This window comes from Wyeomyia smithii, chromosome 3 (assembly GCF_029784165.1).
Source record: "Wyeomyia smithii strain HCP4-BCI-WySm-NY-G18 chromosome 3, ASM2978416v1, whole genome shotgun sequence".
Classification (NCBI taxonomy): Eukaryota; Metazoa; Arthropoda; class Insecta; order Diptera; family Culicidae; genus Wyeomyia; species Wyeomyia smithii.
Genome location: NC_073696.1, coordinates 222,830,053 through 223,983,485, shown reverse-complemented (window position 1 = coordinate 223,983,485; position 1,153,433 = coordinate 222,830,053). Strand labels below are relative to the sequence as shown.

Genomic DNA, 1,153,433 nt, shown 5'->3' with positions numbered 1-1,153,433 from the left:
ACATGGACCAAAAATGCCTCATTTGTGGAGACTCTTCTCACAAAAAGGACACATGTCCTGTGAAAGAGAGTAAAAATTTTCGCTGTGCGAATTGTAACGGCAACCATATGTCGAATTTTTATCAATGCCCAGCCCGTTTAGCAATTGTTAAGGCAAGGCAAGTTAAACAAAATTCAAAGAAAACTTCAAAACAAAATTCTCCAAGCGTACCAGTGACGCATAGTTTACCTTCTCCTTTGCATACCCGTTTAACTTATGCACAGGTTACAGGTAGTTCGAACATTATACCGCCTAGTGTTGGTAGTTCGAAAATGACCGTTAATATGGGTAAGCAAAACACGCTAGAAAATAATTGTACACCTATTACTCCAGCTAATATTGCTGCCGAAAATATTTTTTCCAATGTCAACTGCCTGGGGCCTATTACGGCAGGTAAACTTTCTTTTTTGCAACAGGCAATGTTCGATCTTATGAACGCCATGTTGCAGGCAAAATCAATGTTTGAAGCCATTCAAATAGGCACAAATTTTACTATTAAAATTGTTTCTAATTTAAAATTTAGCAATGATTTTAAATAAAACAATTAAAATATTAAATTGGAATGCTCGCTCATTGAAGGCCAATGAGAATGAGCTTTTTAATTTTTTAACAGTAAATAATGTGCATATTGCAATTATTACTGAAACATTTTTGAAACCTGACATCAAATTAAAATATGATCCCAATTACGTGGTTCATAGATATGATAGGATTCAGGGTTCCGGCGGTGGAGTTGCAATTGTTATTCATCGCCGAATCAAACATCGTGCTCTTCCCCATCTTGAGACGAAAGTTATTGAAACTTTGGGAATTGAAGTTCAAACTGAACTTGGGATTTTATTTATTGCCGCAGCATATTTACCATTTCAATGCACACGCGAGCACAAAAATTATTTTAAAGGTGATTTACAAAAACTCACCAGAAATCGTTCGAAATTTTTTATAATCGGCGATTTCAACGCTAAACATCGTTCATGAAATAATTATCAAAGTAATTCCAATGGAAAAATTTTATTCAATGATTGTTCTTCAGGATACTATTCTATTTTGACTCCGAATAGTCCTACATGCTTTTCTTCTGTAAGAAACCCTTCAACAATTGATTTGGTGCTTACAGATCAAAGTCATGTATGTAGTGATTTGATCACACATGCTGACTTTGATTCTGACCATCTTCCAATAACTTTTTCCATATCACATGAATCAGTTTTAAACCCTATGAGCTCTGTTTTTAATTATAACAAGGCTAATTGGGAAAGATACAAAACTCATATTGAGAGAAATTTCAATAATGAGCTTGATTTGCAAAACGAAGTGAATATTGATTCCGCTCTGGAAGCATTAAAATGTGCAATTGTTGATGCCAGGAATTATTCTGTTCCAAAGGCTCAAGTGAAATTTGATTCACCAATAATTGACGAAAATCTTCAACTTATAATTCGTTTGAAAAATGTCCGCAGACGTCAATATCAACGTTTTCGTGACCCTGTTTTTAAAATTATTTATAAAGATTTACAGAAAGAGAATAAACATAGATTTACTCTTCTGAGAAATCAAAATTTTGAGACTAAAGTTGAAAAATTGAAACCATATTCAAAACCTTTTTGGAAGCTGTCGAAGATTCTTAAGAAACCTTCAAAGCCTATTCCAGTTTTAAAAGATGGTGAACGTTTTCTTGTATCCAATGAACAAAAGGCTCAAAGACTTGCTCAGCAGTTTGAGAGTGTTCATAACTCAAATTTGAATTTTGTGAGTCCAATTGAAAATGAAGTCACACGTCAATTTGATTCAATTTCTTTTCAGAATTTTTTACCTGCAGAAATAATTGAAACTAACTTGAATGAGAATAAATCAATTATTAAAAATTTCAAAAATATAAAAGCACCTGGTGACGCTGGAATCTTTAATATACTAATCAAACATCTCCCTGAGAGCACAATGGAATTTTTAGTGAAAATTTTCAATTGCTGCTTCAAAATTGCATATTTTCCCAAATTATGGAAAAATGCAAAAATTACTCCAATTTTAAAACCGGATAAGAACCCAGCTGAAGTTTCAAGTTATCGTCCAATCAGTTTGCTTTTTTCAATAAGTAAACTGTTTAAGAGAATTATTCTTAACAGAATGATGTCACACATCAACGAAAATTCAATTTTTGCAAATGAACAGTTTGGATTTCGCCATGGGCATTCCACAACTCATCAATTGCTCAGAGTTACTAATCTGATACGAGCTAACAAATCTGAAGGTTATCCCACTGGAGCTGCTCTTTTAGACATAGAAAAAGCATTCGACAGTGTTTGGCATAAAGGTTTGATTGCGAAATTGCAAACTTTCAATTTCCCAATTTTCCTAATCAAAATTTTACAAAAATTATCTTACTGATCGAACTCTGCAGGTTGTCTATCAGAATTCAAAATCTGATAGATTTCCTGTCAGAGCAGGTGTACCTCAAGGTTCAGTCTTGGGTCCAGTCCTGTACAACATATTCACTTCAGATCTTCCTGATTTGCCTCCAGGATGCACAAAGTCATTGGTCTGCGATGACACAAGCATTTCGTAAAAGGAAAAAGTCTTCGTGTCATATGCAGTCGATTGCAGAAAAGTTTAGATATTTTTTCTTCCTACTTGCAAAAGTGGAAAATCTCTCCCAATGCTTCTAAAACTCAAATGATAATTTTTCCGCATAAGCCTAGGGCTTCTTTCCTCAAGCTAAACAATAATCACGTTGTCAAGATGAATGGGGTTATTTTAAGTTGGTCCGACAAGGTCAAATACTTGGGACTAATTTATGATAAAAAACTTATTTTCAAAGAGCACATTGAGAGTATACAAGCCAAGTGCATTAAATTCACGAGATGTTTATATCCTCTCATTAACAGGAATTCTAAACTTTGTTTGAAGAACAAACTTTTGATTTACAAACAAATTTTTAGACCAGCAATGCTTTATGCTGTACCGATCTGGTCAAGTTGCTGGTCAACAAGGAAGAAAACGCTCCAAAGGATTCAGAATAAAATTCTGAAAATGATTTTGAAGCGTCCTCCTTGGTTTGGTACACTCGAATTACATAGACTTACTGGTGTTAAACCATTAGAAGCTATGTCAAATAAAATTATTAACAATTTTCGACAAAAATCGTTGCAATCCTCAATTGCTACGATAAGCTCTCTTTATAGCCAATAAGTTAGCAATTAAGTTAGTTGTAAGTTTGCTTCCCCTTTTCTGACAAGTAGGTTTAAATCCCTACGAATGATAAGTCCTAATTGCGAAAACAAACAAATCCTAACAATTAAAATTACAAATTTCTAACAGTGTTGAGAAGTCACCATTTGTGATTGGACACACATACTCATTATTTACTAATATTTATCATAAATACTTAAGCTACTAACAAATCCCCCCTTAAAATAAAAAATAAAAAAAAATAACGGCCAATTAGAGCAATCGAAATTTGCGTTTCAACAAAAACTGACCATTTTTAATAGTATAGTTGCTTGCCATAATAAGGCCTCACAATTTGTAAGGATTGATTATGCGATAACTCAATTTTCATGCAGATAATAAAAGCTGTTCGGGTGATGCATATTACTGAAGGAAAAGATAATTATAATTCAGTAAGTTCTGAGGTATGGAGATGAACTTCATCCAAGGACCCGAAGTGTAGTAAAAGTGCTCGATTCTGACACATCGCAAGGGACTGCAAGACGGAAGGAAAGGTGAAACGTTTCGTACAGTGCTTTCTACGATTGGTAAGAAGGACAAGACGTATTCATACATGACAAACAATAAAGTACTCCGAACGAATCTCGAACAAGCGCATGGTTAGGTTGTCGCGGCCAATGATGACAGGATGAACAGCCTTGCCTGGCCAATCTTAAACCAAACCAATCTCAAACCAAACCTCGCAGGGACCTTCAGGACGGCGTTGTGATGAGCTAGTTCCTGGATTGACGGCGAATCTTCTGTCAATTAGTGGAGTTGTACAGAAAGGATATTCTGTGATGTTCAACAACAATGGCTGCAAAGTTTTTAATAACAACAGAGATCTCAACAATCAATTCAAGTTGGACCAGGCGGCGGATAGCAAACAGGCTTTGTCGTGCAATGCTGTTGAAAGCCTTGATCTCTGGCATTCACGAACGGTATCAGAATTTTGAAGAAACTTGTTGGTGGCTTAGTGACTGGAATTTCACTGAACGCTGAATCCAATGCTGCGGATTGCCGTGTTTGCCCGATGGGTAACCAATCGAAGCTGCTGTTTCCGAAAGGTGGATTACGTGTGTCGGAGGAGAAGATTTAAGATTACACACCTTTGAACGGATTGGCGGAGCGCGCCAATCGAACAATTGTAGAAAAATCAAGGTTTCTAATTTTCGAGGAAAAGATTTTGAGCAGAGTCTGTGTCCACAGCCGTTTACTTGATAAACCGATCGCCAACCTGTGGTCAAGACCTGATCCTCGCAGAAGCATGAAGTAGAAAAAAGCCCGATATTTTACATGTTTGAGTTTTCGGAACTAAAGCTATAGTCCAGACTCCAAAGCATAAACGACGTATGTAAGACCCCTAAATCCCACGAGTGTGTACTGACGAGATTCGATGAAAAAACCAAGGGCTAAACGATCCAAAGAAGAAAACGACAATCAAGGATCGTGAAGTCTGTTTCCTGAACGAACGGCATGAGGTGCGGCGTATTAAGCCATCGTACGTTAAACTGGATATCGAAAATCCGGTTGCTTGAGCCGGTACTTCGGACTGCAACACCCTGCGATTCAGAGTCAGAAAACGATTGTGATGAAGAATATGATTCAAGAGGTCAAAGATGTCGAGACGCAGCGAACGGGAGCACGTTCTTCCAGGCAAGTACAACTTCTATGGTTTCTCCGATGATGGAGGCACCAATAATGGTTTTGTGGCGATGGCCTCGGGTATAAATAGTGAATCCGTGATCTCGTCTCACAGGGAGCGCTAGCCTGGGACGATGGTGTTGCGTGGAAGCGTGCTATGCAGGAAGAATTGAACGCTCTAGTGAACAACAACACATGGACTCCCACTTCACTACCGACAGGAAGGAAAGCAATCGAAAGCTGTTTGTTTTTATCTCCGCTTGAATAACCGTTTTATATTGTAAATATAAACGTTTTCAACGAAAATTTTGCCACTACGTGTTCTTCCTACCACCGCATATTAAAAGAAATTGAAGTTAGTGTATTTCGTGAGGTGATATATTCAATTTTGCTGCAATTTTTTATTTTGCCTTCCCGTCCTATCACCGACAGTGTGCTGCAGTTCTGCTTGCTAACACAATAGACAATATCAGCTATGGATGTGAAGCTGTGTGGATCTTGCCAGCTGCTGGTAAACGATCTGGAACCTGAACCTGACTTTTGTGAGACATATTTCCACATCAGCCAAAAGTGCTGCGGATTTAACACTCGCACACACAAGGAATTATTTGCTACTGGGCAAGTGTTGTTTTTGTGCTTGTTATGCAGAGATGAAATGCAAAGTAGAAGCATTCGTTCGTATTTGGCTGATAAAGGTGATCAAAACAGTGATATACCGACTGATAAAAGTGACATTTCAACACAAATCCATGAGCTGCATAAGTTTGTTGAGCGCTTAAGGTGGAAGTGCGTCGGAGCCATAAATGGCCGGCTTCAAGCCACCACGTGGTCAACTTCGAATTTTCAAATGCTTACTACTCGCTAATAGTTAATGCATCACTTGTGAAAACATATCATCATGTTTGTTATGGTGATAAATCTATATATATATAAGTGTTTTCATAGATAACGCATTAACTATTCCCAAGTCTAGTTACGCTGAAAATTCGTAGTCGACCACGTGGTGACCACGTGGTGGCTTCTACACACTACCACCTTAAGCCATAAAGTGGACTGTTTAACATTGAATCGTGTTCAGCCGGGACAGAGTATGACTCCGCAGCCACCTAGTACCGCGAATTGGCCTAGCTTAAGTGTAAAGCGACGACGGGGAAATAATGGAATGCCAGTACGTCCGGTTGTGACTGATCGTGGAACAAATTCAGTAGACTTGAGTGGCCTCTCAGTTCCATTTATCGTACCTGAAGCACCACCACCCAAGTTCTGGTCGTACCTTGCGGGATTCCAACCACTAATCACCGATGAGGATGTTTGCCAAATTGTTACCCTCTGCTTAAAGAATGAAGACCCCGTGGATGTTGTCAGGTTGATTCCGAAAGGCAAGGTCATTGAAACCTTGACATTTGTCTCGTATAAAGTCGGCCTTTCTCCTTCCTTGAAACAACAAGCTCTGATCGAGCCAAGTCGGATCGTAATGCCAGAACCGAAGGGTTTTCTTCGCCAAAAACTAGTGGCAGTCAGAGGCTAAGTGCATTTGCATTTACTAAAGCGCGTCCGCGTTCACTGACGGGGAGGTGCAATTAAGGCCACCTTCTAATAGGAAAATTTAGCCTTCTAGGCTTCACTTTGGGATCCTTTCGGCCTTTCCCACTTTACGCCGATTAAAGTAGTGGATAAGGCCAATCTTCTGAACAAGGACTTAACTTCGAGTTGGTTTACACGATTACTTTGGGACTATGGATTGATATCGAACTGAACGCTTTGACCTTTTAATTTCGACTAATTTATTGCTCTCGATCAGATACGATCGATGACCGTTTGAGTTTCATCCACGTATGCATGTGTGGATGGCCCTATCAACTAGAGAGTAATTTCTCTCGTGTTATCATTTTATCTCACATTGGAAGTAGGTTCATTAGATTGTAAGTGTAGTTGTTTAGAATCTAGTATATAACGCAGTAGCTTTAAGGTAGGTTAACAAATTTAGGTGTAAGATACAAAATATGTTTAGAATATAGTATAGGTTTAGCTTTAGAGTACACTACATGTTTATGCCAATTGGCAATCTAGCGGAAGTATTCAACATTCCGGCCACCTTTGAGATATTCTAAATATCCAACATTTCTCCGTCTCACTTCTTTGGCTCCATTAGTCGTATCATTAGTGTAAATGGAATGCATCTTGATGACATCTTGCATAGCTGCTCCTGGATGCAGCTTGGGTTCGAGGATGACCCTAGGATGAACAGATCTCCCATCGTTCGCCGAGAAAAATAAGACCAGGTAGATCATACGGGGTTGAGATACAGTATTGGAAATATAATTACCTGATCACAGGCAAAATGCGCCTCGAGCTAGTATTGCACTGCTCTACTGGTTTCTGATGGCAGCTTCTGATTGTTGACGATTGTCGGGGATGGGCAGCAAAGCAAGTTTCGCGACAGGTCGAACAACGTTGTCCGATTTCGCAGTCTTCAGTGTGACAACTCTGACTATTCCGTCTTTTCCTGGGTGGGTCTTGATAATCCGTCCAAGCGGCCACTGGACAGGTGGTACGTCGTCCTCTTTAATGATGACAACTCGCCCTATCTGAATATCGGTAGGTGTTCGGTATGCTTTAGTAGCCCGTGCCTGTAGCTGTTGTAAATATTCCGGGTACCAACGTGCCCATATACTCTGGAAACGCTTTTGTGTCAACTCCCAGTGTGTGAGTTCGTTATCTGGAACTCCCTTCAGATCGGTCTCGACTATGGCTTGAAGATTGGTGCCAATCAGAAAATGGCCTGGTGTCAGGGCTTCTAGGTCTTGTGGCTGTGATGGTATAGGTGTCAAAGGCCGTGAATTTAACATCATCTGGACTTGAGCGAGTAACGTTATCAGGTCTTCGCGAGTGAGAGAGTGGTTTCCGATTTCCTTGAGGAGATGAAATTTGGCCGACTTTACGGCGGCTTCCCACAATCCGCCGAAGTGGGGTGCGCGTGGCGGAATGAATTTCCATCGAATTTCATCATTTGCACACCATGCGAAAATCTCGTTACGTGCGGCATGGTTGTTTTTAAACATCTCGAATAGGCGATGAAGTGCGTGGGAAGCTCCTTTAAATGTAGTTGCATTGTCGGAATGAATTTCCGCCGGCCGTCCTCTTTCCGAAATCATACGACGCAGCGCAGATAAAAATGCAGCAGTGGTAAGGTCACTTACTAGTTCAATATGGACGGCGCGTGTCGAGAAACAAACAAAAATCGCTACATATACCTTCATCGGTCCTCGTTTTCGTATTTCAGCTTTTACGAAAAACGGACCGCAATAATCTATGCCGCAAACGGCAAACGGGCGAGTCGGAGTGACTCGGGATGTTGGCAAATCGGCGACAGTTTGTTGAATCATTTGGGGTTTCTTCCGGAAGCAAACGTGGCACTGGTGAAAGATTCGACGAACCAAGTTCCTTCCACCTATCAGCCAAAATTTCTGTCGCAGGCTGGAAAGCATCAATTGGGGTCCAGCATGCAGTAATGTTTTGTGGTAATGGATTGCAATTAAATCGGCTAACGGATGTTTAGCGCTCAAAACAATAGGATGCTTGGTAGATTCTGGTAATGCAGCGTTGCGTAAACGTCCGCCAACGCGAATGGTTCCGAACTGGTCAATTTGGGGACTCAACCATTAGAGAAGACTGGATTTGGAAACATTATCACCAGCAGCAAGATCGCTGCGTTCTTCGGAAAAACATTCCCGCTGGGCTATACGACAGAGGGTCCGTTCGGCTGACTGAAGTTCATCTGTGTTTGGATTTCGTACAAACACCTTTGTATTTTTTACTATGATCAATCGTACATATTTTTCTGGGCTGTCACGATGAAAGATTACACGGTCACGCACCAGCTGAAAATATCGCAGGCAATAGGCGGTCATTCGACGAAGTTTTGAATAACTTGAAAAGCGGGAAAATAGTCCTTCGTTGAACCTTGTTTGCGCCGTGGTCATAACGACAATGGGAATTTTTCTACTTTCTTGGGATGTTTCAGGTGATTCTGCACTGGAAAGCGCTCCAGCAGGCCAGGATTCCGGGGGGAGAGTGAGCCATTCAGGCCCATGCCACCAGCGTGATTTCTCAAGGATTTCAACGGGACTTAAGCCTCTTGAGATGTCGTCTGCAGGATTATCGATACCTGCTATGTGCCTCCAGTTATCAACTGGAGTCGCGAGCTGGATGTGTGTTTTCCAACGTCCTGGGGATGAGCGAACCCACTGAAGCGTCGTTGTAGAATCAGACCAAAAGTAAGCTGTGTAGGGGGACTTGAGAGCAGCTGCTACCTTCTTGTAAAACTGCGTTGAAAGATGACTCGCGCAGAGTTCCAACCGCGCAATAGTGTGACGGGTGGCAAGCGGTGCGACCTTTGATTTGGAGGTCAAGAGCTGAACGGTAACCATGTGGGATGTGTTAGCGCGGACAAAGCAACAGGCGCCGTATGCCTTCTCTGATGCATCGGCGAAAAAATGCAGTTCGATGCTAGTTGCATCCGAAATGGACACGAATCGTGGAACTCGCACCTGGCGCAGTAAATCAATTGTGTTGTGAAACTCTTTCCACTCAAGTTGCATGTTTCGTGGAAGAGGTTGGTCCCAATCGGAAGATTTCAGCGCCCAAATGCGCTGCATAAATAGTTTTGCCTTTGTAACAGTTGGACCTACTAGTCCCAACGGATCAAAAATGCATGCTATGTACGACATGATCGTACGTTTCGTTAAAACGGCTGCTGGTAGGGGAAGTTGCACCTTGAAACTAAACACGTCAGACCGCGGTTCCCACACTAAGCCAAGTGTGCTCACGGACTGTTCATCTTGGAGGTCGTGCCAAGGCTGGATTGCTTGATCTTCTGGGGGAACATCTTCGAGTACCTCGATGGAATTGGACGCCCACTGCTTTATTGGGAATCCTGCGGATCTGAGCATTGTGGACACTTCTCGTCGAAGTTGCAGTGCTGCTTGTACATCTGGAGCTCCAGATAAAAAATCATCTACATAGAAATCACTGGATACCGGCTCGGCAGCTAGCGGGAAAAGATGACCTGCATCCTTAGCAAGTCTTTGTGGCGTTTTGGTAGCAAGGTAGGGGGCAGACGCTGTGCCGTAAGTCACTGTTTCGAGTTGGTAGGTGGCGATGGGTTCGCCCACATGAGTTCTCCAAAGAATCCGTTGAAGTGATTGATCGTCCTCATGAACTTGTATCTGGCGATACATTTTTTCAATATCGCCTACCAAGGCGATTGCATGTGTCCTAAATCGCATTATGAGTGACAGCAAGTCTTGTTGCACGACTGGCCCGACTAACAACAAGTCATTCAGAGAGTAACCCGATGCCGTCTTGCAGGACGCATCAAACACAACTCTTGTCTTAGTTGTCGTGCTGGAGGATTTGAACACGGGGTGATGAGGCAGGAAACAGTGCTGTATGTTATTATCTACAGGTTCTTCAAGGCGTTTCATGTGCCCTAGACGTTCGTACTCAGCCATGAACTGATGGTATGCGGATTTAACGTCTAAACTTCGTTCCAGACGACGCTCTAAGCTGAAAAATCGCCGTTCGGCAATGTCTCGGGAGTCTCCCAAAACAATTTCTGGATCGTCGGTTTTGGGTAATCGAACTATGTATCGCCCGGCAGTGTCCCGGGTCGTGGTTTCGTTATACTGCTCTTCACAGGTCCGCTCTACAGCGGAATGGGTGCATTGGGTTGGTATGGCCTCGATCTCCCAAAACCTTTGCAGGGTAGCATCGAGCGAACCGTCGTTGGTGGATGCAAGACAGGCCGTTGGACCGGCGCAATCAATGCATGTTGGACCGGAGAATGTCCAACCGAACAAGGTTTCAATCATATGTGGTTGGCCTGGACCTAGGTGAAGTTTCTTGCCCGTGTGCAGTTCCCAGTATGCCTCACCGCCAATTACTACATCAATCTCACTGGGAACACAATACTGCGGATCTGCTAGGGGAACATCTGGGATCTTGAATGTGAAAGTCTGCACCGGAACTGTGGGTAAATCTGCACTGGGGTTATCAATTATCAAAAACTGCAGCTTAGTGTTGAAAAAACCAATTTTAGACTTGATGGTAGTGGTAACAGAGCGTCTCATCTTCTGCACGGACTGACCAATACCGGCAACCGTGACATCCACCTTGAGTTGGCGATTGGAGAGGAATTTAGCAAGTTTTTTGGACATAAAGTTCGACATTGAAGCTGAATCTAAGAGCGCTCTTGCTTGAAACACCTTTCCGCTATCATCGACGACGTTCAGCGCTACTGTCTCCAGTAAAACCGTACTTGTGTTGGATTGAACCGTCATACTAACTTGTTGGGATCTCGATGCCGTCGAAGCTTCTTGGTGGTCAAAACGTGCAAGAGGGATTGAGCTGGGCTGCGGTTCTTGGGGAGCGGTTAATGCTGGAGTAGCAGAGAAAATCTTATCGGAATGGGGTACATCATGTAGCAACGTATGGTGTCTATCTCGACAGGTACGACAGGTGAATTTGGAACCACAATTCTTGGCGTGATGTCCAGTTCGGAAACAGTTCCAACAAAGCTTACGATGCGAAATTAATTCTCGACGAGAACTGACCGACATCTTAGCAAATGCCGGACATTGGTATAAATAATGTTTATCGGAACAGGCATAACAGGATGGAGCACTTCGTTTGCTCTCGGAAGCAGCGGCATTTGCTGCGATTTTAGATGTAAAAAACTTCTTCGGAGCGAGAGAATTGCCGGCCACCTTTGGCAAAGCCGGCTGCGCACGTTGGAAAATATCGGACGACACTGATTTTAATATTCGTACCCGTTGATATATAAACTCGATTAGTTCAGTGAACTTTACATCTTCTTCGTCCATTTGACTGGCTCTTTCTTCCCACGCTCGGATTGTTGCTGAGTCAAGTTTATAGGACAGCATGTTTATTAACGGGGTGTCCCAGAACTCGATTGGTTCTCCCAGTTTAGCGAGGGCCTTTACGTGACGTTGGAACTCATCCGCAAGCTCATGCATTTCGTATGCTGACTCCTTCCTCAACCCTGGCAAATCATGGAGAGCACGGTACAATTGCTTTTTCAAAAACCTTTTGTTGTCATAACGCTTGAGCAGATTATCCCATACGGCTGCATAGTTATCAGCTACTACATCTACGCTTTCGAAAATCTTATGGGCTTCCCCTTCAAGTGATTGTAGCAAATATTGGAGTTTAGCTACAGTGGGTATTTCAACATTTGAGTGTACCATCGACGTGTATGTGTCACGAAAGGAAAGCCATTTTGAAAAGTCACCATTAAACTTGGGGAGGTCTATCTTCGGTAGTCTCAGGTGAAAATTCGACGCAGTAGGGGGGTTCGCAGGCAAAGAAGCGTTCAACATGGTTTGGTTTGCATTTTCTGCACGCTTCGACAATAAAAAACCTTTAGCCACACAATATTTGTCCTCGAAAGTCGATCTTTCAGACATATGGGTCTCTAACATTTCCGAATCATCTAGCTTCTCGATTTCTTCTTGCACTGTTGAAAATTCTTTGTACACTCTGTCCAGTGATTCAATTCGAACTGGAATTTGGCATTGGTCGCGGTTATCGTCGAAATTGGTAATGAATTTTTCGACTGATTCGCGGTGAGCGTTGAGCGCCGTTCTTATTACCACCAGCTCAGATAATCGTTTTTCAATTTTTGGCATTTTGCACTAATCTACACGAAGCGAACGCGGAATACGACAACGAAAATCTCCTTCCCGGCGCGGACGGAAACGGTTTGCTCCTTCCCGACGCGGACGTAAACGGTTTGCTCCTTCCCGACGCGGACGTAAACGGTTTGCTCCTTCCCGACGCGGACGTAAAACGGTTTCTCCTTCCCGACGCGGACGAATATCCTTCCCGCCGTCACGAGCTCGTGGATTTGTGCAATACTATACGGATAACGGAATTTACCACCAAGATACTAGATAGTCAAAGTTTATGCCAAATTCACACAATATTTCTTCGCATCAGCGTATAATTGCTGCTGGTGTTGGCTATCCAAGCCACGCTAATCAAAAAAGGCGGTAACGCTCAACAATAAATTTAGCGATGGCCGTTCACCACAATGGCCAACTCTCCACAACTAATCTAGCGCGGTTAACCGCAATCGCAATGGCGTCTTTCTAACGCCCTTCACTTACGTGGCCGACGCACTCGACCAGAATTTCGCTTGGCGCACTATGCCTTTTGATCGGGGACTCCTTCGATCCGGCTCGAAGGACCAATGATCGAGCCAAGTCGGATCGTAATGCCAGAACCGAAGGGTTTTCTTCGCCAAAAACTAGTGGCAGTCAGAGGCTAAGTGCATTTGCATTTACTAAAGCGCGTCCGCGTTCACTGACGGGGAGGTGCAATTAAGGCCACCTTCTAATAGGAAAATTTAGCCTTCTAGGCTTCACTTCGGGATCCTTTCGGCCTTTCCCACTTTACGCCGATTAAAGTAGTGGATAAGGCCAATCTTCTGAACAAGGACTTAACTTCGAGTTGGTTTACACGATTACTTTGGGACTATGGATTGATATCGAACTGAACGCTTTGACCTTTTAATTTCGACTAATTTATTGCTCTCGATCAGATACGATCGATGACCGTTTGAGTTTCATCCACGTATGCATGTGTGGATGGCCCTATCAACTAGAGAGTAATTTCTCTCGTGTTATCATTTTATCTCACATTGGAAGTAGGTTCTTTAGATTGTAAGTGTAGTTGTTTAGAATCTAGTATATAACGCAGTAGCTTTAAGGTAGGTTAACAAATTTAGGTGTAAGATACAAAATATGTTTAGAATATAGTATAGGTTTAGCTTTAGAGTACACTACATGTTTATGCCAATTGGCAATCTAGCGGAAGTATTCAACAAGCTCTAATGCCATCATCACGGCCTTTTAACTATTTCGAGACATATTTGCTTTGACAAGAATCAATCATATTTGGAATTCTGTTTCTTGACTGTAAAAAGTAGAAAATTAGAAATTAACAATTTTGCAATTAAACCTTTATGCTAAACACTGTCGAATGCTTTTTCAATGTAAAGAAGAGCAGCTCAACTCGAATAACCTTCAGATTCAATAGCTCGCATCATCATGAATTGATTGGTCGACAACTTGAAACCTCAGCTGGTTTCTTATCCGGCTTTAAAATTTGAGTATTTTTGGCATTTTTCAATAATTTGGCAAAATGATCATTTTATTACAGTTTCTGAGAATTCCTCAAGAACTTTAAACTGCTTTTATACTTTTGAAAATTTTAATGATTAGTTTAATCTCATTTAAGTTAGTTTCAATTGATTCTGCTGGTTAAAATTCCGGAGTTTAAATATGATAAAATTTACGTGCGACTTCGTCTTTAATTGGATTAACTATATTTCGAGTTATGAACACACTCAAACTATTAAGCAAGTCTTCGAGTCTTTTGTTAATTGATTGCAAAAAAGTGATCACCATTTTTGATTACTGAAATATGACAATGGCGATAGTGAAGCTTGACCAGGCGATGCTAGAAGGTGCGTCAATAGTTCGAAGCAATTGCAAGAAACCGAAGAAAAAAATCTCGTCTAACCACTGGTTTACATAAAAAAAAGCGTAATAATTACCATAAAATGCGCGCACTACTTGTTAATAAATCCAATTCAGAACTAACTCCGTAAAAAAACCCCAAGCCTCTCAAATTTTCCCTGATGACTTTTTAAACTCCCTGATATTCCTTAATTTCCCTTATCGAAGAATTAAATCCCTGATATTCCCTGATTCTCCCGGTTTTTCCCGGTAGCCGCCACCCTGCAAACCACAACAACGAATTACATGTGAAGTAAGTCGCAAGATGATGAAACTCTCTGCGGCTTGAGGTGGAGTGAATCGCTTGCCAGAGTGAATCTAACGAATACAGAAGGCGGGAACGCGATCAAACGATTATAACAAACGGCTCACAGAAATATATCTGAACTTAATGGAAATAGCAGAGCCTGGAATACTTTTGATATACCAGAATAATCAATTTTATTATCACACTCTTGAATGTTTGAAAACTCTCAAAAAAGTAAAATAATATGAAATAAAGTACGTTATTTCATACATCAAAGATACCGAACTGATTTGAGCTATATCCACCGATATTTCTTCAGATAAAAAAATCGAATATTCCATAGTTTTTACCGATTTACGATTGTGAGCTTAGAATTTTAAGATAGTGTGAAACAAATCACTTTAAATCGGAAATTATCGTGTATAATTACGTACAGGGGGTAGACAAAATGATTGAGACAGGCAAAACTTTGTCAATTTTTGACGGGACCAATAGACACCGGGAATAATCCGGATTTTAGGAGGGTGTGTCGAAATGTGGATTCTTGCTACGCTTATAACTTTTTCTGACATCTTGTTTCTTCTAGGTTTATATGTTTCCAATAAACTAGAATTCATTCCGAGTTAATTGGTACCCAAAGGTTAGAAATCTGTCAGAGAACCATCGAAATATGAATTAATTAAGTATGGGTGTTGTTTTGGCAGTATTTTTCTCTTGTTGCGTACCTTGGGCACCCTAGCAAAACTCAATTAAACTTTGTGGGTGTGTAGGCCTTAGTAAACGAAGCAACTTTGCAACCATTTTTTTGAAATTTATCAGGACTTTCATTTGAAAAGGTTTTAAGTATTTAAACCTCTTTCTTATAAATCAATATGACTAAATAATGACAAAAGATATAGAACGATTATCAATTGATAACTTCTAGAAAATTATCTGAACTTTTATTAAAAAATATTAAATTAAAATTGAATTGCAGATCCTACACTGAAAAAATATTAAAATAAAAATAATAAACAAAAAGTGATAAAAATATCGATCATTTGAGAATTTTTCAAAATGAAGGTTTTTAAATAGACAATTGAGTTGCTTAAAACTCTTTAGAACAAACCACAGTGCAAACTCTTGAAGGAAAAAAGTTTTTCTAACAAAAACTTTTTCGTTTACTATGTACACAACAGCGGAAAAACTGCAAAAAACATACTTTATTAACTCATATCTCGATGGTTTCTCGACTGATTTTCAACCTTTGGGTACCAATGAACTCGGAATGAATTCTAGTTTATTGTAAACATATAAACCTAAAAGAAACAAGATGTCAGAAAAAGTTCTAAGCGTTGCAAGAATCCACATTTCGACACACACTTCTAAAATCCGAATATCTCCGGTGTCCGTTGGTCCCGTCCAATTCCCTAGTGTTTTTTGGAAACTAGAATAGTTTAACAGTAAAACTGAAACCGATTTCGTCAAAATTGATTCATTTTTCATGAAGTTCTCACTATTTGAAGATTGACAAAATTTTGCCTGTCTCAATCATTTTGTCTACCCCCTGTATATCAATAAATTGCATACCATTATTCCTATGTACGTATATCGCCTCCGAAATAGCACGCATATGCTGTTCATGTGCATCAAATGCGAGCTTGTGTGATATATATGAGTGCGGATATTGGAAGCGAAACATTATTATACGTATGAAAATGTTGACTGGGTATGTATCAAGCAAAGTCTCATCAGCCCATGTAGTATTATCGTTGTACAAAATCCAATATTATCGAACAGAATGGCGCTGGAAAATAGTAGATTTCTAAAAATTAATATCTAATTATACTTCAATAGAACATCATCGGAAAAATTGTTTTATGACACATGTAAATAATTAAATGAACTCGCAGATTTTGAACACGGTTAGCTTCAAAGCTTAAACAAACAAACTCCTAAATAAAATGGAGTACCCAGTAATGGTTTGAAAATTAATGAGGACATTATAAAAACTGCTTCCTTCCTGTACCCGGCTGAAGCTTGTCACAATTTAGCAGCATGTAAACCGACACTAAACGTCTAATGTGTCCTTTTACTGCATCAGAATAATGACTCACTTCCTCCGTGAAGTGAACTAATTAGAAGCAATAAAAATGCTAACTTAACAAGGCAAACTTTGGTCTCTTTAGAGCTGAGCATTACTTTGTATATTTACTGCCGACGACGCACAGTGCGTTGAATGTATGGGAACGCGGGACAAAAATCAAAAAAGCCATTCTATTATTTTTTTTTTACAATTGGTGTGACACGAAAAATGTTTAGTACTGATGAGAGCTACTATTTGCATTATTGGCGAATGTCAAATACGTAATCGCAAAAATGTCTTAAACGCCACTTTTTTTCTAAAGAGGCATAAAATGATAATTTTCCCAGAATATTATCCATTACGAGATAAAAGGCTTGAAAAGCATATTCAAATAATTTATAGGCGACGAAAAAGTGACCTAAACGCCATCACAATTAGTTTTTATTATTATTTTTATTTAATACCCTTTTGATTATGTTTATATACGGTTTTCTGTTGCAAAACATTTAGACATCATTAATCCAGGAATCTTTTGTGTGTGTTACACATAAATTACATGTTATACATAAAAATAAGGGACATATGTACGATAAACTACTCACTCTTGCTTCCAGAGGTATCATTCGAAAACGCGAATGCCGGTTGAAAGAGCAAACTTGAGCAATGGGAATCACTTCCAAAGTTTGAAGGATATTCCAAATAAGGGGGAACAGTGAAATTCAGAGAAGTACTTTGGGGTACTTATTTTGACGATCGATTTTAAATCGAAAGAGTCTTTTTTCTTCAAGCATAAAGGAGCATGACCGAGAAGCCTTTAACTTCCAAATGCGCTACGTTGTGTCTCAATAGTAACATGTAAAATGTAGTAGTTACATGCCTCTACCGTTGCCATATTGGTTTTAACTTGAAAAAATATAGAGTATATTAAAAAAAAATAATTTGAAAACTTTGAGAATTTTTCAAAAATAACGTATCTCTTGAATAGTTGAAACCTCTTCACAGTAGGTGCGTTTCATAATCGTATGGGTGAACTTACGAGGTTAATAATATCATTACAGTACGTCTCAAACATGTATAAAACCTATCAGCATGTAGAATTGGTTCAATAAGAAATCTACTTTTTTGATTTTTGTCTATGGAACGTTACACTGTGCGACGGTGACTTTCACGTGGATCACGCTATCGTTTCATGCGACCATCAGTCAAAGTCCACAAGTCATTCATTGCTTCATGTACATTTATTGAAGCCACTCTAGTCTTGTGTGCAAATATCCTGTTCGTCTAGTACTGGTCTTAACCATGGAGATATTTTTTTAAGCCACACTTACACAACTATTTTTGGAAGAACTAAATGCTTGTTGAATAACTTTACTTCTCTGGTAACGTGAGACGTATGAAGCGCACTTTATAACCGTTCAAGCGTGGCAAACCTTCGGCAATTCCTTCGTGTTATGATGCGCCTCAAAGGACATCCATACATATGCGCAGAGGGCAAAACTGCCCGTGCATCAACCGTTGATCGGTCACAGTCGCGACAACTGTTTGTTTCCCTCCCACCTTTGGCTCCAAAACATAAACAACAGAAAAAGTGATTCCCACACGCGGTGGGGGAAATTGAAAAGTGCCACCCACACAACTGTGACTGAGTTGCATTGATTGGCCCTTCCGAGGGGTGCGAAATTTGATGGTTGGAACGATTTTTATACCTATTTTTTGTATTGAGTTCGAAATTAGCTTTGATTAATTGCTTTCGGGTGTTAAACAAGGAGAGTATGTATTTTTATCGCTGGACCCCCACATGGAAAAGGCACATCCAATAACGTGCTTCCGCACCTATCATAATAATGGCAAATGTGTTTGCAAATAGTTTACCATTCATATGAGCAACGGTAACTTGCAGTGAGTTCAAGAAAACCGCACATATCCTCCTAGCAGGAGGCAATACCATCGGTGGCATGATTGGACCCACCAGATTGTAATACCTTTTCCAACAGCCGCTAAACGGCGCTGAGTGCACGCGAGCAGCCATAAACATTGCCAAGCAATTTTCCCTTAACAACATTCACCAAATTGCTAGGGCTTTTTGTTGATTTCTAACCTCAATAGAAGCGCCCATATTGAATTCGCGCACTGCCGTCATACAGACACACACACACAAGTTTGCAGGTCCTGGCGGCTTGCTGCACAACACAACGGAATAATTTAGTTCGTGGGACGACTACAGAAACGACGCACGCAAGTTGGGTCGTTCGGAACAACGTTTTGGCAATTCCTTCGCTGTTGCAACCGCAGGGAGAAAAGTTTTGTTCGTTGCGAGAAAACTGCCTGCAAGTAGGCATTTCGGTGTGTGACGAAACTTCATCATGATTTACTGTTCGGATAGTTGTGAGTCGCTGTGCATCTCGTTCGAGTTTGTGATAACTGATAAGCAATAGTCAAAAAGTGTCCGAGAAGTGATAAGTTGTGAAGTTGAATTGGAACGGGGGATAATATTTTTTGCAGCAATGGTCTCATAATGTGACTCGAAGGGTAGAAGTAGGAGGTTGCGCGACGGTAACTAAATAATCAAGATACAACTACCAGTGCAGTTTCACTCGAGCGGTAAGACAAAACATTCCGCGGGCAAGGAAAACGGCGAGCCAGTGCAATAAATACAAATGAGTACATCAAAACTTCGTGGAAAATCGGCAGTTCATATCAATGATAGTGTAATCAGTACCAATACCAGCAGCTCGCACAACTCTTTGCTCAAAATTGAATCTGTTGTGCCAAAGCTTACCGCTCGCATCAGTAATACTAATAACTTGAGTCACTCGAATAGGCTGAAAACGTTTCATCGATCACATAGCACGCTAGGGACTGCCTATTTGAAGAAAGCAGGCGAGAAACGGCTATTCGTTCCACGCGAAGCCGTGAATGATCAAGTCGGCGAATCACCCAAGAACCAACAGCATCCCAACCATAGTGAACCACAACCCGATGGTTCGGTTTTAATTCAAAATGGAATTACCACGATAAGACGATCGGAAAGAGATCGCGAAAAACATCCGGACAGAGTAAACCTTGATCGAAAAGGTCTCGGATCGATTCCAATCATCGACGATGAGCCTAACCTGCGGTTGCTCTCACTGCAACATAATCTCATCAATACCTTCCATATACCTGCCGAAACGGATTCAAACAACAATGAAACTAAACAGACAGCTTCAGTTAACCAAAACCAAACAAAATCAACTGCACCGATGGTGCCGACGAATTCCCCGAGTAACGCCCCTAAGGAAGGCTCTTCTGCAAATCCCACTACTGTCACTGCTACTGCAAACAGCTCTCCGTTTGCAGCCAGCCATAATCTAAAGCAATTCCTTCGTCAAAAATCAACGTCTCGAAATCAGCTGTACATGAACAGCAACAACATCAACTATCTCTCTAGTAAAGTTACCTTAGGCGCCAAGCCAGTCAATGGCCTCACATCCGCCAGCAGCGGTCAATCTCCTACAAGTGCCACAAGCCCAACAAGCACGTTCCTGCAAAAGCCATCCTCAATTCTACTGAGTGCTCAACACCGAAATCTACTGAAAAGGTCCAACAGTTTCATCAGTAATGCAACATTGTTTCCTGTTCCACCCGCGCACCAGCAGCAACTGCAGCAGCAAACCGCAAGCAATGCCACAAAGCTGAAAAATAAACTACAACTACTAACGCCTTCCTTTAGCATCGATAACCTAAATAGTGTAAACGAGGTGAATGCAACCCACCACGATGCCACCAGCAATGGCAACAGTAATAACAACAGCGGAAAAACCACCCCCACCAACCCACCGGTGGCGCTTAACGGTGTCAATCACTTCATCAACCCCCAAAGCCACATCTCCCCGATTCTATCGGCCGCGGAGCCGCGCTACAATTTGCAAAATCTAGTCTTTCTAGATCTGTACGACAACCAAATTGAGAAAATTTCCTGCCTGGATGGGTTGAAATGCTTAACGGTGCTTTTGCTGGGCAAAAATCGCATCACCGAAATCGGCGGTCTCGCTTCGCTGCGGCAGACTCTGCGTGTGCTGGATCTCCACGGCAACAAAATAAGCAATATCGCATCGAAAATTAACCAATTACAAGAGCTGAAATCTCTGAACCTAGCCGGAAATCAACTACGGCAGATCTACGCTCAAGACTTCAATGGGTTGGTCAATCTGAAGGAGCTTAATCTGAAACGAAACCGCATCAAAAAGATCAACGGCTTCGATGATCTACGTAACCTGGAGCGGCTCTGGCTCTGCCACAACGACCTCCAGTGCGTCGAGGATATGTCAGCGATCGCGAAGGCTATCAACCTCAAGGAGGTAACCATAGAGAACAACCCAGTGTCGCTAGCGGGAGACTGCGTTTCTTTCCTGGTCAGCTATCTACCCGGACTGGTGTCACTCAGTCAGATGCAGATAACCGAACAAGTTCGACGGGCAGCATCCGCATGGCGAAAAAATAAGGAACTGTCGGACCTGAACTACACCAATCTTTCCACCGACGTTTGCCAGAGCATTCGACGGGAGGAGATAATTTCTAACGCGAGAACCAACTGGGAACTGCTCAGATCTCAGCAGACGATTGCTTGCCGAAACGTGCAACGAAATACGAACAACGGACAAACCACGGCCAACAAAAACATTGACGTGGAGCCAGCTGCTAGTGTGATTGAAGGTAACAGTAAAACTAATACTAAGCCCAAGAAACCTACTACCAATACAAACGGAACAAATGGCACGAGCGGTCAGCGGCCATCTCGAGCCGCTAAGAAAACACAAAATCGCAAAATCGTGCGATCATCATCACAAGACAATTCTGGATCGCAGATTTCCGAGCAAGGAGGCGAAGAATACTTTCGACTGCCTCCAATTCTTGCACCATTTCTCGAACAAAATCCTGTGACCGGAGCCCAAAGCAACAAAATAGAATCCTCCGAATCCAGTACCTGCTTGCACCCAGATTCCAGTATTTCTAGTGCCTTCAGTTCAGACAATGAGGAACTAAACTTGAAAGATACCGACAAGGGTCCAGCAATTGAAGCCGGCTCAATCGAACCCTTAACAACACCGACAAAAGTACCCGACTCGTCTCCCTCGAACACCATCAATGAAGAGTCAAAAACCATCAACATAACAGCACCAGCCGAACTCCCAGTTGCACCAACAAATCCCCCCGACGAACCAGGCAACGACAAAATGTCCAACCTTTCCACCGTATCCTCGAAGACAACATCCGATTCCAATGGCACAACAACCTCGGACGATCGGCCGGCTCCACCGTCATCAACAAAACAGCGAAGCACCGTGGTACCGGTCAAACGCTACGGCATTGGTACCCTGGTTCGTACGAACACCGCCCGCAGTTCGATCATCAATAACGCCAACAGCCTAGCGAACACATCAAACCTTGCAACCACATCGAGCCTAGCCAACCCGAGTATCCCCACTCCAAGTTCCTCCACAAGCGGTCCCAGTGTTTCCGGGAGTGCGGTAGCAAACGCTACCTTCACACCAACAACCAAATCGAAGGTAACCGAACGAGAACGTGAACAGGGCGGCGACTATCTTATCGAAATATGCGGTCGATATCTAAACGTGTACGGAATGGGGGCCCTGCGGTTCATAGACAAACAGTGGAACACGGCGAAAGCCGGCGACGTACACACCGTCAAGTTCAGCTACATCAACTTCAACAACATCACAGCGATTCTTTGTAGAATAAAAATTCGTTTCGTGAACGCCGAAAACTTCATCTTCCGTGAGACGAACATATCCTGTCTGGGACAGATCAACGCACTTGCCGAGAGTCAAGGAATTGCATCGTTGACCATCGACCCAGAGGGTAACCCAATAGCCAGCAAACCGTGGCGCAATTATGCCATCTATCGACTTTCGCACTGGGGTCTAAAACAAATCAATGGTACCGAGATTGCCGAAGAGGAGGTACGAGCAGCGGAAGACATGTACTCGGGTCTTTCCGATCTAGTGCTGTGGTCCTTACCCGAAGGATTACTGCAGCCACTGCTTCAGCGTCTGCGATTGGAGGAAACTGCTCATGCCACAAAAATGACCGCCAAGGAGTGGTTGATGCAAGCCGATACCTCCCTGAAAAACATCGTCGGCAAGGAGGCGCTACAGTGGAAAAAACACAGCACCAACCCGGATGATACAATTATGCGTGCCAAGGGTAAAGCGTACTTCGCACGGATGCTCGACAACACCTGCAACGCAGTCGATAAACTCCAGCAGTTGGAAAATATGTGGCCAACGCTGCTGGTAGAAATGATCCGTAACACCTTGATAGATTACTCGCAAATCGACGTCTACGTGCGAACTATGCTACAGGAACTGCTAAAATGATGCGATGCCGCTGGAACATGGTAAATCATGCTCACCTATTCTAAATCATTCACAATACCTTTCTCCGTTATCCTTTCAGCCATTCCAGCGCTTCATCCGCTACAACAACGACCAGCAAAAGAGTCCTAGTCCTAAGACGAATCAAGCAACAACGCTTCGACAGAAAGTAACAATTTTCCCGCACATCTGTGTTCAACCCTAAGTATATCAATTTTTCTAGAAGCTTCCACACTAGGAGTTCAGCATTGAAAACTCAATTATACAGTCCGTAGTCAATTTTGTTTACATCCGTTGTCCAACAACGACAACCGTAGCAAAGCCTAGCGAATCAATTTGAACCTAAGCTGTACTTTTTCTAATAAAATTGTAGAGGCAATTTTCAACACGGTTAGTTCAGTTTACTATACATTTGTTAATAACATACGGAAAAGAAGCAGACAAATACAGAATGATAACCTATTCCGGAAGGGAAACGCGCAATAAATCAAATAAAGTAAAGATTGACATTCAATTACATGTGTGTTCAAAAGTTTACTAACAGAAATTTCACATTCACATTTGTTCAACAACTCTCGCTAAAATTGTTGCAGCTTTGCAAAAGATGCAAATAAGCACCTTTTTCACCATATGACATTTCTCAATATCTTGATAACATTTTCATCAAACATGTCGATTGTTTTGTGGGAAGATTTGTTTCATTATATTCACATATGGGTCCCAACATATGGACTCCAACAACACCGCCAGGCGACAAAAAATCCTTGCGAAAAATCATTCGAATGAAGCAATCAAAGAAAAAGAGATGACTCTTTCTTATACAGGCTCTACTAACGAAACACGATGAGGACATTTCCCCGGGTCGATTATTGACTCAAGTTAAGACCAAAGTACATCAGCTCACTTGGGGCATTCCTTGATATAGCAGGAGCATTTGACAATTCTATGAAGAAACATGGTTTCAACAATTGCATTATTCATTGAATTAACGAGATGTTATCATAGAGAGCAATATCAGCACTGCCGGTACCCGGATAACTGTCCCATAATGAAAAACAACATGTTGAGAAAACGGCGATTTAATATTACCCGTGATTTTTTTTTTCCAGAACCAATGACCAGAAGAGTTTCATGGCACCACAAGTTTCTCGTTGAGAACAAACAATCACAAAAAGGTTGTATGCAAAGCCACGACCGCAAGGTTGAAGTAGAATACTTTTACAAGAAAGATAACCCGGCTGCTTGCGTGTCAGTCATTTTTTATAGTAAATAAACGCTGACCGTTCATTGGCAGTATTGTAATTTCTTTTTGTCTGATATTTTGAATGAAGTTCATTGGATATTTTTAAATTTTGTGCAAATGAGAAGTTGAAGTGCTGCCGCATTGTAATATGCACATTTAAGACGACATCATTAAACGGGAACGGAACAAAGGCTACGGTTATGCAGAACGCGAATGCCGGCGCGATGCGATTCGTCTTAGCGTGGTGAAATGTACAGCTCTTTTTAAGGCGAAGTAGAGCTATACATTTCAACACATTTCGTCTTGCCGAATCGCATCGCGCCGTTATTTGCGTTCTGCATGATCGTAGCCAAACACTAAGCGACGCAAACACGTAATAATAATCAGAGTATGCATGTAGATGAAGATAATTAACTTTGGATTATAGCGCAAAACGAGAAAATATTAACTCTTCAAATAATCGTTTGTGTTCTTTAAATTTCAGTTGTTCAATTTAATATCCGATGAAATGTTTGTTTATTATCTGATGAAGCTCTTATATAGGCCAAATGATGCATTCCCAATTTACTAGGTCCATAACTCTGCCGACCGTGCTTGGGAAAGCGCGGTATAACGACCAATCAGAGGTCAGAACAATTGTTCAATTCAAAATCGATTTTACGCAATCGCATCTCTGTAATATTACTGATAATAATATTCTTCTGAACAAAATGATAAAACTTTCCCATTAGGCCTCTGCCATAATAGACGCGAAAAGCGACGCGAACCGATTCGCTCGGCTGTAGGTTAATGTACAGCCATCAGTAGAGCTGTACATTAACCTACGGCCGAGCGAATCGGTTCGCGCCGCTTTTCGCGCCTACTATGGCATAGGCATTAGAGAAAGTTGCTGGCTGATGTATTCATTTCATGCAAGCCTGCTGCTGATGCTTCCCGCTACCACACTGAAACAGTATTTTAGTGAAACTGCTACGCTTATCCGCAGCCATGCCACAGTTGTGGCCGCTATCCGCTATCGATGGTACCCACTGCTCGCTCCCGCTGCTGCTAAGGGAGGACTGCTGTCGTCGCTGTTCAGAACTATTATGAGCGGCTTCGACTAAAACAGGCTCTTATATAGGGATGAAAATAGGAATGAATTATTTTTCGTACGTGGTGGAATGATATAACTTGAAAAATATGTGTTACTTCATTCCGGCTCAGAGCGATCATTTGATAAGCTCCACCTCTTTTTTCAGTTTCTGAAGTTTTTCCTCAGTTTCGTAGCACGGATGCACAAAAATGATTTCTTGTCGAGCCGGACCGATAGCACTCTCATTGAAGCAACAAAATAACATGTTTTGTGTCGTGTTGTGCAGCTTGGTTGAAGAAAATGTTCCCGTCCCCGTGTCGCATGTAAGCAGATTATTGCGTTCAGTAGACAGTAGATAGTGTATCCAGCGAATAAACACCGATGGTGCTCTCACACACGCAACGGTTTTAACCCGTATCTCATTGCGGTTTGTAACATCAAGCGATTTCGTTTGCTCGCTGTTGCGTGTTGCATCATGTTGCAACTTGGCAGCTGGGAGACGACGCAATTCTGTTTATGCTGATTGATTGAATCGACTTCATATTAGCTCTGCATAGTCGAACTAACTGCTTTTGTGAATGCGTACTAACAGGGCAGTTAATTATTCAATGTCGGTTATGCTGATCGCAGCCTTTGCGCTGCCCCTACAGTGGGGGGTTTACTAAATAAAGTGAAAATTAGACAACTACAACAGAATTTGATTGCATCCCGCACAGAATGTCTGCTTGTGTTGATGCCAGAAAATTATTAACCTTCAATTTTTCTTTATTTTCCTTGAAAAAAGCATGTTGCGGTTCAAAATCGGTTGCTAATTACAACCTTTGAGCTGCCCTAACATTGGGGGAATTAAGATACACGGACAACATGCACTGTGGAAGCTATTTCACATTCAGTAAATTAGACGGGTGCGACAAATTTGAATTGCTAGGATGCAACACAGAATGCTTGCTTGCGTTGACAAAAATTATTAACTTTCAATGAATGTGAAGCTATTTCACATTCAGTAAATTAGACGGGTGCGACAAATTTGAATTGCTAGGATGCAACACAGAATGCTTGCTTGCGTTGACAAAAATTATTAACTTTCAATGACTTGTTTATTTGCCTTAAAAAAGGCATTTTGATTTCCGAAATTGGATTTCCTGATGGCAATCATCATGCTGCCCCAACACGGGGGGAATAATGGCTGTCTGGCGACACACGCTGAGAAAAACCGCGCTGCTCCTGAGACGTGGTGACCAACCACAGGGCTAGCGCTGCTGCTAAGGAAGGACGACTGCTGTTGTCGTTGTCTAGAACTATTATGAGCGGCTCCGGCTGAAACCAGCTCTTATATAGGCCAAATAGCATGTTTTCAATTGCAAGGTATATGATCCTGTCGACCGTGCTTGGGAAGCAAGCATATAACGACCAATCAGAGGTCGAATTTTTCGTTTTGACAAGGCTTGACTATTTTCAATAGTACAATAGTGTGAATAGTAAAATTACAATTATCTTATTTTGGGAAGAATCTTAGAAGATTTTCCAATCTATTGCTGCAAGAACGAAGGGAATCCATCGAATACTAACCGATTTATTAGCATTTGAAATTGGACATTTTTTTCACTTTTTTCGGTTTTAGATTTACATTTCACATCCCTATGTAGCCGAACTTCCTGAGAGAAGTATTCTACTTCAAAAACCATGGATGGAATTGGTTCTACGTTATATAACTTAAAAAAGACAAAATGGGACAAACTATGCGGGTACATTTCAAAAGTACTCGCATATTTTGTCCCATCACATATAAATTCATTCAGCAACCGGTAGTATCATTGGCAACGTAGATTGTACTACAAAAAAAACAACATTAGTCTAGTTAATTGAATGACATACTTCTATATGCCTAAAATAACCCGATATATACTAATCTGGAGCAAAATTATATGTTTGCAGTTTGTACCACTATGAAGTGGGACTGTAATGCGGATACTTTCAATATGGGACAAAAACAACATGGTATTTTTTCCATGTTTTTCCATACCAATTTTAATTTTTTTCCAAAAAATATGATAACAGTTAAGTCGATTCCCGATGATAACTCAAAAGTGACCAAAATCAGTATGGGACAGTTATGCGGGTACCGGCAGAACAAGCCTTGAAAGTTCTTAAGGATGCCCGTAAGAAGGCGTAATATCTTCTCCATTGTGAAAAATTGATAGACAAAGATTTTAAAATAGTGGGTTTAGCTGATGATATAGTCATAATTGTTTGTGTAAAGTATGATGCTATCATCACTAAATCCTTCAAAAACTACTATCGTTTCACCTACACGAGGAAAAAAAATTATGCCAAATAATTAAAGATTAAAAGGTGAGCACTTGGAATTCTCAAGCAACGTCAAATACATAGGAATATCCCTTAACAAAAACAACTGAATACTCTTAAAAAGCAGGCGATAAGGGAAGCTACAAATACTCAATGTACATGAAACGTTTGCGTTAAAAGAAATGGGCAAAAGTTTCCGATTTTCATGGGTTTACCTTCACACGCACTGACGAAACTACCCATACAATATCAATCATAGTAACCCATGAGTTAGCAGAGAAAATTTGACAGCTCTATCAGTTAAACTCTAATCATGATGGCGAAAACAGTGAAGCTACTCCGTTCAGAAGTGTGCCCGTACAAAGAACGGTACCCACCGTATCTAAATCGGATACGCCCGTTCCGGCTTTTGCAACATTTCGGCAGTATTGGATAACAATCGACGCATCGAAAGAAATCCCGTTTCCGGACGGCCGACGACCCTGAGCTACAAGAAACTCCAAAGCATTCTAAACAGGAAGACCGAGGGAAAAGTGTCTATATCGCTGTGTGCGCTTGACCGGGAGGTCGGTGCAACCGGCCAAACAGTGAAAAAGGACCTGGTGAACATGGACATACATGTCAGAAAACGGCAGCTCCGTCTACTGGTCTCGAAGCTGCAGGCAATGACGCAGCGGCAGCGGCTGAATAAAATGATCAAGCCGATTTTCCCGGCGAATCGCGACGTGGCGGTGGTGATGAACGACGAGACCTATCTCACCCTGGATGGCAGCCACTGGCAGGGCACTTCGTATTTTACGAAGGAAGGTCATTCACATACCAAGTTCCCCAAGAAGGGGTTACCTTGGCTTTCAATAAGCGAGAAGGGGATGTCAAAGCCGCTTTTCTTCCGCTCCGGATTGGCCGTGAAATTTTAGTACGAAGTGCATGCCGGTAGTTGCGTCGTTCATCAAGAAATACCATAAGGCCGAAGACGCGGTGTTCTGGTCGGATCTGGCGTCGGCTCGAGCGATCGTTGGAGGAGAATAGGTTATGTTTCCATTTAATTCTACTGCAAAAACTAGTAGAATTTAATGGAAACATAACCTATTCTCGGTACACAAGTCGGTAAACCTGGCCAACGTCCAAATTTCTGGACAAACCTGAAGCGTAAGATCTACTCCAACAATTATGTCGCGAAAACTGAGGAGAACTTGATAAATAAAAGGGAGGAATAACTCAAAAACATGCCTACACGCATGTTTCAGTCCGCCATGGAAAAAGTTCCGGTTAATTGTCGAAAGGGCGCTCGCAAAGGCGTTGAATTTTTTTGTAAGCCAATATAATGACCTTCATCAAACTTAATTAACTGTTAATATTTCTCTCTTTCTCTCTCTCTGCCACTCTCTCTCTGCCACTCTCTCTCTCTCATTCTCTCTCTCTCTCTGCCACTCTCTCTCTCTCTGCCACTCTCTCTCTCTGCCACTCTCTCTCTCTCTGCCTCTCTCTCTCTGCCTCTCTCTCTCTCTCTCTGCATCTCTCTCTCTGCCTCTCTCTCTCTGCCTCTCTCTCTCTCTGCCCCTCTCTCTCTGCCTCTCTCTCTCTCTGCCTCTCTCTCTGACTCTTTCTCTCTATGACTCTCTCTCTGCCTCTCTCTCTGCCTCTCTCCCTCTGCCTCTCTCTCTCTCTCTGCCTCTCTCTCTGCCTCTCTCTCTCTCTGCCTCTCTCTCTGCCTCTCTCTCTCTGCCTCTCTCTCCCTCTCTCTCTCTTCTTTGTGAAAAAGGTGTGGCAGTTTGGTCAGTTCGACGCTTAAGATAACAGCAGATTAATGATACAGGTCGGACTCGATTATATACAGTCTCCGAAAAATTTTCACTGTATATAATCGAATCCTGTATATAATCGAATCAGAAAAAAAAATTTTTTGTTTATTTTGCATAAATAATTTGTCGTTTTTGAATAAATAAGTAGGATTTTTGTGACTAACCCCCTTAAAGTCGCAAAAAACCTTTCTTACAGAAATATATGCATATATAATCGAATCAGAAAAAAAAATTTTTTGTTTATTTTGCATACATCTTTTGTTGTTTTTAAATAAATAAGTAGAATTTTTTTGACTAACCCCCTTAAAGTCGCAAAAAACCTTTCTTACAAAAATATATGCATATATAATCGAATAAGGAAAAAATATTTTTTGTTTATTTTGCATACATCTTTTATTGTTTTTAAATTAATAAGTAGAATTTTCTTGACTAACCCCCTTAAAGTCGCAAAAAACCTTTCTTACAAAAATATATGTATATATGTATAATCGAATCAGAAAATTTTTTTTTGTTTATTTTGCATACATATTTTGTTGTTTTTAAATAAATAAGTAGAGTTTTTTTGACTAACCCCCTTAAAGTCGCAAAAAACTTTTCTTACAAAAATTGATGTATGTATAGATTTCGTAGTTACTCTTTATGTTATTGCAGTCAGCCATGGCAAGAACACTACATCGTGCTGCACGGGTGCCACTTTTGCATAGAAACACTACACGGCGTGTACGGTCGTTCTTACACATTACGCAGTGCAAGTTGCAATACACGCCGTGTAGTGTTTTAAATATTTTCTCCGTAGTGCGTGTTTTAAACATAGCTGATTGCAGCAAACCTTAAGAAAAATTTTGATCAGTGTGTATTGTGTTTGTTTACTCTTTTAGTTTTGATATTGTTGTGCTGCGTTTTCAAGCAATTCAGAACAAAAAATGGCAAGTGCTTACGTAAAAGCCAGGAAACGAAGAAACGTTTTAACTTTTGCTCAAAAAGCAAAAGTTCTTTACGATCTCGAACAAGGTCTGTCGGTTCGTGACGTACAACAAAAATACAACATCGCTGAAGCAACTGTGTATCATTTAAAAAAAGACTGTGTATCATTTGAAAAAAGACAAAGAACGAACTTTTATGAATCAATAAGGAAGCGCTTATTTATAACGTAACGCAAGAATAATTATTGTTGATCTCCTTTCCCCCTTTGCCATGCTTTTTGTTTAAATTTACCGTATGGGTTGCAACACTTTGCCAACGCTTTCCCGGTTCCTGAGCGTTACATAATTTGTAAACGTTCCCTCGCGATATTTCTATTTTAGATCAGCTTTACTTTACTTGAAACATTATGGCTCAAAAACCAACGTTTTGGGTCAAAAATGTTGCGTTACGTCATATTGGACTGAAGGGAACGTCCATTAATTACGTACCGTAAATAAAAACTATTTTCGACCCCCTCTTTCCTCTAGGTAACGCTCTTTGTATAGATCTTCAAAATTTTAAGTATTGATTGCGACGTTTCGTCAGATCTCTACCTCCCCAAGCGTTACGTATTTTTGGTCGATCCCTATACGACATTGCTGCTTTAGGTAAGTTATACTTAAAATTGAAAAAAAATATTTTTTTTTTTATGATTCGATTATATACAATTTTGTATATAATCGAATCATATATAATCGAGTCAATATATAATCGAGTCTGTATATAATCGAGTCCGACCTGTATTGCCATTTTTTGCACTTAATGCTATTGTCTCCCAGATGGACTCAAGGTACGATGCTGACCTAACAAGCCAGTCGTCGTAGGTTCGAGTCTCAGCTCGGGAGAGACTGTTAGTGTCAGTAGGATCGTAGCGCTAGCCCCGCAATTGTCCTGTACACTAAACAGTTGGCTGCGAAGTCTGTGTATAACAAACAGAAGGTCAAGTTCCGAATCGGAATGTAGCACCAAGGCTTTGCTTCGCTTTGCTATTGCCTTTTTTTTGCACTTCAAAGTACGAAAGAAAAGTGTGAAATTGACTGTCAGAGTGAGGGTTTATATTGAGGGGTTATATTTATTTTCAGGTCCAATTCTACCAAAACTTAAAGTTTGATATGCCGCAAGCCAGGTTTCAGAACCATTGTGCATATGGTCAGGTTCACCGGGGTACCCAATTTTTGCTTTATTAACCTCGGCAATAGTGGAAAACTTGGCTGTAGAGCGTGCTCATAGCGATTATCAGAAAATTCTGATGATTCGCTTAATTTGAAATGATGCGCCGATAATTCTTGGTTCTTCCGGAAAGTTTCATGTTTCCGATGAATTCTGCAAGAGTCAGGTATCTTGTTCTAGTCATCTTTGGTAGTTTTGCAATGCTATCGCTGAGTCATTTCAACTTAATTTGTTTAAACATGCTTTTACTCAATGATAGTGTTTTGGCAAAAAGTCATCATTGACTTTTGAATGGAGAAATGGAGCTAGGAACGGAGGCATTCGAAGGGGAAACCAATGAAGCCAGTTACACCAAATTAGAAGGTACATGAGTAGGTTTTGAGTTAGATTTTTTTTTCAATGATCCACTTTTTGCCAAAACACCATCATTAAGTAAAAGCATGTTTAAACGAATTAAGTTGAAATGACCCAGCGTAAGTTGTATGAGGTTTACATCATTTCTGGTAGTTTGTACCCTCTGGTTGGGTAGATTTTGTTTTTCGTAAAATTAACTGAAATCTACCCGAAGCATAGTTTAAGATTGAACTAAACGTTGGGTATTTTTGACGTATTATTACTCTTAGTGCTATATTTTTTTTTATTCTCGCTTATTTTCCGTCGGTCTAGTTCCGCCACTGTTGTTGTGCCAATCACCGACGCCCGGGGAGGCGACTCCACCCAGGACCCTAACTCACGACCCGTTTATTAACGGACCGGCGCCAACGGCTTTACTTCCTCATGCGATGGAAGGCGTGATCCCAGAGATTTTTCGCCTGAGAAAATCTCCCGGTGTCGGCTAGGATTGAATCTAGACCAGTTGGGTTGGTTGTGAGCGGATCACGCCACCTCACAACCATCGACACCTATGTCGGCGGTGGGATTCGAACCCAAGCGTCGAGCGTGGTTGGCAGAGACGTTACCAACCACGCTAGGCCCCCGCTACTCTTAGTGCTATATAACTTCTATTGAATTAATCTACAACTACTCAAAATTGACTTCCTGCACAAAACAACGACGTTGAGTGAAATCGACATGAAAATGGGTACTTTTCGTTTTCCGTATAATGAGCCGTTGGTCATCATGTGGTTTCCGTAAATCTGGATCTCCAGAACCATTTTCAAGATCGGGAACTTACTCCGGAATGACCATTTCTGAAACAACTCATCAAATGGACTCAATATGAAAAAATGAATGAAAATTAACTCCTGCAATGATTTCATGAATTTTGATATGAATGTTCTTAGGTTCCATTGGCAATTGTATTTATTTGTCTTGTGGTCCCCATGGCTCTGTGGTTAGCGATGTTGATCGGCTCGCTCTCCCATACGGTTGTGATCAGGTCGAAGATCTTTTCGAGCTGGAAATTTTCTCTACTCAGCACTGGGACACGATGTATCGTTGTACTTATTCTACAACATGCAAAATGTGCCAAAAACAATATCGATAACGAATTCTCTCAACTAATTTAGTTAATTGAGACCGCTATTAGCCCCCCAGGCTAGCATGCGATATTGTTGAACTAATTGGTCTTCCATGGTCCCGGAGATTTACGAGAACTAGATATGGTCAAAGGTTTCTGTCAGTCCCGGACGCTTAAAATAGGCAAATTTTCCAATTTTTTGACGGCCAAGATCCAAAATCGGTCAAAAATTAAAAAAGGTAAAAGCATTTCAATTGGATGATGGTTAAAAATTCAAAGCCACTTCGCACATCTTCAATGGCAATGTCTGAGCTTCGGTGTAAGGTTTTTTTTTCCTGTATGGACTTCCTCACTGCGACCAGAATTGTAGATCTATTGTGTAAGGTTTGTTTGTTTTCCTTCTTTGTTATAGCTGTGGCTTGTAAGATGATTTTTATTGTAGAAATCCTTAAATCTTCTAGAGCAGCTCATATCAAAATCAAAGTTAACTAGAACGATTTTCAACATTTGCACATAATCTTAAAAATAGTTAAAATTCAAAAGCTTTTAAAAAATTTTACAGCGGGCAACTGTAATGGATCTTGAGCAAAAAATCAAAATTTCAACCAAAAAATTGCCTAAAGTCACCTGAGACAACTTCCAGGTTTTTCTTTTGACAAACTTTGTTTGCATTTTACCAGAACCCTGGCTACAATATAAGAATGAAAATACTACTTCAATTCTTTATCAATTTACTTTAGATTATGTTATGAAAAAAAAAATGAGAACTTTTTCCATATCTAAATGATACTAAGAAAGAACAATGCTCTAAAAACATACACAGTGGAAGACAAACCCAAAATGATTTTTATGATCGATTTTTTCGATAGCAAACAAACAAGTTCACATACCTTCATCGCTGTCTCCGCACTTCAAGCACTGCATTCAGTACCAATAATTCTTCAAATTACCAGGCGATTTTACGGTACTCGTACATTATTGGTCTTCAATCGCGCATTTCAGCGTAAACAAACGTATCGTTTATACCTCTTGAATAATTTTAATGATTTTTAATGACTATTGGTTTACCACTACTTTCTGATTATTCTTCGCTTTTTTAGACTTTTTTCCCTTTTTACTCTTAGGCTCATCAGATGAGCTTTCTTTGCTCTGACTGGACGACTGTTCTACTAAGACATTCAAAATAGCATCACAACTAGGATACAGTACGAGTTCAGTGCTGCGAACTTTCCGTTTCCCAATATATTTTAGTACAGCCTCTTGCTGGAAGCCAAGATCTAATGACTGCTGGTGAGTAAGCTGGTTCAACGCTTTCGCAGGTAATTTGATATGGCAGCACTCAAATGCGTTGACCTGTAGAAAAAATCAAGAATAATTACCAGAGAGATTTATGCTGAAGTTTATACTAATTCACCTTAAAGGTCAAATCCAACTCAAAATTCTCATCAACAACCGGCCAATTTTGCTCGAACAGTCCCTTTTCCCACTGAATTTCTTCGGAGCTGCCGTTCAACCGGCAGGGCAACGCCACAAACTGTTCCCACAGTTCAGATGCGAAGTGTGGTGCCATTGGAGCTAGCATAATTATAAGCGCTGCAATTGCGCGTTCGTATTGCCCGCTAAACGCCACCACTTCCGGCCCCGCCCGACGAATTGCGTTCGTCAGGCCCTGCATCTTGGAAATGCCCACACTCAGCTGATGTGAATGGCGGTAGTTGAATGTGGTCCCCGCAGTGAAATAATTGCGTGCGTCCCATAGCTTAAGACCCTGCTGGCGTAGTTCTTCACTATCTGGAGCTGTTCGACCAGCGGCTATATTCGTTCGAATTAATCGAAAATCGTGCAACGTCATCCAGATGCGTTTCTGCCAGTTTAAAATACCCGGGAATGCTACAAATTATCGAGTGTTGAATTCAAGTCTATATCGGTTGATAAATAGTACATACTTGCTTCTGACCAATTCCTGTGCGAAGTTGGAGCGACATCCCCCAGCATGATTAACCTTAAAGTATCGCAGCCATGCTCCTTCAGCACATCCAAAGGATCAACACCGTTCAGTTTTGATTTGGACATCTTCTCCCACATTGCCACCACCGGATCACCAGTAGACTTCTCAATTGCCTTGTTCTTTTTCTCATCGATAATTTCGACCTCCGACGCAGGAAGATATCGGCCACTGCCTTTCAAGCGAAAAGATCGTCCCATAACCATTCCCTGTATCAGTAATCGCTTGAACGGTTCTGGCGATGACACCAAACCCTTGCTATGCAAATAGTGGTTCATAAACCTTGCATAGTACATATGCAGAACGGCATGCTCTTTGCCACCCACGTACAGATCTACCGGCATCAGCTGCTGCGCCAGATTCGAGTCGAACGGGGCTTTTTTATTTTTTGAATCTATAAACCTTAAAAAGTACCAACAACTGTCCACAAATGTATCCATCGTGTCCGTCTCACGCCGCGCATCTTTAGAGCCGCATTTAGGACAGCTAGTTTGAATCCAATCTTCATTCTGAGACAACGGTGTACCTACCGAGTCCAGAGGTAGTTGAACCGGCAACATACTATCTGGAACGGGCACATTTCCACAGTTAGAACAGTGCACGATGGGAATAGGAGTTCCCCAGAATCGCTGACGAGAAATTAACCAATCTCGTAACTTAGAGCTTGACGGATAACCACCGATTCCAAGACGAGCAGCTTTCTGCAAAACATTCTCTTCGCTAGGAACGCATTGAGAGTCAATTTGATACGAATCAGCCAACTGTCGATCACGCTCAAGCGACGCTACTCCTAAATAATAATCGTTCCCTTCGGGAAACTCGATGTCATCCGCGACTACAACAGGAAGACGGCGGCCTGAAATCGGATTCTCAATCTCTAAATTTAGTCTCCCTGATGGAATCTTAGCAGTGTTGAGCAAATTTGTCGATTTGACTGCTACAAACAGTGCCTCCTTCATCTGCTCTGGATCCTTAACCCATACAGGAATGAAATTAGGTTCTCCGGTAACCTTAAGATCAAACACGTACCCATCACACTCACCAATCCAGTGTTTTTGCAGCTTTATGATGTCTTTCCAATCTTGCAATATTGGATTGGACAACCCGTCATACAGCGATTTGGCAAATTTCGTTGTTTTTATAAACCACTGGCTGAGAACTTTTTTCTCAACCTTAGCTCCAGACCGCCACGAACATCCATTAGCGTCAACCTGTTCGTCAGCCAGCACTGTTTCATCAACCGGATCCCAATTGACGAGAGCTTTCTTACGATACACCAATCCATCATCGTAAAGCATCAGAAACAATTTCTGCGTCCATCGATAGTACTCCGGATCACAGGTCGCAAACTCCCGTTCCCAGTCGAAGCTAAACTGCAACATGTCAAATTGTTTTCTCATTTGTGCTATATTCTGCTTGGTCCAGACGTCGGCAGGGATGTGCCGCTGCATGGCAGCATTTTCAGCCGGCAACCCAAACGCGTCCCAGCCCATCGGATGAAGAACGTTGGCCCCGTTTAACCGGTAGAACCGAGCCATTGCGTCGCTAATCGTGTACACTCGTACATGACCCATATGTAGATTTCCGGAAGGATATGGAAACATAGACAGAACGTAGCGCTTCGGCCGACTAGTACAGCTCGGATTAAAGCGATATTCTTTCAATCGGTTGCGCCATTTTTGCTCTATTTCCAGTTTCATCGCGGATGTGAGGTCTCTGTTTGTCTAGAAATGGAATGAAGAAATTAACATAATCCACCATGGGTTTATAAATCCAGAATTCTTACTTGCAAGTCCGTGATCGAGTAAAACCTTAGAATGCATCGTCCCAACTTAAGCCACAGATTATGCGGGGTGCTTTTTAGAGCACCGATTTGTAATAAACTCATAACTAACACGTTTCTGGCGATCGATGCAGATAGTGAAACAAAAAATCTAATGCTACTAACACAAAAATGCTGCTTTCATTACACAACACTGCCCGAGCAAAACATTAATCTGTCAGAAAACACCGTAGTCAAAACAAAACGGTCGAAAAACAAATCCCACCCAACGCACCAAACGCGTGCACCGGCAAACCGGTACCCCACCAGGCAGAAACGAGCAAAACAAACAACATGGTTGCTCATATCTACATTCAAAGCTTTTTTGAGCATTGTATAGGTATGTAACATTGGTGTTTCAGTTTCCGCTAGATCGATATCGTCGATACGGTTTAACTGAGAGCTGAATAATTTTCAAGTTATTCTGTTCAACTCAGTTATTCACAATTAAAATGACAAAAAACTAACCTGTAGTAAAAAACAATGACAAATGATACATTAATCAAAGCTGACAAGATTCAAGTTTGAAACTTATTGCTTTTTAAACAGGCAAGTTTTGTTTGCATTAGCATAAATAACAATAGTTCTGTCAAAAAATCGATAACTACTTTTGAAGACACTATTGATATATTGCGAATATATCGCGAATATTCAATATTACGAAGTATTTATGGTTGCATTTTGGGCACCCCTCTATCTATAACATCACTCTGAAAAAATGCACGCAAAATTTACGTGAAAAAATGGCTGATTCTCATCAATCTTTTTTCACGTAACTTTTGACGGTTTCTCGAAAACCGATAATGTTTCATTGTGTTAGTGTCAACTTCCGTGTCAATCATGTTGGTCATGTAATTAGAACCTGATTTTCACGAACTCTTTTACGTGATATTACACACCAAAATTTGAAAAGAATTTTCACCGAAAAATAATACTGAAAAAAATCAGTAATAATATTCTTGCTTATTATCAGCATTCAGAATTCTGTTTGCCGGGAATCAGCGAATTGCTAGTGATTGCTGAATTTCTGGCAACTCCATCCGTCAAACTGTTAGAACAATCACCATTTTGTGCGTGAAAAGGTTACGGTACTATATAAATATAAAAACGAGCTTAAAAGCATATGTATTATGGATGTGGAATTTAAAAAAGCATTGCATGCGCTTAAATAGAATAATTTTTTGATAAGGAGAAAATGTTTAATAAGGTAATTTTCTGGCTTTTCTAGGAATTGGGAATTATGAGCAATATACTGTAATGTTGTTTCTGCTACCAATTAGTGGAAGGTTATGTCGATGCGCTACGAAGACATTTGAAAGTTCATACTGATAATTCAGATATAAAGTCAGTAAACTTTAAAATAAATATTTGCAATGTAAAACATTTGTTTTAATAAAATAACAAAAATCGAAAGAACATTCTGGTATGTTTTCTAACTTTTGCTGAGATACATCAGCAAATTCATGTCAAATGCTGAACAGGCAGCAATTCTATTCAAACAACTGATTTTCAGCAAAATGGTGTCAAAAATTTGACGTTTCGAATTGCTGATCGTTTCAGCGAGAAAGTTTGCTGATTTCATAGCTGATTTTTCAGCATGTAGAATATCAGCAAAATTGCAAAATGAAAATTTAGTGTGTATGGTTAAACCACAGACAAACAGACGTGCCACTCAATGACGATTTTATCGATAACGATTATTTTGAAATTTTGCTTAGCGACAGTAATGCCGTTAGTGTCGCTAAAAGCAAGCGTGCACATTCATTATCAAAGAAAAAAACCGTACGGCTTCCGGGCTGTTTCGGGCAGTCATGCAGAGGTGCCTGGATGACTGCCTCTTCCCGGACAGGTGGAAGCGGCAGAGTTTGGGCTTACTGCCGAAAGCCGGGAAACCACCAGGGTTTCCATCGGCGAACAGGCCTATCTGCCTGCTGAACACTGCGGGCAAGGTGCTTGAGAGGATTATCCTCAACAGACTGGTGAGGTACACGGACGTCGTAAACGGCCTGGCAAGTAACCAGTTCGGTTTCCGGAAGGGCAGGTCCACGCTGGATGCTATCCTCTCCGTCACCAAGACGGCGGAGGTAGCACTCCAGCGCAAGAAAAAGGGAATACGCTATTGCGTAATCGTCACGCTTGACGTGAAGAATGCATTCAATAGCACCAGTTGAAACTCCATAGCGCTTGCGCTCAGGAGCATCCATGTACCAGTGTCGCTGTACAAGATTCTAGAAAACTATTTCCAAAACCGAGTACTTGTTTACAACACGGAGGAGGGTCAGAAGTGCGTCCCAATGACCGCAGTAGCTCCGCAAGGTTCTATCCTGGGACCGGTGTTGTGGAATGTCATGTATGACGGGGTGGTGAAACTCAAGTTCCCTGTAGGAGTTGAGATCGTTGGCTTTGCAGACGACATAACGCTAGAGGTCTAGGGCGAGTCGATCGAGGAGGTCGAGTTGATGGCCGCACACTGTATATGCAATGTCGAAGACTGGATGCACTCCAGGAAACTGGAGTTGGCGCACCATAAGACGGGGGTCACGGTTCTGGATAACCGCAAATCAGAGCAACAGGCAGTGGGCAGAGTCGGACACTGCACCATCACCTCAAAGCGATCTTTGAAGCTTTTACGGGTTATGGTTGACGATAAGCTCACATATAAGAGTCACGTCAACTATGCTTGCAATAGGGCTTCAACGGCTATTGCAGCACTATCTCGAATGACGTCGAAAAGCTCAGCTGTGAATGACAGCAAGCGTAAATTTCTCAGGTCATGGTGGCTTCAGGCAGTACCTACAGGTTCGGGCATGTGGGGTTCCCCATGTGCCCGGAGTGCGTGGATGCGGAAGAGACTACTGAGCATGTCTTCTTCGTATATCCTCGTTTTGCGCGTGCGCGGAGCGACATGATGGTAATTAGTGGGCCAGACACTACTCCGGACAACCTAGTTCAGCGGATGTGTGAAGACTCGAACATCTGGAGGGCGGTTTGTGCAGCCGCCTCTCGAATAGTCCTAGAGTTGCAAAGCAGGCGACAGGTTGACCACCAACACGCCAGTATCAGCTAACTGCCAGTCTCCAGGTTAGTTAGCTAATAAGCTAAGAGACTTGATAGAGCCAGAAGGTTGCACAAAGCATAAAATCCGCTTCCCGAAACAATACTTAGCGGTCGTTCCGGGGAGTATTATGGGCTGGAGACAGAAGAGGTTTTAGTGGGTCCGGTCACTGATTCAAACCAACTCCACACTCTCTGAGGTTGGTCATCTCAGGCGTTTAGTTGCCAATTTCCACTCCACCTGAAATAAAAAAAGACAAAAACCGTCAGTAATGCCGCTCGTGTTGATTTAAGGTAGCGTGCACACCCAACAACTAGCTCACATGGTGGCGCATGAGTGTAACGTTTCGAATAAGCTCGAAAATTTTTCAGGATTTTTCTTCGAAGAGGCACGTATGTTTGTCTGTGGTGAAACCATAAATAGTACGCTGATTTTCGCCTACTCTTCACGTGATATTTAGGTAGAATCAAAGACGAGATAACAACCCGAAAAAAAATTTACGATGTGTTTTGCGGTGAGAACAGTAAACGCACAATGTTTTTTTTTTATTGTAACTATAAAAAATATGGTATTTTTACTGTAAGCTTGCACCTGTTTTTTTTTGTTATTACCATGTTTTAACAACGTTTTTTGTTGTTGAATCTACCGCCGGGAATAATTTTACCATGAAAAACATTGTCAGTGATTTCTAAATGTATGGGAAAAGTGCCTGAAAAAATGCTGTTAAGATACATAACAACCCCCCTTATTCATGGTAAAAATTGACGTATGTACATTGAAAAACATAGTTAAATTATGGTATAACTATGTACAATCACAGCAATTTTCAAGGTTTTTTTGATGTTATTTTTTTTCGGAAGATGCACAAGTGTCAGATCTTCTCATATACCTGCGCAATTCAAGTAATGTGGCGCCCCCGAAAGACTCCCGGAAACATTAATGGTAAATGTGTGTGTGTGTGTAATGTGCATAAACTATCAAATACGAGCCTGACAATAACAACTACAGAAATGTCTTGTCAAACGTGCCAAACCGATAACACGAATACAGACACAGTTGATGTTCCTTGGAAGCGTTGAGAACGTTCCGACCTTGTTTACAGCAAAAAGCTTACCTATTTTAGTTTTCTGCTATTTTGCTACTATGTACTTCATTAAAAAAATACATTTCGACATAATTGAAAACAAAAATGGTAGTGATGGACCCCCCTCTAAATTTTGGCATGTGTCAAGTGTTGCAGTTATCGAACGGCATTCGATAACTGCAGTGTAAATATGTTGCAGTTAGCGAACGACGACTGTACCATAATTTAACTACGTTTTTCATTGTAAATACATCAATTTTACATTGAATATCATTGTCCAGAACAATGAAAAACATTGTTTTTGTCATTTTTACCATGAAAAAAGGGTGTTGTTATGTATCTCAACAGCATTTTTTCAGGCATTTTTCCCATACATTTAAAAATCATTGACAATGTTTTTCATGGTAAAAATATTGTCGGTGGTAGATGCAACAACGAAAAATGTTGTTAAAACATGGTAATGACAAAAATCCTTTGCAAGCTTACAGTTAAAATACCATGTTTTTATGGTTACAATACAAAACATTTTCCGTTTACTGTTCTCACCGCAAAATACATCGTAAAATTATTTCGGGCAAGAATAGACATTTAACGTCTATTGCGACATCTTCTTTTTCTGTGTCCACAACCATTTTGTGTTTCAACACCAACACTACTTATTCGGATTATTCGCGTTGAAAGAGGTTTTGAAGGCTATTCGCACCTACGTGAACACTCATATGCAATTGTCAAAATGTGCGTGATGACAGAAGCAGAAATATTTCCTTCCTTCTTTTTCGCATGCAAAAACCAAACAAATATCAGCAACACCGTCAACGCGTATTGTAAATGCGGAAAATAGATTTGGTGGGCTTCAGTCGAATTTTGAAAAGCTTGAATAAATACTTAAAAAGTGTTTATAATGGTTTATAATGATTTTATCGAAGTCCGTTTAGAAATTAATTTGGGCACTAGAGGGTTAAAGCATCCGATTGAGAATTTGTTGCCTAAAATTTGAAAGTAAAATCATTATCAATTTAAATAATTGAGAATAAATCGATATTTATAATCACCTCCAAAAAACCAAAATTCACTCTATTTAATTTATTTCGGCAACTCTGACAAAATAGCTCATTTTCACGGTTGCCATTATGCCAGTTAAATAACAGTTTTGTCTATTTCATTAAACTTAATCACAACCCCGAATTTTACAAACGTTTTTTTTTTCCATTATCACGCAAAAACATCCTCACATCACAACAGTTTGAACAAGTTTCCATGAATATTGATTTAAAACCTAAAGGTTCATGCCCAAAATAATAAAGAAAGAATGTGACGAAAATACAGCCGTACATCAATATTCTTTAACGATTTATTCGGGTTATTCGCGTTGAAAGAGATTTTGAAGGCTGTTCGCACCTACGTGAACACTCATATGTAATTGTCATAATGTGCGTGATGACAAAAGCAAAAATATTTCCTTCCTTCTTTTTCGCATGCAAAAACCAAAAACCAAACAAATATCAGCAACACCCTCAACGCGAATGGAATGTTTTAAAAAATAACTGGCATCTCTCCCAGTCCAGTACTTGTCAAAAATTTTCTGCCGTGTGCCGACGTTGCAGTTTTCTAGTGTGTGAAAAATTGTGAAAATTTAGAAAATATCGACGGTAAAACTTATTGAAAACCTGTTATTCTCTCAACCGAACCCCCGCGCATGATGGGAGATTCGCTTGAAACCACGGTTCTGGGCAGCTTGGGCAGCGATCCGCCCCAATCGGTGGATGCTGAATCAGTCGCCATTATGGACTATGATGGCTTCACCAATTACATTCGTAAGGCGGTGACTATTCTGCTGCCGGAGGAGGACGTTGTCCCGGTGCCACTGAATGCAGCCCTCGATGATCCGGTGAATCAGGAGTGCATCCGGAAATTTTTGTCCGATCCGCAAACGCAGGCTTTGCACATCCAACGTTCCTGCTTTAAGGGTGAGCTTTCTCTTTCATTTTTTTTTTCTCGCAATATGGCGTTCGGGAATGCACAGTTATCTATTGGTATGTATGATGAAGATGACTCATCAGGTGCATTTGGTTTACTGCTACTGCAAGATGCATTAAAAATCAATAATTGCACGGCTTTGTTAGTTTTGAGAAAGTTATTATTTTTTCATTCGGAATTTGTCATTGTTTTATGATATTTCATGACTCTTGGATATAATTATCTCATTCCTGTAATTTTAGATGACGAAAACGAACCACCAACCGAGGGTGAAGAGGAAAAGGATGCTGTATCGTATTACATCAGCAACGACGTACACTTCACCAATCAGCGGATGGCGTCGTTGGTGTGCATCAAGCGAAGTGCCGTAATAGAAGCGGATAAGTCCATTCTATCGCAGATTCGGTTGATCAATTTATCCGAAGGGTCACCCTACGAAACACTGCATTCTTTTATCAGCAAAACTCTGGCTCCGTACTTTAAAAGTTACGTTAAGGAGTCGGGTCGTGCGGATCGCGATGGCGATAAAATGGCTCCTTCGGTGGAGAAAAAGCTAGCTGAGCTAGAAATGGGTTTGCTGCATCTGCAGCAAAACATTGACATTCCGGAAGTGACGCTGAATATCAACGGAACCGTTGTGCAAGTTGTCAAGAAATGCGCTGACGAAGGACGGAAAGCTAAGATCACCGACTTTGGAGATAAGGTGGAAGATTCAACTTTTCTCAACACGCTGCAGAATGGAGTTAACCGTTGGATCAAAGAGATCCAGAAGGTTACTAAGTTAGATCGTGATCCTTCATCGGGAACCGCATTGCAGGAGATTTCGTTTTGGTTGAATCTGGAGCGTGCACTGCACCGAATTCAAGAAAAACGTGAGTCTCCAGAGGTGGCCCTAACGCTAAACATCTTGAAACATGGCAAACGTTTTCATGCAACCGTTTCATTTGATACCGATACCGGTTTGAAACAAACACTGGCAATGGTGGCTGATTACAACCCATTGATGAAGGATTTTCCCATAAACGATTTATTATCTGCAACTGAGCTGGACAAGATCCGTCAAGCTGTTCAATCGATTTTTAACCATTTGCGTAAAATACGCAGCACCAAGTATCCAATTCAACGTTGTCTTCGCTTAATTGAGGCGATTTCCAGAGATCTTAGCCAGCAGCTGCTGAAAGTACTGGGAACTCGTCGTTTAATGCACATTCCATTTGACGAATTCGAGCGTGTAATGAATCAATGCTTCGAAGTGTTCAGCTGCTGGGATGATGAATACGACAAGTTGCAGGGCATCTTGCGGGACATCGTCAAAAAGAAGCGCGACGAACACATCAAGATGGTTTGGCGCATTGCTCCTGCTCATAAAAAGTTACAGCAACGCATGGAGCACATGCGTAAATTCCGTCGTCAACACGAACAACTTCGGACAGTGATTGTGCGCGTTCTGCGACCAGCTAGACAACCTTCCGGTATTTCCGGTGCAGGAGATGCAGCCAACGTGGACGCCAAGCAACCCTACAGTCTTGATAGTGCCGATGCTAACGCAATCGAAGAAGTTAATCTGGCCTATGAAAACGTAAAGGAGATCGAGTGCTTGGATATATCCAAGGAAGGTTCGGAAGCGTGGGATGCTGCTATCAAGCGGTACGAGGAAAGAATTGACCGTGTCGAAACGCGTATTACAGCGCATCTTCGCGATCAACTTGGAACGGCTAAAAATGCCAACGAGATGTTCCGTATCTTCTCGCGCTTCAATGCACTTTTCGTGCGTCCTCACATTCGTGGTGCAATCCGTGAATATCAAACACAGCTAATTCAACGTGTGAAGGATGATATCGAAGCTTTGCATGAGAAGTTTAAGGTTTGTAGGGTTAGCAAAATTGGATTTGTATTTGAATGATTATGTTCTCGTTTTAGGTCCAATATCCGCAAAGCAAAAGCTGTCGGTTGTCGGTGGTGCGTGATCTGCCCCCGGTAGCTGGTTCCATCATCTGGGCCCGTCAAATCGATAACCAACTGACCATGTACTTGAAGCGAGTCGAGGACGTTCTCGGCAAAGGTTGGGAGTCGCACATTGAGGGGCAAAAATTGAAAGCCGATGGGGACAGCTTCCGGGCCAAATTATCCACAGCGGAAGTGTTTCAAGAATGGGCCCGCAAGGTACAGGAACGTAATACTGGTATTACCGGTCGAATCTTTCTCATTGAATCGACCCGTTCCCGTACCGGTCGAGGAAACACGCTTCGTTTGAGGGTTAATTTCTTGCCGGAGATCATCACCCTTTACAAGGAGGTACGCAATCTGAAAAGTTTGGGATTCCGCGTGCCGCTAGCGATCGTCAACAAAGCGCACCAGGCGAACCAACTTTATCCATTTGCGATTTCGCTGATTGAAAGCGTTCGTACCTACGAACGTACGCTGGAGAAGGTAAGTTCAACCTTGCTGCTTCGCATTAGACAATCATAACACAATCACACAGCCAGAAAGTGGTCATCAACACCAAAATGTGAGATTTTTTTCCATCATCATCATCACTCGTCGAGTCGTACCGTTAGTTAGTTTTGAAAATTTGATTGAGTTTTATTCTGGATTATCCTCACATCGTAAGAGATTTTGAACAGCTTCCTTTTTCTACACCATATCTACACATTATTATTGCTACAACCAGAACCGTATTGTACAACGATATTATTTTTCCATGCAGCTAACAAATAGGAGTTTAGCGCACAATTCAGTATTCAAGGTAGAAATAGTTCAACAATAGTATTGTGTTATTCAGCGGATTGGTCAATATGCTTATTTTGAAACTCCATATATATTTTTGTTATTGTTTTTTTCTGTTCATCTGCTGTTTCAAAAATAATGAAAAAATGCTTTTAATTAATTTTAATTAGCTACAATATTTGCCCTACTTTTGGTTGAAACATGCTTCTGGTATTAGGTTCGTTTCGTTTGTTCGCTGCTGTAAAATGATTTGCTTCTTGTAATAGCTAATTCAGTAAAAACTAGTTTTGACGAGAGTCAAAAATTTGCGTTACATCAACCGTTAAATTTTAAAACAACGGGTAATGCAAATTTTGATTCAAAACTGAACCAAAACGCATTCGTGTAGATATCAAATAGAAGTACTATCTCTAGAAATTTACTTATTCGTTTCAAAACATATGATAGTAATACTCGTTCATCTTTAATCTTGACTCAAATACACATAAGATATTACAACTGAAAAAAAAAGTACTCTGTCGTCACCTTCAGCTCTTGCAAATAATTCTACTTCATTTTTTGCCCTACTAGGGCCATATAGACATCAAAAATGAAAAGTTTTCACAAAAAATATTCTATTTTAATAATTTTGATTTGTTTCGAATATCGCTCTAGCAACCTTTTGTAATATTTTTTCCTTGCGCGAGACAGTCGATAAATATTCCCTGCACATCCCAAAATACGGACGCCATAACCTTTTCCACAAACTGTTGCGTTTTTTCCATGCTTTGAAGTGGGATTCCAGCTCTACCCACTAGTTATTTATCGCAATTAAATCAATTTAGAGCTGAAGGTTGATTCTTGAACCGCTTCGATGCCAAATATATCCCATGCTTAAGTGCACCTGTGCATACGGTCATTAGTCCATATAGTGCACGAGCTGTTAAATGTTTTTTGCTTATTCTGATGAAACCAAAATTGAAAAATCTCAAAATACTGTCAATGTACTAATCTATGTATCTTTTTTCTTTTCGTTACTCAAACCAACTGAACAACGCAGATCGAAGACCGCGCCAGTATCATTCCGCTGGTTGCCGGCTTACGCAAGGAGGTACTAGCCCTGGTGTCCGAAGGAATCGCTCTGGTTTGGGAAAGCTACAAACTTGACCCGTACGTGCAGCGACTGTCGGAGAACGTGACCTCGTTCCAGGAAAAGGTTGAAGATTTGCTGGTCGTAGAAGAGCAGCTGGATGTGGACGTTCGTTCGCTCGAAACTTGCCCGTACAGTGCGGCCACCTTTGCGGACATTCTATCCAAGATCCAGCATGCGGTCGATGATCTTTCCTTGAAGCAGTACTCGAACTTGCACGTTTGGGTCGCTCGCCTTGACGAAGAGGTTGAGAAAAAACTGGCCGCTCGATTGCAAGCCGGCATTCAAGCTTGGACCGATGCGCTGACTGGTAACAAGAAAGAACTAGATCTGTCAATGGATACAGATGCCCCGGCACAGCCAACCATCAAACCAGGTGGTGATCCACAAATCCAGAAAGCGATTCACGAGATTCGTATCACCAATCAGCAAATGTATCTCTATCCTTCCATTGAGGAAGCGCGATTCCAAATCATGCAACAATTGTTTGCTTGGGAAGCTATCGTGACATCTCAAACGCGCCTGCAAAGCTCTCGCTACCAAGTAGGTCTCGACAAGCCCGTTTCTCAAACGTACAGGAATCTGTTGACAAAGCTACCTGGCGGCTCTGATCCGTTGGAAGGCGCTTACGGAGCAATTGAGAATCAAATTTCCGAAGTGCGCAATTACGTTGACGAATGGCTCCGCTATCAAAGCTTGTGGGATCTGCAAGCGGATACCCTGTACGGACGGCTTGGTGAAGACATCAATCTCTGGATCAAGTGTTTGAACGATATCAAAAAATCGCGAACCACATTCGATACCTCCGATACACGTCGTGCCTATGGACCGATCGTAATCGACTACGCAAAGGTTCAAGCTAAAGTCACCCTGAAGTACGATTCGTGGCACAAGGAAGCTTTGAGTAAATTCGGACAGCTACTGGGTAACGAGATGACCACCTTCCACACCAAGGTTTCTAAAAGCCGAAGCGATTTGGAGCAACAAAGCATTGAAGCTGCTAGCACCTCGGATGCGGTTTGTTTCATAACCTACGTGCAATCGCTGAAGAAAGAAATGCTCGTTTGGGACAAGCAAGTCGAAGTGTACCGTGAAGCCCAACGCATCCTAGAACGTCAAAGATTCCAGTTCCCGAACAATTGGTTGCACGTGGACAACATCGAAGGAGAATGGTCTGCCTTCAACGAAATCATGAAGCGGAAGGATTCGGCCATTCAAACTCAAGTGGCTAGCTTGCAGAGCAAGATTGTTGCGGAAGATAAGGCGGTGGAAACCAGAACACTGGACTTTCTCAATGATTGGGAGAAAAATAAACCAACCGGTGGACGTACGCGCCCAGACGATGCCTTACAGCAACTACACATCTTCGAAACCAAATTCTCACGTTTGAAGGAGGAACGTGACAATGTGGCAAAGGCCAAGGAAGCACTTGAATTGCAAGAATCGGCTATCCCGAACAACAGCACCGAGCGGATGTCGGTTGTTTTGGAGGAGTTGCAAGATTTGCGTGGTGTGTGGAGTGAGCTATCTAAGATTTGGGCTCAAATTGATGAAACTCGTGAGAAGCCGTGGCTTTCGGTGCAACCGAGAAAACTCCGTCAATCACTGGAAGCAATGATGAATCAACTGAAGGAGCTTCCGGCGCGATTGAGAATGTACGAAAGCTATGAGTACGTTAAAAAACTGCTTCAGAGCTACATCAAGGTGAATATGATGATCGTCGAGCTGAAGTCCGACGCTTTGAAGGAACGTCACTGGAAACAACTGACTAAGCAGCTACGTGTCAACTGGGTCTTGTCTGACCTAACTTTGGGACAAGTTTGGGACGTGAATCTGCTGAAGAACGAATCGATCGTTAAGGATATTATTTTGGTTGCGCAGGGTGAAATGGCGCTGGAGGAGTTCTTGAAACAGGTTCGTGAAAGCTGGCAAAACTATGAACTGGATCTGATCAACTACCAGAATAAGTGTAGAATCATCCGTGGTTGGGATGATCTGTTCAATAAGGTTAAGGAGCACATTAACTCTGTGGCTGCAATGAAATTGTCTCCTTACTACAAGGTATTTGAAGAGGAAGCTCTAACCTGGGAGGAGAAGCTTAATCGTATCAACTCGCTGTTCGATGTCTGGATCGATGTTCAACGCCGTTGGGTTTATCTGGAAGGTATCTTCTCGGGTAGCGCCGATATCAAGACATTGTTGCCAGTGGAAACTTCACGCTTCCAGAGTATTAGCTCCGAATTCCTGGGACTGATGAAGAAGGTAGCCAAATCACCAAAGGTGATTGATGTATTGAACATCCCAGCGGTGCAGCGTTCACTCGAACGATTAGCCGATTTACTTGGCAAAATCCAGAAAGCTCTGGGAGAATATTTGGAACGTGAGAGAACTTCATTCCCTAGATTCTACTTTGTTGGTGATGAAGATTTGCTTGAGATTATCGGTAACAGCAAGAATGTGGCTCGCTTACAGAAGCATTTCAAGAAAATGTTCGCCGGTGTTGCTTCCATTTTGCTGAACGAAGATAACACCATCATTTTGGGTATCGCTTCGCGTGAAGGAGAAGAGGTCAAGTTTACCAAACCAGTTTCGACTGTAGATCACCCGAAAATTAACGAATGGCTCACGCTGGTCGAAAAGGAGATGAGATTTACCTTGGCGTCTTATTTGGCACAAGCTGTTCAAGATATTAAACAGTTTAAGGATGAAATCGATACTCAAAAGTACATGGAATGGTGCGATAAGTATCAAGCGCAGATCGTTGTTTTAGCGGCTCAAATTCTCTGGTCCGAAGATGTTGAAGCAGCACTGCAGCAGGCGTCGGATAGTCCAAACAATAAATCTCCTTTGAATCGTGTACTAACAACAGTTGAAGCTACATTGAATGTCTTGGCGGATTCTGTTCTGCAAGAACAACCAGCATTGCGTCGCAAAAAGCTCGAACATTTGATCAATGAATTCGTCCACAAGCGTACCGTAACCCGTCGTCTAATCGCGCATGGAGTTAACAATCCAAAATCATTCCACTGGCTATGTGAAATGCGTTTCTACTTCGATCCACGTCAAACTGAAGTTTTACAGCAACTCACCATCCACATGGCAAACGCACGTTTCTACTATGGCTTCGAGTACTTGGGTGTCCAGGATCGTCTAGTACAAACACCGCTGACCGATCGCTGCTATCTAACGATGACACAGGCACTCGAATCTCGACTTGGAGGATCACCTTTCGGTCCAGCCGGTACGGGCAAGACTGAATCGGTGAAGGCTCTCGGTAATCAGCTGGGTCGCTTCGTGCTTGTGTTCAACTGCGATGAAACGTTCGATTTCCAAGCGATGGGACGCATTTTCGTCGGTCTTTGCCAGGTTGGTGCTTGGGGTTGCTTCGATGAGTTCAATCGTCTGGAAGAGAGAATGCTGTCGGCCGTATCGCAACAGATTCAAACCATCCAAGAGGCACTCAAATCTCAACAGGACAGTCTAAAGGACGCTCAAAGTATTACCGTGGAATTGGTCGGAAAGCAGGTTCGCGTATCTACCGACATGGCTATCTTCATTACCATGAATCCAGGCTACGCCGGTCGCTCCAATCTACCGGATAACTTGAAGAAATTGTTCCGCTCTCTCGCGATGACAACTCCCGATCGGCAACTTATTGCCGAAGTTATGCTGTTCAGCCAGGGCTTCCGCACTGCGGAGAAACTAGCCTGTAAAATTGTTCCATTCTTTAAACTTTGTGACGAACAACTATCCAACCAATCTCACTACGACTTTGGGCTGCGTGCCCTGAAATCCGTGCTGATATCGGCTGGTAATGTAAAACGTGATCGCATTATGAGAATCAAGGAACAGAAGAAACAAAGTGGAGAGGAAAACATCGATGAAGCATCGATCGCGGAAAATCTGCCAGAACAGGAAATTCTTATTCAGTCCGTCTGCGAAACCATGGTTCCCAAACTGGTAGCGGAGGATATTCCTTTGCTGTTCTCGCTGCTGAGTGATGTGTTCCCGAATGTTGGTTACACCAGGGCCGAAATGAAGGGCTTGAAGGACGAGATACGGAAGGTTTGCGCGGAGGAGTACCTGGTTTGCGGCGAGGGTGACGAACAAGGTGGCGCGTGGATGGAAAAGGTAAGCGAATCACTCATCGATGACGAAACATTGATTGACAAACCTATCGCTAAAATAACAAGTAATTGGAATGAATTTCTTTCTCTAATCTTTCCTCACTAACTTCAAATCAAAATTGCTACTAAACCAAAAAGGGATTCGGCGAAACTTGGGTAGACAAAGTGAGTTTGCGTGTCTGCTTCTAAAATATGTGTGCGTTACTTGAGTGTTTAAATTGTAATATTCCGTTGGGTTGCTTCATTCAATTGAGTACCGGTACTAATCGGTTGTAATGTTTTCTGTCCTAGGTTCTACAACTGTATCAAATTTCCAACCTCAATCACGGTCTGATGATGGTAGGTCCATCCGGTTCCGGTAAATCGACCGCTTGGCGAGTGCTCCTTAAGGCTCTGGAACGCTACGAGGGTATCGAAGGTGTTGCCCATGTCATCGATCCGAAAGCTATCTCGAAGGAAGCGTTGTACGGTGTGCTAGATCCGAACACACGCGAATGGACCGACGGATTGTTCACGCACATTCTCCGCAAAATCATCGATAACGTACGTGGTGAGATCAACAAACGCCAGTGGATTATCTTCGATGGTGATGTAGATCCGGAATGGGTTGAAAATCTAAACTCGGTGCTGGATGACAATAAACTGTTGACGCTGCCGAATGGCGAGCGATTGTCGCTGCCTCCAAATGTGCGAATTATGTTTGAAGTTCAGGACTTGAAGTATGCCACACTAGCTACTGTATCTCGTTGCGGTATGGTTTGGTTCTCGGAGGATGTTTTATCGACGGAAATGATCTTCGAAAATTACATGGCTCGTTTGAAGAATATTCCGTTGGAAGACGGAGATGAAGAAAGTTTCACTCAAGCAAAGGCGAACGACAAGGATGACGAATTGACTCCAGCGCTGCAGACCCAAAGAGAGATCGCTGCTCTATTGCAGCCTTACTTTTCCTCGGATGGATTGGTCGTTCGTTGTCTAGAATACGCAATGGCACAAGAGCACATCATGGATTTCACGCGTCTACGAGCGCTCAGTTCCCTGTTCTCGATGTTGAATCAAGGAGCACGAAATGTCCTGAATTTCAACCAACAGCATCCAGATTTTCCAGTTCCACCGGAGCAGCTCGAACAGTATATTCCAAAGCTGCTGATCTACTCGCTACTCTGGTCGTTTGCTGGTGATGCCAAATTAAAGGTTCGTTCCGATCTCGGGGATTTCCTGCGCAGTGTAACAACTGTTGCGCTCCCAGCGCAGTCTGGCAATCCGATAATCGACTTCGAAGTAAACATCCAAGGAGATTGGGTTCCGTGGTCCAACAAAGTACCAGTTATTGAAGTTGAAACCCACAAAGTTGCCGCTCCAGATGTTGTGGTTCCCACCCTGGACACCGTTCGTCATGAATCGCTTCTTTACACTTGGCTGGCAGAGCATAAACCACTTGTCCTGTGTGGTCCACCGGGTTCCGGTAAAACTATGACACTATTTTCAGCTCTTCGGGCGCTGCCTGACATGGAAGTGGTTGGGTTGAACTTTTCCTCCGCCACTACTCCGGAGCTTCTGCTGAAGACATTCGATCACTACTGCGAGTACCGGAAAACACCGAACGGAGTTGTGCTGGCTCCTGTCCAGCTAGGCAAGTGGCTCGTATTATTCTGCGATGAAATCAATCTTCCAGATATGGATTGCTATGGTACACAACGTGTCATTTCGTTCCTTCGACAGCTGGTTGAACACCGTGGTTTCTACCGTGCCGGAGATCAGTCTTGGGTAACTTTAGAACGTATCCAATTCGTAGGAGCTTGTAATCCACCAACCGATCCGGGTCGTAAGCCCCTTTCGCATCGCTTCCTGCGTCACGTTCCAATCATCTATGTAGACTATCCTGGAGAGACATCACTCAAGCAGATTTATGGCACCTTCAGTCGTGCTATGCTACGTCTTATGCCGAATCTCCGCGGTTATGCTGAGCCATTAACTAACGCGATGGTGGAATTCTACCTTGCCTCACAGGATCGATTCACACAGGATATGCAACCGCACTACGTCTACTCGCCGCGTGAAATGACCCGCTGGGTTCGTGGTATCTGCGAAGCGATTCGTCCTCTGGACAATCTGCCTGTGGAAGGACTCGTGCGTTTGTGGGCTCATGAAGCACTGCGTTTGTTCCAGGACCGTCTTGTGGAAGAGTCGGAACGCCGTTGGACTAACGAAAATATTGATCTCGTGGCAATGAAACACTTCCCTAGCGTTGATCGAGAAAAGGCTCTGGAACGACCAATTCTGTACAGTAACTGGCTATCGAAGGATTACACACCTGTTAATCGAGTGGAATTGCGAGATTACGTCAAGGCTCGGTTGAAGGTGTTTTACGAAGAAGAGTTGGACGTCCCGCTGGTACTGTTTGATGAAGTTCTGGAACATGTGCTAAGAATCGATCGTATTTTCCGTCAACCGCAAGGACATTTACTGTTGATTGGTGTTTCAGGAGCTGGAAAAACAACACTGTCCCGTTTTGTTGCTTGGATGAACGGATTGTCCATCTTCCAGATTAAGGTACATAACAAGTACACCAGCGAAGATTTTGATGAGGATTTGCGGTGCGTTTTGAGACGTGCTGGCTGCAAGGATGAGAAGATCGCTTTTATTCTCGATGAATCCAACGTGTTGGATTCCGGTTTCTTGGAACGCATGAATACTCTACTCGCTAACGGTGAAGTTCCTGGATTGTTTGAAGGTGACGAATATACCACTCTGATGACACAGTGCAAAGAAGGTGCTCAACGTGAGGGACTCATGCTTGATTCAAGCGATGAACTCTACAAATGGTTTACTCAACAAGTAATGCGCAATCTACATGTGGTATTCACAATGAATCCCTCGACCGATGGTCTAAAAGATCGCGCAGCAACATCACCCGCATTGTTCAATCGGTGCGTCCTCAACTGGTTCGGTGATTGGTCCGATTCGGCTCTGTTCCAGGTTGGTAAGGAATTCACTGTACGAGTTGATCTGGATAAACCGACCTGGACCGCATCGGACTTCTTCCCGGCGGCTTGTCCTTTGATAAGCAATACACCATCGCACCGCGAAGCTGTCATCAATGCGTGTGTTTATGTTCATCAGACTTTACACAAGGCGAATGCACGGCTAGCAAAACGTGGAGGACGAACGATGGCCATAACACCCCGCCACTATCTAGACTTCATTCATCACTTCGTGAAACTGTACTCGGAGAAGCGTAGCGATTTGGAGGAACAGCAGCTGCACCTGAACGTTGGTTTGAATAAGATTGCCGAAACTGTAGAACAGGTAGGTTTATACCAGGGATACCAAATGTGCAGATTTGTCTGCAAAACGCAGATTTTTGGAGTCCGTGTGCAGATTTTTATTGATTTGCAGATATTTGCAGTTTTTCCACGGTTTCTGCAGATTTTTGTCAGAGTCTCCTTATATTTGCGCAGATTTTCACAAACTTTTGCCTGCGCGAGCGAAATTTTTTCGGATCACGGGTAGATTGTTTTTAAGATTTCGAGCACATTTGTCCGGTTTTTCGAGCAGTTGCAGATATTTTTCAAAAACATCTGGCATCTCTGGTTTATACATAGAGATATTTTGAAAATAGACTCTGGTAAACCAAAATTTTAATTTTAGGTTGAAGAAATGCAAAAGTCTCTAGCCGTCAAGTCTCAAGAGTTGCAAGCAAAGAACGATGCAGCCAATGCTAAACTAAAGCAGATGTTCAAGGATCAGCAGGAAGCGGAAAAGAAGAAAGTTCAATCACAGGAAATCCAACAGCAGCTGGCGGAGCAGACGATCAAAATTGAAGAGAAACGCAAGGACGTCATGGCGGACTTGGCCCAGGTCGAACCGGCAGTCATCGACGCTCAAGCTGGTAAGTATCGTTGTTTTTCCTCGCGTGGAACTGCCTTTTTTTCAGCATTTCAACTATCATTTTGTGAGTAGCTGTTAGCAACATAAAAAAGAAACAATTGGCCGAAGTAAGAACAATGGCCAATCCACCCGGTCCGGTTAAGCTGGCGCTGGAATCGGTCTGCCTACTGCTTGGAGAAGATGACCGCGGTGGTGACTGGAAAGCAATCCGCCAAATATTGGTGAAAGATAGCTTTATTACGTCGATCGTAAAATTCGACACGTCTCAAATTACGTAATTATCGTTCACAGATTCGCTAACCCAAAATATATACCCATATATTACTGCTCAAATAATCAAATAAGTGTTCGATAAATGTTGGCTCAATAACGCTGATCCAGTCTAACTTAAACATGCAGTGTTGCTTAATGGAATATTTACCAATGATCAGAATATCAAGCGAAACAAATAACTTCGGCACGAATGTGGAATGCGGATCGAACAAATAATACGATAATTCATTCATATACCTACATATATTCATATTGTGCATTACAAATTATACTTCATCCTTTTTTCACAACCAAGAAACCAACTAAACGAAAGTATTTATTTTCTTCTTTCTCTTTTCAACTGTTATTCGTACGCGGCTAACACTCACACATACATACAAAACAATATCTCAACCAAAATGTTCGCTAACCAAACTGTAATTTTCACGCATCAACTACCCCGCACCTATAATGTATTTATATTCAACTCACCAAAACTAAAAACCTGCAGCCGTTAAATCGATCAAGAAACAGCATCTGGTGGAGGTTCGCTCCATGGCTAACCCACCGGCCGTCGTCAAGCTGGCACTGGAGTCCATCTGTTTGCTACTGGGAGAGAACGCCTCCGACTGGAAGTCGATCCGTGCCGTGATTATGCGGGAGAACTTTATCAATTCGATTGTGTCTAATTTCAGTACAGAAGACATAACGTAAGCATGATGTTTCTTCTTCCTACTACGGGTTTCCTTTTTTTGCGCTAGTTTTGCTACTATTGTTATGTTTGGGTTTTGTTTTTTCTAGAAGTAGAAATAGTGGTAGTTGTAATGTTTTGTTAGTTGATTGATTTCTACAGTGACTTCCTTTTTCCTTGGGGGACATTTAGTTGTAAATTTTATCATTTTGTTTACTTTTTACCTTTACTTTTTACTTTTGCATGCGTTTTGTTTTACTTTGGCATACGACAAGTCAAATTCAATTTAAAAAAAAATCTGTGAATAATAGTGTGTCATTTGTAAAGCTGAGAGACGTATTTTGGACCAGTAAATCATTACGAACAACGAATTATTTAACGCCCAGTCGCATCAGAATTTAGAAATACGTCTTCCTCTAATATATTGAATTAGTTTTATTTTTCACCTTTTTTTAATGAAATAAAAAAGAATGAGATTTTTCCAGTCGTCAGGTCGTCAGTCGTCATTACATCGATGTTTTTGCATCGTCGCGAGTGAAATCGGTCCACTAGTTTCATCTCAGGGGTTCACTGGTGACCTCCTCAAAGCGGAAGTTTTCGTAATCAGCTTAACTAGCTGATTAGTGGGGTGATATTTCGGCAAAGAGACGCATAGACATGCTACTGATAGCTACTTGCACAGAAATTTCGTCATGATTCGCTCATAAAACGAAAGGTGGATTAAGTGTAAATTGATGGTGCTATTCCCGAGGCTAGAGGTAAAACATACGTACTCAAGGTCAGATATAAATGGATAGTGGACTGCTTGCTCTCCATGAACCAATTAGATGGAACCAAAATCCAAATTACCAAACATGCAAATCTGATTGCTCGCTGCGTGATTAGCTGCCAAGAAATCTCGCTGCACCACGAGACGAACGGATACCTCCGATGCAAAACTCGCCCTTACTACCCAACCCCAATGTTGTGTTTCAAGTGCTACACTTTCGGACCCACCCGCTTTCTATCCCAGATGCCCAACAAACCTCCACTCGATCTCTAGTCGCAGTTGCCCGGTATATCAATAAGTAGACGCCATTCAGCGAATTCGGATGGACAAGGGAATCTCGTACCCTAGCAAGAAGGATTTTTGAAACGGTCACCGACAGCAAATCCTTTGCCGGCTTTACAAAAGCCAGTCAAGACAAGGCGATTGAAACTAGAGTTGAGGCTGAAACAAGGCCAAACCCAATGGCTAATGATTTCGACGTACAAGCTTTAGTTGAATTCAGGCTGGCTATCACCGAATTCCACGAAGAACTGCAACGTAAAGAGCGAAAATCCTGGAAAAGCCCTAGCAGGACAAGACAATAGGATGATGTTAACCAAAAAATATGGAAAAATCTATGACCTAGTTTCCCTAGTACAGCAACTCAAAAAAGATGTGGCTTCTAAAGACTATGAGAATGCTACTCTTCGTGCCAACCAAATACAAAACTCCCTTCTAACATCAGACGAACTACTGTCAGCTAACACAACAAAACCAACACAAGATCTGATACTCAATATAACCAATACTTCCCAATCAAAATTCAAGCATTCAAAGAACATCGATGCTAAGTAAAAAACCAAAAAGATGCAATGGAACTGATTCACTAATCATCTTTTCGGATTCCGAAGAAACTCCGAGCTTGAATGGCAACTTCCTCTCGGGTACTACTGGAAATCTAGACCTTGCGATATCACGCCCCGTAATGCCACCATTGTTAACTCCCGACCTTAAACCTCCCCCGGAGTCGCGTGTTAACCTCACAAATGCCAATGGGATGTTGGACGACCGTTTTCTTGACAGAAATCTATGCCATCCTAGAATGCACTGCAATCTGTTTGAACAGAAACTACAGGCATTCAAAAATCTGCATTTTTTTTTCAGATAGTCAAGCGGCTTTGAAAGCGCTAAAATAATTCCCATGCCAATTCATGCCAGTCTAAACTAGTGTGGGGATGCATTGAACTACTGAAGCAGCTGGTCAAAAGAAACCACTTTAAACTGTACTCGGTTTCAGGACACTGTGAAATCGAAGGAAACGAAAAAGATGCTAGACAAAGCTCAAGTGTCCAGTTAATGAGACCAGAGCTGTTCTGTGGAGTGTTAAAATGTGTAATAGAGATGGAACTAAAAGGTGGGAAGGAACTATGATACAGAAAAACTGCCATAAAATCTATGAGACAATCCAAGCTGTTCATAACACCCAACAAACAAAAGACAAAAAGAATACTATGCCCTAACAAATCACTTAGTATATTAACTGAACTGGCCATGGGACACTGTCCAGCGAAACATCATTTGAAACGGCAACAGCGGTGTCAGACAGACATAAGCCGCTTCTGTGACAATGAAACTGAAACCTCTGAACACTTGCTATGCGAATGTGTAGCTCTATACAATAATAGAAGACAATTTTTTAACAAGATGATATTAAGCCCCTCAGAAATATGGTTAGAAAATCCTAATAGGGTAGTTGAATTCATATTAAGAATTATATCAGATTGGGGTAATTCGCACAATTAGACCATGGGAATTATTCATCATGGTAATGTGTCATCCTGAACCGTTGCGAGAAAGAAACAGGGGTATATCACAATAGGCGAAAATAATGGCCGCAGTGGTTCAAAGCATGGTGGTCCTCGTTGCTCTGTGGTTAGCGATGTCGGTCGGCTAGCTCTCCCACACGGTTGGGATATCGGGTTCGATTCCCGATCGAGTCGAGGATCTTTTCGAGCTGGAAATTTTCTCGACTCAGCACTGGGGCACGGTGTATCGTTGTACTTATCCTACACATACAAAATGTGCCAAAACAATATCGATAACGAGTTCTCTCAACTAATCTAGCTGGTCGATACCCCTATTAGCCCCAAGGCTAAGCGTACGATATTGTTTTTTTTAGTGGTTCAAATCCCAACAAAAAAAACTCACTGCCTCATCACTTAATCCCCATGGCCAGAACTTTTCAACCCAACTTGGCTTCAGACCCCTCCAACACCTCCAATCTAACCAGCCGAACCTCTGAACCTTTTTAATACAGTGGAATATCAACGGCTATTACGAAATGCTGGGCGGTTCAGAACTGTTGGTAAGGGACTACTCCCTCTTTATAATTGCCTTACAGGAGGTGCACCTAGCCGATTCATCGCATGTGAACTGTAAAATCTACTATTCCGTGGCAATTAGTATATCTAAAGATTTCCAATTCTCACAGATGCAATTCGACTTTAACATCTCAATTGCTGGATAAAGCATAAAGTTGGATTATTCTTTTCCGATAACAGTTGTGAGCATTTACTTTACCTAACGGTAGAGTTGCCGATCTTCACCCCAAGCTACACACTAGAGAAAATGGTGCTTATTATGGTAGTCACTTCACGGTGAAATATATTTCACCCTCACACGCTCTCTTTACTTTTTGAGACCTATTGCCGATTCTACCTCGAGTGAGGTGACAAAAATTACCTCCGTGAAGTGAAATTGAGAATATGACAAGTGAAATGAGAATGTTGTTGTTTTGGAAGTCCCATAGTCGTTTTTTATATAACCCAGATCTTATCGTTTTCTGCATTTCTAAGACATTTGGCTTTTTTTCCTCGATATCGAATATTTCATGAACCAGTGATCTTTTTTTCATCGGTCAGAAACTTTGACCGCTTGAGGCACGGATCGTATTTTGATTCGTTTCGTTACTAAAAAATAAACCCAATATGTATCTTTAGCTCACGTATCAATCATTTTTCCATACTTATCCCATCTTCGTGGAATCATTTCACTGTTCAAAATGGTCGTGAAATTCCACGCGAAACGTCGCTTAACCCAGATTTCACGGCAGATGTCACTCTGCGACGTTTTTCTCTCTTAGGTGAGTCCCGTAATAGGGTTTTATTTACTTCACTCTGATTTCACCGTGAAGTGACTTCTGTAATAAGTACCAATTTCAGGCTCGCTTTTAGTTCTAAAAGATTCTAATGAACACCACCCAAAACCAATCACCGCGGGTCTACTTGCGCCAAAATGCTGGAAAATTTGAACCTCGTTGATCTTATCGGCGGTTCAGGGCCATTTTTTCGTGGACAAATCGTCGTCAGCTCCGACATTGTTAACCTAGAAACCGGAAATCAATTTCACTCTTCATTTTGTCCCAATCATCGTTTCTATAGGAAACAATATCCTAGAAACATATTGTCTCCCTAGCAGCGAAAGAAAAAAAACACCTCTAGCGATTAATGAATACACATAAAACGAGCCTAAGATGCGTTGAAATCGTCGTCAGTATGCAAAAAACAAAGTATCGGTGCTGGTGCACTCTCTTTGCTTTCCTCTTTACGATATATTTCTATTCATTAGTGTACACCACTACACGTGGTTCTCAATGTGCACAACTCGGTATATGAAGTTATTCGTCTCTGTTACACAGAGGGATCAGAACTTGTTATATCCTTATTCATTTGACTCATGAATATGATTTTTTGTCAGAAAAAGAAAGAAAATGACAGTGTATGCCCTCCTACTCTCGCTTAAACTCAACCGCTGCCGAAGTAGTCCCTTCCCCCACACATTCCCTCTCACCGCACCACACCTCTGCTGCTGTTCAGGCGACAGGATTTTCTACTGTTGCTATCCTTTCTTCCCCTAACTACCGGCCTATGGAGAGACAAACGCAACGATCGAATCGCTTCTCAGAGCTGATGTAGTCTAGTCACGTGTTTGTTTTCTCCCAGAAACCTATGCACCCTATCATCATTTCATTATGGGTTGAGATGATTCGAGTTTAGTCCCAGCCTGTAACACTTCATGATGTGTACATGTGATGAATAAACGACGATTGCATCATATTCGTTTCGTTTCCATCACTGCTCCCTAGATGGTTATACGGCCAGATCAACTGAGAGATGTACGCACAAACCCTAGTTCAGCTTACAAAGGGAAGTCCATTGGCAAACATAAAGGAATTGAAACAGCGCATCCTCATAGTGACCATTGTGGCTATCCCTAAATCAAGTCCAAATCCCGGTCGGAAATCGCCTTTTTGGTAGTCTTCCGATACAAAAGTAGCAGTGAAAACCAGAAGGATTTTCTACATGGTCGGACTTTCCATGTAGCCATCGGTAACCATCTCTTATCAACACGGACGGAGGGAACTGGTGTTCCGCAAGGGTTTTTTAATAGCCATGAACGGTATTTTCAAATCCCTCGTGAAGGATGTGTAAATCTCCGTATAGTTGCTACTAAATGGGCATCTAAGGCCGGCTTTGTTCTATCAGCGGAAAAGAGTGGGTGGTCCCATCTATGCAGATCTCGCCATCGCCCACTACCAAAGGCCGTTACTTAAAACGGAATTCCAATTCCTTTTAAAAAGATCATTCGAATCCTCGACCTACGGTTGGACCGTTGCCTTGAATTTGTCGAGTGTAAGACACGTTTGAACATACTCAGAACACTTTCCAAACCACACAAGATCAGCAAGAGACATTCTTCTCTGAGTCTTCAAAGCCACTGTAAACCGCAGATTATTCAATGGCATGGCTGGCGACTCGGTTAATGCAACACGGATCATTGCAGGACTTCTTTTATCTACACCAGCTGAATCCGCATTCGCATGATGTCCTTCCAATACCAACTCGCGGAAACAATAAACTGTAGAACCATTAGTTATTTAGAGAAAACTATAGAAACTCAGGTCTTTCTCCTCAACTAGAGAATTAGAGTTCTCGGCTCCCTCACCTTTCTGGAGCTCCCTCCGGTGGCATGCATCCACTTGATTGGAGCTAAGAGATGGAATGCGCCAACCCTGGAAATCGATCACTATATTTGAAACAAATTTTGAGCAGAAGATAATTCTCGTACCATGCGGGCTCACGTTGCAGAACTGTTGAAAAAGAAATATCGATTCCAAGACTGTAAATAGGGTAGGTTTCGGAATTGCCGATCAGACTTGCAGCGTTTTTTTTTCCCGTCCATCAGATCAATGCTTCTTAAAATGTATAAATATATTCTTCCGCACAAATGACATGTTGGTGACCTTTAAGAGAAGATTCATTTTCGTATGCTCTGTAAATGGTCAGGAATGCTGAAAATGCGTCGAAAAGGCGGGGCTTAGAGCCTTATACAAACTTTTGGCAATTGTCACAAAGTGGTTTGTTGGAAATATTCCACATTTACATATTTTCAACTTGGTGATATTTATAGAAGAAACCAGAAACGTTTCTTTTTTTTTTTTTTTAATTATTACCGCGAGTGGTGTTTTCATTCATGAATATTTTCCGTGACAAAGTTTCAAAATAAAATAATTTATTTGTGACCAAATCCCGAACATTGAAATTTCAGATTTTTTTTATGTCGCCGATGAAATGATTAACTGTGTACATATAAATAAAAATATAAAACAAGTTGCGGAATTGCGATAAATGCCAAGAGCTATCGTGGGAAAAGTATATGGCCTACCCCTTAAAATTTTCATGTGCCCTCATAAAAATAAGGTTTTAGATTGCATTAGTAAAATTAAGAATATTCTCTAAAAACGAAAAATTGAATTTGTTGCTCTTTTTGCGAAAATGTCTGTTCATATGTAAGTCTTGCTAAAACCTAGTTACAAAATATATGAACGTTTTCCAGGAAAACGTCTAAATCATATCATGGTTTGATTTTATAATACACGCTTCTACCGATTTTAGCAATCATCGTCTCCATTTTAGTGAGCCAATGAACTTTAGGTGTTCGTCACCAATTATTCTTGGTGGCTTCTGTAAAAAAGAGATGCATTCTTCTCGATAACGATCATAGATCCTATCTTGATTCGTCAAAAAAATTACTTGATATGAGTGCTCTTGTGAGAAAATATTAATTCAACGTTAGTTTAAGGGACTATGTGACCTTATTAAAATGAAGTAATCCTTCTTTTATTACTTGATTGGAAAGGGATAATTAATCAAATTCCGCCACATTCAAATTTAATATACTTTTCCTTTAAAAATTCACGGTGATTCAATAGTAACATTTGTCGGACAAAGCCCGATGTTTACTTTTTCTGATATTTGCTTAAACCAAAAAAGACGATTGCCAAAATCACTGTGACTCATATTTGCTCAAAAATGTCACATATTCTTTTAAACAAAACTTCTGACACATATTTTTTTATATGAGAGTCACAGTGACTAATTAAGGAAACTATTGCTATGAAAAGTCACCATGAATTTACCAGAAAAATTTACCCGTACTTCTTAATGACTTGGTGACTAATCTAAGACAAAATGCCACTCGTACTTCAAATTATCACCGTGACTACTTACTGAGAAAAAATACTTTCGTTTCTAAAAAAAATAATTTCATCATCAATCAATTTCATTGCCACAGAGACAAAAAAATGAAATATTTGTTTTTTAATCATTGCTTCAGTGTCTCTTGTGAAAAAATTCGCACAAATTTTTCTATAAAAAGTAACAGTTAATCGATTACAAAAACTGTTTCTATATTATTTTAAGACATTCACGTGAAAATTGTAAGAAAAAAGAACTATTTAATTTGTGACTCTCGTGTGGATTGGGAATGTATTGTTTTTAACTGAAATTCTAATGGGACTTTATATATTTTTCCGAACATGTTTATTTAAAAATTCTGCACAAAACTTTTCTTTATAATTGTTTTTAATTTAGTTTTCTGTTATTTCTGTTATTTATTGGAACTATTTTTTTTATACATTATGAATATGAATTTCATTAAAATATAATTCTTTTCATTCAATCTGTTATTTGAATTTTACCAAAAATACTTTTTATCAATTTAACCAAAGTTTCGTACGCACGTGGATGCAAATTACAAATAAGTTCTATAATTTTTCTCTTCAGTAAAACCAAAATGAATAAATTTATTGTTATCCGACTTAGGAAACGGAGTTGTAACTCTATTAGTTAGATTTGAAATTGGCCTAGACTAAACTATGAGTGTATGATATTGTGATGACAGTCACAAAGTTTGCTTGATTTTTCATTACTTTTAAGACGCTGCTTGAAATACATTCTGTGGAATTGTGCATGTGCTTGTAAAATAGTCTCCTGGTTGCAGCAGCTGTTGTAAATAATAATAATCATTAATCTTGCTGTAGTTAACCATCTAATCCTGCTTCAATTAAAACGAAATCTCTTCACCCTATTTCCTCGAAGTTAACATTTTACTCTTCCATTGTGTCTCTGAAACAGTGACGATGTTCGTGAAAAGATGAAATCCAGATATCTCAGTAATCCGGACTATAACTTCGAGAAGGTGAATCGTGCCTCAATGGCATGTGGTCCCATGGTCAAATGGGCTATCGCACAGGTAATGTCCATACGAATGACTTCAATCATGACAACACCAACCAATAATGATCAAACTTTTCCAGGTCGAGTACGCTGACATGTTAAAGCGCGTTGAACCGCTCCGCGATGAGCTGGGATCACTGGAACACCGTGCCGAAACCAACATCAAGCACGGCCAAGAAGTGAAGGAACTTATCGCACAACTCGAACAAAGCATCGCTTCCTACAAGGAAGAATACGCTCAACTCATCTCACAGGCTCAAGCCATCAAAACCGATCTTGAAAATGTACAAGCCAAAGTGGACCGGTCGATTGCGTTGCTGAAGAGTTTGGTCATCGAACGGGAACGCTGGGAGGCGACCAGCGAAACTTTCCGCTCGCAGATGTCGACCATCATCGGAGACGTGCTGCTGTCAGCAGCCTTTATCGCTTACGGTGGGTACTTCGATCAGCACTACCGTAGCAATCTGTTCTCCACCTGGTGTCAGCATCTGCAAGCAGCGAACATACAATTCCGGGCAGATATTGCTCGTACCGAATATCTATCCAACCCAGATGAAAGACTGCGCTGGCAGGCTAATGCACTACCAACAGACGATCTTTGCACTGAAAACGCAATTATGCTGAAACGCTTCAATCGATACCCGTTGATTATCGATCCTTCCGGACAGGCTACCGAGTTCATCATGAACGAGTTTAAAGATAAGAAAATCACTAAAACCAGCTTCCTCGATGATTCATTTCGTAAGAATTTGGAGTCTGCTTTGCGTTTCGGTAATCCCCTACTGGTACAGGACGTCGAGAACTACGATCCAATTTTGAACCCCGTTTTGAATCGAGAGTTGCGTCGCACTGGCGGTCGTGTACTCATAACCCTCGGTGATCAGGACATCGATTTGTCACCGTCTTTCGTGATCTTCCTATCGACACGTGACCCTACTGTAGAGTTTCCACCGGATATTTGCTCGCGTGTCACATTCGTAAACTTCACCGTGACTAGAAGCTCGCTGCAGTCGCAGTGCTTGAACCAAGTTTTGAAGGCAGAACGACCAGACATTGATGAAAAACGTTCGGATCTATTGAAGCTTCAGGGTGAGTTCCATTTGCGTCTTCGCCAGCTTGAAAAGAGTTTGCTTCAAGCGCTGAACGATGCTAAGGGTAAGATCCTGGATGATGACTCAGTTATTACAACATTGGAAACACTGAAGAAGGAAGCAGCCGATATTGGCCAGAAAGTCGAGGAAACCGACAAGGTTATTGCCGAAATTGAAACCGTTTCTCAGCAATACCTCTCGCTATCGCAAGCTTGCAGCAACATTTACTTCACGATGGACAGCCTAAATCAAGTGCACTTCCTGTACCAATATTCTCTGAAAATGTTCTTAAACATCTTTAGCAACGTGTTACATAATAACCCACGATTGGAAGGCAAGACTGATCACACTGGACGTTTATCTATCATTACATCAGATTTGTACCGTGTATGCTACGAGCGAGTCGCCCGAGGTATGCTGCATGCCGATCGCCTCACGTTCGCCATTCTGCTTTGCAGAATCCATCTGAAAGGTACCAGTGAGCCCAATCTGGACCAGGAGTTCAGCTTTTTCCTACGTAACAAAGAAGGATTGGTTTCGTCTGCGCACCACATCGATGGAGTTAATGCTGAACAGTTGGAATCTGTTACACGTTTGTCCAACCGATTGCCAATGTTCCGCAAACTGCTAGATAAAATCAAATTGATGCCAGAGCTTTCAGCTTGGCTGCAACAAGGATCTCCTGAGCAAAATGTTCCAGTTCTCTGGGATGAATCTAAAGCTCTAACCTCTGTTTCAGCTGCTATGCATCAACTGCTACTGATTCAAGCCTTCCGTCCGGATCGCGTCATAGCAGCAGCACACATCTTTGTAGACACCGTTCTGGGTGAAGATTTTATGCCCCAAGCCGAGAAAGAAATCGATTTCGGTGCTTGTGTCGAAAAAGAACTTACCAGTAACACACCAGCTCTGCTTTGCTCTGTCACGGGTTACGACGCATCTTCGCGAGTGGATGATTTGGCTGCTGAACTGAACAAGCAAATCACAAGCATCGCTATCGGATCCGCGGAAGGTTTCAACCAAGCCGAACGCGTTATCAACATGGCATGTAAATCAGGACGATGGGTGCTACTGAAGAACGTCCATTTGGCTCCACAGTGGTTGGTTCAGTTGGAGAAGAAGCTGCACTCGCTACAGCCGCATTCCGGATTCCGACTGTTCCTCACAATGGAAATCAATCCGAAAGTTCCAGTCAATCTTCTACGAGCAGGACGTATTTTCGTGTACGAACCCCCACCAGGCATTCGGGCCAATCTGTTGCGTACCTTCTCCACCGTTCCGGCAGCGCGCATGATGAAGCAACCAAGCGAACGGGCACGTCTTTACTTCCTGTTGTCGTGGTTCCACGCCATCGTTCAGGAACGTTTGCGCTACGTACCGCTAGGCTGGGCCAAGAAGTACGAATTCAACGAATCCGATTTGCGTGTAGCTTGCGATACTTTGGACACCTGGATTGACGCAACCGCAATGGGCCGCACTAATCTACCCCCGGAGAAAGTACCGTGGGACGCACTAGTAACGCTGCTTTCGCAAAGTATCTACGGTGGTAAAATCGACAACGACTTCGATCAGCGTTTGCTTTCTTCCTTCCTATCGAAACTGTTTACGGCGCACAGCTTTGAAGCAGAATTTGCACTAGTAGCCAACGTGGATGGAGTAGCCGGTGGACCGAACGGTCAGCGGCATATCACTATGCCAGACGGAACACGTAGAGATCATTTCCTCAAGTGGATTGAATCGCTGGCTGATCGCCAGACCCCGTCCTGGCTGGGTCTACCAAACAACGCGGAGAAAGTATTGCTAACCACTCGTGGAACAGATTTGATCAGCAAACTACTGAAAATGCAACAGTTGGAGGATGATGATGAGCTGGCCTACAGCAACGATGAGAGCTTGGCAACGCAAACCCGTCAAACTAGACAGGAGGATGGTCGTCCCTCGTGGATGAAAACGTTGCATAACAGTGCTCTAACTTGGTTAGAGCTACTGCCGAAGCAGTTGGCCACCCTCAAACGCACTGTAGAAAATATTAAAGATCCACTGTATCGTTACTTTGAACGCGAAGTTTCCTCGGGAGCGAAATTATTGCAAACCGTTGTCAGTGATCTGCAGGATGTGGTTCTCATTTGTCAAGGCGAGAAGAAGCAAACCAATTATCATCGGACAATGCTTAGCGAACTGGTGCGGGGTATTTTGCCGGCAGGCTGGCGGCGTTACACCGTACCGGCTGGCTGTACCGTTATCCAGTGGGTTACCGATTTCAGCCACCGAGTGCAACAGTTGCAAAAAGTTTCTACTCTGGTTTCTCAAGCTGGTGCTAAGGAGCTACAGGTAAGTTACCGAAATGATTTTTACGGTTCAGTACTAAATTGTACCTTCTTTTACAGAGTTTCCCCGTATGGTTGGGTGGTTTGTTTAACCCAGAGGCTTACATTACAGCCACACGACAGTGTGTTGCTCAGGCCAACAGCTGGTCCCTGGAGGAATTAACCTTGAACGTTACGATTACCGAAAACGGCTCCGATGGTTTTGACAATCTTAAGGACAGTAGCTTCGGTATATCGGGCTTGAAATTGCAAGGCGCTCAGTGTAAGAACAACCAGTTGCTGCTAACTTCGGCTATCATGACAGAGCTGCCATTGACCCTGCTCAAGTGGACCCGTATCGATGCGGAAGGAGCTCGTGCGATCAAGCTGACGCTTCCAGTGTATTTGAATTCGACCCGAACGGAATTGTTGTTCACGGTGGATATGACCGTTGCACCCGGTCAGGATCCGCATAGTTTCTACGAACGGGGAGTAGCCGTTTTGTCTTCTACTGCATTGAACTAGAATGCGTATTGGATGCGCGTATATTAATATTGCTTACAATAATATTTATTCGGTGGCAGATTGTTACAAGTTAATGGGAATCACAACCTAGTTTCTACAAGATATATTAATAAACTCATTAATCATACTCTACGTTAACCGTTCGCGTGTACTGCTAAAGAATATCCTTTTTAAGGAATACGCTTTAGGACCCTTTAGGAACATCAAAGTCGGGAGCGAGCGGCTGTATAGTGCAATATACCAGATTACCCTAAGGTTATGTTCTGAGGGAACAACTACCAACGGACTGGTTGGAAGGGCTCATGCTCTATCTTAAGAAGAGACGTAGACTAACTATTCCAGCGACTTAGATCGGAGGAAGCATTTGTTGAAGAATACGGATGCGGTTTTTAAGCGGGACGATCTGCAACGTCCGATGTTTACCTTAAGACAGATCTTCGATAAGTTTCGAGAACACAACTTGCAGACACATCATCTGTTCATAGACTTCAAGGCGGCGTGCGATACAGTGAAACGCAAAGAGCTGTAGCAAATACAGTAACTATTCGCTAACTGGGCTTGCTTTAACTGGGCGCTCGCTAACTGGAAGAATTCCCAGTTAAAAAGACAACAAACGTCAAATATCAAAACCGAACGGGGGCCATGTGGATTGAGAACGAAAATTAAAAACTTAGTTTTTCTAATCGTGCATATTTAAAACACAAAAACAATAATATTGCTGATAAATGTACTCGCTATTTAAAAGCAAAGCTTAAAATCTTTATTTGAGAGATAAATTTGTAAGTGTGGCTTCCCTATTTGATGATCAACTCATGAACAAAAATCCTTCATGAAATTGTCGCAAGGCAGCGTTATCCATCGAAATCCCCCTCGGCGTTGAGATGATATCTCAGTTATCGAGCTGATTTCAATAACTGGAAAGCGGTCGTCGCCCAGTTAGCGAACAGTTACTGTAATGCTTGAACATGGTTTTCCAACAAAACTAATAAAACTGTTACTTGCGACGCTTGGCGGTATAACATCAAGCGTCAGGAGAGGGTGAATTTCCGGCCGCGTTCGTAACGTTAGATGGGCTGAAGCAAGGTGACGGGCTCTTTAACTTGCTGTTCAACAAAGCTTTAATAGGTGCAATGAGAAAGGCAGGTGTGCAGACGAGCGGCACCATCATTATGACATGCTTCTGGGCTTCGTGGACGACATTAATATAATTGGTGTTAACCGTAGAGCTGTTGAGGAGGTCTTTACGGCTCTCAGAAGGAAAGCTGCGAGAATTGGACTCACCATAAACATGACTGGCAGAGAGCGTGGTAGTTCTGCGCAGTGCGCACTGTTATGAAAATGACTGCAAGACAATGACAGCAAATTTTTAACTGATCCGGCACTCATTGTATTGCACAGCTCTCTCTGTTTCCCATGCGTTCGGTAAACAGTCCGACAGCAACAGACGACAGCACACATGCAACTCCATACGGGTTGTTAGTTTTCATCTCCTTATGTCTGTTGGTTATTCCAAGCTGTCGTAAATGACAGTCTATAATCTTCCGACATCCTTCAGCACGAATCTGAGCGGGATGTCAGGTGATTATGATACACGACAGTAAGGCCGATGAAAGAATGAAAGAGAGATGGTGCGAAGCACGTTTTTTCTTACGTGGGAAATAATATCAACAATGGAAACGGTTTGCTTTGTATTCAATATGCCACCGGTCTGTGAAAAAGGAGAAACGAAAAAATGCGAGTCGATGACAGCCACAGCCGATCAGCAGACTGTCACACTGAGCAAACTAGGCTGTCATGTCCGAAAGAACAAAATACATGCGCAAGAATGAACTGTAGTACGCAACACAAGACAGTTTCTTTGCCTTGTTAAGCTGTAGCTGTATGTGAGCTCTCATGAACAGCTCATGCATGAGGCTGTTAGAGTGAAAAGAGAGAAAAGTCGTCAGTATAATGTCGCTCTCCAGTCATTCTCCTAAGCTTGGTTCTGCGAGTGTTGGTGCTGTGGTGGAGATGGATGGAGATACTTTCGAAGCGGTCGACGATTTTTTTATCCTGGTACTATCGTGACACGTCACAACGAGGTGAGCCGCGGAGTGAAGAGAGACGGATTGCGGCAGCGAATAGGGCTTATTACGGATTGCCTAGCCAGCTTAGGTCCCGTAATCTACAGATCCGTACGAAATTTACGTTCTATAGAAACGGACATGAGTCGTGGACGTGTAAGGAGGCCGATCGACGAGCGCATGGGGTCGTCGAACGTAGAATCCTGCTATCAATACTCGGAGGCAAACTAGAGAATGGAGTGTGGCGCACTGTACGAAGTATACAAACACGCTAATATTGCTAAGCTGATAAAACACTGCAGGTTACAGAGGGCTGGCCAGGTAGCACGGATGGCGAATGAGCGACCGGCAAAAATAATATTTAGCAGAGAACCGGATAAAGGCCGACGACTTCCCGGCAGACCTCGCACACGCTGGATGTGTGCTGTCGACGAGATTGGAGAGGAGCAGCCCAAGACCGAGTTTTGTGGAGGCGTATCCCGATTCGGCTCAGGATCTCAACGATCTGTCGCCATAAAAGTAAGTGAACTTTAGGATCCTATTACGTACTAGTTGAGTAATTTCAATCACTGACGACTCGAATATGTCATATTAGAGAAGTCGACTAAAATATGACTGAGTCACGAACTTTTAAACAGGCGAGTCAGGCATGCTATTAAACGGAAACCTACTCGACTCGACTATGGTCAGGCGAGTGAAGTGACTCTCGACAAGTTTTATGTGCAGTTGTGGCCGTTTTCGAAATGGTGAAGATTTGAGAGAAGAAAGTAAGTATGGCAAAATATGCATTTCTCAATGTTTTTTACATTTTTTAATATTCGTCAGCTCCAAAAAAATGGAGATCAGTTTTAAGGTGAAACAGGATTGTGGTCTTTTCCTATACATTTTTTTTTACTTTTGTAGTTTGAGCGTAAAAAATCGGCTTCCACTAAATAAACAGCACTCATATTGCTACTTCAGGCATGCAACAGTTGTGAAAACAACTAATAAAAGTTTCATGTACGTAGTCTTCATAAATCAAGAGAAAATCAGATTGCAAAGTTCGAGTTGATCGCGACCACGTCCCGTTTCACCTTAAAAATTCCGGCTAATGACCCGAGCCTTTGGCATCCCTATACCGAGTAACAGTGAATGACAATGAACTCATGTCCTGGGCTCAAATTAATTTGTGCCCGCTGTCAGCAGTAAGATAAAGATGTATGAAAAGAAGCGGTGATGTGCTATCTCGTTTACACATATGTTGAGATGTTAGCCCTTGAAACATGGCGTGATGCCAAAGGGGTGTAATGACCGGACGGCGATAGTTCGAATTTTCACATATGTTAGCGCTGTGATCGAAAAAATGACTGACTGTTTTCTGAGGTTTTTGATTGTTTTGCGTGTGTGTGCATACGCTGTCAAAAACAGCTGGTACATAATTGAATTTCATGGAGTTTATCTCGTTTATTCTCAAGTTTTCTAGAATTATGACACATTTAAACAACTAAACTGTTATAAGTATATAAAGGAAGGGCGGATTTTATCTGATTTAATAAACAAAAGTTGAAGGTAAATGAAATGTGTGTTATTATCGATTCAAGGTTCAAATGTAGCTTCTATATTACAGATGGATAATGTTGATCTCGAAGTTTGCGCGTCAATACCGGATCACGATTCGGAGGACCCGGCCATGACGCAATCAGTTGAAAAAGATGAAGTCAAATCGAACGCAATTGTTCGGTTCCTGAACGTGCAAAGTACAGCACCGTTTGCGCGACTAAAATGCAATACCGATTTGAATCTGCCTCCTTCGAATTGGTTGAATAATTCGGCCAACTCCTACGGACTGGGGCAGTTCCTATCACACCAGAGGGGTTTCAGCAGCTTTCGGATGGCCAATATGTTTCCCGATTGCGTTGGTGGCGTGGACGTCGTTTCGGATGCGGAAAACATAAAAAGGCTGTTGAAGTTGCCCTACTCGAGGAAGAGCGTCATTTCGATGATAGTCCATCGGATCGAAAATACGCTGCTAATTGATGAATTTGATGTGGCTCGTTACTTACTTCGCCAGGAGGAAAGCGAATGGCACTGGCTGCGTTCGTTTTTATATGAAAACATATTGAACAGTCTGAGTGACAGTGAAAAAAAGTTGTTAATTCATACAAAGTCGCGAGAAGCACTGGCACATAAGTACTTGACCTCGAAATTTCTATACTACAGCTTGCGAGCCGAGGAAGAGGTGGAGAATGACGAGCGGGAACTGTTGGTGGATGACGATGCTGGGTGTCGGAAATTCAAGCCCCTGCCGCTGGCTGGGCCGATCCTGCCAGAACCGGACGAAGAGGAAAACTTTCCGGATCCACGAGAAACCAATCACGTTTTCAATAGGAACGTTGTTTGGACCTTCGAGGATATTCGAATGTTGATTGGTACCGATATGCCGATTTTCGGCGGCGCAAATCGTCCCTGTATCAGCTTGCGATTGAGAGACGAAACAAAGCCAATAAATGTGCTGACCGGTATCGACTACTGGTTGGACAACTTGATGTGTAATGTACCGGAGGTCGTGATGTGTTACCATCTGGATGGGATCGTTCAGAGGTGGGTAAAGGAGGGTTCAGATGTTTCGATTTTTTCAATAACTACATTGTTTTTTCACAGGTACGAACTGATTAAAACGGAAGATTTACCGCATTTGGAAGATTCAAAGTTCTCTCCGAAGGTGATTCGAAACGTAGCCCAAAATATTCTGGCATTTTTGAAAGCTAACGCTACCAAGGCTGGCCATACGTATTGGTTGTTCAAAGCGAAAAACGACGATGTCGTGAAGTTGTATGATTTGACTACTCTGTGCCAGAAACATGCAGCCTGTCAGCCACAAAACGAGGAGGAAACCGATGAAGAGGATCAAAAAAATCAAAACCCATTCACTATTCCCGTTGCCATGCTGTTGTACACCGTTGCTAGAAATATGAAAAATTCTCCCGAAGGGATTTCTGCAACCAAGGCTGGTGCCATTAAGATGTTACTGGATAACTGTATCAAGCTGCTACCTAAGGAAAAGTACCCTCAGATAGTGACCTCCTCCCATTACATACTCTCCGACCTGCATATCCCAGCCGAAACGGATCCGGGATCCCCAAAGTTTAACACCACACTGGACGTGGATGACGACGAAGAAGAGGATGAAGAAACAGATGCTAGTCCTCCGTCCCAAACAGATGAATATGTACAGGATAAGCACCACATACGAAACAGACTCGAAGCAGCCATCAAAAGCATTGAGGAAACCCTCCAGGAGTATAATGGTGGCAATGGAGGAAGTCGATGGCGACACAATTCGAGACCACCGCCGCTAGTCGGCGATATCGAAGAACGCTGCGAAATTGCTCTGCGGCACATTGCCGACGGTTTAAGCTGTTTGCAGTACTTTGACAGCAGTGAAGAGCAAAAAAGCAGAGAAAAAGAAAAGGCAGAAGAAAAACGAAAAATCTATCACGAAGAAACTCACCCGAATATGGCAAAATCTGACGATCCGATTCCGCTACCGTACAGCCCGCTGAAACCAGAACCAAAAATCGCCGAGCCCGATATTCCGATACCCATGGGTTGGAAAGCAGAGGCAAATGGAAGCGAGATGGAACCATGTGAAACCGGCAAAAAAGCCTCCAAGAAGCGAAATAAACGAAAACTCGAGAAAAAGAAAACAATCCCGGATGATACACCGACTGAAATCGACACGCGATCGCTCCTACTGAAGGGTGAAATAGGAGTCATCAAATCTTGGAATGTCCATTTGAAAATTTTACTTTTCGAAAAGGCATGCCTTACCTATGCAACCCTTGCCGAGTGGTTTTACTCGTCGGAGAAATATGGAACTTCTCTGCGCTTTCTGTACTCAGCAGTACGGTGTCAACAGGTTGTTACCAAGTACATATCCTGTGTGTCCTCACAGCGTGGGTTGCTTCTTGGTCGGATAGGCGATTGTTTCTTTCAACTTGCCAAGAAATGGGACACTATTAAAGGTCATCTACAAGAATTCGAAGAGGAGAACCGAGTTGATCAACTGATCATGGACGAATTAGTGAAGGATATCGGCGATGGTGTCGAGCAATCTCTGCCTGCCCCAGTGGATAACATTGAGCAACTGATGGTTACCAGTTGTGGTTGCTACGAGGCTGCTCTTGCTAGCGCCTCTAAAGATGCGAAAGAGGAGCTGAATCGACGGTTGGGAAGTGTTCGAAATGAGCTGGGCGTTAAATATATGCACTGGGCTCAGGAAGAGTATCAACGCTTTTGGGAGCTTCCCGAAGAAGAGAGAGCACCATTCGAAAAAGCACCTGGTGAGAATACCAGCGTTGAGCCACTCTATCAGGTGCTGGCGAAAAAATCGTACGATTCCTTGCAGAAAGGCGTTGCCTTGTTTGAGGCCGTTAACGATCATACTAATCTAGCGTTTCTGCTCTGCAACATGGGCAGATTTATGCGGTTTCGTGCGCATATACATCTTGTTGGTGAAAGGTTGGTAAATAAATTAATGGTTATAGCGTGATAATACATTCTATTGTTCATTCCAGTCCAAACAACGTGATCCTGCAGAAAAAATTCTACAATGAGGCATTTGCGCATTACCGACGAGCGCTTGCAGTATTAGGATCGAAAAAAGAGAACCCCGATCTCTGGTCCCTGGTGACGTGGGAACTGTCAACGGCCACATTTAATTTAGCAAAACAGCTGCAAGATTACAGCGAAGCAGACCGTGATGGAGGGCACGATCAAGAGGAAGTTGAACAGGAGGTGGTTGATATGCTTCAGAGAGCTTTGAAGATATGTGATCAAGAGCAAAATGGATCTCGACAAGTTCTGTACGCTTTTCGAGCGGCTCTGATTCATCATAGGTAAGTTTAACACTGTCCAATCGTATCACAAACTTCATTTTGACTCTTATTCCATTACAGAATCGCATCCTATTACCACTTTTCGTTCCGCTCCGCTACCGAAGAACATCGCCGAAAAACAACGCTGCAGTTGTGCAAGCTGCACTACGACAAGGCGGCCAAAATGTTCGAAAGTCTCAGCGAACCCCAGGAGTTTCTGCAGATTCAGATGGAACGCATAGCTCTGCAAGAGTACCAGTGCGAGCTAGCTCAAACGATTCCAGCCAAGCTTAGGTTTCTTCAACAGGCGGTCGACCTTTGCAAACAAAGCCAGCCGATGATCGAGTGTCTCTGCACCTCTAAGTCTGTGGTTAGCACAGCTAATAACAACATAAATTTTGAAGAAACCCAGAAGCTTCTCGAACTGTTCGAAAAACGTCTCCAAGTTATACTGAAAACTTTAGCAAAGCTGTGCCTGCTGGCGTTGGGTCCGTCAAAAAAGGGAGAGTCAAACCGGCAAGCCACCCACTACAAGGCCATGTTTGGATTGACCTTACAGAAACGACCCGTACGGACTGCCGACGATTCGACAAATGGCTCAAACTCGGCCACCAACAATGTGATTAAGGACCTTGCCTTACACCTAGTGAATCTGCTACAGAAAATTTGTGATCTAGATAAGACTAGCAGTTAAATACGATTCCGTCGAACTGTTTTAAATGTCGAACTTGGCTTCAAAGCTTAAAGGTCAGTATCTCTGTACCCTAGTTTGCTGCAAAATAACAAATAAATCTGTTTACCCTTCAACGGCATCATGTGCTGTTTATTTCGCTTCGTCCGAAAATTTCTCATAAATCAAGTGACGCATTTATTGCAAAACGAAAACAATGCTTCTTGAATCATAAAAAAATAAACCATGGTATGATGACCCACATATTCGTATATTCGTTCGTAACTTTTCCTGCACCTCTTCCCCGAGGCCATGTTTCGTTTAGAAGATAGGCTAAAATTAAATTAGACGTAGCACGTATTCAAAAGATTAGCTCCACACGAGCATTTTCATGAATGAGAAAAAAAATCCTAAGCTTCGTTTGTTACATTGAAGCATTAACTTTTTATGATTGTCAGTCAAATCTGCGGCGCAAACACTTAAACAGTCGCTCGTCCTTCGTCATATATACCGTTAACCTCGCTGAGATTTTTTTCTGTCTAAAAATTCAGGAAACGAATTTTCCCTTCACAAACAGCACACCATTGAACGAATTTTAGTTTTGGCATCATCCTCGGAGACAAGTGCTGTCTTGGCACGGTCTAAAGTCGGCCTCTTCTAACTACGTACCGAGAATAGTTCAGACACACGTGAAAGGCGCCGCTCAAGTTCAAGGTCACAACGTGATGCGAAAGTGTTTTCGTTTTCTTTGAACGTTGTAGTTATATGAGATATTTTCCGAGTAATAAAAGTTTGAAGATCTTATTTTAAGGTAAAATCTGATTTCTCTTCGCCGGGGATGGGTTAAGGTGAAGCTCCATGCTCGAGTTTTGCAAGACAATTTTCTCGAAAATCATTACGTGTATGAAACTTCGATCGATTTTCTACACCACGCAAATCGAGCACCATTTATTAGGTGGATGCTGAGATTCATACTCTCAAAATCGTGAAGTGCAAAGACATTGTAAAATTGTATGAGAAAAAAAAACACCGTCCAAGTTCACCTTTAAGTTTCCTGGGGTTGTATAACGTTTCCCCGAAACCCGGTTTCTCGAATGTTATTTCCCCGAATGATATATCCCCGAATGTACCGTTTTCCTGAATACACTAAAGTCGCTTTTTACGCGGGGGATACGTGCCGCGTAAAAAAAAACCGCGTAAATTCCGGAATCCGCGTAAAAAAGACCGCGTAAATTCCGGAATCCGCGTAAAAAACCGCGTAAATTCCGGAATCCGCGTAAAAAAAACGCGTAAATTCCGGAATCCGCGTAGAAAAAACCTGCGTTAATTTTGCATTCTGAGTGAAGATAAACCGAAATCCGAGCAAAAAAAAAAAAATACCGCATAAATTCCGGAATCCGCGTAAAAAAAAACCGCGTAAATTCCGGAATCCGCGTAAAAAAAACCGCGTAAATTCCGGAATCCGCGTAAAAAAAGTCGCGTAAAAAAACCGCGTAAAAAGCGACCTTAGTGTATAACATTTTCCCGAAAATCCACTTCCCCGAGTGTACATTTCCCCGAAATCATGCATGCATGCTGGAACCGTGCTCAAACATCTCACGTAGGAAAGATAGAAAGGTTTTGTCTAATTTTTTAAATACAATATTTGTTTAAAAATGGTGACTTGTTGTACATATTGTTCTTTGAGCAATACACTAAAGTCGCTTTCTACGCGGGGGATACGTGCCGCATACGTGCCGATTCATGGTAACATGAATCCTTTCCTTCGAGAAGCCAACATGTTCAACAGTCATACTAGCCATGAAAGTCTTAAATTGCTGTGTCGATATTCCCTTCTCGAAAATCGAAGACTGGGGCACGCAAACTCTCAACAGCTTGTACTGAACCCGAGCACGTCTCCAAGGTTTATAGTCTCGAGTCGATAGATCAATGTAGGTAAGGGAAGTCGGCAATTTAGATCCATAACTTCGAGATAAGGATTAGTTCTGAAGACTGGGATGACTCAGGCTACGGGACTTCCGGGTCGGTGGTCTGCGCGTGCTCCCGGTCTGCGTAGGTGTCGCGTCGTGCGCCTGCCGGCGCTTCTGCCTTAACGCACTCTGGGGCGTCCGGCCGTGCGGTGGTATGAGCCGCCCGTTTGTCCGCTCGTCGGGCACGCTTGGCTCGCTCGCCACGACCGGGTCATTTCGAATTTCAGCCTTTCGTGTTTCAACCTTTTGAGTAAACCAGTTTTCCCATACACGTTTCCATACAAATTCGAAGTTCAATGCGCCAGGCGGAATCAAAACCAATCGACTTCCGGCAGGTTTAAAATTTTTCGGGCCCCTAAATGCAACCAACAAACAACTTGGTTCTGGAAAATTTAACACTTTGCCCCACCTTACTATGCATAGCGCAGGTGGAGCAGTAATAGTTATAACTTATTTCTATTTATCAACGCACGTTTTGAACCGGAGTTTTAGTACTTCGTGTGAACAAAAGAATCGTGCATTAGCAGAAAACTACTGCAGTTTTTGCGAAAAAAGTTCATTCGAAAAAATATTTTTCGGGGAAGTGGTACATTCGGGGAAATAATCTACGGGGATTTGGTACATTCAGGAAAAAAATTGTCGGGGAAATGATCTGCGGTGAATCGGTACATTTGGAGAAATATCTTTCGGGGAAACTGGTTTCGGGGCAATGGTTTACGGAAAATTGTTATACAATCGTTCCCTGGATTTTCTCACACCATGATAGACTATTTTACGAACTATTTGTTGGTATAATCACCGTTACTTCATATGTATCGTATTAATTGATATTTTTCGGTGAACAATTACAAAACATTTCTTACCTTGCGTGACGTTTCGGCCTACTGTTGCGTTTCAGCCATCTTCTGACGCCTGCAATTTTATTTAAAAAACAAACATTTTTTTAAAAATACATAAAAAAAAACACATAAAAACGTTTTGTTATAATTGTCGCTTTTTTCTTTTACAACTCACAATTCGATCGCCGCAGGTTTTCGTAAAACGCGCATAAAAATGACATCAAACGCAAAGACAACCGAACGGGCCTGACACAACCAGAGATGCCAGATATACAGACAAATCTGTATTATACAGACTTTCTGTGTTGCGATACAGACACGCATAAGCCTACAGATTTTATACAGACATTTAGTATAATACAGATATTACACAGATATCTGATATTCTACATAATGGTTTTACCAGTATACACAAAAAAAAACGAACACAAAAACCAAAAGTCACTGTAGCCGTTGCTGGAAAAAGTGAACTAGGAACTGAACACTTCTCTGAACATATTAATCTTGCGTTTTTGAGAGTGAAATCATGACAACGGGAATCGAGTCAGGCTATCGGGGTTTTTATCGGCCCCGTGGGCACTAATCTGCCTGTTTCGCCCCCAGTAACAAACAGCTGATTGTCTCGATCGATTGCCATGCAGGTTATATTGGTGAAAAGACCGTTTGTTCTATTCGGAGCAATATCCAACGTTGAAGAATTGCTTAAAATGTCCCAAACCTTGAAGGTACTATTTTTATAACCGCGAGACTTCTGCCATCATGTATCAGTTTAGCTACATTACGACGAACGACGATTTTTATCACGGGAAAGACTCTTACTTCTATGTGTTACTTAGATTTAAAAGATAAATTAGTTATCGATTAATCGACCAACTATGATAGACTCGAAAAAGAACAATCAAAACAAGCAATAAAACAAAACAATCTCGACAAATAATTAGGTATCAATGTATCGGTACCATTTTTTCGCAGCGGTATACAGACTTATACAGACATTTTTATGGATTATACAGACTTGCCAAAAAAAAGTCTGGCATCGCTGGACACAACACACGCTAGGTGACGGACATGTGTTTGATTTCGAAGAAGTGACGATCCTAGAACGTATTGTTGACCAGGAAAGCAGAATCACAGTAGAGACATTCCACATCAAGTTGGTTGGCGAACGCAACGCGGTGAACCTCCAGCGTGAGTGCGGAACGTTCAACACCAACTACAATGCGCTTGTGGTAAAGCTACGGCAAGGTACAAACAGCGGACGGTGGAGAGGAAACAAATGCGACGATCAACACAGCATCACAGCACACCCGCCAGACAGTGATACCTGATCGTGCGGCGCTGAAAGAGGTGACGAAAAGCTGCGGCGATCGAATTGTGAGTTGTGAAAGAAAAAAGCGACAATTATAACAAAACGTTTTTATGTGTTTTTTTTATGTATTTTTAAAAAAATGTTTGTTTTTTAAATAAAATTGCAGGCGTCAGAAGATGGCTGAAACGCAACAGTAGGCCGAAACGTCACGCAAAGTAAGAAATGTTTTGTAATTGTTCACCTAAAAATATCAATTAATACGATACACATTTTACGAACTGACAGGTGTCACGAATCCTGACGATGTTGATGATGCTTTTACGGAAAAACTAGATACCTAACCATAATCCTAACCATTATGGAGAAACTAGATCCCTAACCATAATCCAATGTTGTGGGCCAACCGACGTACCGAGCTACAGGACAAGGAGAACATTTATCGTCAACTAACTGCCATCGTGGATAGGGTTCCAAAAGGCGACTTCGGGTCCGACAACACGAACTACGAGCGCGTCATGGGACACCGTGATTTCGGAGAAATGAGCGAGAATGGCTAGCTATTCGCAAAGCTTTGTGGTTACAACGACTTGGTCATCTTCGCTCTTTCCTCATCGACCAATACACGAAGTCACGTGGTTATCCCTTGATGGACGTACCGAGATCGACCACATCTGCAATAGACGAAAATGGAGACGGAGCTTTCATGATGTCCAAAATAAACGTAACACCGACATCGCATCTGATCATCATTCAAACGGCGATATAACACAAGCCGACCGGAAGATCCATCTGTGAAGAGATCGCTCGTTGGCAAACTGAAGATCAGAGCAGGGGACATTCCAGACATTGACAACGCCTTTTTCGAGACAAGAATAATCTAAGTCTCGACTACTATGTGATAAGGTCGTATGTCTAAACGTAAACAAAACGAGTGAGAGTCATATCTCTTATACTTTACTAGCACAAATCATCTCTCACTCGTTTTGTATACGTTTAGACATACGACCTTATCACAAAGTAGTCGAGAAGTCAGGTGCGCACCCTGAGGAAAGAGTGGATCGCAGATGGATGATGATGGAACCTGATGGACAATAGAGGAGCAGAGAGAAGCAAAAGCCGCAATAGAAGAGGCAGAAACCCGAGGAGCCAAGAACGAAGCGCGTTAGCGTTATTTAGTTCTGGAGAGGAATGTTAAACGCTTTTGTAGACGGGACAAGCGAGCGTGGGCGGACTCCCTGACTGATGAAAGAGAGAGAGAGAGCCGCAACAACTGGCGGTATACCCCTCTTCTAAGATATCTCACGTCGCCTGAGAGGAGCTAGGATGAATCCAAGAATGCCTGTGAAAGACGCGACAGGACAGCTATTTACCGACCAGTTGAAACGCTGGTTTAAGCACTCTGAAAAACTTTTTTCAAGTTTTGACAGCCAACCAGCCATCAACATCTCGACAGGATTCGTCAGGGGTGCGACGTACCACTTACGTCACTTCCGAGCCGCTTTCACTGCAGGGGATCGAAGCAGCAATCCGATGTATGAAAACCAATAAGGCTCGCGGGGTCGATCGCATATCAGCAGGGATGCTTAAAGCTGATCGCATGCTATCCACAAGAATACTACAGCAACTATTCTGCAGTATCTGGTATACCGCGTCATTTCCGGTTGACTGGAAGGCGTCTTAGTGAAGGTCCCCAAAAAGGGTGGTTAGACTGTATGGGACTATTAGGTATCATGCTACTGTGAATTGTTCTTAAAGTCCTATACAAATTTATCCTAAATCGGAAACAAAGGATCAACGCGACTCTACTACTGCAGCAGGCAGGATTTCGTACCGAATGATCCTGGGTGGACCATATTGTCATGCTCCGCATTATACTAGAGTAGGACCAGGGTTATGAAAATGACTGCGAGATATTAACAGCAAATTTTCAACTAATCCGGCTCACATTGTATTGCACAACTCTCTCTACTCCCCACACGTTCGGTAAACAGTCCGATAGCAACTGACGACAGCACACATGCTACTCCAAACGGGCTGTTTTTTTTTCATCTCCTTATGATTGTTGGTTCTTCCAAGCTATCACAAATGACAGCCTATAATCTTCCGACATCCTTCAGTACGAATCCAAGCGATTATGATTCACGACAGTAAGGCCGATGAAAGAATGAAAGTGAGATGGTGCGAAGCAGTGCCTTAGAATATCAATGTTTATTCATGAGTAGATGAATTGAATTAAGCTCAGTGTCAGCACATTTATTCTCTGATGCAACTCAGGAACCTATGTTCATTGCGACGATGCATGAATATCGTTTCTAATATTCAATGACAGAACAGCGGAATGAAGATCAAAGGACTCGTAATGATATTCAAAGAAGCTTCGGTGATTATCAATCCAAGTAGTGCAAATCTGTTTAGACGCTGTACACTGCCCAGTACAGTATAAATGGTCGAATAAGGTTAATTTTAATTTTCACTAATTTGATATGATTTTCATTCTAGACGATCAAAATATCAACACGAGTGTTAAAGTTTATCTTGTCGGTGTTCATCGGTTGTTTGGTATCATGAATATCAACGGTCGCATGGGTAGTACGATTATCAATATAAAGACGGCTGAAAATCGCTGCTTTTGAATATCATGACAGTGAATATTCTCAGCACAGGTGCGAAGCACGTTTTCTCTTACGTGGGGAATAATATCAACAATTGAAACGGTTTGCTTTGTATTAAATATGCCCTCGGACTGTGAAAAAGATGAAACGAAAAAATGCGAGTCGATGACAGCTGCAGCCGATCAGCAGGCTGTCAACAGCAACAGGACATCCTCAAAATGAATAAACTAGGCTGTCATGTCCGAACGAACAAAATACAAGCGCAAAAATGAGCTGTCGTGCGCTATACAAGAGTTTCGGTGCCTTGTGTAAGCTGTAGCTACAGGGGGTAGACAAAATGACTGAGACAGACAAAATTCTGTCAATTTTTGAATAGTCAGAACTTCACGAAAAATGAATCAATTTTGATGAAACCGGTTTCATTTTACTGGAAAACTATTTTAGTTTCCAAAATTTACCAGGGAGTTTGACGGGACCAACGGACACCGGAAATATTTCGAATTTTATGAGTGTGTGTCGAAATGTGCATTCTTGCAACGCTTATAACTTTTTCTAGCATCTTGTTTCTTATAGGGTAATATGTTTAGAATGAACTAGAATTCATTCCGAGTTCATTGGTACCCAAAGGTTGAAAATCCGTCGAGAAACCACCAAAATTGGAATTAATTATGTTTTTTTCAGTTTTTTTGCTGTTGGGTACATATAACAGTACATATAACCGATAATAACCAATATTTTAAAAATCAATTTTTGTTTTCACAATATTTTTTCAGTAAAGAAATTTAATTTTCTAACATTTTCAGATAAAAGTTCAGATAATTATTTAGAATTTATCCATTGAAAATCATTCTCCATCTCTCGTCATTATTCGAGGGGCGAGGCAGTTTTCATCTGAGTTTCTCTTATGCTTGGGAGTAACTCTAATTTACTCACCATTACTCCGAAATTTCCAGATGATTCACATCTTCGATTACCTTGAGAACAAGAAAAATATATGAGCGGTGAGACCGGGTAACATTCATATTTATATTCGCGGTGGGGAAAAGGTTTAAGGATGGATTTTGGAGACACGAGATAAATGGATGGAGACACGAGAGTTACTCAGATTTGCTTTTTGTTTTTCACGTTTTCTCAGAAAAACTCAAAGTTTCTCACTTTCATGTGAGTTGCTCTTTTACTTGGGAGTTACTCTAATTTACTCAATATTACTCCGAAATTCTCAGATGATTCACATCTTCGATTACCTTGAAAGTAAGAAATATATATGAACGGTGGGACCGAGCAGCGGTGGGAAAAATATTTAAGGATGGATATTCAGAGACACGAGAGTAACTCAGATTTGCTCTTTATTTTTAAGATTTCCTCAGAAAAACTCGGAAAACCTCAAATTTACTCACTGTCTTACCCCTCGTCATTATTTAAATATGCTGATTCATAAGAAAGAGGTTTAAATACTTCAAACCTTTTCAAATGTTAGTCCAGATGAATTTTCAAAAAAATGTTTACAAATTCGCTTCGTTCACTAAGGCCTACACAGTACACACCCACAAAGTTTTATTAAATTCTGCTAGGGTGCCCAAGGAAAATGGTACGCAACAAGTGAAAAAACTGTCAAAAACAACATCCATACTTAATTAATTCATATCTCGATGGTTCTTCGACAGATTTTTAACCTTTGGGTACCAATGAACTCGGAATGAATTCTAGTTTATTCGAAACATATAAACCTAAAAGAAACAAGATGTCAGAGAAAGTTCTAAGCGTTGCTAGAATCCACATTTTGACACACACTCTCAAAATCCGGATTATTCCCGGTGTCCGTTGGTCCCGTCAAATCCCTTAGTGATTTTTGGAAACTAGAATAGTTTTCCAGTAAAATGAAACCGGTCTCATCAAAATTGATTTATTTTTCGTGAAGTTCTGGCTATTTAAAAATTGGCAGAATTTTGCCTGTCTCAATCATTTTGTCTACCCCCTGTTTATGTGAGCTCTCATGAATAGCTTATTCATGAGGCTGTTAGAGGGAAAAGAGAGAAAAGTCGTCAGTATAGTGTCGCTCTCCAGTCTTCTTTCTAAGCTTGAGCAGGACAATGAATTCCATGAGTTCCTATATTAAGTATTCATTGATTGCGAAAAAGATTTCGATCGACTTAACTACGAAAATCTATGGAGCGTCTTAAGGTGCAAGAGTCCCAGATAAAATCACCTAGCTCATTCAAGCGCAGTACGAGGGTTTCACATGCAAAGTTTCTACATAACGGAAACTGGTCACCGGCGTGAGGCAGGGATGTATATTATCACCGCTACTGTTCCTCCGTTTTCGTTATCGACGAGATCACGGTAGGTGCAATTGACCGCGTTCCGAATCGTGGGCTACCCTGGAAGCCTAACACCGTTGAGCACCTCAACGACTTCGATTTGGCTGATGACGTTGTGTTACTAGCACAATAAGAAAGTCGAAAGCTTCTTATATCTAGATAACCAAACAGCGTTAGGCGGCGCTACGAAGAGCGACGTAGGTGCAAGGATCAAGCAGGCTGGGGCTGCTTTTGCGAGTCTACGAAACGTATGGAGATTGAACCAGATTAGTTTGCGCACCAAAACCGGAATTTTCAACTTAAACGTGGAACCTGTGTTGCTATACGCCAGCGAGACGTGGTGTGTGTCAGCAAATTCGTGCCTGATGGGTCTCAAATGCCGAATTTCATCGCCAGTGCTATCAGAAGCCGATAACAACAGAAATTCAGAAACGATGCTAGGGGTGGGTCGGCCTGCAAGCAAGTGCTGGGCTGAAATCCAGTAGGATACCGTAGCAGAGGTAGAACCAAGAGCTCGTGGCGACGAAGCCGCAACATGGAAATCTAGAAGTCGATAGGAATCTGACCTGAGATCAGGTCAAGGCTGAAGCGAGCAGCCTTCCAGGTTAGAAATTTTTTAACGTTACGGTGTTTTCAACATCCAGCGTGATAGCCTCTAGTGTGCTGTCCTTGACTTCTAACACCTGAGAACGAAATCAGTCAATAAAGGTCACGGTAGTTTGTGCGTCCTCGTTAAAACCAACCATATGACATTCATTTGCTTTGGGATCCCACTTACGGCGCTTTTGTTTCGAGATACACCATCAACCATGTACGCTGAACGATTGTCCGGTTGGTCCCATTCACCGATGCCATATATGCAGCGTTCCGTTCGACAGCCACACCAGAACTTTGCCAGTTCCAGATTGCTAACGCTGCTTGAAAAGTTCATCTTCAAAACGTCCCTTTACCACTGCGTCATCGCTAGAGTTTATCACCTTGCGGCCGGCGTAGTTGATCGTGTAACCCCTACTCGCGAAATTGTTGACTGAGAGGAAATTCACGGATAGCTTCGGGATGTATTGGACATCATTCATCGGAATCTCAGATTTTTCGTCGCAGACAGGTTGAACGACAACAGTTCCCGTTAACTCAATGTCAATCGAAGCCTCTTTCGCGACCACTACCATGCCACTAGGCTGCCGCTCATAGCAAGTCCGTTCCATTTGCGTTTTGGTGCTGACGAGAAAACAGCAATTGAAAATCGTAACGCTTTGGGTGAAATTTGGCACTCAAATGCTTTTTCAATCAAGACCATCAACAGAATTTAGTACTGCAATGACAATCTAACACTTTTACATCATAAAACTTGTATAAACACCGAAATTTGACTAAAATTTGTTGAAAATCATAAGCTGGGACTCACATGCGATTACTTTTAGGGTACGTAGGCAGAATGATAGCAAGTCAGTCCCATAGCCAGCTACGACCGGTGATGAAAAACCAACTACTGCAAATCGATGGCGGTGCTATAGCTTACGTTTGGAATGAATCTATCGCTGGTCAATTCATAAATGACCTTCTCTCGTGCCTTATCAAACAAGTTTTTTGTGAGAAGCATAACATAATGTACCAACTGCGCCGCTAAGAATAAAATTAGATTTTGTTTTTACATTTGATACTACTGATAAATTCGAAATCAGTGTAAGTAACTTATTCTAAATTTTCCTGAGAGCGTCCACACGTTCGTGACGGCGGACAGCTTCGACGTAGCAGTGGAAGCAAATATGGAAGAACAAATACAGCTTAGGAAAATGTTTGCTCCGTTAAGAAACAGTTAAGTAGCGTACCGAAGTATTTGATATGACTAACAAATTCTTCAAAACGAAATTCACGACAATAATGTTACAATTCTGGCCCACGTCTTTACATAAAATACGGATAAAATACGAAAAGTAGTATTTACTCAAGAATGCTTTAACTAACAATACAGTGACACACCTGAAGCGTTCATTGTCAACAACCAACAGCTGAAAGAAGCTACTGATGGAAACTTTGTCTTGAAGAAAACATTGTACTATCAGCTAGAGTCACACGATGTAGAAAGTGTAAAATTTAATCAAACCTCCTATCGAATATCACTTGGTACATCCAATTCTAAACCTGAAGACCATAAGTTGTGGTATATACGAGGGTAAATATCACATTTTTCATAATCATTATTGGCTGTGGGGTTAAATTGCGAAGATTTTTGCAATGGGACCGACTTGCGATCACTTTTGCTATGGGACAAACCGACTTGCTATTTTTTTCATAGTTCCTCAGAACGAAGTATTCAAAAATATTAGTTCTATCGAAAGTAGACATAAAAAGGAATTGATTCCATAAATAAACTCAAAATTGACAGAAATGCAATTGGGACGGACTTGCCATGAGCGGCAGTAGGGCGCTTCACACTCTGCAGCAACACCATTATCTGGGTCATGTGGCATCACTGAGCGCTTTGAACGTCGACCAACGGTACAAAGGCATCTCTCTTCTTCATATTTCTGCAATGCCTACCCAGCAATGTGCCCATAGTTGTGACACTTTCTGCACTTCGGTCTCTTTGAAGGGCTGGATTGATTGTGACTGATTGTGGTTACCATGGTTCTGGTTTCCAAGAAAACAATGCGTACCATGGTTAAGTATTCCGGCATTGATTGTTTTATTGTTGATGTTAGAAACCGTTATGGCAACTTGTCTTCTCACTATGTACATAAATAGGCTCCCTAGTTTTAACCGGCATCTATCTCGTCCACTTTTAAAACACGCTAATTTACTGAAAAATTTGTATTAAATGAACTGCAATCTTGACTAGAGGACACTGTATATTTAGTTATACACTGTTCTCTAATCTTGGCAAACGTTTGGCGTCATTAACGAGAATCGTTTTACATATTGTTAAGCCATTATATTTGCGAGTTTTACGTAAGTTTCGTTATTTACGCGGTTGCCAACGCTGATTTCGAAATTTACATGTTTTTAATGCGACTCACATTCTCTGTATCAAAATTTAATAATTCGTAGTAGAAGTTCTGTTTTAATAAATTACTTGGAAGCTTGCACGTACATAAAAATATTATGGTTGTCCGACTTTTCCTAGAAAACCATTCCCCAGAAAATAAAGTGTCGAAGGATTTTCCCCAGAATGAACCATTCTCCAGAATGCCAAATCCCAGAATATACTAGTTACCAGAACTCTAAACCCCTGATAGTACTAGTTACCAGAAAACCGTTTCCCAGAATGCACCAATGCCCAGAAAACTATTCTCCAGCATCACCGTAACCGGAAAAAAAAACATTAGTAGGGTAAGATGGGTCACGGGGCAAGATGGGTCAGTGCCGTTTTTGAGCGTGAAATAAGTTTTTTTTTGTGATGACACTAATTTTGCATGGTGCTTAACGTATTTTTGACTACGTATCACGTGTTCATTGTTCATATTTGCATATTGCTTGTTTTTAATAAATAAAATATTTTTTCGCTAAGTTTCTTAGGCGATTTACACTTTTGAAAAAAACGTGTTCTTTCGTCGTACGCTATATAATTTGAAGTAAACCTTTATTGCAAAAGCAGTTTTGCTCATGATGTACTAAATAATATGCTTTTGAGCATAAATAAATGTAAAATAAACATGAATATTGCAATCGTGGCCTAAATTAATGATTGGGGCAGTATAGGTCACCCAAGACAAGGCAGTATAGTTTTGTCAACATTTCAGTTTTAAGGCTAGATTCGACGCAAATGGTGTTGTCACTTTGAAAAAACATTCATTGCTTCAATAAGTCGACAGTAGCGAAGTTCTTCAAAATGCTACAAAAAGTAATCGCCGAGGAAAATTTCATCCCTTCGGCGGTATAATATGGACGAGATGACCCAATACTTTTGTTATCTATGAAGAGAAGGCATTTTTCTTGCTATCCATAAAAAGTTCGTTGAGATTTAATCATAATTTTGTTCTGTTTGAGAGGGTGACCCATCTTACCCCACCAAATGACCCATCTTGCCCCGCCTTTTTTACAGTGCAATAAAAAACAACCTTTTCTAAGAATTCTGTAAAAGCGAACCAACACTTGATTTTTGTTATTTTTTAGCGTAATTTTATAAAATATGCATAACATCAATATAATCATCTGAAAAGTAGACCAAAAGTAACTTCAGTTACGAGATATTGAAAATTTGGCTTATTTGACCCATCTTGCCCCACCTTACCCTATTCAGTTATTATATTGTTAAAATTCTAAATTATTTGACATTTTTGATTAACACTTGCGTACTAGAGCCGAAAATATGAAAATTCTTTTACCTGCCATTCCGCAAGATCTAAACCGAATTTGATCGAACCTTTTTCAAAGGATCACAAATTTATCATAGTTTTTGGGACAGTAGGGGACATTTGTTCCGGATTTATCAAGGGGAAAGGTGGGGTAAGTACCCTTCCAGAGACACAGGCTAAATTAAAAACGGTAGCGAAACCTTGCTTCAACATATCAAGCTTTAGGTTCTTGCAAAACAACAATATTAACGATTGGTATTTCGCCACTTTGTTTTAATTCGATAGACCCGCGACCCGGCAGCCCCGTAGCCCGAGTCATCACAGTCTTCAGAGCCAATCCTTATCCCGAAGTTACGGATCTAATTTCCCGACTTACCTTACCCACATTGATCTATCGACTAGAGACCCTACACCTTGGAGACCTGCTGCGGATTCGGTACAAGCTGTTGAGACTTTGCGTACCCCAGTCTTCGATTTTCAAGGTCTACTACCATGCTCTACTAGCCTGTCCAACCATATCTCTCTATGAAAGACTTCCATGGCTAGTATGACTGTTAAACAGAAAAGAAAACTCTTCCGATGTCTCTTGTTGGCTTCTCGAAGGAAAGGATTCATGTTGCCATGATTACAAAGGCGCTACCGTTTCCGGTGTGCACGCCAATGCAAACGTATACTCAACAGGTTCCGGAATTGTAACCGGGTTCCCTTTCGCTCCTTTAATATATACTAGTGGATGTTGCATCGACCCAGGAAAACGAACGAACCTCTACAGAGGTAATTTCTGCGGGGGGGCTGCCCCCCATGTGAACTAGATTAACCGAATTAAGATGAGAAGGGGTATTTTAGATTTTTGGTCAAGGAGCCTCAGAAATCAATTCGCTACTGTGTTTTTGTGGTCGACTTGTGATGTTCATTCAGCCAAAAACGATTACTGAAAGTTCTCTGATTTTATGACTATGGCCTGGTGTCAAGCGCTTACTTATTTACTCCATGAAAGAACAAATGTATTAGTTGACAATAAGTTGATTCAAATGACAGAATCGTTATACATTTCAGATATACAAAAACTCAATTTTAACAGATTTTCCATGTTGAAAAATAATGCATATTTCTTCGTTTTAGGATAACAGTTTTCTGGAAAACGGTATTTTCTGGTAGATAGTTTTCTGGGCATTGGTTCATTCCGGATAATAACTTTCTGGGGATTAGTACTTTATGGGTAGCAGTTTTCTGGTGATTGGTACATTCTGGGATTTTGTTTTCTGGGGAAAAAGTTTCGGCGTTTTATTTTCTGGGGAATAGTTTTCGAGGAATTGTTATACAATCTAATATTATTGAACAAAATTAGTAACATCTGGCGGACTTCAGTGAACAAGCAGCCTGTCAGAAGGAAAGGATGCCTGCAATAGTATTACGAGCAAAATATGTTGAGGTGCCTGAGCATCTCATCCAGATAGTAAGATTGCAAGAGTTGAAACTATTTATTGATTTCTACCAATAGTTAAACACGCGGTCGTGTCTTAAACACCACCTAAGTAATGTATTTATGATCGAAATATTTAAAGACCTCCTCAGAAAATGATAACACACTTCAAATACATAAAAAGCCTCTTACTCTGCATGCCATAACCGTTGAAATCTCATGTCCTAAAGCTCTTTCCATTTTCTTGACTCCACGCTACTATTTTCAACTACCTATATTCAGCAAAAAATATTTTATAGAGGAACAAGTGTAACCAGTCGTCCGATCACCGATCGAAGTCAGTCTGTCACAGCTTACAACAACGACGATATTGTCCTTTTAATTACATATTTTTGCCTATTTATAGCCATATATACAGCTGTCGCACTTGTTTTGGTTTCAAGGCATGCCATCAAGAAGCGCTGGTGACACACGTTTCTTTCTGTACAGTTTGGCGGGTTTTTCATTTTATTACTCGTTCCTGTAGTTAGTAGATGCGGCTAGATTATTTATCTATTAGCTTTTTCTACCTTCTTTCCCTGTACTATGCTTGAATGATTACTGGCCATGGGGACAGAGAGAGCGTTACGGCAGATGATACCATGTGGCGAAATAGACGGGAATATACCGAGTCGATTCTGTTGGCATCGAGTCAGTCGAGTTGCAGATTTTGACCCCGGTAGGTGTCTACAAGAAAACAACAGAACTATTGATATTCGTCGGTGATATCGTGCGTGACGCAGTGACAATGGGTAAAGGCAAAGGTGGCGGCGGAGGCGGAGGTGCTGGAGGAACCCAGGGTGGCAATGTAATTATCCTAAGGAGGAATCGAAATCCTTGCCGGTTTTGATTCCACCATTTGATCACCCGTTCGGAACGGTTCACTTTATTTGGGCTTGGTTTCAGCAAAAAGGTGGCGGAGGCAAACCAAAGGGTGGAAATGACGGTAAAAGTGCTGCTGGAGGTAAGGGACCAGACAAAGGAGGAAAAAAGGGTGGCAATAAAAAATAAGGACGGCAGTATCACCAGCTTCAACCCGTTCCCCGGACAGCATCCATATACGGTAGCTTTTCGGAAGAGATAAATTTGAACTGTGACCAATAATTGTGAGATTAAGCTAGATCGTGTTACACTTCTGTGAATGTTTTTATTACATATACACGACCACGTTTAAATTATATTGTGTAATAGTATTTAAGATGTACATACTGTAATTATTGTATCCGACGATAATAAAACGACGCAAAAGCTATATTTAAATTTTAGCGACTGACGGATAGAAAGTGCATCATTCACTTACCATTATATCACGGCTGTTCGATCTATTTGAACCAATCTTTATCAAGGCCAAAGAATGCTGCAGCGCCCTTGGCATAGTTTTGCGCCGTCACCGACGATGAGGGAAGCACTTCTTTTGGTTTACTTGCCGAGTTTATCTCTTTGAGAGATTGTTTCGTAACCTGAGCAAACGAAATAAAAAATGTTCGTTCTCAATTTAAAATATATTGATTTTGTTACGTATTCATCTGCGCAAAAATGAAACAAATACAAAATTGCCACAAGAGAAAATTGTTCATGGGATGGCATAGCCTTGCACAGGGGTTCCGATTTGACATTGGTTCTTACATGCAATTTAATAAGAACGTAACGCTCCTGTCCCCCATGCACAAGACTATGAAAGATTTGTTCGTTTAAAATATTTTTGTTGAAATAGTAAATTGTAAGGTCGCTTGAACACAAACAAGAGTTCGTTAGTTTGGTTACAAAAATTAAAAAAAGAAGTTTCTCACAGAAATTTCATTGAAGAAATTCTTAAATGCCATTAGAGCTGCCAACTACATTACAACAATAAATATTATATTTAATTTGAAGCTCAAAGCTAGTTAGAATAAATTCGTAAACTGTTAGTAAAAATCACACCGTACTTGCTTGGGAAAAAGATTTTTCAAGACAAACTTTTCATTATCTAACCCTGTAAATAGTCCAAACGCAGTGATATTTGAGAAACTACAATGTTTTACAAACAAGTAACTAAAACCTACCTTTTCAATTTTAGTAGCACCAATTTCACTCTCCACGGCAGCTTCCCCCGCTACGGACGCACTTTCCTTGGTGACGATGGGTAACAATGGAAACCAAGTTTCGCTGGCGCTATTAGAGCTGACCGCTAGAATATTTGGATTCTTGTCCTGTCCTAGCTTAACCGAAACAGTCTCACTCGAACTCACGCCTGTCGTGCTGAATTGATCGCGACAGCTGAGAACACCGTAAATATGTTGCATCTGCTGAACAGCATGTTTCACGTTAGCATTCAGATGCGGATGGAATACATCGAAATCGAACGGATCAATGAAATTTCTAAATATATCGAGCAACAGGTTGCACTTTTCGGTGAACTGTCTCAGCTCGTGGCCTCCGGTGAATAAAGTTTGGACAAATTTTAAATCGAAATAGTACTGTAGTGCTATGTTCTGGGTTTTATTCACAAACTCATCCTTCGACAGGCTTGCATAATGACTTTCGAGATAATGAAGTATTCGTTCCACGATGTGGGCAATGATCGCCTTTGGAATCGTGTGTGGAATGAAGAAACTAAGCTGCGTAGCAATTACGTGCAAGAAATGCTGCAGTGAAAAAGTGGGAAACGCAGGGATTCGAATAGTCGACTGTACTGGTTGATTGTGTTCGTCATTTTCCTCGATTGACACGGTATTCCAGAGCTGTAGAAGGAAAGCTAAAATTAATAAACCATAAACATTAACTTATGATTTTGAAAAGCTTACCGGAAAATCAACCAACAACGTTTGATAACCTACATGACTATCAAGCTTTGGCCATCTACCTTCAAAATCTTCCGACCATAGTTTCCAAAACCTCAAACATTCATTATCCAGTAAACCGGCCATTTTGCCCCACCTATCCGTTCGTAATTCAGACACTGCTTCACTGTCATATTGATCGTCATTGTCCTGCCAGTTAGCACTACCGAAGCTGTTCGTCATTTGTGCTGGCGTAAGGCATTGCTTGAGCGAGGGACAAAGTTCTTTAATAGCCATCATCAGCCGAGCGATTAGAATGTGATTCTCGGAGGTTTGTTTATAATCAGCTGATTTTATAGATGTGATCAGCTTCGACATACTTTCAGAACTGCATTCACTATAGAAAACAATGAGTCTTTCCACTTCTTTCGCATCGGCATTCGCCAGGAAGGAACATACATCTTTACTCAACACCTGAATACGCTGATCGAGTAGAGAAGCTAGTCTCACCAGAGGCGGAGGAAAAGCCCGAGTTTTCATCAACAGGTGATGGCGTGCTATATTTTTATTATCTAGCGCCTCTTTCAGGTTGGGTGGATTGTCATCCGTTGATTCAGTCCAGACAAATGATTTTACGTCTTTAAGCGATTTGTCGATAGATGCAATTCTGAGCAAATTTAGAATATCAACGCAATTTTGTTCCACCGTTTCTAGCCAGCAAGTTTCGATTATTGTTTTGACCCGGTTATCGATCAGCGGTTGATAGAACATCTTGTAGAAATCCAAATCCTCATCCAACGATAACTGCCGGCACGTTTCTTCCCAGAGGTCCGGTTTTTTGGAAGCATCCAAACAAAGTTTTCGCACATCATGCAGCATCTTGATCGATGGAACGAGGTTCATGAACGGAACAAGCTGATGGGTAGCAATTTTTTCTACACTCTCGAGCCAATGCTGTGAACTATTTCGGACTACCTCCGAGTTTAGGGATTCAAGCTGTAATCTGGGTCGAAATTTGCTGATTATGTCTGGTAATGTTTGAATTATTTTTTGATCCTCCGTTTTGATTAGTGTGATTGTAGGTTCAGAATTTTCCGACGTTACAGTCATGAGCTCCAGAACCAGCAGTCCAGGTTCTTTATGTGTCCCAATAAAACATTTGTGAATCAGTTCGACAGTGTTCATCAACAATTTTAAGCTGGCTAAAATTTTGTCCTTGACTTTTTCGTGTTTCGAATTATCCGAAAGCACGGTAGAAAATGCTTTAAGACGCATTTGTACGAAAACTGAAAGAATTTGACCTTGTTGGCAGTTTTCGAGCAACAATAAACTGGCCAGGCATTTAGTGGCAACCTCCGGAGCCAGGTCCTCTCGCTCTAAGCAGATACTGCAGTTCTGTTTGATAGTAAAAAAGAACTGACTCAAAACTGCCCACTGCTTTTTGGCGACCGGAAATTTAGCCATTAGCTCGCTGTTCGAATCCAGCTGCAGTCCTGTCGAGATGTGCCTGGCAAAGATGAACAATTGTGTTGCTACGAAGTATTCCTCACTATCGATTGCACTCCAGATCATTTCCGGCAGACTGGTGAGTAGTTTGATTTGCACTACGATTCCGTGGAATTTATTACTGTTCTTTCTCTGCGCCCCAGTTGAGCGGAAGCCGATAAGCTGATGGTCGTGCAACTGCCGGCAGCTTACTGATACTTTATCTATATTTTCGTTGATGGAACTGGCTGTCGTTTTCATATCACCAATTGTGTCTGCTGCTTTGAGAAGATCTCGATAGCGTTCCCTACAAGCAGATGAAATCTGCGAATCTTAGATAATTTGCATATATAAAAGCTGTAGGTCACTCACCCGACCATGGTGCGGAGTTCCTCACGCTTCAGCTCCACTTCTGCCTGAAGCCGCTTGTGAACTTGATCAATTTCCGAAATGTTGTACTGCTCGAATAGCTTGTCAACATTTATGTTGAGTAGATTATTTATGTTTGCCATTTTTCAACTAAAATTTTACGGGAATCACCAGAAACGACGCATTTGTGAAAATGCCAACACACCGGGACAAGCGAAGCAAAATAAAACGAAAAGGATTTGCGATGTTTACCACAATCACAGAATCACGCATGGGAAAACAAAAGCTCCGTTCGATACGTAGCTGGCGCTGATATAAAATGATTGTTTCATGAAGCATCGAGTAGACTGATTAGTATACAAAAATTAATAAATTTTATGTGAAATGCGTAATATATTTTACCCAATTTAGTTAATAACTTGGGATTATATTGTTACAGGAGCTGATAAGCACATTTTGTGTTGGGATTGCAGATATGAAAATGTATAACATCACAACACCAGTTTCTCTTTGCGATGATTATTGAGAATCACGCTGCATCCCTGATTTTTCTAATACTGCAACAGCTGACGTTCCGTCACTACAAAACATTTGATAGCAACGATAGCAATCATCATCAAAGTCAAAAAAATCTAATCCATGTCGGCAACATCGAAAATTGTTTTACTGAGTGCAACGGCAGGTACATTAGGCATTATAGGCTATGTACACTACCGACAAAACTACGACAGGTAAATATTTAAACAATAATTGATAGGAAATGTTCTGATGTTTTGAAATTACTACTTTGAGCAAAAGATTTCGTGTTTTTTTGCAGAGCAAAATTACATGAGGGAGTTTTAAGGGACATCCAGCGACAGCAGCTGAGGAAGATTGAAAACACTTACAACCTTCAGCAGCAAATAGAACGAACGAAGCAATTAAGACAACAATTGGAACAAGACGAACAATCCACAGCACTGTTAAAAAGCCAATGAGAAATGTGTACCTAATCTAGTCGAGTTATTAAAAATATTTTTTTACTAAGTTCTATTTATTTTTTATTGATTTCAGTAGCTTGAATCAAAAGCTATGCTATGCATATTATAGGTTAACAACATTAGAATGCAACAAACTAATTGGAGTTTAAAAAACTTCATTAAAATGGATGAGAAAGCGTAATTAATCACTCATCTGTACGAGGGGGAATAACACGACCCATTTCAGCCAAGCGTTGGCGTTCGGCTTCCTTGAACGCCTTCTTCTCCGATGGTGCCATCCCGGTGCATTTTCTAATAACATTCGAGCGCCGCGCGTAAGCCACCGGATTGTATGGTCTTACCTTACAACCCTTAAAGTTAACAAACCGGATGGTTTCGTCAAAACCGACAGCTTCAGAAAAAGAAAATCACTTACCGTTTCCCACGATTCTTCGTCTACGTCGTCCTTAGGATTGTACACGTATTCCGTCGTTGGTTCCGCACTTGCCGTTACCTCTGGAGCGAATGTTGCAGCTGATGTTGAAATACAGTACTTGTAACGGTCGAATGTTTCCCGATCCGGGCAAACGCTGGAATGATACTATAGGGCAAGTCAGTTTGTTACTTTACTGACCGAAACAAGCAAGCATCACCTTAAGCTCTTGTTCCGGCATGTCATGTGTCTCGTTGAAGGGACACTTGACGTACTTCAAATTTTTATGATTTTTTCGACACTTGAACAGATGGGTCTGCATTCGAAAGCTCATAATTTGATGGGCACGGTCGTACGGACATTCCACAATGTCTTCGTAGCCAAGCAAACTTATGTCGCTATGCTGTGCACTGGGGAGGGGTAAAGTATCGTTGCACTCACAACAAAAAAGTTAGTTAATATTGATCAATTTACCTTAACAGTTGTCGATTCATTTTTTAGTAGCACTGCAAATATTTCGCTCCAGAGCACGAAAAAGCAAGCGGAGTTGAAAAGATGGCTGATCCAGAAAAATCGCGCCAAAGAATAAGAATTCCGTTAGCTGCAGAGCTGCCAGATTATATTTTGACGGAAGTCTTTCTGTGCACACTGAAAGAAAACTATATCAAGAATTGTGTTTAAAAATGACGGAACTGTTCAGTTCGGGAGAAAATTTATAATAAATTGGTTGAAAAGGCTACATTTAGTATCAAAACTTTCCGAAAACTAACGATTTCCAGAACCAGACACAGGCATAAATAAAACACTATGAAGAATTTCGACCAATAGTTTGATTAATTAAAAGTTGTAAATAAATTCATGGTAATCAACACCGTTTATTTTATCAATTTCTTTTAGATAAAAAACGATAATAAATTTACACAGTAAGAATAGCTAAAATACATATATGTAAAAAGGTATTACGAAGGTTTCAGAAACATAATATTAGGATTCTAGGCAATGTTCATTTTCTCCCAAATGGTAGCACTAAATTTTACCGCTAACAAAGATATTCAAAGTGTGTGAATTGAAAACTACACTTTCTCTTCAAAAAAAATAACCATAAACTTGTTAGTTGTCTTAACTTACAATTCAGGCAAAATTCAACGGTTGCTAAACTTCAGGTGTGCCTCAGGGATATTCTATTTTATTGAAATGACGAAAATAACAAGGATACATCTAATAGAACTGTTGCAAGATTCTTTATTGTGTTGGGTCAAATAAAATATTTATACAATACTCTATATAAACATATGAATTTCAACGAATATTTTCAAGCGAGAGCGTTTATCCAAGAATTGATCCACATATATCATTAACGTTTAGGTTTTGTTTATCATGAACGATACGTTTTCTTATAATTGCTCCATTTGAGATAAAAGGGTTATATTGGGTTCCCATTTAGTGCAATGGATCACTGTCACGGAAGGTTTGTGCTCTTAGATACTAACATGAGTTTCCTGTAGATCATCGCGGGTACCCTTTGCCGTGCCATTAAACCTTGATCTTGTCAGCCAGCGAACAGGACAGTCCAGTGCCGTCTGGTTCCACATTCAACGCCTTAATAACGCCATCCTCCAGTACCATTGAGTAGCGCTTGGAACGAAGTCCGCCGAGCGGTGGTAGATCAGCACCAAGATCGAGCTGCTTAGTAAATACGGCTGAAGGATCGGCCAGCATGCGAACCTTACCGGCCGTGTTGTGTTGCTTTCCCCAGGCCGACATAACGAACGGATCGTTGACCGAAACGCAAACGACTTCCGCTACGCCAGTTGATTTCAGCTCTGCAGCCCTATCTACGTAGCCTGGCAAATGCGTCTTTGAGCAGCCGGGTGTAAATGCACCGGGGACGGCAAACAAAATGACCTTTTTGCCTGCGCACAAATCAGAGATGTTAACCTTGTTAGCCGGGGAGTCCTCATATAAATCGATTGAAGGGATTTTGTCGCCTTCCTGAAAAAAAAGATTGTTGGTTAGATGTTACCGATAATAGCAATCGAAGCCCAAACCCTTTTATTTCATTTGCCCGCTTAAAGTAAGACGTGGCCATACAAAAGTGTTACAAAGGATTACCAGAATTTCTATTATTGACGGAATTTTAAAATAGATACTATAGTGAAGGGTTAATATCGATTCGTGTGAATCTTGCAGGAAGGCGTAATAGCACCTGCTGGAGCTTGTTGAATATTTAAAAGAGCTTCAATCGTCTAGTGTTCGAAAGGGAGCTCAAAAGGAAGGTACAACAGGCAAATTAAAATTTGAACGAATACAATTTTCTCAGTTATTGCTTGTTGAATGCAATGGTATGCACATTGGTACTTAAGAAAAGTAAATTGTTGTGCTGTTTGATAAAATAAACTTGTTTAAGTGCTGGTCGTGTTGAGTTGACCGTGTTTACACAATGAATTGCAGCAAGTATCGTCTAAGAACCTTTTCGTTTGTGGACGTTAGGTATTGACCAGATGCATACAAGGTAAATCACGTAATAAAAATAGTGAATAATACACAATAAATCATATTCCAAGCTGTCACTAAAGAGTGACGCCGCTTTTTCTCAACATTTTAAATTTAAACTTGAACTATCCACATACACCAAACCCTCTACGCAGAACCCTCGCTAAAAATCAAATTAGCATTACGAGTTTTCTTTCCGTCTGCATTATGTAATGGCCCGGAAAAGCATTGATAAGATTAGCTAGAGTTTGTACAAAACGCAAAAAAACATACCTTGATCTGCACCATTTTTGTCGTATGAAAGGAAAGCCGCTGAGTTACCGCTGTTGAACGTCCGAGTTGTGTTACTAGACTGAGTTTGCTGGTCAAACACTTCACTAGAACCGGATGCATTGAAAAATATCGAAGAAATGGAGAAATTATAAAAAACACCGACACTATTAAATCGAACAACGGGGAACAGTCGCAAATCAGCTCAGCCAAGAACAAACCTTTACTGCATAATGTAGCATTGGCCGATATCGGATCGATATTTACGGTATCGATACCTTGGGGCCTAAATATCGTTATTTTTTATCGATGCAAGCGACTTCGATATCAAGCTGGATCGATACTTTCACCCCGATATTTTTTCGATACTGAAGAGAAACTATAAAATCGGGAAATATTGTTGATTGCTGCAAATTGTCTAACGTAAAAGCCTTGTAGGGGTGCGCGGATATGATCCATCTCGTTAAAGTCTTCTACAAACAGTGCAGAAATTTGGTTTGTGCTCTTTTTGTAAAAGACACCAACAGGATTGAATATACCCGCTCATTTCTAAGGCGGTTTTTCATGCCTCTTGCGAGAAAAATGCTGCCGCATTTGGTAATACTGTCTGTGCAGAGCAAAATCGTAAGCGTCGAGTTTTTGCAAAAAGGCAGGCAATAAAGAATAAGAACCCAGGATTATCGTGCTGCACTATATTTCAAAAAAGGACGCAGACGCGCGTATGCTATTTCATTGATTTGTGTGTGTGTGTGACATATAATTCTGTCACTACTGTCCCATTCTGGTACCATTAGTCTATTGACCGCAGGGATACAAAATATGCAGATTTGTCTTCAAAACGCAGATTTTTAGAGTCGGTGTGCAGATTTTTATCGATTCGCAGATAATTATATTTTTTCCAGAGTCTCTGCAGATTTTTGTCAGAGTTTCTTAATATTTACGCAGACTTTCTCAACATCTGTGAAAATTTTTGCAGACTTTTGCCTGCGCGAACGTATTTTTCAAATCACAGACAAATTTTTTTCAGACTTTAAGCAAATTTTGTCTGTTTTTCGAATAGTTGCTTACATTTTTCAAAAACAGCTGGCATCTCTGATTTTCCGTAATAATGATCAAGAAAATATGGTAATTTTTCATAGACCTGTTTCAAGTAGCAGGCAGAGTATCGATACAGCTGGTATCGATGCTCCTCCCTCGATATCGACCAGGCATCGATACCACCAGAGAAAAATTATCGATACTTCTACAATTTTTGGCCAATGCTAGCATAATGTATGCTGCAAAAGCGAGTGAGCCTGACAAACACAAACACCAATGGCTGTACTATGGAAGGTGTGCATGAAGGAATGTCATTCTGGTGAGAACGCTGACGACTGTTGATGACACGCATACATACTTGCTCTCGAGTGTTCTGAGAGTTTTAAAAAAACACAAGAAGGTTGTATGCAAAGCCACAACCGCAAGGTTGAAGTAGAATACTTTTACAAGAAAGATAACCTGGCTGCTTGCTTGTCAGTCATTTTTTCTAGTAAATAATCGTTGACCGTTCATTGGCAGTATTGTAATTTCTTTTTGTCTGATATTTTGAATGAAGTTCATTGGATATTTTTAAATTTTGTGCAAATGAGAAGTTGAAGTGCTGCCGAATTGTAATATGCACATTTAATACGACATCATTAAACGGGAACGGAACAAAGGCTACGGTTATGCAGAACGCGAATGCCGGCGCGATGCGATTCGCCTTACCGTGGTGAAATGTACACCTCTTTTTTATGGCGAAGTAGAGGTATACATTTCAACAGATTTCGTCTTGCCGAATCGCATCGCGCCGTTATTTGCGTTCTGCATGACCGTAGCCAAACACTAAGCGACGCAAACACGTAATAATAGTCAGAGTATGCATGTAGATGAAGATAATTAACTTTGGATTATAGCGCAAAACGAGAAAATATTAACTCTTCGAATAATCATTTGTGTTCTTCAAATTTCAGTTGTTCAATTTAATATCCGATGAAATGTTTGTTTATTATCTGATGAAGCTCTTATATAGGCCAAATGATGCATTCCCAATTTACTAGGTCCATGACTCTGCCGACCGTGCTTGGGAAAGCGCGGTATAACGACCAATCAGAGGTCGAATTTTGTGTTTTGACAAGGCTTAAGAGTTTTCAATAGTACAATAGTTCGAATGATTAAATTGCAATTTCATGCATTTGGTAGGAATCTTAGAAGATTTTCTAATCGATTGCTGCAAAAACGAAGGAAATCCATCGAAAACTAACCGATTTATTAGCATTTGAAATTTTACTCACTTTTTTCAGTTTTAGATTTTCATTTTACATCTCTATGTAGCCGAACTTCCTGAGAGAAATATTCTAATTCAAAATTAAATCTTAATTAATTCATTTGTTGTACTTATAAGGACAATTATTCAATTTATCATAGGATGTAGTGTTTATCTTACATCTCTGTGTTACATTGATAGTGAGGACTAAGGCGCACGGTCAACACAATGAGAAAGGTGTTTTCACATTGAAAACTAGACACGGCTTTACTGGAGGAAGTGTTGGCAAATGCTAATGCTAATGCTACCGCTAATACCACCGCTATCATACGAAAGCGCGTCGTTTCATGTGGGGAATATCAACAACGAGAAATGACGCGCGTCTAAGCATAACCCGAACTGTTTCGCCGTGCTGCTCCCATTTACCTTTACATCGGCCTCAGGGAAGTACCGGCTGCATCTGCATCTACCGTCACTATACTGCTGTCACTATACTGCTATTGGCACCAAAAGCTATTAACTCTTCAAATAAGTGTGTTATTTGTTCTCAAAAGAACAATTGTTCAACTCAAAATCGGATTTACGCAATCGCATCTCTGTAATATTACCGACAATAATATTCTTCTGAACAAACTGATACAACTTTCCCATAAGGCCTCTGCCATAATAGACGCGAAAAGCGACGCGAACCGATTCGCTCAGCTGTAGGTTAATGTACAGCCATTAGTAGAGCTGTACATCAACCTACGGCCGAGCGAATCGGTTCGCGCCGCTTTTCGCGTCTACTATGGCAGAGGCCTTAGAGAAAGTTGCTGGCTGATGTATTCACTTCATGCAAGCCTGCTGCTGATGCTTCCCGCTACCACACTGAAACAGCGTTTTAGTGAAGGGAGTGTCGTTGCATCAGCTGACCCTGCTACTATCGATGCTGATATACCCGCTGCAACAGCTACGCCATGCATAGCCATGCCACAGTTGTGGCCGCTATACGCTGGCCCAACTGCTGAGCAACTGCAACGCTATCCGTAGCCATGCCACAGTTGTGGCCGCCATTGGTATCAACCGTACCTGCATCTGCTGGCCCTGCTGCTATCGATGGTGAGATCCGCTGAAACTGCTACGCTTATTCGCAGCCATGCCACAGTTGTGGCCGCTATCCGCTATCGATGGTACCCACTGCTCGCTCCCGCTGCTGCTAAGGGAGGACTGCTGTCGTCGCTGTTCAGAACTACTATGAGCGGCTTCGACTAAAACAGGCTCTTAAATAGGGATGAAAATAGGAATGAATTATTTTACGTACGTGGTGGAATGATATAACTTGAAGAATATGTGTGACTTCATTCTGGTTCAGAGCGATCATTTGAAAAGCTCCACCTCTTTTTTCAGTTTCTAAAGTTTTTCCTCAGTTTCGTAGCACGGATGCACAAAAATGATTTCTTGTGAACATTCTGTCGAGCCGGACCGATAGCACTCTCATTGAAGCAACAAAATAATATGTTTTGTGTCGTGTTGTGCAGCTTGGTTGAAGAAAATGTTCCCGTCCCCATGTCGCATGTAAGCAGATTATTGCGTTCAGTAGACAGTAGATAGTGTATCCAGCGAATAAACACGGATGGCGCTCTCACACACGCAACGGTTTTAACCCGTATCTTATTGCGGTTTGTAACATCAAGCGATTTCGTTTGCTCGCTGTTGCGTGTTGCATCATGTTGCAACTTGGCAGCTGGGGGACGACGAAATTCTGTTTATGCTGATTGATTGAATCGACTTCCTATTAGCTCTGCATAGTCGAACTAACTGCTTTTGTGAATGCGTTCTAACAGGGCAGTTTGTTATTCAATGTCGGTTATGCTGATCGCAGCCTTTGCGCTGCCCCTACAGTGGGGTGTTTACTAAATAAAGTGAAAGTTAGACAACTACAACAGAATTTGATTGCATCCCGCACAGAATGTCAGCTTGTGTTGATGCCAGAAAATTATTAACCTTCAATTATTTTTTTCTTTGCCTTCAAAAAAGCATTTTGCTGTTCAAAATCGGTTGCTAATTACAACCTTTGAGCTGCCCTAACATTGGGGGAATTAAGATACATGGACAACATGCACTGTGGAAGCTATTTCACATTCAGTAAATTAGACGGGTGCGACAAATTTAAATTGCTAGGATGCAACACAGAATACTTGCTTGCGTTGACAAAAATTATTAACTTTCAATGACTTGTTTATTTGCCTTCAAAAAGGCATTTTGATTTCCAAAATTGGATTTCATGCAATCTTCATGCTGCCCCAACGCGGGGGGAATAATGGCTGTCTGGCGACACACGCTGAGTAAAACAGCGCTGCTCCTCAGACGTGGTGACCAACCACAGGGCTAGTGCTGCTGCTAAGAAAGGACGACTGCTGTTGTCGCTGTACACACGCTGAGAAAAACCGCGCTGCTCCTGAGACGTGGTGACCAACCACAGAGCTAAAGCTGCTGCTAAGGAAGGACGACTGCTGTTGTCGCTGTCTAGAACTATTATGAGCGGCTCCGGCTGAAACAGGCTCTTATATAGGCCAAATAGCACGTTTTCAATTGCAAGGTATATGATCCTGTCGACCGTGCTTGGGAAGCAAGCATATAACGACCAATCAGAGGTCGAATTTTTCTTTTTGACAAGGCTTGACTATTTTTAATAGTACATTAGTGTGAATAATAAAATTACAATTATCTTATTCTGGGACGAATCTTAGAAGATTTTCCAATCTATTGCTGCAAGAACGAAGGAAATCCATCGAATACTAACCGATTTATTAGCATTTGAAATTGGACATATTTTTCACTTTTTTCGGTTTTAGATTTTCATTTCACATCCCTATGTAGCCGAACTTCCTGAGAGAAGTATTCTACTTCAAAATACGGAATTTTCGTATTATCGTTTTTTTAAACGAAATTTTATATCGGCCTAACCAAAAGTCCATCGCTTTTGGTTCCTGTAGGAGCCTGTGACCACTGCTACCATTAGTTAGATATATTGTGGTATATCGCTTTTGGTTATTATAATAACATTGATATATAAATAATAAATCAAAATAAGACTTAAAAACGAAACCAAAAAAAATCGAATTAAAAAATCCTAGAATAATCAATCTGATTAAAACGGGTTTCGGTATAGTTTCAGTTTCGGGTTTCTCAATGAATTTTTACACGATTTTCAAATTATTGTGATTTTGGTACTCAAGCAGTATGTGCTGGGTGCGTGACCCCTGTTATCACAAAATGTAACAAATTTTCTAAGTCATGGGCCATGGCTAAACCGTTTTGAGTTCAAAAAGTTAAGTCTGAAACGTGTTTCGTATGTTTTATAAATCTATCAATGGCGCTGCATTCGAAAAGGTTTTGTTTTGTTGAATGGATGATCTTCGCATTATACAGTTTTTTGATCGAATATTTCGTTTAATCATTATAGTCACAACTGTAGAAATGAAACTTAGTGCAGTACTTTTTATAAGGACTAGTCTAATAATGATTATCACTAGGCTGCGTCTCAAACCATGAAATAATAGTAAAACAATGCGCTGGGTAAGTTTCTATCCAGTGCAACTATTTTTATTGTGTAACAGGATGTGGAAGGAACAAAGGTACAAAAAACTAGATAAATCTATAAATAAACTATCCCTCATATTGTTCTACATAAAATTGTATCCCCACCGTAGGGGTATGCGAAACAGGCAGTAGCTGAATGTTACATTTCGCCGTTCGAGCTCCAGTGGATTGCTGTACAAAGGGATGCTTCTGCAGTTTGGGATTGTTCTCGATGCGTATGAAAGCCGCTTCGGTGGTATGAAGCAACACTCGGAAGGTTGCATTCGATGGTAACTTTTTCAGTGCTTTTAGCTGACTGTTCAGGTTGAGCAAAGACTTTCGAATTTGTTCCTCCAACTCTATCAGGTGTTCGTCCGTTTCCAAAGTAAAATCTCGATCTTCCAGTTCAAATACGTAGCTCTCAAGGCAATCGCAGGTTTCATCCTTGGACACTTGGAGCTCAACTTTGCTGAGCTTTTTCTGCCGTTTTAGTTCTCTCGCGACCAGGAATGTCTTTTCCATGTACTCGTTTAATGGTTTAAAGATAGATACTCGTACCGGAATGTTATAGGCCTTACGCTCACGGAATATAGCTGGAGGGTAAAGTTCGCGCCCGAATAGAATCATGTTCATGTATATTTCCATAAGCTCGATTATGATGTCAGTTTCTAAACAGTCATTTACTGAATTATTATTCACATGAAAAATGGATTGTACTAACCATAATGCGATTCGTTATTCGCAGACATTGTTTAATGAATATATTGATTTATGTTAGTAACCTTGTATAATTTTTTTTAGATATAATCTGATCGGTGCTTCAATTCGCGTTGACGGTGTTGCTGATATTTGTTTGGTTTTTGCATGCGAGGTGCGAACAGCCTTCAAAATCTTTTTCAACGCGAATAACCCGAATTGATATTTGATTATTCGAACTGCAAATTTATAAACAAACGCGCGCTGCCGACCTGACAGGTCATATCAAAGAAAAAAAAAACAAACGCGCGCCAAGCACAAAATAAAATGTATAACAGTTATATCTCGAATACACGTTCTATAACTTTTCTTGAAACTTGCTTACCTTTACTCAGTTCTGTATCGAGCAAATGGTCATACAATGGAAATTAATCGCTCGCTACACTTGCAGTGTTGGCAGAAAACATGATTTGCAACATAAATTTCGACATAATCAAATTGAACAGCTGCAGTCTAGGGGCTAGACACCTTTATTTTCATGCAAAATATTTCGATAATATTACTCGATATCGGAAAATATATTTTGATATTTATCGTTTATCTGTCAATTGACAACCCTACAACGATAATATAACGTCAATGAGCTATGGTATGAATAGAGGGGTGCCTAAAAATGCAACGATAAATACTTCGTAATATTGAATATTGGAAATATTTCGATATATATTATTAGTGTCTTGCCCCAAGGCTCTAGTATTTTTTGGGGACACCCTAGCTCTTTAGTTTCTTCCGCCAAGTTGTTAGGCATCAAAAAACCTACCCTGATACCTATGGTGTGAGCCATTTTGAGCTCTTTAGAATGGAAAATGCAAGAAAGTTGGTTTTTCCATACGAATCTCCACATAAATTTGAAATGTAATGCGCCAAACGGAGGCAAAACCAATCGACTTCCGATAAATTTAGGATTGTTTGGGGCCCCAAATAGAACAAAAAAACTTGGTTCTGGCTTTCTGCTATTAAGTTTCTTTTTTTCCATATAACGATTCGATTTGTTGCCAAGGACTATACAGTACTGTTTTTCACCATGTATAAGCGAATATAGTTTTATGAAATTCTTCACAAGGTATACAGTTTTAAAAGATTACACCGGTGATGCTTTATTAAATGTCACTGAACCAGTAAACAGGTTAATGCTGGATTACACATATCTCGCTAAACATGTGAAAAGGGCCCATGTGCCATATGTAAACAAGCCACAATTTCACGTTTTTCAATGAATACAAGCTTACTCTACTCGTACAAATAAGATTTTTTGATAAAGAGTGAATTCTTTTATCAATAAATCTTATTGGTAAGAGCAGATTTCGCTTGTATTGATCGAAAAACGAGAAAATTTGGCTTGTTTACATGTGGCACATGGGCCCTTTTCACATGTTTGGCGAGATATGTGGTTGAAACTTCGAAAAAACTCATATTCTATATCACGCTTAGTTACAACACTTTTCATCCATTCCTAACATTATCACTTTGTTTATTTACATCTAAGACAAGACGCGACAGCTAGTCACCGTTACATGCAACCAATTGCGAACCGGCTCGGCTTTTGATTGGTCTTAGATTTACATTGCTCGATTGGTACCCTTGTTTGACGTTAAATTGGTTCCTTTAGTTGCAACTTTGCGCGACTCTATATTATAAACATAGACTCTGCTAAAAAGCACTCTAATCTCGAAATTCAACATCATTCAAATGCACTTGTAAGGTCCGAGAAAGTGAAGAAAATATTAAAATAAAATTATAATATAATCATTGTGAAAAATACATGTTACGTATGTTTAGTTATTACACTTGTTCCATTCAGCATTGATAAGTTTTTTTCCTAAGTGCTCTTAGTTTGGCACTTCATGCAGATCATTTCAGACATAATCAATCGCCTAATTTAAAAAGTACATTTTGTACAAGTACAACAACTTGTCTGTAATTTAGAAGTTTATACTGCAGACAGACGTCCAAGCTGAGTGCCAAACTTGTGTAATGTTTTCAGTGCTAGCTTTTTTTTTCTCATCCTAACACGAAACAAAAAGGCAACTTGGTGATTGTGTTGGATTGTTATTTTCCATTTTGTGCCATTTAGTGCAGTGTTTGGATTTAAAGTAAAGTTCAAGTGAAGTGATTTGGAGGATTCAACGGATTTGAATTATTTAAACGAAGTTTCGGGTAACCCTCATAATCAATAACCATAAAACGTGCCTAACAACTAGTTCGGGATAAAGTCCCGACTACTTGGGTTATCGTTAAACCATATTATGGTTATTGTAGATGCTTACTCTTAAAACATGACTGTAGATTCTAGACATGCCGAAGTAATGTATGTGTAATTCTTGTTGTTGTTTTTTATTACAATAATATGTGTTCCGAGAAATTCGATAGTTACCAAATTGTTGAGAAAAGTGCTTCGTGTGTTAATGTGCTCAAAGTTTCAATTCGGTTTCTACACGCGAGTTTTTCCAGAATAGCTATAGTTATCTCGAAACTGTATTTTTTTAAAGAGCTCTACTGTTTTATTACAATTTTAACAATAACAATTCCATTCCCACAGTTATGACTTGTTCATTTGCTTTTCTTCAGATTGATTCAGATTTTGCCAATATAGTTGATGACATGTGTGTGTATATGAGCGGGGGCCTAGTGTGGTTGGTAACGTCTCCGTCAACCACGCTCGACGCCTGGGTTCGAATCCCACCGCCGACATAGGTGTCGATGGTTGTGAGGTGGCGTGATCCACTCACAACCAACCCAACTGGTCTAGATTCAATCCTAGCCGACACCGGGAGATTTTCTGAGGCGAAAAATCTCTGGGATCACGCCTTCCATCGCATGAGGAAGTAAAGCCGTTGGCGCCGGTCCGTTAATAAACGGGTCGTGAGTTAGGGTCCTGGGTGTGGAGTCGCCTCCCTGGGCGTCGGTGATTGGCCACAACAGTGGCGGAACTAGACCGACGGAAAATAAACGAGAATAAAAAAAAAAAAATGTGTGTGTATTTTTTTAACTGGCAGATTATTGTACATGCAGAGAAAAATCGGAAGCGACGAGTCGCTCGCCTGACAGGGATTTTCCAGCGAATTCAACACAACAACAATTGATTCAACATAAAATGTCCCGATATGTGCCACTGAGATATTTTCTAATAGTTTTGAATGTATTCTAGTCGCAAAACTATGTCAATTTAATCAAAGAACATTAAAACTGCATTTTACTGTGCGAGAAATAATCATACAAAATGACATCGCTGTAAATCTTTGCTTCGCTGGACTCACCAGCGAATTGCAGAGTAGTGCTGCAGTGACAATATCGTCATTACGTAATTTGCATGTTATGACCAAGCCAGTGAGACGCACTGCCAATAAATTACCGAACATTCTTCAAGCCTCTAAAGCGACGTGTGCTCTGTTTTGAGGAGGAATTCTTAGATGTGAGGACAGCACTGCGGCGAGTGTCAAACAAAGTACAGCAACTTTTGTCATCACAAATTCGAAAGACGTTCTTGTGAGTATTTCTATTTGAAATATTAAACCATTACAGTTAGTAAAAACCGCGGTAATTCGGAAGTTCACGTAAAGAAAACCACGTTTAATAAAAACCCGAGCGAAAAAAACACGTTCGAAAATCCACGTAGTTAAATTCGCGTAAAAAACGCGTTAATTCGAAAATTCGCGTAATGGATACCGCGTTTTTTTTAAATCCAAGTGAAAAAATCCCGCGTAAAATAAAATCAATAAATCACGTTAGCAAAAAAAACACGTTAGTTTGAAAATTCGCTTAAAAATCGCGTTTGTTCCATAATCCACGTAATTCATAAATTCTTGTAAAAACCGCGATAATTCGAAAATCCGCGTAAAATAATCTCGCAAAAACCATGTAAAAACCTGACTAATATGATTTCAAGAATTTTTCTGCATGCGAAAAACTTTGACAGTACTTCATCATTTTTAATGATAATCTGTACCTGTAAAATTTGTGTTGCATGGAAGGTTAACTTTTATTAACCTTGGAAAAGTTACAGAAGTTGTAAGTTATTCATCCAGTTGATGATGTCAATACATATTTTCATTGAATTGAAAACCCAGGTAGGCCCTTCGCAGCTAGCTTTACAGAAATGTTTAGTTTTGTTTAGTTTTTCAAGTAATGCACCTCAAGTGATTTCAAGTGCACCGAGAAAAAAATAGTACCCATCTGTACCTTTTGACAAAAATCTGTAATCTGTACCATACAATTCTGTACCAGAAAAAAGAAAACAATTTGTACCTTTCCAGATAAATCTGTACCTGTGGCAACCCTGATTATGACAGTTTCGAACGAGCCTCTGGCATCCCTATACCGAGTAACAAATTAATTTGTGCCCGCTGTCAGCAGTAAGATAAAGATGTATGAAAAGAAGCGGTGATATGCTATTTCGTTTACACATATGTTGAGATGTTAGCCCTTGGAACATGGCGAGATGCTAAAGGGGTGGTTTCAAAGTATAAAAAACCTTGTTTTCTTAACTAGCAATACTAAGAGGGAGAGATATGCGAAGAGAATGTTGTGAGCCAAACGAACATGTCAAAGCCCGAGCCAAACGAACAAGAAAGGTAACACATTGAGAGGTATTGCAATCAGGTACAGTAAAGAATATTTTTGTTGTCACTCGTTTTTCGTATTCTATTACTAAACAATTAATTGGGAATGCTCCAAAGTTGATTTACCACAGTGATTTCTTACTGGTGGTTCACAAACCTTTTGTATGGTCAACAAAATAATGATCAATTATGGTGAAAGTATATAAATTAAACCTAAATACAAAATTTAACACCTTAACGGTTTTTGTGATGCACTTTACTATTCCCCAGGACTTTCACCGTCAAAATCAGTTATATAAGTTAAATGAAAAAGTTAGTCAACATTGCGCTCTGAGAAGAGATCTGGCACCTCTGACGTGTGAAACCTAGTTGCCATATTGGCGGTTTTTTTTCATCGCTTATCTCTCTCTCTCTGAGTACACTAAAGTCGCTTTTTACGCGGGGGTTACGTGCCGCGTAAAAAAAACCGCGTAAATTCCGGAATCCGTGTAGAAAAAACCACGTAAATTCCGGCGTCCGCGTAAAAAAAACCGCGTAAATTCCGAAATCCGCGTAAAAAAACCATCGTTAATTTTGCATTCCGAGTGAAGGGAAACCGAAATCCAGGCAAAAAAAAAATACCGCGTAAATTCCGAAATCCGCGTGAAAAAAACGCGTAAATTCCGGAATCCGCGTAAAAAATAACCGCGTAAATTCTGGAATCCGCGTAAAAGAACCGCGTAAAAGCGACCTTAGTGTATCTCTATTTATAGTCTTGGTATTGTTGCAATAATTATAGAATCCAAAATTATAAAAATGGTAAAAATTACCATGTTTTTTTCTGTGTGGGTGCAGGCGCCCAGCAAAAGTTCCATATACTTTTCACTTTAGTCGGGAAGACTCTTCACTCGTTCAACATAGAAAGGGATAGCATGTTGCCATCCCCCTGGTTTCAACTTAGGGGCTAAATACCTTTTTTTTATGTAAAATATTTCGATATTACACGATAGTGGTTGATCACATATAAAGGTTGATATATTTTGATATTTATCGTTTATCTTTCAATTGACATATTTCCAACGATAATATAACGTCAATAAGCTATGATATAGTAGAGAAGTGTCCTAATATGCGATAAATACTTTGTAGTAATACTTAATACTATAAATACTTTGTAATGTTGAATATTGGAAATATTTCGCAACATATCAATAGTGTCTTGCCCCTAGGTTTCTACAATGTTTTTAATAAAACCCAAATGTTTGCGCCCTGTTAGAAAATTGCTCTTGAGTTTGAAAAATTTGATCACTGGCGAAAATACTCAGTTTGCTAAGACAAAACATATGCAAAGACAAAAACATAAGTTCCATTCAAATAAAAAATGTTCGATAAAATTTTTTACCATAGTTTGACCACATACTTAGACATACGTAACACTGGCGTTTTTTTTTTTTTGGTACTCTTTGCCCCACATCACCCGGTACCAACACCAGTATGAACTGCTCGACGAAAATAAACGGAATGAATTTTCTTCATAGCGGCTCTACTCGAGCCCTCAACAAAATCCATTACGAAACTGTCAAAAAGTTGTTTACAAAATTAATGCTGCATTTTCCGAGTGGGAACGAGACAAATGCAGGGCTGTGCAGGTACACAATCTCCATAAACTACTCAAACAGAGGTTTTTTTTTACAGAGGTTGGTACTTTCGAGTAGTTCATTTTGTACCAACTTTTTTGGAAGATTTCTTCCTGAGTGTTACGTATGTCTTATGTATGTGGTTTAACCAACAACATAAAGTACATACATCTTATGTATGTGGTTCAACCATGTTTTTTATTGTAAGTACGTCATATACAATATCATTATCCAAAACAACAAAAATATTGTTTTTGCGATTTTAACAATAAAAAGGGGAATTTTTATGGTAAAATAATTGTCGGTGATGAATTCAGCACACAAAAAACGTTGTTAAAACATGGTAACCAAAGGAAACTCACAGTAAAAATACCATGCTTTTTATGGTTACAATAAAAACATTATTTCCATTCTCTGTCCATGGTACAATATATTGTATACATGACTCTTTTTTTCGGGGAGTAAACATTACGACAGAAACGAAATTCGCGTTATAATTTTTGTTATATTCTAAAACGGTGGAGCCATTCTTGAACACCGGTCAGCATGACCTTAATGTTCAAATTCTTTTACCCACACGACAAGGTTCGAATGTGTGGGTTTTCATCCGTGCACGACTGTCGCGATGTTGCTGTTCATTCATTCTCGCAGCTAGCAAAAACATCAGACATCCACATTCGTCTGTCTGCGGTCAAACGTCGCGTTCGCGTTTGGAGCTTACGATTTCTTCTGGGCTGCTTTTACTCATTGCGAAAAAGAAGGTTAAGTTTTGCAGAAGAAATTTCATTGAACATAATTACTACTGGAATTTAGAGGAAAAATAGAGCGCTACTTGGAATTTAGGCTTAGTTGAATACTCGTTAGAAGTAATGCGACTAAAGTTCGTGGAGCTGTTTCTCGTTAACTAGCGACGATGTGAATGGGTGAAAAATGGCAACAAGGAAAAATTGTGGCCCCGCAGTAAACGAATTCGCTTGTGAAAATATTCTTGAATTGAATCATTAAAACTGACGTGTAGTTTAGTGGCAAAGTGAAAAATCGATCAAGTGAATCATAAAACTAGTTTATCTGACCGGTTCCGGAAGAAGTTTGTTGTGCAAATCGGGTCTCCTCCCCCGGGGAAAATCTTCGCGTTGGATACCAAGTTTCGCGGCCATCTTTCTCTAGACGCTGCGTACCTACGATATACCTATACGTGTGCAAAGAAATTTTTATAGACGTGTGAGTGCTTCGCTACATTGTGTGCGCGTAGTTACTGGTAGGATTTTCCGAGGAAAATCGGATGTAGGGCAGGCTGCTGCTTCAAGAGAGCAAACGTAAAATAAAAAATTTAAGCAGCAAACGTAAAATAAAAAATTTAAATAAACCCCGAAGGTTACTAGCGGGCTGTGTTGAAGTGTTGTACAGTAAAATCGGTGGAACGCGGTGAGAAGTTGAAATTTCGGCTAGCTTCTTCGTCAAAACATGGCATCCCAGACAACGGCGGCTGTAGCGGCCGCCAGCATGGAAACCGACGAGTTGGTTGATCCGATGAACGATTTTCTACCGCTGCTGCCGGAGAACATCAAGCAAGAGTTGTTCGAGAACTCCGACAAGGGCACCGCTAACCCGTGCGATAGCGCCGAGAACAAGGTAGGATAAATTAAAAAGGAATTTAGCTACCCTCGAGGGTAGAGCCGTTCGTTAGTAACGGACAATGTTGATGTTTAAATCATACCTACTGTGGATGTAACATGTGTTGCAAATACCGTTAATTGGACGGAATGTCATTATAGAATGTGGCTGAAATAATACTAACTCGATTTTAAACCTATCCATTGTTGTATTCAAACATGCGATCCACTGTGATTTAAAATTGAAATAGAGGTATTTAACATTTTTTTTCAATATATATTGCCATTTGAAATAATCGGGGAAAAGCTACAACCAGCAGTAAAATGTAACGGCAAAAAACGGAAGAATAATTTATTACATGAGCCCATCCCGTACGAAGAATAATTGAATAATAAAATTTAAATCGAGGATGGAGCCGTAATTAAACTTTCATGCATGACAGAACCGTGGAACATTTTTGAAGAATTTTTTAATTAAAATTATTAAGTAACTCCAACCCATCCAGATAAAGCTAGCAAAGAATTTTAAATTTAAATATTAGTCGATTTTGAATAATTTATAACGTCAAGGGAATAACGCACATCCTATATTGAGTGCGGATTTTATAACATCAGGTCGCAAAAAGCACGCAAGATTATCTATTTTTGATTATCCACGCTAAGGGACTTTAAATAAGATTCTTATCATTATCATAAACTCGAATTTATTAGGTTGGGATGTCGTACTGCAGGTTTGTCCCTTTGAAGTTTTTAATGGAATTACTATAGGAACAGTGGACTTTTTTTACTTGCTTTCTTCACCCGTGTACATTTTTAGAATTGTATGCAAGTAGAAGAAAGATGATGGATAACAGAGATTACTATCTCGATTTGTTTACTTTGGCTGATAACACCATCGAGAAATTTAAGCCGAAATGATTCCTCAAAATATGAATGGCCTATTGTCTGCTTATTTCTTTTATCTACAGACCAAATGCACCCAAAAGAAGGTCTCATTTACTTGCCTTTCTTGCATGAGGCTTAAGGCACGCTGTGCTTGTCTACACAGACGCCACCATCATCTGTCCAGTCTGCGTCGTGTCGTAATGTGACAGCTCAAATGCTGCAACGACAGAAACACACATCTGGCTGAAAAGCTTTTTCTTTATGCTCTGCTGTCTATCATTCACGTGTCCGCATAATGACATGTGTTTGTGTACATATCGTTCGTAACCACGGCACATATACCGAAATCGCTACAGGAATGTTGTCTGTCAAGTGAAGGCAAAACTTTTTTTATTTGAAGATTTCCTGGATAGCGCTCGGAAACGAACATTGTATTTTTTATCACAGCTAAAAAAGTGATGGATGTAAACCATTAGTTTTATTCGTTAGCTTACTTTTCTTCTCCACTAAAAGTTTGGCCATCAGAATTAGTGCGGTTGATAGTTTTTTCAGCATTACTGTTAATCTTTTATGCTCGGTGTTTTGAGAAATAGAGGTGGTCTCTTTACATCCTGATCCTATGACCAGGGTCCCTCTTATGAATACTGCTCTGGATTGTAATTGCGATACTGGCAAGAGATCGATATAGAAGTACATTAAGCTTCACGAAGGAAGAATAAAACCACATCCACAAACCCTCAAGGACGGATAAATGATAGGCATTAGAGATGGTCGGGTTTGATGTTTTCCAAACCCGTACCTGACCTGAACTCAATTTTTTTTTTCGGTCAAAACCCAAACCCGAAACTTTTTTTTTCGTTCAAACCCGAACCCGAAAATTTTATTTCCATGAAACCCGAACCCGACCCGAACCCGAAATTGTGAAACCCGAACCCGAGATTTCATAGATTTTATAGTCGGGTTTCGGTTTTTTATACCCAAACCCGACCTAAACCCGGCATTTTCAAACCCGAACCGACCCGAATCCGAAAGTTCTTATTTCCACCAAACCCGAACCCGACCCGTACCCGACACTTTCAGAATTTCAGAAATTTTCAAACCCGAACCCGTCGGGTTTCGGGTTCGAAAACCCGAAACCCGACCATCTCTAATAGGCATGTGACCTACCCTCAATAGTGAGATATCCAATAACATGAAACGCGGAATGCAACAAACACCATCCCAGTGCCGTTGAATGCAGTTTAACTTCATCATCAAATTTACCATTGGTTTTTTGTTCTTTTGGAAGTTCCAAAAAAACCGATGCCATGATCTCGCTAGAAGAACTGTGAAACTGGTTTCGATTTTATACTCGGTGTTAAGACAAATTGAATGACCACTTTTCATCCTATGACCTTTAGAACACGGGTTAGAAACCTTACTGCAATCCAGTGCTATGCGTCAACAGATGCTGCCGACCTGCAGGAGAAAGAGAGGACATTAAAATCTACTTGGGCGACTTCAACGCGAAGATTGGCTTAAACAACTTACAACGCGGACCTTGAACGCGTCGGGGAACGCCATGACCTAGGAAAGAGGAGCAAAAACGGAGAGTTATTCACAGAGTTTTGTGGTAATAACAATATGGTCATTGTTGGATCACATAAGGTAACGTAGCCTTCCCGCGATGGCCGAACAGAAAACCAAATTGACCACATCTGTATCAACCGAAAATGGAGAGGGAACCTTCTTGACATTGCATCCGATCATCACCTTGTTATGCTGAGATACGTCTGCGCGTCGCACGTGTTCAACGACGAGAGGAGAAAGTTGGGTGTCGTTACAACGTCCGCCCACTGGAGAATACCGAGAAGAAGAGGGCTTTCGAACCCTCTGGAACCCTTGGAACCGTCGAAGAGCAATAGACGGGCATTAGAAACGCCTTCATCGCGACAAGTGATGAAATCTTCAGCAAAGTGCGCAACGCACTGAGCGGAGGGAGTGGATTTCGGATGTAATTTGGAGGACGATCGACGAGCGGAGAGAGGCGAAAACCGGCATTGAGCGAGTGCGAACCAGAGCAGCTAAGACAAATGCTCTTCAACGATACACTAAACTGGAAAGGGCTGTTAAACGTGCAAGACAGAGCTGGAATAAGCCATCGTTAGATGAAATTGAAGCGACAATCAGCTCGAGCTCCGAATCGAAATGTGGTACCAAGACTTCGCTTTGCTTTTTTTTGGCTCAAAGCAAGGACGAAAGTTATCACTCGTGTTCATTTTTTGCAAGCCGATAGCTCATTTGATAAAAACAATTCTAAACAACTTTGTATGACGAATTTGAAGTCCTCAAATAGTACTAAGACGTTGTCTAAGAAAGTATTGCTCGTACAACACCGGAGCTGTGAGAGAACATTCTGGCAAATTATCGCAATAATTAATATCGCGATAATTTTCTCAAATCCACTTTCACAGCTCAGATGTTTGAGTACGAGCAATATTCTCTTCGACAAAGTTGAAATACCACTTGAGGACTTCAAGTTCGTCATACAAAGTTGTTGTGCTTATCAAATGAGTTATCGGCTTGCGAAAAAAATGAGCGTGAGTGATAATTTACATCCTTGGCTCAAAGCTGACTCACCTTTTTTTCAGCGCAACATATGTGGGGCCGCAATTTTTCTGGTGCATTGGATGCAAGGTGTATTGGTCAGAGGCCCCAAAAAAAGTAGACTTAACTGAATGCTGTAACTGGCGTGGCATCACGTTGCTCTGTATTACTCTCAAAGTACTCTGTAAGGTAATCCTTAATCGGATCCAGGAAAAGATCGACGCTATTTTCTGGCGATAGCAAACTGGATTCCGTGCTGGCCGATCTTGTGTAGACCATATCACAATGCTTCACATTAAATTGGAGCATATCAACGAATTCCAACACTCTCTTCTAGTGATGTTCGTTGACTTTAAAAAAGCGTTCGACCGACTCAACCACGAAAACATCTGGGGCGCACTTAGGCGTAGAGGAGTTCTAGAGAAGCTAGTCCATTTCATCGAGGCTCAGTTCGAGGCGTTTTCGCGTAAGGTGTTACACAATGACGTCTTGTCCGACTCTATAATGGTTACTGCTAGTGTCCATTTTATCACCGCTGCGGTTTCTCATTGTTATGGACGAGATCAGTATACTCTGTATACAAAAACCCAAATTTTCAACTCAGCGGAGTTGCGGAGATAACGTAAAAACTGCAGGTATTTGTTAGTCGCTGACAACTGGATATCCCACAAGAAGCTCCATCGTCGATGTCATCAACGGCCGATAGCAACAGAAATTCGAAAGTGTGAAATCCCAGAGGCTCATGGCGACGTAGCTTAGCCAAGAATATTCGGGCTGTCGACGAGAAGCTATCCTGGCGACAGGTGAAAGCCATCTTTCATCTCCGGCGGACACGGACCACTAATTGCTTTGCCTCTTTACCTCCTAGAAAATAAAAAACAAAAATGATTTTACCAGACTAAAGGTATCGAATTGAGTTGCCATTAAATATGTGTAAGGGTATATAGACCTAAGTGCAAAAACGAAGGCTCGACGCAGGACAACGGTGGGTGTAAAAATTTGATTGTACCTTACCCATTATTATATAACACGTACGCGTACATTATACCATAAAAATACACGATACACTCACACTTTAAGCCAAGAGTAATCATATCCTTTAAAAAAAAACCACCTTTTATAGTGTTAATAATAATTTTTTTGAATATTGCATTTTAGCCACTGTATTGACCACTATATGGTTGAGGTTTAAACATTTTAGACGATTTTCTTCGTTATATTTTCAACTCAAAATTTTTTGAGTAACATATTCATCACACGATTTAATATCGGCAGCAGTCAAACAGCTTCCAGGTATTTTCCCAGTGCCTCAAGTGGTCCCCAGGCTGTATTCCAATAATACTATCTGAATTGGATTACCACTGGAGTCCAATTCAGGTCGAAGGGAAGCCAAACTCTTCACCTTGAAGGTCGACCAGAGAATGAGCTTCTCCCCATGCTGAATGTTTTTATAGCGTATATAGAATGGTAAACTTGAGTGATTGGAGGTAGAATCAATCACGTGGTAGCATCTCTATCCTTTCCGAGGGAGCTGCGTAGCCGCAAGGTTACAGAGTCCGCTTTGTCAAGCGGATGGTCGTGGGTTCGAATTTTATTAGAATCGGGCCATTCGATGTCAACAAGGACTTTAAGCATGGGTTCATTCTCAGGTTTCCCACCAGTTACTTTTTCTTTACACTGAAACCTACAATACCTTTGCGTGACTTCCTCTTAACAAAAAATGAGTCCCTCTTATCAATAAGACTGCCCAGAATAACGCATGACGAAACTTCTCCAGGGAATTGTAATAGGTGATATTTGGTAGGAGGAACGAGGCTCGGTATATGAGAACAGTAAGCGTGTAAAAGGAAGGGTAAGACCATTACACATAATTAGCGTTGCCATTGTGCCAGATAAATCTGGATTTTGCCAGATTTCTGTTTGCACGCAAGACAAACAGATAAACCTCAGAATCTGCCAGATATTTGTAAATGAGCCAGATATTAGCAAGATTTCATCCGCGTCGTCTCGTAAAAAGGTCATTACTGCGAGATTGGCCGTGTCTGGCCTTTACCTACCTACACCCGGCGAGAGCAAAAAAAAAGGTCATCACTTTCAATTCAGCCAGGAATTTTATCCAAAAATGAGTGACAGATTTTTGCCAGACTTTTTATTTTCGTTTTGCCAGATTTTTTTCAAAACTTAGTGGCAACGCTGCACACAATATAATAACAATAATAAGCATGCCACTTCTCAATAGCGGTATTGCTAATAATTGAGGTGCGCAATGCAATTCCGTGCAATTTTGGTCGCAGTGAGGCAGTCCATACAGGAAAAAAAATCCTTTCCGTTGCCCTTTCTTTGTATGTTCCCGCGACGAGTAACTTTGATCTTTTGTGGCATCGTTCAAACGTTTCATGCTGTCCGCACCTTTTTATTTCTTTTTGAAGTGTCATTGAGAAGTTATCTGCTACGTGTTATAGTGCTTGTATTCACTCAGACTTACTGTTCTCTTATCTTTATTATCGACCCTCAAGAATGTTACCAAAGCGTATAACATGCTACGGGTGGATGAAGTTTCCGAAGGTATAGCTAAGAATTTTCAATCTGGAGAGAAGTGTGGGTGTGGAGGAACCTGAGAATAAATCCATGCTGAAGTTCTTTGATATTGAATGACCTGATCCTACTTAGATTCGAACCCATAACCACTCGCTTGTCAAAGCGGACCTCGCGGCTACGAAGCTTTTCGATTCCGCGGCACTTACGTCGGGGGACGGATGCGATGCAATAATCATCATTTATAAAAATGGTTCACTCCATTTTTTAAATCAAAAGTTGTTGACGCTATCTTTATAAGGAGTTTAGCGCCTGGAAAAATCTAGAAACTCTGGAATTATTAAGAAAAAAGTTGGAGAAGCCATACATTTTCAGAACAATCAGGGAAGTTTCGCTACCCAAAAAAATCTTAAAAATCTAATTTTGCTATTCTGCTAAAATTACAAAAAGCAATTTTCGCAAAAAAGCAGTGAGAAAGTAACTTAAAAATTGTTCAATATTATGTTGTGGATTATCTTCACCATCTCTGGCGTGGTCGTCCGAAATCCAATCGAAACAGAATTTTCATAGTCCAACATTTTCTTCCGGTCGGACTGAAATGGGTTCTATTATAAAAAAGAACTATATTGTCAAGAGGGCGAGTTACATTGAACTTTGTATCTACTTTATCACTTAATTATCACCATTTTTAACTCTCCGAACATTATACTTTTCTCTAGCCAATTGTATTATAAAAGAAACTTATTATATTGAGGGGAGTGTTCTGTAGAATGCAGCGTGAAGAAAGGGTATGTGGTGGAGAGTCTGACTTTACCAAGACCAATCTTCGGATCGCATAAAAAACATACTAGGAGGTTTCGGTTTTTGACCGGAACGGACCAAACCGGACATAACTTTGCATTCTTATGTCGATCATTATAATTGTTGAGAAACAAAAGTTGCTTAATTAGACGTAGACTGGATTTAGATAAAGGGTTGACTACAAAGCTTGTATCAAGCAAACAAAAGAACGAATTCCGAATAGCACTTGGGCTCGTTTTTGAGGGCGAATAAAAGGGAATCTTAGTCGATAGCTTATTTGAGAATAGGTACCAGAGTCTCGTTTGTCTCATATAAACATGAGCCTAGCTAATGTTTTTTGTACCCTAACTAAATCACATGCCAACAGCTCGTACATATCTGATGTGCGTGTCATGTTGCTATTGATAATCAGCATTAGAGGTTCAGGGCGGACAAATTATGGTTCTCAAATGTGTTATACGGTAATGGTAGGATTTGGATCGATAAACCCAGTCCAGAGTTTAAATAGAGTATTTCACGAAAAATAATCATTGAATGTGTATAATTGTATGCATCACATAATGAAATTCAATAAAATTCCGTATTATGAAGTGCGCGAAATATATGCTCTAACAAAAACCAAAACACTCTCCGTCGTGTTGGGCTCGGGGAAAGTGGTATCTGTGCCTGTGGTGAAGGTTATCACGACATAGAGCATGTGGTTTGGTCATGCCCTGTACACCGTGACGCCAGGTCTAAATTAATAGCTTCCCTGCAGGCCGAGGGTAGACAGCCGGCTGTTCCTGTTCGTGATGTCTTGGCGAGCCGTGACCTATCCTACATGTCCCTTATATACGTTTTCCTGAAATCCATCCACGCCCCAGTCTAGTCCCGTTCCCCTCCGTCTACACCCAACAAAACGACAAGAACACGTTTGAACCTTAAGCACAAAACCAGCAACCAGACCCCGCACAATAGAACCAGGACCCAAGGACTACGAGCCTCTGTCCCAACTCACGACATCGTGGCTCAGCAGAACGAATCCATACATGCCATTCGACGATTATCAGACGACCATTGAACAACAAAACACTGATTGGAAATCCCATGCTAGTTTTAAGTTAGACTTAATTTCAGCTCGTAGTCGGCAGCGAGGATAAAAAATTTGCTTTAGTTTTTAAGTCATCAGATATAATTGGCGCCGTTAAACATTAAATTGTATTTGTGCCGTGTCAAATAAATGTTATGTGGAGAAAAAAAAAAAAAAACCAAAACAAAACATGATTGTGTAAATCATGTTAGCCAGGTTTCGGGCCGATTCCTTCGGCTCCGGTTGGTTGAAATCGTTTAAATGTATAATCAAAATAAGCTAACCGCTGCGGCGGCGCTGGGTGCATTTGTTGTCCAGTATACGGTTGGTTGGTACGTGAATCATCTCTTTTCTCCGTCTGTACCTGTGCCCGAAATGATGATGAAGCTCTGCGACCAGCTGCGTGCTACCTGCTGGCATCCTTTGTTGTTGTTTGTTGTTTGTGTGGTCGTTTTTTCCTGAACTTCGTATTCGTCACCGAAAACCTTATCAACCGGTAGGCGCGTGGCTGTGCATGTGCCACCCAGCCAATAGCAAGCCAGGTGGAACAATGGACAATGCCGATAGCACAGAGCATTGAGGCAGGTAAAAACAATATTTAGCTAGGGGTAATTCATTCTGATGTTATAAAATGAAAACACTGACAATGGTGGGCATTCGATAACGCTATACACTAATGCCATCGTTTGTGAAGTTGGCGTAAGAAATGTGAATGTTTATTTTGTACGTAGTGTGTGAAAACAAGTCTGGAATGAGTTAATATAATTAGAAAAATATTCATTCAGTACATATTTCAAAATATTTATTCAGGTGTTTCTGTTGGGCTTGTAAACGTGATGCACCCTTACCGTTGTCGGTATTGATGCAAATTAGCAAAAGCAGCTGCAGAAGTCTTTTCTCACACACATGTAGACAAATCCAACCGTTGCCGAGTTAAATCAATAACTCCCCCGATTCCGGTGGATTCACTTCAATTGTGCACGTCTAATTCACGGTCAGCCACCGCAGACTGCAATATAATATTCAGGGAAAAAAATGAACACCCCCGTCTTCGTCTATCCTGGGCAGGGCATCGAACATGCCTCCGCGGCGCACCGGTTCAACCGACATCGGCAGACACAGTGGTGGTAGCACGTGAAAATTGTAGCCCCATCCTACTGCCACTCACTGCCCCGCCACCCATCGGCAGCAGCCGGCAAGGGAAGTCAAAGCCGACGCGGCTTCCCCGTGACAGCAGTACAGATGTCGAGCAAAACACGAGCCTGAGGAGGAGTGAAAGAGAACCCGATGCGGCGTCGAATCGCGATACACGACTCTTGCTTTCCACTATGTTTGTAGACGCAGCTGAACACAACAATAACTGTTCACAGTCTTGATACATACTGTCAGGGTTGGCGCGGTTAATTTCTTAACTTTATCCGCAAGTCTCATTCGTCAGAACCGGATTAAAAAATGAAGACGAGTTATTAAATACTCACGTTTATTAAAATGAAAGTGCCAAAGCTTTTCCTAAATTACAATTCCTTACGTGACAGTCAACAGTATCGAGGCGGGTATGACTGTGTTAGAAACCGGCTTCGCGGGTAAAGAGGTTTCTATTCGTCGTTCCAGCCTGAGGAGCATGTTTTTGTTTTTGTTTGTCTTATGGTGTGTCCCTCGTATCGTACGTCGTCTCCCGCCCTGTGCCGGTATCCTCATTGGAATTTGATTGGGTGGCGAGTGGTGTGAGTGGCTCAGCAGAAAGAGAGTGTAAGGCGAAACCTTGCTACTATATCCCGCGGGGAATTGACCTTCCGGTACGTCGACCGAGACAGATTTCGCAATCGATTAGTCGTTTGCAGGTGTAATGATTTCTTTTTTTCACTGTTACAGGAAAAGTTTAATCCATCTTCTACGTACATAAGGTTTAATGTTGCTTTTTATGCTTCTTCAGAATGACTTATTCGTGTCCGGTGCTCCATTATGCTAGTGAACGACGTACCGAGAAGCTTCGAGAACGGATAATTCAACACAATGTGACACATTGTTTTCTTACAATGTAGAGGACTCTTTGTGCAATGGACAATTCGGAACATCGGGACGTACGTCTACTGTAATGAAAGACGTACATTGTTTCAAAAGAATAAAATCATTAAGACGCAACTTGTTTGGTTGCCTCAGTGTCATGCCATTTCTAGTGCCTTTGAAGATGTTCGCTATCAGACCGGGGTTGTCCGATACCAGCATTGAAGCCATGTAGCTGTTCGTAGAATGAGTCATCTCAACGAAGAGGATAGTTTTAAATATGTTTTTGTTGAATCCTAATAAACTACTTCAAACCTTATTGATAACTTAAAATCATCAAAAGTTTTATTTATAGAAAGAATGATCTAAGCATAATAAATTTTTCGCGTTTTTTTCTAATTTAAATTCTTTTTAAACAAGTCGTTTCCAACTCACCGAATTTGTATTTTCTTTGTGTTGCAGTTTGGTAGAATTATGATTCTGAAAAAAGATATATATTGCTGAGAAGTTTCTAAAAAATGCAAAGTTTTAGCCCATCATTTTCACATGATATATAGAAAATAAACTAATACAACCTATTTAGTTTCTTTATACTATGAAAAACCTTGTGGTTAATATTCTGAGGTTCATCAGGTCAAGTCGAAAGTTTTTATGAAATCTTTTGAATCACTACCCGCGAAAATCAAGTTTTTTTTTAAATAAGACTTAGGTGCATTCAAACAGGTTTTCCTCAAAATGTGTGCGAGTTAAAATGAATCCCTCACTATCTTTGGATTCAGGATACCTTAGTCTGGAAATATAGTGCACCGAGATCCAAGAGATAGTTCGAAACCTTCCGCGTGAGAGATAGTTCAAATTTGAAGTCAAGTTTCAACAAACATTCATGCTTCACTGAATTCAAACTCGTTTTTCTTGAAACTGTGCATTCTAGGATACATCTCTCACCATCTATAGATTCACGATACAATAATTACAAAAATGGAGGGCTGAAAACTAGATTGAAGATTACACTGGGGTCGCTTTTTACGCGGGTTGTTTTTATGCGTTTTTTTAAACGGGATATTTTTACAATAACGCGGATTATTTTCACTCGATTCGGAAGATTATTTGTACGCGGTATCAAATAAGTTTAGTATAAATATATCGAATCTAATCTTTTGAATGCGGTACAACCAACCGCGTAAAAAGCGACCCCAGTGTATTCAATCTAAATTTACTACATTTTATCCTCTTGATTCTTTGGTGCATTGAACAATTGTTACCTATGAAAATTCCTAGTGTTTGTTCAATCTGTTGGGAAAAGTAAAAATAAAACACAGACATATTTGCATCTTGCGGAAACGGGAATGGGTCCAGAGGAAACTTAGAGCAACTATTCCCCTTGAATAATATTTCGAATTTTATTGAATCGATCGTAAAAGTGCTGAAAATGATCATTCCGAAAAAATGGTCGTTTTGCTAAACCGTTTTAGGAAATTATCGATAACTATCGATAGCCATTTGAGTTGCCATCCCAGGATGTCATGAGCTGGGACAGGGGCTTGTAATCCTCGGGTTCTGGAAGTATTGTGCGGGGTCTAGTTGTCGGTTCTGTGCTTAAGGTTCAAACGTGTTGTTGTCGTTTTGTTGGGTATAGGCTAAGGGGAACGGGACTAGACATATAGATGGATTTCAGGAAAACGTATATGAGGGACATCTAGGGTAGGTCACGGCTCGCCAAGACATCACGAACAGGAACAGCCGGCTGCCTACCTCCGGCCTGAAGGGAAGCTATTAATTAAAACCTGGCGTTACAGTGTAACGGGCATGACCAAACAACGTGCTCTATGTCGTGATAAGTTTCATCACAGTCAAGATACCACTTTCCCCGAGCCCAATACGACGGAGATGCGCGCCAAATCTATAGTGATTGGACATAAGCAGGGATATTACGCAAATGAAATGTCTACCTACATCCAACCCCTTGAACCACGGATTCGTCGATACTTTGGGGATAATATAATGTAACCACCTTTCCAGTCTAATAGCTTGATCATCAGGAAAAAAGATTTTAGCATTTTTTCACTCTTTAAATTAATAATGTTATAACTTCAAATTTTTACATGAAAAGTAAGGGTCAAATTCAACTGTTTTTTCGAATAATTAACACTTGTTGGCCTATTTTTTCATAGTGCTTTATTAATTTCTCCCAAATCGATTAAAGACAGTTCCCCTATACGTCAAAATGTTTTTGATATCGATTGTTCTAAATAAAGTGTGTGTTGAAAAATTACTCTTTAGTCTAAAAAAATTTAAATAGATCCTCGAATTGATAAAAAATATGTCGAAAGGTCAAGGTAATATTGAGTTCAAGATTGATGGAAAACATTTCCAAAATTTTAGATCTTTTTTAATTTAATTTTTATGATAGGTTGATGAAACACTTCTTAAAAGCCTGGCAACACTTTCAAACGCAAATGAAGCTTCGTAGCCACAATTTTAAAGAGTCATCTCTGGCAAGCGGGTGGTCGGTGGCTCAAATCTTGGTAGAATCAGATCATTCAAGATCAAAGAGCTGAAACGTGGGTTTGTTCTATGGCTCCTCCACAAGACTCCTCTCCAGATTGAAAAACTCTAGTCTGATTCTCCGAATGTTTCTTGGACCTGTTAAATCAATCAAAAGATAATAGATTTTTTTGTAAGTTTCGTCGCACTAGAGGTAGTAGTGCATTATGCATGCACTTTGAATACTTAAAGTAATGTGAGCTGCGGAATGAATACTAAAAATCACAAAGGTTGTGTGCATAGCCACGGCTGCTAGGTTAACGTAGAACTACATACGGCTGGTTGTTACATTACTCGTATTGAATATAGTTAAATTTTTTGTTACAAAAGAGACATCACTAAAGAGGAATGCAACAAACAATGTACAGCGCAAACAAGTTTCAGCAGTCAAAGTGAATGCAGATTTAAATAACATTTGACTCTTAATTCTAGCGCAAAACGAGAAAATATTAAATCTTCAATAATTTGTTTGTTCTCCTAAAAACAATTGTTGTTCAATTTTAAGTCGGATATAATTTTTTTTTTTAAGGGGGGATTTGTTAGTAGCTTAAGTATTTATGATAAATATTAGTAAATAATGAGTATGTGTGTCCAATCACAAATGGTGACTTCTCAACACTGTTAGAAATTTGTAATTTTAATTGTTAGGATTTGTTTGCTTTCGCAATTAGGACTTATCGTTCGTAAGGATTTAAACCTACTTGTCAGAAAAGGGGAAGTAAACTTACAACTAACTTAATTGCTAACTTATTGGCTATAAAGAGAGCTTTTCGTAGCAATTGAGGATTGCAACGATTTTTGTCGAAAATTGTTAATAATTTTATTTGACATAGCTTCTAATGGTTCAACACCAGTAAGTCTATGTAATTCGAGTGTACCAAACCAAGGAGGACGCTTCAAAATCATTTTCAGAATTTTATTCTGAATTTTTTGGAGCGTTTTCTTCCTTGTTGAACAGCAACTTGACCAGATCGGTACAGCATAAAGCATTGCTGGTCTAAAAATTTGTTTGTAAATCAAAAGTTTGTTCTTTAAACAAAGTTTAGAATTCCTGTTAATGAGAGGATATAAACATCTCGTATATTTGATGCACTTGGTTTGTATACTGTCAATGTGCTCTTTGAAAATAAGTTTTTTATCATAAATTAGTCCCAAGTACTTAACCTTGTCGGACCAACTTAAAATAACCCCATTCATCTTGACAACGTGATTATTGTTTGGCTTGAGGAAAGAAGCCCTAGGCTTATGCGGAAAAATTATCATTTGAGTTTTAGAAGCATTGGGAGAGATTTTCCACTTTTGCAAGTAGGAAGAAAAAATATCTAAACTTTTCTGCAATCGACTGCATATGACACGAAGACTTTTTCCTTTTACGGAAATGCTTGTGTCATCGCAGAACAATGACTTTGTGCATCCTGGAGGCAAATCAGGAAGATCTGAAGTGAATATGTTGTACAGGACTGGACCCAAGACTGAACCTTGAGGTACACCTGCTCTGACAGGAAATCTATCAGATTTTGAATTCTGATAGACAACCTGCAGAGCTCGATCAGTAAGATAATTTTTTAAAATTTTGATTAGGAAAATTGGAAAATTAAAAGTTTGCAATTTCGCAATCAAACCTTTATGCCAAACACTGTCGAATGCTTTTTCTATGTCTAAAAGAGCAGCTCCAGTGGAATAACCTTCAGATTTGTTGGCTCGTATCATATTAGTAACTCTGAGCAATTGATGAGTTGTGGAATGCCCATGGCGAAATCCAAACTGTTCATTTGCAAAAATTGAATTTTCGTTGATGTGTGACATCATTCTGTTAAGAATAATTCTCTCAAACAGTTTACTTATTGAAGAAAGCAAACTGATTGGTCGATAACTTGAAACTTCAGCTGGGTTCTTATCCGGTTTTAAAATGGGAGTAATTTTTGCATTTTTCCATAATTTGGGAAAATATGCAATTTTGAAGCAGCAATTGAAAATTTTCACTAAAAATTCCATTGTGCTCTCAGGGAGATGTTTGATTAGTATATTAAAGATTCCATCGTCATCAGGTGCTTTCATATTTTTGAAATTTTTAATAATTGATTTAATCTCATTCAAGTTAGTTTCAATTATTTCTGCAGGTAGAAAATTCTGGGAAGAAATTAAATCAAATTGACGTGTGACTTCATTTTCAATTGGACTCACAAAATTCAAATTTGAGTTATGAACACTCTCAAACTGCTGAGCAAGTCTTTGAGCCTTTTGTTCATTGGATACAAGAAAACGTTCACCATCTTTTAAAACTGGAATAGGCTTTGAAGGTTTCTTAAGAATCTTCGACAGCTTCCAAAATGGTTTTGAATATGGTTTCAATTTTTCAACTTTAGTCTCAAAATTTTGATTTCTCAGAAGAGTAAATCTATGTTTAATCTCTTTCTGTAAATCTTTATAAATAGTTTTAAAAACAGGGTCACGAGAACGTTGATATTGACGTCTGCGGACATTTTTCAAACGAATTAGAAGTTGAAGATTTTCGTCAATTATTGGTGAATCAAATTTCACTTGAGCTTTTGGAACAGAATAATTCCTGGCATCAACAATTGTACATTTTAATGCTTCCAAAGCGGAATCAATATTCACTTGGTTTTGCAAATCAAGCTCATTATTGAAATTTCTCTCAATATGAGTTTTGTATCTTTCCCAATTAGCCTTGTTATAATTAAAAACAGAGCTCATAGGGTTTAAAACTGATTCATGCGATAAAGAAAAAGTTATTGGAAGATGGTCAGAATCAAAGTCAGCATGTGTGATCAAATCACTACATACATGACTTTGATCTGTTAGCGCCAAATCAATTGTTGAAGGGTTTCTTACAGAAGAAAAGCATGTAGGACTATTCGGAGATAAAATAGAATAGTATCCTGAAGAACAATCATTGAATAAAATTTTGCCATTGGAAGTACTTTGAGAATTATTCCATGAACGATGTTTAGCGTTAAAATCGCCGATTATGAAAAATTTCGAACGATTTCTGGTGAGTTTTTGTAAATCACCTTTAAAATAATTTTTGAGGGGAGCTGGCATCGCTGGCGACGTGTGTAGACGCTTTATTTATTGCGTCCTTGGTAATCGCGTTTTATAGTGATATATAGCACGATAAATTGTGAATTTCGTGTGGTAATTGTAGGTGAAAGTATTTCGAGTGTTAGAACAGTGTATTAAAAGTGATTTGGAAGTGAAACGATCTGGAAATTCAAAGTTTTATTGCCGTTTTTTACCAATTTGTCGCCTAGCAAATGGCTGCTTTCAAAGCGTAGTGCTGTGTTGGTGACTTTCCTTTGATACGGTAGTGTGCAAGCATATTCTCCGCCGACGGCACGATCTGCTGAGAGGCAGAAACTGAGAGAGCGGCAGTTGTAACCATAGAAACAAGTTGCCTATACTTGTTTGTGTGCGAGCGGAGGCATGTTTGGTTTGCTGAAAGCTGATTCAATGACTAAGATAAGTGCATACATTTACAGACATGTTTGTTTATTTATAAATGACTCGAAGGTAGTAGTTTTCACCGACAAGAATCAAATTGTTTTTTTCTATATTTCGTGTTGTAGCGTGTGCAGTATAGTATGAGTTTTTTAGCGATGAATTTGTGCGTCATTTAATGGCGAATTCATCTTTCATGTGTGCTACCACAGCGTAGCATTTTCGTACTGTTCTGTCATTCATTCATGCACCGTTTGAAAAGGTGTACCACACGATTGCTGTTTATCTATTTTGCGATATTTCCCAATGTTAAAAATGTCTTGAATTTCTGAACTGAAATATATCTGATGACCATGTTTTAATGTCCATTGTCATTCCTTTTCTATTTATGACTTCACTAGCTTTTGAATAATTATTTTTACGCCATAGCAAAGTTTTGTTAAACATGCTAAATTTTTATAGACGCAGATCCGATACGGTAAAATGAATAGTAATTGTTCTGGCATTTTGTAAAGGGCTTAGAAATACTGTAATGTTGTGTCAAGCTCGTTTCTGCGGCTGTGCTACACCGTCCTGGACTACACTTTACAGCTCGAAAACGAACACGCAAGCGACGCTACACTCAGCTGTCATATTTTTAGTACGCCATTTGAGAGCATTTGTTTTGTTATTAGTGTTTTCAGACTGCACCCTGTCTCTTTCGGGTGTAGTCCAGGATAAAGTGTGTAGTCGGATACAGAAAAAGTATAGTCCGGAAAGTGAAAAAAAGTACAGGACAAAACTGTAGTCCGGGTGTGAATGCGCCGCGGAGACGAGTTCGACATTACATATGCTTTTACGCATGTCGTTTGACAAAAAGGTCCCCATCGCTCAGCTTAATTATGAGCCAACATAACGCGTAACATTGTGGTTGTGGTTTGTGAAATTCGGAATATGGTGCATTGTTGCTAGTCGAAGTCGAAATCTTATAATTCAATTTTTTCGATTTTTCTAGTTTTTGAGCAGAGGTTTTTGTATACTATGTCCCAATAATGACTAGTTCGGCATTTTGTCAACAAACTTAAGATATATATTTTGGTCAATCTGCGTATCTGCATTTTCAAATTATTGGAGCTTTGGATGCATGAAACTTTGCCAATTTTTCTATTTGATAGGCAACACTCGCATCGACAGCTAATAGAGAATCGGCGTGAAATATCGTGCTCCCGAGCGTCTTCGTCGGTAGTCGTGGATTGAGCGGACGTGCACAATGCTTTGGTAAAACGCGTCTCCGGCCCGGGAGAGTTTTGCTCATATAAATGTTTTCGAAATGTAGTAACCCAACTTTATGATATGTTAGTTCGAATCGTCCACTTAGTGTGGTATACCCTTTTGCGTTTCACTAGGATGTACCACACTTACCTGTGCGTGACCCTAACAACACTCTTTAGTTTATTACTGCTTTAAATCGGTCTCAAATCAAAAAATCGCTTTTTAAGAACAGACGAACAGTATACAAGAAACGCCGTTAGTCGACCTGCTAAGCTCAAAGACAGATGTCCGGGTGACCGAATATCTAGAGACTTCGCGTCGATACCTTTCATGAGGTCGTATTTTCTACAGATTGGTTATAAACCTGTTATAATTTTTATATAAATAGGGTCACTCCACGAAGAAGTGATAGGAGTCGCGAGGCGTTAACGTGGACTCACCTCTCGTAGCTTTCGTAACATTGTGTAGTCAGCTGAGATCAATCAATGGGAGACACGTTACGGTAGTTGCATAATGACTACATAAACAGATGTTCAAATATTTGAGTCGGTCTTGATTGAGTCATAGGTCCGGTATTCTCGCGTGCACTTTATTTTTGCGGTGTTACTTCATCTAACATATTGATCGCGTTATGATTTCCGTAGAAGGTATAATGAACTCGTACGCGCGATATTTGTTATTATGAACCCGGTACTCGAACTCAGCGCATCGTTTACCAAAACGAAACCTCCTGCAAACCTTACCCTTTTCTCCAACATCCCAGTGATTTCTCGTGGAAGTGCAGAGGTATTCTCGGCTTCCAATAAAGCGAGTATTACGTCAACATATTCCTATACACACTCCTTCTTTGACCTGCATTCGGATGCGGCCGGCGCTGGTATTGCCTTACATAAAGAATAAGATCTCCAGTTTTTACACATTGAGGATGCATGTTGGTCCCGAGCATCATATGTTGGTTCTCTGTGTAATCACAGCTGATCTGGCAATAACGGAGTAGCAACCGCGGGCGGTCAATCATGCTCATGCTCATGCTCATCACCTTTAAAATAATTTTTGAGCTCGCGTGTGCATTGAAATGGTAAATATGCTGCAGCAATAAATAAAATCCCAAGTTCAGTTTGAACTTCAATTCCCAAAGTTTCAATAACTTTCGTCTCAAGATGGGGAAGAGCACGATGTTTGATTCGGCGATGAATAACAATTGCAACTCCACCGCCGGAACCCTGAATCCTATCATATCTATGAACCACGTAATTGGGATCATATTTTAATTTTATGTTAGGTTTCAAAAATGTTTCAGTAATAATTGCAATATGCACATTATTTACTGGTAAAAAATAAAAAAGCTCATTCTCATTGGCCTTCAATGAGCGAGCATTCCAATTTAATATTTTAATTGTTTTATTTAAAATCATTGCTAAATTTTAAATTAGAAACAATTTTAATAGTAAAATTTGTGCCTATTTGAATGGCTTCAAACATTGATTTTGCCTGCAACATGGCGTTCATAAGATCGAACATTGCCTGTTGCAAAAAAGAAAGTTTACCTCACGTAATAGGCCCCAGGCAGTTGACATTAGAAAAAATATTTTCGGCAGCAATATTAGCTGGAGTAACAGGTGTACAATTATTTTCTAGCGTGTTTTGCTTACCCATATTAACGGTCATTTTCGAACTACCAACACTAGGCGGTATAATGTTCGAACTACCTGTAACCTGTGCATAAGTTAAACGGGTATGCAAAGGAGTAGGTAAACTATGCGTCACTGGTACGCTTGGAGAATTTTGTTTTGAAGTTGGTTTTAATTGAGAAATTGAATTTTGTTTTCCTTGCCTTAACAATTGCTAAACGGACTGGGCATTGATAAAAATTCGACATATGGTTGCCGTTACAATTCGCACAGCGAAAATGTTTACTCTCTTTCACAGGACATGTGTCCTTTTTGTGAGAAGAGTCTCCACAATTAAGACATTTTTGGTCCATGTTACAGAATTTGGAACCATGGCCATAACGTTGGCAAGTACGGCATTGGGTGATATGCTTTTCACCTCCGCCATACTTCCTATAAATTTCCCACTTTACACGCACATTATACAAAGCATGTGCTTTTTCAAAAAATTTTAAGTTGTTAACCTCATTGCGGTTAAAATGAATTAAATAATTAACAAGGGAAATTCCAGTTCTCTGACTGTTTTCGCCTCGTGATTTTTGTTTCATTAGAATTACTTGGGTAGGGGCTATGCCGAGTAATTCTGTTAAAGTAAGTTTGATCTCATCAACGGTTTGATCGTTGGTGAGACCTTTCAAGACAACCTTGAACGGCTTGGCGTTCTTGGTGTCATATGTAAAAAATTTGTACATCTTGTCAGTTAAATACTGAACAAGACGATCACGACCCTTAACTGAGTCGGCTAATAAGCGGCATTCATCTCTACGGCCAATTTGATAGGTTACTTTAACGTCAGAAACAAACGTTGAAAGTTCCTTTTTGAATATATTAAATTCAGAGGAAATAGTTACCACAATAGATGGAACTTTCTCCTTTTTTAAAGATTTTATATTTTGTATAGTTTCATTATTAATAACTTCCATTTCTCCAGCTTCTTGCTCAGGCAAAATATCAAAAGGATTGTCACTACAGACACTCGAAGTGTCAGAAAGAGATGCCTCTCTTTTCCTCCCCGCAGCGATGCGAGGTTTTTTTTCCGTCCAGCCATTTAAGGTGATACGAAAAAAGTTAAAACAAATGTTAAATTCAAAAGTAGGTAGCCTTGAGAAAGACTGATGGGAAATAACTTTCAGGTAGTCTTTAAAAGACACACTGACAAAACACAAACTTTGAAGCTATAGGCAGTCAAAGACCAGTCCACAAGCAACCGAAAAAACGTCTGATCTGTAGGACAGTTCAAGTCGCACTGAAGTCGGGTATAATGCTGATCGCCTCTGTGTGCTACTCCGACATCCCCCCTGTTATTTTTCTGATAACGCAGTTGAAAGCTGTTTTTACACTTTTACACAGTTGAAAGCTGTTTTTACACTTTAGAGAGCTTTTTACTAAACTGCAACAACTAGCCCTTCCACTATCGAAGCTGATACCTGCAGCAACTGCTAAGTAAAGACTGTTGTAATCGCTGTCCAGGCAGGCTCTTATAATGGGAGTAGTACATTTCCGATTTACTAGGTCTATAATTCTGTCGACCGTGCTTGGGAAAGTACCATTAAGCGACTATTCAGAGGTCGAAATTTGCGTTTTAACAAGGCTTGACAGTTTTCAATAGTACAATGGTTCGAATATACAAATTACAATTTTCTGCAATTGGGAGGATGTATAGAAGATTTCCAAAGAAATCCATTGACAACTAACCGATTTATTAGCATTCGAAATTGCAAATATTTTTCACTTTTTTCGTTTTCAGATTTTCATTTCACATTCCTATGTAGCCGAGCTTCCTGAGAGACGTAGTTCTACGTCAGAAAAATTAGCTTCAACCAAATGTGAGGTTTACTTCGGCAGATCATGTTGATGGTGTTTTTGTTGCTAGAACAAAAGGAAACTTTCTTTTGAAAAACATGTTGTATCCTGTATTTATAACAGTTCATGACATTTGAGGCCATTTTTTTATATTGTATTGCAAAAACTAATATTGATATTTTTATCTTCCTACATAAAGAGATCACGTTATAAATGATGCAAATTCTGCTATCCCTTTTCATCTCACACAGCCAACTACAACATGTATCAAAACCTCGACAATCGTATATACAAACACGCATCTAATAAACCTACAGAAATGACATCACTAGTATTAATTTGCTTTGAAGAACGCGGTACTGATGGCGCCAAGATACCACTTATACTTTGAACTACACCGTCCTTTGTAAACTTATTAAACGGGTATAGTTTCATAAGCCTTCCTTTTTTCTTTTTTTTTCTACGAAAACACCAAATGGGGTACAGATTGCAAATAACTTGACGGAAATGGAACTGTAAAAGTAAATTTTGACAGTTGAATTTAGAAACTCTGTTAATTTTTGCTTAACTTTTCTCAATGAAAATAATAAGATTGAGAAGGGTAAAATATATTAACAGTTAAAAGATGAAATTTGACCACATATTAAAGGAGGATGATAATTTCAAATATAACAACTGACATAGACTGCCGAGAGTTGGTAAAATATCCTATGAAAATTCATCGGAAACGAATAAAAAATACAGCAAAAAATGTTAATTAAAAAGTTTTCTTCCAATAACAAGCCTTGATAATTAAATCCATTCAAAACCATTTTTTTTTGTTTTTCGTTACTTACCCAACCCACTGGGCGCTATTGACACAATTCACTTCTCAGGATTTGCGGCATTACTTTTCACAGATTTACTTACTTCAAGCGTAATTCCTGAATACTGGCAGCCAGCCAGCTTGGACCGGAACTGAACGTTGGATTTATGGTGGCGTATGAAAGGCAAAACACGTTCCTACTGCAGAATTTGAACCATCTCCGCACACACGGAGTAACGTGAAGGCCTTGAGTGAGCCCACTACTGCAGATTCCTTGCCAAAATGCAAGTTTTCTTTGGCCAAAGTTGTCAACAAAAATAAGACACCGAGTAGAAGAAAAAAGTTACGGTAGTTGATTAAAGTTTACTTGGATGGGTGGCGCTTCGCTCCCAGTAAAATGAAGATGCATTTTGGGCTGCCAAATTTTGCCTTGCAACGATCGAGATGTTTACTGGCTGGGAGTGTAGGATTTTGTGCTGTTTCTCCTTCGTCCACTTCCGGCTGGGGAGGAAACACTTTCGTTTGATTTTTGATATAAAAGCAATTTATGTAATCCACTGGGGCAATCAAGCGTAGGTTTGTCAGAGCATTCTTTTACGATGCTTCCGCTTTTTTTTTCTAGAAGTTTTTGGCAGTTGATTCTAACTGCAGTAAACAATTGCTGTATGTGTAGTGCTTGACAGCCAATGGATAATTATTTTCTTTTGCCCTCTACCATTACTGGCTAAAAATACTTTGATATCTACTAAAAATGTGACTATTTAATTTCTCTAAATTTTATTTGATTGGGTAAACTCTAATATTCTAGTGTGTGGTATGGTTTGAATATCAATCTTTGGTAGAGTAGCCAGAGGTAAGGTGCTAAATAAAAAAAAACAAAAATTGTTTTACAAGAAAAATTTAATTAATACTTTATTATTTTCTTCTCTTTCCAGGTATGGACAATTCGGTAGTTTACTCAGAAAAAGGTATTTGGTATGTATGAATCACGATAAAATATTGTTTTCTAATAGTTTGCTATTGAAATGCCCTCAAGTACATCAAGTACAGCACGCTGCTGTTACATCTGACCATTGCATTGTAACTAACAAGATGTTGATAGCAAGAAAAAGTAAAATTAGTCGAACTTTAGAAACTTAGATTACATCCCATCTTTTGAAAAATCAAGTCGATAGTTGGCTCTAATGAAATATGACTTTACCATGCAAAGATGTTTGATTTCCTACTTTCCTAGTATCCAAGTGTAGATAGAAAAACATCAATATTGCGGAATTGTATACGACTGAGATCTCCTCGGATGTTCCATTAAATTTTAAACGGCAAAACTGTTTTAACCACATAATGAATTGCAATTATCGATACGTCTTTTGGTAGACAAAATTTGAAACAATTTTGTGGTCCGTGGAAATTTTAGACCAATTTGATATCTTGAACGTAGATTTTGTCAAAAAATTGTAACTATCTCTTTCTTAAATGATTTCAAATCAAGGCTCAATGAAGATATTGAATCCAGTATTCCACCTTATGAACACTGTTTTCATTCACATCGAAGATCACGTCAGCCTTTTGTGTCTATATATATTAAAATGCACTAATGTATTGTTTCATTCAAAAGAACGAATTTCTCGTTATTCTATAGAGCAGATCTTACAGCAAATGATTTCGACATTTTCGGAATGGATAAGATGGATGCTTTGGGTAGCACGAGAATACGAAAAAAAAAGCCCATTACCAGCGTGAGTTGCGTTTTCAGTATTGCTCTAGCAAGGGGTCATCAATCATAAAAATTTATGTTTGAGCGTGTATTTTGGCTGTTATTTCACTGAATGTATTTTCCAATAGCAATATATTTCCGTGTACAACAACATTAGTCCCGCACTGAGAAGGGTTGCCTTGCTTGAAATTGATTCGTGAACCACGCAAGACTCCACAATACAATTTAATGGCAGACGTCCTCTAAGAGAAAGTTTCCTCACGTACAACTCGGATAGGTTTCACTTGGCTGCTAATTAGATCGAGAGGTTTCACTAACTGACGCCTCTTTCTGCACCTCTTCTGCAGAACAAGCTGTTATTTGACGATTATGGAATGAGAAACCGCATTCATGACCAAATCCAAAGGCAATTAGCAAAACGGACCCGAACAAAAAATAATCCGTACAGTAATTAGGATAAATTGCATTCTATAGGGCACATTTTTGTGGCAATTAGGAAAATTTTTGATTCAATAGAAAAATCAACCCAATCAGTAGCATAATCTTCAACGACATTAAAATTAGCTTAATCTTTCGATAGAACCTTGCTTTGTTATATGAGACTTGCCTAGTCTGTGCTGCTGATCGAGATGTCGAGCAACGAAACACAAACAAAAACCCTCTGAGATCCTATTTTCAATGATAACCACTGCCCATATGTGAACCCACAGTGCCATTGCAGAGAAAAAAGAGAATTTCTGCATGAATAAATTACAATAAGATTATCGGATCAGATCAGACCCAGGCTAGCAATCAGCAGCAGTGCGCAGTTCGTTGGAACAAATCGGCAACAGCGCAGTGGCGCACATGTCGAAGCCCCCAGAACACTGTGCTGTTGTACTTGTTCGAGACAGTACCCCCCTCACTTTCCCCGTTACCCATTCCCAGCACATATCCCTGCGCTAGCGGCTGCGATCACCAAATTTGAAAAAGCAATCTCGAATCCGATTTTTTTATATTCGAGGCTGAAATGATGTCGCGGTAGTGGAGGTCCAGCACAGAATAACAATTTTAGTTTTTATTTGCCTCGCAACATTAGTAGAAACAAATGGGATAATTTTAATAAAAAAATAAATTATTCTCAACCCAGCGTCCGGTCAGAGTGGCTGGTTTTTGCTCACACCCAATGGTGGCATACTTACAAGTTTATGGAACTTTCGAGAGAAATGGCGGAGGAAGCCACGTTGCCAATTCAATGTGACCATCGACTTGCCTGGGCTGCAATTTCGGGGGAAGCCAAACGGAGAATGTTTCAATTAATATTAATGAGAAGTGGATTCTCTGCTAGAAATTACCTATCATTAACAGGGGGTAGAATCCTGGAAAGATAATGCAGGGTGGCAGGTTGGCAGTAAAAAAAAACATTACATTAATGACATTGCTTTTTACGGCGCAATTTGCCTGTATGCTGAGTGCGTTGCTAATTGGTTTTAAGTCTAATGGGATGTGTGCTGGTTGAGTCGAGATAAATCTGCCCTTCGCACTCGATTTTTTTCAACGTTGCAGACAGAATGATGATAATCGGTTTTTACAGCAAAAAAAAAAAAAATAATAAAACAACTAACTTAGAATCCAGGGAAAATCGAAATGAATTATACTTTTCTGTGTTTGAAACTCGTTTAGTTGTAAATTGCGTTCAGTGTCTCCGATTCGAAGTTGTTGTTAACTACGTTCACATTCACAGAGATAATTCTCTGACAGCAAGAAGATTGGATGAATAATTCAGAAGCTCACGTTCACGGAGATAATTTTTGAATTATTCATTCAATCTTTCTGCTGTCAAAGAGCGAAGTGTGTAATATTGATTGACATTTCTATGATGTTACGGAAAGTTCCATACTAGAAACAAACAGTCAAATGAGAAGAGAGTGAACAAATTAGTTCTTCGTTTTTTACGGCTTAAAGTACAAAATGAATATATTTTGATTTGGTAATCTTTTTGGAAGAAAATTCTCTACTGCGCAACAATGAATCGTGCGATGCAGTTTGAAGAAACCGCAGGTTAATTCATAAAAAAAATGAGAGGCCGCAGGTGCACCAGCGATAATTGCTGTTGGGCTCGCAAACCTGTCAGTTGTATATGATAAAAAGAATTAACGATAAAAAAATGAATAAAAAAGCGTTAACACCTGAGGCATTAACGAGTTTGTAGTAAAAAATCTATTTAAGGTCTATTTCTTTACCTTTTCGCAATAAAAAAGCAATGAAGTATGTTCAACATTTATTAATCGTGGAGTCAGTTTATGGGCTTTTATAACCACCCATGATATGCCATTTGATTTGATGGAATAGATATGTGCTCAAGTAAAGTGGGTAATTGTACGCTTGTAGTGCTAAACATGTTTTACTTAAATTTTATTACAGTCATTTTATCATCACGGGTACAGATTTCAAACAGTACTAACCCAAACAAAGAAACCACGCAGGTATGGATGGTGTATTAAAATATGTGTGGTGGGAAAAAATATTTTCTTCTTTTCTTTTTTCACTTTCGAATTTGAAAGGAATCTTTTATTCTGTCCTTGAATTGTTCTTTTTACGAAGGCTCTATTGAACGCCGATCTGGTTAATTTGGTATTGAAAGTGTGATTATTGGTAACTTTGGCACGAGCCGAACCTCCGTATAACCTGAGTGTTTGGGTTCTGAATTGCTAATAGAGGCTGTAGAAACTGACACCGGATGTGCCGTGTGATGGAAACCTTTTATAGGTACACTATCGGTAATGCATTGTACTGGCAAAGGGAAGCAAACGGTGAACAATAAATTATTTTCAGCTTGCGCTTGTTTTCCTTTGCCGCCTGAGAAATTGTGCTTTGGAATTTGTGTTGGATGTTTTTCCTTTTAATATTTAAAAATATTTTAAATATTTCTAAATCATACCAAACATCTGGTATTCATTTTTGAGCTATCAAGCTCAAGTATTTATTTAGTATCCAAAGTATACAGTTTTTTTTTCAGTTTTGCTAAAACACACCGAAAATCCTCATTTCTGTTTTGCTTTCCATCGAAGCAGTATTTTCCTTAAGTACATAGAGCTTCGATACGGAACACTTGACGTACGATGCTTTGTGAAGAAACACTTGGCAGAAAACAGATAAGTGCAACTCTTCTTGCTCTCTATTGATGAGACGCTAAAGTCATACGTTCTGTTGATGGCGTTGTATATTTTCTCTAGCAAGTATACGCTGTTGGGCCAAGTAGACACGGTTTCAGACAAAACCACTTGTGCTCAGTCCGTGGGGCCAAACAGTGCCAACAGCACTCAGAGCAGTAAGGTCTCAAGGATCAAGGAGAAGTAAATTTTTCATCTTCAAGTATTTTCCTCTCTTCGTAACTCCTAACATTGGCCATATTCATGCTTTATTTTTACTATTCGCAAAAGATATCAAGAAAAAGAAATCAAACGTTTTGATGGTAGAATGTGCTGAAATCGGGTCCAATTTCCGCTGCTCTAACACTTATTTCCGCTACGACTTCTCATCACCGCTCGTGTAATAACATTCATAATCATTATCTGCATCATCATCATCATCATCAACAACAACATCATCATTATCATCCATTCTATATTGTTTCGTTATACCTGCTTAAAAACGAACAGAAAACACGAAAAACAAAATTGCTTTTCAGTGAACTTTTCCATATCACAGGCCTGACGCAGGGCAAAAGAACTCAACCCGAAGACGGAAGTTAATTTAACAGTAGTGTGCCTTTTTACTTTCGTCTATTTTTCAACTCATATATTCGCTGATTATGAAGGGACCCCATGCGGAGCCGTTTGATCCGTGCCCCGACGGAAGCGTCCGATGATATGATGGTCGGTTCGGTTGGATCCACCGAGAAAGCACCCGGAAGTCTTATCAAGAAATGTGCTTTGAAAAGTTATCGCTGTAGTTGTTTGTTCTTCCCTTCGCCTTTAAGCGCTTGTCTTATCTGAAAAGTGGAATGACTCATGCGAAAATGTCACAGTCGAGCGATTTGCTGCTGATGCCACCGCTGGCAAGCATAAGGGCAGAAAATGACATTTTCTAAATGCTGCACCGAAAGTGGTGTTGCAATTGAAGTAAGTATGTATGATTTGATGATTTTTTTGTCATGGGTTCCAATAGTGAAAAGAACAGACGTTTGCATGCACATAATGACATTTCCGCTGTTTTGTACAATTCTTGAAATGGTTATCTGAATTATGCCCATACTCACTCATATTTGTTTATCAGTACGGATTATGCCTTTGTGATTTATTTATCTTATCAAAGGTTTCGAGTTAGATCCTCAAGAAAGTACGGTATCAATTTACACTTTTCTAATATTAGTTATGATATCCTTTTCGGGTAATACCGAAATTCACACCAACCTCCAGTTTCATTATCACCTAGCTTAGTAACCCTCTACGTTACGACTCTTTGGTCTGATTTTGGGAACTCTATCAACTGTTAATTAGGTGCCAATTCACACACCACCTGAGATTTTATGTTACAACATTGTTCAATTTACACATTTCTTTACTTTAATTTTTGCGGCCTTTAAAATTTTACAATCGAAACAGTTAGATGTTGAAACACGAATTACGCGTATACCCAAAATTGCAAACAATGATGTGGAAATTATCAAATGCTAATCGAGATGTGTGTTGCTCGTAAAATAAAAAATGTAAATGTAAGAGGACATTGCAATTTAGAATTGATAGTTTGAAACGATGATACAAAAAAGAAAATAAATTTGAACCACTTGCTAAGATTGCAATTAAGTTTTTTTAGAAAACATTTGCCTTGGTGGTAAACGGTGCACCGGCATGACGTAGATTTTTATCGGCAGTGGCGGCATGTGTCAACGTGCTACTAATTACCACTTCTGAACCATTGCACAGTGAGTGCTTTTGTACTCTTGGACTCAAACTTTTTTAGTTCAACTGGTCATAAGTTAAACAAGTGGAAATTGTAAACAAATATCTATGAGCCAACAACAAAAAAAAAAAAAAAAAAAAACAGAAAATGTTGATTCCCGAGAATAAATGTTTAGTTGAGAATATCTTCTTCTAAAACGATGCAATTTATTTCCTCATAATATGGAACGATTTCAACTCAATTATTATCTCACTTGATCATTAAGAATATGTTGTTCCCATTCAATTCTACAAAAATCTACAAAAAAAATATTCATTATCTTAGTTGTTTTACAATTTTTCTATTGTTTATTATTCTAAATAAACATTAAATTTTGAGTTACAAAAATGAGTTGATTTTCTTTTGAAGAAACTTGAAGTAAAAAAAAACTTTGTTGTAAAAAGTCTCGGGTGAAGGAATGAAAAATATTTTTTAATGAAAGGTTAAAGGTAAATTAAAGCATGCTTCTAATTCGTTCGTTCAGTAACACAACGGTTCGTTTGTTTTTGATGCGTTAAAAGTTCGTTTTTCCGCGGTGAATAATTACTGCTTTTGGTTTAAAAGTTTTTGAACGTATAGTTCAGCTCAGCAGCTATCCGATTTTAGTGGAATATAAACATTTTCTAACAGCAAGTTTGGAAATTGTTCAAGAAAAGGGGTTGTTTCGATCTTTTCGAAAAACCTTTACCTTCGAGACATCAAATTAGTATAGGTTCATGAAAGCAAACATAAATTGACCTATTGGGACAGGGGAATCTCTGTTAATTTTTTTTTGGATATTGATACAGAGAATATTACAGGGGATGGTTGGTGTCTATTCATGCTGTCTGTGCTAGGAATGCTCGCATGTGAATGGTTCATTGTTCGCGTAAATTTGTCCTCGACACTTTTTATCGATTTTTACCGTTTTGCAGTAAAAAAATAATGATAAATAGCGCATTACAAAATTGTTTAACATTTTATCTATCCACCAACATATCGGTTATTGTTATTCACCATGTGGTTATGCTGTTATTATCGTTTGAAATCTGACGCAACATTTGCCAGTTTCATTACCAATTTTACAGAATGCATACCTGTATAGAGAACAAAGAAGTAGTTCCACGTCAAAAATTAAAAAACAAACAATGAAACATAATATTATTCCAAAACTTCTGATGAAATGTCTTGCAGGGAGAAATGTGAGAAAAATTTAATTTTAAACATTTTTTATTTTTTTAAACCCCCTCCCCGCAAAAAGGGGAGGATCATGTAAACACATATTTTTATTGTATCTTTGAGTATCGCTTACACTCTTGATATTACATTAAACAGATTTCAAATAAGCTAATCTAACGTCGAGATAAACCTATTTTAGTATTGTAGGGGAATTGGGGCAAAATTGACATGTTCCGGATATTTTACGTGGATCAGACACCTACCAATCGATTCCTTAGACTTTTTTTTACTCAATATAAGATATAATTTGACTACCACACTTAGATATTATCGCATTACCATTAATGTTCAAACATACTCGATATTATATTGCTTTGTGAACCATACTGAAACCATGCCAAAACCGTTTTCGTAGAATCACCGTTTTGAGCTCAGTTTTTGTACGATTCAAAATCTATTTTTTCAAAGATGAGTAAGAAGATGCTTATATGTGGACAAACTCTTAGAATTTTGGTATTTGGTTTTAAAACAAAATAGCATCGAAAAAACATCAAAAATTTGCGATTTCTCAAAAATGCAAAATGGCGCCAATGTTGCCCCTTAAGTTGAAATATGGTCAAACTCGGGGAAATTTTTGATGCAAAACCAATACACAAAAATATTATAAGAAACCAAGGCAGAAAAAAGTTAATTTTTGTTGCACTGTGTAGTATTTAGTTTCAAATTTTCGAAAACCCTTTATGCAAAAATCAATAAATATCATTGAAGATCTTTCAAAGACTACTGAATGTGAATATTTTCTTCTAGTTCATACAGTTTGCTAATTTCAGTTCCGTTCTTCGGGCTCAAGAAAAATCCCCGTACTCTCTGATAAGCAATGTCTTTCTAGTTAACAAATATTCATATAATTTCGGGATAGTCCGGACTATTCATTTAATTACTTCTTCGATTAGATTATGCTGATTTGCTAGAGAAATTGTGTGCTAAGGGGAGAAAGCTTGCGTATAATGAAAAATGTCGTGTAGCGAAATTAAATTGACTGTTGTCTTCCTAGATCTATCGCAAGTTAAAATGACTGCTGTCATAAAATATAGTTTCATGAAAATTTTTAGCTTGCACAGTTCAATTTTGCTCGGTTGCGTTTGGTCCCGACAGTAAATCATATGTAATCAGAAAGTTTAGACGCCTTTTTGAAATAAACATGTTCTCGTTTTCGGGAATCGCTATCAGCAGCTACCATCGCTCCTGGGAAAACCAACAACAGCAAGCACCAATTCAGCGCATTGGAGGGAAGCCTTTCACTTTGTTCAATTTATTCTTTTTTTTTTCATACTGCTTAGTGGAGTACTGCGTGTGTCCCTTTTTAAGTCACGTCTTATTTTTCTTATCTCTTTTTCTCTCGCTGCTGCTGGTTATATAGTATCCTGTTATGCAGTTTTTATCGTGCTCCTGCCGAGATTGTAACCAAGCCTTTTATGAAATTACATTATGGCTTGAATAATGATTATTCACTTTCAACAGCCTTGGTACTTGGCATGCTAACAAATGTGATTTTGGCATATTTTACGCTTTGAAGTTTGTTTCATTCCATTGATATTCATCTCAGTAAAAGTGAACTAGAGAAAAGTAACGAGTTACTGTACTTACATGGATTAGCACCATAACAGGTGCAAGTACCCTTTCATCTATTTTCGTACAGTGCATTTATCACTATCAGCTTTTTGGTCCATTTATCCGCTTAAGTGATCATTTTTCAGCACTTTTTTTTTACTTCCATGCAAGTTTGTACTGATATTTTGTTTCACGGACTAGAGAAAAACTCATTTCACAGAATGATTTATCCCAACCTTCACGGATTGTGAAACGTGCAGCAAGATTGATGGATACTAAGGAAAAGTTTATTTTTTGTTCTTCTTTTTTTCCTTTCTCAGTACTCCTAACGAAGCCCCCAGAGAACGCTCCATCACAATACTTCTCAAATGTATTCGTATAGTTGTATGGAAGTAGTTGCCAGAGGAGCAACTCTTCCATTTTTTAAGTAAAGCAAGGTGGGAAAAGAGGGAACAAGGTGTATGACTTCCTCCCGAAATGGACATTGATTGATCGAGAGCTGATTGACAACGGTGATGACGTTGATTGATGAACGTTGCGTCGCCATATCGCGATTCTCAAAGTGCAAGTTCGATTCGTTAAGTGTCGTTAAGAATGGTGTACAAATTTTTTTTCAAAAGAAGCTCGAAATGAGATTCAGATTGGTCGATATGAAAGTTCCGCTTTGAAAATTCAATTCCATTCAAAGCTTTAAAACAGGAATTAACTCGTCTTAAATAAGTCAGAGGGATTATTTTTTCTTTGTATGTAGCTTTACCGATTAGTTTTATCGATTTGATCCTGCAGGGTTTAGGTCTTTTCAAGCCGAAAAACGCAGCTGGCAGATTTTCGGACATGTGCAAGTGTATCACGGATCACGAATTCGGATCTCACTTGCTGCTGCACCAAAGATATTCCATCTTCCAGATTTGGCACGGACCCATCGTGTGTCGCGACGTAATCGGATTCCGTTTTCTTGTCTGTCTCTGCCCGGCTGCCGTGTCCCAAGTTTAAAAGCAAGAGGAAACTCGATATAATTTAATTTCATGACTTATTCGATTCGAAGGCTTGCTACACGGGGAAAGAACCGGTGTGGTTCGAACATCTCCTATTTCGTTGGGCTTTGACGCTGGTTTCGAATTTCCAGCCAAGTAAAACTTGGCAACCGAGGCTCCGAACGCGTTTTTGAATCCCATGGTTTTGTGTGTTTTTTATATATATCCATTCTGGCTTTGATATATGAAAAGAAGTACAATGCCTTCGTGATATTGCAGATATTACTAGTTGGAGCGATGCGGGGACGGAAAGATAATGAAGCATGATTCGAGCAAATTGTTCCTGTTCACTGGGTGTGTGCTAAATGGACCGTAAAGTCTATGTTCACGAATGATGCACGGGGGACCAGCGTGTGCTGGTGCTTCGTAAGTGCAAATATCTTCTAGGGCTTGCCCCAGGGCTTCTTAGAGCATCAAATTGTAAAAACATCAGCCTAGTATGAAATCGGGGAGTTGATGTGATTTTTATTTACATCGGTGAATTGATATCTGATTATGACAAATTTAAATTTAAATAAAAAACAGAAGTGGAATCTTATATATGGGCTTCATCCTTCGTTGATGTTGTCATTCTGTGAAGCGTCTGAATTTATTGTTAAAAATTGCTCGTAACTGCGATTACGAACAAAATGCAAACCTACAATCATTTTGTATACCCGTGAAGTAAGACTTCGACGATATTATTTTTTAAAATATAAAAAAACGAAAATTCTTCTACTCTTTGTAAACTGAAATGGTAAAATATTTAAATTCGATTGAACATGGAATTAACTCTCGAGAAAATTATAATTTAATGGTTTATATCCTTAATTTCAGTTTTTAAACTGAACAAGAAAAGAGTTTGTCAGAAAAATCTGCTTACTAACTTTACTTATATGGCGACAAGTCGTCGAGATCCTTTGCCGAACCCAGAATACATCTCCATAAAACTGAGGGTCTTAGACTGCTTTTCAGTCGCCTCTTACATCTTTGTTGACAGTACATATTCAATGCCGTGTTTCATCGGCGTGTTTGTATACTTTCTACATGCGCCTGCTCGTGATTCATACGCCTGCACCACTCCATATTTTCTAGTTTGCGACCGAGTAATGATCGCCGGACTCTACGCCTTCTTCCATGTCCACGAATTATGTCCGTAGAGCGCTGCCGGGAGGATCAGCATCCTGCAAAGACCAAATTTCGTGCGGATCTGTAGGCTGCGGGACCTAATCTGGATACGCAATTCATAATAAGGTCTGTTCGCTGTCGCATTCCGTTTCTTTACCTCGTTATTACACCTTACGAGTGTAGCAAGATAAGGCGACATTCATAAATTACGTAACGCAAAAACCCGCTCAAAGGTCTCTTTCATACTTCTACGATTAACATCGATGATATTGATGTCGTCCGCGAAGCCAGGCATGTGAGACTTCGTGATGCTGATACCCGCTCATCTGCTCTTCGTGTAGTACCTTCCAAGGCCATGTTGAACAGCAAGTTCTAGAGTCACAAACTGGAAACTTGTCGAGAATCTGTCTCGAAGTGTACATCTGGTTTGTTGTAGATCGTCCCGCTAGAAAATCACACTGGTATTCACCAACACAGGCTTCTACATGTCTATGGAACATGACGCGTGAGATAACTTTATATGCGGCATTGAGGAGGGCTATGAAAAGGCTACAGTCGAGTCTATGTCCCTTCCTATAGATTAGGCATATGAGTCCATCCAACCAAACCGTAGATAGTTTCTCCTCAGACTATACCATCAGGATAATCTAATGAATTGCATAGTGTATACGCTGAATACAGCTGCTCGCTTCCGACTTTGAAAAGTTCGACCGGAAAGCCTATAATCTACGTTTGAAGAAACAGAAAAGTTTATACAAACTAAAATTATTTCACGTAAAACCAATAAGATTAAATTTTTCAAAATAAATGTTCGTTATCCGTTATCGTTAAATTTTTATTATTAGTTTAAAAATGACTAAAACTGAAGTTTTTCAAATCATTTCTTTTTTTTTCGTTTTTCAGGTACACGACTTGAGGCAAGAATCATAGCTTTGAAGATGCATTTATGTAAGTTCGGCATTAGTAAAACGAAAGAAACATAATATCTTACCCTTTATTGGGACAATTTAAATATTTTTATTGAACGTGATAAACAAAATTGTAAATGGTAGTAAAAATTTTTTTGCTTTATAAACTTACATCGTATTTACCGAATTAAAACATTAACGAAAGCATGACTAAAAACTATATGGAGTCATACTTCGATAACTACATATTTATGAATACTTATACTTCAATCCCTAAAAATATGGCTGCAATATAGATGGTAAAATATGTAAGTACACCTAAAACACATATTTTGTTTATTTTATTAATACGATTAGGATTATTGAAGAACAATAAAACCGTTTAACCTCAACATATTCATTTTTGAGAATTACGCTTGAAGATATCGATATGCAAAAACGTTACAAAATGATCGTCGCGGCTTTTTTTGTAAGATTTGGACCACTGCGACCATTGTGTTGATCTTTTGTGGCATGCCTCTTCTTTAGTCTAGGTACTTGTGGCAGACATATCACTATTGATAGAAGTGATCGTCATATCGCACCCTTTCTCCCAATTTGGCACTGAATTTCGTATGAAATGTATTACCTCATTAGAATTTGCGAACCAGACCTCGAAAGGCTCCATAGTTCTTTTTCCAAAGGCTCTTATTCTGCGCTGTATTAATGCACTGCATTGGCAGAGCAAATGTTCTGCGGTTTCACAATCGAACCCACAGAGGCGACAAATCTCGTCATCTGACTGACCAATTTGTTTTAGGTGATGCTTACTCGGACAATGTCCGGTGAACAGACCTGTTATTGTGCTTAATTCCTTTTAAACTAAAAAACTTTAAACTAAGCAGTTGCTGGCTTTTTTTTCACGTTTGGTGTTATAAAGCGTTTCGACTGGCGTAGCCCTTCAGAGCATATCCAGTTCTCTTGTATTGTCCGATGTTCCCAGGTTTTCAATTCTGCTTTAAGGCGCTTGATGACACCCCACAGAACGGTTCTGGGCCAATAAAATCGGTACATGACCCCTGTCTAGCTAACGTATCGGCTTTTTCATTGCCTTCCACTCCGCAGTGACCAGGAACCCAGAATATCTTGACTTGGTTCCTTTCTGCCAGTCGTTTTAGCGGAAGGATGCACTCCCATACTAGCTTAGAGGTACATGTGAAGGCTTTCAATGCGTTCAGCGCTGCTTGGCTCTCGGAGAAAATGCATATATTGGCATGCTTATACTTCCCAGCCAAACAGATTTGTGCACATTCGAAAATTGCAAATATTTCAGCCTGAAACACTGTAGGCCAACGACCCATTGGTATCGTCGCGGTTAGAAAAAGTTGTATCAAATGATGGCTCAAATGATATACCTAAACTTATATTTTTTCTGTTACTGATCGAAGTAGATCGGAATCAAATGCAAGTGCTGCTCATAACAGTAGTTTATAACGGTAACAGGTTGATTTTAGTTTGCTAATGCCAGAGTTGCCAATAAAATTTTCGATTTAACTGGAAAAAGGCTGAAGAAAAAACTGGAAAAAACTGGATTCCAAATAAATTAAAAAAAAAGCAAAAAAAGTTTGTGAGAGCGCTTTTCTATTATGGGGAATTAATCCAGTTTCAATTTTGAATACAGCAACTAAAAAGATCACTCTTCACAAAAAATCACTCATTTTAATCAGAGCTGTTTTGTTTCGGGCTAAAATTTTGTTAAAATTATGGGCTAAAAAATTTCCTCTAACAACAGCAAAATTTAAAATTACGCAATCAATCTATTTCAAAATTAAGAAAATAGTGCTTTTCCATTTACTTTTATCTTTAACAAAAGTATTAACGCAACATTCCCTTCCGTTACATCAGTGAAGTTTAAATTTCAATTGATTCTGACTTCGCTATCTTTTGGTATCTAATTCTTCTAACAATTTTTTAACTGCTACGCAACAGGAAATAAATAGAAGATTTTTTTTGGTCTGGGAAAATCTTTTTGTTTGGTTTTATCTTAACTATGTCATACAGTCTTTTATTTGACCGTGTTTCGTGCGAGAAGATGGAATACTGAAAATGCTGTTAAGAATTGTCATAACAATTTATCAAGCTACGAAATTTACGTTTTAAAAATATTTCCAAAAAACCAATCGGAGTGAATAAAAAACTGGATAAAACTGGCGAATATCAGAAAAAAACTGGAAGATTTTGGAAATAAACTGTTTGACAGGATCGCTTGAAAAAAACTGGAGGAATCCAGTTTAAACTGAAACATTGACAACCTTGGCTAATAGTATTCCATGTTATATTAATGTTCAATCGAGATCATGCGGAATAGTCTTTGCTGATATGTGATAGTAAAGTAATAAAAAAATATATGAGTAACGTATGTATGTAATGTAACGTATGTATTAGGGTGGGGAATCGTTATATGGAAAAAACGAAACTTGATATCAGAAAGCCAGAACCAAGTTTTTTTTTGTACTATTCGGGGCCCCAAACAATCCTAAATTTATTGGAAGACGATTGGTTTTGTCTTCGCTTGGCGCATTGCATTCCAAATTTATATGGAGATTTGTATGGAAAAACAAACTTTTTTGCATTTTCCATTCTAAAGAGCTCAAAATGGCCCAAACCATAGGTTTCATGACTTCAGATGGTAAGTTTTTTGATGCCTAACAACTTGGCCGAAGACACTAAAGAGCTAGGGTGTCTCAAACAATACTAGAGCTGTTCAAAGTTGATTATGTCGAAATTTATGTTGCAAATCATTTTTTCTGCCAACACTGCCAGTATACGGGCGTCAGTAAGATTTCCATCTGAAGTAACCTCTGAAACACGTTGTAGACTCTACCTACGCCTAGAATATTGACCTAAATTTGTTTGCTTGATCCAGTTGAGTGTATAAACTTGTTACGACAGGTTACTTCTGATGGGAATCCTACTGACACCGGTGCATTGGTAAAGTTGGCAGAAAACAAGATTTGTTGCATTTAAATCGACATACTCAACTTTGAACAGCTATAGCTCTTTTTAGGGACATCCTAGCTCTTCAGTGTCTTCTGCAAAGTTGTTCGGCATCTAAAATACTATACTTTAACATAATGTATTAGAGCATTATTGAGCTTTCTAGAAAGGTAAATGCTAAAAAGTGGGTTTTCTCATATAAATTTTCATACAAATTTGAAGTGCAATGCGCCAAGCGGAGACAAAACCAATCGACTCCCGGTAAGTTTAGGGTTGTGTGGGGCCCCAAAAGGAACCAAAAAAACTTGGTTCTGGAAAATCGATTATTTTTCCCCACCCTAGTATGTATGTAATGTATGACACAAAAATGTATGCCGCCCGACACGCGTAAAACAAGTTGCCGTGAAGCGACAAATGCCTTTCCCTTTCAATAATGATCCTAGAATTACCTGAACTCTAATGCCATGCATAAAGCAATTAATGACACTATTGAATTAGGATAAATAAAGGAACATTGATGAATCGTTGCAACTACCTGTTCATCCAATCCTATAATCTGACTGTGTCATTATTTTACGGTTTATTGATGCTAAGCGGATTTGAAGGCATTTTCGCTTCTATAGTTTTTGAATTCAAAGCGGATAGCCAGTTCGAGATCCTTTTGGAATAGTGAGGGTAATTAGTTGGCAATTGACAAATTTTATGCATAGTTAATTACTGCCTATGTTGATGAAGAAATAAAAATTACTGCCTATTATCGAAAGCAAATTCCAAACCATGATTCGAGTTAACTGTTTGAGAGAATTATTCTCAAAAGGATGCGAAAGTTACAGCAGATGAGTAGTTTGAATTTCGCCATGGGCTCAGATGCTCAGATTTACTAACATGACACAAGCTAACAAATCCGAGGAGTATTCCACTAGAGCTGCTCTTTCAGACATAGAACAAATTTAAACAGTGTTCAACATAAAGTTTTAATTGCAAAATTGCAAACTTGAAAGTTGAAAAACATCTCACTGATCGAACTCGGCAGATTTTCTACCAGAACTCAAAATTTGATAGATTTCCTGTCAAAGCAGGTGTACCTCAAGGTTCAGTCTTGGGTCAAGTTCTCGTTTACTTCAGATCTTTCTGATTAACCTTCAGGATGCACAAAGTTATTGCTCTGTGATGGCACAAGCATTGCCGTTAAAAAATCATAAAAAATTGAGACCTCTTCCTTGGTTTAGTACACTTGAATTACATAAACTCGTTGGTGTCGAAACATAAGAATATCAAATAAATTGCAATCCTTGCTCCCATAAGCTCTCTTTTTTTAAGTAAGTCAGCAATTGAGTTGTAAGATCGATACCCTTTTCTTGACAAGTAGGTTTTATTCCTTATGAATGATAAGTCCTAATTGCGATAAAAATTTAAAAAATTACAAATTTCTTAAAGTGTTGGCAAGTTCTCAGTTGTGATTGACTGCACAAGATAATTAATTATAATATACTTTCAAACTGCAAACAAACCCCTCTTTAAAAAAATCAAAAGCACCTCTTAACCACTTACAAAGTTAAGATTATTAATAGAAAAATCAATTTGTATCAATAATTTTCATGCCTCTTTAATTAACGAGCTGGCTGCCTTCCATGTCCGTACTGTATTGAAATGTTCTGGGCCGTTAAAACCTATCACAAAAATGAGTGATATTCTTCCTCTCGGAGAAGGGTTCGCGTCATCTTCATTAACTATCGTAGGAAAGCAAGCACAAATGCGTTGGCAAAAACCACTCAAATAATGCGCTCCAAGGTTCAAGCCCTCACTTGACTCAGCGAAAAGAACTTGGCAACCGTGGGTTGAGGTTAATCTCAGGCGGACTCAGCTTTACTAAAAGAGGAAAGTGGGGTACGATCATTAACGTGTTCGGTTTGACAGGCCGTGATTAAACGAATTGCTACTTGATCTTCCCTTAACGCACCCGGCGATGTGCGATCACTACGGCAACAGCGCGTACGCCGCTTGCTTTCGCGTCGTCCCGTCTCTCATTTTTGACTTTCGAATGTGCGACAAGCAACGCCTCTGCAGCAACTAGAAAATGTGAAAACACACAAAAACACGGTGATTGTAAATTATTATCGGTGATTCCGTTTTTGGCTTCCCACCGCAGAATATTCGAGGGTGGCTCGAAATGATCGACCGCACGGTCAGCCACTGTGGAAATTGATACATGTTCTGTTCTTCATATTGAATGTTATTGAATTTTCAGCTTTACCTCCGAAAGAATCATTCTAAGTGTTGCCTTTGCTGACCTGAAAAATCTCAAGACGACAACTTTGATATCCGCTTTCCTATAAACCACACAAACGTAATAAGTTTGGTAATTGTTTGTATGTCAGAACAAAAAAAAATATCGATACAAGTAAATGTATTCGAAGGACTTAAATTATTTTCAAAAAAAAACATACCTAAGTTTAATGCTTTGGGATAATTTGTGCATAGTTTCCATCACCAAACCAAAACCAGAGTGCATCAGATCGGTACCACCCTATCAAACGGCTAGCCTTTCCCTCCTGCTGTGCGCATTCCGCGAGCAAATCTGACGGACATAATATAAATACATACTATCAATGTAGCAAGATATACAATCCAGCCGTGCGATTTCGATGGGATATTCGAGTCAACGGCGATAACAACAACTCCCAATAATCAACAATAATGGCAACACCACACCACCACCCCCCGGGCTTGCACAGCGTGTTCGATACTGTTGTTGATGGGGTGGTGTATACATTATTATAATGGTTTGAAAGCTTTCCGGCTATTCTTGCAAATTTTGATAGTTTGTTATACGCATCGGAACATGAATGAGAAAATATGGCAACGTTGTCGCATTAGCTGCTCGAACCGAACGCGGGGGTATCGCCTTTGTACTGGCTCACTGCCAACGACCATTTATAACAATTTGAATTTGTTAACCTCAATGTTGCAAGTCGTTCGAGTGATGGTTTTGAACCGACGGATGTTATGGTAGTTGAAATCAACGGGGCATAAAACAGAGAAACGAATACGATCGGAATCTTGGATAGGAGAAAATGGTTGGCAAAATTGGCAACAGGGCATGTCGTCATGGCCTGCTGCTGCCGCCGACAGGCTGCCACACAGTGGGTTGCTTTCTGAAGGTAATGAACCAGAAGTAGAGATTGGTGAGATGGACGGGCGGACGAATCGGCCGTTCGACAGACCGGACGGATGTGGAGTTAAAACGAACATTTGTGTTATTTCCTTCTTTGCTTTTCCATGTTTGATGCTTTTTCGCACGTAATTTATTTTTAGGAGCGCTTTATTCTTGGAAATTTCGACTTGCCAAACAGATGTAGACTGTTACTTGGCAAATGTTTCATGTTTACTATTCGTAAAATGTCGTATTTTACTGCTGATTGCTTAAAATGTTATAGTCGCAAAACTGTGATCCATAGCAATTTAAAATGTAATAATAGATGACTTACTTGTAAAAGATCCTTCGAATAGTGTGCTGCATCCGATTGGAACGGGGCCATCGTTAATCTTAATGTGTAGCGATTTAGAAGCTTCACTATACCACTATACAGTGTTGTAGCATGACATTAACATTCGGATTCCACCGGGCTCAAGGTATTAAATTTTCATGACCCCTGGCGAGACAAGTTTAGTGGTGAGTGAGGGTCGGGCTTTCCTCGACAGCAGCAGCAGCGAGATCCCGCAGCTCTTGAGTTTTATTACCGATTCTCTTTCGTCCAACGCTTCACAATACCCTAGCAGGAAGCCATAAATGGCACATAGAAGCATGTACGTGACTGTTCGAGAAAATTCCATTTCAACCTTAATGGTACATTGTTGCCGTATTCACCTTACCCACACGCTGTCGGCGATCAGACCGCAGAACTTTGGCAACAGTGTAAACATGAAAAAGAAACATAGAAAATAATAAAAACCTTTCGAAATAACGCTTACCACATGGGGCCCGGCTGTGCTTCAAAAGGGGATTATTTGGAATAAATTTGACGCATGACTTGTTTTTAATCACTTCTCGGAGTGAAAGTTTTTTTTTGAAAACCATTTACGGTCGAACTTACTTTGTTAAATGTTTAAATTTTTATAGTATCGTTTTTCACAGCAAAGAATAGAGCAGAAAACAAAGGGCCGTATTATGTGCCTTTTCCCGTTCTTTGATGTATTGTTAATTCGAAATCGTTTGGCTGTTTCCTGGAACCACGAATGTTCTGTTGTACCGTGAAGTGTTGTCGTGAAACATGGCAACAGCGCGCCTCACCAATGGCGCGTTTTAAGTGCTATACGCTCCCAGCCCGTTTCCAATCTCCGGCGGGGGATGGAACTTTTTATTATTATTTCGCCTCGTTATTTATTTATATTCCATCCATCTCGTGAATGCTATTTCTTTGGTCTTTATGAAAAAAAAAAATCCGAATGGAGGCGGAGTACACTTGAAGAGGCTTCTTTTCTTTTATTTTTGTGTTTTTCATTGCGATTCCCGCTCTTTGTGTGCGATATTTTGCTAAATAACGGCATGATGGCTGTCATTTTTCATGATAAAAATTGTTTTTTGTTATCTACATTTTTCTTTATGCACTTTGCCATCCTACTTTTATTTCGAAATGGATTAAAATGTTAGGTGACGGGTCTAGACTGGGGTAAAGACCGGTCCGCGTAGAGAAGGTGAGATCGGCACTGCGAACATTTATATTGAGATTGGTAAAGTAGGAAAAACAAGTTTTACGTGTTTATTAAATGTTTACTTTAAATTCGATGTCAATTAACGTGATATCTTAAACTAAGATTTACAATCTAGCGTTCAATTAGAGGATTCACTTCTTAGTAGCATCGAAATGGGATAATAAAACTAGAAATGAACGCTGTATACTTTGTTGGAAATGGTTTATAAAAAGCTGTTGACGCTCCGTGGAAAGACTCACATTTTAATGAAACCGAGTAATGTGAACGAGTGATTTTAGGTAGATGTGCCTGGAAGGAGTTGTTATTTAAGTGCATAGTGGATGAAAAGCGTACGCTTATAATTGTTTGTTTTGATAGCCAAAACAAAACCTAATATTTCAGTTGGTGTTGTTCAAATGTTGTCGATACTGCAACGAATCGACTCTAGATGTGTGTTTAAGAGCACATTAGCAAAAGTAAAAAGGAAAATGATTACTTATCTTAAAATGATTAATCCTGCTGTATGAAGCTACTTATTGTCTGGAAAAGTCTGCTAGATTACTATGGCCTTTTTTGGTAGTTCTCATTCTTTACTTCGAGAAAGATGTCTGTGGTGTGTAAAAGTAACAGACTTCGAATATTATTTCATTTTAAATAATGAATATTTTTTGTCAAATTCAAAACCAATTTATTACAGTAATATTTTTTTTTGGTGTATAAGCATGGAATGTGTTGCAAATAATATCGAAATTATTTTTTTCTGTGGGCCAGAAGTTTGAAATGTCATGTCGTTAATGGTTTATAAATTTTTGTAGAAATGCTTTTGACTTAGATTATTGTTGTTTCACTTTAAAGTGGATTGATTCGAAGGCGAATGAATTGAGTTAATAGGGAAAAACGAGGTGACTTCAAAAGAAAACACTAATTTTAGTCAAATAAAAGAAAACAAATAAAAATTTTGACAAAAATAAAAAATATAAAAAATAAAACAGGACAGTATTGATTAGGTGTTTGTCAACTTATTCAGGCCAATTTATTATTATTTACATGAATTTACAAAAAATACGTTTTAGTACAATTCAAAATATAAAATAAACATTTGTGCACCAATGTTGCTCTCAAGTCAACATTTATTGTTTGTTGCAAAACCTTTGAAGTACAGTTACGGGTTAATTTTCAGGCTCCCCACCAAACAGCCTTTTTTCACACTGAATTCAACAGCACCCACGATGACTGGTCAGAGAAACGTATAACAGTTCTTTTCGGGAAATAGAAATTGTTCCTCTTGACAAAATAAATCCCTCTTGTAATAAAACTGATCAGAGGATTATTAGCCTTCTCCAGGGAGCTGTTATTGGTAAAACTAACAGGAGGAACGAGGTTCGGTATATTTTTCGTCCTCTTGACAGAATACGTCCCTCTTATAATGAAACTGGTTAGAGGATTAGTCTGTACAAATAAAAAGGAAACCTCGATACAACGTAATTTTGTACCTCGCAAAAGCCTAAGTTTTTCCTACAAAACCCTATGCGAAGTAGGGTGACTCCAAACAAATATTGGCTAAGCAAAAAATGTCTTCATATCACGAAAAATGCATGGTTACATTATTCACTTATTAGGAGAATGAAAAAAATAATTTCAATTGGGAAATATGTTTTGTTTTGCAAACTTAGATGTGTTTTCGTTAGCTGACTATTCTACATTATTGCTTGTTTTCTTCGCATTCAATTTCAATCTCAATAAAGTCATAATATCTTCAGATCTTCAGAGAGTTTTCAAGATGCAGTTTTCTATGTCAAAACATACACAGTACACTGTTCTGTTCTTCCAAAACGTGAATACTGACTAGTTTTTGATACTGCGTTAAATATCGGAATATATGATTAATTATGAGCAATTCAACCAAAAATGTCCTAGTTTTATAATATTCAGGGAATTCATTTTTCGATCAGGGGAGATCAGGGTATATCAGGGAAAACTAAAAAAATATAGAGGCAAGAAATTTTTAACCGAAAAGCAACTCTTTTCTTGAGGACTCTTTGGGGCCGCCAAAGTAGTGGCGTACTAGTTGTAGCATCAATCGATTATGATATATGGAGCTAGTAGGGTTATAACATGTGCATCCACTTGGTCATAGTAGACAGGTTACTACGTTGATCGCGCGGTGTACGTTGAATATTTTGAAACTCAGTTTGGAAAATAGGTTCAATTGATGGGTTAACACTGATGCTCACCTAATTTTTTTCTTGCATCTTGTAGCATTTTTTCTCAGCTTTCCAATGCTGGTCTCAGATCGAAAATCGGTAGTTGCGAACACGGTCAAATTTGCATTTTTCTGATATAATCCAAGATGGCGGCCAAATTCAAGATGGCGGCCTGAATTCTGATGACTTCAAATGAAAGCCCTATCATTCCTCTTTACAAAAAAGTGCTACTTGTTTTACTTTACAAAACGAATTTTAGAGGTATAGCTCAAATAATACATCAAGAATTGCTAAAATTCCAACTTTTTTGAAAACTGTTTCGCCCCTTGGTGACCAAGGGGTCAACAAATTCGATCAAACAAAAATGGCATTATCATTTTTTCTCTATTTCTAATAACTATGTGCATTTATATCAAATGTGAAGGACCTTGTGCACCTAGTGGCCTAGTTTCAGCGAGAATTGCTCAGATGATGTTTACCTTTAAATATAGCCGGCACCGGTAACGACAATGAACACAGCAGAAGCTACGTGCAGCTATGCGGTTTCACTTGCTCTCGTATTCGTAACAAGAATTAAATTGAATTGTTTTGAGGCTATCTTTTGTATCAATTTGCACAAAGATATCTTAATTTAGGCAGTGGTTACGAAGAGGCTACAGACGAGGGCGAATAGTGCATTCCCCATCTATAGTATAACAGTTCAAATATCAATTTTCGGCATTTTACGATAGCATAGATAATTTTACAACTGATTGCTGCAAAAAGTAAGACTTGAGCGAAAAGTTTTGTGATTCAGGCTCACTAGCTCAAAAATTCTTCATGTAAACTTTGAGGCTTAGTTGAAGTCAAAAAAGGTTAATTGTGTTTGTCAATGCAATTTATTGACAACTGAATAATTTTTATCAACATGACAATTTTTTTTTTAATTCTGAATGATTTACAGTGATAAATATATTCAACATGAAATGATTTATTTGCAATTATATATGAAAATTTTAATCGCTATACTACTAGCAACGCACGCTATATAGCAAGTCACGCACACGATATATAGTAAGCCACACACGGTAAAGCATAGCACAGACACGCTAGACATGCACACGCTATATAGCAAACCACGCACGCTATATAGCAGGCCACACACGCTCTGAACATGCACACACGCGCTACAGACATGCATATAAAACATGCATACCCGCTATACAGCTAGTCACACACGCTATATAGCAAGTTACGCGCGCTAACTACACATACTATATAGCAAGCTACACACGCTATAAACATGCACAGACACGCTATAGACATGCACACGTTATATAGCTAGCCACGCACGCTATAGACATGCAGAGACACGATAGACATGCACACGCTATATAGCAAACCGCGCACGCTATATAGCAAGTCACACACGCTATAGACATGCACACACGCGCTACAGACATGCATACACGCCTTAAACATACACACACGCTATACAGCTAGCCATGTACGCTATAGAGCAAGCCACACACGCTATATAGCAAATCACGCGCGTTAGCCACACACTATAGCAAGCTACACACGCTATAAACATGCTCAGACACGCTATAGACATGCACACGCTATATAGCAATTCACACACGCTTTAAACATACACAAACGCTATACAGCTAGCCACGCACGCTATATAGCAAGCCACACGCGCTAGCCACACACGCTATATAGCAAGCCACGCACGTTAGCCACACACCTTAAATAGCTAGCAACACACACTATAGGTATTCACACACGTTATGTGCACACCACCACACCCTATATATACATACGCTGGATAATAGTGGCTTCTCAAACCACCTGGCGGTGCGAGTCTCTTTCAGTATCGGGTTGTATTCACTCAACGATATCTGAATTGGATTACTGCTGGTGGGGTCCAACTCAGATCGAAGGGAAGCCGAACTGAAAGTAGTAGGAACTGCAGCTAACCACTATCACTGCCGCTGCTGATCCACGCTGCCTTCGCCTACTGCCATCGGTGTTGATGTCCGCTGCTGCTGCCTGCTGCTAGTAAACTGATTTGCTTGAGGAGAAACAGTCCCTTATATAGCCCAAAGAGTGAATTCCCGGCAAACTAGGCTAACTAGGTCCATTCTGTCGTTCTTTTTAGGGAAAGGCAGCAAGCGACCAGTCAAAAGTCGACATTTGTGTTTCGACAGTGTTCAACAATTTTCAATAGTACAAAAGTTCGAACAACAGATTACAATTTTCTGCATTTGGACGGGTGCTTAAATGATTTTCCAATCAATTGCTGCAAAGATGACAGGAATCGGTTGGAAACTGACTTAGTTTAAAACGTTTGAAATTGGACAATTTTCGTGACGCTTTCGATGTTTTCGGTTTTAAAATTGGATCCCTGTATTGAAGTTGGGTCCCTGTATATGTCGCCGTAAGACGTATTCTACGTAAAAAAAAACAAAAGATATAACTAAATAATTCATGAAAAAAAACTTCTGAATCTGATTGCCCTACAAAAACTCGCACTGTAAGCTAACCAATAATAACTAGCTAAACTTGGAGAAGTAAAAAATAAAAAATTAAACTTTGGCAAAAATAATTTTTTTTCTCATTTTTTCACATTGTACATATTTTTGGGAGATCAACATTATTAACAGTTGTCGAAAACATTTTACCGATCAAACAAACCATTTGGATGCTAGAAATATTTTTTTTTGTAAAAAAAATAGAGAATGTTTTTTTTTGAGATTTTTTTTTAATTTTTTCTTCAAGTTCTTCAAGTATTTTTGGTTAGCTTACAGTGTGTGGTTTTTGTAGAAAAAATCAAATCCAAGTGAGTTTTCTAAGGTATTTAATTTGTAATTATATTTTTGTGCTTTGTTTTTCTATAAACATATTTTTTCTCATGGTGTATGTTTTTTCTAGAAGGACAAAACTACTGTCCACAACATTGCTGAAGGCGTTATACCAATCAAACCAATCGTTCTGGTTTTAATTTTTTTTCTGAAAAAATTTTACTCTTTCGAGCTGAATTTCTATTTTTAACAACGGCTTTTTCCCGTTAACACGCAAGTTCATTAAGTAGACAGTATGTGAAGTAGAGAGAACGAAAATTAAGCGAACTGGAAATATGATACAGAATTGGAAAAATATACCGCATCCCGACGGAACTTTAACCCGCAATCTCCCTGTCTTCGGCACGGTGTTTTGACCAACTAAACTACGGGGAACGGTGGTACTGTTCCACAATCTATATCGTATCACATTCCGCTGCCGACTTATTCTATTGCTCATCCCTAACTACACACGCTGCTACCCCCCTAACTAAGCACGATGCAGACTGACTTTGGTCTCGATCACACAGGTCTATAAGAGTCATCAGCATCAGCTGACCCTTCTGTGTGTGATGAGACATTCCTTTCAGTCTATAAATAACGCTTGCACAGCAGTGCAATTAATGCCGGAAAAAGGTATTTATATTTTTAATTTTTTTGAGTATTACGATAATATTATGTGTTGTCCAATAAAAAGATTTTGTTCTCCTCTATTTTACAGACAACTTTACTATTTTAGACGTCATTAAGATTCAAACTATCCTTAGAGCTCCAGCAAATTTAGCAACATTGCATATTAAAAAAAACCAAAAACTCTGTAATGTTGTAAAAATTTGGATTCTGATACCTCAATAGCCTATATAGGAAAAAATGTATTTTCGTTTTCAATTTTGGGTCGATGGCCAGCGAGTCCACACTGTGCTATGTCTCAGTTCGTGGTATCCTGGCACAGGCCAGTAAATAAATCAACCCCCAATCAAAGCCAGTAAATAATCAAAGCCAAATCAAAGCCAGTAAATAAATCAACCAGTAAATAAATAAAATGAATATTGAACGTTACTTATTGTTACAGTAGGGGGAAAGGGGTCTGAAATCTAGATTTTTAGCATTACGTCATGTGTGTACGATGCGTTATGCGCTTTGAAATTATTTAAAAGCTTCCTGAATAATTTCAATTTAAATAATTTAATTTAAATACTCATTTTTATGCTTCAGCATAACGTAATTTCGATACAACGTAACAAATGAAAAAAGCGTTACATTACATCGAGGTATGACTGTGTTGCCATTTAATGTTCCATCAGTCAACAAAATAGTGAAGAGAGTGTAAAAATAAGGTTACAGTTCCTTAAACCAAGTTTCGTTCGTAATTTATTTGGAGCAAAGGTACAATTATGTCTTTAAAAAAAGCTTCCGCAATTTTCAACACTCAAGTTTCTCAAGAGACACAGCATATCACAAGATAAACTTTGCTGCTATGTCCTTGGGACATATGTTCTACGAGTTTTTTTTAGATATCTCACCATCGCTTTGCAAGTCCACCACCTCAAAAAGATGGAAAAGGAAAAACTTTTACCAGTAGATAGTTTATCTTAAGCTTCCAAACTTTCGCTCTGGATATTTTTTGTGTTGCTTGTATTAATACATAATATCAACATAGCATGATAATCAGGGGCCTGAATGAATAATCAAATGCTCAAATTTATTCTGTTTTTAAATGAGTAGAGCTGAATGGATATTGTATTGTGACGTTCCAGTTCATTCCTTTTTTCTCTCGTTTTATAGGGCCGATGGGTTTGTATTAACAATCCCGAGGGAAGAAAAACGATATGTTTTATATGTCTCTTATAGTCTACTCTCTGGTGAGCGATGCTTAAAGATATTTTACAGTTTTCGTTACAGTTATGAGAAAATCAAGAGTGCAGTTTATTACAAGCTTCACATGTTTAAAACGGTAGCGCATTTATAGAATATAATTTTGTAGAGAGTTTTTCGAATTGATAAATTTCAGAATTTACAGTTCAGTAACGACTACCACTTAGTCAGTGTTTTTTTTTTTGCAAAATCATCGATCGATAATATTAATATTTATAAGGGCTTATCGCAGCAATAAATAAGCCAAAGTTCAAGTAGTGCGGGGTTATCGCGCACAGTAAACCACAGCGTGTGCGATATTGAAGGAAAATTATCTATCTTGGGTAAAAAATGATAAATATGGCAACGTCGCAAGCACTGTGATGGGAACCCGATGTGCGATATTTCTGTGGTACATAAACATTCCCGGAGCAGCTGCCAACCGGTGCCGTCTCTGTACGCCGGTACAGCGAGTCTAAAGTGCAGCACTAGAGGTTTTTTGAAGAGCTTCTCGATCGCTCGGTAGGTCTGCACGCTATTGCCGTATTCACTGTTTTTGTACCACAGGGTTTTGTTTGGCATGCCATCGTGGTGATGAATATGCAAGATTTGCGCGGTACAATCGAATGTAATACATAAAAAAGTATTTTTTTATGCTTATGTTTCGTGTGAGTTAGTGCTTCATCTTGATTTTAAAACCATGGTGAAATGGAGGAGAAGTAATTTCGAAAGTATCAGCTTTTTTACTGAGTGTCTTGCTCAATGAATGAAGTAGAGCTTGTAAAGCCTTGAAGGCATATTTTTTGTTTGCTGTCGTTCAGAAACTCTTAAATAGTTATTCAGTCAAGCTTGAGTCAAAGATGATTCAGATGCATAACACACTTTGAACAATGTTAGTTTAATAAGTCTACACAACAATAACGTCCATAGCTAAAACCCTCGAGCCTTGTGTTACACGACTAGAATTTGCGCGTTTAAACGGCAGGAAATAGTCAGAATACGCATGAAACATGAGCACAAAGCAGGTGAATTATGCTCTTTTAGTAATCATTTTCATCAATTACCAGTAATCAAACAAATTACCGCTGAGTGAGTTTACTGAGTGAATGGGCAGCGTGTGAGGTTCTTTTAGCAGCTGCTGTCGAGATTGCGTTTGTATGATAAATGGGAAAAATGTACTGTGTTTTACTTTCCATGGAATCAACTGTTTCACAAGGTTGCACAGGAAATGCAACGTGGAATTAATTCGGTATAAGGTGAAGTACCGCTCAAATCTTCGCCTAATAAGTTGAAGCCGAGTTTGCGAGTAACGCTTGTTACAGTAAAACCTTCTACTCGCCATTTAAAATATTTAAATTATGGTCTGCATTATTAAGCATTCTCACAACTAGTGATGTTTCCTGTACCAGTGGAATAACTAGAGCAACAGTGTTGCAAGATGCAATTCGATTTTGTTATAGTTTCTTGGGCCTTTTTGCTCGCCAAACCTCTCAACACGTCTAAAAAGAATAACTGGAATCTAGTCGTAATACAGAATCGGCTTTTGATATAAACGAAAACCGATCGTAGTCCATATATTTATTGTGCCCAAAAAATCCGAATCCCCTTGTGACATTTTTCGTCATGCTAGAGGACGTGGTTGCTGTTGGTTTTTTTTTCATTAAAAACCAACGATAAAAGAGGACTGATAAGTGAAGGCTGCCCAACAAGTTTTGGAACAAAGCACCACTGCCATTGAAAATTTACATCTCATCATTCTTCCCAAGGTTATTGTTTTCGTCCCTTTCGAATTCCAATCAACGATGATCGATTGAATATAATCAATTAAATTCTATCAACGCAGAAGCAAAATAAATTTGAGATACTCGACAGTACACTGCACAAAATCAATCTAGTAAAAACGCTAATCAAGACGGATGATGATTGATGTTGATGGATAACTTCTGATATGGGAAAGCTGCTTTTGCGAGCCGTTTGTCGTTTTGATTAGTTTGGGGATGGTTAACATGAATTGAATTATAATCCGTACTGCTTGTGACTGAACCGTCATGATAAATTGCTATGCAAATGTGACGAGAAAAATTTTACGAGCTAATGTTCCTATTCCTAGCTAATTTAATTCACAATTTTTCGTTCGCCCAGGGAAAGCTCGTTTGCGCGACGTTGCCACACCGCGTGCATACGGTTTCGATTTTCTCCGATGTCATTAGCGTAGCCGATTGTTATCTTATCTTGGGGTGAGGCTGGCTTTTGATTTGAGTAAAGCTACCGGTAAAAAAAAGTAAATAACGAACAGCAAATAGAAAAGGAGCTTAGCTTATCGCGAAGTTCTCTATCTTCAGCCGAAAGGCATTAGCTGTCATAAACAGCAGGATTTTCTTGCCTTGCCAACGCGTGAGATTAGTGGAGATAAAACCGGGTTAGATCCTGAGCGTGACCTTTTTTCCCAGGTTGGAAGCAATAAACAGCGAAGCAGCGCCACTTCTCACTGGTTTCCAACCCTCTGCACTAAGACGATCATATTCAATTTTTACGGCCCGTCATAAAGCCGAAAAGGTTTTGATGCCATTTATAGCACTGAAACATGCTATTGGGAAATGTTAATTATTTTTCTTGGTGTAGGTTGCCATCGAAATATGTGGTTGATGATAATAATTCGCGCTATAGTGTGTCGATAGACAGTTGCCATTGTGGGGCAACGAATATCCAGCCAAACCGGATTGTGTATCGCTTTGTTTCAGAAATTAGATCCGTGAAATAGTAGATTACAAACCGGTAAATAATGCATTCTTCCCTTTTGTTTTTAATTAGGGCGTGTTCACTTGCGTTACCAATTATTCTTTCAATAGAAGTGATAGAATTGTTGTTTGATTCAAATATTTGCAACTATGAAACAAAAATCAAAACTTTATATGTGAACCATAACGAACAGAGTTTTTATTTAACATTGGTGAAATAATTGCATAAATTGCTACGGAGTAGCACATCAGCAAATGTATTCGGTCGAGTATTGGGTTTTTTCTCTAACGACTTGCTTTGCTACTATTGCTTAATTTGGCGATTTTGGCTTCAATGCAGAATAATTTTCTTTTTTGCTTTTTCTGGCCTTTGGAAGCCTTATTGAACGTTTACTTTGCTTCAATTTGTTATGGTTATTTGCTTTCCCTGCTTTGCAGAAGCAGATGCAGCATTCGAAAACTCTTTCTGGGCAATATTCATCATGAAATGATGTTGAAACATTATGCAATCAGGCAATTCAGGCTTCAGACTTGAAATTTTTGAGGAAATTGAGTTTATCTGGAAAAACCTGGAAAGTCGGAGAATTTTTGCCAAAGAACCACCAAATCGTATGGAGAAAGTTATGAAATGGTGTGAATAGGAAACATAGTTCTTACTACAAAAAATCCAGAGTAGGAAGAGGTGTCAAATAATCATAGAATCATTTCTCGTATTCTAAAATCCTTGCATTTCAAATTTGGTTCCATTTGCTTGATTAGTTCCTAATGCAGAAATTGCTGTTTCATTTATATGGGAGCCCCCCCTTTCAGAGCAGGGAGGGGTTTCAAACCATCATAAAAGCATGTCTTGCCCTCTTAAATCGCTCCATGTCAAATTTTGTTCCTTTTGCTTGCTTAGCACTCACTTGTAGAGGAGGCAGGGGTGTCACCATAGAAATATTTCTTGCTTCAAAAACCTACCTATGTCAAATTTGCTTCCATTTGCTTGAGTAATGTGAAAATTTATGTTTCATTTGTATGAGAGCCCTCTTTTTCAGAGGAGGGAGAGCTACATACAAATTTTCAACGGCGACAACTGGTTTATTAAATCAGCATCTTACCTCGGGACCAGCTGGAACGCAAATAACATTAATGCAATATCGTCCCTCCAATACTAGAACTAGATAACTCGGAAATTGCCGTTTTGAGAAAAACGAGGTTGAAAATTTTACCTGTTTTGATGATGATGATGATTCAACTACTAAAATTCTTCAAATGTTATATTTTGGAATTTTATCAATGTCTTGAATCATTGTAATTTCTGACCAGATATTTATTCAATGTCGGTGGATGGTTCAGGGGAGAGAAGTAAGAAAAAACTAAAAAAACCCAAGTTATCTAATTATGGTATGCAAAAAAAATTTTTTTTTATTTTTTGCTAGGAATTTTGAGATATCATTTTTCGGAATTCGGTTATTCATAATTAAAGAATTTTTTTTCGTTCAATTTATCTGATTTATCTATTGCTCTCGTGTTGATATAAAAAATCATTTCACGTGTTAATCATAAAAATTATATTGTATTTACGGTCTTTGTTTTAAAAATATATGGATATGCTATAGAGCTCGACGCGATAAATATGATGGCGTACTTAACTCAAAATCGACAAATTTCGAGTTATCCAGTTTTAGCATTACTAATAGTTCTAACTATATCCTTCCAGCTGGTCTTGCGGTACGATGCTCCCCTAACAAGCCAGTCGTCGTAGGTTCGAGTCTCGGCTCGGGAGAGACTGTTAGTGTCAGTAGGATCGTAGCGCTAGCCTCGCAATTGTCCTGTACAATAAACAGATGGCTGCGAAGTCTGCATAAAATAAACAGAAATTCAAGTTCCGATACAGGATGTAGCACCAAGGCATTGCTTTGCTAATGATTCTAACTAGTAAAATAAGCACCGGGCAAAAATAACTTTCTGAAAAAACCCTTTTATTGTATACACTAATGACACTTTTGTCGCACGGAATATGTAGCGCGTTACTTCCGAAATCCGCGTGTAATAAAACGCGTAAAAAAATTTTATTTGTCAACAGTTTTAATCATATCTGCTCAGGGATAAGGACAATGGTTGCTATTGTTAGTATATGGATAGATGGTTGTGTATCACGACCTTTCTCAAATAAGTCCGGTGTCCCACAAGGAGGTAATCTCGGACCGCTGTTATTTATTTTGTTCTTTAATGCTGCTTTAATACTAGATGACAGTTGCCTCAAACTGGTGTATGTTGCGACTTGAAACTGTATGCTGTTGTACAAACGCAGGAGCATTATTGGCGTTTACAAACCTGTCTGAGTTTGTTTGTTGACTGGTGGCATCGAAATAAATTGATTATTAGTGTGGAAAAACGAGAAAAAAATGAGATCGTATATTACAACCGGTTTTGTTCAATTACCATATCGACGGTAATTTACTTACAAGAGTTAGTGAAGTGACAGATTTGGGAATTTTATTGGACTCAAAAAAGACCTTTGATTCACACCGCTTTGAAACGATATCGAAAGCAACACGACAATTAGGTTTTGTATCCAAGGTTGCAAAGAACTTTTCTGGCCCTCATTGTTGGAAATCATTGTACTGCGCACTCGTACGCCCAATTTTGGAATTACTATATGACATCCCTACCAGTGTTAACGTGAAGACTTAGGATTGAACGAGTTCTGGAAAGATTCAATCGCCTGGCACTAAGGAATTTACCCTGGAGAATCCCCTACAGTCTACCATCGTATTCTGATAGGTGCCGGCTATTGTGATTAGATACCCCTGAACGTAAAAGTGAAATACAGCAATCGCTGTTCATCGCTAAACTTTTAAATGGTGAAGTTGACACCCCTGGACTATTCTAAATGGTGAATTTTTTGTATTCCGAGCAGACCTCTTCGAAACATGACGTTATGCAACCAATCTATCACCGTACCACGGTTAGAAACAATAAACCTTTTACAGCGTGTATTCGTAGCTTTACTGATGTTGAAGACCACTTTGATCCGATGTTTTGTAAATAGACTTATAACTGTAATTGGAATGTGATTGAACTGTGAACTAGCTCACATATTCATTAAGAATTTTATTGTCAGATGATATATTTAAATATGAATACAAATACAAATATTTTGGATTAAAATTTCTCATCTATGCTCTATTTATTATTATCAATGCTCTATTATTTATTGGTAAATAGTATAATATATTCCATTATACTCAGGAGTCTTTTCACCTCTTTGACACTCAATGTATACCTTTCAAAGAACCACGTCTGCCGAAGGTCGTTGGTTTTTTTTGAGAAATTGTTAATTAACAAATATTCGCGGTGTTCGACAAGTAAGATACTTATCGTTCATCTTTGTAATGAGTAACCTTCACGTGCAACATCGTTCGGCTTCATCGTGAACCCCCAAATATAAAGTTCGGCAGACGTGAATCTCCAAATATTTCACAACTGGTTTGTGTACCCAAACAAAAATACCCAATACCCAAACAAAAACACAAACCAGTTGTGAAATATTTGGAGGTTCACGTCTATTATGTAGTGAAGTATGGTTACTTTCTGTGTTCTCTAACCAAGTGGCTAACCAACGACATACCGAGAGAAGATAACAAAGGGAGCATTTAATTCGAAAGCACATGTACCGTAAATTTTTATTCACCTATTTTCTCGTATCCCCTCACTTTAAGGGACTATCAAATTTAGTCGTTAAACTTCTGTTGTAAAGGCACCAAATGGCAACTGAATGGAAAACTGGATAATCATATATTGTATTTTGTGGAGATTTTTGATAGCAGACTTGATTTGAATTTCACGTTTACTTTATTGCAAATATTTATCAAACTACTGATTCACTTTTCTTTTACCGTTAACACGGTACCACTTAAAATTCTTCCGATTTTCTCAACAAAGACAAAAACAAAGAGATTTATATTACAAAAGAACCCCAAAATTTACCCTCATTTGCTATATATACTATGGAGGCATCACAGCTGAACATGTAGAACAATTTCATGTATACTATTTTTGACAGTCAAGATAATGCTTCTTCTTCTTATTACCATTCACAGTTTGTTTTTGTATTTTGTCTTCGTTATCCCTTTGTTTATTCATCGAGGTTCAAAGGGTAATTTCAAGTGAGGAACCCATACAAAATAATTACAATAAGAATGGACAAATTTTGATTTCTATAGCTAGTAACAATGTAAATAAAGTTTTTATAAAAAATCCTATCACTTTCCAATCATGAAAATGTAAACAAATGTGATAATATTCCACACATTCGGTTTGATAGACAATATTAGTTAATTTTTTTATTACTTTAAAAAAAGTAAAAGGAATCCATTTCAAGCAACATATGCAGCCTTTTGTGCATTGAGACAAAATATTCAAATGTGAAAGGTGAAATACGAACGTAAGTGAAATACGAAGTCTGTTGAGTGGAATATTACTAATCAGTCTTTTTTTTCAATTTTCTTCTAAACTTACTTCAATTACCTTTCTACATTTTTAGATGGGGTAAACTGTGTAAAAATAATTTTGAATGGTAGCAAGTTTCCCAGATTGTCAACAAATCGTTATTTGTTTGCAGATATTTTGTAGCTTTCTATATTTGTAAAATTTCAACTGAAACCAACACATAATATGTGGTTCAGGCTTGGTCAGGTCAGCTTACACATGTGCCACACCGGCTAGGGGTAAATGACAGCAAATTTATGTTCCTATCATTTGCTATTCTAATCACTTCGCACTATGAACTTCCCCCGCAACTTTTACAGAACTGTTTTTTACGTTTTAAATGAGCTACCCTCACTCAATACGCCTGCTCAAGCACTTTTCATGTTCGCTAGTATACTCCCGTCATTTTTCGAGTGTCACAACCAGCCTACAATATGGAGTGAGTGGGACGCACTTGATTTGGTACGCTGAAACGAATGTTTTTTTTTGTTTTTTTTTTTTTTTCAAATTTTGAGATGAAATAAATTTTACACTGCTTGTTGACAAACGCGTGTCTCCTTCGGACTTCGACCCAAACTTAGTGGCGACTGTTGTAAGCACACATTGATTGAGGTCGGTTTTTCCATTTTCTACTTTTGGACCGGTGACCACGAAAATGGTGACATTTTCTTCCCCACGCCAAACTAGTTGATACCGTCATCCACACGCGTTTCAAAGTAAACCTTTCTGCGAAAGGAAATCGCGACTGTTTATGGTCACCGTTGGCAGTAACGGGTTGAGACTCTTGTCGAGTAACTTGTCACTTTCGCTTAGGCGTCAAACGTCAGCTTGATTATGCCGTAAAGTTAAGTGGGATAAAACATTGAGAAGCTTAGTGTCAATGACAGCAGTCGCTGTGGTTGATAGTTGTTAGCATGATTTCTTTGCAGTCATTTATGTTAATTTCAATGAAATCGCTCCTACTTCATGCTTGTTAAGAAATTTTTCACCTCAAAGTTTGCAAATAACAAAATGTTAATAAAGCGAATGGAACCCAGAACACGAAATTCCTCCTCTATTGGAATGCTCCAAGCAGAATACTGCAAACCATTGAAAATGGAAATGTTTTCCCAGTTCTATAAGCAACGGTACGATAAAGTTCATTTCGAATTCAATCCGGCGCAATACAAACTTTATAATATGCTGCACAACATAACATGAAAAGGCATTTTAAGTCACAATCATGATGAATTTTAAATTATTTTCGTGGCGCGCTGCCAATAATCAGATTTGAATTGGTAATCATATTCTACCGTTTCGTAAGTTTATTCAAAAACTTTTTGTCGTTTCGAGAAAGCTCATTTCATTATAATTACAAATGCCAACTAGCAAAAAAAAAACTTATCTATTTCTTTTTTATTTCCAGGGTGACGCCCCAGAAACCGCCTCCAATGACACACCGGTGCCGACCAAGTGCGTCTGGTGTCAGCAGATCTTAGCGACGACGGATCACCCGAAACTGCTGGAATGTTTGCACGTAGCGTGCGATCCCTGCGTGAAGCAGAAATTCTCCGACCTGCCCCACAACCAGCCGGTGTTATTCTGTCCGGTGTGCAAAATGGAATCTCGAATAGAATTTATCATCGACAATGTGTTCCTGTGCGAAAACACGGCGGACGACAATCCGGGCAGTGTGGAGTCCACCAAGGATATGATCAAGTGCAGCAGCTGCAGTGACGATGCAATCGCCACGTCCTGGTGCGTTGAGTGTGCCGAGTTTATCTGTGATAGCTGTGTGCAGGCCCATCAGCGGCTGAAAATTACCAAGGATCACACGATCAAACCGAAAGAGGCCGCCTGCAGCGAGACGCCCGGCAGCAGTGGGCTGTCCGGGAAAAACATCATGTGTCACATACATTCACAGGTAGGTGGGATGTGAGGCAAGCCGAAAGGGGTGGTGATAGCAAGAAGTACGTGACGGATGAACGGGGAGTAGGTACCTCGAAATATTGGTTCATTTGCTCCGTGCTGTACGTGATTATTTAACAGTTGGCTGGTACGTGTTAACGTGAAACAGAGATGAATTTCGCTCTGCCGTTATAATCTGCGGATCTGCGGAGAACGTGTTTCAGACGATGCCGGTAATCTAGATTGCATCTTCAGATTCACGTCCTGTAGTGGAGCAGGTTAGATGTAAGCAGGATTATGCAGTGTATTTACAGCAATGGTTTGGTTTTATCGTTTTCCCGGGCCTAAACAGTATTAAAATTTATCCACAACCATATGATATTTTATTAAGTATCATCTAAAAACTCAATTTACAAAGATTTCGTTTTTTTGTTATTATTATGATGATAATGATCAATTTTTCATAATTTTTTTAAAAGTTTTGGGTTTGCTTAATTTGGTAATTTTGAAAGATTTCTGCGGCGACTCGACTGAGCGGCTGACAGCACTCTTTCAGAATTCAATGAAACTTCGTGGGTGTGTGGGTGTTAATACCCTAAGCAACCTTGCATTTTTTTTCGAAAATTTATTTGTACTAACATTTGTAGAGAGCTCATTCTAGTTTCATACATTGATTCATCCGAATATTGATAAGAGCTAGAGAAAAATTGTAGGGAGGCGACTTTTGGGGAATTGGCTAAACTTTCATTTAAAAATATCCCACACTGAAAAAAAATAATTTTAAAAACAAAAAGTCATTTTAAAAAAATCGGTTATCCTAAATTTTGTTTCGAAATAAGATTTTAGATAGACAATTTAGTCGCCCAAAATTCTTCTGAACAAATCGAAGTGGGCACTCTTAACAAAAAAAAATTGTAAAGAAAACTTTTTGCGTCCCCCTGGAAGTAAGGTAAGAAAAGTATCAAGAGATGACTTCTAGAGAATCGTCTGAACATTTATTTAAAATTATTGTAAAACTGAATTTGAGAACCTACACTGAATAAAAAATATTTTAAAAACAAAAAATGATTTAAAAAAAATCGTTTATCCCAGATTTTTTTTTCCAAAAATATTTTTTTCTAAAAAGTTAATTCAGTTGCTTAAAACTCTCCTGAACAAATTAGAAGGGGCACTCTTGAGGAAAAAACCTTTTTCTAACAAGAGCTTTTTCATGTTTTATACGGTTTCACGTTTTTTGCTTCTTTTGCTTCGGTAATGGCAAGAGTTAGAGAAAAGTTGGCAATGAATGCTTTTCGGGAAATTGTCTTTTTTTTTCATTTATTCATCATTCAATTTTTTGAATTAAACAGTATGATAAAATACAATTTAGAGTATTTTGGACATGCATGTTCTTAGGCAGTTTATTTTTTTGAGGTTAATGAGTGTTATAAACATATTGGAGAGTTGGAAATATGTTTACTTTTGCAAAGAGTAAATTGAAGTATATGTTTTAACATCAAATTAATTTTGATCAAACAATAACATTGCGAAAAAAAATAGTTTTTAGAAAAACGAGTTTACATTTTTAGAATAATCTTCAAACAGTTACAGTTTAGAACAGGCTTGTAAACGGACAACACTTCCATTTGCAGGGTTTTTACAGAAACCTTATTTTGAATCCGCAAAATCCGCGCCACGGTTTTGGAGATCCGCGCCGTGAAAACTAAATCCACGCCGAAGAAAAAATAATAAAATCTTTTGATTCAACATGATAAAATTAATACCATCTTTAAAATGTCATGCTGATATGTATAACTTGTTTGTATTTAGCTTAAAACGTATGACAGTTGACTTACTGCGCCCATGTTTGGGAATGATGCTGACCAAAATTGTTGTTTGGAAATTCTTATATACAAATGTAAAATGCCCGTAGCACTGATTTTTTCTCTCGCGATTTTTTCTCGTTGAAAAGAGTATAATTATGACGAGTAAAATTCCTGTGAGACATAAGTTAGACATAAAAAGTGAGAATGACGAAATTTGAGAAATGTGGGTTGAGAGGTTCGATAAATACTTAAGACATTAAAATGAAAGATAACCATTTAAACCCGTATATTGTCGGGAACAGTCAATAAGTAATTAATAATCTTCGTGAGTTGCAAACCATACTAAAAGTTGCCAAAAATCTTGTTAAAATAATTCAAAAGGACGAGATAGGTTTAAGCTAGAAAATAAAAAAACCGGTCATTAATACGATTAAGTCTATGTAACCCACGTATAGCGCCAAACTCGAAAAATTAGAAGCAATCGAAAAAGTAGAAGAATCTCTCAACTCGATTTCAGGTCTAACGTCCAATTTTTATCTGTAGAAACATGGAATAGACTCAATTAAGAGTTTTTTAATGACCACTCAAAATCAATTTCGATTTCCCGTTTTTTTCCCGGTTTTCCCGATAAAAGGCTTCAAATTTTCTCGGTGCTTTATTTTTCAAAATAATGTAAATAAGATCATTATACCTGTTTATTTATATCCTTGCGAGAATAGTGTTATTAAAACTATGAAAAATATTTCTCCTTCAAAATTTTTTCTTCCTTTAACTGTATATCGACTTTAGCAAGTACCTTCATGGAGACTTCCTGCACAATTTTCGCCCTTTTTATCTAAAAATCGTTGACAATCTTCCTTCTGCCTTTTCTCTCTGTCAACCTGCTCTTGAATGCCAATGGAATGTATGGGAAAACATTAAATATCGATCGTTTTACATTAGAGCTTAGAAGTTTTGTCTTATCATGCAAAATTTGTTCTCAAGCGAACTTCTGGAAAAAGAGCCTCAAAGTGACCAATGAAGAAATTCACATGGAACTGTTCAAATTATTTTTTTATGGTTAATGTCTTGGAAATTCATAAAACGTTGAGATCTGTCATCTCGAAGCATTTTTTTTAAAATTCGATCCTGGGATCAATGAAATGTTTGAGAAATTCTCTTATGGCTCGTAAAATAAATCCAACCGACACTCTGAATAAGCAATTTGAAAGGAATATCATTCAAAACAATCGGTGTAAAACGCGGCTTTTCCTGGAAATCCGCATGACAAACCACGGAAATTCCGAAAGGATTGGCACCCTATTACACACCCACCATGTTTCATTGAACTTCGAAAGGGTGCTGCCAGCCCCTCAGTCGATATCCTGATTTTTAGGTAATGGAAAGCAAGGTTGCAAGGCTTTCCGCAAAATCCGCGCCATGGAGTAGTAGTCAATTGACACTCGCGTAAGGGGTTGTCCACATACCACGTGGACAGCTTGAGGGGAGGGGGGGGGTTGTGTGATGTCCACGGTCCTCACAAAATTTTTATAATTTATATGGGCATTTGTCCACGGGGGGGAAGAGAGGGGGTCAAAATCGTGAAAAATCTGTCCACGTGGTATGTGGACAGCCCCTAACGAAAAGATGCACACTGTCACTCGTTTGGCGATGCTTTTTGGCCTATTTCTGTCTTCTTCGTTCTATCTATATCAGTGGCGTCGGGTCCACCTGTGCAACATGTGCACTGCACAGGTACTACGTTTTCTATTATCCAAACATATGCAACTATTGAAATATATATAATAAATAATAAAATATAAAAAAATAAGCATGCTAGCAAGACTCTTCAATTCAAAGCTTGAAACACTTTGGTTTGATTTTCTTCTCTAATTCGAGGAAAAAGAACCTAAACAAATGACAGTGCACATGCAACGAAATGAGCCACGCGACGCCTCTGACTTTTATTGAGAAGTACAAGATAATCGATATAAGAAATTTCCAAAATCTCCTCCCACAACGTATGTATTTCTCGGACGATTATCGCATTAAAAACTTGTTCTACCGTGACCATTTACAAGCCTGGATAAGAGGTGGTGAAGCTCGCTATGACAAGCGGGTGGCCCCGGTTCATACCTTAGATGAATCAGGACGTTTGATGTCAAAAAAAAAATAAGGATTGGTTTATTCTCAAGCTGTTTCATAAGACTCCTTTCCAGACTACTCTGGTCTAAGCCTTTGATAACACCTCCGATTTAATCCTCTCAATAACTTGCGAAATAGTTCAAGATTAAGTCGATAAAAAAAAAAGATAAGTCTGGTGGAAGACGAGTTATGAATTAACCCACAAGCACTGATACGCAGTAGAATGTTTCACAATAAGTGACATTACACATATGAAAAAATTGCGGAGTCAGCGAAACGTTCAGACAATGTTCCATATAACAACAAAAAAGTCTCCCTCCCAATGATATATATCTAATAATTGCTGCTGCTAAATAACAGCTGCTCGATGCACACCGCAAAACTTGTCAGTTTTAGCCCATCACCGCATGGATTTAATTCGTAAACAATTATATGTCATCTCTTTCCTACTTAGGTTGCAATTCGCAATGTCGTTTGTTTATTCTTGGAGAATTCGCACTGACCCAGTGGAATCAAGAAATTCGATATAAGAACATTCAAATTGTTGTTACAGAGATATGAGTGTGAAAGAATATTGAAGAGAGAGAATAAAAGAGAATAAAGTAACAGATGAAGTGTTTTCTTGCTATCTTTGGCGATACCACTTACCGTGCAACGCACGTGCTATATAAATAAATCGTTGCGTAGTTCAGTCAAAAGTCAATTCGAGAACAATGTTCTAACTGTTGTTTTTCGCATGACATACACACTGCCTATAATCGCATATCGATCGCATCTGGAAAATCATCGAGTTGAGAAAACAGCGCTTGAAGATATTTTTCTTGTTATGGGTATTTCACCTATTTGGGGAGGGTTATTCCTATTATTTGTTTTTACATAATATAATGAAATAGACCTTTAGCATAACTTCTTCATAAGAAAACAGCTTTTTTCGTGAGAATTGCTATGAGAAATGAGGTAGAGACTGATATGAGATTATTTAGGCAATCGAGTAGCAAAATAATCGTATACCAGTCTCACTCTCAACCGCTCTTCGTTGGAGTTGTCATATTTTTCTCAAGTATTTTGATTTTTCAAAAACGATTTCTCCTGAGTTCTGATAATTTCAACTTAAATGATCATTTGAAGTGAGCAGGTCATCCATAGAAAATCAACACCTTACAGAAAAAAGCAATGCTGAAGGCTATTATTTCTCTGATGGACGAAGACAAGAAATCTTTCTGGAACTAACATTCAGAAAAAGTTGCAGTATCAGTGTCTACTTTAAATTATTTGTGGTGTGGAATCTATTTGAAACAACCTTGCCGTCTTTCATTATCTGATGATTTTTAACAGTAAAAAGCTTAAAAAACAACACCAAATATTTGTTATATGGATTGAAGAAAAAAATAGGGCCATACTCAGGGAAAACATTTGGTGGGACTGATATGCGATTATTTTTAAGATGGGACAATTTGAGCTCACATTTGTTGCATAGGGCGGTGTCTGAGATCTAGGTTTTCAGCGTTAAGTAATTAAAAACTATAATATATAATAGAAATCTGATATTAAAAAAAATTAAGATGGAAGGCTTTGGGGGCTAATTATCATGTTGATTTTATTGATTTAAAAAAAATATTATTATCCAAGCATAGAGTTTTTTCCAATCTTTTTTCTCCTTTAAACGATCAGAAATCTTTAGATACAATAAGATGTTAATTAAATCCTTCCTTACGACGATTTATTTGACATCTTATTGTATCTAAAAGTTTTTTGATAAGTTTAAAAAAACCATTAGGAAAAGTTATGCTTGGTTAAAAATATTTTCAATTTTTTTAGATTAATACACTTATCATAAAAATAAGTTTTTTCAAGAGCATTTATGAGCATTATTTTGGCCATTTTAGAACTGTTTATTGGTTTAAAATACTATTTCCGTTTATTGGTCTGTTAGCTATTTTCTCAAGCTAGCAGAGCAGAGCATTTTACAAAGAAATGACGGAGCATTAAATTCGGCGTTATGGCATTGATTAAGCATGGAATGATACTTTATCAAGGTGACTTTCAGCCACAGGCTAATGCTATTCACTATTTGTTCTGCTGATTTTGCACTTCCAGCTTTAGGGACATGAATTATTTCTTATATTCCACTACCTTTTAGGTACAGCTCACTCCACAAATATCACAAAATATAATGATTGTTTTGTAATAATCATCACTGCAAATACAACATCAACATCCTTAGAACGTGCATTAGGGAAAATCCCATATTGGATTGAATTGGACTATTGACTAGGATGTTTCCAGAAACTGGAAGTCGTAATTTCGGATATCATATTCCCGGCTTCTGAGCATCATGTTTATATCGGAAATACTCATATTGGATGATATGGGGCATTTTAGGCTGCTTTCTCGAAACCGGCAATCCTAATTCCGATCTCTGGGCACCATCATGGTTCTGGAAATATATAATATATTTTAGGTGTATTCCAAAAACTGGAAGTCGCCATCTTGGATTTCAAAATGGTGTATGATGGAGTTGAATTCAAGGGTTAGGATGCAAGGATTTTGCAAATATCCATCACATTGGATGATACTAGATCATTTCAGGCTATTTTACAAGACTTAGAAGTCGTCATCTTTGATTTGACACCTGGAATTCATTCCCGGCTTCTGAGCATCATCCTGATTCCGGGAATACTTATACTGGATGATAATTGACCACTTTAGGCTGTTACCGGAAGTTGCCATATTGATTTTCAAAATGGTGTCTGGAGTGGAGTACCAATCACCCTTGGGCGTCATCACGATTCCGGAAATATCCATATTGGATTGTATTTAGTCATTTCAGGCTGTATTCGAGAACCCCGAAATCGCCATTCTAAACTTCACAATGCCGTCTGGGAACGGATTCTGTCCTGTGAGCATCATCCCGGTTCTCGAAATACCTATATTAAATGGCTTTGGACGTTCTACCTAAGGCACATCAGAAAAGTAGGCAACAAAATCAATAAATCTGTGCTACGGAATTTCATATCTATACTTGAAATTTTACTAGCCTCATGTTTTTTCGGCTACTTGCGGTATTTTTAATTCTAAAAGTAATAGTGGTATTGATGTTCTAAAATCCGTTGGTAACTAACGATGAAACTTCGTTTATTTAGAGCAAGCATTGATTCCAGTGGATAATGTAAAACGTCAAGTTTACAGCACACAACACTGTTACCACTTGGTCACTTTTCAACTCCATTCCGATTCAAAATGAGTGAAAGTTAAATAGGCTTAGGTGTGATTATTTCTCCGTAATGCAACCACATTAATTTCTCCCTGAATAATACAAATAATAAATCCCATCACTGCCAGTTTCTCTCACTCGAACGGTTTACTCTAGACAATTTAAATTATAAATTACGTTGAACAAAAAACTGCATCACCATTGTAGCATAAGAAGGATGCAAATGAGGCGGAGGAAATCAGTCAAACACAAGTGAAGTTGTAAAAATTTCCACGTGCTATGCATTTTACCTTTTGTCTCTCCTTGGCTTAAGCAAGTTTATAACTTTTCTGCCCGCAGCAAATTGATCAATGCAGCGTGCTGGAAAGAAGCAAAAACCGTTAGCGGTTTTGGCGGTTTCCTTTCTGGATTGATGCCTTTTTGCATTGCGAATAATATTTGATGTGGTTTGCAGGGTTTTGTTCGGTAGAAATTGACCGCAAATTCCTCGCTGAATGTAAAATGTGACATCCAACCGGGTAATGAGCTATAAATCCGGAGGTTTTTTTTTCCATTTTCATCTTCCTCCAAAAAAAAAAAAACAAGTTTAATGACTTTCTGGTTTCAGTTTGATGATTCGATTATTCTTTTATGATTCTTGAAGTGATATGGGTCATACTGAATTAACCACGTTTTTCCTTCATTTACAGGAAAAGCTCTCCCTCTACTGCGAAACATGCGACCGATTAACATGTCGAGACTGCCAGCTTGTGGACCATCGGGATCACAAGTACAAGTTCGCCAACGAGATCGCCAGCGAAACGCGAAACTCCCTGCAAGCTCTACTCAGCGAAATTAGCTACAAGAAGGTGCTGCTGTCCAGTGCGATGAAGGTCATCGACGACCGGCAGGCGCTGATCACCGAGAAGAAGAAGGAGCTTTCCAAAGAAATCGCAGATCTGGTGGTCAAGCTTACCAATGCGGTGAATATGCGTGGCAAGCAGCTGGTTTATCGGTTAAATCAGGTAAGTTTATCTTTGTTATCCTACCTCTTCGATAATCTTTAGTAATATTTGCGGCATTTTAGGTGTGTGACACTAAACTCCAAGTACTGAATGAGAAGAAAGACGCACTACAGCAACTCTCCGGGCACACGGATCACTGCATTGAGTTTGTGCAAGGAGCTCTAGATAAGGGTAGCGACAGTGCTGTGCTATACAGTAAAAAGACGTTGGCGAGGCATTTGCAGAAAGTGAAATGCCAGCGTGCTGATATTCCCAATCCGGAAATTCCCGTGCGAGTTCAGTTGTTCCTATCTAACGTACCAGAGCTGCAAAACGGTTGGTACTGGAGTGGTTATCATTATCGATTGCCTAATTAAAGCTGATTATTTGTTTCAGTTATTGCACGAATTGGTACGATTCTTGTGGACGGTAAGGTATACCCACCACCTCCTGGACCAGCTGGTAATGGAGTACCGCAAGGTCCATGTGCAGTTCAAAATCGTAACAAACAGCCGAGCCCCAATATAACACCACCGCTCAGGCCCGGTATGCCGGGTCCTGGCATGACAACGCTCTCTTCCAATAATGCCAATGGTCCTGGTGGCTTCCCGAATGTGCCTCCCATGTATAATGGCAACGGTGGTGTCCCTGTAGCAGGTCCGTTTCCGCCAAATCATCCTATGAACCGAACGTTCCAGCAGGAAAACGGCCCTGGTGGAAGCTTTGGGCGGTTTCCAATGGGTCCTCCGCACGGAATGCCACCACAGCAACATGTCAGCTCCTCAACTCATCCTCAAAATATGGGTAAGCAACCCTGACTCTGACTTTACCCGAGAGTAGTCATCTCAGACCTCAGCGATAATTTGGACATTTGGTAGTGGTTCTGTTTTCGGTCCTCACGCTCATCTGTTCTGTTGCTATGGTTGTGGTCTACCCATTTCATTCGTTTAACATATTTTATTTGTGTTTTTCTTTCTCCCACCTATCCTCTTCCATTGCTATATCATGTCACATTCACATTTAGATTTACGTAATCTATTGAGTCATCAAAAGCCGAACGGACCTAGCCGCGGTTCGCCCAACGCTCCCAGTTCAGCAGGCAATGCTAATGTTGCTAATCAATTTAACACAGCTAATTTCATGGGTAATGTTCCGCCCGGCTCTGGAGGTCCCACTCAGCATCGGATGGGTCCCCAGATGGGAGGCGCTCCTCCGGGTTATCTCGCTGGTCCAGCTGGTGGTCATCAGAATTACAACCAAGGACAACCCGGCCCCAACAGCAGTGGTATGGGCATGGGAAGCAACAATCCGCGATTCCAAAATTTCCAAAGATTCGCTATGCCTCCGGCTGCTATGCGGCATATGATGGGAAATGTAAGTATTCAAATCGTAACGGGAGGGTGTTTATCTCTGCCTTAAGTTAACCGATATCTACCCGTCCTTTCTAATCGAAGAATACCTCTACTCTTCTAACACCAAAGCAGCAAGCGGCGATGCGATATCCGGGTCAGCAAACTCCTCCTGGGTACAATCCAAATTCACCTCAGCCCGGCCAGATGCAACCGCAGCATCCTAGCGCAAGTCCTGGAAGTGGTGCGAGCAGCGGAGCTGGTGGCGGCGGTGCCAAGTGGCATATTCCCCAGAACATGCAAGGCCAGCAAAACAATGGTAACCAAATTGATTTTTTCGTCAATCTCTATGCATGTTATAATCAATAACATTTCTACTTTCCAGGATTTGGTGGCCCATCTGGTCTGCATCTGTTCGGTAACAGCTTGAATGAATCGTTTAAAATTCCGCTCAAATCTCCGGATACGATGCGAAATTCGATGATGATGAACGGTGGTGGCGGTGGCAGTGCGGGTGCTGTTCCTGGTGGACCCAACCAACTTTCCATGCACCATCAGCAGCAACAGCAGCAGCAGCAACAACAACAACAGCAGCAACAACATCAACAGCAGCAGCAGCAGCAGAACCATCACTTACAACAGTTGCAAAATGCCTTGCCGAACGTGAGCTCTACCAATCCGAAAACGCCATCACCAAGCACGAATGAGGTTTGTTGTTATTCTGTCGTTTCGCATCATGTTCGCATTTAAATTTTCTATTTTTCCTTAATAGCCCGGTAAGGATTTCGCCGAATCGATTGACCGTACGTGTGAAGATTCGGTGAACGATCTGATGGCTACCATTGCCAAATTGGACTCGAATGGCGTTCAGGTGTTACCAGAAGGGCACCGGGGAAAAACGACCTCTCCGCAAGTGCACAGTTCGACCGATCTCAACAGTAGTAGTTCGGTAGCCGGAGCGGGAGCCGGCGTGCTAGTGGACGACAAAAGTTTGCCCAAGGAGCTGGACCCAAACGAGGACTGGTGCGCCGTTTGCATGGACGGTGGAGAACTGATGTGCTGTGATAAATGTCCGAAGGTCTTTCATCAAACGTGTCACATACCGGTGATCGATTCCCTACCGGACGAAAGTGAAACTTGGCAGTGTTTGCTGTGTTATAATTTTGCCGATGTACCCCCGGGTAAGATAGTGTGCTTGGTGATCGAGTGGGCCGTTATTTTGATACATTCTCGTATTTTTAGAACCAACAGGCGAAAAGCGAAACGTTGGAATTACACCGCTTGAGTTGAAAATTCTACAGAGGATTGTGCTGGAGTTGTTCTGCCAGTACGAAACCAGTATGCCGTTCCGACATCTGGAACCCGAGACGAACAAAGCGTACTATGATATTGTTTGCAAGTGAGTGTACTCTTCATGCCAGCAGCTTGCCGCATCGCTCGCTTGCTATCAACCGAGGTAGAATTGAATGGCATAACAATGGTTCTCTTATTCTTTTGTAGTCCAATATCGTTGTCAATGATCCGTGACAAGCTGGATATGACTAATAGTGATCATTATACCGATATTCCATCGTTTATTTGCGACGTGAAGCGGTTATTCAACAACGTGTACCTCTTCTACCAGGTATGTATTATCTCTGCTTGGGCTAGGCGGGAGGCAGTTTACGAAAACCGGAATTTATAATGTGCAATATACCGAGTCTAATTGGGCGTTTGTCGTTTGTCGTTCAAAGCGGGTAGAATTTATTCAAAATTGCGGCTGTTTGTAGATAACTAGCATGAAAGACCCCCGGAATATGTATTTAGTGCTAAGGAATGGTTGACGAAATGTTCGTTTCCCTAATTAACGAAGAATGTATAAAGGTACTGTCCGTTCTATTTCGACACATACTCAATCTTGGTTTGAACGTTTTCAAAAATACGCAGTTTTTACTGCAAATCTACAATCAATATAATTAAAAACCGGATTGCTTTCTTCATTTTTATATAAACTCATTTGGAACAACTGTTATAGAAAATCATTCATTGTTTGCATAAAAAAATCTGTATGTTTTTGATTGCAGTTTGTGTTTTATAATCCCTTTTGCCCGCTTCTCCTAAAAACGCTCTACAAAAAGCGATGTTTGCATCTCATTAGTTATGGTGAATCGTTGATATTATAAGTTCATGAGTTGAGGCTCAAGCCTTTACACGCGACGCTCTTCGTGAAGAATTTTCGCTGTGAAGCAATAATCAAAGTTAGTAAACAGTCATATTTCTGTGTCACATTAAAGCCCCGGAGTGTTCTTTTAAGAACAGTTGTTAGGCGATAAAAACCATTATGCGATGCGGCGATAACTTGCCTAACAAAAGGTACAATAAATTAACAGGAGCCTTGCTCTACAATACAAACCTCGAAAAGCAAAAGAAGAAAGCTATAAACTTAAAGAAATTTTTATAACAGTTCAAGACCTGGTTGGCACCCGTAAACTCATCTTAATTAGCACTCTTTTGTTGCAAAAAAATCAGGGGGACTAGACGTCGCATGTTATGTATAACCTGTTTGGACCGATTTCTCCTAAAAGACTCGATTGCATTGCTGGCACCCGTCATATAAATTCCAGAAGCACCAAATTATCTTTTATCCTTACACCGCCAGTTCAGCCCGGAACAACAGCTTTAAGCTTTAAAATCAGCATTTCCCCTTGTTACAGGAGGACAGCATTACCTTCAAGAGCGCCCAGAAGCTGGAAAAGTTCTTCGAGCAGCAGCTGTCCAAGTGGCTACCAAAGTATCTGGAGAGTGAAAGTCTGGAAGATTATCTGCAGAACCCGGCGAAGCGTATCAAGAGCATTCAAGAGGATTAACAATCAATTCTGGGCGGCAACAAGTCGCAGTCAGATCCCGAGCAGCAGCAGCAGTTTTTTCATCAGCAACAAGAATTGTCCGTGTCCCAGCAAAAAGAGCAACAGCAGCAGACACAGTCCGCCGGTTACAGTGAGCCAACAGCCAAGGCAGAAAGCGGTACCGCAGAAACTGGTACTGCAGGGGGAGGAGATGGAACCACGGGAAGCAGTGACGGACGGGAGCAGCAGCAGCAAGACGGGAGGCCTCGTTCAAGGCAGAGAGAAGCGTGTACGCAAGATACGAATGGAAGTAGACTGGACACTATTGCTATTACCGCCATCACCGAAGGTCCGAAAGAAACGGAAACCGACGGTTAAGCGCAGGAAGCAACCGCTAGCGGCTGCAGCTCGACATCGTTTACCTGCGAAAACAAAGCGACAGAAGCGAAGCGATGACACTGACAAAACTTAGTTGTATTATAAAATAGCTGAGATGTAGTAAGCAAGAATGTGACCTGCGCGTGAATTGCAACTTGTTTTCCAAAAACAAACATGTAAATACTAGGTATAAGGTCTTTAGGGGTTAGTAACGAAAGGCTGAAACTCAAAAGGCTGAAACCCGAAAGGCTGAAACTCGAAAGGCTGAAAAGTATGTTTCATAACGAAAGGCTGAATGCACAAAAGGCTGAAACCACAAAAGGCTAAATGAACGAAAGGCTGAAACATGAAAGGCTGAAACTTTTGTAACTTGAATCATAATCGTTGAAAAATTCGGACACATGGATAACAAACCTTTATAAGGTGACAGAGTTCAATGTTTGAGTATTAATTGGTTTGTGCAATGGAAAATCAATTTTCGGCAACATTTGAATCTATACACACTTGACTCTTGTACACGTTTCCTAGATGATTCAGGGCGAGACGGCCAAAGGCCGCGAGTGTGCGCCGGCGACCCGCCGTCGGAAGCGCCGGCCACTGCGGGGGGGCAGCCCCCCCGCAGAAATCACCTCTGTATAGGTGCGTTCGTTTTCCTAGGTCTACTGACTCGTAGGGGTGATCCCCTAGTTTAGTCCGAACGAGCGATAGCGAGTAAGGACAGCATACATCTCGGACAATCGAGTCGGCCGTAGGCCGCGAGTGTTTTTTTAGAAATGAACTTTGTGAATTTCAGCCTTATGCTTTTTCAGCTTTTCGTGATTCAGCCTTTCGTGTTTTCAGCCTTATGTAGCTTTCAGCCTTTCGTGATTTCAGCCTTTCGGATTTCAGCCTTCCGTGTTTCAGCCTTTTGAGTTTCAGCCTTTCGTAGTAGACCCGGTCTTTAGACACTGATTTCACAAGCTTGTGTGAAGCAAAAAGAGATTTTAAGGGCGCGTTTGAATAAGGATGAAATCTCAATCGATCAAATCAAAGCAAGATCAAATCTGGGCTGTTTTGCTGTTATCCAAGATTGGCATGCAACGAACCAAAATCAAATCACCGAAGATTGTTAGAAACGTCATCGAACAAAAGAAATGATCTATATTCGAAACGAGCAGTTTTTTGATTGTTGCTCCAGTCTTGCTTTATTGATTAATTCTAATTCTCAATCCAGATTATTTATTGTCTTGCTTATTTTAGCAGTTAAGGAACATCATTTTAGTGTACAGATATATGCGCCCCTCAACACTTTGATTAACAGTGTACTACGTATGATATCATATTTTACGGTAGTTTGCAGAAAGATAGAATACTAAACTATGTATAGCAGAAAGGGGGAGAGAAAGAAACCGATACGCAGTTATTACTAGTATGACTAATTAGTGGCTAGGTTGAAAACATCAGAAGCAAAACAGACACAAACCTTGTAACAACTCACGTATTGACGTGTCAAACTATAAGTGGAATATTTGAAATTGGTAGTAAGTAAACCCGATTTCCAGACTGTAGTGTCAAATTTTGAATGTGTAAAATACAGTCTAGTTTTCTGTTAATATTTTTATTACTCATCATGTAAAAAATCAACTTTGCTCCTAGTATGTGCGTTGGTTTATAAGTACCTATCAGCGCTATTCTCTATTTGAATTTAAATCCTCTCTAGTGACGGTACTGAAGTAAACAAAACAATAGAGAGTGACCTGGATAGTAAGCATGTTTAGAAACCCTTCCAATAACGATAACCATTGTCAGTCTCAAACATTCTATCACTTTGATTTGTTTTTTGCCTCACAAATCGACTAAGAGCTTCAAAACAGAACCCATCCAACTACGTTTTTGTTCTTCCGTATACGATAGCTGCTAGTCCATAAAAAGTTTGATGATAACGTAAAACTATGGTGTCAGAAGCTCTCCATGACAGCGCCTAGCTAGAAATGCTCTATATAGGTAAATGTTTTCAACACTGTGGAGCAAAAAAAAATGAGCAAAAGTAATAAAAATACGTCGATCAATATAGAAGTAACTCAAATTGTAAGAAAGCTGTTGATATCTTTTCTTTCCTCGCGTCATATCCGAATATCTTAACGTGCGCCCTTGCCCGTTTTTCTGGCGCCAAACGCCGGAAGAAATAGCATGTGACTAGTCGCGAAGTGTCGCGTGTATGTCGATTCTTCCCCGTCTTTGCTTTGTTTTGATTGCTATTGTCCTCCGCTTTCGACTCCCCCCTCAGTCTAGAGAGAAAGAGTGATAGTCATTTTATAGTCGTTGCCCTAGTTTCGGGCCTTTCGCGTCCCTTTTCGCTGTTTGGGTGCGCAATTTGTTTCCGAAGGTGGGGTTGCTGTGCAAATCACAACCGAAGGGGAAACTATTCGGCCGTCATCACTTATCTGATTTGGTTGAGACGCAACGAAAATTTTGGCGGCAATCGCGTTGAAAGTGCAAGTACGTATTTATGAAAGTTAGTTTGACGGTTGGGATAGTTTCTGGATGAGACGGTGAAGTTTAATTATTTTGATATGCATGGAGATAAAAAATGTTGCTTCATCGTTCGTTGTTGCGGGTCTTCAAAATCTGGTCGTTATTATTCAAATAATGATCATGCTGAACAAATTTGTGACCATCTGCATTATGTAAATAGTTTATTTGAGTATAAGCTATCGTTAATTTAAATCAAGCTATTGTCACTTAAACCAGGCCATTAGTTTTATAAGGTGTTGAGTGATTAAAAAGATGAAAAATGGCCATTCATTTACCAGAAACCAAGGGTTAACCCCTTGGTTTAAAAGAAAGTTTTAAAAAGAGTTCAAACTTTATATATTTTTTTGTGTTTTCTAATCAAGTTAAATTTTTAAAATTTGTTTGTTTGAAGGAGCTGAACAGTACTTTGTCATAAAGAAGAATGATAGGCTTACGTTTGAAGTGATCAAAGTTTTGGCCAATGCCTACTATTCTGAATCTGGTCACTATTTTCGATGTTGTTATAAACGTGATTTTTAATGTTTTCGCAATCGTTTATATAAAATTGAGACCACCATTAGAAAACTGAGAAACTGAATGTTTCTAGAGATTTCAAAGTTAATTTGAATATGTTTTTTTTTTCTGGAGGTTTCAAATCTAATCATAACAAGTTGCTACAATATAGGTTGACCAGATGTACAGTTTTGAAAGTTTTCAGACCATTTTTAACATTCAATTTTTTAAAAAAAATCATGACCGTTTTTCAAAAAATCACACTACTGCACTAAATACTTACATCAGTTATCTTTGTTAGCTCCTTCCGAACGAATTTCCTTGATCATCAAGGCTTGATGTGTCCTCCATTTTTGTCAATCACATCCTCAAGATAACACCGAAAGCAGAAAATACTTTTCGAACGCGTTCCGGTGGTATCGACAACCACGTGCGCGTTTTGACGGGCTTTAATGTCTTCAAACTAGGATGAGATGTTTTGCAGGCTTGTACTACAGCCTACGTCAAAATCAAATAATCCAACCGATTTCCGTTCGGACCTCTACGGAGCCACAAATCATTCAACCAAAATATTATATTTCCAATCAGCTACCGTTGGGTCCGCTTTAACCCGTGACATGGCGCTCCATCATGTTGTAGAACAACGTGATGACCCTAAGAGAAGATGGTTTTCATCCAGGGAAGTACTTGGTTCTTTAAAATAATGATATACACTATGGTTCGAACCGTTGGACAACACCAAGCCAGATATCATGGAACCCGCCGGAAATATGATTTAGAACTTAAATATTACATTCCCCTGAATATCCGCGAGTTTCTTCAGTGAAATGAACCGGTCTTGTGCGGCCGTATGACACATCATCGATGTTGAACTACTTTTCGTCGGAGAAAAGGATAATCATATTTTCTTCAATATCTTTGAAAGAGTCACTCGTTACCATTACCCGCTCCATAATGAAGTTGTGTTTTGTTCTAGCTCTGGAAGATGCGTTGTGTCTTCTATGATTGATTATATACGGGAATGTTGACTTCCTCGGCAAGTTTCCTAATGTAACGTATCGGGTTGAGAAAAATCTTCACGCGGACCAATTTGATTACGTTCAGCGTGCGTGCAAATCGCTATCTGAATTTCGCTGCTTTGATTTGCTGCTCTGTAGAGATTTTATGATACAAAAAACTGTGACCAACTGATACCCTACATTTCTCTGCCACATCGATTCCAACACTGCTAGTTTAAATTCATGGTGGGAGGTTGATACTGTCTTCTGTGGAACCTTTTTCACTCATGTACACTGCCCATAATCGGATATTTGTAACATTTGCAAAATTGGTTGTTCGAGCAAATCGCACTTTTAAATTTTGACCTTAAATGCTTAGTTCCCAATATATTCTTGCAAATAGACACTTTACCTAAACTTTGTATCATAAAGAAAGCACTACTTTACACTATGTATATATTTAATATTACTTTTGAAGTCAAATTGGTTGAAATTTTTGCAATGATACATTTATGCCGTCACTTTCAGGCTACTTTTGGAATATATCACAGGGGAAATGAAATTTTTCATGTATTCAACAAACATGAACTGAACATCAGAAACGGATCACCGGTGGTTGGCTACCGAACCAGAATAAATTCCGAATTCTAAAGGATGCAGATGTGGATTTGGATGGAAGCTTTTTTGACAAAAAAGTTAAAAAGCTAAGTAGTGTGACAATTATTCGGTTATTTACGCTATGTGACAAAACAACTTGGTATTTTTTACGACTTTTTTCACTCAAACATAAGCATATTTTTTCAGATGTAAAAATTACATACTATTCTAAGCATTTCCCAATAAAAAGCACGAAATCCATAAAATGTCGAATGTTACAGTTATGCGATTACAGGCAGTACAGTCCCTCTACAATTATGTGTCAGTCAACGTGTTGTCTGAATGTTCAAAAATATAAAAATATAAAATATAATATATAAAATCAGAAAAGTTATCAACTACGAATGTTTTACTGGTGCTTATAACGGGAGTCACTTCACGGTGAAATATATTTCACTCTCACGCTCACTTCACTTTTTTAGACCTATTCCCGATTCCACCTCAAGTGAGGTGACAAAAATCACCTCCGTGGAGTGAGATTGACAGTGAAGTGAAACTGAGAATAGGACAAGTGAAATGAGATTGTTTCCCAGCTTGAAAATCTCTAAGTCCCAGAAAGTCTTTTTTTCCGTTTTTTTTAGATAACACCAGATCTTGACGTGTTCTGAATTTCGGCATCAAAAAAAAAAAAAATGTTTTTTTCGGTATCGAAAATTTCCTGAACTAGATTGCTTTTTTTCATCCGGCAAAAAAATGAAAATTCGACCGCTTTCAGGCACGGATCAAATTCTGTTTCGTTTAGTTACTGAAGAATAAATCAAAAATTTAGGGAAAAGTAGGTAAAGACGGACACCCTAAGGTTTAATCTAAATAATTACTTAGGTATTGCTATTTAGATCGCAGTAGTCATACAAATTGAAACTTAAGGTCATTTGTTTTCATAATCATTTTTGGTATTAGTGAACTTCCTCTAAGTTTTATGTGTTTTGGGTCTTCAAAAATAAATCTACAAATTGCTGTTTTTTGACATGGTTGGGAAAGACGGACACTTGGGGTGGGTAATATGGACACTACGAATGTAAAGGTGGACACTCACAAAAAAGATGTAGTACGTTAAGTATTCTTTTGATTTATGTGTTAAGTGATGGCCATACGTTACTCTACGTTATTAGAGTTCATCTATACATCACGTGAACAGTTTGAGAGGATGGGTTTCGATGAAGGCGAAAATTCTCCGCCTATATGGCCTGTTCTAACTGCTAAGTTATTAATATCTGCTGGTTTCTCTCGCGGGTGTACTTTGTGAACATCTGTAGTACACAACAGATGCTACATGTGAAAATTCTTGGAAAATTCGTGTGTCCATCTTTCCCTACCTTAGTGTGTCCGTCTTGCCCGACCTGGTTGTAAATTTTTCATACGATCTTAGCTCTTCATCGGAACATCGAAAATCTTCTGGATTTTCACTAGAAAACCGAGGAAAGACTAATTAATCACTTTACTATTGTGAACAAATGAAAACAGGTAAGTTTCACGAGTTTTTCACTATTTTCCGTGGAATTAAAATTACATCAAATTGCGCGTTCACGAAAATATTCTTTGTTTTACTTACAAATTTGACAGTTTGCTTGCTGAAAACCGATAATGCAACTCAAAAGCATTAACACACTATAAAGAAGGTATTCGCATCACTCAACTATCATAATACATTCTAGTTTGTGAAATATTGAAAGTGTCCATCTTACCCGCAGTGTCCGTCTTTACCTACTTTCCCCTACCATTAGATCACAAACCAATCAACTTTAAGATTTATGGCATCTTCGTGGAATCATTCCACCGTTCAAAATGGTCGTGAAATAATTCCACGCAAAACGTCGCTTTTTCCGTTCTCACTTCACTGATATGACACTCATAATAACCCAGATGTCACTTTGCGACGTTTTTCTCACTGACGTGAGTCCCGTAATAGGATTTTGTTCACTTCACTCTGATTTCACCGTGAAGTGACTCCCGTAATAAGCACCACTATCTATCTGTGTGTTCTGATGTGTACTTTCGATCAACAATTAGTTTCACTGCAGTTGATGCGTGTAGATCGGATGGGAAGAAAAATATCACTTACATAGCAAAAGACACAATTATGGGTCACTTTTGCCATTCAAAATCATTTAGTCTATAAAATCGTCAAAAAAGATAACGCAAGTTATTTTGTTGTTGTAAAAGCTTGAGTAATAAGTGGGTCACTTCACTTATTGCACCGAGCACAATTATAGTTTTTAGTGACATTTTCAACTTTAAATCATTTTAACCGTATAAATAAGGTTACAAGTGAGTCTCAAAAAATACCACTGCTAATGAAAATTGTTCAGTTTCATGAGGATAGCCGCGTTTGCGTAAAAGTGACCCAAAATTGTAGCTGACCCATAACTGTGGAGGCACTGTACTTAGTCTTCGAAGCATTTCTGGCTTGTCCAATTCGTCCGGCTTCGGTCTTCAGTCTGGTGTACGTTTCCGTCATCTTCTCAAGGGTTCGTGCTACAACGTCGGCAAAGCTGAACAGAGCTCCTGGATATCGTGCCACTCGTGTCAATATCCGCCCTTCGTGTTACAGCTTCCAAAGCGAACCGTAACCCTTTTCGAGACTCGAAGGAACTCCTTTATAGTGTTCCCGAAACTGAAACTACGCACATCACCCGATCCATCGTCGATTTGACCAACCGTGGCAGTTTATCCGGGAAACCGTGACCGTGCATAGTCTTCTACCGTGTTTCAACAGCTCGCTGGGAAGTTGGCCGATCTTCTCTTCAATCTCCTGGAGGTCAGGGGCTGGAATTACGTCGTCATTAGCGCGTACGCCGAGATCTACTGCTAATTCATCGTCATCCTCTGTTACATCACCGTTAAGGTGCTCGTCGTAGTACTGCTTCCACCTTTCAATCACCTCATACTTATTCGTGAGAAAGTTGCCTTCGTGAGAAAGTTGTCCCTACACATAACAGCTTCTGGTACATAGCCTTTGCGGGAACTGTTCAGCTTCTCGTTAAACTTTCATGTGTCATTCGCACGGTACACGCAAAAGTTGAAGTCTTGTACAATCGTTGTGTCTTCCCGATTCGCACAAATGTTGTATACTGTTCCTCCATCGTCTCGCAATCTCAATCTTCCTGCTGGTGCTTCTTCTTCCGAAAGATCGAGCTCTGCCAGTTCCGTGCGTGTCGGTAGCACTCCACAGTCGCCCTCGGACGGTGTTTTGACGTTGGACTAACGTCTATATCGAAGTTAGGCACCTGAATTTGAAAATCTAGTAATTCAACCGGGGAAAACCAGGGAAAAGTGGTCAGGTTTTGAGCGCTTATATATCAGTCATTTCTTTTCAGAATTTCGAGGTTTTGGCTTCAACCGATCAGAAATTCTTTTACGGTTGAATTTATGTAACAAAAATAACCTATTTTTCGAGTTACACTATTGAAAAATTGATAAATCACATCGATTGTCTAAATCATACCGAGCAACCAATCACCACCTCTCTTCACAAGCACAGACGACACTAACGGATACAACCGATCTGACTTTGTAAACAGTCTCGCAGCTTTCAACCAATAACGAGCTCACTTTCGGTAGCTGCAACAGGTGTTTCAACACCGTTCTAAAATGCTTCTTTTATCATTACCACTGAACAGATTCTAAACACCAATGGCTTGATTGATAGGGGAAATATTGCGCAAGATTGTCATATAATAATTTAAATATGTTTTCGATACTAAACTAGTTAAAAGTTGTGTTAAAAGTCGTGCACATTCAACCAATCACAAGCTCGCTTCTTGTTTGCTCGCGGATGGATTTTTGCTTTGGGCTATATAATAGCCTGTGTTGTCTCATAGCAAGTGGAAGGCCTCATCAGTTAACAAGTGGAAGGCCACCAGGCCGGTCTTGTATAATCAGCAGCGGTGGCTGATTCCAGCGGCCAAACTGAGCTGCAGCAGAACCAGAGCGGTGGTATCAGGCAGCAGCGGCGGAGGTAGTGGGCAGCTGCATTTCTTCATTCAGTTCGGTTCTCCTTCGATCTGAGTTGGACCCCACCAGCGGTAATCCAATTCAGATATCGTTGGGTGAAAACTGCACGAAACTGCCAGAACTGCCAGAAACTGCACGAGCCAGCATCGCCACTAGGAAAGCTACCGCCATTTAGTGTGTGTGCAGTGTGCACATATAGCGTATGTGCATCTGTATTGCTATGATATTTGCGATGATAGGGATGGCGCTGTTGCGTGTGTATGGTTAGCTATAGCGTGTGTAAGACACTAGCATGTGTAGCATATTATGGCTATTGCGTGTATATCTTCAGCGTGTGTACGGATAGTTATAGCTTGTGTGTGGATAGCTGCTGCGTGTGTAATGATTAGTTATAGCGTATGTATGGATAGTAATAGCACATGGTTGGATAGCTTATGCGTGTGTATAGATAGTTGTATCGGATGTATGGAAAGGAATAGCGTATGTATGGATAGCTTCGGCATGTGTGTATAAAAAACTATAGCTACAGCGTGTGTATGAATAGTTTTAACGCGTGTTTAGATAGTTATAGCATGTGTGTGAATAACTATAGCGGGTGTTTATCGAAGATTATTATTGTCATTGAAAATATTAAAATGTATTAACGAACACAGTTGTGAATTTGATTTTACAGCAGCGTTTTAACTTCTTCAGCCAGTCTTAATTCATCGAGGAAAAATTACTACCTATGAATGATCAACACTTATTTACTAGAAATTTGATTTAGATCAAAACGGGTTCTTTTGAGTATCATAAATTATTGGTAAAAAGAGTTGCAAGTTTTCTCAATGAGCATTCATTAAATTTTCGTTTTTGTTTCTCGGTGCGCGGTTTTGATTTTGTTTCTCGCACACAGAGAAAGAAACAAAATTGTCGCTATCGTGAAAAATAACAAAACCATTAGAAATGCTCTAAATCACAACTGAAGAAGTTAAGATATTATCCTGTCACTCGCCCAAACCTTGATAACAACTACCGAAAAACGTGTGATTGAGCTCTTGCTATATTGAGTTATTGAACCAAACGTTTTTGTTTTTCAAATACATGAAGTTATATGCTGGGCTGGAACTAACCTAGCATGAGTTTTATCGATTAAATGTCAAACAATTTTCAAATTTAAAATTTTCGTTTGAATCGTTCTGGGCTCCAATTTCAGATAGTTTCGTAAAGTTTGCTTTTTGCTTAGATAGGAAAATTTTACCAATTCGCTCAATTAAATGATTGTCTTGGTAGTGCAGCAAACAAAGGGTTGATTCGAATATGTATGAAATGACAGCGATTGAATAAAAGATATCCATTCTTTTAGTATATATTATTATTTATAACGTTTTAACGTCTCAGCATTCAGAAATGCACTGTTAGATAAAATTGCAGCAAATACTAGAGTTGCAATTCTCTCTATTATTTGTTTTAATGGAATATAAGAATACCGTAGTCCAACGTCATGCGGTCGTGTCTTGAATACCACCCTCCTACTTTTTTATTTGTTTGTGTATAAATTACATCTGACTGACAGTATTAATGAACTAGCATAGAACTAATATATTTCTAATACTAGAAACTTATCCTTGCTAATTTATTCTTCAAATTAAAAGAAGGTTCTTGCTTTACTTTACTTTGTTGGCTAACGGACCGTTCACCGGTCTAGGGCCGAACGAATAAGAGATGGCCAGCTTCTTCTGTCTTGGGCAGCCGTTCTCCAGTCTCCTAGTACAGCAGCAAATCGTGCATCTACTTCCACCGCGCACATCCACCGCGTGCAAGGCCTACCACGGAGTCGACGGCCTCTTCTTTGTTCTCTACTGAAGATAGTTTTGGCGGCTCTCTCGTCAGGCATTCTGGCCAGGCATGTCTAAACCCACCACACCACCCGCGTGTGTGTTTCAAGCGATGCACATAGGAGTATTTGACCAAAAGTCCGACATACAAAATACACGATTTCCATTAATTTTAATTGATTTCAGTTAAAACATACCCTCATGCTATCCCAGAACCCATTGGTGTCTTATCACATAAACCAGACTGTTATATTTCAAAGTTATTCCACAGTAAATTGGTCAGTTTGAAAAATACGTGCTACTGCTCGGGTGGCGTATAAATTTGAAAAATTATGTCAAATAGTTTTTCTCTCTCACAGGACATAATCTACAAGATAAGTGAAATGTTTTGCAATATTTAAAACGTTGAATGCGTAAAACAATCATGGATTGTTTACGAAATGAATTATTATGAAAACCAACCGCGAAAAATCCATGATATTGTGAAATTAATTTTATGATTTAGTAACCTTCAGGGCAAGTCCCGTCAAAGCATTATTCATTGACAGAAAGGTCAAAGCCTTCTGAAAATATACGAAAAGAAAAATCTTCCTCCTCGTTCCTCTTTTTTATTTTATTGACATTTTATTGAATGCAGATTTATATGGAAATTTCTAAATCTTTGTTTTATGTCATGCGTAAAAAGACACTAGCAAAATGGAGCAAGCGAATTTGAAGTGATATTTTATATATTGGGTGACGTTTTAAATGGATGTCACCTTTTTTGTGTTGATTATACGAAAATAACACGTTTTTGATGTAAATCTATCCAATTACTACCAAAATAGAGCGACTTGGACTTTTGGCCAGCTTTTTGGCTCAAATACTCCTATGTGCGATGCCACGGAGGGTATTTAGATTGCCCTTCAGTGCGTATACGAAACGAAAAACCCGCAGTGTTCTGAATAAAACAGCCCTTCGAATGATTCGGCAAGCACAAACCCGAGTGTTCTCAACTTCGTGAACCCTCGGGAACCCGCATGCCTACACGTGTTTTCTCAAACGCTTCATTTTTTCAAAAGTACATATGAAAAAAATATTGCAGGTGGTTGTATGAGATGATGGCTAACATCCAACTATCCATTATTATTCCATTGTCAATCTCTTCGTGGCGACTAATGCTTGTGTGTTCCCCGAAACTGCAAGCCCTCGGTTGCCTCATGTGCCGAAGTTAAAAATCCTCGGTTGGCGTGTTTACGAGTGGCTCTCCAGTGTTTTGTCTTGAGCTCGCGACGAAGAGTAATACGAAATGCCCTGCGTGGTGTGTTTGTTAGCAGATGGGCCACATGTGCTTTGGAGTGCTGTGGTTTCCCCATGCCTGATTCTGGCTACATGTCCAGCCCACTGAAGCCTGCCCCGCTGTATAACCTTCACTATATCCGCATGTTTGTATACCTGGTACAACTCGTGGTTCATGCGTCTGCACCATTCTCCAAAGAAAAGGTTCACCAAATTCAAAATATTTCTCCACTTGATTGAATATTTTAATGCATGAGGCAATACACTGGGACACGGTTAAATGGGAAAAAGTGATGGTTATTTTTTCGCTCCCATGCACTTTTCGTGTTTCTCATGGGTCCTATAACAACCGTGAAACTTTTCAGATCGATCCGTGAAACTATATTTTTGCGCCCGATTTTTAAAGTTTCCATATGATTTTATATGGGAAAATCTACTTTTTCAAAACTTATTCTCTAGAGATGCCCAGTTGGCTCCTAAAAATATATCGATATATGATATTTTTGGGAAATTTCTGGGAACAACTCTTCTGAAGATTATTAGGCGCTACGATGCTTGTAGAAAAAGTTATTCACCCCAAACTGATTGAATGTCTGACGAACGGCTCACCATTGAATTTCTCCAGCAACACTGGTACAGTATGCTGCTATTGCACATTTGCTTTAGGATGAGAAATAATTTTGCGTGTAAGTAGTCTTTAAAGTGTAATTTTTGCTAATAGTATCTTCGGAGAAGCCTTCAAGATAAATTTTACACGATATCATTTCTTATCACATGGTTGAATTTGCAACAGCAGCATTGCTAGTAAAATTCTATAGCCGTACGCCAGACATTCAATCAGTTTGGGGTAAATAATTTTTTCCACAAGCATCGTAGCGCCTTACGGTCTTCAGAAGAGTTTATCCTAGGAAAATTTCATACAAATTTAGAGAATATTTCTAAAGGTCTTATCTACTTTGATCGATTTTTCGACCGATCACTTTCATCCAATCACCACAACTTATTAAACACCACGTTCATGCCACGTTATTTGCACGAGTTGATAAAGGAGGGATCACTCTAGCCTTCTGAACGTAAACCACGCTTGGGAAAGTAATTGAAGCCGTACGCCAGACATTCAATCAGTTTGGGGTAAATAATTTTTTCCACAAGCATCGTAGCGCCTTACGGTCTTCAGAAGAGTTTATCCTAGGAAAATTTCATACAAATTTAGAGAATATTTCTAAAGGTCTTATCTACTTTGATCGATTTTTCGACCGATCACTTTCATCCAATCACCACAACTTATTAAACACCACGTTCATGCCACGTTATTTGCACGAGTTGATAAAGGAGGGATCACTCTAGCCTTCTGAACGTAAACCACGCTTGGGAAAGTAATTGAAGCTGAACCATTACCAAAATAAAAAGATGCTTCGGAAAAACTATGAAAGCAGATAGGACCTTTTGAAATGTTTATCTAGAAATATCATGTATCGATATATTTTTAGGAGCCACTGGACATCTCTAGAGAATACATTTTGAAAAAGGGACGATCCATTAATGATGTCACGCAAAATTTGGAAAAAATTAACTCCCCCCCTCCCCCTTGTCACAAGCTGTCACAACTTCCTTGACCCCCCCCATTAATTACGTCACGTTTTTATACTCCCCCTCCCCCTTATTTGGTAATAATTGATTAAAAATCGAGAAATCTGTTAGGAATGAATTTTTTTCTTAATAAGAACGATTTTACTGAAAGAAAAACTGAAACTAAAAGGAAAGGAAGATTATAGAAGATAACTAAAAGAGGCGTTTAGTTCTTAGTCCAAGGATGTTGTTGATGGAGTCGCATATCGACGACATAGAAAGCCGAGATAGTAACTGCAGCAACATTACTGATTTTCAAAAGACCATCAATATTCAGTTCCTCTTCTTCGATCATTTCGCAATCTAAATCTTCTACACATGTTACAATAGCCAAGCATTCTTCTTTACGTTTTGTCACAATTTTTGTATTGATTGGATTGAGAGACACCTAAAATTAATGAAATTGTGCTGTCATTCATAAACGAACATGCACGGTAAAACAGTATTAACGAATATTAAATTGTCATTTATTTTATCTTAAGCAAATCTTAAGCAAAAAAGAGATCGTAGAACTATAAATGAATGATGCAAATATCATAAATAGTTTTGAGTTTAACTCTGTGGTTAGGTATGTGACTTTTTTATTTTTTATTATTTTTTGTTTTGAGTTGAAATGTGATGTCACACTCAGGCTAACCCCCCCCCTCCCCCATATGTCACAATAATCGAAACCCCCTCCCCCCCCTAAACACGTGACATCATTAATGGATGGTCCCAAAGTGGATTTTCCCATATAAAATCGTATGGAAAATTATAGTTCCACCGATCGATCTGAAAAGTTACACAGTTGTTATAGGAACACGAAAAGTGCATGGGAGCTAGAATTTATTTTTTGTTTTACCCTAATGAGGCAATGGGTTCATCACGACCAAAGTTGGTACGATGCAATGGAATATAGGAACGTACGGGTATGGTTTGAGTCTCAGGTTTTAAAGGCCCTTATTTTGTCAACATTGATGACAAAGAAGTCCGAAAACAATGTTCAAACAAAGAAATGTTTGGTACATTTTTTTAGGAGTTTTTCACAAGTTATGGCAGTTTACGGATGACAAAGGCTTCCTGTGCCAATTAACAATGCGGAATACAATTTTAAAAAGTATTTGCTTGGTTTTGGGGATCTACGTCACAACCCAAAAGAATGAGGTTTTTGCTTATTGTTCGCTACTAATACAGACAAGTGTCTTCTTCTTCCTCACCTATGTGTACCTCATTGGGTGCGTCGATGATTTGTCAGTAGTGATGAAAATCACAACACTATGTGGTGCAGGGAAATTCAACAAAGACAGGAGTTTTGGAGAATCTAAATCACCGTTTAGCAGCTTTGCCGTGTTGTGTCGTTCCAAGGCATTTAGATTGAGCAAGCAGCGTACAGGGGCAGATTGGCAGGTTATCGCTAATGTAGGTCCCGAAGAGCTATAGGTATGAATCTCCGCTGCACGCGTTTTATGCGTAGATTCCAATAGAGCTGGTGTGGCATCCAAACAAGGTTTGTGCTTTCGAGGATAGGGGGAACAAGAGCATAATACATTTTTTGAGGCTTGGAGTTGTGTCCTATTTTTGATAAGAATCCTAGCTTTCGAAATAACTTTTGCGCGGTGACGATCAAAAGTCAGCTTAGGAGCGACACCAAGATCGTTCCGTATTCAACTCTATTCAGTGCTTGACCATCTATTTGGTGGTTGAATATTATATTACGTCGCATTTTGCAATTCTGATTATCGACCAATTTAATTTACGAACGAATTTAACATATCCTGTAGATGTCGACAATCCTCGAATCGTCAAAAATATTTTAAGATTGTTAACATAGAACAGCCTACAACCAACTCCAAGTGCAGCAGTAGCGTCATTGTAAAATATAATAAATAACAGTGGTCCCAAATGACTGCCTTGAGGTACACCCGAATCATTGGTGAAAGGAGGAGATAACTATCTGTGTCCCAATTTTACTCGCATAACTGTATCCCACAAAACTGAGCATATCCATTTCGTGAACTGTCGCGAAGCACCCATTCGCGTAGGATCTTGCCCAGTCAACAGCCACGTCATCTGCAAAGCTTCCCCGGAAAACAGTTTTCGGCAAGGATTTTCCATAGCTCTTGTCGGTTTATTGTGTCGTATGCGGCTTTAAAATCGGCGAAAAGATGACGTGTAGGGACTCTAAATCCACGGCACTTTTAGAGGATGTGTCATAGTGTAAAGATTTGGTCAGTCGTAGACCGATTTTTCATGCAGATAACCTCTTCTTTCCACTCCTCCGGTAGCTGTTCTGTCTCCCAGATCTCGACGATCAGCCAATGTAGCGAACTGTCAAGTTTGTCAGGGCATATTTCTATAAGTTCCGCTCCGATGCCATCTTTTCCAGCAGATTTGTTGTTCTTGAGCTGCCGGATTGCATCATACTTCGCTGATTGTTGGGGGTGACACATCTTTGTCGTTCGTTGCACCGACCACGTTTCGTCCGCTCCTGTTGTGGTCTCTTGATCGCACGTCATTCAGGTGTTCATCGTAGTAGGGTAGGGAACATATTCTAAGCAGCTTTAGGAAGTGTTGGATGAAATTCAAACAAAAGTATATTAATTTGTTCTCTATCTTTTTTCTGACAGAACTTATTTTCAGATTGTGAAACTAAGTTAGCAAACTTTAACAATAATCAATTAAAGTTACCAATCGAGGGACACTATTTCAATCATCCCGAACCTATTTTAAGCAGTTTCCATCTGTTTTGCAGGCGTTTTTCTTCAGCATCCGAAGTGGCTCCTGAATGGCTGCAATATAGGTCGATTTGTTTCGATTATTGTTTATGCACAGATTTCTTTGTGATTAACGGTATTTCTTATATTCGTAAGACAGTTAGACAATCAAAGTTTTCGTTTCCATCATTGAAATTGTCGATATTGATCAAAATTCAGGAGTTTGACGCCTGTTTTCTTCGACTGATTAAAATAGGCGCCACTGCTTAAGCCGTTCCTTACCCTACTTCCACTTTTCGACCACCTCACGATCATCCGTCAAAATACTTCCATCCTCATTTCTTCACATTTCGGCTCTTGGGACAAATTCTGCGCGGGATGCGTTGAGTTTTTGGTAGAATTTTCGTGTTTCTTTCAAAACACCATGCCAATGGAAGGTTCCACAAAAGTCCTTGAACAAACACTTGACTCCATTTCTAGCCTCAGCCAATCGACAATTTCTTTGGGACTTGAAGTTCCTTAAGGTACGAAAATAAGTGGAGAGCAAAAAATGGCAAACAGTTGATTGTTGGAATCAATAGATAATAAGAAATAAATCAGTTTTTCTTTTTAAGTCACAGCAGGAGTAAAAAGTTTTTAGTTGTCATCCATTACAATCCTAATCCTATTGGTAACACCACGAATATGGTCATGAAATTCTAGTGTTCAATATTTTACTTGAGACATTTCGTGATCGTCAGATCAACAACTTCGCAATGTTTATTAAAAATATTTATACTCATTCTACTATTAACTGATCTACTCACAGCATACTCTGTTCTGTTAAAATTCAATGCAAATGATACGGAGAGTATCAGTTTAGAACAGGATTTGTATGTAAGTGCTTATTTGACGAAAATGTTGAAATAAGTTCATTATTCCCATAAAATTGAAGTTTTGTGTGATGATGAAATTGAAAACATCCATTTTAGGCTATATAAACCTTCGAATGCTCCATGGCAGCTAGTCTTGTTTTTGTTTTAAGGGCGTAACATTGCCTCCCAACTGCCGTGTTATAATGATTGTTTTGTCCATGCACGTGGCGCCTCAGCAAATATTGACAGGGTAACAACAGCAATGTACGATGATAGCAGCTGGAGGATAGCGGTGTTAAAACAAGGTGTACGAGCTGCCCAGCACGCGACACCTAATTTCGAACTCACCAAGGTGTTACTATAGAGTTTAACCTTTTTTTCTCTCCCACAGAACACAATTTATTTTTAGGTCACCATCGGCACAGCTTGAGTTTGGTAAATTAAAAAAAAAATACTGGGCAGGAGAAGAAAGGGGAAATGAAACGTTTTAACTTTTACTGCTTAGCTAACTCGTTGGGTGACAGGTCCCGCGCCTGATTGGGTAAAAATTGCTTCATCCGGATGGAGGGTACGACCAAAATGTGTGTGTGTGTGTAATTAGACGGATTCTTCATCAACGTGCCGCGTGGTGGAGCACGATAGGCGCGGCGCAACACCCGTCAGAGGCTGTCATCATTCAATTAACGAATTTGTTCTCATATAAGGCAAGTTTTCGATTCACGCGCTGTGTTGGTCGGAAGACGTTGAAAACAGAGATGCCAATTTTCTATTGTGATTTTTCTAGTTAAACAATGCAAAGCTAACATTTTACACTTTTTTATATTTTCCAGTTTTACCCAAGTACCTACCCTATTTTATAAATTGTGAACTGACTAATTTTTTCATTTCTTCACGGGTGTTTACAGTTGTGAAACCACAGAGATCTGCCATTATTGTTTATGGGAAGCTGGATAGGATCTTTATACCAAACAGACACCCAGCTATTCAAAAGTTTTCCTGGCAACACTGCTTAGTAGGGTCACAGAAGACGAAAGCTAATTCCGAGACCGGTGTGTAGGCGTACTCCTCAGGGTAGTCAATTCTCTAAACAAATTATTCCTAACTTTTGAATGGACGGAACCTAACTCTCGAAAAAACACAACCACCCGTTTTCAATTGAATATTCTTGCCATCAAACCAAAACTGCACCGTTTTTAATTTGCGGAACGAGGTGGATTCTAGCCGTTGGCAACATAGTTCACAGTTTTAATCACGAACTTCCTGACTGGAGGCTGATGCAATTATGTATTGCCAAATGACTGCAGTTGGTTTTCGATGTGTACATTTATTTAGTTCACTCGATGAAATAAATTATTTGTTCCTGTTTCAACGAAACACGCCACTCGGTACTTCTCTTGCACGGCATTAACTGAACTCCAGTGTGCCGACGTGTTTCTGTTCGGTCACGAATAGATAGAACGTTACCAGCAGGATTATGGTGGCGATGAGAACTCCCACCACGATCAGAAAAAACACCAGCAAAAACAGGACTATCAGCAGTAACCAACCTGTCGGCGTGTGCTTAATGAACTGCTCCAAATCGTAGAACAAACCGCTTTGAGCATTGGATTGGTTGTTTTCGGGATCCAATTGGGCGTGCTTGTCCTTTATTTCATCAAATTTTTGCTTCAGCCGTTCCATACTGTATAGCAAGTAAAACGTTAAAAAAATATTATAGTATTCATCACCGCTAGACACTCACCTGAATTATGTCGACCCGATGCAAATTGCAATCTAAATATGTGAGCCAGCTCGTGGACTTCAATCATTCTTTGTGCGTCACTAATCTATTTACTCTGAGAGTATTAACGAATAAAAACAAACATTCGGGCGAGCTGAAAACTGGACCGATGTGACTTGTTTTGGGAACATTCAAACCGCCTGATAAGATTAGTATAAGTTGCTGAATAGAGAAAGTGATAACACCGAAAAAATGGTGTTTCAATACTCTTTAGTTTGTTTTACACGGAACTTACGTACCTTTAAAAAAATGTGTTAATTGTCGCAACAACATCTTGCTGAGCAATTAGTAAAAACTTGCGTTATTGCAAATATATTTTTGTTTATTTTAATTCTCGTACCGTGTAAAAAGTGTATATGTTCAAATAACAATAGCATTTATGGAACTGTAGCTTTATAGGTTATCCGGTATACCTGTATTTTCTGATATTTCCTAGCACTTTTTATAAACATTTTTTATATTCGTTTCGATTATTTTAGTTCTTTCATTTTCTTATTGGTTTTTAGATGAACTTCCAATTATGTACAATGATCATAGTGATACTGTTTGAAATTAATTTACACAATGCTGTATTTTTTGACGTAAGATTACTTTTTCCACTATTCGTTCTATGGAAAAAAAAACTGAAATAAGCATGTAACATATTTGGGGTAAAGATTTCAAATGTCGAATGCAATAACCAATGGGTCTTTCGATAACTAAAATGTACAAGATTTTCATGATATAGTTTTTATTACTATTTGAGCAATTCCATGACAAATGTCCTGGTTTCAATATATTTTTCAATTGAGCAAGATCGCGCCAAATCGCCTATGGTCGACCATTTTTGATTTGAATGAAACTTTGCACACGTATTTGGCTTAGCAAACTGAGCATTTTTCACAGACGGAGAGACTTTTTACACCCATGAGTTACATTCTAAAAGGGCGTATGCCTTTTGGCATAGGTTTCATTCGAAGCATTGTAGCCCAGAAACCGTTTGTTGTATAGAAAAACTGTCTAAGAATGAGTTGTAGGGAATTGAAAATGAATTATAAAAAAATATACACTGTACAAAAAAATATTTTTGACCAAAAAAAATTAAAAATAAACATTAAATTTCAATTTAAAAAATTTAGAGTTGATTTTTTTTTTATTTTTTTTTTTTAAAAAAGTCCAGGATGGAGAAATAAAAAATATTTTTTTTATGGTAGATTAATTTTTTTATAAAAATTCTAATTTAAACATTTTTCAAAATATTTGTATTCTGATGATTTTAAAAGATGCAGAGAGTCATTTTTAATCAAAAAGCTCTTGGTAGTAAACATTCTAAAGGCATCGGTTTTCGAGTTGTTTTGAATTTAAGCTCAAAAAATTATTAATATTTCGGAAAATACACGTTTTTCTTATTTGTCCATGGTTCTCCAGCAAAAACCATACGTTCATTGGAATGCTTGATCAAAAATATACAATTCATTCTCTGACAACAAAACGATTGGATAAATAACTCAAGCGCTAAACCTTAGCCTACCTACACGTTCCCCCTTGCCGAATGTTTTATAAAGAAATATGTTTGTCGTGCAACACTACCTACTTGTTTACTAATAATAACTGTTTGTAAAGAACGCAACCAATAACTACTGGGTTACCTATAATATCTGTTTTCGTTTATAAATACGATTGCACTACTCCAGATGTGTTAGTAACAGTTTGCATTTTGTGAAGATGAATTAAGTGAAAATGGAATACACCAAGCCCAAATGCTGTAAACCCTTTCCTGATCATCGGTGCTCATCAAGCTTACGCAAATTAAACGAAAACGTTATCGCAAAATTAAAAATATTGAACAGTCAAGCTCATTTTAATACGTCTTTATCAATTTGTGATTCGTGTAGTTATTGGAATGATAGTCAAGCCACCATTCATCCCTTCGTTGTTTACTATTCAGAATCTGGAACACTTACTGAATCAGAATCTCATGATACTGTTGCGGTTCAGGTGTTCATCGCCAAATTAATGAGTTTTTTGAAAACAACAATATAGTTGAAAAAAGCGATATTAATGTCTGATGGAGCTGCCTCACAATATAAAAATAGAAAAAACTTTGCAACAAAATAAAACGTCGATGCAGAGTGGCATTTTTTTGCGACTTCTCATGGTAAAGGCCCATGCGATGCAATTGGTGGCATATTAAAACGAATGGCAGGAAATGCAAGTTTAGCTAAAGAACATGAACATCCCATTACAAGCGCAAAAGAATTGTATGATTGGTCTAATCAGAAAAGCAATAAAAATTCATCAAAAATGTCATTTAGTTGGGTCTCATATGAAGAATATGAACAAGGAGTAACAGAATGGAGCAATATTTTCAAAAAATCTATAATAATAGCTGCCACACAAAAGTATTACTCTTTTGTTCCGATTTCAGAAAATAAGATACAAACGAAGATGTTTCCAAAAGATGACCAATCATTTACTTATGATGTATATAAAATATAAAGTGAAACTAGTTCTGTAAAGTATCTATGTCATGAAAAATATGTTCTCAAGATAATAAAACTCGAAAATAAATATTTGATTCTTATATATATTTATATCACTTAGAACATTTAACTCTTTTCTTGAGAACCGTTCGCCCAATCGTTTTGTTGTCAAAGAATGAACTGTATATTTTTGATCAAGCATTCCAATGAACGTATGGTTTTTGCTGGAGAACCATGAACAAATTGAGAAAAACTTGTATTTTCCTAAATAATTATAATTTTTCGAGCTCAAATTAAAAATAACTCGAAAACCAATGCCTTTAGAATGTTTACTACCAAGAGCTTTTTGATTTAAAATGACTCTCTGCATCTTTGAAAATCATCAGAATACAAATATTTTGAAAAATGTTTGAATTAGATTTTTTATAAAAAAATTAAACTACCATAAAAAATATTTTTCATTTCTCCATCCTGGACTTTTTTTTTTAAAGTTGCGTATTAACGTCAAGCTTCTTTAAAAAAAATAAAAAAAAAATTCAACTCTTTTTTTTTAAATTGAAATTTAATGTTTATTTTTAATTTTTTTTTGGTCAAAAAATTTTTTTTTTGTACAGTGTATATTTTTTTATGGTGCATTTTCAATTCCCTACATTTCATTCTCAGACAGTTTTTTTATACAACCAACGGTTTCTGGGCTACAATGCTTCGAATGAAACCTATGCCAAAAGGCATACGCCCTTTTAGAATGTCACTCATGGGTGTAAAAAATCTCTCCACCTGTGAAAAATGCTCAGTTTGCTAAGCCAAATACGTGTGCAAAGTTTCATTCAAATAAAAAATGGTCGATTAAATTTTCGCGTATTTCCAGGCGATTTGAAATGATTCTGCTCAATTGTCCTTTTGAATTTGGATGAAACTTTGCACAAATGTTTATATGGACTAAAGATGTCATTTTATGCTATAGATTATTTTTCGAACTGACGGGAATCTCGGATCCTGCTGATGCTGATAATGCTTTTATGTGCGTTATGTAGGCGGTTCCGAGCTTTCCGTTGAAATTTCATTTATTAATTAAGTTCAGAAACTTCTTGTAAAATGGTCTATTGATATATTTTCTGAATCACAACTAAATTGTGAGTTATTTCAAATTTCAAAAAGCTCATTTTTAAGCTACAAAAGATTAGCAAAGTATGATTCATATCAGCACAAAAGACATCCAGTTTCAGGATTATCTCCAGCGCTGAGTGTCTAATAATGATAAAAAATACTTTAAGTGTTTAAATGGTTTGTTTAATTGATATAGTGTCTTCGGAAAAGTTGTAGATAGTAATTTTGTCCTTCTTTTTTTCGAAAAAAAAAATGAGGAAAAAAGCAAAGTTCCTTTTTTATGGTGAAAATCGGGGTTAAATGGACGAATAACGAATTTCTCTAACGCATACAGCAGAAAGGTAGACGAAACGGTTTCGAGTACATGGATCAATTGGCAAAAAGTTTTAAATAACAATATAGTGGGCCTGGACAAAACATGTACACTGAAAGATAAAATACTTCGAAAATGAAAAACACACTGCACAAAGTATTTTTTCAAAGATTCGCAGATTTTCAAATGCTCATATTCTATTTTGTATTTTCTTTCACCACATTAAATTGTAACTGACGGTAGTAAACAATGAAAGCTTAATTGTTTCAAAAATTTAAGTTTTTAAAAGTGTTCGTTTTTTAAATATTTGCTCTGTAAGACTCTCTTGGGTTTTTGACAAGGGACTACGTCAATTTAATTGTCTAAAACTATTCTTAACAAAATGGGTACCCTCAAAAAAATAGGTTTTCTTACAAAAACTTTTCCATGGATTCTTGTACTTACGTGAAATCTATCATTATATCAATCACAGGCGAAGTGAAGCGGTGAAGTCTCAGAAGTAAACTATTCCGATTATGATTCAATGCTGTTCCGATCATGATACAAACAGGCCTTACCATTTCACCAATAATTCCAACTTTAAAGCAAATATTTTGCACAACTAGTGGTTCTACATAAAATTTAATTGTTACAGACACTTTTTTATGGAAAAATATACTGCAATCCTTGAATATTTGATTTCATTATCACTGCTTGCAAACGAAGCATGACAGCAATTCGTCCCCTTAATACTAGATCTAGATAACTCGAAAATTGACGTTTCGATGATGATTCAAATGCAATTATTAAAGGTTCAGATTTTATGAAACGCATCCATATCGTTTCAGGCCCGTTATAGCAACGTAAAAATCAACAACCAACCTAGTTATTTAGTTTTACTACAAAATACGCTTGTTTTTCGTTGAGATATCTAGTTTTTTAATTGATGAATAACACTTTTTCTTGTAATCGTGTTTCAACGAGTTTTGGATATGTTATAGAGCTCAACGCGATAAATATGATGGCATACTTAACTCAAAATTGACAAATTTCAATTTATCTAGTTCTAGCATTAAAGGGACGAATTGTGAGGGAAATTTTTGTTAAAAAATGGATCGTTTTTTGCAAATTTTGAAGTAGAATACTTCTCTCAGGAAGTTCGGCTACATAGGGATGTGAAATGAAAATCTAAAACCGAAAAGTGTGAAATATATGTCCAATTTCAAATGCTAATAAATCGGTTAGTATTCGATGGATTTCTTTCGTTCTTGCGGCAATAGATTGGAAAATCTTCTAAGATTCTTCCCGAATGAAGATAATTGTAATTTTATTATTCAAACTATTGTACTATTGAAAATAGTCAAGCCGTGTCAAAACAAAAAATTCGACCTCTGGTTGGTCTTTATATGATTGCTTCCCAAGCACGGTCGACAGAATCATATACCTTGCAATTTAAAATATGCTATTTGTCCTATATAAGAGCCTGTTTCAGCCGAAGCCGCTCATAATAGTTCTAGACAGCGACAACAGCAGTCCTCTCACAACTGTTGCATTACTATGGATAGCGTAGCAGTTGCAGCGGGAATCAGCATCGATAGCAGCTGATGCAGTGAGGCACTTTAGTGAAATGCAGTCTCTGTGTGATAGCTGGCACTAGTAAATGCATTCAATGAAAAGTTGACTCATTTTGGCAACACATGAGCCGTCTAGTTTTGAGTGTTAAATCAGCTTTTCACTGTTTATTTTATCACAATTAATACTTTATTCGTACTGTCAGTCATAACGCCGAGATATGATCGATATCTTATCCGTCATTGAATTGAACAACAAATTGTACTTTTCAGGATGAAATAAAAACTTGATGATTGTAGAGTTAATATTTTCTCTTGAGTTAATTTACATTTCTAAATTTATAAAAAATTATAAAATTATAAATTTAAAAATTGTCAAGCCCCAATCATGACAAGTAACTTACTATATTATAGAAAATGGTCAACCCTTGTTGTAGCGCAAAAATCGATTGATTTGATTAGTTAACGTTTATTTACTAGAAAAAATTACTGACACGCAAGAAGCCGGGTTATCTTTCTTGTAAAAGTATTCTACTTTAACCTTGCGGTCGTGGCTTTGCACACAACCCTCCTGTGATTTTTTAATAGTACTAAAACCTACTACCTGTCTCCCAGATGGTCTCGAGCTAGGACAGGATGTGACAAGAGAAACCAAAAATCACCCAAAGTTCTGTCAAAGTGAAAGCCCTCTCTGGTTGGTCGATTTTATTTAGCGCACTGTTAAGTTTTATTATTAGTCGGTATGGTTGGCCGTGCTGCAGAAACTTTCGATATTTTTGGTTATCACTGTTTCTGCATACCAAGTGGATGAACTGTGTTTCGTTCAACAACTTTTCGAAACATTTTCATAAACTGGATCTGTGAAAACTAACATTCGAAATTTTTATCATGGTTTTTAAACTATTCATGATGAACGATTGCAGATTTATTTTAAGAAAAGCAAGAGGAATTTGTTGAAATTATGACTTGTTCAAATAAATCCAAAATCCTTCAAATCAATTCAAGAATCATTAAGTAACCATTATCAAGCAACTAATTGTAATTGTAACCCAGAACTTGAAAAATCCTAGGTATTGAAATTAAATATTTTTGGCGACACTGGCAAGCGTCGTGCCGAAAAATTAAAATGTTTTATGAGGGCTATTTTGAACGAAAAGAAGAATAACTAGAAGCCACTTGTCACATCCTGTCCTAGGTCTCGAGGTATGATACTGGTCTAACAGCCATTCGTCGTAGGTTTGAGTCTTGGCTCGGGAGAGACTATTAGTGTCAGTAGGATCGTAGCGCTAGCCCCGCAATTCTCCTGTGCACTAAACAGTTGGCTGCGATGTCTGTGTACAACAAACAGAAGGTCGTGTTCCGAAACGGAATGTAGCACCCAAGGCTTTATAATACCTAAACAATGTAAATAAAACTTTCTGAACATCAGTAGGAGAAGTTGCTTAATGTTTCTGCCGAATATTTGATATGCTCTGTTTTTTAAATATTGGAGAAATTGCGCATATAAAAATTGTTCCTATCATGATACATTACCTTATTTATAGCACTTATCGTAAGCACACTTGGATGCACCCAAGATCGACAATGTTCTGATCGGTGGCCGGCTCAGATGTTATAGACGTAAGGTTGTTTAGAGGACCACATGTTTACTCGGATCATTTTGTCGTGGTATCTAAGATCCGCGCCCGGTTGTCCAACGGTTGAACATCCAGCACTCGCAAAAAGTTGATGAGCAAATCGATGAGCACATTGGAGGGAACCTGAAGCGAGAAGTGTTGGGTATAGCTGCGACCACCACGTCCAATGAGTGTTTTGACGCTAAGTGCCAGCGAACGACGGATGAGAAGAACCGCATCAGATGTTACATGTTGGCGTAGGGAGATATCGCGCAGCTAAAGACGCTGAAAAGAGACTCCATCGCCGAAAGAAACGTTAGCATTTGGAGCGTGTTCTTACGGAGATGAAGGGCTACTTCTCCAGGCACGATGCGATGAGTTTCTATAAAAAGATTAACGGAATCTAGGGAACCTGACCGATGGATCAGAGGAGGCCATGTGTTGGAAACAATACTTTAGTGTGCTGTTGAACGTCAAGGAAGACAGAGTCGTCTAAAGAAGCAGAAGGGTTGATATTGGAAACGATGGATAAGCTGTGGATACACCAACCATGGACGTAGTGAAGAAAGCAGTTAAAAAATTGCAAGACAGCTGGGAAGGACGCCGAGCTTTTCAAAGTCGGGAACGAAAAGCCGTAAAGACCACTGCCTGGACTGTAGTAACTATCGGGGCATAACTTTTCTCAATACCGTGTTCAAAATTCTCTCCCGCATCCTATTCCATCGACTGAGACCGTTGCAGGAAATCTTTGTTAGCGAATACCAATGTGGTTTTCGAGGGAGATGCTCACCACGGACCAAATGTTTGCCTTGCGACAAATCCTTGATAAATTTCAAGAATTCAACTTGCAGACTTACCATCTGTTCATAGACTTCAGGGCAGCGTACGACACAGTTAAGAGCTCCAACAAAACTAATTCGACTGATTCGTAACACTCATGATGGTTCCACATCAAGCGTCAGGGTGGTCGGTGAGATATCGGACTCCTTCGTGACGTTAGATGGTTCGGAGCAGGGTGACGGGCTGTCAAATATACCTATTGTTCAACATCGCATTGAAAGGTGCTATACGGAGAATTGGCGTGCAGAGAAGCGGCACCAACATGACGAAGTCTCACTTGCCCCTAGGTTTTGCGGACAATATCGACATTATTGGTATCAAACTACACCAAAACGAAGTACATGGTGGAGACATTCAACTTTAATGCCATAACCGTACTCTACGCTTAACTCTACCTATTAGGTTATGTACAACATATGGCTGCAGCTTTTTCTACACGGAAACCCTGGGCAAACCCTGGGAAACCCTTTTCTCCTCTTTCTTTCCTCCTCAAATTTAGCCTCCTTGGGATGCTTTCGTAGTGCCTGCTTCATAATAGCTCAGTATTTTTCGGTAGGCTTTAGTTCCGGTGCGTTGAGGGGCTTCATGTCCTTTGGTACGAAAGTGATCCCGTTGGCAGGATATAATTTGAATGGTGGAACGTAGCTAGAACCGGCCAGAAGATCGTGTTACTTCAACAGAAGAAGCAGACGCTTCTATAGACACTCCTTGAGGCAGATCTATCCGTTTACAGTCCCGGTAGTCACGAACGGCGCACTCCTTTTGCCACATGAGCAGATCGCTTGCCATAGCGACTTTTTGGTCACATCCCTGATCGAAGCATTGGGATTCCGCGTAAACGCTTTCACAACACGCTTGTGACCCTGATCACTAATGGAACATCCATCTGATCTGAATCACACGCGTCACTGTTGACTGCACGAGTCCGAGTTTTTTTTCCGATGTTCCGATGAGAGCATTGATTTTCCAGGTGCTTGCGTAAAAACAATTCGCGACATCGCTTTTCGGATAACAGCATTTTTTCCAATTTTCTAAAAACAGAGAGCGATAAAAATATAGTGTAAACAATACACTCCAAATTACTTCTACACAAATTTTCCAGTTTATTTTTAATTCTCCCAACTTTAAGCAAAATCGGTGATGGTCGATGTTAAGTTTGTGTATTTTCTCGGTCATTCAGAATGAAATGACCCGTATTTATTCACCAAAAGCACCTTTCTGGTGCCGTTACAAGTTAACATTACATCGTACTCGCCTGTCTCCTGCTGCACATAGGAACGACGTTTTTTCTATGCCCCAAAACTTCTAAAAAAATAAAACAAATGAAAGAAGGTAGGAAAACTGCAAGAACTTTTCGAACGCAAATATTCTTTACGGTAATGTTTTTGAATTTTTTATAAGAACTGAATTTTTACATAATTGTTCTGTAATTTTTATTACGGTCACGTTCAGTAAACTAGAAATTTTCCTGATCATTCTGTAAGTTCCCTGAATAATTACTGATGTTAATTTTTTCGCAATGAAATTCACTTGACGAATTCAGCAAAAGCATTGCTGATCTCTTCAATAAACTAAAATATTTTTTGCATCTTTTTATAGTTCAGTAAATATTTAACGATGTATCAGCACTTATCTAGATGTTGCTAGAAAAGCTTCAATTGGTTATTGAACTTTTTATGTTTTTTACTATTCTATTTGGTAAATTTCTACATCTGCCAAAACAAATTCGAACATCAAAAGTCTGCCATTTAAGATTCTCAGAAAAGTTTCGTGGTTGTGTTGTTTTTAGAGTGTTTTACTAGTCATTTCGACAAAAAAAAAACAAAAATTAAAAATCGAAATCGTGAAACATTAGATTAATTTACTCAAAGCCTTGATTAAAAAGTCTACATTCGCGTACTAGTTTAAGTCAAATGTGCTGGAAACATCAGTATAATGACCTAAACAATCCGAAATACCTGTATGAAATTAATCAACAGTTGCAAGAGAAACTTCAGGAATAGTTACATTTATGTTTATCTATATTAAAATTGGGAAAAAGCTCAAGTGCATTTTGCAGAACGCTTGTAAATTTATGACGAATCGTCAGCTCTGTGAATACTGACTTATGCAGTAATTTTTTACAAACGCCTTGTATTTTTTGCTGAGCTATCTTCTTTATTTGACGTTTCAGCGACAATGAAAAAATACTGAATGCTCGTCAAGCAAATGATTTACCGAACAGATTACTGGCTAGATTAGAGGCTAGATGGCTGAGATGTTGAAAAGATTTCTGAGTTCGGTAAAAAAAATGTGTATGTTATAAAAGAAGATAGGTGCAATAATGTTCTAGAAATTAAAAAGTGGCGACTAATCATTACATGTATATTTAATAAAATTTTTGCTTCACCAATTTTCTGAGCTTGAGCTTGAACAATCGCACATTTCGTAGTTTCTCCTCCATGATGTTAGTGAAATTGCACAAAGAATCACCGGAAGATGGCTATTCTGGAGTTAATTCACTATCTTCACCCCTAAAAACTCACATTGGATAATGTTGGTCCCTTTTGGGTTGTTTTCCAGAAACCGGAAGCTACTATCTAGAAATTTAAAATGGTATCCTAAGTTGATTTCTGACCTCTGGGTACACCGCTTCCGCAATACTCATAATGGATGATATTTGGTCACTTAAGGCTGCTTTGCTGAACTGAATGGCAATTTTTGGCTATTGTAGGATGTATTCTGGCAACCAGAGATAGTTATCTGATTTTTTTGTGGGGTTCATTTGAAACATATTTATTTAAATGATATTTGCATGTGTTTGTGTCAATGTTTGTTCGTTTGTGTGTGAATGTTAAGTTTTGAATGTGCGGTATAGTTGTGCTGTTGTTGGCTATTGTGAAGAGTGAAAATTATATCCAGCAGAAATTATTAAGGTGTATTTTTTTTTAAATTAAAATGTTCGGGTAAACCAATTTTAACAAATAATAATAACCGCCAGGTGGATTAATTCATTTTTTTTTTCAAACAAATCTTTTTTTTTCAAATATAAGAATTTACAGTTATGAAAAGCAAAACGAGTATAAAATTGACTATAACGAGACTGGAAAAATAAACTTTTATGTCATTTTGAAGACAATAATGCGGAAATAGTATACTCGTTATGATTTATCTTAAGTTATTTTGTTAAGTATAAATAAATCAAGATTTTTTAAAGTATATTTATTTTCATTCAAAATTTTTTTTGCTTGAGGAATGGTAAATTTTGAACCTTTCAAAAAATTAAAAAAGTTTGTGCAAATTTTTCTTGAACAACATGCTAGGTTCCAAATTTAAATGCTCTTTTCCTCAGAGCATATTTTAGTTCTACAACTTTGTTTTTTTTTTGTTATTTTGAAACGATTTATTATCTTTAATTTAATGTTTTTCGAAAGTCGATTCAAACACAGCTTTTTTTTGCATTTTGAGTTGGAAATGCTGGTAAATGTTCTTATTCAAATTGTAAGCATGATTTTCAGTGACATTATCATTATTCAATTATTATGACAGCTCTGAATTTTTTATTTTGAGATATCGTGAATATTATATAACAGTTGCTGCCTGACGTTAGAGGTAGTCTTCTTAACAATAGACACAACAATCTATGATGATTTAGTGGAATTGAAGTATTGCATTTTTAACTTTTTATTCTGCAGTTTTACCAACTTAGTCTATTGCATTTTTGAAGATAAAAAGCTGTAGTGAACACCGTTAACTAACTATTCAGCGCCGCTTATCGCCAACCCGCTAACTGAAGAAATATGCGCCGCTAATCACTAAACATACATGAGCGGAGTTTTTGCTGATCGCTAACCTATTATTGCGATCTTGAAAACCTCGAAGATGCATATATTTTCCACGAATTCACATAATCCACTTGATTACATCTGCTTAATCGTAAAGCGTTACCAACCGGTGTTCATACTGACGTGTTCGAAAAAGCAAAAATATAAACAAAAAGAATCTGCATATAGTAAACCACGGTGAGATTGAGCCATCTAACCTGTGACAACTTGTAAGTCATCTCTCATACGTCAGAACACCAATTCTTCTGATCAAGTACGATACTCAACCAACAAAGATGGCAGACAAGCGATGGGTTTGTATTACAAATATTAAAAAGATACGACAGATATTGAGAATATAAGGTATATTGAAAATATTATTATAATACTAAGGATATTCAGGAAAATAGGAATATTCCGAATATTAGGAATAATAAGAGTAATCAGAATATTCGTAATATTATGAATATTAGAGAGATTTAGAATATTGAAAATTGATAAAGATTTGAAGCGTTTTATATATATTGCGAAAAATACAAAGATCAGTTCGACTAGATGAGTTGAACAATGTTTCATAGAGTGCAGTAATAACTGCTTTTTCTGGAACAAGCTATGTGCAAAGATTATTATGCTAAGTACTTTTACCTGATATTTCCTAATTTTTAATCATATATTTAGTACTCACAAAACTCAAACCTGTTTGTGTAGTTCCAAGTTTAGATTGTCAACTGCACTCTGCCCCCGAAAAACGTGCACAATTATTTGGTTCCTTTCGGTTCGGTATCCTTTTCCACGTTTTCAGTTCCCCATCCCATAAGTCTCACATTTGTCACTCAGTCAATGAAGCGAGCGATAAACATTTGCAGGTCGCCAAAAGCAGTCCTATCGTAAAACGGCTCGCGATCGCGTTTGCAAAATGTGCATTCAACCAACTGCCAGTTTGTATACCGAAGAGGGAAACCTTGCAATAGTTCTTCACATGCGCATTATCACCGTTAACCCTTGGCGTTCTGTGTTCTGTGTCCGTAAATTTTTGAGGTGAGTTTTAGATGCGAAAATACACTTCCACAGGTTAGTACTAAGATTGTTTTAGTCAGTTGATTCATATTGTGTGGTTGGTCGAAAAAAAAACGACCGCAAAAGGGTTAAACCGGATCGCAGTCAAGTGGCGGGAAAACTTTCAGCATACTGGGAACTGATGGGTTCACTGTATGTTTGGTGTGCATGCGATGGGTCCGCATGTAGTACTACGACGTACTGACTGACGAGGGGGACCCGTATAGGCAACTCCAGAGGACCGTGGATTGAAATCGTCCCGTCAGTCGTCTGTCGCAGTTTGAACGTTTCGGTCGCACAAAATTAAAGACGCGCGGGTTTCGGTTCTAAAAAAGCCGTTTACTGTAGACGGGAACAGTAACACATTTTGCGCCGTAGAGCGTGGTGGGCAATGAACGAAACTTAATTCGATTAGGCTTGAATTACCATTACGGTTTGTTTGACAAAATTTTTGGGGGGCTCACAAGGTTAAAGGTGATCACCGAGTGGAAAGACTCAATTTGTTTGTCCAGTGGATTCCAGCAAAAACAAGGAGCGGATTGTCGGAGTGCAACGAGATGAAGTGGTTGTTGTTGTTGGTTCTGCACATGGTCACCGGGAGCCGGTTGACGGTTCATGATTCATCATCCAGTGAGAACCGGGCATCGTCAGCTGCTCAATTCTGTACCGATTTGAACCCGCAAACTGGGTTGGACATCGAACAAGTACGTCTGCTGCGATTGTATGGTTCTAGCATTGCGAACCCTTTATTGGAACCTGTCGGTGAAATTTATTCACGCAGAAATATTTAATTGAAGCGTTCCGTTCCGACAAACAGTTTGGATCAAAAATGTTGTTGTTTTTTCTGCGGCCGCAGCGTTAATCAAGCTCAAAAGAGATAGTAGGAAGACTGTTAGCATATGAGCGATTATGAGAATGATGCAAAAAGCGAATTGTTGGAATTTTGATGAGATGAAGATCGAAAATAATATTGATGTTGTATGTTGATGTTGGTTTCTCTCTGCATTGCAGAAAGATAAAAATTCTCTACTGCATTCAATAATTACTTATTCCGATTAACAATGCTGTTGACTGTAGCACAGAAATAGCATTGGAGTATTACTTACTCTGATTGATTTCGATTGAATTCAGCGGATGCATTTGCATCTCTCTTTGCACGTACAGAGTAAACTTCTCGGTGCACTTCAATGAACACTCAGTCTTCAGGGGATCTGTTGGAACAATGGGTTGCATCATCGTCTCATCGCTGTTTTCTAAAATCTAATTGAAGACTTGCATAATCCATTGATGGTATTCATGTCGGCAGATGAAAGTGCTTGATAATTACGTACGTACGAATTGTTTCAATTGATGGTTCAGCAATCAATTGATTGGCGCACTGATCGAATGTTTTATAAGGGTTTTATTCTGTAAATAGAGTGTAGAGTTATGTTTTAGACAAGAATTGACGATTGCACGAATTATTTTATTATTTTTTTTTTCTTTTGAATATGTTATGTTATCCTTTTTACCTTTGTTATACTAAACAAAGGCTATAAAATCGGTCGAAAAACGAAAAATAGATCCATGATCCGGAGGGCCGAATCGTATATACCATTCGACTCAGCTCGACGAACTGAGCAATGTCTGTTCGTGTGTATGTGTGTGTGTGTGTGTATGTATGTGTGTGTGTATGTATGTTGTCTGTATGTATGTGCCGCAAAATACTAACTAATATCCGATTTTGATGATCTTATACGCAAACGAAAGCTACTGTGCTCCCCCAGAATGCTACCGAGTGGATTTTTGGTTAGTGGCTTAGATTTTAAAATGTTGATCAAAGAGTATTTTTTATATAAGAAATTTAACTTTCAAGGCAAAATTGATGGCACGGAGAGCCATGTGTTGTATAACAATTTACTCAGATCGACGAATTGAACAATTTATGTATGTTTGTGTATGTGTGCCTGTACGTATGTATGTGTAAATATGTTGTTTATATGTGTAGTATATCAAAATCAACCCAAAAAAGAAAAATAACAAAAAAAAAACTCTCTTTACAGAACGCTTATTCCAATTTTAATGTTCGCATGCTCAAATTAAAGCCCCAGAGATCTTTGAAAATCATACTGAGTGCGATCTTTTATTGGTTGCTTGAACTGTAGAGTTTTGACCAAAGTATATTTTAGACATGGGATATTTTACTTTCTGGATAATTTTTCTCTCTCACTGCTCTTTCCTCTTCTCTATCCCTCTTTTTTCATATCGCTATTTATTTCTCAAAGGAAATCAACAATCATGGACAACTTTTCATAATTTTTACACTCTTCGTAGTGCGTCTTAACTGTTGTAAATAAATTACCCTTAAGCTTTTTCATGAAAATTTGAACCAGATTTTAGAAGAAACTGCAATGCTTACTTAGCTCCTTTTCTTCCGAAGCTCCCGTCCTCACTTCTTATAAAATATATACTAAATTGTACGTTGAACCTAAATTTGCGAAGAGTAAGAAACATTTACAGCTTTCGGGAGCCAAGCATTGTAGCAAAATCTGATCCCACAGTTTGCACATGTAACATTATGAAAGATGCAGATATTTTGAAAAGCTTTACCAAAGATGTATAGACCTACGTATTACGTACGAATCTGTTAGTGCCACCCGATGAGAAAAACACAAATAAATCGCTGTTTTGTTTGCATTGCTACGTTTTGAACAGCTGGAAAAATTTTCAGTTGAATACTTATTTTATGTATTAAATTTGTGACCAGGAATCTAAAGTAGCTGGTGAACGTAATCGGCAAAATTAGGAAAAAGTGTTAAAGCTACTCTACATGGCTATACACGTTTTCTAGTGTGCGCAGGTGAAAAGTCACTTATCTCTATGAATGATACAATGTGCTCATGTAAGATATAAATATTGCTTTCTAATTTAAGACTAAGTGCAAACAGAGTATCCATGTTATCGCACTTCCCGTTATCGCAGCAAGATTTAAAAAGTCTTTATTTCGGATTTTTTCATACAGCCTAGGCCTTCAAAAACAATAATGTTCTCGCCTACACTCTGAAAATCTAAAATTCTCAATGATCGTGGAGAACCTTCATTTTCAGATAACGCATTGGAGATAGAATTGAATTGACAACTTTCATCAATAGCTATATTTTTTTCCTGTATAATTCTAAACTATATTTCGAGAGCAGGTTTGTAGAAGTTTGCTTCAATTCGTAAAAAAACTTGATGCTGATTCATAAATCTAGGTCCTGCGATTTCTGAAAATAAAGCGAATAAGTAGAACCGCATTAAATTAACATACATGTTTGCTATTCTAGTGTGAAATCAGCATCATTGTTATCTATTACTGTTTCCCCACGTTCGATTATCTCTTCGATTAAAAAAAAAAATACTTCTAGCCAGCATTTAGAAATTGGTTTGTGATCGAAAAAATAAGACTCATGTACTCCAGTGATAACATTCATATTATTTGCAAAAACCACGTCAAGCTTTAATTCAATGATCGTCTTTGGTTAACTCTCTGAAAACTATCTTTCAAATTCATCTCATTTATTATTGAAATTGGACTTATGATGGTATACGATTTGTAAGTGACTGGCCAAACATGTATAAAGTAATGGTTAGTATAACAAAGGTTTCTGCACCACTAGGTGGATTAATTTAGGTTTTATATAGCGCGCATCACATATGAGCAATTCTCGCTGAAACCGTCCCACTGGTGACATGAGGTCTTTCAAAAAGGATACTTTTATATCTAAATGATTGAAAGTAGCGAAAAAATGAGAAAACCACTTTGGTTAGTTCATATTGTTGGACCCCTCGGGCACAAATCGGTTAAATGTTTTTTACAAAAATTGATTTTTGAGCAATTCTCGATCTTTTAATTGATTTATTTCTCTTGAATTTGTCATTGAACCCCCTGCAACCAACATGTCGTTTTGAAGAAGAATGATAGAGCTTTCATTTTAAGTAGGAAAAAATTGGCCGCCATCTTGGATCTCGCCACCATCTTGGATTTCATCAGAAAAACGTGTTTTTGAGCAAGTTCGCAACCATCGATTTTAAATTTAACATCACCATTGGAAAGCTGAGAAAAAATGCTTTAAGATACATTCAATACATTAGGTGAGCATTGAGGTTATCTTGTCATTATGGTCAATTTTCAAAATCGAGCTTCAAACAGTTCAACGCATGACGCACGTTCAATATCAAATCGACGCAACATGCTGAGCCTGTGGTGTGCGTATGATGTGGACAGTCCGTATTCCTAGTTCACAGATTGTAAGTGCACCCACGCGCCGTAATTTTTGAATGGCCTTTAATCAATTGGCTGAATTTCGTTAGGTAGCAAACGTACCCTTTTCGAAGAATTAGCTAGGGATCAAAAAAGTGATGATTCTACTCTTACTTTATTTACGCTGGCATACGCAAATCTTCTTCAGATTACTCGGGATACACATGATTCATACTATACCTTGGTATACCATACCTAAGTTTGTTGATAGTAGTTTAATGCATGAAAACAACAGTATATAACAGTAGCAAAAACAACATCTAACATTAATTTGTTTGATTACTAAACACGCGAAAACTGTCCTTTGTACAGGAAACCGAACTTTGTTCTAGCAGAAAAATCGTAGAGAAGCTTGATCATAAATTACGTTACACTCAAGGAGAAGCGAGGGGATGAAGAAATAAACAATGTGAATGCAGTGAAAAGGGATCAAAGATACGATTTTTTTGCTTTACGTAATTTGTGAACAGACCCAAAGTCACACAGGCATTGAGCCATCCACATTTCACGTGAAAAACTTTGGGGAGGGGGGTCTGTGTGATGTCGACGGTCCATACAAAATTTTGAGAATTTATATGAGAAGTTGTGGGGGAGGGGAAGGGAGGGGAGGGGGGGTTGTAACAAAATCTTCAAAAATCTGTTCACGTGGAACATGGATGGCCCCTAACATACATTACACACAGCACACACCACAGGCTCAGCATGATTTAATATTGGCCGCGCGTCATGCGTTGTACTGTTTGAAGGTCGATTTTGAAAAGTGACCAGAATGACAAGGTAAACTCAATGCTCACCTAATGTTTTGAATGTATCTTAAAGCATTTTTTCTCAGCTTTTCAATGGTGTCGTCAAATTTAGAACCGGTGGTTGTGAACTTGCTCAAAAACACGTTTTTCTGATAAAATCCAAGATGGCGGCGAGATCCAAGATCGCGACCAATTTTTTTCTACTTCAAATGAAAGCTCTATCATTCTTCTTTAAAACGATGTGTTGGTTGCAGGGGGTTCAATGGCGAATTAAAGAGAAATAAATCAATTAAAAGATCAAGAATTGCTCAAAAATCAATTTTTGTAAAAACCATTTAACCGATTTGTGCCCGAGGGGTCCATCAATATGAACTAACCAAAGTGGTTTTCTCATTTTTTCACTACTTCCAATCGTTTAGACACGAATATATCCTTTTTGAAAGACCTAATGTCATCAGTGGGACGGTTTCAGCGAGAATTGCTCATATGTAGTAGCAAATATAAGAGAAATGTGATTTCTGTTTTTATACCTATTACAACTTATCGATTCCGATTTCGATTATACTTTGTACAGTAACTTGGGCTAGTTACGTTTATCGTTTGATTATCCAAAAAATACACATTACTTTCTTTAATAAAATTGTGTAAAAATAATTATAAGAAACATTCAGTTCAATTGTTATTTTGTTTCATGACATTTACGTTATGTTCAAAAATATAGTTTTTAGTGTGCATTACTTTATTTTTTGATGGGTATCAAGTACAACGTTGTAGGAGACACACATAGTGATCTAGTGAGTCTTTTTTGTGATATAATGAATTTAAAATGATTAGTGCTGTGTGTCCGATCGTGATGGTTATCGCGATAATTTGCAAGAATGCGCTATCGTGGCTCCGGTGTCTGAGTACAATTAATACTCTTTTTGACAAAGTTGTAGTGCTACTTGAGAATTTCAAGTTTGTCATACAAAGTTGTTCAAGAATGTGCTCATCAAATGAGCTATTGACTTGCGAAAAAAATGAGCGCGAGTGATAATTTACATCCTTGTTAAATGGTGTTTTGATACTTATATCATGAAATCACATATGTAAATATCTACGAATGAGCAACTGTTCAGAGTTGAAGTTGAGGTCTCTAAAAGAGGGTAATATCTTTATAATTTTGTTCCTGCCTTTTAAACTAAAAGTCTGATTGTGATAAAACTTGATAGAGTATTTCAATGCTGAATAACAAAACGATTGAATGCTAATGAAACTTTTCTAACATGTAACTACGTCCTCCGACAGTAAATTTTGAAAAGGATTTTTTTAAGTGCGTCACGCATATATGGGGAGAAAGGGCTAAGGCAATGGCGACGATTGATGTTGTAGGGAGGAGAGGGATAATGGTTTATAATAGAACTGTTACTAATTAGACAAAATAAAAACTCCAAAGATAATTCTTCCAAAACGGGTTGCTGCAAGAAATCAGCAGTCCATATTCCCCAAATGGATGAAAATTACATGGAGACGAACAAAGTTTCACTTGACATATCTGAAGCTATTGAAACATATCCGATTATAGCATTTGGAGACTATTTTTAAAACGCGTGAAATTCATCACTGATAAGCTGCATGTTTTTTTATTTTGACTTAAAATTATGTTTTACTTTAGTAGGGTGGAAAGTGTACCGAAAATGTGCCCTTTTAAAAGTAATGTTATCACCACTAAACGGATTTTAAACGCCAATGTCTTGATCGAAAGGTGAAGGTTGTCTCAGAGTATCTTTTCAATAGGGAATAAACAATTGGGTTTCAAATCGATCATTTTTGGTTTAGTTTGGTAGAATTCAACCAATCACTAGTTTATAACCAGTTTATAGATGGTATATTATTGAATCGTACGTGCCATGTTTATTTTTATTCATATCAAACAAATAAGGAACACTATTGTCAATGCGACAGATAAAGTTTTCCCCAAACTTTTGGTATAATTTATTTAAGCATATCTAATCAGTGAAAAAGGTAACTAGAAATCAGTTGGAAAATCTCGCTCTCGGTTCGCGATGTTGAATATACACGCAAAAGTTCAAGCTTAATTCATCCAATGTGTCCTTTCAATTCGCACAGAATTTGCTCTGACTTCGCACAACCAATGCGTGATACGCATAACGCAAAGGTTGTACAAGGAATACATTGACAGAGATCAAAATCAGAATATGTATCATATACACAAAAATCGTAATGTCTCGGTAATAGTCGGCTTCGGGCGAACGATCAGTTTCGAGACGCTCAAAAACCCGTTCTTTACTTTCGCGAGCCGGTGCGTATCAACGCCTCGTGCATCCCTAAAAATCGTCAGCAACCGAAACAGCCAATAGCGAGCCTTGTTGCCGTGGAAGTTATTGACGCTGGTGCCAGTAACGCAGATTCGAATGCATGTAAATAAAACTAGAGTCATAATTTAATGTAAAATGTTTTGGACTTATCTTATGTTTTTCTTTATTGTTAATGATTGAATGATGTTTTCAAATGACCTGATTCATGAAAGTGAATCGATTAGACAATAATTTCTTCAATTTAGTCAGTACCCAACTTATCAGTATTGATTGCTGGTTGCACTGTCTTAACGACGCCAACCTTCTGAACATCGGTTGATGCTTTATAAGTGTAGTGGTTTGGAGCTGCGCAATACATTCAAAATACGCTAGAGCATCAAATGCGTTATGTCCAACGCACATGCGTTGTACTGGTTTCAATTTTATTCAGTAAATGCGCTAATTTCGCTCATAAATGATCTGGTTACGCACACTCCAACTTTTGCGTGCAGATTCATGTTGTAAGAGGCTTCGCCTTTTTAGATGATATGCCATTTTCCCAGTTTCGCAAGACGTCAAGAGCTTTTTTTCACATGTAATACGAATATACGAAAAAGGAATCACATTTCGTATTGGCAAACAACAAAACTAGACCGATAAAGCATCGAGCCACGCAACAAAAAAAAAAACACGTGGTACGGCTTGGAAGTAAGCCAATCAAATTTCTCTCGCTTCGGAAGCAAGCAGATAGCAGGAGGGGCCTTACTCCCAGCTACTCAATAGTTTATTATGCTGTTGCGTGTTGCGTGTTGCAGCTGTGTGGCTGGGGAACAACGAAATTCTGTTCGTACTGACGTTGACAGGTGGTAGATAAGAGCATGGAGTTCCAAATGCTGCTGTGATGTCGAATTAATCGTCTTTCTTGATAAGTTATATCTCCCAGATGGTCTCGATGTACGATGCTGGCCTAACAAGCCAATCGTCGTAGGTTTGATTCTCGGCTCGGGAGAGACTGTTAGTGTCAGTAGGATCGTAGCTCTAGCCCTGTAATTGTCCTGTACACTAAACAGTCGTCTGTGTATAAATAAACAGAAGGTCAAGTTCCGAATCGGGATGTAGCAGCAAGGCTTTGATTTGCTTTGATACGTTCTAACATTTTTAATGGAATTTAATGAATTTTCTGAGAGGAATCCAGCATTTTCAGTAGAAAACGCCAGATTAGAATCCATACCAACAGCGTAGTTTGCGTAGATGTTACCAACTACGTTAGGCTCCGGCTTTTCTGACAAGACACGAAAGGATTTTATTCCGTATGTTCTACGGATATACAATACATGAAACTTGTTTCGTAATAACTAAATTCTGTTCCCCAGGCGCTCTTCGATCGGCTTCCTTCCACGTTCACGATTCATGTGCCACTGGGAGGATAGAGTCCTGTAGAGTGCAAATTTCGTACGGATCTGTAGGCTACGGGACCTAAGTTGGCTGCACATTTCGTAATAAGCCCTATTTGCAGCCGCAATCCGTCTCTTCACCTCGCGGCTCACCTCGTTGCCACCAATGTTATCAATGTCGTCCGCAAACATCAGCAATATGTGGGACTTCGTAGTGATGATGCCGCTCCTCTGCACACCTGCCCTTCGTATTGCACCTTCTAAACTTATGTTGAACAGCAAAGTCTATAAACAGATGATGTGTATGCAAGTTGTGTTCTTGAACCTTGTCGAAGAACTATCTAAAGGTGAACATCTGGCTCGTAGCAGATCGTCTCACTCGAAAACCACAATGGTATTCTCCAACCAGTCCGTAGTTAGTTGTTCCTCAGACCCTACCCTTAGGGTAGGCTGATGAATTGCACTACACAGCCACTCTCTCTCGACTTTGAAAAGTTCGGCCGGTAAGCCGTCCTTCCCAGCGGCTTTGTGGTTCTACAGCTTTTTGCAAGCATATTTCACCTCGTCCAATGTTAGTGACTCCACAGCTTTCCGTCCTCTCCAATTTCTATCCTATTCCACTTGACCCTCCTCACCATTCCACGCCACATACAAAATATTGCTTAGAACGCAGGTTCCTCTCCCTGTAATTACACATGGCAGGTACTGACACGTTACGTTTTCTGATTCCATTAATCGTTCTATAGAAGCTCCTCATGTCGTGCCTGATGAAGCAATTCTCCGCCTCCGCGAGTATGCGATCGTAGTGTTCACATTTCCTCCGGCGGTGAAGCCTCTTTGCTGTTGCCTCCCGGTACATCTGACGCGTCACATGATTAGCTGCTAACGTGTTGGCCTAGCGTAGCACAGAGGGGAATCGCTGGCCATCAGCTTGAAAACTTTTTTTTTCATAATATTTTGCCTTTCTTGCTATAACATTCAAGTGCTTAAATCCAAATTTTTTTTGAATTTTCAAAGCTTGCAATGATAGCTTGGATTTTTTTTGCGTCAAAGGGAAAGTTGTTCGAAATACTGTGCAAAACAAATTTCTTTCATGAGATATTGTAAAATTTGATCATAGTATGCCTGACACTGAAAAAATAACAAAAACAGTATTTTTTGTAGAAAAGCAGCTTACAAGTTTTGTTGCCGCAGTTTGCCGGTTATGACTGCACCCAAAATTTAGTTAATTACGGAATATCTTCGCTTCAAGGTTGGATACGTTGTTTTGAGTGCATGATTTATATTTCATATCGGCTGGGATTCAAGCACTGGCGAATATCTGGGTTTGAAACACAGTATGAAGCCACCAAGAAAAAAATAAGGTTAGACCAAATCGATGTTTCAGGTCAGCAATACGAATCAAACTGCAATACTATCTACAGGAAGGATGACCGAAGAAGCTCAAGAGAAGAGTAACTAAATGATTAAATATGTCCGAGAACATTTCACTCGCAAAAATAGTCAAAAAAATACTAATCATGATAAATTCAATCATCTTATTATTTCCACAGATCTAATAGTTAACAATTATTTGAAAAGGTGAAAAGTAATTGTAAAAAACTTCCAGATGAAGTAATATTTCTATTGAAGAAAACAACTGTTGAACCAGGGATTAGATCAGGGTTTAGATTTGTAATTAGTTTGTATTACCTATGTTGTTTCAATTTTAATGGAAAACAACATTTATATTTTAGCAAACTACGTAATCTTTTTCAGTGAGGTGGACTTCCAGTGGCGTTGCTGATGGTGAAAGATCATATAATCTTATTAAATAAAAAAGTAAGGGGAAAAGTGCTAAAAAATCATTAAAAATTGGATTTATATGGAATTAAAAAATTGACGCCAGTTTCGTGTTCAGCACCCCAAAATTATGTAAATACCATATTTTGGTCGCATTTATCGACATTTTTTTTGCTAGGCCAGCCTTTGTATGAAGTCGCCTCACTGTGCGTAGGCCCGGTTGTCCACTTCCGTCTCCTCTCGATACTCAGCATCGAGCCACCCACTATGCGTGGTTCCCGTTGTTATGCCTATTACATCTCCCGCTGTTACGTTGGCCGCATCATGGATGTGCTTCTACTGCTGGGGAACCAGTTGGTTTAGCAACTACTTTCGCTGATAACCTCTGGATGTCTAGCTGTATCTTCCTCGCCGATCTTGATTTAAATACGTTGGACTGCCGGGCGCGAATCTTGCCTATCACGAGATAGTGATCCGAGTCGATATTTGGCCCTCGGAAGGACCGAACGCCTATGACGTCTGAAATACGGAGGTCGTCGATCAGTCTGTGGTCGATCTGGGAGCAGGCCTCTCAATTGGGGTGTCTCCAGGTGTGCTTCCGAATGTTCAGACGTGTAAAATGGGTAGGTACTAAGATGGCCGCGGCGAGGTTCACTAACCTCAAGCCGTTGTCGTTGCTGGTGGAGCGAAGGTTATCCCTACCAATAACGGGACGTAAGAACTCCTCTCGTCCGATTTGTGCGTTCATACGTTTTCTCAGGGATCTCAAAGAATCTCTCCTTTACGTCGTCGGTTTTATTGGTTTTAGCAACCATTGTTGTCCATAAGAACAGCTGTTTCATTCTTATCAGTCGCGCACGAATATAACTAAGAAGATTGATGATTGCTGATAATGAAGATGAATTTATGTCGTTCTACATCAACCATGAGGTCGTGTTTAGGATACCACATTCTACTTCTTGTTTGTACAACAGGCGCTGTGTTCTGTTTCGAGAATTAAAGTGACATGTTTAATGGATGTCGCCTTAAGAAACAGAAAAAGTTTTTGAAAAATAATGGCAGAAACAGATTGTCAGAGAATGCTTTCAAATAAATTTTCATGTAGTAATTGTTTAGTAAGTCTAGCCAAAATATTCAATCATACACTCGTAGAATCCTTAAATTCAACAGCTGTAATGGTTTACAAATGATTAGAGAATGACATTTTCATCCCTTGTGCTAATATACAGTTTAATAAATTCAAAAAAATATTTAACTAATTTTTGACCACTCACAACAAGAAGAGTTAAAATTGATCCAATGCTGACCAAATGAGAAAAAATTATAATAGACTTAGTTCAAAGTTTCCGGCGTTGCTCATCAGTGATTTTTATTGAAACCGACTGTTGATATCTCAAAACATAAAACAGTTTTTAAAGATTAATTAGATTATTAGGTAGTCAGATTCTGTAGTTGTTTTTGTGCTGTACCAAATCTAGGGTTTTTAGGAAGGAGTTGGTTACCGGTATCTTTGAAACGGATTTCCAGATTTCTTCTGGTTAACCCCTGCTTTGTTCAGTGCATCGATTGAGTTTTTAGGAGAGCCCAATATTGTTTTAAGTTGGGTATTCAAACTAGTGTAGACAATAGTCATGCCAATTTTTTTGAATTTTGAACAAAATTGACGTGTTAAAGCACCGTCATATTCCACAGCTATTCTTTTCAAGTCTTCTGTAATTGGGGTGAGTGTAGTAGAAGATTTCCTAAATTGAGCTCGCTTCTTTAAATTAAAAATGGCTTGAATGGTACTCTAAATGTAACCATTCAATCTGGCAACTTTGAAAATATTTTCCAATTCCTTCAAGAGCGTTGGCTGAGAGGTTCCGTGTTGGTGCCGACCGGCCCTTGGTATGATCGCTCCATATCGATTTTTTTTATAAAGGGGGGTAGTAGCTTAAGTCAGGCCCGGATTTGAGGAGGAGCAAAGGGGGCAAATGCCCTGGGCCTCCCGATTAAAGGGGCCCCCTAGTTCTGGGGCGACCTTTTTTTCCTCGTCACATTCCAGAACGTTACCTCTCAATGTTTTAAGAAAAGAGGGCCTCACAAACAAATTTGCCCCGGGCCCCCCACCTTCTAAATCCGGCCCTGGCTTGAGAATTTATGATAAATATTAGTAAATAATGAGTTTTTGTGGCCAATCGCAAATGGTGATTTCTCAACACTGTTAGAAATCTGTAATTTTATTTATTGGGATTTGTTTGCTTTCGCAATTAGGACTTAACATTCGTAGGGATTTAAACCTACTTGGCAATTAAGAAAATAAACTTACAACTAACTTAATTCCTAACTTATTGACTATAAAGAGAGCTTATCGTAGCAATCGAGGATTGCAACGATTTGTGTTGAAAATTGGTAATAATTTCATCTTCTTATATATAAAATAAAGTTACATATGTGCGACCGCCCATAACTTTTCAACGAAGCGTCTGATTTGAGCTGGCTTTGTTTTGTTGTGTTCGGCTGTGTCCAAGGCAAATTGTTACGGCGAGAAAATTAGGAAAATGCAAAGGAAAATGGTAAAATTCACGAAAATAGAATTTCCATACAACGGAGAAATGAGATCACAGAAGGCGCAATGAAGAACAATAATATGACAGCAATTTTAAACAGGAGACTCTCGACAGTTATTTTACAATCATCCTTTTAAAGCTACCACCGAAATAGAAGTACGCTCGACTAATGGCTACTGTCACGGTGATCGGTGAAACAATCTTAACATATAAAAATGCAGCTCTGTCTGTCTGTTTGATCCATATAGGCTTAGAAACTACTGAACCGTTCGGCAGGAAATATTGTATATAGGGGTTTTAGGGGCCGAGAGAGGTGACTAAGATAGTTCGAGACCCCTCCCTCTTCTGGAAGGAAGGGGTTCCACACAAATTAGATACAAATTTCTGCACATCCCGAGAACTAACCAAGTAAATGGAACCAAATTTGGCAGGTGAATATTTTTAGGGATAACGAATATGTCCATAATGGTTTGACACCCCTCCGTCTTCTGGAAGGGTGGGGTTTCCTACAAATTTCTATGTTGGTTTGATACTCCTCCGTACTCTGGAAGGGGAGGCAGGTCTCCCATACAAGCTTAACAGATATTTTAACCAGGTTTCCCGGAAAACAGCCTACAATGATCGGGTCGATGCAAAGGAGCCAAAGCTCGACTCCAGACGCCATTTTTAAATTTAAGATGGAAACTTCCGGTTTCTAAAATGGGTATTTCCGGAATCGTAATGGTGCACTGAAGCCACAAGTCGACCTCAAACAACATTTTGAATTCTAAGATGGCGACTTCCGGTGTCTGGAAAACATACGAAAATGACCAAATACCACCCAATATGGGTGTTTCTTTAACCAGAATGACGCAAAAGGTCAGAAATTTTCTTTAAATGCCATTTTGAAATCCAAGATGACTCCACTATGAGTATCTCCGGAATCAGAAGCTAGAAATTTACCATAAACACCATTATGAATTGTAAGATGGCGACTTTTGGTTTCTGGAAAACAGCCGAAAATGACCAAATATGGGTGTTTCTTTAACCAGAATGACGCTCAGGGCCAGAAACTGTCTCCAAATGCCATTCTGACATCCAATATAGCGACTTCCGGCTTCGGAAAAAACGCCGAAAAAGACCGAATATTACTTATAATGGATGTTTCCGTAATCGAGAGGATGCATAGAAGCCAAGTATTGTCCCTTGACACTCTTTAGAATTCAAAGATAACCACTTTCAGTTTCTGGAAAACAACAAAATTACTGAACACCTACCAATATTGGTATTTCCGGAATCAGATTGATGCCAGAAAAAACAGCTGAAAATGATCGAATACCACTCAATATGGATATTTTCAGATTAGAGGTGATGTACAGAAGCCAGAAGTCGAGGATGTTGTCATTTCGAAAAAACCAATCATTTTTTGCCTTTTGACTTTGATCATATTCTATGGCCGATTCGTCGAGCATTTGCAGACTATAAACAAATCGCAAGGAATCAATGAATTTGAAAAGTTTTAAATTATTAAATTAAACCAAAAATGGGCGAGACGAAGTTTGCCGGGTCAGCTAGTTTGATATAACTTCTAATGTTTCAACACCAATTAGTCTATGTAAATCGAGTGTACCAAACCAAGAAGGACGTTTCAAAATCATTTTTAGAATTGCTCCAAATCGATTTTCTAAGTAGTGTGAAATGGGCTTATAGCTGAATCCGTGTGACCTATGGGAGTTTTCATTTGGCACCAATGTTGCAGGGGTCGGGTCAGTCATATCTGATAAATTTGAATGAAAATGACACACACATGCACAGCAAAGGGTCTCCTACGAAAGGCAGAAAATCAAAAGGCAGAATCACGAAAGGCAGAATCACGAAAAGCAGAATTACGAAAGGCAGAATATTTCATAAGGCAGAATAACGAATGGCAGAATCAAAAAAAAAAGGTGGTCCCCGTGGCTCTGTGGTTAGCGATGTCGGTCGGTTAGCTCTCCCACACGGCTGTGATATCGGGTTCGATTCCCGATCGAGTCGAGGATCTTTTCGAGCTGGAAATTTTCTCGACTCAGCACTGGGGCACGGTGTATCGTCTTACTTATCCTACACATGCAAAATGTGCTAAAAACAATATCGATAACGAATTCTCTCAACTAATCTAGTTGATCGAGACCGCTATTAGCCCCAAGGCTAAGCGTGCGATATTGTTTAAAATCAAAAAAAGCACGAATGGCAGAATCAAAAAATGGTTTATTTTTTTAACAACACACACTCGCGGCCTTTGGCCGACTCTATTGTCCAAGTGTATGCTGTCCTTACTCGCTACCGCTCGTTCGGACTTAACTAAGGGAAAGAAAACCTGTTTGAATAATCCTGGAAAACCAGTAGATCAGTTGTTTGTATGCGAGAGGCCGCCGCTTCCGACGGCGGGTCGGCGGCCGGCTCGGACCGTGGAAACCACGGCGGCTTTGTACCGCCTCGGTTCCTTGCCCTCGATTATGCGTCTTCGCCGCATGAATTGTTTTATGTTAATTATAATCAACAAGCCGTTGAGACTAGTGTAAGTTATATTTTTCTCCGCGATGCCGTGAGACTCTTTAGGATCTGAGCCAAACCAGTTTGCGCGTTTCGGATCTAATAATTAGGCTTGATTTGCATCTCACATCAAAAGTGATCATTGATAGTGAACAGTTATTATGTCTGGTTACCAAATAATATTATTATAATTATTTATTATAATAATATTATAATTAAATAATAAAGGTAGAGTAGCAGCTTTAATACCGTGACCAGGATTCGCACCAATTTCATTACGCACTTGGCTATCGTGAGTCAGGTTTTGCTACCAGTGATTCTGCCTTTCGTGCTCTTCGAAATTCTGCCTTTTGAAATATTCTGCCTTGTGTGTACGGTCATAGAGTTCTGCCTTTCATGATTCTGCCTTTCGTGCTTCTGCCTTTCGTGATTCTGCCTTCTGTGGCGAACCCCACAGCAAATGATGTCAAAGACTAGTTAGTAATCATTCAAATATGTTATTTCCTACGGTTGTTGATCAACAACCTTAGCTAATACTACCGATCATTCGGGTCAATCGGAATTCGTTCTGGCCAGAAATTGAGTCATAACCGATCCAATTTGCCAGTGTGATCTCTCGCTCGACGATGGGTCATCTCTGTGCAAACATCATAACTAGGTATGGTGTTGTACGGTTGTTCTCCATTTCGTTCCAAGCGAGCAGCAAATGAATGCTCTAATTGTATCCAGAATAGAACAAAATGCGCTCCAGATCGGATAGCAATATTACTTGCGCTGGGAAACGAAACGAGTGCTGGCTTGCTTTCGCACACCCTTCTTTCCGGTGTAGAGTACACTGAATTCTGTATTTACGCGACTTTTTTCACGTTATTTTATTTTACACGATTTTTTTACGCGATTTTCTTGAAACTACGCGATATGTGACATGGTAAATATTGTTCATAAGCCAAGATGTAACACACACACACAAACACCACATAGCGAAAGATTTTGTAACGACGTGTCCTATTTTTACGCGATTTGCTTCTAATTACGAGATTTTTTTTTCACGCGATTTGTTCAAAATTACGCGATTTTTTTTACGCGATTCTTTTTTTCGCGCACGCATGAATCGCGTAAAAAGAGAATCCAGTGTATGTATGAATCAGACCCTCAATTGTGCTGCGTTGATAGCCGGACCTTGAAAGTAGGGGACAAGAAACTGCACTAAACATATAAATACTTGCAAACATTTGCATCACAACTTTGGGTCTGTTTTGTGATGTAAGACTATGTCTCTTTTATAGTCTGGGTAATCAAAAACGTAACCGCCACGTTTATAACATTAGATTGTGAACATTATATCTCTTCAACCTCATGATGGATTGCAATCATCTATACGTCATTGGATAGGTTAAATATAAAAAAGTGTCATGCTCAAACAGTTTGTTCAAAGAAAAGGATTTTTACTATAAAAATGGGTTAAAGCGTTAAAGCTTTAATATAATTAAAATGGAAGTCAAAACCACGATTATATTAATTTAAAAACACATAAACTAAAGTTTGACTAGCCATAGTGTTAGATCAACAAACCGGTCGTATCTCGAACACCACGATCTAACTTTGTCTTTTCTTTGTAGATAATGGGCCTTTGGTACGGTAGTGAAGTGATAACCCATCTTGGCAGTGAGGATGGGGAATCGATCTACGATACGTGTGTTGTGATTCATCTTTCTGACATCACCAACTCGGTTGGTATAGCGAATTTTATTTCCAAGAATCATTTAAATGTTCTTCTTCTTCTTCTAGACTCCGACCAGCGAACGTCCATATAGAGAACAAGGGCCGGATGTACGGTACGGTACATCGTTCGGTTACCCGGGCGATCGAGGTCAGTATGGAAGTACGGAGGATTACGGAAACCGTCGTTATCAAAACCGCGAGGGATACCAGCAGCATCACTACCGGCAGCACCAGTCGAGCACTCGCTATATGCGTCTCATTTGGGATGAAAAAGATCACACGTTGGAATATACGTTGCGATATAACAATAGCCGACCAGGATTTTGGATCTCGTCCTCTCCTCAGGCAGGTTCGATGGTTCAACTTTCGTACATGCAGTTCACCGGCACGGTTCAGGTCCTGAAAGCCATCAACAATCAGCTGGTGTTGACGTTCTGTCAAAGTTTACCCGGAGGACAATTATTTTCAGTGGTGCTCTCTCGACAGCATATGGGATTGTCTCCTGAAGTGAGTAACAATTCGTGGATTTCGCAATGGTTTCACAGAACTAATCGCATTATCCAATTTCCGCAGGAAAATTACAGCATACGGAACCTACTAAAACGACGTAATCTGTCCACGTTGTCTGTGAGGAAGGTTTGCTACAACGGAGCCACCAGCCAAACTTCATTCGGACTTTGGATCGTTCTGCTAGTGTCTTCCCTTTTACTCGCTGTTTCTAAATAAAACCAAAACGGATAGATTTCTCATGTTTCTAATTCCATCCAGCTCTAAATTGCATGTTATTAATTTAAGTTCAGGACTGCTGCTACCGTAGTAATTTATACTGCTTTGATTCAGAGTGCTGTAATAATAACATCTCCATCAATGTATAAACAAAAAAGTGCAAAATGTCGAACTAAAAAAGTTGGTGACTTGGTAAAGGTTAAGGCAAATTAACCTTCGCATAGCGTTAAAGTTATTGTACGATTCATGTGTCATAAGAAATTGAAATAGTCATTAGTTAGTTGTAGGATCGTTTGAACGTTTGTATCTTTATTGCTACGGGAACGTCTTTAATAAAAACGGTTCCAACCGAATTTTGCTCCGTCAACGTCAACCGCTTGGTCTATGAATCTAATTGAAATAGTTAGCAGTGACCTGCCCAGCCGGGGATGCTGAAATCCCGTGCTCGAGAACATGTAAACTTGCTTGTAACAGCAGATAAAATGATAAACAAATTTCAGCCCGAGCTCTGCAACCCCGATGGGTTAATTAACAAATTAATTGGTGGTATAATATTCATTCAACAGCATACTCTCCCCATCGGGTGGTCTATTAGCTGTTTTTTAGTTGGTTAAACTCGTCTACACATATATACAGAATCTATCTCGGTCGCATCGTGCGGCACGCATGGAGAACCAAACTTAACGCGTATTATGACACTCAATCATCGTTAGCACCCGCTGCCAATTAGGTTTTATGCTTTGCGGTTGTGACGTCACATACTTCGTGTGTATGTGTGACGAAAAACGATGCCATCATCTAGCGGAGAGATAATGAGATCATTTAATTGATAATTATTGTTTCGCTGCATTGTGTTGCAGCCGGCTAGGGGGTTAAAGAACGCACTACAAATTGGGAAACCCGTATTGACCTGGAACCATCGCTCACAAGCATGGAAAAAACAGTCCACGAATTGATTTATCAATCAACAGAAGCGTGAAACTGCAGACGAAACCAAAGATGGAGCGTGAAACCAAGTCCCTTTGTAGAGTTCAATTTCATGAGGGGGTTAAAAGGCAAGTTATAATTAGGTTCCGATGCCGTTTGCGTGTTTAGCTGAGCTTTGGTTTTCTTTCATTTGATTGAGGCTCAAACAGAAACTATTCAAACTCACTCCCACCAGAACGAAGTTTTTACTCAGAGTATGAAAAGTTGATCTATTTTCTAACCACTTTGAATAATTGTGAGGTTCAATATTTCCATGAATAATTACTTGAATTAAATCTATAATGTTTTTGGAAAATATTAATTATGAAACAATAATTAATATTAATGAATGTATTGATTGTTTTAAACTAAAATCAAATGAACAGTATTTATGTATGTTACTATGCGTTACGCTTATTGTATTTGGCATTCATAAGTTTGTTTCTTAACTTTCAGCTAACCTATTTTTTGTAGATCATCTTGCCCAGAAATTCAGATCAAGTTTGTCCAGAAATTCTCGCAGCTGCTGGGGGACGTTGGGCGGACTCGCCGACTTCGGTACCACATCGATATTCAGCTGCTCCATTTCCTCCATTAACGCTTCGAGTAGTGGGCCGACGCCAAATCTGGCCATAACACCGTGTTTTCGCCCTTATGGTAGGTATTTCGTGATAAACGACGCAACTTCGGCACTTCTTACTATAAATTTCCCCGTTCACGGCCAGCCCGGAGCGAAAGAAGAGCGGCTTTGACATCCGCTTCTCGCTGATTGTCAGCCACAGCAGTACCTTCTTGGGGAACTTGGTCTGTGAAATAAACTTCACCTCGGTGCTCATTTTCTTCGTGGGGTGGGGGAATACGAAATGCCCTGCTAATCGTTGCCATCCAGGGTGAGATAGGTCTCGTCGTCCATCACCACTGCCACGTCGCGATTCGCCGGAAAAATGCTTTGACCATCTTATTCAACCGCTGTCGCTGCGTCATTGCTTGCAGCTCCGAGACCAGTGGACGGGACTGTCGCTTCCTGACATGTATGTTCATGTTCTCCAGATACTTTTCCACTGTTTTACCGCATGCACCAACCTCCCGGCCAAGTGCACGCAGCGATTTAGCCACTTTTCCCACGGTCTTCCTCTTCAGCATCCTTTGAAGCTTCTTGTCGCTCAGGGTCGTTGGCCGTCCGGAACCGGGCTTTCTTTCGATGATCTGATCGTTGTCCAATAGTATCAAGATGTTGTAGATGCCGGAACGGGCATACCCAGCGTCCACAAAGAGGCGGCGGGGTACCGTCCTTTGAACGCGCACACTTCTGAACGGAGTAGCTTCACTTTTTTCGCCATCACGGTTAGAGTTTAACTGATAGAGCTGTCAACTTTTTTTTGCTAACTCATGGGTTACTATGATTGATGATGCATGGGTAGTTTCGTCAGTGCGATTAAAGGTAAACCCATGAAAAATCGGCAATTTTCGTCCATTTTTTTCATTCGATCCAAGCTAGCTTTGATAAGTCGTGTCAGTTTATCCGGAATTATTATTCTTCATAGCAGGTCTCGATCGACTGTATCAAATGCTGCCTCGAACTCCACGAAGGCGTGACGTGTGGACACGTTGCATTCCCGTAATTTCCGAGGGATCATTCGGAAAATGAATATTCGATCCATATTACTGCCCTTCGAATTCTTTTCCTAGAGGAGAAAGACGGCGGAGCAAAATCTAGGAGACGATTTTGTAGAAGTTGATCAACATTGTGCCACGGTAGTTGCTGCATTGTACCCGATCGCCCTTTTTATAGATGGGGCATACAACTCCTTTCATCCATTTCTCCGGTAGTCTCTCTTGCTGCTAAATCCTAAAAATTACAGAGTGGAATGCCGTTGCTAGTGTCTCTTTGCCGTGTTTATAGAGCTCTGCCAGTAGTCTCTCCTGCAGTTCGATTCTTCTTTAGTAACCTAATTTCCCGTCTGATCTTCAGGATATCAGAAACTTGGATACTGTTATCGTTTTTAGTCGCTCAAGGTTAACTTTCCTTCAGCCTCCTTCCGTGGCTCCGCTATTGAGATGCTCATCGAAAAATGCTTCTACCTGTCGACCACCTCGCGCTCGCTTATGATCAGGTTTTCTTCCTCGTCCGAATTGGTTTATCTTCTCGTTAAACTTGCGCGTGTCATTAGCCCGAAACAGTTGATTCAGCTCTTCACGATTTTAGACCTCCTGCTTGGCTAGTTCGTACCTCGTGTACTTGCAGACATAAAATAGACCCCGTTTTAGTCCGCAGTTTTGGGCTTCAAATAGTGAGTCGACAACCTGAAAGGAGTGTCAAACAAAGCTCGGGCCCTCACAAGTTCCTATCTCACACCTCCAACAGTCATATGATCACACTAGACTGCCAGTTGGAACATGGATACAACTGGTTGGTGTTGCCTGGGCAATGTTGTCACCCGACAATAGCTAAGAGTGAAGGTGCGACGCGACAATTGGCGCGTAAACCATGCTCCGGCAGTAAAGGAAATGCTTCGCCAACTCGAGCGTCTGTTTACCATCATGGTGCCGCTCAAAACAGCGTCTGATCTCCATGTTAGGAGCGGCTGATTAATGGCCTGGTGTTAGTGTGAGGCTCTAAACAGAGCTGACACGATGGTCCCCCGGCGAGGCAGGAGGTTGGGGAAGCCCAACGTGTTGCTCCGGGAAACAACATGTTACAAACAACGTTAAAGATAATACGAATCGGAACAATCGGTATGAACCTAGGCAACGAAATAAGGACTACGATGGGAAACTTGGGATTGGAACTGCAAATCGCTCTGCTTTTCAGGATGCGACAGGATACTCTTCGATGAGCTATATCCACGCAACTTCGAAGTTGTAGCGCTGCAGAAAGTTTGTCGGACAGCATAGGAGGTATGGAAAAGCAGGCACCGGGCAGCTACTTTCTACGGAACTTGCTCGGAACCGGCTTCATAGTACCGGGCAAGATGCGCCCACGCGTGATGGGGTGACAGCCGATCAACGCAAGGATGTGTAAGTTGAGAATGAAAAGCCAGTTCTTCAGTAGCTGTGTGTATGCGCTCAAAACTTTACAAACATATAACACCCGCTGAAATCGAACGCCGCGACCAAATATCGAGCAACTGTGGGATGCCGGAGTGGCACAGGAATATGCACAGCAGCTGGAGGCAGCGTTACCCACGGTGAAGCTACTCTTGAAGATGGGGAGCATCCGATCCACCGTAGCTCTACTAGGTACAAGGGCTCCGAATCATAGAATTGACTGGTTTGACGACGAATGCAAGCAGTTAGTCGAGGAAAAGACCATAGCACGGGCGAAAATGCTGCAAAACTGTAGGAGAGCGAACGTGGAACGATACCGACAGGCACAGAACAGCCAGAACTCATTCCTCCAAAGGAAGAAGCGCCAGCAAGAAGACGGAGATCGCGTAGCGATTAAAAAAAGCTGTACCAAACTAACGACACTCGAAAGTTCTACGAAAAGCTGAGCAGCTTCCGTAAACGCTACGCCGCAAGCCGGTATGTGTGGGAGCTTGGACGGTAACCTCCTTGCGGACGAGTGTGAGGTGATCGAAAGGTGTGAAGTAGCTCTTCGATAAGCATCTGAACGGCGTTGTAGTAGAGCGCGAGGACGTATGGCAACTGATCTTTGTGCACGAGCAGAAGACAACAGGATTACAGCCCCCGATCTCCTGGAGGTGGAGGAGGAGATTGACTGGCTTAAAAACATTAAAGCTGCTGGAGTAGATCAACTTCCTTGTAAGTGGTTGAAATACGGTGCAGAAACACTGGCTAGAGTCGTGCACTGGGTCATTGTCAAGATTTTGGAGGCAGAACGAGTTCCGGAGGAGTGGACGGAAGGTATTGTGTGTCCCAATCCCCAAAAAGGGAGACCAGCTGGAGTGGTGTAATTACCGGGCAATCACTCTGCTGAACGCCGCCCAAATACTCTACCGTCGACTATCACCAGTTGCGAAGCAGTTCGTGGGGCGCCACCAGGCGGGATTCATGGGTGCCCATGCCACCACGGATCAGCTATTTGCGGTTCGCCAGGTTATGCAGAAATGCCGCGAATACAACGGGCCCACACACCACTTATTCCATTTCGGTATACGATACAATCGGTCGAGACCAGCTATGGCAAACTATGCACGACTACGGATTTCCGGACAAACTAACGCGGTTGATCAAAGCGACGATGGATCGAGTCATGTGTGTAGTTCGAGTATCGGGGGCACTCTCGAACCCCTTCGAAACTCGAAGAGTTTTAAGGCAAGGTGATGGTCTCTCGTGCTTATTGTTATTATTGCCCGGGAAGGTGTCATTATAAGAGCGGGGATTAATACGGGTAGCACGATATTCTAAAGTCGGTTCAACTGTTTGGCTTCGCCGACGATATCGACATTGTGGCCCGAACCTTTGTGAAGATGGCGGATACGTACATCGTACTAAAGGCCGATGCCAAACGGATTAGACTGGTCATCAATGCATCGAAGACGATGTATATGAAAGGAAGGGGTTCACGAGAAGTCAGTGCTAACTTCCCACCTCGAGTTCAAGTTGGCGATGATGAAATCGAAGTGATCGACGAGTTCGTGTACCTAAGCTCACTGGTGTCTGCAGTTACCATTGAGCCCAGGTACACAAACTCGTCGATCACCTCCATTTTATCACCACCAACTTAAACTCGAGGTGGGAAGTTAGCACTGTCTTCTCGTGAACCCCTTCCTTTTATGCATCTATTTTATCTTCGATGCATTGATGACCAGTCCAATCCGCTTGGCTTCGGCCTTTAGTCCCATGTACGTATTCGCCATCTTTACAAAGGTCCGTGCGACAATTTTACAAACAACGAGAAATTTATCGGCGCGTTATGGCAGGAAATTGTGCTCACTTTGGTCTCCGGAGGACGCTCCGACCGAGTAGAATTAGTCGCTGCACCGAGTTAACCATCAACAAGACGCTGATCAGACCGGTAGTCCTCTACGTACCTGAAACATGGACTACGCTTGCGGTCTTCGAGCGGAAGGTGTTGCGTACCATCTTCGGCCATAAACGTACCATAAACGACGAACTACAGGAGCTATTTGGGGAGCCATCTATCGTTCATACCGCTATAATTGCCAGGTTGCGGTGGGCTGGGCATGTCGTAAGGATGTCGGACGACAGCCCGGTAGAAATGATTTTTGAAACTAATCCGTCAGGGACGAGGCGGAAAGGTGCACAGCGGGCAAGGTTGATCGATCAGGAGGACAGGGATCAGGGGCCACACCACGGCTCAGGACTGTTTGGTAAGGTAAGAATAGATGGAAACTGGCAAAGTAAATTACAACACGAACTCGATTAAAAGTGAGGATGTAAATGATGTTAAGGCATTTGCCGTTAACACATTTATACACATTTCAGGTTTAAACCAGAAACAATCGTAATGTTTTACGCACCATGAACTTTAGAAAATTAATAAATCATCAGAAAACATTTTGACGTAGGACTATGGCTTTGTTTTCTATACTAGATTACATTTTGTAAAATTGAAAATGTAACTGGCGTCAGATTTCAAACGATTAGCAAGCGAACGACTTAATGCATCTTAGTCATTTATCTGCCGGTGGATAGATAAAATGCGTGACAAATGTTTGATATAATGGTGAACACTGTTGCTTTGCTGCTTAATAGTGAAAAAAGGTGAAAAGTTTAAGGCCAAGCTTTCCCATACATTTTCCTCACTATTGCCTTGCTTTTCGAGCACGTATAACAATAACATGGACGGAATAAATTCCACTGCCTGCATATTCTGACTCAACGAAGTGTTTTGTTTCGTTTCTCTTTCTCGAGACTGCATGACCACGCCTTCAATGCAAAAATCTAATCTCAACTCGATACAAAAGATTGCGTGTAGAAATATCAGCTTCATTCTAGTTTGTCACACAATAGCGAGAGGGTTATAGCTGTTAGAGGTACGTGACATTAGGAAACGAGAGCAGCATACGAGTCAACTTTCAGGCACTGCGGAACACCTTACCTTTATTTTGCATACGGCAGCAAAAGACACCATCGTATGCTGCGGGATATTTTGCTGGCACAGCTACCGGAGCCAGAGCACAGCGGAGAGCAAATTTTATTATGCGCGGCCAAGTAAAATATTCAATGCTACCGGTGGTGCGATCATCAGCGTTATGTAGCACGCATTTATAGCTGTAGATTATGGAATCGGTTCTTTTCAGAACTATAAATGCTTTAAGATAAGAGTTATGAGAATTTTCACAACTACTACTGGTATGAAATATTCACGTATTTCTCAATAATCATTTTTACAATGACGACAAGGACACCAAAGATAAACGGTAGTGTTGCCTATGAACAGTTTATCGTAGCAAAATATAACCCTCATTTCAAGAATTTTCACTGCTAAATTGAGTGATTTTCCGGTTCAATTGTTCCTTTGTGCCCACTCGAGCACCGTTATCGGTCAAATATCAATAACGCAAATTAGTTAATCTAAGAACCAGAGTAATTTTCGCATCGGGAAAGAACAAACTTGGTTTGGCGCTTATGAAACTCACTCAGTAGTATCGAAGGTGTTTTGTTTCGTTTCTCTTTCTCAAAACTGCGTGGCCACGTCTTCAATGCAAAAATCTACGCTCAACTCGATACATAAGACTGCGTGTAGAAAATTCAACTTCATTCTTTTACCTAACACGATAGCAAGTGGAGCCCTCATACCGGTGTGAGATACACGGTGAGATACACTGGTAAATATAGGTTTTGCTCTACAGCTCAAACTGGAAAAGGAAGATTATAGTTTTTTACCATTCCTGTGAATTTTGGTGCCCCTAGCAAAGATAACTTTTAAGAGACATGAATGGGTTTATCTACTTACACCAGGGGCTCCAAAATTCACAGGAATGGTTGAACAGCTATATTCTGTTTAGGGCAACTATTTTGAGCTTTTGGGTGATGTTTTTTGCGGCTTTTGTCGACCAAGGTAATGAGAAAATATTTTGTTCTGTGCAGTGGCTTCGTATGAGAAACAAGGTGTGAATTTGTTTTCAACCAAATGATCAATCCATGCGTTTTCATGATATAAAGAAAGCAGGACATTTTGTCGCATTTATGGTTAATAGGTGAGTTTAAACCTAACTTTTACCAACTGTATCGAGTTGTCGATGTTGTCATAGTTGAATCTTTATCATAAACTAGATTTTTTAAAGAACAATCTTCATATTAAGTTTGATAGTCTTACATGCATTTCAAACGTGGCTATCAACTACGGGCCAACTATTGACTTATAGAAAGCGAATCTCAAAACTTTCAAGCGCTTTTGTTTTCAGTGACAACAATAATTACTTTAGACTGGAGATACTGGATAAGGATGCCCAAAAAAACTATAATATATATTATATGCAGTTCTTATAGTAACATCACAAGCTCATAGCAATCACTGAGGTGAAACTACGCTCAGTTGATTGAGAAGTCTCTCCCATTTTTTTCTGGTAGAAATATTATAGCAAAAGAGAACCAGAAAATAAGAAAGAAGATGATGGTTCGTAAAGGTACTGTTGCGTCATCATACACAGCTGCCCCAACAGTTGTTGTCATTTGTTAAAATTATAAGTGCAAATATATTTTTTAATGTTAGGTAAAAAAATGTTATATAGAGGAAATCACTCAAAGCTGTTAAACGCTAGCGCTACCACAATAACGTCCCAAAATTGTCTGCCGGCACGTTGACCTTGCCCGGTAGATCAGCTGTTGAAAACTGCATTTCTCAGTTTTTGATATCGAATTTATAGTAAAGAGCGCGTGGTGAAAAGAAAGGGATGATGGTTCGCTAGTATGCTGTTGCATCAGTTTTATTTTTGATCGGCTTATGTTTATTTCTCACTCTTCAGTGTGAAGTGTGAATGTTTTGAATTTTCTGCTCCGAATGCTCTCCGCTCATCACAGAGTGGCATGTATAAAACGAAAGTTGTTTGATTATTTATTGTGTGTGAAAGTTATGAAGCTATGATAAAAATTTCAGGGAACATATAGAGAACAAATTATTAAGCTGCTTAGAATATGTTCCCTACCCTATTAACGGGCTGATCAATAGCAAGCAAAATGTACGTTAAAATGCAAACGCCCTTGAAATACAATTATTTTCAGATCCTAGTATGTACCAACACTGACTTGACTATCCAAAGCAACCAGGTCCAGAGATAAACGAACGAAGCCAGTAGAGCGGCATCCTAAGCATTGCCGGATCACGTTGTCGACACGAGCTGTTTAGTTACATGTAATCAGCTGGAGATGCTTAATTGATATAAAGGCGTTTCCGCTTTTAGTGCTGCATTGCGATAATTGTACTGACAGATCGATGATAAACAAGTATTGGGAATATATAATTGGTGTCATATAATTTTTTTCACAGCACAGGTATTGAACAGCCAAACACTTTTTTTGAATTTTTATTGATTCTTCAAAAACAAACCATCACCTTTCGCTAAAAAGATTCAGGTGAGAAAATAGAACAATCACCGAGTAAATATAAAATTACATCGAGTCAGTCGTGACATAAAATTCTATAAGGTTTAGGATTTTACTGAGAGATTATTTGACGTTCCAAGTAATCTATACATATAAAAATGCAGCTCTATCTGTCTGTCTGTCTGTCTGTTCCATATAGGCTTGGAAACTACTGAACCGATTGGCGTGAAATTTTGTATATAAGGGTTTTAGGAGCCGGGAAGGTGACTAAGATAGTTCGAGACCCCTCCCTCTTCTGGAAGGGAGGGGTCCCATACAAATGAAATACAAATTCATGTACATCTCGCAAACTAACCAAGCAAATGGAACCAAATTTGGCAGGTGGGTGTTTTTAGAGGTAACAAATATAACCATAATAGTTTGACACCCCTCCCACTACGGAAAGGGAGGGGTTCCATACAAATGAAACACTAATTTCTGCACATCTCAAGAACTAACCAAGTAAATGGAACCAAATTTGTAAGGTGGATGTATTTAGGCGTATCAAATATATCCATAACAGTATCACACCCCTCCCTCTTTTAAAAGGGAGGGGTCCCATACAAAAGAAACACAAATTTCCCACAGCTCGAGAACCAATCCACCGAATAGAACCAAATTTGGCATGTAAATGTTTTTAGAGGTAATAAGTATGTCTATAATGGTTCGTCACCCCTCCCTCTTATGTGAGGGAGGGGTTCCAAACAAATGAAACACAAATTTCTGCACATATCGAGAACTAACCAAATAAATGAAACCAAATTCGGTAGGTGAATATTTTTAGGGGTAACAAAGATGTCTGTAATGAAGGGGTTCCACACAACCGGTTCCAAAACAACAGTGGCAAATGACCAAATAACACTCAATATGGGTATTCCCGGGATTGTTATGATGCACTGAAGCCACAAATCGTCAACATTGTTGTTCATTCAGGCAACATTGTGAGTTGTAAGATGACGACTTCCGGTGAATGGGAAACTGCCGAGAATGACCAAATACCACCCAATATGGGTGTTTCTTCAACTTCAACGACGCTCAGAGGTCAGAAATTGTTTCCAAATACCATTTTCTCCGGTTTCTGGAAAACAGCCAAAAATGGCCGATTTTCCAATGCTTCGATACCAGAATGATACACAGGAGTTAGAATCGACCACAGACACCATTTTGAATTCTAAGATGGTGACATCCGGTTTCTGGAAAACAGCCGAAAATGACTAAAAAACACCTATTATGGGTGTTTCTTGAACCAGAAATACGCTCAGGGGCCAGAAATTGTCTCCAAATGCCATTTTAAAATCCAGGATGGTGACTTCTGGTTTCTGGAAAATAACCTGAACTGACCAAATACCACCCAATATGAGTGTTTCTTCAACCAGAATGATGCATCGAGCTAAAAATTGTCCTCAGTCACCATTTTGAATTGTAAGATGGCAACTTCTGGGAAATAGCCGAGTACTACTACATATGAATATTTCCGTAATCGAAATAATGTATAGAAGCCAAGCATTGACCCTGGACACCATCTTGAATTCGAAGATGACCACTTTCAGTTTCTGGAAAACAACGAAAATAACTGAATACCACCCAAAATAAGTATTTCCGGAATAGAAGTGATGTACTGAAGGCAAGGCTCCAAATAGAATGAAAAAAAAAACTTGGTTCTGGCTTTCTGCTATCAAGTTTCTTTTTTTGCATATGACGATTCCCCACCCTAATAAACTCATCGCAAGAAAAGAAATCAATGAATTTGAAATGTTTGAAATTATTCAATTAAACACAAGAATGGGCGGGACGAAGTTTACCGGGTCAGCTAGTGTAATATAAAAGTACTATTTAGTCTATATCTATATATCAAACGCCAAAAAGAATTCGTTAAATTATTAGTATCGCATTACATTTGTTATCTGCAAGGTGGTTAATATAGCATTCCCGAGTGGCTAGAAAACTTTTATAAAAAACCTAAATTAATCCACCTAGCGGTCAGACCCAGCCTTTCTCATTCAATTTTTTATTTGTAAAAATAGATTTACATGACCGCTTCAATCCAATAAATGTATATTCACTCTTTAGGTTCTAAAATATTGATGTTGTAATCTTTACATATGAAAATGCAGTCAAGTCTGTCTGTCTGTCTGATCCATATAGGCCCGAAAACTACCGAACCAATCGGCGTTAAAATTTGTATGTAGGGGTTTTTGGTGCCGATGAAGGTTCCTATGATAGTTTGAGACCCCTCCCTCTTCTGGAAGGGAGTGGTCCCATACAAATGAAACATAAATTTCTGCACAACTCAAGAACAAACCAAGCAAATGAAACCGAATTTGGTATGTGGATGTTTTAAGGGGTAACTAATATGTCCATAATAGTTGGATGAAACACAAATTTGTGCACATCTCGAGAACTAATCAACCAAATGGAGCAAAATTTGGCAGGTAAATGTTTTTAGTGGTTACAAATATGTACATAATGGTTTGACACTCGACTCCCTCTTCTATAAGGGAGGGATCCCATGAAAATGAAACACAAATTTCGCACAGCTCAAGAACCAATCAAGAAAATACAACCAAATTTGGTATGTGAATGTTTTTAGAGGTAACAAATATGTCCATAATGGTTTACGCCCCTCCCTCTTCTGGAAGTACATGTTTCTTCACTAATTTCTGCACATCTCGCGAACTAATCAACTAAATGGAACCATATTGGCAGGTTAATTGTTTTTAGTGGTAACAGATATGTTCCATAATAGACCTCAGACAACATTTTGGATTGTAAGATGGCAACTTCCGGTTTCTGGAAACAGCCAAAAATGGCCGATTTCCACCCAATATAATAATATCCGGATCTAGAATAATATACAGGAGCTAAAATCTACCACAGATAGCATTTTAAATTTTAAGATGGTGACTTCCGGTTTCTGAAAACAGCTGAAAATGACCAAATACCACCCAATATTATTTTTTCTTTAACCAGTATGCCGTTCAAAATCCAGAAATTGTCTCCAAATGCCATTATGAAATCCAAAATGGCGACTTCCGGTGTCGGAAAAACAGCGGCAAATGACCAAATACCACCCAATATGGGTATTTCCGGAACCGTAATGATGCACTGGAGCCACAAATCGACTTCAGACAACATTTTGAATTGTAAGATGGCAACTTCCGGTTGCTGGAAAACAGCCTGAAATGGACGAAGCTCATTAAATATTAGTATTTCTGGAACCAAAAAGATGCACAGAAGCTAAAAATTGATCACAGACACAATCTTGAATTTTAAGATGGTGACTTCCGGTGTCTGACAAACAGCCGGAAATGACCAAATACCATTCAATATGAATGTTTTCGTAACCAGAATTACGCCCAGATGACAGAAATCAGGCAATTTTTAGGTCCAAAATGACGACTTTCGGCTTCTGAAAAACAGTCCAAAGTGACAAAATATCACCCAATATGAGTTTTTCTTCAACCAGTATCCTAAATACAATTTTGAAATCCAAGATGGCGACTAAAGTTGAGGATATTGTCATTTCGATAAAACCAATCATTTCAAACGGTTTGTTATTTGACTTTGATCATATCCTATGACCGATTCGTCGTGCATTTGCAGACTTTAAACACATTGCAAGGAATCAATGAATTTGGAACGTTCAAATAGTACGATACCACCTTTAAATTATGTTGAGGCCACATATATCGATCAAAGCAGGTATAGTTTTAAATAGTCTTTGAATTTCTCTTCTTTCCATAACTTTTGAGCCACATATCAAATTGTTATGAAGTTTGTTATTTGTAAGTTTGAGAGATGACTCGTTCGTATGACACTAGTTATGTTCAAATATAATAATAAGTCCCTCTTATCAATACAACTGGCCAGAAGGACGCACGACGAAACTTCTCCAGGGAATATAATTGGTGATATTTGGCAAGAGGAACGAGTATCGGTATAGTAGAACAGTAAGCGTGTAAGGAAGAGTATCACATTACACACAAGCACTGATGAACAATAATAATAAGCATGCCACTTCTCAACACCGATGGAAAAAAATCGCTTCTAGCGACTAATGAATACGTATAAACCAAGCCTATGATGCGTTGACATCGTCGTCAGTGTGCGAGTTATTCTTATTCTTCGCACATTTGCAAACAGACCTCCATGGTAGGTGAATAACGAAGATCACAAAAGAGCACCATATAAAAAAAATCGTTACTGGTGCACTCTCTCCGCCTTCCTTCTTACGATCAGCGTTGCCAGGTCATTTTTTTAAAAATCTGGAAAAGGCAAAATAAAAATCTGGAAAAAATCTGGCAGTCATTTCGTGGAGTGAATGGATAATTTTTCGGATTAAAGTCTTGGGGTTCGCAAAATTTGAGGTGACAAAATTGCAAAATTTCGCGCTAAAATTGAAGTGATGACCTTTTTGCGGAACAGAGAAAATAAAATCTGGATAAAATCTGGATCTTCCATGAAAAATCTGGATAATTGGACATCAAAGCTGTTTACCTGGATACATGTTCAAAAATCTGGATAATCCAGCTAAATCTGGATACCTGGCAACGCTGCTTACGATGTACTTTTCATCGTGGGAGCACGCAATATATGTTATTCTATATGTGCACAGCTGAGAATATAAAGTTAGTCGCGTTATGAACAAGTAATGAATAAGAGAAATTGGATCGTAAATATTTACTCAATGATGGGGATTTTTTTTCAAGAAAGAGAGTTCGTGTTTTCCTACTCTCACTCAACTCAACGGGGTTTTTTTTTGGTGGTAGCTGGTAGGTGCAAGCGCAAGTGCAAATTGCTAGTTGGTTAGAAGCTTTTGTCGGTATAATGGACAAAGGGCTAAGAAAAAATAATGTATCCGAAAAAGTTCGGCAAATGTTTGTGACGGAGAATGGCAATTTCCGGTGCACGGCGGTGGAAAATTGTAGCTATCGGCCAAAAGTCATTAACGTTACGAACTGCCATCGTAACTTTTTCTCTCTCAGTTTGCCATGATCAGACAACAAATATTTAGCTAACCTTTTATAGTGTTTTCATAACAAAAAATGAGATTTCGGAAATATTAACTTAAACAACTTTTTAACAATTTTAAATTTTGTGTATTGATAATGTAAAGCAATGCCTTGGTGCTACATTCCGTCTTGAAATTTGAACTTCTGTTTATTATACACAGACTTCGCAGCCAACTGTTGAGTGTACAGGACAATTGCAGGGCTAGAGCTACGATCCTTCTGACACTATTAGTTTTCCCCGAGCTGGAGAGAGAGAGACTTTTTTATTTCAAATAAAGTTGTTCCTTGATCATTGACAAAATTGATTTTTTTGACGTAGAATACGTCTTACGGCAACATATATAGGGGTTCAACTTCAATACAGGGATCCAATTTCGAAAACCGAAAACATGGAGAGCGTCACGAAAATTGTCCAATTTCAAACGTTCTAAACTCAGTCAGTTTTCAACCGATTTCCGTCATTTTTGCAGCAATCGATTGGAAAATTATTTAACCCTCTAACGCTCACAAGGTTTATGTTTAAAATTTATAGCTTCACGAGAAAATTCAAGCTGAACACTTTGTAGACTAACTAAAATTACTGTCAACTGTAGTATTTTGAAGAAAATGCCCAGTGATGCTCTGAGGCAGCATATAAAAGTTTATAGAACAATGGTAAGCACAACAAACTACTTTATGTCAAGATATGGTGATTATAATTCTTGGTGCCCTAGAGTCACCATGAGCGGGAAAGGGTTAAGCAACCGTCCAAATGCAGAAAATTGTAATCTGACTGTTCGAACTATTTTACTATTGAAAATTGTTGAACCTTGTCGAAGCGTAAATGTCGACCTTTGATTGGTTGCTTGCTGCCTTTCCCTAAAATGGACGACAGAATGGAGTACCTAGTTAGCCAGGAATGCACTCGTTGGGCTATATAAGAGACTGCTTCTCCTCAAGCAATCTTAGTTTACTAGCAGCAGGCAGCAGCGGCGGACAGTAGCAGCGATGGCAGTGGGCAAAGGCGACGTGGAGCAGCAGCGGGCAACAGCGGCGGCGGTAGTGGTTAGCTGCAGAACCTAACTTTTTCAGTTCGGCTCCCTTTTGATCTGAGTTGGACCCCACCAGTGGTAATTCAATTCAGATATCGTTGGGTGAATACAGCCAGAAATTAAATGAGACTCGCACCGCCAGGTGGTTTGAGAAGCCACCATCTTCTAGGGTGTATATATAGGGTGTGTGCACATATATAACGTGTGTGAATTTTTATAGCGTGTGTCGCTAGCGTGCGTGGCTAGCTATATAGCGCGTGCATGTCTATAGCGTGCGTGGCTTGCGTGTGCATGGTTATATAGTTTCTGTGCTTGTCTATAGCGTGTCTGTGCATGTCTATAGCATGTCTGTGCATGTTTATAGCGTGCGTGGCTAGCTATATAGCGTGTGTGCATATCTACAGCGTGCGTGGCTAGCTATATAGCGTGCGTGACTAGCAGTATAGCGATAAAAATTATCATATATAGATTCAAATAAATCATCTCATGTTGATTTTACACAGTAAATCATTCAGAACTAAATCAAAAATTTGTCATGTCAAAAAACAATATTCAGTTGTCAATAAATGGCATTGACAAACATTATTAACCTCTTTTGACTTCACCTAAGCCTCAAAGTTTACTGAGTGTATTTTAACATTTATTTGAAGAATGTTTGCGCCAGTGAACCTGAATCACATAATTTTTCGCTCAAGTCCTACTATTTGCAGCGATCAGTTTTAAAATTATCTACGCTACTGCAAACTGCAGAAAATTGTTCGTATTAAACCTAGGTTACCGGGAATGCACTATTGGCCCTCATCGTAGCCACTGCCTAAATTAAGCTTTCTCAGTGCAACTTGATACAATAGACAGCCACAAAACAATACAATTTCATTCTTGTTTTGGATATGGCGTCAAGTGAAACTGCTTAGCTGCACATAGCTTCTGCTGTTGTTCTTTGTCGTTACCGGTGCCGTCTGTAGAGGTAAACGTCATCTGGAACAGAGAGACCATTAAATTGATTAACCCCATTGAGTGTATTCCCAAACCTATTGCAAGAAATACATTGACTTAAGACAGGCTGTCGTATTCTAGGTTAACTCTGCGGTCGTGTCTAATAAACAACCTCTTCAACTTTTTCACGATGGGTAATTCCTTACATATAATTAGTTGGTGTTAAGTCAGATCAACATTTTAATATAAACAAATTCTAGATTTACTACTCTTTGAATTTCGGAGTTTTCAAGTTTTTGTGCAATTTTGATGTTACGGGCCCGTTTGATTTATCACTAACAGCATGTTTCTCCTACTTGACCCATTATGGCCAAACAACATCTGTCGTTACAAACCCAACCAACTTTTCAGAAACAAACCCCCTGTGGTCAATGAAAGCGAATAAATATGTTACCAAAATCGAACCATCGAACCGCACTGTGTCAACAGGGTGTGTTACAACTGATTCAATTGTGACGTACGGAGAACTTACAAAACAAATTTCTTCTAAATATGTATTAAGAATTTTTTACTTACTGTTACAAGTGTATACAAATTTTAATCACAGTTCGAATATTTCCAAAACAAATAAAAACAAAGGTTCAAACTGTAACTGTTTTCAGTAGAGAGCATATAGCTCTGGAACTAACCTTATAATCGTTGTGGCAATGCTTTTCGGTCGGAAGGCTGTGGAATGAGCGCGAAGCCTTTTAAGACCACTATTGTTGGCCCTAACTAGTGTTTCTTGAACTGGTATTCCGCGAACATTCGACTAATTGAAATCAGACCAATCAGGAAAAAAGTTTCGATGAGCTTTTTATCATACCAATTGTTTCTCCTCTATGTTTTTCGAACTGTTGTGAAAGATAGAAAAGTTTTAATGATTTGCAAAATATTGCAGATTTTATCAGGTATTAATCAGGCATTAGACGTAAAAAACACTTGCCATATTTTGTTTGGATTTAAGTTGCATAACATTTTTACTAGGGTAAATATGTTTGTTAAATTAGCCGTTACAAATTTGATCTGTAAATACTTTATGTCATTTGTACTCAGAAATATAGAAAATTGAAAAGGAAGGGAAAAAAAGATCTGAGTTGTTATGCTTATATTCCAAGTTCCTTGTTGAATTTAATATGAATCAACAAGTCCAGTGATAATAAAAATGTCGTTGCCAGCATATGTTTAATAAGAATGATAATTCTACAAACCTCTACAAATTTTTGCTAAAGATTTTGCTAAAGAAGCCTTATTTTACCTCTCGGTGTTATTTCTGTACTTCTGTACAAATATATTCGGTTCAACACAATTGGGATACAGCACTAAAACCTGAAAATTGCAGCACTGAAACGTGAAAATGCAGTATCAAAATCTGCAATAATGCATCCAAAACCAGTTCAAAAGCAAGTCAAGCATTATTCAAAGATTTTCAAAACTCCGTCCCTTCTCACTCTTCCATAACGTTACTACCCAAATTAGTATGAGGAAAATATTCCATTCACTAATCATAACAAAAACTAGTGAGTAATGTCATTGACGAAATCGCAACGCAATACAACAAACGTATGATTTCTCGGTAACAAACATAGCACATTTTGGTATCTGTTTGGCTGCTATAGAAAACCTGCTGAAAAAAATACCTTCCGAACTACTTACTCTCCCTCCCATCATCACCGCACCGCATCATCGCTGCTGCGTCACTGCGACGCGAGATGCAATCCAACCAACATTTATGGGACTCTCAATTATTCTTTTGCTCGTTGCTATCGTTTTTTTCCTACGATGCGCCACGTACGAAGAGAGAATTACAACGGAGCAACGCGCATCACTCTATTCTCAGAGTTGTATGTAGTCAACGGTTGTATTTGTCATCTCCGAGTGACCAAGGCACCAACATTTTATTACGTATTGAGAGGATACAATTTTAGTCATGAACTGTGCACTTCATGATGTGCACAACTCAAGATGAAAAAACAATCAGCTCAAAATCATTTCATTTCCTTCACTGCTTCTCAATAGCGGTATTGCCATTAACAGAAGTGCGGGATACAGCAGACACCCGGGCATATCTCACAATAGATCTACGATTCTGGTCGCAGTGAGGAAGTCCATACAGGAGAGAATTATCAAATAAGTCATGTAATCTTTGAGATAATAGACTTTCGTTGTTTTATTAACAATTTAATACATAACGGTTGCTTAAGTTCGATTATAATCAAATGAAATGGGAACGTGTAGGGCAGCCAAACTTTGAAACCACGTGTTAAATCATAATTCATCAGTTAACCCTTAACTAGCCCGCTCATCTGATAATAATAATCAAATCGGTTGTGTAGTTTATGAGATAATGAAGTTTCGTGATTTTCACAAGTCGGTACATTACAAATGAAGTTACAGTTCGATTACAGTAAAATTCAATAAGGTCTTCTGAGGCAGCTAGACCATTCATTTGACACTAATTTTGTGGAAATCGGGTCGGCCATCTCTGAGATAAGTGAGTGAGTACATGTAGTCTTCGGAATATGTTCCTTTGCATAGCTGGATTTCACATTTTTAAACATAACAGGCAAAGTAATAGTCCGATTGCAAAACAAATCAATAGGGTCTTATGGAGCAACTAGACCTTCTATTTGACACTGATTTTATGAAAATCGGTACAGCCATCTCTGAGAAACATGAGTGAGTTTAAACAGTCTTCAGAACACGTTTCTTTTCATAACTTTTGAACCACATGTTCAATCTTCATAAAATTCAAAAGTTAAGGGTTTTTTAGGTAGCCCGTTCTTTTGAGACCAATTGTTCAAATCGATTGTCTAGTTTCTGAGATATTGTTGTTTCGTGATTTTCACATTTTTAAACATAACCTATAAACTAAAAATCCGATTACAATAAAATTCAATAGGGTCTTATGGGGTAACAAGACCCTTAATTTACAATTAATTTCATGAAAATCGGTCCAGCCATCTCTGAGAAAAGTGAGTGAGAATAAAAATCTGCACATACACACACACACACACACACACACACACACATACACACACACACACACACACTCATACAGAAAATGCTCAGCTCGTCGAGCTGAGTCGAGTGATATATGCCATTCGGCCCTTTGGAGCACTTTTATATCTTCGGTTTTGCAAGTGATTGCTATACCTTTCTAGGAGAAAGGCAAAAAGAACTTAGTTGACATTTTGTGTCTAACTACATTTATTCTTATTACATTGAAAAGAAAAACCAACTAATCTCTCATACATAATAAACTGTGGCCGCAATCGGTTCTTTTACTCTACTTTTACTGTGACCGCCAGAGAAAACTGAGAGAAACAGAGAGAGAGAGAAAAGTTATTGATGATGCTCCGTGGCGGTTAGATTGCATCATTGCCATTGCCGTTGTATATTTTTGACTGAAATGTGATTAATGCACAAACGAATTCCAAATTTTGTTGGACTTCTAAATAGAGTTTCTATACTACTACGCAAAATTTATGAAAATGTTAAGAATAAACTTCCGAAAGCTTACGCCTCGCCGTCCACAGCCGGCGTAGAAAAAACGTATTCTTCGAATCACTCTCTTTCTCACGCTCAGGTGCGCACTCGCGGCGTGGCACTGCAATGTAACCCGCCTTGGCTATAAAGTCGAACGCCGGTTTGCCGTTCTACATTAGACGTGAAACCACAGTGCAGTGCACTTCTATTGAAAAAGTGTCCGAGCAGCAGATTTAATCTCTCCTAGAGTCCATTCAGTATAGTTTGTTTGCTAAAAAAAATCAATTCCTGCAACTCAAATAAGTTAATTGCTAGTGAAATTCTTTTAAAACTAAGTGAAAATGTGTGGAATTTTTTTCATTGGTCTCAACGATACCAACGATGGCAACAATGCATCATCCGATCTGTATCGTTACGGCAATCGCATTGAGACACTAAGGGAGTTGGCATTCCGGCAATCAGGCAAACAAAGATACCGTGGTCCGGACCACACCGGGCTGGTGCTGGACAACGAGGCGGGCTTCGTTATGGTCCAGGAGAGACTATCGGTACTCTGCGTGAAAACCGGAAGCCAACCTTTTTTGTCACAGGATGAAACCGTTGTGCTGGCGGCCAACGGGGAAATCTACAACTACCAGCAGATGGCTGCCGCAGTCAACCAGGAGTTGAAAGTCGACGAGAAACCGTACATCCCGAAAAGTGATTGCGATGTTATAATTGCGTTCTATGAACGCTTTGGAGTTTTAAAACTGATGGAAACGATTCGGGGCATGTTTGCCTTTGTGCTGTACGATAAGAAGAATCAGTATTTGCTGGTGGTACGTGATCCGATTGGAATTATTCCTCTGTACCATGGTACAGATCAAGATGGAAATGTTTGGATTGCTAGTGAGATGAAGTGCTTGGTGGAAAAGTGTCCGGATATAAAAGTTTTCCCTCCCGGTCATATGCATTACGGTACAAGGTGCAAGATAGACCCTCAACAGTATCATAAATCACAATGGATGACCCTAGAACCGCACATGCCGGTCTGTCTGGAACGATTGAAAACAAGCTTGGAAGATGCGGTCCTTTCGCATTTACAATGTGATGTCCCGTTGGGCGCCTTGTTGAGTGGAGGTTTGGATTCCAGTTTGATTGCAGCCATAGCTACCAAAGTTTTGCGTAAACGGTATGGTTCGGAGTATCGCTTGAAGACGTACAGTGTCGGTTTGGTGGGAGGACCTGATTTCGAGTATAGCAAAATGGTGGCTGATTATATCGGAAGTGATCACACAGAGGTATACTTCACAATAGACGAGGGTCTCAACTATATCAGAGATATAATTTACCATACGGAGACGTACGACATCACCACCGTACGTTGTTCCATTCCTATGTATTTACTATCGCGTCACATTAAAAGCGAAGGAATCAAGATGATACTTTCCGGAGAAGGGGCAGATGAACTTTTCGGCGGATATCTGTATTTCCACCAAGCTCCGAGCTGTACTGAGTTCCACTGGGAAACGGTCTCGCGCATCCAGCAATTACACTACTCAGACTGCCTGCGAGCTAACAAAGCAACAGCTGCGTGGGGTTTGGAACTGCGCGTTCCATTTCTAGATACCGATTTTGTCAACTATGTGATGAGCATCAGCGCTGAGGATCGTATGCCGAAGGCCAAGAAAAATGGCACCACCCATATGGTGGAGAAATACATTCTGCGACAGGCTTTTAACCAGGACTATCTACCGGCTGAGGTTCTATGGCGCCAAAAGGAGCAGTTTTCCGACGGTGTTGGATACTCCTGGATCGACACCATCACGAAGTATGCAGCCGAGCACGTGAGTGAGGAGGAATTTTCCATGGCTGCAGAACGATTTCCCCTCAATCCTCCGCCGACCAAAGAGGCTTATTACTATCGTCAGATATTCGAAGAATTGTTTCCCCATAAAAGTTGTGCAGCTACCGTACAACGGTGGATCCCACGAACGGACTGGGGCTGCTCAGCGGACCCTTCCGGTCGTAAGCAGAGTGCACACGTTAAGCGCGATTGAGGAACGTGTGCTTGTTGTGACTATTCGCTACTTGTAAATAAATATGCCATTTATCAGTCGGTCAGTGGTGGCGCACTTGATGAATAAGTCGACACATGGTAGAGAAAGTAAAATCTGATCTCAGCAAAAGCTACTGTCATAATAAATTCAAATTGAATTTTGCAAAAGCAATTTAAGTTTTTTCTGTCTTTTTTAAGAGCAATAATATGAAAAAAGTGAAAATGCCAATTGGTAACTATTATTACATATTACGTATAAGTGAAATTAATTATATAACTAAGAACGTTATAATAAATGAATGTAAAAAAAATAATCTATTTTGTTATTTTTTTGAGATATTAACTAAGTATTTTTGGGTTTTCGAAAGTGTATCACTCTCTATCTCCTATTTCAAAATAATACCCACTAGTAAGGATTTTCATCTCTTCATTTTTTGCATCTTTAGTATAACGGCGTTCTGTATGATCACTGCGATTATCTTTACTGAGGATTGAGCTGCGTCTATTGTTAGCCGTTTCTTTCAATGAAGAACAAAAAAAAAGACAATCTTCGGCGAGTATTATATGCACTCACAAACATTAAAATCGATGGAATCGAAATCAAATTAATGGAAAAAGTTTGGAGTATATGTGAAAAAAAAAAATTCTTTTTGTTTTTTTGTTCCAATTCTTTATAAAGTAAAATTGGAAACAAAATTCTGTTTTGTCCAATGAAATTTCTACGTTGCCCAAACTAAAATTCAATCATGTAGCTACCCAACAAATAATTTTTCGGATTGAACATTTAGAATAACCTTAAGATTTAGTATAAAATGTTTACCGAAAATGATGATGATTTTTAAAAGTATAATTCAAGCCATCTATGTTGTTTGGAACCAAAAAGCCTACCGTTAATCCATTTCTTACTTCCAAGTAGATTAAAGCTACAATTTTATTAATAACTTTAGTAATGTTTTAAAAACTTACATTTGGGTTCTTCCTTCCTCCAGCGGATTTCTTCTCCTTGTCTTTTCCGAACCGACTCTTTCCCTCACCTTGACTTTAGATTTTCTATATTTTCTTTTACTATAGGTTTACGTTTTAGCTATCGACTTACTCGCACTCGCCAATTCTACAAATTAACATGGATTTTAACTCGGTTTGTCCTGTCGTACTGTTTTCATGTAACGTTTATTTCAGTATTTTGTTTAAATTTCTTTTAATTTTAAGTTAAGCGTTGTTTGACCAAGAAATAGTTAATGGGTTCAATGATGGCAATTTCGGTCACGGGTTACTTTAAAACACGTTTTATTATGTCAAAGCCGACGTTTCAAGGATATATTTCCTCGTCCTCAGGGCAAAAACAAAACAAACAAGTTCTCGTCAAAATATGGTGCATTGGTGTTAAATTGTTGTTGGTTAACACGATTCGTGTGTGATGTGTGTTGGAAGATACTGTTGTAGTGTAGTGTTGTAGTTGCAGTATAACGCACAGTGGGGCGACTCCATACAAAGGCTGGCCAAGCAAAAAAAGTGTCGATAAATGCGACAAAAACTTGGTATTTACATAATTTTGGGGCGCTGAGCACGAAATTGGCTTCCATTTTTTGTTTGGGGCCGTCCATAAAGCACGAAATCCAATTTTTATTATTTTTTTGACACTTTTTTCCTTTTAATAGAACTATATGATCTTTGACCACAAGTAGTGCCACCGGGCGTCCTCCACATTGAAAGAAAAAAGATACGTAATCTATGGACGACCCCTCGAATTGAACAAATTTTGCCAAAATATATATATATATATATATATATATATATATATATATATATATATATATATATATATATATATATATATATATATATATATATATATATATACATATATTTAATAAACTAAAACAACATAAGTAATAGAAACTAATTACAAATTGAAAAAATCATCATCAGCATCATCATCTTCCGCTGTGATCGCTTAAATCTCGTGTTGAATTGTTTCCAAAAAATTTGATGTTCATTATATTTATGACCAGGAAAAATGTCTTTCGCTGCAATCTTCATTTCTTCTAGTAATTTTCGATGTTTCATTGTTTCATATAAATGTTATCTTCCTAATCCGGTTTCTATGATTGAAAAAGGACATTTAAATACATGTATAACACCATGAATTAACAACTTACTAGACATTGAATTAGGTGGTGCCGCTGAAGTTGAAGGCTCCATAATGAAATTCAACGAATTTATGAATTTGAAAACCAAGAGACTGAAATCAAAAAACGTTGTTAATGAATACGAAAAGATGCGGAGGGAGACGACTGTTCTTTGTTTTTTTTTCTCATAAAGCAACATGTGTTCACTTTTGTATGCAAACGAGTGCGAAGAAAAAGCAAACGGGCTATTGTTAGCCGGAGTTTGATGGTATGAATTTGCTGCTAGTATTAGACACTTTAATTAGTTTAGCGAATTTCATGATCATAAATTGAAAAGAGCTGAATGTTTTTAATATTGTTTTAAATTTGCAGAAAGTGAAAAAGTTTGACATAATTAAAATTTTATAAAGATTTATTTACTGTTTTCTTGCTTAACACTTATTTCATAACTTTTCATTGATAAATTTTGTGATTTTTGCCCAAATTTATATTTTATCCTTATGGATTGAGAACGATATCAAAATCTTTATTAATGGGGTATCATGATTATGATTAAAATTAATCCTGGATTAAATTTCAACTTCAAAAATAAAAACTAAAAAAATCTGCTATCGCTTTTTTCACTAAAGTGACAATTTGCGCAGTTTTGCACTACAGCGGACAGGATGCATTTGAAAGCTTACGTTTTTACCTACATTCTGAATGTAGTCACAAACGTGGCAAACTGCGGCAATTAAACTTTTAAGCTACGTTTCCACAAAAAATCACGTTTTTCAAATTTTTTCTAGTGTCAGGCCTACTATGACCAAATTTTACAATATCTAATGAAAAGGGTTTGTTTTGCACAATATTTAAAACAACTTTTCCTTTGACGTAAAAAAATCCAAGCTATCATTGAAGCTACAGAGCGTTTCAAAGTAATGTACTTTTTTTTCAAAAAAAGACAAAAAACGTCAGTTCGCCAAGCTTTGAAAAGTCATAAAAAATTCAGATTTCATGATATTGCACCCAAATTTTGGATTTAGACACTTGAATGTTATAGCAATAAAGGAAAAATATTATGAAACAGCTAACGAAATTTTTTTTTTGCTGATGGCCAGCGATTCCCCACTGTGTAACGGCGTTCCGTATGATCACTGCGATTATCTTTACCGAAATCCAAAAATTTGTAGAAACAAATTATAAACCTTCTAATCTTTTTTACCCTTTCAACTTTTTAATCGCTCAACTATTAACTACCTTCAAGATTTAGCAATTTTATCTGAATGACGTTTTGGCTGCCATCTCATTTGCTATCTGTCTAATCCCGTGACGCTTTGCTACCGTCTTCCTGATCCCATGACGCTATCATCTTTGTTGCAAACCCTACGGATGGTCCAACGGTGTTGTCCCGAATATATGATATTGTAAAAATAATTGATAAAAATTTAATGCTAGTGAATGTAATTTAACAACGAAAACGAGTATCATCTATTCTTTTGATATAATCTTTTGGATACTTAACAACTTTGACGAAGAGACTGAGTTGCTATAAATATTGAAAATTTTATAGGGACCGAACCTTCCCCTTCTTACCCTAAGCTATCCATGAGTCTTCTGCCACCGGGAAGATCAGCGTCCTTTCTGTAAAGAACACATTTCTTGCGGATCAGTAGGATGCGGGGTCAAAGCTGGCTCGGTAATCCGTTATAAACTCTGTTCGTAGCCGCAACCCATCTCTTCACCTCGTGGCTTACCTCGCCTCTGTCAACCAACATGTACTTTGTTTTAGTAGTGTTGGAATGAATTCTTCTTAGTTCACTTCAGATTCCTCATAGAGTATAATCCTCAAAAACTCCTTTAAAAGCACTAAATTTGATATTATAGTCGGGCATCTGCACTCGAAAACTTATTTAATTCAATCACCTACCTCAGAAAACAAATTCCGCGCATTGTTCTATACGGCTACAACGGGACTCGTTCAGCTTTACTTTTTATTTTAATCGCTAAACAAAATCACTCACTACACTAAGAATACTTGAATCTTTGAAATGTTCACCTCAAATTTCCTAAAATTTAGGAATTCTAGAAATTCATCTCATATATTCCTGCTAATTCAAGCTTATTAGCAGGAATACATGAGATGAATTTCTGCAATTCCTAAATTTCAACTGTATGTATATTCATCTGTTTTCACTACGTTGAAGAAAACCAAAAGTTGCCAAAGCAGTTTCTGTTAATACGAGAAAATCATAATGAAAATGTTGAATTATTCCGACATAATTGACATAAATCGACAGCACTGCAGTGGTTACTTAGGTTACCAATTTTGCATGTGAACAACTACAGCGGATATCTAGGTGACCTACTACGACGAGCTGTGGTTACGTTCATTCATGATAATGTGATTCATTCATGATTAACAGTGTGATGAATACGGGGGCGTCGTGAGATGAATAATTGAGCAGTGATTCAAGTTTTGAGATGGATATGGAAGCGTTGTGAAAAATGGTTTGTTTTGAAAAATTCATGATAAATCTAGCTAATTTTACTAAATATACAATGCTGAACGATTCCATAAGAGCACGTAAGCATATTTAGTTTATTTGTTCAATGATTGCGTTAAAATTTGGTGTTTAATCCGTGCATTTTTCGTGAATATCGGCTTAATGAGATGAATAATGGAGCAGTTCCCTAAAGTCCCAGGTAACGTTGTTGGGGAGCTGCGAAGCCGCAAGGTTACAGGGTCCGCTTTGTCAAGCGAAAGGTCGTGGGTTCGAATCTTAGTAGAATCAGGCCGTTCGATGTCAAAAAGGAATTAAGCATGGGTTTATCCGTGACTTCCTCTCATCAGAAATAAGTCCCTCCTATTAATAAAACTGGCCAGAAGGACGCGCGACGATACATCTCCAGGGAATTGTAACTGGTGCACGAACAGTAAGCGTGTAAAAGGAAGGGTAGAACCACTTACGCACAAGCACTGATAAAATAATAATAAGTATGTCACTTCTCAAAAACGGATTTGCTAAAAATAGAAAAGCAGGATACAGCAGACACCGGGAATATCTTACAATAGATCAACGATTCTGGTCGCAGTGAGGAAGTCAGTATAACATACAGAAAAAAAAAACCAACGTCACAAACGCGTCAGAAATTTCGCCCGCTGCTATGACGCTTGATGTGAAACCTTGTTGAGAAACCATGTTCAAGCTTGATCTGCCACAACTTGTTGCGTTTAACTGAATCGCACCCCGACTTGAATTTTATAAATAGATGTCGTTTCTACAAGTTGTGTTTTCGAAACTTGACAAGGATGTATCTCAAGCTCAACAGTCCGTTGTAAACTGCACTGGTACTCACCAACAAAGGCTTCCGTCCGAGAATTTTATATGCGGAATTGAGGAGGCTATTGACTCTATAGTTGAATACTTCCAACTAGTCTGTGAATGGTTTCTCCTCGGACCATGTGGTTAATCTGGGAGCAGGCTTCTCCATTGCAAAGTGCACAATGGCGTGATGGTCCCGCGGTGGAGTTTACTAGCTTCAAGCCATTGTCGTTGATGGTAGAGTGAAGGCTTTCCTTAACAAAAATGTATAGAAGTTGCCAATTGTTAATAGGTTTACGTTAATAGGTTAATAGGTTAATAGGTTCACACGCATCGACAAAACTACCCATGCAGCATCAATTATAGTAACCCACGAGTCAGCAGAAAAAAATGTCAGCTCTATCAGTCGAACTTTAACCGTGATGACGGAAACAGTGAAGGTACTACGTTCAGAAGTGCGAGCGTTCAATATACGGAACCCCGCCGCGTCGAAAACGGTTATCATGTGTCATTTTGTGGACGCCGGATACGCGCTTCCGGCATCTACAACATCTTGGCACTATTGGAAAACAATCAGAGCTTTGAAAGAATGCCCGGTTCCGGACTGTCGACGACCCTGCCATTTGTGCTCTTTGAGATTCTGCCATTCGTTATTCTGCCATATGAAATATTCTGCCTTTCGTAATTCTGCTTTTCGTGATTCTGCCTTTCGTGGTTCTGCCTTTTGATTTTCTGCCTTTCGTAGGAGACCCGTTGGCGCTCGCGAAAAAATAACACTGAAGGAATAGTTTCAGATTGAAATGGTCTGTTCAGATCTTCTTGCTGTAAATCGAACTTTTGAATGAATCTCATTTTTAATAGAGAAAAAAACTTTTTCCCGATTTGTGGGGGCTCCAAAAATCATCAAAACAAAATTTCATTGCAAGTGCTGTGTTCGCTTGTAGAATTCGACAGAACTGCAGTGGTTACCTAGGTTTCCGATGTTGTACTTAATCACCATCAGCAGATACCTAGGTAAGGGGGGCTTAGTCTGCGCTATTTATTGAATAATCGAAATCTGCGGTCAAAACTTGGCTCTACATTTTTAGTTAGTATCATAAAATCGCAGTTTTCCGCGCTTCGATTGCAAGTCTGAGGAGAATCGTCTTGAAACTGGCTGAGTTATAACAAGTAAAATTGGATAACACTGGTCGACAAAAGGGGAAAAATATGCGACTCTTAAGCTCAAAATTGTTTTTCTAGAAAGATTATGGCTTTTCAACCATTCCTGTGAATTTTCTAAGCCCCAGTGTATGTAGAAGTGCGTCAAAAGCGTCAGATTATGCGACACAGTACAGTAATTACTCGCCGGCTACAACGTTATGTTTACGAGAAAACTAATTCAAGTCTTCGAAAAAGTTACAAGTTCTAGGGGTACCAAAATTCACAGGAGTTGTTAAAAAGCTGAGATCTGAGCTGAGCCCTAGACCCAAACCTATTGTAATTTTCGTGACGCGTTCGATTTTTAGATTCTCTCAAAATGTTGTCGAAAGACGTTATTCTACATCAAAACAGATGAACTTAAAATATTCAGGTTAAAATTAAATTTAATTATTTTTGCATATTTTACTGACAAACATCAATTACACTGGTCAACATAAGTGCGCTTTAAAAGCCCAAACCGGAAAAAATGGAAGATTATACTTATTCAACCTTTTCTGTGAATTTTGGTGTCCTTAGCCATTATCGTTTTTTCAGAGATTTAAATGAGTTTCCTTGTAAACATAACGTTAAAGCGACGAACTTGACGAACAATTTCTTTACGACACTCTCATGTAAGTTGACGCATTTTGGTTATGGATAGGGGCACCGAAATTCATAGGATTTTTTCATCATCATCTTCCGCAGGAATCATCATCTTTCAGTTTTTTCGGTTTGAGAATTGGAATGTACGTTTTTTCATTTTGCCGACCAGTATTATTTGAGTTCAATTCTATTATTGTTAGCAAAGTGAAATACTCAAACCAAATCAATCCTATAAATATCGATCTTCCATAATTATATAGCAAACGAATGAAAGCTTGTTGCTTGGAAGTTAACGCAACAGACATATAAAATATGCCAGTTTTAAAGTTCTTATGTCAACAAATAATAAACCAAATCTAACAAACCTTAAAGCATTCACACATTATATCACCAATCTACCATGAGAATAAGATATATTGTCAATATAATTCCAACACAGACGCTCTGGCAGCTCTGGATGGAACAACCCGATTGTTTTTCATTCTCGTGTTCCACCAAATCTTATGCCGTAGTTCGCATGCATTGCCTTAACAACACATCGTTACCGAGGAACCTTCGGTAAACTTCGTATCTATTGACGTCATCGCAGTAGCAGTAGTTGCTAAATCCTTCCTGCCTCGCACCACAAATCGAATCATACTTGAATGACGTTCGCCAGTTGGGTGAAGGAAAAACCGCTTTCACTTTTCCTCTTGAATGGAGAGTGTACCAAAGCATTGCTGTGAACCGATGAATGTACGCGGACAGAGAGATTTGTGCGTGTGTGCGCGCGTATTTTAAATAGCTGTTTTCCCCTTTCTTCGTCCAGCACCAGAGAGCACGTGGTGTGTTGAGGCGCAAACGCCAACGCATGTCGACATTATCTGATGCACATCCTTCAGCCCACTACTCGGATACGAACGCACCGAATGCGCCGTCGGTGCCCGTAGAAGCCGGGTTTCCCGAGCTAACAAGTCTGACGTAGCTTGGTTGAAACGGTTGGCCAGTGTTGGAAGCGTTCATTAGAATTATTGTAACTTTGTGTTGTTGTTGAAAATTTTTAACTCGCATCCGACCTAGAGTGATCTGTCAGCACTGGCAGGCCCATCATCGACTCCCTCACAACTCACAACGCAAACAGAACAAATTCTGTCCGTGTACGCTCCCACATACACACCGGAGGTGAACGTTCAACAAACAAGGATACACTGCCTGCTGTCTCTATTTGGGGGTGTTGGTGATAGCAGTTTCAATGATTTTCTTTAGCAATTTTCTCGGCCGACGACTTGCTCCCGTTAGACATTCGTTAGTTTTCCTTCGATCTTGGCCTCGTGCGGTTTCACCTTCCCAGTGCGTTCGTTCTCGTTCGTTCGTTCGTTAGTTCTTTTCATTCTTCTTGCACAAATAGTCCTGAGCAAGTTGTGTGGTGTTTTCAGTTTTCTCGTTTCATCTAACTTTTACGCGTTACGCTTGATTCGAGCAGAATATTCCGGTTTTGATGTTCGAAATATAGTAAACTGTACGCAAATTTGTCGCGACCTGCGAAGCTGCGAATGGTGATTGTGAACATAGCTGAATAGATTTTGAGTTGTGCGGAGCTCCATCAAATTACTTTTTAAGGTGAAAATTAGAAGATATTTGGAGAACATCAAGATGACCGTGAATGTGAATAAAAAGTTCTATATTTCACTCAATTTTTCTAACGTTGTTGGTGTTGCTGCTGTTAGTAGAATCCAAACCAAGAACTGCGCACATCAAATCATACAAATTTTACTGCGGAAACCGTCGCATCAGGATAAAATGGTTCAATCTTTACCGCGAGATTGATATCATAATTTTCCATCGAGAACAAACTCTCACTAATACTGCCACGCGTTACCCGGCGAACAAAGCAACTAGCGAAGGAAAAAAGTGATGAACCACTTGGGCGAAGGTGTGGGAGGCAAAGCCCAGCATCTCCTGCTCGTTTCGACCCACCGCTGCGGCTGGTGAGCTCGAGGCAGTTTTCCTGATGTTATCTCGCTCGAACGTTCTGCTGCCGCCCAACAGTGGAAAGTATCCATCGGGCACACAGTGAAACGTGGCTAGCAGAACGACTTCGAACTGCAGCTAAGCTACTTTTTGTATCTCCCGGGAGATGACACACATGGACGGACGGTAGGATACGGCTGTGATGCATGCAATGGGCGGTTAATGGAAGAAACTAATAAAATCGAGATTAAAAAGTGTCTTTGAAGCAGTGCAAAAGGAGGGAACTCAGTGACGTGTACTTTGTATAATATTTGGAAAGGTTATTTGTTGCACGAATTAATTTGATTTAGCAAAAAAAAAATATCGTCAGCTACCGTATAAAATCATTATTCAGGTCAAAAATTGAGAAATTACTGTTTTGATATTTTTTGTGATCAAAGATTTTTATCGTATACAATTCCGAGGAAAATTTTTGGGGAATTTCGAGCGAGTAATTTTATAGAGGGTATTATTTGTATACATTCCAACTAAGCACTAATAAAAAAGGATTTCAAATATTTTATTATCAGAAAATTAATGGAGAAAGATTGAACCTGAAAATTAATGAAATTACAGGCACAATACAATGAGAGATGTAGGATAAACAATATTTAATTCCGGTAACAATAAAAGCGAAACAGGAATAACAAATAAGAAATAAACCAAAAGTAAAAACCATGGAGATTAAAATCTGAAAAAAGAAAATAATAATAGAAAAACCATACAGAATTATATGGAAAATTTATTTAAACCTAAAATGTTGAATAAAAATACAAAAAAAAATTAAAATGAGAGTGAATAACATATGAATATTGCACGAAAAAAGTAAAAGTTGAATTGAACTAAAAAAAAACATAAAAACGAGAAATGGAGAAATGGAGAAAAATAATGATACAAATACAAATGATAGAGCAAAAAAAACATAGAAACTGTAAATGGAGGTGCACAAATGAAACGGAATTTTTGATAAAAAATTAATGAAATGAGAATATGGACGAAACTAGAAAATTGGGAAGATAAATTACAAATGATATAAGGAAGTAAAAATCAGAAAGAAAAATGAGATGAAGAATGGAGAAGGTAAAAAGAACTCGGAAATTAAAATAGAAGCGGGAATTACGCTAAGGATTCCGTAAAAAATGGAAGAGAAAAATGGGAAAAGAATCTATGAAATGGAAATAGTGAACGAGGAATGCAAAAAAAGGGAAGTGAAAATGACAACTGAGAAACAAAAAGTAGGAAAAGGAAAATCAAATATGATTAATAAGAAATGAGACATAAGAATGAGATATAAAAAACGAGATATTAGAAATGAGAAAATAAAAACGGGGAATAAGAAATGAGAAACAAAAAATGAGACATGAGAAATAATCGATGATAAGAAAAATGTTCTCTATTTTTTGAAAAAATTAAAAATGAGAAAAAAATTAAGGTACGAAATGAGAAATGAGAAATGAAAAATGTGAATCGCGAAATGAGAAATGAAGTATGAAAAATGAGAAATGAAAAATGCGAAATGAGAAACGAGAAATGAGAAATGAAAAATGAGAATCACGAAATGAGAAATGAGGTATGAAAAGTGAGAAATGAGATATGCGAAATGAGAAACGAGAAATGAGAAATGAGAAATGAGAAATGAAAAATGAGAAAAGAGAAATGAAAAATAAGAATTGAGATATGAGAAATGAGAAATGAGAAATGGGAAATAAGAAACGGGAAATAAGAAATTAGAAATAAGAAAAGAGAAATGAGAAATGAGAAATGAGAAATGAGAAATGAGAAATGAGAAATGAGAAATGAGAAATGAGAAATGAGAAATGAGAAATGAGAAATGAGAAATGAGAAATGAGAAATGAGAAATGAGAAATGAGAAATGAGAAATGAGAAATGAGAAATGAGAAATGAGAAATGAGAAATGAGAAATGAGAAATGAGAAATGAGAAATGTGAACTGAGAAATGAGAAATGAGAAATGAGAAATGAGAAATGAGAAATGAGAAATGAGAAATGAGAAATGAGAAATGAGAAATGAGAAATGAGAAATGAGAAATGAGAAATGAGAAATGAGAAATGAGATATGTGAAATGAGAAATGAGAAATGAGAAATGAGAAATGAGAAATGAGAAATGAGAAATGAGGAATGAGAAATGAGAAATGAGAAATGAAAAATGAGAAATGAGAAATGAAAAATGAGAAATGACGAATGAGAAATGAATAATGCGAAATAAGAAATGAAAAGTGAGATATGAGAAATAAAAAATAAGAATTAAGATAACAGAAATTAATAATGAAAAATAAGGAAGAAGTAATGGGAAATATAAGAAATAAGAAAAAAGAAATATGAAATAAGAAATAAGAAATAAGAAATAAGAAATAAGAAATAAGAAATAAGAAATATGAAATAAGAAATAAGAAATAAGAAATAAGAAATAAGAAATAAGAAATAAGAAATAAGAAATAAGAAATAAGAAATAAGAAATAAGAAAAAAGAAATAAGAAATATGAAATAAGAAATAAGAAATAAGAAATAAGAAATAAGAAATAGGAAATAAGAAATAAGAAATAAGAAATAAGAAATAAGAAATAAGAAATAAGAAATAAGAAATAAGAAATAAGAAATAAGAAATAAGAAATAAGAAATAAGAAATAAGAAATAAGAAATAAGAAATAAGAAATAAGAAATAAGAAATAAGAAATAAGAAATAAGAAATAAGAAATAAGAAATAAGAAATAAGAAATAAGAAATAAGAAATAAGAAATAAGAAATAAGAAATAAGAAATAAGAAATAAGAAATAAGAAATAAGAAATAAGAAATAAGAAATAAGAAATAAGAAATAAGAAATAAGAAATAAGAAATAAGAAATAAGAAATAATAAATAAGAAATAAGAAATAAGAAATAAGAAATAAGAAATAAGAAATAAGAAATAAGAAATAAGAAATAAGAAATAAGAAATAAGAAATAAGAAATAAGAAATAAGAAATAAGAAATAAGAAATAAGAAATAAGAAATAAGAAATAAGAAATAAGAAATAAGAAATAAGAAATAAGAAATAAGAAATAAGAAATAAGAAATAAGAAATAAGAAATAAGAAATAAGAAATAAGAAATAAGAAATAAGAAATAAGAAATAAGAAATAAGAAATAAGAAATAAGAAATAAGAAATAAGAAATAAGAAATAAGAAATAAGAAATAAGAAATAAGAAATAAGAAATAAGAAATAAGAAATAAGAAATAAGAAATAAGAAATAAGAAATAAGAAAAAAGAAATAAGAAATAAGAAATAAGAAATAAGAAATAAGAAATAAGATATAAGAAATAAGAAATAAGAAATAAGAAATAAGAAATAAGAAATAAGAAATAAGAAATAAGAAATAAGAAATAAGAAATAAGAAATAAGAAATAAGAAATAAGAAATAAGAAATAAGAAATAAGAAATAAGAAATAAGAAATAAGAAATAAGAAATAAGAAATAAGAAATAAGAAATAAGAAATAAGAAATAAGAAATAAGAAATAAGAAATAAGAAATAAGAAATAAGAAATAAGAAATAAGAAATAAGAAATAAGAAATAAGAAATAAGAAATAAGAAATAAGAAATAAGAAATAAGAAATAAGAAATAAGAAATAAGAAATAAGAAATAAGAAATAAGAAATAAGAAATAAGAAATAAGAAATAAGAAATAAGAAATAAGAAATAAGAAATAAGAAATAAGAAATAAGAAATAAGAAAAAAGAAATAAGAAATAAGAAATAAGAAATAAGAAATAAGAAATAAGAAATAAGAAATAAGATATAAGAAATAAGAAATAAGAAATAAGAAATAAGAAATAAGAAATAAGAAATAAGAAATAAGAAATAAGAAATAAGAAATAAGAAATAAGAAATAAGAAATAAGAAATAAGAAATAAGAAATAAGAAATAAGAAATAAGAAATAAGAAATAAGAAATAAGAAATAAGAAATAAGAAATAAGAAATAAGAAATAAGAAATAAGAAATAAGAAATAAGAAATAAGAAATAAGAAATAAGAAATAAGAAATAAGAAATAAGAAATAAGAAATAAGAAATAAGAAATAAGAAATAAGAAATAAGAAATAAGAAATAAGAAATAAGAAATAAGAAATAAGAAATAAGAAATAAGAAATAAGAAATAAGAAATAAGAAATAAGAAATAAGAAATAAGAAATAAGAAATAAGAAATAAGAAATAAGAAATAAGAAATAAGAAATAAGAAATAAGAAATAAGAAATAAGAAATAAGAAATAAGAAATAAGAAATAAGAAATAAGAAATAAGAAATAAGAAATAAGAAATAAGAAATAAGAAATAAGAAATAAGAAATAAGAAATAAGAAATAAGAAATAAGAAATAAGAAATAAGAAATAAGAAATAAGAAATAAGAAATAAGAAATAAGAAATAAGAAATAAGAAATAAGAAATAAGAAATAAGAAATAAGAAATAAGAAATAAGAAATAAGAAATAAGAAATAAGAAATAAGAAATAAGAAATAAGAAATAAGAAATAAGAAATAAGAAATAAGAAATAAGAAATAAGAAATAAGAAATAAGAAATAAGAAATAAGAAATAAGAAATAAGAAATAAGAAATAAGAAATAAGAAATAAGAAATAAGAAATAAGAAATAAGAAATAAGAAATAAGAAATAAGAAATAAGAAATAAGAAATAAGAAATAAGAAATAAGAAATAAGAAATAAGAAATAAGAAATAAGAAATAAGAAATAAGAAATAAGAAATAAGAAATAAGAAATAAGAAATAAGAAATAAGAAATAAGAAATAAGAAATAAGAAAAAAGAAATAAGAAATAAGAAATAAGAAATAAGAAATAAGAAATAAGAAATAAGAAATAAGAAATAAGAAATAAGAAATAAGAAATAAGAAATAAGAAATAAGAAATAAGAAATAAGAAATAAGAAATAAGAAATAAGAAATAAGAAATAAGAAATAAGAAATAAGAAATAAGAAATAAGAAATAAGAAATAAGAAATAAGAAATAAGAAATAAGAAATAAGAAATAAGAAATAAGAAATAAGAAATAAGAAATAAGAAATAAGAATTAAGAATTAAGAAATAAGAAATAAGAAATAAGAAATAAGAAATAAGAGATAAGAAATAAGAAATAAGAAATAAGAAATAAGAAATAAGAAATAAGAAATAAGAAATAAGAAATAAGAAATAAGAAATAAGAAGTAAGAAATAAGAAATAAGAAATAAGAAATAAGAATTAAGAAATGAGAAATAAGAAATAAGAAATAAGAAATAAGAAATAAGAAATAAGATATAAGAAATGAGAGATAAGAAATGAGAAATAAGAAATAAGAAATAAGAAATAAGAAATAAGAAATAAGAAATAAGAAATAAGAAATAAGGAATAAGGAATAAGAAATAAGAAATAAGAAATAAGAAATAAAAAATAAGAAATAAGAAATAAGAAATAAAAAACAAGAAATAGGAAATAGGAAATAGGAAATAAGAAATCAGAAATGAGTAACATGATATGCGAACAATTCCCACATGGAGAATGAGAAATGAGAATTGAGACCGGAGTAACGGTAATTGGAAGAGAAACGAGACATTGTGTAGGTGAAATGGAAAAGCGAATTTGGAACGGCAAATATCAAGAGGAAAAAGGAAATAGGAATGTGGTAAGAGAAATGGAAAAAGGAATTGGAAAAAAATGGCAAAGTGAAATAAGTTAGGGTAGTGGGATAGAAAAAGGGGAAGAATGATAGAGATAGGAAAATGGGAAAGCGAAAAGGAAAATAAACAATAGAAAAAAAAAATGGGAAAAGGAAGGGTGAATCAGGAACGGTAATCTGTTAAAAGGAGAGCTGAAAACGATGTATGAGCAAATGGAAAAAAATGAAGGTATTCAAATCGAAAATAGAATACAAAAACAGAAAAACAATTATCATAAAAAAATAAAATTGGGAAATGACACAAAATTGAAAAACTGGTAAACAAAATTGACATCCAAGGGATCTAGATCAATAAATTTCTCGTTTCCAAAGCTATGATGTCTAAACTGCATCCCTGGAGGGAATTGAAAAAACCTAAATCCAACTCTTCCGCATCTATATTGAACGCTAACGATATTTTAATGCCGGTAACGAACTTTGAATTGCACTTGATGTGTGTACAAACTTGAAACGTTAAACAAAATGTAGTCCAACAACACCTTTGTAGCCCGTGTGTGTGACAAAATGCACAACATCTTTGCGGCAAGTTAGTGTGCCAAAATAAAAGTTAACGCGGTGCAAAAGTAGCCACCATCGCACCAGAAAATGTCCAATATATGTTTGCGCGATGATAAAAATAGCAACTTCGCCTTACCCAAATAATCTACGACAGCAGCAAGCAGCGGCAACAGCAGCAACAAAATTAACGACGGGAAAATGTTGTCGAGAAAATAGACTTTTCACTTTTGCCTGAATGGTGTGCGGTGATCTATTTCGTACTCTTTCGGTCATCTCGTTCATTCGGTGCCCTGAGGGTGGGAGTATCCGCCTCAGTCTGGCAGCACCGGTCGTACGCGTCTAGTGTAAAATTGTGTTTCCAAATCGTGTGACAGTTTTCCATCCTTAGCCAGAATCATTTCCTGAGTTTTGGAATTTCACTTTCACCCATCATCGGCGGCGATCGCGTCATCCCGCGAACTGTGATTTCATGCCGTGATCGTCACCGATCGGATTTTAATGGTGTGTAGTTTTATTGAAAGAAATATTATATTTAGCCGAGTGTGGGATGATGCTGGCGGTGACGACGGAGTGTTAATTGCCGAAGGGGTTCCTTTTGCACGATGGGAGGAAAATTCTGATTGCGAGAAACCATCAAGTGGTAGTGATATTGCTTAGTTGGAGAGAATATTCCAGATGATTACGTATGTTTTGTTTGTGATTATGAATGGATTTTGAGACATTGTTTTGGTGGGGTGTATTGTGAATATCTAGGAGGAGATCGAACGAACGAATATATCGACGCATATTCTTTCAAGGAAAACTTATTTATTTGGTTGAAAAACGCGGAAATCATCTAGAAGGTTTGTTTATTTTTCAATCAACAATTATATTGCATTATGGACAATAATAACGGAGAGCAAAAATAAACTGAATTAAAACAATTATCCAAACCGTTCGGAATGTTTGCCAGATGTTTTAGGATGAATGTTTCCTGCCAGAATGACCTAAAAATATGCTTTTTTGTATTTGAATGGAACTTTGCTCACGTATTTTATATATAAAAATGAGTATATGAGTACCTATATAGCCAAGTTTTAGTTTTATATACTAGAATTGATTATTTTGACATATTTTTTGAACGATTTTTTTTTATTTCACAAAGCGTTCGCGTCCTATTTTGTCTTTTTTCGTACCTTCTGGTATTCTTTTCTTGGCTGTCATTGGACAACTCAATAATAAAACTGATCATGAAGTTCAACTAGATAGAACTTGTCTATCGATTGATTTTAATTGTCCAATAACTAGTTTTGTATATTTTTTTATTCTGTTTCTGACTCACTTTTGAAGTAGAATACTTCTCTCAGGAAGTTCGGCTACATAGGGATGTGAAATGAAAATCTAAAACCGAAAAAAGTGCAAAATATGTCCAAATCCAAATGCTAATAAATCGGTTAGTATTCGATGGATTCCCTTCGTTCTTGTAGCAATGGACTGGAAAATCTTCTAAGATTTTTCCCAGAAGAAGATAATTGTAATTTTATTGTTCAAACTATTGTACTACTGAAAATAGTCAAGCCTTGTCAAAACGGAAAATTCGACCTCTGATTGGTGGCTGATTGGTTATATGACTGCTTCCCAAGCACGGTCGACAGAATCATAGACCTTGCAATTTGAAATGTGCTATTTGGCCTATATAAGAGCCTGTTTCAGCCGAAGCCGCTCATAATAGTTTCAGACAGCGACAACAGCAGTCCTCCCTTAGCAGCAGCAGTAGCACTGCAGTGGATACCAGCGATAGCGGATAGCGGCCACAACTGTGTCATGACTACGGATAGCGTAGCAGTTCCAGCGGGTATCAGCATCGATAGCAGCTGATGCAGTGAGGCACTTTGGTGAAATGCAGTCTCTGTGCGATAGCGGGCACTAGTAAATGCATTCAATGAAAAGTTGACTCATTTTGACATCACATGAGCCATCTAGTTTTGACAAATGACTGACACGCAAGAAGCCGGGTTCTCTATCTTGTAAAAGTATTCTACTTCAACCTTGCGGTCGTGGCTTTGCACACAACCCTCCTGTGATTTTTTCATCTGTGGAAAATACTCAGTTTGTAAAGCCAAACTCGTGTGCATATTCTCTTTCATGGCGAAGTTTCTCGATATGGGTCTATCGGTTATTTGGCAAAGAAATGCCTTATTGTTGTAAAACAATTCGCAGTTGCGGAGTGACAATTATACGTAGAGTGTTATAGCTTGTTCGAGCCACGTGCCTCTGTTAGAGACGCCAATTATGATATGTAATTGGTTTTTCAAGCCACTTTCTCTGTGCATGTCATACGTTCATAGCTATAGCTACTATCAGCTGACCATTTCCGGACCTAACCCACTGTTTATGTATTGATATTTGCTATCAGTTGCGCTGCTGCTATGTACTTTGATTTCGGGGGTAAATTGGGACAAATCCTACCTAGCCAGAATTTCTTGTAATAATTTGAGCCAAAAATTTAGCTTTCCACATAAAATTTACCAAGCAGCTCATGTCAGTTTTTTCGAGATGCTCGAAAAAATCCTAAAAGTGAGATTTACCCCATGATACCTTGTTCAATACTCAAATGTTATCACTTCGGTGATGGGTTCGCGTGGAGATTACAATCATTCCAGATTGCTGTTGAATTGTACAAATGTTTGTCTCTAACCGGATTGAATTAAATTGTTTGACAAATGAAAGCGGTCTGATCTGGATTTATTCGTGGATGAAACATTTGAAAAACTTTCCAATGCCAATGGGGAATTGTCTAGTACTTTTGAGTCAAGAAACTCAACGCGTCCAATGTTGGAGAAAAAATATATTTGTCATTAAATTATTTGCATCCCACATCATATAGATGTAGTCTAGTGTCTGAATTATTTTTTCTTACAAGTATTTCAATTTTGAAATTATTTTAAAAAACTGGACACGTTGCTAATTACCTATGCAATGTTTAATGATATTTAGGAGGAAATTCTTTTACTGATATTCTAACATACCTGTTTACTGGAAATTTGAATGCAACGAAAATATGCTCTACGGGCATGTAGGTCAATCATGTATTACTTTTTGCATTGCCCATTATAGGTTATAAACCTTATTCTGGAAATCTTTACGAACGTCAAATATTCATACGACTGGCATATGGTTTTCGTCACCATTTCAGATACCTTTCGCTTCCATACAATCTTTGTCTCTGACGCACTACAAATGACAGTGCAAAATACATACTGCATTTTTTTAATTTTCTTCTTTTAAAAACAATTGCTTAGAGAATTATATACTTGATATTCCCATAGATATTTTTCCTGTTTTAATGTTGAAGTTGTTAGAATAATGCTACTGTAATTAGTCAATCATTATCCTATACTAAGCGAGCGATGGTTTCTACTAAAATACTACTCTGTGGGTTTGAAAGTCTTTGACATACTCACAAAAAAACGATATTTTTTATATAAGCAAAACTATGTGCGGGCGTACGCCCTGAATCCTTGTTTGATTCATCGTCATGAATCGTCGCAAAAATTTCTTCCTATTGCGTATAATCAATGTCAGATTCTCTTTTGGAAGTTTGACACGTTTTTGATAAATTGTTAAAAACTCGGTAGGCGTCATCCACAAATTACGTAAGGACGTAATGTTACAATCAGGATTCACCAAGCGATGCGAACGGATGCCTTCCAAAATCGCGTCCGAAGAAAAAAAAATCACAGGAAGGTTGTATGCAAAGCCACGACCGCAAGGTTGAAGTAGAATACTTTTGCAAGAAAGATAACCCCGTTACTTGCGTGTCAGTCATTTTTTCTAGTAAATAAACGTTAACCGTTTATTGGCAGTACTGTAATTTCTCTTTGTTTGATATTTTGAATGAAGTTTATTGAATATTTTTAAAATTTTGCGCAAATGAGAAGTTGAAGTGCTGCCAAATTGCAATATGCACATTTAATACGACATCATTAAACGGGAACGGAACAAAGGCTACGGTTATGCAGAACGCGAATGGCGACGCTATGCGATTCGCCTTACCGTGATGAAATGTACAGCTCTTTTTACGACGAAGTAGAGCTATACATTTCAACACATTTCGTCTGGCCGTATCACATCGCGCCGACATTTGCGTTCTGCATAACCGTAGTCAACCACTAAGCGACGCAAACGTTGTCAGAGTATGCATGTGGATGAAGATAATTAACTTTGGATTACAGTGCAAAACGAGAAAATATTAACTCTTCAAATATTCATTTGTGTTCTTCAAATTTCAGTTGTTCAATTTAATATCTGATGAAAAGTTTGTTTAATATCTGATGAAGCCTCTTATATAGGCCAAATAATGCATCCCCAATTTACTAGGTCCATAACTCTGTCGACCGTGCTTGGGAAAGCAATCGTATAACGACCAATCAGAGGTCGAATTTTGTGTTTTGACAAGGCTTAAGAATTTTCAATAGTACAATAGTACGAATAATAAAATTGCAATTTCATGCATTTGGTAGGAATCTTAGAAGATTTTCTAATCGATTGCTGCAATAACGAAGGATATCCATCGAAAACTAACCGATTTATTAGCGTTTGAAATTGGACATATTTTTCACTTTTTTCGGTTTTAGATTTTCATTTCACATCCCTATGTAGCCGAACTTCCTGAGAGAAGTATTCTACTTCAAAAGGAGTGGTATTCCATATAGCAAAACTATCGATGGTAAAACTATTATATTAATATTTAAGTATTAGATTAGCTGTGCGTTGGAAGATCTACGGTCTCCGACACTGAATAGCATGATTCTACAAAACTACGTGATTTATTCATGTCGACCTAAAACACTAGAATTAAAAAAAAAATCTAAAAATAGTTGTATCAACCTACTCCTTGGAACAATTAGGTCGAAAATATGCGATACATAAATAATCTTTGAAACCCGTTCACAACGTCCTGTTTTGAGAAATCGGGCACTACTAATGCCAGAGCTGAATTCCTACGAGCATATAGACTAGGGTGGGGAAAAGTAATCGATTTTCCAGAACCAAGTTTTTTTGGTTCCTTTTGGGGCCCCAAACAACCCCAAAACGGATTTTAGGGAGGGGTGTTGCACAAAAAACTCCACTTTGTCGTGTCCAACGTACAGATAAAACATCGCAGAATTTAGCAATTGTTGTTCTTTTGAAATTATCCATAACTTTTCTAGTTTAGACCACTGTGCATTGTGGGATTTTCAAATAAATTTTTCCACCAATTGTTTATGTCTTGAAATATAACCCTTGGAATGTGTAGGAACTATTTTGGAAGTTATTACATAAAATGGTGGTTGAAAACTTGCTTTACAAGAAGTATTTCGTCGGTTTTATATCACTTTTTTGTACTTTACGACCTTCAAAAGGGCATTACTCAAAAATGTACCATACGATGATTTTGAAATTTTGACCAGTGATTCTGGACGTCATAACGAATCGAATGGTGCATATTTTTTTTATAATAACGGTCTGTGGGAGCACCGTGAGATAAATACCTAAATCAAATCAAATTTTATTATATTTTCTGGAAAATATTTCCTTCAATCTCTCGATGCAAAAGCTGTTTTTCTAATGGTAGTTTTGATTTATTTTATTTGGTTTTTACATCTTCGAGATAATCAATATAACATAATTTATCATTACGAATGTATGTGAAACAAACGCCGGCAAACAGTCTAAAGACAATTTTCAATTTATTTCGTCGGCACATGCATTGTTTACAACATACTATAATAGAAAACTCATTGTTCTAAATGAGAGATATTAAAAATAAAAATATAAAAAATGGCGCGATTATCCGGAGGATTCGATTATCCGGAGCGAAATGTTTTTCAAAACTCCGGATAATCGAGTCCGACCTGTAATGAATTTAATGCCATCCGATTCCGTTCGCACCATTCCACAGTGGTTCGCCGATAGGTCAAAAATAGAAAAAAAGTTTTTTTGTTTTCTGCTTATTATCGATTTATTGGATCGGTTATGTACCTGAGAATGCAGAAAAACTGTTTTTGTTGACCTATTTTATGAACAGTTCACTTTTGACCACAAGATAAGTGAAGGTGTTTGACACTTGCAAAAAACAGTACGTGTTTTTTACATTGTATAAATATCCGCTTAGGAACAAATTCAGTCGCTTCATCTGTTTCTTTTATTATGAAACTTAAGAAAACAGGTATGTTTTGCTCTTGCGATATTGTTTGGATAGATATGTGCTAAACTGTTATCAAAATTAGTCGTAGGAGGGAACGTAGTAATAAAGTCAAAGAGCACCACTCATATTGCAATTCATGTTAACTTTTAAGTGTGTTCCGCGCGAGATACTACCACCAAATTACCACCAAAAGAAAGGCTCAGGACTCAGGAAAGATTTGTTAAAGGTTTCATTTGCAAATATTTTCATCCAAGTCGATGACAAGCGGCTCAAGACTGTTACTTTTTTGCTTGAATTTTATGTTTTCTGCATAGTTTCTTAGAAGGGTTGTGGTACATACAGCTCAAATTTACAAATCTGTTTTCAAACATTTGTCTATATTCGAATATCGATATTTGGTGTTGATACACGGGAGGTTTCTGAGACAATATCGAATTTTTTTGAGGTTTTTCCTATGATCTTTGATTTGAAACTTTGATCGCTTTGAGAGTTCATTTAACACAACCCGATTGAGCTTAAATTTTGCATAGGGACTTTTTTAGAAAAGACAAAACTTTTGAAAACTGCCACATTTTAAAACTCAATGGTAAAACTTTTCGCTATATTCTATTGACACTCTATTATGTATGCATGATAATGGGAATGCCGGAAAATTGAAACAAGTTGGATGATGACAGTCTCAAAAAAGGTTGTTATAGTCAAAACACACCTGATTCTGTCGATTTCAGAAGTTTTCAAGAACAGTACTGCACAAAAATGAATTATGACCGGACCGCCCTTGCCATACAACTCGAACCACTGTGCATTCGTTTAAAACATCGATTTGCTGCTAAACATCCAGTGTATCATCGTCATCTTCAATTCTGTGTAAAATCAGCGAACGATAATCTCGGTCAATCGAGCACATGATTGAAGTCATTAAAATAGAGCAGAAAGATTAGCGGTCCTAGGGGACTGCCCTGAGGTAAACATGAAGTAGCCGTGAAGGGAGCAGAATAACTTGTGGCGATGTTCACGCTGAGCTGACGATTGGTTAAATAAGATTCAAACCACATTTGAAGCGAAAGTGCATTCCAAAAGCTCAAAACGGAAAAAATGAAAGGTTGTTACAGTAGGTATTCAACCATTCCTATGAACTTCGGTGTCCCTAGTCATTAACAAAACGCTTCAACTTACGTTAGAGTTCGCATAGTAATTGCTCACCGAATTCGTCGGTTCAATGTTATGTTTACGAGTAAACTCATTCAAGTCTCTAAAAAAAAGTTAGTAGTTAGAGATTCCGAAATTCACAGGAATAATTGAACAGCTACAATCTTTAATTTTTTTCCGGTTTAAGCTTTTGGTGTGCACCTGTGTTGACCAGTGTAATGTACCCGAGGGCATGGGTGGGGATCAATGTAGCCGCATGAACATAGTTATTGTCTAGGATGTCTTCCAAGTCGATACGGTGTAAAACACTAAGCATCCTGGCGAAATCAGCTCTTTTAAAGTTATGAGCAACAACATCTGAAACGTTGTCAATGTTATCAGTCGTAGGATAACTATTTAATACCAAGTGAAGCGAAGGGTATTACAATTCACTAACGTACAGGTGCCGAGGTAACTCGTAAGTTTGTGCCAATGCTCACAGGACACATATCATACAACCGACCATGTTCATTGAACCAGCGTTAAGAGTGGACATTGCAGGATTTGGATACCCGAAATCGCGATTTGAAGAACACCATTTCAATCCTAGCAGGTTGAAAGCACCTACAACAAGGATTTCATCGGAAGGATTGGCATCGGCGGCTACGGAAGTGAAGGACCCATTGTGCGCATCGATCACGACGGTATCACGAGTACGCTCGGGTGGAAAGTCCACCTCGCATATGTGAAGATTTCGATCAGAGAGTCCAGTCCCAGTCGCTCAATTTTTTCTACGTTGCTCCACGATTGATTCTGAAGTTTTGAAACTGTAAACCCACGACATACAGCCAGGGCTGTCATTCGCACACTCATTGCGCTCAGTGTGTTAATTTTACGTCAAGGCACAACGAGAACGGTAGGTACCTACACATTTTGGCAACCAACAGGCACATACAGAAAGAGCGAAAACGAAAAGACTATGAAAGATATCACCAAGTGAGAAATATTTCAAGAGGGGAAGAACGTAAACACTTTGTGCTGCTTTTTGTGGCACATTGTTTGAAAACAAAGTGTTTCAGCTTAAGCAGTTTGCGATGCGTTGCGGGTAGAAAAAATAGGAGAACATTTTTGAGAATTCTCGACTACTTTGTGGTAAGGTCGTATGTCTAAACATAAACGAAACGAGTGAGAGTTATATCCCTTGTACTACACAAGCACAAATCATCTCTCACTCGTTTTGTTTACGTTTAGACATACGACCTTATCACAAAGTACTCCAGAATTCATTTAAACACGATTCTCAATGGCGTGGGCGTGTTTCTTAGGACATACTTATTACGCACGTCCCGTCATGTTTCTGTTCCGATATTTATATCAAGCGCTACATGCCTTCACTACTGATACTGTTCATTAGGATAGCAATGACTTGTATGGAAAAAATTGTCCTTCGTCGCATTTAGTAGTTCGCTCAGTCGAAAAGTGAAACCTTGACCGCTTTGCAGTATCCCTTCCCGGAGTTCGCTTGGGAGGAAATTTTGTATGAAAACATTTTTTGAGTAGACGAAACTTTTGAGCTTTATTGCTAAACGAAATTCAAAGGTCTCACTTTCTCATACGTTCCATTGGCCGCAGCTCAAGAATTTATGAATCCAAGAAAATCGATTTTTTTTTAATTTTTGTTTTTGGATAACACCAGATCTCGACGTTTCATGCATGTTTAAGGCATTTGACATCAAACATTTTTTGATGTCGACAAATTCGTGAACCGCCTGTGCATTTTTTTCATCGGTCAAACAATAATACTTACTTGTTCTCGAAGTCCGATCAAGCTGAAGTTTGATATGAGGACTTTTTTCGAAGACGAAACTTTTGAGCCCTAGGGTAACGGGGGTATTTTGGCCCACATACATATTTTGGCCCACCCGGTAACATTTTACGCATTTTATCTGATAAATTCAATGAATATTAAAAAAATATGCATGTAACATTGAATAACACACCTAAGAATCATACAACACTATGATTTTCGGCGAAAACTGGCTCTAGTTAGTGTTATTTTGGAATTAGTTCATACATATTCAGAGTCATGGCTGAGTCAACCTAAAATCAAGAGGAAGTGGTAATATACAACTTAACGTCCGGAAGCTAATGTAACAAATATGTATGCTTTTGAAACAATTCGTTGTTGTAGTAATATCAATAAAATGTCATAGGAACAGTTTGTATACTCTAACATGTTGGAAAAGTTGAAAAAGTGGTTAAACGCATGGCCGAAATGTGTTTGCCTCTTTCTGAAGCAAACATATTTTGGCCATGCCAAGTTTTGACATCTCTTTGATTACCGTTCGGCTGTTGCACGTGAACAAAGAAGCAGCTTGTGACAATTTACAGGTAATAACTTCTTAATTTATCACATTTAACGATGGATATGAAATTAGATGAGAATGCCTGTCAAACCGCTATAAGCCAAATCATTTCATTTTTGGATGCCTAAAATTTACAAAAAATCACAGCAGAAGGATGTCCCTCAAACCCACTGTTTTTGCTCTAAAAATACCGATGATGATCTTAAATATGATTAGTCCGAACTATTTCCATATACGTCTGTAGATATAAAGGTGGGCCAAAGTAAAAATTTGGTGGACCAAAATATGTTTTTAGTACTTCGTAGAAATTTTGATATTTCTAGGACATTTTTCAATATATTGCATTGTTGAACGGTGTATATTAAAATAGACACTTAGCTTTTAACAATGGTATAACAGAGTAGGTATTTATGTTGAAAAATTGTGTTTATTTTTAATAAACTGTGCGAACACTTCCCAAAGCTGGCCAAAATACCCCCGTTACCCTACTTGTAAACGAAATTCGAAAAGTCGATTTCTATTGCCACCCTACTGTTCATGTACGAAACATATTGGGCTGTTCGCACCTACGTGAACTCTCATACGTAATTGTCGAAATGCTCGTGATGACAAATATAAAAATATTTCTTTCCTTCTTTTTCGCACGCAAAAACCAAACAAATATCAGCAACACGTTCAACGCGAATTGAATCTGATAACACGGTGCAACAAAAATTGACATTTTTTCTGCCTTGGTTTCAATATATAATTTTTCTGTGTATTTTGACGCAAAACCAAATATCCTTGAGTTTGAACATATTTCAACTTAAGGGGCAACAATGAAGCCATTTTGATTTTTTGGGAAATTGGAAATTTTCGATGTTTTTTCGACGCCATTTTGTTTTAAGACCAAATATCAAAATTCTAAGAGTTTGTCCACATATAAGCATCTTCTTACCTATCTTTTCAAAAAAAAAAAAAAAAAAAAAAACAAAAAAATTACAGAAAAACAGAACTGTGATTCTACAAAACCGATTTTGGCATGTTTTTAGTATATTTCACAAAGCAAAATAATATCGAGTTTGTCAGAGCATTAACGGTAAAGCGCTAATATCTTAAAGTGGTAGTCAAATTATGTCTTATATTGAGTAAAAAAGTCTCAGGAATCGAATGGTTGGTGTCTGATCCACGTAAAATGTCAGCAACATACCAATTTTGCCCCGATTCCCCTACAATACTAAAATACGTTCTGCTCGATGTTAGGTTAACTTATTTGAAATCTGTTTAATGTAATATCAAGAGTGTAAGCGATACTCAAAGACACAATAACAATTTGTCTTTACATGATCCTCCCCCTTTTGCGGGAAGGGGGTTTATTTTTTTGCCAGGACCGGTCGAAACATAGAAATCTCACTTGAGCTATGAGACAGAATCATCGCGTCTTCGATAAAGTTAAATGCGACCCCCTTCCCGCAAAAAGGAGAGGATTATGTGAAGACAAATTGTTATTGTATCTTTAATGATCGCTTACACTCTTGATATTACGTTAAACAGATTTAAAAAAAGGTAATTTAACGTCGAGATAAACCTATTTTTCTTAGTATAGAAGCATTTGTTTTAGCCGAAAGTTATATAGTTTTTGGGCGAGGTACACGCACCGTTACAAAGTGGCAGGTTTCTGAACAAAAGTCTGAAAAAAAACCTAAAGGTCTTTCTGAAAGTATTGCAAATGAAAATGACATAAGATGTCAATTTTGGGGTGCTTAACTCTTTTCTGATGTCAGAAAATGTTATTTATCTAAAATTCCCTTAGATCTTTCTCATTTACAGATTTCTTTTTTGTTCAAATCATTCTTGGTATACTTATTCTTTATCGAAAAACTGTAGACCCGTATTTTCTTGTTTGATTCTTAGGGTGCTCCTTTTTGAATTAAGGTTGTCTGAAAATAGACAACCATTTTTTCCTTAATTTCTAACTGTTGAACCAAGTTTGACCAATTTAAAATCTTTTAATGGAAAATTGTAAGTAATCAATAGGCCTTTCAAGAAAAATGTACAAACCGGGACCTGAAAATTGCAAAAGTACGGTAAATTTTATGCATTATTTATAATTTTATAATCATGTGATCAATTAAAGCATATATTACAACAATCTTGCATAGACTTTTGAATAATAATCCATTGTGGTTCTGTGCAATGGAAAATTAATGAATTAAACTGTTATTGGTTTATTGTGGTGTGGTTATTGTTTATTGTGTTATAGGTTTACATGATAAGTACTTAGTAGGATTTGTATCAAATTAAGTCTCTCCGTGAAACAGCTGGTTTTCTTGAAGAAGTAATCGCGCACAACACTTAGTGGGCCTTGCTGGCAGTACAGTGATGCTTTGTCTCATCTTCTTATATATAAAATAAAGTTACATATATGTACGACCGCCCATAACTTTACAACGGAGCATCTGATTTGAGCTGGCTTTGTTTTGTTGTGTTCGTCTTCATCCAAGGCAAATTGTTACGGCGAGAAAACTAGGAAAATTTAAAGGAAAACGGTGGAATTTACGAAAATAGAATTTCCATACGACGAAGAAATGAGATCGCAGAAGGCGCAATGAACAACAATAATATGACAGTAGTGACTCTCGACAGTTATTTTGATCAATTTGATAAATCATCCTTTAAAAGCTACCACCGAAAATAAAATACAAATACAAACACGAGCGACTGGTGGCTACCGTCACGGTGATCGGTTCAACTATCTAAACATATAAAAGTGCAGCTTTGTCTGTCTGTCTGATCCATATAGGCTTGGAAACTACTGAACCGATCGACGCGAAATTTTGTATATAAGGCTTTTAGGGGCCGAGAGAGGTGACTAAGATAGTTCGAGACCCCCTTCTTCTGGGAGAGAGGGGTCCCATACAAATGAAACACAGATTTCGCACAGCTCGAGAACCAATCAAGCAAATATAACCAAATTTGGTATGTGAATGTTTTTTTATGTAATAAATATGTCCATAATGGTTCGACACCCTCCCTTCTTCTGGAAGGAAGGGGTTCCATACAAATTAAACACAAATTTCTGCACATCTCAAGAACTAATCAACTAAATGGAATAAAATTTGGCAGGTCAATATTTTTAGGGGTAACAAATATGTCCATAATAGATTGGCATCCCTCCTTCTTCTGGAAGGGTAGGATTTCCTATAAAAGAAACTCAAATTTTTTCACAACTCCAGAACTTTTTCGATAAGAGTAAATGAAACTAAATTTAGCATGTGGAGGTTTTTGAGGGCAAAAAATAGGTTAAAGGTGGTTCAACATCCCTTCCACTTCTTGATGGGAGGGCTTTTATACGAATCAAACATAAATTTCTATTGTGATTTGATACTCCTCCGTACTCTGGAAGGGGAGGCAGGTCTCCCATACAAGCTAAACAGATATTTCAACCAGGTTTTCCTGAAAACAGCCTACAATGATCGGGTCGATGCACAGGAGTCGAAACTCGACTCCATACGCCATTTTTAAATTTAAGATGGAATCTTTCGGTTTCTAATATGGGTATTTCCGGAATCGTAATGGTGCTCTGAAGCAACAAGTCGACCTCAGACAATATTTTGAATTGTAAGATGGCAACTTCCGGTTTTTGGAAAACAGCCGAAAATGGCCGATTTCCATCCAATATGAGTACCTCCGGAATCAGAACGATGCACAGAATCTAGAAATCGATCATATACACCATTTTGAATTTCAAGATGACGACTTCCGGTGTCTGAAAAACAGTCGAAAATGATCAAATAGTTCCACTCAATATGAGTGTTTCTTTAACCAGTATGACGTTAAGAGGCCAGAAATTTTCTTCAAATGCCATTTTGAAATCCAAGATGGCGACTTACAGTTTCTGGAAAACAGCCGAAAATGAGCAATACCACCCACTATGAGTATCTCCGGAATCAGAAGCTAAAAATTTACCACATACACCATTATGAATTGTAAGATGGCGACTTTTGGTTTCTGGAAAACAGCCGAAAAAGACCAAATAACACCCAATATGGGTGTTTCTTGAACCAGAATGACGCCCAGGGGCCAGAATTCGTCTCCAGAAGCCATTTTGATATCCAATTTAGCGACTTTGGGATTCGGAAAAACTGCCGAAAAAGACCGAATATTGCTGAATATAAATATTTCCGTAATCGAGATGATGCATAGAAGCCAAGCATTGACCCTGGACACTCTTTAGAAATCAAAGATGACCACTTTTAGTTTCTGGAAAACAACAAAATTACTGAACACCACCCAATATGGGTATTTGCGGAGTCAGATTGATGCCGTAAAAACAGCTGAAACTAATCGAATACCACTCAATATGAATATTTTCAGAATAGAGGTGATGTACAGAAGCCAAATGTCGAGGATGTTGTCATTATGATAAAACCAGTCATTTCAAACGATTTGTCTTTTGACTTTGATCATATCCTATGGCCGATTTGTCGTACATTTTTAGACTATAAACAAATCGCAAAGAATCAATGGATTTGGAATGTTTAGAATTATTAAATTAAACACCAAAATGGGCGAGACGAAGTTTGTTGGGTCAGCTAGTTTCTTCTAAAACATAAAAAAAAACTTCACGCGCCTACATTTTTATTAAACCATACCATGATACAAACACACTTAGCAATACATACACTAAGCAAGCGATGAATGATTTATGAATGAATGAATGTGTAGCTACACTTTTTTCGGACTACACTTTGCAGTTTCAAAAAAAACATTTTCAATGTAGTTGCAGTGGTGTGCGTAATAATGGGATGGCTGTCAATTTATTTTGTTTTGGTCATTATCGCCATCGTCATTTTGTCTCGTTTCCATTTCATATGTCCATCTTGCAAACGTGCTGAAAAAAAATTTACCTGACACTGTACCACGTGGAACGAGAACCAAAACAAACCAGTTTTGACACATACGTGTGAATCTGTTGGTAACTTCCTACGGTACACTCTGCTTTTTTCGGCTGTAGTCCGGGACAGAAAAGTGTAGTCCGGAAAGTAAAATAAAACATTTACGGTGTAGTCCGAGTGTTGCTTCACCGCGAAAACGAAAACGACATTAGTATGGGAATGAATCCATGCACTTTTCAAAGCTCATGTTGAAGAGTGGAAGAACCTAAAAGTGTTTAGACAAAACAACGTTTAGAGTATGTTTATTCTTAATTTAATTCTTTTTGATGTTGACTAACGTCTATATCGAAGTTAGGCGCCTGAATTTGAAAATCTAGTAATTCAACCAGGGAAAACCAGGGAAAAGTGGTCAGGTTTTGAGCGCTTATTTTTCAGCCATTTATAATCAGGTTTTCGAGGTTTTGGCATCAATCGATCAGAAATTCTTTAACGGTTAAATTTATGTAACGAAAACAAACTATTGTTTGAGATACACTATTGAAAAATTGGTAATTAATATCGATTGTCTAAATCATACCGCACAGACAATCACTACCTCTCTCTTTCCAAGCACAGTCGACACTAACGGATACAATCGATCTGACTTTGTTGTTATTGTTGATGTCACTTTCTGTTTCCGATGCTTATTTACGTTCCTTGTCATTTCATTTCCTGCTTAGCCCCTCCTTCTTTCTAACTAACTGACGAAGCCTTGGTATAAAAGGTACCGTTCGAACATTTCACCCCATCAATTTCATTACTAACCCGTACCGGTTACATACGGACGCTAGGTGTTAGCAGCTGAAAGGAGGAAAGACAAAATAGTACCGGTCATCTCGTGCCGGTTTCACCCGTAATGCTGGTGGCTGTTAGTAGTACATGGCTTCTGCAAAATACTAAAATGGCTGTTTTAATGGAATATAATAATACGGTAGTCAACGTCATGCGGTCGTGTCTTGAATACCACCCTTCTACTATTTTCTTTTTGCAGTTCATACATTATATTATAAAGAAAAATTGGTTAAATCTTCTGCGGCGAAAAAACGAATGCTCGAGCCTTGCTTTTCTCATTCTGCATCAGATTTTGTACAGTCGATTTGTGAACCTTCCCAGCTGCTACACGCCAATTACCCTTGAATTGCTGCTCGCTCCCGACGACTTTTTTTGTTTTCCGTAAGTTTCGCTTTGCGAAGCTCTGGGGTGTTGAACGGGTTTTTATCCCTAGGCACGAATTGGACGTTGTTGACCGCATTCAATGCCTTTTTGCCGTAGTGGTATGAGGCCAAATTCGGCCAAAACAGCACGGAACCCGTTTGCTGCTGCAGTAATGGCAGGAGTCGTTTTTGAAGGCACTCGTTGACGTAAATTTTCTGGTTGATGGTGCCGGTTGTTAAAGAAATACCAGGTATTTTTTTGCATATTCGACAATTTTTCCGGTTTCCGAGTTGTGGTCAACCTCTGCCCAAGCACACTTATCACTGTAGACACCGTCGTTTGAGGCAAATTGCTTAGCTTTTTCGCTAACTGTTTATGCGACAAAAGCCGAAAATTCTTGGTGCGCGTGCAGAATTTTTAAACACCGTTCTTCTTGCGTGGAGACCTTTTTGACGACTGAAGAGCGTGTGCCGAAAACAAAGTAGGCACATTATTTCACATACCTGTGCCAACAAAAATAGGGGTTTTCATTAATTTTTCAAATAATTGAATATGGGATTAATGTTGAAGTTAACCACTTTTTGGTCGTTCCACCCTCTATACTATATTTTGAATACATAACCTTCAAACTATAACATTGGCTTATTCAAAGATGCTCAAAGATTGATCTTATGTTGTGCTAGATTTGTAATATATACCTACCATAAAAATTCTGACAGTGTTTTGTTCGATAATGCTTACAATGTTGTGTTTTTTTTTTTTTCTTATCTTCTCCAGAATCATGAGTTAATTCGTCTGAAACGACTGCCGAAAAGCTGCTTAAATAATAATTTAGTTCATAACACGCGTTAATACTAATTTTTCTGCTAAGATCAACACTTCCACACATCAATGCAAGATGGCACTGGTAATGTTGCCATGCGATTTACCATGGTGGTCCAATGTCCAGAAGAAGCTGACTCAGATAGAAGGGTCGACCTCACTAGAGGTGATTCTCGAAGTAATGCAGAAGTTGCACGAGTTGTGCAAGTAAGTTTCTTGCCCTTTATCACCGATGAGTCATCTTGATTAACCTCGCTTCATTACAGCGTTAGTCTCGATCCGGATGACGACGGCAAGGATAATGCAGTCTTCGAAGGACTGCGTCACTTCGTGGAGCAAACGTTAACCGAGGAGGAGCGGACCCATTTTCTGCAACATACCGTCAAGCACATCGCTCGGTACGCAAGGGATCTCAAACTGTACCGTCCACCACGGGGGCTTAGCTTTAGCCTCCAGCAGCAACCGGACAGCTACGAGTTGGGGTACCGGCTGGTGGCGTCCCTGCTAGCGAACGCTTTCTTCTCCACATTTCCAAAACGTACCGAGAAAACTCATCCAACGTTACAAGACTTCAATTTTACTTATTTTTTTAAAGGTTTAGTAGAGTGAGTACTTCGTGGAATTCGAGTCGAGTGTGTTTAATTGTTCGATTTTCTCTGCATTTTTTAGTAATAATATACAGAAAGCGAAGTTCCGAAGTTTTCTGAACTATTTCGACTCGCTGGTGACTAATCCATCGATGCTGGATGGAACGCTCAAGGTAAGCCGGAAGGTTTTGACCGGAAAACAATGGTTGACGATCGAGGATTGGCTGGAATGCGGATTACCGTTGTGCGACGTAGAAATTAAACATGAAGGGCGACTGGATAAGGCAAGCTCGGACACTATGCAGGCCGTGTTCGCGAATGCCCGCCTGGGCGGTAGTGTGTTAAGTGACGGCGATACTCAGGAGTCGGTGCAATTCTTTACCTTTCCAGAAATGTTGGCTGTGTTGTTGTACGTAGAAGCGTTGGAAGATAACGAATCGCTGCAGGTTGAGAACGCACATCATATAGCTCGAATAATAGAACCTCGGGGAAGGGCGTTGTACGAACGGATCGAACAGCCCAAGAAAACCTCTCTGTGTTGTATCGATGCAGAGAACTACCGAGCAGTTCCTTCGCAGCAGTTCGAAGAAGACGATATCCTGCGTGAATTGAATAAGTGCCTTTTAGCGTTTAGACAGAATACTACCTGTCCAGTGGTGGAAGTGAAACCGAGCGAGAAGCAGCGACCCACGCGGTTGGATCAACTGGAAACCAATTCTAGTAAAGGTCGCCTTTCGCCGATCGGAGAGCGTGATCGAGAAGGTTCGACGCCCGGATCTCCGGACGTTTTTACCACCATTTTTATTCGACAACCTACCCCAAACTCCAAACGTTCCAGTAGTGATTCGAACAAGCTGGAGAAAGACATCAATAAAAGACGATCCTGGCTGTCGCCCGAACGACCAGTAGGAAACGGGTCGTCTATAAATTCTTCTACCGGATCTACCAGTGGAGTTCTGACGAGTGGTAAGCATCGTGGAAAGTTCATAATACTGGGTTCATCTGGTGAGTGTCTACCGGTGAACAGGCACCCATTGCAAGTAACAACTCGAACAGATTCGTTCTCCAGCTGCGAATCTAGCAACGATGAATTTCACAGCGCTCGGGGAAGCTTTGACGAGGACGACGAAGATGGGTTTCGCGCGGGGAAGTACGCAACGGAACTGGACACCCCGGAACGAAGGTTAAATTTTGCTCAAAAACTGCGAGAGGCATTGCAGGACAATAATTCCGTTAGTACGGAGGATAGTAATTATGCAGTAGGTATTAGTGTGGCAGGATCGCAACCCCAGGACCAAGATATTCGAGTACGAAGGGGAGGTTCGTGTGGGTTTGTCTTGGATGGATCGATGGGAAGCACATCGGAGGAGCGAGAGTGGTTCGACCGATGCAATCGAAGGCCGAATGGAGTACTGGAGCGGAACGAAACAAACGAATCGTCTAGGTACAGCTTTGACTCCGATCTAGGTTCGGAGCTGGAAGAGGTTTACGAAAAGTTTGCCAAGTATGTCAATGGTTTGATAGTGGAATTAGTTTCTAAAAATTGCTTTGTTTCAGATGGCTGGAGGAGCCCATTAACAGTGACAAGCCAAAGAAGCTAGACGCACGGGACGAAGCCGTTCTAAGATTTGCGAATTCCCTGTTGAAACGAACGTTGAGTGAAAGTTTTGTGGGAATGCCCCTGACGGAAGATGGATTAGTTGATGACAAAGGAGCGGAAGGAACTGTGATTATGAGTAACGGAAACCAAAAGAATAAGGTAGTGTTGAACGTAAGATCTCTGTCCCTGGAATTGGCGAAACATAAACACAAACTTGCGGCTCAATTGGTAAGTTTGGCCTTTCCAAATCGATGCGATTGGCAGAATTAGTCTTTGCTTCGGTTTGAGAGAGCTGTTTAAGTTTTTAGTATAGTTAATTTTAAACGGATTTTTTCTACCGTTTTGCTTTCTCTTTGTTTCCCATTTTCCTGTCCCGTAATTTTTGCTTTGGTTTGATTTCATTGTACCATATACAAAAAATCATCCGCTGCTTCAAATCCACCATCCACACCCTGTTTGACAACGTTACATGTGAAGCGCAATGAATATCTGGCGTTGGAGCCGGCCAAACTCTTCAAGTGTCCCAACATTCAGTTGAATCAAACTGACCAGCGGAAACTTCTGCACCGGTTACGCTCTAGCACTTCGATCTGTTCCACAACGTCCGATTTGCGTCCTCCGGCGGTTCCACCGAGGGCTAAAAGGCGGACCCGCCGAAGACCGGTTACTGAGATGCAGCGCTCGTCACTGAAAACTCGGCTGCAAAACTACAAACCAAACTGGTCCGTTTCCTACTACCAAGATGTAAAATGCGATGATGTAACGTTGAAGGTAGTATCGTTATCACAGTGTTTTGTTTGTTTGCTATTGTTTCCAATACACTCTTCGTATTTTCTTTTGGTTTTTCGTAACACTGCTTCTCCATCAATCGGATCTGTCGAATTAACACGTTCTGTTTCTGGGTTAGTGATAAATGTCAAACTTACCGTTCTAATTTCGTGACTTCCAGATATCACAGTTGGCGCAGAAACGGACCTTTAATGTCAACTTACGGCCGGTAGCCACCGGGAACTGGGGTTGCGGTGATTCCAGACGAGGTGACGTTCAGCTTAAAATGGTTATCCAATGGATGGCAGCCAGTGTTGCCGGTTTGCCGTATCTAATATACTACACCGCTGGAAGTGAGAAACTTTCCAAGGTACGTTGACCCAGAAAATTTTTAAATATCCCTGCATTGAAAAACTGCTTTCCTGTTTCCAGCTGGACACAATCTGCCGGATTCTGAAGGATCGCAAATGGACCGTCGGTGAGTTGGCTGCCGCAACACTGACCCACGCGAAGGACATCCTGGAGGATCCACTCTATTACAACAACGATCGGAGCTACTGTTCGTTTTTCGACAAACTGATCGGATTGGAACGGGGAGGGCAATGAAATAAGGACACTCACTTCGGTCGCAACGGGTTTGCAGATGAGGACTGAGAGGACAGAAAAAAAACAAAAGACAGCCGTCGAGGGCGAATATTAGGTGCACATTTTCAACCAAGCACAACCGATAGAAATCTCGTAAAACAAAAGCAATATTTTACTGTTTTATAGGATTTTATAGGACAGTTGAATGTTAGCGATGGCAGGAAGAAACCTAGTTTTGTAAATACCCTAAACTCATACACAGATTGCGTTGGTAAAGTCTTCCTTCGAAGACTTAAAATTAACATGTTTACATGCGCGCAGGTAAAAATGTTTTTTTTTTGTACATAACAGACAAGAAACAAGAATAGCTAGACATCATAAAAGACTTTTCATGTCAACAGTACTTAATAACACTTGAAGCATGTCGAAAAGAAAAGTCTTCTTGTACGTTCTATGCAAAATTGTCGATATCCCAAGTATAGTATAAATTAACAAGTAATGTCAACTGCTTCCAATATCGCAAGACAGAGAGCCAAACATTATATAGTTGTAAGGAACTAACACATTAACATATATTATTAATCATTTAAGGTAGTAGATTTAATTATAAAACGATATCCGATGATTCAACAAAACAAGCAGTACATAGCACAGTCTAGTGGTAAATACATACTTCTAGAAGAGAAAAAATGTAAATTAACAACGGACGTTTGTGAAACTTATACAAAAATCAAGTTTTATATAGAATTATTATACGCTTACCAGATGATGGAGAGGTAATAAATATAACGTATTGAGTAAACACACGCGATCGATGTTTGAAATATTTCAAGTCTTTTATCATTTTGCCCCGTATGCCTCATTTCATCTTGCCGTGATGATGGCTAGTTGCCGCAGCAATCGGTTAGTGGCGCCAGCTGCATGCCGGTAGCGAAACATCATCCTGTATTGAAACATTTCAACAGCTTCGATGCTTTCTTTTATTGCAATAAAGCGTTTCCTTGAGTTTTATTATAAGAGAGGAATATAAAATAATTAAATAATTATATCAGAAATTAAAGTTTGAAACGTTGTTTTGTGTTGTAATTTTAAAAGAAGTGTGGGGTGTGGTAAGTGTAGAGTAGTAAAAAAGTTCCTCGCCCAACGTGGGGCTCGAACCCACGACCCTGAGATTAAGAGTCTCATGCTCTACCGACTGAGCTAGCCGGGCATATAGAACGCACTTTTGCTAAGACCCAATGAATTTGTTCATGACCATAGAAAGTCAATACGTGGCAAATTGGGGATATTTTTAGCATTTGCGCAACGCGTACTTCTCAAAAGACATTCTACATGTAGGATAGAGCCTTTCATGATTAGAAATGTTATTAGAAAAAGTTAGATATAATATTAAACCAAGTGTAAACTTGATTCAATTTTAATTTCCTAATTAAAATCTTTGCTTCGGCAATTCGAAATGGAAGCCAGTCTTTGTACTATGCAGGCATGTTGAAATTTTGTCCCTTGCAGCGGGTAAGACCGGCAGGCCACACAAATTCTAATTGCTCTTCAGACCACACCTCTTTTCGGGTTTGTTTTTGGATCTTCCCGCGGTACGGGAACAGGCTGGCTTCCATTGATCCAGGGGCGCACTCGAAAATGCAATGCGGAACCATGAAAATGATTCCTTCGGTTTAGGACGCATCCTGTCGGCTGAATATGATGAAAAATAATTATCGGTGTGTTTATTTTCAACTGCCTGCAGGTCTTTGGATTTAAATGCACTAGGCGACAGACATATGCGGGACAGAAAATCACCTAATCGGGGTCTACGAGAATGCAAATTCATTTATGCATTTGTTGGTTTGATTGTGTGTGCATGTAGAATAATTTGAGGGAAAATTCAATTATCGTAGTGGGTTTTACAAGCGTTGAAACATTTTGACTAGTTTAAAGGTTTAAAAACTAAAAAATTGTTGAATTTGTTGAAGATTTTTTTTTATATTTTCTAAAGAAAAAGCAAAGGCTATGTTTTTACAAATTTGTTGTCAAACATTGTCGAGTTTTTCTTTAATTTATTTCCTGAAAACCGTCAATTTGCTACACTGTTGTGCTTGGCAACTCTTTGTAAGCTCTTCGTAGTGATGAATTAGTTAATTGTTTCGTGCGTTTCTTAAAAAAATTAACTCCTATTAGGACATTAAAAATCATCGAGTACAAATAATGCAAATTAACATTTTAACAAACCTGAGTGATATTACTAAAAACTGTTGGTTTTTATCGTTTCAAACATCCTAATTTATAAATCATATGTGGACCCTTCCTTCTTTTAAATACTATGAAGAGTAAAATTGTTGAAAACTGTTACTTAGATATGCCTCAACTAAACCTACATCTGCTCAAAATATTTTTAAAAAGAAAAAAAGTCGATGTAACGTTTGTGTTATAAAAATGAACGAAAATTGACGAATTTTGGGTTTATTTTTACATTAGGGTGTCCCAAAAAAAAAAATCGACGTTGAAAAAGTCAAGGTGCTCAGCCCTAAATTGAAAGATAATGTTACTTATAGCATTTTTGTAGAACATTTCGACTTTCTAAAAAATCGTTTTCAGGTTGCCCAAACGTGATATATGAAAAATGACTTTTTCAAGCTACAAAACCACCTTTTTGCCCTTTTTTCAAATCTCGTCGATTGCTACATTTTTCCATATATATTTTTATTATTGTGGAGTTGTTTTTTGAATATTTTGCATGGTTTGGTTCAACATCGCATTCAATTATTTGACTCACAGAGCCCATTGAACATCACAAAAAAGTGAATTTTTTTTTTCAAAACACATAAAAATTTTTTTTGATTAAGAACTGAAATTTTCACTGCAAAGCGAGATTTACGATGAAAATTTACATGAAAAAAGATCCTTGATATCTTATTGGGTGGCTGAGATATTGGCGTTTTTACATGTGATGAAAAAATTACAGGAAGGTTGTGTGCGAAGCCACGACCGCAAGGTTGAAGTAGAATACTTTTATAAGAAAGATATCCCGGCTGCTTGCGTGTCAGTCATTTTGAAGTAGAATACTTCTCTCAGGAAGTTCGGCTACATAGGGATGTGAAATGAAAATCTTAAACCGAAAAAAGTGAAAAATATGTCCAATTTCAAATGCTAATAAATCGGTTAGTATTCGATGAATTTCCTTCGTTCTTGTAGCAATAGATTGGAAAATCTTCCAAAATTCTTCCCAAATGAAGCTAGTTGTGGTTTTATTATTCAAACTATTGTACTATTGAAAATAGTCAAGCCTTGTCAAAACTAAAAATTCGACCTCTGATTGGTCGTTATATGATTGCTTCACAAGCACGGACGACAGAATCATATACCTTGCAATTTAAAATATGCTATTTGGCCTATATAAGATATCAGCTGAAGCCGCTCATACGGAGACGAATGAATTTTAAAATTTAAAGTCTCCGTTAACAAATAGAAAGAAGAAGAAAAAGCCGCTCATAATAGTTCTAGACAGCGACAACAGCAGTCCTCTTTAGCTGATGCATTCAATGAAAAGTTGACTCATTTTGACAACACAGAAGCCGTCAAGTTTTGAGTGTTAAATCAGCTTTTCACTGTTCAGTGATAACGCCAAGATGTGATCGGTATCTTATCCGATATTGAATTGAACAACAAATTGTCCTTATCAGGATGAAATAAAAACCCGATGATTGAAGAGTTGATATTTTCTCTTGAGTTAATTTACATTTTTAAATTTGTAAAAGTTATAGATTTTACTTTATCTTCGTGTCTCAGAACGTACTGAATTATCTTTTCCTTCAGTCATGAGCACAACATCCGAAAAACTTTCTTTCATTAATCATTAATTCATTAATTTTTCGCATAACCAAAATTTAAAAATTTTGAAGCCCCAATCATGACAAGCCACTTACTATATTACTGAAAATGGCCAATCCTTGTTGAAGCGCAAAATTCGGTTGATCTGATTAGTCAACGTTTATTTACTAGAAAAAATGACTGACACGCAAGCAGCCGGGTTATCTTTCCTTGTAAAAGTATTCTACTGCAACCTTGCGGTCGTGGCTTTGCACACAACCCTCCTGTGATTTTTTCTAGTAAATAAACGTTGACTAATCAGATCAATCGAATTTTGTGCTTCAACAAGGATTGCCCATTTTTAATAATATAGTAAGTTACTTGTCATGATCAGGGCTTGACAATTTTTAAATTTTGGTTTAGCGAAAAATAATTTTTATGCAGATAATGAAAATTTTTCGGATGTCATGCCCATGACTAAAGGAAATTCATTCTTCAATCAGGTTTTTATTTCATCCTGATAAGGACAATTTGTTGTTCAATTCAATATTGGATAAGATACCGATCACATCTTGGCGTTATCACTTTGTAGATACAGTCGCCGTTCGATAACTGCAAGTCTTTTAACTGCAACGCTTTTTAACTGCAAGACCGATAACTGCAACTTTGCAGTTGTCGGACCGCAATCCGTCAAATCTGATGTCAAAGTCATATTTGACATTGAAGTGACAAATCTCGCGGGGGAATTCTAAATGCATTCGAAAATGAAAATTGTTGAATCTCTAGAAACATTTCAAAGGACTTTTTCATTTCTCTCGATTTTTTTTCGATTTTGTTTACTTGTTGTCTCTTCATTCTAGATGGGAGAATATAAATCTCCACTATTAATCAATGAAGCAAAATCACTTTGTTATGAGATTCACTTTCTGTAATTATTATAAGAGAACAAGAATATCCCTTGTGCATTGTTTGACTAGCTTTCACTTCTCAGCGAGGCAGTGCATAGTAGATCATAAACAATATTATGTGACCTAGCGTTGAATAGACCATTTTACGAACTGACAGGTGTCACGGATCCTGCTGACATTGATGTTGCTTTTACTTGCGTTATGTCAGGGGTTCCTAGCTCTCTGTCAAAATTTCATTCATGAATTGAGTTCAGAAACGTCTCGTAAAATGGTATATTGTTGTGATGAACTTTATCTTCGCCTTGGTTATGTAAAGTAGTTACTAAAACGCAATAAATTATGATGCGGAAATATGACTATCAAATTGATTAATCGAAGGTTTTCGATTTTAGTTTTCTGCTATTTTTTGCCACTATGCCATTAAAAAAAATCACAGGAGGGTTGTGTGCAAAGCCACGACCGCAAGGATGAAGTAGAATACTTTTTTTTTTTGCGTGTCAGTCATTATTAAATTTGTTGTTCAATCCAATATCGGATCACATCTTGGCGTTATCACTGACAGTGCGAATAAAGTATTCCTTGTGATAAAATAAACAGTGAAAAGCTGATTTAACACTCAAAACTAGACGGGTCATGTGTTGTCAAAATGAGTCAACTTTTCATTGAATGCATTTACTAGTGCCCGCTATCGCACAGAGACTGCATTTCACTAAAGTGCCTCACTGCATCAGCTGCTATCGATGCTAAGCCCGCTGCAACTGCTACGCTATCCGTAGCCATGCCAATGTTTTGGCCGCTATACGCTGCATCAGCTGGCCCAGCTGCTATCAATGCTGAGATCCGCTGCAACTAGTGCACTATCCATTGCTATGCCACAGCTGTGGCCGCTATCCGCCTGGTACTGCACTGCTACTGCTGCTGCTAAGGGAAGACTGCTGTTGTCGCTGTCTAGAACTATAATGAGCGGCTTCGATTGATTGATTGATATCTTTTGATGGGACTTTAACCCCAAACGGTCATTCGTCCCTATGAGCGGCTTCGACTGAAACAAGCTATTATATAGATATGAAAAACGTATCGATAGTAGTAGGAAATCATCGATAACTATCGATAGCCATTTCAGTCGATAATTCTCATCCTTATACAGACAAATAGCAAATTTAAAATGGCAAGGTCTATGATTCCGTCGACCGTGCTTGGGAAGCAATCTCATTAACGACTTATCAGATCAGTCAAAATTCGCGCTTCAACGAGATTGACCATTCTCAATAATATAGTTGCTTGTCATGATTTGGACTCGATAATGAAAGCTTTTCGGATGTTGTGCTCATGACTGAAGGAAAAGATAATTCAGTACGTTCTGAGACACGGAGATGATGCCAAATATATATATATAAATATATATATATATATATATATATATATATATATATATATATATATATATATATATATATATATATATATATATATATATATATATATATATATATATATATATATATATATATATATATATATATATATATATATATATATATATATATATATATATATATATATATATATATATATATATATATATATATATATATATATATATATATATCTGTTCCAAATTTTCTTGAAAGTGTAAATTGATTTAGGAGAAAATATTAACTCTTCAATTAGGTTATTTCATCCTAAAAAGGACAATTTGTTGTTTAATTCAATGTTTGATAAGATGCCGATCACATCTTTGCGTTATCACTGGCAGTGCGAATAAAGTATTCCTTGGGGGAAATAAACACTGAAAAGTTTTCCAGAACGTTCTTTTCATTGTATGCATTTGCTAGTGTGCCTGCTATCGCTCAGAGACAGCATTTCACTAAAATGCCACACTGCATCAGCTGGCCCTGCTTATATAGATGCTGAGACCAACGTCAACCGCTGCGCTATCCCCGTTGCCACAGTAGTGGACGCTTCCGTTGCCATTGGTATCCGCTGCCCTGCATCACCTGGTCCTGCTATCGATGCTGAGACGCGCTCCGCTATCCGTTGCCATACCACAGCTTTGGCCGTTATCCGCTGCACTGCTACTGCTGCTGTATCCACTGCTGCTGCTAAGGGAGGACTTCTGTTGCGGTCTAGAATTATAATGAGCGGCTTCGGGTGAAAAAGGCTCTTATATAGGCCAAATTGCACATTTCAAATGGCAAGGTCTATGATTCTGTCGACCGTGCTTGGGAAGCAATCATATAACGACCAATCAGAGGTCGAATTTTTCGTTTTGACAAGGCTTGACTATTTTCAATAGTACAATAGTTTGAATAATAAAGTTACAATTATCTGCATTTGGGAAGAATCTTAGAAGATTTTCCTATCTATTGCTGCAAAAACGAAGGAAATCCATCGAATACTAACCGATATATTACCATTTGAAATTGGACATATTTTTCACTTTCTTCGGTTTTAGATTTTCATTTCACATCCCTATGTAGCCGAACTTCCTGAGAGAAGTATTCTACTTCAAAATACATTTCGACATCATTGAAAACAAAAATGGTAGTGACGGACCCCCTCTAAATTTTGACATGTGTCAAGTGTTGCAGTTGTCGAATGGCATTCGATAACTGCAATGTAAACATGTTGCAGTTAGCGAACGACGACTGTATTTAATATAGTATTTCTTGTGATAAAATAAATAGTGAAAAGCTGATTTAACACTCTAAACTAGACGGGTCATGTGTTGTCAAAATGAGTCAACTTTTCATTGAATGCATTTACTAGTGCCCGCTATCGCACAGAGACTGTATTTCACTGAAGTGCCTCACTGCATCAGCTGCTATCGATGCTGATACCCGCTGCAACTGCTACGCTATCCGTAGCCATGCCACAGTTGTGGTCGCTATACGCTGCCATCGGTATCCGCTGTCCCTGAATCAGCTGGCCCAGCTGCTATCGATGCTAAGATCCGCTGCAACTAGTGTGCTATCCATTGCTATGCCACAGCTGTGGACAGCGTTGCCACTAAGTTTAGAATAAAATCTGGCAAAACGAAAATAAAAAGTCTGGCAAAAATCTGGCTCTCAATTTCGAAGCAAATTGCCGACAAAATTGAAAGTGAAAACCTTTTTTCGCCCACCGGAGGTAGGTAGGTAAAGGCCACCACAGCCCATCTCGCAATGATAACCTTTTTGCGAGACGACGCGGATTAAATCTGGCAAAAATTTGCCTCATTTTCAAATATCTGGCATATTCTGAGGTTTATCTGTTTGTCTGGCGCGCAAACAGAAATCTGACAAAACCAAGTTATCTTCATTTGGTAAGAATCTTAGAAGATTTTCCAATCTATTGCTGCAACAACGAAGGAAATCCATTGAATACTAACCGATTTATTAGCATTTGAAATTGGACATATTTTTCACTTATTTCGGTTTTAGATTTTCATTTCACATCCCTATGTAGCCGAACTTCCTGAGAGAAGTATTCTACTTCAAAACTATGCACGATTATTTGGAATGTCGAAATGTTCTACAAAAATGCTATAAATAACATTATCTTTCAATTTAGGGCTGAGCACCTTGACTTTTTCAACATCGATTTTTTTGGGACACCCTATTTTACATGCACTGACGAAACTACCCATGCAGCATCAGTCATAGTAACCCACGAGTCAAACAACTACTGGTCGCAGTGGGGTCCACACAAAAAAAAAAAACCATGAGTCAGCAGTAAAAATTACAGCTCTATCAGTCGAACTCTAACCGTGATAGCACAGACAAACAGACGTGCCTCTTCGAACAAAAATCCTGAAAAATCATCGTCCTTATTCGAAATGTTACACTCATGCGCCACTATGTGAGCTTATTGCCTACTAACTTATTTTCGTAAAACGGTTTTTGTCTTTGCTAATGGGTGTGCACGCTTGCTCAAATCCACTCAACCAGCATCACTAATGGTTTTTGTCTTTGATAGTGAAAAAGCACACTTGCTTATAGCGACACTAGCGACGTTATTGCCCACTAAGCAAAATTTCAAAATTATCGTTATTTTTCTGGTCGATGAAATCGTCATCGAGTGGCACGTCTGATTGTCTGTGGTGATAGCGGAAACAGTGGTCAATGAGAAGGGGATGTGAAAGTCGCTCTTCTTCTATTCTGGACTGGTAGTGAACGAAGAAATTTATAGTACCAAGTGCCTACTGGAAATTGCGTCGTTCATCAATAAATACCATAATAGCGAAAACTCGTTGTTCTGGCCGGAGTTTATCATTGGTCGGTGCGTACACATTGATTGAGTTGTATTTGAAGAATTTGTCCTGATTCTCAACACGCAAACATGAGCAGCCTTCGCATGCTTCATTTGTTCCCCAATTAGCACGAAACCGACTCCTCGTTCTACTTTTACGCCGTCCGTAGATGTAGTACTTAAATGAAGTGTCGGCAATAGGATTCACTGCCCAGAATTCACGTTCTACCGTTTTTTTTGTTTCCACATTCACCTTTTGCAGCTCTCTAGCCAGTATACCCACGCGCGTTGGTTCGAGTAGAATCCTTACAACCAAAGTACCGAGTTTCCAAACATCGTCGTCCTTTTTTTTCGCCCAAGTTCATGCCGATTATTCCGTTCCGTTCTGCATTGTTCGTAGTAATTCATATTCGGTATGCTACCTTACTATAAGTCTGCAATACCTAGTCTCGCGACGAGACTGCCGTCTTAGATATAGTAGTCGAAGCACCGCATCTCATGCTTTAGCCACCCGTTCCGGGTCAGACGCTGTTGTACGCCATCCCTCACACGGGAACACAACCGCTCACGACCAAAGTTAGTTTGAAGGTTACTCGGATCCCGGTCGGCACTCCGTGGGGGTTGGGATATGCACAGAGGTAGATGACCCCAAAATCATGTATACCAAATACCTGCCATAAGTTTGGAATTGCTTCACTGAATATTGTAACACCCAGTTTAGATATTGCAGCACCCCATCCAAAAAGTTTTGCATCGCCCAAAAGGGGCAGATTTATGTAACTCTAACTCGTGATTCCGACAACCAAGAGAGTGGTAGTCTTCAGCACAGTTGTTCAGAAGGTCAAGGGTTTGTGGTCAGCGGACAGTATGGTTCGGCATTCAACCGTAACGTGGTGCTAGTGTACATGTAGTTTTGAATATTTTGATCTTAATTTATCTCTCAGAAAGTTGCCATCTTCGGCAAAGTTGCTTCTGCTTGAACAATAGTTTACTTTCTACCACAGACATCATTTTGAAATTTAAGATGCTTACTTCCGGTTTATGGTAAACAGGCGAGAAAGACCAAATACCACCCAATAAATCGACATCAGACGCCATTTGGAATCTTTTCCGAATCACCACATTATTTTCAGAACTATTTTATTAGTGTTGATGATAGTTCCGGAGTGATTTGTGATTAGGGTCCAACTAGCAAAAGATAAACATTGGGGAACACTAGTTGGAAAATTTGTAAGTCCTACATTTTCAAATCGTTATTTAAATGGAACTGAATAACATTAACATCAATACCAAAAATCAACGTAAAATGAACCTATTTTATAGTTTCTTGACAATACTACACTAAATTTGTACATTTATGCCTAAAAGTTGTGTTTTTCTTTTAAACCTTTTGAAATAAGCCTTAAAGCATTCTGACCTGACAACGAGATTCGCCCACCTCTATTTCGCCTTGTGTCCATTTTTCCTTCAGTTTCGCCTGTTTGAATGCGCCTGTATTTTGAAAACAATGTTGATTCGCCTTTCGCTGTCGTCTGTTTACGAAATATTTCGCAAAAAAGCCCGTTGCTTAGGGATACCATCCGTCCTGATTTAGCAGGACATGTCCTGATTCTGAGATCATATTTGAGCGTGCTGATTTCTTTTTCATATTCTAGAATTTGTCCTGATTTTCTTAAGATATTCAATTTTGATGTATGACAATAATATGTACACGCAAAAGTGCTAGCTTTAATCAAGCGAAAATCGAAATCAGAAACATTGGTTTCGGGCTTTCGGGTGAACAATCAGTTTTGGGGTGCTCAAAAACCGTGGTCAATTTTCGTAAGCCGGTACATATGAACAATGAGACGTCCCCAAAAGCACGATCTGCCATTTGCGCTGTTTTTCGTCACATAACTAACCGACAATGATGCCAGTGAAGTAGCACCGTATGCGTATGAATGAAACCTGAACCGTATTCAAACCAAAATGTGAACAAATGAGATATCTTTTTAATTGTTAATTATTTATTCATGTTTTTAAATGGCCGGATTCATGAAAGTGCATCGATCACGTAATATTCAGTACCCTACTTATTAGTATTCATTGATGGCTGCACTGCTCCAACGATACCAGCCTACTGAACACCAGTTGAAATTTTGTGATTGTAATGGTTTGAAATAATATACATTTAAAATAATTAAAAATTATTGATTAATATTATTAATCTCAGCATGGGCACTGTGAAAAAATGTTTTCTTCAGTTTAGTCTTAGTAAAGTGACGAGTGAAATCTTATAGTTGTTGAAACCGTTAAACATTTGGTAATTGTGAAGTAACGCGAGCTCTAGAAACTTTGTGTGTCTCTCTGAAAAGTATCATTTTACTCATTTACCTGTCACTTCACTTCTATAACAGTCGAGTTGAAAAAGCTAGGAGGTCTAAGACTCAGATCAAATTTGTATCGAAAAGAAAAGGTGTCCTTATTTCTAACTCCAACCAGATGGTATCCCTACCGTTGCTTCGAAACAAATAAAAGGGCCTAGCTCCGAAGTATCTTTTGTTTTGGGTAAACTATTCAGTCGCCCTTCACTAAAAACTTGATTTGAATAATTTTATCGATTATTACAATTTGTTTACATTTTGACAGTTGCGCCTCAATCGCGAATCACTCCGGAGTTATTGACGTTACCATTTTGATACTAGATAGTCTATCGTAATCTTAGCATCTATCGTTCAAAGATTTATTCAAAACGAGATATTTGCTTCGAACTTATTACTTGCAATCACTCTTGAAAGCAACAATGCTAGTAGTGTAAAAACTTATGTGGTACTATGTGAACCTTGTAGTTGTGGCTTTACAGAAAACCTTTTTGTTATTTTTGGTAGAATTTATTGGAGAGGGTTTTTTGTTTGTTTTGTGCCCATGTGGATAGTGGCATCATCCATCGTACAGCAACACCCACGATTTTGCAATATTTATTAGTTGACATTACGACCGCTTGTGACACTGGTTGAAGACGGCAATTTTTTAGGTTTAAAATACGAAGAACCGTGTGCAAACTTATGCTACATTTTGCTAAAAACCATAACTTCCTAGATGGTCATAAGTGTAAGATAAGTTAAGGTCAAAATACGGCGGTTTTCACAGAGGGGATTCACTGCTGTCAAATTCCATATATGTGTGCGTTATCGCAGATCAACTCTGGTCCATGACGTTTGTTGGTCCATGACGTTTGTAACCATGAACAATAACGGGGGAAAAATATCACTACACAACACATTCATGAGAGTTTTCCGCGGTTTCTCGCGTTTTGATAAAAAAACGTTCCAATTATATAATATTTCACATCGATCAATTTCATGACTAAAAAGAACAAAAACCAAAACAAACGCCATGTTGCCAAATATGTTGGTTACACGATGTTTGACAGATAGATCCCCCCTGGGTTTTCATGCTTACTAGCGCCACGTAGCGGTGGGTTTTCGAACCGATCTGTCTATCATCCAGAAATCCTTAACCTGCTGAATAAGTTAACTGAAGACCGCAACTATCTAGGTCGTCGGAAACACGTGATATCTGGCTCCAGGTGCTAAACTTGTTTAGGGGTGCTGTAATATTCAACTGGGTGTTGCGATACTCAAGGAAGCGATTCCAAACTTATGGCGGGTAGCGTATGTCACATGTATTCAGTTGTCCTTTGAAATGTTTAATTTCTATTGAATCCAGGACTAATCAACATAAGTAAAGTTTATGAAAAATTTAAGTATCTGCGATTTGACAATTAACTTTATTTTAGTGATTATTTTTGTAATTGCGAGCCCCCTGTCACAGAGTGACGAATAAAATGTTTAACTACTTTAATTTTTCTTAGAGGCACTATTTGTCATTTAAATATGTGCGAAACACATCTGCTCTCAAGGTTTTGGTTACTTAGGTAGCAATTTGCTTTGTGAGTTTTCACACTCATCTATAACTACTCCGTTCGTACGAGCAGAGCATTGTGTGTTATTTCGTATTGCAAATTTAGTAATCTGTAATCCGTAGGTTTTCTAATTTCCAATCGATTGATACTAAGAACTTGTTAATCTGATGAGAAATGACTAAGATAGGTATGAGTTTTCCAAACCTTTTGACCTTTTTCCAAACAAGCAAATGAGTACGTTATGAGAATTTTGGGAAGACATATCTGTTAAAACAACACAAAGGTGTGAACCGTCCCCCAGCTTTAAATTACATTATTGTACTACCTGACCACAACAGCTGAAATCAGTTTGGGTGAATGGATTCACCTTGTAACTTTCTCGTTTCATTCACCTGCTGCTCCGGGCACTGAGACTTGGAGCTCTCACGCTACTGCTGCGCCCTTCTTCTGTTCAGAAATCTATCACGTGCTGGACGCTTTCGGGACAGACTAAAACAACATCGTCGATAAATGTCGCGTTCGCTTTTCGGAACCATTCATCGTCCCCAGCCCACCCCCACTCTATTCATGCATCTTGCTATGCCAGCCGTTGTGATTCGGAGTATACTCGGTGCACGTACCTACATATTTCCCACTCTGCATTCGGGTTTTTCTCGCTCTCAATTGCCATTTAGCGCGAAAATTCTCCTCCCGGTGCATCTCTGTGTACGCCGATCGACCGACGCGGACATGCACCTCTTCACAGGCGTATCAACAAAACAAAACTGCACTTTCCTGGCGGTGATTCCTGGCACAAAAGCTTCCGATATCGATGTCCTGTGAGTCAGGCAAAAACGACGACTGGTGTGGGACGTACTTTCGCGTATTTTCCGACCCCGACGCTTTCGGTGACAGATCGACCCAGTTTTCTGCTAGTTTTTGCGGTCGGATTTCTTACTCGGAATGAAAATTTTCATTTGGTCTTAAAACGGAAGCAAGTTTGGATGCAATTGCTTGCAGGCGTCTTATAGTGTGCAAGATTCATTGAAAGTGAAAGTGTGGAAGAAGTTACGGTATTTTTTTCCTAAAATGCCGCCAATTCTCGAGTGCTTAATGTTCATTCTATATAAGTGAGATTGCAGTGCACACGTTTGTTTACATTTACGGCTAATGAAAAAAATCACCAGAAAACAGAGAAGGTAAAGTTCAGCTTTTATTTCAACAATTGGAAACTTTTTCCAGAACATTCCAGAATGTTTTTTTCTTTTTTCGTCGAAATGTTCCGTATTCATTGGGAGTGCACTCACAATTACGCATCAGCTTTTGATCCGGATTTCCAGTCCGGGAACGTTCTCTCTCTCCCAGGTTCTAACAGGGTAAATGCACTGGAGCCGGCATGTTCGGTGTATCGGCTGTGTACGTGTATGTGGTCAATGTTCGAAGTAGGCAACCTCGTCGTGTCGTGAAAATTTCACTGCATAAGTGCCAAGTGGGTGGCGATGTTCGGTGTTTTCGAAGTGGGTTGTGTGTGTACTCTCGGTGCAACGAGGCAACCCGTTCGGCGGACATAACCCGCTTGCTCACGTGACTTCTCTTACAAGGACGGTGACCTTGAACTTGTTTCGCGCCAAAAAGCGGATATGCAAGAGAGTACCAAAGCATGATGGGAGAATACCCCCAGCATGATTCTGCTGTCCGTGTATGGTTCTCCGAGAAAATGTTCTGGTGTGAGTTCAGTTTCGACTAGATTCACGGCAGTATACTGCGGTCATTTTCTAAAAGTGAATATTTGAATGAGAGAGCAGGAGAGTTTACAGCATCGTGGATGAGAATTTTCAGTTTGCTTTTTTAAATATGTACCTGTATAGCTATTTTCGCCTACAGCAGAAAAAACTTCTCCCTTTCCACTTAAAAAAGATCACGGCACAACTGGAATTCTATTGATGCATGCACTTTTGAAGGGTAAAACGAAGAGTATGAGCTCAATGTCTTGCATGCTAAAGTGATTGATATCGGTAGAAGTTTTTGAATTCAGTTAATGTTCGTTAAAGGATTTAAATTTGCAACGAAAAAATCGCTTAGAACAAAATTTGCTTACTGTGCCGTTCCACGCATCTTTATGCTGAGTTTCGAATAATCTATCTAGTAAAATAATTTCGAATTTGAAATGAAGGAGTTTTATCCAGATTCAGAATGCAGTATAAGTTTAATTGATGTTTTATCAATTCTAAATCATAATCGGTGGAAATTAGGAAAGCTCGTAGCCTCAGTAATTGCCGGTACATGGCAGCGTAACTATTATCATATTTTGGAAAAATCTCATGTCTACATCATTTTCAAGACTTCCGAATGCAGCTTTCGATCCTCAGTTCCACTATGACGCTTGCTATAATCTTGTCGATTAATTTCTACGAGTTTTTAACCTAACCATGTCGGACTTACAAAGTAAATATCCAAAACCTATTCTATGTCCACGGCTTCCATAATTTTTTTTTTTTTTCAAAAAAAGTTGGAAGTGGTGTACTTTTCAGCATTGCAAGAGGAAATATTTTAAAACAAACTTCTACCAAAACATTCCAGATGCGACCACTAGGAGCGCTGCAGTAAACTAAACTGTGTCAAATACTAAACAACTTGAGCTTTATTCTCAATGATCGTTCAACAAATATTTTGGAGAGCATAACATTGAATTGTTTTTAGAGAGGCACAGCTGGAATCATCGTTTCACCGACGATTATCGGCAGAGTGCAATCAGAAAAATTATTCTAGAAAATAAAGGAACTTTACTGGCAGTATAAAATTCATTTTCGGTTTTGATGCGAGAGATGACTTATATTTATACATGTTTTCAAAAAATACTTTTTAGACTGCAAAATTTGTCCATCCATGGAAAGTACTCAGCTCTATAAGAAAAAAGTTTTTTTGAAATAAAAAAACGTTCGAAAGGTTTTTCAGGTCATTTTTGGTCATCTCAATAGCACTTAGAGCAGCCGGTTGTACTATTAGTCTACTCATAACTCTGGAGCTTTTGTAAATCACGAAACGGAGTTTTGTGGGATGAAACTTAAAAGTGTTTGCAATCGTTTGCCATCAAAAATTTAAACATGCAAATTTTGGAGTTGTATCAGTGTTGCACGAAACCGACGATATATTTAGTAACTGCATTATCAACTCTGTGGATTACGAAGCATTTTGGGAAAAGCACAATTGATTGAAATCTATATGCGTAATATTGTAGCATATGGGTCATTCCAAGTGACCACTAATAAGCACTAACTTGGATACGACCATCACAGATTTTGCTTAAAGTTGGAGCATTCATTCGTCTAGTGTCACTTTGGAAAAATCTCAATTTTGTTGTCGATTGGAATCCTTCCCCCCCCCCTCGCTCTGTGGAACTCCCCTCTTTGTTGCAAGATAACGCTTTTTTTGTCAAATCCACTTTTTTATTTCCTACAAATTATAGACGTAAGAAAAAACTGATAGGTGATTATTGAAGAAAATGAATGAACGAATCCAAAAAAGTTATATTTTTGACCGTAAGCGTTGCCAGATAGATTATTTTTGTAGTTAAAAACTGATTTTGCATTTTTCGGCAAATGTTGCTAATTTTATTTTAAATTTGATAATTTCATCGTATTTCTCGGAAAATTTTATGCGAGAAACAACTATCACCTCGAGGTAATATGAGCCGATTTCGACCTAACATTTTCACGAAAATAGTTATTAATTTCGTAATAAATTTTTCAGTTCAGTTAGTTGATCTCCAGTTATTTTTGCACCGAAAGCGAAGGAACTCAAAATCCTAAAGAAATCTTCGATTGGACGACACTGAGGTAGATTCGTTGAGTTGCGTATTTGGGGCACAAATGAAGTCGAGTGGTTGTTCAGAAAATTTGTGTTTGTTTTTGACGTAATGTGATAATATTTTATCTGGTCAAAACACACACTTTTCATCGGCTTGGTGTTCTGGAAGAAATGAAATCATAATGTTGTTCAAACAATCGTTCTAGTATACATTTTTATTGATAGCCAAACCACTATGCTTAAACCATGATTCAGACAAAAAGAAAAAAATCCTTTTCTGTCCACTATTGAGGCCGGTCGTCCACTACCTTCCTGGCGTATTATAATTGAGGTTTGCAGGAAATCATACGGAATAAGAACCGGAAGATTTTCGCTTTCAAAATGGTTTACCGTGAACTTTTTGGCAAAATTGTTGCGCAGTTCATAGCGAACTGTACAATGCACTTGCGGAATGTTCCTTGTTTCGACACCATTTTGAACAGAACCGGGCATGCGTAAACAAAGCAACAAATACTGGCAAAAAGAGGAGAGAGAGAGCTTGAAGGCTCAAACTGAACTGATTTATTATGTGATTCGAAATGATCAACAGCAAAGGTCGTTAACGCGCATTCTGTCAACTATGCAGTTTCGGTGCTATTGCATCGATAAGCGAGGTGAAAAGAATGCCATACGTCGATATAATTGAATTTTCTTTATTTGCGTTCTTAACTCTGATTTCTCTCTGAGCGTGTTTGTTGAGGATTAAGAGAACCTCAAAAAAAATCCAAATTTTTAGTTGTCAATCGTTAAATGTTCCAAGAAAATAGAAAGCTGTAAGACTGCAAAAAGTTAGTAAAACAATGATAGCTGTCTGAGCTGAGCATGTAGAAATAAGAAAAAACATTTAAAATTTCTAAAAAAAAAAAATTCCAGGTTCAAGGAATTATTACTGTTTAGTTCACGGTATTTTTGAAGAAAAAAATCAATTTTTTCAATAATGGGTTTTTTGAGATATGATTTCTGATTTTATGAACAAACAGCTGATTACCCGATATCTAGCTCGGGATTCATTTAGCTCTTGTTGTTATAGTGGCTTAGAAGTAAGGACTAGTTGAACTCGAAAATTGATATTCCTTGTCCCTATTAAATCGCTTCGCGAGGTCATTACTGGGAAGAATTTGACCTTCAGCAAATAACTACACAAAAAAGCCTTTTTCATCTCTCTGTCAGTTTCTCTCTTTTTTTCCGGAATTAATTTTGATCATTTCCATAACAAATCTAGCACATTTTCTCTCTTTTCTCTGGATATCGCTTTTGCTTCCTAATCCCTTTTTCTTTTCACAACGATACATGTAGGTATCGGTACCTCAGCCTCAATACTATCTGAATATCAGTACCTGCTCTTTATACGAGTATCGATTCTAAGTTTCGATGTTTAATGGTATCGCAACGTACCTAGATCTTACTCCCCACTTTCCCCTATGTAACAATTCGTAACGCTTTCGGGTACTTTTCCACCTCTTTTGAGGTTAGGTTATTAAGGGGGGGACCCTACTCTGGAAGTTGAATTTTCGTAATTATTTGACGTGGGACTACGTCTTTGTTTACTATACTGGGATGCATTCTGTAAAGAGCTGAAACCAGGCCACTAGATGCACATTGTGCGGTAGGGCGGTAGGGCGGTTCGATTTGTAGGGGATCAAAAAATCGCTTAGGCACATATGATTTTCGGATTCTAGGGATCAAAATAAGATACTTTGCTCAAAAAACCATACCTCTAAAATGAATTCTGATGTCCCTTGTAATAACGTGTAGGTACCCAAAAGGTCAAATTTCAAAAAATCCTGTTTTGACCCATTTAGAGTGCCCCAATCGAGTCCAAATGTATGACCGACCCCCACTAACTTTGGAGGGCCGACCCACCCATGCTAGTGTTACCCCCATACAAAAATATCAAAAAATATCAAAAAATCACCATTTTTGGCACTTTATATGACAAAAATCAGTGAAATGGCTATTATTTTTCCGCACAAATGAAGTTTCTAGGAAAAAAATGTTTTTTTTTGTTTTTGAACTTTTGTTTTCTCCTGCTTCGCATGGGATTCGGTCCTGAGTCTTCAGCGCATACATACACAATTACACATATATCTGAGCCATTCTCATTGCAGATGGCGTTTGCAGTTGGCGTCCTTTTGAACATAAAATCGTATATCACTCTGTTACATCATATGTAATATTTTTATTTCGACCAGTCAGGCGAGCACCGCTGGTATGCTACCACAACGGCTACCATGCACGGACGCTCCGTTTCCACTGTTCCCACGCACACTGTAGAACCAGAGTGAATAAATAGAGTGACGCAGAGTCTGAAACCAGAGAAACCAAACGAACACTGCAAAGTCGGGTGTTTTCGTCAATGAAATAGTCTGCTGGGAGGCAACAAAAATCCATCCACTGTTTCCTCACAATCGGATTCTTCGGGAACCGAAAAAAAACTCACATTCCTTACTGTTTTTTGTTATTACACAAAACGCACTTCATTTTATCTATCTCTATCAAACTTTATCAAACGAACTTGTTATAAATTTAAATACAATAACTATCTTTTCACTCTGACAATAACAACACTCCGTTGAAGTCAACTGTAACTTGAGCAAAAAGGGGCTGCCAGAAAAATATTTTGGTGGATACATAAAAAAACCGTGTTGCTGTTTTGACTGAATTTCTCTCTGCGTCACTCTATCTATTCACTCTGTGTAGAACTAGTGTAGGTTTCGTATAGGATAGAAACGTCAACATAAATCATTCTACATCGTCCGCCAAAGAGTCAACACCTAAAAAAAACCTGAAAGTGAAAGTGAAAATTGTTAAAGTCAAAATATATTTTTTTTTAATTTACAATGAACCCGCAAGATGAAATAGCAACAACATCATCAGCTATCGAAAACCCAATGAGTCATATACCCAAGCATGATGTTGCTGTTTTTGGTGTGTCTTCTGATTTGAATGATATTAATTTACCAACCGATCTGGATATCTTGAGATATTATTTTTACTTAAGCGAACGTGCAAAAACAGAACAAAAAAAGTTTTCTTATAAACAATTCTCTAATCATGTAACAGATAGGTTGGTTGGAATTTTGGAAAAACTTGGTATGGAAATAATTTCAAAAAAATATGTTGCTGTTAAATTGAATAGATTGGTTGACAAATACCAAGCCGAAATTAAGAAGACGAATAGAGACCTTTTAGTGTTTACCGGTACTCTGAACGAAATTTTTTATATTGGAGCATGTAAATGCGATTTGACGGCAGCTCAATGTAACTGCGGTTTGGTTCCAGAACGCCTCAAAGAGCTTATGCACGATCAACATAAACAGAGAAGACTAACAATTGATGCATTTCTGATGGAAATTGAAGAGCAAGGGACATCGTCATCAATGCCAACAATGCCAACATACGAAGATCCCGATGATACAACATACGTAGACGTACCGATGACGGTTGATGAAGATGTTATGAATAGAAGCACAAGTTCACAATACACAGAAAGATACGATGGTTTTAACTTTGCCTTGATGTGCGACAGATTTGGTGTGTCTGATAGAGTAGCGTCAGCATTGGCAACCAGTCTTTTCAAAGATTTTGAAATAAAAGATCAGCATGGCGAACCTCTCATCATGGATAAATCGAAAGTTCGTAGAGAAAGAGAGAAATGCAGACGAATAGTGCTCCGCAAAAGGTTTGATGATTCCAGTTTAATAGCGTTTTCATTCGACGGCAGAAAAGATGATACTTATACGAGAGAAAAAATTGATGGTAAGTATCATAGTAGGATGGTAAAAGAACCTCACTTGTGATTTTGAGAGAACCGAATTCTCGATTGATTGGTTACGCAAGACTGGTAGAGGAAAGTGCTGAATACAAAACAACAAAATTGAATGAATTTTCCAACGATAAAAACATATCTCTGGATGCATTGATTCGCATATGCACTGACGGTGAGCCAACAAACACTGGCACACACGGTGGAATTATACGAAGATTCGAATTGCTGCTAAAAAGACCATTGCATTGGTTTGTTTGCCTTCTACACTTCAACGATCTTCCGTTTCGACATTTGTTTGGGGTTTTGGATAAATCATCCACCACTGGACCAACATCAACAACCGGGAAACTAAGCAAGCAAATTGAAAATTCTGAAGCTCTTCCGGTAAGTCATTGCTATCGCTCATTTATTATAATTTTCTAACATTTTGAATGGTGAATTCATAATAAATTTATTCAATTATTATATATTTTTAGGTGGTGAGCGACTTTCAGAGAATTGCGTTGGAAAATATGCCTCCTGTTGCAGAACAGCACGAATATTCCACCGATTCGCAGTACTTATACGACATGGCACATGCAATTTCTAATGGCGTGGTTTCTGTGGATCTGGCTAACATAAAACCAGGGAAAATTGTACATTCTCGCTGGCTCACCAAGGCCGCTAGATTATTACGATTATATGTGACAATGAAAAAACCACCTAAAAATTTAAGAATTCTGGTTGAATTTATAATTAAGGTTTATGTGCCAATGTATTTTAATATCAAGTATTACAGCTCTGTCGTGTACGGTAGTGTATTATTTTTCAAGTACATTACTTGGGCACAATTTCTGGAGCCAAATTTACGCACTGTTGTCAATCATGTAATTAAAAATAATCCATATTTTGCACATTCGGAAAATATCTTGCTATCAATGTTGTTTGATGATAGGAAAGAGGTGCGCGACTCTGCTATCAAGAAAATTTTACGATATCGAGAAAATGTTGAAGACCCATCGGAACTTAGAGAATATAAAAAACCAGATATAAACTTCCATTGCTTCGATTACACGAAAATGATCGATTTGACTGATAAAAATAACGTATTTGAACCACCATTCACGCGAATCATTCCGTATGAAACATTGATAGCATATTTAAATGAAGATGCTTCACCATTTACTGATCCGCATATTCCATTACATATACAAGGAACGGAACAACACGTTCAACTGCTAGCTAGCGTTTCCAAACGAGTAATATCGGAAAATGTAGAGGCTGTTATGGAGGCGACATTAGAGAGCCGTGCGAAATTGCCCAGTGTTGAAACCAAAAAAGACTTCAAACAATAATTTTTTAGTTTCTTTCCTATGTTCAGATCGAATAAATTTTTAAAGAGAAAACAAAAATCCAAAAACAAAAAAAAACATTTTTTTCCTAGAAACTTCATTTGTGCGGAAAAATAATAGCCATTTCACTGATTTTTGTCATATAAAGTGCCAAAAATGGTGATTTTTTGATTTTTTATATTTTTGTATGGGAGACCCCCTAGGGGGGTCCCAGGGGGGTAACACTAGCATGGGTGGGTCAGCCCTCCAAAGTTAGTGGGGGTCGGTCATACATTTGGACTCGATTGGGTCTCTCTAAATGGGTCAAAACAGGATTTTTTGAAATTTGACATTTTGGGTACCTACACGTTAGTACAAGGGACATCAGAATTCATTTAGAGGTATGGTTTCTTGAGAAAAGTATCTTATTTTGATCCCTGAAATCCGAAAATCATATGTGCCTAAGCGATTTTTAAATCGACCCACCCTAATTCACAAGGTCTTTCAAATTTGATAAAAATGCTCATATTAGTTAGGAATAGGGAAAAAATTATAATGCAAGAAAAAAATTAGGTGAGCATCAGTGTTAACTTACCAATTGATCGAATTTTCCGAACGAAGTTTTGAAATATTCAATGCATTCCGCGCAATCAACGTAGTAGCCATATGCTGAGACCAAGTGGATGCGCATGTTATAACCCTGCTATTTTCAATATATATCGTAATCAGTTATTTATGCAACTAGTACGCCCATACTATTTGCATTGACCTAATCTGATTGATCTGATGATGTATGCAACTCGAGCATGTTTGATATTATTTTTTTTAAAATAATACGTATTTCTGTTCTTTTTCGTGAGTCATTTTAATTCTCGGTGCAAATGGAATATTGTTTAATATTGATTACGGCATAGAAATTTCACTCTACGTACATGTGAAAATCGTTTTTCATAAACGGATTGTGGGTAAAGTTATATTTTTTTGGGACTTACTTTCCGTTAGTGTGAACGTACACTTTTAAAATGTGGGAAAAATTTATCTTAAAAAATAAAACTATTTGGTGAAGCAACAAAAGACAAGTAAAGAATTATCGTCCAAAAAGGATGATCAATGTTTTGTGATGTCAAACCCCTTCGACACAGTAGTAGAATAATGACTTGAGAGATTGAGCTCATTTTGAATCGTCACCCTACAATTTTCAGCAAAATCTTCATACATAATGCCACGGTTTAAGATTGGTAATTCTATGGATTTAAAAGTGCAATACGATATAATCTTAATAAGTTTAATTTTACTTATGCTAATTTACATTAGGGGCAGAAAATGATCTAAGCATTGTTTCAATGAACTATTCAAAGTATCTACGAACTATTTAAATAAACAGTTCTTTCGAACTAGTTGATACTGAATCTTAACATTCACTCAATTTCGAATTGAAATTTTTTTAGGTTTGTTCAGCAATTTATTACTGAACTCATAAATATCCGCAAATTATTCGCAATTCAAAAAATAACACTGGATGGAAGAGTTTCTACATATGGCTACTACGTTGATTGCACGGAATGCATTCATTATGAGCAAAATCATTTCAAATCGCCTGGAAATACGCGAAAATTTAATCGACCATTTTTGATTTGAATGAAACTTTGCACACGTATTTGGCTTAGCAAACTGAGCATTTTTCACAGGTGGAGAGATTTTTGACACACATGAGTTACATTCTAAAAGGGCGTATGCCTTTTGGCATAGGTTTTATTCGAAGCATTGTAGCCCAGAAACCGATGGTTGTATAGAAAAACTGTCTGGGAATGAGTTGTAGCGAATCGAAAATGCATCATAAAAAAAATATCCGCTGTACAAAAAACATTTGTTTGACAAAAAAAAATTAAAAATAAACATTAAATTTCAATTTAAAAAAAAAAGAGTTGAATTTTTTTTTTAATTTTTTTTAAAAGAAACCTGATGTTAATACGCAACTTTAAAAAAAAAGTCCAGGATGGAGAAATGAAAAATATTTTTTTTTGGGTAGATTAATTTTTATGAAAATTCTAATTCAAACATTTTTCAAAATATTTGTATTCTGATAATTTTAAAAGATGCAGAGAGTCATTTTGAATCTAAAATATTTAATATTTTATAAAATATTTTTTTATGACATAGATACTTTACAGAACTAGTTGCACCTTATATTTTATATACATTATAAGTAAATGATTCGTCATCTTTTGAAAACAGCTTTGTTTGTATCTTATTTTCTGAAATCGGAACAAAAGAGTAATACTTTTATGTGGCAGCTATTATTATAGATTTTTTGAAAATATTGCTCCATTATGTTACTCCTTGTTCATATTCTTCATATGATACCCAACTAAATGACATTTTTGATGAATCTTTATTACAATCATACAATTCTTTTGCGCTTGTAATGGGATGTTCATGTTCTTTAGCTAAATTTGCATTTCCTGCCATTCGTTTTAATATGCCACCAATTGCATCGCATGGGCCTTTACCATGAGAAGTCGCAAAAAAATGTCACTCTGCATCGACGTTATATTTTGTTTCGAACTTGAAAAGACTTGCAAAGTTTTTTCTATTTTTATATTGTGAGGCAGCTCCATCAGACATTAATATCGCTATTTTCAACTCTATTGTTGTTTTCAAAAAACTCATTAATTTGGCAATGAACACCTGAACCGCAACAGTATTATGATGGAGTACTTCCGATATTATGATGAAGCTGATGTTTTTAAGTGTTCCAGATTCTGAATAGTAAACAACGAAGGGATGAATGGTGGCTTGACTATCACTACACGAATCACAAATTGATAAAGACGTTGACTGTTGACTGTTCAATATTTTCAATTTTGCAATAACGTTTTCGTTTAATTTGCGTATGCTTGATGAGCACCGATGATCAGGAAAGGGTTTACAGCATTTGGGCTTGGTGTATTCCATTTTCACTTTATTCATCTTCACAAAATGCAAACTGTTACTAACACATCTGGAGTAGTACAATCGTATTTATATACGAAAACACGTACTTTACAAACAGTTATTATTAGTAAACAAGTAGATAGTGTTGCACGACAAACATATATTTTTATAAAACATTCGGCAAGGGGGAACGTGTAGGTAGGCTAAGGTTTAGCGCTTGAGTTATTTATCCAATCGTTTTGTTGTCGAAGAATGAATTGTATATTTTTGATCAAGCATTCCAATGAACGTATGGCTTTTGCTGGAGAACCATGGACAAATTAAGAAAAACATGTATTTTCCGAAATATTAATAATTTTTCGAGTTTAAATTTAAAATAACTCGAAAACCGATGCCTTTAGAATGTTTACTACCAAGAGCTCTTTGATTCAAAATGACTCTCTGCGTCTTTTAAAATCATCAGAATACAAATATTTTGAAAAATGTTTAAATTAGAATTTTTATAAAAAAATTATTCTACCATAAAAAATATTTTTCATTTCTCCTTCCTGGACCTTTTTTCAAAAGTTGCGTATCAACATCAAGTTTCTTTGAAAAAAAAAATGAAAAAAAAATTCAACTTTTTTTTTTTTAAATTGAAATTTAATGTTTATTTTTAATTTCTGGGTTGGGTTTCGGCTACGCAGTCTGTCACGGATTCAAAACGGGTGTTTTCTACTGCCCGACGTTTCGGCCAGGGGTTTTGGTCTTTTTCAAGGGAAACTATTAAAAACATTTATTATAAATTATTTTTTTTTTGAAGAACATGTAATGTAATGGGGACTCACTAGATTATCGTTTTTTTGTCAATGTGTCTGTTTTCTGTGGAATAGCATTGTTGAGTTTATACGCCTATCTGTATCTAAATCGATTAAATTTTAAAACTGTTTTACAAACGAAACTAATTTGATTTTGAATCATTAAATTCATAGTTGTTTAATTTAATTAAATTTTTTTTTTCGAACTATTGTGCACTAATCACTGCCGTACCGCACTGCACTATCTATACTGTATACCTATCTGCAATTTGTTTCGTTAAGTTTTGAGTACTAGCTTTGACAATTATGGGGTTTGTTCTCTTCTCACTCTGTTTCGTTGCGAAATGGTGTTTTTGATGGTGTGGAGTAACCCAGCGTAAGTGGTACTCAGCTGGTCTACGTCCGTACGATGATTGACGGTGTTTGTCGTGTTTGTAATGTGGCACATCTCCAGTATTGGCAAAGCTGTAGCTCGTTGGGTGTAGTCTACTATTGTCGTTTTTTTTTAATCTGTTTTGGTCAAAAAAAATTTTATTTGTACAGTGGATATTTTTTTTTTGGTGCATTTTTAATTCCCTACAACTCATTCTCAGACAGTTTTTCTATACAACCAACGGTTTCTGGGCTACGATGCTTCGAATAAAACCTATACCAAATAGCATACGCCCTTTTAGAATGTAACTCATGGGTGTAAAAAATCTCTCCACCTGTGAAAAATGCTCAGTTTGCTAAGCCAAATACGTGTGCAAAGTTTCATTCAAATCAAAAATGGTCGATATTCGACCATATGTCATTTGGCGCGATCTTGCTCTATTTTAAAACTTCGTTCGGAAAATTGATTCAATTGATAGGTTAACACTGATGCTCACTTAATTTTTTTCTTGCATCTTATAGAAACTTTTCTCAGCTTGCTAATGCTTTTCTCAGATTGAAAATCGGTAGTTGCAAACAGGGTCAAAATCGAATTTTTCTAATATAATCCAAGATGGCGGCCAAATTCAAGATGGCGGTCAAAATTCTGATGACTCCAAATGAAAGCCCTATCATTCCTCTTTACAGAAAAGTGCTACTTGTAGTAGGTTTCATTACAAATTTCAGAGATATAGCTCAAATAAAACATCAAGAATTGTTAAAATTTCCGCTTTTCGAGAAACTATTTCACCCCTTGGTGACCGAATGGTCATCAAATTCAGTCAAACAAAAATGGCATGGTCATTTTTTATTTATATCTAACTCATATGTGCATTTATATCAAATACGAAAGACCTTGTGCACCTAGTGGCCTGGTTTCAGCGAGAATTGCTCTAAAATTGGAAATGAAACTGGCAAATGTTGCGTCAGATTTCAAACGTTAATAACAGCATAACCACATGATGGATAACAATAAATGGTATTTTGTTGGTTTTCATATTTGTGCTGTAAAAAGCGCCTTCAAAGTTAAAACAATCAACACTCAAACATTTTTTGCCTGCTGAGAAGTGAAACATAAACAAATGAGGAAAAGTTTCTTCCTGTTGCCTAGTGATGCTTCGTCTCCAACCCTCCGAAGTGAAAAAACGCTTCTTCACCCCGTGCCTGCTTTTTGATCAAGTCAGTACACCCCTCGCTACCACAGCAGACAAAACTGACATAAGACGTTAAAGTCATCGCCGATAACGTTAATGTTTGAAGGCGCTATCGTCATCGTCAATAACGATACCATATTGGTAACGGCGATGACGATTATCGACGATATTCTATCGTATTACCAACCTTGGTAATGACGCCTTCTCCATACAAAATGATAGGCGTAATCGCCATCACGCCATCTATTTTGTATAAAGAAGGCGTCATTACGCCGTGTGTGTAACTGGGCCTTTAACAACTATCTCAAACGTATTTTTCATCTAGAACGCTAGATTGAACTCTGTGTTATTGAATTATGCAAGAAGTATGCCATGAAACGTGTTCATAACTTCATAAGAAAGTACCTAACTGTTCAAAGACCCGATCAAAGCAGATTGGAATTTTTATATACGTCTGTAGAAATATTTGTACGGAAGTCAAATTTCATTTACAAATAGCAACATAACCCGCTTGAGATATTCCTAAAAAGCTTATAGTCAAAGCCATATAGGCATCAATAAAAACAGCGGTGATTTATTTTGTATGCAGAGTAACGAAAAATTTCGTATCCCTTTGAATAAAAAGCTTCTCTCAAAAAAGAAATTGATACAAATAGTGTGGCAAATTTGTCTACCTCTATAAGACATCGTTTTCCAGCCTCTAGGTGGTCACTCATACGACGCGACGTGGGACAAAACTAGCGAACCTATACATTAAAGAAATGACAAGACACTCACCGTTAAGGCAACTGTCAACATCAAAACGGATAACGGCAATGCAAATTTATACAGCTCGCCCTTTTTGATGTTGACAGTTGCCTTAACGGTGAGTGTCTTGTCATTTCTCTAATGTATAGGTTCGCTAGACAAAACACAACACTTATCGTTCTTCTTCTTATCGTGTAGTAAGAACGATAAGTGTTGTGTTTTGTCCCACGTCGCGTCGTATGAGTGATGTTAGTTCTTACGTTGCACGAAAATACCAAATATTGAAGCTCTAGGTGGTGTTTACGCAAAGTGGAAATTGTCATCTCGGGCTGAAAAATTGCATCGGACACCAATTTTTCATTTCAAGGCGCCGATAAAGGTTCTGAAAATATATTTTTTGAAGAGTAGTTTACATTTTATTCAGGGTCTCGAATCTAGATACATCAGTATTGTTTTTGAACAGCTTTGCACAAACTGAAAATCGAGAATTGAGGTTTTAAATGGCGTAAGATATGAATTTTCTGTTTCTCAACGTCTCAACGTATGAGGGTGTATGTGAGCATTATCTCCAAATTTACCAAGCTTACATGAAACTGGAAATTTTGGAATTAAAAATAGGGTCGAACATCGATATTTCGTCTTTGATAGATCTCAAAATTCTCAATAAATAGTAAGAAGTTAAGACTTTTTAGGTGCCGTGTACAGCCATACCTCGATATAAGGCAATCTTGATATAACGCAGCTTTTACAAATATCCTAAAATCAAAGTACAACAATTATTTTTGGGGTGTATAATGTTACGAATAAATGTTTTTATTAAGTTTTGAAACCAATAAGTACTGTAAAATGGGGTAACATTGACATGTTTTTCTCAATGTTTTGTAACTGGTTATGTTTGCCTACGAAAATTGTCTTAAAGGGGCGTGCTTCGATACAACGTAACTCGATATAACGTAACGAAAGAAAAATAAAATTACAATATACATAGGTTCGGAGTTGACTCAAAATTTTAGTCTGTATAAACTTCGGAAGTCGTGAGATTGCATATTTTCTAATTTCTACCTTAGGAAACTTTAATAATAGGCCGTATGAATAAAAGCGTTTGCTTTACTCATCCCGTGCAAATTAGGCACACCTAGAATCTTAACTATTGGCTTGTGTTATCATTAAATTTGGAACGAAATACTTCATGCTGCTATTGGCGAATTTCTCAAAAATGTATGATTTCCGTTCTAAAACCGAACATACCGAAAAAACAACACCAAACCTGTGAACGCGACGCGAGTAGTATCATAAGTAAAATTGAATACGATTATTGAAAAATATTTTGCAAAAAGTTCTATTGCGGCCAGTAGGATTTTCCGAAAACTATTCCTATTCTATGCTATCATGAAAACAGGTTTACAACGATAGTACATATAGATGTAGCAAACATTAAAGTGATGAGCATATATCATGTACACTCGATAGTACATATCGGTAAAAGTGTGCTATACATGTGATTTTGCTTGATACTGTTGAATAAACAACTTGTTTCCTAGAAATATTATAAAACACAGAGAGCTGTTTAACAATTTCAAGAGTGGTAACAAAATAGCTATTGGATAAAAACTTACATGTGCGTCTTTTCCATTTGGTTTCACTCCACATTGGCTTTGAAAGTCCATTTTAATGTGCTTTCTGTTGTTCCGTCGGAAGATGAGCGATATGGTTTTAGATGATTTGACTGTTTCTCATGTATATAAATCTAGCCAAGGAATAACTACGAATTAGTATTTGACAGATTGGTTAGTTATCATTTGATGATTTGAGAGTAAACAAAGCTAGATATAATGATTGTTTCACCGATAAAAATTACACTCATTACTAGCTTCAGGAATATATATGATAAGAGCAGAAAATGGCGTTGGCGGACTACATGATTTTTAATGGTCTTGTGTTGAAAATATAATTTGGTTAGACTGTGCCGACGGAAGTTTCTGAAATAAAATTTTGCAAATTAAGTTGAATGCAGAGGCAAGTAAAAAGTTATCTACACCAAAACGTTCATAATATTCAATTTTATTAAACGTATTTATCTTGTCCTCTTGAATGTCCCTTTTTTTAAACTTCTTGATGTAATTGTTTGTCAAGGAACCGTTACAATGACAGGTGTAATGAAAAAGTGACAGACAGGTGCAATGATAACATGACTGACGATAAGTAAAGAAACAACACGAGAACGTTTTTGGAGTTCGTTCGACGGGAGCGTGTTTGGTTGACACTTTTTCTGCCGATTGTTAATGTTTATTGATGAATCACTCGAATAAATCGATATATCCAATTCATATTTCATATTCATCAGGCCATTTTCTATGGGATATCTGAAAATTGGCTCGTAAAACATATATAGTGATTACCGCCACCTAAATCTGTTGCTTCAATTTCTTCGTGTACAAGATAATTCGAAGAAAAAAATCTAGGTCAAGTAAATCGAGAATCGTCGAAATTTATAAGCCGATCGTAACTGTTTCGAGGGTTGTCTTCTTTATCAAAATATATCAACCAACATCGCTGCAACAAAAGAAGTCGAGTTTATTTCACGTGGAGCTGTTATTTATTTATGTAGAGTATGTGAAGCGAGTGTTTACACAGTTTATTTACTACGCAGCTAAAATTCAGTTGGTTTGGGAAACTAATTCGGCATGTGCTTCTTATACCATCGTGCAATGTTTTTTGATAAATAATTTTACCCTGTCTTCAACAATTTCATTAAAACTAAGCACACGTTTGTCGGATTACAATTGAGTAAAACGGTGGTCTCCATGGTTGAGTCTTCTTAAAAAAATGCGGTTGAGCCTTTCCTTAGTGCAACTGGCTATATGATACAGACTGTATAAACTCTACTGTATTAACATGAAATTGAAATGTGAACTCAAGCAACTTCGATACACTAAAATATACTGCAGAAAATGGGTGAACATGTTTTTGCATGACATGAATGCACAGACACATTAAAAGAAAACAGTAATTAAAAAAATTCTATGTTGGGCGTTTTTGGGTTGTTTTCAATGAGATAACAATCGATTATGTAAGGATTCAAAAAAATTATGGCTTAGTTTCTATTCTAAAACCAGTTCATCAGAAGATTGTATGCTGCATAAAAGCTTAAACAGCCGGCAGTAAAACTACGATTCGATAAGGTTTATTCAGCCTATATATCACCCTCATCAATTCAAGTGTTTATACCATAAGCCACCTTAGTTCAGCTATATTAAAGAAACTGTTTATGATATTCAGCTATAATGTTTGTTCCCTTTAGGTGGCAGAAAAGGTAGAGACGTTTGAAATCTTACATTCCAAGGTTACAGTAGCGTATTTGATTCTACCAAGTGCACCCCAAATTGGATAAACAAAGACGTATTGCTACGAATTTATCCTGATTTAGCTTATGGGTCCAATTACACAGGCGTAACAAAAACGACGACCATTAGATTGCCGTATCCGTTCCAATGTATTTTAATAAAGTATATTTCAATAGAGAATCATCAAATGTATAATAAACCAACGTTGAATGGAGGAGGAAAAAAACTAATTACTTTTCTCGACTGCGCCTAGCATCAGTCATCATCGGTGCCGAATCGAAAATAAAAAGATTAGAAACGCTCTTTCTCATTATGCTTGGCAGAGTGGTATTAGATTCTGTGCTCTCAGTTGAAGGTTTACCTTTTCGTTTCGTGCCGCCGCATCTGGAGTTGGACAGACATGATTTTTTTAATTCTCTTCTCGATTTGAGGAGTGTTCGTAGTATTATTCGGATGTTTCGCGCAGTCAGTCACCGAGATGAGATGGGCCCAGCCAGCCACAATGGCACTTGGCCTTTTTTTTTTATTCATCTCGCTTTTATGTAGGCCCTATTGAACAAGCTTAACGTCATGCTGTGATTGGCTTATTGTTGGTATACGTCATGAATATTGCTTCTCGAATAGCGTGAATGAACATTGTACTGCGAGTGTGTGCCGAATATGGTAATTATGATGCTATTGGTAAACCTCCTCCAATATGTGAACATGTGAAGATTAATGCATTCAACATCATCGATATGAAGACATCTCGTTTATCATTGAAAATACATTAGTGCAAGCGAAAATAGAATTAACTTTGAAAAGCAATATCATCTTGTTTCAGTCAGCTATAAAAACTATACATTTAAATGTGCATTACATTTTTGTTTGATCTCATGTCATTAATGTTTCTAGAATAAACCAATTTTTATTGGCTTTTCCTTCCAATCTCGTACGCATGCAGGAAAAGCACGCAATCCCCTCTACAGTTTTCCCTAGGCACTGGGCAATAATATATTCTCCCCTATGCTTTCCTTTGTGCGTGTCTTTCTCTCTCTCCTCCCACCCTCCGCAGATACAGTGGAGTGCATGAGTTTCTTCATCCTATGATGCAGAGGATATTCCATACAACTCTCCGCGGGCGTTGTCGTTCCTCTAGATAGCGCTTCGTCAGTGTTCATCTTCTCAGCTTTGTAATAAAAACAAAATTTAACAACTTGACGAGGGTGACATTCGAGTAAACAACAGGCATATATTATTGATGCAGTTGATGCGGTATACGCACTTTTTCCCGTTTAAGGTCTCGGAACCCGTGTAATCAGGGCATAGTACTGAGGAGGAACAGTCCAGTTCATTATCCTCCATTTGTGTACAACTAATAGTATTACCGGGAGATGTGAATGTATCTCGAAATTAAATTTCCGCACCACAGATGGTGTTTGGCATATTTTCGTATAGTTTTGGATGCCTAATGATGTTTTGCTTTGTCTTGGGGTTCGAGTGATTCTCCGTATGGAGTAAACTTTTATTACTGCTATTATCTATTATATTTTCTTTACAAGATATTTGAAGCTTTTAGCTACCTTATTCACTTGTTAAAAAACATCATTCTGATACTATTTTTTTCAACTTAAAATAAAAACAAAGCTACAAAATACGTGCAATGGTTAACTCTTAATGGAATGCACAACGATGTTATTTGGATATGGAAATTTTCCGAACGGAATGAAGCAAATCGATATAGGTTGAAAAGGCTGACGAGTTGTATAAAATGATGTGAATGTATGGAACCAATTCGAGCACGGCTTCGCAGTCTATAGGCCTATGTTTTTTTCGGCAATGTAGCTTTGTGAAGATATTGAAAAGCATCCATCGAAATTATAAATGAAAAAAAAGTAACATTTAATGAAATTGAAAACAGCAGCGTTCTCTGATGTGTTTTGAATGTGCAACTTTTTAATTAATCTCGGACTTGTTTATAATAATCATTTGAGCAATCAGATCCCAGCAAAAAATTTTTCCTATTTCGTTATTAACTAATTAATGTGGGACAACGCATCATGGATGTCATTTCAAAATTTATACTTACGTTACGAAAAATGGATAGAATTGGAATATTAAGCACATTTAAGGTTTCGAACAAATAGTTCGAACAGTTGCGAATAAATACGTAAGATTTTTACTATACACCTTTTCACCTTTTAAGGCGACACACCGATTATCGATCCAGTGCCGAATCCGGAATACGTCGCCATGTCACTCGGTTTTGGGCTGCTATTCTCCAATCGCCCCTCATACCTATTTCGCGTGCATCCTCGTCGACAGCACACATCCAACAAGTGCGGGGTCTACCCCGAAGTCGACGACCTCTATCGGGATTCCTGCTAAATATAGCCTTCGCTTGACGCTCATCCGGCATTCTCGCTACATGACCAGCCCACTGAAACCCGCCGTGTTTTATCCGCTTGACTATATCCGCCGATTTGTATGCCTGGTACACTTCATGGTTCATGCGTCTGCGCCAAACACCATTATCTAGTTTGCCGCCAAGGATTGAACGCAGAATCCTACGCTCAAAAACACCAAGAGCTCGCCGATCAACCTCTTTCAGCGAAGCGGCGCCATCATTACGAAGTCGCACATGCTTCTCGGTTTTGCGGACGATATCGGCATCATTGGTATCAACCGTAGAGCTGTGGAAGAGGCCTTCGGACCTCTCAGGAGGGAAGCTGCCGGATTAGGGCTTGTCATAAACTCTGCCAAAACGAAATACATGGTGGCTGGCAGAGTGTGTGGTAGTCCGTCGGAAGTTGGTGCTGCGGTGGTGCTAGATGGGAAACATTTGAAGTAGTCGACGAATTTATTTACCTGGGAACATTAGTGACATGTGGCAACGGGGTTAGCCGTGAGATAAAGAGGTGGATAGCAGCCGCAAACAGGGCCTTTTACGGATTACGTAACCAGCTAAGGTCCCGCAGTCTGCAAATCCGTACTAAACCTGCACTCTATAAAACACTGATTCTTCCGGTGGCCGCTTCTCCATGATTCATGGCCGTAGAGAGCCACCGGAAGAATCAGTGTTTTATAGAGTGCAGGTTTAGTACGGATTTGCAGACTGCGGGACCTTAGCTGGTTACGTAATTCGTAAAAGGCCCTGTTTGCGGCTGCTATCCACCTCTTTATCTCACGGCTAACCCCGTTGCCACATGTCACTAATGTTCCCAGGTAAATAAATTCGTCGACTACTTCAAATGTTTCCCATCTAGCACCACCGCAGCACCAACTTCCGACGGACTACCACACACTCTGCCAGCCACCATGTATTTCGTTTTGGCAGAGTTTATGACAAGCCCTAATCCGGCAGCTTCCCTCCTGAGAGGTCCGAAGGCCTCTTCCACAGCTCTACGGTTGATACCAATGATGCCGATATCGTCCGCAAAACCGAGAAGCATGTGCGACTTCGTAATGATGGCGCCGCTTCTCTACGCACCAGCCCTCCGTATAGCACCTTCCAATGCGATGTTGAACAATAAGTTCGACAGCCCGTCACCCTGCTTCAAACCATCTAACGTCACGAACGAGTCCGATATCTCATCGGCTATCCTGCGCTTGATGTAGAATCTTCAAGGGTGGCACGAATCAGCCTAATCAGCTTTGTTGGGAAGCCATGTTCGAGCATAATCTGCCATAACTCATTTCTCTTAACTGAATCGTACGCTACCCTGAAGTCTATGAACAGATGGTGCGTCTGCAAGGTGATTTCTCGAAATTTATCGAGGATTTGTCGCAAGGTAAACATTTGGTCCGTCGTGGAGCGTCCCCCTCGAAAACCGCATTGGTACTCCCCAACAAAGGTCTCCTGCAACGGCCTCAGTCTGTGAAACAGGATGCGGGAGAGAATTTTGTACACGGTATTGAGAAGAGTCAACCTCCCCAGCTGGTCTCGAGGTACGATACTGGCCTAACAAGCCAGTCGTCGTAGGTTCGAGTCCTGACTCGGGAGAGACTGTTAGTGTCAGTAGGATCGTAGCGCTGGCCCCGCAATTGTCCTGTACACTTAACAGTTGGCTGCGAAGTCTGTGTAGAATAAACAGAAGGTCAAGTTCCGATACGGGATGTAGCACCAAGGCTTTGCTTTGCTTTATTGAGAAGAGTTATGCCTCGATAATTCTTCATTCTTCATCAGACCACACTCTCAGCATGATCCGATGGATGGCACGATACAGCTGTTCGCTCCAGACTTTTAAGAGTTCGGCGGGAATGCCGTCCTTCCCGGCTGCCTTGCAGTTTATCAGCCCTTTCACTGCTTTCTTCGCCTCGTCCATGGATGGTGGATCCACAGCTTGAACATCATTCTCAATAGTCATCCTGCTCCTTTCGACTCCACTGTTTCCCTCACCGTTCAACAGCACACTGAAGTGTTCCTTCCAACGCCTGGCCACCTCTGTTTTATCGATTATCAGGTTCCCCTCCCTATCGTTGCACACAATATTAGGACCTATCTTTCCCAATGTAATATTTGTTGAGTTTAATGTTAGTTCGTAATGTTTGTAGTTTTATTATTGACAAATTGTAAAAATCTAATGTATATTCTCAACAAAAGATGATGGGTTTTTTATGCCTTCATGAGGATAGCCGCAAAAGGCTTCTCCCCATCCACTAACTTCCATGGAGACCAATATTGTCAGATGAAAATGGATAATAATGAATAAAAAAAATAATTGAATCTCAGAAAAAATATTCATATTTGCGATAAACGAACATAAAATGAATATTTCCTTTTTTTACTTTACTAGTATGATGCAGTGGCGATACCAGAAATTATTTCTGAGGCGAAAAGGAGTAAAAACTTGAGAAGCAAATAAAAGTAATTGGATATTGATTCTTTCACTTATTTTCATACGAACATGTCCCAAACATGCCGGAAGTGACATGAATGGTGACAACTATACCAGAAGGGATGGTTAAGGTGAAATTTCGGAATAAAAATTAAAAACGAAAACCAAAAAAATTAAATTCCGGATAATCGAGTCTAAAATTTCAGATAATCAAATTCCGAATAAAATCCGCATTCAATCCGGATTTCGGATAAAATTCCAGGTAATCGAATTCCGGATAATCGAGTCCGACCCAGTTTTTTGTAGAAACGATTTTCACATGAATAAAAATGCATCGATATCAGGAGGAATCAATTTACAAGAGGGTAGTGTATTCGTGAAGACCGGTAAACTATCGGTGATAATCGGTAAAGCAGCTCTATTCTCACAAAAAAATTGATACCAAAAAGAAATAAAAATTGATATTAGTTTTTCACACCAAACATTTCGATGGAGCGAGAAAAATCGATTTAGGTTCATTTCATTTATTCACGAAGAAATTTGTTTTGAAATTGTTCTGAAATTGTGGAATTCTAGTTGCTCTCTATGTACGAATTTGGTCCATAGAACAAGCCATTGTAAGAGTAATTGAGGCTGGAATAATAACCGTTGACTATGAAAAGTGTAGTACCTGGTCTTTGCATTAGGGTTTTTCACAAAAATTTCCAGGCTTTTGTTTAAATTTTCCGACTTTTCCAGATTTTCCAAATAAGTCAACAGCAACAAATCTGTAATATTCTTTGCTTCTTCTAGAGGGCAATAAAAACAAATAAGTTTGTTCATAAATCTCAAAAGTGCACCCTGAAATCATCTTTGTTTTAACGTATCTCTTCTGTCACTGACCTAGGGGTTACACTAGACTCCAAACTGCGGTTCAACGATCATGGAGCAATTTTATCGAAGGCATATGCTGTTCTTGGATGCATCCACTATTGTTCGTAGCATTCTCGAACACGCTGCTCCTGTTTGGCCTCCGTTTCATTTTTCGGTCGTTATCAGAATTGATAAATATAGAGGCTGTTTGAAACATCGACTTCCCTCAATTACTTCAGGAAATTCCACCCTGACAAGTAAGAAGAACTCCTCTTTTTGCTGTTTTTATACACAGAACTGCGTACGACCAGAACAATCCATTTAACTCTTGCCTGAGGACCTTCAACGACGTTGGTGTTCACTATGATTTTACTATATTTCAGAATGTTTATAAAAATACAAAGTGCGCCAGAATTATTCCAACAAGAAACTGAGGACCGTTAACGATGTTTTTGGCAAGTAAGAGAATACTTTAGAAATAAAATCAATTTATTGAGTAAAAACAATTAAAAAAAAAAACAACCGAATGAGTACAATTTGTCCTTCTTTAGCTTTGATGACTTCTCAAAGACGCTTAGGATAAGACTCGACGGCGGACCGAATATCATTTTGAGGAATTTCCTTCCAACAAATTGAGCAAAGACTTCTTGAACCCGTTAAAACTTGAGTATGTCGTGATCGGGCCTTTTCTTCTAACATCCCCCGAATCGAAGAATTCCTCACGTTGAGATCTGGCAAGTTTGGAGGCCACTCGTCCTTGATGATGACAGAGGAAAAGTTGGACTTGCGGCACCAGTCTTGAACGGTCTTCTTTAAGAGAGCCGGTGCATGCTATTCGCCCAACAAATATCGACCGGCAAACAGACTTTGCATTTTTCGTTGCAATAATTATGGCGCACCCTATAGAATTAGGAATAGTTAGTGTAGTCTTTACGATATATTAAATTTCTATTTTCTCAATTCCATCGTAATCTGCTATTACTTAAAAATACAAATAACGCGATGTTGGAAGCTTGGTTATGAATCATTCACAATTTAAACAAATGGAATACACTTTTGATGGACTTATGAAACAACCTTTTTTAGGTTGTCTAGATGTTGTTTTAGATGTAAAATCTAAAGAATATTATAAAAAGTTATCGACACTGACAGTGAAATGTTTACAATTTTGAACAAACTAAAGAAGGGCCTGAAGTTATTATTAACAGACCTATTTCCACCATCACGAACTTTAGAAAATATTTCATAAATCACGGCCAATATTGCAGCCAGCTAGTCTAGGTAGGTAACTTTTTAGGTTGTTTTTCATATAAAAATGCAATTTTATTTTGAGTAAATAGTCACCTATAAATCCAAGTGTTGCCCAACGTTAGCTCCAACTTTGCTCCATCATTCTGACAGAGCTTGAATACCGTTACGATAAAAATATTCGCCTTCGAGGCCATCAACGAAACTACCCATTTTTCGATGTCTTCGGCCAGCCAGATCATGTGCCATCGAATGGAACAATATCTGGGCAATATGGCGTGCCAGGTCATTTGAGCGTTTCTATGAGACTTTAGTAGTGTGAAGTCGAGCGTTGTCATGCAGTAGAATCACTTTTTCGTGTGATTGTTTGTATTGTGGCTGTTTTTCGTGCAGTTCTCGATTAAGTTAATCAATTTTTTTATCAAATCATATTTATCAAACTATTTAATTAAAGTCAATACCGTTCCCCGATGATGGTTTCTTTCAGTTTCAAAATCTCAAGAAAAATATAATAGACCTAGTCTCACCAAAACTACACTAGAGTCGTTTTTACGCGGGCGATACGTAGCTCGAAAATTTGCTAAAGGTTTTCAATCGTATCTGCCAAATACTTTCGAAAATAATTCAACAGCTGTGTTATTTGTACCTGCGAATCGAGCGGAATATCAAGATAAAATATGAAAAGGTTAGGCTAAATCAGTGAGTATTCAGTAATGGGGTTAAATAACCTCATCAGACACTCTGAATAAGAGATTTGAACACGAAAACCAGTAAAAATATGCCGCGTAAAAACGACTTTCCTGAAAAATCTGTGTCGAAAAACTGCATAAAAAATACGCGTAAAAAAGACCTCATTGTACATAACTATCGCAGCGTGTATATTTGGCTAAGCTAGCGACCTAAAATCAATCAATTTTTAAATCTCGATGCGCTTCAGCTGCGGTTTTTTTTGAACGTCAGTAGCGCTTCCATAAAAAAGATTATCTGGCACAAAATTTCCACACAACTAAAAGTATATGATGTCACAATGAAATCACTAACGTGTCAAAGCGGTTTATTGCCATATTTTTCACAACAGGTTTATTACCATATGTCTCAGCTTAGTTCATCATATTTAAGATATGTCAAAATCGAAAAGATTTCCATTTTGAGTTGTTTTGCTATGTAGGATGCTGTACAATAGCGTCTGATCCGGAGCGAACTGAGAAGGTATGAAATGTGGTGTCAAACAAATGTTATATAAAAAATGTTGTTAGAATATTCAAGCTGTTTTAGTTACTGAGTAACTAGCTGAGTAAGAGGGAGGAATGGAAACATAGTTGTGGAAGTGTGAAAAAACAGAACGAGCTGTCATTGACTGTCACTTTGAACCAGACTTATAGTAACATTCAGTGAGTAGTATGAGGTCGAGCGATGTCATGCAGTAGAATCATTTATTCGTACCTTTGCTTGTATTCTGGCCGTTTTTCGAGCATTCTACACGCCACATAACGAAACACTAATTTTAAAGATAATTTATTTTAACCCGACTCATATCCCACACTCAGCTTAATCACATCAATCGAAGTCGATACCATTTTTCAGTTATGGTTTCGTTCGGTTTCAATAGCTCATAATAAATATCACCTACTACCAACAGTCCCACCACACCACACAGCATAACCTTCGCAGTGTGTATATTCGACCGAGCAGTTCCCAAGGCTCTCTTTTCTTTGGGTTGCTGAACTAAATATATTTGTCATAACCCGTTACGATACTATGAAGAAAACAACTCCTTTTCTGCCGCGGAAGCAGCTGTTCACAGGCGAAAAACCGCCGTTAAACGTCGCTTGGCTTAAAATCATAAAATAACCCAAATTTGTTTTATTCCGAAAGCTTCCAATCGTTTGAAAATGGCTTGGTGGGTAACTCGTAACATAGAAGCAAGCTGTTCCTGCTTTTGACATGGATCCTCATCGAGCAATTTCTTCAATTTAGTATCTCCGAAAGTTTTAGCCTTCCTTCATGTGGACAATTTTCAACGCCGAAATTACCGTCTCTAATGTGACGTAAGTAATCAGGCCCCGTTGTTTCACCTAAGCGAAATTTTCGTTAACTTATTTAAATTCTCGGTGCGCTTGAGCTGCCGATTTTAAAACCGGGAAGCCGCGAGATTTTAGCTCAGTTTTTAGATACGTCTAAATCGACTAGCACTTGCTACCGGTGCCATTTATCGACAAATAGCAAGAAATTAGCTGCGCACCTAATAAATGAGAACTTACAGAATACAAGCAAGGCTGCATATTCAATTTTGGGGTGCTTTTCCGCCGCGTGCCAATAACTCGCTCCACAAGTACAGTTCTGAGAAACGATGTATGACGAACTTATAGTCCCTAAGTAGTACTACAAGTTTGTCGAATAGTGCAATGCTCTAGCTCTTATGTCTGAAACATGAGAGCCCATATTCAATGCAATATTCAGTCTATATTCGCGGTGAATATTATGATATTCACCGCGAATATTGGCTGAACATCTAATTGAATATGGGCTCTCACACTTTAGGCATAAGAGTTAGATCATTGCTTTCTTTAACAAATTTGTAGCATTACTTAAGGACTGCAAGTTTGTTATACATCGTTTCTCAACATTGTATTTGTGGAGCGAGCTATCGGCACACGGCCAAGTGAATGGAATTGACACCCCAAAATTGAATATGCAACCTTGAATACAAGTTCTTCTGCTGTTTGTAACAAATGTTAAATAAAAATTGTGGTTGAAATATTCAAGCTGCCATAAACTGTGATTCGGTTACTTCTGAAAAAGAGGCATGAAAATAAAGTTGTAAAAATAATATAGAATGAGCTGTTTGACTGTCACTTTGAATCAGACGAATAGAGCATCATTCAACTATCATAGGAAGTATTGTTATTAGTAAAAGCATTGCGCTGCTCTAAAAAAAACCACAACTCAAAAATATTGTATTCTCTTTGTATACAATATTTAAAACTATTTTCATGTATAATGGTAATGGCATGTACATGTAATGCGAAGTGCTTGACTTGATGGAAAGTTTTCAAAATAAAAAAAAAATTCAACCGGGAAATCCCTGGAATTTTATTCTATACTGAAGAACTACGCGAAAAAAACATTTTCCTAGCTAGCAGGTCGATAGTAAACGATACTACGCAGGAAGTGGCCAACCGATATGCTAGCTTTGGTCCAAGAATTTGGCCTATTGAGGAACATATTCAGTCGTGACATGCGAAAAAATCTTTGAATACCGTTGGTCTTTCATGCTGTTTAATGCCTCACCATGGGCCCGCTTCCTCGTTGCCTGGTATCGAGCAGTGACGAAAAAGCCACATTAAAGAGACCTAGAAAGATTATCTGAAGAATAAAACACTCAGATGTTCCCGTATTTTCCTTTTCATCTATTCGAGCAGTAGATCTATTGAAATACTTGGAGGGTTGCCTCACTAGAAATTCAACTCCAAAAAACTAAAAAATGAACCAGAAAGGTAGATGAGAAACACAGATATATGAAAGTTTAAAAAATATTTGCAGAATAATTTTTGCTGGAACAAACTGAACCGGTATTCGAAATTATGGTCTAGAATCGATTACCACATCAAAATCTCCATTAAACATTGTGTTAATATCGACAACTGCAGATTTTTTCAAAATCACATACCTCATACCCTTAAAATACCTGCGCTGCAGATAAATCAACCTCGTTTAAACCGAAACTACAGAGCTCTACCTACATTGGTCTTGTAATACTATCACTCGGGAATTGGAAAGAATCTAGTCTCAAGTGAATCCTTACTAGTCGGGTAACAGTTTTCAACGATGCACTTAATCACCCCTGAATATTATTTTAGTTTTACAAAATACTGAGTATCAACAGAAACAGCGTTCGAGTTGTGCGTGAGTTACAGCTTACTGTTCAACCGATTTCGGGCAGATTCATGTTTTCAACTAATCGCATTGAAAAATTGTCATTTCAAAGCAATCCCGTAAAACTCGGTTGTGTGGGGATTAAAGTGCCGAAGAGTCTGAGGTGATCATATATTGAAAACTGTATTCTGATGCATTGTTAACGAAAACCGACTTGTTGAGCGGTACATAATAAAGATTGAAGATGACAGATAAGCTTCTGGTCGGGGGAAAAGAAGTTGAAGTACTCAAGGACTGCAGGGTGAATAGTAAAAAGATTATACATATCGTATATTTGAAATACGAGTGGAACAGCTTTATTGTTACCATGGTATTGACTGATTTAGAAATACCTGCATATGACAGGATTCATATTTCTTAGCTACAAGAAATGCCACCGTATCGCGTGTAGTAGTTATCGAAATATAAGCCTGCCTGTCAATTCGGTATACGAATTCCCTATCGCTTCCAGTTAAGACGAAGTTCATAGCATGAAAACTTTACTAACGTGATTCTTGAGAGGGATGCGAATGAAATGTTTACATTGCGACAGAGTTTTGATAAAATTTGAGCTTACAACTTGCAAACTCATTATCCGATTTTCAAGAATTAAGGATTTTATCAAGCGAGCTAGTTTATGGTAAATAATGCTAAAACATGTTAGGAGGTGTTTATGAAGAAGTTCACTTTCTTGTTGATTTTGCGAGGTCGAGTAAATATGCGTTTGACTATGTAATTGTGAAAGAGGTATCTGTATTTAGCTTAGTAAATAAATTTAAATAGTGCTTTCCGATTTAACCTATTTAACTAATCAATAGCATTTGTTCATCATGACAAAAATTAAATGCTATTTAATAAAACTTTAACAGATCTCCATTTTATGAAAAATCTTTTATTTTACTGACTAAAACGCGATAAAAAAAATAACTCTCGAGATAAAAGTCAGTACCAAGAGAATCGAACGGTGTTTAAACGAAAAAAAAATTTTTTTTGAAGCAATTGCTGTCGTAAACTATAGCCATGATTTATAGCTATTGTTATAGTTTTTTTTTCAATAGTTTCTATCATCGCAGTGATAATTCAACGATTAACGTTTCTGGGGTCAAATGTACTGCAATATCATTAATTCTATTATTGCTGCCTGTTTTGACTGAAAACAAATTTGTCTTGTTTGAGTAAATATTTACAGCCTAACCCACAGACGACCATTCATCATTATAAAACCATGCAATTTTGCCCTTTGTTTCTGAGCAGGGGATTTAATATACTTCTTCCAGATGTTATCCTGAATATTAAAACAACTAACGTGCAAGTATTTTAACTCTGCTCATAAATATAGAATAACATTGGCAGAAGTAATCCCAAATTTTAAACTCCAAAGTATATGAGCGGAAATGGATAAGAACGAGTGAAGCGATTTATTACCCTGTGCCGGCTACGAGCATCAAATTTTTCGTCTTAAGATGATTTAAAGCTCCCGTGCCTCAAATGATTTATAAAAGATTTTTTATTATGGGGCCATATCTCATTACTCGAACCAGAAACTACGGTAAACCCTAGCTTTAACAAATAGGATACATTCAGGCATTCTCTCCCCTGTTACATCCCAAATTATTCCGTTCACGATCAAACGTGGAGGTGCTAACAAACAAATGAATGGAAGCTCAAACTAGTGTACCTACGTCCGAAGAGTATAAAAATATGCACGTCTAGAAAGAGGCAAGCCTGAACAAGGCGTAGAATAAAAAGGGCCAAAAATCATAACAACAAATATTTCATTTATTCTCCGCGCGTTTTTATCCCTTCGATACTTGGAGTACGGGAGCGATGGGAATGGCGGTAGCGGCAGCGCGGTGGCGAAAAACAAAACACACGGGAGTAAATATTGGATTTAAATCTCATACCGCCCGCAACACCGTGCTGCTGTGTCCCAAGCCAGGAGGACACGTTCGCGGAACGCACAGACACTCGCACAATTTCGGTACACAAACCAGCCAGCCCGATTGTTCGTAATACAAACAATATCGCACCATTCTCTGTTCGGCCGAAGGATGAGAACGGGAAGGGCAACGCGCGACGACGATATGAAGGCGAACAGCTGATGTACCTACTCATCAAAGAAGTGACTACGGAGAAACGCCTTTAAAATCGAGGATGGTATTCAACTAGCGGAGATGACGATGCTCTATAGGAAAACAACGGGTGAAATGATCATTTCAAAGAGGTAATCCCAAAAAAAAATTTACGATGTATTTTGCGGTGAGAACAGTAATCGGACAATGTTTTTATTGTGACCATAAAAAACATAATATTTTTACTGTAAGCTTGCAAACGATTTTTGTCATTACCATGTTTCAACAACGTTTTTCGTTGTTGCATCTACCACCAACAATATTTTTACCATGAAAAACATTGTCAGTGACTTTTAAATGTATGGGAAAATGCCTGAAAAAATGCTGTTAAGATACATAACAACCCCCCTTTTTCATGGTAAAAATGACAAAAACAACGTTTTTTATTGTTCTGGACAATGATATTTAATGTAAAATTGATGTATTTACAATGAAAAACGTAGCTAAATTATGGTATAACTATATACAATTACAGCAACCTTTAAGGTTTTTTTGATGTTATTTTTTCCGGGATGGATTAGGTTTTTATTGACAGTCCAAGTCCATTTTGCACTCATATGCCTTTCAATCAAGATCATCATAAGGTGTGCATAAATAGCAATATTTGATTGAATTTCGTTGAAAATCATATGCCGGAATTTAAAAAACGCAAAAAATCTGAATTTTTCAGTCGCTTAAACGGTTAAAAATGTCCGGACTGCAGTTAATCAAAACTTACGCTGGTTGTGATGAATCTTAGTGCCAATTTTCAAATCTGGCGCTAAATCTGACATTCGTAATTATCGTGGAATTGCCATTATTTCATGCATTCCAAAACTATTTGAATCAATAATTAATGAAAAAATCTTTCAACAAGTAAAACACCAAATTACAACTCAACAGCACGGCTTTTACAAAGGCCGATCAACTACCACAAATCTTTTGGAATTCATAACTTTCACTCTGACTGTAATGGACAACGGTAACCACCGTAGAAGCTCTTTATACGGACTTTAGCAAGGCATTTGACAGAATCGACATACCATTATTGCTCTTCAAGCTCGAAAAGTACGGAACTGAAACAAAATTTTTGGAATGGCTGCAGTCAAACTTAACAAAACGAACACAAATAGTCCGCTTTCAAAATTCCTTCTCAAACCCAATAGAACTAACTTCTGGGGTTCCTCAAGGTTCCCACCTGGGCCCTCTTCTTTTTATATTATACGTAAATGACATTTCCTTTCTTCTTAAGTCAATACATGTGCTTGTATATGCTGATGACATGAAGCTCTTTATAGAAATAACCAATGCAAAAGACTTCGAAATATTCCAGAATGAAATTAATGTATTCTACACTTGGTGCAACAAAAGCCTATTACAACTCAACATTAAAAAATGTAATTCAATAGCCTTTAGCAGAAAAACAGTAACACCACCTACAAACATTTTCTTAGGAAACCAACCAGTAGAAAAATGCAAAATCGTAAGGGACCTAGGCGTAATCTTAGACTCCAAACTTACATTCATAGAACATTATAATACAATTATCAACAAAGCAAATAGTATGCTGGGCTTTATAAAACGCTTCGGCCACAATTTTCAAGACCCATATACAATCAAACTATTATATATTACATACGTCCGACCAATTCTGGAATACTGTAGCATTGTATGGAATCCCTATATTGTCACACATGAAGAACGCATTGAATCTGTCCAAAACCAATTTCTTTTGTACGCGCTTCGTAAGCTAAATTGGACATCATTTCCCACACCATCATATGAAGCACGCTGCATGCTTATAGACATACAAGCACTTAAAGAACTCCGCGATCTTTCAATGCTTTATTTTATCAATGACATTATTTCTCAACGCGTGCAATCTACTCAATTATTATCACAACTAAATTTTCATGCACCCAGTCGTCAATTAAGAAATCGTAAAATATTTTCGGAAAATTCTCACAGAACAAACTACTCAAAAAATGGCCCAATAAATCGCATGATGCGTCACTATAATCAGCACTGCGAAAATATCGACATCACCATGGGCAGAAATCAAATAAAAAAACGACTAACTACTGGAAATAATGTATAGAATATAAGAAAACATTGTATTATTATAACTGTAGTCTACATTTGCTTGACGAAATAAATAAATAAAGAATGTTCCGACGAGGGAACCACTTTCAGAACCATACAACCCCCGCTGACTTCCCCGACAAATGGCCCTGGCGGACTGGCAGGAAAGATGGGATACTGGCGCCCTAGGGCGATGGATGCACTCGATCTCGCCCAAAGTGTTTACAAAAGCTTGGTTTAAAGGGCTCGATTTAACTCGGGATTTTATACGAGTTATTTCGCGCCTAATGTCAAACCATTACATAGCTAACACCCACCTATATCGAATTGGATTAGTCGATAGCAATGTTTCCGAATGTGAAGGGTACGAGGATATCGAACACATTGTCTTCGTATGCCCACAGAACAAGAAAAAAAAACTGTTCGGAAACGGAATGCACCACCTTCAATGAATGTTCATGATGCACTTGTCAGCCATAATGCTAATTTCCTCATCTCTAGCTATCAAGATCTTCATGAACAATACTTTTCATTATTTTTTTTCTCTATTTTTCATCTCAGGTTTTGATTTCCAAGATACATGGACTCATCATGCCTCAATGTTATTAGTCATATGGAAAAATGTACAAATTAGTTTTAGGACACTTTAATTTTGTATTTTTGAATTGTATTTTTAAGAAGAAAATATAAGAGGGTTTTTATGCCCGTTTGAGGAGGAGTGGCGGGATACAGGCTCTACTCAAGCTGGCTTCTTCCTACTCCAAAAGACATTCGGCCCGTTATGCTTAGCGGTTGAGCCTAAATAAATATTAGAGTTGAAAAAAACCGCTAACCTCTTTTACTCAAAGGTATGTATACTTCTTAGTTAAATGGTACAAATACTGTTCTAATATTTAAAATGAACAGAAAGTTGGAAGTTGGAGGACATTATGGATTCGGAATAATGACGACATAAAGAGAAAGAAGATCAATAAAGAAATGCTTCCGGTAGAGACTGCCAAGAGACTGCGTGAATTGTTAATTGTAGCTGCTAGAGAAAATTTTTGACGAAGCTTTCTAGGAACAAGAGAATTGAAGAAAATGCATCCTTTGGAACATCAGCACGGATTAGCAACCAATGCTGATTCGGGAAAGGGTTCAGCAGGTTCCTGTACAAAGACGCAAACGGAACAGCCTGCCTGTGGTGGAATCGATGATGGCCCAATGAAGTGATGTTTATTGTTCAATAAGAAAAAATTGAAGGGATAAATACAGAAGGCTCCAAATGAAGTCGACCCAGATTGCAAAAAGTATTTGCTCAAGAAAATGCTTCCAGTGATAAATGATGAAACTCAAAAATGATGAAAATGCTAATGTAAACATCAGTCAAAACTATTAAAATTCTAACAAATCTCGATATTTTGTTACGAACTTTCTGTATCAACTTGTGTTCTCAACTTGGTCTCGTTAATAGTTAAAATTTAAAAATTCCTATCAAAGTTACTTACTGAATATTAGCTAGTTATAACAAGTTTTGTAAGGTTTTTGGCTGAAAAGATCAGTATTAGAATGTTACAAATTTTGTTGTTTGGTTAAGAAACACACACTTTTAAACATTCAAGTGTATGATAACAGAATATAGTATAGTTCCAAAGATGACTAGAGCAAGATACCTGACTCTTGCAGAATTCATTGGACATGATTGTCGCTGCGCGTGAGAAAAAGTCGAACTAATTTATACACTGTCAATTTATTTATTTATTTATTTATTTGATGTTTTCATCTGGCTAAATATGCCTCAATGAACTTTTCGTGATGAGGAAAAGCCCTTTTGAGTCACAGTATGTTACTCAAAAAGGCATAAAAACCTCATATCTTTTCTTACTCTACAAAATCATTTACAAAGTATAATCAAGAACGAATACAAAAAAAACGAACAAGTTACATGTTGATTGGTCAGTCAGTATAAAACTATCACTAATATTATAGTTAATTTCGTAAAATTCTCGTCATTGAAGTTCTCGCCCTCTATTCAGAAGTTTACGTTGAAATGCCGCATTAGTGAAGTTGAAATCGTAGAGGTGGTAGACCTCATTAAAGCTGGTAGCCATAAAACGGATCGGCTCATGGCGACCGTATTCCGTACGCCGGGCATCGAGAGAGAGAAAATCCCGCTGCCGTAAAGTCCTTTCAGGTGCGTAAAAATTAGGTTGTGTCAGAATTTGCTCAGAATCAGCGTCTCCTTTCAGTATTTTTCCGACAAAAACAGCCTGAGCAACGGATCTCCTGTGTTCTAGTGTGTTTAGACCCAACAGGTTACACCGGTGTTTATATGGTGGCAAGTTCACTGTATCTCGCCATGGCAAACGTCGAAGAGCGTATTTTACGAATTTCTTCTGCACTGATTCAAATCTGTTTTTCCAAGTGTGCTGATATGGGCACCACACAACTGCATTGGACTCTAAAATCGAGCGCACTAAAGCACAGCACAGCGACCGCATACAGTGAGGATCCCAAAATTCGTTACATATTTTGAACATAAATCCGAGCTGTCTGTTGGCTTTAGTAATTATTTTGTCGTAGTGTGAAATGAGAGTCCAGAATCGAGTATTACTCCCAATTCTCGAATGTGGTCAACTCGTACAAGAGGTTGGTTGGAAATGCTGTAGTTGTAATGCATGATTAGGTTCAGATTTCGATGGAACGTTATTGCATTGCATTTATTGATGCTAATCGTTAGAAGATTTCTCGAGCACCATTCTTCGAAAATGTTGACCCATTGTTGGAGCACATGACAATCATCGATGCGTTTCACAGTTTTGTATAATTTTACATCATCTGCATAAAACAGCCGACATCCCGGTGGCAGTAAAATCGACAGTTCATTGAAAAATATTGAGAACAGAAGTGGACCGAGGTTGCTTCCTTGTGGTACGCCTGACATGTTGGAGAAGCTTTTAGATGATACGGATCCGATCACGACACAAAGCCGTCTGTCCGTGAGATAGGACCTGAACCAACTAATAAGACCATCGGAGATACCAAGTTTACTTAATTTTAGAAGCAATATGCCATGATCAACTCTATCGAAAGCAGCTTTTAGATCAGTATATATTGCGTCAACCTGAGAACCGGCATCAATATTACGTAGGCAGTATGAAGTAAACTGAACCAGATTCGTGGAAACGGATCGTTTGGGGTAAAACCCGTGTTGGTCAGCTGATATATAGTTTTTACAGCTCGAGAACAGTACTTCATTCATAACGATCTCAAATACTTTGGAGCAAGCACATAATGACGTTATGCCGCGATAGTTTGCAATATTTTGCTTTTCTCCTTTTTTATGCACAGGGAACATGTTTGACAATTTCCAGCTGGTGGGGAATTTGCCTTCACGGAGAGACTTGTTGAAAAGTAACGTCAATGGCTGGAGTAATGAGCTAGTGCATCGTTTCAGGACACAGGATGGTATTCCATCTGAGCTGGGTGACGTAGAAAATTTCATCTTGGAGATAGCGGATTCTACCTGTTGGTGGTTTACAATAAAATTCCTCAGTTCACATGCGTTGGTAGGGGTATCTCTACATGCATCTGCAGCTTGCTGAGCGGAGGCAGTGTAGTTGTTGAATGCGCTTTGAAAATGGGTGGCGAAAAGTTCGCATTTTTCAGAAGGGGAGCATGCTATTTGATTTAGACTTGACGTCAGAATCAACTGATCAACTGAATTTGATGTAGACTTGACGTCAAAATCAACTGACGACAAAGCCAAGACATGACTGCTGAAAGGTGACACAATTTTTTTAGTATCCATGTGGACGACTATACGGTGCTGCCATCTTAAAAATGATAACGTGTACGAATGTTTAGTTCTCAAACATGAAACTTTCCAGAAGAATCAAGTATCGGCGCATCATTTAAAATTAAGCGTACTATCAGAACTTCCTGATAACCGCTATAAGCACACTCTACAGCCAAGTTTTCAACTCTTGCCGAGGTTAATAAAGTTAATAATTAACGATAAAGCTTCTACAAATATTTCCACCAAAAACTAAGCGCGAAATTCCTAGGTTGATATGGCAATCATAATAATAACAATAAACCAATCATAATAATAAATAAACCGCTCTGGAAGCACTTGGAAATCGTCTCATATTCTATTGGCAGATGGCATTACTTCTTTAAGAGCGACATCAAGTCATTGCGCTCTGCTACTAGAAACAATAAATTCAATTTAATTTATCATTGCTTGACAGCAACCAGATTAGCTAAAGTTTAACAAACCATAACATTTGCTTCATATTTATATGAATATGTACCGGGTTTGTATATTCTGTAATTTTAACAACAACCGAAAATGTGAGAAAATGATATGTTCATATATGACAAAATAGCGTTGACGAGAGTGTTGTACATAATTTATGTCCTCGCTACTTTCGGAAGTATCATCTACACTACTTAAAATTACAATTTCCCAGGTGCATTTTCTGTGATATATGAAGACACTCGAGAATTATAAACGCGACTCCCATGTTACCTAGCTTGCGACATATCAAACTTAAAGTTTTGGTAGAATGGGACCTGAAAATAAATATAACCTTTCAATATAAATCCCAATCTGACGAGCTGACCAAATTGTTACACCTTTTTCATATACAATCTTGAACAGCTCAACAATCGGTGACAGACTATGCACGGTAAATCGGTTTTGCTCATAGTGTCAATTTTCTGAGAATTTAAGTCATCAGATGGCAGCACTCACCGTCGGAAAGCGGTCGTGTTCAAAATGTATGAAAAATATGGAAGTTAGGTATCTTGTTCTAGTTATCTTTGATAGTTCTCTACTTTTGATCATTCTTGCATATCAAGAATATTACAGGCTTTGTTATTTCTATCAAGTTCAGATATATTTGTGTTACTTTGTTGTGTTTGTTTCGGAGTTTACACGGTTTCGGGTTTCAAATGCAAAATGGGGTTTCAGGATAATTCCAAGTGCCACGTATCCCTCGCGTGATAAAACGGTTTTGTAAAGAGGTAAAAAATCAAACATAAGTATTGTTGATTCGGTGGAATTGTTGTATATGCTGTCGACTAGAGGATACATGACTTCTACACAGATTTTGACTCGAGTGTTTAGTTAACGTGATCATCAAATGAAAATTATCGTAAATATATCTCATTCGCAGAAGTTGACATTTGATTCAGTATGAAATGAATTGTTTTCAATTGGATATTATCGAAGAACTACCTCCCTATCAAGATCTGTGCTCTCTGGTGAACCTTGACACGATTAACTCACGACACAAGATTAACGACATCGTCTTATTCACGAACATATTATCCGGACGTACGGACAGCCAACTTCTTGCTGAAAGATTGATTTTTAACAACCGTTGAGTCAGCCTTCGTCAACGTAGAACATCCGACCCTCCTTTCCTATCCAGAAACTATTCGCAGAACGAGCCAAGTACTCGATTTATGAATACCTTCAACACACTGCAGCAGATCATTAGTATCGACATGAGTACATCAGCGTTGAAACATAGGCTTAGCTTATGCTTCAAAGGACAACTGTATTAGAGTTTAATTTCACGTAATTTATCAGTCTTATATTTATATCTATGTATGTAGCTAACCTGTATAAATGTGTTGTGAAATTAATTATTATTAAGAATGTAATGTAAAACTTATTATTAAGAACGGGTAACGGGCTTTCAGCCTATATTCGAATTCAAATACAAATACAAATCGTTTATTGATATTTATTGCAATGATTTGCATACTAATAGTACGTATATCGCCTCCAATAGTTTTTCAAAATTAACATATTGTTTTGTTCAATTTACTTTCTAAATGTTTATGCAGATTTCGTAACTTTTGTATTATATTGTTAAAAGCGATTTCTCGAATAAATCTTTATCTGAATGGTTTTCGATATTATACGAGCTAGGAAAAGCCAAGTCGTTTTTAACCGCAAATTTTATAACCTAGATAAATACTTGATTGGTTTTCTGTCGATAAGCTGCTGCAGACCATTTGGCTATACTTCTCAAGTGAATTCGGTAACTTTGGTGTTTTTTGAAGCTCTTATTTGACTCGAGGGTTTCCAATATGAAAATCTAGTTCTTTTGAACACATTGTCTCTTTCATGGATCGGAGTAAATTGATGGCATGTGTAACAGAAAGCAGCATTTTTTCTACTGGATACTCCAATCAATCGTAATAAATAAACCACTTTTGATTGAATTTTATGTTATCTGCCATAGGAAATTTGTATCCAGCAGCTAAATTTAGTACTTGAGACATAAAATTATTCAAAGTTCCAATCGAAGTTATGTCGGCAGAAACATACAACCCAAATTTGGCATCAACATAAACATGGGATGAAAAACATGAATTTCAAACTAATCCCTCGCACGATAAATATACCAGATAATAAAATTGAAAAAAGTTTTTAATGCTAATCTGATATGAATTCCGAAAACAAAAGGTGACCTTGAAAAGGGCTTTTCTTGGTAAGAAAACGTGTGAAACGAGCATATTTTTCACATATTTCATGTAGTAGATACATATGCGTTCATCAGTTTCGACTCTATAGGGTGTGCAATCTCGGAAACGATTTCTCAGGAATATAAATATTGATTCCCAAGATCCCGGGATCGCATGATTTACTATAATTTCCGATACAATTGTGCAATAAAACTAAAAAAACGCGAAACTGACGTCATCAAAGTGTATAGCAGCACTAAAATGGATAATACACAGAGAAAATATTTGCTTAAAATAACGGTCAATATTTGCTTACCGTGTAATATCAAATTATTTGCCTCAATTATCTGTCAAAAAATATTTGCTGTCTTATCCAGTAAACGAAAATTGAGGCAAATGTTTGCTTCTTCTAATGTCGTTCTTTGCTAGTTAGATAATTACTGAGCGAGAAGTTGCTTGAAGTTTTTCTTTATTCAATAAGAGTCACAGAACCAAGTTAAAAGACTCTGGTGTATACCGTCCCAGTAAATCACTCAAAGGGGGGGAATTTTTCTGTGACGAACACCAAAAGTGAAGGAATGAAATTAGTCGTTGAAATCACGGCACCACTGCTCTGTTCTCTGCTTTGCGTACCTTGCAGGCAGGACGATCCAGGGGGTGATGTTGTTTATTCATGGGGCCGCTCCGCTTGGGTCGTGGAAGGAAGTTTAGTCTGTAAAGGTGGTTGTCTGCCATTCTATAATACAGAATTAAATGGAAGATTATCTATTATTGTAAGCTAGCAAGCTGTCATTTGTTCGAACAGTTCAATCAGTGACGGAGGAGATTCGTACCGTAATGCAGCAACAATCGCACCGTGTCTTGTCTTCTCGAAGTTTATTGTAATTCATCGGATGCTGGATGAATGACGCAACTTTCGCGTACTGTAGCTATTTGCGGTGTGTGGACAGAGCAGGAAACTGCTCTGCGCTGCTTAAACACTCTACCATGGGCTTCTCTATTACAAACAGTGCACCGTTTGATGATTTATAAATGGATTTTAGCTGTTGTGTGCGTTGAAGTGCAATCGACATGGGCGTTTTAATCTGATAAAAGGAAGCATCGAGATTTACCGACACCGATGTTTACTAACTGTAAAAGTATGTCGGCGAATAGGCTGAATCAATACAAGCACAGAGAAAGGGTAAACAGACAAACAGAATCAACAGTTTTCTCTCGTCCCACCGACCAGCTGGCTTTCATTGGTTAGCGGAACTGGACGAAGGTGTTGAATTTATGCTTGTGGTGTTGGGATTTGTTGCTTGGAAGTTTTAATGTGAAGTTTTTGTTGAGACGAGAAGCGTTCTCGTTTCGACTTTTGCAATATTTTTATTTTGGTTTAGATTAAAAGTAAAAAAAAGGAAATAATAAAAAAAACATATTTTGCATCGGCCGGGAATCGAACCCGGGCCGCCCGCGTGGCAGGCGAGCATTCTACCACTGAACCACCGATGCTTGTTGAGAATCTAGTCTCTATCAGCAGAGGACTGCTGTTAGTAAATTCATATGTTTAAATGAAATAAAAACGAACATTGTTCTTGTGTTTCATAATTGCAATAGCAGTCTTTTAAAGTACATGCTCGTTTGAATCCTTTTGTGAAACAGAAGTTTCTTTGCTTATTTGGAATGAGTTATTCATATTTACAATAGTACAGTACAATCAATTATTTATTCAACAGTTTTCTGTATAATCTAATCTAAGAGAAATCGGGGGCATCGATCTTCCTATTTATCTGAAAAAGTAGAAGATTCTGCTGTTCTGTTGGTAAAACGTATTCTAAAACATCTTCAAAATATTACCAACTGCATTGACTGTTTTCGTTGAGAAAAAATAAGTATTTCTTCAAATAACAATTACCATTGTTAATTAGTAAGCGTTACACATTCACAGTTGTGCAGGTAATTCATGTTGAATGTTTGCTTTCAAATACAATTCATCATATGAAACATTCAACCACAGACTAACAGACATAACACTTTGAACAAATTTTCAATAAAATCATCGTTCGAATGATTGCAGTACTTTACGCTAGTAACACTCGCACCACCTGCTGCCGTGTTCGCGCTGCGACTTGTTTTTCGACATCAGCGCCAGCGTACGTGCAGGTGTCAATTTGGAAACTATGAAATATAAACGGCGTTATCGCGCGATGACAGTTTTTCGATTAGAATTTTGAAATGATCGTTTTTTGCGGCGATGGAGCTAGGTTCCAGTGTTACGTCTGTTAGTCTGTGATTCAACTTTGATTTAATTTCGAAACTATTTGCTCTGAATGGAAGCGCATGCGATAATGCTGACAACACTGGGGCACTACTTGATAGATGCCTGCTGAAACTAGAAAAAAAGCAAAAACCGTTAGGATTTCGCGAAGGGCTACGCTAGTTTTAACCAGTTTGACCGATTTTTCGAGAAAACTAGTCACAATCGCGATGCTTATTAGTGTAAAAAGGAAAATATACATAGTAAAAGTGACTGCGGTACTCGTGAAATACAGATAGTTGTGATTAATACTCCAGTGATCATCGGCGTAAAATTTAAAACTGGAGGAAGCAATCAGATGTGTGAAAGTTAGTAATTTAGTAGTGTTTTCAAGACATGGTGGTGAATTCAGAAAAGCAATTTGATAATTTTAGGTGCCATGGTACCGTAGTGGCAGTTTAACAACTAACTGCAAGTAAGTCGAATAATTTACTATAGTTTACGATGAAGTATTCCTGAAATATGAATGACGTTTTACGTCTTTTTTCCGTTAATCTATTTGGCCAAATAATGTTTATTATCGCGATTGGCAAACTCATATAGAGTATCAGCTCTATTATCGGCAGGGTTTACCTATTATGGTCAGGGGGGTAGATTATGTCCTAGAGCGTTAATTTCTTGCATGATGGTTTTTTATAATGCAGAGCATCTTTCTGCAAAAGATTAGTTCTTTATGATTTCATTTACCCCCCGGACGATAATTGGGTGAACCTGACGATAAAAGAGCCGATATCCTAGGTAAATAAAAAACGCATTTTTTAAGTGCCATAATTGCGATCATTTTAAGTGCTAGGAAATACTCATTAATGTATTTATTTTACATAGGTATAACCAACTTTTGCTTCGATCTTTAATTTTTGTATGAAAGTTTCTATGCTTCCTGCAAGAAGAAATGCAAGGTGAAAAATAGGTTAAAACAACAGATAAATTAGGGTGACGAAAATTAAAACAAGAGGAAGTAAGGTGAAAGTAATGAATGAAAGAAAAAGTGCGTATTTTCAGTGTTAGCTACAATGAGTCAAACCAGTTATGATAACAAAAAAAAAAAGCCTCCCCGACGGGGAATCGAACCCCGGTCTCCCGCGTGACAGGCGGGGATACTGACCACTATACTATCGAGGATTGATAATAACACTAAATTTCATTATCAATTTGATTTTGGTCATTGGCTTTATCAACTTAACTGACACATGATAAGGTATAGTCATACAGCTCAGCTTTACCGAGCTCGAGCAGCTTAAGAAGGTACTATAGGAATTGAAATTTAACCTTCTAGTGCCCATTGCCGCCTTCAGACGGTCCTCAGCCACACCACTAAAAAGCTTTCATCATTACTTAAAAAATGTCCAAAGAGATCCATAGTGATTTTTTCGAAGTCTGTCTGAGAATTAACTTGGGCATTAGAGGTTAATTATTTGTGGGTGGATTTGATTTATATAAAGTTGATTGGGTGGCATAACGCCATTTTTGTAGTTTATTACGTCTTTTATTTATTATGTTTAACTGGCTTTAACAACTACTTTATTTTGATAAGCTGTATTTGTTAATATATACTTTAAAATAAACTTTTTTCGAAGGTGATTTTTTGTACTCGCTGCTATACAAAATATGCAGAAATATTTAATATTTTATACAAAATATGCAGGAATATTTAATATTTCTATAAAAAAATATTTAATATTTATATAAAGTGAAATTTTAAATTAGAATAAAAAAAGATTAACAGATTGTTTGAAAAAGCTCGTTAAAAAGTGTATTAGCCAATTGCCTGCCAAAACTGTTTCGAATGCCAGTTCTTAAACATCCACATTGAATTAGTCCCAGCACAATGCACCCTCCGAAAGAAAGAAAATTTATAGTTTCACTAGCTGCCTTTTGTCATAGCTGTAATCAAGATAAAAGTGTAATATATATTTCATTTCATTGTTGAAAACTGCCCACTCCACATTATTCTAAAAAACCACCGCAGCATCCTCGGCCCAGATAAAGGCATCCGGGCCGAAAAGTCAAGCTGAATTTTGGGGACAGTTTGTACGGGAAGGCGCAAGAAAAAAAAAACAATTAAGTATGTTCCGAGGCTATTTTCCGCGAAATACTATCTCTTCCGAGAAGTTCATTTCTTCGTTGTTGTTTTTTATGACATCCCCATCCTTTCATCTCAGCATTTGTCATTAGGTACAAGCAAAAGAACTCGGAAAGAGCAATGCAGCGTCCCCAAAAAAAAAAGTAATAAACGCGCTAAGCACAAGGACCATTGAAAAGTCCGGAACGGGCAAGTCGGACCGACGGACGGCGCACGATTGCTTGGTCCTAATTATGAATATCATTAGCGCACAGTCGAGTGGAAGTAAGGGCAATTGTGGAAGGAGAGATGACGGTTAAAGTGGACGACCAAAAACATTGTTTGTTCGGCGTTCAATCGGGGAGCGCGGCCGGACTACCGGAATTCGGAAAGATAAATGGTGTCATAATCGGGGCCAATCAAGATATTCATCGCGGCTGGATTAGGAAAAGCGGTTGTCATTTTGTTTTGGCCAAATTGAATCGATCTCGGCAAACAAGCTGTTCGCTTTTCAATGACAGTTTTTCGTCAAGCGAAATTTCGAGAAAAAGAGACCTGAACTAGAAGATTAAATTAACATTTTTAACACATTTGATAACTAGACTCATAAACTAGCATCAAACATCCTACATGTAAACAGTAATCCCAGTCATCATATCCTCCAACATCGGTTTTTCACATACAAGAAGTCTGCGTAGAGCATGAAAAATGCGAAAGATGAATGACCGCGCTTGGTTCGGCATCAGTAGCAGCACTCAGCAGTCTGTGTGTGAAGCTATCGCTAATGACAAAATCGATAAAGCTCTCTAAAATAATTGCCGGTTGGCTGTCCTCCGGCTTGGTCCGGATAAGGACGCGGGAGCTAAAAATCGTTTACGCTGCGAAAAAGACAAATCTTTATTTGCTTTTCGCTTGATAGAGAAGAGAGATTCGAGGGTAATTTAGGCGGTTATATATCTATTTTTTATGACTTTCAAATATAAAATTTGCAAATACAGGAAAATGGGATACTTTTTATGTAGAAACACAATACGATCCAATTTTCAAATTACTCTGAAAATTTTACGCGCAACTTAATCAGTCAAAATTTAGTTGTACGTATCTTGAAACATGAAAAATGTTTAGAGTGACATTTTTTCTCAATTGAAGTGAAGAACAATGCAACCTTAAGCAGTAAAAATTATAGATTTGCAAATACAATTTCCGGCAGTTTGAAAGATAACATTACAAATAAACAGCACCGAATCAATCGAAAAACCTAAGAATGCTATCAATAATATCACAATTTTTATGCGTTTTAGCTTATTTGTATGATTAAAAACGTAAACAACCCCTCCCAAACGAAAAACTTGCGCACGGCTTTGAGGAGCTGTCACGAGAGTTCCCTCTCTATGTTATGCCTGATGGCGTTCGTCCTCTTTTAATTACAAACCGAAAGTCAATTCCAGCAAATTCCCAGCACTTTCAGCAGTTGGTAACAAACGGTGTTGCGAATTCCTGCTGCCAACTTTTCCGACACGTTAAGACGAAGATTCATCAAGTTAATCCAATTAGGACTGTTTCCATCATCTATTCTGCTGAAACTTCCGATGATGGGGCGAAATCGTCATTGCAGATTGGGATTAACTCGCTGAGTACGAAGTATTTTTGCTTATAGTTTATACGAGAATGTAATCAAATTGAGTGAAAGTTATTTTCTACCAGACAGTCGTTATTAGGTTTAAATCCAAACTCCTCTGTGTACAAGAGAAGTTACCTATTTCGGTCACCCATTGTGACAAGAAATGTTCAGTTTAATGGAAACTATTCACAGCCACCTTGCACTATCTCCGTGTCAGGTTTCAAGTTAACCACACAGAACGTAAAAGAAGTCTTGCAAAACTGACATGATGTGGGCTCTACCCGGTTCAGCATTTTGCCCCTATTAAAGTGCAAAAGTCAGTTACGGCCGGCCTGGGGCGTAATAAAACTCCTCCCCTTTTTGGCTGTTTCCGTACGCGGGCACGGGATAATGGAAGTTCGGGTTTGGAACAGAATTCATCGAAGAGAACACGCCTGAGGGGTTTCAATTTTTTTTGGTAAGAAATTTTATTATGCATTTAAATGATGTGCTGTATTGGTTCGAAATTACTTTTGCAACAAAGGCGTTTTTTGTAATTAGTCTACTGCGCAAAATGGCGTGAAATGAACTAAGTAGAATAATAATAGCAATAATTTTCACATACTTCTCCTAACGATAGATGTTGTTTCAAAGTACATATTCAACTATTTGAATTCTCTTTGCTTTATAATGATTTTTAACACTTAACAGTTGAATTAAGTGGGAATAAATGAGAATTTTATGAGATTCTGTTTTCGTTTAAAAAGCAAATAATTAACTCTGTCACAGATAATATTCTTTACTAGTATAAATACGACAGAAGTAATATTTGAGTAAATGACATAAGAACAAACAATTACTTGTTTACTAGTTAAAGAGGGTATGTCTGCATAGAATCGGGATCACAGAAAATAAAAAACCCAAACGTAAACATCGAATGACTTCAAAGATTTTTTCGGAGGAAGAGTTTAGTGAACGAAATCAATTTGATAATCTTAGCAATTGTTTTGAGGCAACCACTTTAAGTCACGGCTTGGCGTAACTTCCATAAGGCTTTCCAATTTTGCAGCCTTGTTTTTTCCCTCCATTAAAATATTCATATAAAAAACCATGGCTTTTGATTGCAGAAATGAGGATGCCGATCAGGAAATAAAAAGTTGAAGAGGTTGTTCATAAGACACGACCGCAGAGTTAACGTAGAATACGACAGCCTGTTTTAAGTCAATGTATTTCTTGCAATAGGTTTGAGAATACACTCAATGGGGTTAATCAATTAATTGGTCTCTCTGCTTCAGATGACGTTTACTTCTACAGACGGCACTGGTAACGACAATGAACAACAGCAGAAGCTATGTGCATCTATGCAGAATCACTTACTGCCGTATCCAAAACAAGAATGAAATTGAATTGTTTTCAGGCTGTCTTTTGCATCAAGTTGCACTGAGATAGCTTAATTTAGGCAGTGGCTACGAAGAGGCTATAGAAGAGGGCCAATAGTGCATTCCCGGTTAACTAGGTTTAATACGAATAATTTTCTGCAGTTTGCGGTAGCGTAGATAATTTTACAACTGATTGCTGTAAATAGTAGGACTTGAGCGAAAAATTATGTGATTTAGGCTCACTGGCTCAAACATTCTTCAAATAAATGTTAAAATACACTCAGTAAACTTTATGGTTTAGCTGAAGTCAAAAGAGTTATGCCATTTATGACAACTGAATATTGTTTATTTTTTTCAACATGGCAAATTTTTTATTTATTTCTGAATGATTTACTGTGATATTTAAAATCAACATGAGGTGATTTATTTGCAACTATATATGATAATTTAAATCGCTATACTCCTAGCCACACACGCTATATAGCTAGCCACGCACGCTGTAGACATGCACGCGCTATATAGCTAAGCATGCACGCTAGTGACACACGCTATTGATATTCACACACGTGACAGCGTTGCTAAACGAGCGAGAAGCAAAACATATCCACTCCTTTCTGCTCGAGACTGAGATGTGTGCTACGCTTCTCCAGTCGTTCGCACACACACTTTCGAGAAACTCTTTATTATCCATGCATTTGCCAGAGCAGCAGCCAGCATACAGCCGCTCGCAAATTCTCTTTTGCTTTTTTACTCACGCCAAATACGCGAGTACTCGAATAAGAGTACTTGACTAGGAGTGCTTGAAAAAATGTGCCCGAAAACAAAAATGCTTCGTTCACCGACTCACGCATGCGGCTTGTCCATCGCTAAACTGATGCCAAGCAGTTTTGCATCGTGCACCGACGAGCGAAAGTGGGGTGATAAATCTATATAGAATCGCATGCTTGAACGTGTATGATATTCGACCACCTACTCGCAGTGATGCCACAATTTCAACTGTATTTCGAATCTCAGAAAATCACCTTGGTGGTATTTCAATCTGTATAAATATCTGCATATGTACTGGACATATCCCTTAAAATAAAAAACACAATTATGCACACGTTTATGCGTAACATATAAATATAATGAAACCTCCAATACGCTCAATAGCATTTGAGTTCTTTTTCGATTTTCAACTATATCGAAAAGTTTGTTTCGCGATCCACGAAAATCAAAAAAAAAAAAAAAAATCTGTATAGTTCTGTACTATTTCCAGAAAATCTGTAATCTGTATATACAAATATCTGTATAAAAAATACGCAAAAATCTGTATAAGTACTGAAAAATCTGTATATGTGGCATCCCTGCCTACCCATCGAAATATTTTTTCGCCACTCCGCTTTGTCGTACCTTGTCACTCCGTATCGTCATAATGCGTCTTGACGGTTGTGCTCGCGAGAAAGGGAGGTACACGCGAGTGGGAAAGTACGCGAGCGAGAGTGCGTGTCGGCCTATGAGAAAACTCGCAAGCATCAACGCTCGGTAGTGTGAAATGAAAAAAGGAAAAGAGAATGAGAAACAGTACGACAGGAGTATCTCTAGTGTGAGATTTCGGTAGCGGCGAGAACGCCACTTGGAGTATCGCATGCTTTTTGCGAGCGAGTTTAACAACGCTGCTCATATTGAGTTATTGATGGCAAACGATGCCAAATACTATAAAGTTTCATCTCACAAAGACCCGTTTCAAAATTCACAATGTCTCCAGTAATATAAGTAGATGTGTGCTTATTGCACAAATCTAAAATATCCCTAAAAAGACAGAAAAATGAGGTTACAATTCTCATAACTTGCTTATTACATGCACATGATAGACCCAAATATGGTAGGGAATATATTCTAAGCAGCTTTAGGAACCGCCTGTGTATTCAGACAAAATACTCGAAATGTGTTGGGTGAAATTCAAACAGTAGTATATCAATCTGTTCGCATTCGTTGTTTTGCTTTCGTCTCGATTAGACGCAAATTGTTCATCTCCGTTTGAGTTAGCAAAATAACAATACACGAGTTATCGTACGGGTGTTTTTTTGTCGATTATTTCTTGTGCTGCGCGATAACAATAGCCGGTAGTTTATCGGCAGAAACATCTTCTGCACACTGGTAGGGGCAGGCTACCCCGCCAGTGATCCGATACGCAGCTGATATATCAGCAAGAATAATTCTCCCGCACCGCTGTTACCCCGCTAGCAGCACGGACCACCATACGATCGAGCGAGTGGAAGTCAACTACAAGTGGCATCTACAAGGTCGCGTGTAGGATACGGCCACTGTGTCACAACACGAAGCTGGATCGTCATTGTTTGTTCTGCGGAGACGCTCGATTAATCCTACTATCAGCCGTGAGGTCGTGACTTAGACGTTCGGTGAAGTATTCACTTTAGAATTTTTATCATTATTATTAATAGTATTATTATTGTTATTATTATAATTATTATTACTATTATTATTATTATTATTATTATTATTATTATTATTATTATTATTACTATTGTTATTAGTATTAGTATTACTGCCTTTTTTTTAATTTTGATCCATTGTAGTTTGAAAAATTGTTTTTAAAATTTAATAGCAACTACCCCCCCACATTCGAATATTTATCGTTTGTGTGCGGTAGAGCGTAACGCTCCCGCAAAATGGACGACATGCAGGTGCAACTATTCCTGGATGTGGAAACAACTGGGGAAGAGATTGAGATCTCCCCCATCAATTCCCCTCTACCTTCCCCGCTACCTAACCCCGTACCAAGGGTACCGGCAACACGGGTGAAAGCTTACCCAGATGCTTCGAAAGGTCCGTTCGTAGTTTACTTCAGGCCCATAAAGAAGCCTCTAAATATAATTCAAATCGGCAAGGACCTGGCAAAACAGTTTTCGGACGTAACCGAAATTACAAAGGTTAGACCGAACAAACTGCGAGTTGTTGTGAGTAGCTTGAAGCAAGCAAACGCAATTGCTAGCTACGAGCTCTTCACGAGAGAGTACCGCGTGTACATCCCTGCCAAGGACGTGGAGATCGACGGTGTGGTTACCGAAGGAAGCCTCACGGTCGATGACATTTTGCGTCACGGGGTTGGCTGCTTCAAAAACCCCCTGATTCAAGATGTAAAGATACTGGATGTCAAGCAATTGCATTCAGTATCCATCGAAGAAGGGAAGAAGAAATTCTTCCCTTCGGATTCCTTCCGTGTAACATTCGCCGGATCCGCACTGCCGAACTACATCTCTTTGGACAGGGTTCGTCTGCCTGTACGCCTGTTCGTACCGCGGGTCATGCATTGCCAAAACTGCAAGCAGTTAGGTCATACAGCCACCTACTGCTGCAACAAGGCACGCTGCAGCAAGTGCGGAGGCAATCATGCTGAGACCGCTTGCAGTGAGGATACTGAAAAGTGTCTTTACTGCGAGGGAACTCGGCATGACCTTTCGGCGTGTCCCGCGTACAAACAGCGCGAGGAAAAAATAAAGCGTTCCCTCAAGGAACGATCAAAGCGCTCTTTCGCAGAAATGCTGAAGAGTGCTGAGCCACCCTCGACAGGAAACATCTTTTCCTTTTTGCCAACCGATGAGGGTACATCTGACGATCCCGTCGAAGGGTGTTCTTATGCCATGCCAGAAGGATCTAGGAAGAGGAGAATGATCAACTCTCCTAATCTTTCTCGCAAAGGTCGCAAGATAACCCCTAGCGGAATGACCAATAAGCCAACACAAAAAGGAAGCGGTGAAGAAAAACCGAAGCAAGTACCTCCCGGTTTTAATTTTAAATCAAACCAGGAGTACCCACCGCTTCCTGGGGCACCAAAAACCCCTCGGGCACCCATTTCTCGATCAGAAGATAAAATAGAAACAGGGTTCATAAAATTTTCTGATATTGTGGACTGGATATTTAAAACATTCAACATACCAGATCCCCTACAAAATATTCTTCTTGCCCTTCTTCCTACAGTGAAAACCTTTTTGATGCAACTAGCAGCAACTTGGCCCCTCATTTCAGCTATCATATCTTTCGATGACTAATACGGCGAAAGAGGTTAGGAATTTTATCACTGTATTACAGTGGAATTGCAGAAGTATCATCCCCAAATTCGATCTATTTTCTCATTTAATAAATACATACAATTGTGACGCATTTGCGCTCTGTGAAACCTTTCTCAATTCAAACGATCAACTCAATTTCCACGATTTTAACATTATTCGTCGAGATCGAGACTCACACGGTGGAGGGGTACTTTTAGGGATTAAAAAGTGCTATTCCTTCTTCCGAATCGACCTCCCCTCGATCTCGAATATTGAAGTCGTTGCCATTCAAACGAATATGGATGGAAAAGACCTATGCCTTGTTTCGTTATATATGCCTCCATCCGCGCGGATTGAACAGAAGCATCTCACTGATATAGCAGAGTTGCTTCCCGCGCCTTTTTTGATATTGGGAGATTTTAATTCTCACTGTTCGCTATGGGGGTCGCTGTACGACGACAACCGATCTTCTTTAATCTGTAACTTGATCGACGACTTCAATATGACAGTTTTGAATACTGGGGAAGCGACACGTGTACCTAATCCTCCAGCACGTGAAAGCGTGCTTGACCTATCCCTCTGCTCGACATCACTAGCGCTAGATTGCCGGTGGAAAGTAATCAACGATCCCCACGGTAGTGATCATCTTCCAATCGTTATATCAATTGCTAATGGTTCAACTCCCCCGAACCCAATCAATATTTCCTACGACCTTACACGTAATATTGATTGGAAGTGTTATGAGTCTATTATAGCGCAATCTATCGAGACTCACGAGGAACTTCCTCCGGAGGAAGAATACGCGTTCTTAGCTGGCTTGATAATCGACGCCGCGACTCAAGCTCAGACGAAACCGATACCCGGGGTAACGATTAGACAGCGCCCTCCCAACAAATGGTGGGACAAAGAGTGCTCTGAGCTGTACGCGCGAAGGTCCGCGGCGTATAAGGACTACCGGGAGTACGGCACTGTCAACCTGCTTCGAAAGTACGAGGCACTGGGCAGGCAGATGAAGAGCTTAGTAAAGGCGAAAAAACGCGGGTACTGGCGGCGGTTCGTAAACGCGTTGTCCAGGGAAACAGCGATGAGCACTCTTTGGGATACCGCCAGGCGCATGCGGAACCGTGACGTTTCGAATGAAAGCGAGGAGTATTCAGATCGCTGGATACTCGATTTTGCCAAAAAGGTCTGTCCAGACTCTGTACCGGAACAGAAAACCTTTCGCGACGCGTTATTAGTAACTACGGAAGAGCCTCCATTTTCGATGTTGGAATTTTCAATGGCTCTCCTGTCGTGCAACAATAAGGCTCCAGGGTTAGATAGAATAAAATTCAACCTGTTGAAGAACCTACCCGACTCTGCAAAAAGACGCTTGTTGAATTTATTCAACAAGTTTCTTGAGCTAAATATTGTTCCGCATGACTGGAGGGAGGTAAAAGTCATTGCTATTCGGAAACCCGGGAAACCTGCCTCTGATCACAATTCATATAGGCCGATTGCGATGCTCTCTTGCCTCCGGAAATTAATGGAGAAAATGATCCTCTTACGGTTAGACAAATGGGTCGAAACAAACGGGTTACTTTCAGATACTCAATTTGGCTTTCGCCGGGGCAAAGGGACGAACGATTGCCTAGCGTTGCTTTCTACTGAAATTCAACTAGCCTTTGCTCGAAAAGAGCAAATGGCTTCTGCGTTCATGGATATTAAGGGGGCTTTTGACTCTGTCTCTGTAGAAGTTTTAAGCGCGAAACTTCATTCGCAGGGACTTTCACCATATTTGAATAACTTTTTGCTCAATTTGTTGTCAGAAAAGCATATGTATTTCTCACATGGCGATTCGACAACTTCCCGAATTAGTTACATGGGCCTCCCCCAGGGCTCATGTTTAAGTCCTCTCTTATATAATTTTTACGTCAATGACATCGATGAATGTCTTGCAAATTCATGCACGCTAAGGCAACTTGCAGACGATAGCGTTGTATCCATTACTGGTGGCAAGGCTAGCGACCTGCAAGGACCATTGCAAGATACCTTAGACAATTTGTCTGAATGGGCTCTTAAGCTGGGTATCGAATTCTCTCCGGAGAAAACTGAGCTGGTCGTTTTTTCTAGGAAGCATAACCCAGCTCAGCTGCAGCTCCTACTAACGGGTAAAACGATCTCTCAGGTTTTAGTCGCTAAATATCTCGGGGTCTGGTTCGACTCCAAATGCACCTGGGCTTGTCATATTAGGTATCTGACACAAAAATGCCAACAGAGGATTAATTTTCTTCGTATGATTACCGGAACTTGGTGGGGTGCTCACCCAGGAGACCTTCTAAGGTTATACCAAACAACGATATTGTCAGTTCTTGAGTACGGCTGTTTCTGCTTTCGCTCCGCCGCGAACACACACATTATAAAATTAGAGAGAATACAATATCGTTGTTTGCGTATTGCCTTGGGTTGCATGCAGTCGACCCATACGATGAGTCTTGAATTGTTAGCGGGTATTCTTCCGTTGAAACATCGTTTTTGGAATCTCTCTTACCGGTTGCTAATTCGATGCACAGTTATGAACCCATTAGTAATTGAAAATTTCGAGAGGTTGGTCGACCTTCAATCTCAATCCAGATTTATGACTTTATATTTTGACTATATGGCTCAAGATATTAATCCTTCTTCATACGATTCCTCCAATGTCGCACTTTTAGCTACTTCTAATAATGCTATATTCTTCGACACCACCATGAAACAAGACATTTCTGGTATCCCGGATCAATTGCGACCCCAAGAGATCCCTAAGATTTTTTCCAATTAGTTTAAACATGTTAGTTATGATAAAAGCTTTTACACTGACGGATCTAATCTAGATGAGTCCGCTGGCTTCGGTGTTTTCCACGAAAATTTTACCGCCTCCTACAAACTCGATGCTCCTGCTTCCGTGTACGTCGCAGAACTTGCTGCTATTCAGTACTCTCTTGGAATCATCGAAACCCTACCCATAGACCACTACTTCATCTTCACAGATAGTCTCAGTGCCATTGAGGCTCTGCGATCAATGAAGCCTGTGAAGCACACCCCGTATTTCCTGGGGCAAATACGGCGGTTTTTAAGTGCTTTAACAGATAAAAATTACCGGGTTACCTTAGCGTGGGTCCCTTCTCATTGCTCGATTCCGGGTAACGAAAAGGCTGACTCTTTAGCTAAGGTGGGTGCTATTGACGGCGATATTTATGAAAGACCAATTGCTTTTGATGAATTTTATAGCATTTTGCGTCAGAGAACACTCAACAGTTGGCAATCATCATGGAACTCAGATGAACTGGGACGGTGGCTACATTCCATTTTTCCTAAGGTATCGACGAAAGCATGGTTCAAGGGGTTGGATGTAGGTCGGGACTTCATTCGCGTGATGTCCAGACTTATGTCCAATCACTATACGTTAAACACGCATCTCTTTCGTATAGGGCTTGTAGACAGTAATCACTGCGTTTGTGGCGATGGCTACCATGACATCGAGCATGTTGTTTGGTCGTGTACCGAATACTGTGGTGTTAGGTCTGAGCTTATAGATTCCTTTCGGGCCCGAGGAAAACAACCGAACGTACCCGTTAGAGACATTCTGGGAAGCGGTGATCTCCAGTACATGACACAGCTATACGTGTTCATAAAACACGCTGGTATTAAAATATGAAACTCTTCTATCTATTTGTTAGATTACCATTCCCGCTACACGCTGAAAGAAGATGATACACTAAGCTGGAGACACCCAAACGAAGACTCGGCATCTTCATGTTCACGCAGACACCTCAGTCCAAACTGCTCAAATAGAACATCACTGCTTAGCCATGTACAAATAAATAAATCGTATAACTCAATATAGTTGAAATCAAAATTGTAACTCCCCTCCTCTCACCTTAAATCCCCACTAGCTCGTAGTCGGCCGCGAGAATAAAGAAAAGGCCTCCCTCTTTTCCCTGCTAATTTAGAATTTAAAAAAAATGTACTTGGCTCAGTTAAACATAAATTGTATCGTGCCGTGTCAAATAAACTATTTAAAAACTATCAATCTGTTCTCTATCGTTTTCTCTATCAGAACTTGTTTTCAGATTCCAATCACCCCGAACCTATTTTAAGCAGCTTTCATCTGTTTTGCAGGCGTTTTTTTCAGAGCCCGAAGTGGCTCCTGAATGGCTGCAATATAGGTCGATTTGTTTCAAACGATGTTTGTTCACAAATTTCTTTGTGATTAACGGTATTCCTTATATTCGTAAGACAAAATTTTCGTTTCCTTCATTGAATCGATATTGATCAAAACGCAAAAGTTTGAGGCCTGTTTTCTTCGACTGATTAAAGAGGCGCTACTGCTTAAGCCGTTCCTTACCCTAAGTTTAATAAAAATGGAATGTCTTAAAATTGGAATTTTTCACGAAAATGAAAAAAGAAATTTTTGACGCAAATTTTCAAACGTGTTTTTCTCGAAACTATGAATTTTGTGTTGTTCTAGTATTGAATTCTTCTGGCAATATGTTCACACACCCTATATATACACACCCTGGATGATGGTGGCTTCTCAAACCACCTGGCGGTGCGAGTTTCATTCAGTTTATGGCTGTATTCACCCAACGATATCTGAATTGGATTACCGCTGGTGGGGCTAACTCAGATTGAAGGGGAGCCGAGCTAAAAAAGGTAGGAACTGCAGCTAACCTCTATCATCGCCGCTGTTGCCCGCTGCTAGTAAACTGAGGTTGTTTGAGGAGAAGCAGTTTCTTATATAGCCCAACGAGTGCATTCCCGGCTAACTAGGTACTCCATTCTGTCATCCTTTTTAGGGAAAGGCAGCAAGCGACCAATCACAAGCAGCAAGCGACAGGTCGATATTCACATTTCGACAAGGTTAAACAATTTTCTATAGTACAATAGTTCGAACAATCAGATTACAATTTTCTGCATTTGGACGAGTGCTTAGATGATTTTCTAATCGATTGCTGCAGAAATGACGGAAATCGGTGGGAAACTGACTGAGTTTAAAACGTTTGAAATTGGACAATTTTCGTGACGCTCTCGATGTGTTCGGTTTTCGAAATTGGATCCCTGTATCGAAGTTGGACCCTTGTATATGTTGCCGTAAGACGTATTCTACGTCAAAAATATTTTGTTTCACAAGGAATTTTTTTTTCTTTGATGCCAAAAGTCTTAGAAATGCAGAAAAAGTTAAAATCTGGTGTTATCTGTGAAAACGAAAAAAATCTACTTTCTACTTCGATCTGGGAAATATTCTCATTTCACTTGTCCTATTCTCAATTTCACTTCACTGTTAGGCGTCGTACACAAATTACGTAACGCCAAAAATCTAGATTTCAGACCCCCTCCCCTCCCTATGTAACGATAAGTAACGTTCGATATGACTCCCCCCCGTCAAATTACGTAACGCTGAACAACCTGACCCCCCTCAAAATTTTCAATTTCGAGCCAACATCGTAGTTACGTAACTGTCCCTACTACCCCCCCCCCCCCCCCCCTTCATGCGTTACGTAATTTGTGTACGACGCCTTAATATTACTTCACGGAGGTAATTTTTGTCACCTCACTTGAATCAGGAATAGGTCTCAAAAAGTGAAGTGAATGAAATGCATTCAGCTTATTCCCGCAGTCTTTATTAAGGAAAATAGATAAGCAATTTATCAACAGAATCCTTCGTGAAACCCAATAGAGTTTAAAACAGTCTAAGTTTTTTCAGTTTTGTACGAAGTAGGTGCGTGATATCATATTCAACAATTATACTTTTCTGATCTTCTGTTACCGGGGTTAGTACTGTAAAAGATTTCCTCTGCTGGATTCGTTCCTTTTTATCAAAAACAGCTTTAGTGTTTTTTTTATCAAATTCATTTATGTGCACATCACAAAGAAGGAAGAAATAATTAATTACTTACTACGTTTTAGCGTATCTTTCAAAACGAATACCCCTGCATGAATCTGCTTCACCTGCGTTCACTCGAAAATAGATTGCATCGCTTCATAGGTTTACTTTTATCGAAATCATTATTAAAACAAATGTCACAGCATCTCTTCTTGATAACAATATACTTCGAATCTTCAATGTACGGCCTAGGTTTACATTTGTTTATCAGGTACTGTGTGGTGTTTATAGTAGTGCAGAAAAAGTCTTTGTGATAAATTCGATGGGAGATAAGGGCTGTACTCACAGCGATAATGCGATATGGTTAAGTTAAAGGAAATAATATGCCCTTTACCGAATCCTTCTCTGTTGTTTCCCGAACGTGTTTCCGCTGTTCTACTTCCTCGGATTCCCAGCAGTGTCACCATCAACGTATCCAAATTTCTGAATAAGAATTTTTACAAAATGAATTGTATTCTCAAAGTTACTTGAGACACTTACCCTCAAAGCTCATTGAAGCCGATCGCGCTCATATAGAACTTCCGGCATTCCTCCAAAGGTTCAATTTTATCGGCCATTAAATGGATTCTGTACTTCATCCGCTTCTTAGGTTCCTTTAAAATAATTGGTCTTCGACACGCCGAGTAAATGGTTCACTGTTTCTCGAAAAAACGCGGCCTGACCAAAAGCGTCCAAGTTCCAGCATCGATCGTGGATCTGAATCCTATCATTCTTCCCGATCTTGTTCACACGCTCTAGTCGACATTTATTACAGTTGGTTATGGCACTTAGGGAACATACTTAAATGTCGTAGCATTTTTTTTGTGATTTTTAAGACCCCCCTCCCCCCTCGTAGCATATGGTCACAAAACCTAAACCCCCTCCTGAAAAAAACGTAACATTGATTGACCCCTTCCTCCTCTCCGCTTCTGAAAAAACTTACAAAAATACAAGTTTTTTTACGCGGTTTTTTCATAAGCGGATTTTTACGAGGTTTTTTTACGCGGATTTTTTAATTAACGCTGATTTTTTAATTAACGCGTTTTTTTTACGCGTTACCGCGCTAATTCAAAAACTTTTTCGCGAATTTTCGAATTAACGTGGGTTTGAAACAAGAAACGTTCAAGCGTTTATCTAGTAGAAGACTTAGTCCAAAAAATACCCAACGCCCTCCGAAAGATCCGGAATGACTGTCGTAGAGGACAATTTTAAATACTGGTTCTAGAGCGTCTCGGGTTTTTTCAAAGCCCTTCTTCCTGGTTCACCTAACGCGAATTTTTTAATCATTGTGGTTTTTTTACGCGGATTTTTGGATTAACGCGGTTTTTTTACGAGGTAGTATCCCCCCGTAATAAAAACATACAAAAAATACATGAAAAAAAACCGTGTCTAATTCATTAAGCAGACAATATATGAAGTAGAGAGAACGAAAAGTAAGCGAACTGGAAATATGATACAGATTTGGAAAAATATACCGCATCCCGACGGGTGTCTAGTTCAATTTATTTACAACTTATAGACTCGTGACTGCATCTTCTGCTACGAAGGGTTTGTGTTTTGGTACAAGGAGTAAAGGTGTTTAAACAACTTAGTATGATCCATGTCTGCAGAAAACACAGAAACTATTCCGGAAATGCAACGAGTATCTTGTAATTTTCACTATTAAAAGCCACGAAAAAGCAACGATTTTTGTATTCAAATCAGATTGTGTGTTTAGAAATCCAAGTGATTGTTTATGTAGCAGAGCTTTTAGAAGATTTCAGAATGCCACAGATAAAAACATTTCGACAGATCTTGCTGCAATACTTTGTGCAATGTTTTAGTGTATTTTCAGTATACATTTTTTCTGCAAAAAAAAATCAGTCTTTAAAAAAAATGCTACGTCGATTTTACTAGAACCCCCCTCCCCCCTTGTCTCAGCTTGTCACAAAATGATGATATCCCCCCTCCCCTCATAAATGCTACGTCATTTAAGAGCCAGTTCGCGGAGACCGCAACTAGCTCTTGTTTCGAGGTTCTCCGATTGGACTGAAACTTCCAGGGTTTGTTTATCTATATAGCATGAGCATGAGCATGATTGACCGCCCGCGGTTGCTACTCCTTTATTGCCAAATCAGCTGTAATTACACAAAGAACCAACAGATCATGTTTGGGACCAACATGCATCCTCAATGTGTAAAAACAGGTGACCTAAATCTTTATATTAGGCAATACCAGCGCCGGCCGCATCCGAATGCTGGTCAAAGAAGGAGTTTGTATAGGAATATGTTGACGTGATACTCGCTTTATGGAAGCCGAGAACACCTCTGCACTTCCACGAGAAATCACTGGGATGTTGGATAAAGGGGAAGGTATACAGCAGGGTTCGTTTTGGTAAACGATGCGCTAATGTCGGGTTCTTCAGAACATGTGCCGCGTCTACAAGTTTATTACATCCGCCACTATATTTATAATGTGATTCGAACTTATTTAGTTTGACAATGTAACACCGCAACAATAAAACGTACGCGAGGATACAGGATTTTTGACTAAACCGAGACAACCTCAAATTACCGTATATCTCCTCGTAAGGTTATGCTCTTTATACCTAAAACTATTGCGCGTTGTTGATCCATCTGTAGATAATACGACCTCATGGAAGGTACCGACGCGGGGGTTGAAATGATATTTATCGACTGAACGGAATCTACTTCGATTTCCGATGTAATAATTTAGATGCAACGCGCGAGCAGTCTCCGACTTAACGTTGATGGAGATGAGGAAGATATGATGAAATATCTGGGTTCACTTCGCGAAATCACCACACGCCGGAAGTCCATATATCAGCAAAACTCGCCCGGGCTGAATACGCGTTTACACCGAAGCGTTACGAACAACCGCTTTAATCCCCCGGCCGACACATACCCTCAACAATTAAATAAAAGAAAATATACATATAAGCCTGAATATATTTTTAAATTTATTGACAAAGTGCCGAACTAGTCATAAATATAACAAATTATGTAAAACAACTGGTCAAAAGCTAGAAAAAAATCTAAGCATATGATTCCTGAGAAACATATACTCCAAACTCCACAAACCACACTAACACTTTGTGGACAAAATTAAAACTTGTTACTAAAACTCTGCGGAAAAAAATACCGCGCACACAATTTCAACGATGAAATCAAAATCTCTCTGTATCTGTTTTCTCACATAAAGTAAAACTAGAAACAAGCATCAACATATCACTTTACAATACAGACAAGACAAAACGTATACTTAGCTTTCATCTCTGCATTTTCCAGTTGTTTTCATCGTTTTTGGACTTTTCTTTAAATAGAAGTACAGTCGCAACATGCATGTATGCCTTCAGACACTCGTTAAATCCATACAACATTTCATTCGTTGAAAAGAGATAGCACATTAACACTGTAAACGGCGATGCATGGTTTTGATCTTATTGGCAAATTTTCACTTCAAGTTTAACTAAATACAAGCCAAATATAATTTGCACTATGCCAATGAATAAATCCCTAATGAGCATCCAATCACTATAAAACTATGTGGAGCAGCTGCTCGAAAAACACTCTCCTTATTGTATGTAATAACACCACACACTCCACACTTTCAAACCGTCACCAAGACAGCGATAGAAAAAAAGAACAAGAAAAAATAAACACTTTGGTGAATCTAAAAAGCAACGCAATAATATTCAATTTTCACAATTAAATTCACTTTTTGTTTGTGGAACTTCACACTTTTCGCACTCAGCACATTTCAATAGAACACCTGTATATGTGTTTAACAATTCTGTAGGTGTAAAATAACCGAAAATCACCAAACAATGTGATGATTTCAAAGCAGGAACCAGCTGGCCAATCTTGATCACGGCCTCGCACAACCATCCGCGAACTTTTCCAAGAAAAAACAATTTTAAATTTAGAAAATAAACTCACTACGCGATTACATCTATAACGAACATGCACAACTAAATTAAACAATTTTGCTTCCGATATAACATGCGAGCGAAAAATTTTTGCGTCCGATTTCGGTCATGGCTTGCTTCGACCTCTTAAAGCTAAATATTAAATCTAGATTTAGTTAAACTAAACCCCTAATCTAAACCTAAACCTAAGCTCTTAAATTTATCATAATTACTTACACTACAGTATAACTAAAATTAATTAAATGAATCACCCTAAAGATACGATACGATTTTAACGAAATACATCTAAAATTCATTCAGTGATAAGAGAGTGAGAGTGAGAATTAATTAAACCTCTCTATACACGATCGCGTTGTCACACGAAGATCGATCGATAGATAGGTGATAGATTACAGTAGGTTTCCGTTAAAAGAAAAGGCCGAAAAAGAAAATGATCCCAAATTGAGCTCAGAATGGCCAAAATCGCCTTCTAAAGGCCAGAAAAGGCCGAAAAAGAAAATGATCCCAAATTGAGCTCAGAATGGCCAAAATCGCCTTCGAAGGCCAGAAAAGGCCGAAAGAGAAAATGATCCCAAATTGAGCTCAGAATGGCCAAAAACGCCTCCTAAAGGCCAGAAAAGGCCAAAAAAGAAAATGATCCCAAATCGAGCTCAGAATGGCCGAAATCGCCTTCTAAAGGCCAGAAAAGGCCAAAAAAGAAAATGATCCCAAATTGAGCTCAGAATGGCCAAAATCGCCTTCTAAAGGTCAGAAAAGGCTGAAAAAGAAAATGATCCCAAATTGAGCTCAGAATGGCCGAAATCGCCTTCTAAAGGCCAGAAAAGGCCAAAAAAGAAAATGATCCCAAATTGAGCTCAGAATGGCCAAAATCGCCTTCTAAAGGCCAGAAAAGGCCGAAAAGGAAAATGATCCCAAATTGAGCTCAGAATGGCCAAAATCGCCTTCTAAAGGCCAGAAAAGGCCGAAAAAGAAAATGATCCAAAATTGAGCTCAGAATGGCCAAAATCGCCTTCTAAAGGCCAGAAAAGGCCAAAAAAGAAAATGATCCCGAATTGAGCTCAGAATGGCTGAAATCGCCTTCTAAAGGTCAGAAAAAGCTGAAAAAGAAAATGATCCCAAATTGAGCTCAGAATGGCCAAAATCGCCTTCTAAAGGCCAAAAAAGAAAACGATCCCAAATTGAGCTCAGAATGGCCAAAATCGCTTTCTAAAGGCCAGAAAAGGCCGAAAAAGAAAATGATCCCAAATTGAGCTCAGATTGGCCAAAATCGCCTTCTAAAGGCCAGAAAAGGCCGGAAAAAAAATGATCCCAAATTGAGCTCAGAATGGCCAAAATCGCCTTCTAAAGGCCAGAAAAAGCCGAAAAAGAAAATGATCCCAAATTGAGCTCAGAATGGCCAAAATCGCCTTCTAAAGGTCAGAAAAGGCCAAAAAGGAAAACGATCCCAAATTGAGCTCAGAATGGCCGAAATCGCCTTCTAAAGGCCAGAAAAGGCCAAAAAAGAAAATGATCCCAAATTGAGCTCAGAATGGCCGAAATCGCCTTATAAAGGCCAGAAAAGGCCAAAAAAGAAAATGATCCCAAATTGAGCTCAGAATGGCCAAACTCGCCTTCTAAAGGCCGAAAAAGAAAATGATCCCAAATTGAGCTCAGAATGGCCAAAATCACCTTCTAAAGGCCAGAAAAGGCCGAAAAAGAAAATGATCCCAAATTGAGATCAGAATGGCCATAATCGCCTTCTAAAGGCCAGAAAAGGCCGAAAAAGAAAATGATCCCAAATTGAGCTCAGAATGGCCAAACTTGCCTTCTAAAGGCCAGAAAAGGCCGAAAAAGAAAATGATCCCAAATTGAGCTCAGTATGGCCGAAATCACCTTCTAAAGGCCAGAAAAGGCCGAAAAAGAAAATGATCCCAAATTGAGCTCAGAATGGCCAAAATCGCCTTCTAAAGGCCAGAAAAGGCCGAAAAAGAAAATGATCCCAAATTGAGCTCAGAATGGCCGAAATCGCCTTCTAAAGGCCAGAAAAGGCCGAAAAAGAAAATGATCCCAAATTGAGCTCAGAATGGCCAAAATCGCCTTCTAAAGGCCAGTAAAGGCCGAAAAGAAAATGATCCCAAATTGAGCTCAGAATGGCCGAAATCGCCTGCTAAAGGCCAGAAAAGGCCGAAAAAGAAAATGATCCCAAATTGAGCTCAGAATGGCTAAAATCGCCTTCTAAAGGCCAGAAAAAGCTGAAAAAGAAAATGATCCCAAATTCAGCTCAGAATGGCCGAAATCGCCTTCTAAAGGCCAGAAAAGGCCGAAAAAGAAAAAGCGAAAGCTGTCGAAATTTTTTTTCTGTGGCATTCTGAAATCTTCTGTAGGCTCTGCTACATAAACAATCGCTTGGATTTCCAAATACACAATCTATTTTGCAAACAAAAATCGTTGTTTCTTTGTGGCTTTTAATAGTGAAAATTACAAGATACTCGTTTTTTTTCAAGTGCAGGAATTATTTTTTTTGCGAATTCCGCAACATTTTCTGTGTTTTCTACAGACATAGATCACACGAAGTTGTATAAACATCTTTCCTTCTCGTACCAAAATATAAACCATTCGAGCAGAAAACATTAATCTAGAGCGAAGTTAAAATCATATTGAATGCTGTCACAAGTGTATGAGTGATAAACAAATTGAATTAGACATGGTGATTATTTTTCAAGTAATATTTTTTGTAGTTAGAATCGGAGGGGGGGGGGGGGGTAATCAAATGCAACGTTTTTTTAGGGGGTGTGGGGTTTAAGTTTTGTGACCAAATGCTACGAGGGGGGAGGGGGGGTTTGAAAATCATGAAAAAAATGCTACGTCAATAAAGTATGTCCCCCAAGTACAATTTAGAGAAACAATGTATGACAAACCTTAAGTAGTACTACAAGTTTGCTGAATAGTGTAATACTCTAACTCTTAAGCCTAAATACGGGCTCTCATACTTCAGGCATAAGAGTTAGAGCATATTTTTCTTCGACAAACTTAGAGCATTACTTAGGAAATGCAAGTTTATCGTATATCATGTTTCAAAATTGTACTTGTGGAGTGAGCTATCGGCACGCGGCCAATCGAATTAAGCCCCTAGTGCCCAGTGCCACCTTTAGACGGTCTCTAAAAAACTTCAATAATTACTTGAAAAATGTTTATAACGATTCATAGTGATTTTACTGAAGTACATCTAAAAATTAACTTGGGCACTTGAGGGTTAAATTGACATCTCAGAATTGAATATGCAACCTTGGTTACAGTGTATATATTTTTTCTAGAACCGTAATTTTATTACCTACAATTTTGCTGATTCAATCAAACTGTATATCTGATATAGAAAATTTTCCGGTAGACTCTTTTGAAATAGTAGTCGTGAGTCAACATGAACAGTGGACATCGTAAAATGACCTTGTTTTCAAAAAGGAAAAAGGAACTGTAGCAAATTTCAGCAAAATCGAAAATGACATGTGAAAAATAATTTTTTTTTGTCAATTTTACATGGAATGTCTTAACTAGAGTGCAAAACGACACTCCCACCGGAAATATGACGCGCAACGAGCAGCGATTTAAAATATCGCGCAGTCTTCCATAGCGATCGGTCCAACAGAGGAAACTGGATCATGCTCTGATGAATGTAGTTCACCTTCCACATCATTAGATTTTGGATCTCCCGTCTGTGTGGGTAGCACCACCATGCAAGCATGCCCGAAGCTTTATGAGAAGTAAACCATGAATCATGGAATAAGTAGATTAAAATCAAACTTCAATACATGCAAAGGAAAATATCGTTTTGTAGTGCTGTGGATAAAGTTGGGTTTTATCACTATCTGAAATATTTTTGATAGTGGCAGAAAAATGTTAACTACTTTACAATCCAATGATTTTGGGGCGTTTATTAGCACCATTGGTGTGTTGCAATAATGACACTCAGCAATTTTGTTTAATTCCTGGTCATTACCGATTGCCAATCATAGAGGGGAACTGCTTCATTATTCATCTCATTAAGCCGACATTCACGAAGAATGCAATGGATTAAACACCAAATTTTCACGAAATCATTGAACAAATAAGCTAAATATGCTTACGTACTCACTAACGTAACCACTACAGTGCTGTAGATTTATGCCAATTATGTCGGAAAAATTCAACATTTTCAGTATGATTTTTTCGTATTAACAGAAACTGATCTGGCAACTCTTGATTTTCTTCAAAGCAGTGAAAACAGATGAAAATACATACAGTTGAAATTTAGGAATTGTAGAAATTCATCTCATATATTTCTGCTAATTCGAGCTTATTTCAGGAAATTTGAGGTGAACATTTCAAAGATTAAAGTATTCTTAGTGTAGTGAGTGATTTCGTTTAGTGATTAAAATAAAAAGTGATCCGCTAGTGATGAAAAAACCTTTGGTTGGCTACTGAACTAGTCCCGTTGTATATAGCCGTATAGAACGATGCGCGGATTTTGTTTCCTGAGGTAGGTGATTGAATTAAATGAGTTTTCGAGTGCAGATGCCCGACTGTAATGTCAAATTTAGAGTTTTTAAGAGAGTTTTTGAGAATTCTACTTTATGAGAAATCTAAATTGAACCATTCCGTGGATTAGCAGATTGATTTAAGAACAAAATATGCATTTTTTTCCCGTTTTCAAATATGTTTACATGTTGAATGAGATAAATATACGGGCTGAGATTAATAATGGAGCAGTTCCCCTATGACACTGTTCTGTTTCAAAGCTTAGGAACTGAACTAAGTATTCCACAACAGCTAGCAAAGGTGTTTGTTTAACTTTTTTTTTGGTAAATGATTTTTTGTCTTTTTGTTTTTCTAACTTTTGGATTATGAGACCTTTTATATTTTTTTTATTGTTGAAATTTTCTAACTTTCGACGTTTGATCCTTAGAATTTTCCATTTTAGAACGTTTCCATGTTTTTAATTAATTTGAATTTCTAACTTTTAGTTGAAAAATTCTTGAACTTTTGTTTTATTAACCTTTCGGTTTTCCGACATTTCAACATTCTGACTTTTTAAAATTTGGCTTTTTTGTAGTTTTTGAATCTGTAATGTTTTATACTTTTTGACTTAACCCAAAAAAAAAAACAGTTTTAACTTTAAAAAGGTCGAAATTGTATACTAGAATTTCAACTGCTAGGCTTTTTAACTTTCCGCTGAAAGCAAGAGATCAGATGAATAGTTTAAAAGTTATGGTTATGAAATGCACGAAGGTTTATTTCCATGATTTGAAAAATTTAAAGAACGAAAATAACTTTAAAGCAAAAATGGTTGATTAAAATTTTTCGTACTTCAGAATTGAAAAAAGTGAGAATTTGGAAGTTATTTGTAACCTAAGCTCAGAAGTAGATTTTAAAGACTGTGATAAAAAATTGAGCACTACTGATGGGTAATTTCCTCTGGTGAACTTCAGAACTCTCTAGTACAAACCGCCGGCGCAAACGGAAAACATGTCGTCTGTCTCTTTGAGCTCAGATTTTGTGGAAATTTTTCTGACAGAATACTTTATTTTGGTGACAGCGGTGGGACCAATCCACTGTAAAGAATATCGGGGTTCATCCACTGGCACTTGTTGCAAACACTACCTCCTTTTCATCATTTTACGACAGTCATATAAACGAAGGACCCCGAGGCGCTCGAATTTGCAACGAATTCAATGCATTAAGTCAGATAAGTACAAGTTATTACTCCGAATTTGTGATGTATTAACATTCGACTACATACCCAATAAAAATATATTGGACGCCCCATCTTACCACCGACAGTGTCGCAAGGTAAATTACGGTATCAGAATGTTTTTAGTGTAATTTTGCAGCCGTGTAAAACAGTTTTTACTTCGCAGAAGCGGTGAATCGTCGCATCTCGTTGTTTCGACTTTTAGCCACTTTCTGTCGATGGCGTTTAGCGGATTCTCTTGATTCCTGGTCACGAATTAAAGGTCTATTAGGAACCGAATTTAACACGTTCAGTGGGTGTTTAACAGAATGTTTATCCAGCTGCGACTTGTTTTTGTCACAAGTTCTCAACTGGTAATAGATGCTTGGAGAATAACTTGGAGAATATTTTTTTCTGAACGAGATAGTTTTTTTTTTTCGAACGTAGCGTATTGAAACGAAATATTGTTTCATGACAGTTTGTTAAATTATAATGTTTTGAAATTATTTAAAATTAAAAAATAATTATGGACATTTTGTTCGAAATCAGAGGGCGTTTTTACTGATCAGTATGCAATGACCCTTGCATGTACATCGAATATCTAATCTCAAGCAATAATTGATAAATTCGATGTACAATTCTGATCGACTCTGGTCAGTACCGGAGTAGCAATTGGTGGTGGTCGATCAAGCTCAAGCTCAAACAACCTATCAAAGCAAAGCCTTGGTGCTACATTCCGATTCGGAGCTCGACCTTCTGTTTATTATACACAGACTTCGCAGCCAACTGTTCAGTGTACGGGACAATTGCGGGGCTAGCGCTACGATCCTACTGACACTAACAGTCTCTCCCGAGTCGAGACTCGAACCTACGACGACTGGTTTGTTAGGCCAGCATCGTACCTCGAGACCATCTGGGAGGTAAACATACTATCAGACTTTTTAATTTTTTGGCTTTTCGACCTATAACATTTTTGTGTTTTTTTTTTTTCTATGACATATTACCTTTTAACCTTTTTGATTTTTTGACTTTAAAATTTTATGGATTCTTAACTTTTGGCCATTTGACAAGGATATTATGTGACTTAGAGGAAGTAGAAAACACAGCCTTGGAAATTTGAAAATCAATGCAAATTTATGATATTTGGAAGTTTTAGATTTTGTTTCTTTTTTGACGTTTCAACTTTACTCTTTTCGATATTTGGAACTTTTAAATTTACGGTGAATAGATTTCATTTTTACCCTTTTAAAACTTACCGCTAGATTTTTTAATGTTCATACTTGTTAACCTGAAAAATATTTGAATTTTTCACTGTAAGGTTTTTTTGACTTTTAGAATTTTTGTTTACGTAACTTTAGGTATTTTGACTTTGGAATTGTATAACTCTAAAACTTTATGATTTTTCAACTTTTTTTACCTTGCGCTTGCAAATTTTGGACAATTTACCTAGTGACTTTTTGATGTTTTTACTTTTTAAACCATAACGGTTTGATTTTATGATTCTTGATTCGTGATTTTCGACATGACTTTGAGCTTTTTATTGGTTTTCATTACTCATTATTTGCTTTTTTTTTCTACTTTTTGTACTTTTTCATACCTTGAACTTTATTAGCATTTGGTGACTAAAATTCAAATCTGTCGAGTTTCCTAGATCGCTCTCCTCAAAAAAACTTTGGTTAAATTCACCTTCAAGGTTTAGCTTGTTCAAAATTTCCAGGGTTTGTTTATCTATATAATAGAATAATGTTTTGCATAATGTCAGATTTTTTAAAATAGGGTAAGTGGGGTAAAAAAGCACGTCAAAAGTTGATGTCCAAGAACTGCTAAAAACGTAAAATTGTTATAACTTTGTGTAAACTGAATCGAGTCATGAAAATTGGCATGTTTATTCTACCCTATAAAGGCAACAAAATGAGGGTTATTGGAAGTTGCTATCGAGAATACATGATGAGATATTCGCATTTTTTTAAAATAAGAAGGTGATTTTCACAGCAGTTTTTCTCTTGCCAACAGATCTAGGATTAAAACCCAAATAATACGTTTTGTAGTGCAACTCAAGAGCTTTCATTAGATATATTCAAAAAATGCGCCGTTATAAAAATGCCTGAGAAAATCCATTTTTTCTATAACATGTTATTGACCATCATATCGAACCCATTGTGCGAGAAGCGAAACTCCGGTTTTGGGTCCTTGTTCTTTATGCATTAATGCACTAATGCAAAAGTTTGCAGAAATTCAGGTTTTTGGAAAAGGGATCAGTCGGAATGTAAACCGGCTCTTCAAAATCTTGTATTCAGAAACTGCTCAAACCGTAAAGTCGGCTTGTCCCCGAAGTTACACGATGAAATGAGAGGTTATTTTTGGAGCTAACAGAGGTAGAATGAATGCCAACAAAGCCTTGCGATACGGGGTCGAATGTAGTATAAAACCAAATAAAATCTATATTTCATTATCTTTATTTTAAATCTGTATTATCATCATCTAAGCACTCGTCGAGCATATTAGTAATTGCACTCAATGCAAAAGAATGCATTTTTTTGTGGCTCTGGTATCAGCAAAAAACCTTATAAAAATCAATGTTTGAGAATTGATTGATTCATTATTACCAACCAATATTCATGACGTTCTCGTACATTCATCAATGCTTTATCTTTACTAACTTGTATTAGCTCAAGCTTAAAAAAAGCAAAGCCTTGGTGCTACAATCCGATCCGGAACTCAACCTTCTGTTTATTATATACAGACTGTCTGTATTAGCTCAAGCTTATTTTGCCTATATAACGTGGAAAAGTGGTCGAAAAACGATTTCATTTGTTCTACCGACAAATACATTTCCGGTTTGAATTGCCTAATTCCTGCAGAAGGGTGTACTTTTGAAATCATTCCTTTATGAGCATCTTCCGGGCTTTGTTGACATTCGTTCATTCTCTTGTTGGCTCCAAAAATAACCTCATTCCATCGTGTAACTTCGAATGTAAGCTGAGAGTAATTATTTTACGATTTGAGCAGTTTCTAAATATAAGATTTTGAAGAGCCGGTTTACCCCACAAACCCCTTCTCCTTTCAAATTTAGCAAACTATTGCATTAGTGCATGAAAAACATAACCTGAAAATTATAGCTCAATGGAAGAACAATGACTCAAAACGGAGTTTCGCTTCTCGCACAATGGGTTCGAAATGATGGCCGATAACATGTTATAGAAAAAATGGATTTCCTCAGGCGTCTTTATAACGGCGCATTTTTTGAATATATCTAATGAAAGCTCTTGAGTTGCACTAAAAAATGTATTATTTGGATTTTAATCCTAGATCTGTTGGCAAGAGAAAAACTGCTGTGAAAATCACCTTCTTTTTTTAGAAAAATGCGAATATCTCATCATGCATTCTCGATAGCAACTTCCAATTACCCTCATTTTGTTGCCTTTATAGGGTAGAATAAGCATGCCAATTTTCATGACAATCGATACAGTTTACACAAAGTTATAACAATTTTACGTTTTTAGCAACTTTTGGACATCAATTTTTGACGTGCTTTTTTACCCCACTCACCCCTTTTCAAAAAATCTGACATTATGCAAAACATTGTTCTATTATATAGATAAACAAACCACGAAAGTTTCAGTCCAATCGGAGAACCTCGATACAACCTCCCTTGTAAAGGTGGTTGCGGTTCTTGCGAACTGGCTCTTAAGTATGGTCCCTTATGGCAGTGACTTACGCCTTCTCTTTGCAGAGGCTTTTTTTGGAATTATTTCTTTGTTCGCTTCTTCGTGTGTCTATCCGGGAAACCTTCAGTATTGAAAAAACTTCCATCAGAATTCAGGGAATCGTTCCAAAATATCTCCGAAAGTGATACTCGACCCTCAAACGGATTTAAAACATCTTGACATTTCTGAAGGGCTTCAGTTTATTCATAAGAATCCTCACCGGATGAGCTTTCATCGGTTTCGTACTTCACCGACATTTTTTTAATGAGACCAGTTACATACACATCCGAACTGCGAAGGGTTGACGTCTTTCCACGGCAACGTATAACAACACTTCAACACGCGCTATAGTATCACCATGGTAATGTTACTAACTTGCGGTTACTTACTCTTCCGGCGTAGAATGTAACGGCAAGTCAGTCACACTCAAGGCTTTTATCATGAAATCAATGATTTCAGTGGTTTATGCAACGTAATTTGTGCAGGCTAGTATGCAAACTATATTATAGCATAAATATCGTTAAAATAATTCATTCTAAATAAGTGATAATTGAGCGTGAATAAAATATCTTTCGAAGCTGTTTTCTCAACTTCGTATTTCTACAGGTTAGACTGAGTGCCGGTTACCAGAATAAGAACCATCCTGCCTGCCTTAATTCAAACGTTGGAATTGTTCGATATTTCAAATGCTTGTAAGCCTTGCACTATTCGATTGTCATTTTTTATTTGACTGAAGCTTTGCATAGACTTTTCTATGGGGAAAAAATGCCATTTTATGTTATTGGTTTAATTTTTTGCAGCACGACTTATTTGTAAGAAGCTATTTAAAAATGCTATTTTGGGAACGGAATTGATGATTACAAAAATTTTCAGAGCCAAAACGGTTTGTGTTATCGGTGTGACGTCTTCGGCAGAGTTGTAGATGTAGATACACTATAAAAAAAAATATTTTTTCAAAAAACAATTAAAAGAAAAATAAAACTGAATTATCTAACAAAGCTTGTTTATCAAAAATCTAATTTTTTTTGTAAAAACTGCAAAAGATAACCTAAACAATGGAATTGGGCTGATCATGGAGGAATTGGGGAAAAAAAGTTATTATTTTTTGAAAAAAAGTTTAATTTTTCCTTCACAGGCTACATTTATTTATGGGAGGACAAAATTATTATTCACTACTTTGCCGAAGACACTATGGCGATCAAACAAACCGTTTCGACTGTAAAAATATTTTTAATTCCCCATAGAGAGCTCTATTGGAAATTAAAAATATTTCTACAGCCGAAACGGTTTGTTTGATTGGGATAGTGTCTTCGGCAAAGTTTTAGATAACGATCTTGTCCTTCCAAAAAAATTATGCCTTTCAAAGAAAAAAAAAAATTTTTTTTAAAATGATAACTTTTTTTTTATTACTCCATGATAGGATCAGTTTAATGGTTTGGGTAATCCCTTGCAGTTTAAAAAAAAAAAATAGATTTTTAAAAAATGAACTTCATTTATTTATTCATTTTTTTATTTTTCTTAGATTTTTTTTTTCAAAAACAAACAACATATTTTTTTGAGTGTACATGTTTTTTGAAAGACGAGTTGACAAATCGATATACACTGATCGAAATTTTTTTTTATATTTGACTGCAATCACAGCAGAAATAATCACGTGCAATTCATAGACGTAAGATGTCCGAAAAGTACTGATTTCGTGCAATTCATAGACGTAAGATGTCCGAAAAGTACTGATAGATGATTTTTAATGAAAATAAACCAAGGAATCCAGAAAAAATATAACTGTTGACCGGAAGTGTTGCCAGATGGATTATTTTTGTATTTGAAAACTAAATTTACATTTTTCGGCAAATGCAGCCATTTTTATTTTAAATTTGATAATTTCATCGTGTTCCTTGGAAAATTTCACATGAGAAACAACTATCATTCCGAGGTTATATGAGCCAATCTCGAGATTTTTACGAAAATAGTTGTAAACCTCGTATTTATTTTTTTTCACAATTTATCTTAAATTATTATTTTATCTTAAATTTGATGGTTTAATCGTATTTCTTGAAAAAATTTACGTAAAAAACATTAATCACCCCGTGGTAATATGAGCCAATCTCGAGATATAGCATTTTTACGAAAATAGTTTTGAATTCCGTAATTAATTTTTCGAAAAAATGGTATATCTCGAGATTGGCTCATATTACCACTGGGAGGTGAGTGCTTCTTACGTAAAATTTTCCAAGAAATACGATGAAACCATCAAATTTAAAATGAAATTAGCTGCATTGGCCGAAAAATGCTATAAATTATAAAATAAAATAATTACGAAATTTACAGTACTGGACAAAAAAAAATTAGGCACCAGTAATATGTTCAAACTTTCTTGATTTAGGTAGAATCTAAGGCAGATGGATAGTCAAAGTGTTTTAACAAAGGACAGTACTAAACTAATTACGAAATTAAAAACCATTTTTGTAAAAATGCTATATCTCGAGATTGGCTCATATTACCACGGGGTGATAAGTGTTTATTATGTAAAATTTCCCGAGCAACGAGATGAAACCTTCAAATTTAAAATAAACTCAGCTACATTTGCCGAAAAATGCAAATTTAGTTTTAAAATAGAAAAATAATCTATCTGGCAACACTTCCGGTCAAAAATGATATTTTTTTCTGGATTCCTTGGCTTATTTTTTTCAAAATTCACTCATCACTATTTTTCGGGTGTCTTACGGCTATAAACCATACAATAAATTAATTACGAAAATTACAACTATTTTCGTAAAAATGTTATATCTCGAGATTGGCTCATATTACCTCGGGATGATAGTTGTTTCTTACGTGAAATTTTGCAAGGAACACGATGAAATTATCAAATTTAAAATAAAAACGGCTGCATTTGCCGAAAAATGTAAATTTAGTTTTCAAATACAAAAATAATCTATTTGGCAACACTTCCAGTAAAAAATTATATTTTATTTTGGATTCCTTGGTTTATTTTCTTTAAAAATCATCTATCAGTATTTTGCGGACGTCCTACATCTATGAATCGTAAGAAAAAGAAAAACGGAATTTTGAACAAAAATTGCCTGACTTTGTCACAAAGAAAGGGGTCTCACAGAGCGGGGGGTATTCCAATCGATTCCAAAATTGGGATTTTTTCATAGTGAACCTAGATGAATAATTCCCCCAGCTTTGAGCCAAATCCGTGATGGTCGTGCCCAAGTGGCATGTACACTTCGTATGGAATGACCCATATATATTTATTGTAAGAAAAGTGTTTTCTGACTTTTACGGGAACGAGTCAGAAATAAAATTCTTCTTATTTATTCGAAAACAATAAAGCATTTATGTAAAATAAATTCAAAGAAAAAATTCTCTGATATGATTATATATAGTGCAAAAAATATCGGAGATTATATATAATCGAGTCCGACTTGTATTTTGAAAATATCTTCACACTAACACGCTTATGAAAATTTTGAGTCCAATTTCGGCCATGGCCTGTTTCGATGGTTCCTCTATCATGCCGCATTATACCTACTTTATTATACCTGTTAGTCAACAGAATAGTTTAGTAGCATTATAATAAGGTATACCTACATCTCAGTACTACAGCATGCCTTTCACAACTGGTTTTGCCGAAACGAAGCAGAACAAATTAGTTCCGCAACATTTCTATCCCATCCCAGCATACTTTATTGCAATTTCTCTTGTCCCCTGATGTTCTATTATAGCAACATTCTTCAGGAATCTCATGAACTCAAAATTTTAGCAATTTTCGGCAGTCTGAGCAGTTGTTCCGTTTTGGTTTAGTTAGAAGCGAAGTGTCGTCATTGTCCTGCTGATTTTTTCCATGAAAGTTACACAGAGCCAAACCAAACTGTCAAATTAAATTCTAGAAGGGTGATACTCTGGCTCTGATATAAGCTAATACTTTTTCTGTTATTGGTAGTGTAGGCATTGGTTTCATAGGCAGGAAATATTAGAGGTTCTTACACTGATGTATACATGTTTTGTTCAGCAGAATGAAAGGAAATTGATTTCATTGAAGTTTTCTGGGAATTTCTATCATGTATAAAATCATTTGTATGCGGCCTTTACCTAGCTTTGAATCCTTATCTAGTCAAATGTAGAGACTCTATGTTTTTCTGTCTGGCACGAAAACTACATAAAATCCTCAATTTTATATTCAGGCTTAGCAGCTAATTAAAAACGTTATAGAAACAAAATTTGCATTTGAAAACTGTTTAATTTGAATTGATGATGGTTTCCAAAAATAGGTTTGTAAATCCTAAACACAAGGTTGCAAGATTTCAGCCTTTAAATTTTCTTTGAAATTTTCACGGAATCCTAATTAAATCAGGCATCCAAAATTGCTTCTTTCTCCTGTACTTGAATATTCCTAAAATATGGCATGAACAACAGTGTTTCGGCATTCTGTTCCACCCAAACCAATTTACCCCCTCAGGTGCGAACCATTTTCGCTGCATAGCCAGAAGTTTTAGGTTGGAAATTAAAATTTACAATACATTTAATACTCACTCTACTTATTAGATTATTTCGAAAATTTTATACTGTTTCGGAGCAGTGAAACCACATCGCAAGGCTGGTTTTAACAATGCACAAAAATCGCCAGACAGACTAGTAAGCTTTTTAGCATCCACCATTGCGAGACTCGGTGTTAGTTTTCACAACCTTTTCACTCATTTTCGGATGATGGATGTGCTATTCTCACTCACGTGACACTGGACATCAATTCAACCGGAAAAGCAGCCGTCCGAGGAGCCATATAAAGGTAAAACAGGTTCTGAGCGATATTCTCAAATTAGGCCCTAATTTCGGAATTCCTTTATGAGCGCCAGCATTCGCAATCGGTCAGTGCTGGTCGTAAAATGAAACCTTCAACATTTCGATGCTTTGTAGAAACACCACAACAATTCAGCAGCAGCTAGTTTACCGACCCGTTTGTGCCAAGATACGATGCACAGTTCTTCCAATTAGCTAGCTGCCTTCCGTGGCCATCCTGGGGTGGAAAGGAGTCACGTCAGGTGAACCCTCGTCAATCCGAACAAGGACTGCATCAGGTACTGGTAGCCCGAGTTGGGTACCCGAGTCAAAATTGAATTTCTTCAAGAACCGACCGGCGATGGTGGCATTTGTCTGGGACTTTATCACGGACGGATCGGTAAGGTGACGTTTGAATCCGACCGTGAAAGGATTGTGCGGAGAATTCATTACCAATGCTGATACCTTGATAAACAGAAGGAATGATTCCTGCCTGCTTTCTTGTGGAAAGCTTTTCCAGCTTCGTGAGTCGGTTCGGGTTTGGTTTTAAATAATCGACCGTTTTGGGGGAAAAAGTATATTAAAAAGTTTTTTCATTATCCGTATGCATAATATGCGGAGATTATGCTGTCGGATTAGTTTTATTCAGAAGAAAAGGTACATATTACACTACACAGAGACTGTGTTGTTGGGATACTGCCTAGCAGTATTCAACTTTAGAGGCTGCTTGTGTGTCAGAAGCAGATTCATCACAGCTGGGGAATATTGAAAACAACATACTTTTGATATCCTGTTTGGAGAGATTTGTAAAATAACAAGCTTCGCTGTTGAATGTTTCCAGAGTTTCATCTTTTAGCTATAAGTTGAGTATGAAAAGGTAAGGTTCAAATTCTTAAAAGGACGTAGTAAAAACTTTCAAAGAATGAGAAAAAAACTTTGTTCAACAAAGTTATTTAGAACAAATACCGAATTTTTTAGATGAAGAAAAAAAATACCGAATTTCAGGTAACAAAAAAGTTGACTGATTTCTCACTTTTAAGATATTTTTCTATACAACCAAAGGTTTCTGAGTTACAATTCTTTAAATGAAGTGTATGTTAAAATACATACGCCTTCTTAATGAATACTGTGAGGTCTTACAAAATTTTCCTCTTGCGTAATATACCTACTTAGCCCAAGGATTCATTCACTCTAAATTGGACGATAAATCATTCGACTTGAAAAATCTCAGATAATCGATATTAAATGGGATGTCCTTATTGAATATTTACATTTTGATTGTCTTGATTGTCGAATGAAGGTTGGGCTGTATGTTATTTATGGATTAAAATACGAAAAAGGTTTAGTTTTGCACGAAAATGGCTTATTGCTGGCTGAAATCAAAGCTTCAAATAAAACTAATAAATCTGCGAACAGCCTGCCATTGACGTGTGGATAATTTATGTAAATTAAAAATTTGGCCAAGGTCACTGTGCGAGGTAGGTACTAGAAAGAGAGAGAGAGACAGACAGACAGAAAGAAAGCTGAAATTGCAATCACTGCTGCCATACTGACCGTGCTGCTGGCTCTGATTATTATTATCGTCATTCGGATGAAACGTGTTTCCGCGAAGTGAAGCCCCAAATTTCTTCTAGCACAACTGGGAAGCAGCAGACGCGGACATTAACATATTTCTGTGATGATAATTTTCATAATAGTTATCATTAAGCGCAATTTTTCAGCATGTAATGAATAGCTAAGTGGATTTTAATGGAACGCTGAGGACGGGAGGCGGAACATTGCGTCAGGGGCAAAATAAGATGAAGAAAAAAAAACGTGAATGAGGCAAGCAAGTGAACCGCAGGAAAATGGAAGTGCCAATGAATGATTGGCACTTCGTCTTTAGTAGGCAGGCTCATCTGGCATCGCGATTAGTTTTTTTTGCCTTCCGAGTTGGGCACAGGAAACATGTCCGGAGGTAATAAGATTGGCTGTAAATACATGGTTAAGTTGGGAATAAATTTGGAGCTTTTATTCATTACAGTTAATTGGTTTATCTTGAGTGTTACGTTCTCAATAAGTTAAGTGTCTAAGATTCCTTTTCACAAACAATATTTTCAAATGAAACAGTTTGTTCGTGACCAAGCCCAACAAGAAAACCTAATTGTAACAGATTGAAGTTGGCTTGTGCGGAACATATTGTCAGACGACAAAACCAAACGTTGTTGGCCACCGAAATCGAAACCTTTTCAACACTTGAAAAAATAATGCTCAGACAAGCGTTCCGTTTCGTTCCAGTGGTGGTTATCTGTGCGAACTATGTTTTGACTGCTCCGTTCCGACGCACGTGATGTGAACCGGTGAGGTTCTGTAAATTGCTGATTTTGGGCACTTTTGTGCTCCGGTTGGACGCAAACTGCACGAAATGAGCAGCAGTTTTGATTATATCAGTGCCATGTCCGTTCCATAAATAAACACTCAAAGCCGGCGAATGAAATGTCGCAAACTGACGGGTTTCGAACTAGGACCTAGATGTGCAAAAGGGGTTTTCGGTCACTGTTATGGCATGATGTTATCGAACGAATCTGCTCTCGGCCGGAAATTGAAGCAAAGCACGGTCACAGCTTCTTTTGGAGTGCGAAGTTGATGATAAAGTCGTGACATTCCCAGAATGGCCTAAAAAGTCACTCCTTCTGGTGGCAAGCATTCTTGGTTGACAGTTTTCTTTCTCTTCTTCAACGAGCAGCTCAAAAAAAATCAACTACCGTAAAACGAACGCTTTAGAATCTCACGCCCCTGGGATTCTTCCCCCGAGTTGGATTATAAACAAAGATCTCTCACTCGCAGAGGGAAGCGACTGTTCCCTGTTTTATCTGCTGAGGGAAAAAACTTCAATTTCAACGGTTGTCGTTGTCGGAACGTAAATTCGCGTGTTTGCAAGAGCAATGAAAATGCAAATTTTCCCAGCCGTCCATATTCGATCCAGTCGGTAAACAGTTTCCCCAGATCGAACATTCGAACTAGTGGAAAATCGCACCGAACAATATTCCCGTACTGCTAGCTCACACCACTGCTGTTGACGGTTGCTGAATGTCGGTCGGTTCAATTGGAAAAGGGGTCTTTCCTCTAGTCTGGCTCTTCAGTGCAAGAATGGCGCTTGGGAGGAACTTGGACCAGAGCACTCTAAGGCCGTATGCGATATACTCGGTTGAGTCTCCGTAGAAGTGATTTGAAGTAACTGTTCATTGAGGATCGTGGGTTTGATTAACATGCTATGAATAATTGGATCCAACGTGTCTTTTGTCTTGTGGTCTTCACGGGTCTAGAGCATCCCCGTTCGTGATGAACGGACTGCTGTACATGCCATGCTCTCATGAATTCACAATCATTGTAGCACTGTTGACTTTCCTCGTTGCGTGTTTTGTTTAAGGATTTTAGAGCAAACAATTTTTTGTTCAGTTTTGGCATACATTTTTTGCTTTACAGAAAGTTACGTCTTCAGGCACACGGGAATGCTTTCACTCACTTAGACATGAAATTGTATTTAAAGGTGCGTACTTTTAATGACATACAGTGTCATGGCTGAAGTTTTAAGAAGAATATTATTCAGCGACATTCTATTGTATAAAATCAGCATGAAATCGTATTGGTAAAAAAAAAAAAATTAAAATTATACAATAACGGAAAGCAGGAAAATATAAATCTTACTTTATTATACATTATACAGAAAAAAAACAAAACAAATAATAACCACAAAATGAAGAAATAAATAACAGAGGAATAACGAGTTGAAATATCTAATCTGTTTGCTGTCCTAGAATGAGTTGTGTTTTATTGATCGTACATTTCAATTAATCTATGCTCACAAAATAGCGTATTTTGATAAAATCGTATTTCGATACACAACGTATTTTCATACAAACTTAATAAAGTAATATCTCAAAAAAAGTAGGAGGTTGTATCCAAGACACGACCGCATAAATGACGTAGAACTACGTACACTATTAACAAACTAGTTGGCCCGTAGTGGCTAGCCACTTTCAAATGCATTTGGAACTATCAAAAGTTGGTATTTATCCTAAAATGAAAAATTTTTTTTTAAATATCGAGTTGAAGTTCAATATGTAACTAAGACACTATCGACAATTCGATGCAGATGGCCAGCGCTGGTTTAAAACTTAATTAATTATCTAAACTGCGAGAAATCCTTCGTTCAGTAGATCGTGGATTGATTGTTTACTCAAAAACGAATCTGCATCTCGCTTCTCATACGGATCCACTGCACAGCTGTTTTATCCAATATCTGAAGACTTTTTTCCATTATATGATTATTTTCGAAAAATTGTTTTCTAACGATTTAATTTTTTTTTAAATTTCATAACTTGAATAATAGTTCATTTTCTCAATTGTTTGATATTACATATGTTATATTCAAACTAAACTTACAAAATAACTAAAAATTAATGTGATTGAGAAAAAAAACAATTTACAAAAACCATTGCTCATGAAAAAATGCTGGATTGCTCAAAAAAATATTCACACATGCAAAAGTTTGTCTCTGCAATTTGTTAATAACAATAGCAAAACTTGGAATAACGAAGTACTGTCCTCTTTTAATCATTGATGGGTAGTTCAAATTAGTGGTCCCCGTGGTTCTGTGGTTAGCGATGTCGGTCGGCTAGCTCTCCCACACGGTTGTGATATCGGGTTCGATTCCCGATCAGGTCGAGGAACTTTTCGAGCTGGAAATTTTCTCGACTCAGCACTGGGGCACGGTGTATCGTTGTACTTATCCTACAACATGCAAAATGTGCCGAAAACAATATCAATATCAGTTGATCGAGACCGCTATTAGCCCCCAGGATAGCGTGCGATATTGTTGTAGTTCAAATCCCTTTCTAATACTCCGATAAAACTTCACACATGATAAATGACGCGCATGAAACATCTGTCATCTGCGTTCCATCACAGAAACCTTTTCTAGTGTTGCGTAACAACATAACAATCCTCATCCCATCACCACCACCTTTGTCTACTTCTTTGTTTTCGTCTTCTTCTACAAAAGCAAACAAATATTATATGATAAAAGATAAAAAAAGTTGGCTTACTGTAGCGCATTCGCAGGATAGTAGATAAACCTATGTTTAATTTTTAAAACTTTGAAAATTTTATGTCGATATATCAAAATATCTTAAATCAAAACTGTTGATCAGATTTTACATAATGTTCAAAAATAATGGCCAATAGCTCAACCCGATCCCGGCGGAGAGAAATCAGTTTTTACCTCAAAAAATGAACTCCAAACTCTTATTACTCATCAACTATAAACATAATTAACACAAACTGTATTGCAAGTTTAAGATCAATCTGTACCTTACTGAATAATTTCATCGTGAAAATTTTCAAGTATAATTGTTGAACTTGAATCAAAGTTTGAATGTCTCTCGTAGGGAATGGGTTTATCTTATAGTCTAAGTGTTTTTTGAAACAGCTAAAATTTTCACATATCAGCAAAATAATTATCCCTTTCTCCGTACATTTTAAACGTCGTAGTATACTTAAAGAATTAATTTGGGGTACAATATGTGCAGCATGTCTTGTGTAGGTTAAGTGTCTTTTCTTTTTTTTAAAATATCGAAAAAATAATTATATTGCTTTATCTTTGAGTACAACTTCTTGAGAACATTTTTGTAAATTTTGTTAGAGATTTGAGTAATGGAGAGAAAGTTGGATAGATTTCAAGTGCGGCTTGTCACGCGCCATAGGCTAAACTTGAAACTCGATATGATGTTTTGCATAAAATGGCTTTGGCGAGTTACAGCCGGTCGTGCGCGTGACTGAAAGACAAGCAAACTATATATATTCCGATGCATTGAGTGTTTCATTACCCTAGTAACACAACTGTTTTTATCAAAGTTTTATAGCGCTTTTTTGGCTGTATAAGTGAGCGCTATAAAACTTTGATAAAACCAATATTTTTACTTGGGTAATGAGTTATAATGTCTACTAATGAAGGGTTGTGAATTTCGTGAACCGGATTCAGCAGTTAGCAGATCGTGCCGAGTTAAAAACCATACACAGCACACACACACACAAATCATACCATATCATAGACACACACACATCATACCATATCATTATACCATACACACATCATACCATATCATACACATCATACCATATCATACACACATACACACATACACACATACACACATGATACCATATCATACACACAGCAAGCAAGCGACCAATCAGAGGACGTTATTTTTATTTCAACAAGGCTAGTGCAATAGTTCGTAGATTCAAACAACATTTTTCTGCATTTGGGCAGATGCGTGTATAATTTTTCAAAGCGAAAGCTGCAAGAAGGAAGAAAATCAGCTGAAAACCAACCGGCCTATAAGCATTGGAAAAGGGACAAATTTCGTCCCAGTTTTTCAGTTTGCATCCCTGTGTGGTATGCTAAAGTAAAACGTAGTTCTACGTCAACAAATGCATTTAGAAAGTTAGTCCCCGATAGCTTTATGGTTTGAACTAACTATCAGAATTATGTAAATCAATGTTCGAAATTTGATTATTCTTTTAATTGTTAAAATTTAGAAAATTGTGTTAAACTTATTTTCTAAGTAATAATTTATCACACTTTTCTCAAACCAGGACTTTCAATCGAAGGCTTTGGAATAATGTTGAATTTCAAAAAAAAAAATTGAAAAATACAGTTAAGTGTTCATTTTCAAATTTTATCGATTTAAATTCATAATAACTTAAAAACGGATGCATTTACGAATTTAATTATCATGAAATATTTTGTTCTAGGAATATTGTTCAAATCGTTTAACATCGTTAGAAACAATAATCGCTAGAAATTTTAGAATTGAACAAATGATTCAAAACTTAGTGATAAAATTGTTTTCTCGTATCTTCATCCTGGACTTTTTATGTAAAAGTTTTTTTAGTAGGCAACATTCATTCCATACAATTCGTTCTCAAACATTTTCCTGTACAAAGATTCCCGAGCTAAAATGATTTAAAAAAAGCCTGTGCCAAAATACATACGCCCTTTTAGAAAATTACTCTTGAGTCTAAAAACTTTTTCCACCCGCAGAAAATACTCAGTTTGCTGAGTCAAATAGTGTGCAAAGTTTCATTCAAACCAAAAATGGTCGATTGAAGTTTTGCGTATTTCCAGATCATTTGATCAAAAAATAGATTATAACTAAGGGGCCATCCACATGCCACGTGGGAAGCTTTGGGAAGGTGGGGGGGGGAGGGGGTAAAGTCTACGGTCCATACAATTTTTGACGTGAGACTACGTCTTTGTTTTCTATACTGGGATGCATTCTGTAAAATAGGAAACGAAACTGGCAAATGTTACGTCAGATTTCAAACGATAATAACAGCATAACCACATGATGGATAACAATACCCATATATAGTTGGATAGATGAAACGTGTAACAATTTTATAATATGCTAGTCATCATTATTATTTCACTGCTCAACGGTGAAAATTGATAAAAAGTTACAAGCAATTTACGCGAACAATGCGCCAATCACACGCGAGCATTCGTAGCACAGACGATGTGAATGAACACCAACCATTCCCTGTGATATTTTTTGTTTCAATATTAAAAAAAATGGACAGAGTCAATTTTTAAGTTCGTCTCAATGAACTTAGACTAATTTGAAGTCTCGAAGGTAAAAATCTTTCGTAAAGTTTTTAAATAAGCATTTTACTTGAACAATTTCTAAAGCAGCTCTCAGAGCATGATAAAAACTGCTGTCTTGAAAGAAAACATGCTGGTAAAAGCAACAAAACCGTACAGTATAATATACATTAGGGCGCCAATCATCGTATGGAAAAAAAGTGACCAGAAAATTCCAAAAAAAACCTATACAAAATGTTCACCTGCTCGAAAAAACACCCTGTGCAAAATTTCAGCTCAATCAGACTTAAAATGGGTGGCGCAAAGCGATTGAAATTTGGCTTTTTTGAAAACCGAAAAATCACCCAAGGGGGGGGGGGATAACGTGAAATTTCGGTTTTCGAAATTTTTTTTTGATGCCAAATGACTTAAAAACGCATGAAACGTCGAGAATTGGTGTAATCTGAAATTTTTTTTTGCAAAAATTTACTCTCTAGGACTTAGTCGTTTTTTAATTTGTGGAAGGCAGAGTTCAAAATTTTTAGATTTTATCTTTTGAAGTTGATCACTAGTCTCTTGAAACAGCTTGTATAATGATATACACTATAACTATCATCGAATACATTATGTTTCATTAGGGTGGTTCATTTATTCGACATAGGGTGGTTCATAATATTGTGAAAAATGAGTATAAAATGGAAAAAAAATTACTTTTCAATGAATACCAATAGAAAAATTCCTGAAAATATCATATATGTTATATCATTGTCGTTAGGGTGGCATTGTTGAATTGGAAAAATTATATGTAAAATAGCAAGATATTACAAAACAAATTTACAAAATGTATCAAAAAACTACTCTGTGCAAAAAAAAAATTATCTCGACCAAAATTAAGATTGTGTCTCGCGGAAAATGTTGAATGCTTTCATGTCATTTGCAAAATCACACACGGGAGGTACATGGAATTGGAATATTTGAAAAATGTTTTCCATTCCAAGTGTCTTAAAAGTACATGAAACGGTGGAAACTGATGGAATATTTTTTATTTTATTTTGTTTGAAAATCTACTCTCTAAGACACTTGTACTTGTTCTTTCGAATGTTGTACCAGACAACTTATTTACCACAATAATGTCCTTTGCCAACACTTGATTGAACACACAGGGCTCTGGCTTATATACTCGGGCAAAAGACTGTATCGATGTTATTCAGTGATAATGAGAGTATAGGGATCTCAATCAGATATGAATCGTTTTGACAGTTCGACCATATATTTTCTGTCATGTTTACATCATCAGAACGTGAACGTGCCCATTGGCTGAAACTTTGCATAAACGTTTTTATAGGCAAGAGATGCCATGTTGTGCTACTGGTTTAATATTTTGAAACACAACTCATTTTTGAAAAGCTATTGAAAATGCTATTTCGGATAGGTATTGATGATTACAAATATTTTTAGAGCCAATACGGTTCGTTTGCGCGGTGTGATGTATTCGGTAAAGTTGTAGTTAATAGTTTTGTTTTTCAAAAAAAATATACACTCTAAAAACAAATTATTAATTTGAAAAAAAAAATAAAGGAAGTTATAAGTTAATTATCCAAAACAGCCCATTTAAAAAAACTGATTTTTGTATAAAAACGCCGAAAGTTTACCTGAACAACGAAACCGGCCATGGAGAAATCAGGAAAAAAAGTTATATAATTTGTTTAATTTAATTTTTTTTCACAGGGTACATTTTTTTGGAAGAACAAAGTTATTATCTACAACTTTTCCAGATACACTATGCCAATCAAATAAACCGTTTTGACTGTAGAAATATTCTTAATTCCTCATAGAATGCTCTATTGGAAATTAAAAATATGTCTACAGTCGAAACGGCATAGTGTCTTCGGCAAAGTTGTAAATAATATTTTGTCCTTCCAAAAAAAAGTCTTTAAAAAAAATTGAAAATATATTTCTTATTTTCAAAAAAAAATTTTTTTCAAAAAATGATAACTTTCTTGATTTCTAAATAATCGGACTGGTTTCATTGTTTTGGTAATCTTTTTTTTGTGTTTTATTAAAAAAATCAAAACTTAAAACAATGAGCCCTTTTTGAATAATTAATTTTTAATTTTTCTTAAATAAAATAATCAAATAATTTTTCAAGTGTAACTTTTTTGGAAAGACAGAATTATTATTTACAACTTTGTCGAAGACGTCACACCAATCAAACGAACCGAAGTGCTTTTTTTTATTTTATACTCATTTTTCACAATATTATGAACCACCCTTTGCCGAAAAAATGAACCACCCCAATGAAACATAATGTATTCGATGCTAGTTATAGTGTATATCATTATACAAGCTATTTCGAGAGACTAGTGATCAATTTCGAAAGATAAATTCTAATCATTTTGAACTCTGCCTTTCACAATTGAAAAAACGACTAAGTCACAGCGAGTAGATTTTTGAAAAAAAATTTTTTAGATGACACCAATTCTCGACGTTTCATGCATTTTTAAGTCATTTGGCATCAAAAAAAAATTTCGAAAACCGAAATTTCACGTAACCTAGCTAGCTAGCTGACATGAAACGAATGGGGTTGTGTTGCCCATATGATGCAGTGCGATGCGGTAGCGATAGAAAGTTTCCGGACCATACAGATTTAACTGCTGCAGAATTTTCGGGGCGTCCATTTCACCGGTTAAAATTTTGAAGACAAACACAGCCTGTGTATCGAAGTGTCTTTGCTGCAGTGTTTCCATGCCCAAAAGCTGGCAGCGGTATATGTTTCCCTATGAGTGAACCTATGTGACGGCTTCGAAATTATTTTCATTATAAGATTTATGTAATAAATTTAATTTGATTAGAGTTAAATAAGACAAAATCATGCATTATGATAACGTAGGTATTGTTGGATTTGGTTTATGAGGAAATAGAGTTAATTCTGATCCAGACGCATTGCGAGAAATTCTTGGTGCTTCTACAATAACAACGACACGCTTGTGCCTTGTTAAATAAATGTTTTTTTTTGTTCATCTATTAAATAAATGTTGTTCGCACACAAAAAAAAACACTGCACAATATCGTTAAGTGTAATCGAAGTTCTTTCGAGTGTTGTTCAACATATTTCTAAAAAGAAAATTCATGAGCAGGCTGCGTATAAAAAATACTTAAACCACAGAACAAACGAATTGTTGCTGTCTGCAGATTCTGTAACCTTTGTAACTAAACATCCTTCTAATTACAGTGTTTAGTCCCACGTCACCATTTCATACAGCCCTAGGGCTGTATACCTTGTAGTATTTAGAATTTATATGGGCAGTTGTCCACGGAGGGGGAGGAAGGGGGGTCAAAATCGTTAAAAACCTGTCCACGTGGTATGTGGATGGCCGCTAAGTGAATTACACGAAACAGCATAATAGCATAAAAAATAAGAACTTAAATTATTAAAAAAGGATCAAGTGACACATTGTAAGAAAATAACAAAAGCAAAAAAGAAATAAAATTAAAGAAAAACTTACATGAAACAAGCATGAAACGGAGGAAATCAGAAACTTTTGAATTCTTCGAAAAATTATAATTAGGTGTAAGGAATCTTCCTAAAAATAATTGGAAATTTATATCAAAATTAGTAAAAATAATCTGTGATATAATAAAACGAAATTATTTTTAGAAGCACAAATTGCAAACAATTAACAAAAAACGAAAGTCGAATATCATCGAATTGTAAACCAGTGAAGTGCGATAAAAATTAAATAATTAAAATATAAATTATTTAATTTTTATCGCACTTCACTGGTTTACAATTCGATGATATTCGACTTTCGTTTTTTGTTAATTGTTAATTGCGTGCGACCAGACCGAGCCAAGCGCCATTTTCTCAAAAATTGAGTTTTTAACAACCGTGGCTGTTAAAATTGATAATCTATCTTTCATGAAAAAAAGGAATGATTTGAACAGTTTATAATGGTATTATAACATAATTTCTCTACAGCAGCTTGCAGGAAACATACGGGGTGGTTAAACTTTGATCGCCGATTACTCAAAATAATGTTTCTGGCGCTTGGTTCGGTCTGGTCGCACGCCGACCAAATGTCATAATGAAAACAGGTTTCGGAAATTTGAAAAAGAAAATTATACAGAATAAAAAAGAAAATAAAAATAATGAAAAACAAATAATTGAAGTTGCAATATAACATAACAAATAGGACTGTAAAACATATTAGACATTCAATACATAACAGTTTAGAAAAGTTTTACGAATAAAAAACTAGAAGAATAATTAAATAAAAGCAACAATGTGCGGAAACAGTTGTAAGAACTCGAAAAAAGTAAGAATAATGAAAACTAAAATGACTCATTCAGAAAATTATAACAGGATGTAAGAACGCAAATACGAAAATGATAATAAGTAAATGTCAATAATACAATGAAGGTATGGAAACGAAAAAAAAATGATAAAAGGGTAATTTAAAAACCGAATGTGTGAAATAATTGATAGCTGAAAAAATTAAAATAAAAAATGGTTGAATAAATTCTAGGAAAAAATTAAATCGAAAAACATACATTTGAAAAATATTAAGCAAAGACAAAGTGTATCAAAAATTAGAAATTAATCACATTACTAAGCCAAAAAAGCGGCCATCCACATACCACGTGGACAGATTTGAAACAATTTTAACCCCCCCGTGGACATCTGCTCATATAAATTCTAAAAGTTTTGTATCGACCGTGGACATTACACATACCCCCTCCCCCCCAAAGCTGTCCACGTGATATGTGGATGGCCCCAAAGCAATTATGAAAAATAGCGATTGATTAATATTTGAAAAACTGCAGCGCAGAATTAATATCATAACCGGACTACTTCGTTTCCCTATCTAGTTTCGCCCTAATCACGAAGTAGTCCGGCTATGTATAAACAATAAAAATAAAACAAGAGAACAATAAAATGTGCAAAAATGATCTAACTGAAAAGTAAATGGAAATAAATTTTAAAGTACATATACCTACCAAAAAATTTAAAAAGTTAAAGCAAAACAAAATGGAAAGAGCGGAATAATAGTACGAACAGAGAGTCATAGAAAGAAAATAATGAAAAAGTGTACCGAATTGGGAAATATCAAAGTAAAATGGAAAAATGATAAAAAAACAACTTAGAAATTTAAATACAAGCTGCGAACATGATATTAGAAAAAGAACGATTAATAGAAAATATAAATGAATATAAAAATAGAAATTTTATGAAGAGATGAAAATGGTTTAGGAAATTAAAATTAAGGAATACAATGTTAAATGGATAGGCAAAATGATCGATAGAAGTAAAATTTTGTTGATTTTGAAATGCGCAGAACTCCACAAGAAATGAATCAAATTTGATGCAACAGGTTTGATTTTACTGGAAAATTATCCTAGTTTCTTACTATTACTTGAGAAATGTTCCGGATTCTAGGAGTGTGTGTCAAAATTTATATTTTTGCAACGCGATAAACTTTTTCTGACATCTTGCCTTTTTAGGTTTATATCAAATAATGTTACAAATAAACTAGACTTCATTCCAAGTTCATTGGTGTCCAAAGATCAAAAATCCGTCCAGGAACCATCGAGATATGAATTATTAAAGTATGAGTGTAGTTTTTTACATGTTTTTTTTGCTATTGGGTACATAGTACCATGGAACGGGGTGAAATTGATTAATTTTTATTACTTCATGTACATTTTTCCCGAAATAGTATAATTTTAAAACAAGTACTGATATGTGCTCCAGTAAATCTCTATGGCTATTGGTGAAATTTTTGTCGTCTACTTCATGAAATAAATTCGATAATTCTATAAGGTACCATGAGGTTAATTGGGGTGAAATTGATCACCATTGAAATCCATACAGTCAAACCTGTTTTTGTGCGAGGGATAGGGACCGCACAAAAAATCGCATTAAAAAAATCATTTGAAACTTCACGTGCAGCTACAATACAATATTTCCACAGCATTATTGAAAAAAAAACTTTTTTTATGCCGTGGATAGGGACCGCATAAAAAATAACTCGAACATTGTTGATTCTGATTTAGAATACCTATGAGAACAATTTTAAAACATCGGATTGATAAACGAAACTTTTTTAAACATGCTAATCCTTTCAACCGCTTTTCTTCGTAGGCAAGTAATTCGTGACTTTTCCTACGTAAAACTGGCTTTAATAGTAATTTTTGGACGCAACACTTCTTTAATGCGTTGGAATTCATTCTAAGAATCGGAAAAACTAAATGGCTGAAAATGTTGTCGGAAGTGGTCCTTTTTCATAAGCCGCACAGAAAAAAATCGCACAAACACTGTCGCAAGAAACAAATAATCGCATAAAAAAGTCGCTCAAAATAAATTTCGCAGAAAAAAGAGTCGCACAAAAACAGGTTTGACTGTACATCCTTTTGGCAATGTGCTTTTTTTTCAATATTTTCAAGATAAATGATGATTTCTGTACTGAAAAATATCATTTACAGCTAGTTTGGAAACTAAAATAACGATATTTCAGGTTAAAAACCCACCCTACAAACAAAACTTTCATCCGTGGTCTTTGTAGGGATGCAGAGGTATACTCGGTCTCTAACAAAGCAAAGACTGCATTCTAACATTCCTTCCGTATTGTAGGTTTCGTGCGACACTGGCACAGCCCGAAATTTATAGTTTCGCTAGAAACGGGTTCAAAAATTTGCGTTTGAAATGATCTCTTCGCTTTTACGAAAACATTCAATTTTTAAACTTTCCATACTCATCCAACCTATTTGAGCCTGTTATGTACATATTATGAACAAGTTGTATGAGTTTATATCTCTTTTCTACCATCTTTTGAAGCATGTTTTTATTGTGAATCGCAAAAACAAATCTACTTATATCTCTAGGTATTTTGTCAATTTTGAAACGATTTTTTGTGATCAAAATCTCAAAATGTAAAGTTTTGAGGTGTGCCGTTGTTGCGCGAAACTGACAATATCCTCTACTGACTGTAAGGACGTGGCCGGCGCCGTTATTGGTCTATAAAAAATCGGGTCATTGAATGATGCACAGTGAGGAGGAATGATGAATGATGAATCATTGTGCATCTTGAATGGCTCGGACCCATCACGGAGTAGCAACCATTGATATGTACAGTCAGAACTAAGCTAAGCTAAGAAAATAACGATATTTCAGGATAAAATTTGTTCATTTTGGTTCACGAGCTGCTTGTTGCTAAATTTGCTCTTATTTGATCGTCGTTAGACCGATTTCATTTCGGTTTGTTGCAAAAGCTCAAAAGCTAACTCTGAAATTAAAATCTTTGTGTAAAATCCTGCGAATTCATCAGTATTCCTTCAATAGGATGGAATGATCATTGTTGAAAATTACATTCCTTGAGCTTTTATCAAACTTTGCTAACATCTCCAAATTTAACGCCTCTGATCAATTTCATCCCATTCCACGGTACACGACAATGTTTTTGTTAGAGAAACCTTTTTGTTTCTTAAGAGTGCCTACTGTCGTTTGTTCTGAAGAGTTTTCGTTTTCAAAATTACATTTTTTTAGTGTAGGATCTTAAATCCAATTTTTCAAAAAATTTTGAATGGCAGGTCAGATTATATTCGGAAGTTATCAATTGACAACCTTTTTCTATCTCTTATCATTATTTAGATATATTGATTTATAAGAAAGAGGTTTAAATATTTCAAACCTTTTCACTTGTTAGTCCAGATAAATTTTCATTAAACAAGGTCGCAAAGTTGCTTGGTTCAATTAGGTCTACACACCCCTAAAGTTTCATTGAGCTCTGCGAGCCAAAGGAAAATTGTGCACAGCCGCTAAAAACCTGCTGAAAACAAGACCAATACTTAATTAGTTCATATCTCGGATGGTTACTTGACGAATTTTCAATTTTTGGGTACAAATGAACTCATAATGAATTCTAGTTTATTGGAAACATATAAACCTAGAAAAAAACAAGATGTCAGAAAAGGTTCTACGCGTTGCAAAAACGCACATTTTGACACACACTCCTAAAATCCGAAACATTTCCGGTGTCCGTTGGTCACGAAAAGTTCTCAACTAATACTAGTAAAATGAAATTTGTTTCGTCAAAATTGATTAATTTTTTGTTAAATTAAATTCTAAAATTCAAAAAAAAATCGTTATGTGGAGTAAAAAATACCGATATATCAATTTACCTAACAAAGGGATTACGTTGTAACGATGAATACCTAAAACAAAAAATCACATTATGGAGAATATAATAAAATTGTAAGAAATTGCAATAATATCCTAAAATCCGAAACATTTCCGGTGTCCGTTGGTCACGAAAAGTTTTCAACTAATACTAGTAAAATGAAATTTGTTTCGTCAAAATTGATTAATTTTTTGTTAAATTAAATTCTAAAATTTTAAAAAATACGTTATGTGGAGTAAAAAATACCGATATATCAATTTACGTAACAAAAGGGTTACGTTGTAACGATGAATACCTAAAACAAAAAAATCACGTTATGGAGAATATAATAAAATTATAAGGAATTGCAATAGAAAAGAAATAAGAGATAAATTTGTAAGTTTGTTTTATAATAGTGAAAATTGAAATAAACAAATAAAACGAGAAGAAAAATTATAACACAATCAAAAATACAAAAACGAGTGAAAATAAATAAATTAATTCAAAAAGGTATTATTCAAAAATAAAAATGTTAAATTGATAAATTATAATAATTTCATAAATTCATTTAAATAAAAAACTCATTTTGGCGTCATCCACAAATTACGTAAGGACTTTTTTCGAAATTTTAGACCCTCCCCCCTTCCCCCCATAATAGGGATTAGTAAGATTTTGAATTAGCCATAAATCTTATGTAAGATTTTCTTTTCCAGGAAAAATTTGTTCATGAAGAAGTGTGACTGAGATTTTTCTACATATGGCGTATTCGTGAAGGAAATATAAAACGATTTAACCAATTCAGGCAATATCATGTTAAAGTTAATGAAACTGACAATTAAGTTAACGAAGTAAAATACATAATCATTCAGCGTTCGTAAGAAATTGCGATAATTTTTTGATTAAAGGGAATTGTACCTAAACCTGAGAAAATGGGGGACAAAACTAAAAAACAACAAAATACAATATTATAAAATATGAAAAATGATAATAAAAATCACGTATAAGAAAAAATATTCAAACAGGAAAAAAAGGGAAAATATAATATATGAAAAATAATAATGAAAAAATAAATAAAACTTCGAAATCAAATGAATAATCAAAATAGTAGAAGAACGAAGCTAACAATACTGAAAATATAGAGAAGTTCTAGACAATTGAAATTACAACAAATGATAAAATGATACGAAACGAAAATATTGAAAAACGGAAGACATAAAATGGTTCTAGAAAATTTAAATTTTAATCAAGGGTCAAGATTCAGAAAGTTAAAAAAATCGGAATGTATTTCAAAAGAAAAATTTTATGAGGTCGTGTATGAGACACGACTAAAATTTGTACGTAGATTTTCGAAACAATATTTCAAACTTTTTTGGAGTTGATATCACTATTGATTAGAGAGTAGGATTCCGTGTAAGAATTTTAATTGATTACCTGAACCGTTATTTAGCCATTCGGTGGTTTTCTGTGAAGACCGGGACTAACCGAAAGGAAACGATAGATTACCGAATAATCAGTTCAATACGACTAAAAATAAGTCAGTTTTCGAGCATTTGAATGCCTTTGCAAAGATGATTTTCTGCTGATGCTCAAAGATGATTTAATCTGCAAAGATGTTTTTCTATGTGAAATTACGGCCACGAGTTACACGGTTAGTTAAGTTGCACTGACTAAGCATCATTGAATTATTTATTTCTGGTCGCATTGATTTCATTGATTTCAATTTTTTTTTATTTAATTCATAGGTTGCAAAGTGATTGTGGAATTCGTCAATTCTAAGGTAAAGTTGCAGCCATGGATTTCGAAATGGCGTTTGAAGTCGATTTTCAACCTTTGATCAATATATCGGTTCTAAAAATATTCGCAAAGGATAGTATTTTTTACTACGTTTTCAGCTCTAAATGGTCAAAATCGCGTTCAAAATAAGGCTCTATATTTTTTAATAGAACAATAGTTAGCATCATAAAATCACAATTTTTTGCAGTTTAGTTGAAAACTGAGTGAGCTCTCATTACTTGTAATCTTCGTGACGAACTCGTATTTTCGAAGTTCAATTTGCGCAGAGTTTTGCCCTAAAACGTAATTATACCTTAAAAAAAAAATAAATGATGAAATAATTACATACGGAAAATGAAAAACATTGAAGTAAAAAGCATCAACAGAAATATGAAATTCTATGAAAACCATCATGAATGACAGAAAAATTGTGCAAAAATAAAACTATAGCAAATTGAATGACTAAGGCAATAAATAGTAATGCTTTAATTTTTTCTTTTGTTATAATTAAAATTAATTATAATATACCTGATCATATGATTTCTTACATCTTGCATACTCATTAATCAATATTATATTTTCTCTGTCTATCGTTACAGAATACTCAGTCCGCGAAGGAAAGAATGCAAACGCGCGTCATAAAAGGGGCACCAAACTGATTAAAAGTTTTAGTTGGATTTCGATTTCTGATTATCGCATTATCGGATTATCAGTTTGAGGTCTGTAATCGCATTGCAGTTTGCATCAAAGTGCGATTATAATTATCAACTTTTTATCGCACCTAAAAGTCTGATCATTCGACGGATGCATTTAAATGCGCTGGTTTATTGCTATCTTGTTGCGTTATGTTCAATTTTTATGTTTTTTATTACTTATAACAATCTATTACTTTATTGATTAATGATATCTAAACTTATCATTCATCGTTACTATGTAAGTTGAAAAAATTGATCTTCAGAACTTAAAACGACTGTTCTGAGATACCAAAAAGACAGTGGTTTGCTCAGTTTTCCTTTTGGAAGAGTAAACACGGACACAACTTTCTTGTCTTTGGCCAGCGCGAAAGTTTCTTCCTTTGATTCCGTAAGCAGAGTGAAGCTAGCGCGAAGTGCTATAAAATTCTTAATGATGTTAGCTGAGTTTTTGTGTTAAATCCGGACACTTTTATTAGGTGAGCTTTATAAAAAAATTAAAGAATGCAGTAAAATTCGAGTCGCACGACTAGCAATAGATTCGCGCTAGTCAGGATAACCAAAATTGTACCATCCTAATCCGAGTGGAAATATTTATGTGTTGCAGCGTAAATTGTTGGTCCGAAAATTGGATGTGTATGTTGTGCGTGTGAAGGCCGCTCTGCCAGGCGCATAAAAAGAAGCAATCAATCTCGGTTGTTTATGTGTTTTTCGTTGGCTGCTGTCCACTGGCTGGCCGGCTTCTACCAGCAGCAGTATGGTGACTATCAAATGGGTTGAAGCAATTATTTTAGTGGAATAAATTTAAACTCGCATCTCGTTCGGGATAGTGGCGGTTCGTGTGGCTAGCGATTCGAGGTGTAAAATAATGCTGTTGTTATTGTTGTTCCTATCTGTGGTGGAAGATATTCAACAGTGTAACCTAGAACCGAGGAGATAATTTTGGTCGCAGTAGAAAAACACGCGATACAGAGCAAAACAATGTCCCGCAAGCCGTGCACCCCGGAATGTGGTCGAAGGTAAGTCATCGCTGTGATTGATGAATGTTTGTTTTTGTTTGTTGGTCATTTGGGGTCTTGTGTTTTCACGTTGCAACTTCATAACATTCTGTTTCAGCTTTTGATCATGAAATGAAGTATTTTGATATTTGACTTAAATCTCAAATTAACGGAGCATTAGAAATAATTTTGGGTTAATGAATCAAGAACCTATAGTGTCGAACGACGACGTGCGTGGAATCGAAATCACATACAATTAAGCATCGTTTGTCTATGTGTCACCCACGCACAGGTAGGTGGACAGGTGAAATGAGAGAAGAATTTCTGATTGACATACTGTAAATGCAAATCGAAACCTTTGTGCAAACCTGTACTTCTAGGGGAAATCACAACAATGGCGGTTCAATTGTGCTTATCGTTATCGTTTTGTTACTGTAAGTGTTATTTTATTCAACTTATTTTGATTTACGAGTCGGTTTGATTTATTATGTGCCAGTATTTCAAAAAGATTCTGATAACATTAGCAGATTACTAGCTTTCATAAATTTACGAAATTGCAGGAATTACCAGGATAGTGCACAGATTTGTGTTTCTGTGTTACTTCAAAAAAGAGCCCGGGATTATAAAATTCTATAGGAACACGAATGTGAACTTTTCATATAACGTGAACATTTCATATATTTTTTTTATATGAACCTTTGCCATGGAGGGAGACGGGGTTGTCTGAAATCCCCCAAAATATGTCTTTGAGGTATATGAATAGCCCTAATAGAATCTTGTTTGATTTTGAATCGTTAAAAAGCTGGGAGCAATTCTATAAAAAATGTCAAAATTTTGATATATATTTTAACTGACATTTTTGATCTAGCTGAGTACTTGCACAGGTGTTCTCATGGACTAGAGATGTCTTTTTTTTGCTAATGATGTTTTTATTGAATCACGAATATTTAGTGCTAAGGGTTTATCTTAAAATGGTATTGATGATTACAAATATTTTTAGAGCCAGACTAGTTTGTTTGACCGGTGTGACATCTTCGGCAATGTTGTAGATAGTAATTTTGTCTTTCTGATAATAATATACTTACACTGTGAAAAAAAATGTGCCAACAAAAAATAATTAAATTTTATTTTCTTAAAAACATTAGCACTTTAAGAAAATTAAATTTTGAATTTTTTTTTCACCACAAAAGATTAGCTAAACATTTGTGGTTGCCTGGTCATGAAGAAATAAGAAACAACAAGAGAGAAAAAATAAAAAATACGGTTTGTATAGTAGTAATATAATTATAAATTAATTCTAAAAAAACACTCTTTAGAAAACAGAATTATTTTTTTGGAAACTACACATTGTTAGCTAAGCAATGATAGCTAACTAAAATTTGGAGACATAAACATAGAAAAATTAAATTTCTCAAAATTTTTTTTTTCATATTTCTTTTTACAGTGTATATTTTTAAGGACAAAATTATTATCTACAACTCTACTGAAGTCACCTCCCGATCAAACAAACCGTGTTGGCTCTAAAAATATATATAGAAGGGCTGTTTTAAATAAAAGATGGCGTTAGTATGTGCAAAAATACGTGGGACACACACTGCTCTTTTTAATAATAATAACGTAACAATTGAATGTTTCCTTGCATGTTTATTTGCAAATTTCCGATTACGGAAAATAATTTTGGGTAAATAAAAATATTAAAAATTATGCCTCGATTTTACGCACATTTCAAAAACGACAATATCTGTATTCGGTCACTTTCACTTTGTTTGTTGATAGGACCGAATATTCGGTGCAACTCTTTCATGTTTGATGCTAAATGTTATAAGATTGTCTATTTCTTACATTCGGCTTTAACATGATTTTTTAATACCTTGCATAAGCAAAAACTTAAATTTAACTGTGAATAATATAAAATCTATTAACATTTTTTATTTCCAAAAATAGTTTCGGCCATCAGCATTGTAATATTAGGAATATTAAAGCGGTCTTAATTGTAAGCCTTGGGGAATACTCACAAAGTTGCTTTTATACAATTTTATTCATTCTTTTTTAATCTATTCGTTAACAGTCGAGAAAAATGACCTTTTTCAGTACCATTTTTTTGATGAAACACATCAAAATCTACATTTTTGAAACATTGATATGCGCGAAATCTTCAGTTTCATTGTTATGGAACTGGAGATTTTGCGCAGTCATTTTGACTCGAACTGTTTCATTAGCAGTTGATTCCTTTTGGCTACTGTTATCAAATCATGATACTGTCAAACAGATTTGATCACGGGATTTTTTTCTCGTCTGTTGTTCATCGTTTCATTTCGAATGAAACTGATGACTGTTTCGATTGACGGACGAGTGATGGAGAGAGAGACTTCTTTCAGTGTGTTGATTGAAATCAGCACCGCATCACGTCGTTTGATAGTTTCCTTGTACCGAACGGTAATGGCATTCAATAAATACGCCATGCAAGTTTCGATTAATATTTCGGAGATTTTTTGCTGTTGATCACCAGCGCCCCATAACCACTTCGGGCTGTGAAACTGGTGTAGGCGTCCTTCGTTTCATATCGCGTCAATTTTCTTCTCTTCCTCTACCTATATATGCGTAAAGTGCTGTATGGAAGCCCCCTGTCTCCGTCAGCGATCATTGTAATTTTCAATTTAGAATCGTCATGTGAAAGTGACGCTGATAATCTCCGCTGTAAATTGAAAACCATTGCTTTCATTCAAGCCCTTCAGTTATCAAAATCAAACCAAGAGTTTTCGAGTAGTTATGTGACTCACAAAGTGCTCGAAAATGATACAAATGCTTTTCAATTGAGAACGACGAGTTAAACCGTCACTATAATCTGATAATTGTCAATTGGAAATGACTTTGGGAGGCTCTGGATGAGACTCAAGCCTATGATACGAAACGCTTTGTGAAGGTTATTATAAAAAGTTTTTACATTACCTGTCTTCGTAGCAGTAAACGAAAAACGAACAAATTTGAGAAATTTGAGAAAATATGGATTTTAGAGTACAAGAAATGTTTTCATGATAATTTAACACTCCTCTTTTTTCTAAAAAGAAGGTAGGAGGGGTTTTCCCATATAAATATAACACATATTTCAACCCAATTTTTCGGAAATAGTTTAATATTATCAGGATGGTGCACAGAAACAAAAAAATCGTCTTCAGAAACCATTTTTAAATCCAAGGTGGCAACTTCTGGTTGCTGAAAAACAATCCAAAATAGACGAATGGTATCCAACATGGGTATTTCTGTAGCCAGAATGATGCGAAGAAGTCAGAAATTGATTCCAGATTTCATGTTTCTGGAGGCCAGAAATCGACTCCATACACTGGGGTCTTTTTTACAAGGTTGGTTGCACCGCGTAGAAAAATCCGCGTATAAATAACCGCGTGATTGTAGAAAATCGTGTAAAAAAACTCCATTCAATGATAAGATCCGATTAAAAATAATGCCACATGTTTAAGCTTTCGTTCCTTAATCCTTAATGACTCGTATCGTTATACAATTATTAATGTAGTTTTGTTCCTTCTTCCCGAATCCACGGAAATTGCCTATTTTTTGATAACAACAGCAAATATATTAAAATTATGCATGATTTGGATCAATAAAATAGAATATATCAGGCTGGCGTCGCTTCTCACGCGGGTTGTTTTTATGCGTTTTGTTAAACGCGATATTTTCAAAATAACGTGGATTATTTCTACTCGATTCGGAAGATTATTTGTACGCGGTATCAAATAAGTTTAGTATAAGTATATCTAATCTAATCTTTTGAATGCGGTACAACCAACCGCGTAAAAAGTGACCCCAGTGTGTTGTCATGAACCATACGATTGATTTTTACTTTATTGGATTTACTTATACTAAATATATTTAAAACCGCGTAAAAATAATCCGCGTTATTTAAAAAAAAACGTGTGTAAAAAATCGCGTTAAAAGAGTCGCGTTTAAAAAAACTGCATAAAAATAACCCGCGTAAAAAAAGACCCCAGTGTATGTCATTTTTAAATCCAAACTATTTCTAGTTCCAATCTTTGGAAGTATGTGGAATCCATTTAGTATTTATCAATCAGTTTAAAGTGAACAACTTTTTCTACAAGCATCGTAGAAGAGTTTCTCCTGTGAAAACAAACTACAAATATCGTGTACCTTATATTTTTTTATCTTTATTACCTTATATTTTTTTAAGGTAAACTGGATATTTCTTGAGAACAAGTATTGAAAAGTTGATTTTCCCCTGTACAATCCTTTGGAAAAATCAAAGAACGAGTTGCGTTATATCGATCGTATAATTCATCAAATCTATGTTTGTTGGTGCAGAACCACGAATAATTCACAAAAAACTTGTTCTCATAAAAAACTGAAATTTTTGAAACTTTATATTAAAACACAGGTAGGATTCGATTATTCGGAATTTTAGACTCGATTATCCGGAATATTTATTTTTTGCTGTTTGTTTTCAATATTCATTTTTTGTGATTCGCGATTATCCGAACGATTCGATTGAGAGAAATTTTTTTGATACTCCGGATAATCGAGCATTTCATTACTCAACAATTGCTCAGAGTTACTAATATGATACGATCTAACAAATCTGCAGGTCATTCAACTGAATCTGCTCTTCAGACATAGAAAAAGCATTCGAAAGTTTTTGGCATAAGTGTTTGATTGCGAAATTGTTATCTTTCAAATTTCCAATTTTTGTAATAAAAATTAAAAAAAAAATATCTAACTGATCGAACTCTAAAGGCTGTCTACTGGAATTCGAAATCTGATAGATTTTTTAGAGCAGGAATCATCAATTAGGTGGAGGTAGCGTTAAAACTCTCTGAAATAATATAAATTTGCTTTTAAGAGTAGGGTAAGGAACGGCTTAAGCAGTAGCGCCTATTTTAATCAGTCGAAGAAAACAGGCCTCAAACTCTTGCATTCTGATCAATATCGACAATTTTAATGATGGAAACGAAAACTTTGACTGTCTGGCTGTCTTACGAATATAATAAATACCGTTAATCACAAAGAAATCTGTGGACAAACATCATTCTAAACAAATCGACCTATATTGCAGCCATTCAGGAGCCACTTCGGGTGCTGAAACAAAAAACGCCTGCAAAACAGATGGAAACTGCTTAAAATAGGTTCGGGGTTATTGGAACGGTGTCCCTCGATTCAATTGAACTCGAACCTCAATTGATTTTGAAGTTTGTTAACTTAGTAAATATAAAAAACAAGTTCTGACAGAGAAAACGATAGAGAACAGATTGATAAACTACTGTTTGAATTTCACCCAACACATTCCGAGTATTTCGTCTGAATACACGGGCGGTTCCTAAAGCTACTTAGAATATGTTCCCTACCCTAGAATCTCATCGCTTTACGCTGTACCGATGTACCGGCCACAATAACCTTCTCTATTACAACTATTATAGGACCGTAAACCGGGGTGAAATTGTGGCAGGGGGGTGAGATTGTGCCAAACAAACCCATTGTTTGTCAGTTATCCCATGGCGATCACAAGACCAATGTTCCTCAATAAGTTTTCTCAAATACTTAAGTTATTGATTTATTGTCTGAAAGTTATATTTTTAAAAAATTTTCAAAACTCAAACTAGAACTGCCTGTCCTGTTGGTGTGCCAATCGATCGATTGTTATTATTTTCTGGAATGTGGACTCCAGACGAAACATACTGCAGGTGTTATTGTCTTGTTATTGTTCGTATGCGCAATTTAGAAAAGTACCGAAAGACTAGTCTTCTGACCCGGAAGAGATGGGTGACAAGTCACAGGTTGGATGGCTCAATCTCACAATCTGGCACAATCTCACCCCGGTTGACGGTGTTCAGACGCTTTTGCTCTAAAACTTGTGTATTGTTAAAATCTCACTATTTTCAATTTTCGGTGATATTTTTACTCATCAAATTGCAACGAAGAGTTAATCAATTGTATCCATTAAATCAGAGGTTCCAGATGTTGCTCCGTGGAACATTTTTTCAAACCAAAATACTTAGCGGTGCATCTGAATTCTTGAAACCCTGAAAAAAAAACTTGTACTTGAAATGTTCGTAATCCAATTTTTTTACGTCAAATACCTTAAACACATTGGAATTTGGTGTTACACATTTTTTTAAAAATCTCAGTCTCAGCTCGAAAGTGGCAGGAAATCGGATATTTTCGAAAAAATTTTTTTTTTTGCTAGATAACACCAGACTTTGACGTTTCATGCATTTTTAAGATATTCAGCATAAATTGATCTCGACAATTTTGTAAACCTGTGCATTAGGGTGTCCCAAAAAAATCGATGTTGAAAAAGTCAAGGTGCACAGCCCTAAATTAAAAGATAATGTTATTTATAGCATGTTTGTGGAACATTTCGGCTTTCTAAAAAATCGTTTTCAGGTTGCCCAAACGTGATTTATGAAAACATGACTTGTTTAAGCTACAAACTCACTCTTTTGCACTTTTTTCAATTCTGTTCGATTCCTAAATTTTACCATTTTTTTTTTATTTTTGTAGGGTTGTTTGTGAATATTTTGCATGGTTCAGTTCAGCATTGCAATCAGTTTTTTGACTCCCAGAGCCCATTAAATATCACAAAAAAGTATATTTTTTCTAATAATTTTTAGATAAAGCCCTTCAAAACACAAATAAAAAAAATTTGAAAAACACATATAAAAAGTGTTTTTATCAAGAACTGAAATTTTCATTGCAAAGCGGGATTTACGACGAAAATTTACATGAAAAAAGATACTTGATATCTTATCGGGGAACTGAGATATTGGCATTTTTATATGTGATGGAAAACTATGCATTTTAACAAATGTTAAATAACTGCTTTATTTTAGGAGTTAAAAAATAACAATGTTCAAAAAACAAATGCAGTTTTAGATGGCTGATAACTAAGTAGAAGGTTTAACCCTCTCCCGCTCACAAGGTTTATCATTAAAATTTATAGTTTCACGAGAAAATTCAAACTAAACACTTTATAGACTATCTAGAATTACTGTCAACTGTAGTATTTTGAAAAAAATGCCCAGTGATGCTCTGAGGCAGCATATAAAAGTTTATGTAACAATTGTAAGCATAACAAACTATTTTATGTCAAGATATGGTGATTATAATTCTTGGTGTTTTAGAGTCACCATGAGCGGGAAAGGGTTAAAAATTCGGAAAAATCTACGAAAAAAGTTAGAACGAAAATTGTGATTTTCAGTGCCTTCTAATAGAAAACCTAATGTTGCTCGTAATATGTAAGAGATAGAAACATGATGCCTTCGGTAAAGTTTCTTGTTTTCAGATAACCTAAAACTTTGTCAAAGACACGTCCATCTTATTCTGATTAAAAAGTAAATTTTTTATCTCACTCATTGGTGGATTAATCACTATTTAGGAAATTATACGCACAAACGGCAAAATAAAACACTGTGCAATGGAGATATTGAGCGTTAGTGGCATTTTTGAGAAAATGCATAGTTTTCCATCACATGTAAAAACGCCAATATCTCAGCCCCCCGATAAGATATTAAGGATTTTTTTCATGTAAATTTTCATCTTGAATCCCGCTTTGCAATAAATATTTCAGTTCTTGATCAAAAAAATTTTTTATATGTGTTTTGAAAGGTTTTATCTGAAAATTTTGAGAAAAATTAACTTTTTTGTTATGTTCAATGGGCTCTGTAAGTCAAATAGTTGAATGTAGTGCTGAACCAAACCATGCACAATATTCGAAAACTATCCCACAAAAATAAAAAAAATTTATGGAAAAACTCAGGAATCGAACAGATTTGAAAAAAAAAAGCAGAAAAGTCGTTTGTGACTTGAAAAACTCATTTTTTGATAAATCACGTTTGGGCAACCTGAAAACGATTTTTTAGAAAGTCGAAATGTTCTTCAAAAATGCTATAAATAACATTATCTTCCAATTTAGGGCTGAACACCTTGACTTTTTCAACATCGATTTTTTTTGGGACCTACTGTGCATTTTTGTCAACCTATGTCGAAAACAGTGAAACTTTGGCCGCACAAAAATTTGAAAATTTAATTAAGTCTTGCATTCAAGAAATCGTTCATGTCATGATTGATAATAAGGTGGTAGAATTGTTGGATTCGATTCCCGTGTCAAACAACATGATCTCTCGGCGTATTTTCGACATGGCTAAAGATGTCAAAAGCATTTTGATTTTTCGATTGACAATTTCAAAATTTTGCGATGTAGCAGTTGTGATGGTGTTTGTACACTATCATTTTTCCTAAAGATTCCAAGAAGATTGGTTTCTTTGCAAACCGCTGCCAATTTCAGTAACAGGGCTGATGTTTGGCTCATCAGGTTAGCTTATTTGGCTGATATTGTCCATAAAAAAACGATCCGAGCCTTTCAATGCAAGGCAAGATGATAACAATCTTAAATACGAACAGCAAAATCGTTAAAAAAATTTGAAATGCGCAGGATTTGTTGAAGAGTTTTGAACAATACTTCCGCAATGAGTTCCATAGAAAATCAAAGAAATGAATGGGTGAAGCAGCCTTTCTCGATATCAGCTTAGCCAAAATCATTGACGTCAAACGAATATGAATGCCTGATTGATTTGATATCAGATACGAACATGAAGGAGAAATTCGAATCCAAAAATAGTAGGAGGGTGGTATCCGTGATACGACCGCATAGTTGACGTAGGACTACAATAGTTTTATATTTCCCTTTGAGGCTCTGTTTGATTTGAGCTCGTTTTACTTCCAGCACGGTTCGATTTTGGCACAGATGTTCCAAAACGAGCGATTATGTCTAAACACATTTCTTAGTCTTCTTGATTTCAACAAGTTTAAGCTCAACAAGGTCCAAAAGAAAGGTATTTTGGTTCTTTATGTTGCCGAAGCGAATGACCGGAATTGGTAAAACGGTTCCTGGAACATGACCGGAACATGTGCCGGTTATATGTATAATGATCATGATCTAAGCAGTACTAAGCCTCTTATTACTCGGGTAGTAATATCAAGTATCTAGGTCATCAGCCTCAATTCATCAAGCGACACCTCAAACGACTTGGAACTAAAACTAGTTCATTGGTGGAAATATCTATGAAAAAACGTTATGAAAAGAGAACCGTTCATTTTTGGCAAATTTTGCCATGTCGTGTTTGGCAAAATCAAACGGCGTCTGTATTTTAATTATTTATTTGCAGCATTCTATTTTAGAAGAAAAAATATTCTCTTTAACATTGATGAATATCTTTCATTCTAATACAGTCAATTTTCTTCAATATGTGAAAAAGCAAGCTCTGACCTAAATTGAGTACGATTTAGTAGAAATTAAACAATATTTCTTTGTTATGGCTCACTCTCCAATCACCAAGCGGCAGAGATGTCACATAATAAAATTTTCCTGCAATTACAAGTTCGTGGAAAAAATAACGATAAAAAATTACAGTTTTTGAACAAAAATGTTATTCACAGAAAATTAAAAATGGACATGAGAAAAACAGAGTGTAGAGTTTAAAAATAAACAACGCATTTTATCTGTACAATGAACCTATTTTATATACCCTACTATCTGCCTCTACCGACAATTTCCATCCATTCCATTCCCATTTCCATCAAGACATCAGTTTTGATAAAATTCTGACAGCAGAACGTGAAACTGTCTGCTAGAGGAGGTGATTACGAACTATCCGAAAAAGCTTTACCTTCAAGACATCAATATAGTCTAGGCTCATAGAAGCAAATGTTAATTGACCTATTGGGACGAGGAGATTCTGTCAAATTTTTTTTTTGCCACTGCTATACGGGATATCACAGCAACCAGTTGGTGTCTATTCATGAAGTCTGTGCCAGGGGTGCTCGCATTTGATTGGTACATTGTTCGTGAAAATTCGACCTTGAAACTTTTATTCAATTTTCACTGTTAAACAATGAAATGATAATGATAACTGAGGAATCACAAAATTGTCCATCATTTTATCAATCCAACGACATATTGATTATTGTAATCCATCATGTGGTTACATCAGCATTAACGTTTGAAATCTTTCATTTCAACGTTACACCTTGGTTTTAGTTTCCGCAGAATGTATCTCGATATAGTGCGGATAGACGTAGTCCTACGTCAAAATCACTGGAGGAATTCTGTTGTCAGATGAAAAATAAATGCAAAATTTCAAGCTTATACCCCTACCATTTTTAACTACATACATGTGAGAGTTCGACTCAATGCTGAACCAGATGTTCGACTACAATTGTGATAAATAAAATATAATATTAAATAATACATAGCTTGCGAAATCTAAGAAAGCTTACTTGTTTAATAAAATAAGTCGTTTTATTGATAAATATTTGAAAAATGGAACCGAAAATGATCAAAGAGTAGAGATTTGAATAACGATTACGATCAACATGAACGACAAGTTACGTCAATGCAGGTGCTTCGCCAATTTTTTTTTATCTTGAAAAAGTGCTCCGCCGGGCAGAAGGTCTGGGAACCCCTGCATGAAATAATAACTGATTCTACTGCTGTACATACTGTAACTGCGCCCCAGCAATTGAATGATCATTAGGGTGGAGAAAAATCATCGATTTACCAGAACCAAGCTGTTTTGGTTCCTTTTAGGGCCCCAAACAACCCTAAACTTACCGGAAGTCGATTGGTTTTGTTTCCGCTTGCGCATTGCATTTCAAATTTGTATGGGAAAACCTGCTTTTTTGCATTGACCTTTCTAGAGAGCTCAATAATACTCTAATAATGCACTACACTATGTTAAAGTATAGTATTTTAGTTGCCTAACAACTTTGCCGAAGACACTGAAGAGCTAGGATGTCCATAAAAAGAACTATAGCTGTTCAAATTTGAGTATGTCGGTTGAAATGCAGAAAATTTTGTTTTCTGCTAACATTACCAATGTACCGGCGTCGCGTCGGTAGGATTCCCATCAGAAGTAACCTGTCGTAACGAGTTCAAGTAGGTCAATATGCTAGTAGTAGGTAGAATCTACAACGTGTTTCAGAGGTTACTTCTGATGGAAATCTGACTGACGCCGGTATACTTGCAGTGTTGGCAGAAAAAATATGTGCAACATAAATTCCGTCATACTCAACTTTGACCGGCATCAGTATTTTTTTTGGCACACCCTAGCTATTTAGTGTCTTCGGCCAAGTTGTTAGGCATCAAAAACCTACCATTTGAAGTCATGAAACCTTTGGTTTGAGCCATTTTGAGCTCTTTAGAATGGAAGATGCAAAAAAGTTGGTTTTTCCATACAAATCTCCATCTAGATTTGAAATGCAATGCGCCTAGCGGAGACAAAACCAATCGATTTCCGATAAATTTAGGATTATTAGGGGCCCAAAAATGAACAAAAAAAAAGTTGGAGGTTGTATCCAAGAAACGACCGCATAAATGACGTATAACTACGTACACTATTAACAAATGCATTAAGTGTTTCATTACCCTACACGCAAAACTTTTCCTTATTACTTTAGAAGCAATAGCGCAAAATTGCCTTTTGGGTAACAAACCTATTACTTTAAAGGCAATAAAATTCTTCCCCAGTCAAGTAACAACACATACTGACATAAATTTAGCACGTGTTACGGGAGTACGACTATCTAATAATGGTCGTTTCAACCACATGCAAGATTTTTTCTGTCGAAAACTGCTTACTTTCCATCTCAAGCAAAAAAAAAATCACACACCGTCGCATATGTTGCACATGTTACAAGTTTCTTCAATCTCCAATTCATCCGGTGTGCGTGTATTAGTTCGCATACGGAGAAGAGAAAAAATATGACAAGAGCTGCCAATCAGCATTTTTCCCGTCATAGAGTATACAAACGTTGATGATTTCAAAGACTTGAAATGCGTCTTTGAATGACATCACGATCTGTAAACTGCGTTAGAGAAAAACAAAAACATTCGCTTTCCTGCAAGATATCTAAAACACATACTCATTGGTTCATGGAAACTCATTTGCACCTGTTTGAAAATACAATACTCGTGCCTATCCATACAATATTCGCAACTTCGGTAACTCTGGTCAGACAGTATTACATATTTCCATTTCATGTAAACACTGGGGGACGAAACGAAAGTGTTTCTAATTAGACATTTGAGGTTGACGGGTGAGATTCCCATTATGTGTGGATGAAGGGAAGCAAAAATGAATCTGATCGTTGCATCAATACAAATGCAGCGAGTGAAGTCTTGCTAACACATGCATTGCGGTGGGTGCTTGGCTGTATGTTCTCCTCCAGAAACACATACAAGCGTGTGGCCGTCATAATTTTTATTACTTTTTGTTTGTTCCTATTTGTGTATAATGCGCAGTCATAAGACACAATAAGTAATAAAAAATTGCCCTAAAGTAATAAAATGTTCCCCGTTTGCGTTGGGTGTAGTAACACAACTGTTTTTATCAAAGTTTTATAGCGCTTTTTTGGCTGTATTGAGTGCTCTAAAACTTTGATAAAACCAATATTTTTACTTGGGTAATGAGTTATAATGTCTACTAATGAAGGGTTGTGAATTTCGTGAACCGGATTTAGCAGTTACCAGATCGTGCCGAGTTAAAAACCATACACAGCACACACACACACACACACACACACACAAATCATACCATATCATAGACACACACACATCATACCATATCATTATACCATACACACATCATACCATATCATACACACTTACACACATACACACATGATACCATATCATACACACAGCAAGCAAGCGACCAATCAGAGGACGTTATTTTTATTTCAACAAGGCTTGACAATTTTCAATAGTGCAATAGTTCGTAGATTCAAACAACATTTTTCTGCATTTGGGCAGATGCGTGTATAGTTTTCCAATCGATTGCTGCAAGAATGAAGAAAATCGGTTGAAAACCAACCGACCTATGGGCATTTGAAAAGGAACAAATTTCGTCCCAGTTTGCAGTTTGCATCCCTGTGTGGTATGCTAAAGTAAAACGTAGTTCTACGTCAAAAGGCATTTTGCTGTTCAAAATTGGATTTGGTGATGACGATCTTTATGCTGCCCCAACAGTGGGGGAATAATGGCAGCCTGGCGAGGCACGCTGAGAAGAACCGCGCTGCTACTGAGACATGGTGACAAACCACAGCGCAAGTGATTTATTTAATTTGAAGGCAGCCACAGGCGCAACGCGCTGTTACTCCTGAGTGCAGTATCTGCTTCTACTGGTGTCAACGTTGTGGACGGTCCATCCAGCTCACCTTCCGACTAATGAATGTAGCTAGTTTTCCCAGAAACACTCTTTTATAGCCGAAGGGTGCTACGTAATAGGGCACGCCTTTCAGTTCAGTTGTCTAATTCTCTAATATTCTTTAGACGAATTATTCCACAATTCGCATTTGATATTTGTTTCCAGCGAATAAACACCGATGGTGCTCTCACACACGCAACGGTTTTAACCGGTATTTTATTGCAGTTTGTAACATCAAGCGATTTAATTTTCTCGTTGTTGCGTGTTGCATCATGTTGCAACTTGGCAGCTGGGAGACGACGAAATTCTGTTAATGCTGATTGATTGAATCGACTTTATATTAGCTCTGCATATTCGAATTAACTGCCTTTGTGAATGCGTTTTAACAGGGCAGTTTGTTATTCAAAATCGGTTATGTTGATCGCAGCCTTTGTGCTGTCCCAACAGTGGAGGTATTAACTAAATAAACTACAACAGAATTTGATTGCTAGGATCCCGCGAAGAATGTTTGCTTGTGTTGATGCTAGGAAATTTTCACCCTTCAATTACTTGTTTATTTGCCTTGAAAAAAGGCATTTTGCTGTTCAAAATTGGATTTGGTGATGACGATCTTCATGCTGCCCTAACACGGGGAAATAATGGCAGTCTGGCGACACACGCTGAGAAGTACCGCGCTGCTCCTGAGACGTGGTGACCAACCACAGGGCTAGTGCTGCTGCTAAGGAAGGACGACTGCTGTTGACAACTTGTCGCTGTCCAGAACTATTATGAGCAGCTTCGGCTGAAACAGGCTCTTATATAGGCCAAATAGCATGTTTTCAATTGCAAGGTTTATGATTCTGTCGACCGTGCTTGGGAAGCAATCATATAACGACCAATCAGAGGACGTAATTTTCGTTTAAACAAGGCTTGACAATTATCAATAGTACAATAGTTTGCATAATCAATCAACAATTTTTTACATTTGGGTGGATGCGTGTATAATTTTCCAAACAATTGCTGCAAAAATGAAGGAAATCGGTTGAAAACAAACCGATTTATAGGCATTTAAAAAGGGACATATTTCGTCCCCTTTTTGTTAATAGTTTTCCTATTTACATCCCTATGTGGTAGGCTAAAGAAAAACGTAGTTCTACGTCAAAAAACTTGGTTCTGGCCTTCTGCTATCAAGTTTCGTTTTTTCCATATAACGATTCCCCACCCTAATGATCATAGTATCATTACATAAATTTGCTTTCTTGTTAACATATTATGATGATATTTTTTGATAAAAAGAAAATCTTGTGTTATGTATTAGTGTGTATCAATTACTTAGGAGTGAAGCACCATTTTGTACTAATACATTCGAAGCGCATTTAAAATTTTACGTTGAAATCAGTCTTTATAATTTTATTCCCTATGTTTCAATGTCCTTTTCCCTAATGTTCGAAATGGATTTTTGTCGTGTTTTCTATCTATCTATGCACGATCTAACTCGAGAACTGAAAAACGTCTTCAAACAACTCTTTTCGTGTAAGTTTGGTTGTGTTTTGCGCTAGATTTAAATGCCATAGAAATAATGGAAACCAACTGTAAAAGTAGTATGATCGTGGAAAACAAATTTTTCGGTTTGTCCTTTATTTATTGCAAGAAGAGCATTATCAAGTTACCATAAATTTGAAATACGCACGGTAGACTACAAATTCAATCTGTGGTTACATGCGGTTGTATTGGTAATCAAACTGTGTTTTGGAACAAACTTTCGCCACCAGAATTGTCTCACCCGGAACAGTCGCTTTGTCCACAAAATATTTATTTGACACGGCATAAGCCCCGAAACGGTTAATCAGCAACCGAACCTCACACTATCATCATCACTTTTTCAGTCATTGCCAAAAGCAAGCGCAAGTCACGTGGTCCGACCGAAAGTTCGGTTCAAGCGGTGATAAGACACGCGTTATGATTATGCAATAGTGCGCTTGTTGCATAAATAATGCCCCCCCGGGCTGTACCACTAAGCGTTGCGTTAGTAGTTTGAAACTAAGCGTACGGTGGGCAGCATGGCTAAATTTTACCTGCTGTTGCCTCTAGTGGCCCTTTATATCCTGCCAACTGCCACCAAACCAGCCGACGTCGGTAAGATCCACATCGTGATAGAGCTGCGACGAACCGGAAACGGTACCGATACCGCGGAAGAGGTTCAAGTGTACCAAGAAATCGAAGAACCGGAAGAAATCACGGATACGACGATCCCGTCAACTACGACTGCCAAGATCACCACAAAAATAACCCCTAAAACAACACCCATCATGACAACCAAAGCGGCAATCAACAGTAAGATGGTAACTCAACCTACGATGCCAATGCCTATTCCGGATATTCCTGATATTCCGGACTCCTCGGAGGAAGCAATGATGCGACCCGCTGCTAGTTTTATTAGGCGGGCCCCAGAGTCTCAGTTGGACATTGAGAAGTTTTTTGACCGACGAGAGTCGATGACGCTGGTGGGTGGCAATGGCATGAGGCGCGAACACACCGGTTCGGTTCGCAATGTGCGACGGACGGAAGCACCAGCACCGGTGGTAGCGGCGAAAAAGTCATCTAAAGGATTTGAGATCATCGGAACGTTCAAAGTGGCTTGAATCGTTTTCAAAAGTAATGATGTTTGTTGTTCATTTAGGAAAATAAATTTGTTTTGTTGAAGTTCTGTATTTCGCTTGCGCTTCGGTCATAAATCACGTGATCGATTCGATTTGCTCGTTGAAAGCTTTATTGCCTCGAAACACACTTTCCATTTGGGGATCATAAAATCAGAATAATTAGAATTCCGCATCCGGAGTGGTTGCGTCTGCGGAGGACGACCGTCTGTGCGCTGGAAGGAAGGTGCGATTAAGGATTTCATTAATTACGGATGACAAGAAGGAAGGGAGGCGGGGAGGTGCGAATGAACCATCCATCGGTTTCTGACTGTGGTTATTTTGCGAGAAGTATTATATTGCTTCTCGTAGTCATTAGGATCAGTTCCATTAGAACTAGTCGTTTCGCTTAGAGAAAAGCCATAAAACTGTCTCCTGCCGGAAACAGACCAGGACTCCAGTAGATAAATTACGAGTCACTTTCGTTCGTTCCAAGCTGGCCGCATTGCAATGCGCTTGAGTAACGTGTGTGAGCCCACATCTCCGGTTGTTCTGCGTTCGAAGGGTGCGCGGTTCTCGTTCCTGGTGGCGGATGCAATCATATTTACTTGAATGTTATATGCGGGTGGATAAATTTCACTGCTCTAGGTGATAAAGCATGATAGTAGAAATTTGTTTCGCGAAACTTCTCCCAAAGTTTGGGTGTAGTTAAGTTTTGCCGTAAGGCACTGAAGAAGTTATGGTTCAATATTTGCTTTTCCCTGCAATTTCCAATGGTTTACGTCTAATCGTTCCATTTAAATATAACGCCTGTAATCGTCTTCTCGATGCATCGATAGATTTATCTTCATTATGGTTATAATATCTCAATCGAGAAAACAGAATTAATAAATTAAGTTAAATATGAGTGTTTAACATTTTTTTGTAGACTTTAAGGCTATTTTCTTCTCTACCAATTCATCAACTATAAATTAAATTTGGGAATATTTTCAGTGTTGTTCTTTTGTGGCCCATATTTTAGTGCTCTTGCCCAATGGGTTCTCATATTGCAGAGCATTCGAATTTATTATTTTTTTTTTTCAAAATGATTTTTAGCAATTGTATGCTTATTACGTATCATCATATGTATAGTGTAATTGATAACAAAAAGTTGAGCAATCTTTGCCGAAACCCGGGATTGAACCGGGGACATTTAGATCTTCAGTCTAACGCTCTCCCAACTGAGCTATTTCGGCTGCATTTATTTTCACTTCATCCTGACGAGCCGTCAGGCAGCTGGTTTATTTTTCCATAACACGTGTAGGTATAATAAATCCTTGTCACTGTCAGCCGTAAAAAACTATCTATCACAATCATTTCTCAATTCTTGCGTTATTCGATGCAACTTTTGTAAACTGTCGTCGCCGTGATCAAATTGTTACAAATTGCAGTACAAATGAAACCCATTTAAGCCCCTTCTTTGCAGTTAGACTCGTTGCTCCTCGGCGTTCCTGGTCACAGCGAAGGAAAGGGTTATGACAAATGAGCTCCTTTTGTCTCAATGTTCGCTCGTTCAGGGATTCAATAAATCCTGGGAGAAAAAAAAATCTCGCAGGCCACACCTTCTCAAACCAAAGTACCTAGGAGACTGGTTTGCGGGTACCTCATCTGTCATTTTCCGAGGCAGTAGTGCAAGGTACACCGTCCTAGCCGTTATATCCCAAACAACCTTTTCGGTCGGAATGCATGCTAAGCTATTATAGTCATGGCGGTAAAGTTTTCGCGATGAAAGCCATATTTGCAGCAGAGTGAACGCAATTCCCTATTCTGCAGGCGAACGTAGAGTCGCTAGACTCGATAAAAACACGAAACGCATAAAACATTCCACATTAATGGAACCCAAATGCATGCTTATACGAGCAGAAACAACAAAATATAGCAGCCACGTTATATTCGCTCTCTTTCTATGTCGTGTTTGGAAAGGGGGAAATCAAAAACTGCAATGAAATAATGAAAACAATACACTTGCTAACGGCCATTTTTTTTTCGCTACCTCAGCCATGTTTTGAGCAATTATTTCCGCTGTAGTTGGAAAAGTTACTCTGATGTAAAGTGATTTATTGGTCAAGTAAAAAAAAGAATCAACGGATTTTTTTGCCGAAACCCGGGATTGAACCGGGGACATTTAGATCTTCAGTCTAACGCTCTCCCAACTGAGCTATTTCGGCGCGATGATAAGCGACCTCCCAGAATGGGTTCGCGCCGTGGTGGTTGCGTAGAGGAAGTGAAGCGGAATTGATAGCGGCCCTGCTATCTGCTGTCGAGCTGCTCACAACGAAAACAGAACCAGGCAACTTTAGTGTTAATCATTATTACTTACTGCACGAGTTGCTCGGCTCTCACAAAGCTGTCGAGTTTCGCAGTTGGTTTTATAATACACAGCACTTAACATGTAGTTGATAATTTTCAAACACTCTCGTGAATAGACTGAACTATAATTAGAACAACGTTCGTCTATTCCATTCCATACCGTATTATGAACTTATCCGGTGTAACATGGGCTGTCAGATTTATGGCTGGTGTTACGGTAGTTGAAACTATTGAATAGGACCCCTGCACGAATCCCAGTCCACCTTCGCTTAGTTATACATATATCCTTTCATTCTGGTCGTACATGGTTCTGAAGACATTTCATTATTTTTATCAATACGAACACAATTTTACCGTATATTTCATTAATATGAGTTAATTTTGTGTTACAATTTATCATTCATGTCGTATTAGTCAAATTGCATAATTTTTTGTTATTAGGTTAGGTTTTCACTTGATCTTAAAGTCAATTCTACACTACAAATTTCAAAACCTCCAGATTTGGATTCTTTTACCCTGCCGTGTCAGTTTTGGACGAAAGAGAAACACTTTATCCGAAGGTTTTGAATACACCAATCCATTCGATTCGATTTGAGGGTTTTTTTCTCAACGATGTATTGAATTTACCATTGATTTGCCATTTTCACTCGCTCTAAAGTTTTACAACTAAACCTGGTCCTTGAAAACAGAATAATTTGATCCTCGAACAACGGAATAAATTAAACGTATTTATATTTTTTTTCAGTTAACCGTTGAAAAAAAAGACTAATCTTACATAAGTGGGTCGTTTTCGACCCTCATATGTTTTGTATGGAATCCTATGGAGAAACTGGAAGAAATGTGGGAAAAAGTTGTAGTTTTTGGTGATTTTTTTCAGGATGATTACAAATAAATGAGATTGAGAATATTTAAAGTTTTCCAAAACATTCGATAGACACATTTCGGTTGTGTTTATTTTTTCAAACATTTCTTCCGCAAACGTAGCAGACCAATTCGTGTTCGTTTTCTTTGGATACCGATTCTTTAATCGTTCAAAAAGTAGGTACATCTACCATGCGGGTTGTAGTAGAACAATACTTGTTCGCTTTTCAGGTACATCAGGTGGTTCGGCCTCTTTACCACAATATATGGAAATAGATGAGCAGAAGCGTTTGGAAGAAGCATTTCGTGATTGTCTCGTCCTGTTCAATATATATTCATTGGACAATTCGATACCATGATCATGAAAAATTTTTTTACGGCTTAGTTTGCTTCTTGAAATTTTATAATTTTCATCGATATTTATTGCTTTTTCTCCAATAAAAATGTTGGTGGAGTGCTGCGTTTTTTTTTTCCGTAATGTGTCAATCATAGTTAAATTTTCAAGTAACTGCTGAGCCAAATCGTACGATTAAAAAAAAATAGCTACATTATGACCTTTAAGCCCTGCCACATCGAAAACCACACGATTATCTTGGTTTTGTTCAGGTTTAGTTCCTGCTGTTTTTCTCGGATACGGTTGAATATTCCAAAAATACGATGTCTCAGAGCAAGCAAGAACTTGGTTTACTTAGCATATACTGTCTCAATGGGCAACGACCATGAAAACCGAGTAATTGATCATCAAACGTTACACATCATTGTGGATTGAAATGAAAAGGAAGTAGATCGACCCATTCGTCCCAGAAATCTCGGATTGGAGCAAATCATCAGCAGACTTGCAGCAGTCGATTACGTCTACGATTCGTTGGGTCGTAAAGTCGGTCGTCAAACTTTTGTAATGTATTGAAATGTTTCTTTGGACATCATTGCTCGAAATATCAATCGGCCAAAACCTGTGTCAAACAAGTCTTCAATGCATTCGGTCTTGGACCTTGAAAAGGAAATTAATTCAAATGAAACTGATCAATTCTCGAATTAAAATAACTAACTTCTGAACACCCGCAAGAATTAAAACGCCGAAGTATGCAGGAAGCTAAAAAATCAAATGAAAAATAGTAAACCGAACATTACCCGAAGGATTAAATCGTATAGGACTCCAAAACGTATTATCTTTAGACACAAACAGTGGATCACCCTGCGAAGCTGAGTCTGTAGATCGTCGAATCGTCTTCTTCAAGATATTTTACAGATTCTTCATTGTTTAGCTATTCGGTATCACAATCATCGGAATAACGTTCATCACTAGACTCTTCTAGGAATCGAATAATTTCCTCATCTGATAATTTCTTCGACCGACTCGACATTTTAACGAAATAAAACCAAATTTGGATCTGGTTGAAATAGCCTTAAAAATTATTCTAAATATGTAAGCAACAGAATCACAATAAAATGGGTAATGTCATTTCCATGAAAATCACGCCTTATTATGACGGGTAGAAAACGACCCCAACTGACCTAAACGTCACAAAATCAAATATCACTTCTTCCATCTAGCGGAAAATAGCTGAAAATATTTCTTTCGATGCCTTATCCCATTCCCGGCGGAGAGAAATCAGATTTGACCTCGTAAAATGACCTTCAAACTCGTACTACTCAGCTACTACATGTACAATTGTCAGAAACTGTTTTGTATATTCTAGATCGATCTGTTACTTACCTTACCAATCAGACGAGAGCCGTGGTGGCTCGTGCTGTATCAAGAATTTGTCGCCATGTTGCTCGGTTTTGGGCTGTGTTTCGCCAGTTCCCCAGGCGTCTCATCACCCGCAAGTCTCCTTCGATCTGGTCGAGCCATCGTGCACGCTGCGCCCCTCTATTTCTGGTGTCGGCAGGGTTTGCTGAAGAGAAGTGATTTCACAGGGTTGCCGTCCGGCATCCTTACGACATGACCGGCCCACCGCAAACTATTAACTTTCGCCAGGTGTGCAATGGGATTCTCTCCAAGCAGCGCGTGCAGTTCGTGGTTCATGCGCCGTCGCCATTCTCCGTCGTCCGTCTGTACTCCACCGTAGATAGTCCGTAGCACCTTCCGTTCAAAAACTCCAAGAGCGTTAAGGTCCTACGCGAGAAGCGTTGTCGTCTCGATCCCGTAGAGGACTACCGGTCTTATCAGGGTTTTGTACAGCGTCAACTTCGTGCGTCGTCGCACTCGATTCGATCGAAGTGTCTTCCGGAGTGAAAAGTAGGCGATTTCCTGCCTGGATGCGTCTCTGGATCTCTTTGCTGGTGTTATTGTCGGCGGTCACCAGTGACCCCAAATACACGAACTCATCGACCACCTCAAGCTCATCACCGTCCACAGAGACTTGAGTTGGGAGGCTGATGTTGTTCTCCTTGGAGCCTCTCGCTCGCATGTATTTTGTTTTCGACGCATTTATCCGCAATCCGATCCGTCCAGCTTCGGCTTTCAGTCGGGCGTAAGTTTCCTCCGCCGTCGCAAAGTTACGTGATATGATGTCGAAGTCATCCGCGAAGCCCAGAAGCTGAACAGACCTTGTGAAAATTGTGTCGATGCCCGCCCTCCGGATCACACCCTCAAGGGCGATGTTAAACAGCAAACAAGAAAGTCCATCACCTTGTCTCAACCCTCTGCGCGATTCAAAGGGACTCGAGAGTATCCCCGAAACACGCACGAAGCACATCACTTGCGCCATGGTAGCTCTGATCAATCGAGTCAGTTTATCCGAAAATCCGTTGTCGTGCATGATCTGCCATAGCTGTTCTCGATCGACTGTATCATAGGCCGCCGTGAAGTCAATGAAGATGTGATGTGTGGGCACGTTGTACTCGCGACATTTCTGTAAGATCTGTCGGATTGAGAAGATCTGGTCCGTGGTGGCACGGGCTCCCATGAAACCCGCTTGGTACTGGCCAACGAACCTCCTGGTGTAAGGTGATAGACGGCGGAACAGGATCTGTGAGAGTATTTTGTAGGCGGCATTAATAAGCGAGATGCCGCGGTAGTTGCGGCACTCCAGCTTGTCGCCCTTCTTGTAGGTGGGACAGATAACTCCCTCCATCCACTCGTCTGGCAGTTTTTCCTCCTCCCAAATCCTGGAAATGACCCAGTGCAGCACTCTAGCCAGCGCCTCTCTTCCATGTTTCAAGAGCTCGCTCGGCAGTTTTGCTCGGCATCTTTGCCTGCGGCTTTATTGTTTTTCAGCTTCCCGATCTCACAAAGGACTTCGTGAATATCGGGAGCTGGTACTCGGTCATCCGCTGCTGGTGCTCCTAGGTCAGTTCCTGCTCCGCTTCTGTTTGCTGATTCGCCATTCAGGTGTCCATCGAAGTACTCCTTCCACCTGTCGACCACCTCGCTGCCATCCGTGAGAAGGTTCCCATCCGCGTCGTTGCTCATGTCGGCTTGCGGCACATAGCCTCTGCGGGACTGGTTTACCTTCTCATAGAATTTCCGCGTTTCACTGGCACGGTATAGCTGCTCCAGCTCCTCATGCTCACGATCCTCTTGCTGGCGCTTCTTTCGTCTGAGAACCGTGGTCATGTCGTTCCGTGCCCGTTTGTAATTGGCCTTGTTCTCTCTCGTTGACCTGCCCAGGTATATCGCCCAGGTCCGGTTCTTCTCATTCACCGCTGCCTCGCACTCCCCGTCATACCAGTCGTTTCTGCCACTCGGTGCTTCCACTCCTAGTGTCGCCGTTGCGGTCTCCACGATAGCTGTGCGAATGCTGCAGCAGCCGTCTTCGAAAGGCAATGCGCCCAGCCCCTCCGCTGTGGGTAGCACCGCTTCAAGCTGTTGCGCGTATTCCTCCGCAGCCTGGGAGTTCCGGAGCTGCTTAATGTTGAGCCGCGGGGTTCGACGATGTCGCGCGTGATATACGGTCGACAGTTTTGAGCGCAATGATACCGCAACTAGGTAGTGGTCCTAGCCAATATCCGCACCGCGATAGGTACGTACGTTTGTAATGTCAGAGAAGAACCGGCCGTCGATGAGAACATGGTCAATTTGATTTGCTATACGTTGGTCAGGTGATCTCCAGGTGGTTTTGTGGATGTCCTTACGGGGAAAGAAGGTACTTCGGACTGCCAGTCCTCGGGAAGCTGCGAAGTTGACGCATCGCTGTCCGTTGTCGTTCGTCACGGTGTGCAGGCTATGTTGGCCGATCACCGGCTTGTACATTTCTTCCCTACCGATCTGCGCGTTCATGTCCCCGATGACGATCTTGATGTCTCTACGCGAGCAGCTATCGTAGAGTTTCTCCAGCTGTGCGTAGAACTCTTCTTTCTCTACATCAGGTCTTCCTTCGTGAGGGCAGTGCACATTGAGGATAGTGTAGTTGTAGAACCGGCCTTTTATTCTCAACAAACACAACCTGTCGCTGATCGCCTGCCACTCGATCACACGACTCTGCATCCTGCCCAGCACTATAAAGCCGGTACCCAGCTCATTGGTTGTGCCGCCGCTCTGGTAGTACTGTGCCTTGCTGCCACAAATCCTCCGTATCTTCTCTCCTTTCCGGCAAAGCTCCTGGAGCGCAACCATGTCGAAGTGGCGGGTTCTAGCTGATCCAGCAGAATCCGGTCGCCACCCGGGGCGTTCAGCGATCTACAGTTCCATGTAGCGAGCTTCCAATCGTCGTCCTTATTTCGTCGCCTACGTCGTTGCCAATTGTTCCGGTCCGTATTCAATTCTTGATTGTTCGTAGTATTTGATTGTTTCGGCATGCTGCCTTACTAGGGCTGCGGATGCCTAGTCTCGCGACGGGGCTGCCGTCTTGGGTGTAGCTGGCGAGATGCCGCATTTCATAATTCAGCCGTCCGCTCCGGATCAGACGCTGTTTGAGCCGCCCCTAACATGGGGAACAGACGCTCGGACAAGCTGCCCTCCTAGGAGAGCAGCTCCCCCTTCCCTGTCAGCATACGACCAAGTTCCCACCGGTTCACCGATCTTCCCTTGGTTGCTCGTATCCCAGTCGGTACCACGTGGAGGTAGGGATAGGAGTTGCTGGGCATTATGCTTTGGACCACACTGGGGTCTATTTTATGCCAACTAGTACGGGTGTACTGCTGGTACGCACTGCCCAGCCGTTTACCAACCAGATCGATCTGTTCTCTAACCGTAATAATTAGTTTCGTCGTTCAAAACTGCATGTCTAATTGTTAAGCTTCAATCAAAGTTCAGATGTCAGGTGATGCCATCACCCGCCGGGAATGGGTTAACGTTCAAGCAACAAAGTCAACAACCTTCACTCGCAGCCACCGCCGCTGGCGGCTGATCATGCTACCGACAGCAGCTATTGTTTTGTTTTATATCACCGTTCCGTTTGTGTGTTCGTTTGCTGCTGTTACTTTTCACAACGGGTCCTATCGTGCGCGATCATAGTCAACGTGGGTCTACGGTTAACGGAACTAGATTGAGTTGACCAAGCGGTATTGTGCCGTGTAAAATAAATGTTGTGTGAACAAAAAAAAAGTTGACAAAGCATGAAATTACTGAATCAAAGTTACAGATTGACAATTTTTGAAGATTTGTTGAAAAGAATTTATACAGTATATACAGTTCCTGAACGGATTCTAGCGTATTAAAAAAAGATTGGGACTGAATGGGATTGAATTTGCATTAGATTTGAATTGAATTTTGATTGGATTTGGATTTAAGTTGGATTTGGATTGGATTTTGGTTGGATATGGATTGGACTTGGTTTGGAATTGGATTGGATTTGAATTGGATTTGGATTAAATCTGGATTGAATTTGGATTGGATTTGCATTGGATTTAGATTGGACTTGGATTGGATTTGGATTGGATTTGGATTGGATTGTATTTGGATTGGATTAGGATTGGGTTTGGATTGGATTTGGATTGGATTTGGATTAGATATGGATTGGATTTGGATTGGATTTGGATAAGATGTGGATTGGATTTGGATTGGATTTGGATTGGATTTCGATTAGATGTAGATTGGATTGGATTTAAATTGGTTTTGGATTGGATATGGCTTGGATCTGATTTGGATTGGATTTGGATTGGATTTGGATTAGATGTGGATTGGATTGGATTTGGATTGGTTTTGGATTGGTTTTGGATTGGAATTGGATTGGAATTGGATTGGATTTGAATTAGTTTGGATTGGATTTGGATTGGATTTGGATTGGATTGGATTTGGATTGGATTTGGATTGGATTTGGATTGGATTTGGATTGGATATGGATTGGATTTGGATTGGATTTGGATTGGATTTGGATTGGATTTGGATTGGATTTAGATTGGATTTGGATACGATTTGGATTGGATTTGGATTGGATTTGGATTGGATTTGGATTGGATTTGGATTGGAATTGGATTAGATTTAAATTGGTTTTGGATTGGGTTTGGATTGGATTTGGATTGGGTTTGGATTGGATTTGGATTGGATTTGGATTGGATTTGGATTGGATTTGGATTGGATTTGGATTGGATTTGGATTGGATTTGGATTGGATTTGGATTGGATTTGGATTCGATTTGGATTGGATTTGGATTGGATTTAGATTGGATTTGGGTTGGATTTAAATTGGATTTGGATTAGATGTGGATTGGATTGGATTTGGATTGGTTTTGGATTGGAATTTGATTGGATTTGGATTGGATTTGAATCAGATTTGGATTGGATTTGGATTGGATATGGATTGGATTTGAATTGGATAGGATTTGGATTGAATTTGGATTGAATTCGGATTAGTTTTGGATTGGATTTGGATAGAATTTGGATTGGATTTGGATTGGGTTTGGATTAGATTTGGATTGGATTGGGATTGGATTTATGTTGGATTTGGATTGGCTTTGGATTGTAATTGGATTGAATTTGGATTGGATTTGGATTGGATTGAGATTGGAATTGGATTAGATTTTGATTGGATTTGAATTATATTTGGATTGGATTTGGATTGGGTATGGATTGGATTTGGATTGGATTTGGATTTGGATTGGATTTGGATTATATTTGGATTGGATATGGATTGGATTCGGATTGGTTTTTGATTGGATAGTATTTGGATTGGTTTTGGATGATATTTTGATTGGATTCGGGTTGGATTTGGATTGTGTTTGGATTGAAATTGCATTGGCTTTGGATTGGTTTTGCATTGGATTTGGATTGGATTTGGATTGGATTTGTATTGGATTTGGATTGGATTTGGATTGGATTTGGATTGGATTTGGATTGGATTTGGATTGGATTTGGATTGGATTTGGATTGGATTGGGTTGGATTTGGATTGGATTTGGATTGGATTTGGATTGGATTGAGATTGGATTTGGATTGGATTTGGATTGGATTTGGTTTGGATTTGGATTTGATTTGGATTGGCTTTGGATTGGATTTGGATTGGATTTGTATTTGATTTGGATTGCATTTGGATTATATTTGGATTGGATTTGGATTGGATTTGGATTGGATTTGGATTGGGTTTGGATTGGATTTGGATTGGATTTGGATTGGATTTGGATTGGATTTGGATTGGATTTGGATTCGATTTGGATTGGATTTGGATTGGATTTGGATTGGGTTGGATTTGGATTAGATGTGGATTGGATTGGATTTGGATTGGTTTTGGATTGGAATTGGATTGGATTTGAATTAGATTTAGATTGGATTGGATATGGATTGGATTTGTATTGGATAGGATTTGGATTGAATTTGGATTGAATTCGGATTAGTTTTGGATTGGATTTGGATAGAATTTGGATTGGATTTGGATTGGGTTAGGATTAGATTTGGATTGGATTGGGATTGGATTTATGTTGGATTTGGATTGGCTTTGGATTGGAATTGCATTGGCTTTGGATTGGATTTGCATTGGATTTGGATTGGATTTGGATTGTATTTGGGTTGTATTTGGATTGTATTTGGATTGGATTTGGATTGGATTTGGATTGGATTTGGATTGGATTTGGATTGGATTTGGATTGGATTTGGATTGGATTGAGATTGGATTTGGATTAGATTTTGATTGGATTTGAATTAAATTTGGATTGGATTTGGATTGGGTTTGGATTGGATTTGGATTGGAATTGGATTAGATTTGGATTGGATTGGATTGAATTTGGATTGGATTGGGATTGGATTTGGATTGAATTTGGATTGGATTTGGATTGGTTTTGGATTGTATTTGGATTGGATTTGGATTAGATGTGGATTGGATTGGATTTGGATTGGTTCTGGATTGGAATTGGATTGGAATTGGATTGGATTTGAATTAGATATGGGTTGGATTTGGATTGGAAATGGATAGGATTTCAATTGGATTCGATTTGGATTGAATTTGGATTGAATTCGGATTAGTTTTTGATTGGATTTTGATAGAATTTGGATTGGATTTGGATTGGGTGGATTAGATTTGGATTGGCTTTGGATTGGATTTGCATTGGATTGAGATTGGATTTGGATTAGATTTTGATTGGGTTTGAATTAAATTTGGATTGGATTTGGATTGGGTTTGGATTGGATTTGGTTTGGATTTGGATTTGATTTGGAATGGCTTTGGATTGGATTTGGATTGAATTTGCATTGGATTGAGATTGGATTTGGATTAGATTTTGATTGGGTTTGAAATAAATTTGGATTGGATTTGGATTGGTTTTGGATTGGATAGAATTTTGATTGGATTTGGATTGGTTTTGATTTATATTTTGATTGGATTGGGATTGGTTTTGGGTTGGATTTGGATTGGATTTGGATTGGAATTGCATTGGCTTTGGATTGGTTTTGTATTGGATTTGGATTGAATTAGGATTGGATTTGGATTGGATTTGGATTGGATTTGGATTGGATTTGGATTCGATTTGGATTGGATTTGGATTGGATTGAGATTGGATTTGGATTAGATTTTGATTGGATTTGAATTAAATTTGGATTGGATTTTGATTGGGTTTGGGTTGGATTTGGATTGGATTTGGATTTGATTTGGATTGGATTTGGATTATATTTGGATTGGATTTGGATTGGATTTGGATTGGATTTGGATTGGATTTGGATTGGATTTGGATTGGATTTGGATTGGATTTGGATTGGGTTTTGATTGGATTTGGATTGGATTTGGAATGGATTTGGATTGGATTTGGATTGGATTTGGATTGGATTTGGATTGGATTTGGATTGGATTTGGATTTTGATTGGATTTGGATTGGATTTGGATTTGGATTAGATGTGGATTAGATTGGATTTGGATTGGTTTTGGATTGGATTTGGATTGGATTTGAATCAGATTTGGATTGGATTTGGATTGGATATGGATTGGATTTGAATTGGATAGGATTTGGATTGAATTTGGATTAGTTTTGGATTGGATTTGGATAGAATTTGGATTGGATTTGGATTGGGTTTGGATTAGATTTTGATTGGATTGGGATTGGATTTGGGTTGGATTTGGATTGGCTTTGGATTGGAATTGCATTGGCTTTGGATTGGATTTGCATAGGATGTGGATTGGATTTGGATTGGATTTGGATTGGATTTGGATTGCATTTGGATTGCATTTGGATTCGATTTGGATTGGATTTGGATTGGATTGATATTGGATTTGGATTAGATTTTGATTGGATTTGAATTAAATTTGGATTGGATTTGGATTGGATTTGGATTGGATTTGGATTGGAATTGGATTAGATTTGGATTGGATTGGATTGAATTTGGATTGGATTGAATTTGGATTGGTTTTGGATTGTATTTGGATTGTATTTGGATTGGATTTGGATTAGATGTGGATTGGATTGGATTCGGATTGGTTCTGGATTGGAATTGGATTGGATTTGGATTGGATTTGAATTAGATATGGATTGGATTTGGATTGGAAATGGATTGGATTGGATTTGGATTGGATTTGGATTGAATTTGGATTGGATTTGGATTGGATATGGATTGGATTTGGATTGGATTTGGATTGGATTTAGATTGGATTTGGATACGATTTGGATTGGATTTGGATTGGATTTGGATTGGAATTGGATTAGATTTAAATTGGGTTTGGATTGGATTTGGATTGGATTTGGATTGGATTTGGATTGGATTTGGATTGGATTTGGATTAGATGTGGATTGGATTGGATTTGGATTGGTTTTGGATTGGAATTGGATTGGAATTGGATTGGATTTGAATTAGTTTGGATTGGATTTGGATTGGATTGAATTTGGATTGGTTTTGGATTGGTTTTGGATTGTATTTGGATTGTATTTGGATTGGATTTGGATTAGATGTGGATTGGATTGGATTTGGATTGGTTTTGGATTGGAATTGGATTGGAATTGGATTGGATTTGAATTAGTTTGGATTGGATTTGGATTGGATTTGGATTGGATTGGATTTGGATTGGATTTGGATTGGATTTGGATTGGATTTGGATTGGATATGGATTGGATTTGGATTGGATTTGGATTGGATTTGGATTGGATTTAGATTGGATTTGGATACGATTTGGATTGGATTTGGATTGGATTTGGATTGGATTTGGATTGGATTTGGATTGGATTTGGATTGGATTTGGATTGGAATTGGATTAGATTTAAATTGGTTTTGGATTGGGTTTGGATTGGATTTGGATTGGATTTGGATTGGATTTGGATTGGATTTGGATTGGATTTGGATTGGATTTGGATTCGATTTGGATTGGATTTGGATTGGATTTGGATTAGATGCGGATTGGATTGGATTTGGATTATATTTGGATTGGATTTGAATTAAATTTGGATTGGATTTGGATTGGATTTTGATTGGATTGTATTTGGATTGGATTTAGATTGGATTTGGATTGGATTTGGATTGGATTGGATTTGGATTGGATTTGGATTAGATTTGGATTGGATTGGATTTGGATTGGATTTGGATTGGATTTGGATTGGATTTGGATAGGATTTGGATTGGATTTGGATTGGATTTGGTCTGGATTTGGATTGGATTTGGATTAGATGTGGATTGGATTGGTTTTGGATTGGAATTGGATTGGTTTGGATTTGAATTAGATTTGTATTGGATTTGGATTGGATATGGATTGGATTTGAATTGGATTGGATTTGGATTGAAATTGGATTGAATTCGGATTGATTGGATTGATTGGATTGATTGGATGATTTGGATTGATTGGATTTGGATTTGGATTATATTTGGATTGGATTTGGATTGGATTTGTATTGGATTTTGATTGGGTTTGGATTGGATTTGGATTGGATTTGGATTGGATTTGGATTGGATTTGGATTGGATTTGGATTGGATTTGGATTGGATTTGGATTGGATTTGGATTGGATTTGGATTCGATTTGGATTGGATTTGGATTGGATTTGGATTGGATTTGGGTTGGATTTAAATTGGATTTGGATTAGATGTGGATTGGATTGGATTTGGATTGGTTTTGGATTGGAATTTGATTGGATTTGGATTGGATTTGAATCAGATTTGGATTGGATTTGGATTGGATATGGATTGGATTTGAATTGGATAGGATTTGGATTGAATTTGGATTGAATTCGGATTAGTTTTGGATTGGATTTGGATAGAATTTGGATTGGATTTGGATTGGGTTTGGATTAGATTTGGATTGGATTGGGATTGGATTTATGTTGGATTTGGATTGGCTTTGGATTGGAATTGGATTGAATTTGGATTGGATTTGGATTGGATTGAGATTGGAATTGGATTAGATTTTGATTGGATTTGAATTATATTTGGATTGGATTTGGATTGGGTATGGATTGGATTTGGATTGGATTTGGATTTGGATTGGATTTGGATTATATTTGGATTGGATATGGATTGGATTTGGATTGGTTTTTGATTGGATAGTATTTGGATTGGTTTTGGATGATATTTTGATTGGATTCGGGTTGGATTTGGATTGTGTTTGGATTGAAATTGCATTGGCTTTGGATTGGTTTTGCATTGGATTTGGATTGGATTTGGATTGGATTTGTATTGGATTTGGATTGGATTTGGATTGGATTTGGATTGGATTTGGATTGGATTTGGATTGGATTTGGATTGGATTTGGATTGGATTTGGATTGGATTTGGATTGGATTTGGATTGGATTTGGATTGGATTTGGATTGGATTTGGATTGGATTTGGATTGGATTTGGATTGTATTTGGATTGGATTGAGATTGGATTTGGATTGGATTTGGTTTGGATTTGGATTTGATTTGGATTGGCTTTGGATTGGATTTGGATTGGATTTGTATTTGATTTGGATTGGATTTGGATTATATTTGGATTGGATTTGGATTGGATTTGGATTGGATTTGGATTGGGTTTGGATTGGATTTGGATTGGATTTGGATTGGATTTGGATTGGATTTGGATTGGATTTGGATTGGATTTGGATTCGATTTGGATTGGATTTGGATTGGATTTGGATTGGATTGGATTTGGATTAGATGTGGATTGGATTGGATTTGGATTGGTTTTGGATTGGAATTGGATTGGATTTGAATTAGATTTAGATTGGATTGGATATGGATTGGATTTGAATTGGATAGGATTTGGATTGAATTTGGATTGAATTCGGATTAGTTTTGGATTGGATTTGGATAGAATTTGGATTGGATTTGGATTGGGTTTGGATTAGATTTGGATTGGATTGGGATTGGATTTATGTTGGATTTGGATTGGCTTTGGATTGGAATTGCATTGGCTTTGGATTGGATTTGCATTGGATTTGGATTGGATTTGGATTGTATTTGGGTTGTATTTGGATTGTATTTGGATTGGATTTGGATTGGATTTGGATTGGATTTGGATTGGATTGGATTTGGATTGGATTTGGATTGGATTTGGATTGGATTGAGATTGGATTTGGATTAGATTTTGATTGGATTTGAATTAAATTTGGATTGGATTTGGATTGGGTTTGGATTGGATTTGGATTGGAATTGGATTAGATTTGGATTGGATTGGATTGAATTTGGATTGGATTGGGATTGGATTTGGATTGAATTTGGATTGGATTTGGATTGGTTTTGGATTGTATTTGGATTGGATTTGGATTAGATGTGGATTGGATTGGATTTGGATTGGTTTTGGATTGGAATTGGATTGGAATTGGATTGGATTTGAATCAGATATGGATTGGATTTGGATTGGAAATGGATAGGATTTCAATTGGATTCGATTTGGATTGAATTTGGATTGAATTCGGATTAGTTTTTGATTGGATTTTGATAGAATTTGGATTGGATTTGGATTGGGTGGATTAGATTTGGATTGGCTTTGGATTGGATTTGCATTGGATTGAGATTGGATTTGGATTAGATTTTGATTGGGTTTGAATTAAATTTGGATTGGATTTGGATTGGGTTTGGATTGGATTTGGTTTGGATTTGGATTTGATTTGGAATGGCTTTGGATTGGATTTGGATTGAATTTGCATTGGATTGAGATTGGATTTGGATTAGATTTTGATTGGGTTTGAAATAAATTTGGATTGGATTTGGATTGGTTTTGGATTGGATAGAATTTTGATTGGATTTGGATTGGTTTTGATTTATATTTTGATTGGATTGGGATTGGTTTTGGGTTGGATTTGGATTGGATTTGGATTGGAATTGCATTGGCTTTGGATTGGTTTTGTATTGGATTTGGATTGAATTAGGATTGGATTTGGATTGGATTTGGATTGGATTTGTATTGGATTTGGATTTGATTTGGATTGGATTTGGATTGGATTGAGATTGGATTTGGATTAGATTTTGATTGGATTTGAATTAAATTTGGATTGGATTTTGATTGGGTTTGGGTTGGATTTGGATTGGATTTGGATTTGATTTGGATTGGATTTGGATTATATTTGGATTGGATTTGGATTGGATTTGGATTGGATTTGGATTGGATTTGGATTGGATTTGGATTGGATTTGGATTGGATTTGGATTGGGTTTTGATTGGATTTGGATTGGATTTGGAATGGATTTGGATTGGATTTGGATTGGATTTGGATTGGATTTGGATTTGGATTGGATTTGGATTGGATTTGGATTTGGATTAGATGTGGATTGGATTGGATTTGGATTGGTTTTGGATTGGATTTGGATTGGATTTGGATTGGATTTGAATCAGATTTGGATTGGATTTGGATTGGATATGGATTGGATTTGAATTGGATAGGATTTGGATTGAATTTGGATTGAATTCGGATTAGTTTTGGATTGGATTTGGATAGAATTTGGATTGGATTTGGATTGGGTTTGGATTAGATTTTGATTGGATTGGGATTTGATTTGGGTTGGATTTGGATTGGCTTTGGATTGGAATTGCATTGGCTTTGGATTGGATTTGCATAGGATGTGGATTGGATTTGGATTGGATTTGGATTGCATTTGGATTGCATTTGGATTCGATTTGGATTGGATTTGGATTGGATTGATATTGGATTTGGATTAGATTTTGATTGGATTTGAATTAAATTTGGATTGGATTTGGATTGGGTTTGGATTGGATTTGGATTGGAATTGGATTAGATTTGGATTGGATTGGATTGAATTTGGATTGGATTGAATTTGGATTGGTTTTGGATTGGTTTTGGATTGTATTTGGATTGTATTTGGATTGGATTTGGATTAGATGTGGATTGGATTGGATTTGGATTGGTTCTGGATTGGAATTGGATTGGATTTGGATTGGATTTGAATTAGATATGGATTGGATTTGGATTGGAAATGGATTGGATTGGATTTGGATTGAATTTGGATTGAATTCAGATTAGTTTTGGATTGGATTTTGATTGGATTTGAATTGGGTTTGGATTAGATTTGGATTGGCTTTGGATGGGATTTGCATTGGATTGAGATTGGATTTGGATTAAATTTTGATTGGGTTTGAATTAAATTTGGATTGGATTTGGATTGGTTTTGGATTGGATTTGGTTTGGATTTGGATTTGATTTGGATTGGCTTTGGATTGGATTTGGATTGAATTTGCATTGGATTTAGATTGGATTTGGATTAGATTTTGATTGGGTTTGAATTAATTTTGGAATGGATTTGAATTAGATTTGGATTGGATTTGGATTGGATATGGATTGGATTTGAATTGGATAGGATTTGGATTGAATTTGGATTGAATTCGGATTAGTTTTGGATTGGATTTGGATAGAATTTGGATTGGATTTGGATTGGGTTTGGATTAGAATTGGATTGGATTGGGATTGGATTTATGTTGGATTTGGATTGGCTTTGGATTGGAATTGCATTGGCTTGGGATTAGATTTTGATTGGCTTTGGATTGGTTTTGGATTGGATTTGGTTTGGATTTGGATTTGATTTGGATTGGCTTTGGATTGGATTTGGGTTGAATTTGCATTGGATTGATATTGGATTTGGATTAGATTTTGATTGGGTTTGAAATAAATATGGATTGGATTTGGATTGGTTTTGGATTGGATTTGGATTGGATTTGGATTGGATTTGGATTGGATTTGGATTGGATTTGGATTGGATTTGGATTGGATTGAGATTGGATTTGATTAGATTTTGATTGGATTTGAATTAAATTTGGATTGGATTTGGATTGGGTTTGGATTGGATTTGGATTGGATTTGTATTTGATTTGGATTGGATTTGGATTATATTTGGATTGGATTTGGATTGGATTTGGATTGGATTTGGATTGGATTTGGATTGGGTTTGGATTAGATTTGGATTGGATTTGGAATGGATTTGGATTGGATTTGGATTGGTTTTGGATTGGATTTGGATTGGATTTGGATTGGATTTGGATTGGATTTGGATTAGATGTGGATTGGATTGGATTTAGATTGGTTTTGGACTGGAATTGGATTGGATTTGAATTAGATTTAGATTGGATTTGGATTGGATATGGATTGGATTTGAATTGGATAGGATTTGGATTGAATTTGGATTGAATTCGGATTAGTTTTGGATTGGATTTGGATAGAATTTGGATTGGATTTGGATTGGGTTTGGATTAGATTTGGATTGGATTGGGATTGGATTTATGTTGGATTTGGATTGGCTTTGGATTGGAATTGAATTGGCTTTGGATTGGATTTGCATTGGATTTGGATTGGATTTGGATTGGATTTGGATTGGATTTGGATTGGATTTGGATTGGATTTGGATTGGATTTGGATTGGATATGGATTGGATATGGATTGGATTTGGATTGGATTTGGATTCGATTTGGATTGGATTTGGATTGGATTGAGATTGGATTTGGATTAGATTTTGATTGGATTTGAATTAAATTTGGATTGGATTTGGATTGGGTTTGGATTGGATTTGGATTGGAATTGGATTAGATTTGGATTGGATTGGATTGAATTTGGATTGGATTTGGAATGAATTTGGATTGGATTTGGATTGAATTTGGATTGGATTTGGATTGGTTTTGGATTGTATTTGGATTGTATTTGGATTGGATTTGGATTAGATGTGGATTGGATTGGATTCGGATTGGTTCTGGATTGGAATTGGATTGGATTTGGATTGGATTTGAATTAGATATGGATTGGATTTGGATTGGAAATGGATTGGATTTCAATTGGATTCGATTTGGATTGAATTTGGATTGAATTCGGATTAGTTTTGGATTGGATTTTGATAGAATTTGGATTGGATTTGGATTGGGTTTGGATAAGATTTGGATTGGCTTTGGATTGGATTTGCATTGGATTGAGATTGGATTTGGATTAGATTTTGATTGGGTTTGAATTAAATTTGGATTGGATTTGGATTGGGTTTGAATTGGATTTGGTTTGGATTTGGATTTGATTTGGAATGGCTTTGGATTGGATTTGGATTGAATTTGCATTGGATTGAGATTGGATTTGGATTAGATTTTGATTGGGTTTGAAATAAATTTGGATTGGATTTGGATTGGTTATGGATTGGATAGAATTTGGATTGGTTTTGGTTTGGTTTTGATTTATATTTTGATTGGATTGGGATTGGTTTTGGGTTGGATTTGGATTGGATTTGGATTGGAATTGCATTGGCTTTGGATTGGTTTTGTATTGGATTTGGATTGAATTTGGATTGGATTTGGATTGGATTTGGATTGGATTTGTATTGGATTTGGATTGGATTTGTATTGGATTTGGATTGGATTTGGAATGGATTTGGATTGGATTTGAATTGGATTGAGATTGGATTTGGATTAGATTTTGATTGGATTTGAATTAAATTTGGATTGGTTTTGGATTGGGTTTGGGTTGGATTTGGATTGAATTTGGATTTGATTTGGATTGGATTTGGATTATATATGGATTGGATTTGGATTGGATTTGGATTGGATTTGGATTGGATTTGGATTTGATTTGGATTGGGTTTGGATTGGATTTGGATTGGATTTGGAATGGATTTGGATTGGATTTGGATTGGATTTGGATTGGATTTGGATTTGGATTGGATTTGGATTGGATTTGGATTAGACGTGGATTGGATTGGATTTGGATTGGTTTTGGATTGGAATTGGATTGGATTTGGATTGGATTTGAATTAGATTTGGATTGGATTTGGATTGGATATGGATTGGATTTGGATTGGATAGGATTTGGATTGAATTTGGATTGAATTCGGATTAGTTTTGGATTGGATTTGGATAGAATTTGGATTGTATTTGGATTGGGTTTGGATTAGATTTGGATTGGATTGGGATTGGATTTGGGTTGGATTTGGATTGGCTTTGGATTGGAATTGCATTGGATTTGCATTGGATGTGGATTGGATTTGGATTGGATTTGGATTGGATTTGGATTGGATTTGGATTGGATTTGGATTGGATTTGGATTGGATTTGGATTGGATTTGGATTGGATTTGGATTGGATTTGGATTTGATTTGGATTGCAATTGGATTCGATTTGGATTGGATTTGGATTGGATTGATATTGGATTTGGATTAGATTTTGATTGGATTTGAATTAAATTTGGATTGGATTTGGATTGGGTTTGGATTGGATTTGGATTGGAATTGGATTAGATTTGGATTGGATTGGATTGAATTTGGATTGGATTGGGATTGGATTTGGATTGAATTTGGATTGGATTTTGATTGGTTTTGGATTGTATTTGGATTGTATTTGGATTGGATTTGGATTAGATGTGGATTGGATTGGATTTGGATTGGTTCTGGATTGGAATTGGATTGGATTTGGATTGGATTTGAATTAGATATTGATTGAATTTGGATTGGAAATGGATTGGATTGGATTTGGATTGGATTTGGATTGAATTTGGATTGAATTAGGATTAGTTTTGGATTGGATTTGGTTTGGATTTGGATTTGATTTGGATTGGCTTTGGATTGGATTTGGATTGAATTTGCATTGGATTGAGATTGGATTTTGATTAGATTTTTATTGGGTTTGAATTAATTTTGGATTGGATTTGGATTGGTTTTGGATTGGATTTGGTTTGGATTGGATTTGGATTGGACTTGGATTGGATTTGGATTGGAATTTGATTGGATTTGGATTGGATTTGGATTGGATTTGGATTGTATTTGGATGGTATTTGGATTGGATTTGGATTGGATTTGGATTGGATTTGGATTGGATTTCGATTGGATGTTTATTGGATTTGGATTGGATTGTATTTGGATTGGATTGGATTTGGATTGGATTTGGATTGGATTTGGATTGGATTTGGATTGGATTTGGATTGGATTTGGATTGGATTTGGATTGGATTTTGATTGGATTTGGATTGGATTTGGATTGGATTTTGATTGGATTTGGATTTGATTTGGATTGGATTTGGATTGGATTGGATTTGGATTAGATTTGGATTGGATTTGGGTTGGATTTGGATTTGATTTGGATTGGATATTGATTGGTTTTGGATTGGATTTGGATTGGATTTGGATTGTATTTGGATTGGATTTAGATTGGATTTGGATTGGATTTGGATTGGATTTGGATTGGATTTGGATTGGATTTGGATTGGATTTGGATTGGATTTGGATTGGATTTGGATTGGATTTGGATTGGATTTGGATTGGATTTGGATTGGATTTGGATTGGATTTGGATTGGATTTGGATTGGATTTGGATTAGATTTGGATTGGATTTGGATCGGATTTGAATTAGAATTGCTTTGGATTTGGATCAGATTTGAATTAGAGTTGGATTGGATTTGAATTGGATTTTTAATAAATTTAGATTGGATTTTGGATGAATTTGGATTGTAATGACTTTGGTATTATTTTTAAATTAGTTTTGAGATGGATTCGATTGGATTTGGATTGAATTTGGTTTGGTTTCGGGTTGGATTTGGATTGGATTTGGATTGGATTTGAATTGCTTTTGGAGTTGGGTTGGATTTCGATTTGGATTGATTGTGGATTGGGATCAGATCACGATTGGATTTGGGTTGGTTTTAGATTGGATATGGATTGAATGTGGGTTTGATTTCGATTGGATTTGGATTAGTCTTTAATTGAGTTGGAATGAATTTGGTTCTAGATTTGAATTAGTTTTGTATTAGATTTGGGATGGATTTGGATTGGACTTAGGTTTGAATTGGTTTTGAACTGGATTTTAATTGTATTAGAATTAGAATTAGATTGGATTTGGGTTGGTTTTTGGATCGAGTTTGGATCGGATTTGACCTGTGTTTATGTTGGGTTAGATTGGACATGGATTGGATTAGAATTGGAATAAACTTAATATATAATTTAGATGAATTGTTTTGAATTAGTTTTGGATTAAATTTAGATTGAACTTACATGGGATTAGGATTGAATTTGGTTTAGATGCTGATGTTATTTTGATTGGATTTGGATTGCGATTGGTTCTTAATTGTATTGTAACTTCATTTTTTATTTTCATAGGGGAACCAGTAAACCCGCTTTTAACACGTTTTTGCGAGGATTTCGGTATTAATGAGATTTTTTTACGCAAGATATTTTATTTTTTTATTTATTTTATTGTTTTTTATTTGTTTTTATTTAGTGTCAGATGAGTTTCTTAATTCAATTACTGAGTATTTTCTTATTTGACATGATGAATTTTTTGATTACCATCTCGGTTCACAGGTGAAAATAAAACAGGTTTTGATTTAGCTCTGATAGGTTCCAGAGACGCTTCTCAACGAAATTATAATATGCTATATAAAGCTGAATCCTACCCCAAAGCTAACCGGATAATATTTCTCATTAGAATGCTTTTTCAATAAAAACACAAGCATTTCTATTCATTGACATATAAATTAGAAAAATCGATATATTGAGCTTTGGTGGCATTTTTGTAAAAATGCCTAGTTTTTCATCACATATAAAATACCAATAGCTCAGCCCCTTGAATAGATATCAAGGATCTTTTTTTATATTAAAATTTTTGTTATGAACCTCGCTTTGCAGTGAAAATTTTAGTTCTTGACTGAATTTATTTTTAAATATGTTTTTTGTTGGGGTTTATCTAAAAATTATGGAAGAAATTAATCTTTTTGCGATAATTAAGGGGCCTTCACATACCACGTGGACCCTTTTTTGTAAGGACCGTGAACATTACATACCCCCCAAGCTTTTCACGTTGTATGTGGATGGCCCCTGATGGGTTTTGTGAGACAAATGAATAAATACGATACTGAACTCAAACATGCATAATATTCAGGAATAACCTTACAAAAACAACAAAATATATGTAAAAATGTTGAAATCGAACAGAATTGCAAAAATTTTTAGCTTAAAATTTTTTTGCTTTAATACGGAAGTCGAATTTTAGAAGCAAATTAATAATTGAAAATTTTAAAATAATTCCAATTGCTAAAAAACTAAAACTATCTTGTAGGTTTCTTGTCAAATTTACTTTAAAAATTGATTGAATAATGATTACACTTAGTTATTAATTGAAGTTATTCATGAATACCTTTTAAATTTCGCAAATTCAGTCAAAAAAGTTTACAGAAAGTTTTCATAGTAACATATCGTGTAACATTCGAGAGACCGCTGGTTTCGTGCAGCAGAATGTCTCATGGATTTCAATAAATTGAATATTTGCATAATCTATTCTAATAAGCGTGATAACAGATAATCCTCTAGAATGATATGAATAGCCACAATCAGACATCGATTTATCTTTATTCACCTCTTGGTCTAACCGTTTCAATTCATCCGCAGTCCGAATAGTATGATGACATTTTAAAAAGCACCTATAAAACTAATTAAAAGCGAACTTTATCAATAATCGTAAAGAAACAACTTTGTTCCACGCACGCATCATATCAAACGCAGTAAATTAAAGTGCCCTGGCAGGGCTTCCCATTTCCAATCAAAATACTTTGATGTCCAACCTCGCATCCATCTGAGAACCGTTGGGATTAGAAGTTCAAGGGGAAGGGTCTGATATTAATTGTCGATTAGGGTACCTCGTTTTATATGTTTCCACACATGAGGTTTCCATCGCACTGATGTGTCTCGTTGGAGGACAACCCTCTCTGTCTCTTTCACTCTGTCTTTTTCTCAGCTCCGTCGGACCGGTTCTGACTTCAATGACTTTCGCTTTCCACGAAACGAAAACAACAAAAACCCGGCCCAACGTAAAGAACCCCAGATCTCCTTAACGACTCGCGCTTTATTATAGTGTGGTTTCATAGAAGTCAAGAATCGAGAGCGCCACATGTGTCCCACATCCATACAAATAAATATCCCCGAACGCTTCCTCCCGTGCGTCCTCCACCAAATGTACACGCTTCTTCTCTTCGACGGCCCGCGCCACTTGTTCCGCATACGAACTTCACAAGTGGATCAACATTAGGAGAAGGAACTGGCATGAGGGACGTCGGTCGAGTTCACTGCCAAGCCAACTGGGACATACATACAGCCACTCCGCGCGCTCTGTTCCTCTCTCTCTCTCCGTCAGTGGTACACACATATTATCATCATCACATAAACTATTTACGGTACGTTATTAAACGTTCAAACAGCGAGCGCGTAATAACGAAAGTGGAAGATCTGGGTAGCGTCACCCGCGCGCCTGTCGGCCAAGGTACGAGGACGACAGCCCAGAGCGGAAGAAGCGAATTTTTTAACCCTTCGCTGGGATAATTATTTCGATGCCCGACAACAAGTTGTTTCGATATTAGCGTGCGAACGCGCTCTCGGAGTCGGAGTAGGATGTTGATGGTTTTGTCGGTCAAATTCCTTCCAAGAATGAGTCTCTGGGTAGAATATTTTTAATTTAATTCACATTATGATATTGAATAAACCATATTTAACTCAAACGTATGATTTTTAGATGATTGATGATGTTTTATCTACTGAATTTTCAGAAAAAAAATAAATATCTAAACTGTGCAAGTGATGGAGCTCGTTTATAAATATTAATGAATGACATTTTACAGCGTCGTTTTATGTTTGAAATATTTTTTTCGTAGCCATTAAAGAGTTATAAGATGTTGAGCATCCCACGTTTAAGAAAGTATCACCCTGAGGATAGACGACCAAACATATAGGTTCATTATTACGATTATTAAGGAAGTAAATATATGTAGCCAGACAGTTTTGACGGCGCTTTTTGCATTAGGGCGGTGCTATACATATGCACGTGAATTTGTAACGTTTTGCATTCACTACCAGACGTCCCGACTAACTGATGTCTTGAAAGAAAACATGCTGGTACAGGCAACAACACCGTACAGTACAGGTAGAGCAGAGCGCCGCTGGTATATCATTGCAGCGGTACACGATTTTTTTTCGAGTGCAATCAAGCAAAAAACGGCAATACTGCTGCTGATAGTGATTAACAGTTTCTCTTATGAATATTGTTACCATGAAAACTATAAATTACTCAACAAGAATGCACATTTTTGCAACGTTTATAAGTTATAGGTTGTTTTGATTTTATTTCATCTTCGAAGTTCAGTGAAAAAGTAAAAAATTTACTTTTAAACTTTTGAACTACTTTTAAACAGCTAAATTTCATGTAGCAGCAAAGTCCTCCAGCATATTCCTGAAAAAATAGGGCAACGCGGTCGAGGAATAATTTGTCAGAACTAATTGATACCTATTTGAATAGTCTATTGCTTGCAAAACAAGCCCGAACACACATAACCTGTCACTGGATATTGCTTCCCCTTGGAGTTAAACGAGCATCACGTTCGCACTCAAAACAACAACTCTAACGGTTCGAAGTGACAAAAATGAGACAGCTGTTTTACTAACCAAGCTCTTCTCCGCGTCACCGCACCCACACACCGTGTAATGAGTTCATCCGTCGATAGAGGGCATCCCAGTTTATCGTACTGTCAGTCAAAATTTTGACAGCTTCATGAGATAAACAGTAGCACCAGAGCTGCGACACTTGAAAGCCATCATCATTAAAACCGAGAGATAGAGCGAAAGAGAGATAGTGAATAAATGATACAGTGTTCTTTTAATAATTTATAGCCTCCTGTTCTGGAAATCCATTCCAGTCGATTCACTCCCACAGTCGCTCTGGTGGGGGGCATAGTTTTATCACGCAAATCCCTTACCCAACTGTTGGGTTCTGCTGCACCTAGCCTAGAGTGGATGATTAACTGTTATTTAATGCGATTTTTCTCTCTATTTTGCTGGATCCAGCCGGTCTCTTTCCGCGGCGTCAGTAGCCGCCACCGTAATCATCATTTATCTTCACTTCTTGCTAGCGTGACGTCACATCCGGTGAGCTTTTGTTTCGCTGCTCTCGAGTCCCTCCAGCTAATCTCGGACATTTTTCGGAGCCATTAATCACGAACTTTTGGGCCAAGATTTAGATTTCTTCGGACCGCGGTACGATGGGAAAAAGTTTTGCTAAGTTGGGTAAAGTTTCTCAGTGATTTAGTTTTTTGTCGAACTACTTTATAGACTTTACATCCATCGCTTCCTCCGGATGCTGTCTGCATAAACTGTGACTTAACTGGGCGATAAGTTTGTGCGAAAATGCTCAACACCCAGTACTCGCATTTTTTGTGTGGTGTTGATGGAACATGACGTTAATTACAGTGACTTTGGTCATTTATTGTGTTGATAAAAGTTGACGATTTGTTCACCAAACTATATTGTAAATATAGTTTTTTTACAATGAATTCTTTGATGAGAATAGCATGGCAATTCAAGATTCTCAAGCACCGTGATTTTTTCTGCCAATTTACGACTGCTGGCACGCCATAAAACGCAGCCGAAACCCCCTTAAAAATATATTTAAATTTTAGAATACTTTTATCGTTCGTCTCTGTTGCGCGAGTTAAAACCTTCAAACGCGAATTCGCTTCATTAGCAATTAATTCGAGTGAGATTGATGGCGCATCAATCTGCCGGCCGAAACGTCACCGACGGTAGCAAATTGCCAGTCGCAAAACATCAGCTCTCTTCAAATTGCCCTATATTCGTTGCACGTCACTGACGGTGATTGATCTCGGAAGCGATCGTTAGAGTAGATGTTCACATGTTCAGTCTACCCTGCGATGGCAAGCAGCAGCGGCTTCAAAACTTAAAATAATGTTGCACAGGCGTGTGTAATGAAATCGTCTGATTGAAAGTCGTTGAATCTGTGCCGAATATTATCGTGATTCTGCTGGTACCAGGCCACTGTCCCAGTTCTTGATGGGGCCGTTCACTCTCCTATGACAAGAGGATGCTAGAGCCATTCAGCAGAGCATAAAAATCTCGAAGCGCAACTGCTTCTGTGGAAGCATTAAAATTAATTAAAAATGAATATTTTATGAAGGTATTCTTCGTGGCCACGCTGATCCAGCTGACACATGAGGAACACTGTATCAGTGGTGCTCCTAATTGTGATAGCAGTTATAGCGAATGGTTCTCCGGCGGGAAGAGCGTCGCATTTTCTGTGTTGCGGTTTCCCATGAATCAGCGGCACCGGAGGAGGACGCCTGTTTCGGAGGCTATTACCGTGATTGGTTCGTTTCTCTCTCGCGTCTACTGAAATGATGGACATATTATATAATTTCATATGGATATTTCTGTCGCTACAGGGTTTGCGGGATTCCGTATGGATTTTATATCAGGCACGCAAATGAAGCGGTTTTGTATTGAAACTGTTTACCGATTTTAAATGAAAATTGCGTTTGATTTACAATCGATAGGATTAATTAGTTATTTCTGTTACAAAGCTGCAGGTTATGAATACAAATATATGTGCTATTGATTCAGATTTTGTGGGGCAACTAATGTGGGTTGTTGCATTCGAGTCTTTTATCGATTGGATAAATTGTATTTTATTTCTAGAACGTATAGTAATTTTATCAGGCATATTTGAAGGATTTAGCACTAACTCGACTAAAGTTGGCAGAATTCAATGAAACTTTGTGGGTAGGCCTTACTACCATAAACAACTATACATATTTTAATGTAGAACTACTTCTCACAGGAAGTTCAATCTAATAAAAAGGAAAAATATGTCCAATGTTAAATGCTAAAAGGTCGGTTATTTTTCGATGGATTTCCTTCGTTCTCGCAGCAATCGATTTGAAAATTATTCATGAATCCGCTCAAATTCAGAAACGCAGATTTGGTCCTTCGATTGGTCGCTTAATGCTTGCTTTACCAAGCACGGTTGACAGAATTATATACCTAGTAAAACAGGAATGGCTGTATAAGAGCCTGCTTTTCCCTAGACCAATCAGTTTACTAGTGGATGGCCACTAGGACGGTCCTTACTAAGTAGTAGCGGTAGTGGGAGCAATATCAGCGGTAGGTGCAGTGGCACTACTCCTTCTTCTAGTAAAAAACCTGCCTTTGTGCAGTAGCGGCAGGTGCATTGGCTAGCTTTTCCTCCAGTGAGAAGCTCTGTTGTATTTTGGCAACACACAAACGGGGATGGCGGTAATCAAAATCTTTCAGCAAACTGCTTTCCAATGTGTTGTCAGAGAACTGTCTGATTTCCACTGTCGTCGATAGCAGAAAAATTGTTCTTTTGAGAACAAATTAAATACTTAATTTAAGGGATTATATTTTCTTATTCCTTTATTACACTTCATGCATAATTTAACAGCAGCCGCAGACTTTCCGAGTTGGCTTTCGGCTTAAATCATTTTATTATCGAATAATGATACAGGCAGTCCCTTCGGTGAAGTCTACCTGCCGTCCAAACAACCTTATAAAGTTGCAAAAAAAACCCTTCTGTGTTATTTTTTAACATTTAGCTGTGCTAACATTTGAAGAGGGCTGAAGTTTTTTTCAAATCGATATATCTGAATGGATAGCGAAAAGTTATCAGGCGACGACTTTTAGACAAGTATCTGACCTATTATAGAAAAATATTGGCAAAATTGAATTCGAGATTTTACACTGAAAAAAAAATTCTTTATAAAAACAGAAAGTAATACACTAAGGTCGCTTTTTACGCGGATTTCGGAATTTACGTGTTTTTTTACACGGATTTTTTTACGCGGATTTCAGAATTTACGCGTTTTTTTACGCGGCACGTATCCCCCGCGTAAAAAGCGACTTTAGTGTATAAAAAAAATTGGTCATCTCAGATTTTTTTCAACATAAGTTTGGATAGAGTTGTCTAAAAATCTTCTGAGCAAATCAAAGTGGGCACTCTTGAGGACACTTTCACTAGTGCTTAATCCAAATGAACCTGAGAAACTCCTCATTGTTTTGGACACCGCACAGTGCGTTGAGTGTATGATAGGACGAGAGAAAAATCAATCGATTATACACATTGATTTAATAAGAAAACCTGTTCATTACCTTCAGAGATTCTATTTGCATAAAAGTCTCAAAAAATTCACTGAATCGCAAAAGTGTCCCGAATATTAACTTTTTAATCTATACCAGAAAACTTTTGTTTCGTTATGCGGGGATATGCAGCGACAAAAAAATTCCGAAATCCTCGTGAAGAACCTGTAAATTACGAGATCCGCGTGAAAAAACGCGTAAATTTCGAAATTCGCGTAAAAGAACTGCGTATATTCTGAAACTCTCGTAAAACAATTTCATCTGCTAAAGATTTTTGATCATTTCTGATAATTACTTTCGAAAAAGAATCAACAGTAAAAGATATCCGCGTAGAAAAGGAGCGAATTCCGAAATCTGCGTAAAAAAACGTGTGAAAAAACGTGTAAAAAGACTTTAGTGTATAACGACAATAAAAGTTGAGGAAGTTGTGTATGAGACACGATCGCTAGGTTAACTTAGAATTACAACATTCTGTTTGATATGAATATATTTTTTGCATTAAATTAGGAAACACACTCGGTTTGAATTCATCAATTCGATGGTCGTGAAGGGGTTAATTTTAGTAATAGTTTTTTTTAAATGCTATGATAACGATCTTCATTTTCAAAAAGGCATCTGAGGACGATTTCTGGACTTTTTGCATCATCTCGATTAGAAGCCGTCTACATTCCACGTGGACACAAAAATCGCCTTTCTAACACCTCTAAACGCAAGAAAAACAACAAGATAGATTTGAAAATCACTCTTAAATAGTTATAGTTTTAAAATAAATAAGATGGATTGTTATTTTCAAATTTTTCCAAATTTATTCGCAATTTTTCACACATTTTTGTAATGATGGAGCCTCAACTGCTGTAAAATTTAGAAAGTTCTTTTGAGTGCCAAACGTAAGTGTTGTTAATAAAAATCTGTTATAATTTGGCTGAGAAATGATTTGATGAAATCTAAGTATATGGTGGCAAACATCAAGTCATATCTCAGCCAAATTATAACAGATTTTCATAAACAACATTTACTGTTTTCGTTTGGCACTAAATGTACTTTTCAAATTCTACAGCAATTGAAGCTCGTTCATTAGAAAAAGGTGTAAAAAATTGCGAATAAATTTGGAAAAATTTGAAAATAACATAAACTATCTTATTTATTTTAAAACTATTAAGCACATATAGGGTATCAAACGTCTTCTTCAGTGGTTTTCTTCCACAGTTTTTCTGCAGCAATTTTATGCAAAAGGGGGCCGAAGAAAACCACTGACGAAGACGTTCGATACCCTACATAGGTAAAATTTGAAAAAAAATCATCTTATTTTATTTAAAACTATTCATCACATATAGGTAAAACTCTTTAGACATATTTACATGTTTCAAGAGTACTATTTTTTACCTTTCCAAAATAGTACATCTTACATTTTTTCATCATTTGTAGCTCCGTGAAATAATTGTGCGATAGAAACCAAAAATTCTGGTTTGCTTAAAAAATATATAACTCAGCCAAATATCAACCGATTTTCACAAAACTACTTTCAATTGATTCGGAATTGAATATACCGTAAACTGGAGTGACTTTGATCACCGGGTGACTTTGATCACCGGGGTGACTTTGATCACTGTACCTCTTTTTTGAAAATGTGGTAGAAAAGCGCTCGTAGTGCTTGGGATTTGTCGTAATCTTCACTGATTGTGTGGAAGCGTTGCTACTATTCATGCATTTCCTGCTATTTAAAAAGTGTTTTTCATGTTAACATATTAATGGAAAATAATGTGTATTTTTAGCGATTTTTGTTGCATACAAACAATCGGTCCAAGCAGGTTCAAAACAACAAGTTGCAATACGTAAAGTTTTCTTATTTTGTTCCCAGATTAGTTCTTAAGATGAACAAATGTTATAACAATACATTTTATTGTTATTTTTGCAAGTTTTTCCTCGAAGGCAATGTTGAGTCCCGATATTCTCCACAGCGTATTACATATTTCTTCTTAACAAAAACCCAAGACGTGAAGTAACATGCAATTTGGACAATTGCATAAGTCATATTCCTCGTGGACTAGTTTTTGATGATTTTAGAATACCTTCCCTCTCAGTAGATAATCATTCATATATATTCTAAAAATTTTGTATGAAACTTGGACATTCGCCATTATAAACTGTTCACGTAGAATGTGAATGGCCCCAAATTGCTTTCCGTATTTAAAAACTCTTTTGAGTCGTTCAGGCTGTTCGATTTAGTGAAAGTAGCAAAGTGTTACTTCAAATTCATCAAAACAATGAAGTGATCAAAGTCACCCCGGAATGATGATTGGTATAAAATTTTTAGAGCATATTTAAAAACAGCAAAATTGTTGCTAAACTTTTGAAGTAGTGACTGAATCTTTCTCAGTGCATGTCAGTACTTATTTTAAAAATATCAAAGAATATTGTTTCCAGTATATTCTAAAAATATTTGAGATACATTCAAAAAAGTGATCAAAGTCACCCCAGTTTACGGTACTTTCAAAATTATAGTATATTTGTGGAATGTTTCTCACGAAAATAAACGGAAAATTTAAAATTAAATTGAAAAATTGCGTGGAAAAGTCTAAAAAAAATTAGATTTAAACTCAAATAACTCAACATGTTTTATTGATATTAGAACAAACCTGTATATATTTTGAAAGCTCTATTTGTCTTCTTTCTAAAACTGCTTAAATATTGAAAATCGGTTGATAAATGACTGAGTTTGAAAATATTATATGCACTGAGGTCCAAAAAACCGTATTTTGACCATAACTTCAGATTTTGGGGGTTCAAACAAACCGTTTTGATCCTGAAAATATTTGTATTCAACAATACCTTCTTGAAATAGCATTTGTAAATAGCTGCTCAAAAATGAGTCGTGTTCCAAAAAATTAAACCAATAGCTTATGCTATGGCATCTTTTGCCTATAGAAACGTCCATGCAAAGTTTCAGCCCGTTTTTGTGGTATTGCTCTAAAGCAAAATATGTTCCAAAACTAGACGCTTCTTGGGCAAAGAAGAGATAGAAGAAAATACTACACATTACACTTTTTATCCACTTTTACTATTTAATTCATTCACTTTTCACTTTTCACTTGCATATACGTATTTCAACGCTTACTTAGCGCCTTCGTCAGTGCTTATTTGGACTGTTGACGAAGGCGCTAAGTAAGCGTTGAAATACGTATATGAAAGTGATAAGCGAAAAGTGATAGAATTAAATAGTGAAAGTGGAAAAAAAGTGTCATGTGTAGTGTAAATATTCTATCAAGACGCTCGATCAGAAGTTAAGAAAAAAATAAACTGATTTATTAGCTTTTAATAATAAAAAATACAAATTTCCAATAAAAAGGTGAACCGACCCAAATTAACCAAATTAACTAGTTGACACTTTGACTAGAGACACCAAAATTCACAGGGATGGTTAAAAAGCTACAATATTTCTAGGGCAACTATTTTGAGCTTCAGGTTAGTATTTTTTTCGCTTTTGTCGACCAGTGTTATTCAACCATCTCAAGGAACTCCCAAAATTCCAGCAAAGATTGGTAATGAACTCCATGCAAAAAGCTGGAGGAAAACCGAAATCCAGCGTTTATTTTGTACAGTAACTTTCTGAACTCTTCGACGTGGGACTTGGTCAAAAAACCTGATGTCTCGCAAAAAAAATTAACCGGATCCGGAGTTTTTTAATATCATTATCTAATTTACATATTTTACAGCTGATGCAACTCATGATTTATCCGCCTCCGCCACGATTCATTTTCCAAGGGCGCGTTGATTCTTCACAAGCATGGTAAAAGGTTCTTGGCCGTAGTGGACTACAGGTCAACTCCATGTGGCGGCGGATTGTATTCGAGCGGAGCGTCCTCCAGAATCCAAAAAAGGCACGATTCCCTGTCATAAGGCGTCAACCCATGTATCTACTGGCAATGAATTGTGCTATCACTATCCTCTACTATCCGGACCTTGTAACCATGCGGCTACGCAGCTCCTTTATTGGTTACCGTAGCGGAGCTATTGGTGTTTGACCCAAAAGTTTTTGATCCGCTTAAAGAACCTAGATGAAAATAATTGGGAGTCAGTGCTTCACTCTCGCTGTTAGAACCTCGTCAGACAACAACCAGGCAGCTTCATGCTATGTTATGGTATGTACTGCTTCAATGATAGTACCAACCTCTCCAAACTTTCCCTCGTGTAAGAGCTACTCGCTGGCAAAAAAGCATATTTAGTGCTTATCCTGGTTCATGTCAAAGAGAACTTTCCACAATTCCCGTTCTGCACCAACAAAATTAGTTCCTCGGTCGCGATAGATGGATCAAAGATTGGTGAAGCAATAACGTTTGCGGTAAAAAAAGGACAAAAATTGCTGAATTTACATAAGTTTACTTTATACGCACTGACGAAACTACGCATGCAGCATCAATCATATTAACCCATGAGTCAGCAGAATAAAATTGACAGCTCTATTAGTCGAACTCTAATCGTGATGGCGAAAACAGTCAAGCTACTCAGTTCAGAAGTATGCGCGTTCGAAGAACAGTACCCCGTCGCGTCGAAAAAGACATCGTGCGGCATTTCGTGGACACCGGATACGCCCGTTCCGGCATCTACAGCATCGTCCAATAGTGACAACCATCAGAGCATTGAAAGAATGCTCGGTTCCGAACGGTCGACGACCTTGAGCGATAAGAAGCTCTAAAGGATGCTAAAGAGGAAGATCGAGGGAAAAGTGGCTACATCGCTCCGTGCGCTTGGCCGGGAGGTCGGTGCAACAGAGAAACAGTGAAAAATTACCTGGTGAACATGGAGATATATGTCAGGATCCAGGAGTCACGTTCATTAGTCTCGGAGCTGCAGGTATAAGATGGTCAAGTTGATTTTCTCGGCAAATCACGACGTGGCGGAGGTGATGGACGTCGAGACCTGTCTCACTCTGGATGGCAACGACTGGCAGGGCACTTCGTATTTTACTTCTCTCACGACGGTGAAGTTTATTTCACAAACCAAGCTCCCAAAGAAGGTGCTGCTGTGGCTGACAATCAACGAGAATAGGATGTCAAAGCTGCTCTTCTTCCGTTTCGGACTGGTCGTGAACGGAGAAATTTATAGTACGAAGTGACTATGGGAAGTTACGTCTTTTATCAAGAAATGCCATAAGGCCGAAGACGCGGTGTTTTGGCCGGATCTGGCGTCTGCCCATTACTCGAAGTGATCGTTGGAGGAGATAGAGCGGCTGAATATCGATGTGGTACTTGAGTTGGCGAACCCGCTCAACGTCCCCAATTTGCGTCCCATCGTTGATTTCTGGCCAAGCCTAAAGCGTAAGATCTACTCCTACAATTTTGTCGCGAAAACTGAGGAGGAATTGATAAATATAACGACGAAAGAATTAAAAAACATGCCTACACGCATGTTTTCGTCCGTTATGGCGAATGTTCCGGTTAACTGACCGCACGCAAGGACGTAACAATTTTTTTGCGAGGAAGCTAACATGATTACCTTCTATGGGAAATTTATCAAACTAAATTATCTGTCTTAGTTATTTTTTATCACCATCCGAAAAAAGTCCATTTTTTAACGCATACGCTAAAGTTGTTCAAGAGGTCCAAATTTTTTATCTATTCGTTGTTCCCTTTCAAAGTTGTTCGTTTTTACATGGTAATTTAGAGTAATATGACTGTTTACTCTACATTATGTTGATTTACTCAATTTTTTGTTTTTTGATTAATAGTATCAGATTAAGCGGAGAGATTATGGAAAATAATGCAACAAAGTTGCATCTCATCATACAGCTGCCCACAAAAACCGCACAAACCTCTGTCAAAGTCCATGGATCAGTGCATCTCAGTGATCGATTACAGACCATTTAGGAAAAAAAAAAATGAAAAAACAAGATTGAATTATGCATCTCACCGTTCAACTTTAAAAGCCTGCATAAGTAAATGCCAAGCGATAAGCAATCCGAGGTCTTTCTCGTTTCTTTGATTTGCTTTGAACTTCTCCACACACCGGTAAAGCCGACAATACAACTTCCCACATCGAGATCAGAACAGAAGAGGATAGGTTGATTGACCGGTGGCGATACAGGCTGCAGGATCGGTCGGGAATAATATTGAAGATACAATACAACAAGCATATGGAAGGAACTGTCTTTCACCATGTGGACACGTATATATTAGTATAATGTTGTACATTGAGATTCAAAAAAAAAAAAATGAAAGGAAAAAAGCAAACCATGCACTATAATTCAATTTAATGCGCCTGGAATGTGTTTTTTATTCTTATCCCAGGAGGAGCTTACGAGGAGCTTACGAAGAGTGGCTTACTCTAACTAGCGACAGTTCAGCTGGATGCAACTCGGTCGGCACACGTGACCAGGCGGGTTGTTATTTCCTCTCTTGGTGATGTTTTTTTAGGTAACAGAATTTATGCAGCGATCAGATATATTTGTGGATTAGAATCTTACATAGTAGAAACTTTTTTTTTTAAATTTCAGAACGAATATTTTAACGAAAATTATTACCATCTGTAATTTGTTCCACCTTTGATAAATCAACAACAATTTTTTTAGGAAAATTTTGGGATATCTTCTATAATCAATATTTGGTATGTAAGTGTGAACCCTTTTGCGGCTAGTTTTCAATTGTATAAGCGAAGCCAATCTGCATCGTCATAAGTGAGCAATTCCACAAAAAAGGGCAACCCATTTAATCGACCATTTTTTAATATTTAATATTTTGGAACACGACTCATTTTTGAAAAGCTTTTGAAAAATGCTATTTTGGGATGGTATTGATGATTACAAATATTTTTAGGGCCAAAACAGTTTGTTTGATCGGTATGACGTCTTCGGCAATTAACACATTGAGGATGGATGTCAGTCCCAAGCATCATCCGTTGGTTCTCTGAGTAGTTACAGCTGATCTAGCAATAACGGAGTAGCAACCGCGGACGGTCAATCATCCTCATGCTCGTGCTCAGTATGACGTCTTCGGCAAAGTTGTAGATAACAATTTTGTCTTTGCGAAAAAAATATACACTCTGAGAAAAAATTATTATATTTGTGAAAAAAAGTTAGAATAAAAATTAAAAATTATTTATCTAAAAAAGCTCACTTTTTAAAAATCTAATTTTTTTTTATAAAAACTACAAAAGATTACCTGAACAATGAAACCGGTCCGATCATGGAGAAACCAAGAAAAAAAAATATGATTTTTTGAAAAAAAAAAATTGTTTTTCAATTTTTCTTCGAGGGGCATGTTTTTTTGAATGGATAAAATATTTTTAATTTCCCATAGTGTACTCAATGCAGCGTCTTTGACAAAGTTGTAGATAATAATTTTGTCCTTTGTCCTTTTGTCAACGGGGTTGGCGCCTTGTCTTAAACTTGGTTAACTTAATGTTTCTCTCAATACTCATGTTGCTAAATAAGGTGATACAGTGCTCTCTGAAATAACCCCAATGATGTTTAATTTGCTGTGCTAGTTTTCCTTAAATTATGATTTATTGATATTCATTTCAACTAAGACAACGCTACTATTCCAGTAACGGTAATAAAAGCTGGTCACTTTGGCCTAGATTTGACAACATCGGTGTGCTTCTTGTAGTCTCTCTCAGAGTCTCTTTCAATTACAGCCTCCGTAAACCAAGCGGCCAGTAACTTTTTCCGCCTGATTCCGAATTAAATTTCGCTGAAACGAAGTTCTCTTCTCCAACGCGAAGTACCTCCAACTGTGCCCGAATGGTAATTAAGGTTATTTATGAAGGCAATTTTGGATTTTTCCTATATCCATCACCAAACCGTAACGTTCTGCCCAACCTATTCTGGTTTACTGCCGGAGTTGGTAGCGAGAGCGGGGTGTGAAAAAATATTCCACACTCTCAAGCAGCACGCTGAAGAAATGTGAGATTTTTGTTCACAGAACAAAAGGATTAAACTGAGACGGGCAAGCTGAGCGGAACAGAACTCAGACGCAATTCTGCCGGCTGAGCCCAGCACAATAAGTTGATTCCCTTTTTTTACTGTCGTCCACGCACATTCACACACACAAACACAGTTACTAGCCGGTGTTGGGGCTTGACGCCATAAATTACGCCAATTGTTAATAAACCTGCCAGCAGCAGGCACATTTTCTAACACATATGTGCACACGCGTATCATATTTCCTACCCAACTTCTTTCTTCGCCATACTGCACCGATGATGGAAGGACCGGTGTTAAATTAAGAATTAGTAAAAGGCAATAAAAGGGTTCAATCCTTTTCTCGGAACCTGTTGCACTGAATCATGATTGCTCACATATTTCTCTAATTGTATTATCCATTGATGGTATTACCGGCCATCTGCATCGATGTGATTCATTTGGTAATCTCTCGCTTGTTGAAAGTTGTCCAGCATCCAGGGGTCGGAGGGATTGGATCCCATTTTTTGGCTAACCACAATTTTGGACATAGCGGAACAACAATGTAAGTTGGTATGGGGACAAACAACGACCCTTGCCGCCAACAAATAATTGCTGTAATATAAAACTTGTGCTTGAGGAGATAAAAATCACGCAACATCGTCATCATGGAGACCCACCCTTCTCTCCGCCAGCAGTAAAACTCCGCATGAGTGCAAAAGCTGATTCGGGTGGAAATTGTGGAGTAAACATGTCAGGTAGAGAGCAACCGAATAAATGGAATTCTACGGCACTAGGGAGGCACTCCGAAAATAACGAAATTGTTTCCATTCAAAGAATCCTGGGGAATTCTTGCCGTAATTGGATTACTGTGTAAAGTCGGTGTGCGTCTGCAAAGTTTCGAGGCGGACGCTGGCCTGGCTCTCAGTAACAAATTTAGTAGGTTTTGCTTTGAAGCAATGCTGGGGCGCTTTCAACGGTTTTCCAATCAACATTTTATACCATAGTTAGAAATTTATTTTATTTGATTTTTTTTTTTGCAGGCAAACGTAAGTCAATCCATTAATTCGTGCATTATTGATGTGCTGTAAAATTCGTCTCGATAAACCTTCCGGTGGGAGCTACTCTTTTACGGAGTTGACACCTACATATGAAATGAAAGTGCTTTCCCATTAATAAAATATTTGGTTCGATCTCCGATGGTTCCACCCAGGGAAGCTGAGATTTTTCGTCCTCTTTGAAGTTGATTGCGTATTTATCACTAAGACTGACACGTGGCAATAACAATATGTACGCATTCTGACATTTCCTTTTCTCTAACCCTGACGAGCTATCATGGATCATGTATTCTTCTAACGAATGAAACTTGTTAGGAAAAGAAGAGACAGCTAAAGCATTCTTTTTTCCCATAGACAGAAGCTAACTCACATAATCCTCATCGTTTCGGCAGATACTCAGATGTCTCGATTAATGGTTCACCACTCGAACATCTCTTTCAATTTGGATTAACAAACTATGCCGCAGACGCTAGGCGGTCTTCTCAACACGTAAAAGCCATGGATAGAAGTTTCGCGAAATTGTTTCCCATTTCTCGAAATGGACATCGACTTGAGTCCACGTTGCATCCCCTCTGGAGATTGAACCGCACTTTCATGGCCGGCCAACTCTCTGGCGATCTGGCGAAAATTTAATTTAAATGTCACACTCTCCTCCCGGGCCCCAGCAGACAACGACGGCGATAGGGAGACTATCCCCTACGAGGCGAGGTAAATCCTAGGAAAAAGCTGGGCAGGCTTGTTTTGGCAGCTGACAGACTCAGGCGGCCGAACGGAATGCTTCCTTTGTGTGGCACGGTACGCTGTTTGATGTTCTGTTTAGAGGCCGTACGGTTGTCCGTTGGCTGATGACGTTATTGGAGGTAATTTCCAAATTGGTTTTTATCGTTGGTGAAGTTCTGCAACTAATGCAACGCTCTTTGATATTTCTGAAATTATAATTGGCTAATAGTGTTGGCTTTGTAGAATAACTCGAGGTGGTAATGATTGCTCAAACCACTAAATGATGGTAAAACTTAGTAAATGAATTATTACAGTATAAAACATAGCAACGTAATATCATGCTCAAATTTAAATGCGTTTGAATGTTGTCTGAAGATCATGGCTCTTTGAACAAATAATTTAAATATTAAAAATAGTTAATGACGTAATGAATGAGCAAAAAACCGAAGCAGCGAATTTTGTTTTATTTGGCTCGCTCAAAAATTTCAAAGTTGATCTGATTTTATCATTTCATCTGGCCCTTGATAATTGTCTTGAAATGGTCCTGAAGGCAACGTTTTCAAAACACCGAATTTGAGGTGACCCCGAATAGGACTACTCTAGAGTAGTCATTTATTTCTACTCTTACTTTTTCACTCCGATAGAAGTAACGGTTTTTGTTACTTGAAATATATGAAAGATAATTTGTGAAAAAATAAAGTTTTGTAATTATTACATACTGCCGAGATTAAAAAGTTTGGTAGAAAGCCATTCGTAATTTTAAAAGTTAAAAAGGTTGTGTATGAAACACGACCGCAGGTTAACGAAGAAATACGACAGCCTGTTTTATATCCATGTATTTCTTGCAATAGGTTAGTTAATACACTTTGATTTCGAAATGGCATCTGAGGTCGATTTCTGGTCTCTGTACATCATCACGATTACGGAATTCAAAATTGCGTCTGGGACGATTTGAGGTGTCTGAGCATCTTTTCGATTCCGGAAGTACTTTTGGTAATTTTTGACTATTTTATAGAAACCGAAAGTCACCATCTTGAATTTATTAAAAATGGCGTCGGACGAGGAATGTTGTTCTTGATTCTCGACCTCTAACTGGATATGACATCCGAAAACGTACATATAGGATGATATTTGGCTTTGGTTTTCAGCCGAAACCTGCGTTCAAAACATGGCTCTACATTTTTCAATAGTACAATAGTTAGCGTCATAAAATCAAAATTTTCCGCATTTTGGTGAATGCTTAGCTAGTTTTTTAATCGAGTGCTGCAAAAATTAACAAAAATTGTTGAAAACTAGCTGAGTTATCAGCATTTGAAATTGAACTTTTTCATGACGCTCTCGATGTTTTCGGTATTTCAATGCACCTCTATTCAAGAATATCGCTGTTAGGCGTTATTCTACGTCAGAAAGAAAATTATCTCGAAATTAGGCTTTAAATAATCTAAAATGCTTTAAAAAAAAACGGTACAAAAGAGAGCTCAGAATAGCAAAAAAAACTATTCTAAATGACAGAAAAAGGCAAAAGATTAAATGATCGCATATTGTGCTCGTAATACCGTTAAATTGTTTTAAAATGCTAGGAAGAAAAAAAAAAAAAAAACAAAATATAAAAACCAGAAAAAACACATAAGAAAAGAATTTCAATGTAAATAAAAAGTTTTACAATGCCAGTAAATGCTAAATATGAAACGCTTTCTCAACTTCACTTGAAATAAATGTAAACTTCGCTTGAAATAAATGTAAAACTGCAAATTTCTTAATTTGCAAGGTAAGAAAATTCAGCATTGTTTCAAGAACGTGTGGTAGCGAAAGTACGAAAGGCTAAACTTGGCTGCTCTGCCGCTTGTTTGTGGTTTTACTTGTGTCCTCGATGCCAACTTAATGATGAATTTGTTGGCGATTGAACAGTTGACGGAAAACTGCTGCACTTCGCGCGCAACGCGCAAATTTAATTCAAGTAGGCTTTTCTTACACCAGATGTAAAATGTGTGGATTTCATTCTGAAATACATTGATGTCTTCTTGATTTTTTATTTCCAAAAATAGCTTCATGTCGTCGGCATATATTAGAACTTTATTTTTGAGGATGAAGGAAATGTTGTTTACTTACAAAATAAAAAAAGTGGTCCTAAGTGGGAGCCTTGGGGAACACCTGAAGTAACTTGAATGGGATTTGACATTTTTCCATTAAATTTTATTATTTGTTGCCTGTTTGTTAAATATGATTCAAGCCACTTCAGGAGACCAGACTTAATTCCAATTTTTTGCAGTTTAAAAAGCAGCATTGGTATGTCAATACAATCAAATGCTTTGCCAAAGTCTGTATAGAGAGCTTCAACATGGTTCCCATTATCCATTGCATTCAATGAGTAATCTACGAATTCAAGTAAATTTGTGGATGTAGAGCGGCCTTTGAAGAAGCCGTGTTGTTTGTCTGTTATTCGATTTTTGACTTGAGCAAATATTTTTTCATTGACAATAGCCTCAAAGAGTTTAGGAATGCAAGAGATAATAGCGATTCCACGATAATTACGTATGTCAGATTTCCGCCCAGATTTGAAAATAGGCACCAAAAATGAGCTTTTCCATATATTTGGGAAGACTCCAGTTTTCAACGACATATTGAACAGCCAGAACAAAGGAGATGTAAGTTCCTTCGAAAGATTTTTCATGAGTGCTGGAGGAATTCCGTCAGGTCCAGGTCCTTTGGAAGGGTCTAATTTTTTTAGACCCTGCAAAACATCCTGTACCTGAAGCTAGACACCAACGTTTCATGGATATTCTGGATAAAATGCAAAATAATCGCGGTCACGATTTTCTTCGGAAAATGTAAATTTCCTGGAAAAATTTTGCAAAGAGATTGCAATTTTTCTCCGAATTATCACCAACATGTACATCGAGTTGCATTATTGATGGAAAATTGTCTGATTTTAGTTTTGTTTTGACGTAATTGAAGAAGTTCTTTGGACAAAACTTAATTTCTAGCTCAGTTTTTGCATTGAATTCTTCAAATGCATTATTGATTGCAAAGTTCAGTTGATCATATATTTCCTAATAAATTGCTAGATTTTCACTGCTATTGTGTTTTTTGAAAATTTTGTGGGCTTATTGTTTGCGGTTTTTGAAATTTTTATATGTCTGTTAAACCAGACTGGATGTTTAGTGTTAGCGTGACGTCGTTTTTTCTTCAATGGAATCTCTTGAGAGATGATGTTGTACAGAATTATGTAAAAGACGCCAACAGATGATTCGACATTTCCTTCATCTTTAAAAAAATTGTTGCCAATTGACACAGTTTAATTTGTTTTTAATATTTGCATAGTTCGCGAGTTCGAAATCAAGGACCTCCTCATACTCGCAGTCGTTGGGTCTTTGATATTCATGTAAAAATAAAGAATATTCAATTGCTGTGTGAAACTTTTCGTTTTTCCACAGTGGGTTAAATGATTCGGTCACACAGAGATCTTCATGGATATTCGTTAAGAGTAGGTCCAAATAGCAATGTTCACGGTTTCTTACATGGTTAACCTGGTTCAAACCTAGTTTAGCAATTTCGTCAAACATGAAGAGCAAAGTGATGTTATCTCCAACGACTGGGAGTAGGATACTTTCGTTTTCAGGGTCCGAGATGAAGTCAGCGGTGTTTTGATTGAAGTTCCCTTAGATGTGAAATTTTACTTCTGGAGGTAGTTCAGATAAATTTTTTTTCTGCGCAATTAAAAAACTTTTCATACGTAATTTTATTAGCGTTGTGTGGAGGAAAGTACACAGAGACGAATACGTGTGTTTCACCTTCTATGTGCGATTTTATCCAAATGTGCTCGAATTCTTTGAATTTAGGTGCAGCAACAGTTTCTGAATTGAAATTCACAGAGACCGCTATGAGGACTCCTCCGCCTGACTTCTTTTCGGACTCTTGAAGATTCCTGTCATTCCTGAATACATTAAACATATTTCCAAAAATTTCTTCACTTTTGACGCTTTCATCCCAGTTTGTTTCAGTCGCCAATATGACTGTAAAGGATGAGCCTAAAAGATTGTTGTAAATTTATTTCATTTTGGCTGGGCCTTTCATACGATTGAAATTTTGACAGTAAACCAAAGTTTCAGTCGCATTTTGTGTTGGTGAAGAAATTTTTGCGGATATAGTGGTTGACGATGTTTGAGGGTTGGTAAGTGTTACCTGTAAGTCTTCTTCTTTCTCATCGAAAAGGGTCGTTATTTCCGAAAACTCGGTTTGTAAAATTTGTCGGTGCTTTCCCTTAGTTGTTGTAGGCGGTGTGTTCGTTCACTGGATAACGATGTCCGATGAGACTGCAGGTCTGCTAAAGAGTCATCACGTGATATTCCCAGTTCTTCATGTACGTCCATATTACTGTCTTCCATATTACTGTGTGCGTGACCCCGCCCACTTGTTGTGTTAGTCTTATTTATTTTCATCACCTCATCATTCTTTTGTATACTGAAATTCGCGCGATTTGGGTGTACATTTTAAAATCGGTTCTAGTTTATTCTTCGTGTTTCTCGTGAAACGTAGAAGACGACGCACACGTTCTCCCGACGAAAAATTTCGGGATGTGTTTTGACGCGAGTCATTTGCACAAAACAAAATCCATGTGGGCTATTCAATGAAGAGTTACTTGACTTGAACACAACATTTGTTAATACCAACCCAACAAACAATTGTGTTGTATAACAGCTTATTAAGCTTTACTTCAGTCGAAATCCGCTTAATATCAACTGCACAAGTTTTAAATCAACATAATTGTTCGTCGGAAAGTGTGCGTATTCTACGTCAGTTATACGGTCGCACCTTGGATACAAACTCCTACTAGTATTACAAACTTTATTCCCGTCTGGTGTTCATTGGTTAATTTCAAATCGAACTGAATTGACGGAGAGAGTGGCACGATTTCTGACGCTTTCTTTTTAATTTTTTTTAATTAAAATTAGCACAGCATCACGTTCTTTGTTGATAGTTCTTTCACGCGTCAACAGTGTTAAACCGGAATGAATCCCAATCATATTAGGTGGAAGGGCATACTGCTGCTAATCGATTTACTGCAAGCCGCAGTTGAAATGGCGATGACTTTTATTAGGTACATCACACAAACAAAAACCAAAAATGCAATTGTACCAATCAATTTCTTCATTTTTAAAAATTGTGTGTGGCATCACACAATTCAACACCATTCTCCCCCACCTAACCTCCTACGTCACATTTTCTTTATTTACTCTTACTCTAAATGGGTGAAGTACTGTATGGAAGCCCCCTGTCTCCGTCGGCGCTCATGGTCATTTTCAGTTGACAATTGTCAGGAGATAGTGACGCAGTTGACCTTCGCTTTCGATTGAAAATCACTTCTTTCTTTTTTGAGCCCTTCAGCTGGCAAACTCATTCGAACTGCTTTCATTTTACTCATGAAGTGCTCGAAAATGACGGCGTCATTATCAGCTGACGATGGCAATTGAAAATCACTCTGTCGGGCTCTGCTTGGAGTGACTAAAAATATATTTTGAGGCCAGTAGAAGTCAAATAAATGAATGTTCATTAATTACGCCCAGAACAGCAATAAAAACTCTTTTACATGCTGGTGAAGCCAAATAAGGAAACATTTTCAACTGAGCACAGAATAGGAAAAAATTAAATCTTTTCAAAGGTCAGAAAAAAATCAAAAAAATACATCTGAAATTAGGTGTAGAATGATAACGAGTAATTTGAATTCAGAATAGCGAATATTTGTTTCTAAAAAAAAAAATCCGTGAAAAATTGATCCAAAACTTAGTTAAGATTAGTTGAAAAATGTTTTTAACGGCCAAAAAGAATTCCAAAAGAAATTGATTCCAAATTACGCTCAGATTGAACTTAAATAGCGTCTAGATGTGAAAAAGCAAAACACTGACCTCAAATTAAGCTCAGCATAAAATTTAACTTTGAATTGTTGAATTTGAATCCTAAAGGCAATTGCGAATCCAGCTGCGGAAAAACACTTTTTCAAACCAGGAAAGCCATTTAACAAAATGATTTACTACATTCTGTGCCGAACACGCATCAGTATCGGACGTGTTTGGTGATCGCTCCGATAGAATATAAAACAAAAGACGTGTGAACAAGTGTTGGCATTGGTTGCCTGGTCGAGTGAAATAAATCCGGGTTCAAGGTCACGCCTTTGTGCAACTGTTTCGCATCGTGACTGCCAGCTGGTGCGTAAGCCGATTTGGCTGATGGCTGAATTGTGCTACAACAGTGGACGAGACACAAATGAGGAAAAAGAAGAGACCATCAGTTGACAGTTGAGTTGTATCGCTGTGTGGAGTGATCTCACACCTGGCTCGCTGCTGGTGGCTGTTTGGTGCTGCTGGCTGTAACGGCTGCAACTTCGAACGATCGGACAACCAACCTTACTGGAAGGGAGAAGTAAAAAGGTACGTGCTCTTAGCGGGATGGATGTAGATCCCTCGCCTCCCGCGCCACCATCCCCAAACCCCTCTGACCCTGACCCTTCTGTTACCCCCTCCCCTGTTCATTCTTCAGTTCCCCCTCGCCCCAGGCTTTACCCAGACGGAGCCCAGGGCAGCTATACTGTCTATTTTCGGCCAAAGGCGGGACCGAAATCGAAACAGTTGAACCTCTTGCAGGTTTCTAAAGACCTGACGAAGGAGTACAAGGGCGTGACCGAAATTTCCAAGGTCCGGCCTAACAAGCTCCGTGTCGTGGTCAGTAACCTGAAGGAGGCCAACGATATAGCCTGCTTGAGCTCTTCACACGCGAGTATCGCGTTTACATACCCGCACGAGACGTGGAGATCGACGGTGTCATAAACGATTCGAGTCTGTCCGTCGAGTGTATTTTGCAAAGTGCTAAAGGGTGCTTCAAGAATAGCACATGTCCCGATGTGAAGGTGCTCGACTGCAAGCAATTGCGGTCAGCATCGATCATCGGTGGCAAAACAGTATACACCCCGTCAGACTCGTTTCGAGTTACGTTCGCCGGGTCAGCGCTACCAAGCCACGTCTCGATCCACTGGGTTCGTCTCCCTGTGCGCTTATATGTGCCTCGCGTCATGAACTGCCTGAATTGTAAGCAGTTAGGCCACACCGCCGCCTACTGCTGCAATAAGGCACGTTGTGGCAAGTGTGGGGAGAATTATGCGGATAATTCCTGCAGTAAAAATGCTGAAAAATGCATTCACTGTGGGGAGAGTCAGCATGAGCTCTCGACATGTGCGGTGTACATGCAGCGCAGGGATAAAATAAAGAGGTCTCTCAAAGAGCGTTCGAAGCGTTCTTACGCTGAGATGCTGGAGAAGACCGTTACCACTTCTCCCATTACATCAAACCCTTTTGATCTGTTGTCCTCTGATGAAACCGATTCTGACGATTCACCAGCGGGAACATCTTACGCCAATCCTGGGGAGTCTAGAAAGAGGAAAAATATTTCCTCTCCTAAACTTCCCAGAAAAGTTCCTAAGATTTCTCAAAGTGAAATGAAAGTTACAAACAAACCAAACAGTGCTGCGGAAAAACCGAAGCAAACTCCTCCTGGGCTTGCAAATTTAAAGTCCCAGAAGGAGTTCCCAGCACTGCTAGGAACATCTAAAACCCCAGTTGTTCCTTTTGCACTCCCAGTTGATGAAGCAAACTCTGGATTAGTTAAATTTTCTGACATTGTGGACTGGATTTTTGAAACTTTTAATGTACCCGATCCAATTAAAATTTTTCTTACAGCATTCCTCCCAACAGTTAGATCATTTTTGAAGCAGTTGACTGCCCAATGGCCCCTCCTTGCAGCGATTGTATCCTTCGATGCCTAATTCAACTGCGTATATGAAGGATTCTATCTCTGTCTTACAGTGGAATTGTAGAAGTATTTTACCAAAAATTGATTTGTTTAAAGTTTTGATAAATAAAAACAAATGCGATGCATTTTCCCTTTGTGAAACTTGGCTTACTTCAAATATTGATCTCAACTTCCATGATTTTAATATTATTCGCCTTGATCGAGACACCTCATATGGAGGAGTACTTTTAGGGATTAAAAAGTGCTATTCTTTCTATCGTATTAACCTTCTCTCGATTCCAGGCATCGAAGTTGTCGCATGTCAAATGACAATACATGGTAAAGAGCTTTGTATTGCCTCAATATATATTCCTCCCAGAGCACAGGTTGGGCAACGGCTGCTCTTTGATTTAATAGAACTTCTTCCCTCGCCACGTTTGATTTTGGGAGACTTCAACTCTCATGGCGTGGCTTGGGGTTCCCCATACAATGATAACCGCTCCTCTTTAATCTATAACCTTTGCGATGACTTCGACTTGACTATTTTAAACAACGGTGAAATGACACGTATCCCGAAACCTCCAGCGCGCCCAAGCGCTTTGGATCTATCCTTATGTTCGACGTCGCTACGGTTGGATTGCACATGGAAGGTAATCCTCGATCCTCACGGTAGCGACCATTTGCCTATTCTTATTTCAATTAATAACGGGTCAACTCGCATGCGACCAATTGACATTCCGTATGACCTCACACGGAATGTCGATTGGAAGTTATACGAGGAAATGATTTCAAAAGCGGTCGAGTCGATTCAACATCATCGACGCCGCGTTGCAAGCCCAAACGAAGAAATATCCCGGCGTAACGATTAAAGAACGGCCTCCCACTCCGTGGTGGGACCAAGAGTGCTCCGATGTCTACACGCAAAGATCCGACGCGTGTTTGGCCTTCCAGAAGGGAGGTATACCTGGCGACTATTTACGGTATTCGGAGCTTGATACCAAGCTTAAAAGTTTGACTAAAGCAAAGAAACGCGGATATTGGCGTCGGTTCGTGAACGAGACGTCGAGGGAGACATCGATGAGCACTCTTTGGAACACAGCCCGGAGAATGCGGAATCGCGTAACGGTCAACGAAAGCGAGGAGTCTTCAAGTCGGTGGATATTTGATTTTGCCAGGAAAGTATGTCCGGACTCTGTTCCTAAGCCAAACATTGTTTGCGATGCGTCTCCGGGCCACGACGCGATAGAATCACCTTTTACGATGGCAGAATTTTCAGTTGCCCTCCTATCCTGTAACAATAACGCGCCTGGGTTAGATAGAATCAAATTCAACTTGTTGAAGAATCTACCCGGCAATGCCAAGAGGCGCTTGTTGAACTTGTTCAATAAGTTCCTGGAGCAAAACATTGTACCGCAGGATAGGAGGAAAGTGAAGGTGATCGCCATCCAAAAACCAGGGAAACCAGCTTCTGATCACAACTCTTATAGGCCGATTGCAATGCTATCCTGTATCCGGAAATTGATGGAGAAAATGATACTCCGTCGTTTAGACCATTGGGTCGAATCAAACGGCCTATTATCAGATACTCAGTTTGGCTTCCGCCGTGCCAAAGGAACGAATGACTGTCTTGCGTTGCTTTCTACAGATATTCAGCTAGCCTATGCTCGCAAAGAACAAATGGCATCTGTGTTCTTGGACATTAAGGGGGCTTTTGATTCCGTTTCTATTGACATTCTTTCGGGCAAACTTCACCGACAAGGATTTTCACCAATTTTGAACAATTTTTTGCATAATTTGTTGTCCGAAAAGCATATGCATTTTACGCATGGCGATTTGGCAACTTTTCGTATTAGCTACATGGGTCTTCCCCAGGGCTCATGCTAAAGCCCCCTTCTTTACAATTTTTATGTAAATGACATCGACGAATGTCTGGCAAATTCATGCACGATAAGACAACTTGCAGACGACAGTGTAATCTCTGTTACAGGAGCCAAAACTGCCGATTTGCAAGGACCATTACAAGATACCTTGGACAATTTGTCTGCTTGGGCTTTACAGCGAGGTATCGAATTCTCTCCGGAGAAGACTGAGATAGTAGTTTTTTCTAGGAAGCATGAACCTGCTCAGCTTCAAACACAATTAATGGGTAAAACGATTTCTCAGGTTTTGGTACACAAATATCTTGGTGTCTGGTTCGACTCTAAAGGCACCTGGGGTTGTCACGTGAGGTATCTGATGAAAAAATGTCAACAAAGAGTGAATTTTCTTCGTACAATAACCGGACAATGGTGGGGAGCCCATCCAGGAGACCTTATAAGGCTTTACCAAACAACGATATTGTCTGTTATTGAATACGGGTGTTTCTGCTTCCGCTCCGCACCAAACACACATCTGATCAAACTGGAGCGAATACAATATCATTGTTTGCGTATCGCCTTAGGTTGCATGCAATCGACCCATACGATGAGTTTAAAGGGCTTAGCTGGAGTACTACCATTGAAAAACCGCTTTTGGAGCCTGTCTTCTCGTATTCTTATCAAATGTGAGGTCTTGAACCGTCCTGTGATTGAAAATTTTGAAAGGTTAATCGAACTTAATTCTCAAACCCGTTTTATGATATTGTATTTCAATCACATAAATATTAACCCTTCTTCGAATATTCCAAATCGTGTCGACTTATCAAATACTTCTGTTCTACTGTGTTTTTTGATACATCCATGATAGAAGAAACTCGTGGAATCCCGGATCATTTACGCGTGCAGCAGATCCCCAAAATTTTTTCCAATAAATTTCGAAACATCAATTGCAACAATATGTTCTACACTGACGGATCACTTCTTGATGGGTCCACTGGCTTCGGTATTTTCAATAACAATTTAATCGTCTCCCATAAGCTCGATAATCCTGCTTCTGTTTGGTCGCAGAATTAGCTGCAATTCAGTACACCCTAGAGATTATCGAAAAAATGCCCACGGACCATTATTTCATCTTTACGGACAGTCTCAGTTCCATTGAGGCTCTCCAATCGATGAAAGATGTTAAGCACTCTTCGTATTTCCTAGGGAAAATACGGGAACATCTGAGTGCTTTATCCGAAAAATCGTTTCAGATTACCTTAGCGTGGGTCCCTTCTCACTGCTCGATACCGGGTAATGAGAAAGCGGACTCTTTGGCTAAGGTGGGCGCAACAAACGGTGATATTTATGTAAGACCAATTGCCTTTAATGAATTTTTCGCATTTGTACGTCAGAATACGATCATCAGTTGGCAAAATTTTTGGACCAAGGGGGAACTGGGAAGGTGGTTACATTCCATTATCCCCAAGGTATCGACGAACCCGTGGTTCAAGGGGTTGGATGTAGGTCGGGATTTCATTTGCGTGATGTCCCGGCTTATGTCCAATCACTATAGATTTGACGCGCATCTCCGTCGTGTTGGGCTCGGGGAAAGTGGTATCTGTGCCTGTGGTGAAAGTTATCACGACATAGAGCATGTGGTTTGGTCATGCCCTGTACACCGTGACGCCAGGTCTGAATTAATAGCTTCCCTGCAAGGTAGGCAGCCGGCTGTTCCTGTTCGTGATGTCTTGGCGAGCCGTGACCTATCCTACATGTCCCTTATATACGTTTTCCTGAAATCTATCCACGCCCCAGTCTAATCCTATTCCCTTCCGCCTACATCCAACCAAACGACAAGAACACGTTAAGACCCCGGATCCGGAAACAGCAACTAGACCCGCACGATACTCTCAGGCCCCGAGGGAGACAACCCAATATGCCAGTCCGTAATATCTTGGCCCAGCAGCGGAACATATTCAATATGCTACTTACCTATGGCGATGGAAAACCATCAAACAACAAATCAATGCTTTTAATGCAAAACATTCTAGCTTTAAATTAGATTTAGTTTCAGCTCGTAGTCGGCAGCGAGGATAAAAAATTTGCTTTCAGTTATTAAGATACTTTAGAAAGTAAGCTTCCAGATATAATTGGCGCCGTTAAACATTGATTTGTATTTGTGCCGTGTCAAAAAAATTATAGATGAAAAAAAAAAAAGATTTACTTAAGATTTCAGAATAGTGATAAAATGTTTTTGAAAACCACAAAAGGTAGAAACATATAATTTAAAATTGAACTCAGAATAATGTAAAGACGCTTTCAATAATCAGACAAAGTTAACTGAAAATTCTACTAAATAAGACTCAGAATACCAAGAAATCGTGTTTGAAGTCCAGGAAAGTTCAAATGAGAAAATAGTCTCAAATTGAATTCAGAATAGCGAAAAAATCTTCCTAAGTCCAACAAAAAACTAGGTAACCAAATGTTCTCAAACGAAGGTCAGAGCATTGATAGAAAGGCTCTGAAGGTCAGAAAATGTCACATGAGGAAAAGATTTCATATTGAGCTCAGACTGACAAAATCATTCTGAATCCAACTCAGAATGATTAAAATCAAGAAGCCAAAAAAGCAAACATTTCAAACTGAGCACAGCGAAAAATACTGACTCCAAGCTGTGGACTCCTATAACAAAGACTCTTTCAATTAACTCTTCGCTGGCTACTGTTTGGCTGCTTGGTGAAACGAGAAACACTGTGCGTCTCGAATATCGTATTTATTCCAGCGCAGTGGAGTTATTGTTAACAACTGAGAACTTCTGATGAAGACAGCAGTGAAGCTTCGCCTCTTATATAGGTGAGCCGATGCCGAGAAAAATATTAAAAAGAACAAAAGTACAGTTTTTGTTGTGCATAATTATTATTTTCATGCTTGTGTACGCAAATTGATAACGATTCTAGAGGCCAGAAAAAATAAGAAGATAGAAAATAATGAATAACAAAATGATAGAGAAAGCCAACTAATAAAATAACGGAAAAAGTTTTGAGAGGCCAGAGCGCAAGAAATGATTTCCAAATATGCTCAAAATAACTAAAAACTGCTTTAGAAGGTCGGATCAAATAACACTCAAAATTGTGTTTTAAATCTGATAAGTTGTTGAATAAATTTAGCCAGTTTTTAATTTGTTTTAGCTCTGTTAGTTTTCTATGCAATCAAAAATGTGAACTTTGACTTTTTTTTTCAATTTTGAGCCTAATCTTCAATATTTTCTCAGCGCGCATGTTAGGTATTTTTATTTTTTTCAATATAATTTCTAACCGCAATTAATTCTCGCAGTATTCGCTTTAATTCGATCATAGGATATATTAACATAATAATTCATGTCCAGAATAATAAATTTGGAATGGTTTATGCGAGATCTTGTTTTGCAATTGAGTAAGGGTTCGGATTCAGTCAAGATTAATTTGTTGATTGTTGTAAAATGGCATGCCCTAAACATGTCGTTGGACAAAAGATTTAAATATTATGAAACAATTTTGTAAGTTAAATCATTCAGAACATAATCAAATTTAGAGAGTCGAAAACACTTACTAATCTTTTGATCACCACTCAAAGGACAGTTCGGCTTTAAGCGAAACTTTTCACTTCGAAGTGGGCTTAGTTTCCCCGGTAGCGACATGCCAACGACAACGAGAAGCTCTGCTCCGATGGTTGCCCCAAGGAAGCTGCCTAAAAAGCCAGCTGCTGCGTTCCATGAAGACACGAAGCTTGTTTTGTAATTCCAGCACGTCTCCGGTGTGGAGAACCGTCACCAAGAGAACCATTCCAGCAACAGCACCAGCAAAGCCTGCCACAGGGACGTAATCACGCATTAGTTGGTAGTGCGGGTAAACGTCCCATCTTCTTCAGTTTAGTTTATCGCCAGTTCATCTCGATTATCGTAGGATTTTTCTACGTAAACATGGTTGAATATCAAAAAATATCACACACTTCTAGATAATCTAATGAAATATGTCATCCAAGCCCAGTCGCGACTACGGTCCTGATACTGATACCACCAGTGGGGACAGCAAAACACGTGCTTCAAACCGACAGAGGCAGTAGCTACAACCAAAACGTACCGCGCCTGCAACTCGAGTCTCGAGGCAAGGGAACGGAAATGAGCAACACGATTCTTTCTTGGATCTTTCTTACCGAGCAAGGCAGTCCTTCTTCACTGCCACAGCTTCAGTGGTCTTTAGGAAATGGTAAGCATAAAGGACTGCTCCACACAAAAAAGCGCGACTTTTTCCCTTCTCGAACGGTACACAGGATACGCGTCTACCGGGACGCGTTCTCCTTTCATGGTTTTTCGTATACTCCCTTGATAATGTATCTGTCTGAAAGGCAAAGCAACAGTTGGATGCTTCAGGAAAGGAAAAATCACTCGACGCTGAAAATGTTGAAAATTTAAAAAAACAAGCTTCCACACCCTGCCGTCTGAAGTTTTTTATGCTTATGAAAACAGAAAGCTGCTGATGTAATAATTTAATCCGTCAAATTCTTCCACATACTTTACAGAGTAAGGCAGGGTTGCGCAAAAAGTTTTAATGTCTGACTAATCTTCTGCAAAAAGCTATGAGCTCCTCACATTCCTCCTTTATTTTCGGTAATCCGCGTTACTTAACCCATCCATAATTCTCAAAGTCTCGATTGCTTATCATCACAGGCGGCTGCATCTTATATTGTTATTACACTCATCGCATGTTGTTTCCTTTTCTGTCTTTTCGTAAAGCCATTCCCTAATCAGAAACTGCCACCATCAATGAGGAAAGTCAGATAAAACTTTTTCAACCCAGAATGCGACCACGGCCTGTCAAAGTTCTCACCACTCCTCCATCCTGCCGTCATCCGTTAGCCGTTCAGTCGTGCGTTTCACACTCTGGACTAGAGCGATATGGAAAAGATGTCTTTATTTCCCCCGGGCGACCTTCGGGGGCTTCAAGGGGCAGAGATACGGGATTCCGCTTAGTCGCAGAACCAAACGTCGTAATCGCAGTCTAGCGCATTTACTTCCGTCACATTCTGCCGCCCAATTTGTGCTACCATGTGTGACGTGCAGCGAACCGGGAACGGGGCGGGCAAAGGATGGGAAAAATGTTGACATGTGCCACCAGATACAAGACGACAGCAGAAATCAATAAGTGTCGCCCCTCGTAAGCTGCGGGATTTGGGAGATTCGCTGCGAGAGACTTGAAGCTGCAACGGCGAAGTTGCAGAAAACTTACTGCAAAAAAAAAAAGAAACTCACAAACAGGCAATTTGTAGCATCGTTGTTGGATTTTCTTGTAAGCACCTAACATGACAGTAGTTTGATAAGGGATAATTCTATCCCAGAATACACCTGGAGGATCGAGTTCGAGGACATGTGATTGTGTTTTTCCTTTTTTTCTGAGACTAACTGGAAAGTCAAAATAGGGTGATACTGGAATACACTAGTAAAGTTACAGCCACAACTGAGACAAAACTGGTAACAAATAAGCCTTCAATAAATTTAGGCAAAAATACAATCAAGTTGACATAACGGAATGGGCAAACTGAGAATATGATAGAAATATAATAATATAAGACACTATATATAGCGTATGTTCAGTTAATGTAAAATACATTTCTGAAGATGCTGAAATTTCTTAATGTTAAAAACATAAGTAATTGCAATTGTTTTATTTGTTTTTTTTTTCTATTTTAAACAAATATAAAGCTGTTCAACGCTAAACTTGTTAACGATTTAGGTAAAAAACCTAATCCTGTACAAGGTTTCCATTTGTCTAAAAGTTACGGTCAACAGACGGTCCAACCCGTTAAAAATGCAGAAAGAACGAATAATAAAGCACATCGCCCGGGCTTAAACCATCACAAAAGCTGCAGACACTCTTACGGACAAATTCACAAACTAAGAAATTTATGATTTGTAAGCGATTTGTTCGTGCGGAAAACGGTGCAATCCTTTTCGCGACAAGTCTGGTTACCAGGATGTTAGAAAGAAAGAATTTTTAATATCACAACAGAGAAGGGTCTCGTTGCAGAGGGAGGATTTATTTTATTAGAATTTCAACTGCAACAGTGAGACCGGAGCGACTTTATGTTTATTTTATTTCACTATTAATACTGTTAGTATTTATTTTGATTACTCGAAAAACGACTCACATTGTACTTTTTATAATATTCGACTAGCATAGTCGTGCGCACTGGAAAAACTCTTTTATGAGTACAAATTATGTTTTTCCTAAAAATCATTAGGAGACGTGAGGCAAATTAAAACTTAATTCATAAAAAACGAAGTAAGTTTGCTGATGATTGCTATCCAACACAGTAATGGTTGTTCAGTTTAAATTAAGATACAGTCAAACTTGTTTTTGTGCGAGGGATAGGGAGCGCACAAAATAAATCGCATAAAAAAAATCATTTGAAACTTCACGTGCAGCTTCAAAACATTATTTCCACAACATTATTGAAAAAAAAAAAACTTTATTTATGCGGTGGATAGGGACCGCATAAAAAAATTTGATAAACGTAATTTTTTTAAACATGCTAATCCTTTCAACCGCTTTGTTTCGTAGGCTAGCAATTTGTGACTTTTCCTACGTGAAACTGGCACAAATAGTACTTTTTTGACGCAACACTTATGTAATGCGTTGGAGGTGTTTGATTTGAATCGCGATGAAGTGTTCCGAGGGTTGTCGAATACGGTTGGAGATAGTGCAATAATGTCGACGTATTTTATTTAGCCTTCCCGTCGCGTAATCGTTATATTTTAAGTGCAAAGCTCCACCTTATTTGTGGTTCAAAAGGTAATACGAAATGTGGCGGTTTCGTATTATCGGTGAGAGTGACGTCAATGTTGAAATCCGTGAAAGATTCGTGCAATTTTGTGGCTAATTTGTGAGAGCTGCATTTCGTTTTCGGTGGCGGAGCACGTTTCCCGCTAGCCCTTGCCTTGTCATAAGTGTGTGTGAGTAAGTGCAATGTGAACAAGGAAAAGCGAGAGAAGTGCGAGTGCAGGATGACCGTTGCTCTTGCGTGCGGCACGTTCTCGCACTAGCATGATAGTTCAGAGAGGACGCGGGAATTAAAGGATAAGTATTAGTGTTGGTGACGTTTTGCCTGTGTTTATTGTTTGATGTGCATGGTAAAAGGGAACCAATCTTTTTTTTTTGTTTTTTTTTTTCGCTGCTTTCATTTTGAGCAGTTTAATGCCCTTGTTTTATGATTTTTCTAGCTTTTGAGTAAATACTGAAACACATAGACAGTTTTTAATTTAATTAAGTAGAAATCTTGTCGGTTAGCATGGCAAATTAATTTTGATTGCGATTGTTTTGGCATTTTCTTGAATCTAATTAGTACTCGGTCTTGTTAGATATGCATATTTGCATTTTGTAAAAATTTCTAGCTATGAATGCATGAAACTTTGCCAGTTTTTCATACTCAGTAGGTATCTTCGCTTCGTTATTCAAGAAGTAAGTGGTAATCAACGCGAAATACCGTGTCTCCGCGTATGCGTCGGTAAGAGGGAATAGAGCGGTCGCGCATAACTTTCCGGGGTAAACGTGTTTTTGGCCCAGGTGAGCTTTGCTCAACTATGGATTTTCGGTGTTTTGTGACTTCCGAGGTGTACCAAACCATTTATTCGCAGACTGTCCACCCGTAGGTTCTATTCCAGCACGTAGTGATTCGGAGTAGGTTCCGTTCGTTCGATAAATATCGTAAATAATTAATCGCGACAAAACATCGTAATTAATCGCCACCAAATATCGCAATTATTTGCAATTAAATCAGGATTATACGCGACTCGTCTGTCAACGCACACATCCTTTTTTACTTTTTCTTTCTTTTTTCGTTCGTTTCAAACGGCAATGGCCAAGCAAATAGGCCGTTTTTGAAGTTCTCTTGCTGACCGCTTGCAGTATGTGTTGAGGGCCTATATATTTACATTTTTCTTGTTTTTGGTTAATGCATATCTGGTTGCTTCGTAACATTGTGTAGTCAGCTGAGATAAATCAATGAGAGATACGTTTCGGTAGTTGCATAATGACTTCATAAACAGATTTTCGAATATTTGAGTCTGTCTTGATTAGGTTATAGGTCCGGTATCCTTGCGTGCGCTTTATTTTTGCGGTGTTACATCATCAACCGGAATGAGTTCGGATCGCGTTATGATTTCCGTAAAAGATATAATGAACTCGTACGCGCGATATTTGGTATTATAAACCTGGTATTAGAACTCAGCGCATCGTTTACCAAAACGAAATCTGCTGCAAACCTTACCCTTTTCTCCAACATCCCAGTGATTTCTCGTGGAAGTGCAGAGGTGTTCTCGGCTTCCAATGAAGCGAGTATCACGTCAACATATTCCTATACACACTCCTTCTTTGACCTGCATTCGGATGCGGCCGGCGCTGGTATTGCCTAATATAAAGATTAAGGTCACCAGTTTTTACACATTGAGGATGAATGTTAATCCCAAGCATCATCCATTGGTTCTCTGTGTAATTACAGCTGATCTGGCAATAACGGAGTAGCAACCGCGGGCGGTCAATCATGCTCATGCTCATGCTCATGCAACACTTATGTAATGCGTTGGAATTCATTCCAAGAATCGGAAAAACTAAATGGCTGATAATGTTGTCGAAAGTGGTCTTTTTTCATATATCGCACAAAAAAATCGCAAAAAACAGTCGCACAAAAAAAATCGCATGAAAAAAGTCGCACAAAATAAATTTCGCACAAAAAAAAGTCGCACAAAAACAGGTTTGACTGTACTGTTTCAGAGTTGTTCAGTAATATTTCCAGTATTTCAACTGCACTCTCAATTTTTCTAAGCTACTCATTGTCTTGCCTCTGTTAGAGCACAAAAAAACAACAAACATAAATTCACTGGAAATATACTAGAGCGTACAGAATTGGCTCACTGCAGATAAATTGATATTAAATTACCTTTTTTTAAGAGTTTAAAAAACTTATTCTGAAAAAATCTAAGTTGACCGATTTTTTTTAAATCACTTTTCGTTTTAAAAAGGGATTTCTTCAGTATAGGATCTCAAATTAACTTTTTTCAATAATTTCAAATGTCAGTTCAGACAGTTTTCTAGCAGTTATCTCTTGGCAACTTTTCTTTAGCCGTACATAAAAAAAACTGTTTTTCCGCAAGAGTGCCCACTTTGATTTGTTCCAGAATTTACTTGTCTTAAATTCAACTCAAAAATCTGAGATGCCTGATTTTTAAAAATCACTGTTTTAACTTTTTTTTGTGTAAAATCTAGAATTCATTTTTATCAATATTTCTAAATGAAAGTCCAGAAAATTCGTTAGATCCTTTGATAATTTTTGTTTGTCTCATGTCTCAATTATCGTTTTTTTAAATAACTGATGTCTTTTTGAAATGTTAGTTCATAACGCAATACTCGAAACAAGCAAAAATTGTAATTTTGTGACGTGCTACACTTTTGAGGCATGTTTTAGTCCATTTCGACCGATTTTTTGGGAAAACTAGTCATAGTAGCGAGGCTGTAAAATAAAAAGTATACAAAGTTTGAGTGGTTACGTTTCTCGTAAGTACTGGTATTCATTGAAAATACTCCATGCATCACCGGTAAAATTTTAAACAACATTTAGAGGAAAAAATAACAGAAGGGTTTCATGCAAAGCCACAACCGCAAGGTTGATGTTGAAATATTAAATCTTCAATTCATTTGTTTGGTTGACCTGAAAAGGACAGTTTGTTGTTTAATTTCAAATAGGATATGATGCTGATTACACCTCTGTGCTACCACGACAGCCAAAATTATAGTGAATTTGTGTACGACGAAGGCAACGAAACGTCTGTTTCATAGGATGGGAGCGAGCAAAATATTTTAAAATCTTGTAAACATTTTATTCAAATAATATTACCAAATCCCAATAAGGCACTCTGATAACGAAGTGGAAGGCTTTTTCACACTCACAGCTAGTCACGGCCAGCAGATTACGATTGCCAGCATTTTAAAAACGTTTGTGTGTTACTAATATATGGCAGAGCTTTTCGCTGAGGGAAGTGCCGACCAATGTACTTACTAGTGGTGCTGCCGCTACTGCACAAAGTCAACCTTTTACTTAAGAAAACGCTCCACGTAACGCTGATGCTGCTAACAACACTATCGCTAATGGTGCCTGCTGCTGGTACCCGAAAATAATAAGTCTTCAATTAAGTATTTAATTTGGCCTCAAAAGGGCGATTTGTTGTTCATTTAAACATCGGATATGATCGCATCTCTGTGCTACCCCCGACAGTGAAAATAAGGCATTCCTTTGATAACATGTTGTTCACGTTGAAACGGCAACTTTTCATTGGAGAAACCACAAAAGATCAAAACAATGGTCACAGTGGTCCGAATCTTACGAAAAAGGCAATTTTTTATAAAAATAGTGCTGCTGCACATACCACTGACGCTGCTGATGTGCTCTTATATAGCCCAAAGAATGCATGCTCGGTTTATTAGGTATATAATTTTATCGATCGTTCTAGGAAAATCAAGCATCAGAGGCAGGGTTGATATTTGTTGACACTCTTGAGTGAAAGTGAAAAAAAGCATCCATAAACGTTATTTTTTACAATTCTTTCAGAGTTCTTCCTTCCCGCTTTTTGCATGGAAGTGAACTGTCAAAACACCTCATTATATTTCATGCGATGGAAGCAAGACAACAAAATCAGTTTATCAGTTAACGAAGATTGTCAAGGCATCGGTCAGTGTCAGTGAAAAAGTGTTTCGGTGAGGTTCATTTTGGTTGAGTGGACTGTTTGTTTTTCTTTTTCGCTTTGAAGTGAAGATCATTTGGTTGGATTTGTCGTCAAATTTTATTCCGTAACCGTGAACGATGCGCGCGATCTATTTCTTCTGAGTATAACAGCACGTTACTAGGACGAAAATCTAGTTTATCTGAAAGAGTGCTGCGATCATTGGAAGTGAAAATTGAAAATGATTGGCTGTAATTTTCGAAGAATTTGGCTGGGGAAAATGACTTTTATCAGCACTGATCAGAGGTCGAAATCTGCGTTTCAACAAGGCTTGACAGTTTTCAAGAGTACAAAAGTTCGAATAATCAAATTACAATTTTCTGCATTTCAGCTTTACTTCATTATACTGCAGATTATACTTGCAGATTACTGCAAGAACGAAGGAAATCCATTGAAAAATAACCGACTCATTAGCTTTTGAAATTGTACCAATATTTCCTTTTCACGTTTTTAGGTTTTCATTTTACACCCCTAAGTAACCGAACATCCTGAGAGACGTAGTTCTACGTCAAAAATCGCTTTTCGTCATCTTTTTTTTTTAATAGAATAAATGAAATTAATTACAGGAAAGCATACTGAAAATAAAGACAGCGAAAATCGACTGCTAAATAAAGTAGAATGCATATAAAATCCTCTATCTAGTGATTCATGTTTATAAACATGTCTATAGTTAAGTCATAACCTATAGTTATAACTATAGTTAAGTCATAACCTAATTTGGCAGGTTAAACCCAAATAATGCCGCTAATAGTCAGATTTCTGGCGTAGAATAACGTCTTACAGCAACATAGGGGTGCAAATTGGAAAACCGACAACATCGAGAACTGCACGAAAATTGTTCACTTCAGAATATAATTTCCCAATGGATTTGCTGCTTGCACTATTATAAAATGTAGAGCATTGTTGAACGCGGCGATTTCAAATATTATATTCGATTGCAGCCTTCCATGGCGAACAGATAAGATTAGGAAACCGGCAGACCGCACTGGTGTTTGGAGATCACCATTCACCGCGCTAGATTCTGGATCTCCCGTCTGTGTGGGAAGCACTGTCATACAGGCACGCTGAACAATGCTGTACATGTTAGTGATTCTTCCCGTAAATATTCACACCATTTTTTTTATTTGCATGATTTCTCAACTATTTAATAAAAACTGTATCAAATATGTAGCAGCATCATCAAACAACTTCTTTTAATGATATAAAAAGTTACTTTTTGAGATACAGGTCTTGTTCGATTTTGGCCTCACGTCCAAATTTAAATTCTTTATCATGCCTACCGGACTAAAGAGAAAATTCAATAGCCAATTATATACCCAATCCGAACAGTGTTGTCCGATGCTTACGGACTGATGCAAAGATTCAATTCAACGCTTGGTTGGTTGCTGGTGGCAACACGTCCAAAGTTTTTATGTTTCCAAAATTGAACCGCGCCAAAAACGGAACGTGCCAAAATCGAACGAGGTCTGTATTTATTTATAATTTAAATTTACTTATTATTTGATATTTTTTGTGACCATTTGCAAAGACTGTGTAAAACTGTGCAAAGTGAAATCGGAAATGATTGATCAGCATTTGCGAAGTAGCGTGGACTCAATAGTGATAAGATGTGTTATTCTTGCAACAAATTTCTTTTTCAAGGCAGAATTCAGTTCGCTGTTTATCAAATTATTTCGGGACGCTAGGAAGTACCATCGGTGTTGTCACAATAGTTTTTACCTGGTTTGCTCTCCTGGCAACAACAAACGTACGGAAAGTAAGTTGACGAAAAACTAACGTTCATCTGTATACCTACAGACAGTGTACAGCGCAGTCCGTTCTCTTTTTTTAAATTCCCTCATTCTATCACCTACACTGTGGTTTTGGAATGACTTCTATATTCATAAATTATCGTTTCGTTTTTATCTATTTTATTCGAATTTTCAAGAATGGTTTACCGCCTTCTAAAGTTTTCGATATCTCGTTTTTTCTGCTTTTGCATTCACTGAGTTTTGTTTTCTTTGCTATAGCTCCCTGATTTTGCGGTATTCTGTTTAGTTTCGTTTTTACAGTTTGATGTTTTTTACTGTTTTCTCACTGTGTTCTTAATTTTTTATTCTTTTTATATTTTTTAAGATTTTTGTGCTTTTGTTTGCTTCATGAACATTCCAAGTTTGATATTTGGTTTTTACGTAGTACTACGTCTATTTGGAAAGAAGGTGCTTGAATTTGAAAATCAAGAAATTCAAACATGGAAAAAGTGGTCAGGGCTTAAGCGCAGTTATTTTCTATCAGATGATTGAGGTTTCGGCATTGATCGATTAGTTTTTTACGATTGAGTTGTTGTAACAAAAACCACCAATTGATTGAGACACAATTGAATAAAATAGTAAATAATATGAATTGTCTTAATAATACCGAGCAACCAATACCTTACTTCCCAAGCACAGCCTACACTAAAGTATACAACCGTTCTGACTTTGGAACGATTAGTTTTTGTTGCTGTTATTTTTCTCACTCTAGTACACACGCCACGCTTACCGGAAAATTTTGAAAGGTTCCGTCCAAACATTTTAGCATGATTTTCACTTCTAAAACCGTACCGGTATCATACGGACGCTAGGTGGTGATCGTGAAAAGGAAGAAAAGGCAAAATTTTACAAGTCATCTCGTGCCGGGGTTTTCCCGTGTATCTAGCGGCTGTTGAGGAGTACTTGGTAGCTACAAAGGGGCCAAGAATGGTTGGAAATATTTCCCGAAATAACCAGAGAACAAAAATCATCGGCAACTCTTCCCAATTAACTGACGAAACCTTGATATAAAAGGCAGCATTCAAACATTTTACCATCATTTTCATATCAAGACCGTGCCGGTGACATACGAACACCAGATTCTTGTATTACAGTTCTACAGCGATAGCAGTTTGCAAAGCAGTTTGGTTTAGTGAATAAACGAATATATTGAAATTTGTACGAACATCTCAATCCTCGCAATGTATTGTCATATGAATATTATGTATAAGCGCCATTCGTTAGAAGACGATTTATCCGAAGCGTCGAAACATATAAAAATACAGTAGTTCTACGTCATGCGGTCGTGCCTTGGATACCACCCTCCTACTATTTTTTTCTTGGAACTAGAACTTTCTCTTACATTTAAAAGCAAAGCCTTGGTGCTACATTCCCATCCGGAACTTGACCTTCTGTTTTTCATCCACAGACTTCGCAGCCACCTGTTTAGTGTACAGGACAATTGCGGGGCTAGCGCTACGATCCTACTGACACTAACAGTCTCTCCCAAGCCGAGACTCACACCTACGACGACTGACTTGTTAGGTCAGCATCGTAGCTCGGGACCATCTGGGAGATTTCTCTTACATTTATGTGGTTTTTATTTGAACAGTGGTCGTGATTCCTGTTCTCTATAAATTTCATCTTTTTCTTTGAAAAGTTTCCTGTTATTCTTTTCCATATGTCCATGTTTGTTCAGTTTTTTGTTGTTGTTTCCTCGAATTTTTTTATTTGCTGAGTTATCCGAAATATGTACTTTGTTTACTTAGTATTCTGAATCTTTCTAGTTTTGTTAATATTCTCTGCTTCTATGTTTCTTATTTTGTTTATACAATTTAACATTTTTTTCCTGTTGTTGTTAAGTTTTCTCCATTGAAATAACTGTGAAAGAAATGCTGTTTCTCTAAAAAAAATCCTCTAATTTATTAGCCTGATCCTTAACCGGTACCTAAATATGCTTTAAATTGTTAAGAGAAAAAACTTCCTATTTTCAACTTTCTTGTTGACACTGGAATTTTTCTGTAGTTTATATGCGAGCAATGTTTTCCAATTTGGATTTTTTTTATTTTCCGTTTGCTTAGTTTCGGGGCCTGCTATTTGCTGCATTGTCTCAAATTTTTGTGTATTCTGTTTTTTTTTTTTAATTTTAATTTTTCCACTTCTTGCATTTTTTATTCTTGGACAATTTTAAATTTTTGTAGTAACATCTACTTCTATGCTTACTATTTCATTTGCAAGCCTCCATTTCGTGAACATTACAAATATAATTAATAATTTTTTAACATTACAAATGGTGGCTGAGTTTGATCTTTTATAACATATAATCAGTTACTTTCTTAACTCGAGGTACTAAACGCGCAATTTTGGTTGTTTATTCATATTTGAAATCACTTCTGGCGGAACTAAACGAATCTAGTTACTAAATAAGTTGGCTTTTAGTGCAAATAGCTATCCACTTTCTTTTTCGAATCCGTTTCTTTGTCAATCTTTGTTTCTATATTGTCAATTTTGTTGAATAAATTGTTATTTAGAGAACGATTGCTTATGTTCGGTAAGTCAAAACGGAGTAGTTACCTAAAAAAGTAAATGTTCAAATTTAATTTACTTTTATCACCAAATAAACTCTACCCTCATTTTCTTGTCACTTTCTTTTTTCCTCACAAACGATTCCGAATTTTCGCTGTTCCCAAAATCAAATAGCAATATCTCATTTCCCGACCTCTAGTGCTCCCAGGAGTGACAAAAGTCAACCTCTTCAAATCGGTTAGTATTGTGGAAGAAAATCTTTTCGATTTCTGGTTGTCAAGAATCTATTCCCCCATTCCCCCAACTTATGCCCGCCTCAGTGCCCCCGTGTCAGAGCTATAAAAGCTTCACACAACCCAGAAGTCGATTTTCTAATTGATAAATTGTGTTTGAGGCAATAAAACTCGATTGTTCTTTTTCCACCTCCACCCCCTCCGGTGTACTCCAGAAGCGGTATGCTACTCGTGGCACGCAATTTGTATCGCACCGATATATGAAAACGCCGGAAATTCGAACGAATGGCAGTGGGTTTACGATACAGGAGAGTTTCTGTTCTTCCCAGCGTTCTTCGGGTAGATTGGTGAAGACACGCGTGTCTTCTCGGTTGGCATACAATCCATAGCACTAGTGCTCTCCTGGGGATCGTTTAAATCGCATTGAGCAAGCTAAAAAGGATTGCTTCGGCAGACCGGGACACGCACGGGATAGAAAAGGATTTCTCCGCAAGATTGAAATTCCGAAGGAATATATATGGCGAAGGGATTTCGTAGAGAATCAAATAATATAAATATTGAAGTGCAACGATTGGAAAGGAAAATTTCGAAATTGAAGTGACTGCGCTGGATCAGTCGCGGCAGAGCAACAAGAGGAAAAGGGTTTTAGGCCAGAATCGCTGCTTCCGGTTGGTTATGTACGATTATGATAAATGGATCAAATCGAATCCCTCTGTACTTTCACCACAGGTCTAGCGACGTCGAAGATATGCGGCGTGCAATCGGAAGGGTTGCAGCAAGTGCCTTACCTTAGGAATGTTGCGATGCCATCGAGGCCGGTTGGTATTTGCTCCTGCTTAGCAATAAAGACTCTTTGCTTTTCTGCTTGGGGTGCGTGAAATGAAGGGAATTTAATTAACCTTGAAGGTGTACTAAATCCAGTATGCTGACGTACGAAAGTGCTTCTCGCAAAGAACACCACATACAGTTTCTTTGATGTTCTTCTAGTGGTTCCGCAAGAGCAATAGATACGATTTGCCTCATTCACCCTAATGTTATGATCTTTCGGAAGTTGTTGACAGCCTATCGATTTCTTTCCAAGTTGGCAGTATTTCACCGCTCCTCCGTCTTCTTCGCTCGCCAGTGGAGATTGTCATAGTAATTTAAATCTCATTACACTCTCAGTTAACGACCACCAGGCAGTAGAAACGGTAATGCGTCGTGTTTATCTGGCGGCGACCCCAAAAAACCTACCAGCGGGAAATGGCTTGGAAGAAAATGCTATTCATTGCCATCGGTCGTCCAGAAGTATCACCTCGCTTTCCTTCAGAGAAACAGTAGCGACAGTAATAATAATCCTGTTAATTTGTAAATTGCATAAACATAAGGAGTAGCTTCCCGGTCCTCTTCACATCGTGCGCATTCATGCTCCATCAGCCATAATCATAACCAGGAAAAACCGCCCATTCTTGCTATGTGCGACGCTGGAGAGGGTGGTGGGTGCTGTCATTACAGAAATCTCCACTCCACGGTTGTAACTTGGTCGGCATTCTGTGCTGATCTGAATTTTTCCGACGTAATTACCTCTGGCCTCTGCGCTTTCTTCCACTGCTGTCCGATCGGGTTGGGGGAGGCGTTCTTGTGCTGTCTGCGAATACTTCTTCGAATGAAACATGTCGGTTTTATTGCGTGACGAACGGTTAGGGGATCCGTAATAAATCCTATTATTTCCTTCTACCGGGTGCGAATGCAGATGATGGGCGATTGCCGGAGACAGACCAAAACCCATACCGTGCAAATGGATATTAATTGGTTCAGTTGAAGATTTAGGAATACTTTCCACAACAATTGATTTGTGATCCTTGATGATTACGAGGCTGATATGTTTATTCTACGGTAATGAAGGTAATAGAAAAACTCAGGTTAGTCCTTGAATAGGGAAATATTGTGATCCAATATTTTTCATAGAAAGCTTCATATACAATCAAGACGGAAGGAAGCCATTTATTTATTTTTATCAAAAGCTTCAAAACTTACCAACCAATCGAAATATCCACTAGATGCCTTACAATTGAAAACCAAAAGAAAAGTGTTTTTGGCAACCTAAGAGCAGGCTTTTATCCTTCACCCAAAGACTGCTTCACAATATGCATAATAGAGGATGACACAAATAGTAAAGCCGACATCTACGTTCTGCGGGTCAGAGCAATTTCATGACAAACAGCGAGTCTAACGTTATCTCTATCCTGAGCTTCACCTCGGTAGAGCCGGCTAGAAGAAATTGAAAAAAAAAATAACTTCCATATAATTCCACTAAATCCGTTCATGTCCTTGACGGAAACGAGTATTTCGTCTGTGACTTGTAAAACATCCGCAATACCTGTGGAATAAAGGACGGTGGAAGTAAAATAATCTTTATTGAATTTCCCCGGTTCGCCAGAAGAGGGCTGTGGAAAATACGGCAAAAGGCAAGTTAATTATTTATAACGTCTGGCACCCGGTAATGGAAAACAGGCGTCCGTCAAATATGGAAGCATTTTTGCTTGGTTTTTCGAACATGAATATTATTCGAATGTAAATGTTTTCTAGAAAAAACAACAAGAAGTTTTCTCTATCGTTCACTTATTTATTAAAAAAATAACTTCTTTATTAAAATGCAGTTTTGCTGCTTTTTATATTGAATCTAACTTCCAGAATGGAGATTACCTAAATTTTATGGAAAATAACTCCAGCTCACTCAGAAGCGAATGATGCTGAATATTTCTTTTTCTTACGAATGAACTTGAATGAAATACGAACTATTATCAAGAACTTCAAAAACATGAAAGCATTAGGAGATGTTGAAATTTTCATATCCTTCTCAAAAGACTTCCCGAAAGCTCTTTAAATTTCTTGAGGAGAATTTTCAATAGATGCTTTGAGTTAGCATGTTTTTCTGTCAAAATGGAAATATGTCAAAGTTACTTCAATTTCAAAACTTGAAAAAATCCAGCTGAAGTATCAAGTTATCGGTCAACTAGTTTACTTTCCTTAAATTATAAGCAAACTTATTGAAAGAATAATTCTTAATAGAATGCTTAGAAGCTGAAATGTCCAATTTTCGTTTTCCCCTTCACATCACAAAAATGATACAAAAGTAACTTTGTATTGACCGCTCTCTTCAGATTAACTATGGTAAATAGTAAATTTGATAGATTGCCTGTTAAAGCTGGTGTACCTCAAGGAAGTATCTTGGGCCTAATCTCATATAATATTTTTACTTCTGATCTTCCTGACTTACCACCAGGATGTAAGAAATCTCTGTTTTGTGACGATGCAAGCATTTTCGTGAAAGGAAAAACCTTCGTGTCATATGCATTCGGCTGCAAAAGAAGTCCAGATAGAGTAGCGAATGATTTCGGCAATGGTTTTCTCCGGCAGGTTTTCTGCAGCAATCTAATGCAGAAACCTGCTGAAGAAAATCATTACCGAAGCCGTTCGCTACTCTATATTTTCTTCAGACTAACAGGAATACAAAATTCCAAAATATAAATAATTATTTTTCTTTATAAACCTAGAGTTTCGTTTCTCAAGTTCAGCAATAATCACGTTGTTAAGATGAACGGTGCCATCTTAAATTGGTCTGATCAAGATAAATGCTTAGCCCTAATTCATGATAATAATCTTACTTTCAAGCAGCACATTGAGAATCTCTGAACGAAGTAAAATCAACATATGATATGTATTCTCTTATCAACAGAAATTCTAGACTTTGTTTTAAATATAAACTGTTAATTTACAAACACATATTTAGACCAGCAATGTTATATGCAGTCCCATCTGGACAAGTTGTTGTACAACCAGGAAGAAGATGCTTTATAGGATTCAGAATAAATGTTTGAAAATTATATTGAAGCATCCTCGCTTGTTTAGCATGAATGAATTACATGGGTTTACTAATGTGAAAACATTAGAAAATATGTAGGGTGGTCGGTATTACCGACTTTTCGAAAAAACCGGTATTTCGGTATTTATAAAAATAAAAACCGGTAAAACCGGTAAAAAACCGATATTTTTTTTTTCGGATTAATACCAACCAGGAGCGACTCGTGATCTTTGAACCTACTTGTTCAACTACAAAATTCTGGAAATCATAGTTTGGAGAAATAATGACAATCATGTTCGCGGAATAAACGCACGTCATTCTCTTTGTACTATTTAAAAATAAAACCGAAAAACAATTGAATATATATACATAAATTTGGATTTGAAATTTATTTATTACCTAGCGTCCCAGGTTGCATCTATGGACGTATCGCTGTATAATTATGTTTTTGCATTTATGAGTACCTATGCTTCATTACGATTCTGATTTCTTTTTAAGATTTTGGCCACTGCGACCATTGTTTTGATCTCTTGTGGTATACGATCCACATACACCACTGGATAAATTTAACAGTGTTTGAAAAACTTCAATGAATGGATCTAGTGATATGATTACGAAGAACATAAGTTCTAAACTCATATAAACAACAAACATGCAGTTTTTCTTAGTTTTAAATTATTAAATAACTTTAAAATTATTAGAGAAACAATATTTAAAACTGTTGAGCAGAGTAAATGAATGAAGAAGAAAATTAAATGACGATCAGGCAAGAATTTATATATTACGAATCCAAAGGAATCGAAGATAGATACTTCTCTATTGTGTTCGATGCAGTTCGTCCAAATTCAGTTGAACCAGTTGAACCTGAGCTAGAATTATTGCTAATAAAATCCGCTGCGGTTTGGGCGACGGAGCTTTGACCATGCTGCAGTTATTTAAATTTCACTTTTTCGAAAAAAGCAGCAGTAATTTTTAGGATGAAATTCTTTGTTGATTGATTATTTCATCCGATAAACAATTGGTTTCAATAGCAATTTGTCCTTAACTTGGTGTTACCTGTGGCATTCGGAGACGCCGAACAAAAAACAAATTCTTAATCCAATTTTATATTTGTTTATTATTTTTTTAGTTTTACTAAGAAATAGCACAAAACGAATAATGACTTGCGTTTTTTCGCGGACATGATTGTAATTACTGCCCCAAACTATGATTTTCAGAATTTGTAGTTGAGCTGGTAGGTTCAAAACCCACGAGTTGTTTCTGTATGTATGAGTGTGTAAAGAGATTAGCTGTTCTATTAGAAAATAAAAGTTCTGCTTGATTGATATAGAGTTTTTTGAAATATTATCCATACACACAAACTCATCGTCTAATTCAAAGCAGAACAAACAAAAAGGAAACATAAAATTGATGAATAGGTAAAAACAAAATAATTTTCGATGTTGCTTCTGTCTAAATGTATTTATTATGTGATTTATAAAGCCTACCTAAGTAGTTAGCATTCATTAGCTAATGTTTTTTTGAATTTTAAGAAAAATACCGAAAATACCGGTTTTTTCGCCTCTTCAAAACCGGTATTTCGGTAATGAACAAAATATCGGTTTTACCGGTAAACCACCCTAAAAATATGTCAAATCAAATTATCAATAAGTTCCGACAAAAATCGCTGCAATCCTCAAATACAACGATTAGCTCACTTTATAGTCAGTAAGATAGGTGTAAGGTTAGGTTAAGGTTTTATTTTATATTCATTTTTTTGCTTGACAAGTAGGTTTACAATTTTCCTACAGTTATATTCATCTAACTGCGAAATCAATTTCAACCTGTTAGTGAAATTTAAAATATATGTAATAGTGTTGATATGTCACCGTTTGTTTGATGATGAACACAAAAAATAAACTCTGAATAAATAATAGTAAGTAATCACAAAACATCCATAAAAAAACTGAATATTCCAGTTTTTTCCTGATGATTCAGGATGTTTGATCATGAATTAAATATTTGTTCTACATGGCGAACGTTACTCATTTGGTTTGACTAGTTAAATTTTTGATGTCCGCTCAAGATGAACATCAGGATTTTAAATTCTGGTGTCACTGACTGTAAATTTTGTTTTTCTAAGATATTACTGTACTTTTCTATTCTTTTGTACTGTAAGATGTATTAAAGTATTGTTTACAGTAAGGCTAATACAAATTTTGAATTCTTTTCATGTCCAAGGTTATCAAAGTTAGCAAAGGGGGTGGCAAAAAATAAATAACACCAAGACGAAAAAAAAAGAAATATCTTTGATAAAAGTTTGTGTGCAAATTATGACGTTTGTAACTTGCACTCAAATAAATGTTGAAAAATTACAATTTATCATTATTATTATCTATCTCGCTTGCCTTTTGACGACACTCTCGCTGTCACTGGACTTGTTTGTTGTTAAATAAAGCAATTATGCTGTCGGAAAACCAATAAAATGAACAAAACGGTTTGAGCTTTTTTTTCTGCCCCTTCCAATATTCAAGATTTTTGAAGGGGGGGGGGGGGGGGTGACATAAAATGAAAATAAAATTTGTAACGGCCTAATTGCAAATTGACAAATATTTATACTACAATCGCTTTCCACGGTTTTGGAAATCAAGCGGCTTCCCATAAAGATCAACTTTTACGTGGTATGTTTTTACTGATTTTTCTTTCTAAATGATTTATTCGGAGCACCGCGTAAAATTCCAAAATCAAATTTCAAAATATTCAGTGATTTTGACGAATTTTTTTTATGATATTCATCTTGATTCGCAGGTGAGAGCAGACTAAACTCTGCTTTCGAATGTAGTTATCAGACATCATTATAAAATTTTACAGGTTAAGTTTTTGATACGACGATTTGCTTAATTTGCAAAAGACCGCATGTGTTTTTTAACAAAGTAAAATGTTTTTTATCTGCCAAGAATCGTGGCTTGCCTTTTCGGATATAATTCTTCTAAAATTTTAATTCCAATTTCTGGAGGACAAACTACAGAAAGGCTAAAAAACAGTAAGAGAATTGTAGACGTACAATGTACAAAAATAGCAATAATTTGAAACAATATTCTTTATCCCGACAGCTTAAAACTGGCCTAAACGACCGTAATGTCGGATATGAAGTAAATTGCTGTTCAGATTATTCACCGAGACTGCGAAGCCGAAAAAAAAAACTAAATTAGTCCACAGTCGCAAAGAAAAAGTTATTAACAATGATATGAGATAGTCTAATGTCTGTCTGTTTAAAGAATTCACGATCAATTCCGAATGCAACAATACAAGTGTTGTAACGAACGACAGACAGACTTCAATTGTCGGAATCCCAAAAACGTGTGTGTGTTGCCAAAATGCGGCAGAACTTTTCACTGGAGAAAGTAATTCATTGCCCCTGTCGCTGCCGTTGCGACACAAAAGGCTCTGTTGCTGATATCCGCTGCTACTGCTGTTGCTACCCGCTGCTTCTTAGTTAGGACCGTCCAAATGTCATCCACTAGTAGAATGATTGGTTTGAGCAGAAGCAGGGTCTTATATAGCCTAAATAATACATTCTTGGTTTACAAGGTATATTTTTTTTCTGTGTGGACTCATCACTGCGACCAGAGATTAGATCTATCGCAGTGGTTCCCAACGTTTTTGGTTCCGCGGCCCCTTTTGCTGAACATAAAGAGATCCGCTTCCCCCTTTGCGAAGCACAGAGTCCTTCGCGACCCCCAAAAGAATTTCAAATACAAGTTTTGCCATACGAGGATGCGTTATTCACTCTTATATCGTCTTGCAAGTCTAATTTGTTTCACGGTTTGGTCCTAATACGCAGAAGAGTTGAAAATCCGCTCTCACTGAGATATCAAAAAGGAAATTTTAATCGCTTGTCAAATTTACCAAGAGCTTCACGGCCCCCTTGCCCCCCGGTTGGAAACCGCTGATCTATTGTGATATTCCCTGGGTGATTTCTGTACTCTGCACTTCATATTATTGGCAGTATCACTATTGTAGCAAGTGATACGCTTATCATTCATATCCGTGCTTGTGTGTAAGTTTTACCTTTCCGTATCAAGTTCACTGCTCTACTATATCGAGCCTCTGTCCATCCTAACAATATTGTCTAATTACAATTTGCTGGAGAGAAATTTCATACGTTACTCACACCAGTTTTATTATAATAGGGACAAATTTTTGTTAGAAGGAGAGTCAACAGGGGTACCGTAAACTGGGGTGACTTTGATCAGCGGGGTGACTTTGATCAGCGGGGTGACTTTGACCACTCTACCCCTTTTTCGAATTTGTGATAAAAAAAAACTCTCGTAGAGCTTGAGATTTGTCGTAATCTTCACTGATAGTGTTTAGATATGTCTAAATTGCTACTATTCATTCAATTCCTGCAATTTAAAGAGTGTTTCCCATGCTAAAATATGAATTGAAAATAAAATGGATTTTGAGCGAATTTTTTTGCATACAAACAATCGATTCAAGCAGATACAAAACAACAAGCTGCGATACGTAAAGTTTGTTAATTTTGTTCCCAGATTAGTTCTTAAGAAATAAAAATATTAATACAACGATTTTTATTGTTATTATTGCATTTTTTTCCTCAAAGGCAATGTTGAGTTCCAATAATCTCAACAGTGTATTATATGATTTCGTCTTAACGACCACCGAAAACGTCAAATCTTTAAACTATTGGATAAATCATATTCCATGTGGATTATTCTTTGGTGATTTTACACCTCCTTCTCTCTCCATGGACAATCGTTCATACATATTCTGAAATTTTTGTATGAATCCTGGATATTCGTCAATAGAAACTGTTGACGTGGAATGTGAATAGCCCCCAAATTGCTTCTCATGTTTATAAACTCATTCAGGTCAATTCAGATTGTTCAAATTTGTTAAAGTAGCGAAGTTTAACTCCAAATTCATCAAAACAATGAAGTGATCAAAGTCACCCCGGAATGATGATTGATGAAAAAATTTTAGAGCATATTCAGAAATAGAAAAATTGTTGCTAAATTGTTGCTGATCTTGCTCAATGCATGGATATGTGGTGGGGAGCCTGAGAATAAACCCATGCTAAAGTCCTTTGGCAACTAAAATCGCTTGATTCTGCTAAGATTCGAACCCACGACCACCCGCTTACCAAAGCGGACTCTGTAACCTTGCGACTACGGAGCTCCCCTTATGTATATTATTCTGCCGTCCGTATTGGGGAAAGCAATCATTAAGTGACCAATCAGATCATTCGAAATCTGCGTTTAAACAAGGCTTGATCATTTTCAATAGTACAGTTATTTGCATAATTAAGGCTTGACAATTTTCAAGGCTTGATAATGCGTTTTGAGTCGTATGGAAGCAGATAACATAAGATGCCGCCACAATGTTTAATAACGCTGCGTATTGCCGAAGCGAGAGAAAATTCAGTTTATGCTGAGGCATAGAGCTAAAGTCGGATTTAAAACTGGCTTTGTGAACATTTAACATTTTCGCCTTTCTCCTAGAAAGGTATAGCAATCACTGCAAAAACTAAAGGTATAAAAGCAGTGGTGTCGAGTCCACCTGTGCAAAATGTGCACTGCACAGGTACTCTGTCCCCCAATATCCATACATATGCAACTATCGAAATATAATAAAATATAAAAAAAAAGTGGGCATGCTAGCGAGACTCTTCGATTCAAAGCTTGAAACACTTTGGTTTGATTTTCTTCTCTAATTCAAGGAAAGACCCTATATAAGTGACAGTGCACGTGTAACGAAATGAGCCACGCGACGCCTCTGAGCCCTCCATATTTGAAATACAAAAAAAAAACCTATTAGAAATAGCGGAATCTAAAATGATGTATAATCGAGTCTGTAAATAATCGATTCCGATCTATATGAGTACAGTGACATTCCGATTATACCCAGCGAAGGAAAAAAATCACCTCTAGCGATTAATGAATAGACATAAAACGAGCCTCAGATGCGTTGAAATCGTCGTCAGTATGCGAAAAACAAAGTATCGGTGCTGGTGCACTCTCTTTGCTTTCCTCTTCACGATATATTTCTATTCATTAGTGTACACCACAACACGTGGTTCTCAATGTGCACAACTCGGTATATGAAGTTATTCGTCTCTGTTACACAGAGGGATCAGAACTTTTTATATCCTTATTCATTTGACTCATGAATATGAATTTTTGTCAGAAAAAGAAAGAAAATGACAGTGTATGCCCTCTTACTCTCGCTTAAACTCAACCGCTGCCGAAGTAGTCCCTTCCCCCACACATTCCCTCTCACCGCACCCAACCTCTGCTGTTCAGGCGACATGCTATTCTTCTGTTGCTATCCTTTCTTCCCCTAACTACCGGCCTATGGAGAGACAAACGCAACGATCGAATCGCTTCTTAGAGCTGATGTAGTCTAGTCATGTGTTTGTTTTCTTCCAGAAACCTATGCACCATATCATCATTTCATTATGGGTTGAGAGGATTCAAGTTTAGTCCCGGCCTGTACACTTCGTGAAGTGCACAAGTGATGAATAAACGACGATTGCATCATATTCGTTTCGTTTCCATCACTGATTATACCACGATCGAAAAAATTTCGTGTCATGTTTATTTCATGTTATTTGCATGTGTAAGTGTATGTTCATATGTGTAAGAATGTTAAGTTCACAATGTTTGGTATAATTGTGCTGTTGGTTACCAAAAATTTGTGGTTTAGAGTGAGAAATTAGTCCAGTAGAAATCATTACAGTGTATTTTTTCTAAAAAATTTGAGGGTTTGTGTAAATTTATTCTAACAAATAATAAGTTCGAATGAGAAAGCCGGGTCTCACCGTTAGGTGGATTATTTGTTTTTTTTTTTAACATTTTGGTCAAAGTATTTAGTTTGGTAGGACTCTCCTAGTCGCCATCTACCAGTAAAATGTTTGTTTGCAAAGGTAGGCTCTCATACCTTTCAGACTGAGCCCACACAAATGTGTAGGTCAACCAGATGGAAAACAAAACCTAAATTGAAGTAGTTCTTATATAAATACGATAAATTAGTTAAAATTAGTTAGTCATTTTCTACCTACATATGTGGGTTCGGTCGGGAGTGGATATAGCCCAAAAATGGATGCGCGGTTTTCTAGGTATGTAATTCTGTCGACTGTGCTTGGGAAAGCAGTCATATAACGACCAATCAGAGGAAGAAATTTGCGTTTCAACAAGGCTTAACAATTCTCAATAGTACAATAGTTCGGACAATCAAATAACAATTTTCTGCATTAGAGCAAATGCAAAGGTCCAGTCGATTGCAGCAGAACGAAGGAAATCCATTGAAGACTAACCGAATTATTTGCTTTTGAAATTGGACATACACAGTCCTAAATTTTTACGCGAGTTATTTTTTTCAATATCTCAAAAACGATATAAGATTTCGACCTCATTCCAATCACGTTTCATGTTTTAAAATATAAGTAATCATATCAGTTTTTGGAAAAATTCTCGATTTTTGGTGTGAATACTGAAAATTTATAATATTGCATTTTGTCTCTTAGAGTGACGACTATAATATTTAGCCTAAGTTTGAACGTTTAAACAGTTATCACAGTTTACGTTATTTTTTCAATTCAATTTAGTTTTTCCTGGTTCCATGCAAATTTGGCACGCATCCTCGCGTAAAAAAACCTGACTGCATGTTCCTTTTTCCGTTTTTTGGTTTTCGTTTCGGAACTTTTTGAGAGACGTAGCTCTACGCTAAAACGACGAGATAACGGTTACCATTCCGTTTCAAGCTCTATACTATACACCCAACGCAAACGGGGAACATTTTATTACTTTAGGGCAATTTTTTATTACTTTTTGTGTCTTATGACTGCGCATTATACACAAAAAGTAATAAACAAAAGGTAATAAAAATTATGACGGCCACACGCTTGTATGTGTTTCTGCAGGAGAACATACAGCCAAGCACCGCAATGCATGTGTTAGCAAGACTTCACTCGCTGCATTTGTAGTGATGCAACGATCTGGTTAATTTTTTTCCCCTTCATCCACATATAATCAGAATCTCAACCGTCAATCTCAAATGTCTAATTAGAAACACTTTCGTTTCTTCCCCAGCGTTTACTTGAAATGGAAATATGTAATACTGTCTGACCAGAGTTGCCGAAGTTGCGAATATTGTTCTGGATGAGCACAAGTTATGTATTTTCAAACAGGTCCAAATGAGTTTCCATGAACCAATGATTGAGTGCAGTAGATAGCTTGTAAGAAAGCGAATATTTTTGTTTTTCTCAGTTTACAGATCGTGATGTCATTTTAACGCGCATTTCAAGTCTTTGAAATCATCAACGTTTGCATACTCTATGACGGGGAAAATGCTGCTTGGCAGCTCGTGTAATTTTTTTCGCTACTCCGTATGCATACAACGAGCGAACTAATACACGCACACCGAATGAATTGGAGATTGAAGAAACTTGTAAGGCCTCTGCCAGGCTGAACGCCAACACGAGCGATGGGGCGAGATTTTTGCCGTAGGTAAATGAACAGTTCTACTTACGGCTGTTCATATACCTACGACAAGAATCTCGCCCGATCGCTCGCGTTGGCATTCAGCCTAGCAGAGGCCTAACATGTGCAACATATGCGACTGTGTGTGATTTTTTTTGACTTGAGACGGAAAGGGAGCATTTTTCGGCAGAAAAAAATTTGCATGTGGTTGAAACGACCATTATTAGATAGTCGTACTCCCGTAACACGTGCTAAATATATGACAGTATATGTTGTTACTTGACTGGGGAAGAATTTTATTGCTTTTTAAGTAATGGATTTGTTACCTAAAATGCAATTTTGCGCTATTGCTTCTAAAGTAATAAGGAAAAGTTTTGCGTGTACCGATCCACTTTCCATCCTACCACTATCACTAAATTAGGGTTTCCTGAAGAGAAACTTCACCCAGCGCCTCGGATTATTCTAAGAGGTACTAATTATGTCAAAAGGAGGTAATTTTATCGAAATTTCCTTCCCTGTACCAATGTCGCCAATCACAATTCTCTGGTGAGGATTAATGTTTCTCAAGGCATGTTTCTCTGATATATTATTTTATTACAATTACAATTACTAGTTTTTTTATAGGTTAGGTTAGGTTAGATTAGGTTTGGTTAGGTTAGGTTAGGTAAGGTCCAATACCTGTTTTGAATGTTGCAAATAATCATCTCGATCGAATCTAAATTTTGCCACCTTTAATTCTCTTGATTGAAAAAAAAAAACAATATCGCACGCAAGCCTGGGGGGGGGCTTATGCGGTCTCGATCAACTAGATTAGTTGAGAGAATTCGTTATCGATATTGTTTTTTGGCACATTTTGCATGTGTAGGATAAGTACAACGATACACCGTGCCCCAGTGCTGAGTCGAGAAAATTTCCAGCTCGAAAAGATCCTCGACCTGATCGGGAATCGAACCCGATGTCACAACCGTGTGGGAGAGCAGCCGACCGACATCGCTAACCACAGAACCACGGGGACCACAACATCTTGATTGAATAACCGCTATTAAATATTAAGTTACTATAGCAAAGGCTTGATACTACATTCTAGGCCAGTAGCGTACCTCGAGATCAGCGGGAAGGCGGAAGAACTACCAAATAACATGTAAAAATACGGATGAAACAAAAAATATTCATCAAAAATACGAACAGGCAAAACTGTTCTAAAAATAATATCACGTGCTTTTGGAGAACAAACATTGGAAATGACGATTATTTGTTTGTTCATACTTCACTTTGATTCGAAAAATAACCTCACAAATGATGGTAACTTTTAACAGATTATGAGTTGCACAAAAGTACGTTTACATTTCGAGCTGAAAATTTTTACGAGTAACAGATAAGTATGCAAGAGAAGCTCAGGAAGCTTAATATTATAATATTATAGCTTAAAAAGATTTCATGGGTAAACAATTTCTACTTGCAGATTCTACCCACGTATAGTTTTATTTGTTGTACAGGTACTCTGCTACGTGCCACCCTACTTAATGCTACAATCAAGTTTAGACCCAGTTGCGATATTGTCTTTGTCAATGAAAATTAGGAAAAACTTACAACCTAAGCATTAAACTTTGCATCTCGACCATTTAACTTTCAGCTAGGTGTATTCAACCCGTCACGTTCTCATTTGAATCCAGCTTGAGTATCCCGGTGGCAGATAAATACGCAGGACGTGTCGTGGATTTACAATTATGTTCGAGATACCGCCAGCAGTGACTGTTCGTGCAGCCCATGTTTGCCGGGATTGTAGTTTAGCAAATCCCCTAAATCCAGCAAAACTGCAATTTACCCACCCTTCCACAAGCCTTCCTTCATCGCTATCTGTCGATATTTATTCGGGCTCCAATAATACACGGATCGTCCGTGCGTTTAACGACGATTTTTCCTGACGGTGCTGCTCCGGTGAATATTCGTTCGGACAACGACGGTGGTTAGTTTGCACACAGATTACGCTCTCCTTCATCCTTGTTTATTTATTCTGTCGGGATTTTTGCCCTCAAACTTGCCCAGCGTTCATCCTCACCGCATAGGGCTAAGGCGAAAGTCTTTGGGGAAAAAATCTCATCGCTGGAATACGAGGCTGTTATTTTTTGAACAACTCACTTCTAACAGGCCGTTATCTACAATGAAAGCAATGAATTTCTGGAAAGCGTGAGACCACATTGGTACCAGCTGATACCAGGAGGCCACTTTTTCACGGATCCATTTATTCTGGTCTGGCACACTTCCGCGAAGTTCTCCGAGCGCTAATAAACGAGTGAACGACCATATGGAGAGCTTGCTTTCCACGGGAAGTTAACGGCCTGGTTCCTGCTGGCGTCCGGCACGACGTTGATTATGATGAAAAATTATCCTAATTATACAGATTTACTCACTCTCGGACGAGCACCGACTTGCAGCCGCTAGCGAGTAGTGCACGACAAGTTGCTGGACCTGAAATCGTTTTTTTCCTTGTTTCCTCTTTGCGGATTTGCCGTTAGCGCTTCGAAAACGGACATCAAGTCCTGTATCGGCCTGGTGCGCTAGCATAACATGGTCAGCCGTCTATGTATCGGGCCAACGCAACGACGAGAAGACGAGTGTTGCTCATCGATGTTTAATTTTGTAACATTACCATTACCATCAATCGAATCGGTCGGCTGGCTCTGGTAAATGGTGATAGTCTTGCTTGATAGCCGGTGCAGATTCCGATGCAGAGCGATCGAGCGAACGGTGAGGTGCGACGCCGATGGCCGTACAATCGTAATAAATGTTCGATTTCATTTTTCGTTTGCTATTCGATGGGTCAAATGGGATTGTTTCCTGCATTCGGCAGCAGCGGCGCGTGGTGCGACGCGACGCACGGTTGGCCACGATACCACACGCGGCCAGGCCGGCTATGGAACGGGTGGGCGACATGACACACAACAACGTATTGCATTGATGAGTGGCGACTGTGTCTCCTCGATTCGATGATGTCCTTTTATATTGTTGCTGTGTCTGGGCTGGTCCGTCCTGTGGCGCTGTGTGTCATTTTCGGACACGACGAATGGCAGTGGGAAGTGTTTGGGTTTGTTTATCGATTATGAAGTGTTTACAATTAAGTTTAATGGGTGGTGATTACTGTTTACGGATCGTAATTTCTTATATTCTCCTATTACGTATGACAGCGGTATATCGAACCAAGAAGGGGAAGGGGAAACATGTAGGTCATTTCTGTACAGGAAATAAATTTTATTTGTATCCAAGGGGGAGCCCCAGGAAAAATTTTTCATACATGATAAACATTTTAACAGTCGCTGAGTAAGAAAATGCACAGAAGTTGTTACGAAGAATGTAATAAATCTACGACGCCAGATTATAAATGTGGCGCATTATTTGAATTAGACTATTGAATTGAAAAGTACATTGTGCAGAAGCTTACAAACGAATAAATGTTTTACCAAATCCTTTAATCTCTTACGTTTATCATAGGCGGCACACAAGATTGTAAGGTCTATAGTTTTTTTTTGTCACGCGAAAAAGTACTCAGTAAAATAATATGCCAACATTTACTAACGCTGTAATGAATATAAACAAACCATATATGTAGATAACTTAGGACTTTCCGCCACAAGTATCTTCTATAGATATCATAAGTTTTACTCCGAGGAGCACGATATTTAAAACTCATGCTTATGAAATTGATCAACCTGAAATATGCTTGCTATTTATTATACGTTCATAAATGTATGAATCATATAAAACTGTCAATTTCATATTAGGAATTTCACGGATTTATAAATTAGCCAATAATGTTCGGTATGAATTGAATTTTTCATTGTATAACCATAGCATTTTATAATTACATCAACACAAGACACATTGTTCACCACCAAAAGTAATGAAAACTGCCCTTGGAAGTGGAAACAGGAGCATCTTCTTTTAAAGCCTCAGTCAATTAGTTTGTACATAAAAGCATTTCCACTAAATAGCTTGTCGTTTATATTAAAACATGCTTCCTAAAAGCTTAAAAACAAAAAATGACATCTATAAATCGAAGCAATGGAAAATTATTACAAATACTTACGATTTTTTTTCTTAATTCGTACCACCCGTTTTGATAAATATAGCGGTTCTGGTCTGACATTTTGAATCATTGATTTTACAAGGAAGGTTTATGATTTTTTTACGATAATTACATAAATGAAAATCGTGGGTCATGTCCATGGTATACGTGACCGTATGTAATTTGTAAACGACTTATAAAATGAGCATTGTAGAAGTTTATTTTTCGAAACTTATGAAATTTCTAAGCGTCTTTGCGTTAGTGAAGAGTAGAGAGACTATGTATGGAGAGCCCACAAAGATCTTTATGGTAAATGTCACATCAAAACGGGTGCGCTGTGATGAACCTTGAGCCAAATCCGTGATGGTCGTTTTGAACTGGTATGGACACTTCGCATGGAACGACCCATATCTTTTCAATTGCGAACTAGTGAAAAAAAGAACTCAATCAATTGAAAAGCACCGGCTAACCAATCATGACTTCGCATCCTGTTCACGATGGTTATTTTAGACTCATGTTGTAACTGGCTCCCCTTTTTTTCAAGGTATGTCATTTTGCAAGTTTCGCAAGACGCAAAGAGGTTTTATTCTACATGTAATACGAATGTACGGAAAATGGATCTCATTTTGTTTTGGCAAACAGTGGAACCAGACCGATATGCACACTGTTTCCAAAGCTGCTAAGGCAACATCCATAAATTACGTAACGCAAACAATCCCTTTTTTTATCCCAACCAGATATCAGAACGTTACGGCATAACCTACCCCCTATAAAAATTACATAACGCAATAGACAAATTTGCTTATTAAAAATGCTCGTTTTTGGAGTGAAATTTCATTCTTCGCAGAGATTTTTCATTACGTAACGCTGGTCTCACCTCCCCCTCATTATGTAACAATTCGTAACGTTCAAGGACTCATGAGCGTTACGTAATTATGGGCACAGGCTAAAACGTGATCGAAATTATTTTGATAAAAAAACGATTATAATACTGTAGTGTTTTAGGCAAAGTTGGTGAATAAAGCGCAAGTCAATCCCATATATACAGATTTAAAGGCAGCTTTCGACAAAATTGACTATCAAATACTGCTAAACAAGTTGTTTCGGCTTGGAATTTCTACTCAATTGGTGTCCTGGCTAAAATCATACTCAGTGGATTATGAACTTCGGGTGCGGATTAATGGTTGCGTATCACGGGCATTTACAGAAAATTGCGGTGTCCCACTAGGTAGCAATCTTGGACCACTACTATTCATTCTATTCTTCACTGATGCTGCTTTGATTTTGAATAGAGGCTGTTTTGAATTGGTGTATGCTGATGTTTTGAAGTTATATTCTGTTATACAAATGCAGGAGTATGGTTGTGTGTGTTGAGTGGTTTTACTGCTGTTGAAGACCTCTTCGAGTTTGACGTACCAACCCGATATTTGAAAGCAGACTTAAATTGTGATTAGTTAGTAAATTTATTCATTAAGACTATTTATTGTCAGATGGATTACTCAAATACGAATACAAAAACAAATTGATTATTTTCCGTTTTATTGAAGTTGCAAGTTTGTGATTAATGCACCTAAAGAGAGAAATGACTTTCACTTTTCTTTTTCTTGCATATAAAAATTCACTTTGTTTGGTAGTACATTTCATAAGAAACAACTTTGTCAAAGACACCGTACCTCTATCTGCTTTTTTGAATGAACTTTTGCGGAGTTTTTTGAAGAAGCCCTTTACTATCATTTTTATTGCAATATGTTTTTATAGTGGTTCTCTGCAAATGCACCACTCTGCACCGAAGAATTTTTTATCTCTCATATATCTCTTATATCTTAATTTAAGTAGATTTTTATTAAGCTAATGCACTTATTATTGAACAGATATCTTCATAAACCGTAGAAATCTGCAGACAAAACCATTTCTGCATGAAAGTAAGTTTTTAAATGCGAAAATGAGAAAAGTAAAGTTCGTTTTTTCATTGAAGGTAGATTAATCCAAAATGGCAACTTCGATAAAATGGAGAATAATTGATGGAACAACTTTGCTGAAGGCACAACGGCTCTAAAGTCTTTTTTTTGGGTCCACATAATTTCGATCACGTTTTTGCAGCTTTGGAAAGTGGATAACCGAATCCTTCTCGTGTCGGATGGAAGCAGATAGTAGGAGTGCAGGACTCTCAGCCACGCAACTATATATCGCACTGTTGTGTAGAGCATCCTGAGGCTGCTGCTGGGAGTCTTTCTTGAGACCTTTAAATATTTTGTATGACGTGTAATGAATTTTACAAAACGAAGCCAGTATTTTTTACAGTGAGTGACACCTCACTGTTTAGCAGAGACAACCATGGAACAATATACACGCAAAAGTTCAAGCTTACATCATCCGATGTGTCCTTTTAAAAACGCACATTAAATGCTCTGGCTTTTACACAAAAAATGTATTAAAAGGATAACGCAACAGTTGCGTAATGAATACATTTACAGAGATTGAAATCAGAATATGTATAATACACACAAAATCGTAGTGTACGGTAGACTTCAGTTATGGGCAAACGATCAGTTTTGGGGCGCTCAAACAACCGCTGGTATTACGTGGGTCGTTGCGTTTCAAAAGCTCGTGAATCCCTAATCACCGTCAGCAACCGAAACAGCCAACAGCGAGCCTCGTTGAAAAAGAATTTACTGACGCTGGTGCCAGTAACGTGGAACCGAATGCATATGAACAAAACCAGAATCGTCGTTAGATGCAAAATGTTTGTAACGAATCCATTGTCTTTGTAATTGTTATTGATTCGATGATGTTTTTCAATGACCGGATTTATGATAGTGAATCAATCAGTTCATATTTGCGTTAACCTAATCAGTACCAAAATCATCAGTAATGATTACTGCTTGCACTGCTTTAACAATAGCAGCATTCTGGAAAATATTACCAATACCAATACGAATCATCATGGCAATACTAACGCCGGTTAATACTTCAAAAGTGTTTTGCTTCCGAGCAGTCCAATACATTGAACAATCGCTAGAGCACCAAATGCCTTATGAACAACACACATCCATTGTACTGGTTCCGAAACAGTACAGAATTTGCTCTAAAACACGCAATATTGATGTGGTTACACACAGTCCAACTTTTGCGTGTAGGCGATTACACCAGTATTACACCAGCGTTGGGCGCGTAGTACCAAACTCCTTCGCGTGTGGGGGGCATCCAGCGATCTTCGCAGAAGAAAGTGGTGTGAGATGCATCGAAATCCAGCAATGGAAAGGCGGCCAACACGTCTGTGTCCTCACTGGATGTATCGGTAGATGGCCCCTTGTTAGTCAAGATTATTGAAAAGTCGCTGGACTCGAGGCCGAGAGTGATCACGGCATTCGAACAGCTCGATGTCGAGTTCTTGGCCAACAAGTGGAACATCGCCGGTGACCTCCCACTCCTGCTTCACGACACCATAAAGCCTCCTCCTGCTTCAGGACACCATAGATGAGGCCAGTGCACTCGGAAGTCGCAATTCGAGTGATGGTGGTTGAGAAGGAGACCAGCGCCAGGAGAGCAACTGCATCTAAGCAGGTGCAGACTTTCGCAGCGGTTTGTTCTACGGGGCATGTCGCTAAACGAACGAGGCAAACAGCTAAAGAAGCGGTCCCCGAGAATGCGAAAAATCACAAGGGTTGTGTGCAAAGCCATAACTGTAAGGTTGACGTAGAACTACATAAGGTTGTTTGATACATTACTTGTATTGAATATTTTTAAAATTTTGTGCAAATGAGATGTTAAAGTGCTACCGAATTTCAATTTGCATATGTAAATACAACCTCACTGAACAGGAATAGAATAAACACTTTGCGGCGCAAACAAGTTTTAACAGTCAGAATGTGCATGTGCATGCAGATTAAGATAGTTAACTTTTGGTTATGGCGCAAAACGAGAAAATATTAAATCTTCAATTCAATGTCATGTTCCGACAGCGGGAAATATGGCGAATTTGCGTATGACTGATGCTGTCCGCCACCGCACAAAGACAGCATTTTACTGAAGAAAGTGCCGCTGCGTCAGCTGACTCTTGTATTATTTACAAGTACTATTGTACTATTTAATAAAACGATGTTATCGCTATCACTATTTAAAACGATGCACTATACTATTTAAGAACGATCGGTGGATTTTTGGGCGAACTACGACGGGAGGTTTCTCATTTAGCGGTGACTAGGGTTTGCAATCCCGGGAACGATTTCCCGGGAATTGCCTTTTCCCGGGATTCCCGGATCCCGGGAATAGGAATATTGATTCCCGGGATCCCGAGATTCCCGAGCTCCTCGGAAAAATTTCTATACAATATTGCAATAAAACTAAACATCGTATCAAAACACGAAACTTACGTCGTAGAAGTGTAGAGCAGTTCCATAGTGTGCATTATACGAAGCAAATATTTGCTTGAAACGACGATCAATATTTGCTTGCCGTGTAATATCAAATTATTTGCTTAATTTATTTGTCAAAAATATATGCTGTCTTATTCAGTAAACGATAAATTAAGAAATATTTTCTTCGTCTCATGTCTTTTTTGCTAGTGAGTTCACTACTAAGCGGATAGTTGCTTGATTTTTTCTTTGTTTATTGACAAAAAATTTTGAAACCTGTAAATTGATAAAAAAAATTGAAACCCGTAAATCAATGCGACCAGAAATAAATAAATTTATAAAACTCAGTCTGTGTAACTTGGGTCGTGGCCGCGATTTCACATTAATTACGAAGGCATTCAAATGCTCTAAAATCTGGTTGCCAAACACTCAGCTTTATCTTCAACAAACTAAAAGTATTGGACTCTTCAGTTTTTAATGAAATGTAGCAAGAGCTGGAATCGGTGATTTAGAAGTATTTTAGAAATCAGACAACAGCGGTGATTCAGCGATCTTAAGCAAAGTTTTACAGAAGGGAACTACATTATTTGGGCCTAACGAAAAATTGTCAGCGGAACTGAGGCGATTGATAGACGATTGTTCATAAATTTCTGGAGTGAACTTGAATAAAATTTGTTCTTCAATTGATTATTAAATTGTAAACGATTATTTGAAACTTTTTATTAATAAACTTTATTTGAAATCTCATTTTTGCTAAGGATTTTTTCCTTTCCCGGTTCCCGGGAATTCCCGGGAAATGAGATTTTTCATTCCCGTTTCTCGGGAAATCTATTCTCGGGAATATTGCAAACCCTAGCGGTGACGGAGTTGACGAAAGTCAAAACCGTTCGCATTGACAGACCCTTTTGTCCTTTAAGCTAATCCGGTGAGCCGAACTGGAGTAGACCAGTAGCTTCGGAATGCTAAAAAATAATTATTGATTCTTTATTGAAAATTCATTGCTTTTATAGGCAAATGCAATTGCCGAAATGCTTTAACTCTATGAGTGTACATGTATGGCCGACTTGGGCTCCTACTGGAAACAGCTGGAGTGACGAGCATCAGAATTGCAACGCTGCATTTTGCGTGCTGTTTTAATCGGGCACCAAGCGTTGCGGTACACACGCTACCTTGCGCAGTGTAATGTAAAGCTTAGGCAACAGGCGTTCAGTTAAACACAGCTGAGTGTGTAACGGAACTTACCTGCGCGGGTCAATGATTTAATTTAATTTTATTTGTTTATAGTTTACGGTGCCGTACGAAAGAGTTAGTATACGACACCCTGCTACTATCGATGCTGATACCCGCTGCAACTGCTGCTGCTGCTGTTGCTAACCACTGCCACTGCTATCCACTGCCATTGCTATCCGCTGCCACTGCTGCTGCTACTGCTCAGTGAGGACTGAGCTGTTGTCGCTGTCTAGAACTAATATGAGCAGTTTCGGCTGGAACAGGCTCTTGTATAGGCCAGCCAAATAGCACATTCCAACTTACTAGGGTCTATAATTCTATCAACCGTGCTTGGGAAAGTAATCATATAACGACTAATCAGAGGTCGAATTTTGCGTTTTGACAAGGCTGGACAATTTCCAAAAGTACAATAGGTTGAATTATGAAAACTACAATTATCTGCACGTTCGTTTCTGTCGAGTCTTCGACGCGGAATGTAATTCATAGTCTATGGTAACCAGTAATGGTGGGTGCTGAGGAACCAGTTTTGTTAAAAGAGTAGAGGACTGGCACAGAAATGGGAAACCGATTTTCAATGAGTAGTAAGCAAGTCACGCTCACGTACTCGATCCGGAGGTATGGGCAGGACACAGAGAAACAACGTGCGATCATCAAGTTTGATCCCTGTCCAGACCTGTTCGAGGCTTAACCAAACGGAATCTTCCAACGCTTTTGCTTTGAACTCCGAATTAACAGCCACAAGAACGATTCAGCCTGTTGATTTACGGCTGTACTCTCATCACATCGAAAACCTCGTAATTAAGGCCGAAATACTGACGAGAAAGTGTGCGCCAAGTCTCAGTCCAGCCAAGTCTCAGTAAGGACGACTACACCTGCTGGAAGACCCCCTTCATTACTCTGAACCCAATACCGGGATGGCTCTGTTGGCGAGAACACTGATGACGAATTAGGCGATTGTCAGTTTTTGAAGATGGTTGAAATGAGACAGAGACAATGGTAACTTCCATATGGCCTTGTTGCGCACATAGCCGGTGACATGAAGCAGAACTTCTTCCTGATGTGGAAGTGGCCGAGAAGAAGGCTAGGATCAGTAAAGCGAATGCATCCAAGCAGGTGCAGACTTTTACAGCGGTCTGCTCTACGCGTCAGGTTGCAGAGGTGTCTCTTCAGCTTGAAACCCTGGAGGAAATCATCGAGGAGTGCGACACTGCACAAGCTGTGGGGTAGAAGTGGTTACTGAGTCAATCCGATTCCGAAAAGGTCCAGCGGTGATCCAGGTGGTCGCTTTCCGACTAACATCGGCAAATACGTACCTGGCCCTGAAGACAGCCAAACTTTAGGTTGGCTGGTTAGTATGCATACTCCAGCAACCGGGCGTTGGCTTCGACAGAGGGCATAGGCCCTGGACCGGTGAGCCTCCCAAGTGCTTGGTATGTTCCGGAAAAACGGGACGCCGAGCACTTTATGGAAGGGGCCCAGCCGATAAACTTATTATACGGGCGTAAGGGCGATACAACTAAACCTGAATCGCTGTTACGTGGCTGCTATACCAGGCATCCTTTAAGTCGTTGTAGGTAATCGCCACGGTAACTGGGTCGTGGATAAGTCCAGTATAGCGGCAATATGGACGACGAGCAGGTTCCCGTTTCAGGAGTTTATGTCATGCCAGGGTGAAAGAAGTGTTCTACTGCAGTTGTTCTATCGAAAGTAATTAACGCCGTTGGTGGTGGCGGGTAAATTCAATGATTGGGCTGTTGAGTGGGGAAGACGCTGTACGAACCAAAGGAGTCAAATGTTGTAGAAAGCTTTGACAAAGATCAACCTAGCTCTGGCCAAAGTTCCATGTAGGGGTTGTGATCGTCGGTTTCGGGGAGAGCGTAAAGCTGCAGGTCTACGGTGAGTCAATCGAAAAGGTCGAGTTGACGACCGCGGTCTGCATACGCTTGGGCGAGCACTGGATGTAGACCAGGAAGTTAGAGTACTATAAGTCGGAGGTAACGATTGTGATTACCCCTGACCCAGAGCAACAGGCAGTGGTCAGAGTTGGAGACTGCATCATAACTTCGTTCTCGATGATGAGACTGGTCCAATTCTATGAAGAGTGCAAGGTACACGTTCCTACATATTCCGCAGGTATCCGGATGGGTCGGGAGGTTCCATGAACAAGCGAACTTTCACCTGACGCAGGTTCTGTCAGGCCTTCGCTGCTTTAGGCTGTATTCATACAGGTTCGGGTACGCGGTGTCCTCCATGTGTCCCGAGTGCGTGCATTTGTTTTCTTCGTATGCTCTCGTTTTGTGCGTGCGAGAAGTGATATGATGATAGTAACGGGCAGAAGGCACAACAGTCATGACGCCCCGGAATTTTCCACCTAGTCTGTGAATAATAAACAGTAGTTCGAGTTGCAAACTGGAATATAGCCCCACGACTTTGCTTTTTCGCGGACATGTTTTAGATGTGCCTCAAAGCGCTCAGTAATGATTTATTTGACACTAGAGAATTAAAAATGAACCGTGAAAAATCAAGTTAAAGACACAAAATCAACATTAAAAGCATTTACAGTGGTTTAGTTAAGGTTATGAGTTGCTTTTGAAGGAAAAAAAACATGATTAATGAATACAAAAATAATGTTTTTATTCTTCTTAGCAGGAAATACTCACTATATGATTGAAATAGTCGCGTAATATGACTGAAACCGAACTTGGAACGTGAGCGAAATAATGAAAATGACTTGTATAGTGTTCTGTATTCACGAAAGAATATACAAAACCGTGTGCTGCTCTACTCTAAGTAGGAAAGTTCTGCCTACATGAACAACAGCTGAAGATTATACAGTGATTAATTGCTTTGATCTTGGTTCGGTGCCAAATCAGTAATCTAACCTAACCAAATCCGATAAGTATTGTTCGTGAAATGTTGCTACTTGCGGCTACCATAAACTTTTCCTTTCATGTTATGATGAACCGGAGTCGTCAGCTTCATACAACCCCAAGAGCGATAGAGAGTAAAAGTTAGATAAAATTACCATACATGACCGTCCGGAAGAGCAACGAGGGCACAGGAAATGAAAAATGGAAAAATTGGTAAGGATTATCACTGCTTACGCCAATATCGGCAAACTTATTCGATTATATCCCTCGTGCTCTTTGTCAGCACGATGGTGGATTCTGGCCAAACGATGCATGCCGCACACCTGCTGCTAGTCCGTTGTATGCGCAGTGAAAATTTATGTGAGTTCTCTGTTCCCTTTGTGTCGAAATCCAATCCTTCTCGTGCCGTACAGGTGCACAATGTATGACTATTTTTGCTGGCGCCCTTTTATGACTCGGGGATCCACCAGAGCGTTCTATGTACTACAGACAACAACGATGGACCACTGAAGTTGGAGTTCATAAACAAAATCTGTGCCCAAGACCTCACTTGTCTTTGTCATCTGGCTTCGACAAGTGCCGTCCGCCTTCCGTTATCCCTTGTGGATAAGTACTCGGCATTTAGCCCGAGCGGGAATCTAAAAGCTGCTGCTAGGAGATGGCTTTCCGTAACGGAATCACATTCAATGGTTTTCTCCGTCGAGTCGACTAAAGAACTTCATCACAATAATGGTAGACGTCTATATGCGAAATTTTCTTCGCTCCTGTGTTTGGGTCTTCGCCGGCGCGCCGTTGTTGATCCCACAGCCAGGGCGCGCGCGTGGAGGAGGAAGTCTGACTCCCGCCCAGCAATTTTCTTTGAAAGCGTTTTTTTTTTCACCGACGGGTTTCCATTCATAACCATCATAATCAGCATCATCAAGCTGGTTGTCGATGGGGGCGCGCGGTGTTGGCAACAGCAGGAACCGCACCGAAGCCAAACCGAGCCTGACGTTAGCAGAATGGAACAAAATATACATAATAAAATTTAATATCGCATAATATCATTTATTTTCGCATTGACTAGAACATTGAATTCTGTTTTGACATTCATTAGAAGGAGTACTGCTGGAAAGGCTCCCACGGCAGTTCTTCGGTGGAGGGTGTTTTCTAATTGAGACAGATCGACTTATATGTTCCAGAATGGTTGACATGAATAATGAAAAAGTGTTTGTGCCATAATTGTTGCTAAATTTCAATGGATACAAATTCTGATTTAGTTTCTACTGTTTTAACGTACGCAGGATTTTTGTTTGGAAGAGGGAAAAAACATTGTTTGCGCTGTTTACCGTGATTACCGGGTTCAAGGTTTTGATTGACTTTTGATATTGAAATAAAATCAAATAAAATTGTTCATTAGTATAGACCACTTCTCGACATCTCATATATTTCTGAAAAAATGTAAAAACACGAAACTAATTCGAATTCAAAACTATATTTTGTTGAACACCTCGTGAAAAGATAAAAAAGGAAACGATCTATTATTCACCTCAATAGCTAAACTTTCATGTTATTTATTCGTTTAATTTAATAATTTAACAAGTTCCTACTTAGCTTATTACTAAAAGGTTTTTTGTTGGTTGAAGCTCAAGTTCTGGGCATATTTTGAGCTAAATATATGAAACTTTTAATCAAATTAGTTCTATTTCTTATAAGAAAACTTCATCCAAAAGTCAAAGTATAACAATTTGCACCAAGCCTGGATAGTTGTGAAATAAAGTGTGGTTAAGTTGTTACTCTATGTGCATATTTAAAATTGAAACTCAAAGAGCAATTTAAGGAGAAAACTTTTCGCATTGCATAAATAATCCACATGTATGCACTATATAGTAAGCAAGCTAGCGTTAAGCAACATCTTTGAAGAAAGAAAGTTTTCCATTCCACCCAGTTATTTATCGGGTAAAATTCCCAACACGTCGATGCCGACCAAGATGGAATGGAATACAAATCTAATAAACACTCCACGTCGGAAGACTGGCACTGCTGCTGGTTGCCGTTCCTGCTGACAAACCAAACAGAGACGTCAGAAAAGAAAATCCGCCAGTTTTCCTGCTCCAAGCAAAAGAAAAAACCAACGGCTTTACACCGCACACACAGGTTCAACTGGTTTTAAAGGAGAGATTTGGCGAGTGAAATTCAATAAAATCCGCATTAAAAATTTATACCAGCCAGAGGAAGTCAAGCCGGAGGCGAGGATGGTTCCGGATTTGCGCCCGGAATATTGACAGGATGAAGAGTGGAAAATCGATTGCTGTGAGCTCGCCGTTCTCCTTCGGCGCTTTATAATTCAATCGAGACCGGCGCAACGGGTGGGGGTGGGAACAATGGGATGTCATTTGCCCGTGCTTCCAAAGACGACAGAAGAAACTTCTTATCTCTGGCCGGAAGTCCCCGGGAAGTAACAACAAAAGAGAAACGAGCGGAAACTATAACGAGCCGTACAGCACAGTGTCCGGGGAAACGCACAGTGTCTTAAATTGGCAAGGATGCGATCGGGCTAGCAATTCAAAATTAATGCCACAAGTTTGGAACTGTTTTTTAATGGCTGCTTGGCGAAATGCTGCTAGCGTAAAATGACGATGGCAGCCAGACGTAACCGGAAGGGTCCCGGGCGTAGTCATGAATTAGGATTAAGGGCCCACTTGTCACAGTAACTTTCAATGGCAACAAGCTTCTATTAGCTATGAAAAATGATTCTAGTTAATATTCATTACAAACATTATTCGATAGTAGTGGGTACTTGAAAAATTCTGCCTCAAGCTGTCATCCATCATTCTTCCTACACCTACACGAGAGGAATCCACATGCCCCAGATGAAATGTGATCTTCGCAGCTTGGGTTGTTTTATTTGTAGCAAAGTGCACCCTGGAGGGACAGAAACTATTTGTCATCATTCGCGACACATCTTAAAAACGGACGGCCGGCATTCTGAAATGCACATTATCTTGTTTGCGGAGAGCGCCTCCGGGCGTTTGAGGTTTGCTGTAAATACTACAAAAACTGTCTGGCACAGGGTTCATAAATTTTGTTTATTACCATCGAATAATGCGATCAGTGCGCCATTACTTTGACAGTCAATGTCAGTTTGACTTCGAGCAAACTAATAAGATTTTCAGTACTAGCGCAACCCACCCAAAACCGCGTCGTCGAGCCTAGCGCGTAGTTTGAAAAAATTTGAATGATTTCAAACGAACGCCGACTTTATTTACGAGCGAGCAATTCGTCGTATTGCAGAGCAAAGGCACTTTATGGTGATTTGCTGCTGTTCGGTTAAGTGAGTAACAAATGTTGTCACAACCAGTAGTGTCGGTTGCATGTGACGAGCAGAAAAATAAATTGAGGGGGGTTGTGATTGTGTGCAGTATGATCAGATAATAATATCGAATTCAGAGTCAGCCGATGTAATATTATAATTTTTATGCATTTTTTGTAAAATTCCAGACAGACAGACATACAGACAGCCATTCAGACAGACATACAGACAGACAGATTCCTTGAACATCCTTTTGGAATTTTATTCTAAATATTTGTGACTCATTTTAAAAATTAGAGAAATTTTAATTAAAACTTTTTGCTTTTCGACAATTGTTCATCTCTGAAGCTATTCTAGAAAACCCAGGAAAAAATATCTTAAACTAGACTCTTTATGTCCAAAATTCTGAAGGAGCCTGAAAAGACCAAAATAAAAAATCCCAAAACAGTTCCAAGCACCAGAAGAGACGAAAAAAATATTTTAGGGACTCAGTGTCTTCATGAGAGTTGTTCCAAATTTAATTATTCTACTTGTTATAGAAGTAGCAATTTTGTGATTAATCCACTTACCAGTAAGGAACAAATTTTACTTTTCTCATTTTGGAATATAAAAATCCACTTTGTTCGGTCAAGTTTTAGCACATTTGAAAAAAACTTTGTAGAAGTAATCATACGTCTGTCTACCTATTTAAATGAACTTTTGGGGAGCTTCTAAAGATAACCCCAGAAATTAATTGTTTTTAATTTACCTCTTTAAAATGATTTTTTACATTTTTTTAATGTTCTACAATATTGTTTGCTATAACGAAACAAACAACTTCATCGAAGGAAGTTTTTTTTATCTCACATATTTCTATGGTTATTGACGATTTTTACTTAAATAATGCACCAATGTACACTAGTTACTTTTTGGTTTTCTAAAATTTTTCAATGTTCTTTAATGTTGTTCAATATGATAAAACATACAAGTTTACCGAAGATAGTTTGTTTTTATCTTAATTATATTTATTTAGTTATTGAAGACTTACAAATATCTACGCAGGAGATAGCATGGGACAAATGCCTATATCTGGAATGATTGATGTTTTACTTATACTTCAATTTTGGAATGGTTAAGTCTGCCGATATTTGCAGGTTTTGAAGATATCTGTTAGTAAAATAGTGCATTGTTTTAATAAGAATTGTCAATAACCAAAGAAATGTGAGAGATAAAAATAAACTTTCTTAGATGACATTATTAATTCCGTAATAGCAAACAACATTGTAAAACATTGAAAAATTGTAGAAAATCATAACTAAATGTTGTATTGAAAAAATTGATTTTAGTGGCAATCTGAAGTAATGCCTACAAAAGTCCATTTAAATAGGCAGATAGAAGCATTTGGTCTTTGAGAAAGTTGTTTATTTTAAAATGTGCTACAACTACGCTTATCGAGGAAGAAGTTACCACGTTCATAAACTACATATTAATCCCCCCCTTTACCTACCCTTATGAGTAAGAACAAGACTAATATATTTGTGACACTCCCCGTACTCACGTTACGTGCAACTTTTCATGATAATCGGTTTAGTAATTTTTAAGTCTATAGGTAACACACAAAAAGAAACAGAAGAAGAAGATTTTCGTCATGTTAATTCAGCTTAAAAATATTCAATTTTAAGACCATTTTTTTAAGTATTACAAGCATTCCGAAAGTACAGCTTCTGTCTTCTCAGAAAACTTTTTCTGTAGCTGTGTGTTTGCGATAGCTAGCTGCGCAATAATCACATTAACGACGTATTTGCGACAGACCATCACAAATGAAAACGAAAAATGTAGAAGGAATAGCGAATGTAGACAAAAAGAAGTACAGTCGAATCTCTTTATAGCGACATCGCAAGGGACTGTCGTTATAGCGAAATGTCGCAATAATACGAAGATTTTTTGTATATGGTCGGCGTGCGACCAGACCGAACCAAGCGCCTTTTTTTTGAAAATTGAGTTTTCAACACTAGTGGATATTAAAATTGATAATCTATCTTTCATGAAACAACGAAATCATTTGAACAGTTTATAATGGTATTATAACAAAATTTCTCCGCAGCAGTTTGCAGGAAGCATACGGGGTGAGTAAACTTTGATCGCCGATTACTCGAAATAATGTTGCACGCCGACTATATGTAGAACAGAAGGTACTGTTGAGGATGTCGTTATAGAGAGATTCGTCTGTCGCAATAAAGAATGACAAGTATGAACGAAGAATTTAAGTATAAAACTGAGGGACCTTTGAGAATGTCGCTATAGCGAGATTTGTCGTTATTAAAAGTGTCGTTTTAGATGGATTTAACTGTAGCTGTTTTTCATATGAACTTTCGTGTCAGGACTACACAAACATCACTACCACTGCTGTTATAGAGGAACGCTTTCGCATGTCATCAAAAAACTGCTATCGCTGGTTACATTTTTACCCCTGGTTTAATTCTAAAATTTTGGCCCTTATTTTAAAAATGAAAATTTTTTTTTTCAAAAATTCCAGTTTTTTTTAATCTCGCTTATTTTTCGTCGGCCTAGTTCCGCTACTGTTGTTGTGCGAGGACTCTAGCCAGGACCCTAACTCACGACCCGTTGATTAACGGAACGGCGGCGCCAACGGGTTTACTTCCTCATGCGATGGAAGGCGTGATCCTAGAGATTTTTCACCTCAGAAAATCTCCCGGTGTCGGCTAGGATTGAATCTAGACCAGTTGGGTTGGTTGTGAGTCGAGCGTCGAGCGTGGTTGGCGGAGACGTTACCAACCACGCTAGGCCCCCAGTTGAAAAATTTTCGTAACTTTTGACATTTCAAAACATTCGAAACTTGGCTCACCAAAATTGCTCTAGCTCTTAAATTTCTCTATAGAATTACTTAAACCAAAAACCGGAAAGCAAAAGGATAGAGCTTTCTTCTGCAAATATTTAAGTGGGTGGTCGCCATATTGAATTAGGCGAGATCGAAAGATCATACTTTATTACATAAAATTTGTCAAAATTAGAGATGTATGTTGTCTAAAACATAAAATTATAATAAAATTTCCAAAACTTGATCGATTCGACCGTTTGGTTTTTCGTTGAATATTACCTCTGTAAAATGTTGTAACAAATGATATTCTTAAAAGAACATGTTCAACCGAAAAGATTTTTTGACTGGGAAACCAACCCGAATGCGCTCAGAATCGTCGCTCCAAAAAGCAAGATTGAATGTGGTACCAAATTACACACATGAACAGCTAAAAATAGAAAATTATTCCGAAGTAAGTCCAGAAAATCAAGAAAAAATTATCCAAAATCTGGCAAAATCACCAAAATATGGTTCTGAAGATCAGATGAGACCAAAATATCGGGTTCGCCACAGAAGGCAGAATCACAAAAAGCAGAAGCACGAAAGGCAGAATCATGAAGGCAGAATTCTATGACCGTACACACAGGGCAGAATATTTCAAAAGGCGGAAATATGAAAGGTAGAATATCGAAGAGCACGAAAGGCAGAATCACTGAAAGCAAAACCTGACTCACGATAGCCAAGTGCGTGATGGCAAATTGGTGCGAATCTTGGTCACGGTACCAAAGCTGCTACTCTACATTTATTATTTACTAGCTGACCCGGCAAACTTCGTCCCGCCCATTTTTGTGTTCAATTTAATAATTCTAAATATTCCAAATTCATTGATTCTTTGCGATTTGTTTATAGTCTGCAAATGCACGACGAATCAGCCATAGGATATGATCAAACTCAAAAAACAAATCGTTCGAAATGATTGGTTTCATCGGAATGACAACATCCTCGACTTTTGGCTTTTGTACATCACCTTTATTCTGAAAACATCCATATTGGGTGGTATTTGGTCATTTTTCGTTGTTTTTCAAAAACCGGAAGTCGCCATCTTGGATTTTAAAATGGCATTTAAAGACAATTTCTGGATGCTGAGCATTATTGTGGTTGAAGAAACACCCATACTGGGTGGTATTTGACATTCTCGGCTATTTTCCAGACACCGGAAGTCGCCATTTTACAATTTAAAATGTTGTCCAAGGTCGATTTGTGGTTTCAGTGCATCATCACGATTTCGGAAATAGCCATATTGGATGGTATTTGGTCATATCCCGCTGTTTTTCAGAAACCGGAAGTCGCCATCTTGGATTTCAAAATGATATTTGTAGACATTTTCCGGATAGAAACCAGAAATTTCCATCTAAAATTTAACAATGGCGCCTGGAGTCGAAAATTTTTCTTGCTCTCAAAAACCTCAACGAATGATCTTGCCTCTCGCATACAAACGACTGATCTACTAGATTTCTAGGATCATTCAAACAGGTTTTCTTTCCCTTGGTTAAGTCCGAACGAGCGGTAGTGAGTAAGGAAAACATACACTTGGACAATAGAGTCAGCCAAGGGCCACGAGTGTGTGTTATTAAAGGAAAACTAGATGACACAATGTTAGTGAAGTACATAACTATAATCAAATCTGCCATTTTGTGATTCTGCCATTCGTACTCTTTGTGATTCTGCCTTATGAGATATTCTGCCTTTCGTAGTTCTGATTTTCATGATTCTGCCTTTCGTGATTCCGCCTTTAGATTTTCTGCCTTTCGTAGGAGACCCAAAATATCATAAATCTTAAAAAGACACGGAAAATCCGCTTCCAAAATCCAGAACAAAATTCCATATCAAGCTCAGAACAACCGAAAAACACTTCTAAGCACCTCAAAAACAGGAAATGATTCAATATTAAGTTCAGAAAAGGACAAAATAGAAAATGATTACAAATCAAGCTCAAAACCACTGAAATACGATTCTGAACGTTATCAAAGGCACATCCAAATTTTAAATAAAATTTATTAACTTCAAATAAGCGTTCCTCTGAAAATTAAAAAATTTAAAAAATAAAAATTAAAATAAAAAACGACCGCAAAGTTAACGTGGAATTACAGTAGCCTGTCTCATGTCAGCGTATTTCTTGCAATAGGTTTAGGCATATACTACATTGGCGTTAAACAATTTAATGGTAAGAAGCGGTAAATTTCATCAATAATTCTCTTTCAATTCTCTTTTATTACCTTGGAGAGAAGCGAAAGAATTCGAAAAATATATTAATGGTTGTTGAAGTTGTAGGTAGGGTTGAAGGTTGTTAGAACACGGTTGTAGGTAGAGTACCAGTTCACCGTCAAAACAAAACAGCGTGGGTAAATCTGAATCCTGCTCCATGTAAATGTTATGTCAAATTTTAAAGTGAAATTAGAGGTAAAAACTTGTTTTTGTTTCAATTGATCATATGTGGTGGTCCTTAGAAGAACAGTTGTTTTTTTTTACGAAGCTGGGAAATAATCTCAATTTGGGTAATAATTAATTTTCTCCCGTTTAAAAAACAAAAAAAACAACTTGGATGTTCGGCAGGATATCTCTCTGGGGAATAGTGACGTCGGATTGAAGTTAGTGCTGAATTTCCCGTCATTGCGACCTGCCAAGTTCAGATGACGTGGGATGATTTACGATTCATTATTATCTCTAGCAGTGTTAAACACCTATGGAGAGATCTAGCGCAACAAGCAAGTGGTGCGGCGTAGAAGATAGAATGTGGGAATTCGAAAAATGGGACGAACTGCGTTGCATACTGTTTGCTAAAGCTAAACTGATGCTTTTACGAGATACACTAGCTCGAAGCAAATTATTTAATTCTTCCTGTAAAATACAAATTACAACCGGCCTTTCTTAGAGTCACAAACACGTTCAAACGGTATTAGATCCACAAATGGCCGATTTCTAGTCAACACTTCGAATTTTCAGAAGCACAAGACTCGGTAACAGGTAATATGTCATAAAATAGCGTTTTTTACAGGAAACATATTATCAATTTCCGAGTCTTATGCCTCTGAAAATTCGATGTAGTTGCTCGAAGTCGCCCGTTTGTGGCTTCAATACCGTTTCACCTCAACCGGGGTATGTAGTTTCACGAGGATGTGAACGAGATCAGAAGGTGACTAAAGCAGGTATAAGACGAAGCGAATATTTGCTATTTTTGGTACGATTTTTATTTGCACAAAATAAAATCCGTACCAAAAATAGCAAATATTTGCTTCGTGTAATACCTGCTTAAGACTTAAAAGAAAAATTCCTCTTCCAGACGGAACTAAGTCTAAGTTACATTGCCCGCTTTACTAAATTTAAAATGTAGCCCTAAGATGATATTACTTCGTAAACATTCTTGAAGAAATGTTGAATTTTCTCACCTGGCAACTTATAAGATGTACTTGCAATAGAATTCTTTCTTACTAAATGCAACCGTATTTTGATTATCGAGCTAGTTTGATAATAATGACTTCAATGTAATATTTTTTAGGCGCTTAGAAGTGCCATTTTTGAGTCACAATAGTGACACCAGCAAGTTTGTTTTATTTATCATCATTGTGGATATCCATTTGCTGACGACATGCTCCGCCATGAAAGGCTACAATCAAATAAGCTAGTGCTGCAGCAAAACCCACTCAAACATATTATATATGAAATCGCCGCCTGCTGTACAGTGACTTTCTGCAGCTCTACTTGATGCTGGTCAATCCACTTCCATCTTCTGAAAAGGTCAAAAAAGCTCAGAATTGTTGTTTCCTAAGGTCTGGAAACCCAGAACAGAACACCATTCCACATTAAGCTCAGAATCGTCGGTCAGAGAAAACTAAAATAGAAAATCCCAAATTACAAGTCAGATTCAGAAAAAAAACTCAAATAGAAAATGATCCAAAATTAAGCGTAGAATAGGCCAAAATTAGAATTGATGCTACTTTAAGCTCAAAGTCACTGAAAAATGCTTCTAAATATGATACATAAAAACCGTTTCTAGGGGCCAAAAAAAGCCAAAATTAAAAAATCTCGAATCGTAGATTTGGCTTGAAACCATTTTTGCCGCTTTTGACTTTTAGAACATTTTTGACATATAGAACATCTTTGACATTTAGAATATTTTCGACATTTAGAACATTTTTGACATTAATTACATTTTGACATTATTACAGTTTCAATGTTTTCAATATTTCGCTCTTAATCAATCAAACATATTTTCGTGCATCAGGAACATAATCCAACCCGAATATGAACTTCAATTGGAAGCATTTTCACAAAAACAAACTCATATGTTAGCCTATTCGATTCGTCTATTCGAATCTCACCACCGAATTTGTTTATGAATGGCCAAAGTATGATTGCAATATGTTCAAACACCCATTTTTTACACCACTAGATTCGACAGTTTCTGATTGTGGTTTTTATCTCACGCAGACTGATCCCCAACCTGCAAAAGTTTAAATTACCCAAGTGCTTCTCGCCCAAAATCGAATTATACTGGAGAGAGAGGAAAAAAATCGAAGTTTGCTCTCGAGTTTGGGACCACGTTCTATTACTTGTTCAAAAGTTCGAAGACAATAACAATATACTTTTATTAACATTAAACCAAGCGACAGCCGGCTTTTTCAGTTGATGGTAAATTACAAGAACATCTACGTCGAGATGGGTTTTATGCAAAAAAAAAACAACAACGCACAATATCCATTCAACCCTCCTGATATAGGGGTTCGTGTTCGTGCTAGGAAAACTCGTAAAAAGGGGTTACCGGGAAGTGTCATATAAAACTTTCCGATCACTGCTTTGATGGTGCCGGTGATGATGATGATGATGATGATGACTACAGTGAAATTTCAGCGACAGTACGGGACACGTTTAGCTTATCTGGCATTTTGCATACGCATAGCGCGTCCTAGAGCCCGGGATTGCTACTTTTCTGAGAACGAACGAGCAAAAAGTTTTCCAATAAAACGTCAACGATAATTGGTAACCATCAGAATAATTGTTAGAAGTGTGCTCACTAAATTGACCGGAGCAAGCAATAAGAGCTACTTCGTGTTGTTTTCTGATAAAACTTGTAAAAGTTTGTCGCAAATTTCATTACCTGCGGCAAGATAAACCACGCACTCCAAAATTAATAAAGTAATAAAAAAACAATGATGGTTTATTTTATGGATCTTACAACTTATTTTATTTACTGGAATGAAAAGTAAATCACAACAGGAACCAAAGTGAAAAACCAAATGTATTGTCCTGTATTTATCAACCGAAAAAAAACTCACCGTGATTCTTTTGCCAAATAGTAAACCACACTAAACACAAAAAAGTACACAAATACAAGGGTTTCTCCAGCGCAACAATCGTCAACCCCCAAATCATCTATGCGCTGGATAGGATAGGTTGCTGTTTAAAGTTTGATACTACCACTTCAACTTTGTGGAGAGAAAGAAAAACGGTACAAATGAGAACCACAAAACCAACCAGGAATGGGGAGGGTAAACCTCTCTCCCCGCATACCGTATCGTACGTATCATTCTTTCTTCTGTGTAACAATCGACCGTATCCTGCAACAATATGGCATGAATCGAAGTCAAATGAATAGCTTATTCTGCTGTTCAAGTGTTTAATTTCCTGACGTTAAATTAGCTTATTTCGTTTCTAGCTGAATGGTCGCTGTTTTTTGTCGGAACATTCAACACTCGATAAAGTCGCTGACGACACCTAGCTTTGCTGGTCATAGCGCAATAGAATCTCTATCCTGTTCGAAAAATCTTCGCACGAGCAAGAAAGGAGGGTGAAGGAGGAGGGGCGATGGAATAGGGAGCTTTAAAGCGGCAACAGCAAAAGCCACGCGGAGAAGATGAAAATGAGCTGATAACAATCGAATTTATTCGCTAATATCGATGCGACTGGAGACAGCCGGAGCCGCAACTGGTTTTTATTAAGACCGAAAATGGTTTGGCATTTTCTTGCTTTTCATCGTGCCACGATTCGACTCGAATCCCGCTGTCGTTCGCTCGCTCGCTCGCTCGTTCGGTTCTCGTTTTGAATTGGTTCTGAAAATAGCGATTAATTTGAAGAGATAACCATAAATAGGCCGCGAAAACAAGCAGCCGTCGCAGCCAGCCGTTGGCAGTTCGTTGGATGGCAAAATCCTTAGGGCGGCAATAATGGGTAGATTACTGCTGCTTTTTTAAATTCCCATTGTGAGGAAATGAAGGGTGGGAAATTGAATATCATAGAGAACATATGACAGCCGGTTTAGTGTTCAAATGCATTACGCATGTTCGGAACTTTGGAAACATTTTCAAAAATATCTTATTGAAGAGAGTATCTAGTTTTTTTTTAAATGTGTAATTCGAGTGTTTTCGAACGATAAAATTTCCTCACCAGGGGGATGCACAAGTGTTGAGCATGAATAATTTTATATGCTAATTTCTCATTCGACCGGCGCGAGCTTCCTATGCGGTTGATGATAGGAAAGGCGATGAATTACAAGCACTCAAGAATTTTAAATTGCCCCTAGAGTATGCGTCTTGAATGAGTGGTTCTTTGAGACATTTGTTTCACACATTCTCAAGTTTTCCACTGTGTCTGACATTAAGCCGGAGGCACTTCGCAGCTCATCACTTCAAGGACTATATGGAGTGTGAGATGATGGATTGATAAGAATAGCATGTCTATCTCTAAAAGTAATATCTATAATATAATATCATTTGAATATCAAATGCTCAAAAACGAAGAAAATTAAATCAGAAAACCTAGCGGCGTGTCTTGAGAATAATTTTTATTCACAAATATTTAAAAAAAAATAATTATTTTTGGTTTTCAATTCTGGTTTTCAATATAACCTTTTTACTTAATTTTGCTGTTTAGGTTTAAGTGCAAGTTTCATAAAAAAAAACAATATTTCAATTGAGAATGAGAAAGTGTAGAGAAAGTAAAAGTGGATGAGGGAAACTAGAAAATCCAAGAAATCAAGAAATTCTACAAAATTCAAAACATTTAGAGAATATAAAAAATTAGAAGTGTAGAATGTTAAAAAAATTTAAAAAATCTAGAAAATAAAAAAAAAATTCCAAATATAAATCCGAAACGTCTTGGAAATTTTGAAAAAAAGCTAAAACCACGCAAACGTGTTATATATTCATCCAGTTTATTTATTTTATTAGGTCCACGATAAAATATATGAATAGAATAAAAACGAAATTATAAGCAAAGACAAAGTAAATAAAAAATCAGGATACTTTTTTTTAAACTAATTGAATAAAAAATTATATAAAATCGCATATGAAAAAATCACATGAAGGCATGCCTTCAAAATTCGGTATATAAAGCAGAAATTTATTTTTTTTAAAGCTTTTTAAACAAAACGAAGAATCAGAAATTTAAAAACTAAAAAATGAAAATAATATGAAAATCGAAAAAAACATGCAAGTAAATTTGGTAATACTAATTAAAAATAGTCCAGATTACAAGCATCAAGTACAGTAAAAATATAGTATTGAATAAATAAAGAATAAAAAAAATAAAAAAACAGTGTGAGAAAACAATTTTTTACAGCAATGAAAAATTGTCAAATTGTGAACCTATTTCTGAAATAAAATGAGAAAAATAACGAAATAGAAAAAAAAACTAATAAATCATAAATGAAGATTAAATAAAATAAAACTGCAAATATAGTATGAGAACACACACAGAACGGAAGGATAATTTAAAATTACACTATTGAATTTCAAAGAAATGAGAAACTATAATAAAATAATTATGAAGTTGAAACGGAATTGAGTTAAATTAAATTGAATTGAAAAATTAGAAATTAACATCATATTAATATGTACAAAATTAATGAAAAAATCAACAAAAGCAAAAAAAAATTCCAAAGCTATGAACAAAAAAATAGTGGTAAATAAGGCATACACAAAAATTGAAATTAGAATTAAAAAAAAAGAGTGATGGAATATGGAATATGGAATACAAATTATTCGAAAGAAAACATAATTAAAATCTAGAGAAAATAAAATAATCTTGTCATAGAGTAGGAAAATAAAATTATAAAATATTTTATGAAAGCTGAGAATTAGTCAAAGCCAAGTAAAGATTTATATAATTAAATCACAACGATAGTAAGAAAAATGTTTGGAAAATCTATAAGATTTAGTTTTCTAGCAACTTTTGGTTATTAGGACCTGTAAAATCTGCGATGTCTTTGAAAACCAGAAAACCCTAAAAAACTCAGAATTCTACGAAAAATAGGAAATATAAAAAACTCTATAAAACCTAAAAAACCCAGAATATCTGAAAAATGCAGCTAACCTAGAAAAATTTCATCTCAAAATAGTCAAAAGCACAAAAACTTAAAAATGGGGTATCGAACGACTTCGTCAGTAGTTTTCTTCGGCAGGTTTTTGCATAAGATTGCTGCAGAAATGCTGCCGAAGAAAACCACCGACGAAGACGTTCGATACCCTATTTCATGGTTTTTTTATTTAATTTCTAGAGAAACATTTCAAAAGGTCCTATCTGCTTTGATCGATTTTTGATCGATCACTTTCATTCAATCACCACAACTTATTTAACACTTTTTATGACACGTTATTTACACAAGTTGATTGAAGAGGGATCACTCTAGCCTTCTGAACGAAAACCACGTTTGGGAGTGTTACTAAAGCTTAACCATTACCAAAATAAAAAGACGCTCCGGAAAAACGCTGAAAGCAGATAGGAACTTTTGAAATGTTTATCTAGAATTATCTGAAAAGTTTTAAAATACAAGAAAACCTAATAAACTGCAGGAAATCTCAGAAATCTAAAGAATATTTAAAATCGAGAGAATTTTTTGAAAGCTAAAATATACCCTAGATTCTCCGTGTTTAGATTTTATATAATTTTAACAAATGTTCTGGAATATCTAAAATTTGGATAAAATGTTTTGAATCAATTGAAAAAAATTGAAAGATTTATTATATCTGGAAAAGCTTGGCAAGTTGGAAAAAACTGAAAATACCAAATCTTATGAAATATTAGATAAACATAAAAACATGAAAATCTACAATGAACACGTAATTAGGCTGGATAAAATCCATAACATCTATGAAATCTATAAAATCTATAAAATCTATAAAATCTATAAAATCTATAAAATCTATAAAATCTATAAAATCTATAAAATCTATAAAATCTATAAAATCTATAAAATCTATAAAATCTATAAAATCTATAAAATCTATAAAATCTATAAAATCTATAAAATCTATAAAATCTATAAAATCTATAAAATCTATAAAATCTATAAATTCTATAAAATCTATAAAATCTATAAAATCTATAAAATCTATAAAATCTATAAAATCTATAAAATCTATAAAATCTATAAAATCTATAAAATCTATAAAATCTATAAAATCTATAAAATCTATAAAATCTATAAAATCTATAAAATCTATAAAATCTATAAAATCTATTAAAACTATAAAATCTATAAAATTCATAAAATCTATAAAATCTATAAAATTTATGAATTCTATAAAATCTATAAAATCTATAAAATCTATAAAATCTATAAAATCTATAAAATCTATAAAATCTATAAAATCTATAAAATCTATAAAATCTATAAAATCTATAAAATCTATAAAATTCATAAAATCTTTAAAATCTATAAAATTTATGAATTCTATAAAATCTATAAAATCTAAAATCTATAAAATCTATAAAATCTATAAAATCTATAATATCTATAAAATCTATAAAATCTATAAAATCTATAAAATCTATAAAATCTCTAAAATCTATAAAATCTATAAAATTCATAAAATCTATAAAATTTATGAATTCTATAAAATCTATAAAATCTATAAAATCTATAAAATCTATAAAATCTATAAAATCTATAAAATCTATAAAATCTATAAAATCTATAAAATCTATAAAATCTATAAAATCTATAAAATCTATAAAATCTATAAAATCTATAAAATCTATAAAATCTATAAAATCTATAAAATTCATAAAATCTATAAAATTTATGAATTCTATAAAATCTATACAATATATAAAATCTATAAAATCTATAAAATCTATAAAATCTATAAAATCTATAAAATCTATAAAATCTATAAAATCTATAAAATCTATAAAATCTATAAAATCTATAAAATCTATAAAATCTATAAAATCTATTAAAACTATAAAATCTATAAAATTCATAAAATCTATAAAATCTATAAAATTTATGAATTCTATAAAATCTATAAAATCTATAAAATCTATAAAATCTATAAAATCTATAAAATCTATAAAATCTATAAAATCTATAAAATCTATAAAATCTATAAAATTCATAAAATCTTTAAAATCTATAAAATTTATGAATTCTATAAAATCTATAAAATCTAAAATCTATAAAATCTATAAAATCTATGAAATCTATAAAATCTATAAAATCTATAAAATCTATAAAATCTATAAAATCTATAAAATCTATAAAATCTATAAAATCTATAAAATCTATTAAATCTATAAAATCTATAAAATCTATTTAATCTATAAAAGCTATAAAATTTATAAAATCTATAAAATCTATAAAATCTATAAAATCTATAAAATCTATAAAATCTATAAAATCTATAAAATCTATAAAATCTATAAAATCTATAAAATCTATAAAATCTATAAAATCTATAAAATCTATAAAATCTATAAAATCTATAAAATCTATAAAATCTATAAAATCTATCAAATTCATAAAATCTATAAAATCTATAAAATTTTTGAATTCTATAAAATCTATAAAATCTAAAATCTATAAAATCTATAAAATCTATAAAATCTATAAAATCTATAAAATCTATAAAATCTATAAAATCTATAAAATCTATAAAATCTATAAAATCTATAAAAAACTATAAAATCTATAAAATCTATAAAATTTATAAAATTTATAAAATCTATAAAATCCATAAAATCTATAAAATCTATAAAATCTATGAAATCTATAAAATCTATAAAAAACTATAAAATCTATAAAATCTATAAAATTTATAAAATCTATAGAATCTATAAAATCTATAAAATCTATAAATCTATAAAATCTATAAAATCTATAAAATCTATAAAATCTATAAAATCTATAAAATCTATAAAATCTATAGAATCTATAAAATCTATAAAATCTATAAAATCTATAAAATCTATAAAATCTATAAAATCTATAAAATCTATGAAATCTATAAAATCTATAAAATCCATTAAATCTATAAAATCTTTTAATTCTATAAAATCTTTACAATCTTTAAAATCTATAAAACCTATGGAATCTATGAAATCTATAAAATCGATATAATCTATAAATTCTATTCAATCTATAAAATCTATAAAATCTCAAAAAAAAACAATTAATTTCTATGATATCTATAAAATTAAAGAAATGTATGAAATCTATACAGTTTTGCCTTTCTCCTAGAAAGGTATAGCAATCACTTGCAAAACCGAAAGTATAAAAGTGCTCCAAAGGGCCGAATGGCATATATCACTCGACTCAGCTCGACGAGCTGAGCATTTTCTGTATGTGTGTGTGTGTATATGTGTGTGTGTGTGTGTATGTGCAGGTTTTTATTCTCACTCACTTTTCTCAGAGATGGCTGGACCGATTTTCATGAAATTAATTTAAAATGAAAGGTCTTGTTGTCCCATAAGACCCTATTGAATTTTATTGTAATCGGATTTTTAGTTAAGAGGTTATGTATCAAAATGTAAAAATCATGAAACATCATTATCTCAAAAACTACACAACCGATTTGAACAAAATAGGTATCAAATGAACGGGCTACCATAAGAACCCTTAGCTTTTGATTTTTATGAAGATTGAACTTGTGGTTCAAAAGTAATGAAAAGAAACGTGTTCTGAAGACTGTTTAATCTCACTCATGTTTCTCAGAGATGGCTGAACCGGTTTTCATAAAATCAGTGTCAAATGGAAGGTCTAGTTGTCCCATAAGACCCTATTGATTTGTTTTGCAATCGGACTATTACTTTGCCTGTTATGTTTAAAAATGTGAAATCCAGCTATGAAAAGGAACATATTCCGAAGACTACTTGGACTCACTCACTTCTCTCAGAGATGGCTGAACCGATTTTCACTAAATTAGTGTCAAATGAGAGGTCTAGCTGCCTCATAACACCCTATTGAATTTAACTATAATCGGACTGTAACTTTGTCTGTAATGTGTCGAAATGTGAAAATCAAGAAACATCATTATCTCAGAAACTACACAACCGATTTGAATATTATCAATATTATTATGAGATGAACAGGCTAAGGGTTAACTGATGAATTATGATTGAACACGTGGTTTCAAAGTTTGGCTGCCCTATACGTCCCCATTTTATTTAATTATAATCGAACTTAAGCAACCGTTATGTATTAAATTGTTGATAAAACAACTAAAGTCCATTATCTCAAAGACTACATGACTTATTTGAACATAACTAGTATCATACGAACGAGTCATCTCTCGAACTTACAAATAACAAACTTCATAACAATTTGATATGTGGCTCAATATTCATGGAAAGAAAAGAAATTTAAAGACTATTTAAAACTATACCTGCTTTGATCGATATATGTGGCCTCAACATAATTTAAATGTGGTATCGTACTATTTGAAGGTTCCAAATTTATTGATTCCTTGCGATGTGTTAAAAGTCTGCAAATGCACGACGAATCGGCCATAGGATATGATCAAAATCAAATAACAAATCGTTTGAAATGATTGAGTTTATCGAAATGACAATATCCTCGACTTTTGGCTTCTGTACATTGCCTTAATTCTGAATATATTCATATTGGGTGGTATTCGGTCATTTTCAGCAGATTTTCTGGCATCAATCTGACACCAGAAATACCCATATTGGGAGGTATTTAGTTATTTTGGTTGTTTTCCAGAAACTTAAAGTGGTCGTCTTAAAATTCAAAATGGTTTCCAGGGTCAATGTTTGGTTCCTATGCATCATCTCGATTACGGAAATATTCATATTGAGTATTATTCGGTCATTTTCGACTGTTTCCTTAAAGTTGCCATTTAGCAATTCAAAATGGTGCCTGAGGTCAATTGTTAGCTCATTGCATCATTCTAGTTCCAGAGGTACTCATATTGGATGGTATTTGGTTATTTTAGGCTATTTTTCACAAACCAGAAGTTGCCATCTTGGATTTTAAAATGGCATTTGGAAACTATTTCTGGCCTCCGTGCGTCAATCTGGTCAAAGAAACGCTCATATTGGGTGGTAATTGGTCATTTTCGGCTGTTTTCCAGACACCGGAAGTCGCCATCTTACAATTAAAAATGTTGTCTGAGGTCGATTTGTGGCTTCAGTACGTCATAAAAATTCCGGAAATACCCATATTGGATGGTATTTGGTTATTTTAGGCTGTTTTTCACAAACCGGAAGTCGCCGTCTTGGATTTCAAAATGGTATTTAAGATGATTTCTAGCCTCTGAGCGTCATTCTGGTTGAAGAAACACCAATATTGGGTGTTATTCGATCATTTTCGGCTGTTTCCCAGGAACCGGAAGTCGCCAACATAGAATCCAAAATGGGGTGTGTGGTCGATTTCAGTTGCTGTGTATCATTCTAGATCTGAAGATACTCATGTCAGACGAAAATCGGCCAGTTTTGGCTGTTTCCCAGAAATCAGAAGTTGCCATCCCACAATTCATAGTGGTGTTCTTGCAACATTCTGGCTCCGGAGATACTCATATTGGGTGGTATTTGGTCACTTTGTGCTGTTTTTTAGAAACCGAAAGACGTCATTTTGAACTTTACAATTGCCTGTGAAATCAATTTCTGTCATCTGGGCGTAATTCTGGTTCCGAAAACATTCATATTGAATGGTATTTGGTCATTTCCGGCTGTTTGCCAGACACCGGAAGTCACCATCTTAAAATTCAAGATTGTGTCTGTGATCAATTTTCAGATTCTCTGCATCTTTCTGGTTCCGGAGATACTCATATTTAATGGGAATCGTCCATTTCAGGCTGATTTCCAGAAACCGGAAGTTGCCATCTTACAATCCAAAATGTTGCCTGAGGTCGATTATGGAACATATTTGTTACCACTAAAACATTCACCTGCCAAATTTGGTTCCATTTAGTTGGTTAGCTCTCGAGATGTGCAGAAATTTGTGTTACATTTGTATGGCATCCCTCCCTTCCAAAAGAAGGAGGGGTGTCAAAACATTATGGATATATTTTTTATCCCTAAAACATCTACATGCCAAATTCGGTTACATTTGCTTGGTTTGTTCTTGAGTTGTGCAGAAATTTATGTTTCATTTGTATGGGACCCCTCCCTTCCAGAAAAGGGAGGGGTCTCAAACTATCATAGGAACCTTTATAGGCACCAAAAGGCAACCTACATACAAATTTTTACGCCGATCGGTTCGGTAATTTTCGAGCCTATATGGATCAGACAGACAGACAGACCGGATTGCATTTTTATACGTATAGATTACAACATCAATATTTTTTAAGAGTGAATATACATTTATTGGATTGAAGCGTTCATGTAAATCTATTTTTACAAATAAAAGTTTGAATGAGAAAGGCTGGGTCTGACCGCTAGGTGGATTAATTTAGGTTTTTAAAATTTACAAAATCTTACATCTTATAATCTATAAATTCTATGAAATCTTATTACTTCAAATCTATTGTAGCTATAAGGAGCTTGAGCTTGACAACCGCACATTTCATAGTTACTCCTCTGTGATCGATTTGAGTTAGTGAAGTTGCACAAGGAACCACAAATATAGTTACTTGGGATTAGTTAGCATTTTCAGTGTACAACAATTCAGTTGTATAGGAAAGATGTTGTAAGGAAGGAGGTGTAACAGCCGTTGTTGACGGAGACCGAGTTTATTTCTGCATCTCCACGACTGCGACGGAAAGAAAAGGTTGTATCACCGTGGTAAGTGACGAAATCGAACAATGTTGCTCGCGAAGTTAGCTCATTACGAAGGCGAAGGAAGTATCTTTAATGTCTTCAATGTCACGCGAGAGAACTTCGAAATCGGCCTATGCAAAGCTGCAGAAAGAACGAAACTCTCTCTCGCTTGGCCACCGCAGATTACAGATTTTTGCAAAAACATTCAAATTCCTACGAATTTCATCGAATTTACAGTCCCCATAAACGCATACGAGCCACACTGTCAAAAACGTACAACTGAGTAAAACGCAGTAGACGCAGGTAGACCACGGCATTTTTTCCGTTCTATTGATTCAATCAATAAACAAAAATTTTAAACATACATTTATCCAAGATAAATATATATGGCAGAATACCTTTATATGCAGAAAAATTATTGTTCTTTCGATTAGGGAGCATGCATGAATAACGTAGCTTTTTTTAGGTTTTTTTGGCCCCCTCCTCCACCATCGTAGCATTTCGTCACAAAGTCGGACCCCCCTATAGTTAATTACGTAGCTTTATCACCCCCCCACCCCTTTGATATTATTTTGAAAATTTTATTATCAAAAACATACATTGCATCAGAAAGGACCAAGAAAAGACAAGAATGTATTTAAAATGACCTTTAACAGACAAAGCAGTAATAAAAACGAACATTTAGAAGAAATTCAATTTTTTCTCTTACTTCATATTTGCTACGTAGCTTGGCTTAAACCCATACCCTCCCCTTTGTCACATTTCGTCACAAAACTGCAAACCCCCTCCTCCCACCTTGAATGCTACGTCATTTATGGATGTTCCCTTTGTACACTTCAGTTGGTCTTTTAATGAAAGTTACTATAATTTACCACTCTGAGCCTGTTTTGCGTTTGTTTGTAACATGGAGCTTACCTAAATTTATATTTCTTTCATCGTCTTAGCAATAAGCATAACTTTTTCTTGTGATTTTTCGAGAGCACACGTAATGTGAAGTAGTCTCTGAGGTTTGTCTCGTAAGTGATGAAAATTCACATGGGACTGTTATGCATTTATAGGCAGTACAAATCTTATATAAATTTTTATACTGAAAATCTAAAAGATTTTCGAAGTTGAAAATATATATTGAAATGTGGTATCCCTCGTTACAAACAAAAACAAATCTTCTGTACACGCGCCTCTCTAGCTTTTCTTGTTTATCTTGCGTTCACACACATTCAGTTTTATTAATTAGCGCATGTGGAAAACGCGCTCCACCACCGAAAAAATGGATACTACCCGGAACTACCCCATAATCACTGTTATCCTTCGTCCTGATTAGTCAGAACCTCATTGCCGTATATCATAACTAGGTGTTAACTAAAATTACTAATAGTTTCCACAGATTTTAACTTTGGCGTCACTTTCACCGGTAGTACGAAACCGTCTAATCCCGTATTACTTTTTCCTCCACCCTTTTGCAGTAAATAAAAATGAGACGCCACGAGAAGACTGAGTAAAATGCTACATTAAGGCACTCTTCTTTTGCAAATAGTGCGAATCCTTTCTCGTTTTTCAAAAAACTGAACTCTGGTATTTGTTAAGTATCGTGTTAACATCGTAATCACTTATTTTTAAATTTTAAACAAAAATTTGCATTTTAAATGATTTTAAATGCATGCATCAAGTCAACGTCAGAGTAAGATTACCTTTCCGGGGTAAAAAAGGACATTGAAATTTTAACTGGACATTACAAAAATGTATATTGAAATACTCCTGTGATTTTCATCGTTTATAGTATTCTTTAAATGCTAATAGTGGTTTCAGCTGTCTAAAGTTGCCCATTTAACCGCTATTTACGTTGTTCTTGATGATGTTTTGACAGCTGAAAATGCTGTATGTTTTGAACATTCATTTAGTTTTCTGTCTAGTCTTTATGAAATGAACAATTTTCCAGAAAAGTTTGATGTTAAACTTTTGAAATCCATGATTTTCTATTGCTTGAAACTGAACAGCATTTCATGAACAAAACTTTGATTTGGTTGTGTATACCAGTGAAGCTTTCGTATAACCCAAAAGCAAAAAGCAGTGATCAGAAGAGCATAACTAGACAATTACAAAATTCTATCAACACGAGATACAAATAACAAATTATGATACAATTCTATATTTTCTCAAATGCTTCTAATAACGAAATTAAATATAAATGAGTTTTAATAACAAATCCCGAAATGAAGTTACCCTTAACAAGTCTAACAAATTTTTCGTCACTATCAAAACCTATTGTTTCTTGCAATCAGGGATCTTTCTACGCGATTTTTCGGGACTTGTAAGTAATCTACGTAGAAAATTGTATTCTACGTTTTCTAATCCACGGTTTAACAACATATTTGTTGTCATCCAAAAATGCTAATGAAAGTAAAATCGCATAGTATACGTCACATACAAAATCAGTGCAACAGCAAAAGCGCATCTAAGGCCTGATTTCTTCAGACCTATGCTATCGCTGTCAAATCTCATATATTTAGAACGTACCCAACATCTCAATGGGTCATGGTTTCCCTGGCATATATAAAAAGCCCACCAAAAATTCTATGCAACTTTATACGGTTGACGCATTTTGAGCATGAGCATGAGCATGATTGACCGCCCGCGGTTGCTACTCCGTTATTGCCAGATCAGCTGTAGTTACACAGAGAACCAACAGATGATGCTTGGGACTAACATGCATCTTCAATGTGTAAAAACTGATGACCCTAATCTTTATATTGGGCAATACCAGCGCCGGCCGCATCCGAATGCAGGTCAATGAAGGAGTGTGTATGGGAACATGTTGACGTGATACCCGCTTTATTGGAAGCCGAGAACACCTCTGCACTTCCACGAGAAATCACAGGGATGTTGGAGAAGAGGGCAAGGTTTACAGCATGGTTCGTTTTGGTAAACGGCGTGCTGAGTTCCAGTGCCGGGTTCATAATAACAAATATCGCGCCTACGAGTTCGTTATATCGGCCGCGAAAGTCGTAATGCGATCCTAATTTATCCTGTTTGCTTATTTATCACCGTAAAAACAAAGCGCACGCGAGCCATATTACCAATTTAAAAAAAAAAAATCTAAGCGGGCATCTCCTCGTGAAGTCATTATATCACTACCGAGCGAAATTATTTATTTATTTCAGTCGACAAGCTATGCGATCGTATCTATAATTAATAATCTTTGATTACATCGACATATTAGAGTATTTGGGACCGGCTTAAACTGACAGTAAAAATGATATTACATGTTCGTGATTTGTTTTATAAAATATACAAATTTGTTTAAAATTTACTTATGAGGAAACGAAGCAAAAATATTTTTTAAGTCGCGAATAACACTGAACGGTAATTCTTTACAATAAACGATAAATCTGTACGCGATTATTACTCAGATAAAATGTTTGTTTTTCGGGATCGGGATATCACTACAATAGCCGCCGCGTGGACAAGGATAATAACAGCGCGGTTGTCGTCATTGTTGATGTAAGTGAAAATTTAAAAATTTGGCATCATTCATGCATCCAAAGCTCGAAAATTTTATAAAAAGCGTATAGGCATCAATATCAATACAACATTATTAATGCATTTGAAAAATACCAGAGCAATCATTATAGGTTCTATCGTTTCAGACATGTATTATGCAGATCTTTGAAAATTTACCAAAATTTTGAAATTTTTGCCCCAGAGCAAAAACAAAATAATCAAAAGCTAGAGAGAATAGAGATAAAAAGGGAATGCATAACAAGATGATGTCATCGCATAAGTTTCAATTCAACTTCATTCATGCACCAATGTTTAATCAAAAGCTAGGAAACCCTAGAATAAAGGCGTAAAATTTATTCGGTTGGAGTTTTGATTTCGTCAATCAAAACTACAAGCTACATATACTGCGCATTAATAAAAAAAAAATCCGCAGCTCTGGCAAGCCTGTGTATACTTAGTGTATACTTCAGGGGGAATCTATCTGTCAGATATCGTGAAACCGTGACCAACACATTTGGCAACAAGGCGTCTGTATGTTTTGGTTTTTGTCGTTTTGATCGAAGTAAAATGTAACGTTCTCTTTTAACGAAACTCGAGAAATCGCGGAAAACTTTTATTAATAATGCGTTCCGTAGTGAAATTTTGGGACAGCAACAAGTTTTAAACGAAAATTGGTGATGTTTTATCGTCACATTGGTAATTTATCAAACGTCATGGACCAACAAACTTCATGGACCAGAGTTGATCTGCGATAACGCACACATATATGAAATTTGACAGCGGTAAATCCCCCCTGATATACTTAGCTGAATAGTGTATACTTAGCTGAATAGTTCGTTTCCACATAAGCAAGCACCGGTAATATTTAACATCACACATGCATCCCACATGGCGCCACGACGTTCCCCTCACTATCACACTCTAATAGCATCAACAATTGTTACCAGGCTCTTCATTCGCCGGAACCACAAACTCTGCACAGCAAAATCACATAACATTTACACATAATCTAAACCATCACCCGCGACGCAATGAATCCAAAAACACTAGAATTCTCAACTGCACAGGTTTCATCTTTTAATTTACTGCCATCTTCCGATTTTTGTTTCCTATTTGTACTATAGCCCATGGGGCTAGCGCGCAGCACTACCAGCAATCTTGTAACTTGCACGTCCACATCTAATACACATTATCCAGACATACACACTACTACCACGAAACTGCGCTACCGGAAGCCGCGCAGCGATTACAAAATTTTAACTTTTCTGAACAGTTTTACAAATGTACTTCCATTAGAACAACCACACTTTTAACGATAACACGCACTGAATTGCTTCAACTACGCTTGATTCCAATTTCGGTTATTTTCACTACCGAAAACCATATGAATTTTTCATTTTCTTCAAGCGGATATTTTTTTAACTTGTTCACCTTTAACAGTGTTGCCGCTCCTCTACGTGTTATTGGAGTACTATCGAGGAAAAAGTAGCAAAGCACGTAGTGTTTCCAGCAAAAAAATACTTTCGCTGTGAAATGCTATGCATTTGCCGCACTCCATTAAAGCTAAGTCACATCTCTTATACGGTTGACGCATTTTCGTAAAAAAAACTCATAAACTGAGTAACTCCGTAAATACGCATAATTGAGAAACAAGACGTTTTAAAAACTAAGTGATTGTTACTCACTTTTTGGGTACAGTATTACTCAGTTTTGAGTTACTTAATTTAATTTACAAATTCATAAAAAGTTTCGAAGATAAAATTAAATTTCATTTTTTTTCTCTTCAAAAGCTCTGACATTGTTTTTTTCTCAAAAAACTTACATAAAGTTGTACCGTTTTTCGTTCAGCGTACAAAGCTTAACGATAAGTTGTCATAGCTATCTATAGGATCTCTTTCAAAGTACCTATATTGAAACGTTAGAGTAATGAACGAAAAACGGTTCAACTTTATGTAAGTTTTTTGAGAAAAAACAATGTCAGAGTTTTTGAAGAGAAAAAAAAATGTACTATTTTTATAAAATGTTTTTAATAAACTTGTAGATATCCTGAGGAAGGCCAAGTTCAAAGGCCGAAACGTCGGAAATAAAACCTAGTAGCGTTTTGATACACCCCTAAGATTGAAAAAGCCGCATTTCCCTTGAAATTTCATGTTACAGTCGTCTTTAAATTTGGATAAAATTAAACATACCTGGGTTTGTTGTTTGTACTGGCTAGAAAGCCCTCGAATATTTTGCAAACGGGAGGTATTTCTGATCCGAAAACTTATGAAGCACATCAAAAACAAATTCGATCGATGGAGATTAAAAGCATCGATTTTAACTGTCAAATTCGTTTTCAATTCACACAAAATTATCATCACAATAAAAAAAAATATTTTTGAAGTTTCGTTTATTCTTCATGTAATTCACCACAAAAGTACTCGTTTTTTGTTAGGTATTCTACTAGAGGTATTCTACGTTGAAAACTCGTCGAAAACTACATGAGGTTTTCTACATGACATCCCTGCTTGCAATGGTTGTTATTATACTGTTCTGTATTCTATCTTATCTTATCTGTTAGAAAGCTGATACGTCAATAACAAAGTTTGATATGGGTCTGGTACTAGTAGAATCATTTTTGTTATAATTTCTGTTATTTTAACACTCAACGGGATCAGATATAAACGAACTGATAGCTTCTGTTAAATTTTTGTTTTGTCTTTCTGATCGTGGTCTCACAGCCAGTTTCAGAAGCATTAAGAGAAAGACCTCTTGAAGATTGTTCGAACAAACAAAAAAAGCCGTGTTGAAAATCTTGTCGATTCAAACACTTCTGGAGAGCTATCGTTTGCCGCGAATCTATCTCATAACTCGAATGGCCATTAGGAAAAAATGATGACAGCGGCACAAGCACTAGCTTTGTACCTTAGGATCTTTCAGAAAGGAAGTATAATCTACTTCGGAATACTTTGAATGGCCAGAATTGTAAATGATCTTTCTTTAAAGGCTTCAACTCCAATCAAACTCGTATGTAAATGGTGTTTTGATAGAAGCCCAGGCCATAGTGTCTATGAGCAAAAGTTTTCGGAAACTGGCCGCTCAGATGAAAGTTTGTTAGTTGTGGATCTGGTTAATTTAAGAATGGTAGACGCCAGCAACACCCAGCAAACAAATTGGTTCATATAACTCGCGATCAACTCTGTTAAGTGAACCCTTATTTGGTAAAAAATGATTATATAAGATGCATTGAAACTTTAAATTGCATTCTAGAGGAATGATGCATTTTACAATTTTATATGACAATTTTTTATGATTGCTTCATATATAACCTAATATTGCGTTTTATAGGTTCTAAATTTTATAGGATATAAATAATATTTAAGGTGTTATCTGCACGAAAGAAGATTACCTACTATTCGGGACATTGCATTGTAAATTAAAGAAAGTATCAAGAATCTTCGAACCTTCTCCATAATTATTGACAACATTAAGATTGATATCAGTTTCGAATTCCTATTAACGATGCTAGATGGAAAAGTAAGTAATTTACTTTCCGTAAACAAAACTTTTGCAAAATGTTTTATTTGTGAAGTTCTACTAAAGAATTGAGTTTTATTGAATAGATCTAAGGCCATTGGAAAACTTTCCAATACGGAAGCCTATAAGTTTGGCCTCTCATGGCTTCATTGTTGGATCAAATTCTGGTACTTATATGGTTGTTGCACATTTAATACAGGTTGGAATGAAGCATATGATATTAAAGACCTTATGAATTCGTCTGATCCCTTGTGTCACAAAAACGAATGAAGGTTTTGAACCACTCATCAATTATTCTATTTAATGATGATTCATCCAATCTAAAAGTGATGAATACTTAAGAAAATAATAGGAACATGATAGAAAATAAAAAGTTTATAACATGATTTTGATTGTACTCTTTTAATTATACCTGATTATTATTATTACTAATCATTACTATAACTCTTAATTTTTAACTTATTCGTACCATTTTGATCGAAACTTGCACAACTCATAATTTGCAGTGTCTTATAAACAACCGCTTCATTTTTTTACGAAAACAACTGGGACAGTATCGTAAAATTTTCCCGTTCTTGCAGGAAACCATCCTAGCGTCAGCAGCAGTATCTGTATCTAGACTTTTGATAGATGATAAAAAATCAAATGCTTGCAAAATTTGCATAATTTGAAAGTACCAGAAAATGTGTGCGATTGTAAATTAGTTTAATGTCTGAATAATAGCTGAACAATTTGATAATAGTGTAAGGGCGGGTGAAAAACCAATCATCCAGTAATAAAGAAACTTTCTCTTAAAATTATAATGTGGCTGTTTGTTAAAAAAACGCAAAACATTCGCCTAAAGCTCTATACACTTCACACACGACAAATTTGGTGGTGGCAAAAAAAGGCTTGAAAACTTTTGCAATCAGGAATGGGAGGTGACGTGACACACGGAAGCGCAGAGGATCAAGTTCCTTAATTTCTCACCAAGCCAGACATCGGTTTATCCGTATTTCTGCAGCTCCGCCGGCAGTCAGCTCGCATAACGGTGGTGGGTTACTCGCACTTGGCGCTTTTGCCCAATGTCACACAGCCGGGACATGTCCCCGCAGGCAGCATGATATTCAAAATTTTCTTCCCTTCGTTCATTGCGAGTGGCACATGGCTGATAAATATCGGAAGGCACTTTCATGTGTTTACGATTGTTACACAGCCGCAAGCGGGGTTGGAATGTTTACGGGGGTAGTAGCTTTGATCATAGACACAACCGACAGCAGGCGGGTGCGGTGGTGGTGGTGCGGTGGATTGTCGGTTTTTCTCCGTGAGGGGGTTGCGATGGCGAAACAGGATTATTATAATGAAATGTGTACGATTTAATGAAGCCTCTTTCGCTAGCTTTTCAGGACATAAAAAGTATCACGTGAAGTTTCGTTTTTCCGCTTTAATCTCGGTATCAGTTGGTAATGCCTTTTCGTAATTGCTTTTAGCGGAAAAGTGACACTTGTGGCAGAAATGCGAGCGTCGTAAGACGGGAAGCACTTCAGTATGGACTACTTACATGAAGAAGAATCATAAATTAGAAGTATATGTTTGCTCTCATACCTATTTACAAGAATTTATTGCTCGTGACAATATTAAAAAGGAATTACAGTATCAGGAGTTGATTAAATTGAAAGCTTAGAAGCATACTACAGACATGTGTCGAACAATTATGGTTATGGGGTCTAGGAATAGGTAACGTTAGAAATAATGTGCCAAAATTCAACCCTCGTGCTATCATTTGGCGTTTTCCCTCTAGCATTCTTGCAAGAGCAAAAATTACTGTTCGACTGATTTGAAAAATCGAAATAAAAAAAAACACTACGAAAACCGTGAAATACGATCTCTCCAAGGTTACGACCCCGCAGATATTTATGCCCTGACCTTTTTGTTGCCGCATTGAAAAGCGATTTCATTTTAATGATTACCAGGGGCTAGAAGCAGATCGAAACGAAAAACTTACTCTGCACTCGAGGGGCTTTTTTCCGCAAGGATTTACCCAATTCAAATGAAAATATATCAACACACCCCCAGATCTAGGACAATAGCATTTTTTCGTCTGAATCACCTCTGGCTGGATTCGAAATAGAGTATAAAATCGAATCTAAAGTAATCAGTAATGCGTTGGTATTGTTAGATTTTTTATGTAGAAAATAGAACCATTCAAGCATTTTCGTTACTATTGATTGCAATCATTCGTAGCAGAAAATTGTCTCATTATGCGTTCGATGACGGACCTTAAAGCAATGGTGTAGCTACTCGAGCGTTGAGTTTTCCCGCTGCTGCTGACAAAGTAACAGAGTTGTGTCCTCCTGGGGAGGGTAGAATGCTTCCAGCTTCCGAATGTACTGAACAAACTTTGCAATTGGGGATAAAGTCGGCTCAAGTGTGATTATTATACAGAAAAAAAGTTTTATTACCACACCTCAGTTTCGGGATGATGTAACATAAAAAAAGTTGTAAAAGTTCGGCTTTGTCTTTTCGGCTTTAATCCCTAGAAATGTTTCGAATAACAAAAGTGGCATTTTAAAAATCTGGTTTATGGTTTGATGAGTACAATTTACATACACTCCTTAAAACTGAATCCGCAATTCGGAAAACAGACTGGCAGTCTTAAAAAACTTGATTTTAGTACTCAGAACAAAATAAAATCAGTATGACTCGTCCCTACTGAAAAAGTGTTGGAATGAAAAATCTCTGTCGCTGAGGAGATTTCCTCCTCACTGACAACACCGGCGGTGCTACGCTACTGCTCGTATTACTATGGAAACTTTTGTACTGACACTTTCGAACAACTTGCATTGTACCCAAATATAGGGGTAACGTTCGGTTTTTGGTACTTTCGGGACGTACTCTCTTCGTGCTGCCTGGCCGTTGATTCCCAGCTGACTGTGCAAACCAAATAACATCCAATTTGTTCGAGAGCTGAGTAGCCATCGAGTGCACAGTGGATGTTGCTTGGACAAAATAGTGTTAGTTATTAACATGAGTAATTTTATTCAATGCTCTGGGAAAAATAGTCAAATTATTGAAAATATTAACTGTTAAAAATATTAAAAATGTTAAAATTGTTGAAAATGTTAAAAATGTTAAAATTTTCAAAAATGTTAAAAATGTTAAAAATGTTAGAAAAGTTAAAAATGTTAAGAATATTAAAAATGTTAACAGTGTTCAAAAAGTTAAATTAGTTAGAAATGCAGAAGTGGAATGCAAAGATTGATCAAATTTGTTAGAGCTTGTCTTGTAGGCACAACTGTCAAGAATCTTACGATGGAGACTACATAAATAAATAAAACGCTATGCTCTGTTTACAAATATCTTTTCTCATGGACGAACATTGAAACATAGAAGAAAAAATTTAAAAATGCATCATTCGATTGTTGAAACAAATAGAATTATGTGCATTATTATGACAGGTGCTCTCGGTGGTGGTCATTTCGTGAATGCAATTCATTCATGACTGCGCCTTCAAAAACTACCAAACACAATAGCCGCGAAGCGGTTGTCAGTTTGAAGAGCGCAGCGAAATAAAATAAACAAAATGCCCCTACAAATCACAGTGTGCTTTCTCCTTCTTCCCCATCTACAGCGCTCTTAACTTTCTCCAGCTAAATAACGGCTGAATAGTCAGTCTGTGCAGGACAGCCACGCGATCGGCCTGTCTGCTATTTGCTTTATATTTTCGGATGAAACCATGAGAGCGGAAGCCGGTGTTCTTTTTGACCCTCCCGGCGGGCTTTTGTACGGACTCTTCTGCCTCATCTCCTCCCGGCTCCGTTCTCTAGCGACATAATAATGGTGCCTTTTCTTCTCGTTGCCATCGCCGACGATGGTTTCCATTTGGTTTGTCCTAAATTACACCGTTGTTGCTGTATTTTTCATGAAAGTGAAAGCACTGTAGTAAATCAATGCTAGCGTAAACGAGTGGGAGTTCCGGTGGACCTGAGCAGGTCCTTCGGGAGCGTTGGAAACAAGTAGAATATACGAAGCTGTTGGATTAAGACAACTGTACCGATTACTCCGACAGCTTTCAATTATAGTAGCGCAGCGTCAAAGTTCTATAATTGAGATCTAATCCCTAGCGGAGGTTTGCCACAAAATAATATACACGCACACGCTTGTTATCCTCCGTCGCGTTCCGACGAAAAATAACACCTAGAAAAACAATACAGGATTAATAGAAATCTACTTACAACTTTACCGACGCGACTGCTGTCTTCTAGTCTATCGAAAAGTTTGTTCAAATATTCGTTTTTCTTCTCTCGTAGGAACAAACAACTTTATCAAATTCTCTTGTCACTCGTCAGTCAGTTGCAGCAACGCCAGTCAGGCAACAGGCCTGTGCTATTTGTTCCGCATCAAGTTCCACCGAGGATCTATTATGCAAATTTCTTATCACCTACAGACGCCCGACCGAACGCCCTCGCAGACAAACGAACGCGACACTCTCCTGTGTCCCCAACGCTTGTGTATATATATATGCTAACATTGCATATCAGAATCAATTTAAAATGAAAACCCTGTTAGTGCCATGTTCCGGAAGGAGGGAATCTGCTGCCGAGTGCAAATTTTTAGGTTTTGACGTTAAGAACACCTTTCCGGAGTGTGGTAAATTGAGCTTTTCAAAGAAAAGTTTTTTCCTGCGTTGTTGTTCGTCCACATGAATAATAGATGTGCCGTTGTATGAGCGAGAGGCGCGTTACATGTGGTGTCTGCTGGAGACTAGAGATGATAAAGTTGGTACAAGAACTGGTGCTATATCAGATGGACATACCATTCCTATGTACGAGTCAACCAGAGATTAGCGTACAGATTCGTGCCTCTAACACAAAATTTGGAAACCAGTCAGTAATGAATAATGACTGAATAAGTATGCAAATGAGCGTTTTCTCAGTGGGCACTTTACTAATTTTACTGTTCCACAGCCGTTTGTAGCTTTTGTTCGAGAGAGGGGGTTTGTAGTTACCCAAATAATATTTAGATTTTACAACACATGACAAATCTTCCTACCTTCGAATATGTCAAATCAATTTGATAAATTTACTAATAATTTGATAATTACTGACTGTGCAAGCTTTATAATGTTATCTACTTTATGTTGTTATATCTCTGCTTTTTATTAAATTTTCTGAAATATAAACTGTTGCTATCATCTTCTGCTTTGAAATGTTTTGACCAACTGAATTATACACAATGTTCACATGGCATTGTCATTCACCTTAAACTGATATCATTAAATCAACTCTATAATGTTCTGATCGCAATATACCGATTCACAAATAGGTATTTCTTTATGACTTACGAGTCTAAAAGAATCTGATATTCAGTCTTTGTTTTTATTTTTCATCATATTTTTTTTCTGTGCAATTTCTTTTCTCTACAAAATTTTATTTCAACACTATTTATTATGTATTGTACTGCTGTTCGCATTAAACAGCGCATTTTATGCTAGCTTCCATTCTACTATGCCCAGTTTATGGACTGAGGATTTTCAAACCAGGTTATGATCGCGCGAATCGGATAAGTTTTTGCCTTTCTCCTAGAAAGGTACAGCAATCACTGAAAAAGCCAAAGGTATAAAAGTGCACCAAAGGGTCGAATCTCGTATATCAATCGACTTAGTTCGACGAGCTGAGCATTTTCTGTATGTGTGTGTGTGTGTGTGTGTGTGTGTGTGTGTGTGTGTGTGTGTATGTATGTAACGGTCTCCCAATCTCACTCGATTTTCTCAGAGATGGCTGGACCGATTTTCATAAAACTAATTGCAAATGAAAGGTCTAGTTGCCCCATAAGACTCTATTGAATTTTATTGTAATCGGATTTTTAGTTTCGAGGTTATGTATCAAAATGTGAACATCACAAAACTTCATTATCTCAGAAACTACAAAACCGATTTGAACGAAATAGGTATCAAATGAACGGGCTGTCTTTGAAACCCCTAAATAACGAATTTTATGATGATTGAACATGTAGTTTGAAGGTTATGAAAAGAAACGTGTTCAGAAAACTTTATCAAATTCACTCGTTTTGCCAAAGATGGCATCACTGATTTCAACAATCTTAGTTTTAAATTGAAGGTTTAGTTGCTTTATGACAAGTTGACAAAATCGAAAAAATGCTGCTCTAAAGCTCATAATAGTTGCCCTAGAATGTAAAAAATTCACAGGAAAAGCTATAATTTTTCATTTTTTCTTAGTTTGACCTTCGGGACAACATTTGTGTTGACCAGTGTAATCGGACCTTTATTTTATCCATTATGTGTTAAATTGTAAAAATATTGGAAATCTCTTCTTTCAAAGATTACACGACTTGTTTAAAGAAAACAGGTGTCGCAAATTCGAATTTCAAAATGAAGTATGAAATTGATTCCTGGTCTCTGAGCATCATCCCGGGTACTGGAAAACTCACATTGGGTAATGTTTGTCCCTTTTAGACTGGTAGAAACCGGAAGCTACTGTCTAGAAATTTAAAATGGCGTCTGAAGATGATTTCTGGCCTCATGGTATCATACCGCTTCCCCAAATCGTATTGGATGATATTTGTCACTTTAGGCTGTTGATCGGAAACTGTCGCCATCTTCGCCATAGAAATACCCAGATTAGGCAGTTCGGCAATTTTATGATGGATTTTATGATTTTATGATTATCAGGCAACCAGAAGTAGTCATCTGGATTGAAAATTGGGTTTTAGGTCGGATTCTGGCCACTGGGTATAATCCAGGTTTCAAGAACCCATATTGATTGATATTTGGCCATTCATTAGATGCCTCTCAGAAACGATCAGTAATATCAACTGCGTTAAGGAATTTAAATTTCACTGATAAGATCATTCAAATTAATGTATAAGGAACAACATTTCGCTCTCGTCTCGATTAGACGCAAATTGTTTATCTCCGTTTGAGTTCGCAAAATAACAATACACGAGTTATCGTACGGGTGTTTTTTTTTTGTCGATTAGTTCTTGTGCTGCGCGATAACAATAGCCTGTTATATATCGGCAGAAACATCTGCACACTGGTAGGGGCAGGCGACCCCGCCAGTGATTCGATACGCAGCTGATATATCAGCAAGAATAATTCTCCCGCACCGCTGTTACCCCGCTAGCAGCACGGACCATCATACGATCGAGCGAGTGGAAGTCAACTACAAGTGGCATCTACAAGGTCGCGTGTAGGACACGGCCACTGTGTCACAACACGAAGCTGGATCGTCATTGTTTGTTCTGCGGAGACGCTCGATTAATCCTACTATCAGCCGTGAGGTCGTGACTTAGACGTTCGGTGAAGTATTACCTTTAGAATTTTTACTATTATTATCAATATTATTACTATGTTATAATATTATTATTAATATTATTATTGATATTATTATTGTTATTATTATTATTATTACTATAATTATTATTATTATTATTATTACTATTGTTATTAGTATTAGTATTACTGTCTTTTTTTTATTTGATCCATTGTAGATTGAAAAATTGTTTTTAAAATTTAGTATCAACTACTTGAACCCCCCCCCCCCCATTTTCGAATATTCATCGTTTGTGTGCGGTAGAGCGTAACGCTCCCGCAAAATGGACGACATGCAGGTGCAACTTTTCCTGGAAGTGGAAACAAACGGGGAAGAAATTGAAATTTCTCCCATCAGCTCACCCCTACCTTCCCCTGTGCCCTCTCCTTTGCCAAGTCCTGTACCAAAAGTACCGGAAGTACGGGTAAAAGCTTACCCAGATGCCGCTGGCGGTCCCTACGTTGTTTATTTCCGGCCCATAAAGAAGCCATTGAACATTATTCAAATTGGCAAGGACCTGGCAAAACATTTTTCGGCCTTAACCGAGATTACGAAGGTGAGGCCGAACAAACTGCGAGTTGTCGTGAGTAGCTTGAAGCAAGCAAACGAAATTGCTGGCTACGAGCTCTTCACGAGAGAGTATCGCGTGTACATCCCTGCCAAGGATGTAGAAATCGACGGTGTGGTTACCGAGGGGAATCTCACTGTCGATGACATTTTGCGTCATGGAGTTGGCTGTTTTAAAAACCCCTTGATGCAAAGTGTAAAGATACTGGATTGCAAGCAATTGCATTCAGTATCCATTGAAGAAGGGAAGAAGAAATTCCTCCCTTCGGATTCCTTCCGAGTAACATTCGCCGGATCCGCGCTGCCGAACTACGTCCGCTTGGACAGGGTTCGTCTACCTGTACGCCTGTTCGTACCGCGGGTCATGCATTGCCAAAACTGTAAGCAGTTAGGTCACACAGCCACCTACTGCTGCAACAAGGCACGCTGTAGCAAGTGCGGAGGCAATCATGCTGAGAACGCTTGCAGTGGGGATACTGAAAAGTGTCTTATTGCGAGGGAACTCGGCATGACCTTCCGGCATGTCCCGCGTACAAACAGCGCGAGGAAAAAATTAAGCGTTCCCTTAAGGAACGATCAAAGCGCTCTTTTGCAGAAATGCTTAAGAAGGCTGAGCCACCCTCGACAGGAAACATCTTTTCCTTTTTGCCAACCGATGAGGGTACATCTGACGATCCCGTCGAAGGGTGTTCTTATGCCTTGCCAGAGGGATCTAGTAAGAGGAGAATGCTCAACTCTCCTAATCTTTCTCGTAAAGGTCGTAAGATAACCCCTAGCGGAATGACCAATAAGACAACACAAAAAGGAAGCGGTGAAGAAAAACCGAAGCAAGTACCCCCCGGTTTTAATTTCAAATCAAACCAGGAGTACCCACCGCTTCCTGGGGCACCAAAAACCCCTCGTGCACCCATTTCTCGATCCAAAGACATAAAAGAAACAGGGTTCATAAAATTCTCTGATATTGTGGACTGGATATTTAAAACATTCAACATACCAGATCCCCTTCAAAACATTCTTCTTGCCCTTCTCCCTACAGTGAAAACCTTTTTGAAGCAACTCATAGCAACGTGGCCCCTCATTTCAGCTATCGTATCTTTCGTGGACTAATACGTCAAAAGAGGTTAGGAATTTTGTCACTGTGTTACAGTGGAACTGCAGAAGTATTATCCCCAAATTTGATTTATTTTCACATTTGATAAACACATACAATTGTGATGCGTTCGCGTTTTGTGAAACTTTTCTCAATTCAAATGACCAACTTAATTACCACAATTTTAACATCATTCGTCGAGATCGAGACTCACACGGTGGAGGGGTACTTTTAGGGATCAAAAAGTGCTATTCTTTTTTCAGAATCGACCTCCCCTCGATCTCGAATATTGAAGTTGTTGCCATTCAAACGAATATGAATGGAAAAGACCTTTGCCTTGTTTCGTTATATATGCCTCCATCCGCGCGGATTGAACAGAAGCAACTCCTTGATATAGCAGAATTGCTTCCCGCACCTTTTTTGATTTTGGGAGATTTTAACTCTCACTGTTCGCTATGGGGGTCGCTGTACGACGACAACCGATCTTCTTTAATTTGTAACTTGATCGACGACTTCAATATGACACTTTTGAATACTGGGGAAGCGACACGTGTACCTAATCCTCCAGCACGTGAAAGCGTGCTTGACCTATCCCTCTGCTCGACATCACTAGCGTTAGATTGCCAGTGGAAAGTAATCAACGACCCCCACGGTAGTGATCATCTTCCAATCGTTATATCAATTGCTAATGGTTCAACTCCCCCGAACCCAATCAATATTTCCTACGACCTTACACGTAATATTGATTGGAAGTGTTATGAGTCTATTATAGCGGAATCTATCGAGACTCACGAGGAACTTCCTCCGGAGGAAGAATACGCGTTCTTAGCTGGCTTGATAATTGACGCCGCGACTCAAGCTCAGACGAAACCGATACCCGGGGTAACGATTAGACAGCGCCCTCCCAACAAATGGTGGGACAAAGAGTGCTCTGAGCTGTACGCGCGGAGGTCCGCGGCGTATAAGGACTACCGGGAGTACGGCACTGTCAACCTGCTTCGAAAGTACGAGGCACTGGGCAGGCAGATGAAGAGCTTAGTAAAGGCGAAAAAACGCGGGTACTGGCGGCGGTTCGTAAACGCGTTGTCGAGGGAAACAGCGATGAGCACTCTTTGGGATACCGCCAGGCGCATGCGGAACCGTGACGTTTAGAATGAGAGTGAGGAGTATTCAGATCGCTGGATACTTGATTTTGCCAAAAAGGTCTGTTCAGACTCTGTACCGGAACAGAAAACCTTTCGCGACGCGTTTATAGTAACTACGGAAGAGCCTCCATTTTCGATGTTGGAATTTTCAATGGCTCTCCTGTCGTGCAACAATAAGGCTCCAGGGTTAGATAGAATAAAATTCAACCTGTTGAAGAATCTACCCGACTCTGCAAAAAGACGCTTGTTGGACTTGTTCAACAAGTTTCTTGAGCTAAATATTGTTCCGCATGACTGGAGGGAGGTAAAAGTCATTGCTATTCGGAAACCCGGGAAACCTGCTTCTGATCACAATTCATATAGGCCGATTGCGATGCTCTCTTGCCTCCGGAAATTAATGGAGAAAATGATCCTCTTACGGTTAGACAAATGGGTCGAAACAAACGGGTCATTTTTAGATACTCAATTTGGCTTTCGCCGGAGCAAAGGGACGAACGATTGCCTAGCGTTGCTTTCTACTGAAATTCAACTCGCATTTGCTCGAAAAGAGCAAATGGCTTCTGCGTTCTTGGATATTAAGGGGGCTTTTGATTCTGTCTCTGTAGAAGTTTTAAGCGCGAAACTTCATTCGCAGGGACTTTCACCAAATTTGAGTAACGTTTTGCTCAATTTGTTGTCAGAAAAGCATATGTATTTCTCACATGGCGATTCGACAACTTCCCGAATTAGTTACATGGGCCTTCCCCAAGGCTCATGTTTAAGTCCTCTCTTATATAATTTTTACGTCAATGACATCGGTGAATGTCTTGCAAATTCATGCACGCTAAGGCAACTTGCAGACGATAGCGTTGTATCCATTACTGGTAGCGAGGCTAGCGATCTGCAAGGACCATTGCAAGATACCTTAGACAATTTGTCTGATTGGGCTCTTAAGCTGGGTATCGAATTCTCTCCGGAGAAAACCGAGTTGGTCGTTTTTTCTAGGAAGCATAACCCAGCTCAGCTGCAGGTCCTACTAACGGGTGAAACGATCTCTTAGGTTTTAGTCGCTAAATATCTCGGGGTCTGGTTCGACTCTAAATGCACCTGGGCTTGTCATATTAGGTATCTGACACGAAAATGCCAACAGAGGATTGATTTTCTTCGTACGATTACCGGAACCTGGTGGGGAGCCCACCCAGGAGACCTTCTAAGGCTTTACCAAACAACGATATTGTCAGTTCTTGAGTACGGCTGTTTCTGCTTTCGCTCCGCCGCGAACACGCACATTATAAAATTAGAGAGAATACAATATCGCAGTCGACCCATACGATGAGTCTTGAAGTGTTAGCGGGTATTTTCCGTTGAAACATCGTTTTTGGAATCTCTTTTACCGGTTGCTAATTCGATGCACAGTTATGAACCCATTAGTAGTTGAAAATTTCGAGAGGTTGGTCGACCTTCAATTTCAATCCAGATTTATGACTTTATATTTTGACTATATGGCTCAAGATATTAATCCTTCTTCATACGATTCCTCCAATGTCGCACTATTAGATACTTCTAATAATGCTATATTCTTCGACACCACCATGAAACAAGACATTTCTGGTATCCCGGATCAATCGCGACCCCAAGAGATCCCTAAGATTTTTTCCAATAAGTTTAAACATGTTAGTTATGATAAAAGGTTTTTCACTGACGGATCTAATCTAGATGAGTCCACTGGCTTCGGTGTTTTCCACGAAAATTTTACCGCCTCCTACAAACTCGATGCTCCTGCTTCCGTGTACGTCGCAGAACTTGCTGCTATTCAGTACTCTCTTGGAATCATCGAAACCCTACCCACAGACCACTACTTTATCTTCACAGATAGTCTCAGTGCCATTCAGGCTCTGCGATCGATGAAGCCTGTGAAGCACACCCCGTATTTCCTGGGGAAAATACGGCGGTTTTTAAGTGCTTTAACAGATAAAAATTACCGGGTTACCTTAGCGTGGGTCCCTTCTCATTGCTCGATTCCGGGTAACGAAAAGGCTGACTCTTTAGCTAAGGTGGGTGCTATTGATGGCGATATTTATGAAAGACCAATTGCTTATGATGAATTTTATAGCATTTTGCGTCAGAGAACACTCAACAGTTGGCAATCATCATGGAACTCAAATGAACTGGGACGGTGGCTACATTCCATTTTTCCTAAGGTATCGACGAAAGCATGGTTCAAGGGGTTGGATGTAGGTCGGGACTTCATTCGCGTGATGTCCAGACTTATGTCCAATCACTACACGTTAAACACGCATCTTTTTCGTATAGGGCTTGTAGACAGTAATCACTGCGTTTGTGGCGATGGCTACCATGACATCGAGCATGTTGTTTGGTCGTGTACCGAATACTGTGGTGTTAGGTCCGAGCTTATAGATTCCCTTCGGGCCCGAGGAAAACAACCGAACGTACCCGTTAGAGACATTCTGGGAAGCGGTGATCTCCAGTACATGACACAGCTATACTGCTTTCTGAAAAACGCTGACATTAAAATTTAAAATTTTCTTTGTCTATTTGTCAGATTAAGGATACAAATATGCTATGCTGAAGACACGGAAACGAAGAGCCCGCATCTATGCTTACACAAATATTTTGAACCCACAACAAACAAGAATACAATTGCTCTACCAGTTGAAAAACAAAGTTCCAAAATAGTTTTAAGTCCAAATTGTATCTCCCCTCCTCTCACCTTAAATCCCCACTAGCTCGTAGTCGGCCGCGAGAATAAAAAAAAGGCCTCCCTCTTTCCCCTGCTAACGTAGAATTAATACGAATTGTACTTGGCTCAGTAAAACAGAAAATGTATCGTGCCGTGTCAAATAAACTAATTTAAACCTAAAAAAAAAACAACATTCAATTATACATTATTTGAAATCTACTGACTAGCGTTGACTTGAAGAATCTGAATATTTATAGGCAGTATATGAGTACAAATCGATTATACCACAATCAAAAACAAAATCGCATCATATAGTTGAAAGAATTTAATATTATTCGCATGTATATGTGTTAATTTATATTCATATCGTCGGTTCAGTGCAACACTGGCACAACTCAAAAAATATAGTTTCGAGAAAAACGCGTTTGAAAATTTGCGTCAAAAATTTATTTTTCGATTTTCAAGAAAACTTTGAAGTTTAAGATTACCAATCCTTATTAAACACCTTTGGGTCTATTATGCTCATATTACGTGCTCACGTTGTCCAAGTTAAAACCTTATTTTTTCTAACATTATGGGGAAATTTCGATTTGTGCAGCAAAGGCACTTCTACTCATAACTCTGGAATTTTTGTGATTTTCGAAATGGGATTTCGTGTGATGAAACTTAACAGTTTTTGGCATCGTTTGCCATCAAAAACTCAAAAATGCAAAATTTTGAGTTGTGCCAGTGTTGCACGAAGCCGATTATATGTTAAATTTTAAATGTTCGGTATAGTTGTGCTGTTGGCTACCAAAAATTTGTTGTTTAGAATGAATAACAAATCCTGTAGAAATAATCAAGGTGTATTTTTTAAGTGTTGGAGTGAATCTATTTTAACAAATTATAGGTTCGAAGGAGAAAGGCTGGGTCTCGCCGCTAGGTGGATTAATTTAGGTTTTCATCTATCATAATTCTAAAATATCTGAGCTAATTTTCACTAAACTTGGCATATGTGTTCCTGTTACAAAGGAAGTATTCATGAAAGTATAGGTAGGGAAAAGAAATGTCGAGTTTGCGGTGTGAACATTAAGTTTACTTACTTTCTTTACTTTTATGGCGACAGATCATTAAGATAAATTGTGCCGTGTCAAATAAATGTTGTGTGAACAAAAATAGAAAAAGATCATTAAGATTCAATGACGACTCCGGAATACGCCTTCATAGGACCCGGGCTGTTCCACTCCAATCACTCCTTACCCTGTTCGGGCGTGCGGTGTCTATCATAAAGTCGTCGGCCTTTATCCAGGTCTATACTGAATATGGAATATAATCGTTCCCGATCGTTAATCTACCATACGCGCTACATGACCAGCCTGCAGACCCTATAATTTTTTTTTGAAGGAGATTGGGATATCTGCTTACAGAATCCTAAGAGCACAGCCCAAGGGTTGAGGTTGAATTTAACTGAACCCACTAAAACCTCCGGAGTTGTATCTGACCAGCTCACAACCATCTTCTCTGGTATCCATGCACTCTGGCTACATGAGGGACCCCGAAACCTGTTTTCACTACACCATTGTGCCTCCATCGGTGCGTCCATCTATCCTTCGAGGATTACCTTCTGGTACCTGGTATGCTCCTTGTGTCACGTTGGTCGATGCACTTTCCGTCCTTCTTGGTGGCGATGCTGATAGACATCACACACTCGCAACCCTCAGGCACATGAGCCTGTAGGTACTTTCCAGTTCACAACGATATCCTAGCGCTCTGGACCACACTGGACCATTTTACCTAAGTATGGATGAAACCATGCTGGCAAGAAGTTTGTAGCAAACCGCTGAGCTATTCGACATCTTTCGAGATAGTGCTGCAATAGCCTTTCAGGGCCTCTTACGGACATAGTTGATGTAGCTATTGAACGTAAACTTGTCCGCAACTAAAGATTTTCAAAGATCGCTTTGAAGTATTGGTGCAGGGAATGACTTTGACCACCGCCTGTTGCTCTAATTTACGGTTATTCACAATCGTGACCTCCCCCTTATGGTGCGCTAACTCTAGTTTTCTTGCGTATGCAGCGCGCGGCAGTCAACTCGAATTCTTCGATCGACACACTGTAGACCACCAGAGTTATGTCGTCCGCAAAGCCAACGTTCACTGCCTCTACAGGGAAATTTAGCTCATCAACACCGGACCCAGGATGGAACCTTGCGGTACTTCTGCGATGATTGGGGACGTACTCCTGATTCTCCTCCGTGTAGCAAACTAGTATTCGATTCTGAAAATAGAGTTCCAGAATCTTGTACAGCGCACCGGTACAGGGATGCTCCTGAGTGCAAGCGCTATGGAGTCCAAGCTGGCGCTATTGAGCGCATTCTTCAAATCGAGCGTGATGATTGTGCAATATTGAATACCTCTTTTCTTACGCTGGAGTGCTACCTCAGCCGTCTTGGGGATCTACTCTTCCGGATGCCGAACAGGTTACTTACCAGACCGTTTACACCCTTCATATACTTGACTAGTCTGTTGAGGGTAATCCTCTCAAGCACGCGATTCCATCCAGTCCCGGTGTCTTGCTCACAGTTAAGAAGTTGGCGCTCACGATGAATTCCTCATTCGTAACATCCTCCTCAACATCGACACAGATGTCGTAGCTCACGAATTGTATGTTTTGCCGGTTGGCCGACCATACCTGGTCTGTGTCTGAGATACTGGAACGTCAGACGTAAGAAAGGACCGCCGGAGGCAAAGGACTTGGTTTGTGGTGTTGCCATCCATTTTCTAGCTTGTCACCGAGTAATAATCGCTGGATTCGTTTCTAGCGTTCGTCGGTCGGTTTCCTTCTAAATACGTCCCTGTTTCATGAGCGCCACCGAGAGAATCAGCGTCCTGTAAAGCGAAATTTTCATGCTGATTTTTTGCTGCGAGTCCTAACCTTGCTGCACAATCCACTGCTGTCACAATCTGTCTCCTCACCTGTAAGCTCCCCTCGTTATCACATGTTTCGAGTGTGCCAAGATAAACAAACTCATCACCCACTTCGAAAGCATCCTTATATGCATCACTACCATAGCACCAATGCCTGTAGGACTGGCCCGCTCTTTCCCAACCACTATGTGCTTCGTTTTGGCATTATTGATGGTGTGGTCAATTCACGCAGCTTCCCTTCCGAAAACTGTAGAGACCTCCTCCACAGTTCTACGATTGAAACCGACGATATCGATGTCGATCGCAAAGCCTAGAAGCACGTGAAATTTCATAATGATGACTAGTACATTCTAAGACTAGTTTAAACCTGAGGTCACAAACGCGTCCGAAATTTCGCCCGCTGTTCTGACGCTCAACGTGAAACCGCACATATCAGCTCAATCAGTTTTGTTGGGAAACCATGTTCAAGCATAATTTGTCACAACTCGTTGCGTTTCACCGAATCGTACGCCGCCTTGAAGTATATAAACGGATGCTGCATCTGGGAGTTGTGTTTTCGAAACGTTTGGAACATTGGTTTACCTGGATACAAAGCTTGCAGTTTACATTCAACACTCAAAAAACATACATTTAGTAATCCTATGCGGTCAACATCTTGGAATCTAAGTATGCTGTCACAAACAGTTTTATAATATATGAATTGTATTTCACATCGACATCAACAAATAAAGCTTAGAACAAAAACACAACAATACAATATCGCACGCTAGCCTGGGGGGCCAATGCGGTCTCGATCAATTAGATTAGTTGAGAGAATTCGTTATCGATATTGTTTTCGGCACATTTTGCATGTTGTAGGATAAGTACAACGATACACCGTGCCCCAGTGCTGAGTCGAGAAAATTTCCAGCTCGAAAAGATCCTCGACCTGATCGAGAATCGAACCCGATACCACAACCGTGTGGGAGAGCTAGCCGACCGACATCGCTAACCACAGAATTACAGAACCACGGGGACCACAAGCAAAAACACACAACACCGAATTTTTTACTAACGTTTTAAAATGGAGAAGGGGTCCTCTAGCTAATGCTCACCAGTTGTGACTTTGGTATGTTGGCTGGCTTTTATCTGACATAAGTGATTCAACGCTGTCTTCTTAATACTGTCTCTTTCAATGTGATCGCGATGAGCTAACCAGCAAATTTTTCTAGAGGCGGTGGAGCACTTGTAGCAGTTGAGAAGAACAACACGCTTACTACAGAGGGTGTAGCCGCAAGGTTACAGAGGCCGCCTTGGTAAGTGGATGGTCGTGGGTTTGAATCTTAGTAGAATCAGGCCATTTGGTGGTTGCCAAAGGACTTTAGCATGGGTTTATTCTCAGGCTTCCCACCAAGTACCTTTCCTTCAATCTGAATTCTACAGTACCTCTGTTGACTCTCCTTCTAACAAAAATAAGTCCCTGTTATAATAAAACTGGTGTGAGTAACGCATGAAAGTTCTCTCCAGGGAATTGTAATTAGGCGATATTGTTAGGAGGAACAGAGGCTCGATATAGTAAAGTAGTAAGCTTGAAATGGAAAGGTAAAACTTACACACAAGCACGGATATGAATGATAATCACTTACTTCAATAGTGATACTGCCAATAATATGAAGTGCGGAGTACAGAAACACTTAAAATGACTTAAAATCGTTTAAGGAGTTATAAAGGACCCTATTTGATGAAACTAAAAAATCTTCTACACCAAAATTTAACTACTGCAGAGTTAATCACTTTGTTTTAGTTTTCGTCCATGTTTGTTTTTAACGAGGTCTAGCACAAGAAGTATGACAGCTAGCTCAATTTTGTACACTATGAAAAAATGCACGTAAAACTACACTGATTCTCATCCACTTTCTTTTTATGTAACTTTTGCCGATTTTTCGAGACCGACCATGAGTCAGTGTGTTAGTGTCTTCATCGACGTGTTGGTCAGGTAATTAGATTTTCACGTACCTTTTAACGTGATATTTAGGTTAAACCATAAATGGAGCACTTAAACTCTACATGATGTACATGTACTTTTTACGTGATATTTAGGTGGAATCTAGCTCTCTCAGCTGGTCTTGGGGTACGATGCTGGCCTAACAAGCCAGATGTCATAGGTTCGAGTCTCGGCTCGGAAGAGACTGTTAATGCCAGTAGGTAGGATTGCAGCGCTAGCCCCGCAAAGGTGGAATCTACGTGAATTTCAAGCAAATTGAATACACAGCGTATATTAAAAAAAAATTGTTTTCAAAACATCAACAAATAATTACCGCCTTATAGGGATTTGAATAATGTACAAATAGTTGGAGTATACGTTCTCAACAATAGTACCTCCGGTAAACACAAATTGTGCAGGAGTAGTGTGTCCTTGACGTTCTCTTTGTACGCCATATTGATTATTTTTTGCATACTAAACATTCACGTAAATAATGTATTCGGAAACGTCACATCACAGCCGCACTAACAGTGACATAGTCAAAACACACAAATACCAACAGGTTGAAACTGTCCACATTATGATTTGACCGATTGTACGTGAAATGACAGTGAATCGTACGTGAAGTTCAGGTAAAAGTTACTAATGGCATGTAAAGCGGCAGGTTTTCTTAAAATCTATCTCTTACGTGGTTTTTCAGGTAGATTTTACGTGCATATTTTTTTGAAGTGTAGGTCTCATTGGAAAGCTGAGAAAATTTCGTAATCAATAGTGTCTTAAAAACCTCCAATTAGAGAGGATAAGAAGCACCTAGAAAGGAGCAAATGTGAAATCGAATGTTGTTTTGGAGACTAAACTACAACTTTCTCTCTGAAATGTGTGATAAACATGGATTTTGTTGTTAACTAATTTAAACATTGAAGTCTACTCTATAAGTTGTTCCCTGACATCAAGTATTTAACTTGTTTAGTTAAGCTGCTATTTCACTTTAAAAGTAATAATCTGCGCTTTCATTCAACGACGCGTTCACGTAAACACAGTGAGGCAAAAAATTGTGAACCTTACAACAGCAAATAAAGGCGCAACTTATGCCTTTAAAGTGAAATAGCAGCTAAACTAAAAGAGTTAGATACTTGGAGTCAAAAAACAACATGTTGAGTAGACTTCAGTGTTTAATTTAGCTAACAAAGTCCATGATTATCACACATTTCAGAGAGAAAATTGCAGTTTAGTTCTCAAAAAATGTTGCATTTCACATTTGTTTTTTTTTTTAAGTGATTCTTACTCTCTCTACTTCGACGTTTTTAAGACACTATTCATTACGAAATTTTCTCAGCTTTTTAACGAAAACAACATTGAACTAGCTATCATACTTCTTGTGCTAGACCTCGTTAAATACAAACATAACCGAAAACTGAAGAAAACGAATAACTATAGAGTAGTTAAATTTTTGCCAATGCGTAGAAGGATTTTTTTCATCAAATAGCGTACTCTATCACCCCTTGAAGGATTTCAAGTGAACTCCCTAACACCCTGTATATGTGCTCCGTTTTACCTCCAAACTCTACCATTGATCTGTACTAGGCTCACTGTGCGGCAATCCTTGACATCTCCGATCGTCTGGAAGGCATTGATGTTCTTATGGTTTTGGGAGACTATAATTTTCGTAACCTCATTTAGCAACTTGACGAAGATATTCATGTTTATTCACCCACTAATGCAACTTCCGATCATGAACTAGAACTCATTGAATCACTGCTTGTTTACGGACTTCTACAGGCCAACCAGTTTACAAATTCAATGCGACGTTTGCTTGATTTAGTTCAGATGATGAAGTATCTAAACCCGCAGAATCACTATTACGAGTCGATCCTCTCCACAAGCCGTTATTCATCTTGCTTGATGTTAACAATGACGCTGTGATTTCGATGCTTAAATGACGTTATTATGTCTATCGGCTGGAAGGCACTATCTAGAAGGCGAATCAATTGATGTGGATGTGTCTATCTTCTCTGGAAAAATGTTGGAAGCTCTGGCTGAAAATGTCTGGCGTACGTAGTTGTCTTTCTAGCGTCCCAATGCGTAAACCTTGGTGGACAGCTGAGCTTCGCCAGATAAAGAACATGATTCATAAAATGCGGAAACGTTACTTCTAATCAAGAATCAAGGCCAATTGCAACTCGCTTCGTAACCTATAGGATACATATAAAGAACGTATAGTAGAATTTGAGCCAGAATCCCACGTCTTTTTAGAAATATGTGGAGTCATTGAAGGCGAGTCCTAGGATACCATGCAATGTGGAACATAACGGAACAAGTTCTAACTAAAATTTCGAAGTTGTTAACCTATTTGCCGATTTCTTTGTCAAGTGTTTATTTTGGCACACGCTTTGCATTCAGGTAGCTTTCAGCGAGTATCAACGTATGACATCAATTGCTTTTTCAACCAACGAAGCTCAAACAGAACTCGAACACATTGTTGCGACAACCGGGGTTGATGGATTACCGCCATTACTCCAGACCAGACCATTTTTATTTATAGACCAATTTTTTTATATTATTATTTATTATTTATATTATTTATATCGATTCTGTATTACATCCTGAATCTTTGGTCAACATTTCAAAATCGTCGTACGGTACATTTTTGAGTAATACCCTTTTGAGGGTCATAAAATACAAAAGTGATATAAAAACAACGAAATATACCTTTTCAATACAATTTTCTACACATGCCAAGTATTATATTTCATGACCTTTATAATCGGTAGATAGATTTGTTTGAAAATGTCACACCCAAGTAACACGGTTAGTCTTTAATAAGTTTAAGTAATTGATTTATGACAAATCTCGTTACTGTTACAGGAACGCATAAACTTATATAAAACTTATTAACAACTCAAAAAGCGCAAGGGGCGGAGCCAATATAACACATATATTCAACTTCAAACGAACTGTTCACACGACCTATATAAAACAACTTTATAACGACCAAAACCACCACTATTACATTTCCAGTGTCAAAAAATTGTGGCCTGTTATAAATAGGTCATAAATATATCGCACAAATGAATTGAAATTCCATTCGCTGATGATTGTTTCCAATACATACAAAACATATTACCCACGAAAATAATCATGGTTCTTGGTCTAAAAATTATCATGACAATTCATTTATAGAATAAGGTGTTGGTATAGTGATTCAATGCAATGAATCTACGTGCGATTTCAGATTTGTCGTGAATATTTGTCTTCTACTTCGTTAAAATTTACGCGCTTCGCAAACACCACAATACGGTAGTAATTAAAATCATATTTTTTGCAAAATTTCCAAATAAAGGAAAAAATGATAGATGAACTCTAAAGCATTGAGTCTCTGGTACATATTTTTGATGGACTTTTATTATGAAACGTGCTTTTAGCACAGCAAAATGGTATAGAACATTATTTTTGCGCTTCACTTGGGCTAATGAGGCAACCATTTTGATTATTCGCATTCTTTGAATGGGTACACCAATTGCTCAAAGATTTGGTCTTATTATATAACCACAATCTATAAACTTTATTCGGGAAAAGTATCGCAAAATAATTGAAAAAAAAAAAAAAATACAACATCACCCTCAATAGTATAAGGTGACTACGAGGTCAGGCACTATGTACTAATTATTAACTTTGTTAACTTACTTTAACTTTCTTACTCTTCTAACAAACAAAAGAGTAAAATCTGGCGCAATTTAGGGTAGGAATCGTAAAGCCAATTTATAGGTGCTATATAAATCTATTGAAATTGATCCAACAATGAAAAATCACCGTTGTGAATAGTATGGCTTGAAGTACGAAACGATATTCTAACATTTTTAACTAATGTTTTAAGAAAATAATGAAATCATGCTCCAAACTAAAATATGTATAAAGGAGTATATCTATGGATTTAACTAATTTATTATAATTTTAAATATAAAACCGTACTTTCGGTCTGCACTGTACTTGATGAAGAAAAAATGGTTCACACCAATAAATCTAATTTACAACTGATTTAAGCCTGAACTACAACCAACAATGACTTGTAAACAAAATCTATCGGCAATGATGCCACATGAACAGAATGTTTTGTGTTTTACAGTATTCTGCGCCGTTACTAGAATTTCGCATCTAGTGTTTTATATAATTTTGTAAACACATAAAATACAACTAAGGATGTAAGATATTTATCATCTTGTGGTTGAGTATGCTATAATTTGAGATACGAGAGAATTGTTAGTTCCTTTACAACAGACTGGTTCTTCAACCACTAAAAGATAAACCAGCAAATGTAATACAAAATAGAACATGGCAACTCTGGTCAAGACATTTCAACCAGGAGGGTTACATGTGTATTCTTTTCCATGCAAAATCTGCATTCATTTTTTGTGCTTCGGGAAGATACTCATTAGTGTGATAACTGCTTGAACTTTATGATAAACATGTAAGAAAGATTTCAGTGGTTATTGTTAGCACGTATATTAGTTAAACGTTGCCATTTACCTATTTACCATTTTGGGTTGAACGAGTAGAGGAAGTAACAGAATGTTGCTCACAAAAATAATAACGTTGTCATCTCCTTGCTTCTAACCAACAAGGAAGATTTAAAACGAACTTGCTGTCATTGAACAGTGGTAAACACTTGTGTGCCGCGAAAATGAAGTTTTGTGTCGTGCAAACGAGAAAATCTAAAATGTCGAAACCAGTTCTATCTGTTGTGCCATCCAAATGGGTAGCAAGTAATAATGTTTATTGGCCTCCATCGAATTTACTTGCGTTGTCAGTCAAAAGTGATTCAGAACCCGAAAAATCGAAATGGCTTAAGCAAAATTGTAAACTTGTCGGTCGTGCAAATACATACAAATCTGCAGAAGAGATCGTACGGAAGTTGGAAAATGTTACTGATTCGGAAGACGCGGCACAAACTAATCGTGGAACGCGTGCTCATCCAGCCAAAAAGAAAGCAAAGTTTGAATCAAAAACATACCAGTTGGCTACCCAATCGGATGATTCATCAGTGGTATGTAAAACTTATTATGATTATTAAATAATGACACGTCTGAATATTTGATTGTTTGAAGGAACTAACAAAGAGCAGAAATATTAATTATACCACGAAATCCTCCGTTTGTGTACAGCAACCTGGTAATGAACATCAAGTTGAATCCCCTATAATGGTTTCAAAAGATGAATCTCCAAGCAAAACGGATCAGGCAGTTGCCACAGAAGGCGTAAGTTCCTATCAATGAGAACGAGTGTAAAATTTTATTAATAATTCTTCAATTCTTTTCTAATGTAGCTTGGCCTCCTTATATCAAGTCCATTACAATCTGTTGATGGTAAACAATATGCACAGCTTCAGAATGGGTGCTATATAGAAGTAATCACTGAACATTCGAACACCGATGAGATAATAAACTTAAATGAACCTAATAATAACGACGTCATTAAAGCTAAACATACTGTCACATTAGAAGAAATTGATCAGCGATTAAAACGCATTGAAGCATGGCTTCAGAAAGTCGTCTCATTCATGGCAGATGTTTCTAAATTTATGGAATTGAAAGCGGAGTCCACACCAGCATTAGCAGCAAAGAAGAAAAAAGAAAACTTCGATCAAATGGAAATACTGTTCCCCATAGAGGACGATGAGAAATTGAAATTAATCGAAAATAGCCTCAATGAAAATTCTTTTTTTGAAAAACTATCACGATTTGTGTCGTCTCAATATGATTTAAATGGGAAAAGAGATGGAAAGGCATTTTTTAAAGTTCTGATTCGAAAAATGATTACGCCGAATGTGTTGATACCTTATTCGTGGGTAGGCAATTCTAGACAGAGTTGCCATGTTCATGAGCCGAATAAGGGATTTAAAAAAATGTTTCCAAATATGGTTAAATTTTTTGAAAACGTAACGTGTGAAGCTGACTATGCATTCACAACAGAGTCTGTTCATAAAGCGTTCAGTGATTTTCTCCGGCAAAAGCATACTGAAATGAAACGGTTTCTAGATGGTGGCGAACGCAGGATTCCTTCATCCCGAACCAGGTCTCGAAAAATTGTGAGACAACCGGTGGAAGCTGGAAGAGAGGAGGACATGGATAGTTCTATATGAGACACAAGTTATGGATCAAATAATATGAACTAATAATAATATCATACAATATCATATACCGTTAATAAAAAACTGTAACGTTAGATTTATTGTTATCTTTTTGATTTTTTTCATTTGTATTGAACAGTTAACTGATTATCTACAATGTTTTTAAAGTATGGATCAAAGGGAAAAATACTACCTCCGGTAATTTTGAACTATTGCAATTTAGTTTCAACATTTTACCCCGTATTTTGTTTGATTCTACGAGCTGGGTAGTCTTAAATTTCAAATTTGAAGTGTATATGAATAAGGACGAAGATGCTAAAGGTTTTAAAAAAAAGTTCATCAGATCTTGGATTAGATTACCATATAGATAAACCTTTCCCTTCTTTGAATTGTAAATAATATAATTTACAGCTATGATATCACATTCGTTTGCTAGAACCCATCTATCAGTATCCGATTTGGTGTCCAATATAAAATCATCAAACTTCACGAATGTGTATGCAGTGTAATCATCTTTTTCCAAAATTTTACTCAGAGTTTCATCTTCGCTATTAGTTATTAAACATCTTTTTTTAAGTATTGGCAACGAAGTTTTCTTGTTGGTGAATAATTTTGAATTGGAAGTACTGGATTGTATTTCACATGTTCTTCTTGAAACTTGAGACAAAGGTAAATTACCGCTTCGAATCAGTCGTTTTAATCCATACAACTTTGATTCGAAACGATACGCATCAAAAGACTCGAGTGGACCAAATCTTTCGACATCATCTATAATATGTACTAAATTATGCATATTGCTGCAAAATAATTGAGGACCATATAACAATTCAACTCCTTTCAAAAAATCGGCAATCAAGCTTCTCGCTACAGCATAGTTCTTTGTAGGTTGGTCGTTTCTGGAACAAATTTGTATCGCACAATAAAAGTTCAAGAAGTGGTCTGATATTTCTTCAGATTCTAAAAATTTTCTGAGCACTACCGGGCTCAAGTATAGCAAAAATGTACGAAACTCGGTTCCTTTCCATCTAGCCAGATGTTCGAGGCTTCGAGCAGGTCGTCTGATTTCTCGTGGCAATTTACATTGTTGTAAATAGTTAGAAACGTTCGAAATTTGTGTTGCTGACCATTTCGCATTTGAATTATTTAGTGTGCCACTCTTCCAACCCGCCAAAAAGCGTTTTGTTATGCCTAAGTCAATAAGGTGTAAAGAATCTCCAATGGGGAAATCCTTTATCATATCCAGCCCATAAATTTTTTCCAGGATGCTATCGGTTTTGTGATGTCCATCATATTCTCGAGCACGAAACTTTTCATCTGTTCGCAGTGGAGCATTTGTTTGAGGGAATATCATTGTCCTGTACTCGTGAGAATATTCACCTTCAGTTATACATCGTAAACAAGAGTTATATCCGTTGTGGCCAATAACACCTTAAATGGCATTAAGTCAATATGTAATCTAAAAATAGGATTTTTTCAGGTTACCTCGCAACATTGACCTAGCGGGTGTATCACAAATGAAGCATCGGAGTCTAATTTTTATTGATATTCCTTTCACAGTTATTCCCTGTTTTAATACAACATTTAATTCTTCAACAAATGGTTCCAAAAATGCGTTCACGTCTTTGGGTTTGTCTGGAACAAAATCAATGTTAATTAGAATTAAAATCATCATCTTATATACTCACATATTCCACAGAAAATTCCTACTACAAAAGGAGAATGATGAGATCGCAGCTCGTGTATATTGACGAGAATTGGCCAAAAAGATTTGGAAGAACTTTTAAAAGTGGGTAAACCATCAATATTTACATTTAGTGTCAGTTCACTCGGTACTCTATCAAATCTGAATACAACTTCATTAAGTATCTTTATTAATCCATAGTGCCAGTATTGCCCTCCAAGCCGGCAGTCTAATGATATATTGGTAGAACGGGGAGTTTGAATCAACGTTCTGGCATCTTTCGGTAAATTATTGTGAGTTACATGATTTTTCAAAATGCACAAGAGAGAATTTAGGGCCACATGTTTGATTTGGTGGTCAATTGCCCAAACTCTAAGGTCATCAGATAAATCTTGTGGATCAGTTAATGGTTTATAATTTTCTTCATCATCGTCCATCTCACTGTCGTCGTTCATTTGGTCGACACTAATCTCCTGGATGTGGTAATTCGTAATTTCGGGTGATGAAATTGATAATTCATGAGTTGGCACTACATCGTACACTACACTATCAAAAACATTGCTAGCTGACTCTACTTGGCACGATTTTTCAACTGATTCCAAAACTGACGTCATGCAAATTTTCTTCTGTTTGAAAAAATTACCATTTCTTCTAATTTTTCTCCACAATATTTTATTTTCATTGTACTTTGCGGCCATTTTTCAATTTTGCCTCCGCTATGTTTTGCTGTCAAACACATATTCAACTCTGTTGTCTCTCTTATATTTTCAAGAAAAAAATTTGTTATAAACATGTTATAAATCCGTTTTAACAACATCCATATTGTATATATAACTTCAACTTGTCACTCAGTTTTAAAACATCAATACGAGTTGATTAAAACATCATGTTTTTCTGTGCAACTTATTTATGACTTATTTATAACTTTTTCCTTCCATTTTTTTCGAAAAAGATGTTGCAGGTGTTACTTGGGCAGTGTACAGTGGTCTAACCACGGAAAATCGTGATCGTTTTAGGTTTGACTGTGAGAAATTGATTTTATGTACTCAATGTCTCCAACGAGTTTGTTTCATAGAATAAGGTCTGATTTAGATAAAAAATAAACTGATATAGATAAAAAATAAACAGATAAAGTTAGATAAGAAAATATTATTTCTTATTTTCAATACACCAGATCGCAGAATTCAGCAATTTTTTTTCTTTTAAATTTTCCACAACATTGCTGAATCTTGATCGAAGAGTTCGGTATGATACTGCTTTAAAGTCAAATCAGTCGTCTTTATCAAGACGAATTAATATTGAATACAGTTTTTTTGGAATTCGTAATCTGCATTCTTAGCAAAATACGGCAATCTCGATTGAGTTCAGATTAAAAATTTACCTCCTCCCCCAGTTACCCCTTTTTTTACTTCTACTTCGAACGTTCCACATATTTATTTATTGCAAGCTTCTAAAATTTTTTTCATTTCATTTCAATAGTATTGTGTCGAAATATTAATTGCGGGAGATTTTGATATCCTTTATAAGTAAGAATATTTTATTTCCATAAAGAAGAATATTTTATTTCCAGAAAATCATGTTTTTTCAACATAGACTGTTTCTTTTTTTGCTGTCATTTTAGTTGTTTTGAACTCAAAAGATTTTTTACAAGCAAACCGTCGATTTATTGCACCGAACAACGCAGAGTTTATTCCTTACCTAGAGGTTATAATTTCGACTGTTTACGTCTGTGTTCAAAATTCTGTGACTGTTATAGCTCTGCCATTTTTGTTTTAATTTCTTTTTTTTTTAATTTTTTCAATTTTTTACGACCCTTTACATGAGCGCAGTTATGACTTTTAAATATTTCTGCTTTTCTATCAGTAATTTGTTAAGCTATTATAATTTGTTTTTAATTTAAGCTAACTCACATATTTGAACGCCCACTTATTTTTGCGCACGACTGTGAAGCACTCAGTTATTTTACCCAAAGCAAATTTCCCGTAATGACGAGAGACTTACCGGGTAGTCAGTAGGGTATCAGTTAGGGGTAAAAAATTGACCAACATAAGTGGAATTGGCAGCTGTGTCCCACTGACCGACCAAGCAAAAACGACAAAGCTTGACAGCAGGCTGTATTGTACCAAATTAAACCCTGTATCTTGTACGTTTATGTTGAACATGAGCGCCCGGACGAGACACACGCTCCGTGTCAATTCCTTTTTGCCCTACGGGAATTGGTCGCGTGGGTTCATGAGGACGAATTAATAAAACCTTCATTTACTAAATAAACTCCCAAAGCTGTGTGGCATGATAGGCAGCAGGGAGGGGAAAGCCTACGGCTTGAGCTGTATCATCTTCTCCCTAAATGAAGTCATTTAATGATATTTCGAATGTGGCCGTATATGTTGGTACGTTGTTATGTCGACATTTGGTTACCTATGTCGTCGCCACCGGTTTGACATTATGGTCCATTCGTTTGTGGGATAATGAGGCTGAATGTGAAGCTTATGGAGCAATACAGCACAGTGACGACGCTTTTCATCTACATATTTGCCGAGTGGCGTAACGTTCTCTGTACCTACGAGTGATGTACCCTTTCTCCCAAACTGTCAGCTATCGTCGTTTCACATATTATAGACAGCATCCTTATGGTTATCTGTGAGAAGGGTCGGCAATCCGATTTGTGAGACGGGAGGCAGCAGAGGTTGCGAATATTTGCCGCATTAGGGAAGTCCAAGTGCACGAGACCAAGTGTATTATTGTAGGATGTATACCTGCGGTAGCCATCTGCAAGGGAAAACCGAAATATTTTCATTATTCCACGAGGACGTACACCTTAATTTAATATGTAAAGTGAAATTGAAGGGAATATGCCTGGTTCATAACCCCGTGTACTAATTATTACTAATTATTCATAATATTTTTTTTTCTTTTGAGTTATTTTATCGTTCGCGTTTTATCACCATTTCTAATTGAGCCTCAAACATGAGATATCTGCTGGTTGTTAGTGCCTTCGAATTTATCTCTGTACAGTGTACACCTCTAAACAATATCAAACAAAAATACACACTTGTTTCTTCATCTACAGTTATTAGCAAGTTTTTACATTTCTCAGAGGTTCTAATAGAGTAATTGCCTACTTTTAAGATTTGCAGACATCGTGAAGAAGTCCGTTTTGATCCATTTCTTCGAAAAAGTATGATAACTAATTCTACAGTAGAGAAAACCAAGACTTAAACGGGTTCTATATATTGTTAATAATCTGAGGAGATAGATAACATCCGTTTCATATTAGGCAGTTTTTTTTTTAATCACACACGTGGCTATTGCCAGATTAGCGCTATCATACTAGTGTCCTAACAATCTCACGATAACTGGTCATCAAATTTTATGAAACTTTTTCTTTTCCACTATTCGTTCAATAACTTCTATTTACTCTAGACTTATATTATGTGTGCGGGTAGATCAAGAGTAGACGTAAAATGTGATACCATTGTTATTGAGGAAACGCTAAAGGGGGTTGAACGAAGTCGTAAGAAAAATCACTTGTCTCGCAATCGCAATCAAGAGTTAGGAAAGTTTTCTAGTTTGCTAGAGGGGTGCGTCACTATCACCAAAGGCATTCAATTGCATGCTGTTGCTGTTAATGATTTCGATTGGTTGTATGAAGCAATAAACAATACAGCAATATTAATGATAACATGTTAACATACAGAGTTATTGGTTCTTTTTTGGGAATATTAGGCTGATGGAAGGCCACATGTGATAAAAAAAAATTCTTCGCATATGACCTAACGTTAATCTACTCGGAGTTATTCAACTTTAAAGCCTCATGCTTACTCTTCATGCTACATTAAAATTGAAACTTCTCCAAAATTAAAGCAGATAGAGAGTTGTTGTCAAAGAACAAACTGTAGAGCGGTCCAAAACGTTCAGTTTGAGATAAAAAAACAATAATGTTAAGCACGTCCTTTTGTGAGAAAACATCAAAATACTTTTTAAACTGCACTACTTTTGAACATTTTTGCTTCCATATTGTTAATTATTATATTCATTTAGGCATTTAGAAGCTGTATCTAGTAGAAATTTTTCTCAGCTTTCAAATGAAACTAATAGAATTGTTCTAAATGGTATAATCCCAAAGTTAAAGCCACTTTATGGAAGATGATCCAAGAAACTTCAAAGTGGAATAACTCCGAGTAAGTTAACGTTAGGGAATGTGCGTAGAAGAGTTTTCTCATCAAATGTATTGCTATATCGGCCCTTTTGTGTATTGCGAAAAAATAAACTAGGGGAGGAGTACCAGTTATGGAAATACCTAAAAAATGCACCAGTTATGGCCTGTGGAGTTTAAATGGGGTATTGTCATAACTGGTACCATTGCGCTTATGCGATATAGCTATAACTGGAGCACTTGCCATAACTGGCTCACCTACCCTAATTAAAAAATTTCCAATTCGATCTACATTTCTTATAATTTATAATTATATTTGGTCGTAGTGCAACCAAACTGAACAAGAACCAACACATTTTTTTTAGAATTTGGCATGCAAAGTTTAATAACCCTATTGATTTTCTGTAACCTGCCACAGACAATTTTTGTTTTAATATGATGAAAAACGGTTCAAAAGATTTGAGCTTTTTTCATTGAAGATAGAGATAGATAAGCCGAATTCTATTGAAAAAATCTGTTGATTTTATAGAATGAACATATATAAGTAAATACTATGGGCCTTCTCGAGTCTAGTATCATTCACACTTTTAATGTTTTTGTCTAAAGTTAAAAAACTACAATTTAGAAAGATTTAGATAAAAATCTATTGTGTATCAATTTATCACAAAATTTCAGAAATCTGAATAGAACCACCATTAGAAATTATCATACCCTATTACACTCCATCGTAATTCATTCTGTTTTACCCGTAAATTTATCTTTTCTAAATTTTGCCACCTCTTCAATTTTGCAGCATGCAGAGCTTTATTCTTTTATTCAATGTTTTTTAGCTTGGAACACATCTAATAGCATTTTTACGTTATATTAACTGCCGTAGATTTTTTCAGGATTCTGGAAGATTGGACAAAATGAATAGCGTTTTTTCATACTCTAACTCCAGAATGAAAAACTCTGGATCTTTCGATAATTTCTTTCCCAGAGCACAAACTACCCACCAGTAACTTTCGCTTTGTTGCGAAATAAGGGGGATAAGAGATCTCGAAATCAGAGGCGGGGGGGAAACACACTAACACTTAGTAAATTACTTCTACTTAGATGTACTTGGAGAAAAACCAATGTATTCCTTATGAAGATACAGGGGGTAGACAAAATGATTGAGACAGGCAAAATTTGTCAGTTGTCAAAAGGTCAGAACTTTACGAAAAATAAATCAATTTTGACGAAACAGGTTTTATTTTACTGGAAAACTATTTTACTGTTCAAATATTATGTGAGGACTTGATGCGGCCAATGGATACCGGAAATGTTCCGGATTTTAAGAGTGTGTGTCAAAATGTTCATTTTTGCAACGCTTAGAACTTTTTCTGACAGCTAGTTTCTTGTAGATTTCTATGTTGCCAATAAACTAGAATTCATTCCAAGTTCATTGATACCCAAAGGTTGAAAATCCGTCAATGGACCATCGAGATGTAACCATTTTTGTGGAAGAAGGATTTTCGGAAATAATAAACACCACTCTGTACAAGTAGTATGCCATAAAAACCACTTCTGAAAAGAGAAACGGATGTGTTTAGGTTTTCGGATATGCAAAAGAGCAATTTCATATTACTGTACTTCATTTATTAGTACGGAGTAGGGGCTTGAATCTTCCTAGGGATCGATTCGTACAGTCTTCGAATTTCTTTCCTCCAACGGTATGTTATCCCTTTCATGAATTCTCGCACAACTCTGCAAACCGTAGCTTTCGACACTCCAACCAATTTACAGGTCTCGGCAATCGTAGCACCTGCTTCACGAGCACCGACTAAGCGGCCAGGTTGAAATTCCGTTAGCACGAATGACATTGCTAAACATTCTTTAAATATGAGTTAAACTTTAAATATGAGTAGAAATTTGTGAAATCGCTTGTGTCACTCATACAAGTAAACATCCATGGTATTACAGTTAACTCTCCCTAACTCGATTTCGAAGGGACAGGGATCATCGAGCTAGCGAGGGTATAGAGGTAAATTTTAGAAAAAAATATGAGTACAGTGTCCCAAATATTCTGGATATTCATCGAGTTAAGGAGATTATCGAGACACATAACATCTAGTGAAGGAGAGTTGAGTGCATACTGATTGTTGGAAATCACACGTGGTCATATTTTGATCACTTTTTATACCCACCGTTACCCCCCCCCCCCCCCCCCGTGGTCTTTCGTGGTCTTTTGGCCAAACCCCTCCCTCTTGCGACTTTAACCACGTGGTCTTTTCATTTGTCAAGTGCCAAAAATTCGCTTAAATTTTTACATTTTTATTATTAAACTTTCAGTACATTCTATATTTCTAAAACGCAAAAGCTTCATTCTTGACTTGGTGGCCACAATAAATTATAAGGCAGGAGAAAAGAGCACGTGGTTATTTCATTAACCCCCCCACCCCCGTGCGTGGTCTTTCGTGGTCTTCCTTTGGGTATCAATGGTTGACCTTTGGGTATCAATGAACTCGGAATGAATTCTAGTTTATTGGAAATATAGAAATCTACAAGAAACTAGCTGTCAGAAAAAGTTCTAAGCGTTGCAAAAATGAACATTTTGACACACATTTCTAAAATCCGGAACATTTCCGGTGTTCATTGGCCGCATCAAGTCATCACATAATATTTGGAAAGTAGGATAGTTTTCCAGTAAAATGAGATCCGTTTCGTCAAAATTGAATCATTTTTCGTGAAGTTCTGATTGTTTGAATTTTGACAAAATTTGGCCTGTCTCAATCATTTTGTCTACCCCCTGAATATTCTGGACTTGAACCACAAGACACGAAGAACGAAGTCCTTTTCTGTCCATATCTTTGGTGGGTCTTTCACTACCTTCCTGGTGAATTGATATTGAGGTTTGCAGGAAATTATACACAGTCGAAACCGGAAGACTTTCGCTTTTAAAACGGTTTATCATCATTTGTGTGCAGTTCAATCAGAACAAAGGCTTCTTGTTTCGACGCCATTTTGAGCATATCTTAGCATGCATAAAGGAAGCAAACAATACTGGCATAAAAAGAACAGAGATAGCCCACATATACATACTTTCATTATTCTCTGAGTGTGTTTGCTGTTGAGTAAGGTAATTATAGGTGTCACCCGTTATATCTCAGTGAAATGCAAGATATTATACTATACTATGTATAGTCGATTGATACCAGCATATCATAGGAATGCTGCGGAGAACACGTGCGAAAGTATGTGGTTTACCTAAAAGAAATACAAAAATTATTATGGGTGTTCATGTCGAGCTCGTAAACAAATACCCAGCCGTAAAAATACTCACCTCCATTGACGAATAATGGAAGATACACAGTTTACGGCTGGGTATTCGTATACGAGCTCGATGTGAAGACCCCTATTATATTCTAATTTTTGGAACCGAGTTAAACCAACAAAGAATACGATTGTTGCTGGGACGACGCTCAGTCACACACAGGTTTGTCTATTGAATACCACAAGTGTATTAAATTCTACGATCTGGAACTGCTTCAAACCAACAGTAGAGATGCTGTTAGAGCCAGGTACAAGCGTGCGCGAGTAGTATAATAAAATATATTAATTTGTATGTACAACTTGCATAGGTAGTTCACATTTGGGCCAATGATGTAAATTATCACTCACGTCCATTTTTTCGCAAGTTAACTTATTAAGCATATTTTTGAACAACTAAGTATGACGAACTTAAAGTCCTCAAATAGTACTACAACTTTGTCAGAGAGAGTATTGCTCGTACTCATACACCGGAGCCGTAAGAGCGGATTTAAGAAAATTATCGCGATAATTTGCCAGAGTGTGCTCTTACAGCTCCGATTTTTGAGTACATCAATACTCGTTTCGACAATATTATAGTACTACTTGAGGACTGCAAGTTCGTCATACAAAGTTGTTCAGAATTGTGCCTATTAAATGAGCTATCGGCTTGCGAAAAAAATGAACGCGCGAGTGATAATTTACATAAGTAGAGGAAAAATCGAAAAATAAAAACCTAAAAAATCCCAGTGTTCATTATTAAGTCGTACACGGCGAACTTTATAGCTACAGAGTCCGCTTTGAAAATTTATCATTCGTAAGCGAGATTAGAAAATATCAGATCGCAATGCCTACCATGGAGAGTCCTGACTGGACGGTTACGGACATTTTGTACGGATTTGTGCTCTTTTTTCTGATTTTCCTAGCTTAGTACATGGCTAAACATAAGTAGTTTTTTATTTATTTGAGTTGAAATTGTTCTGGTCGACGTGATAATACTCCACGACAACTAAACTCTGGTCGTGATTATTTTGGCATTTTATAATTAAACATAGAAATATATTTCGTTTCATAATCATTTTCGCATTTTTCTGAATTTTTGGGCTATGAACGCATGGAACTTTGCCAGTTTTTATACTCAGTAGGTATCGTAGCTTATTCATTTGACAATGTTGTGTTCCTGCATGTTTGGAAGGAATACAGCGGTCGTGCATAATGCTCTGGTGTAAACGCGTCCTCGGCCCGGGTGAGTTTTGCTCATCTAAAAGGTTTCGGAGTGTAGAGACTTCGCGAGGTGTAACAAGATATTTATTCATATCCCACGGTGACCGTTTGACTAGGGCCGTCTCCAACCCGTTGCTTTTGAATAGGTAAGTCGCAAATCGGAGTAGGTTTCGTTCGGTCGATAAATATCATGGTTAATCTAATGATTGCGCGATGTATAACCTTCAACTAACCGCGTTTGCGTTCGTTTTCAGGTATTCAGGATTGGTGATAGATGATTATTTCAATATACTTAGATGATTCGAGTGGTGGATGATTTTTACCCGCGTCGGTCGCATAGGATCGCGGTTTTTTACGTGAAAAATACTCGTTCGTCTTCGTAATGAGTAGCTTCGTGCGCAACATCGTTCGATTCCATCACGGGAACATATTAACAACAAACTTCCTTTCCACCGCAGTCGTGGAAATGCAGAGATGAACTCGATCTCGGTCTAGCTTTTTAGCCGGTGATTACTCGCGCGTTGTTTTTATAAACGTGTCGCGAATCGAAGTAGGTTTCCTTTAGTCGAAAAATATCGCAGGTAATCTGAAGACTTAGCAATGGATACTTTTCAATGAACCGCGTCTGCCGAAGCGCGATTGCTTTTTCGGAGGCATTCGGGATTGATAACAGCAAATTATTTAAACACTTGGATGTTCCGGGTTACGGATGGTTTTCACTCGCGCCACTTGCGAAAAATCGCGGTGTTTGTAAAGCAAGATACTCAACGTTCGTCTTTATGATAAGTAAACTTCGCGCGTAACACTGTTTGATTCTGTCACTTACCACGGTGACACAATCCTTCCTTTCCATTGCAGTCGTGGAAATGCAGAGGTAAACTCGGTCTCCAACAACAACGACTGTTACACTTGCTTCTTTACAACATTCTTCCTTACCCTAACGATCGTAAGGACATGGCGGGCGCCGTTATCGATCTATACAACGCGGTTGTTACTGAATTGTTGTACACTGAAGATAGCAACTAATCCCAAGTAGCCGTATACGTGGTTTCTTGTGCGACTTGGCTAGCTCAGATCGATCACAGAGGAGCAACTACGAAATGTGCGGTCAGCTCACGGTTACAGAATCCTCTTTGAAAATCGGGTGGTCTTGGCACACTGTTCCCAAAGCTGCAAAAACGTGATCGAAATTATTTTGGTTTTAAAGTCGTAGTGTCTTCAGCAAAGTAGATCCATTATTGTTCAAAGTTGTTTTTTTATGAAATGAGATACAACTTTACCCAGCAAAGTGCATTTTTATATGTGAAAAATGAAAATAGTTACTCTCTCTTTAGGAGTATTTTCACGAAATTCTAACATTTAAAAAATTAAAAATAATAAATAAAACAACTTTACTCAAGACACTCTGGCACCAAAATCAATTTTTTAAAGTAAAAAGTAATTAGTATGAATTAGTGCATTATTTAAGTAAAAATCGTCAATAACCAATGAAATATGTGATGTAAAAATATACTTCCTTTAAAAAAAAAAAGTTTTTTTTAGCAAACAATATTGTAAAATATTAAAAAATTGTAGAAAATCACTATAAAAAGTTAGGTTCAAAACAATGGATTTTCAGGGGTGATCCATAGAAAACTCCACAAAAGTCCATTTAAATAGGTAGATAGAAGTATGATTTCTTCAATAAAGTTGTCTCTTTTAAAATGTGCTGCAATTTCGCCGAACAAAAAGAATTATATTTATAAAAAGTGAGTTTTTCTGTAATTCATAATAATGTATTTGTAATATTTATGATAATATTGTATTTTTTCGAATTTGTTGTCTCACGGCGTTTGTTCGGTGTCCTTACAGAGGCAAATCTACTGTCTACATACAACTTTCCTGAAGACGTTATACCAATCAAACCAAACGTTCTGGCTTTAACGGGGGACCCTACTCTGAAAGGTCCAAAAATAATAAATTTTCGTAATATTTTTGGATGTTTGAAGTAAAGTGTAGTGTCTGGGTATTTTGGCTATTAATTAAGGTATATTTGAAGATGTATTTTGCATGTCGTGGATGCAAATATAGTGAGTATTACGCTGTTGGCAGCTGGTAACGTGGATACTTTCTCTAAATCAGTACCCAACTGGTGGGTGGTACGTTTTAAACAGCTTTTAAAATATGTTTCATTAGCTTTTTACTGCATACTGGAATTGATTTCAAATTTTACATTTAAACGATTAATGCAACTTATTTTGTTTGAAGCTAATACTATTCATTTTTTTCTTCTATTTGCAGGTACTAAATTAAGCGCTGTGAACCAAATGCTTCTGTACCCATGTAAATCATTCTTGTATCCTCCATGTTTTCATGATTATATTCACCATATAAATTTGTCGCATTCAATATAGTAACTATTAATAAGTTACGAATCTATTTGTCCTTTGATTAAAATGGACCGGACAACCCTTCTAGAACTGCTCGTTTAACCCTTAGCATTGCTCAACTATGGCGCAAGGTTTTCTCGGCTATCTCTCAATGAATCATTCATAAACATTCGCAAGTATTTTATTTTTTTCGCCATCGCACATTCTATTTATCGAGACCGTATGAATGGAGTCTCTCTTGCATTCTTCCTTCTCTGTACTAACAATAGGAAGAGCAAAGTAAACTGATTTATTCATACGCTCTGTCTGAAATGCTGAGTTCTGTCCAAAAGAAGACTATACGTATTTTTCTATACCGTATTCATCATTCTCCCTTGAGAGGAGTAAGAAAAGAACTTCGCCCGAACATCTTCAAATTTAAGTTTACTTTCTCGTCCGAGGCCATTTCAGTCAACCGTAAAGATGAAATTATATTCCAATCGTTTTATGAACACGAACAGCACCTAGCATCGCGCCACTGCCGATGGAAAACATATTACATTCCCGTATCTCCGGAGCGATTCTGCTCGCCTGAATGGTAAAGCTGAAAGTATTGCAAACAACCCAAGTAGATTTAAGTGAACTGAAGTGAAGAACCCGTGGCAGGGAACAGAACCCAGCGCTTGTGATGAATGATGCCCAATCGGTAGGCTGTCACACAGCAGAAGAGGCAGCATCCAGTCGGTGTGTACGCTCACACATACATACACACGAGCGCGCTCCGCCTGTGCCGCATAAATACAGTGGTGAATGGAAGATCCTTTTCCGCTCCGAAACTCCTGGCAATAGTCGCTTCGGTCGGCCTGTGCTTAGGATATTGAAAGTAAATTGAAAGAGATTTTCGCAGTCTCCTTCGCTGTCGTTTAGGGGATGCTCTGGCTAGCAGAAAAGTCTATCGCACTTTAAAGGCCACATATGAAGGTAAGCAGTAGAGTACCTCTAACAACTCTTCTACGTTTTCACGTGGCGCCAGGAAGAAAATGACTATACATGTGTTTTGAAGAGAAAACAGAGTGACTTTCTTTTTCTCCCGACAACGAACGTTCAATTTACATCATCATCATCATCATCATCATCCTACCGGTGACATGTTGGCTGCGCGACGAGCCGTAGGTCCCTGTGAAGCGTGAAATTAAAGAATAACTGTGCAAAAGTTGCCTGCGTGGAATTGTTTTCTGTGGATCTATTTATGCAGAGTAGAGGAAAGCCTTTCTTGCGCGAGTATCGCCGGGGTGTTGCTGGGAACGGAAACGGAAGTCTGTCAAACTGACGGCAAAATTAGAAGGCTCGGTATTTAGATTGATGAATAATGCAAGGAGTGTGGCGTTGTTCTAAGCTGTTGGAAGAGTTTAATTAATTAGGCAGATGGGTTCGAGAGGGGCGTCCTCTCTCTACACGGGCCGATGCACAAATAAGGAAGCGTTGACAGATTTACACTTCCGGTCGAAAGTTTTGGGGCAGTTCTTTGGGACAGAATTTTAAGGGTTGTGGGAAAACAATAGCATGCATTACCTATCCCATTCTCCAAAACAAGAAATGTCTTTTGCTTTGCAAAGAGTTCTTGGAAAACTTTCTGCCGGATCTCATTATAATGACATTTTTCCGGTCCCTTCGTATTCAAAGAAGTCCGATTTCCTACTGTAACATTCTCTTCTTTACGATGGGAAATAAACATAGACCTGCTATTTGGGCCTCCTGGATCAGATCTATTGTTAATGATTTAAACAATGAAATAAAGGCGACGATTAGGAATTCGGCAGCTCGAAAAACTTAAATGTCATCAATCAATGTCTGATTTCTAATATTTGCGACGGGAAAAACTGTATTCAAGAATGGAACGAAATCGTTTATCCTTTATTCAAAAATTTCCAAATTCTGTTACATCACTTGCCAACTCTAGTATGTTGTTGCTTCCAGAAAGCGGAACTTAGAATAAGGTTTCGATAAAACTAGCACAACACGTCACATTTCGTGCGTTATCCACCTAATGCAGGTCAGACGCTGTTATATGTCACCCCCTAAACGTTGCATGTTACTACACAATGTCGCACGCCCGCCTGGAGGGCTAATAGCGTTCTCGATCAACTAGATTAGTTGAGAGAATTCGTTATCGATATTGTTTTTGGCACATTTTGCATGTTGTAGGATAAGCAAAAACGACACACCGTGCCTCAGTGATGAGAATTTCTAGCTCGAAAAGATCCTCGACCTGATCGGGAATCGTGAACCCGACATCACAACCGTGTGGGAGAGCTAGCTGATCGACATCGCTAACCACAGAACCACGAGGACCACACATATGCATATTACTAATGATCCCTAATTTTTTTATTTAGGTTCTGATGTCAGTTGGGTAGTACGGAGCGTCAAATCCTTCAAAATAGTCGTTTGTTTCCAATTCTACCTGCTTATTTAATCCTAACAATATAGTCAACGTCGATTCGACTCGCTGCCTTTAATAACATAGCCTTCTTGTTTTCTAAATAGTGCGAATTCTGGTATTTGTTATTTTTGGATGTGGTAACACCGTAACGACCACTTATTAATAATTTTTAAATAAAAATTTATTGCAATGTTGTCCTTCAAACTTCCAATTTATACCCTCACCTCTTATTCATTTTCACACCAGATACAGATTTATCAACAAACAACTTGAAATTTCTCAGTTTCGGTAAAATCTCTTAGTTTTATTTTGGGTTCATTTTCGAATAATACACGCAAAAGTAATATTTTGCGAAATTAACCTAACGTTTGATTGAGTTTTGCCCTAGAGCCCAAACTGGAAAAATATCAAAGATTTAGCTTTTTAACAGTTCCCGTGAATTTTGATGCTCCAAGCCAATTCAGAAGTGTTTCAGAAGGCCGCTGTGTTCGTCGTTTTTACGTTTACTTACGGGAAATTTCATAAAAGCCCCTTTACGCACTTCCGACTTGACAGAAATAGTTGAAATGCTAGAATCTTTCATTTTGAGTTCTATGGCAATGTTTTTTGTACTGGTGAATTGCTAAGAGATTCAAAAAAAAACTGTCTAACATTGCCTTATGCTTTTTGCATAATTGTTGTGCGAAATCATATCAAAACATGAATGAAATAAAAGTATGCAACAATTGTTGAAGCTCAACTTTCACGTGTAGGAACGCATGAGACAAATCGCGCGAAATGACCGATGGTCGAATATCGACCATTTTTGATTTGAATGAAACTTTGCATACGTATTTGGCTTAGCAAACTGAGCATTTTTCACAGGTGGAGAGATTTTTTACACCCATGAGTTACATTCTAGAAGGGCGTATGCCTTTTGGCAGGTTTTATTCGAAGCATTGTAACCCAGAAACTGTTGGTTGTATAGAAGAACTGTCTGAGAATGATTTGTAGGGAATTGAATATGCACCATAAAAAAAATATACACTGTACAAAAAAAATTTTTTTGACCAAAAAAAATTAAAAATAAACATTAAATTTCAATTAATAAATAAGAGTTGCACCATAAAAAAAATATACACTGTACAAAAAAAATTTTTTGACCAAAAAAAATTAAAAATAAACAATAAATTTCAATTAAAAAATAAGAGTTGAATTTTTTTTTATTTTTTTTAAAGAAACTTGACGTTAATACGCAACTTTTTAAAAAAAGTTCAGGATGGTGAAATGAAAAATATTTTTTTTATGGTAGATTAATTTTTTTATAAAAATTCTAATTCAAACCTTTTTCAAAATATTTGTATTCTGATGATTTTAAAAGATGCAGAAAGTCATTTTGAATCAAAAAGCTCTTGGTAGTAAACATTCTAAAGGCATCGGTTTTCGAGTTATTTCAAATTTAAGCTCGAAAAATTATTAATATTTCGGAAAATACACGTTTTTCTTAATTTGTCCATGGTTCTCCAACAAAAACTATACGTTCATTGGAATGCTTAATCAAAAATATACAATTCATTCTTTGACAACAAAACGATTGGGCGAACGGTTCTCAAGAAACGAGTTAGATGTTCTAAGTATTATAAATATATATAAGAATCAAATATTTATTTTCGAGTTTTATTATCTTAGGAACATATTTTTTTATGACATAGATACTTTACAGAACTAGTTTCACCTTATATTTTATATACATAATAGCCCTTTTACCTTCGAACTCAGTAGACAGCCGCGTGCCGTGCTGCCAGAAACAGCAGAGAGGCGAAAGTTTATCATTTGCGGAATATGTCCAGTACGTGTCGCACAAAATAATCGGAACCACAGTTTTTTAGAATTTTGTATGGAGTGATACGTCTGTGGTAAAATGACTGACTTAATTGTTAATTTTTTGAAATTATATGACACTGCACTACCCTCAAATGCACTGGTTGCTGACTATGTTAATATGACTGACATTAGTGAAGTTAGAGGAAAATTTTTTTTGTAGATTTGCGCTAAAAAAAATTAAAATCCATTTTTTTCAAAAAATCGCCGATGAAATATTTTTTAACTTCCCGATCCTTGATTCTTATCCAGTTGGCAACATTTTTGCGAAAAAAAATCAGAGGTATATGAAATTTCGATAATAATCGAAATTTTGACACCGTGAACCCCCACTGTCGGGGTAGCACAGAGATCAACATCATATCCGATTTTAAATTGAAGAACAAATTGTCCTTTTAAGGACATTACAGATAAATTGATTGAAGATTTAATACTTTCTTGCGCTGGAATTTGAAGTAAATTGTTATCTTAATTTGCATGCACATTCCGACTGTTCAAACTTGTTTACACCGCATAGTGTTTGTTCTATTTCTGTTTAGTGATGTTTTCGTGATGGTTGATTGAAGTAAGTTGAGTAGTTATATGTCAAACTTGCGGTCGCGGCTTGCACACAAACCTTCTGTTTTTTTATAATAATTTTGACTGCTGTTAAACGGGAGGCTTTTTCAGCACAGTTAACGTTGAACGTGTGTGAAATAGCAGCTCAGTAAAAGTTTACTTTATAAGTTAGGTTTTTCGCAAAAACTAGTAGGTTTCGTGTGAGCAGGTACCACAGGCTATAAAGGCGCTCGAAAATGCACCAGCAGCAATGGATTTAGTAAGAGAAGTATAAGTTACTTTTCAAATTTGTGGTATGTTGTCATTCGAGCACATACCCAATGAAAATTTATTCGATGCACCAACATTGCACTGCAGTGTACAAGTTAATACACTACGGTCGCTTTTTACGCGGGTTTTTTATGCGGCTTTTTTCACGCAGATTCTGGAGTTTACGCGGATTCCGGAATTTACGCGGTTTTTTTACGCGGATTCCGGAATTTACGCGGAATTATACGCGGTATTTTTTTTATACGCGGATTTCGGTTATTCTTCACTCGGGTTGCAGAATTTACGCGGTATTTTTTTCGCGGATTCCGGAATTTACGTGTTTTTTTACGCGGATTCCGGAATTTACGCGTTTTTTACGCGGATTCCGGAATTTACGCGGTTTTTATGCTGATTCCGGAATTTAGGCGGTAGTTTTTTTATACGCGGATTTCGATTATTCTTCACTCGGATTGCAGAATTTACGCGGTATTTTTTTTCTCGCGGATTCCGGAATTTACGCGTTTTTTACGCGGATTCCGGAATTTACGTGGTTTTTTTACGCGGATTCCGGAATTTACGCGTTTTTTACGCGGATTCCGGAATTTACACGGTTTTTTACGTGGATTTCGGAATTTACGCGTTTTTTTTACGCGGATTCCGGAATTTACGCGGTTTTTATGCTGATTCCGGAATTTAGGCGGTATTTTTTTCATACGCGGATTTCGGTTATTCTTCACTCGGATTGCAGAATTTACGCAGTATTTTTTTACGCGGATTCCGGAATTTACGCGGTTTTTTTACGCGGATGCCGGAATTTACCCGGCACGTATCCCCCGCGTAAAAAGGTGACTTTAGTGTGTATGTTGCATGTGCGGGTTATAATAGCGGTTTTTTTTCTACTCTTATTTATTGATAAAGGCTAAAAATCACAGGAGGGTTGTGTGCAAAGCCACGACCGCAAGGTTGAAGTAGAACACTTTCACAAGAAAGATAACCCGGTTGCTTGCGTGTCAGTCATTTTTTATAGTAGATAAACGTTGACTAATCAGATCAATTGAATTTTGCGCTTCAACAAGGATTGACCATTTTCAAAAATATAGTAAGTTCCTTATCATGATTGGGACTTGACAATTTTTGAATTTTGGTTATGCGAAAAAAGAATTTTTATGAATATAATGGAAGTTTTTCGGATGTCGTGCTCATGAATGAAGGAAAAGATAATTCAGTATGTTCTGAGACACAAAAATAAAGTAAAATTTATAACCTTTACAAATTTAAAAATGTAAATTGATTCAAGAGAAAATATTAACTCTTCAATCATCAGGTTTTTATTTCATCATGAAATGGACAATTTGTTGTTCAATTTAATATCGGATAAGATACCGATCACATCTTGGCGTTATCACTGACAGTGCGAATAAAGAATTTCTTGTGATAAAATAAACAGTGAAAAGCTGATTTAACACTCTAAACAAGACGACTCATGTATTGTCAAAATGAGTCAACTTTTCATTGAATGCATTTACTAGTGCCCGCTATCGCACATAGACTGCATTTCACTAAAGTGCCTCACTGCATCAGCTGCTATCGATGCTGATACCCGCTGCAACTGCTACGCTATCCGTAGCCATGCCACAGTTGTAGCCGCTATACGCTGCCATTGGAATCCGCTGTCCCTGTATCAGCTGGCTCAGCTGCTATCGATGCTGAGATCCGCTGCAACTAGTGCGCTGTTCACCGCTATGCCACAGCTGTGGCCGCTATCCGCCATCGCTGGTATCCACTGCACTGCTACTGCTGCTGCTAAGGGAGGACTGCTGTTGTCGCTGTCTAGAACTATTATGAACGGCTTCGGCTGAAACAAGCGCTTATATAGGCCAAATAGCATATTTTAAACTGCAAGGTATGTGATTCTGTCGACCGTGCTTGGGAAGCAGTCATATAGCGACTAATTAGAGGTCGAATTTTTCGTTTTGACAAGGCTTGACTATTTTCAATAGCACAATAGTTTGAAAAATAAAATTACAATTATCTTCATTTAAGAAGAATCTTAAAATATTTTCCAATCTATTGCTGTAAGAACGAAGAAAATCCATCGAATACTAACCGATTTATTAGCATTTGAAATTGGACAAATTTTTCACTTTTTTCGGTTTTAGATTTTCATTCTACATCCCTATGTAGCCGAACTTTCTGAGAGAAGTATTCTACTTCAAAAATGAAATTTGCAATAATCATGATATCGAGTTAAGTGGATTTTTACGCCTAGTATTTGGGGTTTCTCTTTATTTTTGTATTTTTTGTGTTGTTTTTTTTTTACCTTTCAGGCTTGCAACAACAATTCAACCGAGATAATTTGTGCCACAAATTAGCCAGAGTCTGTCGTTTCATATTGCTAGCTTTACTATAAAGACTAAAGTTTATCATCCGTGCACCATATATATTAGATTCCATATATGATTTTTAGCTTGATTTCAAGCTTAGCTAACAAGCTTGACTGCTGTTGATATGCATATCCAATAAATTTCAATCAATAATTCAACGTGAGTTTGGGAAAATTTGGTTCAGGTTCAAATTCCAGATCGCAATATTTCTGCTTGGGTTCAAGGGTGAGTTTTTTTGTGACGTAGGACCACGTCTTTGTTTTCTATACTATAAATAAAATGAAAATAAAATTTGTAACGGCCTAAATTACACTTTGTGAAATTAAAAATGAAACTGGCAAATGTTGCGTCAGAATTCAAACGATTATAGCGAGCGAACGACTTAATGCATCTTAGTCATTTGTATGTCGGTGGATAGATAAAATGTGTAACAATTTTTTGATATAATGTTCAACATTGTTGCTTTACTGCTTAATGATGGAAAAAGTTGAAAAGTTCCAAGGTCAAGCTTTCCCATATATTTCCCTCGTTATTGGCTTGCTTCCCGAGCACAGATAACAATAACATGGACGAAATAAATTCCACTGCCTACAACTCAACAAAGTGTTTTGGTTTGTTTCTCTTTCACCAAGCTGTGTGGCCACGCCTTAATGGCAAAAATCTACGCTGAACTCGATACAAAAGACTGCGTGTAGAAAATTCAGCTTCAGTCTAGTTTGTCACACAACAGCGAGTGGAGTATAGCTGTTAGAGGTACGCGGCATTGAGAAACGAGAGCTGCATATGTGTCAACTTCCAGGCACCGCGGAGCATGTTATCTTTATTTTGCATACGGCAGCAACAGTTACCATCGTACGCTGCAGGATATTTTGCTGGCACAGCTACTGGGAGGCACAGCGGAGAGCAAATTTTATGCACGGCCAACAAAATATTCAATACTACCGGTGGTGGTGCGATCATCAGCGCTCTATAGCACACATTTCAAGCTGAAAATTATGGAATCGGTTCTTTTCAGAGCTATAGATGCTTGAAAATGAGAGTCATGAGAATTTTCGCAACTACTAATAGTGTAAAATTTTCATGTATTCATGCATCGTTAGTTTTACAATAACGACCATCAAATAAAAACGGTAGTGTTGCCTATGAACTATGATAGTCCTACGTCACCATTTCATACAACCTCTAGGGCTGTATACCTTGAAGTATTTTAATTTTTCCTAAGTGCCTTGGCAAATTTGTTGAATAGAGGATTGTTGGGTTTATAACGAGTTTCGATGTATTTTGGCCTGTTGTTTCACCAAATTTAAGTTTTTTTTTTCATTATTTGCTGTACGCTTATAATCATTTTATTATTGACTAATTTCTATCCTATCCCAGTTTTATAGGTTTTTGTTTTTTTTTCAGTTTTTTAAATTTTGCATTCCAGAGTTCTATTACAATGCACAAACGATTTGTTTTAGTATATCTTTCAATGTTTCGTTACGTAACTGAAGAACTCAAGGATAATCCAATTATTTACAGTGCCTTTTCAGTTTTGTTTTAAATTTCTACGTTATTATTCAAACTACCAAAAATCTGTAAACAGTATAGATAAAAGTACAGAAACGAATAGTCGGTATAGACCCATCCTAGAATATTTTTTTTTATCGCCCAGATTTAGCGCCCGTATCAATGCTGAAAAAACCCGTTGTCATTCTAAGCTTCAAGATGACTAAGAAGAAATTCCAATTTCATGCTAAATTAAATAAAACTAGGATAAATTTCATAAAATATTGATGCTTGTCACCTTTTGAGGAGTTTTCTGAATATTTGAAAGCTTTGTTATATGCTGGCTTAAGAAACAACAACTGAATGATTGAAAAGTTTTCAATTGCATGAGAACTAATTAAATTGTAAAAACATCAATCACCAAAACAATATTCTTCTCAGAAATATTTAACCTAACGGAAGGCTTGCTAGAAAACCGTAAATGTATTGTGCAATCATTAAGCCAAGCCAAATTTTTTAAAGTTTTGTCTCGTTACGCTCACTCCTAATATGTACACTTTTATGTCGGGGTTTACATACACTTTTATGTTTATTCTCAGCATTCCCAAAAGGGTTTGTTTAAAAGAATTTACCATTTTAGTTATTCTTAATGCTGTAGTAATATTGATTTTTTTTTTGTGATGATGGAGCAGATAGATCTTAACACATTCCTTCTAAAACATAGTTATTCGAATTACCGTTCGAAACAAAATTCAAGCCGTATCGTCGAGTGAAAAACCAAACAGTAATCTCCGGCACGGATTATCCTACAGGCAGCAATCTGTTTCGTAAAGTTGGCTTAGTCCATTCTCGCTCCATTTTTTTCCGCTGATTCCACCTTCAGCTTTTATGTACGCTAGACTGCTCGTTATTGGATACCTACACATCTTGCCAGCGCGCCAGGCCATGGGAATCCGTGCAGTTCTGTTTGCCGCCCCCTTCGACGGAACAAAACAGCTGCGTTTCACTCTTGAAAGCGAGGATCATTCCCTGCAATGAGGAGGACATTCTTCAAATTTTGATAAAATGAGGCGGAGAAACATAATTAATGAATCCGCTTGAATGCATACCCGTTAGCAGCCTGAGATTTTTATCGCAGACCTAAGCTGAAAGAAAGAAAGCAGAGCGTACGGCAGACCCATCATCAGCCGTCCGTGAATTGATCCTTCTTGAAAAGCCGCCGAAGACAGCACAAAAGAAGCGGAGTTTACGAATTGCCAGGCTTGCAGCAAATCCTTCTATCGAAAAACATTCACATAAAGCGTAAAAGTGCTGAAAAATGAATTCTTCTGATGATATTTGTCTTGCGGGGGAGTGAGCGAAAGTTTCAATCCCTTTCGCTTTGTTTAGCACCGGAAGTTAATTTGGTAAATTGAATACGTGCCACCTTAGATAGGGTTTCTGGTGGCCAACACCCAGGCAACGGATCCATCGCCGAACCGGGGGGCGGAAACCACGCAAAGAAAAATAAGGTGCTAAACCTTTCGAAGTCTCCGGAAACCGCAGTCCGCAGCACCGCGCGCCACCCGGTGTGGAAACAGCTCTGGTCGAGCAGGCTGCAAGTATCCTTCCAGGCACACCGGAAGATGGTTGGGTTTGATTGTTAGGAACGTTAATTAAGAAATTTGCTTCTTTCGCCTATGGGCAGCTCGCATCCTCGTTCACTGTCGGTGGGTAGTGTGCTTTTCTTTGGTGTTTGGGCTTGTGGTTTTTGTTCTGCTTTATTTTTCTTTTCGGAAGGATTAAATGGTGAAACGGGCAAAAATAAGAAACATGTGACATTCTTGCCCCTTAGTCAGGTGTTTCGGGCCGTCACAAACCATTTGAATCCATTTGAGAGCCGCAATCTGTCGTAATTAGAAATGGAATTTGCCGTTTGAGATGCATTCTTTTTCAATTGGCACAATTTGTTTCACCTTGGAATGTTACTGTTGGAAAGGATTACCTGGGAAAATTGGGTATCACGATTGCTACGGTAATTATTTTAGTGATAATTATTTTATTGTTTGTAAAATTCTTGAACATTTTATACTGGTCGAGAAGCATTTTGAATAAATCTAAACCTTTTCATTATATATTCGAAAAATACCTTGAACATCATTTTTTTTCTAGTTCTCTGACAATTTCTGACATTAGTGAGATTTTGACATGGTTGTCATATCCAACATTGTTGAGATAAGTGAAATTTTAATTTTCACTTCCATTTATTTAATTGTTTTCGGAATACTTAAACACTATACGAAGCAAGTTTTATAGAAATTAACTTGTAATTTTACAAATTGGCCAAGCATGACTGAAACTTGGTATTGTTTGTCACTCGAATTGTGGTATTTTATTGGTGCTTTGAAAATTAGAATTAAGTAAATGAATAAACTTTTGACCGCTGTCCCATCTCTCCTGATTAAATCAGTCAAAATCTATTGTGACTGGTAAATGGGCTAAGTTTTATTTGCTCTTCTCGGAGTCTTGAATACGAAATGACCACGATATAGAAAAATCAGCGGAAGAAGGTCCTATCAAAACAAGCAACCCTTCGACAATAAAAATCTAATTCACTCACGTCCGTCGACGGAGCCGGAGCTTATATTTATGAGTGGGGACTAGGGAGACCAAGGCAGAAAAAAAACTCGGCGATGTTCCGTTTGCGGCGGAAATCCTCGGTAATCCGGACCATAATCATCAGCACGGCGAGATTAGTCCCAAACATTTAAAATGGTCCGTGCCCCATTTGTCTTCGTTCCACGACTTCGCTCAGTCTCGGAACAAACAAAAAAAGCCGTATGAAAAGCCATAAAAATAATAACAACACACCCGCAGCACTGCACACAGTAGAAAGAGGTCCTCTCTTGAACGCTTTTATTACCGCAACCCATCGGAATGAATGAATCCTTTTATTTGAAATTTCTCGGAACACGAAACGAGAGTACAGGCATAAAAATGTGTCCCCACAGTGGAACGAATGCCGTCAGTCAGTTCCACCTCGGTGTGGCGCGGCGAAGAACAGCCATATGTAAACAAAGCACTACTCTGGTCTGGTGTGTAACTGTGAAGTACCCGCATTGCCGTCGTGACGAATAGGACCACTAGAAGAAGAGTCAGCCGGCAGCAGCCGTGCGTGCATCCGCTAGTAGTGAACTTGAGGAAGATGCCAAGGATATCTTCCACTATAGAGAGGTATTACGATCAAGATACCCACTTACTAACTGCATAGGTAGTCAGATTAATTCCATGTCGGCCTTCAATGAGAACTTTATTTTTAGAACGACGGCAATATGTACTCTTCTCTATCCTCTCGATCTGATACGGGAGTGTGAGTTAAGCGCTTTAAAAATAAACTTTTTTTCTCCGCTTGGCCAATTTACACACAGCAAACAGAGCGATTTGACCACAGCCAATGCAAGCGTGTGTAAGTGCGTAGTGGATTCCCTCAATATGCTTCTGGTTCTACATGGGAGAATTCCACACATTCGGCTTCTACGTGGACAGTTGATGGTAGGAAAAGATGAAAATCGTTCGGAAGAATGTATGCGGTTTAATTGGATTTTCGTCGCGTCAGTGTAAATATGGAAGGCAAACTAGGCAGAAGAAAAAAAAACCTCATACACTTCTTGTTCGAGTGCCGTGCTAATATTAGATACTTGCCAGGAGAGCTTCTAAGCAGTCAGGATGGCCGAGTGGTCTAAGGCGCTACGTTCAGGTCGTAGTCTTCTCTGAAGGCGTGGGTTCGAATCCCACTTCTGACAAAACTTACTTTTTACTAAACAACACTAAAAAGGACTTATGTTGGATTGTTATTTATTCAGAGGAGAGTCAATAAAAATCTAGTGAAGTGTTGGGTTTTTATTTGCTCCTCCTCATCCTTTGAATCTGTTTCCCCAGTTCGTTCAGTACTAAAGTTTAATCAAATCACAGTGAGGCAAGATTCGGATAGAAAAGAGGAAAAAGTCAACAGGCGCTGAAAATGGTTGGGAACCGACTGAGTAAAAAGTATGGTTATTTATATTCATTCTAGTCATTCATTGTGCCGTTTCACAACACAACGAACGCACAGCCGATAAACAGTAAGCTTTATTTGCATGGCTAATCAAAACGGTTGAAGCGAATGTCTGATAACAAACAGCCGCTCAAAGTTCTGCATGAGAGCGGCAAAAGAATTAACGAACTTTGGACGGGAGCCTTCCTTGTCAAATCAGCAGCAGCTGGTGGGGACATTTTGACATATTTTAAAAATTCCTGTTCGAAAGATAATGCACTGATATAATAGTTTTGAATCAAGTGGGGTTCCGTATTGTTTTAACAGCAAACAATTTAATGAATGATGTCACGAGTTTTTGCCATTGAAGATTGTTTAGGACGCATTTCGCACTAGCTCAATTGAAAACTTTGTGAATGTGTAGACCACTATAAATCGATAGATTTCAATAATGACAAGAGATAGAGAAAAGTTTTCAATAGGTGACTGTTGGAGTTATCTTTTATTTTTTAGATATAAATATTGAAAAAATAAATTCCACATTCCACAGAAAAGGCCTTATTTTAAACCGTCCGACACTGTCCCCCTTCGTGGACAATGATAAAAATCCCCGCGCCCTTCTTGTTGTCCACGTGGACATTGTTTTACAAAGAAAAGTTTGTAACGTTTGTGTCTGTGGCTTAATCAATGATTAAGCTTGAAAAAGTAGGAATCTACTTGGCTATAGCGTGTCGATTTTTTCAGTGTTCAATTACAACACTTTGCCAGTTGCCGATGATTCTTGTTCTCTGGTTATTCCGGGCAGAATTCCAACCATTTTAGTACTTTTGCTGTAACCATGTACTACTAACAGCCACCAGCATTACGGGTGAAACCTGGTACGAGATGACAGGTACTATTTTGTCTTTTCTCCTTTCAACGGCTAGCACCTAGCGTCCGTATGTCACTGGTACGGTTTTAGAAAGAAAAATATATAGCAAAATGTTCGAATGGTACCTTTTATATCAAGGTTTCGTCAGTTAGTTGGAAAGAGGGAGGAGTTGAGAAGAATATGGAATGGTAAGGAAAGTAAAAAAGCATCGGAAACAGAAAGAACCTCGAGTGAACAACAACAACAACAACAAATCGTTTACAAAGCTAAATCGGTTGTATCCGTTAGTGTCGGCTGTGCTTGCGAAGAGAGGTTGTGATTGGCTGCTCGGTGTGATTTAGACAATCGATGTTATTTACCAATTTTTCAATAGTGTACCTCAAACAATAGGTTTTTTTTGTTACATAAATTTAACCGTAACAGAATTTCTGATCGATGATGCCAAAACCTCGATTACCTGATTTTTTTTGTTAGATTTGGACCACTGCGACTATTATTTTGGTCTTTTGTGGTATCGATAACCTGATTATAAATGACTAAAATATAAGCGCTCAAAACCTGACCTTTTTTCCCTGGTTTTCCCTGGTTGAATTTCTAGATTTTGAAATTCTGGTACCTAACTTCCAAATAGACGTAGTCCTACGTCAAAAATATCAACAAATAATAACAATAATAATTTCAGATGCAGCTCAAAATAAAAGTTAAGAAATTATCTCGAAGCGGTTCGAACCTATTCTAGGAATTTCTTTTGACGTGGGACTACGCCTATGTTTTCTATACTGGAATGCATTTTATAAAAATGGAAATGAAACTGGCAAATGTTGCGTCAGATTTCAAACGATAATAACTGCATTACCACATGATGGATAACAATAACCAATATGTTGTTTAATAGATAAAATGGATACCAACCATTCCGTGATATTCTCTGTATCAATATTAAAAAAAAAAAAATGACAGAGTTTTCCCGTCTCAATAGGTCACTTTATGTTTGCTCCCATGAACTTAGACTAATTAGATGTCGCGAAGGTAAAATTGAGCAATTTCTAAAACTGCTGTTAGAGCCTTATGAAAACTGATGTCTTGAAAGAAAACATGCAATATAGTAAAAGCAACAGTGTATGTAGACTACTGCAGCAATACTATTCGTTATCAAACGCATTACAAACTTATAACTCCAAATTAATCTGGAACCACTCTGAAGCATTTACGAGAAATATAAGGGACCATCCATTAATGATGTCACGCAATATTTGTAAAAAATAACTCCCCCCTCCCTCTTGTCTCAAACTGTCACAAGTTCCTTGATCCCCACCTCCCCTCAATTACGTCACGTTTTTATACCCCCCTCGCACCCTTCATTGGTTATTATGACTAACAATTGAAAAATTTGTAAAAAAAAGCATTTTTTAATTAGAACGATTTTACTGATAGAACAACTGAAACTAAGAAGGAAATAAGATATCAAAAAACAACTAGAAAAGGCGTTTGATCCTTAATCCAAGAATCAAGCGATGGAGTCGCATATCGACAACATAGGAAGCCGAGGCAGTAACTGCAGCATCATTGCTGATTTCTGAAAGACCATCCATATTTAGTTCCTCTTCTTCGATCAACTCGCAATCCAAATCTTCTCCACATGTTACACGTTTCACGTTTTGTGAAATTTTTGTAGGATTGAGAGAGACCAAAAAATAAATAAAATTGCGCTGTCGTTCAGAAACAAACATGCAGGGTGAAACAGAGCTAACGAACATTATTCTTTATGGACGAAAAAAAAATTGTCATTTATTTAATACTAGCTGAATGTACCTGGCCTTGTTCGTGTAAAATTTCTGCTTTTTCAATAATTTTCTATATTTTTTATCATCCTATCATTTCAAACATTTATTTTTATTTACGTTACAACATTACCACATTTTTCATTCCTCCATCAGGAGCTAATATAAATAAATTTGCAGGTGAGCCAACCCTCGAGCAAGCGACATATAATTGACCGTGTAAAAAACACGGTGATCTTAAATCTACTCCACATTGTTCAATGGATTGTGCCTACGACTCATATATAATAATAGACAATTCAACTCTTACAGGGAATTGAAGCCTTTTCAAGTTGAACGGTAAATCTAAAGGCAAAAGTGGTATCCTTGGTATAAAAACTGTTTCACCTTCGCCCTTTCCTGTTATATTTTTGAGCTTTTTTCGTTTTTGTTTTGATGTTCTCCGATTGGGCTAAAATTTTCAGCGTTTGTTCGTCTATTCAAGGTAGGAAGTTTTGCAGAATTTCAATTTTTTTCATTGAGGTTAAGTGGAAAAGTGAAGAAAAGTTAAGAAAAGTGCAATATTCCCTGCTGGACTTGATGGATTTTTCTAGAAATTTGTGGTATTATTCAACACTAAGAGTACTTCAAAACGCATGGTCACAATATATGGCAAAGAGGTAACATGACGAAAAAAAATGCATTTTTTTTCTCTTAACTTATTTTCGAAAAAATAATTTTGTTTGGAGTGTTTATTTTTTATGTAGAGCTACGTCTCTCAGGAAGTTCGGCTACATAGGGATGTAAAATGACAATCTAAAACCGGAAAAAGTTAAAAGTCCAATTTCAAATACTAATGAATCGGTTAGTTTTCAATGGACTTCCATCGTTCTTGCAGCAATCGATTAGAAATTTTTTTAAGAATCCTTCCAAATGTAGAAAATTGTAATTTTATTATGTGAACTATTGTGCTATTGAAAATTATAAAGTCTTGTCAAAACACAAAATACACCTCTGATTGGTCGTTATATGATTGCTTTCCCAAGCACGGTCGAAAGAATTATAGACCTACTAATTCTAAAGGTACTAATTCGCCCTATATAACGGGTGTTAAAAAAAAAGAGAATTTTTTCAATCACATATAAAAAAAATTTTTTTTTCATCGATTTCAGTATTTTTTATTATTAACATAATGGATTTTCTTCAAAAAAATATCAGTGAATGTTTGAGTAAGGGCCGTGGTATGCTGTTCGACGCAACTTTGTTGCGATGCTCTCACAAGAACGTTGTACGGCACTTACGTCCATTTTCCGGATACAATTCCGGATGCTTGTAGTCAGTTGCTTCGTATCCTTGGCCCTCCAATTGTTTTTATATACTAGGGCACTGAGTGAGCCAAAGAAATCCTCTATTGGGCGGCACTGGGGCAAGTTTGTTGGGTTACGATCTATCGGCACGAACGGTATCTTTTTCTCCTCAAGATACACCAGCGTCTTCTTGGCGTAATGGGAAGACGCCTTGTCTGGCCAGAAGACGTACTTCCCATCCGCGTGATGCTCGTTCAGGAACGGCAGCAGGATTTTATCGAGGCACTCTTCTTGATAGATTTGTTGGTTGATTGCCAGACCGCTCGGCTTAAACCAAGGCTTTGAAGTGCCCCGGTCGGAAATGGCGATGTACAACATAACCTTTTTTTCAAACTTGTGCTTGAACTTGTATTTCACTTCAGGCGGTGTAGATGACTTGTCGCTGGAGTAGTAATTATCATTTCCTGGAATATGCGTTTTGGACAGCGGAAAATAGCTTTCGTCGTCCAGAACGAAAGACGTCCCGCGGTATTTTTTGGACATCCACCGACACTGTGTTTTAACCGTCTCAATCTGCTCCTCCGTGTACTCCGGCGACCTCGTCCTCTTCCTGCAGACGATTCCTTCCATCTTGAGGGTCCGATGGATCAATACGTGGGAGCAGCCATATTTCCGACCGGCGTCACGCAGGTTGGTTGCGTTCTTGTTGTCAAACAGCTTCTTCAACGATGTCTTCCTCTGCTTCGTCATTATCGTCACCGGACGACCACTTCCGACCTTCCACTCTACGTTCAGGGAACCCAGGATACGATATACCATATTGACAGGTACATTTTCTTCCTTAAAATGTGTCACCGTGAACTTTTTTCCTTGCTGGAAATGCGTTTTGTAGAACCGTACAATGCGTTCGCGGAGCACGTGCTGTTACGACGCCATCTTTGCTTTGACTAAATTCAAACTAGCAAAACCAAACACGCCTACTGTTTCTAGGGAGCCCAAAGAGCAATTTTCCTGAAGAAAGAAAATTTTACGCTCTGTATTTGAGTTACTGAAAGGTATTGAAAAACTTCTCATTTTTTATTTAACACCCGTTAGGAGCATGTTCCAGCCGAAACGGCTCATATTAGTTCTGAACAGCGACTACAACAGTTCTCACTAAGCAGCAGTTTAGCAGATAGCTATGGCAGCGGATAGCGGACGCAGCTGTGGCAACGGATAGCAGCAGCAGTAGTTGCAGCGGGTACCAGCAACAATAGTGGTAGCGCCAGCTATGCGGCGGCACTTTGTTTAGTAAAATGCTGTCTTTGTGTGGTAGCGGGCAGCATCAGTAGTAGATGCATCCAATAAAAACTTGCCTCCTTTGACAACACACCAACGTTCTGGAAAGCTGGCGTTTAAAATACTTGAGCCGTCAAGTTTGTAATATTAAAACAGGTTTTCTCTGTGTTATCTATTACAAGGAATACCCTTTTCGCACTGTCAGTGATAACGCGAAGATGTGATCAGTATCTTATCTGATATTGAACTAAACAGCAAATTGTCCTTTCCAGGATAAATTAGATGCCTAATTGAAGGGGTAATATTTTCTCTTTAATTAATTACACTTCATTTAAAATAATGGAACAGTTATGAATTGAACTTCATCTCCATGCCTAAGAACGTACTTTCGAGGAATCGGAAATTTTTTATGTTTTTTCGACGCTATTTTGTTTCAAAGCCAAATATCAAAATTCTAAGAGTTTGTCCATATATTAGCATTTTCTTACCCATCTTTAAAAAAAAAGATCTTAAATCGGATAAAAAATGAGCTCAAAACAGTCATTGTACGAAAACGGTTTTGGCATGGGTTGCCGCATTGTTGGCCAGGACCGGTCAAAACACAATAATCTCGCTGAAGCTATGAGACAAAATCATCTCGTCCATAAAAATTGTCAAGACTTAATACACAAGAAACTTGTTTGTGTTCTAGAATGTTTGTATGATATGATGTTCAGTGATGTATGTGCAAACTGAAATTCGGTAGCACTTCAACTCCTCTTTAGCACAATTTTTTTAACATATTCAATACAAGTAATGTAACAAACAATCTTATGTACCTCAAACAGACATACACTAAAAGAGTATTACCCAGAAGTGCAGACATTTTGCAGATTGAAGGATTAAGTCTTCTGTTTTTTCTTCTAATAAATTTTCAAAATCGGTGATTGCTAACGGCCTGGAAATTTCCTTCTATGAACAAAAACTTATATTTTTGGTATTGAAGTAATTGAAAACTTCAACAGTCCCTCATTCCCAATGTGGTCCAAAGCAGAATACCCAGCAACTCCTATCCCTACCTCTACGTGATACCGATATGAGCAACCGGTGAACCAATAAGAGCTTTGTCGTATGCTGACAGAGAAGGGGAAGCTGTTCTCCTCGGAGGAGGCATTTGCAGCCCTAGTAAGGCAGCATACCGAAATTGCAATGCTCCGAACAATCAAGAATTCAATACGGAGCGGAACAACCGGCTACAACCTAGGCGACGAAATAAGGACGACGATTGGAAGCTCGCTACATGGAACTGTAGATCACTGAACACCCCAGGTGGCGACGGGATTCTGCTGAATCAGCTAGAAACTAGGAGAAGAGGTATGGAGGATTTGTGGTTGCAGGACACAGTACTACCAGAGCGACGACACAACCAATGAGCTGGGTACCGGCTTTCTAGTGCTGAGCTGGATGCAGAGTCGTGTGATCAAGTGGCAGGCGATCAACGACAGGATGTGTATGTTGAGAATAAAAGGCCGGTTCTACAACTACACTATCCTCAATGTGCACTGCCCTCACGAAGAAAGGCCCGATGTAGAGAGAGAAGCGTTCTACGCACAGCTGGAGAAACTCTACGATAGCTGCTCGCTTAGAGACATCAAAATCGTCATCGGGGACACGAACGCTCAGAAGAAAAGGCATATACAAGCCGGTGATCGGCCCGCACAGCCTGCACATCGTGACAAACGACAACTTCTTTCCTCGAAAGGAACGTACAGCAAACCAAATTGACCATGTTCTCGCCGACGGCAGGTTCTTCTCTGACATTACATACGTACGCACCAATCACGGTGAAACTGGCTCGGACCACTACCCAGTTGCGGTAACTTTTCCCCAAAACTGTCGACCGTATACCACGTGCGACATCACCGAATCCCGCGGCTAAACATCAAGCAGCTCCAAGACCTTCAGACTGCGGAGGAATACGCGCAACAGTTCGAAGCGGTACTACCCACGGCGGAGGGGCTGGTATGACGGAAAGTGCGAGGCAGTGGTGAATGAGAAGAACAGGACCTGGCCGATATACCTGGTCAGGCCTACGAAAGAGAACAAGGCCAATTATAAACGGGCACGGAACGACATGACCACGAATCACAGACGAAAGAAGCGCCAACAAGAGGATCGTGAACATGTGCAACGACGCGGATGGGAACCTTCTCACGGATGCCAGCGAGGTGGTCGACAGGTGGAAGGAGTACTCCGAAGGACACCTGAATGGCGATACAGTAAACAGCAGCGGAGCAGGATGCAGCAGCAGATGATCGAGTACCAGCCCCCGATGTTCATGAAGTGAATTGAGATCGGGAAGCTGAAAAACAACACAGCCGCAGGCCCAGCGAGCTCTTTACGCCAGACATTGTTTTGCTCATCTTCATCTTAAAGAGAAAGAGTTTTCTTCCCTCTTAACAACTGCGAGCTAACATTCAATGTGCATCACACTATCTGATGTAGAGAGAGCGCAGAGTAATAGTTTCTATGACGAAAAAACGCGCTCAATTTGACAGAGCATCCGCGCACGCAAGAAAAATGAAATAAATTGCTCGGCAACCAACTGAGCATTGCGTTACCGTTCTCATCGCTCAGGGGTGCGGCAAAAACAGTATAAAATCGAACTTTCTGCAGAATACGCACCCATGGTGAGTTGTGAATCTTCCTATAATATTAAATTCGAAAACGGTTAGGATGTGGCTTCAATATGATCCTAAATGTTTTGATATTTGGCCAACTTCGCTTCTAGTAAAGGAGAAGCTAACGAAAACTACTCCCTCTTAAACTGAGAGAGCAAATAAAGGTTTATCCCTAACACGTGATGATAAAGAGTGAAAAGGAACTCTGCGACTGAAATACTCTACGCCTAAATGTGGATAATTACTCACTCTGTGTGAGAGAAAGTCTAGTTCTCCAAGGGGTTTGGCAGGTAGAAAAGGAAATTTGGGCAAAAATCAATAGAACGGATGTAGCCTGCTTTAAGCATGGGAGAGAGTCGTCAGCCACATCTACAAGAAGGGCGACAAGCTGAAGTACCGCAACTACCGCGGTTTCTCGATAATCAATGCCGCCTTCAAAACACTCTCCCAGATTTTGTTCCATCGTCTATCACCAGGAGGTTCGTGGGCCAGTACCAAGCGCGTTTCATGGGAGCCCGTGCCACCACGGACCAGATTTTCTCAATCCGACAAAACTTACAGAAATGTCGCGAGTACAACGTGCCCACGCATCACATCTTCATCGACTTCACGGCGGTCTATGATACAGTCGATCGAGAACAGCTATGGCAGATCATGCACGACAACGGATTTCCGGATAAACTAACTCGACTGATCAAGGCCACTATGGCGCAAGCGATATGCTTTCCTGTTTGCCGTTGAACATCGCCCTTGAGGGTGTGATCCGAAGGGCGGGCATCGACCCGAGGGGCACGATTTTCATAAGGTCTAACAAACTTAGCGACGGCGAATGGAACTTACGCCCGACTGAAAGCCGAAGCCGGACGAATCGGACTGCGGATGAATGCGTCGAAAACGAAATACATGCGAGCGAGAGGCTCCAAGGAAAACATCATCAACCACCCAACTCAAGTCTCTGTAGATGGCAATGAGCTTGGCGAAAGGGCCGGTCACGTCGTAAGGATACCGGACAACAACCCTCTGAAATCACTTGACTTTAGCGACCCTGCCGGCACCAGAAATAGAGGGGCGCAGCATGCACGATGACTCGACTAGATCGAAGGAGACTTGCGGGTGATAAGACACCTGGAGAACTGGCGAAACACAGCCCAAAACCGAGCAACATGGCGACAACTTCTTGATACAGCACGAGTCACCACGGCTCTCGTCTGATTGGTAAGGTAAGGTATAGTGAGCCTACTAAACTGAACTTAAGTATTCGAAGTTAAGAAGATTGTGTAGTTTATTATATAAATTACTCGTCCTCTGTCCTTTCCGTTGGTAATAAAAGTAATGGTGCACAACTTAGTCATTTGTGTGTGTTTATCAGCGATTTCAGAAGATCTCAAAAATAATTTGAGGGCTCCAACAAAAATCATGCGCACGGCTATGCAAGAATGTAACCTTAGTGATTTTAGTTTCATATAACTTGGAATGTTGTTCAATCGAACCAGTTTAAAGATTGTTCAATTCTCTGTCTTACCAGCAAAAGATCTCTATTTCAACATGTTGAGAAATAGAAACCTAATTGATGAACAATCGATGAACAGGAAATACAGCCGCAATCAATATCTTTCGATTTTCCATCGAAAAATTTATTGAAACATTTTACGACCCGATCGCCCATAAAAACTGTTATCAATTTTTATTGAATCCGAAGAAAACGTTTACTGCACCTTGATAGCACTGAAGTACCCTTTTAACTACCGACACCAGGCAGGCCGGCGCATTGGTACTGCGGACTCAAAGTGATCAAAAAGTAGCATCGTGTTGGATAGTAGAAAAATAAAAACAAACCCCAAAAGAACCGACACCGAACGGGAATCGAATTAAACAGAAACCACCGTATTTCGTATTCAAAGTCAATTCATTGGCCATTTACTGGCCCGCTCCACCTGTTGTCCGGCTATTATGCACCTCACCGCACCGCTCACTGCACCAGCAGCATTCTGTTCCCTTCCTTCGCCACGTCATATTTTGGGACTTCCTTTGTGGGCTCATAACGGAACCAACATGCACCCCGGCCCGGAGGAGGGGGCAGCATTTCATACAACCGTCATCAAACCTATAATTTTGCAGAAACGCTTGCGGGTAAAAAGAGATACAGAGCAGAGTACAGTGGTTACGAACGAATGACGAAAGCGCGAACACTCGGTTGATGTGTTGACGAGGACGGTGGGCGTGGCTCGGACGGATACAACTTATATGCAATTTTTTTTCGGTTAACATGGAATGAAAAGTGACGATTCAGTTTTTTTGTACTTTTAAACGCTTTGCGCTGTCAGTTTGTTAGTCAGTTGTAGAGAATTTTCTCGAAAGAAGATGTATGCAATTCATGTACTACTCTTCAATTATGTATGTCATTGCCAGGGAACGTTGCATTGTTCTGTAGCTACTTTCATAGTTGTTTTCCAGTTTTTTTTTTGTGAATGAGAAAAAACGTAATCCTGCTCTGTTGCCGTTGAAACCAGAGGCTCAAGCGTGTCACGACAGTACCAGCTGGCAGTAACAACGATTTTCGGTAATAGTCCGCTATCACGGAAGCGGACAGTTTATTTTAAAAGTAAAGTTTAACGCGCTCTATAATTTACACATAGCCATTCACTACTCAACCGTTCTAGAGTACGTTCTCCCCTGCCGCGGGCATCGCGTTTTGACATGCATAATGTTATTCAATAGTTAACGTGATTAAAAATAAAACGGCCTTCTCGCCTCTGGCTTCCAACCGATTCGGTCCCATTTTACTCACCAGAATAGCGTGCTGCTACTGAATGCAGCTTTTAGCTTGATAGGAAAAACAAAATTCTCGAAACTTGCTTTATAGTGTTCCTACGTTTTTTTTTGCTGCTGTCAGTCAGCTTGGTAGGGTATTGAATTTGTATTGAAATTGTATGAAATAGGTTTTACCACGACTAACTGGCGGCGCGGTGCGGCATTAAAAAGTGTTGCTTCATACGAGTCAGGATGGCCGAGTGGTCTAAGGCGCTACGTTCAGGTCGTAGTCTTCTCTGAAGGCGTGGGTTCGAATCCCACTTCTGACAAGATTTTGTTTGTCACTTTACTGATTAACAGATTTCACGGAACTTTTATGTGTGAATAACGGGAAGGATGATGTCAGCATGTCCTCTCTTTTCCGGACTATATCTCTTTTTCAGTCTGCCGAGTCGTAATTTCGAATCACAAAGCTCTTGGTAACCTAAATGCATCTGCTTTGATATTTCTCAAAGTCAGTTTAAAAGATTTGCATTATCTGTGGAACTATTCCTCGTTCGTAAGTTTTAGTTACTTTTATGACCAATATTGCACGATACACAGCAATTGTTCATGAACAAACGAGAGATTGAAACCTAGAAGTTGATATTTAATCATGACAATGCTCGGTCACATGTTGCACGTCCAGTTAAAATCTACTTGGATAGTCATGGACGGGAAGTTTTACTGCGACTGCCATACACAGCAAGCTTATTCTGAATACAACTTGTGAATTGAATAAATTTATGCAGAGGGAATACGTCTCACCTCAGACGATGGAATCAAAAATTGGTTGACCACTTCCTGGCTTAAAAAAAAATGAAGTTTTTCCATTGTCAGGAGGATGGGAAAAGCATTTCACTTTCTTCCAAATGCAACTAAAAGCGTTGGAATTTTTATAGTCCTTACGGATTACAATGCTGTTCTTGTTTTTTCTGAATTGACCTGTTATTAAAAAACGAAAATTTGTATACTTTGTTGCTTAATTAACCATACTATTCATACCCACAATGATTCATTTTTATTTCACTGCAGCTAATAAACTGAAATATTCTGATTTGGTAGAAAACCGATCCAGTAATAATTTGGAAAACTAATTGCATAGTAAAAAAATTAATCCGTAATTCTGCTGTGATACAGATTTTTTAGTGCTGTTTTGATAGCTCCTAGCATTAATCTCTTTCCGGATGAAACTCATTTAGACGCATTTTATATACAAAATAAATAGCAGAGGTGTATTCTGAATTCCCATTCATCACAAGAGGAAACAACTAAATCCTTCAGTACATTGCCTTTCTGTTCCATATTTTATATGTCGGAAATGTTTTATTACCTTACCTTACATTGCCCGCGAGGGGATAGAAAGATTGAGATAGAGTTTTAATTTTTCTCTGCACTGGAGGAGAGTTCAACGTTGAAAGGTACTGCGAACATAAAATTAAATTACTTTTTCCGTTGTTTTCCGCTCAACCCATGTTGGGGCCGACTGGTAAAACTATGAAATTCCTGCTTACGAATCTTATTATCGAACAACGTAATCATTTTTCCTTTGTTAGATAAAAATAGGTTAACGTAGCCTCCTAGCAATAGGAAAAAAAAACTTTAAACTGGCCAAGAATCGGCTTCCGACCCTAACGATTGTGTTCACAACGGCAGCGCGTGGAGTTCACTTCATACCCCCACGACACGAGCGACGGCATCGGCGGTGGTCATCCGCAGTTTCGCCTCCGGTCATCCTTTGATATCAGATATGTATCTCTCGCGGCTGTTGTTCCATCCGATTCACGTGAAGTCATCCTTCTGCCCACGGGGAGACTGCACTCTCCGGAAGGGTCTCTCGTTTAATGGAATTAAAATAATATGCTGCACACACAAACCGGGATCCGCTCATCCCGTTCCAGTCTGGAAAACAAGGGTTTCGAGAATTCTTTTTTTTTCGTTCTGGAGAGCGTTCCACAAGCTCCAGGAAGCGTAATAATCGAAAAACATTTTCAACATTGTCCGGATGTTTTCCGCTCTCCTTTTAAAGTGGGATGTACTACAAAGGCCGAAATGCCACACTCATACGTACGTTCGTTTTTCGCACCGAAACCGAACCCCGGTGAATGTGCGGGCAGAAAGCATTTCGTCTGGCCGCTTGTGAGCTCAGCTTAGCTTCTATTGCCCAGGACATCCGTACTGTTAGGTTGCAAATGGTTCGCGTCTAGTGTGTTTTTTTTTCGTGAAACATTGCTCCAATTTTATGAAACACGAGAGTCCTTGACTGCATTTGATGACAACGTCGGAGCCATCTCACTTTGATGAGTAGACCCACGAGGGCGACCGTGTCCCGGACAACGCGACGATAGCAAGTAACGAGTTTATTTCTTTTCTTCTTATCCGTGAATGGACTTTCCTTACAGAATAGATTCTATAGCGCGCAACGTTGCTCGTAAGCAACGTTCGGATGGAACTAAACGCGAAACTCCCTTTCGCAATGAATGGTTGACATTCGTGGGGTTGGCTCTCCGACATTGGAAACAAGATGTATACATTGCAAACACGCTCGCCATACGCTGTTGCAGAGCCTGTTTTAGATCTGAGCGCATTTTTGCCTCTAGGACAAAACAGTTTTTTACTAGATAAGCGTAGGAAAAATTAAGACCGAAAACATGAACGGTTACCTGTTTTTAGAAACTGCAATTCTTTGACTACGACTTTTATGTCGTCGTCTTTTTTCGAATCAGCCAAATGGAAGTAAACACGAAATTTGCGCTATTGTTGGTTGGTAGCGTGATCGGCGTTCAGAAAAATGCAGATTCTTTCTGCATCTGTTAAAGCTCGCTAAAGTAGAGGATGTTTCGTACTTTAAATACTTTAAAGCTTGTGACTTCTTTTTTTTTACATTACGCTCTATAACTACACAATAGAGCTCTTTTCAGTGCTTTTACTGTGTGTCTTTAAGTATATATCAAATGAGGGAAGCATCTAGGTAGAAGAGTAGATTGCGTTGTTTGCTTGGCATCTCGACACTGAAAAAAAATAAATCCAGCCCGTCACGCATGTTTGCTCTTCGATCATAGATCATAGATCTCCACAAGTAGGGACAAGTGGAATCAAGTGGACAAGTGGAATCATGATGTCAATACTTTTCCTTGAAGTTAAGCTGAAGTAGGTACCGCAAACTGGGGTGACTTTGATCACCGGGGTGACTTCGATCACTGTATCTCTTTTTTGAAAATGTGGTAAAAAAGCGCTCGTAGTGCTTGGGACTTGTCGTAATCTTCACTGAATGCGTGGATATATGTTCGCATTGCTACTACTCATGCATTTCCTGCTATTTAAAGAGTGTTTTTCATGCTAAAATATTAATTGAAAATAAAGTGTATTTTTGGCGATTTTTGTTGCATACAAACAATCGGTTCAAGCAGATTCAAAACAACAAGTTGCAATACGTAAAGTTTTTTTTATTTTGTTTCCAGATTAGTTCTTAAGATGAACAAATATTATAACAATACATTTTATTGTTATTTTTGCAAGTTTTTCCTAAAAGGCAATGTTGACTCCCAATATTCTCCACAGCGTATTACATATTTCTTCTCAACAAAAACCCAAGACGTGAAGTAACATGCAAATTTGGCCAATTTCATAAGTCATATTCCTCGTTGACTAGTTTTTGATGATTTTAGACCACCTTCTCTCTCAGTGGATAACAATTCATATATATATTCTAAAAATTTTGTATGAATCTTGTACATTCGCCATTATAAACTGTTCACGTAGAATGTGAATGGCCCCCAAATTGCTTTCTATATCTATAAACTCGTTTAAGCCGTTTAAGGCTGTTCAATTTAGTGAAAGTAGCAAAGTGTTACACCAAATTCATCAAAATAATGAAGTGATCAAAGTCACCCCGGAATGATGATTGGTGTAAAATTTTTAGAGCATATTTAGAAACAGCAAAAATGTTGTTAAACTTTTGAAGTAGTGACTGAATCTTTTTCAATGCATGCCAGTACTTATTTCAAAAATATCGAATAATATTGTTTTCAGTATATTCGGAAAACATTTGAGATACAATCAAAAAAGTGATCAAAGTCACCCCAGTTTACGGTACTATAAACTGTTGTGGATTCCATTTGTCCCAATTCACCCATCTTAGAGTACGCCGAGCATGTTTTAATGAATAAATTTTTAAATGTGCAGTCCATTACATGTTTTAGTCGGTTTTCATATTAAAATAAAATGCTAACCTTTTTGTGTTAGGAGATAGAGGAATGGTTTATTTGGCAGTGTTTTAGAATGTGCAAAAATATGAAACTTTGCCGAACAAACAAAATTTCTTTTTTCATTGGGTACACAGTTACAGAATATTCTATATAAAAGTTACTTAAACGTTAGTTTATTGTACTCACTTTTGTTGGTTATATTTTACAAGAAAACGTTGTTCTAAAGAAGCATTTGGACGTACAAAACACACATCTTTGTTAAAGATCATACATATTCAGGACTTTTCCTTACAAAGTTATAGCATATTTCAGCTTATTTTTTCGATTAAAAAAATGATATAACTAAAATATGATATAACTTTGTAAGGAAACGTTCTGGAAATTATAGTATTTGTCAAAAATGTGTGTTTTGTGTCTCTCAACAATTTCTCTGGACAACACTTTCGTGTAAAGTGCAGCTAACAAAAGTTGAGTATAAAAAACTAACTTTTAAGTAAGTTCCATATAATATACTTCATAACTTTGTACCGAATGAAGATAGGATTTTTATTTGTTCGACAATGTTTCATATTTTTGAATCTTCTACAACTTTTCAGAATGAACTATTCCTCTATTTCTTAACACAGAAAAGTAGTTTTTTAATTTTTAGTCCAGTAAACTTTTCATAATTTTTGACAATTTGTGGTTATTATTTTGAAGACACTATTAGGCTAGGATGAATGTGAAAGACGCTATGGAATTAAGTTCCACTTTTTGTCTTATTGGACCACTGTGCAGTGGTATTTCCGGAACCAGGATGAACCAAAAATATACCAAGGAATACCAAAAATCGGTGTCCGACAACATTTTGAAATACTACAAGGTATCCAGCCCTAGGGGTTGTATGAAATGGTGACGTAGGACTAAATGTATATATTATATGCTGCGCTTAATTGTTCACAGGCAACACTACCGGTTATTTTTGATGCATGAATACATGAAAATTTTACACTAGTAGTAGTTGCGAAAATTCTCACAACTTTTATCTTCAAGCATCTATAGTTCTGAAAAGAACCGATTCCATAATCTTCAGTTAGAAATTCGTGCTACAGAACGCTGATGATTGCACCATCGGTACATTGAATATTTTGCTTGACCGCGCATAATAAAGTTTGCTCTAAAGCTGTGCCAGCTAAATATTCTGCAGCGTACGATGGTAACTGTTGCTGCCGTATGCAAAATAAAGGTAACATGCTTCGCAGTGCCTGGAAGTTGACTCGTATGCAGCTCTCATTTATCAATGTCGCGTACCTTTAACAGCTGCACTGCACTCGCTATTGTGTAACAAACTAAACTGAAGCTGAATTTTCTACACGCAGTCTTTTGTATCGAGTTCAGAGTAGATTTTTTCCATTAGGGCGTGACCACGCAGCTTGGAGAAAGACAAACAAACCAAAACACCTTCGATACTACTGAGTGATTTTCATAAGCATCAAAAGAAAGTTTTTGCTTTCCCGATGCGAAAATCACTCTGGTTCTTAGATTAACTAATTTTCGTTTCTAATATTTGACTGATAACGGTGTTCGAGTGAGAACAAACATACAATTAAACCGGAAAACCACTCAATTTAGCAGTGAAAATTATTGAAATGAGGGTTATATCTTGTTGTGATAAACTATTCATAGGCAATACTACCGTTTATCTTTGGTGCGCCCTGGTCGTTATTGTAAAAATGATTATTGAGAAATAGATGAACATTTCACACTAGTAGTAGCTGTGAAAATTCTCATAATCTTATCTTCAAGTATTTATAGTTCTGAAAAGAACCGATTCCATAATCTTCAGCTCGAAATGTGTGCTACAGAATGCTGATGATCGCACCACCACCGGTAGCATTGAATATTTTGTTGGCCGCGCATAAAATTTGCTATCCGCTGTTCCCCTCAAAATATCAAGCAGTGTACGATGATGCCTGTTGCTGCCGTATGCAAAATAAAACCGAACCGATTCCATAATCTTCACGTGTGCAGAACAACAACAGAACGAACAGACCGCTGATAATCGCACCAACGGTAGCTTTGAATAGTTTTCTTGGCCGCGCATAATAAAATTTGCTATCCGCTGTGCCCTCCAGTAGCTGTGCCAGCAAAATATCCTGCAGCGAACGATGGTAACTGTTGTTGCCGTATGCAAAATAAAGGTAACATGCTCCGCAGTGCCTGGAAGTTGACTCGTATGCAGCTCTCGTTTCTCAATGTCGTGTTCCTTTAACAGCGGCACTGCACTTGCTATTGTGTAACAAACTAAACTGAAGCTGAATTTTCTACACGCAGTCTTTTGTATCGAGTTCAGAGTAGATTTTTTCCATTAGGGCGTGGCCACGCAGCTCAGAGGAAGACAAACAAACCAAAACACTTTGTTGAGTCAAAATATGTAGGCAGTGGAATTCATTTCGTCCATGTTATTGTTATCTGTGCTCGGGAAGCAAGCCAATAGCGATGAAATGTTGCAACAACAACAATGTTGAACTCTATATCAAACAATTGTTAAACATTTTATCTCATTTTATCTAAGATCTTAGATGCATTGAGTCGTTCGCTCGCTATAATCGTTTGAAATCTGACGCAACATTGGCCAGTTTCATTTTCAATTTCACAAAATGTTATCTAGTATAGAAAACAAAGACGTAGTCCTACGTCAAAAAAAATGAATTTTTGCTTAACACATTTTGAAAAAAAAAATGGATTTTTGCTTGATGGGGAGAGAATAAAGGAAGTGGGAAGATGAATCAATTGCTGATTTGAAATAGAAAGTGCTTTGAATAAATATTTGGTGGAGCGTGAGGTTGTGATGAGGAATTGTCGAAGAGGTAATGGAATTTATAGGTTGAGGCGTAGCGACAAAATAGAGGGGAAGAACAGGAAAGAGAGGGGAGATAAAGCATAAAAAAGGAAATAGAAAAAAAACGAAAAGAATCCCTTTGATCAGGAAGCAAAAGTGACATCCAGAGGAAGAGAAAGAGAGATAGATAGATAGATAGAGAGTAAGAGAAAGAGATAATGTGTAAGAGCTTATATGGAAATGATTAAAACCAAATTTCAGCAAAGAGAGCGGAACTAACAGAGAGATGAAGAAGGAACTTTTTGTGTAATTATTTGCTGAAGATACAATTCTTTTACATTCAAAATTACCAACATACCTCGCAACGCGATTCAATAAGAACAAGGAATATCAATTTTCGAATTCAACCAGTCCTCAGTAACTTCTAAGCCACCATAACAACAAGATGTGCAGTGAATTGAAATTTCAATTTGCTACGAAATAGCTTCGAAAAACGTTGAATAATGCTTTGATGCAATGAACATTATTCCATAATATTACCCCGCTTCGCAGTGTTTATTTTATAACCACGTTTTTAATAGTCCCGCTCTTTTTCAAATTACATCATTCTCTTAAGTTCGTGGTGTGATGTTCTACAACTGTGTTATACAACTTAGAGTGGGGTAATGGGTACCAACCATTTGGCTGAATTTTAATCTTATTTGGCCTTTTCCTCTCGTGAAAATACTTAAAAAATCTGAACCAAATTCCAGAAGCATTCCCGATTCCCGCATTTTGAGTCAGTTCGGAATACCTACCCAGTCAACCACAAATCGTATATCAATGTGTGAAAATTATCGCAAATATATCTTGACGAAGTCGAAATCGTATACCACGCTTGTTATCATGCGCAGAAATACAGTTTTGATTGCATATCATGCTGGAGTCTAACCGATTTACGATTGTAAGCTTAGAATTGTACTAAAGTGTGAAACAAATCACTTCCAATCGGAAACTTATTATACGTATGAAAATGTTGACTGGGTAATTTGCCTTATCCGTGTTTTCAGAGGAATTTTAAACATTATTTTTTTTCTACTGTTTCTTCTTTATTTAAGTAGCATTTTTTGATCGAAGGTTTTTTCTAGCCTTCAGAGACCTTTCATTCATTTTGAACTGAATTCAGAATTCATCTAGTATTTTTTCTGGTTTATAGTTGATTATCTAAGTTATTAGATATAAATTTTTAAACTGTTTTTTCTGCTTTTAGAGGCGTTTCTTTGTTCATTCGAACGACACTCTAGTTTTTGTTTTGAAGATATTCGATGTTCGAGATTATATTTTTTGGCTTGTTTTCCTAATATAAGAAATAACAATCGGCTTCCATTTGTTAATCGTATGTAAATCTTATTACTCGATTATTATTTTCGTTTTTTATCTCAAGTTGAGAGTCACTTTCAACTGTTTTTGAAAATAACTTTCTTTCATTCTAGATTTTTTTTTTAAGTTTAAAATCATTCAAATTAATGCTTACATATTCAATTTTTTCTTGCCTTCAGATACAATTTTAGAACTTTTTGTTTTTTTTTTCTCAACGTGTTTTTAGTCACTCAAAGTTATATTTTGGATTATTTTCTTTCCGACTTTTTCTGGATTTTAGGAATTTTTTCCAGCATAAACTTTTGTAGGCTTTTTTTACTTTTTTTCGGACGTTTCAAATTTTTACGTTAATTTGGACTAAATTTACTATAAATTTGGCTTACAAATATTCAAGAAATCAAAGTCTTTTTAGAGTTGATTTTGGAATTTATTGTGTTGCTTTTCTGGTCTATTTTCAGTCATAATGATTATATTTCTTTCGTTTTTTTCTGAACTATAAAGGCGTTTTTATTTCTTGTTCTACTTTGTTCTCTTCTATTCTATTGGTGCGTTTCTCAGCCCTCTTGGGCGGAATTTACATATATGAGATTCTTTTCATTTGTGGCTTTTCTAGCCTAGCTGGTTTAGGACTGTTTTTGATATTATTATTCTTTTTCTGGCATTTTATTGTTTAACTACTAAATAAACCACAGGAATGAACATTTTTCAACTCTTCATTGTAAACAAATGTTCGAGGAGGGGAAGAGTTTTGTTCAATGTCCACGCTTGTCCACTAGGGGGGACGGGGGGTCTGAAATGATGACTTCTGTATCCACGTGGAATGTGAACAGCTCCTTAGCTGGTAGAGAGTTTGATGGAAGAAAATTTTCGAAGTTTTACGTCTGAGCCCAATGAGCAATAACGCTTATGCTTTTTTTTATTATTATAATTGGACAATTTTCGTGGCACTCTTGACTTTTAGTCCTTCAGTTTACACCCTACTTAGAGAGGCAGTTCTACATAAAAAAATATCAGCGTATTTAAATTGCAGATATTTCCGACGGTTTTCGCTCTACGATTTTTGTTTTTGATAATTTCTTTAATTGCCATTCTTTTACGATTTTCCACCCAGATAAATTTTGCAACTCATAATCAAGTAATGCTTCGAAATTAAAAATTTTCTGCTTCCGAATAATTTTAACAATAGTTTGCCATAGATGTTTAGATAGTTACCGGCAGCAGTATACTTTTTTCTCGAATAAAGTTATCACTGCGACCAGAAACGGTGATCTATTGTTATATTTGCCCGGTTATCTGCGGCATTCCGCATTTCTATTACTAGACCAGCAATACCACCACTAACTATTGAGAAGTAAGTGACATGCTTATCATTTATCCGTGCTTGTGAGTTTGCTTTTTTACCCTTCCTGGAAAGGTTTTCTCTACCAACTGTTTGTTATATAGACAATGGACTTATGTTTTGGCAAGAGAGGAATCTATAAAGGCATTTGTGTATGATACAGCATGAAAAAGTAATTGGGCCGTGGAAATAAAACCAACCCAGTTACTTTTAAAAAAAAAGTCCTGATTTGTACTAAGATTTGAACCCATGACGCTCTTTTTCAAAGCGGAATCTGTAACCTTGCGGCTGTTATAAATTTTGAAATTCTGCAATTGTCAGTATTACCGCATTTTACAACATTGCTTTGTACTTACAATAAAATTAGCTCCTGCGTAGTTTTCTCCCAATTTTCTCAAGAAAACTTTTTATTTTCTTCCTTCTCTAGGAGGGTTTGAACTATGAAAACCCTCAAACCGTTTGCATTATGTTATGCTGAGAGCACATTCCCGAAGCACTAAATAAAGCTCCTGAAGTCCTGACCAAAGCAGCCAAGCCTGGCTCCAAGCACATCAAACGCAAAAAAGCCGTCGGCAGAGCAGCAAACAGAAACGTCAAAAAAAGCCGACTCCCTGTTGAAAATTTTGCTTCTGCCTGCCTTTGAGAATGGGTTCCGCAAGTTCTGGAATTTAATTAGAAATGTACCAGACGCTGGTGTGCCGTACCAGCCGGATGTATTGATGTATGTGAAGCAAGCCCATCTTCAGAGGTTCGCTCGCCATCGAAAGAGAAAGTTTCCACCGGCCGGCGCAGCGCTACCGGTTCTTCTTTACCAGCCGGAATATTTGATGAGAACCAGTTTCCCAGGCAAGACCAAAAGAAAATTCATTGCTTACACCCTTATGTATTCATCCCCAGGACCCTTTCTACTAACCGCTCCCCACCCCAGAAAAAAACAGGCAAGGGGCAGCTGTCAGAAGAAAATAGTGCTACAAAGTGTTCCATCCTGCGTGAGCGTTCAAAAAGTATGGCGAACATTCTTCCGGCTGGCGCGTCGTCGTCAGTGCCTGAGCGAACCAACATCACTAAAAAAGCGCCCTCTTTCGGACGACTTTTACACTTTCACGAGTGCGAAAATTGTACGATAAATTATGGAAAATTAAATTTTCCGGATGCAAATGAGCGCACGCCTCGGGAAAGGCGTCGTCCTAAATGGTTTACCCGGGTGGAAAGGGGAGCCACAATCAGAGGAAATTTTTCCCGCCGGAAGAAAGTTTGAACTGCCTTTGTCGGCTGCGGAGAAAAGTTTGTCGGAACTGATAATGGTGATGACTGGGCGAAAGGTTTAGGTTTAACAGCGTAAAGTTTTGCTTTGACTGGCAGCAACAGAAGCGAATGCTAATTTGCTGAGTTTACTAGTGGTGAATTGTTGAGTGAGCATCCAATCCGGCACCTGCAAGCAGATTTTCACCACTAATCTTTCCAAGGCAAGGGTCGGCATCGTTCGAGTTGAGTGGTCATTGCGATAGCACTGGGTGCTGTTGTGTAGGTACAGCTGAGAATTCCGAGCGGAATAATTTTGCCACAGTAACTTCGGTATTTGGGTGAGGAACCGAACGCGGTTTTCAACGACCGCAATTTCGCCTGCAAACTCACATGAGTATGGGTATGCGCGATTGTGAGCAAAAACACGCCGGCGAAACCTCTTCGAAGCTAGCGCGAACTCTTCATCGTTACGTGGTCCTCCTCTTCGTCTGGCAAAACGAGTTCGAAGATCGGATCAGCAGCATTAATCGGGAATCGCGCGCGCTCCATTCGGATTCGGTTACTCTCCACCCAGAGAGAAAGAAAGAGTGCGATAGTGACCAGGCTAGCAGGAATTCTAGCTGGTGCTTGCTTGGTGGAGCTTGGAGTGGATGCACATTTTAACGACGCCCAACATGGGCTTCGGCTTTGACCATGTGGCGCGGTGGCCCACTACGGACGTACGATGCTGCTCCGAAACGACCGAACGGCCAGCCATAGTAAAACATTCCCAGCGGGCGGTGCTTGGAGAGATGACTACTCTTGTCTGCCTCGTACAGCGTTTGCGATCGGAACAGCAGAAGCGGGCGAGCTCTTTATCGATTCTTACTCCGTTAGCTTTGCCCACTCCCATGCATTCTGCCTAGCGAATTCCTCGCTCAAGGTATTCTGTTGAATTCCTCGCATATTTTGCACAAATTCTGCTCCTTTATTTTGTGAATTTTTCGCTTCAAGCGCCGAATAATAAGAGTTAGATTATTCTTTATGCCAATAAATTATTTTTTATCCCCATGGAAGCGTTTAGCGCTGTTTGATGATCTTCGATTTGGCAGAAATATTGAATATTTGTGAAAAGGTTATCCATTACATTGCCAATTTGCCCCCTCAATCCCCCATCAAGAGTAACTTAAGGATTTCTTACATGATGTGTGACTTTTGGTTCATCTATCAGTAAACCTTCTACTTGTAACGGAGACTAAATTAATAATATGCTTATATCATTTGAAGTCGATATTTGATTGAAGATATGTGTTTTCATTGAAACATGTCGGGAGGAACTGATTTTCTATTTAGGTTCAATATTTTAGTACTTTTACACAACTCTGTGCGGATTTTTGCCGTTTCTGACGATTTATTGAATTTGATTAAATTTATTAAATACTACCCGTTTTTTTTTTCGATTGATACTCGAACCCGACCTGAACCCGAAACTTTTTTTTTCGATCAAAACTGAACCCGACCCGAGCCCGAAAATATTATTTTCGTGAAACCCGAGCTCGACTCGAACCCGATTTTTTTTCCACCAACTCTGAGCCCGACCCGTACCCGACACACAGTGGGGCAGATTGGTATGTTGGTGGGACAAAACCTCATAACTTCTAAATGGTTGTTTCCACAGTGTTTATGTCTTCGGCAATGTTGTACAGCATAAAAATATCTTTATGAAAAATGTATTCGAGTAGCTTCAATTTTCTTCCTACAGATGGCGCTGACATCTATCCTCTTAATAAATAATGCTAGCCATTTTGTTTCTTCAGAAAAGTTGTTCATATCATCAATTGATATAAAGTTGTCGAAAGCATCAAAATTGTAGGATTGACTGTTAACGAGATAGAACTAATTTTATTGTTCACAAACCAAAATCCCATAACTACTCAAATTCAAATCATAGAATATTGGTGCCTTCGCAAAAGTTGTTCGAATGGTTGTGATCTATTTTCAATGTTTGGTCCAGATCAGTTTATTCTTATCTAAAACACTTTGTTTAAAAAAATAAGCCCAATAACTCATGTTATAGCCCTTTCCGACCGGGCCCATTTGAATGCGTAGATAGAAGGTGACTTAAACTAAACCTTCTCTTTCGCTTTTTGAAAGTCTTATTCATTGTTTTATTGCTCACAAAGCTAGTGTTAACATTGCAGCTGCTACGAAAAATAAGAAACTGAAGCAAGCAATTGTTTTTATATTGGAATTACTTTGATTTAAGTTTTTTTATCCGTCATTTTTTACCTACACAATTGTGTGGGCTCGGTCGGAAAGAAATAGAGGTTACAAGTATCTCGCGAAGTTGATCAACTATATATGATTTACCATTTTGCACATCATGTTTTGATCCAGAGGACTTTTTTTATCTAGAATGTCAAAACAAGAAGGTTTGACATTTTCAGGCGAGTTTTTTGGCAGGATTCCTAGTACATTCATGTACAACATGCCTGGATTACTGTTTGATCTAGATCGCTCAATTTTGAAAGTGAAATTCTTTTTGCTACTCAAGTTCAAGTCTAAGCAATTCTGTGTTCTTAGATCAGTTGTTAGGGTCATTTAATTGTTTGAGTCATGCATAAAAGAGTTTAAGTCACTTATTTTACACACATACATATAAACATTCTAAACGTATTGATCATGATTAATGATATATAACAAAATGATTGAATTTGGATAGATTACAGAAACATTAATTCATCGTCTTCCATATCATTTTCAACGTAAAGGAGTTTCACGACCGCTTTTTTTGTTTTGCGGGTATCAGTTGAATCGATGTTTGTTCTTAAACTGGACGAAAAAGGGGTCAGATATAACCAACATACCGTCTAATAAATCTTGTATGGTTTCAACTCTGCTGGACTTTTGGATGTGCGCTTCACGAATTCGTTAAAATGTGATGTCGTCATAGAAAGCTGCCGCGAAACGCATGATTTATACTTAAAAACACCACCAAACATCGAATAACTTTCGAATAGGCAAAAAGTGGCAGCTAAAGTTAGGTTTTTTGAATAGCTGAGACTGGCATCTTCAAATTTGAGAAGAATATAGAGTGGGTACTCGCTGGTAAATCATTTTTTCAAATGTTTGAAATTAGTGAAAAATTGGGTTTGTTTATCTGCGTGAAACGTTGTGCTCAATCGTGGTGTAGTAGGATATACTCAGCTATCTAAGTTTTTTTTTTACCTTTAGTTTAACCCATATTGAAGAGATTGCATGCATAATATCGTTATTATTTGGGAGCTCCTGCATTTTGTGAGTTGGTAAAGATGACCGAAATATTTTTTTTGGTTTTATGAAATGTTAAACCCCAACTTCTCCTACCTCACGATGTACTAAAACATGCGAATTCTTTACAACATATGCTTGGTTCTTGGTCTGTAGGCATTCTAGTTTCTACAAAATATCGATTTCGAACCTAATTCCGGAAAAAAAAAATTTAGGTTTTGTCCAAGCTTTTGTATGAGGCTGCCCCAGTGTGCGACACTTTCAAAAATTTTCAAACCCGAACCCGACGGGACCATCTCTACATGTATTCCAAGGAATACAAAATTGTATTTTATACTGGAAACTCATAGTTAGATTCGAGTTCAATTTTCTCAGAGGCACTAAAAGAAACAAATTTCAAAATTTTAGAAAATAAAGACTATTAACTTAGGTTTCTATCGCATCATGAGAAACTTTTCTGCGAGTGTGATTTATGAAATATCTAAGTTTAGGTTCTGCTGCTACCCGGAGTGGTGTAAGAAGGAGTCAGCGAATGAGACTAAGCAAGATGAAGAGCATCTTTTATTCATAATCTTTCGTTTGTTTTTTCTAAAGTTGTTAAGTGCAAAAGATTGAAAAAAATATCGAAAAAGATCGATTTCCAGGTTACGTGTTAGAAACGCCGAAGAGCCGATAAGCAGAAGATTGCGACTTGCATGGTATTTTCTCAGTAAATATTTGAATTTGTGTGTGACTTGATGTGAACTACCTATGCAAATATACAGAAGTTTTCATATTTTATGGTGAAAACCACACACACACACACACACACACACACACACACACACACACACACACACACACACACATATACACACACACACACACACACACACACACACACACACACACACACACGAATGCCTGATGCCAACAGCATTTTCACTGTTGATTTGAACCGGTTTAAATCGCAGAATTTAGAACACTTTATACATTTTTGTGCGTGGCCCCAACAACATTCTTATTGTATGTTGTTCCAAAAAAGCAAATATAATAAATCTTGTAGAGGTTACAAGTATCTCGCGAAGTTGATCAACTATATATGATTTACCATTTTGCACATCATGTTTTGATCCAGAGGACTTTTTTTATCTAGAATGTCAAAACAAGAAGGTTTGACATTTTCAGGCGAGTTTTTTGGCAGGATTCCTAGTACATTCATGTACAACATGCCTGGATTACTGTTTGATCTAGATCGCTCAATTTTGAAAGTGAAATTCTTTTTGCTACTCAAGTTCAAGTCTAAGCAATTCTGTGTTCTTAGATCAGTTGTTAGGGTCATTTAATTGTTTGAGTCATGCATAAAAGAGTTTAAGTCACTTATTTTACACACATACATATAAACATTCTAAACGTATTGATCATGATTAATGATATATAACAAAATGATTGAATTTGGATAGATTACAGAAACATTAATTCATCGTCTTCCATATCATTTTCAACGTAAAGGAGTTTCACGACCGCTTTTTTTGTTTTGCGGGTATCAGTTGAATCGATGTTTGCTCTTAAACTGGACGAAAAAGGGGTCAGATATAACCAACATACCGTCTAATAAATCTTGTATGGTTTCAACTCTGCTGGACTTTTGGATGTGCGCTTCACGAATTCGTTAAAATGTGATGTCGTCATAGAAAGCTGCCGCGAAACGCATGATTTATACTTAAAAACACCACCAAACATCGAATAACTTTCGAATAGGCAAAAAGTGGCAGCTAAAGTTAGGTTTTTTGAATAGCTGAGACTGGCATCTTCAAATTTGAGAAGAATATAGAGTGGGTACTCGCTGGTAAATCATTTTTTCAAATGTTTGAAATTAGTGAAAAATTGGGTTTGTTTATCTGCGTGAAACGTTGTGCTCAATCGTGGTGTAGTAGGATATACTCAGCTATCTAAGTTTTTTTTTACCTTTAGTTTAACCCATATTGAAGAGATTGCATGCATAATATCGTTATTATTTGGGAGCTCCTGCATTTTGTGAGTTGGTAAAGATGACCGAAATATTTTTTTTGGTTTTATGAAATGTTAAACCCCAACTTCTCCTACCTCACGATGTACTAAAACATGCGAATTCTTTACAACATATGCTTGGTTCTTGGTCTGTAGGCATTCTAGTTTCTACAAAATATCGATTTCGAACCTAATTCCGGAAAAAAAAATTTTAGGTTTTGTCCGAGCTTTTGTATGAGGCTGCCCCAGTGTGCGACACTTTCAAAAATTTTCAAACCCGAACCCGACGGGACCATCTCTACATGTATTCCAAGGAATACAAAATTGTATTTTATACTGGAAACTCATAGTTAGATTCGAGTTCAATTTTCTCAGAGGCACTAAAAGAAACAAATTTCAAAATTTTAGAAAATAAAGACTATTAACTTAGGTTTCTATCGCATCATGAGAAACTTTTCTGCGAGTGTGATTTATGAAATATCTAAGTTTAGGTTCTGCTGCTACCCGGAGTGGTGTAAGAAGGAGTCAGCGAATGAGACTAAGCAAGATGAAGAGCATCTTTTATTCATAATCTTTCGTTTGTTTTTTCTAAAGTTGTTAAGTGCAAAAGATTGAAAAAAATATCGAAAAAGATCGATTTCCAGGTTACGTGTTAGAAACGCCGAAGAGCCGATAAGCAGAAGATTGCGACTTGCATGGTATTTTCTCAGTAAATATTTGAATTTGTGTGTGACTTGATGTGAACTACCTATGCAAATATACAGAAGTTTTCATATTTTATGGTGAAAACCACACACACACACACACACACACACACACACACACACACACACACACACATATACACACACACACACACACACACACACACACACACACACACACACACGAATGCCTGATGCCAACAGCATTTTCACTGTTGATTTGAACCGGTTTAAATCGCAGAATTTAGAACACTTTATACATTTTTGTGCGTGGCCCCAACAACATTCTTATTGTATGTTGTTCCAAAAAAGCAAATATAATAAATCTTGTAGAGGTTACAAGTATCTCGCGAAGTTGATCAACTATATATGATTTACCATTTTGCACATCATGTTTTGATCCAGAGGACTTTTTTTATCTAGAATGTCAAAACAAGAAGGTTTGACATTTTCAGGCGAGTTTTTTGGCAGGATTCCTAGTACATTCATGTACAACATGCCTGGATTACTGTTTGATCTAGATCGCTCAATTTTGAAAGTGAAATTCTTTTTGCTACTCAAGTTCAAGTCTAAGCAATTCTGTGTTCTTAGATCAGTTGTTAGGGTCATTTAATTGTTTGAGTCATGCATAAAAGAGTTTAAGTCACTTATTTTACACACATACATATAAACATTCTAAACGTATTGATCATGATTAATGATATATAACAAAATGATTGAATTTGGATAGATTACAGAAACATTAATTCATCGTCTTCCATATCATTTTCAACGTAAAGGAGTTTCACGACCGCTTTTTTTGTTTTGCGGGTATCAGTTGAATCGATGTTTGCTCTTAAACTGGACGAAAAAGGGGTCAGATATAACCAACATACCGTCTAATAAATCTTGTATGGTTTCAACTCTGCTGGACTTTTGGATGTGCGCTTCACGAATTCGTTAAAATGTGATGTCGTCATAGAAAGCTGCCGCGAAACGCATGATTTATACTTAAAAACACCACCAAACATCGAATAACTTTCGAATAGGCAAAAAGTGGCAGCTAAAGTTAGGTTTTTTGAATAGCTGAGACTGGCATCTTCAAATTTGAGAAGAATATAGAGTGGGTACTCGCTGGTAAATCATTTTTTCAAATGTTTGAAATTAGTGAAAAATTGGGTTTGTTTATCTGCGTGAAACGTTGTGCTCAATCGTGGTGTAGTAGGATATACTCAGCTATCTAAGTTTTTTTTTACCTTTAGTTTAACCCATATTGAAGAGATTGCATGCATAATATCGTTATTATTTGGGAGCTCCTGCATTTTGTGAGTTGGTAAAGATGACCGAAATATTTTTTTTGGTTTTATGAAATGTTAAACCCCAACTTCTCCTACCTCACGATGTACTAAAACATGCGAATTCTTTACAACATATGCTTGGTTCTTGGTCTGTAGGCATTCTAGTTTCTACAAAATATCGATTTCGAACCTAATTCCGGAAAAAAAAATTTTAGGTTTTGTCCGAGCTTTTGTATGAGGCTGCCCCAGTGTGCGACACTTTCAAAAATTTTCAAACCCGAACCCGACGGGACCATCTCTACATGTATTCCAAGGAATACAAAATTGTATTTTATACTGGAAACTCATAGTTAGATTCGAGTTCAATTTTCTCAGAGGCACTAAAAGAAACAAATTTCAAAATTTTAGAAAATAAAGACTATTAACTTAGGTTTCTATCGCATCATGAGAAACTTTTCTGCGAGTGTGATTTATGAAATATCTAAGTTTAGGTTCTGCTGCTACCCGGAGTGGTGTAAGAAGGAGTCAGCGAATGAGACTAAGCAAGATGAAGAGCATCTTTTATTCATAATCTTTCGTTTGTTTTTTCTAAAGTTGTTAAGTGCAAAAGATTGAAAAAAATATCGAAAAAGATCGATTTCCAGGTTACGTGTTAGAAACGCCGAAGAGCCGATAAGCAGAAGATTGCGACTTGCATGGTATTTTCTCAGTAAATATTTGAATTTGTGTGTGACTTGATGTGAACTACCTATGCAAATATACAGAAGTTTTCATATTTTATGGTGAAAACCACACACACACACACACACACACACACACACACACACACACACACACACACATATACACACACACACACACACACACACACACACACACACACACACACACACACACGAATGCCTGATGCCAACAGCATTTTCACTGTTGATTTGAACCGGTTTAAATCGCAGAATTTAGAACACTTTATACATTTTTGTGCGTGGCCCCAACAACATTCTTATTGTATGTTGTTCCAAAAAAGCAAATATAATAAATCTTGTAGAGGTTACAAGTATCTCGCGAAGTTGATCAACTATATATGATTTACCATTTTGCACATCATGTTTTGATCCAGAGGACTTTTTTTATCTAGAATGTCAAAACAAGAAGGTTTGACATTTTCAGGCGAGTTTTTTGGCAGGATTCCTAGTACATTCATGTACAACATGCCTGGATTACTGTTTGATCTAGATCGCTCAATTTTGAAAGTGAAATTCTTTTTGCTACTCAAGTTCAAGTCTAAGCAATTCTGTGTTCTTAGATCAGTTGTTAGGGTCATTTAATTGTTTGAGTCATGCATAAAAGAGTTTAAGTCACTTATTTTACACACATACATATAAACATTCTAAACGTATTGATCATGATTAATGATATATAACAAAATGATTGAATTTGGATAGATTACAGAAACATTAATTCATCGTCTTCCATATCATTTTCAACGTAAAGGAGTTTCACGACCGCTTTTTTTGTTTTGCGGGTATCAGTTGAATCGATGTTTGCTCTTAAACTGGACGAAAAAGGGGTCAGATATAACCAACATACCGTCTAATAAATCTTGTATGGTTTCAACTCTGCTGGACTTTTGGATGTGCGCTTCACGAATTCGTTAAAATGTGATGTCGTCATAGAAAGCTGCCGCGAAACGCATGATTTATACTTAAAAACACCACCAAACATCGAATAACTTTCGAATAGGCAAAAAGTGGCAGCTAAAGTTAGGTTTTTTGAATAGCTGAGACTGGCATCTTCAAATTTGAGAAGAATATAGAGTGGGTACTCGCTGGTAAATCATTTTTTCAAATGTTTGAAATTAGTGAAAAATTGGGTTTGTTTATCTGCGTGAAACGTTGTGCTCAATCGTGGTGTAGTAGGATATACTCAGCTATCTAAGTTTTTTTTTACCTTTAGTTTAACCCATATTGAAGAGATTGCATGCATAATATCGTTATTATTTGGGAGCTCCTGCATTTTGTGAGTTGGTAAAGATGACCGAAATATTTTTTTTGGTTTTATGAAATGTTAAACCCCAACTTCTCCTACCTCACGATGTACTAAAACATGCGAATTCTTTACAACATATGCTTGGTTCTTGGTCTGTAGGCATTCTAGTTTCTACAAAATATCGATTTCGAACCTAATTCCGGAAAAAAAAATTTTAGGTTTTGTCCGAGCTTTTGTATGAGGCTGCCCCAGTGTGCGACACTTTCAAAAATTTTCAAACCCGAACCCGACGGGACCATCTCTACATGTATTCCAAGGAATACAAAATTGTATTTTATACTGGAAACTCATAGTTAGATTCGAGTTCAATTTTCTCAGAGGCACTAAAAGAAACAAATTTCAAAATTTTAGAAAATAAAGACTATTAACTTAGGTTTCTATCGCATCATGAGAAACTTTTCTGCGAGTGTGATTTATGAAATATCTAAGTTTAGGTTCTGCTGCTACCCGGAGTGGTGTAAGAAGGAGTCAGCGAATGAGACTAAGCAAGATGAAGAGCATCTTTTATTCATAATCTTTCGTTTGTTTTTTCTAAAGTTGTTAAGTGCAAAAGATTGAAAAAAATATCGAAAAAGATCGATTTCCAGGTTACGTGTTAGAAACGCCGAAGAGCCGATAAGCAGAAGATTGCGACTTGCATGGTATTTTCTCAGTAAATATTTGAATTTGTGTGTGACTTGATGTGAACTACCTATGCAAATATACAGAAGTTTTCATATTTTATGGTGAAAACCACACACACACACACACACACACACACACACACACACACACACACACACACACACATATACACACACACACACACACACACACACACACGAATGCCTGATGCCAACAGCATTTTCACTGTTGATTTGAACCGGTTTGAATCGCAGAATTTAGAACACTTTATACATTTTTGTGCGTGGCCCCAACAACATTCTTATTGTATGTTGTTCCAAAAAAGCAAATATAATAAATCTTGTATCTTTTTCAACTAAACCACACATATTTGTGCGTGGCCCCAACAGCTATAACATGTTGGTTTAAATCGGATCCACATCGTGTAGTATATTTTGCTTTTCACTAAGATATTGCTTTCCATTGTCTATTGGTTTACCAAGGCCTCAAATCGGAGTGTTGATCAATTCTGTGCTCTATTGAGCAATAATATAAAAAAACGAGTAACAATTTTAATCGATCGTTTTTGATTTGGTGATAGATGTTTCTATGATCAAAAGATGCCATTTTGTGCTATTGGGTTTTCCCTAAACACGACTTATTTTTAAGAAGATATGTAAAAAAGGTATTGATGATTACAAATATTTTTAGAAACTGTTTGTTTGATTGGTGTGACGTCTTCGGCAACGCTGCAGAAAATAACTTCATTTTTCTGGAAAAATACACACTGCAAAATTTCTGTAAGAGAAAGAGTTAAAAAAAACCTTTAAAATTTTTTATTAAAAAAAAAAATTAAAAACGTCCTAAAAATGATGAAAACATTTTTAGCATCTAAACGGTTTGTTTGATCGGTCTTTGGTGAAGTTTTAGAAACTAAAGTTTTTTTTTACCAAAATATATATTGAAAAAAAAAGTTTGTTTTTACAATTTTTTTGTTTGTTTTATAATTTATTATAATTTATTCAATTCATATAACGTAAGATTTACAATCTTTCTAAAAGTTATACAATGATATAAGTTCACGGAGATACTATCCAATTTACAATCTAATGATACCTTTATTATTTATTACAATTCGTTCAGCGCATGATGTTCAATTCCAAGAGTAGTTCCTGTTTAAAACTCGACAAATGAATCTTAGATTTTACATTCATGGCTAACCTATTCCAATTGATAATACTTCTCACAAACAGAGAATGAGCTAGCAGAATGAGCAGGAATCACAAAACTTCAATGTTTCGTTTCTGTAGAAAAAGTTCAGATTCGTAAAAAATAGAAGGGGAAGAACAAAACAGAACAAAAGTACTGTCTACAATTTTGGTGAGGACGTTACACCAATCAAACCAAGCATTCTGGATTAATTTTCTTTTTTTTCTAGAAAATATCATTTCTTTGGTTTTTTTTATTTCTCCATGATTGGACAGCCATCAATGTTTAACTTATCTTATGTAGTTTTCATGAAAAAATTGAGCTTTTGTAGTTAATTAAGTAATATATTTTTAACTTTTTTTCTTGAAAAGATTTTATTCAGGGTGTATTTTTTCGGAAAGGCAAAATTATCATTGAAATTTCTACCAAAGACGTCATGATTAAAAAAAACAATATCTTCTTTTCAAATCCATGCAAAGTTTTGGCCAAATCAAAAATGACAATTGAAAAAAAATATACAAACTTGGACATTATTTGTGGGATTGCTCACGTGTGTGTGGCCTCAATAGCATTCTTACTGTCTGTTGGTTTGAGCCGGTACCGAATATAAATAAGCTACAGGGTGACAAAAAGTCCGGTCACACAGGAAAATCTCAATATTTCAAAGAATAAGAAGAAAATCTGTATCTGGCTTTCATAGCTTTATTCAGAAACTCATAAAGATACTTCACAGACGATATCTCGGAATTACACCACCTTTCTCTGATCGAACCAGCTTCAGACGTCTCGGAAAGTCGTCGCAAGCGGCGCTCACGTGCTTCATCGGCATCTCGTCCCAGATTTTCGTGATAACTCGCTTGAATTGCTCCAAATTTGTTATTTTATAGTCGTTCAGCTTCGACGAAATAATCCAGTGGATTCTGATCCGAAGACGACGGAGCCCATTCATTCTTCGAAATGAAATCGGTCAAGTTTTCCTCACACCACGCCTGAACAACCTTTGCGGTTTGGGAAGGGGCGCCATCTTGCTGGAAGCAGTAGTAATCGTCTTCAAACAATAGTTCAGGTTGAGGCAGAACATTTTTATTCAAAACCGTGTCCAGGTAGTACGCTGCGTTGATTTTGACCCCTTTATCGATAAAAATAAGAGGCAGTTTACCTCTCTTGCAAATGGCTCCCCAAACCATCACTGACGTCTTATTTTGGAACCGGGAAACGTTCAGCTTGTCCGCAGGAGCTTGCTGGAGGCTCACACTCCAAACTCGATCATTTTGGCGATTGACTGTTTGCTCCAAAACGAACAGCTTCTCGTCCGAAAAAATAATCTCGTCATCTGCGCGCCAACCGAGCAACTCCCGCGACCGTTGGTACCTCTTGTCTTTTGTAGCTTTGGTAACCCCATGAACCACCTGTTTTTTGTACGGTGTAAGTTTTATATCCTTGCGCAGAAGCAGGCGGATTGATTCTCGGTTCATTTTATGGTTCCTGGCCAGCTTCCGTGCAGATTGGGCGGGATTCCGGCGAATCCGGTCTCGTATAATCTTTTTCAGCCTTGGAGTTCTCACAGACCTTGGTCGTCCAGATCGCGCCTTGTCCTCGGAGCCTCCGGTCTCTAGGTACCGATTTATGGTCCGGTATACGAAGTTCCGGTTGATTCCGAGCGGTTTTGGGTGTTTGAATATGTGTCCGGGTTTGTACCCTTTCACATATTCAGCGATAACAACTGCTCTTAACTCTGCCATGGCTCACAACTCAATGTAAACAAACTGCACAGAAACGAAACTCTGCCACTTTGGGCAGCAAAGTTAACCCTTTCATTTGACATATAAATGGCACCAGAGAGATGCAACGTGTAGGCTACAGGCGACCCCAAAAAAGTGTGACCGGACTTTTTTGTCACCGTGTAGTTGTGCTTCTCTAATCAGCAGACTGGATAGCGAAATAAACGGAAATAGTTACATAGAAACGGGTAGGATTTATACGTATGATTGCATCACTTATCGAGGTGATCCAATCCTGGTCCAATGTACCCTTTCCTAGTATCAAAATTCTCCTTTCGGTTACCCTTGTCGAGATGTCGAGATTAATACGGTATCCAAACAGCCGACGCCGTTACTCAAAATGTACTGAGTTACTTAAACTTGTACAATTAAAATAGTTGATCTCTCCCAGCCCCATTCAGTTTTTTTTTCTCCATCATGCCCCATTCAGTTGAATCATTGTGAAATTGTATTGGTCAATCAGTCACGGCGTAGGAATCACTCTGCAGTCAGTCAGGCTAAGCTAAGCTAAGCTATTCAGGTTAATATTCAAATCTCATAGAAAACATACAGTCTGAAAATTCAATATTTTCACATTTTTACCCTTCAACGGGCCGAGTCTAAAAAGTCCCACCAAATTTTATTGTTTTTTTTTACTGTACTGTACTGATCATAGATCATAATTATCAAGCATAAAGAAACAAAAGAAATATTCCAAAAATTAACTTTTTGGATAATCAAAAAAAATAATTAATTTATACTTGGGACTCTGAATTGCTTTGAAAAAAATTTGCCAATAACTTTAATCATGAAGAATTCGTTGAAAGCTTTAAAACATAGAATTTATCGAAATTTTAAAATCTAGAAATTGAAAATAGAAGTCTTCAAAATCCAGTCGTTTTTCGAAAATTGCACTTGTGCACCCCTAAACAGCATTTCCCAAAGTTGTCATCGGTCGTAGTAAAGACTGATTTCGTCACCCTAAGTTTTCAATTGAAGGGTGAACCTTCAGGTTTTTAGACATAAAACAATTTTGGGCCACCCTAATGGTTAAACTTAATATCCGAATATAATGAAATTCAAAAGCGACTTTTAGGACCCCCTAGAGCGTGACGCCCGGGGCAGACCGTTTACATTTTACTCTGCGTAGTCTTCGCACATCGACGCGTTTTGACGTAGGACTACGGCTAACCGCACTATATCGAGATACATTCTGTGAAAACTAAAACCAAGGTGTATCGTCGGAATGAAAGATTTCAAACGTTAATACTGATGTAACCACATGATGGATCACAATAATCAATATTTCGTTGGATTGATAAAATGATGGACAATTTTTTGATTCTTCAGTTATCATAATCATTTTATTGTTAAACAGTGAAAATTTCATAAAAGTTTCAGGGCCGAATTTTCACGAACAATGTACCAATCACATGCGAGCACGCCTGGCACAGACTTCATGAGTAGACACCAACTGCCTACTGTGATATCCTGTAGAGCAGTGGCAAAAAAAAATTGACAGAATCACCCCGTCCCAATAGGTCAACTAATTTTTGCTTCCATGAGCCTAGACTATTTTGATGTCTTGAAGGTGAAACTTTTTCGGAAAGTTCGTAACAACCTCTTCTATCAGACAGTTTAACGATCTGCTGATGGAATGTTATTAAAACTGATGCCTTGAAGGAAAACATGCTGACACAGGCAACAATACTGTACAGAGCAATGAATGAATAGAGCGCTGGTCACTCGTCGTCTATCAGTGCAGAAGAACTACGCCGCCGGGGTGGTCTGTACGTGTCGGTAGAGGCATATAGCAGGGTATATAAATTTGGTGCATTGTACAGATAAAATGCGTTGTTTATTTCTGAACTCTACACTCAGTTTTTCTCAGATTTATTAAAATAACTGAATATAGGGTATTAAAAAGACAATAGAAAACCAAAATGCTCGAGCTAAACGAGCTGTAATGATGATTATATTTTGATAGTTAAATGAATTCAATATGACAATCCTAGTTGTATCCCGTGGTGGCGGTATAGAGGAAAACCATTTTTTCTTGATATTAGAGTTCCGACAATTGCATTTGCATTTTTCAATTAGTTTTTTTTGCATTATCTACGTTATCTACAGGAAAATATTACTTTCCATAACCTGACTCGGACTTGTGCGATATTTTTTCCACGAGCTTGTAACTGCAGAAAAAAGTGACATCTTTGTCGCTTTGTGATCGGCGAGTGAGCCATCTTCCACAAGACAAATAGATATAGATAAGAAGTAAGTTTAATAAATCTTACTCAATTTATCATTCTATGGAAGGTTGCCTTTTCAAATATTAAAGAAAATTGAGTGTATTAGAATTAAAGATATTCATCAATGTTAAAGAGAATATTTTTTCTTCTAAAATAGAGTGCCGCAAATAAATAACACAGTGCAACAATTTTTTTGCCTTGGCTCCTATATATGATTTTTTGATGAAGTTTAATGGGAAAATAAATTTCCCTGAGTTTGAACATATTTCAACTTAAGGGGCAACAATGGCGCCATTTTGAATGTTTGAGAAACCTGTAATTTTTGTGTTTTTTTCGACGCCATTTTGTTTTGAGGCCAAATTTCAAAATTCTAAGAGCTTGTCCACATATTAGCATTTTTTTACGCATCTTTTGAAAAAAAAAACAGATCTTAAATCGGACAAAAACTGAGCTCAAAACGGTGATTCTACGAAACCGGTTTTGGCATAGCTTTTGTATTATTCACAAAGCAAAATAATATCGATTATTTCTGAGTATTAATGGTAATTCGCTAATATCTTAAAGTGGTAGTCAAATTATATCTCATTTTGAGTTAAATGTTAAATGTTAAATGTCAGCAAAATGTCGATTTTGCCCCAATTCCCCATACAATACTAAAATAGGTTTATCTGCTGACATTTTACGTAGATCAGACACCTACCATTCGATTTCTGAAACTTTATTACTCAAAATAAGATATAATTTGACTATCACTTTAGGATATTAGCGAATTACCATTAATGCTCAAAAATAATCGATATTATTTTGCTTTGTGAAAAATATACTAAAACTATGCCAAACCCGGTTTCGTAGAATCACCGTTTTGAGCTCAGTTTATGTCCCATTTAAGATCTGTTTTTTTTTTCAAAAGATGGATAAAAGGATGCTAATATGTGGACAAATAGAATTTTGATATTTGGAAAAACAAAATGGCGTCGAAAAAAACACAAATATTACCGGTTTCTCAAAAATTCAAAATGGCGCCATTGTTGCCACTTAAGTTGAAATATGTTCAAACTCGGGGAAATTTAGTCTTGCATAAAAATACACAAAAAAATTATATATAGAAGCCAAGGCAGAAAAAAGGTCAATTTTTGTTGCACTGTGTAATCCAAATACAGACCTCGTCCGATTTTGGCAACACGCCAGAATTTTTTCTGTTGCCAAAATCGAACCATGCCAAAAATAAACGGTTATATTTTCATGACTTCTTCTACATTTTAAGTGGTCCAAGACGAACTTAACAGTAGAAATAACTAGTTTTAGTTCCTAGTCGTTTGGGGTGTCGCTTGATGAATTTAGGCTGACGACCTAGATACTTGATATTACCACCCGAGTAATTAGAGGCATAGTTCTGCTTTGACCATGATCATTTTATTACCGGAACATATTCCAATCATATCTCCGGAACCGTTCCGGTTATCCGCTTCGGCAACAAAAAGAACCAAAATACCTTTCTTTCGGATGCTGTTGAGCCTTACTTGGTTAAAATCAATCAAGAAACCGCTCGTTTTTTGGCACATGTAAAACTAGCTCAAATCAAACGGAGCTTCAAAAGGAAATATAAAACTATTATAGTCCTACGTCAACTATGCGGTCGTGTCTTGGATACCACCCTTCTACTATTTACAGTGAAGCACATTCTGAATCTGCTGCCCACTGTCGTTCGTTCCTTCTATTGTAATAGAATTGAGTGGAATCAGCAGTGCAAAAATTCTAGAATTAACTTGATTCATCCAGTGCTTAGTGATCTAAGGGCAGGGCTACTAAGGGTGGGCTACTACCCGGGCAGGAGAGCATAACAAAATCATAACTCATCAATAACATATTTGGTTATGAGGACTTATCGTGTTATTCGAAAGATATTCACGTTTCAAACATGCATATGAAAATATCATAAAATTTTGATATCATATCTCGCTCTGCCTTCAATAAGGTATTTAAGTTGATTTTGAAATATCTCATTGAAAGTAAGTTTTTAAATAAAAAAAATTAGCTATTGATTGTTTAGATTATATCAGTTATGCATACAGTGTTAAATAAGTTGAAAATTTCTAAATTGGTCATTTTAGTGATTTTTAATGCAAATTATTGGTTTGTTATTGAAATATCAAACTTTGTTATTCATATAGGTGTTTTCGCGACATGATTGTTGGAGTAGATCTTACGCTTCAGGTTTGCACAGAAACGTTGGGCCACAGCGATATTCAGCCGCTCCATCTCCTGTAACGATTGCTTCGGGTAATGGGCCGTCGCCAGATCCGGCCAGAACACTGCGTCTACGCCCTTATGGTAATTCTTAATGAACGACGCAACTTCCGGCAGGCACTTCGTACTATAAACTTCCCCGTTCACGACCAGTCCGGAGCGAAAGAAGAGCGGCCACAGCAGCAACTTCTTTGGGAACTTAGTGTGTGAAATGAACTTCACCTCGCAGCTCACTTTCTACATGAGGGAAGTAAAATACGAAGTGCCCTGCCAGTCGTTGCCATTTAGGGAGAAATAGGTCTCGACGTCCATCACTACCGCATGTCGCGGTTCGCCAGGGAAATAGACTTCAGCCGCTGCCGCTGCGTCATCGCCTGTAGCTCCGAGATCAGTAGACGCGACTGCTGCTTCCTGACATGTATGTCCATGTTTGTCAGGTACTTTTTCACTTTTTGGCCGGTTGCTCCGACCTCCCGGTTGAACGTACGCGGCGATTCAGCCACTTTTCTCTCAGCCCTCCTCTTCAGAAGCCTTTAGAGCTTCTTATCGCTCAGGGTCGTTGGCTGTCGGGAACCACACTTTCTTTTGATGCTTTATTCGTACGATGTTGTAGATGCCGGAACGGGCTAATCTGGCGTGTCTTTTCCGCACGATGTCCGTCTCCGACACGGCGGGGTAGCGTTTTTTGAGCTCGCATACTTCGCTTCGCTGTTTGCGCTATCACGGTTAGAGTTGGAGTCAATTTTTTTCTGCTGGCTTATGAGTGACTATGATTGATGCTGCATCGGTAGTTTCGTCAGCGCTTGTAAAGGTAAACCCATGAAAAATCGGTAATTAAAATATCATCATTGTATATCAAATTATGAGCTTCAATTGAATGAGGGTTGAATCGATATATTGAATGAAGATTCTTCGGTGGGGATCTCCAGTTCCTAGTGTTGCGGACTAAAGTTTTGAATTTTTGTTTTTTTTTTTTTCAAAAAACTGCACCATTTACTCGCAAATCAATCAGTAGACTAGTGGAATTTGTAACAACGTTTCCTCAGCTGTTATTTTCTAGAAGGAAAAATATCAGCCTAGAAAATTTGAGCTTCACTGCTTTCTTCTTTTGAAATTGATAACAAATGCTTGAGGCATTTGCCATGAGATGAAGGTTATATTCTTTAAAAATTGCTTATGTAAAACAATTTCAAAACTATTCACCCTTTCTTTATAATTCGGCTCTCCATGAATGTATGTATTCGTAAGTTGTATGTTGTATTTTATGTATCTTTTGTTAGCAACGCTCCCTTACTCTAAAAATAATCGCATTACTTTACCTTAGCTAAACCTTCCGAAACGCTTCATGTGAAGTAACTTCCCCGTACTGCAGTAGATAAAAAAAAAGCTGTGTTGCAATAACGAGTTAACAAGAAACGTTTCCTGAAGCCAGCAAAAATTCTGGAAGTGGCGTAGTGGGTTTACGCGCAAACACCACTTGCAAATATTATTGCAATTTATGTGAATATTATGTTTATCTCATGGAAGCCGTTTTTATCACAACCTCGCTCGCTAACGAGTATCGCACCCTCCCCGTCCGCTCCGGTTGTTATAATTCTCTAACATGTGTGTGCTTCTGCCTGTATCGTAGGAGTATGCTAATTGATTAGCATAATAAAACCATTTTGAGTGAATTGTTGTTTTCACGGTAAATATCTTCTTTGGTTCAGCCCGCCATCTACATCCCTGCATACCGCCATCAGTGGACCATTTTCACGGACTGTGAGTTTACACTCCTACGTGTATGATAATAACGTTTCCACGTGGGGATTACCGAAAAAAAAACCGAAACCAGGAAAATCTCCTTCCAATTGTTGCGAGTGGAACGGTAGTTCCGTTGACGGGTCCCTGAGGTGCCATGCATCCGGACGGCGGAGCATTCAAATAGTGCTCATACTCGTACGAATGAGCATCGATCAGGCAGATGTGGAACGGGCCACGACGGTTCTTGTCATGTTGGCCGGAAATGGAGTCATTTGTTTTCGTTTTACGATCGGATCACCGGTTGTATGTGTGTTGTTTCGCTATTTTGACGCACAGAACTTTTATACCTCGTAGGTAAATGTTTGCTTTTTTAACGAACTGTTGGGTGGAAAATGTTGGAGATATTTTAATGTGTTCGATGTTTTTTTAGCGTTGTTACCAATCAATTGAAGTCATTTGTTTTCGTTTTACGATCGGATGAAAAATGACCAACTTTACCTCGTTTCAAGGTACTTTTTGGCTTTTCTCAAGTTTACTCAAAGTGTCCTGCTCCACGCAGTATTTGCGCAATTTACTTTTTGTTTTCAGTCAATTTTATAAGAATCACCATCGGCTGATTTTAATGAAAGTCTCGCAAATTAATAGTTAGATTTCAATAAGAAACAATACTAAAAATTTTAACCTTCTTCAAATGTTAGACAAGATGGATTTTTTGCTCAATTAATCTCAGTTTTTGCCCCCACATTGCATAGCATAGCATAGCATAGCATATTTACTCAGTTTTTGCCCCCACATTGGTACATTAAATCACAAGAGGAAGCTACAAATCGCTGGTCGAATTGGTGTGAAATGCGTCGAAATCAAATCAGTTTTATAGATGTCCAAATGACTGTGAAGAAACCGATTATAAAAAATGTGTTGTTCTTTTTACAATGGGGACGCTCTCTGAAAAAAAAAACAATAGATTGAACAATCGAGATGGGTGCTTTAACAAAATAAATTTACTTTGAAACAATATGAGATAAAACATTTCACGGGTCACCAGCTAGCAGTGTTGCAGACTGCCACACCGGTAACTGATATTATTCGCCCATGCTCGAACATGACCACCGGAGTGGCGGAGTTTTTTTACAAGTTCCCCAGAATGAGATGCAACCTTTACAATCAGGACAACACAACAGCTGTACGGATTCGTTTGCGGTACGTACTTTTGCATCAACCTCATAGGTAGCACACGTACACACACATAAACACACAAAAGAATAAAGTAATCACCAGACCGGCTGACAATTCTCATCAAAATTTTCATTGATCGGATTGCACAAGAGTTCATTTTTGCATAGCATCCAAACAGCGCTGCGGATTGTCATGAATTCAGCACCAGGTTTATTTTCCAAATTTCGCTATTTGTTCGGCACTCATCGCTACAGTTGTCAAAGTGGCATTTTTCGCGCCTGGCCCTAAGAGAACGTGGTTTGACGCGTTGGTACCGGGTTCGAGTTTTTTTTTTTTTTTTTTTGACTGTTCCGCTGAACGTTCCCCATTCGATGACGAATGGTGCTTTCCGAATTCGCCGCTGCTGCATGCACGGTCGCCATCAGAGAAGTAGGTATGAGTGAGAGCAATTTCGTGTTATTCGTCACAGAAGAACGCCAGACTGGCGCTTTGATCGACCCGCGCGCGCGTTTTGCCGCTTTTCAAGGTATTGCACCACCGGCTAACAGTTTTCCGTATTTGCGGATTATTCGCACGTCGGACTGTTCAGAGTGGTGTGAAAACGAAGTGGGGACAGTTTGTTTTTGTTGCATTCCACAGTGCCAGGGAAAAATTGACATTCATTTGTATTCATTCCTGATGTTCTCGGCTCAATTCACGTGCTGCATTGCCGCGCTTGTTTTGTGTCCCGTCTCGGCTCCGGAACGGCTCAAGTTCCTACTACTTTTACAATCATGATTGATTGCATTTGATTTCATCTATCATCGTAAACATCATATTCCAATATTCGTTTCACGTGTCGACCGACGCAGTCTATTTTCGGGTACGGAGACTCTCGGTCGTGCAATAATTGTAAATTACCGCTTCGGCAGATACCATCGGAACTCGACCGGCCGTAGGACCAGTCAAAGGTAGAGTTGTCTCTGAACGAATGGCAATTCAATGGACTATCTGGTTGGCAGATGCTTGCCCCTCTGGTAGGAAAGGCTGCAACGCATTTGAGGCTTCCAATGGTCCAATTTGAAGATCTCATTCGAAAGGCAAACCACACTTTGGGCCAGCTTTATTCGTTTATTTATTTATAAACGAGTTTGGGCGATGCTTTTTCGGGCAGCAGACCGAAGCTTTATGAAAATATCATAGAGGCATCTTGTCAATTGCATAAATGTAGCATTTATAATGAATGAAGCTGCGAGTCGAGTTTCGCAGGAAGAAAAGGCATTTGCATTTAGCCTGAATGATTGATTTGATTGACTAGATTAAATTAGTACTAACTAAGACATAGAAAAGCAAATGCAAGTCAGTTTGGCAATTCCATTAGGTTTTAATTATAATATGTGCCCGAAAACAAAAAATAATAAGATGGTAACAGTCGCAAAATTTTTGAATTTGAACATAGAAGTAAACCATCAAAACTTTTGAGGCATAGAAGGCTGGTTCAATTTAGGTTGTGCCCAAAAACTTATAAAAAAGGAAATTCAGAAAAATTACACAATACTTAATATAAGGTACACTTACTTACTTTACTTTATTGGCAGGCGGACCGATACTGGTCTAGGGCCGAACGAATTAGAGATGTTCAGCTTCTATCTTAGGCAGCCGCTTTCCAGTCACCTCGTACACCAGCAGATCGTGCATCTTCTTCCACCTCGCACATTCACCGAGTGCGAGACTCAGCTCTGCTGAAGATAGTTTAGGCGGCTCTTTCACCATGCATTCTGGTTACATGTCCAGCCCACTGAAGCCTATTACGCTGTATTACCTTTACTATATCAACGTGTTTGTAGATTTGGTACATCTCGTGATCCATGCGCCTACGCCCCACTTCATCTTCTAATTTACCGCCAAATATTGATCGCAGGACTTTGCGCTCAAAAACTCCTAGCACTCGCCGATCAGCGTCGTTCAGTGTCCATGCTTCATGTCCATAAAGGGCAACCGGGAGTTACAGCGTCATACACAGCCCTAGTTTTGTGCGAGTTTGCAAACTACGGACCTTACCTGATTACGTAGTCCGTAGAAGGCCCTGTTTGCAGCTCATTTCACTTCACGGCTCATATCGTTGTCACATGTCACAAGCGTACCAAGATAAACAAATTCATCAACCTCGCTGCTTCGTTCTTAAAAGGCCTGATGTGCTCCTCCACGGCCCGTCGATACGGGTCGATACCAATGATATGATAAGTTCGGGGAGTGAAACTCGAAGACTTACAAACAGATGGTGAGTCTGCAAGTTATACTACCCGAACTTATCAAGGATCTGTCGCAGGGTGAAAATTTGATCCGTCGTGGAACGCCTTTGCCGAAAACCAGCCTGGTATTCGCCGACAAAAGATTCCGTTAACGGTCTCAACCTGGAGAACAGCACACGGGAGAGGACATTATATGCGTAATATATATCCGTAAGCAGGTTTCCGTCCTTGTCATTACACATGACCGGTGAAGTGAAATCCACTTGGACTCTGTTGATTATTCTATAGGAGCCCCGCACGTCGTTTTGAGCATAATTGTCCTCTGCGCTGGCGAGCGCCTGCTCCTCGTACTCGCGCTCTTTCCGACGGTGGGTTCTATTTTAGGCAGCTCTTGCCCCCTGTACCTCTCTCTTCTCTGACGCGTAGCCGCAGTGGGGTGCGCTGTCTTCCACGCGTCGTACCTACCACTTCTCTTGCAGTCGTTTCGATGGCGTCGTGTATAGTCAATGTTTGGTTCCTGAAAAGACCTAACATCAGTAACATCCGAAAAGTGCCGACCGTCAATCAGTACGTGATCGATCTGGAAGCAGGTTTCTCCATTCGGATGCCTCCAGGTGTGTTTCCAAATATTCAAACGTGGAAAATAGGAGCTACATATGGCCATTCCTCTGGCCGCGGCAAAATTTTACAGCCTCAGGCCATTTTCACTGGTTGATGAGTGGGGGCTATGCCTTCCAATGATCGGACGGAAGAAATCCTTACTCCCAACCTGTGCATTTGCGTCTCCGATGACGACTTTTACGTGTTTTTGGGCACTCGCCATAGATTCGCTCAAGCGTGTCATAGAACTTATCGGATTTGTCGTTTGTCGGTGCGTGGTGTTGTTTAAACTGTAGTTGAAGAATTTGCCCTTAATCCTCAACACGCATATACGGTCATCTACGGGCCTCCACCGGATGACCCTTGTTTTCTGATTTCCCAGCACTACGAAACCGACTCCCCGTTTCGCTGCTTGGCGCCACTGTGGTAGATGTGGTACTTGAAAGAAGTGTGTACAATAGGGTCTACTGCACGGAATTCCCTTCCTCCGGAATTTGGCCACCGAATCACTGCCACTGTAGTTCTCGAGCAAGCAAGCCACCTCGCGTCGGTTCATTGAATGATCTGAAGTTCCAAGTACGCAATTTCCAATCGTTTACCGTTTTCTGTTTCCGTGTTCGAAGCCTAGGTTTTTGCTGATTAATCCGTTCCATATTTCTATTCTCGTTGTTCGTGGATGAAGGAAGGTTTCAGTATACTACTTTACCAGGGTCGCGATGCCTACATCATGCTGATGGAAATCTGCGAACAGACACCTGAGAAGAGAACTCAGGGTACGGGGATGAGCCTAGGGGAGAGATGCTGGGAGAGTGTAACACCTACTGATCCCTGTCCCGACCCACTAAAACCTCTCTAGTCTCCAGCCCTGGTCTTCCCAGCACGACGGTTAAGTATTACGTCAGGGAGTGGCTTTTGTGCGTGATGCACCCTCTTTACTCTTATAACCTCCTAGCTAACTACCTGGAGACTGGTATTAGCTACCACTGGCGTGTTGGTGGTTGAAATGCCACACACGTTGCAGCTCCAGGACAATCTGAGAAGTGGCCACACAGGCCGGGTCGTCACACATCCTCCGAACTAGATTGTCCTGAGTAGTGCCAGGCCCGCTCACAGCCATCATGTCGCTCCTCGCTCTTACGAAACGGGGGCATACGAATAAGACATGCTCAGAAGTCTCCTCCTCCTCCACGCACTCGGGACACATGGGGGACCCCGCGTGTCCGAACCTGTGCAGATATTGCGTGAAGCAACCATGACCTGACAGGATCTGTGTCAGGTAAAAGTTCACTTCACCATGGCTCCTCCCGATCCAGCCGGATTTCTACGGTAGAAGTCGGTGCGCTTTGTGGAGTTAGACCATTTCCGCTGCCAGCGGAGCATCGAGAGTTACCTTCTGGTACCTCGTATGCCCCTTGTGTCACATTGGTTGAAACATTCTCTGTCCTCCTTGATGCCGATGCTGATAGGCATCATGCCGGACAAGACACATATTGCCGTGACACCGTACGATACGCACTTGCAACTCTCAGGCACATGAGCCTGTAGGTACTTTCCAGTTTACCACGGTAACTGTTAGTACCTAGCGCTCTGGACCACACTGGCCCACCATAGCTAAGTACGGACGAAACCACGCTGGCTGCAACGGTGCAGTCTCCGACTCTGACCACCGCCTGTTGCTCCGATTTACGGTTGATCACAACCGTGACCTCCGTCTTATGATGCGCGAGCTCCAGTTTCCTTGAGCGCATCCAGTCCTCGACTTTGCGTATACAGTGCACGGCCGTCAACTCGACTTCCTCGATCGACTCGCCGTAAACCTCCAGCGTTATGTCGTCTGCAAAGCCGACGATCACAACCCCTACAGGGAACTTGAGTTTCAACACTCCGTCATACATGAGATTCCACAACACCGAACTCAAGATAGAACCTTGCGAAACTCCTGCGGTGATTTGGACGCACATTTGACCCTCCTCCGTGTTGTAAACAAGTACTCGATTCTGGAAGTAATTTTCCAGAATTTTGTACAACGACACCGGTACATGGATGCTCCTAAGCGCGAGCGCGAGTCACAACTGGCGCTATTAAACGCATTCTTCACGTCGAGCGTGACGATTGCGCAATAGTGTATTCCCCTTCTTTTGCGCTGGACCTCCGCCGTTTTGGTGACGGAAGAGATGGCATCCAGCGTGGACCTGCCCTTCCAGAAGCCGAACTGGTTACTTGCCAGACCGTGTACTCCCCCAGTGTACCTCACCAGTCTGTTGAGGATAATCCTCTCAAGCACCTTGTCCGCGGTTGCCACCTTAGGTGTAGCTGGTGGGATACAGCATTTTGTATTCAGCCGCCCGCTCCGGGTCAGACGCTGTTGTACGCCGCTCCTAACATTTTGTTTTCTGTGTGGACTCATCACAGCGACCAGAGATTAGATTTATTGTGATATTGCCCAGATGTTTTTTGTTGTTGTTACTATTGAGAAGTAAATGATACGCTTATCATTCATATCCGTGCTTATGTGTAAGTTTTACCTCTCCCATTCAAGCTTACTGCTCTACTATACCGAGCCTCTGTCCATCATCCTACCTTTACAATTCATACGTTACTCACACCAGTTCTATTATATGAGAGACTTATTTTTGTTAGAAGGAGAGTCAACAGGGGTACTGTAGAATTCAGATTGAAGGAAGGGTACGCGGTGGGGAGTTTGAGAATAACCCCATGCCAAAAGTTCTTTGACAACCAAATGGCCTGATTATACTAAGATTCGAACTCACGACTACCCGCTTACCTTGCGGCTTAGGAGGCCTTTGGAGCCTACCCTGGAACGTGCAGACCAGACGTTGAGGTTTTAGATGTGGTTCCCAAGAGACTATCGGAAATCCCTGAAGGCGGCCACAACTTGCAGGCGTTTACAAAAATAAGAACAATATGTACCGGATAAACCGCATCGGCAAAAGACGGCAAAATAATATAAAATTTTCAAACCCCTAAATAACCGCTAACAGTGCCCAACCCTGATACAACGCCACCCAAGATTTTGCAACAGAAGAAAATTGTTAACATCCGCAGTATCCGAGTAGAGGAGGAGAGAGAAAAGGAGAGAGGGAGATCGAGGATTAGGAGAAGGTCTACAGTAGGTGACAGACATTGGAGAAGATGACTTGAGTTCGAATCATCAGAGAAGACGCACGCTAAATTTTTGAAGAGTGAAAAGCAAGTAAAGAAAAAAGTTTAGTCAACGAGAAGTGGAGGACGATAGCGCCGGCTGTACCCGAGTGGACCGGACTGCATGGTGGAAGACGACAAACCCGGGGACTTTTAGGACTATCAGCGAAACACGGAATCGTTGACCCACATTGATTGACCGTTGAACGGTCAAGGTACGTACCTCTCTCCCTCCCCCCTGCATATCATCGACGGGCCACAGCGCGTCTTCGTAAACGGTACCATATCAGGAAACTTAATTTCGGAATAAAGAAGTAATGAAAAACAGATATCCTGGAGATGAAACATAAAGTTCGTCACTAAAGAAAAATCAAGCCGCAGGTAAGGTCAGACTAACGGCAGAGCTTAAAAAAACACTGCAAAGAGGCCCCAGCAATGGTACTTCACTGTGTAATTTCTAAGATTTGGAAGATAGAGGCTAACGGAGAGATGGATCGAAAGAGTTGTATACCGCATCTATAAAAAGGACGATCGGCTACAATGCAGTAATTACCGTGGCATAACGTTGATCAACGCCGCCTACAAAATCCTCTCCCAAATTCTGCTCCGTCGGCTTTCGCCTTATCAAAAGAATCCGTAGGGTAGTACCAAACGTGCTGCACACAAGCACGAGCTGCTACGGATCGAACCTTTACTCTCCGACAGATCCTCCAGAAATGTAGACTTCAAAGCAGCGTATGATATAGTCGATCATGACCAGCTATGGCAAAAATCACGAGAATCTTTGCGACGGCAGAGTCAACCTACGCCCAGGCATGGGGAAACCACAGCACTCCAAAGCGCATGTGGCCCATCTGCTAACAAACACACCACGCAGGGCATTTCGTATTACCCTTCGTCGCGAGCTCAAGACAAAACACTGGAGAGCCATTCGTAAACACGCCAATCGAGGATTTTTACCTTCGGCACATGAGGCAACCGAGGTCTTGCAGTTTTGGGGAACACACCAGGCTTGCCAGATCTACGGATTTATTCGCAGATCTACGGATTTGTTCACTTTCAAGGATTTTCAAATATATGGGAAATCCGTAGAAAAAAAGAAGAAAACAGGGGAAATCCGTAGAAATCCTTAAAAATCCGTAGAATCTACGGATTTTCACGAAATAGTTCTGGCATCTCTGGAACACACAAGCATTAGTCGCCACGAAGAGGTGGACAATAGAATAATAATGGATAGTTGGATGTTAGCCATCGCATACAACCACCTGCAATATTTTTTTCATATTTACTTTTGAAAAAATGAAGCGTTTGAGAAATCACGTGTAGGCATGCGGGCTCCCGAGGGCTCACGAAGTTGAGAACACTCGGGTTTGTGTTTACCGAATCTTTCGAAGGGCTGTTCTATCTAGAACACTGCGGGGTTTTCGTTTTGTATACGCACTGAAGGGCAATCTAAATACCCTCTGTGGCATCGCTTGAAACACACACGCGGGTGGTGTGGTGGGTTTAGACATGCCTACCTACGCCAGACTAAAAGTGGAGGCTAGGAGAGTTGGACCAGAAATTAGTGTGTCGAAAACCAAATTAATGAAAAGAAGAGGCTCGAGAGAAACCAACATTAGCCTCCCACAGACGATGATCATGGACGGCGATGAACTTGAAGTGGTAGACATTTTCGTATACTTGGGATCTCTGGTAGCTGTCGACAATAACACAAGTAAGGAGATCCAACGACGTGTCCAAGCTGGAAATTAGGGTTTGCAATATTCCCGGGAATTGATTTCCCGGGAAACGGGAATAAAAAAAACGGGAACCTGGAATGGAAAGAAAACCTAGGCAAAAATGAGATTTTGAATAAATTTTATTGATAAAAGGTATCAAATAATCGTTCCCATTTTCATTATTAATTCGCATGAAACGAGTTAAAAAACAAAACTTGTTCAAGTTCACACTAGAAATTCATGATCCATTTATGTCTCAAATGTTAGCAGAAGAGTAGGTTTCAGGGTTTTTTATGATGTCGAACAATCGCTTCAGATCCGCTGACAATTTTCCATTAGGCCTAAATAATGTAATTCCCTTCTGTAAAACTTTGCTTAAGTTCGCTGAGTCACCGCTGATGAAGATTCTGGAGTGTCCACTACTTTCAGTTTGCTGAAGATAAAGCGGAATGCGAAAGCAGGCAGGTTTTAGAGCATTTGAATACCTACGTAATTAACCTGCAAAAATGATTTTTTATGTGAAATCGCGCCCACGAGCCAGATAACACTGACTGAGTTTTATTAATCTATTTATTTCTGGTCCTACTGATTTACAGGTTTTAATTTTTTTTTATCAATTTACAGGTTTCAAACATTTTTATCAATGAACAAAGAAAAAAATCAGGCAACTATTCGCTTAGTAGTGAACTAACTAGCAAAAAAGACATTAGACGGAGTAAATATTTGCTTAATTTTTAGTTTACTGAATAAGACAGCAAATGTTTTTAACATAAAATTTAAGTAAATAATTTGATATTACACGACAAGCAAATATTGAACGTCATTTCATGCAAATATTTACACCTTGACAAATATTGATACACTTTGACGACGTAAGTTTCGCGTTTTGATTCGCTATTTAGTTTTTTTTTGCAATATTTTATGGGAAAAGGTAATTCCCGGGAAATCGTTCCCGGGATTGCAAACCCTACTGGAAATCGGGCCTACATTGGCGTTCGTAGGACGCTAAGATCTACACCGCACGAAACTGACGATAGACTTAAAACCGTGACGCTGCTTACGAAAGACATACGCGCACTAGCTGTGTTTGTATGGAAAGTGTTGCAGACAATATTTAGTGGAGTACAAACCGAAAGCGGAGAGTGGTGGAAGAGCATGAATCACGACCTGCAGATACTAGTTGGAGAGATGCTGCGATGGGCTGGACATGTCGCGAGAATGCCGGACGACAATGCGATAAAATCGGTTTTCTTCAAAGATCGCACCGGCACCAGAAACAGAGGGGCCCAACGTGCTACATGGCTTGATCAGGTTGAAGCGGATCTGCGAGTGTCGAGACGCTTAGCAAATTGGCGACGAATAGCCTTAGGATCGAGGAAAGTGGAGGAAATTTTTTGATACGGCACGAGTCACTATGGCTCTAGGCTACTGAAGTAGGGGTATTTGGGGTAAGCCCGGCACTGAGGGTAAGACCGTCACCCCTAGGATTTTACTAGAAAACGCTAATTAACTGTGTTTTGGAATATGTGAAGTGTTGGTATTTAATATTTTAGACACATCGAAGCTACCATGAAACGTCAAACGTCAAAATAATAGACAAAACATACGCTACTGCAGCAAATGCGTAAACGGTTGTAATTTTTCGTGAGTGGAACGTAAGCTTTTATTCATTTGGAAAGACTAAAATAATTTTTCGTTGCTCTACAATTTATTGCCTGTATTGTTAGCAATCACAGGAATTCGATCTGAAGTAAATTGAAGCGATAAATTTGTAGAAATAATCTTTTTAAACAAATGTGTGCTGTCGGATTAACACCGTCACCCAGTGAGTGGGGTAAGCCTGACATGGTCTGAGGCTAGTTGGATGTAGCTGACACATATTTCTCATCTATAACCGATGTCTTGCTGATAAATAAATTAATTAATTGACTTAGAACCATGCACTCAAGCTCTTCTGTGATTTATGAATGATTCCAAGGGTTATTAGAGGTGTCAAATGTACTGAATCAAGTCACAAAATTGACGGCTTTCCCGGTGGTATTTGGAATATGCTCCGGTGTGGTCAATGTGATCCTGGCTTCAATGAAACTAGTTAATAATATGATTCAAAGTGTCACATGATAGGCTTGCCGAGTATCAAATTTTTTAATTGATTATACATAATGTTCACCGGAACTTGTTCCGGCAATCTCCCCAGAACCAGCTAACCGACAACAACCAAATTCAACAGTAACATAGAGAAAAGTAAGATCTCTCATTCGTCGTTTTCAGAATTCAAAATTGTTCAGTTTTTTTTTTTCCTTATCTATAGTAAAATTGTTCAGTTAATTCGAGTAAATTCATGAACAAACTTAGGTGCCGGTGTTACCCCCAAGGGGTGCCGGTTTCACCCGCACTGTTTGCTAAACGTCATTTTTATCTTAGTTTCAAAACTTCACTATTCCTTGTAAAATAACAGTTTTAAAGTACTGAAAACCTTCATATCTTGTAGAAAACAATATGGGCAATGATTTTGTGAAAAAAATATAACAATATTCGCCATCAAGTGCTACTGAAGAATCATTTCCCTTAGAGGGCCGGGCTTACCCCCAGCACCCCTAAATAAGTATGGTTTGATTACTTCAAACTTTTTCAAATTTTAAGACAAGTGAATTTCTAAAAAGAGTTTGCCTTTGCTCGGTTTATTCGAAAGGAAGTTCTCTATACTTGTTGTGGGTTACAATGTTTCGACAAAGTAAAAAAAAACATCCGAATAAACCAAACAAATTGAATGATAAAAGCAGACAGAAGAAAACATTTTCAGAGAAAAATTGGAACTTATTTCATCGAGCACTATTTTTTTATTATTCTGAGTGGTGTCGATGAAAGGGAAAGATACCGATATGTTGACGATGATTAATTGATTAAATTTTTATTTTTATTTTAACTTTTTTTCATAAAAAAAATAATTTTTTTAACAGTGTATATTTTTTTCGGTAAGACAAAATTATTATCTACAACTTTGCCGAAGACGTCATACCGATCGAACAAACAGTTTTAATCCTAAAAATATTTGTAATCATCAATATCTTCCCAAAATAGCATTTTTCAATAGCTTCTCAAAAATGAGTCGTGTTCCAAAAATTAAACAAATAGCACAAAATGGCATCTTTTGCCCATAGAAACAAGTTCAAACTTGCAAAAAAATATTGAAACTGGGATATTTTTTGTGGAACTGTTCAGGATCAAATCTTAACGTTTACCATCGAATCAACGTAACGCGTTTTTTTTTTTTTTTTTAAGGGGAGATTTGTTAGTAGCTTAAGTATTTATGATAAATATTAGTAAATAATGAGTATGTGTGTCCAGTCACAAATGGTGACTTCTCAACACTGTTAGAAATTTGTAATTTTAATTGTTAGGATTTGTCTGCTTTCGCAATTAGGACTTATCATTCGTAGGGATTTAAACCTACTTGTCAGAAAAGGGGAAGTAAACTTACAACTAACTTAATTGCTAACTTATTGGCTATAAAGAGAGCTTATCGTAGCAATTGAGGATTGCAACGATTTTTGTCGAAAATTGTTAATAATTTTATTTGACATAGCTTCTAATGGTTCAACACCAGTAAGTCTATGTAATTCGAGTGTACCAAACCAAGGAGGACGCTTCAAATCAAAAGTTTGTTCTTTAAACAAAGTTTAGAATTCCTGTTAATGAGAGGATATAAACATCTCGTATATTTGATGCACTTGGCTTGTATACTCTCAATGTGCTCTTTGAAAATAAGTTTTTATCATAAATTAGTCCCAAGTACTTAACCTTGTCGGACCAACTTAAAATAACCCCATTCATCTTGACAACGTGATTATTGTTTGGCTTGAGGAAAGAAGCCCTAGGCTTATGCGGAAAAATTATCATTTGAGTTTTAGAAGCATTGGGAGAGATTTTCCACTTTTGCAAGTAGGAAGATAAAATATCTCTCTCAAACAGTTTACTTATTGAAGAAAGCAAACTGATTGGTCGATAACTTGAAACTTCAGCTGGGTTCTTATCCGGTTTTAAAATGGGAGTATTTTTTGCATTTTTCCATAATTTGGGAAAATATGCAATTTTGAAGCAGTAATTGAAAATTTTCACTAAAAAATCCATTGTGCTCTCAGGGAGATGTTTGATTAGTATATTAAAGATTCCATCGTCACCAGGTGCTTTCATATTTTTGAAATTTTTAGTAATTGATTTAATCTCATTCAAGTTAGTTTCAATTATTTCTGCAGGTAAAAAATTCTGGGAAGAAATAAAATCAAATTGACGTGTGACTTCATTTTCAATTGGACTCACAAAATTCAAATTTGAGTTATGAACACTCTCAAACTGCTGAGCAAGTCTTTGAGCCTTTTGTTCATTGGATACAAGAAAACGTTCACCATCTTTTAAAACTGGAATAGGCTTTGAAGGTTTCTTAAGAATCTTCGACAGCTTCCAAAATGGTTTTGAATATGGTTTCAATTTTTCAACTTTAGTCTCAAAATTTTGATTTCTCAGAAGAGTAAATCTATGTCACGAGAACGTTGATATTGACGTCTGCGGACATTTTTCAAACGAATTAGAAGTTGAAGATTTTCGTCAATTATTGGTGAATCAAATTTCACTTGAGCCTTTGGAACAGAATAATTCCTGGCATCAACAATTGCACATTTTAATGCTTCCCAAGCGGAATCAATATTCACTTCGTTTTGCAAATCAAGCTCATTATTGAAATTTCTCTCAATATGAGTTTTGAATCTTTCCCAATTAGCCTTGTTATAATTAAAAACAGAGCTCATAGGGTTTAAAACTGATTCATGTGATAAAGAAAAAGTTATTGGAAGATGGTCAGAATCAAAGTCAGCATGTGTGATCAAATCACTACATACATGACTTTGATCTGTCAGTACCAAATCAATTGTTGAAGGGTTTCTTACAGAAAAAAAGCATGTAGGACTATTCGGAGAAAAAATAGAATAGTATCCTGAAGAACAATCATTGAATAAAATTTTGCCATTGGAATTACTTTGAGAATTATTCCATGAACGATGTTTAGCGTTAAAATCGCCGATTATGAAAAATTTCGAACGATTTCTGGTGAGTTTTTGTAAATCACCTTTAAAATAATTTTTGAGCTCGCGTGTGCATTGAAATGGTAAATATGCTGCGGCAATAAATAAAATCCCAAGTTCAGTTTGAACTTCAATTCCCAAAGTTTCAATAACTTTCGTCTCAAGATGGGGAAGAGCACGATGTTTGATTCGGCGATGAATAACAATTGCAACTCCACCGCCGGAACCCTGAATCCTATCATATCTATGTACCACGTAATTGGGATCATATTTTAATTTTATGTTAGGTTTCAAAAATGTTTCAGTAATAATTGCAATATGCACATTATTTACTGTTAAAAAATTAAAAAGCTCATTCTCATTGGCCTTCAATGAGCGAGCATTCCAATTTAATATTTTAATTGTTTTATTTAAAATCATTGCTAAATTTTAAATTAGAAACAATTTTAATAGTAAAATTTGTGCCTATTTGAATGGCTTCAAACATTGATTTTGCCTGCAACATGGCGTTCATAAGATCGAACATTGCCTGTTGCAAAACAAAAAGTTTACCTGCCGTAATAGGCCCCAGGCAGTTGACATTAGAAAAAATATTTTCGGCAGCAATATTAGCTGGAGTAATAGGTGTACAATTATTTTCTAGCGTGTTTTGCTTACCCATATTAACGGTCATTTTCGAACTACCAACACTAGGCGGTATAATGTTCGAACTACCTGTAACCTGTGCATAAGTTAAACGGGTATGCAAAGGAGTAGGTAAACTATGCGTCACTGGTACGCTTGGAGAATTTTGTTTTGAAGTTGGTTTTGATTGAGAAATTGAATTTTGTTTACCTTGCCTTGCCTTAATAATTGCTAAACGGACTGGGCATTGATAAAAATTTGACATATGGTTGCCGTTACAATTCGCACAGCGAAAATTTTTACTCTCTTTCACAGGACATGTGTCCTTTTTGTGAGAAGAGTCTCCACAATTAAGACATTTTTGGTCCATGTTACAGAATTTGGAACCATGGCCATAACGTTGGCAAGTACGGCATTGGGTGATATGCTTTTCACCTCCGCCATACTTCCTATAAGTTTCCCACTTTACACGCACATTATACAAAGCATGTGCTTTTTCAAAAAATTTTAAGTTGTTAACCTCATTGCGGTTAAAATGAATTAAATAATTAACAAGGGAAATTCCAGTTCTCTGACTGTTTTCGCCTCGTGATTTTTGTTTCATTAGAATTACTTGGGTAGGGGCTATGCCAAGTAATTCTGTTAAAGTAATTTTGATCTCATCAACGGTTTGATCGTTGGTGAGACCTTTCAAGACAACCTTGAACGGCTTGGCGTTCTTGGTGTCATATGTAAAAAATTTGTACATCTTGTCAGTTAAATACTGAACAAGACGATCACGACCCTTTACTGAGTCGGCTAATAAGCGGCATTCACCTCTACGGCCAATTTGATAGGTAACTTTAACGTCAGAAACAAACGTTGAAAGTTCCTTTTTGAATATATTAAATTCAGAAGAAATAGTTACCACAATAGGTGGAACTTTCTCCTTTTTTAAAGATTTATATTTTGTATAGTTTCATTATTGGTAACTTCCATTTCACCAGCTTCTTGCTCAGGCAAAATATCAAAAGGATTGTCACTACAGACACTCGATGTGTCAGAAAGAGATGCCTCTCTTTTCCTCCCCGCGGCGATGCGAGGTTTCTTTTTCCGTCCAGCCATTTCAGGTGATACGAAAAAAGTTAAAACAAATGTTAAATTCAAAAGTAGGTAGTCTTGAGAAAGGCTGATGGGAAATAACTTTCAGGTAGTCTTTAAAAGACACACTGACAAAACACAAACTTTGAAGTTATAGGCAGTCAAAGACCAGTCCACAAGCAACCGAAAAAACGTCTGATCTGTAGGACAGTTCAAGACGCACTGAACGTAACGCGTTGATGCGTTTAATATCTCATCTATAATCTCGAAATCAACATTCAGTGCTTGCGAAATAAGAGTTTATTTGAAAAGTAAGTGAAAACAATTTGTTTGATTTACTTAAGGCTCGCTAAAACGCTCTACAGCGTATAACAATCAGATTTTTCTAGAATTTTTAAGAAGCTTACTCTAATTGGCTGGCAGAATACTAAAACAATCATTTTTTTTTGTGCTATGGATCTGAACTGAAGTATACCATTATATGGTGGCGAACCAGCCTGTGGCTGAAAGCCACCTTAATAATGTAACAATAAAAAAAGTATACCACTACAAAAGTAGATAACAAAATTGAGTAAAAAAAATTGAGCTTCTACGGATAAAAAACAATTCAGTTGTCATAAGTCTCTCGAATTGATTCAGAGCTCGTTACGTTACCGACGCTCTGGCAAAGTGAAGACTGCTGGTGGATCAGATACAGTCCCAGGAGAATTATTCTGCTATGTATCGAAGACTGGCACGCAGTAAAAAAAGGCGGTGACACAAGACTTTTTTTAATCATCCAAAGTAAAATATAAATCTGCAAAAAAGTTCTCCGTTCAAGTCACATTAGCCATTTCAACTTGTTCAAGGCTTTTGGACATGCTACGTAAATTTATAGAACTCTAGCCAGAATATATAGTAATTAATAATTGAAATTCGGCGCTTTTCTACTAGAATACTATTGTTTATAAGCATCGGTGGTTCAGTGGTAGAATGCTCGCCTGCCACGCGGGCGGCCCGGGTTCGATTCCCGGCCGATGCAGGCTTCCTTTTTGTGTTGTTGACTGTAGTAAATTAAAATATTCAGACGCGCCATATCCCATCCGAAGCATATTTTATATTATGATAATATTCTCAAAATAAATCATTCACAGTAGCAGGCATACAAAATGTTTCCCATAACCTTCTCTTCCCCCCATGCGCTGTGTGAATTATTATCAGCATTGAATTGCGATTTCCATCAATTCTGCTCTCTGGCAGCTGTTTCCACAATTTAGCACCTCCGGCTTCCGGCGGAGCAACTGACATAATTTCAGCTGAAATTATAAAATCAAATATAGCAATAAATATGCTTTATATAATTTGGCAAACCCTCGAACATCATCACCACACCATATGGCGGACAATTGTGCAAGATATTGAGCGGCAGAGAGCAAAAAAAAACCGTACGCCACTTGAGGTGATAAATAACTGCCATTTGTTTTTACCACACACGCACGCACACGCGGTATAACATCCTCATTCCCCGTTGCGAATTTTCCTCGCGAAAGGCCCACTAGCGAAGACGATGCCGACGGTGATGATGATCATCCTCGATGAAGATGACGAGGGGACAAGACCTAAATCCAAAAGTGAATTGGCGGAAAATGGCATTGATTAAGGAGGTTTTGAAAAATATAAATTGGGAGATATAATCATAAATTTTCAAAAGAAAACTTGTCGGGTATTGCCCTCTGCTAAGCATGCGATCGTATCGCAACAGAGAAGGGGAAGGGGGACCTAAGTTTTCTCAGGAGAAATGAGGAATGAATTTTGAAGAGATAATTTTCCTTTCCTTTCGCACCGCAAAACAACCACCTCCACCATCCGTCGTCGTGCGTTACGTCGCCAACGCCGCAACCGCAACCCATTTTTAGTTGGCTTTGAGAGTTCTTCCCTATGATGGGGCGATCAAAGCGAAACACGAGTGCGAGCCGTGTGTGGCATAGAAAATTTGCGAGTTTTCGAGTGTTGAGAAAATATGTATGGAAATGTAGTGAGATAGAATATGTATGAATGTTTTTTATCTTCCCACTTGGTTCTGTCTTGTCTTTTTTTTTTCATCTCGTTAGTTTAACCTGTAATGGATATAGTGCACTTTTTAAGAGGGGAAAAGGCTTTTACAGTCGGTTTCGTACAATTGCAATCACTTTGTGTAACGCAATTGCCGTTCATGGGGATGATTTTGCGCAAATGAGATTACTTTTGTAATCCACGACTGTGCCTGTGCCGCTCTTTGAGATAGACTTTTTTTCTAAAATATATATTTTTGCAAAATAAGAAACCGTATGGTTATATGTTTTGTCAAAATTTTGAGCAAAAAGTTACAAATATTATGAATTATTTGTAAAGGACTTACGTCAAATTATACAATCTTAATTGGAATATTACATCTTCATTGATGGCGAAAACTATGTAAACAATGTGATATTTGGTTGTTACGTAGATCTTCAACACAAGTAATTTCCGTTAATCAATCGCATATGAATTCAACTCTCTATTGGTTAACTCGTCAATCCGTCAGCAGCCTGTGGACGGCCCACTATCCCACTTAACAGGAGAACTTGAACTTTGAACCTTCACTAATTATACCAACATTATTCAAAGTTAAACCAGATTTTGCTACTGAAATTTTACGCTTAGCATTCAGTTCGCAGGTAAAATTGGAATCGCGAGATAATTTCGGAAAACATAGAAAATTTACTATATATTTTGTTTTTTTTTTTTTGAAAATAAGTTGGTATGTGCGCAGATTGTATAATTATTTTTCTGAAGCTACGAAGGGGCACTCTTCATCGCATTACTCAAAATTTCTTGTCACAGCGCGCCGATTTCTTTTTTATGTTGGTGAGGTTTGAATTTTTTGTCCAGGAATTGGTTCGAAAACGGCTATGGTAAAATTTGCGCCTCGAAACTTCTCAAATCAGCCTTCTATTTATCTTATTGAAACGGGATTGCAAAACTCCTGTCATTTTTACCGCTTATCAGGCTGTCGTTTCAGAACATACCGCGGATTTACCACATCGGTCGAGGAATCAAGGATTTTCATTGCGAGTGTGCAAGATTGATTCGCGACTCGCTTCTACCCCATAAGTAGAGTTTAATGGCTTTAAACACTGTGTTGTCTTCAAGGCTTTTGCTCCATTACAACTCTAATCTTTTATTATCAAATTGTTACTCTGGTAGTTTCTGAACTAATACTGTCAAATCATAATAACGCAAAAAACAAATCATCATTATGCAAGAATTTTTCAGGCTCTGTTATGTTGGAACTTCTGCAATTTGTGAATAGGTAAATTGTGTTTCCTAAAACTACTACAATTAGATCGAAACAGTTCAAGCACAACCATGACCGCAGCAACGGTATCATGGTGAAGTATTTCCGAAATTACGAAAAAGCTGAATCGGAGCACCTAGTTAATCTAGACCATAATATGCATTAACATGAAATCCCGTAACGCAGTTGTTCTTGCTGATAATGACTGCAGAACGGCCCATTACTATTCAATAAGTGTATTTTCAGAATTGGAATACTACCTAAAATGGCCAAATATCATCCCATCTAAAATCCGTGATTGAGATGGCGTCCAAACACCATTTCTCAATTTTTGGTGACTTCTAGTTTTTTGAAAAAAAAAAAGCCTAAGGGAGACGAAAATCATCCAATATGAGTATTCATGGAAACAGGATGATCTTCGGAAGCCAGGAATAGCCTCAAGACGTCATTTTGAAATCTAAGATGGCGAATTATGGAAAATATCCGGCAATGATCAAATACCATCTATATAATAGATATTTACAGAATTGGAAGGATATTTAGAGGCTTGAATCCGATCTCAGATACGATTTTGAAACCCAATATGGCGACTTCCGATTCATGTAAAATAGCTTAAAGTGATCGAATACCATCCAACACAGGAGTTTATAGCATCAGAATAAACGCTAACAAGCCAGGAATCAACTCCATATGTTTGTCCCATGTCCCATGCAAAATTTAAGCTCAACTCAGCTTCGGAGCGGTCAAAGTTTCATAGTTTGGCCGATTAAAAGATGCGATTTTTGAAATTGAATACATGAAACGAAATTCGAAAAGCAAATGTTTGCTGCCACACACAATAAAAAAATTAGATTGCACAGACATAATAAATCTAAGACTAGAAGAGTGCTAACAATCTGAAACTATATTATTTTTATCTAGGGCCAAAAGTATTAGAGATGAGAAAAAAAGGGAAAAAATAATAAAAATCATCAAGGTGCTAGCCGGTTTTCTAGCATCAAGTTTTTTGTGAAATTACAAGAACACTCAAAATAAAAAAAAATGCTTTCGAAGACCTATACAATAAAACAGCTATGTCACAGCAACCAACTAGCTCAGCCGTTACCTTAAAATTTACAAAAAAAAATTAAACTTGGAAACAATTTGCAATTTGACTTTCAGTTTTTTTTATAAGCTTTGTAATGAAAAATCAGTATTTTGTTCTTTTTTAGTACTTGAAATTTCTTTTCATTAAAAAAGTTGCATTTCGGATCAACGGCTAGCTTGCTAGATAAACAAGAAAAAAAACAATTTGAGCTTTTCCAAGCACTTGTATCGATAATAGTATCTCACGATAAATCTCCCTAAATAAACTAAGGTTGAAATAGACAGACAAAAAAATTGCAGAGGAATTCCAGAACTAATTCATCTAAACCGTTTGATAATTATTTTTTTAATTACATTCTAATTCAGCATCTTGAAACATGAATTCCTTATACTTACTTACTTTACTTTTTTGGCTTACTTACTTTACTTTTTTGGCTCGTCAGGCATTCTGGCTACATGCCCAGTCCACTGAAGCCTGCCTCGCTGTATTACCATTACTATATTAGCATGTTTGTATACTTGGTACAACTCGTGATTCATGCGCCTGCGCCACACTCCATCTTCCAGTTTACCGCCAAAACTCAAAAACTCCGAGCACTCGTCGATCAGCTTCCTTCAGCGTCCATGCTTCATGTCCGTAAAGGGCCACCGGGAGTATCAGCGTTCTATACAGCGCTAGTTTTGTACGTGTTTGCAAACTACGGGACCTTAGCTGGTAACGTAGTCCGTAGAAGGCCCTGTTCGCAGCTGCAACTCGTCGTTTCACTTCACGGCTCATATCGTTGTCACATGTCACAAGTGTACCAAGATAAACGAATTCGTCAACCACTTCAAATCGTTTCCCATCTATCTCTACCTCAGTACCAACACCACGGGGACTCCCACACTCTCTGCCAGCTACCATGTAGGGTACCGGGGTATTTTGGCCCACCCGGTAACATTTTACGCATTTTATCTGATAAATTCAATGAATATTAGAAAACTATGCATGCAACATTTAATAACACACCTAAGAATCATACTACACTATAATTTTCGGCGAAATACTGGCTCTAGGTAGTGTTATTTTGGAATTACTTCATACATATTCAAAGTCATGGCTGAATCAACCCAAAGTCAAGAGGAAGTGGTAATACAAGTCAACGTCCGGAAGCTATTGTAACAAGTATGTATGCTTTTTAAACAATTCGTTGTTGTAGTAACATCAATAAAATGTCATAGAAACAGTTTGTATACTTTAATATGTTGGAAAAAGTTGAAAAAGTGGTTAAACGCATGGCCGAAATATGTTTGCCTCTTTCTGAAGCAAACATATTTTGGCCATGCCAAGTTTTGACATCCCCCTTGATTATCGTTCGGCCGTTGCACGTGAACGAAGAAGCAGCTTGTGGCAATTTACAGGTAATTACTTCTTAATCCTCCGAATGAAGAAGCGCCAGCTCGAGGACCGAGATCGCGTTGCGATGGAAGAGCTGTACCAAACTAACGACACTCGGAAGTTCTACGAGAAGCTGAACAGCTCCCGCAAAGGCTTTGTGCCGCAAGCCGATATGTGCAGGAGCTTGGACGGCAACCTCCTAACAGACGAGTGTGAGGTGATCGAAAGGTGGAGGCAGCACTTCGACGAGCATCTAAACGGCGATGCAGTATAGCGCGAGGACGGTATGGCAATTGATTTTGGTGCACGAGCAGAAGACATCAGAATTCCAGCCCCCGATCTTCTGGAGGTGGCGGAGGAGATTGGTCGGCTGAAAAACAATAAAGCTGCTGGAGTGGACCAACTTCCCAGCGAGCTATTGAAATACGGTGGAGAAACACTGGCTAGAGCCGTGCACTGGGTCATGGGTTTGGGAGGAAGAACGAGTACCGGAGGAGTGGATGGAGGGTATTGTGTGTCCCATCTACAAAAAGGGCGACAAACTGGAGTGCTGCAATTACCGGGCAATCACTCTGTTGAACGCCGCCTACAAGGTACTCTCCCAAATACTTTGCCGTCGACTATCACCATTTGCGAAGCAAATGGCACTCTCGAGCCCCCTCGAATCCTGAAGAGGTCTACGGCAAGGTGATGGTCTCTCGTGCCTACTGTTTAACATTGCCCTGGAAGGTGTCATTAGAAGAGCGGGGATTAACACGAGTGGCACGATATTTCAAAAGTCGGTTCACTTGTTTGGTTTCGCCGACGATATTGACATTGTGGCTCGGACCTTTGTGAAGATAGCGGATACGTACATCGGACTAAAGGCTGAAGCCAAACGGATTGGACTGGTCATCAATGCATCGAAGACGACGTACATGAAAGGAAGGGGTTCCCGAGAGGACAGTGCTAACCTCCCACCTCGAGTTCAAATTGGTGGTGATGAAACCTTAGTATTATCTGGTCAATCGCAGAAATGTAAATTCTCCCACTACGGGTTCATCCTGGGCATGCAGGTTGTTCCGGAAGTGGCTAATGAAGCATATACTCAAAAATATGTCTTTTGACAGATTCCTGATGGAAAATCTTGAAGATAGATGTGTCACACGCTATATTTCGCGCAAAAATGTAAATGTCCCCTACTAAAAGTTCCTATCAAGACTTCCGGATGAAAAATAGCCATTTCTCGATGAGTTCTTGGCCGATTCCGGATCTTAATGAACAATTCGCTTCAGAAATGATTTTGTCATCTATGCCAATGATGCAAATAACCATTTTTATCAGGTAACCCATTACTAAATCCATCCAAAAATCAGCAGGTTTGACATGCCTACCGGAACTCAGGAATATTTCCTACATCCGGTGACCTAGGCCAGATCTGAAATCAGAAAATGAAACTTCAAAAGTTTTCCAGCTCAATGATGTTCGCATTGTTAAAATCAAATAACATTTGGCAAAGCTACAGCATTTCAAGTTTCATCAAAATTTTGCCTATCCAACTTATTATGCCTATCCCCTGTAGATGTCGTCCGCAAAACCAAGAAGCATGTGAGATTTCGTGATGATCGTACCGTTTCTTTCCACGTTTGCTCTTTGTACTGCATCCTCAAGAGCGATGTTAAACAGTAAGTTAGAGAGCGCATTCCCCTGCTTCAGTCCATCCAACGTTGCGAACGCGACTGATGTCTCGCCAGTTATCCGCACGCATGATTTCGATCCCCCCAGCGTCATACGCCTCAGCCTAATCAGTTTCATCGGGAAACCGTGTTCCAGCATGATCTGCCACAGCTCTTTTTTTTTCACTGAGTAGTATGCCGCCCTGAAGTCCACAAACAGATGGTGAGTCGGTAAGTTGTACTCCCGGAACTGAACGAGGATCTGTCGCAGGGTGAAGATTTGATCCGTCGTGGAACGCCCCTGTCGAAAACCAGCCTGGTATTCGCTAACAAAGGATTCCGTTAACGGTCTCAATCTGAAGAACAGGATACGGGAGAGCACTTTATATGCGGAGTTGAGCAACGTTATGCCTCGACAGTTGCCACAATCCAATCGATGTCCCTTCTTATAGATATGGCATATGAGCCTTCCAACCAGTCGTTCGGCATTTGTTCATCCGCCCAGATCCTTAGTATTATCTGGTCAATCGCATAGTACAGCCGCTCGCTTCCCCCTTTTAGAAGTTCGGCCGGGATACCGTCCTTCCCAGCGGCCTTGCCGTTTTTCAGCTTACTAATCGCCTTTTTCATCTCCTCCTGTTTTGGTGGCTTCACAGCTTGTTTGTCACTCATAATCGTAATCCTGTTCCTGCTCTGTTCATCCGGCTCCTCACCGTTCAACAGTGCCTGAAAATGCTCCTTCCACCTGGCTGCAACTTTCGGTTAAGTAAGCAGGTTGCCGTCCTTGTCATTACACATGACCGGCACAGGGAAATTTCTGCTTCTGACTTTGTTGACCGTTCTATAGAATCTCCGCACGTCGTTTTGAGCATAGCTATCCTCTGCGCTGGCGTGGCTCTGCTCCTCGTACTCGCGCTTCTCCCGACGGTGGGTTCTATTTTCGGCAGCTCTTGCCACCCTGTATCTCTCTCTGTTCTGACGCGTAGCCGCAGTGAGCATACGACTCCTGGCACGGTTCTTCTCATCAGTTGCTCTCTGGCACTCGGCATCGAACCAGCCATTAGGCTGTCTTCCACGCGTCGTACCTACCACCTCTCTCGCAGTCGTTTCGATGGCACCGTGGATGGTGCCCCAGAGCCCATTTATATCTTCCACTCCTTCCTCCTGCTGTTCTGCGATCCGTTGATCCAGCTCTCTGGCGTATTCTGCTGCCACGCCATCAGCTTTCAACCGCTGAATGTTGAAACGCGTCGTCCTCTCTGTGCGAGATTTCAGCACGTTCGACAACCGTGCGCGGATCTTACAAACGACGAATAATGGTCAGAGTCAATGTTTGGTCCCCGAAAAGACCTAACTTCAGTAACATCCGAAAAGTGCCGACCGTCAATCAGTACGTGATCGATCTGGGAGCAGGCTTCTCCATTTGGATGCCTCCAGGTGTGCTTCCGAATATTCAAACGTGGAAAATGAGAACTACATATGGCAAATACTCTGGCCGCGGCAAAGTTTATCAGCCTCAGGCCGTTTTCATTGGTTGACGAATGAAGGCTGTGCCTTCCAATGACCGGACGGAAGAAATCCTCCCTCCCAAACTGATCGGATCGAGATATCACAAAATAATTTTTTTTTTTTTGGCGAGCGATATCGGATCGAGATAACGCCAAAATATATGGTGCTGTCCGGAAAACCCGTCTACGTGGAGCCTACCGTTTTCTCTGTGCCTGTAAGCAACGTACAGGACAGCAAAATCTAGCCTCTAACACTCGCGGGGGATGCGCTCTCTAACTTACTGTTCAACATCGCTCTTGAAGGTGCAGTACGAAAAGCAAACGTGGAAAAAAACGGTACGATCATCACGAAATCTCACATGCTTCTTGGTTTTGCGGACGACATCGATATCATCGGTATCAACCGTAAGACCGTGGAGGAGGCCTTCGTACTTTTTAAGAGGGAAGCAGAGAGTTTGGGACTCTGCCAAAACGAAGTACATGGTAGCTGGCAAAGAGCGTGGGAGTCTCCGTGGTGTTGGTTCTGAGGTGGAGATAGATGGGGAACGATTTGAAGTGGTTGAAGAATTTGTTTATATTGGTACGCTTGTGATATGTGACAACGATATGAGCCGTGGAGTGAAACGACGAGTGGCAGCTGCGAACAGGGCCTTCTACAGACTACGTTACCAGCTAAGGTCCCGTAGTTTGCAAACTCGCACAAAACTAGCGCTGTATAGGACGCTGATACTCCTGATGGCCCTTTACGGACATGAAGCATGGACGCTGAAGAAAGCTTATCAACGAGCTTTTAAGCGTAAAGTTCTGCGATCGATACTTGGCGGTAAACTGGAAGATACCAGTTATACAAACATGCTGTTATAGTGAAGGTTATAGAGCGGGGCAGGCTTCAGTGGGCTGGACATGTAGCCAGGATACCTGACGAGAGAGCCGCCAAAACTATCTTCAGTAGAGAACCAGGGAGTGGCCGTCGACTCCGTGGTAGGCCTCGCACGCGGTGGATGTGCGCGGTGCAAAAAGATGCACGATCTGCTGGTGTACGAGGAGACTGGAGAACGGCTGCCCAAGACAGAAGAAGCTGGACATCTCTTATTCGTTCTGCCCAAGACCGGTTGGCTAACGGACGCCAACAAAGTAAAGTAGGGGTAAGCGGGGTAAGACCGCCCCTCTAAGCAATTCTGTTTCTAGAAAAAAAAAGTTGCGGCTGCAATTTCATTTTTTCTTCGCTAAGAGGTTTTTCTATTCAATATCCGCATTTCAAAAATAGGAACTGAAATATTTTTGGTTTTTTTCCAGCTTTTTTTTTCAATTTTAAAAATTCATTGAATATGTTCAGATCTTTTTCATACGGGGTAAGGCTGCCCACCAGCGGGGTAAGATCGCCCACCATTTTCCGAGGATAACAAATATTTTTAGGGCCAAAACGGTTGATTTTATCGGTGTAGTGTCTTTGACAAAGTTGTAGATGGTATTTTTTTTCTTTTTTTAATAAAATATACACTCTGAAAAATCTAAAAAAAATTTTTTTTCTAAGTTTTAACTTTTTTTGTTTTTTGATTATCCAAGTTCAAATCAATGTTTAGGTAAGTTTTTGTGGTTTTCAACAGAAATAGATTTTTCAGAATTGGGTTTTTTCAAGATCTTCAATTTATATAATATTATAGTTTTATATAATATTATAGTTTTTATTTTTAGCTTAAAGACAGCTAAAATAAAAAACTCATTGAACCTGTTTGAATGATTTTTGTGAAGATTTAGTATGTAAAGAGTAATAATAATAATTATAAATTTTTTTTCAAATATTTATATTTTCAAGTTTTTTATGTTTTTTTTGGAGAACAAAATTTCCAACGACTCTATACATCAAACAAACCGCCCAAAAAAAAAATTTCTTTACAAAATTTGAGCTATTTATATTTCTATTACTCCATGATCCAACAACTATTAAATTTTAGCTTACCTTTTGTAGATTTTGCAGGTAAAAACATGTTCTTTTTAATAAATTTCATTTTTTTATTTTTTCTTCAATTCTTTTTACAGTGTATACTTTTTTCGGAAGTAAAAAAACTGCTATTTTCAACTTTGCCGGAGACGTCATACCGATCAAACAAACCGTCCCGGCTCTAAATTATTTTTGTTCATTAACACCAGTATTACACAAGTTTCCTTTTTTCAAAAATTAGTCTTGTTAAAAAAAATATTACTAGAAAAGCTTCAACCAAATCGAAAATGGTCGATTAACATCGATGTCTTTTGTGGCTTGAAATTGCTTTACTGATCCTGTAAATATTCCCTTTGTAGTGTCGAGGCATTTGGGTCTTGAAGTAAAAGAACAAACAGTTGTATACGTGGCGATTTTACCCCATGTATAGTAGGCGGCTTTACCCCCCGTGGAACATTTTCAAGGCCTTCGATATTTCCGAAAGCAAACAGATTCAGGCAAGTGACTAAACGTATATTCACGAACAAAACAATAGATTTCTAGCCAAAAAAAACCGGTCCGTTACCGCAAAACTATAGCGCATTGACTAGTAGTCAGGTTGAAGGCTGTTTTTGATTATTTCTGTGACCGTTCGCGCATTATCAAAAAATAAAGGGGTGCAAAATGTTATGTAATTATACTGTAGTAGACACGTTAAAGAAATTTTTCAATTATTATATAACTTGGTAGTAAAACTACGGTGGGCGGTCTTACTCTGTTTACCCCTAAGTAACACTCGCGCTCGAAAATTGTATGAGAAGGTTCTGATGAAGCACAAATGATGTTGCTTCTCAGCTGGCTCCGTTAAACATTATATGTATAGTGCCGTGTCAAATATACGTTTTGATAAAAAAAAATGATGTTGCTTGTGGACGACGAAACATACGTGAAGATGGATTTTGGACAGCTTTCCTGAGTGGATTTTATCTTGGCACAGCACGAGGTGATATGTTCTAGTTTGTTTTCGCTGATAAATTTGCACGGAAATCAATGATTTGACAAGGAAAAAGCGCAAACTTGGCAAGCTGCCACTTCAGTAGGGCGGTAGTTTAACGGTATCGTGACAATATTCAAGAGAAAAATGAAGAAGACTGCTGCACAGACAGCGAAAAGTACAATGAAATATGTTTATTTGACTACTTAACTTACTTCCTAAGTCAAACCAACTCCGAGATAACGTTTACGGTAAAAAGAATGGACAAAAATTGCCGATTTTTCATGGGTTTACCTTTAATCGCACTGACGAAACTACTCATGCATCATCAATCATAGTAACCCATGAATTAGCAAAAAACCATTGACAGCTCTATCAGCCAAACTCTAACTGTGATGGCGAAAACAGTGAAGCTACTCCGTTCGGACGTGTGCGCGTTCAATGAACGGTACCCCGCCGCGTCAAAAATGGACATCGTGCCGCACTTTGTGGACACCGGGTATGCCCGTTCCGGCATCTACAACATCTTGACACTATTGGACAACGATCAGAGCATCGAAAGAAAGCCCGGTTCCGGACGGCCAACGACCCTGAGCGACAAGAAGCTTCAAAGGATGCTGAAGAGGAAGATCGAGAAAAAAGTGGCTCAATCGCTGCGTGCACTTGGCCGGGAGGTTGGTACATGCGGTGAAACAGCGAAAAAGTATCTGGAGAACATGGACATACATGCCAGGAAGCGGCAGTCCCGTCCACTGGTCTCGGAGCTGCAGGCAATGACGCAGCGACAGCGGTTGAATAAGATAGTCAAGTCGATTTTCCCGGCGAATCGCGACGTGGCAGTGGTGATGGACGACGAGACCTATCTCACCCTGGATGGCATCGATTAGCAGGGCACTTCGTAATTTACTTCCCCCACGATGGAAGTGAGCACCGAGGTTATGTTTATTTCACAGACCAAGTTCCCTACTGGAAGCGATCGTTGGAGGATATGGAGCGGCTGAAAATCGATGTTGTACCATAGTCGGCGAATCCGCCCTACGTCTCCCAGCTGCGTCCCATCGAGAATTTCCGGGCAAACTTGAAGATCTATTCCAAATCCAATGGGAAATTTATCCAACTCAATTATCTGTCTTAGTTTTTTTTTTCATCACCATCTGAAAAAAGTCCATTTTTTACCGCAAACGTTAGAGCTAATTCAATTGTTTCGGATTTTGAAAGAAGCGAGCTTTATAGTGAATGTTTCACAGAAAAATCATAGATGATAACCTGCATGCGAGTGATAGTGGTTGAAAATAGGGATGTTACGGATTTAATTTTTTGGACATCTGCAGATGCGGATGCGGATGACAAACGCGAAAACTTTCCTTATTTTCTTGTGCAAAAAGATATACAACCCGTCCAGTGCTTGCCCTTGAGTACAAAAATAAGTTCACCCTTGGAAAATACACATTTTGAACCCTAAACAATCTGTTTTACCAAATTATTTTCATTTCAATCAAAGATCGTTGATTGGAATTGTACGTGTTCCAGATCATGTTGGAGCTTATATGCTATACAATGCGTCCTACTCTTTTTCTAGATTTGAAAATCAATCAGAAATTCAAAGGTAAGATGTTTGAGGGTGTTTTGAAAATTCGGTTGAAGAAACCACATTGGAAATTTATTTTTTTTCATTCATAGTTTGACGTATTCCGAACTTGTAAATTAATCGCCGCTAACTTTTATTATGATGGCTAACGTACATTATGGCAATCAGCTTGATTGGTTATTCTGTCCCAGTCTGTTATGTTCATTTGAAACGATCTGCTGTGATGAAGTGGTATTGATCAGGCTGCTGAAATATTTTCTCTTCTTGTATACTCAATAAACTTTACTTGGAAAATATACTCTAACACAACAAAGGCAACATGTTATTTCTCTGTGGTCAACTGCAGTACGAACCCTTTGGCGCTGCTTTCGAAATCATGTTAATTTTCGCGAATAAATTAACCTTCCCCACTCAGTGGACCGGGAAATTGATTAGCTAAACAGTAGCGAATTTTGTGGCAACTTTCAAAGTGTTCGGTTGATTGAATCTGTCTGGAATTGGGGTACGGTTTGGTGCACTGCCACTTTTGACAGCTGCCAATGTTCGTCGCGGTTAAAGCAGAACACTCGACAAAAAAACACAGAATGCTGCGGGCTCCGGAACAAATACCGGTTGTGCAGACCGTCATCCACGTACACACACACACATACATGAGGGCAAAAAATATCTTACCCGGACGTTGACGCAGCACGGCATATTTTCGGTTGACTGCCGAACGACATGCAGGCAGGCTGGCAGGCTCGAACTAAAGCAAACTTTGGTGCACAAACCGAGCAGCAACGACTGGCTGAAACAAGTGCAATTTGTGCCAAATTCAAAAAACTCTTCGCAACTAGCCACAATAAGAGTATTGCTTATCAAACAACGTAGCTATAGTTTACAGACGAGTCCCGCGTCGATCGACCAACCGATCAGCCTGTCGGATGTGCGATGAGGAGTAAAACAAAAACGTCACGCATCATCGAAGTGCTCCGGCAGTTACTACCTAACGGAATATTGGACCTTGGGATGTCAGGCTCTAACTGCTACCGGAGTTTTGATCCACCATCGGTCCGGTTACCCTTAGCAAGCCTTTATCCGCTGTGCGTCTGGCCGCGTGCTGCTGCTGCTGCAGATTGCAATTCGATTTCGTGCTGCAAGCTTAAATGCACTTTTCGCGTACCCTGTGGCTCTGCGCAGACTGGGTGCTACCGTATTACGCCATCACGGCCGCCAGAGTTCGGCACCGGCTGCTACCAGTAATGGTAATTAAATAAGTAATTAGGATTCGGGCGCCCATCGAAGGCCGGACATCTGACGGACAAGCGTACAACCAGAAGCAAAGTACGTGACGTACATTGAAACAATATAGTGACTTTAATAATTTAATGGACGAAGCCTTGGACAGAAGCCAAATGCACGGTCGATGTTTTCGAATCAGTATGAAAACCGGTGGTGACAAGTATAGGGCGATAGTCATCTCACGCTAACTGAGCGCCGAGAGATTATGCTAGTAAAAATCATCAATTTTAATGAAAATAGTAGTTTAAAATTTGCATTTTTGTTGACATAATTCATCATGTACCATTCTTGCAACAAATTTGCATCGAAGGCTGATGAAGAACTCTACCATACCTTCATCAACAACATAATGCTTGCGTCCCTTTCCACTCCAGCGGAGAGCTCTTTTGTTCCACTTTTCTTTCATTTACACCAATCAGTTAGGACAACCGTTCATTAAACCACAGGCACTCACATGCCGTATTACGGTGCAGTCAGTTTTCGCTGTATTGCCTAACGCCAACAAATCGGGCTAAAGTGTACTAACTCATGTGTCCACCATTTTTTTTTATTCAACTCCGCACCGTCTAATCCCATTAGATGAAGGTAAATGAGTTTTCCTCTTTTCAGCATTTTTTCTTTGTTTTATCTCAATTGCACTTTAGATGCATCAATTCACCATCCATTCGACTCACGAGGCGGACAATGTATGCAGTGGGAACTTCCTCCCATTTCAGTTTAGGGAAGGTTTTTGCATTGAGCGGGCTTCGTTTTGCACAGACGAAGCTGCGTGATTGGTCGAAGTGACTGCTGGTAAGGTTTCGGGGAACAGAAACCGTACTTTTCCGTGCAGAGCCGACCGGTAAAAAGAAGATCTCTTGTGCTATGAAGGATGCTTCGAATGAAAAAGAGTGGAAGTTTTTGTGAGCCTAACTATTCATGCTTGCTTATGTTGGCAAACAGGGCTAAAATATTTTGGTAATTTACCATTACACATAATCAAATCGTTTAGCAAAAAAGTAGCCAAACTTTCGGCTCCATACCCTCGAAAGAAAGAGTCACAGTTAAGAGTATCTTCTTGGAATGACTCTTGAACTGATCTTCTTGGAATATGTTTTGGTTGACAAGAATAGAAGAATTCTTATTTTTTCCGCACAAAAAGGGTCTGTGAAGTTTTACGAAAGAAGAAAGGTACCATAATTCATTTCATGAATACAATATTTACCCGAGTGTGGCACCACGAATTTATTATGCCGTCGATACTAGCGCTGTTCTCCCTTCGGAAACAGGATATCACCGGCAGGCACAGACAACGACGCGTAGGCCAAATAAATCAGAAAGAAGCGAAAAGCGTCCATTGAATCATCACTTTACTACTTGCTGAAAAGTAATCGGTAGCCGCCGCTGCCGCCGTTGTGGCATCCAGGGGACGGCACCCGAAACCGCCGAAGCCCCACTTGGAGGACGCAGTAATAGAAAGGCGGCAACATCCATCATTGCATGGCCCATTTCGGCCAGCCTCCTGCTGGGGAGTTGCTATGCTTTGGATTCGCTTTTTGTGCGGTGCCGTTCTGCTTTGCAAGCACGTACGACTGGTCGTCATTATGGGCGAGATTGCGTGTGTGTAAAAGTTTTAGAAGCCTGGCTAAACCCGGACTGGGGAGCCGTCTGGGAAGGAAGTTTCTCCGTAGAATGAATTTGATTCGGTGGAATATACTCTTTTTAAAAGGTCGTCATTAGATAACATGGTATGAATTGGATGATAGAAGTTATCAAGCAGTTCAATAGGTCTAAATTTACTAACAGTGTAAATCAAATGAACTTCAAAAAAATAGAAATACTACAAGGTACCGTGCTGGATCGAAACCCGTTCAGTATCGAAATCCGTACACCTTGATGTTTTTCTTCAGTTTCAAGCATTATAAAAATGAAAATTCATATGATAGTTACATGTACATGTCCGTTGAGCTGTTGGCCTTCTGTTGAATTAAATTATGCGCCAGTAGGCCATGAAATAAAAATATTAAAAATGAAAAATCAATCGTGTATCGGTTTCAGTTGTCATTTCGTTGTATCGTTAGAGAATTCTTCAGATAAAAACGTTTTTCAAGTGGGATATAAGTGTTTTACTTTGTGGATCATTTTGAAATTGATGGAAAAGGTAAATCTTTGTCATTTTCTAGCTGTATATTGTCTGGTAAATAGTGTAAATTGTATTTATTCAACAAAAACTGTGCCGTACGGATTTTGATGCTTGTTAATTGCTTGAATCGAAATCCGTACAGCGTGTGTATCATGCATATATTGTTGAACTTTCTTCTTGTTTTCAGCATATAATGGAAGAAAACAAGTATAAATGTACAGCAAACAATTTCGAAGCAGCTGTGACTGAGGTGCGCAAGGTAAAGTCGTACCGGGAAGCTTCGAGAGGTTCCGGCGTTCCGATTACTACGATAAGGGGTACCGCAACGAAATGCTACGGAAATTGCACTATTTCAGCTGATATAAAAAATAGAAAACCGTGTGAAACTTTTGGAATTAATTAATCCTCAAAATATATATTTTCTTAGATTGAAAGATAAATTATAAATAAAAGATGTACATTTTTGTACTTCTATATCTATCTCTAAAAAACTGTGTACGGATTTCGATTCAAAACGTGTTCTATTTGAACATATTTTTTTCGAGTTTCGGAGTGATTTTAATCATTTTGCTTGAAAACAGTGATAAAATATAAGTAGACCTATAAAGTAAACATGTCAGTTTAAAGCAATATGTGATTTCATGATTTTCTATTGACCGTCGAAGATTATCATGTGCTTAGGTGTACGGATTTCGATCCAGCACGGTATACAGCCTTAGTCTCTCTTAAATATTTCTCCCGATTTCGAACGTTTTATTCAAGCGGGCAACATATTCAGGCTGACGATACCTTAGGCAAATCGTTAATGTAGCAGCAAAATATTAATGGGTCAAGAACTGATCCTTGCAGCACTTCCGAAGTAATTATGGAACTGTCGGATCGGCGAACTCCACAAAAAACAGTTTGCTTTCTATCCGTTAGATACGAGTTCAGCAGACTGTGATGATGGATTGTGCCGAACGCTTTGGAGAAACCCAACAACAACACTATGGAACCGGCTTTTTGACGTTGACTAACGTCTATATCGAAGTTGGGCACCTGAATTTGAAAATCTAGTAATTCAACCAGGGAAAACCAGGGAATAGTGGTCAGGTTTTGAACGCTTATTTTTAAGTTATTTATAATCAGGTTTTCGAGGTTTTGGCATCAATCGATCAGAAATTCTTTTACGGTTAAATTGATGTAACAAAAACAAACTATTGTTTGAGATACACTATTGAAAAATTGGTAATTAATATCGATTGTCTAAATCATTCCGCGCAGCCAATCACTACCTCTCTTCCAAGCACAGTCGACACTAACGGATACAATCGATCTGACTTTATTGTAATTGTTGTTGTCACTTTCTGTTTCCGATGTTTATTCCTTGTCGTTCCTTGTCAATCAATTTTCTACTCAACCTCTCCTTCTTTCTAACTAACTGACGAAGCCTTGGTATAAAAGGTACCGTTCGAACATTTCACCCCATCAGTTTCATCACTAAACCGTACCGGTTACAAACGGACGCTAGGTGTTAGCAGCTGAAAGGAGGAAAACGAAATAGTACCGGTCATCTCATGCCGGTTTTACCCGTAATGCTGGAGGCTGTTAGTAGTACATGGCTACTGCAAAATACTAAAATGGGTGGAATTCTGGACGGACTAACCAGTAAACAAGAATAATCGGCAACTGGCACCTTTTGGTGCCTCGAAGTTTTGTGAAAGAAGCATTGCAATTCCCTCTACTATTTGTTTTAATGGAATATAAAAATTCGGTAGTCAACGTCATGCGGTCGTGTTTTGACTACCACCCTCCTACTATTTATCATACGCAACTGCTAGGTCATCATAATAAATTTTTACAAGCCGGAGAATGAACCAAAGACGTTTTCCTACGCTTAAGTTAAAAACTCAAAAATTTGATTTTATCCAAGTAGGAAATAAAAGTAAAATGGTTCGAATAAACACAAAAAATTGAGAAAACTTAATATTATCTACAAGTTAAATAAATCAAAAGGAACAAAAAGATGAAAAAAATATATACGATACAGTGCTAAAATTTAATAGTCTTGAATCCTAAAAAAGTTTTAAATTCTAAGTGCTAAAAAATTTTTAAGTCTAAAACTTCAACACCTAGAAGCCTGTGTTAAGTGGTCACAAAGGCTTAAAATTTAAAAGTCCAAAATCTAAAATCTGAAGATTAAAAATTTTAGTCTAAGTCAAGGGTTGAAGAGTCGAAAGCTTTTAAAGATTTAAAATCCGAAAGTCCAAGAGTCTGGATGTCTAAAATTTCAAAAGTTCTAAAGTCAAAACTTCTTACACTCTTGCAGTTTAGAGTTCTTGAAATTCAAGTGTTAAAAGATGTCAAATTCCAAAAGTTGAAAATTCTCAGGAGTTTAAATTTAAGGTCTTTGGCGTCTCCAAGTCTAATAGTGTAGAAGTAAAAAATTATAAAAGTCAACGAATCTAAAATACTCAAAAAGTCGGCGTGAAATTTTAAAAATTTGAAAGTCATGAAACCTCAAACTCTGACTTATTTAAGGTTTAAAGGTCTAAAAATCTGAAAGCCAAAAATCGAATAATCTAATAGCTTGAAAGTTTTACAGTAAAAAAATCTTAAAATCTTAAATTCTGAATGCCCTAAAAACACGAAGTCTGAAATTCTTAAAAATTCAACAAAGCTAGTCTAGAAGCCTAAAAAAACTGAAAGAATAAAGTCTCAAAGTCTAAAAGTTTACAAGCTTAAAATCCAAAGAAATTAAAAGTCTAAAAGTCTAAAAATCTAATAATCTAAAATTCTAAATATCTGAAAGTTTAAAAGTTCTAAAGTCTAATATTCTTAAAAGTCCAAACGTATGAAAGCCTAAAAACCATAAAATAATACTAATCTAAGCGCATTAAGGCACAAATATTCAAAAAAATTTAGTGCATAAAAGTATAAATATTCCAAAATTTCGATATTTTTTAAATTTAAATCTATAAAAGCCTACATCTTTGGACTAAAATTCTAACATTATTAAGTCGAAAAATCGAAATGTGTATAAACTTAAAAATTTATAGACGTCCAATAATAAATAGGTTGTTAATAAGACACGACACGACCGATTATGACTGCTTGTCTTATTTCATTATAATGATGTGGTTCCATTTTTACGTATCTTCAAAAGTCCTAATACTGATAGGGCAGTTCTTAAAAGTAAATAGCACTGGATAGTACTCAGATGTGGAAAACTAATGTTTACTACTTCAATTGAAAAGGTGGTCGTCCTTAAAAGGACGGTTGGTTTAAGTTTCCACAAAAATGCAGCGCTGTTTGCTGCTGGTTGATCCGGTTTAAAGTAAATTTTTCTCTTGCAACAGTGATCGAAAATACCGCTGTCGTTACCTGTCGTTACCTGTCGTTAGTAAAATGATTGGTTTGAGCAGGGGCAGGCTTTTATATACCAAAGAGTGCACCACCGCTCAACTACACACCTAAAATTTATTGCCGGGTCTCGGTAATTTCTGCCGAGAACGGCACCACTGAGTGTTCGGTTAAAAAAATAATGATAGCTGTCACATTTTTTCGTAAATCTCGGTTCAACCTAACTGAAATTTCGGCATAAAATATTGTCGAACTATCACTACCGAGATTACGGATGTATTGTGCCGAAATTTCAGTTAGGTGAACCGAGATTTACGAAAAATGTGACAGTTGTCACTTTTTTTTTAAACCGAGCACTCAGTGGTACCGTTCTCGGCAAAAATTACCGAGACTTGGCAATAAATTTTAAGTGTGTAGGCATAAAATTCTGTCTACCATGTTAGGGAAAGCAAGCATTAAGTGACTAATCAAAGCCATCGTAATCGGTGTTGACAATTTTCAATAGTACAATAGTTCGAATAATCAAATTATAATTTTTTGCAATTTTCGTTCAAAGGACGGGTGCATAGATGATGTTTCCATCGATTGCTGTAAGAATAAATATTTGAAAGTGAACAATTCTAGTAAAGCTCACGATGTTTTCGGTTTTTAAATTTGTACCCCTATATATGTTACCGTAAGACGTAACTCTGCGTCAAAAACCAAAAATAATAAATGAGAGAGACTTGAAATCCAAAATATTAAAAGTTAGGTTTCATAAAGTAAAACGTCAAAATAAATATCGAATTGTACCTGATATGGAATCATCAAACATTTTCAACAATAGGGCTTCAAACACTTTATTTTGTTGTCTTTTGTATACGTATAGTTTATTTTAGAAATAGAATCCAACTATAAGTCCGAATCAACTTGTTTTAAGTACAATTCAAATCACATAGTTTTTTTTTTTTGCTTTTTAAGAGACTTTTAGCCGCGTCCAAAAAATAGGTAGTCTAGTGCATTAAAAGGTGAAAAAAATTCAAGCCGTTATGTTATTGTTACTAGTTTTTATTCACCACTTCATATTACAAACATAAAATTGTTTATCGAAACTACTTCTTTTTTTCTTCTTGTTGTTTTTAAATTTTTGGTCCGATGTATAAAAACCATGAATATCTGCTTACGGATTGAGATCTTTTTCAATTATTTCTCCGTCCTTTAGGATTTCGAAACTTGCATTTTACTCGTTGAAAACGATTGTTTGAACTAACTTTTCATTACACATAAGAGTGGCCCAGAAAAGCCAAAAAGTAAAAATGCCATTTAAATGCTATGGTGTATTCGACAAGTTTTTTTTATATCTTAAGAAGAAACTTTTGATGCAAATAGATTTTTGGTTAATCTGTCTAAAAGTGAGATGAAAATTTTATTTATTTTATTATTTATCAAATCAAAGTGAAATCTTTAGCAAAGTTGTAGGTAATCTATGTAGATAAAAAAAGTTTACTGAAGACACTTTGGCTCTATCTCATGAAAATAGAAAACATACAGGTAGTTTTAGACACGCACATTCTTGAAATGTCTAAAAAACAAATACCAAATAACTCTTTGGGGTGTGATATCAGAGGACTACTATGTTCTAGACATTTTTTCATATTTGAGAAATACATTATTCTGCCGAACATACTTTAAGCATATTTTCAATTTTTTTCATAGGTTCTATGAAGTTTTTGATAAAAATGACCTTTTTTAAATATAAACTGGTTTCAGTTGAGAGGGTGTTCAAGTGCGGTTTATAAAAAAAAACTGGGTTTGGAACATTTTTTTGAGCATTGTATTTTAAATTTCAAACAGATTGTTCAGGGGTTAAGTTAATTTTTTTATCAGCTCTCCCGTTCCCATCTACACTATATCATGTTTCTCGGCAAAATTAAATTTTTGTACGTTTTTTCAAACTTCCGCTAAGTGTAACGTAATTTATGAACACTCCCTAAATAATCAATAGTAAGCAGAGATGTTGACAAGATAACCAATATGTTGTTCATAGAAGTTTCCATACCAATTTTGGAGTTAATTGTAGCATAATATAAATATGTACCTTATATCGAGGTAAAATGTACCTAATATCGAGTGACGCTATATCGAAGGTACCTTATAACGAGGGTACCTTATATCGAAGTTTGCCTGTATATCCAAACATTACACGCCAACAAAGTCAAAACAATCAAAAACATTTGCCATCAAAATTCATTAGGTCAAAACTCAAAAAGGTTACAAACTCTTAACCCTCAGTGTCGCCTCTAGACGGTTTCCAGGTTAACCTCTAAAAAGCTTCAATCAATACTTAAAAAATGTTTATAAAGTTTCATAGTGATTTTTTCGAAGTCCGTCTGAAAATTAACTAGGACACTAGAGGTTAAATTAAAAAAACTTCAGTCTAAAAAATGAAAATGGTTCATATTAGGAAAACGCTTAAAATAAAAAAACGGGCAAAAAGTAATCAAAACGTTAAGAAATCAGACTAAAAGGGGAAGAAAACTAGAGACATGAATTCAACCATGTCAACACGAAATAAAAGAGACAAAAATATCAAACGAGTAAACAAAGGTCACAAAAAAAATTGCAATAAAAGTGAAGAAACCAAAGTTCAATCTAAAAATCTAAGAGTGCAAAAGTGTAAAAGTATATAAGTGTAGAACTGTAAAAGTATAAAAGTGTAAAAGTGTAAAAGTGTAAAAGTGTAAAAGTGTAAAAGTGTAAAAGTGTAAAAGTGTAAAAGTGTAAAAGTGTAAAAGTGTAAAAGTGTAAAAGTGTAAAAGTGTAAAAGTGTAAAAGTGTAAAAGTGTAAAAGTGTAAAAGTGTAAAAGTGTAAAAGTGTAAAAGTGTAAAAGTGTAAAAGTGTAAAAGTGTAAAAGTGTAAAAGTGTAAAAGTGTAAAAGTGTAAAAGTGCAAAATGGTAAAAGTGTAAAAATGTAAAAGTGTAAAAATATAAAGTGTAAAATTGTAAAAGTGTAAAAATGTGAAAGTGTGACAGTTTAAACGTGTAAACGTGTGAAAGTGTAAAAGTATAAAAGTGTACACGTGTAAAAGTGTAAAAGGTTTCAAAGTTCAAACGTCTGCTAATTCAAAAGTTTAAATAGCTAAAAGTCACAAAACCGAAATTTAATTTCAAAAAAGTAAAATCAAAAAAGTAAAAGCAATTCCACAAATATGACCATTTTTATCTGGCTGAAACTTTGCACAGATGTTTCTATAAAATAGAAATGTCATTTTGTGCTATTGGTATTTTTTAGAATTTAGAATGAGCATAGATGATAACTCATAGGGTAGAACGGTTTATTTGAATTAATTTTGTCTTTTGTTTAATTATATACCTTCAGAAAATACACACCGTAAGACAAAAAACATATATAAGTTAAGTTTTTCAAAAGACCCACCTTCAAAAAATCCGATTTTTTTTCTACGAAAACTACCCACTATTAGCTAAACAATGATAGTAAACAATTAGCGTTGGCTCTAAAAATATTCTTTTCGTTATGGAGCATTCGAGTCAGTCAATTGGATTCTTATGTTCTTTCTGCTACCGAGAAATCTAACTTCAAGAGATTTTATTAAACCTATTGCCAGATAATGCTAAATTTTTTATACCAATTAGATAAATCGTCCTTGCTTTAATGGTGTTTTTCTTTTTATTTAATTAAATTTTTTTTGTTTCTTATTTCGCCATGATCAGACAACCATCAGTGTTTGGCTTATTGTTTGTAGTTTTTATGAAAATAGAATATAAAATTAAAAAAAAATCTCATACAGCTTTTAAGATTTTAAGATTTTTTCATGTTTGATAATTTTTGTTCAAAAAAAAATTTTTTTCGGAAAGACAAAATTATCATCTTAAACTCTGCCGAAGACGTTACATCCATTTAACAAACCGTTCTGGCTCTATGAATACAGGTCGGACTCGATTATCCGGAAACTCGATTATCCGAAATTTTTTTTTTTTGTGTCCGTTTTCAATTTTTATTCCGAAATTTTGTCTTTACCATCCCTTCTGGCATATTTGTTACCATTTAAGTCAATTCTGGCATGTTTGGGACATGTTCGAATTTAGTGAAAATAATCAATGTCCAATTTTTTTTTTTGCAAGCTAATAAACAAAAGAAATATTTATTTTATGTTCGTTAATCGCAAAATTTCGGTATTTTTTGTGTGATTCGATTATCCGGAAAACTCGATTATCCGGAACGAATTTTTTTTGATGCTCCGGATAATCGAGTCCGACCTGTATTTGTAATCATCAATACCCTTTTTATCTTAACCCTTTTAACAAATTAGTCGTGATTCAAAGAAAAATTATCAATAGCACAAAATAACGTCTTAAACCCTTATGACAATCAAAACATATAACATATAATATAACATAAAAATTGGGACATTTTTCATGGAATAGCTCACGTAGAATAAAAATGGCACATACAATAAAAGGTCTGAATATACAAAAACTGAAAAAAGTCGAATCGGACTAATTGTTTAAAGAAAGAAAACGAATGTTCTCACAGTTAAAACCTCGAAAAATAAATAAAAAAAATTTAAACAGCTAAACTTAATACAGGAAAACAATATCCAAACATGAGTCAACGATCGAGACAAACGTAAGTAACCAAATGTAAAAAATCAATAAGTAAAAAGCATAAATGAATAAAACACTCTGCAAGTTGAAAACTGGGAGCGGTGTAGTCTCAGGCTCTCCACCCACCCTTCCTTCTCTTTACATTTTAAAATACTGTGACTAACTCATAACAAAATAAGTCACTCTTATGATTAAACTGGCCAGAAGGACACATAATTGAAACTTCTCCAGGAATTATAGTTCGTATTACTCGGTAGGAGGATCGAGGCTTGTATATTAGAGCGGTTGGCGCGATAGGAAGGGTAAACATATACACACAAGCACAGATAAATTATAAGCCCATCACTATTTCACAATAAATCAACGATTCTGGTCGTTGTGATAAGTCCAACGTTGATGTAATCAAAATGTTACTAAATTGAAACGAATAGCCTATTAAATTGAAAAACGTAAAACAGTTTAAATCAAAAGATTAAAATCAATAATACAGGCAACGCTTAGAGATTGAAAAGTAACACAATCAGAAGTGTTGAAAAATTTAAAAGTTCTTAGAAAGGTCCTTGTAGATTTAAAGATTTGAAAATAAAAACAATACTGAAAAAGATCAATACTGGAGAACAGACAAATTTAAATATAGATTCAGGCATGTGGAAAAAGTGTTCAGAACAATTTAAAAAACACATCATTTGAAATATCCCAAAACTTAAAAACCCTTGGGCGATGTAGTGGTGATGATGATAGATTGTATATTCATAAACGCACAATGGTCCAGAAACCGAATTTAGGGGGAAATTTGGGTCTAGAGCTCTATAGCAACATTTTAGAGAAAAACTTTCTTCTACAAAGTTGTTACATATGATAAAGTGCTCATTGAAAAATTATCAAAAATTAGAGTGACCAACATTTTCGATGCAATCAAGTATCTTACTTTTTTATCTTTGTAGATAGAAGAAAAATTGGTTCTACAATGTTATAGCTCCATTAATTTTAAGTAACTTTGTAAAAGAAAGTTTTTCTCTATCTTTGAAAACAACTGATTTATATTGAAAAAAAAAAACATATTTTACGCTCTAACTTTTTTATTTCAAGTTTCATCTCAAAACTGTCTTTGAACGACTTTTAGAGCTTTTTCAGAGAAACAATTAGCAATGCTGACATCGTTAATATCTCAATTTAACTCAAAGTTATTAATATTTTTCATAAAAAAATATGCGTTTTCCATTTGTATGCCATTCTTTTTGGGGCAAACATAAAAAATATCTCTTGGTCTCATTTTGAAGGGCATACTTGACTCTATAAATGGAGGAACTTTTAGAAATATGTAATTTTTTAAATATGAGTAAATTCAATTTAAAAACAAGCCGAAAATTTCAATAATTTTATACATTATGCATATAAAAGCACCCAGATTTATTTTTTGGTATTTTTTCTTATTACTAGACGTAATTACCTTTAATTTGACCCAAAAAGATCGAAAATCGATCAACTGGTTCAAAAGTTATGATTTTTTTTAAATTAAATACATCGAACACAGTCATTTTTTTATGGTCACCCTATTTCGAAATTGGTCACGCAAAGTGCTTCAATTGTGCTCAAAATCGCAGGGATGAATCTATGTTGAAAATAATCAAACCCGTATTGTTTCGTTGGGTTGTTAAGGGGACCAGCTCCGAAATAGGGTGACCATAAAAAACGGCTATATTCGATGTATTTTATTTTAAAAAAATTCATAACTTTTGAACCAGTTGATCGATTTTCAATCTTTTTGGGTCAAATTAAAGGTAATTACGTCTAGTCATAAGAAAAAATACCAAAAAATAAATCTGGTTGCTTTTATATGCATAATGAATAAAATTATAGAAATTTTCGGCTTGTTTTAAAATTGAATTTACTCAAATTTAAAAAATAACATATTTCTAAACGTTCCTTCATTTATAGAGTCAAGTATGCCCTTCAAAATGAGATCAAGAGATATTTTTTATATTTGCCCCAAAAAGAATGACATACAAATGGAAAACGCATATTTTTTGATGAAAAATATTAATGACTTTGAGTAAAATTGAGATATTTATTATGTCAGCATTGCTTATTGTTTCTCTTAAAAAGCTCTAAAAGTCGTTCAAAGACAGTTTTGAGATGAAACTTGAAATAAAAAAGTTAGAGCGTAAAATATGTTTTCTCAATATAAATCGGTTGTTTTCAAAGATAGAGAAAAAATTTTTTACTAAGTTACTTGAAATTAATGGAGCTATAATATTGTAGAACAAATTTTTCTTCTATCTACAAAGATAAAAAAGTTAGATACTTGATTGCATTGAAAATGTTAGTCACCCTAATTTTTGATAATTTTTCAATGAGCGCTTTATCACATGTAACAACTTTGTAGAAGAAAGTTTTTCTCTAAAATGTTGCTATAGAGCTCTAGACCCAAATTTCCCCTAAATTCGGTTTCTGGACCATTGTGCAACGTAATAAAGTAATATCTTCACATCTTCCATATTTCAAAACTCAATGAAGCCTAAAATGACTGGAACTCTGAGAATATTTTGACTTTATACCCGCTCTTTGTGATAAAACCAATTTTGATAATGATTGAATATAATTGCATAATATATGTTCCTAGCCATCAAAATAAATGTTCCTGGCCAGTATCACTGCAACTTGTGACGATTCAACATCTTTTGCGTGATACAAATCAATACTTTTACTAACCAATTTTCGTATCAATCAAAGGTTCGATCTTCTACAGATCTCGAACAGCCTCGAACTGTAAAGCAATTAGGCGTTTCAATCTAGAAGCGCGAGCGACTAAAAATGTGCGTTCGTTCGCAACACACAACACGCCAATCTTTAAATGAGGGAAGGACTGAGAATGACAGCATACGGCAACAACCAGCGGAGACGACCGCAGCCTCGATGGATGGCTGCCGGTGATGAGATAATGACTGACAGTTCTCTGGAAGCCACATAAAAATGAGTTTTTCGAATCGTAGCACGATTTTCTCAAGGCTAAAGGCAATCGCGATGCTACGAACAATTCCAGAAGCTGAAGGAAAGCGGCTTGCGATTGTGAGATTTATCTTCAAGTCTTCTAGAATTTATTGGAAGGAAGTTTTTTTCCAATTTGAACAACATTTTTTAAAAATTTCCAATTGTGTGAAAAATTTACATCAATTTTATATCCAAATCCTTCGTAACGGCGTAATTTGATCGATACAATTCTTCTCCAAGTGTCAGTGAGCGAGAGCAAAAACTGTACCCAAACCCGAGGCGACGTGAGTGAAAATTTCAATTAGCAGCGAAATTTGACCTCACAGGCTGTGAACAATTTTTCAAAGGCAACAAACAGCAAACGACACCGGATATGTCAATAAAAACTTGTCTCAATTCACCTGGCCGGGTGACGTGATCATGTGCCCGTTCTCATATTTTTAATGCTGTCATTAGCTCTTACATTTGTACAACACGTTCTCAGGCTGTGTCCATCAATGCTAATTGGGAACAATTTATGGTGCTGGAAACCACTTTTTATTAATCTCAACAAGCCTTGTAACGATGCATCTGGAAATACTAAAACTCCAAAGGTAGGTCTTAGTTGCATAGAGGCAAATACTGGGGATATTTAACCTTTTGAGTCTGGAATCGTAAAATGTACACTCGTCTCATTACAGCCTTGCGCAGAATGTTTGTGGTGTTGGTTTAAAACTAAACTAAAAAACCTTACAATAAGCTGCACAATAAATGCATACTAATTGTTTCATCTACATCGAAAAAAAAACGGATTGGTGATTGGTATATGTTATCAAGTCTTCTTCGAAAGTATTAAGTTGACACGCTGAAAAAAAAATTTAACAGCTTGTTACATGCAAAGTGTTTTTACGAGGGTTGTTTAGTGATTTCTGGAAATTACATGGTTTTCCATGAAGCATGTATCCTCTGCGTAAAAAAAACGACTTTGAGTATATTTTATTGAAAGTGTTATTTATTGTAATTGATGAAGCCTTTCACAAAATATCGTAAAATAAATGGTTCTGATACCAGGGAAAAATCACGTTTTATCCAGTCAAAGCAAATTAAATTATGCATGATCAAAAAGAATCTTGTAGGCTAACTTATAGAACTGATTTACACCAATAATAGTTCTTAAATAACTTACTGCTCTGTCTCTATGTGATCTGCTGTAGGGTGGCTGGCTGTATATAATTTCTATAGCAAGTGAGAAGTATTTTGTTATAAAAATATTCACCATTACATAACTGCATCTTTGAAGCGGTACAGATAAAATTGTATAAATAAATGAATCCACTCTGCAAAATAATTGTTATTGATTTTGGCAAACCATCCCAGTAACTTTTCTGCCCGACACCCTAATCATTCTTTGTTATTTTTTCTGAATTTTTATTTTGTCATGTTATAACAACATCGCAAGAAATAACATCGTCGACGACAGATCCATCATGTCAAACGTCAAACGATTTCTACCCTTCGTACAAAAAGCACAAAGTCCATACCTGAGAAGCTAACCTCCAATGAGTTTTTGGTGATGATCATTGGTCCAGGTCGTTTTCTCGGAAGGACCACCTTGAAAAGTTAGCACCGTGAACTTCTATTCAGTGCCTTGAGAGGTTAACTCCTAGCTCGAAGGTTCATTATATGAATATAGAGATTGGAAGAGGAGTACGGCGAGCGATTTTTGTCTTCCGATAACGCGTATAAAACATGTGCCTAACGTAATTCGATCCGTCTAACGAAGCCCGCGAAGTTGTTTGCCTACAAAAGCACACATAGAGAAGACACAACCGGGTGGGTATGTGTATTTTCGTTCCGCGACTTAAAATTTGATCGCATCGTCCAGCCGTTGTCCGGTCGCGCATCACTCAAGCAAATCGAACGGAAAGACCTCGGTAATTTGAGTGACGGTCCTCAAGTGGCTCGTTGGTCTAGGGGTATGATTCTCGCTTCGGGTGCGAGAGGTCCCGGGTTCAATTCCCGGACGAGCCCCAGTTTGGGATTATTTTTTTATGAGTGATTTAGTTTTATTTTATAGTATGCCGATGGCATTGTATGTATTTGCGCCATTTATTTTATCACTATAGTAACCCAGATCTGTGTGCCTTTAATGCGCATTTGGAATATTTTCTCCGCTTGTGTTATTGCTTAATGCTTACTTCGATGCGGGAGGGATCAAGAATGTCGTAACATTTATTAGCATGGTAATGGCGTACGAGTATTCGAGTATTATTTTTTCTCTACATTCGCCAACACAACGTATCATGTATGAATCCATACAGTACGAGTATAACGCGGGTAGTAAAGTGCGGGGTTGCGAAAAAACTTAAAATATTAAGATGCAAACCAATAAAAACCCACAATTTAGGTAAGAGGGAAAACCGTGCGGCATCATTCCCCGCCTGGAGATTTTTGCTGTTATTAAAATTCATCTGCCCAATTGAGGCGGTGTTGTTCGTCGGCGGCTGCCAAAGCCGACGAGAACGGGGAGGATTCGTAGTGAAGGCAACGGTTGAGGGATTTTACGCCAATTCACTGAGCTGGTAGCGGTATTTTCATTGAAATTTCGTGAGTTTTGTGAAATTGGTTTAAGCGGCTGAATATTATTCACTTGAAAACTTCAGGACTACAGGTTTTGGCCAAAGAAGGGGATTTATCGAACAGTACTTTAAAATTTTTCACGAATAACTGAGATGAGATAAAAATATTTTGTCTGCTGCATATGATAGCTGGAGGGTACAAAATGTACACAGGGCACTCCTCCCCAACCATTCCGTAGGGAGTAGGGCCGGATTTAGGCGCTGGCGGGCCCGAGCAGATATTTTTGTGGAACCCTCTTTTCTTAAAACATTTAGAGGTAAGAAAATTCAAATTGTGAAATGACTAAAAAAGGTTTTCACTCTGTGTTCACGTCTGTCCCCTCAAATCCGGGCTAGGTAGGGAGGGTAGCGTCTTGCGCAAATGTGTTCGAAAACACAATTATTCAAACAAAATCCTAAAACTGAAATAAATAATTGAAACCATTGATATTGATATATATTTTTGTAGCTAATAGATGATATTATTTTTGTGCTTCAATATTCCACAAGCATTTCAACGCACGCGCGCCTTGGTCGAAAATGACTGTTCGTTCCACGTTCGTTCACTAGGGTGCCAATTAAATTTCAAGTTTCGTTTAGTAGCAAAGTCCCCATGCAAAATTTCAGCTCAACTTCGGAAAGTCGTCGAAGTTTCCGATTGGCATCCTAATGCAGACATTGTCATAAACCCAGACAATTCGTCTGTAAAAAATGACAAGTTAATTTCTGAATGTTTGAAAGATTTTGTACCTACCAGATACATAATAAATATCAATAAAATCATATTTTTCAGGATTATCCATATTGTTTTTTTTTTAGTCACACGTTGGTCCTCTGTTCGGTATTTTTTTTTTTCTTGATGTTCTTTAATTTTGTTCTTGATTAGAACAATAAAAACCTGTGTCCTGAAAATCACGTTGGAGAAAAATCAGAATCTAGATCCGGTCCATAATGAGCTAAAAACCAAAACTTAAAAAAAAAATTCATTTCTGAAATTATCTTTCAAGTATTTAATACAACGTCTTTAAACTCATTCATACATTGTAAGATGGATTTTTTGCAAGCAAACAGCTTTTAATACTCCTCTCTAAAACGTAGTAATCTTTAAAACAGTACCTAGTTGTTATGTCATGCTACAGGATTATTGTACTTTTTTTCAGTTTTTTTTAAATGTAGTAACTTTTCGAGTGTCCTTCAATTCCGCTGATATTGTTGATGTTACAGAGAGTTTTTCCTTCTCTTCAGTCGTAACAGAACAACAGAGTTTTGTGGTTCTTTCATCAGCTTGTTTCTCTGTTCACTCACAGGACTCTCAAGGAGTTTTGGTAGTATTTTTATATTCTCTAGCAAGAGCTGCTCTACTTGCGTTCAAGAATCACACCCATTGCACCACAAAGCATTTTTTGATGCGATTCACAGTGCGTTCAATACGGAGAAATTTGTAACCAAAATCGAAACTGCAGAATCTGTTTGATATAAGAAATTGCAGAAGATTCAACCCTACTTCACCTCTCGGTGAACAAAAGATCTATCAATTTAAACAAAAACAAAAATATTTTTTCACGGTGTATATATTTTTTTTCTAGAACCGAAATTTTATTACCCACAACTTTGCTGAAGACACCATTTCAATCAAACAAGTCGTTTTTCTGATATAGAAATTTTTATCTATCAAACACCATTTTGAATAGGCCCTTTTGAAGCAGCAGTCGCGAGTCTACATGAAGAACTCATGTCATAAAATGACTTCTTTTTCAAGAAGAAACAACTGTGAAAAGTTTCAGCGAAATCGGAAATGGTCGATCAGGATCGATGTTTGAAGTAGCATGAAATGACTCAACTGTCCATATGAAGAAACGACGAAACCTTCCAACGCACTGAATTGGAGGAATAGCTTGATGAGGATCCACTGCCAAACGCAGGAACAGTTTGCTTCGATATTATGAGTTAACACGCCATTTCCAATCCAATCTATTTCCAAGTTAGCCAAGTCAGTTTACAAGCGATTATTTTGAAGGTTTCATTTATAAAAACTGTTTTTTAATAAAGTTGCATTTGCATTTAAAAAAACAGTGAGAACTGAGTTGCCCTTCATCAATCAGTCAATCTTTGAAATTTTGTAGACGGAATAAGTTTTGTCCAACAATTTTTGCTAAAAAAACTTTGTCTCGTAAAAATTCAATAGCAATACTACAGTGCTCACTTTTTAGAAGAAAGTTAAGATAATTTACTAGAAATCATATTTAGACAACTTTATATTAACTCTCGTTATTGTCGTACTTTTTTGAGGACACAAAATAGTTCTTGTTAAGTTCTTGTTCTTGTTTTTTCCTTAACCCGTAAAGACCCGGGACGGAACTTTTTTTTAGAAAATGGTCGTTCTCAGCGATGCTGCGGCCGATTTGAGTAAACTCGGAATATTATTCAAGGGGAATAGTTGCTCTAAGTTTTAGTAAGGGTGCCACCCCTCTGAACCCCTCCCAGTTTATGTGAGACCCAAATATGTCTGTGCCTTTTTTTATTTTTTCCTACTGATTGAACAAACGCATGGATTTATCATACGTATCAAATGTCCTTTGCATCAAATCATGTCGAGTAGATGAAATACGATTAACAAAAGTAAATTTTGAAGTTACCAAATTATTTCAGTGCAAAATCACATAACTACGTATTTTCATAGAAAGTCAAAAAAGATGTTCTACTGAGGGAGATTGTAGATGTGTCCTTCAAGTTTTCTACTCTACATTTTTGGAATTAGGTCTTCTAAGTCCAAATATGTTAAAAGATTCATTCTAGCATATACAGATTTTGAGAAAAACAAGTTTGAATTCACTGAAGTACGAATTTTCATGGAAATTCGATTTTCTCAGTCTCTCACAGTAGGTTTCTATTTTGTTTTTCCATTTTTCAACTTTGCATTTTTAGAAAAAGGTCTCCTGAATTCAAATATGGCGAAAGATTTATTCTAGCATGAACAGATTTTGAGAAAAACAAGTTTGAATTCACTGAAGTACGAATTTTCATGGAAATTCGATTTTCTCAGTCTCTCACAGTAGGTTTCTATTTTGTTTTTCCATTTTTCAACTTTACATTTTTAGAAAAAGGTCTTCTGAATTCAAATATGGCGAAAGATTTATTCTAGCATGAACAGATTTTGAGAAAAACAAGTTTGAATTCACTAAAGTACGAATTTTCATGGAAATTCGATTTTCTCAGTCTCTCACAGTAGGTTTCTATTTTGTTTTTCCATTTTTCAACTTGACATTTTTAGAAAAAGGTCTCCTGAATTCAAATATGGCGAAAGATTTATTCTAGCATGAACAGATTTTGAGTGAAACATGGTTAAAACTATCAAAGTATGTACGTCTTAGACAAGTAATTATATCTGTATCTAACTAGATACCAGCAACTCGGTATCAAAGTTTTGGTTCAAAGCATAGAGCAGAATTCGTATATTTATAAACCATACGGAATCTCGGGTTGGTTTAGAAATATACGAACTGAAAAAAAAATTAAAGCCTTTCAAGTTTTAAAACAAAAAAAAAGAGTCACGTGGCTTGTGATTAGTCTTTAGAGTAAATAAAGCGGACGATAGTTTTTTTTTTGTTTTCTTGGACAATTTATACGGAGACTACGGTCGGAACTACGAATAACTAACCAAACCAACGAAGATAAAAAAAATCGATGTGAGCACTGGCACCGCAAAACGTTTGTGTTAGTGTGTACCTTAGTGTACCTTAGTCAGTACCTTAGTACCTTAGTGAGTTCAAACTCGTTTTTCTCAAAATCAGTTCATGCTAGAATAAATCTTTCGCCATATTTGAATTCAGGAGACCTTTTTCTAAAAATGCAAAGTTGAAAAATGGAAAAACAAAATAGAAACCTACTGTGAGAGACTGAGAAAATCGAATTTCCATGAAAATTCGTACTTTAGTGAATTCAAACTTGTTTTTCTCAAAATCTGTTCATGCTAGAATAAATCTTTCGCCATATTTGAATTCAGGAGACCTTTTTCTAAAAATGTAAAGTTGAAAAATGGAAAAACAAAATAGAAACCTACTGTGAGAGACTGAGAAAATCGAATTTCCATGAAAATTCGTACTTTAGTGAATTCAAACTTGTTTTTCTCAAAATCTGTTCATGCTAGAATAAATCTTTCGCCATATTTGAATTCAGGAGACCTTTTTCTAAAAATGTCAAGTTGAGAAATGGAAAAACAAAATAGAAACCTACTGTGAGAGACTGAGAAAATCGAATTTCCATGAAAATTCGTACTTTAGTGAATTCAAACTTGTTTTTCTCAAAATCTGTTCATGCTAGAATAAATCTTTCGCCATATTTGAATTCAGAAGACCTTTTTCTAAAAATGTAAAGTTGAAAAATTGAAAAACAAAATAGAAACCTATTGTGAGAGACTGAGAAAATCGAATTTCCATGAAAATTCGTACTTTAGTGAATTCAAACTTGTTTTTCTCAAAATCTGTATATGCTAGAATGAATCTTTTGACATATTTGGACTTAGAAGACCTAATTCTAAAAATGTAGAGTAGAAAACTTGAAGGACACATCTACAATCTCCCTCAGTAGAACATCTTTTTTGACTTTCTATGAAAATACGTAGTTATGTGATTTTGCACTGAAATAATTTGGTAACTTCAAAATTTACTTTTGTTGATCGTATTTCATCTACTCGACATGATTTGATGCAAAGGACATTTGATACGTATGATAAATCCATGCGTTTGTTCAATCAGTAGGAAAAAATAAAAAAAGGCACAGACATATTTGGGTCTCACATAAACTGGGAGGGGTTCAGAGGGGTGGCACCCTTACTAAAACTTAGAGCAACTATTCCCCTTGAATAATATTCCGAGTTTACTCAAATCGGCCGCAGCATCGCTGAGAACGACCATTTTCTAAAAAAAAGTTCCGTCCCGGGTCTTTACGGGTTAAAAGTGCCCGCTTTGATTTGCTCTGGGTTTCGGCATTGGATCGATGATCGGTCTGTCGCCGTCAAAGTAAAGTAAGTAAGTAATGCAAGTAAGATATTTACAATTGATGGAAAGATTTATTTGAATATCTCATAGTGCACAGTGAAGCTTGAAGCTTGAAAAATGGTGATCGTTTTTGATTTGTCTGTGAAAAATTGATTTTATGTACTCAGTGTCTTCGGTAAGTTTGTTTTTTGAAATAAAACCTTACTTTTGACGTCTTCGTTTATTTAACAATCCCCCTAACAGTAAGGTGTATTTTCTTAAAAAAATTCAATATACCAAACAGCTTTTTAATGAAGCAAAGTCTTCTGGGTGATGCGACCAATATAGGAAGACTCTTACTGCGTACAACAACGAACTAGAAAAATCTAAGAGGAGAAACTGGAGGTCTTATTATAAAAACATAGATAAATGTCCAGTTGTGGCAAAATTACAGAAAGTACTCACTAAAGAACATGTAAATTGTCTGTGTAATATAAGAAAGCCAGACGGCATTTTTACAAAAAAAAAAACACTAATGAAACTCTTCAAATAATGATGCAGATTTACTTTCCAGGGTCAACTTAGGGTAAAACGGTGTTGAATCCAAAGATGGCCGACTTCGAGCCACCACTTCGAATTTTCAAAAGCACAAGACTCGGAATCAATTATGGCGTTCCCTGTGAAAATGCTATTTTAAATTTGCTTCACCGCAGCAAACATAAAATAGTGTTTTCACAGGTGACGCATTTACTGTTTCCGAGTCTTGTGCTTTTGAAGATTCCAAGCGGTGGCTCGAAGTCGGCCATTTGTGGATTCAATACCGTTTCACCTTAAGTATCTTGCGGAGATAAGGAGAACTCCAAAGTAGAGGACTTAAGGCCGATAAGGACTGCAGGAACCAGTTCAAACATAGGTAATACCATTTTCACAAAATCTAAATTGAATAGGCAAATAATACATTAGAACCGTTCAAGTCACCTAGAGTAGTTGGTGTTTTCCTGCACTTTTTAGAAGGCAGGAGAACCATTACTTGAGTATTTTATAAACATTTTTACAGTACTTCTAATGCTTGGGAACTTCCTAAACTAGGAATAAAGGATAAAACAACTCCAAAGGCGTTCAGGCCAATAAGTCTCACTTCATCCATGTTGAAGATTATAGAAAAAAGCAGCAGGTTGTATCCAAGGCACGACCGATGACAGTTTAATCAATATCAATATTTGCCACCAGCCGCATTCTGCTGCTCCAGAAAGAATGAGAAATCCAATTCGATGGCTTGCGCTTTTATAAGCGACTAAAATTTGCTACCACCCGCTTTCTGATGTTCCAGAAAAAACCATCTGTTTTGTCGGTCGATGAACGAATGAGAAATTCAATTCGATGGCGTGCGCTTGTATAAGCGACCAATGACAGTTATACTTCCGATGGGCGTGTCATTGTGCACTCGAACGAGCAAAGCAACAACAGCAACTACAAATATTTAACAAAGTTAAATTGTTTGTATGCTTTAGTGACGGCTGTGCTGGGGAAGTGCTTGGATTGCAACATTGCGGGTACGCGATAGGTTGAATTATAATCAAGTTTGCTATGAATTTCAACCACCTTACTAAAAAATGTTAGTGAAAATGATTTCATAAACTAGAGTAATTTGGTCACTATCCAACGAGATATCAATAACTAAAATCCGTTCAGTTGTAACAAAGTAGTAAGCATTTGAAATCTTTTATTCTGATGTTTCACTCCATTCTCGATGTTTTGGAATGCAACCCTGCTGAAGTAAGACGTTAATTAACGTCAAAAATAATAAATGAACATATCAAATTATGTAATTAACAGACATTCTCTAAATAAGTCTCAATTTGCTTATCAATACAAAAATCGCTTTGGAGCATGGAAATGGAATCTGAAACAGCATGTGCTGCTCTAGAATGGTGGCCCAAAACAAAGCAAAAGAAAGAAAGAAAAACTTGAAAAATTGCAATGCTTAGTAAGCATGTCTATAACGGGAGTAATGCGAAGCACACCGTCAAAGGCCTTAGATGCCATTTTGAATATGCTTCAATTACATCAATATGTACAGATGGAAGCTAAGAAAAGTGCTCTAAGGCTAGAAAGGACAACCTACTTTTTTGAAGGTAATCTTACTGGACATCTAAGTATACTGAAAGATTTTGAAATTAATCCTATTGTAGAGAACGAAGACTGGATGGAGTCTAGTCTAAATCTTGATATACCATACAGGGTGACTGAAGCAGATCTATTTGACGATTATGGGAATTCCCCCTGACTCCACCAATACTCCACCATAATCGATAATCTTTTATACAGACGTGTCCTGGACTAAGTATTTCAATACCAATTTGTTAGACGGCCGTTTTCTTGGCAGAAGTTTATGCCCTTAGGATACACTGCAATTTGTTTGAAAAGAAACTACAGGCATACAAAAATATGTATCTTTTCAGATAGTCAGGCGGGTTTGAAAGCGTTGAAAACAAACTAGTGTGGGAATGCATTGAACTACTGAAGAAGTTGGCCAACAGAAACCAGGTTAGACTGTACTTCCAGGACACTGTGGAATCGAAGAAAACGAAAAAGCTGATACACTTGCTAGACAAGACTCGAGTGTCCAATTAATAGGACCAGAGCTGTTCTGTGGAGTAGTCTATGGATTGAATTCATAACAAAAATCATACCAGATTGGGGTATAAAAAGGAGAAAACCATTATATCTGTGTAAAAATAAAAAGTTAGCAACCTTCAGTTAAATAGTGATATGAATCAATGAAATCTAATTTGCGCCGCTGCTTTTTAAAAACTCAATTTTTTGCCATCGCACCAAATAGACTTCGACCAGACGGACTTGCTCTCGTATTGGGGTAAACAGGTATAATACGCCCACCCCCCCCCCCCCCCCCCCCCCCCTTGGGAACATCGTCAATATTGTTGCTATTTTTATCACAAACAACAAAGCTTTCATGCAGTTGGATACACTATTTAGTTGGTAATGCACTGCTATTATTTTGTTTTGTTAATACTGTTACACAAAAACGCCATAATTTTATTAAAAAATACGACAAAATTGCAAGCTTTCCAATCTACCGGGGCAAAACGCCCCAGATGCAGTATAATATGCCCCATGCAGTAGCTTCATACGGCAGCTCAGCACGCGAAGTGAAACAGCGCTTGAAGTCTCAGAAGCAAACGCTAAAGCAATGAACAAATCAGCCCGGCTAGCGGTGGGGCATATTGCCCGAAGCTGTATAGTAGCAGAAAGCATTAAATACTTAAACAAATTATACAATTTTTATCGTATCTTCACTAGATACAGCTGATTAGAGGTTCATTTAAGATGTATAAGTGCAAATACCAGGTAACAAACTTTATACGCTAGTGAAAAAACGTTACGGAAACGCTGCAAGAAATTAGATTTGAAGCAGCTCAAATCAAAATTGATTTTTGTTTATTTTTTGCTGCTAGTGACAATTATCAAACTTGCACAGAAGGTTGGTCCTATGGCCCGCTGCGGATTCCCAATAGTCTCATGGGGGGGGGGGGGGGGGGGGGTTGGTGGTTTTTTTATACATATTTACCCTATTGAAAAATCTTTTTTAAGAACTTTAAGTTTCAGATGAGAGTGAAAAATAGTTTAATTCACAAAATATCGTATAAATCTCACCACGTTTACTATAATTCCATTGCTGGCCGATTCAATAAGAGCTGATTAGCGTGTTTTGTTTAGTTTTCTAATGATTTCATTGAAAAATATTGTTTAATTCATACAATCCTTGTGATTGTCGGTTTAGTAAGAATAATAATACATAAGTTAATTGAGTGAGAAAATTTTGAAAAAATAAAGCGTCACAAAAACGTCTAGCTTTCTCGAGATTCATTGAAACCTGAGAGGCTGTTGCCAACTGCCATAGACGAGTTTGCGTGAAACCCCTCAGCAGCAGTGGCAGTTTGCCTAGCTCTTGCAACGGGTGATGAACAGACATGTTGCCGAGCTGGGTTCTCCTTTTCGAGAGAGCCGGCACGGGCTGCAGAGGAAATTAAATGGGATATGAAATTTCTCAATAAAAAAATAATAACGCCTTGGTAATATAACATTTACGAGGCCCGTCATCCGGTGCAGTCATATTACGCGCAATTACTGCTACATGTGATGTCATGCTGGGTTTGACCTAGATTCCGACTGCGATCGGTATTTGTGCAGTCAGCATTCAGCTAATCAATAACGTACTAAGTTTAAAATTATCGAATAATATTCACTGTTCGTTTGCTGCCATAAATAAGATACACTGCCATGAAGTGGGGAAACCGGAAACAGCTCTCTTGCACCCGTCTTGGTGGTGTGGTCTTTCCTTTACAACGAAGCATCAGGTATAATAAAAATAAATTGAAAATTGATAGACTCCTTCGGCTCCGCCCTACGTACTGGCAGTAGATCGTAAATACCGTCGAAGTTTTTTTTAAGCCGCAGAATCTTCGACTGCCTGCCAAAAATCCATTAATCACATGACTATCTAAATTCACTGATAAAAACAACCTCCATTCGCGAGGCCCTAATTTTACTGCTTTCCGTTCAGTTCGTTCGCTTCGTGCCAACCGTGTAATTTCTGTCCGTTCATCCCACCAATTTTACACACACTCAAACCGGAATCGTGGGATCGTCACCACCGCCGTCGTCGTCGTCGTCGCGTCGTCATGGGTTGCGCGAAAGTGAATTCCTGGTCGCGCTCTTGAACTGCTCCGCTCCTGGTACGTTCGGGTGGCAGAGTTGTCGTGCCGGTTTCGTGCCATATCTGCGATGCGAGTCTGTCAATCTCGGGCCCCGGTGCTACTTGGGAGCAGCAGCGAGTTGTCGATCGGTTGGCGGGGATTAACGCTAGGGAAATACGGGAATCGAAGAAAAGTAACTCAAACCGAAGTGATGAACTGAATCGAACAGGTCAATATCAAAGCTAGAATGTTAAATCAGAAATGTCCCATCGTTGATTGCATGTATTATTTGCAGTTGAAAAGAGTTTCAACTTATATTAGAAAATCAAAACAAATTCTTTTCAAACTACTTCAATATATACATATACATATACATTTTCTTGATATTGACATATGTTTTCTTGATATTGAAATATGAAATAGTTTTTCAACTAAAACATTTATTTAATTATACCTACCCTTGGTAATTGTCAATCAAGATGCTGCTTAGTTTTCACTCTCAGAATGTTTCAATTATTCTTTGTAGAAGTAGCAAGGGAGAATATTTAGCAGCCCACTTAGCTATGAAAACATTGGAAGTTCTGTTACGTTTTTTGTCTAACACGTTGTCCTACCCATGACTCAAATCCCAAACCGTCACTCTGAATTTTACAAGTGTTTGTAGTTTGCTTGACGGAGTAGGGTATAAAAAACCTACTCTACGCGTGTTGCAACATTTGGTAGCTAAGGATAACAAAGGGTGCAGTGCACCCCGAACATCAGTATCCGAAAATATGGCGCAGCATTTCGGCAAAATCGACAGAAAGCATTTGAGCATAATTTTTTTTCACATAAAAAATTCGCTTATGATATTTTACGATCCCTGAACATCCGGCCACAAAGAAAAGGAATCATAAATAGAATGAGAATAAAGATTGGGTGAGTTGCGTAGCCGAAGGGTTTCAAAGTCCGCTTTGACAAGCACATGGTCGTGGATTTGAAGCTTAGTAGAATCAAGGCCTTTCGATGTCGAAAATCTTGAACATGGGTTTTTTCTCAGGTTCACCACCTACCCTTCCTTCTCGTTAAACTTTAAAATACTGAGACTAGCTCTTGATAAGATCGTGGTCTCAGTCAAGTCTCTCTTATATTGAAACTGGTTAGTAGGACACACTGGTCAATAGGATACACAAAAATAATGTAAAAAGTATGTATTTGTAGCCATAATTACCACTATCTGCAATATTTTGACGAGTGGCAGAAAAATATCAGCTACTGCAATTGAATGATTTTGGAGCGCTGTGAACGCCATTATTGTGTCACAAAAGTGACATCCGGCAAGTATAATAAATTTCTCGTCATTGCGGATTACCATTAGCTTATGACGTGGTATGATTCTCGTTTTCTTGTTATCTCAGCAGCATTTTTCGCAGCACTTATGCAGCTACTAAGTGTTCTATGACAATCGTCTGATAGTAGTTTTTGTGCGCTCAACGCATTTTCTTTCACCGCTTCAGATCATGAATTGAATTACCCAATCGAATTGAGTCTCCAACTTATTGCAAAAAATACATCGACTCAAGATAGATTGTTGTAATTTTACGTTAACCTTGTGGTCGTGTCTCTTACACAACCTTTTCAACTATTCTTGTATTCACAACAAAATGAACCATTAGTACATTATTACATATAATATGCTCGTAATGGCCTACTATCGCAGAAATTCCAATCTTCCATTTCAAATTCAATTCACTCTCCCACTTTAAAATGTTTCCATAGGTTATGTATTTAGAAATAAGGGGAAAGAAAAATTTTAAATTTAGCATTTGAATTTTTTTATGGGGAAAATGCAAACTTTGGTGATTTTAAGAATTTTTGTTTATAATTTGTGTACATTACCCGATCAAACGATTATAACAAACGGGTAACACAAATATATCTAAACTTGATAGAAATACCAAAGCCTGTAATATTTTTGATATGCCAGGATGATTATAAGAACAGAGTTCTATCAAATTCTGTTATCAAACACTTGAATGTTCAAAAGCGTGTTTTTTTAAAGCATATTTATAACAAAATTTGTTATTCAATTTGCATAATATTGTACATTCGAACTAATTCTGATCTTTTTCTGACAAAAACCTTACAAAACTTGCTATAATTCGTAATAATCAGTAAATAATTTTGATATTTTAACCATTAACGAGACCAAGTTTAGAACACAAGTTGATACAAAATGTTCGTAACAACATATCAAGATTTGTTATAATCCTGATATTTTTGAGTGATCGGGTAGGCATAGAATCTAAATGAAAAATGATATTTACTCTTGATATTACTGATATTTACGCTTGTGACAGCTGTGATACCGAAAGCCGGGGTGAGATTATGCCATACAAACCCATTGTTTGTCAGCCATCCCATTACGATTAAATAACCAATCTTTCTTGAATTAGTTTTCTCGAAAACTTTACCTAGAAAGGCTAGACGGAAGAGATGGCTGACAAGTCACGGGCTGGATAGCTCAATATCACTCCGGCTGACGGTACCTTAAGTTTAGACAAAGACTGTGCCTATTTGTGTGAGTAGTCGAAAACCCTCCAGCTGGATTTAGCTGGTGATGTGTAGAGCGACACAGGAGTTGTGCTTCTTTAGGCGTAATTATAATTTCGAGTCTGTACTTTATTTTACTGCGGGTTTTTCTCATGCCGCCTGTATATTATATTGCTATGCGGTTTTCTTATACAACACCATCCCTCTTAGAAAGAATAATGTAATGGAGTGGAATTATTCTAAATGGTCTTCCTTATTGTCTCGCAAAAAATGTTTATGAATTTCCCTCTTCTCTTTTCTTCTTCAGTTTTTTTCTTAATGTATATATATCCACAATAATTTTTTGAAAATTGGTGGGCTTTGATCAATCTGTTTTTTCTGCTTTTGATCAATTGTTTATTCTGTAGTGTTATTTTAAATAATAAATTCATGTGGTTCGAGATAAAACGAATCCAAATATTTCCTATTTTCATTTTCAATGCACTTTTTGACTACTATGCTTCTGTTCTATAAACTTTTCTCTGTTTAGTTTTATGCGCGTTTTGGTTTGGTTCGTTTTTTCTTGTATAACGTTTTTCTAACGGGTGACAACTAAAAAGCCGGAATTTTTTTGGAGCTCTTTTACTCCACAACAAACACGCTCAGAGAGAAATGAGAATTTGTGTATGAAAGCTCTATCTTTCTTTTTAATGCTAGTATTTTTTGTTTTGTTTTTGCATGCTCAGTTCGGTTCAAAGTGGCGTCCAAACAAGGAGCATTCCGCAAGCGCATTGTACGGTTCACTATAAACTGCACAACAATTTTAGCAAAAAAATTCGCGGTAAACCATTTAGAAAGCGAGAATCTCCCGGTTTCTATTGTGTATGGTTTCCTGCAAACCTCAACTATAATCCACCAGGAAGGTAGTGGACAGAAAATGACTTTTTCCGTTTTGTCAAATCGTGGTTCAAGCCTAGTGGTTTGGCTAGCAATCAAAATACATACCAGAACGAATGTTTAAACAACATTATGATTCCATTTCTTCCAAAACACCATACAGATCAGAAGTAGGGGAACTGCTGCATTATTCATCTTAACAGCCAGCTGCACCTTTATTCATCTTATTTCTCTCATTTGTCCAATTTATTGTCAAATTTCTACAAAAAGCTTGAAAATAAATCTATTTGCTTCTCGATTTTGTCAAGTGGTTGAAAGTTGTACGTTGAAAATATTGTAAAATTTGACGATAAATTGATCCAAAAGGCGTGATGAGATGAATATAGGAGCGGTTACCCTATGTGTTTGGGCCAGAAAAAATATCATTACAGTACGTCAAAAAAACACAAACGATTCTGAACAACCATTCGACTCCATTTGTATACCAAATACGCAACCCTACGAATCCATCTCAGTTTCATCCAATAGAAGATTTCTTTGGAATTTTTAGTTCCTTCGGTGCAGAAAAAACTGGAGATCCACAACAGTTAATCAGTAGAATCGAAAGATGCATTCGAAAAGCTGACTTGAAGGCCGTAAAACACTCTTGTTTCGGCATCATCAGAAAACTTCGTCGGGTGGCCGGTAACGGACCTTTCTCAAATGCTCCATATCTTTTGTTAGTTCATAAAGGATGTATCTTCATGAGAAATGAATCAGTTTTTGTTTAAGTTCTTCTACCTTTTTTGACAGTTGTAGAAAAAATTCAAAATTCTCAGTTGTCACCTGTTATATCGTCGAATAACTTGTAAAAAATCTTTTAATTACTCATATGTACATATATATTTTTCCACTGTTTTGAACAAACATTTTGTCTGCTTCAATTGAGTTTAGTAGTAGTGTAATGGTGTAGTGAGGGATTTTAGTCGAAAATTCTCAGGTACTCTTTGAGATGTCTATGGTCTTTCTCCAACGCTCCAATTGATTGCGGATGGTAAGGACTTTCTAGGGATACAAGGGAATGCTGTATTGCATCGCTATGTGTTGAATGAAAATATTCAATGTTTGTAATAAATGAAAAAGGTTTAGTTTTTGTTTTGATTAATTGTAGTTGATGAGAATAAGATTTTTAGTGTAAAAATAATAAATGTGTAATTTATTTTATTTAACTGATGTAGGCTAAGATTCTAAAATCGGTTGTTCCCATGAGGTAATTAAAAGAGAAACGGATATTACGAAATTTGGTAATGAAATCAGAAGCACTACAGAGTTACAGAACTGAGAGTATGCTTATTGACGTAGAATTACGTCTTACGGCAACATTATGAGAGAGGGGGTTCAAAATGAAAATCTAAACATCGGGCGCGTCACGAAAATTGTCCAATTTCAAATGCTTATAACTCAGTCAATATTCAACGGATTTCCATCACTCTGCAGCAATCGATTGGGAAATTAGTAGCACGTCCGCCAGAGTGCAAAAATTGTAGTTTCATGGTGCTAACTAATGTACTATTGCAAAAATGTACAGCCCTGTTTTAAACGCAGATTTTGATCAAAAGAGCTGAAAATAAAGCTGAATATGAACCAATATCAGAATTAGAAGGATCAGAATTAGGATGAGTCCAGATGCCATTTTCAAATTCAAGATGATGACTTTTGGTACAGGTCGGACTCGATTATCCGGAACATCGAAAAATTTGTCATTCCGGATAATCGAGTTTTCCGGATAATCGAATTCCACAAAAAACACTGAAATTTTGCGATTAACGAACATAAAATAAATATTTTCTTTTCTTCATTTACTTGTATGATGCAGTGGCGTAACCATAAGTTATTTCTGAGGTAAAAAGAGGTAAAATCTTGAGAAGCAAAAAAAAATTGAACATTGATTATTTTCACTTAATTCGGACATGTCCCAAACATGCCGGAAGTGACTTAAATGGTAACAAATATGCCAGAAGGGATGGTAAAGACAAAATTTCGGAATAAAAATTGAAAACGGACACCAAAAAAATAAAACTCCGGATAATCGAATCTAAAATTCCGGATAATTGAATTCCGGATAATCGAGTTTCCGGATAATCGAGTCTCCGGATAATCGAGTCCGATGTGTATCTACAAAACAGTCTAATAGGCCCGAAAACCACCCAATATAAGTATTTCCGAAATTCCGTGTTCCGAAACATTGACGTTTAGTCTACTCTCGGATTTAAATTGAATCAGTTATTTGAGAAACAGTTTTCTGTTTTATAGCTCCACTGGGAATCTTTGAAAAACGTTTGCGCCCTTAGAATGATTCTGGCGAAATTCATCGTTTTGCCTCTAAATGAAATGAAAATTTCTAGAAATTTCTTGTTCTCGAATTATTAAGATTGTTTTTTTTAAGCTTGGGATGTAAACCAACTTGAAAATTGTCTTAGGAGTCGTCCACAACCCACGTGGACAACTTACAAAAAGGAGGAGGGGTTGTAGAGAGTATGTCCACGCTTGTCCGTGGGAAGGAAGGGAGGCGGGAATGATTACGTCAACGTGAACCAAAATAGGTGGAAAACTGCAAAAAAAAAAACTTTGGCCAATAATAAAAATTCTATAGACATTCTGGTTTTAGACTTATTGTCAGCTATATTTGAGATGAAATGGGAATCATTTTATTTGTGACCTGTTTGTTTTTTTTTTTTTCTCTTTTTGACGTTGGACTTACGTCTATATCGAAGTTAGGCGCCTGAATTTGAAAATCTAGTAATACTACCAGGGAAAAACAGGGAAAAGTGGTCAGGTTTTGAGCGCTTATATATCAGTCATTTCTTTTCAGAATATCGAGGTTTTGGCATCAACCGATCAGAAATTGTTTTACGGTTAAATTTATGTAACAAAAACAACCAATTGTTCGAGGTACACTATTTAATAATTGGTAAATAACCGATTGTCCAAATTATACCGAGCAACCATTCGCTACCTCTCTTCTCAAGTACAGCCGACACTAACGAATACGACCGAGCTGACTTTGTAAACGATTTATTGTTGTTGTTGTTGTTGTTGTTTTACTCGAGGTCACTTTCTGTTCCCGATGCTTTCTAACTGTCCTTACCATTCCCTATTCTTCTAAGCTCCTCCCTCTTTCCAAATAACTGACGAAACCTTGGTATATAAGGTACCATTCGAACATTTTACCCCATCATTCACATTCCAAAACTCTACCGGTATCATAAGCACGCCATTGAATTGAATTTCATTTTTAACTGCTCCATCCGTTTTTCCAAAGTTTTTTTTTACATATTTCAGGACGAATTTTTGTTTTTTTCCCGTTTCTTTTGTACCTAAGAAGCATGTTTAGCCCTTTTTGTCTAAGTTTTGATTTAATTTCATTTTGACTTTTTCTGTCTAAATGAAACGTTTCACAGGTTCATAAGAATGATCAATATGATCGCTCAAAATATATAATAACAAAATCAGTTTAAAAACCTGACTGATAATGAGCAATTTAATGGAAAATAAATTTTTAAAATTCAATTCAAAGAAAATATCTATGCGAGTAGATACTTTAAAATGAGATTACCTCTTTGGTTTCCAATTTCGTTTTTGAATAAGGTACGTTAGCAATAATATGTAAGGTTGTATCCAAAAAATTAGCTCTTTACTGGCAGAATGCTACTAATGAAAATTTCGAAACTTTGCAAAACACTTATACCTGAGCCCGACAAACCACAGAAAAATCGAATATCTGTAATATTAAAATAAATCCGAGTTTGAAAAATGGCAAAAAAATTCTTAGCACGACTTGAAATATTTAGAAAAGGCAGTGAATGATGTTACGTATGTTTGTTGATATTGCAAAGCTTAAGCTGCTTTTATTAATCTAAGAAATACAGTATTTTTTTGAAATAACCAGTTATTGTAACTGTTTGTAACCTGATTACAACCGACTAATTTGAAATAATGTAAAAAAAATCTACCAAAACTGGATTTTTTTCCCGATTTTATAGTACATATAGGTATTTCAAAAGTTGGTTACTCTTTTGAAAATGTTTTATACCGTACCATGTTTCTTAGAATTAAGTTTCAAAAATTCTATACATCAGAATTGTGGAACATTATTGGCCATAGTACATCTGGCGGCGATGCGAAATTAAAGCAAGTTAGACATCGATTAAATCGTTGAATTTTTCAACCTAGTTTGTGTCGGTCGGAACTAACGTATTAGAGAAGAAGAAAGGAGGAAGAAAACAAAAACAAATAGTAGAGCAAGAGCCGTCGGTATTTTCATTCACCTTACAACGGACGGTCGGTCGGTCGTTCGGTTTGCCGGCGCTTCAGTTTCCCATTGAATACTTTGTAGTCGGTCGGTACATGTTCGACACCATGCGCGCTTGGACACACCGTCATCCGTCAGTCACACCATACTCCACGTGGAGTTTCTCGGGGGGTCATTCGTCAAAACACTCATCGGTGTGGAGACGTCGACGATGGGATGGCGACGATGAAGGCGTCGTTGGCGGCTGCGGTGTCTCTGCCAGCCTCACAGATATGTACCTAGGCATTGCACTACCAGAATCGTGCGTCGACTCACCGACTCGAGCTCGGCTCACTTTGCTTGCCACCGACAGGACAGGCACTACCTCGCTCTATTTCCGACTACGATTCGCAAAGCTTGTATCTTTTCGTTCTTATCTAGTTCCCTCATCGAATTTTCATGCGGCTGCCGGCCTATGCCGAAGCCTTCGCTTGGCAGGGCAACAGGGGAGATCCAATTCGTTTCACTCGTCCAAAGCAGTATAGAGAGTGAATTTCGCTCGGAACGGGCCGGAGTGGAAAGGTTCTGGGTGAGGGCAAACGGGTCCATCATATATGATTTTTACGCCATTCAATCAACCCGAGATGACGGAATGAGAGTGCTTCGTGAAACCTGAATCTCTTTCGGTGTTGAGAAAATGATGGTGATGAGAATTATACTGTATACTTACACATACACCCTGGCGAAATCATTTTGGCCGGAATCTTGGTTCACGCTCGGGGAAGACATCGTCAAAATGCTCCACAACATACCGCAATAATTTCACCAAAGCGAAATCGTTTACTGGCTTTCACTTGTCAAATTTACTACACACAATAAACTGACAGATGATACAGACTACAACAAGCCGCTGCTGTCGAGAATACGGAGAAGAATCCGATGTTCGTTGGGGCTCTGGTACATCTATTCTCCAGTTCAGAGCTTCACCAGCTAAAATTTTATGCAATTTTCATGCTCCAATGGTTGTTTTTATGCTGGGCCGTCCTACCTCTACCCCACCCCCGAAGCTGACATGCGAGGCAGATCGATGTAATCGAAAATCGATTGTTCTTCCGCTTCCTGCGGCGAACAGACACGAAAACGGCAGTTTTCTCAACCCATTTTCTTATCGTGTTGTTCGGCAAACGTCACGTTGTTCCCCGATGGATGTCATCGTTTTTATCGGGCGCGATGTTATTTTGTTTTCATGCAATCAAGCAAGAGCCAGGATAGGGGGAAATGCGAAGGCAGCCCAGGGTGCGGAATAAAAGCTAGAGGTTACAAAAATATAAACAAAAGCGGATCACTCTCGTACTGGTGGGGGGGGGGGGGGGTGCTTCGGTAAAAGAGGGGACGGAATGGGAGCCGGTCGAGATGTCGATCGTATGATGTCGGTGCCGACCGCTCGTAGTGGTGAAAGAGCTACTGCATATTATCTCTATTTCTGATGGGTCGGATGCGAAAGGAAAACCGGCAACGGCTGAACTGCCAGTGCAGGAGATAAAAAAAAACAGGGGCCGAGCATCAATAGCGAAAAAAACTTGCCGGCGGACTTTTCTCTGTGCTCCCCCCGTCGGATGTTGCTTCGAATCGTTTTTTTTGCGTTCTTTATCTCGACTTCCGCGGGAAGCTTTGTTGTGGGAATTAAAACCCGGAGTCTCGGGGTTCTGGGATTCTATGTTAGCTGAATCAGTGGATAGTTCTTCGGTAGGTAACATATACTGTAAACATATTAATGGAACGTAATATTCAAGGCAAATCGCCTTAGTTGAAGATAGCTAAGGTTGAATTTATTACAGCCAGAAAAACTCTAAAAAGTATCCAAATATTATTGCGCAGTAAAAAAAAAGTTATTTATAATTCGATCCTGCCAGGAGTCGAACCTGGAATCTTCTGATCCGTAGTCAGACGCGTTATCCATTGCGCCACAGGACCTGGGTAACAGTTTTTGGCCATAAATTTAACAATTGAATGTTGCTGTGCAACAATGAAATAACTATACATTTAATAACTACAAACCTTCAACAGCTTCGAAAGAGCAAACAATAGTCAGAATGGCTTGGATTCGAATCCCATTCCTGATAAAATTATTCTTACATTAGGCGCTCTAGAAATACTTCTACTGTTTATTGATAATTCTGATAATTCCTTTAAACCACGTTGTCATATTTTAGTTAATTTTTACATCGTTTTCTTCTTGTGTGATCAAACATGCTCTTCTAGTTAACAAGATTAAGATAAATTACCAAGAGAATGAACATGATCAAAGCAGTATGACCATATTTGGAAACAAACCTACAAATGTATTAGCAAAGTATTGAAACAAGCGGAAATACCTAATCTTTCATATTTTCTCCCCCAGTGTAAATTCTTTAATTATGACTAGAGTGAACACAACTGAATTTAAAAAACCTCGAAAATGGATGCATATAAAAAATTACACAGTGCAACAATTTTTTTGCCTTGGCTTCTATGTATGATTTTTTGATGAAGTTTGATGCGAAAATAAATTTCCCGGAGTTTGAACATTATTCAACTTAAGGGGCAACAATGACGCCATTTTGAATTTTTGAGAAACCGGTAATTTTTGATGTTTTTTCGAGGCCATTTCGTTTTAAGACCAAATATCAAAATTCCAAGAGTTTGTCCACATATTAGCATCTTTTTACCAATCTTTAAAAAAAAAACAGATCTTAAATCGGACAAAAACTGAGCTCAAAACGGTGATTCTACAAAACCGGTTTTGGCATAGTTTTAGTATATTTCACAAAGCAAAATAATATCGATTATTTCTGAGCATTAATGGTAATTCGCTAATATCCTAAAGTGGTAGTCAAATTATAACTTATTTTGAGTAAAAAAGTCTCAGAAATCGAATGGTAGGTGTCTGATCTACATAAAATGTCAGCAAAATGTCGATTTTGCCACAATTCCCCTACAATACAAAAATAGGTTTATCTCATAGATAATTACGAAAAATATTAGTGCGTGGTTTCAAATTTTACTGTATATAAATAAAAGCTTCAATAAAACAGAAAATTTTTAATTTAACTGAAGCTTTAACTAAAAGCTAGAAAACCCAAGAGTAAATAATTAAAAATGCACCCTGGAACTGGATAACACACTGGATAACTGGAACAAGCTTACGAACAAAAAAAACTGAATTAATCCACCTACCAGTGAAGAAACCTCTGTTATACTAACTATTACTACATAATAACTTATTAAATTTAATGTTTAAATATTTAAAATTAAACTTAAAAACTAGTTTTCCAGAAGATGAACCAAATACAATCATTGAATTAAACCTCGACGTGGTTTTCACAAATATTGTGAATGTCATCACTGGAGATGGGTTATATTTTTTCTACCCTAAACCATTTTTTATAGGTGTCTAGGATAGAAAGAGCTTGTAAATTTTTGACATAATCGAACGTGCAGAAACAATAAAGATAAAAATGATGCAAATTTCATTCTAGAACAAGAATTATGTTTGTCAGTTCATTGCAATACTATTGATATAATTCCCCATAATCCAAGCTTAAATACCACAATGGCTTCGTTTTAAAAAATCACAAAATCTAGGAAAGAACATATTGATTGTAGGTTATGAATTAGCATCGAATATTTCCTACGAATTGCAGCAAAGCTCTACAAACTTGTTCTCAGGAAATTATAGTTCAGAATTATATAGGAACGCGTTGAATGCTTTGTTACCATTTAAAAGTTTCTTGAATCATACGTGTTATTATTTCAACAAATCAACAAAAATCTTGATAAAATCTGTGAAGATTAAATGCTAAAAGATTTCGTTGGAATTCGAATAACTGCTGTTGAAAGTTGTCAGTTTAATTCTATTTCAAATGCATTATTTGAAAATGAAGGTTTTTCGCAAGACTTAAGGATTTTGGCTTTTTAAAGTTTACACTGGAAGTCTTTCATAGAGAGATATGGTTGGAAAGCAATATTTATAATACACAAAAGCCTAGTGTATCAGGTGACTGAGAAGCGGACTTAACAAAGCATTCCGATTCCTTCTGAAATATATTGCAAACTGTTAGTAAAGAGCAAAAGGTTCCTGATTTTCACCAGTTAGGACGCACTACACATAGTATGAAACACAGCACAGATGTCTTTTACTCTTAGTTTCTTTTGAGAAATAAATAGCGGTTGAAAAAAGAGAGAGCTAGAGAAAAAGAGAGAAAGGGAAATAGAAAGAAAAAAGAAAGATAGATGATGATCCAAAATATAAAATATCTCATGTTTGAACATTCTGTTTTTATATATTCTAACATTCAAGCAACTAATAGAAAAACTCGCTCAGTATGATTTTTAAAGAGCATTTGCACTTTTATACACCAAAATCGGATAATGCGTTATGTAAGAAAAATGGGATTTTTTCTAGTTTTTCTTGGTTCTATTTTGATATACCACACAGATAAACAACATATTTACACCTACACACGTACCTACATACACATATACACATATACACATATATACAGGCAATGTTCATTTAGTTTATCATTCAGCAATAGAGTTTTCTTTATTTGTGCATGTGGATAAAAGACCTGATGGATATGAATTCGAAGATGTTTTTGACTTCCAGTCAGCAAACTATAATGAATTAAAATATAAACTAAATAGTATCAACTGGCAAGATGAATTGTGTGAAGATGTAAACGTCGATTCGGCTATTGAAAATTTTTTGAAGATATTAACTGAATTATTAATTAGTGAAATACCATTGAAAAGAAGAAGACGTCATGGCAATTCCAAATACCCAGTCTTGTACAATATACAAATTAAAAACATAAAAAATCGCAAACAAAAAGCACATAAAAAATACGAAACTCATAAAAATCGTGATGCTTTATCAACTTATCTTGACATTTGCGGCGAAATAAACGATGCCATTAGTAACGCGTTTGAAGAGTTCACACTAAAAACTGAGCTTGAAATCAAATCTTGCCCAAAAAATTTTTTCAAATATGTTAAATCAAAGTAAAAATCTGAAAATTTTCCTTCAAAAATGCAACTGCATGACAAAGTTAAAGAGAACCCGGCAGACATCTCCGATCTATTTGCTGATTTTTTTCAACAAGATTATACAACTTTCTCAGAATCTGATCGTGACTATACATTTTTCACCAACTTTCCTAAGTTTCCCAACTATTTTAATATTGTACATGTCAGCGCACGCCAAATTGAAGATACTTTAAAGGCTCTGGATGCGTCTAAAGGTCCGAGATCAGGCGGAATTCCGCCAGCATTTATGAAACATTTAGCTAAAGAGCTAACTTCCCTACTGTTCTTGATTTTCAATATGTCGCTGGAATCCGGTTGCTTCCCGAAATACTGAAAAAACTCAAATCTAGTTCCTGTGTTCAAATCTGGTAAAAAATCCGACGTAAGCAACTATCGAGGCGTAGCCATTCTTTCTTGAATACCTAAGCTTTATGAAGCAATGATAAATAAAAAGTTATTCCATCAAATAAAAAATAGAATTACTCCAACGCAACACGGTTTTTTTCAAAGAGCGATCAACAACAACTAACTTACTCGAGTTGAAACCTTATATACTGATTTCAGTAAAGCTTTCGATCGCATTGATATACCTCTGCTTCTCTTCAAGTTACGAAAAATCGGAATTCATCCACAATTACTCAAATGGATTGAATCGTATTTGACAGATCGTCAACAAACAGTCAAATTTAAAGGTAGACTTTCGAAACCCATTCAGATAACCTCAGGAGTTCCTCAAGGCTCTCACTTGGGCCCTCGACTATTTATATTATTTGTAAACGACATTTCCTTTATTCTAAAATATGTAAAAACTCTTATTTATGCCGACGACATAAAACTTTTCATTGAAATTAAAAACGATCATGATGTAAACATTTTTCGTAACGAGATAAAATATTTTTATATTTGGTGTAAAAAAGCCTTCTTCAGCTAAACGTAAAAACATGTAGTTCGATGGCTTTTGGCAGAAAAAGAAACATACCAAGCATTTTTATTTCCTTAGGAAATCAGGTAGTTGAGAAATGTTAACGAGGGAGAGACTTAGGAGTCATACTCGACTCGAAATTAACATTCACTGTTCGCTATAATACAATTATCAACAAGGCTAGTAACATGCTCAGTTTTATAAAACTTTTATGCTATAATTCCCAAGATCCATACACAATAAAAACACTTTACAGTTCCTATGTCAGGTCATTTTTAGAATACTGTAGCATTGTATGGTCTTCGTTCTCTGCAACACATGTAGACAGAATAGAATCAGTGCAAAAACAATTCCTGTTATATGCACTGCGTAATCTACGATGGACGTGATTTCCCCTACCATCATATGACGAATGCTGCAGACTTATCGACATCCAATCATTAAAAACCCGTCGTGAATTCGCAACGATGTCATTTGTTAACGATATCGTATTTCAGCGTGTCGATTCACCCGAAATATTATTAAAACTCAATATTTATGTGCCTTCTAGAAATTTACGAGCTCAAACTTTGTTTTCTTTGAATCATCAACGAAACAATTATGCTAAATACGGGCCCATTAATCAAATGATGTTAGCATATAACCAACACTGTGAAGCAATTGACTTTTCTATGTCGAGAACTAAAGTAAAACAATATTTCAACTCAACGCCCAATTTAAATCGATAGAAAATAATTAGTGTAAATATCCGAATCAAGTAAAGAAACCATTATTCAATTATGTATAAACTTCTTTTACTTAAACTTTTTTTTCTTTAACTAGTGTAAGTAACAAATAGCTTGTGAGTTAGTTATAAACATATGTAGTCTACTTTTGTTTGACAAAAAAAAAATAAACAAATAAATGAATAAGTTGAACTGAGTCGATCGATTGGTATACAACACTTGGCCCTCAACAGATTAATTTTGCGTTTAAAGTTAAAAAATATCCTATGTAAAAAAATATTCTTCGATAAATATCCCGAAATCTAAGCCACTAATCAAAAATCCACTCGGTAGCATTCTGGGAGAGCACAGTTGCTTTCATTTGCATATAAAATCATCAAAATCGGATATTGCGTTCTATAAGAAAGGTGCGTTAGTATTTTGCTGCACATACATAAAGACAACACACATACACACGAACAGACATTGCTCAGTTCGTCGAGCTGAGTCGAATGGTATATACGGTTCGGACCTTGGATCTATTTCGCGTTTTTCGACCGATTTTATAACCTTTGTTTAGTATAACAAAGGTAAAACAGTGAAAGAGCCACAACAAAAATTGGTTCTAAATTAAAAAATAAAATCATTTGAATAAGCAGAGAAACCAAAAAATTAAACATCTAAAAAGTGGTCATTCCATCTCAAGTGTGCAAAAAAGAGACAAACGTGTCACCGACATCCTCAGATTTGGCTCAAATTTTGTGGAATGGTTGATTCAAGGTCATAATGCAAAAATCCCAATTTTGATGCCATATGTCCACCCCTCGCTTAATGAGACCCTCTTCTTTTTTAAAGAAATGGAAGTTTTCGTCAAAAAGATTGTTCCCTTTCAGTTATAGCTTAAAAAGCATAATGTCTAGAAATAAGTTACATGGATACATGGATTTTAAAGAAAATTAGTTGAGGGTTCCGAGAAAAAAAACAATTTCGAGAATTTGATTTCAAAAGCAACAATTCCATCGTGTTTCTGAGGAAATTTTGCATAAAAACACTTTTCACCTCGAGGTATTATTAGCAAAACTCGAATTACAGCGTTTCTTATTATTGTTCTGCTAATATATCTGAAACTGGCTTGATTATGCACATTCTGAATAATGCAATTCGAAGAAAATTCAAGAAATCCAAAAAAAGTAGGAGGTTGTATCCAAGACACGACCGCATAAATGACGTAGAACTACGTACACTATTAACAAATGCATTGAGTGTTTCATTACCCTAGTAACAATGAGGTATCAAAGTTTCATAGCGCTTTTTTGGCTGTATTGAGCGCTATAAAACTTTGATAAAACCAATTTTTTTACTTGGGTAATGAGTTATAATGTCTACTAATGAAGGGTTGTGAATTTCGTGAACCGGATTCAGCAGTTAGCAGAACGTGCCGAGTTAAAAACCATACACAGCACACACACACAAATCATACCATATCATAGACACATACACATCATACCATATCATACAGACACACACACACATCATATCATATCATCATACCATACACACATCTTACCATATCATTCACATATACACACATCACACCTTATCATACACACATCATACTATATCGTCAGTTGAATTCAATACTGGCACAACTCAAAATTCATAGTTTCGAGAAAAACGCGTTTGAAAATTTGTGTTAAAAATTTCTTTTTTCATTTTCGTGAAAAACTCCAATTTTATAATTACCCATATTTCCTTAACTTGTTTGGGTCTATCATGTGCATGTAATAAGCAAGTTATAAGAATTATAACCTCATTTTCCTGTCTTTTTAGGGATATTTTAGATTTGTGCAATAAAGGCACATCTACTTATATTTCTGGAAATATTGTGAATTTTGAAACGGGTCTTTGTGAGATGAAACTTCATAGTATTTGGCATCGTTTGCCATCAATAACTCAAAACTAAAAAATTTTGAGTTGTGCCAGTATTGAATTCAACTGACGATATCATACACACACAGCAAGCAAGCGACCAATCAGAGGACGTTATTTTTATTTCAACAAGGCTTGACAATTTTCAATAGTGCAATAGTTCGTATATTCAAACAACATTTTTCTGCATTTGGGCAGATGCGTGTATAATTTTCCAATCGATTGCTGCAAAAATGAAGAAAATCGGTTGAAAACCAACCGACCTATAAGCATTTGAAAAGGGACAAATTTCGTCCCAATTTTTCAGTTTGCATCCCTGTGTGGTATGCTAAAGTATAACGTAGTTCTACGTCAAAAAGGCATTTTGCTGTTCAAAATTGGATTTGGTGATGACGATCTTTATGCTGCCCCAACAGTGGGGAAATAATGGTAGTCTGGCGAGGCACGCTGAGAAGAACCGCGCTGCTACTGAGACATGGTGACCAACCACAGCGCAAGTGATTTATTCAACCCTCTAGTGCCCAATGCCGCCATTTGGCGGGCTTCAGTCGAAGTTTCGAAAAGCTTCAATAAATACTTAAAAAGTGTTTATAATGGTTTATAGTGATTTTATCGAAGTCCGTTCAGAAATTGATTCGGGCACTAGAGGGTTAATTTGAAGGTAGCCACAGGCGCAACCCGCTGTTACTTCTGAGTGCTGTATCTGCTTCTACTGCTGTCAACGTTGTGGACGGTCCACCCAGCTCGCCTTCCGACTAACCAATGTAGCCAGATTTCCCAGAAACACTCTTTTATAGCCGAAGGGTGCTACGTAATAGGCCACGCCTCTTTGTTCAGTTGTCTAATTCTCTAATATTCTTTAGACGAATTATTCCACAATTCGCATTCGATATTTGTTTCCAGCGAATAAACACCGATGGTGCTCTCACACACGCAACGGTTTTAACCCGTATTTTATTGCGGTTTGTAACATCAAGCGATTTCGTTTGCTCGTTGTTGCGTGTTGCATCATGTTGCATCTTGACAGCTGGGAGACGACGAAATTCTGTTAATGCTGATTGATTGAATCGACTTCATATTAGCTCTGCATATTCGAATTACCTGCCTTTGTGAATGCGTTCTAATAGGGCAGTTTGTTATTCAAAGTCGGTTATGTTGATCGCAGCCTTTGTGCTGTCCTGTATTAACTAAATAAACTACAACAGAATTTGATTGCTAGGATCCGGCGAAGAATGTTTGCTTGTGTTGATGCTAGGAAATTGTCACCCTTCAATTACTTGTGTATTTGCCTTGAGAAAAGGCATTTTGCTGTTCGAAATCGGTTGCTGATCGCAACCTTTGTGCTGCCCCAACAGTGGGGGAGTTGAGATACACGGACAACATGCACTGTGGAAGCTATTTCACCTTCTGTAAATTAGACGGCCGCAACAGATGTAACTGCTAGAATCCGCACAGAATGCTTGCTGACGTTGTCAAAAACTATTAACTTTCAATGACTTGTTTATTTGCCTTGAAAAAAGGCATTTTGCTGTTCAAAATTGGATTTGGTGATGACGATCTTCATGCTGCCCTAACACGGGGGAATAATGGCAGTCTGACGATACACGCTGAGAAGAACCGCGCTGCTCCTGAGACGTAGTGACCAGGCACAGGGCTAGTGCTGCTGCTAAGGAAGGACGACTGCAGTTGACAACTTGTCGCTGTCCAGAACTATAATGAGCAGCTTCGGCTGAAACAGGCTCTTATATAGGCCAAATAGCATGTTTTCAATTGCAAGGTATATGATTCTGTCGACCGTGCTTGGGAAGCAATCATATAACGACCAATCAGAGGACGTAATTTTCGTTTAAACAAGACTTGACAATTATCAATAGCACAATAGTTTGCATAATCAATCAACAAATTTCTACATTTGGGTGGATGCGTGTATAATTTTCCAAACAATTGCTGCAAAAATGAAGGAAATCGGTTGAAAACAAACCGATTTATAAGCATTTAAAAAGGGACATATTTCGTCCCCTTTTCGTTAATAGTTTTCCTATTTACATCCCTATGTGGTAGGCTAAAGAAAAACGTAGTTCTACGTCAAAAAAAATCAATTTGACCGGCAGTGTTGCCAGATATGTTATGTTTACAGTTAAAAAATTAAACTGCATTTTTCGTAAGTAAATGCAAAAACAACACTGTTGCTCAAAATTAATATATTTTTCGAATCCTCGGCTAATTTTCTTACCAATCCATATTATTGGACTATTTTCCAGAGTATGCCTGAGAGCTTGTTTCTATTTTTTATTCATTTCAAATCGTCCAGAATAAAACAAACAATGGCGAAAATAAAATTTTTTATTGAGTTTTTAAAAACCTTGAAGAAACAATTTTGAACAAGTATTCAAAAACCTAATCTTGTGAAATTTGAGATGACCATTATTTGCTGTCATCCTAACTTCCATCAATTCGAAACCTTCGCATTGGTTTCCGTCTGCATCCGCAGCCTGGTTAATCACGAGATGCGTGGTATGCGTAAAGCTCCGGTGCACATCTGCGGCATCGGCCCGTACTTAATCCACTTATGCGCTACAAGTAATATTCTCAATTTACCCGACCCTGCAATCCTTTTACACCAATTAAGCGGAGCCGCTGAAGTAAATCGATACCAATCAAAGCGAGCGGCGGGTGTAGGAGCAGACGGTCGCTAAAGTAACCAAACCGCCATCCATTGTTGGCGGCAATTAAGGCGCACAAAAGCGTGCACTTAATCAATTTCACCAATCACCCTTCTGGAAATCCGACGCTCATTATGCTCTGTGCCGTACTGATGGTTCCGATGATGACGATGATGATGACGGTACCTACAACAATGTCGGACGCAATCGATATCTTCTCGTCGTTGCGTTGGCAGAAGACGGCCATAAATTTTCGCGAAGATCTACAAGTGCCCCCCGCCGACCAGGGGGAGAAGGCTCAGCGCAGTACTGTCCAGTGATAAGGGTACAGGGCTGTATTTTAATCTCGAACCTTCATCTGAGTGAACAGAGCCAACAGTGAACAATCTTCACCCTAACTATGTTTGCCGTCACAATGCTGAGAAACCATTGCGTGGAATGTATTTATACTCACTGACATAATCCACTCGGATCCGGTGTTTACATTAGTTGGCTTTGTACCATCATTACAGAACATCTGGAGAATGATCAGCGGCGTCTGCTTGAAGAAACGCATTGGCAAAGAGTCTGTTCAGAACATGTTAGTAATTTTGACACTGAGATTTTGGCATTTCTTCTTTAAACTCATATTCAGATATTTGCATAAAGTCTGGAACGCACGCACCTATTTCTGCGAATGAAGCAACTGTCATGGATGACTGGAATATGTTAGTGAATATAGTGAAAAGCTCTTGATAATTAATATCTCTATAGCGATTTAATCTTTCTTTACAATGCTTTTACGTCCCCCTATAATTCCACATATCAGGAATTCAACGCAGACTCGTCTATGGAGTTGTCAAATACTGTTTCATTGAAATCTGAGAGGGTGCTACCAGCGACCGATTGTACTAGCGTGAAATCCATCACATGAAAGATTTTAATTCATCTCCATTCGTGATATCTCGAATAGGCAGAAGAAAACAACATAGCACCCTTCAGGGTTCACAAAAGTTACAGGAACATATTGAAAACTCATTCTTGAGGTTGAATGATAGCAAATGTACAAAGTGTAAAACTTCCGCAACAGAGGCGATATGTAAATTTACTCCTCAGGCACTCGACAACAACTCACCACTTGATTCCTAATCGAGCATAAAGGCTTTGCTATATCCGCGCTTACTGTACTTCAAATCATAGCAGGCATCTAAACAACGTCGCAGTATAGAAGGCCTTGGAACTATGTAGAACCAATTCTAATATTTGGTTTTGCGCGTTTGTACCGGATAAAATTTGACAATCTCAAATAGGAGGTTTAATCATAACTGAAACTGCCCTTAATGGTTTGGACAAACTATAAAAAATTAACACAAATCTAAAGTCACCTATTGCAAACAAAGTAAGACTACCCACTAAAAGTCATGAATTAGCAGACAAATTCCTGGAGCACTGGGGGTGAGTTTTTTCGGATTTAAATATTTGACAGAATTGCAACAGAATTGCAAGGTATAAGAGACAAGGTGAGGTGCAAAGGAAGGTCTACTTGTTGCTGTGGAATTCTGTCAATGCACAAAAATTATCGTGAATATATTCTAACAAAGCGAAAACCGTAGATAGCGTTAGCTATAATACATACACATGAGTTAATATTCAGTTATAAATTATGCTGGGACCTGACTGACATACAATGTTCAGCTCTGATTGGTAGAGTAGAGTGACACAAATCACGTCCAAACTTTTCGTATTTGTAAACATTGATATGTATGAATTATGTACCCAAGTAACAAAACTGGTTTTATAAAAGTTATATAGCGCTGTTTTGGCTGTATTAAGCGCTATAAAACTTAGATAAAACCAATAATGTTACTAGGGTATGGCTGTCCTTCAGCACCGTAAATAGTACGCTGTGATAGAAGGCATATTTTGTTTTAGCGCATCAAATACGGTTTTTTTTTTTTATTCTAATTAAATGTAATAAGATAAAGGCCCAATCGCAGAGAGCATAACGGGGCCGAAATAATTATTGGAGTAGGGAAAAGCCTGCTTGAGTAAAATTAATAAATATTTCTCCTCAAACAGGCATAAAAACCCTCTCATCTTTTCATATACAATAATACAATTATAAATAAGTTACAAATCATAAAACACAATCTTGATAAGTATGGTTCCTGCAGCTTCAAGAGCCAAATATATTTTCGGGAACGTCTTATTCCTGGTTAAGCGCGTAAATAGAATCTGAAATGAAAACAAAAGTGTACTAAATAGGGACATCAATTGATTTAAGGAAGGAATATAGAAGACGCATATATGGGAAATCTAAAATTGCTAAGACATCACGAACAGGGACATTTGGTTGTTTATTCCGAGCTTTAAGAGAATTTTCTAAATTGGATCTAGCTTCACGATATAACGGACATGACCAAACAACATGTTCAATATCGTGGTAACCCTCGCCACAGGTGCAAAGGTGATCCTCTGTGAGTCCTATACGACGAAGGTGAGCATTAAACCAGTAATGATTGGACATAAGCTGAGACATCATACAAATGAAATCACGACCTACGTCCAATTTGTGGAACCAAGGTTTTAAAGAAACTTTAGGAATAATTGAATGACACCATCTTCCTAGATCTCCATTGTCCCAAGAGTTTTGCCAGTTCATGAGCGACTCTCGACGTATAGAACTAAAAAATTCATTGAATTCAATAGGTCTTTCATAAATGTCACCATGTACCGTACCGATCTTAGCTAATGAATCTGCCGTCTCATTGCCCTCAATTAAAGAATGAGAAGGGATCCATACTAATGTAACCTGTGATGCGATTTCGGATAAAGTACTCAAATGGTCGCGTATTTTATTCAAAAAATACGAAGAACTCTTTATACTTTTTATCGATCGGAGAGCTTCAATAGCACTGAGGCTGTCTGTAAAGATGAAGTAATTGTCTTTAGGCAAATTTTCAACAAAACTTAATGTGTACTGAATAGCAGCCAGCTCTGCGACATAAACAGAAGCAGGGCTTTCGAGTTTGTAAGCGACGGATAAATTATTGTTATAAACACCGAAACCAGTAGATCCGTTGAGAAAAGAACCATCGGTATAAAATGAATTATTACAGTTTATATTTTGATATTTTTCACGAAATAGATTTGGAATCTGTTGTATACGTAGTTGATCAGGCATACTACGAATTTCATTTAACATTGATGTATCAAAAAATAGGGTAGAATCAAAGGTATCTAATGAGTAAATATTATTTGAAGGAAATGAAGAAGGGTTGATATTTTGAGACATGTAATTGAAATAAACAGTCATAAAACGAGTTTGAGATTGAAGTTCAACAAGTCTTTCAAAGTTATTTATTATCATAGGATTCAAAATTTCACTTTTCACAAGAATGCGAGAAGTGATAATCCAAAAACGATCTTTTAAGGGGAGAACGCCCGCTAACACTTCTAAACTCATCGTATGAGTTGAATGCATACAACCTAAAGCAATGCGTAAACAGCGATACTGTATTCGTTCAAGTTTTATGATATGAGTTTTTGCGGCAGAACGGAAACAAAAACATCCGTATTCGAGCACTGATAGAATTGTAGTTTGATAAAGTTTAATAAGGTCCCAAGGATGTGCTCCCCACCATGATCCAGTTACTGTGCGCAAAAAATTAACTCTTTGTTAACATTTCTGTATTAAATATCGAATATGACTTTTCCAAGTGCCTTTTGAGTCGAACCATACGCCAAGATATTTATGAACTAAAACTTGAGTAATGGGTTCACCCACTAACATAAGTTGGAGCTGAGCTGGCTCATGTTTTCTAGAAAAAACTACATATTCAGTTTTTTCAACTGAAAAGTCTATACCTAGTTGTATTGCCCAATTGGATAAGTTGTTCAAGGTATCTTGTAAAGATCTTTGTAAATCGGATGCTTTGGGACCTGTGGCAGAAATCACACTATCATCTGCAAATTGTCTGATAGTGCAATTTACCAAACAGTCATCAATATCACTCACATAAAAATTGTAGAGCAGTGGACTTAAACATGAGCCTTGTGGAAGACCCATGTAGCTAAGTCTAAACGCTGACAAACTACCATGAGAGAAATGCATATGTTTTTCTGATAGTAGATTGTATAAAAAATTATTAAATTTAGGAGGAAGACCTTTTTGATGAAGTTTATCAGAAAGAACATCTATAGAAACAGAATCAAAGGCTCCCTTAATGTCTAAGAATACAGAAGCCATTTGTTCTTTTTGAGCAAATGCAATCTGGATTTCTGTTGAAAGTAATGCGAGACAATCATTTGTTCCTTTAGTTCTACGGAAGCCAAACTGGGTATGTGATAATAAATTATTACTTTCAACCCAATGGTCTAAACGATATAAAATCATTTTTTCAAACAATTTACGAATACAAGAAAGCATCGCAATTGGACGATATGAGTTATGATTAGAAGCAGGTTTTCCAGGTTTTTTGGATAGCAATCACCTTTACTTGTCTCCAATCATGTGGAATGATGTTTAGCTCAAAAAAATTATTGTATAAATCTAACAACATTTTTTTAGCAATGTCAGGTAAATTTTTCAGTAAATAAAATTTTATTTTATCCAGACCAGGGGCATTATTATTGGAAGAGAGAAGAGCGATAGACAGTTCAGTAATAGAAAATGGTAGTTCCAACACCGATTGTTCAGAAAAATTGTCACGATTAATTTTTTGAGCAGGAACAGTGTCTGGACATACTTTTTTTGCAAAATTTAATATCCATTGATTTGAATATTCTTCATTTTCATTAGCCACTACTCGATTTCTCATTCTTCTAGCAGTGTTCCAAAGAGTATTCATAGATGTTTCTCTGGAAAGCTCATTAACGAATCGTCGCCAATAACCACGTTTTTTAGCTTTGATCAAGTTTTTAAACATGGATTCTAACTTCATGTATCGTACAAAGTCTTCGATTTTTCCTTTTTTCCGGAAAATCTTATACGCGTTTGGTTTTTTAACATAAATTTTTGAGCACTCTTTGTCCCACCAAGGAGTAGGAGGTCGTCTTTTAGTTGAAACGCCAAGATATTTTTTCCTTTGGGCTAGTATTGCAGAATTTAAAATTAAACCCGCAAATGAATCATATTTTTCAAGAAGTGGAAGGTGTTGCAATGCCTCTAAAGCTTCTGTAATTTTTAATTTATAAATTTCCCAATCAATATTTAATGTAAGGTCATACGGAATGTCAATTGGTCGAGTACTATTTGACCCATTATTAATTGAAATTAAAATTGGTAAATGATCACTACCATGGGGATCATAGACAACCTTCCAGCTAAAATCTAACCGTAATGACGTTGAACATAATGATAAATCCAATGCGCTTGGACGAGCCGGTGGTTTCGGAACACGTGTCATATCTCCATTGTTCAAAACAGTCATATTAAAATTGTCACAAAGATTATAAATCAAAGTGGAGCGGTTATCGTTGTAAGATGAACCCCAAGCTACACCATGAGAGTTAAAATCTCCCAATATTAAACGGGGTGAGGGTAGAAGTTCGACAATATCAGAAAGCATTTGTTGTCTAATTAGTGCTTTAGGAGGGATATATACAGAAGCAATGCAGAGATCTTTGTCTTGTATGTTAATTTGACAAGCTACACATTCGATGCCTTGAATTGAAGGTAAATTAATTTTATAAAAAGAATAACACTTTTTAATCCCTAAAAGTACACCTCCATAGGGAATATCTCGATCTAATCGTACGATATTGTAATTATTGAAATTGAGATTGATATCTGAAGTGAGCCATGTTTCACAAATAGAAAACCCATCACATTTCAAATTATTAATCATAGCTTTGAATGAATCAAGTTTTGGTATGATACTTCTGCAATTCCATTGTAAAATATGTATAAAATCATTAGTCTCAGACGATAAGTTAGTCATCGAAGGATATTAAAGTAGAAATGAGGGGCCATTGAGAAAAATGTTTTGAAAACAGGGAGTAATGAATGAATAAATTTGCTGAAAGGGTCCGGTATGTTTAATGATTCAAGAATCCAGTTTATTACATGAGAAAATTTCAGAATTCCTGATTTTGTTTGTTTATTTGAAGGTGTGAATGAGCTATCACAGTTTTTGGGTGATAGTGGTGGAAACTCTTGTGTTGACTTTAAATTTAAAATTCTAGAGGAAGTTTGATTTGATTTTTCAGTATCGTGATTAGTTTTGGGAACATTACCATTTCTATTAAGTGATATTTTAGGGCCCTTGTTGGGAAGTTTTGGGGAAGAAAGATTTTTCCTTTTTCTAGACCAACCAGGGTTTGAAAAAGAAGGACCAGCAAGAGGAACATCACAGTCCGTCTCATCAGAGGACAATAAATCATAAATATTAGAAGAAATAAGAGAATTTGTTTCCGATTGCTTAAGGAGATCAGAATAACTGCGTTTAGCGCGGTCTTTAAGAGATCGTTTCATTTTAATTTTATGTTGAATGAATAAGGAACAATTCGAGAGTTCATGTTTGGTTTCACCACAGTAATAACAACTATTATTTTCTTGATTGCAAGGTGTAATAGAAACAGGATCGGCCAAATTTTTTTCATCCACTTCCATTGTGTGTAAAAGAGCACACTATGGTAGGGCAACAAAAAATGCAAATGGATACAAATATAATAAATTAAGTTCTATACTTAGCTGTTATAATAAAAGAAATCTTGATCTTTAAATTTCTTGGTGTACTTGAATTGTGGTTGATCTTTCGAAACCTTCGAACCCCTTGAAAACTCTGATTCCTGTATCCTGTAGAGCAGTAAATCTTGAATAGCTCTGGATCTCTTGGAATCTTCAGATCTCTTGAATACTGATGGCGGTATCCTGTAGAGTTGCAAATCCTGGTATTTCCAATATTGAATCAATACTTCAGATCTGCAATTATAAAGAAAATTAATGACGGTAGTAGCTGTGAAATACGGTTTTGATTGATGCTTATGCATACATAATGTTCATTTGCAACTAGAATAAATCTTTGATACTTAATAATCTAGTCATTATTGTTTCATACCAATTCATTTGCATTAATCGTTATATTGCTAATTGAAAACAGAGATAGAGCGGTTAGAAAATCAATTGTGAAAATATTTAAAAAAAAAAATCTGGTTCGATTTCGTCTCAGTTTAATGTTTATAATTTGTTCGATTATTGTTGTCTCAAAGTCGAGTTTGTTTTTGAATTCTGCCTACGTTGTATTCTAATTCCATCCAACATAGTTGCCCATTTGATTAATGTTTTCTGTAAATAATTTTAGTGCTATAATTAAGATATAAAGCACTGCAAGAAGCTAAGTAAGTTGAAGTAGCCGATCCGGTAAGTTCACATGATGCTTTCAGTAGATTGTTTTTTTGTCTTTATGAAGATAATCAATAAAGATTATCCCACGCGCAACCCAAAAAACCACTCATGACCTTCAAAGGCGGATTTCACCCAATCAATTCATTGTTTCGAATGTTCTTTCGTCTGAAGATTGAAGTATAGCCTTAGTTTCGTGCAAACGTTTAGATCCGCCACTAAGAAACAACCTCAAACACTTCAATTCAATGACTTCGACAAACTTCTGAAAAATCATATTGCAATGTTTGCAAGGCGACACATTGTTATTTTTTTGTAAATACTCTGATTGAGTGATAAATATTGCCAATAAAAGAATATAAATCTGCCACAAAATTCGTCAACATTGGAAAGATAAAACTAAAATAAGGGGCCGTTCCTAAACCACGTGGTCATGTTTAGATCACTTTTTATACCCCCCGTACCCGTGGTCTTTTGACAAACCCCTCCGTCCTCCTCTTTATGAAAAAACAAAATAGATTTTTTCATTCTTTTCTTGAAAACTTCAAGTTTTAAAAAAGTTTTTAGTAAAATGATTGAAGCAATATAAGAAAATTTGTTTAAGGTTGAGTTCCAGAGCATTTTTTAATTTGAACTGATGTTAAATGATTCGAGCAGGTATTTACAATCAAAAATCATGTGATGAATAACTTCATTAGTGTATAATTTAAGTTAAAAAATTAAAATAGTATTAGGTTCAAACACAAAGAAGTTGAGTTTTGTCTTGAATTTTAAACGGTTAAACGGGTGTCTGTTGTACAATTAATTCTGTTGACTTTAAGGACCTAGATTATATTTGCTCGAGCAAAAATGTCAAAATATGAACAAAAGCACACAAAAGCATTATCACAGCAGGCCGGATTCCAAAGCCGTAGCTACTCCGTTTAGCGTAGGGGGTTAACATTTTTTACTGAAGTTTTTTTTTTGTAAAGAAAGCAATTTAAAAGTAATACATTTAGCTCAAATATACAAAAGCATATCCACATTTTTTGATAATATTTATAACACAGCATAAAGCCATTTAAAAAGCTGATGAAAAGCCTAATAAAAGCTCACATCCTTTTTAATTAGCAAATTGATTAAAAATTTAATTCCCTTTATTTTGGCACATTGTGTAATCTAAACACTCGTTTTTTTAACTGAGTGAAACAACACTCGTAGATAGTTGAGAGATTAAAAACGTACCAAGAATCATTTGCTAGAAGCTATAGAGTAGAGCAGCGGTTTTTAACCTGGGGTACGCGTACCTCTAGGGGTACGCGAAAGCCTTCAGGGGGTACGCGACTGAAAAATCGGTAATGGCGGACAAAACTTTTTTTTTTATAATACTCAATTTGTTGTTCAAACTTGCTCTTGAAACATGACTGTAGCAATCAAACAAACCATAGTTCAATTTGAAACCTGAACTAGACTACCACAAAATAATTTACCATTACTCCCTCCCACTCTGCGAGAACATGCCAATATCGTCAAGGGGTACGCGGACAAAAAAAGTTGCGAACCGCTGGAGTAGAGCAATGAAATTTACGAGTCAAAAAATCTGGCAACACTATATAAGTTTGTAACGTTATCAGATCAGTTTACACACGTAAACACACATTATTTTTTTTTGAAGTGTTTTGATCTAATCATAAGTTTTAGATATCCTCTGTCCAGCAACTCCTATCCCAACCTACACGAGGTGCCGACCGAGATACGTGTAACCTTAGCTGAGAACTGGTAACCAACCCGGTGGAAACTATGGTCGAATACTGGGAAGGGGGTCGTACGCGGCTTTGTCCCCATATCAGGGCGGCGTACAACAGTGTCTGACTGAGGCGGGCGACTGAGTTGAGTTTAGAAATATGGAACGGATCAACTGGCAAAGACCTGCGCTACGGACACTGAAAAAGATTAAGGTAACTGGCTTGCTTGCTCGAGAACTACAGTGCCAGGGAGTCGAAATCGCAGCGATTCAGTAGGTTCGGTGATCGAAGTCCGGAGAAGGGGAATTTCGTGCAGTAGACCCTATTGCATGCACTTCTTTCAAGTACCGTGGAATGGGGTGAAACTGATCAGCGGGGTGAAATTGATCACCTGAAAATTCGTGATAAAAATACTAATCAAAAGATATTGCTCTTACAAGACTAGGCAATGTTAACGTGTCTTTAATCGTAACTTATGCATGATTCACATACCTGTCAAAGTAAACTTTTGCATGCTCTGCATGCTTTTTCATATTTTCGAAAAATTCTTCTAACTCAGTCGAAGCTCAATCAAATTTGATCAAACAAGCTTCCAAATAACAAAAAAATAATAAATTTACTTAAAGTAATCTTAGTTGAGGGTTAATTACGTTAAATTTGGAGAAGTGAGTACAGTTTGATAAAAGTTCAAATAATGTAATTTTCAACAATGATCATTCCATATCAATAAAGAAATACTGATGAATTCGCAGGAAACCACAAAGATTTTAATTTAAGAGCTAGTTTTGAGCTTTTGCAACAAACCGAATGGAAATCGGTCTAACGACGATCAAATAAGAGCAAATTTAGCAACAAGCCGCTCGTGAACCAAAATAAACAAATTCTAACCTGAAATATCGTTATTTTCGTTTCCAAACTAACTGTAAATGATATTTTTCAATACAGAAATCATCATTTATCTTTAGCATATCGAAAAAAAAAGCACATTGCCAAAAGAATGTATGGATTTCAATGGTGATCAATTTCACCCCAATTCACCTCATAGTACCTTATAGAATTATTGAATTTATTTCATGAAGTAGACTATAGAAATTTCACCAATAGCCATAGAGGTTTACTGGACCACATACCAGTACTTGATTTAAAATTATACTATTTCGGGAAAAATGTACATGAAGTTAATTGGAAATTGTTATAAAAATTGATCAATTTTACCCCGTTCCATGGTACCACATCTACTACAGTGGCAGCAAAGTAGCGGAACGAGGTGTCGGTTTGGTAGTGCTGGAAAAAAAGAAAACAAGAGTCATTCGGTGGAGGCCCGTAGATGACCGTATATGTGTGTTAAGGATTTGGGGTAAACTCTTCAACAACAGTCTTATCCACACCTACGCACCGACAAACGATTAATCCGATGAAGTCAGTGAAGATGAGTTCTATGACAAACTTGAACGAATCTATGACGAGTGCCCAAAACACAACGTTAAAGTGATCATCGGAGACACAAATGTACAGGTTGGGAGGGAGGAATTCTTCCGTCCGGTCAATGGAAGGCATAGCCTCCACTCGTCAACCTATGAAAACGGCCTGAGGCTGATAAACTTCGCCAAGGCCAGAGGAATGGTCATATATAGCTCCTATTTTCCACATTTGAATGTTCGGAAACACACCTGGAGGCATCCAAATGGAGAAGCCTGCTTCCAGATCAATCACGTACTGATTGACGGTCGACACTTTTCGGATGTTACATTGACTCTGACCATTATCTCGTCGTTTGTAAGATCCTCGCACGGTTGTCGAACGTACTAAATTCTCGCTCAGATAAGACGAAGCGTTTCTACATTCAGCAATTGAAGGCTGATGGCGTGGCAGTAAAATACGCCAGACAGCTAGATCAATGGATCGCAGGACAGCAGGAGGAATGAGTGGAAGGCATGAATGGGCTTTAAGGCAGAATCCACGGTGCCATCGAAACGACTGCGAGAGAGGTGGTAGGTACGACGCGTGAAAGAGAGCGTAACGCTAGAGAGCGAAAGATGAGAAAAACCGTGCCAGCAGCCGCATGATCGCTGCGGATACGCTTCAGAGCAGAGATAGATACAGGGAGACAAGAGCTGTCGAAAATAGAGTCCATCATCGGCAGAAGCGCGAGTACGAGGATTAGGTGCTCGCCAGCCATGAGGAGGTAAAAAAGGGTGAAAAGGGCGATTAGGGAGCTGAAAGACGACAAGGCCGCTGGAAGGGACGGTATCCCGGCCGAACTTTCACCAGATAACACTAAGGATCTGAGCGGATGAACAAATGCCGAACGACTGCTTGGAAGGCCTCAAATGCCTTATCTATAAGAAGGGTCATCGATTGGATTTTTGCAACCATCGAGGCATAACGTTGTTCTACTCCGCATATAAAGTGTTCTCCCATATCCTGTTTTTCAAATTGAGACCGGTAACGGAATCCTTTGTTTGCGAATACCAGGCTGGACAGGGGCGTTCCAAGTCGGATCAAATTTCCGCCCTGCGACAGATCCTCGATAAGTTCCGGAAGTATAACTTGAAGTGAAGTGAATGAAGTGTTGCGCAGACGCATGAATCATGAGTTGTACCAGGTATACAAACATGCTGATATATGAAGGTAATACAGCGGGGCAGGCTTCAGTGGGCAGGAATGCCCGATGCAATAATTATCTTCAGTAGAGAACCAGGTAAAGGCCGTCGTCTCCGTGGTAGGCCTGACACGAAGTGGATTGCGCGGTAGAAGAAGATGTACGATCTGCTGGAGTACGAGGAGACTGGAGCACGGCTGTCCAAGACAGAAAAAACAGGACATCTCTAACTCGCTCGGCCCTAGACCGGTGACCGGTCCGTTAGCCAACAAAGGAGAGTAAAGTAAGTAAGATCACAATTTACCTACTCGTAAAGTGCTCTCGTGTAACTTTGGTTTGTAGAATGAATTTGTTTTGACAAATATTTTTCAATCAAACTTATTGTCAATTGTTGGTAAACGGCTGGGTACACTGCCACAGCGTTGAAAGAGAGTACAGTCCCGTACCGTAGGCATGAAATAGACCTCAGAGTTATCCAGCGCATAATGCCCAGCATAAACTCCATACCAGCCGCCAGATAGACAGGAGCACAAGTATCAACGCACCCAGCGCGATCAGCCTAAAATTGAAACCCGGTTTTTCTTTCTTCGTCACGATCAGCAACCAACGTCCGTGTGGTTTTGGTATAGTCATGGAATGAATTATCATAAAACACAAAGCGCACATTCCCAGTCAACTAGGTATATTCTGTCGACCTTGTTAGGGAAAGAAGCATTGTGCGACCAATCAGAGGTCGACATTTGCGTTTCGTCAAGGCTTGACAATTTTCAATAGTACAATAGTTCGAACAATCAGATTACAACTTTCTGCATTTGGACGCTTAGTTGATTTTCCAATCGATTACTGCAAAAAATGACGAAAATCGGTTGGAAACTGACTGAGTTTAAAACGTTTGAAGTTGGACAATTTTCGTGACGCTCTCGATGTTTTTGGTTTTTTGAAATTGGATCCCTGTATTGAAATTGGTCCCCTGTATAAGTTGCCGTAAGACGTAATTTTACGTCAAAACAAAAAGTTCTACGTTGTTCTGCTACGACACTATTATTGAACTAAAATACAATGTATTGGCTAGTACTAAACCAAAAATCAGCTACTACTAGTTGCGACTTACCGAGTAATTTGAGTTTTCGCAATAATTGTTTTTAGGTCAATTTATGTTAAAAATCGTTAATCAGCAGTGCCCGTATGGATGTTTTTCCTACAATAGACTTTGCAGGTGTATGCAACACGATTATAATTGTGTTCAGGGGTCTTTCAAAATTGACGTCCAGTAGTATGAAGCCCCCTCGGAAATAATCATTAGTACTATGAAACAGTTTGTTATTGAGTGAACAGTGTTTTAAACAAAAGTGAGCGTTTAGTATCCATGTTAGATGGAATATAATTAAACAAGAGGAGCTCTTATAAAGCGAACATGACCAACTAATCTTTAATTGAACAATGTTCCTATTTGAAATATTTTGTTACAAACAATAACCTCGAAATTATATTTTATATTCTTTCTCAAAAATGATGACACATCATAGGTTGACAAAAAACTATACAAAGTCAACTACAAACTGTTAATAATTCATTTCATGATGACTCGAAAGTTCGAATATATCTGAAATTGAAACACATGTACGTTATAACAACTTAATGAATTTTTGGTTTTATGAATAATGAAAATAATTTTATTTTATTTTGTTTAGTTGTAATTTGTTCGACAACTCTATGTCATTTGATGATATAAACAACTTTTCCGAGGAAACAAAATGGTTAGCACCAATTAATTCAGAAGATAGAAGTCAGAGCCATTTGTGGAAAAAAATTAAAGCTGCCATAATACATTTTTCAAAAAGATGTTTTTATGGTGAACAACATTGCCGAAGACATGAACACTGTGGAAACAACTGTTAAGGAGCTATGAGGTTTTGTCGCACCATTGGACCAATTTGCCCCACTGTGCGTAGTGCCGATAGGAATACGAGCAACCAAGGGGTTTTTTTTTTTTTTTTTCTTCACATAACATTTATTTGACACGGCACAAATACAATTTAATGTTTAACGGCGCCAATTATATCTGATGACTTAAAAACTAAAGCAAATTTTTTATCCTCGCTGCCGACTACGAGCTGAAATTAAGTCTCACTTAAAACTAGCATGGGATTTCCAATCAGTGTTTTGTTGTTCAATGGTCGTCTGATAATCGTCGAATGGCATGTATGGATTCGTTCTGCTGAGCCACGATGTCGTGAGTTGGGACAGAGGCTCGTAGTCCTTGGGTCCTGGTTCTATTGTGCGGGGTCTGGTTGCTGGTTTTGTGCTTAAGGTTCAAACGTGTTCTTGTCGTTTTGTTGGGTGTAGACGGAGGGGAACGGGACTAGACTGGGGCGTGGATGGATTTCAGGAAAACGTATATAAGGGACATGTAGGATAGGTCACGGCTCGCCAAGACATCACGAACAGGAACAGCCGGCTGTCTACCCTCGGCCTGCAGGGAAGCTATTAATTTAGACCTGGCGTCACGGTGTACAGGGCATGACCAAACCACATGCTCTATGTCGTGATAACCTTCACCACAGGCACAGATACCACTTTCCCCGAGCCCAACACGACGGAGGAGCGCGTCAAATCTATAGTGATTGGACATAAGCCGGGACATCACGCAAATGAAATCCCGACCTACATCCAACCCCTTGAACCACGGGTTCGTCGATACTTTGGGGATTATGGAATGTAACCACCTTCCCAATTCCCCTCTGGTCCAAGCATTTTGCCAACTGATGATCGTATTCTGACGTACAAGTGCGAAAAATTCATTAAAGGCAATTGGTCTTTCATAAATATCACCGTTTGTTGCGCCCACCTTAGCCAAAGAGTCCGCTTTCTCATTACCCGGTATCGAGCAGTGAGAAGGGACCCACGCTAAGGTAATCTGAGTAGATTTTTCGGATAAAGCACTCAGATGTTCCCGTATTTTCCCCAGGAAATACGGAGAGTGCTTAACATCTTTCATCGATCGGAGAGCCTCAATGGAACTGAGACTGTCCGTAAAGATGAAATAATGGTCCGTGGGCATTTTTTCGATAATCCCTAGGGTGTACTGAATTGCAGCTAATTCTGCGACGTAAACAGAAGCAGGATTATCGAGCTTATGGGAGACGGTTAAATTGTTATTGAAGATACCGAAGCCAGTGGACCCATCAAGAAGTGATCCGTCAGTGTAGTACATATTGTCGCAGTTGATGTTTCGATATTTATTGGAAAAAATTTTAGGGATCTGCTGCACGCGTAAATGATCCGGGATTCCACGAGTTTCTTCTATCATGGATGTATCGAAAAACACAGTAGAATCAGAAGTATTTGATAAGTCGACACGATTTGGAATATTCGAAGAAGGGTTAATATTTTGGGACATGTGATTGAAATACAATGTCATAAAACGGGTTTGAGAATGAAGTTCGATTAACCTTTCAAAATTTTCAATCACGGGACGGTTCAAGACCTCACATTTGATTAGAATACGAGAAGACAGGCTCCAGAAGCGGTTTTTCAATGGTAGTACTCCAGCTAAAACCTCCAAACTCATCGTATGGGTCGACTGCATGCAACCTAAGGCGATACGCAAACAACGATATTGTATTCGCTCCAGTTTGATCAAATGTGTGTTTGCTGCGGAGCGGAAGCAGAAACACCCGTATTCAATAACAGACAATATCGTTGTTTGGTAAAGCCTTATAAGGTCTCCTGGATGGGCTCCCCACCATTGTCCGGTTATTGTACGAAGAAAATTCACTCTTTGTTGACATTTTTTCATCAGATACCTCACGTGACAACCCCAGGTGCCTTTAGAGTCGAACCAGACACCAAGATATTTGTGTACCAAAACCTGAGAAATCGTTTTACCCATTAATTGTGTTTGAAGCTGAGCAGGTTCATGCTTCCTAGAAAAAACTACTATCTCAGTCTTCTCCGGAGAGAATTCGATACCTAGCTGTAAAGCCCAAGCAGACAAATTGTCCAAGGTATCTTGCAATGGTCCTTGCAAATCGGCAGCTTTGGCTCCTGTAACAGAGATTACACTGTCGTCTGCAAGTTGTCTTATCGTGCATGAATTTGCCAGACATTCGTCGATGTCATTTACATAAAAGTTGTAAAGAAGGGGGCTTAAACATGAGCCCTGGGGAAGACCCATGTAGCTAATGCGAAAAGTTGCCAAATCGCCATGCGTAAAATGCATGTGCTTTTCGGACAACAAATTGTGCAAAAAATTGTTCAAAATTGGAGAAAATCCTTGTCGGTGAAGTTTACCCGAAAGAATGTCAATAGAAACGGAATCAAAAGCCCCCTTAATGTCCAAGAACGCAGACGCCATTTGTTCTTTACGAGCATACGCCAGCTGAATATCTGTTGAAAGCAACGCAAGACAATCATTCGTCCCTTTGGCACGGCGGAAGCCAAATTGAGTTTCTGATAGTAGACCATTTGATTCGACCCAGTGGTCTAAACGACGGAGTATCATTTTTTCCATCAATTTCCGGATACAGGATAGCATTGCAATCGGCCTATAAGAGTTGTGATTAGAAGCTGGTTTCCCTGGTTTTTGGATGGCGATCACCTTCACTTGCCTCCAATCCTGCGGTACAATGTTTTGCTCCAGGAACTTATTGAACAAGTTCAACAAGCGCCTCTTGGCATTGCCGGGTAGATTCTTCAACAAGTTGAATTTGATTCTATCTAATCCAGGCGCGTTATTGTTACAGGACAGGAGGGCAACTGAAAATTCTGCCATCGTAAAAGGTGATTCTATCGCGTCGTGGCCCGGAGACGCATCGCGAACAATATTTTGCGCAGGAACAGAGTCCGGACATACTTTCCTGGCAAAATCAAATATCCACCTACTTGAAGACTCCTCGCTTTCGTTGACCGTTACGCGATTCCGCATTCTTCGGGCTGTGTTCCAAAGAGTGCTCATCGATGTCTCCCTCGACGTCTCGTTCACGAACCGACGCCAATATCCACGTTTCTTTGCTTTAGCCAAGCTTTTAAGCTTGGTATCAAGCTCCGAATACCGTAAATAGTCGCCAGGTATACCTCCCGTCTGGTAGGCCTTAAACGCGTCGGATCTTTGCGTGTAGACATCGGAGCACTCTTGGTCCCACCACGGAGTGGGAGGCCGTTCTTTGATCGTTACGCCGGGATATTTCTTCGTTTGGGCTTGCAACGCGGCGTCGAGAATCAAGCCCGCGAGGAGGTTGTATTCTTCAAGTGGTGAATGATGTTGAATCGACTCGACCGCTTTTGAAATCATTTCCTCGTATAACTTCCAATCGACATTTCGTGTGAGGTCATACGGAATGTCAATTGGTCGCATGCGAGTTGACCCGTTAGTAATTGAAATAAGAATAGGCAGATGGTCGCTACCGTGAGGATCGAGGATTACCTTCCATGTGCAATCCAACCGTAGCGACGTCGAACATAAGGATAGATCCAAAGCGCTTGGGCGCGCTGGAGGTTTCGGGATACGTGTCATTTCACCGTTGTTTAAAATAGTCATGTCGAAGTCATCGCAAAGGTTATAGATTAAAGAGGAGCGGTTATCATTGTATGGGGAACCCCAAGCCACGCCATGAGAGTTGAAGTCTCCCAAAATCAAACGTGGCGAGGGAAGAAGTTCTATTAAATCAAAGAGCAGCCGTTGCCCAACCTGTGCTCTGGGGGGAATATATATTGAGGCAATACAAAGCTCTTTACCTTGTATTGTCATTTGACATGCGACAACTTCGATGCCTGGAATCGAGGGGAGGTTAATACGATAGAAAGAATAGCACTTTTTAATCCCTAAAAGTACTCCTCCATATGGGGTGTCTCGATCAAGGCGAATAATATTAAAATCATGGAAGTTGAGATCAATATTTGAAGTAAGCCAAGTTTCACAAAGGGAAAATGCATCGCATTTGTTTTTATTTATCAAAACTTTAAACGAATCAATTTTTGGTAAAATACTTCTACAATTCCACTGTAAGACAGAGATAGAATCCTTCATATACGCAGTTGAATTAGGCATCGAAGGATACAATCGCTGCAAGGAGAGGCCATTGGGCAGTCAACTGCTTCAAAAATGATCTAACTGTTGGGAGGAATGCTGTAAGAAAAATTTTAATTGGATCGGGTACATTGAAAGTTTCAAAAATCCAGTCCACAATGTCAGAAAATTTCACTAATCCAGAGTTTGTTTCATCAACTGGGAGTGTAAAAGGAGCAACTGGGGTTTTAGATGTTCCTGGCAGTGCTGGGAACTCCTTCTGGGACTTTAAATTTGCCAGCCCAGGAGGAGTTTGCTTCGGTTTTTCCGCAGCACTGTTTGGTTTGTTTGTAACTTTCATTTCACTTTGAGAAATCTTAGGACCTTTTCTGGGAAGTTTAGGAGAGGAAATTTTTTTCCTCTTTCTAGACTCCCCAGGATTGGCGTAAGATGCTCCCGCTGGTGAATCGTCAGAATCGGTTTCATCAGAGGACAACAGATCGAAGGGGTTCGAAGTAACGGGAGAAGTGGTAACGGTCTTCTTCAGCATGTCAGCGTAGGAACGCTTTGAACGCTCTTTGAGAGACCGTTTTATTTTATCCCTGCGCTGCATGTACACCGCACATGTCGAGAGCTCATGCAGATTTTCTCCGCAGTGAATACACTTTTCAGCGTTAACACTGCAAGAATCTTCCGCATGAGACTCCCCACACTTGCCACAACGTGCCTTATTGCAGCAGTAGGCGGCTGTATGGCCTAACTGCTTGCAATTCAGGCAGTTCATGACGCAGGGCACGTAGAGCCTCACAGGGAGACGAACCCGGTGGATCGAGACGTGGCTTGGTAGTGCAGACCCGGCGAACGTAACTCGAAACGAGTCTGACGGAGTGTATACTGTTTTGCCACCGATGATCGATGCTGACCGCAATTGCTTGCAGTCGAGCACCTTTACTTCGGGACACGTTTTGTTCTTAAAGCACCCTTTGGCACTTTGCAGTATACACTCGACGGATAGACTCGAATCGGTTATGACACCGTCGATCTCCACGTCTCGTGCGGGTATGTAAACGCGATACTCGCGTGTGAAGAGCTCAGAGCAAGCTATATCGTTGGCCTCTTTCAGGTTACCGACCACGACACGGAGCTTGTTAGGCCGGACCTTGGAAATTTCGGTCACGCCCTTGTACTCCTTCGTCAGGTCTTTAGAAATCTGCAAGAGGTTCAACTTTTTCGATTTCGGTCCTGCCTTTGGCCGAAAATAAACAGTATAGCTGCCCTGGGCTCCGTCTGGGTAAAGCCTGGGGCGAGGGGGGACTGAAGAATGAACAGGGGAGGGGGTAACAGAAGGGTCAGGGTCAGAGGGGTTCGGGGATGGTGGCGCGGGAGGCGAGGGATCTACATCCATCGCGCTAAGTCTAGCGCACTAGCGCTGACAAGAACACGTACCTTTTTATTTCTCCCTTCCAGTAAGGTTGGTTGTCCGATCGTTCGAAGTAGCAGCCGTTACAGCCAGCAGCACCAATACAGCAGCACCAAACAGCCACCAGCAGCGAGCCAGGTGTGAGATCACTCCACACAGCGATACAACTCGCTGACACTGATGGCTTCTTCTTTTTCCTCGTTTGTGTCTCGTCCACTGCTGTAGCACAATCCAGCCAGCAGCCAAATCGGCTTACGCACCAGCTGGCAGTCACGATGCGAAACAGTTGCACAAAGGCACGACCTTGAACCCGGATTTATTTCACTTGACCAGGCAAACAATGCCAACACTTGTTCACACGTCTTTTGTTTTATACTCTATCGGACCGATCACCAAACACGTCCAGTACTGATGCGTGTTCGGCACAGAATGAACCAAGGGGGTTGATCGATGAAACTCTACGTCAACGGGGATATGAACGATCAGATAGAAAGGAAAAAATGGACAAATCGGTGATTGGCCCGCACAGTCTGCATACCGAGACGAATGCGACCAGCAATGCGTTACCTTTGCAGCTTCCAGAAGACTGGTAGTCCGAAGCACCTTTTTTCTCCGCAAAGACATCCACAAAACCATTTGAAGATCACCTGCCCAACGTACAGCAAACCAAATTGACCATGTTCTCATCGATTGCCAGTTCTTCTCTGACATTACTGCATACGCACTAACCTCGGTGCGAATATCGACTCGGACCACTACCGTGTTGTAAGATGCTTACGCTCAAAATTGTCGACCGTATATCACGCACAACATAGCCGAACCAGCGAGGTGGTCGACAGGGTAAGTAGTAAGAGTACTTCGATGGACACCTGAGGGGTGATACAGCAAGCAGATCGGAAAAGCAACAGATCTAGGAGCACCAGCAGCAGCAGATAAATGAGTACCAGCCCCGATGTTCATAAAGTTCATAGTGAGATCGGGAAGCTGAAAAACAGCTCTTTGAGCATGGTAGAGAAGCGCGGGCTAGCGCGCTGCAATGAATCATATACGGCATTTGAGAGGAGGAAAAGCTTTCAGATGAGTAGATAGTAGGAGTCGTCTGCGATATCTACAAAGAGTTTCTAAGCTTCACGTACGACTTCGACATCACAAAACGTAACTTTGCCACGTGGAAAAGACCTACGTCCGACTGGAAACCGATGCCAGACGAATCGTCTTGTTGAGGATAAATGCGTCGAAAACGAAATACATGCCAGCAAGAGGCTACAAAGAGAACAGCATAAAGCTCCCAACTCAAGTCTTTGTAGACGGCGATGAGCTTGAGGTAGTCGACGAGTTCGTGTACTTCGGGTCACTGGTGACCCGAAATAGCACCAGTGAAGAGATCCAGAGACGCATCCAGGCTGGAAATCGTGCCTTTCCCCTTTTGACTTTTCCCTTTGGAAGACAATTTGATCGGATCGAGTGCGCTGACGCACGAAGTTGATTCTGTACAAAACCCTGATAAGACCAGTAGTCCTCTACGGAATTGAAACAACAACGCTTCTCACGGAGGACTTGAACGCCCTTGGAGTTTCGAACGGAAGGTGATACGGACTATTAACGGTGTAGTACAAACGTACGACGGAGAATGGTGAAGACGCATGGCCCATGAGTTGCACGCGCTACTTCGAGAAAACCCCATTGCTCACGTCGTGAGGATACCAGACGATAACTCTGAGAAATCGCAACAGGAAAAGAGCGGCGCAGCGTGCACAACGGCTCGACCAGTTCGAAGAAGACTTGAGGTGGATACATGAGAAACTGGCGTAGCACAGCGCAGAAGTAAGCCACATGGCGACTTATAGACACAGCACGAGCTGTTTGGCCAAAATCTTGTTTTTTTAGTGAGGTAAAGCATTGCAAGACTACACTGTGTCATCGAAGTCCAAAATGAACAACTATTATACTCGTATAATCGTATGTTCGTATGTTGCCAAGAAAATACCAGTACATGCAGTAACAAGTAACGAATATTTAATTCGATTTCGCAATTCAGATTCAAATTTACTCCTCCAAAGATCAGACTTTGAATCGCAGTACAAGCATCGAGCATACACAGTTAGAAAAAAGTGCCAAAATTTATGTCGATTCGCATATGGAGAATTACCTCCATCGCTTATTCCATAATTCAATAATACTTCATGCAAATTTCAATGATATTGCACTTAATTTTCAAACAAAATCGTGGTTTGCGTCAGAAGCAACTAAAATTTAAATGAGAAAAAAATGCACATGACGTTTAAGATTTAGAACTTTTCACTGTGTAGGAGAAAAATCCGTTTAGTTATGTTTAGTAGTTCAAAGGAAAAACTTGAGTAAAACATAATCGAACGGTAATCGAAATACTGCTAATAAAAAATGTTAACTTGTATTGACCGCATATTTCGACGAACCAAAGCTATTCTACCAATCAACTGTTTACAGTTCGTTGCTCTCAAGATGTTTTTGTAAACCGAGGAACTCAAAACCTCAAGACATCCTTGATTGGATGGCACTGAGGCAGATTCGTTGAGTCTCGTCTTGTAGGTAAAAATGGGGTCGAGTGTGTTGTTCAGGATCGTTTGTGTTATTTTGCGTAATGTAATGATGCTTTATCTAGCTAAAATACATTTCTTCCATCGACATGGTATTTTAGAAGAAATGGAATCAAAATTTTCTTCAAACGTTCGTTCTAGTACACGTCTTGATCGATAGTCTTACCACTGGAGTTGCACCATGATTTACACAAGAAGAGGCCCATTACTTTGGCCTGTGTTCCACTGCCTTCTTTGCGAGTTAATGTGGAGGTGTTGCAAGGTATTATACACAGTCGAAACCGAGAGATATTTGTGCATAATACTGCACTTGCGCAATGCTTCTTGTTTAGACGCCATTTTGAGCAGATCTGTGCATGCAGAGGCATAAAATAACTGGCATAAAGAGGAGAGAGAGTTTACATGAACATACCCTCATTTCTCTGTTCGTTGCATGTTCGTTGTTGGGTAAGAGGACCTTCCTTAGTTTCAGTTGTCATCAGTAACCATCCAATATAGATACTTTTGGAAACTGAAATGATATCTTTAATCCCAGATGGCGACCTCGGCTTTCTGTAAAACAGCCAAACATGTACAATGCAATATGGATATTTTCAGAATCGGAATGATAATCAGAAGCTGGAAATCGAATCCAGACTTCATTTAAAAAATACATAAAATCTGAAATAGCGAGTTCCGATTCCCGTAAAACAGAATAAAATTGCCTAATAACGTCCATAAAAGGTATTTTTACTCTGTGCGTTTAAAGAATATTAATGTTGTTGTGCTAAAGAAGCAGTGAAATGAAAGAAAGGATTCTCAATGTTTGACACTGAAATCTCGAGCCCAGGACGATCAATTAGTCATAATAAGTTCGAAGAATTTGTTCGATTTTTGATTTTTTTTTAACAGATAAAATAATAAACATATAAACCTAAAACAAGTCAGGTCTCCCCTATGCGTTAAAGTAAAACTATCACAGTGCATTCATTGTTAATTAGACGGCATGTTTTGCACCGCAACCTTCCGCTCCAACTAAGGTAGATTCATCAATATGTGTATAAAGTAGGTATAAAGAAAACACCAAACTGGCTTGACTTTGCGCGACTTGCCCCGTGAGGTTCACAATTTCCTGTATATGGGAGAGGCCAAAGTGGATATCTGGAAATCCATTCGATAAACAATTAATATCCACGTTTGGACTAGGCAACGGGGTCTCGTTGGATCACGTGCTCGCGAGTGGCAGGCACGAGTGGCGGTGGGCAATTTTTGTACTCGCGAACAACCGGTTTCCTCCCCCGTGAAATCTTGTAGACTCGTTTGCGCCATTTTTTTCCTCTCCATCGCAACGTTGTTTCCCCAAGGCGAGGAGATTTATGGCCATTCTCTGCTGTAAGTATACCTCAAATCAGAGATCAGATAAATCCATAGATACAGTATTGGAGAAGCAACTTATCCGCTGCCGGTTCCAAGGAATCGGGGGTCTAAAATATTCAATTTCAATTCAATTTTAAATTTTAATTCCTGCTAGCTAAGGGAAACGAATGATGCGGATAAGCCAGTACTGACGTTCTCACACGATTCGGTGAACAACGTGGCGTGGGTTTTAGAGCTTCTAGATAGGCGCAGCACGGGTTGGCAGCTCGTTTCGGGCAATGAGCAACCGATGGGAGCGATTGGAAGGGGGAGGGGGCCGAAGCTACTATATAGGATTTGTTCTGCTCCATCGAGAATGGCGAATATCGTATCGAGTAACATCGTGCGGCGACGGCAAACGTGGGGAAACTTTTTCGCCGTAAATTTCGAGAACCCACACCGACAGCTGAGGGTAGAATGAACACAGATACTGTTTCTACCAAGGTAAATATGTTCACGACGGACGACGACGACGCGACATCAACCGATATGCTATGTTTCGTGTTATGCAAATTGACCCCCCTGGGACCATAGACAAGACAAGTGACCCGATTCTGAAGCGCTGATGGAAACTGGATGCTGGAGGTTGTCTGTTGAATAAATTGTGAGCCTTTTAAAATCGTGTACTTTACAGCGGATATGCTGAACAAATTCCAGCTCGTACTTTAAAGTGCGCCTGGGCTGGAACTGGAAACGCGATAATTTGAATAAAAATTAATAGGCTAACTTTCTGAACTTTACAATCACCACTTCTATGACATGTTGAATGTGATTAAAAAGCTAGTTGATTGGTTTAATTAAATAAACCAAATAAAATCACTGCCAAAGTTGTGCTCGCTCACCCGATGATTTGTAACACAATTTGCGAGAAAAAAAATATTCTTTCGATCAGTGAAGTTCAATTGCACCACTCGCAGTGCCCTTACCTTTGACAAACCGAACTTCCAGCTCATTGCTTTCTCAGGCAAACCGCGAGCTCGAAAAAGGAACATAGATGAAAACGAATCGACAAATACTTTGCTGTTCGACATCCTTTCATCGGCCGATGATGATGGCAGCATTACCCAACGGAGTGGAAAGTGGAAAATATTGCTTTTTCCCTTTTTCCGGTACTGCGGTTGTCGCAGTCTCTGGTTCTACCTACCTCAGGATATCCAATCGCGTTGAACAGTTTCAAATGCAATCTAGAGCTACTCCAGAGCTGCCGATGTAAATTAGTTCTGTAAATTTAGTTTCGCTTCGTTGATTATCTGTAAACATTAATTTCAGTACTTGTAGGCGAAAGTTGCCGTCGTCGTGAACCAAACCAACGAAAGAAACTGGTGAATGCTTTTTTCTTCGAACCGGTTGAACACTTTCCTTTTTTTTTTCGGTACTTCACCAGTCTCGACCCGACTTCGACAAGGTAAATCTGGAAAACTCAATTAATTTTCATTTTGCCTGGAACGATTCGTTTTATGTCGCAACTGGTGACAGTTTGGGTAAATAACGGAATATCAAAAGTCTACTGCTGCTTCTCCGTTAGAGTTCGACGGTTCTCGGCAACCTAATTGAATTAAAAATTTTCAATCAGTCAACCGTAAATCAAAACCAAACGAACACGGCCACAATATGTGAATGAAGGTAAAAATTGCGCATTTTCCGGGCGGTAAATATACGATCTATGTCCACAGTTTGCCGCTACGGTGGTGCGGGATGCGAATGGGCGAAGGAGATGAGGCACGTAGAGGTCAGTGTCAGTGCCGGACAGGGACACGAATGCATTATACACATATGCACGACGAGGGTCAGGTTTTGGGTATAATCCGCAATTCAGACATAGCATAAGATCATAAAGCACTGGGGATTCAAGCTACGAGTTATTTTTATCGGGAGCTTTTGCCATAATTATTTAGAGCTATGCATTTACTTTGATTGTTATGTTGCATGGTATAGCCTATTTCAAATAAGTTGCTCCTATTGGTACTTACCAAAACTGGGATAGTCTGTACTGATAACGGTACATATAACTTTCTCCCGTCGGATGAACTAATTGTGAAATTCATCCCATGTCATCTTATTATACTCCATGTCAATCTATCATTCTTTATCAAACTAATTCTATATATGTGTTCATACTGCATTACATTGCATCACACTCTATTCTCCTTCACCATGCGTCATAATATTTCAAATTTATTCATTTATATTGTGTAACCATCAAAGCATCCAGGGGTTTCGTGGATGATGCAAATTAATGGATTTGTTGAATTTCACTTTAACACAGTTAAGTAAATATTGTCCATCTGCTCTTTATACAAATCAACTTACCGTAGAATGTCTTATTCAAACTCCGTTTTGGGACTAAAATAAAATAATGAATACTATATTAGAACTCAGTCTATGCCATCTTTTAATTATAGTGAAAATGTTGTTTAATTAATTAAAGCCAGGTAGTTACTAGTAGAATATCAACAAGGTACCTACTTTCTGAACTTTCACCTTATAGTACACATCGTTTATTAAATATTTTAGTATATTAATCGAACGAAAAATTGGTGCGAATCTACGGAACATCGAATCATAAGCTAGCATCAGATACACGACTAACAAAATCACCCGTACCGTTTTTGTACTGTTTCGCAGTTTCCATGACAAGACTGTGTGGCAATCATTGATCAGTTTGAGTTCAAAGCGGCTTTTGATCGCTTGGACTATGCAATACTCTTGTGTAAAATCTCGCGCCTTAGTGCCCTCCACCAGTTCGTTATGTGACTGGGCTCATATCTACGTGGAAGAGTTCTACGCGTAAAAATTAGTGCTAGTATTTCATCGCAATTCTCTAACAAGTCAGGAGTTCCCCAGGGAAGCAACATAGGGACCTTGTTATTTGCACTGTTCACATGACACTGTTGATAGGTGATGGTTGCAGGCCGGTATATGCAAATGACTTGCAGTTGTTTTTGAAAGTTGGAAGAATCGAAGACTGTCGTCGTTTACAATTTTTTTTTAATGTATTTACTAACTAGTGTCGTTTCAAACTTCGAGCAGTCTCAAACTTCGAACACTTTACAGTAAAAATCGAATTATTATAGCTACTGTAATGAAAAGAATGATTATTATATACTATTTCGTTCCTTGGAATGTCCTTCACCCAGTGATGTATAGCTTTTTACTGTAGGGCCACTTCCGGGGAATCAGCAGGCGTTGAAAAAAGTGACAATCAGCATTTGAACGGTCTGTCTATCTATCTCTTAGCATTTACGTTGAAGTGTTCGGAATTTGAATCAAAGCCGATTTATAAATTCTCCTTGTTTTCATGTACAAAACGTGTTCAAATCTAAATAAATTGCACTTAATAGCAACAACAATAAAATAACCAACATGCTAAACCTTTAAGATCGATGAGAAAGTTCATTTTTAGTGTGATTTTAGTGCAAGAAGTGTGTTTGTGTGTTTTGAGTGCAAGAAGCTACATCATAGCTTAAGTGTTCGAAATTTGATGCAGTACGGTACTTGACTCTAGACCAACATTCCACCTGATTTCAAAAGCCACACGCCAGCTCGGTTTTATTCCAAAAATCGGCCTAGATTTCAAAGATCTGCACTGATTAAAAGTGCTCTACTCTTCATTAGTATGCCCACAGATCGAGAAATGTAATCTGATTTGGTTTCCCTGCCAGTTAACTTGGAGCCCGCGGATTAGGCGAAAACCAAAAACGATTCGTCTGTATTGCACTACGCGAGTTTTCCCGCGTGATCCCGCCAACTTACCCTCGTATACAGATCGCTGCCGTTTGATTGGTATTGATAAACTCGGGCGTCGCCGTAGACTGCATTAACTAGTGTTTATAACCAAAATAACTTGTGGAAAAATCGACTCACCAAAGCTTCTGTGCCTCGTGAATTTTCGCGCTTTACAACGCGCTCTACGTTCAACTGAACTTCTACAGACCCCTTACTATCGTACATCATTCGGCTATAATGATCGGAACTTTTGCTCGAATTGAACTTGTTTGACCTTACCGAATCCTTGCATAAATTCCTGCAGAGACTTAAAATAACGAACATTTCATAAACTTGACACTCAAACTTTGTTATATTTATCAAGACTTTGGTCAGATGAATCACAAAATAAATGAAAACATGATCCAAAATCATGTCCATTTTCATCTTTCTAGAATATGTTTATGTGAACACATTGTAAAAACGAAATTACTCCTGATTGTGCACCGCACGGTGCTCCCACAGACCGTTATTATAAAAAAATGCACCAAAGAATCTGAGTACGCCATTCGATTCGTTATGACGTCCAAAATCTCCGGCCAAAATTTCAAAATCATCGTACGGTACATTTTTGAGTAATGCTCTTTTGAAGGTCGTAAAGTACAAAAAAGTGATATTAAAACGACGAAATACTCAATGTAAAGCACGTTTTTCAGACACAATTTTATGAAACAACTTCCAAAATAGTTTCTACACATTCCAAGTATTATATTTCAAGACATTTACAATTGGTGGAAAGATTTATTTGAAAATCCCACAGTGCACAGTGGTCTAATTTCGAAAAATCGTGATCGTTCTAGATTTGACTATTGAAAATTGATTTTATTTACTCAATGTCTTCAGCAAAATTGTTTCATAGAACAAGGCCTTACTTTTGGAGTTTTTGGTTTTTCGATCAATCCACCTAACAGTCAGATAAAAAAAATATTTTTTCTGATTTTTAATATACCGGATTGCTTCCTTCAGCAAAGTTGTGTAAAATTTTAAAAGAAAAACAATTGCTGAATACTGCGATGTCCTATCTGTACGTTGAACACGACAAAATAGAGTTTTTTTTGGAACACCCCCCCTTAAAATCAATTTTTTGTTTATTTTGTTTATGTTGAATCCCTTTAGATCCCTTCAGGCCTTATTTAGAACACCGAATTTCACAGTGATTGATATACTTTTCGAGAGGAAAGGCAAAATATCTTTTTGTGTTTTTTCCTAGTAATCACTGGTAGGCCGAGCGTAATTGGTAACATCTCCGCCAACCACGCTGGTGGCCTGGGTTCTGATCCCAGCGCCGACGTAGGTTTCGATGATTGGCGCTGGTTCGTTAATCAACGGGTCTTAAGCTAGGGTCCTGGATGGAGTCACCCCCCCGGGCGTCCAATCACTGACGCCCGGGGAGGTGACTCCATCAATAACAGTAGCGGAAACTAGACCGACGGAAAATAAGCGAAAATAAGAAAAACGACCTGTTCGTTCCCACCAAATACACAGCATAACCTTCGAAGGGTTTATATTCGGCGGAGCCGACGACTAGAAATATGACCTTGCAATCTCCCTGACTTTCTTTTCTTTGGGTTGCTGTTATGAATCCATTTTTAATCACCCATCACGATGCGATGGTGAAAACACAGCTTTTCACAGCTGAGGCAGTTGTTCACAGACAGAAAAAGACGCTCAATATCCCTTGGTAACACTGTTTCCAAAGTTGCGAAAAACGAGATCGAAATTATTTTGACCCAAAAAAATTGGTTTTAGAGCCTCAGTGTCTTTAGTAAAGTTGTTCCATTAATTATTCTCCATGTTATAGAGATCGCAATTTTGTGGTTGTCCACGTGACCTACGAATTTTACTTTTTTCATTTTGGAAAAAAAATCCCACTTTGTCTGGCAAAGTTGCAGCACGTTTTAAACAGAACAACTTTGTTGAAGACATAATACTTCTATTTACCAATTTAAATGGACTTTTGTAGATTTTTCTATAGATCACCCCTAAAAATCTGTTGTTCTCAATTCAACATTTTATGGTGATTTTTTACAATTTTGTTTGCTGTAACGAAACAAACGATTTCTTTGCAGAAAGTTTATTTTTATCTCACCCTTTCTTTTTAATTATTGACGATTTTTACTTGAATGTACTGATTTACGGTAATCACTTTTTACTAAAAAAAATTGATTCTGGAACCAAGATGTCTTAAGCAAAGTTGTTTTATTAAAAACTAACTGTCCTTGAAAACTTCGTTCCGCCTATTTTTTTCTTTGTTTAAGTGATTTTAAACACTCTAAATTGATTTAACTTACATCCAAAGATTCACCTTCCGATTTGTTTATAGTCTGCAAGTGCATAGAATCGGACATTGGATACGTTCAAACTTAAAAGAAAAATCGTTTGAAATGATTGGTTTTATTGGGATGAGAACATCCCTGCCTGTCAGCTTTAGTACATCATCTCGATTCTAAAAATACTCATATTGGATGACATTCGGTCATTTGACAAATGACGTGTGGAGTCTGTTTCTGACCCCTAACCATCAGTCTGATAACGGAAATACCCATATTGGGTGTTATTCAGTCATTTTTGGTAATTTTCCAGAAACCGGAGTTCACCATCTTAGAATTCAAAAAAGTGGATTTTTAGTATCTGTGCATCATCATGGTTACGGAAATATATTTGATCACTCTCAATTGTTTTGCAGACATCGGGAGTAGTCATTTCGAATTTCAAAATGACATGTGTAGTTCATTTCTGGCCTCTGGGCGTCATTCTGGTTCCGGATATACCACTGTAGGGTGGTATCAGGCCATTTTTGGCTGTTTTCCAGAAACCGGAAGTCGCTGATTCCTGAAACACACATATTGGGTGATATTCAGTAACTTTGGGCTGTTTTTCAGAAAAAGAAAGTCGCCATCTTAAAATTCAAAATAGTATCTGAGGTTGATTTTTGACTTCCGTGCATCATCACGATTACGGAAATAACAAAATTTTGCGGTATTCGGTTACTTTCGATTGTTTTTCAGCCACCCTCCCTTCTTCTAAAGTAGGGAGGAGTGTCAAACCATCATAGAGATATTTATCACTCCCATAAACCTTCAAAGGTAAAATTTGGTTCCATTTACTTGGTTAGTTTCTGAGTTGAGCAGTTGAGTGTTTTATTTGTATGGGACTCCTCCCTTCCAGAACAGTGAAGGTTGTCGAGCTACCATGAAAATATTTCTAAAAATCTTCACATGCCAAATTTGGTTTCATTTGTTCGATTATTTCTGAAGTCATGCAAAAATTTGTGTTCCATTCATATGGAAGTGAGGGGTATTGATATACCACAGAACTATTTCTTGCTCTCGTGAACAACCACACGCTAAATTTGGTTTAATTTGCTTGAATAAATCTTGAGTTATACAGATATTGGTGTTTCGATTGTATGGGAGCCCTCCCTTCCAAAGCAGGAAGGGGTCTTAAACCATCATAAGAACCTTCCTCGGGCCACAACACAATTTTTCATGTCAATCGGTTCAGTAGTTTCCAAGTCTATATGGATCAGACAGACAGATAAATGGACAGATAGAACTCCATTTTTATATGTATAGATTCTTTATTTATAGAAGTTAGAATTTTGTGATTATCCTACCTAAAAGTGAGAAACGGATATTATTTTTCTCATTTTAGCATATAACTTCGTTTAAGACACCCCGTGCCTATTTCAATGAACTATTGATGAAATTTCTCTAGAATGCCCCTTAAAGTCATTTTTTAATATACAGGGGGTAGCCAAAATGATTGATACAGACAAAATTTTGTCGATTTTCAAATACCCAGAACTTCACGAAAAATGAATCAATTTTGATGAAATCGGTTTCATTTTACTGGAAAACTTTCCTGGTTTCCTAGAATTACTTGTGAACTTGACGTGACCAATGGACACCGGAAATGTTCCGGATTTTAAGAGTGTGCGTGTAGAACTTTTTCTCACATCTTGTTTTCTAGGGTTATGTTTCCAATAAACTAGAATTCTTTCCTAGTTCATTGGTACCCAAAGGTTGAAAAACTGTAGAAGAATCATCGAGATATGAATCAATTCAGTATGGGTGTTGTTTTCGGCAGTTTTGACGTTGGACTACGTCCAACCGCACTGTATTGAGATACATTCTGCGGAAACTAAAACTGAGGTGTAACGTTGGAATGAAAGATTTCAAATGGGATGTAACCACATGATGGAATACAATAATCAATATGTTGTTGGATTGATAAAATGATGGACAACTTTGTGATTCTTCAGTTATCCTTATCACTTCATTGTTAAACAGTAAAAAATGATGAAAAGTTTTAGGGTCGAATTTTCACGAACAATTAACTAATCACACGCGAGCACGCCTGGCACAGACTTCATGAGTAGACTCCAACTGCCTGCTGTGATATCCTGTATAACAGCGGCAAAACTTTTTCTGACAAAATCTCCCCGTCCCAATAGGTCAATTAATATTTGCTTCTATGAGCCTAGACTATTTTGATATCTTGAAGGTGAAGCTTTTTCGGAAAGTTCGTTACCACTATTAGACAATTTTACGTTCTGCTGTTAGAATGTTATTAAAAATGATGTCTTGAAGGAAAACATTCTGGCACAGGCAACAGTGCTGCAACGAGCAATGTATGAATAGAGCGCTGGTCACTCCTCGTCTATCAGTGCAGAAGAACTCGATATTCATTTGTGTGTAGCCAAGCCAAGTGAATACATTTTGACACGCACTTCTAAGTTCCGGAACATTCCCGGTGTCCATTGGTCCCGTCAAATTCGTCAAAGAATAGTTCTCCAGTAAAATGAAACCGGTTTCATCAAAATTGATTCATTTTTCGCTAAGTTCTGACTATTTAAGAGAAAAACAAAATTTTACCTGTCTGAATCATTTTGTCTACCCCCGTAATTTTTCATTGTGATTTTCGAAATTTTTCCAATGTCTGTCATCAACTTGGCGGAACCAATCACGGTGCAAAGTTTCACTTAAGCAGCATTTTCGCACACTTTTTTAAACTCTCGATGCGCTTCAGCCACCGTTTCCTTATAATGGAATAATAATAGAATAAAAGTAAGTAGTTTCGTTGATCCTTGTTTGGCGAAAAACCACATTTTCACATAACTTAAAGTATATGACGGCACAAGAAAATCACTTACGTGCCATATTGATTTGTTTACCATATATCCCAGTTTGGTCAGAGTCGACCAGCGCCTACTGCTGGCGCAATCTAAAAAGATGAATCTATGGAAATTTTGACAATTCAAACCTTGAACTTGAAATCTTATCAATGGTACCGTGGAATGGGGTGAAATTGTTCACCTGAAAATTCGTGATAAAAAATACTAATCAAAAGATATTGCTCTTACAACACTAGGCAATGTTAACGAGTCCTTAAACGCAACTTTTGCATGATTCGCATACCTGTCAAAGTTAACCCTTGCATGCCAGGTGCAATTTTTCATATTTTCGAAAAATTCTTCTAACTCAGTCGAAACTCAATCAAATATGATCAAAACAAGTTTCTAAATAACAAAAAAAAGCATTGAATTTACTTAAAGTAATCCTAGTTGAGGGTTAATTACGTTAAATTTGGAGAAGTGAGTAAAGTTTGATAAAAGCTCATAAAATGTAATTTTCAACAATGATCATACCATACCATTAAAGAAATACTGTTGAATTCGCAGGAAGCCACAAAGATTTACATATCAGAGCTAGTTTTTGAGCTTTTGCAACAAACCGAATTGAAATCGGTCTAACGACGATCAAATAAGAGCAAATTTAGCAACAAGCAGGTCGTGAACCAATATTAACAAATTTTAGTCTGAAATATCGTTTTTTTCGTTTCCAAACTAGCTGTAAATGATATTTTTCAGTACAAAAATCATCATTTATCTTTAGCATATCGAAAAAAAGCACATTGCCAAAAGAATGTATGGATTTCATTGGTGATCAATTTCACCCCAATTTACCTCATAGTACCTTATAGAGTTATCGAATTTATTTCATGAAGTAGACGATAGAAATTTTACCAATAGCAATAGAGGTTTACTGGAGTACATACCAGTACTTGTTTTAAAATTATACTATTTCGGAAAAAATTTACATGAAGCTAGTTAATTGGAAATTGTTATAAAAATTGATCAATTTCATCCCGTTACATGGTACCATAATTAATTAAATAATTTTCAAGATTTGGACAACTAGTAGCACCCTGAATAGTGAACAATTGACACGGCAGTTAAATTTAAATTTAATATTAGGCAGTTAAATTTAAATTTAATATAAAAACTGAAAAAGAAATAAATGCTAGAGTCTAGTCTACTGAATTTTGCTGTAATCGCTCTTAGAGAACTACGAAAAAAAAAATGTGTTCTTAAAGTTTGTTAATGAGATTTTTCTAAATACAAATTCCCTATGAACCTTTTCTCCTCTGTATTCCACACTTTATAGTATTGGCAACAAACTTGTCTTTTTTCCTCAGAGAATCGCCGAATTTGGACTTTCATAATCAGAATATGAAATTGAAAACTTACGGTTAGGATCTGTGACTTAAGGTGAAACGGTACTGAAGCCACATACAGCCGAAGCTAGCACTGCAAGTTTTTAGGAGCACAAGACTTGGAAATAGATAATGTGTTCCATGTGAAAACGTTATTCTATGTTTGATTCATCGCAGCAAACATGAAATAGCTTTTTCACAGCCGACGCATTAACTGTGACCGAGTCTTGTGCCTTTGAAAGTTTGAAGTGGTGGCTCGAAGTCGACCATTTCTGGCCTCAATACTCAATATTTAAAACTCAATACTTAAAACTTGCATTTGAGACTCGTAAGCTCGAACCTGGAACAAATCTAAGAATAAATTTGGACCAGGAGCAAGATTTGGTAGCTTTGGACTGACGACATATGGGATTTTAGAAATTTCGTAATCATATGACTTGGAATTCACAGCTTAAAGTATGTATTTTTCAAGATTCAAAGCCTGAATTGGGATGCTGTTATTTTTTCATTAATTTTATTTTGTTCATGAGTATTTTGAAGAGTTGTACTAGTTTACCAGAAACTTCTTCTCAAAAAAAAAAAAATATGCGATACGTGTTCGGATAACATCAATTTGGAGTAGCAACAAGTATATGTATAAAATTTCATGGAAATAGAAAAAGTTCAAGCATTTTTCTATATTCGGCATGGAATCTTTATATACCGTGTAAACTCTGAAGTATAAAAACTTATAAGTAAAAAAGGATTTTTTACTCACAAAGTTTCTGGTAACATGATTCTGAGTGTGTAGCCTTAGATGCACTCACATTCCGTGTATACGCGTTGCACATGCTCTAGGCCGGCTTGCCAGATCTACGGATATATCCGTAGATCTACGGAAGTGTTCACTTCTACGGATTTACAAATATATGGGAAATCCGTAGAAAAGAAGAAGAAAACAGGGGAAATCCGTAGAAATCCATAAAGATCCGTAGAATCTACGGACTTTCACGAAATAGTTCTGGCATCTCTGGCTCTAGGCTTTCCATCGTAACGGGGGTGGAAAGCCAGCCAGCCGACCACGTGAGCCAACCGCCACGCGAACCAGTGAAGCGTTGAGCCTTCGCTTGGCCCCTCGGTGCGGTGTTTGCTCTTATATGTGCGCACTCGTGCGTCTGTGTGCATTGTGATGGTGCATACACCGGCCGTTGTTGGATGCTGGGGACAAACCGCACATAAAACTTCTCATTTGCAGACCTCTCCCGGACAGGACTGGATGGGGCTGGCATGTGATTGAAAATCAATTAAAATTTTATTCGTTTATTGATTCTAAAGATGAGATGCGGCTGTGGTTACCTTACGAGATTGCCTCTTCTGCTAGTGGTTATTGGATAAAATTTGCTTGATTACGAAGTCCTCCATTTTATAAAATTTAAAGACTAGACTAAATTTTGTAGCACGCCATCCAAAATGTTGATTCTTCTCAGTTCTGCTGAGTAGCAGTTTATTGCCACTACAAATGAGTATCAAACAAAACTGGTTCACTATTGACACATCGTTAAATTGACAATCTACCACAAGTGTTTTCGGTTCTGTTTGTTTCCGTCCAGGCAAGTGAAATACGCCGTCTATCTTAGATAAGTATGTCCGCTTGACGTCCATTTCCGATTGCCGTTGACAATACGACACACGCACACGTGGTCTGCCCATCGTTCTGTACCCTGTAGGTGTTCCGCTAGGATGGTCGAATTAATCTTCTCGAGATAATCCTAGAACCTGAACAAACGTAAAAAATCAATAGAACATTTTTTCTACCCCATACCGAAAAACCATCGATTCGATACAGTTTATTTTTTCACTCTGGTCACTTGCGTGGCGGCTGGCACCTGAACCTCCCGTCTGATGACAAGAAAATGCACGCCAGTTGCCGGATGGTCGCCCGGGGCGCTTCACTGGAATTCTGGATCGAATATTGATGGTGAAATAAACTCTAACCGCAACCCTACAGAAATCGTTGTTGCTTTACGGTGTCCAGGCGTGGTACAGTGCGGCAGAAGTGCACTGTTATTTTGGAAAATTGTTCACCAGTTTTTTTCGATTTCGAAATGCTTTTTGTAGCATTTTTATTTCTTAATTTGATGTTGAAGTTAAATATTTTACATAGACGCAGGATTTAACTCCACTGTGACGCGGTATAATTTCAGCGTTTTTCGTGCGCCGTGATATAATAAGGATTAGCCGTAGAAACCGCAAAAACGATTCCTGGCCTCGCCGATTTGCTGACTTTTCTTGCGGTCCGATATTCGCGGCTGAGGACGGCAGGGTGGCGTTTGCAACCGACATACGCAACAAAGCGAAGAAGCAAAATGTGCTTGTTTGATTCTTGTTCCGGTAGCCCCGGCATCACAGGACGACGATGGATGACAGGGATGTTGCTATGGTGCGAGGGATATTTAATCTGTCAATATTAATTTGTCTTGGCTAATAGAAACGATTGCATCAGCTACCGGTCGCCGCAGCGACGGTGGGATGTGGTTCCGAAAACCGCCTGGGTGGGATGTTTACCCAGGTGCTTTACGGGTTAAAAAGATAACCTATGGTTGCGATGCTTTTATTTGCGAGGTTAACAAACGATGTTTTTAAATACTCGTGCTGTCTAGAATAATTGAAGGCCTAGCGTTTTCAAGTCAATTTTTACTACCTTATCGTATACTCTCGATGAAAATCCTGATCTCCTGATATTTCAAAACAAATTTCTCCAAAGAAAAGTTCATGATGGATGGAAATTTCGAACGTTTATAATAGAATATTAGAAGTCAATTTCTCCTGGCTCCGAAGAATAATAACCAGATACAGAAAAGATTAATTTTAATTGATTTAGTTTTCATAAAAATTGTAATTTGTACTAAGTACGCGATTCGTGTAATTATTTTTTTCTGGAATCAGTCAAAGTCCTTTTCAAATTTCACAAAATTCCTAGGAAAATAATGCCGAATTGAGATTTTTTTAAAGCCAGCATCAACACTTTTCCGTTTCACTATTTAATTATGTTAGCAATACGAACGCTTGCCAAGATTGATTACGCCGCTGAGTTCATCAAAATGAAGCGCTCTATTGAACGAAACAAAACTTTCGCCAAATCCACTCTAATATAGCCGAAAAACTTTCTCCTATGCAAACGAGATCGCATTCCTGCTAACGAGTACAACCGGCAATAACTATAACACATTCCGCTTCCTTTCCAACCCGGATGCCTTCCTGCTGCCGGATTTATGCTGCCGCAGACCATATTAATTAAATTCAATGTCGTCTCGGCAGCCGAGCGACGTGAGGATTTTTTCTCGGCTAACCGAAATACGCTTCCCGCTCCATCCCACCGGAGTGTCCTGCGCTGCCACGGTACAAATTTACTTTTGCTCTTCACTAAAAACCACAATCTGGGACAAGCCATTCCCTTAGTTTGGCAACGATTACTATATATCTAGCCCGGCAGGGTTTCATCCATTCCGACGGACGGACGCCGGTGCCGACTGGAGTTCAGAAAGATTAATTGTACTTAGAGTGAATTTGGAGGGGGATTTTGCCTTTGTGGTGAGTGCTCCGAAGATTTTAATCAGAATTTTTAATGAACGAGGCAACAGATGAGTTTGCTCCTATGCAAATTCCAACCCATCCACATTTTTCCATTGCGAAATTCAATGCTCTTATCAGCTCTAATTATCTGCTTATTTTTTATTATCCACTAATTGATTTTTCATGTGAATCAAACACATATTTTTTAAAGCTAAAAAATTCGCATACATTTTTGATTATGGTTGCCAAAGGGTTCAGTCTACCCCTTAAGGTACAGATCTTAAAACAAACAAACGCGCGTACATCGTTGGCTTATTAACGCAAACATAAAACCCTGAAATGGCGGTACTAAAATGGGGCTCTTGCAAACCTTCTCACTACACTTTATATGTACAGACAACTGAGTGCTATTCAAAAAAAAAAAAGAACCCGAAGGTAAAATTTAACGTCTCTGTGTTTGTCCGGCAAATGGCCAAATACGTCAAACCGGAGCCACTCTTTTCCACCTCCAGAAACCGAGCTACCGGTCAACATGCCGAACCTGCGACCAACGTTGGGACGTCCGGCATGTTTAAATAATGCTGTTTGAAATTTTAGAAAATGAAACCACGGTCCGGGCGTTTCAATTTAATAACTTCTTCAAGTTTTGTGTTCTGTACCGTCGCTAACCGGTGTGCGCCACTAGTCGGAGTGGCCAGTATTTGGTTCCGGACGGAATGGCCACCGGAGCGCTCTCGCCGCAACCAGAAGGGTTCGGTTGGATGTTGTTAGTAAACTTTTCTCCATTCGTTTGCTTGGTCGGGTGCCACAGAACATATGACTGTACGTGCAAACGCATAGCATACCTTCGCAGTTGCAGTTGGATGGATTTTATCCTTTTTTGATAAACACGTCGAGAAGCGAGTTTATTTTTTCGACCTTTTTAGGGTTTCGGGCGAAAACAGCTTTCACCCGAGGAGGTTGTGTGAGACTTGTAAATATTTGATGACATGTGTTTTATATTATGCTATTATGTTAATTATACAAAGAGGGTTTTTTGAAGCTGACGGCCGAAAGAGAAAGAGAGGCAGTTTGAAAGCAAGTAGATGTCAAACAATTGAATTTGAGGTACGGATTCAACCTGTGCTGACAATTTGGTTGAATTTTTTTTTTTTTTATTCTGTTTGTAAATGTACTATTATACTCGAATGAAATTGTTTATGAAATGTTGCACACTATTTTGAGTGAGCAAATATGGTCTTGTTGTTACCTACAATTAACTCAAAGTATTGCCCACCACTAGCTACAACTTCTTCCTTTTTTTCTGGCAGAGCTCGAATACCATTATAATAAAAAAGTTCGTCTTTTGAGTATATCTACGAATCAAGCCTTTTTCTGATGTTTTCATATGAGCAGTAAAACCAATCACCAGACCAAGGCAGCTGTTGCCATAGTCCGATTCAGCTGAAATTTTGCGTGATGACGGTTATTGGAAGTTACTGTCGAGATTACATGATGAGAAATACGCATTTTTCTAGAATAAGAAAAGGTGATTTTCACAGCAATTTCTCTCCTACCAACAGATCTAGGTTCAAAATTCAAACAATACGTTTTGTAGTGCAACTCAAAAGCTTTCATTTGATTTATCAAAAAAATACGTCGTTTTGGAGATGCGTGAGAAAACTTAATTTTTCTATAACATGTTTTTGACTACCATTTTGAACCCATTGTACGGGAAGCACAACTCCGTTTCGCGAAAATGTTTTTAAATTGGGTTGTAATTTTCTAGTTAACTTTGTTTATGCAGTAATGCAACAGTTTGCAAAATTTGAGGTTTTTAGTAAACGGGTACACCACTGTGTAAACAGGCCCTCCAAAACCTAGTGTTCAAAAACTGCTCAAATCGTAAAATAATTGATCTCGGCTTACTCTCGAAGTTAGATGATGAAATGAGGGGTTATTTTTGGAGTCAACAAAAGAATGAATGACTAGATAAACTTTTGGGTGACAATGCTTGTATGAAAAAAAATTCATCACCGAATTTCAAAAACCACCATGTACATTTTGTTCACTGGTCCAAAAAAATATGTGTGCATTCAGCTCAATCGGACACGATTTAGGAGTGCCTCAAATCGCTCAAAGTTGTGATTTTTCGACCTTCGAAAGGGAATTTGGAAAAATCGAAATTTTTTTCGATGCCAAATGTCTTAAAAATGCAACAACGTCGAGATCTGGTGTTATCTCGAAAAAAGAAAAATTTTACCGAAAAACGACCTTCTGAGACTTTGCTGAGCAACCGAAAGCTTAATATTGAATATTTCTAAACGGGCTTCTAAAATGACTCGTTCCAAACCAGATGTAAATTATTTTAATGTTCATTTGGTATCTCAAACTTGATTTTCATCAGGGTGGTTCATTAATTTTTTACTAGGGTGGTTCGAAGGGTTTAAAATCAAAACTTTGAGCGATTTGAGGCACTTATAAATCGTGTCCGATTGAGCTGAAATTTTGCATAGATCATTTTTTTGGGCCAATGAACAGAATGTACATTAGAGTGCCAATGAGATGTATGAAAAAAAATTGACCTTCGAATATCGTTCAATGGTAGAGCTCAAAAGTTTTGTCTTCTCGAATAGAGTCCACATGCAAAATTTCAGCTCGATCGGACATCGGGAACACGTGCCTCAAAGCGGTCAAAGTTTCACGAAAAAGGTCGATGAAAAAAAGCACTGATACATTATACATGAAATTGTCGACATTAAAAATTTTTTTTTTGATGCCATATGTCTTAGAAAAGCATGAAACGTCGAGATTCGGTGTTAACTCGAAAAAAATTTTTTGTCTAAAAAATCAACTTTCTGGGTCTCTATTCGAGAAGACGAAATTTTTGAGCCCTACCGCTAAACGAAATTCGAAAGTTGATATTTTAATATAGGGAATCGGCTCTATTATCGTCAGGTTTGTCCAATTATAGACCGGGGGGTTAATGAAGTCACAGAGAATTAATCTTTTGCAAGAAGATGCTCTGCTTTATGAACAGGGTGGCGACTACCGGGAAAAACCGGGAGAATCAGGGAATATCAGGGATTTAATTTTCGATCAGGGGAATCAGGGAATATCAGGGAATTTGAAAAGTCATCAGGGAAAATTTCAGAGGCTTAGGATTTTTTTACAAAGTATGTTCTGAATTGAATTTATTCTAGAGCATTCGATGTGGACGCTCACCAGCAACCCTTCAACAACACTCAATAATAATTAGGTTACTTAATTTGCTTTTCCGACGTGAAAACGAAAGTACCAATCAATGCCAAATGAATTCAAAATATGGAAAAAATAATCGATCATTTTTTAATTGACTGAATCTATGTATTCGTACTTGGCTCAGCAAACTAAGTATTTGTTCTTGGTAGAAGAATTTTCCTGAAAAGTAAGTTTCAAGAAGAATGTATCCATTTTAGCATAGGCTTTATTTAACCCTATCCCCGCGGAGAGATAGGGTTTTTCCTCGATAAATGACTTCAAACTCTTCTCAAACTCAAACTCTTCTCAAACTCAGCAACCACATGTACAATTTGCACAAACTTAAAAATCTGATCTGAGTTCCAAAAATTTCAAGTATACTTGTTAAACTGCAATCACAATTCAAATTTCAGTTCAATTCCCGCGGGGAATGCACGGGAACTTTTTGTCGTACAGTAAAACTTTCTGAGAATGAATTGCAAGGAACTGATGATACCTTGTACAGGGCTCGTAACGGTTAGACAATGCAACAGTAGTGACCTCAGTGACCAAAATATCAAGAAAAAGCTACTTTAAATTTTTCGAAAAGTATCCCAATAGGTACTAACAAGTCATTCAGTAGTGCGCGAATTTTATGCTAATTACTACATTTGTTTTCGTAAAAACCAGTGGTTAGACGAGATTTTATCCAGTTTCTTGCACTTCATCATCATCTCGTTTACAATTCCTTCAGAACTTTTGTGTTATGTCCTTACGGGGAAAGAAGGTACTTCGGACTGCCAGTCCTCGGGAAGCTGCGAAGTTGACGCATCGCTGGCCGTTGTCGTTCGTCACGGTGTGCAGGCTATGTTGGCCGATCACCGGCTTGTACATTTCTTCCCTACCGATCTGCGCGTTCATGTCCCCGATGACGATCTTGATGTCTCTACGCGAGCAGCTATCGTAGAGTTTCTCCAGCTGTGCGTAGAACTCTTCTTTCTCTACATCGGGTCTTCCTTCGTGAGAGCAGTGCACATTGAGGATAGTGTAGTTGTAGAACCGGCCTTTTATTCTCAACAAACACAACCTGTCGCTGATCGCCTGCCACTTGATCACACGACTCTGCATCCTGCCCAGCACTAAAAAGCCGGTACCCAGCTCATTGGTTGTGCCGCCGCTCTGGTAGTACTGTGCCTTGCGGCCACAAATCCTCCGTACCTTCTCTCCTTTCCGGCAAAGCTCCTCGAGCGCAACGATGTCGAAGTGGCGGGGTTCTAGCTGATCCAGCAGAATCCGGTCGCCACCCGGGGCGTTCAGCGATCTACAGTTTCATGTACCGAGCTTCCAATCGTCGTCCTTATTTCGTCGCCTGGGTCGTTGCCAATTGTTCCGGTCCGTATTCAATTCTTGATTGTTCGTAGTATTTTAATGTTTCGGCATGCTGCCTTACTAGGGCTGCGGATGCCTAGTCTCGCGACCGGGCTGCCGTCCTGGGTGTAGCTGGCGAGACGCCGCATTTCATAATTCAGCCATCCGCTCCGGATCAGACGCTATTTGAGCCGCCCCTAACATGGGGAACAGACGCTCGGACAAGCTGCCCTCCTAGGAGAGCAGCTCCCCCTTCCCTGTCAGCATACGACCAAGTTCCCACCGGTTCACCGATCTTCCCTTGGTTGCTCGTATCCCAGTCGGTACCACTTGGAGGTAGGGATAGGAGTTGCTGGGCATTATGCTTTGGACCACACTGGGGTCTTTTTTATGCCAACTAGTACGGGTGTACTGCTGGTACGCACTGCCCAGCCGTTTACCAACCCCAAATTTCATGTCACTACTTGTGCTTTTTTCCATCGATATTTTTCGTAAAACTTCGACCGCTTTGAGGCACGTGTTTTCGATGTCCGGTCGAGCTGAAATTTTGCATGGGGATTTTTTCGAAAAGACGAAACTTTTGAGCCCTACCGCTAAACGATATTCGAAAAATTCGGTTCTAGAAATTTGCAAGACCTTTTTCGCTGCCACCTCAATAACAGTTTTCACAAAGCAAAATAATATCGATTATTTCTGAGTATTAATGGTAATTCGCTAATATCTTAAAGTGGTAGTCAAATTATATCTTATTTTGAGTAAAAAAGTCTCAGAAATCGAATGGTAATCAACGTAAAATGTCAGCAAAATGTCGGTTTTGCCCCAATTCCCCTACAATACTAAAATAGGTTTATCTGCTGACATTTTACGTAGATCAGACACCTGCCATTCGATTTCTGAGACTTTTTTACTCAAAATAAGATATAATTTAACTACCAATTTAAGATATTAGCGAATTACCATTAATGCTCAAAAATAATCGATATTATTTTGCTTTGTGAAAAATATACTAAAACTATGTCAAACCCGGTTTCGTAGAATCACCGTTTTGAGCTCAGTTTTTGTCCGATTTAAGATCTGTTTTTTTCAAAAGATGGATAAAAAGATGCTAATATGTGGACAAACTCTTGGAATTTTGATATTTGGCCTCAAAACAAAATGGCGTCGAAAAAACCACAAAAATTACCGGTTTCTCAAAAATTCAAAATGGCGCCATTGTTGCCTCTTAAGTTGAAATATGTTCATACTCGGGGAAATTCAGTTTTGCATAAAAATACACCAAAAAAATCATATATAGAAGCCAAGGCAGAAAAAAAGTCAATTTTTGTTGCACTGTGAAATTATCAAAACTCCCCACGTACAAGCGTAGAATACGTGCTTGAAAAAAGTTTTTTTTATTTTAAGACAAGGTAGACTCAATTCAACTCAATGGAAACGTGCCAGATGTGGCTTTTATCTATTTTAATTCAGCAAAACTTCAATCGTTTGATGACTCATTAAAAATGCGTTTCCGAATATCGTTCAGAACAATGTATACCACGGTCAGGTAAATGTGAAATTTTGGCAGCGAAAAACAAACATGACGACGATTTGAATTTAATAATTCGGAAAGAAATTCCTGATAAATCAGTGGATTGTTTGAATAAGGCAATAATAAATCATTAATAAAGTCATACCTCGATATAAGGCAACTTTATTTTAATTTTCGTTACGTTATATCGAGTTACGTTGTATCGAAGCACGAAAAAAAAATATTTTTTTATTGATGCAAAATTCTTGATGGTTACTCAAAAGTGCGCAAAAACTTATATAAACTTATGTTCCTTCACCTGAAAGTATAAATAAACTTGTCTTATGTCCCTTTAAGACAATTTTCGTAGACAAACATAACCAGTCACAAAACATTGAAAAAAATAAATGTCAATTTTACCCCATTTTACGGTACCTATTGGTTTTCAAACTTACTTAAAACATTTATTCGGAACATTATACACTCCAAAAATAATTGTTGTACTTTAATTTTGGGAAATTGAAAAAAAGTTACGTTATATCGAGGTGAAATGGTGTTCTCACGCTCAAAACCTGAACTAAAAAAAATCATGTAATTGGACAAAATTGGTCGTAAATTGTTTTAAAACCAATGTAGTACAATCGACGGTACTTGAAGTCAAATTCAAAGGTGAGAATATTCTCATTCCGAAAACGATTTGACTTTTGAGTTTAAACGTAATGTTTGGATTTGAAATGACTATTGAAAAATCGCAAAGTCAATCTTTGAAAGTATTAGGAATCAATTTAGAATTCCCATGCTTTTCACACGTCCTGTAAAATATTGGAAAGTCCTCCTGTTCATTATTTTCGGAAAAGGTCGTCTTCCAACTGAACAATTTATAAACTGTTTCTTTTATGTGTGAACTTGAAAAACTGTTTCTTTTTGTTTCTGACTGTTTCTTTCCAGTAACTAAAGTAAAGCCTCGAATATTTGAAATGAAAACATGCGGAATCGTGAATGTTCAAATTTAAATAAAGGAAAAATAGGTGGGACAAAGTCTGCCGGGTCAGCTAGTTACTAATATTTTAGAGCCAAAACGATTTGTTTGATCGGTATAGTGTTTTCAGTAAAGTGGTAGATAATTTTGTCCTTCGGAAAAAAATTCGCTGTGTAAAAATAACAGAAGGAATGTACACGAAGCCCTCCTCAATCTTATGGGTCATTCCATACGAAGTGTACATGCCACTTGGACATGACTAGACCTGTGCGCCGACCATATCATCGGCGGCGGCGGCGTAGAAAACATTTTACCTCGGCGGCGATCGGCGCGCCGGCGTGACGCCGTTGGTATTTATCGGCGGCGGTTTTTGAATTCAACATAAATAAATAAAAACATGTTCATCCGGGTTAAAAAAATGTCAAAAAAAGAAATAAGAATGGTTAGGAATCAAGTAAACAAACAATTTAGCAATCAGTAAAGAAATGACTATCGGCGCGATAAAAATTTCCTCGCCGGCGCGCCGACTCAAAATCATCGGCGGCGGCGGCGTGCGTAAAAGTGTCGGCGGCGGCGCACAGGACTAGGCACGACCATCACAGATTTTGTTCAAAGTTGGGGGAATTGTTCATCTACTGTCTCTTTGGAAAAATCCCAATTTTAGTGTCGATTGCAATACCCCCCGCTCTCTAGGACCCCCTCTTTGTTGCAATGTCGCGCAATTTTTGTCAAAAATCTCTTTTTCCTTTTTTTACAATTCATAGATGTAAGATGTCCGAAAAACACTGATAGATGGTTTTTGAAGAAAATAAACCAAGGAATCTAGAAAAAGGATAAGTTTTGACCGAAAGTGTTGCCTGATAAATTATTTTTGTATTTGAAAACTAAATTAACATTTTACGGCAAATGCAGCCATTTTTATTTTATATTTGATAATTTCATCGTGTTCCTTGGAAAATTTCACATAAGAAACAACTATCATCCCGAGGTAGTATGAGCCATATGTTATATCTCGAGATTGGCTAATTAATAGATTTTCTTGAATCCCCCTCTCTCCCTTCGTAAGCATTCATAAGAAATTTGCATGCCTCTCTCTCTCTCTCTCTCTCTCTCTCTCTCTAAATTCTTACGTACTTTGTGGATGACTTCTTATATGAGCATTGCCGGATCATCCCGATGATGTTCATAACTTTTAAATCGACCCCAGCTGTCACTTTCAATCTTTTCAGCGGCCTATTATTCCCTAGAGCTACCTGATTAATGCTGGGTAGCAGTTGTTAACATTATTAAAAGATAGTCCATTGTAATCTTAGCGTCTATCATTTTAAGAATTAGCAATAATACAAGTGCTGTAACGAACATCTTTATATAGTTCTTAAGTCAACCTTGCGATCGTAATATTGCACACAACCCTTTTGTTATTATTTTACTAGTAAATAAAGTGCCGCTGCACTTACCGCTGACGCTGTTATCACTACCGCTGGAGCTACTACTGCAGCTACCCCTGCCGCTGTTGCTAGCCGCCGTCGCTACTACTGCTACTTAGCTAGTATCGTCCTAGTAGCCATCCACTAGTAAACTGATTGGTTTGAGCAGAAGCAGGGACTTGTATAGCCCAAACAGAGCAGGTAAACTAGGTATATTATTCTGTCGACCGTGTTAAGGAAAACAAGCATCAAACGACCAATCAGACCAATCGAAAACTGTGTTTGAACAAGGTTTGACAACTTTCAATAGTACAGTGTTTGCATCATTAAGGGGTCATATACCTTTTTGCTCGAGAAAAAAGAGCAAAGTTTGGAATTTCTTTAAGCGTGTAGCACTTTTTTTATTGCATAAAACGAACATTTAAAATCTGTGTTTACGATCAGTATACCGCAATCGTAAACACGGCGAAGTCATTTTTTGAGAAACACCATTCCGAGATAAACGCGTATAAAGTTTCAAGTTTAGCTTACGCAGCCGAGGCGAGGCGCGCTGCAATTCGCTCTAACTTTCTCCCTATTGCTCAGATCTTTACAAAAATTTGTAAAAATTTTCCCAAGATATTGTACTTTAAGATAAGTACTTTAAGATAATTGAAAACTAAAAATATATATTAGGGTGGGGAAAAGTGATCGATTTTCCAGAACCAAGTTTTTGGGGTTCCTCTTGGGGTCCCAAACAACCTTAAACTTACCGGAAGTCGATTGGTTTTGTCTTCGCTTGGCGCATTGCATTTCAAATTTGTATGAAATTTTATATGGGAAATTTTACTTTTTTGCATTTACCTTTCTAGAAAGCTCAATAATTATCTAATAATGCACTACATTATGTAAAAGTATAGTATTTTAGATGCCTAACAACTTTGCAGAGGACACTGAAGTGCTAGGATGTCCCTACGATGAGCTATAGCTGTTCAAAGTTCAGTATGTCGATTTAAATGCAGAAAATCTTGTTTTCTGCCAACATTATCAATGTACCGGCGCCAGTAGTAGGCGCCAGAAATAACCTGCCGTAACGAGTTTATACACTCAGCTGGATCAAACAAACAAATTCAGGTCAATTTTCTAGGCATAGGTAGAATCTACAACGTGTTTCAGAGGTTACTTCAGATGGAAATCTGACTGACGCCGGTACACTGGCAGTGTTGGCATACTCAACTTTGAACAGCTCCAGTATTTTTTGGGACACCCTAGCTCTTTGATGTTTTCGGCCAAGTTGTTAGTCATAAAAAACCTATGCCATTTGAAGTCATGAAACCTATGGTTTGAGTCGCTTTGAGCTCTTTAGAATGGAAAATGCAAAAACGTTGATTTTTCCATACAAATCTCCATACAAATTTCAATAGCAATGCGCCAAGCGGAGACAAAACCAATCGATTTCCGATAAATTTAGGATTGTTTGGGGCTCCAAATAGAACAAAAAAAACTTGGTTCTGGCTTTCTGCTATCAAGTTTCGTTTTTTCTATATAACGATTCCCCACCCTAATATATATATATATAACTCCTTATAGCTTGATTGTGCGTTTCAGTGTCGCATGGAAGTAGATAATAGAAGATGCAACCTTAATTACGCAACATTTTCTTATGCTGCTGTTGGGTGTTGCATATTGCTGAAGGAAAAGAAAATTCAGTTCGTGCTGCGACTGTGAGATGACGTCGAGTTTACGACCGTCTAGGCGTTCCGACATTCAGAATTAAGTGTAATAAATTAACGAGAGAATATTAACTCTTCAAACTAAGTATTTAATTTGTCCTCAAAAGGGAAATTTGTTGTTTGATTTATTGTCGGATTGCATTTCTGTGCTGTTTCCGTCAGTAGAAATAAGACACTCTTGTGATAATACTGCTGTTATCACAAGAAAGCTGTTTCAACCACTTAAAAATTTTGACACTGCCGCTGCGGCTACTGCTGCTAACCGCTGCTACTTATTTAGGACCGTCCCAGTGGCCATCTACTAGTGAACTGATTGTTTTGAGCAGGGACTCCTATATAGCCCAAAGAATGCATGCTCGATTTACTAGCTATATAATTCTTTCAACCGTGCTAGGGACAGAAAGCACTAAGTGACCAATCCTGATCGAAACCTGCATTTCAACAAGACTTGGCAGTTTTCAATAGTACCTATTGTATTCGCATAATCAAATTCCAATTTTCGAAGTTTGGACGTATGTGTGGATCATTTTTAAATCGATTGTTGCAAGAACCGAAGGAAATCCGTTGGAAAATAAGTCCATATTTTGGCTATTTTTATTACTTTTACATGATAGTGCATCAAGACTGAATAAAATAACTTATTATCAAGCTTTTACAACAATAAACTAACTTTTGTGATGGATTTTGATGGTTTTATAAACTATATGATCTTGAAGGCCCAAAGTGACCCATAATTGCGTCTTTTGCTAAGCAAGTACTATTTTTCTTCTTAACCGATTTACACACATCAGCTGCAGTGAAACTAATTGTCGATCGAAAGTATACATCAGAACACAGAAATAGATAGTAAAACATTCGTAGTTGATAACTTTTCCTATTTTATAGTCATTTTTTAACATTTAGGCAACACGTTGACTGACCCATAATTGTAGAGAGACTGTATTCTTCATCTTTTCGTTATATTTCGGGGCTGCGAAAAATTTTCACAGCGCCCATTTTTTTATATTTTACATTATATTTTAATTACTTAAAGTTTTCAAAGGTATCACCAATGAAAGAGGTTTAAATCTCCTGTTTTTTCTTACTAATTTTCCGTTTCCATTTTGTTTTGCGACAAAATCCTGTGACGGGTTACAGGCTATAACTTTGTTTTCAATAATAAAAACGAATGTGAATGCTACCACTGCAACCTTTTTAGAACAAATGAAAGTTCTTCGTCATGAAATCAGGACAATTCTGTAGAACGCTAACAATAGTCACTTCAATTCGCGCAAGGAAATCAATCTAACAATACATTGCTTACCATGTCGAGACAACTTTTTCCTGTTCAACGTATTGCTTCTTTGGAAATCGTTAACCCTTGCCAAGTTAATCGAAGCGGAATCGAATAAACTATTGACATTTCATTTCATTCTTCACCCTCAACCAAACTCATCCGAGGGATTTCTTTCCTCCTTTCGGTGCCAGTGTCAATTTCTTCTGAAGCAGCTTTGTTGCTAGAAAAGAAAACTAACAACGACACGACGAGCGACGTTTTTACTCGTGTCGCCTTAGATGTCTTCTTCTTTCTTGTTGGCTCCCTCTGTGAACGGCGAAGATTATTACGGATTCGGGTGATGTATATTGGCAATATCCGATGTGATACCCTTATCCCAACCACTCTGAAAGAAAGGACAAAGGAAAGTGAAAGGACCTAGCGTCGATTGACGAAAATTAATTTCATATGACAGTGGTAAATGTCATGACATTTTATCCATGTCAGTTCTTTGCGGTAGTCGTGTTGAGAGAAAATCCATTTAAATATTTAAATTGTTGAAATTTTTACTTCGTTCGCCCAAAAGCAACAGGAAATGAATTAATCGTTACTACCTGCCAATGGCTTTTCAAGTGAGTTGCTGCCGAGCACAGATGGAAAACAATTAATATTAATGTCTGCCTAATGGTAGCTGTAATCAGGCTCGGTTAATTTCTCCCCTGCTGGAACCTGTAGACCGCTGTTCCAGTCCAACGACAGACGCTTCTGCTGTCTGTTGCATAAGTCAAAATTGCCTCGTACCAGATTTCGTTTTCAGCACTTCATACGTTACTTGCTTCCTCAGTCAATCTGTTGCTGGCTATCGATGAAAGGTTGCTTGATGGATAAAGTGTCGAAACAGTCGACGGAACGCAACGGATGGAGCCTTTGAGAGTATCCGGGTGATCCATCAGTTAAGCTAAACGCAGGAACGGTCGTCCGGAAAACCACTGTTTCCCCTATAACTGATTACGATAGTGCGAACAGACGCGTAGCCAGAGGGCTGTTGAAGGTATTACGATTTCTTTAACATGCTAGCTTTTGAATCGGATTGGCCACACCCGCGTTCGTCAACAAATGAGGACGAGAAAGCGGATAAACGCGTAGGATATTACAGTAGACTTAGTTCTGGTGCCAAACTACCAACACAAAACATGTGCCCAAACAGAACAGAAAGCTGGTTATAGAACTGTATCATGTGTATGCCATAATAATATTGGCGCACACGAGTACACTCGCAAAACTCATCAAGAGCATCAATCATGATTACCGGCAGCCACGTCCAACTGGGGCACACACAGGACAGCATCAGTCGAGCTGACTGGAATACTGTACTTACCGCCGCCGTGCGCTACAGCAGAATCTTCTACGAGGGATTTGTTGGTACATAGCCATTCCTTTCGCAGCAAGTGGTAGGATAATGCCTCTACTATGATGGAGATGATGATGCATTTTGCCACATGCGTACGGTTTTTGTAATGCTGCCGTTCAGCAAAGTGTGTGAGCCGAAGGAATAAAGCCAATGCGAAAATCCTCACGCGTCCGCTGTAATTGAAGGATATGAGGAGCCACCGAGGGGGCATGAATTATGTATATTTTATCCGAAATTAATTGATAATTTATGCTTTTATGTTCACGTACGGGTTTTCCCCTTTCTGCCTTCTAGACTATTTACGATTGCGACTTGGAAATTGATGAATCTTTATTTGATGAGCAACCCATCCGGAACGTTGCATGCTTTCAACTGTTGATTGGGTGAAACTGCGTTTTTCGATTGGGGTTAACATTTTGGAGCCGGAAAAATAATTAAGTTCCTATGTTAGAATTTAATTATTTACGTTTTGCAGAAAAAAAAACCTTCTGACATATTGTCGAAAATCATTAATTCCTGAATTAAATTTAATCAATTCGAAACCCGAACTATGGTTTAAAACTAAAAAAAAAATGGAATACGAAAAAATGTCTTTAGAATTCGGTTATTGGAAACGTCTTGAAAAGTCATCAAAAATCATTTTTGCTCTTTCCTGCGACAAAGTATCTAAAGAACATCAATTTTACAAACAAAGAATTTAAAAAAATATATAATAAACACATTCTACAACGTTTGACTACTCCTTTGCCATAATTTTTGCTCTAACTTGACTCTCTTTATTTATGCTATAGAATGAGCAGAACAAAATCAAATTGCCTTGAGGTAAATGCGCAAAAAATCTATAGAGAAGAATATTATAAACCAGCTTTTCTTGTTCATTCGTTTATTCTATTATCTCATTTAACTATGAAAATGAATTATTTAATTTTTATTATCATTAACCTCAACAAAAAACCACCAAATTCATGGTTTTGTCAAATTCTTGGTAATTATTCTGCCGTAGTTAAAATCAAAAGAGCCCTGTGTCAAGTAAAAGCTAACCCACAAAAAAGAAGCTTGGCTCCAGAGAGGATCGAACTCACGACCTTCGCGTTATTAGCACGACGCTCTAACCAACTGAGCTATGGAGCCAGATAGCATTTTATTGTGGAAACTTTAGGAATCGTAAAACAATTTATAACTTTGCACAGCAAGTAAAATTCATTAGACCACATTATTCCGCATAACGTTCGACTGCATGCATCAACAAAGTTAGTTTATCATGCATGTTCGAGTGGAGACCAAAGACCTGCGTCCCCGCGGTCACCAGTTCCCGATCGTCCCGATACACCGACCACCCGCTCACCACACCCAAAGCTCTAATCCAACTCTTGTGTAGTTTCAAATTGACACAATATTAAAATTTATTTTCATGAATGTTTATGACATTTGCGCTCCTTCCCTGCAGGATTCCACCGGTAACTCTGCTGGGATTTATCCAGCTTGCCCGGCCGCTACTGTGTTATTCCGTTCTACTCTGTGACAACTCAGTAGCTGCTTGCAGTAACAAGCAAACATTCTGTTTATGAGTTTTTGATGACACACCATCATCCTGCGCATTATCCTGTTAAACCAAGCCTGGCTAGTCTCCGCTCTGCTCTGCTCTGCCGGAACGCAAAAAGGGTGAGCTTCGGTCGGTGTTTATTGGAAGAGTTTACCAGAGTCGTGGGACTCCAATTTTCGTGAATATAAGCTACGACCAGCTACGCGTACAATTCGCAGAACGGGACAGCAGCAAGCAGCAACACTTTTCTTCAATTCGCCCGAGGAGGTGATATCGCAAGGATCGTCGCGTGTTTAACGCTTCCAGATGGCTACCGCTTTCGCTTCGCACCGTTTGTTGTCTCTTCGACACGGAGACAGGAACAAGCAGTGTAGACGTACGGATTGTCCCGTTCCGTGACGGTCCGGGTGCGCACCGACAAGCACACACAGGCGTCCGAAGATAATGCCTTTACGTTTGGTTCGTGATACTCTCTAGGGTATAATTTTCATTTTTCATTTTCTAAATTTAAAATAAAAAGCGCGCAAATGAAACTGGTGCTCCTACGTGCGTGGCGGCAGAGAAAACATGTTGCAAGTAGAAGTACCTACATCGTCAACAGCATGGACCGAGCAGAGCAAGTGGGACATTGTTCAGTGGCAATCTTCACGTTACGTGATAAAAAGCAACTTACATACTCAAATGTTGTGCTGCTTGAGCCACATTTCTGATGCTTCGAACAGTATTGCAATGTGAACTTACTTTTGCTCATGAAATCAATCGAAGAGATTTTTGATCCCCATGGAATTAACAATGAACAGTTTTTCATGGTATAATTTGACATTTATTTCTCAATCAATTTAAAATTTACGCTTTCGTATAGTTATATGTTATCCAGGAGGCGCTCTCACCCTGTACGGAAATAAAAAAAAATCAAACACCAGAAGCAAACTCTACAACCATGCGTGTGGTTTTTGTTATTTGTCATTGCACCAGTACGGGGTTTATTCTTTTTTTTTAACTTATGAAAAGTGTGTGTTTATTTTACGTTCAGCATATGCAGGTTGGCTCCACGTACCTAGCAGTCTGATTCTCACAGCTGAAGGCAGACTTCTTCCACCAGAGCCGTGCGCAGGATTTCCATTTAGGGTAGGTGTGATTTAAATAATGAGTCCAGATGTGCTGTCAAATGCGAATGATTTGTTTGATCTTAGACAACAAATTGCCGGTTGATAACAAGCAATTTTCATTTTAATAGTGTTCTTCGTAACAGTTTTCTAATTTGCCATTAGCTAACCGTTATAGTTGTTTAAAAAATAATCTCGAACCGCAACCCATTCGTTTCATCGCACCAACACTCTCAAACACAATGACGGTATGTCCCTAGCATAACACTTCGTTCGCACACAGTGTCCTTAACCACCTGACGCGCCAGTGACCATCGCCAGTCAACCTAACTAGAAGTCAACTGAGATAAAATAAAAAGAAGATTGAAAATTGAAAACGGAAAACGTGCTCAGAAGTAAATTACCTATGCATAAAAAGTTAAAATTTTCTATCGTCTGCTTTGAAATGAAAATGAAATTGATTGAAATTTCCAGATTCTAAAAGTGAATACGAAAGCTTAAAACTTGGTAGTACGGTGTTGAAATTTTGAACTTGCTGTACGGTGCTAGAAGATAGGTTAGTAGCTCATGTGATATAGAATGATGCACGCTATCACAGTTAGACTAACTTTCATTAGAAATATAATGTTTTGTGCTACAGCTGCTAGTCAAGATGAGGCTGCAAACTAACAAAAAAGTACCAAAACATACGAAAACACAGTGTCCTCACCACCGATTCTGTAATTAAACACTGAAAGGACACTGGAGATTCTTTACTATAAATAATTTTGTGTCCTATTTATTATACTATAAGTCCATCGATGACTGTTTCTAATACCCCAACGCTACAAATTCGAATGATTGCTTGACGGTGAGCTTTCATTTTTAACTCTATATTATTATCAATTAAATACCAAAATCTTCTAGTGTTTCTATATGTTTGCCAGTTTTATCCAGATTATAAAATTCTCTCTTCTTGATTCTTCATTCTTCTGAAGGTGAAACCTCATTGAGTCTAAAAATGGCAGACTTCGAGTCACCACTTCGAATTTTAAAAAGCACAAGACTCGGAAATACTAATTGCGTTCCCTATGAAAACTCTATTTTATGTTTGCTTCACCACAGCAAACATAAAATAGCATTTTCACAGGGAACGCATTAACTGTTTCCGAGTCTTGTGCTTTCGAAAATTCGAAGTGGTGACTCGAAGTCGGCCATTTTTGGATTTAATGAGGTTTCACCTTGTTCGTGAGTTTAGAATGCAAAATTTGTAAACTGATTTATCTAGAAGAATTATTTTATGGCAACGCGTCATGGCATAGAGTTTCAGCAAACACATTGAAAACAATATGAGAAATAGCAAACAATAATAAATTAGGTATTCTGTTCGAAAATTATCTATAAGTAAAATAGGATAGCCTAGGCCTTAGATTCCTAAATATTTATGTAGCTTAAGACAAGATCACTGAATATGTTATACTCAAGTAACACACAAACCATGTTAGAAAAGAATTCACAATGACAGTTGTCATATAAGAGTACTAAAAGCGCAATTGCAAACTTGTGTTGTTATATTCTTGTTCTCGAGATGTTCTTTTATAGCATAATTGTGTTTCATAGATTGCACAGTGCAACAATTTTTTTGCCATGGCTTCTATGTATGATTTTTTTAATGAAGTTTGATGCAAAACCAAATTTCCCCAAGTTTGATCATATATCAACTTAGGGGCAACAATGGCGCCATTTTGAATTTTCGAGAACTCGGAAATTTTCGATGTTTTTTCGACGCCATTTTGTTTAAGACCAAACATCAAAATTCTAAGAGTTTGTCCACATATTAGCATCTTCTTAGCCATCTGTAAAAAACAGATCTTAAATCGGACAACAACTGAGCTCAATACGGTGATTCTACGAAAACGGTTTTGGCATGGTTTTAGTATATTTCACAAAGCAGAATAATATCGAGTATGTCTTAGCGTTAATGGTGATGCACTGATATCTGAAAGTGGTAGTCAAATTATGTACCGCTTCATCTCAAAAACAGCAAAATAACAGCATTGGTTTTTGTCTAAATGACTAGAAAGAAACTGGTAAAAGCAAAGCCTTAGGGAGCTACAATTCCGGTCGGGAACTCGACCTTCTGTTTATTGAATACACAGACTTCGAAGCCGACTGTTTAGTGTACAGGACAATTGCGGGCTACGATCCTACTGACACTAACAGTCTCTCTCGAGCCGAGACTTGAACCTACGACAACTGGCTTGTTGGGCCTACTCCTACCTCGAGACCATCTGGGAGAACTGGTACATTATTTTTAAAGAAAATGAAGAAGAAAATCCAGAAAAAAACATCAATTTTAATTGGCAGTGTTGCCAAATTTGCTCTTTTTGCGATTGAGAAATTAACTTGCAGTTTTCGGTGAATGACTACATTTTGGTTTCAAATTTCATGCAAATTTCTACTTGCTACTGGTCGATCCGGTTTTCAGCTCTTTTACTCTTTTTGCATTTGAAAAATTAACTTGCATTTTTTGGCGAATGGGTATATTTTGATTCGAATTTTATCACTTCATTGTGTTTCTAAGAAAATTTTAGTCGGAAAACACTTATCGCTGAGGTTGTAGGAATAAGCAAAACTCGAGTTGCATTTTAAAGAAAAAAACTGTTGAAATAGAATGAAGTTGTACGTGTACCTAAGACACTACCGCATAACTGACGAAGAATACGCACACATCCCTACAAACAATTTCGTTGATTCATTTCTTGAAAGCTGCTATTGAACGGATTCCTGCAACTACAGATTACGGTACTATAGCTCAATAATTTGTTATATAACACAATTTTTTGTTGAGTTGGTTTTAACAAAAGCATTGTTGAAAGTGTTTCATAAATGAGTCTACTATTTTTTTATTAAAATTCAATAACTCTTCTATGAGTAACGCACATGGGCTTTGATTTGTGCAACTCGAAATTGTTAAACAACGTAACTGATGTAAATTACTCACCAGCCCGATTTGCGAACAAACATCACAAATAAACGCTTTAATATTATCAATGTGCTTTTTGGTTGGTAATCTCAAAAAGTTTAGCTTTATTCTATTTGCATCCAGACACGTTCGCACGAGAAGTTGAAAAACTCATTCGAACTGATCGCATTCTGCATATATGTTAGTATGTCATACATATAGGTAATTATTTACAAAACTTTCAATTGACTTTTTAAGTACGGCTAATTCAAAATTGTTTTGATTTTTGCTATTGAAAGTAAACTCGCGTGTCCTGTATAGTACTCAGATGTAAAAAACTTATTACTGCTTCAATTGAAAGCAAGTGATTCTCCTTAAAAGAAAGGTTGGGTTAATTTCTACACAGCGTTATCACGGGAAACATGAAAAATAAATGTGAACTGTGACCGATCGCGCGAAAGTCAGCGGACAAATGAAAGATGATGTGATGAAATAAACTCGTGCGATTATCTTCAATATCTACAGAGAGGACTAACGCGACGAGTGGGCGGGGCCACGCACATGGTCTTATGAAAAAAAGTAAAAAAAGGTTGTGCTGCGCTGCACGTTGTTTTACTTAGGTATAAAGACGAACGTTGCACGCGAGGTGCATTAGTTTTCCGTCAACTGTCAACAAACTCGTTGTTAAAATGGCATCGAGCGTACAAGCCGGTCACGGACAAGCGGCAGAGCTTTTATGAAATACACTAGCTCAAATGAATTGTTTCGTTCCTTTTGTCAAGTACAAATTACAATCAGCCATTCTCAAGGCCACAAACACGTTCTTCAAGCAATGCTGATTTTGTTTTATCTTATAAAGTATGAAATATGCAGTTCTACATTTATTTCAAGCAATTAAAAGTGACGCTAGAATTGTTTTTCACTAAATACGATCGTATTGTAACTATCGAAGGAGTTTGAATAATGCTTAAAATTTGTTGGTTGTTTTTAAGTCGTTTAGTAAGTGTAATACAATTTAAATCGTTAGATCATTGCAACTACGCACAACTTGAGAAATTTGTTTGATAAATAAATTGGTGTGTCACAATATGAAGGCAATATAAACACAGTAAAGAGATGAAGACGAGGAAATTGTGGGGAAATGAGATCATTAACGCTAAAAAAACAAAGCGCTAATATCATCGCCTTCATTGCGGCAAGTCTGCTTGCTACTTGTCGATCCGGTTTTTTAGTAAATCATCCTGTTGCTACTGTGATTGGATTAAAAATGAAGACTATAGAACAATGAAGACTATGAAGACATTTGAAAAGTTTAAATACGTTTTTCGCCAACCAAGTATATTTTGACCACAAATTTAATAATTTCATCGTGTTCTATTTCTGTCGTGTTCCAGCGACAATTTTCTATAAAAACAGTTATGAATCAGAGGTATTATGAGTAACGACTGAAGCATTTTAAAGTATAAAAGTAGAAGTAAAGTCAAGTTTATTCTGATTCGCTTACATTTGTTATTTCCGTTTTGCTAATATCTCTGTCTTTCGATTATGGATATTATGGATAATTGAATTTGAAGGGAAATTACCAAAAGAATTCAGGATATATATAAATTTTGATCGGAGAGTTGCCAATTTTCATTAACCCGTAAAGACCCGGCACGGTTTTTTTTAAATGGTCGTTCTCAGCACTGCCACGGCCGAATTGGGAATTTGTGCATGCTGGCATAAATATTTCACCATGTTTGGATTCATAAAACGTTACTCTCAAAATGTAGAGCATGGAAATTGAAGAGCTGAGCTGAAATAACCGTGGAAGACTGAGAAAATGAGGTTTCTATGAAAATACGTACTGTGGTATTCTCAAAGTCTTTGCATACTAGTATAAATATTTCATCGCGTATGGATTCAGGAGACCTCATTTCAAAAATATAGAGCTAAAAACTTGAAGAACGATTATGTTATTTGAATTTTTATGAAAATACGTAGTTTTGTAATTTTGTACTGAAATATTTTAGAAACTCCAAATTCCCATTTTTCATCGATCTGACATGATTTGATACATGAAACAATTGATACGTATGAAAATTCTCAGTGTTTGCTCAATCTGTTTAAAAAATCATAAAAAACACAGACATATTTGCGTCTCACGCAAACGGAGAGGGGCCCAGAACCTTTATCAAAACTTAGAGCAACTATTTTCTTTGAATAGTATTCTGAGTTTAAGAAGAACCATTTTCAAAAAAAGGTTCCGTCCCGGGTCTTTCCGGGTTAATTTGGTTCTAACCTAAATAAATATAATTGAAATTATCTCTAAAAATAGATTCTCGTTAAGTAAATAAATGTCTTTTTTTCTCACTACAGATTGTAGTGAAATATTGTATTGAAGGTAAATAGCAAAACACACTTTTCACAATAACAGGTCGTACTCGATTATCCGGAGTCCCGATTAACCGGAGACTCGATTACCCAGGATTTTATTTATTTGGTATTCGTTTTCAACTTTTAATCCGAGGGTTTACTTTTACCATCCCTTCTGACATATTTGTTACCATTCATGTCACTTCCGGCATGTTTGGGACATGTTCCAAATAAGTGAAAATAATCAATGTCTAATTTGTTTTTTATGCTTCTCAAGAAATCACCCCTTTTCGCCTCAGAAATAATTTCTGGTTACGCGACTGCATCAATACAAGTGAAATAAAAAAAGGAAATATTTATTTTATGTTCGTTTATCGCAAATTTGAATATCTTTTCTGTGATTCAATTATCCGGAAAACTCGATTATCCAGGATGAAATTTTTTTGATGTTTAACATTAACATTGAAGTCACAGTATACTCATTTGCCAGAGAACGCATTCTCATTTTTCAAATTCAAAAATAACATATCTGGCAAGCCGGCCGCTAAAAATTGATATATTTTTTGGATTCTTCGACAAATTTTCTTGAAAATGCAATTTCTAGGATGCCCATTGACTGTCGTTTCTTCTTAGAGAATCACGTGTAGGAGATTATCTTTCACTGCGCAAACAAATGTTCTCACACTGGTGGGTTAAGTGATGCACTTGCTGGCAGCGAATCGTTTGTGTATGAGAAGCTTGCAAAAACACACCGCGTGTAAGCTCTCTCACACAAAAGGACATACCGCACAATGACTACACAACAGGGATCACTGCAGTGCTTTTACTGCATGTCTCTTAAGCATAAATCAAATGAGGGGAGCATCTAGATAGAAAAGTAGATTGCGTTGTTTGATTTGGATCTCGAAATTGGAAAATCCTTCGTTTGCTCCACTCTGTTCTTTTTACATATTGAGGAGAATAACAGGCCTGCCTATTGATATAAAATATTTGGATATATAAAAAAACGTAAAAAAGATTGCCTGAAACCAGAGATAATTTGACATTGTTTTTTTTTTAAATAATTAATTGAGAGCTAATTTTTCAACGTAGCCGCTTTAAACCAATTGATTGAACCTTGACTAATTATCTTCAAAAGTAATATATCGGTCTGTTTCTAGACATTATGCATTTATAGCTATAATCAAAACAAAATAAAGGTTTTTGACGAAAAAAGGCACTTTTATTAAAAATGTGTAGGGTCTCACGGTACAAACACCGGCTGATAGAAAATTTCAAGTTTTGGCCAAAAGATTTGTGGCCTCCTAGCAGCCTGGACCTTAACCCGTTGAATTATTCGATTTGGGCGTATGTTGAAGCAAGAGCCTGCAAACAATCTTATCCTAGTGAGAACACCCTAAAGTCTAACATAGCGCACATGGCGGTCAATGCCGGAGGACTACGTTCGAAAGGCCTGTTCTAGCTTCCAGCATCCTTTTGGGTAGAACTAAATTCGAAAATGTTGATTTTATTGCCTATATTGTTATTGCAATATTTGAATAAAACACCATAAATATTCGCCCTTTTTTCCGCACCCTGTTAAACAGAGCACACGTGAATAATAAAACAACGCGTATATCAGGTGGAAAAAGGCTCAATTTTTTTTTATTATTTTCTCTCAAATCACTTAAATTTGTACTGTTTTAAATAATTTATACAGTTTTTAGTAATTTTCTTTAACTGAATCCAGTTACAAAACTTTTTTAATAAAAAAATTTAACTATTCAATTAGTAAGAAATCCGTTCTTTCCTTCGAATATTAACTTTTCCCCAGCTTTCTAACATTCGAATCAAACCCCCCTGTATACACGACAATGTTTTTCCACTACTGTCCAACCGCTAGCCGTGAGCAAGTGGTGAAGAGTTTCTGCAGAAAAATTATTCATGTATCTTGTCTTATTTAGCCATCAACACGAGAACAACGGCAGCAGTGGCAACGATTCACATTAATGGTTCCTGTGAAATTTGCCGGTATGCATTAAGTAAGCAAGCACTTTGAACTGCTAAAGCGAACCAAGACTTTCGACCCCAATGATTTCCACAAGCCGCAGGATGGTAGAGCCATCTGGTGAAAATGGGCAACGCTGGGAATTGAATCTGACAGTTGCCTCTCTTGGCAACCGAACCTCTCATGAGCAGAACAGAACAAAAGAAAACTGAATCCGCTGCTAGGAAGGGCTTTGTAATTCCGTCGAATCCGCGATTCCCGCTGACTGGCGGCGGCGGTGACGGCCGGTAATTTATCCGGCCGGTGACAAAGATGATATCGCACGCCGCGTCCACGGAAGTGTGATAAATTTCGGCGAAAATAAAAATAATGACGGCGGATGTTCGCAGTGTCTGGTCGCGACGCAGCGGCTGTATCTTCCCGTAGCGCTTATCTTCTGCTCTTCTGTTCTTATTATTGCCGCGGGATTTATTGTTGCACAAAAAGGGTTTCATAATGCCGCGGAGCAAAATAGCAATGACAGCCTAGCTGCTCGTTAGTTTAACATTCTTTCAGCAGCAGTCATTTTATCCAAACCTGACTGAAATCGTATTGAAAAGCAATATCTATAACAAGTGACAGCGAGTAAGAATGTCAAATACACTTACAGAGTACCACATAAAATTACTTTATGGAATGTAAAACAAACCAAAGCACATTATTACCGCCGCGGGAAAATTTTCTTTGAACATCGATGGAAGAACCGACATCGCAAGAAAGGAAAAAAATTACATTAACACAAACATAGGGCGTTTTTTCGGCTTAACAATCTTGCAATATTGGTTGATGCCTCGAATGGGAGAGCAAACTGTCACTTTTTTTCTCTTCCACTTCGCTTGACGTGAAAGATGAAAGTCATAATCCAAAGGTGCTAACAAAAAGCTGAAAACGCGCAGTAGGGGATTAGATTTAAAATGAAAAAAAAAGCTAACCTCACTGGAACATCACATTAGCCTCTGGTAAAGTGCAACAACCGATTTCGTTGGGGTGACGGACTTAATTCGTTTTGGATCGAATGTCATTCGCACAGTTTTGACTCCATTAACGAAAGTCAATCATTTTTGAAAAATGAAAGGAAAGGAAAGCTTCAATTTGGTTCACTAATTGAAAAAAGGACATCTGGGGGCTTTGTAGTATGAGGGAACACCTTGAAATTAATTACTAGCGTTTTAGGGTATAACCTGCTGTGTGGTTAATTTGAGATGCTAGTACAAAACACTGTTCTTGGGAAAGCTGATTTATTTAATTTTTGTGATTTTCGTGAATTACGCGGATTTTTTCAACGCGGTACAATCAACCGCGTAAAAAAACACTCCAGTGTACTTCCAAAAATATATAAACTACAAAAAAAATCAAATATAGCTGAAGAGGGGGTTTATAAGACACGACCGCAAGTTTAACGTAGAATAACGACAGCCTGTCTAATGTCGATAATTTTTTTGCAATAGGTTTGGGTATACATTTTCTTGGGGTTAATGAATTTAACAATGTAAAGCGGTAAACTTCAGTGATAATTTTCTTTCAATTCTGTTATTTTATTGAATGGTAACTTTGAATGGAAGAGTTGATTTTATATTGCCATTAACCTATGACACCGGATAATTCTAGCTAACAAGAACAACAGTACCTAAATGGCTGAAAGCAAATGCGGCGCGACAGAACCGGACAAAATGACTTATCTGTTCGGACATGTTCAGCAATGCTGTGCAGTGCTGCGACCCGTCTGTTGATCTGTCTGCTGTGGAACGCTGCCATCAAATGAGTCGCCTGCTCAGCCTTGCTGCGCTAGAATCAGCTGCTGCTCTGCTGACTGCGTGGAGCCAGTTCCCACAGTAATCGGTTATACAGTGAAGAATAAACTTTTGCATGCTAGCTTTTATACGTGACTACTGGGAGTCAAACTTTAGTCAGCATATCAAAATCACAATTTACCGCATTTTGGTAGACGCTCAACTTTTTTACAGTCGATTGCTGTAAGAATGAGGGGAATCTCATAGTTCAGCGAGCATTGTGTAATTTTCGCAGTGAAAAAACAGTTTTTTAGAAAGTGTTTATTTTCAGTTATTCACTTTATAATCATATAGGGGAACTGTTCCATTATTCATCTCAGCCCATATATTTATCTTATACAACATGAAACGCGATTGAAAACAGGAAAAAATGCATATTTTCTAACTAAACCAATCTACTAATCCATGGTATGGATTCCTTTTAGTTCACTTTAGATTTCTCACAGAGAAGAATCCTCAAACACTCACTTAAAAGCACTAAATTTTATATGATAGTCGGGCATCTGCAGTCGAAAACTCATTTATTTTAATCACCTACCTCAGAAAACAAAATCCACGCATTGCTCTATACGGCTACAACGGGACTCGTTTCATCTGTTTTCATTGGGTTGAAGAAAATTAAAAGTTTCCAAATCACTTTCTGTTAATACGAAAAAATCATACTGAAAATGTTGAATTGTTCTGACATAATTGACATAAATCGACAGCACTGCAGTGGTTACCTAGGTTACCAACATTGCACATAAACAACTTCAGCGGATATCTAGGTAACTTACTACGACGGCTTGCGGCTACGTTCATTCAAGAAAATGTGATTCATTCATGATTAACAGTGTGATGAACATGGGGGCGTCGTGAGATGAATAATTGAGCAGTGATTTGAGTTTTGAGATGAATATGTAAGCGTTGTGAAAAATGGTTTGTTCTAGAAAATTCAGGATAAATTTAGCTAAGTTTACTAAATTTCCAATGCTGGGCGACTCCAAAAGAGCATGTAAGCGTATTTCGTTTGTTTGTTCAATGATTTCGTGAAAATTTGGTGTTTAATCCGTGCATTCTCCGTGAATATCGGCTTAACGAGATGAATAATGGAACAAACACCCTATTCGTGTTTTTTCCTTAATTTTTTGTTGTTACGGAGTATTTGTTTTGCCGGAAGGTCAAAAGCAACTTCTACAACTTTGCTGAAGACACAATACCAATCAGATAACCGTCCTGATTTTGTTTTTGCTTTTTTTTCTGTTGGAAAACTTGAACTTTGTTTTCTTCTTTTTATCAACTCACCTTTCGCAGTTTGTGTAAAAACTAAAATAAAATTCTAGAATATGAGCTTCTGACACTTATACAATTTTAATTGTTCTATTTGATATTTTTTTATGGGTAAAAATATGTCACTGTTTATAAATTTTTAAAAATTATTATTTACACCATTGCCAGAGATTTTACACCGATAAAAAACCGTTCTAGCTCTAAAAATATTTGTAATCATAAATACCATTTCTTATTCACAAGTTTGTCGTGACTAAAAAAATTACTAATAGCACAAAATTACATCTCAAACTCAGTTTCAGCTACACTTCAAAAAATGGTCTATTAAAACAGTTTTCCGTTTTTTTTTGTGTGGAATTGCATCGTATTGAATTTTTCAGCTTTTAAAGGATATCAAAAAATTATTCTTTCTCTTTATATCTTAACTTTTGTTCAGTACCCTGAAGAAAATCTTTTTTTCCGTTTTAAACTGTACGAACCGCTAAAGAACTGCCGACTGGCAACGTTTTCTCTATGAAGCAGAGTTGCCAAATTTACATATGTGTTTTTAATTTTATTTTATTATTTTCTGCATTTGAGGCAAAATGTTCAAATATCTTTGCATATTATTAAACAAAACAACGCGAATATGATATAATTCCGTTGTGCAGATGGTCTTGCATACACTATCTTAGACGGAAAAATAGGATGGTCTGCTCCTCAGTAATAATGGCAGTCTGTGGAATCTCTCGATTTCTCATAAAAAATCGGAACTAGCAAAATGATATTAAACGAAGCATAAGTAAGGTTCCAAAAATTTGTGTTATAATAATTTCTTTGCATTTCAATCACATCAATTGGTACTAAATTTTCGATGACATTCTAGTTATAATAAGTGTTATAGAAAGTATGTCAACAGTCAATTATCTAAATCAATACTAAGAGAGGGCTCGCAACATTATGGGCCTTCTTTGCTCATTACCTAAAAATGATTTCGAAGTGTTCTATCTCAATGAACTGTTAAATCATACAATTTTAGTTTAAACCCTGATATATGGTTTGCCTGAGACAAATATTCGTACCGGTGTAAAACGTTATTCTGCAGAGTTCCTGTTATTCACCTTTTCCTTTATTTTGCAACATTTTTTTTTATTTTATCTTATAGGTGAGTCCTTTCCTCACATTACAATTTTTACAACGGATTTCATCGTCGAAAGCTGTGTCAAAGACGATCAAATTTGAGCGTTTTTTTTGGGCTGGTCTCTGTGGTTATTTACCTTCTGGGGGTCGCCGCCCCCGGCGGTCAATTCGAGATGTGGCCAATTTAGCGATTTTGCATCATTTCAGTTCTTTACCTCCGAATATTATTGTCTTTTCGATGGTTTTTCCATTGGCCAATCCTTTTTTTTATGGTATGATAATGCAACAACTTTTACTGGTACAAGCAACCGTTAATACTCCGGAAAAAACCACATTACTTGAGCTTGCTTGAGCTTGATTGATCACCACCGGTTGCCACTTCGTTTCTGACCAGGATCGATTGGAGTTGTAAATCGAATTTAGTGATTCCTGCTTGGGATTTAGCTTTTCGATGTGCATCTCCAATAACCCCTGCATGCTGGTCAGTACCGACGCCTGCCGGTCCAGAACGTAGATCGAAGGAAGGGAGGAATGGGGTGTTAGTTCGATACTTGTTGTTACTAGAGGCCGGATATACTCCTGCACACTCCACAAGCACCACGGGTATAGGAATTTTGTGTTAGTTGTTTGTCGCGTTTCTTCTCTACATACGATAAAACTCTTGGCGGTTTTTATGGGCACTCGTCCACTAAGATACTTTTCGCGAACCTATCTTCTATGTATCTAAGACGTTTTGTTTCATTGATTAAGGATTTTAGGAGTAGGACGGGAATTGAATGATGCTATATATTTTTTTTTTTACGAGAAACTTAAATTTGAACACAAAACCTATTGCGCGAACAAAACAACTATTGGGCCAAAATAACTTGCAAGTAATAGGTGATGCGCGAAGTATTCAGGTTTCTATCTATATTTTACGACATTCCCTTAAATTAAAAGATATCTCATGTCCATTTCATGAAAAGTATTTCTGTGAATACTGTATATGCGAAATATCCTAACATCCGAATGTGAATCGTTTCCTAAAGATTCGTTTATCTCGCGAGCTACCTCATCATACCCTCAATACTTACAATAATAATTGTGATTTGATACCTACTGTATTTATAAACTTGAAAACTCTCATGCATACAAAGCGTAACCGATGAGGATTATTATGTTTTGGCAAACGTTTGCACAGTTTTTCATTCATCTATCTCGAATCTAATCTAACTCGAATAGTCGCTCATTCAATCGGAACAGTGAAACTAGCTAAATGGAATCACATTTATTTTTTTCCGGGAGAATTTATATCTAGGTCAGACGCAAACAAAAGAAAAACCGACTCTCGACCTGACATTTTTTTAGTCAACGCAACACAAGAAAATATACATCTAGAATTTTAAAATTGGCAAAATGCATGCATTTCAAGCTCAACAAGTATATCAAATGCGTATTGGCTCGGGTAACAATGTATTATTTCAAATCAATTGACAGAACGCCTAAACATTATTATGGTCAATATTTAATTTTTATCTATTTTTCAACACACTTCAAAGGCGTCAACAACTGTCAACAGTTTCTTCGCTCGGCGGAATTACATTTTTCATCAGACAAACACGAGTAGGTATTCCATTTTAAAGCCAGATCGGCAACACCATCAGATCTTACACATATAAGAAAAAAGAGCTCTTAAGACGCAACAATAGCACGTAATTTTCCAATTGATTTTTTTCCAATTGGAATGTTGTCATAATGAAGATGGATGTAGTAATTTTCAGTCTAAATGAGCTATTAAAACATTCAGTTATAAAAGGGATACTTAGCTTCTGGTTTCCGAATGTTCAAAGGAGAAAAAGATTTTTAATAGTCGGGATACATTATCTGATTTCCGATTTCACTACCGAAATGCTTGACTTGTAGGTTACATGCTCTCGCTCCCGCTCTCTCTCGAACACTTCACATGAACTATCACCAAGGAAACGAGAAACAGCAGACATATTTTGGCATGTCGACAGAAGCAGCATCTTTAATTCAAATTTCCACTTGCAAGTTTGCGTGTCCTGGCGAATTTCACGGATTTCACACGCGGCGTACCGGACTTGAAAAGCCTGCTTGAAATTATTGATTTTTTGACCCAAAAATCGTTGAAAAATCACTAAAATTTGTAACGATTTTTAACGCGTTGCAGCCGTTCAGTACTGTGCTGCCAGATCCACCTCTCCGGAAAAAACCACATTTACATAACTTAATTGATCAATCCTTTAATACAAATTTCTGACTTTGTCGCTGTTTTCTAATCTTTCCATGCACCGATGGTTTAAGATTAACACAAAAAAGTACAACCACCTGATGATTACTTCTTCCACCGGATTGCTCTCGCACTCGCTGATAGATTGAGGAAGTAATAAATTTTTCGAGAATATTGTTCATGTTGATGAAAACAAAAAATCTGTAATTATGATAAATTTCGTTGGCCGGTCGGCTGATTACCGAGCGTTCTATGGTAGAGCTACAACTACATCGAAAATAAAAATAAAAACGCCGAAGAATCCCCTGGGGAAAAAATTGACATTAGTGGAGTTAAACCGTGAATGAAGAGCAAATTTTTACTGCGGTGAAAGGCAACAGGGGCGGAATAAAGGTAAATTATGATGAACGCCGAGGAGTGCCGCAACAAGTGCCTTCAGTGTATAGTTTATTAACGCATCCCGTGTATTATTGCTCGCAGAAAAAAAAGCTGAGCGCAATTATGCACGTTCTCTATGGTTACGAGCGGGAGCGGCACTGCAGGGGAGGGAGTAGTAATGGAAGAGTAAATTGGTAAATTTGATTTTAATTTTCCATTTGTCTTCCCTCTTCACTCCCCGTAACTAGAAGGAAAGATAAAAGCACGACTTGAGTCATGTTCAGATTTTAAAACAAAAATAGAGTTCTCTCTGTCCTGTGGCTTGCGCTTCTTCATCACAGCGAAAAACTAGAGACAGAGCTTGTAATATGAACAAAGTGATAAATTTGACTATAATGTGATCAAAATTGTGGTTGAGATTGTTGCGCTGTATATTGCGAGTCAACATTTGAAACCACAACAAGATCTGAAGCGACAAAGCCGTTAACTTCATGAGAAGCCATAATCAACCAGACTGACAGCGGCTGTCCAAGACCGAAACGAACGTCGAAAACCGAGCGGCGGTCATTTGGGGTTTCTACATTTAGGGTCTGCACCCGGAATCGATAGCACTCCACTCACTAGCAGTGGAGCGAGCCAAGCGGTTACGGGATTGAATTTCTCGGGCTACGCCGGGGCAAGTAAATTTGGGTACAATTACGGATATGTTTGATTGCTGCTGAAACCAAATCCAACTGTAGGATTCGGAAATCGGACGAAAGAATGGACGGTACGTAAGGGCGGTAGGAACGAGCAAATTATTGTTTTGAATTAAAAATAATGACCGGTGGTTTGGAGGGAACTCTTTACGGGAATTTGACACTAAGTGGAGTGAAAAACAGCTACTTCATATGTATGGTTTCTTAGCTGACAGTTTTTAATTGGCTTTTTTAAAATAAAACGCCCTTTCACTTTTTGGCAACATTTGTTCCATTGTTGTATAGAACTTAAATGTTACGAGCAAAACATGCAGTTAAACTACAACAGGTCTTCTGAATTTAATGACAAATAGTGCAACGATTTTAAGTGGTTGATTTGTTGAAATTTTGTAACAGCTAAAAGATTTTATGTTATCAATAACTCATGGTAGAACTAATAACATTATACTTATTTTCGGGTAAACAAGTTTGTATAAGTGCAAATTATTTAAAATTTCCCTGAACGTTATATGAAAAGTTATTTGCGAGGAAAATTATGAATCATTCATCATAGATATTAAGTTTTGAACATATGAAAGGAAGTAAACAAACGAAAACCAGAACATCGTGGACAATTCTAAAAAAGTCGCATTATGATCGATCCTGCCAGGAGTCGAACCTGGAATCTTCTGATCCGTAGTCAGACGCGTTATCCATTGCGCCACAGGACCTGTGATTATATGAAATTAACGCATAGAAAGTGATCAGGGTATGAAATGCAAATAGTTATTGTGTAATTTCTCCTAGAATGAGCTACGACTGCGATTTGAGGTTTCTTCGTTTCAATTCAACTCTACAAAATGTATGATTGTGTGTTTTATGTACCTATATCTGACTAGAGTTCGAATCTACGAAATGAATCAAAGGTTACCAACGATTCGATTTGAACTACACGAGATTTATTGTCACAAGTCTTGAAAAGCATAAGCTATTTATTGAAAAGAATAATCTTTAAGAAACTATTATTTCGGTTATTTTGGTCAACACCATTAGCATGAAAATTTACGATACTACCCAATTGTTAACCAAGAGAAAAATCTTTACCAGAAAAAATTCAATCATCTGCGAATTCACTTTTCCCGGTCTTTATACTATGGCCAAACACAGATCAATTTTCAGTAATTCAATTACCATCAAAAGTACGTGAAGAATAATTAAGGGCTGCTTCCGTCAGCCAAACTAGCATTTAGTGAGGCTTCCTCTCCCTCTGTAGGCAGCTTGTCGTACGCGCGGGTGGTTGATTAATTATCTACCAACCGATACGCCATCCCAGGACCGGCCCTCGTAGTGCTCTGCTTGTTCCGAGACTGGTCGCCCTCCCACACTCTCCCCGACGTATCATTCTTTTCCTCCCACTCCTGCTGCCAGCACCTCTTATCACTGGCTGTCCGTTGTTGTGGAGACTCTGATTGAAAAGTTAATGAACCGTTAAATAAACCCCTCATCAGCCCAACTCATTTGCGCGGGCAGGCAAGAACTTGATCCTGGTTCACGGGAAGATTCCTGTTTTTCCTGACATTTTTGTTTGGACCCTGCCTTGTTTCTTCCACCAGAGTGGCGATTACGGTACCTTGGTTTCTTTAGCTTAGCTGTGGCTCTTGCGTTGATTGTCTTGAAAGATGAAAGTCATCAAAGGGCAGTGCAATGCGGGAATGACTTTAATATTTTTATGGGAGCCTACTCTTGCCTTTTGTCAAATCAAGCTCCGCAAGAAGAAAACCAATTCTCCGGATGATGCAGCAAGAAGAAGGGTAAGCGCCCTACTTGTTGACTGACAACAACGGTTCTTTGTCGGAACGTCTTGGTCTCTTCATTGTCGATTTTGCTGATTAAGTTTACTTCACGGTCGAACATCCTTGACTTCGACTGTTGGCAAAGACAATGGCTACGGTTGCAGACACGGTTCAAACACAACAAAATTCAAATTTTCACTCCAAATATCGCCGGGGTGTCACGCTGAGGGGAAAGTGTTTGCGCACCAGCGAATGCGAATGAAATCGAAATAATTTGACTTGTTAAACATGCAAATTTGATCGTTTTTGCTTGATTTGGTTCGGAGAACAGACCAACCAACGATAAGAATGGACAGCCGCCCGAACGATTGTGGCCTACAAGCGGCGCGGTGCGGCACTGCAATAACGACAGCGAAAACGTGAGAAAGGCGTTCTTAGTCCCGGCTACTACTGCTGCTGCCGCTGCTGCTGTTTTCGGTGGCGCCCATCGTTCCGTGGAAATAAACAGCCCAACATTGGGCATTAAATTTAATCGCTCGTTGTCGAAATAATAAATGACACGTCGGGAACAGTTCTACTGCCGGCGGTCTCGAATCGTGACCGAAAAGGCTGACTGCAAAATAGTGCAACGTTAAACCCATCATATCATAGATGGGAACCGTTTTTAGAAAGGCTAGCTTATGGCTGCCGGTGACAGGCTTAAATGTCATGCTTTTTGATACTGTTATAACTTTTATGTTACAGTTTATTAGAGTTGTCAATTTCGTCAAGCCTTTTGAAAGAGTGTAGAGAGTAGCTTGATAACATCATTTCTCTATAACTGTTATCTCTAAAAAAGCATATAAAAGTGTCACAAACGGTGTGCGTCAAAGTTTCATGAAAGTTAAAAGTCAGTAAAAGGTTTCTTCATAGATCAATAAAACAACATAGTTTGAACTCTTACAATATTTCTATTTGAATTAGATTGAAATTGATGCTTTAATGTTTTAACCCATGCTCGGAGTAATATTGCAGGCATCCTTTTCTTCAGATAGTCTGTAAGTTGTTAGATTGGAAACTCCCGTTACCAACAGTTAAGTTAATTAAACATTTTTTGAATTTAGTTCGACCAACCTAAAAATAATGACATTCACAAAAAGCTATAATTTTCTGAAGCACATTCTTCTTCAAAACAAAAGTAAGTAAATTCTACTAGCAAACCATTAAATTTATTGAGAGAAGATATTGTCACAAACTTTTTAAACAAGTAACCTTCTGGGCATTAAATAGGTCCAGCCTCATGAAGCAAACATAAGTTTATCTGGTCGGGACGAGAAAACTCTGCCGAACTTTTCACTAAATCAAAAGCAGAGGATGTCAAGCTAGTCGGGTGGCGTGCTCGATCGTGATTGTTGTACGCAAACATTGTTGTAGGCAAGTAAATAATGATAACGTATCTTGAAGTTGTTATACATGTTATCTATCCAACGATAAATAATGAAAATCTATTTTGTGGTTGAGTAGTTATTGCCACCTAAAATCCGATGCGATGAATTCAAACTCCCATGTCACAAAAAAAAACCAAAATAACAGTTCTGTTGTCATGCAAAGTACGTACTATCAAGAATAATCTCATAAAAACTGCGAAATATTTAGCGACGCAGAGTATTATAGGGGAGAACCATACAAGACGCACCAGTTGGGTAAGATGGCCCATGCTATTAATTCTCCAAAATACTTACACATGTGGCTTTTTATGACGAAATTCATCGCTTTTCTCATAAAAACCCAGCTTCTCTACAGTTCTCATATAAAAAAGTGTGCCATAATGACTAAAATACTCAAAAAACTGTGCAATTGGCTGTGGCTCTGTCCAACATGTAATTATTTATGAATTTTATTTAACCTTTTATGATTACCTGACTTGTAAATAATACAAAAAAATATGGTTCTCCTAACCTTTACACTTTTGAAGTTTATAATGTTATGAGTATTTCAAATTATTTCACTAACTTTCGTCAACTTTTGCCTAAAAACAATCAAAATTAAAATTGGGGCAGAATGCACTATGAAGATGCTTGCAGGAGATTGCTTAGAGCATGTCCCATTATTTTTTATTTTACTTTCGAGACTTCAAGCGCTTCTCACTTCGCGTGCTAATTTCTGCTAGTGGTATATTAGCCTACTGCTTTAGAGCATACTGACCTTTGTTGTGGTGCGTTTTGGTCACGGGCTTGTTTGGCGGCAATGGTAATTTTTACCAAAAAAGACATTGAAAACGAGTATTTTATAATAAACTTCGTCATAAACATACAATAAATAGATCCTACAATCATCCTACACGTTCAATGTCGCTTTGAAACGATTTGAAGCGCTGTAAATCGCGCAAATGCTTAACTGGTGCGTTTTGTACAATCCTCCCCTACTCGATTTTTTTGTTGAATAGCAGGTTCGACAGTCTACCACCTTGCTTCAAACCGGCCAATGTGAAACCGTCAAAGGTGGCATCAATCAACTTATTCAGTTGTGTTGGGAAACCTTATTTAGGCATTATTTGCCATAACTCGTTGCGCTTAACTGAATCGTACGCCACCTTGAAGTCCATAAACAGATGATGAGGTAACAGTTTCGTTGTGGAGCGCCCGAAAATCTTACTGGTTCTCTTCAAATAACAGGATTACAAAGACTTTCCGCAAAGTTCTCAGTATATGAAACTGGATGCGAGTGAATGATGAGTTGAGGAGTGTTAAGAGCCAGTTCGCGAGAAACGCGACGTTGTTTTCATGTCCTCTGGTTGGGTTGAAATTTTCGATGTTTGTTTGTCTTCTCAAGGTAGAAAGTTTCGCAAAATTTATTTTTTTTCAATGAGGTTAAGTAGGGTAAAACGGCCCTTCAAGATGATGCGTCAAATTCACAAAAAAATCAAAAACTTCTGCCAGGTTTGATGGATTTTTCTAAAAATTTATATTATTATTCTACACTAATAGTGTAACATGACGAACAAAATTGAATTTTCCTTTTAAGAATTGTTAATTTTCGGAGTCTTCCTACTCTTCTCAAAATCGCTAGAAAAAATATCTGAATATAGCGTTTTGTAGAGCAACTCAAAAGCTTTAATGTCATGTATAAGCCAAGTGCGCTAATATGGGTAAAACGGCCCTAGATGGTTTATTTTCCAAAAACCTGTTAAAATTGCTAAAATCACAATATTTCCTGCTAGAATTAATAGATTTTGCTGAAAATTTGAATAATCAGTCTAACTTACCAGGCCTTACCAAAAAATATTCCATTTGGGGTAAAACGTTCCTTGGAAAAAAATTCCAAAGTGCCGTCAAAATTACTAAAACTGCAAGAACTCGTGTTAGACTTTATAGATTTACTGAAAATTTTGATTATCACTCTAGCTAAATAAGAACTTCAAGGGCCAAGCGATTAAATTAATAAATAAATTTACATGCTAATTCAATGCCCTGTCCTTCTGAACAACTTTTTAAGTGGTGTAACTCCCGAGATTAACTAAGTTTGAAATACTCAAAACTCACGTCACGTTGTGGCCGAATTTTGAATCAAATTTTTAACCAACTGAAATCCCTTGATAAACTGAACAACTTTGCTGAAGGTCGCAACTCTCTAGGTTGTCTGAATCACGGGGAAAGAGTAACATTTTACGTGCCCATTTCACGTGATGCTAAAGTTCCCGGGGTACTGCAGTATTCAAACTGGGTGTTGCATTACTCAGTGAAGCGATTCCAAACTTATGTAAGGTAGTGTATACTCGATAGACAGGCCGTTTTTTTTTCACCCGATTTGAGTCTTTTCAACATCTTACAAATCTTTATGATCTCTGCTATCTGACAACTGCAGAATGTCCAACCGTTGTCCTCCTTGAAGAGCTGGATTTTTATACCTTGGCCAGCCGCTAATCATTCCCACCACGAAATGGTGATCCAAGTCAACGATTGAGCCACGGAGGGACAGCACATCGATGACATCCGAGAAATGCCAACCATGAACCATAATTTGTTAAATTCCAGAATATGCTTCGCTATTAGGATGTTACCATGTGTGTTTCTCATCGTGTACAGTATGGGTTACAGATTGCCATACTTCTGATCGCAAACATCGCATAATGATCATCCTCCATTACTGGTAGTTTGAAGTTACGGAGGTTACTCGTATCCTAGTTGCCACCACGAGAAGGTTGAAATATATAGGGGCATTCTCGGTAGAGGTGGCAAGTCGCACCGCGGCCTAAATTTACACTTACCAAAATTCACCAACTTAAACCCCGAGCTTACTAACCTTCTGAAGGGTGATTTTTAATAATCTGAAAATGCATTATTTATACAAAACCTTTTTATCAGGTTTTATGTTGTTCACATACACCAACGATTTTACATATCCCCACCAAAAATAGCCCGTGTCAAACGTGGCGTCAAACTGCATAATCTTAGTGACCAACTTATAGGCCTTTTTCAGTCGCTGTAGATACTTAGGCGCATTGAGGGCAGCCTCTTCTGGTGTGGCATCTCCAGGGGTGTCGCCGCAGTACTCCATCGACGAGATCCTATCCACATAGAAGAAGCAGACTCCTCAGATTTAGGTAGTGAGTTACCGGCACCTTTCAGAAAGGATAATCCTTCCCGACCGCTCCTTTCAAGGTGGGGATCATTCCCATACGTCCGTCGTCCTTAACAGTGGTGGTGGTAATAGCGTTGTAGTGGGTGGTAGAGTACTCGACTATTTTCATTACCTTTAGTATCTGAAAATAGACCAAACTATTACCAGATACTCCTGCGCGCTTCTCGTGGCTTCAGGTGGAGATTTGTTTTAAGGTTTTAACCAAGATCAAAAACAAAACCAAGTTCTATTAGTACAAGTAGACTTGTACTCAGTGATACATATTATATCCTGAGCAACGTTTACTTTAAAGAAAAAGACAAAGTTTGACGATTTTTCATGGGTTTACCTTCACACGCACTGACGGAACTACCCATGCAGCATCAATCGTAGTAACCCATGAGTCAGCAGAAAAAATTGACAGCGCAAATTGATGGCGTGACCAGTTGAGTTATTCCGTTTAGAAGTGTGCGCGTTCAATGAACATGCAGCACTATGTGGACACCGGATAAACCCGTTCCGGCATTTACAACATTTTGACACTAGTGAACAACAATCAGAGTATCAAAAGTAAGCCCGGTTCCGGACGGCCCTGAGCGACAAGAAGCTCCAAAGCATGCTGAGGAGGAAGACCGAGAGAAAAGTGGCTACATCGCTGCGTGCACTTGGCCGTAATATACTTCCTCCACAAAGAAAGTGATCTCCGAGGTGTAGTTCATTTCACACACTAAGTTCCCGAATAATGTGCTGCTGTTGCTGATAATCAGCGGGAAAGGGATGTCAGTGCCGCTCTTCTTTCGCTCCGAAATGGCCGTGAACGGGGAAATTTAGAGTACAGGTGCCTGTCGGAAGTTGCGTCGGCGCGATGTCCTGGCTAGATCTGGCGACGGCTCACTACTCGAAGTGGTCGATGGAGGAGATGTAGCAGCTGAATAACGATGCTGTACCCACGTCGGTGAACCCGCCTCACATCCCCCAGTGGCGTTCTATCGAAAATTTTTGGACAAACCAGAAGCGTAAGATCTACTCCAACAATTTTTCCGCGAATACTGAAAAGGAATTATTAGGGTGAATTAACCTACAGTGGATACCTTTCCTATAGTGAACCATTTGCCAGATTTACTCAATTTGAAACATGCCAAAAACATGCTTATACCCATGTTTTCGTCCCCCATGACGAATGTTCCGGTAAATTGCAAGTAACCTAATATAACTACCATCCATCGGAAATTTATCAAACTCAATTATCTGTCTTAGTTTTTTTTATCACCAAGCGGAAAAAGTTCATTTTTTATGCAAACTAAAAGACTATGTGCCACGAATTCCAGGAAAATTATGTTATTGGGCCCATAACCTATTGGTCGATGAATTGATCTGTGTATTGGTATTGGTATCAGTTTGAGCCCGATATATATAAACTAACCGATGCGCATGGTGTCGAATTGCTGACATTTGTTGTTTGTTTAATACGCCGTTCTGGTAAAGTTTGTTGAGTTCGTGTTTTCTAAGACAAACTCTTCATCTTGCAACAGCCACACAATGTCCAAAATGTTCGGCTGTTGGCGCCGTCTTTGGCCAGCATCTCCTCGTCCAAAAAAAAACATCCATTCGAGACTTCTACGGGAACGATTATTACGTCCTCCAACAGATCGGCGCACCGGTCCACACGTGAGTCCACTTCTATGTATAGAAGTACACGGTGGCCAAGCACGTCGAACATAAAGTGAGCACTATGGACCAATTTGAAGAGATCTGGGACGAGATGCCTATGGACCAAGTGCGTGCCAAGATGACACATTTTTCCTATAGAAATAATTTCTGGTTACGCCACTGCATCATTCAATTAACAAAACGAAAGAAAATATTTATTTTACGTTCGTTGATTGCAAAGTTGAAAAATATTCTGTGATTCAATCATCCAGAAAATTCGATTATCCAGAGTAAAAAACATTTGGATTCTCCGGATAATCGAGTCCGACCTGGATTCCTAACGCCATAAAATAAAAAAAATCATATAAATGTGCTAATATATTGTTCTTTTAGAACATTGACACACAATTTAAAACGAGAAAAAGCTCATGATTTTGAACTAAATCAGTCAGTTTAGGTTAAAGGTTGGTAAAATGCTGGGCACGTGTCACTTGAGACCACGTTGTGGTCATTATCCTCTGTCCAGCAACTCCTATCCCAACCTCCAAGAGGTGCCGACCGGGATACGAGTAACCTTAGCGGAGATCGAGTAACCAACCCCCGGTGGAAACTACAGCGACGGCGTACAACAGCGTCTGATCCGAAGCAGGCGGCTGAATTATGAAACGCGGTGCCTCGCCAGCTATATCTAAGACGGCAGCCCCGTCGCGAAACTAGGTATCGCAGCCCTAGTAAGGCAGCATACCGAAGGTAAAATACTACGAACAATCCTGATATAAATACGGAACGGAATAATCGGCATGGACCTAGGCGAACGAAAAAGGACAACGATTATTGAAAACTCGGTAATTGGAATGTAAGGACTTTACTCGAACCGGCACGTGCAGGTATCTTGGCTAGAGAACTGCAGAAGGTGAATGTGCCATACAGGAGGTAAGGTGGCCGAAAACAGGGAAACGCGAAGTCCGGGCAGTAGATCCTATTGCGGGCACTTTATTTATGTACCACATCCACTACAGTGGCGGCGTAAAAGCAGAAAGGGGAATCGATTTCGTGCTCATAGGGAAACAGATGCAGCATGGCATTAGATGGAGGCCGATCAGTGACAGTATATGCGTGTTGAGAATTAGGGGCAAATTTTTCAACTACACGATAAACCCGATGAAGGAAAAAAGGAGTACTATGTGCTCCTGGAAAAGACGTATAATGAGTGCCCAGGACACGACATCGAGATCGTCATCGGAGATGCAAATGCAACCATGTCCTGATTGATGGTCGACATTTTTCAGACGTTACAGACGTGAGGTCGCTTAGAGGACCAAACGTTGGCTCGGATCATTATCTCGTGGTATCCAAGTTAAAATCAAGGACGACAAGAAGAATACAGTTGAACAACCAACGGCTATCAATTGGAGAAGTGGCTACAGAGTACCTGCGGAAGGTTGATGAGCGGATCGAAGATCAAGTTGGAGGTAGCCTGAATGAACAGTGGCGGCATATCCACAGTACAATCAGCACCACAGCAGGAGAAGTGTTGGGTACATCTGCGACAGCCACGTCCAATGAGTGGTTTGACGCTGAGTGCAGCGAACGATGGATGAAAAGAACCGCGCCAGAGTTCACATGTTAGCCACGGCTGTGACCCGTCAAAGCGTATGAAGTTACCGAGAAACTAGAGCTGCTGAAAAAAGACTCCATCGCCGCTTCTACAAGAAGATTAATGGAATCAAGAACCGAAACGCAGAATGGTGATTGGGGATGATGGCAAAGCTGTGAACCATCCATGGACGAGGTTAAAAAATCAGTGAAAGAGCTGAGGAACTGCCAATATGGTGATTACCAATATGGTTTTCGATTCTCCACTATGGACCAAATGTTCACCCTGCGACGGATCCTCGATAAATTTTGAGAACTCAACCTGCAGACGAACCATCTGTTCATTGACTTTAGGGCAGCGTACGATACAGTTAAGAGAAATGAGTTATGGCGAATTATGGTCGAACATAGTTTCCCCACCAAACTAATTAGGTTGATATGTGCCTCCCTTGAAGGCTCTACATTATGCGTCAGGATAGCCGGTGAAATATCGGACTCCTTCGTAACGTTAGATGGTTTGAAGCAGGGAGACGGGCTGTCAAACTTATTGTTCAACATCGCATTGGAGGGTGCTATACGGAGGGCCGGCGAGCAAAGAAGGTGCCGCTTCTTCATTACGAAGTCTCACATGCTACTAGGTTTTGCGGACGATCATTGGTATTAACCGTAGAGCAGTGGAAGAGGCCTTCGGACCTCTCAGGAGGGAAGCTGCGAGAATAAGGCTCATCATTAACTCTGCCAAAACGAGATACATGGTGGTTGGTAGAGAGCGTGGTAGTCCGACGGATTTTGGTGCTGAGGTGGTGTTAGATGGGGAAAATTTTGAAGTAGTCGACGAATTTATTAACCTGGATACATTAGTGGCACGTGACAGCGAGGTTAGCCGTGAAATAAAAAGGCGGATAGCAGCTGCAAACGGGGCCTTCTACAGATTACGTAACCAGTTGAGGTCCCGTAGTCTGCAAACCCGTACTAAACTTGCACTCTACAAAACACTAATTCTTCCCGGGGCCCTCTACGGGCATAAAGCATGGACTTCAACGGCCGATCGGCGAGCTCTTATTGTTTTTGAGCGTAGGATTTTGCGTTCAATCCTTGGCGGCAAACTAGAAAATGGTGTTTGGCGCAGACGCATGATGCATGAAGTGTACCAGGTGTACAATATTGTTAAGTTAGTTAGTTTAGGATATAGTTAAGCGGATAAAACACGGCAGGTTGCAGTGGGCTGGGCATGTAGCTAGAAGAATGTCGGAAGAATGACCCGCGAAGACCATATTTAGCAGAAATCCCGATAGAGGCCGTCGACTTCGAGGTAGGCCCCGCGCTCGTTGAATGTGTGCTGTCGACGAGGAAGCCCGCGAAAAAGGTATAAGAAGAGAGCCTGAGTGACATGGCGACGTATTCTGGTTTCGGCATTGAATCGATAATCGGTCTGTCACCGTTAAAGTAAAGTAAGTAAGGTTACAGAAATTTGTCATACAAAAATTTTGACTAATAGAAATATATGAAATAAATTTTTAGTATTCTTATCTATTTTTTATTATCATCTACAACAACAAACAACAACGTGCCTAAAATGCTGAATTATTTCAGCATTATTAACACAAACCGAAACGCCTTAGGATGCTGCATATAACTTTTTTATTGCTATTTTTGATAAATTCCATAGAGCTAGGTAAGGTTTGGTTTATTTTTCGATGACTTCGTGAAAATAGAATACTTTGGTTTTGTATTAACTCGTAAACCAAACGCAGTTTGATGCCATTGCATTTACATTTTATTTCAGACATTGAGTATGCTATCAACACCGGCTTAGTTGGCATGCAAAATTACGTAACGCTCATAGTGGAGAGGGAGGAATGTAATATCAGCGTCACGTAACAAAAATTTTCGGGAAAGAATATAATTTTACTCCAAAAACGACCATTTTTATTAAGCAAAATATTCTACTGCGTTAAGTATATTTTTGAGGGGGCAAGTGATGGCGTTACGTTGTGCTACATAGTAACAAAAGTGAAAAAATTGGTTTTTCGCGTTACGTAATTTATGAATGTCAACTTAGTGATATTAATAGTGACAGCGCCATATTAGACAGCATGTTACATAAACCCACAATTAACACAAATATGAGATGTAGGACGTAAGCAGAACTGAGTTCGCTGATGCAACCAAGGATGTCAACATTCCATGTAATATTCTACCTGCATGTTTTCGATGTCGAATACATTTGATATCATCAATCAAAACGGGAACGTACGTGAAGAATAGAAATGCTATTTGTTTTTGATTATCATTTCATGTTGCTTAAAAACAAATTGAATGTATTTTAAATCTATGCCTTAATTTTTCATTTATATTCAGACAGCGTCAAAATTTACCAACAATCCAACTTTTAGGATAATCTTCAGTTGCTTCAGTGCTTCTGTACTCTATATCCCAAAATTATATCATGGGTCTCAGTTGTAATTTTGCCAGCATGAATTCACTCGTAACCCCTAACGCTCTAAGCCCTTTTGACCCTTGACACACCATCGGTAAACAAGTTGCCGTCGCTCCCGTAAATGGAAGCTACACCTCGCGGAAATACGCGCTCTTTGATTGTGTAGTATCAGATTTTAATTAAATAATCTAAACAGAAATTGTTTATCAACCCCAGCGCACTGGAACACGTGCCGCTCGGATATCAGGATTCGACGGTGTACAAAGAGCAGCAGCTGGTCGTGATTTTTTCGACCCTCCGCAATAATCCCCGTACGAGAGCATTCGCGGCGATCGTTCCACGGAAGCAAACGTTCGGATTGTTACCAAGGTAATTACCCATCCCGTCTATCTCTCTCACACACCGGTCGACCGGATTGTTCTATTTCTAGTGCTAGACATCGCGAGGTCGAACTTTAATAACTTTACTGCGTTACACCGACTGTGAACATCTTCTTTACTATTAACCACATGGCCTCAGAGAGAGGGTGGATTGCATGTCAAACATTTTGACAGATTGTTTAGACACTTAATGACGATCGGTGGTTTGATAACAGTTGGTTGCAGTGTTCCGAAAATCTAATTAGTTTTCTATTTGATTGTGATTATTAATTTTTCGAATGCTATAACTAAAATGTTTCTTTGTGGCGAGAAATTTGGGGGGGGGGGGAACTGTACTCTCCGATTTGTACAGCACCGTTGACATCATATCTCATCTCATTGAAGCAGAAAAATACAACCGAAAGGTAGGCAAACGGTGGTTTGTCCTACGAGTAAGCAATATTTTCTGTACTTTCCCTTTGCAATAAACAAATACATGACCGGTGGAGCTTGATATGGTGAGAATATGCTGTTTTCGTGGTGAGAAAAAATCCATTTGACAAGTCATCATCCTTCTAACACTGGCAACACATTGCCGTTCACCATTGTCGAGGGGATACCCCACGGCGGAAGTTAAAAACCTTTCCCAGCACCTCCGTGAAGAGAACTGCTTACTGGGAGGCTGCATGTTTCCTAAACCTTCGCCCCCATAAATTGCCCGGAACACGAATCGCGTTGCATGACCATTTCCGCCCCCTAATCTGCTACAGGATCGCAACGGAACGAAAATGTTTCCTACTCATTATGCGGCCCCTCGTCCAGTATGAGAGGGAAAAGAAATGAGATTTTACTTTCGATACCCACTAGATGCTCATAACATTGATTGATGGATTTTTGAATAACTGAGTAAAGTGGTTCTTCAGCAGTCGTCCTAACAAGTTTCAACTTGAGAGCTCATACAATTTATTTTTTCTTTTTTTTTCTTGCTCGATGTTCGGACTGGCCTGTATCGCCAACGCGAACACATGCTCGTTAATTTTTTTTTTCGTAATAATGGACATTGAATTCCCTGCGCTCTTGAATCATACATACAAATAAGATCCAGATGATGAGTGCGATGATAATGAGCGTTTTATCCCTTAGATCCGGACAGTCGCTTTTTTCACCAGTTTTGGTGAGGAAAAACTTTTCTATGCCTGCACATTAAGAGCAGTTCAATAGGTTTTGTATCATATATCACTTAGCACAGTTAATCAAACGCTGAACAGCTGTAGCATGGTGCCCGTGAATCGTTTGGCTCCTAAACTTGACTGCATGAAGCGGGTTTCCGTGAGGTAAATTATTAATGAGAGGAGCAGTTGTCGAATTCGCGTCACTTTCTAGATACTTGTGTGGCAGAAAACACTTTATGAAAATGACAATATGAAAAACGTGAGCGAAAGTAAAATTTGGTTATTGAGCGTAATGATCATTGATAAACGATATTCTTCTACGTTGTTTGTTATTAGTAATTTAATTTATTAACATTGTCACCAACACGAAAAACATGTGAAAAGGATAAATAGAGAAAAAGGAAATTTTTTAACTTAAAAAATCTCGAAAGTGACTACGTTTTCTGATGTATATTACATCAAAAATCGTTATTTCGGTGAAATTTATTTTGAAACATGTTCTAACCGATATACATTACCCGCAACGCCATAAAATTGGTATCGCTTCACTTAGTATTACAACATCCTGTTTATACAGCAGTAGGGGAGAACCGTACAGAATGCAGAAGTGAGGCAGGATGGCCCTAGCTTAATCTTTTTGAATACACTCCCCTAAATACACACACATAATTAAAGATAAATTTCTTTGTTTTTTTTTCATATAAACGCGGCTTTTTCTATAGTTCTCTTATGAAAAAGCGCGCCGTAATGATTAGAATATTTGAAAAACTGTAGAACTGTCTGTGGTTCTATCCAACATGTAATTATTCATGAATTTTATATTAGCTGGTAAGGTTATTATTATTTCTTTTATTTACTAGGGTTTTAACCGGTGGTCATTCGCCTCGGGATTAAAGTTAACTGACTAGTAAATTGTGGTTCCTCTTTCTCTCACACTTTTGGAATTTGAAAGATCATGAATATTTTAATTTATTTTACTAACTTTCATCAATTTTTACCAACATGGAACAAAAATAGCATTGAGGTTGAATGTTCTATGAAGCGCTGTAGAAGATGGCTTGACAACTTAGACATCGTACACAAAGTACGTAACGCATAACGGGCGAGGAGGTGGGGATGAGATTGCGCTACTTATTGTTATTTATGGGAGGGAACCCCCTCCCCTTAGTTGAGATAGTTACTTAACTGTAATATTTTTCAAAATCGATTTTTTTTTGTTTACCGTAACGTAATTTTAATGGGAAAGTTAGATTAAACGTTACATATCGTTACATAGGGGGGAGGGGGGGTTTCTGCAATTTAGTTTTTTGGCGTTACCTTATTTGTATACGAAGCCTTGGGGTATGTTCCAATGCTTTTGATTTTACTTCTAAGACTTCAAGCGCTCCACACTTCGCGTGCTAATTTTTGCAAGGGGCATATGACCCTCCGGCATTGAAGCATTGTTATTTCTGTTGTGGTGCGTCTTGGCCACGAATTTAAGTGTTTTAGCCCACGGTATGTTTGATAGCGATGGTAATTTTTATCAAATTGAGTATTTTAGAATAAGTTTCGTCAAAAACATACATTATACAGATCCCACAATCATCCTATACGTTTAATGTCGCTTAGAAAAGATAGAAGCGCTATAAATTGCGAAAATTCTCAGCTAGTGCGTTTTGTACAGTTCTCCCTTACTCCCGAAAGTTCAGCATTATTGAAAATGGGCAGATTTACAGATATACATACAGTCATGGAGAAAAAAATAAATACACTTGCAGTGTTGGATGGTTTTTCGTACTTGCGCAGTGATTTTAATTGTTGCATGATGTTATGTTACGTCATTAAGATCTGAAGACACTCTTTTTGAAAGAAGAACGGAGAAATAACTGAAGAAATTTCTTTGTCGGTGATTCCGAAATTTTTTTGCGTGAGTTAGTGTTTTTAAAGTGGCGACAAAAATAAACACACTATTGAAATATATATACAAAACAATCCAAATTAGCTTTATTTCTCTACATATTGTTAGCAAAGTGATTTTTTACGTTACAAAACTCACTTTCAAAATTTTGTGGCCTGTTTTTTGTTTTGTAAAGCCATATTCAATCTTCGTGGAATGTTTACCCCCAGGTTTTCACGAGTAGAAGCTGAACTAGCCTTTCATGCTGCCTGTCCGACGTTCCATAAGTCTGCTTTATTCTTTAGATGATGCTTCGGCATATGGAAATAAAATCGACCACCTAGGTACACAGGAAACTTTATTCTACTTCAAAAGCGACACATTTTGGCAAGAACTGAATTTTCTAAAAAGCTTTTAGACTAGGATGCAACTAAATGGCACATCTTGTTTTGGTCGGATGAGTCGAAATTTAACCTTTTTGTTTCAAACGGTCAGCAGCTGGTGAGAAGACCGGTGAATACTGCCTTCAACGCACAATTAACCACGAAAGTAGTAAAATTTGGAAGTGACCACAAAACGGTGTAATACTGTTTTCTGATGCTGGTATGGAACCCATTGATTTTCTAACATAGACTATGAATACTAACGACTGTGTAGGTATTTTACGTAGCGCAATGTTTCCGTATGCCAAAGAAAACATGCTTCATGTTGGAGACTAACGATCCTAAACATACAGCATTGAAAACACGAAGATGATTTTTAAACGAGAATATAAAATTATTAGTTTGACCAGCGCAGACTTTTAATTTAAATCCTTTAGAAATTCTATGGAAGATTGGGAAAGTCTAGGTTGCAAAGCATCATCCAAAGAATAAAACAGACTTATGGAACGTCGGACAGGTAGCGTGAAATGCTAGCTTCTACTCGTGAAAACCTGGTGGTAAACATACCCGGAGGATTGAATATGGCTATACAAAACAAAGGACAAGCCACAAAATTTTGAAAGTGAGTTTTGTAACGTTAAAGGTCACTTTGCTAACGATATGTAGAGAAATAAAGCTAATTTGGATTGTTTTGTATATATATTTCAATAGTGTATTTATTTTTGTCGCCACTTTAAAAATACTAACTCATGCAAAAAATTTTCGGAATCACCGACAAAGAAATTTCTCCAGTCATTTCTCCGTGCCTCTTTTAAAAAGAGTGTCTGCGGATCATAATGACGTAACATAACATCATACAACAATTCAAATCAGTGCGCAAATACGAAAAAATATACAACACTGCAAGTGTATTTATTATTTTCTCCATGACTGTAACTCTATCTCGTGATTCCGACGGTCTAGAGAGTTATGGTTTTCAGCAATGTTGCTCAGGAAGTCAAGGGCGGTGGAAAGTATGGATCGGAGCTCAACTGCAATGCGGTACTAGAGTGCACGTAGTTTTGAGTACACTAAGGTCGCTTTTTAGGCGGATTCCAGAATTAACGCGGTTTTTTTAAGCGTTTTTTTTACGCGGCACGTATCCCCCGCGTAAAAAGCGACTTATTTATCTCACGAGTTCCACCATTTACAGAGTTGTGATCTTTGACAAAGTTGTTCAGAAGGTCAAGGACTTTTGGCTGGTGCAAATTTTGATTTTGATTTGAGTGTTTTGAACTAAATTTATCTCCTGATTCCAACCACTTAGAAAGCTGCGGTCTTCAGTAAAGTTGTTTAAAGGATCAGAAGCTTATAGTTGGCTAGTAGGTTCGAAACTCTATCACAATGCGACTGATGTGCATGAAGTTTTTAATACCTTCTACTCATTTTATCTCGTGAGTTCAATCGCTCAAAAAGTTGCAGTCTTCAGCAAAGTTGCTCAAAAAGCCAAGGGCTTCTCGTTTATGGATTAGTTGGGAATAATACCACTACGTGACGCTAGTGTGCGTTTAGTTTTGAGTGTGATGAAATTATTTATGTCGAGAATTCAACTGCTTAGAAAGTTGCAGTATTCAGCGACTAAAATTTCTCAGAAAAATGATGCAATTTTTTTTTTGTTTTCTATTGCTCTCCAATGATTGATTTGCAATTTATTCTGAAGTAATACAGGATTTGAGCAGAATGTAACAAATGGCATGGGGCTGTATTAGTGTTTAGGCTGGTCAAGTGACTCATGCTTTGTGAATAGCCATGTCACCCATTAATCAGCATTACCCATGAAATCAACAACAACAACAAACATAAGTGTACAAATTCAAAAACTGAAAACATCGAGAACGTCACGAAGATTGTTCACTTTCAAATGTTTAAAACTCAGTAAGTTTTCAACCGATTTCCTTCATTCTTATAGCAATCGATTAAAAAATCATCGATGCACCCGGTCAAATGCAGATGATAGTAGTTTGATTATTCAAACTATTGTACTATTGAAAATTATCAAGCCATGTTGAAACGCTGATTTCGACCTCTGATTGGTCGCATAATGCTTGGTATCCCCAACACGGTCGACAGAATATAATACTTAGTTAAGAGCAAGCCCACCAGTGGCTAAATTGAAGTTTCTAAAGCTAGTTTGGCAACTCCCACCATAACGCGGCAACCGCACCGGGCGTTGCTATGTTGGTTTGGGAAATAGCAATCCCCACCTCGGGTAGTAGCGAGTTATTAAATTTGTCAACGCGATAGCAACGAGCCGAATCGTTGCTATTTGATGAAATGTCAAACTGTTGTTTTTTTTTTGTGCTCGATAGTGAATGTTCGTAATAATATTTCGAAGAAGACGAGTGTTTTGAATGCGGACTCAATTGGTCGGCCTCGGAAGACGAAGTGTTTTGCCACGCTTGTTAAACACGTCGTAGGACGCAAGTGTCGGCGTGAACCACTACTCAATTTTATTCCGATTGAGCTGAAATTTTTCACAGGGTGTTTTTTCGAGCAGGTGAACATTTTGTATACGTTTTTTATTGAGATGACCATTTTGGTTGGCATTTTGGTCTGCAACCTAAACGATGCGGAAAGCTCAAATCCTCACAAGATTGGCCAATATTATTCAATTAACCTGGAAGGTTTAAGCGAATCTGCTCGGGAGTATCACTAACTATTTTCCCGTTTCGTTCGGTCGTTGTATAAAAAACCATTTTTCTCCTTTACCGCTGTTTCAATCTTCAAAAACAACCTAAGAAGCGTTCGAAAGCGGCGTTGGAAATGGTCATCGGTATAGACCGTTGTTAAAACGCTGGATGGCACCTTCCTCCGTATGGCGTTTTTTTGGATATTTACTAAGCTGAAAGTCGCCCCGAATCTTTCCAAAAACCATATTCTTAATCGCGTATAAGGAAATTTGTTTTGCGAAATCACTTTCTGCATCACTAGAATCAATCAAATAATCGAAAACAATTTACGCGTTCTATCTTTAAGTTCTTTTTGGCGGCAAATTTTCAAACGTTGCGGGACGTGCCCAGTTTTACGGAATTACTTTAAATAGACATATAAGGATGAAAAAAATTATGTAAGCACAAGTAAAAAAATCTGCAAAAGAATTATGTTATCGATAACTTGTGAGAACGGAAACAAAGTTAAAACAAAGTTATGTGAAATGGAGGGAACATTTTTTGAAGTAGAAAGAACGTAGATCATTCCGGAAACGATTGACTGACGGATAAGTTGTTTATTACTAGATCCGCAAAAAAATATGTGAAATACATCACAAACAAACATTTTGCCAACGCTGGCTAGTGACGGTCTTCAGAATTTGGCAACTGCCGGTGTGAAAAAGAAATAGTGGAATTGGTAATCCCCATTAGCAACGACCGGTGCGAAAATCGGTTGCTATCCAAAATAGCAACGGCCAGCGTTGTGAAAATAGCAACTCAAATGGCAACTCACCGGTGCGCTTGCTCTAACCGAGAATACACTATTTGGGCTATATAAAGCCTGCTTCTGGTCAAACCAATCAGTTTACTAGTGGAGGACTACTAGCACGGTCCTAACCAAATAGCAGCGGGTAGCAGAAGTAGATAGCAGCAGCGGCAGCGGGTCTTTGTGTGGTAACGGCAGGGCAGCGGTACTATTTCCTCTTGTAGAAGGCTGCCTTTGTGCGGTAGCAGTAGCATTTGCGGTGGCTATGTTGGCCCGCACTTCCTCCAGCGAAAAGCTAAAATATTGGCAATTTTAGTGCAATTGAAAACAATTCTTGATACTGAGATGATTTCACGTGCAACCTGGTGGGGGAGAGAGGTGACACCCAAATGTTCCGTCCCAGGTGTCACCCGTTCCCACATCACTCATCTTCAATACGGGTTGCGTTGTAGTAGAGAAATGAGTGCGAGAGAATATTGAAAAGAGAGATTAGAAGTGACCAACTTAGGCGATAAAGTGCATTACTGCTATCATTAGCGATACCGCTTACCATGCAACGCACAAGCTGCTATAATTAACATAGTTCAGTCAGCGATCAATTCGGAAACAAAATGCGAAAGTTTTGTCTTTTGTAAAAAAGTCCTTATGCAAAATTCTATCTCAATCAAGCAACCGCTCCTTTCCCAGAAATATAGTTACGAAATTCCATGCCCACATACAGATGCATCCATCTGTTGCATAGTCTGAACATTTTTCCGACATTCCTTCGCCAGAATAAAGTGCTTATTCTAGACACCTTATTCCCATGAGAGAAACAACAACGAATGCATGGCAGCAAAGGAAACAGGCAACAAAAAATAGCGAAAGACAAGGATTAACCCAAACCCGATCCGGAGGATTCCCACTCAGGATTCTTATTCAAGAATCCTAGAGCAATATACAGGGCATTCCTGAGGATTTTTTTCTCAGGAATCCTTTTCAAAGACGTTCACGAATCAAATGTGAGGAATCCTAGAGAATCTATGCGAATCGTATGTTTTCGTCCGGGTCCACAGCTCTAGGTTTTGGATCTTTCTTCTGTGTGGGAAGCACCTTCGGCATACAGGCAGGCATATAGGCTTTATAATCAAATGACTTCGCAATATTTAACATAATTTTTTTTCATCTTTATTTCAACAGAGCATATCGGTCTTATTCCCAAACCTTTTGCAAGAATTACATTGACATAAGACAGACTGTCGTAATTCTAAGTTAACCTTGCGGTCGTGTCGTATAAACAACCTCATCAACTATTTAGGTAATAATACCACCACTGGTGGTATTGGCCGAAGAAGTAAGAATTCTGTTCTAAACTGTCCACCAACCCGAAACTCTTGACCTTTTGAACAGCTTTGCTGAAGATCCTAACTTTCTTGGAAATAGAAAGCGAGATGTAAGTTAAGATAAAAACACGAAAAAGCAAGCGCACTTGCGCCTCGTAGCGGTGGATTGCCGTACTAAACTGTAAACCATTCAAAAACTCTTGAACTTCAAACATGTTTGCTGAAGACCGCAACTTTCAAGGTCATCGAGATAACTACCTTATTTAGGGCCAAACTTTTTTGGAGTGCTGTGATATTCAAGCAGTTTTGACGACTTGAAATGCACTGTTAGATAAAATTGCAGAAAATACCAAAGTTACAATTCCGTCTACTATTTGTTTTAATGGAATAAAAAATACCCTAGTCCAACGTCATGCGGTCGTATTTTGGATACCACCCTCCTACTTAAAAAATACTTTTATAGTCCACGCCGTGAACTTGACTTTACTCAATCCTTGTTGATGTCTTGATAGTAAAAGGAAAATGTAAAAACAAGATATCAGTAACGGAGTAGCAACAACGATTTTTTGATACTGCGCAGGCGTTGTGTAGCAAGTTTGTTTTTTTTTTTTATTCTAAAAAAATATTCTTATTCTCGTTCCAATATTTGATAAGTTTCAACCGCTTCCTTTCAGGCCAACGTTTCGATCCTAGTTGAAGCATCCTTAAAGCCTCTAAAGTGTGTATTTTCTGTTATATTCAAACATGTTTTCCAAATGCACTTGAATAATTTTTTTTAAATACAAAAACAAGTACATCGACCTTCTCCGAAGCAGTATTCACTGTGGTGCTAGCCAAAAAATAGAAATGTTTTTACTCCTCGTATGTTTGAAACCTCATGTTATGTTTAAAAATTTTATGATCATATTATTTTTTATAATATTTTTCTACTCTTGATCTTATTAATTTCATATGAGAAAAGTTATGAAAAGGTGACTTTTAAATTGAAATAAAAGTTCACTCTCATAAATCCAATCCGCCACTGGGCAATATTTAGTTTTCTTCGTCACTAAGAAAGAGAAAGAAATTTGATGAAAACGTACTCGTCTCATTTACTTTTTCTGTTATGAATTGAATTTCGTTACACCACCGTTCAACACTAAAGAACACATTAAACAAAACTTTATGTCTAATCGCATGTTAAGAATTGCCTCCATTGCTTATGATAGAAAGTTCTATAATATTCCACGCAAATTTAAATGATATTGCACATAAGTTTCAAACAAAATCGTGGTTTACTTCAGAAGCAACTAAAGTTTAAATGAGATAATATTTTACATGACGTGTAATATTCAGAATTTTCTACTGTGTAGAGTCCTGACCCCATTCGCATTCGGATTCTCCAAAGCAAGTTAATACTAATGATGTCATTTCTGTACATGTGTAAGATGCGCGTTAGCATACATTTTTTTAATGATGCCATAAGGTGGGATAAATCGTATTAGGTTTTTAAGCACGAATAAAAAGCAATAGAGCAAATCAAGATTAACCAGGCCGCCAACACATACGATCCGATGAAGTCTAATGAATCAACCAATGTATGTAATTTTACGAAAATGCTTAAAACGTTGCAGACTTCGTACCCTAGCGGACATAGTTGTCATAATTTATGTTTTGTTTCTGACCGTTAGGTGTTTTTTTTCGATTGATCTATTTTTCTTATGTCTGCCAATTTTGTTTTTTACTATTGAGACATCAACATCAGATCAGATTAAACATCGAATCGAGTGCTTCAAGATACCTGTTTTTTTAGTTTATATATGAAGGTCATATTGATCCAAAATGTAAATTACAAGTTATAATATTTCGGATGAGCTTTCTACAAAGTTGCTTCTTACGAAATAAATATATTTGATGGAAAATGAAACATTGATAAATTTAATTATCAAGACAAAAATGACCCTACCTTTTTTCAAAGACAAATACTGTTTTAGCGTTGTATCTTATCAGTTTTGGAAAGAAGTGATAAATACATATTTGGAAAACGTAAATTATTACTAAATATACTCCTAATAATGCTTTAAAATTTATGTAAAGTGATTATTTATGTTCTCATAGTATCATGTACGACACATTCTAATTACTGAGGATGTTTCATCTGAGTGAGTGATACAATGAAAGTGTTGAATTAGAGCTGACAACAATTAAGAAGTAAATGTAAACAAATGTAGCGGTTACTTGGATAATTCACAAATTTCAGTCTCAAATCACGGTAAACGTTATGTTGATAACTAATGGAATATTCTGTATAACATATTTTTACTGGTATTTTTAAAATCTCATTTCCATGCAGAGGACATTTACTCTCCTTTTTTCGTTGTCTCTTTTAAAGTACCAGCATTGCTAACACACAACTGTGATTAGTAGATGATGCACATGAAAAAAGACAACTGATTCGCCTGCTCCCACCGGGAAGCAAAGGGTCAGAGATCTTACGAGTGAAATCCGAAATGATCCCACATCGCAGCCGTATTAAGCTGCCGCTCCAACGAGATAAGTTAATGATGATTTAGTTTATGTAATAAGTTTGCTTACCATTCGACGCAGTCAGAACAGGAACAGCAATTTCGCGGTGATGGATTGTGGAAGGTCGAATCCGTCGGGGCAAAAGATGATGGGACGAGAACGGGAGAAACTTGGTGGGTACAATACAACACACGCTCAACATCGTTAAGATCGCGTGGCTCGAGAGGTGCTCTTTGCTCGGATGGTAACAAAATTCCCAGGCAGACCAAAAACCTCGACGACTGCTCGGTACCCCGTCATCTGGCCAAAGCAGGCAACACAAAATACTCCGCCGAAACAAGTGGATTTCTTAAGTTGGCTCTCAATCGGCGTTCGGACAACTGTAATTTTCGATAGCCACTCCTCTAGTGGGTGCTCCCTCTTAGTAGATCATGGAATGTGTAAATTTGAGGGCTCTCGAAGGTGTGTGTGGATTATGCTCTGAGAGCGCAGACCTTTGGCGCCGGTTTGCACTATACAATAAAATAAAAAAAAAACACAATTGTCTCCCCGACGGGGAATTGAACCCCGGTCTCCCGCGTGACAGGCGGGGATACTGACCACTATACTATCGAGGACCTTGTATTCCATTGTTTATATGGCAGTAACTATATAAACAAATTTCAAAAGAAAAAAGTATAAAAATAAATATCAAGATTAAGTAGGTTACAGTTCTTTTTCATCCGAAGTAAAATATATATAATCTGCATCGGCCGGGAATCGAACCCGGGCCGCCCGCGTGGCAGGCGAGCATTCTACCACTGAACCACCGATGCTGATGTTGTTAATATTAGTGACTTGATACTTTTTTAAACACTGATTCTAGTCAAGTCTCAACAAAACGGAAGACGGTTCTCTCTATCTGTGATTTTCACTAAACATAATAAAAATCGAATCACTGCTTGTGCAGCTGGGCAACGCAGCATCCGAGTGCGTGTGTGTGTTGTATATTTGTTCATTCTCTGTGCGTGACGATCCAAACGGGTCACAGAAATAGAACATCGTGAGAAAGAACAGAAGGCGGCCGAAACGACGATTTTGTATACAACAATCATTATGCTGCATTTCGTATCAGAGCGTGAACGGGAAATGGGAGGCGGTAAAATGCGAGGGGAAGACATAACATACCGCTGTTGGATATTAAAAAAACATCGCGCCATCCGCCAGGAGGGCGATTTGCTGACTGAGCCTGGAATTCTCTGTTTCTAGATATTTGCGAGAAGGAACATTCCTTTTTAATAAAGCCGGTTTCATCGAAATTCAGTCGAAATTGAAAGAAAAACGATATCATTAGAGCTAGCAGCTTGAAGGTATCGTCCGATTCGAAGTTTCTTTCCTTTAATTTACGATAGTTACGTTATAAATAAGTAGAAGTGATAGACTGTTTTTTCGCTGTTACGCGTTAGAATTAAGAGTTTCGGCATGTCATGCGACGTCGATCCCCTAGTCTAGAAAAACTGATTGTGGCATTCAGGCAAGGAAGTGATGAATAATGAATGAAACAGAACAAATCACACTGTAGTGCCTAAAAAAACAAACCGTAACAGTAGACAAACTGAAATGTTATTTTTTCCTGTCCGTTTCGCAGAAACTATGGTTTTCGCTCGCCTCAGAATTCTCAGCCTTTGGCTTTGATTTATGTGTCGCATGTATTTACCAACTACAGCGTTGTGTTATAAAATGAGCAAATAAATGTTGGCAGACTGAATAATACAATGATTGTATTCATTACCGACGATGTCTGATATTTATCTTAAAATTTGAAGCGAAGATATCATCAATCTAATTGAATCCTTCCAGACTAAATGTCAAGAATAATTAGCATTTCAGGCTTAAGGATTATGTTCCCGCTGTTTTTTTTTTTAATACTTTATTTTGAAAATAAGGCTGCTAATCATTCAAAGTATTGAACTATTTTCCATTTTTCTGGTTGAGCTCAATTACTGTTACGTTTTTTAAGTTATGCGCTAATTAAGCCATTATTCGATGTCTTCATATGAGCAGAACTGCTGATTAGTCAAACCACGGGCCTTCGGGCCATTGAACGGAGCAAGTAATAATCGGACGACGCAATATCTGGAATATGGCAGGTAAGGTACGACTTTCCATGTGATTGTTTCTATTCAAATTTTAACGACTTTGGCAGTATAAGGCCGGGCGTTGTCACGCAGTAGAATCAATGTTTCGTATTGTGGCTGTTTTAGCCGGTTCTCGGCTTGATCACATCAAATGAAATCGATACCGGCCGTAATAAATAATACCAACCTGTTCCCACCAAATACACAGCATAACCTTCGCAGCGAATATATTTAGCGGAGCCGACGACGTACAAGCATCAATAGGCAATTCCTTTAATTTTTTTGGGTTGCTGTAATAAATCCATTTTTCATCACCCGTCACGATACGATGAAGAAAACTCTTCCTTTTTCTTCCTGTTGTTCACAAGCAAAAAACGACAATCATGACACGTTGTTTTACTTACAGTTGCATTTCTGTATTTTTCTGTTTTTTAACACTCGATGCGCTTCAGCTGCCATTTTCTTTAAATAAAATGGGAAAAGTAAGCGGTTTTGTTTACCACTCCACTTTTTGAACACCTTCATCCACTCTTCCCTCAAATCCTGGTCGTTTTTAAAGACCTTTCCTGTTTACTGGAGCTTGCTCCGGGCGAAGTTCTGGCTAGTTTGGCGGATTTGCCTTCTTCGGCACAAAAACAACATCGGATTGGCACGACGCTGAATCAGGCCAAAACAGAGTGTCCCCTTCGTTGGACCGGCACTTCTAGAGGCGTTTTTTATATATTAGGCCGTTGATGGTGCCGGTTTTTCTGTACGGTTTACGGAACTTGCCGCAGCCACAGAGCGTCTACCATACCAAATACTTCTTGGAAAATTTGTCGACTTTCATCTTCCGGAACTTCTCCGAGCAGGACTTTCCAACGACTAAACTCAAAACCGGGGATCTGCTTGGAGTCCGCTTGATTGTCTCGTCGTCTATTACGATCGTGGTTCAGCTTCCTGGTGCGAAATTTAGCCACCATGTTCTGTTCATAGATTAGAGTAGGTATTTTGCTTACCATGAAAACCGGTTCGCTTCATTATCTGCTGGACTAACCAGCCGGAAGATCAATTCAACCTTTATGGCCACATCCCGAATGGAATGGTTCGGATTGCGCTTAAAGTAATCTCTCACCTTCCATACTTTCTTCGGTTGCCGCTGGATCCAGTAAGTCTCCTTGAACGATTCCCAACTGTTTCGCGATCCACCTGTGGGACTGGCCTAGAGTTTCCACGACCGTGCCCATAATTTTTTTTAAAGTTTTATTTTTGGAAGCCATCTCGATAACAACTTGACAGACTGATGTTTACATGTTATACAGATAAACATCACACTCTAAACTAGTTTTACCCAAAATTTCGTAAGTTTTTACCTATGCAGCGTTGCATTTTTTCGAGTACAATTTTTATATACAAAAAAAGTAGTCCCGTGTTATCCTACAGACGCGCAGTCAGATAGCTTAAAATAATGAATATGGCAACTATCATAATTCAAGCTACCAAAGAAAATTTATAACTATAATTTAGCAAGATTTTTGTACGCACTGTGAGTTTTAGTGAAATTTGAAAAGTTTGTAGGAATTGTTTTTTCTATTGTGTTTCGTTTGGAGTGTTACATATCAAGACTCCCACACTACTGCCATTACTCGAATGATATTAACAGATTCTGAATTTTCGACTTCCATAAGACACAGTTGGGTTCGCACAACTATTATTTCTGCTAGGAAAAGGGTTGTTGTTATTTCTCCGGATAATGTGGAGACATTTGTGATCATAGAAACCTTAAACTGACAGGTATGCTAATTTTTAGTAGTAAGCAAAACTAGTAAGCAAAACTATTAGTTTTATTGTAAGAATAGTTTTAATAATTTATTTATTCTAATTCCAGACGATTGTGTTGATTAAATCTGTAACTTCTTTATTTACAAGTAAGTGAAGGTCCAACTTTCTAGTATAAGGTAATTCCGATTATGTCTCCTTCTTAAATATTTATTCAAGAATTTTAGTCTTAGTTTTATTTCGCATTTACATACCCTTCAAGTACATACCGTTTTGTGATGCATTACATACTTTTTGCATTTTTTTATGTACTTGCTTTAACAGTAGAGTTTCGAGAGATGGTTTTTGATTTGTGGCATGATAACTAACAGAAAAGTATTGCATTAATCTTTTCCTCACTGATTCGTAAAATGATAGTGTTGTGTAACGGCATCAGACTTAGCATTTTTCCAAAAAAATTATATTAATGATAAACAATGGTGTAACAAGTGAATGATTTATTAGTGACAGAACAATCTTCATTCTATGCATATATGAGTCATTCCATACGAAGTGACCACGAAAAAGCACAAACTTGGTATCGACCATCTCGGATTTGCCTGAAAGTTGGGAAAACTATTCATCTAGGTTTACTTTGAATTCCCGAATTCGGCGTCGATTAGAATATCCCACGCTCTTCGTTACCGAATGACGTTTTTTCTTTTTCTTACAATTCATAGATGTAAGATACCTAAAAATACTGATAGATGATTTTTAAAGAAAATAAACCAGACTGACGTGAGCGCCATTTTTTTCAAATATAGGGTTCTTATGCCAATTTGTTTGTTATTCGAAGACCCATCTTTTGGTATCTTTCTTTTAGTTGTTACTTATTCGTACGTTGCATAAAATCAAGAAAACAAAATTACGTATGCACCATTTCAATACAAAAATGACAAATAACCCGTTTGTTTTTGGGCCGTATTGAAAAACTGATCAAATGGATGTACGTCATAATGTTGTATCACGGCAGAATATACCTTGTTACCTGAAGTGTTGCCAGATATAATATTTTTGTGTTTTAAAACAAAATTTGCATATTTCGATAAATTCATCTATTTTTATTTTAAATTTCATAATGTCATTTTGTTCATTGGATAATTTTACGTAAGTAAAAAGTATCACCCTGAGGTTATATGAGTCAATGTCGAGATTTACCATTTTAACGAAAACAGTTATAAATTTCTTATTCGATTTTATATCAACTTATATAACTGTTAGTTTTTTAACCCAAAACAACCCTAAAAATGATTTTGAGGATTTTCTAGTCTTGCGAGCTTTTATTATATTCATAGGGCTTAAAAATCACTGATAGAACTGATTAAACGGGGCGACAATCTGGCAGCACTGCTGACAAAATATATTTTTAAATTCCTAATAACCAGAAAAATCTTAAAAAGCATCTGTTTTGTTGTTCAGATTTTTCAATAAATATTACTATGGAGAAAATCAACACAGGTTTGGTTGAAATGGTATATCTCGAGATTGACTCACATTTCCTTGAGATGATAATTGTTTCTAAGGGAATTCAGTTTCAGTTTTAAACACCCTAGACCAGAAAAGCCATGGATGAAATGAATTTAATCAAAATTTAGCCTAAAAAGGCTAAGAAACGCACCAGAAGAAAGACATAATAAATTTTGCTGTAAATGGGGCCCGAAATTGGAAGGGACTAAAAACAAAAACAATTTCCAATGTTGCTGAAAATTTTTGTTAAATAGGAGCTCAAAAGTTGATCTCGTATTGGTTGATGCAAAAAATTTAATAATTTCTCTTCAAACCAGCAAAAAAAAATCGAAATAATAGCAAACGTCCTCATAGTTTAGAAGAAGCTAAAGGAAACATAATCACAATTTATGCTTTGAATGTTTGATAGCACTTTTATACGCGAAAAAATAACAAAATAGACTCTAAAATCTATTCCAAAATGACTTCTAGCAAAACAAAAAGCCAAACACACAGTAACACATAACGTTATAATCTCACATTTGTCGACGTTCAATTGCATGCGATTGTCGACACACCATTTCGCGAAAATCGATAACTGCTCCTGGAGCGCAGCGGCATCTGATGGGACCTTTACTTTTGCATATAGCTTCAGGCCGTCAGCGGAGGACAGTCGAGGGCCCTGAAGCCAGAAGTTGACATCGTTCAGGTTAATTAGAAAAATCAATGGCCCGAGGTGGCTACCTTTAGGGATGCCAGAGTGAGCGGAGAATGAATTCGAAGAAACTCCGTCGATGTTCACTGCTGAACTCCGATCAGTCAAGTAGGATTTAAACCATAGTTCTGAAGTATGTTTCTATAACAGTGATTTTTTTTTTTTGTATCTCAGAGGGAACTGAACTTCTATTATTTAACAATAGAAAAACTTAAAATCAATTCCGATTGCTATATAGATATATTTACGAGGGTTTTAGATTTATGATGATCTTTCACACAAGCGACCGAAAAATAGGGGGAGGGGGTGTAGTTGTACTCTGTAAACTCCGTAATATCTCCGTAATATCTCCGAAAGGGGTAGAAAAGGAAGGGGTTTATGTGTGATGGCAACCTTTATTAATTTTAAAACCACCTAACCAATTATCATTTAATTCGGTACGTGGAGGTACTTTAGTAGCGAATATTAGTTACTTCACGAGCGTGATCAGAGTGGGGGAGGTTTATCAATAGTATTTTTTCACCTTGCGAATTTGTATTTGTATTTGTATTAGGGTTTGCAATCCCGGGAACGATTTCCCGGAAATTACCTTTTTTCTGGACTCCCGGATCCCGGAATAGAAATATTGATTCCCGGGATCCCGGGATTCCCGAGCTCCTCGAAAAATTTTTCATACAATATTGCAATGAAACAAATTATGTTATCAAAACACGAAACTTACGTCGTAGAAGTGTAAAGCAGCTCCGAAGTGTGCATTATACGAAGAAAATATTTTCTTGAAATGACGATCAATATTTGCTTACCGTGTAATATCAAATTATTTGCTTAAATTATTTGTCAAAAATGTATGCTGTCTTATTCAGTAAACGAAAAATTAAGAAATATTTTCTTCGTCTAATGTCTTTTTTTGCTAGAGGGTTTACTACTAAGCGGATAGTTGCTTGATTTTTTCTTTGTTTATTGACAAAAAATTTGTAAATTGATAAAAAAAAAATAAAACTCGTAAATCAATGCGACCAGAAATAAATAAATTAATAAAACTCAGTCAGTGTAACTTGGATCGTGGCCGCGATTTCACATTAATTACGTAGGCATTCAAATGCTCAAAAACCTACCTGCTAAACACTCAGCTTTATCTTCAACAACTAAAAGTGTTGAACTCTTCAGTTTCTAATGAAATGTATCAAAAGCTGGAATCGATGATTTAGAAGTATTCTAGAAATCGGACACCAGCGGTGATTCAGCGATCCTAAGCAAAGTTTTACAGAAAGGAATTACATTATTTCCGCTTGACGAAAAATTGTCAGCGGATCTGAGGCGATTGTTCGACGGCACAAAAACTCTGAATCCTACTCTTCTGCTAACATTTGCCAGAAAAATCGATCATGAATTTCTAGAGTGAACTTGAATTAAATTTGTTTTTCAATCTGTTTTGCATGCTAATTGATAATGAAATTGTAAACGATTGTTTGATACCTTTTATTAACAAACTTTATTTGAAACCTCATTTTTGCTAAGAATTTTTTTCCCATTCCCGGTTCTCGGGAATTTCCGGGAAATGAAATTTTTCATTCCTGTTTTCCGGGAAATCCATTCCCGGAAATATTGCAAACCCCTTATTTGTATGAGTTCTTAAATACACTAAAGTCGCTTTTTACGCGGGGATACGTGCCGCCTAAAAACCGCGTAAATTCCGGAATCCGCGTAAAAAAACCGCGTGAATTCCGGAATCCGCGTAAAAAAACCGCTTAAAAACCCGCGTTAAAAAACGCGTAGAGGGCGACCTTAGTGTACAATATTCCTGTGACAGCAGATTTCCTATATCTCAGTGACGTAGTTTGAGGGAGTGGGGGGAATTATAATGATCTTCATTGTATTCAAACCGTTAAATAGATCATCTTGAGAAGGTGCACTCTAGGCTTCTCGAGTATTGGACATATTTCTATTTCCTAATTTCATGTCATGTCTTGTCACGTCAAATTTTGTTATATTATGTTATGCAATGTCAAGTAATTTAAAAAAAAAACAATAATGCAATAAGAAATCACTTTGTTTGAAATACAAAATGTGACCAAAATACCTGCAGGTATTGATGAATAAGAAATCAAATGTTTCATATAAATTTAAAGTGCAATGCGCCAAGCGGAGACAAAACCAATCGACTTCCAGTAAGTTTGGGATTTCTTGAGGCCTCAAAAGAAACCAAAAAAACTTAATTCTCAAAAATCGCATGCAATAGATTCGAAAACCACTAAACCGATTGCCATTAAAATTTGCACACAGGGGGTTTAGAGTACGGTCAATGTTTTCTTCACATAATATGGCCTATATCTTAAAAGCGGTTTCAAGAAGGGTGTTGAAGGGAAGGGGGTGGTTGAAACTCTTTAGCCCAGTGCAAATTTATTTGCAGAGGTTCTCGAACACGGGGTGTCCTCCTATGATAATGGTTCTACTATATCTCAGCGACGTAGTTAAGGGAGATTGAGAGGAATAAACGATGTCAAATCTAATAAATAAATTGTTCACCGTGTGTAGAAACGTGTGATGGTGCTTCATTGTTAAAATGTGTACACAGGAGATCTCATGTGCAATGCGTGACATCAGTTTTCTTTTGTTAAAAGCGAGGTTGAAAGTACCGGAAATTCATTCAAATTAGCTTTTCAAAAAAGAAAGGATAAGTGTGGACATAAAGAATCCTCAAATTGCTGCCCAGATTGATTGCCATAATCTTGTAAAGCTCGTGGAGTGCATTTGATCCAATTGGATGTCAAACGAAAAATCAACTAATGTTAATTTGCACACGGTTAGATTGCTCAGAGTAATTTCTCACTATTATTTCTAATGCCCAATGTTACTTCGTTAAAGACTAGGATGAAAACCAGGAATTAGTTGCAGGATGATTTCTTTTTAATATCAGTTTAATACCGTCTGAATTCTGAATTGAAGACCCCAACATTTTTACTTCTGGACCTTTTGAAGGTTATCCTAAAATGGGGAAATATTTGTTTTTAATACAACACCAAAACGCTCATCAGGAATGGATTGAGGTAGTTATTAAAATGAATGGAAACCTTTTTTATTTGAAAAACAAAAACATTTTCTACATGTATTAAAATGAAATATCCCATAATTAAATTATCAATTTGTTCATATTTGGTACCTGAACCTTTTTGTGTGAAGACAATGGTTTAGTTGTTCCTGGCCAAAATAATAAACTTAGTATCAGAACGCTCCATCAAGTTTCTAACCTTTTTGCTCATTGCTATTTTTCCAAGTGTATTTGTTAGAGTTTTGATATAAATTGGAACGCAGGCCGGGCACCAAATTTTAACTAATACAGCCCGAAATAATCAATCCAATTATATAAAATTTATAATAAATAGGTAAAAACGCCATTTATACGTATCGCTTCAAATCATCGAACCTCGTTCTGTAAATAGTATTATGTTTGATGAGTAATAGATTTAACCTCATTCAAAACACAGTAAATTCCACCTATCTATGATTCATCGATTACTGCATAAATAAGTTTTCAAATAAACCCAAGAATCGCTATGAAAACAAATGAGTAAGTTTCCTCCGTACTTAATTATTTTCACATCAATCAGTTTTTGATCACTTTGTCGCAAAGTTACACGAGTTTTCTACTTCGAAACCGTCATAAAGTTACATACTATGCAAACATAACATTTGTGCATACAATCTGATGCCTTACTGACACAATTCTGCTATATATTTTCAAATTCCACACTCAATTATACAACAGCCACTTGCTATACTATACATGTAACTGTGCATGAGATATGTTAAATCATTATTGCTGCTATACGTGGCACCCTCCTTATTCCATTCAACCCCCTAAATTCGGCTAACAGGAGGGAGTTTCAATCGTTTCCAGCGCTTCGAGGTGGTGGCAACGCTCCAAAGAAAATTTTCTTCTGCAAATTGCGTCTACTTCTAAAACCCACGCCAAAGTGCCGTCGGCAAATTGTCGCGATTTCAAATATTCGACGAACCTCACCATCTATCTATACTCTCATACAAACATAACGGAAGTTCACCGAACCCAGTGGATGCGCGCTGGGCGCAAAACCGGCTCCTTTCGACGCCTGCTGCCGTCGTGGCGACTTCGCGCCGTTATCAATCGCAAGACATCGTTCGTGTGGTAGACCCCAAACCCGCGGAGGTATCGGGCGCCCAGGAGCGAGCGCATCTTTCAGGAACAGGAAAACCCAATTTTCCAACAGTGCCGCTGGCACGCTAGTTACAAGCCAGCGCCAGAAAATGAAAACCCTTTTTCGTCAAAGTTTGGCTGCCGCTATCCCGTCGATAGCAAGCAAGCAGCAACACTCTTTAATCGCCAGCTGATTGCATTGGCCCTTCCCCCTCGTATGTTTCCGAACCGTGCCACTCGAAGTCGCTGCACAGCGCTATGATGATGCTGCTCCAGTGGGTGGGGGAGGTGTTGCTGTAGGAGGGTGAGAGGAACTTGACAGCTAAGGAGTTGTGGAAGGAGTTGCCTTTGCCAAACGTTATGCCTGGCTTCGGTTTTGGGTTTGAGCTAGAGGCGAACGAGACAGACAGCTCCTCCCCCTAACGAATCCTTCCCATTCAATGTTCGTTATATCTGAAAATATCCGTGTTTTCCACTTTAAAGAGCGATCGTCGGTAGAGCGGAGTTGCCACGGTGGGACGATGGTGTGGGTCGGATGGGTGGTGGAGTGGTGAATAAAACGCTTTCGGTCGGTCGTTATAGAGTGCAGTTTTTCACGACAACCTACTGTTGATTAACTACCACCGAGCGAAGCTCGCAGTAATGTCACACCAACACATCACAAGCTTTGGCCTGTAACGTTGGTAAACAATCAGCTGTTTTTGTGCCACGAGAGTATGTGTGCGTACAGGAAGCGGAACAGTGTGCGTGTCGCCGGTGCAGTGGTGTCCGATTTGCTTCGACTGCTCCGCTCCTGCTGATGGGCTGCATGTTGGGCAGCAGCAGCAGCAGCTTTTCCGCGCTTCTCCGTCTTCTCTTCTACACATGACCAACTGCAGAGAAGCCAAAGGAAGCAAATGAGAAAAAAGCGGTTCGCACAAACTTTCCACCTTCTTTGCCAGGCCCGTTTCGTTTCGTTCGTTTCGTGGTGTGGTGTCGTCACTATCGGCTTGCGGGCAGGCGGGCAAGGCAACCAACCAAGCAGAAGCAGGGTTCGTCGGCTTGTCGACCGAACGCCACCAGCCAGTTGTTATTCAGCTTTCGGTCGGTCGAGACGTGGAAAACGGGTTTTACGTGTGCTTTTTATTCTGTTTGCGTTATGCTTTGTATGTTGGAAACATTAGAGGTTCTTCTTGTTCTTCTCCGCTGCAGTGCTGGATGAATAAAGTGAACAAAAAAAAATAAAAAAACGAGCCAGCAGAAGAGAACCATTCATCAGTTCGTGCTTTTGAAAGAGAACTAGCAAACTTTTGTGAAGCAGGACGACAATCGAGTGCCCCAGAGGAACGGAGCTGGAGGAGGAAAGTGATGTTTTGTGCAATTTCCACTCCCTTCAAGTGAGTCCCTTCGCGTGTAGAGTGCCGTTTATTTTGTGATATAACAAAAGGATTAATGAATTTCGCTCCGAGAACAGAGTCGTGAATTCCGATAATCATTAATCTCGGCTGAAGTAGAAGGGAGAGTGATTCCCGTTCGGTGTGGTGTGCAAGTAAAAAGAAAGAAAAAAAGAAGACGGCATTTTTCGACATTGCATTTACCGGATTAATGTGAAAGTTACTCGAAAAAATTCGTGTGCCTAAAAGCGGGCAAAAATTTCCATCAGAAACACGGCTGCTGCAGAAACACTTTCGCGCAAACTGTTTGCGGATTTTCTGTTTTATCCAAAAGTGCAGAGTAATGCGGCGGAAATTGCTGGAAAAATGCAGCGAGGAATAAAAGGTGATAAAAGTGTTAAGTTTATTATGGATAGATTGATGTGAGGCAAGATTCTTGAGGTAAACACAATGTGCGTGTCTGTGTGTGCTGGGGATGGAACATTCTGTACGCAGAATGTGCTATGAATTAGCAGGCCTTGCAGTGTGATCGTTCCACGGTGCAATCTATCAAATCTATTCCATTCATACAGCGGAGGAAAGCTCGTACAGACTTTCCGTTCGCTGTCGTTCCATACTGTCATTTCGCTGAAAGGGTCCAAACAACAGAGCTGTCGGAACGTGTTTCCGATTATCATCTGCTCTAAAGCAAGCAGTGGAACAAAACAGCGACGGTAGAACAGAGCCTATCTGCAAAGATGCCAGATCGGGGGAAAAATTCGAAGATCCACGGAATCAATTGATTTCTGTGGAAATACCGGTTTCGTAGGTAAAATCTACGGAAATTTACTTTTTTCAGAATCGAGGTAAAATCTGCTTCAGATTAATTTAATTTAATACTTCCTTGTTATTTGGATACCGATGCTGTATTCGTTAACCGGTGTTAGTCCAAGAATAGCAAATTGCTGCAAAGTGTCAAATACAATTCTTTCTCCTTAAAGATAATTCTTTCTCGAATTAATTTAAAGTGTTTTTTAAAAACATTTGGAGTCCAAATATAAACTTACCAATTTCGGAAAAGCGAAGATTTTTCTGAATAAAACAATTTTTAGCAAAAAATTACTTTTTCATGATATTCCTTGTTTTTGGAAGGTTTTATTCCTAAAACTAACCCCCCATAAAATCACACGATGTTTTCTTAAAAGTATTATGAAATACGAAGTTGGAAGCAGGTATGAGAACACTACTAAGTGTTGAGTGTCGCGTAAATAATGTAATGTTGCTCAATTCGTTTGAATTTCAACAGTGCAACCGAACATGTTTTTGCAACGTGAATAGAGCTTCAAAATCACAAATATTGAGCAATATCATTGCAAATAATGGTTCAAATAGTTTAAAGAAGCTTTGAACGAACAAACTGTTTTGGAACCAAAACAATTTAATAGTATGGGCTCTATGTTCGATTATTGTTCTACGTTGTTGGCAAAAAAATACATTTGGTGCGATTTCTCAATAATCAGTTTCGAAAACTAAAAATCTTAGACCTGGAAGACACTGGAGTAAAACCAGAACGGATTTTTATTCGCTGCTTCACTCCAACAAAAATCTGTCGATTTGAGAATTTCCACGAAATTACCTGATAGCTCAATCTGGCATCTCTGGAACAGCGCCTGTCTGGCAACGACAGGCTTCACATGCCGACTCTTGTCTGATGACGGTTCTGCGGTTGATAGCAGCACAACAATTCGTAGTTCAAGCGAAACCGCCACCAACGAGACGACAGTCAATACCGTATAGTTAGTATGCTGCCGCCGCTGATAAGGTTGGTCGGTTTTTATCTTGTCCTGTCTCGGTATGTCACTGCCGTCATCATCCGTGTGAGGCGCTTGCTAATAACAAACTTTTCTATCGAAGAACACAATACCCACTGCCCAGGAGCATCCAAAAATTTGCTTTGTTTATCTATTAAAGCCGGCTCCGATCCACAGGTTGGCCGAGTTCGGTTTTCGTTCAGTATTAACGAAATATAATTTTAAAGCTGGTTGGATTGAAAAAGTATAGCCCGGCCGCTCGTAGACGCAATCGACGGACTTGGGTTGGAATTGGTTTCCATGGAATATATTATGTCAAGGATCTCGCACTAATGGAGAACGTCGTTAATGACGCAAAATCCCAGCCCGGCTGCCGGCAATCGAGGGGGCGAAGTTGCACAATATTACAGCCTGGTCGCGTTTCCCGTTCCCACCGCCTAGCAGAACGGAGTCCCTCTACGGAAGCGAGAGCAATTCGCAACAGCCCAGGATTTGGCCTAATCTATTTTGTCAGTGTATTGAGGCTGGCACGGCACGGTACAACTACAGCGGCACTGACGGCGACCGACCAGAGCAGACGTGATGTTAGACGGTAATCTATTCTCACCCTTGTGCCTCCTTTTTGTGCCTTGCAGAACCAGCCGATATATTAACGTCTGGTTCTCTTTGTCGACGCTTCTCAGCTACATCTAGGTAGAGTGAGAGGTTTTAGGGAATGTTGGCAAAACTAGAACTAAGATTTGGAGCTTAAATTATTTTAATCCTACACCGGAGTTTGTCTGTCTTGTCTTGTCCGTTGGCGGCGGTAGCAACAGCACTGACAAAAGAATGCAACCTCTATTTGAATCGATTCCCATAAATTCCCTGACAGATGACGTGATTTCCTTCATCCGCTTCTCACTTGTTCTCGACGGAGTCGCTTCCGCGGGGGAAGTCAAGCAAAATTCAATAATCTACAGCGCTTTCCGCCGACGCGAATTCCTGGCCGCTCCAGTGGCAGGTCGATACGGTATGGGAAACGAGAATGAGTTGCATTTTGCACATTGAGATTGGCGCGAATTTAGGCATCGACGGAGACGGCGTATGTATAATCTATGACTTGCCATATTGGAGAACCGCGTGTCCCCTGGATGTAGAAAATCCTCATCGTCGACTGCAATTGCGAGCGCCGTACTTTGCCGTACAGGTCGAATTGCTCTTGACTCGATCGTTGATGGAATAATGGAACCAATTTGCATCGGTAATCTATGGTGATGTAAATGGTTCGATTCCTATTCAGCAGCCTCCTGCTGCTGCGGACAAAGCCGACCAGCCGTCCTCGGTGGATCCGGAACGGTGTTTTTTCTCTCTCTCGATATTTCGGGGAGGAGGGCTGATGTGAATGATGAAATGGATTTTTTTTCGGTCTGCATTGTTGCTCCGTCAGTGCTCACGGCTGTTCTGCTCGTAGCCTCTGCATGAGTGGTGGAAACCTTCCGGAACATGTTCGTATGTTGATTAGTTTACATTGGATACGCGTTTTAAGAAGTTTCCTCGCTGTGCGGAAAGCTTCGGGATAACCGTGACCTGATTGCTTTACGCCCGTCCGTCCGCCCGTCCGACCGTGGTCAGGTATTAGTTGATTTCTTGGCAGGGTGTGACAGCTGGGTGCAATGGCGGGAAACCAGTTTTTTGTTGAAATTTTCTAATCTGCATGAGCATATTTGTGGTGTACATTAATTAAGAGCGCAGTCCTGGGAACCGAAATCACGATTGATAACCCTACTCGTGTCGGCTCTAGTGGGTCGTCTGGTCGAGTTCCGAAAAGTCTTCGGTTCGAACGGAAAACAGGTTATGGGTACCGAGACACCTCAAGGTTTCCAACAGCACGTTGCTCGCGGAGGGATTGGCTCATTGCCACGCTCTTCCAGTGTAAGTGGATGTGTTAGAAACTGGTACGGTAAATATTAAGATTTTATTATGTTTTCGTTGAGCTGCTTGCAATATAAAACTTTGTCGAAGCGCTTTTTTCGTTTTTATCTATAAAATGAAAAGTAGATTCTTTTTTTTATCAGAGCCGTAATCAATTTCAAAACGAGCTAACGACATTGTTGCCAGATAATTTCAATAAAAATAAATGTGTTTTCAGCCTTCAACACTTGATTTAACTATCTAACTTGTCGGTCCGACTGTCGCTGTAATCTCAAGTAAGAAATCTGATAGTCTTGAATCTAGAAGAATATTTGAGACAGTCCGATTTTTTATGCATGATTGTGATGACAGTTGAACGAATAAGCCGGATGAGGTAAACTTATTTTAATTAGATGAAGGACTGAAGTTGCACATAAGACGGTCCCTATATAAAAGAGTGGCCAAAATTACCAAAATGCGAATTTCATATTCAGGATGTTTTGAGCACATGATTTTGTGGTATTTTATCTATATTTTCATAATTTTTGAATGAAATCTTGATACGAAAACCGGTTCATGTTGAAAAATGCTCTCAAAGTTACCTATTTCAGAAACGGAGAAAAATAGTTTTTCTGAATATTTTGGAATATATAAAAACCTACTAAAGCTATCATGGTATGTTCACATATGATTGAAAGCTTATTAAATTAGTTTCCCATAACAGGATGGGTAATGGATTTCAACCCTACAGAGTCAGTCGCAGGCCACATTGAAAATATGCGTAATTTTCCTAATTTTGACCATCAAAAACATTAAATGTAAGCACGTGTAAGCACAGCACTTGATAGTGTGTCTGAGAGCCCTACTTGTGCCCTTCAAGAATATGTATTGAAAGTTTGCGGAAAATTTGCGTTTTGGTAGAAAAAGATGATTAAAAATTTTCCATTTTTTTGCAATTTTTGAATTTTTAGGTGATTTATCAACAAAGTTTTTTGTATATTATAGCAATTTGGTTCAAAGCACACTAAAAAAACGTGAAATTATTAGAATAATTGGTTTATTAGAAGATACGTTGTTTAAAACATATGTTAATAGTTTGAGTAAAATTTTACGTTTTTGTAGAAAAAGTTAATTTAAATTTTTTTATTTTTTTACGTATTTTTTGGAGTTTTATGTTGACTCATCACCATATGTCATAGCAAGGATCATACGAGGTCATACGAGAAAGTTAATAATATCGATTTAGTGAGTTTGTTCATACAACCTAGAACAGGAAATGTTATAAATGATTGCAATGAATTGATCAAGCACCGTTTTGAAACAGTTTTTTTACAAACAATACCATAGAAAACTATATCAACATTTGGCTCTACAATCGAGATTTGCTAAATCGTTTCATCTTCAGTAGTTTTGTTCGAATTGAATAGATTTACAACTTTGCTGAAGAAACCATATCTCTTGGATGATCCTATCAAAAGTTAGATTCGTGCGCCATCTCTGCGGACAAATCGCGAACTAACTCTCAAAGCCATAAGTAGCGTTTTACTATTATGTGCAACTTTGCTGAAAACAGTAATCGGTTAACTCGTTCCACTAATGAGTTATTTACGTTTATTCGAAAACACAAGACATTTGCCTCAGTTTACGTGGTTAATAGACAGCCCCTTGTCAGTACAAAACTTTTTTTATATGTCATAATCATCTGCAGTGGAAAACCAACAATTTGGCACATAAAAATGAATTTTGGCCGGAAATTTCAATTTTCCGACCATTGTGGATTGGAAAGACTTTGAACCATTTTCAAGTTTTGAACATGCAACATCCTTTCGCAGTTGGAACTTGACTTTATGTTTACGAGGCACACTGAAATAGACAGCTTGAACTTGCATGAAAATAACATTAGGTCTAGGCAAGTGAAAATTTTTTGGTTTTTTTAGGTAAAAAAAATAATTACAAATATCTGGTTGTAATTTTGTTGCACATTTCAATGATAAATTATTTGTAAGTAACTATTCAAAGATAGGAATATCATTAGCGTATGATATCTCTCATATCGACGTTAAAATTTAATTTTTGCTCTCGCAAAATGTTCCATAGCACATCCTGAAAATAAAAGTGCTGTACAAATTCGCTGTACTCAGCGGGTGATCGTAGAATCGAACCTTATTAGAATCGAGCCATTTTGGTTGTCAAAGGATTTTAACTTTAACGAAGGGTTTAACCTTAGGCACCCCACAATATACCCTTTTTTCGAGCCTGATTCTACAGTACCCTTGTTGATTTTCTTCCTAACAAAAATGAGTCTATTTAATGAGAAAACTGGCCTGAGCAACGTATACTAGATCTTTTCAGGAAATTGTAATTATAGCGCGATATTGGCGGGGGGAACGAGCTATCGATAAGATTCCTTCTTCTTGAAAAAAGAGGATTAAATTATTCACGTTAACAGGGGTACTGTAGAATTGCCTGGTTCTACCAAAATTCGAACTCACAACCACCCTCTTGTCAAAGCGGACCTTCTATTTACGAATTTGTAGCATGCAGCGGTACTCATAGGGACGCAGATTCGTAGCATTGTGCCAGGGACAAGGCATCTTCCATTCCAAATCCAGAAAAATTCATGCCATAAGCACGAATTTTTTCTGGAATTTTCCTATACGATCGATCCAAATCTTGCTGATCGGTCACCAAGCAACAACAGTAGATTCAAGCATCGAACGTACCAAGACACAGTACAATGATTTCATGCACACTGGATCGTCGAAACAATCGGGATTTTTCAAGATTAATCCCAGCTAATGTTGTCTCTTGAGATAACATCCTCGAAGTATGTCCGGAATGTAACCTTCAAAATTATGCCAAGATATCGAACCTGGCATACGCGCTATCCAGAAAAGCTGATTGGTTGTTACTTCTTTACTGAAGGTAATAACGTTACATTCATCTATGCTCACGGTAAGGAGATTTCGATTGCTCCAGCTACCGAAGAACTCAAGCAACTTTTGCAATTGAAGACAGTCACCAAGGTAGGCTATACTACCGTTCCAAGTATTGTTGTTCCATGTTCTACACAAACCTTATGCGCAGTGCGTTAATTATGCATGGAAGGGCAGTATAGTGATGAAGATTTTCACATCGTCCACAAGCCGTGTAACTCGTGGTAAAATAGCAACAACGTCTTAGATCAAGAAAAAGAACTAAAGCGGACCCAGATTGCTTCCTTGCGGCACTCCAGAAGAAGTTGTGAATTGCTCCGAATGTGATGACCCAATACTAACACATACAACTCTGTTAGTCAGGTATGATCGAAACTATCTCACAAGCATGTCATGATTCACACTATCATACGCTACCTTGAAGTTCGTGTACGCAGTACTTGCAGTCCCGCATCCACTGAGCGAAGAGATCTGCGGCAGATTGATTGCGGCGAATCTCTTGAGGTAAAATCAATGTTGATCACAAGAAAGATTGACTACTATCTCGAAAGTTTTACCGTGTATGAACGAGTAATATGTAGAACAAGTAATAGTAATGATGTGATTTCTGTGATGATCGGCGTGAACATTGATTTCTTCCATCGTGCGAAAAAAATATATGTTGCAGAAAAAGGTAGAGCAGCCTGACAAGAGAAGAATTTTCAAACATTGACGGCCTGATCTCGCCTGGTCGTCAGTGATTGTGTTATTCCGAATGATCGTTTAGAAAAGTACGGATTTGCGATGCGCTTCAAAAAAATTCCGATAAATATTCAATTCTGCTTGTATCCGTTTTTTTTCTGGGGCAGAAAACCACGGGCTTCGCCAAGGAAATTCTTCCAATTTCACACGCTTCTGGAAATTGCGCTTATACTTCATATCCATATGACGAGACATTGCGAGTATTAAGATGCTCGTACAAATTCTGAATATATTCGTTCACTCACTTAACGAAACTGCTATCGCTGTAAAACTGTAATACAAAAATCTGGCGTCCGTATGTCACCGGTACGGGCTTGGAATGGAAATGATGGTAGAATGTTTGTATGATACCTTTCATATCAAGATTTCGTCAGTAACTTGGAAAGTGGGCGGAGCGCAGCAGAATGGAAAATGACAAGGAATGTAGAACATTTTTGAAAACTGCACCGGACGCGGTCGAAAAATTAGCGAGAATGCGATTATAAGCTTATTTGTAAGACAAAAAAATTCAACTACCTACTTCAATAACATAATTTTGAGGCACCAAAAGGTTCCAGTTGCCGATGATTCTTGTTCTCTGGTTATTTCGGGCAAATTTCCAGCCACTTTTAGTACTTTCTCAACTAAGAAATACTACTTACCAGTTTACCTTTTCTTCCTTTTCACTATCAGCACCTAGCATCCGTATAATATCGTGACGGTTGTTGAATGAAAATGATGGTAAAATGTTTGAATGGTACCTTCCAGAAATTTCCGGTAAGCGTGGCGTGTGTACTAGAGCGAAAAAAACAACGTAATCCTACGTCAAAAATTATGGATATCAGCTAAGTTGTTCAGAAGGACGAAGGGCTTCTACTTGGTATACTTGATATGGAATTCAACTTCTACGTGGCGCGTTATCTCTTGAACTCAACCCCTTTGAAAGCTGCGGTTTTCAGAAAAGTTGTTCAGGAAGTCAGGGGCTTTTGGTTTATGGCCAGTTTGGTTACGATAAAAACCACTAGGCTCATCTAACCCGCAAAGTCGAAAAAAATACGAAAAACGAAACATAGCGCCCCCCAGCGATCATTTAGTTTTGTTCGAGTTGCTCGAAACGAAATGCGCAATGTCACCCCAGTTCTCGTTGCTCAATCAACCAACAACTGTTTAATTCTGTAGAAAATTTATCGCTAAGCTTGTGGGTCAAAATTACCCAGTTTTGCGTAAACAGGCAAAACACTGCTTGTTTTCGTAGATTTGCCCCAAGTAATAATAATTTATTTAGCTACAAGGTCTACTTGCTGTTAATGCTACGAAAATCACCATTAGCCCTATCATCTATTATAATGCTATTATGCGAAGGAGCGATAATAGATCGACACTAGTTACCGGTAAAACGTGGGAAAAAACAAAAGCCTCTTAAGCACAGGTAACCCGTACGAACCGTGAACACACTCACGCACACCTATACTCCACGAGAATCTTGCGAATCACTCCAATCTTAATAATGGTGTCATTTATGCTAATATTTAGTATAATGTTATTTACTTTCTTCCTTCCTTCCTTCCTTTTTCGTTTCTTTTTTTCGGTATTTCTTCCTCTTGTTATTGGAATCTACTATTGCCGCCGTGTGGCCCATCGCCACCGTCATCATCGCATCCCACCCACTCATTCACGAATTGCGCGCCCAATTCACACCACCACCTTCAACCCCCCTCAGGGGACTGAATTCGTGTAGGTTAGTTGGACGACGGAGTGAAAAAGAATAAGGAGAAAAAAAAAACACAAGAACCAGCTGATACCGTGGCAACGAGACGAGCCAGAGAGACAGAAAGCGAAAGAGAGAGAGAGAAAGAGTGCGCCGCCATAAGCTACTCGCTAGCACCGTTGTTTCCGTGACACCGGTGAGGAGGACGACCGAAGCCAGTAGTGCTCCTAGACCTCCAGTTCCGCAGAAACCGGCGGGCCGGCGACAATGATTGATATCTGATGCACGAGTTGTTCAAACAACAGCACGGGACGTTCCGGAAAATCAACCAGCGGTTCGCGTTGGTGTGCCCCCCGGCGTGATTTCCGAAAGCAGGCAAGAAAATCCAAATTAGCTTCGAACGAGCGAGCGAAACCTCCGCGTGAAAAGCGGCTGAGTGCGGAGACGCAGGCGAATAAATGATAATGAAGGAGTGAGACCCGCGGAATAATCAGTGAATTTGAGTGCGCGGAAAGTATAGTTTGCCAACTAGTGATTAGGGCCGAAAATTTGGATGGGAAGCAATCAATGTCCAGGGGGAAGAAGCGTGTGTTGTAGCGCCCGGTTGTGTGTGAGTGTGATTGGTTTTTAGATTGGTTTCCTGCATTCGTCGGTTAGCACGGCGAGGCAGCGTACCGCGAGGTAAGCGAAAAAAAGAGAGAGCAAGCAAACGATTGTCCTGCTGAACAAGAGACAGCCCTTCGTTTGTGGCAGAGTCCTGGGAGGGGTAAATCGAGCAGATAGGTGTTTTCTGTACGTGCTGAGATTCGAACCGAAAGGCCATAAAAATTGCATAAATCTAAGCGCGTCCAAGAGTGGTGATATAAATCAAATAGTCTCAGGCTCGAAAAAAATAAGGATAACAAGCACACAAGGAGAAATAAGTGCTGAAGGTAGAGAGAGTGTTGTTGAGAGAGTTGAGGTAAAAAAAAAACGAAAAAAGGAGGATATAAAATTGATATTTATTACCGCAGTGTCCATAGCAGTAAAACTGCGGGGATATCGAAGAAAAGGAAGCTAACTGCTTTGTGGAGATCCCGGTCTAGAGAGAACGACAAAAAGAGTGAGATATTGAGTACACTCACATGTATACAGGCAGGCAGGTTGCTAGAGTTGCTGGGGAAGTTAATCCAACATCGTGTGTATAGCAAAGTGACGGAGTGATCAAATTAAGTGTATATTTTACCGATATTGAGTTTATAACTTGAGCTCTTTGCGGAGAGAGAAAGATAGTGGTACGAAGACAAGCAGGGCAACTGAGGACAACCGAACTGTTTCCAAGTATGATCGGATACATTAGCACTGCTGGCATCGATAACAATCTTCAGCCCAATAAATACGGTAAGAATCAAGCTTGACATTATTCGTTCTATTTTTAAAGTGGAATGGAGGGGGGAGTACAAATTCATGAACTTTTTCAGCGAATGAGCAAATTTCATACCAAACCCTAATTAGACAGTCGATTTCCTTTTCCTAGGGCGTTTCTCTGTCGTTGCCTTGACAGTTGGACACCTTTTTGCAATAGCACTTCTAGTGCACCAAATCCACGTCGCCTTCTGTCTATGCCGTGGCATGGAGGAGATTCTAGTTATGGTGATAAAGATAAAGTAAATATGATTAATTGTACACCATAAATCATAGGAAATTGTACACGAACCCTCTTGTCGTGCTCCGAATGGCGCGTACGCGGGTGTATGTCACTGCATAGTTAAGTCCGTGCGATTTGGTGGGGCTGCTACTGATAGGCCCTGGACTTGCCCTGCACCCGAGCCGAAACTCGATTCCACTCGATAGATACACCTACTAGTCCGGCTAGTTCTCATGATGAGTGTGGCTGAGGAGAGTTAAGCCGTCCGTAAACAGTGTCCGGACGCCCTGGTGGTGAGATGGATTAGGTTTACTTCGCTTCCTATCGTCTGCGGTCGATACCGTTTTATTTTCCCTGCTGACACTGGAATTTTAAACCCGATAAGACGCTTCGTTATTTGCTAAGCCGTTAGCTAACGAAACTGCTCGTGTGAGACTTTGGATTTGGGCGCGTACCAAGATAAAAGCACGAATCTTACCTTGTTGCCTTGTTGAGTGTTTTCCTGAATTGCGTCGGCCGTGCCGGAGGAACTAACCTTTTTGTTTGTGCTTGTTTAGTTGATATCAACAAAGCGGAATCTAGACCATCAAATGTTATGTTCATGTCATTTTCAGTTCGCGAACGTTCTAAAAGAAGATAGCAAAATTGAGATATAAGTACGAGATTAGCTTTAATAGTTTGTCGTTAAACTTTTTCATCTGTGCGTTGGATTTGTGAGACCGTTCTGTGCACAAAAATTCCAACTGTGACAGTGTTCGTGCCAGAATTCGTGATTCGTTTGCTCGACCTGATTCGATTACCGATTGGAATGACTGATTTATGTCATAGACCTGTTTGGACGCTCGCTGATCAAAGAATTGGGACTGCTAGATAAAACATCCGTATCCATATTCAAACAGCAATTTGGATGCGTCTCGTTATTTCGGCTTGACGGTAATCGAGCTGAACGTTCGTACTACAAGATGGTATCATTTACTCGTTTCGTTTGGTACACGTTTCCAGTGTCAGACTGAGATCGGAGATAGGTTGAAAGGGACTGTAAAATTTTTCCTATATGAGAAACTTTTTGATAACTGTTGTTTTTTTGAGCATAACAACAACGCTGACGGTCAGTTTTGTTACTGTTACCCATTGACCTGTGCTTAAAATTATCTGTGAAATAATAAAAATGGCTCATAAAAAAGCTGAATTCAGGTTTTGTTTCGTGTTGTAATCTTTACGCTCATAATTTGTTTTCGCTAGGAAACGCGTGACCGGAATTCGTGGAATACTGCGCTATCAAACTCCAATTCAAGATTCTAATGTGCTGCAAACTGGTTTTTCTCACGTTTTTGCAGGAAGCATCACAAATTGAAAAATTAAGCGAAGAGTGTGCCAGTTACCATCGAAAATATTTGTTGATTTTAATAGTTTTCGTTCCACTGTGGCGTACAAAACAACTATGGTTATCAAATCTAAAAAGGCCCTGTTTTTTTTAAATAGTAAAAGATATTTTTGGAATACTTGCCTGTGATTCTTTATGATGCCTTTCCTAATTATTTAAATCCATCGAAATTCGCTCTTGTTATTATTTCAGAAAAAGTTCATAGCTAGGTCAATAAACAAAAATAAATTTTTTGTTTATACTAAATGCTTTGAAAAATCAAGCTAAAATTTCATCTAGAAAACCAACCACTCTTTACACGTGGACTGAAAAATCGTCATCGTACCAAAAGAATAGAAGAAGGGATGGCAGAATTCCCAAAGTTTGCTGTAGAACCATCAAGGTTAGAGGGGCTAGAACCAAAAATGATTTCAAGTATTGATAAAAATGCTGAAAATGCGGTTCATCCGCTTGGTGCCGTTTGCTGTGGAATGAGTTGTCTGCTCAGTCTTGCTCCAGTAAGAGTCAACCGTCCGCTTGCAGCAGTAATTGATTACATAATGAAAACTAAATTTCTCCAAGCTGGAGCTTTATAAGTGACTACTGAGAGTTAATTTTTCGGTAGGCGTGTCGTTGTGGACTAGAACGAGTAAAACATCAACAACAAGAACAACGAATCTGTTTTAAAATCATATCGCTTGTATATTTTAGCGTCGGTTGTTCTGGGAAAGAAGGCAATGTTTCAATTCTGATTGGTCAAAACGTGTGTTCAACAAGGTTCTACATTTTCCAATAGTACAACAGTTGGCATCACAAAATTCCGCTTTTCGCATTTTAGTGGACGCACAGCTGATTTTCCAATCGACTGCGGTGGAAATGAAAGAGATCCGTTGGAAACTGACTGTGTTTTAATCATTTGAAAGTGGACAATTTTTGTGACGCCCTCTCTATTTTCGGTTTTTCAGTTCGTGCCCCTGTATACGTTGCCGTAAGACGTAGTTCTACGTCATAAAACAAATACTCAGTTTAACTCAAAATGAATGAAAACGGTCCACGAACAAGCAAACTGAAGGAAACTATTTCAAACAGAAAGGAACGATGGTTCTATGGGCAAAAGATGCCATTTTGTGCTATTGGTTATATGTTTTGAATTACTATTCGTTTTTTTAAAAGTTTTTTAAAAAAGGTGTTGTTGATTACAGATACACTCAGAGTCAAAACGGTTCGTTTGATTGGTGTAACGTCTTCGGCAAAGTTGTAGACAAGAATTTTGTCTTTCCGAAAAAATGTATTCTAGAAAAAAAGTTACAAAATTGAAAAAATCTTTCTAAAAGAGCTCATTTTTGAAAATCTAATTATTCTTTTAAAAAACTTTAAAAGATTGACTTAGCATTAATAGCTGCCGATCACGGTGAAATGAGAAATAAAAAACTTGAAATTTTCCAGAAAAGCGAAAAAAAAAATTAAAGCCAGAACGTTTTGTGTGATTGGTATAACGTCGTCAGGAAAGTTGTAGACAATAATTATGTCCTTCCAGGAAAAATATACACCGTGAGACTAAAAGATTTTTCTAGAAAAAACATGAATCAAACTAAATGCATCGTGGTTTTTTATGTGGTTAAAGTTTGTGGGTAGCTCCAAAGCCTAAACCGAGTTGGTTTGCTAACATTCTAAAGCCTGAACCGAGTTGGTTGGTAACGTTTCAATATGAGTACCTTGAAGGAGAACCTGTTGATAGCTATGACAACGTGTCATAAAACTTTGTACACTGAACGAAAATCGATAGAACTTCATGTGAGAGTTTTGGAGGAAAAAGAAAACAGAGTTAGAGTTTTTAGAGAAAAAAAAGTACTAAGTATACCCTGAGGAAGACCAAGTCCAAAGGCCGAAACGTCGAACATAAAACATAGTAGCGTTTTGATCCACCATTAAGATTGAAAAAAGGCGTATTTATCTTGCAATTTCACATTACCGTAGTTTTTAAATTGAATAAAAAACATTATAATTGTTACTTAAATGTCTTAAAACGAACCAAACGTTTTTCATTTATCTGGAATATTTTACCTCTTTTGTTACTCTTTTCTCCGTGATAGGACAGCCTTGAATGTTTAGCTAATCTTTTGTGTTAATTCTTATTTCCTAAAAAAAATAGAGAGTATATTTTTTCATTTGAAAGACCTCACACCGACCAAACAAACCGTTTTGACTCTAAGAATATTTGTAATCATCAGAACCTTTTTTACATAGCTTCTCGAAAATAGGTGGTGATTCTAGAAACATAATCAATAGCAAAAAATGGAAGAGGTCTTTTATAAGACAGGACCGCAGAGGTAACGTAGAATACGACAGCCTGTCTTATGTCAATGTCTTTCTTGGAACAGGTTTGGGAATACACTCAATTGGGGTTAATTAATTTAATAGTCTCTTTGCTCCAGATGACGTTTACCTCTGTAGCCGGCACCGCGGTTTCACTTGCTGCCGTATCTAAAACAAGAATGAAATTGAATTGTTTTGTGGCTGTCTTTTGTATCAAGTTGCACTAAGATATCTTAATTTAGGTAGTAGCTACGAAGAGGCTATAGACAAGGGCCAATAGTGCATTCTCCATCTATGGTATAACAGTTCAAATAACAATTTTTTGCATTTTACGATGGCGTAGATAATTTTACAACTGATTGCTGCAATTAGTAAGACTTGCGCGAAAAATTATGAGATTCAGGTTCACTAGCTCAGAAATTCTTCAGATAAACTTTGAGGTTAATTGTGTTTGTCAATACCATTTATTGACAAGCGAATATTTTTTCAACATGGCAATTTTTTTTTAGTTTTGGACTGCTAGCCACACATGCTATATAGCAAGCCACACATGCTATAAACTATATAGCATATATAGCAGGCCACGCACGCTAGCCGCACGTTATATAGCAAGCCACACACAAGCTATAGACATGTACAGACACGTTAGACATGCACACGCTATATAGCAAACCACGCACGCTATACTGCTAGCCACACACGCCATAAACGTACACACACGCTATATAGCAAGCCACGTACGCTAGCCACACACCTAATGTATTAGGGACATACGCTACAGATATTCACACACGTCATGTGCACACACCCTATATATACATACGCTGGATGATGGTGGCTTCTCAAATCACCTGGCAGTGCGAGTCTCTTTCAGTTTCGGGTTGTATTCAACCAACGATATCTGAATCGGATTACCGCTGGTGGGGTCCAACTCAGATCGAAGGGAAGCCGAACTGAAAGAGGTAGGAACTGCCGTTAACCACTACCACCGCCGCTGTTGCCCGATGCTGATCCACTTCGCCTACTGCCATCGGTGTTGATGTCCGCTGCTGCTGCCTGCTGCTAGTAAACTGATTTGCTCGAGGAGAAACAGTCTCTTATATAGCCCGAAGAGTGCATTCCTGGCTAACTAGGTACTCCATTCTGTCGTCCTTTTTAGAGAAAGGCAGCAAGCGACCAATCAAAAGTTGACATTTGCGTTTCGACAATGTTCAACAATTTGCAATATAACAATAGTTTGAACAATCATATTAAAATTTTCTGCATTTGGACGGGTGCTTAATTGATTTTCCAATCGATTGCTGCAAAAATGACAGAAGTCGGTTGGAAACTGACTGGGTTTGAAACGTTTGAAATTGGACAGTTTTTGTGACGCTCTCGATGTTTTCGGTTTTGAAATTGGATCCCTGTATTGAAATAGGGTCCCTGTAATTGTTGCCGTAAGACGTATTCTACGTCAAAATAGCATTTCAGAAAATGACTAAATCTAGATGAAAGTAGATATACAAAATGGTAGACATTGTTTAAAGGGAACAAGAGTAAGCTGAAAATTGATTTTGAATAAGCTGCCAAAAACACCTACATAAGCTGAGAAAAGACATAAAAATTTACTGAGTTTAACTTAAGGTGAAACTAGACGGTGGCTTTTTTCCATACAATTTTGAGGTTAGGTTTCTTTTCACTTGACGATTTTGAGCGTAAAAATCTCAGCTTCCACCTTATAAAAAGCACTCGAATTACTACTCTTGGCATAAGAGTTGGCGTCAGTAGTGCAAACAATCGATCAAAGTTTCATTGCAAACAATCGATCAATTATTTTGCAAAATTTGGGCAAACATCCAGCACGGAGTTTCACCTTAAGCACTCCCAAAAGCTAGAAATACCAGGAGCTTAATAAAATAAAATTCCACCTCAAATAACTGAAAGCACTTGAAAAGGTTGTGAAAACAAATCAAAAAAGAATATGGCTCCTAACGCGACCTAAATTCATGAATATAGAATAATAAATGTTGGTGAGTTTTCGACTGTTAAAATGTTATGTATGTTGGTTATACGCTCGACTGGGTCTCAGAAGAAAGTAGAACGACTTATTTTATAGTGCCCGACGTTTCGTCACTGACCAGTTACATCTTCAGGGGAAACTGTGAGGAATCATTACCGATATGAGGCTTTCTACATTATAAACTGGTTAACAAATGAATGTTGGCTAGCTAGCGACGCGAATGGCGTCTTTTCTCACGTGAGGAACAATTTTAACAACGATAAACGACGCGCATCAAAACATACCCTGAACTGTTTCACCGCGTGGACGCTTCCATTCGCTTTCAGTATAACATCGACCTGAGTAGCATAAAAGGTGCGGTGCGATGAGATGGAATGTGTAGTGGAAAGAACTACTTCGACTGCGGTTGAGTTTAGTGACAGTAGGAGAGTATACACTCTCATTTGCTCTCTTTTTTGACAAAAAATTACGATCATCAGCCAAATAAATGCGATTCAATTGTGTTTAACTTCATACACCGAGTTGTGCACATTAAGAACGATGTGCTGTGGTGTACACTGACAACAAGAAATATATCGTTAGAAGGAAAGCGAAGAGAATGTACCAACACCGATACTTATTTATTCGCATACTGACGACGATGTCAACGCATCTTAGGCTTGATTTATATGTGGAAGAAATCATGCTAGAAGTGATTTTTTCCATCATTGCACGTGACACGAAAAGGAAAAAAACACACTAAAACCAGAAAAATAACTCGAAAGTTGATCTCAAATCGGTATCTAACAACTTCATCCAATGGAAATATCTGAAAATACTTCGAATGGCTTGAAAGAACAAAAAATGAGTTCAACTTCAGCTCAAAATGATTAAAAAACGTCTTCGAAGACTAAAAAACGTCAACAATGGAAATAATGGTTCAAAACGCTTAGACATCGAAGCTCTGACATAATAAAAATTCGCCTGAAAAAAGAATGGATAGAGCGAACCAGGTACTCCAAAATAACTAGAAATGCATGAGAATGCTTTTGGAAACTAGAAAAACAATGAGAAAATGATCTAAAATTTGGTTTTAATCAATAAAGTAATTTCAATGAGAGGAAGAGGCCAAAATGAGGTTTATTCAAATTCAGTCTGATGGTTGAAGAACGCTTCCAAACTTCCAAGAAAGGGGCAAAGCAGGAACTGATACCAGATTTAGCTAAGAGTGGTCCCATAGATAAAGAAAACTAGAAACAAAACAATGATTCCAAATTTAGCTCACAGCTTAGTTGAAAGTGCTTCAGAGAGTTAAAAAAAATTAGGAAAAAAAATAAAGGTACCTCTCTTAACGAGAGAGAACAAACAACGTGTCTGAAGAACCTTTCCAAAAAAAATCGAAGGTTGTAAAATGTCCACAGTTCCTACATTTTTTTAGGATTTATATGGGTTGTCAGAATCGTCAAAAATCTGTTCACGTGGAATGTGGGTGGCTTCTCAAGGACAAGCTAGAACGATAGTATTTATTCTCAATACAGATCCGTGCTCAATTTTGATTTATTATTTAGTCTCAGAAAAACGTAACATGAAAAATTATCGGTAACAGTTTGACGAAAAACTATCTTATGTACAAAAAAACACAAAAAATACATCGCATGCAGTGCTACGGAACAGAATAAATTTGACACACACAATTAGCGGCAGCGACTTTATTGTAATCAGCAGTGCATATAATTAACCTCATCATCAATCATAACGGCCTACCCAAAGAACAGTTCCCTCTTCTAAAGGATTAATTTTAGTAAAAAAAGCGGTTTCCAATTTGATATTTGTTATTGCACGGCATGAATTCGTCATTGAACTGTCAAAATCAAAACACGAACATTATGAATCAGCCATGTTGTTTTTGCATCCAACATTAAAGTGATTGCATGAAAGAAAACAAGCTGTTCACTGCATTCCGAGCCGTTGATTGAATGTCAGATGGTTTCAACTTCAAAAAATAGCTGATTCCTAACCCCTCATCGACTCGGTAATTGGAATATCTCTAAAAATTCAAGCACATGCCGATTTATACATATCCGTCGGCTGTTAGATCTGACAGATTTTTCGAGCCTTGAACCCAAATTCTGCCTGCTTTGTATATGGATGTAACTTATTATTAGAAGCTCATTTTCGCTCGCATTCTATTTTAAGCTGTATTATATTGTTTCTTAAGCTACAAAAGGGTAAAAGACGAAAAAAAGACTATTAAGTAGATTGAGATTAGTTTATAACGCATTTCCTTATATCTACCATAATACTATTCATATGTTGTTCATTTGAGTGACATTTGAGTGACAATTTTAACCATTCAAACATAACTCGAAGCTGGAAATTTTTTATAGGATATCGAACGTTTTCGGTAGTGGTTTGCTTCGAAAAGTTTTCTGCGGTAATCTTTTGCAAAAACTTGCCGGAGAAAACCACTGCTGAAAACGGTCGATAACCTACCAGGGTATAACTTATTTTGTAATGTTTGTTTTAAAACCATAAAATTTTGTGCATGTTTTTCTACTGTTTATTACTAAACTACAAAAATCATCCGTTTCGAAACGTACCGAAAAACAGTCTAGAAAATTTCGTACCAGAAAGAAAGAAGAGCAAAACAAAATAAATATGAACTAAATGTATATCTATAGCACGCATGTGCGGAACTGGTCAACATTGCCGCCACCACAGCAAAAGTTTGATCCGGCTATAATTCTACCAATATATCAAAAGTAAAGCGAATATTAAATATTTATAACGGAAAGCTCGAATGAAATGATTCAATTTCGTTCCAGTAGAACCGGAATTAAGGCAAAATCCGCGGAGAACGTTGATTTCGGTGGTTCGAATATCATCGAACGTAGCCACACGAAATCGAGGCCACATTTGTTCTCAACTTCCAAGCGGTTGGTCCCCCGGGATTCGGCGAGGCCTGCTGCTAGGCTAGCTGAAAATCCACTAATCAGTCAGGCGGTTTATTTAGTTAGTTTTTCCGTTTTTTGCTCGCTCACTCGCTCGCTCCGACGACACGATTTGTTCGGGCCAAACGCCGCGTCGTTATGTGGTATGTGCCACGGCAATCAGTCCCGAGGGATTGCAATCAACCAGTCCCAAGCGAGATGGGAGCAGGAGGCGGAGGACGTGTAGCGTACCGTTTTCTGTTTGACTGTTTTCAGCGTCAGTTTGACAAGTGTGCAGTAGACCAAACAAAAACGCCCACATTTTCGAGCCATTTTCATTGCTAACTTCAAAAGAGTTTGCTGTGAGGCGCAGTAGATGCATGATTGCGTAAGCTCTGTTTTTTGTTTTAGTCGATTGATAACATTAAAGTCGTCTTTAGTTTGGTGAAAAATGTTTCTGGGCGCAATAATTGGTTGGATGAGTTATAATAGTGTTATTAGGACACCTGCCGCAAAAATCAGCGTGGCGGATATACAGTGACATCATCATGTTTTCTGTATTCCGCACGACATTTTACTTGCTATTTCGCAAGCAATAACGTTAAAGATTATCAAAATGTTCTAAAATAACGTTTAAAACGGCACAATCATTGAATCACAAATGCTATTGTCCTTTATTCAGTTCATAAGCATCTAAATCTGGTGATTTTGTTACATTACATTTTGCTATACATACTAGCCTCGTACTTAACATAAGGTTGTTTTTCAGGTTTATTTTTCAGCTGAAAATTATTTTATTGGCTCTGTTATTCAGCGTCAAACAATTGGTCAATTAAAATAACATGAAATGTATTGAGTTTTATTGGGCCGTCGATAACTCGACTTTTACTATTTTCAGCCTTTAAGGCTCTAACCAACAAATAAACAGCCTATAATAATCCATGTTTATTTGAGCTTTTTATTCTGCATCGACGTTATAATCAGTTTTACCATGTTTTATACTTTAATTGGTAAAAAAAATTGTTCACTGCTACGTGGGTTTTTTATGGTTTTCATATACCAAAAAGAAGAATAAATAAATTGATGTTAATTATTTGCCCTTTTGGAATGATAATCTCGTCAACCGAGATTCCGAGCGTACAGCGAGTTTACGATCGGTCAAAAACATGTCAAAATAGTGCCCTCCAAAAGACAAACGTCTACGGCACTGGTTTGATGGATTGTCGTCACTGCTGATGATCTTCCTCTTCGGTTCGAACTCGTACGTACCTGTGCGTCCCTCTGCGAAACCGGACAGGGAAAGTCCGCATGGTTACTCTACATCAGCCCAGGAACGGACTGGGAGGAACAAACAGCGATAAGCCGATTAACTGTGGGAAACTCAACCTAACTCAGAGCACGTATTTCTTTCAGTCCTTAAACCTCGAAGAGAGAAAGAAAAAAGGAAAAATCGATCACTTCCAAACGGGCACTAATCAGCGAAGGTAAAACGATCTATCTCACTCGCCGTGATTACGCCACAGTGGAAGCCTTAAACAGCATACCATCAAAAACGAAGTTGTCAAAATATGGCTGATCCTATTTTACGTCCCAATTGTATTCGACATAAATTTTCGGTCGCAAGAAATTTATTATAATTTTTATACACATAAATTCGCGTCCCCCTCAACTACAAGCTATTGGATTTGCTGCTATCTGTTGAATAATTCAGGCTATATTTTCTTTAAATTGATACCGAATGTTTCTTGCTCTGTCTCTCTCTCTCCGGGCCAGTCAACTCGCGCGGTTGTGATAGATAGGCAAGGTGGTTGTAAATCATCTCGGTCAGTTCAACCGATCGGCCGATGGATTAGGCTTTGCGAAGAGGTCCAATCCAATAGCAGTATAGTGAACTGGAAACTACATGAAATACGAAAGCTCTGCAGTGTATTTCTTGTGAAGTCTTTTTTTTCCTGTTCTCTCTTTCTGTTTGCTCACTGCAGTAAATTGGAATTTTGAAATAGGGTCTGTCGCTGGGGATTCCGGCTGAATTAATTCTACGGCATGTCATACTGCAAATAAGCCAACGGCAAACTCTATTGCCCAACTTTTTACGATTTTCGATACCGAGAAGGACCCGGACCAAACAGGTTTCCAATTTTCCATTCGTTTCACGCTTGCTCTTTCCCACTTGTTGTTGATCAGCTAAAGCTGATTGTCTCACTATTTTTTCCGAAAAAGAAGAAACCCGTGTGCGAGACAGAGTCGGCAAGTGCGGCAATAAACGTTGTTTTGTCGCCTTCTTCGCAGGCAAAATTTTGTGGTGCAGTGCAGAGAGCCCCCGAAAGGAAATCTTCGAGGCTCGAGACGTCGGTAGCGGCGGCTAATTTCTTCCGACGGCCGCCTCGGCAGCGACGTTGATGGAAATGGCAGAATTATGCCCGCCTCGCACACTTATCGAACTATATTTTAGTACTAAAAAGTCGAAGAAAACCGACTTAACGCGTGGATTTTGTTGTTTGTTTTTTTTTCCTTTCTCACAGCTGGCTTACCGTGCGTTTTTTTCCTGCTGGATGAGAAGCGAAGGTTCTGGATTACGTTAGTCGTTGCACGATTAATATAGACTAAACAATGCTTCGTGTATTGCTCGGTTTTTATTGAGAACTTTGAAGTGAATATTTATGCCTAGTTGGTGATACTTAATACTCACTTAACTAAATGTTTGCTAAATGTGTGTCGATTGCCGCTAAAAAAACTTCAAATATGTTGATAACTGGTTGATGATAGATATTTTTCTCTTTGCTGAATCACGAATCGGCCGAAGTTATTTTATTCTTTTGAGCTATAAAGCTGTTTGTTAAACTAAATTCACAGTAATTCCAAGTAAAATTGTTCTGGAAATTTTGAAATTTGATGCAAGTATCTTTGATTCAGATGAAAATTTTTATATGTTTTTGACTAAAAGGCACTTGTCCTTTCCATAGGTATTTAGACCATTCTAACTCAACGATGTGTTTGTTTTAGGAGGGGAAATCTTTGAAAAATTGTATCTAAAAAGCTATCATCTCCACTAAAATTAATTTCTTGACTTGGAAAAATATATACTAAATCTTGATAGTTTTCGAAAGGGACGCCAATTTCAAAAAACGCGTAGTGATGCACTTTCATTAAATACTAGCTGACGTGGCAAACTTCGTCCCGCCCATTTTTTTTATTCAATTAATTCTAAACCTTTTGAATTGATTTTACATAATTCCAAAGGTTAACCCTGCGGCTTATTTATAGTTTGCAAATGCATGGGGAATCGGATTATGGATATGTTCAAACTCAAAACACAAATCGTTTAAAATGAGTGTTTTTACCACATAACCGCCCCCCCCACCCCACCTCCTAAGTCAGGAGGAGTTTCAAACCATCATTAAAACGTTTCTTGTACTCTTCAATTCTCACTTTCTAAATTTGGTTCCATTTATTTAATTAGTTTTTGAGTTATGGAGAAATTTGTGTTTCATTTGTACGGGAGCCCTCACTTCCAGAGGAGGAAGGGGTGTCAAACCATCATAGAAACGTTTTTTGTACTCTAAAATTCTTACTCTTTAAATTTAGTTTCATTTGTTAGACTAGTTCTTGAGTTATACAGAAATTTCTGTTTCATTTGTATGAGACCCCTTCCTTCTAGAGAAGGGCGGAGTCTTAAACTATCATTAGAACCTTCCCAAGCCTCGAAAACCTTTGGATACAAATTTTCGCCCCGATCGGTTCAGTCATTTTCAAGTTTATATGGATCAGACAGACAGACAGAACTTCATTTTTCTTGTATAGATTTATCTTGGAGAATGAATCTATATGTACAAACATGAAGTTCTGTCTGTCTGTCTGATCCATATAAACTTGAAAATGACTGAACCGATCGGGGCGAAAATTTGTATCCAAAGGTTTTCGAGGCTTGGGAAGGTTCTAATGATAGTTTAAGACTCTTCCCTTCTCTAGAAGGAAGGCCTCTCATACAAATGAAACATAAATTTCTGTATAACTCAAGAACTAAGCAAGCAAATGAAACCAAATTAAATATATGGAACTTTCATGGAACAAAAAAGGTATCAATGGTGGTTCGACACCCCTCCCACCTCTGGATGTGGGACCTTCCATACAAATGGAATACAAATTTCCACATAACTCGAGAGCTTATCAAACAAATGCACTAGGCTATTTTCAACGAAAAACTAGGAATATCTTTACAACAAATGAAAATATCAAGCCAATATATTCTATAAAAATGCGAAGTTTAGCAGAATGAATAAAATCTTAGAACATCTTGAATTGTTTCGATGATTACAGAAAAAGTTATGGACAAAAAACTCATTTTGAGGGGTGTTTTCCTTTTATTCAGTACTCGGTTGGATACAACTATAAACAGTTGAACTCTTTTGAGTAATGCAGTTCTTTTGATAAACTTACAAATACATACAGTCTGGTTTGCTACTATCTGCAACCTTCGGAGAAATATGGACTCAAAATATGGCTGTTTTAAGCAAAAAAACAAGAAATATCTTTACAACAAATAAAAATATCGAACCAATATATTCTACAAAAATGCGAGGTTTAGTAGAATGAACAAAACCTTAGAATATCTTGAAATGTTTTGATGATTACAGAAAAAGTTATGGACGAAAAACTAATTTTGAAGAGTGTTCCTCGTAAAACTCTATTTCGTCATATCAGACGTACAGATAGAATCTAAAACGCTCACGATTTTTCGAGTTTAGACCATTGTGAAATGGTACCAAATTTGCTATGAGGACGTTTTTGAGAGCAAGCAATATTGTTATGGTGGTAGTACACTCCCCCTCTTTTGAAAGAAAGGGTTTCCATACAAATAAAACACAAATTTTTGCATAACTCGAAAACTAATCAAGCAAATGGAACCAAATTGGGCAAGTAGGTTCGATATTATTCAACATTGCTCACTTATAGGGGCCTAGAAAAATTAAGTATTTTTCACGAGTGAATTCTTTTTGTCTGTATAGTATTTTATATGCGTTTCAACATGCACTTTATCCAAGATGGAATTGTGTAGGAGCCACAAATGGTCGACTTTGAGTTGCCAAATACACAAGTCTCGAAAATAGTCAATAAGTTATGTGTGAAAACATATCCTCATGTTTGTTGTGATGTAGTAAACATAAGGTAACAAACAGTAACTATTTCCGAGTCTTCTGCCCTTAAAAATTTGAAGTCGGCCATTTGTGGCACCTACACCGTTTAACCTTAACCCATTCCCCGTGCACCGTTTCACCTTAAATCAAATTTTGAATGATGAAACTGTTTAATAATTTTAGAAAACAGATCTAGGGTAGGTGAGCCAGCTATGGCAAGTGCACCAGTTATGGCTATATCACATAAGCGCAATGGTACCAGTTATGACAATACTCCAGTGAAACTACATAGGCCATAACTGGTTCATGCCATAACTGGTACATTTTTTAGATATTGCCATAACTGGTACTCCTCCCCTATTTATGAATAATACAAACGAACGGATTTCTCTCCGCGGGAAGATGGTTAAAGCACCGTAGCTCAGAGAGCTTTTTTATAGAAAAATTGTTTAAAAACGAGTTAGAGTGGACTGTAAAAAAGTCTTAGTAAGAGTAAAAAAATTGAACATAAAATTGTTTTGAATAACTGAAATTACATACATAATTTTCCCCTAATTTTTTGTCAAAAATTAAGAAGTGTGAAATGAATTTGATAAATCTAGGGTAGAGAAATTTTGAATTTTCTTCTTAAAGAGTATGTTTAAGGGAATTTTGACAGCTTTTTCCAGAAAAAGCTCATTGTGATCTACTTTACTACTGTAACCATTTTCGGTTAGACAGTATCTTCCCTTAAAGCTCATGGATGGAATGGTCATGATGGAATGGTGTTGATTCTAGTTGGCAACACACAGAATTTCTGTGATTTTTTTTGTTATCATGTGATTAACACGAATCATAAATTGATAAAAATAAATCAAGTCGAACTATAACATCAATTAAGTTTATTTACTTATAGTTTTCGTTGATTTTGCGTAATCTTGGCAAAGGTTTACAACACTTAGGTTTATTGAACCTATGATTGTTGCTGGAGAATCAGGTATAGCTTAAAAAAATCTTGGAATATCCCGCGTTTTATTATTTCAAATCATCATTAGAATTTAATTACATCATCGGAATACAGATTACTTACTAGGGTGGGGAATTGTTATATGGAAAAAACGAAACTTGATAGCAGAAAGCCAGAACCAAGTTTTTTTTGTTCTATTTGGAGCCTCAAACAATCCTAAATTTATTGGAAGTCGATTGGTTTAGTCTCCGCTTGGCGCATTGCATTTCAAATTTATATGGAGATTTGTATGGAAAAACCAACGTTTTTGCAATTTCCATTCCAAAGAGCTCAAAGCGACTTCGAATGGCAGGTTTTTTGATGCCTAACAACTTGGCCGAAGACATCAAAGTGCTAGGGTGTCACAAAAAAATACTTGAGCTGTTCAAAGTTGAGTATGTCGAAATTTATATTGCAAATCATTTTTTCTGCCAACACTGCCAGTGTACCGGCGTTAGTCAGATTTCCATCAGAAGTTACCTCTGAAACACGTTGTAGATTCTACCGGCGCCTAGAATATCGACCTGAATTTGTTTGTTCGATCCAGCTGAGTGTATCAATTCGTTACGACAGGTTATTTCTGATGGAAAACCTACTGGCGCCGGTACATCGGTAATGTTGGCAGAAAACAACATTTTCTGCATTTAAATCAACATACTCAACTTTGAACTATAGCTCTTCTTAGGGACATCCTAGCTCTTCAGTACCTTCTGCAAAGTTGTTAGGCATCTAAAATACTATACTTTTACATAATATTGTGCATTATTAGACCATTATTGAGCTCTCTAGAATGGTGAATGCAAAAAAGTAGGTTTTCCCATACAAATTTTCATACAAATTTGAAATGCAATGCGCCAAGTGGAGACAAAACCAATCGACTTCCGGTAAGTTTAGGGTTGTTTGGGGCCCCAGAAGGAACCAAAAAACTTGGTTCTGAAAAATCGATAATTTTTCCCTACCCTATTACTTACGTAAAAATTTTAAATGTCAAAAAAGCTTGAAACGCAACCTTCAACAAAAATTGTTTTCTGGTATTACTTTACCCTGGAATGGCTACCAAAATTCATTTTTTAACTTAAGTTTTTATCAAAATGAAAGAAAAGTTTAACCCGTGCCTTGAGTGTTTTATAATTCTGTGTTTATTTTATTTTATTCATTCGGTTTAAACGATTTTTGTGTAAAGCATACTTATTTCCTTAATTTAACTTGAACTGACCTCAATTAAAGCAGTTTTTCTGCTTAGAATTCTTCTGAAATATTCTAAGGGACAGGAATAGGCTTCCATAGAAGAATGTTGTTTTTTGGAAATTCACCATTTTTTAAACTTGCACAGTATGTATTAACATATTTATCTCCAAAAACTTTAAAAAAATCAAATGAATATTATTCAAAGTCACGACCGCAGGGTTGACTACATCTGGTTGTTTGTTACATTACTTAACATTAAATATTGGTAAAATTTTGTGCAAAAGACGAGTTCAAGTGCTACCGAATTTCAATTTGCCCATGTTAATACGACGTCACTGAATATGAATGGAACAAACACTATGCGGCGTCAACAAGTTGTCAGTCAGAGTGTGTATGCAGATTAAGATAATCAACTTTTCTTCAATCTTCAATCATTTATTTGTTGTCATCGACAATGTTGTTAAGGACAATTTTTGTTCAATTTAATATCGGATATAATGTTAATTGCATCCCTGTGCCACCCGGCAGTGGGAATACGGCACAGGGACAACACAGTGGAAAGCTGTGAACCGGCCGGCAGATTAGGATTGATAGTATCCACAAAAAAGACTGTGTGTTATCAAATTTCGGCATAGCTCTTCAATTACCTATTTAATTTGTCCTCAAAAGGACAATTTGTTGTTCAATTTAATATCGCATATGATGTTGATCGCATGCTCTATGCTATCCTCGACAGTGGGAATAAGGCAATTCTCCTGATAACACAGTAAAAAGCTGTTATAATTCTGAAAATTAGATGGCCGACAGGCTTGCTAGCATCCAAAATAACGTTTGTGTGTTTCCAAAATACGGCAGAGGTTTTTACAGGAGAAAGTTGCTGGCTAATGCGTTTTTCGCTGATGCTACCGCTACCGCACAAAGGCAACTTTTCAATAGATAAAGTGACGCTGCCGCAGCTACTGCTTAGTTAGGGCCGTCCTAGTGGCCATCCACTAGTAATATGGTTTAGTAAGAAGCAGGCTCTTCTATAGCTCGAATAGCACATTACCTGTTTACGAAGTATATAATTCTGTCGACCGTGCTACGGAAAGCTAGTATTTAGCGACCAATCCGAGGTCGAAATCCGCGTTTTAACAAGGCTTGATAATTTTTAATAGTACAATGGATTTCCAATTTACATCCCTATGTAGCCGAACTGCCTGAGAGACGTAGTTATACATAAAAAATTTAAACGATTATCAGAATTTTTCACCAGAGCGTTCAATATGCGTTTCATTCTTTTAACTATTATAAGAATGCTTATTGGGTGAAAATGCTGATTTCGAATATTGTTCTGCTAACTGCTTTTCTCAAGCTAGCAGAACAGTTCATTATTTCAAAAAGCATTTATTCCAGTGTTATAGCATTAAATTAGCATCTAATGAGCACTAAATGCTCATACCATAAACTATTTGTTCTGCCGGCTTCGTTCTTACAACTCAAGGGCCCTCAACCGTTACAATAATCCTGCAGTTCTATTGCATCCTCCACTCTGCCAAAAATATATAAAAATTTCACGCCCATAACAGTGCCATAATCCGACTTATATTATACCGTAAAATTCCTTCCTGTGGCCCGTCCTGCGACACAGTCCATAATTAAAATAGATGGAATAATTATTATAATGCTTGCGCGCCGTCGTTCGATGCTATCCAGCGTGTACTTTTCGGACCCTGGACACTAGTTCTTCGTTTAAGTTTTCTGTGTTTCGCCCGTCCGTCTCCCGTTCTTTGCAGCGGCGCTACTAACCAACCGACACTTTGTGACGACAAGAATTCTGTTTTCCGCACACGGAACCCCTGCACGGAAAAAGCTTACCACATTCCGAACCTCTTCCTCGGTCTATTGTTTCGAAGCACCCGGAATACCAATCCGGGAATAATAGGTTCCGTGAGCGCAACAAAAAACCAAAGATCCGATATGAGGCGCTTTATTTACCCGGTAGCATAGACACTGGCAACATGTGTGTTTGGTGAGTGTGAGTGTGGAATCTACCCGCACCGCCATCATCAGGATGATTCCTTTTGTCATCGGTGCACGACAGAATGCATAAATTTCGAGCGCGAGGAAATTCTGCGGCTCCTTTTCCCACTAACCGCTACCGCTGACGGTGTGGAGGACGATGAGGACGGCGATAGCCCAGCAATTCCCGAAGAACGGGAAAGCAATCAAAACAAAAGAAAATTGATGATAGCGGCGTAGGCGATTGATGATGATGAGTTCGGAAAGCGAAATAAGAAGGAAGATTTATATTGTAATAATACCAAGGATCAAGGCAAACTTTTTCGGTAAGCCGAGCAGTATAGTTTTAGATCATTTTAGGGAACACAGGGAGTGGGCAGATTGACGTAATGGTCCAGAACAACATCATTCCAGGAAGAGCTCGAACATGAAAGCCGACCGATTTATATTAATTGATTTATCATTAGCATTCGCTATTGATGTTGATGATCCCGGCTAATATCAGCGAGGCCTTTTGTGAACAAGCTTTCCTGGCCGGGGAGTGAGTGGCGCTCGGGTTCTGCTGGTTGGTCGTGGTATGTTAACCACTGCGCCGCGGTGTGGAATCCGATGGCACTGAAAGTGACAGTTCCCTGAATAGATGATTGATTTCGTACCGCCACAGGCGGCTGCGGGCTGCAGGCTAATCCGTACACAGGGTGCAATTATTTTATTAAAATCATCAAAATAGCTCCAATAGTTCACATGCACGCTCTGCTGGAAGGCCAGAGAACCTTGACAGATAGAGGCGCGACATTGAGTGACTCCTAACTGCTGGCTGAGTTCTGCCTTGGGTGTCAAACAGGTCATGGGCGGCAGTATCGTGTCGTGGTGAGCCGAAGAAGAGCCACGAGTACGACGCGGGCAGCCCAGCGTGAATAATCTGAAAATGATGAATTAATTTAGAGATAATTAACTTTACGCTCGGTGCGCGCACTCTCGAGTTTGGTTAGAGTCCCCGAGTTATCGCGGTGGAGAATTGGGTAAAAGTGGATTTCCGTTCTGGTTTCGGCGTTTTTTTTTTTTGCTGTCTGTCTCTCTTTATGTGTGTCAAAGTTTGTTTTGGGTTAAACTGATTGTCACTTGATTACGCTTGATGGTTTTGTTAAGTTTTGAAACACAGTTCATTCGGACCATGGCCGCACCACGGAACCAAACGTTTAGTGGAGGTGTTGAGAACATGTGCTAGTTAGCGGTTGATGGGAGCTTTTATCGGATGTGCAGTTGTACTGTTTCTGCATCTGATGGGAAGTATTTCATATGCCGTAAAATTATCGGTGAACAAAATCAACAGCACGTATATAATCATTTGTTTATTCTAATAGAGTATATTTTTGGTAAAGTTAAGTCAGGCATGGAAAAAAGATTACGTGTTGAAATTATTATTATTAGACTTTTGCTCATGAAAATGCATATAGAACGTTCCTGTTGTAGTCTCAAGGTTGCAGAGCCCGCTTTGACACGCGATTGGTCGTAAGTTCGAATCCTAGTAAAATGAGACCGTTCGGTGACAGAGAAATTTTTACGCATGTGTTTATTCTCAAACTTCCTTCATCTATGATCCGTATTTTTCAAAGCTCTGTATTCTTTAGTGCGACCTGTCTTAGAGAATGCTTCATCAACTGACCTGGAGTCTACGAATCGAAAGAGTTCCAAAACGATTTGTTCGAAATGCTTTAAGAAACTTGACATGGCGTGACCGACAGAATTTGCCTCCGTACGGTGATCGATGCAAGCTTTTTAATCTTGACACCCTAGCTCGACGACGGAAGATTCAGCAGACAACGTTTGTCGCTAAACTTTCGAACAATTAAGTTGACTGTCCCAGACTGCTAACATTACTTGATATTCGTGTCCTATCGGGTGCTCTAAGGACTTCTACTCTTCTCCAAACATGTTTTTATCGCACAGCGTTTAAATTTAATGAGCCTATGACTTCAATAATACGTGCATTTACTTCTGCTGAAGATTTGTTCGAATTTGGTGAGCGTTCCAGTTGTTTTTCCAGTGGAGTAGCAAGATCTGTCTTTTTAACATTATGACGTTAATGATGATGATTCATATTCATTAGAACTTTATGTCAGATGGAAAAAATCTCTCCATTTTGCCCCATCCCTCACGCTAAATTCCTTAAGAAGTCCTAAAATAAGTTATTTGAAGGAGAATACAACTCTGCAGCCAATTGTAATTGCCGATCTTGGAAGGAGTATTTTTTAAGTTTTTTTTGGAGATTTTTGGCGTAATTTCGGATCATTGTCTTTGTTTTAGTTGATATGTTCTGTACCACCGCACAGTGGTCCAATAAGGCAAAAAGTGGAACTTAATTCCATAGCGCCTTTCAACTTCATCCTAGCTTAATAGTGTTTTCGGAGGAATTGTTTGTATGAATGATCCGCATAATCGCAAATTATCAAAAAAATGAAAAGTTTACTATACTCAAAATAAAAAAATTAACTTTTTTGTATTAAGAGATAGGAGAAAAGTTTATTGAGCAAAGTTGTAGAAGACTCAAAAATATGAAACTTTGTTGAACAAATGAAAATCCTATCTTTTTTCGGTACAAAGTTATAAAGTACATTCATGGAACTTATTTAAAAGTTAGTTGTTTGTACTTAACTTTTGTGAGTTGCATTTTACACGAAAGTGTAGTTCGGAGGAATTGTTAGGGCACACAAAACACACATTTTTGCCGAAGACCATATATCTCCAGGACTTTCCTTACAAAGTTATATCATATTTTAGCTTATTTTTTCGATAACTTCAAGAACGTATGGGTTAAAAAGGGGCAAGTGTACGGCGAGCATATGTCACAGTAGGTTTTCATATATCAAAAATACTAACTTTTTTGTGTTAAGAGATAGAGGAATGATTTATTCGGCAAAGTTTTAGAACGTGCCAAAATATGAAACTTTGTTGAACAAACAAAATTTCTATCTTCATTGGAAACAGAGTTACAGAGTATTTCATGTGAAAGTTACTTAAAAGTTAGTTTTTTGTACTTAACTTTTGTTAGTTACATTCTACAAGAAAACGTTGTTCTAAAAAAGCATTTGGGTATACAAAACACACGTTTTTGTTGGAGGCCACACATCTCCAGGACTTTTCCTTACAAAGTTGGAGCACATTTCAGCATATTTTTTCGAAAAGTCCTGGAGATTTATGATCTTCGGCAAAAATGTGTGTTTTGTGTGCCCTAACAATTCCTCCGAACTACACTTTCGTGTAAAATGCGACTAACAAAAGTTTAGTACAAAAAACTAACTTTTAAATAAGTTCCATGTAATGTACTTTATAAATTTGTACCGAAAAAAGATAGGATTTTCATTTGTTCAACAAAGTTTCATATTTTTGAATTTTCTACAACTTTGCTGAACAAACTATTCTTCTATCTCTTAACATAAAAAAGTTAATTTTTTTATTTTGAGTATAGTAAACTTTTCATATTATTTGACAATTTGCAATTATGCGGGTCATTCATACAAACAATTGCTTCGAAGACACTATTAAGCTAGGATAAGGTTAAAAGGCGCTATGGAATTAAGTTCCACTTTTTGCCTTATTGGACCACTGTGCATCGGTATGGTTTTGGATCATTGCCAATTCCGGACTTTGATGACCTTTGGAAGAGTTTTCCTGGCCATTCTAAGCCTGCTCTGATATCATTTTCAATTTAGAAGATTTCAATTTTTGAGATCATTTTCAATTTAAAAAATTCTGAGCTTCATATACGATCATTTCAAGCCAAGTTGAGAGAAACGGCGCGACATGAAAACGACGATATTTCTACCATAAGTACCTAGACTAAAAAAGAGGTATACCACATAAGATAAAAATAATGGTCGCAGTGGTTCAAATCTTACAAAAAAAATAATTTCAGCATATGCCATCCTATCAAAGTGAGACATCCTACGTCAAAATAAAATCGAAAATTACTTCATAAAATTGGTGTTCAAAAATCGTTCAGTGACATCACGATAAAATGCACTTGAAAATTAATATTAGCTTTGTTACCTCTACAATACATGGTGCGGTATAACCAGCCAGAAGTGCACATCGCAACACTCTGTCTGCTCGTCAAGGCTACCTTAACGAAATGACTGATTGATTTTCGCACATTTGTTATTTATAGTAAGCCAGCAAACAGCCGAAAACAACCGAAGAAAAGCGAACTCGTGATTGGTTTAAAGCCGCGAAAATGAGCTGAAAATAGTGATTTTCAACTCAACTTTTTCTTCACCTTTCAGTTGAGGTGGTCAAAATCCGTTCAATGCTAGCAACATAGTATGCATTAAAAAGGGGGATATTTTCGTTATACTTTTCATAGGAAGCCACCCTTCTAAAGTAAGACGTAGTCCTACGTCAAAATAAAATCGAAAATTCATGAAATTCGTTCAGGCGCATAATGGTTAGAAAAACTGTTACTAAGGATGATACGTTGGATGTATTTTCGGCAGGACAGTATCAAAAATTATAGAACGAATGTTATTTAATTATGTCCAACGTTTCGTCGCTGATCAATGACATCTTCAGGAGAAACTTGTTAGGTTTTGAATTGGTCACTTTTAAACAAGCTTGAACTGAAGGTAAAATATTAGTAATACATATGAGAGGGCGAAATGTACACAATTTCCAACTCAACTTCAACTAGCTCATTATTGTAAAGATATTCCATTTATTACACCAAAATCATAAGCATTATTTCAGGTATCTTTTGTTCAGTAGAAGTAACACTGTAATCATTTGAACATGATATCATAACATCTGTTACCGCTGCAGTTTAACCAACCAGTTTGGTTTAACCAACCAAAAGTACATATCACAATACTCTGTCCGCTTGTCACGGATACTTAAATGAAATGAGTGATTGATTTTCGCACATTCTCTGTTTATAGTTAGTCAGCAATCATCTGAAGGCAAGCGAAACTGAACTTTTTTCTAGGGGAGCTGCGTAGCCGCAAGTTTATAAAGTCTGCTTCGTCAAGCGGATGGTCGTTGTTTCTAATCTTAGTAAAATCTGGCCATTTGATGTCAAAAAGGGCTTGAGCATGGGTTTATTCTCTGGTTCCTCCACCACTTACCATAACTTTTCGCTGAATTCTATAATACTTCGGTGTAACTTTCTCCAGAGGATTAAAACTGGCGATATTTGGCAGAAGAAACGAGGTTCGTTATGGTAGAGCAGCAGGCGTGCAAGAGAGAGGGTAAAATCAAATAGTGACAAGCATATCACTCATCATTAGCGGTATGGAAAATAATAGAAGTGTGGGATGCAGCAGACACCCGGGTATATCTCACAATAGATCAACGTTTCTGGTCACAACGAGTAAGTCCATACAGAAAAAACACCTTTTATTAATTTACCATCGCAAAAATATGCCGACAATCATACCACAAGTTTGCAACCTTCACCTTTCAAACAAGACATTGGTGGTCAAAATCCGTTCGGTAGTAATGTGGTAATGACATAACCCTTTTCTAACCCTTTTCCGTTACACTTTTCAAAGCAAGCCACTCTGTTAAGGTAAGACGTAGTCCTACGTCAAAATAAAATCTAAATTTTTTTCGAAATTTGTTCGGTTGAGCAGTCTCAAAAATTATATAACGATGTTATTTAATAGTATCTGACGTTTCGTCGTTGATAAATGACATCTTCAGGGGAAGCTGGCTAGATTTTTTTAATTGGTCACTATCAAACGGGCTTGCACTGGAGCTAAAAATATAAGTGATACAAATCAGAGAGTGAAACGAAAAACACCCAAAAACAGTCATCAAATATCCCAGAAGCAGAACACAGTTTTTTTTACAGCAATTCCCAATCCAGACCATATAATGCTACTTATTGGAAAAATCCTAGATATAAGAACGCTAATCGAAAAGGTGTGCGAAGTAAACTAACATCAGTTTAATGATGTTCCAAATTATTTAGAGTACTTAGTCCACTCTTTGAGCGATTCCGGTCTAATTAAAAAAAACTACTTGAACGGTAGTAAACAAAACCGATAGCTCCAGCGTTCGCCAGCACTGGAGACCACAATCAACCAATTATTACTGGCATTTAGAATCCCCGTGAGCAAACATGGTTCAAGCATGAAAGGTTTCCCAGTGTCTGATGTACGGCATTTACACCATCCTGTGCCTTTAGGGAGCAAACAATGGCTACAGTAAAAGGCTGTAGATAGATCAAAGTCAGGATAGGAAAAAGTTTCAGGCTGTTACCAAAATACCTGCACCATATAACAACTCCAAAATAGGAAAAACTTCAGTTCGTGAACTTTAAAGTTCAGACTGAATTCCTGTGCCAGCCTGCCAACAAACACTGGCTTCATTTCGGAGGTAAAAAAACTTTTTTTTCTCATCCGTCTCGTACGAAAGTTCTATGTTTAGAAGTTCACTGGCGGGAGCATATGCCTGTGTGATTTCACTCCATAGCTACCTTTTTCTTTGCGCAACAAAAAGGAAACTATTAAGAACAAAATTTTCACCGTCCAGGCGTCGAAACTGTGATCAACCTAGCTCTGGCATCGATCCAATTCTCGGGCCAAGGAAACGATAAAGATATCCTGGATACTGTTTATCAGTTCGAAAGTAGAGCATGTCCGTAGTACAAAGTTGCTTCAAAGAGATATTCTATCGGTTCGATTATGTGCAGCTGGTGCGAGGGGTTATCAGGTAGGAGTTCATTTTTTTTTACTAAAGTTAAACCGCTCTACTTGGAGCGCGGGGGTGTTGTCGACGTGAGGCCAATTTTATCGGGGATGGCAACGATTGAAACGGAAATCTCGGCGCGGTTCGACCGTTCGCGTGTGGAAACTCGTAACCATACCCGGGGGCACCCATAAACGACGGTACGCAGCCGTATAATTTTTCTCGTGGATATATGCGTTTTTTTCTCTGTACGTAAAACTCGTAATTACTACACTGGCTGTTCACATAATTACTGGACAGTCCCTAACGCTGTAAGCATAGTCAAAGTTTGCTAGTTAATGATCAAATTTCAGCCCGAACACGATCTGCACGGAACTCTTTTCCTAGCGGCTTTATTGCTTTGAGCTGGAGCAGAAGAGGTAAAAAAAATCCGCGGGATAACATGGACAAATTAATGGTTTTACGAAGAAATTTAATCACATAAGTTTACGATTTAATTATACATGCAAGCACAACATTTGCTGCCTGGTCCGGTTGCCTTGTAAACGCTGGTTATATGATAAAGGTTCGATGCTATCCAAAGATGTCTGCTTGAATGGCAGAAAATTACAAAATTCAATTGAATTTAACCTTCGGCGTTCTCGACTACATGTTCGCGTAATGTAATTATTGTGGCAGCCGTTAACTTTGTACAAGTTTTTTTCTTGCTGCTAATTCGAGTTATTTTATAACTATGATTAGGATTCGTTCCACGAATTTAACACATGGGCATGTGCAACCAAGCTGTACGAGTGTGGTTTTTACTACCTACTGGGTACGACACTGGGACCGGTGAACCATTGAAAGTTCATAAATGTTATCATCGCGGTGTTAGCGACTAGCAACAACATTCCCCATAAAAACCGTTCTGCAACCAAAAATTGAATAATTCATTCAGGTAAAACATTCTGTTTTTATCTTGTTGGACCCGTATCCTCGCGTGTGTGTATGTATAGGATTTTTTTTTCTTCACGCCAGTACCGTTGCAGTGCTACTTTTTTCGCCGCTCCAAACGACTATCGAAATGAGATAAATTTTTCCGACCGTTACCGATGCATCGGTACAATATTGAATTGGAAAATAAATTATTCATCCCGGCCCCGGGAACCCAAGCACGCACCGTGCAACCGCGACCACGGTCCAACCCAGAGCGGACATTCTCGTCGGTCGGACAATCGTGCACCCGGCTATTGCTCCATCGATTCATCTGCCTACGGGCCTCGGGCCCAGCTGCCAGGCCCGTGCTCTCACCACTTTCGCATCAAGCCGGTTATCGCGCGGTCTCCACTGTACTCTGAGTTTTATTCAAAACAATCGAGTTGTTCCGTCCACGACGGCCACGGCGACGGCCAGCCAAGCCCTGATGCTGTCAACTCGAATACGCTCTACCGAGTGTGCTTTCTCTCTTTCTGTATCGCTCTTCTAGTCTCCTGGGAACTCTAGTTCTCCTCTGCCACTCGCTGCTGATTCAACCCATTCTTCCCATCGAGCCAGTCCGGCTGGCAGCGAATCTGAATTTGAAATTTTTATTTATTTATTTACTTGTTTATATTCACTACGCTCGCGCTTTTATGCAGTTTCTTGCCTTGGATTCTGCCCCTTTTGTTGTCCCACAAACCAATCGGTTCAATGCTGCATCTCCTCGCTGGTTCAGATAAATCCTCGCACTCACGCACCACGTTTCACCTCATCCGCACTCTCGAAATGGCACACAGAGATCGCTCGAGAGTGCACTGTACATGTCCCTGTTTTTTTTAACATGTTTTTTCCACCCAAAATTCCTGTTTGCATATTGGATTTACTACTCACACGCTCCATGCCTCGCTCCTTGAGCTCCTTCTAGCTGCTGATGTGGTGAGGTGCGGTGCACCTCTTGCAGCGTAGATATTGTTTGCCGAGCGTGATTCTTGGCAGTCATTAACCGCCTTTTTTCGGAGAACGGAGAGAAGTAATGAAAAACAAATGTTGCGAATTCTTCACATGGGACGATACGCCGAGTTCAGGGCGCGACGGTGGTAACGGGCGGGGTGCAGGGCGGTTGATTGATTAGCTATGCACTGTTGTTGCTAATGACCGAGGGCAATATGCGAGCTGAACAAAAAAACCGCACAACATGTCGGAATCGTTTTCCGTGGTTGTCTTGCCTAGCGCGCAATTCTTAGGAAATAGTAAAGAGCGAAAAAAAATATGCAAATTAAAGCGTGTCGTGCTAGTTATGTCGGTGTAGAAATCCGAGAATGATGATTGTTGAAAAAAATGCATACGCAACCGAGTATGTATCATAAATCATCACAAATGTTGTAAAATAAACAAAAGCTGAAGCAAAATATTGAGGCAGCAAACCATATAAGTGAATCGATTGCAATTTTGTGCTGAATTATCTAAGTAAGCAAATCAGAGGAATGGTGTTTTCAAAAAATTTGTAGATACTGATATCATGGAAAACTTTGCCAAAGTCACTTTTTTTCTAGCTCATCTTGTTTTTGAGATATAACGATTTATATTAGATCATTTTGGCTGGAAACGCTTCATGAATCTATGTTGAATGTTGCATTGCTACAGTGTCCATGTTAGAATAAAATTGCTGGTTCAAATATCCCACCCCGAATAAATTTTTAAACTAAATTTCCAACTGTTGATATAACTTGCTTCAGGTGAGCAAGTTATTGCTATGATTCATATAATTTGAAAGGGATGAGTGGAATTGAATGTGAAGGAACTCTCACATGAGACCACCGGAAACGAATGAGTCAAGTGGTTATCAAATCATCACTGCCAAAGTCAAAGTTTGCAAAGTGTTGATGACCAGTTGCCTAAAAGACTGCAATTGTGTACGAAACGATAAAAACGATAATCAAACACATTTTAATAGGACGCGATATCAGCTGCAGAAATAAAAGAAAATGACCCAATTTATTCATTATCTATTGGCAGCAGCACATTCGGAATTTCAGATCGTTCGGTGTGGACATTAAAATCAGATTCATATTCCGGCACCAGATGCTCTGTGCCGTAAATTCAATCAATGTTCGTTCGTTCTGCACTTTGAAGGAGAAACGCCACATTAAACACCGAAAAGTTTCATTAGACGCTTCCACCGAACGGCTTTTAATGGGCTATTTGTTACGTTTATTGTTTTCGGCAGAGTAGTTTCCCCCTCGCGCAGAAGGACACGGAACATGAACACGAAAAAAATTGACATTTCCGATATTCCCTTGTTTGGTTTAGTTGTAAGTCCAACCCTTACCTCCGACGGATGGACGGACGAACGTACACATAGATCCCCGTGATGGTCTCTCAATCGTCAGGATCAGCGATGCGTGGTTCACATGCACCCTGCTGCGGAGCTGCAGAAGAACTCGTACTCGGCATAACATACGCGGCCAACTTTTTGCCGGAGACCAAGGGACTGCACTGTTGTTACTGACAGTCACAGTCGGACCATTAATTTGTGATATTTCTCAGATCATTATGCTCCGTAAGCCGTACATACAAAATGCGTCGTCGATGCGTCTCCCCCTTTCCAGTAGTTGCTTGTTCGTTTCGGTTCTCACTTTCCACCCGTGAACCGAACTAAAACAGCACCTCACACACCCTACCTTCACTTCACTTGCGTGCATGTGGAAAGTGAACGCTCTGCAACAAAGTACTATCGATTTAATTTCGAACTCCCTTTTTTTCGAGTGTGTACATGTATCATCAAAATGTCAATTACCGTTCCGTGAATACGAAATCGAACATGGTTTACTAAATTATACACTCTTTTCCCCTAGCCGAAATTCCCGGAGGGAAGAAGCTGATCGGTTCCAAGACCATCATAGGTGTAGAATGGTGAATTCCGGAAAGTTTTCCGTGTTTTTAATGGAGCATAGTGGAAAGTCGGCGATGTACAGAATCTCCCGCGACCGCTAGCAGTTGACACAGGTTTCGCGTTATGCAGACCATAATGGATGGGTAGAAAGAGAGAAGCAGAACCGGTTATACGACCACTCCCGCAAGGCAAGGGAATGATTCTTGCACTACCTGTCCAATTAGTAACAGGTAGATATGCGACAGCCTCAGCAAATTGCAGTTTTAAATCTTCAAAACTGCATTTTATGCTGTCCCCAATTAAAGAAAAATGAAAGCAATGGTTCTGAATCGTGAAACGAAAATAGTCATTAGCCTGACCTAACCACAAGCAGCAGGCGCTTTGCTACGCTTCGGTGCAATCAATCTGCTCAACAAAAACAATTGAATCATATGAGGTCAACATCACGGTGAGAACTTTACGATTGCCTTGTGCTAGCCGCTACAATTCCGATCCTCATCCGCAGTGCTAAGTCAACTAACCGGTGCCTGTGTAAACAACAACAATAACAGCAACAGTGGTAGCCACACACTTGCGAGATTTAGGAGCACGACAGCTGAGCAATATTTCACTTAACCACGTTACTCTTTTGAGGCCGATGGCGACAAGAGTTGACGTTTCGGTCAAAAGGAGGGTTTAGTGATATTATTTTTGCTAAGAAACAGTTATTTACGCAAGGCTGTGCATTTGCATGAATCATTCTGCCATGGACGAGATGTGGAAGTGAATCAAACTTGCTGAAAACGTACAAAGTATCGGAACGTGTGAATAGTCTCACTTTCATGAGAATCAAGATTTACCGTTTCGTCAAGATTTAGCTTTGAAGAATTTTACGTCACCGACATAAAAAAATATATATACCGGGTGTTCCAGGCGAAAATAAAGAAATATATCTTGTAGAGAGTTGCTGGCTTAAACTGCTACCCTGCGGAGCATCTGGTGCGATCGAGAAAAAATTGAAGGCAGTACACAAACTGAACATTTTTTTCTAATAGTTAAACCTAGTACCCCCAAGAATGTATTGTTTTCGAGCCAACTACTTTTAGTTTTAGGGAAAATGTTAACATTTGTTCACTGTGACATGCGATTTCACACTGATAATTTACCATTTCAAACCATGCGTTAAAATATTTTCATAGATCTTTGATAGGGCGATGACGTTGAAGAAAAAGCGTACTTGCTCTATAGCTGTCAGTAGTAGCGATTCATAAGGGAAAACTGCATTTTTTAATGTCAGCTTTGTAGCAATTTAAATTTCTCTAGCATAATGATAAAGGGTCCAGAAATAAAGCGATAGATGATTTTTGAAGAAAGTTTTTCAAAGAATCGAGAAATCGATTTTGGCTAGAAGTTTTTCCGGATAGTTTTTCTGCATTACAATACTAGAGTGAGATTTTTTGGCAAATACAGCCACTTTTATTTCAAACTTGATAGTTTCATCGTATTCCACGAAAAATTTCACTATAAAATATTTTTACGAAGTTTTCAAATTTCTCAGTTTTCAATCAACTGAAAATGTCTGTTAGATTTTTAACTCAAAAAACAACCCAAGATATGATTTCAAAATATTGCGAAAAGTGCCACTTTTCATCTAAAGAAAATGGCGGCTGAAACGTATCGAAAGTTGAAAAAAGTTTACAGAAATGCTGCTTTAAGTGAAATGACTTAGGTCGCTTTAAAAACGGTTATCACGATGCTAACGACTGACCGCTTAAAGGAACGCCAAAACCTTCGAAGACGTTGATTTTGAGGAGTTGCTCAAAGACCCAGGTCGAACGCAGGAACAGCTTACTTTGGTATAAGCAGTAACCTGCCAAGCCATTTCAAAGCAATTGCACGCAGAAAAAAAAGTTGCATTTTCACTAAAAAGTAGGAGGTTGTATCCCAGACACGACCGCATAACCGACGTAGAACTACGCACAGTATATTAAGGAAGGACTCTACTCTGGAAAGTTGAAAAATAATGAATTTTTGTGATAATTGGAAAATTGGATGTTTAGAGAAGGGTGAAGTGTTCGGGCATTTCGGCTATTGATTAAGGTATATTTGAAGATGTACATAATTTACCGTGCGGCAAATATAGTGAGTACTACGCTATTGGCAGTGTTTTTCTCGAAACCATGTTTTTTTTAACTAGTGGTAAGTTTTTCTCAGCATCTACAAACCGATTTGGCTAAAATTTTACAAGTAGCTGTAAAAAAATTTCAGCCAAATTGGCGCAGTGGATGCGCCCCACCTGTTGAAAAACATGGTTTTAGGAGTTACGCTGACAGCAGCGTAATACTCACTATATATGTATCCAACACATGCAAATTATATCTCCAAATATACATTGATCGATAGGCGAAATACTCGAACACATCACTCTACTCTAAACCTCCGAAAAAAAAACCCATGTTTTCATTTTTCAAACTTCCAATGTAGGGTCCCCCCTTAACAAATGTATGGTTTGGATTGTTTCATTAACGAGTCTTAAAATCTACTATTGCTTCCTCAAATCGAGAAACTTTTCATTGAATAAACTCTGGAAGTCTACTGTACGAGAATATACAATACTTTGTACGTTTTGTGCCGTGCTGGAGTACAAAATATATGGCTGTGTGATCTGGAACCTCCAGAGTTAGGAAAATTCCACATCTATCGACCCATTTTAACAGAACAATATCCCCGTACCTTTCACATGCTAAGCGAGCGCTTTACCTTGAACTACAACAGCCATAAGGACAGAAAAGGTTTTTTACTACTGTAGTAAATGTTGCTAGCTTGACATGAATGAGAACAACAGCGAAAAAAAAATTAACATGCAGTGAAGCTTCATATTTGATTTTTTTTGCAATTGCAGTGCTATAGGCTTCTAATTCGCATATGAAAAAATAAGATATTAATGAACGAACAGAAAGAAATTGCTGTTGAAATCTGGCGCTCGAGATCTTTCTAAAATACGATTAATCTTTAATCACTTGTTTTTTTGCCTTAAGAAAGGCACAGTTTGCTGTTCAAAATCTTTACCTGTTTATTTGCCTTGAAAAAGGCATTTTACTGTTCAAAATTAGATTTGCTGATGGCAACCTATGTGCTGCCCCAACAATGAGGGAATAACGACACTCTGACGACACACGCTGGAAAGAACCGCGCTGCTACTGAGACATGTGACCATGACCAACCACCGGGCAAGTGATTTGTTTAATCGTAAATCAGCGACCAAGCAACCCGCTGCTACTGCTGCAATCCGCTCCTGCTACTGTCAACGTTTTGGACGGTCCGTCCAGTTCACCTTCCGACTAAGAAATGTAACTGAATTCACCAGAAACACTCTTTTATAGCCGAAGGTTGCTACGAAATAGGCCACGCCTTTCTGTTCAGTTTTCTAATTCTCTAATATTTTTTAGACAAATTATTCCACAATTCGCATTTGATTTTTGTATCCAGCGAATAAACACCGATGGTGCTCTCACACACGCAACGGTTTTAACCCGTATCTTATTGCGGTTTGTAACATCAAGCGATTTCGTTTGCTCTCTGTTGCGTGTTGCATCATGTTGCAACTTGGCAGCTGGGAGACGACGAAATTCTGTTCATGCTGATTGATTGAATCGACTTCATATTAGCTCTGCATAGTCGAACTAACTGCTTTCGTGAATGCGTTCTAACAGGGCAGTTTATTATTCAAAGTCGTTTATGCTGATCGCAGCCTTTGTGCTGCCCCAACAGTGGGGAGGATTAGGTAAATAAATAAAGTAAATTTTTTGATCGCGACAAAATTTGATTGCTAGGATCCAGCACAGAATGATTGTGTTATTGCCAAAAAATATTAACCTTCAATTACTTGATTATTTGCCTTGAGAAAGGCATTTTGCTGTTATAAATCTGTAAAAGCTGTTTTTTAATTCAGTAAATAAGACAGCCGCGACAGATTGTGTTTTCTTGGATTCAGCACAGAATGTGCTGTTGCCAAGGTAAAGCAAAACTTCATTGCGGACAGGAGGCCGAAGCCCTTAACTGGCAAATCGAGACGTTTGGTGCTACCTCGCTGCTGCTGTGTACTGTGATTTGTGTACTGGCGCAACCCGCTACTGCTACTACCGCAAATCGCTACGCTGTAGCTCACTAGTTATACTATTCTGTCGACCTTTTTAGGGAAAGGCAGCGAGCGACCAATCAGAGGACGTATTTTTCGTTTCAACTAGGCTTGACAATTATCAATAGTACAATAGTTCGCGCAATCAATCAACAATTTTCTACATTTGGTTGGATGCGTGTATAATTTTCCAATCAATTGCTGCAAAAATGAAAGCAATCGGTTGAAAACAAACCGATTTATAAGCATTTAAAAAGGGACAATTTTCGTCCCCTTTTCGTTAATAGTTTTCCTATTTACATCCCTATGTGGTAGGCTAAAGAAAAACGTAGTTCTACGTCAAAAAATAGTGAGATTTTAGTTGCGCATTGTTTACTTCTACATTGAGCATTGTTTTATTTTACAGTAATACCTAATAAAATATAAATGAATTTTATTTTCGAGATAATGGGACAAACAAATATGTAAAACAGATAAAGAAATCAACATACAAAAAACAATTTGACTACCTTTTGGACAATTTCGTTTTGCGTTACTATATTAGTGTACCCGTTGTTGAACTAGAAGTCGTTCTCATTAAGTTGGAATCGATACTAACAGGAACAGCAGTGCATTGATTTTAGTTAGGAAACTTGCTGAAACATAACAGGAATATTTTTTAGTACCTCTCCGCTCATGACATACAGAATCGTTAACCATTTCTGCCTCCAAAAAAATTGATTTTAGAGTCGTAATGCCTTCAGCAAAGTTGATCCGATAATTATTCTCCATTTTATAAAAGTTGCAATTTTGTGATTAATTCACTGAACAGTGAGAGACGAATTTCACATTTTTTCATTCTTGCACATTAAAATTCAGTTTGTTCGGCAAAGTTGTATCGCATTCTATAAGAAACAACTTCATCAAAGACACCATACTTCTATCTGCCTATTTATATGGAACTTTGTTGAATTTTCTACAGATTGCCAATAAAAATTATTTTTTTTAATATATCACTAAGCGGTGATCTTCTACAATTTTTTAATGTTCTACAGTAACAACAGTTTGCTATAACGAAACAAACAATTTCATCAAAGAAAGTTTATTTTTATCTCTTATATTTCAATGTATATTGACGATATTAATCAACACAATGCACTAATTTACTAACAGATGTTTTTAAAATCAGCAAATATCTGCAGACTAAACAATTTCTTGATTAAAGTATAAGTAAACAAGTTAAAATATTTTTGAAAACGTAAAACAATCGGATCGTAACGAATTTGGTGCCGTACGTCCGCGCCGACACAAATTAATTTGTTTTTATGGTACATAAAATATTAAATATATGGTAGGCCCTGATTATGGTCCCATAAGGGACCGAAACGTCGGTGATGAGCAGATAGAAATCAACCTAATTCATTAGACTGCAAACCGAAATATCAATCCATTGTATTAATACTTTACATAATCTTCGTTTCCAAATCTGTTCAGTATGTTTCGGTCTACTAAATCTTTTGAATATATTTCAAAAACCGTTGGCAATCTTTTTAATGTTCAGAATTCAAACAGATTTGCTTGGTCATTAAGTGAACAAGGCTTTCAGATGAACAATGAACGATGCACAAGAATAACGTTAAGTAGCTCAAGCACTGCTTAACCGCTTCGTGACATCTTAAGTCAAATAATGATTTGACGATGATGCTATTGATTTAGAAGATTGTAATGCTTCCAGAATCGTTTTATTTTATTAATAGCTATAAAGTTTTTTGACGACAGCAAATGCTTCCTATGTTTTTATGACGGCTAAGACCACTAATAAAAAGTTTTATAATTCTGAGTATAAGTCTTAAACGATATGAAAGTATATTGGCTCTTATCCCCATCCGTATTAGCACAACAGATCTAGTTGAATTGTCTAAAACATACCTAAGATGTGTAAAGATATTTCATGATGGACTAAACAGCTTTGTATTGGTTAAATCACATTAGCGATTTGCGTTTATTACCCGTGTAACATGTGATGGTTTTATAGCAGTATGTTTCTTCCAACCGGGAGTTATATAGTTTTTATAGTTTCCTGGAAACTGACCTAAAAAGGTTAGAATATTGTGTTATTTATTTCTGTCTTGAGGTTGAGATCCAGTAATTTAGCGCGATGTTGACATTAGTACCCAAAAATTATTTTGGATGCTTTCGTACAAAAAAAAGTACAAAAGAAAATATGTTTGAAGTTTTCCATTATTTTTCAATCCTGATGTCAATCCGTGACAGCCTTCTTTTATATTCCCTTGTTCACAAACGTAAACCGTGTACTGTGAACTAAACCAACACCAATCAACAACCTTGACTTGAGATAAACAAAATAATAGACGAACGAGGGGTTTGTGAAAAAGTTCGGTAAATAAAATCTTGCGTAATTTGGTTATCAACTTCTTGAAACCTCCTTATAAAAAATGGTCTGAAAACGTATGTAAGGAGAAACCTATATTTTCTTGTTTTATGTTCACTTTTCTTCAAAGCTGATTGTTTACTAAATTTAATATTAGCTTATGCAATGAAATAATGCGAGCTTATCAGGAAACATCCTGAAATTGTATACCTTTTGCCACCGACGCAATTCTCCGCGGAGCTTAAGTCCACACATTCCAACTTTTGCAGCGGAATCAGCACATATTGCACAAACAACGTGAGCATTTATGCACGGGGCAGGCACAGTCAAACAAACAGAGAGCAAAATCAAAAAACCCCTGACAATACGTGAATGCTTTTTTTGTGTGTGGATATTGTACCGCCAGTCCAGTCCCGTATTATCACTTCCCCCGGATCGACAGCATCAAGATCCGCCCGACTGGGGGCATTTCCGGGTTTCATGCTTTAATCGGATTCCCCGCCATGGGAGGCGAGAGTCGATTTTCAGCTTTTAATCGCAACAGTAAAATAGCAAACTTAAGCGCAACTAAATGGAAAACAAACTTGAATTTCCTCTTTGCGATTCTTTGGCTGCCGCCGCCAGCAATCGCTAGTTGAGCAACAGTTTTGCTTTGCCGCGTCCGATCGACGACGACGACGATGAATGCAGTGGATTATCTCAATCTAAAATCGCCAAAAGCGCACACCGAACCGAAGCATCAGGTCTGGGGCCTGGACCGGAACAATGCATTTTCAGAAAAGAAGGACTGTGCGCACACATTCATTTCGTGATGTGATTAAGCAACCGGCGGCAATTGCATTGATTCATGGTTGGTGCAATGGGAAGGTGTGCACAACCTCAAAGAATTCAATTCTAGCCAGAGCCTAGCAGAGCTTAGTTCAGTTTTTATCTAGTCTGGTCAATCGTACCGCGCGCGCAGACACAAACAAAACACAGACACACATGCTCACACCCAACGGGGGACACAAGAGTAAGCATTACTAGAATCGGGGCCGACCGATTGTTTGTTCTATTGTTCGTGCAAAACGAGGCTGGGTCGGTTTGGTTGGTCGTTTCGTTTCGGGTGGTCTCCAATTTACCTTTTTGCATAATTGCAAATGGTTAGCGCTGAAATTTATGTTTGCTTTCTCTTGCTCCTGCCGGATAACTACCTCTGCACAATTTTTGTATAATCTCTCTTGCTACCTGCCACTGGCAGTGTTAACATAATACTTTGAATTTTTCCCAAATCGGGGTCGGAAAAAATCACCAGTCTATTTCTACAGGCTTTTTGCAGGTCGGTCGAATCGAGCACTAAAGTAACAACAAAAGAAGCAGAAGCAACAAAAAAACTCATAATGAGATGCAAATGAAGACGGCATATACTATTGGACTGCTCGCTCACCTGCCTGCCAGTTTCACCGTGTTTCTGTAGCGCTACCTTTCGGTAGAGCAGTGCAAAAACACACGCACATGCAAATTAGCTTCGTCTCTAACACACAACAGATCTCCTCTCAGCGCCTAGTTTTGCACGGCTTACCGCTCTAAAGTAGCACGCTATCACTCTTGCGTTAATTAGAATTAACACGGAGTATCGTGTACTAGCAATTAAAATTAAAGCAAATTCTTCTGCGTCTATTTTGTGCACTCTACCGTACCGATTCGTGCTAAATGCGCCCACCACCAGGGCAAGTAACGTTACGAGACACGGAGGTAACGCCGCAGAGAAAGAGCAATCAGTGATGAGTCTCGGGCTACTCGGTTGACGCGTGTGGGCGATTGGGCGCGATATACGATGCGACGCGACGTTCGCTTGCCTGCTTCGCTGATGGTAGGAAGCCGTTTACTTCTAGTCATAGCCGTGGGCAAGATTTCCGTTTTGAGGAGAGGATTTTACCCCACTTAATACTAAGATCTTCAGAATAATCCCTATAAATGCACACAAATGGTTTCATTTCGACATTGTACCGGATGATTGGAAAAATGATATTTTTGCGCTGTTCACCATGATTACCAATGTCCCAAGAGGACTCAAGTAGTTTGCATAAATAACATAAAACTAATATACTCAACAATCTCCTTAACCTCAATACAGTCAGGTTTTTTTTTACGCGGGGGATACGGACCTCGTAAAAAAAAACCGCGTTAATTCGAAAATCCGCGTAAAACAACCGCGCTAATTCAAAAATCCGCGTAAAAAAACGCGTTAATTAAAAAATCCGCGTAAAAAAAAACACGTTTTTTTTTTAAATCCGCGTAAAGTAGTCCAGCAAGAAGGGCTTTAGAAAAAAACCCGAGACACTCTAGAACCAGTATTTAATACAGTATTTGATTGTTCTCTTTGACGGTTATTCCGGATCTTTCGGTGGACGGAGAGTTTTTTTGGACTAAGTCTTTTACTAGATAAACACTTGAACGTTTCTGGTTCCAAACCCACGTTGATTCGGAAATTTGTGAAAATTTTTTTGAATTAGCGCGGTATCGCGTAAAAAAAACCGCGTCAATTCAAAAATCCGCGTAAAAAAAACCTCGTAGAAAAAACCGCGTATAAAAAAACCGTGTAAAAAAAACCTGACTGTATTTCAGGTCTATTTGGTGGACTTACTAAAGACAAATTATTATTCGACTATTGACGTTGTTATTTATAGTTTTCTGTTTTATATTCACACAATATTTTGATACGGTTTTCTTCCTCGGGCGTTGAAAACCCCTCGGCAGTAAAACGCAAACGGTGCTTTTCAGCACCTCCAAGAAAAATTAAAAAAGTTCAACATTCAATGTGCCAACCTGCAATGTTTTACTGTAATGCAATTGCATTTTTATTACCATATAAATCTGGATCAGATGTATGTTTACATCTTTAAATCACTGTTCAACATTTCTCTGCTTCTTTTCTTCTGCCATAAAAGCTATTGAATTTATTTGAATTCCTGTGAAAATCCGACAGCAACTTTATGTACTAATTTTCTGCGATTTTCTTAAAGTCTGGGTGAGTAAAACCTTTAAAAGTCACCTCCGTGCGCACGGCTATGTTGTCAAGTTGTTGTCGTGTTCCGTTCACTAGTGTGGCGTTTCGTTTTCTTGACAACTTTTCCATTCATGAAATTGTGATTGAAAACAAAGCGAGAAACGGCTGGTGGTTGTGTGGCTGCTATTGGCAGTGTTACCCACAAAACGCAATTAAATTAAAGGCAAAAAAACAAGCCTCAGAGAACCGTTATTGCCGCTGTCTGGGTACATAATGATGATATGATTACGGTGCGCCTCCCATGTTTCCTCCGGAACCGTATCGTATCGAATCGTCGTTGCTGGGATCAAGGGAAAACCTGACCATACTCTTCCCCATTACTGGCCACAGGAGTACGGCACTTTTTGGATGGCAATTATTATTTATTTACGCATTTATGAAAGCCACATGGTTCAGACGACGACGTGTTCCGGAAGGACAGAAAGAGAGGGGATGGGATAATGCACTTGGTTCAGCAGCCAGCAATACCAGTAGCTTCGTTCGGATCACCGATGGTTTGAGGTGGGATAATTGAGAGCTGAAAACCGAAAAACGAGAAGCGCATTTTTTATCATTACGCGAGCGGCGTACGCTGCCAGTTCGGCCAGCCGGCCACCCCAAGGAGCCGAACTCAATCCGGGTGTTGTTTTTTTTCTTTTTCTTCTCTCTCCCTCACCACACCATCCATCCAACCCGCTTCGGTTCGGGTTCAATGGTACATTTTTGAGCACACGTCGTTATGGATCTCAATATGGTTTACATATGAATGCTTCCCCGGAACCTGGCCTCACCACTCTTCAAAAGTGATGCAAGAAAGGTGATTTGCAACAGATGGTGTCTGCTTGTAGTCGCGCTTGCCGAGGTTTGTACCAGCGAGCGAGTGAACTTCTTTATAGCTTCATCGAGGCCGGCCTGCGTCGGTCGACCGAGCGTCTGCCATGTAGTGAATTTTTGGAAAAAAATGAACGTGTCAATTAAGGCGTGTTGTTTTATTATAACTGCGCTGTCCGCGCGCGCAGCAAGTGTCGCACTCCGCCACCGCCAGGCTGTTTGCGTAACGGGAGAAAAATTCGCTTGTTGGTACAATTGTTCGATTGTCAGAACAAAATGGAAATGTCTAAAAGTTTATTATTTTATCTAGACTTACTAGGGTAATCGCTCCATTATTCATCTCAACAGCTTGGTGCACCTATATTCATCTTATTTCTCTCATTTGTCCAATTTTCCGTCAAATTTCTACAAATTTTTTACAGTATATCTTTTTGCTTCTCGATTTTCTCAAGTGGCTGAAAGTTTTACGTTGAAAATATGGTAAAATTTGACGATAAATTGATCAAAAAGGCGTGATGAGATGAATATAAATACTGAGATGAATATAGGAGCGGTTACCCTATATCTATAAAACCCTAGAAAACATGACCAAAAGAGTTTGGTTCAAAAGTCCGCATACTGTTGAGGCAGTTCTTATTAATGCTGCATCTAGAGAACAACAAAATCATTGGAAGTTAAATCGAGATAATAAGTTGGATGGGGAAGCCTGATGAAATCTCAACCGATTTGTGACATCGTGAAACAGTACTTTTTTCTTCGACAGATGAGGTTGTTGTCTGAGATTTCAGCCTTCAAGTACTACACTCAATCTTTGTAGTAATTGCTTTCCTTTTGTAAGACAGTGGATGAAAATTATGTCGTGCACATCTCAAAAAATAGATGCCATAACCTCCCTAGAGTGGGAATTTCAATCGTATTGGACTCCAAGCTAGTGTCGTCCAAACAAGTATCACTTCGAGTTCATTTTTCTACACTGTCCATTTTCTCGGCTTTTTTGAAACTCATAGTTCAATTCATAATTCACGACAAGAATACTGGTGTTCAAAGAAGTCAGATTTCGAAAAGATTCTTGAATCGCAATAGAAGAATCATTTTGAACTTAAGTCCCTGCCTAAGTTGTATTTGTAATGATTTTTGAATGTTAAATTGTGACGAATTACAGTGGAAGGTTTTCACACGCATCAATGCATAAATTTCAAATACTTGAATGTTTGTTTTTTTTTCTTAATATATTTTTTTCAATATCGGAATATATATAGTTTGCTTGTCTTTCAGTCACAAATGGAAGTTACTCAAATTGTCTTATTCCCAAGCAAACTCTGAACCTGAGGTACACTAAAGTTTGTTATTTTTTCGTGTGTAGCAGCGCAAACACTCCTGTTCTGACTACAAGTTACCTTTGCCTTCTTAGTTCCTTACTCATTTCCTCTCGCCTGGTATGAAGCCAGTCGTAAGGAAATCAAAGCTAACTGCGTCTTATCTTATATTTGTCACACGTGTTAAATTAGCACATGGCTAAACCGCCGTTCTACGCATAGTTGTCCCATGTTACTTTTGGTCGATTTTCGTTTTTTATCACCAATGACTCTATTTTCGCGTATATTTTTGAAAAACTTTTAAAAATAACATTGTTTGTTCCGAAAATCTTGAAAAACTATACCAAGTCTGTTTGTCCCATCGATGATTTTCTACACATATTTGTCCCACTAGATTTTTTCTATTCTAATTCATCCCAATAACCACTAATTCCCACATTTATAACTTGGGAAGGGCTACAGAGCACTAAAGACTTCTCCTAACAACGTTTGGTACATTACAGGTTTCAGAAATTCGGTACCGAAAATCACTTTGCTTGATTATTTAAATGCGGCACGTTCATATCTTTGTTAGGGATAACTAAGCCATGTTTGCTGGTTTGTAATATGAATGCTCTTTCTTTTCGAGCATAAAAGAAGATAAACGCATGAGATTCATACTAATTGGAAGTTGTAAGAACTGTCTTTTGTGTGTATCCAAAATGGTGAAAGCCCAACAACGTTCAAATATGATAGGAATGGGCAATCTAAAAAACAATTACCCTTTGTAATGGTAAGTCATCTGATACTTATTTAATTAACTAAACTCGACTATCGACTATCATCACTTACGTATAAAGACAACGAGATTAGCGTGATCATTTTCGTGAAAGGTTACACAGCCTTGTATCCCCAGTACGAACTTTGTATTGGGAAACATCAAATGCACGTGGTGGGACTGATATGCGTAGAAAATACATATTGGAAGGCAAATTTCTCGGCATTATTGTCCCAGTGGGTATTTTTATGGAAAAGAGTGTTAAATCGAAAAACCTTCAACTAGATTTTTTGAGAACAGTCTATTGCAAGGTAAAACTGGTTAGAAGCCCATATTTGCATTTGTCACATTGACACAATGCGTAAAAGTATTGTAAAACTTTAACATCGTTTTTCTCGTTTGCATGATTTGGAACATGGGACAAATATGCGTAGAACGGCAGTAAAGGTTCTGATGCAGCTGCATCGGCAAAAACCACCAAAAATGTAATAAAGCGCGGATGGCAATTTTGAGATGTAAGAAAGACATAGTATCAAAGGTATCCAGCATGTAGATGAAATTTAAAATTAGCCAAACCACAGTCAGTTGATTATGAACGTTACTTTATTGCTACATGTCCAATAAGTTCTGTAACGTTATGACATTGCTATCAAAATTAGGTTGGCAAGTGATAAAATAAGGCAGTATCCGTTGTAATACATTGAGGATAGACTATGAGTCAAGAACATAATTATAAACTTTTTTGCTCAAGAAAATAAGCAGTTTAGTTTTTTTTCAAGTGTGTGGCAATTTTTTTATGCATTGAAATTGTAATTTTCTAATATAACAGTTATTCGATGACGAAAAGTTATTTGTTTATTAAAGTTATAAAAATTTATAAAAATTAAGAAAACCGGCTGTAACTCGGCAAAGCCATTTTATGTAAAACACCATATCGAGTCTCAAGTTTAGCTCATGGGGCCGTGACGAGCCGCACCTAAAATCTATTCTTTCTATTGATCAAACCTAGCTGATAATTCGCAAATACGTTCTCAAAAAGTTGTACTTCAAGATAGAGCAAAACATTTTTTTTCGATATTTGAGAATTTGAGCAGTTGTCAAAAAAACTACAGTATAAGGTTAACCCAGTTCAACAATTATGCTTGAGATTTTTTTACGATTAAACTACTCATGGCTAGAAAACAAATTGATCTTTAATATGCAATACAGTTTGTGTCAATTGTGTATATAATTGATGAGTAATAAGAGTCCGAAGTTCATTTTTTGAGGTAAAATCAGATTTCTCTCCGCCGAGATTGGGTTGAGCTATTGGTCATTATTTTCAAACATCATGTAAAATCTGATCAACTGTTTTGATATTAGATAATTTAGAATATCGACAAGTAGACAAAGGTGGTTGTGATGGAATAAGGATTGTTATGTTGTTACAAAACACTAGAGAAGCTATTTTGCGATGGATCGCATATGACAGATGTTTCATGCCCATCATTGGTGCTTATTACGGGAGTCACTTCACGGTGAAATCAGAGTGAAGTGAACAAAAACCTATTACGGGACTCACGTAATAGGTTTTTGTTCCATGAATATTAGAAAATTATGCATGCATCGTTGAAATAAGGCACCTAAGAATCTTACTACTCTATAATTTTCGGCAAAAAACTGACGGTAGGAAGTATTATTTTGATATTAGTTCATACATGTTTAAAGTCATAGCTGAGTCAACCCAAAATCAAGGGGAAATGGTAATATACAAGTCAACGTCCGGAATCTATTGTAACAAATATGCATGCTTTTGAAACAATTCGTTGTTGAAGTAACATCCATGAAATACCAGAGAAACAGTTTATATACTCTCACAAGTTAGAAAAAGTTAAAATAGTAGTTTGAGGGATGGCCGAAATATGTTTGTTTCTCTCTAAAGCGAACATATTTTGGCCTTGCCATGTTTCGACAGCTCTTTGTTTACCATTCGGCCGTTGCGCGCTGAACAAAGAAGCAGCCTGTGGCAATTTACAGGTAATTAATTCTTAATTTATCACATTCAACGATATGAAATTGGCTGAGAATGCTGGTCGAACCGCTATAAGCTTAATTTTTTAATTTTTAGATGCCAAAAATTTCCAAAAACTTACAGCCGAAGGATGTCCTCCTCAAATCCACTATTTCTGCTCTTAAAACACCGATGATAATCTTAAATATAATTGGTCCGAAATATTTCCATACACGGTTCTAACTATGGAGGTGAACCAAAATATGTTTTCAGTACTAAGTAGAAATTTTGATATTCCTAGGATATTTTTCAATATAATGCATTGTTGAACGATGTATGTTAAAATAGACACTTAGCTCTTAACAATGGTACAATAGAGTAAGTATTTATGTTGAACAATTGTGTATGTTTTCAATACATTGTGCAACCACTTCCAAAAGCTGGCTAAAATACCCCCGTTACCCTAAACTGTCGTATTTCTCCAAATGCTACAATCATTATCGTTTGGAATTATATTTTGCAAGATCGAAACATATCTCAAGTGACTATCATTAGGATCTCTCTTTTTTCTCTTGTAAACATATGAAGTATCATAAATAAATCAAAATTTCATTTTTACAAGTCTTGAAACGCTGTTTCGTTGTTGTTTGAAGCAAAAGAGGGTCAAAACAATGGACTCTCCATTTGTACAATAAAATTTTAGGTTATGTTACTCTTTGATCGTTTTTTTTTTCATTTTTCATAGCAGGTTAGGCGTTGTAAACAAACTACGTAACACCGTCGTCGTATCCAAATTACTTTACATGACTGTGATATTTCATAAAAATTTTGAGAGGAAGGCAGGTCGTTAGACATTTCGTAAATTTAGGGGAGAGGGGTCATATTAAACGTCACTTATTCTGGTTCGAAATCTAGGTTTTTAGCGTTACGAAAAAAAAATCTATTTTTAAGGATTAGTCATGGTCATATGCAGGGCTGTCATTCGCACTCTCATTGCGCTCAGTGTGTTAATTTTACGTCAAGGCACAACGTTAACGGTACCTACACATTTTGACAACCCACAGGCACAAAGAGAAAGAGCGAAAACGAAATGACTATCGAAGATATCACCAAATGAGAAATATTTCAAGAGAGGGAGAACGGAACAACGCTTTGTGCTGCTTTTTGTGACACATTGCGTGAGAACAGAGAGTTTCAGTTTGAGCAGTTCGCGTTGCGTTGCAGGTAGAAAAAATAGCAGAGAAATGGAACCAAGAAAGGACCATAGGGGCCATCCACATACCACGTGGACATTTTTTTAACGATTTTGACCACGCCTCCCCCCCCCCCCCCCCCCGGTACAACTCACGATATAAATTCTAAAAAAAAATGGATGGGCCGTGGACATTAGCCAAACCCCCCCCCCCCCCCACGTTGTATGTGGATGGCCCCATACACATTTTTGAGAATTCATTAAACACGATTCTCAATGGCGTTGACGGGTTTCTTAGGACATATTACGCACGTCCAGACATGTTTCTGTCCCGGTATTCATATACAATCGCTACATGCATTCACTACTGATACCGTTCATTAGGGTGGTAATGGCTTGTATTTAAAAAATTGTCCTTCGTCGTATTTAGAAGTTTGTTTAGTCGAAAAACGAAACTTTACCCGATCGATTTTTTCATTTTTTTTTTGTTTTTGGATAACACCAAATCTTGATGTTTCATGCATTTTTAAGACATTTGGCATCAGCATTTTTTGATATTCAGAAATTTATGAACTACCTGTCCTTTTTTTTCATTGGTCACAAAATAATGCTTTCGTGTTCCCGAAGTCAGATTAAGCTGAAGTTTAGTATGGGAACTTTTTTCGAAGACGAAACTATTGAGCCCTACTTCTAAACGAAATTCGAAAAGTCGATATCTATTGCCACCCTACTGTTCATGTACGAGACATATTGCGACTATCTCCGGGAAGAAACCATTTTGAGTTTTGAAACAAAATCCATTGAGCAGCACTGAAAATTAGCTCCTAAATTATTTCAGTGGGAGTCAAATGAAGTGCAAAAACCAAAATAAATTTAATAGTATAATCGTTCGTTAGTCAATTCCGATAATCATTGCCCCAAGCAACACACAAAGTAAGACACAATGTGTGGTGTCGCACATGTTGGCAGATGCACAAAGCACTGTTGCCAACTGTACAGATTTATCTGGAAATGTACAGATTTTCTCGTTTTTTTCGGAACAGATTCTGTACCGTACAGATTACAGATTTCTAGAAATAGTACAGATAAGTACAGATTTTTTAAATGGTTAGAAAAGATTAGAAAAAACTTTTCGACCGATTCTGCAACGATACAATGAATGCCATCTTGCAATTCACGCACTTCGAATTTACTGACAAATCTTGGTAATTTGCTGCCGAGAATGGCACCACTCGGTTAAAAAACGGTAGCTGTTACATTTTTTCGTAAATCTCGATTTAACCAAACTGAAATGTTGACACAATGTATCCGAAATATCGGTAATGCTGCTGAATTATGGGTTTCGTTGTTTTTTGGCCGAATTTTCAGGAGATTGAACCGCAATGGCTCGGTAATATGCATTACCGAGGCGAGTCCCATTCTTAAGTGTGCAAAAGTTTTATTGACAATCGAGCTAGTAGTTTGGAATTATTATTAACTGAGTCAACGCAGTCACAGTTTTCATAAACAATTCGCGTTGAAGCTGTTTTTTTTTTTTTTTCAGAAATATAGAAAATAAAAACTTTGCGCCAGTGGTACAGATTTTGGTACAGATTTTTCCCGGAAATAGTATAGATGAAAAAGATTTTTGCAGCTCCCAGTACAGATGAAAATGTGGCATCACTGGCACAAAGTGTAATCAGTCGCATTTTTTCAGTGCGAAAGAAATACAAAAGAGCGAATGGGGAGAAGAGAACACAAACGAAATATCGGGAGTGGCACGCACGGTTTGATGGCAAATGTGTTGTGTACAAATTTGTGTGGTTCTGTCTGCACTGAGGTGTATTCCAGCCCTGGCATATGTTATACACAGGAAGAGTTAGAAAAATGAGTGTCTTAAGCAGAGTTTTTCGTTATAATATTATCTACAATTTTCTGAAAACACCATTTTTCTAAAGTGCATGACTGGAGACTTTGCAACACCACTAGCGGCGGAGTTCCTAACTAAAACTTGTTTTCATTCTTGAGGCTTCGTCTGAAAAGTATATCAATAAAACCAGTATTTGGAGAGCAAATAAAAGATCACGATGTTAAACTTAGTTTGGCAATAACTCGTTCTGTGTAGGAGCTATCTCTTTTTGTCTCTTCTGCAAAGTTGTGTGTTTCAATGATGTGCAACTATATGCTAAACATAGTTGCCTTGTAAATGCTACTGTTTTTTAAATATTCGAAAAAGTCGAATTTTAATAACTGATACGAGACGGTATATCTTCAAAACAACAGAAGTTAGAAGAAAAAAGTCCCAGTAAAGTTTTTGTACTGATTTTTTTTTAAAAACATCTTTTCTTCGTGATTCCAGCTTAAAATGAGACCAAAAACACTCTATTCAGTAATGTTTATTCTTAATCTTTTTCGGTTCAATATTGAAAACCAAGTGTTTCGATACGCGTGACCGGCATTTGGTATGCGTAGTAGTTGTCATAGTAATAGAACGTTTAGAAGATTTTTCATCATCAAAGTCACACGCCTACTTTGATTTGTATTATTATATTTCATTATTATTATATTGTATTATATTGTATTATGATGTATTATATTGTATTATTATATTAAATGTCAAATTTTCATCGATGAAATATTTTCGGGTGTTCATACTTTGCAACCAGAGGGCTAAAACCATGATCTTACGGAGAAACATTTTTGGCACATTTACCTTTCATAAAAACCTTCTTGAAGCCATAGGTCGTCTAAAAGGGGGAAATGCTCCTTTATTCATCTCACTAAGCCGATATTCACGAAGAATGCACGGATTAAACACCAAATTTTTACGAAATAATTGAACAAATAAACTAAATATGCTTACCTACTCTTATGGAATCGTTTATCATTGTATATTTAGTGAAATTAGCTAGATTTATCCTGAATTTTGTAAAACAAATCATTTTTCACAACGCTTCCATATCCATCCCAAAACTTGAATCAATGCTCAATTATTTATCTCACGACGGCCCCATATTCATCACACTGTTAATCATGAATGAATCACATTATCATGAATCAACGTAGCCGCAGCACGTCGTAGTAGGTTACCTAGATATCCGCTGCAGTTGTTTACGTGCAAAATTGGTAACCTAGGTAACCACTACAGTGTTGCAGATTTATGTCAATTATGTCGGAATAATTCAACATTTTCAGTATGATTTTTTCGTATTAACAGAACCTGATTTGGCAACTTTTGATTTTCTTCAACGCAGTGAAACGGATGGAAATACATACAGTTGAAATTTAGGAATTGTAGAAATTTATCTCATATATTTTTGCTAATTCAAGCTTGTTTTAGGATATTTGAGGTGAACATTTCAAAAATTAAAGTATTCTTGGTGTAGTGAGTGATTTTGTTTTGTGATTAAAATAAAAAGTGGTCTGCTAGTGATGAAAAAAACTTCGGTTGGCTGCTAACCGAGTCCCGTTGTAGCCGTATAGAACGAAGCGCGGATTTTGTTTTCTGAGGAAGGTGATTGAATTAAATGGGTTTTCGAGTGCAGATGCCCGCTTATAATATCAAATTTAGTGCTCTTAAGCGAATTTTTGAGGATTGTACTTTATGAGGAATCTAAAGTGAACTAAAAAGAATCCATTTCATGGATTATCAGATTAGTTTAAGAAGAAAATATGTGTGTTTTCCTGTTTTCAATTGTGTTTTTATGTTGTATGAGATGAATATATGGGCTGAGATGAATAATGGAGCAGTTCCCCTATCTAAATATAAATTTCTTGAAAAAAAATAAATATCTTTCATTTACAAGTTGATTCTTTTAGTTTCACCACACAATGAGATAAAAAAAGTGTATGAGAATATATTGGACGTGGTGTAAGAGAAAAATTTTACCTTTGAATTTCGTCTATTCGACAGAAGTTTCCATGCATAATTTCAGCTCAATCGGATTTGGGGGAATTGTACCTCGTAGTCGAAAATTTACGCATTCGATCAATGAGAAAATTTAGCCTTTTTTTGGTTTACTCACGTACTTCAAACCACTAAAGAATAACAACTTCTATAACCTGAATCCGTGCATCGAACCAGCAAACCAATTTTATGAAAAAAACAAACTTTTTCTAATTAAACTTTCCAAAGAGTGCCGAATTATCCGAGGCGTAACAAAATCATCGCCAATTCCAATGCCACAGGAGTGTGCTTTGTTCGAAATGTCAACGACTGCCGCGGCCACGTCAGCCACGTTTCGAAGTAGAAAGTTATGCTTCAGTTCATGAATTATCTATCAAAAAGTATTATTATCTTTCTTCATATCACAACCACGGCTTCATGCCTATATCCAATCTGAGCACCTGCCAAGCCCAGCGCCATCAGCAAGGCGTGTGCCGAATGCGTAAATCATTGCGACTGCATGCGAAATGAATAAATTATCCGCAAAATATTACAAAACATCGCCACGAGCGCGACTAGCAACACCTAGGCAAAGCGCGGCGAATCCACCGTTTACTGCTTGGGCCCACGGGGGTATGATGGTGCCTCTATCTCAGCTCGCCAACTGATGTAAGTAAACAATTGTAATTGCCAAACTGCAGGTGTCTGTGGATGTGGTAAAATTTGAAAAGCGAATCAACCGAGGCAACAACGAACCGGTCGGGCAAAGGATCAGCCCCTTTCCCGCGACTGAACGCACTCTGACGGTATGGCGGCAAACAGTTCAGCTGTTTATTCAAATATTTACGCCAGGAATTATTATTTAACTCGTTTACACAACTCAGTGACAGCGATGGAACTCTCATTAACAAGCGCGGGATTGTGCGAAACTTACAAAAAGCGGCAAATCAGCACTGCTTTTTCTTCGCTGGTGTCTTTTTTATCAGCGACTCGGTTCAAAGAATCAGAAAGCCATAACCCGCAACATCCTTTCGTTCAACTCTGAAGATGCATCGGACTAGCGGAAAAAAAATAGTCGGTTGTAAAGTTCATGCCCCTGCACGTAGCTTATCTTAACAAAAACCAAACCACACAGTTCGCATTCTGTTGAAAAAATACAAACAAACGAAAAACCGGGCGACATAGAATGCGGGTTGGATTGGAAGAAAAAAAAACGTGACATCGACGTAACAAGGAGGCGTATGATTTACTAATTTTTTCTTTCTCTTTTTCTCGATGTTCTTTTTACAGTGTGCCGTGCCAAGGCATGTTGGGGCCCACCGCCAATGGTCGTTTAATGGGACCTGCTGGCATCGGTTCGTCCGCAACGACCGCTACAGTCTCACAGCATCGAAACCTATGGCCACCGGCAGCGGGCCGTTCCTTCGAGTTTCAACCGAATGGCGAAGGTAAGTGTCAAATGTCGAGCAAAGCGTTACGCGCAGAGTCGGATTTCCGTTTGGGGGGGGGGGAGGGCGTAGGTTTTTGGATCTTTATGATAAGCTGATAAATGTGAACACATAATTTTATTACGATACAATTCCGGTTGATTAGAATTGAAAAAAAAATACACTTTATCTATCACCTCCATGCGCACGGCCATGATTACGGCGTTACGCTCGGTAACGTTCGTGGTTAGGTTTGCCCAGGTCCCGTTAAAGTGTAAATTTTCACACCTCAACACGCTGCGCTGCAGCGACTGCCAGGACCGTGGAAATTCCATCCGCAGGAGAAGAAGTGTTCTTCGTTTGCCTTGAAGCACTTGAAAATTGTTTAACATAAGCCTCCTTAGTTAAATTCGTTGCCATGCCAGCATGTACGGTGCGGTTCGGCTCGCAGAGTATATTTGAACGACTTTTATGGTACTTACTTTAAAAAAGCATTTATCATTCTTTCATTCCGCCATCACATCTGCTCGTTAGGTTACTGTTGCCTTCCCTCTCATTCTCGCTTCTTTTCGAGAGTAGAAGCGCCAAAGTGTAATCTTGAAAATGGATTTCCGATTCCTCAATTTTCAGGCATTCAATAAAATCGCTTTTTAAAAAATCATCCGTCTGATTACACACCGGTCTGACACGTTGAATGACGTTTATTACCTTTTGCTTTCTTCCCTCTCGACGTGTCTGGGAGGATAATGGATCTGCTGCCGTCGGATTTCGTTAGCAACTATCCGAAAACTGGCTGGCTCTGTCTGGCTGCTTTCCGGAAGACCTAGAGTAGTCCTCCCCGCTCCGGCACTAACTCTGACTCTCGCTGTCTCACTGATTCTGAAGTAGCATGATAATCATCTCTCGACAGTGACCAGCAGATTTCCATTCAATAAGGCAAATTTGTGTGTCTGAACCTTGTGCTGCTGCCCTCACTGATGAAGTGAGTCAGTGTCATTACCATTAGTACTTCAGTGCCCCACTGGCAAGGCTCTCGGGCTTGTAATAAAATTAGGTTTTTGTTTTACCTCTCACTCTGTCCCTCAGCCCGTTTCGCTCACAGCAAGTCTCTAGCAATCCAAGAAGGCCTCAAATGTGTTTCTCAATCGAAGCAAGCGAAGACCTTGGTCATTTGGATATCCAGTCTTCGCCAGAATCGCATACTTCTCATTCTATCCGGACACAAAAGAATCCTGGTCATAAATCAACTTGCTAAAAGATATTAGACCGAGAGTAAAGGCCATTCTTCTTGATTATATTCCAGCTGTGAAAATTGATTACCACTCTTTCAGGAACCGTGTAGTGCTCAACCGATGCCGTCCCAGCCAAAACACCCGGATGGACGAAGATACCCAGGGGCGCTGAAAACATTACCCATAACATTTTACACCACCACCGGCCGCTAGTCCGGGAAATGATTTTCGCTCTCTAATGATGCGCCCAGCCGTGTGACATTCGATAGTGCACGAGCGACAAATGATCGGCATCTCCACTCTTTATCAATAACGACAGTTCCGGACCGACCACGACACACGACTTACTTCTAGTCTGCCCTCTCGAGGTGTCACCTCGATGTTTACTTTGGCGAACGAACACAAACGGCTGCTAGCGCTATTGGCTATCGATTGCCGCCAGACTGGTCGACCGACCGGCCGGGGGAGGTCAATGTAAAATGACATTTCATAAGCATAACATCATCTGATGGGATTTTAATCGAATAACTTGCCGCTTGTGTCCTTTTAACTCTAGGCTGGCCGGCTGTTTGAGGGCTGCACGGTTTATTCTTTTTGATTAATATTAATTGGCAGAGAGCATTTTATTTTGAAATCAGTAATTGCAATTGGATGATCGGTTTGTTTCTTTCAGCCGAAGAAGTCTATAGAATATTGAGTCATCTTTTTTTTTTTGTAAGATTTGGACCACTGCGAGTCATCTTTGAAACAAGAAAGTTTTCTTATTTTTCCATCTCCATTTTGACGCAGGACTAAAGCAGGTATTAGACAAAGCAAATATTTGCTATTTTTCGATACAGATTTTATTTTGTGCAAATAAAATTCGTACCAAAAATAGCAAATATTTGCGTCGTCTTATACCTGCTGAAGTCTTACTTTGGTAGGGTGGCATCTTGTAAAAAATGTAACGAACAAGTGCCATTTTTAAATGAATTTATCTTATCTTTACCTTCGAGCAAAATTTTAACGAAAATATCTGAGGTGCAGTGAATAGGTCTCTTTATTAAGCATAGTACCACAAACAGCTCCCAGATGGTCTCGAGGTACGATGCAGGCCTAACAAGCCAGTCGTCATATGTTCGAGTCGGCTCGGGAGAGAATGTTAGTGTCAGTAGGATCCGTAGCGCTAGCCCCGCAATTGTCCTGTACACTAAACAGTTGGCTGCGAAGTCTGTGTATAACAAACAGAAGGTCAAGTTCCGAATCGGAATGTAGCATCAAGACTTTGCTTTTTTTTACCACAAACAGCTAAGCATTGCAAAAGTGAAAAAATGTTCGTATTGTGCAAATTTTGACAATTGGCATCTACTTGGTTACCCGTACGGTTGTGTATGGCCTTCGTAGAAGATTTTAGTCTTAATTTGCAACGTTATCAGGGTATGGTATCCGTACCAGAAACTGTAAGTCGCCATCTTGAAATTCGAAATGACATTGAGAATTAATTTCCGGCGACTCAATCTGTTTTCCAGGCTCTTTACATCATCATCCTGTTTCCGAAAATATCCGTATTGGACGGTATTTGGCCAGTTTTAGGTGTTTTCCAGATACCAGAATTCGCCATTTTGGATTTCAATGATGTCTGGAGTTCATTCCTGACTCTGAATATAAAGGGTGGAACGACCAAAAAGTGCTAAAACATAATAACGTTTGGAGTATGTTTATTCTTAATTAGAAAATTCATTCCTTTTTTTTTGAAGTTCATACTCTATTAAAAACAAATTGTCAGTTCTTCTGCGGCGAAAAACCGAACGCTCAGGCTTTCTATTCACATGCTGCGCCAGATTTTGTAAAGCTGATTGGTCGGCCTTCATAGCTGCAACACGCCAGTGCACCTTGAGTTGCTGATCGCTCTCGATAACTTTTTTTGTAAACCCAAAGCGCTATATGGCATCATTTGACAAATTAAATTTTTTGGACTTAAAATGAAATTCAATGTCATTTCCATCATTTAGCAATACTTTCATGTACCCCAATAGATTCACAATAAATAATGTAGTTTAATTTTATACGTGGACAAAGAAGCTATCCGAAGTTGATAAAAGTTTTCACGAGGAATTCTGGGCTGATCCAGGGTTAAGCACTTTTTGGTCGTTTTACTCTTTACGGGTATTGGATTGCATTTGACCAATTTTGTGTATGTTTTCAGGAACTAAAAGTCGCCATTTTGGATCTTAGAATGGCATCTGGAATTGATCATCTCGATTCCGGGAATACTTTCACTTCTATAGCGACCATAGAGATCGAATTCAGAGTGCGCCTCCACGAAACTCGGTCTTGGGCTGCTTCTCTCCAGTCGCACCTCACACCCGCTGCTCAGGCATCCTCGTCGACAGCACTCATCCAACGCGTGCGGGGTCTACCTCAAAGTCGTCGGCCTCTATACGAATTTCTACTGAATATTATCTCTGCCGGTCGCTAATCCGCCATACGTGCTACGTGACCAGCCCAATATAACCAGTTTAATAACGTGTTTCTCAGTTTAACAATATCAGCGTGTTCATTTACCTCGTACAGTTTGTGATTCATGCATCACACCGCGTTTTCCAGCTTGCCACCGACTATTAATCAAAGGATTCTATGCTCGAAGACCTTAAGAGCTCGTCTATCGGCCACTGCGTCCACAATTCATGTCCGTAGAGTGCCACCGGGAGGATCAGCGTCCTGAAAAGCGTAAAAATCGTGCGGATCTATAGGTTGCGGGACCTTAACTGACTACGTGAACAGGGCACTATCGCAATCCGTCTCTTCACTAAAATAAACAAGTTGATCAACCGCTTCGAATGTATCCTCGTCCACCGCAGTACTAAAGCCCGTAAGACGCTCAGCACCTTTTGAGAACCTTTCTCTATAGCTCTACGATCAACACCGAGGGTATCGATATCGTCCGCAAAACCTAGAAGCATGTGAGACTTCGTGATGATGCTTCCGGTCCTCTACACACGTGCCCTTCATCTGGCACCAGTCTTAAAACTCTAATTTCAGTCTTAAAACTCTAAATTCAGAACGAATTTGATCTTATTCGTCCCAACGTTTCAGCACTTGTTGGTGCCTTCATTAGGGGAAACTGCTGAGAGGTGTTATATATTAAAGTATTACAATTTAGAAATTAATATTCGACTTACATTAATTGTATCGTTCTACATCAGATAAGTTTCATCACTACAACGATGGTTGACAATTTTCAAAATTTGCGATCGGTCAATTTTTAAGAGCTAGATAAATTATACACGCATTAAAAGTAAATCTAGTTGGAAAATTCAAAAACCTATGCTCACATCTGTACACCATGGTGGGTGTTTTTTTTAATTGTCAGAATGTTTAGACGAAATTTCTGTTCCAGTGTTGTCAATAGAATTTTTTAATATTATCAAGCATAATTGTAATGAGAAACTCATCAGATGTAGAACAATACAATTATTATAGGCCGAAAATAAATTTTGGATTTATGAAACTATACTAATAACATTCTCAACAGTTTCCCCTGATAAAGGCACCATCAAGTACTGAAACGTTGAGACGTTTTAAATTTAAAGTTTTACTACTTACTTACTCACTTTACTTTACTTTGTTGGCTAACGGATCGTTCAACGGTCTAGGGCCGAACGAATTAGAGATGTCCAGCTTCTTCTGTCTTGGGCAGCCGTTCTCCAGTCTCCTCGTACTCCAGCAGATCGTGTATCTTCTTCCACCGCGGGCGAAGCCTACCACGGAGTCGACGGCCTCTTCCTGGTTCTCACTGAAGATAAATTTGGCGGCTCTCTCGTCAGGCATTCTGGCTACATGTCCAGCCCACTGAAGCCTGCCCCGCTGTATTACCTTCACTTTATCAGCATGTTTGTATACCCGGTACAACTCGTGATTCATGCGCCACACTCCATCTTCCAGTTTACCGCCAAGTATCGATCGCAGAACTTTACACTTAAAAACTCCGAGCACTCGTCGATCAGCTTCCTTCAGCGTCCATGCTTCATGTCCGTAAATGGCCACCGGGAGTATCAGCGTCCTATACAGCGTTAATTTTGTGCGAGTTTGCAAACTACGGGACCTTAGCTGGTTACGTAGTCCGTAGAAGGCCCTGTTCGTAGCTGCAACTCGTCGTTTCACTTCACGGCTCATATCGTTGTCACGTCCCAAGTGTACCAATATTTAAAGTTTTAAGACTGCTAAATCGAAACCCAATTATTGCTACCCTCTACAGTAGACCTCTACCACACAATTTTTAGATGTATATTTGTTATATTTTCTTAACGCTCATTCAATTACAATTATTGCACTTTTCAATTAGCTCAATTGCTCTCTGAAGGAAGTGACAACCGTAATTTACTTGAAGTACACATTCTTAACATTTCACTGAGCCGAAAGAATTCGGGGTAGATAAAGTGTTGCCGAGGTTCAGGTGTCCAAAATCAATGAGGCGGTAGTTGCATTGAAAAACTTCGCAGTCCGAGTTTAGGTTAAACTGTTCAGAATACTGATGTCAATGTTGTTACTGGAGATATCGTGGTTCCTGGAAACGTCGGTTTACTTTTTTAGGGTGTAGTATGTCTGGTTTCGGCCACACGTATACTTATGAATGTTACCTCACAGTATAGTTGACCTCTCAACCAGAGTATTCCGAGTGCATCGGATGCGGGACGCAGGTTGTTGGGTGCAGACGGTGGGTTTGTAGGGTGCCTGGACCATGTGAAGTCGAAGAGGCACTGTGTCGCAAGAAGCTGATCCAAGAGCGTATACAGATGTCACAGATATGGACCATGTGGAAGAGATGGTAACTGGGTAGAAAATCATGGGTCTCCGAACATAAATCACACTGAGTTCAGGTTAAACTATGTTAAACAGCAAGCTCGAGAGCCTCTCCCTCTACTTCAGATCACCCAACGTCACAAATGGGTCGAAAATTTTGCCGTTGTCTTGACGCTTGATGTGAAACCGCGATAGTTGAAGGTGTCGGCCGAATCAGTTTTGTTGGGAAACCATGTTCAAGCATAATCTGCCCGACTCGTTGTGTTTCACTAAATCGTACGCCGCTTCAAAGTCTATAAACAGATGAAGTGTTTGTAAGTTGTGTTTTGCACCACTTTTTGTGGATCTGTCTCAAGGCTTCCTGCAACGGTCTCAGTTTATGGAACATGATGTGGGAGAGAACTTTATATGCAGAATTACGGACGATTCTGCCTCGATGGTAGCTACAGTCGAATCTTTTCCTCCTTATAGATATGCCCTATCTAGGATTCCTTCAACCAGTCTGTAGGTAGTTTTTCCTCAGACCATACCCTAAGGATTATCTGGAGAATAACACTATATAGCCACTCGCTTTCGACTTTGAACAGTTAGAGCTGCAAGCCGTTCTTCCTAGCGGCTTTGTGGTTCTTCAGCTCTCTGCAAGCTTTTTTTCACCTCTTCCATTTCTTCTATTTTTTTTTTCGATGACTCTCGTAGTTTTTTACCATTCAACTCTTTTCAACTTCTGGCCACCTGCAATTTGTTTGTAATCTGGTTCCCTTTTTTCTGATTACACATGGCAGGAACTGACAAAGTCCGGTTCCTGATTCCGTTAATCGCTCCTCGTGTCGTGCCTGGTGAAGCAATTCTCTGAAGGTTACAATGCTGAAATTGCATTTACGCTACATACACTGACTTGCAAATTACTCCTCCTTCTTAGTTGGTAATGTTTTGTTTAACTCTAATCCTTAAACTTAGATAAATATTACATTTTTTGAGAAACTGGAGTTGACATTTGCAATCCTTCCCATGTATTTTTTCTTCGCCTGCGAAGGTTTTTTTTTTGTAGTAAAAATCGAGTTAAATTGCCTATGCAAGTGCCAAACAGGAAGGAGAGGAATATCACAAAACGTTATACCTTATGCTTTGTACTCTTCATCCTCTATTTGATGTAAATTATAAATGATTAATATATTTTTAGTTAAAGCATTGTTCGTTGCGCTTCGCTATTCTTCTCCTGCTTGTAACTTTATAAAAATACAATTTTTGTCTATATGATTCTAGACTACTTGGGCTGTGAGGGAACCACACTGCTGGTTCTATAACCAGGAACATCGATCTTTGCACCAGAAATCGGACAAATCTAATGGCCATTGTCAAAAAGAATATAGCATTTTCTCGTGGCAATAAACGAGAAACGAGAACATCACAAACACAATCTTTTTCTTAGAAAACGGTTCAACTTGAAACTAGCTTCAATTATTCCCTGATGCACAAGGGCGATACGACGATGATTGGATTCCACTTTCATTAGAAAGCAACGTTGGTATACACATAGTTATCAACTTCAAAAGGCGAAATCAATACGGGACCGGAACCGTGCTGTAAATTGAATACACCCAGAAGTGTCCCGATGGCAGCAATCAATACGTAATACTGCTGACTCAGTTTGACACGACCCAGAGCGCGTTTCCCCACACACAAAAAGTGAGGGAAAACTACTCTCCGAATCACGGAACAGTGGACAGTGGGGAGTGTACCGAACGATAAAAGTGAACACTCCCGGACCTGTCAAATAATCAATGAAACAATCCACGGCAACGACGGCGAGGGATTAAAGGTTATTTTTCTCGGGCGGAAATGAATTTTTCCCACATGCGCTCGCTCTCTGTCTCTCTTGTCGGTCGCTCCGTGCGTTAGGATAATAAATTTCCACGAACAGGAAGAAAAATGCACACACATCAAAACTTTTTTCGGCCCTGTTCGGGTGCAGGAAACCACAAAAGAAGCTGAATTATCGTTTCACCATCTACTATGTGCTGGTTGCTACTGGCGCTGCCCGGGCTGCTGTCTTACGGTCTGGGCATCCTTAAAGAGGACATTTAACGCAACCAAGTGCGAAAGATTGCTGAAATGGATGACCCTTTTCTCAGTATAGTGTCGGGTGTAATCAGTGAAGCTACGGCCGTGAGGCACGCTATCCTGGAGATTGCTGGGTCTAAATCATCTACAGCTGACTTTAGTAGTTAGCAGAATCCTAAGTTCTGTTTAAAATTTGTCAAGTAATTTTCAGTTGTCCTACTCCAACTGATTACCATTTTACACCCCTTGACTTCTTATGCTCTATGAGACGTAGCGGCGCAAAATGCTGTCCTTTTTATGAGGAAACCGTCTGCTGGCCATCTCTTGATGTCCATCCTTGGGCGGCCACAGTTGGCGCAGAGTCGCCCCCGGAGGCTAAAAGAAATAAATTTCCCCGCTGCCTCCTCTCCCGACTCGTTGATGATAGACTTGGCTCCGACCATCGCTACCAGGGTTCTACCCGAATCTTGCATCGTATCGCATCCGCAACCAACGGCAGCGAAGAGTTCAAGAGGCAGGGAAGTCGTTATCGCTCGCTACGTGCCGGAGACCATGCCGAAGGTGATTACTCGTCCAAATGATGTGGCATCAATCCCGGATCGTACCGGGTCACCCCTGATGACGGTGGTACTACCGGTCTTTAGTCAGGCATGACTTGCCGGAAGCAAACGGACCGTCGGGACGAGAAGAAAAAACGAACCGAACATAAGTACGTTCTTAAGAAAAATTAAATTTGAATTACTACGTGATCAATCATAGATTTCATTAATTTTTTCCCCGTTTGTTTATTCGATTGACTGGAGCCGGGTTACTGACCACTGGCTGACCGTTGCTTTTCAAGTCGAGTACTGCTGAAGAGGAAACCTTTGTACCTGTTGAACAACAACAGTATTCTGTTTCACCTGTCGGTTTCACCATCGGGTGAAGGCGATCTCGATAGAGTGGTAAATCCTTAGCGTCAAATTTCTCCACATGGCTGACGTTGCGGTCCATAGTGCGACCTTTTTTTTTATTTCTCTGTCTAAGTGGGTAAGATAATTTCTTGAAATTTATGAGCCATGCTGGCGGGGCTGCGTGCGTGAGCCTTGGCACCACGCTATGATAATACCATGATTGATGAGTCCAGGAAACTAAGCGACGCGCTTCAGGTACTGCAATCTAATGTACCGCAACTACTTTTCCTTAGCAGCAAATAACAGACACTGCTCATTATCAAATAAAAAAAAAAACAGAATTCTATGCAAATCCGAGTGATAATTTATAAAAAATTACGAATTGATCCACCTAGCGATGCGATCTGGTCTTTTCACTTGTACTGTATTCTGCAATGTCTGATTCTCTGCGGCATTTTATTATCTAAATATTTTTCTTGATTGCATGAAAAGCTTAGTGTAGATAGGCAGTATGAGTTGTGAGCCACATTGTTAACCGGGGAAACAGAAAATAGACACTCTTTGCTATATCTAGTGAATCCGGAGAGTTTGACAAGATTCTAGCACAATTTCTTTAATTTATCGATCGTATCGCGAGCAGAATGAACGGCAGTGTTGTCGTGGTGAAAGAGCATTTTTTATTTCTCCCCACCAGAGAGTAATGCTTAATCGAAAAACGAAACTTAGTTTATTTTCGTGTTAACCGAAATGAAAAAAGTAGCATCCCTTTGAGAGCAATGACTTGAGAATAAGTTAATAACATTTCATGGAATTTCGACAGCATTCTAGCTGAAATTGATACACCCAACGCAAACAGGGAACATTTTATTACTTTAGGGCAATTTTTTATTACTTTTTGTGTCTTATGACTGCGCATTATACACAAAAAGTAATAAACAAAAAGTAATAAAAATTATGACGGCCACACGCTTGTATGTGTTTCTGCAGGAGAACATACAGCCAAGCACCGCAATGCATGTGTTAGCAAGACTTCACTCGCTGCATTTGTATTGATGCAACGATCTGGTTCATTTTTGTCGCCTTCATCCACACATAATCAGAATCTCAACCGTCAACCTCAAATGTCTAATTAGGAACACTTTCGTTTCGTTCCCCAGTGTTTACTTGAAATGGAAATATGTAATACTGTCTGACCAGAGTTGCCGAAATTGCGAATATTGTTCTGGATGGGTACGAGTTTTGTATTTTCAAACAGGTGCAAATGAGTTTCCATGAACCAATAAGTATGTGTTTTAGATAGCTTGCAAGAAAGCGAATGTGTTTGTTTTTCTCTTACGCAGTTTACAGATCGTGATGTCATTTAAAGACGCATTTCAAGTCTTTGAAATCATCAACGTTTGCATACTCTATGACGGGGAAAATGCTGCTTGGCAGCGCTTGTCATATTCTTTCTCTACTCCGTATGCATACAACGAGCGAACTAATACACGCACACCGGATGAATTGGAGATTGAAGAAACTTAGCAACATATGCGACGGTGTGTGATTTTTTTTATTTGAGATGGAAAGGGAGCAGTTTTCGACAGAAAAAATCTTGCATGTGGTTGAAACGACCATTATTAGATAGTCGTACTCCCGTAACACGTGCTAAATGTATGACAGTATGTGTTGTTACTTGACTGGGGAAAGATTTTATTGCCTTTTAAGTAATAGGTTTGTTACCTAAAAGGCAATTTTGCGCTATTGCTTCTAAAGTAATAAGGAAAAGTTTTGCGTGTACAATCGGGCAACCCCAAAGATTTTTAATTCGCAACGCCATCTTTGTTTCAGCCTATGTTGTACAAAAATGCTCAGTTTATCGTACTAAGTCCAGTGGTACATTACACTAGAACTTCGATTTCCACCATGATTACTATACCTTTCTAGTAGAAAAACAATGCTCCCGTTGCATTTCTACCAAGAAGGTTGTTTGTGTTTTTTTTTTTGTTTTCGTTCTTTGTCAGTTAATGCAACCCAGGTTTCCCATTTCCCGCAGAACCTGCCACGGAAGAAGTGCGGTTTTAGCCGTGCTGTTGTTTTCCAGAGAGCGAACGGAACACGCTGTTACCATTTAGCGCTTCCATTAGGTAATTCTTGTAAAAATCGATTCAATGCCTCGGCTAATGACTTTCGCAATTACCGATAATGCACAACTCAATTTCTGCACACGCTGCTCGCAGCAGAGGAGGAAATTCAACCGACCGATGCGATAGGCCTAAGACCGCGGACGGGTTGACGATGTGGTGAGAGGTGGAGGCGGTGGTCAGGATAATACACACAGGAAGCCAATCTAGCAGCAGCAGCAGCAGCACCAGCAGCTGTAGTAGAGACGCAGGAGATTCCGGTCACGACTTGGTTATACATAGTAGAGCAGTGGCGTAGTGGCGTTGGGACCGAAACGGCCGCCGAAGTAATTAGAGGTTGTAGTCGATTCGCGAACAGCTCTAAATATACTGTACTGCCAACCAAGCCGGACTGGAACTTACCATGCGCGCAGATTATTAACTCGGGTGGTACCGCACTGACTGTGCTCCTGTCAGCCGCAGGGTGGGCTTGTCGAGTGGAGTGTATCCAAAAAGTGCGTTTTATGATGTTGCACTCATCGGCAAGTTTAATGATGTTGAACACGGTGTGCGTATGTGCATGTGGAAAGCTGTCTCACCGGTGCGGCGAAACCCCGGTGATGACCGGCAAGGCCAAACGACTGCTAAAAAATACCGCGCAGCACCACCGGGAATGATAATATGATTAATGTAACTACATTAATGCTATTTTTTTCTCTCTATCTCTCTCTGTTTTAATAATTCAAACGATGATTGGTGGTACCCGCTGGCCGCTGTCCGATAATACAGTTTTCGGAACGAGTTTGTCGCATTTATAAACAACCCGATACTGAAACACGGATTCCAGCGACGCTGGCGGTTCGCAGCGTTCGGTTTAATTTTCGGACGCCATCAGGCGTGCTGGTGCAAATGGCGCACTTTAATTGAAACAGGAAATTGCTTCGTTATCAGTCTGCCGAGCAGGATCCTCCACATGCGGGTAGTTTTTCGATTGTGGTAAGCTGTGTGTGTTCGAAAGTGGACGACTTTACTCTTGGCGGGTGGTGGGGGGGCCTTTTGGTGCGACGTTCCGTTCTGTTCCTCTCTAGCGGAGCTAATTTAGCAACTGTTTTGTAGCTCCGAGGAAGCAGACGTGATAATTTTCAGGGTTTAAAGCAAAAGTAAAGGCAGTGCCGCAGTAATGGAGCTTTTTGCGAGAAAATTCAAATTAGTAATCGTCATACGGCACTTCTCAAGTAGCTCACATTAGTAAAACATTTGTAACAACCAGGGCAGGGTGTATGGAAGTTTTTCAAAATGACAACCACATTTTCTGGGGAACCATAAAGTTTTTGTGGCTTACATTCGCTCGAAAAGCAGAAATGAATTTTCGTTATTAGTGCCAGGTGTAAAGGTATGAAATGCGGATCTGGAAAGGTGTTCGTGGCATACGAGGGTAGTTCCAAAAAGTTTATTTAAAAAGCATGTGCAAGTGGTGCAGTGTATCGATGAAATAACCATTTCTTTTTTGCCAAATGTCATCATTTTTCATGCCTACAGCATTATAACGTTCGTTGTAAACATAATCAAAAAAAATTCATATCCCACTCGCATCCCAGAAAGCCGATGCCAAGACTTTGCCAGCGAATGGATTTGTAAAACAACTTGTCCAGATGAGGACTGTATATAACATTGCTGGTCTTAATATTTGTTTGTAAATCAACAGTTTATTCTTGACACAAAGTCTAGAATTTCTTCTGATAAGAGGATGTAAAGATTTTATATATTTGTTGCACTTTAACTGGATGTTCTCAATGTGCTCCTTGAATGTGAGATTTTTATCATAAGTTTATCCTAAGTATTTAACTTGGTCAGACCAATTTTAAACCACATTGTTCATCTTAACAACGTGATTATTAGTGGGTTTTAAGAAATGAAACTCTTGGTTTATGAGGAAAAATAATTAATTGTGTTTTAGATACACTAGCATATTTTGCAAGTATGAAAAAAAATTCTACACATTTTTGCAAGCCGTCAGCTTATAACACGAAGGATTTTTCATTTTACAGAAAAGCTTGCATCTTCCAGAACAATGATTTCTCACATCCTGGTGGTAAATCAGAAAGATTGAAAGTAAATATATTAAACAAGTTTTGGCCCAAGATACTTCCTTGAGGTACCCCAGCTCTAACAGGTCCTTAGTTTTATTTATGAATTCTTCCTCATTTTTCGCGATAAAATTGTTGGAGTAGATCTTACGCTTCAGGTTTGCTCAGAAATTCTCGATGGAAGGCAATTATGGGACGTTGAACGGGTTCGCCGACTTGGGTATCACATTGATATTCAGCCGCTCTATCTCCTCCAACGATCGCTTCGAGTAGTGGGCCGACGCCTGATCCGGCCAGAACACCACTTCTTCGCCCATATGGTATTTCTTGATGAACGACACAACTTCCGGCATGCACTTCGTACCATGGAACGGAGGGAAATTGATAAATTTTTATAAAAATTTCCAATTAACTAGCTTCATGTACATTTTTCTCGAAATAGTATAATTTTAAAACAAGTACTGTTATGTGCTCCAGTAAACCTCTATGGCTATTGGTGAAATTTCTATCGTCTACTTCATGAAATAAATTCGATAATTCTATAAGGTACTATGAGGTAAATTGGGGTGAAATTGATCACCATTGAAATCCATATATTCTTTTGGCAATGTGCTTTTTTCGATATGCTGAAGATAAATGATGATTTCTGTACTGAAAAATATCATTTACAGTTAGTTTGGAAACGAAAATAACGATATTTCAGGTTAAAATTTGTTTATTTTGGTTCACGAGCTGCTTGTTGCTATTTGCTCTTATTTGATCGTCGTTAGACCGATTTCAATTCGGTTTGTTGCAAAAGCTCAAAAACTAGCTCTGAAATTTAAATCTTTGTGGTTTCCTGCGAATTTATCAGTATTTCTTTAATGGTATGGAATGATCATTATTGAAAATTACATATTTTGAGCTTTTATCAAACTTTACTCACTTCTCAAAATTTAACGTAATTTACCCTCATCTAAGATTACTTTAAGTAGATTCAATACTTTTTTTTTGTTATTTGAAAACTTGTTTGATCAAATTTGTTTGAGTTTTGACTGAGTTAGAAGAATTTTTCGAAAATATGAAAAATTGCACCGGGCATGCAAGGGTTAACTTTGACAGGTATGTGAATCATGCAAAAGTTGCGTTGAAGGACACGTTAACATTGCCTAGTGTTGTAAGAGCAATATCTTTTGATTAGTATTTTTTATCACGAATTTTCAGGCGATCAATTTCACCCCACTGAACAATTTCACCCCATTCCACGGTACTATAATTTTTCTCGTACACGACCAGTCCAGAACGAAAGAAGAAAGTTTTGACATCCTGATCCTGACTGAGTCTTAGCAGCACCTTCTTGGGGAACTTGATGTGTGAAAAAAAGTTCACCTCGTAGCGCACTTTCTTCGTGGGGAAAGTAAAATACGAAGTGCCCTGCCAGTCGTTGCCATCCAGTCCAGGGTGGGATAGGTCTCGTCGTCCATCACCACCGGCACGTAGCGATTCGCCGGGGAAATCGACTTGAATCGCTTTCATTGATATGTGTTCTCATTCTATTAGGAGTTTGTTTTAACAAGCATGCTCATGGAAGATAGTAAAATAATAGATCGATAAACTGATGCTTGAGCTAGATCCTTTCATGTTTTAAAATTAGAATAACTTTGGCATTAAAAAAAATTCTCACTTTTCTCGCTTGTGGGAAATCTTCTAAAGAGGTTATAAATACCCATCATGTGCTTTCATGTTTTTGAATTTCTTGATAATACCTCAGTCAGGTTTGTTTTAGTACCACTTCAGAAAGAAGTTAGTGGTGAAGCCAATCGGCGGTTTTGTTTCCCAGTTCTAAAACTTCCCGACTCCTGAAAAATCGATTATTTAAAGGATTTTTTTTAGAGACAGCACTAGATCTCGACGATTCATGCATTACTATTTCTGGTATAAATATATTCGATATCGGACGGTTCGGTTTCATACCCGATTGGACACTTTTTCACTGGGATTTCAGAAATGTGTTCTTCCACGTTGAACTTTTTGTGCTGAAACCTGAAAAATAACAGGATAATTAATGTTATATTTCAGAAAATATCATGGAGAATCAAAAAATTGGGTTTTTAAAACCTTTGTCCGCCTCCCTGTTGCAGTAAATAAGTCCCTGTACGCGGCGAAGGAGTACCGAGAAAATTTACTATTCCAGACTACGCGACAGAGGGCTGCTTTGAATGTCTATCTGTCTGTGAGAATGGAATTTTGTGATTATACCTGGTTCTTGGAAGGAGATTGCTGCACGATTGATCTGGAATTTTCAAGGGGACTTTTTTGAGAAGACAAAATTTTTGATACGTACCGCTGAACTAAACTTGAAATATCGATTTCCTACCGTTTATGTTATGTGATGAATAACAATTCCAATGTTGTTCTCGAATTGACCATTGAATAAAGTGCGCAACGGTTCATTTGAACAGGAAGCGCGTTGCACGGTAAGCGATGTCGCTGAAGACAGTAGAAAAACACTCATCAATGCAACCCGTAATAGAAGTGAGGGATGTGAGCGTGCCATGTAGAACTACTTAACAACGTTCAAGGCGAAACGGCACTGAAGCCCAAAGTAGCCGATTTCGAGCCACCACTTCGAATTTTCACGGATTTTGGTCCCAATATTGTATTTCATGGTCCAGTTTGGCTGTTTGCTAGCTCGATACCTTTTTATTCCTTCTCGGAGTCGAATTCTCCTCATGAAACTATAGGCAGCACCGAATTCTGTGGCCAAATCACGGTCCGACAGATTGGTACTCCTCTTGATGGTCTTCAAAAAATTTTACCTTACAGTTTCCGGTCGACAATTCCACTCCTATGATTAGCTTGAGGTTTCAGAATCGTCGTCAATGTTCCGTCATACCGTTTGATAACACGCTATACGGTATTTCTGGGCAATTTAGGCTGTTTTCACTAGCCTAGATGCAGATCACAATGGATTTTCTAAATACCTGTGCACAATTTTTTCCCTCCTTTCGGCTTACATGTACAGTGCCTCCACAGTTATGGGTCAGCTACAATTATGGTCACTTTTACGCAAATACGTCTATTCTCACGAAACTGAACAATTTTCATAAGCAGTGGTATTTTTAATAACTCACTTGTAACCTCATTTATACGATTAAAATGATTTAGAGTTGAAAAAGTCACTAAAAACTATAATTCTGCTCGGTGCAATAAGTAAAGTGACCCATAATTGTAGTAATGTTACATTTTCAGTGCACAATTGTGGGTCAGTCCATATTTTGTTTTTTTTTATTACTTTCACATGAAGATGCATCAAGACTGAATAAAATAACTTATTATCAAGCTTTTACAATAATAAAATGACCTGCGTTTTGTATTTTGACGATTTTAAGTACACATCAGAACATAGAGATAGATAGTAAAACATTCGTAGTTTCCGATTTTATATTCATTTTTGAACATTCAGACAACACGTTGACTGACCTATAATTGTAGAGGGACTGTAGATTGTTTGCAAAATACAGCCATTTTGCGTAATGTCAAAAATAAATGATTGAATCTAACAAAATTCTCGACACCTGGGCGTCAAGATCTTTTAAATCCGTCAACCAGGAGTGTCACAATATGAGCAAAAGTTTGTTCCAATTCTAAATGAAGCAAACTTGAGAAATAAAACCGAATAAAATTCATCCGAGTAATCGTTTGACAATATTTTCCATTGGAAATAAAATAATTGGATCGATTATTTTTTAAATCACCGAAAATTTAAATTTCTTTTGTGACATTTTGTAAATCTTCGTTGAAATGATTTTTCTGCTCATCAATGCATTGAAAAGGCAAATACACCGCGGCTGTAAATAAAACGCCAATATCTGTTTTAGTTTAAATGCTTCAATAACTTGGGCAAAACACGATATTTAAATCGACGGTGGATAACTATTGTAACACCACCACCGGCAACATCAGTTCTGTCAAGCCTATGAACTATATAATTTCAGTTTTTGATTTTAGTATTTGGCTTTAGAAGTGTTTCAAAAAAATGTGTTTCAAAGAAAAAAAATTGAAAAATTAATCTTCTTTCGCTTTAATAAAGCGAGCATTTCGATTCAGGATGTTAATAATGAGGTTGTAAATTTCATGCCTACTTGAGCAGCTTCGTACATCGAGTTACAGTTCTACAAAGCGGACATTAACTGCAGACTGGAATGTTGTAGGTAATCCATCTTCTCAGGAGTGCGACAGCCCAAATTACAACTGGCTGACTTTTCTGCAACGAACACGAAAGCGCACTAGTATATGATCAGCACCGTTATGCCTGAACAGGATTAATTATCTCCAATTTGTTGTGATCTGAACTTGAAATATTACCTACTGACACACATACAACCATCATAGGCCATTGTCAGCATTTGTGACTTATGTTTCTACTTACTTACTTATCAATATTGATAAATAATTTTTTCTCCGTACGTTTCATGTTCACCAATGTCAGATATTGTTAAATCATGTTGTTTTAGCATTCGTTATCGGCTGATACTTGCACTACAGACAGTAGATTACGAAATCTGGTTTTCTTCATGCAGCGTGGCGCCTCAGTTATCAGTCAGGAAGTAACAAATAAAGCCTAAAACAGAGGACTGTAAATGCCGACGCCTAAATTCGTAAACTGCGATAATAATTTCTATTTGGCAGTGGTATACCGTAACTAGTCAAGTACAAGCTAAAAGTAGCAGATTGCGAAACCTGCACCAATTCCAACCAGCACAAATGATTAATCTTTTCAAATAATCCTAGAATAATTAATGCCCGGTAAGCTTAATCTAACGTCATCATTCTTCACCTCATACAGAGACTCATTATTAAACTAAAACCAACCATCATTACTCTTCGAAACGATGGTCACCAGCAGTTTTCCACTAAACTAGATTAACCAAACTACCAGATTCTGCTCCTCAGTGGTAATAATTCAACTGCTCTCCCTATCGACCCTGTACCCGCCAAAACCCAGCACAGGTGTCATCAATAACTGTTTTTTTTTAATATTCCAACAATCGCCTCGCCATAAATCAAAACACTCCCTCGAAATTCGACTCGAAATCTACTGCTGCAGTATCGCACTAAGCCCGATTACGATTCTGACAGTCACCGGGCGGCCAGCCACAGACCGTCTTCGGGTGCTCGGCGAGGTGGTAGTCGTTCGGCGCGGTCCACACAACACACACCAGAAAACAAGTGACATTAAATTGACTTTCATCCCTCGTCCTGGCCATTGGTTCCACCATCGGTTGGCAAGAATCCAGCAGCATCCAATGTCGTACTCGGTACACGGTGCCGCTGTGATCATCAGAAAAAAGCAAAAAAAAAAAGAACCACCATTCAAATTTCTTTCCACCATCGATCCGCACGAACCAAACCCGACCCGGGAGACCAAATTGCCCATGCAGCATAAATTTACGTCACTTCAATATCACCCGCTGCTACCGAAAAGGGACAACTTGTTATTTATGTACCATGGCGTTGAATCGTCTTTTTTTTTGGTCTCAATAGGCTGTCGCCCCCAGAACTCTCACCACCCCTTTCGCGGTGAGGAGGCCTGGGTGCCTGGGATTGTAAAAATTAAAATATATTGAAGCAGATTTAGCAAGAATAAATGAAGCCTAGCGGCGAAGACTAAGCTGCGTAGCGACGGCTTTGCAGCGTCAAATTAATGCCGAATCATTTTAAATCCTGTCAGCGACGTAAATTTGACAGGTAAACGATAAGCTGCTACATCGTTAATCCTCCGGCCGCGGCTCGTGAAATCGACATACCGGTGGCATTAATTAGGTTTGCCGGATAAGTAATTATGTCAGAACTCGACCAAATCCGTACCGGTGCATGTCCACGGCCAGTCCAATTCCCTTTTTGTAAATGTGTGTTTGACCTGCTTAACTTGTGCGATATATGGGATATGACTCACGCCCAAACGCGTCACTTTCTCATCGCGCGTCCGTCCCACGACGACGTATACGGTGAGATGCGAGACGAATTTCGTCGAATGGCAAACCGCGCCAAGGGTGGAGAGGCGACGAAAAAGACCATGTAGAACAAAATACACCGAAGGAACATATGTTTCTGAAACAAACTAGAGCGGGATAACGGCAAAATGAGTGGCAAGCAAGAAGTTCCCTCATTCCACTTCTTCGCTCTGTGTGCTGTAGTTAGCGTCCCGGGTGGGACGGAAAGCTATTATTGGAGCAAAAAGAAACAGAAAGAACACAAAGTAGCGAGGCTACAACTTGTAGTAGCTTCTGTTTAATTTCTTACCGTAATTAAATATTCAATTAATTATAAAGATTGAGGTACCACATAACCTTCAGAGGAACTTGTAGCGAATGTATGTATGAAAATACGCGCGTTCGCTCGGGCAGAAAACCGACCATCAACGTCAAGTTTTAACCACTAAAAACCGTTTTCGAAGAATATTTTAGTGAATCCAATCGGATTTGGATTTATCTTCCTGGCAGGCTAGCAGCCGGTCGAGTATGTGGAAATAAAATCAACCTAAGCCACAGCAAATTAATTCGAGCTTGTTGTTTACTGCAGCTGGTCTCATTCGCGCCTGGCTGGAGCTTCCTGTTTGGATTTATTTTGACGGCTACGGACGGATAAACTACGTTTACAGTTTCCTTTCAAGTCGGCGTGAAAGTAAGCATTCTTGCTCGTAGTTAGAGTTATGGTCCGTACTAAACTTCGTCACTCGGCACAATAGATGACAAATAAACGATCGATTTTGACACACACAGAGCCACAGAGCGCAGCTCTAACTCGCGCTTTACAATTAATCAAACACATCACAAGCGTCTATTTCGATTCGTCCTAGGTTGGAGGTTTCCCCCCATTTTTCATCGTTTGGGTACGGCGATCGTTTGAGTCAATTATCATTAACCTCATGCTGACAGGGGAACAGCCCGTATTTGATGTTTTCCATTAGTTTGTTTGCGTACTTTCACTGCCGGACGACTGTCCGTGGAGGTTAGGGCAGCAAAAACAGCAACAAAAAATCTTATCGCTTAATTCGTCTTCCCCGCAACGCCGGTTGAAATTCGGACTCAACGCTTGGATCATAAATTGCGCGCTGCAGATTGGGCGTGTTTTATATTTGGAAGCGATAATCAATGCAGTCGAAATTTCTCTTTGCGGTAGGCAGCTCAAAAATATTGGAATGGAATTTTCAGATTTAAGTTTCAGAACCAATAAGAGTTGGCTAATCAAGAAAAAAAAACCTTAATTAATCCACCTAGCGGTCAGACTCAGCCTTTCACATTCAAACTTATTATTTGTAAAAATAGATTTACATGAATGCTTAAATCCAAAAAAGTATATTCACTCTTTGGGTTCTAAAATATTGATGTTGTAATTAAAGTATAAAATATGAAATTTGACGTAATGTTAGTGCTTCAGAAATAGCGAAATATAAGAAATGACTCTTAATTTCGAACAATTTAATCACGAGCGATACCGGGAACGTTCAAATAGTACGATACCACATTTAAATCATGTTGAGGCCATATATATCGATCAAAGCAGCTATAGTGTTAAATAGTCTTTGAATTTCTTTTCTTTACAAAACTTTTGAACAATATATCAAATTTTTATGAAGTTTGTTATTTGTAAGTTTGAGAGATGACTCGTTTGTATGACACTAGTTATGTTCAAATAAGTCGTGTAATACTTGAGATAATAGACTTTCGTTGTTTTACAAATTAAAACATAACGGTTGCTTAAGTTTGATTACAATCAAATGAAAAGGGAACGTATGGGGGAGCCAAATTTTGAAACCACGTGTTCAATAATAATTTATCAGTTAACCCTTAACTATCCCGTTCATTCGATATCAATATTGTTCAAATCTGTTGTGTAGTTTCTAAGATAATGAAGTTTAGTGATTTTCACATTTCGATACATTACTGACGAAGTTACATTCCGATTACAGCAAAATTCAATAGGGTCTTATGAGGCAGCTAGACCTTTCATTTGATACTAGTTCTGTGGAAATCGGGTCAACCATCTCTGAGAAAAGTGAGTGAGCCCAAGTAGTCATCAGAATATGTTTCTTTTCATAGTTGGATTTCACATTTCTAAACATAACAGGAAAAGTAATAATCCGTTCGCAAAAAAAATCATTAGGTCTTATGGGGCAACAAGAATTTCCATATGACACTGATTTTATGAAAATCGGTCCAGCCATTTCTGAGAAACATGAGTGAGATTAAACAGTCTCCAAAACACGTTTCTTTCTGTAACTTCTGAACCATATGTTCAATCTAAATAAAATTCAAAAGTTGAGGGTTTGTAGGTAGCCCGTTCATTTGAAACCAATTTTGTTCAAATCGGTTGTGTAGTTTCTGGGATATTGATATTTCGTGATTTTTACATTTTGATACATAACCTCTAAACTAGAAATCAGATTACAATGAAATTCAATAGGGTCTTATGGGGCAACTAGACCTTTCATTTGCAATTGATTTCATTGAAATCGATTCAGCCATCTCTAAGAAAATCGAGTAAGATTGGGAGAGCGTTACACACACACACACATGCAGAAAACGCACAGCTCGTCGAACTGAGTCGAGTGGTATACGACATTCGGCCCTTTTGAGCACTTTTATACCTTTAGTTTTTGCAGTGATTGCTATACCTTTCTAGGAGAAAGGCAAAAAGTGAAATGATAGAAATGACTTTTAATTTCAACTTCAATCCCGAGCAAGGCCGAAAACATTGAAATAGTACAATATCAAATTTAAATGATGTTGAGGCCACATATTTTGATCGTAGCTATAGTTTTAAACAGTCTGAGGGTTTCGTTTCTTTCTATTACTTTCAAACCACATGTTTAAACATTATGAAATTCATTGTTTAAGGGTTTGAAAGCCCATTTATTTGAATTCAACTATGTTCATAGCTTCTGAGATACAAGAGCGTTTTTCACATTCTGACGCAGCGCCAAAACTTAAAGTTTGATTACAATGAAACTCAATAGCAACCTAAGCGGCAAATAGACCCTTCGTTTGACACCAAGATAGAAAGAATCGGTCAGACCATCTCTGAGAAAAGTGAGTGCGAAAGAAAGGTGCACATACACACGTACACACCCACACACAAACATATACACCTATACATGCATATGTGCAGAAAACGCTCGAACTGAATTGAGTAGTATATGACATTCGGCCATTTCAATTATTTTTCTACCTTTTAATTAGCCAGTGATCGTTAGGAGAAAGTCAGTATGTTTACTTTCATTATGTGATTTCACTTTTTTTTTAACAACGGACACAGTTACAATCCGATTGCAATGAAATTCAATAGCAACCTATGGGGCAACTAGACCTTTCATTTGACACTAATTTTGTGAAAATCGGTTCAGCCATCACTGAGAAAAATGAGTGGGTTTAAACAACCTCAGGATAACTTTTCTTTACATAACTTTTGAACCATATGTTCAATCATAACGAAATTCAAAAGTTAAGGGTTCTGGAGACAGCCCAATCATTTGAAACCAGTTTTATTGAAATCGGTTGTGTGGTTTCTGAGATATATATGTTTCGTGAATTTTACATTTTGATACATAACCTCTAAACTAAAAATCCGATTTCAATGAAATTCAATAGCAACCTATGGCGCAACTAGACCTTTCATTTGCAATAATTTTATGAAAATCGGTCCAGCCATCTCTGAGAAAAGTGAGTGAGAAAAAAAAGTTGCACATACACACACACACATACACACATACATACATACATACATACATACAGAAAATGCTCAGTTCGTCGAAAGGGGTCGAGTGGTATATGACATTCGGCCATTGGGACCACTTTTATACCTTCGGTTTTTCCAGTGATTGCTATACCTTTCTAGGAGAAAGGCAAAAACTAAGAAAATCTTATTTTGTGACAGTGAAAATGATTACTTCAAGATTCAAATATAAACTTGAAAAGTGACGACTTTCTGTTGAAAATATTACAAGTTTTTCCTTGAAGGCATTTTATTCAAATTAACAGAAAGCTTTCAAATTTTTTGGTAAATTTTTGAGGCGTTCACTCTAATCTTAAAGAAAAAATTACGAATGTCTAGTCTAGCTAGTAACAATGAAGTCTAGCTAGTAAGAAAGAAAATTCATATGTGCAGAAATACAATAATTTTTGGTGGATTGGCAATCAAAGTGTTAGCTAATAATTATCCAGAAGACCAAACAATTAAAAAAATAAAAACGATAAAATTCAGACAAAGGTAAATAAGCAATACATCCGCAATTTTGTTTGATTAAACAAAATATTTGAACTGTGTTTTTTACTGAAGCAAAAGCAGTTCCTGATTCCATTCCTAGCAAGATTAAACTCATTTCACTCCAATTTAACCACTATTGTGAGCAATTTTCATCATCTCGAATTTATGACGTTCATGGGAGGGTAAATCCTCAGCATTTCAACCAATGCCGGCCTACCAGCCAGGCAGCCTATCTGGGCCTCCAATTTACCCACAATTGTTCGTCGTCCAATCAGTATTATTCATCTCAGGGGTCCAACAGGACAACTCTGTGAATGACTCCGAATAATAACGACAATTATCGTAAAACAATAATAATAATTATTCATTTCGTTACCGTTTCTGCAGTAATAAAAAAATGGATGCAATATCAAACATGTTCCATTCATTGCACCACCCCTTTTTTGTTTGCAAACGCATCAAAAAATGCATCCAATAGCAACGCAGCAGAGAACGCACGTAGCAAAAGAATGAAATTTCCACCATTTACAGCTCCAAACGAGCATAAAAGTATTTTTGCGACATTAGCATCGCTAAATCTTTCATTAAAAACGTATTAATTGTACCACCAATTGTTCGTCGCTTGAAAAAGTGGACCCCTTCCAGAGCATTGATTTTTCACCTCTAATACGTTCATAATGAGTCGAAGTCTGGAGGGAAATTTATTTGCCACTTCCTCGCCATGTTGAACTAAAAGCTTGCAAATGAATTTAAATTACCGAAATGTGTCAAAGACACACTCCAAGATGGAACTGTTCAAATTTATTGCGCCCCCACGAAAGCTCATTCTTCCTCCCAAGCTCAGTGCAGCTGTAAAAACTCGACAGTGGCTTACCTTACCGTTTCTCATTTAGGGCTAAAAATTAGAGAACCTCGCTAGAGCCGGCAAAGTTGCCCCATTTCGTATTGCGTCTACAAATAAGACAAACGAAAAAGAGTCCTTCAAGATAAGATAAGGTAGTGAGGAATTACACGTCGGAAAGCGGAGCCCGGGGTAGCGTGGAGTAAACACGAAATCTGAATATCATGAATATTGATGACACTTCAATCACTCACTCTTCCCTGCTGGTTCCATTGTTATTACCGATCTTTTTTTTTTATTTTTGGTTTCATATTCTGGCAACTCAGCCCAACTCGATTTTGTCGGTCGGGATTCCATTCGGGCGGTTCGTTAGCTATGGCTGCTCTTTACACACCAATTTAGCGGAATAAAAAATGAGCATACCATCGAGGGCGAGGCGAGGCACGATCTCAGGCTCAGATTTCCCATTGTATACCGATAGTGATGGGCAAACCATGCAGTCAGCAGCAGGCAGGATTCCGCGCCATCAGCCAGAACGCGCTGCTCTAGCAGAGAAAGAGACAGAGATGGAGCTGGAGCGAAAAAAAAAAACAACAGCACGAATTCCAAGACTTTGTTATAAACTTTGGAATGCTCATGGCGTAAACGGATTGGCGCAATAACCATATAGAAGAGCATTGCTCAATGGGAACGGTCCGAATTTCCGACTCCGAAGATTGGATTTTTCTGGTTAACATTTAGCTGAGCTTGCAGCTTTATGAATTGGCTCAGTTTATTGGATTCGTTCCGCCCTGAACCGAAATGTATGTGCATTATAATATATCTTAAGGTAACGAGCCGAGCTGTGGCTGTGCCCTGCTACTTTACTCACCTTAGCTTTGGCCGGGAACGGGCAGGAGTAGTTTAATTTTTCCACGACCGCGGAAAGCGACTTTCTTCCGAAGTTCAGGGATAGTTCGTGAGAATTGTTGAACTCCGCGACATTGTGGCTTAACTGTCGTGAACAGGGACAACCAAATCGGGATTCACTAGAAGAAGCAGTTTAAATAATCGACTTTTTTCATGTAAAGTATTGCATTTTTCGCGTAAAATAACTTTTCCATAGTTGTCTATAGTTTTCTGAAACAACTCATAAGTTAAACGAAATTCAGTCGCAAAAAGCGACAGAAAGAGAACAGCCGTGGGTGGGTTTCGGCGGTATGGAGAATACTGCTAGAAAGTGCATGCTGCTTATGAGTGAGATTAGAAACTAAATTTAGGATTTGGATATCGACTGATACCTATTTCGATGTATACACACCAAATTTTCATTGCTGGAAACCAGCAAAATTTTGCTGATTTTTGGTGTGCTGTGTTTCCAGCAATCTGTTCAGCAAAATGAAATTTGCTAATTATTCAGTAATGCTCAATTTCATAAAAGTGACAGGCCGTTTGCTGCATGTTCGGTAAAACATAATACAACTTGCTGGTTGTCAGCTATGATAATTTGCTGTACGTTCAGCAAAGCATAAATCAATTTACTGGTTAACCAGTTAGTTCAAGGGAACCATGTTTCCCTCAGGCACCAGCTTCCATTCGCCCATCGGATCATAGCCAAATTACTGTTGAGCTAGAGATGTATGATTATCATTTCAACCTTTAAGTTCATCTAGCCCAACAGTGACTTAGCTATGGTCCCATTTCCGCTATCAGGAGCTTAGAGATGATCCCGTACCAGCTGCACAGCGATTTGGCGCGTTTTACTAATGTCAGCTTGACGTAAAATATTTTGACATATCAATTCTTTCGCTGGATTCCAGCAAACATTCATTTACTGTTTTCTGTTCAGCAAATAGATTTGCTGTATTTTTGCGAATCACTGAATCGATAACTGGTTTACAGTAAATTTATCAATGAAATACTGGTTTACAGTAATAATAAAATTACTGAACGAAATTCAGTAAATTGTAGAACTGAATTACAGTAGAATTTTGAAAAAGATGCTGTGATCCAGTAAACAAGTGATTTGCTGATACACTTTCAGCAATTTAATTTGCTGAACCATAAAAAAATTTTTGGTGTGTAGTTTGCAGAGTTTGACGCTGGTACCGCAAGGTAGTGTGCGAGGATCGTTACATAATATGTGATATATTCGTGTTACGCAATATACAAAAATTTAAATCTTTTATTAAATTTTTTGATGCAGGAGTTCTAAAAATTGTTTTTGAATCTAACAAAAACCCGCTGAATAATCCTTTTACTAAAGTTAATGATTTTCTGTTCTACTTGCAGAATATGAAGTAACTCCTCATTGCTCTTACTGTTGATCATCATTACATAAACCCTTATATGGAGTTAAGGAATCGTTTCGCCTTATTAATACAAGAGAAAAGAATACCAGTGTCTGGAGTTTCGTTCTTAGTACTTTTTGAAATCCTTTCGTAACACCGAGAACTCTGCCTGTTCCGGAATCCACCTTTCGGGTTTCAGTCTTCTGTGCTGAAGAGATTTTTTTCTATGATTCGTTCAAAATTCTAACTTCCATGCCCTACGTATTGTTACCGACGTTTTCGTCCTTCTGTGCGAGATTCTGTTTGATTGATTTTTCTATTATATCCTAGTAACTTCTGTTTCTTTAATGTGCGTGATACTGCCTTCTACAATTCTACTTCCAGAAGTAGAGGGGTAGACTATATTGATAGTTTAGAATATTCGATTTCTCCTGTTCATAGCTCGTGTTTTACAATTTGTGGTTTTCGACTGCCGATCTTTCCTTCAGGTTTCTGTTTTCGAGTTTTTTGAGCCTTTGTTTTTGTACCTTTAATGCTGTATTTTTTTTTGGTTCAAATGCAAAATGGCTTTCGGTTCACTGAATACAACTGAAAATGGCCAAATATTGCCTAATATGAGTATTTTCAGATTCATGATGATAGTCAAAAATCAACCACAAGCTCCAAGAAGGCGACCCCCAGTTCCTCAGCAACAGCCTAAAGTGATCAAATCTCATCCCAAATGAGTTTTTGCAGATGGGGTTGATGCCCAGATGCCTGAATCCGACCACAGACACCATTTTGAATTCCAAGATGGCTATTTCCGGTTTCTAAAAAATAGTCAAAACTGGTCAATTACCATTTAATTCGAGTATTTCTAACACCGGAATGATACTCAACGGTTGGAAATCAATTTAGAATTTGGAAAACAGTATAAGAGAGCCAAATATTACTGAATATGTTTTTTTTTGGAATTGGAATGATGCCTAGAGACTACAAATTAACTCAAGGGGCCATCCACATTCCACGTGAACAGATTTTTTACTGTTTTGATGGGTTGGGACGTATTCAGGCTTGGGAATCTGGTGTTTATAACGGACAAATGTGGAAATCAACGCCGCGTGCTATAAGGCCGATGTTCTGGAGAAGGTTGTGGCCCCGGCACTTCGAGACCCCTACGGTAAATAATATTACGTCCTTCAATAGGACGGTGCACCGGTCCAAACAGTGGAAAACGTCCAAGAGTAGTGTCGGGAGAATTTTACTGATTTTCTCGTTGAGATTTTGTTGCCTCTCAGCTCCCCGAAACTTAATTAGCTGGGCTTTTATGTACCCGAAAAATAAAATATAAAAAAACCTTGAAAGTTGCTGTAATTGTACATAATTATACCATAATTTAACTACATTTTTCGTTGTAAATACATCAATTTTACATCAAATATCATTGTCCAGAACAATAAAAAATATTGTTTTTGTCATTTTTACCATGAAAAAGGGGGGTTGTTATGTATCTTAACAGCATTTTTTCAGGCATTTTCCCATACATTTAAAAGTTACTAACAATGTTTTTCATGGTAAAAATATTGTTGATGGTAGATGCAACATCGAAAAACGTTGTTGAAACATGGTAATGACAAAAATCGTTTGCAAGCTTACAGTAAAAATACCTTTTTTTATGGTTACAATAAAAAACATTGTCCGTTTACTGCTCTAACCGCAAAATACATTGTAAATTTTTTTCGGGTACATACTGACCAAGTAGAGCAAACACTATGGACGAATTAAAAAAGATTGTTCCAAAGATCTGGGACGAGATCCCGATGGACCAGGTGCATTTTCTTGCAATTTAATTTTTCCCACATTTTCTACATTCCATAAAGTGTATTCGTACTTGTTGAACACCCTGTACATCAAATGAGGGAAGCATCTGGGTGGGAAAGTAGATTGCGTTTGCTTCACATCTCGAAACTGGAAGAAATAAATCCAGGCTCCACACAATGGTTTAAAACGTGAAAAACATGATCGTGATGTCAAGGTTTTTCGAAGCAAAATTAGCAGTATACTTTAACTTTTTTTCAATGCTTGCATTCTAAAAAGGAAATATCGGCTCAGAGATAGATTTCCCAATTTTTTTTTCAAATTTTGTTCATACGAAGGTACCCTGTAATGGATTAGGTACCTCCGTATGATCAAAACTTTCAAAAAATATGGGAGTATCTATCTCTGAGCTGACATTTAAAAAAAAATCAAAGTACGCTGCTAATTTTGTTTCAAAGAACCATGGCATTAGCACACACTAGTGACATAGCAATTATTTTCGGTAAAAGCATTTTTTTGTATCTTCATGTTTTCCAAATAATGTACGTTGCCGTAAACATAAATGATATTCGTACTTTCAAATGAAAAATCTAAAATCCTTTCGGTTCTGTACATCCTCGAAGAAAAAACGCCAAAAAAATTTTGTTTCACCCACGCCCAAATCTCTGAGAGACTGCAAGAAACAAGTGAAACTACCTGGAAAAGTTAGTACTAACCTCCATTTTACGAGTGTAGATTGTTGTTTTTGCAGCTTTTTAAAAGTTTTAGTTTGAAAAAGGGTATTTTTTTATCAAAACCGTCACAAAACCTATGAAAAAGTTGAAAATTTGTCCAAGGTATGTTCGGCAGAATGATGTATCTTCAATTATAAAAAAAAAATAACTAGAACATAGCAGGCCTCTAAAATCACATCAGAAAAAGTTATTTGGTATTTTTCGATTTTTAAAACCTTCAAGAATTTCTGTGCATTAAACTACCTTTATGTGGTCGATTTTCAAGAGTTAGAATCAAAGTGTCTTAAACAAAGTTTCTCTACATAAAATTGCCTACAACTTTGCTGAAGATTCCACTTTGATTTGATAGGTAAGTGGGAAAAAATTATTTTATCTCACTTTTAGGTGAATTAATCATAAATTTATTTTCATCAATAGTTTCTTCTTGAACCAAAACTTTGTCGAATACACTTTAGCATTTGAATAGCACTTCAATACTCAAAAGGCTGACGATCACGTTTTCCACGTTTTAAACCACTGTGCGCCACTCCGAATCACATTCTTCTACAAGAAAACTCAAGTTTTCTCTGTTGTATTGTCTCAGCAGTGCTCCTCAGCAGTCTCCTGTGAATTCTCACTAGAGTGATTAACCAATCTTGTGTCGCTCGGCTGTGGTGTAAGCAGGAAGTGAGTTTTTTCTGCGAGCGGTAGAAGCACAGCATGAAGCAGAAGAGAAAACTGTGGTGCAAAAGATTGCTACACGCAGCGCTCAGGCTGAAAGAAGTGCACGATGAATTTTAACTTTGCTCTTTCCACATATTGAGGAGAATGACAAGCCTGCCATTTAATATGGGTATTTCAGACACCGGAATGACACCCAGAGACAGAGAAGAATACAGCCTAAAAGGGCTAATATTATCAAATATGTGTATTTCCGGAATCGGAATGATGCTCAGAGAGTCGAAATTAACGCCACGTGTGATTTTTAATTCAAAATAGCGACTTCCAGTTTTTGAAAACAGAAAAATGGCCAGATATTATCCAATTTGGATATTTCCGGAGCCGAGAATCAACTCCAAACGGCATTCTGAGATCCATGATAGCGACCTCCGATATTTATGAAACAGCCAACGTAATCGAATATCATTAAATACGAGTATGCCGAGTATCAGGATAAAGCCCAGGAGCAGTCTTTTGAAAAGTACTATCTTTCCGTGACAGCAAATTCCAAACTAATTCGTCTCTCATTGCATTGTACAGCGCTTTCTGCTTATTTTACGTTCGGTACACAGCCCGACAGCCATTGACAACAGCGCACACATGCAATGCCAAATGGGCCGTTACTTTTCATCTCCTTATGTCCGTTGCTTCTTCCAAGCTGTCGCTAACGACAGCCTTTCAACATCCTTTGGCTCAAATCTGAGCGGGTTGTCAGCTGATTATGATTCACGAGAGTAAGGCCGATGCTATAATGAAAGTGAGGCCGTGCGAAACACGTTTTTTCTAACGTGGTGAATAATATTAACAAAGGGAAAATATACACGCAAAAGTTCAAGCTCACATCAAACAGATGTGTCCTCTCAAAACGCACATTAAATGCTCTCACTTTGCACAACAAATGTGTAAAAAGGATAACGCAACAGTTGCGTAATGAATACATTGACAGAGATCGAAACCAGAATATGTATAATACAAAAAATCGTGGTGTTTCAATAGACTTCAGTTTTGGGGCGCTCAAAAAAACGCTGGTTACTTTCGCGAGTCGGCTCGTATCAAAAGCTCGTGCATCCTTAATCACCATCAGCAACCGAAACAGCCAATAGCTTATTCATGAAGCTGTTATAGTGAAAAGAAAGCCCGGTTGTTCGTATAGTGTCGCACCGCAGTACTTTTTCGAAGCCTGCCCAGGAGCTAGAAATCAATTACAGATGTCATTGTGAATTCCAATATGGTGACATACAGTTTTCGAAATATAGCCTAAAATTGTCAATTACCACCCAATATGGATATTTCAGAAACTGGGACCATGTCCCAAGGCCGCAAGCCCACTTTAGCATTCATTTCGACTTTCGGTTTGTCGAATATATTCAGGCTTTTACCAAAACTAACAATACTATTCCTGTTTAGAAGCTTGTTTAAGCACTCACGATATCATAGTCAGTGATATTTTAAGCAAATAAATATAATTCTGAAACTTGGTTTGATAAAAAAGTTACTTCAAGAAGGTTTACATACTCAACATAATCAATGACTAAACAGGAGAAAAATCTGAGGAAAAATAGTTAAAATGTTTCACTCAGTATGGGTCATTCCATACGAAGTGTACATGCCGCTTGGGCACGACCATCACAGATTTTGCTCAAAGCTGGGGCAATTATTCATCTACTGTCTCTTTGGAAAAATCCCAATTTTGTTATCGATTGGATTACCCCCCGCTCTCTAGGACCCACCTCTTTATTGCAAAGTCACGTATTTTTTTCTTTTTCTTACGATTCATAGACGTAAGATGTCCGAAAAATACTGATAGATGACTTTTGAAGAAAATAAACCAAGGAATTCAGAAAAAAATATAAGTTTTGCCCGGAAGTGTTGCCAGATAAATTATTTTTGTATTCTAAAACTTAGTTTACATTTTTCGGCAAATGCAGCCATTTTGATTTGAAATTTGATAATTTCATCGTATTGCTTGGAAAATTTCACATAAGAAACAACTATCATCCCGAGGTAATGTGAGCCAATCTCGAGATATAACATTTTTACGAAAAAAGTTGTAAACTTTGTAATTATTTTATTGTATAATTTATAGACGTAAGACACCCGAAAAATAGTGACAGGTGAATTTTGAAGAAAATAAACCAAGGAATCCAGAAAAAAATATTGTTTTTTTATTTTATTTTCTATTTCTATTTTGCTTTTCGGGATTCTGCTTTTCATAATTGAGTAGCCTTTTCGGGATCTTTAGCATTTCTATCCATCATTTCTTCGTGATTCTGTCTTCAACGAAAAAAATGCGTGGAAAAAAGTTCGATTCTTCTCCGGGATTTATTTTGCTCCGAAATATTTGTTGATAAATCAACAGGTTCCATATAAAGTTATTTATAAAATCTACTATTGAATTTTTGTGCATGACATTGTTCTATTTACTGTGATATAAACACTCAAACTTATTCGTAGAAATTCTAATAGATGGTATCGTTGTGTAAGCAAACGCTAAACGATCAGCAAAATATCCAAATTCGATTATTTCGCAACACCTAATTCTGAACGCTCCAATCATCAATTTAGTGGTATGGCGAGGATTTTCCAACTCGCCGCCCGTCACTTTACAGGCGTTCTTATTGTTTGCCTAGGATAATGAACACAATCCAGCACGTCTTTGTTTGTCTTTCGATCCATAAAGCATACAGACGGTTTTTCAGCGCCGCATATGCGGTCTGTGTTGTTCTCCAACGCTCGCAACGACGACGAAAGGCACAAAAGTTGGATAACGTGCTGCTGGTTAAATGCTGTGTAAATCTGTGCATATAGATTTTGCAAGGCGCGGCTCACTATTTTTGGCTTCACTCTATTTTTAGTCAACAAATTGTTTAAAAAAAAAAAAATGCGGATCCCAAACACAGACATCAAAATATAATCTGTTTTCGTTTCGAGGAATATGTCGAAGTCGGAATGAAATTTCGATCACAACGAAATTGACTTTCGAGTAACGTTGATGCCTCCCAAATGACTTGTGAAAGTAGTTTATATTGACACTTCTGCTTGTATTTTGTTTCTGTTGTTCCTCTATGATTGCTTAATGATAGTGCACGTGCGGGTATCGTTTTGTTTGCCTCTCCTACATTGATTGACATACGATAAAAGAACTTTGTGCTGTTTCATAATGTTTACTGCAATGTAAAAATCGCCAGCGACGCGCGAGAACGGTGACGTGAAGAGATTAGGCCAAAATAATTATTCAATATATTTACCAAAATAGTTAATGAGCTCTAGATGGATCTTATCGTAGCGTACTGAACTTCTACTGTTAGCTCCTAGTAGGGGCGAAAATTCGATATCGCGTGTCATCCAGCAGCAATCATAGTTCAAACTAATGTCCAATCCAATTTGAAACAGTGGTTTTTGGATTAGGTAAGTTCTGTTGAAGCCAACCCCAGAATATCGTACAATAACAAACGAGAGAGAGAGAGAGAGGTAATTATTATGATATCGGTTGAAGCTAAAATGCGGCCCACTTTTCGCAACGTCACGGAATTAAATCGAAGCGTGGTGTTGTCAATGTCAGTCGGTCAGTTGCTGCCCGTAGCGAAAGTGACAGGGAAGAAGGCGGGGCGCCACCGGAAGTGGTCATTTAATACACGTCACATGCACTCCCACCCACCAAACGAGGGTACAGAGGTATACATAAAAAAAGGATAGAATCGCAGCTGGGTTGAAACAATATGAAATTTGATATCCCACATTCGTTGTTTTGTTTGCTAACTTGTTTAGCCCAGACATGTGGCAGGCTTGGAATGTGCGTGTGTGGTAAAGCTAGAAGTTACGGTGGCTTTCACTAAAGTGCATACCTTTCACGGGCTTCCCTCGCGTGGCTAAGCTGAAACATCATTCCTCCATCCCTGGGAGATGTTAACATTCATATTTGTCCTACTTATTAACCATTGTTTACATGTGTAGAAATTCAATTGTATGTAAATTAAAGTAATCGAAACCGGTTCAGAGGTAACAGATGTCTTATTTCTCCAGTGCGCCCTGCGGCTCTGATACTAATCTATAAGGTGGTTAGTCGCAATGTACGTTCGCCATCGTTAAACCCCTCGCTGATGGATGCTTCCGGAGCGAGTTATTTATTTATTTGGCATTAGGCAAGTCTATAATGGTTGCATAGTTTCAGTTCGGTTGCCCATGAAGCATGCATTATGCCTGATTTGCACCGGTTTATGTATTTAGATAATGCCGTTCTATCCACCTCACTGCGAAAGCTTTCGCCACTGCACTCATTAGCCTTTCATGAGTTGATTGATGATGGCTGATGAAACGACGGACGGACCCCGAACATGGGTCAATTAGTTATTTATGGGAGTTGCGAATCGGTCTTCTTTGCACGTACTGAGTTGAGCTTTTCCTGCGATTGGAAAACTGCATGATTTGCATTTTGTTCGAAAATGTTCCGCGAAGTTTAAACCAAATCCCTTACTACGAAAGCTGCGTTGATAAATAGCTGGCAATCGGGGATTTCGCTGTGAGGACCCATTATCTAAATTAAGCTACACCACAAAGCAGACGCTCTGTTCAGCTGCGCAGTGCGTGCGATGATGTTGTAGATTTTTCCCACACTCGTACGGTTCGAACCTTTTCCTTGCCGCCTGGACGGAAGCTCGTGGACAATGTGGACAGAGCTGTGTTTTGAAAAATTTATAGCGCCACACACAGTAATTAATGGCAGCCCGATAAGACGATAGCTTCATTAATCAAAGTACGGTATCAGTTTGCGATGGTTTCCTGAAAGCGGGAAAATTTTGCGTGCTCATTTGGTTATGATTAATTGGGAGGCGGGTTTGAAGAGTGTGGTTTTGTCCGCAGAACAATGGCATTCTGCCGCATCTGTGGTTCGGAACGGGCGGGAATGCATTCCAATTGCGGTTAATGACGACGTCTTTCTCTGCTGCCCTGGTGTCTCTTCAGGAACCCCGCGTGCATGATGAATTGCATGGCGGATTTTTACAGTGTTCATTTATCTTCCTCGGTTGTACCTAGGCTAAAAGCGTTACGTGTTTTTGACTTTCTCCTAGCATGGTACAGTAATCACTGTGAAACATGAAGTTCTTCACTAGATGTGTATCGCATGTGTGTATCAAACTTTTATTTGAAACATCAAATCTTTTTTCTCGGACAATTTCCGACCGATTTGAACAAAATAAATGTCAAATGTTAAAAAATAATAATTAAGCTCGTATGAGAAAGACCAGATCACACCGATAAGTTACATAATTCGGGTTTTTGGTAGAAAAGCTGCTTTTCTGAAAAACGAAACGGTCACTCTGCTCGAATTCGCCTGCACCGTCATTACGAAATACCGCAACATAAGATCGCAAACGACCCACTAGCAGCAGCTCCTAGTTTCACTGAACATAAACCCCACACAGTAATAAATTTGTCAACATTAATTGAATGTGCTTGCGCTGTTCGGTAGAGCTTCCATTAGGCCGAGCTCGAAATTAAACGGCTTCCTCCGACAAACGATTCTCGTTTTACTGCCTGAAATAGAACAAATTTCAAGTACTCAGCTCAGCAGCCCCGCCCGCCACTGGCTACTCATAATTTTCAAGCATCTTTTCATTTTCCGGTTATTACGGCAAACATTTTAATACAAACCTTTCTCGTACCCGCTACCGGCCACCCCCTTTCTCGGTTCATGTATAGAAGCTGTTGCCATTTCATACACGGCATCGGAGATGTTCTGCTCTCGTAAGTCCGCACTTAAAGCAAACAAATAATAGTTCTTCAAAAGGCCCAATTTTCCACCATCATCAGGCGAAGAAACGTTCTTATTCTCCTCTCTTTCTCCTTCCTTCACCCACTGTTTCTTTTATCGACTCTCGAATGTTCGTGTACCATCATTAAACTTCTCTAATGAATGTAATCATTCTCATTCAATTTCACTCCCGAGCATCGAGCATCCCACACTGGCTGAACCGACAGCAGACCCACCGCTACCGATTTGGGAAAGCTAAAGGCAAGCTGCAAATCTCATATGTAATTGAATTTTTGCCAACACTCTCCCCGGCGGCGCCCGGCCACGGAGTCCGAATGAAAACAGTCAAAATTCTGCCAACGTATTTTTGCCTATTCACCACTGACTGCAGTTCAGCTTCCCAAATCTGAAGTGACGCTCTTCATTCTTTCGACTGCTCTCGCATATGTTAATGTAGTTGGCGCCACTATCCACAGTTGTCTGTATGTTCTTCGCTGCACAGGGCGCGGTGGTGAAGATGACTTGAAGTGTAGCAGCAAGCAGTTCGCATTCAAATTTGTGCCGGAGCTTCACCGCCGCGCGTTCCACTTGCTGGCAGAGAGCGCGGCGCTCCGGCTGCTCGAATAAAATTCAAGGTTATTGTGCACCGGGAAGCGTCTCCCGGCTGATGTACGTATTACCCTGCCGAAAGTGTAGTCGGTGGCTGTGTTGCAGAATTTTGATGAAAGAAAAAAACCTCTCTCTGTTACCGAACTTTTGCGGCTGACAGCTGACTCGAACGTCATCTCCAGCAACTTGGTTGAAAGTTTGGCTGCAGTCAAACATGGATTCGTAGCAAAAAAATATATTTTACTAGTAGGAATGGATTATTTCGTTATGGATTTCTATATTTTTGTCTGCTTTTTACTTCATGAACTCAACAGCTCAAAAAAGAAACAATGCTACGGGTTTCAATATGGTGTGTAGTTTTAATGAGATGTCAAAGAGCAGAATAAGCTCTATTTAACACTAGAAAATACACCTTCATCGATTTGACGAACGTGCTAGCGAAAATATTATCCCATTTTTTACGTTAGCGTCAATGAATATGAATGAAGCCGTGTTACAGAATTACAGAAGCTTCTACAAGCTTTTCGTTTCATTTGAAATACATAGTCGAGTCCTTTTTGACTGATGCTCATGTATGGTCTGATGATGATGGATGGTGTAGCATTTTTTCCTTTCAATTTGTTCCTATAAAATCGATTAAACATCATAATCACAGTATAAAGAAGAGTATATGTTTAAGCGTGTAGAGAGAAGGGTAAAGGTAAAAAAAATTTAAAAAAATAGGAGTGAGAGATACAGAGGTAAACTCCGTCTCTGGCAACAACGATTGTAACACTTCCATTACTTACTTCTTTTCTTCCCTAACCGACCGTAAGGACTTAGCCGGCGCCGTTATCGATCTATCAAAAGCGGATACTGCTGAATTGTTATACAATGAAGATGGTAAATCAATACCAAATTAGCTATTTTACGGTGATTCTTTGTGCAACTTCACTAACTAAGATCTATCACAGAGCAGCAACTATAAAATATGTGGTCGGTCAAGCTCAAGCTCAGAAATGAATTGCAATATTTTACAATTTATTTCTTATGGAGAAAACTACCGACGATGATAGTATTCAATAGTAAACTATTAGTTTATGAAATGACACCAATATTATTAACGCTGGTTCAGGCATATTGGAGAAACTTTCATTTGTTCGTCCCACATATAAAAAGAGAAAAGAAATTAAGAGATAGAAACAGTGACGTAGAAAAAGAGAGTGGAAGAAAAGAGATTATAAGCGAGAGAGGGAGAGAGATGAAATGAGCCAGAGGATGAAAGAGAGAGAGAGAGAGAGAGGAAGTGATCATGTTCTGGTTCGGAGGCTTTCAAAATGGCTTAACAGTTAAATATTCCATTTGAAAAAGGTGCCAATGCGACGTGGTTCTTAAATTCTTTTCAACGTTATTTATGAATTTGTATACCATTATCTTTTCATAATTCATAACTAATAAGAACCTCTGAGTTCAGTGACTATTTTTCAAACACAAAAACATTGATATCTGATGATTAGTTTCTTCTGAATATATGTAACTGTGTATAGCTTCCAATTGATATACTTAATACCTTTTATAACTATAGAGAACGACAGAGCAAAGACAACAGTGAGAGAAAGAAGAAGAGAAGAAGAAACAGTAAAAGAAAAAAAAGTGAAGAAGAAACAAAAAAGTTTTAGTATGATTGAGAGTGCTACGAGTTTCGCTTCGTTAAAGTGACTAGTTTTAATTGAGTCGTTGCGGAACAGAGTGGTCTATGTGCCATCGAGCAAATTTTTCAGAAGAAGCAATTTTCTAAAAATATCTGAATAAAATTCTGTTCAACGGATTCTTCAAACAAAATGTTATGAAGGTTATGAAGTGGTTTAACATGAGAATACATAAAATTAATATATATATATATATATATATATATATATATATATATATATATATATATATATATATATATATATATATATATATATATATATATATATATATATATATATATATATATATATATATATATATATATATATATATTCACTGGAATCCTCGAATCGTTGCGGAACAGAGTGGTCTATGTACCCAAACCTGGTAATGAACAAAGAAAATTACGTTTTACGTTGTTACAAGTGACGTGTTACTTATCACATGTAATATGCTACATGTTACGTGTTACATGATAGTATTACACCGATTTATGAGCTTCATGAGTAGATGCGGTATATGCAAAAAACACATTTTTGAAAAAAAAAGTTCTTTAGACCACTCTGTTCCGCAACGGCTCAATTGACAATCAATGCTCTAGCCGAATAACCACTTTACAGGAAAATGGTCATCTCGAGCCTTGCTAAAAAATAAAGATTATTCGAAACGTCGATATAAGAGAAAATATCGTTTTCTTTTCTTTGTTAAAGACTGCTAAGCCGAAAGAAACTCCTCTGAAACCGAAAAAGATAGAAAGTAAAAAAAAGGAAGTGAAAAAAGAGAGAAAAAGGGAAGGGAAAAGATAGTATGAGAGGGGAAGAAAACGAGAAGGAGAGAGAGAAAAGAAGTAGAGAGAGAAGGAGAGTGAAAGAGAGAGAAAGAGAGAAGGAAGAGTGAGAAAGCGAGAAAGAGGAGAGAGAGAAGGAAGAGAGAGAAGTAAGAAAGAGAAGCAAGAAAGAGAAAGAGAAGGAAGGGAGAGAAAAAGAAGAACGAGAGAAAGAGAGAGAAAGAGTAAAAAAAAGAGAGAGAGAGAATGAAGAGAGAGAGAGAGAGAGAGAGAGAGAGAGAAAGAAGAGAGAGAAAGAAAGAAAAGAGAGAGAGAGAAAAGAGAGAGTAAAGAGAGAGTGAAGAGAGAGAAAAGAGAGCGTGAAGAGAGAGAAAAGAGAGAGTGCAAAGAGAAAAAAGAGAGAGTGAAGAGAGAGAATAGAGAGAGTTAAGAGAGAGAATAGAGAAAGTGAAGAGAGAGAGAGAGAAGAGAGAGAGAAGAGAGAGAGAAGAGAGAGAGAGAAAAGAGAGAGAAGAGAGAGAGCAGAGAGAGAAGAGAAAGAGAAGAGAGAGAGAGAAGAGAGAGACAGACAGACAGAGAGGGAGAGGTGAGAGAGAGGCGCTTAGAACATTTTGCTCTATTCCTCGAGCTAAATCGACCAAGTGTTGTATGGTCCTCACAAGATCGAAGCACAGAATATATTCATTGATTATTATTGTTTCCTGCTTCTAAAATTGTTCTGAACCATTGCGACCATTATTTGATCTGTTGTGCTATGCCTCTTCTAATTAGTGTGTACGAGCCTGTTCATCGCTATTTGGAGAGTTGATGTACTTGCTACACCGAGTTCAGCTTCAAAAGCACTCTGTGAGACTCCACAAAAATCTTCTGGACTAACAAAGTTAGTAGATGGTCTTTGTTTATCTGGTGAGTCAGCTTCTCATTTCCTTCGGTTCCGCAGTGACCAGGAACCCAATATAAATTAACCTGGTTTTTTAGTCAGCTGTCGGAGCGAAAGGATGCCTTTCCACACTAGTTTAGAGTGACAAAAAGGAGAATTCAAGGGTTAAGTTTGGCTAAGGTTCCACCAAACTAACGAGGCGTATGTTATTCTGAGTCTGATTATTATTGCATACATTCGAGGTTTTCAAGGTTGGATTTGGAACCTCAGATTTTTTCAATTACTCTGCTCTACTACACCAATAGAGCGGGAATGCGTTCCTGTCTATGCCGTACCATTCCATGGCTATTTGTATTGAGTTGTGAAATGCCTTATCAAATGCTCCCTCAATATTCAGAAAGGCAGCCAGAGAAATTTCCTTGGCCTGAATGCTCTTTTCGTTTTTTTAACTAACTCGCCAGTGGTTAATTTGCTGTTTTTAAAAGTAAATTGAAACGTCAATACCAGAATTCTCGCGATTCTGCTTCGAAAGCGTTTTTTTAGAGATTTGAAAAAGAAAATCAAACGGATTCACTCTCCTACGAAATGAAAATTTCATGAGAGAAGTTTAACAACTAAAACCATATTCCAAACCATCCTGAAAGCTTTTTTAGGAAATTTCAAAGCTCATTCCAGTCCTCAGAGATGGTGACCGTATTTTTCTTACGGATGAACAAAAAGCTTAAGAAATTGCTCGGCAGTTCGAGAGTGTGTATGATTTCAATTTGATCCTAATGAGTCCTATTGAAAATGAAATATCATGAAAGTACGATCAGATCACCAGTCAAGACCTTCTTTTTAAAAAGATACTGAAAACAAACTTGATCGAAACACAATCTATTATCAGGAACTTCAAAAACTTGAAAGCAACAGGAAATTATGGGATTTTTTATATTCTCATCAAAAGACTTCTCGAAAGCTCTTAAAATTTCTTGGTAAGTATTTTGAGTTAGCATATTTTGCCACAAAATGGGAAAATGCAAATGTTACCGGAAAATCAGTTTACTCTCTTTTGTGAGCAAACTTTTTGAAAGAATAATTCTTAATAGAATGATAACACATATTATTGAGAATTCAATTTTTACAAATGAGCAGTTTGGTTTTCGCCATGGACATTCGACTACTCATCAGTCTAAAGGTGCTATTCCACTGGAGCTGCTCTGTTTATTTGACTGACCCCCTTCTTCAGGTTAACTGCTTAAATGGTGAATCGGATTGATTGCCTGTTTCAACTGATGTACCTCAAGGAAGTATCTTGGGCCCTATTTAAAATATTATTTTTACTTCTGATATTCCGATTTACCGTGAAGATGTGAGAAATCATTGTTTTGTGTTTTGTATTTATTTTTCCTCATAAACCAAAAGTTTCATTTCTTAAACCCACGAATTATCACTTGGTTAAAATGAACGGTGCAATCGTAAATTGACCTGATCAAGTTAAATACCGAGGGCTAATTTACGATCATAATCTAACAAAGAAAAATTACAAAAAAGCTATCGATTTATTTATATAGTTTATATTTGCTCTATGATGTTAAAATATATAATTTGGCACATCTTCCAGACTGAACTTTTTGTTTTGGTTTCCTGGTCGGCGTAAATTTATGTCACATTTACGATAGTATGCACTGACTACTAGGCAGCAATATTGTCCAGGTTACAACCAAACATAATTGAAAACCACCAGTGCATATGAGCGGTTGGCAAAGTTCGGTGTAGAGACCATTTGGTGCGCTGGCTCTGAATAATTTTGATGAATCTTCCGCTAACATCCCTTTTCTCCTGTTCCAAGTTATTACATTGTTGTCTTGAATGTTCGGTCATGTTTCAACACTAACTCGTTCGTTCACTTTTGAGCTGAAGAACGACGAGTAGTTCTACGGTACCTGACCATATTATAAGTCCAAAACAGAAAAACACACGTTCGTTACTCGAATTGTTCAAAATTTTTATCAGACAAGTGGGAGTATCAAGCAACAATTTGTTTCAATCGATATCGTCCTGAATTTATGGTCCACTGTTATGACCAGCTACTATACATAGTTTTCTACTTGCACACATGCATTTTATTTTCTAGAGAATAATTTCAGTTTTTTTTTTCATGTAGGGTGAACGTAATTGGTTTCGTAACGGTTTAACACGTTCCCTGAAGGGACTCTAAAAGGACGGGGAACTCTTATGCTGTTACCCCGTTCGCTACTAGTGGTAAAGAATACTTCACTTTCGTACACTGCCGGGAGTTATGTCTCACGATAATGGTTAGCTACGGATAACCTGGTCGGTTTTGTGATTACAAAACTTTATTTTGCGGTATTTTTAAAATGACACCGCGTTATGATTTTCAGGCTATGAGTATGAAACTGGACATTAGTGTGAATAGTTATCAGATCGGTCGTTTAAACTAAAACAGTCAATAAACTATGGAAAGATTTCACCATATAAAAACAAACAAAACTCGACAAAGTAAACAAGATCTACATGTTCTAAAAATAAACTTTAATTCAAAGTCTACGACCATTTTGGGAGAATTTTCAAAGTATGAAAATTGATTTCTAGTATCGGGTGCAAGCTGAACTGCTTGGAAGAACTACATGTTTTTCAGTTCAATACGACTGTACAAAACAAATACAATCCAACTTGTACTCAAATATAACGACTTGCAGTCCAACAATTCATGCAATATAATCGACATTGGGAAAACTCCACATCACAACTAACAACCATGAATAAATTCAAAACAATAAACCGACAGCTTTGGATTTCCAACTTTGGTTGATTAAAAACATTGTTGTAGAACCCAACCATATTTGCCTGGAAGAAGAAACACGAAATGGGTACACAAAAGCTCGCTGTGCGACTGCAAACGGAATCAATTATTGAAGCTCATTCAATATGTCCATACCAGTGCACTTATCGAATAACGGTACCTAAATTTATTCTGATAGCAGCAAGACAACAACTTAAAAAAAAATACTGACTTCACCCAGGAACAGGAACCTCAACTGAACCGATAATCTAATCTCCTTACTTCTTCGCTTTATCTGTATACATAATCCGGCAGCAATTCCCCACCGGGACAAAGAGAAGTAAATTCGATTTATTATGCATCCCACGTGCCTTGGCTTCGTGAACTCACCCCGTAGGACCGAAGATCTCTGCTTCGATCGTATAATCCCAAACCATGCATTGCATTACCAGAGGGCTTTGTGGCCATTCGATTCAAAGCTGGCACACTCACTGATATGGCAACAGAAATGAATGGCTTGTTGTAGGAAGGAAGTATGAAAATTTTAAAGTTGACATTCCGTCCAACTTCCTGCTGCATTTATGATAAACTGCTTCGGCTACCGTACGAAAAGTTAGACCGGATTCCCACATGCGAATCCGGATTGCATTCGTGCATACATTGAGTGGAATACTGTTTGTGCTGCAATCTACACAGAGAAAAAAAAAGGAAACACAACCGCAGACATCCCGGTGGTCAGTCTAATGCATATTTAGGTGCAGCATAGACAGGCACACCGGAGGCTGTATGAATTGAACCCTTGTTTGCCAACCTTGATGCATCTTTGCGGGTCGTAAGTTCCACCCGCTACGGCGAGCTCTCAGGTATTTATCATAGCCAAACTGGCCAACTTTGCAAATCGGTTTCTACAGCCTCGAATCCGAAGCATACTTTCCCCACTTCGGCCCGGCACCGCCCGCATTAGCTAAACTTGCACCAGGCGCGCATAGTTTCATTTACTGCTGCTGCACAGCGGTGCACTGCACAATCACACTGCCGACTGCCAAGTGCGGTGCAATATAAACTCTCCCCGGTGGCCCCGGCAGCAAGCAGGCAGCAACATCAAGGCGAGCCGAGAAACCGTTGAACAAACACAAGCACTGACGCAGCAGCCACCCAACAGCGGAGCGGAGAGTAGATTATAAATGTAAATTAGAAGAAGAATGCATTCTATGACACGTTCTCGATGCCGGGTCCCCGATGCAGAATCATCCCCCGCTGGGGGGGACGGTTGATATGTTTCGGATCCAACAAGGAGAGCTAGCGGGCACACACGAACGACTGGGCGGCAAAACTTTTGACCGCAGCAATGATGTGGTCCTCAAAAACTCTTTGCTTTTCGGGTGCCCGGGGGCTCCTGCCAAGCTTTGGGACCTCGATGGTGAGAGATTTTACGCCAAGCCGACACAAGTGGCCATTATCCGAACAATTTTTTAAAAAAAATAGAAGCCTGGCAGAATACTTGCAATTTCTAATTTTCCTAGAAAACTTTAAAATCCTGCTCCAATTTATAACGCAAACGTTGACTCGCTCGTTACTACAGAAAAGATATTAAATCTAAGATCATTAGTTTCGTTGTATTATATTACCGAAGTACTAACGATCAATTTATTATTTTAAAAATGATAAGCCACCTCAACATTTCAATGATACCGCACAAATTACATTCCATAAACTTCACATTGAGGGAGAGCAAAAATTAGGTGAAAGACAAAAAAACCAATATGTGATTTTAATGGTTTATCGCACGGCGAAGGGCGTCGTACACAAATTACGTAACGCATGAATGAGGGGAGGGGGGTTAAGTCTGCGTTACTTATTGTTACATACGGGGGGGGGTAGTTGAGATCGTTACGTAACTGTGATGTATGCTCAAAATTGCAAATTTAGAGGGGGGGACAGGTTGTCCAGCGTTACGTAATTTTAGGGGGGGGAGTCATATCGAACGTTACTTATCGTTACATAGGGGGGGAGGGGGTCTGAAATCTGGGTTTTTAGCGTTACGTAATTTGTGTACGACGCCAAGGGCCTTGTGACGAATTGGTGTAACTTTTAAAACGATTAGAAAATTGAATCGAAAACGAGCAAAGCAAGTTTAGGGCGAGAATGTGGAAATAATATCAACAGCTTTCCCAGTCTATGCATGGGTAGAGTATCTACGATGAATCTAAGTTTTTAATATTATAAAATTTCGCTACAGTTAGTTCGTTTTGTAAAGATACAGCGAATTTGAAGTAGTACTACAACATTGTCGAAGAGAGTATTGCTCGTACTCAAACACCGGAGCTGTGAGAGGACATTCTTGCAAATTATCGCGATAATTTTCTTAAATGAGCTCTCACATTGAAAACCGAACAATACTCTCTTCAACAAAATGGTAGTACTGCTTGAGAACATCAGTTTCGTCATACAAAGTTGTTCAAGAATGTACTTTTTAAATAAGCTATTTATGCTATTTATATCACTTAGAACATTTAACTCTTTTCTTGAGAACCGTTCGCCCAATCGTTTTGTTATCAAAGAATGAATTGTATATTTTTGATCAAGCATTCCAATGAACGTATGGTTTTTGCTGGAGAACCATGGACAAATTAAGAAAAACGTGTATTTTCCGAAATATTAATTATTTTTCCGGCTTAAATTAGAAATAACTCGAAAACCAATGCCTTTAGAATGTTTACTACCAAGAGCTTTTTGATTCAAAATGACTCTCTGCATCTGTTAAATTCATCAGAATATAAATATTTTGAAAAATGTTTGAATTAGAATTTTTATAAAAAAATTAATCTACCATAAAAAAATTATTTTTCATTTCTCCATCCTGGACTTTTTTTAAAAAGTTGCGTATTAACGTCAAGTTTAAAAAAAAATCAACTCTTTTTTAAAATTGAAATTCAATGTTTATTTTTAATTTTTATTGGTCAAAAAAATTTTTTTTTGTACAGCGTATATTTTTTTTATGGTGCATTTTTAATTCCCTAAAGCTCATTCTCAGACAGTTTTTCAATACAACCAACGGTTTCTGGGCTACAATGCTTCGAATAAAACCTATGCCAAAAGGCATACGCCATTCTAGAATGTAACTCATGGGTGTAAAAAATCTCTCCATCTGTGAAAAATGCTCAGTTTGCTAAGCCAAATACGTGTGCAAAGTTTCATTCAAATCAAAAATTGTCGATATTCAACCATAGGTCATTTGGCGCGATCTTGCTCCTAGGTGAAAAATTTTCACCACCTTTCTTTTAAATAAATAAAAGTGATAAAAAATCTGTTTGGACTACTGAATTATTATAACTCGAACGATTTTTCCATCCTTGGCTGCAGCTCTGCTCGTTGCTGGTTGATTCAGTTCCCAGTAAATCATCCTCTTGCGAGCGGATATACCGCTGCTGTTACCAATTTTGTTACCCGCTGCTGCTATCAGCCGCTACTAACTTGGGGAAGTTTTTCCCACCATCCTTTAATAAGGCTCTTACAACACCTAAAAGTAGCATTCCCGGACAGTGCGTCTTGAACTGTCCTACAGATCAGACGTTTTTTCGGTTGCTTGTGGACTGGTCTTTGACTGCCTATAGCTTCAAAGTTTGTGTTTTGTCAGTGTGTCTTTTAAAGACTACCTGAAAGTTATTTCCCATCAGTCTTTCTCAAGACTACCTACTTTTGAATTTAACATTTGTTTTAACTTTTTTCGTATCACAAATGGCTGGACGGAAAAAGAAACCTCGCATCGCTGCGGGGAGGAAAAGAGAGGCATCTCTTTCTGACACTTCGAGTGTCTGTAGTGACAATCCATTTGATATTTTGCCTGAGCAAGAAGCTGGTGAAATGGAAGTTACCAATAATGAAACTATACAAAATATAAAATCTTTAAAAAAGGTGAAAGTTCCACCTATTGTGGTAACTATTTCTTCTGAATTTAATGTATTCAAGAAGGAACTTTCAACGTTTGTTTCTGACGTTAAAGTTACCTATCAAATTGGCCGTAGAGGTGAATGCCGCTTATTAGCCGACTCAGTAAAGGGTCGTGATCGTCTTGTTCAGTAATTAACTGACAAGATGTACAATTTTTTTACATATGACACCAAGAACGCCAAGCCGTTCAAGGTTGTCTTGAAAGGTCTCACCAACGATCAAACCGTTGATGAGATCAAACTTACTTTAACAGAATTACTTGGCATAGCCCCTACCCAAGTAATTCTAATGAAACAAAAATCACGAGGCGAAAACAGTCAGAGAACTGGAATTTCCCTTGTTAATTATTTAATTCATTTTAACCGCAATGAGGTTAACAACTTAAAATTTTTTGAAAAAGCACATGCTTTGTATAATGTGCGTGTAAAGTGGGAAATTTATAGGAAGTATGGCGGAGGTAAAAAGCATATCACCCAATGCCGTACTTGCCAACGTTATGGCCATGGTTCCAAATTCTGTAACATGGACCAAAAATGTCTTAATTGTGGAGACTCTTCTCACAAAAAGGACACATGTCCTGTGAAAGAGAGTAAAAATTTTCGCTGTGCGAATTGTAACGGCAACGATATGTCAAATTTTTATCAATGCCCAGTCCGTTTAGCAATTGGTAAGGCAAGGCAAGGTAAACAAAATTCAATTTCTCAATTAAAACCAACTTCAAAACAAAATTCTCCAAGCGTACCAGTGACGCATAGTTTACCTACTCCTTTGCATACCCGTTTAACTTATGCACAGGTTACAGGTAGTTCGAACATTATACCGCCTAGTGTTGGTAGTTCGAAAATGACCGTTAATATGGGTAAGCAAAACACGCTAGAAAATAATTGTACACCTATTACTCCAGCTAATATTGCTGCCGAAAATATTTTTTCTAATGTCAACTGCCTGGGGCCTATTACGGCAGGTAAACTTTCTTTTTTGCAACAGGCAATGTTCGATCTTATGAACGCTATGTTGCAGGCAAAATCAATGTTTGAAGCCATTCAAATAGGCACAAATACTATTAAAATTGTTTCTAATTTAAAATTTAGCAATGATTTTAAATAAAACAATTAAAATATTAAATTGGAATGCTCGCTCATTGAAGGCCAATGAGAATGAGCTTTTTAATTTTTTAACAGTAAATAATGTGCATATTGCAATTATTACTGAAACATTTTTGAAACCTAACATAAAATTAAAATATGATCCCAATTACGTGGTTCATAGATATGATAGGATTCAGGGTTCCGGCGGTGGAGTTGCAATTGTTATTCATCGCCGAATTATACATCGTGCTCTTCCCCATCTTGAGACGAAAGTTATTGAAACTTTGGGAATTGAAGTTCAAACTGAACTTGGGATTTTATTTATTGCCGCAGCATATTTACCATTTCAATGCACACGCGAGCTCAAAAATTATTTTAAAGGTGATTTACAAAAACTCACCAGAAATCGTTCGAAATTTTTCATAATCGGCGATTTTAACGCTAAACATCGTTCATGGAATAATTCTCAAAGTAATTCCAATAGCAAAATTTTATTCAATGATTGTTCTTCAGGATACTATTCTATTTTGTCTCCGAATAGTCCTACATGCTTTTCTTCTGTAAGAAACCCCTCAACAATTGATTTGGTGCTAACAGATCAAAGTCATGTATGTAGTGATTTGATCACACATGCTGACTTTGATTCTGACCATCTTCCAATAACTTTTTCTTTATCACATGAATCAGTTTTAAACCCTATGAGCTCTGTTTTTAATTATAACAAGGCTAATTGGGAAAGATACAAAACTCATATTGAGAGAAATTTCAATAATGAGCTTGATTTGCAAAACGAAGTGAATATTGATTCCGCTTTGGAAGCATTAAAATGTGCAATTGTTGATGCCAGGAATTATTCTGTTCCAAAGGCTCAAGTGAAATTTGATTCACCAATAATTGACGAAAATCTTCAACTTCTAATTCGTTTGAAAAATGTCCGCAGACGTCAATATCAACGTTCTCGTGACCCTGTTTTTAAAACTATTTATAAAGATTTACAGAAAGAGATTGAACATAGATTTACTCTTCTGAGAAATCAAAATTTTGAGACTAAAGTTGAAAAATTGAAACCATATTCAAAACCATTTTGGAAGCTGTCGAAGATTCTTAAGAAACCTTCAAAGCCTATTCCAGTTTTAAAAGATGGTGAACGTTTTCGATATTTTATTCAGGGGGTCAAATTCGTTCCCTTAAAGATGCCACTGATTAGTGACGAAACGTCGGATAGTACAAAATAAGTGGTTCTACGTTTTTGATACTGCTACCCAGATCACAGTTCTAGTTTCTAAACTCATTTTTTCCGTTTTATTTATTTTAATGAAAATTCAAACATTTTACCATAACACGCCATGAGCTTGGAATCGTTTGGTGCTATGCAATTCTTCGTATTTTGACCTTAACTTATCCCGAGTCTCTTACTTCCTAGAAATTTGTGGTCTTCAGTCACCAATGCACAATAATTCACAATCAAACGGATCAAGAGCTCAATAGCAATATTTTAGAGTAAAACTTTCTTCTACAATAAAGCGCCTATTTAAAAATTATCAAAAATTAGGATGATCCAAATTTTCGATTAAACTTTTTTATTTTTGTAGATAGAAGAACAAGTTGTACTACAATGTATGGATCCGTTTATTGAATGTGATTTTGCAGCAAAAGATTTCTCTCTGTCAATAACCGATTTAGATTGAAAAACATATTTTTTTATTTAAAATTTTTTAGGAGAAACCATTTGCAATGCTGACATCGTGAATATCTCAATTCTACTCAAAGTTATCAATATTTTTCACGAGAAAGTGTGCCTTTCTCATTCACATTCAATTTTATATAAAGATACTTTTTTAAAAATATGTTTTTTTTATATTTGAGTAAATTTAATTAAACCTGCCGAAATTCGCAATATTTCATATATTTTGCATGTAAAAGCACAAAGTTTTAATTTTTCAGTATTTCATCTTAAAACTAGAAAAAAATACTTTTAATTTGATCTAAAAGATTGAAAAACGACCAACTAGTTCAAAAGTTATGAATTTTTGAAAATATCATACGTTGAATGGATCCGTTTTTCATGGTCACCTTATTTCAGAACTGGTCACCCAAAGTGTTTTAACTGTGCTCAAAATTGCAGGGATGGGACATCGTCTGAAATAATCAAACCCGTATTTTTTTCGTTGGGTCGTTAGGGTGACCAGCTCCGACATAGGGTAACCCTAAAAAACGACTTTAGTCGATGTATTTTATTTTCAAAAATTCATTACTTTTGAACCAGTTGATTGATTTTTGCTCTTTTTGGATCAAATTAAAGGTAAGTTTTTCTAGTTTTATTAAACAATATCAAAAAATAAATTTGTGTGTTTTCACGTGGAAAATTTATAAAATTTTTACAATTTTCGTCGTGTTTTCAAATCAAATTTTCTCAAAGATAAAAACAAACATACCTTTGAAAAAGTTTACATAGAGTCAAATGTACCCTTCAAATTGGGACCAAGAGATATTTTTTATGTTGGCCCCAAAGAGAACGACAAACAATTGAAAAAGGCATAATTTTTATGAAAAACATAAATAAATTTGAGTATAATTGATAGCCAAAGTAACAAAACTGGTTTTCTCAAGTTTTATAGCGCTGTTTTGGCTGTATTAAGCGCTAGAAAACTTTGATATAACCGATATTGTTACTAGGGATATCCACGATGTCAGCATTGCAAATTGTTTCTTATAGAAAGCTCTAAAAGTCGTTCGAAGACAGTTTTAATGTGGAAATTGGAATAAATAGTTAGAGCGAATAATGTGTTGCTATAATAACGTGTATTACTCTCAAAGATAGAGATTTTTTTCTGCAAAGTTGCTTAAATTTAACGTAACTACAACATTGTAAAACAACTTTTTCTTTTGTCCACAAAAATGTTAGGTACTTGATTTAATCAATAATTTGAGTCACTTTAATTTTTGACAACTTTCGATAAACGCTTTATCATATGTAACAACTTTGCAGAAGAAAGTTTTTCTCTAAAATTTTGCTATCGAGCTTTAGATCCCTCCTAATACGGTTTCTGGACCATTGTGCACACTGGTGGTAATGTCAACTAAAAATTATTTAAATTTCGTGGGTATTGCTGAACGATGGACACCACTATTCGCAAGGCAATGTGTCAATTCGGATCACCCTAAACAATAATACAGTCTCATGGTCAAAACTAAACGCTCACTAGCGCCAAATATTCGTCTTATTTCCAACCACATTGTCCGTAAAACAAAAGCCCTTGACCTCTTGAACATCTTTACTACAGACTGTAACTTTCTAAGCGGTTGTGTTCACGAGATATAGTAAGTTAAAAATACTCAAAACTCTATGCACACTAGTACCAAGTTGTGGTAGAACTCCAAACTCATTTTTTTTTTTTGACTAACCAGAGACCCTTGACCTTCTGAACAATTTTGCTGAAGATCGCAGCTTTATGAGTAGTTAAATTCAGGAGATAAATTATGTTTAAAATACTAGAAACTATGTGAACCTAGCGCCGCGTAGTGGCTGCATTTTGAAACAAGCTGTGTACCAAGTAAAAGCTCTTGACCTCCAAAACAACTAACCTGAAGACGGCATTTTTCTAAGTGGTCGGATTCAGGATTTTGAACTCAGTTCGAAATGTCCAAAACTACATGCACACTAGCGCCACGTAGCGGCTGATTTTCATACCAAACTGTTTACCAATCAGAAACTCTTGTCCTCCTGAACAATTTACTTGAAGACCACAATTCTCTATAAACTAAGATATTTTTTAAGCGGGAGGTGGGTTCCAATTTTGCATGGGCCCGCGTGAAATGACTTTTTAAGTTGAAAATACAACGAAGAAAACCGCAGGGAGGACTGGCAACAAGGCTAACAAAACAAACGCACATTAAATCGGTCCGTAAATTTTTCATAAAATTCACTTCTATTTTCGCTCAGGAAGTTATAAAAAGTTGAAAAATCTCATGTTTATGGAGTGTAGCGTGTGTAAGATACAAATTAATTATAGTGGAGTGAAAATTAGAAGATCAAAAATGGAATTGATTATGCAGTATAAATTGGCACAAAAGATATAGTTCGCTCGCCATTCGTGTACGCTTTCATTTCTACCTAGTGAACGGTAGTGTTAGTGAATTGAGAGTGAAGTGGAAGCCGTAAATTGAGAAGAAATGGGCTCTATCATACGTCCTCTCCTGACATCGATTATAGCATTGTGTTTGTTTATTTCTTTTTATCCCCCATTGAGCTTTGCACGCAGCAAAGAGCAAACCTTTTTGCTTCAGCTGGCTCGTAAAATGCAACTGGAGGGACAGGAATCAGAAGCTAAGTATCGGTGTTGATAATATTTTACATTTACAGTGAAACTGTGAGGCCTGAAACATGCTAGACGCCGGCGCGGGCGGTCCGGTAGGATTCTTGCCGTAAGTTGTTGAACAGATCTTCTTACGGCTGTTTATTGGGCTGCGGCGGGAGTCTCGCCCGATCGCTCGCTTTGGCGTTCGACGTGTTTCAGGCCTGACTACCTATGTTAACGCACACAACTTTTCTTCCATTCGATTTGAACAGCATAGCGAGAGAGAATTTGTTTTTTTCTGCCTTTTGTGCTGCGTGGTGATTAGTGCATTCGTGTACATTTGTGTTGGCTGCGTGTGAGGCGTGAAGAGAGATGATGGTTGCTTGGATTGAAGTTTGCTTGTGTGTGTGTGTGTGTGTGTGTGTGTGTGTGTGTGTGTGTGTGTGTGTGTGTGTGTCGAAACATGATGAAGTCGATGCGAAGTGTTGCAGTGTTTTCAACAATTTGCTCGGCATGCGTGCGCAGTAGGATTGCTTATTATTTTCATTTTTCATGAACCTGAAACTAAAATTCAATTTATGATTTCGTAGCTTTTGAACGAATAGTGTACTCTTGGATGATTATGTTCAATTCGTGTGAGTCGGGCCAACATGAGTCCACACTGACCACACCAACTAATCGTTATTAGTTTAACATTTTGTCAAAAAGCTTTGCTTAGTTCGGTCAAAAAATATTTGTACATATACACTTTTTTGAATAGTTAAGTTGGAAACATACAACACGCCGTCCATGATAACCGCATTTCAATTGTGATCAGTTTGGTATTTTGCTAATAAACTTAGAACTCTACTTTGTTTCGTATCCATATTTGCCTTTTTATAAACTTGTAGTAACTAGTAGTAACTAGCATTGATCTAACATTTGCTTCCTTTATTTGACCGCCAGGTGTCAGTATTGATTAGCATGCAGGCGCGAATAAATTATTATCTGATGTACAATTGCGACTGATTCTGATCAGTAGCTCAAGCTCAGTAGATCAAGCTCAAATTCAAGCTATCTGATCCATTCCAAGTCTTTACGTGTATTTTATTCGATGGTACGCTCCAATTTTATGATTTAACTAGCTTTTGGACGAATGTTGCAAAACCTGAACAACATTTTTTAAATCTATTTTGAAAATCTCGTTGGTCGGTATAACATCATACCATGCGACTGAATGTTGATAGCGATTGTTTTGGCATTTTGTAAATGAACTTCTAACTCTGTTTTGTTTGATATGCATATTGGCATTTTTCTAAGTTTTCTTGCTTTGAAGGCATGCAACTCTGCCAGTTTTTATACTCAGTAGGTATCATAGTTTATATAAAATTTTCCGTGAAGTCCACGTTTTTAGGCAAATATTCTTAGCCGGTAACCCTGGTCGGTTTTCTTCCCCGAACCGCATTATTACTCAAGACAAGAATGGTGCATGAGTAACCTAGTTTTACATTAGGATTTGCGCGCGGTATTTTGACCGCGCTCAGTGTGACTATCCTCATACATCGGTTTCGAAGTCCAATAACCACGCATCAATGATCTTACATCGTACAACACTCGGGTGTGCCTTGTATTGGCTCTTTGGTCAGAGACTTTTTCCCCTTACGCGCTTTGTCGGTTATTTGAGCGCTTCTCCATCATGTCACGAAACAACGCGGTATGATATTTTTCACTGGTACCAGTAGTTTGCTTAGTTTGCGTTTGGCGTGCGGTTGTTGCGTTTTACGAAATCCATTCGTTTCAAGGTAAATTTAAAAAGCTCACAGGATGAAACGCGAAGTTTAGTGTGATACAAACTGTTAACGATTGGTAGGTTGCCGAAGATAACTAGAAACTTCAATTCTCCTGTATGCCGATGCAGCGATCGTGGCGTGGTTCTATTTATATCGTCTCCTGGTGGCCGGTTGCCCAGAGACCGAGAAGTAACCATATCGTGCGCGAATTTGTGTAGGAAAGATCGCACCATCAACCTCGATGGATCCAGATCAATTCCTTTCCACTAACACTAATTCCTTCCTTTGATACTTGTGGATGATGCAGAGGATTCCTCGGTCTCTAGTAGCAACAAGTATTAAACTAACATTCCCGATATCCCTTCCTCGATTGATCTGCATTGGGCGTGGCCAGCTACGTTATTGATCAGTGAAAAGAAAGATCACCAGGAATTGTACACTGAAAATGGCTTGCTACTCCTAAGCACCATTTTGACGGTTCTTTGTGCAATTTCAGCTGATTCTGGTCAATCGCGGGCAACACACGGGCGATCAAATATGCTATGCTATGCTATGCTATGAAAATACAACGAAGAAAACCGCGTTAAAATGTGTGAACTCCATTTGAATATGATAGTGGTCATTCTGGAGACCAAAATGCAATATTTGATCTTTTCAGTATTTACAACGAATATTGTGATTTTTTTCGAAAACGGGTATATGATAGGCTAAAAGTAGCCTAAATCGCAAAACGTGATTGAAATGAAGTCGATATCTTGTACCGTTTTTAACTAATGGAGAAAAGCAACCCGCGTGAAAAAAGACCATACTGTATTGTCGGAATCACAAGACAGAGTTATATAAATCTTCCCATTTTAGGTCATGTTAAACTTTTCGGGAGCAATATTCAAACTGGGTGTTGCATACTCAGCGCAGCGATTCCAAACTTATATGTATACACTACTCGCCAAGTGTAAATATTTTCAGGTGAAATAGGTAAACTCACTATACTTTTCATCGACTGTTAGTTCACTCAGAAGATTTCTTTCGGCTTCACGGTCTTAAAAATGTGGAGAGAAAATGATATTTTTTTCTAACACCGACGTTTCGAATAACTTACATTCTTTTTCAAAGCTCGGGAGAGCCATTCTCCTGTAAAGTGGCTCTCCGGCTAGAGCAGGAAAACGGTCCTCTTGAGGCTTGTTCGAAACGTCGGTGATATTTTTTATCGCTTTCATTTTACATTTCAAGGACTGCGAAGCCGGAATGAATCTTTTCGTTTTATACCATATATAACATATTGAGATACATTCTACTATCGCAAAGCCCATAATTATATGAACAAACCAGAAACATTTTATACTGTTTTACACATAAATTATGCCTTTTAATATATAAAATGAGGAACCGATATTTAACACAGTGCTTATTTATGTTTGTAACGGTATCATTTGAAAAAATGTAAATCCTTGGTAAAAGTGCAATTTTAAACGGCAAAAACCTCTCAGAGTTTTAAGGGTATAAAAAAAAATTGAAAACCAAGGGTGGATGCCAGGGAATTTTTCGGGACAATCAATTTTAAATCGAAATTTTCTCTAAGAATGGAAATCAGCTTTTTACAGAACGCGGCACTTTGAAGCGTTTTTTCTTTTAAGAGTGTCCTAGAATGTCACCAGCGACTAAGTGAATTGCCGTGAAATCCCTCTATCACCTCACAGCTGGCACTGGCAATAACGACGATGACGACGGCGTAGACCCCGACAACGTCGCCGACTATGAGATGCACTCATTTGGTATGCAACTTTTGTGCCACGTGTGCCCGCCTAGTTGCTCATCCAGGGTTGGGTGCCTCCGCTGGGGCTGCTGGTGGCCATTTTGCTGCGAACGACATCCGCACAACAGGGGCAATAAATTGGTAAACTTCGGATGCTGAATTTCGACCCGTAGGCACCGTTCGTGTTCGCTTGCTCTCAAGCAGCCAGCCACGCCAGGCAGGATCGAAATGGGAGCGAATATTTTATGTCCTGTGTCCCCGGCGAGGTATCGGGCTCGGGTCGGGTGGAATATATTTAATTTTGATCTCTAGCGGCGGGAGCTCTCTGGAATTGCGTTTAATTTCCGTCATCATCAGCAGCGTTTGTTTGTTTTGTTCGGCAATCCAACGACAGCGCTAAGCTTTAGTAGAAGCGAGGGCTTCGGACAATCGGACTACTTGAAATATTATTATTTGTTGACTCTTGATTGTTTTCTGACAAAGTACTACGAGTGTGTGTGGGACTGAGCAAGCGAGAGGAAGCAAGAGAGCGTTTGTCTTTAATGTTATGCACAGTTCTGCTGCGTAGGCCCTACCGGGATGTTGACTGCGCGCTACCTACCACCAACTGGAGTTATCTGGTCATATTCTATTCTCGTCACATCTATTCAATGCAAACGCAACAACCCATAAGTCACAACTTGTGCTGCTGCCCATGGCATACTCGTAAACCTTTTTATTATGAGTTCAGCTGCATTTAAATGGAATGTTTAATCTATGCAAACATGTTTTGCTGCTGCAGCTCTCGCAGAGTTGGTCTATGAAGCCACAACCCAGGGCACAGAAGGGATCGTCATTAAAATGCGATGTCGGTGGTGTTTTCGGTTGACGTTAGCAACCGACGAACCGCTGGTGGTAGGCAATAAATTTGTATATCAAATTGCAGTTATTCAGGAAATTTGTCTCTTCATCATGATTCATGCGTGTGTATTGCAGTAATCACCACAACACAGTCGAAATCGATGGGGTTGGGTCTAATTTCTAGGAATCGCTTGCTGGGGTGGACGTCTCCGACTCTGCCTCGCCATCGATAGATAGTCGAATATGTGGCCGTGTAGTTTCAAAACAATATTTACACAAGGTAGTATTCCTGTTTCGCGTGCTAATTAGCCAGTGGAACGAACCAGCGACTCATCGAGCCTCTTTTAATTGGGTCATCAATTTGAACGCTCCGCACGCCATTGAGCGCCGCCTCTGCGCGCCGGGTAAAGCAAATTTAAGCTTAGTCAGTGCACGTGTCGGCTTTCCGGTTACCGCACTGTTTAGGGATTTTTTGGGCTGAGGGAAGGGGCTACTCGATTGGAATTATACTTGGAGATAGAGTCATAAAATTCGTTGTCTAGATAGATGGGTATCTCTTGGGATTTATTTCTGAATAAATTCCTCATTTAAAAAACAGACGCTGTTACCACATTTCTATGTCTGTTATCGTGAATACTCTATTAGGTCCTCTGTCAGTCTCTTTTTGATTTACTATCAGAATGTGAGAGGCTTACGCAATACAACACAACAGCTGTGATTATTTGCCTGTATTCGCATAGAGCTAAATAATAGTCCGGTTCAAAAGACGCCTGTCTTCTGGAACAAAACGGTAGTACGGCATGTCTTAAACCTCGAAGAATTTTTTATTTCGACGATTACTTCTACTACCGGATAATAATGTCAAATACAGGTCAATTAGTACAACTTCTAGGTAATTCTGAAGTATATATATGTTTCGACTAAAACATAGATTCTTTTCAACGGAATGAGTAAATGTATTTACCAGCATTGGTGCCTTTTTTCTCTAGATGGAATGATTCATAAACAAATACCTCTTTTGATAAGAAATTATCAAAACATTATGGTTTTGATATAACAAAAAACAAAAATTCCAGACATTCTTCTGTTTTTTCGAGTAAAAAGATATATAAACCCTCAATGAGTTATTAAATATTACTTAGTCAAATTGCATTTTGTTGAAACGAAACCATCGTGACGTTTTGGTCACGCCAACAGTTTTACCTAAAGCCATTTCATGTGTGTTACAATAAAGGAGAAAGAGTAGCACGTGCTGTGCTGAAGGGTTGCCTCAAGTATTCACAAAATAAAAATGGTTGCCGTAGCTGGTATGAAATGCTGAGCAATACGTACGCCATTACGATACAGATGAATTAATAATTCAATAAGAACAACTTTATGTTCATATCATCCATACTGTGCTCAGTCATTGGTCGGTTCATCTCGTACTCCAGCACAGCCAAATTTGCATCCAGGCAAAAGCTGGACCTGAAACCACTTGCAATCAAGGAAGGTTTTTTTACGAGCGTGGCTAATCGTCGGCTCCCTTCGTGATGAGGAACATGACTTGAACAAACTGCCCACTTCATTCCATCAGAACATCTCTCCGCAGTATTCGTATGGATGAGGCAGCTTAATTGCATGCATGATTTTGACGACCTCTCAATCACACGCACACACACATAAACAAAAAACATAAACTGAGTTTACATGTCCAGTCTGCTAGTCGACATTGGATCCAGATTATCTCCGCTCAGTCCAAAATGTGAATCACCAAACCACAATAGTTTAATCTTTAGCAACCACAGCAACTCGAAAATATGGGCTCGTTAGCCGCAGTATCCTCTTTCGACATTCCCAGCAAATTTTTCGAACCAAATAGACACGGAAACAGTCGGTCTTGGAAAGATTTATGCAACATTGTTACCACCCAAAACTCAGTCGGAGTGTTATCACAGCCCATAGCAGAGGAACTACGGAGGGGAAAGATACTAGGGGTGAGACGAACGTGTCTTCACAAAGATAAACAAAACCGTTTTCGGTAAATGCATGGAAGCCAACAACGACTGGATCTGATGTTTCTCGAAGCATGGTTACAGGTTGCTTTCCGATGTCCGCCGGTCTTCTTCTGTTGTTTGATAACAGATGCCAGCTAAAAACTAAACCAGCCTTCCTGTTTCGCCGAATGATGGCAATAAAACCCAGAACCCGGCATTGTTGTGAGTGTAAACAAAGCCACTATGGATGGTCCGGCAGGATTTCCAAACCATCTCGTCTTAGGAAAGGAATTTCAGATCGGAAAGCCCTGATGTCAGATACGGGCTGCTAGATAAACAGAAATATAGAGGTAAGAAACGATTCCTTTCGATTATGAGGGTAAGAATGCACCCTTATAATATTTCCCAAACCTTCCGCACCGAATTGCACCTCCTCAGGTTCTTTGCATTGATGTCGAAAGAAGAGCCTAAAGAAGAAGGGATCATACTTAATTGAAAAATAACTTTGGTCAACGGAGGCCGTCGGGAATTCTGATGTGTTTAGTTGGCACAATAAGCGCATACGGTGAGAAGACATTTGACACCGAGGAAGGAATTAAAACATAAAGCTGTAGCAACCGGTCTTGCATTTGAAGGTTAACTTCATGACGAAAAATGCTGTTTGCTGCAAAAAGGTCAAGCAAAAACCAACCCCTGGACTGCTGTCGCCAACTTGCAGGAATTCTGCCGAGAATGGCACAAAATAGGACAAAAGAACAATCGGGACGAAGAACTATTTATTACAAATTCCTTGAAATTCGCTCGTGTGGAAGCGAATTTGCAGCAGTGTGCAGAAAAAAAAAACGATTGCTAAAGCACTTCATAACAACAACATATTGGCATTGGCCAGAGAAAAGCAAAATAATAATAATAACAATAAAACAAACGACGAAAACGAGATTGCTAATGTTCGTTTTTCCGCCGCTTTGCCCATGTGAGCAGGCGAAGCAATTGGAACCGATGCCAGCTTGTTTGACCCATTTTCAAACGAGTTCCTAAACCTACCTTGAGTATGAATTTTCTACCCGTGTGTCGCCGCATTATATAATGCATACATATACAACCCCACGTTCGTCGCCCCCTTCTTCGCTCGAGCCCACGTTCGTTCTTATCTTCATCTCCTCTGTTAGCCAAAGTTGCTCGTTTAGCCTTTTTTATGCCCACTTCAGCGTTCTAAAGTGCCCGGGCTCTCTCCGACTTCAATTCGCAAATATACTTCTTCATTTTCCGCACGTACCTAACCAGCTTCCCCCATCAGACCGTTTAGCTCTAGCCCCCTTCGTTGCTGTCCAGTGCGCCAGCAACTCGTCGACTTTTATTATTATTTATTTTGAATTTGTAATCCACCGTCTCTTCTTCCGTGGAATCGAGATGAAAACGCTAGAGAAAGAACTCCGTAAAAAAAAAACAGAGTGTACAATCAGTTAACACAGAAGATCTAATTTCTTGCTTTTTTCTCGTTCTCATTGCAGTGACAGAATCGTTGTTTGCCGCAGGCGGCTATAATACACCCCCGGCTAGTTCGCCATTCCTTTCCTGCTCACCGCTGGAACTAGTCACCAAAAACTATCACAGTACCGGCGCAGCCGTCACATTCAGTCAGGTAAGTCCTCCTACCACTATCTGTGCTGCATTGGTTCGTACCAAATGCTAGCGGATAGTGAAAAACTGAGCTGCAGTTTGGGCTTAAGCCCATGACAGATGACAGACTGGGAGAGTAGCTATGTAATTGTAGGTTGAACGGAAAAAAAGAAAGCTAAACTGTGTACCTCTCAATTGTTTTTGTTATCTAAGCTGTTGTTTGATATTTTGATGAAATGAACTGGATCATTCACAATGGATGCTCCGATTAAATTCACCTAATAGCGAAAAAATCATTGCTAGTTTAGCTTTACAAGTAAATTACTGCCGGAACGTTTCATTCTCTGGTTTGAAATACGAAGGAAAAGAGCGTCAAGCTATTGTTTGGTGTTTATTGAATTGCAACAACTGATATTTTAACTTCCATATTCCTTGTTGTGTAGGAATACAACAAGACAACGTAGAAAATTCAATATGTAAAGCGATCACTTTGTGAGCTCATATTTATTATTTTGCAGAAAATCTAGGAGCACTATTTGTCCTTTTTGTTCTCTCATAGAACCATTTGTATGCTATAACATCATAGAACATGCATGCATACGCACATCTTACACATCTACAGAAATGACATTATTAGTACTAATTTTCTTGGGGAACGTGGGACTGACGTGGTTTACTTCTTTTCGATAGATGTATTTCGATTCGGTATTACTAAACAGTGACAAGAGTTAGATCAATAAAATTAACAAGATTAACAGTGGGAAAGTATGATAACGATAAGTATAACGAAATTCGATTACTAACTAAAAGGAAATGGAAGTTTGGAACATAGCAACGCCTACTTCATTTCTTAGTGACCAAAGTTAGAGCCACTTTATGGAAGGCTATCCGAGAAACTTCAAAGTGGAATAACTCCGAGTAAATTAATACGAAGAAGAGTTTTTTCATCAAATGTGGCCCTCTATCAGTCTCTAAAATGTTCCCAATGAGAAACCAATCAGTCTGTATCTACACATAATTAATAAAAATTATAATAAATTTCAATTCCCACGAGCTCTTTTTATCACAAATTCAAAAAAGAGGTACAGTGATCAAAGTTACCTGGTTTACGGTACTGATACCAGCGTTAAACATTCTTGTTATTAGCAAATCTTGGGTCGAAGAAAGATTTTCGAAATCGACTCAATGTTAATGTAGTCAAAGTTCTGCAAACTTGATTAAATTTTTCAAAGCCTTACAAAATCGAGAGAGAAAAGTTTGAATCTTTCAAATTTTAGTATATATTTTTGTTACTTCCAATACGAATGATTATGTGGCAATACTAACCAGTTTTTTATTCTCCTCAATATGTGAAACGAGTATTCACCACTCACTTCTTGATGTGCACTGCGTGTAGAATTTTTTTGCACCACACTTTTTTGTTATGCTTTATGCTGTGTTTCTGCTGCTCGCAGAAAAATTAAAACACTTGCTACTTACACAACAACTGAGGAAAACAAGAATGGTCAATCACTCTAGTGAGAATACACAGAAGTGGCTTAATTTTGTTCGGAATGCAAAGTAAACAACGCGATCTGCTTTCTTACTCAGATGCTCCTCTTAGAAAGCTCACACCAGTTTATCATGTCTCTGGAAAAATATTTGCAAATCATAGCGAATAACATTCCTCTCCTCTCGAGTAAACCATTCATCACGATTCGTTTTGACACTTGTTTTTGCAACATTCGGAAAGTTTGCTGTTGCACCATGGCTTCGAGTAGATTTGCAGGCGATAATCAGGGCTTGGCGTAAACTTTAAATTTCGTGAGTAATACGATTTATTTCAATTTTGACGTAAAATTACGTCTTACTTTAGTATGCCCCATAAATTTGTTACCACTGAACGAATTTTGGTCACTGATATCTCATTGGACAGAAAACAAATTACTCTTATTTATAAAATCATTTTTTCATGGGAAAGTGGTTTGAATTAACAACCAATTTAATTATAATTTAACCAATCGCGCGCACGCAATAATGCAATGCAGACGAAGCATGATGATAAAATGTTGTATATCCGAACTCAGTAGGGTCCTCATAAAAGACAAATTGAAAGATAAAACGTAACATTTCTCCTCCGTTTTCTATCCACAATGTTTTAGTAAGTAGTAACAGGGTGATCCGATAATTGAACTTCTTATTTCTTCAACACTCATTATCACGTTGCACACAAAATCGTATTAGATGACACATTGACGCTTTATTCACATGGTGTCTTAAGCGGACATTACACGAAGCAAATATTTGCTATTTTTCATACGAATTTTATTTGCACAAAATAAAATCCGTACCAAAAATAGCAAATATTTGCTTCGTCTAATACCTGCTTTAGCTGTCAGTGGATGTATGTGTTACTTTCGTAATCACGTGGTATCCGGAGAAATGAATCTCGAACATAAATGTTCATCGTTTCGAGCTGTTAAACGATTACACTATGTGAGCCTTCTGATTTACGTGTATTGCAGAAGTAAAGTCAAAAGATACGTGAAGACCGGAAATGCCAAAAAAATATATGAAGTGAAGCTTCGATTCCTTTTTCTTTTTGTCTTCTTGTCACCTTGAGTAATGTTTTTCTGTGCTTTCAACGGTATGCTTGTTGACGGTGTACAGTTGTTTACCTACAGAAAGTGTACAGTGCTGTCCGTCCTCTTTTTCAAATTCCCTCATTCTAACCACTACGCCACGCTGCCTGTTTGTTGCATCACTAGTAACAATACACTATAGTCGCTTACGCGGGGGAATCGTGCCGCATAAAAAGAAACCGTGTAAATTCAAGAATCCGCGTAAGAGAACCGCGTAAATTCCAGAATCCGCGTAAAAAAACCCGCGTAAATTCTGGAATTCGATTGAATAAATTACGGAATCCGCGTAAGAAAAAAAAACCTAAATTAATCCACCTAGCGGTCAGACTCAGCCTTTCTCATTCAAACTTATTATTTGAAAAAATAAATTAACATGAATGCATAAATCCATTAAAGGTATATTCACTCTTTGGGTTCTAAAATATTGATGTTGTTATTTAAGTATAAAATAAATTGTTGTTGTTATTTAAGTATAAAATAAAATTTGACACTAATTTTGTGGAAATCGGTTCAACCATCTCAGAGAAAAGCGAGTGAGTTTATGTAGTCTTCGGAATATGTTTCTTTTCATAGCTGGATTTCACATTTCTAAACATAACAGGCAAAGTAATAATCCGGTTGCAAAAAAAATCATAGGGTCTTGTAAGGCGTCAAGACCTTCCATATGACACTGATTTTATGAAAATCGGTCCAGCCATCTCTGAGAAACATTAGTGAGATTAAATAGTCTCCAGAACACGCTTCTTTCCATAACTTATGAACCACAAGTTCAATCTTCATAAAATTCAAAAGTTAAGGGTTTTTTAGGTAGCCCGTTCATTTGAAATTAGTTTTGTTCAAATCGGTTGTGTAGTTTCTGAGATATTGATGTTTCGTGATTTTTACATTTTGATACATAACCTTTAAACTAGAAATCCGACTACAATAAAATTCAATAGGGTCTTATGGGGCAACTAGACTTTTCATTTTCAATTAATTTTATTGAAATAGGTTCAGCCATCTCTGAGAAAATCGAGTGAGATTGGGAGAGCGTTAGACATACACATACACACACATACAGAAAATGCTCAGCTCGTCGAACTGAGTCGAGTGATATACGACATTCGGCCCTTTTAAGCACTTTTATTCCTTTAGTTTTTGCAGTGATTGCTATACCTTTCTAGGAGAAAGGCAAAAAGAAATGACTTTTAATATCGAACAATTTCATCACGAGCGATACCGGGAACGTTCAAATAGTACGATACCACATTTAAATTATTTTGAGCCCATATATATCGATCAAAGCAGGTATGGTTTTAAATAGTCTTTGAATTTCTTTTCGTTTCATTACTTTTGAACCACATATCAAGTTGTTATGAAATTTGTTATTTGTAAGTTTAAGAGATAACTCGTTCGTATGACACTTGTTATGTTAAATAAGTCGTGTAATCTTTGAGATAATAGACTTTCGTTGTTATTACAATTTAATACATAACGGTTGCTTAAGTTCGATTATAATCGAATGAAATGGGAACGTATAGAGCAGCCAAATTAGGAAATCACTTGTTCAATCATAATTCATCATTTAACCCTTAACTAGCCCGTTCATCTGATATCAATATTGTTCAAATCGGTTGTGTAGTTTCTGAGATAATGATGTTTCGTGATTTTCACATTTCGATACATTACAGACGAAGTTACAGTTCGATTACAGCTAAATTCGATAAGGTGTTATGAGGCAGACCTTTCATTTGACACTAATTTTGTGGAAATCGGTTCAGCCATCTCTGCGAAAAGTGAATGAGTTTAAGCAGTCTTGTGAAATTTTACTTTTCATAGCTGGATTTTACATTTTTAAACATAACAGGCAAAGTAAAAGTCCGATTGCAAAAAAAATCAATATGGTCTTATGGGGCAACTAGACCTTCCAATTGACACCGATTTTATGAAAATCGGTCCAGCCATCTCTGAGAAACATGAGTGAGATTAAACAGTCTCCAGAACACGTTTCTTTCCATAACTTCTGAACCACAAGTTCAATCTTCATAAAATTCAAAAGTTATGAGTTTTTAGGTAGCCCGTTCATTTGAAATTAATTTTGTTCAAATCGGTTGCGTAGTTTCTGAGATATTGTTGTTTCGTGATTTTTACATTTTGATACATAACCTTTAAACTAGAAATCCGATTACAATAAAATTCAATAGGGTCTTGTGGGGCAAATAGACCTTTTATTTGCAATTGATTTTATTGAAATCGGTCCAGCCATCTCTGAGAAAATCGAGTGAGATTGGGAGAGCGTTACACACACACATACACACACATATACGCACACACACACACACATACAGAAAATGCTCAGCTCGTCGAACTGAGTCGATTGATATACGAGATTCGACCCTCTGGAGCACTTTTATTCCTTTGGTTTTTGCAGTGATTGCTATACCTTTCTAGGAGAAAGGCAAAAATACCGCGTAAAAACACGCGTAAATTCTGGAATCCGCGTAAATTCCGGAATCCGCATAAAAAAGTCGCGTGAAAAAGATTTAAGACAATCATACGGGTTCAACGTAGAACTACGGTTTTCTTTTACCTACCACATAGGGGTGTAAATTGAAAATCTATTTACTGGAGGGGGCGAAATTTGTGCCTCTTACAATGCTTGTTTTCAAGTCAGTTTGTTTTAAACCGATTTCCTTCGCTCTTTTAGCAATCGATTGGAAAATTATGCACGCACCCACCCAAATGCAGTAAAATGCTGTTTGATTTTTCGAGCTATCGAACTATTGTACTATCGAAAATTGTCAATCCTTGTTAAGACGCCGAATTCAAACTCTAATTGGTCGCTTAATGTGACTACCTTTCAAAGAACGGTCGACAGAATATTATACCTTGTAAACCGGGAAGGTACGACTTGGCCTATTCATGAGCCTGGTTTTGCCTAAACCAGACATATTCGTTCTAGATACCGACTAGGGCAGTTCTTACTTTGCATCAGCTGCAGTGGTAGCGGAGAGCAACAGTAGTAGTTACAGCGGGTATCAGCAGCGATTGTGGCAGCGCTAGTTGTGGTAGGTGCATTGGCACTTCTCAGCGATTTGAGATATTGCTCAGTTTTAATAGGTTGATAGATATGGCATTTTTCACAACCACGATCACTGACATATATTTCGTACTCCAGCACGGCACAAAACGAAAAAATTGTCTTTCACTGCAAGTAGTGCCGTATTACCTAAAGTGTTGTATTATTCTCATAGATAGACTTCCAGCGTTAATTAAATGAAGAGTTTCTTGATTTTAGCGAGCAATAGTAGATTTAATGACCAATTAATGGAACACTCTTTACAACGCATTTGTTAATAGTGTACATAGCTCTACGTCGGTTATGCGGTCGTGTCTTGGATATGACTTCCTACTTTTCGCATCATACAGTTTACCGTCACTATTCCATGCAATTCGAATTTACAAGTTACAGACAAACTCAAAGAAAAGACAAAGTCCCATTCACCTCAAGCTGAGTTTTAACTCGCGGTAGTTCGAATACATCATTAGCTGCGTAATGGAAACTATGCGCGTTGGTGCTGGAGTACCTGTTGATCTGACGATATTAATGGAATATCTTGCTGCAAATGGCGGGTAACACTGCTAGAGATAATAATAAAACGAGAATCATCGCGCAGCTCATCTGCAGTTGGTAACCATGTTCTGTCATTAACAAATACTTTTGCTATAAAGCGCAGTAGGTCAAAGGCATTTCCATATCCACCAAGAAATTCTAATGAAAAATGTTAAGCCTTGTTTTAAATGTCAATTTCGACCGACCAGAGCTGAAAACTAAGCAAAATATCGTCCCATATGGGTATTTCCATCAATCAAGATAATGCCCAGAGACTGGAAATCAACTCCAGACGCCATTTTCAAGTTCCGAACGGTGACTTCCGGTTTCCGGAAAACAGCCTATAATGACCAAAGATTACAAAAAAAAGTATCTTCTAGTTATTTCTGATTTAATTGCAGTCAAACGGTAAGAAAAATTCTGAGCAGTGCATATTAATTTGTCAACTCGTGTGTACTAAATTTCTCAAATTTTTGAAAATATTAATTTTTTAATTTTCTAATTTTTTTTTTATTTTTCATTTGTTTTTTGTTTCAATATTTTTACTTAAGTATTTTTCTATTTCTCTTATTTTTAAATTTCAAAAAAAATTCAAACTTTTTTAATTTTTTTCTATTTTGTTCCCTTCCCATCAAGCGTTAAGTATTTTATTGAAGTTCTTTTACGACATATTAGCTCACGATAAGTCATATTTGAAATTAGTAAAAAAATGTTTTGCTACTATATATAATCGAGTCCAAAATTATATATAATCGAATCATATATAATCGAGTGTATATATATTCGAGTCTCTATATAATCGAATCCGACCTGTATTACTAAAAATCACCGCATCAGATCTAAAACCCAATCAAGTGTGTTCCCTAACCCAACCAAATGTTTTCCTTACATTAACATAAGACAGGGGTGGCATTGTGCAGCTCGATTCGAACGATTTTTGCTATTTTCGTGCACGTTACATACTGTTTGTTTTGCTTTAAGCTCAAATGGAGCTGTCATTGTCATTTGTCCTTCGGCTCATCTAACCCGCAAACTCGAAAAAATACGATAAACGGAACATAACGCCCACCATTTAATCATTTAATTTTGTTCGAGTTACTCGAGACGAAATGCGCAATGTCACCCCAGGCTCTCGTAATTCTACGTTAACCTGCGGTCGTATCTCATACACAACCTCTTCAAACTGATTATTTTATTTTGACAATGTATCAAATTACATTGGTAGAATTTTTTGTAGTAAACAGTGTAAAAAATTCTTTATAAAATCCTGCGAATCAAGTTATTCGTGTTGGACGCACCTTCTGCATGGCAGCCGTGTTTTGCAATTTAAGTTTAACAGTTTCTTCACCTTGAAAGTCTCGATGCGTATCAATGTAACAGTAAACCTTCAAGAGAAAAATTTGGATAAAAGTGTTTAAAATCATCATCATTATCTAGGAAATTGGGACAAAAGAACTTTTAGTCGGCCAAATATTCTAAAATATCTGTTTGCCTCCGTTTCTGTCCGACTCGACGGCGGCCATGATGACGTTTCAATCATCCAGAACCCGATGGTGAGGCAGAGTGAAGCCTCGAAACGCACCATAGCAGAAGCATCGACTTTTCGCCTAGTGTCATTAGCAGTTTTGGTTTGCCAGAGAGCGAAAAAAATCGCTCCTTCAGCGGTTGCAGCTTGTACCGCCTCCCTGCTGGCGCGACGGAAGCTTCAACCCATCCACCATTAATCACCTGTTTTGCTGCGTGAAAATAGGGATGCTTGCCGGAGAACAAAAGCTAACTTCTTGGGTTATTGATGAGCTGGAAAGTTCACATCCTCCGGCTCTTCCTATGACCTGCTTTCACTTAGTTCTCCGCTTGCCTCTTAGATCAATCACTCGCCGTTCTTACTCCCTGGAACCAATAAGACGCACACACGTACACTCGTACAGCACACACTCGATTTTGCTTGAGCTATGGAAATTGAAGTTTGTTCCGAGTGAACTGGCAGAGATGAATCGTCACTGACGTTGTTTATTCAGGCAGCCCAGCATGGGGTGTGTTCTCTTTTTCCGTTTGGACAAAACCGGGTCCAACCGGCTTCGTAAACTTGATTGGAACTCTACTACAAGTGCATGTAGCCGAATGGAAAGAAGGACAGCAGGCGAGATCCCTTGCAGGTGATTAAAAATAGATTATCTCTCCTCGCACACACAGAGCGGAGACATTAATCTTCATTTTTGCGCGTGTATTTTCGATGGGTTGCTCATTATAAAACTTATCTAACACGACGAAAGTCACAGCTCGTGGAAGGTTACGAAAATTCTAGCCCACCACGAGTACTTTGTAACAGTGTATGAACGTTTGTGGACATAAGATCAGTGAGGTTAAGTTCAAAAAGACCAGAGCATATGAGGGCAAAAATTCAGAAATTATAGTAACTTAAATAATGCACAGCAATTTTCTAGCTGGTTTAACTTGAATATATTAGCACCGAATTTCCTGCTGCTTCTAGTCGGAATCTGACGGCTAAAACGATGCCAGGCGCTTAAACAAAACATAGAAACGCTAACGAAAGCCGAAGAAGAAGTGGTACCTGTAACAGATATCAACGGGCGTCGTGATTAAAATCGAAAGTTGATGGAGCGACACGGAACAAAAACAAGTCTTGGTGGAATTTTATGTTCCGCGGATTATTTCGTTGTCGATTTATTCGCTGCTTTGCCGTTCGAGAAAGTTTCTACCTTTGAATGTCTATTTTAAAACGAGGAATGCTGAATGAATCCATTTTTTATGCAATTGTGTCATGAAAAATTGATCCGGTATTCGGGTAATATTGATCGGGAGTTTTGATTTCGAAATTTAGTTCAGCTAAATATGTTTGAATACGTTTGCACTCATTTTGGAAACTGTCTTTGCAACCATTACCTAATTTCCTTTGTTTTTGTATGATAAAAAGCATTGGCTACGATGAAATTTGTTCGCATATAATTGCGCTTCAACTGCAATCTCAGCTTTCATTTTATTGCCACCAAGCTCAAACTGTTTGTTCATTTTATAGAACCCTTGAAAACTTTGCAAGTCTAATGCGACTATAATATTCACCAAAACATGACCAATGGCACAATAAACACAATCACACAACGCTTTCGCGATGACATTATCTTGATCTTTCACAAAAAGAGAAAAGGAGGAAAAGAAAGAATCTTTCAACTCTGCAAATGTAATGAAATAACCAGCCATCAAATTTGCAATTATCATTAAACAGTTATGGCGTTAGTTCGCGGTCAGTTACACTGACCAGCGCAAGGCAGCTCCGTTCGATTGGAGTGTCATGCAGATTGTTCTTCAGTGCTATTAAAAAGGGTATAGATCGTAATAAATTATCTTTATCCATTTTTACTTTATTTTCTTTAAATGTTGTTGCTACACGATGACCAATCAGCATTCGGCATACGTGTACAGCTGGGATGGCAATATAGAAGCTGGCAAAGTTACAAATCCGTTAAAAATATAATAAATATTTAAATATCTACATTGTAACCTCTGTTATCAGTGTCATTATACATGATGAGCTTTTGTAGAAAAAATAATATGATACAATGGCAACCAATTAACAAAGCGCAAACAATCTCATTGAAAGTTGTTTAAAGGCACAATCAGACAAACAACACTCGCATATGGGTACAAGATTTTATTCATACATTTTCCGACAGCAAGGTGGAACATTTCTGTGTTTGTAGAATTACGAAATGCATGTCGAAAACACCTGTTAAACTTTGCTTTATCTGTTGAATAGCGAACATCATTTCATTTTATCATAACCCGAGCCGGCTTTCGCGTTTTCGAACAAGAGTTAATATCTGACTTGGACATGACTCATGACTTCACGGTTCGAAAAGTACCAATCATCAGATAGTCGTTTTTTTTTTCTCTCTCCCTTATTCAAATAATTTCACTCCCTCGACGCTTTCCATCAAATCTACGCAACAACACAACCCCACAGAAAGATAATTTCCTACTGTGGTAAAAAGCCCGTAAATTGCTTACCGCGCGCATGCTAATAGTGTTAATTGTCCGGGTCCGACTGGCCACAAGCCACAAACCATTTCGTGCCTTAACTTATTCTCGGAGCGGCTGAGTTGGCTTCGGTCGGGATGGGTTGGGGTCCTCGTACAAGCGGTCGATTTTTAATGAACTTCTTTCTTCGTTCAATTTCGTTTCAGGCCAATAGCAGCATATTCGTACAATCACAGACAGATTTTATCAATGGAACCACAGCGGTTGCCAAAAAGACGGAAACCTGCATCGGCAGGTGGGAGCACGGTACACTAGAGCCGCTGCAGATCCAAGTGAGTAATTGGGGAGGATTCCCTGTCTAGTAATAGTAATAGTAATAGCATGCACCTATCCGCCAAGCTCCGAGCAGTTGTGCTGCGTGCAGATGAAGTGGATGATATACAGAAATAAATTTCTGATTCTATAACTTAATAGCGAAACGGAAAACCTGAACTGGGCCACGTTCCCCGACGGGCCACGTCAGTTCATGCTGTCAAAATTCCTTTATCGAACAAAATTACTTTTTATTTCCTCTTGTGTTGGATCCAACTCCACCCGATTGGTCTAATCCGTTATGATGTAGCGCGTTTTAATGATGACGATGAGGTATAATTATTCGATTAAACGGTGACAGGCGCATCACAATTTCACCTCGGAACACTCATGCCAAGAGAGATCGAGAAAGCAATATAAGAAACGCTCCGCTGAGCGAGATGCATTTTTCATTTCACGCTCCTTCCATATGGTACATCTTTCACCCCAAGTAGATTTTTTTTCACTCACTTCTTTCTCTGCTCCATTGTACCTTTCTTCTCGACACTCTTCCCCGCCGTGTAATAATGTGTATACGATAACTTTCTTATCATTATTGTGTTGTTTCCACTCAGGTACCTCCAGTACCATCCGTAGCAAATTTAACTGTAAAGACCGAAAATATTAGTTCCGGCAGTCAGATAACTTACCATAGCAATAATCTTAATAATCGTAACAATGCTAGCAATAAATCAGACGGATTAGATCAGCGTCACCATTATCAACATCACAACGTTCAACAATTACAACAACAACATCAACTACATCCCAACAACTACCACCCAAGACTAGCTCAATCCTTTATAACCGGTACTTCTGCTCGCACTACGTTTCTGCGGCTGTCGGAACACCGTCCTCGCTATCCGATCGACAACGACAACCGAAACGGCAACAACCACCACCACAACAACAACAACAACAGCAGCAACCAGCAAGAAGACGCAACTACGCTTGATCTGGTGCTGACGCCAACGACGACTACAAACACGGTGACCACTGCAACAGTAGCTCCGTCCTGTCTGTCATCACCATCGTTTGCTCTGAGCACCATTAATCAGCCCTTGGCCGGTCGAGAAGCAACGGTCGGCCAACAGCGTTCATCTGACTGCAGCGTTATTGTAGCGCCTCGTAGCAATCGTCAGTATCAACTCCAACGCGAGCATCAACAAAAGTACTCCTCGATATCGACATCCAGTAGCACCGGCTGTAGTAAAAGTACTAGTTACAGTAGCAGCTGGGGACCATCCAACTCGGTGACAATCGAGGCGTCCAATCAACCCAGAAACCTTAACAGTACGGCGGCATGTCCTGTCGTTCACGTAAGTGATCATCACATCAAATTGTCCTAGTACTGCGGTGTTTCGTTCTGAAAGCGAGGATCTTGCATCCGTTCTAGTAGAGCACCGTACTCGCAACCGATGCATGGCCTCGTTCTAGTTGTTTTGTTCCTGCTTTTTTTCTTCTCTATGATATAGTGAATTGTAAATTAAACAAAGAATGTATCATACGCACAGACACACTAACAAAAAGAAGCACATGAATGAACCGAGCTCGACCTTTAAATACCTTCTTACACTTAATGTCAGAAACCATCAAAGCCGTCGGCTCTAATGCAAATGTCGCACGGCGACTTTACTTCTGCTTTATCGGTGCGATGAAATTACGTTCTTTTTTGCGTTAACCGATCGGTCGGCGGCGCCGCCACCACCATGATCGACCATTTGAATTCGCCCTACAGAAGAAAGAGGAATGTGTGTGACACTTGAATTGGACCCGCCACCGGCTGGTCTTCCGCTCGCTCCCTTGGCTGTCAAATTACAATCGGAAACCATTTCGGCGGGGAGGACCGCGGAAATTGGATTTAATTGTTCGCGCTATTGTTTCGGTTCGTTCGCGCGTTCGGTCGACTTTCTTGCGGCGGGCGGCGGCGGCTTTCAAGTGTTTCGCTTTTGTTTTTGAACCTTAAGACTTACTTATATGTTACTTGGTTTGATTAGTTGTATACATACATATAGTCGTTAAGTTCATTAGTCACTAGTCGTTGTGTTAAGTTTACGTTATCTATTGCGAGGAAGAAAGCCGGATGGTTATGTAATGCACCCAAGGTTGCCTGGGAAAAGCGCTGGAAGTATGGCACTTTGTTGCACTTTGGAATGGATGTTGTTCTTATATGTTACTCATTTTGACCGGTTTCTCGTTAGTTTACTTATTGCTTTCTGTGCAAGTTTTTATCCTATACCTAGAAACGAAGAGTCTATTAGAAAGTTTATAACGTTTTGTTTCGTGAAACCAGGATTTTTTCTCCTATAACAGTATTGTTTTCAAGACACAGGCAGATAAAAAAACGTTTTTTATGGATTTTATTCGAGTCATTTATCAGTTATAGTTCGAGACTAATCTTAAAAAATTTAACTCTTTTAAGCCACACAAAATAAAATCGCATACCGACAACAGAAACTTACCATCTAATTGTACAAAGGACAAGCTTTTCTTTGATAAAAAAAAACAACCTAATCCCAATTCAGCGATAGTGATTTTCATGTCACTTTAGTTAGAGTAAAATGTCCTTCCTTCTAAACAAGCACAAAACCATCATAAATCTCTCGCAATACTTCTGCTGGCACCAATTATTTTTACATTTCATTTGCCGTTGACAATTCTAAAATTGATTGATTTCTCTCTATAAAACTTGGGTGGAATCGAAAACTTGAAGTTTTTTTCAATTCATTCATGCAGGTTTGCTGGATTCTTTGAAACTTTAAAGTAAAATTGGTATTTTTAAATTCTATCATTTAACAATTTAAATATAAAGAGTAAATACCTTGAAAAGAAAATTATATTGTATTAATAGGCTTAATCTTTTTTGAGGAAACTACTCAAAAATGACAAATTTTCATTTATTTTGAACTTCACAATAGTTCAAAATCTGATTTTTTGTTCAAAAAGAATATATTCTTTATGTATGTTATTCTCATTTCGTTCTACTCATTTTTTTCTACCCATCCCAAGTTAATGTCTTGATAATGAAGATGAATCTGTCACTTATAGGCAGGTTTCCGAACAAAAATATTATCGTTTTTAAAAATTTTCTAAGGATTTTTTTCGAAAAAAGATAGTATCCTAAAAAACTGATATTTTTTAAAAAAATAGTACAGGTCGGACTCGATTATCCGGAATTTTGGACTCGATTATCCGGAATTTTATTTTTTTTGGTGTTCGTTTTCAATTTTTATTCCGAAATTTTGCCTTTACCATCCTTTCTGGCATATTTGTAACCAGTTAAGTCACTTCCGTTCCGGCATGTTTGAGAAAAGTTCGAATTGAGTGAAATAATCAATGTCCAATTTATTTTTTTTGCTTCTTAATATTTTACCCCCTTTCGCCTCAGAAGTAACTCCTGGTTACGCCACTGCATCATACAAGTAAAATAAAGAGAAGAAATATTTATTTTATGTTCGTTAATCGCAAAATTTCAGTATTTTTTGTGTGATTCGATTATCCGGAAAACTCGATTATCCGGAATGAAAAAAAATTTGATGTTCCGGATAATCGAGTCCGACCTGTATAATGTTATTAAGAAATAATAAAATAATATAAGAACCTTTCCATAAAACATGTTAAACGAAAACGTTTTTGATGTTTTTACTCCTTTTATTTTCTAAGGTATTTTCCTTTTATGAAAGTTACAAATTACAATAATCCTAAAAATATTTGTTCACTTTCAAATGGTTGTACTATGTTCGTGGGTTGCACTACAGCATCACATGACAGATTTATAGAAGTAGTTTAATCGACATCAAATCGACTCTGGTTTCAGATTAAAAGTTTTTTATTGTAAATTACATACATTATGCAAAACAGTGGCGTAGCCCAGGGGGATGGTTGAACCCCCACCCTCCCTCCTATAGAGCATTTTATCTTATTTTTTAATGTCAGGATTTTGCATTCATTTAACAGTAGGGTAGAACTGTTTCGTCTCCGTGCACCAACCGAACCAAATGTCTTAGCAATGCATGAAATTACGAAAACTGATAAATTTAAAAAAGAAATCAGAAAAATCGCACTCGACGATACGTCCATTTCTACGACATTTGGCATAAACGACTTTTTTGACCAAAAATGTTTTTTATTGGCCAAAAGATTAAAACTTTAACCGCTTTAAAGCACGACTTCCAGAAGTTCGATTGTCAAGGCTAGGTTAATATTTCAGACCTTTGCCAGTGACTTCTAATACAGAAATCTCCATACGTGCGTATGAAATAAAGACTGCCCGGATCCAAGAATGTTGCTAAATTGATATAAAATCAATAAGATATGAACAAATTCTACTGAAAGCACGGAGAGGAACATTTTTCTTTTCCAAATTTTTCGCTTGTCCTTTTAAAGCTTTTTATTATTTTTTTTTTTTTTGAAAATTTTATCGTTATTCTTTTTTTTTTTGTCAAGCGGTCGTTGTTGTTTCTCCCGTGGAAAACAAGGTGTCTAGTATCAGCACTTTATTCTGGCGAAGCAATGTCGGGAAAATATACTGTTTATGACTATGCAATAAAAACTCGCATCAAATGTCTGTATGTGAGATCGGAGTTTGTGACTGTACCTCTGGGAAAGAGGCGGCTGCACGATTGAGTTGGAATTTTACACGGGGACTTTTTTCGAAAAGACAAAATTTTTCAGACCATCGAAACGAAATTCCAAAAGTTGATTTGAATGTTGTTTTCGAATTGATAGGGTAACCGCTCCTATATTCATCTCAGTACCTATATTCATCTAATCACGCTTTTTTGATCAATTTATCATCAAATTTTACCATATTTTCAACGTAAAACTTTTATCCACTTGAGAAAATCGAGAAGCAAATAGATTTACTTTCAAAAATTTGTAGAAATTGAACGGTAAATTGGACGGTAAGATCACAAATGAGCAAAAACTAGCAGACGAAACCTGCATTGGATGAAATATTAACATAACCATTCTACGGAATTGATTGCCAGATGGCAGACATGCAATTAAAAAAAGACATGTTTTTTAAAAAATTCTCGGCAAAAACTTCAACTGAGTAGACGCTATTTTTCTGTTTTCTATGATGTTTTGGGTGTTTTTTTATATATAATCGAATCAGAGGAAAAAAATGTTTAATATTTATTTTAAAGTCAAGAAAACACATTTCTTGCAAAAAAAATATCTTTTAGTTATTTCTGTGTAATTGCAGTCAATTGTAAAGAAAAAAATATTGGAAAAAGAATATATAAGTATATGTAGATTTGTCAAATGTAAATGTTGCTCAAATTTTGAAAAATTTTTTATTTTTTTTATTTTTTATTTTTTTTATTTTGAAAGTTTTTTTTATTCAGGTATTTTTGCTTGAGTATTTTTAGTTTTAAATTTTTTCAAACAATTTTCTAAATTAATTTTTTTAAATTTTTTTCTATTTTTTCCCCTTTTGTCAAGCATTACGTATTTTGTAGATATTATCTTACGATATATTAGCTCCAGATAAATCATATTTGAAATTCAATAAAAAAATTTACAAAACTCTAAAATTATATATATAATCGAATCACATATAATCGAGTCAATATATAATGGAGTCTCTATATAATCGAGTCCAACCTGTAATATTATCTACAACTTTGCTGAAGACACTTTTCCCTTAATGCTAGAACTAGATAACTCGAAAATTTATGTTTCGAGAAAAACGAGTTTGGTGATGACGATTCAAATGCCATTTTTAATGGTTCAGATTTTAACGCATCCATATCATTCCAGGCAATGAAAAAAAATTTACTTTAAGATATCTAGTTTTTCAATTGATAAATAACAAATATATGCTGACAACTATTGCCTTCTAAAAGTTACAGTCGTCTAGATAGTCTGTTTTGAAAGCGTATATCTTCAAAACAAGAGAAGTTACAAGAAAAGTGTCTTCAACAATTTTTTTTGTTACAACATTATCTACAACTTTGCTGAAGACACCATTTGTCTAAATGTCCGAATTTGCCGAAATGTTCGAGCTAAAACTTGTTGTCGTTTTTTGAGATTTTCTATGTACTAAATATTCTTTGAAGATGGTATGTCAATTAAAACCAGCAGTTGAAGCGGAAATGAAAAGAGTTCACAATTTTCAACTTTCGTACCACTGTGCACAAGTATTGAAGCAAACTTTTCGAACGATGCAAACGAAAATCTCAAAACAAATCATGAGAAATATATTTGTCGACGCAAATGGGTTGATACAGAAATTTGTTAGAAATATTGCACAAAAACTATTTTCAGCATGATTTTGCAGAGCTACACTGGATTTTCTTTTAACGCGGTTTAAAAAATTAGATTAGATTTACTTATACTAAACTTATTTGATACCTCGTACAAATAAACTTCAAAATCGCGTAAAAAAATCCGCATTATTATGAAAAATAATCCGCGCGTTTGAAAAACGCATAAAAATAACCCGGCTGAAAAAAAAAATCCAGTGTATGCGTACATTAGGTAGCATTGGAGTTTTGTTTAAAATTAACTAACTAAAACTCATTAAACTGTGAAGTATGGCATTTTTTATGATTTAAAAAATGGTAAATACTGAAAGAGGTTTTTCGAAATTTCCGGAATAAATTTTCCACCAAAAGCTACAGTAAATCTTCTAATTTTCATATTAAAAAAAATATGGTACTTATACGCAGAGAACAGCATCTGAGCGAATTTTCCTTTTATAATTTTCATTTAAATCTAATTAAAAGTTTGTAGGTTTATTTTTTCTAAAATACATCTCATCGTCAACGATTTTGTCTTTGACGTTATAGTGATCAGAAATGCTCTATTCTCAATGCTTCGTACTCTTCATTTTCTATTCGATAAAAGTATTGCATTTTACTTCGCATGCTTAAAGGCAAACCGGCTTATTTGTTTGATTGGTGTGGTGTTTTCGGCAAAGTTGTCGCTCAGAAAAAAAATAACCGTGGAAAAAATTTAGCAAAAAAATTGAGAAAAAAAATTGAGAAAAAAAATTGAAAAAAAAAACAAAAATCAACCCAAAAAGCTAATTTTTTTTATTTTTTTCTGAGAACCACAAAAATAGCTAATGAGAAAAAGAAACAAAATAGAAATAAAAAAAAAGAAACCAAAATTAAAACCAGAAAATTTTGTTTGTTTGCTATAATGTCTTCAAAAAAGTTGTAGACAGTAGTTTTGTCATTCCAGAAAAAAACATACACTGTGAGACGAAAAAAAAAAGAAAACACAAAAATATAATCATAAACTAAATATCTCAAAAAACTCCCTTTTTAGGAATCTGATTTGTTACTATGATAGTTACACTCTGTAAGCTAGCCCATATAGAGTATCGAACGTCTTCGTCAGTGATTTTCTTCGGCAGGTTTTTGTATAAGATTGCTGCAGAAAACCTGCCGAGGAAAACCACTGATGAAGACGTTCGATACCCTAGTTAATTGAACTTCGAAAAATGGAAAAAAAGGAAATAAAACAATATTTGGCAAAATGAACAATTTTATTTCAAATTTCATTTACAGTGTATATTTCTTTAAAAGGTCTACATCTTTTCTACAACTTCGTCGATGACAATATACCGATCAAACAAATTGTGTAGATGCTAGAAATATTTTTTATCATTAATAGATGGCGTAGGAACTAATCCCAAAATTTAAAATCTCGGGTTTTGTGCTAATATAAATCAAACTTCGGGACTATTTGGATTTGGAACTTTAAAAAAAACAAGTTGAAATTAATAATAAAACCATTTCTTCTATCTGATTCAAAATGATTGGTTGGATTTATATGTTCAATGTTTTATTATTTTTGTCATTCCAGTTTTTTTTTTAATTTTTTCGCAGAATATATACATCTATATATATAGGTATATATATATATATATATATATATATATATATATATATATATATATATATATATATATATATATATATATATATATATATATATATATATATATATATATATATATATTTTTTTTTTTTTTTTTTTTTTGGGAATATTACTATCTACAGCTTTGCTGAAGACACTTTTCTTCCAACATCGAACTAACATCATTGTTTAGATAACAATGTGCAGTTTTTGTAAAACAAATTAAATCTTTAAAAAGTGAGTTTATATTTTTTTTTTAATTTTTTCAAGACAAATATTTTTACGGTGTTTAATGCGGGGTTTTTCTTGAAAGAAAAAATACTATCTACAACTTTGCTGAAGACATCCCGTACGCAAAAACATCATATCAAGAAGACAGACATCTCTGGATCGATCCCATACAAATGACAAGCGTCAAATCAAACAGCGCACTCCATCTATTAAAGGTGGAAGTTTGCTATGAAAGTGCTGGTAATTACATCGCTGCGAAGACAGAGTGTGCGTATGTGGTCCAGCTTGTGGGTTCGGCTTGTATTCGCTTCGCCAGCACACAGCATGCGTCAGTTCTACTTTTACTCAAAAGACTGCGCTGCCAAAACTGTCGCTCAATCTCAGGCAGAGTTCCCAGTCTTCTTGATATGAGATGTTTTTGACGTAAATCAAATAAATTATTTTAGCTCAGACAAAATAAATGTTTTATTTGAAATATTTTAATTATTTTTTTCATTTCTTCATGATTAGACAGCTATCAATATTTAGTTAGCCCTTTGTAGTTTCTCTCAAAAAATAGATTTTGAAAACATAAACACATTATTATCTACTAGTTTACCGAAGATTCCACACCAATCAAACAAACCGTTGTGGTTTATAAACTATTAAGTTACCTAATAAGATAATAAAAATTTTCAAAACCATTTTCACATAACCGTTTTTCAAGATTTAGTCGTAATTCTAATTTGAAATTGCTCTACTGCACTCGCATCACTACATACAATTTTTCTACTTTACCTTATTCTTTACCTTATTGATAGAGACAGTGGTAAATCGCGGCAAAAAAGTTGAAATTTCGCGGGTGGCAAAATCGAAAATATTCAAAATTCGCGGTAATTTCGCGGCAACTATTTTTACACAAAACCGTACGATTCATGATTTTTTTGCATCACTGACTATAAGTACATACTGTGTCAAATTGTGTTCAGTTATATTTTGGTGTCGATATGCACGTACTTTTGGCTCACGCTGCGTTTCGTATTTACCGAGTTTCCAGGAATTGATAAATATTATTTGCCAACCGGAAAAAGCTCAAGAAGACGTCCGCGATCCAAATACCTACAAAAATTATAATACCGTACCGATCTCACTGTCAGGTATTTTGAAATTGCTTATTAGTAGATCATTTAACAACTTCGATTTTGGCTGCACACTCTGGAATTCTATCAATCGCCAAAATATTTGCTCGAAGAGGATCTAGCAACCGAAGACAGTTCCAGGTTGACAAAATCGCGTTGTAAGAGAGTAGAAGTACTGCTTCATTTTATTGGTTGCGTAGGAAAAGTTGCCCTCGAGGTGCCCATTTTTTTTCAGCTTTGTCCGTGTCGCTGGTTTTCAGAAAATTCGCAGGTTTCGAATCTAAATGCTTCAAGATTGACATAGAATCCTGTTTTTTTTTCATTACTTTCGCGGCATTTCGCGGGTTTTTGTAAATTTCGCGGCCGACGCAGGATTTCGCGGAATTCGCGGCTTCCGCGAAATCCCGATTTACCACTGTCCCTACTAATTGATCTATCTCGGAGAAATGAAATGATTCTTCACAAGTTTTAGAGGCATTGTAACAATGCTGTGAGAAGTTGGTTCATATTCCAGTAAATACACTTTCAAAATATCTCTGTTTAGTTGGCCAGGGTAAAGTTGTCGTCAGCCTTGTATGAACAAAAAAGTTATCCTCTTTTCATTCACAAAAAACGCAAACAATAACATTTAATCATTATGACAAATTAAATTGCGTTTATGATCAGTATCATGAAATTTTTCGTACTAATATCTTCACCGCCCTTTACTCACTCCTCATCGCTCCATTAGCAGTGCAGCCAATTAACGTGACGCTCCAAAAACACAATAGACAATAAACGCTACGTGACAGAATTCTTACGCTATCGTAGCAATTTATGTTTAATGAATCAAGTTGTAGGCAACTCGAGGTCATCTCAGTTCACTAAAACGATAACAAAGGTGGTAACTAATATAAAATTCCATCACAATACGATAGTCCAATTGTCATAAATCAGTTTTGATTTATATGTGTTTCTTTTTTTGTTATAAATATCATTCTTGCGAAGCTTAAGCTGCAACCAGCATTTTGGTCCATCAGTTAAGTTTTGCTTCAAATCCTGTAAAATCATGTAACGGAATAAACTATTCCTGGAATGCGCGAAGTTTTCACCCTCTCGCACTCTAAACATTACCTAGAGCATGACTCGATCTTTCACTCCGGCTGGAAATGTGTCAGTTCGAATGTAATTGCACGTAATTACACCATGACAGGTCTTCGTTTTTTTTTCGTTTGTAGAATTGCACAGAAAAATCTCTGCTGGGTAGCGAAAAAAAAAGAGCAGCAGAAACGCCCGTGAATGGTAAAGTGTTCAACTATTATCCATACCGCTGCCCAACGGTCGAAAACGGTTGTCGTCTTCGGGTTGGCGTGTTGACTTGTAAATTGTACCCATAACCCGCTCTTTGTCCACCTCATCATTACGTTTAATTACCGTCATTGGCATCGCGGATTGCATTCAACGGCACACCGGCTTCTGCTCCTGCATTTTTGTTGTTGTTGTTCTTGTTACTTCTAGTTGCATTTTTACCTTTTGCACTCGCAACTGTGCCTTTTAATTTCTTTGTTTCCAGCTGGAAAGCGCAACTGTTGAGCAGGTTCATTTACTGTATAATAATACAATCTACCTTCGTTTGCAAGTACCCCGTACAACGACCGTAGGGAAAAGGTACCTCTAGCTCTGCCACACCGAAAAAAATAATATACACAGTGCAAACGACACTCACTCACACACGTTCACAACAGTGGCCATTGTCTCGCAATGCGGCGCGCATCGTCCCATCTGCTTCTACTACTGCAACTTATGCTCGAAGAGATTCTTCGGCTTCGGGAGAAAGAAACAAAAAACAAAATAAGCATAACCCATCCGAATGCCGTTGTTGGTCCTATCGTCAAGCAGGGCCTTTGCAGCGCTGCAACTGCACACGCGATAATAATAATGATGATCAACATTACTATTCACGTAAAAGTGCATTGTTTTCAATTTTTACAGCTCGTGCGGCAAGCGATTCGTTCTTCTAGTACCGCGGGCGCGAATGTACTAGCCGCGGATTCCAGCAGCGCTGGAGGGATTTCACGCAAACTCGTCTATGGAGCTGGCGAAAACCCTCTCAGATTTCAAGGAAACTTTCGTGATTTAGGCTTTTTCCCAACTTTTTCTCGATATTTTCAACTCAAAAGTTAAAGAATCAAAAAAATTGACGCTTTAGCGGTGAAGATTCTTCAGTAATAAAATGGTATTTGTATACTCCAAAGCATCATCATTGAAAGCGCTCTCGCTTTCGCTAGTTCACTGTTAAAATAATATGCAAATCATTATGTCACAAGCTTGGGGAGCATTTCACCCTAAAAATTTTAACTATCGATCAAGATGTGTGTTCGGAATCCGTTAGGCAAAGTGTAGTCCTACGTCAAAAACATCTATATTATTTTAAAACTTCAAGTGTACCGAGCTCACGAAGCTCCACTGCAATCTGAGAGAGTGCTACCAGTGGCTAGATGAAATGGCGTAAAATTTCTCAGTAGCAATATCTGCTACTGCTGCCGCTGCTTTGCTGTACGTCGGGATTCACTGGAAAAATGACATTGCGGATGACGGCGACGACGACGTCTACGGCAATCTACTGCAGCAGCATGTATGATAATTGCATTTAACGAGCAAAAAGTTTCAACTTTTAAGTGAAATTCGGACAGCTCCGTAGAACGTTCGTCTGTTTTTTTTTTGCGGCCGGTGCGTGGTTATCTGCAATTCACGTTGATTAATTATTTATAAGTCTTTTTCTTCATGTTGCTTCATCAAGGTGTGTCAGTTAGTGGAATTTCTGGTGGTCGTAAAATGTCGGGTTCATTAGCCTAAACGTTTGAGTTAAAATTTAATAGATTTCTTTTTTATGGTCCAGCCAAACAGATGAATTCGCTGCGCTGCAGCATCAGACGAGACGATGGCCTCCTTGTCTAATCATTCGTCATTTCTGCTTTAGTTCGCTGTTCGACCTTGTGGCTAGTACATGTTGAAAGTAAATACATCCGGCCTATTTTTATCCGTATCCACAGATTAAACGTGAACCGTGCCAAGTGTCCGAGGTAACCACATCGAACAACTTCGAAGCCAGCACAACGGCACTGACTGCCGTTGTGAAGATTGAAGCCCAATCTCCGAAGGCCGTGGCCTGTTCGTCCAGTTGCGGAACCGCCGGGAGCACGATGGACCATATCGGAATCACCAGTACGCAGAACAATGCGGCCACGATTCCGGTCGGCATTGCCGTCGCTCGCCAGCGGTTACAAGAGTCCACGACTGCTCCCACATCGCAGCTCCATCAAACCAAAGATCTGAACCGGTTCGGTATAGGAATTGCTGCCACCGCAGCAGCGGCTACCGGATCCACTGCTGATTTAGGTAATTTTCGTTAATTTATTTTATGCTCGCTTTTATTTATTCTCGATTACCAGGAATCGACCTGTTTTCCTCGTATGTAGCGCTCTCTTCAATTTTCTTTACGACCAGTGTAGGCCATCTCTTTTCCGCTTATTAAGCATTGCCACGTTTATCTTAATATGATTTCATTCCCCTGAAATATCCCGTCGAGAGAGCACGTTTCCAACCCGATCCAAACCCCCCTTCCTCTCCCCCCTCTGACGCTGCATTAATTTATTCAACTTGTTTATGCATAATTATCACATATATTTTTTTCTTCTCTCTTTTCGAACCATTTTCCATTCACGTGCATACCACACGATTCATCAACAAACGTCCGTGCGCACGCGGGGCAACATCGCCGCCACCACCACCGTCACCGGCACCTAATTCCACAACACATATTGCCATTTGTTCGACACTCGCACATTACTTCTTCATCTCCACCAACCACGCCGGTCTCCATCGTAACCGCTGCCGGCACCGCGCCGCCATCAACGTGTTTCGTCTCTTTTCCAAATACTGCAGGCTGCAGCACGCCGAGTCTGAGTCAGAACATGTTTTTCGCAGGCACCAACTCCACCATGATACCCCTCGCGTCGGAGGCCGTTACGATGGGCGTGACCAACGCGGCCGCTGCCGCAGCCGCCGCCGTCCAGAATGCCGTTAGAACACCGCCCGCCCTGTGGCAGTATCCTGGTAAGTCCCCATTTTTGTTTTGCTACTCCTGTTTCTTCACGCTCGAATTTGGCCTCCCCTCTGCGAGGAATATCCCAAGTCACGCCCTCGCTGGAGTTGAAACACAAAACCGCATTGGGACGTGCCCACATACTCTGGAACTTCTTATTCTTCGCCACGTTGCATTCGGGGAGCTTTTTCGTGTCATTCTACACTTTTGTATGTGTGTCTTTTTTGCGGCTTCGATCGAAACCCGAAACACCGCCGCTCTTGTGTGCGGCAGGCAGGTTGTTTACTGCGGCAATTAAAACCAAGAAACGTTCAAAGAATCTTATGAATATGTAAATTGAAGAGATAGGCTATTGAAGGAAGGGTGCTTCAGCTGGCAATGTGCGCACAGCAGCCCGGGCTCCGGGGGGAGCAATATTTCACGGTCGTTCATTTGTCCTAGATCTGCGGGCACGCCACGTCACGACACAACTGCAAACCGCGACTGTCGCAGCCTCCCGCCCCCAAGGGAGATCGGAGATGTTTTGTCGGAGTATCTCCCCGACATGACATTAACATATTATTTAACACAACGTTTGATTTAAGGGCAGCAATTAATTGCATCATCTCTCGCGCGCCCAACAACGGAACGTCAAGTGTGTGTAGACTCGTGTGCAATAGACCATACCCTAGATCTGGTCGCCGGGACTATATGGGCACAAGATCTCCGCTGCTGGCTGGCTGGTAATCGCACCCAGCTCAACGCCATAAATTAATAAAAAAAAATCACCAGTCATGGTGGTATTATTATTCTGTTTAAATTTCAAACGGAGGTGTCTAGTTTCTCGTTCAGAGAAAAGATCACAGCCATTGAATATGGGGAAAGAATGACTGTAATTTGCTGTTCAATTTTCTCGGTAATCGCGTGTTCTCGAACCATTTTCGAGTCATTATTCTAATGATGAGCTAGAAAATCACCGTAGAAACGGTGTGAATTTTTCGCTAAAACGCAAATGTCGGCTTACGTCTCGCTTCGAAAGGGCATTTCGAAACTATCAATTTATCCCACGGAAGCACTCTGGTTTGAAAGGCATGGTTTCACCGATTGACATTTTTCGTGATTTGCGATGATTCGGGATCAGTCTGATATGCTGAATAGAAACTCAACTGATCGTCTGTTGAATTTAATATTTTAAAGTTTACTCTTATTGAGAACTTATTATCACCGTTTGTGGATCTTTAAGCATGTTTAGATTCTGTTTCAAAGAATGTAGGATAGTTTTGTTATACTTGACCAGCGTTTAACCAACTGCTGTTTGAGAATTGTTCGCTATTATGCAATGCGTCTTTGTTGTACGAGAACACTAATTTATGATCTCATTTAAAATGGTCTCTTTTCGATCCTTAAGAAGAAATCAAGTTTGCCTTTTTCAGTACCATGAAATGTTATAGTAATGTTCATTTGGAGTTCGATCAAAAATATTGTCATCCTTGTACAAGTATTCCCGCATGAGAACAGTGATCGTGAATAGAATTCACTGGTCTGAAAATAAAAAAAAGACAATTTTCTCTACCTAACTCCAATTGAGAGGGCTAAATTTTCATTTTACCTACTACAAATAAAAAACAGGATTTACGCTTTACTCTTTACCAGTCCACATAAGGGGCCGTTCCTAAACCACGTGGTCATATTTTGATCCCTTCTTATACCCCTCCTACCCCCCCGTGGTCTTTCGGGGTCTTTTGGCCAACCCCCCTCCCCCTTGCGACTTTAACCACGTGGTCTTTTCATTTGTCTAGTGCCAAAAATTCGCTTAAATTTTTAAATTTTTATTTTTAAACATTCGGTACATTCTATATTTCTAAAATGCAAAACCTTTTGCTCTTGACTTGGTGGCAACAATAAATTATAAGTCAGAAAAAAAGACCACGTGGTCATTTCGTTTCATACATTTTGAACACGACCGATTTTCGACGGTTAGTGCTGCCATCTGATGACTTGAATTATCATAAAATTGTCACTATGAGCAAAACCGATTTATCGTGCATAGTCCGTCATCGATCGTTGAGCTTTTCAAGATTGTATATTAAAAGGGTATAGCAATTTGGTCAGCTCGACGCTTAAGATAACATGCAGATTAATTATATTGTCATTTTTTGTACTTAATGCTATTGCCATATTTTTTGCAGAACGACATAAAAGTGTGTCATTGACTATCAGAGTGAGGGTTTATATTGAGGGGTTATATTTATTTTCAGATCCCATTCTACCAAAACTCAAAGTTTGATATGTCGCAAGCCAGGTTTCAGAACCATTGTGCATATGGTCAGGTTCACCGAGGCACCCGATTTTTGCTTTATTAACCTCGGCAAGAGTGGAAAACTTGACTGTAAAGCGTGCTCGTAGCGGTTATCAGGTAGTTCTGACAGATGGTACGCTCAATTTTAAATGATGCGCCGATAATTCTAGATTCTTCCGGAAAGTTTCATGTTTGAGAAGTAAACATCCGTACACATTGTTAGGGGCCGTTCCTAAACCACGTGGTCATATTTTGATCACTTTTTATTTCCCCCATTGATACAAGAAACTGGGATATTTTCAATGGATACACTCCCAAATTTACTTGTATTTCGATCAAAACCATTTGATTTAGTAAAAAAATATCAAATCCTCTCATTTTCTTGAAATAACTCCCCTGCATTTTTTTTTTATTATCATCAGAGATGTTTCATTTCCGTTCTGAGCAAATTTTATTCATTCGTCCAATCACGGAAAATAGTAATTTAGTCGAATTTAGGGTTTGCAATCCCGGGAACGATTTCCCGGGAAATAGCTTTTCCCGGGATTCCCGGATCCCGGGAACAGAAATCTTGATTCCCGGGATCCCGGGATTCCCGAGTTCCGCGAAAAATTTTGTATGATTCACTATATAGTTTCTTATGCAATATTGCAATTAAATTAAATACGTCGACCTGAAATGAATCAATTAATAAAACTCAAAGTCAGTATTAGTATTCCAACGTGAAAATCATCTTTGCATCTTAATTAATAAGCCTTCAAATGCTCTAAGACTGACTGATTTTGAGTCGTATTGAATTGATTATTTAGTATTCTATCGTTTCCTTCCGGTTTGTCTCGGTCATTCTTCCTCGGAATCTTACGTTCTACTCAATAATGATATAAACTTTAACAGGGTTTGAAATGTTGTTCTGCAATGAAAACTAGATTTGAGACGCATTTTATCTAAAAAAATCACAATGACATAGCAAATATATTTAAATGAAAATATAATAGCGAATAGGTTTTTACCGCTCAAGTAAACAGTAAATATTTGTTGTAGTGTAAAAAACATTTTGCCAAAAAAGTCCGTACCAAAATAGCAAACATTTTCCGCGTCCAATGCCTGCCTAACACTCAGTTTTCTCTTAAACAAACTGAAAGAAATGGACAACAGTTTTCAATAAAGTGTAGCAAAAGCTGTAATCGGTGATTTGAAAGTATTCTGGAAATCGAACATCAGCGGTGTTTCAGCAGACTTGAGCAATTTCACAAAAGGAAATAAAATTTTTGAGCTTAACGGAAAATTGTCAGCGGATCTGAAGCGATTGTTTGACAACATGAATACCTTTAATTCGAATATATGCGAATATATGCTACAAAAATCGATCACAAATTTTGGATGTTAACTTGAATATGTTTTATATTTCATTTGTTTTTTTTTGTTTTTCATGCGAACTGATAATGAAATTTTGAACAATTTTTTGTTACCTTTTATTGATGAACTTCATTTAAAACCTCATTTTGCTAAAAAAAATTGTCCGTTCCCGGTTCCCGGGAATTCCCGGGAAATGCGATTTTTCATTCCCGTTTCCCGGGAAATTGATTCCCGGGAACATTGCAAACCCTAGTCGAATTTATGTCAAATTGAAAAGAAATGTGCTTTCATGAGAACGGCAAATTTATTTTATTATTACGTCAAATTTTTTTTACGGCTTTATGGCGATTCGTGTTTTTTTACTTAATGCGTAATAATAAAAATAAATGCGAGAAACCAAATATTTTCTTCGTCATACTGACGCAAGTAGGAGAAGTGAAATTGATTTATGTGCGGTTTTTGCCTTAGTGAAATGACTACTTTGAGTTAATCACGAACAAAGTATCAAAATATTCACATTATTTGGTTTTGTGAGAACTGAAATCAGAGATATTTTTAATGTTCTCTCTTTAATATGACGAGAATTAGCGATTACGATCATGTGGTGATCAATCTTACTTAGTGTGCATTTTTCGCCATATGTGTCTTCCTGCTCACCCGTACTGTTGTATGCAACCTTTGCAGCTTATCAATTTTGTATAATTCATAGCCAAATAGTTCGTGTATACCACTTTAGATCAGCAATTGTCATCGTCGTTGTTTGAAATCTGAGATTGGTGATTCTGAGGTTTTGGATACTAAGCGTGGATTTTATGATTATTTTATTATTCATTAGTTTTGTGCTCAGAAATAGCTTACCAGAAAAACGTATTAAAAAAAATAATTCTTTACTCAAAAACGTAACTTGAAAACGAGTTGATTGAATGTTTTCCGGAGAAAAGAATTATATCAAAAATTAAACTGGTCGACAAAAGAAAAAAGAGCATCCCTAGAGCTCAAAATATTGGCCCTTAAAAGATTATAGTTTTTTTTTAACTATTTCTGTGAATTTGGAGCCCTTACTGTATGCAGAAGTGCGTCAAAGTACGTGAGAGTGTCGCATAGTAATCACTCTCCGGGTTCGTCGCTTCAACGTTATGTTTACGAGAAAACTCATTTAAGTTTCTAAAAAAGTTATCTGTTCTAGGAGCACTAAAAATCACAGGTATGGTTAAAAACTATTATCCTTCATGTTATTCCAATTTGAGCTCTATGACGAGTGTTATCTTAAAAACAAAATGATATTGAATTTTCCAAAACTGTCCTCTATGAATGGTCTTTTTGTACTTGTAAGAAACAATTAATTTCCACTCGTTATTCTCCAGGAAAACAGTCATGCTGTCATCTTATGTCTCTAAAATCTGCAAAAACTGTGCAATTGAAAAACATCGAACCTTGTTGAACGCAGATTTTGACCAATCAAAGCTGACAACAAGGACAATCACCCGACATGGGTGGATTCGGAACGGTATTAAGTAAAGCGTTTGTTTCCTGACAGTTGTCAGATTCTCGGGGTTCGGGAAATAGAAATTTAGTTTCCCGGGAAATCCCGGGAAGTTGGAAAACTGCAAAGTAAAAACGCGGTGATTTATTTATTTCGGATTTAATTGTTGTCATATAATTGAAAAGACCCGGAAAAAAGGAAAGTAAAATAGCGGTGATTGATTTAATTTGGATTTTATTTTTGTCATATGAAAGAAAATACTGAGACCATGATTTAATTATACAAATTCATAAAAAAAGTATTTAAACAATTGAAAAAAAAAAATTTCAAAAACAAAACGATAATTATTTTCAATTTTTCACTTTTCGAGTTTTCACTTTTCAAAAACAAAAAGGGATAGTCGCTCAGAAACAGGAGGGCTTTAAAATGTCGTCTTCTCGAAAAAAGTAACCATGCAAACTTTAAAATAAACGAGCAGGTTCATGAAACTTTGAAAATTGATTTTTTTTTGGAAAAAGTACCTTGAACTTGGGATTGGGAGACTCCCCCAGCTAAATTTTTTAGTTTTAGAGAGTCGATTTTTTCAAACTTTTTTTTTATTTGGGATAACACCAGATCTCGAAGTTTAATACATTTCAAAGATATTTAGCATCAAAAACAATGGTTCGATTTTTACATTTCATGAGCTATTTTCTACCCGTGCATTTTTTCATAGTCTAAAAAATAATCTTTGACCGCTTTAAGGCTCCATTAGGAGCATGCTCATAGAAAAAGAGTGTAAGATTCATACTGAGTTTGTTTATATAAAACTACTAATCAAAGAATAAGAAAGGTGAAAAAAATCTGTCATAAAGAAACAGCTAAGCTGCTGTTTTAAATCCATTTTCTAATAATTTTCCTAGTAGAAAATATTTTCCTGGATCCCGGGATTTAAATGGTAACTTTCCGGGATTCGGGAATTCCGAGAAATTCAAAGTTCCCGGGAATCCCATCCCGGGATGTCCCGGGAAGAACGCTCAAGTATCGAGAGACCGTACATCAACCCAAACGCCATTTTGCATTCCAAGATGCCAATTTCCGATTTCTGGAAAACTGCCTAAAATGGCCAATACCATCCAATATAGGGATTTCCGAAATCTAGATGATACCTAGAGATCGAAACCCAACTCCAGTTTTTGAACTCAAGATGGTCATTTCCGGATTTCAGAAAACAACCCAAAAATGACCAAATACCGCCGAATATGGGTATTTCCGGAGCAAGAATAATGCTTAGAGGTCCCCCGTAGTTCTACGTTAAAACATTTCATTTTTTGCATTGGTGCCCTGAAAAAGGCCATTTCTTGGTGGAGGAGGTGTGGCGTGGACTCTGCTTGGCCATGGAGCTGGTGTAAGCGATAACGACTTTCGTAGAATCGAACATGGTATGCTTGGATGGGGGATTGGAATTTCCTAAAACGTGTGGCCAAATTTCAACCTACACTAAAAAAGAATTTATATTTCCCAAAATGAATGAAAAGGAGGAGTATGCTTCAACTTGTCACTCTAAAACGTAACATTGGAATTACATAACACAACCAACAGCGTTAGGTAGTTCTACGTAAACCGTTGCTTTGCACTCAACTCTTCTAATTTTTGTTTATCAACCTGTAAACAGTGTGCCGTTAATTACCGATAGTACACTTATGTTTTAGGCTTACGACACTTCAAAATTTATGTTATTTTTAATGCTTAAATCAAGTTTGTTCTCATTATTCCCCTATTCCCCCTACGAAGTGAATATAAAAATGCTATGGCCAAAATAGGAGCACAAAGAAATATGCATGCGAAATGACAGCTTCTCCGCATTAAAATTTTCCTTTCATAAAAAATTTAATTGAATGGTAGAAGAATCGATATCTCTTATACAAAACTGGCTATTTGGACATAAACGGTGCCTTAAGAAATATTTCTCATATTCTTCTTTCGTCATAATTGAATAAAATCATTTGTACTTTAATCAGAAATGAAAGTCAGACTCGTTACTATAATCGGATTTAATTTTATGTGATTTCTTTATAGTTTAGTTTACACCTGAAAAATCTTTGATCTTTGATTATTTATTATATTTAAACTACATTGACATATGTTATCAATTATGCACAAGTTGAATTATTCAGTAAACAATGATTCAATAATAAATTCTTATTTTGAGTCTTAATCATATAATCCTTCGAAATAAGACAAAATAGTACACAACTTATTTTACCGTCACGGTATTAAAACCGCATCTACCCTCCCTATACATGCCTGTCGCTTGTGAAGGGCACTTACATGAGCATAATTCGAATTCACCCCCACACACGGCTGGGTGCAACCTCAGATAACATGTTTGCCATTTCCTGCAGACGCGAGAAATTAAATTTAACATTTTTATTCCCATTCATCCTGCGTCGTTCTCTCGATTGGCATTGGTCTTGTGTTGCGTGGGTGGTCTTCTATAGGAGGCTGCCATCAACAGCAGCAGCAGAAACAGCAACCGGCACAACATCAACAACTGCAGCACCAACCGCAAATTCCACCGCAGATGGCACTGATGGGCTCGACAGGTTCGGAGAAAAAGCTTCTCGGCTATCTGGTACTGGATCGGTTCGTTTCGCCCGAAGAGGAAGCTGCTGCCACTATCAAGAAAGGTAAACGGCCACTGGATCCTCTAAAATTCCCCGGCTGTATTGGTGTCTGCACGTTCTTGTTGTTACTATTCGCTGTATGTTTCGTGTTCAATGTTTTCAATTTATTCTTGTATCGATGTCATGAAAGATAGTCCTATTAAGTAAGAAAACGAATCCACCCAATAAAAGTTCTTTGCCTTGCGCCGCAAAACAAGCGCGTGTCTAAAACAAGCACTTTGATTGGGTTTCGAAAAAGAAAAAGCTTCACAGTCTTAAACACTAGTCAGTGCGATAGCATAAAACAAATAAACAGTCACCAGCAAGCGTTTCGAAAACTGGAGACTCAATACCGTAGCTCCTATTTCCGTTGGATGCCATTGAACCGTCCGACTGTCATGTTTTATCATCATTCCGTTTTCGGTCTGCAGCGATAGCTTTGATATAGCGATCTCTTTGTACTCACGGCCTCGCTGCTTTCTTCTCATCCATCATATCAACCGAACGTCGTAGCACCGCTCGAAATAATAGACTCTAAATCAATCATCTGAATTTTCTGTTGGAGGTGAATGACAATTGTTTGTGCCCGCGCTCTTGCTCTCTCTCTCTCTCTCTCTCCTGCCTGACGTTATCGGTTTTTAGCAAACCACACTGATAACGGCCGTAAAACGACGTACTGAGCATCGCCGTACCTCTGCATGTGTTGCATTGTGGAAAAGTGTGTCTTTTGGGTGCAAATTTACTTGGTATAATGCAAACGTTGTTATTTTAGTCGTACGAAGCATATTTTTGGTAGATGGGTAACTTTGTTCTTCTCTCGTGAATTTTTTAAAAAATTAAGCATTTCACAGTTTTCTGCGTCTTGTTTTGAAGTATTCTTTACTGTGTTTGCTGTAAGACTTCACTTGAATTGAAACCGACGTCTCGAAGGAAAACGCACTTTGATTTTTTTTTAATTATTTGTGAATCTCGCTATGTTTCCTCTGCTTTTGTTTGCATATTAAGACATAAAAGTGTTTGCATAAAGTTCATACTGCGTAGTTTTCACGAAAACTTGTTGTTCCTGAATACGCAATTAGGTGAATAAAATATTCACCAGTTTGTCCCAAAACTAACGGCAATTTATTAGTATAAATTCATTGTCTCCCGGTGATCGTATGCCCAGAAACTGTGAAGAACTTAGCACCACCAACCTCGGTAAATAATTTACTACTCAGAAACATCATTTTTACGGTTTTTGTATAGTTTCAGCTGATTTTTCACAACACACCATACGAACAAACTTCACATTGGTTCTTTACAGTGAGCAAACCGAAACTAGAGGAGGGACGATGCTGTTCAAAGTTAATTCTATTTCACTATCACTTGCAACCTGAAAAGTAACAAAAAAATGAACTGATTGCACAAGGCAATCAAACTCTGCTGCTAAATCAATTAGCTGACGGACAATCAAACGCAATTTACGATATGCTTCGGGAGAAGTCTTCCAGCCCATGTTCTTCCAATTTAGAACAACTCTAGCTCTTAGCATAGGGCGAATGTTACAATACACAACCACGTGTACACGTTTTCCGGCCAAAAAGCAATGCTGAGTGCACGCAACATCCCCTCCCCCTGGAGTGCAGTCCCGTACAGCCTTCGACAACAATGTTGAAAGAAGCAGCAATTGCCGTTGTTTGTGTTATTATAAATGTAGATTGAATTTTTGATCGCGGTAATAAATTCCGCTCCCCTGATTTAATGTGTAAGCGAACAGCAGGCTACAGGATCGACAATTATTCTAATCAGATGTGGGCTGAAGGCAGTGGCTGTCGTAAAATAATTGCCATTGTTGGCACTTCTTCTATTTTTTTATTTAATGCATGCGCTTGCCCGGCATTACGCTTAGCCGATAGCGTTAACAGAACCAATCAAAGCAGGACTCTAATCGTCTGATGGCTTACTGATGGATTGACGTACACCCATTGTGAATAGCTTCCGACATAGTTTTCCGTCGATCATCTCACATAGGCAAGGTCGATGCCGTTTTGATGAAAACCACCACCGAAAATGCCGAGAAAAAAGAACACACACACACACACTGTTTGAGTTTCATCGAATTTCTTTTCAGTGTCCATCCGCTTATCCGATTCGATATTGCACCGGAAATCGAAACGGCAGCCCAGCGACACGTGACGAACGTGACGCCGGCTCTCCTGTACAAACGCAGATGGGTTCAGTCAACGGTCCAACAGCACCGGCTTCCGAACTGGCCATCGCATACACTGAAAATCGGTTCGAGTTGCTCCACAGCAAAACGCTTTGTCTCGTCGGTTCTTATTTAGCGTGTACGCTAGCGATCAGTTTTGCAGCTGACACCGGCCGTTAAGCCAATTAACAGTTATGGATTTTTGTCCGAATATCGAAATATTGGTTATTGGTGTGCAGTTTTCGAGGGCAGCTCAAAGCGGCTTGAATTACTCGGCAAATATTGGAGTGGCACTCGGGAGCAGCATTCGATTAAACTTAACGTGCAGCGGTTTCTGGTTTTAGAGTCAAATATTCTCGGTTGATCCGTTTAGTGTCCACCCTTTGGTACGTGGAAAATCATCACCATAATCTGCTAGCTTTAATGAGGACAAAAACCAATTTATCCTTCGATGAAGATCTAGCAAAAATCCGAACCACAGGCGGTGATCGATTTTTTCAGTAGTGGTAAAGGCAAACTAAAAATGAACCCGATGTTATGTTTATTTATGGCCATAAAAGAATTTTAACGGGAACGAACGGTTGACTCGTGGTGGAGCAACGGAACGTTGATGCAATTGATTTTTTTTAGAGACAATATAAAAACCGCGATGAAAATTTGACTGCACTTCCGTTTCAAACGGTTCTTCCCCTTCGACATTCCCTTGAAAGACACAAACTATTTTGGGTTTGATGGTTGCTTTATAATGTCACCTTGTTTTTTTTTTCGTTAGTCAAGGAAATATAATACTTTGCTGTCAATAATTCGTAATAGCTATTCAATTGTGGATTGTTGTTTTGTTTTGTTTTATTATTTTATTGACCATATTAAACTATTTTTGTTTGAATGTGTCATCGATGAACGAAATGACATGCATGTCTCAAAATACGGCGGCCATGCTTTTAGTTTCCTGGTAACACTTCTCTGGTCATTAATGAGTGATATGTGAAAAAAAAGAAATATATCAAAGAAGTGACAGAAGGAAGTCATTTTTCTAAACTACGCCTTAACTTTTCATACGTGACACCTTCCACAGAGTGATATCCGTGAGATTAAATATCAATTAGGTAGGTGGAGGTCGCGGTGAAACCCTCACCCTCGAAAATTATATAAATTTGCTCCTAAGAGTATAATCTCAACCAATTTTTCAAAAATGAGTAGATTTAGTGCATTTGGAAACGAATCTTCTAACTCTCACAATTTTTGATAATAAAATAATTTCGCTGTAACCTGGTGGGGGTGACACCCAAGAGAAAAGAGGTGACACCCAAATTTTCCGCCACGGGTGTCACCCGGTCACGCTACGCCACTGCAAGCAAGCTTGAACAGGATTACCAATCTATATCACATAATTTGTTATCTTGTGCAGGATGATTTTTTCTTCTGCTACGGTTTATTTAAAGTTTTATTTCATAACGCAAATTGTATCATGATGAAGAGACAAATAATATTCGTATAAGATCACATAGTTTTAAAAATGCGCAAAAATTTTCAGATAATTCTTGACAAAAATATTGCTCAGCGGTGACGATTTCAACTAAACTCAACTCACGCAAAAGTTGGTTGGTGCGGAACTACACCTATTTTGTGCGAAAATAGCCCAGCTTATAAACTAGATAGAATGTGATATGTACGTTGGCCATAACTCAATTGATGCTCTAGTGTATTTTAAATGAGAACAATTCCATTGAAAATAGAGGTGAACAATCCACTCGTAAACTGGTCTAAAGAGTTGGTTCATCAAAGTGAGGGAATGGTCTACCTCTCTTTTTCGAAGAGCGGCATCTCACCTCTTACTTTAGGCAAAAAGCTAAGAGCTGATTTTGTTATCAGACACTGCAAGCGAGAACCATGTGAAAGCTTTACATTCCTCTTACCGAGCGCAAAGCCGCGCGCAACAGCTGCAATAAAATGGCCAGTAACCAGCTTTCACCAGCTGTCTGCTTCTGCTATGCATAACCCCAGGCTTTGTTTTGCTCATCTTCATCTTGAAGAGAAAGAGTTTTCTTCCCTCTAAACAACTGCGAGCTTACATTCAATGTTCATCACACCATCTGCTGTAGAGAGAGCGCAGAGTAATAGTGTCTCTGACGAAAAAACGCTCCTAATTTGACAGAGCATTCGCGCACGCAAGAAAAATGAAATAAACTGCTCGGCGACCAACTGAGCATTGCGTTACCGTTCTCATCGCTCTGGGATGCGGCAAAAACAGTATAAAATCGAACTTTCTGCAGAATACGCACCCATGGTGAGTTGTGAATCTTCCTATAATATTAAATTCGAAAACGGTTAGGATGTGGCTTCAATATGAACCTAATTGTTTTGATATTTGGCCAACTTCTCTTCTAGTGGAGGAGAAGCTAACGAAAACTACTCCCTCTTAAACTGAGAGAGCAAATAAAGGTTTATCCCTAACACGTGATGATAAAGAGTGAAAAGGAACTCTGCGACTGAAATACTCTACGCCTAAATGTGGATAATTACTCACTCTGTGTGAGAGAAAGTCTAGTTCTCCAAGGGGTTTGGCAGGTAGAAAAGGAAATTTGGGCAAAATCAAGAGAACGGAAGAAGCCTGCATAACCCATCCAATAGCTGCAGGAACAAGCAAAACTTAACTTGCCACAATTTACCCACAGGCACAGGGGCACACGAATGGATAGCAAAAGTGGAACAAAAAAAGCGAAATAACTCGTTTACTGATCTCCTGAGTCTATATAGATGCAAGGCAATCCGCTCGCGAGCTGATCAGAAGAGTCACTTAATCGGAAAAGAGACTGTTCATAGGAAGAGAACTAACTCTTTTGATCAGTTCACGAGCGAATCGCCATTCTTTCGCTCTTTTTTTTCGATTTTTGCTATCCATTAGTGTGCCCCTGTGCCTGTGTTAATTTTCGTTTGTTCTAGCGGCTGTCTGAAGGGTTATGCATAGAAGAAGCATACTGCTGAAAGAAGCTTGTTGCTGGGGGTTCTATTGCAGCTGCGCGCGCGGTTTTGCGCTCGGTAAGAGGTATGTAAAGCTTTCACATGGTTTGACTGAAACTTGGCACAGATGTTCCTATGGGCTGAAGATGCCATTTTGTGCTGTTGTTTTTCTCTTTGAATCACGACTCATTTTTTGAGATGGGCTCATGTAGAAAAGTTACTAATGATTAAAAATATTTTAAGAACCAGAACGGTTTATTTAATCGGTGTGAGGTTCGAATGAATTGTGAAAAATAATTTTGTCTTAAAAAAAGTGTTGGCTTAAAAAAATAAAAAAAAATAATTAAAGCTCATTTTAAAAAAAAATCTATTTTCCATAAACTGCTAAAAAAGAACTGCACACTGATGGTTGGTGAATGAGAAAAGCAAAGTTCAACTATTCCAAAAAACTAGTTTTAAAATTTTTACCTCGGCGGCGATCGGCGCGCCGGCGTGACACTAATTACCACTTCTAAAATATTGCGTATAATGTGTACACTCTCATGTTCGGTTTTTTTTTATTTCAACATAAATAAATGAAAATATGTTCATCCGGGTTGACAGAATGTCAAAAAAGAAATAAGAATGGTTAAAAACCAAGTAGACAAACAATTTAACAACCAGCAAAAAAAGTAGGAGGTTGGATCCAAGACACGACCGCATTACTGGCGTAGAATTATGCACACTATTCAAAAATGAATTATTGTAAGTGTTTCATTAATGAGTCATAACGTCTCCAAACACTTACTTTGTACTGCCTCAAAAGTGGGGTAATAAAGACACTGAAAACACAAGCTGTAAAAGCTGTTTCACATTCAGTAAATTAGACGGCCGCTACAGATTTAAATTGCTAGTATCCAGCACAGATAGCTTGCTTGAATTGTCAAAAAATTATTAACCTTCAAATACTTGTTTATTTGCCTTGTGAAAAGCATTTTGCTGCTCAAAATTGGATTTGCTGGTGGCAACCTTCATGCTGCCTCAGTAGTGGGGCAATAACGGCAGTCTGACGACACACGCTGAGAAGTGAGAAGAACCGCGCTGCTCCTGAGACATGATGACCAACCACAGGGCAAGTAGTTTGTTTGATTTAAAGGCAGCAACAGGCTCAACCCGCTGCAATCCGCTGTCACTGCTGAGTGCTGATATCTACTGCTACTGCTGTCAACGTTGTGGACGGTCTAGCCAGCTCACCTTCCGACTAATTAATGTAGCTGGTTCAACCAGAAACACTCTTTTATAGTCGAAGGTTGTTACGAAATAGGCCACGCCTTTCTGTTCAGTTTTACCATTCTCTAATGTTCTTTAGACGAATTATTCCACAATTCGCATTTAATTTTTGTATACAGCGAATTAACACCGATGGTTTTCTCAGGCTCTCACACACGCAACGGTTTTAACCCGTATCGTGTTGCAGTTTGTAACATCAAGCGATTTCGTTTGCTCGCGTGTTGCATCATGTTGCAACTGAGCAGCTGGGAGACGACGAAATTCTGTTCATGTTGATTGATTGAATCTACTTTAATTTATTCCTGTTAAGTCGAATTGTAAAATGTAAAGTGTAAAATCACCTTTGTTAAGGCGTTCTAGTAGAACAGGACAGTTTTTTGTTCAAAATCGGTTATGCTGATCGCAGCTCTTTGCTGCTTCAACAGCCGGGGGGATAAAGTAAATAAATAAAGTAAATTTTTTGATCGCGACAGAATTTGGTTGCTAGGATCCAGCACAGAATGCTTGTGTTATTGCCAAAACATTATTAACCTGCAATTACTTGTTTATTTGCCTTGAGGAAGGCATTTTGCTGTTTAAAATCTGTAAAAATTGCGGCGCACAGGACTCAAATCAACCCACACATCATGCACATGGCAATCTGCAATGACGAGGAACTAAACAAAACTACCGGGCATCACTATTGCGACCACCAATGGCATTTCTAAGCACCACGAAATGATTTGACTGTGGAAAGCAATTGAGATTTTTCTGCCACTCGCGCGTATTGATATATTCTGTTGTCTGTTGTAGAAGTAAAAAATCTCAGCATCTTCAATTAGGTACCTATATAATTTAAGCGCGTTTGAAAGCGCCACTGATGTTTCATATTATTGATACCGGCAAGTTTGTTTCATTCATCGTCGTTTCGTCGTAGTAGTCTTGCAGAGTTTTCTATCATTTTCGGCACTTTTGCAGCTACCAAGTTCTTCATGATAGCCGCCAAATAGCACCAACACGCTCAGCGCGATTTGCAAGAAATAGAAAGTCGGTACGAGATGAACTTTTCATTTCCTTTCTTTGGCACGATCGGATCCTAGTGTCTGCAAAGTACCGGTAGTGTTCTGGAATGGAAATGAGGTTTCATCAGAAACTTTGAAAAGTGCTGCTCTGTCGACTGCGGACCGAGGCAGTTTCTAGTGAGAGTCAACCGTCCTCTTGCTGCAGTAATCGCTTATACAATGAAGACTAAATTTCTGCATGCTAGCTTTTATGCGTGACTATTGGGAGTTAAATTTCCGACAGGTGTGACTCTGTAGACTATACCATTTTCCACATATTGGTGGACACATAGCTATTTTGAAGGAGGACATTTTTGTGACGCTTTTGATGTTTTTGGTTTATCAATTTGTACCCCTATATATTTTATCATAAGACGTAATTCTACGTCAAACAAAAATTTGTTTTTTTTTATAAAATTTTAACTTTTTTAGTTATTATTTCTGCAAGTTCGAATGAGCATCAATGTTTAGCTAACATTGTGTACCTAGTTTTTGTGAAGAAAAATCTGATCTTCAAGAAGTGGGTGTTTGAAATATTTGGATTACACTGACCAACACAGGTGTTGGCCTTAAAGTTCAAACTGGAAAAAAATGGATGATAATAGCTTTTTATTCCTGTGAATTTTGGTGCCCCTAGGCACCAACATTTTTTCAGAGACCTGAATGAGTTCTCTCGTAAACATAACGTTGAAGTGACGAACCCGGCGAGCAATTACTATGCGACACTTTGACGCGAGTTGACGCATTTCTACATTAGCTAGAGGCACAAAATTCACAGGAATGGTTGAACAGTTTTCTAGGGCAACTTTTTTGAGCTTTGGGGCAGTATTTTTTCCCCTTTGGTCGACAAATGTTATGATTATTTTGATTTTTTTTCTTATTGTGTATATTTTTTCTAGAGCAACAAAAATACTATCTGAAATAGAAAAAAATATTTTTTTTTTAAATTTCTGTTTAGCTATCCTTTTGTAGTTTTCATAAAAAAGATTTTCTAAAAATGAGCTTTTTATGATTATTATGTTTGATTTTTTAAACTTTCTTTTCTTAATTTTTTTATTTCAAAAATATCGTCTTAAAATTACCGTAAATTTCAAAATAATCGTCGAATTATTAACTTTGCCGGAGACGTCACACCAATTAAACGAACGTGTTCTGGTTAAGATTTATCGTGATGGTGTTGGTATCATCGTGATAATTTTTTCTGGTTTGAGCAACTTTTTTCGGTTGCAGATGATGTTATCAGGAATGGGCAAGTGGCGCATTAGCCGTTGATATCGGCTCACGAAAGTGAAGAACGGTTTTTAATTTTTGAGAATATTAAAGATTGGAGAGTACACTTTTGACTCTCATATAGCAAAACGGTTGCATAGTAGAGATAGGGAAAATATTGAAGAGAGAAAATAGAAAAGGACCATGCTACATAAAAAAGTGTTTTCCTGCTATCATGATCGATACCGCTTACCATGCAACGCACGTGCTATGAACCGTTCTGTCCATTCGATAACAACATTCGAATTGTTGTTTATCGCAAGACATAAACAGTAGGGTGCGAATGGAAATCTACTGTTCGAGTTTTGTTCAGCGGTAACTCCCAGAAGTTTCGTCTTCTCGAAAAAAATCCCATACGAAATTTCAGCCTATTCGTACCGAACCTCTTTCCCAACCTGGGAATCCTAGGTATAGTCACAAAATTCCATTCCCATAGACACGCGATGCAAAATTCCGTTGCATAGTCAGTACAGTATATTTTCCCGTTATCCTTTCGCTGGAATAAACTACTGATACTAGACACCTTGTTTCCCATGGGAGAAACAACGACGGCTGCATGGCAGCGAAGTATGCAGGTAACAAAAAAGAGTGGCGAAGAAATTTTCCTTATTATTATTGAAAATTATAGGTGACAAGGACAAAGCCAAGAATTAAAAGGCTAGAAAAGAACAAGGAGAAAAATCGAAAAAGTTAATTGTTCCTCTCCTTCTTTTAATAAAATCAATGTAGCAACACGCTTGATTCCGGGCGGTTTTTATTTTTCCGCACGCACAGGGACTTAGGTATTACAAGTCCCTGGTATAAATCTAAGAATTAACCTAGCCTTTGCAATCGAACTTCCGAAAATAGTGCCTCAAAGCGGTTAAAGGTTCACGTTTTTAACCGATGAAAAAAGCATGAAATTTTCGATATCAAGAAAATTGAAGATCAAAGGCTCTGGGGGTTTACCCTACCCCCCCCCCCCTCACCTTGGGTACGCTGCTGTATCCAACTATTACGAGTGAAAATAAATTGATATAGTCGGAAAAAGTTGAATAATCGCTATTTAGGGATTTTCTCTTCTCTTTTACCTCAGTTATGCAGCAATTTATTCACAATCTAGAAGCGTGTCTCGAAACAGCTTACATTTGCTATAAGCAGTAATGAAAAAAGGCATATCTCTGAAAATATAATAATATTAATTGGACTACAATCAGAAAAATAAAAATTTATAACCAAGAATGAAGTTCTCGTTCATCAATAAAATAATAAATTTTCAATAAGTCATGCTTATTTAAAGCTGTTCGTTGCTAACTTGGCCACCAGAAGACTACTGTTTGCCACTCTTTTGCATCAAACGCTCTTTTATGCTCGATTCCGAATGTGTTAATTAAAAAATGCTGTTGATTGAGTTCCCGTGATACAAAGAAAAATTTGTTTATTTGTATCTATTTTTTCACTCATCATATACATTATGCAGCTGAATAATTCACATAATTATTTGTTCAATTCAATTTCGTTCGATGCTTGCTCAGCAACTGAACCTTTCAAACATATTAAAAGCTTATCCCAATTACGTTTCCTCTGACGAACAATATTGATTACATCATATAGCAAATATCTGTCTTAAATCCACTCAAGTGGCAATATCCATGGTATAATCCAGAAGATAAATAATCTAAACTAAGGCTGCGATGAAAATGTTACCAGTGCATAAATACACGTGCTTTCCTGGGCTTTTTTACAGAACGCCCACCACACACACATTCATACAGAACACAAATTCAATCGTAAACAGTTTACCAAAACAGATTTGTCCCCCGTGCAAAGATGGTTCATAAAAATTAAAAAAAAGTAACATGAAATTCAAGCTTGATTTGTGCACCACCTTCATTCGATTCATGAAATAGGGAGTCTTGCAGTTTTGTTATTGCTATTCCAACATCCAAAAAATGATTGTTATATAAAAAAGTAACATTAATATAGGTCTGCGAAGCTCACATATGGATGTACATGTAGTTCATATTGTTCATATCACCCATGTTAGTTTGTGGAATGCTAGCTCTAACTCCGTATATTACATGTTTCAAAATTACGTAGAAGCTTTTGGTATTGTTGTTGACTATAGAGTAAAAAAGAGAGTAACTGCGTGTAAGAGAGAATAGAAGAGAATTTTCTGCAATACTGTTGAATACCATTCGTAACGCTGCTTCGCATTAAATTCAACTCCAGATCGCTTCTCATGAAATTTCAATCTATGGACGATTTATGGGACATTTTTAAAATGCATTTATGAATATGCTAATTGCGGGACCGATAATATCCACCGCCCACTTGCTGGCTGCATAATGTAATCGAGAAATTCAATCAGCTTCCCCGGTCCGGACGGACAATTCGTAGTTCCACACGATTGCAATGAATATTTAAACACGTTTAAGTGTGTAGCCTTCAGCTCCACGCCTCGGCCACTCTAGGCTGAGTAACAAACTAAACAACTTTGAAACCGAGGCAGCGAGATACGATAGACTGCAATAAATTAACGCAAACAAAATTACTATGCAACCCGCACTTAAAAGCCTTAGTATAAGCACAAATTACAATAATAAAAAATCGCATTATCAAAATTCATAGCCTCTAGCGCGAACTGAGACACGCTAGTTAATTTCCCGCTCACGACCGGCTCTAATGGCATTAGTCACGGCATGGGGGGCGTCAACATTTATCACTCTCTCACTCTCCATCTCACGCGTTCTCTTGCTCTCATTCTCAAAACAAACGACACTTTCTCACGAGAGGTTTCTCCACTACACACACAGACACTCTCGCTCTCTCTTTCCAACAGCCATCTTTTAGACCACTGCAATGGAAGTTGCGCGAAGCCACGCCTCCCGAGCGAGTGCCTGCCCACCGCCAGCACGAGCTTTCGCCTTTCCATTCGCTTAGCCAATCAGCGCTGGTTGGATTGCTTCGTGTCGCCGCATGAGCTTTCATCGTGCACACTTCGGCAGTGCGCCATCACTCGCTCTATACCGCACTTCGTGTCGAGCACGTTGTTTTGTTTACGATTTTCGTCGTCCGGCTGGTTTAGGTGCGAACACTTGTTGACACCAATACCCTTACCCTGCTGTCGGATCGGTCCGTTGTTGGTTTCCAGCTGCAGCAGCATCGGTAACGCGGCGATGGTCGGCGACGTTGGTGGGGGATTGTTTTGAAATGAATTCGAATAATTTATTGCCCCTGCTTTTTCCCATTAATGGGTTCTGCCCTCCCGTGTCCCCGTCCGTGTCCACAACCGAGGAGAATTTTGATGGCAGAAAGGCGACCTTTGAAATCGCCTCGCGATTTTTTTCCTCTAACCTAGGATATATAGCATAGTGACAACCGTATGCGTTTGGCAGGGTTAAAAGCTTCACATGTAACATTCCTCTTGATGGCGTTTACCTTTTTTCCCCCTTTTGTATGACTTTATTCGTAGGCTCCTCCTCACGAAAAATTAAACTAAGCGTCAATTTTACCCCCTGTAATATTTTTAATAAAATTAACTGCATTTATCGTTTCAGCTCCCGTTCCGATGGAATCAATGCTTTCAATGCCTCCGATTCCACCCGTGGGATTCCAACTGGTGCGCGATCCCAGCACCGGACAGATTCTATTCCTGCCCACAACAACGACGATCGGTGAGTTTTTCGTAGACTTATTGCGTAGTTTTGATGAAGCTTTAGGCTAGAGTTAGAATATAGTATTCCTAGATTTAATTAGTAAATTAGATAAGATTTCTTTTCTTTGATCCCTCCAATAATGATAGAGTTGTTTTAGTGAAGCTTAATGATTAGTTATGCAGCTTGATATTAGCATACTACTTTCGATACGTTTGAAACATGTAAACACACCTACACTGCATAATTGGCAAGAATATTATAATTTATAGGCTTTTTATTACCTACAATATGAAGAACCCGAAGCTGTAGAATGTATTTCAGTCTTTCTTACTGTACTAGTATGAGTTACGGTTTAGTTCTGGTCAACCAAAAGTCTGGTGTTTGGGTTTTTATAACGAATTTCGTTAGTTACGTAGATACGAAACCAGTTTTAGTTGCGTGCTTGTATGGCTTTACTTTAACCATTTTTTTCTTGTTCTCTTTTTTCTTTCATCTTTATTTCTACCCAATCTTATCTAATGCATATGTTTGGTTAAACCGTACGTCACTCAAAAAATAAAAACAAACACACACAATCCTACACTTTCGCGACTGTAGCCAACACTCCCAGCTTTCTAGATAAAATCTATATTTCTTGTGTAGAACCATTTCAACAGACGGTGGTGTGGCCATCATATCCCCAAACGACGACTGCGATACAGCCACCGCATCTGTTGCTGCCACAGATAACGCAGCAACAGCTTCAGCCGCCACCGCTGGCACCACTGCAAATGCTCAGTTCCGACTATCTGACAACCGCCAGCAGTACGACTTTGCATCAGGTTAGCTCACAGCACAGCGATAAGCCAACTCCCATACTGAACCCTTTAATTTCTCTACAGCAGCAGCATACTCAAACACATCACAGTACAAGATATGTGGCAGTGACTTCCGATGGAAACAAGCGATCCTCCGGTAGCAACAAGCAATCGATCGGAAACCTTTCAGCACCATGTCAGCCGTCCATTCCAATGCCAATCCCCTCACATACCTTTATAAAAATCGAAGATTGCAGTGGCTCTACAACATCCGGTTGCCAGAATTCCACTCAACTCTTTCATGATCAGGAGAAAACCATTCAAACGGCAACGATTGCCACTTCTCCAGACATTGCCCCCCAGCTGTTGTTCCAACAGGGTAATCTTATACAGATTACGCCTTCGAATAAAAATGCCACCACTTTGATCGAGCATTCGGCAATTCTGCCTGCAATAGCCGCAGCCAACCCCATCACACCTCCTCCGTCAACCGTATCCGCCGCAATTGCTCCGAGTCCCCAACAACCGGAGCTTCCGATGACCACTTGTCTAACTCCTCCGCCCGATCAGTCCCTGTCGCACGGTGAGGAAGCTGAAGAGGCGTCATCGAGTTGCGTTGGTCCCGAGGTTCAGGATGCCAACATTCAAACCGACACACCAGTAATGAGCGAAGATGACAACACGAACGGAGCGGACGATGTCCCCCAGCAGCAGGACGCTTCCACACTAACGGTTGCGACCTCTCACACCGAGGAAGCACCTTTCTCCGATTCATTCATATCACCATCGATTGCGCCCGCTAGCGTTGCTCCACCGCTGTCAACGTCAACGTCGGAAGTGCTCTGTCAAAGCATCATCAACAGCAGTGCAGACTCCGCGATTGAGCCAGACATGTCAACTCATTCCTCGTCAGCTGTCAGCTTGAATATCAGCAACACGAGCACCGTCAACTGTGATCAAATGGATATGGAAGTCGAAAATAGCTCCGCCAACTCTGCGACGATTCCTGCAGTGGACTCTGCTTCGACGGCTGAATCCCAGACAGAAGCACTCACGGTAAACGCCAGCTTCGGCACCCTCAGAATACCCAAGCAAGAAATGCTATCCCCGGTGGAAAATACGCCACCTCAGGAACCAGAAGAAACCAGCCCCAAGCAACAGAATCTCTACCCCCAACAGGAACACCCGGTAGATCTCAGTGGACTGGAGCTACTCTCTCGAAGCATAGAAGTCTTCCAGAAAAAAGCTTCGATGATCAAAAAAGAACCCATCTCACCACAGCTTCCTCCCGAGCCCATGCAATTGATCCCCCTATCCCCGCTGGTCCCATGTGAATCCGAAGCTGATCGAAGGCCCAGCATTCACGAAAACGTTCAGCAGCTGCATCAAGCCCCACCATCCCCACCACCTTCCGTTAATGTTCCACCTATCCAAACACCCGTACCCGTCGCAGAAACCTTCATTGGCAATGACGAACCGATGGTTGGCTTGAATCTGCTTTGCGCTTTAGCTGAACAACGCTTCCAGGAGGAAGCCATGTTCAAGAAAGACTCTCCAGCAACAAACTTCTCCCCCGAAATGTCTCCGGTCGATGGAAAACCCAGTAACACCGAGTCTTCCCCACCTCAGCAGCTGGCTAGCCCGGAGGTGTCGGCCCGCAAACGTAAACACAAACATTCCAAGGACTCGAAAAAGTCCAGCAAAAAGTCGAAGCACGACCGGGAGCAAAGGCGCGAACGCAAACGCAAACACAGCTCCGATGCGAACGGGGATGACGAGATGGAAGGTGTGCTAAGGGAGAGTTTTTCGCGAATACGGGCGAAGCTGGAAAAGTGCAACTGCAAGGATGCCGACGAGAAGGATCATCGTTGCTGCAGACCTAGCTGGCCTTCGCCGAATGAGTTGTTTAGTGTGATTGAGTCCGATATGAAGGAGAGGTTGGTAAATATTACACGACAATGCGAGGAAAAAAAGCGAGAATTGGAACAGATGGGAACCACATCGGTAGCAAAAGTTAAACCGCTCACAGCTATGGTACGGATACCCGATATCGGCAAATCCTATTTCGGTGGCTTTAGCGCTAACAGCGGGCTACTGAACGGTAGCTCAACTAGCAATGGAACCAACGCTCCAACATTGTCAGCACCAAAACTAAGCACCATACCCGCACTGTCTCCAAACTTTTCGTCATCTTCCAATTCGACGTTTGTGGAACTTCCCAAACTGAGCTCCGATACGGATTCCGGCAAACTCGAAGATGGAGACTCAAGTTCAATCGAACGACTGTCGGCTTCCAAACGAAAGGGTGGCGTTCCGAAGAAACATGATGAGATTGCTCTGACCGAAACGATTGTGGCCAAGAAACCAAAAAGTTTAGTAGGCTACATACTGGCTTCGAAGAATCGGCAAGCCGATACTAACGTTAAAGAGATTAGTCAACAAAAATCGTCTTCGCATCATCACCATCACCACCATCATCAGCTTGGTTTGGGCACAGGCGCTAACGCCAAAGCAGGGGACACGAAACCGAAGAAATCTCCCATCCATGCATCTAAGTTCGAGAGTACCACGAGTGACGATGCTAGCAACTATTCGGACAGCTCTAACAAACCGCAATTAAAGATAAAGTCTCCAGCATTTAGCTTCGATGATGAGAACAGTAAACCATCGGATGCAGCGTTCTCCATTTTCGGGGGTAAACCATCGATTTTTGACAAGATAAAGACTTCACCGGCTAGTGTATCGAGTCCACTGCAAATGTCGCCTGTACAAGCGATAGTTACACCGGTAAAGCATCACTCAAAGCATAAGAAGTCACGCAGTAAGGAGCGTAAGCGCCGTAGTTCCGAGAAAAAGCGAATCGATCAGAAGTGCTTACTGACTAGTGAACATTTGGGTAAGGAGAAGACTCGCGTATTGACCGCTATGGGAGGCTTATTCTACGCGGGATGTCTAAGTGCCGTTCAACCTCCGGATATATATGCGGTAACTCTGGATGGTGAACGAGGAAACCGTCCGCATATCATGTCCCGGGAAGAGGTACTTCGTGATGCGGTAAGTGATACAACATGGTGAATTTTTGTGTGTCCAGATTAGCTCATGCCGGCTATTTCTCCAACAGATTCTTGAGGTTGCACCAAAGACGGTTGATGAAATTATCCCTGGAACTCGTGTGTGTGCTTATTGGAGCCAACAGTACCGGTGTTTGTATCCGGGAGTTGCAGCAGAACCAACTTCGCCCGATCCGGAGAAACGATACGTGAACGTTGAATTTGACGACGGAGACAACGGCAGAATAGTCCTGGAGGACATTCGTTTCCTGCTGAGTGACTATCCGATAGTTGGTAAGTCGTAATTTCGCATCATTTGGCCTATTCTGAAAGCACTAATACTATCAAAATTTAGTTTGTAAGTGTAACGATTAAGTTAATCCTAAGTTTGTCAAGCAACCTTCTTTGGTTGATTTGTGGAATGTGTTCTTCTTTTATTTATTTCTCGCTCCAACTTCATTTACACGACTCGACGCTAAACCAGAATACGATCCAAATCCTCTTCTATCGTTAGGCAAGAGAAAACGCCAACCGAGTGTTTCGGAGATCAGTGCGGCAGGTACTACCGCTACCGTCGGAGTAACTATGGCACCGATGGCCAGCACAAGTACGACGATAACGACTAACTGTTTTGCCGTTGTAAGCGAACGAACGGAGAAACGCGTTCATGACGATGCGTATCGGGAGGAACGCAGGAGACTGAAGAAAATACGCAAAGACAAACTGCGGAGGCTTGCGGCCAACAACGCAGAGCTCAGCTCCCACAAGCACAAGAAAAAGTCTAAATGCAGTGACGAGTATTGTAAACACCGGAAGCACAAGAAGCGAAGAAAGCACAAAAAACATCATCGCGAGAATGAAATCCCATCATCACCAGAGGCGGCTGCCAACGGGTCGATGGACGACGACATCTCGCAGGGCGATAGTGCTTCCCGAGTTGCCGAACCGTTTAGTCCAGCATCGGTTGACACCAGCGTTCCGGCCGAAAAACCAGACGAACCTGAAGTCTTCAATCCCAGCCTCAAAGAGGATACGATGACCGAAGAGGAGGCCAGCTCCTCGATTACCGAAAGTTCCGGATCTTACTATGTAAGTATACATATGCGAAAAACAGTTGTTCACTTAATAAAATGTTTGGATTGTTTTTTTTTTCTGATGCAGCAACCAAAAAAATCTACGGATAAACTGGAGAAGCGACAATCGACAGAAAATAACAGCAAAATCGCTGCTTTCCTGCCTGCCCGGCAGCTGTGGGCCTGGTGCGGCAAAGGCTACCGTCGATCGACAGGGCGCGTTAAGAAGCAGTTCTACAAATCGATTCAGCGGGGCAAGGAAACTATTTCGGTGAGTATCTTTACGAGCTCATTTTTGTCATAGGCGTGCTCGTGTTACTGTGCCGCTTTTTCACCTTATTAAAAAAGGAAAAACATCCACCGACTGACTGACCCCCTTAAGAGATTTTAATTTTTGAATTCAATTTGAAAAGATATGTGCTACATTTTAATGGAAATTATCGTTAATATAATTTTATCACAAGAAAAAACCGAATATTCCGCTTTTTAAATACCAACGTTTTATTAGGTTGAACAAATATGGTATCGAACGTTATCGGCCGGTTCCCTGCAGCAGTAAATAAAACCTACCTAAAACGTTCGATACCTCATTGTTTATTTTACAATAAATTATATTGTCAAAAATGAAAAATTATCCAAGATACATTTTCTCTAATAGTTAAGGTAAATATCAAAAATATAGGTTATTTGTTTATTTCGAATTTTTTGGTTGATAACCTTTATGTGCTTGTTTTAGTAGTTATAATTTTATTTTATTTTTTTTTCAAAAGCTTAGTACATTCTTGAAAGTTGAATAAAACATTGCGTTTTTTACTGGAAAACTTCTGATAATTGATGAAAAAAATTTATGTAGCGATGAAAGACAATTGAATGCAGTGCAATAAATACGATTCAATTCTCAATTCTGTAGCACAACAGAATTTCTCGAGAGCATTTTTTTCGAATTTCAGTTATCTACATGTATTTTTGCTATGTATTTGCTTGGTTTTATCTGACCGTATTATTAAGCCCTGTTGTAAAGTTACTCTTGAGGCATTCCATGTAAAATAGATAATATATTGGATTTCGCTGAAACTTTTCACAGTTGTTCCTTTTTGATAATAAGGTCATTCCATGATATCCGCTGTTCGTGTTGACTTGCGACTGCTGCTTCAAAAGGGCCTATTCAACATGGTGACTGAAAGATAAAAAAATTTATATCAGAAAAACGGCTGGTTTGATTGAAATGGTGTCTCCAGCAAAGTTGTGAGTAATAAAATTGCAGTTCTAGAAAAAATATATACACAATTAAATTTTTTTTCCTGTGCCAAATTTTCCAAATTGACTCAAAATATTAAATATCTCTGGAAGTACCTTTTTTTAAATCTATTTTTTTCACACATTGAAGATTACAATATATACTACTATATGGCAAAATTTAGTGATGGTAAAATGAAAAACAAAATAGTTATGAACGTTTAAATATTTTGACATTTTCACTCTGAAGTGTTTTTTTCTAGCTACACATAACAATGTTGAAAATTAATCACTAAGAGCATGATACCAATCCAACGCGCTGTTTTTGAACCATAACAAAGTGCAACATTTTTTTTTTGCCTTGGCTTCTATGCATGATTTTTTTTAAGAAGTTTGATGCGAAAAAAAAATGTACCCGAGTTTGAACATATTTCAACTTAAGGGGCAACAATGGCGCCATTTTGATTTTTTATTGTTATTAGTAGGTTGTATAAATAAGACGAACATACAAGTTAACCAATTTCTACAGTACAAGTTTATGTCAAGTAAATCCAGATTTAGAGAACCGGGAACTGAGAGATTGAGCAGAAACAGGTTGCGCTGTTGCGCTAATGCTGATCGACCGGTCTTTTTTTTTTGACTTTTTGAAAAAATAAACCAATTTTTTTTTTCGAATTTGTTCTACAATGTTTGTTTTTTTTTTTTTTTTTTTTTGAAAGGGTTAAATTATTAACTACAACTTTTCTGAAGACCGATCGAACAAACCGTTTAGACACCAGAACTATTTTTAATCATTATTCGACGTTCGGCGCAAAATAAATATTTTACTCATCAGTCACATGTTTGAAAAGGCCCTTTCAAAGCGGCAGTCGCGAATCAACATGAACAGCGGATATCATAAAATGACCTTATTATCAAAAAGGAACAACTGTAAAAAGTTTCAACGAGATCGAAATGGTCGATCAGGATCGATTTGCGAAGTAGCATGGAATGTCTCTCTTAAAAAAATATGTAAAAAATAAAATAATAACTTGAGTGGTAGGTTCCTAACTTCGCGGCTGAATTTATTCTGAAAAATACTCTGTGAAAGCATTCCATACATGTTAAACTTATTATCAAATGAAAATCCTAGGAATACAAATGATATGATGCAAATTCTAAAACAAGTTTTGCAAAAAAATTTAACCGTTAAGGCTTTTTCAATCCAGGAAAAGACTCTTGAAAGTAATTGTTTTTTAAAAGCTCTGTACCATTAAAACAATTTAAACGTTTCAAAAAATGTGATTTTACCTGATCTGGCATGATCTTGGCATGCTTTATGTTCTTCTCTATGATTTCTTGGAATTTTCCCAGGACTTCAGAATCACCGCGTCATCATCAGATAAATACTGCTTACCCTCGGCGTAATTTCTAACAATCAGGATTGCAGCGTCCGTTTGCCGACAGTTGATTATTTAAAAAAGTATTGGAATAATAAAAATGATGATAGTTTTCTTAAAATACGACTTCAATAATGTAAAATTGTTTAGACTCTCTTTGGTTAGAGATAGTCGTTTCGAGTTGAAAAAGTTAATGAATTGTTGCTTCTTTCGAACTCGCACCTTCCTCACCTTCTCGGTCAGCTATAACCAATGAAAGAATTCAATCAGATTCCTTAAAATATTTAATTACCTGCGCTCTGGAGCAAAGCGGTAATTCACTAGAAGTCATGTTCTTGTTCTGTATAAAAAAAATATAAACGATACACCAACTCCTTGTTTCATCGTGTGATGATGATATGATGAGAAAATATATGGAATCTTAAATTCTTCAACTAATGCCTAAATTTTAAATCGATTTTCCAATTATTTTCAATGCAGAAAATGTTTCCTGTGATATGAATGAATATTTCTCGGGATTTGATTAATTATTTCTTAGGAATCCCGGGAAATTCCATCCCGGAGCTTCCCAGGAATAGGGTTACCATTTGGTCGGAGTTAAAAATCAGGACAACTTTTTTCCAGCGGAAATTTGATCTAAGCTATTTTTATTTTTTGAGGTATCAATGAATAAAACACGTTATTTGAGATTTGCACCTTAAAATACGCCTCAAAGACTCATAGTTAACGTATTTCTTGAACGATTCAACTTTGCAACTTTGATTTATTAAGCGTTAGTAGATATCTACAAAATTCAACACTAGTGAACTGTTTGAAATAAACTTAACAACTGTCAAAAAACGGTTAACGGTTTCAACGACTAGACAATTTCTCTCGTCAAGATTCAACCAAAGAAACAGTTCGTTCGAAATAAGTTCGTTTTTTCCCGGCGTCAAGATGAAAGTACTGACCAATTTGCTACTTTTCTGAATATCCGGCATCATTCAGAAAAATCAGGACAAAGGCTAAAATATGAAAAATAAATCAGGACGCTCCAGATGGGTTTCAAAATCAGGACATGTCCTGCTAAACCAGGACGGATGGTATCCCTACCCAGGAAGAACGCTCTAATCAGGTTCCTAGATGTTTTCGATAGGATGTAAATTCATAGATCGAGTAGATCAGACCACCAAATCAATTTTCTGGACCGTGCTCCATAGTTTGGTTTCCTTGCTGCTGTGAGTAGAAACATTGTTGTGTTGGAATGTAAACTTTTTGCGGTTGATTTGTTTTAAAAGGGTAGCAGGTAGTCTGCTGGAACCTGAATGTAGTCTCTGCTATTAATGTTGAAGAATTTGAGCTTTCTAAAAAGTCTAAACCATACCAAGTTTCAGGTGGAGAATATTATTTCTTTCACCTCGATTCATGCCAGTAGCCATTGCATCCGCCAGGATCAACTAAGCCGAAACTATTATATTATTGATATTATTATGCCAAAATTTTGCTTTGCTTTGCTTTAAATAACCTGGGGAAATCAAAGGTAGTAAAAGTACTTCTGTCATTGATGAATTTTGGAATGATTGCTTATAAGTTCAAACGTGTGAACATTGCCATGAATCTTAGTGTTAGCGAGAGAAAATGTACGATTGGGAGCTCTTATCTTTTTAGCCCGTTTTATGCAAAAACTTTTGATCATGACCTAGATGAAGGTTCAAACTCAAATTCAGCTCAATTTTCACCAACCATTGCGATGAAATCGAAGTTGTTCATTAGATTTCTCTTCCGTATCCTTTGAAATTTGCCTAGAAGTCTGATGAAAATTGCTCAATTTGTTTCTTTTTCTAGCTCTATCACCGCTTTTTCTTTTGGCGGTTTTGAGAATGCAGTCTCCAAAAATAAAAATAGCGTAGAAAGTTCTTCTATTAATTTCGCTCCAAAGACACTTAGTTTTTAAGAAAATATTAAGCTATAACGCAATCCAACATTTCACAACTCCAATCCTTTGTATCTTGAGTATCTTTGGTATTTTATTACTCTCACTTATTTTCGCTAGTAGGTAATTCATGTATGAAACCCATCATAAGGCGTCGTACACAAATTCTAGAGTAACATTTCAAAGGTCCAATCTGCTTTGATCGATTTTTTTATCAATCGTTTTCTTTCATCTGCCATGACTTATTAAACACGTTTCATGGCATGTTTGTTTGCACAATTTGGTAGCGGATAGTCTAATCTAGCGATCTAAACGAAAACCTCGGTAGGAAAGTTAGCTATAGCTGAACTATTTACTCTCAGGTGGTGTATCAGAACATCGGAATTGTTTTCTAGATTCACTCAATTTTTATTATGTATCAACAGACCTCAGATGACCCTAACGATGAAAACTTAATCTGCAAACAAAATTTAAAACACTAAACATATTTTTTAAAAATCTAAAAATAGTTGTCTCCACCTACTCCTTGAAACCTTTAAGTCAAAAATATGCGACACACGATTAAATAATCTTTGAAGCCCTGTTATGGTAGCATTGGCGGCAACGTTCGTTCTGCTTTGGGCAAATCGGAGCCTCTCAACCGTTATTATACTCGGCAGTTTTAATACACGTAAGTACTAGAAATGGTCGGTTTTCAAACCCGAAACCTGAACCCGACCCGTACCCGTCGGGTTTAGGTCGGGTTCGGGTTTGTAAATTTTTGAAAGTGTCGGGTTCGGGTCGGGTTCGGGTTTGGTGGGAAAAAACTTTCGGGTTTGGGTCGGGTTCTGGTTTAAAAAAGGTCGGGTTTAGGTCTGAAAACCCGAAACCCGACTATATCAAATAAGCATTTTTGTAAGATGATGATGTCTAATTTCATGCAACTGCAAAAACACTAGCATTTCAATACCATTCGAGGCCCAAAGCTTCAGGGCAGCCTCAAATTGGTACAAAAAATCTACCCCTCAAAAAAAATCTCGTTCGGGTTCGGGTCGGGTCCGGGTTTCACAGTGTCGGGTTCGGGTTTGATCGAAAAAAAAAGTTTCGGGTTCGGGTCGGGTTCGGGTTTCAACCGAAAAAAAAATTCGGGTACGGGTCGGGTACGGGTTTGAAAAATGCCAAACCCGACCATCTCTAGTAAGTACTCGGCAGGGTACCCGACTACTCACCAAAATGAAATGCTGCTTATTTCCTCAATTCTTGACCAATTTTCGATCTTGACCCTTCGAAAGATTGGAAAATTTGTCTATTTTTAGTGTATGGGGCCGAAAAAGCCATTGGTCCTTTAAATCCAAAAAAAAGCCATTGGTCCTTTAAATTCGGATTCTAAAAGTAGACAGATTTTATAATCTTTGGACAGGCCAAGATTGAAAATCGGTCAAGAAATGAATAAGTAAGAATCATTTAATTTTGTGGGTACCCGGGTACCCTGCCGAGTACTTATGGGGTAAAACAATTCAAAGCCTTCTCCTTCGAACCCCCCCCCCCTGCTGCTATAAACAGTCTGATGATGGTAAATGGTATATTTACACTAGTTAGGAGCATTCCATAAGTTTTAGATGGCTGAGTTGAGGTTATCCTTGTTTTTAAAAGCAATAGAGTCTGAAAAGGTACCCGGGTACCCTGCAGAGTACATAACGGTTAAACTACGTAGCCTTTGCATGGATGTTGATGCGCGCTAGTAGAGAGGTTTGCACGTACGCTAAACGTGATCAAATTGGTCCGCACGAAAATACTTCGAAGCCCGGTATGTTCCATCGGAGGACTTGCCAAGGAAGCCAACAGTTCTGTAAAACCCTCTCCTACGAAAAGTTCTTCGGCATCGATGCTGTGTCCTACAGCCGCACAAACCACGATATTCCACGGAAAGTGATATTTGAGTTCCAAATCAAACACCCAGCGGATTCCATGATAGTTGATGATGCCCAACGGTTTTAAAATTCATTTTCATTAATACTGGTGTTTAAATCAATACCATAATTTATATCGTTATTTTAAAGAACCAAGTGCTTCTCTGGGTTAAAAACCAACTTCTCTTGGGATTAATACGTTGTTCTATAACAGAATGCAACGCCATATCACGGGTCAAATCGGACCCAACGATGGCTGATGGAAAATACAAAGTTTTGGTCCAAAGTTTTGTGGCTCCTTAGAAGTCCGGTACGTAACCGGCATGTTGTACCACAAACTTGCAAAACATTTCATACTAGTTTGAAGACTTTGAAGTCGTTTATAAAGCGCACGTGGTTATCGATATCGGAGGACTGCGTTCGGAAGACATACCATTCTTCCAGTGTTGTCTTGCAGATGTCATTGATAAAAATGGAAAACTGGTATTCAATGTACATACATTTATTTGAAAAAACCTCATAAAAAAAAAAAATGGGATTTGAAATAGTACCTGATATCGGCGTATTTTTTCCTGCCGCACCCTGTATACTGATGCAGTATGCGATTGGTGGGGCCATTTTTGAATAGTTCGACATGCACTACTGCCGTTCTACCGATAGTTGTCCCATGTTTATAGGAAACTCCATAGAAACTGTGACAACTATGCGTGGAAGGGCAGACTGTTTCTCGTAAAATTGTTTTCTTGCTCCAAGATGCCGTGAAGGTGTAAAGGGTGCCCCACATCAAATTGCATCACGGAAAAAAGTAGAAGGTTATATCTGACACACAACCGCATTATTGACGTAGGACTACTCCGAGTAATCGTTCATTGACACACAACACAGTGAGCAAGAGGAAAGAAAACTAGAATTACCACATCTTTGATTTTTACATGCTCAAATCATTGATTTTAATTTCTTCACAGCTCTATTTTCATTAGGTTTCATTGCAACGACATATCCAGCACAAAGCTTCTCCCTACCCTCACCCAGCGAATGACAATACTGGCTCGTTCTTGTCTTGTTAAAAAAATATAACTCTCCATTGAAAACGGTGGTGGCTCTGAAAAGGGCCGTTTAAATTTATGATGTGGCTCTGAAAAGTTAATTTAATTTTACTCAACGATGGGAATTTCGAGCCCAGTGAATGGACAGTGAATAATAACAGGCTCGTTTTGCTTCAGAAACGGTGCGCTAGCTTGTTTCAACCGGCAGCAATACTGTTGTAATGTAAGATCAAAATCGAATTTCATGGCTATTAGTGTTTTAAAATCGTTTCTGAGGGTTCTGACGAGCAGTGGCAAGCCGTCGTAAATCAAAACTTAATTGAATTCATTTGTCCTGCCGCAGATTGCTTGAGATAATTTCTCATTGCGTGTGATTGCGGGAACATATGCAGCTAAGGAAATGAAAGAAAAATTGAACCAGGCGGAGCTTATCAGTTGCCAGTGTGCGAGTATAAAAGGAAAAGAACCGTCCGCGCGTTCAGTCATTTCGCATTTTGAGCTAGACCTGTGCGCGTCGCGGTCGCAGCATTTCTGTTTGCAGTTGGCGGACTCCCGATGTTCCTGTTTGGACAACTTTAACACGCAGTTTACAAACAGTCTTTTTCAAGACTTTTATTAAATTTATAAAGAAAGTTAATTCAATTTTACTCAACGATGGGATTTTCGAGCCCAGTGAATGGACAGTGAACAATAACAGGTTCGTTTTGCTTCAGAAACGGTGCGCTAGCTTGTTTTAACGGGCAGCATTACTGTTGTAATGTAAGACCAAAATCGAATTCCATGGCGGTCGCAGCATTTCTGTTTCCAGTTAGCGGACTCCCGATGTTCCTGTTTGCACAACTTTAACACGCAGTTCACAAACAGTCTTTTTCAAGACTTTTATTAAATTTATAAAGAAAGTTAATTAAATTTTACTCAACGATGGGAATTTCGAGCCCAGTGAATGGACAGTGAATAATAACAGGTTCGTTTTGCTTCAGAAACGGTGCGCTAGCTTGTTTCAACCGGCAGCAATACTGTTGTAATGTAAGATCAAAATCGAATTCCATGGCTATTAGTGTTTTAAAATCGTTTCTGGGGGTTCTGACGAGCAGTGGCAAGCCGTCATAAATCAAAACTTAAATTGAATTCATTTGTCCTGCCGCAGATTGCTTGAGATAATTTCTCATTGCGTGTGATTGCGTGAACATATGCAGCTAAGGAAATGAAAGAAAAATTAAACCGGGCGGAGCTTATCAGTTGCCAGTGTGCGAGTATAAAAGGAAAAGAACCGTCCGCGCGTTCAGTCATTTCGCATTTTGAGCTAGACCTGTGCGCGTCGCGGTCGCAGCATTTCTGTTTGGAGCTAGTGGAACGCTGGATGTTCCTGTTCGGATTAGACAACGAACTCTAATCATTTGACTGATTCTAGCGCTAACACTGGAGACGGAGAAAAATAGTTGTGATGAAAGTGATGGGCTGTCGAAAGGCTACTCTGCCGTTCCAATCATAGTAGTCCCATGTTCTACACAAAACTTATGCACGCTGGGACAACTATGCTTGGAAGGGCAGTACTTGTAGTAAACAAATTTGCTGCAGCGAAGGAATCTGCCGAAGCCCAGCACACAACTTTATCAAGCAGTTCAGAAACAGTCTTTTTCAAGACTTTTGAAAAATGTATAAGAATAGTTAATTCAATTTCATCCAACCAAGGATATTCATACTTTTTCGAAGCTGTATTTTAAATGGAATAGTTGTTTAAAATGTCCGAAAGCGTAACAAAAAATCAATCACGACGTGGCATTTCAAGAATCAATTTTACGTTTACATGCGCCATGGTTTGTGTCTACTCATGAAGTCTGTGCCAGGCATGCGCGCACGTGATTGGTTCATTGTAGGGGAAATTCGATCTTGAAAGTTTTCACTAATTTTCACTGTTGAACAATTAAGTAATAATGATCACTGAAGTATCACAAAAATGTCCATCATTTTATCAATCCAACGACATATTGATCATTGTAATCCATCATGTGGTTACACAAGTATTACCGTTTGAAATCTTTCATTCCGGCGTTACACCTTGGTTTTTAGTTTTCTCAGAATGTATCTCAATATAGTGCGGTTAGACGTAGTCCTACGTCAAAACGCTGTAGAAAGTTACCTAGTTGACTGATCCTTACCAGACCTTCAGACAAAATAAAACCCATTAGTTACTTCAGGCCTTTGAAAAAACGCCATCTTTTCGTGACCGAAGAACAACAAACAACATTATAAAACCACGGTGGAAAATGGAAATGGAGCCAAAAAAATGTCATATACATTTAGTGGGGGGGGGGGGGAGTTCCTTCAGTACGAAAGTGACTCCGTTGGTTTTATACCACATCAAACTTGGAATGAGCAGTGAAGAACAGTAGCCCCGGAAGCTGCCGGAAGTCCACCTTAACGTAAGTTTCATTATCCACAATAAGACAATAAGGCATCGTCACCATCATTTGGGTGTACGGTTTCCGGGCCCGTGACTTTTCCACCGTATTTTACCGTCCGTCACAATTTGGAGCCTTCTGCACTTTGTACATATGCAGTCATATGAGAGGGAGATCATTGGCTCTCTGAAGGAAAGACTTGGAATCAAGTCACATGCCTGACCTGAAGCATTGGGGTAAACGCTTTCACAACACGCTTGTGATTTTGATCACTAATAGAAAACCTATTCTGACCGCATTTCTTCTTCCATTCAATGCTCAGAGATTCGTAGTAACGTTGAATTACACGACTCACCGTTGACTGCACGATTCCGATTTTCCAAGTGCTTGCGCAAAATGAATTCGCGAGTATGCTTTTCGGGTAACGGCATTTTACACTGCCAAAAAAGGTAATGCATCACCTGTGAAAACATATTATCATGTTTACTGGGATAATCAATTCTTAGATATCAATTACTACGAAGTTTAGAATATTAATTTTAATAAAGGTTGAAATATAAAAAAATGATTCGGATATTTATCTTTGTTATACTGAACCGAAGATCGGTGATCTAAAACGATTATCTCTCAATTGCAGGTCGGTGACAGTGCTGTATTTCTTTCTACGGGCCGCCCAGATAGGCCATACATTGGCCACATCGAGTCCATGTGGGAAACGTCCACCAACAACATGGTAGTACGCGTCAAATGGTTCTACCATCCAGAAGAAACCGAGGGATGTCCCAACCTGAAATATCCGGTACGTATTGGCAGTTCTATGAATACCTGCAGCATTTAACTATCAACCTTTCCCCCCCCGCAGGGCGCCCTTTTCCAATCACCACACGAGGACGAAAATGACGTTCAAACAATTTCGCACAAATGTGAGGTCCTATCGCTGAAGGAATACACCACAAAGTTCGGGTCCGATCCGAAGCAGTACAGCGCGATTTACGACAACAATGACACCTACTATCTGGCAGGCTACTACGATCCAACGGTCATCAACATAAAAATGCAACCGGAAATCGAGGTTCTGCCGGGGGATGAAAAATGGGCCAAAACAAATTAGAGGACTCAGTGATTCCAGAGAGTTTGATGCAATTCTAGGACGTGCAATTTCTTGGCAAACAAAAACTTTTGCAATTTTCTCTTCCGATTATCGGCGCGTTCGCTTACGCGTAGGCTTGTTGTCCCCATCGCTCGAGTTGGAGTTATATCTTAGTTGTTAAAAACAATTCAAAGACTTCAAAGTGAATCGTAGAGAGGTAGATCCAAGCAGTTCTTGAAAAGAATCTGTTCGCTAAAGCAACGCTTTCTAAAAGTGTCTAGAATTAGGCTATAAATATCTGTAAATACTATTTGTCGAGATTAAAAATACATCAAACGATTATCTGTACAGTAGTTGTAAATTTAAATTAAAATATTAAAGTCAGCGCTCACATAATATCAAGCAAACTCAAGAGAATGGTAATATATTTTTCTACTTGTTGAGATTTATATACGCCTAACATAGAAAAGACAAACTTAAGAGGATACCGTATCAGGTAACACCGAAGAGCTTTGGGAACGAAATTCAAAATACCTCTGCTATACATTATTTCCTTATCAAAAATAAACGATATAAGAAGAAAAAAAATCGAACTGAAAAGGAACTATTTTGGAGTGATATTAGGGAGAACAAAAAAATTAACAATTGTAACACTTAAAAAAAAATAACCCCTTTCGGCAACGCGCGAATCTACATTTGGAAACAATTCCTTCCACGTATTCAGCTAATGTACAGCAGGGGTAAAACGCACAGCAATCTGTGAAGTTTCACTTGGAATTATCGCTTGATAATCGGGCAATTTTTTTCAACTTGATCTCTTTCCATCGTTAGTTGGTACAATGAAATCCGTTTCAGTCGTAGTATTATAAAACATATATAGCTGCTGAAGCTTAGAGTATATAGATTAAGTATATTACCAACTGTAGCAAAGTGGCTATAGGCAGTGTATAATTTATTCAAACCTTAACAGCACAGGTACACATACTAGCGCTTCATTGAGCGATGGCTAACCATCAAATCAATTTTTTCACGAATCAATAAATATAAGAAACTGACTCTGATCGATGGATGATGGCAAACACCTGCACCAGATGACGGAATAAAACGAGACAAACGAAACCCAGTGGCAAAATTTAGTTATAGATTTAATAATCGTTCGTATTTTGTTTTGTATAAATATGTAACAGTAACATTAAAAAAAATAGTATGAGTAAAAACGATTAAAATTCTGGACGAGCTTCTGCTATGCTACAAGTTTAGCTTCTACAACGCTACGTTTAGCGCGCGTTTCTTCGCACCAATACAGTTTTTTTGTGCATGTTGAGTTGATCACATTTCTAGCGCTAAGTTAAGACTTTATGTATACTAAATTCTGAACGGTAATAAGGTTGTATACTCAGAAGGAGAAGAAAAATCAAAATGTGCGGTTGGGTCGAAGCATGGAGGCTGAGCGAAAGAATGGTGTACGAATGCATTTATGCGGCAGATCAGATCAACGAGAGAGCACGCTAAAATGATCCATTTTATTAATATTGGCCAATCGGAGAACTAGTTATTAGGTGTATGTTTTTTATGATCATGTAATGTGTAAACTGGATATAAAAATGGCCCAAAACATTAACCAGGAATGTTTCACTGGCCTGATGACACACCCGGCACATTTGGTTTCTACTGAAGCTTAATCAAATGTGGGTCGCAGCAAGCCACGAGCTTAAACAGACACGTGGTGGACTTAGTGGTATTTCACTAGAGAAATTGGTAAATGTTGTTCTTTATTGTGCGTTTTCATAGTAGTACAATTGTATTTAGAGGTTTGTGATGTGTTTGAGGATGTACAGGCCGAAAGCTAAAGGAGCAATCTACTGAAAACAAAGCCTGAAAGTATAGGTAGGTTTTCCAGGTACTATAAATCTGGTTAGGTAAGCAGAATGTGTTGCTCTTGTCTTACCTTCGATATAGGTACCTGCATAGAGTTCAGAGAAATTTATTGGTCACATATCCCAGTCTGGCTTGTGGTGACCAGTTACTCAGAGATCTGGCACCCATTTTTCTGGTATTTTTCTCCAATGCGGAAATTGTTATGACCGTTGGGATAGGGTTTTAGGTTTTCGAAATTTTTATCAGTGCTCAAGTAAGCGTTAAAACTGAAATTTATTTCATGTTGTGTCATCTTCGTACAAAGATGCCATCCCCCATTCAATCGAAAGGCTAGTAGAAGTTCTCTAAGTTTGAAAAACAACTGTATTCAAATGCATCTGTTTATTCAGTAAACATTCAATGGTGCGGCATTGCCGTACATGTGTTTCCAGGAGCTTGGGATGGCTAACTTAAGCTGTGTGCCCTCGGCCTCCCGCGGAAGCAACGGTTGCTTAAGCTGATCCAGAAGCGAAACCAACTGCACAGCATCCGCTGTGTTGTCTCCTTCGGAAACGTAATTGAACAGCACTAAGCTGGCAAGCTGCTTCTCACTGCAGGCATTCCATAGTCCAACCGCAAATCCTCCCCCATGAATTACATTTCCCTCCTGCCTGGTCCACTGTAGAGATTGAAGTTTCTCGGCGTGCTCCGTCAGATACGATTCGTTGGCCAGATATCTGTATGGGCGGGCACCGACTTCATGGTTTTCGTGAGCAAAGCTGCTGCTTAGTATTACCACCTCCAGTAACTGCTTATCCCGAGCAAAGGCGGTTAGATTGTCAACGAAATCTGCTTGCAATGCTCCTACTAGTGGAGCACGCAACTGCAGGACGAGAAGCTTCTTCTCTTCGGAAACATACAATTCAGCCGTTGTAGTGATTTTATCCGTATCGTGTTCATAAGCAGCGGGTCCAACAACTGGAATTAAAGCCGGATGCCACAGTAGACCAATCTTCCGCATTTTAAGTGTTTCAATCAGTAGATCTACGGCCAACTGGGCTACGTTGCCGACGCTGACACTAGGAACGATTAACAGGTAACCGGCGAATGAAAGTTCCTTCGTAAATTTAAACATAGCAACGCACTTTAGTTCGGTACTATTCGCGTAATCCAAAGTTCGTTGGTATTTGTATATTCAGTCTACACTCTGGTTTGATATAAACTTTAATAAATGCAGGAATGAACTAAAGTTTGAATCTAAAGATACAAAAACAAACTATCAAATTCCATATAAACAGCATGTCACGCAGGGATGCCAGTAATGTTTAGAATAAGCGATACTTGTATCGATAATCTCGGTATCGATATTCGAGCGAAAAGTACACTGAAAATATTATCGGTTTTAGAATTGACAGACGTTTCCATTAAGCTACGCAAAAAAAGCTTATCCAAGCACAAAGGTCGATTCAAGAGATAAGCCGATTATGAACCATTATATATATATGTAAAAAGCGTCATCTGGTAGAATTTCAAGAATTCAAACAATATTTTAATATCAAATCTACACGGAAAACAAAATCTACCCAACCGGAGGGTACAAACTACCTGAAATAATGTAAATCTTATACAACTTACGTGTTGGGTGGTTTTGCAATGCTATCGCTGAGTCATTTCAACTTAATTTATTTTAAACACGCTTTGACTCAATGATGGTGTTTTGTCAAAAAGTCAATATTGAGTAGTTTGAACTCAATATTGGATGAAAAATCAAACTGGTTGAAAATTCATAACCTGCGTGATGAAATTGATTTCGAGAAAGTGGCAGAGATTTCTTTGATATTGGTAGTTTTGGTTTTAAATTGGTGATTTTAAGTGACGAACGTGCTTTTGTGCTTCTGTTTTTAAATAATAGCCGCCAATTAAGAAGAAGATTAAAATTGCATTGTAAGAATGGATCTAGGAACGGAGGCACTTAAAGAGGAAATTATTGAAGCCAGTGACACCAAATTAAAAGGTACGTGAGTAGGTTTTGAGATAGATTTTATAGATTTTTTTTTCAATTATCCGCTTTTTCAACTAATATTGATTCAATCGAATGAAATCAACTGAAATCTACCCAACCCGCATAAATAAAAAATATAAACGGATTATAGTCCAGATGGTTTTACGATAACCCACATGGTCGTGAATATACCCAGAACTAGTTGTTAGGCACGTTTAATGGTTATTGATTATGCGGGAAGGCATAGTTTAAAATATTGAACTAAACGTTGGGTATTTTTGCCGTATTGTTACTCTTAGTGCTATATACCTTCTATTGAATTAATCTACAACTACTCAAAACTGGCTTCCTGCACGGAACGACGCCGTTGAGTGAAATCGACATGAAAATGGGTACTTTTCTTACTAGCATCAAATCTGATGTCAAAGATGACAGATCTCGCGGAGGGATTCTAAATACATTTGAAAATGAAAATTGTTGAATCTCTGTAAACATTTCATTTTTTTTTCGATTTCGTTTACTTGTTGTCTCTTCATTCTAGATGGGAGATTAGAGATCTTTCCTATTAATCAATGAAGCAAAATCACCATGATATGTGGTTCAATTTCCGTAATTAATATAAGAGTTTTCTCTTATAATAATATCCCTTGTGTATTGTTTGGCTAGCTTTCACTACTCAGTGTGGCAGTGGATAGTAGATCACAAACAAGATTTTGTGACCATGCGTTGAATAGACCATTTTTTGAACCGACAGGTGTCACGGATCCTGCTGACATTGATGTTGCTTTTACTTGCGTTATGTCAGCGGTTCCGAGCTTTCTTTCAAAATTTCATTCATGAATTGAGTTCAAAAACGTCTCGTAAAATAGTTTATTGTAGTGATGAACTTTATTTTCGCCTACATATTGGTTAAGAAGTTACTAAAACGCAATAAATTATTATTCGGAAATATGAATATCAAATTGATTAATCGAAAAGCTTGCCTATTTTAGTTTTCTGCTATTTTTTGCCACAAGTGTTACAGCTATTTTTTGTCACAAGTGTTACAGCTAACGAACGGCATTCGATAACTGCAATGTAAACATGTTGCAGTTATCGAACGACGACTGTGTTAAAAATTCAAAATGTCTCATTGTTGAGTCACACTAACTGCATTACGAAAGAACTGCCACGTCGCTGTGAGTGTGACTCGAGAACCAAGTTAATTTAGTCGGCGAGCTTCGAAACTAACAGTTTTGCTATTTGCACCTCCTGCACCATTAAATGCGATCAGCAATAAAAGTCATCTTATCAACTAAATAAGAGTTAGCCGATTTTTTGTTATGTAAAAAAACAACTTCCAAATGAAAAGTGAGCGGTGAATGGAACCCTCACGGTAAATGGGCACTGTACGGTACACTAGTTTACTTAAGATAGGCGTTGTGCTGCAATGTAGTAAGAGAGCACGTACCTGGATCTTAATTTCTCATCGCGAGGGCAAGGGCAATAAAACACAATGTAGGGCCTTGGAATGAGCGTGATCACTCTGTTTGTACCGCCAAAAGTAATTCAAAAAGTAATTCGAAAAATTGTATATGAAACATGGAAAAACACATCAACGGCACCACCCCAGATATGTTCTGCATACCCTGGCCCATCACCATGTCAAATATGAGGCTTGAAAGCAGGGTCTGAGCCGCGCTATTGAATTGCATTACTCTTGTTGTCTTGTTTTTGCTTTGACCTGTTTTTGTTTTCTTCTCCAAAGCATTTGTCAAATCATATCATCTCACTGTAGTGTGAACACCTAAAGTGATATTCGATATGAATTGAAAATGGTCGAGCGTGTATTCATGAAAAAATGATCCAAAAATCGATACAAAGAATCGGTTGATCTCTTCCATTGCCTTTTTGTTAGTTTGTGAAGACAGTGTTTCGATTTCAGAATCCCGAGTGTTGAAAATTTAAAAAAAAAGGTAAGTCTGCATGTTTTCAGTAACTCTTTCTTTTAAAAGACGTAACGTTTTTCGCTCATTTCACCCATAAATGTATAATGCACTATTAATAACACTGCATAATACAACAATTATGCTCTACGAGTGCACACTTAAAATCACAATGTTATGTGGTTCACTTTCCGTTATAATTATAATATAACTCTTATATATTATAAGAGAGAAAAAAAAATTCCTCGTGCATTGTTTGGCTAGCTTTCACTACTCAGTGAGGCAGTGCATAATAGTTCACAAACAATGTTTTGTGACCTAGCGTTGAATAGACCATTTAAGGAACTGACAGGTGTCACGGATCCTGCTGACATTGATGTTGCTTTTACATGTGTTATGTCAGCGGTTCCGAGCTTTCTGTAAAAATTTTATTCATGAATTGAGTTCAGAAACGTCTCGTAAAATGGTCTTCTGTAGTGATGAATTTTATCCTCGCCTACATATTGGTTATGTAAAGTAGTTACTAAACCGTAATAAATTATGATGCGGAAATATGTCTATCAAATTGATTAATCAAAAAGCTTTCCTATTTTAGTTTTCTGCTATTTTTTGTCACTATTCCATTAAAAAATACATTCCGACATCATTGAAAACAAAAATGGTAGTGACGGACCCCCCTCTAAATTTTGGCATGTGTCAAGTGTTGCAGTTATCGAACGGCATTCGATAACTGCAATGTAAACATGTTGCAGTTAGCGGACGACGACTGTATAGCTAAACAACCCAATGGACCTTCCTATCTGCGCTAGTATTAGTGGTCGATTTCACTAATACAAGTTTTATTTTTGGTTGCAAATAATCAACACGCTGGTGGTAACAAAATATTTCCTCCTACCCAGAGCTTTTATTCAAGTTGTGAGCCGATTTTTAGTTTTATTTCTTCTGTTTTTTCACTAAAACAAAGTTTGTTAAAACAGGTAACACTAATGAACTAGGATTCATAATTGAAATATTTTTCGAAATTGAATATCAGCTGATTTTTTGGTTGAAAACAAATCGATTTTATAAGGATACACGACTAACCCTGTATTGGTGAGATCTGGCGTAGAAAGCTCTATTGGCGTTTTTTCTCGAGTATCTCTAGTTCAAACTACACCGCATATCACCTAATCATGCTATTCCATATCACCTGCTATCCCATACAATCGAGCTGTCATCGGATTTCACCTCGGCTACATGATATCGCGGTTATCATGTTCGAAAACTAATAAAAACCAAATTTATAGCGTTGCATGCGAAAAAGAAGAAAGGAAATATTTTTGCTCCTGTCATCCCGCACATTTTGATAATTGCATATGAGTGTTCGCGTTGATGCGAGCCAACTAGCTGACATCCCTATCCTAATTGCATTGCTCTTGTTATCTTGGTTTTGCTTTGACCTGTTTTTGCTTTCTTCTCTTTTCAATTGTCAAACTATATAAAGCAAATGTCAAACTATATCATCTCACTGAACATCTAAGGTGATATTCGATATCATCTGGCGATATCAGGTGTATTCTGAACAAGGCATAAAATATTTCCTTCCTTCTTTTTCGCATGCAAAAATCATCCAAACAACAACCACACTGTCAACGCGAAAATGGCACATAGACCCTTTTCACATGTTTGGCGAAATTTCGGCTTTAATATCGATACACATATCGCCCATACAATGTTTACTAGTTCAAATCGAAGAGGAGAGCTGTTTACTTTTACTTTAAATCCTAATTAAAAACGTTTCGAAGCGTAAGATTGTACTTAGTAAAAGGTAATACTTCCAAACCATCATGGTTGACGTTAAAAAGTTTAGCGAAACGGATTTGTACGGTCTGCTGGATATCGAGATCAGTGCCACTGAAGCCGAGGTAACTATTAAAAACTTTTTCATCGTGCGAAAAAATATTCATCAACACCCTTCTAACGATTATGTTTGTAGATACGTAAAGCGTACCGCAAAAAAGCTTTGCAATGCCATCCGGACAAGAATCCCGACAATCCAAAGGCTGCCGAGCTGTTCCAAGAACTGTCGAAAGCGTTGGAAATCCTGATCGATAAGTCAGCTCGGGCGGCGTACGATAAACTGCTGAGTGCTAAAAAAGCCGCTCAGCTACGGACGAAACAGCTGGACAGCAAAAGACAAAAGCTCAAAAATGATCTGGAAGAGCGGGAAAGGCGAGCAAAGGAACAAGCAACAGGGGGATTTTATAAAGTCAACAAGACCCCGGAGGAACTGTTCCAGGAAGAGTTCGAGCGGCTTCGCAAAGAAGGCTCAAAGTTGATCGAAGAGGAGCAAGAGTTGATGCGGCAACAGCTGCGAGAAGAGAAAGCAATGCAAAGCTTTGCCAAATCGAGCTGGGATCCGTCAAAGCATAGAATAAAGATTCGTTGGAAAGCGGCCAGCGACGACCTGACAAACGGTGGCTACTCGGAAGCAGTTTTAAATAAGTTTCTCAGTAAATACGGCGACATCAATGTGCTAGTGATGAGCCCGAAAAAGAACGGTAGCGCTTTAGTGGAGTTTAAAACGCAGGAAGCAGCAGAAATGGCAGTGAGCTATGAGAAAGGACGACTAGACAATGCCTGCAGCCTGGAGTGGATAGGAGATGCGCCTAAGAACAAAAATTCTCGTACCGGAGGTTCGAGTACAGTCACCGAGAGAGATTTCGAAAGTTTAGTTTTACGACAGCTGCGCCAAGCGGAGGAAAGGAAACGACTGATCGAGCAGATGATGCGAGAGGATGCCGAGGCGGAAGGATCTTAGATGCGAAAGGTTCTGGTTATTTCATTTTGTTTTATTTTATTTGTCTGTTTTCGTATGCCAGAACTATTTAGTTATTTTCCTAACTCTATTTTACAAACATAAGCTTGGAATCGAAATGAAAATCCATGCGGATAGTCTCTTCTGTTCTTGGCAATACTTAAGCTGAACGGTTAAAAGAACTCCCCGGTTAGAACTGGTACTTTTTTCACGATTGCACTAATGATTGCTGCTGAGAGCTTACTCTAATTTTGGTAGCTTCCTCTACCATTTGAACGAGTTCCGGTAGTTTTTCGATTTCTCCTCGAGCTAGTCCGATACGCTCAATTTCCTGCACGTAGTATATCACGTCTACTTGCAATTGCAGCCGAATTTTGTCGTCATCGGTCATTGTGCTTGTAGTGCTGCTGCTGCTGGTGGTGTTGGTTTGATTGGTGAAGTTGCGATCGCGAAGGTTTTTAAGTCGGCGTAAAGATTCTTCAGTTTTCTGGACTGATATTAGCGCTTCCTCTACTGCTTGAAAGTAACTAAGACAAAATCGCAAACAACCATCAATGGGTTTTGTTGGTTTATTTACTTTATTTACTCACCTTGTGGTCAAATTGCTGTAAACATTTACTAAGAGTTCCTTCAGTCGTTCGTCACCTACCATCGATTGATAGCGCTCTCGAAAGGACTTTCCCGGTTGAAGGAGTTGTTCCATATATTGACAGCAACGACTTGGTACATCTCGGTTGGTTTTCCTATACAACCGTGGAATGTCGCTAACCTGTTTGACGAAGGGGATGCTGGCTTGTACCAGCTCTTGAACGATTATTGTTTGGAGACGATTCTGTTTTGTCGCTAGGGCTGACTTGTTATCGAAAAATAGATCGTCCAACTGTGCGGAACTCAAGGCAAGATGGTTGGGGGCTCGATCATGAATTAGGTTAACTATTTGTGGGATTTTTCGGGATAAGTTGCTAACATCCGAATAAAGTGTGGCTAGAAGTTTCAGTCTCAGTGAAACTGATTCTTGCTGTTGTTCTGTTGACGGTAGTGTCGGCTCTATCATGATGGCTATGTCGATCCAAATTGTAATTCTAGACAGCAATTGTAGAGTTAGCTTGATAAACCGATGGAACAACTGCGGTAGATAAATTCCTTCCTGCCAACAGTTTGAAATGCATGTAAGAGCAATCGAAAACTGCAGCAAATTGAACTGGCTGGCACTGATCTGCTGGTTGAAGAATTTTGTTGCATCCAGTTCTCGGGTGCAGACTTTTTCCAAATTTGAACCGATTTCTTGAAAGCGAATTTGAAAGTAAACTGGTAAATTCCATCGAACTTGAAAACTCTTGTATTGAGGGTGGGCTTTGAAGTTTGCCACTTCATCAGGATCTTCCAATATTAACTCGATCCGTTCCAGGAATTCTAAAGTGCATTGATACTTCTGATAAAAGGATTCTGGATTTCCTGGTGCAAAAATCGACGACATGTTCGTTTCCATGCGGCGTTCCACTTCAGTCCAAAAGCTGTTCACCACAAAATTGTAACCTTTGACTTTCCCGTTTTTCTTCGTCAAATCTAGCAGCAGTTTCATATTGAGCGAAACGAAATCTAGAATCTGATTGTAGATTCCTGTTAGGCCTTGGGGGGAGTTTTGTAGATTACTCTCAGAAACAACACGATTCATGTAAGGCGAGACAATCTCTGCTTTGAAAACTTCTTCGGCTGTTCGACACTCGTCCAATGTGCAATAGATTCGAAGGCATCGCTCCAAGCCTTCCACGTCCTTGTCTTCTAGCATTTTCAAAAAATAAGTTTGCATTTGCGACAGCAAACTGTTCTTCCAATGGTCGGCGCTATCTAACTGTTCTTGATTTAAAAACTCTCCGCAAAATTTCACATTAAATTGCAGCTGGATTGCTTCTAGAGCCGCACGCTCCAGCAATGTCGGACTAATCTCCCGTTCGTTATCGTCAACCGGTTTCAACAGACTTTCTAATTTCAGCAGCGCTGCCCGAACCTTCGCCAGACTCTGCAGACTTTTTTTGAATCCCCGCAAAGTCTTCTTCTGCTCCAGGCAGTCGGAAATATCTTTCATTGCTCCTTCCAAAGCCGCCCTCACCGATAGGACTTCTTCCTTTAGTTTCTCGATTGGACTCACGATGCTATCGATTTGCTGATCTAGTCCAATCAGATTTGCGGATAGATCCACAAAATCTGCATAATCCTGATTAATTAGCTCTATCATGGCCGATCGAAGCACTTTTAGGTATAGTCCCAAATCGTCCCGTATAATCTCCAAACTACCGGCATTGCGGTTTTCGTGCAGAAATTCATCCACGGAAAATGTTTTCTAGGACGCAAAAGAATCGAAACCTACCGTTATACCTTATCAGAAAAGATAAGCAGTTTCCTACCTTCATGAATTCATTTTTGTCGAAGCATAGATCGACAGGCCCGGCCGGTAGACTAAACAATTCCCGTGCGTTGGCCATTTTTCCGCCTCCAACTGCTGATCTTCGGATCGTCTCAAACGCAATGTTTTAAAACAAAAACATATTTTATCAATCGCGTAAATTTAGCTATGAGCAATTTTCTGGATTTCTGTTTTGAAGACTTGACACATCACCCATCGTCGTCATCAGCGATGCCAATGTTACAATTTAAACTAGAAACAACCGAAACACCCTGAGTGTAAGTAGAACCGGTAGAACCTGAAGGCAAATAAACATTCTGGCAGCTCCTCTTATTTCATAATCATCATCATTACACACTAAAGTGCCCGATTAAAAACTCAGCTGCTTGCCTGGGGGCTAGACACCGTTTTTCTTCATGAAAAATATTTCGATAATATTATTGGGCACTTCTCACCAAAATGGACTGCACAGTTTGAAAGTGCAACAACAAAAAACTATGCATCAAAGTGCTCATTGACACTTATGTCGAATTCGTTTTCGTGGCGGTACTACACCATTCCCGGAGTTACGTTACAAGATAAAAAGCACGGGGATGGCATCGCTGTCAGCTATAGCGTCGACGTGAACCAACTAAATCGGTTGATCAGTAAACGGATTTCGTTAAACCTGTGTACGAAACCAGACGTAATAGGTAGATTAGTTTGGCGACAATATTGGTTGAACCAAACGTAAGAGGTTTATTAATTGCAACATTAATTTCGACATCTTACGAAACCAGATTACATCGGTTGATAAGTTGGGAAACGAAACTAATTCAATCAAACTAAATACATGAGCATGAGCATGAGCATGAGCATGATTGACCGCCCGCGGTTGCTACTCCGTTATTGCCAGATCAGCTGTAATTACACAGAGAACCAATGGATAATGCTTGGGATTAACATTTATCCTCAATGTGTAAAAACTGGTGACCTTGATCTTTATATTAGGCAATACCAGCGCCGGCCGCATCCGAATGCAGGTCAAAGAAGGAGTGTGTATGGGAATATGTTGACGTGATACTCGCTTTATTGGAAGCCGAGAACACCTCTGCACTTCCACGAGAAATCACTGGGATGTTGGAGGAAAGGGTAAGGTTTGCAGCAGGTTTCGTTCTGGTAAACGATGCGCTGAGTTCTAATACCGGGTTCATAATAACAAATATCGCGCGTACGAGTTCATTATATCTTCTACGGAAATCATAACGCGATCCGAACTTATTCCGGTTGATGATGTAACACCGCAAAAATAAAGCGCACGCGAGGATACCGGACCTATAATCTAATCAAGACAGACTCCAATATTAGAAAATATGTTTATGAAGTCATTATGCAACTACCGAAACGTATCTCTCATTGATTTATCTCAGCTGACTACACAATGTTACGAAGCAACCAGATATGCATTAACCAAAAACAAGAAAAAAGTAAATATATAGACCATCAACACATACTGCAAGCGGTCAGCAAGAGAGCTTCAAAAACGGCCTATTTGCTTGGCCATCGCCGTTCAAATCGAACGAAAAAAAAAGAAAAAGAAAAAAAAAGATGTGTGCGTTGACAGACGAGTCGCGTGTAATCCTGATATTAATTGCAAATAATTGCGATATTTGGTGGCGATTAATTACAATGTTTTGTCGCGATTAATTATTTACGATATTTATCGAACGAACGGAACCTAGTCTGAATCACTGCGTGCTGGAATAGAACCTACGGGTGGACAGTAGAGATGGTCGGGTAGGGGTATTTTTACCCGAAACCCGTACCCGACGGGTTCGGGTCGGGTTTCGGGTAGCGCAAAAAAATATTTTACGGGTTCGGGTCGGGTACGGGTAATTTAAAAACCAAGGCTTCGGGTTCGGGTCGGGTACGGGTTTGAAAAATTCTCAATTGGTCGGGTACGGGTCGGGTACGGGTAATTTGATTTTCGTGCATTATTTCTCATAATTTTTAACATTTCAAACCTAGGTGTTTTCTTAGTGTCGATAATCGAAAAGATCGAACAAGAAATTGCCCATTCTCACTCAACGAGAGATCGGCCAATACCTATTCTGACAGTTGTCGGCAGTGTTTGCACCAAGGGAATGACATCATGCTATCTCTTTCTAATGTGAAAGTCAATAGTTCTTCCTGCAACCATTTTGAGTTAAATGGAATTTTTGCCAGGCTTTTTTCATATTTGTGAGGAAAACCGCGGAGCATTGCACAGTAAGGCAACTAAATACAAGGGCTGGTTAAGTAAAAAAAGTGTGGATAAATGCGACAGAAATATGGTATTTACTTAATTTTGGGGTGCTGAACACCAATCTCCATTCCATTTTTTATTTGGGGCCGTCCATAAAGCAGGTGACCTAATTATTAATGATTTTGGCACTTTTACCCTTAGCCACAGGGCCTTCTCCTCACAGAAACAAATTACGTAGCTTTTGCACAACACCTCAAATCAACCAAATTTTGCGAAAAAAAATTTTTTTTTAATTAAAACTAAATAGGTAATACATACAAACTAACTACGAATCAACTTTTTCTTTGACACCAAAAAAATCCAAGCTATCATTGAAGCTGTTTCAAAGTAATGAATTTTTTTTAAACACATGTCAAAAAACGTCAGTATGCCAAACTTCGAAAAGTTATAAAAAAACAGATCTCATGATATTTCACCCACATTTTGGGTTTAGGCACTTGAATATTATAGCAATAAAGGAAAAATATTATGAAACAGCTGACGTAAAAAAAATTCAGGCGGATGGCCATCGATTCTCTACTGTGTTTGGTACGAAGCAAATATGTATATGAGATTTGACAGCGATAGCATAGTCTTTGTTTGCACTGTGACCAGGGATGTACAGAAAAATCTGTGTTATACCGATTTTTAGATTGAATCGATGACACCGAATCTGTACTAAAAAATTACAGGTTTTTGGCAAATGCAAATGAATTATTAAATTTTTCTTAAGTTATAAACAATATTAACTTTGACTTTATTATAATATTAAGATTTCAGGTTGCTGCGATTTTCACATAAAACTCGTCGCTTTTTTAACTTTACCAGACATGCACTTTTCATAGTGGACCTCTTCCTTATAGTGGATCATCCGCCTGGAACTCTGGGTTCATTAACATGCGTTCACATTCACACTCGGTTTTTGTCTATCTCCGGCCATCATCTCGAGAAACCACATATGACAATTAGTGCTTATAACGTGCGAGGTACCCAGGTATTTTGTAAAAAAAAAAAATCCAGGACGGGTCGGGTACGGGTCGGGTTCAAGCAATTTCGGCGTTGTTTTCTTTCGGGTACGGGTCGGGTACGGGTAGTTGGAATAGATATTTTTCGGGTTCGGGTCGGGTACGGGTTTTTTAAACAAACCAGACTACGGGTTCGGGTCGGGTACGGGTTTGAAAATTTTCGATTAGTCGGGTACGGGTCGGGCACGGGTAACAAATTTCCCATACCCGACCATCTCTAGTGGACAGTCTGCGAATAAATGGTTTGGTACACCTCGGAAGTCACAACACACTGAAAATCTATATTTGAGCAAAGCTCACCTGGGCCGAAAACACGTTTACCCCGGAAAGTTATGCGCGACCGCTCTATTCCCTCTTACCGACGCTACGCGCGGAGACACGGTATTTCGCGTTGATTACCACTTACTTCTTGAATAATAAAGCGAAGATACCTACTGAGTATGAAAAACTGGCAAAGTTTCATGCATTCATAGCTAGAAAATTTAAAAATGCAAATATGCATATCTAACAAGACCGAGTACTAATTAGATTTAACAAAATGCCAAAACAATCGCAATCAAAATTTATTTGTCATGCTGACCGACAAGATTTCTACTTAATTAAATTTAAAATTGTCTATGTGTTCCAGTATTTACTCAAAAGCTAGAAAAATCATAAAACAAGGGCATAAAACTGCTCAAAATGTTCGTAACAGCGTCTCCGTTCACCTGAGGAAATAATATCAACAATGAAGACTGACGCGCAACTGTTTCGACGCAATTAGTGCCGCATCGGCCCAATCGGTAGATTGAATAAATTCAAAACCGGCTTCCACGAAGCCGCGGTCACAAGCAGGGATGCCACAAACACAGACCAATCTGTGCAAAACAAAATTCCCACACAAGTATATGTACATACAGAACTGCAAACGCGCCCTTAAAAATACAGGCCGATGTTAGGCCGACGCCACACTGCAAAGGACGCGGCGCGAAATGTGTCCTTTATTACGCGAGGAGAAAAAACAACAATGAAAACTGACGCGCGTTAAAACACATCCTGAACTGTTTCGACGCAGTCACCCGAACAGCATCGGCCCCAGTACGCACTGTACCTACTGTAAACGATTGAGTGAGAAAATTTCAAAACCGGCATCTAAAAAACCGCGATAACAATCAGAGATGCCACATATGTAAATTTAAATTTATCTGTGAATAATAAATTTCTCATCCATACAGTTTACGGTTTGCAGATTTGTAAAGCCATAAAGATTCCTACGATTTTCTACGAAATTTACAAATTTTTATACAGACTTTAATACTGGAAATCTGTAAAACATTTTCGATGTTCAGTATACAGAAATGTAGCATCCCCACAAAAGGAATTGTGAAAAGCAGAAAAAAAAACATTGGTTCCCTTTTGCCATGCAAATCAAACAAAAAAAAAACACAGGCAAAACGTCACCAACACTAATACTTATCCTTTAATTCTCGCGTCCTCTCTGAACCATCATGCTGGTGCGAGAACGTGCCGCACGCAAGAGCAACCTTGCACTTACTCACACACACTTATGGCAAGGCAAGGGCTAGCGGGAAACGTGCTCCGCCACCGAAAAAGAAATGCAGCTCTCACAAATTAGCCACAGAATTGCACGAATCTTTCACGGATTTCAACATTGACGTCACTCTCACCGATAATACGGAGCCGCCACATTTCGTATTACCTTTTACTCCACCCTTTGCACTTAAAATATAACGATTACGCGACGGGAAGGCTAAATAAAATACGTCGACATTATTGCACCACAGACTAACAGACATAACACTTCGAACAAATTTCCAATAAATTCATCGTTCGGATGATTCCAGTACTTTACGTTAGTAACACTAGCACCATCTGCTGTCATGTTCGCGCTGCGTCATGTATTTCGACATCAGCGCCAGCGTTACTGCATGTGTCAAATGGGGAACCACAAAATATGTATGAGACTGCATGACAGCGCCCCAGACGGCGTTATCGCGTGATGATTGTTATTCGATTGGAAATTTGAAATGATCGTTTTTTGTGGCGATGGAGCTAGGTTCCAGTGTTACGTCTGTTAGTCTGTGATTGCACTATCCTCAACCGTACACGACAACCCTCGGAACACTTCATCGCGATTCAAATAAAAACTCGGAATTCACACCGAAACAACAGCGGCCTTCATTCAATAAACGTAGACACATCCCTTTTCCGGATAGAAAATAAATCTTATAAAAACTTTAAAAAAACGATGAAAAATTCCGACGAGAAACATTTTCACGTCCGTTCTTGATCCTAATTCAATCAAACTAAATACACTATAAAAAATCGACACGTTCTTGTGAAGTGGATTCCACTTACATCTGTGCTAATAGATGAAACATTTCATATCCACGTGGAATACACTTACGGTTCAGTCATAATGCCGCACTTGAACTTTAATAATAAGACACTAGGTTTTCATGTGTCATCTATTTGATATTTAAGAGCATTGTTTTGAATATATAATTAGTGCTATGGAAAAATAAATATAATTTCAATTGGATTTTTAGTTGCATTCTATATGACAATTTGAGGTAGAAAAATGGGTCTCGTGTGGCATTGAACATAGAAAATTAAAAGCAGCATTTTGAGACATTTTATATACATTGGGCTTAGGTTTGGATTTTCTTTCAAATGTAGCTTTCAAAGAACGAAGAATCTTATAATAAATAACATTTTTTTATTAGAATTAGGTAACATAGATATAGTTTTTTATACCTGTTTTTCGCTCGTGAACAGAAATGTTATGGTTCGCGCATAGTTTAGCATATCATTGGCAGTGCATTTGGAGCGATTTGCCAAATGCCACTCTGCAACAACTCCTGCTAGCTCGGACTGTCGTGGTTCTGAAAGCTCGACCCCTCTGTCTTTCAGGTTTAAAAGCTGTTTACCGATGCAATGAGCAATTTAAATTTTTTTCCAAAACGTTCGGACTGAAATCATTAAAATGTAAGGCAGTATCTCTATCAAGTGGTTGTTGATGTACATCTATCTGCAACGAAATTATTTTAACGAAAATCAATTAACTTTTTCAATTTATCGCTTTGAACAGTTTGAACGGTATATTGAGTATATCAAGATTCTTACCTTTTCGACACAAGAAACAACATAGCTTTCATCGCAAATATTCGGGGATGCTTTCTTAAAATTCGTAGAATAAAGTCCAGAAACAGCAAGGGTGACGCACTACCCTGGATAATACTCTGTAACAATTTGTTCTTGTTAGTTTGCAGTTACATACACGATATATTATATATGGATATATTTCGAACGAGTAAATGCTGCCAAACAATCGGAATCCGTACCACTATTAGAACGCAAATAAATCATCTGACGCAGTTGTATTTAAACACCTACTAAGTATCCGTATGCATGATTTCTCTAACTAGGCTTTAAAACATACTCGATTGGCAGCTATGCTGCTATCCAACCCGAGTTTCTGCTGGGTAATCGCCACTGCCTTAGGAAGCTCTTCAACAAATTGGATAATGGCAGGCCGAAAGAGATGACTTACACAAATCTGCAAAGCGGCAATGATCCGTCCTACGACGTCCTTGGCAACCACAACACAAACAAGCAGCAATAAATTTCTAATTTCTCTTTCTTGAGCCGAATTTTTTTCGATGTTGCACCTCAAACGTTCACTTTTACAGTTATGTTTTGTCTATGTATTTATATTTTGTTCAGATGCGGTTGATCGTTGACAGCCTTTTATGGCGGAAATTGTTTATATGCTCAATTGAAAGGTGAGTGCTTTTTATTGCGCACTACATTAGAATAAACACAAGCGCAACTTTGCTCATAGAAGTGAATTCAACATTGTATCGCCTTGATGTATTCAGTGTACTTATGCGATGGATTTTAAGGATTTAGTGTGCTATGCGATACAACGTTAAACTACACTTTTATGAGCAATATAGCCCTTTTGTTGGATCACAAAATCCTTGATTAGACGCGAATTGAATATTCTCAAGGAATTGGTTAGCTCCGTGGCTGGGACTTAGAAATTAAAAGTCGAGAAGCATGAAAAAGCAAAGTCTTGGCACGACGTCTTGTTTTTTGAGCTTAGATTTGTGTCTCAGCCTGTATGCGATAGAAAACTCAGTTACGAAAACGAAATAACGCAGTGTACCTACACTAAGAATTCTTTCCAGTCTGATAGCAAACATACAATCACTCGAGATAAACCAAAAACTCTTTAAAAATGCATTTACTTTTAATTCGCTCGAACCACAATCGTCTGTAGAACCAACAGAGTCTACTTCTTCAAGGAAGTCTTTCTGATCCACTGATGGTTCTGTTGCTGATGTGTTTACGTGATCGTTGTCCTGTAGAGAGGAAAATACATTTAGAAAAATTATAGAAGTTTTAGACCAGTTTGACAATCAATTAAATTCTTAGTGCTTAGTGTCTCTTTATTTCATTTTTGGATCACGAGCAACCTAACGGATATGAAAAACGAAGCGGAAAACAAGTCGATGGGCCCAAGTTGAATTTTTTAAATCCCAATAGCAACTTACATTGCGACATGTTTTAAAATAAAGTTTTAGAAATAAAGCGCACCCACCTGCAAAATAATCGTGGTTTGGTTCTCGCTCTCCACGATCCGAGCCAACTGCAACTCGGTCAAAAAACCTGCAATTTCTGAGAAATCACTCACGTTTTTTTTATGCTCTGCAAAAAAATAGAAACTAATGTTATATACTACACTATGAATAAAATATTTGCGAATAAATCTACTTACGTATTATAATATCACAAATGTTGCTGGGGAAACCATACTTTTTGAGGATCTTACGTTGATAGATTTCGTTGCAGTCGGCCATTTTTTACCTTTTAAAAAACTCTACTCTAAGCTGAAGTGCTTCACACTTGACTGTCATATGTTTTTACACGCAGCACAATTTCAAGTGTTTTCCATTTCGTTTTGCTATGTCATGCATACTAAAATCGAACTCCTAACATTCAGATTAAAATGCCAAAACACGTCAAATGTCAAAACACGTCAAAATACCGTGGATTCCATAAATAATTGATACGGGTCGACATGATAAATTGATATGGATTCGTTTATTGACATTCGTGTGTAAAGAACATTTGGTATGAGCGTGTGAGTTTTTTTTCAGTGTAGGACGATTAATCGGTAATCTTAAAAAAAATTGAATAAATATTCCGTATTTAAATTTATTTCTCTTAGTTCTCTATTAATTTGTTCTTAAGGGAGAAAAAGCTGGAGAATCGATTTCATTCTCAGAATATGTTGAATCTTGCTGATTAGTCAAAGCCATAGCCGCATCCACTCTACGTGCTTTTACGTTGGAAGGTTCATCAACGACAACTGCCAAGCTTTGTCTGGCTGAGGCGTCTTTAGCAGTTTCCGGCTTCTTTTTCTTCGCGTTCCTGCTTCGCTGCGAGTACGCTCTTGCCTTTGCCTGACTCACCAGCGCCGCGAATTACTTATCCGTTACAAAAGTGATGTTGTCTAAAAAATTTAGATAGTAAGATTTTAAAAATACACTCACTGTAATACCAAAGCAACTTACTACTAAGCTTGCGAATTTCATCTGCGATATGAAAACTGGAAGTAATACAGTATTTGGTGTTTCTAATCGCGTCATCCGGCTCATGGGAACGTCGAACCCTTTATCACGTAAAATTTTCAACAGAGCTCTAGTCGCTGCAACACTGAGACGATAATCCGATACAAACCAGGCAAGTCTATATTTCAGCGGTGCTATACTATCTCTTCCGATGTCTTCGTTATCTCTGCTATTAAGGTTCACTTCTCTAGTTCCAATATCGTTATCGTCGTTTTGTTGTAGAATCTGCTCCGAGTATTCTATAAAAAAAAGATTCTTTAAAAGTAAGCTTACAGTATATTAGTCATGGCAGGATTTTCCTTTTCGTTGTTCTGGAGCTGGGTTTAATATCGCCTTTTCCTTGCGATTGCTTTCCTCTGAGCTTGTTGAACTATTCAAATAATAATTCATATTCTTTCTTATTCCGCCATACAGTCCATCTACTAGTCATTTTATTTAGGTTTCTAGAGAGACTTTTTAGTAAATCGACAGTATTTATGTAAACACCACGAGAATCTTTTCCGCCTGAGGATTGATTGATCGTTCACAATGACACGTGATAATGTAAAAAAATAATGACTGATTAATCAAACGACCAAATCTGCACCCTATGTTAACCAATTTACTTTTTCGATTTATTAGGCGAAGAAATCAGTCAACATATCCGATTCGACGAAATTAGTTGATTAGTAGGTCGATCACACACGTACCCGATTTAGTTGATACATGCGTAGAAATGTATCTGTCAAAATTTTTTAACGGGTTGCCCAAAATTGGAATCAAAGGCCGCGCTGAGTTGCCAGATGTATGCTATTTTTATATTCATCAACCATCATTGTTAAAGTATCGGGAAACCCTTGAAGAAATCACTGCTGGAGACAGTGGAGACTAAACAGGATTACTAATCACCAGAGGAAAGTCTATCGGATCATATACTCTGTGGTTTCTGTTTTGAGAATTATGATATCCGTCTATATTAGATTATTGTGTAAACCTGATTTTGGAAAGAGTTACCAAAACAGGAAGATTTTTTTTTATTTGCTTCTGCTTCTCTCTTGGCTTCAGGCCTAGGTAGGCCCATCTCGCCGTTTGTTGTTTTATTGTGTTTGTGCTTTTGCGCGATGGTTGGTCGATTATGTATTGTCTTTAACTATATTTAAACCGTTACTTTTATTTCGTTCAAAAAACTTGTTATTTGCTTTAGCTCTTGTTCCTTCAGATCTGTGAAAATCTATCAATTTTTTCTGTTTGTGTAGTATGTGGTATTTTGTTCTCACTGCTGCCCACTTGGGGCATAGATACAAAAAGCGAATTTCTTTATTCCACTGTGTGCGGGCAAAACTGCCGAGGAACAATAAAACGTCATCGCCATTTAATACGCAAGTAAGAAAGAGATGCCAGATAATTGTTTACGAACTTAGCACGTGCGGTGGTCGGTTGAAGCTGGCAAATTTTACAGTGCGCTTCGGGCAGCACGGCAGGTCAAAACTGGGTCAAAATCGAGCGAATAAAGAAAGGTTTTGACAGCAGCTAGTGCGCTTCCAGGTCAAAACGAGGTGAGCTGGTGGAATAAAGAAATTCGCTAAAAATGTGTTCTAAGCTGTCTTCAAACAGGAAGATTTAGTTGTGGCTGTTGCTTACAGTGTTCCGAAGAAAATAAAATCGATTCGGCAACCAAGAAGAGCGTTTGGTGTTAGAATAAGGCAATCCACGAGACAGTTGCGATCAGCTGATTTCAGTCTGTTTTCAACTTATGACAGCTTTATGTATGTTAGATCCGTTCGATCGGTCTCAACTTGGATGCAATCCGGATCCAGAAGCGTGAAAAACAAATGTTATCCGATCGGTAGCTCTAGTATCGCGAGTGCCAATCCTAAATACAACAATATAAAATCACTTTTGATATTATTGCCGACATTAAGATTTCGGTTTTGGTCGTGTTTTGATTTTGCAGCTTGAAAAACAGCAACAATAACAAACGTACAAGCAAAAAAACGTCACCCGTGGATTGCCTTATTGCGGAGCATAGTGCGGCGAATAAGTTTCAGTGAAACTCACAATATTGTGGCGTCAGTACTAAATTAAAGTCGTACTTCCGACTTCCGAACTTACTTCCGACTTTACAAATACATAGAACAGCTGCGTGTTCACACAACATGAACTGCGGGAATGATTTCAATGTATTTGTTTTTGTAAGCCGGACTGACCGAGGGAATGTGCAATGGGTTATAACATCGAGTACAACATAGAAACGTCAAATCTGATGTTTTTGCTCTTTTCTGTTTTCTTGCTTGTGTTTGCTAGAGATGCAAAAAAATCACCGAGTCCAAACAGTGAATACCTGTATATTCACAAAAGAAGAAGAAGAAGAAGAGATACAAAAATCTTGTCGCTCCTTTATTTTCGAACGGAAAGCTCATATATAAGTTATAAAGAGTTTTTTATAGAGTTTTATCACTTTTTTGGATAATAACCAGGTCCACGGTGTCTACTCAAGAAGCGCAAGGGCTAAGCCCCAACCGAAACAGCAAAGTAATGAAAACAATCCGACCGATATTAACGTTTTTGTATCAGGTTTGACGTTTTCGTATCAGGTTTGACGTTTTCGTACCTTCGATGTTTTACTCTGTCAAATGTACAGCGAGGGATAGGAAAAGACATTCCCTCGGGACTGACAGCGCCGTGGCGGCTGAGATGGTTGCAGTGTTGCGAGAACAACAAAAATAAACATCGGAAGTTAGCCTGGCTGCTAGTTCATCAGCGACGTTTTGATAATTTTTGTTTAAATGCACAATATTTATGACGCATTCCCGCATTCGATACCACTGTGCTGGTAAGTTTCCTTCCCCCAATTTGTTAGCAAGAGCTGTCAGTAAAATCACCGATAGAAGAATTTGTTTTCCTTTCCGACTCGGCTACCAATAAAATGATTCGTATTTTTCTGTGCCATCGTTGAAATATTGTAATAATTTTATTTTGAACAAAATATTAAAAGTATCAAATTCAACTTTGTGCAATCAAAAGAAGATTTGGTAGGTATTGTATTACCAAAACGAAGTGCTACTTTGAGTACAGAATCTAAACGCGAAATTGTTAGATTTCATTTGACATTCCGAACCGATTGATTATTTTTGAGTTGCAAGTTGCTCGAAATGTATTTCTGTGTTTTAAGTTGGGAAATATATTGTAAATGAAAGTGAAGAAAATTTATTCCATTCAAGACTTTACGATCATTGCTTGCTGTTCAAATGTTGATAAGGATTAGATAGAAATGAGTGATAATTATTGTGTTTGATATTCGCGGATCGATATATAGCTAGATTGGGAATTGATATAGAAATCAATCTGAAGCTAATACATCTCAATCAAATTTATTAGTCGCAATTTTTTATTTGAACCGTTTCAGAAATTAAAGTGACCGGCTTATTAAAAGCCTCTATATGAAGCGGAAATACCATTATCCGAATGTCACTAATGTGACGCAGATTCTGGTAGATCGGAACTATAGTGATATAGAGCAGATCGTAAAAAATCGACTGAAAACAGCTCCGCAGTTTGTTGACAAAATTGAGCTGGAAGCGGAACTGAAAGGACACAACGGCTGCGTGAATTGTCTAGAATGGAGTGAAGACGGTCGAATATTGGCATCCGCTTCGGATGATTATCATGTAATGCTCTGGGATCCATTCAACCATAAACGATTGTACGATCTGGCTACGCCTCATGATGGAAATATTTTTTCGGTTAAATTTCTACACAAGCGAAACAACCACAAACTGGTGACAGGTGCCGGCGACTACCGGACCTTCGTGTTCGATATCAACCGGGGCAACGATTTCCCTATACGGACATGCAGCTGCCACGCGCAGCGTGTTAAGCGTTTGGCCACATCGTCGAAGCATGCGCATCTTTTCTGGTCCTCCGCGGAAGATGGAAAAGTTTTGCAGCATGATATGCGATCGCAACACACCTGCCGGGCCGACGATGCCAACGTTCTGATAAACTTGCGCAATCATATCAACGAGATGCCGGAGGTTAAGTGCATCGCGATCAACCCGCAGAGACCAGAGCTGATGGCGATTGGAGCGAACGATTGCTACGCTCGGATTTACGACCGCAGGATGATGTCGCTGATGAAGGTTTGTTAGAATTAACTACTCTGTTGTTTCTATTAGGTGCTATATTGGTGATGTATTTCCAACATCATTAGATTGATTCTTTGGTTAAACCAAGGATAGAGATACCTTTCATCAGATGTAGAAGTTTGAAATCTGGTCGCATAATATATAATAGAAAAATATTGAAGATTGAGCCCAATTACATAACACATTTGAATTGCGTTCACAAGTAACTTTGCCACAGAAATCTACATGATATTTTTGGTTGTCCGACTTTTCCTAGAAAACCATTCCCCAGAAAATAAAGTGTCGAAGGATTTTCCCCAGAATGAACCATTCTCCAGAATACCAAATCCCAGAATATACTAGTTACCAGAACTCTAAACCCCTGAAAGTACTAGTTACCAGAAAACCGTTTTCCAGAATGCACCAATGCCCAGAAACTATTCTCCAGCATCACCGTAACAAGAAAAAAAAATAGTATTCAGTGATTATATTGTTAACATTCTAAATTATTTGACATTTTTAATTAACACTTGCGTACCGAAAATATGAAATTTATATATGTTATATATATATGAAAATATGAAAATTCTTTTACCTGCCATTCCGCAAGATCTAAATCGAATTTGATCGAACCTTTTTCAAATGATCACAAATTCATCATAGTTTTTGGGACATTAGGGGACATTTGTTCCGGATTTATCGAGGGGAACAGTGGGGTAAGTACCCTTCAAGAGGCACAGGCTAAATTAAAAACGGTAGCGAATCCTTGCTTCAACATATCAAGCTTTAGGTTTTTGCAAAACAACACTTTTAACGATCGGTATTTCGCCACTTTGTTTTAATTCGAAAGTCAGGTTTCCCTCAGCGGTGCCAGTTCTGAATTGACTGTTTATCGATAACTGCAGCCCAAGCCGGGAAGCGTATGAACCCGGGCGCGGCGGGCGAGCGAGCGCATCGCACGCCTGCGCGAGGCGGATGAACGGGCGACTCACACCACCACACGGCCGGACGCCCCGGAGTGCGTTGAGGCAGAAGCACCGGCAGGCACACGGCGCGACACCCGCGCGAAGCGGGAGCACGACCGCAGACCCGCGACCCGGCAGTCCCGTAGCCCGAGTCATCCGAGTCTTCGGAGCCAATCCTTATCCCGAAGTTACGGATCTAATTTGCCGACTTTCCTTACCTACATTGATCTATCGACTAGAGACTCTAAACCTTGGAGACTTTCTGCGGATTCGGTACAAGCTGTTGAGAGTTTGCGTGCCCCAGTCTTCGATTTTTAAGGTCCAAGAAGAGAATATCGACACAGCAATTTAATGCCATGCTCTACTAGCCTGTCCCACTAATCTCTCTATGAAAGACTTCTATGGCTAGTATGACTGTTAAACAGAAAAGAAAACTCTTCCGATATCTCTTGTTGGCTTCTCGAAGGAAAGGATTCATGTTGCCATGATTACAAAGGCGCTACCGTTTCCGGTGTGCATGTCAATGCAAACGTATACTCAACAGGCTCCGGAATTGTAACCGGGTATCCTTCCGCTCGTTTAATATATACTAGTGGATGTTGCATCAACCCAGGTAAACGAACGAACCTCCACAGAGAAAATTTCTGCAAGGGGGCTGCCCCCCATGTGAACTAGATTAACCGGATTAAGATTAGAAGGGGTCTTTAGATTTTTGGTCAAGGAGCCTCGGAAATCAATTCGCTACTGTGTTTTTGTGATCGACTTGTGATGTTCATTCAGCGAAAAACGATTACTGAAAGTTCTCTGATTTTTTAACTATGGCCTGGTGTCAAGCGCTTACTTATTTACTCCATGAATGTTGAAAACAAATGTTGACAACAAGTTGATTCAAATGATAGAATCGTTATACATTTCAGATATACAAAAACTCAGTTTTAACAGATTTTCCATGTTTAAAAAATAAAAATGCATATTTCTTCGTTTTTGGATAACAGTTTTCTAGAAAACGGTATTTTCTGGGAAATAGTTTTCTGGGCATTGGTTCATTCCGGATAATAACTTTCTGGGGATTAGTACTTTCTGGGTAGCAGTTTTCTGGTGATTGGTACATTCTGGGATTTTGTTTTCTGGGGAAAAAGCTTCGGCGTTTTATTTTCTGGGGAATAGTTTTCGAGGAATTGTTATACAATCGATATTTTTTGCTTAACTCAGAGAGAAAACCACCTTATCAAATATATAATAAATATTTCTTTGTTTTTTTTTTCCTCCCAAAGCTCACTGCCAACACGGATCTAAAGCCGAATGCGAGTAATACCGACAATGTTCCACGGGATGGCTGCGTACAGTACTACTGTCCCGGACATTTGAGAAAAAACAAGGACACGGTGTATTCGTTTTTAAATCAGAAAGCAATTACTTATCTGACCTTTAGTCCGGACGGAGGTGAGCTGCTGGTGAATATGGGATCGGAGCAGATTTACCTGTATGATTTAAACCGACCCAAGGAACCGATGGTGGGTAAACGAAGATTTTTCAAATTTGTCCTACTGTATAAAATATTTGATTGCAGTTCCTACAATTACCGAAACTAACGGAACCCATCAACGGAACGAACGGTACGACCACCAACGGCGAGAGAGTCAAACACAAACTTCCACCAGATGTAGAAAAGATGAAAAAGGAAGGCAATGCCAACTTGGAAAAGGAACGGTACCAGCAAGCGATTCAGCAATACACGGTAGCCATTCGGAAAGCACAGGAAAAGGATTGCTCAATTCTCTATTTGAATAGAGCTACAGCGTTGATGAAAAGAAACTGGTACCCAGTTAGAAGTGTTATACGTTTTACATGTTTCTAAAGATTGGCTTATTTCGTTTCTAGGTATGGTGATGTCTATGCCGCCGTCCGTGACTGTCATCGAGCGCTGCGACTCGATCCGCACTATGTTAAAGCTCACTTCCGACTGGCCCGGGCTCTGCTTAAGCTAGGGCAACTCACAAATGCTTCGGCTTGTTTAGTCGAGTTAGTGCAAAGGTTTCCTTCGTACGCGAAAAATCACGGCGTGCTGATGCTGGAAAAGGACATCGAGACAGAGATGGAGAAGCAACGGCAGAGACAACGGGAACGAACGGTTGAATCCGAAACGGATCAGTTTTCGGACAATGAATTGGTATGATTGTGTCCATGACGATTTCCATAATTTTCATCTATTGTGATTTTAGATTTGGCGAGCGTCTGCGTTAGATTATGAGGATCGCTTTGTGGGGCATTGCAATACAAAGACGGATATCAAGGAAGCTAATTATTTTGGTGACTCTAACTACATTGTGGCTGGGTTAGTGCAGCATTTAGTTTTCCTTCGCAATATGAGTTTTATCTGAAACTGATTCCAAATTTATAATCTTGTAGATCCGACGATGGAAATTTCTTCATTTGGGAGAGAGACAGTGGTATGATCGCTTCGATCTACCAAGCTGATGAGATGATCGTGAACTGTATTCAGCCCCATCCTTACGTGTGCATGCTGGCAACCAGTGGGATTGATCACGAGGTTCGTCTCTGGTCTCCACAGGCGTTCGAGTCACAACCGAAGCACCGGGTAGACGAGATCGTCGGAACGGTCAATGAGAATCAAAACCGAATGCAGTGCGATCCGTTCGATTCGTTCGCTCCCGATCAGGCGATGTGTAGAGCTAGTTAGCTTTCGTTGGTGCAACTAGTAAGCTTCCAAAAGGTGAACATTTCCCGTTGGTCATTTATTTTCTTTGCTTTTACTTGCAGACGATCAACATCATATATGTGATTATCAATAGAATTAATAAGTTATTCGGTAGAATACATTTTTATAGCTGATCAGCCTGCAATGCATAATGCGACGAATACAACACAAAATAAGTCGTCGTAAACTAGACGAAACTCAATGCATAAAACCATTGTTCACACAAGTAATGATGTTACTAAGATAATATGCATATTTCCTCAATGATTCTGTTTAATGAGCGGAGTTTTACATAGCTCTCGATTAGTTGGATGTGGTGGCAAGTGCAACATGGTTCGTTTTCGTTTTATTTTCCTTCGAAACATAGATGCTCCACAAGAGTCGGTCGTACTGTAGAAGGCACGAATGTAACTATTAAAAAATGTTATGAAATAAAGGCATATTGACAAAATTATGAAGTGAATAGTAAATGTCTTTCAGGATGGTGAACACTGAGTTCGTGAACAGCGTATAGCTTCTGTAATACCGAGTGATGGGATTCAGTCTCATCTGTATAAATAACAAACTGTTTGAGCTTTCAGGTATCAAAATGACCAGTTGTTAAAAAAGATAGAACGCAACATGTTACAAATAAGTTTACGGAGGAATACTAACAAAATAAGAAACTCCGGCACGATTTGTTTAATTAGACACTATATGGATCATGATGTTATCTTTTTTTTTGCAGATAGTAATAATGCGTATGCCTTGTAGACTTTTTTTCTGAACTTTGGTTTAAGACATGCGATAAACCACCTCACCCTCTAGCTGGCCGATTTCGAGCCATCATTTCGTATTTTCAAAGACACAAGATTCAGTAATAGTTAACGCGTCATCAGTGAAAACGCTACTTTACCGTTCCCCGGTCATTGAACGGTCGTTTTTGATACACGAAGTTTAGCTTTGCTGAAAAAAAAAATTAATGCAATTTTTAGCGCTCAAAACATGTTATTTTTTCGGGGAAAACATTCCTGTTTGCACTGAAAACAAAATACTTATGAAAATGATCGTTCAGATTCCAGGTTCAAGTTCCAGTGTTACGTATGTTAGTCTCTGTTAATACTTGCAGGGGTCTCCAAATGGTACTCCGCGGAGCACTTAGTGCTCCGCGAAGCTTTCACAAGAACTCCGTGATGACCGTCAGATCTTTAGCTCGGAGGAAAACTTTCGAACCAAAATATTTGGCGGATCACCTGCATTCTTGAATCAACGAGAAGTACATGAAATGTTCGTAATCCAAATATTAATTACCTAAAATGCATGACATATTTAAACTGCTCCATTTTTTTTTTAATCTCAGTCTCAGCTCGAAAGTCCCAGAAAGTCGATTATCCTAAAAAAAATAATCATAATAAATCTAAACATATAAAAAGCCGATCGACGTGAAAGTTTGTATGTAGGGGTTTTTGGGGCCGGGAAGGATTCCTATGATAGTTTGAGGCCCCTCTATTCTCTGGCAGGGAGAGGTCTCAAACAAATGAAACACAATTTTCTAGACAACTTAAGAACTAATCAAATCATGCAAATGGAACCAAATTTAGCATGTGGAGGTTTTTAGGAGCAAGAAATATTTCTGTAATAGATTGACACCCTTCCGTTCTTTGGAAGGGATGGCTCTCATACAAACGAAACACAAAAATCTGTATAACTGAGAAGCACCAAGCAATATTTCCATGATAGTTTGATCTCTGCTCAAGAAGGGAGAGTTCCCACAAAACATATATATATATATATATATATATATATATATATATATATATATATATATATATATATATATATATATATATATATATATATATATATATATATATATATATATATATATATATATATATATATATATATATATATATATATATATATATATATATATATATATATATATATATATATATATATATATATATATATATATATATATAACTCGAGAACTAATCATGCACATAGAACCCAATTTGGCGTGTGGTGTGGTGGCTAACGGGAGCAACAAATATTTTTGTGGTAGATCGACACCCCTCCCGCTTCTTGAAGGGAGAGCTCCTATATCAATTGAACACAAATTTCTGCATAACTCAGAAAATAATAATGTAATTTTAACCAAATTTAACACGTTGAGGTTTTTGGAGGCAAGAAATGTTGCTATTATGATATGGCACCCATCACTATTCTTAGAGGGGAACGACGTTAGGCATTTGTGTTTGGACACATTTAGAAAACGTTTGGTGAATATTTGGGACGAAATGCCGAACGAAGTTGTACGTGTGGCTTGCAATGACTTCGCGGAAAGCTGTTTGCACATTTTTTGAAAGCCAGCATCCCGAAACGTTTGTGTGTTGTCAAATTACGGAACTTTTCATTGCAGGATAGCAAACTTATGAAAATCTCGTTTTGCTTAGAAAAAAACTAATGAGCATGAGCATGAGCATGATTGACCGCCCGCGGTTGCTACTCCGTTATTGCCAGATCAGCTGTAATTACACAGAGAACCAATAGATGATGCTTGGGATTAACATTCATCCTCAATGTGTAAAAAGTAGGAGGGTGGTATTCAAGACACGACCGCATGAGGTTGACTACCGTATTCTTAAAAAAAAAAAAAATATTCCATTGAAGCAAATAGTAGAGGGAATTGCAACGCTTCTTTTACAAAACTTCTGTAACAAAATTTCGAGGCTCCAAAAGGTACCAGTTTCCGATTATTCTCGTCCAGTATTCCAGCCATTTTAGTATTTTGCAGTAGCCATTTATTACTAACAGCCACCAGCATAACGGGTGAAACCGGCACGAGATGACCGGTACTATTTTGTCTTTCCTCCTTTCAGCTGCTAACACCTAGCGCTGTAGTGAAATTAACATCAACATAAACATGCATTTTTGCAAGGTTTTTTTCCGCTAGCAACAGCAGTTGTAAAACATAAAATTCAACTAACCGCTTCTATTATAAAACTGCGAGGCACCAAAAGGTGCCAGTTGCCGATTTCTTGTTTACTGGTTTCCGTCCAGAATTCCAGCCATTTTAGTACTTTGCAGTAGCCACCAGCATCACGGGTCAAACCGGCACGAGATGACCGGTACTATTTTGTTTTTCCTCCTTTTAGCTGCTAACACCGAGCGTCCGTATGTACCCGGTACGGTTTAATAATGAAACTGATGGGGTGAAATGTTCGAACGATACGTTTTATACAAAGGCTTCGTCAGATAATTAGAAAGAGGGATGGGCTACATAGATGATGGAATGGCAGAGACAAATGTTTCTTGAAAGCTGCGCCGGCCGCTGTCATAATATTAACACCAACACAAACATGCATTTTTGCAAGGTTTTTTCCGCTAGCAGCAGCATTTGGTAAAACAGAAAATTCAATTAGCCGCTTCTGTACCAAAATTTCGAGGCACCAAAAGGTGCCAGTTGCCGATTATAGTTTCCTGGTTAGTCCGTCCAGAATTCCAGCCATTTACGTGTTTTGCAGTAGCCATTTACTACTAAAGCCACCAGCATTACGGATGAAACCGGCACGAGATGACCGGTACTATTTTGTATTTCCTCCTTTCAGCTGCTATCACCTAGCGTCCGCATGTCACTGGTGCGGTTTTGGAATCAGAATGATGAGGCGCCGGCCGCTGTCGTAAAATTAACACCAACAAAAAGATGCATATTTGCAAGGTTTTTTCCGCTAGCAGCAGCATAAACATCGGAAACAGAAAGTGACAACAATAACAACAAAGTCAGATCGATTGTATCCGTTAGTGTCGACTGTGCTTGGGAAGAGAGGTAGTGATTGGCTGCGCGGTATGATTTAGACAATCGATATTAATTACCAATTTTTCAATAGTGTATCTCAAACAATAGTTTGTTTTTGTTACATAAATTTAACCGTAAAAGAATTTCTGATCGATTGATGCCAAAACCTCGAAAACCTGATTATAGATGACTGCAAAATAAGCGCTCAAAACCTGACCACTTTTCTCTGGTTTTCCTTGGTTGAATTACTAGATTTTTAAATTCAGGGGCCTAACTTCGATATAGACGTTAGTCAACGTCAAAACTGGTGACCTTAATCTTTATATTAGGCAATACCAGCGCCGGCCGCATCCGAATGCAGGTCAAAGAAGGAGGAGGATGTATAGGAATATGTTGACGTGATACTCGCTTTATTGGAAGCCGAGAACACCTCTGCACTTCCACGAGAAATCACTGGGATGTTGGAGAAAAGGGTAAGGTTTGCAGCAGATTTCGTTTTGGTAAACGATGCGCTGAGTTCTAATACCGGGTTCATAATACCAAATATCGCGCGTACGAGTTCATTATATCTTTTACGGAAATCATAACGCGATCCGAACTCATTCCGGTTGATGATGTAACACCGCAAAAATAATGCGCACGCAAGGATACCGGACCTATAACCTAATCAAGACAGACTCAAATATTCGAAAATCTGTTTATGAAGTCATTATGCAACTACCGAAACGTATCTCTCATTGATTTATCTCAGCTGACTACACTATGTTACGAAGCAACCAGATATGCATTAACCGAAAACAAGAAAAAAGTAAATATATAGGCCCTCAACACATACTGCAAGCGGTCAGCAAGAGAACTTCAAAAACGGCCGATTTGCTTGGCCATCGCCGTTTGAAACGAACGAAAAAAGAAAGAAAAAGAAGGATGTGTGCGTTGACAGACGAGTTGCGTATAATCCTGATATTAATTGCAAATAATTGCGATATTTGGTGGCGATTAATTACGATGTTTTGTCGCGATTAATTATTTACGATATTTATCGAACGAACGGAACCTACTCCGAATCACTGCGTGCTGAAATAGAACCTACGGGTGGACAGTCTGTGAATAAATGGTTTGGTACACCTCGGCAGTCACAACACACCGAAAATCCATAGTTGAGCAAAGCTCACCTGGGCCGAAAACACGTTTACCCCGGAAAGTTTTGCGCGACCGCTCTATTCCCTCTTACCGACGCATACGCGGAGACACGGTATTTCGCGTTGATTACCACTTACTTCTTGAATAATGGAGCGAAGATACCTACTGAGTACGAAAAACTGGCAAAGTTCCATGCATTCATAGCTAGAAAATTTAAAAAATGCAAATATGCATATCTAACAAGACCGAGCACTAATTAGATTCAACAAAATGCCAAAACAATCGCAATCAAAATTTATTTGCCATGCTGACCGACAAATTTCTACTTAATTAAATTAAAAATTGTCTATGTGTTTCAGTATTTACTCAAAAGCTAGAAAAATCATAAACCAAGGGCATAAAACTGCTCAAAATGAAAGCAGAGAAAAAAAAAACAAAAAAAAACATTGCTTCCCTTTTGCCATGCAAATCAAACAAAAAACACAGGCAAAACGTCACTAACACTAATACTTATCCTTGAATTCCCGCGTCCTCTCTGAACCATCATGCTATTGCGAGAAAGTGCCGCACGCAAGAGCAACGGTCATCCTGCACTCGCACTTCTCTCGCTTTTCCTTGTTCACCTTGCACTTACTCACACACACTTATGACAAGGCAAGGGCTAGCGGGAAACGTGCTCCGCCACCGAAAAAGAAATGCAGCTCTCACAAATTAGCCACAAAATTGCACGAATCTTTCACGGATTTCAACATTGACGTCACTCTCACCGATAATACGAAACCGCCACATTTCGTATTACCTTTTACTCCACCCTTTGCACTTAAAATATAACGATTACGCGACGGGAAGGCTAAATAAAATACGTCGACATTATTGCACTATCCTCAACCGTACTCGGAACACTTCATCGCGATTCAAATCAAACACTCGGAATTCACACCGAAACAACAGCGGCCTTCATTCAATAAACGTAGACACATTCCTTTTCCAGATAGAAAATATATAACTTATAAAAACTTGAAAAAACGATGAAAAATTCCGACGAGAAACATTTTCACGTCCGTTCTTGATCACAGCTTGCTTCGATCCTTCCGTTTTGCTTAGAAAAAAACTGATATAGCTAAACAATCCAATTAAGACTTGAATTGAGATTTGATTGGCTTGAGTTTTGACTATGCGTTTTAATGTCGTTTGGAAGCAGATAACAAAAGCTGTTGGGTGTTGAACATTGCTTAAGGAAAAGAAAATTCAGTACGGCATGGAGATGAAGTCAAATTTATAATCGTTCCAACATTTAAAATGAAGTGTAATGAATGAACGAGATTCTTTCAACTCTTCAATTAGGTATTTAATTTATCCCCAGACGGACAATTTGTTGTTTAATTTAATATCGAATATGATGCCGATCGCATCTTTGCGCTATTAGGTACTGACAGTGTGAATAAGGCATTTTTCTGATAACACAGTGGAAAGCTGTTTTCACGCTGAAACTCGACGGCTTATATATTTAGCATGCCAGCATTCCAGAAAGTCAATGTGTTTTAAAAATGAACCAACTTTTCATTGGAGGAAGTGGAGATGGGCGAGCGGCTTACGAGTCGTTCAAATGAACCGGTTCTTAGAAAAGAGCGAATGACCAGCTCACGAAAATGAACCACGGTTCTTGGACAGAGTTGCCGTTTCGAAATCTGTGTTTTGACAACAAAAATCTGTGAAAATCTGTGACCAGCGAAAAAAATCTGTGATCATATCTGGAGTATGATTATTTATTTAAAAACGCAACGAGATTGATTGAAATGCTTCTTATTAACATTAAATTTTTCTCTACTCGATTTTTTTCGATTTTCGATTTTTTTCGAGCTTTTAAAATTGCATTGGAACAGTCAACTTGTTCCTCCACTAAGTGTTTTTCAGGTTGGTATTGAGACTAGATGACCTCCCAGCTGATCTCGAGGTACGATGCTGGTCTAACAAGCCAGACATCGTGGCTTCGAGTCTCGGCTCGGGAAAGACTGTTAGTGTCAGTAGGGTCGTAGTGCTAGCCCCGCAATTGTCCTGTAACTTAACAGTTGGCTGCGAAGTATGTGTATAATAAACAGAAGGTCGAGTTCCGAATCGGAATGTAGCACCAAGGCTTTGCTTTATTGCAACCAGATAAGCTGCGCATCAGAGAAAGTGGTCATGATGTAGTCAAAAGAAACTCATCCATACGTTGGATACGGTAAACGTCAAAATATCGTAAATTCAATCATAATGAGGTGATTCAATCAGTTCACCTCTCTGCACACTTCATTTGCAGCATATAGCGCGAAAATCTAGCATTCCTAGATGGAATCGATAAAAAGGAAAATGCCGGAATTGTAAACGAATTCGAAATTTGCGAAAGGAATGACTCCGGATAGTCAAACTATTTTCTACGAAAGATTATTCGAGCTTCCGGAAAATTGTACCTTCGAATTATTGAGTTTAACCTGTAGAATGTAGGTAATATGTTATTTCCGGCATTTATGGGAAAAATCTGTGAAAATCTGTGATTTTCCAAAAATATCTGTCATCTGTGATCACAGATTCTGTGATTTGAAAAAGGAAAAAAATCTGTGATTTTACAGAAAAATCTGTGAAAATGGCAACTCTGTTCTTGGAGCGCACTAAAACTGGTCGCGCGAACCCGAAGTTTACCGAAACAACACAAACTGTGATTACCCAATCGATTGTGGCTAGAAGCAAGAAAATTCATTGAAAACAAAGTATTTTCTAGTATTTTTTGTTTTTCATTTCTGATTGCCAGCTCGATTTCGTCGCTGGTAAAAATAGAAACAAAAGGACATTTCTCTCCGATAAAATTCTTAAAGTAACATTTTATGAGGCAAAATTGTAAAATTTGAAGTGATGACCATTTTGTGGGCTAAAGAAAATAAAGGGGCCTACTACAGTCAACGAAGTGAGCAGCGAGTTATTCGCCTAAGGGGCAATCCACACACCACGTGGACAGCTTGGAGGGGTGGGGGTGGTTGGCTAATGTCCACGGTCCATACAATTTTTTTAGAATTTACATGGACAGTTGTCCACGGAGGGGGAGGGGGGGGGGTCAAAATCGTTAATAATCTGTCCATGTGGTATGTGGATGGTCCCTAACCCTGGTGAGTCGGCTGGATCTCGGACGAGTAGCTCGTCTGCAAAACTGCTTCACTCAGCTGTCACCAGCCAAGTTTCACTAGCGTTTCCTAATTCAACATTTTGCTCGTCAGTGACTCTAGGCGAGGCAAATTGCTCGCCTTGTTTCCTGTAATCGGTCCCAAAATCAGGAAAAATTTGCATTATTTTTGAAATATCAGGGAGATTAGACATTAAACCTGTCTATCTTGATACATGTTCAATAATGTGGATAATTCAGATAAATCTCGATACCTGACCACGCAACGCTCACTGCGTAAATTATTTCATTGGTTAAGCCAGAGTAAAGTGAATAGTGTTAAACATTTGACAATTTTTATATTTAATTTTGAACAGTTTACGTGTGCTGAATTCTTTGGCGAAATACAAATTCCTTAAACTTCAAAGTTACTTGATAAAATTGTATCGTTCGAGATACGTGTTAAAAAAATAACAACTGAATAGCATTTTGAAGTGCAAATCACATACCACCAGTTTAAACTAGAATAAAAAAAATTGGAACAAATTTGTGCCAAAAAAATAGATGTCCTGATTTGTACCTCTGACCAGATGGTATCCCTAAGCCTCGCTGAGTAGTGAAAGCTAGCCAAACAATGCTCAAGGGATATTTTTTCGCTCTTATAATAATTACGGAACGAGGGGCGAGACAGCTTTTATCTGAGTTACTCTTATGCTTGGAGTAACTCTATTTTACTCAATATTACTCCGAAATATCCAGATGATTCACATCTTCGATTACCTTGGGAACAAGACAAATATATGAGCGGTGAGACCGAGTAACATTCATATTTATATTCGCGGTGGGGAAAAGGTTTAAGCACAGACTAACAGACGTAACACTGGAACCTAGCTCCATCGCCACAAAAAACGATCATTTCAAATTTCCAATCGAATAACAATCATCACGCGATAACGCTGTCTGGGGCGCTGTCATGCAGTCTCATACATATTTTGTGGTTCCCCATTTGACACATGCAGTAACGCTGGCGCTGATGTCGAAATACATGACGCAGCGCGAACATGACAGCAGATGGTGCTAGTGTTACTAACGTAAAGTACTGGAATCATCCGAACGATGAATTTATTGAAAATTTGTTCGACGTGTTATGTCTGTTAGTCTGTGGTTTAAGGATGGGATTTCAGAGACACGAGAGTTACTCAGATTTGCTCTTTATTTTTCACGTTTTCTCAGAAAAACTCAAAGTTTCTCACCTTTTTCTGAGTTACTCTTTTACTCGGCAGTTACTCTAATTTACTCAATATTACTCCGAAATTCTCAGATGATTCACATCTTTGTTTGCCTTGAGAGCAACATTCATGTGTATATTTGCGGTGGGAAAAAAATTAAGGATGGATATTCAGAGACACGAGAGTTACTCAGATTTGCTCTTTATTTTTCAGGTTTTCTCAGAAAAACTCGGAAAACCTCAAATTTACTCACTGTCTTACCCCTCGTTACGGAATGTATGTGGTTTGCCATGGTGATTTTGCTCCATTGATTAATAGCGGAGATCTATAATCTCCCATCAAGAATGAAGGGACAACAAGTGAACGAAATCGAAAAATAATCGAGAGAAATGAAAGAGTCCTTTTATAATGTTTCTGTAGATTCAACAATTTTCATTTTTGAATGCATTTAAAATCCCCCCGCGAGATCTGTCACTTCAATGTCAAATATGACTTTGACATCAGATTTGATGGATTGCGGTCCGATAACTGCAAAGTTGTTGCAGTTATCGGTCTTGCAGTTAAAAAGCGTTGCAGTTAAAAGTCTTGCAGTTATCGAACGGCGACTGTATTGGCAATCCCAGTTTCAGTTATATGCAAAAATTCTGTAAGTTTTGTAAAATTAGTTTGATAGAAATGATTTTTAGTCGCCAAATAGTTAGAATATACTTAATCCACAGACTAACAGACGTAACACTGGAACCTGGCTCCATCGCCACAAAAAACGTTCATTCCAAATTTTCAATCGAATTACAGTCATCGCGCTAAAACGTCGTCTGGGGCGCTGTCATGCAATCTCATACATATTTTGTAGTTCCCCATTTGACACATGCAGTAACGCTGGTGCTCATGTCGAAATACATGACGCAGCGCGAACACGACAGCAGATGGTGCTAGTGTTACTAACGTAAAGTACTGGAATCATCCAAACGATGATTTTATTGAAAATTTGTTCCACGTGTTATGTCTGTTAGTCTGTGCTTAATCTTTTATTCAACTTAATGATGAAGGCAGTATACTTTATGCCCCTAACAAGTCGCAAGCCACCTATACATTTTACTAAAAGAATAATGCAAAATTTAATAAGGGGACAACCATACAGAACGCATTAGCGGGGTAAGATCGCCCGTGCTATTACTTTTAGTCATTCTCGCTCGAAAATGCGTTGCGGCACCAACTTTGAAAACCCATATCTTTCGAACAAAAAATAACACCACCTCGAAATTTTCAGGGAAGTCTCGAAATTTCGTCAAAAATGCTTGTGATTTTTTTCAGATTTTTCAGTGCCCCAGAACATAGATTTTCAACATATTGTTTTAAATTACTCAATTTCAATAAAAATTTGATAATCAACTCTTGAAACTCTTGAAGTTTTTAATACTTACTTGAAAAAATTAGACATCGCGATTTTTAGTGATCCTGTGGAAAGATTTTTTGAAAATCCCATAGTCATGGGCGTGGCCAGAATTTCGAATAGGGGGGGGGGGGGCAAGTTCTTCAAAATTTTAGAAGTAAAAAAATGGTATTTTGATTAATAGAAATAAATACACTAAGGTCGCTTTTTACGCGGATTTCGGAATTAACGCGGCTTTTTTACGCGGATTCCAGAATTTATGCGTTTTTTTTACACGGATTTCGGAATTTACGCGGATTCCGGATGTTACGCGATATTTTTTTGCGCGGATTTCGGTTTTCCTTTACTCGGATTGCAGAATTTACGCGGATTTTTTTCATGCGTAATCCTAAATATACGCGGCACGTAAAAAGCGACTTTAGTGTACTAGTGTTTAGTGATTGTTACATCAAGGCAACCAGTGAAAAGCTGTCCTTGACATCAGAGTGGAAAATTTGATTATTCTTTGTCCAACCTCGAATATGAATAGATGGTTTTAGTAAAAACTCTTTAGTTCATTTAATCCATATCATTTTAGCGACGAGGTTCTCAAGAATCCACGAGCATGGCAGACGTTAGAGTTGTTCAGCAGCCGCAACCGGGAATTCAAGATATGGTTCTCAAGATGGCCCAACTTTTACAGCAAATGGCGGCCCAGCAGCATAAGTATCAAACCCCAGAGCAGATTTTGGAGTCCCTCTCATCGAACATTACCGAGTTTGTCTTCGACTAAGAAAACGGAGTTACGTTCGAACGGTGGTTTAACCGCCACCAGGACCTCTTCGAGAACGATGCAGGCCAGCTGAAAGATGCGGCGAAGGTACGTCTACTTCTCCGGAAGCTGGACATTCATTCACAAAGCCGCTATCTCAACTACATCCTGTCAAAGCTTCTCAAGGACGTGAAGTTTGAAGACACAGTCAAGATTCTCAATAAAATCTTCGGGCATCAAACGTCAACGTTCCGGAAGCGGTTCATGTGTCTTTTCACGATTGTTGTTAACCATCTGCCGATGAACACTCAGTAAGCAGAGAGCATTCCGCTGTTTAACCATTCTTGACCTCAGCCAGGTTTTCACCCGAGCGTATTACGTTAGCGCGATGCAGCAAGAACAACGCGTAGGCAGGTGCACTATCTTCACCGAACCGTATTTCTAGTGAGGTTACAAGAGAATCAAAGTGAGGAATTGTCATAGCTCGGTTCCAATACTCCAATACTAGTTGATGCAGTCGGATCTGCCCGGTACTTTTGACGCTGCAATGTCCTTGGTGGATCAACTGAAAAACCTGTGCAGTTCCACGCAACATAGGGCAAGCATTTCAATCAATTATTATTTATTCGGCTCATACTTTACACAGATGTTTCTATGGTCTAAAGATGTCGTTTTGTGCTATTCTGCCCATAATTCAAAAATTGGCTAATATGCCATAGGCATCAAATCGAGAAAAACGCCTTTTTAAGTTTTTTGTCTGTACTCTCTTTTGACTCTCCATGACAACTTTTTTATTGAGGATATCACCCTTTATATATGCTGGAACCTTGCCGTTGAGTTGATACAAAGAAATCTGCAGGAAAATTCCATTCGCCACGTATTTTTAACGCAGTAGCCGTTTTTTCAATTATAAACGAATAGTCAGTTGACAAATCGGTGTGCAATTTGGCTAATATCCATACGATGTGAATTATATCGTGCTCGTTGGTGTTCAAAATGGTTTTAAATTTAATAAAACAACACGGAAGCACAAGTGAGGACGAAAAGGGCGACGAGACAATTGTTTCGTGCAACATTATAACAATATAACGAAAATATTATCATTCATGTTAATCTCACAATCCCCTTTCTGAACTCACTGAATTATCTCTTTAATATTATTTCTAACTAAACAGTTAAATATCATTTTAAGAATATAAAGATTTATGACAGAAGGAAACAGTCACGCGTTTTGATCATTGGGTTTCGCAACACAACAAATAACTTCTTGTTGCATCAAATATTCTTCGTAAAAAGTCAAATTTGATGCAAGGGCCTTACGATCGCTTACCTGTCAATAATAACCACCAGGCTACAACACACTTTCGAAAGTTAGACGAAACAAAGTACAGTAATAATACACTGGTTTGTGAACATGTCTCAGGTAGAGACATATTGGATATTAGCCAACTTCTCAATTATTTTGGATATTAGCCAAAATTGTTTCACATTTGTTGCATACCCAAATGCATTTTTTGACAATCGGCTTCCGTATGGACCTTGTTTAGGGTGTTTACCACCACGAGGAGCTGTTTTCTCGATTTTTGTAAAATGGCATATTAGCCAATTTTTGAATTATGGGCAGTGTTAGAGTTATTGAAAACAAAATTCTGCACAAATGTCAAAAACTAGGGGGGGGGGGGCAACGCCCCCCCCTGCCCCCCTCTGGCTACGCCTATGCCCACAGTGCACAGTGGTCTAAACCAGAAAATCGTGATCGTTTTAGATTTGACTGTGAAAAATTGATTTTATGTACTCAATATCTTTAGCAAAATTGTTTCACAGAACAAGGCCTTATTTTCAATATACCAGATAGCTTCCTTCAGCAAAGTTGTAGCAAATTTTAAATGATGAACAATTGCTGAACACTGCAATATTCTATCATTACGTTGGACACGGCAAAATAGAATTTTTTGTAGAACACCCCTCTTCAAAATCAGTTTTTTGTCTATAACTTTTTCCATGATTGTTAAAACAATAAGTTTTACAAAGTCTTGAGAGAAGCTCAGTTGAATTGCTTTGTTGCTTTGTTTTGACAATTACAGACAAAATTATAGCCAAAAAACTGATTTTAAGGAGGGGTGTTCCACAAAAAACTCTATTTTGTCGTGTACAACGTACAGATAGGACATCGCAGTATTCAGCAATTGTTTATCATATAAAATTTTCCACAACTTTGCTGAAAGAAGAAATCTGGTATATTGGAAATTGGAAAAAAATATTTTTTTTATTTAACTGTTAGGTGGATTGATCGAAAAACTAAAAACGCCAGAAGTAAGGCCTAGTTCTATGAAACAATTTTGCTGAAGACATTGAGTACATAAAATCAATTTTTCACATCCAAATCACGAATCACGAAGAACGATCACGATTTTTCGAGTTTAGACCACTGTGCACTGTGGGATTTTCAAAAAATCTTTCCACCAATTGTTAGTGTCTTGAAATATAGCCCATGGAAAGTGCAGAAACTATTTTGGAAGTTATTTCATAAAATAGTGGTTGAAAAACGTGCTTTACAATAAGTATTTCGTCGTTTTTATATCACTTATTGGACTTTACGACCTTCAAAAGGGCATTACTCAAAAATGTACCGTACGATGGTTTTGAAATTTTGACCAAAAATTCTGGACGTCATAACGAATCGAATGGTGTACTCAGATTCTTTGGTGCATTTTTTTTATAATAACGGTCTGTGGGAGCACCGTGATGGTATTTACAGAACTTTGGGGTACTGAACACGAATCTAGCATCCATTTTTTATTTAGGGCCGTCCATAAAGCACGTAATCCAATTTTTATTGATTTTTTGACACTTTTTTCTTAATTTTTTTATTAAATAGTATTATATGATCTTAACCCACAAGCAACGTCGATGGGCGTCCTCCTCACTGAAAAAGATTGCGTTGTTTTTGGACGACCTTTAAAATAAACCAAATTTTGCTTAAATATAAATGATTTTTTTACTAAAATTAAAAAAAAAACATAAGTAATACAAACTAATTACAAATCAAAGCAATCATCATCTTCCTCTTCTTTCTCTTCATTTTTATAATTGTGTTCAGATTCATCATCAGCTCTCCCTGATTCAACAATTGTTTTCTTCAATAGAAATATGACTTCATCTAGAAGTTTTTTACAATTACTTTTCACCTTTTCAAAATAAATGTTAACTACTGGATCTGTGGAAAAACTAAGATGATTGAATTTTTCATGATTACTATTTTGTCGACTATTTTTGCGAGTAAAATGTTCGCGGTATAGTTAGTTATTTAGTTACTTTTCTCTCGAGCCTCTTCGGTCATCCTTCCTATAGATAGTATTGCGGTTTGATTGATATTGCTGACATGAAACATCGATTTGGTCTAACCCGATTTTTTTTCTTGGTGGCTTTGTCATTATTTCGGATTGCCATTTGGTGATGATTCTTGTTCTCTGGTTATTTCTGGCAGAATTTCCAGCCATTTCGGGCACTTTTGTAGCTAGCATGTACTCCTTAACAGCCACCAGATATCCGGGCGAAACCTGGAACGAGATGAACGGTACGGTTTGCCTTTTTTTCCTTTACACGATCAGCACTTAGTGTCCGTATGATACCGGAATGAAAATGATAGTAAAATTTTTGATACCATTTCATAACTTTCCGGTAAGCGTGGCGTGTGTACTAGAGCGAGTAAAACAACAATAACAAACATAAAACGTTTTAAAGTCAAATTGGTTGTATACTTTAGTGTCGGCTCTGCTTGGGAAATAAGGTTGGTTGCTTGGTATGTTTTAGACTCCATGTTGTTTATCAATTTCTTCAATAATGCCTCAAGTTATTGGTTATTCATGTTACAGAAACTCAACCGTACCCAAACCACGATAATCTAAAAAACCTAAATTAATCCACCTAGCGGTCAGACCCAGCCTTTCTCATTCAATTTTTTATTTGTAAAAATAGATTTACATGAACGCTTCAATCCAATGAATGTATATTCACTCTTTAGGTTCTAAAATATTGATGTTGTAATCTTTCCATATAAAAATGCAGTCAAGTCTGTCTGTCTGTCTGATCCATATAGGCCCGAAAACTACCGAACCGATCGACGTGAAAATTTGCATGTAGGGGTTTTTGGTGCCGATAAAGGTTCCTATGATAGTTTGAGACCCCTCCCTCTTCTGGAAGGGAGGGGTCCCATACAAATGAAACATAAACTTCTGCACATCTCAAGAACAAACCAAGCAAATGAAACCGAATTTGGCATGTGGATGTTTTGAGGGGTAACTAATATGTCCATAATAGTTGGATGAAACACAAATTTGTGCACATCTCGAGAACTAATCAACCAAATGGAACAAAATTTGGCAGGTAAATGTTTTTAGTGGTAACAAATATGTACATAATGGTTTGAAACCCGACTCCCTCTTCTATAAGGAAGGGATCCAATGAAAATGAAACACAAATTTCGCACAGCTCAAGAACCAATCAAGAAAATACAACCAAATTTGGTATGTGAATGTTTTTAGAGGTAACAAATATGTCCATAATGGTTTGACGCCCCTCCCTCTTCTGGAAGTACATGTTTCTTCACAAATTTCTGCACATCTCGCGAACTAATCAACTAAATGGAACCATATTGGCAGGAGAATGTTTTTAGTGGTAACAAATATGTTCCATAATCGACCTCAGACAACATTTTGGCTTGTAAGATGGCAACTTCCGGTTTCTGAAAAACAGCCGAAAATGGCCGATTTCTACCCAATATAATGATATCTGGATCCGGAATAATACACAGGAGCTAAAATCGACCACAGTTAGCATTTTGAATTCTAAGATGGCGACTTCCGGTTTCTGAAAACAGCAGAAAATGACCAAATACCACCCAATATGAGTTTTTCTCTAACCAGTAAGCCGTTCAAAATCCAGAAATTGTCTCCAAATGCCATTATGAAATCCAAAATGGCGACTTCCGGTGTCGGAAAAACAGCGGCAAATGACCAAATACCACCCAATATGGGTATTTCCGGAACCGTAATGATGCACTGGAGCCACAAATCGACCTCAGACAGCATTTTGAACTGTAAGATGGCAACTTCCGGTTTCTGGAAAACAGCCTGAAATGGACGATTCCCGTTAAATATTAGTATTTCTGGAACCAGAAAGATGCACAGAAGCTAAAAATTGATCACAGACACAATCTTGAATTTTAAGATGGTGACTTCCGGTGTCTGGCAAACAGCCGGAAATGACCAAATACCATTCAATATGAATGTTTTCGGAACCAGAATGACGCCCAGATGACAGAAATTGATTTCACAGGCAATTTTAAAGTCCAAAATGACGACTTTCGGCTTCTGAAAAACAGTCCAAAGTGACCAAATATCACCCAATATGAGTTTTTCTTTAACCAGTATCCTAAATATTATTTTGAAATCCAAGATGGCGACTACCGGTTTGTGAAAAACAGCCTAGAATAAACAAATACTATCCAATATGAGTATCTCTGGAACCAGAATGATGCAAGGAGCTAACAATTGACCTCAGGCACCATTTTGAATTGCTAAATGGCAACTTATAGGCAACAGTCGGAAATGACCGAATAATACTCATTATGGATATTTCCGTAAACGGGATGATGCATGGAAACCAAACATTGACCCTGGACACTATTTTGAATTTGAAGACGACCACTTTTAGTTTCTGGAAAACAACCAAAAATACCTCCCAATATGGGTATTTCCGGTGTCAGATTGATGCCAGAAAGTCTCCTGATAATGACAGAATACCACCCAATATGAATATATTCAGAATTAAGGTGATGTACAGAAGCCAAAAGACGAGGATGTTGTCATTTCGATAAAACCAATCATTTCAAACGATTTGTTATTTGATCTTGATCATATCCTATGACCGATTCGTCGTGCATTTGCAGACTTCAAACAAACCGCAAGGAATCAATGAACTTGGAACGTTCAAATAGTACGACAGTACATTTGAATTATGTTGAGACCACATATATCGATCAAAGCAGGTATAGTTTTAAATAGTCTTTGAATTTCTATTCTTTCCATAACTTTTGAGCCACATATCAAATTGTTATGAAGTTTGTTATTTGTAAGTTTGAGAGATGACTCGTTCGTATGACACTAGTTATATTCAAATAAGTCATGTAATCTTTGAGATAATAGACTTTCGTTGTTTTATTAACAATTTAATACATAATGGTTGCTTAAGTTCGATTATAATCAAATGAAATGGGAACGTGTAGGGCAGCCAAAATTTGAAACCACGTGTTCAATCATAATTCATCAGTTTACCCTTAACTAGCCCGCTCATCTGATAATAATAATCAAATCGGTTGTGTAGTTTCTGAGATAATGATGTTTCGTGATTTTCACAAGTCGGCACGTTACAAATGAAGTTACAGTTCTATTACAGTAAAATTCGAAAGGGTCTTCTGAGGCAGCTAGACCATTCATTTGACACTAATTTTGTGGAAATCGGGTCGGCCATCTCTGAGAAAAGTTAGTGAGTCCAAGTAGTCTTCGGAATATGTTCCTTTGCATAGCTGGATTTCACATTTTTAAACATAACAGGCAAAGTAATAGTCCGATTGCAAAACAAATCAATAGGGTCTTATGGGGCAATTAGACCTTCCATTTGACACTGATTTTATGAAAGTCGGTACAGCCATCTCTGAGAAACATGAGTGAGATTAAACAGTCTTCAGAACACGTTTCTTTACATAACATTTGAACCACAAGTTCAATCTTTATGAAATTCAAAACATAAGAGTTTTCTAAGTAGCCCGTTCTATTGAGACCAATTTTGTTCAAATCGGTTGTGTAGTTTCTGAGATAGAAATGTTTCATGATTTTCACATTTTTAAACATAACTTCTAAACTAAAAATCCGATTACAATAAAATTCAATAGGGTCTTATAGGGCAACAAGACCTTCCATTTGCAATTAATTTCATGAAAATCGGTCAAGCCATATTTGAGAAAAGTGAGTGAGAATACAAATCTGCACATACACACACACACACACACACATACACACACACATACAGAAAATGCTCAGCTCGTCGAGCTGAGTCGAGTGATCTATGCCATTCGGCCCTTTGGAGCACTTTTATACTTTCGGTTTTGCAAGTGATTGCTATACCTTTCTAGGAGAAAGGCAAAAAGATGCATTCTTCTAGCCAGATCCCATGCTGGCAGTAGATTTCGATCCGACTAGAATTAATCATTTTGAGAAAGATTAACGGCACATAATAGAATATAAATGCTCCCTTCATTCGTGTTCTTTTCTGGCAGCGAACCTTCCGGCCATCATCGATACCGAAGGTTGCAATTTTTTCACCCTTTTTCGCCTACAGTCTCTCTTGACTCTGTTTTTTTTTCATTTTTACCTTCGACTGACCAAGGCCCAACAACTTATAGGTGCTTCTGTTTGTATCAAGATCAACCGAGTACTGTGTAGGGGCTCAGTTTTCTTACATTCGTTTACCGTGAATAAATACATTTTAGCATAATTTATCTCCTTTAGGCCGACTGGGGCTCTAACTGTGACTGACTAGAATCTCTACGGCACACTTGCTCGACTTGAGTTCGTGTCGGAGAACTTTCTTAGAGAATCGGTAGATTGGCTGCTTGTATCATTTGGCGTAGGGACTATTTCTTGGTAGGTTTCACCAGTCTGATATGCAAGGTATCACATAACTGTGTGATGCGATGAGGCCCGGAGCTGCGCGACGGGATAAATTTATTAACAGCACTTGCGGTTTGGCGGACTTCTTGTGCGAAGATTGTTTAAATTTTCTTTCATGTTCGGCTAGTGCTTCCCGGAACGACCATTTATTGCCGATTGATATCTTGTCGGATGATTGTTGGTTAGTCAGGTATCTAGTTGTTAGGTCGAGCTAAACAACGCTGCAAACAGCTGGTTTATTCTATTAAAGTGTTTAATTAAAAATGTTTCGAATATACTTTTCATTCAATACAACTTAGGTACAGTACTGGACAAAAATAAGTACGCACCCACTATCCATATGTTGAACTCCCTGTATTTTTTTAAATATAAGGTATATTACCTCGATGAATTCGGATAAGTTGTAGTATTTCTAATATACTAACGATTGGTATAATAATTTTGTCAAAGAATTGCATATTAAATTCACACTTCAGCATAATTGTAATTAAGCTCTATTTTCGCTTGGTCAAAATAAAGTACGTATTCTTTATATCATCATCAGTTTACTAATTCTCAGCTCAGGTAATTTATTTTTTATTGTGTCCTACTCCTCGTAAGTCCAATAAGATTCCTTTTGCTGCAGAGAAACGGCGAAACAATGTGTTTGATTATTTGTTTATCATTATTAGTGCGCGGTACAATCGGATAAGATGGGGAAAAAGCAAATTTCCGTAGATATTCGTAAACTTATAGTTAACAACCGTCAGGAAGGTCTTTTTTTTATAGAGAAATTGCTCGAAAATACGATTTAAGTGAAGCAGGAGCACGAAAAATATGCAAAAAGCATGAAGAACTGGGAAGCGTAGCCGATCGGACCGGTAGAGGAAGGAAGCGGAAAACTACAACTAGCGATGATCGCCGAATTTCTCGAGAAATGGCAAAAAATCCTTTCGCTACCAGCCGAGTGATTCGTGAAAATGCTGATTTAAATATCTCTGAACGAACTGTGCGCAGAAGACTACAGGAAATGGGTTTTAACATGGGTTAACAGGTTTGTTTACTTCGTATTCAGCATACATTTTTGGTTGAGGCTTATTTTTGCAGGATCAAACAACGAGCACGAGTTTGGACGAAACCTGGTGAGAAACTTGCTGTTAAAAATATTCAGAAGACGGTCAAGCACGGAGGTGGCAGTATCATGGTGTGGGGGTGCTTTGCTTGGTCGGGTGTTGGTAATAATGAGAAAATTGATGGCATAATGACGGCAGACTATTACATCAGCATTTTAAAGAGAAATGTTACAGAGTCGGCTCGAAAGGTTGGCTTAGAGAAGAAGTTCACTTTTCAACAAGACAATGATCCTAAGCATACCGCCCACAAAACCAGTGCGTATTTCCGTGCTTCACGTATCAAGCTATTGGAATGTCCTTCACAAAGCCCGGACTTAAATCCGATAGAAAATTTGTGGTCGATTTTGGATCAAAATGTCGACAAGGAAGATGTCACCAGCCGCGACAAACTGTTTGAAGCTTTGGAAAAAGCTTGGACAAATATCGACTCCCAACATATTAACAACCTCGTTGAAAGTATGCCTCGACGCCTGCAATCCGTGATTGAAGCTAAAGGTGGCCAAACTAAATACTAAAATAAAGAAAAATCAGTTTGAACGTTGAATCACTATAATGCGTACTTTATTTTGTCCACAAGAAAAATGACAATTTCCAAATATAAGCTCTTTTTATGTTTATATGTCGTTCTCATGTCGCTTTATCTAACATTTTTCGAAAACACACCTCCAGTACTGTCTTTTGTTAGAACACTTTGATTATCCATCTGCCTTAAGCCTGTTTCAGACTAACCGTTGTAGCGGTTGACCGTTACCGTTCCGTTCCTTTTCGACAAATCAGAGCACAGCGGTCGACCGTCGCTTGTTGTTGTTGTAAAAAATAGAATTATTTCTATTTTTGCCGCCAACTGTTCCCAACGGTTGGCGACTGCTGTCATTGACATGGCGAAGGCAAATGAATCTCTTCACACCTACACAAGATCACATACAGAGACTTGACAAATGAAAATGTGTGCTTCTCTTTTTGGCACACACGACAGCCAGTCAAAACATTGATAGCACCGGCAACGCTGGTTGGCGATGTCAATTTTCGACCAACGCACACTGGCAAAAATGAATCCAAATTTCCACTAATTAAAAGCCGCTGGGCTGGATACCTTCAATATAGCATTTCTTATGTAAAATTGGTCAGACGTCCAAGCTGAGTTCCAACTTGTGTAAGGTTTTTTGTAGTAGCAATCCGTAACCAGATAGCGCTACCAGTACCGCTAGCCTCGTACACCAGCGAAAAAAAAATGTATTGTAGCGATAAGGTCACCGGGCGGCGTTAGTGTACAAAAGATTTATAACGCAATTTACTTTGAGAATTTACACGGAAAATTTGATCAATGTTGTTCTTGCTTGGACGTCTGTCTGTGCCTACACGTTTGACAGTAGACTACATATCGGGGCTTTATTTGAAATAAAGCCCAAAACAGAACTTGTTTGACGTTTTGTTTTTTTTTTGTGTTTATCGCAAAAAGGTTTAGACAGCGAAACAACTTAATTAAATTTAGCTGATTTTTTTCGCTTGCTAATCAAAAACTGCAGGTATTGTGCAAACTTGTTGTTTTATTATTGAATTACCAAGTATAATGAATGTTTTGCAGGTGAAGGAGCCGTCCAAAACAAGGTAACATTCGTGTAAAGCTGAGGCTGCTGGATGTTAAGTTTTTGTAGGAGCTCTGGACTATTGTACGGGAAGAGAATGCAAATGGCACCGATTGTTACTATAGTGATAAAAAACTACCCGCCTACGGATGAACATCTCATATAATTTGATTAATTGCAACAATTTACACCCGATGTTGACAAACAATGTTTATCCCTCTTCTTCTTGTTTTTCAATTTTCGCCAGAGATGTTGACTCATTAAACATAACCTCCATAGCACCCCCCTGGGATGAACACAATACTCATTAATGTGGTTCAAGGTTGCAAAAAGCAAGTTATCTCTTAGAAATCTTCATACAAATTTAAAATGCAATACGATAAGTGGAGTCACCAGTAATTGATTTCCGATAAGTTTAGGATTTTTGAGGGCTCAAATGGAAGCAATAAAATTTTGTTCTGGCTCTTTACTATCAAGTTTTAACATTTTCATCTGACGATGAACCGCTTTAATACTCTTAGCCAAGCAACGACATCTAGTTCTGGTGTGAATGAAAAGATCGATAATTTCAGCAATTTTTTAATAGATGGCAATACACACACAGTTGCGCTCACTGGTGTGATTTATTAGCAAAAATTAGCGGCGGTGTCCCATTGATTGAGACATTATTGAAAAAGTTAGTAAATAACATGGATTGTCTAAATCACACCGAGCAACCAATCACTACCTTACTCCCCAAGCAGAGCCGACACTAAAGTATTGCAACCGATCTGATTTTGGAACAATTTGTTTTTGTTGCTGATGCTTTTTTCGCTCTTGTACACACGCCAAGCTAACCGGAAATTTATGAAAGATCTCTTCCAAACATTTTGCCATCATTTTCATTTCAAAACCGTAACGATATCATGCGGATGCTAGGTGCCGATCATGAAAAAAAAGAAAAGGCGAAACAGTACTGGTCATCTCGTACCTGGTTTTACCCGGATATCTGGCGGATGTGAAGGAGTACAAAAGTTCCAAAAATGGCTGGAATTTTGTGCGAAATAACAAGAAACAAAAATCATCGGCAACTAGCACTATTTGATGCCCTAAAATTATGTAATTGAAGAAGGCAGGCGTTTTTTTCTCTCACAAAACGTAGGGTGGCGAAAACCTGGAAAATCAGGGAATGTCAGGTAATTCAATTTTCGATCAGAGAAATTAGGAAATATGTATTAGGAAAAACTGAAGAATTTTCAGGGAAATTTTTTTTGAACGAGTGGCGTTTTTTTTTCAAACGGCTCGTTTGCGCAAGAACGATCGTTTTTCCGCATGATTTGTGGGAAATTCGGTGGTCGCAAAAGTAAAAAATCAGTGGACTGTAATTTTCACATCCGTACTCTACTACGATCTTTATTTAAGTGAAGTTTACGTTATACCCGCTTATTCGGTTTATTCGCGTTGAAAGAGATTTTGAAGGCTGTTCGCACCTACGTGAATTCTCATATGTAATTGTCAAAATGTGCGTGATGACAAAAGCAAAAATGTTTCCCTCCTTCTTTTTCGCACGCAAAAACCAAACAAATATCAGCAACACCGTCAACGCGAATTCTCTCTTTGTCAAAACCGGGAACATATTTCAAGAAAATCAAGAAACTCGCACTGCCAAAATACATCGAAATAGGTCTGTGTTACACTGGTGATCATGAATAGTCAATATCAAATAATACACTGTTGACTAGTTCAACACAGCATAGAAGGCTAGTGCAAAACCTTTACTGTTTGTTTTCATATCCGATCGAATATTGTTTCCACTGTGATTTCAAAGTTGCTGTTGTTGCTGTTACTGTTTTCGTAGCACTGTTTTGTGTTGAATACTGAAAATATCAGGGAAATTAACGTTATATTTCAGGGAAAATCAGGGAGTTCAATTCTAGAAATTGAAAATGTTGCAGACAGCGGTAAAAGCCGAGCCTCTGGTATCCCTATACCGAGTAACAGTGAATGACAATGAACTCATGTCCTGGGCTCAAATTAATTTGTGCCCGCTGTCAGCAGTAGGATAAAGATGTATGAAAAGAAGCGGTGATATGCTATCTCGTTTACACATATGTTGAGATGTTACCCCTTGAAACATGGCACGATGCCAAAGGGGTGGCAATAGTCATGCAAATAAGCTTTTAATCGAATTTTCGTTTTTTTTTTCTTAGTGTTAATTTTTTGACCGCGGCTTTCAAAACCAGTAGTCGCCATCTTGGATTTCAAAATGGCATTTTTAGACAATTTCTGGCCTTTGAGCGTCATTTTGGTTTGGAAACATTCATATTGGGTGGTATTCGGTCTTGTTCGGATGCTTTCCAGAAAGTGGAAATTTCCATCTCAAATTCAAAAACGGCGTCTGAAGTCGATTCTTGGCAGCTGTGCATCATCCCGATCATTTTGGGCTGTTTTCTGGAAAAACTGGTTGAAATACCTGTTCAATTTGTCTGGGAGTACGTTCCAATTATTCCACTAAATAATCGCCGCTAGACTGGCAACCTGAAATATAGCATTTCTTATGTAAAATTGGTCAACAAATTGGTGATAGTTTGATTTTGTGCAGGGCACGGAAAGTGGTCTATTTTGCCCCTTTTCACCCTATTTTTGCGTATATTTGGAAATATAGATCTTTTCCCGTGCCCTGCACAGGATGAGACTATCACCAATCGATTTATTGACCAATTTTACATAAAAAAGCTAAATTTCAGATTGCCAGTTCAGCGGCTTCTAATTAGTGATAATTTGGGTTCATTTTTTTCCAGTATGCAACGGCTTGCGAGCTACAATGCTTTGAATAAAAACTATGCCAAAATGCGTACGTTCTTTAAGAAAATATCCCAAAAAATCTCTTCATAAGCGAAAAATGCTCAGTTTGCCCATCCAAATACGTGTGCAAAGATACAATCAAATCAAAACTGGCCGAACAAATTTTTGCGTATTTCCAGGTCATTCGGCACGCTTTTGCTCAACTTGAAATTAAAAAAAAAAACATGTAACATTGTTTGTAGCTCTTACGGACTGTAAAATCTGAGGTTTTTTAAAAATGCGGAATATGATGTTTGAACAAAAAAGAGGGGCATCGCAACGGCGGGGGGTTGTCCGGTTTCAGTTTCACCCCAAAATAAGTCATTTTATTCATTTTGGAGCATTTGCCTGGTCACTTGACATAAAATAATAATGGAAAAATTAAACAAAAAAATCTTGAATTTTATCATCTCTATCTTCTATTTTCCCCAAGTTCGAGCAAGTTTTAATGCTTAGCCAACGCTGTGTAGTTATCGTATAAAAAGATTAAATTTTTAAAAAGTGGGCTTATTAAAATATCCAACACTCCTGATAAACAAAACAAAAATACGGTGTATATTCAGAAGGATAAAACTATTCACACAACTTTATCGAAGACGTTACATCCATCGAACAAACCGTTCTGGTTTTAAAAATTTTCGTATTTATCAATATTATTTTGCACAAGCACTTTTCACAAAGCACAAAATCACATTCTTAGACTATTTGTGCAATGTTTCAGCTAAATAAAAAAAGTTGATTAGAATCGTTGTCCTATGTTGTAGAAAAAGCTCATGACCTTTTCTGTAGTAGGTAGGCCTACACCTACTAACAAATTATTTAAACGGTGCCACACAGCTACACTCGATATTCTCGCAAATGAAATATTGTGAATCTCCGCGACAATCCTTATCATTCCACGTCCAAATTAAACCGTCCTTCGGTATATAATCTATTTGCACACAGTGTTCGTTTTTGCCAACGTTATTCGGCTCGCCTTCTCGCCATATTTGTGTAGGTAACCGCCTCTCCCGTTCCAGCCCAAATAAAAGTGCCTTCTTCGGCTAAATCCGTTGCACCAATCCAAAAGATGCATAGGTCGGAATATTTATCCGTTGTTTTGACATATTTGGCAACGTCTCTATTTTTTTTCTTGGATTTGATGACAGTTAAACGCATCTGAAGCGAGTTGCAAAACTCGTTCGCCTTGAACCAGTTGGCCTGAAGGAATAATAAACTGCAGTTGAAATAAACTGATGTATTGGCAATTAGAATATACTTACACGTATACTTGGAATAAAATACTTTTTGTTTGCATTTGCTATAGCAACAAAGAAAAACAACAAAATTATTACTTTTTGCAAATGCATCATTCACGACAGAAGTGTTGTTCTATAATGATCAGAGCGCCGTATTTAGCTCGATGAGCAGAAATAAAACTGGTCACGGTGCCCCGCTGGACCATTATTATAAAAAAAAATTGTCCATCAAATCCAAGTATAGGGGTCAATTCTTGAGGTCATTTTACACCTCTGGTAAAATTTTTAAAAAAATCCACCGACGGGATCTCGAGAAATCTCAATTTTAGTGTGTTAGTTAATAAATTACAAAATAATTCTTATTCGATTCATGCAATATAATCGAAATTTATCCATAAACTTGCCAAAATCATTTTATACCAAAATATACTTGTTGGTGTTGTTACAATTATGATAATTCACTACTGACTTAACACTCCAAATTGACTTAAGTATGTTATTTGTATGGCTTAGTAGCTCTCGTTTAATTTAAATGTTACTCTCTGTGAAGTGAATGTGGAAAAATGAATCATTGTGATTTATTACAAATCCACACACAAACGATCACATACACACATAAATATTCACACACTTATACATATAAACACACAAATTATACATATACATATACACACTACTTATACATATAAACACACAAATTTTGAAAATTATGTATTATATTTTCTCTATTAGTGAGACATGCGCTGCTAAATGTTGGGCTTTTACTTCTTTATCAAATTTTTAATAATTAGTGCGATTTCCAGGTTCTGGATAGTGAAAGAACAGTGTATAATAAATTATTTTCTTTTTGTCTCGAGCATGGGTTCAAAGAGACAATTTCTGATTTTGCCAGCAGCTGAGAAAAGCTACAACTTCCGTTCTTTTTAAAATACCACATCACTAACTCTAGAAAGATAGTCTGCGTCAATTTGACTCCTCGCTTTAGAGACATTACCCTCTTCGTTTTCAAATAGTGCGAATAAGTTCACGTTTTTCAAAAAACTGAATTCTGCTATTTGTTATGTATCGATGTGTTACCGCCATAATGATCACTCATTATTGAATTTTAACAAAAACCTGCATTTTAAATGATTTGAAATTTATGCATCAATTTCACGTCAAAATAAGATTATCTTTCCAGGGCTAAGTAAGTACCCTGTACCAGAGTTCTACAGAGACACTGGAAGAGGTCTTGGCCATCACAATGAACAAGTTTCCGAGCCTGTTCATTTCAACGTGATTTGGCAACTGAACAAAACTCCAGATTCACAACGATCGCTTATTGAGTGCCTTGATTGAGTATAAAAGTAATCACATGTCTTAGTCTTTCTTGCATGGTTGACGTAAAAGCCAATATGTCCAAAATGTACTTTTTTGTTGATTCGACTTTCTAGTTCTAAAATAAATACAATAATACACACATTCAACGAAACTTTTTTGTTCTGAAACATTCGAGAAATATTAAAAATGCGTAATTACCAATTGGTTTTACTTCGTGCGAAATGCAATTGTTTACAAAAATCGTATTATTCGATACACAAGCTAGGAAAAGGAGGTTAAATTCACTTATTGTATATATATATTTTAAATCACTCTTTCTAATTAGAAAAATACTTACTTACTTTACTTTACTTTTAAGGCGACAGACCGATTATCGATCCAGTGCCGAATCCAGAATACGTCGCCATGTCCCTCGGTCTTGGGCTGCTATCCTCCAATCGCCCCTAACACCTATTCGCGTGCATCCTCGTCGACAGCACACATCCAACGAGTGCGGGGTCTACCCCGAAGTCGACGACCTCTATCGGGATTCCTGCTAAATAAAGCCTTCGCTTGACGCTCATTCGGCATTCTCGCTACATGCCCAGCCCACTGAAGCCTGCCGTGTTTTATCCTCCTGACTATATCCGCCGATTTGTATGCCTGGTACACTTCATGGTTCATGCGTCTGCGCCAAACACCATTTTCTAGTTTGCCGCCAAGGATTGAACGCAAAATTCTACGCTCAAAAACACCAAGAGCTCGCCGATCAGCCTCTTTCAGCGTCCATGATTCATGGCCGTAAAGAGCCACCGGAAGAATCAGTGTTTTATAGAGTGCAAGTTTAGTACGGATTTGCAGACTGCGGGACCTTAGCTGGTTACGTAGTCCGTAAAAGGCCCTGTTTGCGGCTGCTATCCGCCTCTTTATCTCACGGCTAACCTCGTTGTTACATGTCACTAATGTTCCCAGGTAAATAAATCCGTCGACTACTTCAAATGTTTTCCCATCTAGCATCACTGCAGCACCAACATCCGACGGACTACCACGCACTCTGCCAGCCACGAACGAGTCCGATATCTCACCGGCTATCCTGACGCTTGATGTAGAACCTTCAAGGGTGGCACGAATCAGCCTAATCAGCTTTGTTGGGAAGCCATGTTCAATCATAATCTGCCATAACTCATTTCTCTTGACTGAATCGTACGCTGCCCTGAAGTCTATGAACAGATGGTGCGTCTGCAAGTTGTATTCTCGAAATTTATCGAGGATTTGCCGCAAGGTAAATATTTGGTCCGTCGTGGAGCGTCCCCCTCGAAAACCGCATTGGTACTCGCCAACAATGGTCTCCTGCAACGGCCTCAGTCTGTGGAACAGGATGCGGGAGAGAATTTTGTACACGGTATTGAGAAGAGTTATGCCCCGATAATTGCTACAGTCCAGGCGATGGCCTTTTTTGTAGATCGGGCATATGAGACCCTCCAACCAGTCCGAGGGCAATTCTTCATCAGACCACACTCTTAGCATGATCCGATGGATGACACGATACAGCTGTTCGCTCCCGACTTTGAAGAGTTCGGCGGGAATGTCGTCCTTTCCGGCTGCCTTGCAGTTTCTCAGCTCTTTCACTGCTTTCTTCACCTCGTCCATGGATGGTGGATCCACAGCTTGACCATCATTCTCAATAGTCATCCTACTCCTTTTGACTCCACTGTTTCCCTCACCGTTCAACAGCACACTGAAGTGTTCCTTCCAACGCCTGGCCACCTCTGTTTTATCGGTTATCAGGTTCCCCTCCCTATCGTTGCACATGACAGGGGCTGACACGTTTCGATTCCTGATTCCGTTGACCTTCTTGTAGAAGCTCCTCGCATCGTGCCTGGAGAGCAACCTTCCGCCTCCGCAAGAATACGCTCCCAATGCTGTCGTTTCTTCCGGCGATGAAGTCTCTTTTCAGCGGCTCTTGCATCTCGATATCTACCCATGATCTGACGAGTCACAACCGTGGCCAACATGTGACCCCTGGCGCGGTTCTTCTCTTCCGTCACTCGCTGGCACTCAGCGTCAAACCACTCATTGGGCGCAGCTGCCGCAGTTGTACCCAACACTTCTCGCGCTGTAGTGCTGATCGAACTGTGAATGTGCCTCCACTGTTCATTCAGGTTCCCTTCAAATCTTTCCTCAATCCGTTCATCAACTTTCTGCGAGTACTCTGCAGCCACTCCTTCAGTTGATAGCCGCTGGATGTTCAACTGCATCCTCCTCGTTGCCTTGGATTTCAACACGTTGGACAGCCGGGCGCTGATTTTGGCTACTACGAGATAGTGATCCGAGTCAACGTTCGGTCCTCTGAACGACCTCACGTCTGTAACGTCTGAAAAGTGCCGTCCATCAATCAGAACGTGGTCAATTTGAGGGCAAAGCTCTCCATTCGGGTGCATCCAGGTGTGCTTACGTATGTTCCGGCGTGCAAAATAAGTGCTACATATAGCCATCCCCCTGGCTGCAGCGAAAATAACAAGCCTCAGGCCATTGTCATTCGTAGTAGAGTGGAAGCTTTCCCTACCAGTTTCGGAGCGGAAGAAGTCTTTCTGCCCGACCTGTGCATTTGCATCTCCGATGACAATCTTTATATCGTGTCCTGGGCACTCATTGTATGTCTTTTCCAGGAGCTCATAGAACTCCTCCTTTTCGTCATCGGGATTCTCGTCGGTCGGTGCGTACATATTTTTATTAGGCTGTAGTTGAAGAATTTGCCCTTAATTCTCAACACGCATATACGGTCACTGATCGGCCTCCATCTAATGACACGCTTCATCTGTTTTCCAATTAGCACGAAACCGACTCCTCTTCCTGCTTTCACGCCGCCGCTATAGTAGATGTGGTACTTAAATAAAGTGTCCGCAATAGGATCTACTGCTCGGAATTCGCGTTCTCCCGATTTCGGCCACCGCACCTCTTGGATAGCTGCAACCTCCGCATTCACCTTCCGCAACTCTCTAGCCAGGATACTTGCGCGTGCCGGTTCGAGTAGACTCCTTACATTCCAAGTACCGAGTTTCCAATAATCGTTGTCCTTTTTCGTTCGCCTAGGTCCATGCCGATTATTCCGTTCCGTATTTATATCTGGATTGTTCGTAGTATTTGAAATTAAGTATGCTGCCTTACTAGGACTGCGATACCTAGTCTCGCGACGGGGCTGCCGTCTTTGATATAGCTGGCGAGACACCGCGTTTCATGATTCAGCCGCCCCCTCCGGATCAGACGCTGTTGTACGCCGCCCCTAACATGGGGAAACAGTCGCGTACGTTCCCACTTCCCAGTCAGCATACGACCAAAGTTTCCACCGGGGTTGGTTACCCGATCTCCGCTAAGGTTACTTGTATCCCGGTTGGCACCATGTGGAGGTTGGGATAGGAGTTGCTGGACAGAGGTGAATGACCACAATAGGATCTCAAGTGACACGTGTCCAACCATTCGCCAACTAATTAGGAAAATATAATACATAATTTTCAAAATTTGTGTGTAATATATATGTATACGTGTGTGAATATTTGTGTGTGTATGTAAGTGCGTGTTTGTGTGTGAGTTTGTATGAAACAATTCAATTTGGAGAGTTAAGTCAGTTGTAAATTTTCCTAATTGTAACAACACCAACAAGTATATATTGGCATAAAATGATTTGAGCAAGTTTTTGAATAAATTTCGATGATATTGCATGAATCGAATACGGATTATTTTGAAATAACTAACACTAGAAAATCGAGATTTCTTGAGATCCGGTCGGTAGATTTTTTTAAAATTTTAACCAGAGGTCTGAAATGACCTCAAGAAATGACCCTCATATTTGGATTTGATGGACAATTTTTTTTATAATAATGGTCCAGCGGGGCACCGCACAGTGGGGCGACTCCATACAAAGGCTGGCCAAGCAAAAAAAGTGCCGATAAATGCGACAAAAACTTGGTATTTACATAATTTTGGGGCGCTGAAAACGAATTTGGCATCCATAAAGCACGAAACCCAATTTTTAATATTTTTTGGCATTTTTTTCCTTTTTTATAGAGTTATATGATCTTTGACCACAAGTAGTGCCACTGGGCATCCTCCCCATTGAAAAAAATACGTAATTCATGGACAACCCCTCAAACTAAACAAATCTTGCCTAAATATATATATATATATATATATATATATATATATATATATATATATATATATATATATATATATATATATATATATATATATATATATATATATATATATATATATATATATATATGTATATATATATATATATATATATATATATATATATATATATATATATATATATATATATATATATATATATATATATATATATATATATATATATATATATATATATATATATATATGTATATATATATATATATATATATATATATATATATATATATATATATATATATATATATATATATATATATTTTTTTTTTTTTTTTTTTTTGTTTCAGGTGGAGGGGAAATTTGCATCCAAACCCCTGAGGTGACCAACCTCAGGGAGTGTGGGGTTGGTTTGAATCAGTGACCGGACCCACTAAAACCCCTCCAGTCTCCAGCCCATAATACTCCCCGGGACCACCGCTAGGTATTGCTTCGGGGAGCGGCTTTTGTGCTCTGTGCACCCTCTTGGTTCTATAGATCTCTTTGCTAACTTAGCTAACTAACCTGGAGACTGGCCGTTAGCTAACACTGGCGTGTCGGTGGTCAACCTGTCGCCTGTTTTGCAATTCTAAAACTATTTGAGAGGCGGCTGTACAAACCGCCCTCCAAATGTTTGGGTCTTTACACATCCTCCGAACTAGGTTGTCCGGAGTGGTGTCTGGCCCGCTCACTACCATCATGTCGCTCCGCGCATGCACAAAACGAGGGCACACGAAGAAGACATGCTCAGCAGTTTCTTCCGCATCCGCGCACTCGGGACACATGGGGGACCCCGCATGCCCGAATCTGTGTAGATACTGCCTGGAGCAACCATGACCTGACAGAATCTGTGTCAAGTGGAAGTTAACTTCTCCATGGCGCCTCCCGACCCATCCGGATACGTCCGGAATAAGTCGATGCGTCCATCTACCCTTTGCGGAATTGGACCATTCCTGCTGCCATCTGATCATCGAGAATGACCTTCTGGTGCCTCGTATACCCCTTGTGTCACGTTGATCGAAGCATTCTACGTCCTCCTTAATGGCTATGCTGATAGGCATCATGCCGGACAGGACGCAGATTGCGTCGTATGACACTGTACGGTACGCGCTCACAACCCTCAGGCACATGAGCCTGTAGGTACTTTCCAGTTTTCGACGATGACTGTTGGTACCTAACGCTTTGGACCACGCTGGCCCACCATACCTAAGTATGGACGAAACCACGCTGGCAAGAAGTTTACGCTTGCTGCCATATACCGCTGAGCTATTGGACATCATTCGAGATAGTCCTGCAGCGGCCGTTGAAGCCCTCTTACAGGCATAGTCGACGTGACTCTTAAATGTGAGCTTATCGTCAACCATAACCCCCAAGAGCTTCAAGGAACGCCTTGAGGTAATGGTGCAGTCACCGACTCTGACCACCGCCTGTTGCTCTAATTTGCGGTTGTTCACAACCGTAACCTCCGTTTTATGGTGCGCTAACTCCAGTTTCCTAGAGTGCATCCAGTCCTCGACCTTGCGTATGCAGTGCGCGGCCATCAACTCGACCTCTTCGATCGACTCGCCGTAGACCTCTAGCGTGATGTCGTCTGCGAAACCGACGATCACAACCCCTACAGGGAACTTTAGTTTCAACACCCCGTCATACATGACATTCCACAACACCGGGCCCAGGATGGAACCTTGCGGTACCCCTGCGGTGATTGGGACGCACTTCTGACCCTCCTCCGTGTTGTAAACTAGTACCCGATTCTGGAAATAATTTTCCAAAATCTTGTACAACGACACCGGTACGTGGATGCTCCTAAGCGCGAGCGCTATGGAGTCCCAACTGGCGCTATTGAATGCATTCTTCACGTCAAGCGTGACGATTGCGCAATAGCGAATGCCCCAACTCTTACGCTGGAGTGCTACCTCTGCCGTCTTGGTGACAGAGAGAATAGCATCCAGCGTGGATCTACCTTTCCGGAAGCCGAACTGGTTACTTGCCAGACCGTTTACACCCTCTGTGTACTTCACCAGTCTGTTGAGGATAATCCTCTCAAGCACCTTGCCCGTAGTGTCCAGCAGACAGATAGGTCTGTATGCCGATGGGTCCCCTGGCGGTTTCCCAGCCTTCGGCAACAGCACCAATCTCTGTCGCTTCCACCTGTCCGGAAAAAGGCAGTCATCCAGGCACTTCTGCATGACTGCTCGAAATAGATCGGGGGCCACTTTCATGGCCGTCCTGATGGCCAAGTTCGGGATTCCATCCGGTCCCGGTGCCTTGCTCACCTTTAGGGAGTTGGCGATCACGATGAGTTCCTCATTCGTAACCCTTACCTCCTCCACAACCTCTGCACGGCTGCCGTCTCTCACGGATTGGATGCCCGGCAGGTTGGCCGACCATCCCTGGTCTGTGTCTGAGATACTGGAACGTCGGACGTGAGACTCAGCAACCGGAGGCCAAGGATTTGGCTCGTGTCGTGGGAAGAGTCCCTCGATGATACGCTCCAGCATCGCTGGTGATCGCTCTGCAGGCGCCAACACGCCTTTGGTCTTCGCCATTACGACTCTGTAGGCGTTGCCCCACGGATTCGTATTGGCACTCGCGCATAGCCTATCGAAGCAGGCCCTTTTGCTCGCCTTTATCGCACTTTTAAGCGCCGATCTTGCAGATCCGAATACTACACGGCGCTCTACCCTCTGTGCATCGGTACGTGCACGTTGCAACATCCGTCTTGCACGGAGGCACGCGCTACGGAGGTCCGCTATCGCGTCGGTCCACCAGTATACCGGTGACTTACCATTCCTAGGTTGGCGGGTCCTAGGCATGGTGGCGTCGCACGCCCGCGATAATGTGGCAACTAATTGGTCAGCACTCGGGCGGAGCCAACTGCCCCCCTCGCGCTCTCTTCTCATTGCTTCTGCAAATACCTCGGCATCGAAATGCGATGTCTTCCACCCGCGGACGGTCGGAGTATTGGCTCTACCCGTCGCCTGCCGCCTCACGTTCTGGACTACGCTATAGCAGACCGACTGGTGGTCACTATAGGTGTAGCCATCGTCTACCCTCCAGTTCACGATCAGTCCTGGGCTGGAGAACGTCACGTCGATGATCGACTCCGCACCATTTCTGCTGAATGTACACTTGGTTCCAACGTTGGCCAGATCTAGGTTGAGCTTTGCCAAAGCTTCCAACAAGATCTGACCCCTCTGGTTCGTGCGGCGGCTTCCCCACTCAACAGCCCAAGCGTTGAAGTCGCCCGCCACTACTAAGGGTGTTAGTCCCGTCAGCTCCATAGATAACAAATCGACCATCTGGGTGAACCTTTCGATAGACCAACGCGGCGGAGCATAACAACTGCAGTAGAACACTCCGTCCACCTTGGCAACCGCGTATCCTTCATTCGAGGTTGACACAACCTCCTGAACCGGGAACTTGCTGGTCGTGCATATGGCCGCCGTACTGGACTTATCTGCAACCCAATTACCGTTTCCGGGAGGAATGCAGTAGGGGTCCGATACGATTGCGATGTCCGACCGCGACTCAGACGCTGCTTGGTATAGCAGCTGCTGTGCCGCATAGCAATGGTTCAGGTTCAATTGTGTCACCCTCACGCCCGTGGTTTCGTGGCCGCCTTACCGGCTGGGCACCGTGGGCCTCCCATAAAGTGCTCGGCGTCCCGTTTTCCAGTACATACCAAGCACTTGGGAGGCTCCCCGCAGTCTTTAGCTTTATGGCCAGCACCACCACAACGCCTACATAACTGGCTCCTATCGGGCCCCTTGCAGGTCCAGGACTTGTGTCCTCCCTCGAAACACCTGAAGCAAACGTCCGGCTACTGGAGTATGCTCAGGGGACATACTGACCAGCCAACCTTAAGTTTGGCTGTCTTCAGGGCCAGAGTTGCATCGGCCGATGCAAGCCGGAAAGTGGCCACCTGGGTCCCCGCTGGACCCTTTCGGAGGCGAATTACCTCAGTGGCTACTTCCACTCCGCACTTCTCCTTGAGGGCCTGTGCAATATCGCACCTCTCGGTGATTTCATCCAGGTTTTTGAGCTGGAGAGTCACCTCTGAGGTGAGTGCCCGAATTTGCACATCTTTCCCGAGGACCTGCTCGGCTACCGTCTTGTAGGCAGCGCCCTTGTTTTTAGCATCCTTACGGAGCTCAAGGATCATCTCGCCGGTGCGAGAACGACGGATGGTCCGCACATCCGCTCCCAGATCCTTGAGCTGGGTTTCGCCTCTCATTTTCTTCAAGACTTCGGAGTACTTGGACCCATCCGTCTTGAGTATGAGGGCGTCGCCCCTGCTTCGCGCCTTCTTTCCCGTTTTTGGACGATTTGTCGCCTTCTCGTCGTTGCGCTTGCTGTCTTTTTGGCGCTTCCTTCCTCCCACGGTAACCCAAGGGTTTCCCGTAGCTGCCACTTCGGCAGACTTTTCGGCGGACTTGGAGGCCGTTGGTGTGCTATCTCGCGGGCTTAGCACAACCAACCGTTTCTTGCTGTTCTCGGGGGCTTCCCCCGGAGACTGCCTTGCTCTTTTTGCGGCTGACCCGGAGGCGCAAACCGCTGCAAACATGCAGGTGTCCGTTTGGACCGACTTCGTCGCCCTTCCGGTCACCTCCGTTGCATTCTTCTCTGCAGCCACCGCTCTTGCCTTGAGCTCGACGTGCTCCTTCTTCGCAGCATCGACGGAGGACCGAAGCATGTAGAGAGCCTGCTTCAGGTACTTCGTCGTGTTGGTGCGACTTTTCGCAAACTCGATTATGGCATCGAGCTGCTCCGACAGCGCTACTACCTTCGGTAGCGTGTCTCGCTGTCTTCCGACCGCCTTTATCAACAGTGGACCAGCCACTGCGATGTCTTGCGTCGATCCGGTAGGCGTACTGCCTTTGCCGTCTTCGCAGGCGTCCTTTACTGCATCCATCTCCGCCTTTCTCGGCGGAGACCTCTGGATGCCTCCTCGTGCAAACGGGTTTTTCAACCCATCTGCGCCCAATTGTTGATCTTCATTATTTTTGTTCATTTTTGTTAAGTGGGTCCCCCTTCCAGCCGCTATCCTTATCCATACTGGAGTGGTCGCCTATCTGGTCCCATGGTAGTCTATGCCGAAGCAGTGAGGCCATGGCTAGGGGCGGCTGCCATAGCGCCTTATGAGCAACTATGACACCCCCGACCGGCGCAAGTCAGGAAAGGACATCTGATCCCACTCCTGCCCGGTTCCCACCGGGCAATGAATTTGAAACGTACTGGAAGGCCTGCCAGGTTTTACGGGACGGAGACCCCTGCACCGGTTGTTGTCTCGCCGTTTCAAGCCGTTGTCACACGACCTTACTAAGGGAGCTCGGCGCAGGTGCCAGCCCAGAATCGTGGTACGAAAACGAAATCCGACTCTTATCATATGGCGTTGCGACCAGTTACCGTAATTGGGAACTTACTGGCATCAATCCCAATGGGCGAATTAGTGCATTTGGGTGGTGGGAGCGGCACTATTCGCTCCGTCAGAGCTGCTTCCGGATAATGTGGCTTTTGTGAGAATTCGGCGGCCCAATGCCTGAGTCTCACCACAACCTACATATATATATATATATATATATATATATATATATATATATATATATATATATATATATATATATATATATATATATATATATATATATATATATATATATATATATATATATATATATATATATATATATATATTTATATTTTTTTTTTTTAAATGAACTAAAACAACATAAGTAATACGAACTAATTACAAATTGAAAAAGTCGTCATCATCATCATCTCCCGCTGTGATCGCTTAAATCATGTGTTGAATTGTTTCCAGAAAATTTGAAGTTCATTATACTTATCAGCAGGAAAATGTCTTTCGCTGCAATTTTCATTTGTGATTTTCGATGTTTCATTAGTTCATTTATATGTTATCTTCCTAATCCGGTTTCTATGGTTGAAAGAGGACATTTAAATATATGTATAATACCATGAATTGACAACTTGCTAGACATTGAATTAGGTGGTGCCGCTGAAGTTGAAGGCTCCATAATAAAATTCAACGAATTTATGAATTCGAAAACCAAGACACTGGAATGATACATCGTTCTAAATGAATACGAAATGGTGCGGAGGGCGACGACTGTTCTTTGTTTTTTTCTCATAAAGCAAAATGTGTGCTTTACTTTTGTATGCAAACGAGTGCAAAGCAAAAGCAATCTTCAAACAGGCTATTGTTAGCCGGAGTTTGATGGTATGAATTTGCTGCTAGTATTTGACACTTCAATCAGTTTAGCGAATTTCATGTTCATTAATTGAAAAGTGCTGAATTTTTTTAATATTGTTTTAAATTTGCAGGAAGTGATAAAATTTGACATAATTAAAATTTCATACAGATTTGTTTACTGTTTTTTTGTTTAACACTTATTTTATAACTTTTCATTGACAAAATTTTGTGATTTTTGTCCACATTTATATTTTATCCTTACGGATTGAGTACGATATCATAAATTTTCATTATTGGGGTATCATGGTTATGAATAAAATTATTCTTGGATGAAATTTCAACTTCAAAAATAAAAAATCTGCTATCGCTTTTTTCACTAAAGTGATAATTTGCGCAGTTTTGCGCTACAGCGGACAGTATGCATTTGAAAGCTTACGTTTTTACCTAAATTTTGAATGTAGTCACAACCGTTGCAAACTGCGGCAACTAAACTTTTAAGATACTTTTCTACAAAAAATCACGTTTTTTTTAAATTTTTTAGGTGTCAGGCCTACTATAACCAAACTTTACAATATCTTATGAAATTTCAACTTCAAAAATAAAAAATCTGCTATCGCTTTTTTCACTAAAGTGATAATTTGCGCAGTTTTGCGCTACAGCGGACAGTATGCATTTGAAAGCTTACGTTTTTACCTAAATTTTGAATGTAGTCACAACCGTTGCAAACTGCGGCAACTAAACTTTTAAGATACTTTTCTACAAAAAATCACGTTTTTTTTAAATTTTTTAGGTGTCAGGCCTACTATAACCAAACTTTACAATATCTTATGAAAAGGGTTTGTTTTGCACAATATTTACAACAACTTTCCCTTTGACGACAAAAAAATCCAAGCTATCATTGAAGCTACAGAGCGTTTCAAAGTAATTTACTTTTTTTTTTCAAAAAAAAGACAAAAAACGTCAGTTCGTCAAGCTTTGAAAAGTCATAAAAAATTCAGATTTCATGATATTGCGCCCAAATTTTGGATTAAGACACTTGAATGTAATAGCAATAAAGGAAAAATATTATGAAACAGTTAACGAAAAAAATTTTTCTTGGCTGATGGCCAGCGATTCCCCACTGTGCACCGTGCTGGTGTTATCTAAGGTCATGGGGGAATCCTCTCAACTGATTCGAAAAACGACACTTGTGAAATTTTGGGATTTCACACTACACGATAAGCGCGTAATTTTCATTCATAAAATAAAAAAGTGTTCTTATTAATATTTTTTGTCGATAGAATTGTAGTGGACTTAGTAATCTCTACCCGAATAAGACACGATGGAATATGCTTGCATCACAATGCACAAAAAAACCACAACGGCAACAGAGCCTGGTGTATAAAATTTAGAAATAGATAGTCAGAATTGAAGTTTGAGAGACTGTAAACAAAATCATACCATGCAAATTATCTTCTTTTTTTCCTCAAAATTTATTTTTAATATTTTGTAAAGATCTGTTATCTGTTCGTAATATGTTTTCCATAGAACGTTATCACAAAATTTCATTTTTTACAGATCAATCTCAATGTAACATCCCTGTCGAGTGTTTGTTTTCCCACTTGATGGTTTTTTTCCGCACTTACGTTCCTTTAAATTGGCAGTTATTGACATAAAGAGGCATATTGATGAGTGTCCCAGTATAAATAATTGAGCAAGATCGCGCGAAATGACCTATGGTCGAATATCGACCATTTTTGATTTGAATGAAACTTTGCACACGTATTTGGCTTAGCAAACTAAGCATTTTTCACAGATGGAGAGATTTTTTACACCCATGAGTTGCATTCTAAAAGGGCGTATGCCTTTTGGCATAGGTTTTATTCGAAGCATTGTAGCCCAGAAACCGTTGGTTGTATAGAAAAACTGTATGAGAATGAGTTGTAGGGAATTAGAAATGCACCAAAAAAATATTAAAAAATATACACTGTTTGACCAAAAAAAAATTAAAAATAAACATTGAATTTCAATTTAAAATAAAAAGTTAATTTTTTTTTTATTTTAAAGAAACTTGACGTTAACACGCAACTTTTAAAAAAAAGTCCAGGATGGAGAAATGAAAAATAATTTTTTTATGATAGATTAATTTTTTTATAAAAATTCTAATTCAAACACTTTTCAAAATATTTGTATTCTGATGATTTTGAAAGATGCAGAGAGTCATTTTGAATCAAAAAGCTCTTGGTAGTAAACATTCTAAAGGCATCGGTTTTCGAGTTAATTTAAATTTAAGCTCGAAAAATTATTAATATTTCGGAAAATACACGTTTTTCTTAATTTGTCCATGGTTCTCCAGCAAAAACCATACGTTCATTGGAATGCTTGATCAAAAATATACAATTCATTCTTTGACAACAAAACGATTGGATAAATAACTCAAGCGCTAAACACGTTCCCTTTTGCCGAATGTTTTATAAAAAAAAAATGTTTGACGTGCAACACTACCTACTTGTTTACTAATAATAACTGTTTGTAAAGTACGCAACCAATAACTACTGGGTTACCTATAACATCTGTTTTCATATATAAATACGATTGCACTACTCCAGATGTGTTAGTAACAGTTTGCATTTTGTGAAGATGAATAAAGTGAAAATGGAATACACCAAGCCCAAATGCTGTAAATCCTTTCCTGATCATCAGTGCTCATCAGGCTTACGCAAATTAAACGAAAACGTTATTGCAAAATTAAAAATATTGAACAGTCAAGCTCATTTTAATACGTCTTTATCAATTTGTGATTCGTGTAGTTATTGGAATGATAGTCAAGCCACCATTCATCCCTTCGTTGTTTACTATTCAGAATCTGGAACACTTATCAGCTTCATCATAATATCGGAAGTACTCCATCGTGATACTGTTGCGGTTCAGGTGTTCATTGCCAAATTATTGAGTTTTTTGAAAATAACAATAGAGTTGATTAATGTCTGATGGAGCTGCCTCACAATATCAAAATAGAAAAAACTTTGCAAGTCTTTGCAAGTTCAAAACAAAATATAACGTCGATGCAGAGTGGCATTTTTTTGCGACTTCTCATGGTAAAGGCCCATGCGATGCAATTGGTGGCATATTAAAACGAATGGCAGGAAATGCAAGTTTAGCTAAAGAACATGAACATCCCATTACAAGCGCAAAAGAATTATATGATTGGTCTAATCAGGAAAGTAATAAAAATTCATCAAAAATGTCATTTAGTTGGGTATCATATGAAGAATATGAACAAGGAGTAACAGGATGGAGCAATATTTTCAAAAAATCTATAATAATAGCTGCCACACAAAAGTATTACTCTTTTGTTACGATTTCAGAAAATAAGATACAAACGAAGCTGTTTTCAAAAGATGACGAATCATTTACTTATAATGTATATAAAATATAAGGTGAAACTACTTCTGTAAAGTATCTATGTCATAAAAAAATATGTTCCTAAGATAATAAAACTCGAAAATAAATATTTGATTCTTATATATATTTATATCACTTAGAACATTTAACTCTTTTCTTGAGAACCGTTCGCCCAATCGTTTTGTTGTCAAAGAATGAATTGTATATTTTTGATCAAGCTTCCAATGAACGAATGGTTTTTGCTGGAGAACCATGGACAAATCAAGAAAAACGTGTATTTTCCTAAATAATTATAATTTTTCGAGCTTAAATTAGAAATAACTCGCAAACAAATGCCTTTAGAATGTTTACTACCAAGAGCTTTTTGAATCAAAATGACTCTTTGCATCTTTTAAAATCATCAGAATACAAATATTTTGAAAAATGTTTGAATTAGAATTTTCATAAAAAAAAAAATCTACCATAAAAAAATAATTTTTCATTTCTCCATCCTGGACTTTTTTTTAAAAGTTGCGTGTTAACGTCAAGTTTCTTTAAAATAAAAAAAAATCAACTCTTTTTATTTAAATTGAAAGTCAATGTTTATTTTTAATTTTTTTTTGGTCAAAAAAAATTTTTTTTGTACAGTGTATATTTTTTATGGTGCATTTTTAATTCCCTACATCTCATTCTCAGACAGTTTTTCTATACAACCAACGGTTTCTGGACTACAATGCCTCGAATAAAACCTATGCCAAAAGGCATACGCCCTTTTAGAATGTAACTCATGGGTGTAAAAAATCTCTCCATCTGTGAAAAATGCTCAGTTTGCTAAGCCAAATACGTGTGCAAAGTTTCATTCAAATCAAACATGGTCGATTAAATTTTCGCGAATTTCCAGGCGATTTGAAATGATTCTGCTCAATTGGACATCCGTTGATTCAATTTTGTCAAAACCGCGAGACATTTCAAAGGCGTGCGGGACATTTTTGTTCAAACGCGGGACTTCTGGTCACTTCAGCTTTAGGGCAATTTTTTTTTCGCTTTTGACGATCAGTGTTACCAAAAGCTCCTTTTATGTTTGAAAAGACAGTAAGTTAGATTTCTTTTGCTTCCATGGATTTATCTATTTTTGCAGTCAGAGTTTGTATTGTATTCACTGTTGATATTGCGAATTAATACTTGCTTAGTGGAGAGGATGGTTTATCGTGGTAGTCAATGAGTTTTTTATAATTAAAAATGTCATAATGTTAACATAATGGAGGTTAGACTAATCAGTCTAAAGGTCTATCTTTTGAATACAAAATACAATCCACATTAAAAGGAGCACTTCTTCAGGAATCTACAAAGTAATTCCACCGTTCTGCCATGCCATGCGCAACATGTGAAGCAAATATACTAGTAAAAAACGATATAATAACTTTTAATTGCGGTTAAATATGACCAACAGAATTTTATCAGTAGCGAATGGCTGAACTATCAGTTGCAATATAACGTATAGCAAGAATAAAAGTAAGGAGGACTTGTTTTACGGCAGAAGTAAAAATGAGACAAGAACAAGAAGGAGAAAACATTTTTAGAAATAAAAATAAAAAAACCAGGGACATTTATTTTACTATATATTTTATTATTATGGCACCATTAGCAGAAGGATACTGGAAATCATATTATCTGACCGTCGTAAGAAGTTGCATAACACTTCAAAGAGCATTACAGAATTGGGGTTATTTTAAGTTGGTCTGACAAGGTTAAGTACTTGGGACTAATTTACGATAAAAAACTTATTTTCAAAGAGCACATTGAGAGTATACAAGCCAAGTGCATCAAATATACGAGATGTTTATATCCTCTCATTAACAGGAATTCTAAACTTTGTTTAAAGAACAAACTTCTGATTTACAAACAAATCTTTGGACAAATATTAGACCAGCAATGCTTTATGCTGTACCGATCTGGTCAAGTTGCTGTTCAACAAGGAAGAAAACGCTCCAAAGGATTCAGAAAAAAATTCTGAAAATGATTTTGAAGCGTCTTCCTTGGTTTGGTACACTCGTATTACATAGACTTACTGGTGTTGAACCATTAGATGCTATGTCAAATAAAATTATTAACAATTTTCGACAAAAATCGTTGCAATCCTCAATTGCTACGATAAGCTCTCTTTATAGCCAATAAGTTAGCAATTAAGTTAGTTATAAGTTTACTTCCCCTTTTCTGACAAGTGGGTTTAAATCCCTACGAATGATAAGTCCTTATTGCGAAAGCAAACAAATCCTAACAATTTAAATTACAAATTTCTAACAGTGTTGAGAAGTCACCATTTGTGATTGAACACACAAACTCATTACTTACTAACATTTATCATAAATACTTAAGCTACTAACAAATCCCCCCCTTAAAAAAAAAGCATTACAAAATTGAACTGATATGTTGTTGTTGATTTTATTTTAATTTGACATTTTCGCATGAAATTTACAAATTATTTGAATGGTGCAACACAGGTAAATTCGGTCTGCTCGCAAATGAAATATAGCGGAGTTCCGTAGCATTCTCTATTATTCCACGTCCAGGTCAATGCATACTTCGAAACATATTCTATTTGAACGCAATGCTCTATATAACTTTTATTGTTCGGCTCGTCTTCTCGCCAATTTGCATAGTTGACCGCCTCACCCGTTCCAGTCCAAATAGAAACACGAAGGTTCTACTGTGGCTGACAATCAGCGAGAAGGGGATGTCAAAGCTGCTCTTCTTTCGCTCCAAACTGACCGAAAACGAGAAAATGTATAGTTCGAACTGCCTGCCGAAAGTTGCGTAGTTCATCAAGAAATACTATGATGACTAAGACGCGATGTTCTGGCCGAATCTGGCATCAGGCCACTACTCGAAACGATCGTTAGAGGGGATGGAGCGACTGAATATCGATGTTGTACTCTATTCGTTGAACCCACCGAACGTCCCCCAGCTGCGTCCTTAAGAGTAAGATCTACTCCAACAATTTTGTTGCAAAACGGAGGAGGAATTGATAAATAAAACGAAGAAAGAAGTTAAAAACATGCCTACATGAATATTTTTACGGGGCCCTTGGTCTCTGGAAAATAATCTAAAATAGCCAAATACCACCTATGGGCATTCCCGGAATCGAAATAGTGCCCAGTGACCGAAAATCGACTTCAAAAGATTAGGATGGTGACCTTTGGCTACTAGAAATTTGCCAAATACCACCAAAAATATTTTTTTACAAACCCGGGATGATATTCAAAGACCGTAAATCGACCCCAGTTGCCATTTTGAATGTTTTCAGGGCCACCACATAGTTTCCACAAAGTTATTTTATCAGCGAATCCTCATTACAACCGGTTCCGGAAGGACCTTTTGAGGGCATATCATCACAATACCCAAAACCATCCAGCTCTCCACGAGCGGTAGTGGCGCATAGTGTACGCAGCTCGTTTTGACGTTTTCTATAGGACAGGTAAGGTAAGCACGTATATAACGCCTCTCGGGGCATGACGCCCCAGTCCTTTTATTTGGACACATGCAAAAAAAAGGAAATAGGGTAATCGCTCCATTATTCATCTCAACAGCTAGCTGCACCTATATTCATCTTATTTCTCTCATTCGTCCAATTTACCGTCAAATTTCTACAAATTTTTGATCTCGATCGATTGTGTTGTATGCCGATTTAAAATCGATAAACAAATGATGTGTGGGCACGTTATATTCACGACACTTCTGTAGAACCTGCTGTACCGCGAATATTTGTTCCGTGGTGGCGCGGGCACCCATAAATCCCGCTTGGTATTGCTTTACGAATTCCCTCGCGAATGGTGATAGTCGACGGCACAGAATTTGAGAGAGTACCTTGTAGCTGGCATTCAGCAACGTGATTGCACACTGCACCCTCCATCCAGTGATGAGGCACACTGTAACTTCCACTCCCCCGTTACTACCTCCTCCTCCCTCAAAACTTGGCAATAATCTAGTGTAGCGCCTTAGCCAGTGATTTACAACCATGTTTCAATAGCTCGCTGGGGAGTTGGTTCTAACCTCCTGGAGATCAGGGGCTGGCAATCTGTCGTCATCTGCGCGTACAACGAGATCTACTACCACTTCGTCGTCGACCTCTGCTACATCGCCATTAAGGTGTTCATCGTAGTACTGCTTCCACCTTTCATTCACCTCACCTTTGTTCGTGAGAAGCTTGCCGTCCAGGTCCTTGCATATGTCGGCTTGTGGCACATACCCTTTGCGGGAACTGTTCAGCTTCTCGTAGAACTTTCGTGTGTCATTCGTACGGTACAGTTTAGGGACGAATGACCGTTTGGGGTTGAAGTCCCTTCAAAAGAAATCAATCAATCAGCACGGTACAGTTTCTCCATTGCCTCGCGATCTCAATTTCTCCCCCTGCGGTATCTTCTACTTTTTTAAATGAACAAAACTGTTCATTGAAGTTGCTATGCTATGTTGCAACATTTTGATGGATTTCTCTCCGTTACTGCGATTGTAAATTACCTGAACTACAGAAGATATCAAAATGTGTTGCGTCCATTCTGCCCCTGTTTACATAGTTGACGTAACAACAAACATCATCATTGAAAACCGCGTTTTTGTTATTTTAACCCAAATAATTATATTGAGATACAATTTTAACAAACTAGTCTGTCAATTTTATGAAGATTGATGTTTGAATAGAGGTTCCATGGATTATACGAGTCTTCCCATGGTTATTAATCCAGGAAAACGAATAAACATGCATTTTTCTCGCAGATTGTTCGCATAGCTTGGCGTAAAAACTCGACTACCGTCTGCCGGGGTGAGATTAAGCCACGGGGGTGAGATTAAGCCAAAACGGGAAATGTTTGTATGTTGAATTACTTGAGATTTATAGAACCTAATACCTCAAATTCAATACTTTATGAAACGTGACATATTTATTCACAATTGCAAATGGAATATAGATAATATCAGTGAACTGTTTCACTTAAATAATGTTTCAAAGTACAGGGTGAAAAACATGCGGAAATAACGTTATCCAAAAATGCCCCAGGCAAAACAACCCGATCAAGAAATCACATCAACTTACTGCTCAGTTGGTACGTTAGGATGTCGTCTCCAATGTTTTGACGAATTATCATGCATTGAGCCTGTGTTGCCTCAGAAAATAATGTTTTTCTAAACTGTACACTTTTCGAGCCCTTTTGGGGTGAGATTGTGCCAAGCTATAATGAACGGTACAGTTTGCGGAATTCACATTCAAGACAAAATTATATCAGTATACACCAAAACACTTGCTTTGTTTACATAGGGTGTGTTGTCTAGCTTTGGTATTATTTGAAATAATGACTAAAAGCTTGAAAACAGTAAGCAAATAACGGTTAGATGGAAATTTACAATGTATCAGTCATTGTAAATTATTTATGGAATGTAACAAAATTCTGTACACCTATTCTATATAAACTGATGACTTTTAAAGCGAGAAAGGAGGGTTGTGGGTACGTTTCCAGCGGTTTGAGATCTCCAATGAAATATATAGTGGTCAATGTCACATAATAATTGAAACAAAAAGTCTTCGCAGATTTTATGTCTTAACGTTTTCCCTTTCTAAGCTACCTTGAGACGCCACTATGTATATAGAGACTGTCCATAAGCCATGTTCTCATAACTAGTTACTTCAGATATCGATTTGATCCAGTCATGCATTTTTCTATAATTCATATGAAACGTAGTTTCTGGTCAACCCCCAACAGCCCCTTAATAGTCCACGTTGTTTATGGTCATCCCTATACTTACTGTTTCATCATGTTATTCGTGTGAATTATTCGTAGATACACTACTGTTCATTTAACAGGTATGAAATTCAACTTTTTGTTTTTGGCACAATCTCACCCCATAGAAGGGGTGAGTTTAGGCCAAAGTTCACTTAATTTTAGCAAAATTATAATTTATTGTAACTTAACCATATTTGCGGCAGTCGTTAACTAAACATTTAAGTGTGCATTGACGTGATTTGGATCAAACTCATTGCCTAAATGTGTACATTAAAAGCTAAGGAACAAAAATGTATCCTTTTTTGGCACAATCTCACCCCGGCAGACGGTACTTCCTACTCTGCCTCGCAGTTGAATTAGTTTTATCAATCATGTTTCGGTCAAACGTCAGTTATTGTCCATCGGAAGTTAGACAAATACGCACAAACACACATACACACACAAACACATGCACAAAAACTTACATTTACGCTAAGGTGGGTAATCGTTACCTGGAGAAATGCAAACTTGACAGCACAGAGCCAGAACAAACTTTTTTTTTGTTCAATTTAGGCCCCCAGACAATGCTAAACCTGCCGAATATGGATTACTCGTGCCTCTGATTGGTGCATTACATATGCATGTACACTAAGATCGCTTTTTACGCGGTTTTTTCACGCGGGTTTTTTTAGGCGGATTCCGCAATTTACGCGGCTTTTTTACGCGGCTTTTTTACGCGGATTCCGGAATTTACGCGGTGTTTTTTTTGCGTGGATTTCGGTTTCCCTTCACTCGGAATGCAGAATTAACGCTGGTTTTTTTTACGCGGATTCCGGAATTTACGCGTTTTTTTACGCGGATTCCGGAATTTACGCGGTTTTTTTACGCGGCTCGTATCCCCTGCGTAAAAAGCGACTTTAGTGTACATGAATTTGTATGAAAATTAGTATAGGAAAACTTTTTGCATGTTAGAGAGCTATCGATCAATCCACTTCCGGTTGTATCAGGATTGTTTGGGGCCCCAAATAGAACCATAAAAACGTTCTGGCAAATCGATTAAATTTACCCACCGTAATATACACACACGTTTTAATTATTTCATGTAATGCAAATATCCACTAGTAGGGGGAAAGGACACGGTGACTTTAGACCTTCCTGAGGCTGAGTGCTTGTAAAAACATTAATATACAATACAAGAATTCAATCCCCCTTTCCTCTTTTCCCCTTTCCATGGAATGTTTGTCGAATTAAACGACTTAACTTAGACAAACAGACAGAAGTTAGACAGTCGAGTAAAACGACTTAACATAGACAATTGCACCTTGTATGGAGTGACGCCAGTTTTTGCAACCAATTGACAGTTACGCCAAAACGTTTTTCCAATATTTCTCAAAAGTTTTAGAACAAAATAGTTTTCTTTTCATTTGTAGTGTATGCAAAGCCGGATTTACCATTGTGGAGGCCCGGGGCCCAATTTACAGTGGGGGCCCCGAAAAAAAAAACAAAACCGTTTTTTTATCGTACGATTAAATCGTATTCAAAAATTACCAAAAATTTGTTAGATTTTTTTTTTCAGAGAACTTATTAATTAAATAATCAACATTCAACTCTTTCAGAATAACGAACTCTCAACTTAACGATGCTAAGTTTGACAGCTTTTCATTCTTCATAGTCGTACGCAACCTATTTTCAATCATCTTCATCTTCGAAAAAGACCTTTCTCCAGTTACGTTCGAGATCATTATGCCTTGTTTAGACTACGCTACATATCATTTGATATCGCCAGATGATATTGGGTATCACTTCGGGTGTTCACTCTACAGTCAGATGATGTGGTTTGACATTTACTTTGGTAATTGAAAAGAGAAGAAAACAAAAACAGGTCAAGGCAAAAACAAGACAACAAGAGCAATGTAATTAGGATAGGGATTTCAGCTAGTTGGCTCGCACCGTCAAATGTCTTTTGGTCGTGTTGCCAACTGCTGAAAATCTGGTTTTTATTGGTTTTCGAACATGATATCCGCGATACCAGTAGCCGAGGTGATATCCAATGACAACTGGAATATCAGGAAATATGGATATGACATGGTGCTATGGCCTCGACAGTACGAATGGCCCGATATCATGTAATATGCAGTTTAGTGTGAACGGGGTATTAAAGAGTTTTTGATTCTTTTCTTCGTGTAATCTTCTTTTTTGAGCTCCACTTTGATATACACGCGGGGTTTTGTGGCGATCGCACATTTCGAAAAAAAAAATGTAATAATAAATTCGGTGCTTGCTTTCTGTTTACAGCCAGATCTAAAATCCGAAAACTTTTTCTTGATATCTGAAAAAATTCTACCGCAATTTGAAAAATTGTGATCCACAGGCAAAAATTTGCACACAATTTGAGAAAGACTGCGCAAATATATGGCGACCCCGGCAATCTGAATGTATGTTTCTTAGGGAAAGGAAGCTGAATCAACGAAAAAGAGCATTTTGGTCATTTTGGCTCTTACGTCAACTATGTAAACAGGGGCAGCATTGTCCTTTCACAAAATAAGTACACCGTGAGACAAAAATAAATTTTTCGGAAAAAAACAGCAAGATGATTATACAAATCTCTATCTATATATCTCGATAGCTCACTTTTTATGAATTTGGTTTCAAAAAATAGTTAGCTGAACTTGGAGGAATAAAAAAATGAAAAAAAAATCAAATTTTGTCCAAAATAACAATTTTTTCAATTTATTTTACAGTGATGCTTATTACGGGAGTCACTTCACGGTGATATTTATTCCACTCTAACGCTCAATTTACTTTTTCAGACCAATTCCCGATTCCACTTCAAGTGAGGTGACAAAAATTACCTCCGTGAAGTAGGATTCACAGTGAAGTGAAATTGAGAATAGGACAAGTGAAATGAGGTTGTTTTTCAGCTCAAAAATTTCTCAGTCCCAGAAAGTCGTTTTTTGCATTTTTAAGACATTTGGCATAAAAAAATGTTTTTTCGGTATCGAAAATTTCATGACCTAGTGTGCATTTTTTCATCGGGCAAAAGCTGAAACTTTGATCGCTTCGAGGCACGGATCAAATTCTGATTCGCTTCGTTACTGAAGAATAAATCCAACATTTACCATAAGATCACAATTTAATCAATTTTAAGACTCATGTCATCTTCGTGGAATCATTTCACCGTTCAAAATGGTCTTGAAATAATTCCACGCGAAACGTCGCTTTTTCCATTTTCACTTCACTCATATGACACTCATCATAACCCAGATTCATTCTGTGCCGAACACGCATCAGTATCGGATGTGGTTGGTGATCGCTCCGATAGAATATAAAACAAAAGACGCGCGAGCAAGTGTTGGCATTGTTTGCCTGGTCGAGTGAAGGTTCAAGGTCGCCCGCCTTTGTGCAACTGTTTCGCATTGTGGCTGTTTGCTGGTGCGTAAGCCGATTTGGCTGCTAAGTGATTTGTGCTACAGCAGTGGACGAGAATCTCAACACAAAGGAGGAAAAAGAAGAAGCCAACAGTTGACAGCGAGTTGTGTCGCTGTGCTGAGTGATCGCACACCCGGCTCGCTGCTGGTGGCTGTTTGGAGCTGCTGTATTGGTGCTGCTGGCTGTAACGGCTGCAGCTGCGACCGTTCGGACAACCAACCCTGCTGAAAGGAGAAGTAAAGAGGTACGTGTTCTGTCGGCGCTAGTGCGCCAGATTTAGCGCGATGGATGTAGATCCCTCGCCTCCCTCGCCTCCCGTGCCACCATCCCCGAACCCCTCCGACCCTGTCTCTCCTGCCAACCCTTCCTCTGTTAATTCTCCAGTCCCCCCTCGCCCCAGGCTTTACCCGGACGGATCTCAGGGCAACTTTACTGTTTTCTTTCGGCCAAAAGCAGGACCGAAATCGAAACCGTTAAACATCCTGCAGATTTCGAAAGACCTGACGGAGGGGTACAAGGCCGTGACCGAAATCTCCAAGGTCAGACCCAACAAGCTCCGTGTCGTGGTCAGCGACCTGGAACAGGCCAACGCTATTGTTCGCTCCGAGCTTTTCACACGCGAGTATCGCGTTTATATACCCGCACGAGACGTGGAGATCGACGGTGTCATAACCGATTCGAGTCTGTCGGTCGAGTGTATCTTGGCAAGCGGTTTTGGCTGCTTCAAAAATGCTTTGTGTCACGACGTAAAAGTAAAGATCATAGATTGCAAGCAATTGCGGTCTGTGTCTCTTGTCAACGGCACAAAAGTGTACACTCCGTCAGACTCGTTTCGTGTTACGTTTGCCGGATCTGCTCTCCCTAGCCACGTCTCGATCGATCGGGTTCGTCTGCCTGTGCGATTGTATGTACCCCGTGTTATGAATTGCACCAATTGCAAGCAGCTAGGCCACACAGCCGCCTACTGCTGCAATAAGGCACGATGTAGCAAGTGTGGAGAAACTCATGCGGACGATTCTTGCAGTGTAAATGCTGAAAAATGTATTCACTGCGGGGCAAATCAGCATGAGCTCTCCACATGCCCGGTGTACATGCAGCGCAGAGATAAAATCAAGCGGTCACTTAAGGAGCGTTCAAAGCGATCTTACGCTGAGATGCTGAAGAAGACCGTGACCACTTCTACCATAACATCGAACTCCTTTGATCTGTTGTCCCCTGATGAAACCGATTCTGACGATTCACCAGCGGGAACAACTTATGCCAATCCTGAGGCGTCTAGAAAGAGGAAAAATATTTCCTCTCCTAAACTTCCCCGAAAAGGTCCTTAGATTTCCCAAAGTGAAATGAAAGTTACAAACAAACCAAACAGTGCTGGGGAAAAACCGAAGCAAACTCCTCCTGGGCTTGCAAATTTAAAGTCCCAGAAGGAGTTCCCAGCACTGCCAGGAACATCTAAAACCCCAGTTGTTCCTTTTGCACTCCCAGTTGATGAAACAAACTCTGGATTAGTGAAATTTTCTGACATTGTGGACTGGATTTTTGAAACTTTCAATGTACCCGATCCAATTAAAATATTTCTTACAGCATTCCTCCCAACAGTTAGATCATTTTTGAAGCAGTTGAATGCCCAATGGCCCCTCCTTGTAGCGATTGTATCCTTCGATGCCTAATTCATCTGCGTATACGAAGGATTCTATCTCTGTCCTACAGTGGAATCGTAGAAGTATTTTACCAAAAATGGATTCATTTAAAGTTTTAATAAATAGAAACAAATGCGATGCATTTTCCCTTTGTGAAACTTGGCTTACTTCAAATATTGATTTCAATTTCCATGATTTTAATATTATTCGCCTTGATCGAGACACCCCATATGGAGGAGTACTTTTAGGGATTAAAAAGTGCTATTCTTTCTATCGTATTAACCTCCCCTCGATTCCAGGCATCGAAGTTGTCGCATGTCAAATGACAATACAAGGTAAAGAGCTTTGTATTGCCTCAATATATATTCCTCCCAGAGCACAGGTTGGGCAACGGTTGCTCTTTGATTTAATAGAACTTCTTCCCTTGCCACGTTTGATTTTGGGAGACTTCAACTCTCATGGTGTGGCTTGGGGTTCCCCCTACAATGATAACCGCTCCTCTTTAATCTATAACCTTTGCGATGACTTCGACATGACTATTTTGAACAACGGTGAAATGACACGTATCCCGAAACCTCCAGTGCGCCCAAGCGCTTTGGATCTATCCTTATGTTCGACGTCGCTACGGTTGGATTGCACATGGAAGGTAATCCTCGATCCTCACGGTAGCGATCATCTGCCTATTCTAATTTCAATTACTAACGGTTCAACTCGCATGCGACCAATTAACATTCCGTATGACCTCACACGGAATGTCGATTGGAAGTTATACGAGGAAATGATTTCAAAAGCGGTCGAGTCGATTCAACATCACCCACCACTTGAAGAATACAACCTCCTCGCGGGCTTAATCCTCGACGCCGCGTTGCAAGCCCGAACGAAGAAATATCCCGGCGTAACGATCAAAGAGCGGCCTCCAACTCCGTGGTGGGACAAAGAGTGTCTACACGCAAAGATCCGACGCGTTTTTGGCCTTCCAGAAGGGAGGTATACCCGACGACTATATACGGTATTCGGAGCTTAATACCAAGCTTAAAAGCCTGGCTAAAGCAAAGAAACGCGGATATTGGCGTCGGTTCGTGAACGACACGTCGAGGGAGACATCGATGAGCACTCTTTGGAACACAGCCCGAAGAATGCGGAATCGCGTAACGGTCAACGAAAGCGAGGAGTCTTCAAGTCGGTGGATATTTGATTTTGCCAGGAAAGTATGTCCGGACTCTGTTCCTGCGCGAAACTTTGTTCGCGATACGTCTCCGGGTCACGACGCGATAGAATCACCTTTTACGATGGCAGAATTTTCAGTTGCCCTCCTGTCCTGTAACAATAACGCACCTGGGTTAGATAGAATCAAATTCAACTTGTTGAAGAATCTACCCGGCAATGCCAAGAGGCGCTTGTTGAACTTGTTCAATGAGTTCCTGGAGCAAAACATTGTACCGCAGGATTGGAGGCAAGTGAAGGTGATCGCCATCCAAAAACCAGGGAAACCAGCTTCTGATCACAACTCTTCTAGGCCGATTGCAATGCTATCCTGTATCCGGAAATTGATGGAAAAAATGATACTCCGTCGTTTAGACCACTGGGTCGAATCAAATGGTCTACTATCAGATATTCAATTTGGCTTCCGCCGTGCCAAAGGGACGAATGATTGTCTTGCGTTGCTTTCAACAGATATTCAGCTGGCGTATGCTCGCAAAGAACAAATGGCGTCTGCGTTCCTGGACATTAAGGGGGCTTTTGATTCCGTTTCTATTGACATTCTATCGGGCAAACTTCACCGACAAGGATTTTCTCCAATTTTGAGCAATTTTTTGCACAATTTGCTGTCCGAAAGCACATGCATTTTACGCACGGCGATTTGGCAACTTTTCGCATTAGCTACATGGGTCTTCCCCAGGGCTCATGTTTAAGCCCCCTTCTTTACAACTTTTATGTAAATGACATCGACGTATGTCTGGCAAACTCATGCACGATAAGACAACTTGCAGACGACAGTGTAATCTCTGTTACAGGAGCCAAAGCTGCCGATTTGCAAGGACCATTGCAAGATACCTTGGACAATTTGTCTGCTTGGGCTTTATAGCTAGGTATCGAATTCTCTCCGGAGAAGACTGAGATAGTAGTTTTTTTATAGGAAGCATGAACCTGCTCAGCTTCAAACACAATTAATGGGTAAAACGATTTCTCAGGTTTTGGTACACAAATATCTTGGTGTCTGGTTCGACTCTAAAGGCACCTGGGGTTGTCACGTTAGGTATCTGATGAAAAAATGTCAACAAAGAGTGAATTTTCTTCGTACAATAACCGGACAATGGTGGGGAGCCCACCCAGGAGACCTTATAAGGCTTTACCAAACAACGATATTGTCTGTTATTGAATACGGGTGTTTCTGCTTCCGCCTCGCAGCAAACACACATTTGATCAAACTGGAGCGAATACAATATCGTTGTTTGCGTATCACCTTGGGTTGCATGCAGTCGACCCATACGATGAGTTTGGAGGTCTTAGCTGGAGTACTACCATTGAAAAACCGCTTCTGGAGCCTGTCTTCTCGTATTCTAATCAAATGTGAGGTCTTGAACCGTCCCGTGATTGAAAATTTTGAAAGGTTAATCGAACCTAATTCTCAAACCCGTTTTATGACATGTATTTCAATCACATGTCCCATAATATTAACCCTTCTTCGAATATTCCAAATCGTGTCGACTTATCAAATACTTCTGATTCTACTGTGTTTTTCGATACATCCATGATAGAAGAAACTCGTGGAATCCCGGATCCTTTACGCGTGCAGCAGATCCCCAAAATTTTTCCAATAAATATCGAAACATCAATTGCGACAATATGTTCTACACTGACGGATCACTTCTTGATGGGTCCACTGGCTTCGGTATTTTCAATAACAATTTAACCGTCTCCCATAAGCTTGATAATCCTGCTTCTGTTTACGTCGCAGAATTGGCTGCAATTCAGTACACCCTAGGGATTATCGAAAAAATGCCCACGGACCATTATTTCATCTTTACGGACAGTCTCAGTTCCATTGAGGCTCTCCGATCGATGAAAGATGTTAAGCACTCTCCGTATTTCCTGGGGAAAATACGGGAGCATCTGAGTGCTTTATCCGAAAAATCGTATCAGATTACCTTAGCGTGGGTCCCTTCTCACTGCTCGATACCGGGCAATGAGAAAGCGGACTCTTTGGCTAAGGTGGGCGTAACAAACGGTGGAATTTATGAAAGACCAATTGCCTTTCATGAATTTTTCTCATTTGTACGTCAGAATACGATCATCAGTTGGCAAAATGCTTGGACCAGAGGGGAACTGGGAAGGTGGTTACATTCCATAATCCCCAAGGTGTCGACGAACGCGTGGTTCAAGGGGTTGGATGTAGGTCGGGATTTCATTTGCGTGATGTCCCGGCTTATGTCCAATCACTATAGATTTGACGCGCATCTCCGTCGTGTTGGGCTCGGGGAAAGTGGTATCTGTGCCTGTGGTGAAGGTTATCATGACATAGAGCACGTTGTTTGGTCATGCCCTGTACACCGTGACGCCAGGTCTGAATTAATAGCTTCCCTGCAGGCCGAAGGTAGGCAGTCGGCTGTTCCTGTTCGTGATGTCTTGGCGAGCCGTGACCTATCCTACATGTCCCTTATATACGTTTTCCTGAAATCCATCCACGCCCCAGTTTAGTCCTGCCCCCTTCCGCCTGCATCCAGCCTAACGACAAGAACACGTTAAGACCCCGGATCCGGAAACAGCAATCAGACCCGCACGATACTCTCAAGGCCCGAGGGAGACAACCCAATATGCCAGTCCGTAATATCTTGGCCCAGCAGCGGAACATGTGCTTACCTATGGCAATGAAAACCATCATACAGTAAACCAGTGCTTTTAATGCAAAATATTATAGCTTTAAGTTACATTTAGTTTCAGCTCGTAGTCGGCAGCGAGGATAAAAAATTTGCTTTTAGTTATTAAGATACTTTAGAAAGTAAGCTACCAGATATAATTGGCGCCGTTAAACATTAAATTGTATTTGTGCCGTGTCAAATAAATTATAGATGAACAAAAAAAAAATAACCCAGATTCCACGGTAGATGTCACTTTGCGATTTGTTTGTCACTTGGGTGAGTCCCGTAATAGGGCTTTATTCACTTCACTTTGATTTCATAGTGAAGTGACTCCCGTAATAAGCACCAGTGTAGGTATATTTTTTCAGAAGGATAAAATTATTATCCACAAATTTGCCGAAGATACTATGCCAATCAAACAAACCGTTTTCTAAAAAAGTTATTTTTGCTGGGGTCACCAAAATTTACAGGAATGGTTAAATAGTTATAATCTTTCATTTTTGTCAGTTTGCGGTCTAGGGCAAAGTCTGTGTTTACCAGTGTTGTTGAGCCGTGTCAACTATATTTATTGAATAAAAAAAAACTAAAAAGAAAGTAATATTTTACAGAACTTTATTTCGAAAAAGCATGCAATCGTTTGGAAACGGCTTAGCTGATAACTCCTAATAAATTCTCTTTGCGTGATTCCTTCAAAATTTTTCAACTTTTTGGGTCTTCCTTCGCGTGGGCAGTCTTCAACATCGAAATTACCGTATTGAAATCGATGGAACAAACCACAGCTCGTTGTATGACTTGATGTAACTTTTTTTTTAACTCGCGATGCGCTTCAGCCGCCGTAATCTTCTAATAAAACGACGATTATTTGGCACTAAATCAGATTTTTTCACACAACTAAAAGTATATGAAACTACAATAAAATTACTAACATATCAATGGCGCTATCTATTGCCTGATGGCGATAACTTAGTTGAGTATCTATTATATTATTAAAAATTGAGATATCCAGACGAGACTATCGTATTGAGACTTAACAGTTTTTCTACCATGAGACTACATGAAATAAAAATCGAGACTTTTGCACTGTGAAGCACTTCTCGAACGGTGTGGATTGTTGAGTGAGTCCATCGGAGATTGAACGTTCGGCACGCGGAAACTCCAACGCCCATTGGCTGTCAAATGTCGCCAACGGTGGTGGAGTTACCAGGCTCCGTAAACGTTGTATTTTTATTCTTTTCCTTTTGGTGAGTTGGGGTTTGTCGTTTGTCGGCTGCTGTAATCTCTCACCTTTTTCTGTGAACCTTTTCCATTTTTTCTCCTACTGAATAGCATTAGTTATCAACGCTTTTAAATTACCATTAATAAATTATTCCGTTTGTACACTATGTATTGACACCTGTTGATTCCTTCGTGGAGTGGAACTTGCCGCACAGCACTTTCATTTTCAATGGCTGCTTCCGCTGCTCCAATGTGCTAGTTTGATTATTTCATGGACCCGACCGGACCCGCCGCTGGAACACGTTTCCAGTCTGACTAGCAGGTTACTGCTGTACGTGCTTCGGAAATCTGGTAAAAATAACCGTCTTCTCCTGTTGATTATGGTTTGGTATATACGGTGCTGCACTTTGGAATAGGGGGACGTGCCTCGAATGCCTAAAATGGTATTAATTTTGCATAAATATTCGCACAGAAAACTGAGGACAGTGATTTGTGTGGCCGCTTACTGTGTAGCCTATGTGTGTTTGGGTTATAGGCGGATAGGCTGTCAAGCGGATATGGAACCCCCGGTTAGGCGGAAGCTGACGAGCGCCGACCTTATTTTTCTTTGAATGGGTATGACACTGACGAGATTGGCAGATTTGGCGTTTTATTCTGAGCGGTGTGTTTGAGAGTGGGGAATACAAATATTGCTGTGATTGTTTATCTATGCGTAACGTAATAAAAAAGGTTTTTTTTTTCACAATTTACTGTATATTTATATTACATAAAATACATGCAAGAAAAATAGTTGTAACGGCATCGCACTATAAATAAGAATACATTAAACATTCTTAGCAAAAAAGTAAAAAAAAACAAAATGTTTCCACGAAGGGGATGCTAATGATGATGACGATGTATGCAAGGGCAACCGGAAGGTTGCTCATCATGTCATCTGCGGAAACAAAAGCGCATCGTAGCAGGGCAACAATGTACATAAACCGGTGCGAAGGAATCGTGGAACCACGCGGAATAAAACGGTGCGGTCGCGAGCTGCAGTCACGAAAGCGGTAAAATTACAGCTCATAAACATAATGATTACATAATTAAGTAGAGCATTTCAACACGCATCGTTTAATCGTGCACGAACACAAACTCATACACGTGTAAATCCACCGCGGGATAATCGCAGTTTAATTCCTTCCCGTGAGCCTAAGTAGGAATGTTATTGTTGGGTTGAGAAATAATTGCATTGAGTTGGTGACCATCTTGGAAGTTGACCTTATACCTTATAACAATATTGAAAAGATGTTAATTTGTAATTCATATACGCTTACGAGTGCGATTTATGACAGTCTATGCCAAATTCATTTGTAACGAAAAAAAATGTTATAAACATACAACAATATTTATAGTTACATGCAGTTTTCTCCCAACTATGAGTACTGGTAATTTAATAAAACTACATCAATTAATAAAAATCAGTTAGAACTTGTTTGCATTGGAATTGTCATTAGTCCTCCCGGACGAACACATACGATTCGCATAGATTCTCTAGGATTCCTCACATTGGATTCGTGAGCGTCCTTGAAAAGGATTCCTGAAAAAAGAATCCTCAGGAATGCCCTGTATATGGCTCTCGGATTCTTGAATAAGAATCCTGAGTGGGAATCCTCCGGATCGTGTTTGCGATTCCTTTCACGATTCCATCACCGAGTTAAAGGTATCCTGGGGATTCTTTCTCAGGATTCTCTGCGTGTTAGTAAGGGCTATTAGATCGCGTTAATTTTACTGCATTCTCGATGGAAAACAAAATATAATTTGTCTGAAAATCTCTAAAAGTCGTTGCTTCAAATAGGAAAAATCACTAATTAACTTCGTAATCGAGAGGAGCGCTGATAAAAAAAAATCGAAACGAAAAGTGATTCTACATTTGGTTCATAATCGTTGAAAAAACTACAACAAGTTATAAAAGATTGAAAAGGGGGAAAATGTTCGAAACTGTGATTCGCTTAAAAACGCTTATATATTTAAAAAACAGTATTTTTTTCGTTTTTATCAACATTCGGTTTTTTCATCTACTCTAAATTTACGCACGATTTTCTCACGCTTTCTATTTCGATTTAATCACGCTTTTTCAAAAGAACGAAAATCAACCATGTTTATCAACACTCTCAATGGCCAGCATCCTCTCTCGATTTGAATCTTTTGGATTTCAGCATTTGAAGATACATAAATGCTGGAATAGCTGGGTGATAGACTTTGGACACTTCGAAGATCTGTTCGGTGAAAATTTGAGATGAATTGACGATCGAAGTCGTGCATGAAGATAGAGTGTCTCTACAAGTGCTTCATATATGAGCCGTTGAGAGCAAAAGTGGTACATGTGCCATTAGGTAAATTTTTCAGGAGACGCGATAAACGAAAACACTCAAATAGTTAATTATTTTCAACAATTTTTTCCAACATAACTGCATTAAATCATTGCTGAAAAGGTTTCAAAAGACGGTACATGAAAACATAACGAGTTCTGGTTGAGAAACTTACACAAACTTCAATGGAAAAACATGTACCACTTTGGTTCTATGGGAAAGATAATGACAACCAGAAAACGTTGAGAGTAAAAGTGGTACATGTCCAGTGTGAGCATGAATGATGCATTATAGCTCTCTGATTTGAAGACTTAGAACATTAATATCTTCAGCAGAGTTGTCCAAGTGATTGAGTACTATTCAATGATGATGTTTGTTAAGGAATTCTGTCTCTTCGTGGCGCTAGTGTATATGTATTTGGTAACAGTATACGATTTGATACTGAAATAGGTGAAACACTAGCGCCACGTAGTGAGAAATTTTCAAAGCAGACAGATCTTCATCTAAAAGTACTCAATCACTTGACCAACTTTGCTGAAGACATGATTGTTTTATATCCTAAGATCCTCGACTTACAATTTATCTAACATGCACAGACTGGACATGTACCACTTTTGCTCTCAACGAAATGGTGATTATGTTATTTACCAAAAATAGTTTTGGCTATAACTTTGGTTTGGGTTGTCAGATCTCGGTTTTTCTTGGACATACTAGTACATTACTGCGTTCTGCATCAATTTATGCAAAAAACCCAAAAAGTGCAAAAATGGCACATGTACCACTTTTGCTCTCAACGGCTCATATGACCTGTTCGAATTCTGCCTCCATAACAAAATATAGCCTAATGAGCATTCAAAGAGCAAAAAAGCGAATCCAAGCATGTTCTAAAGTTCTGATATAATCACTAATTCAGTTCAGGATCGCTGGAAACCGCTCTTCAAAGTCAGAAAAGGTGAAAAATTTAGCTCAAAATAGTACCGCGAGTCCTAATGATCCTGACAGGGTTCAATGTAGGTGATCCTTACAGGGACCAACACGCTTCTCACATCATCGATGCAAGTTTCAATACGCACAGACTAGCTGGAAGGAGTCGGATGGATCTCAGGTTGTGGATAGCGAAACAGTCTTCAGATATGGAGGGTAGATGCGAATATGATGGATAAGTACCCCGAGGGGCCGAGAGATGCGTAGTGGGCTCTACACAATCTCCCCTAACGACTCCTAAAAGGCGAGTCTGCGCTGCTGTAAGCGTCTTAGCCAAAAAACCCGGTGCGCCTGTTCTCCAGGAGGAGCGGCCCAAAACCGCGTTGGTACTTCAGAGGCATGTTTGTCTTTTCTCCTCAGAAAACCTCTAGAGTGCAGGAGAACATCTTGCACTGCGAAAACAACTGCTCTCACATTAAAGAGCAAATCAACGCACATGCCAAAAGAGAACGACGGGCGATTTTTATCTCGTGAGCTTCCTGAAGGCACCGTGGTGAAATCTGAAATTTCTCTCTTGCGAAACAATGAACTATGGTGTACTTTCTCACACGTATGGACATCACGCACAATAATTACACAGCAGAGCATGGCAGAAGAGGAAAAGAGATTGGGAGAAAAAAAATAGACTGCGTTGCTCATGCCAGTCAGGTTTACTCTGGTCGTATTTGTTTTCGCGGTGTAGCTACACGAGGACTACACTTTTGCCCGGTATGTTTTTTTCACTTTCCGGACTACTCGCCAGTGAACACTGTAGTGTACTTTTGCGTTTTCTCTGTAGAATGATTCACCTCTCTTGTTTCTATCAGATTTGAGGTGAGCTGGAAGTGTGTTTGTCTCTCTGTAAGTTGGTTGAGACACTTTGGAGTGGAGAAGGAAGCAGTGTGGTGGAAGCATTTGCTACACGCAAGCACATACTGAAAAGGAAATGCGCGGTGAATTTTTTCTCCACTGTTTCCACACACTGAGGACGATTTGACCCTGACCTTGAGACGTTAAAAGCACCAACAGGAGGATCGTGACAATAAAGAACTAGAAGAGCTTTAACTGCTGATGATACGCGAAAGTTCTACGAAAAGATTAACCCATCCCGTAAAGGCTATGTGCCGCGAGCCGACTTTTGCAAGGATGTGGAAGGTAATCTCATCACGAACGATAGCGAGGTGGTCGACAAGTATTAGTAGCACTTCGATGAACATCTCAATGGCGATGCAACCAACAGAAGCGGAACTGGATTGGACCTGGGAGTGCCAGCAGTAGATGACCGGGTATCAGCTTCCGACCTCCACGAAATTCAGCGGGAGATTGGGGGGCTGAAGAACAACAAAGCCTCCGGCAAAGACGACCTGCCTGGTGAGCTCTACACACATAGTAAAGAAACTCTTGCACTGCATTGGGTCATTTCCAAGATCTGAGAAAAAAGAAAACTGCCGAGAGAGTGGATGGATGGAGTCGTCTGCACCAGCTAAAAAAGGGTGACAAGCTGGATTGCTGCAACTATCGTGACCTTACGTTCATAAACGCTGCTTATAAAATACTCTCCCAAGTTCTATTCCAACGTCTAACACCTTTAACCAGGAGGTTCATGGGGCAGTACCAGCCGGGTTTCATGAGAGCCCGCGAATCCACGGTTCAGATATTTTCAATTCGACAGATTTTGCAAAAATGTCGTGAGTACAACATTTTTATCGACTTCAAGGCAGCAATTGCTCGAGAACAGCCATTGCAGATCATGCACGAGATAAACTGACGCGGCTGATCAAGGCTACCAATGATGTGGTCCACTATAGGTTAGAGAATAAAGGGGCCCACTATAAGTTAATTTACTCTATATGAAGGGAAAAGGCTCCAAGAAGAACCATGTTAGTCTCCCACCCTGGATCATCGTAGACAGCGATGAGCTTAAGATAGTAGACGAGCTCGTGTACTTAGGATCGCTGGTGACCACTGACAACAATAGCAGCAAGGAGATCCGGGCACGCATTAAAGCGGGAAATCGTGTCTACTTTGCGCTTCGTAAGGTAGAGTTCGTAGTCAGAGACGCCCAGCGCCCTTAGAGACCCCAGCGCCCTAAGAGTTTTCGAACGGAAGATGCTGCGAACTATCTAGTTTGGAGTACAGATTGAAGACGGAGAATGCCGTAGACGCATGAACCATGTGCTGCACGCGATGCTATGAGAGACCCCCATTGCGCATCTGGTTAAAGTTAACATATTACTATGGGCTGGACACGTCACAAGGATGCCGGATGACAACCTGGTTAAAACGATTCTTTTCAGTAACCCATCCGGCAGCAGAAACAGAAGAGCACAGCGTGCACGGTGGTTCGATCAGATTGAAAGTGATCTACGACTGATAAGGCTCCTGGGAGCATGGCGCCATACAGCCCAGCACCGAGTGGAATGGAGACGACTTCTTAAAACAGCACGAGTCACCCCGGCCTGCTGAGGAAGGTAAGGTATACTCAAAATAGCTGAAATTTTTTGAAGGTAACATACGGGCAAAACAATGATTTTAAATTAAGATCAGAAACCAATTTTGAATTTTGAGAAAGTCTTAAGAATAGGAATTATTTCAAATCATTATTAAAAAACACTCGAGAAGCTTAGGAATGGTCAAAACAAAAAATTATGTTGAGAATCTCTTGGGGCTAGAAACTTCATGATGTTAAAATGCTTGTTATAGCTCAGAATAACTGTAAATAATAATATGGATTGGGATGGTCATAAACGAAAATCAAAATGATCATCAATTAAAACAAAAAACCACAGAACTTTTTGGTAAAAAATGCAGTTTAACACAGAGAAATCATTTAATCAACATCAATCGAAAAAAAAGTTAAGCAAAATTGTAGCCCTTTAGGCCATTTGGGTGCTGAAGAAAATCCTCTGCGAAACTGCTTGAAATTGGTTCAGGGTGATTGAAATAGTGTCCCTCGATTGGGAACTTTGATTGGTTATTGGTGATGTTTGCTGAATCAGTTTTATTATTTAAAAAAAAAGGGCTGTTGGAGAAGAGATAGAACAATCTGATACACTTATGCTTCTATTTCAGGTCATACATTTTAAATATTTTGTCTTAATGCACAGGAGACAGCATAACCTGCTTAAAATAGGTTTCTTACTCTAATACCAAATTAAACTTACTAAGCACTAGAGCTTCATGAAATGATACCTAAGTCAGTTCAGAATTGATGAAAATGCTTTTGGAAGCCAAAAGAGGCCGTCAGTAAATGATTTTAAATGGTGATGCCAAATTAAGCTGAGAATCACAAAAACGTCTCTGACTATCAGAAGTATTCCTAACCTAAGCTTGGCTTAAAAAAGCTTCTAAAGATTAGAACCCACAAAACAATGATTCAAAGTTAAGCTCAGAAACACTGTAATATAATGTCTAGAAATCAAAAGAGCTCAAAATAACAGAATAAATGATTTCTTGCTTGTTAAAATGACTAATTAAATAAATTGAAATAATTGCTGAATATTGGCTTCTGGTGAAATAATAGTTCAAAATAATCTCGGAATCGTATGAAATGCTTCCGAAGGTCAAAAGCAGCAAATAAAACGGTCCTAAATTATTCTAAAAATATATTGAAAGGCCTAAAACAACTGAAAACCACTGAAAAAGAATTCTTATAACTTTTATCAAAAGTCAGAGAGCAAATAAATATGGAAGAAACTTGAAAACCACCAGCAAGGTAAAGAAAATCGTCCCAAATTATGTATCGCTAAAAAACGTTGAACTTTTCAAGACTAGAAGAATAATAGGTTATGAGTTCTATAAATACAATTTTAAAGGGCAGAAGGGTTTCTAAATATTGCTGAAAGAAATAAAACTATGACTAAGGAAAATAAAATATATATTAATTAAGCCAAAAGTTACTGCAAAATGCTTCTGATATCCACAGATAAAGTAAGTAAAATTGTTTTTTACTATTAATAGTCGTAAACGGCCAGAAAAATCATATCAAGAATACGATGCGGAATAATACTGCGAATCGCTCAAAAACCGCCTCTTTAAGATCATAAACGATCCCGGATTAAACTCATAATCGTTGAAAACTACTCTTGAAGGTCATAAAAACCCCCTTCTAAAGGATATTAAAGGCTAAAAACTAATGGAGAACGAACTCTTGGTGCAATTAAGTTGCGTAGTTGAAGCATTTACGCGAAACGTAAATGTAACTAAAATTAAAATTGGAATTATTATTAGATGCTTCAAATGAAATTTATTAATTAGCAAGTATTACCAACCATCGGAACGGTGTATGGTTAAATAACTTCGTCGCATTCGTCGCTGAGTTTTAACTGTTTTAGAACTAGTAATTGCCACCAAACCACATCGTGATGTGTTCGACAGGCAAACATGGTATTTTTTCCTTCAATCCATTCAATTACACAACTGCATAGATGTGTAATTATCAATTTGTGCGTTGTTACGAGCGCTCTCGCAAATATCCCACACGGTATTTTCTGTGACCATGGAACCACCGCGAAAGTGGGTGTTCAAATCGAGGGCGCCCGCAGGAATTTACACCACAAGAGGCCCGCCCTGTCTCGACTTCACCCAACATAAACTCAATGGTTAAAATTTTATCGAAACCCGATTATTTCGTTTCAACGATAAACCTGTTAAAAACTTTAATGAAAGGATGCAAAGTCAACTCTTAATGCACGCTATTCCAGATAAGTTATGATCCATGTTTTCTGCAGGATGATCGATGAAAAGGTATAATTTCGATCGTGTGGTTTTGTGTCTTCGAGACGTCGATCGAAATGCTCAAAACCTGCAACCAAATTTCATTTTCGTTTGAAAAAGATAAGCTAATGGAAAAAGCAGTCACTGTCAATAAAAGTAAACATCACTCAGTTGACTCTTGCTTTGAGTTAGATGTTGACGGAAGTGAATCGATGAATGAAAAACCTCGTAGCTGGCAAAATGTGAAATGAACAGTTTGGAGAAAACTTGAATGTGCCATCGCGTGTGTTGCACATCGTTTCGGCCTGTTTTCCAACAGGGTCCACCGTCGACCCTGACCCCTTTCGAAAAAGTCGAACTCCCGTGCTGATTCAGATTTGTACATATGTACTCAGGCGCGGCATTCAAGTTTCCTTTTTCTCCGTCTCTGTACTCGTAAGTCATCGGGATGTAAAGCGCTGCGTGCCGTGCCTTTATGCAAACTTGCCCTTGCCCTGCGGGGCCGGTAGCCGAAGAGGAAGAAGCAGGCGACTGCAAAAGCGGATGCATATTTTTCACCATCCTGTACCACCGCATCACCCACCGTTTTGAGCCTGAAACCGCGATCTGCCGCCATATAATCGGTAAGTGGGGCTTCGTGCGATTTATTTTTCGATTTCCATTGCGGTTTTTCAGACTCGTGCATCCAGTACTCGGTTACTAATGATACGTTAGTTCTGCTTTAATCTATGAATACAATGTTGTCTTGAATTATCACTCTACTTCTGCGATCAATTGTCTCAATAATATAGTTTTTTTGTACTGTGCTGAAAAGAAAACGTGGTTAACCAATTAAGTTTATGATTTAACTTGAACTTCTACCGGGAAGGATTAAAAAGCAAAACCGCAAAAGGGTTATTATCCACAGAAGTTTTTTCCAGCTGATTCTTTTGTCGAGCTTTGAAAATAATCTCAACAGGCCTATAAGGGAAACAGTCTTGTATATTCTATTAAATGGCTGTAAGACAAATGAGAAAAATGCATCGTAGGTAGTACTTCATTGAGGAAGTGAACCTCATTTGCGTTAATCCCTTCGGCGTGCAGTTCTGCGGCGTCGCCGACAGTCGCGATGTGCCACGCAGACATGTGCATCGTAAGACCTTCACCTTTATTCGGAGTGTGGAACCCGGTTTTCTGGCAAAGTGTCGCCTAATTCTAAAGGAAAAAAAAACCCGCACGCGGTCGTCTTGAGTGGAAAAGGCATTCCAAGGTCAAAAAGTGCATCTGCCTTTTCGCTTTGCATCCTGCAATTTGTTCGGCATCTAACGCGCCATGTTATGTTTTCTTCTTGCAGCATAAGCGCTCGATTCATGCTTCGGATGGGGCCGGAACGGCATGTGCATTCACCGGCAAGGTTTGCAGCGGTTAGACAGTTGCAACCACGCGGCCGTCGGTTAAATCGGGTGAAGACCTGCAAGTACGCTCTGCCATGAAAAATTGGCGTATAAAATGACACGAGCGGACGGGTGAAGCACACTGACTGCGCCTAGGCATTTGGGCAGCTCGACTACAGTATTAAATTACCGAGGGCATCCTTTTCCTTTTTTGAGGGTGTCAAAATAGTTTACCCTCTTGGATGTCACACCGGTTTACCATGCTTCAGTTTGGAGTGAGTTTTCATTACACAAAACGAATATATCTGCGATAGTTGAACCTGATTTTATAATAAAATTTATGATTTAAAATAATCAATAATAATATTGATTGCAATCAATCCCATGAACATTGGAGAACGATAAAAGATAAGAAAAGTAATAAGATAGATACTAAGCAGAAGCGATTTGAGCGCTCTTATTGGTATCCGATTAGGGTAGGGGCTTTGGAGCTCAATAATATCTTTTTTATTGAAGACTTACTTTATTAGGCTAACAAATTGCAAAGAATGGTCTGAAATCAAGCCAAGCTGTTCAAATATGCTATAAAAATATGAAAAAGGCAAATAATTTAGAACAAATAATTGCTGTAAACGCGTTTCCTTCGAGTCACACATAGAAAAATGCTTCTCAACATAAGAAACGGCTACAAAAAATAAATTAAGGGAGGCTTTCAAAAGAGGTAGTTTTTGTTCATGTTTTTCGAGGTAAAAAAAGCGACACAAAGAAATTATCACGTCAATGCAGCACGTAAAATTGTTAATAGGTCCGCCTTTTTGTTTTGTTGTTTTTTATCAAACTTTTTTTTTTCATGTTCAAACTACCCTTTATTTTTTTTCTTAATAACAAACTACCCTTTACATAAATGCAAAACATTATTTTTTATTATAACAAACTACCCTTTACATAAATGCAAAACATTATTTCTTTTCATTATTTTATCGTCACTTGCACATTTTCACCTAAAAAAAAAAAAACATACTTTCGACGGATGAGGAGACCCCCTTCAAAATAAACCCAAAAAATGCTGATGTAAATTGAGAATTATTAAAATGCATCTTAAGATCTTTTTTTTATTTTCAGAAAAAATACTTTGTTTAGCTCAGAATTGCTGAAAATCCCTTTTTGTTAACAGCAGAATAGAAACCAATTCTGTGTAAGGTTGAGAATTGTATATAAACTGAGGAATTTTAAAAAATGCATCAATTTCAATATTTTTTTCATAGTTTAGATAGATAGTTTATTTGACAAGGCACGATACATCTTATGTTTTACTGAACCAAATACAATTCTTATTATGTCTAAAGCAGGTATTAGACGAAGCAAATATTTGCTATTTTTGGTACGGATTTTGTTTTGTGCAAATAAAATTCGTACCAAAAATAGCAAATGTTTGCTTCGTCTAATACCTGCTTAAGTTAGTTAACAGGAAAAAAAGGGAGGCACTTTTTTATTTCTCGCAGCCGACTACGAGTTAGTGGGGATTAAAGGTGAGGGAAGGGGAGGTACAATTTTTACCTAAAACTATTTTAACACTACAACATCTGTTTGTTTTTCAACTGGTAGAGCAGTAGTAGTTTTGTGGCGCAGTTTGATCTGAAGTGTTTGCGCAAACATAGATGTTGGCTCTTCGTTTTCGTGTCTCCAGCATAGTGGTATTCTGACGAATGGACGAATGGCTCCGACCTAACACCACAGAATTCGGTTCACGTTTGGTCATAGTAGCCATCGTCACAAACGCAGTGATTACTGTCCACAAGCCCTATACGAAAGAGATGCGTGTTTAACGTGTAGTGATTGGACATGAGTCTTGACATCACGCAAATGAAATCCCGACTCACATCCAACCCCTTGAACCATGCTTTCGTCGATATCTTAGGAAAAATGGAATGTAGCCACCGTCCCAGTTCATCTGTGTTCCATGATGATTGCCAACTGTTGAGTGTTCTTTGACGCAAAATGCTATAAAATTCGTTATAAGCAAATGGTCTTTCATAAATATCGCCATCAATAGAACCCATCTTAGCTAAAGCGTCAGCCTTTTCATTGCCTGGAATGGAACAATGAGAAGGGACCTACGCTGAGGTAACCCAGTAATCTGTTAAAGCACTTAAAAACCACCGTATTTTCCCCAGGAAATATGGGGAGTGCTTTACCGACTTCATCGATCGCAGAGCCTCAATGGCACTGAGACTGTCTGTGAAGATAAAGTAGTGGGTAGGGTTTCGATGATCCCAAGGAAGTACTGAATAGCAGCAAGTTCTGCGACGTACACAGAAGCAGGAGCATCGAGTTCGTACACCAAAGCCAGTGGACTTATCTAGATTAGATCCGTCAGTGTAAAACATTTTATCACAACTGGAAAAAGATTATTGGAAAAATTCTTAGGGATCTCTTGCGGTCGCAATTAATCCGGGATAGCAGTAATGTCTTCTTTCATGATGGTATAGCATTATCAAAAGTATCTAAAAGTGCGACATTGAAAGGAACGTATGAAGAAGGGTTAATATCTTGAGCAATATAGTCAAAATATAGAGTCATAAATCTGGATTGAGATTGAAGGTCGACCAACCTCTCGAAATTTTCAATTACTAAAGGGTTCATAACTGTGCATCGAATTAGCAACCTGTAAGAGAGATTCCGAAAACGATGTTTCAACGAAAGAATACCCGCTAGCACTTCAAGACTCATCGTATGGGTCGACTGCATGCAGCCCAAGGCAATACGCAAACAACGATATTGTATTCTTTCTAATATTACATTGTGCGTGTTCGCGGCGGATCGAAAGCAGAAACAATAGTATTCAAGAGCTGACAATAGCGTTGTTTGGTTTAACCTTAGAAGGTCTCCTTGGTGAGCACCCCACCAAGTTCCGGAAATCGTACGAAGAAAATTAATCCTCTGTTGCCCTTTTCGTGTCAGATACCTAAAGCCCAGGGGCATTTAGGGTCGAACCAGACCCCGAGATATTTAGCGACTAAAACCTGAGTGATCGTTTCACCCGTTAGTAGAAGTTGCAGCTGAGCTGGGTTATGCTTCCTAAAAAAAACGACGAGTTCAGTTTTCTCCGGAGAGAATTCGATACCTAGCTTAAGAGCCCATTCAGACAAATTGTCTAATTGCAATGGTCCTTGCAGATCGTTAGCCTCACTTCCAGTAATGGAAACAACGCTATCGCCTGCAAGTTGCCTTAGCGTGCAAGACATTCATCGATGTCATTGACGTAAAAATTGTATAAGAGAGGGCTTCAACATAAGCCCTGGCAAAGACCCATGTAACTAATTCGGGAAGTTGTCGAATCGCCATGTGAGAAATACATATGCTTTTCTGACAACAAATTGAGCAAAAAATTATTCAAATTTGGTTAAAGTCCCTGCGAATGAAGTTTCTCGGTTAAAACTTCTACAGAGACAGAGTCAAAAGCCTCCTTAATATCCAAGAATGCAGAAGCCATTTGCTCTTTTCGAGCAAAGGCGAGTTGAATTTCAGTAGAAAGCAACGCTAGGCAATAGTTTGTCCCTTTGCCCCGGCGGAAGCCAAATTGAGTATCTGAAAGTAAACCATTTGTTTCGACCCATTTGTCTAACCGTAAGAGGGTCATTTTCTCCATTAATTTTCGGAGGCAAGAAAGCATAGAAATCGGCTCATAAGTGGTCAGAGGCAGGTTTTGTAACATCGAAAATGGAGGCTCTTCCGTAATTACTAATAACGCGTCGCGAAAAATTTTCTATTCCGATACAGAATCCGGACAGACCTTTTTAGCCAAATCGAATATCCAGCGATCTGAATATTCCTCGTACTCATTCGGAACGTTACGATTCCGCATGCGTCTTGCGGTATTCCAAAGAGTGCTCATCGCTATTTTCTTCGACAACGCGTTTACAAACCACCGCCAGGATCCGCGTTTTTTTGCTTTTATCAAGCTCTTCATCTGTCTATTCAGTACATCGTACTTTCGAAGCAAATCGATAGTGCCTTGTTCTCGAAAGGCCAAATACATCAAGGACCTACGTGCGTACAGGTCTGAGCACTCTTTGTCCCACCACTTGGAGGGAGGGCGCCGTCTAATCGTTACTCCGGGTATCACTTTCGTCTGAGCTTGAGTCGCGGCGTCGATGATCAAGTCAAAAATGAACGCGTATTCTTCCTCCGGAGGCAGTTCCTCGTGAGACTCGATGGATTCCGCTATAATCGTCTGATAAGACTTCTAATCAATATTACGAGTAAGGTCGTATGAAATGTCGATTGGGTCCGGGGGAGTTGAACCATTAGCAAATGAGATAGCGATTGGTAGGTGATCACTACCGTGGGGATTGATTACTTTCCATCGGCAATCTAACGCTAGTGATGTCGAGCAATGGGATATGTCAAGCACACTTTCACGTGCTAGAGGATTAGGTACACGTGTCGCTTCCCCAGTATTCAAAAGTGTCATATTGAAGTCGTCGATTAAGGTACAGATTAAAGAAATTCGGCTGTCGTCGTGCAGCGACCCCCATTGCGAACAGGGAGAGTTAAAATCTCCCATTATCAAAAAAGGTGCGGGAAGCAATTCTGCTATATCAGAATGTTGTCTCTGTTCAATCTGCACGGATGGAGAAATTTATATCGAAGCAAGGCAAAAGTCTTTTCCATTCATATTCGTTTGAATGGCAGAAACTTCAATATTCGAGATCGAGGGGGGGGGTCGATTCTGAAAAAGGAATAGCACTTTTTGATCCCTAGAAACACCCCTTCACCGTGTGAGTTTCGGTCTCGACGAATAATGTTAAAATCGTGGAAGTTGAGATGGTCATTTGAAGCAAGAAAAGTCTCACAGAGCGCAAACGCATCACAATTGTATGTGCTTATCAAATGTGGAAATAGATCGAATTTGGGGATGGTACTTTTGCAATTCCACTGTAATACAGTGATAAAATTCCGTCGCTTTGACGTATTTGTCATCGAAAGATGTGATAGCTTAAATGAGGGGCCAAGTTGCTTCAAAAAGGTTTTCACTGTAGGGAGGAGGGCAAGAAGAATATTTTGGAGAGGATTTGATATATTGAATGCTTTAAATATCCAGTCCACAATAGCAGAGAACTTTATAAACCCTGTTTCTTCTTCATTCTCTGGTCGGAAAATGGGTGCACAAGGGTTTTTTTTCTGACCCAGGAAGCTGTGGGTACTCCTGGTTTGAATTGAAGTTGAAACCGGAGGATACCTGCTTCGGTTCTTTCTTACCGCTTCTCTTATGTGTTGTTTTATTGATCATTCCGCTAGGGGTTATCTCACGACCTTTACAAGAAAGATTAGGACAGTTATTCATTTTCCTCTTCCTATATCCTTCTAGCAGGGCATAACAACACCCTTCGACGGGATCGTCAGATGTACCCTCATCGGTGGGCAAAGAGGAAAAAATGTTTCCTGTCGAGGTTGGCTCAGCTCTCTTTATCATATCTGCGAAAGTGCGCTTTGATCGTTCCTTGAGGGAGCGCTTTATTTTCTCCTCGCGCTGGTTGTACGCGGGACATGCCGAAAGATCATGCCGAAGGGCCCCCGCAATAAAGATACTTTTCAGTGTCCTCGTCGCAGACGGTCTCAGCATGATTGTTTCCGCACTTACAGCAACGTGCCTTGTTGCAGCAATAGGTGACTGTATGACCCAACTGCTCGCAGTTCTTGCAGTACATGACCCGCGGTATAAAAAGGCTTCCAGACAGACGAACCCTGTCTAGAAGGATGTAGTTCGGCAATGAAGATCCAGCAAAGGTCACCCGAAAGGAATCCGAGGTGCAGAATTTCTTCTTCTCCTCTTCGATGGATACTGAATGCAACTACTTACAATCCAGTATCTTTACACTTTGCATCACGGAGTTCTTGAAACAGCCCACTCCATGATGCAAAATGTCATCGACAGGAAGATTCCCCTCGATAACCACACCGTCGACACCTCTACATCCTTGGCAGGAATGTACACGCGATAGTCTCCCGAGAAGAGCCAGAAATCGCGTTTGCTTGCTTCAAGCTATTCACGACAACTCGCAGTTGGTTCGGCCTAACCTTTGTAACTTCGGTTACGTCCAAAAACTTTTTGCCAGGGGTTTGGCAATTTGAATAATATCAAAGGCTTTTTTTATCGATATTGATCAAAACTCAGGAGTTGAGGGGCTGTTTTCTTCGACTGATTAAAATAGGCGCCACTGCTAAGGTCGCTCCTTATCCTATATTTTCTCAAAAAAAAAATTTTTTCACGGTGTATATATATTTTTCTCAATCAGCACCTCGAGTCATTTTCAAGCGAACATCGTTGTGCAATAGTGACTCTGTTTATCTTCGTTTTCTATTTATTTCTTTTTTTACAGCCATTCAGATGTTAAAATCAATGCAAGAGCATTCGAATAGATTTCATGTGACTTACAAATTGCTCGAAAATTGAACAAATGACTTTCAACTAAAAGCAAAGGGTAACAGCGTTACTATCACCTGACTATTTTTAGCTGAAAGTAATTTTGCCAGGCCCTGATTTCAGTTGAACTGTTGGACTTCTCTTCACTGCAACCTCGCAAAAGTTAAAAAAATCGGGAAAATGAACGAATATTATTATTGGAAAGACTGTGAAACTGTCGAATTTCTACTGACACTTGCTTTTTACTTTTGTTTCCCTCCTTGTTTTCTTTTCGCTTTTCGTTATTTGCTTTATAAATTCAAAAAGTTTTTATTTTACATTGAAAATTGTCTTATTTTTATTCTCTGGCATCGACATTCGTGACTAGGATTGTCAATTTCGGGTTTAAAGCTTAAATTTGGGACATTTTAGTTTGCTAAAATCTATTTTACATTGTACTCAATCAGAACTATATTTTATTCAGTTTTCCGAAATCAATTATATTTTAGATTTGGATTACGATTTCTAAATTTAGGTATTATAAATTATGCAAATCTTATTTCCCATTTTTTGATTGTGTCGTAATTCGCTCTAAGCTTCCAGATAATTGTTTATTTCTTGTATCGGTTATCGAATTTCGCGATAAGTTTTTCCTATTTGAGATGTTCTTTACTTAACTTGATTTAATTTGAAGTTAAGGTTTTCGATTCTAGTTGAAATAAAAAAAATGTCGCTCATTACCAATGACAAAAAAAATCACTTGCTTACCAATCCAGCATTTGTTAGCTGCTACCCACGTCCTGATATCCAATAAATGTAGATTTAACGTTCTGAAATCGAAAAGAAACGTAAAAATATTAGTTGTCTCGTGGGTCCCGAATGTGTGAAAGCGAAAAGTTCCAGTAAAATGAAGCACAAAAACCACGTGGTCCGACGACGGTCCAGTTTTGAAATCGAATACTCGTCCCTAGAAGCAAGTAAATCAGCCGCAGCTTGGCCCAACGCCAGCCTTTCCCGATCGCAGCCGAGACGATAAACGGAAAGATAAATAATACTATTGAACCTTACACGGTCACGCATACCAACACCGGCAGCAGCCAGTGGATGCCGGCTGCAGACAAGTCGATCGACCATTCGATCTCGCTCGCCTCGCAGGCAAAGGCCCTTCGGACCTTCGCTTATTCGACCATAAAAATAATGGTCGAAAGTATATATTATATATGTACACCGACAGGACTCGGCCAGAATCAAGTCTGGGTTTTTATTTATCTTTTCTTTGGTTTTCATCAGAATAAACTGAGCAAAGATTACCGCCACTGCGAGCAGTCGGCGTGTGTGCCGCAGCTTCCTTTCGGAGCGCCGAAGCGCTGTCTGGTTGGTCGCGGGGGGAGGGAGCAAAAAGGCACGATGTAGTTCACAGGAGTGTGCGCCGCCGGTTCTACCTTGTGTTGTGTCTGGTTTGTTTCGCAAAAGATGCCTGATTCTGCGGGTACGGTGCAAAGTCTCGCGAGCGTAGCAGCCAGCCAAGATATGTTTCAGGATAAATGGCTGTGAAGCGTTGTAGCACCTATAATGTGGTCTGTGGAAGTTCGCTTCCTTGTGACCTTACCAACAGGTTTAATTTTATGTGGTTTTAGTAATATTTATATCAAATGAATGGTTCGAACAATAATCCTGTAAAAAATAGTGATACCGATCAAATGTTGTTTTGTCTTTTCCACATTTGAAAACTAAAAAACAAATGTGAGCCGGCTCGCAAAGTGCACACAAATGCGGCGAAATTGCTTACATATATCGGCAGCAAACAACTTAGTCAGCAGTTGGCTGTAGTGTCCCGCAACCTCTTTCAGCTTAATGGTTTCTTATACCTCACTCTATCGCAGGTCCATAATCCTTTTCGAACAAGTTCCTTTCACTGGAGTCTAACAGTCAGTGGTTGTTGATCTTTAATCGTTTGCCTTCCGCACTCGCGTAGTGAAGAAAAAAAGAGAAAAAAATGGAACGCTCAATAGGGTAAATGCACCTCGTGTTGCGCTGCATTTATTCGCGGTGTGCCGCATTGATAGAAACTGCAGATTTAGAGCAACAAGAACAAGATTCTTCCACGTTGTGAGAGATGCTTCTGTGGTTAACCTTCCGACGACAAAGAACACTTTCATTCTCGCTGTAGGCCGCAGTAGAATGTTTTCTGTTGTTCGAAGATTTTTCAATCTTGCTATAAAACTTTATATGGTACAATAAGAGTGTAGTTATAACATTATACATTTCTCTTTTTCGGGTTATATACAGTGAGTGTTGACTGCAGAGTTTTCGAATGATTAATTTCACGTACCACAAAGGAATGCGGCTGAAAGGTCGCGAACCTGTTCTGATCACCAGCGTTGTAGAGAATTGTAGAGCTGCACTAATCTGAAGCGATTAACAACTCGAAGGACCCATTCCAGCATTCCGTTAGAGCGGACTTCATCATTTAGTTTCATTTGGGCCAATAAAATAAAAACGTTACCAGTCAGAGTGTGTTGAGAAAATGACATAAAGACTTTATATCTATTACAAATATGTAGCAACTCAAAGTCGGGATTTTTTCTTCTGTTTATTGCCATCAACATCCTGTACAATTACATTAAATTTTGCATTTTAACAGTCACATACTCACAAACTTTTAAAATGACCATAATGTAAAAAATATCAATACCAAATGGTCGTTTTTATGAAACTTTGCAGTTAAAAAAAGTTTTACTTACCTTTAATTATTTACACACGGACTACCTGCCAAATTGTCTTTATTTGCAGCATTTTTCGTTAATCAGATAAAAAAAAACTATTGTTTTACGTGAAAATGAAATTTTTGTTACAGACGGTGTTAACCTGATTGAGTTTGGCACTATTTTTTAAGAGAGGGAGAGCGTATCCTTCAAACACCGGAAGTGACACCGTTCACCCGCATCATGCGTTGAGTATGCCATAGGGAACCTTCAATGGGTTACATCCGTACTAAAATTTAGCACCAGCAAAAAAACATATATTTACTGACCTCCGCTGGCCTAAAAGAGATCGTCGTCACGCTGTTCTCGGTCCATGTACAATGTCGCTCGAATGGTTGCCTTCATGCCTTTGGTTGGAGGTTCGGTACATAGGACGTATTATTTTAAATTACTTTGACCATGAAAATTATGCTGTGCTCTCGCCAGCAGATTCGCACAAACACTATTCACGCCGAAGCATGTGGCTCGGTGCCAACCCCCTCAAGTCTCTCGACTAAGACCAACCTGGAGCATAATCACCGTCTGGCTATGTGCAGTGGAACACAACCAGCATAGTAATGTATATGCCACACACATATCAAACGGTTGTGGTGACGGGGCGAGGGAACTGAATGAAATGGAAAGCCTGGATGGATAGGTAGTAGAGAAAATTGGCAGTAACAACAAAAAAACCTACAACAGGAAAAAACGACTATTTGAAGGGCAGCATCGTTCTGGTTGGATGGTGTAAGTTTGGGCTATCAACTCAAGTGGGTACCAACAGACGTGATTTTCAATAGTGGGCTGACTGCAGCACAGCAGCAGCAGCAGTGCAGCAGAGAAGAGGGAGAGTCAGTTTAATTTCCTTCAACACTACTCCTCCTATCTTGCTACCCATTCGAGCCTTACTGATCGACTAGGCCTACACATGTTTCTCAGTTCGTCACGTGTGTCGTTTGGCTTACAATGCTTCATTTACATTTTGCGGATGAAAAACAAGAGAGGAAGGAAAAAACGGCATGACATTCATTATCAGGCATGTACAAGTTTTTTCCGCATTATTTGAGTTGCGGATTAGAATAAAATGCTCTTCTACATTTTTGAGAGGGCCACATTCTTTTGGATTGGCACTCGAGCTAAAAAAGGTTGTCATTTCGTACGAATACAAAAGGCTGTTAGACAAAAATGAGAGCTGCATATTTTCGTCATGATTTGAATTTTTAAGTATGTTTTTAAATAAATTGACGTTTCATGGATAAAATCGTGAATAAATTAAGGAACAGAAAGCTAAATTATCAAATGAAATATCTCCGACATGTGTAGATTTGTCGAACAATTGCATACATTCAGAAAAAAAATTATTGAGATTAAAGAAATGTAGAAATGAAACAAAAACATTACCGGCATTAGAAATAAAATTATATCAAAATGCTAGAAAGGCGCTTGAACTCATATTAATGTATATAATAATATCATCATAATCAGAATCATTAAATGATCTGTCTCTAAGCTGAGAAAAATATGTTTAGGAAGAAAAGCGAAAGTTTCATTACCAGAAAATAATAAACTTAAACTATATCAAAGCGCTATAATCAAAAAAGTCTCATTTGAAAAAAAAAATCGGAAATGTTTAATTAGAAATTTAAAGAAATGGTAAACTACAAATAGAGAAAACAGACAAACAATTAAAATAGGGGCTTCCAAAATATTCGGAACCCTGTTAAAACTTCTTAATTTCGATAAGTTCTTCACAAAACTTAAATATGGTTTGGCTGAAATATTAAAATATGAAAACGAAAATGCACTGGATGACAAAATCCCCAGAATCCTTTGCATTCGATTATTATTAATGTGAAAAGGTTAACGTTTCGTGCATGACAATTGTAAGATCGAAATCGTTAATGCTGTATAGTAAGCTTCAATCCAACGAGTTTACATTATTTTGTAGAAGATCAGAATTAATGCGTCCATAGTTTCGAAAAAAATTGGGATCTACTCAAATTTCACGAGAAAAATCAATTAATGAAAAAAGTATATCGTGCATCGAAAAACCAGGTGCAGAAACTTAATTGAGAATCAAATCACAGTCGTTGGTAATCAGCAAATCAACTAATGAAGAACCACCGGGATGAAAGTGAGTTGGTTCGTGGAAAATGCAACTGAAGTCAAAGTTTTCAAAGTTTTTTAAGAGACCTCAATGAGTTTCCTCGTAAACATAACGTAAGGTGACGAACCTGGTGAGCAATTTCTATACGACACTCTCACGTAAGTTAACGAGCTTTGGTAGTGGCTAGGGGCACCAAAATTCATAGGAATGGTTTAATAGCTGTAATCTTTTGTTTCTAGTGGTATGTAATTTACAAAGGATGGTAGGTGGTATCATAACGTTTTGTTACATACAAAGAAAATATATAAAGAATGTTTTTTTTTTGCGATACGTAATTAATGGACGTCGATAGGTAGAAATTTCATAAAGTCGTCATTAGTATTGAATGAAAGTACTAGAATGCCACATGCAGCACAGAGTATTAACTATACACAGGTATAAAAAATTATCGAAGCTGTAATAACCGGAAACCATAAAAAATCTATTTGGGTACTGAGAAATAACGTTTTGGATGGAGACCGATTGAGAAAAGCCAAATGAAATGTGAGATATAATTAAAAATAAACTCCAACAGTCGAGAACTCTTACAGGGTGCGCCATAATTTTTGCAACAAAAACGCAAAGTCGGTTTGCGGATCGATATATGTTGGACCCAGAAAACGAATAACAATCAAAACTGGAACTTTATGCAAGACGGTGTCCCGGTTCACACGAAGAAGACCGTTCAAGCTTCCAAATTCGCAAGATCTCAACGTGTTGGACTGTTAAAAGCAAAGGCCTGCTGACGAAAACACACAAGTTTGGCCGAGTTGAAGAAGTCTTTGCTCAATTTGCTGGAAGGTAATTCCTCAAAATGACGTTCGGTCCGCCGTCGAGTTTTATCCTAAGCGTCTCCGAGCTGTCATCAGAGCTAAAGGAGAACACATTGAATGGGTTGTTGTTTTTTCAAATTGTTTTCACAAGATAATACATTCCTATTTCAAAAGTTTTTTCTTACTTGCCAAAAACATGGTTAATGGCCCTCTGTTTCTTGTTGCAATAATTATGGCGCACCCTGTAGACTAACATTAACCCGTAAAGACCCGGGACGGAACTTGTTTTTTGAAAATGCTCGTTCTCAGCACTGGATCGGCCGATTTAGGAAAACTTGGAGTTTTATTCAAGAGGAATAGTTGCTCTAAGTTTTGGTAAAGGTGCCACCCCTCTGGACCTCTCCCCGTTTTCGTGAGACGCAAATATGTCTGTGTTTTTTTCTAATTTTTCAAACAGATTGAGCAAACACTGGGAATTTTCATACGAGTTTGTATACGATACATATATAATAAACGAGATTTTTGTGGCGAGATACGATAAAGTCGAAACAGATAATGCTCCGATTAAAACGGTCTTGCACTACGTTCTGAGAACATATTTAATATTTCGTTCGATCGGAAAAGTTCCTCGGAATACTACAAAATAACAAAACAATTAAAGTTCCCGGAAAAGTTCTTCCGACTTAATAGGGGAATTGTGGATAAAATGAACAGGGGTGGTAAAATGGACACCCGTTCAAATCTCGACTATTACGTTGAAAAATAGTACAAACTTCTTTGGCACCTTATCTAAGAGGTACTAGAAGCTATTTGAGACAAAGTATGCGACATGAAACAGTTAAACAGTCAAAATAATAAACAAAAACAAAAAACACGTGTACTTTCGTGGTGGTGATGTTATTTTTGGCATTCAAAAAATAAGGTTTTTTCTTGTGTGAAACAGTATTTTATAACGATTTTTCTGCAAATATCTGTACTCAGACTACTAACCAGCAAAAATCATCAAAGGTTAGTAATTGTTTAAATGATTTTCTCGATATATTTAAGTATTTTCAAAAATATGTGTGTGCGGGTAAAATGGACAGCCCAAGGTGATGGTGAAAAAATTGCGTTAATTGCCGTTAAAAAATCTAGATGCTTCGTGTTTATATCAGAAAAACGCAAAGGTAAACTAGGACCGATGAACAGATGACCGCGGCTGATCGTACCGTTGAATGCGGAGTGTCCGTAAAAAAAGCTTCCGCCATTTCTCAGTTTTTTGCGGATAAGGTCATATATTGTTATTAATTCTACGACAAACGGTGAAAATTGAACTGTTGGTGAATGCATAAGTGTACCACGTGCTATGGAACATCATTTTACTATCTGTAAAGGGATAATTAATGTTCACGCCCAAGGTGTTCATATTACCACCCCCTATGTTCATTTTACCCACACGTGTCCATTTTACCTCCAAAAAACTGCTTTCAAAATGGCTCATGAAAACTACGAAAAATACTATTTGAGTACTTCTTCTTATTTTTTGTATCAACCATTAGTGGCTCAGTTGACGTGCACTATCGACTCATAGCTGTAGTGTTAAACTGTGGAGGAAATTGGGAAATCGCTTAGGGTGTCCATTTTATCACCCCTTCCCCTACTTATCTCTTTGTAATTTTACGCATTATGATTCAGAAAATTTATCAGAAGCATATGCGTAATTATGTTTGTAAGGCCAAAAAAAGCGTGAAGTTCACAGCGCTTCCGTGTCCTGTTAGAGAAAGAAACTCGATAAAGCGAAAACTGCACACTGATCACGAGTTAATTTTTTTCTCATGAGAAACTATTTGTCACTTGATGCATAAAACGATCGATTGTAGACAGTAGCAAGAGACAATATTGCTGAATCCCAAAGGAGCGTTTCTCGACTTCAGAGTGCCACTTCAGTGATGGTTTGAGGGTAGTTTGCCAATGGTTATCATCGATGAACGGAAGCTCTAGAGAAAATTGTTGCCTCGAGTCTTCGAAATTCTTCGGAGTTTACCACTATTTGTTTCAATAAGACGGTTCACCAGAGCGGGGGCCTAGTGTGGTTGGTAACGCTTCCGCCAACCACGCTCGACGCCTGGGTTCGAATCCCACCGCCGACATAGGTGTTGATGGTTGTGAGGTGGCGTGATCCATTCACAACCAACCCAACTGGTCTAGATTCAATCCTAGCCGACACCGGGAGATTTTCTGAGGCGAAAAATCTCTGGGATCACGCCTTCCATCGCATGAGGAAGTAAAGCCGTTGGCGCCGGTCCGTTAATAAACGGGTCGTGAGTTAGGGTCCTGGGTGTGGAGTCGCCTCCCTGGGCGTCGGTGATTGGCCACAACAGTGGCGGAAATAGACCGACGGAAAATAAGCGAGAATAAAAAAAAAAAAGACGGTTCACCAGCGCATTCGGATTTTAGCTTAGCTAAGCTTAGTTCTGACTGCACATATCAATGGTTACTACTCCGTAATGGGTCCGAGCCACTCAAATGCACAATGAATCAACTGAAAGAACGACTGGGAGTGGTAATTCTTTCTCACTGTGCATCATTCAATGACCCGAATATTAATAGATCAATAACTGCGCCTGCCACGGGATATCGTGGATTTCGTGCAACACCGGCAAAACTAAAAAGTTATTCATTTTGTAGTCAAATGATGCCAAATATGATTAAGTTTTATTTCACAAAGACTTGTTTCACCAGCGCATTCGGATTTAAATTCGGATAAAAATGATTGAGGACAAGCTTCTCAGAGCTGAACCCAATGAACTGGAGCGCGTGAAAAACAAATTTAGTAATTGGATTAAGTAAGCTCATCGGCCTGAATGAACCATTCGAAAATGAAAATTCGTTTTTTACTTTTAGGTGGACTAATCACAAAATTTCAACTTCTATAAAAGGGCGAAGAATTAATGAAGCAACTTTGCTGAAGGCACTACGCCTCCAAAATCAATTTTTTTGAGTAAAAAGTAATAAGTATAAAATAGCATCACACTGGTCAACATAGGTGTGGCTCTCGTTTTTAGCCGTTCTTGTGAATTTGGGTGCCCCCAGCCACCAACATTTTTTCAGAGAGGTTTTTTCGGAAGCATAACGTTGGAGCGACGGCTCCCGGCGTGCAATTACTATGCGAAACTCTCACGTAATTTGACGCGTTTTGGTAATGGCTCGGAGCACCAAAATTCACAGAAATGCTTCTTGAAAAGCTATAATTATTCTGGAGCAGCATTTTTTCGCTTTTGTCGCTTTTGCCGGTGTTATTTTGATAACAATCGTCAATAACCAAAGAAATATTTGAGATAAAAGTAAGCATTCCTCGAAGAAATGATCTGTTTCGTTATAGCAGCCATCATTATAGAGCATTGAAGAATTGTAAAAAAAATCACGATAAGTTAGTTGAAGTTACATTGAAAACAATTGATTTTCGGGCTAATACATACAAAATTCCATCTGAATGAATCTTCTTGTGTAATTGTGTAAGGGTTCCCCCCGAACCTGTGATCTTAATTTGTTCAATACAAGGGTTCTGCATTATTTTTCATTAGGATGTCAATAAAACGTATGGGAAAAATTCTACCTTCAAATTTCGGTTAGACGTAGGGTTTAAAAGTTTAATTTCAGCTTTGATTTCGGCCTGTGGAGCCTGAAGGCGGTCAAAGTTTCTTTTTTTGACCGAGGAAAACATGCAACTTAGACTTTGCCTCAAGGCACGACCTCCGGAAGTCGGCTATGTTTCTGTTACCTATAGTTACCAAGAAACGGAACTTTATCGCTACTCTTTTTAGTCACATACTTATTTCACTTTTTAAAAAATGGGTGGATTTAGTGCAAATGAAAACGAACGTGCTAACTCTCACAATTTTTGATAACAAGATGATTTTACTACAATCTGGTGGGGTGACACCCAAATTTTCCACCCCGGGTGTCACCCGGTCACGGTACGACACTGTTTGACTGGTAGCAGACATGAGAGTGAAGTTCAAAATGCTGCAGTGCAGTCGAAATAACCCTTCATTATTAAGATGTTCCAACATTTTCAATGAGTGTAATGATTTTACTAATTCAGCTTTTTCAGTAAAACACGCTTAACTTTCGATTGAAATCGGACTAATTTTGTATGTAGTCCCGTTTCTACACAGTATTATCGAGTTGTGGTGAACATAAATAGGATCACCTAATATTAGAAAATATATAGTTTGATTATAAATAATTTTCGTAGTCCCACGTCAATTACGGTTTTGTCTTGGATACCACCCTCTGCTAATTTTTAGTGTTCCAAGCACAAACGATTTAATTTAATTAATAGCCTTAATTAACTTTACAATAAATACCAATATTTCCAGTTTGTTCACAAGTTTTTTTCTTTGAAAAAAGAATGATTATATACTTGATAAAAAATCGCATTACAGCTAAGGCAAATTCATGATCCGTAATTTGTGATCATCGATGTGATTTTTCATTATCAAAATTTTGCATGTGTGCTAAACGCAACATTCAACAGACATGACATCCTGAGTAAACATTTCAATGTTCTAAAAGCTACAATCTGTGTAGTGATAATCGCTGTGAGATGCATTTTACTTGCTTGCTCACGTCTTATGTTTGAAATTCTATTCTCGATTCCATTCGCTCCTAGAACGGCATTCGAAAACATAAGCCTATTTTGTTTGTAAGTACAGTTCAGTTATGTCTGTCTAATCTGCTTTTGGTTGTCAAAAATTCCGTCAAACCGTCAAACTTAAAATTTCGCTAACTCATAACTCATTTTCCCTTTGGCAGAATGTTTTTATACAGATGCGTAATAAATCTAATTGGAAAGTTTTGAAGAGAAGTTTTTAATTTAGTGATGTGCATACATGACAATAAAACTTCATAGAGAGGCAAGTTGAACAAGTGCAAAAACTTCAAAATTGGATGTTTTGCACATAACGCAAAATTGTGTAAATTATAGCGTTGCAGTAATCTTTAACGTGGTTCATGTTGATGCGCTTTAAAAGATTGCAACAAAAACACCAAATTTGAATAAAGCCATGTCAATTTATTGTTCAAAATAAGAAGGAAATTTTTATTTGGTAATATTGAGTTCAACTTGACTTGTTATTCAACTATAATTGGTAAATGAGTAAACATTCAAAGCTTTTTCATGTTCTGTTGTATATTTTTTTTACCTTTTTAATTAATAACAAACACGGAAATGTTCGAACATATTTGTATTTTCCAACTTAATAGAAAAAATTCTGAGTTTAGGAAAAAATGTGATTATTAGGAATGGACTTTGTGCGGATTAAACATGTTGGCCGAGCTTACTTCAAATCATTTGTAAATGCGAACAATTGTTAATTAGAATGACTCCTAACAATTTGATATACGTTTGTTTTTCGTGTACTCAACGAACTGCCAATCATAATCAGTAGCGATTTAAAATAGACCATTGGTTCGCGCTGGTTGTGTAACAGATTTCAAAGAGTCTAAGAGTAGCCACTAATATTTCAAGTACCAAAACCCATGCATTAAAGCGTCGCTCAACGAGAAATGTAAATTTTTCAGCACTGTTTCTGTGAAAGCAACAAAACAACAACAATAAAAAAAACGACCAACATTCTCGGCACGAACTTGAAAAATCCCTTTCGATCGTCGATGGCAATGACGATCGGCGTTATTGAAAATATGTCGAAGGGATTCAGCGTGCGGCCAAACCTACTACATAAAACACCACTAGAGCCAGCACAAATTGCTTATGTGAAACGATCGTATTCTTGGCGTCTCCGTACATAGGACCTACATATTACTGCCGAAGGTTCTCCATATTCTTCCCACTTGATTCGCTGCCCTGAACGCCCTCTTTTCCTGCTGGCTTTCCTCCATGCCCATCACGGCAGTTATGCACATACAGAGTTTTCTTCCCATCGTTGTTTTCGGGTTTCCTTCACTCACTCCGACAGACCTCGAATAATGCAGTTTTTGTGCAGTTTCTTCTTTCCGTTCGCAGTGCAATGCCATGGAGTGATCGGATGAGGTTGATGATGATGGTAGTTTTTCTCCTCCCGTGTTTCGGCTTCCAGGGTCTGTCCTTTTCCGAATGCAGTTTCCTACACGCTGTCCCCCTCGTTTGCCCGCGTACCGGCCGTTCGTTGTCGGTTCTGGTTGGTGGGGTTCCATTGTTTTAAGCAACGCGACATTAAATACGGCAGCGCGGTCCCTTCCGCCTGTGACACCAGTAACGCCTTCATCGAACGGCTCTGTGTTAATGTTCAGTGTGAAAGTACCAACCGAAAAAAAACAGGGGGATTTTTCCGCGGTAGGTACCTACTTTGGGAAGTTTTTAATTTTTATTGGCCTATTTTGGCACTCTTGCCTGGCACGCTGGCTGTTCTGGTGGCAGTTTTTGGCGGGTCTGGTGATGCGTGAACTCTCTTTGTGAATTACTGTCGAAGGCAGTACCCGGTCACAAATGGAACGAAATCGTGCTTGACAGCAAGAGTTGGGACGGGGCGAATAAAACTTTTGTAACGGCTGCTGTTCGGTGCTGGTGTTGTACAGTTTACGCTGCTTAACGAACTTTTTTTGTCATAATCTGGGAATGAAAGTTATGGGCGTTTGTGGCTTCTCTGTAGATTCTGACAAACCGTTGATAATATTGAATAATAATAATTGCGGGACTTACAAAAACATGTCGATTGATAAATTTGTCTAATTATGTTCCACTGTTACTAAATTATGTGGAAATAAATCGTCATACGTTTTGTTTAAAGTTCTTCCTATTTTTCGACCAAATTCCGGTTACTCGTATGCAACCAAATTCGCCCAGACAATTATGCTCCACCCGAGATGCCAAATGTGGAGCACATCGCATAGCAACTAAGACATAACTAAAATGGTAAAAGGGAAAACGAAAAGCAACGAAAAAAAAAGATAATTGCTACTAATTTTATGATTTCGTTGGAAAACCGAGAGCGAGCGAACGCGAAATGAGTAATGATGATCTTCTCCTGTCTGGGGTTTTATAAATTGAGCATATCGTGAGCTCGCTGTTTGGTTCGATGTTTGCCTGGTTTGAAATAGTATGTCAAATGAGCAAAATTCGCCCATATACTTGTGTGTGTTAACTATTGCGATAACTAATGACTGCCGTCCATTGTGCGAGCCATTTTTCCCGTTCTGTTTCAGTGCGTTTTCTATTGAAACTGTGAGAATAGTGCGAGATTCCAATGGAGGCGCAGGGTGTGTGGTTAATTACGCTTACAGCAGGGGAATCTGGTTTCCATTTTGATTTTTCCCATTCTTGTGTGGGTCTAGATTTTTTTTCATATTCAATAGCATTTTTACAAGATCACTGTTATTCAATTCATGTTTTTCGAGTTCTAATGTAAAGTGAGGCATTAGAGTAACGTATAAACCATTGTCAACATCAAACAGGGAGATTAAAGAAAAACAAATTTCATGAGTAAACTCTGTTTACCTTTGCTATTAGTGAGAAAACAACACAACTTCAACTCTTCAACCACAGGTTAGGCTTCGATGCAAACGGTTGAACTTGATTGAGAAGCTAGTTTTACATTGGAGAATCCATGCTCAGCATATGTTTTTCGGTGTTGTGTTTCATACACTTACAGGCATCAACCTTCTCGGTAGCAATGTACAAGGTTTCATGCTTGGTGAGCTGATTCGCACATTTCAAAAACCTTTTTTTTTTATTCTCTAGTAAGCCCCTCCACAGAAGAGTTTCATGTTTTATTATCGAGACAAGCCATAATTAGGATTTATAGCGAAATTGTGTTCTTTTGTAAACCGATTGGCTTCGAAACTGTTTATTGTCATTGAAAAGTACTCCAATCAAAATGGAATGTCAGTATGCTGGCCATTTGTTCTGGTTCAAAACATTTCAAAAATACTGATGACAGCTTTTGATGGCTCCTAAGCGTGTTTTTAGTCATCGCCTAATCTTTACGTGGCTAAACCCAATCACGGAATGAAACTACGTGCAGTATTAGAGGACAGGATAGATAGGATGTTAAATAACGAGAAAACGAATCTTTTTAATTGCAGAAAAATGTAAATTAGTATTTGTACAACGGGTCAAGCCTCAACCAATTATTGTTGTTGTAAAAAAAAACAATTATTGTTTTTTCGCATAGGCTTTGATATGATTTCGGACATAAATTGAGTGAAATGAAAATGCAATGAGTAACCAGGAATTTTCTTTCCTGTGTGGACTCATCACTGCGACCAGAGATTAGATCTATTGTGATATTGTCCAGATGTTTTCTGTACTCCGTACTTCATATTATTAGCAGTATCACTATTGAAGTAAGTGATACGCTTATCATTCATATCTGTGCTTGTGTGTAAGTTTTACCTTTTCTGTTTCAAACATACTGCTCTACTAAACCGAGCCTCTGTCTATCCTAACAATATCTCCTAGTTACAATTCTCTGGAGAAAACTTTTATACGTTACTCATACCAGTTTTATTATAATAGAGACTTATTTTTATCAGAAGGAGAGTCAACAGGGGTACTGTAGAATTCAGATTGAAGAAAAGGTACGTGGTGGGGAGCCTGAGAATAAACCCATGCTAGAATCCTTTGACAACTAAATGGCCTGATTCTACTAAGATTCGAACTCATGACCACTCGCCAACCAAAGCGGACTCTGTAACCTTGTGGCTACAGAGCTCCAGGAAATACATAAAACTGCCTGAAGTAGAAATATGTTCAAAAGTTTTTGAACCAGTACAAATACATGGAAGATTTTAATGTAAGTAAACATTTCATTAGTTTATTTGTTTTTGCAACTAGTAAGGCGAAAAAAGTAGAATTATACGTTTGATGAAAATTGTGCTATAACTAAGACACATTCGTTATCGGTAGGGCGCGAATATCTTTGGTTTATATAAAATATTATTGATGAATGTTTTTTAACCGTGTTTTCTTCTTCCAAAATAACTTTCATTGAAAATGTTAACGATAGTTATGAAAAAATCTATGAAATAGTTGAAGAGGTTATTGATAAGACACTGACGCAAGGTTAACGTAGAATTACGACTGCCTGTCTTATGTCGAAGTATTTCTTGCAATAGCTTACTTATGTTGACTCTGTTGAAAGAAAAAAGAAAAGAAATTGTATTACACACATTGTGAAGTCATTTATGAAGACACGTCATGCAAATGGCAATCTGCAATGAAGAGAAATTAGTTTCTTAGGGTCCCAAGATCATTTGATTGGGCGTACAGTAGGTAAAACTTTTCTACCATTCCACAAAACATTGAGGTAGTGGTAAAGCTCAATTTTATGCACGGTACTAGGCAAAGCAAAGCCTTGGTGCTACATTCCGATTCGGAACTTGACCTTCCGGTTTTTATTCACAGACTTCGCAGCCAACTGTTTACTGTACAGGACAATTGCGGACCTAGCGCTACGATCCTACCGACCTCAGCAGTCTCTCCCGAGCCGAGACTCGAACCTACGACGTCTGGCTTGTTAAGGTCAGCATCGTAGCTCAGGACGAGCTGAGAGATTATGCACCGTACTGCACAGTACTACAAAAGCACATTATTTCTTTGCATGAAATAATATTTTAATTTAATCTACTTATTCAGAGCTAGTACTAGCTAGTACGAACTTGGGGTTCAAAAATAATAGAGACTTTAGTAACTTTTATCTTGAAACAGTAACCAAAAAGTGAATAATGTAGAGCTTCTAACTTTAAATGAGCCATATTTCATGCGGAATAACTAGTTCTCGGAGATATAAATTATGAAGTGCATAGAACTAATTTATTAACAGATTTGAATTTTAGTTGTTCAGTACAGTATCCAACGAATTGAGGCCCAAACACGACGAAGCTGAATATAGGGCATCTCAAGTCGCCCACGTATCTCAAATGTAACGAGTTGCTCACCGAAGCTTCTGTAATACGGCCCATAAATTCGAATTTTTTCACTCCTGTTCAATCAGGATAGACAGGAGAGTACTATCGATATAAGACCACGAAATTAAACTAGTTACGTAATTTCACGCACAACATAGATAAAGGATGCGAACAGCTTTTAGAATAAGCCTTTAAATTGGCAGTTCATAGACAGTTTGCTCGTATCTCTCCTGCACTGAACACTCCAATGAGAGATTCGAAAATTTTGGATGGCATGGAACTTTCATGATAGAAAAGTCAACGAAATGAATTGTCCGAATTTTCGGTAAATGAGAAGCACTCCTTCCAATGTATGTTTTAATACAGAAATAGTTATTTTTGCCCATTTAAAGCTAGAATAGTGACTTTGGTGACCTTTTTGTTGTAAAAAAAGTGACTTAAGTGACTTTTTGGTGTGAGTAATGACTTTTCATTGACTAAAATAGTGATGAAATCACTAAGAAAGTGACTCGCTACTAGCCCTGTTATTGCATGATCTATGGTCTACGTCTTACGTGTCTTATAAAGTCTTAATATTGATAGACCCAAACAGGTATGAGAATGGGAAGATTTGAATTTTCAAACACGTTTTTCTCGAAACTATGGATTATGAGTTTTGCAAATTTAGACCAAAAACGACGATATGCCAAATTCGCGACAGCTTGTTCGTTATTCGTTTTGTAAAGTTACTGTGGACCAATCACTGGTGCTGTATTTTCGTACTATGATGCTTACAGTTCACGGTGCTCTCACAGAAAGTTATTATAAAAAGTCACCAAAGAATCTGAGTACACCATTCGCTATGACGTCCAGAATCTCTGGTCAAAATTTCAAAATCATCGTACGGTACATTTTTAAGTAATGCCCTTCTGAAGGTCGAAAAGGACAAAAAAGTGATATGAAAAGACGAAATACATATTGTAACGCATGTTTTTCAACCACCATTTCTTGAAATAACTTCCAAAATAGTTTCTACACATTCCAAGTATTGTATTTCAAGACATTTACAATTGGTGAAAAAATTTATTTGAAAATCCCACAGTGCACAGTACACAGTGGTCTATACTCGAAAAATCGTAATTGTTCAGATTTGACTGGGAAAAAATGATTTTATGTACTCAATGTCTTCAGCAAAATTGTTTCATAGAACAAGACCCTACTTTCGGCGTTTTTGGTTTTTCGATCAATCCACCTAACAGTAAGGTATAAGAAATATTTTTTCTAATTTTCTATATACCACATTGCTTCCTTCAGCAATGTTGTGGAAAATTTAAAAGAAAAACAATTGATGAATACTGCGATGTCCTATCTGTACGTTGGACAAGACAAAATAGAGTTTTTTGTGGAACACCCCTCCTTAAAATCAATTTTTTCTAAATAACTTTTTCTGTGATTGACAAAACAATAAATTTTACAGAGTTTTGAGGAAAGCTTAGTTGAATGAATAAAATCTTAGAGCACCGTGAGTTCCTAGGAGCACTCATAAGCACTCCGTTTCTGGATAGTAAACTCACGATTACTGTAGTACTCAGACGTGGAAACTTCTTTTCAAGTACTACAATTGAAAATATGTGATCGTCCTTAAAAGGACGGTTGGGTTTAGTTCCACAAGATTGGGGACGTGTCTGCATGTCGACAGTGCTTCCCACACAAAAGGAAGGTCCAAAATGTAGCATTGTGGACGGTGCTGTTTATTCTGTTAGTCCGTCCGCTAAACAAAGCAGCTGTGCTTGCTGCTGGTGGAACCAGCTCCCAGTAAATTATCCTCTTGCAACAATGATCCGACATTCCTCAGCTGCTCCCAATATTGTTACCCCCTTCTGCTGTCAGCTGCTACCGTTTTTCTCACCATCCGTTAGTGAAATGATTGCTAAAACAGAGGCAGGCTTTTATATAGCCCAAAAGCGCATTACCGTTTAATTAGGTATAACTGAAGGAAAACTGAAACATTGACATGAAGTCGAATTTACAGTCGACTTTGTCAGAACGTTTTAACAATTTGGATGAAGTTTAATGAATGAACGAGAAAATATTAACTTTTTGATCAACTTGATCTTTGTTTTTATAATTGGTTTTATTAAGTTTTATTAATTATTCTTTTATAGAAGTTGGAATTTTGTGATTCATCTAGCTAAAAGCGGGAAACGAATTTTACTCTCCTCATTTTTGCATATAAAACCCACTTTGCCGAGTAAAGTTGTAACACATTTTACAAGACAAAATTTTGTGGAAGACACCACACTCCTATCTGCCAATTTGAATGAACTATTTTGAAGTTATTCAGCGATAGACAAATGCCTACATCTAAATGGTGTTCTATTTATACGGTAATATAGGAATGATATTGAATATTTGCTGATTTTGCAGATATCTGGTAGTAGATTAGTGCATTGTTTTAATAAAAATCACCAATAACCAACGAAATATGAGAGATAAAAATAAACTTTCTTTGATGAAATTGTATATAGCAAATAATATTGTACAACATTTAAATTTTTTATTAAATCACTATTAAATGTTACATTGAAAAAAATAATTTTTAGTGTGAATGTACAGAAAACTCCTCAAAAGTCCATTTGAATGGGCAGATAGAAGTGTAGTGTCTGTGATGAAGTTGTTTATTTTATAGAACGTACTACGACTTTGCGGAACAAAGTGAATTTTTATATGCAAAAATGAAAGAAAGTAAAGTTCGTTTCTCAATTTGAAGTAGAATAATCACAAAGTTGCAACTTCTTTAACATGGAGATCAACTTTAGTGAAGGCATTACGGCTCTAAAACCAAGCCTAAAGCCAATAAAATTTGGCTTCGCCAGTAATTTCTGGAATATTCTGATACAAAAGCTAATCGAAGAAAACCTTTGCCGAAGAAGTCCCATACCTACCCTGGTCCATTTTCAAATAAATAAAACACCTGACAAAGAATATACCATTTGTTTTTCGAGAAAAAAAAAATGAACCGAAACGTGCTGTCATGTTATATTTGCTTAATATTGTAAAACACAAATTTGTTCAATCTCTCCGACTTTCCTCCTTTTTTAAAAGAAAACAAAGTGTCTTATTCAATTCTTAGGCAATTTTTTCGCCTGGTTGTAGCTGTTCGTAAATCATTGCAAACCTTATAACCAGATATTATAATTTTCTAAAAAAAAATCGTGCAATAAAACGTTCAGACTCAAAATTTGTGCTTCATTTTTATTAATCTCTCAACTAAAATATAAACAAATTCTCAAAAGAGTTCACAAATCTTCTGTTATATTCAGGTTTAAGTTTGTAATATGTTATAAATTAGACTTAAAGTTTTTACTGATTGTTATGTAATAAAAAAAATTCATGCAAATTGTACTAAAAACGAGTTGCGTGCTTAATTTAAGTTTTACTTGTTTAGAAATGTGCCCAACATTCAGTTACGGCAATCATGAAAATAGGACTGTTTTGTTAGAGCTCATAAACGTCGATTTTCTCAGAGCCATATCCAAAAATTTGACACAGAGTAAATACTTTACTTTAATATGCAAAAAAACCACACAAAAATAACATTTTCGATAATTTCCAGTTTTATTTTATAACTTGGTCAGAAACTTCAATGAGTTTCTCGTAAAAATAACGTAAAAGCGACGAACCCGGCGAACAATTAATATGCAACACTTTGACGTAAGTTGACGCATTTCTACGTTGCACACTGTCTCCAAAGCTGCAAATACGTGATCGAAATCATTTTGACCCAAAAAACTAGATTTTAGAGCCATAGTGCCTCCAGGAAAGTTGATCCATTAATTCTTCTTCATTTTATAGAAGTTGCAATTTTGTGATTAATCCACTTAACAGTGAGAAGCGAATTTTACTTTTTTCATTTTTGCATATAAAAATTCACTTTGTTCGGCAAAGTTGTTGCACATTTTATAAGAAACAACTTTTTCAAAGGTACCATACTTCTATTTTCTTTCTTAAATGGACTATTGAGGAGGTTTCTACAGATGGCCACTAAAAATCATTTTCTCAATATAACATTTAGTGGTGATTTTCTACAATTTTCCAATGTTCTACATTATTGTTTACTATCACAAAACACACAATTTCATCTAAAAAAGTTAGTTTTTATCTCTCATATTTCATCGGTTATTGACGACTTTTATTGAAACAATGCACTTATTCACTAACAGATATCTTTAAAATCTGCAAATATCTGCAGACTAAATATTTCCTATATTTAAAAATAAGTAAAACGTCATTTAGTCCAGATGTAAGCATTTGTTTATCGCTGTCTCCTGTGCAGATGTTTGTAAATAAATAAGTGCATTATTCTAATAAAAATCTTGAATAACTAAATTAACTTGAGAGATAAAAATAAACTTTCTTCGGTGATCTTATGTTTTTTATTGTAGTTAACAACATTTTAAAACATTGAAAATTTTTATGAAATTACTATAAATAGATATATTAAAAAATGATTTTGAGGGGCATTTTAGAGAAAACATCACAACAGTTCATTTAAGTATAGTGTCTTCGACAAAGTTGTTTCTTACGAAATGTGCTAAAACTTTACTAAGCAAAGTGGATTTGTATCTACAAAAATGAGAAAATAAAAACTCATTCCTCACTTTTATGTAGATTAATAACAAAATTCTAACTTCGACAAAATGGAGAATAAATAATAGAACAACTTTACTGAAGACACTCTCACTCCAAAATCATTATTTTTTGAGTCAAGAGTAATTAGTGTAAATTAGCGCATTATTCTAGTAAAAATCGTCAACAACCAAAAATATATGTGAGATAAAAACAAACTTTTTTCGGAGATATTATTTGTTTCGTTGTTACAAATAGTTTTGTAGAACATTCGAAAATTGTAGAAAATCACTATAAAAAGTTAAATAGCAAAACAAGATTTTTGAAAGCAATCTATAGAAAACTCCATAAAAGTCCATTTAAATATATAGATAGAAGTATGTTGTCTGCCACAAATTTTTTCTTTTAAAATTTGCTACAACTTTGCTGAATAATAAGTGGATTTTCATATTCGAAAATGAGAAAAATAAAACTCGTTTCTCACGGTTGAGTGGATTAATCATGGAACTGCAACTACCATAACATGGAGAATAATTGATGAAACTACTTTGCTGAAGAAGTTACGGCTCTAAAATCTAGTTTTTTGGGTCAAAATAATCTCGATCACGTTTTTGCAGCTTTGGAAACAGTGTGCGTTGGCTAAAGACACCAAGTTTCACAGGAATGGTCAAAAAGTTATAATCTTTCCAGCACAAGAGGTTTAAGCTTTGGGGTAGCATTTTTTTCTTCTTTGTCGCCCAGTGTTATCTATTGGAAAAATATGACATATTCTCAATCATAGCTTTAAATTTCTGTTTTCTGCAGAATAAATTTCAATGATTTTGCAAATTGTAATGCAAAAACAATCATTACTAAGTGTTATTTGTGAAGAAAAAAAAAATTACTAAGTGTTTTTTCCCACAGTGTATTTTCTTTGAAATACATTGAGTTATCTACACCATTTTTCTGGCGCCATTTTGATTAGATTGGTAGCTACAAGCTGTGTTCTTCCCGCAATGAATTCATCTTTTCTTTAAGAAAGTTATTCGATAAGTTACTTATGATTTGATCAGTTTGTAAAAATGACTTTCTCGAGTTTCCAGCTGGTAACAAAAGTGAAACTAGTTTTTATTAACTTTTTTTTTCAGACGGCTGTTGACAAACTGAGTATTTTTTTAATTGAGCGTGTGCGGAACAGAAACAGTGAAATCCGAATTCTAAGATTGAAAAAAAAGAAAAAAATAATGAAGCCACTGGAACATGCTTAGAGAAAAGTCACTGTAGCAGCTGTAACATTCGATTTCGTGAGGACTTTTAAATTCAAAATTATGCACTTGCAATGGAAGCCACAGAAGTGAAAAACAAAAATTGAAAAGGTAAAAATAGTTATCAGAATTCTAGTTATGTTTATTTACTTTGTCTCAAGTTTCACGATATGACTTTTCAACGTAACTAGATGTATTTTTTAAATCTTTTTACAGAAGTCAACAAAACACAATTAAATTTTCCTAGGATTTTAGTCCCTATTGTTTTACCCTGCTATAAAATTAACGAGCTATAACTTTGGTACGAAGTAACCAAGCTCTTAAATATATTTTTGCAATCCATCCACTTTCTTACAAATCAATTACGCTGTTCTAAGCAATATGTGTTTTTTGAATACACTTTTAAATTTTACTTTTAGCCAGCGAGTTAAGAATTATCAATGAAACACCGATGCAATTTTTATGCTACATTTTCGATTAAAAATTAATGCCTTAGCTTTGGTTAAAAAAAGTGAGTTACTAGTTAATGATTTGATTATACTCAATTGAGTTATCTAAAAATAAACACTTTATATTGAATAGGGGAAAACATCAATAACTTTTCTTCAATTCATTACAAATTAGTTTCAGTTAAAGATCTTTATAAAAATATTGAATTTCAAAAATAAATCAATCTTGATAACAGAGTAGCTTTTGTTGAAGGGCATCGTTAAAATGCAAAACAAATTATTTAAAAATTTATTCCAAACTTCAAGCCATTGGATGTCAGATTATATGTACAATGCAATTCTTTGAAAAGTACTCAATTCAAATTGGGTCCTAAAGCTATACCAGTTTTTATATATCATTTTAATAAGCCGCGTTTTCTGAGCAAAACGTGACTTTTAAAAACTGTTTATCGTTTTCCCTCGATTTTTAAATGAAGAATAAAAAAACTACTCGAAAGATCTTAGATGACGTTTCGCCCATGTACGGTATATGAGAGAACTGTCATTTAGGGCATCTTGAGCAGTTTTTTATTCTTCATTTAAAAATCGAGAGAAAACGATAAGTAGTTTTCAAAAATCACGTTTTGCTCAGAAAATTGCACACTTCCAGCTGATATATAAAAATCAGAAAACCGTTTGAAACTTTAGAACCCCATTCGTCCCTTAAAAAGTATTATAAAAAAACCAACAGTTTTAAAATAGCTTTTAGCAAAGCGATTAGTAGTTACCTTACGATGCGCCATAATATCACTACCTCTAGGTTCGAACTGGAAATCAGAGTCTGTTCGCGTTCATCGTTTGCCCTTGGGAAAAGCACATCAATTTTCACCGCCCTTTGAACTCACTGCAAGTGCAGCATCTATCGCCCTGCGCGGCTGTCACTGTGTGTCTTATCACCAACTGTCACTGCACTAGACTGCACCACAAAAGACGCCGTTTGAAGGCTTTTCTTATCGACGGGGAAGGTTTCCGCTTGAAGGGATAAAAAAACCAGACGGTGGCAGGTGCCCTGCTGCCTGCAAGTGGATCTACCCATCAACTGTGTGTTCGACGTGTGTGGATCACACGAGCCGATGCTACTGCTGTACTGGTCGGGAGTCAGGATCTGGTCGGAGGCACAACTTTTCAGACCTCATCCTAGAAGATCTTTCTATCGACTGATCGTAAAAATTGAAAAATCTCTTATGCAATGGATCTTTTTCCCTGCTCGGTTCCGTTCCGTCCCATTTTTACACGACACTACTGGAACACGCCGGGTGGGACGGGAAGTTCTGGGAGTGTCTGGCATCTCGCTCCGACTGCCAGCCCGAAAGCCTCGCTTTTGTTCTTGTTTGCATCGTCTCGCGCACTTACCTTTTTCCTGTCCGGCCACATGTCAACCGCCCAAGCACACCAAGCCAAGCGTACGTTTGCCTCGAAACCCTTTGACGATGGCTCCCCTCACCACCGGTAATGCTGCCTTCTCCTTTCCCACTTCCGCCAGACGTGATACGAACGCGCGCAGCTCACTTAAACGCATGGTCCTTTGCGTCCTCCCCACAGTTCACTTTATCAAGCAATTACGCTGCGTTGCGTCCTTACACTCGCACCAAGTCACTCTACACATAACCAGCAGCGGCAGTCCTTCTGCATGCATGGCCTAGCCATCATTATCGTCATTACCATCATGATCGTCACTGTCGCCGTCGTCGTTGGGTGGGACGAGACGACAGAGACCTGCGTCAATTCTGCAAACAAGGCGGCGGCGAGTATCATGATATTGACCGTTTTGCCGTTCCCTGTTTGTGTGCGTTGTGTGCATTTGTGCCATTGCATCAGAAACCCGTCCGTCCATCCAGCAGCGAAACCTGGGGCGGCAGGGTCACACGAAGGATGGTTCCCAAACGAAAGAACGGAGGAAAGAGAGCAAACATTTGCGGTGTGAGTGAAACGAAAAAGGGGATGAGAAAGGGTTAATGAGTGCGATGGTAAATCACCTAACAGGTTGTGTTTATTCTCTGGTGTTAGTCTTTCGACGGTCCATCTTTTGGTTTTGTCTGTGGTTATCGAATTGTATCGCTTCATGTTGTCGAAACTATTCTTTACGGTATATGAAATACCTAGTGCATTAACTGGTGCTGGTACCGACCTAATTTACACTTCTATAACAGCATGCTTTAGCTTATAATCATTAGACCTTTTTTTTGGAAATGTTTTTATGTCGAAGTCAATAAAACGATGCCTTTACACACTATTAGGACTAATGTAAACATAAAAACATGGTACGGACGATGGTAACACATGCATTCAAATAGAAAGGTCGAATTCAACTCAATTATTTATTTTCTTCTAAATTCGCAAAACTAATGTTTCGAACGTAAATAAATGTTTCAACTTTGCCAAATATTCTTTAAACATACGGTACTGAATAAATGTTGGACACTGTTTGATATAAAAATGGATTGGTTGTAAAAATAATCCACTCGACTAGTAACAGTTTCGCAACCGAAAGCATTAAACGCATTTTCCAATGATTATTTAGGTTTATACTACATTTTTTTCGATTTTTGTGCTCTGTAATTACTTTGACTTTCAAAAAAGACTTTTTATCGACTTAAGCATAATTTAGGATCATTTTATTTTTTGTCAGCCAATCCAGGTTTTTCAATAATGGTTTCGAAAATTTTAAATCTAATTTAGAATAAACCTCTCAGAAATCAGTCTATTTTCTCTAAATTAAGGATAATTTTCTGTTCTAGCCTTTCATGGCTCATCAGATTTTTTGTTTGATAACTTTTTCTTAATATAGCACGTTTTACTATTGTTATTTACAATTTGTAAAATATGGGAAGCAACGCTCGCTCTATCACATTGGTCAACCATGTAATGCACTACCCTTCATGAATCCTAGCCCCTAAGAACCATTGGTTAAATCATACGAAAACCATCCCACCTGTTTCATACGACTTTCGGAATGCTGACCACAGAAGCATTTCTGATTTTTTTGCTCTCAATCATGATTGAGAGTGCTACGAGTTCCGCTTCGTTAAAGTGTATAGTTTTTAATTTTCATAATGTTGATAATTATCTCTTTTGATAATTAACGCTCTAGCCGAAGAACCACTTTACAGGAAACTGGTCTTCTCGAGCCTTGATATAGAATAAGTCTCACCATTGCTCAACGAACAATAACCTGAGTGTAAAACTGTTCGATATAATTAAAAACGAAACGTGCCAGTGAAGCTTTTAAAAAAGTGGCTAAACAGCGACGTAGGGATGATATTCCAGTTCATTCCGAATCAATCTTTTCAAATAGGGCTGTAAAATTTCTGTGGAACTCCTGCTACAAACCGGAAACTCTTACAAACTCGGAAGTAAATTTGGTTGCCACTGACCTAGTGGCACAGATGATGAAAAGAAGACCAACAAATAGGAACGAACTAGTTGTCTATCTAGGAGAGGAAGCAATCGTTATACCACATGATAAGTCTGTGCTAAATTGGTGGAAAGTGAGTTACAATATACATAATTTTTGTTTCATTTATGGTATTATTTATTTTCTTTTCATCATTCATTTTCTTTTCAATATAATAAAAAAATAGGAAAACAAATTGAAAAATTTAGTTTGTATTGTTCTGATTTAGTAAAACACTTTCCAAAATGCATAAAAGTCTTTATGATAATTTTTTCACTAAAATAACGCTCTTGATAAAACTGGCAACTTTTGTTCCCGGAATTTGGACTCCGGACCGGAACCGGAACCGGAACGAAGCCAATCGGACCGGACCGTAATCGGACCGGAACGAGCTAGTTCCGATTGTTTGAACGTTTTCGTTCCGATGTCGAACACTACAGTGGGATCGTAGAGCTAGCCCCGCAATTGCCCTGTACACTAAACAGTTGGCTGCGAAGTACGTGTATAAATAAACAGATGGTCGAGCTGCGAATCGAAATGTAGCACCGAGGCTTTGCTTTGCCTTACCCCGCATGTTAAAGGCCGAGCAGGAGGCAGAAAAGACCGTCGTCTTGTTGAAGTCCTTGCGTGTTTTAAATGGGCTTGATACCGCACCCGAAATCTTCATACAGCACCGTACACCATACATCGTGGCCTTAATCAGTCTTGTTAGTTTCGCAGAGGAGCCATTTTCATCCATAACTTACCAGAGTTCTACACGGTCGATAGACGGCGAGAGATGATCTGGGAGAGTACTTTGTAGGTTGCGTTGAGAATCGTGATCGCTTGGTAGTTCTTACATTTCAACTTGTCCCCCTTTTTGTATAATGAACATATCACTCCCTCTTTCCACCCATCCGGTACCTGGTCTGTATCTCAAGTTCTGACCATTAGCTGATGCAGACCGGAAGCCAACCTATCCGGGTCAAGCTTGATAAGCTCCACAGCGATACCATCCTTTCCAGCTGCTTGACAGCATCCTAACTTCACTTATCGTAGGGGGAAGGGAAAGGGTATGTTTTCCTCATCCGCTGTGTTGACGAAGTCTTCCCTCCTACCGTCTTGGTCCTCTGCCTCTGCGTCATTCAGGTGTTCATTGAATCCAACAGCACCTTCCGCTGTGTTTGTAACGACTACTTTCACAGTACTCCAGCAGTCCCCCAGAGGGGCTTCGGTAATCTCTCCCTCATCCGGCAACGCTGCCTCAAGGCTTTGCACGTACTCAGTTGTGACTTCAGGGAGTTTAGGTCGCTCCAGATCATACCGTGGCAGTTAGCGGATGTTGTTGACAACCAAAAGTCTTTGGCGCATTTTGACCATGAGAAGATAGTGGTTAGAATCGACGTTTGCGCCACTATAATATCCGATAAGTGCATCAATCAAAATGTGATCGATTTGTGTTTCAATCGGCTGTGGAAGGCTGCTGGAAGTAGGTACTACTTATGGCCATATTTTTAGATGCTGCGAAGTCAATGACTCGAAGGCCGTTGCCGAAGCCGTGAAAAACCGGAACCCACATTTCCACTAAATAATCGCCACTGAGCTAACAACCTGAAATATTGTATTTCTTATGTAAAATTGGTCAATTTATCGATTGGTGATGATTTCATTTTGAGCAGGGCACGGGAATGATCTGTTTTGCTCATTTCCCCCGTATTTTTTGAAAATATAGACATTTTCCCGTGTCCTGCACAGAATGAAAATATCAATAATCGATTTATCGACCAATTTTACATAAGAAATGCTATATATCAGGTTGCCAGCCCAGCGGATACTAATTAGTGGGTATTTTGGTTCATTTTTTCCAGTGTGCATTGTCTGCGTAGTAAAATTACACACATTGCTTGCTTTACTTAACTTAGAATTTGTATATTTCATGCATAAATGAGTTTCTAATAAGGAATTTGTTCCGTTATGTACAGTCCCTCTACAATTATGGGTCTGTCAATGTGTTGTCTGAATGTTCAAAGATAAAATATAAAATTATCATGCAAAAGAAATAAAAATAGCCAAAACATGGACTGACCAAAAATTGTGCACCCAAAAAATTGACATTTTTACAATTATTGGTCATTTCGTTGAATGCTCTACCCGGTAAATTATTATTTTATGTTACCTTTGCAAATTTCAATCATTTCAATTTTATAAATAAGGTTACAACTTAGTTGAAAAAATACCATGGCTAATGAAAATTACTCAATTTCGTGAGAATAGACGTATTTTCGTGAAAATGACTTTTAATTGTAGCAGTTCCATGGGGGTTAGTTCCATCAATCATCTCATTAAACGTTCGCGGGGAACGTAAGGATTAAAGGATTAAACATCAATTTTCCGCAAAATCATTAGCAAAGTAAACAAAATAAAAATTTAGTGAACTTAATGACATGCACGCTGATTTTTGTAACACAAATCATCTCCTACAAAGCTCTCATGTTCGTCTTATCACTTCAGTAACTGCTTCGATATTCATACTTCGTTTTTTGTGTAGGAATATAGCCATTAGGGTGAGGAATCGTTATATGGAAAAAACGAAACTTGATAGCAGAAGGCCAGAACCAATTTTTTTTTTGTTCTTTTTGAGGCCCCTAACAATCCTAAATTTATCGGAAGTCGATTGGTTTTGTCTCCGATTGGCGCATTGCATTTTAAATTTATATGGAGATTTGTATGGAAAACCCAACTTTTTTGCATTTTTCATAAAGAGCTCAAAATGGCTCAAACCAAAGGTTTCATGACTTCAAATGGTAGGTTTTTTGATTCCTAACAACTTGGCCGAAGACACTTAAGAGCTAGGGTGTCCCAAAAAAAATGCTAGAGCTGTTCAAAGTTGAGTATGTCGAAATTTATGTTGCAAATCATTTTTTCTGCCAACACTGCCAGTATACCGGCGTCAGTCAGATTTCCATCAGAAGTGACCGCAGAAACACGTTGTAGATTCTACCTACGCCTAGAATGTTGACCTAAATTTGTTTACTTGATCCAGCTGAGTGTATAAACTCGTACCGACAGTTTACTTCTGATGGGAATCCTGCTGACACCGGTACATTGGTAATGTTGGCAGGAAACAAGATTTTCTGCATTTAAATCGACATACTCAACTTTGAACAGCTATAGCTCTTTATATGGACATCCTAGCTCTTCAGTGTCTTCGGCAAAGTTGTTAGGCATCTAAAATACTATACTCTAACACAGTGGTTTTCAACCTTCTTCAGTTCATGCACCCCCTTTTGATAATTTACACAAGCTTTTCCCCCCTATTGGCACCATGAAAGAAAAGTTGTAGTAAATAAAAAATATAAGACTTTTTAAACTTTAATTTTTATCAGATTTCAAGCAGGAACAGGAGAACATCAATACGCGGGCATACAATTCAGCATCTCTTGTGAAGGTGTGCCCTTTTCTCATGTTTGGCGAGAAATGTGCTTGTTGACGATGTTCACATGTTTGGCGAGATTTAACGTATGAATACCTATACGCGCTCACTCTGGATAACCCAAAACTGAGTCAAAACCTAATCAGTTTCGCTAAAACCGTATGTACTCAAAATTGAGTAGAAGTTGTTTTACTCATTTTTGAGTACCACCGAATGTTGTAAAAATTGAGTAAATATTACCCATATTATACCTGATGCGCGATGCGTAAATATTACTCATTTTCGACTCAAAAATGAGTACTTTAAGCTTCAATGAGGGAATTTCGGAAAAATTATCATTATTGACTCAATATTATTATATTTTGCCTTTTTAATGAATTTTATTTTAAAAAAGGCTTATTTCAAGAAATTTACCTTTGTTCGCTGGGACACGGGAGATCTTTGAATTTATTCGCCGTATATCCAACCAACGAGTGCTGGTGAAAAAGAAAAATTGGCATTAGTTGCAGTCAATTATTTCAAATTATGAATTACCTACCGATAACAACTAATTTCAAACATTTCTATTTCTTCCTTTTTTCAGACGGTTTGCTTGGTTTTCTGTTTGCTTTTAATTGCAAAAAAAATAACAAAAACAACACGCAAGCACCAGTTACCCAATTTCTAGGAAATTTGCCGCCATGATCAATTTAATTCTACTCATAATTTGACATCTTCGAACAACTGAGCCCAGAGTGAGCGTGTAGAGCAAAATAATTCGCATAAAACTGCTGCATGGGTTTTTTGCGAGCTAATTCTCTGGACATTGAAAAAAATGTCGCACCACCGTCAATCACAAAAGCGCATCACATGTGAAATTTTTCCACTCCCAATTCCCCCCCTGCAACGGTCAAATTCCCCCCTAGGGGGGAATTCCCCCCCGGTTGAAAACCGCTGCTCTAACATAATGTAGTGCATTATTAGACTATTATTGAGCTTTCTAGAAAGGTAAATGCAAAAAAGTAGGTTTTCCCATAAAAATTCCCATACAAATTTGAAATACAATGCGCCAAGCGGAGACAAAACCAACCAACTTCCGGTAAGTTTCGGGTTGTTTGGGGCCCCAAAAGGAACCAAAAAAGCTTGGTTCTGGAGAATCGATCATTTTTCCCCACCCTAATAGCCATATACTAAGGGGAATCCGTTTTATGGATTGGTAGACTTATTTTCTTACAAAATATGAGGCAGAGATAAACAATATTGAGTGCCAAAAAACACTCCTAGATCGAGAGTTACGTTGGCTTACGATCCATGCCAAAAAACCTGGTACTAAGAGAATCATTTAGTATTTTATTTGCTATAATTTTTTTCGTACTTTACTGGTTTTGATTAATTTCATTAAAAACGAGCATCCACCTTCATCTTTTAAATATACCTACCATACAATTTTCATATCATTGGATCATTGTTAGCGTTAAAAACTTGAAAATCTGACCGGTTATAAAACTTATAAATACTACAATTAACTGTTTGGTGTTTGAGTTGAATTCTGATAGTTAATTTTGTGGGTGAAGATTTTTCCGGACTAAAAATTTTATTATAGGAAGTATTTGTGAAAAATTCTATTGCTGTTGTTTACTAAGAATATTGGAGGTTTGGTTTTTTGTAGGTTAATCAATACTTTCCAGAATTACGATTTTATGTTGCAGAATGTCCTTTATTTCTCAAATTTCTTATAAAAATATAATATGCTGCTTCTTGTTTTGAAATCTTTGTAATATATTTTAATAAACATTTTCAATAATAAACCAAATAATTATGTTTACTTAGCAGTGAATTTATCGTTTTTAGAAGTATTTGAAGGAGCAAGAAACCATTCCCAACCCAGTTATCTTCAAAATGGCGAACATTTTGTGACACCTTAACAACTTTGACGGTATAGAATACAAACAAAAGTATATTTGGGAAGCACATCCTTCAGGATTTGACGCATTTCTTACGATGAGCATAAAAACACGCATACATTTCAAATACCGAAGGGTAAAAAATTAAAAAAATAATAATATTTTTTTGACAAAAATATTTTCAACACATTTTTTAAATGTATTGTACTTGTCGTGTATTTTAATAATTTTGGCCTTCACATTGGGAAGGGACCTACACCCTTCGATTCGAAATTAACACCGGTCTTGGCTCAGCTGTGTGTTGGTATAAGTTTAAGTGCACGATGAGTGTATGCAGTAATACCTACAACAACAGGGGAAAAAATATAACAATGAAAAAAGAAAGAGAACCACATCGAAGCGGAATGCACAAGGTATGAAAAAATCGCGAATAAGTATTTGCGAGAGGCGGAAATTGTCATCATCATCAATAACGTCATCAGCACACCATCATTGGCTACCGTCAACGCGTGGTGCAAGCTGCAGAAGAAAGGAAGGAAGAAAATAAAATAAAAAAAAAAACGAGTAGTGGAGAATGAATAAAACAACCTAACAAGCATGCACATCATCGAGGAGGATCGCGCTGTGTGCAAAAACGGGAGTGGATGCGATGGGATGGAAATTAAATTAAAGTGGTACCATTTCGCACTGGGCTGAAATGCGAATTTTAAAACTCATAAAATTTGAGAGGCTAGTTTATTTACTTTGAAAAAAGATTGATTACATATTTTTAATGTTCTGCTATTCTATGGAATATTTTCAACAACCAGCTGAAAATTTTTTTATAGTTGTTTTTATTTATGACATTTTAGTGCAGTGCGTCTTGTAACAACACCAATACTGACACCGTCGCGCTGGTAGCTTCGCTGGGAACACTCAGAGGGCACTGAAAAGGGTTCAAGAGCATAAAAATGAAAATCATGTGCTGAAACAATGAAGATCGTGTGTGTGGAAGGGGAAAGGAAAGTGAAACTGTTTTTATTTTCAGAATTTTGGTGGATCAAGTTTTCGGGAAAAGGGAAACGACTCAAGCAAACGAGCTCCGAAAGGAATTTTTTAACTAGGTATTATGGTGCTGGATTTATTTACGGCGTTGCGCGTTATGCGTTCCTGAATCTAGCAGTCTAACAAAGAAACGTTTGGTTTGTACTAACGTTGCGAATGGTCGACTAGTCGGACAAAGCATAGCATAAATTTATGTTGTTTGAGGTTTGGTATGAGAAGAAAAAAAGCGACGAAACGAAATGAAATCGCGAATTAGTGTGAAACAACCGACCGAAAAATGCGAATCTACGCTATCCGCATTTTTTTTCGGCATGGTCATCATCCTTTGGCGGGGAATTTCGGTAGAGTAGATGATGCATCTTTGGGCAAAAGGTTGGCGATGAGGATCCTAAGCAGATGACAAGCCTTTGTCACATTTATGAAAGACTCTCAAAACAGGAACACCAACCGTAATATGCAAAAGATCGCTTTCGCGGTGACGAATTGTTTGATGATTTGTTCAAGCGTTGACATTTGGTAGTCTGGCTGGACGGCAGTCTACCGCCGTGCGTGTGTGCTTTTTTACTTGTATGAGCTCTCGGCTCAGCTGTTAGTCGTGGTTATCCGTCCACCGATTAAATATACAATTATCCCAGTGGTTTTCAACCTTCTTCAGTTCATGCACCCCCTTTTGATAATTTACACAAGCTTTTCCCCCCTATTGGCACCATGAAAGAAAAGTTGTAGTAAATAAAAAATATAAGACTTTTTAAACTTTAATTTTTATCAGATTTCAAGCAGGAACAGGAGAACATCAATACGCGGGCATACAATTCAGCATCTCTTGTGAAGGTGTGCCCTTTTCTCATGTTTGGCGAGAAATGTGCTTGTTGACGATGTTCACATGTTTGGCGAGATTTAACGTATGAATACCTATACGCGCTCACTCTGGATAACCCAAAACTGAGTCAAAACCTAATCAGTTTCGCTAAAACCGTATGTACTCAAAATTGAGTAGAAGTTGTTTTACTCATTTTTGAGTACCACCGAATGTTGTAAAAATTGAGTAAATATTACCCATATTATACCTGATGCGCGATGCGTAAATATTACTCATTTTCGACTCAAAAATGAGTACTTTAAGCTTCAATGAGGGAATTTCGGAAAAATTATCATTATTGACTCAATATTATTATATTTTGCCTTTTTAATGAATTTTATTTTAAAAAAGGCTTATTTCAAGAAATTTACCTTTGTTCGCTGGGACACGGGAGATCTTTGAATTTATTCGCCGTATATCCAACCAACGAGTGCTGGTGAAAAAGAAAAATTGGCATTAGTTGCAGTCAATTATTTCAAATTATGAATTACCTACCGATAACAACTAATTTCAAACATTTCTATTTCTTCCTTTTTTCAGACGGTTTGCTTGGTTTTCTGTTTGCTTTTAATTGCAAAAAAAATAACAAAAACAACACGCAAGCACCAGTTACCCAATTTCTAGGAAATTTGCCGCCATGATCAATTTAATTCTACTCATAATTTGACATCTTCGAACAACTGAGCCCAGAGTGAGCGTGTAGAGCAAAATAATTCGCATAAAACTGCTGCATGGGTTTTTTGCGAGCTAATTCTCTGGACATTGAAAAAAATGTCGCACCACCGTCAATCACAAAAGCGCATCACATGTGAAATTTTTCCACTCCCAATTCCCCCCCTGCAACGGTCAAATTCCCCCCTAGGGGGGAATTCCCCCCCGGTTGAAAACCGCTGAATTATCCTATCAAAAGATCGCTGCAGCCGGTGCCGTGGCGGAAGTGTCGGCCATGCAGTGAGACGGTTTATGACTTCCCCGGTGCCACAATTTGTGGCCTGGCGATTGCGTGATAATCAATTTATTTCTGCCCCATGGGTCAGTAGGAAATTCTTTCTATACTACAAACCTAGAAGAGCAGTAAATACAACAAATTTTATTGCAAGCTGGCAGAGAAGTTTGTGAGACCGAGGCAGCGAAATGAGTTTTATTTGACCTTGGCATTCATACTAAAAATACAAAAAAAAAGTTGATGACCAGCTATCAAGAATGCATTTTGAATTATGACTAGGTTCAGTTGTGCATAGGGTAGAGCACGGTTTCGTCAGATCACATTTATTATCGGCAGGCTCAGTTTGATTAACTGCTTTGCTTTCACTTCTCTCTGAGGGATAGTACAAGGTTATTAAGATGCGATATTGTCAACCGGCATCTCACAGTAATGGCATCATAGGTACCAATTTGCATTAGAGGTAAAAAGTGCTAAGATTGCCGATAATGGGTAACATACCCTAAATGATTGATTATCGATGACCAGATAGATGATTACTTTGTATCCATTATTGATCACAGAACCCAACACACTTTCAGTTTTTTTTCGCACCAAAAGATATCATTAGGAAAAATAAATGTTGCGAGTCGATCAAGGCTTAATCGAGTCTATCCATTCTGCAGAAACGTGACCGCACAGGCGAAACCATTCCGTATTTTTTCGTGCCGTTGTTGTTGGTTTGCTAATGCAAAGGTACAGTTATTGATGGAACCGTTGCTGCTGCCTGTCCCGGGATGATACCAGTCAGCCCGGTGAAAGGAGTCTTATACGAGATCAGTCGCTGCCCGAAGCCTCTTGCGGGCCTTCTTCCTCTGCCGCCCATCGAGATGGCATTGACGGTAACGAAACAGAGCCAACGCCGCACCGGTGAGGTCTATGCACCTTTCGCCATGTATGGATGTAGACGGTAACCAGTCTTGGCGAGAGATAAACATTAGAACAACGGTTCTTGCATCTTGCATATGCTTCGCATCACCGGAGTAAGAAAAAAGCCAAAGCTAACAGTATTTTGCCCATAATCTCGTGTGTCGCTTCTCTAACTCACAGACACACTGCTCATATATGGCAGCGGGAACGTAAGAAATTTATACAAAAAATCAAACTTTTTGCTTTTTCTTCAAAATTTATTGTTTTATTCTCGTAGCTGTGTAGAATTCTCAAATAAATTCAATATAATACTGACTTAAATTTTTGTATTTTGAGCACTATGAACAAATTTTTGACCATAAGCGTCTTACCATGCCTAATTCACAATTTTATTTCTTTGTTGCTGATTCCATGAAGTCTACAATTTGTTAATTCTAATACTACTCTAAACCTGAATATTAGTTATGAAGTTTTTTCATTGTTTTATTTCCAAAAATCTAACCGCAGAGTTAAGACCTCAACACAATGGATACGTTTGCGTTGCGTCAATGTTTATTTGACAGAAAATGTGTGGGATATTCGCCAAATTGCCACGCACGCAGCCGCAATTGTGCTTAAGCTTTTACTCGCGATTGTATGCGGCAGCGCCCTATAGAAACAACGTTTCAGATCAATTCAAGTTTTACAGTTCTTATGCGAGTCCCAATTAATATTGAATGGTTTTGCAGAATTACTTATTAATGAATTTATAGACTTTTCGGAAAATGCGCCATTTAATTATGGATTTTTCACTTTCACTTTTGAAATAATGGAATTTAATTAACAATGCTGCCGTGAAACGCATATCAGCACCTTTTTCATTTTTGTCGATTTTGAGTTATGACCACCAGCGGTTAGAATCGTAAATGCTTGTCAAAATTAATGTGAAAAACCAAAACATTAGTTCAGTTTGTCTCATCCAAAAAATACTCGCATACCAATCCCGAATTGGATATTATGAAAATAATTTTAAGTTTAGTAAAGTACGCAATGTATGTAATTTTACTGGGATACGAAAAATTACCAAGAACAGAAAGTTGACTCAGAAAAAAAATTCCATATCCAGACGGGACCCATCCGAGTCAAACCTTTTGCTTTTGTTTATGTTTCGCATCTCCGTGACATTTAAAACGTTGCGTACTTAAAAACCTAAATTAATCCACCTAGCGGTCAGACCCAGCCTTTCTCATTCAAACTTTGATTTGTAAAAATAGATTTACATGAACGCTTCAATCCAATAAATGTATATTCACTTTTTAGGTTTTAAAATATAATTAATAATCTATACATATAAAAATGTAGTCCGGTCTGTCTGTCTGTTTGATCCATAAAGGCTCGAAAACTATCCGACGACGTGAAAATTTGTATGTAGGGGTTTTTGGTCCCGATAAAGGTTCCTATGATAGTTTGAGGCCCCTCCCTCTTCTAGAAAGGAGGGGTCCAATACAAATGAAACATACATTTCTGCACAACTCAAGAACAAACCAAGCAAATGAAACCGAATTTGGCATGTGGATGTTTTAAAGGGTAATAAATATGTCCATAATGGTTCAACACCCCTCCCTCTTATGGAAGTACATGTTTTTGCACAAATTTCTGCACATCTCGCGGACTAATCAACTAAATGGAACCATATTTGGCAGGTGAATGTTTTTAGTGGTAACAAATATGTTCCATAATCGACCTCAGGCAACATTTTGGATTGTAAGATGGCAACTTCCAGTTTCTGGAAAACAGCCACAAATGGACGATTTCCACCCAATATAATAATATCCTGATAAAGAAGGATACACAGGAGCTAAATTCGACCACAGATACCATTTCGAATTCTAAGATGGCGACTTCCGATTTCGGAAAAACAGCGGCAAACGACCAAATACCACCCAATGTGGGTATTTTCGTAATCTTAATGATGCACTGGAGCCACAAATCGACTTCAGACACCATTATGAATTGTAGGATGGCAACTTGTGGTTTCTGGAAAACAGCCAGCAATGAAATCGACCACAGACCCCATTTTGGATTCTAGGTTGGCGACTTCCGGTTCCTGGAAAACAGCGGAAAATGATCGAATTACACCCAATATGGGTGTTTCTTCAACTAGAATGACGCTCAGAGGCCAGAAATTATCTTAAATACCATTTTGAAATCCAAGATGGCGACTTCAGGTTTGTGAAAAACAGTCTAAAATAACCAAATACCATCCAATATGAGTATCTCTGGAACCAGAATGATGCATTGAGCTAACAATTGACCCCAGGCACCATTTTGAATCGCTAAATGACAACTTATAGGAAACAGTCGAAAATGACCAAATAATACTCAACATGGATATTTCCGTAATCGAGATTATGCATAGAAACCAAACATTGACACTTGACACCACTTTGAATTTAAAGACGACCACTGTTAGTTTCTGAAAACAACCAAAATAACTAAATACCTCCCAATATGAGTATTTCCGGTGTCAGATTGATGCCAGAAAATTTGCTGAAAATGACCGAATACCATCCAATATGAATATATTCAGAATTAGGGCGATGTACAGAAGCCAAAAGTCGAGGATATTGTCATTGCGATAAACCCAACCATTTCAAACGATTTGTTATTTGACTTTGATCTTATCCTATGGCCGATTCGTCGTGCATTTGCAGACTTTTAACACATCGCAAGGAATCAATTAAATTGGAACGTTCAAATAGTACGATACCACATTTAAATTATGTTGAGGCCACATATATCGATCAAAGCAGGTATAGTTTTAAATAGTCTTTGAATTTCTTCGCTTTCTATAACTTTTGAGCCACATATCAAATTGTTATGAAGTTTGTTATTTGTAAGTTCAAGAGATGACTCGTTCGTATGACACTAGTCATGTTCAAATAAGTCATGTAATCTTTGAGATAATAGACTCCACGTGTTCAATCAGAATTCACGTGTTCAATCAGAATTCATCAGTTACCTCTTAACTAGCCCGCTCATCTGTTAATAATATTGATCAAATCGGTTGTGTAGTTTTTGAGATAATGAAGTTTCGTGATTTTCACATTTTGGTACCTTACAGACGAAGTTACAGTCCGATTACAGTAAAATTCAATAGGGTGTTACGAGGCAGCTAGACTTATTAGTTGACACTAATTTTGTGGAAATCGGGTCAGCCATCTCTGAGAAAAGTGAGTGAGTCCAAGTAGTCTTCGGAATATGTTCCTTTTCAAAGCTGGATTTCACATTTTTAAACATAACAGGCAAAGTAATAGCCTGATTGCAAAACAAATCAATAGGGTCTTATGGGGCAACTAGACCTTCCATTTGACACTAATTTTATGAAAATCGGTCCAGCCATCTCTGAGAAACATGAGTGAGATTACGTAGTCTTCAAAACACGTTTCTTGCAATAACTTTTGAACCACAAGTTCAATCTTTATGAAATTCAAAAGTTAAAGGTATTTCAGGTAGCCCGTTCATTTGAAACCGATTTTGTTCTAATCGGTTGTGTAGTTTTCGAGACAATGATGTTTCATGATTTTTACAATTTGGTACATAACCTCTAAACTAAAAATCCGATTGCAATAAAATTGAATAGGGTCTTAAGGGACACCAAGACCTTTCTTTTTTTTTTTTTTTATTCTAATTAAATGTAATAAGATAAAGGCCCAATCGCAGAGGGCATAACGGGGCCGAAATAATTATTGGAGTAGGGAAAAGCCTGCTTGAGTAAAATTAATAAATATTTCTCCTCAAACAGGCATAAAAACCCTCTCATCTTTTCATATACAATAATACAATTATAAATAAGTTACAAATCATAAAACACAATCTTGATAAGTATGGTTCCTGCAGCTTCAAGAGCCAAATATATTTTCGGGAACGTCTTATTCCTGGTTAAGCGCGTAAATAGAATCTGAAATGAAAACAAAAGTGTACTAAATAGGAACATCAATTGATTTAAGGAAGGAATATAGAAGACGCTAAACACTCGATGTTTTTTAAGAGAATTTTCTCACGATATAACGGACATGATCAAACAACATGTTCTATATCGTGGTAACCCTCGCCACAGGTGCAAAGGTGATCCTCTGTGAGTCCTATACGACGAAGGTGAGCATTAAACCAGTAATGATTGGACATAAACTGAGACATCATACAAATGAAATCACGACTTACATCCAATTTGTGGAACCAAGGTTTTAAAGAAACTTTAGGAATAATTGAATGACACCATCTTCCTAGATCTCCATTGTCCCAAGAGTTTTGCCAGTTCATTCATAAAAAATTCATTGAATTCAATAGGTCTTTCATAAATGTCACCATGTACCGTACCGATCTTAGCTAAAGAATCTGCCGTCTCATTGCCCTCAATTAAAGAATGAGAAGGGATCCATACTAATGTAACCTGTGATGCGATTTCGGATAAAGTACTCAAATGGTCGCGTATTTTATTCAAAAAATACGAAGAACTCTTTATACTTTTTATCGATCGGAGAGCTTCAATAGCACTGAGGCTGTCCGTAAAGATGAAGTAATTGTCTTTAGGCAAATTTTCAACAAAACTTTATGTGTACTGAATAGCAGCCAGCTCTGCGACATAAACAGAAGCAGGGCTTTCGAGTTTGTAAGCGACGGATAAATTATTGTTATAAACACCGAAACCAGTAGATCCGTTGAGAAAAGAACCATCGGTATAAAATGCATTATTACAGTTTACATTTTGATATTTTTCACGAAATAGATTTGGAATCTGTTGTATACGTAGTTGATCAGGCATACTACGAATTTCATTTAACATTGATGTATCAAAAAATAGGGTAGAATCAAAGGTATCTAATGAGTAAATATTATTTGAAGGAAATGAAGAAGGGTTGATATTTTGAGACATGTAATTGAAATAAACAGTCATAAAACGAGTTTGAGATTGAAGTTCAACAAGTCTTTCAAAGTTATTTATTATCATAGGATTCAAAATTTCACTTCTCACAAGAATGCGAGAAGTGATAATCCAAAAACGATCTTTTAAGGGGAGAACGCCGCTAACACTTCTAAACTCATCGTATGAGTTGAATGCATACAACCTAAAGCAATGCGTAAACAGCGATACTGTATTCGTTCAAGTTTTATGATATGAGTTTTTGCGGCAGAACGGAAACAAAAACATCCGTATTCGAGCACTGATAGAATTGTAGTTTGATAAAGTTTAATAAAGTTTAATAAGGTCCCAAGGATGTGTTCCCCACCATGATCCAGTTACTGTGCGCAAAAAATTAACTCTTTGTTGACATTTCTGTATTAAATATCGAATATGACTTTTCCAAGTGCATTTTGAGTCGAACCATACGCCAAGATATTTATGAACTAAAACTTGAGTAATGGGTTCACCCACTAACATAAGTTGGAGCTGAGCTGGCTCATGTTTTCTAGAAAAAACTACATATTCAGTTTTTTCAACTGAAAAGTCTATACCTAGTTGTATTGCCCAATTGGATAAGTTGTTCAAGGTATCTTGTAAAGATCTTTGTAAATCGGATGCCCCGGGACCTGTGGCAGAAATCACACTATCATCTGCAAATTGTCTGATAGTGCAATTTAAACAGTCATCAATATCACTCACATAAAAATTGTAGAGCAGTGGACTTAAACATGAGCCTTGTGGAAGACCCATGTAGCTAAGTCTAAACGCTGACAAACTACCATGAGAGAAATGCATATGTTTTCTGATAGTAGATTGTATAAAAAATTATTAAATTTAGGAGGAAGACCTTTTGATGAAGTTTATCAGAAAGAACATCTATAGAAACAGAATCAAAGGCTCCCTTAATGTCTAAGAATACAGAAGCCATTTGTTCTTTTTGAGCAAATGCAATCTGGATTTCTGTTGAAAGTAATGCGAGACAATCATTTGTTCCTTTAGTTCTACGGAAGCCAAACTGGTATGTGATAATAAATTATTACTTTCAACCCAATGGTCTAAACGATATAAAATCATTTTTTCAAACAATTTACGAATACAAGAGAGCATCGCAATTGGACGATATGAGTTATGATTAGAAGCAGGTTTTCCAGGTTTTTGGATAGCAATCACCTTTACTTGTCTCCAATCATGTGGAATGATGTTTAGTTCAAAAAAATTATTGTTTACACACACACACACACATACACACACACACATACAGAAAATGCTCAGCTCGTCGAGCTGAGTCGAGTGATATATGCCATCGGCCTTTGGAGCACTTTTATACTTTCCGTTTTGCAAGTGATTGCTATACCTTTCTAGGAGAAAGGCAAAAATGTAATTAGTAAAATAAGAAAATCCTTTTTTACAGCTTTTTACTGTTCCTTGTTAATGTTAAGTAAAACTACACAAAAAAATATATTAAAAGCGATTAAAAATAGCAACATCAAAACCGAGACAAACTTTAACGGAGCTATCGGCATGTGCATAATAAGCACATGTCAGATCCAAACAGGATATTTTACAGCGATTCATTTCCAGCAAAATAAAAATATTTGTAAACTATGAACAACGACCATCTGATTCAGTCTCATTTGTCATAGAGACTGAGACTTATAAGCGATTAGTTTTAGAGAAAGAGTGAGAGAGACAGAAAAAGAGTATAGATAGTGAGAGTGAGAATAAGATAGATAGAGAGAATAATAGAGAGAGATAATGATAGAGAGAAAGAAAAAGATAGAGATAGAGAGAGTATAAAAGAGAGAGAAAGAGAAAGAGAAAAAGAAAGAGAAAGAGAAAGAGAAAAGACAGAGTAAGAAAAAGAGAAAGAGAAAGAAAAAGAGAAAGAGAAAGAGAAAGAGAGAAAGAGAGAAAGAGAAAGAGGAAAGAGAAGAGAGAGAAAGAGAAAGAGAAAGAGAAAGAGAAAGAGAAAGAGAAAGAGAAAGAGAAAGAGAAAGAGAAAGAGGAAGAGAAAGAGAAAGAGAAAGAGAAAGAGAAAGAGAAAGAGAAAGAAAGAAAAGAGAAAGAAAGAAAAGAGAAAAAGAGAAGGTGAAAGAGAGAAAGAGAGAGAGAAAGAGATAAAAAGGAAAAGAGAGAGAGAGAGAGAGAGAGAGAAAAGAAAGAGAAAGAGGAGGGAGAGACAGAGAGAGCGAGAAATGTGGAGAGAATGGTGGAGTGAAAGAGAGAGAGAGAGAGAGAGAGAGAGAGAGAGAGAGAGAGAGGGAGAGATCCTAAAATCTTAGGAACCACCCAAAAAACTGGTAAAATTCCGAATTCACCTCAATCAAATGCAAAAAACAGTTTTAATCTTTAGTTCGTTCTAGGACTCGCATTGCCAGCTTTTATTCCTCGGTGATTTGTCTGCTTACACAGTTTTTTCTAAATGCGAACATTTTAAACCCGCATTTTCGTCTTCAGGCAAACTTCGATATAGGGTACATTTCGAATTTGATTTGTACTTTATATCGAATTGTACCTTATATCGAATCATGAAACATTTCCAACAATAGGGCTTCAAACACTTTATTTTGTTGTCTTTTGTCTACGTGTAGTTTATTTTGGAAATAGTATCCAACTATACTGCCCATAATCGCATATTTGTAACATTTGCAAAATTGGTTGTTCGAGCAATTCGCACTTTTATATTTTGACCTTAAATGCATTGTTACTAATATATTCTCGCAAATAGACACTTTAACTAAACTTAGTATCATGAAGAAAGCACTACTTTACACTATGTATACATTGAATATTACTTTTGAAGTCAAATTGGTTGAAATTTTGGCAATGATACATTTATGCCGTCACTTTCAAGCTACTTTTGGAATATATCACATGGAAAAAGAAGTTTTTCATGTATTCAACAAGCATGAGCTGAACATCAGAAACGGATCACCGGTGGTTGGTTACCGGACCAGAGTGTAGAGTGTAAAAATGCCATTTAAATGCTATAGTGTATTTGACAAATTTTGTTTATATCTCAAGGAGAAACTTTTGATGCAAATAGATTCTTGATTAATCTGCCTAAAAGTGAAATGATAATTTTATTTATTTTCTTACTTATCAAATCAAAGTGAAATGAAACCAAAGTTGTAGGTAATTTTATGTAGAAAAACTTTGCTGAAGATACTTTGGTTCTATCCCATGAAAATAGGCCACATACAGGCAGTGATAGAAACGAAACGAATATGATGCAATCGTCGTTCATTCATCACTTGTGCACTTCACGAAGTGTTCAGGCCGCGACTAAACTTGAATCCTCTCAACCCATAATGAAATGATGATATGGGGCATAGGATTCTGGAAGAAAACAAACACATGACTAGACTACATCAGCTCTGAGAAGCGATTCGATCGTTGCGTTTGTCTCTCCATAGGCCGGTAGTTAGTGGAAGAAAGGATAGCAACAGGAGAATATCATATCGCCTGAACAGCAGCAGAGGTTGGGTGCGGTGAGAGGGAATGTGTGGGGGAAGGGAATACTTCGGCAGCGGTTGAGTTTAAGCGAGAGTAGGAGGGCATACACTGTCATTTTCTTTCTTTTTCTAACAACAAACCATCTAACAAAAAATCATATTCATGAGTCAAATGAATAAGGATATAACAAGTTCTGATCCCTCTGTGTAACAGAGACGAATAACTTCATATACCGAGTTGTGCACATTGAGAACCACGTGTTGTGATGTACACTAATGAATAGAAATATATCGTAAAGAGGAAAGCAAAGGGAGTGCACCAGCACCGATACTTCGTTTTTCGCATACTGACGACGATTTCAACGCATCTTGGGCTTGTTTCATGTCTATTCATTAATCGCTAGAGGTGATTTTTTTCCTTCGCTGCATACAGGTAGTTTCATAAACGCACATTCTCAAAATGTCTAAAAAAACAAATACAAATAAACTTTTTGGGATGTGTTTTAAGAGGCCTACTATGTCCTAGGCATTTTTTCATATTTGAGAAATACATTATTCTGCCGAACATACTTTAAGCATATTTTTAACTTTTTCCTAGGTTCTATGACGTTTTTGATAAAAATGCTCTTTTTTAAATCAAAATTTTTTCAGCTGAGAGAGTGTTCAAGTGCGGTTTATTAAAGAAAAACTGGGTTTGGAACATTTTTTCGAGCGCTGTATTTTAAATTTCACACAGATTGTTCAGGGGTCAAACTTCAAGTTAATTTTTTTCATCTGCTCCCCCGTTCCCATCCACACTATATCATGTTTTCTCGGCAAAATTAATTTTTTGTACGTTTTTTCAAACTTCCAATGAGTGTAACGTAATTTATGGACACTCCCTAAATAATCAATAGTAGGCAGAAATGTTGACAAGATAACCAGTATGTTGTTTAAAGAAGTTCCCATAACAATTTCGGAGTTATTTGTAACATAACATAAATATGTACCTTATATCGAGGTAGAAAGTACCTTATATCGAGTGACGCTATATCGAAGGTACCTTCTAACGAGAGTACCTCATATCGAAGTTAGCCTGTACTCCGCAGGACACTTCCTATTGTAGAGTATTCTTAGTGACAGAGTCGCACGTTCTGAGCGCAACTCGAAACCTAAAACATTCCACTTACCCAGGGCCAAAAGGGGGACCTGCCATCTATGTTGTAAAAATGCTCGAACGCACTGGTGGTGGTGGTGAGATCCGACTGTCGCAGTTCTTTTCGTTGTGTTCTCGCTCAATGGATGCGGGATTGCATGTGGATGCTGTCTACATGGACTTTAAGGCTGCATTCGATCGTGTAAATCATGACATCCTTCTACGAAAGCTGTGTAAACTAGGGCTCTCCACCATGCTCGTGAGATGATTCCGTTCGTACCTGACCGACAAGGTATCAGTGTTGGGTCGTCATACTCTGAGCCATTTACAACTTCTTCCGGAGTTCCGCGAGGAAGCAATCTGGGACTGGTATTCTCACTATTTATTAACGACGTTGCTTCTATTTTAACGCGAGGTACACGGCTCCTTTCCGCAGACGATGTAAAACTCTTTTTGCCTGCCTTGAAGACTGTCTGGAACTTCAAAAGCTTGGATTGAAGCAACCGTAATCTTCTTACCCTGTGAGTAAAAAAATGTGATGTAATTACCTTCAGCAGAAAACTTCATTCAATTAGTATTTCATACAGCTTGTCTGGGCAAGTTCTCAAGCGCTTAAGCCAAGTTAAATATCTTGGCGTAATTCTGGATGGCGAGCTATTCCGGGCACATTACGAAGATGTCATTTCAAGAGCCAACAAGCAGCTGGGATTCATTTTTAGAACTATCAATGGATTTCGCGATCCATTGTGCATGAAAACTTTGTACTGTGCCCTGGTACGTTTAATGCTCGAATTAGCGATTGTTGCATGGTGTTCGTTCAACAAGGTCTGGATTGATCGCATAGAAGCTGTCAAAAAAAAAAATCGTGCGTATGGCACTAATGCAGCTTCTTTGGGATGATGCTACGAGGCTGCCTCCCTATGCGCACCGCTGCATCTTAATGAGGATTTAGACATTGGAGAGAAAGAGATCATACTATCACAAATTATTTTCGTTATGAAAGTCCTAACAAATGAAATTGATTCGTCTGCTATTCTCGCGTTATTGAATCTCTACGCTCCGGAGAGGAATCTGCGGAGACGTCAACTTCTGAACTTGGAGGCAAGGTATAGTCGGTACGATCAGTATGATGCGATTAGATTCATGTCAACGAGGTTCAACGAGGTCTATCAACACTTTTTTGCATCGCCTGAGGATTCGCTCATAATACCTCATTGTTAGCTGCCTCTAGTTGTTAATTTTATTCATTAAGACAAAACATCGTCAAATGTAGTTTTCAATAGATGAGGAAAAAAAAAGTAGTTTTCAAATATAACATTACCATAACATGGTTGGAGAACGCAATTCTATTCCCATAACAAAAACAAACGGTGATATCTCAAAACTCAATAAAAGGCAACTTTTAAGAACATTAGTTTCTATATAGTAACATAAGAAGACAAGGGTGGTCAAGTCGTTTTAGCACCAACAGATTCAGTAACTTATTTACTTTCAAATCAGTGTCAGCGGTGCGTAGAAAGAATTTTTTTATTGCCGTAAATTCGGTTTTCCGGAGATAAGTTCCGAAAGTAAGTAATTTAATAAACATTTGAATCTTACAAAGCTCATAAAATTATTTATATAGGCTATTTTTATAGTTATGGTGTTTTGATGATATGCTCTTGAAATGGTCTAAAGCTTCTAGTGGTTGTAGGGATGATATTTAGAGACAGGAAAATGACCCCAGACACCATTTTGGATTACAAAATGGCGACTTCCGGTTTTTGGAAAATAACCCAAAACGGCCAATAAAATTGACCAAATACAACCTCATATGAATACGTTCGTAATCAGGATAGCAGCGCAAGCGTTCGTGCATTTGTTAAATTTTGAACCCCAAACAGTGTTATCGCGCTGCCACTGGAAATTTGAAATGGTTGTCTTTTTGTGGTGATGGATCCAGGTTCCAGTGTTACGTCTGTCGGTCTATGGATTTACTGTTGGTTTGATAATAAATTTTAGTTTAATTTTCAAGTAATTTTTTCATGTTTGTGTACGAATATTTTGTTATTCATATATTTTTCGCAGTCATTTATATAGTTGCCCAACTCATACGATGAATTGTTATGCATATGTCTTAGAATACTAAGGCAATGGATGGTTTGCTTTCTACTATACATAAAAAATTCTTTAAATCATAAATTTGATAGGTATCATCAAAACTCTATGTCAATTATATTCGTTTAGAATCGTAATTATTTTTTTTAGATTTATGTAAAGTGTGGCAATACAAATCGGATTCTGTGAATTTTGGTGCTCAAACATAACGTTGAAACGACGAACCCGGGAGCGATCACTATGCGACACTTTGACGTAAGTTGACGCATTTCTACACTGGCTAGAGGCACCAAATTTTACAGGAATGTTTAGCAAGCTGTAATCTTTCTAGGGCAATTATTTCGAGATTCAGGACAGCATTTTTGTCGCTTTGTCGAGTAGTGTTATGGGCGAGTATTTTCTGTTTCTGCCTAGTTGGCATATTCTTGTAAAAAATCTGAAAAGCATATGTACTAGGCACTTCAACAACCGTGAAGTTAAAACTCAAGTACCTATATTAAAAATTCTAAAAAGTATATGTTTGAGGCACTTCAAGAACCAGAAGCTTAAAGCTTGAATACCTAAACATCTTTGGTATCAGACACTTCGAGTTATCAGTGCCGCGGTGGTTTAATCGGAAACGTAGATTAGAAGTTGTGGGTTCGTTGTGCAACATTTTTGTAAACAAATGGCAAAACAAGTGCTTTCTCGGAATACGTTATTTTTCTATTGGAAAAAACAAAAGCAAAGCTATCATCTCTGTATGCCTGAAGGGCACTGGGTACTGAAATGCCACTGCGACATTCTTGCTGATTGTCTTTTGTGGCGGGCCCCGATTGCTGTGCACAGGTTACGGATTGTTCGTACTCATTGATGGAGTAGAACTGTTTTGTTGTAAACCTGTACCCCAATTAGGTACAACATAGTTGATGAAACTAATGACCTGCTTGGGATTGGAGCTCCATGCTTGGTATGGAGTTTAAAGGTAACTTCCTAAGAAGTTGTACCTAGAGGAAGCAAGAGCTTCGCAAGAGCAAAGCAAATGCTCTGAACTCTCTGGTTCAGATTTGCAGAATCGGCAGTTGTCGTTCAACACTACGCCGATTTTCTTTAAATGATAAAAAGCGGGACAGTGTCCGGTGAGGAGTCCCGTGATTATCCGTAGGTCACTACGATTTAGACTAAGTAGCTTTCTGGCGGTTCCAGGGTTCGGATAGATAAACTGTTTGCCTTGTCTACAACCCTGTGCCTGTTGCCATTGGGATACTATTTCTAGCCTTTCCCAAGTTAGTAGTTCGCTTTTGATAGCGGAAATGGACGTACCCAGAAACGGCTCGGGGCCAATAAACCGCTGAGCTGATCCCTGTCTTGCTAGGTAGTCAGCGTGTTCATTACCCTCGACTCCGCAGTGTCCGCGCACCCAAAACAGAAAAACTGAATTCTGTCCGGAAAGTTCCCGTAGAGTTTCAATGCATTCCCAAACAAGTTTGAAAGCGCATTTGACGGACTTAAGTACTAGTAGTGCTGCTTGACTGTCCGAGAATATACCGATTTTCGCATGTCTGTAGTTGCGTTGCAGACATATTTTTGCGCAGATATATATGGCATATACCTCTGCTTGAAAAAACTGTGGGCCATTTTCCCAGGGAAAACGTTTCCCTGATACCGGGTCCGTATATACCAGATCCCGTTAGGGATCCCATTTTCGAGCCGTCCGTATAAAAACTGACGATGCCAGGTGGAAGATTAGGCCCTCCATTGTTTCACATAGAGCGGTTTGTTTCAATCACTCTATATGGAATATCCATGTTGGTCCTAACGTCCATCCAGTCGGAGACTGTGGTTAATAGCGGAGTTAGTTTGAACTCCCTAAGTATGCGAAGGTGGCCGATTTGGTCCCCTTCAAGTATGGTTTTCCTCCTTTGCAACCTTAGAGCGCCAAGCTCTGCTTCCTTTTTCACATGAAGATGTAGAGGTAGTAGGCAAAGCATAGCTTCCATGGCTGCAGTTGAAGTTGTTCGCATAGCGCTGGTAACCGAAAGACATGCAAGTCTTTGAACTTTTTTGAGTTTGGCTTGCGCAGTCACTTCGTTCCCTTAGGCCACCAAACTAGGGCAGCATAGGTGATTCTTGGTCGGGCAATGGTCTTGTAAGACCAGAGTGCCAAGTCTGGTTTCAGTCCCCAGGTCTTACCGAGTTCTGCAGGCCCAGATCGCTGAGATCGCTTTCTTAGCGGCATGATCCAGTTGTGCAGACCAGTTCAGTTTCTTGTACAGAATAATTACGAGATATTTGACTTCATTGCTGAAGCCCAGTCTAACTCCATTCAGTATTGGAGGAGTGATGGAGATCGTCCTTCGTCTGCCGAATGGAATTAGGACTGTTTTTAAGGGGTTTATGTTTAGACCCTCCTGTAAACACCATGACATGGTGGTATTCAGAGCCGTTTGCATTCGGCTCGACAGAGTTGCGTCATCTTTACCTCTGACGATGAGGACGATGTCATCGGCGTATCCAATGACCTCGTAACCAAGCTGTGAAAGCTTGTTGAGAAGTGCGTCGACAACTAGTGACCATAACAAAGGCGAGAGAACTCCTCCTTGCGGGCATCCCTTGATCACTGACATTGTTACAGACGAATCTCCCAAGGTTGCTGTGATCACTCTTCTAGAGAGCATTGCGTGTATCCAGTTCCTTGAAGTTTGGTCGATTCCCTTATGAGAAAGAGCCGTATCAATTGATGCAAAGATCTTGATAACTTAGGGACTTTTCAATCAACGTCACTAAGCTGTGAAGAGCAGTTTCTGTTGACTTGCCGCTTTGATAGGCATGTTGGTTCCTGTTCAGCGGGGAGTCTTTAAGAAACTCATCACGGATATATTTATCCATTATTTTCTCCATCAACTTGAGAAGCGATGAAGTCAGACTTATGGGTCTGAAAGTTTTAGGTGGGGTTTTGTCCTTTTTTCCAACTTTGAGGATAAACACTACCTTCACCTGTTGTTTATAAGAACCTCCAGCGTTTCCTTGGTAGTGACAGTGAGGCATCCATCCTCTTTCCTCACCTGTCCTAAACCGTTAGTATGGTCTTTGGACATCGCCTTTTGGAGCCGCGTAGCTTCCGGCAGAGTTTGGATTCTTTCACAGAAACTAACTCTGGATTTCCGTTTAGCCTTGCGTAGCGTATAAACATGTAAACATAAATTATGATTATAATGAACCATAACATGAATCGATACTGTGGGCAATCAGGGTACGAAACGGGGTACCTTTGACACTGGTGGCACTTGTTATTGTCCCTGATCCTTGCACACTGTTAATCAAATCAATTTTGTCGCGAAGGACTCATACAGGGCGTTTCCGCGGAGAAAACCAACGCTTGCACAATGTAGTGTTCTGTAAAAATTAATTAAAAAGTTCACCGAGACCAGTTTAACCACCCTCGGTCATTCTGCTGGAGCCCCGAACCGCCATTGTGGACCCACTTGTATGTACTGTCATGCTATCCATCTCCATCGGAGGCTGTGATTTCTCTAGTTCTTAATTAAGCGTACGTTGCAAGAGCCAACTCTACTCATTGCGCGACAGTCTATATATGTATAAAGTGGACTTCGGCAGGCAGAATCGTTGAATAATTTATTAGTCCTGTTTTTACTGCTGCTGCTGCTGTTGTGGCAATAAGCGGTATCCACCGAAGAAGAGACCTTCGCATGTGCATATGAAGTTCAGTTTGGATGTATAATGCATACAAGCCACTGTCAACTGGATCACAAGGCAGCAACAACGGCAATTATAACGATGCTTACCCCAACGATGCCGCAGAGATGACTGTCAATTGATTATTTTTACACTCCTTCGGTTTCCTGTCATATTTTCTAGAAAACATTTTTCGAAGTTTAATGTTCCACTTAAAGATGTATCCTAGGCATAAAATTTGCTAGAATAAACAGATCGTTTGAATAGTTGTGTTGTGGTGACTGGTGGTTGAAGTAGCGGCATTTCTGTAGGGATTACTGCTGTTTTGTCGGCACTATGAAGCAAGGCGGCATTGATAATGGTAAATGTTATTATTTAATGACCGGATATGTTACATAAAAATTAGCTGTAATAAGTGGAGTAATAGAGGTGGACATGGTAAAACTTGTCGTATATATTTTGCATCTATACCTAACAAAAACATCTTTGTCTTCTGAAAATAACTAAATATCTAAACCATAAAAGATTGTGAGAAGGATACTATCAACTCTGATAATGAAAAGTGCAGAAAATTAATAGCAGTAGGTATAATCTTGAAAAGAAACACTGAAGACAATAAAAAATAATTATTATAAACGCATTATTGTACATTTTGCAAGATCCATTGCTTCCATTCATAAGCCGAAATATATGTTCGTGATACCAATCGATAATGAAGCACTTTAAAATAATAAGTCTTATTTTAGCAATGAAAACTCCTTACTGCTAATTCAAAAGTGATGCTAGTTTCTAATGTTTCACGTCGTCTTACTAACTTTTTTTAACTTCAATTTTACTGTCACAGTGGCAGTGATTAATAAATCCATCTATTTATCGCCCTATAATTTCAGTCCTGTCTTTGCCATTCGCGACAAAGTTTGAGAAACTGTAAGCTTAAAGCCTTTAAGCATACATGAGAGCTTAGCTAAGTGCGTGCAACATCTGTTCCCGTGTCGTAGGCTGGCAGAGTAAGGAAGCGATCGACGTGAACTTCTTCCTACCAATTAAGTGTTTAACTGCCGCTTATCTGTTTTGAACAATCGATTTTTTCTCCTAGGACGTTGTGGGGTTGCTGTTGGCTGCTTCTGCATTACTCGCCACAGACGGCTGTCTATTTGCGTATCTCCGTTTGCTGGAAAACGTGCACTCATGCAACTCTGTGCAAGTACCAAAGAATCGGTTCAAGTTTAACCAGTTTTTCGTCGCTGTACCGCACTTCGTAGCGTTCCGTTGGGATTTGAACTTGAAGTTCTGATGGCCGTGCGCAGTCTCGGTGGAAACGGGATTTTCCCCGAGGAGGGTGAAGTTGGAGGCTGTGGTGGGGCATCGATCGGCACGGACAAGGATGGCGGGAGGCACTAGCAACTGGTTCGTATAAATATTTCGCTTAACGCATTATTACATAAAAATGTCCATAAATAAATAAATATAAATAATGTTCACTGCTGGCGGTGGGAGCGATGTGACTCGAGAGGTGGTGTTGATGTGAGGATTTGATATAACAGGCCAGAATTCAGGTTTTGTACTTTGGTTGAGCATTTGAAATTTAAATTGCGTCAATAATTGAGCAAAGATGAAAACTACATGGATCGTTAGCATAAAATGTACGAAAAATACAATTGGTGTTTACCTTCATCCAACCCTCGATTAAATCAAAAGCATCTAGCATATTTCTTAACTAGAGACTACCCTGCCTGCTGACCCGTCGAAGATCCAGGTTGAGCCGACAGATGCTTAAGCCTTAAGACTGTGCGTGCGCAACTGCAGACTGCCCGGTCTGTTATGGGGATGAACTCGCATCGCATCCCATTGATGGTAGTTACAACCTGCCGCTACAGTTTACGATTGAATGTTTTTTTTCCACGCTGTACCGCCTTGACGTAGATGTTTTTTTTTCGTCTCGCTAGTTCGCGGCAAACCGCAAATTTCTGGAACAAGTTGAGGAATAGTTTAGCACTCTCATAACCCTCATTAAAGTACGGAGAAATAATAATTCATTGCGATTGCAAGCAGTGCCGGGCCGTGCTTGGAAAAGGCTAAAGTGGAGGGAAATTCCTATAATTCTGTTTTAATTACAGTTATCAGCTTGAATCCGCGTGTGAACAATGCTTACTAGCGTTTGTTTCATGCTTGAGCTAAGCGACAAGGGCACAGTATAAGTGAGTTTTCTTTAAATGATAGCTAATTGTCGCCAGCTGAGGTAACAATTACGGGAAGAAGAACGGGATTGTAGCGGAAATATTTAAAGATTTTTCTTTGATTGGATTAGCTATATTGTCTTAGAAATGAATGATGACAGTTCGAAATTTTCACGAAATATAAATTACACATTTAAATTCTAAAAGTTTTGGGCGTCGTACACAAATTACGTAACGCATGTAGGGGGGGGGGTTGAGTCTGCGTTACTTATCGTTACGTAGGGGGGAGTGGGGTAGTAGAGACAGTTACGTAACTGTGATGTTTGCTTAAAATTGAAAATTTTTGAGGGGGGTCAGGCTGTTCAGCGTTACGTAATTTTAAGGGGGGAGTCATATCGAACGTTACCTATCGTTACATAGGGGGAGGGGATCTGAAATCTAGCTTTTTAGCGTTACGTAATTTGCCTTACAACAACTGTTCTGGTTTTAGAGTCGTTGTAAGCTGTATCTGTGATAAATTCGGCTTCTAAGATATATATATTTTTTTTTTATTATTGTCTTTCGTTACCAGAGGTCTTTGGGACACTTTCAACTAAGCTCAATTTGGAATAAGTTTTGTGTGTAAATTTTGTTCTCCATTATTACTTTCGTTTTTGGTCTCCACTGTTCTTCAAAGTAATTTTCGTTTATTGGACTACATTTAGATATAGGGGAACTGCTTCATTAATCATCTCATTAAGCCGATATTCACAAACAATACACGGATTAAACACCAAATTCTCACGAAATCATTGAACAAATAAACTAAATATACTTACGTGCTCTTATGGAATCCTTCAGCATTATATATTAAGTAAAGTTAGCTAGTTTAATCCTGAATTTTGTAAAATAAACCATTTTCACAACGCTTCCATACCCATTTCAAAACTTGAGTCACTGCTCAATTATTCATCTCATGACGCCCCCATATTCATCACACTGTTAATCGTGAATGAATCACATTATCACGAATGAACGTAGCCGCAGCCCGTCGTAGTAGGTTACCTAGATATCCGCTGTAGTTGTTTGTGCAAAATTGGTAACCTAGAGAACCGCTACAGTGCTGTAGATTTATGTCAATTTTGTCGGAATAATTCAACATTTTCAGTATGATCTTTTCGTATTAACAGAAACGGATTTGGCAACTTTTGATTTTCTTCAACGCAGTGAAACAGATGAGAATACATACAGTTTAAATTTAGGAATTGTAGGAATTCATCTCATATATTTCTGCTAATTCAAGCTTGTTTTGAGAAATTTGAGGTGAATATTGCAAAATATAGAGTATTCTTAGAGTAGTGAGTGATTTTGTTTAGTGATTGAAATAATAAGTGGTCCGCTAGTGATTAAAAAAACTTTGGTTGGCTGCTGAACGAGTCCCGTTGTAGCCGTATAGAACAATGCGCGGATTTTGTTTTCTGAGGTAGGTGATTGAATTAAATGAGTTTTCGAGTGAAGATGTCCGACTATATTATCAAATTTAGTGCTTTTAAGTGAGTTTTTGAGGATTTTACTATATGAGAAAATATGCGTTTTTTTCCTGTTTTCAATTGTGTTTTCATGTTGTATGAAATGAATTTATGGCCGGAGATGAATAATGGAGCATTTCCCCTATTTTTTCAGAAATTGAATCCGTTTTGTTTCTGGTCACTTTGACCGATACATATTTCGTTTTCATTTTATGTCACCCCCCCCACCCCCTCTTCAAAAATGTTGAAAATTGGAAGGGGGAGAAAAAAAAGTTCAAGCCGTTTTGATAATATTATTGACTTTTCGACAGCGTATATGCTTAATTTAGCAACAAACAAGTCCAGTGGCAGTGAAAGTGACATCAAAAGGCAAGCCAAATGATTAATAATGATAATAATGTGATATTTTTCAACACACTTTTGCATGCATTTTACAAACGTCGTAACTTGCACTCAATTTTTTATGAAAGCTGTTCCTTTTTTTTCTTCTCAGTGTTATTTATTTTTTGCCCTCCCCTTAGCTAACTATGATAACCGTAGACATCCCGGGCAGGACAAAATATCATTCTAATATCACAACCAGATATTGGAAATACACCTCATTTTGATCTTAATATGGTTTACATAGTTGGTAAAATAACAAAAATAATACCAAAATATTGTTCCTCCAAGACTATATGAATAACAAAGCTTGATATTTCAATAACAAACAAAGAATTTGCATTAAAAATCACGAAAATGACCGATTCAGGTATTTTCAACTTATTGAACACTGAATGCATAACTGATACATTATAAATAATCAATATCAAAAAATTTTTCTTAAAAACTTACTTTTAATCAGATATTTTAAAATCATCTCAAACATCTCATTAAAGGCATGGCGAGATATGATATCAAAATTTTATGATATTTTCATATGCACGTTTGAAACGTGAATATCTTTCGAATAACACGATGAGTCCTTATAACTAAATATGTTATTGATGAGTTATGATTTTGTTATCCTCTCCTGCCCGGGATAGAACCTATTCAAAATTTGTATCATTTTTATTTGTTTTTTTTTCGAGCAATTTACAACTATTTCGGATATAAAAATCTTTTTAACGTGGATTTTAAAATCTGTGTTGTTTTTTCAGGCGTTTAAAAGTGTTTTCAATCATTCAAAGCATAGGTCCCATTACAAAAAACGAGGCGAACAAAATGTTGTATTAGGGAACGCAAGTGAAATTTAACTGGTGACAACTAAGTGACAGACGGACTACTCGTCCAAAATCAAGTCTATCGCCATCTGCAATAACAAAAATTGGTCAGTCGGGTACCTCGCCGCTCGTCTCATCTTCTGTAAATAGGGCCATAGTTTGTGATTTTATTTCTTTCGGTTTCTTCTAAATAATAAAGACGTTCGCGTTACCCTTCTCGGTTCTCTCAGGTGGTTTTCGGCTGATTCTTAAATTGTTTTTGTTGTTCTTGTGCTAACATTTTTTTGTTTGATCTCTAAATAAAACCACTGAAATAAACATTTGACGACTTTCCGTTGTAAAAGAAATGTCCACGAGGACAAAGGGCTGGGGGGGGGGGGGTGTTTGCTGCTGTCTACGCTTGTCCACGAGGGGGGACGGGGTGGGGGGTCTAAATTGATTTTTGTGTCCTCGTGGATTGCCACGTCTTTTCGAAATCCAATTCGCAACTTTCGGTTTCTGCGAAGCTGTGTGTGCAATTAAAAAACCTAAATTAATCCACCTAGCGGTGAGACCCAGCCTTTCTCCTTCGAACTTATAATTTGATAAAATAGATTTACTCCAACACTTAAAAAATACACCTTAATTATTTCTGCTGGATTTGTTATTCATTCTAAACAACAAATTTTTGGTAGCCAACAGCACAACTATACCGAACATTTAAAATTTAACATATCATCGGCTTTGTGCAACACTGGCACAACTCAATATTTTGAAATTTTGAGTTTTTGATGGTAAACGATGCCAAATACTGTTAAGTTTCATCACACGAAATCCCATTTCGAAAATCACATAAATTCCAGAGTTATGAGTAGAAGTGCCTTTGCTGCACAAATCGAAATTTCTCCATAAAGTTAGTAAAAATAAGGTTTTAACTTGGACAACGTGAGCACGTAATATGTGCATAATAGACCCAAAGGTGTTAAAAAAGGATTGGTAATCTTAAACTTCAAAGTTTTCTTGAAAATCCAAAAATAAATTTTTGACGCAAATTTTCAAACGCGTTTTTCTCGAAACAATGTTTTTTGAGTTGTGCCAGTGTTGCACGAAACCGACGATATGAATATAAATTAACACATATACATGCGAATAACATTAAATTCTTTCAACTATATGATGCGAATTTGTTTTTGATTGTGGTATAATCGATTTGTACTCATATACTGCCTATAAATATTCAGATTCTTTAAGTCAACGTTAGTCAGTAGATTTCAAATAATGTATAATTAAATGTTGTTCCTTATACATTAATTTGAATGATCTTATCAGTGAAATTGAAATTCTTTAACGCAGTTGATATTACTGATCGTTTCTGTGAGGCATCCAATGAATGGCCAAATACCAATCAATATGGGTTCTTGAAACCTGGATTATACCCAGTGGCTAGAATCCGACCTAAAACCCAATTTTCAATTCAGATGACCACTTCTGGTTGCCTGATAATCATAAAATCATAAAATCCATCATAAAATTGCCGAACTGCCTAATCTGGGTTTTTCTATGGCGAAGATGGCGACAGTTTGCGATCAACAGCCTAAAGTGACAAAAATACGATTTGGGGAAGCGGTATGATACCCTGAGGCCAGAAATCATCTTCAGACGCCATTTTAAATTTCTAGACAGTAGCTTCCGGTTTCTACCAGTCTAAAAGGGACAAACATTACCCAATGTGAGTTTTTCAGTACCCGGGAAGATGCCCAGAGGCCAGGAATCAACTTCATACTTCATTTTGAAATCCGAATTTGGGACACCTGTTTTCCTTAAATAAGTCGTGTAATCTTTGAAAGAAGAGATTTTCAATAATTTTACAATTTAACACATAGTGGATAAAATAAAAGTCCGATTACACTGGTCAACACAAGTGTTGCCCCGAAGGTCAAACTAAGAAAAAATGAAAAATTATAGCTTTTCCTGTGAATTTTTTTCTTTCTAGGGCAACTGTTATGAGCTTTAGAGCAGCATTTTTTTCGATTTTGTCAACCAGTGTTATAATCAAATTAAATGAGTACCAATAAAGCAACTAAACCTCCAATTTAAAACTAAGATTGTTGAAATCAGTGATGCCATCTTTGGCAAAACGAGTGAATTCGATAAAGTTTTTCGAACACGTTTCTTTTCATAACCTTCGAACTACATGTTCAATCACCATAAAATTCGTTATTTAGGGGTTTTAAAGACAGCCCGTTCATTTGGTACCTATTTTGTACAAATCGGTTGTGTAGTTTCTGAGATAATGGAGTTCCATAACTTTTACATTTTGATACATAACAGACAAAGTTACAGTCCGATTATAATAAAATTCAATAGGGTTTTATCAGGCAACTTATTTTGTGAAAATCGGTCCATCCATCTCTGAGAAAAGTGGGTGAGTTCAAACAGTCTTAGAAACATGTTTCTTGTCATAGCCTGATTTCATATTATTATACATAACTGACAAAGTTAAAGTCCAATAACAATAAAATTCAATAGGGTCTTATGGGGCAACAGTACCTTTCATATGACATTAATTTTGTGATAATCGGTCCAGCCATCTCTGTGAAAAGTGAGTGAGTTTAAACAGTGTTTGAAACACGTTTATTTGCATAACTTTTGAACTACATGTCCAATCATTATAAAATTTTTTCACAAATGGTTCAAAAAACAAGCCCGTTCTTTTGATACCAATTTTGTTCAAATCGGTTTTGTAGTTTCTGAGATAATGAAGTTTTGTGATTTTCACATTTTGATACATAACCTCGAAACCAAAAATCCGATTACAATAAAATTCAATAAGGTCTTATGGGGCAACTAGACCTTTCATTTGCAATTAGTTTCATGAAAATCGGTCCAGCCATCACACACACACACACACACACACACACACATTCACACACACACACACACACACACACACACACATACAGAAAATGCTCAGCTCGTCGAACTAAGTCGATTGATATACGAGATTCGACCCTTTGGAGCACTTTTATACCTTTGGTTTTTTCAGTGATTGCTATACCTTTCTAGGAGAAAGGCAAAAATGTTCAAACAATTTCCAAAATAATTATTCTAGATCCGGGATAATCTAGAACCAGCACTCTACCCAGAAACTGTAAATCCTGAAAAATGATGCCGAAGAGATTAATAGAGGCGCCCATATGTACCAATTTTTTGTTTCAACAAGAGGATTCAGGATTTTAGATATTTTGGGTGGCTGATATTGCATTTCAAGCGATTTTTAGACTTTCGTGCAAACATCTAGAGACTAGAGAAGCATTGCAAAACGTCCAATCTGCTTTGACCTATCGTTTATTTTTAGCCATCATTAATGATAAAAGGTTGATAAACCATCAGTACATCCGTACTAGGCATAAAATAGACCCCAGTGTGGTTCAAAGCAGAATGCCCGGCAACTCTTATCCTTAGCTTCACGTGGTATCGACTGAGATACGAGCAACCAAGGGAAGATCGGTGAACCGGTGGTTGTTCTCCTTAGAGAGCAGGTTGCCTGAGCGTCTATGTTAGGGGCGACTCAAACAGTGACTGATCCGGAGCGGGCAGCTGAACTATGAATTAGGGTGTTTCGCCAGCTACACCTAAGACGGCAGCCTCGTCGCGAGACTAGACAACGCAACCTTAGTAAATGCAGCAAGCTGGAAGAAATATATAATACGAGCAATCCAAAGAATGATACGAATCAGAACAATCGGTATAGACGTAGGCAAACGGAAAAGGACAACGATTGGAAACTTGGCACTTGAAATGTTAGAACTCTGCTCGAACTGGGACGCGCGGGCATCTTGGCCAGAGAGCCACGGAAGGCGAAAGTGGAGGTGGCAGCCATACAAGAGATGCGTTGGCCTAAAACCGGAGCAAGTGAATTCCGTGAATTGATTCGACCGCGGCACTTCAGTACACTGACGGCGACATAGTGGAACGAGGCATCGGTTCCGTGCTATTATGAAACCAAATGAAGTGTGTCATTAGGTGGAGGCTTCTGACCGTCTATGCGTATTGAGAATTAATGGCTTATCAACGTGTACGTGCCGACAAACGGTAAAACCGACGACGTAAAGGAGGAGTTTTATGAGCTCTTTGAGAAAACATAAGAAGAGTGCCCACAACACGACATTAGGATCATCATCGGAGATATGTCACCATCATCACAATGTTTCACATTGTTCTGGGCTTCGCGGACGAGATTGATATAATTGGTGTTAACCGTAGAGCAGTTGAGGAGGCCTTTACGGCTCTCAGAAGAGAAGTTGCGGGAATTGGACTCACCATAAACACTGCCAAAATGAAGTACATGATGGCTGGCAGGGAGCGTGGTAGTTCTGCGGGTTGGTGCTGCGGTGAAGAAGGATGAGGATACTTTCGAGGTGGTCGACGAATTGATTAATCTTGGTACTCTCGTGACATGTGACTACGAGGTGCGCCGCGAGGTGAAGAGACGGATTGCGGCAGCGAATAGGGTTTGTTACGGATTGCGTAGCCAGCTTAGGTGCCGTAGCCTACAGATCCGTACGAAATTAGCGCTCTATAGGACTCTGATCCTCCCGGTGATGCTCTATGGACATGAATTGTGGACATGGAAGAAGGCCGATCGACGAGCGCTTGGGTTCTTCGAGCGTAGAATCCTGCGATCAATACTTGGAGGCAAACTATAAAATAGGTTATGGCGCAGGCGCATGAATCACGAGCTGTATGAAGTACACAAACACGCTGATATTGTGAAGCTAATGAAACACGGCTTACACGGGTTACAGTGGGCTGGCCACGTAGCACGGATGGCAGGAGGAGCGATAAAGATATTTAGCATAGAACCGGATAGAGGCCGACGACCGCGAGGCAGACCTCGCACGCTGTCGACGAGGAACAGCGGGTGTAAGGGGAGATTGGAGAGGAGCAGCCCAAGACCGAGTTTATGTTTTGACCGGTCCTAGCCAAAAATGCAACCCCCTCCCCGCAAAAAGGAGAGGATCATGTGAAGACAAATTGTTATTGTATCTTTGAGTAGCGCTTACACTCTTGATATTACATCAAACAGATTCAAAAAAAGTTATTCAAACGTCGAGATAAACCTATTTTAGCATTGTAGGGGAATTGGGGCAAAATCGACATGTTGCTAATATTTTACGTAGAAAAACCATGCCAAAACCGGTTTTGAAGGATCACTGTTTTGAGCTCAGTTTTTGTCCGATTTAAGATCTGTTTTTTTAAGATGGGTAAGAAGATGTCAATATGTGGACAAACTCTTAGAATTTTGATATTTGGCTTTAAAATAAAATGGCGTCGAAAGAACATTTAAAGTTTACTATTTTTCAATATTTCAACATGGCGCCCTTGTTGCCCCTAAAATTGAAATATGTTCAGACTTGGGAGAGTTTATTTTCGCATCAAACTTCATCAAAAAATCATGCATAGAAACCAAGGCAAAAAAAATTTTGCACTGTGTTATCAACTTTCTACATGCTTCTGTTTTCAAGTTACTTCGAATTTAGGTTTAGAAAATTAGAAAATAACATTAAATTTTACACTAGAAAGGAGTAGAATGTCCTTTGAAATTTGTTTACTGTTGAATCTTGACATTATCTCAAAAGTTTTGGTAAAATTTTCAAGAGAGAGAAATACGAGAATAATTTTCACTTAAAAGTTAAGTTTTAAAGTTTTATTTTTCAATTCCAACTTTATAAAGAATAATCAAAGGGGAGCTCGTAGCCTCAAGGTTACAGAGTCCGCCCTGACAAACGAGTGGTCATGAGTTCGAATCTTAGTAGAATCATACCGCTCGGTGTCAGAGGGACTTTACGCATGGGTTTATTTGCAGGATCCCTCCCATCCCTCTACTTTGATCCTTCCCTCAAACTAAATTCTCAGAAAAAAGTCAAACAGTCGAATGAATAAATCTCCAGGCAGTTATAACTGCCGATACTTTGCAGGATAAACAAACAAGGCTCAGTAAAGAAGAGTAGTAAAGTAAAAAATTGGCGTGTAAAGGGAAAGGTAAAAGAAAAATCTAAATTAAGCCACCTAGCGGTCAGACACAGCCTTTCTCATCAAACTTTTATTTGTAAAAATAGATTTACATGAACGCTTCAATCCAATAAATGTAGGGTAAAGTAGGTAAAGAAGGACACCCTAAGGTTTAATCTAAATAATTACTTAGTTATTGCTATTTAGATCGCAGTAGTCATACAAATTGAAACTTAAGGTCATTTGTTTTCATAATCAGTTTTAGTGAACTTCCTCCAAGTTTTATGTGTTTTGGGTCTTCAAAAATAAGACTACAAATTGCTGTTTTTTGTCATGCATGGGAAAGACGGACACTTAGGGTGGGTAAGATGGACACTACGAAGGTAAAGGTGGACACTCACAAAAAAGATGTAGTAAGTTAAGTATTCTTTTGATTTATGTGTTAAGTGATGGCCATACATTACTTTACGTTATTAGAGTCCATCTATACATCACGTGAACAGTTTGAGAGGATGGGTTTCCATGAAGGCGAAAATTCTCCGCCTATATGGCCTGTTCTAACTGCTAAATGATTAATATCTGCAGGTTTCTCTCGCGGGTGTACTTTGTGAACATCTGTAGTACACAACAGATGCTATATGTGAAAATTCTTGGAAAATCCGTGTGTCCATCTTTCCCTACCTTAGTGTGTCCGTCTTGCCCGACCTGGTTGTAAATTTTTCAAACGATCGTAGCTCTTCATCGGAACATCGAAAATCTGCTGGATTTCCACTAGAAAACCGAGGAAAGACTAATTAATCACTTTACTATTGTGAACAAATGAAAACACGTAAGTTTCACGAGTTTTTCACTATTTTCCGTGGAATAAAAATTACATCAAATTGCGCGTTCACGAAAATATTCTTTGTTTTACTTACAAATTTGACAGTATGCTTGCTGAAAACCGATAACGCAACCCAAAAGCATTAACACACTATAAATAAGGTATTTGCATCACTCAACTATCATAACACATTCTAGTTTGTGAAATATTGAAAGTGTCCATCTTACCCGCAGTGTCCGTCTTTACCTACTCTCCCCTATATTCACTCTTGAAAAATATTGATGTTGTAATCTATACATATAAAAATGCAATCCGGTCTGTCTGTCTGTCTGATCAATATAGGCTCGAAAATTACCGAACCGATCGGCGTGAAAATTTGTATGTAGGGGTTTTTGGTGCCGATAAAGGTTCCCATGATAGTTTGAGACCCCTCCCTTTTCTGGAAGGGAGGGGTCCCATACAAATGAAACATAAATTTCTGCATAACTCAAGAACAAACCAAGCAAATGAAACCGAATTTGGCATGTAGATGTTTTAAGGGGTTAAAAATATGTCCATTATGTTTTGACACCCCTCCTTCTTTTGGAAGAGAGGGATGCCATACAAATGAAACAAAAATTTCTGTACTTCTCGAGAGCTAACCAACTAGATGGAACCAAATTTGGCAGGTGAATGTTTTAGTGGTAAAAAATATGTTCCATAATCGACCTTAGGCAACATTTTGGATTGTAAGATAGCAACTTCCGGTTTCTGGAAATCAGCCTAAAATGGACGATTCCCATTAAATATGAGTATCTCCGGAAACAGAAAGATGCACAGAAGCTAAAAATTGATCACAGACACAATCTTGAATTTTAAGATGGTGACTTCCGGTGTCTGGCAAACAGCCGGAAATGACCAAATACCATTCAATATGAATGTTTTCGGAACCAGAGTTACGCCCAGATGACAGAAAATGATTTCACAGCAATTTCAAAGTTCAAAATGACGTCTTTTGGTTTCTGAAAAACAGCCCAAAGTGACCAAATACCACCCATTATGGGTATCTCCGGAGCCAGAATGTAGCAAGAACACCACTATGAATTGTAGGATGGCAACTTCTGGTTTCTGGAAAACAGCCAAAAATGGCCGATTTCCGTCTGACATGAGTATCTCCGGATCTAGAATGATACACAGCAGCTGATATCGACCACACATCCCATTTTGGATTCTAGGTTGGCGACTTCCGGTTCCTGGGAAACAGCCGAAAATGATCGAATAACACCCAATATGGGTGTTTCTTCAACCAGAATGACGCTCAGAGGCTAGAAATTATCTCAAATACCATTTTGAAATCCAAGATGGCGACTTCCGGTTTGTGAAAAACAGCCTAAAATAACCAAATACCATCCAATATGAGTATATCTGGAACTAGAATGATGCAATGAGATAACAATTGACCTCAGGCACCATTTTGAATTGCTAAATGGCAACTTTAAAGGAAACAGTCGAAAATGACCGAATAATACTCAATATGAATATTTCTGTAATCGAGATGATGCATAGAAACCAAACATTGACCCTGGACACCATTTTGAATTTAAAAATGACCACTTTTAGTTTCTGGAAAACAACCAAAATAACTAAATACCTCCCAATATGGGTATTTCCGGTGTCAGATTGATGCCAGAAAATCTGCTAAAAATGACCGAATACCACCCAATATGAATATATTCAGACTTAAGGCGATGTACAGAAGCCAAAAGTCGAGGATATTGTCATTTCGCTAAACCCAATCATTTCAAACGATTTGTTATTTGACTTTGATCTTATCCTATGGCCGATTCGTCGTGCATTTGCAGACTTTTAACACATCGCAAGGAATCAATTAAATTGGAACGTTCAAATAGTACGATACCACATTTAAATTATGTTGAGGCCACATATATCGATCAAAGCAGGTATAGTTTTAAATAGTCTTTGAATTTCTTCGCTTTCCATAACTTTTGAGCCACATATCAAATTGTTATGAAGTTTGTTATTTGTAAGTTCGAGAGATGACTCGTTCGTATGACACTAGTTATGTTCAAATAAGTCATGTAATCTTTAAGATAATAGACTCCACGTGTTCAATCAGAATTCACGTGTTCAATCATAATTCATCAGTTACCCCTTAACTAGCTCGTTCATTTTATATCGATATTTTTCAAATCGGTTGTGTGGTTTCTGAGATAATGAAGTTTTGTGATTTTCACATTTCGATACATTACAGACGAAGTTACAGTCCGATTACAGTAAAATTCAATAGGGTGTTACGAGGCAGCTATACATTTCATTCGACACTAATTTTGTGGAAATCGGGTCAGCCATCTTTGATAAAAGTGAGTGAGTCCAAGTAGTCTTCGGAATATGTTCCTTTTCATAGCCTGATTTCACATTTTTAAACATAACAGGCAAATTAATAGTCCGATTGCAATAAAATTCAATAGGGTCTTATGGGGCAACAAGACCTTTCATTTGCAATAATTTCATGAAAATCGGTCCAGCCATCTCTGAGAAAAGTGAGTGAGAATAAAAATCTGCACATACTCACACACACACATACACACACATACAGAAAATGCTCAGCTCGTCGAGCTGAGTCGAGTGATATATGCCATTCGGCCCTTTGGAGCACTTTCATACTTTCGGTTTTGCAAGTGATTGCTATACCCTTCTAGGAGAAAGGCAAAAAACCGTCACTAACCACGGTGATGAAAACTACCTTCCTTTCCCGTTATAGTCGTTAGAGATGCAAAGGTAAACTCGGTCTCTGACAACAACGGTTGTAACACTTCTTACTTTCCTTCTCTAACGACAGTAAGGGCATGGCCGGCGCCGTAATCGAGCTTTACAAAAGCAATAGTTTCTGAAATGTTGTACTTTGAAGATTGTAAACTTAATTTGGGATCTTTTTTTTATTTGGCCTTTTCTGGCATTTAAAAGCACTTTTTGGCGAATCTGAGCTCAATTTGAAATCATTTTCCTCTTTGGATTTTCCTGGCAGTCAGAAGTAATTTTTGGCGATTGTGACCTCAATTTGGGATCATTTTCATTTTTTGGCCTTTTGGGATCATTTTCTGTTTTTTGGCACTTTTTGGGGATTCTGAGCTCAATTTGGAATCATTTTCATTTTTGGCCTTTGGAAGCATTTTTTGGCGATTCTGAGCTCATTTTGGATCAATTTTTTTTTTTTCAACTTTTTCTGGTCTTTAGAAGCACGTTTTCAGCGATTCTGAGCTTAATATGGGATCATTTTCTGTTTTGGCCTTTTCTGGCCTTTAGAAACACTTTTTGAGGATTCTGAGCTCAATTTGGAATCATTTTCTCCTTTGGCCTTTTCTGGCCTTTAGAAGCACTTTTTGGCGATTCTAAGCTCAGTTTGGGATCATTTTTCTATTTGGCCTTTTCTGGCATTTAAAAACACTTTTTGGCGAATCTGAGCTCAATTTGGAATCATTTTCCTCTTTGGCCTTTTCTGGCAGTCAGAAGTATTTTTTGGCGATTCTGAACTCAATTTGGGATCATTTTCATTTTTTGGCCTTTTGGGATCGTTTCATGATTTTTGGCACTTTTTGGGGATTCTGAGCTCAATTTGGAATCATTTTTATTTTTGGCCTTTTCTGGCCTTTAGAAGCATTTTTTGGCGATTCTGAGCTCAATTTGGATCAATTTCTTTTTCAACTTTTTCTGGTCTTTAAAAGCACTTTTTCAGCGATTCTGAGCTTAATATGGGATCATTCTCTGTTTTGACCTTTTCTGGCCTTTAGAAACACTTTTTGAGGATTCTGAGCTCAGTTTGGGATAATTTTCCTTTTTAGCTTTTTCTGGTCTTTAGAAGCACTTCTTGGCGATTCTGAGGTTAATTTGGAATCATTTTCTTCTTTGGCCTTTTCTGGCACTTTTCGGCGATTCTGAACTCAATTTGGGATCATTTTCTGTTTTTGGCACTTTTTGGCGTTTCTGAGCTCAATTTGGGATCATTTTCTTTTTAGGTTTTTCTGGTCTTTAGAAGCACTTTTTGGCGATTCTGAGCTCAATTTGGAATCATTTTCTTTTTAGTCTTTTCTGGCCTTTAGAAGCACTTTTTGGCGATTCTGAGCTCAGTTTGAGATCATTTTCATTTTTAGCTTTTTCTGGTCTTTAGAAGCACTTCTTGGCGATTTCGAGCTTAATTTGGAATAATTTTCATCTTTGGCCTTCTCTGGCCATTAGAAGCATTTTTATGCGATTCTGAGCTCAATTTGGGATCATTTTTTATTTGGCCTTTTCTGGCATTTATAAGCACTTTTTGGCGATTCTGTGCTCAATTTGGAATCATTTTCTTCTTTGGCCTTTTCTGTCATTTATAAGCACTTTTTGGCGATTCTGAACTCAATTTGGGATCATTTTCTGTTTTTGGCACTTTTTGGCGATTCTGAGCTCAATTTGGAATCATTTTCTTTTTTGGCCTTTAGAATCACTTTTTGGCGATTCTGTGTTTAATTTGAATCAATTTCCTTTTAGCTTTTTCTGGTCTTCAGAAGCACTTTTTAGCGATTCTGAGCTCAGTTTGGGATCATTTTCTTTTCAGCTTTTTCTGGTCTTTAGAAGCACTTCCTGGCGATTCTGAGCTTAATTTGGAATCATTTTCTTCTTTGGCCTTTTCTGGCCTTTAGAAGCATTTTTCGGCTATTCTGAGCTCAATTTAGAATCATTTTTTTATTTGGCCTTTTCTGGCATTTAAAAGCACTTTTTGGCGATTCTGAGCTCAATATGGGATCATTTTCTTATTGAGCTTTTTTCTGGTATTTAGAAGCACTTCTTTGTTTTTTTTTTAAAAGGGGGGGGGGATGTTTGTAATGATTTATTTATGTACTAATTTTTATTCAGAATAAATATTGTGTGTTCTGCCACAAATGGTGACATTTCAACACTATTATATATATTTGTACGCTTTTTCATATTATTGAATGTTATTAGCTTTCGCAGTTAAGTTAATGTAATTGTAGGAAAATTATTAAACCTACTTGTCAAGGAAAAAAAGGAATAAAACAAAACTTAAAACAAACTTAAAACTATCTTACTGACTATTAAGTGAGCTAATCGTTGCAATTGAGGATTGCAACGATTTTTGTCGGAATTTGCTGATAATTTGGCTTGACATATTTTCTAATGTTTCTACATTAGTGAGCCTATGTAGCTCGTTTGTGCTAAACTAGGGAGGACGCTTCAAAATCATTTTCAAAAGTTTATTCTGAATCCTTTGAAGTGTCTTCTTCCTAGTTGTACAACAACTTGTCCAGATGGGAACTGCATATAACATTGCTGGCCTAAAAATTTGTTTGTAAATTAACAGTTTATGCTTGAGACAAAGTCTAGAATTCCTGTTGATAAGAGGATATAAACATTTGATATACTTATTGCACTTTGACTGGATATTTTCAATGTGCTCCTTGAAAGTAAGATTCTTATCATAAATTAGCCCTAAGTATTGAACTTGATCAGACCAATTTAAGACCACACTGTTCATCCTTATAACGTGGTTATGGGTGGGTTTGAGAAATGAAACTCTTGGCTTATGAGGAAAAATAATTAACTGTGTTTTAGAAGCATTAGGGGAAATCTTCCATTTCTGCAAGTATGAAGAAAATATATCTAAACTTTTTTGTAGCCGACTGCATATAACACGAAGGCTTTTTCCTTTTGCGGAAATGCTTGTATCGTCACAAAACAGAGATTTCTCACAACCTGGTGGTAAATCAGGAAGATCAGAAGTAAAAATGTTATATAAGATTGGGCCCAGGATACTCCCCTGAGGCACACCAGCTCTAACAGGCAATCTATTAGATTTACCATTTAGATAGTTAACCTGAAGAGTGCGGTCAGTTAAATAACTTTGTATCATTTTTGTAAGGTAAAGCGGAAAACTGAAATTTGACATTTTAGCTATTAAACCTTTATGCCAAACACTGTGAATCATATTTGTTACTCTAAGTAACTGATGAGTAGTGGAATGCCCATGGCGAAAACCAAACTGCTCATTTGCAAAAACTGAGTTCTCATTAATATGTGTTATCATTCTATTGAGAATTATTCTTTCAAAAAGTTTGCCAATAGAGGAAAATAAACTAATCGGTCGATAACTTGATGCCTCAGCTGGATTCTTTTCGGGTTTTAAAATTAGAGTGACTTTGGCATTTTTCCATTTCGTAGGAAAATGTGCTAGTGCAAAGCATCTGTTAAGAATTTTTACCAAGAAATTTAAAGAGTTTTCGGGAAGTCTTTTGATGAGGATATAGAAAATCCCATCATCTCCTGGTGCTTTCATGTTTTTGAGTTTTTTGAGAATAGTTCGCACCTCATTCAAGTTTGTTTCCAATACCTCTTCAGAAAGAAATTCTTGGGTGGTGATCTGATCATACTTTTGGTTTACTTCATTTTCAATAGGACTTACTACGTTCAAATTGAAGTTATGAACACTCTCAAACTGCTGAACAAGTTTTTGAGATTTTTGTTCATTCGTTAGGAAAATGCAATCACCATCTTTAAGGACTGGAATTGGCTTCGAAGGTTTCTTAAGAACCTTCGAAAGCTTCCAGAAAGGTTTTGATTAAGGTTTTAGTTGTTCAACTTCTCTCATGAAATTCTCATTTCGCAAGAGAGTGAAGCTATGTTTAATTTCCTTTTGTATTCTTGAAAAATAATTTTCAAACCAGGATCACGAGATCTTTGGTATTGACGTCTCCGTATGTTCTTCAAACGTATAAGAAGTCGAAGTTCAATGTCAATAATTGGTGCATTAAATTTCACTCGAGCCTTCAGGAACTGATAAATTCCGGGCATTGAGTATTAAGCTGCTAAAATTATCTAATGCTCTGTCAATGTCAGCACTATTTTGTAAAATAATATCATCATTCAAATTTTCTTCGATCTTAGAACGATATCTATCCCAATTAGTCTTGTGATAATTTAACACAGATCTAGTGGAATTTAAAATAGTTTCATGGGAAATAGAAAATGTTATGGGAAGATGATAAGAATCAAAGTCAGCATGAGTTAATAAATCACTGCATGAATGACTTTGATTTGTTAGTACCAAATCAATTGCAGATGGATTCCTAATAGAAGAATAACATGTAGGACCATTTGGAAATAAAACTGAATAAAATCCAGCCGAGCAATCATTAAACAATATTTTTCCATTGGAATTGCTTTGAGCATTATTCCAAGATCGATGTTTCGCATTAAAATCACCGATGATTAAAAATTTAGATTTATTTCTTGTGAGTTTTTGCAAACCTCCCTTGAATTAATTTTTTCGCTCACCAGTGCATTGAAAAGGCAAATACACTGCGGCTATAAATGAAATGCCAATACTTGTTTCAATTTCAATTCCCAAACTCTCGATAACTTTGGTTTCAAGATGGGGTAAAACACGATGTTTTATCCGACGGTGGATAACTATTGCAACTCCACCACCGGCAACATCAATTCTATCAAACCTATGAACCATGTAATTTGGGTTCTTTTTTAGTTTAATATTTGGCTTTAAAAGCGTTTCAGTCACAACTGCAATATGCACATCGTGGACTGTTAAAAAATTGAAAAATTCATCCTCTTTCGCTTTCAAAGAGCGAGCATTCCAATTTAGAAAATTTACAGCATTATTTAAAACCATTGCTGAATTTCGATTTCATAACAATATTAGTTGTAAATTTTATACCTTCTTGAACAGCCTCGTACATCGAGTTACAGTTCAACAAAACGCACATTAGCTGCAGCATGGATTGTTGTAGGTATTCAATCTTTTCTGGAGTTGGACTACCTAAATCAATACTGGCTGACTTTTCAGCACCAAACACGAATGGTTTATTACTGTTTGAATTTGAAATATTACCTGTAAGGACACTGGCATATGAACAGTCTGGTGTTGCCTGAACAGGATTTTTTGTCTGAAATTTGTTAGCTGAATTTAAATTATTACCTACAGACACACCTGCTAATGAAAGTGCTGGTGATGCCTGAACAGTATTGAATGTCTTTTGTATACCCACATTGACAACAGGTTGCTTAGAATTCCTACGTTGTCTGGAAGCAATAATTTTTGACCTTACAGGACAATTAAAAAAATTGGATTTGTGATTTCCCCCACAATTTACACATTTGAAACTACTAGTGGTCTCTTTCACGGGGCAGATATCTTTCGTGTGACCAGTGTCACCACAAGTCATACATTTTGCTGCCATATGGCAGTTTCGAGTTCCATGCCCATAGGCTTGACAATTCCGACATTGAGTAAGATTATGGATTTCTCCATGTCTCTTGAAATTTTCCCACTTTATTCGCACGTTGAATAAAACACGTGCTTTTTCCAAACATTTCAAATTATTTACTTTGGTACGATCAAAATGTACTAAGTAATTTTCCTGGTGTATTCCAGTTTGATTAATTTTGGCATTTGCCTTTCGTTTCATCAAAATTACTTGGTTGGGAGCAAAACCAAGTGATTCTGACAAACATTCTTTAATTTCCTCAATAGTTTGGTCATTTGAAAGACCTTTCAAAACAGCCTTAAACGGTCTCTCGTTTTTGGCATCAAAAGAATAAAATTTATACATCTTTTCAATCAAATACTGTAAAAGATGTTTATGGCCATCAAGAGATTCGGCCAAAATGCGAATTTCGCCTTGGCGGCAAATTTGAAAATTAACTTTCACATCCGACAGAAATGATGAAAGTTCTGATCGAAATGCTTTTAAATTTGCTACAAATACCACAATAGGTGGAACCTTAACCTTCTTCATAACGGCTTTCTGCTCAGTATGAGAAGTTTGAATTTCTTGATCCCCAACGGAAGAAAGAATATCATACCTGTTAGTCGAAAGTTCAGTGTCACTTGGAGGAGATGCCTCACGTTTCCTTGAAGCCGCATCAAAGCGAGCTTTTTGGAAGCATTAAAATGTGCAATTGTTGATGCCAGGAATTATTCTGTTCCAAAGGCTCAAGTGAAATTCGATTCATCAATAATTGACGAAAATCTTCAACTTCTAATCCGTTTGAAAAATGTCCGCAGACGTCAATATCAACGTTCTCGTGACCCTGTTTTTAAAACTATTTATAAAGATTTACAGAAAGAGATTAAGCATAGATTTACTCTTCTGAGAAATCAAAATTTTGAGACTAAAGTTGAAAAATTGAAACCATATTCAAAACCATTTTGGAAGCTGTCGAAGATTCTTAAGAAACCTTCAAAGCCTATTCCAGTTTTAAAAGATGGTGAACGTTTTCTTGTATCCAATGAACAAAAGGCTCAAAGACTTGCTCAGCAGTTTGAGAGTGTTCATAACTCAAATTTGAATTTTGTGAGTCCAATTGAAAATGAAGTCACACGTCAATTTGATTTAATTTCTTCCCAGAATTTTTTACCTGCAGAAATAATTGAAACTAACTTGAATGAGATTAAATCAATTATTTAAAATTTCAAAAATATGAAAGCACCTGGTGACGATGGAATCTTTAATATACTAATCAAACATCTCCCTGAGAACACAATGGAATTTTTAGTGAAAATTTTCAATTGCTGCTTCAAAATTGCATATTTTCCCAAATTATGGAAAAATGCAAAAATTACTCCAATTTTAAAACCGGATAAGAACCCAGCTGAAGTTTCAAGTTATCGACCAATCAGTTTGCTTTCTTCAATAAGTAAACTGTTTGAGAGAATTATTCTTAACAGAATGATGTCACACATCAACGAAAATTCAATTTTTGCAAATGAACAGTTTGGATTTCGCCATGGGCATTCCACAACTCATCAATTGCTCAGAGTTACTAATATGATACGAGCTAACAAATCTGAAGGTTATTCCACTGGAGCTGTTCTTTTAGACATAGAAAAAGCATTCGACAGTGTTTGGCATAAAGGTTTGATTGCGAAATTGCAAACTTTTAATTTTCCAATTTTCCAAATCAAAATTTTAAAAAATTATCTTACTGATCAAACTCTGCAGGCTGTCTATCAGAATTCAAAATCTGATAGATTTCCTGTCAGAGCAGGTGTACTTCAAGGTTCAGTCTTGGGTCCAGTCCTGTACAACATATTCACTTCAGATCTTCCTGATTTGCCTCCAGGATGCACAAAGTCATTGTTCTGCGATGACACAAGCATTTCCGTAAAAGGAAAAAGTCTTCGTGTCATATGCAGTCGATTGCAGAAAAGTTTAGATATTTTTTCTTCCTACTTGCAAAAGTGGAAAATCTCTCCCAATGCTTCTAAAACTCAAGTGATAACTTTTCCGCATAAGCCTAGGGCTTCTTTCCTCAAGCCAAACAATAATCACGTTGTCAAGATGAATGGGGTTATTTTAAGTTGGTCCGACAAGGTTAAGTACTTGGGACTAATTTATGATAAAAAACTTATTTTCAAAGAGCACATTGAGAGTATACAAGCCAAGTGCATCAAATATACGAGATGTTTATATCCTCTCATTAACAGGAATATTAAACTTTGTTTAAAGAACAAACTTTTGATTTACAAACAAATTTTTAGACCAGCAATGCTTTATGCTGTACCGATCTGGTCAAGTTGCTATTCAACAAGGAAGAAAACGCTCCAAAGGATTCAGAATAAAATTCTGAAAATGATTTTGAAGCGTCCTCCTTGGTTTGGTACACTCGAATTACATAGACTTACTGGTGTTGAACCATTAGAAGCTATGTCAAATAAAATTATCAACAATTCTCGACAAAAATCGTTGCAATCCTCAATTGCTACGATAAGCTCTCTTTATAGCCAATAAGTTAGCAATTAAGTTAGTTGTAAGTTTACTTCCCCTTTTCTGACAAGTAGGTTTAAATCCCTACGAATGATAAGTCCTAATTGCGAAAGCAAACAAATCCTAACAATTAAAATTACAAATTTCTAACAGTGTTGAGAAGTCACCATTTGTGATTGGACACACATACTCATTATTTACATATATTTATCATAAATACTTAAGCTACTAACAAATCCCCCCTTAAAAAAAAAAAAAGCGAGCTTTTTTATTTTTTCCAGGCATAACTGGAAAACTTCACTACACTTTCACTTCACTATAGAATTTAAGTAGAAATATCTCAAACCAAATTTACTCACTAATCACTCGTTAACGTTAAAAAAAAATTTATTACTTTGCGTTTCAACAGGTAGTCTTTCAAGAAGATTGCCGGTTGAAAGCGAAAAACAAAATTTCAATATCTCTCGGTAGTCTAAGACTTAGCCTCGAGCTGTTGGTAAAATGCGACCGTACTGTAGGACAGTTCAAGTCGATCTGAGCACTTCTTAGTGATTTTGAGTTTAATTTGGTTTAATTTGAGTTTAATTTCGGCCTTCCCAGGTAGCCATGTGCAACTTCACTAGCTGAGATCCATCACAGAGGAACAACTACGAAATGTGCGGTCGTTCAAGCTCAAGCTCAATAATCAGATTTCGATGAAGCAATATGATTATAATAGCAATTTGAAATCAAAAAGTTCTTGGTGACTAATTTTCTAAATGCATCCAATTTTGAGTTCTTTTAAATTTAATTTTGGAAAATTTCATTTTTCTATTTTGGGCTAATATGTCATAGGCATCAAATCGAGAAAAACGCATTTTAAAGTTTTTGGTCGGTACAACATATTTGTCCATGACAACTTTTTTATTGAGTATATCACCCTTCATATGTGCTGGAACCTTGCCGTTGAGTTGAAACAGAGAAATCTGCAGGAAAATTTCATCCGCCACGTATTTTGAACGCAGTAGCCTTTTTTTCAATTATAAACGAAAGGTCAGTTGTGGTCCCCGTGGTTCTGTGGTTAGCGATGTCGGTCGGCTAGCTCTCCCACACGGTTGTGATATCGGGTTCGATTCCCGATCGAGTCGAGAAACTTTTCGAGCTGGAAATTTTCTCCATTCAGCACTGGGGCACGGTGTATCGTTGTACTTATCCTACACATGCAAAATGTGCCAAAAACAATATCGATAACGAATTCTCTCAATTCTAATCTAGTTGATCGAGACCACTATTAGCCCCAAGGCTAAGCGTGCGATATTGTTTTTGTCAGTTGCCAAACTGGTGTGCAAATTGGCTAATATCCATACGATGTGAATTATATCGTGCTCGTTGGTGATGAAAATGGTTTTAAATTCAGTAGAATAACATGGAAGCACAAGTGAGGACGAAAAGGACGACGAGACAATTGTTTCGTGCAACAATATAACAATATAACGGAAATATTTTTATTCATGATAATCTCACAATCCACTTTCCTATTTTTTCTCATCAAATCTAAAATGAAGTCTGAATCTTCTCTTGAATATTACTTCTAATCAAAGAGCTAAATAGTTTTTTTAAGAATGTAAAGATTTATGACAGAAGGAAACAGTCACGCGTTTTGATCATTGGGTTTCGCAGCACCGCAAATAAATCCTTGTTGCATCAAATAAATTGTTCGTAAAGAAGTCAAATTTGAGGCAAGGGCCTTAGGATCGCTTACCTGTCGCCAGTAACCACAAGCCACAAGGCTACAACACACTTTCGAAAGTTAGATAAAACAAAGTACAGTAATAATACACTGGTTCGTCAACATGCCACAGGTAGAAACATTTTGGATATTAGCCAACTTCTAAATTATTTTGGCTATTAGCCAAAATTGTTTCACATTTGCTGCCTTCCCAAACGCGTTTTTCGACAATCGGCTTCCGTAGGGACCTTGTTTAGAGTGTTTACCATCACGAGAAACTGTTTTCTAGATTTTGGCGAAAAAGGCATATTAGCCAATTTTTGAATTATGGGCAGTATGACTAAGCACGTCTAATATGAAATCACACTCAATTTTTGTGTTTTCAGCAACCGTGGCACAATTTGGGATCATTGTAAATTTTCGCCTTTTCTGACCTTTAGAAACATATTTCAGCACTTCTGTACCTAATTTAGGATCATATCTTATTTAGGCCTTTTATTGCCTGTAATTTTTTTACGATTGTACAATATTTCTATTCGTAAGCGGATTACACCTCATTACCAAAGTTTACGGTAATACAAAAGCGCCATTTTTAAATGTACTCCAAATAATCGAAAATGATCGGACAGGATCTGGAATATTTGGGGAGAATTTTGTCTAGAAAATAATTGCAAATTTTCGTTTCATTTTCTGATGAAGGTATCAGCTGTAGGTTTAAGCCAAGTATTCAAGCTTGAACAAATCAATCATTTCTCATCATTTCGATAAGCCACTTGGCGAAGGCCAATCGAACGTACCAGCACATTCCAGTTCCGCTACTGTTTACCATAGGCCCAACACTATTCTCGGAAAACTTACCCAGCGGAATGCAATTCCAGTAGCTTCGAACGGCATGTATTATTAATGGTTCGATCGTTTACAAGTTCTGCAAAATGTGCTCCGGCAGCATCGATCCTGAAATGGGCATCGATCAACAAATCTCGTACATAAGGCACAACATAAAAAAATGTCGTGCGTAGACAAGCACTCCGGATGGGAATGTATCCTATCCTGTCTCCGAGGGCAAATCCAGTATTGGGAAGGAGCCAGCCAAATGACATGTCCACGAAGACATCGCCATCGTCGTTGCCGTCCTCGATCGTTGATGGTGATTAATTAAAATTTTTCCTTATAAATCATTCTTCAGCGCTGCGGGATGCGGCAGTACGGATGCGTATCGATTTGCTATCGATCATGCGTACTTTGATCTTTAAGCGTGATGGACATCTCTCGAAGAAACAAATATGCCGAACAACCGATGCACGTAACACTAGAGATGCCGTACGTTGAAATGTTCTTACATTGTTGTAGATACGCAATGACACTTATCACAAAATTATGAGCAGCCCTACTACAAATTAATGCCAGTTCGCAACAGTAGCAAACAACAAAAAAATCGACAAGCAAGCCCTTTTGAGTGACGTTGTAGTTAGTGCGTTCTGGGAGTCATCTCGGCGCACTTGCAACGTAGGACTAATTCTAGCGACAACCAGCCAGACGGCGGCTACTTCCCGAAAGGCACAAGGACGGTGGAGCAAAAATGTGTACGTTGAC

General features: G+C 38.2%; 22 protein-coding genes, 4 long non-coding RNA genes and 14 other non-coding genes across 76 annotated transcripts; 18 read left to right on the top strand and 22 right to left on the bottom strand.

Moving 5' to 3' along the window:
- Positions 1–7,256: 7,256 nt before the first annotated feature.
- LOC129729087 (uncharacterized) lies at positions 7,257–8,273 on the bottom strand. The gene has a single exon (XM_055687566.1). The coding sequence runs from the start codon at positions 8,271–8,273 to the stop codon at positions 7,257–7,259; it is 1,017 nt and encodes a 338-aa protein (XP_055543541.1).
- A 276-nt stretch (positions 8,274–8,549) lies between these two features.
- On the bottom strand, positions 8,550–12,155 carry LOC129729086 (uncharacterized). The gene has a single exon (XM_055687565.1). It carries the CDS (start codon positions 12,153–12,155, stop codon positions 8,550–8,552), a length of 3,606 nt encoding a protein of 1,201 aa, XP_055543540.1.
- Positions 12,156–18,908: 6,753 nt separating this feature from the next.
- Positions 18,909–23,692, top strand: LOC129732778 (uncharacterized). The gene is made up of 2 exons (XM_055694011.1): positions 18,909–23,201; positions 23,261–23,692. The coding sequence occupies exon 1, from the start codon at positions 19,459–19,461 to the stop codon at positions 23,179–23,181; it is 3,723 nt and encodes a 1,240-aa protein (XP_055549986.1). The 5' UTR covers positions 18,909–19,458; the 3' UTR covers positions 23,182–23,201; positions 23,261–23,692.
- Positions 23,693–34,208: 10,516 nt separating this feature from the next.
- Positions 34,209–37,262, bottom strand: LOC129732779 (leucine--tRNA ligase, mitochondrial). Its single transcript, XM_055694012.1, has 4 exons — positions 36,986–37,262; positions 35,141–36,923; positions 34,609–35,084; positions 34,209–34,547 (listed from the first exon to the last, which is right to left on the bottom strand). The coding sequence occupies exons 1-4, from the start codon at positions 37,085–37,087 to the stop codon at positions 34,251–34,253; spliced, it is 2,658 nt and encodes an 885-aa protein (XP_055549987.1). The 5' UTR covers positions 37,088–37,262; the 3' UTR covers positions 34,209–34,250.
- A 5,477-nt stretch (positions 37,263–42,739) lies between these two features.
- LOC129732019 (dynein heavy chain, cytoplasmic) lies at positions 42,740–68,333 on the top strand. Of its 7 annotated transcripts, none has more exons than XM_055692470.1 (12): positions 42,740–43,127; positions 43,380–45,001; positions 45,058–45,567; positions 45,845–45,883; positions 46,904–51,124; positions 51,259–51,285; positions 51,412–54,429; positions 54,772–55,012; positions 55,775–55,973; positions 64,178–64,295; positions 64,360–67,701; positions 67,758–68,333. In XM_055692470.1, exons 1-12 carry the CDS (start codon positions 42,857–42,859, stop codon positions 68,199–68,201), a joined length of 14,052 nt encoding a protein of 4,683 aa, XP_055548445.1. In that variant the 5' UTR covers positions 42,740–42,856; the 3' UTR covers positions 68,202–68,333. The 7 variants fall into 7 exon arrangements, with proteins under 7 accessions (XP_055548445.1, XP_055548444.1, XP_055548449.1 ...); XM_055692469.1 differs by lacking the exon at positions 55,775–55,973 and adding an exon at positions 55,084–55,285; XM_055692474.1 differs by lacking the exon at positions 45,845–45,883.
- Positions 55,368–78,817, bottom strand: LOC129732023 (uncharacterized). The gene is made up of 3 exons (XR_008729142.1): positions 78,775–78,817; positions 78,624–78,672; positions 55,368–56,060 (listed from the first exon to the last, which is right to left on the bottom strand). It is a non-coding gene; the product is annotated as an uncharacterized LOC129732023 (long non-coding RNA).
- LOC129732020 (erythroid differentiation-related factor 1) lies at positions 71,137–75,935 on the top strand. Its single transcript, XM_055692476.1, has 5 exons — positions 71,137–71,812; positions 71,871–72,844; positions 72,905–74,764; positions 74,821–75,141; positions 75,202–75,935. Exons 2-5 carry the CDS (start codon positions 71,871–71,873, stop codon positions 75,812–75,814), a joined length of 3,768 nt encoding a protein of 1,255 aa, XP_055548451.1. The 5' UTR covers positions 71,137–71,812; the 3' UTR covers positions 75,815–75,935.
- A 931-nt stretch (positions 78,818–79,748) lies between the features above and the next one.
- On the top strand, positions 79,749–84,367 carry LOC129732024 (uncharacterized). The gene is made up of 3 exons (XR_008729143.1): positions 79,749–79,973; positions 80,075–80,123; positions 80,194–84,367. It is a non-coding gene; the product is annotated as an uncharacterized LOC129732024 (long non-coding RNA).
- A 153-nt stretch (positions 84,368–84,520) lies between these two features.
- On the top strand, positions 84,521–91,878 carry LOC129732022 (uncharacterized). The gene is made up of 2 exons (XR_008729141.1): positions 84,521–91,403; positions 91,502–91,878. It is a non-coding gene; the product is annotated as an uncharacterized LOC129732022 (long non-coding RNA).
- A 17-nt stretch (positions 91,879–91,895) lies between these two features.
- Positions 91,896–95,425, bottom strand: LOC129732021 (conserved oligomeric Golgi complex subunit 1). The gene is made up of 4 exons (XM_055692478.1): positions 95,212–95,425; positions 93,379–95,146; positions 92,638–93,315; positions 91,896–92,055 (listed from the first exon to the last, which is right to left on the bottom strand). Exons 1-4 carry the CDS (start codon positions 95,349–95,351, stop codon positions 91,918–91,920), a joined length of 2,724 nt encoding a protein of 907 aa, XP_055548453.1. The 5' UTR covers positions 95,352–95,425; the 3' UTR covers positions 91,896–91,917.
- Positions 95,426–95,764: 339 nt separating this feature from the next.
- LOC129730191 (protein PET117 homolog, mitochondrial) lies at positions 95,765–96,240 on the top strand. Its single transcript, XM_055689334.1, has 2 exons — positions 95,765–95,939; positions 96,026–96,240. The coding sequence occupies exons 1-2, from the start codon at positions 95,848–95,850 to the stop codon at positions 96,183–96,185; spliced, it is 252 nt and encodes an 83-aa protein (XP_055545309.1). The 5' UTR covers positions 95,765–95,847; the 3' UTR covers positions 96,186–96,240.
- LOC129730190 (gametocyte-specific factor 1 homolog) lies at positions 96,227–97,228 on the bottom strand. The gene is made up of 4 exons (XM_055689333.1): positions 97,075–97,228; positions 96,821–97,010; positions 96,604–96,768; positions 96,227–96,538 (listed from the first exon to the last, which is right to left on the bottom strand). The coding sequence occupies exons 1-4, from the start codon at positions 97,092–97,094 to the stop codon at positions 96,374–96,376; spliced, it is 540 nt and encodes a 179-aa protein (XP_055545308.1). The 5' UTR covers positions 97,095–97,228; the 3' UTR covers positions 96,227–96,373.
- Positions 97,229–97,813: 585 nt separating this feature from the next.
- On the bottom strand, positions 97,814–99,611 carry LOC129731774 (peroxiredoxin-5, mitochondrial). Its single transcript, XM_055692024.1, has 2 exons — positions 99,367–99,611; positions 97,814–98,592 (listed from the first exon to the last, which is right to left on the bottom strand). The coding sequence occupies exons 1-2, from the start codon at positions 99,484–99,486 to the stop codon at positions 98,134–98,136; spliced, it is 579 nt and encodes a 192-aa protein (XP_055547999.1). The 5' UTR covers positions 99,487–99,611; the 3' UTR covers positions 97,814–98,133.
- Positions 99,612–105,189: 5,578 nt separating this feature from the next.
- LOC129730202 (DNA polymerase zeta subunit 2) lies at positions 105,190–106,167 on the bottom strand. Its single transcript, XM_055689353.1, has 3 exons — positions 106,126–106,167; positions 105,930–106,034; positions 105,190–105,876 (listed from the first exon to the last, which is right to left on the bottom strand). The coding sequence occupies exons 2-3, from the start codon at positions 105,955–105,957 to the stop codon at positions 105,296–105,298; spliced, it is 609 nt and encodes a 202-aa protein (XP_055545328.1). The 5' UTR covers positions 105,958–106,034; positions 106,126–106,167; the 3' UTR covers positions 105,190–105,295.
- Positions 106,168–112,798: 6,631 nt separating this feature from the next.
- On the top strand, positions 112,799–186,024 carry LOC129729447 (transcription intermediary factor 1-alpha-like). Of its 6 annotated transcripts, XM_055688018.1 has the most exons (13): positions 113,677–113,771; positions 147,615–147,659; positions 170,790–171,287; positions 179,104–179,418; positions 179,481–179,733; positions 179,794–180,201; positions 180,422–180,771; positions 180,852–181,065; positions 181,132–181,454; positions 181,519–181,927; positions 181,989–182,145; positions 182,247–182,370; positions 183,422–186,024. In XM_055688018.1, the coding sequence occupies exons 3-13, from the start codon at positions 170,982–170,984 to the stop codon at positions 183,590–183,592; spliced, it is 3,030 nt and encodes a 1,009-aa protein (XP_055543993.1). In that variant the 5' UTR covers positions 113,677–113,771; positions 147,615–147,659; positions 170,790–170,981; the 3' UTR covers positions 183,593–186,024. The 6 variants fall into 6 exon arrangements, with proteins under 6 accessions (XP_055543990.1, XP_055543989.1, XP_055543987.1 ...); XM_055688015.1 differs by lacking the exon at positions 147,615–147,659 and having other exon boundaries at positions 112,799–113,771; positions 180,882–181,065; XM_055688014.1 differs by lacking the exon at positions 147,615–147,659 and having other exon boundaries at positions 112,799–113,771; positions 180,879–181,065.
- Positions 186,025–215,612: 29,588 nt separating this feature from the next.
- LOC129732138 (uncharacterized) lies at positions 215,613–233,744 on the top strand. The gene is made up of 4 exons (XM_055692687.1): positions 215,613–216,066; positions 232,543–232,653; positions 232,712–233,152; positions 233,219–233,744. The coding sequence occupies exons 1-4, from the start codon at positions 215,920–215,922 to the stop codon at positions 233,369–233,371; spliced, it is 852 nt and encodes a 283-aa protein (XP_055548662.1). The 5' UTR covers positions 215,613–215,919; the 3' UTR covers positions 233,372–233,744.
- Positions 233,745–253,544: 19,800 nt separating this feature from the next.
- On the top strand, positions 253,545–255,710 carry LOC129731492 (asparagine synthetase B [glutamine-hydrolyzing]). Its single transcript, XM_055691554.1, has one exon. It carries the CDS (start codon positions 253,700–253,702, stop codon positions 255,395–255,397), a length of 1,698 nt encoding a protein of 565 aa, XP_055547529.1. The 5' UTR covers positions 253,545–253,699; the 3' UTR covers positions 255,398–255,710.
- An 8,166-nt stretch (positions 255,711–263,876) lies between these two features.
- LOC129727142 (uncharacterized) lies at positions 263,877–291,741 on the top strand. 10 transcript variants are annotated; one of them, XM_055684642.1, is made up of 9 exons: positions 263,878–264,214; positions 271,477–271,661; positions 287,331–287,582; positions 287,642–287,980; positions 288,045–289,466; positions 289,520–289,790; positions 290,040–290,333; positions 290,512–290,700; positions 290,763–291,741. In XM_055684642.1, exons 3-9 carry the CDS (start codon positions 287,452–287,454, stop codon positions 290,934–290,936), a joined length of 2,820 nt encoding a protein of 939 aa, XP_055540617.1. In that variant the 5' UTR covers positions 263,878–264,214; positions 271,477–271,661; positions 287,331–287,451; the 3' UTR covers positions 290,937–291,741. The 10 variants fall into 10 exon arrangements, with proteins under 10 accessions (XP_055540619.1, XP_055540617.1, XP_055540613.1 ...); XM_055684638.1 differs by having other exon boundaries at positions 271,356–271,661; XM_055684639.1 differs by having other exon boundaries at positions 271,341–271,661.
- A 311-nt stretch (positions 291,742–292,052) lies between these two features.
- On the bottom strand, positions 292,053–292,125 carry Trnak-cuu (transfer RNA lysine (anticodon CUU)). Its single transcript has one exon. It is a non-coding gene; the product is annotated as a tRNA-Lys (tRNA).
- Positions 292,126–304,486: 12,361 nt separating this feature from the next.
- LOC129732265 (protein winged eye) lies at positions 304,487–979,247 on the top strand. Of its 16 annotated transcripts, none has more exons than XM_055692969.1 (18): positions 304,487–304,939; positions 397,071–397,190; positions 397,771–398,182; positions 858,096–858,253; positions 917,649–917,779; positions 928,173–928,298; positions 928,893–929,636; positions 940,574–940,919; positions 941,466–941,636; positions 949,223–949,411; positions 961,654–961,770; positions 962,350–962,573; positions 962,634–965,603; positions 965,671–965,893; positions 966,084–966,688; positions 966,761–966,943; positions 977,174–977,335; positions 977,399–979,247. In XM_055692969.1, exons 3-18 carry the CDS (start codon positions 398,145–398,147, stop codon positions 977,645–977,647), a joined length of 6,636 nt encoding a protein of 2,211 aa, XP_055548944.1. In that variant the 5' UTR covers positions 304,487–304,939; positions 397,071–397,190; positions 397,771–398,144; the 3' UTR covers positions 977,648–979,247. The 16 variants fall into 16 exon arrangements, with proteins under 16 accessions (XP_055548944.1, XP_055548945.1, XP_055548942.1 ...); XM_055692970.1 differs by having other exon boundaries at positions 397,643–398,182; XM_055692967.1 differs by having other exon boundaries at positions 397,410–398,182.
- Trnag-gcc (transfer RNA glycine (anticodon GCC)) lies at positions 344,966–345,036 on the bottom strand. Its single transcript has one exon. It is a non-coding gene; the product is annotated as a tRNA-Gly (tRNA).
- Trnad-guc (transfer RNA aspartic acid (anticodon GUC)) lies at positions 346,892–346,963 on the bottom strand. Its single transcript has one exon. It is a non-coding gene; the product is annotated as a tRNA-Asp (tRNA).
- Trnaf-gaa (transfer RNA phenylalanine (anticodon GAA)) lies at positions 415,165–415,237 on the bottom strand. Its single transcript has one exon. It is a non-coding gene; the product is annotated as a tRNA-Phe (tRNA).
- On the bottom strand, positions 416,137–416,209 carry Trnaf-gaa (transfer RNA phenylalanine (anticodon GAA)). Its single transcript has one exon. It is a non-coding gene; the product is annotated as a tRNA-Phe (tRNA).
- On the top strand, positions 553,759–555,276 carry LOC129732266 (uncharacterized). The gene is made up of 3 exons (XM_055692984.1): positions 553,759–554,138; positions 554,200–554,349; positions 554,418–555,276. The coding sequence occupies exons 1-3, from the start codon at positions 553,776–553,778 to the stop codon at positions 555,231–555,233; spliced, it is 1,329 nt and encodes a 442-aa protein (XP_055548959.1). The 5' UTR covers positions 553,759–553,775; the 3' UTR covers positions 555,234–555,276.
- Positions 580,582–580,664, top strand: Trnal-cag (transfer RNA leucine (anticodon CAG)). The gene has a single exon. It is a non-coding gene; the product is annotated as a tRNA-Leu (tRNA).
- Trnal-cag (transfer RNA leucine (anticodon CAG)) lies at positions 591,768–591,850 on the top strand. The gene has a single exon. It is a non-coding gene; the product is annotated as a tRNA-Leu (tRNA).
- Trnag-gcc (transfer RNA glycine (anticodon GCC)) lies at positions 638,231–638,301 on the top strand. The gene has a single exon. It is a non-coding gene; the product is annotated as a tRNA-Gly (tRNA).
- On the top strand, positions 666,986–667,057 carry Trnap-cgg (transfer RNA proline (anticodon CGG)). Its single transcript has one exon. It is a non-coding gene; the product is annotated as a tRNA-Pro (tRNA).
- Trnar-acg (transfer RNA arginine (anticodon ACG)) lies at positions 686,918–686,990 on the bottom strand. The gene has a single exon. It is a non-coding gene; the product is annotated as a tRNA-Arg (tRNA).
- On the bottom strand, positions 747,079–747,152 carry Trnai-aau (transfer RNA isoleucine (anticodon AAU)). Its single transcript has one exon. It is a non-coding gene; the product is annotated as a tRNA-Ile (tRNA).
- Positions 764,117–764,189, bottom strand: Trnar-acg (transfer RNA arginine (anticodon ACG)). Its single transcript has one exon. It is a non-coding gene; the product is annotated as a tRNA-Arg (tRNA).
- On the bottom strand, positions 787,158–787,229 carry Trnad-guc (transfer RNA aspartic acid (anticodon GUC)). Its single transcript has one exon. It is a non-coding gene; the product is annotated as a tRNA-Asp (tRNA).
- Trnag-gcc (transfer RNA glycine (anticodon GCC)) lies at positions 787,357–787,427 on the bottom strand. Its single transcript has one exon. It is a non-coding gene; the product is annotated as a tRNA-Gly (tRNA).
- A 623-nt stretch (positions 979,248–979,870) lies between the features above and the next one.
- LOC129732267 (proteasome assembly chaperone 2) lies at positions 979,871–980,777 on the bottom strand. The gene has a single exon (XM_055692985.1). The coding sequence runs from the start codon at positions 980,616–980,618 to the stop codon at positions 979,890–979,892; it is 729 nt and encodes a 242-aa protein (XP_055548960.1). The 5' UTR covers positions 980,619–980,777; the 3' UTR covers positions 979,871–979,889.
- Positions 980,778–985,114: 4,337 nt separating this feature from the next.
- Positions 985,115–986,352, top strand: LOC129731245 (dnaJ homolog subfamily C member 17). The gene is made up of 2 exons (XM_055691085.1): positions 985,115–985,314; positions 985,386–986,352. Exons 1-2 carry the CDS (start codon positions 985,237–985,239, stop codon positions 986,208–986,210), a joined length of 903 nt encoding a protein of 300 aa, XP_055547060.1. The 5' UTR covers positions 985,115–985,236; the 3' UTR covers positions 986,211–986,352.
- LOC129731244 (conserved oligomeric Golgi complex subunit 2) lies at positions 986,228–988,858 on the bottom strand. Its single transcript, XM_055691084.1, has 3 exons — positions 988,613–988,858; positions 986,798–988,548; positions 986,228–986,734 (listed from the first exon to the last, which is right to left on the bottom strand). The coding sequence occupies exons 1-3, from the start codon at positions 988,688–988,690 to the stop codon at positions 986,416–986,418; spliced, it is 2,148 nt and encodes a 715-aa protein (XP_055547059.1). The 5' UTR covers positions 988,691–988,858; the 3' UTR covers positions 986,228–986,415.
- An 8,277-nt stretch (positions 988,859–997,135) lies between these two features.
- Positions 997,136–998,288, bottom strand: LOC129730648 (uncharacterized). Of its 2 annotated transcripts, none has more exons than XR_008728892.1 (3): positions 998,144–998,288; positions 997,482–998,042; positions 997,136–997,420 (listed from the first exon to the last, which is right to left on the bottom strand). XR_008728892.1 is itself a non-coding variant. In XM_055690155.1 (3 exons), the coding sequence occupies exons 1-3, from the start codon at positions 997,926–997,928 to the stop codon at positions 997,403–997,405; spliced, it is 405 nt and encodes a 134-aa protein (XP_055546130.1). In that variant the 5' UTR covers positions 997,929–998,273; the 3' UTR covers positions 997,136–997,402. The 2 variants fall into 2 exon arrangements, 1 of the variants encoding a protein (XP_055546130.1); XM_055690155.1 differs by having other exon boundaries at positions 997,482–997,779; positions 997,840–998,273.
- A 2,098-nt stretch (positions 998,289–1,000,386) lies between these two features.
- Positions 1,000,387–1,005,779, top strand: LOC129731899 (WD and tetratricopeptide repeats protein 1). Its single transcript, XM_055692266.1, has 8 exons — positions 1,000,387–1,000,549; positions 1,000,924–1,001,656; positions 1,003,881–1,004,120; positions 1,004,177–1,004,424; positions 1,004,488–1,004,776; positions 1,004,829–1,004,941; positions 1,005,016–1,005,325; positions 1,005,388–1,005,779. The coding sequence occupies exons 2-7, from the start codon at positions 1,000,958–1,000,960 to the stop codon at positions 1,005,305–1,005,307; spliced, it is 1,881 nt and encodes a 626-aa protein (XP_055548241.1). The 5' UTR covers positions 1,000,387–1,000,549; positions 1,000,924–1,000,957; the 3' UTR covers positions 1,005,308–1,005,325; positions 1,005,388–1,005,779.
- A 56,449-nt stretch (positions 1,005,780–1,062,228) lies between these two features.
- On the bottom strand, positions 1,062,229–1,101,050 carry LOC129730988 (uncharacterized). The gene is made up of 3 exons (XR_008728945.1): positions 1,100,631–1,101,050; positions 1,078,780–1,078,841; positions 1,062,229–1,062,637 (listed from the first exon to the last, which is right to left on the bottom strand). It is a non-coding gene; the product is annotated as an uncharacterized LOC129730988 (long non-coding RNA).
- Positions 1,101,051–1,153,433: the final 52,383 nt, after the last annotated feature.

What these genes read in the sequence shown, in the direction of transcription:
- LOC129730202 (XM_055689353.1), bottom strand. Translation starts at nt 105,957, where the DNA reads ATGTCTGCGAATAACGAATCGCATTATG. An exon ending in GAATAACGAATCGCATTATG is followed by an intron (nt 105,877 to 105,929) that starts GTTAGTACAATC and finishes ATGACTGTTTAG; the next exon opens with AAACTGACATCATAATCGAG.
- LOC129729087 (XM_055687566.1), bottom strand. Translation starts at nt 8,273, where the DNA reads ATGATTCAACAAACTGTCGCCGATTTGCCAACATCCCGAGTCACTCCG.
- LOC129731245 (XM_055691085.1), top strand. Translation starts at nt 985,237, where the DNA reads ATGGTTGACGTTAAAAAGTTTAGCGAAACGGATTTGTACGGTCTGCTG. An exon ending in TCAGTGCCACTGAAGCCGAG is followed by an intron (nt 985,315 to 985,385) that starts GTAACTATTAAA and finishes TTATGTTTGTAG; the next exon opens with ATACGTAAAGCGTACCGCAA.
- LOC129730648 (XM_055690155.1), bottom strand. Translation starts at nt 997,928, where the DNA reads ATGAATTATTATTTGAATAGTTCAACAAGCTCAGAGGAAAGCAATCGC. An exon ending in CCAGCTCCAGAACAACGAAA is followed by an intron (nt 997,780 to 997,839) that starts AGGAAAATCCTG and finishes TCTTTTTTTTAT; the next exon opens with AGAATACTCGGAGCAGATTC.
- LOC129732265 (XM_055692969.1), top strand. Translation starts at nt 398,145, where the DNA reads ATGTCCCGCAAGCCGTGCACCCCGGAATGTGGTCGAAG. An exon ending in GCAGTACGACTTTGCATCAG is followed by an intron (nt 962,574 to 962,633) that starts GTTAGCTCACAG and finishes ATTTCTCTACAG; the next exon opens with CAGCAGCATACTCAAACACA. An exon ending in AAAGTTCCGGATCTTACTAT is followed by an intron (nt 966,689 to 966,760) that starts GTAAGTATACAT and finishes TTTCTGATGCAG; the next exon opens with CAACCAAAAAAATCTACGGA.
- LOC129732779 (XM_055694012.1), bottom strand. Translation starts at nt 37,087, where the DNA reads ATGAGTTTATTACAAATCGGTGCTCTAAAAAGCACCCCGCATAATCTG. An exon ending in ACTCGATCACGGACTTGCAA is followed by an intron (nt 36,924 to 36,985) that starts GTAAGAATTCTG and finishes TTCCATTTCTAG; the next exon opens with ACAAACAGAGACCTCACATC. An exon ending in CAGGAATTGGTCAGAAGCAA is followed by an intron (nt 35,085 to 35,140) that starts GTATGTACTATT and finishes GATAATTTGTAG; the next exon opens with CATTCCCGGGTATTTTAAAC.
- LOC129731774 (XM_055692024.1), bottom strand. Translation starts at nt 99,486, where the DNA reads ATGCATCCGGTTCTAGTGAAGTGTTTGACCAGCAAACTCAGTCTAGTA. An exon ending in CAAAAATGGTGCAGATCAAG is followed by an intron (nt 98,593 to 99,366) that starts GTATGTTTTTTT and finishes CTTTTTTTTCAG; the next exon opens with GAAGGCGACAAAATCCCTTC.
- LOC129729086 (XM_055687565.1), bottom strand. Translation starts at nt 12,155, where the DNA reads ATGGTACACTCAAATGTTGAAATACCCACTGTAGCTAAACTCCAATAT.
- LOC129732019 (XM_055692469.1), top strand. Translation starts at nt 42,857, where the DNA reads ATGATGGGAGATTCGCTTGAAACCACGGTTCTGGGCAGCTTGGGCAGC. An exon ending in CTTTGCATGAGAAGTTTAAG is followed by an intron (nt 45,002 to 45,057) that starts GTTTGTAGGGTT and finishes TTCTCGTTTTAG; the next exon opens with GTCCAATATCCGCAAAGCAA. An exon ending in CTGGTGCTAAGGAGCTACAG is followed by an intron (nt 67,702 to 67,757) that starts GTAAGTTACCGA and finishes CTTCTTTTACAG; the next exon opens with AGTTTCCCCGTATGGTTGGG.
- LOC129730191 (XM_055689334.1), top strand. Translation starts at nt 95,848, where the DNA reads ATGTCGGCAACATCGAAAATTGTTTTACTGAGTGCAACGGCAGGTACA. An exon ending in TACCGACAAAACTACGACAG is followed by an intron (nt 95,940 to 96,025) that starts GTAAATATTTAA and finishes GTTTTTTTGCAG; the next exon opens with AGCAAAATTACATGAGGGAG.
- LOC129731244 (XM_055691084.1), bottom strand. Translation starts at nt 988,690, where the DNA reads ATGGCCAACGCACGGGAATTGTTTAGTCTACCGGCCGGGCCTGTCGAT. An exon ending in ACAAAAATGAATTCATGAAG is followed by an intron (nt 988,549 to 988,612) that starts GTAGGAAACTGC and finishes TTTGCGTCCTAG; the next exon opens with AAAACATTTTCCGTGGATGA. An exon ending in TACAGCAATTTGACCACAAG is followed by an intron (nt 986,735 to 986,797) that starts GTGAGTAAATAA and finishes ATTTTGTCTTAG; the next exon opens with TTACTTTCAAGCAGTAGAGG.
- LOC129729447 (XM_055688012.1), top strand. Translation starts at nt 113,604, where the DNA reads ATGGCATCCCAGACAACGGCGGCTGTAGCGGCCGCCAGCATGGAAACC. An exon ending in TTTTGCCGATGTACCCCCGG is followed by an intron (nt 181,928 to 181,988) that starts GTAAGATAGTGT and finishes TCGTATTTTTAG; the next exon opens with AACCAACAGGCGAAAAGCGA. An exon ending in ACGTGTACCTCTTCTACCAG is followed by an intron (nt 182,371 to 183,421) that starts GTATGTATTATC and finishes CTTTAAAATCAG; the next exon opens with CATTTCCCCTTGTTACAGGA.
- LOC129732021 (XM_055692478.1), bottom strand. Translation starts at nt 95,351, where the DNA reads ATGGCAAACATAAATAATCTACTCAACATAAATGTTGACAAGCTATTC. An exon ending in CGTTGTTGGTTGATTTTCCG is followed by an intron (nt 93,316 to 93,378) that starts GTAAGCTTTTCA and finishes TTCCTTCTACAG; the next exon opens with CTCTGGAATACCGTGTCAAT. An exon ending in GTGCTACTAAAATTGAAAAG is followed by an intron (nt 92,056 to 92,637) that starts GTAGGTTTTAGT and finishes TCGTTTGCTCAG; the next exon opens with GTTACGAAACAATCTCTCAA.
- LOC129732138 (XM_055692687.1), top strand. Translation starts at nt 215,920, where the DNA reads ATGAAGTGGTTGTTGTTGTTGGTTCTGCACATGGTCACCGGGAGCCGG. An exon ending in CTGGGTTGGACATCGAACAA is followed by an intron (nt 216,067 to 232,542) that starts GTACGTCTGCTG and finishes TTTTCTTTGTAG; the next exon opens with ATAATGGGCCTTTGGTACGG. An exon ending in TTTCTGACATCACCAACTCG is followed by an intron (nt 232,654 to 232,711) that starts GTTGGTATAGCG and finishes TTCTTCTTCTAG; the next exon opens with ACTCCGACCAGCGAACGTCC.
- LOC129732778 (XM_055694011.1), top strand. Translation starts at nt 19,459, where the DNA reads ATGAGTACATCAAAACTTCGTGGAAAATCGGCAGTTCATATCAATGAT.
- LOC129732266 (XM_055692984.1), top strand. Translation starts at nt 553,776, where the DNA reads ATGAAGTTTTGTGTCGTGCAAACGAGAAAATCTAAAATGTCGAAACCA. An exon ending in AATCGGATGATTCATCAGTG is followed by an intron (nt 554,139 to 554,199) that starts GTATGTAAAACT and finishes GATTGTTTGAAG; the next exon opens with GAACTAACAAAGAGCAGAAA. An exon ending in AGGCAGTTGCCACAGAAGGC is followed by an intron (nt 554,350 to 554,417) that starts GTAAGTTCCTAT and finishes TTTCTAATGTAG; the next exon opens with CTTGGCCTCCTTATATCAAG.
- LOC129731492 (XM_055691554.1), top strand. Translation starts at nt 253,700, where the DNA reads ATGTGTGGAATTTTTTTCATTGGTCTCAACGATACCAACGATGGCAAC.
- LOC129731899 (XM_055692266.1), top strand. Translation starts at nt 1,000,958, where the DNA reads ATGAAGCGGAAATACCATTATCCGAATGTCACTAATGTGACGCAGATT. An exon ending in GGATGATGTCGCTGATGAAG is followed by an intron (nt 1,001,657 to 1,003,880) that starts GTTTGTTAGAAT and finishes TTCCTCCCAAAG; the next exon opens with CTCACTGCCAACACGGATCT. An exon ending in GCGTTGATGAAAAGAAACTG is followed by an intron (nt 1,004,425 to 1,004,487) that starts GTACCCAGTTAG and finishes TTTCGTTTCTAG; the next exon opens with GTATGGTGATGTCTATGCCG.
- LOC129727142 (XM_055684644.1), top strand. Translation starts at nt 287,452, where the DNA reads ATGGCACTGGTAATGTTGCCATGCGATTTACCATGGTGGTCCAATGTC. An exon ending in ACAAACTTGCGGCTCAATTG is followed by an intron (nt 289,791 to 290,039) that starts GTAAGTTTGGCC and finishes TTACATGTGAAG; the next exon opens with CGCAATGAATATCTGGCGTT. An exon ending in GAAGTGAGAAACTTTCCAAG is followed by an intron (nt 290,701 to 290,762) that starts GTACGTTGACCC and finishes TCCTGTTTCCAG; the next exon opens with CTGGACACAATCTGCCGGAT.
- LOC129730190 (XM_055689333.1), bottom strand. Translation starts at nt 97,094, where the DNA reads ATGAATCGACAACTGTTAAG. An exon ending in ATGAATCGACAACTGTTAAG is followed by an intron (nt 97,011 to 97,074) that starts GTAAATTGATCA and finishes ACCCCTCCCCAG; the next exon opens with TGCACAGCATAGCGACATAA. An exon ending in ACGAAGAATCGTGGGAAACG is followed by an intron (nt 96,539 to 96,603) that starts GTAAGTGATTTT and finishes GTTAACTTTAAG; the next exon opens with GGTTGTAAGGTAAGACCATA.
- LOC129732020 (XM_055692476.1), top strand. Translation starts at nt 71,871, where the DNA reads ATGGATAATGTTGATCTCGAAGTTTGCGCGTCAATACCGGATCACGAT. An exon ending in CTGGATGGGATCGTTCAGAG is followed by an intron (nt 72,845 to 72,904) that starts GTGGGTAAAGGA and finishes GTTTTTTCACAG; the next exon opens with GTACGAACTGATTAAAACGG. An exon ending in ATACATCTTGTTGGTGAAAG is followed by an intron (nt 74,765 to 74,820) that starts GTTGGTAAATAA and finishes TGTTCATTCCAG; the next exon opens with TCCAAACAACGTGATCCTGC.
- LOC129732267 (XM_055692985.1), bottom strand. Translation starts at nt 980,618, where the DNA reads ATGTTTAAATTTACGAAGGAACTTTCATTCGCCGGTTACCTGTTAATC.